Genomic DNA, 934,016 nt, shown 5'->3' on the forward strand with positions numbered 1-934,016 from the left:
AATCCCAGCACTTTAGGAGGCCGAGGGGGGCAGATCACCTGAGTTCTGGAGTTTAAGACCAGCCTGACTAACATGGAGAAACCCCATCTCTACTAAAAACACAAAATTAGCTGGGCGTGGTGTTGCATGCCTGTAATTCCAGCTACTCGGGAGGCTGAGGCTGGAGAATCACTTGAACCTGGGAGCTGGAGGTTGCGGTGAGCCAAGATTGTGCCATTGCACTGCAGCCTGAGCAACAAGAGCAAAACTCTGTCTCAAAAAAAAAAAAAGATAGCTCTTTAGTGGTGATTTCTGAGATTTTGGGGCACCCATCACCTGAGCAGTGTACAATGTACCCAATGTGTAGTTTTTTTATCCCTCATTCCCCTCCTACCCCTCCCCCAGAGTCCCCAAAGTCCATTCTGACTTTAGCTCAACGTCATCCTCCAGGGAGGCCTCCCGTCATGGCTCCATGTAAAATCACCTCCCTTTCACCCTCCGCTCTCTCCTCCCCCGGCCACCTTCTTTTATTTTCTGTTTATTATTTCCTTTATAGTATTTACATTATCAGAACTGAACTTCCTTATATGTTTCTTTGTTTCTTGTCTGTCCCTTCCACGTGCTTGGAACACAGGATCCATGGGGTAGAAAGCTTGACTTTTATCCTTGTTTGCGGACCTAGTGATGGATAAATAAAACTGTTTCCAGATTGTTGCTAATGAACAAGGCTCTAGTGAACATTATTGTACATATATCTTCGGGTAATCTTTGATAGATATTGTCAAATTACTGACCAAATTATGATATTAACTTGTACTCCCATCGACTTTGATCAATGGCTTTCTCCATATCTTTGTTAACACTGGATCATACAAATCTTTTCCCTCTTTTTGGCCTATGTTATGAGCAAAAATCAAGTATTTTACTTTGTTTTAATTTGTATTTCCCTGATTATGTGAAGTTGAATATTTTTTCGTGTGCTTTTTGGTCATTTGTACTTTTTATTTCGATGACAAACATGTTGCTAGCCCCACTCTCAAACATGGTTCTGTTTGTAAGAAATAATAAACAACTGGTAGATGATTACAGTGTCTGCTACATGTCATGTGGTTATATATTTTTTTCTGGCTGTTTATCTTATTGATTGGTAAGAACTCTTTATGTTTTCTGGAGTTAACTTTGCTGTATGTGTCACAAATATTCTGTTTTTCCTTTGTCTTTCAATATTGCTTAAGATATTAACATTTTTTTAAAACATGGAGATAGATTCTTAACTTTTCCATTTCTGTTATTGTAAAAATAGCATGTGCACCTGTGAAATGTTTTAAAATCTATAAAAAAGTATTCAATGAAAAGTGATTCTCTCCCATGACACTAAGGTAAACTTGTTATGTTAGGCCATTCTTCCATTGCTAGAGAAATACCCGAGACTGGGTAATTTAAAAAGAAAAGAGATTTAATTGGTTCACAGTTCTGCAGGCTTTATAGCAAGCATGGTACTGGCATCTGCTTGGCTTCTGGGGAGACCTCAGGAAGCTTACAATCATGGCAGAAGGCAAAGGGGGAGCAGGCACGTCACATGGCCAGAGCAGAAGCCAGTGAGAAAGAGTGGAGGAAGGGTGCTGCACACTTTTAAATGATCAGATCTTATGCGAACTCAGAGTGAGAGCTCACTTGTCACCAAGGGGAAGGCCCAAGTCATTCACGAGGGATCCACCCCCATGATCCAGACACATCCCACTAGGCCCCACCTCCAATACTAATTCAACATGGGATTTGGTGGGGATTTACATTCAAACTACATCACTTGTGTATCCTTTCAACATTTTCTTCATATGTTTACATGGACATTCATTCATCATTCATTTATCATTCATTTCTCCAGTAAATATTTACAAGTCATTTATACTTTTAATAGATACTTACTGGCTATCTAGTATGTTCCTGGCATTGTACTAGGTATATAAAAAAAAGATTATATCTATATGTGTGTGTGTGTGTATATATATATATATATATATATATATATAGTCTACCTTTGGTTTTTGGGGGGAAGATGTGCTGTCTTAATTCTTATTTTTACATTTGAGATGCTTCTATACTACCATAAACATATCTACCTCATTGTTTTTAATGTTTATTTTATTTTATGTATATACCAGAATATATTTAATCTGGTCCTTATTGATGAACATTTACATTGTTTCCTGTGTTTGCAATTACAAACAATGTTGTAGTGAATATCCCTGTAGCTATATCTCTGCAGGCATGTACAAATATATCTGTAGCACAGACTCCTAAAATGGAATTGCATTTTAAGTTTGATAGACATTGCCAAATTGTCCTCCAAAGCTGTGTTCCAATTCACACTCCCGTCAAATGTGTGAGAGCGCCCATTTCTCTGCTTTATTTGCAGCCCTGGATATTATCAGTCTTAATTTTTTGCAAGCATAATGGGCAAAGAATGACATTTCATTGTTTTATTTTGCATTTACCTCATTAGGAGTGAAGCTGAGAATCTTTTCATATGTTTATTGGTCATTTGTATTTCTTCTGTGCTGTCTACACTCTTTCTCTGTGTTTTTATATTGAGTTGCCTTTAAAAAATTTAAATTGATCTGTAAATTCCATATAGTATGGATATTCATGCCTTGTCTATTATGTGTTGCAAATAATTTTTGCCAAGGTACCCTTAGTCTTTTAATATTGTTTATGGTAGAACCCCACTTTTTTGATGGAGAACACAGTGTGGTCCTGTGCAGACCACATTTCTATAATGTCTTCCTGCAGATGTCTGAAACTATGTTTAGGGTAGTTTTTTCTTTTCATTCAAAATTCTTAAATGACTATGGCAGAATCCTGATGTAAAGGCAAGGAAGAATATTTCACTGACTTTGTGGTTGTCATTTTCCTTGTGTTGACAGGGCACTTCCTTATTTTTGTCATTTTCCTTGTGTTGATAGGGTACTTCACCATTTATTTGCACATTTTCCTACAAATGAAAGCTTTTTGTTTTTCTGTTTAAAATGTTAGGACTGCATGTCTGTTTTCTAACTTAAAAGGTTGTATTACATGTAACACTGGATGGCCCCTCATCCTTGCTTTAAATCATCATTTTAACAACTACTCCAGGGAGTTCTAGTGATTCAGTGGAAATGACTCAGGCGCCATCAGTGGGCGTGGACTAAAGAGGATAGGTAGAGGTTCCCACCCTTCTTCCATTTGAAGAGCTGCAATTAGGCTTCTGTATTATTCCTTCTGGAGAAAGCAAGGGTTTTTGTCTTAGCAATCTTGGACTAGAGTGAGGTCTTTATTTTCTAAAGCTGTGAAGTTCTGGGGACTTCAAAGAATGTACTCCTTTTATATTATAATCTCTCCCTCCCCTCCTAATATGAGACCTGTCTTCAAGCTTCATTCATTCCAACTTCATTTGGACATAACAGTGCTCAACTCGTACTAGATATTTTCTCTCCATTAAACAAAGCCATATTAGCTGAATGCTCATAGGTATTCATAGCATAGATTTTGGTTAATAGACCATCATGAAATCATTCTTTTTTTTTTTTGTGAAAGTACTACGTAGTAAGATTCATCAGTCTCTTATTTTTAGAGCAACAGTAACTCACATCTGCTGAAATATATGAAAGTTCCTATTTCAATCAAGAAGTTCATCTGGGGCAAAGGTACAGCAAGAAAGGAAGCAAGTGGAGGGACATTTCTGAACATAATCACCAATAATTCCCTATAGCTGTCATGGTGCTTTTGACTACAGTACTGGGAACTCCAACCATGAAGATAATAATGATTTTTTTTTTTTTTTTTTTAACAAGAAGCCCACAGTGCTGGTTAATTCAACAGCTCAACAAAGACCAAGGTTTTTTGTATCTTGCACAATATGGTCGCTGTGGTTCGGGGGCACGTGCACATGCAACATTGTGTGGTGTTTTCACTGCTGGTGAACTCTCCACCAAGTCTCTTTTCAAGAGTGAAGAACCTCCTGTCCCCAACCCAGAAGCTGATTTCCTCATGTCTCATTTGTTGGAACTGAAACACATCTTCACTCCTAAACTGATTACTCCCAAATAAGTGAGATTAGTTCAATCAATTTACTATCTGTTCAAGATTTTACACTGAGCTGGGGAGAGGGTCATCTTTCCTTGAGTGTTGGTTACCTGGTCATAATCGGAGAAGGTATTGTTAGGGGGAAAGCATAGGCAATCAAGAGAGTTGCTAGGATATTGCTTTTATTTTAGTTAATGTTTGTTTTCCAAAACATTAACACAATTATTGTTGAAGCAACCTGATTTAGTCTTTGGAAATTTTATGGTTCACTTCAAATGATTGTAAATAAGAAAGACAGTGTGCATGTCCATATCTGAAATCTTGTTCCACTTCTGAAAGGAGCACTGAGTAGGGAGGGGAATAGAACTTTGTTGCTGTGAACAGAATTACTGAATAGTTGGTGTTAAGAAAAAAGAATCAGATTTATTAGAGGCAGAACTAGATGTACAGTTCCTTTATAATCTCCTCACTCTTCTCTGAATATTTAATACACACTATCCAATTTTAGAATTTCATCTGTTGGAATTTGCATCCATCTAGTTTGGCAACAATGGATGGCAACCATCTACTAATGAGTTTTAATAAATGAATTAGTTATTATGATTTTGTTTTAGATTGGTTGAAAGGAGTTTGGGCATAACAGTGCTCAACTGGTTCTAGATATTTTCTCTCCATTAAACAAAGCAATATATATATATATATATGATTTTTTTTCAGATAGCAATTTGCAGGTTCCACATGTTGTCTAAAGAAAACAATGGTGGGGAACAACTTGGATTGTGCTAGTGGGGTATTACATACCTTCATGAAAGTTGACTCTGTGGTAGGTAAAGTTTGCAAGGTACAGATTTCCATGGACAGAGATAAAATTGTATGTGTTCTGACTAAAGCCACTGCTGGGCTCTGAAGACACTGGAAATCTAGTTAAGTTACATGCAGTGCATACTGTTCAGAGCATGGCAAGAGTAACAAGAAGATTATGCACTGGGTCAGGACGCATGTGGTGCCCAAGGAAGAGCACCAACTCCAGAAGACATGAATTATACGATAGGTAGCTCCAAGCTATTTGAGCTGAAATTGACCCTTCGGGGTCTGGAACCGAGTTCAAATTTCCTCATGCTGTCATGCCATGGAATGCAGAAAGGGGAAGAGCAGAGAAGTCTCACCTCTTACTAGGCTTTTATATGCTTGCAAACAGCAGAACTTATTCTCCAAAGTAATTTTTCTTCATGCATCCAGACCTTTGAACCGTGCAGCCCAGAGTCAAGCCTTGAGCTTCTATAGCAAGTCATCATGAAATTCAATGCCATTCTCAGCCTTGGCAAATATATTTTTCCACTGCCTGGGAGCTCCAGAGACCTGGTGGTCCTGACCTACTGAGGGTTGGAGCTAAAGAGACATGCTGATGATGGTGGTCTCGGGATGGGAATGAGTAGCAAACAAAGGATGATCTGTGTGTGTGTGTGTGTGTGTGTGTGTGTGTCAGGGCGGGAGAGTGTGTGTGTGTGTGTGTGTGTGTGTGAGAGATAGAGAGACAGAGAGAGAGAGACTGAGAGACTGAGAGAGAATGTACCTGTTTCTAAGAGAAGCCCTGGTAACAGGTTTCTGGGTAAATGAAAGTTGTATTGTCTTCCATCAGAGATGACTTGAAAATAAAGTGCTTTAATGCTAATACTGCAGATGTCTGCAGGAAACTCAGCACCACACTGAACACTGTAGTTAGTTAGCTGTGCAAAAAAGTACATGAAGGAAAGGGCTAATGTGCAATACTTCTATTTAAGATAGAAGGAGGAAATAGAAATTGTGATAGCATGCTATTTCAAGTAATAATAGAAAGTACTTGATGTTTACATGGTGAATGGATCAATACTAATTGTGTAGTCAGCGCACATACAGTAGTTTGGATTATACAAGTGATAGATGCACTCAGTATAGCTGAAATTTCCACCCTGCAACATTTATTTCTTGCTGCGTGTTAGATGGAATTTTCCACCCAACTATCTGGAAGGATTTGCATAAGAATGGTGATAGAGCAGTATTCTTTAATGATGTGCTTTTCTTTGTTAAACTTCAAAAATGTCTATGGTGCATGATGAGGTTTGGGTGAATTGCCAAGCTAATGCTTTTATATTTTCTTTAAAGAGCTTATCTTCACTGTGTTGTGGGAGTTACTTTATATTGTGGTTATAAAGGCAGTGGCAGTAAAGTCGAATTTGTAGCAACCCCCAATAAATGCCTCCTCCTCCTCAAGAGCTTGGTCCTGTTAAGAAGGGAATTTGGGAAGGCACTTGGCTGCTACTGGTTCAACTGCAAGGAGTCCGTTGAACTCATTTTATGTTCTGTACCTGGTTCTGCTCACCAAGAAGTGAGGAGGCCATTCTCCAGCTCCAGCTCAAACAATGACCTCTTGTTAGCCTAAATCAGCACCGTTCTGTCAGACAGGCTTGAGATCAGCCCAAAGTCTGGTGCTTTCATGAAGTTGAGTTGAATTATTCAGATGAGAGTCTGGGAGCAAATGCTGTTCGAAAAGTGACCTTTTTGTCCTCCCCACAAGAACCTAATGTTTACAATGTGAGGAGGAAAAGGGACTGGAATCTTGGGAATTCCAGGAATGCAGTCACCAAGCAAAAGAAGACTCACTCTCCAGATTTTGCTCCTCAGCAAGGATTTGCAAGTACAAAAGTGGAAAAACAAAACCCCAAAGCTGGAGCTCAGAAGGGTAGTCCAATAGAGGACTTCACATTAACCACAGTTTCAATGAAACAAAGAATTTTGAAACCCAAGTGTGGAAGGAAGCTTAGAGGTCACTTAATCTGACCCTTTGCCTAATGCATGCATCTTTTTCCCAACACAGCTTTGCAGCTCATTGATCATAAATTGTTGCATGAATACAGCCAAGGACAAAGAATTCACTTTCTCCCAACAGCAAGGATAACAGATGACATGACATGGAGGACTTACTATGCACCAGGCATAGTGGCAAGCCCTTGAGATTCATTATCCTATTTAATGTGCACAGCAGCCTTATGAGGTAGGTAGTTATTGTCATTCCCATTTTACAGATGGGGAAATGGAAGCTTTCTGTGTTGCAGGAAAGGGATTTAAGCCCACAAAGCTCCAGTTTTATGTCCTTAACCCCTAGACTCCTCTGCCCAGCCTGTTGCAACATTGGTAGTGCTGATCATTACTCTTCTTTCCTTTGGAGACACTTGGAACACACCTTGCTCCTTTTTTTACATGATAGCTCTTCAAGCGTTTGAGGCAGCTTTCCTGTCCCTCTTCTGGTTTCTCAGTTCTTTTTCTTTCTTTTTAATTCCAAGAAAACATTCTCCTTTGGCTCAGTTTGATGAGTTCCTCTAGAAACATTTCTGTTTACCAATGCTCTTCTCAAAGCATTTCATTTATTTATTGAACATTTTACAGAAACCTCATACTTTTGCTTTCTTTTATTAGGAGACAGTGGGCTTTATTGGTGACATCTAACCATGAAGGCATCTATTTTGGGTGCCCAGGGAGCCTTTCCAAAGAGCACATGATGAACTTTTTCCACAGCCCTTTATAGGGAGAAGGCATTAAAAAAATCCAAAGCATTAAAATAAGCCAGGATTGAGCTTCTATGTCATCCCTGGTAGAAAAGGCAATGTCAGAATAAAGAATAGGAAGCTTTCTTACAAAGCTTTAGTGGTGGTCCTTCAGGGTCCTGTGGGAGAACTGCTCTTGGTTGCAAAGACAGATCTAATTCAGCTTCTGACCTGGATTCTCTGAAGCTCACTGGCAGGTCACCAAGCCCCTCTGCATTTGCTTCCCGGCTTGTGAAAGGTGATCATGTTGTTGACACTCTGGTGTTATATTTCTTATGGAGCGAGTTCTGACTCAGAATCAGGCAACCTGGGGCTTGTTGCACACCCTTGGGTGAATCACTGTTCCTCTCTGGGCTTTAGTGTCCTCAGGTGTAAAGTGAAGATAAGTAAGTCTTTATAACCAGGTTTGGAAAAACTTAAATGAAGTTACGTTTGTGAGAGCACCAAGCTTCGTAAAAGTTAGTTGAATTGGTCTGTAATGAACCTTGTGTAGGTCTTGCAGGGTTTAAGACTATGACTCATGTAAAATTGCAGTTCATCATAGTAGTGAGGACTAAACTGACCTTTTTCTTCTCTCGCCCAAATTCTTATTGAAGGGCCCTGGGGAGTAACACGCTACAATCCACAAAGTCTCATCAGAAGGGTATTATTTACGCCTACATAAGGCGGCTTACTTTCCAGTCTGACTCTGGCATAGCATCACATGATAAAGAAGGAAATAAAAATATTTTAACCCCAAATATGTTTTATTTGCCCTATCTTGAAATACTCCTGCAAAGCTGACTCTTGTGGGGAAAATCTCCATTCTGAAGAGAATCCCCTTCCTTTTCTTTCCTTTTTCCTAATCCAGGAGAGAATCAACTTTGAGAAGAAACATTTTCAATCTGTTCTCTCTGAAGCCTGCTACCTGGAGACTTCCTCTGCATAATGGGAACTCTGGTCTCCACAAACGCTTTTTTTAACTCAGACATTGCTTTCTATTAATTCTGAGGCGTTAGATAATAATTTAACTTTTTCAACCAATTGCTAATCAGAAAATCTTTGAATCTGCCTGTGACCTGGAAGCCCCTGCTTCCAGCGTCCTGCATTTCCAGACCGAAGCAATGAACATCTTACATGTATTGATTGATGTCTTATGTCTCCCTAAGATGTATAAATTCAAGCCCTATCTTGACTACCTTGGGCACGTGTTCTCAGGATGTCCTGGGGCTGTGTCATGGACTGTGGTCACTTATATTTGGCTCAGGATAAATCCCTTCAAAATATTTTAGAGTTTGACTCTTTTTGTTGATAGTAGAAACAGCTAGCTTTAAATGAGCATTTCCTACCTGCTAGCTTCAGAGTTATATTATCTTGTTCATTTTTCATATGAATTTCATATGAGTGAGATGTTTACTTTTACCTCCCAATGAGGAAACCAAGGAATAGAAAAGGTAAGTATCTTGCTCAAGGTCCTGGGATTAGTAATTGGTATTGCTGAGGTTTGAACTCAGGCTGTCAGGTACTGCTTCTATGCTGCTGATAAATGTATTCTTTAAATGAGTATTATTTTGCTCTGAAGAATCTCTGAGTACTGATGAACTTGTGTTAGAAACATGCTGTTTCCTTCCCAGTCCCTGGAGAACAATGTCTGTTAGGAGTTACATGCATAGTGTCTCCCCAGCCATGAGGAGGGTCTTTCTGATGGTCAAGCTCGATCATTGCAGGCCCATGGAGACCCCCACTGTGGTGCAGCTCTGCATAAATAAAGATCAGCACAAGTGAAACTGCCATTGAGCTAACAAAAGAAATTGATTACAGAGAATTGCATTGAAAGGATTGTAAGTTAAAGACACGGACTTGCTAAAGCAAAGCTATTCTGAGTTAAACAGTGTTCATCACTAGTAAGAAATAGAAAAAAATAATTTTTTAAGGAGCCATTTGTATAAGTCACAATTTTTTCTAATCCCTGTGATTTTCTCCAAATACACATCACTAACGAAATAGTTTTGTTTCCTTACCCACCCATCTTTTTTCTTTTCTGATTTCAGTGCAAAGTTAGAATAGGGAAAGGAAGTGATGGTCCTTTATTGGTTTAAAAATACTTAAGTGTTTTTACACTGTGGGAAACTTGGATTTTCATTTAATGCAGTGGAAAGAACACTGGGTTGTGTTAGAGATTTGGCTTCCAGTCCTGGTTCTGTGTGATGGAAATGTGTTTACCTTGAGGGAAACACATTCCTTCTCTGGGTCTTCTATTCCTCATCTGTTGGGGTTGGTGAAGGTGATTTTTAAAGTTGTCTAAGTCTGGATGCCACATGTCAAAGCAGGTCAAGGCAAGGCAAGGCAAGTCCATTTAGTCAATCAATACCATTGGAGTTCCCATTAAGCATCAGACCTTGTGCTGGGTGCGGGAGTACCAACAGTGAAAACAAAGACATGGAGCTTCAGGCCAGTGTAGTTGTAGCTGGGATTATATCCTACCACTGTGTGGGATTATATCCTACCACTGTGTAGGATTATATCCCACCACTGCCTCTCGCTAGCTAGGGAATCACAGTTCCGTTGTTTTGCTTTTGTGCTCCATTTTCCTCATGAGACTGTTGTGCTAACAAATGTATACATGTCAAGAGATTTCCATGGTGCCTGGCACTTAGTAAACATTTAAATAACATTGGCTTTTACTAGAATTATTATTGGAGGAGGGAGGCAGATGCTAATCAAATAATCACATATAAGCATAACAAAATCAATTTCCTAAATGTTCTGAGAAGGATTTCCTGTTATCAGAAGGATTTCCTTAGCCTGGGAAGTAGTGATTGAGGTTAAGCTCTGAAGGATAAGTTCATTAGTTGAAGGGAGAGTTGAAGGGAGAGTGGAATAGAGTCTTAGGGAGGTGGAACAACATAGCAAAACTTCTATAGAGGGCAGAAGCACAGATTTTTGGGAACTTAAAATAGGCCAGAACAAAGAAGAACAAGGAGAAACATGGCAAGAAAGGCATTTAGAGAGGGGAACAGGGACCATTTGAGCCTAAGATGTTAGAAAACTGGTTTTTCATTTGCTTAATGGAGGTCAGGGTTCCAGTTACAGCCATGTCTCTGATACCCTGAAGTGCTGTTTGACAGGGTTTTGGCTTTCTTTAGGGTAGAATCTAGGAGGAACCAGCTTCTGAGTGACACTGGGACAGTACATGTGATGAGTGATGGCTCAGAAGGGTTGGTATCACCTGGACCGTCATGTTCTTAGGTCATGCTTCAGGGACCAAAGTCCCAGACTTAGGTCTCATCATTTCAATGCCCTCTTCAATGTCCTATGGCTGGTCAGATCTGAATAGAGATGAAAGGCCAAACTGAATTTTTCCCTGTCTATAGGGAGACAAGTCTTAACAGGCCTTCAGCTATTGGGATCACATTCATTATTTAAGAATCTGAAAAAACTTGGGGATTATCTATCTAGAGAGATGCATCTACATGTTTGAACCCAAATTTGAGTGCATTTTTAGGTTGGGTATGTAGGTCCCCATGAAACTCATTCATGGTCCCAGTTATATATCCTTTCACTGTGTCTTAGTGCATTTAGTGTTGCTATAAAGAAATATCTGAGGCTGAGTAGTTTATAAAGGAAAGAGGTTTATTTGGCTCATGGTTCTGCAGGCCGTTCAAGAAGCATCATGCTGACATCTGCTCAGCTCCTGGTGGGGGCTTTTGTGTTGTGTTGAAACATGGCAGAAAAGGTCAAAAGGGGAGAAGGCATGTGCACAGGGGGATCAAACCCAAGGGTTGTTCTGGTTTTATAACAGCCCACTCTCATGGGAACTAATTCATTCCCCTAAGAGCCAATCCAGTCTCACCAGAGCAAGAACTCACTGCCCTGAGAACAGCATCAAGCCATTCATGAGGGATCCACTCCCTAGACCCAAACACTTCCCACGAGGCCCCACCTCCCAACACTGCCATGTTGGGATCAAATTTTAAAATGAACTTTGTTGGGGACAAACAAGCCATATGCAAACCACAGCATATTGCAAGGCAATGTCCGGCATTGAAGCCTGAGGATCCTCTTTCTCTGTCTCCCTGCTCTCCGGTCTGTCCTCTCTTTTGCTTTTCTACTGTTGTTGCCTTGATTTTGGACCTTCATCAGTATCCCTCTAGGCTATTTTTATTTCCTCTGGATTTGTCTCTCTGCATTAATTTCTCCCCCTCCAAATTCATTCTCTACATAATCTATAGAAAAAAATTATATTGAAACGGTGTATGTGAGATAAAAGTTAATAAAATTATAAAAATTTATTTTTAGGATAAAGCAATAAGGTTTATTATAGATACTTTGGAAGATACATGTAAGTTTTAAAAATTCATAGTCTCAGCACCCAGAAACAACCAATGGTAAATTTTTCTTTCAGTGTTTTTATATGGAAAATTTCTTTTTAGTAGTTGTGATCAAGCTATACGCCTGTGTATTTTTATATTGAAATGTTTTAGTTGACATTTATTTTTTCTTTAGTTCAAATGCACGTATTTTTAAAATTTTTTTATTATGGAAAGTTTTTTTTTTTTTTTTTTTTTTTTTTAAGACAGAGTTTTGCTCTTGTTGCCCAGGCTGGAGTGCAATGGCATGATATCGGCTCACTGCAACCTCTGCCTCCCGGGTTCAAGTGATTCTCCTGCCTCAACCTCCTGATTAGCTGGGATTACAGAAACCAACCATCAAGCCCAGCTAATTTTTTGTATTTTCAGTAGAGACAGGGTTTTACTATGTTGGCCAGGCTGGTCTTGAACTCCTGACCTCAGGCGATCCACCCACCTCGGCCTCCCAAAGTGCAGGGATTACAGGTGTGAGCCACCGCACACAGCCTATGGAAAGTTTTAAACATACACAAAAAGAAAGACATTATTATAATGACCCCCTCCTCCACACACCCAACATTTACCTTCAGAAATTATCAAACTTTTATCAGTTAGCTTTTGATGTGTAACAGTTGGCCTCAAAATTTAGTGGCTTAAAATAACAACTATGGATTTAGTTCATAATTCTCTGGAGCAGCAATTTGGGCTAGGCTCAGCTGTGTGGTTCTTTTGTTAGTCTTGACTGACCTCACTCATTCATCTGTGTGCATCTGTGTTTCACTGCCACTTAGCTAGATGGCTCTCCTTCTGGGATTGCTAGCTGATGTCAGGGGTGACAGGAAGAACTAAGTCCTTGTATCTCTCACCATCCACAGACTATCTTTGGACTTCTTCATGCTGTGATGGAAAGATTCCAAATATAGAGAGAGGGCAAGTATCAGTGCACAAATACTTTTCAAGTCTCTGCTTGCATCTCATTTACTAATATTTTACTGGCCAAAGCAAGTCACAGGGTCAATCTATCCTCAAAGAATTGAGAAATAGATTCCACTTCTTAAAGGATATCACACATCAATTGCAAGGGCAAGGGTGTAGGGTGCAAAAAAATTTGTGGCCATTCTTATAATCTTCTACAAATGTATTACTAATCTTAACATTAGTAGGTCATCATTTTTTGATGTTATTGGTAACTTGTTGTAAATATAATTTAGATGGCTAAGTAATATGTTACCTAGTGGATGTACTGAAGGTTGCCTGACCATTCCCTTATGTTGGGTAGTGAGAAAATTGCCATTTTTTTCTGCCATTATGAGTAATGCTACAATGGATGCTTTGTCACAAAGCTTTTTCTGGTTTTAGGATTATTTCCTTAAAGTAGTCACAAAAGTGATATTACTGTGTTAAACATTTTTAGAGCTCTTAGTACACTTCGCCAAATTGCTTTCCAAAAGGATTGTATCAATTTACCCTCCCACCAATGTGTGTGAGTACCCCACAGGGATCCTTCTGCAATGCAAATCTGATTGTCTCATGCCTGGTTTAAAACTGGGCTCTGTTGCCTTCACAATAAAGACTAAACTATCTAAGACAAAACTATACCTACTACATGATTTTTGAATAACTGAAAGACTATTTTAGCTTGATGAGACCCTATATTCAAGGGTTATAGAAGCTAGTAGGAGGCAAGACTGGGTAGGTTCAGAACCCAGTTTTCATATTTTCCTGATGGAAACCTGAATTTCTATCATTTTCATGTTGTTTTCAATTAACATGTTGTTGCATGTTTTCAATATGTAAGTATATTATGGAAGAGAAAACTGAGGGTCAGAGAGTTCAGTGCTTAGAGTGGAAACTTACAGCTTTCTATCTGTGGTATCATCTAACTATTTTGCATCATATAATCTTTGAAGAGGAATTCATATACATAAGCTTAAGAACATATTTAACCAATATAAATACATTATAACACACATTTGTTTTGCTGGTTAGAATTCTCTAGTTCTTAAAAATTAAAGACTAAAATTTAGAGTGAGACAGATCTGGATTTGAATTCAGGTTCTGTCATTTACTTGAATTTGAGCAAGACTTAACATCTCTAAGCTTCAATTTTGTTATCTGTAAGACATGGATAATAATACCTAGGTCTTAAGGGTTTGGTGATGATTCAACCTATATTTCAAATGTCAAGCAGAACCATTCAACAGTTCTTCTTATTTGAGATGAATATGTAAATAGAAGGGAAAAAATAAATGTAACCAAAATTAGGAGGCTTTACTAATTTAAGACTATAAATAAAACTGTGTGAATTTTAAAAGTTACCATGGTTTGGGACCTAGTTCAGTCTACTAGTTGAAGTTCTTGCCTTTTCTGAAGTTTACCTGTTCTCAATATTTGTGCTAGCCACAAGGGTGATGAATCATTGCTTCTCCTTGATGCTCACTTATCCCCTGCCTAAAAGGGAGAGCAGAGACCAAAATGACTTCCTTGAGGTGAAGTTCCTCAACCAAGGATTTCCTGGCAGTCCTGTCTGCTCTTCTGGATGCCTCCAGCACCCCATGGCCAGGGAGGAAGGCAGCTATTGATGAGAGCAGGGCTTGCACTTTATTATTTCTCCAGAGGAGTATCTGATGAAGCTTTCTCTGGGCCCCGAGGATCTCAGGACTTGCCTGTTATCCCATTACAGGTAACATATCTACACATTTACTCAGGGCCACCTGGTTTTCTGCTGCTTCTTTACTTAGGGATATTCTAGAATGGCATCATTCAATAGAAATATAGTGTGAATCACATATATAGCTTTGAATTTTCTAGTAGATACACTAAAAAAGTATATATACATATAGATGAAATTAATTTCTATAATGTGTTATTTAACCCAATATACCTAAAATATTATTTCAACATGAAATCTATTTACAATTATTAATGAAATAATTGACATGATTTTGTTTGGAGTTTTTGAAATCTGGTGTATATTTTACCTCTGCAGCACATTTGAAGTTGGACTAGCCACCTTTTAAGTATTCAGTAGGCACACGTGGCTAGTGGCTACTATATGAGACAACACAGTTCTAGAGGAAAACTACCTGGGCTCTAAGTGATACAACTCTCCAGGAGTGTAGGTCTTGTAACTATTTTCCCTGAAAACCTACTTCTGCCTCCAGCTAAGCTGGGTCTGTAAGGATCTTGGTTTACTACATACTGGGTCTAGAATTTGTCCCATTAACCTATTATTTACTGTGTTTATTTTACCAATCAAGACAATATTTCCCATTCAGTGAATTCCCTTTCAGTGGTCTCTTGTGTCTCTCTTTCTATTTTAATTGCTCCTACCCTGATGTATTAGAGAAAAATGTTTTTTAATCTTTGAATATAAACATATAGAGGGCAAGAGAGTCAGAGTCTTAATTAACTTCATTTCTCCCATGAGGCTCCTTTGCTCCTATGTGAATTTGTGGATACAAAGTGATATGTGGGAATCTGTAACCCAAATGCTGTACAAGGATATGATGGGGAATGGATGATTCTTAGCAATAGCCAGCAGTGTCTGAGCGTTAGGCAATGGCCTAGCTAAAATGTTCTGATACATAAGTAATAATGACATGCTCAAGGAAGTGTGATGTTAGATGGAGTATAAAGGAATGATATGGAGGCGCAGAGAGCAAAAACTTCCATACTGGCAGAGACCTCCTAGAGGAAGCAGCACTGGGAAGAATTCTCAATAATGTTAATAGGGTCAACAAGGTCCTACCGAAAACAAGAGCTTCACATGCCTGATTTCTTGATGTAGGAATTATTATCCTTTTTTCAAAGATGAAATAGTGAAACTCAGAGAGGTTAGATAACTTAGGCAAGGCCAAAAATGAAAGGACCCAGGTCTAGGGGGGGGGGTAATCCAAAAACCCTTTTCATTGATTTATTGCTGCCTTTGACTATTAGGTGGTTAAGGATTGACTCAAGGGATCACTTGGAGTGTACATGATGAGACTTCATTAGAGAGCAAGAAGTCTTCGCAGCAAACATTTATAATTTCTTACAAAGGATATATTATAGTGTATCATTGTTCTAGCTGCTATTGCAATGAAACAAATTACTTCAAAATGCCATAAAACAACCCCTTATTATGCTCCTGACTCCATGGGTTAGGAATTCAGACAGGGCAGAGTGACGTTAGCTTATCTCTGTTCTATGTCATGTGAGGCCTCAGTTGGAAGACTCAAAGGCTGAAGGCTGGAATGATTTGAAGACTCATTCACTCGGGTATCTGGTGGTTGATGGTGGTTGAGGCTGGCTGTTCTCCGTGTAACCTCCCTGTGTCATCTCTCCAGGAAGAAAGCTTTGACTTTCTCACAGTGTGGTGGCTGGGTTCTAAAGGCTAGAATCAGATAGAGTCACATTGCTTACCATTGCCTTGCCCCAGAAGTCATGTACCATGTACTCATATGTTATATTCAGCAGGGTGGTCACAAAGCTCCATCTAGTGTCAGTGGGAGGTGAGATAGACTTTGCCTCTTGATAGGAAGTGGCAAGGTTCCAGAAGGGCATTTGGGACCAGAAATATTGCTGGTCCCAATGTGAGGAAAATACATCCTGCCACAGTTATTATCAGTGGTGTTGACCAACTGCTGGATAAGGAAGGAAAGATAGATCAGTAACTGGGAAGAAAATGTTTTATTGGAATGCCAGGCTTTTTTAAGCAAATGTCAAAATAGTGAAAGGGAATTAGGAAAATGATGGAAAGTCAAATTAGTTCAAATGCAAATGGGGAGGCTTCCTCCTGCTGAAGACCCCTTCAAGAAAGCTATGATGTCACTCTTCACTCTTGTCCCCTGGCCTTATGCTCTTCCTTGCAGCCTCCACTGGCCAGGGCTCTGTGTCCTATGTAACCTTTGGTAGCCCAGTCCCAGGTAGAGCCATGACAGGTTGCCTTGGGCCTACCCTCCTTTCTTCATGGCTTAACCTCAAGCCCTCTTTCACTAGAGATTTGGAATTTCATTAAATCAGGGCTTGAACTGAGAAATAACGACTGTCTTTATATGCACTGGCTCTTTACTGGCAAGCTATTATATTAGAGAAAAGCTAAGGTTCTATAACACTGCAGGAATAAAGCCCAGAAAATTTGCGAAAAGCTCCACCATCCAGGATAAATGTTATAGGAGGCATTAACCTTCCATAAAAATCCCTTTGCTAGACAAGAATTTAAATGACCGTCACTGTGAGAGGAGATATTTAGCCTTAGAAACATATTATACTGCCACCTCCTCTTAAAATAGCAAATTCTTTGGTTATCAGTAGTTGAATATTGTTCATCTTTTTCAAAGACATGCTCAGAAATATAGCAAATGTGTATGTGTAGTTTTGTGGGTGTACCCCGTATACCATTTCATAGTTCCAAGAAGTTGTATATACAGTCTCTACTTCTATTTGGGAAAATTGAATAAGAAACTAATATCCAAGCTAAGCTGAATCAAACTCTTCTTGCAGGCTCCAAATTACTTGCCTTGAAGAAAAAAAATTTTTTCTCCCTAAGGCATAAAGCATGATTCTACAATGAGAATGTTAGGTCAGAAATTACAGAGATTATATAAAGTTGGCTCCTCCAGTGAACAACAAACCCATAGGGCAAAGATTTTATAGAAAATTTTATATACATTTTCCATATATGTGTTTATATATGTTTGGTGAAAATCTCAGGTGATCTTCTAATACTGATTATTCTGCTTTAAATCCTCATTCTCTGTGTCCCAACATTGGAAGCATTTGTAACAGAGTGAGAGACCAGACTCTTCCCTATTATCTTAGAGTCTCACTGAAGCTCTAGAGCTGCTTGCTGTAATTCCAGAGTTTGGCTTGAAAAAGATACTGAATTTCTTAATGGGTTGAGTGGATACAAGTTGTTAGTGTCTACCCTTTTGAGATCTACTGTTCTTCCTAAGTGGTTGCTCCCTAGGAATTCACAAATGAGACATTATTTTTCTTTCTGTTGAGAGAACACCTTTGACAATATTGTTTGAGGACCCAGAACTGAAACTTATAATGGGTGGTTGACAGATCCACAATTGCCTTTTAGTTCTTTTAACCATGTTGGCATATTCATGAGTTGATAACTTTAAGAATTTTAAGACTTTCTCCAGACTAAATCACAATAAAACGAACTGAGATTAACTTTGAGAGCTGGAAACAGCTATAAAAAATGAAAATAGACTTAGAGATCTATTAGGGAAAAGTCTGTATGGTTTTTTCCTAATAATAAAATAATGAGGTACTGTACTAGTTTGTATTAGAAAATACTTATTTAGAATATTGGAAAGCTTTATGCTTTAAAGTGGACTAAGTAAAAAAAAAATCTTCAGCACATCATATGTAATCCCAAATGAGATTTGTTATGTTAGGAAAAGTGAAACTATTTATCAAGGGCCACTCTGTGCCAGGCATTATATTCGTTAAATCCATTTGATCACTGGACAATATAGGTGTTATTATCCCACCTTAACAATTAAGAAAACCAGGGCATAAAGAGATCTACCAACTTGCCTAGACTTCACTTTACCTGGAGGAAACCAGAGTTTGCCACCTATCACCTCAGAATCATTTTAGATCGTTAGAGTTTCTCTAAATTTCAACATGGCCAGCCCTTAAGTGACAAACCAAGGTAAAATATCAGATTCTTCCTTTCAGTTAAACCTAATCCATTGACAAATTCTCTCAGTTCTGTTCCTACATTGATCATGAATCTGTGTATTTCCATCTGTCATCACTGGCATCATCACTGGAGTCCAAGGAACCATGATCTCTCTCTAGCCTGACCCCTGCCATGGTTCCGGCCTATGCTCTCTGATTCCTTGCTTGCTCACCTCTCATTATCATCACAGAGAAGCCAGAATGATCTTACAAGAAATAAAAGAAAAATGCATCTCTCTCCTGCTTGGAACTCTCCTGACTTTCTGCTGTACCTAGAACAAAATAATGAATGTCTCATCTTGGCCCACAAGGCCTTGCAGGATCTGCCGCGGCCCTCCTGTCTCTTCGCACCTCTGACAGTCTCCGCTCTGCTCCCAAGCTCCCATCCTTGCTGATATCTGATTATTTCTAGAGAAGAGCAGACTCTCTCCTGCTTCTTGCTTTTTTTCCCCCTCACCTTAGTCTATTCTTCCCCTGGCTCCTCACATGGCTGGATCTTGCCCCTATGGTCTCAGTTTGAAGGCCAGTTCCTCAGTGAGGCCTTCCTGGACCACCTTATTTAAAGCAAACTTCTCCGCTGTGTTGTTTGTTATTACAACACCTTGTTCTCTTTCTTCGAGGCACTGGTGAAAAACTGTGATTTTTTGGGTTGTTTGCTTACTTGTGTGTTATCCCTCCTTGCCCCTTACCCTGCTCTGACTGTAAACCACATGAGAGCAGGAACTCTGTCAATCCATGCCTCAGTGCCCAACACATGGAGGGCATTCAATAATGATTTGATGAATCAACTAGTCCATATTTGGGTGGTTTTTCTGCTCGTTAAGCCCCTCACCATCCCAAGTCATAAAGTCTATTCAATGACCATTTGCTTTTTTAGTGTCTTACTGGCAAAAATATTAGAGTTGGCTTTAAGCCCTCTGGTCTCCTCTCCCGTTTCAACCATTAATTTGCTGTGTAACATGGAGCAAGTCATTATTCTTCTCTGGTCTTCATTATTTCTCTTCTGCTAAATGAGGGGTGGAAAGCAGAGATTCTCTAAATTCCTTCCCAGCCCTGACTTCTGATTATTCCCAATTTCCCTACCACTGTCTTCCCAGAGAAACCTCAATTGAAGTAGCTTGGTTTTAACTAAGTCCTTATATGGAATGCAGTCTGCAATTTATTTAGGTGGGCCCAGTGTTTCTTTTCTGTTTGGAGACTTTTGGGTGATGTTAAAGGAATGCGCTAGGTGCTGATGTCTCGGTGCTGACCCTCTGACAGTGCTGCCCAGGGAGGCAGATGGGTTTACTGCTGGCAGCCACTTGTAATGATGGGGAGAAACCCATTTGCCTCTTGCAACCCTCAGCCAGGTCGGACAAGCACTGAGGAGAGACCAGTACTTAATAATGCATAGTGCTGTCAGCTTCTAATTTTCATCATCCCGGGAGGGGATCCTGGTCTGAAAAAGGTGACTAGAGGCTGAGAAGACAAGTTCCTGAGTATGGGCTGGATTAGGACTGTGTGGCAGGGCCCAGTCAGCCACCTGTGTCCCCTGCCTGTAGGAATCTGCTTTCTTCTACAAGGATTGTCTGGGGATGGAGAAGGAGAGAAAGGTGGGTGTTCTTTGCTGTGCTAGATGCTGTATGTGCACTGCATCACTGAACTCTGTGAGGAAGTTAGAATTTTCATGCTATCCCTATTTTCCAGGTGGGAAAGCTGAAGTGTATATAGAGAGGTTAAGTAACTTGCTTGAGGTCCTAGTGTTAGGAAGTGGTAAGGTTCTGGAGTGTTCCCATTGCAATCCCTACTCCTTTCTTGTCTCATTGGACAGTTTCTGGTATCACAGGGGATCCTGAACACTTCAGAAGGAGCCATTCTCAGGAAACTGTTTGATAAGCCAATGTGGTGGTTGGAGTGTGCTGGGATGATATTTGGCAGACAAATTCCCAAATTCACAACAACTGAGCTTTGCAACTTTATTATTATTTTTAAATAAAATTAGGCAAATTGCATCAGAGGTCAAGATAGAGACAAACAAATGAGTACAGAGAAGAATCCTTTGCTTAATAGGAAAAAAAACCCAATAATGTTCAAGTAAACTTTAAAAAAAATATTTTTATTTATATCTCTGTTGACATCATGGCTTTTGGATATTTTAAGAAAGCTAAAATTTCCTCAAGCCAGCAAATCAACCTTCCAGAAGGTAGCTGAGAGCCAGAAGGAGGAGATATTCAACCATGTTTTTGGAGTGCCGACACTGGTCACTGGAGATAAAAAGGTGAAAACGACACAGCCCCTGCTCTTGCAGTCAGCCTGAGGGTGGAGGTCGGGGATCGACAAGTAAGTGGACAATTTAATACGCTGTGGTTCAGGCTATGACAGGACTGAGGACAGGAGCCTGTGGGAATAGGGGAGCGAAGGTTCTGCAGAGGAGATGAATTTTGAAATGGGGCTAGAGGATAAGCCAGCAACAAAAGGGGGAGAGTGGAGGGACTACAACAGGCAAAGCTGTGGAACCGCTGGACTGCAGAGTGTCTGGGGAAGTAGGAAAAGAGGCTGGAGAGATGGATTATAACCTGCTTGTAAAGAGCTTTGAATTTCAGACTGTGGAACAGAGTAGAGGGAGGTTGTTCTAACAGTCCAGGAGAGATTGAAACAGTCTTGAACCTGGCCAGTGGCAGTGTAGGAAAGAAGAGAAGAAGAGAATAGGACAGTTCCCTATTGCATAAGGAATTCTACCTGTAGAATTCTTATATTAAGATGGTAGAATGGCACAAAGTAGACACTCACTGTTTGAATAAAAGCTGGGTGTTACAGATGGATTGCATTACACATGTGATTAGATATTTACATAGAGATACACACTCACATTCACCAGCTATATAATTTTCATGATAAATAAATATACCTGGGAATTTTAAGTTAAAACATTTATTTTCATAACAGAAAGTGAATGCAAATTATGGCGATTTTGAGGCATCTAATGCTTCGTACATTAAGATGACAAATTGTTCTTTGCAAATAATTCATATTTAGTAACAAAGTTTTCTGCTTGATTGCCTATTATTTTATTGTGCTATTACAGATATTGTATTTGATCTTAGAGTGGAATTTGCTGTTCCATGTCATTAAATAAATTCTCAGGCATATATTTTATTTCATTCCTCAGAGAATTGAAGGAGTTCAGTAGCTTTGAAGCATGTGCCTGTCTTCCAGGGTGTTAGAAAAACAGAAAACACCTTGTTGCAATTCCCTTTTTTTTTTTTTGAAAAAAGATGACATTGAAGATGGGATATGCTCATGGTGTGATGATGGAGGTGGGCTGAACAGCTTATGACTACTTGTCTTTCAGGGCTAGAGAGAGCCCATGACTGCCTGCCCTGCCAGTGTAAATTAGATTCACTTCCCTGCCTGTCCCCCAGTCTATCTCCTGGCACCCTGTTTTCATACTTCACAGTGTTTATCACAATTGTGAATTATATATTTGTGGTAGATTAAATATGGCTGCAAATTCTTCTTCCGTCAGGAAGAAGTGGGGTCTGTGTACTCTCCTTTGAGTCTGGGAAGGCTTCTATGGCTGCTAGACCAATAGAACATGGCAGAAATTATTATGTGGGAGTATCCAGGCTCAGACGTTAATAAACTGGAAGCTTCTGCTTCCCATCTCTTGGAAGACTTCCTGGAGCCTGGAGCTTCTAAGCAAGAAGTCTGATCACTCTGACACTGCCACACTGAAGAGTTCCTGTATAGGCTTTCTGGTCAACTGTCCTAGCTGGGCCCTGTTTTCCAGCCATCCCTGCTGAGGCATATGATGTGCTGGTGAACTACTTTGGACCCTCGAGACTACAGCATATCTGCTAGTTAAATACTGACCTTCATCCACATCATGTGGAACAGAACTGCCTAGCTAAACTCTGCCTGAATTCCTCACCCTCAAAATTGTGAGATGTAATAAAATGGTGGATGCCTTAAGCCATTACATTTTTGAGTAGTTTGTTATGTGGCAATAGACAACTGGAACAACATTCATGTTTATTTACTTATTACTATCTATTTTCTCCTTTAGACTGTAAGCACCACGAGGACAACTGGGGCCATACCTGTTATGTTCACCATTGTGTATTCACTTAGCCCACTCTTGGCACACAGTAAGAATTTAATAACTATTTATTTAAAGAATAAATGGAAGTTCTATGACAGAAATCGGACAGAGTAGTTAGCCTAAAACCTAGGTGTGGATCCTCTACTCAAAGACTCCTTGGGTTTCTTCTAACGTGGTCTGTGTTCTGATATTAAACCTCTTTTGCTTTGTTTGCATGGGATACATTCTGAAGCTAAGGGTGCTGTTAGTTTCGATTGAGGGATATATTCTTTTTTCTAGCACACATCACATGCCCATTTTTTTTCCTGGAGCCAATGGAGGAAGTGTGAACATTATTTCATTCTGGAATTAATTAAGAAGCAGTATCTATCTATCTATCTATCTATCTATCTATCTATCTATCTACCTATCATCTCTATTCATCCATCTAATCATCTCTATATCTATGTATCTATCCATCTATCTGTCTACCAATCATAGTTTTGGTTCTGAGGCTCTGATGCAACACTTGAAAAATAGTTATTGGGTTTATTGGCATTTGATACCTCACTGTGTACGGAGAAACAAGCATGTTTACATTGGAAAGAATGGCTTCCTTGCCTGAATGGCTCTGATAGCCAAGCTTCTGCTTTCTCAGTGTCCACAAATTGTAACCATTAGTAAGGCATTCATTAAAAAGTGGAATGCTGGCACAGAGTGCTTTTTCTTTTCACTACGCAATTGTATATCTGTGCCAGCAAATCTACTTATTATTATTTTGTTTGGTTGCAATTTCACCTCCCACACCACAACATATGGTAAACATTTGATGATTCTTGAAGATTCTTTATTAACTTCTCCAATAACCTTTTTCATCCCCTAGATGATAGGTCTTTTGGAAAAGGCCAATCAGATGTGACTGTCGAGGTGGCTTGACAATATCCTTCTGGATGGTTTTAATAATAGTATTTTGTTTTCTTAAGAACAGCACTTTATAGTGAATTAAAAAAAAAACGCTGCCATGACTTTTTGGCTGGCTGTGTTTTAAATGGGCTGTCCTGTGTGTGTGTACATCATTAATACAACCCCTTGGCTGGGAGGTGGGTGTGTATCAAGACAATTGGATGATGGACTGGATACTTACTTTCTCACAATTGGGCATTTTATATTAGGTAGATCAGAGTCCTAAAAGCCCTCTTGTTTCATTATTGCGTATATTTTTCCTTGTGGGGATTTTAAAGAATTTGATGGTATAGTCAGAGATAATGTAAAAAGCAATGTCTGGTAATAATTTATTAATGTGATTAGTTCTATGGAAGACTCAGGGAACAATTACTTTTAGGGGGTCCATTGGGTATAGGTGTGTAAGTGGATAGAAGAAGGGGTGCTCATGTTGTCAGTGATTGTGGTAAAAGCTATGTTGTACCAAGGGAGTCTTAACATTTCATTCATGATTGAAAGTAATCAAGAAAAGCTGGTGTTTCAGTCAGGATTCATTTGGTTATAAATGATGACAAAACAAATCAGACTGTCTTTAAAAAAGATAACATTTATTGACACATGTAATTGAAAATTCTAGTTCTTCAGGCATAGTTGAATCCAGGTGCTCAAATCATGTTACCACGTTGGAGTCACTCTAAGGAATGCTTTTTCTAAATGGTAGTAAAGAAGGTCTCTGGCAACTCAAGGCTTTTGTAGCTCTTACAACTTAACATTTTAGAGAACCCAGAATACATTCTTTTCTAAAAGCTTCAGCAAAATTCCTGGAGGTTATTCTCATTGGGCTTATTTAGGTCATTTAATTATCCCCAAACCATTAACTGTGGCCAGAAGGAGGATGTGTTCTAATTATCCAGGTCTGGGCAATATTCTTAGCCCTGGAACTGAGAGGTAAGGTCAACTCCAAGTGTTGATTAAAAATGGTGGCAGAGTGGTTTCTTTCAGGAGAGCTTCAAGACCTGTTTCATTACGATTGCTTATTAGTCTTCTGGGATCCTAGGAGCAAAGAGTGGGATGCTTCCTGAATAGAGATTTGGGTGGGAAATTTGAATCGAGACCCATTTTGCCATTTTCACTAAATGATCATGGGCGGGTACTTTCTCTCATGGGGTCTGAGATTCCTTATTTGTAAAGTGAAGAGCTTGGATGAGGTGATTCTGATAATCCTATCTGGCTCAAAGCTTCTACAGTTTTCTCTTTACCCTTGCTAGAAGGATTATTGTAAACATCCAGGGGGAAAAAGTATGTAATGTGCTCCAAACTGGAGGGATTTCTGACTCTCATGTTGATGGTGATGATGATGACAGCAGTCCTGCACTCTATTAGAAACAGCCCCCGGTCCTCACTGCTCTCAGAGACTCTGCTTTAGAGCTCTTCCTCTCACTTTCCCCAACGCTCATCAGCAATGCTGGCAAGACACATTCTGGCTGCTGTAAGGTCACTGGGATAAATGGGAAGGTTGGCCGATTGCCTGAAAATGAGTTTGGCTTAAAAGTTTCTTGCCCAAGAAATGGAAAGAAAAAACCTGCTGGGATAGCCAAGGGGAAAGAGAAGAGTGAGTGACCTCTTTATAAAGAACTGCAGCCCTGGAAATCTGACTAATGGCTGAAGAGGGTACGTGATGATAACTCACAGCGGCCACTTGGATTTAATTATAGCAACATTTGCAGACAATAAGTGGGTCTTGAGTGAAGCCTGCCTATGATATGGCAGTGACAAAAGCTAATCTGGATTTCTAGCCAAAAGGATGGATGAGAAATGACTTGGGAACATTTCCTGTAGAATATTTTTGTTGTTGTTGTTATCACCATGGCCAAATATTTATTAAGGTTCTTGGGGTGAAGATGGTACTGTTCTAAATTGTGGAAAGAGAAGTGGACTTGGAATTAGAAAACCTGGGTTTACTTCTGGAGATTTTACTTATTCACTGGATCTCATTTTCATTATTTCAAAATAGAAGCTGTGTTCTTTGCGGTCTTGAAAATTAGTAATTTTGAGACTACAGGTTCGGCTAAGGTACGTTCTAGTTTTTAAAACATTCTCTGGTTTTTAAACTTCTCTTGCTTACATATAATAAAAGAAGATAAGAGTCTTGACTTTTAGGTACTCCTAATAAAAAGGACTCATAGAGAATGTAGTAGAAAAATTAAAATTCTTAATAATAAGCTGTCAATAGGATCCTAGGAGAAAAATCATGGTCTGAACAGTAAAGTCAAACATTTTTCCAACTTGCTTTCTGTTTATTGAGTATTTATATGTCAGCAGTGTGTTTGGTAATTTATGTACAGATCAATACTGTGGGGTAGGTTTTACTAAACCTGTTTTAAAGGTGAGGTTACTGAAGGTCAGATAGGTTGAATAATTTGCTCAAAAAATTATAGTTTTTAGAATGAACATTAATAAATTTCTAATCTCAAAATTAACTTTCAAGGCTACAAAAAACAAAGCTCTTCACTTTGCAAATGATGAAAATGAGGCTAAGTGAATAAGGAGGAACTCTGGAAATGAACGCAGGTTTTCTAGCTCCAAGTCCAATAGGTAAACTTATGAGGGGTGGAGTGGGAATTCAGGTCTGTCTGAACCAAGGGTTGCTCTCCTAGCACTATGCTATACTTTGGCTCTGTTTCTTTCTCCTTACCGCCTCTCTAGGTCTCGTTAAATGCAGGCAGCTTGGGAGTTTCTGGTCTTAGAAACCATCCTCTAGAAGTAGGTTTCTGCCTGGTATCTGGAATGTTTGAAATCCAAGCTTTGAGAATAGTGAAGGCAAGGCTCTTCTGCAGTTACACAGAGTGTGGAAGCGTCTGGGGAATGGGACCCTAGAGGATGTGGAGTATTGCGGTTAGTAGCTTGCAGTCAGCTAGCACTGCAAGAATATTGGTTGGTGAGGATGTTTGCTCCTTTTCTCTTTCAAACAAACGCCATTTTCTTACGTGCAATGGAGTTGTGCCTTCCAAGAGGATGGTCTTAAAGGGATTCTGATTATATCTCATATCTCTGTAGTATTCATGACCATTAAATGATTATTTTCCTTTGGCTGAATAATGCCTTGTGAAAGAGCTCAATCACTGTATCAGTTAACTTTTTCTGCTTATAAACCTTTCCAAATTTAATGGCTTAAGCAATAAACATAGATTTAGATTATGATTCTATGGATCAGCAGCTCAGGCTGGACTCGGGTAATTCTTCTGGTCTTGGATTGCCTCAGTCTTACATCTACTACCAATCACCTGGGTGGCTTTCTTTTGGGGACTAGTGGGCCATTGGCTGGAGAAATGGGGGCAGCTAGGTCATATGTCTTTCATCATCAAGCAGGATAACCCGGGCTTGTTTACTTGACGTTTGGACAGGATTTCAAGAGAGAGAGGAGAACTGTGCAAGTTCTCTTGAGTATCAAAACTGTCTTAACATTACTTTTGCTGCATTCTATTTGCTGAAACAAGCCACAAAACCCACCCTGATTAAACAAGTTGGGAAATAGCTTTCATCTTTTGATGGGAGCAGTTGCAAAGATACATTGCAAAGGAGAATTCATACAGAAAAGCACTCTGTTGTGTCAATTTTTGTGAACAGTCTACCACACCCATTCCTATTGATATTGAGCTGATGAATGACCACATAGATGTCACAGTTGCTATAGAATAATAGCACCCTGCAATAGAAAATAGGGCATTGTCTTCAGTGAATAGATGGAGCTTTCATTGCAGATTTTTGTCCTTTCTCATTTCAGAAGGAATTTGGGGGGGCTTGCAGAGATTCATGTAGCAGGACAAGGTCAAAGAGAAAATAGAAGGCTTAGGAGCCAGGAGCATAGTTAGTATGAGAATACACAATTTCTTGTATAGTGGCTAGAGGTGGTCTACACATTTGCATCTGGTCTCCTCATAGCCAAAGTACAGAGGAGAACATGATCAGTTGTATGAACAATGGTATCCATAAGAGAAAAGGAGTCTAGCATCTCAGTTCAGTGTTTGGTGTGACAGGTCAGAGTTGGTATGAGTGTAGCTTAGGGAGGGAGCTTTTCTTTGAGCCTCATGGGAAAACTTGTGGGGTAAAATGGACTAAGCAAAATTTGAAAAGAGGCTGAATCAGGGTACTCCAAGTCAATATGTATATATTGAGTATATTTGATAATAACTAAAGCTCACAGTCACATTTTAAAAGTTGTAGGTGCTTTACAAGTTCAAAAGATCTAGTGCATCATCATCTTTTTTGTTGTGGGAAGTCAGGGACCCCAGATGGAGGGACTGGCTGGAGCCAAAGCAGAGGAACATAAATTGTGAAGATTTCATATTAATATGGACATTTATCAGTTCCCAAATAATACTTTTATAATTTCTTATGCCTGTCTTTAATCTCTTAATCCTGTTATCTTTGTAAGCTGAGGATGTACGTCACCTCAGGACCACTGTGATAAGTGTGTTAACTGTACAAATTGATTGTAAAACATATGTGTTTGAACAATATGAAATCAGTGCACCTTGAAAAAGAACAGAATAACAGCAATTTTTATGGAATGAGGGAAGACAACCATAAGGTCTGACTGCCTGCGGGGTCTGGCAAAAAGAGCCATATTTTTCTTCTTGCAGAGAGCCTATAAACAGACGTGCAAGTAGGAAAGATATCGCTAAATTCTTTTCCTAGCAAGGAATATTAATATTAATACCCTGGGAAAAGAATGCGTTCCTAGGGGGAGGTCTATGAACGGCCACTCTGGGAATGTCTGTCTTGTGCAGTTGAGATAAGGACTGAGATACTCCCTGGTCTCCTGCAGAACCCTCAGGCTTACTAGGGTGGGGAAAAACTCCGCCCTGGTAAATCTGTGGTTAGACCGGTTCTCTGCTCTCGAACCCTGCTTTCTGTTGTTTAAGATGTTTATCAAGACAATATGTGCACTGCTGAACATAGACCCTTATCAGTGGTTCTGCTTTTGCCCTTTGCCTTGTGATCGTTGTTAGACCCTTATTAGTAGTTCTGCTTTTTGACCTTTGAAGCATGTGATCTTTGTACCTACTCCCTGTTCTTACACCCCCTCCCCTTTTGAAACCCTTAATAAAAACTTGCTGGCCTGAGACTCAGGCAGGCATCAAAGTCCTACCGATACGTGATGTCACTCCCGGCGGCCCAGATGTAAAATTCCTCTCTTTATACTGTCTCTCTTTATTTCTCAGCCAGCTGACACTTATGGAAAATAGAAAGAACCTACGTTGAAATACTGGGGGTGGGTTCCCCCAATACTTTTTTTTTTTTTTTTGAGACAGAGTCTCGCTCTGTCACCCAGGCTAGAGTGCAATGACACAATCTCGGCTCACTGCAAGCTCTGCCTCCCGGGTTCATGCCATTCTGCCTCAGCCTCCTGAGTAGCTGGGACTACAGGTGCCCGCCACCATGCCCGGCTAATTTTTTGTATTTTTAGTAGAGACAGAGTTTCACCGTGTTAGCCAGGGTGGCCTCGATCTCCTGACCTTGTGATCCGCCCCACCTTGGCCTCCCAAAGTGCTGGGATTACAGGTGTGAGCCACTGCACCCAGCCTCATCTTTTTATTGGCACTAACAATGAGATAAGTAGGGAAGATATTATAATATAACCCTTATTTAACACATAAGGAAACTCAGAGAGGTCAAGTGACTTGCTCAAGGTCATATGGTATAATAATACATGTTGTCTAACTTCTGTGACACTGAGTTGTGTCAGAAATATTGGATGAGATGCTTTGGAAGATACAGAGGAGTGGCATGGTCTCAAACTATGAAATCTTCAGGGAGGAAAAGACTTAATAATGGTAAAAATAAGAATAAAAGTGCTTTTATCTTGCCTTCTTTTTTATATGTATTATTTCTGTTAATCTTTGCGCAGCCTCTTTGAGTTATTATTTCCATTTTACAGATGCTAACCAGAGGCTCAAAGAGTATAAAAACTTGACTATCTTTTCCAAGATGGTAGTGGCAATGTTGGTTTGTAATCCCAGGTCTCTCTTAGATCAAATTCTGGAGACTTCCCACTAATGGATGCTGGCTGAGACACAGGTACACTTGATATTAGTAGGGGACACTATAAGATAGTGTATAACAATATGCAAATAGAGTCTTAGGAAATCAGAAGAAGCAGAGGCCAGGACAAATGATCTTCACAGGAGAGAATTCAAGAAGGAACACAGAATTCGCTAACACTCAAAGGATTGACAATGATGCCCATGGGAACAGAAGGCCAAAGTGTAGGCCAGGCAGGGGAATGGCACCAGGATAGTGGGTGATGTGCGTTCAGAGTAACCATGGATGAGCATTACTTTTTAAAATTTATTCAACTTATTGAATGAAGACTTATTGAGAACTAATGGTGAAAACAAAGATGAATTAGATCTGACCTGGCCCTCAAAAAACTCGAGATAAACATCAAAAACCATAAGGAAGGTTGTGGGAACTGAGGTGAAGGAAGTACTGGTTAGCCAAATAGTGATAAAATTGTCAGGATGAGGATCTTGAGCTTGATTTTATTGAGATAAGGAAGAAAGAAAACACACATACAAACGAAAACAAAAAGAATAAAAGAGAAAAACCTGTATGTAAATATAAGTATTCTGTAAGTCAGATGACAAGTGTAAGGAGAAAACAGTCTTAACGTCAACTATTGAATAGTCTGAATTCGATTATTGAATAGACTAACAACAGTCTTAATGTCAACTCTGCTAGCTGAGTGTCCCGAAGAGGCTACAGGTCCAGATACTAGGCCAAACTGTGGCAGAGAGTTCGAGAATCTTGAATGCAGGAGATGGCTGCAGATTTCCTTGGCACCATCATGAGCCTTGGCCTGAAAACAATAGTTAGAGCTAAAATATGTATTTATGTGACTTTCTTAAAAAAAAGTCACATTGTTTTCTCTGATAGATGTAATATATGTGCATTGTAAAAAAATTTTTTAATACAGAAAAGAACAAAGGTAAAAATCATTCATAACTATACCATCCAGAGAGGAACATTGTGAACCTTTTAAAGAGCTCCCTCTAGACATTTTTCCTAGTCATGTGTCTTATATAGCTGTATTCATCTATTTCCTCTTATGTGTGGTTTAGAGAGTGATAGCTCAATCCTTGCCCTTATCTCTGAAAACTTTTTTAGGAGTCTTAGACGTGGAATCACTTGGTTTCGTTAAGGATAGTCTTATTACTAAAATTATTTCTAGGAAAGGTTTAGCAATTTTTACTCTCACCATATATGAGAATGCTCATCTTAATGCACCGTTGCCAGTCTTGAGTTGTATCATTAAAAATAAATCTATTCCCCAAACCCCATAAACCCAGTATAATCATGCATCAGGCAAATCCAAGAGGGAGACATTCTACAAAATACCTGATTAGTGCTCCTCAAAACTGTCAAAGTCATCAACAACAAGGAAAATCTGAAAAACTGTCACAGCCAAGAGGAGCCTAAGGAGACATGATAACTACATGCAATATGGTCTCCTGGATGGGATCTGGGAACAGAAATGTTAGGTCAAATCAAGGAAATCTGAATATGGAGTTAATAAATAATAGTGTATCAATATTGATTAATAATTTGTCTCAAGTTTACCATACTAATGGAAGATGCTTATAATAGGGGAAACTGGGTGTGGGATGTATCTTCACAATTTTTCTGTAAATTTAAAGGTGTTCTAAACTAAGTTTATTAAAAAATAAAGCATGCACACAAGCAAAAGTGTAACAAATGAAGTCACTGATGTGAACAGATAACTATGACTGCATTTCTGAAATTTGCTAATATTGCTAGTCTATACCTAACATAATGATTTGTGATCTCTAAGGTTTTCTTGAAATAACCAGAGATCACAGATGAAATTGCAGAAGATAATCATATATAATACATATTAGGTTGAAAGTATGGTGCTTAAGAACATAGAGACTGGAATCAGAATGCCTCAGTTTAAACCCTGGTTCTATTATTTACCAGCTCTATGATCTTGGGTTAGTTATCTCATTAATCTGTGCCTTGGTTTTTGAGTCTGTAAACTAATGATAAAATACTTCAGTGGGTTTCTCTGAGAATAAAATATGTTGATATTTGTACAACAATGCCAGGCAGTTAGTGCTATAAAAATGTTTAATAGTGAGAAAAAAATAAGTCTGTTAATTTACTTATGGTACAAACATTTATTGAGCACCCCTGTGTACCAGGCATTATGTTAAGTGTTAAGGACAATTGTGAAAAAGAGAGACAATGCTCCTGCCCTCAAGGAGTTTACTGTTTAATTGGCATAGAGAGACAATAAACAAACAAGTAATTTTATATTGCAATAGTGCTAGGAAAGAAATAACAAGCCCAAAGTGATGGTAAAAAAGATGCCTTAGTTGGCTGGGCGTGGTGGCTCATGCCTGTAATCCCAGCACTTTGGGAGTCTGAGGCGGGTGGATCACGAGGTCAGGAGTTCGAGACCAGTCTGGCCAACATAGTGAAACCCCGTCTCTATTAAAAATACAAAAAAAATTAGTCAGGCATGGTGATGTGTGCCTGTAATCCCAGCTACTTGGGAGGCTGAGGCAGGAGAATTGTGTGAACCTGGGAGGCAGAGGTTGCAGTGAGCTGAGATCATGCCACTGCACTCCAGTCTGGGTGACAGAACGAGACTCCATCTCAAAAAAAAAAAGAAAAAAAAAGAATAAATGCTTTATTTATATTTATTTGACTCCTTGTGATAATGAATATGTATTAATATTTTTGTTAATGACTTAGTCTTTTGTCAATTGTGTGTGCCTTTTGTCTGTGTTTCTGTTGTGTGATTTTTTTTACACTGATTTGTAAGGGCTGTTATTTATTTATTAGTGGTGCTAATCTTTTCCCTAGTTTTATATTTGCCTTTTATTTTTTTGAGACAGGGTCTCACTCTGTTGCCCAGGCTGGAGTGCAGTAGTATGATCATGGCTCACTGCAGCCTTGACCTCACCTCACCAGTAGAGACAGAATTTTATTACACCGTGTTGCCCAGGCTGGTCTCAAATTCCTGGACTCAATTGATCCGCCTGCCTCAGCCTCCCAAAGTGCTGGGATTACAGGTGAGAGCCACTGTGCCTGGTCTACTTTTGTTTTAAATATATATACATGCAAGATTTAAATTTTCATGAGGGCCGCTTTATCCCACTTTTCTTTGAGACTTCCTCCATTGCTTTTACAAGAAAAGCATAACATTTTTCTTCAATCCCCAAACATGTTTTCTAATATATTTTTCTTTCAAATATTTCCTGAGTTCATTTTTTACATTTAGCTCTTTTATTCATCTGAGTTTTATTTCTGGATAAATGTGATGTAAAGATTCAGACAGAAATTTTTTCTAAATCTGGTCAATTTCTTGAATAATCCTTTTTCCTTCTATTTACTTGTGAAGTTATTATCATTTCCTAAATTCTTTTACATACTAGAGGTTTATTTCTGTAATTTCTATCATATTTCTCTGGTTTTAAAAACATTACCATACTGTTTTGATTACTGTATCTCTATGGAATATTTTATTATTGATATGGCAGTTGCTACCTCCTCACCTTTTCTCCTCCAAAATGTTCAGTTATTACTACCAATATTTTCTTTCAGATAAACTCCTAAGTTATTTTGACAAACCCATAAAAGTCCAACTAAGTGATTGGAATTTTATCAACATCTTATACTATATTGAATAGAGTTTTTGTGTTTCCAACATTACAATTAATGTTCCATCGAGGAACATATTACATTTGTTAATTTGTAAGATTTTCCTTCTTATTTCTATATAAAATCTTCCCCAAATAAATTATTAAATATTTAACTCTATTTTCACTTATTTGAATTGAAATGTAATTAAATATTCAATGCTTATGTGAATTTCAACGTAGTATATCTACTCACTTTTATTTATTAGTATGTCTATTCTATGGTTTTAATCATTATACTTGTGTAGTACATCTTGATATCTGGTGGTGCAAGTTACCTTTTATTATATTTACTTTTTTTCACTTAAAAATTGATACACAATAGTTGCACATATGTAATATCACTATTTGTTTTCAAAATAGAGATACTCCATTCGTATTTTTCTTTTTTTCCTTCTATGAGATTTGCTTTGCTGTTCTTCATTTCTAACTTCTTTTGCTACTGATTAGTTGTTTTATTTTCAGTCTTTTCTTGATATCATTTTTAAGGCTGTGAATCTGGCTCCAGTGATAAATTTGGCTGCACTGCATAAATTTGTAATGTAATATGTCCACTATTCCTATTCTCTAATTACACTGTAATTTGGATTTGCCATTAATGATTATTTACAACATAATTTTTAAGATTTCAAAACAGTTGTTTTTCTTTATTTGCATAAACATTCTTTTAATTTTAAATTTCATTATGCCGCAGTCAAAAAATGTGACTTGTACAATTGATGATTTGGGGGATTCATGTGGTTTTTCATGATTAAACTTTGTGTTCCCAACATAAAAAAAATGATAAATGTTTGAGATGATGGATATGATAATTACCCTGATCTGATCACTAGACATTGTGTGTATCAAAGCATCACTATGTACCCCATGTATACAATTATGATGTGTCAATTAAAAAAACTTTCAAGGCCAGGCACTGTAGCTTAGGCCTGTAATCCCAGCACTTTGGGAGGCTGAGGTGGGCGGATCACTTGAGGTCAGGAGCCTGGCCAACATGGAGAAACCCTGTCTCTACTAAATACACAAAAATTAGCCAGCCGTGATGGCAAGCGCCTGTAGTCCCAGCTACTCAGGAAGCTGAGGCCCAAGAATAGCTTGAACCTGCGAGGCAGAGGCTGCAGTGAGTCAAGATAGTGCCATCGTACTCCAGCCTGGATGACAAAGCGAGACTCTGTCTCAAAAAGAAAAAAAGAAAAAAACAAAAATCTTTCAAGAAAATTTATACATCTAGAAAAAATTAAATAGCACAAATGAGTTTGTCTGAAAAGCAAGAGTTAACCTGTCAACCTTTTCTTATTCTTACTCTGTCTCTTGCCTTTGTGTTTTTACTTTCTTTGGGGATTGTTTTCACACCTCCTTATAATGTGTTTATGCTGCCATTACTTGATTTATCAATTGTAGGTAATATTAATTGACTCTGCACTATGGACAGTGAGAATTAACATCCTTACATTATTTATTTTCCCTTTCCCAATTTCTAATAGTTAAATGAAACTTTTCAGTTCTTTTATTAATTACTGTAAAAATTTTACAACATTAAATATCTTTCTCATGTATATTTACAAGTTTTGTTTTTAGATATTTTGATATTATTCACCACTTATATAACCACGATTGTTCTACCTTCAATATGTGTTGTGACCATTATCACTATATATTGGCATTTTCTCTTACATTGCATTTTTTGCCTTAAATTCTTATTTTTTTGATATTAATAGTCATCTCTGCTCTTCTCTTTTGTTTTTCTCTTTTTTGACCAACACTTTTGTTAATCTCTCCAAAGCATTCTTGCTGAGAATATGAATTTGATCTCTTACCTAATGTTAAGAATTTTCTTAACATATTATAATTTAGACTTATCTTACCTGGTGTTAAGAATTTCACCTAGTGTTGAGAATCTTCTTAACTGACATCCTTGAGAGTCTTCTTAACACTAGGTAAGAGAAGTCTAAATTATAATATGGAAGTCTAAATTAGGTATATTTTGATAATGACATGTCTGTCATTTATTTTTATTTTTTTTAAAACTTTTTTTGATTTCCAATTTTTTGCTCTATGGACATTGATTTCTTTGGTTTTAGTAATCCTACTTCTATCTATATTACTCTACAAATCAACGTAACAATTTTAATTTTTCCGACATATAGTAATGAAATAAACATGTTTTTGCTACTCTTATCTTTTCCCCTACCCATTTCCGGACTCTGATAACACTGTCTATTGACACAGAGCTATTATTAAATTATCTTTTTCACTTTTGTATTTATTTTCTTTTAAGATAATATTCTATTTTCTAGCCACATTTATAATACTTGGTTACCCTGAGTTCTATGTTTACTGATTTCACATAATGTCCAGTTTTTTAATACTATGGAAGTTTCATTTTTGACTTTTTTGTTTTGAGTTAACTCTTGATGAGTTAGGATCTATCTTCAAGTACTTTTTTACTTTTTCTGAGTTGTATCTGGGTCATAATCTCTATTAGTCCTATTTTTGTCAGAGAATATCTTCCTAGTTTTTCTGATTGAGTCACTTTTAATCACTGTGTCATTATTTAGTCATTATTTATGTATATAAACATATTTATACACACATTTATTTATTATATTGATATATTTATTATGGGAATTGGCTCAGGTGATTATGAATGCCAAGAAGTTTCACCATCTGCCGTCTATAAGCTGAGAACCAGGAGAGCTAGTGGTGTAATTCAGTTTGAGTTCAAAGGCCTGAGAACCAGAAACTCTGATGTCCGAGGGCCAGAGAAGATGAATGTCCCAGTTCAAGAAGAGGGAAAACTCACTCTTCTTTAGCCTTTTTGTTCTACTGAGGCCCTCAATGGGTTGGATGATGACCGCCCACATTGGTGAGGGTGGATCTTCTTTACTCAGTCTACTGATTTAAATGCTAATCTCTTCTGGGAACACCTCCACAAATACACCCAGAAATCTTGTTTTACCAGATATCTGGGCATCCCTTAGCTCAGTTAACTTGACACATAAAATTGACCATCACAGTTACCATGTTTTTCCTTTAAAAAACTGAAGAATTTGCTCTATTTTTTTTTTTTTTTTTTTTTGGTGTTTAGTTTTAAGGAGAAATCTGAGAAGACTCTATGTTTTTATATTTTAAAATAATTTATATTTGTTTTATGTTTGGCAATTGTTCTTTCTGGCTGTTGCCCTCTTTTTAATCAGTGTTGACTGGTACTTTTAAATCTTTTTATTTAGTAGACATAAATTTTTCTTTAATGCTGGAAGGTTTTTTTCCCCCACCTTTATCTTTGATTTTTGCTCTATTTCAATTTTGTTCCATTTATTTTGGCCTCATTTTTAGGAATATCAACTATCTGCAGATTTGATTTCTTTTCTCACCTCTACATCTATCCATCTTCTCTCATTTTATTTTCTTCTCTTCCCTGCCATTTGCATTTTTGAAGGATTTTCCAGATTTGTTTTTAGGCAATTAATTTGATTTTCTACAGTGTCTATGATTATATTTTCTGCTTCTAATGTAGATTTTAATTGTGTTATTTCATTTCTAGTTTCCTTCTCATCTCAGCAAGCTTATCTTTATGTCTCTGTATTTCGTTCACCTATTTTTAAAGTTGCATCTAACACCTGATACTCTCAATTTTTATTTGCTTAATGGTATCTGTGTTCTTTTGAACCTAATTAAAAACTAAAATTTATGATTTCTACATTTCTTTAGTCTTCTGTATAAATAATTTTCAGAAGACAGCTGTTTGAATCAGTCAGGGTTCTTAGTTTAATGTGGAAGAAACTGACTTTGGCTAATTTAAGTTGAGAGTATTGATGTTGGGTAGTCTCTGGATTGTTGAATAGAGGGCATGCACTGGATAACTGAACCTAGAGGTGACATGGCTGGAATCCTGTAAAATCACACCGCAGAACTGGTCAGGTGAGCATTATCCGCTATTTTTGCCAAGCACCCAGTGCCACAGCTTCCACCTCTGTCATTATTTCCTCCAGAAACTATGTTGCTGCCATGGTTGCCCTTCTGCCATCCAAATGGATTCTCCACTGTTCTGCTTTTTGCATCACTAGACACTGGTTCGTAGTTCAGGAAGCATGCACATGATTGGCTGAACCTAGATTACATGTCCGTGGTCTAACTGCAAGTATGTCTGGTAAAGCAAGTTTCTGATCTTTCAGCAACAGTAGTAGAAGGTGTCCTCTGTCTCCCACCAAGGCCTATAAAGACAGTGAAAACGTGAACAAAGAATGGACAGTCAATACAGTAGGGTCCATTATATTCTTCTTTGTATCCTGAGTGCTGTGCTATTTTTCCTTCCGTTTCAGAAACTTCTAAATTCTCAAGCTTGATTTTTACATCTTTCAAATGAGTATATTCCTTTTAACAAAGATATATATAGCAGAGCTTGACATTTGCCAAAAAACAAAGTGAGTAGAGTTCTTTGGTCCCTGGCTCTGCTGGTGATTACTTTTCAAAACCTTCTTTTGCCTTTTGAAATACTAAGCATGGTGGGCAGTGTGGGAGAAAGCTTTCCCACAGGAATAATTTATATTTTTTATCCACTTTGGTTATTGTTGAAGTATCAAAGGTAGAGTAAAAAAGGAGAGGTATCTCTCAGCCTGAACTGAAACAGCTATCTTTTGGAATAAGCACATTAGGTTTCTTCCTTTAATGGCCAATATCATACTGAATGGGCAAGAGCTGGAAGCATTCCCCTAGAAAACTTGCACAAGACAAGGATACCCGCTCTCACCACTCCTATTCAACATAGTATTGGAAGTTCAGGCCATGGCAAGCAGGCAAGAGAGCAAAATAAGCATATTCAAATAGGAAGAGAGAAAGTCAAATTGTCTTTGTTTGCAGATAACATGATCTTATAGCTAGAAAACGCCATTGTCTCAGCCTAAAAGCTTCTTGAGCTGATAAGCAACTTCAGCAAAGTCTCAGGATACAAAAATCAATGTGTAAAAATCACAAGTATTCCTATACACCAACAATACACAAGCAGACTGTCAAATCATGAAAGAACTCTCATGCACAATTGAAATAATATTTTAGTAGGCTGTAAGCTTAATTTAAGTTGAGGAGCATCTGTATTATGTGAAGTGTCTGTTCAAGTCTTTTGTTCACAATTCTGTCAGTTTTCTCATTGAGTTGTAAGAATTCTTTATGTATTCTGAATACTAGCTCTTTGTCAGATTACAAATATTTTATCCCATTATATGGCTTATCTCTTCATTTTTTCAAGGTGTCTAGATAAACAAAACTTTCAGGTTTTGATGAAATCTAATTTACCAATTTATTTGAATGGTTTGTGGTTTTGTGTCCTATCTGAGAAATTATTATCTACCCTGAGGTTGCAAGGATTTTCTTCTTTGCTTCTCTTTTGTTCCATCACATTTAGGCCTATGGACAATTTTGATTAATTTTGGTTTATGATATAAGGTAAGGGTCAATGTTAATTTTTTCACCTAAGGGTATCTACTTGTTCCAGCACAATTTGGGGAGAAAACTTTCATTTCTTTTTAAAATTACCTCAGCACCTTTATTGAAAACTAATCAAATATATATGAATTTATTCCTTGGTTCTATATTCTATACAAATTGATCTATATGTCTATCTTTTTGGCACTACTACATTGTTTTGATTACTGGGTCTTAAGAGTAAGACTCAAAATCAGGCAGTGTAAGTATACCAATTTTTTCTTCTATTTCAAAAATGCTTTTTATTTTCTAAGTCATTTTGATTTCCATATAAAATGTATAATTAACTTGTAATTTTCTACCAAAAAGTTCTGCTGAAATTTTTTGGCATTATGTTAAAACCATAGATACATTTGGAAAGAGACATCTTAATTATATTGTCTTCTAATCCATGAACATGGTATACCTCTCCATTTATTTAGATCTTTGCTAATTTATCTCAGCAAAATTTTGTTCTTTTTGTTATAGGAGTCTTGTCTCACTTGTTAAATTTATTCCTAAAGATATTATATTTATTTCGTGCTATTATAAATGCAATTTTGAAAATTTGTGTTCCAATTGTATGCTGGCAATATGTAAAAATTCAATTAATGTTGATTTTATCTTGATTTTTAAAAATTTAATTCTATAATCTGAGATCTTGATAAATTCCCTCGTTAGTTCTAGTAGTTTTTTGGTATCATCCTGAGGGTTTTTTACATAAGTAGTCATGTTATTTGCAAATAGAGACAGTTTTATTTATTCCCGTCTAATCATTATTCTTTTTATGGCTGTGTAGTATTCCATAGTTTATATGTACTACATTTTCTTTATCCAATCTACCACATTTAGGTTGGTTTCATGTCTTTGCTCTTGTGAATAGTGCTGAAATGAACATATGCGTACACGTGTCTTTAGAGTAAAATGATTTATATTCCTTTGGGTGTATACCCAGAAATAGGATTGCTGGGACAAATGGTAGTTTTGTTTTTAGCTCTTTGAGGAATTGCCACACTGCTTTCCACATGAACAATTTACATTCCCACCAACAGCATGTAAGTGTTCCTTTTCTCCACAACCTTGCCAGCATCTATTATTTTTTGACTTTTTAGTAATAGTCATTCTGACTAGTGTGAGATGATATCTCACTGTGGTTTTGATTTGCATTTCTCTAATGATCAGTGATAATGAGCTTTTAAAAATATGGTTGTTGGCTGCATGTATGTCTTCTTTTGAAAACTGTCTTTTCATGTCCTTTGCCCACGTTTTAATGGGGTTGTTTTTTTCTTGTAAATTTGTTTAAATTTTTTATAGATGCTAGTTATTATACCTTGGTCAGGTACATAATTTGCAAAAATTTTCTCCCATTTTGTAGGTTGTCTGTTTACTCTTTTGACAGTTTATTTTGCTGTTCAGAAGCTCTAAAATTTAATTAGATCCCATTTATTAATTTTTGCTTTTGTTGCAATTGCTTTTGGTGATTTCATCATGAAATATTTGCCAGTTCCTATGTCCAGAATGTCATTGCCTAAGTTGCCTTCTAGGTTTTTTTTATAGTTTTCAGTTTTACATTTAAGTCTTTAGTCCATCTTGAGTTGGTTCTTCTATATGGTGTAAGGAAGGGGTCCATTTTCAGTTTTCTGCATATGGTTAGCCAGTTATCCCAGCATCATTTATTAAGTAGGGTGTCTTTTCCCGATTGTTTGTTTTTGTCAAAAAAATCAGATGGTTATAGATGTGTGGCCTTATTTCCTGGCTCTCTATTCTGTTTTATTGGCCTATAACTAAAACAGCATAGTACTGGTACAAAAACAGTATGACATTGGGCAACAAGATGCCTGCAACTTTGTTCTTTTTGCTTAGGATTGCCTTGGCCATTTGGGCTCTTTTTTGGTTCCACATGAATTTTAAAATAGTTTTTTCTAGTTCTGTGAATAATTTCATTGGTAGTTTGATAGAAACAGCATCAAATCTGCAAATTTATTTGGGCAGTATGGCCATTTTAAATATATTTAGTTATATTGATTCTGCATATCCATGAACATGGAATGTTTTTCCATTTGTGTCATCTCTGATTTCCTTGAGCAATGTTTTGTAATTCTCATTGTAGAGATCTTTCATCTCTCTGGTTAGCTGTATTCTTAGGTATTTTATTCTTTTTGTTGTAATTGTGAATGGGATTTGTGTTTCTGATTTGGTTTTTGTCTTCGCTGTTGTCGAGTGTGTAGCAATGCTAGTGATTTTTGTATGTTGATTTTCTATCCTGAAACTTTGCTGAAGTTGTTTATCAGCTAAAAAAGCTTTTGGGCCAAGACTATGAGGTTTTCTAGATACAGAATCATGATCATATCATCTGCAAACAGGAATAAGTTTGTCTTCTACTCTTCTTATTTGGATGCCCTTTATTTCTCTTCCCTGATTGCTCTGGCCAGAACTTCCAATACTAAGTTGAATAGGAGTGGTGAGAGGGGGTCATCCTTATCTTGTGCCAGTTTTCTTTTTTTTTTTTTCTGAGAGGGAATCTCACTCTGTCACCAGGCTGGAGTGCAGTGGCGTGATCTCGGCTCACTGCAACCTCTGCCTCCTGGGTTCAAGTGATTCCCCTGCCTCAGCCTCCTGATGAGCTGGGACTACAGGCGCATGCCACCACACCTGGTTAATTTTTTATATTTTGGTAGAGACGGGATTTCACCATGTTGGCCAGGATGGTCTTGATCTCCCGACCTCGTGACCTGCCTGCCTTGGCCTCCCAGAGTGCTGGGATTACAGGTGTAAGACACCGCACCTGGCCATTTTGTGCCAGTTTTCAAGGGGAATGCTTCCAGCTTCTGCCCATTTGGTGTGATGTTGGCTGTGGGTTTGTCATAGATGGCTCTTATTATTTTGAAGTATGTTACTTCAGTACTGAATTTATTGAGAGTTTTTAGCATGAATGGATGTTGACTTTTATTGAAAGCCTTTTCTGTATCTATTGAGGTAACCACATGGTTTTTGTCTTAAGTTCTGTTTATGTAATGAATCACATTTATCGATTCACATATGTTGAACCAACCTTGCATCCCAGGGAATAAAGCCTATTTGGTCGTGGTAGATCATGATTTTTGAAGTGCTACTGGATTTGGTTTGCAGTATTTTGTTAAGGATTTTTGCATCAAACTTCGTTAAGGATATTGGCCTGAAGTTTTATTTTTTTGTTATATCTCTGTCAGGTTTTGATATTAGGATGATGCTGGCCTCATAGAATGAGTTGTGGCGGAGTCCCTCCTAATTTTTTGGAATAGTTTTAGTAGGAATGGTACCATCTCTTCTTTGTACATCTGGTAGAATTCGTCTGTGAATTCATCTGGCCCTGGGTTGAGTTTTTTTGTTTTGTTTTGGTTTTGGTTGGTAGGCTATTTATTACTGATTCAGTTTTGGAGCTCATTATTGTCTGTTCAGGAATTCAGTTTATTCCTGGTTCAGTCTTGCGTGTGTCCTGGAATTTATCCAACTCTTCTAGTTTTTGTGCTTGTGTGCATAGAGATGTTCATAGTAATCTGTGATGATTATTCATATTTCTGTGGGGTTAGTGACAACATCCCCCTTTTCAAGTCTGATTGTGTTTATTTGGATCTTTTCTCTTTTCTGCTTTATTAGTGTAGCTAGTGGCCTGTCTTATTGATTTTTTTTAAAAAGCCAACTCCCAGATTTATTAATCTCTAAAATTTTTTTTTGTTTGATATCCTTTGGTTCAACTCTGATTTTGGTTATTTATCTTCTGCTAGCTTTGGGGTTGGTTTCCTCTTGCTTCTCTAGTTCTTTTAGTTTTGATATTAGTTGTTAATTTGAGTTCTTTCTAACTTTTTGATGTGGGTGTTTAGTGCTATAAATTTCCCTCTTAACACTGCCTTAGCTGTTTCCCAGAGATTCTGGTATGTTGTATCTTTGTTCTCTTTAGTTTCAGTGAACTTCTTGATTTCTGCCTTAATTTCATTATTTACCCAAAAGTCATTTAAGAGCAGGTTGTTTAATTTCCATGTAATTCCATGGTTTTGAGTGACTTTTTTCCCTCAATTTTGATTACGTGGTTGATTTTAGAGTATGTGACATGTGGCAATGAGAAGAATGTATTTTCTGTTGTTTCTGGCTGGAGAGTTCTGTAGAGGTCTATCACATCCATTTGGTTCAATGTTGAGTTTAAGTCCTGAATGTCATTGTGAATTTTCTGCCTCAATGATCTGTCTAATACTGTTAGTGGAGTGTTGAAGTTTCCCACTATTATTGTGTGGGATTCTAAGTGTCTTTGTACATCTCTAAGAACTTGCTTAATGAATCTGGGTGTTCTTGTGTTGGGTGCATATATATTTAAGATAGTCAGATCTTGTTGAGTTGAACCCTTTACCATTATGTAATGCCCTTATTTCTCTTTTTTGATCGTTGTTGGTTTAAAGTCTGTTTTGTCAGAAATTAGGATTGCAACCCTGCTTCTTTTTTCTAATTTTCATTTGTTTGGTAGATTTTTCCTTTATCTCTTTATTTTGAGCCTGTGGGTGTCATTGCACGTGAGATGGGTCTCTTGAAGACAGTATACCATTGGGTCTTGCTTTTTTATCTAGCTTGCCACTCCGTGCCTTTTAAATGGGGCCATTTAGCCTACTTACATTCAAGGTTAGTATTAATATGTGTCAATTTTATCCTGTCATCGTGTTGTTAGCTGGTTATTATGCCTGCTTGTTTGCATGGTTGTTTTACAGTGTCATTGGTCTATGTGCATAAGTGTGTTTCTGTATTGGCTAGTAATGGTCTTTCCTTTTCATATTTAGTGCACCTTTCAAGATCTCTTGTAAGGTGGGTCTGGTGGTAACAAACTCCCTCCACATTTGATTATCTGAAAAGAATCTTATTTCTCTTTCACTGAGGAAGCTTAGTTGGGCTGGATGTAAAATTCTTGGTTGAAGATTTTGTTTTTTAAAAATGTTGTGTATAGAACCTCAATATCCTCTGGCTTGTAGAGTTTCTGCTGAGTGGTCTGTTGTTAGCCTGATGGGGTTCCCTTTGCAGGTGACCTACCCTTTCTCTCTAGCTGTCTTTAACATTCTTTCTTTCATTTCAACCTTAGAAAATCTGTTGATTATGTTTTTTGGGGCTGATCCTCTTGTGTAGGATCTGGCAGGGGTTCTCTGTATCTCCTGAATTTGACTGTTGACCTCTCTAGCAAGGTTAGGGAAGTTTTCATGCACTATATCCTGAAATATGTTTTCCAAATTGTTTGCTTTCTCTCTGTTCGTTTAAGTGATGCCAATGATTCATATATTTGGCCTTTTTACATAATTTCATATTTCTTAGAGGTGTTGTTCATTCATGTTTATTTTTTCTTTATTTTTTTCTGACTGTCTTAATGCAGAGAGGCAGTCTTCAAGTTCTGAGATTCTTTCCCCAGCTTGGTCTATTCTGCTCTTAATACTTGCAATAGCATTGTGAAATTAACATAGTGTGTCCTCCAGCTCTGTCAGATCAGTTAGTTTTTTTAAAAAATACTGTGTGTTTCATCTTTCAGTTCCTGTATTGTTTTGTTGTGATTCTTAGTTACCTTGGATTGGGTTTTGCTATTCTCCTGAATCTCAGTGATCTTCATTCCTATCCATATTCTAAATTTTACTTCTGTAATGCAAGTGAATTCAACCTGGTTAAGAGCCCTTGTTGGAGAACTAGTGTGGCCATATGGAGGACATAAGACACTCTGGCCATTTGAGTTGCTAGAGTTCTTGCATTGGTTCTTTCTCATCTCTGTGTGTGGCTGTCCCTTTAACTGCTGGGCTGCCTCTGATTGAAGTGGTCAGGACAGAGGCAGGGTGCTGGAGTCCCAGGTTGGGCAGCCTTACTCTGTGAGGAGAAGTGAGAACCAAGACCTCACTTTTGCATGAGGTAGGTGCTCTGTGCTGGGCATCTGGACCAGTCCCTGGTCCCACAGACTCTCCAGATATGGAAAAAGCAAGGACCAGGGCTGTGATACAGCCAAGATGGCAACCTATGCCTCCTACTGGGAGCTCTCTTCCAAGGGGTTGCAGAGTTGCTACTGGATTGATTGTTCCAGTTTGGGTGGCTGGAGACCCACACCAGGAGAACCTGCCCAGTGAGGAGATACAGGATTGGAAACCCATGTAACAAACAGTCTGGAAACTTTTCCACAGGGCTGCTGCAGTACCTGAAGATATCAACAGTAAAGACTACAAAACAGCAAAGATGGTGATCTGCCCCTTCTTTTGGGAGCTCCAGGTATGGATCTATTGCTGGCTCAGACATGCTGGTGGGGTAGGGTGCTGGGGGCCTGGGCTGGGAGGTCCTGCCCAGTGAGGAAAAATGGGGTCAGGAAACTGTATAAAAGCACATTTTGATAGAGCAACTGTGCTGTGTTGGGGGTCTGCTCCAGCCTCTAGTCACCTCAGACTCTCTAAAGCCTGAAGGTGACAATGGCTGAGACTGCAAGTCAACAAAGATGGTGGCTTACCCCTCCCTCTGAGGGCTCTGTCCCAGACAGGTTTGGAATTGCTGCCATCTGGAAAACACTGGTGAGGGTGGTTGTAGACCTCAGTTGGGAGATTCCATCCAGTGAAGAGAAATGGGATCTGGGACCCATGTGAAAAAGCAGTCTCGCTGACTCTTCACAGAGCTGCTACACTGTGCAGGGCAATCAATCCAGTCCCTTGGTTGCCTCGGATTCCCCAGAGCCTGAAGGCATCAATGGCTAAGGCTGTGAAACAGCAAAGATGGTGGCCCACCTCTCCCTCTGGGAGCTCTATCTCAGGGATGTGTAACACTGCTACCCATGGCTGGCTGGAGTTCCAAGCCAGTGGATCTTATCTTGTGAGGTGTTATGGAAACAGGGCCTGCAGACTGTTGCTGCTCAACCCCCTGGATTCAGCCTTTTTCCTAGGGGTCTGTACAGGGGCCTAACCTCTTGCTTTGCTGGAAAGCCTGGGCATCTAAAGCTCACAGGGCTCTACTTATGCCTGAGGGTCTGCTCTGCTGAGACTCCATGTAGCTCTGCATGTCAGACTGTGGGCCCTGGTGGAGTGGGTTCACAAGGGAGTCTCCTGACCTGAGGTTTGCAAAGATTTATGGGAGTAGTGTGGGTCCCCAGGGTCACTCACTTACTCACCACTTCCCTGGGCAGGGGAGACTCCCCTGGCTCCTTGTTCTTTGTTGCTCCTGCGTAAGCAGTCCTGCCTTGCTTTTTTCTGTTCTGTTTTCTGTCAGTCAAGGTGGTTTTTTTTTTTTAATTAATCTCAATGTGTGTAACTGAGTATTTCAGTTGAAGGTGCTATGTTTACTTGCCCCTTCTATTTCCCTCCATGACAGCAGTGCACACTAGCTGCTTCTGTGGACCATCTTGGCCAGCCCCCCTTGGGTTTTTTTTCTTCTTTATTTTGTTAATATGGTGAATTGCATTTTTTTTTTAAATGTTAAACCAACCTTGCATTACTGGAATAAATACCACTTAGTCATGATATATTAACTATTCCTTTGATACATTGCTAGGTTTAACTTGCTAAAAGTTTTTGTACCTGTGTTTATGAAGGATATGAATCTATAGTTTTTAAAATTGTAATATCTTATGTAATTTTAGTATCAGGATAATGATGCTACTCTTTTTTCCTGTTTTCTGGAGGAGTTTGTGTAGAATTGTTATTTTTCTATTCCTCATATATTTGGTAGAATTCACCAGCAGGGATATCTTGCCCTGAAGGCTTTTAAATAAAATTTTTATAGAAAGGTTTTTTTTTGAAACAAGTAATTTCATCTCTTTAGTAGATATCAGGTTATCTATTTCTTCTTGATTGTGCTTTACTAGTTTTCAAAATGTATGTTTATTACATTTAACTTGTCAATTTTTCTTATCTTTTTAATATGTGTACTATTTATAGTTTTTTATTCCTGATATTCCTTCTTATTCCTGATATTGGTAATTTGCGTCTTCCCCTTTCCACCACTTTCAACTCAGTTCAGCTAGAGATGTAGGAATTTTTTTAAATTAAAGAATCATCTTTTGGCTTTATTTTATTTATTGTTTATTTCCTATTTCATTGATTTTTGCTTTTTATTTACTTTCTTCTGTCTGCTTTGGATTTACTTTGTTCTTTTTTTTCACTAGCTTCTCAAGGTCATTAATTACAAGTTATTCTTTTTTCTTTTTCCTGACATGAACATTTAAAGTCATAAATTTCCCTCTACTGCCTTTACTGCATCCCACAAATTTATTTCTATGTTGTATTTTTATTATCATTTGGTTTCAAATATTTTCTAATTCTTTGATTTTTATTTGACCCATGGATTATTGAGATATCTGTTGTCCAATTTCCAAACATTTGTAATATTCTAGCTATATTATTGTTATTGATTTATAATTTAGTCTTTTGTGGTCAAAGACCATACTTTGTATAACTTCAATCCTTTGAAATTTATCGAAACTTGCATTATGACATAACATATGTTCTATATTGGTGAATGTATCAAGTATATTTGAAAATAATATGTATTGTGTAGTTATTGGGTGTAAAGTTCTATAAATACAAATTAGGCAAAAACGAATGACATGTTCAGTTATTCTATGTATCTACTTGTTTTTTTTTCTAGTTTTTAAGTAATTTGCTGAAAGAGGGGTATTAAATTCTCCTGCTCTGATTGTAGAATCATCTATTTCTCGCTTTAATCTTATCAATTTTTGATTTGCTTATTTTAAAATTCTGTTATTAGGGACACACACATTTATAATTGCTATGCCTTTCTGATGAATTAATCCTTTTATTATTATAAAATATTCTTCATTTTTTTTCTAATACTCTTGAGATCTATTTTATCTGCTATTATCACAACCACTGTAGCCTTATTATGGTGACTCTTCATATGGTGTGTCTTTTTCTGTCCATTTACTTTCAACTTTTAAATTTATATTTAAGATATGTCTCTTGTAGATAGAATTTGGTTGGGTCTTCATTTTAAAAAATCCATTCTGATAACCTGTGCCCTTTAATTGCAGTGTTCAGTTCAATTAACATTTAATATAATTACTGATATGGTTGAATTTAGGTAGCCATTTTATTTTTTATATATTTTGAATCCCTCTCATTTGTCCCACCCTCATCTTACCTTCTTTTGGGTTATTTCAATATCTTAATTTCCATTTTAGGACACTTATTCATTTCAAATTATATTTCTGTACATTTCAAAAACATGTTTGTTCTATACATTCTTTTCACAGTTTATGCAGTCCTAATATGATAAAAAGTAGAATTATTGTAATACATAGATAGGTCTATTTACTTTCTATCTTACCACTCTTTAAGTTATAGTTGTCACATATATTACATCTAAGTACATGTAAATCCTACAAGAAAATGTCATACTTTTTGCTGTGAAATATCCTTTGAATTCTAAAGAAATTAAAAGAAGAAAGTGTTTTCATTTACCCATATATTTACCATTTATATTTCCTACTCTTCATTCATTCCTGAAAATCTAAGTTTTCCCTTGATATCATTTCCTTCAACTTGAAGACCTTTTTGTACAGTTCTGGTGGAGACCAATTTCCTTAGTTTTTCATTACCTAAAAATGTCTTTATCTCACTTTCCTTTTTGAAGCAAGCTTCACTGAATTTAGAATTCTAGGATGACAGTTATTTTCTTGTAACATGTTAAAGATGTTCCACTGTCTTCTAGCCTCTATAGTTTCTGGGAAAGGTTTGTGAGAAAAGTTTGTGATAATTTCTATCACTGTTCTCCTATATGGAACGTGATGTTCTTTTCTGGCTGCTTTCAAATTTTTGTCTTTCTCTTCCCTGAACATCAGTTTGGCTATAATGTACTTAGATATGGATTTCTTTGCATTAATTCCCTTTGAGGCTTTTTGAGCTTCCTAGATCTGTACATTTCCATCTTAAAAAAATTGGAGACGTTTTCTGGTATTTATCTTTAAAATATTTACCTGCCCCATTGTCTTTCTTGGTAAGATGTATTGAAATTATTTCATGGGTCCCTGAGGTTCTGCTTATTTTTTTTTTAATTTCCCCTACCTCTCTTATTCAAATTAGATGATGTTTATTGACCTATCTTCAAATTCACTGACTGTTTCCTTTAATCTCCATTTTGCTATTAGGACCATCCACTGAATTTTTCATTTGAGATGTTTTAGTATTTAGTACTAAAATTTCCATTCATTTCTTTTTTATATGTTATTTTTTCTTGCTGAGGTTTTTAATCTTTATATTCATTATATTTCCTTGACATCACTGACTATACTCACAATAGCTATTTTGAAATTCTTTCCTGATAATTCCAACATACAGGTCATCTTGACATGGGCTTCTATTGTTTGCATTTTCTCTTGAGACTGGGTCACATTTTTCCGGAACTTTGTATGTTGAGTAATTTTGTATTTTATCCTGGATGCTGTAGAGGCAACATTGTAGAGACTCTGAATTTTGTTTTATTGCTCTAGAGAGTGTTGATGTTTCATTTTAACAGGCATCTTATTTCCTTTGGTTTAAACTGAAGCCTGTAATGCCTTTGCTGAGTGGAAGTTCAGAACTTAGTTTAATTCTATAATCCTTAACTGCTAGCTGCTTTCTATTTGACCCATTCATACATAATTCAGGGGACATCCAGAAATTTGAGCTGAGTGTAAACAGAATTTGGTGGTATTCTTTCACGGTTTTCTTCTCCCACAGCTTCTGATTGTCTACTTTGCCTGGAATTTTCCTAGTTCCTCCAGCCAGAAAAGTAGGAGACTTTTTCTTGGAATTTCAGCAATGCTACTTTGGTCATGATTCTGGTTGTCTTTAGGGCATACCTGCAAAAACTATAAATCACTCTGTGCTGACTTCTTACTATAAGTTTGACTGCCTTTCAAAATATGCCTGCTTTTTTTCAGTTCTTGGAACCATCAAGTGTTTATATTTTTTCTCCTAGCATTTATAGATATTATTTATGGAAAGATACATTATTAGACACCCAGCCTTGAGTTAGCTTGAGTTTACTTGAGTTAGCTTGACTGGGTTTTTGTTTCTTGCAGAACCATAACAGAAGCCATTAATTATGGAATCCAGGATTACTACAGGCTTGGCAGAATGTTGCAGTGGCAAAGGCATAGGTTTGGGAAATGGATATACCACTCTATTTAAGCTATATGACTTAAGTAAGAATTAATGTTAGTTGTCTATTGTTGTATAATAAATTACTTGAAAATGTAGTCACTTAAGATGAAAAACATTTATTATCTTACATGGATTTTGAGGGTCAGGAATTTTGGAGCTATCTAGATGGATGATTCTGTCTCAGAGCCTTTCATGAAGTTGCAATCAAGTTGTCAGACAAGGTTGCAGTGCTAAAGACTTGACCAAGGCTAGAAAATCTATTTCTAAGCTTACCCACTGTTGTCAGGAGGCTGTTGGCAAGCAGCCATGTGTCCTTGCCACATGGGCCTCTCTATAGGGCCGCTTATAACGTGGCTTTTTCCAGAAAGCAAGTAATGTGTGTGTGTGTGTGTGTGTGTGTGTGTGTGTGTGTGTGTGTGTGTGTATGCAAGAGAGAGAGGTGGGGGGTGTTACCAATTAATTCACATAAATGAGCCTCCTTTCTTATGCTATCCTTAGCAATCGGCTTTGAGTTTCTTAGAATCTAAACTACTAGGTAGCTGGTTTACTTACTGTAGCTTTCAAAGCTCATTGTCACATTAAAGCTGTTGCTTTCTTTCAGCACCATTCCCTAAATCTTTAATCTGAGGTAGCTTTGTAATTCTAAGATAAAAATCTTAGAATTTATGAAAATCCTAGTGATATGAAAGAATCCTGAGCATCATGCTTTGACTCACTGTTATTCTAATAATTCATTTTGGACTTTTTGGAAGACACCAGAGGGCATAGCTGCATGAAAGTTTAAGAAGAGAATAGCTGGGTTGATTCTGGTGCTTCTTACAATCAACAGAATCCCCTCACTTCCCTCTGTCCTTTCCATGAGTAATTCCCACTTTGCTACAGCAGAGAGGCTTGGATCCTGGCGTTTCCCTACTCTGTAGCCAGCCCATTTCCATTTTTCCATTCTTATTCTCAAGGAGGAAGAGTTGGACTTTAATAGCTCCTGTGAGGTTCTCCTCCCTGGCTGTCCCCAACAGTAGTGTATTGCTTCTGTTCTACCTCTGGAGTTTCCTATTCTCTATCTCTTTGTACTTTTTGGATCCATATTATTTGTACTGTACACTTAGTATAGAAGCTAACATTTTGGTTGTAACTGTAAACCTTAAAGTGTGTCTAAATTCCATGGGCTCTCCAGATTGGGAGGTTGCTGAACATGTAGAAATATGCTTGCTTTTAACTTTCAGCACTTGTAACAATAGCAACAGCGGCAACAACAAAATTGTCACCGTAAGGGAACCTAGAGAACTCCTTGAATCTATACATTGCATTACTCCATTGTATGTGAAAATGGTTTCAAAAGTAGGTATCTTTTGGTCTTTTGAATAGTTAACATGGCTCTAATAGACCTCATTTTGCCAGAGTATGAAGTGAAGGAAACCCTTGTGAGAGTGCCTTTGGAACACTCGCATTTGTGTAAAGAAAATGAAAGAGAATCATAACGTTGCCCATGTAACCTGATGTTTTTTTCCCTGCTATTGGAGTGTGTAGCCATGGTTTTCTGATTAAGGTATCTTTGAGTTTCCTTCTCCATTTGGCACTCAGTCCCCCTAAGCTATTTTCCTGACATCTGAACCAAGTCTCCCTCTTCGTTTTTGACCAGGGTGTCTGCCTATATTTCCATCCTCAAGACTAGGCAATGGAGATACCTTGACCTTTCCCTTCCATTCATATCTTTCAATTTCCAAAGGTACCACTCAAGCAACATTAACACTCAGTGATATGGCCAACGACTGCTAAAGAGTAAAGAGGATGTGGGAGGAAGGGCAGGAACCAATGTGCTGCTATGCATACTCAGTTTCTCCAGTGATTTAGAGTCAGATGATCTGAAGAGACATAGATTGTGATGGACATAACTTACTTTGTCACCTTTTTTCACTAGTATGTGTACAAACATAGCCTTTTCTATATTATTTATGTCAAGAGAGTGTCCTTAAGCTCATTAGTTACCTCTTTTATATTAAAAATTATGACCTAGTACCCCTGGCAAACAAAAAAATACTCATCCCCTAAAGCTCTTGATGTCTTTAATTGAGTAGATTCCATATTTGTTTCTTTGGGTCCCACATCAGTAGTCATTAGCGCACACTCTGGAGCCATTCTGCCTGGGTTTGCATCCTTGCTCTGGCACTTACTAGCAGTGCAATCTTGGGCAAGTCATATATCCCCCTCTCTGTGCCTCACTTTTCTAATCTGTAAAGTGGGGATAATTATGGTACCAACCTTATGGGGTTGCTATGAAGACTAAGTGAGTCAATATTTATGAACACCTTAGAACAATCCCTGGTACTTAGTAAGTGTTACTTAGTAAAGTGCTGCTGCTTCTCTTCCTCTTCTTTTACTTGTCCTTCTCCTATTCTTCTTAAGCACTCTGGATCCTGGCCTTTCCTATGGTCCTGAGATGATCAAAACATAGGGAAGAGCAGAGAGCAAGGCTGGAGAAATTATATGTCAAGCTCATATGACTTGTCTTTCCAGAAAAATATAACTTACTTATTGAGCCTTATTATATGTTAGACACTTAACATGTATTTCTCTAATCCTTACAGCAACCCTGGAAAGCAGATATCATTATTCCTATTTTATAAGTGAAAATAGAGTAACTTTACCCAAGTTACTTTGGTAATTTGCCCAAGGTCCCACAGTGTGAGTCCATTTTTTGTTGTTGTTGTTGCTATTAAGGAATATCCATGGCTGGGTAATTCATAAAGAAAAGAGGTTTATTTGGTTTATGGTTCTGCAGATGGTGCAAGAAGCATAGTACTGGCATTGGCTTCTGGTGAGGGTTTCAGGCTGCTTCCTCTCGTGGCCTAAGGCAAAGGGGAGTCAGTGTGTGCAGAGATCACCTGGTGAAAGAGGAAGCAAGAGAAGGGGAGGTAACAGGCTCTTTTTAACAACCAGCTTCTGTGGGAACTAATAGAGTGAGGACTCACTCATTACCATGAAAACAGCACCAAGCCATTCATGAGGTATGTGACCCAAACACCTCCCATTAGGCCCCATTCCAGTACTGGGGATCAGATTTCATCATGAGGTTTGAGGGACAAACATTATCCAAACTATAGCACACAGTTAGTAAGGGCAATTTTGAAGTTCAAACAGCTCATCTGACTTCAAGCCCATTTAATTTTCTCTCTGCAATTGGGACTTTTGTGATTCCTTAATTCCTTGCACTAAGATTTTGTTTTTTTTTTCTTTTTCTTCTTTTCTTTCTTTTTTTTTTTTTTTTTTTTTGAGATGGAGTTTTGCTCTTGTTGCCCAGGTTGGAGTGCAATGGTGCAATCTCGGCTCACTGCAACCTCCACCTCCCAGGTTCAAGTGGTTCTCCTGCCTCAACCTCCCAAGCAGCTGGGATTACAGGTGTGCACCACCATGCCCAGAAAATTTTTGTATTTTTAGTAGATATGGGGTTTCACCATATTGGCCAGGCTAGTCTTGAACTCCTGACCTTAGGTGATCCACTCGCCTCAGCCTCCCAAAAAGCTGGGATTACAGATGTGAGCCACTGTGCCCAGCCTATGCTAAGATTTTCAAGTCCTAGGGAAAGGGATGGATGGAAAAGGCTTGTATTATTTGGATGAGATCAGGAGCTCTCCTTGTAGAAAGCAGAGTAAAAAGCTCAGAGTTGTGTGAACACTTGAGTGCTGACCTCACAAGTTAATAGGCTGTAGGTGGCACCAGTAGCATGATCAACAAAGCTGTGTCATTTTAGTCGTTTAAAACTTAATCTTGGCTTCGGTATATTTGAGACTTAACTACACTAAATGCTTTTGGGTATATGTCCAGGTCTCTACAGGGGAGTACAATGGATGAGAGCGTCTTTATTTCTAGTAACATTGATACAGTTTTGTCCAAATACATGGAATATTCCCACCTCCACTGGTTTCTTTCCTAGTAACAAAGTCATGGGCCATTTATGGCCTCACCCACGTACCTCTCTATTGAAAGACATAAAATATGGCAGTGCATTTTTGTGCCAATGAGCAGGGAAATTGTCAGCTTCTCTTTTCCTTATTCATGTGTTTCCCAGGGTTGTCAGTTGGCATTATGGGTAGTGTGCATATTGATTGGTGCATATTGACTGGGTGTTGCAGACATCCTAACAAAATGAATAGATGAGATGTGGAGTTTCTCTTTGCTATACAAATTTGAGGGAAAATGCTGAGTTAATGGGAGGATGCTTTGGTATAAAATAAAAGTTAACATGAGCCAGGCTGCCAGCAGAAGTGCTAAGAGGAGAGACATTTTATAATTTATCAAGTTTTAAGTCTTTGTCTCACCAATAAACAGAAGTGTTATTCATGTTGATTAACTAAAAAGCCTCCTCACAGACAAGGATCTGATTCTGAGTTTAGGGATTCTTTGCTGATTATAACTTCAGGCTCCAGAATGGCTCTCCTTGTCCTCTCCCCTTTCCCGCCCAGTGCACCACTTCAGAAGAGGAGAGGCAGTTATATTCCTACTCTGTAATTCCTTATTTTGCCTCTTTCCCCACTAATTCATTCTGAACTCCACACACACTGATTTCCCTTTGCCTCAAACTGGTTTTACCTAATTATTAACCCAGCAGGAAGAATTAACTTGTAACTCCAGTGTTGTTTTTGTGTCTCTTGAGACATCTCAGCATGACTGAGCACCATAAAATTTGAGTTGTGATTTCTGGAGCTGGAGCGTAGTTGTAGAGAAGGAAACTTTGAGGGGTGGCTTGTAACATAAGGAAATCATTTTGATGCGAGTAAATGTCTGCAAGTGAACATTCACTAATGAGGTTGAGAGTTTATTTATAGCAAATAATCACCGTTATTATTCTTTACTTGCTATGCATCACCCCAGCACTGGGTTGTATACAACATGCCAAGATTTTTGCTGAGTGTTTCCTCTTTAAGTCATATGGACAAGACAATTTAAACATGTGAAAGATAATCAAATTAGAGGAGTGGGGAGTTTTCTTGATCTTTTATGTCACCAAGTTAAGGAATTAAGACAAACAGTTCATGTGTACATATCTGAAATCATAAATCTATGATCAGCATAGTCAAAAAGCGGTAGAAGTAGAATCTATTGGGAGAGAGGAATTTTGTGTGGAAGAGAATAATAAATAAAGTTATATGCTATTTGCTATGGCTTTTTAACATTAGCTATCATATGAAGCTGTTACTTGATGCCAGGAAAATCTATCCTGCTGCCTGTTTGTATAAATAAAGTTTTATTGGGGCTGGGCACGGTGGTTCATGACTGTAATCCCAGTATTTTGGGAAGCCGAGGCAGGAGGATCACTTGAGTTCAGAAGTTTGAGACCACCTGCGTAACATAGTGAGAGTCCATCTTTACAAAAAATTAAAAAAAAAAATTAGTTGGGTGTGCATACCTGTGGTCCTAGCTATTCAGGAGGCCGAGGTGGGAAGAAGAACATTTGAGCCCAGGAGGTCGAGGCTGCAGTGAGCTGTGACTGTTCCACTGCACTCCAGGCTGGGCAACAGAACAAGACCCTGTGTCTAAAGGAAAAAGTTTTACTGGAACAGAATCACATTCGTTTGTTCAGGTATCACCTACGCCTGCCTTCACATTATAATGGCAGAATGAAGTAGTTGCTACTACTTTACTATTTAACCTATCTGGAGCACAGATAGGTTAAATAACTCACCCAAGCTCACACAGTTAGGAAGTGGTTGACTCAAGATTCAAACTCAAGCAGTCTGATTCCATAGCCTGCCCTCTTCACCATTGTACCATACTGCCCCTTTACTATATAAGACATAAATCTAGTTGCCTTGTAGGTAGAAAACAACTTGAATTTACCAGTCCATTGTTCCTCTCACCAGCCTGGCTCAGACTCTGTCTGGACCAATTGAGGTGAACTAGAGGCTACACTGGGGAAGTGGCTGAAGGTACCATCAGCAGTGAAGCCATCTGCTGTGGTCTGAATGTTTGTGTCCCCTCTCAAATTCATATATTGAAATCCTAACCCTTAATGGGATGGTATTTGGAAATAGAACCTTGGGGATGTAATCAGGTAATGAGGAGGGGGTGCTCATTAATATGAGTGCCCTTATGAAAAGACATAAGGAAGTTTGCTTTCTCTCTCTTAATCCTGTGAAGATATAACAAGAAGATGACTGTCTGCAAACCAGGAATAGTCCCCTCACCAGACACTAGATCTGCTGGTGGCACCTTGACCTTGGAATTCCCAACCTCCAGAACTGTGAGAAATAAATGTCTGTTGTTCACGCCACTCTGTGTATTCTGTCAGCCTGAACTGACTAAGACAACACCTATTTTCTACCATTGGGTCAAGGTATGCCAGACTGAACTCTGCCTAGGCAGACATTGGTGTTTTCTTTTTAAAAGTTTACTTCCAGTCTGGCAGTACAATTGGCACATGGTAGGAATTCAAAGACTGTCATTATGGAGTCCCTGCCGAGTTTCTATTAGCTTTTCTTCCTGATATTAGCACCTTGAATTTCCACTGAGAGAGCACTTCTCCACCATAGTCATTCATGTAGACTGAGTGGGGTTGACCTCACCCTAACTCCAGTGGTGGGTCCTGATTAGCCCATCAAAGTGTCCTGTCCTTCTTTCTATCATGATGGTGTAGTGATGGGAACATGATTTAAGCTGATCCAACTAGAGTAAAGCTCACCATCTGTCATGGAATTGCAGGGGCATAAATGCTCTCTTCCCCACAGAAGGTGGTAATAAGAGGATTTGTACCATGGAACTGTCTTCTCTGTGAGAGGAGAACTTGTAGTTGCTAGGGAGCTGCTATGTAAGGTTTGAAGTTGGAGCTACCCAGATTTTTACCTGGGGCCTGAAACCAGACTTATTCCTTGAATTATTGATTTACAAATTTTTGTTGTTGTTGTTGTTCAAGCAGATTTGGGTTTTGGATTTTCTGTTGCTGCCAGATTTCTAATTGATAGAGGCAGCAATCTAGTGTAGAGCAAAGAAGATAGGACTAGAGTGAGGAAATCTGTGTTTAAGATCTGGCTTTCCAATGAACTAGTTTTGTGTTCCTGCATATGGTGGCTGATTTATGATTCCTGTTTCCCCACTTGAAGAAAAAGGACAGCCCCATCTTCCTCATAGGACTGTTGTGAGAAGGAAGATACATCATTTATACCTTCAGAATTGTGTTTGAGGGTGGAGAGAGTATCCCCAACAGGGTTGAAATCTTGCAGACAGAAGTCAGCTCTACTTTGTCCACTGAGATACAGCAAAGCCCTCCAGAGCTCAGTCTTGCTTCCCTGTCAATTGCACAATGGTTGGATGATGCCATTTATGTATCTGGTTTGACAGACATCTCACTTTATTCATTTTCAAGACGAAGGATTCTTTCACTAGTCTCCCCCAGATTTTCTACTTTGAGTCAGGAATGGAGGACAGAGTGGGTGGATGAATAATGAGAACGCTATGTTGCCTCAGGTGGAAATGATCAGATAGAGGATAGATGGCCACACATTAGGGATGCAGAGAGGGCATACCTGCACCTGCACCAGACCTGCATGTGTTCCACATTTCTTTCTAGGTAGAAATTTTTAAAGTAATTGGCATGTTGTACCATTAGAATAGCAAGCAGACAACCAGGCTTTCAGTCCAGGTACCATTTCTCACTGTACAAGGCTGTGCTAGTAACTAAATGGTTTAAACTTCCTGAGGCCTCAGGTTTTCTCATCTGTCAAATGGGCATCTAGTATGTACGCTGGCAACCTTACATTGCTGGTATGGGAATAAAATGTGGAAAATGTCAGTGAAAATATTTTGGATTTGCGGAAAGCCCAAGTAAGACAGTATGCAAAAATTCAGAAGCTGCACATCTTTTTAGATTTCGTTCTTACTCACTGAAACCCTTCGCAAAGGGAATTCTCGCTCTATGAATTACACTTTCCAATAGCATGTCTCACAGGGCATGTTAACTTCTAAGCCACTGATGATCTTCAGGACTCAGTGTGTACATGCAGCTACTGTCTAGAGAAGGCCTGTGGATCATCTTCATTGTCATCATCATCTGCGTATCTGCATCCTCATCACTGCATCATCACCAGTGCCATTTATTAAACACAAGGTATATCAGGCATTATGGTTGGTGGTTTACATATATTCTCTAATTTAAACCTTGCGATATACCTGTAAAATATTATCTCCTTTTTATGTATGAGAAAATCAAGATTCAGAAAGACTGAGTTTCCTAAGGTCACATAGTTAGTTGAGAGCTGTGCTGTAACCCAAACCCTTGCTCTTTTCACTGCACCATATTGCCTCTACCAAAGGGAGCTTTGGAATTAGACCTGGAAGTTCTTATCTCATTCCATTGCTTCAGCAATTCAACACAAAGGCTCTGGTCCAACCCTTTTCCTTTTGTGTCTCAGTAGGTAATATTTCATCCTTTTCCCCTCTGATCCCACCCTCATTGCCAGATTCTGGAACCGTCTGCATGTTTCTGGTCTATAGTTCAGCTTCTCTCCCCAGGCATTTGAGAAAGGCATTCTCCACAAAAAGGGAAAACACATTTTATTAAAGCAAACATGCAGTCCTCAGCACTTTTACTTATCTTATTTATACACTGCAGTGCAGCTTTCTATGACCTAGTGATTATCATTTCCCAGAGCTATCATCATTTTAAAGGTACCTGTTCATCCCGCTTCAGCAGATGGTACTATGCTAGGAGTATTGTAAGAGCTTTAAAGAAAGGAAAACAAACAAACAAAGGAAAGATCTGTGGTTGGGTCAGCCAGAGGAAGAACTCACTTGCATTGTCTCCCAGTACTGTTCTGTTTCAGCTGGGGCTATGATGTGTGACGTGACTCCTAGAGGCCTAACCACTGGGGAAATTTATTTAGTCAGTGGTTTTCTTTTTCCCCTCTTTCTCCCTGTCAGTTAGTGGCATAGAGTTGGTTTAAAATATTCTTATATCCGATCTTCCCAGTTAAATCTCCTGGTTAAATTGAAGTCATTTGTCCCTTTACTCACTCATCTGACAAAAGACTTTTTGAGCACCTACCCTATGTAAGGTACTGTTCTAGGTTTAAGTTTCAATTGGCACCAACAGTTCTATGTCCTTGGGCAAATGCTTTGCTTTTCCAGACCTCACTTTTTCCTTCTATATGATGAGGGGCCTGGCTCAGGTTGCTAAATCTCATCTCAGAAACAGAAGGATTGGAGCTTGTAAAACCATTTTACAGATAGAAAATTCTAAGGTTCCAAACAAGCCAGGCTTGTTAACAATGGACAGCATCCAAGGAGAACTCCCCAAAGGATTATAATGCAAGTAGGTGGGCTGCTCAGGCCTAGTGAGGACCAAGCTATCCTTCTTCTCTGTTTCAAATTCCCTGAAATTCTTAATACTCTAGAGCAGTGTTTCTCAACCTTTTTTTCATTATCTCCCTCATAAACAGCCTTTTAAGACATTTTTTTTGCTAATCCCCTCCCCTGTGAAATTTTAATCCCACAGAAATACTGGATACCTCTTTATGTACTATGACCTTTGGGAAGCAGGGAGCAAACCATGATAATATCTAAGGTTTTTGGCCTTCAAGAACCAAATTTCATCCCCTTGGTAGTTATATTGGCCCCTACTGAGAATGCATGCCCTAGAGCAAGGATTTTCACACTTGTCTTTTAGCCTATGCAAATTCTATGCAAAATTCAACATATGAAATGTTGAATGTTGTAAAAGCAGTATTTTACACAGTCAGTGAGGAAACAAGTTAATATCCTGGTAGTCTCCAAAAGGAACATTGAATACAGGACACTTGAATGTACCTTTTTTCTTTGTCTGTCTGTCTTTATTTATTTATTTATTTATTTATTTATTTATTTATTTATTTATTTTGAGATGGAGTCCTGCCCATCTTGCCCAGGTTGGAGTGCAATGGTGTGATCTTAGCTCACCGCAACCTCTGCCTCTCAGGTTCAAGTGATTCTCCTGCCTCAGCCTTCTGAGTAGTTGGGATTACAGGTGCCCACCACCACGCTCAGCTAATTTTTTGTATTTTTTAGTAGAGACAGGGTTTCTCCATGTTGGCCAGGCTGGTCTAGAACTCCTGACCTCAGGTGATCCACCCACCTTTGCCTCCCAAAGTGCTGGGATTACAGGTGTGAGCCACCATGCCCGGCTGAATGTACCTTTTAAAAATTATATTTTTAAAAGATATTTTAAAATGTATTTTGAGGAAAACAGTTTAAATGAAACATTGACAGAACCCCTAAAACACTGACGAACAGTTTGAACACCATTGCTGTATAGTCTTCTGGAACATGGGATTTAGAATCAGATGGGATGGATCTGAGTTTATTTGCTATTACACCGACTACCAGCTATACCATCCTGGGCAAGTGTTAGAGTTTCAGTTTCATCATCTGTAAAATGGGTATTTGAATGCGAATGTACTTCACAAGATATCTATAAGAACTGAAACAGATAATCAACTGTGCCTGACACACGGTAGGCACTCAGTAGAATTTAGTTATCTCTCATGCCACTCTTTGTCTTTACATTTTCTTCCATTGATTATAGCAACTTGTGCTTGAACACACAGGAAACAATAGCTGCTGAGGAACTGTGGCCAAATAAAACAAGGAAGGACTCCAGTATCACTCTCAATGTCTCTGTTTTCCCTTTCCTGAACACAGAACAGGGAAGGGTATTATTACGCTGCCTGAAATGATGTTAAACTGGCATGAGTCCTGACTTCTTTTCTTATGAAACTGGTGGACCCAGTTATTAACTCTTCATATCCTGAGTAAGGTAAATCTTGTAAAAAAAAAAAATCATGTCTCATTAAATGGAGACCACTCAGTTTTATAGGGGAAATACCAAATGTTGTTTTATAACAAACTTTCTTTAAAAATTATGCTCTATTTTGAGGATTTAGCAGTACATATCTTTTTTTTTCTTTTGGACATATGAGTTGTCTATGTATGTACATTTATGGATTTGTTGTGTTTTGAATGTAGTAATATCCATTGAGTATCAATGACCATGTTCTCTTCAAATTTCTAGTTGGGGTTGTTATCCATAAAGCTGGGAGATGACTTGCTGGGATTTGACACCAAGATAATTAAGAGTACTACCAGATATCTATGTTGTAAGGAGAGTTCAGGGCTGTAGTCTAATCCCATTTGAATTATTTCTGGCAGTTTGCCATGGTCATCTGTAGAAGAGGCTATGGGAGGGGGGTAATGTAACGTGCGTTCTTTCAGATCCATCAATATGAAAACCAGAAATGGTGATTCCAGTGGCCCTACTCCCCACTGTAACAAGTTTTCAAGAGGAAAAAACTATGGAGAAAATGAAAAAAAGCATAACAGATTCACTGCATTAACCTTAAAATTTCTGCTAGGGGAAAAATGTAGTATTTCTTCTTTTGTATGTATGTTGACTCCAATAGTTGATAAAACTGAAGTTCTACATCATAAATTCCCATTTGGACATTCAGTTCTGAGAACCTGCATCCAGCAGCCTTATCACTTTGAAGTAAAGTCACAATCACTAATGGAATCTGCTAGCTTTTCACACACTGAAATTAGCTTTGATTCTTCCCCCCAAACATATGTTTAAAAGCAACATGCGCATACTGTACACTGGCATACTGTACACTGACCCATCAAAGCAATCAATGCCATGGGGGAGGCTTGTGGACTCACCTATTGGGGTTGAGGAAAAAAAATGTATTTCTTTCAGGAGGAGAAATAGGATTTCTGAGCTGTCTTCTGGCCCCAAAGAAGGGAGAATCTCCTTCTTCCTTCCCTATGAAAGAAGAGAATGTAAATGCCATTTTCCTTTGCGACTGTGAATAATAACATTTATGCTCTGAGATTGGTTTGCTTCTTTAATATGAAAAATGATATTCTGTTTGGATGAGACATTTCCTTGAATGCTTAGCATAAATTGAGCCCTTAAGCTTTTAACAAGAAATTCTGGGCTGTCTTGCCTGAAAACTCTGAGTAGATCTTGGAAACATTGCAGGTTTCTTGATTTGATGCAAAAAACTAGCCTTTTTCATGAGATTACTAACAGCACCCTTTGTTTGATATTCAGGAAGAGCCATCCAAAACAATCCTTGTTTGTATATCATTTTTTCTCTATCTTTATCTCATTCCCTCTCTCAGATTCTATTGCTCACTTGGCTCTTTCTTTCTTTGTCTGTCTCCTTCTTCTCCCCTTCTTTCTTACTCTTCCTCTCCACACTCCCTCTTTGTCTCACATCTTTACATATACACTTCCTTTCCTTTTTATTTTTTAATCATACCCTTGAGTGACACAGACCCAGTTAAGGTATTTACAGAACTGAGAGATATGTATGCTGGAGAAGGAAATGCATTTTTCGTCACTCATAGTGACAATTAAAATGACAACAATAAGGCCAGACTCCTCCATCATTTTTTTTTAATGCTGTCAGCATCAACTTTGCCAGAATTATTCTGGCTGATGCATGAGTGGACTTAGTCATTTTTTACATTGTGTGATGCAGAGCTTCAATATCATTTCAGAGAATAAATTAGCCTCCATCTCATTTAAACCAGCATCCTAAAAACCCTTCTCAGCAACATGCTATTCTAGCCAAAGAAGGTATATTTGTATAGATATAAAATCTCTACAGATTTTTGGCTGGGATATTTGTAGAGCTGTAAAATCTTTCTCTTTGTAGCTTAGATGATGCATTAAATTCTGGTGTCAAGAGATCAAAGGCATTTTGGTGTATCACATTTGGATTCCCTAAGAGGACTCAGTGGGTAAGCTGTAGCCACTCAGATTGAGACTCTAACATATACCTTGATCATTCTTCGGTTCTGGAGAATACACAAAGGATGGCAGAAGCACTTGGAACCCTTCCAAGGGAATGCAAATACAAATGGCTAGTTGTTTCACAGTGTGTTTTGCATTTCTGTACTGGCAGGATGTATCTCCATGCTAGACAGAAATTTGGTTGAGCCTCTTTGAGACAGACTGTCCCTGCCTATGACTTGGGTACCCTGTTCTGCTGCTTCTCATTTTGATGCCTACAACGGATAGTCTGCTGACAGACTAAATGGGGTCCAAAGAAGACCTGTATTCATGTCTGCAGCTGCCAGAGATCTCAGAGTATTTTATTGTTTGAATGGTTTTTTAGAAGGGGAATGAGTTGGAGAGATGACTGCCAGGCAGAGGCTGATGCCACTGAAATCTCATTTGGAGAGGCTGAAGTCTGATTTTTCTTATAACATGTAACCTTCTGAAATAGTCTCCTGGGTGACACACACACACACACACACACACACACACACACACACACACACACATATGTATATATCTGCCCTCCTGATTGGTCCTTCTTTTACACTCATCTCTGCTCTGGCACTTGTATGACATTGCAGATACTAGTTTGTCTCTCTCTCTACCAGGCATGTGCTCTCTGAGGGCCAGGACTGCATCTTACTCATATCTGTGCCCCAGTATCTAGCACAGTGCCTGGCACATTCTAGGTGCTTAGTTAATACTGAGTAAAATTTCACAGACCAATTTACAAAAACTGCTTGAAAAAAAGAAGTATGATTTTGTATACTTGTGTCAGGCCTTCCCCAGACTTAGTTCAGGTGCATGCTTGGAGAAAATTTAGAAACCACAGCATAGATAAGAGTTATAAATCATTTAAGTAAAGTCAAAGGATGTTAAACAACCCTGGGAACTCATCAATCCTGATTTAATAGGAGTGAGAGATGTTATACATTTCAAATTCTGACTTTCTGGTTTTTGAGGGTAATGCCGTGTTGACCAATTGTTCATGCCCAACACTTTTCTTCTTCCTTTTTCATCTATGAATAGCAGTCTCATTGATGTTGGGAGATGTTCATGGATGTTGAAGGCATTTCACTTTGTTGTCTAAAGAAGGCTTTGTCCTAAAGGCATGAGATTATTCTTTCACGTGAGGTGGAAAGGAAAATAAGAAAGCCTCCTTCTGTCCTTGGGTTCACATTGTAGGAACTCTTTCTTGCAGCAATAAAAGCCTTTGGAAGAGACCTTTCATTATAAGGGTTTCATGTTAAGTACTGCGCATGGGGAGAGAAGCTAAATTCCAATTTACTCAGCTGTATTTCCCAAGATTTGTTCCCTTGCAGCATAGGGGCTCTGTGCGAGCTCCATCAGGCCACTGCAGACCAAGCCAGAGGATTTGAATATTAATGCCTTTCAGGTTTCCTTTTAGAGGAAGCCCTCTTAGTCACAATAGTGAGACTCTGCCTGCAAGTCTATGACTGAATGCAAGAATAAAGAGTTCAGAGTATATCAGTAAAAGGAAGAATCAGGAAAATGAACACAAATCATGCCCAACCATCCAACATGTCTCACCTTCTATCAGGGTATAGAGAATGCTGTTTCTAGGGAGAGATGCTCCTTGCTTAATGAAGGCTTGTCATTTAGAAGCCAAAATAAAATCAGTTTCCCATGTAGTCAGATACATTCTTGATGAGATTCCGAGTCTCACAAAAGAATTTGCAGATTCTTTCCACTCACATCAAGCATCTAAATGTTGATCTGGGGAAACAAAGACATGAAAAAAGGAAAATGAATTTGTTGTCAAATTGAAATACCACATTTTTGTATTGCTGGCTGATGTGTCTGTAATTCTCATCTGCCATTCCTTCATCATATGTAAGTGTGTGTGTGTAATTTTTCCCTCCAAACCTGCAAAACATTGCAAAACTAGATTTAAATATTTCAGGCGGACTGCACCCAGCATTTGCATTCCTCTGACTCATTCAGAGAAAAGACATCTGAGCAGAAATACAGCAGATAAAAGAGAAACCATTAATCCAAGGAAGATTACTGGCACAGAATCTTTATCTTGTATCCTTCCTGAAATGAGACAAAGATCTCACTATGTACATCCCTCTGGCTTAGCTTCAGATAGAAAGCAATATAGAAGTATAGACATGGTCCTTTTTAAAGGCACACTGCTGTATTTGTCTGAATTCTGAAGCATCATCTTTCTGTTAGATTCTTGCTTTCTTGAGTGTCTTGCCTTCTTTCTCAGCATCTTCTGCCCTGGCTTTCATTCCTTATAGTGTAGCTTTCTGACTGGGATCCCTGCCTTCCCCAGGATGTTAGAGTTGACTTTTAAAAGACTATTACATAACATCCAGGGTAGTACTAAGTGCTTGAGCCATGAGGCACTACAGCCAGAGCCTTAGCTTAATTCATTTACTGTAGGAATCTAGGTATAACTTTATTTTCTTTATCTGTTAAATGGACAAATACCTGATCCTTATAGCATACTTCAGGCACAGAAATGTTGGGTTCATTTGAAAAAGCTTTGGGAGTCGAAGTGATGTAAAAATGCAAGCTATAATATTTTAAGTATAATATTAAAAACAAGTTGAATACCAAATTAAATAACTTTTAAGAATATTAGCCCAATTTACTAAGAGCATTGAAATCAGTCTTTCTTAGGAAAGGATTCTACTGTCTTCTTAGTTAAAGCCAAATACAGTAGTCATTGCCATTGCCATTTTGAGCATCTACTGCGCTGTGTTGGGCATTATTCAGGAATTACCTTATTTAATTCCTGCAACAACCCTGAAAAATAAATGTTATCTATTAACATTTCTATTTTGCAGATTAAGAAATGGAAGTTTCGAGAGGGTAAGAAATTTGTCCGAATGTTCATAGCTAATGGGTGTCCGGATTTGAACTAAGGTCATCTAGGCTTTAAATTATTTCCAATATTTTATTCTGCTACTGCAGTTTATAAAAGTCCAATCAGGTTAATACTCAACTTTGATGTTTCTTCGTTTACATATTTCCACTCCAGATGGATGAGAATATGTGCAGTTACAAATGTATTACACACAAGGTGGTTTAATAAGCAGTTTCCAAGTTTAACAGCCCTCACTGTCATTTCCTGATGAATCGCCCCAGTCCATAGATCAAGCCTAATGCCTCTCAGTCTTACTGACAAACAGGAGCACTGGCCCTCACTCTACATACAAAGTGATGTCCTTATCCTGAGTGTCCCATGATGAAGGGAATGTCAGGTCTGAATCTCTCATAGAGAAGTGACACTAGTCTGAGATGTCTGTGGGCACTGCAATTGTCTCCATCTTCATCAATCAGAAAGGTGTTATCAAACAAGATGTGTTAAAACCTTCAGATACTCCATGACTTCTACAGTGGAAGGGATGATTATGATACTGATGATGAAGATAGAGAAGGGGTTAGCAAAGTGAGGAGCTAGAGAATAAATATTTCAACCTTTGCAGGCCACATGGTCTCTATCATTAACTACTGAACTTTGTCATTGTATTGTAAAGGCAGCTATAGACAATACATAAATGAATAAGTATGGCTGTGTTCCAATAAAGCCTTATTTACAAACAGAGGCAGAGTGCTAGATTTGGACTGCAGGTATAATTTGTTGACTTCTGACTTAAAGGAATTTGGGTCAATTATTTTGTGCAGGAATGATAGGAGTTATTCATCCCATTTTTATTTTAGTGGACCTCCTCAACCTAAGGTAAAGAGAGAATGAACAGTATACAGTATTCCCCTCTAGTCATTGTTCCTAAGATTACTAAAAAATATAAGTCAGGATGATGATGATGACGACAATAATGATGATGATTACAAAATAATGATGCTATTCACAACCATCTGAAATTGATGTAAGCAATTCTTTCTATCTCAAGCCATAATTGGAAGCCGTACTCTTCTCTGACCCCTATTCCTGCTGAGCTGCCAATGGTCATTGGCCATTTTAAAAATAATTTATCTCCATGTTACAATCATAGCAAAACCTACTGTATCCAATTAAATCTCCACTTACGGCAGCCCAGGGAGTGTGATCACTTTCTGGAGATAGATCCATATCCCTGTGACCTTATCTTCCTATACTTTGCATTTAGCTATGAAATTAAATTGCAGGAAACGATACAGTTTTGAATCATTCCATTCAAAAGGCAGAAGCCAAAAGTTCTCCTAAGAGTGACAAACACATGGACTGCTTTTTAGATGGGAAACATCAGTACTTTAAGTGGGCTCTGTAAACTGGGACAGAGGTTCAAACATCTCCAAGCCTGGTGGGGTTTGTGCTTTCAGATTTGCTCCAGCTAGATTTTATTTCCAACAAAGGCTCTTATTCAGATAAAGGGAGTTTGCCTTTCTTGTTTCCTAGGAGACTTTTTTTTTTAATAGTTCCCTGGAAAAGATTCTTCTTGAGGCATTCTCAATCTAACTTCCTCTTCTGGTTAAGAAACTGAAGAACGTTAAAACTTGAGGTTATGGAGAGTTATGCCAACTGGGACTAAACTGTGATTATTTTGTTGATTTAAACTGACAGAAAGGTGAAGTCAGAATAAAATCTTGTTTCTCCTGTAATTTAGAGGCTAGGAACCATGATGGCTTTTTCCCCCCTAATAATGTTCAAATTATCCATTCAGAGTGATTTGATTTCAGTTTGAAGCTGGAGATCGCAGTAATAATCTTTCGCAGTATGAAGCACTTATTTACGAAGTAGTCTTTGCCATTTTTAATTGCACTTTCCCCTCATGCCCTTATTAATTATCTCTCTAGTTCCTCTTAGGTCTTGTCACGATGCCAAGTATTGAAATAGAAAAGGTTTATTTATTTCCAAAGACATGCAGAACAGGACAGGTTTTACATCTTGCTGTTTTGACTCTTAAAAGGTCATACTTGCAGTGGGCAAAAAGGTGCTCCGTGTAAATTGGGACCCCCCTGGATTTTCTGCTGGTAATGCACCCTTGGGACTGTTGCTTGCCTGGGGCATCCTTGGAATCCTGAAAAAGTGTTGTGTTTTGTGAATCTAGTGAAGCTGGAGTTCCCAAATAAAATGTTTTTTTTTGCTCAATAATGGTCAGCAACTCCCATATGCTCCTGGGATTAGATATTATTTCCTCTCATATGACCACAGCTTTGTTTTCTTCTACTTTGCTCTGCTTAGTCAAACAAGTCTCTTCAGTGTGCCCAAACTCTTCTTAACACTTTACTGCCTCTGTGTTCATGTCATTTCCGCCTTTTGGAATGTCTTTGTTCATGCCTTTCTTTTAGTCTGTTGAAATCTTACATATAATCCTTCAAATCTCATCAAATTTTCAATTTTTCATAGAGCACTTTATCAACCCTTCTTTGCCTCTGCGAGGTACTCGGATTATACTTCTTTTGTCCTGCCTGATATTATAACCATTAGTAATCTTCTCTTAACTGTCCCAGCTTGATTGTAAACTCTCAGGACAAGAAGGTATTGACTTATTTTATATTCCCCCGGAATCTTGAATGTGTGTGTGTGTGTGTGTGTGTGTGTAGTGGGTTTCCTACTCAGGTTTGATGAACTCAACTACAACAAAATATTCTAGTTCAATTCTTGGGGATCTATTCTAGAGAAGGTTGGTAATAAAAGAGCTCCTTTGAAAGGACAGATCTGATTGTCCTACCTGGGCTTTGAACACTCCAGAGAATTAGGTGAGGTCTAAAACAAACTGGATCCTAAAACTTATTGGAAGCAGCAACACCATGGTTAGATCCTATTCCTCAGCTCAAGGTGGCAGGGACATGAGAAAATGAGATAATTATTGACAGTAAAACAAAAGAATCTCTGTGGCTGAGAGACAGTATGAGCTGAATATATATGAAGAGCGTACTTTTCTATCTGTAAATTATAGAAGGAACATTGGAGTTATATCTGTATCTTCTTGAGTTTGACTACAACCTTCTTGTACAAAAATATTATTTGTTATGAGGGTTAGAGATGAGTGTTACTCAGAGAGGCAGCTTTTATGTTTTGCTCTTTAAGAGTCTTTCCAATTCTCAAACTTACCCTTCTCTAACTTTTAGGGCAGTTGAATGTCTTCTAACTGAATGATCTCAGCAGGACATCCTGAGCTTCTAAGGAGGTTAGCATTCCAGCAAACATTTGGCTTAGAGAATTCCTAAAAAAATAGTACTCTGAAGGCAGTTAAAATTTAAGGAGCCAATAGAAGCTGTATGTGTGTGTGTGTGTGTGTGTGTGTGTGTGTGCGTGTGTGCGTATGTGTGTGTGTTTCAGCCTCTGGAATGTGAGAGCTAGTATTCTCTCTAGTAATTTGTTTTTCTCTCTCACACTGATTACATACTCAGATTTGAAATGTAATAGAGTGCATATTATGTTATTCTCAGAATATTTGAAAGGAAACCAAACATTCCTTCCTTCAGGAGTCAGTTTTCCTAGTTGTGGTGTAGAAAAAAGTGACCTCTCAGAGAAGCCGATGAAATGACAGATTACTTTTTTTAAAATGGACTTAAATTTTCTGCAATATTCTAAATCTGAATCATCTGCTGAGTAGCTTTCCTTTTTGTGTATATATTTTAAAGTGCCAGTCATGGTTGAATGTTAATAACCAATCTGGCCATTGATCTTCAAAGATACAGAATGTCTTTCTAAATGTGCTGATTGTTGTGTTTAATATAATTTTAGTTTTGTTCTTGGTGAAGAGAGGAAGGAGAGGTCAGTCATATATTTGTGGGATTTGTATGTTTGTTCTTGACATTTGAACATTTTTGAATCTTTCCTTATCCATTTAATCTTTTATCCATCAAATATTTAATCTGCGCCTATACTATGTGCCAGGCTCCGTGCTAGGAGCTGGGAAGTGTCTGTGAAGCAAAAGCAAAGTCCTCATAAGAGACAAATAAAGAACAATTTCCAAGGGGGAAAAAAAGCTTCAGACAGTCCTCCGATAACTGCCCCTTCAGAGCCACTCTTGTCTGCTACTGGCCCCATACAAACCCTCTTCCCTCCTTTTATAACCCCACAGCCCCGGAGACCTTTGTGTGCCTTAGAGGTCAGCTCACAGATGTGGCCCTGGGACGCACTCCTCTTTATCTATATTGTACTTACAAGAGATGGAGGCTCATGGGTCTTTTCTAATTTTTTCCTTTTTCTTTTTTTGATTAGCATCTGCACAAATGGCCTCAGTTCATTGCTTTAAACTAACTAATCCGGCTTGTTAAGACAGAGCTTGTCATCCACAAGTTGTTATTAGCAGGCTTCTAAAGGAAGAGGGTCCCAGTCAAAGCAGGGCGGGCTTTGGAGAAAGGTTATATAATATAATATGTTCTTCAGGCGCCGTATGAGAGGGAGACAATGCTGCCTCCCAGGGCCTGTTCTCAAGAGCTACTTTACAGGCTTACATAGTCCTGCCTATTCTACCTCATGAAAAGGGAGATCCAATCATTGCTTTCTGGAAACTATTCTCCTCATCTCTTTGGCTGTCATATGTATTTAACAGTAGTGCCCTCAAGGACAATGGGTGGGGGGTGGTAAGCATGCTAGGGGCTCCGGCCTACAGCCTGTAGTTTTTCATTTCACGTTGCTGGGTTTTCTAAGAATGGTCTTCTTTGTTTCCATTTTGAGTCATGGCTGAATTCTTATATGTTGTCTGATCTTCAAGCTCAAATACCCAAGGGACCAGGCAGCTGTGAATCAACCCTGTGCGTGCGTGTGTGTGTGTGTGTGTGTGTGTGTGTGTGTGTGTGTGTTTTCTAGGAGGTACTATAGCAAAGAAGACAGTATACTTTTCCTTATTTCTTTAAATCGATAGGGATTTGGAGGAAAAGACTTTAATAAAATAGAATTGTGACTGATTATTTTCCCCTTTCCGAGCACTTCTGTGAAATCAGAAGGTTATGAATAGCATGAGGAAAAAAAAATAATAAAAAACCCTTTTCTAAGGCAGTCCTGTGGGTTTAAGCCCAAACCTTAGATTTATAATAAAAGCTCAGTGTCTATATGCTAACCTCCACCTTATGAGATGGATCTCTTTTCTGATGGCAGAGTATAAAGAAATCTTCCACATGCTTTCACTTATTGGGAAGGTACACAGTTGCTTATCTGTTGTTTTTCTTCCACATAGTCTACATTGTGATTTGGAAATTTGACATCATGTATTTTTTTCCCCAGGCCAGATGTTTTATCCTGCTATGTTAAGTCATCTTGACATGTTGCCATGAAATGGAAACAACTGCTCGTTTTAATATTGCTCCATATCTTTATTACAAGGTACGTCTCATGCATCTTAATTCCTCGTATTTTCCCTCACTGTCGTTCTCTGATCTTCTTCATCCCAACCCCCCTTTACTCCTGAAGAAGGCATATTGTAATTGCATGACAGTCGTGTCCCGGTAGCTAAAGAGGTTCTAGATAGCATAATGAATATGCAGCGTATTATCTCCCAGGATGTGTGCCTGTGTCTTTAATCACAGCTGGAATGCAAAATCGAGCTCCACCTTTCAACTCTATCTCCATCATGCTGAGAGAGTGAGAGAGAGCGAGACGGAGACTGCTAGACAGCTCGAAAGAGATTGCAGCTCAGATGTCCTGAAAAACAGCAAATCCCTCAGACCTGGCAGATTCCGTTACCATGAGAACTGCAGATATTTCCATTGTGATGGTTCGCTCCAACAGCCATCTGTTACACCCATTTGATTAGGAAGTACAGTTCAGCTTGCATGGGATTTTCATCACACCTTATCCCAGGGCAGTATATAGAGGCGCTTGCTTTTTTATATGCTAAACTCCAAGGGTTCAAAGTACTGTAATTTACCAAGGTGGAGGGCATTTAATGAAATGTATGAGAAGGTCACTAAAGACCGAAGTGCCGAGAAGAAATACACACAGGAGATGTAAGAGAGGATTAGACTCCACAGCTGAAATGCAACCAACTCTGAAAATTAACCAAGTTTAGCCAACCCTTCCCTTGGTAGAGAAAAGTAAAATGAAGACCTGGGATCTGAGATCTTGCATCCTGAAGGGTGGAAGATGTATTTGTGCAGTCATGGCATGAGTATTACTGGAGCAGTAATTCTTTCTCAGGACTCAAGGACAGTCAAAAGAAAGGGAGAGAGAGGTAGTGCCTCAGACACATCTCATCAGTGGAGATGAATCCACTGTATAAAGATTACATTAGCTCTAAAAATTTTATGATGCCATCTAACTTTTCTGTAGACACAAAACGACCTTAAAAGTTCCTTGAAGCAGTGCTGTAATTCACAGATTTAAACCAGTTATTTGGACTAGTTGCCCCTCTGTGTATTTTTGTGGGGGAGGAAATGCTGATGGTACATCATATAGACATAAAAATAGGAATTTCCTTCAATTAAGATTCTCCGAATACCCTTCCCTGGTGGTAGGCATTCTAAGTCCAGGCTTCCAAGAGGGCCAGCATGGTCTAGGAGGAGCTACCTAGAGTGTCTTAAATTGACTGGAGCTCCTGTAAACCTGGGAAGCTAATTAAATGCTTACACACCAACATGATTTTGTGATTGCTGCACAGGGGCCCTTGATGTGGCCTCCCTTTGTTTTCCAGCCTACTTTTTCTAGGATGGACTCTGATAGTATATAACTCAGGTTGCGTGAAAGCAGCCAAATTTTCCAAAGTTGCTAAGTTTGCAAGTCTCATTATATCACATTTTGTCTGTTGGTTTGTTTTCTGGGTGACTGTTTCTGAACAAGGGAAATGCTCTCCCTATCTGATTGCACTGAGGGCTGAAGAACTTTTCATCTACTCTCCTTCCTGGCCTGGTGTCAGGTTGCCATCCAGGTAGGCTGGGATGTCAGAAGAAACCAGAAAACTCATTCCCTGCTTTAATGCCAAAGATGTATTTGTGGTGTGAAAGAAAAAATTCTTCATGGCACTTGTTCAAGATGGTAAGGCAGACATTATTCAAGTGGGGCTATGGTGATGGGCATAGGGCCCACTGGAACAGGGTCTTGCAGTAGGGGAGAGAGACTGAGCTGGACTCCGACTCCGACAAAGACAAGTGGGGATTTATAACCGAGGAGCAGGGTGGGGGCCGGTAGATGGAAAATTGCTAAAAGGAAAACAGGGGGGATTAGGGGGATTCTTGCTAGACTGACTCAGTAGAATTCTTGTTGAAGGCAGACCAGGGTGATAAGATGTAGAGGGTGGTCAGAAACAAAGGGTGGGGATTTTCAGTGACTGACTTAGCAGGATTCCTTCTCAAACTGGATTCCAAAGGAGAGAGAGGGAAGTCCAATGTTGTCCTAGTCAGAAAGGATTCAGAGGAGCCTGACCCAAGTTTGGTCACAAAAGAGAGTCTTTGTCACTGGCCAGATAAAATCAGTAACGAGGACCATGGAGATTAAAAATCAGAACAAGATGTTGTTCCTTTTTTTTTGCTGAAACATAGTGGATTCTTCTACTCTGCAGTGGAAAGACTCAGACTTCACAGATGAGGACCTGTGTTTTCCTTGAATGAGGAACCAACTAGTTTAGCCAGCAACTGAAGGTATAAATGAGTCTCCGTCCCTCCTTTGCAAGTCGAAAGTTAGGAGGCTCTGCTCCTCCATCCTAGCAGCAAATGCCTGGCACTGCAGATCCTCCAGTGGTGTTGACTTTCTGTCAGTCGTACACCCTGGAGATTGCCCTTTCTCGAAGGTTTTGAGGCAGGGCTCTGGTTTTATGAACACAGCGTCTGTCTTTGAAAGGCAGCAGATGCAATGAGGGCCTGAATTGAAACAATAAATACTATTCAGGTTTCCTGCTCGGAACTTCTTATATAGTGGTTCCTTTGTTAGAGCAAACATGGACTAAAATGCCTTCTCCCTTCCTCCCCGCTCCCTCCAGCTCCTCTCCACAGCTAGGATCTCAGCCACCTTTGGAAAGCAAAGGTTAAGTACCTGAGGCAGAAAGAGTTGAAACACAAAGGAGAGGAAATCCAAAGTATCCCTTACTTGCCAGAAAGAGTGTGAGTAGGGCAGAGAGCTTTTGGGGAGGGGGATGAATTTTAGTTGAAGCTGGAAGAGAAACAGACCTTGGAGGGGAGTGCTAGCTAGAAATATTCTCCTCCGAGCTGGGATGTTAACAGTGGCACCTTCTGACTTAATGTGGCATCTTTCTTCATCGTTATCAATCTCATGAGAGCTTTCCTGCCATCTGCACTATTCCTGCTTCAGGCTCCCATATGAAAGTCCAATCTGGCAGCATAAATACTGGCTAATGAAGAGTAGATGTCTGACTGCCTGGGAGAGAAGCGATCCTGTGTCATTGATGGAGCAGAATTCATTCATTTAAAACAAAATCTGCATTTACACAGCCATTCAAGAAGAAATTCTCTCCCCTTCTCTCTCTCTCTTTTTTCCCCTCCCTATACTCTCTCATCCTCCTTTTTTATTTTCTTCCTGTGTCATTCTACATGAATGGAGTTCATGCAAAAGTCAGCATAAAAATGGTCTTTGCCCAGAATGTTATACCTTGGAGATTAAAAATAGGAATGCGATGTGGACTTGCCGACATGTGGTGGGCTATTTTTTTCCCCTTCAGTGGGAAAGCTATAACTACATAGATTAGCAAAACTTGTGCAAGAATGGATGTAAAACAGATTTATCTCTGTGTCAGCTTTATCTGATCCATTTGGTCTTGCAGAGTTTGGATGGCTTCCTTTGTTACAATAACCAGCTTTCAAACATCTATATCCCCAGGGTATTAAATGTCAGCCTCCCATGTACCAGTCAAGGATAGAGGGTTGGCAGTCTGTGGGCTGGAGGAGTACTCTTTGTGTGCACATGAGAGGAGTTGCTCCTGTACCAAGGCTGGCTCCTGGTATGACCTAGAGGAACTCCTACAACCTCCCTGCATCACAGCATCACAGTGGAGGGGTGCTGAAGCTTGCAGCAGCCATTAATATCCTTTTACAAAGAATTCAAAAAGATTTCCTGTCACTGACAAGGACAGATTTGTTAGAGGTCTCTCAAGGAAATGGACAATAACTAATTAATTGAGCACTCCATGACTTTCTGTACTGTCGTTTTTCATTTATCTGTTCTAGTTTCTCATCATGCAGGTCTAGCTCTTCTTTTTCTTTCATTCCTTCTTTTATCTACCTCTTTCATTATTTCTGTCACCCTCTCCTTTCCCCTCTTATCTCATTTTCTCCCAGATCTCTTCTCTTTCTCTTTTATATAATCTATACGTAAAAAAAAAAAAGATCCCTAGTAGAGTACACATATGTAAAGATTTTATCCTGGAATATGGGTACATTTTCTCTGAGTCTGATAACTGTCATCTTTTAGGGTTGGAATAGGCCTCAGAAGTTTCCTCTTTGTACTTGATAGATACATAATCTTCAACATCCTTGACAAGGTATTGCAAAGTTTTTGTTAAAAAAAATCCTACTGTGCCCAAGTGGTGCATTATTATTATTATTACTATTATGACTATCCAGGAATGATATACTCTGTGTGCTGTAGAAAATAAGGAACCATGTTGTCTCAATTTACAGAAAAATTATTGAGTGCCTGTCTAATTAAATGGCATTTCATCAGACCCTGCAAGCAGTTCTGTGGCTCTTGAATGCTAAATGTAGATATTGCCTTATCCTCATAACTGTGCTGCCTGGCTCACTGGGTTGGAGCAGGGTGCCAGTGAGCTCAAGGTCTCCTGCTCCTTCTGTCACTTCTGCACACGGAGAATTGGAGTTCCTTAGTATGCACTACCTCTGTTCTCATGCCTGTCTATGTGAAGAAACACAGGGCATGGAGTGAGGTTGTTGGAGAGAGAGAGTTTTAGATAAAAGCAGACAGACCTGGGATTGAATCCTGGCTCTACCACTTTCTTTGTGTATGTGGCCTTTAGCAATCAGTGGACCCCCTTCGTGCCTCAATGTTGTCATCAGAAAAGTAGGGATACCAGTATCTTGACTCACAGTAAACTCATGGTGTGAATCAAATGAAGTAAGTCTTGAAGTGTTAGAAACTGAGTGCTGACTCTAGAGTGACCAACTGTCCTGGTTTCCTGGAGAGTGACAGGCTGCTAGAAACACAAGACTTTAAGTGCTAAAACCAGGACAGTCCTGGGAAAACTGGGGTGGTCAGTCATCTTACTCAGGGCAACTTATCCCCTTTGGAGGACCCAGACACAGCTTAAACAAGTACCCCAAGGGGTGATGGAACTTTCTCTGTGGTTGAAGAAGGTCTTGTTTTCTTCTGTGGACTAGTTGCCTGCTCTATTGCGGATTTATGTATGGATTCTTTTTTTTTTTTTTATTTTCAACTTTTATTTTAAGTTCAAGGGTACCTGTGCAGGATGTGCATATTTGTTACATAGGTAAACAAGTACTATGGTGGTTTGCTGCACAGATCATCCCATTACCTAGGTATTAAGACCAGCATCCATTAGCTATTCTTCCTGATGCCCTCCCTCCTCCTGACCCCAGCCCTCTGACAGACCCCAGTGTGTTGTTCCCCGTCAAGCGTCCATGTGTTCTCATCATTCAGCTCCCACTTGTAAGTAAGAACATGTGGTATTTGGTTTTCTGTTCCTGCATTAGTTTGCTGATGATAATGACTTTCAGCTCCATTCATGTCCCTGCAAAGCATATGATCCCTTTCCTCTTTATAACTGCATAGTATCTCATGGTGTATATGTATCACCTGTTTTAATCTAGTCTATTATTGATGGGCATTTAGGTTGACTCCGTGCCTTTGCTATTGTGAATAGTGCTGCAGTGAACATATGCATGCATGTATCTTCATAATAAAATGCTTTTTATTCCTTTGAGTATGTACCCAGTATTGGGATTGCTGGATCAAATGATATTTTTTGCCTCTAGGTCTTTGAGGAATTGCTAAACTTTCTTCCACAATGGTTGAACTAATTTACACTCCCACAATGTAAAAGCATCCTTTTTGTCCACAACCTCGCCAGCATCTGTTATTTTTTGACTTTTTAATAATTGCCATTCTGACTAGTGCGAGATGGTAGATCTATGGATTCTCAGCTCTGGTTTATAGAAAGCTTACTCACTGACCTTATCCTCAATATCTCAAAGGGTAGCCTAAAACTTAAAAATAAAAGTATGAAGATATAAAATGAAGCAAATTCCTCCTCCGAGTCAGAGCTTATTCATTCTTCAAAGCCCAGTACATTTATTATTCCATTCATGAAACTTTTGCCCATGTCCATCTTTTAGCATGATTCAGTGCTTTCCGAGAGCAGTGTATTAGGTTATTGCCTTCCCTCTGGCTTGATTTTTAAACTCCTTGAAGGCAGAGAGCCTGCCTTATGTTTTCTGATAAACCATTGAATAAGTGAATCAATTAAAGAATGAATGATTTATAAGTAGGAAAATGAGTCAGAGGGAATAAACGAATGAATGAGTGAATGAATGCATGTATAAATGAATGACTTTTCTATGTTTATTAATCAATTACGTGTCTTTTTAGTCTTGATCTGGCCCTGTTGTGGATTTTACATATGTCTAAAAGTTTTGACCTTCAAATCCCAGATACTAGTTCTTGGCTTCAGCTTCCATATTAAATTCCTAATACCTAAAAGGACCCAGCTCATTTTGGGGGCACCACTTGCTGATAAGCTGAGAGAATATAACTTAGTTTTTTCTTTATAATTTTTTGAATTAATTAAAAAACTAAAGTACAAACTGCCTATGCCAAACAGAAAAAATTATTTAAACTACTCATGAGTCTAAAATGAAAAGTAAACATTTATCTTGTCTGTTTCCCTCCTGTACCCCAATTTTATCCCTATGAAATTCAAGTTTCTGCTTTTAGATTTTTGGTGGCTACAATTAAAATTATAAATCATAGAATTTTATGTTTTTTTAACATATCAACATTTTAAAGTATATTTTGACATCCTGCTACAGAAATTTGAGGTATTTGGTTATTGTTAGTATTGTACACCTTCCCTCCCCTTCTTTATCTCTTGAGATTTTTATTGATATTCCAATGGTTAGCTTTATACCTTTACAAATTCTCCATTCTCTGATGACTTATATTTAGACATTATGTATAGAATTCCCACTATGTAGCACATTTGTGTTTATTTCTGCATCTCCCCTTTGTTCTAGATTTTTGTTGCGCTTATTTTTATGTTGTCAAGTTTTAAAATATTTACGTTCTGTTGTCACTACAATTGTTTTTGGTAATGCTTTATCCATGGGTTAAATTGGATTGCAATTATTAACCAAGAAAAAGTAGTATCTATAGAACTTATCCATGTGAAGAGATTGGATCCAAAGAGAAGGGAATGTTGTCCCAAATAACTCAAAAGATCCTAAGCCACAGAAACCAGAGTTTTCTCTCTTCATTTCTTTGAAGCTTGCTTTTTTTCTGGGTCATGCTCAGATTCTATTTTTTTTTCAAATATTTATCTCATTTTTCTTGTCATATTCCAATTTTGTTTCACTGGAGCCCTTCATCAGAACTTTAAAAAATATGAAACATAAGGGAGCAACATTTAATAATCTTTGAATATCTAAAACTGTCTTTATTTTTACTTCACTTTTGATTGACAGTTTGGCTAAGTATATATTTCTAATTTCAAACATCTTCCTCAGAACTTTGAAGGAATTGCTCCCTTATTGCTGTTGAGAAGTATGCTATCATTCTGATATTGTTACTCTGTAAGAACCTCCCTTCTTTATGATAATTTTTAGGATTTTTGAAATTTCACCAAGATTTGTTCAGATATGTGTTGTTTCTGTTCACACATTAACTTGGTAGGTCTTTTCATTATTATTATGTATTTGTTTTAGAGACAGGGTCTTGTTCTATTGCCCAGGCTGGAGTGCAGTGGTATGATCATAGTTCACTGCAACCTTGAATTCCTGGTCTCATGGGATCCTTCTGCCTTAGTCTGTCCAGCAGCTGGGACTACAGGCATACACCATCGTGTCAGGCTGAGTTTTAAAAAATTTTTGGAGACAGGGTCTTGCTATGTTGCTCAGGCTGGTCTCAAACTCCTGGCCTCAAGCAATCATCCTGCTTCAGACTCTGAAAGTATTGGAATTGCAGGGGTGAGGTAGTTCATCCAGCTGGTCTTTTCATTCTTACGAATTATCTCTTTCTTTACCCCTGGGATTCCCACCCACCTTTATTCCTTTGATTATTTTTCCCCCTCTATTGTTGCAATTTTCTGCTTCTAGGAGTCAGATATATGTTGCCTTACTAGCTCTATCTTCCACAAGCTCATATTTTCTATCTCTTTTCATTTTTGCTCTTTTTCATGAGAAATTTTCTCTATTTATCCAGTCTTCAACCTTATTTGTTGTGATTATCTATTCCATACATTGAATTTTTTAACGTTCAGTAATCATATTTTTAATTTGCCAACATTTGTTCATATACTCTGATTACTCTTATTTCATGGAAGCTTTTATAATCTATTGATTTTTTATGTGTGTCCAACACCCACTCACATATCTCTAAAGACACATCTGAAAACATTTAATAATTATTTTCACTTTTCTGAATCATTTTTATTTCTTCTGATGTCATATTGAGTTCATCTTGTTTTAATGTAAATTGATTTCCTCAAATGTCTTGTGATCCTGATTATAGATGAAGGAGTGGTTTGATTCATATAAGTAACTTCCATGGGATTTTCTCTGCAGTTTTTAGAAGTCTGTTTTCTCAATAGGCTTCTCTTTCAATTGGGAGGTCTTACTTAGGGCTCCAAAAAGGTGAACAGATGGGGAGATTCTCAGGTAGGGTTCATAAACAAAGAAGAAGCATGTAGATTGGCAAACTTATCACAATCTCCAAAGTAATAGAAATTTACTCTGGAGTTAGAAAACTTTAGTTTATTTTACTCCTAAATGGAGCTGACTTCTCCTGTCTCCCATCCATCTGGTCTAATGTGGAAGTGTATAGTCATCTATTCAAACTCTTTCAGGCCCTATCTCCTGTACTAACTCCCTTTCCAGTTACAGTTCTAATATTCCTAGAGAGAAGTTGTCATGCTTTATCCTGAGGGCATAAAATGCTGCTGCCATTCTCATAGGCTCTGTACGCCTGAGGAAACAGCAAAGGTCTGATTAAGACTCACACTCCTATTGTAATTGTGTAGTTTATTATCCTGATAATGAGTCCTCTACCCATTCGGGCTCTGTCATATGCTTGGGAAGGACTGCTTTGTTTATTTTTAAGCTATGGTTTTCCCAACTCTTATTCTTCATTGAACTTGTCCTAGCTGCTTTATATTTTACAGGATTTCTTCAATATTTCTTGTGACAGCTGGCTTCCTTTATATTTGGTTTCATAAAAAGTTTTTTTTCTATCATATCAATATATCAACATGACCTCAGTAAATGGGGAGGTGATGCATGTGCTGGGTCTTTCAGTTGGAAATGCAAGACAGAATACAATTTTTGAGAAAATGTGTATAGAGTTGGTGGAACGCTTGATGAACTTAAAAATGTTCCTGTTTCATTTAAATGACGTCTTCCCTTTGACCAAACATACAAATTCTTCATTTCATTGTAGACCTGGCCTCCTTTGCCTTCTACCTCAAAGGCCCAGATGCCTTTACACTTTCTCTCTGAAATTTCTTTTGACTTCTTTAGCTCAGCTAGAGTCTTTCTGGAACTCCAGAAGCACTTCAAGTCAGGGTCAGAGAGGTGAATGCACAAGACATTTTCATAGGTTTTTCCTGTTTGTTTTCTACCCCTAAACTGGTGATAAAATGCTTCAGGACTGACCCATATATCTTTTTTCTTGTGTATTTGTGTAAGAAAGTGTGTGTTTTGGAAATAGAGTGGGGTTTAGAGGGTAAAAGGATGTGGTCCGCTAGCCCCACAGAGCATGGTTACTAAATACTTGTCGATAAATTAAAAAACAATGAAAATTCATTCTCAAAGGAGCTTGACTATATACTGTTTCTTTTCCATAACCTTATTTAGGAATGTGCTAGAAATGTGCTGCTGAAACCTTGATAGAAACAAAATTTTTTAGTCTCCACAATTTTTAAAAAAACATTTTAAAATAGCCCATTAGTGCCTGAGGGGTTTAGGTTTGTAATACATAATTAGGCATTTTCCCCCGCAAGTCTGAAATCACATATTCTTGGGAATCCGACATCCCTGTAATCTTACTCTTTTCTTCTTTGCACAAGGAAGGTTGAAATATTAATTGCTGCATCAGCCACTTTAAGATTTAATATATATATTTTTTCCCCATTCTGGAGACTATGTACCTCCTATGTGACTTCTGTCTATTCTCACAGCTGTCTGAGAGATAAGCAACTCTATGTCTGTGGAAGTAATCTATAAATCATATTCAAATTCATGTGTCCAAATGATCCTTTCTTTAATCTCTAAAATAACTCTACTGGAGACTTGCTAGTGAACTTCAATTGAAAACATTGTGTTTTCCACCTACTCATATTCCTGTCAAATATGTTAGTGTCAGAAAAAGAATAGAACTGGTGAAATAGGCCTTCAAACTCTGCTGGCTAGAGAGACTGCATGGGTAGAATAGGGCACCTGGTTCAAATCAGTAAACCTTGGCTTTTGAAAGCAAGCTAGAAAAATGAGGATGAAGTAACTTGGTTGCTGCTAGAAGAGACATCTCTTGTGAATTGTTTTTGTCAAGCCATTGCTCCCAAAGAGAAAATGTCTTGATTATAATAATCATTTAATATTCTTAAAATATGCCAAAAAGAGGTATAGAGGTGAGTTACCATGTGAGTATCAGAAGGTACCCATGGCTTACAGTTTGGCTCAGTGGCACTTCAAGTTCTGCGTCATCTGAGCCATTCTACCAACTTAACCTTCTCTCCAACCTCTAGTCCTAGTGGGTTGGAGTTATTCCCATTCCCTGCATATGCCATGTTCTACATATTCACATTTCCATGCCTTTCCTCCTGCCATTTCTCTGTCTGGAATACCTGTATTTATTCTTCCTTCATCTTCAAACCTTTTCTAATGAGCAAGTAATCTCTCTAAGACATTCCTCAAAATCAAAGAACTAAATGATTTCTTACTAAAATTCCAATTTATTCCTAATAGTCTATCAGCTGGATAGGATATAGAGAAATATTTATAATTAACATTTATTCAATGCCCACTATATGCCAGACATTAGACTAGGTCATATGTTTGGAACATTATTCAAGTCAACTATCATACCTTGCACAATTTCTAATTTGTAGAAAAAGAAACAGAAGTTATCCACCTAGTAACTGGAAAAAGTATTATTTGAACTCATGTCTATCTGACTTCAAATTCCATGTACTTTTCCCCATACCATGATGTTCATGCCAATAGATTCACAATCTAGTTTTGGTGTGAGATAGAGACAGAGATATATAGAATCATACACCACTATAATCTCAAAGTTGGGAAGATTTTTTGACATCATATAGTTCAGCCCTCTTTTGGATACTGAATATTTTGTATATCATAAAAATGAAAAAATAATTTATATCAGAAAAGCTTCAGCAACAGGAATTCCATACTTGTCATGTTGGATGAATGGACGTGGGTGAAACTTTAAATTTGTCTCTGTTGAATGCCATATTGACAGCTTTGTCTCTTTCACCAGCCAATTCAGAAAATTTTGTAACTTTATTTGGTCATTCAATATTATCATTTTCCCTCCAGGTTGTATATTTTTCCCAGAGTGCCATAAATATTACCATTCTGCCATTGACAAAAATATTCTTGAAATAGACTCATGAGCATACCACTAGAGCTCTCCTAGCTGGTTGACAACAGTGCAATGATTGGCATCCTTTGGGCATCCTTTCTAGATAATCATTTGATTATCTAGATCAGCAAAGGTACTTTTGCTCTTAGATTTTTGGGAAGGAGAGACTTTGTTACATACTTTGGTGAAATGCAGAGCATTGCATGTATTCTATTTTCCTATTATACCTTTCTAAAACCCCTGCACAGGAAGGAATTAAGCTAGTCTTGTGTGACTTGTCCTTGATGAGCTCAGGTTGGCATCATAGCATCTTTTCATTTCTTTCCAATTCTGCATAAGCTGCCTATTTGCTAATCGGTTCTAGACTTTGTGTAAAAAATGATACAGATGACTTATGACATTCAAATTCTTGCAATTTTGAAAAAATAGGACATTGAAAAAACAAGAAACAGTGACTTGGTCACAAATAGTCCATAATAAAGCACAATGTTGATTGACACAGCACTTGTGGGAGAATAGCAGGGCACAGGGCAATCAAGAAAGTCTTCTTGGAAGAGGTAAACTTTGGAGGATGCCTAGAATTGAGTTAGGAAGTGAGAAGATTACAGAGAATTCCAAATGATGGAAACAGGATGAGCAAAGATATAGAAGTTTCAGATATGAATGAGTTTGATGTGTTTGTGGGTCCAGACATTGTTGGTGTGGCTGGAATAGTGAGTACTTGCTGAAAAATATTGTGAATACAGCAGGATAGGCAGGGTGGATCTTGCTTGTGGGATGGCCAGAGAATGCTGGCTTTGAATACCATGGTAGGATAAAAAGCACTGAAGGTTTTTGAGCAGAGGAGTGACCTGGCAAAGAGTAGCATGACAGTGGATGCTGCTAGCAGCTGTGTGCAGGATTGCACCGTGTGGAGAAGCTGCTGGAACCCAGGGGGTTTAATTGGAATGGACACAGTGATCCCAGCATGAGGGTGGAAGAGTCTTGCCTTGTGTAGGGATATTGGAACTGAATAGGAATGAATACAAGAGCCACTTCAATGAAAAAGAGGCCAGACTGGATGGTTGACTAACTCTTGGTGATGGAATTATTGAATGAGGGAATATGAGGAATGAAGGGTAGTGATGAGATCACCTTCATTCTTCACCATGAATATAACTCTTCTTGTCTTGGTGTTTGGGAAGATTCTGTTGTCATAAATAGAAACTCTGTAAGGGGTTGGAGTGGGCACATATACTTTGGTTGCAAAACTGGGTTAATTGGAAATAAAATCCTATACAGAAATGTTACTTTCAGAGGCCTTCTAAATACCCCTCTACCAAAACTTACATTTGGAGGTGAATGCATTGTAAGTATCTCTTTAAATATATATGTAGGAGCAGCAAAATAACCTCCCACCTCAGCTCTTTAGAGGAAATAAGAGGCTCTGTAACTATTGAGGAAAAATACATTCACCTTTAAATTATATTGTTTTAGAGGTTAAAAGTATATAATTTCCCAAGGAACACATCGCGATTCAGCCTGCTGGGAGGCTATTGCTCAATTACTCTCAGCAGTGGCGAAGGTGCCTACAATTCTTTCAGCTCTGTTTAAGCTGGTGGGAACAGAGGTTGTCCAGGCTGCAGGCTGACAGGGCATATTTGGGCCTAACAGGGTATGTGGTTCTGTCCCTTGGGCCATAGTCCCTCTGCTGATATGCCAGAAGCCTGCCTAATCACAGGTTGCCTGCACAGGTGGCCCTGGCCTCTGTGCCCCAGGCCTGTTAGTTAATTTCTCTGGCTGGTATGTCTCTGAGCACGTTCGTGTACCAGGCTCCATCCCCAGGGTATGACCAAGTGGAAAGATCCATGTAGTTTCTCGTCTCTGTGAAAAGAGGTCATATCTGGGATTAGCTGATTGAAGGGGCCCTGGTGGCTGCTGGGATGACCCTGCCCTTGCAGGTGTGGACTCTGTCACCTTCAAGCTGCAAAGGCCTTGGTGAACAAGATGAGCTGTAGAGTGGCTCAGCAGGCTCCGGGCTTGTGGCCTGAGAATGCATCTTATTAGAGATACAGCTACTTGTTACTGGGCATCGTGAGGGGCTGTGGCCATCTTAAATTTTCGTTACTTTAATAATTTAGAATCTGATGTTGTCAGAGGCTTCCAGTGTGACACAAGGGGGTCATCCCCTGTTTGCATGTACACACCAACGTGTAGATCATCAATATAGACAATGTGCTTTTCTGTATTTTTCCTATGTGCACCATGTCTTGATGTTCTGGTAATTTTAAAAAATAGAATTATTGAAACTCACTGAACAGGATTTTAGGGGTATCTTTCTTGCTACTACACTTCCTTAATTTTTTCAATTTGAATGTGACTTGGCATAAGCAGAAGCAGTGCTTGACTTAGGCAAAGGGTGGTGGAGAGAATTAATTGGTAGCTTCAAAAAGTAGTAGAGAGAAGAAATCACCCAGTAGTAGAGAGAAAGCAGGGGTGGTGCAGGAGCCTGGGGAGCTCCCATCCCCTCACCTCCTTCCTTTCAGGCCATCCATCCCTCCCACCAGCAAGCCTTGAAAGATTGTTTGTTAAGGCTCTGGAGAAATAAGCAACCAAAACAAATCCACTGCAATCAATTCTCAGGTTGATTCTGGTCTGCAGTTTTAGATTTTGGGAAATGATCACTGGCTCAGGTTAGAGATTTATAAACAGGCCCCAATGTCAGTCAAAGGCAGGCAGAGCATCAAGAAAGGAAAATGCTAGAATCTTTGACTCATCAAAGAGAATCGGTAGCTTTTCCAGCTCTCCTCTCTCTTTCTCAGCATCTCTGTTGGTAACAAGGAGAGTTTGGAAATTGTTTTTTAGCAAGTGCATTTGAGGGCAGGTTGAAGGGAAGTGACACATTGACAGGTGACTGTGGGAACAAACCTGGAAAATGATGGTTAAAAAAAAGGAGCTGCTGAAAAAGAGGGCCTCCCAAAATCCCTTCAATGTTTAATTGCAGGTGTGCAGCTGACCCGTGTACACTGGAAACTTCAAGGGAAGTGGCAGCATATCTTCTTCCCTTTGAAAACACAACAGATCTTAAAACAGCCTAATGATAGAAGCAGCAGCCCCAGCCCCAATTATTTAGGACTGGCTTTGATGGTATTTCCTGTGTGCACTCCATCTGCAGTTTGGTTTATGCAGCTCCATCCTCTACCTTTGTGCAGGCTTCCTACATCATCACCATCATCATCAACATCATCATCATCATCAACATCATCATCATCATCTTTGTCATAATAGCAAGTAACATGTAATGATGTTTATGCTGTGCCAGGTGCTATACTCAGGGATTGTTTTTCTCCATGAAGTAAACCTATGGGGCATTTATTGTTGTTATTTCCCATTTTATAAAAGGGGGAATCTGAGGCTTATGGTATTAAGTGCTTTGTTCAAGTCACACATCTAGTAAGTGATTGAGTCAGGGTTCAATTCAGGAAGGCTGCCTCCAGAGCCTCTATGCTGTAAATGAACAGATGGGTGGCTGAATGGATGGTTAGATAAGCAAATGAATGGATGATTTTCGGTAGGCTCTCAAGCAGTGTTCTCTTTGCCCTGGCTTACAAATTCATAAAACCCAGGGGAGTGGGCTGTGGCATCCCTCTGCAGTCCTCACCAGTGGTAGGCATTTGCTTCCTATTTGGGGTGTGTGTCCCTTGCTCAGATGCTCAGCTTTCCTGGGGCAGGTTGCTGATGCCTCTGGTGAGCCCCATAACAGCGCTTTATGGTAGCACTGGGCAGGGTATCTCTGAGAGTTCCCAGGAACCCCAGGGGAGAGGAGCATCTTCAACCTCATGTACCTTAGGTCTCCTAGTGGTGCTTAATTCAGAGGTACCAGGTCAAGTACCCCTCTCCATGGGTGGAAATAGGGAAGAAGGGGAGGCAAGTTCTCAGTGCATTAGTATTAATTGTTTCCATTTACAAAGAGACTAGTATGTGCCCGGCAGCATGCTAGGTTGCTATGAGCATGGTCTCATTTACTTACTGTAACCCAATAAAGTACCCACTTTATTACTATTTAATTAATGAGGAAGCTAAGACCCAGAGTTAGTTAATTAAGATATTAATAACACATAACAGCAGCAAATAAGTTTTGAGCACTTATTATGTTCCATGCTGGGGATTTTTCATACATCCTTTCATGTAATGCTCCTAGTGGCCCTCTGACATCCATTTGATTATTTCTCCCAATTTTACAGGGAGGCTAACTTGCTCCACGTTGTTTAGTGTGCACACTGAATGTGTGTTCATTTCACACACAAAAAATGACTTAAGATGTGGCACCTGCCCTCTTGGAGCTCACAATTCAGATGGGGAGAGGAAACTCTTTTATATGGAATAATTCAGGCTGTGTTTACAGATGGGTGTAAGAGTGAGCTGAGGCCCAGGGTGGTTTCAAGGAAATATTTCTCTCTAGGAGAAGGAACGGGGAGGAACCTATGGAGATTGTTAGTGAAATACCTCATTTCAATTATGTTGGAGGGGTTGCAGCAAGACATAGGGCCTCACAGTTGGAGGTCGTCAACATTTGTAAGACATTTCCCTTCTGAGGGGGGCAGTTGTATACATCAGTCTAGAATGGCTGAAATTGGCTATCTTCTTAAGAAAAGAGCTGGAGGGATGGTCCTTAGATATATCACTTAATGAACATTAAATATGTTCACATTGAATTAAGAAGAGCAGTGTGTGTTCTCAGGTGTGTTGAGAATTCACTCTTCACTCACCTGTCTAGTTGGAATAAATCGTTCATGGGGCTTTGGCTACAACCTGAAGAACTCACTTCTAGGATTCTCTGGGTGTGGAGTTAATGTCATCCAGACACCTATTTCTGCCTTATTTGAAGACACTGGGATCCGAATGAGGCAGAGCACTCTTCAGAGAGGGGATTTTTACCATTGTACATCTGTTTCCACTGCCTGCAGTGGTCAAATCTCCCCATTCCCTACCAAGCCAGAGGGGTCATGGAGCTCTGGGCTCAGATATAGTACCCTGGGAAATAGCCCACCCACATGTGGATGTGATAAGAGAGGCAGCATCTGGCGCAGAAACTGAAATCCAGGTTTGGAAACCATCCAATGGGTCACTCACCTGAAGGGGCTGCCAAGAGAAGTTGAATTCCCAGTGAAAACAGGAGCAATGGGAAGAAAGTGAAGCATTAGAGCAGGATATTAGAGATGGACATGGAGGACTTCCTGGATTCAGAGAAGGCGGCTGCAGGGATTTTCTAAGGCTCATTTGGCCTTGGGTTTGGACAAGGAGAGATCATAGGACATCAATTTTTCCTAGAATGAAATGTTCCCTAAAGCCTTCACTCACTTGGAAAACTCTTACGCATATTGTTCTCTCTCATTCACTTTGAGCAATTCGGTTTTGGGACAATGCAGTCTTATTTGCTGTACTTCCATCCAGCTCAAGGCATGTTTATTGACCCCATTATAAATTTAAAAATATAGTTATTTTGTTCTGCCCAATTTTGCTGTGAACCTAAAACTACTTTAAAAAATAGTCTATTTTTCAAAAAGATCATTTAAAAAATGAGATTAGTTCGAATATCAGCTCTTACAAGCTCAGAGTGCATGGGCAAAATCATATTTTGGAGCCTGGAAAGCTGAGTGGACCCACTGAATCCCCTTAGGCCCTGGCCCCCGTGAAGTCCAGCTGATGTCATCAGTCTCACTCTTCAACATCCCCGTTCTTTAAATTCAATGGGATTTGAGGCTGCTTCTGTCTCCTCTGCCGGTGGAATGTGCAGATGGCACTGGCAGCTGCTCAAGCTGGTACTCCTCCTCAATGCTTCTTGTTCCTCTGCTGGTGGACACTGCCGGTTGGGCCTCGTGCTGGCAGAGGCTGGAGAGCCCAGGAGGAGGGCAGCTGGGGAATCTGACTTTTATGGCTGAAATGAAAACTCCCCTGGGTGGCCTGGAGGAAGTGTTCTGACCCTCTCTGAATTACCCGCACTGAGATGGCCGTGGCACTTCTGACTCCACAGAAAAGCTTGAAGGTCCAATTTCCATCTTCAGGAGGGAAACATCTCCTGCTTCTGCCTTCAGACAGCCTTTCTCTGTGCTTCTTTGTGAGCCATTTCTGAGAACCGCCTGCATTCTGTTGCTAGTGGTGAATTGATTGAGAAGATCCTTTGTTGATAGTCCAGCTTCAAAAGCATGCAGGCTGCTGTTTGTCTTCTTTCTTCCTTCCAACGGAGGATATGCTCCTACAGAGGAGTGGGGAAAAACAAAAATGCCCTTTTTATTTACTTATAACTTCACTAAGCTTTTTGTAAAGGGGCCATAGTATCACTATTTTGTGGGTAAGTTGTATGATTTCCATACGTTTTAATTCTGTTAAATGGGGAGGGAGTAAATCAAACCATTTTGTCTGTGAAGAGTAAATTATGTTGTCAATGCTTATAGTTTTCTTTTCTTCAGATATTTATTTATTTGCATTTCAGCAAACATTCATTGAGTGCTTAATATGCGTTAAATGTAGATAAAATGAGATCCACAATTTTGAGGATCTTGTAGGCAGCTGGAGGGGAAACAGGTGAACAAACAACAGTAGTTTCTAGGGGAACTGGAGCAGCAAATCCTCTGATACTGACTATATATGAGGTCATATTCCCGTAAGGGCACTATGCAGGTCTAAATTGCCTTTATATGCCCCAAAACATCTTAGGTGCATCATGCATTTAGAAGGTATTAAACCAACATTTATTGAATGGATAACTAAATGAATGAATTGAATTTTGAATTCTATAATTCCCATATTCTTGCACGCTTTTTGTCTAACATAAGGATTACATTTTCTTGTGAGCTCCTTGGCTAACTTAAATGCTCCTCCCCGCCACCCCTCCGAAAAAAAGGATGTTCAACTTGATACTGGTTGGAGTTTTAAAGAAAGCATGTAGTCAGGCTCATGCATGTAATCCCAGCACTTCGGGAGGCTGAGGTGGGAGGATCACTTGAGGTCAGGCGTTTGAGACCAGTCTGGCTAACATGGTGAAACCCTGATGGCACATGCCTGTAATTCCAGCTACTCTGCAGGCTGAGGCATGAGAATCACTTGAACCTGGGAGGCAGAGGTTGCAGTGAGCTGAGATCGTACCACTGCACTCCAGCCTGGGTAACAGAGTGAGACCCTGTCTCCAAACAAACAAACAAAAAGCATCTAGTCAGATGTGGATCTTGCTTACCAAAGCTGGGGAGAGTAGCATTTACCTTGGGGAATTTTCTATGGTTTAGGGGCTGGATTTGGAGGATTCAGAAACTTAATACTTAGCCAATAACTCATCCAGAGGAAACACCCAAAGTGGAAGCCAGATGGGGCAAATGGATTGCAAAAATGGCCCCAATTCTTGGCTCCCCAATTTCCCACCCTTAGCAATGTGACTCTGTACCTGCTCCTATCAAGGGATGGAGCCTATTTCCCCACTCCTTGAATTTGGGTTATCCTGTGGTTTGCTTTGGCAAATTGAATGAAGTGGAACTGATGGTGTTCCAGTTCAAACCTAGGCCTCAAGAGACTGCTCACGCCTCCACTCTCAGATTCTTGCCACTGTCATGTGAACAAGACCAAACCAGCTTTCTAGAGGATGAGTCACCCCTGCTCCCACAGTCACCAGCCAGCCAGCTGCCAGAAGCCAGCCAATCTCTAGGCAGCTAGCCCTCAGCTGATCTACCGGGAGACTGCAGACCACCTGAGTGATCCCAGCCAATATCTGCCAAGGTTGGCCCAGATCAGTAGCACACCCAGCTGACCTACAGACTTGTGTGCAGTAATATGTGCATCTTGTTTTAGGCCACCAAGCTTTGAGATAGTTTATTATGTAACTATAACCAACTTGTATACCAGGATTCCCAGTTCTTCAATTACGTGTGAGAGAAAACTCAAGTCTCTCATACCAACTGACCCATGTTCACTGACTTAACCAGAGGTCTGTCTCCCAGCACTGGCTCATGGGGCACCACAGGACAAGGAGAGTTTGGAGAGTCAGGGCTTAGAACAAAGGGAAGTACCTGGTTGGAAGATCCCTGTGTTCAGTGGCCTTTAGCTCTGATGCACCCATTTCTACAACAGGAATGCTGAAAGCTCAGCTGTACGTATCTGCGGGATTCAAAGTCAGATACTCTGTATCACCTGGAATCTCAGAAAAAGAAAGGTCTATAAAGGCAGCCATCTAACATGTGCTGGATCCAGGGCCAGGATGGGGACGCTGGGCCAGGGCTAGGCAGATACTGGAGATGCTCCTCCTCATTTTTGTTTATTTTCTATGATGACCTTATAATATTCTGATTTCTGCTTCTTGCCTCAAGACTGTAATATCACCAATATAGTGAAGTCTTACTCTCGTCTAGAAGCCAGTCAGCATGGTTAAGGTGCCTGTAACTATGTGTTTATTTTATGGTATAACTCCAAGAGGGAGCTTCATTTTCCTTATCACTGAACTCTCTGAAGCCCTCACCATGCTGCCTGAGATGCTCTGGCCCAGCCTGCCTTCTAGAATTCTACTGCTCCTCTAGCACACTACTGGGCCATGAACTGTTAGTTACTACTCTGGGACAAAATAAATACAGAAATGGAAAGTGAGCATTAAAAAAATTTTATAACAACTTAGTATTGCTGTAACATACAAGACTTTGATTAGTAAACGTGTCATTGAAGAGGTTATTGACAGTTTAGGAGTTATTGAACTTGTACAGTGAGTCACAGGTGGTACAAACTGCATACTAGTGAAGTTCAGATGTAGTAGGACCATAAACCAGCCTGCAAAGGATTGGCAATAAAACACACACGCGCACACACACACACACACACACACACTCTCACTCAAACTAAACTAGGCTTTCACTAGAGAGAGTTTGAAAAAGCAAACTCATCTTAACTTTCAAGTCTTAGCTTAGCTTTTTTCTTCTGTGAAGGCCTGAAAAATATTCCTTATGCTGCCTGCCCTTTGTACATACCTTCATTAATAAAATTATTTTCTTATATAATAATTACTAATTTGCATTGATCTCTAGACTATGAAGATGTAGACAGTGCTGAATTAGCTTGGATTTGCATATGGGGCATAATAAAATTTTGTAATCGTTGTTGAATGACTGACTAAATAGAGGAAGAAATGTAGTTTCCTCTGCCCCTACCACCAAGGTTTCTTCTCATGGATATTTCTTTGGCACTCTGAATTCTGAAGAGGTGGAGAGGTGTTGTCTTAGATTTTGTCCTGTATTTAGATGAATGGCCCCTGTATTACTCAGCATGATTGAGCATGACAGCAAGTAAGTTAACTGGCTTAGACAGAAAGGAGATTTATTGGCTCTGATATCAAACTGTTGGATGGATGGGCAGGGGTACAGCTGGCCTTAGGGATGTCAGGAACCAGGGGCTCAATTTCCACCAGGCCTGTCTCTCATGTGCTGCCTTTGCTTCTACCTTACCCTGCATGCTAGTTTCTTTTCACCAAGTTTTGGGCACAGACAGGTGCTAGGTCACATCCTCTTAGCTTTGACTCCAGGGTGGAAAAAACTTTCTTCTCTTAGTTCCAATTTGGAAAGTTCTGGGGAAGGACTCTGATCAGTTTTTGCTGATTTCATGGTCCTTTCTGTGGCCTGAGGTGGTGTGGGGAGTTACAGTTGTCCAACCGCACTAGAGCGGAATAGGTGGAGAAGGGGAGACTCCATCCTCATTCCAATGGGGAGTGCTGTTCCCAGAAAGAGGGAGGAGTGCTAGGCAGACAAAAGGTAACTGCTCATTACAGCCAAAGAGCATTGATTAGCACAGATTCCTGTCTGAAGAGAAAGCCAAGTCTTGCATTCATCCACTTTTGATGTCTTCGTCCACAGCCACCCCTTCTAGGTCAGGACATCATAGGTTTTCCTCATCATCAGCATCATATTTATTTAGTGAGCACCAGCTATATGCTAGGCACCAGACCAGGTAATCGTATATTATCTCATGTATTTCTACAATAATCCTATGAGGCAGAAATTCTTTTCCTACTTTGTCAAGGTTCGGCCACATTAAATAATTTACCCAAGGTCACATACCTAGTAAGTGGAGAATCTGCAATTTAAGTCCTAGTCTGACTTCAGAGCCTGTCTTCTTTCTGCTACCTTATTACTGCTTAGGATTTGGGCAGCTCTAGGATGAGAAATACTCCTAATAACAATATGTAATTGAACTCAAAGACTTTTGCCCTCCAACCACGCCCTCTAAAATCTCCACTGGAAATTCTCTGTCTGTGATGATTTGTGAACATGTTTTATGAAAGCTCCAGGCATAAGGAACATCGTTTGGAACAGGTTTGGAACAAACAACTCTTTAAGCCCGTTTACCAGTCTAAATCTGAAGGTGGTCATAGTTGGCTAACTGGCAAAATGAGTGGGCGATGAACCACACTGATTATTCATTTTGATGGAACCAATTATGGTGTCCATGATTATTATTTTTTTAGAGTGTTTGAAAAAACAAGCTGAAGAAATGCCATAAAAATCTGTTATGTTCCCAGGAGAATGTTCTGTGTTTATCTCTAGGCCACAACAGAGTCTCAATTTTAGTTGACAATAAAATAGTAAGAAGAATAATGGCAATAGTAATGTCCATAGTCTGCCACTGGTTCTTATTTTCCTCCAGTAGTGAAATGCATGAAAATAAGGTAAATTTTAATGTTATTTTGAATAAAAGAATCAAGATATCCTACAACCTCTTAGTGTAATATGTAAAGATTAACTTAGTGTTTTAGTTTCAGAATGAGTGAAGTTGATTCCTCTTATAACATTGAAAGTAATGATGAGTGTATCATTCATCCGTTGAATATTTTTCTGCCCCTGTGAGGAAAAGATATTGTATGTGGGGGAAACCTGCGTGAAGGATTGCCTGGGTTAGTATTTGCTAAGGGATTAGAACAGAGCCTGGCACACAGTGAGAACTATAAATGTTGGTTAAATTAAACTATAGTGCTTGGAAGTTTATGAGCCCTTGCATATATGATACACTTTTTAATTCTTGCAACAACCGTGGGAGTTGGTATAACAGTGATGATTATTCCCACTTTACAGATGAAGAAAATGTCATACAGAGAAGTTAAAGGACTTGCTTAAGGTCACCCAGCTAGTAACTAAAAGGGATTAATTTATAATTCAGGATTCTATTTCCCTTTTTGGTGCTCAGGCCACTTGATCAGCAGTAGCCAAGATTTGGTTTTCATGGACCAGTTTAACAATTGGGGAAAATTATGCAGCTTATTCCTCATTTCTCGTCTTCCCTCATTTCATTCTGGACCCATCCCTGGCCTGCTCTGTGTCCAAGAGGCTGACCTGTGGGCTGTACCAGCTCCTTGCAGGCTGGCTTCCAGTTGACCAGTGGGGGTCCCTGGCAGGAGACTGAGTAGTGACAGGAGAGAAACTCTGCTGCAGTGTGGCATGTCAGGGGTAGTGATACTCCTTCAAAGTTATGGCTTCTGCTGGTGGCCCCTTCTCCATGGCTCCAGCACTCACCAGCCTTCAGTGACACAATTTTCTCCCCTTGACCCTTCTGGGCATCTCATTGCCCTTGTTTATTCTCCCACCCCTCCCAGCTTTGTGAGTGGTTCTTTCATTAAAGTCTCTCTATTTGAACCATCTGGGGTGAATTCTGTTTCCTGCTGAGACCCTGACTGTTACAAAGACCAATATTGACTTGCTTATTTTTAGATGCCAAGTAAGGGCATAAACAAATAAGCAAGACCCAAACAAAACTGCTGTCTACTACCACTCTATTTATCTTACTAAATGAAGATATTTTAGCACCGAAGAAAGGAAGAAGGGAATAATTGTAGAAAATCTAACTATATTACTTTATTCTTATTTTATTATGACCTACATAAAAAGTAAAACCTTTATTAGAAATTGGATGTGGTCAATGAGCCAATGTTTGGAAGTAAATGGGTGTGCTCACTTGATCACTCCAGCAATTTGTTCCCCTGATATTTAACGAAGTTAGAGATCCTAATACATTATACATGCAGTGCCCAATACTTACAGTGCACTTACGGAGTTCCATAAATGCTCCATGGGCTTTTTTTCAACAAAGCTGCATTGAACATCTATTCTGTGTCCTCGCCAAAGCTGGGAATATACTGATATATAAGACATAATCCCTCCTGCCATCACAGTCTACTTAGGGGGAAAGACAAGAGGCAATTGTAACATATTGAGAACAATGCTAGGAAACAGGTCAGCAGAGGGCTGAAGGAGCATATCACAGAGACAGCAACTAATTTGGGGGGCTTTAGGGGTGGGTGCTGATGTCTAGACCAGGTAGTGTGTGACCGGAAGCTCTGAAGCATTATAGGAGCTGCCTAATGGACAAGGGAAAGGGCATTTCCAGCAAAAAGCCTGGCTTGAATGAAGGCATGGGTACGTGGCAGAATATGGTACCCGTGGGAGTGTGTCTTGAAATTAACTTGGGGAGGCTGAATTTTAGGGTTGAAAGTGAGTTGCAGAAGGGAGCCAGAGGATGAGGGAACTTTAGATTCAGTAGAGATTTATTTTTCATCCTGAAGGCGGATGTAGTTTATTGGAAGTTTAAAATTTTTTTTTTTTTAAGTAAGGGATGTAACATGGTCAGATTGGCATTTTACAAAGATCGCTAGTTGTCACTGAAGAGATAAATTGGAGGGGACTGAGATTAGGCATTCAGATTCCAGTTACAATGTTACTGCAATGGGTTAGAACATTTAAAAAAGTAAGGTTCTTGATTAAAGTGACAGAGTAGTTGTGATATTCCTAGTGCAAATCCCCTCAAATCCACCTGCTGATCAAGGGGGAGGTCAGGGAGAGGCTTCCTTTGAACTTTCTTCTTAGCTTTAGCCTCCAATCTGCCACCTAGTAACCCCAGACCCCACTAGTCTGTGAAAGGCAGCAATTAAGAAGTTCCCACCCTCTCATGAGTGTTTGGATTTGCATGGAGTTAGGAATCTCACGAATGCTATGCTTTTACAAAGTAGTGCACTGGTGAAATAAAAGGCAGACTTTATATACCAGGAAGTATCCCTGGGCAAGTGCCACTTCCTTTGGTGACTACTTTGTCTGTGTGTTTATATAATGAGGGCCCGAGGTTTTGGGAAATCTCTGCTCCGTGTGTGTGTGTTTCCTATTCTCCCCATGTCCTCTTGCCTGCTATCACCTTGGAAAATGAAACCTTGTTTGCCATCTGCTTAGGAGCAAACCTTCCCATCGCAAAGTTGGACTCAGTGAATTTTCAGATACTGCTATGTGATTGGGGCTACATTTCTCTGGCCTTTTTGTCAGGTTTTTCATTCTAAAACAATGAAAATTTTATACACACACACTGATCATTTTTATGAGCTCTGTAGCATGGGGAGTTTCAGTTTTATTTATCACATGTATCACTTTGTCTATGTCTTTATATATGTATTTTAGAAATTTTCTTAGTAGTTCCATGGGAAACGGAATCCTGGTTTACGTAAGGTAAACTCCAGCATCTTTCTTTATTGAGAGTGAAGCATTGGGCAGGTTACTTAACCTCTCTGAGACTCAGTATCATTATGCGTAAAATGAAAGTGTCTTATAAACTCTAAAGTGCATCCTGAAAACTATTGCTTTTGTTATTATTATTAATAACACAGTTTGAATATATTTCAAATGTCAGGGTAACCTTTGTAAATCTTTCTTACTGTGGTTATAGTGAATCTAGACGGCTCTTAGAGATATCAAATCTGGTATTTTTTTTAGGTGAATATAAGAGGAACTACTCTCAACTGAGGACAGAGTATTTGTTGATTTATGTGTTTAAGTTCTTGAGAAATTTCTACTGTAGTTTCTGCCTATAGCTAGCTACTGTTATTAATAATTTATTATGAAAAACAAAAACTTTTTAAAGTGCTTGCTTGACTGCTGATACTGCATTTTCACATGATCAGCTAAACTCATCTTCACAATTACCACGAGGGTGAATTTAGATGACCACCGTTATTCCCATTTTACAGATGAAGAAATGATCTTGAATTCCAGCCCTGGCTGACCTTGTTGACTTCAACATCCTTGCTGACATCCCTTCCCAGAGGCTAGTTTCACAGTTCCTCAGCCTCTTGAAATCTGTGACCTTCAGCTATACTCCATACATCAAATCTTTTAAGCTAGAAAAAAAAATCGAATTTTAGCCATTCAGAACAGGAAGTGCCCTTATCGATCATTTAATTCAACCCTATCATTTTTCAGATAGGGTGACAGAAGAAGGGACTTGACCAAGTGAGTTATTAGCAGAGCAGAGAATAGATCCCAAGTGTCTTTTTTCTGTTTGGGGATTCTTTTTGCTGCACCACTGCATCTTCCCAGACAGACTCCTTGTCTTATTATCAGCATTAGCGTGCAACCACGTACATAAGACATACCCAAGGTGGGGGCTACTGTGAACTTGAATCAAAACATGTGAGGTTTAGCTTCAATGTGGAGAATATTTTCATGCTTCTACTTTCTTCCTGTTTGATATTTATAGAAAAACAATTCAGAGACTTCATTCTAATTTACGTTAGTCCACAAGATTTTCTTAACCAGATAAGCATTATTTGAACTTACTCTCTAGGAACTTAAGACTAGAATGATTTCAGTTCAATTTGAGATACATTTATTGGAGGCCTACATGTTAGGTACTGAAAACACAGGTACAGTGCCTGTGTTTTCCAGAAACTTACACACCTGGAGCAGAGAGACAGATGTCAGGAGTTAAATGCAATACAAGGTGAGAAGAGGGGTAGCAGAGGTATGCATACAGTGTTCAGTACTGCATGGGTGCCGAGAGGGAGGGGTCACCCTGGCCTAGAGAGGCCAGGTATGAATCACAGAAGAGGTGACTCTCTTAAACCAAATTTTAAGGGTAAATAAATGTTTCCCAGATAATTGAGCTAGTAGTGGTGCTGATGAGGGATCATGGAGGTGAGGATTGTGATGTATCCGTTGGCTTGTGCAATATGGAGTTCACAGGTGTTCTTGGTGAGAGTGTCTAGGGTTGAGTTGAAGAGTGAATGATAGAATCTAAGCACAGTGAAAGTGGACAACTCTTTCTAGACACTTGGTTATAAAAAGAGGGAAGGAGAGGGTGGTAGCTACTAGATAGGGATATGGGAAAGGGAGGGACATTAAAGTTAGGAGACACTTGCTCATGCTTCCCAGGAGTAAAGGAAGGATCCAGGAGAAAGAAGGATCTGGACCATCACAGACTGAAGGACCACTGGTGGAAAGGAATAAGATGAAGAACAATCAGGAGGAATGTGCCTGGAGCAGCAGGAGGAACATATCTTCCTTGGGCACTGCAGGGAGAAGTTCAAGAGGGAGTGGGTGAGTCAGATGGTTGTTGGTGTAGACGAAAGAGGATCAAGAAATTCAGGCTGGCTCACTTGTTTTATCTGTTGAATATTGTCTGTGAGATCATCTGAAGGAGAGGGATGAAGGGAAGACATAGGGGGCTTGAAGTGAGTGGAGAGGTTTGGAGCCACCATTGAAGGGGCAAAGAAGGAACTGGCCACAGATGACTAAGAGCAATGCCTGTTAAGTCACACTAAGGGCTCAGCTGATGTTAAAGAGCTCAGACCTCTCCTGGCAACAATCTAAAGAGCTGTGGCACCATCCTGGATGCCACTGTGGATGGTGTCTAGGGTGAAGGTTTTGTTGTTCTGTTAGGGTCTCTATAAATTTGTATGTTTGGTTTAGGGTTTTATCAGTGTTATTTTCTGAACACTTGATTTCTTATCTCTGTTTTCAATTTTTTAAAAATTTCCATAGGTTATTGGGGAGCAAGTGGTGTTTGGTTACATGAGTAAATTCTTTAGTGCTGATTTGTGAGATTTTGGTGCACCCATCACCCACACAGTATATACTGCACCCTGTTTGTAGTATTTTATCCCTCACCCCCCCGCCACTCTTACCCCAAGTTCCCAGAGTCTCTTGTATCATTCTTATGCCTTTGTGTCCTCATAGCTTAGCTCCCACATATCAGTGAGAACATACAAGGTTTGGTTTTCCATTCCTGAGTTACTTTACATAGAATACTAGTCTCCAATCTCATCCAGGTTGCTGTGAATGCCATTAATTCATTCCTTTTTATGGCTGAGTAGTAGTTCATCATATATCAATCGTTGATTGATGGGCATTTGGGTTGGTTCCACATTTTTGCAACTGTGAATTGTGCTGCTATAAACGTGTGTGTACTAGTATCTTTTTTGTATAATGACTTCTTTTCTCTGGGTAGATACCAGTAGTGGGATTGCTGAATCAAATGGTAGTTCTACTTTTAAGTCTTTAAGGAATCTCCACACTGTTTTCCATAGTGGTTGTACTAGTTTGCATTCCCACAAGCAATGTAGAAGTGTTCCCTCTTCACTGCATCCACGTCAACATCTACTATTTTTTGATTTTTTGATTATGGCCGTTCTTGCAGGAGTAAGGTGGTATCACATTATGGTTTTGATTTGCATTTCCCTGATCATTAGTGATGTTGAGCATTTTTTCATATGTTTGTTGGCCCATTTGTATATCTTCTTTTAAGAGTTGTCTATTCATGTCCTTAGCCTACTTTTTGATGAGATTTTTTTTTTTTCTTGTTGATTTGTTCGAGTTCATTGCAGATTCAGGATATTAGTCCTTTGTCAGATGTACAGATTGTGAAGATTTTTTTCCCACCCTTTGGGTTGTCTGTTTACTCTGCTGACTGTTGCTTTTGCCATGTAAAAGCTCTTTCATTTAATTAAGTCCCAGCAATTTATCTTTTTTTGAACTTGCATTTGCTTTCTGGTTCTTGGTCATGAAATCCTTGCCTAAGCCAATGTCTAGAAGGGTTTTTCCAGTGTTATCTTCTAGAATTTTTATTGCTTCGGTTCTTAGATTCAAGTTCTTAATCCATCTTGAGTTGAGTTTTGTGTAAGGTGAGAGACGAGGATCCAGTTTCATTCTCCTACATGTGACTAGCCAATTATCCCAGCATCATTTGTTGAAAAGGTGTCCTTTCCCCACTTTATGTTTTTATTTGCTTTGTTGAAGATCAGTCGGCTGTAAGTATTTTGGTTTATTTCTGGGTTCTCTATTCTGTTCCATTGGTCTATGTGCCTATTTTTATACCAGTACCGTGCTGTTTTGGTAACTATGGCCTAATAGTATAGTTTGAAATCAGGTAATGTTATGCCTCCAGATTTGTTCTTTTTGCTTAGTCTTGCTTTGGCTATGCAGGCTCTTTTTTGGTTCCATATGAATTTTAGAATTTTTTTTTCTAATTCTTTGAAGAATGATGGTGGTATTTTGATGGGAATTGTTTTGAATTTGTAGATTGCTTTTGGCAGTGTGGTCGTTTTCACAATATTGATTCTACCCATCCATGAGCATGGGATGTGTTTCCATGTGTTTGTGTAGTCTATAATTTCTTTGAGCAGTGTTTTATAGTTTTCCTTGTAGAGGTCTTTCATGACCTTGGTTAGGTATATTCCTAACTATTGTATTTTATTTTTTTTGCAGCCATCATAAAAGGAGTTGTGTTCTTGATTTGATTCTCAGCTTGGTCACTGTTGGTGTGTAGAAAAGCTGCTAATTTGTGTACATTAATCTTGTATCTAGAAACTTTGCTGAATTCTTTGATCAGTTCTAGGAGCTTTCTGGAGGATTGTTCAGGGTTTTCTAGGTAAATGATCATATCATCAGCAAACAGTGACAGTTTGACTTCCTCTTTACTGATTTGGATGGCCTTTATTTCTTTCTCTTGTCTGATTGCTCTGGTTAGGACTTCCAGTACTATGTTAAAGAGGAGTGGTGAGAGTAAGCATCCTTGTCTTGTTCCAGTTCTCAGAGGGAACACTTTCAACTTTTCCCCATTCAGTGTTATGTTGGCCATGGGTTTGTCATAGATGGCTTTTCTTATATTAAGGTATGTCACTTGTATGCTGATTTTGCTAAGTGTTTTAATCATAAAGCGATGCTGGATTTTGTTGAATGCTTTTTCTGCATCTATTGAGATGATTATGTGATTTTTGTTTTTAATTCTGTTTATGTGATGTATGACATTTATTGACTTGCATATGTTAAACCATTGCTGCATCCCTGGTGTGAAACCTACTTGATCATGGTGGATTATCTTTCTGATATGTTGTTGGATTTGCTTAGCTAGTATTTTGTTAAGAATTTTAGCATCTGGCCGGGAGCGGTGGCTCACGCCTGTAATCCCAGCACTTTGGGAGGCAGAGGCGGGCGAATAATGAGGTCAGGAGATCGAGACCATCCTGGCTAACACAGTGAAACCCAGCCTCTACTAAAAAATACAAAAAATTAGCTGGGCATGGTGGCGGGCGCCTGTAGTCCCAGCTACTCGGGAGGCTGAGGCAGGAGAATGGCGTGAACTCGGGAGGCGGAGCTTGCAGTGAGCCAAGATTGAGCCACTGCACTCCAGCCTGGGCAACAGAGCGAGACTCCGTCTCAAAAAAAAAAAAAAAAAAAAAAAAAAAAAAAAAAAAAGAATTTTAGCATCTATGTTCATCGGGGATATTGGTCTGTAGTTTTCTTTTTTGATTATGTCCTTTCCTGGTTTTGGTATTAGTGTAATACTGGCTTCATGGAATGATTTAGGGAGGGTACCCTCTTCTTCTGTCTTGTGGAATAGTGTCAATAGGACTGGTACCAATTCTTCTTTGAATGTCTGGTAGAATTCTGTTGTGAACCCATCTGGTCCTGAACTTTTTTTGCTGGTAATTATTAAATTACCATTTCAATCTCACTGATTGTTATTTGTCTGTTCAGGGTATCTAATTCTTACTGATTTAAGCTAGGAGGGTTGTTTTTTTCCAGGAATTTATCCATCTCTTCTAGGTTTTCTAGTTTATGTGCATAAAGGTGTTCTTAGTAGCCTTAAATGATCCTTTATATTTCTGTGGTGTCAGTTATAATATACCCTATTTCATTTCTTATTGAGCTTATTTGGATTTCCTCTCTTCTTTTCTTGGTTAATCTTGCTAATGGTCTATCAATTTTATTTATCTTGTCAAAGAACCAGATTTTTGTTTCATTTGTCTTTTTTATTTTTTTTGTTTAGATTTTATTTAGCTCTGCTCTGATCTTGGTTATTCCTTTCTTCTGATGGATTTGGGTTTGGTTCGTTCTTGTTTCTCTTGTTCCTTAAGGTGTAACCTGTGTCTGTTTGTGCTCTTTCAGACTTTTTGATGTAGGCATTTAGGGCTATGAACTTTCTTCTTAGCACTGCCTTTGCTGTGTCCCAGAGGTTTTGATAGGTTTCGTCACTATTGTTGCTCAGTTTGAAGAATTTTTTAATTTCCATCTTGATTTCATTTTGACCCCCTGCTCATTCAGGAGCAGGATATTTAATTTCCATGTATTTGCATGGTTTTTGAAGGTTCCTTTTGGAATTGATTTCCAGTTTTACTCCACTGTGGTCTGAGAGAGTGCTTGATATAATTTCAATTTTCTTAAATTTATTGAGGCTCGTTTTGTGGCCTATCATATGGTCTATCTTGGAGAAAGTTCCATGTGCTTTTGAATAGAATGTATATTCTGTGGTTGTTGGATGGACTGTTCTGTATATATCTGTTAAGTCCATTTGTTCCAGGGTATAGTATAAATCTATTGTTTCTTTGTTGACTTTCTGTCTTGATGACCTGTCTAGTGCTGTCAGTGGAGTACTGAAGTCCCCTACTGTTATTGTGTTGCTGTCTATCTCATTTGTTAGGTCTATTAGTAACTGTTTTATAAATTTGGGAGCTCCAGTGTTAGGTGCATATATGTTTAGGATTGTGATATGTGCATATGTGTTTATTGTTGGACAAGGCCTTTTATCATTATATAATGTCCCTCTTTGTCTTTTTTAACTGCTGTTGCTTTAAAGTTTATCTTATCTAAGAATAGCTACTCCTGCTTGCTTTTGGTGTCCATTTGCATGAACTATCTTTTTCCACCCCTTTACCTTAAGTTTGTGCAAGTCATTATATGTTAGCTGAGTCTCTTGAAGGCAGCAGATAGTTGGTTGGTGACTTCTTTTCCATTCTGCAATTCTGTATCTTTTAAGTGGAGCATTTAGGCCATTTACATTCAATGTTAGTATTGAGATGTGAGGTACCATTCATCATACCATTTGTTGCCTGTATACCCTGGTTTTTTGTTTTTTAAATTGTATGTTTGTTTTATAGGTCCTGTGAGATTTATGTTTTAAAGAGGTTCTGTTTTGATGTGTCTCCAGGATTTGTTTCAAGATTTAGAGCTCCTTTGAGCAGTTCTTGTAGTGGTGCCTTGGTAGTGGCAAATTCTCTTAGCATTTGTTTGTCTGAAAAAGACTGTATCTTTCCTTCACATATGAAACTTAGTTTTACTGGATACAAAATTCTTGGCTGATAATTGTTTTGTTTGAGGAGGCTGAATATAGGGCGCCAATCCCCTCTAACGTGTAGGGTTTCTGCTGAGAAATCGGCCGTTAATCTGATAAGTTTTCCTTTATAGGTTACTTGGTGCTTCTGTCTCATAGCTCTTAAGATTCTTTCCTTCATCTTAACTTTAGATAACCTGATGACAATGTGGCTAGGCGATGATCTTTTTTTGATGAATTTCCCAGGTGCTCTTTGTGCTTCTTGTATTTGGATGTCTAGGTCTCTAGCAAGGCTGGGGAAGTTTTCCTCGATTGTTCCCCCAAATACGTTTTCCAAGCTTTTATATTTCTCTTCCTCAGGAACACCAATTATTCTTAGGTTTGGTCATTTAACATAATCCCAGACCTCTTGGAGGCTTTGTTCGTATTTTCTTATTCTTTTTCTTTGTCTTTGTTGGATTAGGTTAATTTGAAGACCTTGTCTTTGAGCTCTGAATTTCTTTCTTCTACTTGTTCAGCTATATTGCTGAGACTTTCCAGTTCATTTTGCATTTCTATAATGTGTCCATTGTTTCCTGAAGTTTTGATTGTTTTTCAATTATGCTATCTATTTTCTTGAATATTTCTCCCTTCACTTCTTGTATCATTTTTTGGATTTTCTTACACTGGGCTTCACCTTTCTCTGGTGCCTCCCTGATTAGCTTAATAACTAACCTCCTGAATTCTATTTCAGGTAAATCAGGGATTTCTTCTTGGTTTGGGTCCGTTGCTGGTGAACTAGTGTGATTTTTTGGAGGTATTAGAAACCTTGTTTTTTCATATTACCAGAGTTAGTTTCTGGTTCCTTCTCATTTGAGTAGGCTCTATCAGAGGGAAGGTCTAGGGCTGAAGGCTGTTTGTCAGATTCTTTTGTTCCACAGCGTGGCCAGAGCTGTAGTGATTGTTGCCTCTTTTCTGGATCTGGCCACTCTGTATAGACAACCCCCAGTACCAGCCCGGAGCCTGGTAGACTTGGTGCTTCTCATGTACTACTGCTACCACCATGATGCTGTCCACTAAAGAACACTTTTTGGTACTGGGGGTTGTCTGTACAGAGTCCTGTGTTGTGAACCATCTGTCAGTCTCTCAGCCATGGATACAAGCACACTATTTGGGTTGTCTCCTGGGTCCTACAGGAGCAATCCGCTTCCTTCAGGGAATCTGTGGGTCCTCTCAGGTTTCCCGATTTATGCCTGCAGTCATTCTGGAGTAAAAATTCATGATAGGCGCCTCCACATGCTACTCTGTTCATCTAAGTCAGAGCCACAATGTATTCCTGCCTCCCATCTGCCATGATCACCTCCCTCACTTTTGATTCTTCATCTCTTGATTCCTCTCCAGATGCTTTTATGATTCTACAAATCAGGGTTGCCCAGGACAAGGATAACAGCAAGAAATATCTCAAATTCCCTCTGAAAGCTCTAGGATCTAATTAGCACTTATATGGAAAAGTCACATTCCTAATAAAAATAAGATGCAGAAACCTCCAAGTTGGCACTGTAAGAAGAATTTCTTAAAAAGGAAAGAAAAATGAATTAAGAAATCCCAGCCTTTCTTTCCAAGCTTCACCCTCCTCCTGGCGCTTCTCACATACTACTGCTGCAACCATGATGCACGAAAGAACACTTTCTGCCTTTAACATTTGTGGTAAGTATCTAGGTAAAAGACTCATCCACTTGTCCAGCTGCATTGTACAACACCAGTTGCATGGAGACAGAAAGGGGAAAATAAAGAGAGGATTTGTGAATTTAGATCTTCATTTAAGCTACACATTTCTAGCTTAAAGTACCCATAGGAGTTTCTGCCTTCCTTTCTTTCTCTCTCCCTTTGCAGACAGGACACCCTTTTATCATCCACCTTTCAGGAGAGCAGCTGCAGACATCTCTACCTCTTAACATTAGATCCAGAGAGAGAAGTGAAACTCTGTCTCCTGCCTACCTAGAACCCACCGTCATAGTTCTCATTTCTTTCCTGAGGAACAACTTTCTTCTACAGGTGGCTTCATCTTTGGGGATATCCCTATACTTAGCCATGAATGAGCAGCCTTCTTTATAGGTCTCAATCAGATAATGGTAACAACCTACAGCACAGTGACTCCAATGGTCAAAGAACAAGATTCACACACGAAGAACTTTTGTCTTTATAACAAGCATGATAGAGATATAGTAGCAGAAACAGCAACAAAATTATTTTTAGTTACATTTCTTAGACAACTATTATGTGTTCTATGATTTATAAATGTTATCTTCAATCCTTATATAAACTTGTTGGGAAGAATATTATCTCATTTTAAGGATGTAAAAATGAAGTTCTGAGAGATAAAGTCTAGGTCACAGAGCAAGTAAGATGTGTCTGTTCCCTGCATTGCCAGCCAGCCCTGTATCACCCTTGATTCTAGATTGCATGCTCAAGTTAATCAGAATCCAGCCATACTGCCATTTACTCACTATGAGACCTTGGGCATAGGTTGCTTCCATGCCTTCTACCTCAGCTTCCTCATCTGTACAATAGGGTACTAAAAGTACCTATATCATAGGACTAGAGTGAGAGTTAAATAGAAAACGTTCCATATAAGTTTGCTATTATTATCATTATTAGAGCAAGCTAATTTGTTTCCATCTTGCTTTCCTGTCTGGATTTTAAAATCACCTTGTTCCCATTGTAAGAAACATGCAGAAAATACCTCTAATTTAGTTTTAGATGGAGCATTTTGGTCTAGAGACATATTTTAATCAGGGAGGCAAGGGTCATCTCTTTAACTTTCATTTTGCCCTTTTACAGAGCTTGAGCATGCTCAGAGGGTAAATAGAAACCTCTTCGGCTAATTTTTGGAAGGAAATGCCACAGCCAAATGATGAGGATGATGTGGGGACTGATCCTCCCTTTCAGCCAGGATAGTTGGTTCTGATAAAAAAAAACACTTAGAGCTCTATCATTTATCTAGTATTTTAAAAAATCTATATGTTATTAAATGCTCACAGATTTTTAGTTATTATTCTAATTTTAAGGGTATGAAAACTGAGACTTATTCCATATCTACAAATAGCCAAGACTTGATCAAGGTCCCCTGATTCCACATCCTGTACTCTTTGTACTCTCACTTACTGGGTAGAAATTAAATGGGAAAGCTAATTTTCCCTTGAGGTCATGGAGACACAATCTGGCTACTCAGTGGTTTCCTTGTTCAAGGGTTAAGAGAAATGCTGGCCAGTGTGAAGCTCCTTCCTATATATTTTCCCAAACCTTCACTGGGGACGATGGGTGAAACACAGCCTGCTTGATTGTTTAGAAACCCACAAGTTTCTAGTAAATACCATACATTTTCTTGAATTTTCCAAATGTGTGGACTCTTGATGGGTTGGAAAAAGTAGCCTTGGGGTTAAAAAAAACTCCTATCCTTCTACCCCTTATTACTCCCTTTGAGTTTTACAGAAGTATCATTTTCAGTTTTAAACTTCCTGATTTTGTAGCATTAATAATTTGTTTTGAGTCTATTTATATCTAGTAATTTAGAGTACTTTAGATAAACTTCTAGGATGTTGACTAAAGAAAGAGGGAAATGTGGTTGGAGAAATGAGTCTGTGGTAAGGGAAGTTTGTAAACCAACACGGGGAAGCTTAAAAATTCTGCAGCCAGGCCGGGCGCGGTGGCTCACGCCTGTAATCCCAGCACTTTGGGAGGCCGAGGCGGGCAGATCACGAGGTCAGGAGATCGAGACCATCCCGGCTAAAACAGTGAAACCCCGTCTCTACTAAAAATACAAAAAATTAGCCGGGCGTAGTGGCGGGCGCCTGTAGTCCCAGCTACTTGGGAGGCTGAGACAGGAGAATGGCGTGAACCCGGGAGGCGGAGCTTGCAGTGAGCCGAGATCCCGTCACTGCACTCCAGCCTGGGTGACAGAGCGAGACTCTGTCTCAAAAAAAAAAAAAAAAAAAAAAAAATTCTGCAGCCATTCGAACTTACTTCCCATCCAGAAAAATAGTTGGAAAGAAGCAGCTGCAACGTTCTGCTAAGCTGATTGTTCCAGGACAAGCATCATCATCTCTTTAATGTCATACTTTCCACCCATCTCCTCTCTCCCTCCTTTGTAGCACTCTTTCCTTTCCTTCCCTTCTTTTACCTCCTTTCTTTGCTCCAACACCTTGGATATTGAGTTTCTTTTCGATGAGTGTTCTCTTCAATAAAATAAGCCAATACCTAACAAACAGCATGAAGGAAAGAAAATTGCTTAAGGAGAAAAATACAGTCTTTGTTTAGGAGAAATAGTGATTTGTTTCCTGGGAGGATTACCAAAAAAGAGGCTCACAACCACTTCTTTGCAGATCAAGGTTGTGTTTCTGCTTACAGATAATTGGAAGCAACGTGTAGGTTTGAAAAATGACCCATTCCTTCACAGGTGAAACTTAGACTATCCCCCTTCTATCATAATTATCGACAGATTTAGATTGAAGTGATTGTGGAATGCATTGTCCTTACAGATATTCAGGGACATGATGACGAGTGACTCTGATGAGAATGACTGAAAATGGTACAGTTCACCATCACAGCCCCTGAAAAGGCTGAGATATGCAAAAGTGCTGGTTTGATCCAAAAGGTATAAATAGCACTCGAAGGGGAAGGCTGAGCAGGGCTTGCAGGCTGCTGTGTTGGAGGAACAATTTGACAGAGACAGAGCAAGAGGATGATAACTTGCAAAAAGGATAATTTGTCATGATTACCTCTTCCCCCCTCCTCCCTAGAGAGAGTAGCTTTCACCCATTGGAATTCACGTGTGGGGGAAAAAAGCATTGTAACCAAAAAAAAAAAAATCATTTTATATTTTCCTTTTCTGGGTCTACACTTTGGGTGCATGGAGGCATCACATTGTGAAAGCTCTGCTAAAAAGATGTGCCATGTTGCAGGATTTCTCTAAGGTTTGAGACATTTTAGTTCCAGTAGCTTCTTCGTTAGGAGGTGCTGCTCCTAGATGCAAATACTTTGGATTTATTATTGCTTATGCAGTCATCAGACAACCTAGCCACCTCCACCAATTTTGCTACAAATGCATTTGCCCCATAAACTCAAATGGTGCCAACTGCTATCATGGGTTTGAAGACAAATCCTAAAATTTTTGTAGCAAAAACTTTGAATAGCCTGCCTGCTTTTCCTTTTTAAAATAACATTTACTATTTTTAAAAATAAAAGTAGCACATATTCAGTGTAGCACTTTTTGAAATATAAAAAAGTGTGAAGATGAAGGAATAGAATATTATTGATAATTCCATCACCCATGTGTGAGTATGTTAAGACTCCCTGCGGACCTTGGAGTCTTCTGCCTGATTCACGTTAGATGTGGTTTTCTTTGTTCCACCACTCCTCTTCTCTTCTCTGCTCATAGTTGCCCTTTCTCTCATGTCTCCTGTCTCCTTTTGTGTCTGTGATTTTGGCTCATTGACTCTGCCTTTGGGGTACTCACTTGCTTCCTTTGGAAACTTCACTGGGGGAGCATGGTGATACTTTCTTTACACCAAAACCTGATGGGCCACGGGAATGTTTTACAGAAAATCAGCTCCATCAATTTCCGTATGTAAAGTTGCTCTAGAGCAGCGTTTGGAGATTTCTACCCTGTGGTAAGAAAATGCCTCCCCAAATCCATCACTCTGGGAGATGAGGGTGGGTTACGATGGCAAGCCCTGGTGGAAGGAATAGGGCTGAAACCAGGGTTGCCAGATTTAGCAAATAAAAATATAGGATGCCCAAATGTTTTCTGAGGCATACTTATATTAAAGAAAATTTTGTTGATCTGAAATTCAAATGAACTGGGCACCCAGTCTTTTGTCTATCAAACTCTAGCTGAAATAGTAGTTAAAATTCCAGAAAGGCAAGGGATTATGGAACAGAAAAAGGTGACTAGGGAAGGTGGCCTCATCTCACTTCAGTGCATTCATGGGAGCCTTGTTCCTTTCTAGACATGGATGGCCCCACCCACCAGGCCTAAGTCTGACCTGTACTCTCCTTTCTCTACTCTCAAATGGTCAGCTTCTGATGGGGATTCTGATGCCTTAAAACTCTTTATCCACCATTGCCTCCATCCCTGTCCAGTTCAGGCCTTTGCCGGTGGTCACCGGGACCACTGTGATGCCTTCCTAGACCAGCCTCTAATATGAACAAAATGAAAGCTCCTCCAACGCAGCTTTTACAATGCTGCTGAGAGCTCTTTCTAAATGTAAATCTAGGGAAGTCCACTCCCTCTGCTTAAAACCTTTCAAAACGTTCCCAATGCTCTTAAAGTCTCCACTCTAGAAAGCCTGACCAGGCTTTCCTGATATGGCCTCTGTCCTCCTCTTCACCCTCATGCTAGGTTTCCCCTTATTCCTTTACATTCATCCTAATTTTCCCTCCAGTTCTCTGAATAAAATGTGTTCTTCTTGGATTGTAGACATTGTACATTAAAAAAAAAATTCACTCAAAAAGCATTCATTTCTTCTCTACCAAGTGCCATTTGTAGAGGCGAACAAGATGTGGTTCCTATCCTCATGTAGGTCTAGGCCAGGACTCAGCACTCAGGTATATAGGGGCTGGGACGGCCATACTGTGAGGGAAAAGAGTGGGTGAAACATGGTTTTCTTGCTCTATCCTACCTTTTTCCACTTTTGGTAGAAACATGAACGTAAGAAACATTTTGTTTTTCCTTGAGCTGTACTATTAGAAAGACAATAGCACAAGCTTAATGATAAGTGGAGCTGACCAAGGCCTCACTGCTAGGGGCATGTCTTAGTCCATTCTGGACTCTGTAACAAAGTACCTTAGACTGGGTAATTTATAAATAATAGGAGTTTATTGCTCATAGTTCTGGAGGCTGGGAAGTTCAAGATCGAGGGGCCGGCTGCTTTCATGTCTGCTCCTCATAGATGGAAACTTTTTGCTGTGTACTCATGTGACAGGAGAGATGAACAGTGTCCTCACATGGTAGAAGGAGAAACGGGGCTCCCTAAGGCTCCTTGTATAAGGGCACTAATCCCATTCATGAGGGCTCTGCCCTCATAACTTGGTGGCCCCAAAGGCCCTCACCTCTTACCATTCTCATATTAATAATAATTAATTGCCATTAAGTTTTGACATATGAACTTGGGGGGATATATTCAGACCATAGGAAGGCACAAGAAAAAGTGATAGCAACTGGAGTAAATCAGACCCCATTTAAAGGGGTAGTCATTACTCAGTTCTAGTCAGTTGTTACCATGAGGGTATTTCAAGAGAAATCAGAAATCAGAATTTTAATGTGAAAACCTTCATTGATGACAGTAATTAAAAACAACAACATCCACAAACCTACAAAGCTCTGAGAGCCAGATTAACTAGATCTGTGGCTTTGCTTTTTCTCTTGAATATCTAGTATGAGAACTCTGCCAACTGCTTGGTTCACTCATCACATCCTATTGACCTAGAAAACTCTTACTCATTCTTAAATGTATCAAAACACCCCATTGCACCCCATAAATATATAGAATTATTATTTCTCAATTAAAAAAATGTTACTTCTGACAATAACCTTTCTTAGCTCCTGCCCTTAACCCTTGGCTATGTCAAGTTCCCCTCCAGGGTGTTTCTGTAATAGGAGGCACTACAGGAAGCCTTTCTTTCCCTATCCCAGCACTTATCCCACTGTGTTATAGCTGCCTAGGCAGTTATTTCTCTTCCTTCATCATCTGTAGTAACCTCCACATGGGCAGTAGCTCTGTGTATCCTGCTGGCTTCTGTTCTCACGTGCAGTATACCTGTCTCCAACCTGCGCGGCCACGAACCTGCCGTAACTTCTCTACTACTCCCTTAGGAATTGGGCTATTTGTTTATTTGCAGGATTCTGCCCACCCCCTCTGCCTTTTCCTCATCTTCATGCTCCAGGCTTGGGTCAGCCACTGTGCTCTAGGAGATGTGGGGGGTGGGGGGGTGGGGGCGGACTGAATCCTGCTTGCTTATTGCCACAAAGATCAGAGTATGAATTATAAGCAGATCTCTTGTTGGACAGAAGCATGAATGCTCTGGCGCTTCCTGTGTAACACATCCAAGGTGACCCTTCTTTCTCCCACCAACTTCATGAGTGCTAATGTTTAGCCATTCTGTGCGTAAGATCATCTGGCTTCATAAATGCTCCTCAGTATTCAGCAAAATGTACCAAACACTTTTGATACATAAGGGCAATGCACTCAGGAAGAAGTTTTATGACAAAAGCTACTTCAGGTAAGACCTTGATGTTATTCTAAGTCAATTCTTCATAGTAAATATTCTACTGTATTTGTTTAGAAGCCAAGCTTTTTTATCCCCTTAAAAATGTATCCTTGATTTATCAGTTCAATTTCTGATGTTCTGTATGAAGACTGAGAGGCACTTTACAATATGTAAGGGAAGGAGATAGGGTTGTGTGTGTGTGTGTGTCCCAGTGTTATCTTGGTGGGAGATCTTCTGCTGGTTGCATCTAGTCTCGCTTCCACAAACATGAGGATAACCACTCCTGTGTCTTCTGGGCCCTATTTTCTACTCAGTGCATGGGTGCATGTGTGTGTGTGTGCAGGTATGTGTATGTGAGTGTGTGTGTGTGTGTGTGTGTGTGTGTATCCCTACCAGTGACCTGGGCCATTGAATGAAGCATTTTTGACATGGGGTGGATTGTATAAGAGGTTAGGAAATCTCTAAAGGCGGAAAGGAGGTGAACATCTCATGGGTGATGCACTGGTTTCTATTGATTGGTAGTTGTTAGTAGATAACAATGGGGAGGCCAGGTTTTCTTTCTGCTCCCAGGCTGATGATGATGATGAATGGCTCCTGCTGGGGCACATGCCTGTGGTCTCTCCATCTCACTCATTTTGTCTATGTGATTCTTCCTCTTCCTTTCTCTTGGCCGGTGGAGACTTTTATCTAGTCTAGTGGCAGAAACAATCTCCTCTCAATATCTGCTCTCAATCTTTCTGTTTTACACCTAGCCCAGTGGCTTTTGAACTCAATATTTAAGAATAGTCCCTTGTGGTTTTCTGGTTCTTCAGTGTGTCGTTTACCTCCAAGCAGTAGGTGTCTTACATCTAGGTGTCTAGGCAAAGAGGGGATGTCCTTGGAGTAACAGTGAGGAAATTCCATGACAGCAGACATGAAGGAAAACACACTAATTACTACTTCAAATTATTGTTATATATTATGTCCTACTTGCTTGTAAATATATATGCAAGATTTTAATAGGAGAGCATCTGTAGAGGGTAGACTTTAAAAAAATTCAGGCATATTTGGTAAGCTGACCTTAAATCAAATAAGGATGATAATTAGCCTCACCCTTGGTTTGCAAAGTGCTTTTACATGTGATGTTAATCTCATATCCAGCTTGTGAAACAGGCAGGATCTGCAGTGTTTTTCTGTTTCATGAAAGAGGATCAGAGAGGTTATATAACTTCCACAGAGTTGCAAAGTGAGTACATGTCAGTGGACCCAGGACTTTGGACTCTAGTCCAAGTCTCATTCTGCTACCCAAAAGCTGCTTCTCTATGATTTGGAAGGGTTAGCCCTGTCACTGAGTAAGCTATGCCTTGTAAGTGCACATGTACGCACAGGATGTTTCTTTATCTGTGGCATCGTACATACCATCCTTTGTCCCACATACAGTCAGTTCTAGATGGATAAGCTGCCCTAAGCGATCTTTCACAAACAGGCCCTCTTGGTCTTTTTTTTCTACCACAGCTTACGGGACTGCTGAAAACTTTGACCTATTTCATAGATAAGTATTTAATTAATTAGTTAATCCACCTGTCAATTATTTAGTGATGCCTAGTCCTGGGTTAGGCTGTGGGGAGAGAAATGTATAATTTGTTCTTTGGCCAGAATGCACAGGAATGAGGAACAACAAATGAGGCTTAGTAAGTGGCTGACTGCCGTTTGCAGTGATAGAGGTGTTTTTACAGTTGTGAGAGAACAGGGGCAGGACCATTAAGCAAAATCAGGGCAGGGAAAATTTTCATGGAGTGAACTGAAAAGTTGATCAGGCCGGAATAGGGAAAGGACATCCTAGCAAAGGGTTAGCCTTGAAGAAAATCATGGAAGGCTGGGAGTGCAAAGGCCAGTGTGACTGGTGTTGGGGTGAGGGGTGAGTGATGGGACAAAAGCCATGGAAATTGACAGAGGTTGGATTGTGAGGGGCCCTAGAACCTAGACTATATCTGGACTTTATGCCGAGGAAGGTGGGAATTGCTTGGAGATGGTAATAAAGGGGGTGATAACAGTAATTTAAAAAAATCTTTCTTGCAGCAGAGGATGATTTAGAGAGAAATGGAACTTTTAGGCTGTAACATCAGTTAGGAGAGGAAGAGGGCCTTGACCTGGGCACCATCAAGGCTGTGGGAGAGGACAGGGATACATTTGTGAGGTGTTTAGGAGAGGTAATTGACGTTGGTAGAGATGGATGGGTTGTGGTGATGCTTAAGAGAGGAAAATCCTTAGACACCATCTAATTTCTGGACAGGTGGAGGATACTGTCTCTCATGAGAAAGGGAACCCTTGGGGAAGAGGAGGTGATGAGCATGAGGGTGATAGTTTGCATCACCCTTGGTTTGCAAAGTGCTTTTACATGTGATGTTCATTTTATACCCAGCTTGTAAAATAGGCAAGATGGGTAGGGTTTGGTCAGATACATCAGAAGGTCCCATGGCAGTATTTAAAAGGCAGGGGGGAATGGTGATCCAGTGTGAGCAGAGGTACACACTTCCAGCCCTAAATTAACTCACAGGGAAGCTCTTGTTGCCTCTTGGGCCATCCAGTGATATCAACCTGAGATCTGAGGGGGGATCTGGACTAGTAGGAAAGAGGTGTTCTCAGCTGCACTCTAAAGGTTTGTCTTTATGCTACAGGATCTTCATCTCATGAGCTTAACACCTGGAGAGAGGAAAGGTGAGAAATTTGTGAAGCAGCTCCAATTAAAATCAAGAATTAAAGAATAATGTTCTTTCCTGATCTGCTAGGGAACAAGAGAAATAACTTCAAATCAAACCTTAGTTGATCCAGATCTAAAATAGATTTAAATCAGCTCTCCAAAGCCTGGGCAGGTTTTTAAATAAAAACCTGTGTTTCAGGTTCCTTTTGTTAAAGAAATGCCCTTACTTGATGGAACATCAAAACCTCATTATATTGCAAACATTGGACTATAAAAGATGGAGAATGAGCAATTCTACTTAGCCGCTGCAGCCCTCCACACGGTGCCCCAGAAGGACAATGAGTTCCAAAGGTCAGGGTTACACATGGCGTGGTAAGTGTTTTTCTCCTTCTAACACTCAACAGGCTTGGAAAATGGCCAATGTTAGAGACAGAGAGAGAGAGAGAGGGAGAGGGAAAGAGGGAGGGAGAGAGAGAGAGAGAGGGAGAGAGGGGGTTGGGGAAGGGGAGAGAGAGAGAGAGTCAGTCTGTAGTCAGGCTTCTTCAAGAATGAAAAATAAACTTTCTTCCCCCCCTGCAGAAAAAAAAAAATTGAAAAAAGACAAACCCTGAAGAAAAGCAGACAGCTGCTAACTAGTTGTCTAGCTGTCTATTTGTGGACACTTCCTTTCATCTTGTCATATCTTTTGTGGTGTTTGAAATGTTTGGAGCTTAAGAGTGGAAGAACACTCAGTGGAATCCAAACTTTTATTAAAAGAAAGGGAAAGAGAGACAGCACAGTTCTGACAACAAGTGAGTATTTCAATGTTGGGGCCATATTCTGCCCAAATATCAAGCAGAGGAGCCCTCTATTTCTAGCTAAATGAAGCAGAAAACATATTTCGATTAAAAATACGCAAGAAGATAACGTGTAGGAAACCAACTTATTTTGTGGGAAGGCTGCAGAGGGATACAAATGGACCTTAAGAAGGGGCCAGGAGGAGAGGGGCCTCCTTCCCAGGCTTGGCCAGGGTCCCTTTGTGCTGGTTCATTGGAATGCTAATTTCTGCTCCATTGTCCCTGAGAAGCCACTCTGCTTTCTCGCACTGGAAGCCCTTTCTCATTCTCTTGTCTTTGGTGGTCTTCACCAGCTGCTTCTATTAGCTTAGAGCCTCAGGAGATTTTATTTCCATGAATGTTGTTTTGTGCAGACCTCTGTTTCTATTTGATCGATTCATCCATTTGATTCTCATTCCTTCTTGCATTCATCCTCAGGGGTTAAACCACCAGATTATGGTTTCCTTGTCAAAATTAGAAACCCAAAGTGGACTGTCACAAGGATCCTGGGGATTTTGTCTTTGACATCCATTTCGGAGGAAATGGAGATTGAAATCTTAGCAGGAGAATCTCTTCAGGGACTCTGATTTTTCTTTAAAAGGAACCAAGTCCTGAATTAAAATAAATACCTAGACTTCAGATGAGGCATCAGAGAATCAACAGAAGGCCTAAGTCTTTGTTTCACTGGCTGTCTGTGTGCACCATAATTAAGGGGAAAGAGCTTAGGGAATTATCCACAGCTCAGCTTTCATAGCCAGTTTTCTTTTCAAATTGGATACTTAACATATCGCTCAGAGAATGTATTTCAAAGACTTCGCTAGGTGCCTATGGTATGCTGTGGCATTGACAGATGGGCAGAAGCTGGAAAGATGGGTGGGTTCTGTTCCTTCATGTCCTAAAATACCAACAGCTGTTAGGCTGCACATTTCTGTGCTACTTGGGGCTTTTTACCTAGCATTGGAGTATGTTGTGCTCTTCTCTCCTTTCCTCTACTGCATGAGGAGGCAACTGGTGTAGAGTGACAAGGTGGGAAGAACAAAAGCAGAGTCTTTCAGATCTGGTTTCTGCCACCCCTCCTCTCTGGGCCTCATCTGTAAAATGGGGTAAATCTGCTCTGTGGCTGTGAGGATTATATGAGATCACATATGTAAAGTTCCAGGGATCTGGAAGGCATTCGAGAAAAATTAATCACATACTCTTCTATCCTTCACCCCTACCCTCATGGAAGATTGAGGAATGACTCTAAACCTAATAAGCAGTTTATTGCTGTCCCTCAAATGTGTCATGCTTCTTCCTGTCTCCATGATTTATTTGGCACTGCTGCCCTTCTGATTGGAATGGTCGTTCCCTAGATTCCCCCCATGGCTGGCTCCTAGGCATCATTCAAGTCTGAGTTCAAAGGTTGCTTTTTCCAAAGGCTCTTCTTGCCCTGGTTAAAAATAACCCTTGGCTACTATTCACAATAGTAAAGACATGGAACCAACCTGAATGCCCATCAATGATAGACTGGATAAAGAAAATGTGGTACATATACACCATGAAATACTATGCAGGCATAAAAGGGAATGAGATCATGTCCTTTGCAGGAATATGGATGAAGTTGGAAGCCATCATCCTCAGCAAACTAATACAGGAACAGAAAAACCAAACACTGCATGTTCTCACTCATATGTAGGAGCTGAACAATGAGAACACATGGACACAGGGAGGGAAACAACACACACCAGGGCCTGTTGGGGAAGGGGATGAGGGGAGGGAGAGCATCAGGACAAATGACTGACGCATATGGGGTTTAATACCTAGGTGACGGGTTGATAGGTGCAGCAAACCACCACGGCACACACTTACCTGCACATTCTGCTCGTGTATCCTGGAACTTTAATGTAAAAGAAAAGGAAAAAAAAAAAAAAAAAAACAAACAAACCCTAGGCTAGTCCCTTAAGTCATCTAGTTTTTTTTTTCCTAGTACAGCAATCTCAAGTGTTCTTTTTTCTTACCTTGATGCATATTATCTGCTTCTCTCTGCTAGAACGTAAGAACCAAGAGTATATAAACTTTGTCTCATTCACTAGAATACTGTGTGGCACAGATGTTTATGTACTTTGTCCTGGTGCTGCCTGGGGATATGGGCATGAATAGGACCCAGACCCTACTCTCCAGGAACTTTCAGTCATGTAAAGAAATAGTTTATAATGCACACAAGATTCTTGTGACTACTTTTGGTTTTCACAGAGTAGGGAGACATAGACACATACAATTTTATATAGTAATCTGAGGCCAGTGCATCAATAGAAGTGTGTTCTAGGTGATACAAGAAAGATTTGATGATTCTGCCTGGGTGTGCTAAGTAAGGTTTCCAGGAGGAGAGGTAATTCAGCTAGGATTTGCAGGATTAACTGCAGGTCCTGGTTAGGTAGACTGTGGTGGAAAGGCATTCTCAGCAGGAAACCTGGAGCTACAACACAGCACACAGCACACAGCATATAGTGGCAAATAGCTTGTTCAGGTTTTTATATTAAGCCTGTAGGATTTCAGCATACTGGCTTCTGCTCTGCATTCCAACCTTGTAGGATTATTTTCAATTCTTCATCCTGACATGTGCGATATTAAAAATCTCTCCTGACTTGGAGTCATCTGAAATATGTCCATAAAGCCCTATAAAACTGGCCAGTGGCTGGAATTGAAGGGGTAAGAATGGAAATGGGCATAGAAGGGAGATATTTACCTGAGAAAGGTTTAAAATAGAACCAATCATGGGGCAGGAGTGTGGGGTGGAAAGAGCTCTGGGCCAGAAGTTAGAAGATCTGGTCCCTCACTCTTTCTGTCACTTGTGCAGTCTTAGATTATTTCATGTATCTAAGCCTCAGTTTCTTCATAAAGCAACAACAGCAACAACAAAATAAAATAACGAAGTGTGGCTAGTAATACCTGGTAAGATTGGGAATCACAGAAAATGAGTTTGAGCTTCCAAGGAATCTTCACTGCAATTTAAGTGATGCTAAGGGCTATGAGAATACCTGGAGGTGCTAGGATTCTATGGACTCTAAATGCTTATTGTTATTTGACTTTTTTCCTAACCATTTTCAGGTTTAGATTTGCAAAATATTTTCAATTCCTTGTTTTTCCCAATCTCCCCTACATTCATTTGTAATCAATAATGTCGGTTTTTCCATATTGTCAGCCAACAGCTTAGCATGGGATATTTCTATCCCAGATATTCCTCCAAAAAGCTAATCAAATAATACCAGTTTTTTGCTCAGACAGATGTTAGTGAAGATTAGAGAGAGTCACTGAGAATCATGCCCTATGTCAGTACGTTGAATCCATTTTTCAAAGTTTTCAGGGTGTAGGTCTCTCTGTTGCCACGAGATGAGCTGGGGTTGAGCCCTCAACTGGCTGGACTGTTGGCATGTGTCCTGTGAAAGCTTTAAGGAACCCTGGGCATGATCTGATCCACCTACCTCATTTTACAGAAGAATAAGTTGAGGCCCTAAGAGGAAGGAATTCGTTCAAGCTTTGACAGTCAGTAAATGAGCTAAAACAAAGTGAAACAGACAACAAAGCAGGAGAAATCACCTGTGGCATAGCCTTCCCTATTCTATTTTATATTTAAAATCTATTTTAAAATTATCAATATATGAATTTGTCTCAGAAAGGATCAGACTGACTTTTAAAAATATACACTACAAAAAGTTTTCTAAAAAGTAATTGAGAATGACAGGGCACTCGCCCACAGACGGAGAGAAAATATTTGCAAGAGATGTGTCTGATAAAGGACTGTTATTCAAAATATACAAAGTACTGTTAAAATTCAACAATAAGAAAATAAACAACCCAGTTACAAAAATGGGCAAAAGATCTGAACAGACATCACACCAAAGAAGATACACAAATGTTGAATAAGCATATAAGCACATGAAAAGATGCTCACATTATGTGTCATTAGGGAACTGAAAATTAAAACAATGAGATACACACTTTTTAGGGTGACTAAAATCCAAACCACTAACACCACCAAATGCTGGGAAGTGGTGGAGCAAGAGGAACTCTCATTAGTTGCTGGTGCGAGTGCAAAATGATACATCCACTGTATTAGTGGGCTGTCATGTTGCTAATAAAGACATACTCGAGACTAGGTAATTTATAAAGAAAAGAGGATTTTTTTTTCTTTTTTGAGACAGAGTCTTGCTCTGTTGCCCAGGCTGGAGTGCAGTGGCGCCCTCTCAGCTCACTTCAACCCCTGCCTCCTGGGTTCAAGCAATTCTCTTGCCTCAGCCTCCCAAGTAGCTGGGATTACAGATGCGCCACCACCACGCCCGGCTAATTTTTTTGTATTTTTAGTAGAGATGGGGTTTCACCATGTTGGTCAGGCTGGTCTAGAACTCCTGACCTCAAATGATCTACCTGCCTCAGCCTCCCAAAGTGCTGGGATTACAGGCGTGAGCCACTGCGCCTGGCCAAGAAAAGAGGTTTGACTCACTGTTCCGCATAGCTGAGGAGCCCTCAGGAAACTTACAATCATGGCAGAAGGCACCTTTTCATAGTGTGGCAGGAGACAGAATGAGAGAATAATAGCCAAGTGAAGGGGGAAGCCCCTTATAAAACTACCAGATCTTATGAGAACTCACTCACTATCACAAGAACAGTATGGGGAAAACCACCATACTGTTGTAATAATCCCCTTGACACTTGGGGATTATTACAATTCAAGATGAGATTTTGAGTAGGGACACAGCCAAACCATATCAGCCACTTTGGGAGACATTTTTGCAGTTTTTTTTACAAATTAAACATATATTTACCCTACAATCTAGCAGTTGTGCTTCTTGGTATTTACCAAAAGGAATTAAAAACTTACCTGTGTAACAAACCTGCACATCCTGCGCATGTACCCCAGAACTAAAAATAAAAATTAAATTTTTAAAAAACTGAAAAAAAAACTTATGTTCACATAATAACCTGTACACAGATATTTAACACAGTTTTATTCATAATTGTCAAAACTTGAAAGCAACCAAGCAGTTAGTGAATGTATAAATAAACTGGTGTATCCAGACAGTGGAATATTATTCAGTGTTAAAAAGAAATAAACTATCAAACCATAGAAGAACCTTAAATGCATATTACTAAGTGTAAGATCAATCTGAAAATGCTACATACTGTGTGACTACAACTGTATGACATTCTGGAACAGACAAAACTCCGGAGACAGTAAAAAGATCAGTGGCTGCCAGAGATTTGGGAGATGGGAGGAATGAATGGGCAGAGCACAGATGATTTTTTGGTCAGTGAGCTACTCTGTATGATACTATAATGGTAGATACAAGTGATTATACACATATCAAAACCCATAGAGCATATAACACCAAGAGTCAACCCTAATGTAAATGATGGATTTGGGATGAAAAGGATGTATCAATGTAGGTTCATGGAATGTGACAAATGTATAATATCATTCTGGTGTGTGATATTAATAGCGGGAGAGACAGTGTGGCTGGGGGCAGGGAAGAGGAGAATATGGGAACTGTACTTTCTGCTCAAATTTGCTGTGAACCTAAAAGTACTCTAAAAAAATAAAATCTGTATTTAAAAAAGCAATTGAGGAAATGAGGACAAAAAGAAAATAATAACAGAGAAATAAGTTCAAAACTTGGATAAGGTTAATGAATAAAATGTGTGCACATTTCCTAGAGATGGGGTACACATTTAATTTCTGAGCAGTTAAGGCAAAAACAATAATAGTATCCATAAGTGAAAAACAGTTTAGCATACTTAATCCTGGGACTAAGACCAGAGAAGAATTTCTCTTACGTTTCTTTTTACCAGAGACAGGATAAAGTAGTGAACTATGTCCTCAACAACATTTGCTAAGTAACAACAACAACAAAATAATAATGAGTTTCATAGGGTAGAAGTCTTGGCTTTATAATAAATACACATTCCCCAAAGAGGTCCTACTTTGAATGACCACCAGGGATGCACTAGTCTGGCAGCGTGGGTCTGCACGAGTAAGTGCCTGTCAGGCCTTCTGAAAGAAGTGGTAGACGTGCTGGGGCTGGCTGCTCCTTGTCAGGGGAGAACATGATGTCCTCAATTCTCAGGCAGTGGACTGGATGCCAGGAAGGGCTGACATTCACCAGACATTAATTAAATACCAGGATAGTGAGGTGATTTGGGGTACAGCACTGTCATGGTGTTGACCTCCTTCCTTCTAAGAAACTTGTCTCAGCTTCTGAAAGAATATTGGACAAAATTGCAAGAATGAGGAGATTTTAAAACCAGTTTTATTGAGGTATGATTTGCATACATCAACATTTATGCATGCTAATGTACAGGTTGTGAACCCATGTAACTCTCACTCCAATAGAGTTATAGAAGATTCCCATTTCCTTAGAACATTCTCTCAATGTGTCTTTCTTTTCATTCTCTTCCCCCTGCCTCTGGTACCTACTCCCCCATTCCGGACCAATGCTGATTTACTATCTCTACAGATTAGTTTTGTCTTGCTAGCATTTCATATAAATGGAATCATATGATATGTGTCTTTTCATGTCTGGGTCTTTCACTTTGCACATCTGTGAGATTCACCAATACCATCGAGAGTATTAGTAATGCATTCCTGCTTATTGCTGATGACTATTCCATTTCACAAATATACCATAATTATTCATTCACCTGTTGAACATTTTGGTTTTTCCCATTTTGGGATATTATGAATAAACTTGCTATGAACTTCCATGTACAAGTCATTGTGTGGACATAAGTTGTCATTTCTACTGCTACTGCCACTAATGGGTTGTGTCCTGTGTTAAAGGTAACTACTGCTCATATGCAGTGCCCCTTTCTGCCTGCTTTCCTCTTCCTTTTTCCTTTCTGGAGCTCAACATAAGACAGCTCCTCTTGTATTTCTTATTCTGCTATGGTAACACATACTCAGATAGTGCCTCCTCTTTATTGAGGCACATCATTCTTTCTGTCCCACCTTTTTACTGAAGGACTGAAGGGCTCACTGGAGGTGTGCCTCAGCCTCTAAGTTCTCAATTTTGGTTTTAGTGGAAACTTTGCTCTAAAACAGCTTTTCTGGCCAGGTGCGGTGGCTCACGCCTGTAATCCCAGCACTTTGGGAGGCCGAGGCAGGCGGATCACCAGAGGTCAGGAGTTCGAGACCAGCCTGGCCAACATGGCAAAACCCTGTCTCTACTGAAAATAATAATAAAAAAAAAATTAGCCATGCATGGTGGCGCACACCTGTATTCCCAGCTACTTGGGAGGCTGAGGCAGGAAAATTACTTGAACCCAGGCAGTGGAGTTTATAGTGAGCCGAGATTGACCCACTGCACTCCAGCCTGGGAGATGGAGCAAGACTTCATCTCAATAAAAAAACAAAACAAAACAAAACAAAACAAAAAACAGCTTTTCCCAGAGAGAAGAACACTGTGGGTTATGTACTGCTTGCATTGTTTACTAAACCCCACCTGCCTGTTATTTTCTCTTATAAAATCTAGTTATTTGCCTTCATTATATTTATCACAGGTTGTAATTACATACAACTTATTTGTGGTTTATTGATCAATGCATGCCTCCTTCACTAGAATGTCATTTTATTAACCACTATGCACCCAGTACATGGCATGCGGCTTTGGCTTGAGCAGATACTCAAATGTATTTGTTGAATGAATGTAGGGGTTCCAGCCATTGTCCTGATGGGACTTTGATAAATGTGACTCTGATCCAACATCCATTATTACACAGTTCAGACTAGGATGGCTAAAGGTACTGTTTCAACATATAGTTGTCAGCACCCTGATCCTGTGAGAAAGTTTGGGGTCAATTTTCTAAGGACACTCAGGTTTTCTTTCCTTCACTAAATGTACATACAATGCAGAGATCTTCAAAACACCACTGGTGCTTCGAAGTTATGTAACTTTGCCCTTGTGCAGATGGAGACTTGAGACCCAGACAGGTTTTTCTAAGACATCAAGATCTTTCCAGTTCAAGCATAATAATTTTATACTTAATTTGGGTTTTAGAATTAGACCTGAGTTTGACTCCCAGGTATATATCACCAAGTCATGGTGTGATTTTGATCAAGTAACTTAACTTCCTTGAGCCTCAGTTTCTAGTCTAATAGGCCTTTTGCTATTGACTATAGCTCTTATGCCTCTGCAGACCATCTCCAGGCCAAACAGCTTTTTTGTTTGTTTTGTTTTATTTTGTTTTGTTTTTGACAGGTCTAATTTTGTTATAGGTTTGAGTTTGCTTACCTTACCGGTATGCTCAACTGAATATGTCTGTTTTTTTTCATTCTCAGAGTGTGGAATCTCGAGCTGAGGGCAGGTAGCCCTCAGGATGTGGCCTGGCTAGTGCACAGATGAGCAGGGCTGTTTCCCCATTGTTCTGGGTGCTAGTCTAACATTGAAACTGAGGGCTGCATCATTTTCTGTGGCGATCACGTGGCTCTGCTGATTCAGGTTCAGTACCTCATCGACTAATAACCCTACATTCACCCTTCATGTCAGCCATTATTATTATTGTTGTTATTATTTTTAATGTTTAAATTCAGTTTTAAGTTCCCTTGCCATCCTTGTCAATCTAGAGATACAGAGTCAAACTCTTTTGGTTATTTTCTAGTTAGTTCTGAATTTATCTTATTGCCTCTTGCTAAATTAGTGCCCTGGTGTCCAGGCAAAAATAAGACTTAAACCACCAAATTGAATTATTCTCTTGTTCTTTGCCTATTCACCTCTATGGGAGAATCCTTAGGGAAGGGTCATTTAACAACATTCCTGAATTATTATTATGTGCCAGGTCCTGTGTCCCATTCAGTCCAGAAGACAGAGAAGTAGAAGATTACAGTGCAGTGTAATCAGTGCAATGACAGAGGGAAGTCTCCTCTGCTCAAATAGCAGAGGAGAGGACCCAGACCATGAAGACCAGAGAAGCAAGCCAGCTGTTCAGTGTCCAGGCTGGAGGTATATTCAGGCTTGATCCCTAGAAAATCTGTGTCTAGTTCTTCAAATCCTTAGCATTTTGAGGCTTATCCTCTTCTCGGTTTTCCTGTACCATTCAGGTAGCACCATATCAAGAGGAACTCTACAATCTGATGATTCATTCATTTGTTCATTCCATGAATATTGGAGGACCTTTTAGTATGGGGTTATACAAGGGAACAAATGAAATAAAATCTCTGTCCTTGTGGGCATGCCATTCATGTCTTTGGCTTGAACTACTTGCTTTAGGCCATTTCATACTTTGTTTCTTGACCTGTGTCCAATATTGTTGGTTTCTGACTTCTTGGTTATTTGCTTGCTTATTGCTTTAGCTTAAACTTGTAGCAAAGACCTGAGACTGCTTCTCTGGATTTTCCTCATTGATGTGACCCAGACTCTTTCTCTGGAGAGATATATATATATGTTAGTAGATGCTAAATGTTTAGAACAGCATTCAGCGCATTTGTAAGAAACTTTGTAAGTGCTTGTCATTATAATAATAATTATTTTATGTATAATAAAAATTATATATATCCAGGGAAGTAAAATAAATACTAGGAAAAAAATACATATATACATATATTCAGTATTTTCCCAAGGCCTATATCCCATAAAAAATACTACTCAGCTTGATCAGAGCCCTGGGACCTGTTACCTTCAGTCACTTGCCTCTCCTCTGGGTCCCTCTAGGTTCCAGACCTTACTGGGTTTGTTTTAGCTACATATACCAAAACTAGAGAGCTGAGAAGGTGAGTAGGTCCAGTCAGGTGTGATTCTTGATATCAGAGCATATTTTGGTTCATGGCAGAACTCTGTGTTGCAAATAAAGAGAAAAGTTGCACCTTACTGGGAAAGGGAGCTAGTGAGAGCCTTGTCATGTCTAGGACATAGTTAGGTGGCTGAGATTTTGGGCAAGGATCTAGGCTCAGGAGAGAAATCAAGCCAGAAACCGCTCATATAGCCTATGACAAGTGATGGTGGTGGTGGGAAGGAAAATAATTATAATAATAATAATTATAATGACAAGCACTTACAAAGTTTCTCATAAATGGGCTGAATTTTGTTCTAAACATTTAGTATATATTAGCAAATTTAATCCTTCTAGGGATCTGTTGCGGGAAGTCAGGGACCCCAAATGGAGGGACCGGCTGGAGCCACGGCAGAGGAACATAAATTGTGAAGATTTAATGGACATTTATCGGTTCCCAAATAATACTTTCATAATTTCTTATGCCTGTCTTTAATTCTTAATCCTGTTATCTTCGTAAGCTGAGGATGTATGTCACATCAGGACCACTGTGATAATTGTGTTAACTGTACAAATTGATTGTAAAACGTGTGTTTGAACAATATGAAATCAGTGCACCTTGAAAAAGAACAGAACAACAGCAATTTTTAGGGAAGAAGGGAAAAGACAACCATAAGGTGTGACTGCCTGTGGGATTGGGCAAAAAGAGCCATATTTTTATTCTTGCAGAGAGCCTATAAATGGATGTGCAAGTAGGAGAGATATCGCTAAATTCTTTTCCTAGCAAGGAATATTAATATTAATACACTGGGAAAGGAATGCATCCCTGGGGGTAGGTCTATAAACGGCCATTCTGGGAATGTCTGTCTTATGTGGTTGAGATAAGGACTGAGATACGCCCTGGTCTCCTGCAGTACCCTCAGGCTTACTAGGGTTGGGAAACTCTGCCCTGGTAAATTTGTGGTCAGACCAGTTCTCTGCTCTCAAACCCTGTTTTCTGTTGTTTAAGATGTTTATCAAGAAAATACATTCACCACTGCACATAGACCCTTATCAGTGGTTCTGTTTTTGCCCTTTGCCCTGTGATCTTTGTTGGACCCTTATCAGTGGTTCTGCTTTTTCCCTTTGTCCTGTTCCCTCAGAAGCATGTGATCTTTGTTAGACCCTTATTAGTAGTTCTGCTCTTTGCCCTTTGAAGCATGTGATCTTTGTACCTACTCCTTGTTCTTACACCCTCTCTCCTTTTGAAACCCTTAATAAAAACTTGCTGGTCTGAGACTCAGGAGGGCATTATGGTCCTACTCATATGTGATGTCACCCCTGGCGGCCCAGCTATAAAATTCCTCTCTTTGTACTCTTTCTTTTTATTTCTCAGCTGGCTGACACTTATGGAAAATAGAAATAACCTACATTGAAATATTGGGGGCGGGTTCCCCCAATAGGGATCAATTCTCATTTTAAAGATGCAGGAACTGAGGAATAGAGAGGTTAAATAACCCAAGGTCCTTCAGTTAGGTAGGTTAAGATATGGAATTCACATGGATGTCTAGGCCCCTCTTGAAGAAACGGGCCCTGTTTCTAGACCTTAGAGTTGAAGTTGCTGAATTGCTCCACTGGTTACAGTCTGGGCAGGTGGAGGACTTTGAGCCGACAGCTGGGCAGGGCTGGTTGTTGAGGGAGGATTACTAAGGTGGGTCCTGAATGGGAACTGGAGCAAAGTGTACGGGGGGTTTAGTTGGGGTCTGAGCACAAAACTGCAGTGATCAGCGTTTCTCTTCATGTTCTTCTCCAGTTAGTTATTGCTGCAACACTCAAGCATCTTCTGTTTTCTTGTCTATGGATGGGCCACCTAATGACCTACATTCTCATTAACCTTGAAATACTCGTAACCATACTGTCCAAATCTCTTTCTTTTCAGCATTAAAAAATAATGTATGTAAATGTAGTGCTGTCTAATCTAGTAATGCTGGATATTGGGGAAGGACATGTAGATTCAAGTGATACTTCCACAATCATAATACCACTTTGGTAGCATTCTTCAGTATATTCTTTGGTTTAGTCTAGACTTTTCCAGGGCTCTTGTAATGGTGCAATTCATTACTAGATGCCAAGAACCCTCAGAAGAAGCTAAGATCATGAGATGATACAATTGAGAACAGATATCTCTACAGCAGAGCTAAGGGCTCTCTGTGTTCCTTTTGTCCCTCCTGAAAATATGCCTCATGCTTTTCATACTTGACTATCATAATGCTGGGAGGATTCTGGAAAATATGTGCTGTTATGGTGTGGTGTGGTGGGGAGGGGATTTTAACCTCTCTAACCTTTGTTACATCTGTTCGTTGGTACTTGGAAGAAGGTTTGACATGACCTGCTGCTATGGTTTGTAAAGGAGGATCATGAAGCCAATAAGGATTCTGAAGAGTCCATGAGCCAGACTAGTTTTTGCTTTTTCATTTGTTATACTGGAAACTGAAGGAGACCTTGACTTCAGATGGAAGTTCTGGTAGTGGAAATGCTAGGCAAGGCAGAAGCTGAGCTGATACCAGCTTCTCTTATGAATGAGCAAGGGGACTTACATTTGCATGCTGTATAATCTTAAACCTTTTAGAGAACAGGAGCCATGCTTTGTGCTTCTTGGTTCCATGGTATCTTGACTTCTTAGGAAATATTTGTTGACTTGAATTTAAGGGTGGGCTTTCTTTTCACATGATAGTTGGGTAAGATGACCTGAGGGTTTCTATGGATTTCTCTAAGACTGAAAATAAGTAGATGAGTGAAATAAAACCTAATGCTCAGCACATAGTAGAGGGTCATTAAATATTTGTGAATAAAAGCCTTTTTCCTGGCTGCATGTTAAATTATAAACTGAGGTCAAAAGGAGATCCGAGACTTACCTTGTTTAAGCAATATTTCTTACTTTCAACCTTTTCTGTTCAATAGAGAACCCTAAGTTCCTCTAGTAGATAATTCACACAGTCTGACAAATGGCTCCTGGTCTGGAAGGACACATGCAGTGTTCTCCATGTAAGCTGGGGTACTTGACTTGGTAAGCATTTGTAGGAACTACCCAAGAACGTTTGGACCAGTACCTCAGCAAAATCCCTATTGTAGAGAAAGAAAGCCATACAAAGATGCTGTCCACAAAGACTTACTCCCCCACTCCTCTTTATTCCTGCTTGAACTGTGGATCCTCCATTTCCTGACATGTGAGAAGTATAAGCTGAATCCGTAATCAGCTCTTAAGTCACAGGTCTGCAGCTATTTTCTCTACTGAGCTCCTAAAACTCTTTCTTAGTCTCTTTCATTGATAGACATTATCCTTAATATTTTGTACTTTCTGGAAAACAGCTTTGCTGTGTTCAAGAGACTTCTGTTTGCAGTTGGACATACATGTTTTTGAATCTAGTACACTGTGACTTTGAGCAAATTATTCTTTGTTTCATTATCTTGAAGAGTGGAAGCAATACCACTGTACCGGGTTGCTGTAAATGAAAAAGAGATGATATGCAGTATGGGGCAACTGCTAAGCATTCAAGAAATATTTGTCCCTTCCTTCCCTGTTGCTGCCTTAATTTTTGTTTCCTACCCTGGCATTCGGCTTCTTTGTCATTTTTTTTTTGGCAGAGCTGAGCATAATGAGCCTACATAGAGCCCAGTTGCCCTGTCTTTGGGTCTTGATTGCTTTTGCCTTTCCCCCTATAAATGAAGCATCACCTCCTGGTTCATTGTTGATTTTCAGAGGCACGACTGTTTGACAAACCATTTCAGGTGCTGTCTGCAGGCTGCCTAATGAGCTCTCATCTTTCACATCACTGACTGTTCAACTGATTTAGGGAAAAGTGCCCCCCGCTGATGTGTAAGAAACAGATGCAGCATAATTGTTCCATATCTTTCCTCGTTTTCTTTTTCTCTATCTCCATTTCTATGCATGCTTTCCCATGCATAGGAGATCTAATAATTTCCAGTACCATTTCTCTACTGGGAATATATTCCAATAATGCAATGTTTTTTGGTAATCGAAGTACTATATTAATTGATATTTATGGGTGTTTTTCTTAATCTAATGTTTGTTGCCGTTTCATCTAATTCTTATTATTTAATGGCCTGGTTTCGCATTTCTAGATTGCTTTAAACATTGAATGTGCTTTTAGCTGGCCTTTGAACATCACCTCTATTTCTTCCTGGTTTGGCAGCTCTCCCCTTCTTGCCTTTCCTTCGCAAGGCAGTAAATAGAAATGCTTGTGTGCCTGTAGTTTAACTGGTGCATAAGTGCCTTTAGCAAACTTCTCTAGCTATGTGATTCAAAGCAGCAGCACTTAAATAGAACCTATGAGTCTTATTTTCAATCTGGTTTCCCTCATAGACTTGTAGTTTGTATCCTAGAATAGCAAGACACACATTCGAATCATGGGTTCCCAGGGCTGTATGGGACCTGAAAGGAGGTCTAGTTCAAATCCCTATATGATGCTTTTCTTGACTTCCTTAGGCAATATAGGGGTATCAGAACCCCTCACCTGTTTATGAGCTGGACAAACTAGAAAAAAAAAGCGTGGTACTGAATTCTGCAGACAAACTTCATTTTGGTGAATACATCCGTGGTTGTGTTAATCTCAAAACAGCAGACTTCTTTTTTTCTTTGTTAAATTAGAATGTGTTGACTGTCACGAGTTCTAGAGAATTGGTGGTCCCTTGGTAATTTGTGGATAAAGCCTTAATACTCTGTCACAGATGTGTTTCACGCTTATGGTAGCAGTCTTCCCCAGGGTTGCAGAAGGAACTTGGACATAGTGATTCAATTAATCCAGTTTTGTAACTAGGATGAAAGAATTCAAGAAAAAGTCAATTGCCTCTGCCAAAATTTAGAAACTTGATGCTAAGGAGCTGCTTAATTGCAGTGGTTATTTTAGGCATAATTATTTAAACCAGGGATTCCCATCTTTTTTGGAAATGCATTTCTATCCTGGCCTCTTCCACAAAGGATTTGAGGCAGCTCAAATATTTTGTTTCATTACACAGCAAACCTTATCCTCAAAGAATTGAATGGAATATATTTATTTTTCAAATTTACATAAATTAAATTGTATTTTGAACATTTTTCAAAAATTAGGAAGGGGAATGTAATAGGAAAAGCTCTACAGTTGGAATCAGAGAACCTGGGCTCCATTCCCAGCTTTGCAGATAATAGCTGCATGCTCTTGGACAAGTCATTTTTGTTTTGCATCTGTAATATGGGGAAAATAATATAGATAATATAATACTAACAGTTTCCATATATAATTATTAATATGTGTCAGGTATGTATTTTAGCTCCAGATCCCTCTATAATCCTGCAAAGTATGTTTGATGCCCCCTGTTTTAAAGAAAAGAATAATGAAGGCTGAGGGAACTGATATGACTTGTTCAAATGAGCCCATATAAGCACAGGAATGGCAGAACATAGATTTTTATGGCTTTTCCCATAATGCCAGGACATCTCTAGGAAGAAGGGAGGACCCAGATGAATCCGATTCTGTTCATTGTTTGTTTTTCATGCTTATGGAGAGGTGGTCAATGAGCATAGCTCCTTAGTGAAGGGATAGCCACTTAGTAGTGGGACACTGGGGCTGCTGAGCCCCGCCTCAGTTTGGTTTACATTTTATAAGCTTGCTGTAGCTGCATAGCTTGGTTCTTACTTGTGCAACTCAAGAAAGAAACGTCTGTGATAGAATAATCTCGGTTCAAGTCTAGCTCTGCCTGCGTTAGTTATCTAAACATAGTGGCTTGAAACAACACACATTTATTATCTTGTAGTTTCTATAGGTCAGCAGTCTAAGCATGGCTGAGTTGGGTCCTCTGCTCAGGGTCTCAAAGGCTGAAATCACAGTGTCTAGCTGGCTGCATTCTCATCTGGAGGCTTGGCTGAAGAAGAACACACTTCCAAGCTCATTCAGGTTATGGGCAGAATTCATTTCTTGGTGGTCTACGGGAGCTGGGGGCCTCAGTTTCTCTCTGGCTATTGGCTGAAGGACATCTGCAGGTCCTACAGTTCACCTGTGGTTCCCCACCATGTTGCCCTCTACCTTGGCAGTTCACAACATAACAGCTTCCTTCTTCAAATCCAGCAGGAGAGCCAGACTGAGTCTACTAACAAGGTGGAGTCTTATGTACAGTATCCTCATCACAGGAATGACATCCCACCCCCTTTGCTGTATTTTATGGGCTAGAGGAAAGTCCCAATTCCTGCCTACACTCAAGGGGACTGCCAAAGCTGGTTTGGAGTTTCTGTGGAAGCTGTAGCTTTTAAGAAAAATCACTAACATGTGGTCTTTTGGCTGAGAGGTTTTTTGGTGGAGCTTCAAAAGAGCAGTGAGGGGGAAGGTGACACCTGCCTGGGTGATCACATTAACCAAATCTGCTTGAGGCATCAGTGTTGAAGCCAAATCTTGTTACACAGAACTGATGTTTGGACAGTCACTCACTCTTCTTGAATTTTCTTTGTTAAATTGGAATCTTAATTACTTACCTTATGGAGTTGTGCTGGAATGGTGTATGTCAAAAAAGTTACTTGGAAACAGTAACACAACACATTTACTAGTCACCTTTCTGCCTGGAAGATACAGGATCCCCATCCACATCAGCTGCTCAGAGTTGGCATGGTGCCAGCTTCCTTTCTAGGAATTCATCTGTCCCAACCACACAAAAATAAAAATGCAAATACCTTCTGGCATGATGAAAAATAATGCAATGATTTTCACATTTTGGATGATGCTTAAAAATCAACAGGGGCCATTGTAAAGACTCTTCCAAGCATCTTTAAAAAGGACTGACATGTCATCATTTTGTTGGGAGTTTTCATCCCTTTTTCATTCCACCTTGTAATTTTCCTTCTGGACCAGTTAGCAAAAAAAAAAAAAAAAAAAAAAAAAAGCAGCAATAAAAGAAAGCCTTAAGAAAACACTCCCATGTCTCATAGTTAGCCAGAGGTTTCTGAAATGGTCACTTCCTGCCTAATCCTGGCCTCACATCCTTATTCAGGTGCCTGAGTTGGGTTGGGGCTCCTTGGTTAAGAAAGCAAGGGCATAATGATATCTTCTGTAAACATATGCTCCCTTTTAAAGGGATTCTTATGATTACCAGAATACTTATAATTTTCATCTCAAGGATTGGCTGAGTTGGAAGGTTTAGTTTTTGATGGTTCCAAATCTCAATATGTTTCTGACAAATGGTGGATGGCCTTGTCTTTAGCAGTCACTCTGTATATTCATGAAATTAGGTGGTTGGCTCAATTTGATTATTACAGTTTTCTGTATTCCTTCTGGGGTTACCATTAACAATGTTCAGCAATTTTAAAAACAATTTTTATTGTACTTTTGTGTATAATGCACGCTAACTTTCACTACTTTTGGCTCACTGCTACATTTGAATGACCCAGTTTTGAGGAAGATATTGGTACCTACACTTGGCTTCTCCAATCCCTCCATAATCCATAGATTTACTGGTTTTCTCTATGCATGGAATCACCCGTAATGCCCCATCCAGTTATCTAATTGTGGGTTTGATTTCTTTAGGATAATCTTAACAATGCCTTCACTAAATCAGGAGAATACCTAAACAAACACAACAGTATTTTACATGAACCTTTTTTTAAAAAAATTTGCATTTGGAAACTATTCTCTCAGAAAACTTTTCTGAGCACCTATTCAGTGTCAGGCATTCTGCTTAATGTTTGAGTACAAGAAGAAGTACAATCATCATAGCATTGGTTATAAGTTCTTTGAGGGCAGTAGCTGTGTATTAGTCACCCTTGAATATGCCAAATACAAGTACTTAAAATATACTAATAATCATGATAAAATAAGTAGTGTTAATACATAGTTATTAATAAAGTACCCTGGAGCCATATGGCTTTAGTAGTGAATTATTTCAAAATTTAAAGAACAGATACATACATACATTATTTCACGTAGAAAATAAAGGAGTTTTTCATGTAGGAAGCATTTTTTATTGTGAGGGAGGTAATGCATCTTCTGAGCTCTTTTCCTACATTTGTGTGAGTTTTTATAGGAGGCAAGACCCACATCCCATAATATATTCTCAGATAGCCATATAATTGCTCTCCTTGGATACAGAAACTGGGCCTTGTGCAAGCTGCCATCCCAGGGTTTTGAATCTGAATGAGTAAGGCAAAGAAACAGTAGCAGAGCAAATGTTCTGAAGTGGTAGGAGTGGCTCCCGGGCCCAATGATGGTACTGCCCATGACGACACACTAGCTGTGGGCTGGCGTATTTGGTTTCCCTTGGTTTATGGGCTTGGTCTTCTAGCTTTGTAATTTATTATGTGAGCTATTCACTGTCTTACTAATCAAACCATTCTTTGATGAAGTTTCCCAGTGTTAATGTCTGTTATGACAGTTCTATTTGATAATACCTCTCAAATACACTCGAGTATTCCACCAGTTTCTTTAAGTGTTTTTCCTGTACCATAGATTTGAATGCACTTTCCTTCACCTGGAAATATTTCTGTTATTTTCAACCAAGAACCCTAACTGGTGTAGAAATTTTCATAAGAGAGGATTACATGCAAATGATTCTCAGAAGGTAGGGAAGTGTGTGTGTGTGTGTGTGTGTGTGTGTGTGTGTGTGTGCACGTGCGCGCACATGTGCAACTGGAATTGTTTATTTGCCCTAATTAGAAATGAGGGTGGTGAAAATCCAGATTGTCAGTGAAACTGGCAGTGCCTGGCATGCATTTATGAAACAGCAAATTATTATATAACTTGTGGTCGCGTAGAATGAAGTGCCCAGTGGAGGCTTTAGGAAATCAAGGGGCCATCACCATGAAATAGCCTGGCATGGAGAGGAGAAGGAATGCCAGAATGGTCAGAGAGAGTAGGTGCTTCTAATAGCTCTGAGTAACTTAAAGAAAGAGAAAGACTTGTTCAAATGTCTTGGCTCAACAAATAAATAGAAACCCAGGAAATGTTAATATCTGTGCCAAAGAGTTGTCTTTCCTTTTGCTAGTTCAAACAAAATGTGGTTTACTGAGGTGCAATGTCAGCTGAATGCATAGACTTAACAGGTTTATTATGTGAAAGGTATGGAAAAGAATGACACCGGAAGACTTGGAAAGGAGATCCCATCCCCCAGCTTTCCTTGTTAACCAAATAGCCCATTCTCTCTTACATAATAATGCTAGTAATATCTTGCTAAATGATACTGTAACTTCTTTACCAGAGGGCATTACTTTTTAAAGGAAAGCCAGTTTGTACTCCTGTCCTTCTTTATTTCTAAACAAACTAAAAGAATTCAGCACATCTCAGAAGACAACCCAGAAGAAAAAGACTTCAACACCAAAATGATTGTAGGACTTTGCCAATTTATGTTGCCAAGACTCTGAAGAATGTGTATGAGAATGCTTGCCTGGGTGCTGAATCAGGGAAGGAAAAACAGAACTTTAGATAGGGCTGAATACTTTGAAATGGGTGTGCTTATCAGAAATTCTGGATTCAGTGTGCCATATTTAGCAGATGGAACAGTTCTATTTGGTTGGTTGACTGAAATCAGGATATTATTTTGTAATCTTGTTCCTTATTAAATGAAGCTTAGATACAGAATTTTCTTTACTGACTGTAAGACAGGGGATACTGATGGGAGAAAGCAGCATTTACTGATGGTGAAATCAGCATGGGAAGATTTGGAGGTGAAGACACCCATTCATGACATTTAACAACTAGGGGAGCAAGATCAGAGGTTATCACCATTATCAGAATCTGCAGGGATCTTTGGTTAGTCACTAGGACCAAAATGGAAGGCAGCACACTAAAGTTCTTCACTTGTATGATTGAAAAAAGAAAATTCCCTGCAATCTGATGAACTATGGCCTGACATGAGCTACTAAAAAGATCATGTCCAGTAACCAAATCCCCAGACCTGAGTAAGGTCATGACATATTTTGATTAAAGAGGAGACTGCATTCCTGGAATGGCATAACCCCACAGTCACATCACAGCTATGTACTGGGAGTCTTCCTCCTAATCTTATTCAAAGGGACCTGCCACACTGTGATGGTACATATTGAGTGTCAACTTAATGGGACTGAAGGATACAAAGTATTGTTTCTGGGTGTGTCTGTGAGTGTGTTGCCAAAGGAGATTAACATTTGAGTCAGTGAACTGGGAAAGGCAGACCCACCCTCATTCTGGATGGGCACCATCTAATCAGCTGCCAGAGCAGCTAGAATAAAAGCAGGCAGAAGAACGTGGAAGGACTAGATTGGGTGAGTCTTCTCACTTCCATATTTCTCTTGTGCTGAATGCTTCCTGCCCTCAAACATCAGACTCCAGGTTCTCCAGCCTTTGGACTCTTGGACTTATACCAGTGGTTTGCTACGGGCTCTCTGGCTTTCGGCCACAGACTGAAGGCTGTATTATCAGTGTCCCTACTTTTGAAGTTTTGGGACACGGACTGGCTTCCTGGCTCCTCAGCTTGCAGAAAGCCTATTGTGGGACTTCGCCTTGTGATCATGTAAGTCAATTCTCCTAATAAACTCCCCTTCATATATTCATATCTATCCTATTAGTTATGTCCCTCTAGAGAACCCTAATACACCTTGTAAAGTGTGTGTATTAGTCAGGGTTCTCTAGAGGGACAGAACTAATAGGTTATATATATAAAGGGGAGTTTATTAAGTTGTATTAACTCACATGATCGCAAGGTCCCACAATAGGCCATCTGCCAGCTGAGGAACAAGGAAGCCAGTCCAAGTCCCAAGGCTGAAGAACTTGGAATCTGATGTTTGAGGGCAGAAAGCATCCAGCACAGGAGAAAGATGTAAGCTGGGAGGCTAAGTCGGTCTAGGCTTTTCATGTTTTTCTGCCTGCTTTATATTCTGTCTGCACTGGCAGCTGATTAGATGGTGCCCACCCAGATTAAGGGTGAATCTGCCTTTCCCAGCCCACTGACTCAAATGTTAATCTCCTTTGGCAGTACCCTCACAGACACACCCAGGATCAATACTTTGCATCCTTCAATCCAATAAAGTTGACACTAAGTATTAACCATCACAAGTCCACCCCTTGTCAACTTGAACCCATACCCATCTCCTGAGATCATACATAATCTTCAAATAAAGACAATAATAAGGTCATAATTATGCTTAATAACCATACAACCAGAAATGCACCAATCTCAACCCAAATACTATTACATAAAGTTAACAATACTTAAATGCTGATATGAAGTCAATAAATCTTATGTCACATGATAAAGAATAGGAAATAAAATGAAGATATTTTCTTCGTACAAGTGTATACATGCACAAACATGTTTTTAACAAAAGAAGGAAGAAATACTCATGACAATTACAGTCCTCGTTTCTACAACTGGTCATGTGGTCATAGCTGGTATTGATGACTACCACCTTCTACTACCCATTCTGTATTTGCTTTGCCTTCAACAAGCACCTCAGCTGGTCATGTTTTTTTCCTGGTGGAGTGACCCAAACCTTCATTCCTGAAGGGCCTGGGCCATTTGTAGTCCTGCCTGGCTTGGGCTGTTGTAGTTTCCCACTGACCTTAATCACAGGGCATGGTAATGCTAAGAGACACCCTAATGGATTTCCTGTATTCCATGTATACTCTTCCTTACCTCCATTGTGGAGTAGTAGACTGATTTCAATTTGATGGTCCAGGTCAGTCACACCAGCTAACCCCAGCCAACACTGTAACTCCCTTCTTAGCCTGTTGACTTAAAGGTAGGAGGAGCCCAAAGTGTCCAGGTGGCAATCTTAACTTCCAGTTTAATGGAATTGTTGTTGCGTCCTCCTGGTGGCAGTATTCCTCCCTCTGGAACTAAGACCTCTAGGCCAGCAGAACATAATGTTGCAGGAGCAGGAAGCAAAAGTTTTGCAAGTGGATCATTAGGGGTGATGGAGAGTGGTGCCACTTCCACTTCCACCCCTTGATTTCTGGACCTGTGAATCCTGGCTATGGGATAAACAGTACCATATACTGGATGCTGATTCAGAGCATATATGGCCTTCTGGAGAACTTTGCCCCAGCCCTGCAAAGTATTGTCACTTCGTTGGCATTGTAATTGTGACATCAAAAGGCCATTCTACCATTCTATCAATCCAGCTGCTTCAGGATTATGAGGAACATGGTAAGACCAGTGAATTCAATGAGAATGAGCCCACTGCTGCACTTCTTTAGCTGTAAAGTGAGTGCCTTGGTCAGAGGCAATGCTATGTGGAATACCATGATGGTGGATAAGCATTCCATGAGTCCATGGATGGTAGTCTTGGTAGAAGCATTGCATGCAGGATAGGCAAACCCATATCCAGAGTAAGTGTCTATTCCAGTGAGGACAAACCTCTGCCCTTTCCATGATGAGAGGTCCAATATAATCAACCTGCCAACAGGTAGCTGGCTGATCACCCCCAAAAATGGTGCCATATCAAAGTCTCAGTGTTGGTCTCTTGTTGGCAAATTGGACACTTGGTGGTAGCTGTAGCCTGATCAGTCTTGATGAGTGGAAGTCCATGTTGCTGAGCCCATGCATAACCTCCATCCTTGACACCATGGCTACTTTGTTCATGGGCCCATTGGGCGATGACAGGGGTGGCTGGGGAAAGAGGCTGAGTGGTGTCCACAGAATGGGTCATTCTATCTGCTTGCTTATAAAATCTTTCTCTGCTGAGGTCACCTGTTGGTGAACACTCACATAGGATACAAATATCTTCACAGTTTTTGCTGACTCAGGGAGGTCCATCTACATACCTTTTCCCCAAACTTCTTTGTCACTAGTTTTCCAGTCATGCTTCTTCCAAGTCCCTGACCATCCAGCCAAACCATCAGCTACAGCCCATGAATCAGTATATAATCACACATCTGGCCATTTCTCCTTCCATGCAAAGTGCACAACTAGGTTAACTGCTTGAAGTTCTGCTCATTGGGAAGATTTCCCTCTGCCGCTGTCTTTCAGGGATGTCCTAGAAAGGGGCTGTAGTGCTGCAGCTCTCTACTTTCTGGTGCTACCTGCATACCATGCAGAACCATCTATGAACCAGGCCCTAGTCTTCTCTTTCTCTGTCAACTGATCATAGGGAACTCCCCATGAGACCATCAGTGCAGGCTGGGGGAGAGCAGACAGGATCACAGGAGTGGATGGGCATTTGAGCCATTTTTTCATATAATTTACTTGTGCCTTCCGGGCCTGTTCGAACCCGATCACATATATACCACTTCCATTTGTTGATAGAATGCTGCTGTGCATGACCCACTTTATGGCTAGATGAGTCAGAAAGCACCCAGTTTATGATAGGCAGTTCAGGTCACATGGTGACTTGACGACCCATAGTCAAATGCTCAGTTTCTGTCAAAACCCAGTAATAGGCCAAGAGCTGTCTCTCAAAAGGAGAGTAGTTATATCTGCAGAAGATGGCAGGGTCTTGCTCCAAAATCCTAAAAGCCTTTGCTGTGATTCACCTATGGGGGCCTGCCAAAGACTCCAAACAGCATCCCTATCTGCCACTGACACTCAAGCACCATTGGATCTGCTGGGTCATTTGGCCCAAGTGGCAGAGCAGCTTGCACAGCAGACTGGACCTGTTGCAGAGCCTTCTCCTGTTCTGAACCCACTCAAAACTGGCAGCCTTTTGGGTCACTCGATAAATGGGCCAGAGTAACACACCCAAATGAGGAATGTGTTGCCTCCAGAATCCAAATAGGCCCACTAGGCATTGTTCCTCTTTTTTGGTTGTGGGAGGGGCCAAATGCAGAAACTTATCCTTTACCTTGGAATATCTCAACAGGCCCCCCACATCACTGGATCCCCAGAAATTTTACTAAGGTAGAAGTTCCCTGAATTTTAGTCAGATTTGTTTCCCATCCCCTGGTACACAAATGTCTCATCAATAAGTCCACTATGTTTGCTACTTCTTGCTCATTGGATCCAATCAGCATAGTGTCATCATTGTAATGGACCAGTGTGATGTCTTGTGGAAGTGAAAAGCAATCAAAGTCTCTCTGAATAAGATTGTGACACAAACCTAGAGAATTGATATACCCCTGAGGTAAGACAGCAAAGGTATATTGCTGGCCTTACCAGCTGAAGGCAAATTGCTTCTGGTGGGCCTTATGGACAGGAATGGAGAAAAAGGCATTTGCCAAGTCAATGGCTGCATACCAGGTAAGAGGAGATGTGTTTATTTGCTCAAGCGATGAAGCCATATCTGGTACAGCAGCTCCAGTTGGAGTCACCACTTGGTTAAGCTTGTGATAATCCACTCTTATTCTCCAGGATCCATCTGTCTTCTGCACAGGCCAAATGGGAGAGTTGAATGGGGATGTGGTGGGAATCACCACCCATGCATTTTTCAAGTCTTTGATGGTGGCACTAATAACCATCCTTCCAGGGATGCAATATTGTTCTTGATTTACTATTTTTCTAGGTAGAGTGCAGATCTAATGGCTTCCACTTGACCTCTCCCACCATAATAGACCTCACCCTACCAGGTAGGGAGCCAATGTTGGGGTTCTGCCAGCTGCTAAGTATGTCTCTGCCAATTATGCATTCTGGCACAGGGGAAATGACCACAGGATGAATCCAGGGACCCACTGGACCCACTGTAAGTTGGACCTGAGTGAAAACTCCATTAATTACCTGTCCTCCATACTACTAGAAGCAGAGTCCTTAGCATTTTTAGGTCTAATCATATTAAGTAGCCAGCTCCAGGAACCCCCAAACCAATGGAAGAACTTAATATTCCTTAATATTCTGTTCCTCTAGAGCCAATCCTGGTATGAAAATCTGTATTAGTTCAGGGGTTCTCTGGAGAAACAGAAATAATAGAATATATATGTGTGTGTGTGTGTGTGTGTGTGTGTGTGTGTGTGTGTGTGTTCATTAAGTAGTATTAACTCACATGATCACAGGTCCTGGAATAGGCCATCTGCAAGCTGAGGAGCAAGGAAGCCTGTCTGAGTCCCAAAGCTGAAGAACTTGGAGTCTGATGTTTGTGGGCAGGAAGCATCCAGCACAGGAGAGGATGCAGGCTGGGAGGCTAAGCCAGTCTAGCCTTTTCATGTATTTCTGCCTGTTTTATATTCTGGCCACACTGGCAACTAATTAGATGGTGTCCATCCAGATTAAGGGTGAGTCTGCCTTTCCCAGCCCACTGACTCAAATGCTAATCTCCCTTGACAACACCCTCACAGACACACCTAGGATCAATACTTTGGATCATTCAATCCAATCAAGTTGACACTCAGTATTAACCATCACACAAAGTAAGTATACACTGGAGTATGAAAAATATCCAGATTCTTCCAGGATTCTTAGACAGGGACTATGAGCCCACATTAATTCTTGGGAGCCCAGAATACTACTACATTCAACCAGTCAGAGTGGGAATTTACTAGGTTCAGGTGATAAATAGAGTTCTGCTTTGAGTGTGCCTCACATGAGCTGTGTCGGACCCTGATTCTATTCCCATTCTATAGTTGTTTTTCTATTCCCTGACTGTACAGAAGGAATATACAACCTCAGAAACTAGAAAAATTCTTATCTTGGCTCTGTGAGTATTAGATAAAGGAATGATATGGTAGAAAAGGCCAAATGGAAGTCTCTGGAATTCTCCCATTCTGCTAAAAACCATAAATTTAAAGCAATATTCTATTTTTTGGGGGAACTTATAGTGATTAGTGCTTCCATTAGAGAAGTAAACATTGTGGGGATGGGAATTCTTATATTTATTTCTCCATGTATGTTCAATGCACAATATAAATAGATTTTTGGAGTGACATAATACTAATCTTATAAGAAAGAAAACTATAGACATTCTTACTATGTATTTGATACAGATATCTTAAATAAAATTATAGCAAACTGAATACAGTTATATGTCAAAAGAATCACCCCTAATTACTAACAGTGATTTATTCTAGGAATATAAAGATAGTTCCTTTATTCCACAATAAAAACAAATTGATTAACATAGTACATCACAACTCTAGGCAAAACAACAAGAGCTACACAATGTTAGTAGGTGGTAAAAAGGTGTTTAATAATATGCTATTTCAGATTTTGAAAAACAAACTAAGAGTAGGATTTTTGCAATGTGCTGAAAATGAACTATTTAAAAATAATCATGATGATACTTAATAGTTAATAGTGAAATATTAGGCTTATTGCCACCAAGATCAGGAATGAGATATTTTTACGTAACTTTTTTTCTGAAAGTTCTGGACCACACAATAGGACATCAAACAGAAATAAGAAACATAACTATTGTGAAGGAAGAGACAAAGACATGATGATTTTCATGCATTTATATTCATAGAAAGCCTGGAAATATCAACCATAGAACTCTTAGAATGAATGAGTTTAGTGAAATCACCACATATGAGGTAAATATATAAACATTAATAGATTTTATGTAGTAAGTAGAACAAAAAAATTTTTAGGTGATGTGATAGAGAAAAACACCTAACTTATAATTGTGACAATAAAAACAGTATATTTTTAAAGCATGAAGAAATTTAAAAATTATACAGAGTAATACAAAGAATATTTTGATAACTAGAGTGACACAGCTTGTTCTATATTGTTGAATGAGAAGACTGACTAGCACAAAATTGTCTTATTCTCTTAGAATGCTGTGCTCAGTTCATTCTAAGTCTTTTCAAGTGGGAGATAAGAGATTGGGTCTGATCATGAACCAGTCATCATTACCTCTTTGCAATACAAGTGCCATAATATAACCTATGGATAATATAACACCATGACTCTGCTAGCAGGATAGGAAACTGTATGCAGGACCTTGACATTCAATTGAGATACGGCTTGCAAAAGACATGGTAGGAAGACAGAAGAGACTTGGTCATCTTCCACTTGAGTGCTCCCATTCCTTGTCAGTGCATCACCACAGACAAGCAGATACCCACTACTGCCACTCAAGGAAACTGGTAAATACTTGGGAAGCCTCAGTCAGCTTGATATCCTTAGGTAGTTATAACTGGCTTCATGAGTGATCACACAGGGAACCACATTCAAAAAGGGCCCACGGGCTGGTTGTGGTGGCTCATGCCTATAATCCCAGCACTTTGGGACTTTGGGAGGCTGAGGCAGGAGGATCACTCGTGCCCAAGAGCTCAAGATCAGCTGGGGCAACATAGCAAGACCCCATCTCTCAAAAAAAAAATGTGGTGATGCATGCCTATAGTCCCAGCTACTCAAAAGGCTGAGGTGGGAGGATCGTTTGAGCCCAAGAGTTTGAGGCTGCAGTGAGCTATGATTGTACCACTGCATTCCAGTCTGGGTGTCAAAATGAGATTTTGTCTCCAAACAAAAAAGGTGGGGCTCACACTTAGTGTATTGCTTTGCTGTTGCCATCTTGAAATTCTTAAGAATTTTTGAACAAGGGGTTCTGATATTTCATTTTGCACTGTACCTCATAAGCTAGATAGCCTGTACTGCACACTACAGTAAAACACAACTTGTATGAGATGTCAGAGTATTCACATTTTTTCTGTCCTCAAACTCAGCTGCTACAGGACAAATTCAGTTTAGTACTATCTCAATCAAAATTATCCTTTTAGGACCTCCTAACAGAGGTAGTTCAAGAACAGCAAGGAGTTCATGGTGACTAGAACAGGGAGATGGGATAAGAATAATAGGCAGAAGGTGCTACCAGAGAGGTAGGTTGAGGCTAGACTCTGAAGAGGTTTGCATACTATGCAAGGAATTTGGATTCTATCCAGTCGACAATGAGGATGATGTGAAATAGTTTTTAAATTATAAAAATAAAACACACAGTAAAACTGAAAGAATTTTAACATTGAACAACTGTATACTCACCATATAGATTCTATCATTAACATTTTATCATACTTTAAAAAATTACATAGCTCTAAAAGATTTTCAGCAGGGAAGCAGGATCAATGCAAAGGATATGGAAGATGCACTGGAGGCAGAGAGATGGGTGGAAAGGAGACCAATTAGGAGGCTCTTCCAATATTACATATAACACAAAATCACATGAAAAAATGATTTCCTTTAGCTCAAAATACTCATATTACAAATCATAGTATTCAGAATGCTTTATTACGTCCTGATATTTTGGTTTTCCAGAGTAAAATTTTGAAGCCAGTCTGAATTTTGTTTCTTTCAAGATAACAACCCCCATGCTTCCCTTAACTACATGATTAACAAAAATTCCAGATATCTAGGTTTGGGCTTGTTTATCTTAATTTTTCTGGGTCAAATTTTTTTTTAAAAGTAATTTTTTTTTTTTAGCTCTGGGAAGTTTTCTTCAGTTATGTCTTTGGTTATTTTATCTTACTCAAGATTTCTGAAATTATCTCATTCTTAAATTATATCGTACTTTTCTTTCTCTTTTTCATTATTTACTTAATTAATTCAAAATTATTGACTTCTCCTTTGAGTTCTTAGAGACTTCAGTTTTCCCTCTATATGAGTGTCTTGATTTGTCACAATACCAATTCTATTTCTAACAGGGATATTGTTTCTGTTATTGCTTTCTAATCTTACCTGGCTCCTGTTTTAATCTCAGTTAACTGTCTTGCACCTTATCCTATTATCCTTTTACCTCTCCTTTCTTTTTAGTCTTTTATTTATTATTACACTTATTATTTTTGTTTTATAGAAGTCATGCCATCTTGAATTCCTTTGGAAATTTATTGTAATATAATAAAATTATCTTTTGGTTTATATGTTATTTTTCAAAGGTATCATGTCTTCTTGGATTACTAAGGATGATGCCATCCTTCCCTCTAGCTGCAATTTTACTTCACATGCTCTATATTGGATTTTTCTTTTATTCATGTGCACATAAGGGAATATCTCTCCAGACTTGTATTTGAATAGGCAGAATGCATGGATTGGCTAATGACTTTATTGGCTTCTTGGGTACAGATAAAGCTATTCTTACATCTAGAACTATGGGCACACTGTTGTGAACATATTCTGGTCCACATACCATGGATATTATTCTTTTACTGACTACCAATGATATAGGTTGAAGTGAGATCATATACTGTACAACCACCTGGTTCTCTGATTCTGTGAACCAATGGAGTACATAAAAAATGGCTATCTCCATCATATACTGTCGTATTCACCTCATAACACTTTGCCTACTAAAATGCAATGGGTCACTGATACACCCCATAAGTCAAAGAGAGTTAGATTATTAAGCTGCAGGTCAGTGACCACATGTAGTATTATATTGCCCAGCTTATAATCATATTGAAAGATGACTTAGAGAGTATTGATGATAATGATTTTGATTATATAAAACAGATCTTTTCTACCATGTGTAACTTTAATTTGGCCCTTGCATTTATGATTTCTGGAGTTATATTCTTTGGTATGTGCTGAATCTCCTTAGATTAACTCCCTAGGGGAGTCTAAGGTCAGGACAGATGCCCAGTGGGAGAGATTTCTCCTCCTATTCCTTCTACACATGAACATTTCCCTCCACTGTTTTGCAAGTGAGGGTTGTCTCATCTACCTTTAAGATTTATTAATCTTACCTGTGCTGAAAAATTCCCAAGTGTGTGCATTCCTGCTGATGGCCAAAGTTGTATTTCTGACTAATCTCAACATGCCTGTTTTTTGAGTAGACATCAGATGTGCCACAGGGGTGGAGCATGTGTACTAGGTATTTGGGTGGAGGTATAGAAAACTCAGGGTTTTGGGGTCAGGGGAAAGAAAGGGAGGAGACTTAAGGGAGCATATGTAACTTGGATCTTAGAGCTTATGGTGTTCATTATCCACTAGGACAAAGAAGGCTTAAGGAAGGACAGTAATGCAAGGCAAATTTATTTAGAATGTGTAGTAAATCCAATTTTTCTCCCACACAGCTGTCTAAAGAGCTTTGTGAAAGAGGTAAAGTTGTATTAATATTATGATTAAAGATCTTTCCTAGTTCCTCATTTCCTAGAAGACAAAGTACAAATTTGGTAGCATGTCATTTATGGTTCCTCAGAGTTGGACTCTACCCATTGTTCCCCTATATGCATGTGTTATACTTCAGCTGCTCTAGGTATTCTTGCACACCTCCATACTTTCATTCAGGATGTCCTTTCTGATTGGAATGCTCTCTCTTCCCACCTTCATCAGTCTTCATTCTGTGTCAACAAATAATGGCTCCAATGCCATTATTTCAGCAGAGTCTTTCAATATTTCTCCACTTAGAATTATTTATTTCTCTATGCTTCTATAACATGATGATAAGAGAACTTAATTAGAGTTCTGTCAATTTGTCTCCTCCAATAAATTGAGTGTAATCAGGATGACATTTTGAATATTTGCAGTAGATATCAAAATAACTGATACTAATTTGTTCAGTGAACATATATTTATTCAACACCCACCATATGACACACACTGTACTTGGCCCTTGGAATGTAGGAATGAACAACGCAGAAAAGGTTCCTGACTTCATGAAGGTCACAGTTCAGCGATGGGATGATACATGACAAATAAATAAATAATTTCAAATGGTGACCCAAAGCAGCTGCTTACAAAATGTTTGATGAATTAATTTTTTGGATGAATATTTGGTACTATCAGAGAATAAAGAAGTACAGTTTTTGCAGCAGTTACTTATGGCTTTAGAGCATTCAATACCCACAAAAGTCTGGGCATTATATGACAAAAAGCATTTTTTTAAGCTCACGTGCCTGTGGGTCAGCTCAGCTGATCTAGGCTGGCTTCACTCATATGTCTGTAACTGACTGAGTATAGCTCATCTAGATTGGGCTTGGTTGGTGTAACTCATCTGTCTTTTGCAACCAACAGGTTAACTCTGGCATAACATATAAGAGTGCAAGTCCCAGTAAACAACCCTATTGCAAGTCTTTGCTTGTGTTGTGTCTGCTGCCCTCCCACAGATCAAAGTAAGTCACATAGTCAAGCACCCAGTTAAAGGGTAAGGAAGTATAGCCCACTTAAAGGGAGGGCACCACAAAGTTACATGGCAAAGAATTATAGATTTATAATTCTGTTATTGGGTAGGAAATGAAAAATTGAAACAATAATCTAGTTTGCTTCAGGTCTCTTAATATGTATGACATAAAATGATAAGAAAGATTGGAGCCTATTAAATCCTCAAGCCAGTGCTTTGGTAACTCTCTTTACCTTTCCCTGTCTTTTCTTTATCCCCACCTTACCCAACCCTTCACCGCTACCACATACTTGCTCATTCGCTTGATCTTGGTTCATTTATGTACTCAGTGATGCTATGGTTTCCAGCATCTGCATTTCTTGCTTGAAAGACCCTTCCTCCCCACTGTGGGATATGTGTGTGTGTGTGTGTGTGTGTGTGTGTGTGTGTGTGTGTGTGTGTGTCCTGAGTTGCTTCAGAATAAACAAAATTAACGCCAGACTGAAGTTTGTGTATAAATACCATATTCACTCCCTCAAAGGGGAAACATCTGAGGTGACTCCTCTACAATGACCCCAGAGTTCTCCAGTGGAATCAAACTTCTGGCTTGGCAAGAAACCCTTCATTGACTGTCTCATGTCTCTGCTCCCCTATTGGAATTTCCTGGGATTGCTCCTACATAAACTACTTACATTCCCATCTTTGTCTTCGGGTCTGCTTCTGGGGGAAGCCAAATAAGAAAATATGTACTGAAAGTCTACTATGAGTGGAAAGTAACTTACTCTAGTAAGTTAATCCTGAGAAGTTGTATTTGTTACTATATCACGTTTTTAAAAAAATCAAATAGGTAATAAAGAATGTGAGCTTTGCAATCAGACAGACCTGGGATCTAGCACTTTCTCCACAACTTACTTTCCTAACCTTCCTGAACTTCAGTTTTCTCATCTGTAAAATGGAGATAATAGCCCTCTCCTAGTGTGAGGAGTAGATGCAATAACACCAGTAAAGTGCCATCTACAGTACCTGACACATAGTAGTATTTAGTAAGTTGTAGCTATCTTTATTGTTAAGGCACCTGCTCCTTTCAGATAATAGTAAAAATAACATTTATACAATGCTGTGAGTAGGCATTATCTTATCACATGTTCATTGTAAGTGTATGAACAGGTATTATTATTTTTATCAGACACATTTTACAGAAAATGAAGCTAAAACTCAGAGAAGCCCAGAGACTTACCCTGTATCACTTAGCCAGCACTGGTATCGGAAACAGCTTTTCTGACTTCAGGATTTGTATTCTTTCCATTATACCTTGTCTTCCTTCAGCCATTTTAGTTATTTATTCTCCGCCTTGCCTCATCTAAGTTCCTTAAAGACAGGAATAGATTCATTCTCCCCATGGATTTCTGGGGCTCCACTCAGGGAACTTGGTTATTGAGAAAGGAATTAAATAACTGTCGGGGGAAAGACAGCTCATAGGAGAATGTAATAAATCCAGCCAAGAAAGCACCAAGGGCAAAGACACATGCAAAACTGGTACCAGAGGTCAGGCCTGTAGGCTGTTGCTTAATAAAATTAACAGCTCATATTTGTCTAGCATTTTACTGTTGTCAAAGTAGTTCCTGATGTTTAATCTTACTTGATTCTCGCCACAGCCCTGGGATCTGAGGTGACTTCCTTTGTCAGCATTCTTATGGCAGGAAACCGAGGCTCAGATAAAACAAAGGATCGACTTAAAACAATCCAGCTAGTAAATGTTGGCGCTAAAAGATTTGGGAGAGTTTGGAACCCAGATCTGTTGCCAACTTCCAGGGTTTAGTAGGTAGAACATTTTCCTATCCTTTAAACTACAAAATCATGAGTTTCTCCATTACAGCACTGGACCCTAAATGGTCCCTAAATGCAGCTTCCCTAATCACAATGGAGAAGTCACTTCTCTTGATCTAGTCCTAGCTTTTTCCTAGAGAAAATTTTCCTTTTTCGCCTTTGCCTATCTTTAGTTCCTAGTCAAGATCAGAACAGTCCTCACAGGGGGCAGGAAAGAGGCCACAAGGAAGGTCTTGGCATGAGCACAGATCTGCCCATTTGTTAATGAAGATCAGCTGGGCCTCCTGAGCCTCTCCTCTGCCAGAAGCAGGGAGGTGTCTCACTGAGTTAAAAGCACAGCTTCAGAAGAGACATTTCTCACCAGGACCTAGTGTGGCTGCCTGGGCAGGGTGGAATCCCTGGGTCTCCTGAGAAAAGCCTTCTATTTATCTATTGTCCATCCACCTCTCGTCTACCCACTGGGAAGCACAGTAATGAAGACAGGGAGGAGGAGGACCAAAGCTGCCATGCCATGCCTCTTCCACATGAGAAACAGCTTCCTGCTTGTAAATAGCAGAGGGTCTGGGGGAAGACCAAGCTTTGGTAACACATCAATCCAGGGAACTTTTATATCAGTTGCAGAATCTGGGTGTTTATTTTTCTTTGCTTGTATTGCAAATTTATTACAAGCTGAGAAAAAAGCAGACCTCTTGTTTTTTTTCAGTTGGCCTCTCACTCTCTTCCCCAAAAGGTCTGGGTTTCCCTCAAAGCTACCAAGTGCTAATTTGAAAAATATGTTGCTGACAAGCAGGAGAAAAGCAGGCATCCAATGTGAAATGCCCTTTGGGGCATGAGGGAGCTCCCAGAGAGAGAGAGAGAGAGACAAAGATAGAGAGAGAGAGTGTGTGTGTGTGTGAGCATGCCAGGGTTGCATGCACTCTGAGCAACGGAAGGAAAGGGGAGCAGGAAGAAAGATGGGCCGGTGGACCCTAAGACACAGGAGCCCACATGCAGTTGGATAACATTGTAAACTGCTGGAGAAACCCTCCATTGCATTTGAAGCATACACAAATTTCATTGTTGGTGTTATTCACTGCTGCTTCTGAGGAACCCATATGTTTTCTCCTCATGAATATGTCACTAATTAGTTTCTGATTTTCCTTTGTCTATTGGGAAACTTAGGGGAAAATTTAAAAACAGTTATGGTAGGGATCCCATCACCTGCTTAACAATATTCTGTTTTTCTCTTGACTTGTCTCTCTCATTCTAATTCAATTTCTTTTTCTTTTGTTGTGATGATTTAGAAACAAATAGTTTACTATTTTTGTATGTTATATGAATGGCTTCAAAATCTTTGTCTAATGAGGTGATATATAAGTAAATAAAAAAAATGTATGAATAAGCCTTGCTAGAGCAACCTTTGAGTGAGCAAATTAAGGGGATGAGTGAGCAAAGGCAGGAAATCCCGAAACTGACTTCAGGCTTTTTCTCATATATATCCAATTCCATAACCTCATTTCCTAGCTTCTACCACCCTTGAGAAAGACACTACGAATGGAGACAACATTCATGAAAAAGCTAAGAGAAGTGGCCATAGTGTATGGCTGCTAACCTTGTGCTCTTCTTGTCGGCAGACTGCCAAAGACTAAGAGCACAGAATTAAATTAAATGTGAACATTTCAGAGAGCTCTTCCCCTGGATTTGTCTTTGGGCTTTCTTTCTTTTATTTTTTAATTATACTTTAAGTTTTGGGATACATGTGCAGAACGTGCAGGTTTGTTACATAGGTATACATCTGCCATGGTGGTTTGCCGCACCCCGTCGACCCATCATCTACATTAGGTATTTTTCCTACTGCTATCCCTCCTCTAGCCCCCAACCCCCTGACAGGCCCCAGTGTGTGATGTTCCCCTCCCTGTGTCCATGTATTCTTATTGTTCAACTCCCAGTTATGAGTGAGAACACAAGGTGTTTGGTTTTCTGTTCCTGTGTCAACAAATAGAAAAGGCTCATCATCACTGGTCATTAGAGAAATGCAAATCAAAACCACAATGTGATACCATCTCACGCCAGGTAGAATGGTGATCATTAAAAAGTCAGGAAACGACAGGTGCTGGAGAGGGTGTGGAGAAATAGGAACACTTTTACACTGTTGGTGAGAATGCAAATTAGTTCAACCATTGTGGAAGACAGTGTGGTGATTCCTCAAGGATATAGAACCAGACATACCATTTGACCCAACAATCCCATTACTGGGTATATACCCAAAGGATTATGAATCATTCTATGATAAAGACACATGCACAGATATGTTTATTGCAGCACTGTTCACAATAGCAAAGACTTGGAACCAACCTAAATGCCCATCAATGATAGACTGGATAAAGAAAATGTGGCATATATATGCCATGGAATACTATGCAGCCATAAAAAAGGATGAGTTCATGTCCTTTGTAGGGACACGGATGAAGCTGGAAACTGTCTCCGGACTTTCTAACTTCTTCAAGGCAGTCTGCTTTTTTTAAGTATTGGAAACAGCATTGGATTTTAAGGCCAAAGACTAAAAAGTTTCTTGCTCCAACTTTGAGGACTTGGGCCTGACCTCTCTGACTTTCTGCAAAGAAGAGAAAATAATAACTTAACATGATTAATTTAAATATCAAGTGAAAAGGTGAAAATGCTATGTAAATTAAGCAAATCTCATTACAAAGCATCAGGAATTCAGGATTCTTTACAATTTTTCCCCCTCACCATTTGTGATCTTATTACACAACACACGCCCTCTACCATATCCAGTGGCTCCTGTGCACCAGTCAGTTTTTGGCCATGCCTCTGCCTGGGGTGCCTGTCTCTTCCCTTTGCTTCTGTGATCAACTCCTATACAACCTTTAAAGTTCAACTAAAAAATCACCACCTCGATGAAGTCATAGCCCTGCCATTCACAAAGTAAATGTTACTTTTTCTCTGCTCTTGGTCCATACTTGGTTCATGCTATTAATGTTGCTCTAGTTGTATTGCAGTTGGTTGTTTCCTGCTTACCACCTCTCAGTGCAGCTTCTCACTGGCAGGAACTGTCATTCACCTTTAAATCTCTAGCACATTGAGGCACATCCAGCTTCCAGATGTTAAAACAAATTGCAAACTAAACATAGGGTTTGATACCTTTGAGTAGAGAACAAACTTTTCTCAATATCTGTGTGTACCTTACATATATTTTGTGCTATGAAAATGCAAGCTGATAAAAATGAAATGCCAGGCAATAGCATTGAAATGGACTGTTTCTTTTATGACTATCAAATGGGGACGGGTAGATGCTCTCAATTTCCTCTGAAAACTAAAATATATTCCTGATTTCCAAGTCTAAGGCCACATTAATACATGACTGGAGCACTGGGGACATTTTATTTTTAGAAAGGAAACAAGGCAGATTGGACCATGGTGGGAACAGCAGAGCAGAGAGATTTGGAGTTCAGGCTGTGGCATCAACTGGGTAGGCAATTTAATTTCCTTGTGTTCCCACATTTGAAAAATAGGGATAATAATAGCAACTACCACTTTGGTTTGTTTCAAGAATTAAGTGAGATAATACATGAAAAACACAAAGTATGGTGTCTGGCACATGGTAAGTGCTTAACAAATGTAATTTCTTCTCACAATTAAATTGCAACCTCATTTTCACATAGAAGGTCTAAATAGTCCCTGAGCTTTCAGAGTTATGATAGCTCAATTGTTGCCTTCCTCCCTTCTAAGCGGACCTGTGTACTTGCATTGTGTGAAAAAGAGGAACCTTTGCTGGGCTGCAGTGGCTGCCACAGGAGTGCTGGGGCCCACAGGTACTCTGACTGAAGGCCCATGGCCCAGCATCGCTCTATTCATACCTCATCAAAAGCATGAACTCATATCTGGATGCAGCACCTGGGGAGGAGCATCGACAAAGAGGCCCATGTTCAGAAACATTTCCCTATCTGTATCATGAAGGTGACAATCCCTATGTTATATAGTTTCTGGAAAGAACACATGATATAAAGTATGTTAAGTTGCCTCATAAATAAAAAAGAGAGCTGGCTATATCTTTGTTATTTAATAATAACAACCTATGGCTGAATTTAGTCCCATGGACAACAATATCAAAACAGTCAAGTGTACTTGAATGGCTATCCACATTATACTAGTAATAGCCATCAAGCCCATGTGTGGGGTATAGTCCCAGGCACGGAAGAATTGTGAGAGAAGATAGATTTCAAGGGTGTCTTTCAGCACTTTGTGCTAGGTGTGAAGTTTATCCAAACAAAAAGAGGGGAGAAATTCTTCTAGGCTACAAATGAAACTTGGAGTAATCTCTCCCCATTGACAGGGAACCACTATAACCTCTGCTGACCTAAGAGAGCTGCTCCTTGCATTATGTAAGGTTGTCACAGAAATATTGCATTCACTTAGCCAAGGGAGCTGCATCAGCATTTTAGAAGATTGCTGAACTCAACTATTTACAGAGCCCTATGTCTTCTCCCAGACAGGGTACCACAGCAGTGGTGAGGATGAGAGGGAACAAGACTGTTGGAGCAGAGGCTTGGTGATTTAAACTCAGCCCCTGCTCACTTTGATAATGGGCATCAAAGCAGGAAGGATCTTGTCCTAATTTTGAGTGTTCTTCATTTGGGAAATAGCTATATTCATGAAGATTCGTGTGCAAGGAAGATTTTTAGAATCAGATGATTTAAAAGCTGTTTGAGAAGACCAGTATTTGAAGAAATTCATTGAGGACTCTGGAAATCTTTTTGTGATGCCAGTTTTAGATGCTTTGTACATTTGAAGTTTTGTAAGTTGGATTGTTTTTGAATGGTGGGCAATACTAACAAAAATGTGCTTGTTTTAAGCTTTACTACATATCTTGTAAATATTTGCTTGCTCGTATTACCTTTCCTTTGTGTAGAACTTTGTCAAGTATTGCAAAGTTCTCAATTTCATTGAAAATTAATTCAATTAAAGTAGCATGGATAGTTTGCTTTGCTTCAAGCGCTGTGTAAATCCAATTTTTTGGCATCTTACAAAGCAAAGGGGTTGGAAATTGATGTATATTTCACATATCTACAATATCCATGTCTCTCAAGTATTCCTTTGAAGTGTGGAGATAGCTGTTAAATATTCACAAAATGTTTCTATAAGATAGCTAAAGAATATGAAGTGTTTATTTAACATTACTTAATTTAATATGTTGGGAAATGAGTTTGCCTATAAGCTTTGCCTTGTGCCTCCATAAATGGAGCATCTATACTCTACCTGTTATTGTTCTGGATATTTCTATATTCCTTGTCTTATTTATTTATCTATCTATCACAACAGATATTATTTAATGTGCATTACAGATAAGGATCTGAGGCTCAGAAAATTTAAATAAATTGCTTGATGCCAGCAGTACAGTAATTTGCAGATCTAGGACTTAAAAGTGATTCTTTTAAGATTTATGTTTTTTTAATATAGTCATATAAACAGTGAGCAAAATTAACTAATGGTTTGAATCAAGAATGAAGGATATGGGAGTAGAAGGAAGAATTTTAAATTAGTGGCTGAAGATATAGTTGGCAAAGAATGGAAAAGCTTCTTACTATGGCTATCATAACCATATGGCTACCATTTATCAAGTGCTTACCGTGAGCCAGGCATTGTGCTAAGTGTTTCTCATTATGACTCACAAAATTCCCAGGAAGTACTCCCTTATTATCCAATTGCACAGATGAAGAAATTGAGGAACTGAGATTTAAATGAACTTGCCTCAGGTCATACAAATTAATAAGCAGGGGCATTTGGACTCAGACCTATTTCTATCTCCCTCTAAATTCATTCTCTGTCTGTAATACTCTGCGCTCACCATCCAGACTCTTGAAATGTAAAGGCTTTTGCCTGTTAATAACAAATTTAGGCCCCAGTCTTAGGGTTGTCCATAATATATAACATCACAAAACCATACAACAATGTACTTTGAAGCCTAACAACCAACATTTTCTTAACAGAACAAAAAAATCTTCTTTGTTGCTATTAAGGCAGTAAAAATATAGAAATTATCTTCCCTAAGATGTTGCAGAGGCTTAAAATATGGCAAGATAGCTTTTTAAGAATATATTTTTGTAAAAATTATAAGAACACAGTTAAAGTAGTCAAGGAATTTTACATAACTTACAACAGAAAACAGCCATCTCCAGCCTCCCATGCCCTTTCTGTTCCTACCCATTTCTACTTCCCAGAAGCAGCCACTTACATTTATGTTTGCCTCCATGTTTTAAATATAATGTATATACTGTTATTTCTTTTTTAAAGGTATTGTATTACTTTATTAGGGCTGTCATAACCAAGTACTATCACGGGATCCTTGGGGTATTGCTTCACCAGCTGGACACGTCTGTGGCCAGTGGCACCTTTTGCCTGAGTATTGCTCGTGCCCACCAGGCTCATTTTGCCCACTCAGCCCAGCAAACTGTGCTTGGCTCATGCTGCCAGCCTGGATCCCACACCTGCCAAGGTTGAGCCAGGTGTGGAGTGGCAAGGAGTGTGTGGTGGAGCAATCATGGGGTCCAGCCACTGCACTCAGCCAGGCATGCTGGCTGCTGTGGTGGGGTGGGCAGCTCCAGACACCAGCACAGGTGCCGGCTTCATGCGAGGCTGCGGCTGGACCAGATGTACTGCCCATGGCTTCTGTTGTGGGCACCCGTACCTGGACGAGGAGAGCACGGTGGTGCCCAGAAGCTTGGACATGCCAGGAACCACAGATCCCCCAAAGAGGGTGTGATAGACCTGGCTTGGGGAGCCCCTAGGTCTGGGCTCTCAAAGGGCCACAGCTCTTCTCTCCTTCTTGTCACCCACAACTTGATGAGTGGGGTGGGTGGGTGTGTTTCAGCCTCATTTGTGATACAGCTGTTTTTCTCAGTCCCAAGTTCTTGTTCTGCATCCAGGAAGAATGAGGTACATGGACAACTGGAAGGTGAGCAAGTTGAAAGGAGTTTCATTGAGTGACAGAATGTTTTCAGGAGACCTGAAGTGGGGTAGCTCCTTTCCACAGGCAGGTCATCCTGTCAAGTCTGCAGCTCTCAGTGGAGAGGAGACCCAGAGTGGGTAGCTCCTATTTGTAGGCAGGTCATTCCATCATCTCTACAGCTCTCAGTACAGAGGAGACCCAGACTGGGTAGCTCCTAACCACAGGCAGGTTGTTCCAATATCTCTACAGCCCTCAGCGGAGAAGAGACCTAGAATGGGTAGCTCCTATTCGCAGGCAGGTTATCCCAATGTCTCTACAGCCCTCAGTGGAGAGGAGACCCAGAGTGGATAGCTCCTATCTGCAGGCAGGTTGTCTGGTGGTTGGCCTGAGTCTGGTTGAATCCACAGTTTTTATGGGCTTCAGAGGGGAGGAAGTTGCCTGGTGATTTGTCCATGGGTGGGCCCAGAAAAAGCACTGTAAGTTCTCATTCCAGTCTGCAGAACTGGCAGCCTGGCCCCAAGGCTTCAGGCTATCCCTGGCTTGAAAGTGGGGCTTCACCAGGGACCCATCCCCTTCCACCCAGGAGCCTGTCTGCCCCCTGCCACCAGTTATATGTCATCCATGGTGCCCAGGCTGTTCATGATGAGGGGGCAGCTGCAGGTCTGCACCAAACCCCCCTCAGCTTCCCCTCGGCCTTTCTCCCATGCTCGTTGGTGCCCAAAGCTTGGAGGGGGCTGAGGTGGCAGGGGGTTGGTGTATCAGCACCACCCTAAGTGCGTTCATACCAGGCTGGGTCATGACAGCACCCAGGCTCGGCCACAGCTTTGCTCCGAAATTGGAGCAGGGAGAGCCCATACGGTGGGAGCAGGCACTTCTGAGCCTGTGGGGGCAAGAGGGCTTCCCAGGCCCCCAAGAATGTAGGGATGCTTGGGTCTGCAGCAGCAGCCAGGTGGCTGCTGCTGTGCCTGGGAGGGTGGGGCTCCAGCCCCTCCGTCTCAGAAAGGGGTGGGGCTCCCACCTGCTCTGCGGAGCATGCAGCCTTGACTGCACCTCCCCCACTGCAGCCGGTGTTACGCAGCAGCCGCTCCAGATGGGCCACTGCTGCCATCAGTACCACAAACTGGGTGGCTTAAACAACAGAAGTTCATTGTCTTACGGTCTGGAGGCTAGAAGTCCCAAATCGCTTGTCAGCAGAGTGGGTTTCCTCCAGGGCTGTGAAGAAGAGTGTTCCATGCCTGTTCCCTAGCTTCCGGTGGTTTGCTGGCAGTCTTTGGTGTTCCTTAGTTTGTGTATGCATTAACCCAATTACTGCCTTCATCTTCACGTGGCTTTCTGTCTGTCTTCTTCATGTGGTCTTCTCTCTGTGCATGTCTATCTCTGTGCCCAAATTCCCCTTCTTATAAGGACACCAGTCATATCAAATTAGAGCCCAACCTAATGACCTCCTTTTTACTTGATTACCTCTGTAAATATCCTATTATTATTATTTTTTATTTGAGGCAGAGTATTGCTCTTGTTGCCCAGGCTGAAGTATAGTGGCGCAGTCTTGGCTCACTGCAAACTCTGCCTCCTGGGCTCAAGCGATTCCCCTCCTTAGCCTTCCTAGTAGCTGGGACTACAGGCACCTGCCACCATGCCTGACTAATTTTTTATTTTTAGTAGAGACAAGGTTTCACCATGTTGGCCAGGGTGGTCTCAAACTCCTGACCTCAGGTGATCCACCTGCCTCCACCTCCCAGAGTGTTGGGATTATAGGCGTGAGCCCCCACACCTGGCCAAATATCCTATTTTTAATTAAGGTCACATTCTGAGGTACTGGGTATTAGGACTCTAATATATATTTTTCTGGGGACACAATTCAACCATACAGGTTATCATCCATTGTATTTTTACCATAAAATATGAGGATTTAGTTCTTATACTTCTTACATCTTCCTTCCATTCACTTTCACTTTTCCCACCTTCTGAGAATAATTTTTTTGTTATGACAAGATTCAGTGTTTACCTTATTATGACTGTACAAATATTATTTACATCTGAGTCATGTCATCAGTTTGATTAAATTTCCTTTCCTGTGCACTTGGTTTTCATGGAATTATTAATGGTCTTGTGTTCTTGTTTGCTTAGTTTCCTAAGCCAAAGGAGATCAGCTTCTAGACTATAACAGGAATTCTTGCAAGGCAAAAGGAAAATATGGGAAATGAAGAGAAACATGAACAAAAGTGTGAATAAGTAATTCAAAATTTAAAAAAAACTCTTATGATTAGCAAGCAGATGAAGAGATGCTCTAACCCACCGGTGATTAGAAAAAGGAAAATATAAAATATTACTTTATTCCTCTCAGTAAAGTCAGAATTGAAAAGCTGGATACTGCTAAGGGTGGCAGGTATATGATAATCATACAGGAACTGCAGAGTACCATGATGGAAGTGTAGATTGGGGTAGCAATTCTGGAGAGCACTCTGCCACCACTTAGTCAACTCCATCACACTTCAGGATCTTCATCCTACAGAAATTTCCTACTTTGTTTGTGGCAGTTGGAAATTGGAGACAATCTAGTTGTTGATCAATAAAGGACCTGGTAAATACATATGATGGATATACATTAAGGAATTCTTGTGAATTAGAAGCAATGAATTAGATGTATACGCTGTGCCATGGTTTGAATGTACCCCTCCAAAGTTCATGTGTTGTAAACTTGGTTTTCAATGGAGCAGTGTTGGGAAGTGGGGCTAAATGGAAGGTGTTTGGGTTATGAGGGCACCACCCTAATGAATGGATTAATGCTATTATCAGGGGAGTGGGTTTGTTTTTGTGGGAGTAAGTTCCTTATTAAAGGATGAATTTGGCCTTCTTATGCTCTCTTTCTCGCCTTCCCTTTGCCTTTCCATCTTCCACAATGGAATGATGTAGCAAGAAGGCCCTTGCCAGATGCTGGCCCATTGATCTTGGACTTCCCAGACTCCAGAGCTGTGAGAAATAAATTTCTGTTTATTGTAAATTACCCAGTCTATGGTATTATGTTGTAGCAGCACAAAACAGACTAAGACACAACAGCAATGTGGATAGATTTAAAAAATAGTTGGGTCAAAAAAGCAAAAAGAACCAAAAAAACAAAAGCAAAAAAACCCACCAAAAACAAAAAGAATTAGATATTTAGAAATACTACATGTGTAAATTAAAAATGTATGCAAATAATATAATACACATTTTAAAAGAACTTGTATAAATAAAATACACACATGAAACATATCAGGGGGTTTGCCTATGGGGGAATGGATATAAGGGGAGATACACAAATAAATAAGAAAGGGGCTGCACTAAGACCAATGCTGGTAAGCTAGAGATTGAAAAGTATGATTAACTCTACCATCTGCACTGAAGTCTAAAAACAGATTCAGTGTTTACATAATTATGACTAAATAAACATTATTTACACTTTATACATGAGTCATATAGTGTATTATGATTACATTTTCTTTGCAAGAGATCAGGGATATTACAGCTTTTTTTCCCTTTGCTGCATTTAATAATGATCCTTTTTTTTTTTGTTTAATTTGTTTTCTATGAATGATTGCTAATTCATCTCTAAACTCTTTGCCAGACATACATACCTCCTCCCTTTGTATTCAAATTCCTCAGTCTGTCAGTGTCATACTTTTAGTGACATCCTTCTTGTCACCTGCTATGGAATGATTGCATCCTCACACAATTCATTTGTGAAAGCCCTAACTCCCAATGGGCTTTCCCAATTTGGAGATAGGAGCTTTAAATGTAATTAAGGTTAAGTGAGGTCATAAGAGTAGGGCCCTAATTCATAGGACTGGTGGCCTTAGGAGAAGAGGAGGAGAAAGAGACCCCCTCTCTCTCTCTGCCATGCAAAAACACAGTAAGAAGGCAGCCATCTGCAAGCAGAAAGAGAGCCCTCAGAAGAAACTGACCATTCTGGATTTTGTTCTGGGACTTCTAACCTCTAGAATTGTAAGAAAATAAATATCTGGGGGCCGGGCATGGTGGCTTATGCCTGTAATCCCAGCACTTTGGGAGGCCAAGGTGGGCAGATCATGAGGTCAGGAGTTCAAGACCAGCCTGGCCAACATGGCAACACCCCGTCTCTACTGAAAATACAAAAATTAGCTGGGCATGGTGGTGCACACCTGTAATCCCAGCTACTTGGGAGGCTGAAGCAGGAGAATTGCTTGAACTGGGACCCCAAAGGCGGAGGTTGTAGTAGTGAGCCGAGATCGCGCCACTGCACTCCAGCTAGCCTGGGCTACAGAGTGAGACTCTGTCTCAGAAAAAAAAAAAAAAAAAAAGAAAGAAAGAAAGAAAGAAAGAAAGAAAGAAAGAAAGAAAGAAAGAAAGAAAATATCTGTTGTTTAAGCCATCCAGTCTGATTTTGTTATGGTAGCACAAACAGATTAAGATATTGGTACCAGCAAGTAGGGTGCTGCTGTAACAAATACCTAACACTGTGTAAGCAGCTTTGGAACTGGGTGACGGGTAGAGCCTGGAAGCATTTTGAGGAGCAAGCTAAAAGCCTATATTGCCATAAAGGAAATATTGGTAGAAATAGGGATGATAAAGGCAATCCTGGTGAAGACTTAAAAATAAAGGAAAACTGGAGAAAAAAGCCTTTATATTCTTAGAAACTATACAATCATAAACAGAATAATCGTGTTAACAGAAATGTAGATATTAAAGACCATTCTGTTGAGGTCTCAGATGGAAAGGAGAAATAACTTTTTAGAAACTAGAGGAAAGGCAATCCTTGTAATAAAGTGGCAAAGAACTTGACTGATCTATATTCTAGTGTTTTGTGGAAGTATAATTCATGTGTGATAAAATTGGATATTTAACTGAGGAGATTTCTGAGCAAAATGTCGAAGGTGCAGACTAGGTCCCCTTAACCACTTGACTGCTTGTAGTAAAATGAGAGAGAGAGAGACAGAGAGAAGCTGAAGAAGGAATTGTTAAGCAAAAAGGAACTAAAACTTGAGGACTTAGAAAATTCTCAGCTATACATATTACAAAAAGTAAAAAAGTTTGTTCTCAGGGAAACATCAAGGGTGTGGCTGAACAACCATTTGATAAGGAGATTAGTATGAAGGTGAACCATAAATTTAATCGGTCTCTACAACAGAAGCCAGGAATAGAGACGGCATTATATGAGTAGAAATATTGCCAATTTGAACTGAAGTGGGTGAAGAAGAAAATAGTGAAGAAAGGCTGTTGGGCTTCTTAGATTCAATAGGATGGGACAGCCAAGCTATTTTGAAAACGTGCTATTTTTCAAGAAAAGGGAAGAACAACCCTCAATTCCACTCCCCCACTGGTATCTCTCTTCTTTTTTTCTCTCTGAAAATCCCCTTATTTGTATACTAGGCCTCGCAGATATGGCTCTAATTTTCTTATCTGCCCCCCTACCTGACCAAATTCTATCTCTTTTTCTTTATTTTATACTTTTTGAGAGTTTTCCTCAACTTTATCTTCCAACTCATTCACTGATTTTCATTCTGCTCACTTATTTTTTTAATATCAAATCTCTCATGTTATACAAATTGGTTTTTAAAAAAATATATGCCTACTCTTACTTTATCCTGACAATATTCTTATTTCTGTGAAGAAGTTAGTTTTTGGAGATGTTTTCTACTGTTCTCTGCATTGTTTTTTCTTTCCTGTGTTCATTTACTGCTTTTTGTTTTGGTCTTTTTCACGTTAGAAGCTTTCCCTCAAGTATCTGGTGATGGGGGCCTTTTTGCTGAGAGTGAGATACTACAGTCTTGGGGGAAATGATCATTCTGTGAGCAGATGTTACTCGGTGAGTTTCACTGTATGGTGATCTGGCAGGGTGGTGCAAGGACCAATGCAACTATGAGCAACTTTAGGTCTTTTCTATCGCGTTGAGCACTTTTTTCAGATATCAATTTTCTGATCTCACTTCTAGGGGAGATATTCTTGGTTCCAGCATTCTTCTCACTGAGTTTGGTAAGAAGACTGATCTTCTCAGCATTTAGTAAGTCGACCTCACCTAATCTTTCAGTTTTCAGAATGAAATCCTACCCTTCAGCTCTGCTCAATAACCCTAAGACCAGCGTATCTGGTTCAACCTCTTCATAGAGTATACATCTAGTCTTCTACTGGAACAGGGGAAGAGAGAACCCATCTGCAGCTTATAATCCAGACTTTCAATTAAATCTTTTGTTTTTGTCCTATCTGCACCGCAACTTTCAAAGTATGAGGAGCCATAAATTCCTGAGCCTCCTTGGGTTCTTTCACATATATAGGGTTGGAATGCAAAAACGTCTTTGTCAGTGACTTCCTTTCTTTGGAGGATGACTATTAAGTCTGGATTTTTAATCAAATTTAGCATTTACAAAAAGTGAAATTCCTATATAAGAAAGATCCTTGTGGTGAGAACAATGCATATAAAACCTCTGTTGGAATGGAGAGATCTCTACTCACTACCATGATAGAATTTCATATATCCTATTTCTTCATTTCTTTCTCGTTTTCTCCTGACCTTTTTCTTGTTCTTCATTCTTATTTTGCTCCTCCTTTTTTCCCCTTACTTTCCCTTGCCTCTTCTCATCTTTTCTCTCCATTTCTTTCTTCTTTTGTTTGCTTAGTTTTAAAAATTCTCCTTCTCATTGTCTTCCTCGCACTTGTCCTCCTTGTTCATCTACATTCTCCTCAGGATTGTCAACACCTCAGTTGCATGAATTAAGTTTGATACTGTGCAGAGGCTTTCCAGAGTTACTAAAAATAGTGGCTTCCATTCCTTGGGGGAGCTTACATTTGCAAACATACATTTGCAAGCCTAAGGGTGCTTAGGACAAACTTGGAGTTCTTAGGCAAAATCTGTGGACTTCTGTTGGAATTGTTATTCTCCAAAGAATTCATAGGTGTCAATTATGGGATGATGGCAACAAAGCGGTGACCTCCCCTGGGACCTCCAACTCATTTCTTATAGGGCACTGAGAGCCCAGCAAGCACTGCAACTTTGTATAACTTTCCAACCTCAGACAAATCTGAACTGATGACCTGAGGGTGAGAGGCTCTGTATAACTTGATTACATTTTTTTTTAAATTCCATTTTTCTTGTGAAAAGACACCTTCAGAACACAATGTCAGTTTATCTCTGCAATTTTAGACATCAAATAGCTTATTTTTTAGTTCTCTCTGGGTCAAAGAACGTTATTAAGAAGAAAAATGTAAAAAATATTGGTTTTGTAACAATTCGGTATCTAAACTGAAGGCTCTAATAAACTCACAGAAATATTCTTGCTTTGAGATTCTTTAGAATTCTAAAGAAAGGATAAAAATATCATGTAGGACTAGAGTGCCCTACAATGTACACTAAAAAATAAAACTAAACAAATAACAGATTTTGAATGATAATGTGCCAGAATCCTTTATTTTTTTTTCGTAAGAAGTATCATGTAGCCTCCAGATGTCATGAATATGCCATTTTAGTATTTTATTTCTGTGGGATATCACTTTAGAATTCAGAGTGTAGATTTTTCACAAACAGGAAAGAAAGAAGTAAGAATTACTCCTTAACTTCTCTATTCATGTAAGAATCAACTGAGATGTTTGCTCCATTTCTCAGTGTAGACAAAAGACATTGGATCTTATTTCAGGGCCCCAGGATTAGAACTTCATCTCCAGATATTGTGAGATTGCTTCATCAAAACAGGCACATAGAAATTAAAACAACTGGCACAATGTAATGAAAATGAGCACACTGTTCTTTTTTTTAAGTAGATGGAAAAAAAATCAATATTTTGTCTTCAAGTGCTTATACCTATGCAGGAAAGAGAGGTGAAAAAAAGAATTGTTCCATCTGTAATTTCAAGCAGGGAAAATGAGTTACAAGCATATCAGCAAAATACAGACAGAAGTAGACCCAGCGAAGCAGAAGGAAAATGACTAACCACCATTTCGTCTTATTCCCATGACTGATTGGATGTAAACAAAACATTTTACCCCAAATGAGAGGCAAAAGGTCTGCCACTGAGCAGTGGCTACTTCTCAAGATATCTTTGTCAGCAAGATGGGTTCAAGTTATGATTTCACCGTTTCTATGATTGACGTTGTTACGGTTCTTAGAACAGTTACCATGGTAACAGAAGGGCCTTGCATGTATTTGAAGTAATTCACCTGACCTACTGCTCAAAATAAGGGAGGGCTGAGGGCTAGTATTTCTCCCAAGTATTCCCCGTGATCTGGCCAGTGCAGCCTGCAGTCTTGGCTCCAGTCTGAAGAGGCTGTCCAGGCAGTGCACATGAGGAAGGATGAGAAAAATAGCAAATTCCTGCATCTGCTTAGACAAACTCCAGCTTGAGGTTTTCTCTAGGGATTTATGATGTTGTCAGTAGCCTCTGGCGCTGTCTTCTACCTAAATATGGTCTTGATTTTTGCCATTTGCTTCCTGATGTCTCCTGGGGAGGCCCGCAGGAAGGATGCTTCCATCAATTTGTAGGAAGACATTTATGTCCCACCTTTGGGTCACAGAAAAATGGTGAGAGAGATTGAGATTGAGACAGAGACATGAAGCAAACTTATGGTGGTTGAATCACACTCTACCAGAAATGGTACCGATATCTGAATAAAACTAAAAATCAGCCAGTGTTTCCCAGCCCTTTTAGAACAGAGGATAAAACTCAGGGTGTCATGACTATCACAACATCACAGCATCTCTTCAACTTTGACACTGGTCAGATCTGTCTAAGACCCCAAAATGCACCACATTCTCCCCTTCAATGATATATGCCTCTGGACTATCCCATTCCTAATCTCTACGTCAGGATGCTCCCATTTCTTTTAATTCATGAGACTTAATTCAAGAAGGAGTGCTGGCAATCTCCTCACTCTTTGCTGCTGCTCTGGATAATTTTTCTTCCAACGCTCGTCAATCTTTTTTTTTTTTTTTTTGATTGACCTTTGGGATGCTCTTTTACTCTTCTTAGTGACCTTAGCACCTGCCTCGGCATTTTACTTCCTGACTTCTGACTTCTCTCCCACCCTATACTCAAGGAATTCAGTTTCACACTGATAACTCTTCTAATACATTGGTTCTCTCCCTTTCTTAGTCCTCTCAACTCTGATCACCTCCCTTTGTCCTCTAACCATAGTCACGAGGGTAAAAATAACTGCATTTTGATCTCACTTTCACCCCAAACTGAGATGCTTTTTCTCTTACCACAACTTTCTATCCTTTCACCTGATACACTCTGACTCTGATCAGCTTTCTACTAATCCTTATTTATATGGTTTGGCTGTGTCCCCACCCATATCTCATCTCATCTTGAATTGTAGGTCTCATAATCCCCACGTGTTGTGGGAGGGACCAGGTGGAGACAATTGAATCATGGCGGCAGTTTCCCTCATCTTGTTCTGGTGATAGTAAGTTAGTTCACACGAGATCTGATGGTTTTATAAGGCGCTTCCCCCTTGACTGGGCACTCATTCTTCTCCTTCCACCGTAACTGGAAGTTTCCTGAGGCCTCTCCAGCCCTGCAGAACTGTGAGTCAAACTTCTTTCCCTTATACATTGCCCAGTCTTGGGTATGTCCTTATAGAAGTGGGAGAATGGACTAATATACTTACAATGCCTTCAAGCTTGGGAACCACGCTGTGTTCTCAGAGACATGTCTTGTCCTTTTGGACATTCTTAGCTAGCACAGTTACTGTGGTTAATGAGTTCAGCTTTTTTTCTCAGCAGTAGTTTGGGCCTTCTCAAAACCTACACACTGAGGTGGATATGCTATAAACTCATTCATTCATCAAATATTGACTGAACAGCTGGCGTTCTCATAGGTATTGGGGTTATGGACCAGTTCTCTGTTTTCCTGGAGCTTATGAAATAGTGGATAAGCCAGATAATAAACATAAACACAAAAATACTGATTAAAGTGTTAGAAGGAAGTGAAGAGAGCGCTGTGATGATAAAAAGTGCATACTGAACATTTATATGGACCAGATACTACTGTAAGTCCTTTATGCTTATTGATTCTTTTAATCCTTCCGACCAGCCTCTGACTACATTATGTTTTTTCCATCTTATGGTGGAAAACTGAGTTACAGAACAATTAAGTTCACTTGCCTGGAGGTCACACAAGTGAGGGAGCTGGGCTTTGAAATCAGTGTCCTTAGTCTACCTTCTTAACCACTAACTCCTTGCTTTAGGGCAGCAGTCGTGGTATTTTCGTAGACAAGCTGGTCTTTGAGAGCTCCTTTGAGAAGAAGGCATTTAGCTTGAGGCTTCAGGAAAGAGAAGAAGCCCTTCATACTGACATAAATAAAAGAGCCAGGAAGGAACATTTCAGTGAGAACAAGTAGGGTGGAGACAGGCCTAAGTGTGTTTGAAAATGGAAAGGTCAATATGGCTAGACCACAGATGGGGAAAGAGAATGGCATATGATAGGGCTGGAGAAGAAAGCTGAGTCACATCTAAGATAATTTTGGCAGATTAAGGGATTTGTATTGTATTCAAAAGGCCATAGGGAACTGGAGTCAATTTTCACTTTTGGAATCTCTCTCTGGCAGATATGTGGAGAATGGATTGGGGGTAAATAGAGACATGGGAACAACTGGAAAACTTCTGCAGGACTCCGTTCTAGAGATAATTGTGCTTGGACCGTGGTGGCGGCGGTGCTGGGGATGGAGAAAGGTGGCTGTGTTGTTAGACATGCTTTGGGGATAGGACCAGCAGAACCAGGTGATGGGTTGATGTGGGAAGTGAGAAAGACAGAAAAAAGTATGGGTGTCAGATTCCCCGAGTCAAACTAGGAGACTTTTGTTTTTACTGAGCATATGAAGCCATGCAGCAGCCCAACCCTCTCTTTCATTTACCTTCTGAATCGGCATACATGCTTTCTCTTTTTTCCATATCAGGGAAAGTTGTCTCCTTATTCCCTTTCCATCCAGCATCTCCAAGCTGCAAATTTTGAGCCCCTTTTTCTGCCATCTTTATTGTTTTGCTTGATCTCTTATCCTCATTCTGTCATGTATTTTCAAGTTTTCCTCTCCTAGTGTGCTTTTTTTGCTTATATAACAAACTCAAGTTTTATTTGCTCTAACATAAACCCTTCTTTCAATGTTAATTATCTCTAGAGTTGTTCCCACAGTCCCTGCCTTCCTGTGAGAACAAGCTGTTTTAGTAAGTGGTCTATGGCTGTTTCTTTAAACTCTTTATGGCTGTTTGTCAGAACGGATGTTCTCACCTTGATGTCTCATGAGCTAAGAGTGATGTCGGGCCATCCTGGGTGCTATCCAGGCATGTGATTTATCCAACAGTTCCAAATACTTTGCCTCACATCATATTATTTGCTCTATTCCCACAGCCTTTCTTGGTAGCAGTTTACCAAAAGGCAAACATTGGCTGATGCAAGCACTTTGAGAAAAAGCTAATGCTTGCATCCTTGTAATTTCCTTTTTTAGGGATCTCCTAGAATCTAGGGTTTCTAAAGTTCATTAAGGCAAGCATCTCCCTTATTTCCGTGACACTTCCACCCCTCATAAAATACATGGACAATTAGAAGAGTTTTCCATTGAGATAATGAATAAATTATAGTGTGGCCTCTTCTGGTATGGCAAAAATATTAGCCATCTTAGTCACATGACCAAACACCTAAAATCATTTTTAAATACTCAGTGTTGAGTGGTCCTCCAAGTAGCATTAAGTAGTTGGTATCTTTAAGCATCTTATTTATTCAAAGCAGGTAAGTCCATCACTAACCCACACAGGATATTTGTTCTGATGAGCTGCCAAGTCTAGCTGTTGAATTAAAGGAGACCAAAGAAAGAGGCAGAAGATGGGCTTTGGCACCGTTGGAAAGAATCCAAGTCTCATAGAATAATGGAGAGAAAATATTGGGAGGCTTAACAGGCAACTTTATCAGCCTTGGCTTCTTTCAGTTTTTGACCTGTTCTCCCATTTTGGCTGTATGCATTGCTAAATTACCTTCAAACACTGAGTTTCCACACTCTGATGTATGATGTTCCCTCCATACTGATTCCTTTCTCTGGCTTGCAAACTGCTTATCCTACAAGTCCTGCTTTGTATGTTACCTTCCCTATAAAGCATCCTCAGTATCCACAGTACACTATAGAGTTTGGAGTGTGGGTTCTGGAGCCAGAATGCCTGGATTCAAATCCTGACCATGTCTCTTGTTAGCTATGGATAAGTGACTTGACTTCCCCATGCCTCAGCTTCCTGATATGCAAAATGGAAATAATCATAGTAACTAATTTCATAGCGGTGTTGTAATGCTTAACGAGCTGGTGCATGTGAAGTATTAAAAATATTGTCTGGCACATAGTAAGTGCTTAGTGTTGGCTAGCATTTTTCCTCAGGTAGAGTTACTCACTCTTTTTGGACACTCACGGTATAATCTTCTGTGATAATGATTATCACAGTGTGGTGATTATTTTGTTTATATGCCTCTAAGATGTTGGCTTGCAGAAGATCAAAACAACATTGTTCTTTCTGTCTTGCATAGTGTCTCATGTGATACATGGTCTGTAGTGCAACTTCAATAAATGTTTATTAAAATAATGAACTGTGGGAAATTTTGTGGTCCATTTAAAGATGAATTAATAAGGGACCCAAGGTGAAGTTATTACTAATTAAATCAGCTATAGTGATTAACCAAATTACATAGTCATTTGTAGTTTTGCAGTTTTAATCTTTGACTATATTATGGTCAAATCCATACGTACAAAGATGAAAGAAGGAAGTGAAAATTTATTGAACACTATGTGCTATATGCTTTATATATCATAATTGGTGACCTTTAAATTATTACCATTTTACAGTTGAGGAAACAGATTCAGAGATGTTTAGTGATATATCTAAGGTAAAAAACAAACAAAAAACCAAAAACAAACTAGAGGCTGGGCGCTGTGGCTTACACCTGTAATCCCAGTACTTTGGGAGGCCAAAGCGGGCAGATCACCTGAGGCCAGGAGTTGAAGACCAGCCTGACCAACATAGAGAAACCCCATCTCTATTAAAAATACAAAATTAGCCAGGCTTGGTGATGCATGCCTGTAATCCCAGCTACTCCGGAGGCTGAGGCAGGAGAATTGTTTGAACCTGGAAGGCAGAGGTTGTGGGGAGCTGAGATGGTGCCATTGAACTCCAGCCTAGGCAAGAAGAGTGAAACTCAGTCTCAAAAGACAAAGAAAAACTAGTGAGTGACAGGCTGAGGTTTCTAACAAAGGGAGTCAAACTGTAGACTCTGAAGTATCTGTTTTGTACTTTTTTGTATTGTCTCAATGAACTTATTCTTTTTTGTTGTTGGTTACTTTCTATCATCACCTCTACTTCTGTCCCCATTAAAGATTTTATCATTTAGCCATAAATGCCCTTGGGCCCCTGAGGCTTATGCCTTATTTCTCATTTGGTTTCTGTTTCCCCCCCACCCCGCCCCCCCATGGAAAGCAAACCATTGTGCTTGCTTTGTCAGTCATTGGTAGTCTAAAAATAGTTTTGTAACCAGATAAAGGAATTCAGGTATGAACAGGGAGTTGAAGTGTTGAATTCAGCTTGATAAAAATTTCAGACTTCTAACTGTCAGCTCTGTTTAGCTTCACAGTCCTCTATCAGTATGGTATAACCTCACAAGCCACAAAAAAGAGCTCTCCCTGAAGGATCTGTTAGTCATGGAGGAAATAAGACCTTTTTGCTTCTCCTAGATTCTCTAGCTCTACCAGCAGGTTCAGATTGTACTACCCTCAGAGTAGACCCCATGCATCTGAGTGGTGAAACTCTGTTGGTCTCCCATACAGAGAAATCCTCACTATTGAACCTTTCTCTTTCCTGGCACTTCCTGCCTGAACAATTTTCCAATAGTGCCTGTCCTCTGCTCCCAAGCTCTTTCTAACCAATGCATCTAGTTCCTTCGTAACATCTGGATTTTGATTGTCCCTGAGATCTTTCATCCTGGAAAACCATCTTTCTATCTCTTAGACCTAATTTCTCCAAACTGGGATTCCTTTCACCCTGTATCCCTCCTGCCCTGCAGAATATTTCAGCTATTCAGGGTGCCCAAGCATTATTTCTACCAGTGATGAATTTGGTTTCTCCATTTTTTGTTTCCATACTTGAGAACTTAGTTGGAAAACAAGTCAGATCACCATGTCATTGAAGAATTTTGTTTCTTCTTCTCTTTTTAGTTATAATGCTTTGATGCTTGAAAAACATTCAGAGCTTGACTGAAAAAACTTGAGGGTAAATTTCCACTATTACTAAGGTATCTCTACTTCAAAGTATCTGGTAGGTTATGTAGATTACCCACTTATAGATAACAAATATATAATATCTCAGGGGCAAACAGTAATCTAGAAATTAAATGATGGACTTCTGTGAAGAACTTCCTCCTTTCCCCACTCCTCACCAGTTTTTGACTGATGGCAGGTTTTCAGGGGGTAAAATCAGTTTAGAGAATTACACTATAGGCATTTTCTTTTCCTTTATGGACTCTGCTGTATCATTGAATAAATAAATAATTCTACCATATTCCAGCTTTCCCATCAGGGGCAAATGGCAATGTGCTCCCAACTTACCTTCTTGCTTCTGCCCTTGTTCCTAAATACAGCAACCAGAGTGACTCTGTTAAGGTATAAGCTAGATAATCTCACTCCTCTGCTCAAAACCCTCCAATGGCTTCCCACTCCTTACCAGGTGAAGCTAAACGCCTTATGAGAGCCCTCAAGATCATCCATGATCTGGCCCCCTATCTGACTTTACCTGCCCTTACTCTCTCCTTTGATCCCTCTATTCCATGCATGTTGGGTGCCTTGCTGTTCCTTGGACTTCACAGGCATTCTCTTGCCTTAGGGTCTTTGCAGGCTTTTTCTGGATCTCTCTCCAGTATTCTTTTTACTCAAGTCCTTTAAAATCTTGACGTTCCCTGTGGGAGCTTCCCTTATGACCCTACTTAAAAATCACAAAACCCAATGTTTTCAATTGTTTTCTACTTTTTCTCATCTATCATAGCATTTATGGTGCTCACTTAAATATTTTGTTCATCTTTCTCCACTAAAATATAAGTTCAACTTGGGCAGAAATCTTGGCATTTGTTCATTGTTTTATTCACAGCCTCTAGAACAGAGTCTGGCACAATAAATATTTGTTGACTGAGTAATGGTATGGCCTAGAATTTTGACATTTTTTCCATTGATTTCCCTGCAGTCTCTTATGGGCTATACATAAGGGCACGGTGTGTGTTTTGTCTCTCTCTCCTTGAGGAGTCTGCCAGCAGTTTGAATCTGTCACAAAGAACTGGGCAACATCCAGATCAGACCCAGAAGGATTCTCTGGGGGGCAGGCCCTTGGTCTTTTTCTTTTTAAATTCTGGAATAATTTTATATTCATAGAAAAGTTGCAAGAATAGTTGCAAGATAGTAGAGAGGGTTGCTGTGTATCCCTTATCACATTTTCCCCTATTTTTAAAATACTTTATTGAGGTAGGATTGCCATACAAAAAGCTGTACACATTTAATGTTTACAACTTGATGAGTTTGGATATAAGTATACACCCATGAAACCATCACCACAATCTATGCCATAAACCTAGTCATCACCTTCAATTATTATTAATTTTTGTGGCAAGAACACTTAACATAAGATCTATCATCTTAGCAAATTTTTAAGAGCATAATATATTGTTAATTATAGGCACTATGTTGTAAAGTAGATCTCTAGGATTTATTGATCTTGTATAATTGAGACTTTGTACACTTTGATTATTATCTCCTAGTCTCTGAGCTACTGGCAGCCACCAGTCCACTCTGCTTCTGAGTTTGACTATTTCAGATTTATTATGTAAATTGTATTGTGTAGTATTTGTCCTTCTGTGTCTGACTTATTTCACTAACCATAATGTTCTCCAGATTCATCTATGTTGTTGCAAATGGCAGAATTTCCTTCCTTTTTAGGGCTGAATAATACTCCATCATATTTATATACCACATTTTCTTTATCCATTTATTCACGGATGGGCATTTAGGTTGCTTCCATGTCTTGGCTATTGTGATTAATGCTGCAGTGAACATGGAAGTGCAGATGTCTCTTTGAAATCTGTTCCCTTGTTCTTTACATTCCTTTCCTTTTTTTATATTTCAGCTTTTCCTTTTTACAACAATCCCACATGTAAATGGCACTTTAATCCATCCCCAATAATCTCATTTGATCTTCACATCAATCCTGTAGACAGAGAAGGAAGTAATGAAAACAGCAATTACTGAGCATTACTTTGTACATGAAAGTGAGCCAGGAAGTTTCATAATAGTTATTTCATTAATACATTTGCCCCAGAATAGAGGTATCTTATTTCTATGTTACAGATGGGGCTTGGAGAGTTGGTGACTGGCAACATGCCTGCAATCACACAGTCACTCAAACCTAAGCCTACTCTTCCATCCTCTTTCCTCTATGCTCCCAAAGCCTCTTTTATGTGGGCTTGGTTTCATTTAAGTCACATTTCAGGTTTGCTTCTTCCCTAGAGACTTTTTGGCTTTAGGAAGAACAAGTTGTAGGTTCTTCATTTTGGTTACTATTTGTCCTTGAGCGTGAACCCAGGGACCATAGCAGTCAGACACAATTTAATGAATTGCAAAAACAAGTGAACATTGTAGGGTTTTAACTCATCAGAAGAAAGTTGCCTCATCAATTTAGGGCACAGTACATCACAGAAATGAGCTTGTCTTCAATATTTGGCTTGGCACATTGACAACGAGCACAGGGGGTTTTACTTTGGGAAGAGCACTGAAGGTCCTTCATCCTGTGCGGGAAAGATTAAAACTCTTTCAAGGCAGAATTTGAGTTCTCTGAAAAAGAAGAGGTGATTTGGAGAAGCCAATCTGTCCCAGCAAAAGTACACACAACTTAAAAAATCTAATTCAGCCAAGTTTTCTCTGTTGGCAGCATCTAGGACATATTCTCATCTTATAATCAGCCAGTCCTAGGAGAACTTCTCAATGTTAAAAAAAAAAAAAAAAAAAAGTCCCCAGATTATCCAAATAGTAAAGTTTGAAAAGCAGCCAAAGCGAATTGCATTTTTCCTATTACTACCACATGTGCTGTCTTGCATACCCCATTTTATAAAGAGCAGAATAATGGTACATTGTCTATCAGGAATGCAGCCCCACATCATCCCATTGGCATGATGGTGTTCTAGAGCAGAAAACCACAGGCCTGTGGCTTTCCTTACACAGAGTTCCCATCCTTCCTAACAGCTTACTTAATTCTCACTCAGTTCATGTGCTTAGAATTTAAGTTTTCTTTTCTCCCCATGCAAGCTACACGTGTTGCATTTACACACAGTGAAAGGACTTTATTTTTCATCTGAGTAATTTTACTTTGGCGCATTCAGGATACGCCCATGCAAACAAATAAAATGTTTTGCCACCCAAAAGAACATTTTTAGAAAGTGTTCAAGTGCAAGTGTAGTTGGAAGAATCTTTTGTGGGGAGCCAAGGTGGCTACTGAGTGTGCAGAAAGATTTGGATTGGGCTCGCAACAACATGGAGGCACGGGGCATGGTGCAACATGCTTAGTGACTTATTTGTCATCTTATATAGAGAAGCAACAAAGAAAAAAGAAAAAAAATGCTATCTGATTTTAAAGCAGGAAATATCTGGGTTACAAATGTCAGCCCTGTCTTCTATTTGTTATGTGACCTTGGGTATGACATTTAACCTCTGAGTCTCATTTGCCTTATCTGTAAAAAGATTGGTCATCTCTTTCTTATAGTTTTATAAGGAATAAATGACACTATATAACTGATATACATAGCATATTTCTTTCCTCCCTTCACAATTCCTTCCTACGTTGATGGCTTATTGGTCCTCTGGGAGTAACTGGGTGGGTTTTGCCTTCCCTCCCACTTCATAATCAAGTTAGCTCATTCTCTCCTCATTCTTTCTCCTTGAAGGCATGCTTTCAGCTGTGTGTCTGCAGTGGAGATGCTACAGGTTAAAATCCTGAGAAGATCTCAGCACTGAAAGTTGCATAACCATCCACTGTTAAATATTAAAGTTAATATTTACATTGAACTTTAACATTTAAGAAAGATTTTAAGGCTGGGCACGGTGGCTTATGCCTGTAATCCCAGCACTTTGGGAGGCTGAGGTGGGCAGATCATGAGGTTAGGCGATCGAGCCCAGCCTGGCTAACAGGGTGAAACCCTGTCTCTACTATAAATACAAAAATTAGCCAGGCGTGGTGGCGGGTGCCTGTAGTCCCAGCTACTCGGGAGGCTGAGGCAGGAGAATGGCGCGAACCCAGGAGGTGGAGCTTGCAGTGAGCCAAGATCGCGCCACTGTACTCCAGCCTCAGTGACAGCAAGACTCTGTCTCAAAAAAAAAAAAAAAAGAAAAAAAAAGATTTTAAAATAAGTCATCTTGTTTGATTCTCAAAATTATTCTGTGAACCAGTTATTAATATTCATTGTTATTTCATTTTCCAGATGAGGAAGTGGGGGCTCTGAGAACTTAAGGGACTTGACTAAGGTTACACAGTTGAAGTAAGCATGGGCTTCACCCAGTGGACCTAAGAGTAACATATGGTACTTTTCAGGTACTGACTTTACCTCTCTTCTGTACTCCTCACCTCCTTGCTACCACTGGCCTTCCTGGTCCCCTTGTATTTCTAGGATTCCCTGAAGACCCTTTCATAAGTCCTCACAAGCACATCCTCTTAGCTACTGCCTGGAGTTGGCCATTTTTGTTCTCTCTAGATTTGGTTTATTTTGGTGAGATCTGTCGCCTGAATTGAAGCATTGTGAAGGTTCCTCCCTGTTGCTATGGCTACAGGTGCCTGCCATCAAAGGAGCTTATATTGAATGTGCAGTTTCATTGTGCTCCCAAAGTCCCTGGTGCTGCTGCTCACCACATGCCACCTAAGCCATAGAGATCCTGCTCACAGTACCTCTGTGGTTAGACCACCCAAGTGGGGAGAAAACCTTTCCCTGTTTTGTGTCAGGCTCCTTTCCTGGAGCCTCAGAGCAGTACTGCCTTGCCCCTCACCCCCGTCCCAATGGCTTATGAAGTTTAGTGAAATAGTACTTTTAGTTTTACCATAGTCCCTCTTGAACGTCCCAGTGAGATTTGGTCAAGGAAAACATAAACCCAAACAACAGATAACATGTTGACCTTGGAATCATCCTGTGACTTCAACCACTAATCATTAACTGATATATCTGATAAGCTATTTCTTATTTTTCAATGAGTATTTCCCTCTGAGTTTCCTTAGTCCCACAAGCAAAAAAGCTACCTTCTGGTGGTCCCTACTTGTCTTCAAATGCAGCTGAATCATCTGGTGACCATAGCTTAGGTCCATGCAGGGACTACTTCCATCCATGTATTATTACAATGATACTCTGGCTTCTGGATTTCAAAGACCAGTAACAGTTCAGAAACAATTTGCAGAAATAACATTGAATTGCCAAATGTTTATTTTGCCACCTGAGGAAAATAACAAAATAGAGAAAACCCAAAACAATAGCCATTTACTAAAATCATACAGAAAGAGATGGACTTTCGCCAGCTCTTTAATAACATAGAATCTTAACACAAGAAAAGTTGGAAAGACTTTAACACTCAAATAAAGGGTTAGTCTCTTATTGGATGAATAGCTTTATTAAGAATCTGCAAGTCTTTATTCTCCTATTTTGCTTCAGACTATAAAATATGTGTTGCAGTCTGGCATTTTAGAAATGGTATATTGCTTCATTTGCTATTCACAACAGTGAAGTAAGTTTTATGATTGTTCCCGTTTTACAAGTGTAGAAGCTCGGGATCAGAGGAGTTGGGCATCTTACCTAAAGTCACAGACATAATAAGGAGAGCAGCTAGGACTTAAATACAAGTCCTGCATTGCCAAACATATCCTTGCTAGGTTGATAAAGCTGCTAAACATGGTGGGAATACTCAACTGGAATTAAGTCTGCTCCCATACTTAAGCTTTTTGAAGTATTTAAAATAAATTCCTTTAAAATGGGTAATTGCTTATTATTTTTCACCAGCATGTTCTTTTGGCCACATATTTACAAATGTGCACACACATCTATGAAGATTATCAGTCTGAACAATGTGTTATAAATTGTGTGCAAAGTCTTTTATCTCTATAATCTGAGGAATCTACTATAGAAAATATTATGGGATTGTTATTGTAATTCTAAGTGTTGCAAACATCCAGCTCTTTCTCTTTGTGTGCTCACACAGAAAATGGACAATAATGAAATCTTTTTAGACTTCATTTTGCTTACTTTTCCCTTTTCTTCTCTATCTCATTCTTCCTACATCTTTGTCTTCCCCTGACTTTTTCTTTGAGATTGTGACTGTTGGGTCTGTGGAAACATCTTCAGGGAATATAAGTTTTTGATGAATCAGCCTCAAGGTTTCCTCATGCTAGGGTGGCTCCTTTTGTCCAAGTTAATCTTCAGTTTATACCAACCATGAACATGAACAAAATGGTTTATTTCTGGTGGTGGTGGGCTGGAGGGACAGAGAAAATCATAGGGAGGATGCATGGCATACATGGATTTAATATTTTATATTTCTGCTTTTTATGAATGACTCTGGAGGCCAATGCTCTGGAGCCCCTTGTAATTTTTCTAGGACTGCTCAGCACCTATATTTTAGTATGGTTTTTTTGTTTGTGTTTACCACATGGTCTTACTTAGTTCTCATAGAAAGTCAGTATTTGGATCTCAGAATGCCCATTTTGTAGATGAAGAAAATTTGGCAGAGTATATGGTATAGACATATGGAGTAGTCAAAACGGGGGTGTTCAGGAGTCTTGGTCTCATTCTTCTAAAATATAAAGGTTACATGATATATCGTAGCCCACTTCTACTAAAATTTTGTTGAAGGACTTCCTCTCGCTTCACATTGTTTCTGGAATCATTTGCATTAGTTCTGAAGAATTTTTTATTCTTTTGAAGCTGAAATCTTAAAAAAAAAACCCCATCTTATTTGGTTTGCGTATTTTTAACTGGAGAAAGTAAGGAGAATTTGGAATCTAGAAATTCAGGAGAGTGAAACACTAATTAAGTGAGTTCTTTAGGTGGAAATTGTTTTAACTTTTCAGCTTTATTAGAACCTGTAGTGATCATGATACAGATACGTTAATGTTCTGTCTACCAATTACTCATTTCACGAGACAAGTCTGTGCTGAGGAAAAACATCTCCTTGAAGCCCTTTGATTTTCCAGGTAGAAGGATGGAAGGACATCTAATTTTCTTTAAAGTTTGGTTCAGAGAAGACCATTTCCTTTTTTTCACCAACCCTTTGGCAAGAAGCTTTTCACAATTACAAAAATGTTTATGAAAATATTGTTACTGGGTTTTCTCTTCTGGAGAAATTCCTCTTGGGACTCTGGGATGAAAGATGGAAGAGGGGTAGGGGTGGGCTGTTTCACAGTATCAACTATAGTAAAATTTTAGTAGTGAATTTTTTTATAACTTGGTAAAATTCAGTAATTTTTCTTAAGAACAAGTTGGGATGAGTGGCTAGATTCCTGTGAGACGGACTGATAAAATTCTGTCTTATAAGAGATCATTCCATCCTCCCAATTTATAATTTCCTGCTCACTTATGACAGGGCTGGAATACCAGCTCTTTGGGGGAACCTAGGAGATTCCAAAACACAGATTCTTTGGAACCTGAGAGATTAAACATCACAGACCCATTCATTCATTAATCAGTCTTTCATTTAATGAATATTTACTATGCAAAACTACTCCAGGCATGACTCTAGGGGCTGGGTACAAATGTACAGAAGATGGGGGCAGATACATGGTTTCTAACTCCATGGAGCTTACTGTCTGGGGACAGACAGGAAATAAACACACAAAAGTAGATAATAAAAGTTTTGTTGGACTCTGAAGGAAGAGAGAAGGGGAGAAGGAACAGAGAAAGAATGTAGGTCTTTGCTCAGCCTTGTCCTTTTACCTTTAGTGAACTGACCACTGAAAGCCCACCCAGCAAGAGATGGCTTGCATGTGCCCACTGTGTTCCCAGAAACAGTTCTGGACCATTCCCTGCCTTCCTGCTTTGTTTCTTGCCTCCTGCTTTTTATTCGTTTGTTCACTCATTCATTCAGCACACATTTTTTGAGCATCTAATCACTTCCAGGCCTTCTGCTAGGCACTGGGAACACAACAGTGGAAGACAAGCCTGATTGCTAGTTTCATGGTGGCCACAGGCTGGTAAGACATGAAGACAAGTTACCAGGTGATTAAAATACAGTGGATGTGGGCTCTGGTAGAGACAGAACTGGACAGTGGAAGGCAAACAGCTTTGGGGGATAAGAGATGGGATGTAGAAAACCAAAGATGAAGGGAAAGCAGAGTGTTGTAGAGTATGCCAGGCAGAATGAACAGCATATATAAAAAGGGGGAAGAGGAAGCAGAGGTTTCTGGTGAACTGAAGATAATTAAGGGCAATAGAGGGAAGGTGTGGAGGGGGAGAAGTAGAGGGACAGGAGATCTGAGAGGGAGGCACAGACAAAGTAATGCAGGACTTTGAAGGTTATGTTAGTTTGCTTTTACTCAACACCTGGTATCTAGGCATTTTCTCTTGGTTTGACTCTCACGCCCTTTACATTTTATTTTTTTCTGAGAATCTCACTGGCTTGTATACTTCAGTCCCTGGAACCCAACTTTATTATCTATCCACTTTCCTGGCAATCTTCACTAGATCTTCCTGGGCCTGGATAATATGGGCTTACACTCATGAAAATCTTAAAAATACCTATGGATTTATGAGGTGGTCTGGACTATTTTCATGAGATAAAAGTACTGAGTATCAAAAAGGTTGAAGAACTGATCGTACCTGAAATAGAATACTAGGGTGTTGGGGGTGTAGTCCTAGAGATGACAAGGCTTCCAACCTTAGGTGACCAGGAGTTCTTGTGCTCATTGCAATTTGTATATTTCTCACGCTTGCCTTTTGAAGATCAAGCACCCTGGGAACACTGAGGCAGCTCAAATGATGTTTGTGAATTTTGCCTCCTAAACCACTTTAAACCTCCCATGGTTGACGAGTACTGAAAATCACAAGGGGGTTTATTTAGATTCACAGTTCTGTATCCAAAACCCTTAAAGCCAAATATATTTCATAAGTCAAATGTTTATGATTTTGGAAAAGTAAAATGGAGCATATATTTGATATTTTGGGACACCCCCAGGAGGTCTGAAGTGGTACCTACCTTGTAACTATCATGTTAATATTTCCACAGCAGAATGTACAAATCCATGCAAAGTTAGATAAAGCCTTTAAAAAGTTTTCAGTGAGCTTAGGCGAGGTTTTGCCTCCAGATGAGTTAAGTCCGGGTTTTGTTGCCAGATGAGTTATGTAAAGATGTTTACATTTCAGAGCTTTTGAATTTCAGAACTGCAGATGAGAGAGTTTGTGGGTCCGCAGCATATCGATTTGCTAGGCACGATGGAAGAAATTATTCACTATAGGAATTGAGAAACTCTAGAAGATTTCCTAACCAGGAGAGTGAAGTTCTGGTTGGAGACCTACTAAATCAGACCATCTGGGAGTGGACCGGGAGAAGATAAGTTTAACAAGCTCTCAGGTGATTCTGATTCCCATCAAATTTAAGAACCTCTACTCTAGAAGAAATTTCCAAGAGAGATTGTGAAATTTTCTTCTCTAGTCGTCTAAGAAAATGTTGATTTCTTTTAGATCTTTGTGAACGGATAAATGTGTCAACTTTGCAGCAAACAGGCTCCAGCTGGAGTGAGGATTGGGATTCAAGTACTTGAGCTTTTTGGGCTTCTGTTTCTCTAGAGATCAAGACTGCCCGACTGGAAGATCTGTGACTGACATGCATATGAATGTGCTTGGACTAGGACTCTACATTTCCTCCTCCTCTTGCTCCTCAACTACTCAAGTACTTTGATGCAATGTCTCCTGCATGACTAGCCCTCTGCTACACACTGCAGAAAGAATGGTTGATTCCTACTCTCAGAGAACTTACTGTCTCCGCAAAGAGAAAACACCTGCACATGTGAGTGTGCATTAATGCCAGAGCTTTTAATTTGGTCACAGTTCAACTGAATACTGTTACCACTTCAGAGCTACATCAACATATGTCCTTTTTACTTTGACTTTTGGGGAAATGCTAAACTTATATGGCAGAGATACTAAAGAGGGAGGAAACCTAAAAGAGCATGGGAGAGACATTCATATCAAGATATGATAAGATATGAATATGGTTACCTTATTTTTATAAACAAAGGATTTACTAGAAGTGGGGTAAAGGGACAGGACTTTGATGTCAAAATAGTACTGACTTTGCATCTTATTTCTGCCTTTATCAGCTTTATGACCTTAGGCATGTTAACTAAATCTGTGTCTCAGTTTACCCATATATAATATGGAGACAATAACACTTACTCCATGGGGCTGCCATGTGGATTAGGTCAGTTTCTCTCTATGGAATCACCTGGAACCGTGAACACTCGTTTCTGTGTTCTCTCTGCCCCAGGAAACTTGGCTCATTTGTGTTTCTGCATTTGTTCTTTATCCTGCGTCATTCATTTATCTGGTGCTCATTGGTTTTTCACACTGGATTGTGAGCTCTTAGAGTACATGGACCTCATCTTTCTAGTTCTCATTTCTTGTGTCTGGCATATGTAGTAAGCTCTCTGCAAAGGTTTTTTTGAGAAAAGAGATGTGTGAATTACAGACTTAGTAAAGGAAGTGGTATGGTAACTATTTAAACAGCTCATTAATAAAAATGTATGCGTGTGTTGTCTTTATTATAAACTTTACTGATTTAAAGGATGTATAGCACAAATCTACAAATTATAAAATATATAATATACTTTGGCTTTCTTCCGTAGAGCCAATTGATTCTTTCAGAGTGCTTTCTTAAGTATAGATCAGGGGTTGGCAAAGTACGTCCTGTGAGTCAAATCTGACCCACCACCTACCTTTGTAATAAAATTTCATTGAAAAATAGTCACACTCAGTGACTGCTTTTGCACTACAATGACAGAGTTAAGTAGTTGTGACACAGATCATATAGCCCACAAAGCCTAAAGTATTTACCATCTGGCCCTTTACAGAAAAAGGAATCTGTCTATCCTTCCCTATACTCTTCTCTTCCTATTCCCCATCTGTCCTCTTCATTCTTCAACTTCTTCTTGTGCAATCCTTAAATGTCAAAACCACTTTTAGCTTGTGATCCCTGCAAAAATAAGCTAAGGGCTGGATTCGTCCATCAAGTCATATATGGTTGAGCCCTGGTCTTGACAATCAATAGAACAATAAATCATGTCCCAATTTATAACATTTACCAATTTCTGTGGTGTAAATACTCAAATTGGCTGATTTCAAGCTACTGGCATGATATCATTAAATATGGAATTAGAAGAGATGTATAATAGCACACTCATTTATTTCCATCATACAGAATCTATAGACATCAATAACCACAAGAGCATAGAGAGCAGTAAAATGTAACAAAATATGAAGTGATAAGTTTTTAAGATAACTTATTTAATAAGAAGTTTATAAAACTTAATTTTTTTAAATATCTGTAATCAACAACTGGCTTGCAAAATTCCTGAAAATGTAATAGCTCTTGCAAGCCAATAAAAGCTGGGGCTAGTACATACTTGGCTTTTGAGTTAGTTTTTGCTGGAGGGCTGAGTTTTAAAAAGTGTTGAGGAAAGAGGAATTCTAGCTTTGTACCTCATTTCTTTATCCCACAGCTTTCATCTAGTTGAAATCCTAGTGACACTAATGCAGAATTTGATCCAAGCTGGACTTTCTCCCTGCAAAAGTTCAAACTGAACTAGCAGAGGTCAGGGTGGGGGTAAAACCCTGGAAAGGAGCCACACAGAAGTTGAAGTTGCTAAAACAGTGTTCGTCACTTTTTGACCCCCTGGTCAGTCTTGCCAGCCCTAGTGATCATCCCTGACCACCCAATTCTTATGAATAGGCTTTATTTGATGGTGTAAATAGAGCTTTTGGAGGAAGAAGGTGATTTTTTTTTTGAGTTGACCTCATTTATTGTTGGCTACATGTGAGTAACTGGACATTTGGCTTCTATACTTGGGAGGCTTATCCTCTTCTCTAATGGCAATGTGGCACCCTATTATCTGCAATATTACACTTTTAGGGAAGAGCAAGGAAGAGTCAAAACCAGCTGATGTAGTCATTATCATGAGTTGAAACAGGGCAAAGCCACCATCATACCATGCTTCTCATGCCGAGCTCGTTAATGGGTGTAATTTTGTTAGTCTTGCAGTAAGGAATCTTTGGGTCATTTACACTGTGAGAGGTGAGAAGTGAAAGCTAATTTAATAAAGTTGTCACCTTCTTAAAAGCATATTCAGAGGCTTGCTAGCTGAAGAAATTCGAATGAAAGAAAGGGGTCATTGCTGAAAGCTTTCTATTCTTTTCCCCATTTTACTTTGCTTCATTCAACAGGGATTTCTGGAAATACTGTCTAAGGAATGGCAAAAGAAATGAAGAGAAAAGTTACATTTCTTTTTTTTTCCACTTCCTTTGAAAGCTGTACATGAAGATCTGTGGCTTGTGTAGAGTGGATGAGGTGCTCTGTAGCTCTGAGACATTACCAAGGGGAATCCAGGGCCAGAGGTGTGCAGGTGGGGCTGTCAATCAGAGACAACATCAAGGGCTCTTACAAAAACAAAAGGAAAGAAAATGGATGTTTAATCAATAAAGTTGCTCTCTGCTTAACCTTTTGTGTTTTAAGCAACATTCACTGGAGCCCAGCAACAGAGTCCAATATTTAACACATAAAAGGTACTCAAAAAGGTGAGGACTTGGAGAGCAGCTAGAAAGTGAAGATGGAACGGAGGGTTAAGAAATGGAAAGAAAAAGAATTGGAGGAGAGGGAGGTCAAATGGATGCTTAAAGGCTGGGCACTGCTAGAGAGGCAGATGTGAGAGTCCGATGTTAGACTGTGTGAGTTTTGTACACCTGCTGATCTTGAGCTATATTCAGTTTACATTTTCTTCTAGAAGGTAATCAGAACAAAGTCAAGCTTTGGCTAAAAAAGAGGAAGCAGCTGCCATGAAAGCCTCAACTTAGAGTACTGTTCTGATGGCAACTGCCCACCACTCTATATCCACTCTGATTGGGGGTATGTAATTCAAAATGGTGGATGTGGTGGTATTAAGCATGTGCTACAGAAAACATCTGGAAAGAGCCTTTGGCTTCTTGGCAATACCCAAGTTAAGCTACTCATAATCTCCTTTGTGAACTATTTTAAAGTTCTGGGACACATGTGCAGAACGTGCAGGTTTGTTACATAGGTATACACGTGCCATAGTGGTTTGCTGCACCCATCAACCCATCATCTACATAAGGTATTTCTCCTAATGCTATCCTTCCCCTAGCCCCCAACCCCCAGACAGGCCTCAGTGTGTGATGTTCCCCTCCCTGTGTCCATGTGTTCTCATTGTTCAACTCCCCCTTATGAGTGAGAACACGCAGTGTTTGGTTTTCTGTTCCTGTGATAGTTTGCTGAGAATGATGGCTTCCAGCTTCATCCATGTCCCTGCAAAGGACATTAACTCATCATTTTTTATGGCTGCATGGTATTCCATGGTGTATATGTGCCACATTTTCTTTATTCAGTCTATCATTGATGGGTATTTGGGTTGGTTCCAAGTCTTTGCTATTGTGAACAGTGCTGCAATAAATATACGTGTGCATGCGTCTTCATAGTAGAATGATTTATAATCCTTTGGGTATATACTCAGTAACGGGATTGCTGGCTCAAATGGTATTTCTGGTTATAGATCCTTGAGGAATCACCACACTGTCTTCCACAATGGCTGAATTAATTTGCACTCCTACCAACAGTGTAAAAGCATTGCTGTTTCTCCACATCCTCTCTAGCATCTGTTGTTTCCTGACTTTTAATGATTGCCATTCTAACTGGCATGAGGAGGTATCTCATTGTGGTTTTGATTTGCATTTCTCTAACGACCAGTGATGATGAGCTTTTTTTCATGTTTGTTGGCCACATAAATGTCTTTTGAGAAGTGTCTGTTCATATCCTTCACCCACTTCTTGATGGGGTTGTTTTTTTTCTGGTAAATTTAAGTTCTTTGTAGATTCTGGATATTAGCCCTTTGTCAGATGGATTGATTGCAAAAGTTTTCTCCCATTCTGTAGGTTGCCTGTTCACTCTGATGATAGTTTCTTTTGCTGTGTAGAAGCTCTTTAGTTTAATTTGATCCCATTAGTCTATTTTGACTTTTTTTTTTTTTTTTTTTTTTTTTTTTGCTATTGCTTTTTGTGTTGTAGTCAGGAAGTCTTTGCCCATGCCTATGTCCTGAATGGTATTGCCTAGGTTTTCTTCTGGGGTTTTTATGGTTTTAGGTCTTATGTTTAAGTCTTTAATCCATCTTGAGTTAATTTTTGTATAAGGTGTAAGGAAAGGGTCCAGTCTCAGTTTTCTGCATATGGCTAGCCAGTTTTCCCAACACCATTTATTAAATAGGGAATCCTTTCCCCATTGCTTGTTTTCATCAGGTTTGTCAAAGATCAGATGGTTGTAGATGTGTGGCATTTATTTCTGAGGCCTCTGTTCCATTCCATTGGTCTATAGATATGTTTTGGTAGCAGTACAATGCTGTTTTGGTTATATATAAACTATATACCTTGTAGTATAGTTTGAAGTGAGGTAGCATGATGCCTCCAGCTTTGTTCTTTTTGCTTAGGATTGTCTTGGCTATACGGGCTCTCTTTTGCCTCCATAGGAAATTTAAAGTAGGTTTTTCTAACTCTGTGAAGAAAGCCAATGGTAGCTTGATGGGGATAGCATTGAATCTATAAATTACTTTGGACAGTATGGCCATTTTCACAATAATGATTCTTCTTATCTATGAGCATGAAATGTTTTTCCATTTGTTTGTGTCCTCTTATTTCCTTGAGCAGTGGGTTGTAGTTCTCCTTGAAGAGGTCCTTCACATCCCTTATAAGTGGTATTCCTAGGTATTTTATTCTCTTTGTAGCAATTGTGATTTGGAGTTCACTCACAATTTGGCTCTGTTTGTCTATTATTGATGATAGGAATGCTTATGATTTTTGCACATTGACTTTGTACCCTAAGACTTTGTACCAAAGTCTTTGTACCCTAAGACTTTGCTGAAATTGCTTATCAGCTTAAGGAGATTTTGGGCTGAGACAATGGGGCTTTCTAAGTACACAATTATGTCATCTGCAAAGAGACAATTTTACTTTCTCTCTTCCTATTCGAATACGCTTTATTTCTTTCTCTTGCCTTATTGCCCTGGCCAGAACTTCCAATACTATGTTGAATAGGAGTGGTGAGAGAGGGCATCCTTGTTTTGTGCCGGTTTTCAAAGGGAGTGCTTCTGGCTTTTGCCCATTCAGTATGATATTGGCTCTGGGTTTGTCATAAATAGCTCTTATTATTTTGGGATGTTCCATCAATGCCTAGTTTGAGAGCTTTTAGCATGAAAGGCTGTTGAATTTTGTCGAAGGCCTTTTCTGCATCTATTGAGATAATCATGTGGTTTTTGTCATTGGTTCTATTTATGTGTCAGATTATGCTTATTGATTTGCGTATGTTGAACCAGCCTTGCATCCCAGGGATGAAGCCGACTTGATTGTGGTGGATAAGCTTTTTGATGTGCTACTGGATTCGGTTTGCCATTATTTTACTGAGGATTTTCGTATTGATCTTCATCAGGGATATTGGCCTGAAGTTTTCTTTTTTTGTTGTGTCTCTGGCTGGCCTGATAAAATGAGTTGGAGTCCCTCTTTTTCTATTGTTCAGAATAGTTCCAGAAGGAATGGTAACAGCTCCTCTTTGTACCACTGGTAGAATTCGGCTGTGACTCCATCTGGTCCTGGGCTTTTTTTGGTTGATAGGCTATTAATTACTGCTTCAATTTAAGAACTTGTTATTGGTCCATTCAGGGATTCCACTTTTTCCTGGTGTAGTCTTGGGAGGGTGTATGTGTCTAGGAATTTATCCATTTCTTCTAGATTCTCTAGTTTATTTGTGTAGAGGTGTTTATAGTATTCTGTGATGGTAGTTTGTATTTCTGTGGGATCAGTGGTGATATCCCCTTTATCATTTTTTGTGTCTATTTGATTCTTTTCTCTTTTCTTCTTTATTAATCTGTCTAGGGGGTCTATCTAGTTTGTTGATCTTTTCAAAAAAACCACCTCCTGGATTCATTGATTTTTTTTTGAAGGGTTTTTCATGTCTCCATCTCCTTCAGTTCTGCTCTGTTCTTATTTATTGTCTTCTGCTAGCTTTTGAATTTGTTTGCTCTTGCTTCTCTAGTCCTTTTAATTGTGATGTTAGGGTATCGATTTTAGATCTTTCCTGCTTTTTCCTGTAGGCATTTAGTGCTATAAATTTCCCTCTAACCACTGCTTTAGCTGTGTCCCAGAGATTCTGGTATGTTGTGTCTTTGTTCTCATTGGTTTCAAATAACTTATTTATTTCTGCCTTAATTTTATTATTTATCCAGGAGTCATTCAGGAGCAGGTTGTTCAGTTTCCATGTAGTTGTGCGATTTTGAGTGAGTTTCTTAATCCCGAGTTCTAATTTGATTGCGCTGTGGTCTGAGAGACTGTTTGTTATGTTTTCCATTCTTTTGTGTTTGATGAGGAATGTTTTACTTCCAATTATGTGGTCAATTTTAGAATAAGTGCGACGTGGTGCTGAGAAGAATGTATATTCTGTCGATTTGGGATGGAGCATTCTGTAGAGGTCTATTAGGTCTGCTTGGTCCAGAGCTGAGTTTAAGTCCTGTATATGCTTGTTAATTTTCTGTCTCTTTGATCTAATATTGACAGTGGAGTGTTAAAAGTCTCCCACTATTATTGTGTGGGAGTCTAAGTCTCTTTGTAGGTCTCTAAGAACTTGCTGTATATATCTGGATGCTCCTGTGTTGGGTGCATATATATTTAGGATAGTTAACTCTTCTTGTTGCATTGATCCCTTTGCCATTAAGTAATGCCCTTCTTTGCCCCAAATAAGAGACGCAGACTGGCAAATAGGATAAAGAGTCAAGACCTATCCTGGTGTGCTGTGTTCAGCAGATCCATCTCATGTGCAAAGACACACATAGGCTTAAAATAAAGGGATGGAGGAATATCCACCAAGCAAATGGAAAGCAAAAAAAAAGCAGGGGTTGCAATCCTAGTCTCTGTTAAAACAGACTATGTGAACTATTAAAATAGCCTCCTAGCTATCAGCCTGCCTCCACGTTCAGGTACATTCTCCAGAGTGTCATTTTTCTTAATTAAAAAAATTAATTTTAAAAACATGAAAATTATAGAAAAGTGTGAAGAGAAAACTAATAACCATCCATATCTCATCCATCCTACGGTCAGCATTTACTGAGTACCTATTATGTGGCAGGAACTGTTTCAGGAAATACAAAAATGAATATAGCTGACCCCTTTACTCAGTCTGGATGGAAAGACATGCAGGCAAATGATTGTAATATTTTGCTTCTGTACATGCATATATGTTCATAATAATTTTGATTATTAATTTGATTAAGCAATATATGCAAACAGAACAAAATTCAAAAATTACAAAAGGACATAGAATAAATGGTAAGTCTCTTTCCTACTTCTGTCCTTTACCCAGTTTTCTATCCCAGAGGCAACCACAGGTACCAGCTTATTTTCCTTTTCTTTCTCTGTAATTATATATATATATATTTATAAGCATATACATATATACATATCCATATACATAACACACAAGTAGCACATTAAATACCTCATTCTACATTCCACATATTTTACTTTGTGTATTTTGGAGATCATTCAGCAGCAGTAAGAACAGTCTACTTTGTATTTGGCTGCATAGCATTTAATTGTGTACATATCAAAACATATGTTTTATATATAAGTATAAATATAAATATGTTTTATATTTATGTATGTTTTATACTTATATATGGATATCTAAGTATATATACATATACAGTAAATATGGCTTAAAATATATATAAGTATAAAACATATACAAATTTAAAATCATGTTTTAAATATATACTTTATTATTTAAGTGCAAAGTGTTAATTGATCATATTTCTCAATTCATGGAACATCATCCACAATGGTCCTTGCGAGGTCCTTTCTTTTCACATGCTGTTTTTAGATTTATCCATGTTTCTTTGTGTATATATAGTTTGTTGCATCTAAATAATGCTTAGAATTCCATAATATGCATCTAATACATTTTATTCATCCATTCTGGCAGTGAAGGAGAGAGAGCTAGGTTGCTTCTAACTCATCGCTATTATAAACAACTCAATGAATTATCTTTCAACATGTTCCCTTATCTACCTGTGTGATTGTTTTTATGAGCTATAAACCCAGAAGTTGAAAGTCTGGGCCAAAGGATGTATGTACATTTAATCAAAGTACTACCAGATTGCACACCAGAGTGACGGTACTTGTGTTCATTCCCAACACCATTGTGGGATGTGTCCTGTATTGCCACATTCATTTCAACACATCGTACTAGTGATGAGTACACAGCAATACCTCCTTGTTTTAATTTGTATTTCTATAAATAAAATTATTTTGAGCATATTTTTATATGCTTGTTTACCTGTTGGACTTCCTTTCCTGTGTATTGCCAGTTCATATCTCTGCATGGTTTTCTAGCTAGATTACCTAATCGTTCATTGTAAGTTGTAATAATCCCTTGAATATCCTGTGAATTCTAGATATTAGTTTCTTGTTTTTAGACAATGAAAATATTTAATCCCATCTGTCATCTATTGTGGATATCCATATTTTTATGTATAAAATTATTCCCCCCTTTTGTATTAAGCTTTCAGAGTTTTGTTTTAGAAGTCCTTGCTCACCCCTGGGTGTAAAACTATTCTCCTCCATTATCTTAAGTTATATCTTCCCCACCTACATTTTTAATTCATCTGCAACCACTATTGTATATGGTGTAAAGTAGGGATCTAGTTTTTAATTTTTCTTCATATATTAAGCTAGTTATTTGTAACAGTCCATTACTGCTGCTCTAACAACATACCACAGACTGGGTAATTTATAAACAGCCTAAATTTACTGCTCACAGTTATGGAGGCTGGGATGTTCAGGACCAAGGAGTGGGCAGCTTTGATGCCTGGTAAGAGCCCGATTTCTCTTTCCAAGACGGCACCTTGAACATTGTGTCCTCCAGAGGGGGCAAACGCTGTGCCTTCACTTGGCGAAAGGGCAAGGCACAGGGCACATGGGCCCTCCCTCCCACCTCACTGGATTAGGGGAGTATTAATCCACTAATGAAGGCAGAGTCCTCATGACTATAATCATTTTGCAAAAGGCCTCACCTTTTATTACCATCCCCTTGGGTTTAAGTTTCAATATGTGAATGTTAAAGGGACTGATACATCCAAACCATAGCAAATACCATTTATAAAGAATCAGGCTTTTCTATACTGATTTGTAGTGTCACCTTTATTACATATGAGGTTACCATAAATTCATGGGTCTGTTTCAGAACACTCTAATCTCCTCCATTGGTTTAATTCTTGTTATATACTGATTTTATTACCATGGTTTTGTAGCAGATCTTAATATCTGAAAAGCAAGTCTTTACTGTTTAACTTTTTCAAAGCTGACTTAATCATAGACATTTTGCTCTTCTCCATGAATTTTAGAATAAATCGAGTTCCTTAAAGGCCTACCTAAAATATAGTTTGGAATTTAAGTAACTTAATATTAGGAGAAATTGATATTTTTATGGTATATGGTTTTCTCTCCATTTATCCAGATCTGAAAACACAAAAATAATTCCATGGAGGCTTTTGAATGCTTTAATTCTTTATTAAGTGTAGTTTTTCTTGTTTTTTAGATGGTATCTTATATGTGATTACAGTTTCTATTTGGCAGTTCCTGGGGAAGAAAATTCTATTTACTTTTTATATGTTCACCTTTATTTAATAACATTGGTGAACTCATAATTATTCTAATAGCATGATGATTCCATTGTTTTTTATTCTATGGAGATGATCACACCACTTCCAATTATTGACTTTTTTGTTGCAGGAAGTCAGGGACCCCAAATGGAGGGACTGGCTGAAGCCGCAGCATTAGAACATAAATTGTGAAGATTTCACGGACATTTATTAGTTCCCCAAATTAGTACTTTTATAATTTCTTACACCTGTCTTTACTGCAGTCTCTGAACATAAATTGTGAAGATTTCATGGACATTTATCCCTTCCCCAATCAATACTCTTGTGATTTCCTATGCCTGTCTTTACTTTAATCTCTTAATCCCAACATCTTCATAAGCTGAGGATGAATGTCACCTCGGGACCCTGTGACGATTGTGTTAACTGCACAAATTGTTTGTAGAGCATGTGTATTTGAACAATATGAAATCTGGGCACCTTAAGAACAGGATAACAGCGATTTTCAGGGAAAAAGGGCGATAACCTTAAAGTCTGGCTGCCTGTGGGCCGGGCTGGACAGAGCCATATTTCTCTTATTACCAAAAACGGGTAAGAGAAATATCGCTCAATTCTTTCCCCAGTAAGGAATATTAATAACTAACAGCCCTGGGAAAAGAATGCATTCCCAGGGAGGCCTCTAAAATGGCCACCCTGAGAGTGTCTGCCTTTATGCAGATGTAGACAGGGAAGAAACAAGGCCTAGTTTCATGCAGTGCCCCCAGGCTTGCTAGGATTAGGAAATTCCAGCCTGGCAAATTCTAGTCAGACTGGTTCTCTGCTCTTGAACCCTGACAATGGGACAGTGGGACATGAAAGTTCATTAGTGATTCTAGTTTCACCCTGACATTCTGCCTCGTGATCTTTTGTCGCCCGTGAAGCATGTGATCTCTGTGATCCACACCCTATTCATGCACTCCCTCCCCTTTGAAAATTGCTAATAAAAACTTGCTGGTTTTACGGCTCAGGGGGCATCACGGAACCTGCCGACATGTGATGTCTCCCCGAACACCCAGTTTTAAAATTTCTCTCTTTTGTACTCTGTCCCTTTATTTCTCAGACCGGCCAACACTTAGGGAAAATAGAAAAGGACCCACGTGAAATATCGGGGGCTGAATTTCCCCCGATACTTTTTTATATCTTTTCTTCCACTCTGCATGCCTTATTATTTCTTTCCTTATTTCACTGGCCATGATCTATAGTACTATGATCAAAAAACAGCCATTTTTGTCTTGTTTGTGTTCTTAAATTTTCTTTAATAAGAAATATAGGCCAGACGCGGTGGCTCACACTTGTAATCCCAGCATTTTGGGAGGCCAAGGGAGGCAGATCACGAGGTCAGGAGATCGAGACCATGGTGAAACCCCATCTCTACTAAAAATACAAAAAATTAGCTGGGCGTGGTGGCAGGTGCCTGTAGTCCCAGCTACTTGGGAGGCTGAGGCAGGAGAATGGTGTGAACCCAGGAGGCAGAGCTTGCAGTGAGCCAAGATCGTGCCACTGCACTCCAGCCTGGGCAATAGAGTAAGACTCTGTCTCAAAAAAAAAAAAAAAAGAAATATATAGTGAATTCTCAGAAATATTTCCCATGTTAGTAAGGTTCCCTTCTATCCCTAGTTTGCTAAGAGTTTTTGTCATAAATAGGTAATAAAAATATATATATATATATATGTTTTACATATATATATATTTTGTTTGTTTGTTTGTTTGTATCTAGGGTTTTTCCCACTTAGCCCATTAATGTGTTGTATTTACTTGAAATATTTTTTGGTATTGAACCATCTTTGCATTCTTGGGATAAACCTTATCTGACCATGATTTTTTAAATATATATACTGTTAGTTATGGTTAGCTAATACTTTTGTTTCTAAAAAGTAAATTGGGCCTCTAATTTCTTTATGAGAAGTAATACGGCATAATGCTTAAGAGTATAGATTTTTCAAGCCAGACTCTGGATTTGAATTTCAGTTTGGCCACTTACTTGCTGTGTGATCCAGGGAAGCAGTAAACCTTCCTAGCCTTATTTTTCTTATCTACAAAATGTAATTAATACTAATGATACCTAATCTATAGCTTTCCATGATGAATAAATGAGTTAAAATATAGAAAGCATTCATAGAACTACCCAACATATGGTAAGCTCTAATTAAATGCTAACTATAATTATGGCACCAAGTTAATTTTGTTTGGGGATCAACATTATACCAGCATTATAAAATAATCTAGACACTTTTCTCACTATATTTTTGGTACAATTTATATAAGAAAAGAATGATCCATTCCTTGAAAATTTGGTAGGAATTACCAGTAGAGCTTTATGAACCTGGAGTTTTTTGCAGTGAAGTCTTTTTAACTTCTTTTTAATTTTAATGTATGTGTGCATATTGGTCTAGTCATGTTTTCTATTCCTCCTTTCACCAATTTTGACACTTTATAACTTTTTTCAGAAATGTATTTATTTTGTCTAGATTTCAAATTACTTAAGAGATAGTTGTTCATAGTATTTTAGTTTTTAAAGTTTTAAATTTGTAGCTACTTATTCTTAATTCTACATTTGAATATCTACATTTTCCTCTTTTTACCTTGATTAGTCTTGCTGAAGTTCTATCTTATTAAAAAGAACCAGATTTGTTTTTAAGTGATTTTCACTCTTCTTTTGTTATACTTTGTGTTGATTTATACACTTTTGCCATTTACTTTTGTGTTTCTTAGAACCCATGTTTTTTTTTGCAGCTTCCTAAGTTAAAAGCTTAGCTTGTTTATTTTTTAGATCATTCTTTTTTGACTGATAAAATGTATCTCAACCTATAAACTTCTAAATACTACTTTAGCTCTGTATCATAAATATCAGCATGTTGTATTTCATTGTCATTAAGTTCTAAGTGTTTTCTAGTGTCTCCTCTAATGTCTTTTAAACTCAAGGGCTATTTAGTACCATATTGTCTAGTTTTCATATATATGGGATTTTTGAAAAGCCTTAATTTTTTAATTAAGAAATATTTTTGAAATAGGTTTTTCTAGTTCTGCAAAGAATGTCAGGGCAATTTAATGGGAATAGTATTGAATCTATAAATTGCTTAGGGAAGTATGGCCATTTTAAAGATATTGATTTTTCCTATCCATGAGCATGGCATGTTTTTCCATTTGTTTATGTTATCTCTAATTTCTTTGAGTAGTGGTTTCTAGTTCTCCTTGTAGAGATCTTTCACTTCCTTTGTTGGGTATATTCCTAGGTATTTTATTCTTTTTGTGGCAGTTGTGAATGGGAGTTAGTTCGTGATTTGGCTCTTGGTTTGACTGTTGTTGGTGTATAAGAATGCTAGTGATTTTGGCACATTGATTTTGTATACTAATAGCCAAGGCATTCCTAAGCAAAAAGAACAAAGCTGGAGGCATCATGCTACCCGACTTCAAACTGTACTACAGTGCTATAGTAACCAAAACAGCTTGGGACTGGTAAAAAACAAAAAACAAAAAAAAACAAAAAACACACACACACACAAAAAACCACTCATAGGTCAATGGAATAGAATAGAGAACCCAGAGATAAGACCACATTCCAACAACCATCTGATCTTCAACAAACCTGACAAAACAAGCAATGGGGAAAGGACTCCCTATTCAACAAATGGTGCTGGGATAACTGGCTAGCCTTCTGCAGAAAACTGAAACTGGGCCTCTTCCTTACACCATATACAAGAATTAACTCAGGATGGATTAAAGACTTAAATGTAAAACCCAAAACTATAAACCTTCGAAGGCAACCTAGGCAATACCATTCTGCAGACAGACATGGGCAAAGATTTCATGATGAAGACACTGGAAGCAATTGCAATAAAAAAATTGACAAATGGGATCTCATTAAACTAAAGAGCTTCTGCACAGCTAAAGAAAATATCAACAGGGTGAATAGACAATCTACAGAATGGGAGAGGATTTTTGCAACTATGCATCTGGTGAAGGTCTAATATCTAGCACCTATAAGGAATTTAAAGAGAAAAACAATCTTATTAAAAAGTGGACAAAGGATATGACAGACAGTTTTCAAAAGAAGAAATATATGCAGCCAAAAATCATATGGAAAAAAGCTCAATATCACTGATCATTAGAGAAATGCAAATCAAAACCACAATGAGATACTATCTCACACCAGTCAGAATGGCTATTATTAAAAAGTCAAAAAATAACAGATACTGGCAAGGTTGTGGAGGGAAAGGAATGCTTTTACACTGTTAGTGGGAGTATAAATTAGTTCAACCATTGTGGAAGACAGTGTGGCGATTACTCAAAGACCTAAAGACAAATACCATTCAACCCAGCAATCCCATTACTGGGTATTTACCCAAAGGAATATAAATTGTTCTATTATAAAGAATATGCACATGTATGTTCATTGCAGCACTATTCACAATAGCAAAGACATGGAATCAACCCAAATGCCCATCAATGATAGGCTGGAAAAAGAAAATGTGGTACATATACACCATGGAATACTATGCATCCATAAAAAAGAATGAGATTATGTCCTTTGCAGGACATGGATGGAGCTGGAGACCATTATCCTTAACAAACTAACAAAAGAACAGAAAACCAAATACCACATGTTCTCACTTATAAGTGGGAGCTAAATGATGAGAACACATGGACACACAGAGGGGAACAACATGCCCTGCGGCCTATTAGGGGGTGGAGGGTGGGAGGAGGAAGAGAAGCAGTAAAAATAACTAACAGATACTAGGCTTAATATCTGGCTGATGAAATAATCCGTGCAACCAACCTCCATGACACAACCATCCCCCATGACACCTATTTAACCTGTACATCCTGTACATGTACCCTGAACTTAAATTTAAAAAAAGCTTTTTGTACTTAAAATACATGAAATAGAAACAATGCTAAATAAGCCCAAAACCATAAAATATAAGGGGGAAAACAAGATTACTATAGTGTACAGCAAAATAATTTGGAAAATTGGTCCTGATAATTGTTACATTCAGGTGTTTTTTTTAATATAATCGACTGATCTTACTAAAGAAATATTTACTAAAGAGTCTTGTGGTTAGGTCTGTAGTATGTTGAGGAAGACTTCAAACCATGAGCTAATAATCTATGAATGAATCCATGAATTTGCTTTTTCTACTCTAACAGGTAATAGTGAAAATACCCACTTTCTGGGGAACTTGTTTCTTGAAGACAGAGTTGCAACTCCTGCCCCCACCCACACTGGAGGAAAAGTCTTTAGGAGACTCCAGTTGGGGTGGAGGTTCAGAGTTGCCAATCTCCACCTTCATTCTTGTGAATTTCCAAGCCATGCTTGAGGGTAACAGTTGGATAGGTGGGAGAAACACACTTTGATTTCCTACAACCCCTGTGGGAATGTTACCTTCATCATTGAGACTGTCAGGAACTCCTATCCCTGCACAAGAACTTCAGATGGAGATGTCCAAAGATCATGTACAGTGAGATATGGGCTACCCACTGTGGAACCATACTTGTATGAGGCAATAGTTTTAAATACATGAGAGAAAAATTATGGGGGGAATGAGCTGTAAACTTCTGCACATGGTGGGAACCTTGACATTCTGTGGGTTGCAAAGAGGTCATCAGAGAAACTGGAGCATTGCCAGTTGGATCCAGGGAGCAAAAGGTTGGGCATGGGTGAGACTAGCATTTGGCATTAACATTTCCTAGAAGTCTTGAAATCTCCTAGGTTTTAGCACCAGAGATTTGTTCTCTCATGAACTAGCTGATTATGGAAGTCTTCCCTGAGACTATGCACGTGCTTTGGCAGGAAGTGCTCTCATTTCTGCCATCTCTGGATTCACTGGTTCGTAAGGCAATCCTTTCTTTCTTCTTCCCTCTGGCCCAAGGCAACATATTTGAGCCCACAATATGCCAGGTCATCTCAATCGTGGTTTGGAGTCCTCTTTGAGAGAGGAGACAGATCCACCAGCATCATCTTGGCACTAGTTATTGTTCCAAAAATTTTTTTAAACTTCTTTAAGTTTTCCTCATGAATAAGATCATCCTAGTTCTACTGGGATGTCTAAAGACTGTAAACAGATTCAGATCATATCTCAGGTTAATCAAAATGTTCCTGACAAAATTTCAGTAATCACACTAATATGGCCTGGGAATTTGTAATTTTAATCCATTCTTATTTAAATTATCAAACTATGAAAAAAATTAGCCAGGAAATTTCCTTCAAATTTGTATAAATTCTTCAAGGAGCAATCAAGTGCTACCCACAGAGGCTTTCTAGTTACAAGCTCTCTCTGTCTAGAGTGATGAGGAAAATTTCTAGCTAAAATAATCCTGGATTTTTTCTCCAATTCCAGCTTCTCATCTGGAAGTGTCTTGGTTTGGCTGATAAATTGTACGATTAGCCTATATATAGCTATAGGTTTTAGGTCCTTGACAGAGTATTAATTGGTTACAACCCTGCAGACTCCCAGATAGTACCTTGAGCCAAGTCCTCTTCACATGCCAGGCTTCATGGGTGCATCTGGAAAGCAGGCACATGATGAGCAATGGGTAGACATGTTGGAATAGTGAAACTTCCAGATGCAGGCTACAACAAAAAACAGAGCAGAGGGACAAAGAGCCTGCCATGTAGTAGGTGAGGTCAGAGAAGGCAAGTGCATGTAGCTCAAAAAGAAATAGTCTGAGTTATGATAGACATTCTCTGAACAAAAGCACCTACGTGCAGTCAGAAAACAGATAAACATGTACCCTTACCGTGAGACAAGCTGCAGTGGTAACTCAAGAAGGGAGCAGGTGAATTCCCTGATAGGAATTCTGCTGTTTCTTTTCTCAATTTTTGAAAATCCTTTTCCTCTGTAGTCTGTGGATTCTGAAAGCGTTAGAGGCAGAGGTGACTGGGGTGACATGGAATTCTGTATATTATACCTTTGTTGTTAATTTAAAATTTTATTGCCTTGTGGTCTGTATGATACTAATTATTTGGAATTTATTGAATTTTTTTTTGGTAGCCTACTACATGGCACATCTATGTAAATGTTGTATATGTGCTTGAAATGAAAGTGTGTTCTTTATAGTGTGAAAAGATCTCTCTATATCTAAAAATATAAGCTTTTAAATTATGTTATTTATATCTTCTGTATATCTGACTACTTTTTGAGGAGAAGGTATTTAAAATCTCCCAAATCTTCCACCACATTTGTCTATTTATCTACTTCCTTCTCTAGTTCTATCAGTTGCTGCATTATATAGTTTGAGACTATGCTGTTAGGTTCATATATTCATGAAGCCAACTGTTGTGGTCTTTGCCTTTAGATGATACTTCGGAGTACAAAACTGGTTAGTTTTTTTTGATGTGAAAGCAATGAATCATTGTGTTCTTGCATCCAGTGTTTGCCCTTGAGAATTGTGATATCACTATGATTCTTTTTCTTTTTTCTTTTTTTTTGATTTCATTTTATTTTTATTTTTTTGAATTTAATTTTAAGTTCTGGGATACAAGTGCAGGACATGTAGGTTTGGTAGACAGGTAAACCTGTGCCATGGTGGTTTGCTGCACCTATCAACCCATCACTTAGGTGTTAGGCCCCACATACATTAGCTATTTATCCTGATGCTCTCCCTCTCCCTGCTTCTTCGACAGGCCCCAGTGGGTGTTGTTCCCCTCCCTGTGTCCATGTGTTCTCATTGTTCAGCGTCTACTTATAAGTGATAACATGATATTTTTGGTTTTCTCTTCCTGTGTTGGTTTGCTGACGATAATGGCTTCCAGCTCCATCCATGTCCCTGCAAAGGACATGATCTCATTCTTTTTTATGGCTGCATAGTATCCTGTAGTGTATATGTACCACATTTTCTTTATCCAGCCTATTACTGATGGGCATTTGGGTTGATTCCATGTCTTTGCTATTGTGAATAAGCGCGGGCAAATATTTCATGAAGATTCTTTTTCTTTTGTTGGCAATCTGTAGCTCCTTTTTGAAATCTTAAAAAAAAATATGTTAATCTATCAAATTTTCTCTTGTCTTCGATTATCTAAAATTTATTTTAATATGTATCAGTGTGTGTTTTTCTGTATCCTGTTTGGCACTTTGAAGCCTTAAGTTAAACATGTCATCTCTTTTTTCTTTTTAACTTGGGAAGATTTTATGTTCTTTATTTCTCCTCATATTTCTTGCCTTATTTTTTTTCCAATTTTTTTCTGGAGCTTCTAGTATATGGATGTTAGTGTTTCTAGTTCTCATATCCATGTTGCTTAGATTTTCTATGTCATTGCCTTTTTTGTCTGCCTTCTGGTTTTCTCAATCATATCTTACATTTCATTAACTTATTGATCAGCAATATCCACTATACAATTTATTCCATCTATTTACGTTCTTTGACTGTTATACTTTTTGTGGTCAATACTTCCTTTGATTATATTTATGATTCTCATTTCTTTTTGAGAATATTATGCTTAATTTAAAATGTTTATGTGCATATACATAATTATATAATAATTATATAATAATTGGCATATAGTGCTGCTTGTTAATGTTTTTTAAAAAATATTGTCCACTTCAAATTTCTACTAGTTTTGGCTTATGAGTTCATGTTTTCCTAGGAATATCAACTCCTCATATACTAATGTATATGAAGGAGAAGGCCAATACTGAAGCCATATGCTGTGTTTCTCCTGGTGACTACAGGGAGGAAGAGAAGTAAACTGTTTATGTCCTTTTTGTCACCACTCTATCAAGCAACATTTATGGTCAGGGATTTTCCCTTAAACTATATTTGGTAGAAATAGCACTGGGAAGAGGAAAATCTCATTAGATCAGTGGTTTTCAAGCTGCATACTTAATGGGAGTATAGCCACTATTTTAAAAAATGAAGTAGAATTGAATAGAATGAAATATCAGAGTACATCACAATTCATTAATGTAATTATTGTTTAGTGAAACTTTTGTTTCAGCTCTGTATATACACAACAAAAAAGGTGTGTACCAGGAATAAACATATTCCTTACTGTTGATAATGATCAAACATTTTGAAAGCTATTGCGTTAGATTTAATCTACCAATCTTTGGGTTGGGGCAGGGAAGGCTGATGATCCATCTCTACCTTGTTTCCTTGGTTCTTTATCCCAGCAGGGCTTTGGGGCTCCCCTGATATAGTCCTACAGACACTGTGATTTTTATCTCTCAGGGCAGCCATGATTCTGTCAAGACAATTCTGAGGAAAGGCTGGAGCAGAATGTAAAAGCTGTCTTCTATCTTACTCTCTGCCATACCTGGGCTATCTAGCCAAACATGGCATCATCCTCCAGCCTTCTCCTTCCCAAGATTACTTCATTTTCCAGGCTCCCCACAGGGTTCTGACAGTATTTAGGCAGTGCCTCAGAGGCTTGATTTCCTTTCTTATTTATTAGTTCCTCTCTTATTTAATAGTTTCTCTGGGGTTGATCTTGGGAGCTGGGAAAGAGCCAGTTGCACTAGTTACTTCTCAGTTTTTTCAGGACCTAGAGCCAACTACATTTTGAATATTTGAGATTTCCATATATTAAATTCAGAATCATGCTTTGTTTGACTTAGCCTTATATCAAATGCATTTTCTTTATCATCAAAAGTCCAAATGAACATAATTTTAATGGCTATGTAATATTCCATCTAATAATATTACCACAATGTATTTAATCATTTTTATATTGTTGGCTATTTAGAGTGCTTTCATTTTTCTTTTTTCACAACAACATGTGACTCTGGGTTGGGAATTTTTATGTCTTAATCTTTGCCTAGAGTTTAGATTAGAATAACTTTTAAATTTGTAACCTGACCATACTACTACCCAGCTTATAAAGAGCTTATTTTTACCCACTGATACATTTTTGTAGCTGAAAGGAAGAACTGCTATTAAAACAACCCTAAAATGATTGGAGCAACTTCTGCATTTGAAGGGTGCTGAGGAATTATTCTCAAGAACAAACTCAATCTTTTGTTTAGAAGCCATATTAATGAAACTTCTGCTATGAAAGTCAAGACAATGTGCGGTGATGTGATAAGGAAGTGTAGTTTAAGGAAACTAAACTTTTCTGCATCACAGTGTGAATGATAGAGACATTGTTCTGCTGTATAACCTGTTTTGGTATCTTCATAGTGCATCCCTGATCAGTAGTTTGTAAGGAGCCTTGACATTGGGAAGAGGAGAGGAAACGGAAGGAAGGACCTGGTTCTGAGTAAATGCAGGACCTGGGAAGACGACAGGAGGTAAGAGTCTAGTGAGAGAGGAGGACCCCAGTAGGAGAATACCTCAGACAAGGCATGTGTGTGGGTGGCTGATGAAAGGATGTGTGATAGCCAATGTTTCCTGTTTTAAACTTATTCTGCTATTCCTCCTTCTCCTTTTCTCCCTTTGCCTATCTCAAAACATTAGTAGAGCATTAATACTGAGTGTCAATTTGATTGGATTGAAGAATTCAAAGTATTGATCCTGGGTGTGTCTGTGAGGGTGTTGCCAAAGGAGATTAACATTTGAGTCAGTGGGCTGGAAAAGGCAGACCCATCCTTAATCTGGGTGGGCACCAGCTAATCAGCTACCAGCATGGCCAGAATATAAAGCAGGCCGAAAAACATGAAAAGACTAGACTGGCCTAGACTTCCAGCCTACATCTTTCTCCTGTGCTGGATGCTTCCTGCCTGCAAACATCAGACTCCAAGTTCTCCAGTTTTGGGACTCAGACTGGCTCTCCTTACTCCTCAGCTTGCAGATGACCTATTGTGGGACCTTGTGATTGTGTGAGGTAATACTTAATAAACTCCCCTTTATATATCTATCTATCCTATTAGTTCTGTCCCTGTAGGGAACCCTGACTAATATAGCTGTGTTAGTGGCTAACTAAGAGTTAACCTTGTGTAAAGGCTGCCTTGGAGAATAAAGGGTTCCACTTATGATGATGGAGAAATCAGAGACAGCTGAAGCTGCATGAGAGGAGGCCCAAGGTAATTTAGGTAAAACTTGGGCTGACAGAAGACAACCATGACTTGTCAGCACCTGCCTCAGAACTTCTCAGTTCATGCAGAGAATTTGCAGTCACATGAAGAAAGAAGCTTGGATTGTTTTATTCAGGTGGTAAAGAAAAGAGGTCCTTATAAAGATAAAGGACTTGGGGACATTTTGGGGAGCAAGGCTTTAACAGGCAATCAAGATCCTATTGTGTGCTTTCTTAATACCCTATGCTGCTTTTTCATGCCATCAGTTCCAGAAGTAGTCAAATAATTATGTATTTAGTTGTTCAGTGTAGTGTCTGCTTTCCATTTAGAATGTGAGGTGCCCAAGGCCAAGAAAGGGTTTGTTGGGTTTCCTAGCCTCTAAAACAGACTCTGGCACAAGATAAATGCATGGCAAATGTTTTTGAAATAAAGGAATGTAATCAATTGCTGTTGTTTCTATTGTTATTAAAGGGAAGCACTCAAATATAATAATTACTATGCTAGGGCACTGGAATTAGGGATACCATCCCTGTCTTTTTTCGTATTTTTCTATGCATCTTTTATATTTTCACCAAAGAGTGAAAAAACAAGAGTAACTCTTGGTAAGACCTCTTTACATTGAGTGTTTGTTATATTCTTTGGTGTTTTGCTTCTGTTTCTATGTTCTTTTTGATACTTGAGATTGATTGGTGAAGCTCTTCTATGATGCCCAGGTCTACCCACCAGAGAGCTAATTACAAAGCTATTCAATGGCACTCCTCTGCCTTTTGGAACCTGAAGTTTTGTCATTTGGCCTGCCAATGTGGAAATTTATGTTTAGATCCTGATTCTTAGACATATCTTGATAAATTATGAGAATACTGAATCTAAGATTTTTATGTTCATAGATTCATACTGTGTCATAAAGGGAAGGTTTCTATAAATAAAAAACATATACTTCTCTCTTTTTTGGTTGCCTTCATTAATAATTAGTTGACTTTCACTTACCTTGAAAAATGTTATAAATGTTTGACCAGCTACCCCTTTGAGAATTGAGGGGGGATTTGGTCCATTGAATGTAATAAGTGAGGTGGTAACTCCAGATTCTCTTGGGTTGCTGCAGCTGACAAGCTGTGTTTGTTTTAGGTCTTCTCCTTGGCCCTTTAAAGTGGCTTCCTCTTTTCTGACATGCTCCAGTGGAAGCAGCTGCAAAAACCAAAGGGAGAATGAAAAATCCTCTTTTCAGATTAGACTGAGAATAAAATCCAGAAAGCACAACCTGATTAGAATGGAATGATATTGATCCTGCTTCACTTCCACCCTTATAAAAATAACAATTTCTTCACTGCTCTTTGCTTTCAACCTTTCGGTGCATCTAGTTCGCCCTTTTGGTATTCATTCCCTCATCTCTCTTTTATCCCTCAATGTACTACAGCAGGATTCCATCCTGTATCACCTCACTGGAGCTGCTTAGGCAATGAATAGTCTCCTAATTGACAAATGTGAGGTTTGATTTTTATTCTGTCTGTCATTTGATATCTGCATTTCTTTTTTGTCTACGATGATTCTGTCTCCTAGAAAATCTCCTTCTATGACCCTGAAATCTCTTAAATGTCTTCTTCCTCTTTTGGCTTCACCTTTTCACTGTTTTTCTTGCCTCCTCTTTCTTTACCACCATTAACGTGTTGGTATTCCCCAAGATTCTATTCTTGGCTGCCTCTTCTCTTCTCTTCTTCTTTTTTCTTTTTTTTTTTTTTTTTTTTTTGAGACGGATTCTTGCTCTTGTTGCTCAAGCTGGAGTGCAATGGTGCGACGTTGGCTCACTGCAACCTCTGCCTCCCAGGTTCAAGTGATTCTCCTGCATCAGCTTCCTGAGTAGCTGGGATTACAGTTGCCCACCACCATGCCTGGCTAATTTTTTGTATTTTTAGTAGAGGTGGGGTTTCACCATATAGGCCAGGCTGGTCTTGAACTCCTTACGTCAGGTGATCCACCCAACTCAGCCTCCCAAATTGCTGGGATTACAGGCATGAGCCACCACACCTGGCTCTTGGCTGACTTTTCTACTTTCCAAGCTCTTTAGGTGATTGCCTTCAATACCATGAGTTTAGCACGTGAACACCAGTGTTTCCAAAATATGTATTTCCAGCTGAGATTTCTCTCTTGGAACTTCAGTTACATATTTCCAATCATCTAGGTGACACATCCTTCGACTATGTAACCAAAGGCAATTCAAACTCAATACATTTAAAACTGAATTTATTTTATTATCTTCTCCACAAAACACCTGGATCCTCTTCCTATATTTCCTACCTTGGTTAATGATGCCGTCATATACCTTCCAGAAATCCAGAAGTTGAATAATAATAATTCTTTTCTGCCCATGCAATTAATCACCAGGTCCTATAGATTCTACCCAATAAATGTCTCTCATGTGTATTTTGTCCTCTTCATTCAACATGCCATTGCCCACATACCTTCTACCAATTCCATCCTCTCTACTGCCATCAAAATTGTCTTTCTAAAGTATAGATGTCTTTCTAAAATCTTGGCACACACCTGGTTAAAAACTGTATTGAGGCCGGGCATGATGGCTCATGTCTGTAATACCATCACTTTGGTAGGGTAAGGCAGGTAGATTGCTTAAGCTCAGGAATTTGAGTACAGCCTGGACAACATGGTGAAACATCGACTCTACAAAAAAAATACAGATATTAGCCAAGTGTGGTGGCATGTGCTGAAGTGGGAGGATGAAGTGGCGGGAGGCTGAAGTGGGAGGATGGCTTGAGCCTGGAAAGTCAAGGCTGCAGTGAGCTGAGATCATGCCACTACAGTCCAGCCTGAATGACAAACTGAGAACCTGTCTCAAAAAACAAACAAACAAACAAAAAACCCCAAAACAAAGCAAAAAAAACACACCAAAACCAAAAAAACTTTATTGAATGAAAAATGAGGTTTAAACTCCTTAGGAGGAAAAACATGGTCCCTTCCATGAAGGAAATTAATCTCCTACATACTACCATGGCACTTTGTATATACTTCTATAATGGTTTTTGGAATATAATATATGGTTACTTTATTTTATTTTTTGAGATGGAGTCTCTGTCGCCCAGGCTAGAGTGTGGTGGCATGATCTCCGCTTACTACAACCTCCGCCTCCCAGGTTCAAGCGATTCTGCCTCAGCCTCCCAAGTAGCTGGGACTACAGGTGCCCGCCACCATCCTGGCTAATTTTTTTTTTTTTTTTTGTATTTTTGTATTTTTAGTAGAGACAGGGTTTCACTGTGTTGACCAGGCTAGTCTTGAACTCCTGACCCCGTGATCTGCCCACGCCGGCCTCCCAAAGTGCTGGGATTACAGGCGTGAGCCACCAGGCCTGGCCAGTATGTGGTTATTATATATACTACATATGTGATTTATCAAATGGACTATAAAACTCCTTGAAACAAGAGCCATGTCTTTTATTTTTGTATTTCTAGTGCTAACCACACAGAATAAAACTAGATTTAAATAAAGTGAACAAATGGATGAACTGGGGAAGAAATGTTGAAAGATTTGTTCTGTACAATGACCAACATCAAATGATCGAAGTATAAGACATTGATGGGGTGATATGAAAATAGTGAAAATGGGAGAGGTCACCAGTTTATAAAAGTCCATTAACTGGAACACTGGATAATTTGTCATTTCAGAACACGCTCTGTGCTTTTTCAGGACCTGCCTCCATGGTGGTTTTAAGATATGTCTAAAAATTCTTGACACTCCTCTCTTTTAAAAATGGAGCCTGATTTCCCTCCCTTGAATGTGAGTCAGACTTCATGACTTGCCTCTAACAAATAGGATGTGGCAGAAAAGATGTCATATGACTTCCGAGGCTAGATCATTAAGAAGGTAGCTTCTGTTGGCTCTTTCTCTTCTTTTGATTGCTTATGTTAGGGAAAGCCCATTTCCATGCTATGAAGACACTCACACAGCCTATGAAGAGGCCCCTGTGAGGAGGAACTGAGGCCTCCACCACCAACCAGCCACAACTTTCCAGCCGTGTAAATGAATCACCTTGAATGAAAATTTTCTTGCCAGTCAAGCCTTCAAATGACTACAGCCCCAGCCAATATCTTAACTGAAACTCCATGAGAAATTGCAAGATAAAATTGCCCAGCAAGCATGCTCTGGAATTTCAGACCCACAGAAACTGTAAGAATAATCAATGTTTATTTTTGTTTTAATCTACTGGCTTTTTAAGTAGTTTGTTATGCAGTAATAGATAGCTAATACATGCTCTACTAAGAATAATTCTTCTTTTGATCTCTTAGCATCCCATGTATTCTTTCAGGTCTAATTTGTTATGCAGCAATAGATAGCTAATGCATTCTGTACTAAGAATGACCCTCCTCTTGATCTTTTAGAATCTCATATATTCTTTCAGGTTCTGCTTCCGTTGTCCTGGATTATTCCCAGCTTCCTCCAGTCAGAGCTGATATTTACCTCTTGTAGTTTTACCTCCTTTTATTGCTTAATATTATTTATTCTTTTAGCAAAAATGTATTCATTACTCAATCTGTGCAGTATTCTATGCAGGGCATGGAAACCAAAAGATGAATGACTCAAAATTTTTGAAAATGGTTTTCTCTCCAAATATGCCCACTTTTCCTTGAGAAAAAGATTTTGATTGTTCTTCATTGTTAAGTTGTTTTGGGGCTTAAAAGTGTGAGTGTTGGGTTAAGGTTGTCTGGATAAGCATCCAGGCTTAGCCTGTTTCCTGTCCCAGCTTACTACCTGACTTCGGACAAGTTACCTCTCAAGGCTTAAGTTTCTGTCTGTAAAATGGGCATAACAGTAATTCCTGTCTTACGTGGTTATTATGAAGGGTAAATGGGATCATACATGTTCAGTGCTTAGCATGGTACCTGACACTAAGTAAATTCTCAATAAACATGTTGTATTATTGTCATTGATTATCCCACTCAATATCTAGCATAGTGACTAAAATAGGGTAGGTATTCAGGAGAGAAATGTTTGTTAAATTAAAATGTAAATGGAATAGGTTACTTTTGATATTGGAGGATAGATAGTCAGAAAAGCATTTCAGACATGAGGTGTCAGTCATTATTCATGCAGCACTGAGTCACTGAGTAAAATCAACTCAGTAACTTATTAATTGTTTAATTAACTTATTAAATGTTTAGTTACTATGTGCCATTAACTAGAGACATAGGAAAATGAGTGAAAGACATAGAAGGGCCAAGTGTTTGGACACTGGAGAAAACGTTTCTTAACCCAGGTGCTTCCATGGGAAAGCAAATTCCCTACTGCCAGAGTCCTAGATTCAGCAAATATTTATTGAGCCACTATTATATGCCAGGCAGTGTTACAGGAGCTTGGGGTACAGCGAATTTTCATTCATTTGATAAATATTTATTGAACACCTTTTTTGTGTGTGTGCCATTCTTTCAGTTCCATTCTGTGAACAAAACAGATGAGGATTTCAGCTTTCATGGACCTTTCTCACAAGGAGAAATGGACAATAAATCATATTCACCTTTGATGATTAACACTGAGTGTTAACTTGATTGGACTGAAGGATGTAAAGTATTGTTTCTGGGTGTATCTGTGAGGGTGTTGTCAAAGGAGATTAACATTTGAGTCAGTGGACTGGGAGAGGCAGACCCACCCTCAACCTGGGTGCGCACAATCTAATCAGCTGCTAGCATGGCTAGAATAAAACAGGCAGAAGAAGTTGTAAAGAGCAGACTTGCTGAGTCTTCTGGCGTTCATCTTTCTCCTGTGCTGAATGCTTCCTGCCCTCGAACATCAGACTCCAAGTTCTTCAGCTCTTGGACTCTTGGACTTACCCCAGTGGTTTGCCCAGGGGCTCTTGGGCCTTGGCCAAAGACCAAACAAAGGCTGCACTGTCAGCTTCCCTACTTTTGAGGTTTTGGGACTCAGACTGGCTTCCTTGCTCCTCAGCTTGGAGATGGCCTATTGGGGGACTTCACCTTGTGATCGTATGAGTCAATACTCCTTAATAAACTCCTCTTCATCTATACATCTATCCTGTTAGTTCTGCCCCTCTAGAGAACCCTGACTAATACATCATCCTACCTAGTTAATGATATAATTTGTTAGAAGATAATAGAAGCTATGAGAAAAAGGAAAAGAAAAAGTACAGCAAGATAACAAGGATCAGATATGCCAGGGTTAGTGTATGCAGGGGACTTTGCAGTTTGGTATATTTCTCACTGAGAAAGTGAGATATTGATGAGCAAAACTAAGGTCCTCTTCTACCATCTAGTGAAAGAGACAGACAAGAAGAAAGAAAATAAATCATTAGTGGCTGGGCATGGTGGCTCACACCTGTATCCCAGCACTCTGGGAGGCCAAGGCAGGTGTGGATCATTTGAGACCAGGAGTTTAAGACCAGCCTGGGCAATATAGCAAGACTCTGCCTCTACAAAAAATTATAAAAATGAAAAAAAGTAATGATAAATATCATTAAAAAATAGGATAATGTGAGAAAATCAAGGTCCTAGCTCTGGATATCTGTGCCCTTCCAGGTGGGAAGCCCAGGCCACTACCAGTCCTGCCCATCTGGCTGAAAAGAGTCTCTATTGAAGCACACACCTATGTTATGACCACCTCCTGTGTGTCTGTGAATAGGACAGCAGAACTATTATGTGTTGTAGCAGGTATTGTATTCCAACAAATTGGTCGACAAAAGAAGAGACATTCGTAATCTGTTAGTCATATTTCTGGTGGTGTAAATGGGTGATGATGGATCACTCTAACTAAAAGGTAGACTCTAGCCTCTCTGCACAGGACTGGAGGAGAAACTGTGTGAAGTTTGCCACTGTATAGACAGTATAGGATGTTGTCCTACAGTGGGAAAGATTTGCTTATTATGAGAACAGAATTTCTCATAGGTTTGAATTTGATCTTTAAATGAGGACTATTAAAGGGAGATGGCTCTTTCAGTTTTCTAACATAAATTTTAATTTTATTCCTGATAGATGAGATGTGGCTATGTCTCAGGTTTAAGAAGGAATGATGGGGTTGTGAAATGTTTCTCTTTCAGTTTGGTTGAAAGTAGTAGGAACTCAGAGTTTACATACCCTTAAAAGGGCTGTAGAGAGTGGGGAATATTCAGAGCACAGCCACAAAAGGTGATTAAAGGACCTGGGGAGGAAGGGAAATTAAAATTATTAGGCCTGCAGAAGGGCATGTGTGTGGCCAGGGTGAGAAGAGAAGGGAAGAAAAGGGAACTGACTTAATAATTGTTCTCTTGCCACTAGGGGTAGAACGAGAGGAAACAGGCTTAAATGAAAACAGGATAATTTAAGATAAGAAAGCTGAGTTTTTTCCCTGGGTTCTGGAGGCTGACGTCTCTTCTGTAAGATCTCCAGGGAAGATACACATCAGTCTGGTGTAGTTTATTTTAGCTTTAGTAAACATTTTACCCAAGGTGTGTAGCTTTGTCCATCTCTTTCAATGCTTCCAGCTGGTAAACTGAGAATACATATGATGTCTGAAAGCCGCGTTAGGCTGAAGAAATCTGATCTTAGTGTCGGGTATTGAATTTCCAATTAGAATGCTCATTTGCCCTCTGTGCTGCACACTCTGGGCCTTGGGCTAATTTAAATGGAGTATTTTCAGTGGATCCTGCCTAGAGACAGGAAGGTGGCTTAGGGGCCATCTCCTGCTTTCTTTTATTCTCAACGTACTGTGGGAAATACTGTTTATTCATTTAAGATTGCTGATTGAAGGCCAGATTAAATTATTTTTTATTCAACTAGTGTTGCTTGACATTTTTGTATATGATCTTTAATATTCTTCATTTTTAAAAGGTATGTATAAAATAATCCTCTTTATATACAATACAAATATATTTGTGTGTGTACAAAATAGATATACTATATAGTCATAAAGAGAGATGTAAAAGATGGCCAAGAAAATGTTAATGGTGCTTACATAAGGAAGGTAGAATTTCATGTGACCTTTACTTTCTTTTTTATAGTACCATGTGGTTTTTGAATTTTCTACAATGAGAATGCGCCATCTATATAATCAGAAAGAAAACAATAAAGCTATTGAGAAAAAATACTACCAGCCACATTTTGAGATTATTGTGATACGTCAAAGAGGCAAAATAAGACTTTACTCAGGATTCAAACCCAAAACTCACTCCAAGCCACGTGACTTGCACTTTCTTAGGTAATTTGAAGGGTACAAAGAAGCCAATGACACAGTGCCTTCCCCTGGGGAACTAATAAGCTGGAGAAAAAAGTCATATAAGCCAGAGACATGAAAGACAAAGCCAGGGGCAAAAACAGGGACTGGCTTAGGAGTTCTGTGAAGAGGTCAGGAAGTCCTTCCTGGATGACAGGGGAACTTGAAGATGACAAAACTCAGATAGCTCAGAGAAGGGGAATAACATCCCTGGTAGAAGGCACAGCATCCATAAGGCTCCAGGGGTAGAAATATATAAGGCAAGTGTGGCAGAATAATTTGTTAATATTAATTTGTGTTTTGTGATCTCTTTTCTCCAGAGGTTTAGTTGCAGAGCTGAAAACAGAAGTTATTTGAAGACAACAGACATTGCTGGCCTTTGTTTTTAAAAGCCTCAGTTTATTGAGGGGATCATAGGGGAGAGGGAAGTGGCTAGTGCCTTCGCATGGGACGCAGGACAGTTGGAATAGGGGAAAGCCATTTTCCCCAAGACCACAAGTGGGCTGCAGTTTAGGTTTGTAAGAGTGGCTGCACCTGTCCCCTGCACCCTTGCAGTGTCTCAGAGAGCTTGCAAGACCTTGGTAAGGAAGCATGGCATTCTTATTATGTTAAGCTGCACCCTGGGCTCCAGTGCCCAGCTTTGGCAAAGACCCAATGCGAATTGGAAGATTCCTACATACATGTAGAAAACAGAACAATTCCATAGTGCTAAAGAAAACATATGAATATGCAGATGCTTGTGAGGATACATTGCTTTGACCAAGTCAGATAAGTTCTGACACCTTAGTTTCTCCAGCTACCAAATAAATGGGTATATTGATCCCTTCCAGCTCTAAAATTCATCAAATCTACCAAATTAGAATGTCTGTACATGGCATCACTTCATTTCCGCCTGAAATGCGGTGAGGATTGTGTGGAAACCCCATTTCAAAAGAGCGACCACGAGAATGTGCACATATGCATAATGTTTTTCAGCAGGAAGTAGGAGTATACGGCATAGTAATTGAATCTGCCTTTTGAATCTTCTAAGCCAGCAGGATCTGATACCTGATCAGATGAGTATTGTTTCTTCCTTCCTGTAAAATCAGCTAAAATGGGAAGACTGAAGTGCAAATTTCCATCACAACTTGAGAAATCTTCTGCACTCATCCACCCCCACTCTCTCTTCATGTGTGCCATTTATTTGTATAGATTCTTGCTTTCAACCAAAGGGGTTCAGTTCCAGAGAGACAAATCATGCACAGAGAAAAAAATTGCTTCCTAGACTTGAATATTTAGTGATGAGCTAAACCTTCCGAGAGGGGAAAAAATATGATTCTGTTGTGAAGGGGGAAATAAATGTCCTCCAAATCAATGTGAAAATGGAGACCTAGGGAAGTGAGGTTCACATCTGTCCTTAATGTGGCTCTGGAAGGATGGAGACAGAGACAATAAATGATATATCAGACATGGTGCTCTGCTTAGAAATTGCAATTCTAAATGTCATACGCCGTGAGCTTCTCTCACTCCCCCCATTATTCAAGACAATTCACAGGAGATAACTTCTTGACTCTGCCATAATAATATTCTTGAGCTTGTCTCCCAAATAAACAACATTGGTTTCTGCTTTAAGCAATACCTTCCCCATTTTCCCACACCACTTAAATCAACAACCCCTTTCTCTGTCTGATCTGAATCCCAAGCCCCCAGCCTTGTATTTTGCTACACATATGCTTCCCATTCTGAGTTTGTGTTCCTTATCTCCAGTGTTATTAAAGAGCAGCTCAGCATTGCCCGGTTTATACTGGAGTTTTTTGCCACTCTAGATAAAATGGGAATATTTTGTGTCTTCTTTTTTTTTGAATCACCTTCTTAATCTTTATCATAATCTCTTCGTTTTTTTGTTTTAAACCCGTGATTTTTGTGTCAATTTTTTTTCTATTTATTAATCTGCAGACTCCAATCCAGTCACCTCGTTACCAAAATGAGAAACCTGGTATTCACATCACTCAATGTGGTTGGTTTTGGAGCTTGGTGAAGACTAAAAACACAGAAAGACTTGCAAGTAGCCTAGAGGGAATAGAGAGGTTGCTATTAATGTGTTTCTTCATTGAACAGAGCTCATCTGTGCATTTGGAAATAAAGAGAAAGTGACTGTTGAAAGCCACTGAGAAAAGTGCTATCTGGGACATTTTATCTGAAGATTTTATAGAAAATGAAGAATGGCCCAAAGTAAAATGTGGCATCACAGTAATATTCTTATAATGCTGGATGCTTGGCTAAGAGTAGCAAGGGGAAAAAAATGCCTTTTGAAAGTGGGGTTGGCTCAGGGAAGAAGAAAATGCTCTGTAGAGAAATAGAAATGTCTATACTTTACGGGGCCCAGAACTACTTGGTATTTGCAGAACATTCAGGCTTTTGCATCCCTATGGGCCTTCAGAATTCTTCCTTTTCTTGCACAAATTAGCTATAGTGAGATGTCCCCAGAACTAGGCAACGAGGTCACCCTTTGAAGGTCAAGTATCCAAAAGTCAGAAAAGAATAAAGGAATTGAGCCATCTTCAGACGTGGCCAGGCCTCCAAGATGTTCTGTACTTGTGTGACTGAATGAACATTAAGAGTGGATATAGAATAGTTATAGATTCAAACAGTGTGTTTAGGATTTGTCTTTAGGACCAGAATCACAGAAATTGAAGAAAGAGTGTGTTTAATAGAATTAAAATAGTAGCTACTATAACAATAATCACACATTAGCACAAATACTGTGCTAAGTAGTTATAAACACTTTTTACTAGGCCTCACAACAGTCTAGAGATTCTTATCACTATTTTATAGATCAGCAAACTGTTTCAGAGAAGATGAGTGACATTTCCAAAGTCACACAGCTTGTCAGTGGTAGAGCAGGAAATCAAATCCATGTTGATTGCTGGTTTTCAAAACTTACTGTATGGAGGGAAACATTCTATATGTATTTTGGAAAAAGGAAGGGGAGCAAAACTTAAGTTCTGTGCAATGAAAGGAGATATTATTTTGCTAGACATGAATGTCAAGTAATCAGATCACCTAGGAGGTGGAGTCTATTGTGGGAAGAGAGAGGGTCTATCTGGCTTTGACACACCTGGAGAAATACCCCACTGGATCTTCCAGTTCCCTATGAACTCATGCTTACCAAGTCATCTTCCAACAGCTAAGTTAGCTTCCTATGTAATTGATAGACCCCAGTTACTGGACATGGATATCTGAATCTTTAAATAAATATGTTTATGTCTTGTTTCCGTATCATTGTCTCCAGAGTTGAGGAAGTCTGTCCAACCCACCAATGCAATTCCTTTAAGGACACTGTTGATCCACTGTCAGCACATTCAAGACCAAATTATGGCATAGGTGGGGAAGGCCCTGTATCTGAACAGTGGACCCACCTGCTCCTTTCCCTTCACGCTAGTCTGGCTTTGCTATACATTCTTTGTTCAAATCATCAAAATCCAGTTAGCTACACATTAACCACAATGATGATTACTATCATTACCTGAAGGCTTCATATGTGCCAGTTGCCGTGCTAGGCACATCATGAACTCTATATCTCATTGAAATCGCACAAGTCCCCTCTCAGATACTTTTGTTTTACTGGAAGTAGAGGCTTGGAGAGGTTGTCACACTGAATCTAAGCTGGGAAGCTGGGATTCCTGTCCAGATCTATATGCTCTTGGCCACTATGATGGGATGCCAGTTTTGACTTAATTACACCTTGTCAATCTGGGCCAGTCTTTTGCCTTTGGAACTAAAACTGTGGCTCCCTGAATAGAAACCTTTGTATCAGACTGCCAGAAGGGAACAGCCTCCCAGCTTGCCTGGTTCTCTGAGACTCTCCTATGGGGAAGTACCTCCAAGAGCCTGGTGAGCTCTGTGTATGTGGACATGTTTGAATTCCTGAACCTGTAAAATTGAGGATCAGACCTCAGGCTCCGGTGTTGACACCCATGGGGACCTGGTGTCCGTATAGAGTGTGGGGAGGCCAGAGGACATAGGAGAGAAGATTCTGTTTAAATGGTCAGCTCACATTCCTTTTTGACTTCTTTCTGTAACTACACTATCTTTCGTCTCATGTTTCCATAGATTCAAATCCTCGGGCACCAGCTGCTGCCATGTCATTGAAGGAGGCCTTGATAGGCTTCCCTTAAGGAGAAATGCATGATGAGCTATGATTTCTCCAATACCAAATTTATTATAAAGATGATCATTAATAGCAACCCCCTAGATTTATAAAGCACCTTTCTCCTAACAGTCTCTCTTGTAGAGGTTTTCTCATTTATCCTCACAGAACCTGAGGGATGGGGAGAAGGAAATATTACCATTTTTACATTATGGATTGCCATGATCTAGAAGCTTTTATTGCTATACCTATTTCCATGTGGAACTGTGTTAGGAACTACATAAAGAGAGCCCACAAATGCATCAGGTGTTTATTGAGGGTCTTTTATGTGCCCAAATAACTTTGGTATTATTATCCCATTGCACAGATGAAGGATGGAAGTCTCAGAGAAGTTAAGTGACTTGCTTAGCAGATAAGTGAGTAAAATATGGTTTCTGCTATCACCAAGAAGACAATATAATAAGTAGCTTTTATTGAGCATTTATGTGCTAGGCACTGTGCTAAAAAATACAGGAGTTATCTTTGGTAATTATTTTAAGAACTCTGCAAGTTTGTTGTACTATAACAAACTATAATTATCTCCATATTGCAGATGAGGCATAGAGAGATTGAGTAACTTACACTAAGCTACATAGCTGTTAAGTAGCTGACCTTGAGAGACAAAAAGCAGAAAGGAGCCAGATAGTTCAAGTTGGATTCCGGCTCCAGCAAATTTTATGTTACCCTGAGCCAGCTGCTTAACTTTTCTATTCCTGTTTCCTAACTTGTTGATGTGGTTTGGCTGTGTCCTCACCCAAATCTCACCTTGAATTGTGATAATCCCCACATGTCAACGTTGGTGCCAGGTGGAGATAATTGAATCATAGGGGCAGTTTCCTCCATATTGTTCTCATGGTAGTGCATAAGTCTCACAAGATCTGTTGGTTTTATCAATGGGTGTTCCCCTGCACAAGCTCTCTTGCCTGCCACCATGTAAGATGTGATTTTGCTCCTCATTTGCCTTTCGCCATGATTGTGAGTCCTCCCCAGCCATGTGGAACTGTGAGTCAATTAAACCTCTTTCCCTTATAAATTACCCAGTCTCAGCTATATTTATTAGCAGCATGAGGACAGACTAATACACTTGTGAATGGGAATAATAGAAGCATCTGCTTCATAGGATTGTTGTGATGATCAAATGCAATGATTTATGCAAAGCGCTTAGGACTGTGCCTTGCATATGTTGGCTGCCAGTGTCTGGGATTTTAATCCAGGCACTTGGACTCTAGAACCATTATGTTCTGCTGCAAAAATAATTCTCCCAGGTGCAGAAACAATAACATTTGAACTGAGTCTTCAAAGGACAGTCAGTGGCTTGGTTCTAGCAGTCTAGTTCTAGCTCAGTCAGGAGAGCCACATTTAATAATTCAGTTGTAAAGAGGTAGAGTCACCTTTTTCATCTCTTCATAATCGTCTCAAGTACTGGGACTTTGGGTCCTTAGCATCTCTGGATTTCTTCCATCCAGAAGACATTTAATGTATTTCCTTATAAGATACAGGGACATTCTGCCAGCCATGAAAGTAGTTATCTACGCCTTATTTATTGAAAGATTTTTCTTTTTTGAGGAAATGGCAAAATTGTACTTGACTGTGTGTTGACAAATTGATTTTTCTTTTAAGATTCAGCAATATGAACATAGACCAATCTCTCCACTTTTAAGACACACACATACATACACACACACACACACACACACACACACATCCCAGGAAATGCTGCATACCTTCAAGGAATGTAGTGGAACTACTACGTATGGAAAGCCTAAGCTTTGCCTTCAACTAAAATTTTCAACTAAATTTTTAAATATTCCTTAAAAAAGAACTAAAAATAGAACTACTGTTTGACCCAGCAATCCCACTGTTGGCCATCTACCCAAAGGAAAAGAAATCATTATATGAGAAAGACGCCTGCACTGTTCACAATAGCAAAGTCATGGAATCAACCTAAGTGCCCATCAATGGTTGACTGGATAAAGAAAATGTGGTATGCCATGGGATACTATGCAGCCATAAAAACAGAATAAAATAACATACTTTGTAGTAACAAGAATGGAGCTGAATGCCATTATCTAAGTGAAATAACTCAAACAGAAATATCAAATACCACATGTTCTCACATATAAGTGGGAGCTAAACAATGGGTACACATGGACATAAATAGAAACAATGGACATTGGGGACTCCAAAAGGAGGGAGATTGGGAAGGGGGTGAGGATTGAAAAATTACCTTGAGTACAATAGTCACTATTTTAGTGCTAAGTACACTAGAAGCCCAAACCACGCAATTATACAACATATCCGTTTAATAAAACTGCACAAGTTACCCCTGAATCTTAAAATCAAATTTCAAAAAGTATTCCTTTAAAAATACATTTGTCAAATATTTTGTTGGCAGGAATCCTTGAAACCTGTTTCAATAGACAAAGTCCTATTGTTTTCTAACACAATTAAACAGAAGTTTACTTGTATCGTGTGTATTGAAGCAAAATTATAACCTAAACTTATTATTTAGGGTAGGCAAATTTAGAAGCACTTGTCAAACTAGTAACAATGCAATAAGATAAAGAGTAAAAATAAGGGAAGTACAATTGATATTTGTATTGCAGAAAAGCCTTATATGGTATAGCTAGGCTATTTAAGTCCTAAGGTTTGTCACTTAGGCAAAGGTTATCATAAATGTATTTCCATTAAAGAATGGATATTAATAATTGTTGAGCATAGTTCAGTAAGATGGGCATGATTATTTCTAATAGATGGTGGGATTTAAAATTGTGAGATTCGATATTACTTTTCTAAGATGGTAAGACCAGGATTTGAACTTGAGTTGATTTGCAAATCTACACTTACTGTGCTATCTGTTATATTGCGTACTAAGCAGTACAGACCATGTTTGAACCCATGTCCCCTTATTTGACAGCCTATATGATTGTACAGCAGTTCATTGCTTTTCCATAAGTTTATCTATTTTGACTCTCTGAGCTTTATTCTTTGGAGATAGTCAATTGCTACATTTCCTTTATATGGAAGGCAGGCATCCAAGAGATGTAATTTGAAGCCAAGACTTTCATGCTCAATTTAGATCGTTTCTCTAATACATACCATTATGGTACAGATCTCTGCAAACTAAATAAAAATAATTCTAAGTTCCTACTCCGGACCTACTGGCTTACTCAATAGGTGATTCATCCATATTCTAATACAGCTAAACAAGAGGGACAGTCCATTGGATTTTTAAACATTTAATAATAGAACTTCCATACTCACACCCCTGCTGCTATGTAGAAATAAAAATCCTCATTTGATATATCTGTGTGTCGAAAGGTACAAGAGAGGCAGCATGTTATCTTCAAAAGAATACTGGAGGTCTGCCTTCTGCTCCTGCCTGGCTCAAGGGGATTTTGAAAATGGCCTGCTGTTTATGGAGTAGGAGTCAAAAAACACAGGTTTTATTGGCCCTGGATTTGCCAATTGGGCAAGTCTCTCAATTTCTCAGAGCCCCATTCCTTTGCTGGTAAAATGTGGTTGATCCTTTCTGCCCTGCCTGCCTCCCAGGGAGGTAATGAGGATCGAATGAGAGTGTGCACATGAAGGGCTGCACAAGCTTAAAATGTAATGATGATGCTGCTGGGAGGGGAGTCTCCTAATCTAACGAGGTGTGCTTGTCCTTCACGTACCCTCTCACCTTCCTCCCCCTTGCTTCCTGCTTCTTCATAGCATTTTCTCCCTTTCCTTTCCTCACTTTTATCCTCCGCCTCCTTTGCTCCCTCCTGCTGGAGTTTATGACCTAGGCTAATGAGACAAATATGGCTCCTCACATCAAGGGTGGGGAATTAAGGCCTGGTTATAGCCCAATTTAATTTTCATGATCTCTTGAACAAGTGAAGGAATGCTTGGGAAACAGGCTGCTCTTGGCCTGATGCCGGCCCAGCTCGAGTCGGGGCAGCCGTTACCCATACTAGCGCATCGCACTCCTGGTAGACATTTCAATTAAAAGTCATTACCCTTCCTTCCATGCCTGCCTCGGCAGAGGCTGCCGCCAGCCCTGGGTTTTAGTCCCAGCTCTTCCACTTAGCAAACAACCTTGAACGAGTCATTTAATTTCTCTAAGCCTTAATTTCCTTACTTATAAAATGGGGATATTAATGATATCTGTTTTGCTTTTCACACAGGACTGTTTTAGGGGCTGCATTAAATCAGGTGATTTCAGACTGGCAATTCTGTATTATGATTTTTTAATTAAATAACATGCCTGGGTGTTCATATTTTAAAAGAACTCTTTCAAGTCAGTATTTTCAAGGAATATTTTTGGATAGCGTATTTGCCTTTTCTAGCTCTCCTGTGATTATCTGAGATATAGAATAAGCACTTTTACAAGACTCTTAAGAAGTTTAATAAAGTTAAAATACTATATATTCCATATGTAGAGTGCTAAGTCTGAAAAGTAGATTCTTATAGAAGTTAGAATTCCATACAAACTTGCTATTTCTCTGCCCTGCAACCAGAGACATGGTGCATTTTCCTGATAATCATGAGAGCCTTGGAAACACCTTTATTCCCATCTTTAGTCAGTCTCCCATCTTTTCTGGAATTTTCCTGTGTTCATAGAATCTTGCAAATGGCTGGGTTCCCTCTCTGGAATCTGTCTCATGTTTTTTTCCTGGACACAGGCTGTAGCTCCCCAGTTGCTTGGCCAGTGTGCTCTTCACTTCTTGGGTACTGACCTGTTTCCTTTGTAGGCTGCTCTTTCTGCCAAGGGAAAGTTGCTGCAATTTTGTTTCTCCTCTTTCCTTTCTTGTACTAACTAAGGTTGAGGAGTCACTTTCTGTATCAACTAGGTCTTACCAGGACCTCTCTGTCCGCAAATCCTCAATATTGACCTCTGTTTATCAATAAAATATAGTTTTGTTAGAAATATTTTCTCTAAAAATTGGTTTCAATGATATCATTAATAAGTTCTTCTCCTCTTCCTGTCCTCTAAATGCTTGCATGTCCCAGCACCCTGTCTTCAGCCCTTTTTTAATGTGTATTTACTTGCTGCATTATTTCTTCAGTCCAAATCCTCCATAATTGAGGTAAGGGGATTCGGGGAATATGGTGATGTAAACATAACTCACTTTCCCTCCCTTCTGATTCCAAGAAAATTTGCTTTTTCTGAGCCAAGTATGAACCAAGATCTTTCAGTAACTGGTATAGCTAGGGTTGCAGGCTCTTTTAACTTCCCTGAAAGGGAAATGAATGGGACTTCTTCTAAGTGCTGGGCACTCACCCAGGGAGCAGCATCAGAGATTAAGTAGCATCAGAGATTAAGGATGACGATAGGAGAGTGCTGGGTCAGGAGGAGCCTTTGGACCCTAAAGGAAATCTAATGCTAATCCATGAGGGTGTGCTAATTTCCTTAACCTACAAAAGACCAAAAAGGAATTGAAAGAGCTGGTAAAATTTTTCCCTCTTTCCAGGTTGGAAGAGTTCTGGTAGAACTAAATTTTTCCCTCTTTCCAGGCTGGAAGAGTTCTGGTAGAACTGATACTGAAGAGGCTACCCTAGCAGCCTTAGGGTGGTGGCTGATACCCTGCCCTTAAACCACCGGCCTACAGGATAAAAGATACCTCAACCTTTTATTTCTCTCAGAGTCCCATCATTAAGAATATCTTAGCATTTAGACTTGATAGGCCCCAACAGTCGGAGAAGAGGAAAAGAGGAGAAGAGAATCACATTGAGCAATTAGGGCACAAACTTGGTGAAATAGAGCTACTGGGGGAGATGTCTGACTATCTGAGTGGAGAAAGGATGAGGGAAGAAACAAAATACAATATAGCCCTATTGGAACTTGATAACTACTTGATTTTTGAGCTAAAATCTTTGCTATTTGAGAATGATCAATTTGAGGTCCAAATTTGTGATATGAAGAAGTAAGTACAAGAATATCTAATCTAATGTCTTGTAAATACAAGAATATCTAGTGTAGTAGTGTGATCATGGCTCACTGCAGCCTTGACCTCCCGGACTCAGGTGATCCTCCCACTTTAGCATCCTGGATGGCTGTGACTACAGGCACATATCACCATACCTGGCAAACTTTTTTTTTTTTTTTTTGTAGAGATGAGGTTTTGCCATGTGGCCCAGCTAGTCTCAAACTCCTGGGCTTAAGTGATCTTCTGCTGTGGGCTCTCAAAGTGCTGGGATTACAGGCATGAGCCACTGTGCCAGGCAAGAAACATGTATTTGATCTCTTCCCTCAGTTCTAGTATTTCATCTTCGACCTTGGTTCCTGACACAGAGCTCCTAAGATCTTTGTAATTTCCTACGTGTTAAGAGTGTCTGACAGAGCTCTGAAATCTCGGAATTCCCTGGGCAATGGGAGCATCTTTTGTTTTGATGTGACTTGGTGGGCTTCTGGATAGCCTCAGAATGGGGTCTGGTTTTCAGGCGAACCAACCAAGTTATTAGAGGGTTGAAAGTTTCAGCCCCACTTCTGACCTTCAAGAAGCAAAGAGGAGGTTGAAGAGGAGTTGATCACCAATGGCCTATGTAATGAAACCTCTATAAAAAACCCAAAAGGATGGGGGTTTGGAGGAGCTTCCAGATAGCTGAACGTGTTGAGGTTCCTGGAGGTTGGTGAGCCTGGAGAGGGCATGGAAGCCCTGTGCCCCTTCCCACATGCTTGCTCTATGTGTTTCTTCATAATAGTCTTTGTGATAATGGGTGAACAAAAGTAAAACGTTTCCCTGAGTTCTGTGAGCTGCTTTAGCAAATTAATTGAACCGAAGAAGAGAGAACTTAGCCTGCTGGGATTTGGTATTAGGCCAATCAGAGAGGTAAAGGAGCATCCACGCTGAGCTCAGGATCCAAGGGCTCCCATCTGAGAAGGATGGGGCAGCAGGAGTCTTCAGTCACAACATGGCCAGATTGTGCATCCTTATTGTGTTCTTTTTAGTCTGGAATAGACCAGTCATTCAATTAATAAGAACCCAAATGTATAGCTGGTTGGTCAGAAGCAGAGGTTGCTGGAGAAGTATCTCTTGGTAGAATGTGACAGAATTGAACTAAATTGTCGGATACCCATATGGTGCCCACCGGAGAACTGATTGCTTGGTGTGTGAGGAGGAATCTCCACATGTCTGGTGTCAGAAGTGCTGTGTTGAGTGACTGTGTGAGAATAGAGAGGAAAAGTGGTTTGTTTTCCTTAGACTTCCAGTCTGGGATCTCTGTTCCTTTTGTTCCCACATAGTGTGTTCTTTACACAAAATCCAGATGGACCTTTAAAATAACTCAATTAGTTTTTGTCACTCCCTGTTCCCAAACCTTCTTGTGATTTCCCATTATATTAAAAATCCAAATTCCTTACTATGACCTGAAAAACCTTGCAGGCTCTGGTTGCCCCTTCTTCAGTTATCTCTAGCTCCCTGTTTTCCACCACTTTACTCCACCCACATCAACTTTTTTGTTTCTAATCACTCCAGTGTATTCCCACTTCAGGGCCATTGCACTCACTATTTCCTTTGCCTTTAACTCAAGTCCACCAGAGTGTTAGTGCAATCTGGGTATAATTTACTACCAAACTCATGTAATTTATTTTCCCAACTGGGATAATTTTGGGTGTATAATGAGTTGTTATTAACGATTGTGTCAGGAAATGATAGTAAACTGTAACTATTCCAGGCATAAATGGTCATCCTAAGATATTCTCATGGCCTGATCCCTTACTTCTTTTAGGTCTTTTGTCAAGCATTATCCTCTTAGAAAGGTCTTCGTTTGCCACTCTATTTAAAATAAACACTTGCTTCCATCTGTATCTCTAGATTTCCCTGACTTTCCTTTATTTTTCTTCATAGCATCTGATATTTCTTGAATTATGTGACACTTTATGTGAGCTCTTGTTTACTTAGTTAATGTCTGCCTCTTTCCCAAAATGTAGGTCTAATGGGGAAGGGCCTTGTCTGTTTGCTCACCACTGTAACTTTGCTGTCAAGAGCACATAGTAGATGCTCAATAAATTTTTGCTGAATGCATGAGTGAGTATTGATCCTGGTCAAAGCCCTTGCTGAAGGCCATTGCCTTGATCCCTTCCTGCCTCATCCTGGGTGAACTCAGCATGTTGGGACTCAGTGTCCAGCCAGTCAGAGAATCAAGAGAGCATCCAGGCTGAGCTCAGGATTCAAGGCCCCTATCTGAGATGGGTGGGGAAGCAGGAACATTCAGGCATAATATGGTCAGATTATGTGTCAATATTGTGTTGTGTTCATGTGTGTTCTTTTCAGTTTGGAATAGAAAACCAGGCAGTGGTTGATGGCCAGAGAGCAAAGTTTAGCTGCCTCCAGGAGAGGAATTTGACTGATCAGGGTGACGCAGGGTACCATGCCTCAGCCATTCTGCTGGGGTTCAGGGATGGCTTCCAGGCTCAGTGTCAGGGGACCTGGATTGTAAAGTCAGGATGTCTGGTGAGGCAGGGTTTGTTAGGTTAGTGTGATCCTGAGGATGATTGATTTCCAAGCTAGGATATATTCTTTTGACTTTCTGACATTTCTTTCTTCTTGGTGCTCATAGTAGGATTTATGGAAAATTATTTCTATGACTCGTAAAGCTAGAGCTGGGGGAAGGTCATGTCACCAGAGTTGAATAAAGTGGTGAAACTAAAAAATAGCTTTAGCCTAGAAACTGGAAAATGGAAAAAATTCTTAGTGACTTGAAAATCAGAAGCTTTATGTTCTATACCAGTTCTGATACTAAACTATTGGTCATTTCAGGGTACCATTTTATTTTTTCATCTAGGAATGAGCAGGATGGGCACGTTAATCTTAAAGGATCCTTTCAATTCTGAGCAAAAATCAACAACTGATTATTTTCAAATCAGTAAGCATTTATCAAGAATCCTGTATGTGCTGGGGACTGTACTAGGTTCTGGATAAGTAGAAGTAAATAAATTGTAGTCTAAGTGAACTTGCAGGTAAATGAGCACCTAGGCACCGTGCCAGAGTTTCTTACCCAGCTTTATGGAACATAGTTGAAGGAGCAAGTTAATTCTGCCTATTGCAGTCAGGGGAAAATACAGGAAGAGGTGCTGTTTAAGTTGAAAATATTAAGGAATAATTTGATGGAGAGGGCAGGAAGAACAATTCTGGGAGAGTAATGAACATAGGCAGCATCAGAGAAGCATAATGGCCATGGTAAATCAGGGAACATATTTCAGTTCAGTGTGGAATAAAAGTTTGTGAAGGTCAGATTGACAAAGAATGGAAGGCCAATATTTTTTTCTTTAGTCGCTTGTAGTTTATCAATTAGGAATGTTTTAGGCTGCAAGTAACAGCCTACTTAAACAATAAAGACATTATATTTTCTCCTAGAGCAAGAAGTCTAGAGATAGTTCATTCTAGTTTGGTGCAGCATCTTAACAATGTCTTCAGACTCAAGAGCTTCCTATTTTTTTTCTCTTGAATCTTCATCATGCTGACGTTCATTTTTAGTTTTTTTGCTTCATGGTCATGTATAGTTAATGTAATGTTAGCTGATGTACTGGATAACTCCCTCAATTCTAAGTGTCTTAATACAACAAAAGTTTATATCTCTCTTCTATAAAATTTGTAATTGGTTTCCTGATAAGTAGATGGTTTTTCTTTTTTCTATTTTATTTTTTTATCATTATACTTTAAGTTCTAGGGTACATGCGCACAGTATGCAGGTTTGTTACATAGGTATACATGTGCCATGTTGGTGTGCTGCACCCATTAACTCATCATTTACGTTAGGTATATCTCCTAATGTTATCCCTCCCCACTCCCCCTACCCCACAACAGGCCCCAGTGTGTGATGTTCCCCTTCCTGTGTCCATGTGTTCTCATTGTTCAATTCCCACCTATGAGTGAGAACATGCAGTGTTTGGTTTTTTGTCCTTGCGATAGTTTGCTGAGAATGATGGTTTCCAGCTTCATCCATGTCCCTACAGAGGACATGAACTCATCATTTTTTATGGCTGCATAGTATTCCATGGTGTATATGTGCCACATTTTCTTAATCCAGTCTATCATTGTTGGACATTTGGGTTGGTTCCAAGTCTTTGCTATTGTGAATAGTGCCGCAATAAAAATACGTGTGCATGTGTCTTTATAGCAGCATGATTTATAGTCCTTTGGGTGTATACCCATAATGGGATGGCTGGGTCAAATGGTATTTCTGGTTCTAGATCCTTGAGGAATCGCCACACTGTCTTCCACAATGGTTGAACTAGTTTACAGTCCCACCAACAGTGTAAAAGTGTTCCTATTTCTCCACAACCTCTCCAGCACCTGTTGTTTCCTGACTTTTTAATGATCGCCATTCTAACTGGTGTGAGATGGTATCTCATTGTGGTTTTGATTTGTATTTCTCTGGCCAGTGATGATGAGCATTTTTTCATGTGTCTATTGGCTGCATAAATGTCTTCTTTTAAGAAGTGTCTGTTCATATCTTTTGCCCACTTTTTGATGGGGTTGTTTGTTTTTTTCTTGTAAATTTGTTTGAGTTCTTTGTAAATTCTGGATATTAGCCCTTTGTCAGACGAGTAGATTGCAAAAATTTTCTCCCATGTTGTAGATTGCCTGTTCACTCTGATGGCAGTTTCTTTTGGCTTTTCTTCAAGTAGTTTTCATCTTCTTATTTACCAGCTTCAATATATCTTCCAAAATTTCCAAGACACTGTTCAAGCTGGGAGGGGAAATAATATAAGGACCATGCATGAGAGCTTTTTCCATGTTAGCCCTGGGAGTGTTGTACAGTACTCTACTCCATATTCCATTGACTAGAATTCAGTTATACTTAACTGCAAGGGGAAATGGAAAATAATGAGTATCAACGCACATTGGAAGAAGAGAAAGTAAGTTGACTGATAAGCAAGCAGTCTCTACCATAGGTTACAATATGGATAATGAAGCTTTAAACATCACCTCCTACAAAATTGTTTTCCAGGGAGGAGGAAAGGGGAACAGGGAGAGCCAGAAAGCTTTCCTCTTGAGTTTGTATGAATTTTTGGGGGAAATTTTCTAGAAGACTTCTCCTTACACGTTCCTAATCAAAACTATGTCACATACTCACCCTCAGCCAGATACAGTGAGGCTGGAACAGTAAGCATCTGAATGGGAATGACTGACATACAGCATCTTGAATAATATTTTGGAGTTTGGGAGGAATTTACTTGTTTTGTGAAAGGGCTGTATTATATGCAAAGTGTCCCCCAAACACCAAAGAAGTCAAGAAACCAAAGACAAATCCGGTTTGTTGGTATGAAGATTTTATGGGAGAACTTATGGACAGCAGTGTGATCTTGGATGGCTGTCTGAGACAGGTAGATTTTCTGTGCTGCTACCCCAAGACCCAGGACTTATTAACCACAGGAAAAGGGTTTTTTTCCACTTCAGAGGGAATGTGTAGGAGAATTTGATTAAGGGCAGAATTTATGGCAAGTATGTTCTCTTACACAAGGAACAACAGATAAACTGGAAATTTTAGAGGCATTCCTGGTACTGGTGTTAAGAAGAAGTCAACATGGTGGTTTGGCATTGAAGATGGAATTGCTTTAGGTTCCACAATACTTTTCCTGAACACATTAAATCTTTCCAATTCTTGAAGAGAATCAGGGTTTGGTTAGCCAGGAAGAAGGGGAAAAATGATGGTTGAGTCATCAACCAAAAGTGTCTACCAAGGAAGCCAAGGCAGATTTTTTGAACACAGGAGTGACATGACTGAATTTGTGGTTTAGGATGGTTGCACTGGAAAATAGATTGCCAGAGTCTTCCTATCCTGAGGCATGGGCACCAGTGCGTCCCAGGGAAGTGTTAAATTCTAATAAGGTCAGAGAAAATCTTACAGAGCACTCAACGAAGTGGATGTCTCAAAACTTTTACCTTGTGAAGAAATATCCAAATCTTTGATTCCGGAAATAAAATTTCTTTTTGAATAATTAAAGCCTGTGTCAAGGAGATTGATGGTCCAGGAAAATGTTTTAAATTTTTTTCATGAAAAAAATGTTTCCTTCCCTTTTAAACCTTGGATATCTTTATTTCTCACAGTAACTGGGGTGTTCAGCTATGAATATTCTTTACTATCCACAAATGAATGGTACCATATTTAGACCATAATATGACTGGCTTTGCACTCATTAGAATGGCTTCTAACAACTGCATGTGTGACTTGGATCAGAATGACGTTACCTGTGGAGTTGACCAACCTTTTGGTTTTTTAAGGGTGGAGATTACTGAGACAGAAAGAATGTAATCTGCAGTCAAAGAAAATATGAGATATAAACAAGTGCAGAACATAATAAAATAACTAGGCATAAAATCGTTTATTAATGTACGATTTGGACACATTATTTAAATTCTGGGAGCCTCAGTGATGCCCCAAGGATCACATAGGATGATGAGTTAGTGCTCATCAAATATCCATGTCACCTTCTACATTCAATACCCACCTTGCAGTTAGGTTTGGACCACATGACTGACTAATTCAAGACAATAGAATGTGAGCAGAACTGATGTTGGTCACCTTGGGTCAAGGCCAGTTAGAATCAATATGTTTCCTCTCTCTCTCTTTTCTCCTTCTGTGCTGACTTTGATGCAATGTGTTCCAGATGGCAGAGCTACGAGATGGAGGAGGGCCACTGGCCCAACTCTCCATGAGCAAGAAATAATCCTATCCAGGTAACACAGGCAAGAAAATGCTTTGTAAATGGTAGTCACTATTACTGGTGCTATTGTAATTTTAAAAACAGGTAACATTTTCACTCCTACCTCAGCTCATAAGAGTTAATCCTCAACTGGTTTAGTTAGGTTCCACTTTGCTTAGAGAACAAGGCTTTCCTTTCAAGCCTTTATCCCTGTACAAGGTGTCCAAGGCCTCTACCATTTACTCAGGGAGCTTACAAATATCTTGGACAATGTTACAGGTATCTTGAGGCCCACCTGGCCCTCGAGTTGACAGGTGCTGCTTCTCCCTGATACTTAGCTCCCTCCACTCCTTCCTTTCCAATTTCAGTCCCTCCTCTGATTTCTCATCACTCTTTCTCCGTCCTCAGGCAAGGACAACCTTTAAAAGTATAAATGCATATATACAGAAATTTCTGTCTCATATTTAGATCAGGTTTGGTATGTTTTTTGCACTTTTATTTGTGTTGGTGAGGGCAGAGTAGGGGAAAAATGGCCTTTTTTTCCCTACTAAGCTAAGAATGAGGACAGCTAAGAATGAGGGAGCAGAGGAGCAGAGAAATGTACTAAAACACGTAGATTATGAATTTTAATTAAACCTATGTTATTTTTATTTATATGACTATTAATGATAAATGAAACAGGCTGCTGAGATTTGATGTTACATAACAAGAAGGGAATTCACAAAAGTAATAATTCTTGAGAAATTTAGTATGGCATGCAGTCATCCTGAACCACCAACACACTTATCTACTTCTATCAGAAGTAAACAGTAAGTAATATTTAGGTGAGCATAAATGCCAACACAAATCAGGAAGCAGAGCAATCAACAGTTTCTAGAAAAGATTTCTAAAGTTCCCTACAATTTATTGCCTTCTCTTAATCTCATTTGTGATAGGCATCTTCTGACATTGTCCCAGTGTCCTTGTTTCCTGGCACACATGCCCTTGTGTATTCCTCCCCCTTCTTGAGTATGGGGTAGTCTAGTGACTTGCTTCTAATCAATAGAATGTGACAAAAGTGACAGTATGTCACTTTCAATATTGTGTTATAAAAGATTGTGACTATCAAGAAGATGATAGTTAACACTCTCTCCCCGACCCCCTTGTTTGCCCACCCTCATGAAGTTAGTTTCTACAGAGAGAGCCCCACATGTGGTACTGGAGACACAAATATGGGGAAGACTAATTCCCTTCTTTTGGAGAGTGTGTAATCTATAGGAACAATATAACTCATGTTTTAACAGAGACATGTACAAAGGGTGGTGGCAACACAGATGAAGGAGGAATTGAAATGATCAATAAATATTGTCAATAGCTAAAGCAATCAATGTACATTTTCAGAAGATGATATAGTACAAAGCAGACTGTCTGTGTATCCTAATACAGAGGTGGAACATCAGGGAATTGCAGATAGAGAGTCTGAGACCTGACCATTAACATTTCAGCTCTGGTCCAAGAAAGTGACCAACTGAACAGAAGCGACGTGGATCACCTTGGGAAATGCAAGTGACCAAGATTATTAAACAGAACACAGTGACATCAGACACAGGGATCTAAATAAAACTCAGATGAGGACTTTGCTCTAAGCTACTCCTGGCTGAGGATTTCCCCAGTGGTTATTGAGGGTGATTTGAAACTTACCAGCAGGCCCTTCTATAGGAAATCCTGCCTATTATTTTCTGTTACTGTATATTTTACAGCTAAATTCTCAAACAATATTTGTAAAGCACTATCACCTACCTTTAGAAATGGTTTACTAAAGTAAAACACACAGAAAAGTATGCAAATCATAAATGTATAGCTTGATGGATTTTCGCAAAAGAAACACAACCATGTGACCTGCACCCAGCTAAAGAAAGAAATTGCCAGGAGCTATCTTAACGCTCCTTTTGAGTCCTTTTTTCAAGTTAAAAAAAATTCTAAAATAATTTTAGACTAATAGAAAAGTTGCAAAGATAGCATAGAGAGTTCCTATATGCCCTTCACTCTGTTTATTCTAATGTTAACAACTAATAGGATCATAACAAAATTATCAAAGGGACACAGGAATCAACTTGGACTAGCACCAGTGAAATCTTGGATGCTTTAAGCAACAACGATAAGAACAACAAATAAAGCAATGGAATGTGACATATAGATTAAAATAAATTTTAGTGAGTCACACATATAAATAATTGAAGAAAATAGAAAGGACTGCCCTTTTTTAAAGTAGAATTTGAGTTAAGTGTATTAGGAATGCTGAAAATAGAAGATAATCATTAGGCAAACACCACACTAACAATTGTGTCAGGAAGAATCATTGATAGATGGTAAAAGTAGTTGGCAGGAGCATGATGAGAAACAGAATATTTGCATAATCTCAAAGTATTTGTCTGTAAGAAATACTTAACAAATATCTTAATAATTAATAAGATATTTATTAATGGAAAAATAGCAGGTTTCCAAGCAGAGAAACCTGACAGACACTACCTTAATCTAGTAGGAGAAATGAGCATCACCAATAATAAGATGCACTTAATTCATATACTTCCTGATATGATGCACTTGAGACGGGCACAGCATCACTTCTGCAATATTCTTGCCTAAAATATATAACTTCAATGTAATCATCAAAAACATTATACAAACTGAAAATGGGGGACATTCTGCCAGACCTCTTTAAAAGTGCCAGGATTGTGAAAGACAAAGATTGAAGAACTGTCCCAGACTGGAGGAGTCTAAGGAGACATGACAACTTAATGCAACATGAGATTAGACCCTGGACCAGAGAAAGTAACAGTAGTGAGGAGACTTGTGAAATCCAAGTAAGGTCTACAGATTAGTTAATAGTAAATTAATTTAATTTTTCTTTTTAATTTTTTAAAACATGAAAGAGTAGCAACAGTTAATACATATATACTACCTGCTTTGTGCCAGATTCCACTGTAAGTGCTTTCCATGTATTCATCATCATTGTCATTTTGTAAATGAAGAAACTGGGGCATAGATGGATGAGACTCTGTTCAGCTAGAGTTACACAGCTGATGGGCAGCAGAGCAGGGATCAGTGCTGGGCTTTGTGGCTTCCAGAATCCATGGTTAACCTCTCTGTTTACAGCCTTTCTAGTGTAGTTTCTTTAGGGATCATACAGGGCCCATTTCTGGGCCCTGGACTCCTGAGCAAACAGACCAAAACAAGCAGCACTTCCCCACTGTCTTCACAGTGGGTCTGGAACCAAGGCCTTCCTTCCTGGCTGGTATGCACCTTACAAAGGCATTTTTTTCCCCCTGAGATTCTAAAATAGAAGCTCAGGGCTCTGTCTTCCCACAGAAAATATCGACATCTATATTTATCCCTTTTCCAGAAGCTGAGGAGACCTAGTTCATGCTAATTGCAGTTTACCAAACAAGCTGATTCTTAACCCCATGAATATTTTTGCCATTGAAAGCGCCTACAACTTGTGAAAACGAACAAATGGCAAACTGCTCTGCTCTTTTCACTTCCCACACACGATTATATTTTGTTGCCTATTAAGTCTGCAGTTGCACCACAGGCATCATGGAGACATGACCAAGGATCCCAGCAACCCCCAATCTGGGCACAGCATGGACTTGAGGTTAGTTCGTACACACATTTTAGTCTTGGAAGAACATGGCCAGACACTGCTAGAAATTAGGTACTCAGGTGATCCTTAGGCCAGTAACTCAGGATTTACTTATTTACTTATTTTTTTCTATATTTTAAACACTATTTAAAAATCTTTTTATAATTACAAATAGCAGAAGGACTAGAATAATGAACACACATCTGTCCATCATCTGGATCCAACAATTGTTAACATTTGGTGAAACATACTTCAGATACACACTGCTGGCATGCACACACTCATACCTATGCAGTCACATGCCACATAAGGACATTTTAGCCAACAACGCATATATGATGGTGGTCCTAAAAGATTATAATACCATAATTTTACTGTACCTTTTCTATGTTTAGACATGTTTGGATACACAAATGCTTAGCATTGTTATAATTGGCTACAGTATTCAGTACAGTAACATGCTGTACAGGTTTGTAGACTAGGAACATTAGGCCATACCATCTATGTCTGTGTAAGTACATTCTGTGATATTCGTAAGGCAACGAAATTACCTAATGATGTGCTTCTCAGAATGTATCCCCATCATTAAGCAATGCATGACTGTATTTATTTCAGTATCTTCTATTTCAAAGGAAACTACAAATTCTATGTAATAGAGGCTTAAATGGGGCAGAATGTTTCTGGATCTATATACCAGAGATGACTTTAGGACCACTCTTTTTTTGGAGGGGCGGGGAGGGTGGGCAGGGTTAAGAAGATATTCAGGATTGAGCAGCATTGATAAGCCAACAGGGTAGAGTGATAACGATGGGGTTTAACATTCATTATGGAATCTTAGAAAGTCATTGCTGAAAGCTCTGTTGCAAAGCCTCCTTTCCTCTCTTTTCTCCCCTCTACCTTGTGTTTTAGTTAAATTGGTTTACTTGATTAACCACCAGAGCACATACTCTGTACTTCCCCACCCTTGTCTTTGTGATTTCCCCTTCATTTGTGCCTTCTTTTTCTATTTACCACCACTTTTCTCCTATCTTTACCTACCCAAATCTTTTCCAAGACCTGACCCAGTGGTATCTTCTTCCAAAACATACTTCTCCTCTTTAAATGTATGTTACCCACAATATGGAAACATTATTTCCCTGCTTTGAGCTCCTATGCATTTTATCTGTAGTACTTCTGTAGCCTTTATCACTTTTCATTTTTCTTCTTACCTGGTTATGTGCATAACATATCTTCGCCTCTAGATTATATGTTTCTAGAGAGTAGCTACCATACCTTATTATCTTTATATTTTTCAGTGTCTTGTACCTAATAGTGCTTTATTACTGTTTGTTTTGTGTGTGTGCCCAAAGGTCCTATCATGATTGCCTAGCTCATTAATGTCCAGAAATTCATGTGGCCAACTTTTCCAGTGTATCATTTTCTGGTTTGAATGGCTGGAGAAAGGAGAGGATCAAGGCTCATTTAAAGGCTGGGGTCCTCTGGGACGGCCACAGTGGGTGCCATTGCCCCCTAGCACAGTAGAGGTCATTGTGATGCTGCTATCATGTCTCCATTGGAGGAGTGAGGGTGAAAATACCAGTGTGTTCCTTCAAGGGCCTGGAGCGCTGACAGATAGAAAAGATTTCTGGTCCTCTCTGACAAGCTAGATTCTCAATACAAGTAGAAATAAAAAGGAGCAAAAGAGACCAATTCACACAATACTTCCTTCTTTATTCAGATAAGATACACTTTACATGCTTTACGAGGTTAATGTCCCCTGCTCCTGATTACAAAAATCTGATTGGCATATTAATTAAGTTATAAAAGTGAGAGAAGGAAGAACCACAAAAGAGGTGGCAGCTGCTCTTTTGCTGCTGAATCCATTCAGGATATAAAATTTTGCTGAGATATTTATTGTAAAATAGTTTTTTTTTTTTCCCCTCCTGTTGCTTTTATTTTTAGCCGGCGTTACCCCAGCATCTGTTCCACCTCGTGTGAGAAATGTGTTGAAATGGGAGGGCGAGAGGAATGTACTTAAAAAAAAATTGGGAAGGCTTCTGCAGAGTGTGAGAGGAGAGGCAACACATCCTACTCTAATCAAAGTCTGAGACTCCTGGGAGGAAGTCGCTTTCCTCCTCTTGACACTCATATTTTCAGATCCCAGAGTTTTAAGAGACATCTGGGAAAAACTCAGATTTTGTCAGCAACATCCCTACTAAGTGCTTGCCCAACTGTTGCTTGAGTGCTTTCAATGATGGGAAATTCATGACCTTCAAAAGCATCTTTAAAGGAGAAAATACAACAGACCGGTCTTCAGGATCTTGTTTGTAAGGAACAAAGAGACACCATAGGAGCCAGTTTTGGAGTCATGGGGAGCCAGCCCTTCATTGGCTGGTGGAGTTTCATGTCCTCATCAATTAAAGAATTCTTCCTCATTCATAGATAAAGCTTCTACTCCTTGTTTCTCCTTTGGTCTACTGACCCATGTATGACAAATCTATTGCCTATTCAAATGTTTAAAGCCTGGTTTCTCTCCTAAGAGTTCTGTTCTTCAAGTTAAATTTCCCAGTCGTTTCATGAGTTCCTTTGAAGGCATGTTTTTGAGCACTTTGCCTTTCTAGTTATTCTTGCCCTAACCATCTGAATCTACTAAAGATATGAGTTCCTGATTTGAATTTATTGTCTACTTGAAGGGATACTTACTTTGCAGGTGTAGGGAAGGAAAGAGGTTCTGACATCTTATTCTGTTTTTTATTACCTCTTACCTCAAGTCAGCATTAATCAATTGATAACCTAGGCTTTGGCTTGCAGGTTATCAGATCTTGTTACTAAAAGGAGTTGATTTGTTCTATAAGGAAAACATCATGTAACATAGGGGCTGAAATTTTAGGCCTTCAGTTAAAGCACTAGTTTATGAAGATATGTATTCTGATTCTTGCAGAAAATAGTTTATGATAGATTACAAGTTAGGCCACATAAAATGGGATACAATTTGGGGAAAAAAAAATTTGGAGAAAATGAAGTTATTGAATTAAAATCCTGAGATAAATCACTGGAATTGGGCATTAAACAGTGTCCAAGTGTCCCAATAAAGACAAAAATAAAAATATAGTAAGTCTTTTGGTTTTTCTCTGTTAGAAGAAAATGTTTCTTTTGGATGAACACATTTTGTCCTACAAAGAATGTACCACATAATAAATCCATTTATTTATATTCCATCTCATTCCTTCTGAAAGTATGCCACGTGGTGCTAGGGATCATGCCTCTCTTGTTCAGTGTCCCATCCCGCCCGCTGAAGATAGTGTTGGCACTTACAGACACTCGTAATGTTTTTTGACAAGATTCCATAAAAAAGATTTGAGGCTGTTGACTGTAAAATCACTTGCAATAAAACATTATATGATAAAAATTAATCATAATAAGAACCAGAAAAATAAGTAATACATGAAGTTTAGTGATGGAACATAAGCTGAGTTACTGTGAGAGTCAAAGGATTTTGACTGTAGGTGAACCTCATATTTGACACCGAGCTTGTGGTGGTAAGAGTGGAAAAGAAGATATAATCAGCATCATGAATCTGATGCCTGAAATAGAAAAGTATTTCACTTACTTGCAGGAAGCAAAAGTTTTCCTACATATTTTGAGAGACATTTCTCATGTAGAAACCTATGGAGGGTTTGGGGGGCCATGCTTTTAGCAACATTCCCATTGCAAATACAGTTAAAGGCTGTCCCTCATAGCATCCAGAGATGAGAGCAGAGGGACCACGGTGACATGTAACTCTCACAGTGAAGGCAAATGGGTGCCTCCTCCCATGCATTCTCACAGAGGGATGCTAAGAAGTGTAGGAGATGGGTTTGAGTTTTGCTTTTGCAGATGTTTCCACTTGGTCACTGTGAATTCAAAACAAAGTCAAGCTTGGCACCTAGAAGAAGGAGGGAAGACCACTAGAATTGATCAGGGGCCATTATTGGGTACTCCCTTACTCTGCTGGTGATTTTCACCCTGAATCACCCTATAATGCAGGTAAACTTGTTTTAATGAATCCTGAAGGGTCCATCAACTTGAGTTAATGGTAAATTATGTCCCCAGGGAACTGAGGGAAACAACAAGATTGATGTTGTCTTAGTTTGGGTTTCCCTGAAATCAGACTCCAAAACAAGCCCTTGAGTGTGGTGGTTTGTTGAGGAGGCCATCCCAGGAAGCTCAACTGAGGAAATGGGGAATGTGAGATAGGGAAGGAAGCAAACCCAATAGTCTTATTAGCGATTGGTTTGCCCTCTAGGTGGAGAATATTGACTTGATTTTTACCTCTTTGAGACTTTTCAAAAATTCTCCAGCCTATTGTGTTTTTGCCTTCCCTCGTTCCCATTGCATATAATGTGACTGGCACTCCTGTATCACCAACCATATCACGTGGTGTCTCAGCATTTGTGATACAGATGTTTTTTTCTACTAGAAATTGAGTTCCTTGAAAAAAGTAATAACTGCATTTCAATTTTTTTGCTCTGGCACACAATAAGCAAAAATATTTGTTGATTGTATTCATGTGGACCTCCCACCATCAAGTGGAGCAATCACATCCTTGAGAATCCATTGCCCAGTTCTCTTCTGTGTGGCTGGACCTGACCTGGCAAAACAAATTCTTTGATAAAGGGTCAGCAGGAATGTCTCTCTTCTTTTGTGAGTAATACCACCAGAAGTGATTTTAGATTTTTGTTGCTATAGAAACCTCAGAAAGTACATTACCTTCAATGCAAAGGCATCTTATTCCTTAAAAATTTCATGTTTGAATGATTTAAATGCAGGTCCCAGCTGGGTGATTAAATGCTTCATGTGAGGGAAGCAGTATAATGTAGTGGTTAAATGTGTAGTAGGCTTTAGCTTCAGACTGCCTGGGTTCAACTGCTGGCTCCATCACTTAATAACTGTGTGACCTTGAACAAGTCAGATGAAGAAATTGATGCTCAGAGATAGTATGTAGCTTTCCCAAGAATTCACAGCTCCACTACTTAAAACTTTACATGGTAGTTAATATTAGCTACAGAAACTTGTCCAAGGTCATACTACTAGTAAGTGATTAAGTCAGAATTTGAACAAGGAAAAAGAAAATAATGCCACCCTCTCTTTTCCATTTCTTATTTTTTTTTGGAAGAAAAGTTCATATGGACTCTTATTGAAAAGGAGTTTAATTACATTACTGTATGAACTGAGAGTCTATTTCTAGTAACAGGCAATAGCTTGTTGTATCACTGTGCTTCAACAATATAATCCCTCCTAAAATAGAATCATTTTTGTTTGTTTTAATAGAAACCACTTATTGGGTGCCTACTACATACCATGTTCCAAATCAACATAATTTATAATCCTCAAAATAATCCTGCAAAGTAAATTTCATTGTCTTAGTCGAGTTTTCCTACAGGCAGGCCCTGAGAGAACGATTCAAATTCAAGTACAGTTGCACTTTTAACAACACGGGTTTGAACTATACCAGTCCACTTATGGATTTTTTTTAATAAAAGTTACACCGGGAGTAACTCTTTTCCTGCCTCACCTTCCACCTCCTCCTTCTGCCTCTGCCACTTCTCAGACATCAAAAACCTCCCTCTTCCTTCTCCTCTGCTTTCTCAATGTGAAGACAATGAGGATGAAGACCTTTAAGATGAATCATTTTGTCTTGATGACTAGTAAATAGACTTTCTCTTCCTTATGGTTTTCTTAATAACATTTTCCTTTCTCTAGCTTACATTTTTATAAGAATGCAGTACATAATACATATCATGTACAAAATATGTGTTAATTTACTGTTTACATTATCAGTAAGGCTTCCAGTGAACAATAGACTATTGGTAGTTAAGTTTTTGGGGGATCAGAAATGATACATATATTTCCTACTGCCCCTAGCCCTTGCATTATTCAAGGGTCCACTGCAATTTATTTGAACGATGATCCCAGGAGATATGAATGGAGAAGTAGTGAGCAGGAAAGGGAAACAGCAAATTCAGGGTGTACTATCAAGAACATTAACGCTGTGGGCAACTGGGGTTAATCCTGCTGAGCACCTCCAGGAGCTATTGTAGAACAAGCACTTCAGGGTTATCCTAGTGAAGGTGTGAGGGAACTGGGGCATTTTATACACCAGGTCCAGCTACTCACTTGGCGGCACTCTGAGATAACGGTAATTCTCCGGTAACTGTGGCTTACCTTGGATCAGCAGAGTAAGCGCCAGCAGATATATTCTTAGGCAAAAATGTGCCAGTATCGGCAGGTGGAGGACTCAAGGGAACATGGGTGGGACACTTACGAAGTCAGCTACAGTTAATTACTATCCACATTTGAGGTTGAGGAAACTGAGGTTCAGAGAAGTGAATTGACATGTCCCAGATCTCTTATGTAAAATGTTGGATCTGGCATTAGAATTCAGAACATTCTGACTCTAAAATCTGAACTTTTTCTACTCCTCGCGTCATCCTGCCTTACAACCTTGGGCTGGAAAGTAACTAGTGAGTCTTCGTGAACTGAAACTAGTCTGAGAACTACAACTGATATGAGGAAACGTGCTTTTGAGGGTGCCAGGGAGTTTGGAATAGTATAATTGTTCTGTGTTATAGTAATTGGGATTCACCCTGTCATAGGTTGAATTGTGTCTCCCATGACACCCCCCCTCCTCAAAAAAAAAGATGTCAAAGTCCTAACCCTTCAGTATCTTAGAATGTCACCTTATTTGGAAATAGGGATTTTTTTTCCCTAGATGAAATTAGTTAAGATGACATCATACTGGAGTAGGATCGGCCCCTAATCATATATGACTGGTGACTTTCTAAGACAGCAATATGTAGACAGAGATGCCCAAAGAGAACACTATGAGACAAAGAAAGCAGACATTGGAGTTATGCAGCCACAGCCAAGGAGCACCAAGGATTGCCAGAAAATCACCAGAAGCTAGGAAGAAGCAAGGAAAGATTCAGAGGGAGCATGGCCCACCCTGCTGATGCCTTGATTTTGGACTTCTAGTCTCCAGAACTGTGAGACAATAAATTTATATTATTTTAAGCCCCCTAGTTAGTGGTATTTTGTTAGACAGCTCTGGGAAACCAATACAAACCCATTTTTCTTTAATAAAACTTTTATTGAAACTAGTGATCGTGCAAGAGGGAGATTTGGTGCAGCTTGCAGAATTGCCCGAGTTGTAGTTCGCATGATGACTCTTCTTTGGTGTGATGTGGGTCCCTTGAGGAATCAATGCTTCTGAAACAGAAAATATATAGCAATGAGGTTTGGATGAAAATAATTTCCTTATTTAGTACTTCCTAGGCTCTACCTTGATTGATGTATCTAGCTCTGATTTCAGCTAAGGTAAAATAGACTCACTTTCATAGACAGAGAAACATGAAAATGGGAGCAGTAAAGGAACCCAGCATGAGGTTCCAGGCCCCTGCACATCTCTGGCATCTCATGTAGCCTCTTGCAAGGCATTCCCCACCTGATCCTCCAGGATTCCATGAGAAGCTTCTCCTGCTCTGCTGCACTGCCAGTACTTGAGCAACTTGCCTGGGACAAAAAATAACTAAAAGAAGATTCATTCTTAGAAATGATAATCCTTGGCCTTAGACAGAGGGAGCACTGAGGGAGCACTCTCCTCTTCGGGGGAGTGGGGAGAGTAAGGAATGAGTTTCCAAGTTGTGTTAAGAGCACCCAGAAACAGTGAGGTCATCCCATGTGCAAATGATGGTGAACTGTAGCCCACACTTGGGAAGAATGTGTATAGGCCACTTTCTGCTTCTGTCATCTTGAGACAAAATCATTTCAATGTGGCTTATGTTCTCATCACCTTGTACACTGACATGGAAAACAACTTAAAACTCTAGTGAATCTGATTTCAGTGTATTTGGGGCTGCTGCTTTGGGTGTCGCTCAGCCATCAGCAATGGACCCCTACTGAAATACCGTTACTCAAAAAGAGAGATGTACCTTTGCATCCACATTGGTTACTGTTCGGCTATGTGATACAATGGAAAAACTGTAGGTATTGGAAATGTGGAAGTCTGGATTTGAATGCTAAAACTGCTAATGCTTTCGTTGCTCTGTTTCCTTCTATGTCTGTAACTATAATGTGGACGTAAAAATACCCCTGTTACAGTGTTGAAGGATTAAATGAGGGTAAGGAGAGAATCCATGCTCTAGGTCCCTTGGAGGATCAGATGTACAAACTAAATCTATAAGAATTAAGTGCTGTGCCTGTAAGCAATCAACACCTTTTAGCTCTTCTTGTTACCGTTATCACTGTTAAGAGATAATGTATGCAAAATATCTGGCATGTCAGAAGTAGGCATATGTATTCTTTCTTAGGATGCTGCAAATTTGACCACTGCAAATATATATTGAGTCCAAAGGAACGGGAAGTAACTTATAACATATCTATCTATGTCTATATATTTATATCTATATCATCTGTCTTATAATGGTATCCAAATAAGTTTTTCTCTACTTAGGAATTTATGAAGACAAAAGACTTGTTATGGCAAACAGAATTTACCTTTCAGAGTTACAGGTAAATAGTGTACAGGCATCCCCACAGAATGATCTTGGGATAAATACCAATCCCTCCTCACTTTGACGGTGATGACACTCTTAGCCATGGCGTTAGTGTTGCCTGTCATATTTAGGGTCTATATAAGTGTTTCTCAAACTTTTCATGGGCCTACCAATCACTTGGGAACCTCATCAAGATATAAATGCAGATTCAGGGGTCTGGAGTGAAGCCTGAGGTGCTCCATTTCTGACAGGCTCCCGGGTGATGCCGATGCTCCTCATTGGCTGCACTTTGAGAAGCAAGGCAATGGATGCTTTCTTATTGTCCCCATCCTGTTCCATGGCATCTACACATCTAACTCTTTGTGGACCCCATTGTTCCTTGTCAGTTCACATCGGGCTGATTACTTCTGTGGCTCATTTACTCTTTCAACATTTATTGAGTCGTTACGATGTGCCAGAAACTATGTCAGGCACTGAAACTCACAGATGATATTCTGGATTAGATCACGGGCATGCATTTCAGTGCCATTGACATGAGTTGTAGCTTTTTTTTTCAGAGGGACAAGTGCCTGTGGGTTGTGATGTGTACTCTTGGCATTCCCCTGCCTCTTTTCAACTATCAGCGTTGTGGACTGAGTCAAGAACATGTGGTAGGGAAAGAAGTTGTCCTTTTCAAATTTAAGCCAGCTAACTCCACCCCTGTGCATCTACATAGTCTGACTCTTTGTTGGGTGCCTGCCCATTTTGACACAAAATTCTTCTCCTTTGTAAGACTCTAAATAGAATCACAGGGTCACAGTGAATTCTGCACAGCAGACAACTCAGGTAAAGTCTGGAAGATATGCCTATTTGCTTGTCTTTCTGCATTTATTATCAAAGAGGTTCCTTCCAGCCCACCCTTTCTCCAATCTTACTGGTTTCTTTCTTCCCTTTCCCAGATTTTCTCTCACCCTCAAATTCTCCTCTTATGCTAAGCAGTTTGGCTCTGTCTTAGCTCTTTCATATTTTTGTACCAGTTTTGGCAAGCAATGGCTCCTCCATTTTTCAGAGCCCATCCTCTATAGATGGTAGTAGTACATTAAGGCTAACAAACATTTCTTCTTTATGAAACATAAAATCCCAGAAACTATGGGTAAAAGAGCTTAGTAACATCTTAGTGTCCTATAGAATGAGGAAATTGTTCTGAAGAAAATAACATAAATTAGAAAGCAAACTAATACATCACCAGTGTCTCTTGCCACATGCATGCTGTAGATGGCTGAGCCAATCTTGTAACTTCATCCATTTGTTTCTGCTCTGATGGCAACAAAGAAACAGAAGCAGCTCGGCAGATTCTCTACACTGATTTCACAGTTTTTAATCCTTATGAATGAAATTGCTTAAGTTCAATCTATATTGTAAAGATTTCTTCTTGTGTTTCTATTTCTCCAGTGATTTCTGTTCTTAATTGCTATCGCATAAATCCGTGAAAATGCTAGAGGAGGAATATTCTTACAGGAAAACTTGCTTTGTAAAATTCTTATTACAAAATGTCTTCTTTCTGCACTATGGTGATAAGAGAGTCTTTATAGCTCTCCCTGACTTTCCATGGATAAAACAATTTCTGGGCTGAATGTTAGCTAAGATAATATTTTTCTTGCATTTCTTAAAAATCATTTACTCTATGATTACTTCATGTATTCTCCTATCAACTGTGTTTGCTGTGACTAGTCTCCCCACTTCCTGTCCCCACCTATGGCAGCTGGACTGAAAGACTATGCACTTGCTTTATGTTTTTGTGCTTAATGGATTCATGTCCCCTCACATGTGGACCACGTAAGTCAAGGAAGGAAATCATTTTTATGTTCTACATGTTTACTGGGGGTCGTGTCATTTCTTCTTTGACCCAAACTCTGGCTTGCTGGCATGTGAGCTTGTTTATTCTAGATAAAACATAACTTCCAATTTGGAAGTGATATGGCTTAGCAAGTCTCTTAAAAAGAATTGGAAAGATCTCTGGACATCAAAGAGCTCTTATGTGCCGACATTTTGTAGAATGTAAAAGAATCTGGAACATATGGATTAGATTCCTGTTAAAATATACACATTCCTTTTAAAAACTGCTTGAGATAAGCCACATTTTGAATTTCCTCAGCCTCTCTCTTCTCTTCCCTTCTGGTTAATATCCTATCCCACTTTCAGGACATTATTTAAATGGCCAAAAACACTGTCTTGATGTTCCTATGATTATCCATCCTGAAGAGGTTTCAGAGACCTGCTTTTTAATTTTCAATCACTTTCATCTTTTCTGATGGACAGTTCTATTTCAAATATGGGCTCCAGTGATGACTATTGTTTGCACTGTTATGTTTTTTGAACATGCATAGTTTTATTTTTCTGATTTTCTGATAAAGATAGACTGTAAGTCCATGTGATTGACCACCAATTCCCTTTTGAAACTTTTCATTGAATTTCTGATTATTAAAGTATCCCAGTTTTCTCTCTACCTCTGTGGCTACTACTTCAGAGTCTGCTTTATTGTAAGCTGTAGGAGGAGTGGAGCTTTGCTCACTGCTAGGTCTCCAGGACCCTGAACAGTACCTGGCACACAGTTGGTGCTCAATAGACATTTATTGACTTGAATAACTAAATTTTCTGAATGGAGTTGTGTTTCAGGCTTTATCCTTAACATCTATTCTTGAACTCTTTCTACCTTACTTCCTTATAAATCTCAGCCACTCCTATTCTCTCAACTGGTACTCACTGGCCCATCTATCCTCCTGCTTCCTCTATCATGACCCCAATTATGCACAGACACCAATTAGCTGTCTTCCCATCACCTTAGGGGAAAAAACAGTGTAATTCACATTCTTTCCTATAGTCTTGGAGTCAATCTTTGTTTCCACCTTTGCTTTCCCCACGGTTATCTAGACATTTTTAGCATCATTTACATTCTTCCTTTTTTAATGTCTTCGTTCTTTCCACTTCTATTACCAGTTCTCTAGTATTTTGTCACAATACAATATTTCCTCTAAGCTTATCCCCCTCCCTTTCATATCTATCTTTACACTGTTGCTAGATTTATATTCTAAAATCTTGCTGTGCATATATGGTTTATGTGCTCAGAAACGTTCAGTGCAATAGGACTCTTTGGAAAAGGATGATAATTTTTTATTTGAATTCTCAAGGTCCTTCACCCTTTTGTCCAAGTCTATGTCCCTAACTTCATCAAAATCGAAATGGCATCTGCCAGAGTCCTAAGAGCCTTCTTAGAGGAGATGACAATTGAGTTTAATCTAGAAATGATCAGTGGGCTTTAGTGGTGGGGGCGGGGGGTAGAGTGGATGTGGAATTCCAGGGAAAGAAAATCTTTTGAACATATGATAGGGAGATCTGAAAGGGAATGGCTTGTTTTGAGTGGGCAGGCAATTAAGCATGATGACTTCAGAATTTCTACATAGGAGAGCTTGGGGGCAGCATTCTGGTTGTAAAAAAGAGCTAAGAAACATGCGTGAAAGTTGTGTTCACATAGTACCTTGGCGTAAAATGATAAGCTATTCATTATTCATACTAAAAATGGGAGTGTGTGGCTTCTGGATGTTACTGGAGGGGATGGGCTCATCTCTTCTAACACATCTCCATGGCTCTGTATCCAGGACAATCTGGAGAATTGGCTAAGATAAGTTGTAGAGGAGACAGAAGCAGGTAGAACTAGATAATGGAAAATGCCGTTAACCATGTGAAGGATCTTTTGCAAGGTTTAAAATGATCAGCTTGAGGTCTCAGAAAGTTGAGTCTGGCTAGAGTATGGAGGGTCCATTGGGAGACGATGAAAATGGAGACAACAGGTGAATTAGGAGCAGTGACATGGATGCAAAAAATAATTGAGCTCGTTCTTTACTACAACTTTTTTTGATTGATAAGAAAACATTTTATCTACGAGGTAGTTACACTAAAATATTATAATACATAACATTTATTGAGCTATGTTTTAAACATTTTTTAGCCTCTTTCCATGAACTAATTTGCTTAATCTTTATGACAACCCTGTATTTAAGGATTTATTGTTTTCTTTCATTTATAGATTAAAAAAATGAGGCACAGGCAGGTTAAGCAATGTGCCCAAGGTTCACAGGCGTAAAGAATTAGAATTAGACTTAGGTCTTAGGTGGCCTGATTCCAGAGCTAGTGCTACTAATTATTATGTTAAATTGCTTGTTCATGACAACAATGTTTTTATATTCTAATAATAAATTATTCAGAAGATCAATAAGGTGCTATATCAACTGCAGTGCCTTACACATAGGATACTTGTAATTACTATCTGTTGAATCAACAAGTAAGTTTTACTAATAATAAATGTTCATCAAGCATTTTCTATATACCAGGCACTGGGCAAAATGCTTTACATAAATTATTTAGTCCTCATAATAGTCCTGTGAAGTAAATATAACAAAATACTAATAGTTAACATTTATATAATCAGTATTACTAAATAGGTTTATATAATCTATTTTGATTTACATAAAAATCATATAAATAACATTTTGGCTCTTGTTTTGAGGTCAAAAGACACGCCCAGGTCATAAAGCTAATACATTGTGAAACTAATGCTTGAACCCAAGTCTTCTGATCCTAAATATTGCTAACACTACACTGCCTGTCAGAGATCTTGATCTCATTATAAAACACTATTCTCTTGTAAGAGTTAAACTAACCAAAGACTATCATACACGGAAGGAAGTTTGGTGCTTGCCCTTAAAAGGTGGGAGTACAGATGTCAGAGAACATTCCAGGTAATAGGAATGATTGTCAAAGAAGAAAAGAAGGTTGGAAAATGTGAGGTATTTTTGATGTTTAGCAGCTCAGGTGTGTGACAGGTACTTAGCAAACTGTAAAGACATGATATAAACATTAGTAGTTATTATAATGGAGTTATTACTAGAGTGTGCCAATTTGGATTCCTGACACATGTAGTATTTTGTTTGGATAAAAGGAGAAATCCCAAACTGTTCAAGCAACTGGAACACATATTATACACATATATACGTTGGAGGACTGGACCCCTGCCATTCCTATTTTTATATGTTGAAATCTCGAACTGTCTAATCGTGGTGGTACAAAGTTCACTCCCTCAGCAGCCAAGATTGATTTTTTCTTTGAGTAGACATGCTTCACAGAAGTACCCTTTCCCGTTATATTTTGAAAGTCATCAGACATGCTGTTATAAATGATCACGGAAGATTACTGGAGATGCTGCAAAATAATAGTGAACCAGGTAGCATCTGTAATTTCCAAGGATAGCTCGCAATCATCACTCAGAATGAACCTTATCTGAGTGCAGGGCTGAACTTTTTCTTTTCCTCCCTCTCTCTTCCTTTTACTACTTTATAACATAGCTGAAATAGATACTGCTCCTCATGAATTTTTATGCAAAATATTAAGTTGCAAGCCACTGCTGTGCAGACAGACTCTCTTTGTGAAGATGAGAGTTAGCCTGCATAGTTCAATGGCTGACATCCTCAGATACAAAGACTTCATGTCAAACTGACCAGCTGAGAGTAAAAGTCCATGCTGGTTGCTGGCCCAAAAAGGGCTTTAGATGCCTCTTGGTTCAGACTTTCATATAGGCAGAGAGGAAAATTATTCCATGTTTGTTGACTGATTCAAAACTGCTCAAGGTATCTATTTTCTTAAGACATTATATATATCAGTCTCTCCCCAAGTCCTACTGACTTTTTCTCATTAATGTCTCTTGAATCCACATTGTGTCTCTCTGTCTATGCTGTCATAACCAGCTCAGCCTCTTTCCTCTTTTCTCAATCATACCATTGTAGCTGCTTTTGACTTGATACCCCTTCCTGATGCCTTTCCTCTTTCTTCCATTTCTTTACCAGCTACTAGAGTGATTTTTCTGCCTTCCAGACCTTGTTTTTGCCTCCTTTGTTGTAAAATCTCTGATGGCTCCCACATTGCATAAGGGAGAAAGTCCAAGCTTCTTGGCAGGACATTGGTGGTTTTTCATTACCTGGCCACAACCAGCCTTTACTTTAACTTTCTGGTTACTTCCTGTCATGCTACCCCCAAATGTGGCATGTAATTTTCTGCTTCTATGCATTTCCTTACCCACTTTCTGAAGCTTTTCCTGGTTTCAACCCCATTTCTTTCCCAGGGAAAAAAAAAAGTTTTTTTCCATGTGTGTCCCTAAAAAATGTAATCCAGGGAAAAATTATTGATGGCCTAATTTGCACCAGACACTGTATTTTATCCTTGAAACTAAGAAATGTCACACTTCAGTTGGGAGAGTTCGGGAGATGAATAAAGGAACAGATAATTATAACCCAATGAAGTAAACATAATAAAGGAAGGCTTAAATAAAAACCAGAGGAAGACTTTGTAGATGCTCTATCTAAAGTTTCCTATCTTTGTATACCCATTCTTTATTATGTTATCCGGTTTTCTTTTCATATGTATATATATATATATATTTTGTTTTTTTGTTTTGTTTTGTTTTTGATTTTTTTATACTTTAAGTTCTAGGGTACATGTGCAGAGCATTCAGGTTTGTTACATATGTATACATGTGCCGTGTTGGTGTGCTGCACCCATTAACTCGTCATTTACTTTATGTATACTCCTAATGCTATCCCTCCCCCTTCCCCCCACCCCACAACAGGCCCCAGTGTGTGATGTTCCCTGCCCTGTGTCCACGTGTTCTTATTGTTCAATTCCCACCTATGAGAGAGAACATGCGGTGTTTGGTTTTTTGTCCTTGTGATAGTTTGCTGAGAACGATGGTTTCCAGCTTCATCCATGTCCCTACAAAGGACATGAACTCATCATTTTTTATGGCTGCATAGTATTCCATGGTGTGTATATGTGCCACATTTTCTTAATCTAGTCTATCATTGATGGACATTTGTGTTGGTTCTTTGCTATTGTGAATAGTGCTGCAATAAACATATGTGTGCATGCATCTTTACAGCAGCATGATTTATAATCCTTTGGGTATATACCCAGTAATGGGATGGCTGGGTCAAATGGTATTTCTAGTTCTAGATCCCTGAGGAATCGCCACACAAACTTCCACAATGGTTGAACGAGTTTACAGTCCCGTCAACAGTGTAAAAGTGTTCCTATTTCTCCACATCCTGTCCAACACTTGTTGTTTCCTGACTTTTTAATGATTGCCATTCTAACTGGTGTGAGATGGTATCTCATTGTGGTTTTGATTTGCATTTCTCTGATGGCCAGTGATGATGAGCATTTTTTCATGTGTCTTTTGGCTGCATAAATGTCTTCTTTTGAGAAGTGTCTGTTCATATCCTTCGCCCACTTGTTGATGGGGTTGTTTGTTTTTTTCTTGTAAATTTGTTTGAGTTCTTTGTAGATTCTGGATATTAGCCTTTTGTCAGATGAGTAGATTGTAAACATTTTCTCCCATTCTGTAGGTTGACTGTTCACTCTGATGGTAGTTTCTTTTGCTGTGCAGAAGTTCTTTAGCTTAATTAGATCACATTTGTCAATTTTGGCTTTTGTTGCCATCGCTTTTGGTGTTTTAGACATGAAGTCCTTGCCCATGCCTATGTCCTGAATGGTAATGCCTAGGTTTTCTTCTAGGGTTTTTATGGTTTTAGGTCTAACATTTAAGTCTTTAATCCATCTTGAATTAATTTTTGTATAAGGTGTAAGGAAGGGATCCAGTTTCAGCTTTCTACATATGGCTAGCCAGTTTTCCCAGCACCATTTGTTAAATAGGGACTCCTTTCCCCATTGCTTGTTTTTGTCAGGTTTGTCAAAGATCAGATAGTTGTAGATGTGTGGTATTATTTCTGAGGGCTCTGTTCTGTTCCATTGATCTATATATCTGTTTTGGTACCAGTACCATGCTGTTTTGGTTACTGTAGCCTTGTAGTATAGTTTGAAGTCAGGTAGCGTGATGCCTCCAGCTTTATTCTTTTGGCTTAGGATTGCCTTGGCAATGTGGCCTCTTTTTTGGTTCCATATGAACTTTAAAGTGGTTTTTTCCAATTCTGTGAAGAAAGTCATTGGTAGCTTGATGGCATTGAATCTATAAATTACCTTGGGCAGTATGGCCGTCTGAAACTATTCCAATAAATAGAAAAAGAGGGAATCCTCCCTAACTCATTTTCGGAGGCCAGCATCATCCTGATACCAAAGCCTGGCAGAAACACAACCAAAAAAGACAATTTTGGACAAATATCCCTGATGAACTTCGATGCAAAAATCCTCAGTAAAATACTGGCAAACCAAATCCAGCAGCACATCAAAAAGCTTATCCACCATGATCAAGTGGGCTTCATCCCTGGGATGCAAGGCTGGTTCAAACTATGCAAATCAATAAACGTAATCCAGCATATAAACAGAACCAAAGACAAAAACCACATGATTATCTCAATAGATGCAGAAAAGGCCTTTGACAAAATTCAACAGCCCTTCATGCTAAAAACTCTCAATAAATTAGGTATTGATGGGACGTATCTCAAAATAATAAGAGCTATTTATGACAAACCCACAGCCAATATCATACTGAATAAGCAAAAACTGGAACATTCCTTTTGAAAACTGGCACAAGACAGGGACGCCCTCTCTCACCACTCCTATTCAACATAGTGTTGGAAGTTCTGGCCAGGGCAATCAGGCAAGAGAAAGAAATAAAGGGTATTCAGTTAGGGAAAGAGGAAGTCAAATTGTCCCTGTTTGCAGATGACATGATTGTATATCTAGAAAACCCTATCGTCTCAGCCCAAAATCTCCTTAAGCTGATAAGCAACTTCAGCAAAGTCTCAGGATACAAAATCAATGTGCAAAAATCATAGGCATACTTATACACCAATAACAGACAAACAGAGAGCCAAATCATGAGTGAATTCCCATTCATAATTGCTTCAAAGAGAATAAAATACCTAGGAATCCAACTTACAAGGGATGTGACAGTTGTATTTTCTTTACAGAATTTATTGCCTAAGTTTATTTATCCTGTTGTTTCCTTGTTTATTTTGGCTCCTCCACTGAATTACAAGTTCTGTATAAGCAGATCTTTGGATTCTTTCATTTACTCTCGTAACCTGGTGTTTAGAAAATTGCTTGGCATACTACAGGTGCTTGAGAAATATTTGTTGACTAAATAAATGTGATTGGAGAAGACTTCCTGCTCCCTTTTCCCTGTCCTCCTCCTTTTATCTTTCTCCTAGGTTAACCAAGAGTGGCCTAAAGTCTACTGCAGCCATTGAGTCATTATGATTATGATGTGCTTGATGTAAAATATAAATTTTATTTTATTCTGGGGATTTTTCTGACCTTCTATTACTCATATTCATTTATATATACATCTATTGATTATGCATATCACAAATGTGCTAACCACCATGCTAGATGTAGAAAAAGAAAGATGAAAAAGTAGAAGTCTCTTAAGTAACTTATTACAGCAGATTAAACAGACACTCATACACCAAGATAAGTGCTTTTAATTGTAGTTAACACAAAGGTACATCATTTTGAGGAGGGCACAGATTACTTTCATTGCACCTCATATTCTAGGCTCTATCTTTGGGCTATCTTAAATTTTCTTAAAATACAAATCATTTAATATTTATGGACAGCTACTTTGTGCACAATGCTTAGATATGGAGATACAAATGGGAATGGTAGGTTCCATCTTCCTAGGCTACTGGAAGTCCAGTAGATTCTTCCCAAAAGGAATTTGAGTGTTCCACAATGGATATCAAAATCCTGGCAAAAAGAAGGTAACACAAACATGTTAATCATGGTCAATCAAATATAAACTGTCTTCACATTTGGATTTGAAATTACTTTCTGCAAAGGCAAAATAGGAACTGGATTAGATTATAGAGCTTTTCAATGTGACAAAGTTGTGATTTTTGATGGATACTCTATTCTCTTTATATGCAATTCTTACAAAAAATTTTAGAGGATCTAATATCAGAGTCATCAAATGATTAACATACAATGTCCTACAAAATAGCTTTTGTAACCACAATTAAATCTAATAACTGGCATTTATTGAATAAGGAGCTCCTGTAAATATGCATATACACCTCTCTTTTAATTCTCAACCTTATATGATGGATGCACTTATTCTCTCCAATTTGCAGATGGGGAAACCAAAAGCCCAAGAGTGAAACAATTTATCAAGGACTCACCACTAATAAGTGGTAGAGCCAGTAATCACATTCAGGTAGCCTGACTGCAGAGCCCATGCCTTTCCTCTGAGAAATACAGAAGGGAGTAGAATGAAGCCTCCTGACATTAACTCTCCATGAAACTCTGTTCATGTCAGTAAAGAACAACTCAGGACACGTCTGTGATTGTTTCACTCTGTGTCTCCTGTTGGTTCCTTGACCCTTTGGTAAAACGCCTAAGAGAGGGGTTTGCAATGGAACAGAATAGAGAACCCAGATATGAGGCTGCACATCTACAATATGTGATCTTCAACAAAGCTGCAATGGGGAAAGAGCTCCCTATTCAATTAATGGTTCTGGGATACTGGCTAGCCATATGCAGAAGATTGAAATAAGACCCCTTCCTTACACCATATACAAAAATTAACTCAAGATGGGTTAAAGACTTAAACGTAAAACACAAAACTATAAAAAACCTGGAAGACAGCCTAGGCAATACCATTGTGGACATAGGAATGGACACAGATTTTATGATAAAGATGCCAAAAGCAACTGCAACAAAAGCAAAAATTGGCAAATGGGATCCGATTAAACTAAAGAGCTTCTGCACAGCAAAAGAAACTATCAACAGAGTGAACAGACAACCCACAGAATGGGAGAAAAATTTACAGACCATGAACCTAACAAAGGTCTAATATCCAGCATCTATAAGGAACTCAAATTTAAAAGAAAAAATCAACCCCCTTATAAAGTGAGCAAAGAATATGAACAAACACTTTTCAAAATAAGACATACATGCAGTTAACCATCTTAAAAAAAAAGCTCAACATCACTGATCATTAGAGAAATGCAAATCAAAACCACAGTGAGATACCATCTCACACCAGTCATAATGGCTGTTACTAAAAAGTCAAAAACTAACATGCTGGAGAGGTTGTGGAAAAAAAAGAATGCTTGTTCACTGTTGGTGGGAGTGTAAATTATTTCAACCATTGTGGAAGACAGTGTCGCAATTTCTCAAAAATCTAAAAAAAGAAATACCATTCTACCCAGCAATCCCCTTCCTAGGCATATACCCAAAGGAATATAAATTGTTCTGTCATAAAGACATATGCACGTGTGTGTTCATTACAGCACTATTCACAATGGCAAAGACATGGAATTAACTTAAATGCCCATCAATGTAAACTGGATAAAGAAAATGTGGTACATATACAGCATGGAATACTCTGCAGCCATAAAAAAGGATGAGATCATGTCCTTTGTAGGGCCATGGATGGAGCTGGAGGCCATTATCCTTAGCAAAGTAATACAGAAACAAAAAAACCAAAGACTGCATGTTCTCACTTACAAGTGGGAGCTAAATGTTGAAAACACATGGACACATAGAAGGGAATAACACACACTGGGACCTATCAGAAGGTGGAGGATGGGAGGAGGGAGAGGATCAGGAAAAATAACTAATGAATATTGGCCTAATACCTGGCTAATGAGGTCTGTACAATAAACCCATATGACAGAAGTTTACTTATATAACAAACCTGCACATGTACTCCTGAACTTAAAAGTTAAATTTAAAAAGGAGTGGTTTGATAGTATGAATATTTTCCCTCAATGCCCAGGAGCTTCTGACAGGGCCCAGACTGCAGGCATTATGGACTGAAATTGCCTCATAAGGCTCCGTGTATTTGGTTGAGTATGGGGTATTATAATTTGGAAGCTAGAGGAGCAGATAGTAGGGTTGGCATTCCATATGAAAGCTGAGAACCCCAGCAAATGTTCCTCCCTTGATGACAGACCTCTTCATTTCCTCATGGAGAAAGGTCATAGGGAATCTACAGACAAAGTCAGGGTTTCTCTTAGAATAAGCTTTTGATTAATTCTAGCTTTGAATTCACGTTTTGACCAGCTAAAACCCTTGGAGGGATTTCTGTTGCTGACTCTTGGAAAAAAGTTTGTCAAGGTGGCACCTCTTACTTTCATCTACCAAACTGAAGGGAATGAGGCTGAAAGAATATGCTGAAAAATCTACTTGAGCCCAGGCTGCATTTTTTTTTCCTATCAACTTTATACATTTCATGCCTTGTTTCTTAAAAGAAAAAAATACTGTAGGTGAACTTTACAATGAATGCTCTGAACAAGTCCTTTAAATGACTCTATAATGAGAAAACTCTTTTGTATGAATTTGTGAAGTTCACAGTCAATGCTGATCAATAAATTCTGCACAAGTTATTTTTTAAAAATGTAATTTATCATAGGGTGGGGGAAAGAATGTACAGATTGGATTGCTTCTTCCAACTTTCAGAGATAAAGAATAGATTTGATAGCAATGAGACTAAAGTATCTTGCCACACTGCCCGCACTGCCTCAACCCCCTCCTCCTCACCAACTCCTACTCCTGGTTTTCCTTTTCTAGTGCCCTGTCTGTAGTAACCCTGGCTGGGGCTGCTGTGGATTCATCAATGGTGCTTCGACGAAGCTGGAAACCATCATTCTCAGCAAACTATCGCAAGGACAAAAAACCAAACACCTCATGTTGTCATTCATAGGTGGGAACTGAACAATGAGAACACCTGGACACAGGAAGGGGAACACCACACAGCGGGGCCTGTCTTGGGGTGAGGGGAAGGGGGAGGGATAGCATTAGGAGATATACCTAATGTAAATGACAAGTTAATGGGTGCAGCACACCAACATGGCACATGTATACATATGTAACAAACCTGCACGTTGTGCACATGTACCCTAGAACTTAAAATATAATTAAAAAAAGAGAAAAATTCAAAGATGTATGATACTTCCTGGACAGCAGATAGTACATTTCAGCACCTTTTTTCATGGATTTCTGACATACCTTCTTTAATACCTGTAACTCAGAAGGACATCATTCTTAGATGTTGTGGGCTCCATCCTCAGTTTTCAAATTGCCCATTTCCCAGGAAGAACTGTGGTAGTAATATTTTGAGTTGCTTTTATTGTTTAGGAGTTTATCTCCTTTCAGTAGAGCAGACTAGAACATGAGTATTAGAATTTAACTGCGTGCTTTTGAATCTTAGCCGTATCATTAGGCCTTGGAAAAATTCTTTCAGCTGTGTAAGCTTCAGTTTCTTCATCTATAGGATAGGAATAATAGTAGTGTGTCTGCCCTTATATGGCTAATCACAAAGTAAAGTGCTTATGTGTGAAGTATAGTGATTTGTTCACATCAATTATTCAATTAACTTTTCTTATAATTATGGTTGAGTTATATGACTTTCGTTGTCTTAAAAATAATAAATATATGTTTTTCTTCTCTGAATCCCAGAATTTAGTATGGGATACAGCACACTGGATTAATGACAGCAATGAAGCCTGAGTATGATGGTTCCATGGATCCTCTCAAGTCAGCTCCTAAATTAGTGTTCTCCTTTGCATTTTAGTCTTGGCTCTGCTATGAGTTCAGTGTGACCTGGGAGTGGTATCCTTTGCCTTCCCAGAAAATGTGGGATGGTCAGGTAGGTCTTTGGAGCTCTGAAATTCCTTGCTTCTTTGACATTCTCTCCTTGGTGTTCTGGTTTCTTATGGTGACCAAATATCCCGCACTGTCAGGATGCAGAATATATTGGCCTATGTACCATCAGACCCAGAAGTCATGAGTCAAACGGTTGACTGATTTTGAGGAGAGCAGCTCAAACCTAGGAGTCAAGAGGCATGGCCTGGAGTTGTAAAATCTTCATTCTATTCCTTGTGCTGCTTTTTCTGGATGTTTGACTATGGGCAAGTCCCCTAGCCTCTCTTGGCCTGCTCTCTATGTAGGTATGATGACCTTTACTCTGTTTATTGCTCAGAGTGGTGATGAGGTTCCAAGAAAATGAGTATTTGGTCAACTGCAACATGTACACAGTTGTAGTCGTGCTGCCATGGTTTTTGTGTTAGGATGCAGTTTCCCTTGCTTTAGGAGTTTACAGAGATGAGGATACAGAGATTTTTTCAGAGAAAGCCAGCAGACATTTACTCAGAGTGGTCAGATCATGCTTAACTTCTGGGCAGAACATAAAAGTTGTGAATTACAGGCCATGAAGAGAACTGGACTGCAATGACTCTAGGAATAATAATTATAATTGAATTCATAACAACAGCAGAAGCTTCTTTCAGTTAAGTGCATATTATGTGACAGGCACCGAACTAAGTGCATTAAATTTATTATCTCATTTAATCCTCACAACAAACCCATGAGGTAATAAGTACTCTTATTATCTCCATTGTGCTAGCGAGCAAGCAGGTTCAAGGGGGTCTCAGAGTTAATAAGTGTGATTGAACAGGTTGGCATAATTCCCAAGTTTGGGCTCTTTACTCCTGCATTATCTCACATCCAAGGAGTGGAAACAGAATGAAATTAGGGTCGTGCCCAACCTAGTGTTACTTTACTGAAAGTTTATGCCCTCTGGCCTCTTATATCTTAACTGAAACTAAGTTTATTTTCAGGATGTTAATTTCTTCTTAGCCAGTTTCTTCTCCCAAGGAAGAGGCTATGGATCTGGAGCTTTGGACAATGAAATAAATGATGAATCCTTAAGCAAACTAGAGGTGAGGGCTGCCTAGGAGAGAGCTGAAGCATGGCTAGGAGACCTGAAAAGGGTGACAACTGTGACAAATAAGGTATTAATAGGAATCAGTTTAATAAGGGAAACAAGGAAGAGCCCAGGCCATGGTGGTACCATGAGACTTATCTGGGACATATCTGAGAGGACAGGGCCTGAGCTTGGACTCACTTCTCCTCAAGACCAAATTTGCCTAATGAAAAGTTGAGGCCACTTTCAGCGAAGGAAACACTGCTTCTCAGGCAACCTGGCATTGACTTCAGGAAAACTAAGAAGGCCTTCACTTGACACAATCTTATTATCTTGGAAGTGAGTAAAACAGATTTTTGAAGACTTAACCTTGCAATTTCTACTAACCAAAAACACCATTTCTACTGGTTACTGAGGACTGTTCTGCAGCAGACATTACACTAACCTTTTACCTCTATTCACCCTCTCCATCATAATGAGCTGGGTATTGTTCATCCCAATTTTAAATGAAAAACTGAGGGTCAGGGAGAGTACACAACTTGTCCACAGTCACACTGCTTGTGAGAGAATATGATTGAGATTTAAATCCAGGTCTATCTTAATCATGTCCCTCTATAGCTTCCTAAAACTGAGACAAAGGAAGCCTAAACACTATTACATTTGCATAACATCTGGTAATCTTTTATCTGTGTGCTGAGCCATTGTTTGAAGATGTAAAAGAAACCAAGTTAAATACTTTTGCATTCTATAGTATTTTGACAATTCTCATCCTTCTGCATAGTCTTATTTTGGTTTTTTGCCAAGTGTGTAAATACATGTGGGGATATGTTACCCTAAGAGAGCAGGGTGCAGAATTCTTACTTCCTGCCTGAGGTTTCCTCTTCTCTGCCAAACAGAATGCATCTGGCCTATTACAGATAAAATAAGCAGACACTAGTCAGGAGAAACTGAAGCCCAAGGGAGGTGAGGAGATGGCACAGAAGTCTTGGCTTTGTAAAAATGAATGCCGGACATTTGACTCAAAACTGTTTATATACTAAGGCTCTGAGAAAATGTCTATATGTGGCTCTTTGTCTCACAGATAATTAAAAAGATAGTATTCACCAAGATCTGTCAATTCTAGCTTCTAAGTATCCCTTAATTCTGCCAACTTCTATCTTACTGCTGTTTTCCTTATGTTAGCCACCATCATCTTGAACCCCAGTTACTGAAAGGGCCCTCTAAAAGGTCTCCTCAAATTCTGTCTTCCCTCCTACCCCATCTAATCCATTCTCCACACTACAGTCAAGATGTTCTTCCTAAAGAACATCTTGTTTATCCAGTCATTCCTGTTTCAAATAGGTCAATAAATGTTTCTTGATGATCTTAGGGTAAAACACAAACTTCTTAAGAGTAGTTACAAGCAGCTTCATAATCCTGTTTCTCTAGGTTCATTCCTAGCACTTCCTTCCCTTCCCTTCAAGATCTTCCCAGAACCAGGACTCCTGCAACATTAACCACCCATTGATTTGCCAACTTCTTTCTTGTTGCTGGGCAGAAGTGTATACTGTTCTTTTTGTCTCCTTTAAGGACCCTTCCTTCTTAACATGACTTAGTACTACTTACTTTATGAAATATCTGCTTGGAGATCACTTTCTCTGGAAAAGTGCCATTGACTCCTCCAATTCTCTGAACAACTGGCCTATATAGGGAAGGATTAGACTGATTGTGGTGTCAGGGATTAGAGCTGAGGATAATGTATGAAAAGCTATGAAGCACAGACTTCAGCTAAATTCAAAAAAGACATTTCCAACATTCATAATGGTCCACAGACTGAGTTAGGCAATGAGTTTCCCGTCACTGAGAGCGAGCAGAACAAGGATGGACAGTCCTTTGGAGGGGAAAGTGAAGAACATTTCTGAACACTAAGGCGGGGGTTTATGGGAAAAAAGGAAGGAAAAACAGGATGATTTTCCACTGTCTTTTCTGAGGATTTATGAGTTTAGTCTCTATAATTGCATTAAATAAACAATTTTCTTTCTGTTTTTAATATTCCTTTCTTTTCTTTCTCTCTCTTAATCTCTTTCTCTTTCTTTCTTTTTCAACTTCTTTGAGAACTACTAGCACTATTATAGATGAGAAACAGAGTGATAGTTACACCAGCATAACTAATAATAAACAGGCAGAGATAATATGCCCCCTTCCCCTTGTGGTATTTGTGTGCCTCTATATAAAAGAAAAAGAGTTTCCCTTACTTTCTTCTTAGAGAAGACAGCTTCACTAGTAAAAATGAGGTTTTTCAGTAGGGAGACTCTCCCAGGTATAAGAACTATATTTTCTCCTATTTTTGTTTATCAGAATGAAATGGGGCAGCCTCTCTTGGCTGCACCTTGTCAGGGAAAAATTTGTCTAGATATACGACTCCATCAACACCAGGATGGGGCAGGAGTGGAGGAAAGGAAGAATGCATTCTTAGAGAGGAAAGTTGTTGGGTTAGCATTCTCTATACACATTTTCCCTTATGAGAGAGATATAGCATCTCCAGAATACCTGCACACACAGGTTGGAGCAGCCAGGATGTGCTGTCCAGAAGAATAAAGTTTCATTAATAAATTCTATAAATATTTATTGAGCACCTACAGGTGCTGTTCTTGGTGATAGTAATATAGTGAATGTGTCAAAAATCCATAGCCTTATGAGCTTACCTTCCAGTGGAGGATATTGAACAAGTAATCAAATAAAAGCATATTATACTTTCAGGCAATAAAAAATGCTGCAGAGGGTAAAGAACTATGTTATGCTGCAGCAACAAACAAGCTGCAAATCTCCATGGCTTGCAATAACCAAAGAGGCTGCCTTGTTCTGGCTGCGTGTCTACCATAGGTGGGCTGTACCCCTGTTCCACATGTTTACCTTGGGGCCCAGGATGACAGAGTAGCCTCAATCCAGAACATTTCCATTCATGGTGGCAGAAAGGAAAAAGATAAGAAACTGGGCCGGGCGCGGTGGCTCACGCCTGTAATCCCAGCACTTTGGGAGGCTGAGGCGGGCGGATCATGAGGTCAGGAAATCGAGACCATCCTGCCTAAGATGGTGAAACCCCGTCTCTACTAAAAATACAAAAAATTAGCCAGGCGTGGTGGCGGGTGCCCGTAGTCCCAGCTACTCCGGAGGCTGAGGCAGGAGAATGGCGTGGACCTGGGAGGTGGAGCTTGCAGTGAGCCGAGATCTCGCCACTGCACTCCAGCCTGGGCAACAGAGCGAGACTCCATCTCAAAAAAATAAAAATAAAAAAAAATAAGACACCACAGCCTGGCTTTTAAAGCTTCTGCCTGGAAGTGGCACACATCATACCTGTCCACATTTTATTAACCATAGCAAAGTAAAAGGCCTTTCCTGAGTTCTGGTATCCTCCCATTGACTGGGTACCATAGGCAGGGAAGCAGGAGTGTTGGAGAATAGTGATACCATTTAACAGAGAGCACACATTTAACAAGGGAATCGGGGAAGTATCCTCTGAATGAAATTGGGAAGTAATCCACATGAAGATATGAGCAAAACCTGCTCTAGTTAGAAAGCACAAAGGGTCTGCTGAAGTAACGAAGGTGGTATGTTTGAAGAATAGCAAGAAGGCAAGTGTGGCGGGGGCACAGAGAACGAGAAGGGTGGTAGGAGAGAGAGGAGGTCAGGAAACTAGGCAGGGGCACAGTCACTGGGAAATGATGGTGCTGTCTATTGAGTGCCCGCCCTATACCAAGCACTTCTTTAGGCTCTTGGGACATATCAGTGAATAATACGGACATGATCTTACACAACTTCACATTTTAGTAGAGAACATAAAAAAAATAAATAAGTAAATTATATAACACATTAGATGGTGACAAGTGCTATGTAAAAACAGATCAGAGCAAATGGGATTAGGAAGAGAGGGATGGTGGGTTTCAATTTTAAATGTGGTCATTGTAAGCATCATTTTAAAAAATGGTATTTCAACAAAGACTTGAAGGAGGTGAGAGTGTTAGTTATGCAATCATTATGGTTAAGAAGACCAGGCCTGGCGCGGTGGCTCATGTCTGTAATTTCAGCGGTTTGAGAGGCTGAGGCTGGTGGATTATTTGAGGTCAGAAGTTCAAGACCAGCCTGGCCAACATGGTGAAACTCTGTCTCTACCAAAAATACACAAAAATTAGCTGGATGTGGTGGCATGTGCCTGTAACCCCAGCTACTTGGAAGGCTGGGATGGGAGAATCACTTGAACCCAGGAGGCAGAGGTTGCAGTGAGCCGAGATTGTGCCACTGCCATCTAGCTTGGGCAACAGAGTGAGACCCTGTTTCAAAAAACAAAAAACAAGAAAACCCCCAAACATCTGGAGTTTATTCTTTTAGTATGAATGAATGGGAAGCCTTTGGAGCGCTTAGGTCAAGGGAATGTCATGATCTGACTTATGCTGGAAATATGATCACTCTGGCTGCCATGCAGGGAAAAACTAAAGAGTATAGCAAGGGTGAGGGTGGGACAAAGGTGGCAGTGAAGATCAGTGAGGAAGTATTGCCTCTTATTAGTTCATGTGAGAGAAGGAGGCTTGAACTAGGATGGTAGGTATGGAGGTGGAAGCGTTGAGAAATGACCAATGTTTAGGAACATTTTAAGGATGAGTAAATACTGTCTGGCATATGGATTGGATGACTTCTAGGTTTTGGCCTGAGGAGACTTCTCATTTACTGAGTTTGGAAGGGCCGAAGAGGAACAGATGGAGCAGGGTGCAAGCTGCAGGAGTAAATGGGAATCAGAAGTTCTCTTTTAGACATGTAAATTTTGAGAAGCCTAGTGAACATCCGTGTGGAAGTTTGGAGAAGTTAATCAGTCAACAAGGTGGAATTAGGGGAGACGTTGGGGACGGAAATTCACATTTAGGCATCGTGACAGAATAGATGATATTTAATTATGAGCCTGGTTGAGCATACCTTGGATAAACAGAGAATAAATGAGAGTTAAGGACTGAGCCCTTGGGCATCTCAACATTTAGAAATTAGAATGAGGACAAGTTGGCAAAGAAGCAAAATAGAAGAAAAGTCTAATAAACCAATGAGCAAAGCAAACCATCAAAACAGAAACAAAACAGGAAGTGTGCTTTTCTAGAAGTCAAAAGGGACAAGTGTTTCAAGAGGGAGAAGGAAATTAACCCTACCAAATGTTGCTGAGACATCAAGTATGCTTGAGACTGGAAGTTGTCCGTTGTCTTTATCAAGATGGAGGGCACTGGGAGCCTTATAGAATCCGTTTTTGTGGCATGGTGGGGATGAAGACTTGATTAGAGTATTTTTACTAGAGAACAGAAGGTAGACAAATAGAGATAGTGAGAAAAGTCAAATTTTCTTAGAATAATGTGACAAGTAGCTAGAAGGAGCTGTGTGGCCAACAGAGATTTTGTTTTCATTTAATTTTATTTTTGTTAGTTTACATGGGAGGTATTACACCATGGCTGTGTCTGATGGAAACGGCCCTTTCAAGTCAGGGCTGTGTCCTACAGTTTAGAGCTGTGTGGCCCTTCACAGCATAGGCTCTTATGCACTGACTCTGCCAATTTGTCTTGGTTTTAGTCTTTCCTCAAAGCCACCAAGTCACGTAATAACGGAGGCAGAAGTTGAATTCACAGACCATCTCACTCAGGTTTTTCTGACTTATCCAATCTTATTTGGTACCAGAAGTAAGAGAGCTTTCCCCTTGAGTAACGTTTTTTTTGGCACTCCTCAGTCCTCTTAGTGTTTGGTAGCACTGATTTCTCAATTTTAATTTCTTTCTGATTCACATTACTTTATTACCTGACTTAGATCTGCATCCTCTGTAAGGGGAGTCAACTATAAGTCTTAGAGACTAATGATCAACATGAAGGAACTATGTCTTTGCCTCACACCTGCCTTAAGATTGTTTTCAAAGTCTGTTAATACAGTCTTTTAAGCAGGACAGCCAATCCTCAAGGAAGATTTAGAAGCAGAAAAGTAGGGATTTTAATTTTAAGCTCCATGCTTTTGCTTTGCCATGGCCTCTCCCAGCTTGGTATTACCTGTGGATATGAAATACATCCCTAGGTCTGCATAATTAGCATCCAGGTCCAGCCCACAATCAATTAGCTGGCATAAGCCTTGCACTCATTCCTCTGGTTACTCTGCCTATTAAGTCTGTCTTCCTATTGTAACAATGGAATTTATGGATTCCTGGTGGTCTGTACCTGAAAATCAATTTTCACTCAGCATCTTTCTTTTACTTCAATTTTGGTCTTCTTGAGCCAATGCAAGGATTTTTGTCAGCTCTTTAGAAAATCGGGAACTGTATCTCTTCTTTAGACCTGTTCTCAGCACATTGGTGAGCTTTCAGAGCATGGTGGCTCCTGGTATTAGGATGACTACTTTTTTCTGAAAGCCTCCACTGAACCTCTGACATATCTCCAGAATCTCCACGGCCCCCAGAATTCACCTGGTCTGACTTCTTGGAAAACCAATCAAGGCTTTGCTCCCTTTTATTCTAAGTAAAATGCTAAGTGCCAAGTCTACACTGCCTAGATTATGCTCTCATTGAGCGGTTTTGTATTTGTCCACCTAGCAGAGGTTCTTGGCCTCTAGGAAGACCATGTGATTTCATTGGAAGAAAGAACATAGAGTTCTGGAATCTTCTTTTGGAATAATTTTTTTTTCTGGCTGTTCCAAGGGTGTACCACTCTTTATTTTACTATCCCTCTAAGAACAAATTTAATTGAAGTGAAAACAGCCTAAGATGTGTGGGTAGTCAAATAGACATGGATTAAGATTGAGGTCCATAGCATTACTATTTATTGACTTTGTGACTTTGGCCACAATTTCATTCTTAGTCTTTTCCGCCGTAAAATGAAGGTAAAAAGACTTATGGTATTGAATTTTAGTAAGCGTTCCTAATAATTGGTCAAGTGCTCAGTATAAATAGTAGGTATAAAAACTCATTAATATAGATAATAACAGTTATAGAGCATATGCCGTATACTATTTCAGGCCATAAACAAAAAATGAATAGGAAATAGTCTTTTACTCTAAAATATCTCCTTATCTGGTGGGACACATAAAGAATAATTCTAATACCACACAGCATCTGGAATAATAGAGTAAGCACAAAGTCTTAAAGGAGTCTTAAACAATGATTGATTCCTTTTAGGTGGTAGCAGAAGTGCCACCTGAGCTGGAGTTTTCTAAAAAATGAAGGACATTTTGGGCAGCAAGAACATTATGAACAAAGGAATGGAGATATGAAACAATGTTCTGGCTTTTGAAATAGTGGATGAAATCCAGTTTCTAGTAGGGTAATGGTAGCTGCCAAAAGCCAAATCTCTCCACATTCCCTCCAAAAAGCACACATATCAATAAGGAAAGCAAATAAAACCACCCAAAGTTCATGCCTAAAGCACATAAAAGACAAGAATACCACAAGCTCAATTTTTGTGTAAGCAGGGAGTGGGAGGCAGACTAATGTCTCCCTCCCCAAAGATGATGCTCACATCCTAATCTCTGGAAACTGTGAATATATTAGTTTACAAGGCTAAAGGGGAATTAAAGTTGCAGAGGAAATTAAGGCTGATAATGAGATGACTATGATATGGGGAGATTATCATGGACTATCCAATTGGGCCCAATGTAATCACAAGAGTCTTTTTAAGTAGAAGAGGGAGGGAGAAGAGAAAGACCATAGAGGTGGCCATATGATGGCCGGGGGCAGTGGCTCATGCCTGTAATCCCAGCACTTTGGGAGGCCGAGGCAGGCAGATCACCTGAGCTCAGGAGTTCGAGACCAGCCTGGGCAACATGGCGAAACTTAAAATATAAAAATTAGCCAGGGTGGTGACGTGCGCTTGTAGTCCCAACTATTTGGGAGGCTGAGGCAGGGGAATTGCTTGAACCCAGGAGGCAGAGGTTGCAGCGAGACGAGATCCTCTCACTGCACTCCAGCCTGTGCAACAGAGCAAGACTCCATCTCTAAAGCGAAACTCCGCCTTGGGGAGGAAAAGAAAAAAAGGTGGCCATGTGAGAAGGACTCAGCAAGACTTTGCTGGCTTTGAAGATGGAAGAATGTGGCCAAAAGCCTAGGGATGAATATGGCTTCTAGAATCTATAATAAACAAGGAAACATTATTTCCCAGAGCCTCTAGAAGGACTGCGTTTTGCTTTTGCCTCGGTTTTAGCCCAGTAAGACCCATTTTAGACTTCTGATCTTTGGAATTGTAGGTTAATGCATTTATATTATTTTAAGCCACTAATTTCTGGTAATTTGTTACAGCAGCCGTAGGAAATTAACATGTAGGAAAATAAACGTTTCAATGCCCAGGTATACTCTGAGGTCAAGCCAGAGAAGAGTTGGGCAGAGACTTCAAAAACGATGAAGGAGGGGTTAGGAAGGTCCTAGCATCAGTGGAATAGAATAAAATTACTCTTATAAAGAGGGAAACCTACCCTTAGTGGAGAAATACTGAGAATGGGTCTGAGACAAAATGCATTAGAGCACTGGTTGCTAGAAAATCAAAGCATAGGAGATTTAGGAGATGGAGGCTGCAGTGAATTATGATTGCATCACTATATTTCAGCCTCATCCTGTCTCCAGAAAAAAAAAAAAATAGGGGATTTAAAGTTTATGGTACTAAGGGCAGCCATTTGAGAAGCCATTGTTTTTGGAGAGGAGAGGGCCAATTTAGAGGGAGCTGTCTCGTACAGGCTTGTTGATATGGGAAGAAGAGAGCAAGCTATGCAAATAAAGAATACTTCTGAAACAAAAGATAATCGTAAAATCGGAAGGCACACCAACTCACCCTCAATCCAAATAACAGACTTTTGATTAAAAGATTATTGATTAAAGAAGTTAATCTCACTGTAACAATGAAAGAGGGAGCTTTTGAATGAAAAAAATCCGACAAGGCATCCAAATTCATCACTTCTGCCTACACAAACTAGTTATTACTGGTAGGAAAATATAAGACATTGAAAACCAAATAGCAAATAGAATTTACTAGAATATGAGAATAAGACAAAGCAAAAAGAAAAAAAGAAAAAATGTATTCCCCTAAAATTAATCATGAAGCACAAGAAAACTGACACATTATCACAAGCTGAAGTGAATATTCTTAAGCAAGTAAACATAAAAAAACTTCCTCAAATCAAAAATTTAGAATTGAGATGGACAGAACACTCCAGAAGATGAGAAATTAATATTGATTAAATTCAGAAAAGAATTAGAAGAGAAAGAGAATCATCACTGAAATAGATATTTAATAAAATGAAAGGTACTTAAGAAGTATAAATTCAAACTGCAAATGCAACAGAGGAATTGGGAAATGGAAATGCAACAGCCAAGACAATAACAACAAAAAATGGAAGGTAAAAATGTTAAAAGAAAAAGTAATAGATCTAGAAGATAGATAAAGAAGGCTCAAAATGTCTGTAATTAGAGTTTCTGAAAAATTAAAACAACACAATGAAACAGAACTTATATTCAAAACTATAATTCAAGAAAACTGTCTGGACAATAAATGATCTAAACTTACCTATTGAAAGGGCCTGCCATATACCTGGGAAAGTTGGCCCAGAACAGTCAACACTGAGTCACAGATAACAATAAATTTTTAAATATCAAATGGACCTCCTGGCAAAAAGACAAATGCACTTAAAAAAATCCGGATTGGCATCAAAATTCTCAACAGCAAAACACAAAGAAAGACAACAGTAGAACTATTTTCAAGAAACTTAAACAAATAAAGCGTTAGCAAAGTATTTTGTATCTGGCTAACTTGTATTATAAAATCAAGGTTAAGGAAAAGTAGTTTTAAACACATAAGAATTGCAGGAATACTGCACTTACAAGCTCTTCCTGAAGAATCTAATAGAGGATAAACTTCATTCAACCAAATTATGATTGAGGAGAGTTTGGCACATTGGGAAACAGTAAACATATATATTTTTAGATTATAGAATTAAAAAATACGGAGTCAAGGTCTGAAATCAAAAGAAGTGATGTGAATTTTATGTTTTTACAAAATAGAAGTAGCATAACTAAATTATGGGAGAAGAGAGGGAAAACCACAACATGATAACACCTCACTCCTGCAAAAATGGCCATAATAAAAAAAAATGATATATGTTGGCATGGATGTGGTGAAAAGGGAACATTTTTATACTGTTGGTGGGTATGTAAACTAGTACAACCACCATGGAAAACAGTGTGGAGATTTCTTAAAGAACCAAAAGTAGATCTGTCATTTGATCCAGCAATCTGACTCCTGGGTATCTACCTAGAGGAAAGGAAATCATTATATGAAAAAAATACTTCCACATACATGTTTTTTTAAATTTTATTATTATTATTATACTTTAAGTTTTAGGGTACATGTGTACAATGTGCAGGTTAGTTACATATGTATACATGTGCCATGCTGGTGTGCTGCACCCATTAACTTGTCATTTAGCATTAGGTATATCTCCTAAAGCTATCCCTCCCCGCTCCCCCGACCCCACAACAGGCCCCAGAGTGTGATGTTCCCCTTCCTGTGTCCATGTGTTCTCATTGTTCAATTCCCACCTATGAGTGAGAATATGCGGTGTTTGGTTTTTTGTTCTTGCGATAGTTTACTGAGAATGATGATTTCCAATTTCATCCATGTCCCTACAAAGGACATGAACTCATCATTTTTTATGGCTGCATAGTATTCCATGGTGTATATGTGCCACATTTTCTTAATCCAGTCTATCATTGTTGGATATTTGGGTTGGTTCCCAGTCTTTGCTATTGTGAATAGTGCCGCAATAAACATACGTGTGCATGTGTCTTTATATCAGCATGATTTATAGTCCTTTGGGTATATACCCAGTAATGGGATGGCTGGGTCAAATGGTATTTCCACTTCTAGATCCCTGAGGAATCGCCACACTGACTTCCACAATGGTTGAACTAGTTTACAGTCCCACCAACAGTGTAAAAGTGTTCCTATTTCTCCACATCCTCTCCAGCACCTGTTGTTTCCTGACTTTTTAATGATTGCCATTCTAACTGGTGTGAGATGGTATCTCATTGTGGTTTTGATTTGCATTTCTCTGATGGCCAGTGATGGTGAGCATTTTTTCATGTGTTTTTTGGCTGCATAAATGTCTTCTTTTGAGAAGTGTCTGTTCATGTCCTTTGCCCACTTTTTGATGGGGTTGTTTCATTTTTTCTTGTAAATTTGTTTGAGTTCGTTGTAGATTCTGAATATTAGCCCTTTGTCAGATGAGTAGATAGTGAAAATTTTCTCCCATTTTGTAGGTTGCCTGTTCACTCTGATGGTAGTTTCTTTTGCTGTGCAGAAGCTCTTTAGTTTAATTAGATCCCATTTGTCAATTTTGGCTTTTGTTGCCATTGCTTTTGGTGTTTTAGACATGAAGTCCTTGCCCATGCCTATGTCCTGAATGGTAATGCCTAGGTTTTCTTCTAGGGTTTTTTATGGTTTTAGGTCTAAGGTTTAAGTCTTTAATCCATATTGAATTAATTTTTGTATAAGGTGTAAGGAAGGGATCCAGTTTCAGCTTTCTCCATACGGCTAGCCAGTTTTCCCAGCACCATTTATTAAATAGGGAATCCTTTCCCCATTGCTTGTTTTTCTCAGGTTTGTCAAAGATCAGATAGTTGTAGATATGTGGCGTTATTTCTGAGGTCTCTGTTCTGTTCCATTGGTCTATATCTCTGTTTTGGTACCAGTACCATGCTGTTTTGGTTACTGTAGCCTTGTAGTATAGTTTGAAGTCAGGTAGCGTGATGCCTACAGCTTTGTTCTTTTGGCTTAGGATTGACTTGGTGATGCGGGCTCTTTTTTGGTTCCATATGAACTTTAAAGTCGTTTTTTCCAATTCTGTGAAGAAAGTCATTGGTAGCTTGATGGGGATGGCATTGAATCTATAAATTACCTTGGGCAGTATGGCTATTTTCATGATATTGATTCTTCCTACTCATGAGCATGGAATTTTCTTCCATTTGTTTATATCCTCTTTTATTTCCTTGAGCAGTGGTTTGTAGTTCTCCTTGAAGAGGTCCTTCACATTCCTTGTAAGTTGGATTCCTAGGTATTTTATTCTCTTTGAAGCAATTATGAATGGGATTTCACTCATGATTTGGCTCTCTGTTTGTCTGTTATTGGTGTATAAGAATGCTTGTGATTTTTGTACATTGATTTTGTATCTTGAGACTTTGCTGAAGTTGCTTATCAGCTTAAGGAGGTTTTGGACTGAGACAGTGGGGTTTTCTAGATTTACAATCATGTCATCTGCAAACAGGGACAATTTGACTTCCTCTTTTCCTAATTGAATACCCTTTATTTTCTTCTCCTGCCTGATTGCCCTGGCCAGAACTTCCAACACTATGTTGAATAGGAGTGGTGAGAGAGGACATCCCTGTCTTGTGCCAGTTTTCAAAGGGAATGCTTCCAGTTTTTGCCCATTCAGTATGATATTGGCTGTGGGTTTGTCATAGATAGCTCTTATTATTTGGAGATACATCCCATCAATACCTAATTTATTGAGAGTTTTTAGCATGAAGGGCTGTTGAATTTTGTCAAAGGCCTTTTCTGCATCTATTGAGATAATCATGTGGTTTTTGTCTTTGGTTCCGTTTATATGCTGGATTACATTTATTGATTTGCGTATATTGAACCAGCCTTGCATCCCAGAGATGAAGCCCACTTGATCATGGTGGATAAGCTTTTTGATGTGCTGCTGGATTCGGTTTGCCAGTATTTTATTGAGGATTTTTGCATCAATGTTCATCAAGGATATTGGTTTAAAATTCTCTTTTTTGGTTGTGTCTCTGCCCGGCTTTGGTATCAGGATGATGCTGGCCTCATAAAATGAGTTAGGGAGGATTCACTCTTTTTCTATTGATTGGAATAGTTTTAGAAGGAATGTTACCAGTTCATCCTAACTACATGGAAACTGAGCAACCTGCTCCTGAATGACTACTGGGTACATAACGAAATGAAGGCAGAAATAAAGATGTTCTTTGAAACCCACGAGAACAAAGACACAACATACCAGGATCTCTGGGACACATTTAAAGCAGTGTGTAGAGGGAAATTTATAGCACTAAATGCCCACAAGAGAAAGCAGGAAAGATCCAAAATTGACACCCTAACATCACAATTAAAAGAACTAGAAAAGCAAGAGCAAACACATTCAAAAGCTAGCAGAAGGCAAGAAATAACTAAAATCAGAGCAGAACTGAAGGAAATAGAGACACAAAAAACCCTTCAAAAAATTAATGAATCCAGGAGCTGGTTTTTTGAAAGGTTCAACAAAATTGATAGACCTCTAGCAAGACTAATAAAGAATAAAAGAGAGAAGAAGCAAATAGATGCAATAAAAAATGATAAAGGGGATATCACCACCGATCCCACAGAAATACAAACTACCATCAGAGAATACTATAAACACCTCTACGCAAATAAACTAGAAAATCTAGAAGAAATGGATAAATTTCTCGACACATACACTCTCCCAAGACTAAACCAGGAAGAAGTTGACTCTCTGAATAGACCAATAACAGGCTCTGAAATTGTGGCAATAGTCAATAGTTTACCAACCAAAAAGAGTCCAGGACCAGATGGATTCACAGCCGAATTCTACCAGAGGCAGTTACCTGTTTAAAGCAGCACAATTTGCAACTGCAAAAATATGGAACCAGTCCAAATGTCCATCAATCAATGAGTGGATAAAGAAAATGTGGTACATATATACTGTGAAATGCTATTCAGCCATAAAAAGGAATAGAATAATGGCATTTGCGGCAACCTGGATGGAATTGGAGACCATTATTGTTAGTGAAATAACTCAGGAATGGAAAACCAAACATCGTATGTTCTAACTCATAAGTGGGAGCTAAGCTATGAGGACAAAAAGGCATAATAACAATACAATGGACTTTGGGGACTCAGGGAAAAGGATCCAAGGGGGTGAGGGATAAAAGACTGCACATTATGTACAGTGTACACGCTCAGGTGATAGGTGCACCAAAATCTCAGAAGTCACCACTAAAGAACTTATTAATATAACCAAACACCACCTGTTCCCCAAAAACCTATTGAAGTAAAAAAGGCAGAAAAGAAAGTTTAAAAAAGCTCAATGTGGTTTTGATTTGCATTTGTCTAATGATCAGTGATGTTGAGCTTTTCTTCATATGTTTGTTGGCCACATAAATGTCTTCATTTGAGAAGTATCTGTTCATGTCCTTTGCCCACTTTTTAATGGGGTTGTTTGTTTCTTGTAAATTTGTATAAGTTCCTTGTAGACTCTGGATATTAGATTTTTGTTAGATGAATAGATTGCAAAAATTTTCTCCTGTTCTGTAGGTTGTCTTCACTCTGATGATAGTTTCTTTTTGCTGTGCAAAATCTCATGCCAGTCAGAAGGATGATTATTAAAAAATCAAGAAACAACAGATACTGGTGAAGTTGTGGAGAAAAAGGCACACTTTTACACTGTTGGTGGGAGTCTAAATTAATTCAAACATTGTGGAAGACAGTGTGGCAATTACTCAAGGATCTAGAAGCAGAAATACCATTTGACCCAGCAATCCCATTACTGGGTATGTTCCCAAAGGAATATACATTAGTTTGTTATAAATATACATGCATGCATTTGTTCATTGCAGCACTATTCACAACAGCAAAGCCATGGAATCAGCCCAAATGCCCATCAATGATAGACTGGATAAAGAAAATGTGGTACATATATACCATGGAATACTATGCAGCCATAAAAAGGAATGAGATCATGTCCTCTGCTGCAGGGACATAGATGTAGCTGGAAGCCATTATCTTCAGCCAGCTAATGCAGGAACAAAAAACCAAACACCATGTGTTCTCACTTATAAGTGGGAGCTGAATGATGAGAACACATGGACACATGGGGGCGAGCAACACAGACTGGGGCCTGTCGCGGGGGAGGGAGAGCATCAGGCACAACAGCTAATGGATTCTTGGCTTAATACCTAGGTGATGGGTTGATAGGTTTAGCAAACCACCATGGCACACATTTACCTATGTAACCTGCACATTCTGCACATGTCCCCCAGAACTTAAAATAACAGTTGAAGAAAAAAAAAAAAGCTCAATGATGAGTCCATACATAGGTGATATAAGAGTCAGAGGATATGTTTAAAGATGAAAATCCAAATAGTAGAAGCCTAAGTAAGAAAAAGAAATGTTACAAAGGGCATGATATGATGGTGGCTACTAGAACAAAAAATAAAAAATTTCTTAAAATACCAAAAGAAACATAAAAAAGAGAAAAAAAAGATTCCATCAAAAATATTTTACAATACAGACCATGTGCTAAATTTTATGTAGGAAAAAAAGAGAAAATAGGAAAAACTGAGATAAAAAAGGGTTAAATCCAGGACATTTGAATCTACAGCACACTCTTCAGCTTAGAGAGACATAAGGTCTTGTAGAGAATGTTACATTCTGTAATGCCTATGTCTCTTAAATGCACTTATAGATTTAAATAATTATCAATCAAAATCTCAGTAGAATTTCTTACATCATCAGTTGTTAAATTCATCTGAAAAATCAAAGAATGATGAACAGACTAGTGTACCACATATTAAAATAAAGAAAATATGCAATAATTAAAATAGATGATATAATCTAATTAAACATAAGAAATGTAAGAAGTGAAAATGTAATATAATATATATAAATTAGAGAATAGAAAAATCTATAAATAGTTGGCCGTCTATTTTGAAAATAAAATTATATTCATGCCTCATGCCAAACAGCATTAAATATCTAGCCAGTGAACATATTAGAAAATAGAAATGATATCACATTTCTGGAGTGATGCTGGCATTGTAAGCCTTGAGATAGTAGGTTAAATCACAAAATTAAAGATAGTTAGATTTGACCATCTGAGATAAAATATCTGTTCAGGAAAAAAAATACAGTAACAATATAGTATGAGAAAACATTTACAACAAGCATGATAATGGCTAATGTCTTCATTATATGTCACAAAGAAGTTGAAAAAAAAAATCTGAAGACCCTCAAAGGTAATCATGCAAAATTTATAAAAAATGTTCAACCATACTAGTTTAGTAAATAACTTGTATTTTTTCTACCTATTAGAGTAGTATGAGTTTGGAAAATATATTAGTTGAGATTGCAGTCAAACTGTCACCTATACTTAATAGTGGCATGGTAGATGGATATACACCTTTTAGAAAACAATATGAAAAATTAATGTAAATGAGAAATTCTAAAATATACAGACATTTTGAATTTGTAATTTTGTTTCTGTGAATTTTTATCCTAGGGAAAATAAGAGGAAAAAGGAAGGTGTTAACTACAGTGTCATTTATGCTAGAGTCTGGAAACAATCTAAATACCCAGCAATAGAAGAAATTGTTATAAAATTATAATAAATTGATTTAGAAGATTATTATGTGATAATTGTAAAATACTGAGCAATATAAAGACATTCTAAATATATACCAAGTAAAAATAATTCAAAATGGTATGCGTTCTGGGGTAATCAACTATCTGATCATAGATAAAGATAGGAAGCAAACAAGAAAATAAAAATGGTTTGTTTTGTTAAAAATGTGACTTTAAAAGTCTTTGGTACTTTACTTTTTAGTTGTGATTATATTATTGTGCAATACATTATATGACAATCCTCATGACATTATCTCTGGCTTAATTCTATTTCTATTAAAGGAATTTGCTTGTTATATTTAAATTGTATGCTTACTCAGTTTATTCATTAGATTGTAAGCTGCCTGAGGGTATCTCTAACATGAGGACAATGCCTAGCACACAGTAAATCTTCATTTGTTATTCAGCAAATAAGTGATTATAGTTGCAGTTAATAGTAAACTGAAGTTTGGAATGATGGGAGGAAGATATTCTCCTAAAATGAGGTAAGTAATGGCTGTAATGTCTCAATCACAGGCTCATTTCTTATGTGGTACTCTAAGCCATTTTTTTTTCTTTTGGTCCTGTTGTATGTTGGAGGTGAGATGGGATAGGCAGTGGAGAGAACTAAAGCAGCAAAGGAGAAAAGAGAAATCCTAGTTAATACGAATTTACTTATAGGCAATTTGAAAGAAATTGCTTTGTATTCTTACTTTTCCAGCATGATATCACTTCTCCTAGCCACTAGTTGGGCGTGTAAAACAAATGAATCTTCCTTTTGCTAGCAATACAGAAAGCCCTGTTTGTGAATCTGAGTTAGGACTTTGACCTTAATCTAGATTTTGGTGTCTGGGAAAAATAGTGTAAAGGGACACGTTTTCTTTCCACCTCTCTGTATTTTATCTTTGGGTCAAATTAGACCCTTCAGAATGCTTTGCTTTCCTTTCTTTCCTCCTCCTACTCTCCCTCTTCCTATTTTCTCTCTTCTCCTTTTTATTTTCTCTCTTCTCCTCTTATTTTTTATTCTTCTCTACATCTTTCTCCTTCTCCTCCCTCATCCTTATTTTCTTACCCTCTCTCCTCCCCCTTCTTGTTCTCCTTCTTCTTTCCTGTTATGTTTATATCATCCTCTTCCTTTTCTTCCTTTTTGATGCCTCAGTTACTAGAAATTTTGAAACTAAAAACACTTGTAACCAATTATAATATGGTTGTAAGAATTTTTATATTCCTTGTCATTGTCATAATTTTTTCCTATTTTTTTTCCTGGGCTCTATTTAATTACACATCCCTGGAATTAGACTGACATGATTTGACACCGGCTCTCCCCACCTTGCTCTCCGAGCCTATTATTTTCTTATTTGTAAAATGGGCATAACCTACCCATCTTCCTGTCTGTTATGAAGGTTAAATAATCAAAAGGCGCTGTGACATACTTTGTTCAATAAATCTTTGTTGCCGTCCTCCTTTCTTGTTAATTATATCAAGTCTTTTCTTCGTAAAGGGATGGGATTTAAATGATTACTAAACTATCTAATTGTTAAGGGCATAGCAATATACCAGATGTGTGTTGTGTTTTTAGGGGATGGGGATAATAACAAAAACCATGCTACCTACCTTCAAACTACTCCCAGGCCTGCAGCGAAGAGAGTAAGGTGACTTGTTTTCAATTAAATAAGATATCCTGTTCTATGAGGCAGTGCAAGAAAAAACTGTGTGCATTTTTTTTTTTAAATTGTGGCTCAGGGAACGTGAAGTAAACAAAGGCTTCTTGACTACAGTTTGACCCTGTCAGATATTTGTAAGCTTTTGGACATCAGTAGTGATTTGTTCTCCCACTTCTGGCTTACGACTTCTGCCACTTAGCAGGAGCCCTCACCTTCTGCCAGACCAACATGGGAAAAGGAAGACTCATCTCTGGACAGGGAGCATGAATGTGTTGTGTGTGAAAGATGGAAAGATTGAAAGGAAGTTATCTCCTTTTAGCCAGGTAACAAATAGGTGCTGGTCCATGGGCCACACTGTGAATATCATTGGAGTAAACAATGAACAAATGAACAAATAGGAGTATGTAAGGTGATGCTAAGAGAAGAGGCACAAAAGTATTCACAATTGGGAGGGAGACAGATCCCAGGGCTCCTTGAAGAGGTTCTCCCTCACTACTCATGTCCTGCTTATCACACACTTGCACAGTTGGATTTCTTTTCAGGTGTGCAAATATATAAGCTTTTAAGTCATGAATAGTATGTACCTTATCTGCACTGTTGGGCTTTCACCCTAGACAGCCGTTTGTTTTTATGTGTTGTTCTCCTCCAGTGAACTGTGAGATCCAAGAAGGCATTGTTTGTGCCTTATTCAGGTTTGAGTCTCAGAGGCCAGTTCAGGGCCAGGGCCATAGTAAGGGTTTAGTAAATATTTGATAAAAATAATCCCGCTCTTCTGGAGCTTACAGTCCAGGAGGGGTGAAGTCAACCAGGGCTGCTCAGATGATCTTTGATAAAGGACCAATTAAAATTTTTTTTTTTAGATTTCCAATGTATTTAAGCTGGTATTTTGAAAACATAAAAAAGACATACAAAACACAAACCCGAATTTTTTATTATTAGATTCTACAGACATGAACTTCCCCTGTCAAGCTGCTAAGCAAGTTTCAAAGTAGTGTGTGTTTGTGTGTGTTTGTGTGTGTGTTTCTGGTTTGCAGACTGGTGGCAATCCATGGACCACACTTTACAATGGAATATGTCATTTATTGAGATTACACAGTTGAAGAATATAGCATATATACAAATATATTCATAATATGCAGGTGTTGTGAAAATGCTAGAGGGTGAAATGAAACTCAGCAATGGGATAGAGAATGATGGTGCTGGAGTATGGTATTGCTTTCTTGAGGGAAGTTGGGGGACTTCTCTGATTCGAGGTTTGAGCAGGGAATGGGATAAAGTGAAAGAGTGAGCCTTGCAGATATCAAAGGAAGAGTTTCAGAGACAGAAAACAATATAAGCAGAGATTCTGAGGTAAGATTAGTGCTATGTTTTAGGAGTGGGGTCAAGGGAAAAGATGGGTTAAATTACCAGGGCCTAATAGATTATTACAAGAACTTGCGATTTTATTCAGAGCCATTGTAGGGTTTTGAGCAAAGATGTGACATGATCTGAACTATAAATGTGGCCATAGTGCTACTCTGTGTAGAATAGACCATAGGAGGGAAAGTAAGGAGGCTCTTGAAATAATCTATAGGACTAATGATGGTGGCTTGGCCAGGGAGGTAGCAGGGGAGATGGTAAGAAGTAGTTGGAGTATGAATTAACCTCGAAGACAGAGCCACCAATGTTGGCTGATAGGTTGGATGCAGACTGTGCATTAAAAGGGTCAGGGCTGACTACAAGGATTTTAGTTAGGGAAATGGCCATTTGCTGTCATTTATTGAGATTAGACAGTTGAAGAATAGAGCAAGGTTTGCAGTTGGAGCATGAATGGGAAACAATCGTTCTGGTCACGTTAAATTTAGGATATTTAGTTCACATACAAAGCAGATGTTGAGTAAGCGTTTGGGTGTATAAGACTGGAGTTCAAAGGAAATGCCAAAACTGGAGACACAGAATTGGAAATCAGGAGTGTATGGATGGAATTTACAGCGACAGGACTGAATGAAGTCACCTAGGAAATGAATGCAGATAGAGAAGTAAATAGGTCTGATGCCTATGTCTTTGGGCTCCTCCACATTTAAGAGGTCTGAGAGATGAGGAAGAACTAGCAGAGGAGACTGAGAAAGAGTGGCCACCTCAGAATAAGGTCACAAAATTAACAGTTTACTCAACAACTAGTTACTAATCTCCTAGTCTTATGTTCAGGACACTGTAAGAGAAGCAATATTTCGGAAAGGTTTACATGCCCATAAAATGGTTAACTTTTCAGGAAAAAAAGTTTTCATCTTTAAAAGACTAAATTCTGAACTCTTTCTTTTTTTTTTTTTTTTAAATTTACTTTAAGTTCTGGGATACATGTGCAGAATGTGCAGGTTTGTTACATAGGCATACATGTGCCGTGGTGGTTTGCTGCACCCATCAACCCGTCATCTAGGTTTTAAGCCCCACATGCATTAGCTACTTGTCCTAATGCTCTGCCTCCCCTTTCCCCCCGACACATCCTGGTGTGTGATGGTTCTCTCTCTGTGTCCATGTGTTCTCATTGTTCAATTCCCACTTACGAGTGAGAACATGTGGTGTTTGGTTTTCTGTTCCTGTGTTAGTTTGCTGAGAATTATGACTTCTGGTTTCATCCACGTCCCTGCAAAGGACGTGAACTCATTCTTTTTATGGCTGTATAGTATTCCATGGTGTATATGTGCCACATTTTCTTTATCCAGTCTGTCATTGATGGGCATTTGTCTTGATTTCAAGTCAAAGACTAAATTCTGAACTCTTTCAAACCCAGCTATCTGGAATCATTTACCCTTCAGGAATACCAGGTAACCAAATGGATGCTTTTAAATTTTAGATTTATAAGACAGGCTACACTACACAAAATATTTTCTCATAGACTATCTCTTTTGAGCTTTACAACAAACCTCCTACATAAGCAGAGCTTTGTTTCGAATCTTCATTTTATTTTAGAGAAACTAAGGAAACAGATGGAAAGATGAATAAGTGGTGAACCTGGGTCTGAGTCCTAAGCTTCCCTCACAAGCTCTCAGGGCTTTTTCCTTGATTTTTCTCCCACTCCCACAGAAATAATAAAATACTTTATGGCCACTGGGGAGCAAATAGCCTTCAGGGCCAATCAGGATCTGTAGTTTTGTTCCTTCTGGAAAAATGCATTCCAATTTCTAAGCAATTGACTTGAAACAAACAGTGGGAACCTAGCCTGGTGGTAAGTTAGAGACTATTTTCTCTGTGTTTCCACAGTACCTAGCTTTCTGAGAAAGGGCAGTTTGTGATGAACATGTTAATTCTCTTCTTTGTCAGCCTAGTTTTCCCTCCTGTATTCCACTTTCTAGCCAATAGTGTCACCACAGATAGAAACATCAGTCATTTAAGGCTACACTTTCTTTTCCATCTTTGGCATCTCATGAGTTACCAAATTCAGCCTATTCTATGTCCTGAACCCCTCTGGCTGTCCCTGCTTCTATGCTAGTGCCCTAGTTTCAGCTCCTCATCTCTCACCTGCACTACTGCCATGGCCTACGCACTGGCCTCCCTGCCACCTGGCTTCCTGCCTCTAATCAACTTTCTACAATCCAGCCAAAGGGCTTTCTAAATGCAAATCTAGCCCTATTAAAACTGACCCTATTTAAAAGCCTCTAGTGCTTCCAGTTGCTCTTGGGATAAGATCCAAACTCTTTAGAATGGCATATCAGGACTTTCAGAATTTGCACATGGGATACAAAAATGAAAAATATACAGTACCATCTTCAATGAGCCCACAGTTTAATCATGAAGGCCAATGTATACACAAATAATTTTAATGCACTATGAAAAATGTTCTCAGAATTATGTGAAAATGTAAACAAAAACTAAAATAAAGGGTAGAATTTGTAATACTTCTATTATCATGTAAGAGGTAGGACCACAAGAGAGAAATTAAGGCTGTTAAGAGGGCATTCTCTGAAGTCATCTGTTTACTTAGTTTACCCACTCTGTGAAGCAAATTTAACCGTTACTATCTAATAGGTTCTTACCCCTGTAGACACATGCATATCTTGCATAGTACCTAGACAGGTTCTTTAACTTGGGAATCAAAGAACAAAAGGGCTTGTTGAAAATGTCTTATTGCATGAGAATTATACCTATTTCATTATACAGTCCTGCCCCAGTATAATTCTGAATACCATGTTGTGAAACTCTGATATTTATCTCCAGTTCTCCCTCATATAAAAGCCCTAAGCCAGTGGGGCAATATAAATGGCTTTGCTGCTTGCATTGTTTCATTTCCGCTTTTCCTCTTTAGGATGGTCTGTGTCATTCTGAACTGAGATGCCCCTTTTTCATTTCAGGGTCCTTAACTCAATATTTTTAAAGTCATTAGCTTTGGCTCATGCGTTTATTTGAAGTAAGTCGTTATGCTTGGGCTTTAAAAAACAATTCATTCCTGTGTTTCTGCTCTTCATGTCTTCATAAGATATGAAGGCTTTATTATAGCCTTCATAAGGCCATTACCCAGTTTCTCTATGAATGATTATAGTGCTATAATACTAGATTGTGTTCCTTAAACCACTACATATAAGAAAAGTAAATTCCTGTTTAGATTATGGGCTGAAAGAGGAATCATCATACACAGTAACATACCTTCATAACCTCATTACATTTCTCAGGGGATACAGCTCAGTGGAATTAATCTTAAATCAAGTATTTCCCACTGTCTATTTTCTAGAACACTAATGCTGATGAGTACCCAGGGAAATAGTCAAATAAGCCTACATATTATGTAAAAAACTCTACATATTATGTCTGATCTTGAAGAGTCATATTGCATAGACATCTTAGAGGTCAGTAAAAGAAGCAGTACAGAACTATAGTGACTTATGTTTAGCCCAATGCTTATCAAACTTGCTTGACCCAGAACTCATTATGTGCTGCACCTATTAATGATCATTAAAAAATGATGGCCTCCTCACTTATGAAAAGGAGTCCAACTTGGGGTTAAACACCAATAAGCACTGGCTTATTGTTATATTATAATTGTTATTATATATTGTTATATTATAATTGGTTTATTTTTTAATATTTTATTATACAAGGTTTTCAAAATTATAGAAAAATAGATAGCAATGTGTAGTGAAAGCCAGTATCTCCACCATTTAGATTCTACAATGAAAATTTAGCTATGTTTGCTTTATGTAATTGATGGTTTCTCTCTTCCTACCAGATTGGAGTGCCTTAATGATAATTAATTATTTATCTTGATTTCACCAGTACTTAGCATAGTACCAGATACATAACTTGGTAACCAATAGATGTTTGTCCAAATAATGAATGAATGAATGGATAGATGGATTTTTTTTAAATCCCCACAGACATCTTCTTGCTACATCACAGGGTCTAAGCTTTAAGAGAGATCAAAGACTAGCCAAAGCTGTTCCACTGCCTTTCTAAGTCTGGACAAATATTAACTTAGAATAAGGTGCAGATCCTGAGATAGGCCTTCTCTTGGGAGGGAGGTGGAAGCCTGCAATTTTACTACTGTGAGCTAATGAGTAGCCGACGGAAGTCTGTTTGCATCTCTGCACATAAAATTCATTTTGAGAGGAGGCGGCTTTTGCCAGGTCCAGCAAGCTGTGATGAATAAAATGAAATCAAGAGCTGGTCTACCAAGTCTTGACTACATATTGGATCCTCCCCTTCACAGGTTTCATGCTTTAGTGAGATCCTGGTGTCTTTCCACTCTGATATTTATCTGCCCCTTTTTATTCCTGGAAACCTGATCCTTGTTTTGTCTGACTCTCCACTTTCTTCATTAGTAACTGCAGATGGAAAACAGTTATTTAATATGTCTTTTATCCTTTTATACTTCAGTGTCTGATTACATACCCTGAGTGCTAAGGAAGCAACTACCCTTTTCCTTTTATTTCTTCTCTATTTCTTTTGCAACAAAATCAAAATCAACAAAAATCTTTACTTTTTTCAATTTTAAAATGTACTTCACTTTCCATTCCAATGAACTCCATCCTAACTTTTCTAAGATTTTTTTATCTTGACACTTGTCCTTCCCTCATCCTCCTTTTTTTCCTCTATTCTATTCTTTTTTTCTCCTCTCCCCTTTGATTTTCTTTCTCTGATAGAGTAGAATCCAATGCCGTAAGTTTAGAAGAAATCAAGTTGGGGATTATAACCAAATCGATAAAGTACATTGAATGAGCCTTCAGTAGTCAGGCTAAGGTCTACTGTTTACTTGTTCAAATAGTTTCCACTGTCCTCTGTTTTCCAAACATGCCCCAGGTTTCCCATGGCCTTGTATCTGCCATGTCAATTCCTCTAACTGAACATTGCTTCTGATACACTCTGTTTTATTCCTGTCAAAATATGACTCTTGATTCAAAATTCCATAAAAATCCTTTCTGAAGAAACTTACCCCTTTATCTCTGACCATCCTTAGTATTTACTTCTAACCTTTCATTTAGCACTTATTTCATTCGATATTGTTTTTTTAAAACTATGTAAGTGCATTTGTCACTCAACAAGTCATTTTTATACATAGTTAAATAATTATTTCATTGCTTACAAGACAAAGACAACATATGCAAATGATATACAGTTCAAAAGATACAAAACGGGTAGCTCACTTACGAAAAGTAAGTCTCACTCTAGGTTTCCCAGTCATCCAGTTCTGGAGACAAGGGTTACTAATCCCTTTTGTATCCTTCAGTGTTTTTCTTTCTTTTTTTTTTTTTTTAATTCACTTGATAGCATATCTTATGCACTGTTCTGTACCTTGCTTTTTAAACTTCACTCTTTATTAATTATGGTGCCTCATTCTTTTTAAAGACTTCATAATTGTATTTCATGGTAGATATTGCTGAATATGTAGGATGTTTTAAATGTTTTCCAATGAATACTATAGGATAAATTATTAGAAGTGAAATTGCAGGGTAAAAGTGTATTTTTTCTTCTTTGTTTTTTTTTGTTGAGATAAAATTCATATATATAAAGGGTACAACTTGGTAACTTTTGATGAGTGAATACACTCATGTTACTCACCATCTTAGTTGAAAATATAGGACATTTCCATCACCTTGAAGTTCCCTTATACTCCTTCTAGTCTATCCCAGTTCCCCTTTTAGGCAACCATTGTCTTACTTCTATCATCATAGGTTAGCTTTGCCAATTCTTCAACCTTATTTAAATAGAATCGCATAGTATGTACACTTTTGCTCACCATAATGTTTTCAAGTTTCATTTCATGCTGTTGGGTATATCTGTAGTAAATTTTAACAATTTCTGGGTAGTATTACGTTTTATGACTATATTACAACTTTTTCTCATTCTCTTATTGATGGACATTTGAGTTGTTTCCAGTTTGAGGCTATTATGAATAAGCTGGTAAAAACATTCTTGTGAAATTTTTTGGTGAAAATATATTTTCATGTCTCTGGCAAATAAGTAGAATAGAACTTCTATGTCATAGGATACATATGTATGTTTAACTTTGTAAGAGAACTGCCAAACAGTTTCAACATTCCAACAAGCAATATATAATAGTTCACGTTTCTCCTCTTCACCAATATTTGATGTTGTCATTTTTTTATATTATTCATTTGAATGAGTATGAAATTCTATCGTATTGTGGTTTTAAATTGCGTTTCCTTTATGACTAATGGTGTTGAATACCTTTTTTTTTTTAAGCAAAAATACTATGGAACAACATCTTTTTTTTTTTGGATTTATTTTTTTTTATTTTTTATTTTTTTATTATACTTTAAGTTTTAGGGTACATGTGCACATTGTGCAAGTTAGTTACATATGTATACATGTGCCATGCTGGTGCGCTGCACCCACTAACTCGTCATCTAGCATTAGGTATATCTCCCAATGCTATCCCGCCCCCCTCCCCCCACCCCACAACAGTCCCCAGAGTGTGATATTCCCCATCCTGTTTCCATGTGATCTCATTGTTCAATTCCCACCCATGAGTAAGTATATGTGGTGTTTGGTTTTTTGTTCTTGTGATAGTTTACTGAGAATGATGATTTCCAATTTCCTCCATGTCCCTACAAAGGACATGAACTCATCATTTTTTATGGCTGCATAGTATTCCATGGTGTATATGTGCCACATTTTCTTAATCCAGTCTATCATTGTTGGACATTTGGGTTGGTTCCAAGTCTTTGCTATTGTGAATAATGCCGCAATAAACATAAGTGTGCATGTGTCTTTATAGTAGCATGATTTATAGTCCTTTGGGTATATACCCAGTAATGGGATGGCTGGGTCAAATGGTATTTCCACTTCTAGATCCCTGAGGAATCGCCACACTGACTTCCACAATGGTTGAACTAGTTTACAGTCCCACCAACAGTGTAAAAGTGTTCCTATTTCTCCACATCCTCTCCAGCACCTGTTGTTTCCTGACTTTTTAATGATCGCCATTCTAACTGGTGTGAGATGGTATCTCATTGTGGTTTTGATTTGCATTTCTCTGATGGCCAGTGATGATGAGCATTTTTTCATGTTTTTTTCGGCTGCATAAATGTCTTCTTTTGAGAAATGTCTGCTCACGTCCTTCGCCCACTTTTTGATGGGGTTGTTTGTTTTTTTCTTGTAAATTTGTTTGAGTTCATTGTAGATTCTGGATATTAGCCCTTTGTCAGATGAGTAGGTTGTGAAAATTTTCTCTCATGTTGTAGGTTGCCTGTTCACTCTGATGGTAGTTTCTTTTGCTGTGCAGAAGCTCTTTAGTTTAATTAGATCCCATTTGTCAATTTTGGCTTTTGTTGCCATTGCTTTTGGTGTTTTAGACATGAAGTCCTTGCCCATGCCTATGTCCTGAATGGTAATGCCTAGGTTTTCTTCTAGGGTTTTTATGGTTTTAGGTCTAAGGTTTAAGTCTTTAATCCATCTTGAATTAATTTTTGTATAAGGTGTAAGGAAGGGATCCAGTTTCAGCTTTCTCCATACGGCTAGCCAGTTTTCCCAGCACCATTTATTAAATAGGGAATCCTTTCCCCATTGCTTGTTTTTCTCAGGTTTGTCAAAGATCAGATAGTTGTAGATATGTGGCGTTATTTCTGAGGGCTCTGTTCTGTTCCATTGATCTATATCTCTGTTTTGGTACCAGTACCATGCTGTTTTGGTTACTGTAGCCTTGTAGTATAGTTTGAAGTCAGGTAATGTGATGCCTCCAGCTTTGTTCTTTTGGCTTAGGATTGACTTGGCGATGTGGGCTCTTTTTTGGTTCCATATGAATTTTAAAGTAGTTTTTTCCAATTCTGTGAAGCAAGTCATTGGTAGCTTAATGGGGATGGCATTGAATCTATAAATCACCTTGGGCAGTATGGCCATTTTCACGATATTGATTCTTCCTACCCATGAGCATGGAATGTTCTTCCATTTGTTTATATCCTCTTTTATTTCCTTGAGCAGTGGTTTGTAGTTCTCCTTGAAGAGGTCCTTCACATCCCTTGTAAGTTGGATTCCTAGGTATTTTATTCTCTTTGAAGCAATTGTGAATGGGATTTCACTCATGATTTGGCTCTCTGTTTGTCTGTTGTTGGTGTATAAGAATGCTTGTGATTTTTGCACATTGATTTTGTATCCTGAAACTTTGCTGAAGTTGCTTTTCAGCTTAAGGAGATTTTGGGCTGAGACAATGGGGTTTTCTAGATATACAATCATGTCATCTGCAAACAGGGACAATTTGACTTCCTCTTTTCCTAATTGAATACCCTTTATTTCCTTCTCCTGCCTAATTGCCCTGGCCAGAACTTCCAACACTATGTTGAATAGGAGTGGTGAGAGAGGGCATCCCTGTCTTGTGCCAGTTTTCAAAGGGAATGCTCCCAGTTTTTGCCCATTCAGTATGATATTGGCTGTGGGTTTGTCATAGATAGCTCTTATTATTTTGAAATACATCCCATCAATACCTAATTTATTGAGAGTTTTTAGCATGAAGGGTGGTTGAATTTTGTCAAAGGCTTTTTCTGCATCTATTGAGATAATCATGTGGTTTTTGTCTTTGGCTCTGTTTATATGCTGGATTACATTTATTGATTTGCGTATATTGAACCAGCCTTGCATCCCAGGGATGAAGCCCACTTGATCATGGTGGATAAGCTTTTTGATGTGCTGCTGGATTCGTTTTGCCAGTATTTTATTGAGGATTTTTACATCAATGTTCATCAAGGATATTGGTCTAAAATTCACTTTTTTGGTTGTGTCTCTGCCCGGCTTTGGTATCAGGATGATGCTGGCCTCATAAAATGAGTTAGGGAGGATTCCCTCTTTTTCTATTGATTGGAATAGTTTCAGAAGGAATGGTACCAGCTCCTCCTTATACCTCTGGTAGAATTCAGCTGTGAATCCATCTGGTCCTGGACTCTTTTTGGTTGGTAAACTATTGATCATTGCCACAATTTCAGCTCCTGTTATTGGTCTATTCAGAGATTCAACTTCTTCCTGGTTTAGTCTTGGGAGAGTGTATGTGTCGAGGAATTTATCCATTTCTTCTAGATTTTCTAGTTTATTTGCGTAGAGGTGTTTGTAGTATTCTCTGATGGTAGTTTGTATTTCTGTGGGATCAGTGGTGATATCCCCTTTATCATTTTTTATTGCGTCTATTTGATTCTTCTCTCTTTTTTTCTTTATTAGTCTTGCTAGTGGTCTATCAATTTTGTTGATCCTTTCAAAAAACCAGCTCCTGGATTCATTAATTTTTTGAAGGGTTTTTTGTGTCTCTATTTCCTTCAGTTCTGCTCTGATTTTAGTTATTTCTTGCCTTCTGCTAGCTTTTGAATGTGTTTGCTCTTGCTTTTCTAGTTCTTTTAATTGTGATGTTAGGGTGTCAATTTTGGATCTTTCCTGCTTTCTCTTGTGGGCATTTAGTGCTATAAATTTCCCTCTACACACTGCTTTGAATGTGTCCCAGAGATTCTGGTATGTTGTGTCTTTGTTCTCGTTGGTTTCAAAGAACATCTTTATTTCTGCCTTCATTTCGTTATGTACCCAGTAGTCATTCAGGAGCAGGTTGTTCAGTTTCCATGTAGTTGAGCGGTTTTGAGTGAGATTCTTAATCCTGAGTTCTAGTTTGATTGCACTGTGGTCTGAGAGATAGTTTGTTATAATCTGTGTTCTTTTACATTTGCTGAGGAGAGCTTTACTTCCAAGTATGTGGTCAATTTTGGAATAGGTGTGGTGTGGTGCTGAAAAAAATGTATATTCTGTTGATTTGGGGTGGAGAGTTCTGTAGATGTCTATTAGGTCTGCTTGGTGCAGAGCTGAGTTCATTTCCTGGGTATCCTTGTTGACTTTCTGTCTCATTGATCTGTCTAATGTTGACAGTGGGGTGTTAAAGTCTCCCATTATCAATGTGTGGGAGTCTAAGTCTCTTTGTAGGTCACTCAGGACTTGCTTTATGAATCTGGGTGCTCCTGTATTGGGTGCATATATATTTAGGATCGTTAGCTCTCCTTGTTGAATTGATCCCTTTACCATTATGTAATGGCCTTCTTTGTCTCTTTTGATCTTTGTTGGTTTAAAGTCTGTTTTATCAGAGACTAGGATTGCAACCCCTGCCTTTTTTTGTTTTCCATTTGCTTGGTAGATCTTCCTCCATCCTTTTATTTTGAGCCTATGTGTGTCTCTGCACATGAGATGGGTCTCCTGAATACAGCACACTGATGGGTCTTGACTCTTGATCCAATTTGCCAGTCTGTGTCTTTTAATTGGAGCATTTAGTCCATTTACGTTTAAAGTTAATATTGTTATGTGTGAATTTGCTCCTGTCATTATGATGTTAGCTGGTTATTTTGCTTGTTAGTTGATGCAGTTTTTTCCTAGCATCGATGGTGTTTACATTTTGGCATGATTTTGCAGCGGCTGGTACCGATTGTTCCTTTCCATGTTTAGTGCTTCCTTCAGGAGCTCTTTTAGGGCAGGCCTGGTGGTGACAAAATCTCTCAGCATTTGCTTGTCTGTAAAGGATTTTATTTCTCCTTCACTTATGAAGTTTAGTTTGGCTGAATATGAAATTCTGGGTTGAAAATTCTTTTCTTTAAGAATGTTGAATATTGGCCCCCACTCTCTTCTGGCTTGTAGGGTTTCTGCCGAGAGATCTGCTGTTAGTCTGATGGGCTTCCCTTTGAGGGTAACCCAACCTTTCTCTCTGGCTGCCCTTAACATTTTTTCCTTCATTTCAACTTTGGTGAATCTGACAATTATGTGTCTTGGAGTTGCTCTTCTTGAGGAGTATCTTTGTGGCGCTCTCTGTATTTCCTGAATCTGAACGTTGGCCTGCCTTGCTAGATTGGGGAAGTTCTCCTGGATAATATCCTGCAGAGTGTTTTCCAACTTGGTTCCATTCTCCCCATCACTTTCAGGTACACCAATCAGACGTAGATTTTGTCTTTTCACATAGTCCCATATTTCTTGGAGGCTTTGCTCATTTCTTTTTATTCTTTTTTCCTCTAAACTTCTCTTCTCGCTTCATTTCATTCATTTCATCTTCCATTGCTGATACCCTTTCTTCCAGTTGATCACATCGGCTCCTGAGGCTTCTGCATTCTTTACGTAGTTCTCATGCCTTGGTTTTCAGCTCCATCAGCTCCTTTAAGCACTTCTCTGTATTGGTTATTCTAGTTATACATTCTTCTAAATTTTTTTCAAAGTTTTCAACTTCTTTGCCTTTGGTTGAATGTCCTCCCGTAGCTCAGAGTAATTTGATCGTCTGAAGCCTTCTTCTCTCAGCTCGTCAAAGTCATTCTCCATCCAGCTTTGTTCTGTTGCTGTTGAGGAACTGTGTTCCTTTGGAGGAGAAGCGCTCTGCTTTTTAGAGTTTCCAGTTTTTCTGTTCTGTTTTTTCCCCATCTTTGTGGTTTTATCTACTTTTGGTCTTTGATGATGGTGATGTACAGATGGGTTTTTGGCGTGGATGTCCTTTCTGCTTGTTAGTTTTCCTTCTAACATACAGGACCCTCAGCTGCAGGTCTGTTGGAGTACACTGCTGTGTGAGGTGTCAGTGTGCCCCTGCTGGGGGGTGCCTCCCAGTTAGGCTGCTTGGGGGTCAGGGACCCACTTGAGGAGGCAGTCTGCCGGTTCTCAGATCTCCAGCTGTGTGCTGGGAGAACCACTGCTCCCTTCAAAGCTGTCAGACAGGGACATTGAAGTCTGCAGAGGTTACTGCTGTCTTTTTGTTTGTCTGTGCCCTGCCCCCAGAGGTGGAGCCTACAGAGGCAGGCAGGCAGGCCTCCTTGAGTTGTGGTGGGCTCCACCCAGTTGGAGCTTCCTGGCTGCTTTGTTTACCTAAGCAAGCCTGGGCAATGGCGGGCGCCCCTCCCCCAGCCTCGCTGCCGCCTTGCAGTTTGATCTCAGACTGCTGTGCTAGCAATCAGTGAGACTCCATGGGCATAGGACCCTCTGAGCCAGGTGCGGGATATAATCTTGTGGTGCGCCGTTTTTTAAGCCGGTTGGAAAAGCGCAGTGTTTGGGTGGGAGTGACCCGATTTTCCAGGTGCCGTCCGTCACCCCTTTCTTTGACTCCGAAAGGGAACTCCCTGACCCCTTGTGCTTCCCAAGTGAGGCAATGCCTCGCCCTGCTTCGGCTCACGCACGGTTCGCGCACCCACTGACCTGCGCCCATTGTCTGGCACTCCCAAGTGAGATGAACCCGGTACCTCAGATGGAAATGCAGAAATCACCCGTCTTCTGCGTCGCTCAGGCTGGGAGCTGTAGACAGGAGCTGTTCCTATTCTGCCATCTTGGCTCCTCCGGAACAACCTTGAATACCTTTTAATGTGCTTATTGGACATTCCTATATTTCTGTTTTTATAAAGTGTCTGTTTGTCTTCTGCATTTAAAAAAATTGGGATTATTTATCTTTTGCTGCTGATTTATATGCATTTAAAATGTATTTTAGATACAGATCCTTTGTCAGATAAATGTAGATATTTTCTCACAGTCTGTGGCTTTTTTTAAAAAAAATCAGTCTTCTGAAGAGCAGATAATTTTATTTTCAGTGAAGTGTAGTTTATCAATAGTTTTTCTTTCCCCTATTGTGCTCTCTCTAGAAATTTTATTTTAAAAATTTCAACTTTTATTTTAGATTCAGGGGGTAGTTGTTTGTTACAGGTATTGTGCAGTGCTGAGATTTGAGGTACAGTTGAAACTCTTACCCAGGTAGTTAGCATAGTCCCCAGTAGGTAGTTTTTCAACCTTTGCCCTACTTCCCCTGTCATGTAGTCCCCAGTGTCTATTTTCCCCATCTTTACGTGTACCTAATTTTTAGCTACCACTTATAAGTGAAAACATGTGGTATTTGGTTTTCTGTTCCTGCGTTACTTTGATTAGGATAATGGCCTCCAGCTGCATCCATGCTGTGGCAAAGGACATGATTTTGTTCTTTTTTATGGCTGCATCGTATTCCATGGTGTATATGTACCATATTTTCCTTTTACAGTCTACTATTGATGGGCACCTAGGTTGATTCCATATTTTTGCTATTGTGAATAGTGCTGTGATAAACATATTAGCACCTGTGTCTTTGTGGTAGAACAACTTATTTTCCTTTGGACATATACTCAGTAATGCGATTGCTGGGTTGAACGACAGTTCTAATTTTAGTTATTTGAGAAATCTCCAAACTGCTTTCTATAGTGGCTGAACTAATTTACATGTTCATCAACAGTGTATAAGCATTCCCTTTTCTCTGCAGCCTCACTAACATCTGTTATTTTTTGACTCTTTAATAATAGTCATTCTGACTGGTATGAGATGCAATTTCATTGTAGTTTTCATTTGCATTTCTGTGATGTTGAGCATTTTTTCATTCATTTGTTGGCCACTCGTATGTCTATGTCTTCTTTTGAAAGGTGTGTCTGTTTACATCCTTTGCTCACTTTTTAATGGGGTTGTTTTTTGTTTACTTATTTAAGTTCCTTATAGAGTCTAGATATTAGTCCTTTGTCAGATGCCAAAGTCAGTATCCAGAAGGATATTTCCTAAGTTTTTTTTACAGTTTTAGGTCATATATTTAAGTCTTTAATCCATTTTGAGATTATATTTGCATATAGTGATAAGTATTTATCCAATTTCATTCTTCTGCATATGGGTAGCCAGTTATCCGAGAACCATTTATTGAATATGGAGTCCTTTCCCCATTGCTTGTTTTTGTTAACTTTGTTGAAGATCAGTTGGTTGCAGGTGTGTGGCTTTATTTATGGATTTTCTATTCTGTTTCAATCATCTATGTGTCTGTTTTTGTACCAATACCATGCTGTTTTGGTTACTGTAGCTTTGTAGTGTAGTTTGAAGTCAGGTAATGTGATGCCTTCAGCTTTCTTCTTTTTGCTTAGAATCGTCTGGCTACTTGAACTCTTTTTTAGTTCTGTATGAATATTATTTTATATTTTGAAAAGTTTTAATTTTTAATTTTTGTGAGTACAGGGTAGGTGTACATATTTATGGGGTACATGAGCTATTTTGACACAGGCATGCAATGCGTAACAATCACATCAGGGTAAATAGGGTATCCATCACCATCACCTCAAACATTTATCCTTTGTGTTATAAACAATCCAATTATACTTTTATTTTTTAAATGTACAATTAAATTATTGTTGACTATAGTCACCCATTGTGCTATCAAATGCTAGATCTTATTCATTCTTCTCTTTTTTGTGCCCATTAAGCATCCCCACTTCCCCCTACCACCCCACTGCCCTTCCCATCTCTGGTAACCATCATTCTACTCCATATCTTCATAAGTTTAGTTGTTTTAATTTTTAGCTCCCACAAATAGAATATGTGAAGTTTATCTCTCTGGGCCTTGCTTATTTCACTTAACATAATGAACTCCAGTTCTATCCAAGTTGTTACAAGTGACAGGATCTCATTCTTTTTTTATGGCTGAATAGTCTCCAATATGTATATGTGCCACATTTTCTTTATCCGTTAGTCTGTTGACACTTAGTTGCTTCCAAATCTTGGCTGTTGTGAACAGTGCTGCAATAAACATGGGAGTGCAGATATCTCTTTGTTATACTGATTTTCTTTCTTTTGGCTATATACCTGACAGTGGAATTGCTGAATCATATGGTAGCTCAATTTTTAGTTTTTCTGAGGAATCTTCAAACTGTTCTCCATAGTGCTGTTACTAATTTGCATTCTCACCAACAGTGTATGAGGGTTCCCTTTTCTCCATATTCTTGCCAGTATTTGTTATTGCCTGTCTTTTAGACAAAAGCCATTTTAACCGGGATGAAATGATATCTCCTTGTAGTATTGATTTGCATTTCTCTGGTGATCAGTGATGCTGAGCACCTTTTCGTATATCTGTTTGCCATTTGTATGTCTTTTGAGAAATGTCTATTCAGATCTTTTGACCATATTTAAATCTGATTATTAGATTTTTCTCATAGGGTTGTTTTGACACTATATATTCTGGTTATTAGTCCCTTGTCAGCTAGATAGTTTGCAAGTATTTTCTCCAATTCTTTGGGTTGTCTTTTCACTTTGTTGATTGTTTCCTTTTCCATGCAGAAGGCTTTATAACTTGAAGTGGTCCCTTTCTCCATTTTTGCTTTGTTTGCCTATGCTTGTGGGGTATTACTCAAGAAACTTTTACCCATTCCAATGTCCTGGGGAGTTTTCCCAATGTTTTCTTTTAGTGATTTTATAATTTGAGGTCTCAGATTTAAGTTTGTAATCCATTTTTATTTGATTTTTGTACATAGTGAGAGACAGAAGTCTATCGTTCTTCTACATATGGATATCCAGTTTTCTTGGCATCATTTATTAAGGAGATTGTTCTTTCTCCAATATATGTTCTTGGCACCTTTGTTGAAAATGAGTTCACTGTAGATGTATGGATTTGTTTCTGGGTTCTCTATTCTGTTTTCTTGGTCTATGTACATTTTTGCATTACTACCATGCTGCGTTGGTTTCTATAGCTCTGTAGTATAATTTGAAGTCAGATAATGTGATTCCTTCAGTTTTGTTCTTTTTACTTCAGATAGCTTTGAGTATTCTGGGTCTTTTATGGTGCCATATAAATTTTAGGAGTTTTTCTTATTTCTGTGAAGAATATCATTGGTATTTTTATAATGATTGCATTGAATGCGTATATCGCTTTGGGTAGTAGGGTAGTATGGACATGTTTAATAATTTCGATGCTTCCAATCCATGTATATGAAATACCTTTCCATTTTTGGTGTCCTCTCCCATGTCTTTCATCAATGCTTTTTTTTTTTTTTTTTGAGACGGGGTCTCGCTCTGTCACCCAGGCTGGAGTGCAGTGGTGCAATCTCGGCTCAATGCAAGCTCCGCCTCCCAGGTTTACGCCATTCTCCTGCCTCAGCCTCCTGAGTAGCTGGAACTACAGGCACCCGCCACCACACCTGGCTAATTTTTTGTATTTTTAGTAGAGACGGGGTTTCACCGTGTTAGCCAGGATGGTCTCGATCTCCTGACCTCATGATCCACCTGCCTCGGCCTCCTAAAGTGCTGGGATTACAGGCGTGAGCCACCGCGCCCAGCCAATGCTTTACAGTTTTTATTGTAGAGATCTTTCACTTCTTTGTTAAGCTAATTCCATGGTGTCTTATAATATTTGTAGATACGGTAAATGCGATTAATTTCTGGTTTTTCATTGTGGGCATCTAGAAATGCTAGTATTTTTTGTATGTTGATTTTGTATCCTGAAACTTTACAGAATTAGTTTATCAGTTCTTTTTCTTCCTTTTTTTTTTGAGACGGAGTCTTGCACTGTTGCCCAGGCTGGAGTGCAGTGGCACGATCTCGGCTCACCACAAGCTCCACCTCCTGGGTTCACGACATTCTCCTGTCTCAGCCTCCCAAGTAGCTGGGACTACAGCCTCCCGCCACCACGCCCAGCTAATTTTTTGTACTTTTAGTAGAGATGGGGTTTCACTGTGTTAGCCAGGATGGTGTCGATCTCCTGACCTCGTGGTCCTCCCGCCTCAGTCTCCCAAAGTGCTGGGATTACAAGCATGAGCCACTGCACCCGGCCTACTTTATCAGTTCTAATAGTTTTCTTGTGGAGTCTTTAGATTTTTCCAAATATAAGATCATATCATCTGCCAATAAGAATAATTTGACTTCTTCCTTTCCAATTTGGATGCCCTTTATATCTTTCTCTTGTATGATTGCTCTAGCTAGGACTTTCAGTACTATATTGAATAACAGTGGTGAAAACGAGCATCTTTGTCATGTTCCAGATCTTAGAGGAAAGACTTTCAGTTATTTTCCCATTCAATATGACACTAGTTATGGGTCTGTCATGTATGGCTTTTATTATGTTGAGATATGTTCCTTTCATCCCCAGTATTTTGAAGGTTTTTATTATGAAGGGGTGTTGAATTTTATCCAATACCTTTTGGGCATCAATTGAAATAATCATATGTTTTTTTGTCCTTCAACCTGTTGATATGATGTATCATATTGATTGATTTGCCTGTGCTGAACCATCCATGCATCCTTGGGAAAAATCCCAGTTGGTCATGATGAATGATGGTTTTCATGTGTTGTTGAATTAGTTTGCTAGTATTTTGTTGAGAATTTTTAGATCAATGTTCATCAGAGTTACAGGCCTAAAGTTTTCTTTATGTGTCTTTCTTAGATTTTGGCATCAGAGCAATACTGGCCTCATATAAAGAGTTTAGAAGTACTCCCTCCTTCTCTATTTTTTGGAATAGTTTGAGTAGGATTGGTATTAATGCTTTAAATGTTTGGTAAAATTTTGCAGTGAAGCCATTGGGTCCTGGGCTTTTCTTTGCTTAAAGACTTTTTATTATGGCTTCAGTCTTGTTACTTGTTATAGGTCTGTTCAGGATTTGGATTTTTTCATCATTCAATATTGGTAGGTTGTATGTGTCTAGGAGTTATTCATTTCTTCTAGATTTTTTAATGTATTGGCATATACTTGTTCATAGTAGCCTCTAATGAGCCTTTACATTTCTGCTGTATTGATTTTAATGTTTGCTTTTTCATCTCTGATTTTATTTATTTGGGTATTCTTTCTTTTTTTCTTAGTCTGGCTAAAGGTATCAATTTTGTTTAATTTTTTCAAAAGACAAATTTTTCATTTTTAAGAATCTTTTGTATTGTTTCCTTTGTTTCAATTTCATTTATTTCTGCTCTGATCTTTATTATTTATTTTCTTCTAATTTTGGGTGTGGTTTACTGTTGCTTTTATATTTGTTTAAGATGTATTGTTAGATTTTTTTTTTTGAAGTTTTTCTGCCCTTTTGATGTAGGTGCTTATACCTATAAAATTTCCCCTTAATATTGTTTTCACTGCATCCCACAGGTTTTGGTATGTTGTGTTTCCATTTTCATTTGTTTCAAACATTTTTTCAATTTCCTTTTTAATTTATTCATTGATCCACTAGTCATTCAGGAGAATATTGTTTAATTTCTCTGTGTATAGTTTTCAAAATTCCTCTTGTTATTATTGATTTCTAGTTTTATTCCTTTGTGGTCAAAGAAGATACTTGACATGATTCCAGTTTTTTGAATGTTTTCAGACTTGTTTTGTGGCCTGATATAGGGCCTATTTTTGGGAATGATCTATGTGCTGAAGGGAAGAAAGTATATTCTGCAGCCATTCAATGAAATGCTCTGTAAATATCTATTAGATCTATTTGGTCTATAGTACAGATTAAGTCTGATGTTTCTCTGGTGATTTTCTATCTGGATGATCTGTCTGATGTAGAAAGTGCGGTGTTGAAGTCTCAAGTTATTATTCTATTGGGATCTATCTCTCTGTAGCTCTAATAATATTTGCTTTATATATCTGGATGCTCCGTTGTTGGGCACATATATATTTATGAATGTTATATCCTCTTGCTGAATTGACCTCTTTATCATTATACAATGACCTTCTTGGTCTCTATTTATAGTTTTAGTCTTGAAATCTATTTTGTGTGATACAAGTCTAGCTACTTCTACTATTTTCTGGTTTCCACTGGCATGGAATATCTTTTTCCATTATTTTATTTTCAATTTTTGTATGTCTTTTTAGGTGAAGTGTGTTTCTTATAGGCAACAGATCATTGAGTCTTGTTTTTTCATTCATGTAGCCACTCTGTGTCTTTTGATTGGAGAGTTTAGTCCATTTACAATCAGTGTTATTGTTGATAAGTAAGAACTTAATCTTGCCATTTTGTTATTTGTTTTCTGGTCTTCTCTTTTTTGTTTCCTTCTTGTCTTCCTTTTAGTGAAGGTGATTTTCTCTGGTGGTATGTTTTAATTTCTTATTTTTTTATGGATCTGTTGAATGTTTTTTGATTTGAGGTTACCAGGAAGCTTGTAATCTTACAATCCATTATTTTAAACTGCTGACAACTTAATGCTGATTGCATAAACAAATAAGCAATGAGAAAACTAGTAAAAACTCCATACTTTACCTTTGTCTCCCTGCTTTATAGGTTTTTGTTGTTTCTATTTATATCTTATTGTACTCTGTCTTAAAAAGTTGTCATTATTCTGTTTGATTAGTTTATCTTTTAGTCTTTCTACTTAATATATGAGTAATTTATACACTGCAATTGCACTGTATAACATTCTGTGTTTTTCCATGCTCTTACTATTACCAGTTAGTTTTGTACCTTCAGATGATTTCTTATTGCTCATTCATTCCTTTTCTTTAAGACTGAGGAACTCCCTTTAGCATTGCTTGTAGGACCGCTCTGGTGTTGATGAAATCCCTCATCTTTTGTTTGTCTGATAAAGTCTTTACTTTTCCTTGTGTTTGAAGGATTTTTTTTGTGGATATACTATTCTAGGGTAAAAGTTTTCTTCCTTCAGCACTTGAAATATGTCATGCCACTCTTTTCTTGCTTATAAATCTTCTACTAAAAAGTCTGCTACCAGACATATTAGAGCTCCTTTGTATGTCATTTCTTTTTTCTTGCTGCATTTGGATATTTTCCTTATTTTTGCTTTATCCTTAACCATTAGGAGTTTGATTATTAAATGCCTTGAGGTAGTCTTCTTTGGATTAAATCTCCCTGATGTTCTACAAACTTCTGGTACTTGAATGTTAGTATCTTTCTCTAGGTTTTGGATGTTTTCTGTTATTATCCCTTTGAATGAACTTTTTGCCCTATCTTTCTCTCTACATCCTCTTTAAGTCCGGTAACTTAGATTTGCCCTTTTGAGGCTATTTCCTACATGTCTTAGGCATCCTTTTTAAATGTTTTTATTCTCTTTGATTTGGTTTCCTCTGACTCTGTATTTTCAAATAGCCTGTCTTGAAGCTCACTGATTCTTTCTTCTGCATGATCAATTCTGCTATTAAGAGACTCTGATGCATTCTTCAATATGTCACTTGGATTTTTCAACTCCAGAATTCCTACCTGATTCCTTTTAATTATTTCAGTCTCCTTGTTAATTTTATCTTATTGGATTTTGAATTTCTCCTTTGTGTTATTTTGAATTGCACTGAGTTTTCTCAAAACAGCTATTTTGAATTATCTGCCTGCTAGGTCACATAGCACTGTCTCTCTAGGATTGGTCTCTGGTGCCTTATTTAGTTTGTATGGTGAGGTCATGTTTTTGTTGATCATCTTGATGCTTGTGGATGTTTGTCAATGTCTGGACATCAAAGAGTCAGGTATTTATTGTAGTCTTCACAGTCTGAGCTTGTGCGTACCCATTCTTCTTGTGAAGGCTTTCCAAGTATTCAAAGGGATTTGGGTGTTGTAATCTAAGTTTTCAGTTACTGCAGCTGTATCTGAATTAGGGGGCACTCCAAGCCCAATAACACTATAGCTCTTGCAGATTTGCGAGGTGCTGTCTTAGTGGTCTTGGATAAGATTCTGAAGAATTCTCTGGATTACCAGAAAGAGACTCTTTTCCCTTACGTTTTTCCAAACAGAATCTCTCTGTACAAATTTTACAGTAGATTTGTTTTTCTAATTCTGCAAAAAATGATGGTAGTTTGATAGGCATAGCATTTAATCAGTAGTTTGCTTTGGTCATATGGTCATTTTAACAATATTGATTTTTCAAATCAATAAGCATGGAATGTTTCTCAATTTTTATGTGTCATCTATGATTTCCTTCAGCAATGTTTTGCTGTTGTTGTTGTTGTTGTTGTTGTTATTATTATTATTATTATTATTTGAGGGGTCATCTCTCTCTGTCACCAGCCTGGAGTGCAGTTGCATGATCTCGGCTCACTGCAACCTTCGACTCCTGCATTCAAGTGATTCTCCTGCTTCAGCCTCCTGAGTAGCTGGGATTATAGGCACACACCACTACACCCAGCTAATTTTTGTATTTTTACTAGAGATGGGGTTTCATCATGTTGGCCAGGATGGTCTCCATCTCCTGATTTCGTGGTCTGCCTGCCTTGGCCTCCCAAAGTGCTGGGATTACAGGCATAAGCCACTGTGCCTTGCTTGTAATCATATTTGTAGAGATCTTTCCCACCTCCATGGTTAGGTATATTCTTTGTAGAGATCTGTTACCTCTGTGGTTAGGTGTATTCTTAGGTAATTTATTTTATTTTTTGTCGTTATTGTAAATGGGATTGTGTTTTTGATTTGGCTCTCAACTTGACTGTTATTGGTGTTTAGCAACGCTGCTTTTTTTTCGAACAATGATTATGCATTCTGAAACTTTACTAAAGGTTTTTATCAGGTCTGGGAGCCTTCTGGCAGAGTCTTTAGGGTTTTCTAGATATAGAATAATATTGTGAGTAAAGAACAATAGCTGGGCCTTTTCTTTTCCTATTGGATGCTATTTATTTCTTTCTGTTGCCTGATCTGGCTGTGACTTCCAGTACTGTTTTGAATAGGAGTGTTAAGAGTGGGTATCCTTATCTTATTCCAGTTCTTAAGGAGAATGCTTCAAATTTCTGTCCATTCAGTATGATGTTAGCTGTGAATTTCTCATAGATGGCTCTTAATATTTTGAGGTATGTTCCTTTGATGTCTAGTTTGTTGAGGGTTTTTATTATCAAAGGATGTTGGATTTTATTGACAGCTTTTTGTATGTCTACTGAGATGATCATATGGTTTTTAATTCTGTTTGTGTGACAAATTATACTTATAGATTTGCATATGTTGAACAAATCTTACATTCCAGAAATAAAGCCCACTTGATTATAGTGAATTAACTTTAAGATGTGCTGCTGGATTTGGTTTGCTAGCAATTTGTTGAAGATTTTTGCATCTATCTTCATCAGGGATATCTGCCTGTGGTTTTCTTATTTGTTGTGTCTTTGCCACATTTTGGTATCAGGATGATCCTGGCTTTGTAGAATGAGTTAGAGAGGAGATGCTTCTTCTTGATTTTTTAGAATAGTTTCAGGAGTATTGGTACCAGCTATTCTTTATACATCTGGTAGAATTCAGCTGTGAATCCATCTGGTCCAGTGCCTTTTTAAAATTAGTGTTTTTTTTTTTTAATTACTGATTGAATTTCAAAACTCATTATTGGTCTGTTTCAGATTCATTATTGGTCCTAATTCAGATTTGGGAGCTTGTATCTTTCCAGGAATTTGTCCATTTCCTCTAGATTTTCTAGTTTGTATGCATAGAGGTATTCATAGTAGTCACTAAGGATCTTTTGTATTTCTGTGGATTTGGTTGTCATGTCACCTTTGTCATTTCTGATTGTGCTTATTTGGATCTTCTCTCTTTTTTCTTTGTCAATTTAGCTAGCAGTGTATTGATTTTTTTTATCTTTTCAAAGAAAAAACTACCTTTTTGTTTTGTTGATCCTTCGTATAGATTTCTGAGTCTTAATTTCATTTAGTTCTGCTCTGATTTTAGTTATTTTCTTCTGCTAACTTTGGGGTTACTTTGTTCTCTAAGAAATATTTTTATACTCCAAGTTGGTAACCATATTATTTTGTGTTTTCTTCTAGCTGTGTAACACTTTGGCTTTATATTTGAGTTTATAATCCATCTTAAATTAATTTTGTGTATGGTGTGAAGTAAATTTTGAAGTTCTTTTTATCCCCATTTTTTTTTAAAGTTGTTCCAGCAACAATTGCAGAAAATCCTTTCTTTTCTCATTTAATTGCTTTAGCATCTTTGTGGAAATCAATTGTCCATTTATGAGTGGGTCTTTGTCTGGATATTCTACTCTGTCCATTTTTCTTTGACTTTTGCCAGTATGACACTGTGTTAATTGCTATAGCTTTATAATAAGTTCTGAAATCAGGTAGTTTGAATACCCAACTTTACTTTTTATCTTTAAGAATGTTTTAGCTAGACTAGTTTCTTTGCTTTTCTATATAAATTTTGAAAATTAAAAAAGGTATTTGTTGCATAAAACTTGTACATCAGTTTAGAGGATTAATTTCTTAACAATATTGTATTTTCCAAACTATTATCATTATATATCTCTTCATTTATTTACATAGATTTTCTTTAGTTTCTCTCAGCAATGTTTAACAGATTTCAGTTTAGAAATTTATTCCTTACTATTATGTCTTTTTAACTGAGTCTTTTTTTATTATTATACTTTAAGTTCTGGGGTACATGTGCACAGCATGCAGGTTTGTTACATAGGTATACATGTGCCATGTTGGTTTGCGTCACCGATCAACTTATCATTTACATTAGGTATTTCTCTTAATGCTATCCCTCACCGACTCCCCAGCTCCCTGACAGGCCCCAGTGTGTGAAGTTCCCCTACCTGTGTCCATGTGATTTCATTGTTCAACTCTCACTTATGAGTAAGAACATGCAGCGTTTGGTTTGTTCTTCTTGTGTTAGTTTGCTGAGAATGATGGTTTCCAGTTTCATCCATGTCCCTGCAAAGGACATGAACTCATCCTTTTTTATGGCTGCATAGTATTACATGATGTATATGTGCCACATTTTCTTTATCCAGTCTATCATTGATGGGCATTTTGGTTGGTTCCAAGACTTTGCTATTGTGAACAGTGCAGCAATAAACATACGTGTGCATGTATCTTTATAGCAGAATGACTCATAATCCTTTGGGTATACACCCAGCAATGGGATTGCTGGGTCAAATGGTGTTTCTGGTTCTAGATCCTTGAGGAATCACCACACTGTCTTCCCCAGTGGTTGAACTAATTTACACTCCCACCAGCTGTGTAAAGGCATTCCTATTTCTCCACATCCTCTCCAGCATCTGTTGTTTCCTGACTTTTTAATGATCGCCATTCTAACTGACATGAGATGATACCTCATTGTGGTTTTGATTTGCATTTCTCTAATGAGCAGTGATGATGAGCATTTTTTCATATGTTTGTTGGCTGCATAAATGTCTTCTTTTGAGAAGTGTCTGTTCATATCCTTTGCCCATTTTTTATGGGGTTTTTTTTCTTGCAAATTTGTTTACCTTCTTTGTAGATTCTGGATTTGGCCCTTTGTCAGATGGATAGATTGCAAAAATTTTCTCCCATTCTGTAGGTTGCCTGTTCACTCTGCTGATAGTTTCTTTTGCTGTGCATAAGTTCTTTAGTTTAATTAGATCCCATTTGTCAATTTTGGCTTTTGTTGCCATTGCTTTTGGTGTTTTACTCATGAACTCTTTGCCCATGCCTATGTCCTGAATGGTATTGCCTATGTTTTCTTCTAGGGTTTTTATGGTTTTAGGTCTTACATTTAAGTCTTTAATCCTTCTTGAGTAAATTTTTGTATAAGGTGTAAGGAAGGGATCCAGTTTTAGCTTTCTGCATATGGCTAGCCAGTTTTCCCAGCACCATTTATTAAATAGGGAATCCTTTCTCCATTGCTTGTTTTTGTCACGTTTGTCAAAGATCAGATGATTGTGGATGTGTGGTGTTATTTCTGAGGCCTGTGTTCTGTTCCATTGGTCTATATCTCTGTTTTGGTACCAGTACCATGCTGTTTTGGTTACTGTAGACTTGCTGTATAGTTTGAAGTCAGGTAGCATGATGCCTCCAGCTTTGTTCTTTTTGCTTAGGATTGTCTTGGCTGTGCTTGGCTCTTTTTGGTTCCATATGAAATTTAAAGTAGTTTTTTCCAATTCTGTGAAGAAAGTCAGTGGTAGCTTGATGGGGATAGCACTGAATCTATAAATTACCTTGGGCAGTATGGCCATTTTCACAATATTGATTCTTCTTATCCATGAGCATGGACTGTTCTTCCATTTGTTTGTGTCCTCTTTTATTTCCTTGAGCAGTGGTTTGTAGTTCTCCTTGAAGAGATCCTTCATATCACTTGCAATGTGGATTCCTAGGTATTTTGTTCTCTTCATAGCAGTTGTGAATGGGATTTCACTCATGATTTGGCTCTCTGTTATTGGTGTATAGGAATGCTTGTGATTTTTGCACATTGATTTTATACCCTGAGACTTTGCTGAAGTTGCTTTTCAGCTTAAGGAGATTTGGGGCTGAGATGATGGGGTTTTCTAAATATACAATCATGTCATCTGCAAACAGAGACAATTTGACTTCCCCTTTTCCTAATTGAATACGCTTTATTTCTTTCTCTTGCCTGATTGCCCTGGCCAGAACTTCCAATACTTTGTTAAATAGGAGTGGTGAGAGAGGGCATCCTTGTCTTGTGCCAGTTTTCAAAGGGAATACGTCCAGTTTTTGCCCATTCAGTATGATATTGGCTGTGGGTCTGTCATAAATTGCTCTTATTATTTTGAGATACATTCCATCAATACCTAGTTTATTGAGAGTTTTTAGCATGAAGGGCTGTTGATTTTTTTTGAAGGCCTTTTCTGCATCTATTGAGATAATCATGTGGTTTTTGTCATTGGTTCCGTTTATGTGATAGATTATGTTTATTGATTTGCATATGTTGAACCAGCCTTGCATCCTAGGGATGAAGCGGACTTGATCATGGTGGGTAAGCTTTTTGATGTGCAGCTGGATTCAGTTTGCCAGCATTTTATTGAGGATTTTCGCAACGATGTTCATCAGGGATATTGGCCTAAAATTTTCTTTTTTTGTTGTGTCTCTGCCAGATTTTGGTATCAGGATGATGCTGGCCTCATAAAATGAGTTAGGGAGTATCCCCTCTTTTTCTATTGATTGGAATAGTTTCAGAAGCAATGGGAGGAAGCTCCTCTTTGTACCTCTGGGAGAATTTGGCTGTGAATCTGTGAGGTCCTGGACTTTTTTTTATTGCTATAGTTTCAGAAGGAATGGTTCCAGCTCCTCTTTGTACTTCTGGTAGAATTCGGCTGTGAATCAGTCAGGTCCTGGACTTTTTTTGGTGGGTACGCTATTAATTACTGCCTCAATTTCAGAACCCGTTATTGGTCTATTCAGAGATTCGACTTCTTCCTGGTTTAGTCTTGGGAGGGTGTAGTGTCCAGGAATTTATCCATTTCTTCTAGATTTTCTAGTTTATTTGTGTAGAGGTGTTTATAGTATTCTCTGATGATAGTTTCTATTTCTGTGGAATCGGTGGTGGTATCCCCTTTATCATTTTTTATTGATTCTATTTGATTCTTCTCTCTTTTCTTCTTTATTAGTCTGGCTAGCAGTCTATCAACTTTGTTGATCTTTTCAAAAAACCAGCTCCTGGATTCATTGATTTTTTGAAGGGTTTTTTGTGTCTCTAGCTCCTTCAGTTCTGCTCTGATCTTAGTTATTTCTTGTCTTCTAGCTTTTGAATTTGTTTGCTCTTGCTTCTCTAGTTCTTTTAATTGTGATGTTACTGTGTCAATTTTAGATCTTTTCTGCTTTCTCTTGTGGGCATTTAGTGCTATAAATTTCCATTTACACACTGCTTTAAATGTGTCCCAGAGAGATTCTGGTATGTTTTGTCTTTGTTCTCATTGGTTTCAAAGAACATCTTTATTTCTGCCTTCATTTTGTTATTTACCTAGTAGTCATTCAGGAGCAGGTTGTTCAGTTTCCATGCAGTTGTGCGATTTTGAGTGAGTTTCTTAATCCTGAGTTCTAATTTGATTGCACTGTGGTTGAGAGACAGTTTGTTGTGATTTCTGTTCTTTAACATTTGCTGAGGAGTGTTTTACTTCCAATTATGTGGCCAATTTTAGAATAAGTGCGATGTGGTGCTGAGAAGAACGTATATTCTGTTGATTTCTCGTGGAGAGTTCTGTAGATGTCTATTAGGTCTGCTTGGTCCAGAGCTGAGTTCAAATCCTGGATATCTTTGGTAATTTTCTGTCTTGTTGATCTAATATTGAAAGTGGGGTGTTAAAATTTCCCACTATTTTTGTGTGGAAGTCTAAGTCTCTTTGTAGGCCTCTAAGAACTTGCTTTATGAATCTAGATGCTCCTGTATTGGGTGCATATATATTTAAGATAGTTAGCTTTTCTTTTTGCATTGATCCCTTTACCATTATGTAATGCCCTTCTTTGTCTCTTTTGATCTTTGTTGGTTTAAAGTATTTTTCATCAGAGACTCTTTGCACGTGTGATTGGTCTCCTGAATACAGCACACCAATGGGGCTTGACTCTTTATCTAATTTGCCAGTCTGTGTCTTTTAATTGGGGCATTTAGCCCATTTAGATTTAAGGTTAATATTGTTATGTGCAAATTTGATCCTGTCATTATGATGCTAGCTGGTTATTTTGCCCATTAGTCGATTCAGTTTCTTCATAGCGTTGATGGTCTCTGCAATTTGGCATGTTTTTGCCATGGCTGGTAACAGTTATTCCTTTCCATGTTTAGTGCTTCCTTCAGGAGCTCTGGTAAGGCAGGCTTGGTGGTGACAAAATCTCTCAGCATTTGCTTGTCTGTAAAGGCTTTTATTTCTCCTTCACTTATGATAGTTTGGCTGGATATGAAATTCTGGGCTGAAAATTGTTTTCTTTAATAATGTTGAATATTGGCCCCCACTCTCTTCTGGCTTATAGGGTTTCTGCTGAGAGATCTGCTGTTAGTCTGGTGGGCTTCCCTTTGTGGGTAACCCGAGCTTTCTCTTTGGCTGCCCTTAACATTTTTTCCTTCATTTCTACCTTGGTGAATCTGACAATTATGTGTCTTGGGGCTGCTCTTTTCGAAGAATATCTTTGTGGTGTTCTCTGTATTTCCTGTATTTGAAAATTGGCCTGCCTTGCTAAGTTGGGGAAGTTCTCCTGGATAATATCCTGCAGAGTGTTTTCCAACTTGGTTCCATTCTCCCCATCACTTTCAGGTACACCAATCAGACGTAGATTTGGTCTTTTCACGTAGTCCCATATTTCTTGGAGGCTTTGTTTGTTTCTTTTCACTCTTTTTTCTCTAATCTTGTCTTCCTGTTTTATTTCATTAAGTTGATCTTCAGTCACTGATATCCTTTCTTCCGCATGATTGATTCGGCTATTGAAGCTTGTGTATGCTTCACAAAGTTCTCATGCTGTGTTTTTCAGCTCCATCAGGTCATTTATGTTCTTGTCTACACTGTTTATTCTAGTTAGCAATTCATCTAACTGTTTTTCAAGGTTCTTAGCTTTCCCTTGCTGGCGAGGAGTTGTGATCCTTTGGAGGAGAAGAGACATTCTGGTTTTTGGAATTTTCAGCCTTTCTGTGCTGGTTTCTTCCTATATTTGTGGTTTTATCTACCTTTGGTCTTTGATTTTGGTGATCTAGAGATGGGGTTTTGGTATGGACATCCTTTTGGCTGATGTTGATGCTGTTCCTTTCTGTTTTTCAGTTTTCCTTCTAACAGTCAGGCCTCTCAGCTGCAGGTTGTTGGAGTTTGTTGGAGGTCCACTCCAGACCCTGTTTGCCTGGGTATCACCAGCAGAGGCTGCAGAACAGCAAATATTGCTGCCTGATCCTTCATCTGGAAGCTTCTTCCAGAGGGGCACCCACCAGATGCCAGCCAGAGCTCTCCTCTGTGAGGTGTCTGCCGGCCCCTACTGGAAGCTGTCTCCCAGTCAGGCTACACAGGGGTCAGGTACCCACCTGAGGAGGCAGACTGTCCATTATCAGAGTTCAAACGCTTTGCTGGGAGAACCACTGCTCTCTTCAGAGCTGTCAGGGACATTTAAGTGTGCTGAAGCTGTGCCCACAGCTGCCCCCTCCCCCAGGTGCTCTGTCCCAGGGAGATGGAGGTTTTATCTATAAGTCCCTGACTGGGGCTGGTGTCTTTTGTTCAGAGATGCCCTGCCCACAGAGGTGTAATCTAGAGGGGCAGTTGGGTTTGCTGAGCTGAGGTGGGCTCCGCCCAGTTAGTACTTCCCGTGGCTTTGTTTACACTGTGAGCATAAAACCACTTACTCAAGCCTCAGCAATGGCTGGCACCCCTCCCCCCACTAAGCTCCAGTGTTCCGGGTCAATCTCAAACTGATGCACTAGTAGTGAGAATTTCAAGCCAATGGATATTAACTTGCTGGGCTCCATGGGTGTGGGACCTGCCGAGCCAGGCACCAGAGGGAATTTCCTGGTCTGCCAGTTGCAAAGATAGTGGGAAAAGCAGAGTATCTAGGCAGGAGTGTACCATTCCTCCTGGTACAGTCTCTCACAGCTTCCCTTGGCTAGAAAAGGGAAATCCCCTGACCCTTTGCACTTCCCGGGTGAGGTGACACCTCACCCTGCTTTGGCTCACCCTCCATGGGCTGCACCCACTGTCCAACCAGTCCCAGTGAGATGAACCAGGTACCTAAGTTGGAAATGCAGAAATCACCCATCTTCTGCATCGATCTCGCTGAGAGCTGCAGACCGGAGCTGTTCCTATGAGTCTTTTTAATAGATGTTCTCAAATGGTCTTTGTGCTCATTTAATCTTCTACCAACAAAATAGGACAGGTTTTCTATTTTCCCTCCCTTGAAAAATGTGTAATTTTAGAATATTTTTGATCTTTGCCAACTGAATATTATCTCATTTTAGCTTTAACTTTTACTTCTTTTATTGTGTGAGCTTCTTTTCCTATGTCTAGAAGTTTTGTATTTCCTCTTCTATGAGCGTGTTTATGTTCTTTGCCAACTTTTCTGTGACGTAGTAGATTATTCTCTTGTTGGTTTGCAGTAGCTCTTTCTTATATACACACACACAAATGGCATTTTTATGTTATTTCTTCCAGATTTTTGTTTGTCCTTTAAGTGTATTTGTTTTTTATTTATTATGCATGAAAATTTGAAAGATATAATAATCTTTTATGATTTCTTAGTTTCATGTCATACTGATAATATTCCTACTCACTCTAATATTACAAAGTAATTCCATGTTTTCTTTGTAGAATTTTGAGGTTTCAGTTTTTCATTTAAGCCATTTGCTTATCTGTAATGCATTTTTTGTAGGACTCTATGTAATATGTGGTGAGAATCTTTACATTTTCTAGAAGATTACTCATTTTTTGAGCAATCCTTCCTTTCCCCACGACTATCTCAACATGTACTAAATTCGCACACACATACACACACACACACATAATTTTTATATATATATGATTTAATAATGCTAGTTTTAAATGCGTTCTAGTATCTGTTAGGGGTAGTACTGCTTTATTAATAGTCCTTTAAATTTTTTAATATATTCTTGCATGCTGATTTTGCAAATTTTTTTTTTGTCTAATTCTAAACCTAAAACTTCTATTGATTTTTTTTTTAGGAGCAGGTAAAATTTATAAATTAGTTTAGAGAGAACTGATACATTTCCAATATTCTATCTTCCTGTCTGAGTTAAAGTATTCCTTCCCTTTATTCAAGCCTTCTCCTGGGTTCCACAGAAAGTTTTAAAGTTGCCTAAATGTTAGATATATCTAGTTTTTTCTTTCTGTATATTCTATTTTTGTAGTTATTTTTGCCATTGTAAGTAGTATCTTCTCTTGTGTTATATTTACTAACTTGTTGTGTGAATCTGACATGATATTAATTTTATATTCATCCAACTGACAGCATTCTCTAATCCTTGTCATTTCTGTCTTGGATAGGAAAGGTTTCAGTGTTTTATTTGTAAGTCTGATGGTCTCTCTCTCTCTCTTTCTTTCACTCATCATGTCAGATAAGTACCAACTGATTTTTATTTAAAGTATTAATAATTATAGATAGATGTCGGATTTTGTTAAATGACTTTTCATGCTTCAAAGAAGATAACCATGTGATATTTTTCCTTTAATCTTTTAATATAATGAGTTATATTTCATAATATTGGACTATCTTTGGTATAAACCCAATTTTGTTGTGGTGTATTTTGTATTCATGGGCTTCTGGTTTTTGTTTGCTTATATATTATTTAGATTTTTTAAAATAAAGACTCATAAGAGAAGTTAGTGCTATCATTGTTAGATTTTAGTATTAACGTTTTTCTGATTAATATTTTCTCTTTCCATAAAAGAGAATTTAAAATTGCTTATATTTTCTTAACTCCAGAAATGCTTACAGAGTATTTGAAATATATTTTTAAAAAGTTTGGTGGAATTCAACTGAAAGACTTAATTTGATCCTCTGTAGTGAAAGGGGGTCAAGTAATTCTTTGACAGATTTGCCTGTGTTTCATGTGATCATTCATTTGTTTTGATTTTCCACTATTTCTTGGCTTTTTTGTAATTCATTTTCCTAGAAAATTATCTATTTGAGTCAGGTTTTCAAGTTAATGTGTATAGTCAAACAAAATAGCCTATTATGATCTTTTACATTTTTCTTTAGGTGGTGAATTCCTCATTGTAATTTTCCATTTATATACTTGTGCTTTTCTCTATCTTGCTTCTAAAAATGAAATTAATAGTTTATCTTTTTAAATGGTTTTATTAAGATCTAATTAGCACATCATATAATCTATCCATGTAAAGTAACTAGTGGAAGGGTTTTTCATATACTCAGAGAGTTGTGCGATCATCACTATAATTACAACTTTTTTTTTTTTTTGAGACCCAGGCTGGAGTGCAGTGGTGCCGTCTGGGCTCACTGCAAGCTCCGCCTTCCAGTTCACACCATTCTCCTGCCTCAGCCTCCCGAGCAGCTGGGACTACAGGCCCCTACCACAACGCCCTGCTAATTTTTTTTTTTTTTTTTTTTTTTGTATTTTTAGTAGAGACGGGGTTTCACCGTGTTAGCCAGAATGGTCTTGATCTCCTGACCTCGTGATCCGCCCGCCTCGCCCTCCCAAAGTGCTGGGATTACAGGCGTGAGCCACCATGCCGACCAATTACAACATTTTTATTATTGCAAAAGGAAACCTCATACTTAAACCGTCACTTACAATTTCCTCCCAACCTTCTCCACTCCCGTCTGGGTAACCACCAATCTATGTTCTGCCTTATAAATTTGCCTGTTCTGGATATTTTGGAATTATTCAGTATGTGTGTGGTCTTTGTGACTGGCTTCTATCAGTTAGCATCAAGTTTTCAGGATTCTTCCATATCGTACGATGTATAAGTACATCTTTCCTTTTCATAAGTACATCATTCCTTTTTATTGCTGAATAATATTCTACTGTATTCATATGCCACATATTATTTATCTTTTCTTCAGTTGGGGGGCATTTGCATTGTTTTCTGTTGGTGGCTATTATGAATAATGCTGCTATGAACATTTGTGTACAAGTCTTTGTGTGAATATATGTTTTCATTTCTTTTTGGTAGATACCTAGGAGTGGAATTACTAGGTTATATGGTAATTCTGTGTTTAACATCTTGAGGAGCTACCAAACTGTTTTCCAGTGTGGGTGTGCCATTTTAAATTCTCACAAGCAATGTGTGAGTGTTCCAGTTTCTTCACATGCTTGCCAATAGTTATTACTGTCTTTGTGTCTTATTATAGCCACCTTAGTGGTGTGAAGTGATACCTCATTGTGGTTTGATTTGCATTTCCCTTTGATAGCTAATGATGTTAAACAGCTTTACTTGTCATTTGCATATCTCTTTGGAAAAATGTCTGTTCAAATCCTTTGCCCGTTTTTTATTTGGATGATTTGTCTCTTGAAAGTGTATACATATATTCTAGAAACAATTTCTTTATCAGACTTATTATTTGCAAATATTTTCTTATATTCTATGGGTTGATTTTCATTTTCTTTATGGTGTCCTTTGAAGCCCAAAAGTTTTCAATGTTGAAGAAGTCTAATTTACCATTTTTTGGAGGGTAGAGGATCATCTGTGCTTTTGGTGTTAAATTTAAGAAGGCTTTGCCTAACCCAAGGTCACAAAAATTTACTCAACACTTTCTGCTAAGAGTTTTATAACTTTGACTCATATTTAGGTCTATGATGCATTTTGAGTTAATTTTTGTGTATAGTGTAATGAGGAGGTCCAACTTCATTCAGTTGATATAGTTGTATTAGTTTATTTGTGAATTCTCATTCTATTCCAATGACTTGTCTATCCTTGTGCCACTACCATACTATTGATTAACTACAGCAATAATACAGTATGATAAAGTATTGATTAGCTATAGCTTTGTAGTAAATTTTGAAATCAGGTTGTGTCAGTCTTCAAACTTTGTTCTTCTTTTACAATACTGTTTTGACTCTTCTGAGTCCCTTGAATTTCCATATGAATATTGGGATCAGCTTGTCAACTTCTTCAAAACAGCCTACTAAGGATTTGACAGAGATTGTGCTGAACCTACAGGGGAGTCTGGGGGAATAGTGCCATATCAATGCAACATAAAGTCTTTCAATCTGTAAACATGAAACATCTTTCCATTTAAGTCTTTAATTTAGTTAATTTTTTTTGTAGTACAAGTTTTGTACTTCTTGTTAAGTTTATATCTAAGAATTTTACTTTTTCATACTAGTGTAAGTGAAATTGCTTTCTTAATTTCATTTGGATTGTTTATTGCTGGTTTATTGGAAATGGAATTAATTTTTACATGTTGATCTCATACCTTAACACCTTGCTTTACTTGTTTGTTAGTTCTAACAGTTTAGGTGAATTTCTTAGGATTTTTTAATATATAAAATAGTTATCATCTGAAAATGGAGATTTTAACGTTTCTTTTCTAACTTGAATGTTTTTTAGCTCTTTTTCTTGCATAATTGCCCTTGGCGAGATCTCCATTTCAATGTTAAATGTAAATGGCCAGCATGGACATTTTTGTCTCGTTCCTGATGTTAAAGGAAAAGCTTTCCGTTTTTCGCTATCACATGTATGATATTAGTTATGGATTTTTTTTTTTTTTTTTTTTGAGACAGAGTCTCACTCTGTCGCCCAGGTTGGAGTGCAGTGGCACTATCTCGGCTCACTGCAAGCTCTGCCCCCCCGGGTTCATGCCATTCTCCTGCCTCAGCCTCCCGAGTAGCTGGAGCTACAGGCACTCGCCTAATTTTTTGTATTTTTAGTTGAGACGGGGTTTCACCATGTTAGCCAGGATGGTTTCGACCTCCTGACCTCGTGATCCGCCCGCCTCGGCCTCCACAAGTGCCGGGATTATAGGCATGAGCCACCACATCCCACCTAGTTATGGATTTTTTTTATGTCCATAATAACCTTTACCAGGTTGAAATAGTTTCCTACTATTGCTAATTCATTCAGGTTTCCTGTGTGGTCTAGTTGATTAATAATTTTGTGAATGTTATATGGACGCTTAAAAAAGATACCTGCTATTTTTTCATATAATAGATTCCTATATAAATCAATGAAACATATCTTATTTATTACATTTTAGGTCTTCACTATCCTTATTTTATTTGCTTTGGCAGAGAAAAAATTTTAAAATCTCTTCGTATGAGTATATTTCTGTTTCTCCTTTTTTTTTTTTTTAAATTATACTTTAAGTTCTGGGATACATGTGCAGAATGTGCAGGTTTGTTACATTGTGCCATAGTGGTTTGCTGCAGGTTTGCTGCACCCATCAACCCATCATCTACATTAGATATTTCTCCTAATGCTATCCCTCCCCTAGCCCCCCACCCCCCGACAGGCTCTGGTGTGTGATATTCCTCTCCTTGTGTCCATGTGTTCTCATTGTTCAACTCCCACTTATGAGTGAGAACATGCGGTGTTTGGTTTTCTGTTCTTGTGTTAGTTGGCTGAGAATGATGGTTTCCACCTTAATCTGTGTCTCTGCAAAAGACATGAACTCATCCTTTTTTAATGGCTGCATAGTATTCCATGGTGTATATGTGCCACATTTCCTTTATCCAGTCTTGTTTCTCCATTTATGTCTTCCAGCTTTTGTTTATGAATTTTGATGTGTATTATTTTGTGTATAGCTCTTTAGGTAATCATTGTGGATTGAAGCCTCTATCATTATAGTGTCCTTTTTGCCTTGTTTCCTGAATTTGACATTGTCTTTTATTAGAATATGACCAATGTCTTTCTTTACATTTTCATAAATGACTTTGCTCATTTTAAATTACCTTTTCTGAATGACTTTTTAAAATGTATCCCTGTTGTGTATGGTATATGGTTACATTTCCTTTGTGATTTAGTTTTAGCTTTTTTCTTGTCAATAGGTAAGCTTATCCCATTTATATTAATTGCTTACCGTAGTCTTAATTTTACTACCAAATATTGTGGTATTCATAGTTGTGTTAATTGATTCCTTAAAACATATTTTAATCAAATGATCTGTGATATTTTTCTTTTTGATAATTGTTTAGGTTTATGTTCTAAATTCTCTCATTTATCTTTATTATTATAACTTTCTATAATACACTGAATTCTCATATTTTTAAAGACAGTATCTATCAAGCATTTTCTCCAATCCTTATTTCTCTAATTTTCTTTTATATTTATATATATATATTTTATATATATTTTATATTTTTATATATATAAAATATACATAAATAAAAATAACTGGAATATAAATAACTGGATATAAATAACTGGAATATATATATAACTGGAATATAAATAACTGGAACAATAAAATATATATAAATAACTTGAATATAAATATAAATATAGTTATATAAATGTAACTATATTTATAAATATAGTTATATAAATATAAAAACTGGAATAATATAAATAACTGGAATAATAAAAAAATATATATTTTATATATATAACTGGTTTTATATATATGTATAAAACTGGAAGAATCATAATCATAATATATTAGCATCTACTATAAATATATTTATACTTTTAATATTATTTATACATTGTAATAGTTGATAATTTATATTTTATATTTATAGTTCCGACAATTTGTTTAGTTTTAGGCTTGTGGCACCTGAATTGCATGATGATTGCTAGAAATTTTGTAGTAGTTTTAAAATTCATTTATCTACTTAACTTAGGTTGTTTTTCCTCTAGTAGTTTTTCCAAAAAGAGCTCATTATAATTTATATTCTTTGGGTTTTTGAAAGTTCAAAATGTTTTCCTCTTGTCTCTACATTTGAATTACTCACATTCTTCCTGTAAGATTTTTCAAGCATAGTGTCATTATATTCCATTCTTCAAAATTGCCATGGACAAACCTGAGATCAGCTTGGTATGTTTTATTATTTTAAGTGATATTTTTGCTTGAACACTCAGAGGTTTCCTTATTTTTGAAATATAATAGCGTTATTAAGATGTGTTTTTGTTGGTTGTCTTATAAGATATTCATTTTCTCTGACAGAATGGACCATTTCAATCTGTTGATCCAAGTATTTTCTTTTTGAAAGTTTTCTTGAAATATATCTCAATTTTCTTTCTCATGTTTTGTTCTTTTCTTCAGGAACAGTGATCATATGTATAAATGTTCTCCCTAGTCTATTTTTTATTAGTGTAATTTTCCCTAAATTTACATAACTAATTTTTGTTTCATATAACACTGCTTTTTGTGAGCTTATCTTTACTATGTTTTTATAAGACTATTATACTGTTTTTGTGTAGTGCTTATAATATGGTCTTTATTACTTTAATGTTTTTATATTTTCTTTCCATCTTTTCTTAGCCCTGACTTCTCATACTTTACTTTCTTCTGTCATTTCACTCTATCATCACTAAGACAGATCTCATATCTTGCATTTGTATTTTTGGGTTCTTTGATTTTGTTTTTTTAATGGCCTTTGAGTCATGGAGGTAAATTTTGTCGGGATTTTCTTCTGTCTGTTGACAGCCTTTTTTGTTGTTGTTGTTTTGGAGCCATCTAGGCTCACTGCAACCTCCAGCTCCTGTGTTCAAGTGATTATCCTGCCTTGGCCTCCCGAGTAAGCTGGGATTACAGGTGCGTACAACCATGTCCGGCTAATTTTTGTATTTTTAGTAGAGACAGGGTTTCACCATGTGGCCAGGCTAGTCTCAAACTCCTGAGATCAGGTGATCTGCCCGCCTTGACCTCCCAAAGTGCTGGGACTACAGGCACGAGCCACCGCGCCCAGCCAACATTTTTTATTTATTTATTTATTTATTTATTTATTTTTTTAATTATACTTTAAGTTTTAGGGTACATGTGCACATTGTGCAGGTTAGTTACATATGTATACATGTGCCATGCTGGTGGGCTGCACCCACTAACTCGTCATCTAGCATTAGGTATATCTCCCAATGCTATCCCTCCCCCCTCCCACCTCCCCACCACAGTCCCCAGAGTGTGATATTCCCCTTCCTGTGTCCATGTGATCTCATTGTTCAATTCCCACCTATGAGTGAGAATATGCGGTGTTTGGTTTTTTGTTCTTGCGATAGTTTACTGAGAATGATGGTTTCCAATTTCATCCATGTCCCTACAAAGGACATGATAATAAGAGCTATCTATGACAAACCCACAGCCAATATCATACTGAATGGGCAAAAACTGGAAGCATTCCCTTTGAAAACTGGCACAAGACAGGGATGCCCTCTCTCACCACTCCTATTCAACATAGTGTTGGAAGTTCTGGCCAGGGCAATCAGGCAGGAGAAGGAAATAAAGGGTATTCAATTAGGAAAAGAGGAAGTCAAATTGTCCCTGTTTGCAGACGACATGATTGTTTATCTAGAAAACCCCATCGTCTCAGCCCAAAATCTCCTTAAGCTGATAAGCAACTTCAGCAAAGTCTCAGGATACAAAATCAATGTACAAAAATCACAAGCATTCCTATACACCAACAACAGACAAACAGAGAGCCAAATCATGAGTGAACTCCCATTCACAATTGCTTCAAAGAGAATAAAATACCTAGGAATCCAACTTACAAGGGATGTGAAGGACCTCTTCAAGGAGAACTACAAACCACTGCTCAAGGAAATAAAAGAGGATACAAACAAATGGAAGAACATTCCATGCTCATGGGTAGGAAGAATCAATATCGTGAAAATGGCCATACTGCCCAAGGTAATTTACAGATTCAATGCCATCCCCATCAAGCTACCAATGACTTTCTTCACAGAATTGGAAAAAACTACTTTAAAGTTCATATGGAACCAAAAAAGAGCCCGCATCGCCAAGTCAATCCTAAGCCAGCCAACATTTTTAAATGAGTCTTCTATATGTGCATCCTTCTGTGAGAAGAGAAAAGCAATTTTTGCCCATTTCTCTTTGTTTTTGTCTTAAATAATCTTTAGTTCTTTTTGAATGTTGCTTACTTTTGAATGAAATGAGTTATTGAGTTCTCAGACTGCATATGTAGGAAGTTTATGGGAAAGGGACCAAGCTGTGTTGCAGACTAGTAGGAGTTTCTGTATTTCACAGTAAGGTTATTTGTATATGAAGGTCTGCCTCTGTCTCTGTGTGTCTGTCTGCCTGTCTCTCTCTTTCTCTCTCGTGTGTGTGTGTGAGAGACAGTTGTTTAAGTCTTTATACATTTCTATTGTATCAGGCTTTGGACCTTTTCTTTTACTATAATTCATTAACAGACTGCTTCTTGTGAAAGTGGCATATCTGTCTATTTCTTTGTTTATTTCCCGCTACTCATCGTGGCCTGGGCATCTCATTTCTATTTTTTTAAAGATGTGATTATTGTTTTTTGCTTCTTGTAGTACCCCATCTGTTTTGGTGATTGTGCTCTCCTGACATGCTTAAGATCTGTTGCTGTAGGCTTCTTTCCTCAGGTTAATCCCACACAATTCATCATACATAGTAGTTTGGGATCAGAGATGTTTCTTAGTTTTTCCCAAACAGGACTTTGCTTCTGTTACTGTGCTTCACCTAGCTTTGGGAGTGTTATCTGAAAGAAGAGACCACCTTAACACCAGAAGTCTCTTAGTTATGTTGATCTTAATATAAAGGTGCAAAATAGCGGGAGAAATTATTAAGTGGAAGGAAATGTTAAAAGTAATTACATTAATAAAAGGGTAATAAAAAGAAGAAAAGACTGTTAGTGTTGTCATCCTTGATGTCCTCCAGGACATCATATATTGGTCTATTTTGAAACTTTCAGGGAAGTTTAAGAAAATGAATATAAGATACAACATTGCAATACTTGGCCTTAATTTATGTCTTTGTTAATTTTTATCTTTATCATCCTGAACAAGTGACCTAACTAGTCTAAACTTCAGTTTCTTCATCTGTAAAATTTGGACAGTAATGGCTTTTTAAAGTCACCTGTCATCTAGCAGGCATTCAATAAATATCTACTGTATTTGAATATAATATGGTAGATATTTATTTCAAGTGCCTTTAAAAATTCTTTTTTTAACTAGCAGATTTTAAAAATTAAAGACATTAAAAAGTCTGAGTCTATGGTATATGAACACCATATGATCATATTATAAGAGGATTATGCCTGGGTAAATCTTTGATTTTGATAACGTACTATATCTCTAATAGTTTTCCATCTCTGTAACATTTGACTGTTTTTAAAACATCAAACTCCAGACTTTCAATGTATTTTGTAATATAGTCTAATATAACAGTAGTATTACCAATTACATTTGTTTTTGAATTTTTGAGTCCAAGATATAAAATGCTTTTTTTGTTTGTTTTGAGACGGAGTCTCCCTCTATCACCCAGGCTGAAGTGCAGTGGCACCATCTCGGCTCACTGCAAGTTCCGCCTCCCGGCTTCACACCATTCTCCTGCCTCAGCCTCCCGAGTAGCTGGGACTACAGGTGCCAGCCACCACGCCTGGCTAATTTTTTGTATTTTTAGTAGAGACAGGGTTTCACCGTGTTAGCCAGGATGGCCTCAATCTCCTGAACTCGTGATCTGCCTCCCTCAGCCTCCCAAAGTGCTGGTATTACAGGTGTGAGCCACCACGCCCAGACCTGATAATACTTTTTTTTTTTTAACTGAGTAGACAATTCTTTCTTTTTAAGGGAATTACATTTCTCTCTCTCTATATATATATATGTGTGTGTATATATATTACATTTCTCTCTCTCTCTCTGTATATACACATATATATATACACACACACACATACAGACATATACACATATGTGTGTGTATATGTGTGTGTGTATATATATATATATATATACGTGTATCTATGTGTATGTGTATATATACACACACACACACACACACACACACAGCCCTGATAGCAGCTAATATTAACACGTAGGGCTCCATAGTTTACATATATTCTCATTTGACTTCATTTAGTTATAAAAATCTAGGCCATGAGGTAAAGGATGGTTGACAAAAACACAGTGATTCAAACATACGGATCACTCAAAAATCTGGATTTGAATTCTTCAGGATTTATATTCTAGAAACCTAAATTAACCAAATCCAAGTTTTCTAACTAAGATGGAAAGCCATAATAGAAAAATACCAATTTTTATGTATATCAAATGATCTAATGTTGCTTCATGATAACACTGTAGAATTGAATAGTTTCTGAAAGACTCAAAAAAGATTAAAAGAATTTACATAACATGTAAAAGCTTATATTTGACACCAGGAAAGTCACTTAACTTTACTGAGCTTCCATTTTCTCAAGTGTTTAAACAAAATAGTAATTCTTAACTGATCAGTTTAGATCATTGCTACATGCATTTATCTGTGGGCCAGATAACGGGCTTAAAATGTTATATAATTTGAAATCAAATGGGTTTGATGTATGAAAATGTTTTGTAAGTTGTAAAAAGTCTATACAAGTCTTAATGATTATTAGTCTTACTGAGATATTAGTTAACAAAGCAAACACTTTATTGTTCCCTCTCCTGGGTAAAATCTCACATATTTTATAGCAGTTGTGTTTTTCAAAATATCTGTGAGAGTACTGTGTTTTATATTGTTCTTATTCAGTACACAAGACCTTCTACCTGCTAAATTTTCTATCTGTTTGCTAGTACTGTAGTTCTAAGCACTGAGTAACATGTTCCCAACTCTATCTTCCACAACATCATTGCCAAGAATGAGGCTGGGTAAATGACATGAAGAAAACAGTTATCTAAAGTTATTTTGACAGAGGACATTCATAGGCATGTCCAAGTCCTTTTAGAATGCACCAACCAGTTTCTCCTTTCTTCAGGTACAATCTTGACTATATGAAAGACAGAGATATTTTTGTCTACATTTGCTAATTTTATTTTGATATATAAAGATAACAATTTAGGACTTTTTTTGTGATGAAAACTAGGAGTTTCCAAATAAAAAGTTTTGGTAAGGGCTATGTGTACTTTCTTCATCACAATTTTCTCCATCTTAAATGATGCTGTGTTGTGTGTGTGTGTGTGTATGTGTGTGTGTTATGTATAATTACATCCATGTCTTAAATAGTTGGGTTTGAATCAGTTCCAACACTGATTCAACCTCTTATAAGCCATTGTATATCTATAAAACATGGATATTTGCAAGTTTTCAAGTTTGCTGTGAAGATTAGGGCTTGTGTATGTAAAATGCCTAGCACTCTATCTAAAATAAAGTAGGTGCAGAAAAGCGTTAATTCCCCTTTCTCAAACACTGAGGCAGTAAGTAGAACACATATTTGGAAATAGAAGAATAGGGTTAAAGCATGGACTCTGCTTCTGTGAGCTTCATGGCCTGTGAACAGTCATTAAATCTCATGGTGTTTTTTGTCCCATTGTGAAATTGTAATATCATTCTCTGCCAAGCCTTGGGTGCTGTCAAATGGGAAAAATGAGACAATGCACTTAGTAAAAGTGTATTTTGCTATAAGATGTAGTGGATTGTTAGTATTAATTATTAAATAATAATGAGTATTAATTAGGGAGTGTGGTAAAATAGAGCACTGGATTTGTTGTCAGAAAGCCTGGCTTCACTTTCTCTCGCTATGTGACACATTACCCAGTCTCTTGGGACTTTTATTTTGTTCAGTATAAACCAGAAGAAAAAATATTTACCTCTATTTCTATTTTTTTAAAGAACTTCCATATTTTTTCCATAGTGGCTGCAGCAATTGACATTCCCACCAACAGTGTACTAGAGTCTCCTTTTCTCCATGCTGTCATCATTTGTTATCTTTGTCTTTTGGTAATAGTCATCCTAACAGGTGTGAGGTAGCATCTCATTGTGGACACAGCAATTCCACTACTGGGATAGATCTAAAGGAAATGAAATCAGCACCCTGTAGAGATACCTGCACTTTCATGTTAATTGCAGCATTATTCATAGTAGCCAAGATATGGAAACAACCTAATTCAGATGAATAAATACATTGTAGTATATGTCTATATTCGATGAAATATCATTCAGCCTTGAAAAGACAAGAAATGCTGCCATCTACCACAACCTGGATGAACCTGTAGGACATAATGCTAAGTGAAATAAGCCAGACATAGAAAGAAAAATATCACATGATCTCACTATATGTGGAATCTAAAAAAATTTAAGTTCATGGAAACAGAGAATAAAATGGTGACTAGAAGAGGCAGGTGAAGGGAGAGCAAATGGGGAGATGTAGGTCAAAGGGATGATAGTTAATAATATTGTATTCAAGATTTTGCTTAGAGAGTAGATTTGAGATGCTCTTGCAACAAAAACGGTGACTATGTGAGATGATGGACATGTTAATTTGCTCGACTGCAGTGACCATTTCACAATGTGTAAGTATATCAGAACTTTATGTTGTATACCTTAAATATATACAATAAAAATATAGAAAAAAAACTTCCCTTGTAGAATTGTTTTGAAAATTAAATCAGATAACATGTATGAAAGCACTTAGAAAGAGTTTAGCACATAGTAGGTTTTCAGTAAATGTTGGTTGATTTTAGTTGAATACAGGGGGGTTTAGGTCTCCTAATAGAATTTGAAAAGTTGCATGTAAACTGGCAGTATTTACAAATCTTTCTTGTTCCTCCTAGTTTCCATATAATTTGCCATGTGAAAATACTTCCATATGCTAGAAGTTGGTCTTCATATTTTTTTCTGTAGAGGTTAAAAACATCTATAGGAAAACACAGCATAGTGTCTAGCTTGCATGTAAATACAGGGTACACCATGTGTAAATGTCTTAATGCCATCTCCTTGGAGACACCTGTAAACAATTTTCCAGGCCCAATACCTTATTGCTGAGACTAAGTAATTCTGCAAACAAACATTTGGATTAATATGAATTCAGTTTTGGTTTACATATTTTCAGTACCTAGGATATGACAATGTGTTAATGTAGCTTTAAAAATTATGCATTTTTATTGAGTTTCAATATATTCTCAATATCAGTTCTTTGGCAGCCCTCAAGTTCACAAGGCCAGAAAGGAGTTTCCAACTTATTTTTTACTTTACAGCTTTCAGACCTGAATAATAGCTCTTGGAGGTAAACTACATAGAAATAACTGGGAGTTTCTATGGTACTCTGAATCCAGACATTATAAGCATGTGTCAAAATATAGATCAGTGGTTTTCCACTATATAGTTCTTATTAATGCAAAGATCCTGCTACATAGTCTGGAGTAGAGCCCAAGAATCCTCATTTTAATAAACACCCTAAGAGATTTGGATGAGTGTGTTGTGCAGGATGTCTTTTGAGAGCACTAATCTACATCCATGCCTCCAACATGACAGTACTATTGGTAAAAAGGTAAAGCACAGGAGGAATTTTCGATATGAGAAATACCCAGTGAGCCTGTACTGACACTTCCTGAGTTCAGCAATATTACATGTTTCTGTGGTTTTCTCTGGGTCTCTGCATCAAGTTCATAGTAGCACTGGTTTTCTGAGGGCCCTCCACAGTCTTGGAGCAGAACCAGGCCACTTAGCATGAAAAGGGATACCGAGATTTAATAACCAGATGACTGAAAAAGCTATTTGATCTCCAAATCTGATGTCAATGTGATAGATGCGATAAATTAGTTTACTTAACACCACTTCTAATACCTTTCTCTTATACTTTCCTGTACTATATGGGCTGGAAAGCTAAAAATCCACATTCTGAGATTCTTGTCCAGCAATGATTTTACAGGTTACCTAGATTATGCTAAGCAGATAAAATTGTGAGATACTTGGAGAGCAAAGTTAATAGCCATGTGAGATCAGATGCTGTGGTAGAAATTCTACTTACTTTCTGTTCCTGTGAGTCATGGTTGTTAAGCAGCAGGTGACAGCAGCAGTTGGGTATCAGTCATAGAAGTTCAGTGACGTGGTTGGACGTTTCTCCTGGCCATTTTGATCCAAGGTGAGTAATATTCAGTATTATTGCATTGGACGCATCTTAAATTCTGTGACTGTCTACTATCCTCTAATATAGATCCTTCTACTTACACCAGATATGATGGCTTCTGTTGTCTGCAACTAAGCTGCCTCGAGGTTAGTTAGGCTTAAAGAGTTTGTTGAGTTCAAGGCTGAAATATTTCCTCCACCTATGTATGCAGCTTATTTCCTCCACTTATGTGGAGAAATATTTTCTCCACCTATGTACTCACCTTCCTCCTCCTTCCTTTCTGCTATCAGAAACTGCCACATTATTCTAGAGTCCACAGTCTACCTCCTTTAATGGGTGACAGGATCCCAGTCCAGGCATGCTGATCTCTTAATTTGCTTATATGAACTTGGATACAAAACACTGCTGACTTTCCCAAGCATTCATTCTTCAGTCTTTAGTTTTCTAGACATTTTTCTATATATATATACACACACACATATATATACATATATATACACACATATATACACATATATATACACATATATATACATATATACATATATACACACATATATACATATATACACATATATATATACATATATATACACATATATATATACATATATATATTGTGTTGTCTTCCATCATCTTCCCCAATTCATCTCTGAGAAATGAACCCTATAAAATAGGGATAATTTTAAAATTATGGCTATGCAATGGGGTCAGAAATAATATAGAACACTAATCATCATAACATCAACAACAATAATATTGATGACATTTGCATTATACACTAATAGCTACAATATCTTGAGCAATTACTCTTTCCCAAGCAACATGCTAGGGTTTTGCATAAAGTATTTCATCTAATAATTGATGACACCTCAGATTGTCCTATGGCTCCTAATCCAGTTTCATTTTTGTTATGTATTTTTGTTGCTACCGCAAACCTTGAATAATGGAGAGGTAATTCTCTATCATCTATAAACGCTATTCTCTAATTTCTATCTTTTCATAGTTAGTGCGTAAATATGCTTTAGAGAGTTTTTTTTTTTTTTAAGTGAGCAACAGTGTTATGTGAATATAACTGGCAGGCAACCTGCTCTAACATGTCCTGATAAAATAATGTCCCTTAAGTGTCTATCCACCTTCGGAATCAACTTCAGTTGCATTTGTTGGTTGGCATTCATCAATGTGGCCTACAAAGAGAATTGTCATGCTATGGTCCAGGCTGGATTGATGATTTTATTGCACAGTGTCTGGAACTTAGTAGATGTTCAACATGAATAAGTTATCTTGGTTCTTCTGGGTGTGGTCCTAAGGGACATGAGGTTGGCTGCAGGTTGCAATAAAAAATATTGTGTGTCCCCAGTTGTGTTTGCCTCAAGCATCTCTGCTCTGGGATGTCACTTCCTTCTATGAGACATTTATTTCTATTTGCAAGAACTTTTCACTCTCTCTGTCTGTTACTGCTCAAAGGTCACCTGAAATGCAGAGCTTTTATTAGCTCCGGTGAAAGGATATGGTCTGCCCTGAATGCGCTCTGCCAGGTGCCTTTCTCATTTTCTTATTAGCAAGGAATGGATTCTCTCTTCGCTTACCTAGCCCTGCGGCTTTTCCTTTCTGTCTCTCTTCACACTTATTAATCCCCCTCCTGTCTTTTGCCCAAAGGAAAACGATGAAAGGGCCTATTTTCCTGCATGTTTCTTTTTTTTTAATTTGCTGAGGGGACCAACTTACAGATGAGAATATAAACTCAAAAAGGGTTTTCCCCGTTGTTGAGATGACCACTGTCCTTCTTTCAGCATAGTACTAGTAAATTATCCTGAGATGTGTGTGAGGGGTTATGCTTAACTACTGCCTTTCCTCTGTCATATGGATGGCACAGGGAAGGAATGATTATGATCACACAAATTAAGTGGAGGCAATGGAACAAGACTTATATTTGGCTTCTACTCCAAGAGCCAGATATTTCAAATGAAAAGAGATGGCCTTTTGGCTGACACGAAGCTCTCAGGATAAGAATTGTTTAACTTCTGGTTGGCTCCTCATTCATGGCCCAAGAGCAAGAGAAGTATATTTTTTCTGAGAATTTGAAAACTTCCCAAGCTATAAATGACACTCATTTGCATTTCTTTTCAGCAGAGGAGGTGGACCATGGGCGAAGCCTCTGTTGATGAGGATTAAACTCACAAAACAGGATGAGTTAACGTAATTCTTAGAGTTGTGCCAACATTACCAGCTACTAATATGGAGTATCATTGGCACTAGCTTGCCAGTGGGCTTAGGAACCTTCTGGTCTGCATTCAGCTGACATTAGTTAATTACCTGCATAGCCATTCATGCTGTCAGGATTACTTTACAGCATTTTTAACAAAAAAAAAAAAAAAAAAAGAAGAGGAATACAAAGAGAAAAGAAATAAAATTCTGATTTTGAAAAAAAAATTCTTCTACATTCTTCTAAGCAATGGATGTTATGCTTAGAATCATACCTAGTGCTATAGACTGTGCCCCACCCCTGCCTCCCCCGATTCATATGTTGAAATCCTAACCCTTAACATGATGGTATTAGGAGGTGAGATCTTTGTTAGGTGATTAGATCATGAGGGAGGAGCCCTCATGAATGGGATTAGTGCTTCTATAAAAAAAGACCCTCCCACTCCCCTTCTGCCAAGTGAGAACCCACAAATACTGCTGTCTATAAGGAGGACCCTTAAAAGACACAAAATCTGCTATTTTCTTGATCTTGAACTTCCCAGCTTCCAGATGTGAGAAATAAATTTCTGCTGTTTGTGAGCCACAGTCTGTGGCACTTTGTTATAGCAGCCTAAACAGACTAATATATCTGGGTTACAGCAAATCATTTATATCAATGGTTTCTCTGAGCATGTCTGCCAAAAAAGGAAATGTCAAAATCCGTAAAATTGGGAGTGAAAACATAATATCCAAAGAGAAAATCAGGGTTTCAAATTATGAGATAATGAGCTGAAAATCAAAGTAAGATACAACACAGCTGGACATCAACTCCCTCAATTCAACAAATAAGTCAATTACCAAATTTTTGAATGTTGCAGGCATGAATTATTACTCTTGTGAAAAATATGAAGGAGAATTGAGTTGCCCATAAGACTGTTATGAATCAGTTGTCTAAAGTGGCACTAGACTATATAAAATTTCCTTGGAGTTGAAAGTCATGTCTTCTTTGAGTTATCACTGATACTGAGCATAGTTTATGAAAATGTCAGGAATGAATACTTATTTGTGAAATGAGGAATGTTATTGCTAAAACTGCAGTGTGATCTTAGAGGTATAGTACAAGAACTCTGAACCAGTGAGGGAAACATTGGCAAAAAAGAGACAAGATAAATGTGACGAGGATGCAGAAGTATGTAGAAACCACATTCTAGAAGAAACAAAGAAGTAGAGGCTTGTGTTTCTTGGCAAAGTAAAAATTTAGTAGGGGGAAGCTCCATGACAGTTGCACTTAGTTTTCTGAAGAGATTAAGACTATTTATTTTATTTCTAGAGAATAAATTATTTTCATCAGAGGCAAATTTTACTTAGATATAAGGAAGAATTTTAAAATATGTATGGCAGAAGCTGTCAGTTGTCCTCCAATATCCATTTTATCTTTTTTTTTTTTTTCATTGTAGTAGAATCTTTGATTTTTTTGACAGGCCTAGACTAAAGACTTCCTCTTATTCATGTGTGACTGGAATGTGACTGAGTTCTGGTCAACTGCAAATAAGCAGTCATGATGCGTGCAACTTGCAGTTGGACTCTCAAAAGGAAGAGTGTACCTACCTCCCTACTTCTTCTCCTTTTTGCCAGTGAGAATGTAGACTCGTTATGATTAGAGCTAAGAAAGCCACCTTGAACCATGAGATGCAGGCTGCATTTTGAAAACAGTGGAGCAAAAGACAGATATAACTAGGGTCTCTAATATTTGTAGAGCTGCCATATCAAACTTGGACCTCCTACTCAGAAAAACAAACCACTATATAATTAAAACCACTATTATTTTGGGTCTTCCTTTGACAGCAGAAGCAGCAACACTTTATTTGTCCATTCTTTCCAAAAAGTAGTTTGGAAGGTAGAGACCTCCTATTAGCAGGAGGAGTTCAAACAGAACTACTATGGAGGAAAGTATCTAATTCAATAGGTGATCAGACATGATACCCTGTATAATTCCTGTCATCTTGGATATGGGGCTTTTGGAGGACACTGGTAAAGCTTACGTCAGTCCAGCACATGTTAGAACATACTTCTTTTATGATTTAAATTGCAATAAAAGACAGAAAACCATGTTATGTGAAGATTAGATAAAGAGGACATATAACTCTGAGAAAGATAAGTGTTAGCAGGTTGGTGTGGGTTGGCATGTGGGAGCTATCTTCACTTAGCTGGTAGGGTGTAGGTTCAAGAAGCAAATTCTTCTTTTGGTCTCCGGAGGACAGTATTTAGATAAGTGAATGAAAACATCAGGATTACTGTTGGAACCATGACTGCCTGAGCAGGCTTCTTTTCATCTAGCATGAATATCAACCAAGACTTGGACTTTTTACATTAAATATCATTTTGTTGGTTTGAATTCAATTTAATGTGGTCCTTTGGACTTCTTGTAATGATATATGATCTGGCAAAAGTTTTACCAAAACCCAGGTATGACCTATTCTTTCTGCTTATTAAAGCTAAGAATTAATGAAGTGCCATTTTTTTTGAGGGAAATGCCAAAGATTGCTATGAATTAATCTTAAGTGAATAATCTTCATCTCTCCTGTTGAGGGCTCTGATATAGAGTTTTATGTGTAATATCTCCATGGGTTTAGTAGATTTCACATCCTGGAAAATCTGAGAGTAATCCTTATTCCAATCATATCTTAGTCATATATCTTTCAAGCATGACATACAAAGAATTATAGTAATGAACTTTGTCAACCAAATGAAAAAAATCTAACATTAACACAGTGATTGGAATAAGGAACTGGCAGATCCTCATGTTCCTCTTTGCAGCTGTATTTCTGGTCTTAATGTGGAGCTCAAACTGTGGGAAAGTCTTCCTCTTGAGTGCCCTTTTGTTACTGCTACTTTGTGATATAAACCCATATGATGGATTTTCTTGTCCCTCCTCTAGCTCTGTAAGCCATGCAGTCGGTTGGCATGACTCCAATTTCCACAGACCCACATTTTATTAGGTGCAACCTTCCAGAATAGTTCGAGGAGAAGTAAAACTGTATGTCTCTTTCACTCTCACCATCAGTTTTGCCTACCCTTTCTAAATGTATATCTGTATCTCTTAAGGATCACTTCTGGTTTCCTTTGCAAGTTTATTCTTCTTCTACAAGCCAACGTTTTGTTTAACTATTCATTCACCCAGCAAACATTTACTGAGCACCATTTCCAATACACATATTCTGCCATGCACTTAGAATACAGATATGAATATGACCCATTTATTCATTCAACAAATGCTTATTATGCTAGGCGGCATGTATACAATAGTAAGCAAGATAGATTCTCAAAGACCTTTAAGCTAGTGGGGAAGTTTTAACCCAAGGGAGGAATACCGACGCATCAAATAGTTGTTAGCATTTATGGAAACGTTACTTAGTCCCAGTTACTGTTATAAGTACTTTACGTGCATTGTTTCATGAAATCATCACATGAACTAACCAGGCAGGTAGCTTCTGTGTCCTCAGTTTACAAAGGAAGGAACTGAGGATCACAAAGATGAGTAATATGCCCAAGGTGACACAGCCATTACATGGTGGAGCTGATTGTATTGACTCTAGACCCTGCATTATTACCTGCCAGTGGATATGGGAATAGACTGCCCATGTAGGGAAGAGTATTTTATCACTAAGATTGTTTAGAATTGCAGGTACATGAAACTTTCAGTCTGTTTTTATTTTTTTTCACATTCTTCATAAACAATGCATCCTTTATTGTCTGCACCCAGGGCAGACCATGCCTACTACTCCTCTTGGTCCTTCACCTGCTCCTGACCATATATGCTGCTGCTTCCTGAGATCGCTGTAACACATGGGGGAGAAATGTCAGCTATGGGAGCCTGAATGAAATTAATTAACCCAGAGGGTTAGAAGAAGTTGGAGGAGTTAAGCTAAACCTTAAATGGTTAGTAGAAGTTTTCTAAGCAATGTGGGTGAGAGGTCAGGGGTTCAGGAAAGGGCACTCCAGGCAGAAGGAACTGCTTGAACAAAGGCTTGGAGACAAAAACAATACGTGCAGAAACTGACAAATAGTTTGGTGGTACCGGATCCAAAAGTCAGAGACAAAAGTTGCCTGTGGGAAGTAAGCAGGGGCCAGATTGCAGATAGGCATCCATGGAAGGTTAAGAAGCTTCAGCATCATCTGAGTGCAGTAGGGTCGCTGAGAGGATCTAAACAGGAGTGATCCAATCAGATTGGAGTTTTAGCAAACTACATTGGAGGATGGATTTCAGGGAGGCAAGACAGAGATGTTTTCTTCTCCAGCTTCTGTTTCTGAATCCCATACCTCTCCAAATATCTTCCTGTATCATCATCAGGGAACAGCTAAGATGGGAAAGTCAGAAACTATTTGGATAGCAGATTGGGAATCCTCTTCAAAAATGCAACAGCACTGGCCAAGGAGCTTTTGCTTAGAGCATATGACCCGGGACAGTCATGGTTAATCTGAGGAAGGCTGCACATCTGAATAAAAGCATCTCTGTGAGCTAACTGTGTCAGCTTCTCACTCCAGCCGATAACAAATTACTCCAACTCTGGCAGAGGTGCACTTGCTGGCTATTTCATGTGGTAACACTGGATTTGCAACATGAAACACTAGTGTTAGCTAAGGGTATAGCTAGCAATTTCAAATTGGTACACACAGCAGTCAATCTATTGCTCCCCATCCCCATCGTCCCCCAAAGTAGGCTTGCCATTAAACACAGTGTGAGATCCTGCCTAGTGGGGATGCTTCTACCCACAGCCAGCTGCATACCCTCCACCATCTCCCCCTTCCTCTCTCTCTCTCTCTCTGCTTCTATGTCTCTCTCTTACAGACACAAGAGAAATAATACAAATTGGCATTTGAATGGCACTTTTGAGTTACTTTTTGTTGAGCCTCTTGCTTTTTCACCTCTTCAGAGTACATAGGAGGGGAGGAAAGAAGACAAGGAGAGAGAAAGGAAGGAAGGGAGGGAGGTAGTAAAGGAAGACACATTTTCTGTACCCAAAAGGACAATTTATGGGGACTAGTGAGGGAGAAACTGAGAAGTCAGCCAACTTCACATCAGAAAGCACTTACAGAACTCCTATGCTAGGCTCAAAGACGATTAAGGCAGGCTTTCTAACCTCAAGTTGCCCTAGTGTGGGTGTGGAGACACATGCAGCATGCAAAGTGACAAAGGCATTTGATTAGTACAGAAGCAGCCCCAAGGAGGGACTAGAAGAGAAAGAGGATCTTAAAAAGGGGGTAACTTGGCTGGGAAGTTTTCAGCACATACACAAGGGAGGAGAAAACATTCTAATCACAGATGGCATCATGAGCAGAGATACAGAGGTAGGAGACAGCTTTGCATAATACCAGAATCAGAAGTCATCCAGTGGCGGAACAGAAATTGTGAGATGTAGAAAGGGAACAGTATGAGATGAGACCCAAGAGTTGGTCACATGGCAGAGTAGAGGGGCCTGGGAACATGGTGCCAGAACAGAATCCATGGGCTTTTTCCTAATGAAAAGAGGGAGCTAGTGAGGGTTTTTAGTGGGGAAGAGACATCATCAGATCCATGTCACTAAAATATTCTTTCTATGGCAGCGTGGGGGATAGGTTGTAGAATGGAAGGAGCAGATAGGGAGATATAAGAGAGTGTCTATGGAAAACGTGATGACCCTGAATTTCAGTGTTGTTAGTGGAGATAGATAAAAGGGTTGAGTTTAAGGAATAGATAGTTGATGACTATAATGGGTAATTATATTTATACCTGTCAGTTCTCCACTTGCTATGGTCTGAATGTGTCTCTTCAGAATCCATGTGTTGAAACCAAATCCACAATGCAATAATCTTAAGAGGTGGGGACTTTAGGAAATGATTAGACTATGAGGGCGGAGCTCTCGTGAATGGAATTAGTTCCTTTATTAAAGAAAAAAAAAAAGGCCCAAGGAAGCTCATTTGCTCCTTCCACCATCTGAGGACACAGCTAGAAGGCACCATCTATGAAGCAGAGAGTGACCCTTCATCAGACACTGAAGCTTCTTGATCTTAGACTTGCCAGCCTCCAGAACTGTAATACATTTCTGTAGTTTATAAGTTACCCAGTCCAAGGTATTTTGTGACAGTAGGCTGAAAAAATTAAGGCTGTGAAACTATGTTTTACAAATTATGAATATTAAACCAGTTCTATGTTTTTCTGTCTTCCTTTTATTTTTCATATAAGGTAGCAGCTGCAGCATTGTGGTTAATTCTGCCAACTCTGGGATCGCACAACCTGAATGCAGATCTCACCTCCACTGCATACTGGCTGTAGGTCCTTTGCATAAGAAATATAATTTCTTATTACCTTGTTTATAAAATGAAGGCATATATAATGATGTTACTCATTTCACTGGATAGTCTATGCACAAAGAGAAGCAAAATTGTGACGTGATTTTAATTTTAGTTGCTGGAGACAGATTGCTTGGGTTTGTATTTCTGTCTTACCATCTTCTACCTGTGTGACTTTGAGCAAGTCACTTAACATTTACCACAGGTTTTAGAAAGGCAATCATTTCTTAAGCAAATGGTTAAATGTCCTATTTTTATGATATTTTTCAACTGTCATCTTTGAGTAGCTGTAGTTTCAGGTTCTGAGTCAAGAGAATCCATTATTAAAATTATAATTGCTTTCATTTGCATATCACTTTACAGTTTAGTAATTTCCTCGTTGTCACTGGCCAGTCCTTTTGAGATTTTCTGTGGAGTCACCAATGGAATAGTGGTAACTAAAATATTTCAGCAGCTAGAACTGACAAATTGATGGTCAATGTTTATCTTGTACCTCCTTCCTATAAGCACATGTTATAGAGACAGCTATTACACAGTAGAAATTACTTGGAAAGAAGAGTTCAATGACCTGGGTTTAAATCTTAATCCTGTCATTTATCAGTGAGGTGGCTTGGTAAATTGCTTAAAATCTTTTGACCCTATAGAGTTTCATGTATAAGCATCATTATTGAAAATGCATATACAGATGGATCAACTGGAGCTTTGGAGGTCAGGGAAAATCCAGAAAAAAGGAAGAGAAGGAAAGATTCTCTGGAAAAGAAAAATAGTCCTATAATATCTGATTAATTTTTCAAGTTACTCTCTGTATATGCAACTCAGGGACTAGGAATTCTCTGATGTTGGCCACTTCTGTATCCTTAATTTTTAAAAAGCTAATAAGGGCTCAGGAAGTCTTCTCCAAGGTAGTATCCAATAACACTTCCTCCTTTCCCCCTTTCAGGGTGCAAAGGAATCTAGTGAAAGCATGTTAATTTTGGAGTCACTAAATCTGAGTTCAAGTTCCAGCTCTGCTCCATTCTAATTATGTGATCTTGAGTAAGTTAAGTAACCTCAGAGGTTCCAGCTTCTTCATGTGTCGTAAAGTCATTGAAAGGCTTCATAAATGAATGTGGACCTCCCCACACAGATCTTGGCATATAGCAAAGGCTCAATGTCCCTTTTGTTCTGTATTTCCTTTCTTCTTTCCTTCCATCAATTGGTCTTTCCTTCCTCTCACCCTCCTTTCTGCTGGCTCCCCTGACCCTCTGCTCCTTTGACTAAGTGGATTCAGTTCTGGAGACAGAATGGCTTATGGTTCATTTCAGGACACAGATATTTTGAGCTGTTTGTTTTCCAGCTTACAGTCATGTTTTCCAATTCAGGTTACGTTTCCTGCTGGAAAACTGGGCCCTCACAAGAGCTTTTGGCAGTCACAGACTGATTTGGTTGAGAACTATCCCTTCCTTGGCAGGCAGTTGAGGAGAGCCACTCTGTGTGTGCGGGTGGTAATTCACACTCCTTCTCCGAGGTTGGACTGCTCCCCAAAGCCACTACCCACACAGCTCCATCTCCCTTGATATAGAGACACCCTTTTCCAGCTTAATGGTTATATGCTTCCTTGGAAGTAGAATGCAGAAGGACTGAAATAGATAAAGCTTAGCTTTGCTCATCTTCTTTGTCAGAAGCTGGGTATGAACTATTGGGCTTTAAAGACCCTGGAAAGGAGATGATGGGGAGAAAAGCCTCAGCCATTCCTGTAATTCTGTGGAAATTGATGCTCATTTACTGGGACATCCCGTGGTTCCTAGACCTTGCCTCTTATTAGTCTCTGCTGGCTTTGATACTTGATACTGGATTTATCTGAAACTTGGGTGGTCATACTTGGTACTGCCTACACTTTATGTCCCTTCCTAGTCTTGTTTCCCAGTGCTAATTACCGTCTCTTGCCTTCCAGTCCAGAAGAGCTTGCTAGTGTTTTATCTTAGCCTTTTTTTTTTTTTTTTTTTTTTAGTCTTCCCTTTAATGTTTCCATCTTGAGCCTAATTTAACATGTCTGAAAACAAACACAGTAACTGTATCCCAGCTTTTCCTGTCCTCCTCAGTTCAGGGAACACCATCATTAGCCCAGGAGTATAAGCTGGAGACCTGGGGATTATTTTAGATTCTTCCATGTTTCTTTCTGTCCTCAGTCATCTAGAACTGGCCAGTTCCTAAATATCTCTTGAATTTTTTTCTTCCTAATCTCAATTTCCCAATTCCACTACTCAGGTATAGACTTTATTATTTCTCATTTTTATTATTGCAAAATCCTTCTGTGATTTTTAATCTTATATATCAACTTGGCTGGCCAAGGGATACCCAGATAGCTGGTAAAACATTATTTCTAGGTGTGTCTGTAAGATTATTTTCAGAAGAAATTAGCATTTGAATCAGTTAGCTAAGTAAAGAAGATCTGACCTCACTGACATGGGCAGGTATCATCTAATTTGTTGAGGACCTGAATAGAACAGAAAGGTGGGAGAAGGGCTAATTTTTTCTCTCTTTTTCTCCCTCTCTCTTGGCTTGAGCTAATACATCCATCTTCTCTTAACCTTGGACATTGGAGCTTCTGGTTCTTAGACCTTTAACCTTGGACTGAAACTTATACCATTGGTTCTTCTGGTTCTCAGGACTTTCGACTTGGTCTAAGTTTCACCGCTAGCTTTCTTGGTTTTCCAGCTTGCAGATGGCATATCATGGGATTCCTTGGCCTCCATATTTATGTGAGCCAGTTCCCATAGTAAATCTCCTCCTATATATCTTTATATAGCCTGTTGGTTCTGTTTCTCTGGAGAACCCTAATTCATTTCCCTCCTTCTTTTTTTGCATAGTTTCTAATCCAGTGTATTTGAAACCCAAATCTGATTATGTATCTTTATTACCTAAAATCTCTGTCACTTCCACAATCATTAACCATGAGATTAAATTGAAATGCAGGAAATAAGTTCATTGTCTACTTCTTCCTATCTTGCACTTTGGCTTCAATATACTGAGTTCCAGAAAACCCTGGGAAATGTTATGACTCCTGTACCATTGATCTTGTAATTTCTTCTACCTACAAAGTCCTCTGCCACATATTCTGCCTTTTTCATTCATTCATTCAAGAAATTATCAGTTCCAAAACCTAGTGAAAGAAATCCTTTTGTTTAAAACAGAGTTCGAAAACACTAAACTCAGTATTCCCTAAAGTACTTTCTAGCTTGAAAATCCATGATTCTGTGAAATCTTGCATTTCATATTCAGAGTCACCTTCTTTCTCTCATCCTTTTTTTTTTTCTTTTTTGGATGTCAGAAAAATATCTGCCTTAGAAACTGTGCTGTGGGCTGACAATGCCCTTTAATGGAAGTTAGAAATTGAAGATCAAATGCACAGAAGTATCACCAGCACTGTTTGTAGAAATGAGACTCAGAGCAGAAATGGTGAGGAAAAAAATGCCCCATTTCTGGTAGAAAGAAAATGTAAGGCCTGAGATCTCATGGGACTTGACATTTCCATCTATCATGGCCGGCAAGCATGGAAGGGAAATGACTTGGTTGAATGTAAATCCTCTGGATCTAGTTAACCGTTTGGAAATCATGAATAACAATCACCTTCTCCATTAAGATCCAATTCTTGTCACTAACCATAACAAATACATGTCATATTGTCTGTGCATCAATGTTTCAAGATTCTTCAGTAACAATCCCCTGGGATATATATGCATGTACAAGCTCATGTGCACAACACACACACACATGAACTTATATACCTCTTTATCTTCTAAAATACAAACTAAGGTTGACTGATAATTAGATAGAGAAGCTGTGTTGCTGTCTTTCCCAGAGAGGGTTTAGACATCTGGGTCCTGCAAATTTCTTTGCCTTCTTGTTTCATTATCTATGCTCCTCGTGCTTTGCCATGCTCCCACATTTACCAGGCTGGCTCCTGCAGCTCCCTCTCCCAATACCAGCTCCACAGTCTCCCTTGTTCTGATATACAGTCTGGCTTCCCACCTTGTTGTCCTGGCACACTCACTTGGACTTACTCACCCTTTGATTCAATTTGCTTCCAAATGTTCTAGGAAACCCATCTCTCCAATTTCCATTTCAAGTCCCCTGTCTGGGGAATCCACCTCAGCAATAGCTGCTGGCCTTGTCATAGCCCAGCTGGGCCAGATATTAAGCTACTGTCTTCTGGCTTCCAACCCACTATTCTGCACTCAAGATTTGTGATGCTGGGACCGGGAGCCTGTAACTTCATTTCTGCTTTGCCACCTGGCTCTATGATAGGTTCTGTTAATAAGGAACACCAGAGGGAAACTGCAAGCCAGGAGAAGGAAGAATGGACTTTCTCCTTCCTGTCTGCTTCTCATATGCTTTTGATGAATCACCCCAGGCTCCCTTCTTAACCCAAGCAGCAGCTGTTTGCTTCTGCTACAGTAGAGGAATTGATTTTTTTTCAATGCTCAACGAATCAGCCCATAGCACCTTCCTTAGAGACACAAGCACAGCCCAGGAGAGGGCACCCCCAGTCTCAGAGATCTGAGGGTCTGTGGGACCTATTCCATTCTTTGGATCTTCCTTCATTCATGGGACCCTCATTCACCTTTCTAAATTTTAATAACTTCAGCCTTTTTTCTTTGTTCCCCCAGATAGTAGCTCTTCCAATACTATCTCTGTGATACCTTAGTATATCTTTTTTGCCTTTTTAGATATCTAGTTAACAATTCTTTATACCTAGATAACAAATTTTGTGTTAAATTCTGTTAAAATAACTGGTGTAATTTCTTCCAGTGAGACACCAGCCATGGAGGTGATTTGCAGAGGGATTCTCTTAAAACTCCAAACTTATCCACACATTTGCTGACTTTGTTGATATCAATCCCTCCCTCAAACGCTTTAGGGGAGTTGTGAACACTAATGCTGGAATCTCAAGTATTGGGCTGGGTCACTTGCCTATCCATTTGGGTAACTAAGGGAGCAACAACATTGTCCAATCTGTTTTGTACCCCACTGGGTCATGGCAGTGCCACCCTGAGTTCAGGCATGACTGTTGGTAGAGACTGGGCTTGGCACAGGAACCTTATAAGAAATGCTCACCAGGCACTGTGGTCAGCAGAGTGGACACTGGGTGTCTCGTAAGCAAGAGATGTTAGCTCTTCCTTTCTCTATATCAGCACTGATGGTACCTATCTTTGCAAGATGGGAGAGAGAGCTTGTGTTCACAGATGCTTGGTTTTCTCCTGTTTTAGCACATGGCTGGTTTGTACTTTTATACCCACCTTGAAATTATCTGTGGTCATAGAATTTTGCTTTTGTCAGTGATATGTGAATGGAAATGATATGTGGCAATTCTGGGTGGAAGCTTTAATGTGCAGTGTGAAAGTTGGTATGTTCATCTGTTTTTTTTTCCTTCCTCACTCCCCCTCCGTTCCTCCTCCTCCTCCTTTCTCTTTCCTTCTCCTCCTTCCTCTTTTCTCCTCCTCCTTCCTCTTTCCTCCTCCTCCTTCCTCCTCCTCCTTTCTCCTCCTTCTTCCTTCTCCTTTCTCCTCCTTCTTCCTCCTCCTCATTCCTCCTTCTTCCTCCTCTTTCTTCCTTCTCCTTCTTCCTCCTCCTTTTTCCTCCTCCTTTTTCCTCCTCCTTCTTCCTCCTCTTTCTTCCTCCTCCTCCTTCTCCTTCTTCCTCCTCCTTTTTCTTCCTCCTTCTTCTTCCCTCTTCCTCCTCCTCCTTCTTCTTCCCTCTTCCTCCTCCTCCTCCTTCTTCTTCCCCTTTCTTCTTCCTTTTCCTCTCCTTCTTCCTCTTCCTCTTCTCCTTCCTCTTCCCCTCTCCTTCTTCCATCTTCTTCTTTCTTTTGACTGTTTTAAAGGATCTGTTGATTTTGAGTCTCTGAGGGTCTATGGTAAACTGATTTCTTATTTTGTCTTCTGACACTGCTCTAGACATGTAGCCAATTGAGAAACAGATCTTTATTATATTAAGCCATGGAGGGCTGAAGGATACTGTTACCATACATGGTCCTAGCAGGAGAAAAATGCATTAGAAATATAGGAAGCTGAAGTGAAAAGTTCATCCTGGTGAGGGGTAATGGTAGTTGAGAGCCTGTTTTTCTGAATTCATACCTGGTTTTAACTCTTGACTTTGATATTATTTAACTGTGTGATATTAAACCAGCTCCTTAAGTTCTCTAAGCCTGTTTTCTCTTCAGCAAAATAGAAATATTATTACCTACCTGTAGGATTGTTAGGAAGATAGGTAGAGAGAGAGAGATAGATAGATAGATACATACATGCATACATGCATGCATGCATACATACATACATGCATACCTGGCCTCACATTTGACTCAGAACATTCATTCATTTGTTAATTTGAAATTCATGTACTATTCCCTCGTTTTATAACAGGCACAGGGCCAGCCACTACAGAGAGTGGCGAAAACATCAAATTAGACAGAATACAAAGTCAACTACTACAAGCGACAAAGAGATGTACTATATCCATCTCTATCCCATGTATATAACACAGATCCTAACATAGAACAGCTATCCAGGTCATCTAGTGGAGAAAATATAAAGCAGTAAAATATTTAATAGAGATGATATAATAAAAAGACATGGGAGCCAGGGAGATGAAGACCTGTGGATCAAGCAGCTTGGGTTTATAATAAACTCTTTCACCTAGGAACTAAGTGAACTCAGATAAGGAACTTAACCTTTGTTTCCTCATCTGTGACAAGGATGTGATAATTATATAAATAGGGGATTATTTTAAAGAATTAGATATGCAAGCTGTTGTAAGTCATCAGCTGTTGACATTATTCATGGTAAGAGTTTAGATGTTGGTGTTGGAATTCTCCCTTCACATGGAAGAGCTAAGGGACAGCTTCATTCTCTCAGTCAGGTTCTCTTATATCTTCTTCTATTTTGGTTTAAAACCACAAGCTGCTCCTGTCCACTCAATCCTGTTCCCACCCCGGAGAGATGTGTAGTATTTTTCTTGGATAGTTCAGCCTTACTTATTCCATTTTAACATTTCCTGAATATGTCTTTTATGTTAGGATCATGCAGGGAATAGAAGTAAATATAGTACATCTCTTTGTAGTTTGTAGCTGACTGTATATACATTCCATCTTATTTGATTTTTCCCCCTCTCCATAGTGGCTGGTCCTGTGCCTGGTATAAAATAAGGGAATAGTATATGAATTTTGAATTAACAAATGAATGGATGTTCTGAGTTGAATATGAGGCCAAATTTTTATCTATCTATCTATCTATCTATCTATCTATCTATCTATCTATCTATCTATCTATCCATCCATCCATCCTATCATGTCTCTATCTTATCTATCATCTGTCTAACCTATTTAGCAATATTTTGGATTTGTAGAACTATAAGAATTACCTAGGATAGGAATAGAAAACACTGGGATCAAAATCTTCTTGTAACAATACCTAGGCAGAGAATAAGAGAGGGTGTGGTGGCATGAACAAATTGTTTACCTTACACAATTGTATTCTTGAACACATTATTTAATACCTTTGAATCTCAACTTCATTTGAGCAATGTTTTATCTTTTTTTGATCTGTTAACATACCTTATAAGATTGTGAGGTAGAATAACCATGTATCAAAATACCCAGTATTGTGACAGACTCTTGTAGACTAAATGTTTGTGTCTCCCTGCAAATTCATATGTTGAAATTCTAACTCCCAAGGTGATGCTATTAGGAGGTAGAAACTTTGGGAGGTGATTAGGTCATAAAAGCATGATACTTATGAATGGGATTAGTGCCCTTATAAAAGAGAACCCAGAGAGACCTCCGTTCCTTCCACCATGTTAAATTACAGTGAAAAGATGGACTTCTATGAAGAGGGACTTCACCAGACACTGAATCTATTGATGCCTTGATCTTGGACTTCTCAGCCTCTAGAACTGTGAGAAATAAATTTCTATGGCTTATGAGCCACTCAGTTTATGGTAGTCTGTTATAGCAGCTCAAATGGACTAAGACAATGATACACTATATATCTTCAATAAATAGCATATTCTGTTTATTTTATTACCATAAGTTTTAGGATGGGGACAAATAATCATCATCCAAAAGGTTTCTTCATATTTGTGAATGAGATAATATTTGGGGGACAGAAAAAGAATGAAAGAATGGATGTATGTTGACTGGCCTCTCTCCATAATTCCCTTCCTCTTATAGCTGGGAGAGGAGATGCCTTCAGATTCAGATTCATCCCTCACCTCTTTTTCATGTATATAGGACAGGGTATAACCCTAACCTCTTCATATGAAAAAAGTAAATAACCCTAACCTCTTCATATGAAAACCCCTCACCTTTTATATATATATATGTCACACTATGTTGCCCAGGCTGGTCTCAAATTCCTGGGCTCAAGCGATCATCCACACTCAAGCCTCAGCCTCCCAAGTAGCTAGGACTACAAGTATCCTAATCTCTTTTCCTTCAGAATAAAGTAGACTTTAAAATAGAAGAGAGAAGGGATAGATGGGCTGGGAGAAAAGAGAATAGAAAAAAAAGGAATTCCAGTTTTCAACAGTAAGCTAGAACATAGTTACAAGTTTATGAGAGGATTCTGCAATGGGTAGATGCCTCATCAAGAAATAACAGGCATTTTGAGATTTTAATGTTCAATTTAAGGGAAACAGCCTTTCAAGAAGTCATATCAGTTTTCTGGATTCCAGATAGAGTAAGAAATGAAACTAAAATTTGGGGCCTGAGCTTAATTTATTTTTTGAATAGATTTGACCCAATATAAGCTGTGTACATTTCTTTTTTCACCATGATAACTAATCTGGGCTTATTCTTACAGTTTTCAAAATAACTTTTGCTTTGATATAATATCAAATTTATAGAAAAATTGCATGAATAGTTAAAAAATCCCATATTTCCTATATCCAGATTCAACAAGTGTTTCTATTTTGCTCCATTTGTTTTATCATTCTCATATATGTATATGTGTGTCTGATATGATATATATGTGTTGCATATTAGAAAGTGAGAAACATATACGTGTATATGTGTGTATGAGCCCACATTAGCTATTAGTAAAGCACACAGCAATACATGTTCAGTTATTTATAATATTTCCATATTATTTCTGAAGAATCCTTTTTTTTTTGAGATGGAGTCTCACTCTGTTGCCCAGGCTGGAGTGCCATTGGTGTGATCTCGGCTCATTGCAACCTCCACCTCCTAGGTTTAAGTGATTCTCCTGCCTCAGCTTCCCGAGTAGCTAGGATTACAGGTGCCTGCCACCACGCCCAGCTAATTTTTGTATTTTTGTAGAGATGAGGTTTTGAAGTCTTATGATTAAGTACATTCATATTCATAATCCTGATGTTTTGTAGATAAATTGACTCCTGTATAGAAGATGTCTATCTTTATCTCCATTCAAGTTCTTTTTCTTGAAAGTCTATTGCAGATGATATTAGCATAGTGATCTCACCTTACTTATAGTTAGTGTTTTCATAATGTACCCTTTCCGCTTTTTACATTTTATTTTTGTTTTCATATTTAAAAATTGCCTTCTGTTCACAGCATATGAGTCTTGATTTTTTTAATGTTGCCTAAGAATGTTTGCCTTTTGAGAGTTTAGTCCATTATATTAATGTATTGATATTATTGAATTAGATCTATCATATTTTCATTTGTTCCAACTATTTTTTGTTCCTCTATTCTACATTTCCCGCCTTGTTTCGTGAAAGTCGAACAAATTTTAATACTCAATTTTACTTCAAATAATGACTTTTTAACCATGCATCTTTTTAACTAATTGTTCTGCTTTCAACTGCTGATTACTATATGCATCTTTAACTTTTCAGTGTCAAGTTTTTATTCCTTCAAATGAACTATAGGAAAGTTGCAACAGTATAGTTTCATTAACATCATTGTCTATAACAGTGCAAACTTTCCTTTGCATTATTATAAACATATTATATACACATATATGCACATCATGTAATCTGCATACCATACACACCATAACAAAATATTATAATTGTTTTATTTAAACAGTCCTATATTTTTGAAGAAAGTAAAAAAGAAAAAATGCTCCCTTATATTTATGCAATGCTTATTATTTTTAGTGCTAGTCATTTCTTTTGTTGATCTATCTGAATTCCTATCTGATATTACTTCTTCTCAGCCAGAGAACTTCTTTCAGCTTTTTTGAATGGTAATCTGCTGGCTACACATTTTCTCAGTTATTGTTCATTTGAAATGTTTTTATTTTGCTGTACTATTTTGGGGATAATTTCCCTGGATATAGAGTTCTTGGTTGTCAGTTTTATTCTTTCATCATTTTAAAGGTGTCCTTCCACTGGATTGTGGCCCTCATTGTTTCTTGTGAGAAATCAGTGAAATTCACATGATTTTGCTTCTGTACATAATGTGTAATTTTTCTCTGGCTGCTTTTAAGATTTTTTTTATTTATAGATTCCAGAATTTAATATTATGTTATGGTACAGATTATATTTATTCTTCTTTTGATTTATTAGACTTCTTGAATTTATAAATTAAACTTTCTCAAGTAATTTGGGAAATTTTTGGCCATTATATTTTTAAACATTTTTCTCTGCTTCATTCTTCATTTGCCTTCCTCTTGGAAGTCTTATTACAAATTTATTAGACTGGTTGATATTATTTAGACTGCTTGATATTATCTCCAAGGTAACCAAAGCCCTGTTCAGTTTTATTCAAAAATTTTCCTCCCTGCTTTTTAGTTTGGATCATTTCCACTCATCTATCTTTGAGTTCATTGTTTTTCTTTCTTCTGCCAATTTAAATTTTCTGTTTTTTTATTTCATTTCTAAAGTCTTTATCTAGTTTTTTTTAATATAATTACTATTTGTTTGCTGTTATTTCCCATTCTTCTTTCATTAAAATATCTGTTTTTAGAAGTTCATGAGCATACTGCCCTGTTTTGGAGTATAAGTGACATATTCTTGTTACTCAGCATGTCTAGTAATTTTTTATTATATGAAGACATAAAAGATATTGTGGAGACTCTAGATTTTGTTATCTATTTTTGAAGAATGTTGATATTTGTTCTAGCACACAATTTGGCTAGACTTGAACTCCAAACTCTGTCTTTCCTGCATGGGAAATAGTTGAAATCTGTGCTCAGTTCTTTAAGTTTTCAGCTTCTGTATTCTTCCATGTTCAGCAGTTAAGTAATGAGATTTGGCAGAGTTTATTTATATGTTGTGTCCTTACTTCCTCTGTTGCTCCTTTGTTTCTTAGGACACCTCACCCCCAACTTTTCAATGGTTTGCCAGCTCAGAGCTCTATTTTCTGACCCCTCAAGGTAGTAAGATTGAGTTTTCTACTGCCCTGAGCTACAGGGATTGAGAAATGCCCTCAGTAGAAATTTGCTAACTCACAAATCTCACCAAGGCCCTTCCTGTTTTAAAAGGAATAATCTCCCATCCATTTCCTTCCTGCTTCTGATATTCTCCAGTGCTTCTTAAATATTTTACACAGATTTAATTATTGCTATCTGTAGAAGAGTTAGTCTGGCCAAGCTACTTTGCCATTACTGAAAGCTGGAGGCTTCTTAAATTTACTTTGTCTTTCTTCTTACTCAGTCCTTGGCGCCTTTTAAAATCTTAACAACCTCTTTGAGAAGTCAGCTATAAACAGCCATAATATATAACACTGTATTGTGCTTTCATTTTATGAGGATTTTTTATGTATATTTTTTCTCTTTTAGACCTTGACTCAATCTAGTTAGAAAGATATTTTTACTATTCCCATTTTATAGATGAAGAAACTGGAATCCAGAGACACTATCTTGTCCACATTTATGCATCTAGTAAAGGAAATCATCATTCTTTGATTTCTGTTCTGTCAATTGAGGTCCCATGCTTTTGCCACAACACCAAAGCTGTGTCCAAAGAGAATTTTTGCTTTATATCTGAGGCCTAGGTAGCTTTAATGAGCTGCTCATAAGAAATTCATTATCGAAATGGCTGAATGAAGACAAGAAAGGGCAATTCTTCTCTGAGGGCTGGGCAAGCATCACTGTGCAAGTTCTGGCAATTCTCAATGATTTTTCAGCACATAGAATTTCCCAAATCTAGATATTTGTTCCTCAGTCATCAAGTGGTCCCCCAAAAGCCTGGGATGCTTGGTAGAACCAGGAGTGGGGCTTCCATTCAATTAATTGCTCAATGCCAGGCCTTATGCCAGGTATATACTTTTTTCCCATTATATTTGATTAAGGAAAAACATATCCTAATAACTGCACCAACTCAGGGAAAGAGCGACGCGTGGAGAAGACACTCAGGGTTCTCCCCAGGGGCCCTGGGGAACGAGGTGAGGGCTAATATTGGAGCTTCATTACAAATACATGAAAACCTTGCTAAAGTTCCTGTCCTAGGCGTTCAATGACTATAGGTCACCGCACCTAAGATACATGTTTGTTTTAAATTATTCTCTTATTCTCTGGCGTCTCTGCTTGCCCTTGTCCCAAGAATGGATTTTCTGGTCCTTCTGGGGCACTTGCAGCTGGAGAAAGCATGGGACACTATTCTGCTTGGCAGTCACAGTCTGTGCAGAGTTGGACTGAAGCTCTCATAAGCTGCCAGTCTGACTTACAGGGGGCTTAATGAATCCACCATCCAGTGAGTGCCCCTAGCGAGGCTGTTCCAGGAGACTGGGGTTTGCTCCAGAAGAGCAATTCTGACAAATTGACAAGGCAATAGGAGATCATTAGACTGCCAAGTGCCTCTGTAGGCAGAGAGTGGGACACTAGACCCATTTGCCACGTTTCCAGAGAAGTCCTAGGTGGAATACTAATGTTCAAACTGACCCATGGCCCGGGGGGGATGGGCCTTGACACATCATTCTGTACAGATGGCCGGATCCCCTGGAAGCTGGACATAGGAATTCCTATGAATAACTAACTCATCATTGTATGTCTGTTTGTTCCCATGGATCTTTTTCTGCATGCACTGCAAATGGCTCACAAGGCCTTTATACCATGTATTTTGTGTGCTAAGCTCACACTTGATTTCATTTTTCTCTTTATTACTATTAAAGCTTTCATTTTCTCTTTGTTCTACATTCCTCATCTACTTATTTGAAATTCAATTTTATCTATTTTTATATTGAATGGATTTAGATAATCCACCTCAAATCCTTTCTTCAAAAAAGAAGGTATAAATAAATAAACAGGCAAATAAACATAATCTCCGTGTGAGATGGACTTGAATTCCACACAGTGGTAAGAATTTGTCCCAATAACTCCAGGAAGCAAAGAAAACTACAGGTGAATTTTAGGCATAGGTGGATTTTCTTGCGTTTTTACGGTGGCTCATTTTTTGCAGGTTGAGGGTAGGACATTCCAGTCATGGTCTGGAGCTGATTTGTTCTAGCTCATAAGAGGTGACTGTTACATTTGCAGAAATTTTGATAGCTCAAAGTCAGCCACAGTGGGAGTATTTGTACAACAGAAGTTGTCAACATTAAAATTAAATTTATGTTTTTGAGAACTGGTTTACTGGCATGCCACTGAGTTTACCCTTCTTCCTGTCTTCTAAATTTGAATTTAAAGTAATAACATTGTCTTTTGAGGCTTACATTATAGGTCAATGTATTATAGATTAGAATAGAGGGTGTCAAAATTCTGACCATTGAGACTTAAGTGAAGGTAATAGCATGTAGCTGTAGTAACCTACCTAACCAGCTGTGTACAAATGTGGTCCTATTTTGTTTCTGTTTCAAATTAAAACCACTGAAGCATTCACATAATTAAGTTGGATATACACTATCTTCCTGGGGTGGGGTCCCTTCTTTCTCTGGATTTTCCAAGAGGTCTGGAGCTTTCTCAGTCCAAAAAGGACCTTTGTGACTCCAAGTACCCCAGAGAGAGATTGGGGGAAGATAACCAGTCCCCTATCTCGCCCAGTTTTCTGATACCTGCTTCAATGAGTGCCTTGTGTGGTGCTACTACCTAGATGGTACTTAGTGGTTTATCTAGTCTTGAAATATCCCGCTGTTATTCCAGGGTGTGTGTGAGTGTGCATGTGGTGTGGTGGGGGTGTGCGTACAAGGACAGAAGTTGGCCCTCTAACTTGGTGGGTAGCAGAGCTACCCTAACTTATGGTCACCATGTACCATGCTAGCCCTAAGCTCTTGATGCATCCTTTAAGTCCCAGATGGAGAATGATCGCAGTTCCTCAGTATTAAACCTGGAAAACAATGCTTCATGCCATGTATGGCCTGACTTTCCAATCATGCAGCTCTATGGATTCACTTGTATGGTCATTTCTCCAGGAGCACTGTCTCTCTTAGAAGGGCCAGAGAGGGCCAGTTCTATTATCTGCCTCACCTAAAACCATGTCAATTTTCTTGTTTTAGAACAGAGAGATCCAAAGCAATGATGTCTTCATTGGAATGGGGGATGACCAGCTATGGAAGTAGGGTAAAGGAGTCAGGTGGGCAGTGCCTTTCAGAGTACTCCGAATGGGATGGTCACTGGAATTGGAGATTTAGTGCATGTTCTATAAGGGCAGGAGCTGTCTCTCCTGTTTGAGTTTCCCAATAAATGAATGTTAGAAGATTGGCAAGGCCATCTCTACCCTGCAGTGGATACTGCAGCCTCTCAGTTCATGATTATATTCATCATTTAAATCTATAAGCTACTGTGATTCTGGTCATTTTAGGTTACCCCCTAACTGGGATTAGGCTTCTATGTAGTTCTCCTGCAGGGAGAGACTGTTTGGGTCCTGCTGACAAGACTTTTCTGGTCTAGCCTGGAAAGTAGAGCAAGACCTCGTCTTTACAAAAAAACTTAAAAAATTAACTGGGCATGGTGCATGCACCTGTAGTGTTGAGGCTGCAGTGAGCCATAATTGTGCCAGCGCACTCCAGTCTGAGAGACAGTGCAAGAACCTGTCTCAAAAAAAATTTTTTTTTCTGCAACATGTGACAATTCTATTTCTCATCAGAATTTTTAGATATACATTTTGATTAACCTTTCAAAATCTTGCTAGTGTAAAGACATTGAATCTATCTCTCAGAATTTAATCATATCTGGGCCTCTGACAAAAGTAAATTATTGGATCAACTAGACTGTAGACAGACCCCAGTGTGTGGTGCATCATCCAAGATGCTGCCACTCTGTGAGATCATTTTGAGCTTATCCAACCTTGCCCTAGTTACAGCCTAGTCTCAATGTGGGCTGTATCCATCAGGGTACAACCAGGAAGGAAATCACTCCAGGAATTAAAAACAGAGGGAAATTAATATAGACAACTGCTTACGTAGGTAAAAGAAAAGCTACACCTGGGGTTAGCAATGCAACCTAGAGGTTAACATCAACAGTAGGCTGGAGGTTGGAAGGACATAGGGTGGAGGCAATATTGTCAGAATTTCCTGCCAATATTTCCCACTGGCCAAGCTCGGCTAGAAGCCAGCACACATGTGCTGGGGAAATTCACTTTTCAGGTTGAGTCCCTGCATGATGCAGCTCTGTCACCTGGAGCAGAGCAGGTAAAGGACAAGGGACAGGCTCTGCTGACCCACTCTGCCCCTGTCTCATCAGAGACTGCTGAGGGATGGATACACTCTAGATAAAATCAATGTTGCTTTGAACAATCCCTGAGTTCCCCTTAGGACTGTGGTTCTCACTCGGTGGTAAGGGGATTCCAGGTGAGGGTAATGAGATGTCTGGGTAGGAACCAGGGATGACAGAACCTGAAAGCATTCTTTTTCAATTCCCAGGTCAAACTGGGGGGGAGATTTTGAGTCTGAGACCTTTTGGCTTGTTAGGAGCAGCTGTGGAGAACCTGGATGTGGCTTACCCTTATCTCCTTTCCCCTGAGCTAGTAGTGTCTTTAATGTGCTGTTCCTCAGCAGGATTACTATGGTTTTCAAGTTCTAATGGAATTCTTTTAATTTTCTTTTTAAAGTAACAATAATAGCATTTTCTTCCATTTTAATGCTCTTAAGTGGTAAAGAATCTAGTTAGCATTTATGGCCTGCATTTTCTCCAACACTCATATAATGCTATGCAGTAGACACTAATATCCCCAGTTTGCAGATGATGATCGGAGCCTTAGAGAGGTGAAATAATGTGTTCAAAGTCACACAGTTATTATACATTTGTGTTTTTATACCCTATCTTATTCTACAAGACAATGTCAATGGGGTCACATGACCAGTAAGAGAAGGATTTGAAATTAAAACAGAGGCCTGTGTTCTTATCACTAGAATGCAATTCTTTTTCTGCTCCATAATATCAGAATACGAGACCACAGAAAATCTCAAAGGTTGAAAACTCCTGCTTTTTCCTTCTCTGCCTGTGTGCCTGACTGTATATTGGATAAATTTCAGGCCTTCATTTTAGGAGTAGAACAACAGTTCCTATAGCCGAAAAAGCCCTGAGGAGATCATCAGATCCTTTGCAAACAAAATTATCTTCCTTTCTTCAATTTGGAAACTGAGACCTGGAAAGGTTACAGGACACATCCAAGACCACACATAGTGCCATTGTTGTTATAGAATATTTTCTAGTTGTAAGCTGAACAGAATTCTCTGTCTATCTCTATCCAGGAAAATGTACGCTGTTTAGGGACCCAAATTTTCTCTCTTCATATACTGGGCAATCTGGTTTTGATCCATAAAGAAAGCATGGGAAGCAAGATGGAAATTTTTTCTTGCAGAACATTTGCATTAAGTCAAGCTGGATGAGGATGATCCTGAGATGGCCCCGGCCCTGTTCATGTTACCTGTGTGTTGCTGAGTGGTCTTCTGTTGGGTGAGTGTGATGGGAACATCCTAATTTGCTCAGGATAAAGCTATAGAAGAAGACTGTTCATTACCCTCAGGCCCTTGGCTCCATTTAAATAACCTTCTAGTCCTGTCAATTCTGAATACAGAATGCCTTTGTTTTATTCAGAGTAAACTCCCGTGTTCTTTCAGTAATCTGGAAAGCCAAGCAAGAGATGTCCCACTCAGTGTCTCTGACATTTGCCTCTACCACCCACATTTTTTATAATTTCCCTCCAACCACATCAGCTTCTTCACTTTATTGTGAATACACTAGGTTTCTGATCTTTGACATAAAGGCTCTGCCCCAAGATATCTACTTGGTTCTCCTCTTCATTTAGGTCTGTACGCAAATACCACCTTCTTAGAGAGGTCTCTTCCAAAGTCCCATTGAAATAATTCTCCATCCGCACCTGCCACTCTCTAAATCCCTTTTCCCACTTCGGTTTTCTTTAGAGATCGTATCACCCTCTCACACATTATAGGCTTATTTGTCTATTGTATATCTATATGCATTAGACTGTAAGTCCTGAAGAGAGGATTTGAGCATTAGCCATGGGCTTGCCCATACCCTTAACAAATACAACAGTGCCTGAAAGCATAGCAGGCACTCAAAAATAATACGTTGAATAAATGAATGAATGACTCATTTTCTCTTCTTCCATTCTACTGCCTTCTCTGAGGCCTCATCACTTCTTGCTGAAACCATTCCAATAGCTTTCTGATTTCCCTGACTTATTTCCTTTAATTTCTCCTTCACACAACTACCACAATAGTAATTATAAAATACAAATCTAATCATGTCCTTCCTTTCTTTAAACCCCTCAGTGGCACTCTATTACCCTTTACGGTCAAATTCCTACCTGCCTGCCAAGTCTCATCTCCTACTTTTTTTTTCTTTGTGGACTTTTTGTTATAAAATTAAATTTTCACCTTTCCACCATAAGATTTCTCCTGTGTTCATTTTCCATTTGCTGCTGTGACAATTCGGCACCAACTTTGTGGCTTAAAACAACACACATTTATTATCCTTCAGTTCTAGAGGTCAGCAGTCTGACACTGGTCCCACTGGGTTAAGGTCAGGGTATCAGCAGGGCTGTGTTCTTTTCTGGAGGCTCCAGGAGAGAATCTATTTCCTTGCCTTTTATAGCTTCTACAGGCCACCCCCATTCCTTGACTCAGGGCCACCTCTTTTCATCTTCAAAACCAGAAATGTAGCATCTCTCTGACCCTGTTTCTGGCATCACATTTTCTTATTTGACTCTCTTCTTCTGCCTCCCTCTTCCATTTGTAAGGATGCTTATTGGGTCCATGCAGATAATTTGGGATCATGTCCGTATTTTAATATCATCTGATTAGCCATCTTAATTCTACCTCAACCTTAATTCACCTTTGCCTTATAACCTAACATATTCACAGGTTCTGGGAATTAGGATGTAGACACCTTTGCGGGGAGGGCTCTTTTCTGCCTAGTACAGTTCCCTTCACCAGGTGTCTTTTCCTCTTGATATTTTGTATCTGTCTATAGCCTATCCATTTATTTCCCTCATTCCTTAAGTCTCATCCTCCAAGTAAAAGTAACCTGACCCTACATTTTACCCCTACAACATGTTTTCCCAAACTTCTCTTAAGGAAGGTAATACTTTTTATCTTATATTACATATTTTCATGTGCATGCCTTATTACCGAAATCAGAGTGCTAGCTCCTGGATGGCAATAACTGGTCATAATTTAAGACTTCCATGTATATTTAAGTGTTTAACAGAATTTGTTGTTGAAGAATGAATTAGATGAAAAGTAAGTAGGAAAGAACAAATTAGAAAAGAAAGGAAGACAGGAAAGGAGGTATGGAGGATTTTTGTAGATAATCCACTTTCTCTAGAGACACAGAGATAATGGCTAAATCCTCAGGTCACACTGTATCTATTCTATAGCTCTTTTATGGGTAGTCAGAACGGACTTGATTTCATCTCTTACCTACCTTTTTGAATACAGGCCAAATGTTACTGAGGTGATCTGGGCAAAAGCCTTGAGGGACTGAAGCATTCAAATGTTCACAAACTCCTCCTCCTCTTGGACTAAGGTCAAAGTATCACCAGGGCTGTGTCCTTTTCTGGAGGTTCCAGGAGAGAATCTATTTCCTTGGTTTTGTTTTTGTTTTTGTTTTGTTTTTGTTTTTTTTGAGACGGAGTCTCGCTGTTGCCCAGGCTGGAGTGCAGTGGCGCCATCTCTGCTCACTGCAGGCTCCGCCCGCTGGAGTTCATGCCATTCTCTTGCCTCAGGCTCCCGAGTAGCTGGGACTACAGGCACCCGCAACCTCGCCTGGCTAATTTTTTGTATTTTTAGTAGAGACGGGGTTTCACCGTGTTAGCCAGGATGGTCTCGATCTCCTGACCTCGTGATCCGCCCGCCTCGGCCTCCCAAAGTGCTGGGATTACAGGCGTGAGCCACCATGCCTGGCTTTCCTTGGTTTTTATAGCTTCTACAAGTGACCCTCATTTCTTGACTAATGGCTACCTCCTTTCATCTTCAAAACCGCATTTGTTATATCATTTTACTTCCACCTGAATATCCAGTGACCAGAAATCTTTTTTTATACCCAAAAGATCCAAATAAAAGACATTACCCATATGCTTCCTGAAGTTTTTAAGACCCAAATATATTCAATATCCTTGAGTTAAGTAGTAAGAAACTAAATTATGGGAAGTAACATGACAAAGGACAGATTTGACATCAACAGGTTTGGGTTTGGAACCCAAGTCTCAGATGTCACTTCTGTAATATGGAGTTGATACCATTTGCCTCACAGTGTTGTTGTGTAGGACCAACGAAATTATATATATCAAGTGTCCATCATAGTACCCATATAGTAGGTGTATAGAAGAGGTTTCTTCTTGAGCCCCAGCCCACAAATAAGGAAATGTTGCTATTCCTGGGACTCCTGTTAAGACAATGGAGTGAAATTGGGTCTCGTTTGTCTACATTCTTGGATGTCATTGATTCTGTGCAGTAATACCAGCCTCCAGGGTACAAAGGTACCAATGCACCCTAGTCTCTAAGACATTAGCTGATGAATCAAAGGCAACACTGGAGAGAGCAGGACCAGCTGTGGTTCAAAAGTGACTTCCCACCTGGCTTGTGACAGTGACCAAAGTCTAGAGATGGAAATCTACCAGCTGAGTTCAGGGAACAGATTAGCCCAACAGATACAGCAAAAGTGTCCTTTGCCTATGCCTGGCTTCTACAACTTCTCACAGATAAATTCCAGCCATCTTTTTGATGGCTGTCACTGTCGTTTCTCTCTCAACTGTAAGTTAAGAAGAATCAAGCCCAAGCTAACAGTGAAAGTATTAGCCAATTGATAACCACGCTCTACTTTGAAGAGCACTATAGAAGCATGGAATTTTATTTTAACTGGTCAGATATCACATGTGCTCAGCCACCAAGAGCCTTATTTATTGTCGTGATGGAAGCCAGATACAGGGATGCAGTTAAGAAGGAGAGGATAGCCGTAATTCCTTGATGTCTTTTTAAAGCCTTGACTCATTTATACTGACTGAAGCTGAGGCCAGGAATGGAGAAATTATTGAGCTCCTCACTTGAAAAAGTGAGGAGCTGTCAGACATAGTGCCTGGCCACACAGCATATTTGAAGAGAAGAGATTTTTATAAAGGTTTGTGATGATTTGTAGCAATTCAAAGCTTCCCTTAATAGGGAAATGTATTGCTCAAGGGCTGGATATGCGATGACTTTTGGGCAATCACTATGTCTTGGTTCCCTTATACTTTTGAGGCAATAGCATTTCGCTAGGAAAAAGATTCCCTCTATGAGTATCACTTGTTTATATTCTGGACATGGTAGCATATATGTATATTCTGACCAAGAGTCATACACTCGCGGATCTAGACACTGAGGTGGTTCATATCCACAAGCCCATTGATCTACAAGAAGAAACTGCAGCTCTTGAGAGCTAGGAGTAAAAAACTGATCTCTTCTTTGCTTTTTTTTTGGCATGCCTGAGTGTACCTGCTTTGCTAAATCCAGCATTGCTAAATCCTCCCTTTGCACAGGGTTTTCATTTGCAAAGTTGCTAGTTACTGAACATTTGCAACAGAAGCATAGGCGCTAGTTGAGCTTTGGACATGTCTTTCACTATTTAAGTGCGATAACTGGGGAGGGTTTTAAAAGATAACTAGAAATTTGTCAAGTTATGAGGGTAATGATATTATAGGTAAAGAGCACTAAATGTACAAAGGTATAGGCCACCATCTGCCCTCCCTAATGCCCCACAAAAGCTGGTGGGGGAACTCTAAAGAGTTCAGAATGACTTAAATGTAAGGCGCATGGAAAGGGATTGGTGAGACATGATGTAGGAAAGGGAAGAAGGGCCATTAGTACCAAGCTAGGGATGCACATCCATACTTTATTCCAGATTATAGCTTTTCAGATATGGGCCATCTACTTACACATCTTACCAAAGTCAGGAAAAAATAAAAGAATCCAGGATCAACCCGTTTGGACCTGAGATAGAGATACCCTTGATGCCAGCCTGTCCTTGTCTCCTGCCTGAGGGTAGATATTTGGGTTTCTATTTTAGACTCTGTGCTTGAATCCATGGGTTAATAATCAGCTTAGCATTCTGGTTCTCTGTCTGCTACAGTTATTGTCTACTACACTGCTATAGTTTGAATAATTGTCACTTCCAAAACTCATGGTAAAATTTAATTTCCAATGTGGTAATATTGAGCGTTAGGGCCTTTAATAGATGATTGGGTCATGAGAGCTCTGCCTTCATGAGTGGATTGATTCATTCATAGATTAATGGATTAATGAGTTATCATAGGAGTTTTACTGGTAGCTTTATAAAAAGAAGAAAGATCTGAGCTAGCACACTCAACCCCCTCACTATGTGATGCCCAGAGCCACCTCAGGACTCTGCAGAGTCCCCACAGCAAGAAAATCCTCAACAGGTGCAGCCCCTCAATCTTGGATTTATCATCCTCCATAATTGTAAGAAATAAATTTCTTTTCTTTATAAATTACCCAGTTTCAGGTATTTTGTTACAGGTAAGAGAAAAAGGACTAAGACATTTACCAAAAGCAGATATGGCCCTAGTCTTCAGTCTGGATTGCCACATTGGCAATCTGATGCTAACTGCCTGCCCCACCACCAGGGACTACCTACCAAGGAAATTCTTCTTCTTCTTCTTCTTCTCCTTCTCCTTCTCCTTCTCCTTCTCCTTCTCCTTCTCCTCCTCCTCCTCCTCCTTCTCTTCTCCTTCTCCTTCTTCTCCTCTTCTTTCTTCTTCCTTCTTCTTCCGTCTTCTTCCTTCTTCTGCTGCTGCTTCTTCTGCTGCTGCTGCTTCTGCTGCTTCTTCTGCTGCTTCTGCTGCTTCTTCTGCTGCTTCTGCTTCTGCTTCTTCTTCTTCTTCTCTTCTTTCTTCTTCCTTCTTCTTCCTTCTTCTTCCTTCTTCTTCTGCTGCTGCTTCTTCTGCTGCTGCTTCTTCTGCTGCTTCTTCTGCTGCTTCTTCTTCTGCTGCTTCTTCTGCTGCTTCTGCTTCTTCTTCTGCTTCTTCTTCTTCTTCTTCTTCTTCTTCTTCTTCTTCTTCTTCTCCTTCTTCTTTCTTCTTTCTTCTTCTCCTCCTCCTTCTTCTCCTTCTTCTCCTTCTTCTCCTTCTTCTTCTCCTCCTCCTCCTCCTCCTCCCCCTCCTCCTCCCCCTCTTCCTCTTCCTCTTCCTCCTCTTCTCATACTTTTGCTCCTGTTGGGCTGGAGTGCAATGGCGCGATCTTGGCCCACTGCAACCTCTGCCTCCCGAGTTCAAGTGACTCTCCTGCCTCAGCTTCCCGAGTAGCTGGGATTACAGGCATGAGCCACCACGCCCAGCTAATTTTGTATTTTTAATAGAGATGGGGTTTCTCCATGTTGTTCAGGCTGGTCTCGAACTCCCAACTTCAGGTGATCCACCCACCTCAGCCGCCCAAAGTGCTGGGATTACAGGCGTAAGCCACTGCGCCTGGCCAATTCTTCTTTTCATAAAGCTACCAGTACGACTCCTATGATAACCCTTTAATCCATTAATCTTCATGAGTGAATCAGTCCACTCATGAAGGCAGAGCTCTCGTGACCTAATCATCTATTAAAGGCCTTAACGCTCAGTACCACCACATTTGAAATTAAATTTCACCGTGAGTTTTGGAAGTGACAATTATTCAAACTATAGCAGTGTAGCAGACAATAACTATAGTACGCAGAGAACCAGAAAACTAGGCTGATTATTAACCCATGGATTCAAGTACAGAGTCTAAAACAGAAACCCAAAAATCTACCCTCAGGCAGGAGACAAGGACAGGCTGGCATCAAGGGTATCTGTATCTCAGGTCCAAAAGGGTTGGTCCTGTAATTATTTATTTACTTATTTATTATTATTATTATTATTTGAGACAGAGTCTCACTCTGTCACCCAGGCTGAAGTGCAGTGGCACGATCTTGGCTCACTGCAGCCTCCACCCTCCAAGTTCAAGCGATTCTCCTGCCTCAGCCTCCCCAGTACCTGGAATTACAGGCACCTGCCACCACGCCCAGCTAATTTTTGTATTTTTAGTAGAGACGGGGTTTCACCATCTTGGCCAGGCTGGTCTTGAACTCCTGACCTCATCCCGGCCTCCCAAAGTGCTGGGATTACAGGCATGAGCCACCGCGCCCGGCCAGTCTTGGATTCTTTTAATCTTTCCTGACTATGATAAGATGGGTAAGTAGATGGCCCATATCTGAAAAATTGTAATCTGGAATCAAGTATGGTGAGTGCTTAAAAGAGGATTGGACAAAACTCCCAACAGCTATGGGGAAAAAGAGAAACATTTCACTGGGGGACTTGAGAAAAATTCATGGAGAATAGGGCATCTTAATGCTTATATGGATTTTAAAGGTTCATGGAGGACAGGGAAAGAACAATAAAGTCAAAATCTGAAATAGGATTGAGAAAGGAGACCACACCAAAGACAAATTAGTCCAGTTTTGCCACTTTTAGGATAACTGAAAGTGGGTTAAACTGTTTTCTTAGCAGGAAATGAAAGTATAGGGGACAATATTTGAAAGGAATTATCTTGGAATTTCTTACTGATTATTACTACTCTGTTCAATGGGTTTTTACATAATCTAGGAAGAACTCTTATTTAACATATCCTGAGCCTTTATTAACACGTAAACATTATGTTAGTTCCTGGGGATACAGAGATTAATACTACTATTAATAATAGCAAATATTTAAATAGTGATTCCTATGTGCCAAGCATTCTTCTCACACCATTACATGTAGTAGCTCACAAGTTTTGTGGGTTTTTTTTGTTTTTTTGCAATATCTCTTTGAAGTTGATACTTTTACTATTTTTCTCATTTTGGGAAAGATGCTTAGGTTGAGAACCTGAAGTACTGAGAGGTCATGTCACCTACCCATGGTCATCCAGGTGATTCATAGGAGAGCTGAGATTCTGATTCAGGCATTTGGCTTTGGATTTTTGGCTGTGAATCACTGTGCTATGCTACTTCTTCAGAATAATTCATAGGTTCTGCCCTTACAAAACATCAACTAGAGAGACTGAGATAAAAACCCACTTATGCCTCAACAAAGTTGATCAAAACATAGCCGGCCCCTACCTCTCCAAATGAAAGTGAAATAGAGGCATTTTCAGATAAGCAAAATCTGACAGAATTTGTCACCAAGCGACCTGCTCAATAAGAAATGCTAAAGGAACCTCTTCAGGCTGAAGACAAAAGATGACAAAAGTTAAAATCTTGGATCTACCAGAAGAAATGAAGAACATCAGAAATGCTGACTTTGTGAGCAAATAAATACAAAAGGTTATCCTTTTCCCCCTTTTGGATAGATTGGATGGCTCTGCAATTTTTAAGTGGAAAAATGAAATAGGGTAGCATAATTCAAATTTTTTTAGGAAAAGACAACTTGAATATGTCGTGTGTCCAGATTTTACATACAATTTTCCCAGTGAAGAGTTTCTCCATGAAAAACTGAGAAAGATTCTGTATATTTTTATTGTGTACAACTTGATGTTTTGAAATACGCATTCATTGTGGAATGGCTAAATGGAGATAATTAACATAGCTAGAATCACTTTTTAACTTTCCAACTTTTGTTTTAGATTCAAAGGGTACATGTACATGTGCAGGTTTGTTACATGGGTACATTGCACGTTGTGGGGGTTTGGTGTATGGATAATTTGTCACCCAAAACTGGGAAATATTCTATCTAGTTAAGTCTGCAGATTGTTGGAGAATTTTTTTCAGAGGCAGTCCCAAATCCCCAGTTCATTTATGACTAGAAAGCCTAAATGGGCAATAAGCCAATTCCACCTGCTTGAAACATCCTTGTTAGACAGTAAAGTCAAGTGGTGAAAGGATTAGAATGCAGTCTGGGAATTCATTAGAATTGGAGAAAGTCTCAGGCCCCAGATAAGTTTTCTCTAAATACACAGATTGGCTGGGGAAAGATGTGTAATTTAATAACAGTACCCAATCACATAACCACATCAAGAGCCCATCCAAGGATACTGATGATTTTAGAGAGTGTTCTAAGCTTATAGGAACCCCTTGCATATGGGGAGATCCTACATGTGTAACCTTGGTGTGACTCTAAGTTGCTTATGATCAAATCAATGTTAGGTGCAATAAGATCAGAATATTTTGAATGACTCATAAACGAGTCATTCAGGCACTAAGGTGGGCTTATCTTTGGTCAGATTCCCTAAGAAGCAGAGCCTGAGACAGGGTTTTGAGATCTCAAGATTTAGTGTTTGCATATATGTCTTTTTTAATATTTTTACTTTAAACCTCTCTGTATTGATAAGTTGTTATTTGTAAATAGTATATACTTAGGTTTTTTTTTAATTGAAATGTTTTGTCCACCTATAGTTAATGAAATTATTGGAATGTTTGTGTTTAGGCTTGTTATTTTGGGATTTGTTTTCTGTTTTTTTGTTTTTCAGTTTTCCTGTATTTTTCCTGCCTTATTTGGGTTCATTGTATTTTTTTCAAATATTTCTTTTTATTCATTGAGCAGCTTTTTAGCCATACCTCTTTGTCTTGTTTTTGGTAGTTACTCTATGATTTTCCTTATGTATCTTTAATTTATTGTAGTGAACTTAAAGTTAAAATTGTTCCACTGACATAAAATATAAGAATGATTTATAATAATTTCACTTACAGCTACATATTTGTGCTATTTTGAACATTTATTTTAGTTATTTATGTTATAAACCCTACAATACAATGTTACAATGGTTTAAAATTATCAGTTGTCTTCTAAGAAAATTAAGAGAATAAAAAAGTATAATCTTTTATATTTAGCCACATATTTAGCATTTCTGATGCTCTTCATTCCTTTCTCTACATCCAAATTTTAATCAGATGTCATTTAATTTCATGAAGCCTGAAGAAGTTGTTTTAATATTTCTTTTCAAACAAGTCTATTGGTGACATAATCTTAGTGTTGTTTATTTGAAACTGTCTTTATTTTGCCTTCATTTACTGAGGCAGGTTAGTTGTTTTAATTTTTACTTTTAAAATCAGCTCCATGGAAGTACAATTTATATACACTAAAATGCACCCATTTAGGGTATAGTTAGGAGTTTTAATAAATTCTTAAGCCTATATAACAACCATAAAACTCAAGATACAGAGCATCTTTATCACTTCAAACAGTTTATTTGTTTTTACAGTCCATCTCCTTCACTTCATACCAACTATGGGCAACCACCACTGTAACTATTGATTTTTTTCTATTCTATAATTTCATATAAATTGAATTATAGTGTATACGCCCTTTTTATCTGTCTTACCCATACAACATAATATTTTAGAAATTTACCCATATTGTATGCATATGATAAACAAAATTTCTTTTCTTGCTGAGTGGTATTTCATATGAACATTTATTTATCCATTCATTGTTGATAGACATTTGGATTTTCTCCAGTTTGGGGCTAAATATTATGCATATTCACATTAAAGTCTTTGCATGGACAAATGCTTTTATTTCTCTTGAGTAAAAACCTAAGAGTGGGATTGCTAGGTCACATAACAAGTTTATATTTAACTTTATCAGAAACTGTCAAATCATTTTGTAAAATGATTATGCCATTTCACATTTTACATTCCCACCAGCAATATATTGGGGTTGCAGTTACTCCACATCCCTATGAACACTTGGTATTTTCAGTATTTAAAATTTTAGGCAGTTTTAATGGGTGTGTAGTGGGATCTTGTGGTTTTAATTGGCATTTGTCAGGTGATTTATGATTTATGTTTCATATGCTTTATTGTCTGTGTTCTTCTGGAAAGTGTGTGTTTTGATATTTTGCCTATTTTTAATTGGGTTGTTTGTATTTGTCTTCTTTTTATTGAGTTGTAAGCATTCTTCATATATTCTGGATTGAAAAAGCCTTTGGCAGATATTCAAACCATGAATATTTTCTTCTAATCTGTCGGTCACCTTTATATTTTCCTAACAAAGATTTCAGAAGGAAAAAAGTTTTAATTTTGATGAAGTTTTATTGATAAATTTTGCTTTTATGGTTCTCTTCTCTCATGTAGTACTTAAGAAATCCTTGCCCACCCCAAAGTCTTGACAATCTCCTATGTTTTCTTCTAGAAATCCTGTTTTACCTTTGACCTTCAGGTTTATGATATTCTCAAATTAATTTTTAAGTATAATGTGCAGTAAGAGTTGAAGCAGATTTTTTCTATATGGATACTTACTTGTTCTAGCACCATTTATTATAAAGACTATTATATCTCTATCAATTTCATGACACCTTTGTTAAAACCAATTGATCATAAGAATGTGGCTCTATTTGAATTCTGTATTTGGTTCAATTTTTCTACATGTGTAATTCTATGTCAGTTACTGTAGAATTTATGGTAGCTTTATACTAAGGTTTGAAAACAAGTAGTAGAACTCTTGTAACTTTTTTTTCCCAAATTGTTTGGGCTATTTTAGGTCTTTTGCATTTTCATATCATCATAGAATCCACTTGTCAATTTTTATAAACAAATCAACTGGAATTTTTATTTTTGATTGCATTAATTCTATAAGTCAATTTGGCAAGAAGGGCCATCTCAACAATATTGAATGTTAAATTCATGAACATGATACGTACATTATGATGAAATATATATCTGTATCATACCCTATACTGAAAACTAACAAATTTATTGAAATTAAGAAATGAAATATATGTATAAAATTATACATTAATTACTATATATTAAGAAATTAAGAAGATATGTATATAAAGATATATCTCTCTCAATTTCAGTAAATTTTTTAGTTTACAGTGTAGAGGTCTATGACTAGTATAAATCTAGGTATTTTGTTAAATTTACCCTTAAGAATGACATATTTTTGGATGCTATTGTAAATGACATAAATTTCCATTTCCAGTTGTTCATTACTACATACAGAAGTATAATTGATTTTTTTTTTTTTTTTTGAGATAGAGTCTCACTGTGTCACTTGGGCTGGAGTGCAATGGCGCTATCTTGGCTCACTGCAACCTCTGCCTTCCGGGTTCAAGTGAGTCTCCCATCTCAGCCTCCCGAGTAGCTGGGATTACAGGTGTATGCTACCATGTCCAGCTATTTTTTTTGTATTTTTAGTAGAGACAGCATTTCACCATGTTGGCCAGGCCTGTCTTGAACTCCTGACCTCAGGTGATCCACCCACCTCGGCCTCCCAAAGTGCTGGGATTACAGGCGTGCACCACCGCGCCTGGCCATTTATAATTGATTTTTATATGTTGCCCATGCATTCTGCAACCTTGTTAAACTCATTCATTAGTATAGATTTTAGAGATTATGATTTTCTATGTACAAAATTCTATTACTTGCAGATAAAGAGAGTTTTTAAATCTTACTTTCATATTTATGTGTCTTTTATTTCTCCCTGTTGTTTCATTGAATAGATTAGGGCCTCCCATACAATTTTGAATACAACTGAGAGTCTTTGCCTTGTTCTTGACCTAAAGTTTCACCATTAAACATGATGTTGGTTCTGAGTTTTTCAACATGGCCCTTTTTTGCATTGAGGTTTATAGACAAGTTGCTCAGTTTTAAACCATGAAGGGGTATTAAATTTTTTCAAATGTTTTTTCTACATAGAGAATTATAGTTTTATCTTTAATTTTTAGGATATTAATATAGTAAATTATATTGTTTATCAGGTTAAACCAATCTTGCATTCCTGGGAAAAAAAATCCACTGTTTAGTGTATTATATTTTTATTTACTTAAGGATTTTAGTTGTCATTTTAACAAGAATTTTTGTATCAATTTTATGAGGGATAGTGGTCAGTAGTTTTCCTTTCTTGTAATATCACTGTCTGGTTTCTATACCAAGTTAATTCTGAGTAACTAATGAGTTGGGAATGTTCCCTTCTCCAGTTAAACCATGTTTTATAGAATCCATAAGTGGAGCCATCTGGACTTTAATTTTTATTCGTGAGCTTTTAAATTAAAAAATTATAATACATATAAGGCTATTCAGATAACATATATCTCCTTTAGTCAGTTTTGATAATTTCATCTTTCAAGGAGTTTATCCATTTCATCTAGATTGAAATTTTAGAATGCCTGCATTCCAGGGATGTCTTTGGAAAAAAGAATATGCTCTCTTATTCTTGATTAATATGTATCTTCTTTTGTTTTTTTTTGGTCAGTTTAACTAGAAATTTATTAATTTTGGTAATTGTTTCAAAGATCTAGCTCTCAGTTTTATGAACTTTTCCCTATTATTTTTTCTGTTTTCTAGTTTGTTGATTTCCATTCTTTATTAGTATCTTCTTCCTATTTATTCTGATTTTTTTATCTTTCTTTTTTTTAAATTATACTTTAAGTTCGAGGGTACATGTGCACAATGTGCAGGTTTGTTACATATGTATACATGTGCCATGTTTGTGTGCTGCACCCATTAACTCGTCATTTACATTAGGTATATCTCCTAATGCTATCCCTCCCCACTCCCCCACCCTACAACAGGCCCCGGTGTGTGATGTTCCCCTTCCTGAGTCCAAGTGTTCTCATTGTTCAATTCCCACCTATGAGTGAGAACATGCGGTGTTTGGTTTTTTGTCCTTGTGATGGTTTGCTGAGAATGATGGTTTCTAGCTTCATCCATGTCCCTTCAAAGGACATGAACTCATCCTTTTTTATGGCTGCATAGTATTCCATGGTGTATATGTGCCACATTTTCTTAATCCAGTCTATCACTGATGGACATTTGGGTTCGTTCCAAGTCTTTGCTATTGTGAATAGTGCCTCAATAAACATACGTGTGCATGTGTCTTTGTAGCAGCATGATTTATAATCCTTTGGGTATATACCCAGTAATGGGATCACTGGGTCAAATGGTATTTCTAGTTCTAGATCCTTGAGGAATCGCCACACTGTCTTCCACAACGTTTGAACTAGTTTACAGTCCCACCAACAGTGTGAAAGTGTTCCTATTTCTCCACATCCTCTCCAGCACTTGTTGTTTCCTGACTTTTTAATGATTGCCATTCTAGCTGGTGTGAGATGGTATCTCATTGTGGTTTTGATTTGCATTTCTCTGATGGCCAGTGATGATGAGCATTTTTTCATACGTCTGTTGGCTGTATAGAGGTCTTCTTTCGAGAAGAGTCTGTTCATATCCTTTGCCCACTTTTTGATGGGGTTGTTTGTCTTTTTCCTGTAGATTTGTTTGAGTTCTTTGTAGATTCTGGATATTAGCCCTTTGTCAGATGAGTAGATTGCAAAAATTTTCTCCCATTCTGTAGGTTGCCTGTTCACTCTGATGGTTGCTTCTTTTGCTGTGCAGAAGCTCTTTAGTTTAATTAGATCCCATTTGTCAATTTTTGAAAGTTTTTTGTGTCTCTATCTCCTTCAGTTCTGCTCTGATCTTAGTTATTTCTTGCCTTCTGCTAGCTTTTGAATGTGTTTGCTCTTCTCTAGTTCTTTCCATTGTGATGTTAGGGTGTCAATTTTAGATCTTTCCTGCTTTCTCTTGTGGGCATTTAGTGCTATAAATTTCCCTCTACACACTGCTTTAAATGTGTCCCAGAGATTCTGGTATGTTGTGTCTTTGTTCTTATTGGTTTCAAATAACATCTTTATTTCTGCCTTCGTTTCATTATGTACCCAGTAGTCATTCAGGAGCAAGTTGTTCAGTTTCCATGTAGTTGAGCGGTTTTGAGTGAGTTTCTTAATCCTGAGTTTTAGTTTGATTGCACTGTGGTCTGAGAGACAGTTTGTTATAATTTCTGTTCTTTTACGTTTGCTGAGGAGTGCTTTACTTCCAACTATGTGGTCAATTTTGGAATAATTACAGTGTGGTGCTGAGAAGAATGTATATTCTGTTGATTTGGGGTGGAGAGTTCTGTAGATGTCTATTAGGTCCACTTGGTGCAGAGCTGAGTTCAATTCCTGGATATCCTTGTTAACTTTCTGTCTCATTGATCTGTCTAATGTTGACAGTGGGGTGTTAAAATCTCCCATTATTATTGTGTGGGAGTCTAAGTCTCTTTGTAGATCTCTAAGGACTTGCTTTATGAATCTGGGTGCTCCTGTATTGGGTGCATATATATTTAGGATCGTCAGCTCTTCTTGTTGAATTGATCCCTTTACCATTATGTAATGGCCTTCTTTGTCTCTTTTGATCTTTGTTGGTTTAAAGTCTGTTTTATCAGAGACTAGGATTGCAACCCCTGCCTTTTTTTGTTTTCCATTTGCTTGGTAAATCTTCCTTCATCCCTTTATTTTGAGCCTATGTGTGTCTCTGCACGTGAAATGGGTCTACTGAATACAGCACACTGATGGGTCTTGACTCTTTATCCAATTTGCCAGTCTGTGTCTTTTAATTGAAGCATTTAAGCCCATTTACATTTAAGGTTAATATTGTTATGTGTGAATTTGATCCTGTCATTATGATGTTAGCTGGTTATTTTGCTTGTTAGTTGATGCAGTTTCTTCCTAGCATTGATGGTCTTTACCATTTGGCATGTTTTTGCAGTGGCTGGTACTGGTTGTTCCTTTCCATGTTTAGTGCTTCCTTCAGGAGCTCTTTTAGGGCAGGCCTGGTGGTGACAAAATCTCTCAGCATTTACTTGTCTGTAAAGGATTTTATTTCTCCTTCACTTATGAAGTTTAGTTTGGCTGGATATGAAATTCTGGGTTGAAAATTCTTTTCTTTAAGAAATTGGCCCCCACTCTCTTCTGGCTTGTAGAGTTTCTGCCAAGAGATCTGCTGTTAGTCTGATGGGCTTCCCTTTGTAGGTAACCCTACCTTTCTCTGTGGCTGCCCTTAACATTTTTTCCTTCATTTCAACGTTGGTGAATCTGACAATTATGTGTCTTGGAGTTGCTCTTCTTAAGGAGTATCTTTGTGGCATTCTCTGTATTTCCTGAATTTGAATGTTGGCCTGCCTTGCTAGGTTGGGGAAGTTCTCCTGGATAATATCCTGCAGAGTGTTTTCCAACTTGGTTCCATTCTCCCCGTCACTTTCAGGTACACCAATCAGACGTAGATTTGGTCTTTTCACATAGTCCCATATTTCTTGGAGGCTTTGTTCATTTCCTTTTACTCTGTTCTTTGTAAACTTCTCTTCTCGCTTCATGTCATTTATTTGATCTTCCATCACTGATAGCCTTTCTTCCCGTTGATCAAATCGGCTACTGAAGCTTGTACATTCATCACATAGTTCTTGTGCCATGGTTTTCAGCTCCATCAGGTCATTTAAGGACTTCTCTACACTGTTATTCTAGTTAGCCATTCATCTAATCTTTTTTCAAGGTTTTTAGCTTCTTTACGATGGGTTCAAACATCCTCCTTTAGCTTGGAGAAGTTTGATTGTCTGAAACCTTCTTCTCTCAACTCGTCAAAGTCATTCTCCGTCCAGCTTTGTTCCATTGCTGGTGAGGAGCTGCATTCCTTTGTCGGGGGGAGAGGTACTCTCATTTTCAGAATTTTCAGCTTTTCTGCTCTGTTTTTTCCCCATCTTTGTGGTTTTATCTACCTTTGGTCTTTGATGATGGTGACATACAGATGGGGTTTTGGTGTGGATGTCCTTTCTGTTTGTTAGTTTTCCTTCTAACAGTCAGGACCCTCAGCTGCAGGTTTGTTGGAATTTGCTGGAGGTCCACTCCTGATGCTGTTTGCCTGGGTATCAGCAGCGGAGGCTGCAGAACAGCGAATATTGCTGAACAGCAAATGTTGCTGCCTGATCATTCCTCTGGAAGCTTCGTCTCAGAGGGATACCTGGCCGCGTGACGTGTCAGTCTGCCCCTACTTGGAGGTGCCTCTCAGTTAGGCTACTCGGAGGTCAGGGACCCACTTGAGGAGGCAGTCTGTCCTTTCTCAGATCTCAAACTCCATGCTGGGAGAACCACTACTCTCTTCAAAGCTGTCAGACAGGGACATTTAAGTCTGCAGAGGTTTCTGCTGCCTTTTGTTTGGCTATGCCCTGCCCCAAGAGGTGGAGTCTACAGAGGCAGGCAGGCCTCTTTGAGCTGTGGTGGGCTCCACCCAGTTCCAGTTTCCCGGCCACTTTGTTTACCTACTCAAGCCTCAGCAATGGCACGCGCCTCTCTCCCAGCCTCACGGCCGCCTTGCAGTTCGATCTCAGACTGCTGTGCTAACCATGAGCGAGGCTCCGTGATCGTGGGACCCTCCAAGCCAGGCACAGGATATAATCTCCTGGTGTGCCATTTGCTAAGACAGTTGGAAAAGCGCAGTATTAGGGTGGGAGTGACCTGATTTTCTAGGTGCTGTCCATCACCCCTTCCCTTGGCTAGGAAAGGGAATTCCCTGACCCCTTGTGCTTCCTGGGTGAGGAGATGCTTCGCCCTGCTTTGAGTCACACTCGGTGGGCTGCACCCACTGTCCTGCCCCCACTGTCCCACAAGCCCTAGTGAGATGAACCTGGTACCTCAGTTGGAAATGCAGAAATCACCTGACTTCTGCATCGCTCACACTGGGAGCTGTAGACTGGAGCTGTTCCTATTCAGCCATCTTGGGACCCCTATTCTTGGTTTAATTTGTTTTTCTTTTACTAGTTTTTTGTGGTAAAAGTTTAGATCATTTGTTGAAGATCATTTGTTTAGATCATTTTTTCCCAATATAAACATCTAAAGGTATAATTTCCCACTTTAAAATGCTTTACCACCACAACTTTTTCTTTTACCATACTTTTCATTCATTTTTCTTAGTTCAAAATATTTTAAGTTTTTTCTCATACTTTCATCCTTGACCTAAGTATTATTTGAAAGTATATAGTTTGTCAATAATTTGTAATATTTTCAGATATTTTTTAATAATTTCTACTTAGTACTGAGTACCAGAGGACATAATCTTTAAGAATAAACCTTGGCCGGGCGCGGTGGCTCACGCCTGTAATCCCAGCACTTTGGGAGGCCGAGGCGGGCGGATCACGAGGTCAGGAGATCGAGACCATCCCGGCTAAAATGGTGAAACCCCGTCTCTACTAAAAATACAAAAAATTAGCCGGGCGTAGTGGCGGGCGCCTGTAGTCCCAGCTACTTGGGAGGCTGAGGCAGGAGAATGGCGTGAACCCGGGAGGCGGAGCTTGCAGTGAGCCGAGATCCCGCCACTGCACTCCAGCCTGGGCGACAGAGCGAGACTCCGTCTCAAAAAAAAAAAAAAAAAAAGAATAAACCTTATAAATTTATTTCAGCTTATTTAATAGTCCAGATTATGGTTGATCTTGGTGACTGTTGTATGTGCTCCATAGTATGTTGAAGTTTGGATCTCCCCCATTACATATAAATTTGTATATTTGATGGATTTGCTAAAGTCTTAGAGGCTCTGTTAATTTTTCTTAATTCTTTTTTTCTTTCTGTTCTCAAACTGGATAATTTCCTATCACCAAACTATCATTTAATAATAAGATAGCACATCACAACTGAAGGAAGACTTTTACAACTTAACTTTTATTTCTCTTTGTGCAATTTGTGTCATACATTTTACTCATGTATATTTTATGACACCCATAATAGTTTTTTTTGTTTTACATGGTCAATTATGTTTTAAAACATTTTTATTAGAAAAAAGTCTTCTATATTTACCCATATATTTTCTCTATTTCAGGTGATTCTCATCTCTTTGTGCACATTCAAATTTTTGTCTAGAATCATTTTTTTGTCTAAAGTTGTTTTTAAGCATTTAGCTCAAATTTGCTTCAAATTAATTATGTTAGCTTTTGTTCATATGAAAAAAGTTTTTACTTAGCCTTTATTTTTAAAGAATCTTTCTATTTCTTATGGAATTCTAGATTGACAATTATTTTTCTTTTTAGGGCTTTAAAGATGTTCCATTGTGTTTTGCTTTCCACGGTTTCTAATGAAAAATATGTGTTAATTATCTTTATTCCTTTTTACATAAGGTATGCTTTTTTTCTAGTTGCTTTTAAGGTTTGTTTCCCTCTTTATTTTGTTTTTACAATTCAATTATGACGTGCCTGCGGGTGAATCTGTATATGTATGTATTTCTTTTTTCCTGATTCTCATTGCACATTTGGATGAGTAGGTGCACTGCTTTAATCAAATTTGGAATATATTTGTACATTATTCCTTCCAGTATTTTTATGTCCTACTCTCCTACTGGAACTTGAATAACACATAGTTTGATTTCTCTGTATTATTCCAATAGCTAATGAAACTTTATTAATTTCATTCTTTTTCCTCTGAGTGCTTCATTTTGAATGAATTCTGTCAATATGTCTTCAAGTTCACTGATCTTTTCTTCTTCAGTATCTAATGTGCTTTATTCCTTCCATTACTTTTTTGCTTTTTTTATAATTACAAAATGTACATCAAATGTGCCATTTTAGCAATTTTCAGGTGTATAGTTCAGTGTGATTTAGTACACTGACTTTATTGGGCAATCATCACCCCATTCCCTCCAGAACTTTTAATCATACCAAAGTGAAACAACATGCACGTTAAACAATAACCTGTCAAATTTTTATTTCTTTAAATTTAATTAAAAATATATATGTTATAGCTGTGCGTGGTGGCATGCACCTGTAGTCCCAGCCACTTGGGAGGCTGAGGCAGGAGAATCGCTTGAACCCAGGAGGTGGAGGTTGCAGTGAACAGAAATCATGCCACTGCACTCCAGCCTGGGTGACAGAGCAAGACTCCATATATATATATATATATATATATATATATATATATATATATATATATATATGTTTATATGTTTATATATTTTCTACATCAAACACATGGAGAATATTTAAACTAATTGAATACCCTTATCTACAAATTGAATTATCTCTAACAGTTGTAGGTTTTCTTGTTTTGTGTCACATATTCATGCTTCTTCATATGCCTAGAAGTTTTTTATTAGTTAGTAGATATTGTGAATTTTGCATTGTTTTGTGCTGCATTTTGTATTTTCCTCTAAGGAATCTTATCATTTTTTGATAAGCAGCTAAGTTCTTATGGATTAGTTTGATGCTCTTAAAGTTTATTTTTAAGCAATTCTAGTGTACATCTAGAGAGCAGCCTTTATTCTAGGGCTCATTTAGCTTTACTTTTAATGTGTGAGCCTTCTGGCATTTCAACTGAATGTCCTGTGTATTTGATGAGGTCTTTCTATTCTGACTGGAGATAACTTAATTCATTTCTCTGTGTAAGCTTCAGCAACTATTTGTCTTAAAACTTCCCAGTAATTGTTCTTTCCTTAGAAGCCATTCTTTTCTGGCCTTGTGGTATTTCATTTTTACACATACATAGATATTTATCTAAAAACTCAAGGGCACCAATATGAAGACTTATGGAATTAATGCCCTCAATAGGTCCCTTCTTGGTGAAACTCTACCTGAAAATATACTTGCCTCTTTTTTCCTGAACCTTGATGTCTGGCTCCTCAGGTTAACAAGATTGTCAGGTTCCCCATGCTAGCACCATAGTTTATAAATTACCTCTTGGCAGAATGTCGGGGTAATGGTAGAGTCCCTTTCTTGTTTGCCTTCTTTCATGGTTCACATTCCTTGTGTGTTCATTTTTGTCTTTCCCATTATTCATTCATTATTATTCTGTGTGTGTTATACTATTTCAGTGATTCTCAAAATATCCATTTATGTAATAATTTTTGCAGTTGGGTCATGGTACATTTTTAGTCAAAGAGGCATGTGTGATTCATACTACTATTTTATAGTTTATATAGTCCAGCAGATTTTGCATCAAATAAAATAGAAAAATGCGTATATAAATTAATGCCTATGATCAATGCAATGACTGATATTTTAAGCAGGTTGTTTCAAATAAAAAATAAACAGTAATTAAAACTGTGACTGTTTTTTAGTGTATACTCTATACCAGCACTCTGGTATGTGTTTTGCATATATTATTGTTAATATTTCTTCCAAAAAGTTGTTATTATTCCAATTTTATAGATGAAGAAACTGAAACAGAATTGTTAAGCAATTGGCCTAAGGTTAAATAATTAGCTAAAGGTAGAGCTATAAGTCAAACTTTTCTGTTTTATTAAAAAATGATTGCTAATAATAATAATAAAATTATGTTTTGATTTTGTCTTCTATAAGTAGAAGACAATATGGATTACATATGTATTAATATAATTACATAATCTTTATTTTTGGAGGCAGAGAACAAACAAAAATTTTCCTTATAGCCATAATATCTCCTAGAGTTTTATGTGTGTCCAGTCGGAAACATGAACAACTATCATCTGGTACAGACCTTCTCTCTAATTTTGTAGATAAGGAGACAGAGGCCAAGGAATATGAAAAGATTTGCCCAAGTTGACAAAACTTGTCCAAAGCTGGACTAGCACTCAGCTTTCTTGACTCTCATTTTTTTGTTTCTAAATGACTTTCCAGTATACATATAAAATATTGGTATTTGTTTTAAGAAACAATGGTTTTATAACTGAAGTTGCATTTGTCTCTGAAACTCTTAGATAATGTGACTACAGCGAGCAGTAGGGAGGAGTACAGCATGTAAAACATGAGAGAAGGGAAAAACCATAGTAGGATATGTCATTGATTTGGCCAGCACTGTAATTGACTGCTTGATAATGTAGGTTCTTCTGAGAAGCCTTATTATTATTAAATCTGTTGGAGAACCATCTACTCAGGGGAATAAAGGGAGGAACATTTATTCATCATTCCCATTCCCATTCCCATTAGTTAAGAATGGCCCAAAGGGGTATTAACTAATTGTCCCACAGTCTGGTTTGTACATACATGAGCAACACGTGGGTTCCCATGAGTCCCAAAACACTGTGTATGAGAATCCAGGGCAGCAAGTGAGAGGGGCAAAATGATGTCAGGTTCTACCATGGGGAAGCTGGTTGAAACCTTCATGGAAACTGATTGATAAAGTAGTTGCTAGAAAAAGAAGAAAGCCCTAGAGAATTTGAAGCGCTGCATAAGAGGTGTTCAATACAGTACATTGGCTCACTGCATTTTCAAACATGTTGCTGAGAATAGATGGAGGCAGCTGCTGACTATGATTGAGGTTTCTCAGTAGAAAACCACGAGTTAGACAGGTCTCAAAAACCATGGGAAATGGGAACGCCTGAAATAAAAATAGCTTCCTCTTCCCTTTCCTTGCTCAAGTCATAGAGTCATGGATCGTAGACAATGAGCTTATCAACCCAGGACTATCTCCTGAGATGTGAGCAACAATTAACACATAACCAATTAGGCATGCTCACATATACATGTCTTTTTTGTATTTAGGTGGTCAGTTATGCAATACTAAAATGAATTGGCTTTGCAGGAATACTAGAAAGATTTAGGGGCATACCATTATTTAGAAGTATGGTCGTAAAAGAGTGAATTCAGATGAAAATAAGGTGATGGAATTCCAGAGTAATACTAAGAGTGCATTTTGTTTTGTTTTGTTTCTACACAGTTGAGTATATTGGGGAAGAATTTCATATACAAGGAGGCATTAAACCTGAATGTTGAATGATAAACAGATTTTTTTTCCAGACAGAGGAACAAGAAACATTTTAAGAAAAAGGCATGGAGTTGTCAAAGAGTGTGGCACATTAAGGAAATGGTGGAACATTTAATGGAATATAGGATGTGTGGAGGAAAGAGAAAGGCAGGCATTTAGTTATGCACAAAATAGTAGGGATCAGATTTTAGGGCCTTTATTCCATGCTGAGCTACTTGAACTTTATCTTATAAATTATACGGAGTCATTGAAAGTCTTTGAGGTGGGGCCATTGATGGATGCCAGTTTCATGGATACCTTTAAGGTTGAAACACAGGTAGGTCTCATAGGTGACTGAATAAAAATCAGCCTTATCTAAGCACACTTGTCCCAGATGTCCCTGCAGGACCACTTGATTATGTATTTGTCCTGCTGCTTTCCACCCTCAAATTCATGCTTATCTGGATTATCTCTGGAGCTTGCTGTAGCCCTTTGATTCTTCAAACACGTTTGGATGCCCTTCCCTCATTCTGTGACTTAAGTGCCTGCTCAGCCATCAGCTCCTAGATTTTAGTGTCATCTAAAGGTTGCGATAACAAATATTTCTTCCCCAAGCCTTATTTCCACATGCTCTTCTCCAATTTGTTGATTCCTCTAGCAATCCTAGCCAGAAGACAGTGGTGGTGGTGCGAAAGGCTCTGGAATTGAAGAATTGAATAGTTGTAACAGGCCATATGAACCTGAAAGCCTAAAATACTCATTATCTGGCTCTTTACAGAAAATGTTTGCTGATGCCTGCCCGGGATCAAAATCAGGCAGTTAATGAAAAGAAACTAATATGCAAGCACATTCTTGTAATGTTTTAAAATTTCAGGTGAGGAGAAAAAACATAAAAATATTTATGCAAAATGAAAGATCACCCAAAACAAAACAAATACCAGGCTGTCCCAAGACACTGTCTCTTGTAACAGTGGAGAAACATCTATGCAATTATGAAAGGAAAGTTTATGGCCTCAGACAAGTTATCACACTGGCATGAAAGCTGTAGAAAGACATCACCAAACAGCAAAGGACACAGAAAATACTTCTCTCACTTATCTTTTTTGAAGAAATACATGGATAAATAATTCAGATATCTCTGAGATGAATAAAGATAAAGAGCTTATTAAAAGAGAAGTCATAGATTGAATGGACTGGCAGATTAAATTAAAATAATTTAAACATAAATCTTGACTTAAATCACACCTCAAAATAAAGGTGAAAGAAAAAATTTAATGTAAATATCTTAAATGATTCTTGAAAGGGCAAATACACAGAGTAAAAATAATGACAGTAACATAATGATAGTAGACTAGGGCAAGAGTTCTACATCCTACTAAAATAAGTTTTGACAAGGAAAAGGATGCCATATTATGCCAATTTCCTCATCATATACGGAGTGCATACGTCTGTCTGTCTATGTGCATGTGGTATGTGTTTTATTCTTAATGCTGAAAGAGCAATATTAACAAAACAAATTTTTATTTTTACTTTTATTTTTTGAGACAGAGTCTCCCTCTGTCACCCAGGCTGGAGTGCAGTGGCACGATCTTGGTTCACTACAACCTCCACCTCCTGGGTTCAAGCAATTCTCCTGCCTCAGCCTCCTGAGTAGCTGGGGCTACAGGCATGCACCACTACATCCAGCTAATTTTCATATTTTTAGTAGAGACGGGGTTTCACCATGTTGGCCAGGCTGGTCTCAAACTCCTGATCAAATGTGATCCTCCTGCCTTGGCCTCCCAAAGTGCTGGGATTCCAGGTGTGGGCAAAATTTTTATGCAATTTAAAAATTACAACTGATATAACTTAAAATTGGATGTTCATCTTCCAAAAAACAGGGGATTTGAGTAGGGGGTGGTGGAGAAAGAAAATATAAACAATAGTATGGCAAAAGAAATTGTGGGAGTGATTACTGCTCTTTGTTGACTTCTGATTTTTCTCTACTTCCGGCTACAGAGAACATTTGTTCTGGAAGTTATATGTGCCCATGCTAATTGCTTTGGCCAACAAATGTGAGTGGAAGTTACTAGTGTCATTTTCTGGAAGAAGTACTTAATTTTCAGTGCTCTACTCTCCAGCTCTCCCTTCCCTACCTTGGCAGCTGTGAATACCTTTGTTAATAAAGGGAGATAATAAGATTGATGCACTCTGGAATGCTAAGCCAACACACAGCCACTCTGAAGAGGGCCTCGTCCCTGGGTGGCTTTGCATAAGTACTTAGTTATTTATTATTGCAGCATAATTTATCATAACTGATAAAACAAAATTTTTGAAATGACAGAAAGCACAGAAAATTAATATCACAAATAGTAAACATATCTGCTTATGATCACATACATGTGTTAAACTTATATAATTTTAAAACAGTCTTTGAAATCCAAGCTATTATCTACAAGATACAAAAAAGAAAAACCTGATGACTATAGGGAAAGATATATAAGTAGTAATAAAACTCAGTAAGGGTTACTGTATTATTACTATTTAACATTAAATAGGACAATAAGCATATATTTTCTTTATGAACTATATAAACTATAATGATAATTCAACTGTCCCAAAATTTTATGTGTGTCTAAATTGACATATAGAAAGCAAAACTATTAGAAACACAAGAAAAGATGCATATAAATAAAGTATAGCTTTAATGATAATGGAGTATCTCACCAGGAATACATAAACATCCTGGACTGTATGCACCAAAGTATACAAAGGAGGGGAAAGGTGATCAAATGTTCCAGATGCTGTGAAGTCCGTAAGTTCTTGAGATCTTCTACTTTTTAAAATTTAGCTCTATGAGGACATTGGTTACCTGGAAAAGACAATTTCAGTAAAGTGATAAGGGCAAAATTGAGTTTTCAAATATCTTAAGGATGGGAGGACAACTAATTTAGGAAACTTGGAGGAAAGGGAGAAGATAGATCATGGGCTAGGTAGGTGAGAGAATCTGAGGACAGGAAATACTCGAATATGTTACTTTGCTGAAGAAATCTGGGATAAGAAGCATAATGGGTGGAAGGTACTCCCTGTGGAAGCAAGAAAGAATGGGAACCAAAGAAAATGTCTAATCTCTCTAAATGCCTTAGGCAGAAGAAGGAAAATTCTTCCTTAGTTTAAGAGGTAAGTTCTGATGAAGATGAAGATACATTGGAAGGGTAAATTGAAAACTTGGCAGAGTACCTACTTGATGGTTTCTTCTTCATGGCTCCTAATTCTTCTCTTGCTGCCTTATGGAACAAGTTGAGTCTTTCATTTGATAGCCATTCTGGCCATGTTTGAAGATAATTACTATATCTCCTCTGAGTTACCAATTCATTGGCCTAAATATACCTAGGTCATTTAATTACTTCTTAGAATTTTGATTTTTATCCCAGATTCTAATGTAAGGAATCATCATCAGATTAGTTCTGGTGATTGCCAAAAGAGATTCCTAGAGATATTAGTAAACTAAGGAAACTTGTAATTGTTTTGCTTTCTTATGGAAAGAATAATGTAAATTCTAGAAGTGAGGGAAAAGTTAAGTTTGCTATTGTTCCTCAGCAAAACATAAAACAGATAATTAACCTGCGGGTTAATAATGCTAGAGAAGAATGTGGTGCTTAAAAAGCCAGTGTAGTTTTGCTAAGAGCAAACCAAGCCAAACTAAAGAAGATGACAGCAATTCTCTTGGGGTAATGGATCTTTTTGAGACTTACATCACTTGATCTCTCTGTAGCATGTAATGCCCTTAACACTCTATCTCACTGAAAATTGAGTTCTCCCTTAACTCCACCACTGTAGATTTTCTCTTACTTCTTTAGCTCCTTCTCAATTTATTTGTTTCCTCACTGGTCTTCTTCTCCTCACTTCCTTTTAAACAAGTATTTCTTAAAGTGTGCTCTGAAAACAGTAGATATCAGAATTCTCAGGAGTGCTAGCTAAAATGTAAATTCCTGTCCAATTCCACACCTTCAGAATCAGCATCTCAGGAAGTGGGACCTGGAAGGCTCCAATTTTATTTATCACTCAGGTGCTTCTTATATACATTAAAGTTTGAGGCATAACTTTAAATACAATTCCATCCATTTTCATGGCCACAACCACTACCTGAATGTTTATGAATTCAGTTCTGAAACAATAGAGATAAATATTGAACTCCCTTGAACATCTTCCTGTGGTTGGACAAAAGAATCCTACAAATGAAGAAGTCAAAATTGTACACACCATCTTTCCCCCTTTCCCTTTTAGGGTTATACTAACACCATCCACTTTGTCACCTATACCTAAACCTGATAAGGCATACACAATTTCTCTCTTTCTCTGTTATTCTTTGTGTCTTCCATCGACTTCTGTGTTACATCACTTTTACTTCATTTTACTTTTCTCCTTTCCATCCCTGTACATTGGCTTTATCTGGTTCTTCTTATCATATTGATAGGTGAAGCAGCTTTCTCTCTTATTTTAGGTCTTCTCTCTCTACCTTTAAACCATTTTCTACCCTATAATAAGAATAAGCTTTCTAAAATGTAAATCTGTTCATGTCATTCCCCTCCCTCCAATTAAACACTTGGATGTCATTCCATATTCCACAGAAGAAAGCCCAAACACCATGGCTTCAATGTATGATCTCTGACAGCATATAGAACCCCCTCCTCCTACCCACTTTAGTCCTGGCCATGCTGATGTATTCTGGTTTCCCAAAGGTGTTGAACTTTCTCGTGTTCTTATTTTAAAGAATCTTTTAAAAACTTGATTTTCCTCTCTTGGGATGTTCTTCCTCTACTCTTCTACTTGGCTGAATCTTACCATTCACTACTCAGCTTAAGAAGTCTGCCTGGAGTCTCCTAATATGGATTAGGTATCTCTTTTGTGTTGATAAAGAATCTCATACTTACCTTTACCACTGAATTTCTCAAGCTGCATTACAGTTTTGTTTACGTTATGATGCTCCCTATTTGACAGTGAGATCTTTGAGTGTAGGATGGTAGGGATTTAAATGGACAAGGCCATTTAGGTGAAGTTAAATGGAAGTTTTTAGGGAATTCATCTCTCCATTTCAGCAATGCAGCAGACCAAGTATGAATGTATATGGAATGGACTTTAGGTAGATTTGTAAGTCTGTTTAACCAAAGATTGATGACTCGTTGATAATCATTTGATAATATATCTATAGTAGAGTGAAACAAATTTTTGTCTTTTTTCCTGTCTTTTCAGCATTTTTATCAGTGATATGGATAAAGACAAAGCATGTATGCTTATCAAAACTGCATATCATACAGTGTTGGAAAGGATTCTAAGCCCATAGATGTAAGACAGTTTAAATGGCTCAGCAGACAGGAATATTGGCTGGCAATCCAACAAAAAAAATTAACAACCATAAATAAGCTCCAGATTTTAGCTTCAAGTCAATTTCACAAAAATAGGATGAGTGGATTTGCCCTGGCATCAGCTCATGTAAAATAGATTTAGGTATGTTTGTTGACTAGAAACATAATAAAATTCAGCAATATGAAAGAGTTTCTAGCATAGATAACCCACTATGTATTCCAACTAATATCTGAATTCTATATTGGCTTGAGTTAGTGTGGCCTTTTCTGATTCTGACTGCCAGAGGGACTTTGAGAAGCTATAGTATATGCATGCTTTCAAGGAAAAGCAACCTAGATCAATATGGTAGATAAATACTATTTTATGGAGAGATGGCAAAGTATAATTGTCATGAGCCATTGAACATTTTATTCATTCATTCATTTAACAAATATTTACTGAACACCTTACTATGTGCCAGGCACTAATCTCAGAACAAAGGATTAAGTAGTGAACAAGACAAACCATATTCCAGTTTTCATGTAATTTACATCACAGGAAGGAAGACAACAACTAAATAAACAAGATCATTTGAAATATTAACTTTCACAAAGGCAATTCTGAGTGACTATGAACACTTTGTATCAAGTATGTTGGGTCATTGGGAAAGGCCTCTCTGGGTAGACACTTGAGCTAAGACGTGAATGCCCCAGAGGATCCAGCAATGCAGTATCTGGAAGCAGAGTGTTTCGGGTAGAGAGAAGACTAAGTGTCAAGGCCCTTAGAATGAGGATGGGCTTGTTGTATTTGAGAAAGAGAGAAGGTATTTGTGCTAGTGTATGGTGAGCTTGGGAAAGAGTGGTTCCAAATGAATTTGAATAGAAAGGTAGGGGAGAGATTTTGTAGGGTCTTACTAATTGTGGTGAGTTTAGATTCAGTGGTAAGTCCTTAGGGGACTTAATTACAGCAGTGAAATTAGCAAATCATTTTATGGTAGAGAAAGGTTACTCTGGCTGTTGTACATAGAATGCAGGGAGCCCAATTTGAATGTAGGCGGACAGTTAGGAGCTTACTGTAGTTGTACAAGTAGGAGAGAGTGAAGTTTCTATCAAGATTGTAGCAGTTGAGATAGAAAAAGGGAAACAGATTTTAGGTATATTTTGGAGGCAGAGAAAATATACCTAAATTGCTTATAGATTAGATGTGGGGTGTGTATGGGGGTCAAATACAGAACTCAAGGGGTATCTCTATGATTTAGTCTTGAGCAATTGAGTAGAGAAGCATGCTTTGCTAAGAAATTCAGGAATATTGTTTAGGCCATGTTAATTTAAACTCAAAAAGCCGTTTCAAGACCCAAATGAAGATGTTAAGTAGACAGTTGAATGTAAGTGTCTGGATCTTAGTGGAAAGGCATTGCTGGATGCTTAGGTTTGAGATTTAACTGGATTACAAAGTGGCTGTGTATTTACAGGAAGACTTACTTGGCTGGTATTTACTTCATGTGGACATAAAATGTGGAAAGTAGGTACTGTATATAACTTTATTTATCATGGTGGCTGCCCCATAGTAAGCTTTTGTTGCCTGCCACATATTTTATTAGTTAGAATACTGTTGTCTGCAAGTTATAAAACCTTAACTGGTTTTAAAAACATGGATGATTTATAATTTTATATAATAAGAAATCATAGGGTAGGATAGCTCTAGAATTGGTTAATTCTATGGCACTGGTTAATTCTATGGCACAAGAAATCATTAAGGACCCAGTTATTTTCATCTTTGATTATGTTCTCTTCTTGGTATATCAGTATATTCCTGATTATGACAACTAAATGGTAACATCTAGTGAAGGAACAAGGTCTGTTTCTTTTCATTCATCTCTTTTATTTCACAAATGTTTTATTTAAAAAAAATTTTAGGCATTCAGAAAAATTGGAAAAAAGTAGTTTTGGAGTTTTTTTTGCCAAATCATTTGAAATTAAGTTACTGACACCATGACACTTTCTTCTAAATACTTTGACATGCATCACCAAAGAATTACAATATCATACTTAAAGACAGTACAATCATCAGACTTCAGGAGATTAACCATAATTTCATAATATCATTTCAAATCTAGTGTATATTCAAATCCTCCATTAGCTCCCAAATATCTTTTATATTTATTTTTTAAAAGTCTAAGATCCAGTGATTATGCATCCATTGTATTTGTTTACGCTCTAGTCTCTTTTTATCTAGAACAGTCCCCATACCTTTTTATTTTAGTGACATTGATGCTTTTGAACAGTTCAGGCCTTGCAATATGTACCACATACTGAATTTATCTGATTGTTTTCTTGTGGTATCATCTAAATTTTTCCTCCATTCATTGTATATCTAGACACTAGGCCTAGTGCTTGAGTAGATTTAGATTATTTTTGGCAAGATAACTTCATAGGTCATGCCATGCACTGCACATCACAGCATATCAGGGTACAATGAATGTCCTACTATTAATAAGTTTGATTATTTGATTAAGCTGGTGATAGTCATATATCCATTATAAAAGCATATATTCTCTTCAAAGTTCAGTAATCAATCTGGGGGAGGACGTGATAATTTGCCAGCATGCTGTTCCTCAGCTAGTGATTTTAGCATCAATTGATGATACTTACTTGGATTGATTATTACATTGGGGGTTACAAAATATTGTTCTAATTCTGCCTTTTTCACATTTATTTTTCACATTTATTTATTCACATTCTATCTTTTTCACATTTATTTATTTGTAATTTTCTTTAAAAAAGATAACTTCGGCCAGGCGCGGTGGCTCACGCCTGTAATCCCAGCACTTTGGGAGGCCGAGGCGGGCGGATCACGAGGTCAGGAGATCAAGACCATCCTGGCTAACACAGTGAAACCCCGTCTCTACTAAAAAACACAAAAAATTAGCCGGGCGTGGTGGCGGGCGCCTGTAGTCCCAGCTACGCGGGAGGCTGAGGCAGGAGAATGGCGTGAACCCGGAAGGCGGAGCTTGCAGTGAGCGGAGATCGCGCCACAGCACTCCCGCCTGGGCGACAGAGCGAGACTCCGTCTCAAAAAAAAAAAAAAAAAAAAAAAAAAACTTCACTTTTTACTTAAATGTTCCTATGGATTCATACATTTATTTTGAATAAAATGTTATGGTTGATTATAGTGACTGCTCTTTTGGATGCTTAAATTGACCCCAGTTTTGCCAGTGGCAACACCTTTGAGCTGGCTTTGGTGCTCTTTTGATGTTATTCCTTTAGTTTTCTGGCAAAATAAAGTATCTAGGATTAACCTTTGTACTTTTCTGTCCTAGACATAGAATTAGGCATTTTTTTTCAACAAGGTGTTATTCCCGTAAGTGGGGACTGGCAATTAGAAATCAAGATATATACTAGGTGTGCTTATTGATGGTGGCTTATCAGTCATTCTAACCTCTGTTAGTGGAAAGAGCTGGCATATGTTATAGGCCTTCAAAAAGTTCTTGGAAAATGTGTATTATGAAAAACTATGCATGGATTTTAAAATTTTGCACCAAAATAAACTCATACAACTTGTTATAACATGCATGAATAAGATCTAGTTTGAAGTACTCAGAAGGCTGAGATGGCAGTTGAAGAGAGCACCTATTAGAGTAACATAAATTCTGCTAAAATTCAAGCAAAACAAACATTAAATTTATGATGAAGCCTGGGTGGAAGAATATGAAATCATGGTTGCTTTACAAAAGGTTGCTGGGAGCAATGTCCCAAATAAATGAGCAGTTTACAAATGGATGACTTGTTTTAAGAAGAAATGAGACAATGTTGAAGATGAAGCCTGCAGTAGCAGGCCATCCATATCAATTTGCAAGGGAGAAAATTATCTTGTTCATGCCCTAATTGAAGAGGACCAATGATTAATGGTACAAACAATAGCCAACACCGTAGACATCTCAATTAGTTAAGTCACAATTCTGATGGAAAATTAAAGTTGAGTAAGCTTTCCCCTCAATGTGTGCCAAAACCATTATACTCAGGTTGGCTGCAGACAAGCGCAGAGCTTTCAATGGAAATTTTAAGTGAGATGAAGCTCCTGAAGCATTTCTTTGAAGAATTGTAACAGGAGATGAAACATGGCTTTATCAGTACAATTATGAATACAAAGCACAATCAAAGCAATGGCTACCAAGAGGAGGAAGTGGTCCAATAAAAGCAAAAGTGACTGGTCAAGGGCAAAGGTCATGACAACAGTTTTTGGGGATGGTCAAGGTATTTTGCTTGTTGACTTTCTGGAGGGCCAAATGATTATAACATCTACTTATTACGAGAGTGATTTGAGAAAGTTAACCAAAGCTTTAGCAGAAAATGCCCAGGGAAGCTTTTTAAAGAGTCCCTCACCACAACAATGGTCCTGCTCATTCCTCTCATTACACAGGGTAAGAGTTTTGATGAGAAATCACTAAGCATCCACTGTGCAGTCCTGATTTGAATTCTTCTGACTTCTTTTTGTTTCCTAACCTTAGAAAAACCTTTAAGGGGGTACTCATTTTCCTTCAGTTAACAATGTAAAAAAGACTGCATTGAGTTGATTAAATACATAAGACCCTCAATTCTTTAGAAATGGACTAAATGGCTGGTTTCATTGGTTACAAAAGTATCTTGAACTTGATGGAGCTTATGTTGAGAAATAAAGTTTGTATTTTAAATTTTTATCTTTTAATTCCATTTTCTGTAAGATTTCGAAGTCCCCTCATGTGTTAGTGTAATCTATATAATCATAAGTTTGTTTTGATATTTTCAATTTAAATCTATCTAGCATTATGCTGTCTTATTTTACTTTATGTTTGTATGTTTTCTTATAGTAAATATAAATATATATGCAACAAATTATAATACACGTAAATTAACTTAAAAATTATAATACCAACAATGCTGTTAAAAAATTCTACTGAGTGAATTTTTTTAAGATTTCTTTGTAGTTCTTTTTGGTTTTAGAATATCACTAAAGATATATAATCAGATAAATACAATATATTGACATGATTGTGACTATGTTATCGGTTTGATATAGAGTATGGAGTTATGTTCAGTTGGTCTGTGTCTTTTTTAGAAGCAAAGAAAACTGATTTTTTTATAAAAATGATTTTTGTAATGATAGTTTCCATTTCCATACCCATCAGCAACATATGAAAAAGTCCTCTTCACCACAGCTATACTAACTTTGGGGATTTGTATTTTTTTCATGTTTTAATGTAGAATGGCACATGTACATGTAGTTAGTGAAGTGGCCTAGAAATTCATAACAATTGTCACAATAATAAGTGTAAAACAAGATAGTGATATTACCAAACATCCATCTCCCTTCTTCCTTCCTTCCTTCCTAGAAGATCTGTATGACCTCTTTTCAAGTCTCATGGTCAAGGAAATGGGATTTTCAATATTGGTCTTAACTAATCAGTATTTATTTCTGAGTCACATGGAGGACAGATGGAAACCAGGACAAAATCTAGCCTCCATCAGCAAGGAAGAAGGGAGAGGGATGTTTGACTGGCAACATCGCTATCTTTTACATTTATTATTATGACAATTTTTGTGAATTTCTAGGCCAATTCACTAAATACATGTATGTGTACCATTCTACATTAATATGTGAAAACATACAAATCCCCAATGTTAGTATAGCTGTGGTGAAGATGATTTTTTCATATGTTGCTGGTGGGTGTGGAAATGGAAACTATCATTGCAAAAACCAGTTTTATAAGACATTTATATGGTTTGGTTTAAAAAACTTATTTGCCCTTGTCAGGTGGAAATAATCCAAATAATTCAAACAAATTAAATGGCTATGTAGTCAAATGGTTAATTAAATCATAATGCTTGATGGAAGTGTGGCTCCATCAAATATGATAATTGTGGAAACCATGTAGTAACTCATGTAATATGAAATGTGTTTAAATGTGTTTTGGAAGGCAAATGGGGAAAAAAACAAAATATAAAAGTATGCCTATGCAATAATTGTAACTTAAGAATTATATCTGCACGTAGGCAAAGGCTAAAACAGAACACAGGAAAAGGAAGTCAGTTTGATGGGGATGGGTGGATGGTGGACTGTAGGTAAATTTCTAATTTTATTTAGAGTTTTGTTAATGTTTGTCAACTAAAAACAAACAAACATAGGCAACTGAGGGGGAAAATCTCTCCCATGTTCTGAACTCAATAAGATTCATCTGAGCTCTTAAGCAGTTCTGAATCTTCTTTTTGAGAAAAATCTAACTGTAACTGCAAGCACTTTCATAACCTACCTCACCCACGTCATCTGGGAAAGTATAAGTCAGATTCCACAATTACCCCAACAGAATGTCAATTGTGCCACTGGAATGTCTCATATCAAAAGCCGTTGGAATTTGCTTCGTTTAACCACATAGAATAACTGTACCCTTGGTGCTGCCAGAAAGCTCAGTCTGCGATTGATTGCTGTAGTTCTCTCCCAGAGCACAGTTGAGTTGATTGCTTTTTTGAGAAAGCCTCTAAGGGATTTGCTGTCTGTGTGCCTATTGGGCTGTCTGTGCCCCTGGCTGGAGCAGAAACTGAGGAAGGAAGATCCTACGGCTCATCAAGTAAAACGGTCTTTTGGGGAAGAAGCATTCTTAGAAATGCTGCACCAAGAGTTGGAATTGAGAATTCAGAAAACATGATAGAGAAGGAACAGGAAGAAACCATTTGGACATCCAAAAATAAAAGGCCAGGTAATGGAAACATAGAACTCAGCAGAAAATGAGATTATCAAAGCATGTATGTGAGGACATTTCTTTTATGTAGGTCCTGGCCAGAGCAGAGCTAGCCTTTCCAAGTTTCTAACTCAGCCTAGATAAGTAACAGAGGCCCAAGAAAATGTATATGCAATACTTGTGGGTTATATTTGCTTTGTATTATATTAGTTTTGTATTTGTATATTAGCATTTTAGAATTGCCTTCAATTAGTACCAATTTAGTATTTTTTCCCTTTGCTTTAACGAGGAATCTCCATAAGACATAGTTAAGTGAGGACTGTTGCTTTATCTTCTGTAAAGCCACACTGAAGACATCATCTGTTGTTTTACTCAACATCTAGGTGATGAGTTCTTCTTATAACTCTGTGATAAATAAATGCTTGTTTGGAGTTCTTCTTAAAATGCAGAGCCAGGAAAACATTTCTCTCTTCTCATGTGCTGATTAATTTCCTTTTATCCTACAGCAAGAACCATGAAACTATAATTTTAATTTTTGTCTTGCTTTGAGTGCCAGGAAGCTCACAGCTAAATGTAATGCTTAGATACTTTCCTAACAGTTGGTGTCAGGTATAATGATATTTTCTTTTTTTTTTTTAAGAGACAGAATCTCACTTTGTTGCCCAGGCTGGTGGTCTCTAACTCCTGGACTTAAGCAATCCTCCCGCCTCAGCCTCCCAAAGTGCTGGGATCACAGGTATGAGCCACCATGCCCAGCTATGATCTCCTATGCTGTTTTTGTCATCTTGTTATATAAATTTTGACTGTTCAATTTTTATATTTGCTCATTTTCGAGTCCCTTAAAAAATTTTAAAGGGGGAAATATACTATCTGTAAATAAATATTTAATGGATATACTATCTGTAAATAAATATTTAATGGAAAATTTGAAGACAGCAATTCATAATGGAAAGAAAAGGGTTTTGGCTATAATACAGGTCTGAGTTTATATTCTTATCCCTCTGTAGGCTTTGTGAGTTTGGGCATATTGCTAATCCTGATTAATACTTAATATTCTCTTTTGGAAAATGGAGGTAAGTGGTCAGATAAACACATAAACTTACTGTGTGGATTAAAGATTGTTTTCTCTCCCTATGAACAAGGCCCATTATTGTAGCATGGAAAAGAAAAGACTGAAGGGAAATACAAATGTTGTCATGAAATACAGGAAGGGCTATCATGTTTCAAAGGGCCAGCAGAGCTAGGACTAGTAGATCAATGTAATAAAAGGTTGGATTTTGATTCCAAAAGAAAAAGCAATTCTCTCACTATTAGATCATTCTAACAATGAGATGAGATTCTTGTCACTGCAAGTGATGAGCACCATCTGGAAGAGCAGTCTTGAGGTATCTGACACAGAGTTTGGGCACTGGATGGAACATTGTCCCAAGTGCTACATGAAGCTCTGCCCAACTCGGAGTGTTCTTACTATACCACCTTTAACCTCCTTAAATCTGTTCTTACCAACCAAATTGATTACATCAGACCATGGTCTAACCAGGCATACCAAAACATCTTAAAAGGTAAGTTCATTGTTTGAGGGTCATTTTTCAGTTTTTTAGAGTAATCTATATCTAATATCCTGCTGACATTGAGGAACTCATGAAGAACTTATCCAAATAAAAGGAACCTAGAGTTAAAGGCAGATATTTCTGATTGAACTCAATATGTCTGTAAATAAACTCATTAGTGATATACCTTTCACACTTTTTTTTAATCCTGCAACTTTACTGAATTTGGGTTTATCAGTTATAATAGTTTTTTTGATGGAATCTTCAGGGATTTCTATATGTAAGATTATATTATCAGCAAACAGATACAATTCACTTCTTCCTTTCACATTTGGATGTTTTATTTTTTTCTCTTGCCTAATTGCTCTGACTAGGACTTCTGGTACTATGTTGAATAGAAGTGGTAAGAGTGGCATCCTTATCTTGTTCCTGATCTTAGAGGAAAAGCCTTCAGTTTTTCACCATTGAGTATGATGTTAGCTGTGGGCTTGTAATATATGTCATTTGTTTGGTTGAGGAACATTCCCTCTATACTTAATTTATTGTGAGTTTTTATCATGAAAAGGTGTTGAATTTTGTCAGATGCTTTTTATACATCTACTGAGATGATCATATGGTTTTTCTTCTTCGTTCTGTGAATATGGAAATCACCTGTATTGATTTGTATATTGAACCATCCTTGCATCTCAGGGATAAATCCCACTTGGTCGTGGTGAATGATCATTTTAATGTACTGTTGACCATGGTTTGCTAGTATTTTGCTGATAATTTTTGTATCTATGTTCTTCAGGGATATTGGCCTATAATTTTCTTTTTTGGTAGTCTCTTTGTCTGGCTTTAGTGTCAGAGTAATGCAGCCATCATAAAATGAGTTTAGAAGTATTCCCTTCTCTTTAATTTTTTGGAAGAGTTTGAGAAGGATTGATATTAGTTCTTTAAATATTTGATAAGGGCTCAAGCCATCAGGTCCTGGGCTTTTTCTTGATGGAATACTTTAAGTTACTGACTTAATTCCCTTGCTAGTCATTGATCTGTTTAGATTTCTGATTTCTTCATGATTCAGTCTTAGTAAACTATATGTTTCAAAGAATTTACTCATCAGTTTTAGATTGCCCAATTTGTTTGTGTATAACTGCTTATGGTAACCTCTCATGATCCTTTGTATTTCTATATTATCAGTTATAAGTCTCCTCTTTCATTTTTGATATTATTTGTCATGTATCATTTTTCTTAGTGTAATTAAGGGTTTGTCAATTTTATCTTTTAAGAAAACCAATTCTTAATTTCATTGATTTTGTGTGTCATTTTTATAGTCTTTATATTTTCATTTTTTCTCTTTGTTATAACATTCTTATTTTTTGAATTGTAAATTGACAAATTATAGTTGTTTATAAAATGATAGGGTACAAAGTGATATTATGATACACTTCTAATTTTGTTCCCAGACATTCTGATTCAAAATTTGAAGGTAAGTTTTGAGCCCTCCTTCATGGAGATCTACCATGTAAAACCAGTAACCACAACCTATCTAGTCTTCCTTTGAAATGCTTTTACATCTACCTTGTCTTTTCCAGCTTGGCCCAGTGAAAGGATGTAGACATTAGGACCACATTCTCCTTGTTTCAAACCTCAGTTCTAACCCTTTCCACCTAAATGACCTTGGGCAGTTATTTAACTCATGAGCCTCTGTTGGTACATCTATAAAATGGGCTCATTCATAGGGCTGTTGTAGTGATTACACAAAAGAATGTATGTAATTCACCTAGCATAGGGCTGTGTATGTAATATCTGTTCAATAAATATTAGTTTTCTTTCTTCGCCCTTACCTTCTCTAGAAGTTTCTCTGATTATATTAGTCCAGAATGTTGATATTGTTCATCTGGCAATAAATTACAGATTATCTTGAAGTATTTCATAGAAGCATTTTTTTTTTTTTTTTTTTGAGATGGAGTCTTGCTCTGTGGCCGAGGCTGGAGTGCAGTGGCATGATCTCGGCTCACTGCAAGCTCCGCCTCCCAGGTTCATGCCATTCTCCTGCCTCAGCCTCCAGAGTAGCTGGGACTACCGGTGTGTGCCGTCATGTCTGGCTAATTTTTTGTATTTTTAGTAGAGACGGGGTTTCACCATGTTAGCCAGGATGGTCTCAATCTCCTGACCTTGTGATCTGCCCACCTCTGCCTCCCAAACTGCTGGGATTACAGGTGTGAGCCACCACACCTGGCCCAGAAGCATTTTTATTATTACTTAGCTTGCAGTGTTACTAAACTATAAGCCCTGTTTATTCATTTATTAATTCAGTCATTTACTTAATATCCATTTATTTAAAAGAGACAAAGCTTAAGTCACTGATTGACATTGTAAATGTGTATACGGGAATTATATTCTTAAGGGGTGTTCTTCCTGGTACCAGGCACATATGCTCATATATATCAAAGGAAAGACTGAATGAATGAATATTTTAAGTATCACAAATTAATGCTATGACTCAAGGTAAGATGGATAGAAGGAATGAAAGTTTGGAAAGAAAGGAGATCAATGAAGTGATAGTCACAAAAGACTGGGATAAAACAAATTTCTGGAGTAAAGAAATGACTATATAGAGAGAGATAACCAAGGAGATAATTTAGGTAGAACATATAGATTTTGGACAGGGTAGTGATTCTAGAGGTTGATTCATCAGAAATTATCAGTGGTTATCAGGAAGTTAGAAAGAAAGGAACAGTCAAATATAAAATCAGTATTTTTAATGTTAGTGGACTTATGGTCCTCATATGCCCTGAAATGACAAATGAGGATTTTGGGGAGGGAAGATTAATTAAATTCTAAATGTTTTTGGTTTTAGGTGGTGCTGGGACATTCAAAAGAAGTGTTAGTGAAAAATATGGGACAAGATCCCAGGAGAGCAGTAAAAGATGTAGGAAGAATTTATCCTAGAAAGACAATGTGAAGAAAGAAATTTCAGTTAGAAAGAATAAACAGGCAAAAGCCTAAAGGTTCAAAGAGCCAGCACCCTTTAGCTTTCTCTATGTAGGATGATAAAAGGAATGCAGAGTGTGCAGGGGGAAGGGTAGGAGCTGAGGCAAGAACTGTAAGATAGGGCTGGTCATAAAGGACCACTTATGCAAGGCAAAGGATTCTGGAATATGACTTGTAGTTGATGGAAAGCCATTCAACATGCACATGGGCTGATCATCACATCAGGGAATGTAGGAGGGAAGAAATCTAGAAGTTGAATTGGGAAGTAGATCACACAAGCCCCAAGATTTGAGTTGAAATCCTCATTTTCAAATGAGCTTTTCTATATTCTGATATTGAAATTCCACAAGTGCTTCCCTATTATTAGACCCAATTAAGTGTTCTGCTCTGAATAAAAATCCTTTTTTCTTCTTCTTCCTCTCCTATTCTTCCTTCACCTTCTTCTTGTAAGAGAGAAAATGGAATAAGGTAACTTTTCTTACTCAAAACACCTCAACAAACTCTAACTCTGGATTCTGAAGGAGGGGAGTCATTTTTCAAAGTCATCTGGGGAGATTCTACATGAGATGTTGTCAACAGAGGAAAGCCACCCCCTTACCCCTTACTGCTCTTGAGTATCAGTCGGTGAGATAGTGGAGGATTTCTGCGACAAGAGACAGTTATGGATTTCTCTTCAGATAAGAGTTCTCTGGCACAAATTCTGGAGTTCCTGTTTCCTAGGGACACCTCCTCCTTGGTTGTGGTTGCACCTGATCTAATGATTCTATAATGAGCAGCAGCATGACATTGCCATCTTATATCTCTGACCCGAATGTGAATGTGTTACCAACAGAAAGGAAACTCAGGAAATGAAAACAGAAAGGATTCTATTATCAGGCCAACATGCCCACTGTTGCAGTGCTATGAACGCCTTATTGACATTCCTATTCACGTCCAACCCCAGCGTAATTAATCACTGGTGCATTTGCTATCCCAGGCTACAAAGATATGTCTTGAAGCCTTTTCAAGTTTCTTCCAAGCTTCTTGCCTTGGCATTTTCCCAAGCTGCTTCTTGAAGAACAGCAAGCTGGTATTTGGAGCATATGGCGATGGTCTGTTTGTGTGTTCATTAAATCAAGATACCAATGAAAAGAAAGCAGAAAGCTTTCTGTCCTTTAAATGAAATTGTCAACCCAGATATCTGCTGCCTCTCCCAAGTCCTGGCCTGAAATGCCTGGCAAGTGGGGCTGTGTTATAATGACAAATTAATTCATATCAGACTTTGATCATGGCCTGAAAAGTTTTCTGACATCAATTTTCAGTAGTTGCCTTTAGAAAATCAGAATACACTTAGGTGCCTCCAATTTTTAACAACAAAAGCAAAGACATCTTGCCCTATTTGGAGTGTCAACCTCTAACATGAGGACGAGAGGATAAATTTTAGGATTGTCGCAGCTATGTGGAAAAGGAAGGTGATGCTGGTGCATGGTCAAAACCCATCAGGAGGGGGCTCTCTTGCTGATGGGAGGCCTATGCACAAAGAGTGCTGTAGCTGCCTCTCTCTCCTTCATTTTCCCTTCTCTTTCCTTCTGCCATGTAACATGTCAAAAGCAAATGAAAATTGAGAGGATTCGGCTGAAAATAGAATTGAATTCTATTAGTCAGCCTAATAATGAAGGTGCATTTGGAAATACAGTGCAGTATAGCTAATGTTTACCACTTGACTACTCGTGCCCCAGGCTCAAAATGCATAATGATGCAAATTAAAACCCAGCAAATGGAGAAGCTGGAATCTCAAAGATAACCATACCTAACACAGGGTATGACAGAACATCTGCTCTTTAATTAATCTTACGTAAAGACTGAAGCACTGCATAAGGTGCACAGTGTTTATGACAACTGTTTTTTTTGTGGTTAACATGCTCCTGGACTCCCTCATGTAATTGTTGCAGCTTTGTAACTCACACAAAGCCCAGCTGAACAACCCCCATCAGCCAGAAAGGAAAATATGTGCAGGAAGGGTACTGAGATGAGAATATGAAGATTTCAGGATATAAATCAGGCCAGTCCCCAGTTGCAATGTTCATTCCTTACTTGTGGGGTTGGACTGGGTGGTGGAAACTTAATCTGAGTATTTTATGTTTTAATATGGGAAATTAACTGTGTATGTGTTTGCATACACACATATGTATAAAATATATTTATATATTATATTTTATACTTTATAAAGAGCTCAAAGAGCTTGAACATATAGTACAGTGATTACAATTATAGGCTTTGGGGCCAGCCTGGTCTGTTAGAATATTGGTTCTTCTGTTTCCTAAATCTGAAATATTGAGTAAGTCACTTAACCTCCCTTTGCCTCAGTTTCCTCATCTGTGTAAAAGGCCTAATAATAATTCCATTACCATGTGCTAGGCCTAAATGTATTACTTCATTTACATGAATTAACTTATTTAATTTTCCCAATAACCCTATCTCATAGTGAATAAGCTAATATGTGTGAAACTGTCAAAACTATGAGTGATACATTTTTAAGTGTGCAATAAGTATTAGCTATAATAATTATCATGACTTTATAAGTCATCTAAAAATATATATTATTATTAAACACTGACTACTACTCTGTAAGAATGGGTCTGTTAGTTTTCCCCAACTTTATAGCTGTCAACCGAAGCTCAGAATGATTAATTCAGGTTCCCAAATCTACTCATTTGGAGAGTGACAAAACAAGGATTCTAGCCCCAGATCATCTGACTTTAAATTTTGTGCTTTAAGCTTTTCTTCTGAAATTGGAGTGATGGGTAATTGTAGAAATTGAGGGGGTAAAAAAGAGGAGAGCCATTTGAAATCCATTGTAATAATGTGTCTGTTCAAATCAGTCCTACCAAATCAAGCATGCTCAGCTGTAAAGAAAATGGAGGTGATCTCAGATGTCAAAACACTTCCCTGTGAATATTACTATTTTGGACACTGGCCATTTTAAAAATTTCAATATTCATTTTTTTCCTCAACTGCTATTTCGTATTCCTGTGGTATTTATTCACCAAACATGATGTTAAGATTATGAAAACGATGAGGAGTCAAGGTCTTAATTTTGCTCTGACACGGAATCTATTCCTATTTCATATACAGGTTGGCTGTTATTTTCTAGCAGATGCTTTCAGGTTGATGCATATAAAATTCACACACTGTGTAGAATTAAGTAGAGGGGGAAAGGGGAATAGGAAAAAAGGATGAAGGGAGAAGTGAGATGCTTATTTTTTTTTGACACCAAAATTGAATCTTTCAGTGTAAGGATTTCAAAGTACTGACAACCATTCTCCCATTTGCTGGGTGAGCTTCCTTTTGTGGTATTATTTCCCCATGGATATTGAGAGTCTTTCTGAGATGAGCACAAGAAGCTAATCACAAACAAACAAAGAGAAGATTGGTAATGCTGATTCCCAACCACCTTGTTCCTTCCACTGGAGGGGGCTCTCTCAACCCCTTCTCTGAGGATGTGAAAACAAACCAGATGGGTGTGCTATCTCCATCTTTTGGCCTTTAGCAGAGTCTCTGGAACAAAGCAGGGCAGCAGGGCTTCTTGAAGACTTGCTTGGAGAGAGAGAGAGAGGCTGGATGGAATCTTGAATAAAAATGATAGGTTATGCTTTAAGCTGAATAAAAATAAGCCATCTGAAGAATATATAGAAGTGGCATGCATGCTGCCTCTGGAAAGATTCATTTTTATTTGTCTATCTATGTATAAAGGAGGAAGATAGATAAATGGAAAGGGAAGTGCCGTTTCTGTAATGTTCACTCTGGTGAAGGGTTTGCAAACAGTATAAAAATAGTGGCTCTTCCAAAATGACGGCTTTACTTGAAGTTTATCCACCTCTCTCCCCCTTGCTCATACCCCTCACCAAAAAAAAAAAAAAAAAAAAAAAAAAAAAAAGAAATTCAAAGCTAGCATAGTCACTGTGGGGAAAAGACAGCGATCTTTTGTATGTTGTTATAATTAACCAGGCCCATTTCATCATCAGATTATAGAATGGGATGCAGTGTTAAAAAAAGAACTAAAGGAAGAAACCAGGAGAAGTGGCCATTTTAATTGCATGTTTATTCTCTCTTCGCTTTCCCAAATTGGTTTCGTTTCCTCTGAGTGGGGTTAGTGCCAGGGTATTCACATGAGCAGGGGCCAGGGTGGATTCCAACATTTACCAGCATTTGAATTACCTCCGGACGGTTTGGCGGCCTCTAAATTTATACCCTTGAAGGCACAGCAACAAGCCTTCATCTCCTATGGAAGAGACTTGAAAGCATGCCAGAACAGGACCTCGTCTTCCCTTCTTAGAGTCCTGGCACGTAGAATCACACAAGAAAACAAAAGGCATTTGTGAGGAGCCGTCCAGGAAGAAAGATTAACAATATAAACCGAGGGGGGAAAGAGAAAGAAAAGAAAAAGCCCTTTAAAATGGTTTTGTGCTTATTTTAATAGAACTTGCACAGTCCCTGAATATCCTCTAATCAAAACCAAATGCTTGTTGCTGTACAGCACTCTTTCTTTGTTCACCGGCAATGCCCACTCTGCTTTGCTTGGGGGGTGGGGCCGGGGCTGGCTGGCTTATCTTTCCACCAGGAATAAACAATGTTGTCCTCAAGGTTAGGGCATGTGGCTGATTCAGAAACCCTAGGGAAAACACCCATTGGCAGCTGGACCTTGTTCTTCAGTCACCCCAAATGCCTGATGAAAAACTTGAAGATTTTTTATGCCTTTTGATCCTGAAATTTGTCGAGGAACAGGAATAGAAAAAGGAGCTACTTCTTCCCAGCACCCCCATCTCTGTCTCTCCTTCGCTCTGTCAGTCCATCTGTGCATCTCTATCTGGGTGCTTTCGTCTTTCTTTCTCCACTCCTTTCCCCTCGCATCCTTTCTCTGGCTACCTCTGTCTCTCTGTCGGTCTTTGGTTCACTACAAAAAATCGGTCAGCGTCCGACTTGATTGGCTAATGTTGTCTGACCTTGACTTTATGTGGGTTGGAAGGATTTCAGCTTTGGTTTTTATCAGGATTAGCTTTTTATCTGCACAGAAGTACCTAAGCAAGTAACTCATCTCCTCATCTTTCACCTTAGACTTGCTGCTTTCTCCTCCAATTTCTCAAGCAACGTGCAGAAAATAAACAGTGATTGTGATGGTTACAGCAATAGGACTTTTACTACAGGGCAGAAGGGATGAAGCCACAATCTAGTCCCGGGCTCAGGAGCCATGTCTTTGGTTTATACCGGGTGATGTTATTAAGGGAGTTGGCAGCGTATTTTGTTTTTAACGCCAGCTAATTCTTTTCAAATGCTTACGGGGTGTCCAAGCATCCTGCAAGTGGGGAATGGGAAAGAAGAAACCCAAATACACAGGATCTGTACCTTTTCATGTCGCCCCAGCTCCTTGCAGCACAAATTGACTTCGTAAGATTGGCTCTGAAAATGAATACCCAGGACATCACTCTGTGTTACTTTCCTGTGAAATTACTTTTCTGAATGAAAATATTGAATTCCTTTGAAAGCAAGTAGTATAATATCTCTGGAAATGAAAATCCTGTGGAAATCACAAAGGAAAGAAGGCTGAAGGATATGAAAGCTTTATATCTCTAAATGTTAGTGAGGCCCTGGATTTTTTTTTTCCTTGACAGCAATCATAACTGCTCTTTCTAATGTTGATACACTGGGTGCTGGGATCTCCTAGATGCTTCTATTACAGATTTATGTTTTATCTACCATAAACAGCCAATATCATTATCTTAATTTACTACAGCATTTGTATGCAGTCGCTGCTTTTTGTAGTCTACTTGCTTAGGAAGTCTGACCTGCGGAATTTTCCTTGTCTCAAGGGGAACGTATTGACTTACTGCCAGGTGTCTAACCATCACAGACAGCGCCGCTGCTGAACTGACAGATGAACTGGGCAGACTCTTCTGAGGAGGCAGTGGCATGGAAGACAGTCTCCTCATACTGCGTCAGCTACCTGGTTGCTCACCATTGTCCCTCAGATCATCTTGAGAGGGACAACCTCCACCCTTCTTGTTACGTTGACAGGTTCACCAACTATAGAGGGAACTTCCTGCAAGTAAAAGTACTCTCTATAAAAATACGTTCCCCTTTCTATCTTCTCACTCACATAAGTTCCTCTAGGCTCCATGAGTTGATGGGCCTTACATTACATTTGGTGCCATTTATTCTTCTCTTTGTTTGTTTTGAGACGTAGTCTCACTATGTTGCCCAGGCTGGAGTAAAATGGCACGATCTTGGCTCACTGCAACCTCAGCCTCCTGGGTTCAAGTGATTCTCTTGCCTCAGCCTTTTGTTTGTTTTTTCTTAAAGAGCAAGGTGTCCATTGTCAACTGAATAAATTATAAAATGCCTCTTTCAACTTCTCCTCAGATCAGCAAAAAAACAGGCAAGAAAGAGAAGAACTAACATGAAGGGGAGGATATGGAAATCCAAGGCAACATGATTCCCAGGGAGTGTTACCTTTCTGTAAAGGAGATGGAGCCCTCTGTCCAGATGGAATGTCAGGACTGCTTGACAGCTGAGAGAGGCTGTGGATTAGATGGCTGTGGCACTGTCAGCCATGTTTGAGGAGTGTGGAGAGCCATGGCTGGCAGGTGGCCGAGCCAATAGCTTGACTTCCAAAAGCTTTACAACACTTGAAGAAGCTTTTGATTCTTACATAGGTAAATAAAAAAAGAAAATGTTTGAGCAATTAAAAAAGATATGGTGATCTTTGAGGGTTAGCTCACCATCCTTAAGAACAAATTAAGACCTATCACCTTCATTTCATCTTGTGAATAGAATCTTTGCCATTTATGAAATCCTATAGTTACAAGAGTAGTATATGTGAGCTAGGTGAAATCTATTTCTTACCTAGTAGTATGTTTCAGCTTTGTAAAATCTCAAAGATGAAAACAGGGCTTGACAGTTTTCTATTTGGTGGATGTATAATGGTTGGTACCCAATGAGTGTTGCAATAGCTCCTGGGGGGAGACTCCTGGGGACTCAGTAAACCTTAAGGGCCTTGGTCCTGCCCAGGCCAATAATTTTATCAGACTTAGGTAAATACTTTTTGTTAAGGATGCAGATGACATGAAACTGGAGGAAAGAATAAAGAATATGTTTTATGTCAAAATTAGGTATCGGCTTTTAGGGCAGTGAAAATACTCTGTATAGACACTACACTGATGTATACATATCACTATACATTTGTCCAAACCCATAGAATGTACAATAGCAAGCGTGAACCCAAATGTAAATTATGGACTTTCATTGATAATGGTAGGTTACCATAGGTTCATCAATTTTAACAAATGTGCCACTCTGGTGGGGATGTTGATAATAGGGGAGACTGTGCATGTGTGGGGACAAGGGTATGTGGGCAATCTCTGTACCTTCCTCCCAATTTTACTGTGAACGTAAAACTGCTCTAAAGAAATAAAGTCTTTACAAAAGAGGGAGCAAGACAGAGAAAAAAAAAAGATGATTTCCAGGGACTGGAGACAGGAGGGAATAGGAAGCTAGTGTTTAGTGGTATATAATTTCAGTTTGGGATGATGCAAAAGTTATGGTGATGGATGGTGGTAATGGGCACACTACAACGTGAATATACTTCATGCCATTGAACTGTATACTTAAAAATGGTTAAGGTGACAAATTTCATGTGATGCATATTTTACCACAATAGGAAAAAACACATGGTTCTTCAGTTGGCTGATAAACAACAATAACAAAAACGTAGGTATCAAAAAATATTAACAAACTGGATCGATGGAATTTAACATGGATAATGGGAAGTCTAATACTTCCCATTAGAATAGAAGTATGGCTTAATGTGAAACTTAAAACTTTATATGGAAAAAAGAGAAAATTTGGGTAAACCCAGTCAATGTGAGAAGTTCCTGATTATTCTGCTTCTGCTTCCACCAAAAGTTTCCTAGAGGACGATGTTCAGCACAAGTCCATCTCTTCAAATATGTGGTTAGTCATTCCTTTGGATCTCCCATACCTTCTTTTAAATTATTCTAAAAGATCTCATAATTATACCCTAAATTTATAGATATATCACTATATAATTTTATATATTCATGTGTTCCAGCAGATAATTAGTGCTCAAAAATATTTATCGATTAAATTGCAAAATTATTTAAGTTCCATTGTTTCTTTGTGTAGCCTATGCTGCCTTCATCATAGGCACTTTGGCCTGGGACGTGCCTTCTTTGTACCTTCATTTGCAGAAACCTTTCAATGTCCTAGTAAAATACAAATGAGAATTTATATCCTAAGTTGAACTTCTGATATTAATTGTTTTATAGTTAGTATCTTTAAAGCCATTTGGTCAGGGTGAGGCTTGTCATCAATTAATGTTTTTCAAGTGTATATATATGATTCCAATCTCCTATGTGTTGGAGATCAAAAACTCAAGTGTGAAGACATTCCTTGGTATAATTAGTGGCTAAAGTCTTTAAAACAGATGCCAGACAAAAATAAATACATCTTAAATAATTTTTCAATCAAGTAATGGCATGGAAGGAAGTTAGGGTATTTAGCCACTTTTGGAGGATATCACTGTCTGTATTTAATTTATAGTTACACAAAGTTAGACTTATTTGATAATTATATAGAGTGAGAGGTAGAGTGAACAGAGAAAGAATTATAGATGATAAATCAGCTTCTGCAATGTGGCCACAGGGTTGATGGCTATGGGTTATACTTAATCTTAAAATTTTCTTTCTATGCTTAAATAAATTGAAAATAGTTAACAGTGAAGTGAGTGCCATCATTAATCTGTGTAGCTATAGAATCATAAGCAATTAATATAAAGAGAGAAAATTTCAATGCAGAACAACACAAAAACAGCACAAATGCATTTCATTTACAAGGCATTAGAGAAACTACGGGGGTAAAGGATAGATACTGGACATTGTCATTCCCTGGCAGTTAAGGCTCCCAGACTGTGGGGGACCACCTACCGTGGTACTTGCCTCACATTTCATTGCATCACCACATTATTTCACTAAAAGGTCTAAGTAAAATTATGTGGTATTTCAAATATGTAAAACACAAATGTACATAAACCAAGAACAGCCTGTATATGCCTTGTAAAAACAGTTGGACATCCATGGGATATTTATCTTCATTTTTCCAGGCTTGAGGTGTAATGTGTGTTATAGTAAATTGATATCTTAAGATTTTTAGTCTAAACTTAGAACATCATCTTCCTGGTATTGTCATAAACCATCAGTGTACATAGAATCCTAGTATTGACACCAAAGTTATTTCTCTTCAAATTACTCTTAACCAATTAGTAGCAAAGAAATTATTTACTAGACAATGTGTCTTGAGTTAGGTTAGAAAATGGTAAACATTTCATCCCTCCCTTCCTCCTTTGCTTCCTCCCTTCTTTCCTTTCTTTCTTCCCTTCTACCTACTGTGGTGGGTGCTAAGATCCTGGTGAAAAAGAAGAGACATGTAAAGCATTTATCAGAACACAATATGATCAGTGCTATCTTAAAGGCATGTAGGGATTTCAAGGTGGCCCTAAGTTGGGGTGGGTGGGTGTGGTCACAAAGGATTTTCTGAAAGAAGTAGTGACTAGGTTGAGTCTTGAAGCTAGTTTGTTATTTTCAGAATTTGAATGAAATTCAAGCCATAGAAGAATTTTTCTAAGAAGAAAACCTAGGCATTACCATTCAGGACATAGGCATGGGCAAGGACTTCATGTCTAAAACACCAAAAGCAACGGCAACAAAAGCCAAAATTGACAAATGGGATCTAATTAAACTAAAGAGCTTCTGCACAGCAAAAGAAACTACCATCAGAGTGAACTTTTGAGTCTTTTAAGAATGGAGAGGGCTAAGATTGTATCTTGTGGCAAAGTTGTATTATCCCCTCTTGCTCTCTATCAACTTTGCTTTCTATTAGAAGTAAATTTGAAAAATCCAAAAGTGAGTTGAGCTGGTTGTTAAACTCAATTATTAAAAAAAGAAAAGCCAGGATCTTCTCATGCAGACTATTGGGAAAATAAATGACGGGGGAAAAAATTTCTAATGGTGCAGTGGGTGTAACTGTCTCTTGGTGGAGTAAGCTATATTTTCTGTCCTGCAGAGAAGGAGGTGGCGTGGAGGATGGCCTAATTTCAGATACTTGAAAAACTTTGCCTGTAGCCATGTAGCTATGTCCTATTCACAGTATGAGAGGAATTCTGGGACGGTAGATTACACTCCAGATGGGGAAGGAATATCAACTGAATTATTAATATCATCTGTATATTACAATGAAAATAGACAAGGATCTGAATTTGAAGCATTAATTGAGAGTCTTCCTCAACTTACTTTGGTAGAGGAGTAGAAAGACCTGGTCAAGGTGGGCAGAGAGAGATGTTCGAAAGATAATGGGACATCAGTCTGACTCACCACTTAATTAATAGCATGGCCTTTTGTTGCCTATTAAACCTCTAGGAGTTTCCTCATCAGCGCAGTGTTGTAGGGAGGAGCAACATGTTTGTAATGGATTAACCCTAAGAGCCTATCCAATTTTAAATTTTTAATTGAGTAGCCAAAAGACAATTCAATTTGGTTCCTACATACCCATTGGATACTTTTACAAACTCTTTCATATATATGAATATAAACATACATACCTAGAAATGACGTAGAAGGTATATTGTACCCTACAGCTAATACAGATTCACTAATTCTCAGTCTTACATCCATGAAACTCAAACATCTAATTTCAATCTTCTTGCCTAAATGTATCTTCAATTACTCACCTTCTAGTATATCCCAACTCAGTAAACTCTCACAATTCTCTGAAAATGTCAAGCATATTGTTGTCCCCACCCCTTAACTTGTGCTTTCAGAAAGTTCTACAGCTCAGAGATCTCTGTATTCAAATCCAGTCCATCCTTCAAGGTCCGTCATAAAAGAACTCACGAGCCACGTATCTGATTGCCTCCTCCTGGAAGCTGAGCGCGATCTTGGCTCCCCAGAAGTCTGCTCCTGTCTTGTAGTACTTGCCCACTTGCTACATTGTGTTAGGTTTGTTTGTCTAAATCTCTGTTTTGTTATTTAAGAGGAACTGGATCCTATTAATGCCTTTGCTCCCAGAGCTTAGCAGAGTTCGTGGAATGTGATGGGCAATCAGTTTATGCCAGTGGAATAGAATGAGGGGAAAACTGGTATTTTACAATGCATGCTCATACAGAGTGAAAGCCTAAGCTCTTTCATCAGTGCAAGGCTTTACATGGTCCTCCTCACTCTGCTCCAATCACACGGCCTGCTTTCTGCTCCTGGAACAGTTCCAAGTCTCTTCCTATCTTAGGGCATTTGACTCAGTTGTTTTCCACCTAGAGTGCTCTTCTCCAGCCAACATCATGTCCCATTCCCTCACTTCCATCAGATCTCTGCTCAGCAAAGCCTTCCCTAAAGCTTTCTCTATTTAAAGTGACAGTTTTACAGAACTCCTGATCCCTTACCTGTCTCATTTTTCTCCATAGCATTCATAACCATCTGACATACTAAGTATTCTTTTGTTTGCTAGCCATTTGTTTCCTCCAGCAGAATGGAAGCTACAGAAAAGCAGGGTCTTTGTTCAAGGTTTTATCTCTAGTGTCTAGAACCATGCCTGGTGCATAGTAAGTTTTGCATGTCTTCGTTCAATATCTGCTTATTCTCTTAATGTGTCTGGGCTTCTCTAGACTCACAGCAGCTTGTAATCAATGTTACTGTCTTGTTTCCAGGCCCTGATCTCTAGTGAAAAATCCAGTCTCTCCTCCATATTATAGATCTCAGCTTAAGAACCTCTGATCTAGTAGAAGTGGAAGGTCTGAACTGGAGTGGTATTCATAGAATTAATGATCTATATTAAAGGAAGGGGGAGGGATAAATAACTAAAGAAAAAAATAAAGGTATGTGTTCTTTTTTCTACAGAGGATCTCATAATCGGAAATAGATTTAAATGAAGCCCCATGCTTTTGTATTTATAATAAATTTTAGCTTAAAAGAGGGTTAATGGTCTGTGTTTAGCTTGGACACATGACTGAAATGAGATTCAAGTACATATGGAAGATTTAGTAAGTAGTTTCCATGAACAAAGCATGTTAAGAACTTTGTAGCTTTATGGGTTCTAAATAAGTTTAGGCTAATGATACAGTTCATATTTATTCTTTGATAAGAGAGCCTTCAAATTTTATCTTGATATTATGAATTTAATATATATATATTAAATTTTATCTAGATTGCATGACAATACCTGGTCTGTTTCTGTTAGAATTACCCTTATCTGAACTCAAATACATAGTGAGTTGAAAGCACCAGGCCCCAGCTTCTGTTCCAGCTGATTTTATGTGAATTGTTCTTTTTGTTTGTTTGTTTGGGTTTTTTTGATAAAAATATTAAATAGGCTACATTCCTGGTCAAATGGGTCATCCCTAGCCCTTGGGTAGTCATATTGTCAAACATGAATGAACAAGGTTTTGAAGAGATCTGATACATGGATGGAGGAGAGAGAAGACGAGAAGATGACCTTTAAATCTATTTATTAGAAAAAAAATACTTGTTGAGCATCTTCAACATACCAGCAACTGCTGTAGGCACTAAGAATATAAAGATAATTATGGCATGCTTCCTGGCCTTGTGGGAGTCCTTGTCTAGGTTTTGAGCCTGTGTGATTGGTGCTGCCAGCAGAGAAAGAGAAGAAAGCAAAGGGCATCGGGCGGAGAAAAGACTAGAGGTTAAGACTTAGGCTTGCTGAATTTGAGATGAGAACAATACATCTAAATGGTCTTACTGTGCTTTTGAATGAATGGAAAAATCTATGTTCTGTAGGGAAAAAGCAATGAATAATAATGGTAGACCAGCATAAGACGAATATGAAGTCTGTTTTCTATTGGGAAGTATACATTTGATATTTCAGAATGGGAGAAGTTTTTCTTTCTTTTTCTTTCCTTTTTTTTTTTTTAAGTTAGGACTTCTTGCCAAGTTTCTGCTTAGGAATTCTGAACTGAACTTCAAATGTTTAGGGGCTTCTGTTTTAAACACATTTGGAGTTGTGGCTTCTTCTTCAAGGAAGAGAACCCCTTGGAGTACATCAAAGAGCTGAGAAAAAAGACACAGTATGTTGACAATTTGTGTGAGGGCATCAAAACCATAAAAACTGTCTCTGTAGTATACACACATTTCAACATTAGGGGGAAAGGTTTCCGGTGAGACTCCTGGTACTGAATCAAACCCCAAATACTTGGGAAGTAATTTAACACATTCACTGTACCTAAAATATGACCTGGCTCACCCAGCCATTTCAAACCAAGGTCTAGAAGATGTTCTCTCTTGTGAGTGACCTTTAAATAAATTGTGAGGCTTCTCATTGCTATGCCCAGGTGAGAACAGTCAGGGAATAGAAGCAGGGAGAGGAATCTTCCCAGAACATCAGAAGCCATTTGACGCAGGTCCTTGGTGAAAACTGCTTAAAAATTCAATTTGCATCACAGTGGCCTAGATCTTATGATGAAAGATTGCCTGTGTTGATTCAAGACCCATTCACTCCTTAATCCTATTGAGGACCTAGTAAAAGAGGGTATGGAGTAAAATCCACACCTTCAAGGAACAATCCCACTATTAAATTCTTGGCAGAGGAGCGTGGGAGTTACATTCACACAGACCTTGTCTGGAGTCACAGCTTCATAGCTTATGAGCTAGGTAACCTCAGGCAGGGTTTTAAGCCTGAGGTTTTCTTTAAGCCTTTGTTTTCTCATTTAAAAAATGGAAACAACACTACCAACCTTACCAGGTTGTCACTTGAATCAATGAATATTGGATATAAAATACCCAGCAGATTCCCTGAGGCTTACAAAGAGCTTGAAAAATGGTTTTTGTTCCCTCGTTCCACCCTTTTTCATTCTCCTTGGGGGGATAAAATAAGCTGAGGCCTAGTTGAGGTTAAAGTGAAGAGTTCAAGTTAAGAAACTGAGGAGGTAATAATTTTTATGCCAGTTCCAATTCTGCCACCCCTTGCTATGTGACCTGAGGCAAGTCTCTTAACCTCTGTCACCTCCATTTTCTCACTAACAAATTGAAGGTGAAGATTGAAGTTTAAAAATACTCATAAATTGGAATAAAAGGGCGAGTTTAACTCTTAGGCAGAAAAAAAAAAACAGATCTGCAGGAGGCTCAAGAGGGTTGGCTTTGGAATTGGACTTTCAAAGTTTCAACAACGACTCTGAAACTTGCTTGCTGTATGACTTTGGCCTAGTTACCCAAGGTCATTGTATCTTGGTTTCCTCATCTGCTAAGTAGAAACAATAATAATAATAGTTTAAGCCTTATAGATGTGAGAAGGATGAGGAGAGAATGCATGGAAAGCACTGGATATGCTTGGCACATAGCAAGTACTCAATATCTGTCTTTGTTATCTCAGATAACCCTGCTGGAAAGCTCAAAACTTGTGACCAGAGAATAAGGATTAAATTAGCAGAGAAATCTTAGAGTGTGATTTGGAACTCTTCTGGCCTAGACACACTGAACAGGCCTTCAAAATTTCTGTTCTATAGTAGAGTACAGACTCCTAGGTTGGCCAAGTGTTTGGGAAAAATGTTGGGACCGGCAACGACTTATTTTGTTACTGGAAATGCTCATTCCTCTGAACCTCTCTTTATAGAGTTCACTACCCCTGGAATAGATAGACCTTCAATCAGGACCCCTTGGAAGAGTGTTGGAATTGCTCTAGTATGGGGTACTTTGCCTGTAGCTTAAGGAGACTGCCTTGCATTAATCATCCAGAACTTTAGGTGTCAAAAACATAGAGGATCCCAACTTAATACTCCTGCTGAGTAATCAGAGTCTGATATACTGTGGTTCCAATTCTGTTGTGCAAATAAACTTACACTTGATTCAAACCCAAATTAGCCTGTGAGAGTTACTAACCATGTCTTCCTGCTGCAGCCTTACTAAGGGCAGAGGGGCTATCCTCAGCATTGCTGTGAATAATAAATTTAACTCATTGCACATCTCCCATTCGCTGGTGTCTAGAAACTCCTAAAAGGGTTTCCAAGGAAGGAAATGGCAACCAGCAGTGTAGTCAGAGAAAAGAGGGCGTGGTCAGGGCATGATCAGGACTTCAGAAGACTTAAGTGCTAAAAATTAGTATCTTACTCACACCACTGTTCCTTAAATTATATATAATTAAAAACAAAATCAAACTATAAAAGAAATATATCCATGTCCAGTGAAGCTCTGATAGTTCTGATTTTTCCATGTGATTTTAAAATGTGTCAATGAATACTCTTTTTTAATTAAAAAAAAAAATCCCTGCTTTTCTGGTTCTCAGAGAACATGTTAGTCTGCCATGGGTAATCTAGCCCTGGTCACGATCTTGGGATCACCATCTAGAGAGCATATCTGAGAAATCTGGGAAGTGGTTTCCTTCTGATAAAAGAATGTAATTAAAGAAATGGATGGATCATTTGTTAAGTGTTTTATTTTCCCAAAGGAAGGGCAGAGATGATGTGACACAGGAGTGATGTCCTATAAAGGCAAGTCCTTAGCAGTAATAGTGCATCCAAGACTTTGAAGTGAGTTCCCATGACTTACTTCAGAAGTCTGGACTCGGAAATTAGCCTCTTGAATGGTTTCTTTTATTCTGGTCTTGCTTATTTCCAATAGACTCTCTATATTGTTGCCAGAGTGATCTCTTTGAAAAAAATGTGACCATGAAAGTCTTCTGCTTATAACGCTTTATGTGAAACTTCACCATTACCTATAGAATAAAGACAAACTCCTTTGCACCTACTTTCCTATTGATTTTCGTCTTTCCCTATTGCCCCAAGAAACTGTAGGCTCTTGCTATACACAAATACTCTTCCCAGCCTCTGCATTTCTTCCACTGCTGTTCCTTCTGCCTTACTTTCATCCGCTTTACAATTCCAGTCATTTCTTAAAACACAGCCCTGATACACCTGCCTATGGGCAGGCTTCTCTGATTCTCCAGGCAGGATTTGTGTCTCTCTTCTTTGTGCTTCCACACATTTGTTTCATATCTCTAGGGTGGCACTTCTGCTATAACTTTTCAGACATGATGATTTATATGTCTGCATATAAATCCTCTTTGTAACTATAATTCCAATTCCTTGAGGACAGGGACCAGGCTTTTGGTATTTTCATTGCCTTGTAAAGAGCCCAGCAACAGTGTCTAGCACAAACAAGTTGCGAAATAGTGTTTGCTGAGTAAATGCAATAACTGGTCAATAAATTGGCAATCATACAATAATACCTACCTCCACTAAGGCAAAGACCATGCAGCTGGCACTCTGAATAAATGAGTGAATGAATGACAGCCATTTAGAGCTGTTGTGAAAACGTAAATGAAAACTATGGAAGCTTTGTGAACTATGAATGGCCGGGCCTGGGTGAGATAGTATTACTCTGATTGCAATGAGCACAGTCTCTCTGGCTCACATAGTGATGTGGCCATGTGCAAAGGGCCATAGGAGCCAGCCTTTAGCTGCCTGACTGTCACCCCAGGTAAGGAAAAGGCAGCGTTCCATTGACTGGACGTGTAATGGGGTGAAAGTGAGCCTGCTGCTATTTCTTTCACAGCTTGTGAAGGCTGTAATGAAAAGATCTGAGAGACTTTTTCTCCCTGGTCCTGGAAGAGAGTGTCAGAAATGTCCAATTTACCACTGATTGCCACACTGGCCCAGGGATTCCACAGCAACAAGTTATTGAAACAGCTAACCAGAGTGCACATGTTGAGAGAACAACTTCACCTCTTTTATCATCCTGATTGAGTAGCAAATTAGAAATAATAACCACCATTAATTGAACAACTTCTCTATGTCATACATAGTGCCAAAATATCATTTGATCTTCACAAAATCCCACAACTGGATGTATTGTCATCATTTTAGGAAACACAAAGCTCAGTCAGTTTAAGTGGTTTCTCCAGAATTGCTCAGTGTATCAGCTATCACTGTATTATACTGCAGTAACAAACAACCCCAATGTCTCAGTGTCTTGGAGCAAAAAGACTTTAATTCTTGCTCTTATTATGAGTCTAGTACAGTGTCTGAGGTTGGCTGTGGCTCTGCCCCATGTATCTTTATTTTAGAAACCAGCCTGAAAAACAGTCCTAATTTGGAATTTATCATTCTCATGACAGACAGAAAAGAACAGTGATTGACCTACCAAAGGCCCTTAAAGCTCTTCTGTGTTGTGACACATGTTATGTCAACTCACAGTCCATTGGCCAAAGCAAGCCATATGACCAAGCTTGAAGTTAAGCAGGTAGGTGTATGTGCTTCTTCCATAGAGAGGCACCTCAAGTGTTATATCAATGAACAGGAATGAATAATTGGGAAAAAATAATTAGAGGCATTCATAAAATTACCTAATGAGTGGCAGAGCTGGGATTAAAACTGAATTTCTTCTTAACCCAGATTCCATGTTATTTCCACTGTACCAAGTGGTGTACCATGGGAATCTCTCAGGAGGTTTATTAACTTTGGTGACAGGAGCCTTGAGTAAAACTCCAAGGCTTTGATTCCTGAAAGTGCAGGAGAAGGAAGAACTGAGAACCCCATCTTGTCACTTAGCAGAACAGGATTACAAGTGTGTGTCAGGAAAGTCTTGCTCTGTAGTCTGTCAGTGTAATTGGCATGAAAAACCTACTCTCTTTCTGCAGCCCTTATTGCTCCAGTAAATCTCCCACTGTACCTCCCATTACCCCTCACTTAAAGCACGGATTATTCCTTTATTAGAGCTCAGCCACAAGTAGGCCATGAATTTTTATGGCTTTTCCAGATCTCATAAGGCAATGGGAAGCATCTATTTAAACAGAATCACTAAACTATACCACAGGTTTATGGCCTGATGAAGCATTTTGCTGGTTTAAAAGAAGCCTTACCCACTCGTTCTTTGAACATTTAGTTTCCTCCTTGAAGGAAAGGAAATTTCAAGTCCCTAATTTCAACCTCCCTAGTAGTCACCCCGTGAACTGTGGCCAGGTCGCATAATCTGAATGATCCGCCTTTGAAAATCACTGCTACCTAGGAAAAAAAAAAGTATCTCAGTCTCCTAGAGTTCTGTTAGAGTGTTTATTCTCTTTAATGAATGTGTACCTTCATTCGGCAATTTATTCACCAAACATTAATTGTATAACAACTGTATGTCACACAATGTGCTGGGCCTGACTGTGAACCCCTCAGCTTTTAATCCTATCATTGTCAGCTGCCCCTTGATAAAGAGAGAAGAAACTGTCATTTATTGAGTGACTTCAAAGCAATTTCATGAACATTGTCTTATTTGACTGTCTATATTTTTCACCATGGTACAGAGTCATCTCACTTGAACATGCCATATCTGAAATGTTCTTGAGTTGTGTTTGCAGCCTCAATAATATTGTTGAGCACAGTTGGATGTATGGATCTAAACACAGAACATGCTTAATGAGGAAAAAAACATGGTCCTCAAAGCAACTAAATCAATTTCTGCAAATAATCAAGGTATTTTCTATTAACAAGCTCCTTCTAAAAATATCCTAATGTTAAGTAGCTACTCCTAGCTTGCACATAATCAGATTCTTTCCCCCTGAGTTTTTACCCTATGAACTAGAGACATACATATACATAGTCAATTTTTCCATCTGGATTTTTGCAGATACTTTTAAATTCAACATGTCTCAAATGTCATTCACTATGTCCCACATCTACTTAGTCTTAAATTTGCTCATCTTCTCTTTCTCTCTTGGTCAATGTACAAATCAACGTCAATGTTCACCCATTCACCAGGATTTGTTACCTGAGAGACATTCTTGACTCTTCATTCTCCTTTACCTTCCCCATCCAATCAGTCACTAAGTTTTCCCTTTTCTTCCTAGAATCATTCAAATCAGTAATGCCCACTCCATTCTCACTGCCTCAGCCTTTCTTTACTGGATCCTACAACACCTCCTCTAACTGGGATCTTTTTGTCTTCAGTCTGACCCTGTTTCAGCCCACTTTAATCAGTATTTCCATAGCGAGCTTTCTATATCCAAGTCTGATCATATCTCTTTCCTCTATAAAGGTCTCCATTGGTCCCTCAGTGTGTTCAGTGGAAAGGCCTTCACTTTCAGCACAGAATAACAAAAGGATTCATGCTAATGAATACTTATTCCCATCCCCATTTTTATAATTATGCTTCCTATCCCTCAAAATGCACTCTATAAACCAATCATGTACATAGACTTACCTATTTCCTGAAATCATCCTTTCTAACATTCCCACATATGCTATTCTGTCTCCTTCTAGAAAACTTCTGCCCAATCCCAAAGACTTAGTTCAAATATACATTCCTAAGGAAAGTGCCTTGAAATCTCTTCAGGCAGGACTAAGCCCTTCCATGTTTGGACCTCCACAGGGACTTGAACTTCACTTAATTTTCTAATGTTCTCTATCAGACTGCCAGTTCAGAGGAACACAGCATCATGTCTTACTTAGATTTTGTGTTCTTTATCTCACTGATCCTCCAACCCCATCAGACAGGTTGCTATTATCCCATTCTGGAGACACTAATCAGGTTTACCTCATATTTCAAGATTGTGCAGTTAGTAAGTGGAAGGCCTGGAGGTCCACACCAGGTGTCCCCATGGCCACACGTTGTTTGCTAATACACTTCTTTACTGTTTGCAACACTAGCAGTGGCCCATGCCATGAAAATAGGAGGGGCTTAGCAGAGGGTGTCTGGTCAGAATGGCAGTCTAGCAGATTTGCCAGCAAGCTGTATATTCAAGTCAAGAACAGAGGTTGTATTTGGATTGTGTTATACATCATTAAAAATTGTCATGTTTTCTGAAGCTACTTTTATTTTCACATCATATAGGATTGAGAAAATCTTAGTAGTCTATATCAAAAATACATTATCATTATTATGGTCATTATTTTTTGGAAAGGGAGTTTTAAGGACTGGTTGGAAATTGTGAGGAGGAGCTTCTTTGGTGGGGGCTACTGTAAGCCTTAGTGGATTACCAGGCATAGATGAGAAACCCAGCCTAAACCTTACAAGTTTTGCTCCAGCAGAAATGCTTTCACTAGTTAAATTCTAAGGGTTCTGGTCTCAAGTTGAATGCAAATGCCTATAAGATGTGTCTGCATGGACATTTCTGCACCTAAGAAATAAAATCACTTCTGACGTTATCTATTCTGCTGTTCAGTGACCTCTGAATTAAGGCAAATACATCACAGATTCCTTCTGGAGTTTAGAACTAAAGAAGTGTTTCTCCTAAAGATGTGCTAACCTTTCTTTTATCACGGTTTAAGAGTTATGGAATCCAATACTTCCCAAGTGTGGGCTATGAATCAGAATTATCCAGGGAATGTAATAAATATACTGATTCCTGGATTCTAGCCCTAGAAATTCTGATTGAGAGACCAGAGAGGGGATGAAGAATCTGTTCATTGTTGGCAGCTTGCTACCTAGGCTCTTCACGGTGCACCGATTAAACTACTGTTATCACCATTAACCTCTGATACTTTTAACCTAAGGTGTGGCTGCTCCTTCTGCTGTCAGTGCTGGGCTGAGGAGGCATCCTCCTGATCTCTGACTTGGTATAGAAGCCAATGTATGCCTCTAAACCTTGGCATTTTTTCTTCTTTGGCCTGAGGGTGCTTGGTCATGGTGAAAGGTGATCCTTGGGGCTAAAGGAGTTCAGGTCTCCAACTCTCTATTCTCAGTGTGAGCGGCTGGGACTGCATCTGTGTCTGCAGGCATGTAAATGGGGACCCCGGTCCACAGGGAAGAGCATCATCTCAGGTGTTTATGGGTTAGCAGCGTGCTGATTGGAAAACTGAAGTTCTAAGAAGTAGACTTGCCCAAGGTCACCAAAAGCTAGTGGCAGAGTCCAAATATGAGTCCAAGTCACTAGACTCTTAGACCAGTGCTTACTTCTCTACTGCATGTGACTGCCATGGGGATTGAGAAGGTTGTCCCTGCCTCACATCCTGTAGGAAGGGACATAAAACATGGGATTAGAGGACTGCTGCATTTTAAAAATCAGCCCTTTGTCTGTCTTTGAACACATCCTCTACTCGCGCTTCCCTTATTACAGAAATTTCCCAGGAGAGGAACAGAAGGAAAATGAGAAGGATTCATGGAAGCTCTATATCGGGGACAGCTTTTTTTTTTTCCTTTTTAAATTTCAGGTTAACATGAACCTGCTTATTTCCTCTGCATCCTTAGTGAATATCAAATGCGATTGATTTATGCTACTTTCTCTAACTGGTGTTCTAATGGGTCCACAAGAGGAAAATAAAATATTTAATAAAATAAAATCTGACAAATGAACTCTTTGAGTGAAACAAGCCAGATTAGTGAGAGTTGCAGATGCAGCATAAGGAGGAAGGAGGTTCTGAGAGCTGGAACAAGGCCGAGGTGAACGTTGTGATGGGTTTTGAGATTTTTTAGAAATTTTAAATTGAGGGGATTTGACCATATTATACATAATCTGATGTCTCCATGTATACATTTCATCTTCACTCGCCATTCTTTTGTGGCTTCTCATTTGCTGCAGTCAGAACAGGGTTCCCTATTATGTAAATAAGGGAATGAGACAGATGGTGCCACAAAGCAATGAATTCATTTGGGGGGAGGGCTTTAATTATGGATGGGTGGGCCCGGCTGTGTTTTGGGTTCAGCAAACGTCCCAAACGTTATGGGATTGGCAAAACCCCAGATGCAGTTTTCCAGGCACATTTTAAAATCCTGTCATATTTTCAGGGGAATTGAAGTTGGGAATTGAACTTGTTCTTTATTAAATTCCTCAAGTTGCTGGCCCTGATTTTTAGCCTTTGAAACTGTGGAGGAATTTGAGCAGTGCTTTAAGGGGTTGGTCTACAATGTTTTAAGACTAAAATACCTCATAGGTACTATTGATGTTTTGAATAATCTTGTTTATTGAGTCTTTAAAAATTGGTGATCCAGATTAATATGAAGAAATTAAAATTATTTACAATCCTAGAAGATGATTGCTATTAATTTGTTGTATATTAAATTTTAGTATTTTTAGTACATGTTTTATACAATTGAAATCACACTATACTTGCAATTTTATATTGTGTTTGGTCACTTAATATTATATCACAATCATTTCCTATATCACTGTTTATAATATTTGTGAACATACAGTACTTTATTGAATTTATGACTTTGTCACTTGAAACAATTAAAAAAATATATTTTAGTCGGCATTTCTTTCACTCAGAGTAGTATAAACTAGAGCTTTAGACAGTCTGAGTTGGTTTATATCCTTGGTTGATGAACTTTCATAGAAACAGATTAACAGAATAATCAGAACTGGCTATGGGGATTTGGGGAGGTGCTATTCAAGGTCAGTGTCAATGATAAATTGATTAAAGTCATGTGGCAAGTTCACAGTCAAAGGTAGAAGGTCAAAGAGAGACCCAAGACAGGCTGAGGACATAGTATACACAAAGGACTTAGAGCTGTGGATATTAACACATAAAAAGCAAAATGCAAGTTAGGTGAAAACTTAAGAAAACAGAGTAGACCATTAGCTGTTGTGAATTTAGCATCCAGGGATTCAGCTATTCACAAGGGACCTTGCAAGACCAGAATATGGGTGTTTTATCATTTTGCTGCAGTAGCACTTTGAGTCTCATGGGTTTGTAAGGCTTGCATTTTGACTAAGCCACTGAATCTGTGAATGTAGCCAGCCACCACCCAGATTTTGGGTTTAGTTTTGTGGTTCCACACTTTTTGAGGAGAACTTAGTAATTCTCAATTCTCATAATGTGATAAATTGTTTCTTTGTAAAAACAAAACAAAAATAACAACTAGCTAAGGGAAGAACATCAACTGCCAGAGCTGGTGCTGAAAGGGAATAGAAAATAAGAAGCCTAAGTGATGGTCCCTTGCCAGGAAGCTGAACCCTTGGATTCATTAAGGAGTGGAATGTCACACTTGGCAGTACTCTGGTTCTATGACACAAACGAGTCCACCAGATGCTCTCTACAGCATTAAGAAAAAGATATTTGTGATTCCACTTCAGGCAGCACTCTACTCAGTGCAAATACTGCTCATTAAGTAAATTATTAAAGCACAACTTAAATGTTTCAGTCTTTCATGATCTCTTTTTCTGGGAGAAATTATATTAAAGTGATATTTGTAAATGTGCTGATTCACTAAGACCTTGGATGTGCCAAGGATTCATCTTAACTAAATCTCTTTTAGTGAGAATTTTGCACTAGTCAATTTCAACTCTGACAAATTCTGAATTCCCTATAAATTCCAGACAAGTGAGGTAGAATGAGAATGACCTGTTGAGGATAGAGCAATGAATTTATTGTGCAGCATGTGATTGGCATTGACCAGTGATTCACATCTCAGATGGGCAAAAAGAAAGCTGTCTGCATCTGAGTGTCGAATACACCTGTGACTGATAGGGTGACAAAAAGAGGATCATTTAAAGCCAACTATGCAAATTTGTTTTGGTGTTGGTTTGGAGCTCCACAAAATGGCCTGGCCTAAAAGAAATCATACTGAAGACAATTTTAAAAGCAATAAAAATGGAACCTATTACCCAAAGAATATACCTAGGCCTGACTTGTCACAAGCAAAATTTTGGAGGAAACAAAGTTAGCTTCAAAATCTCCCTACTGAGATGAGTCCAGTAGGTCAAAGTTGAACCCCAACTCAGTTCATTACAGTTTATTCTACCTTGGTCACTTCACCTCTCTGAGCCTCAGTTTTCTCACCTGCAAATTAGGGGTAGAGTGATGGTTAGGAGCAGTACAATTGACCTTTCAAGATATATGATAAACTCATGCTTCCTATATTCCATATATTCCATCCACATACCCTCAATAACAGAGAAGAAGGTGCCTATTTCCTCTGGAAGGATCAGACAGTTACCTGCAAAGTGCCCTCAAGCCAGAACTTAGTTTCATTTTTTTCTGCAATTCTAACATGCTCACAAGTCCTTGCACTGTCTGGCCCCAGCAACATCTCCAGCCTGATCCACTACTTTCTCCCTTACCCTGTGAGCTTTGGTGTCACTGGCCTTCTTCCTAATCCCTGCCCACATCAAGGCTTTGGACTCATACTGCCCCATCTGCATCTCCCACCAGCACCACCTCTCCAGCCTTTTACCTACTCAACTCCTTCTCATCCTTCAGATCTCAGCTCATGCTTCCCTTGCCTTTGTGCGAGGCTCTTTAAGAACTGTGGTATTTTCTTCAGAGCACTCATCCCAGCTTTTGCAACGAATTCCTCTGCCTCCCTTATCAGGTTCTAAATTTCCTGAGATCAGGGTCCATTTGATTCTGTCCATGATAGGAACACCAAGGCTTTGTACAAATGCTCAGTAAATATTTGTTGAATAAATAAATGAAATTTTAAAAATCATGCTAATTTTAAAATTCTCTTTTGTAATATACCTCTTTTAATACCTCTTTGAAATAAAACATACTGTTCAAAATAATCTTTGAGTCAAATGGTCCCTCCAGGAAGTTGCATCATGCTTTGTCTTCATTGTTAGTGATTCAATGCTGCCAGCACCAAAGTGTATGTCTTTCCCCCAGTTTGAGAACAGGGAAAAGACACTGAAACAATGGTAGCCAAAGTTATCTTTATTATTCTTCTGCTGTCTTCTGCAGGATTAGTTAGTTGCTAGCATCTATATACAAGAGTTAGATAAGAGTTATCACCTTGTCAAAGCCATGATCATCTTTAAATAACAGTCCTTCCTGAATCTGTTTCAGAAAGAGGCCATGTCCTTAGAGTAGATTCACTTCAATAATAAGCACATAAGGATGGTTCCTGCTGAAAAGAAGTTCTTCTTCAGGTACAGCTGACAAATTGGCCACTTCCTCTTAGATTTCAACTTCATAACTTATGGTTTGGATGGCATATGAGTCATTGCTGTAAAGGAATGACCTCTTTTGAGGTCAGTTATGACTTTTTCTCTCTGTGAATAAAAATAAGAAAACTTAAATCCCTGGAAAATTATACAGGTAAGTATTTCAGAGTGAATCTTCTTGTTCCATTTTGTGCCCTCCATCTTTCCCAGAAAAAATGCAAAATATTTTCACTACAGTGGAAGGCAATCTTTGCCTCCCACCTAATTTCTTAAGATAAATAATAAAAAAAGATGAGAGCTCAGATGGAAAGTGAACAAAATAATAAACATATATCCACTGATGCTCTTCTACCTTCCAAATTATTTTTCAAACCAGTTTTATGAGAGCCATTTTTCCAGGGATGAAGCTTTTCAAGCCATTCCAATACATATGTTTTGGTATAGAAGATATTGCAGTATAAGGACTATAAATGTGGTCTCTGAATCATACTGCCTGATCTGATGTACTAGCTGATTTTAGCCTGTTGATGCCTCCATTTTATCATCTATAAAATGGGATTATAGTAGGACGCATCTCACAGGATTGTGTAAAATTACAGATCTGCACTAAATTAATGGTTCTCTGCTGGGAGGCCCTTATTGCTGAAAGAGTCTCCAGAGGAAATGATGGAGGCAAACTTGGGATTTGAGTCCAGGTCTGACCATCCTAAGATAATTAATAACAAAAGTAGAATTTTGTTGTGAAAGAGTTGGAAACTACTCCTGGGAAAGAAAAAATATGAAAACCATTTTTTTGCCCATTTATTTAACCTTATTCAGTCATTCACACCTCCATTCAATCCCTTCCTAAGAGCTACATCTAATAAAGGAAGGCAACAATTTTGTTTTTCTATAGTGCTGTAGAAAAATAATCTATGTATTTGATATTTTTTCTTTATATGATTTTCTTTTCTAATTTATTAAAGTAAAATGGTATCTTAATTTTTTACAGTTGGATATTCCTTGACTAAATAATATAAAGTTATTAAAATGATCATTATGAAGACGTAGCAAAATAAAATTTATATTTTAATAATTGATTCAGAAAACATTTACTGAGATACCGTTCTATGTCAGGCCCTGTACTAGGCTGTATGGATGTTGACAGGAAATGTGGCCCCGTTAGAAGCAGTTTACATAAAACAGTCAGATACATAAACAGTCAAGTAATATATAAATATTATCACAGAAATGAATATAGGGGTGAGAAAACTCAGGGAAAGTATTCCTGACGAGAGTTATGGCTGGCACTTTTTAAGGCCAAAGTATGGTTTGCCAAGGCCAGAGGAAAGAGGAAGTCAGCTTGCAATAAGGCATGAAGCTTGAGAGATTAACGTTGTGTTCAGAAAAATGTCAGTGGTTGGGCCACAGAGAAAAACATGAGAAATGGAGAAGTAAGAAATGAAATCATAGGCCAGGCGCAGTGGCTCACGCCTGAAATCCCAGCACTTTGGGAGGCCGAGGCAGGTGGATCACCTGAGGTCGGGAGTTCGAGATCAGCCTGATTAACATGGAGAAACCCTGTCTCTACTAAAAATACAAAATTAGCCGGGCATGGTGGCACATGCCTGTAATCCCAGCTACTTGGAAGGCGGAGGCAGGAGAATCACTTGAACCCGGAAGGCAGAGGTTGCGGTGAGCAGAGATCGCACCATTGCACTCCAGCCTGGGCAACAAGAGTGAAACTCTGTCTCAAAAAAAAAAAAAAAAAAAAAAAAAAACAATCATAAAGGTGAGGAGTTAGGGTTTTAAATTGAGGGTCATGGGAAGTCATTAAAAGATTTAATTAAGGAAACCACATGAACTAATTTCCAATTTTTACAACTCCATGTAACAAAAGTTTGGAGAAAGAAGTGAGGAGAGATGGTTGAGTTTTTAAATCCATAAGGTAATTGATGCAATTCTTGCAAGAAAGGGGGAAGTTCTCCAGTATCATATGTTAAATATACACTTATATTTTTCTCTCTTACATAATGGAAAACAAATAGCCCATTTTTTATAAGTTCATTCTTTAGCTATGCTATTGCTGTTAATCTACTCTGTAAAGAAAGGAGGAGGGACAAGGGTTTAAAGAGTATTTCTTAGCAATTAAGCACCATGATGATTGCTTTTACATGTTAATAACATTGTGAAATGGGCATTGTTTCTAACCATTTTCAGCTGAAAAGTCCCTGAACCACACTGGTTGTGAATATTTGTCCTTTTGTTTGAAGATATTCTCAAAGTGAAACCATTGAGTTCAGAACTTCGGAATGTCATTAGAGCAGCAACAGTTCTGCTCATTATTTTTCTTATTCCCTGCCTCCATACCTCAAACCATTCATCTGTGCTATTCATCATACATATCAGCTCTCCCATTTGGGGGGCACATAGTAGAATTGTACTCTCTTGCTCCTTTTTGCTTGGGTGGGACCACAGGACTAGTTCTAGCCAATGAGTTTGAGTGGAAGTCATAATTCATGTTACTTCAGAACTGGATCATTTAGTTGCCACTGCGAGATACTCCACAGCTGTCTCTCTTCTCAGTCATGTTGCCCTGTTATCCTGAGTTGTGAGGATGATGATGACACTAGAGCAAAGCTCTAAGCTGAATGATCCACAGTGGACATGTTGTATGAGTGAGTATTAACCCTTGGTTATCTTAATTTAGAGTTTCTCAGTCTCAATCCAGCTAGTCATATTTAGGGCTGGATAATTTTTTCTTAGGGCGTTGCTGTGGTTTGACTCTGTGACCCTACCCAAATCTCATCTCGAATTGTAATCCTCACATGTTGCAGGAGGGACCCATAATCCCCATGTGAGGAGGGATGGAAGTAGTTGGATTATGTGGGCAGTTTCACCCATGCTGTTCTTGTGATAACGAGTAAATTCTCATGAGATCTGATGGTTTTATAACTGGCAGTTTTTCCTGCACTGTCGTTCTCTCTTGCCTGCTGCCATGTAAACATGCCTGCTTCCCCTTCCACCATGATTGTAAGTTTCCTGAGGCCTCTCCAGCCATGTGGAGCTGTGAGTCAATTCTTTTCTTTATAAATTACCCAGTCTCAGGGAAGTTCTTTATAGCAGTGTGAAAACAGACTAATACAGGGGTGGAGTGATGTGAAAGAGCTCTTTTGTGTATAGGATGTTGAGCAGTAACCTTGGCAGTTTCTCACTTGTTGTCAGTAGCACCCACTTCCCCAGTTGTGACAACCAAAACTGCCTTCAGACATTGCCAAATAGGGCTATGGGGAAGATTGCTCCTGATTGAAAAGCACTGTTTTGAGCCACTAAGATTTTTAATCATTGCAGTGGCATAACCTGGGTAGGACTGGCATATACTCCAATTCCTTGCTTTTATCTTTTGCTCCCTCTCTTGTAAGGTTAATTCTTCACATATACTTTTGATCTGTGAGACGTTATGTTTTATATCTTAACAATTTTTGACCTTTTTGTGCATTTAAAGCTATCATTCAGTTCAAATGCCATTAAAATTTGTCCTTTCATGATCTCTACTCAACCTAGACAAAACAGTTTCTCATAATAAAAGTGTCTCTTGGCAACAGTTGCCATTAAAACGAGTTAGGATTTTTTTTTTAATTGCATCCCAGTTTAGTTTATTAACAGTCTTCAGGCTGCTACCACAAACTGGTTCATTTTGGTTTACTTGAGGACACACACAAGGTAATCAGGAAAGTTCTTGTTTTTGACAAATTTGTAAACAAATTGGGCAGGGAATGAGTATTCTTAAGAAAATATAAATCATAATACAGTGTATGGTAAAAATTCTTTTACCATATACGTAGTGTTTAAGTGGTACCTGACGCATAGTAAGTACTCAATAGATCTTAGCCATTGTTATTATAAACACTATTATTTTTATACTATTTTAAAATCATGTTGAAATTCCTGATTTATTTCCCTGTTGCCTGTACTACACAGTAAAACTCTTCAAAAACAAGGACCATATCCTACTTGACCTTGAATTCCCAATGTCTGGCTCTCTGGTATAAGGAAAAAATATTGAATGAATTAATATAATTTAAAGTCAAAGTGGAAGTGATAACAGATTTAACTTGGATTTAGGAGAAGAGAGCAAGCTTTGGATTAAAGTATTCTAGGGATACTTCAGGAAGCTGCTTTTTTAAGGCAAGATTGAAGAATTTAGGTGAAAACTCTTTGTACTTAGAGATTCATAATTTCCATAGAGAGTCATAATTTCCATAGTAGGTTATTTTGTCTGTTTATTTTTAGGAATAAATAGTATCAGTAATACAGTGTGAGTTAAATTGAAACTTTGGGTCCAAGATCTGCATGGGAGTCTTAGCTCTAACACTCACAATCTGTGCAGGAAAACATATTGTTTCAGACCCTTGACTCCTCCATCTGCAAAATGATAATTATTAATAATATCTATTCTGTATACATCACAGAAGTGTTATAAGGATCTCCATAATGTATATAAAAATACTGATAAAATGCCGTTAACATGAAGTGTATGACTGAGAGTGGTTTACAGACACCATTGAAGAATATCCAGAGACTAAACAAATGTCTTGCTGAGCATCTGGAACTAGGTCTGCAGAGACCTATAGAAATGACTTATATTTCATACCTGGGCAACTAAGAGTGAGATGACAAAGTAATAGATGCATTGGCTTAGCAGTAACCGGAAACCTGGGTCCCCACCTTGGTAGCAGTTAGGAGTACTTGGGATTAGACAACAGGACTGTGTCCACTGCAAAATCCAACCCTGGCCTATCAGTCATCAGGAGGCATAGAGAAGGTGAGGTGTTTTACTGTCCTGTTGTGATCTTCTTCCTGTTGGAGGTCATCCTGACTACAGGTAGGTTCCATGCCAATTTCTTACCATATTTGAGGCAAAGATAAAATGATTTGAGGGAACCTCTCAAATGGCTTATTGAAACGGAAGAAAGAAATTATACAATGAGAAAATGAAGAATGAGAAGGGATTGGAGATGAATACCAAAAAGTTGACAAAAAGGCACTTGAACCTGAGGCAGAAAAAAAGTGAGATAGAATCATAATCCCTGTAGCTATTAAATATATAGGAGGATTTTTCCCACAAAAATCAAGTCTTTTACAAATGTGTTACTTCATACTCCCTAGAAAATGACAAAAGTTTACAAGTATGCAAGAGAATTTCTAGAGAAGGGGCAGATTTGGGTGGTTTGTAATATCCTGTGGCTTCCTTTCTACCTGATATGGCCAATCAACAGACAGGCTGTGGTTAGAGAGTCTGCAAAACCCTGCCTGAGATGCTCCTTAAACCCAGTGACCACTTTTCTCTCCAGCTGCCTCGCATGATGGCAAATGGCATATTTAAATGGTAAAAGGCTTGATCTCTATCTCAAAACATTTGACATACTCACACTGAAGATGGAAAAAACTGTTTTTGATGGCTTCAGAGGAAAGACTGTGTACTAAGAAGAGGTAGGTTTTAGCTCAATATAACAAATTTCTTTCCAAATATGAAGGTGCTCTAAAAGTTGAATGAGATGCCTGATGGGACGATGTTTGTCCTGTTACTGTAAGTGCTTATTAAGAAGGTAGATAAATACCCTCTTGGCTGGACTGCTGTGGGTAGGAGCTTTCCAATTCAACATTTGTATCACTTTAGTCCTGTCTTCCACCCAGCATAGGAATTTCCTCCATAGCGTCCTTGGAAAATGAGTATGTATTTGTTAAGTGTGCATATTACTAGCTGCTGCTTGATCTTATAGAGGCTACAAATTATAGATTTATAGAACAACTTTCTTGGAAAAGGTATGGGGAATGATTTCCAGAGTGCAGGTGGAAAAACCTCATTCAACCAGTAAACTAGCAGGAAGAATATCCCTCAGTTTGAGAACGTACTGAGAAAGATTCAAGTTCTAGTAGTTACTGTTTCTGTTTTATCTTCTATTAAAGATACATAAATTATTGTCTGCCGATTATGTTAATGTTTAGAACTTTATAATTTGAAAAGTATTTTCATATTTTAAACATTTTATTTAGACTTCAGAAAAACTTCACTATTATCCCATTTCATAGGGGAAGACAATCAGAAAACAATAGATACTAAAACTTGAATTTTCCTCTTTGTGCTGAGACTATGTTAAAGACTTCGCATGCTTTACTTCTAGATCCTATAATACCTATACAAAGTGGTCATCATTTTCATTTTATTCCAGGAAACTTAGAGTAGTAACATAGACCAAGGTGTGAAGCAGCAGGTCCCATAAATTGGGCCACCACTAGCAGGACAAAAGGTCAAATATTCAGATAAAAAAATATAAGAAACAAGAGTTTAGGGTTCATCAACACTCAATAACACATGAGGATGACATGGTGTCTGGCCTCAAAGAGCTCATGATCTAGAAGGACCTGGGTCACATGTCTGCGTTTTGGCCTAGGGACCTCAGCAACCAGCCCAGAACTTCATCTAATGTATTTAATGTAATCTTGACAGTAACCTTACAAGAAAGGTATGTAGAGATTGAAGACTTGCCAAAAGCCACACAGTTACTGGATAGCAAAGCCTGAACTTGTAGTAATTCTACTGAAATGTAAAGTTCCATATTTTTCCAAAGTCTCTAAACTTCGCTGAAAATTGAGCTCAGTAAATTTTATTATTCTCATACTTAATTGACTCTTTGCCTACAAAAGCTGCTTCCATCTTTTCCCATGTCACTCAAAAGCTCATATTTCAACAAATAAACTCCCACTTTAAAAAAAAGATTTCTAGCCATTGCCCACATTCCATCTCAGAATTTATCTTCCTTTACTCACCCTGGACTTCTGCCCTTTCTCCTTCTTTCAAAAGAAGCCATGTGTCTTCATCCTAAGGTGAACTTCTCTACTGGGTTTGACTCAGATGAGTATAATGGAGAGAACACTCATGGAATTATGACCACTGCCCGGGAGTCCAGGCTGTACTGCTGGTTTCTGGTAATACAGGGTCACTTTCCCATGCAGGGCAATTTTCACTGTGTTTTTTTTTTCTTCTTAGAGAGAATTCACTATATCTAATTTAACTATAATAACACCCTTGAGTTAGGCACTATTGTTATGTCGAATATATTGTTACATGCACCTTATATGAAACTGAAACTTTGAGAGATTAAGAAATTTAGCTAGTAGCACACAGAGAGTAAGTGATACAGTCCCAAATCTCTCAGAACCTATTGAATGCTCTAATCTGTGGCTTCCCCTCCCCAAATTCCTTTTCTATAAATTGAAAGAGTTGGTTCAATCAACTTTATTTTATTTCTAGTGATGTTTCTTTTAAAAAAAAAGATACGAGGAACCCAAAATATATAAGGAGAAAAGGCAGTGTTTAGAGTATTTTTGAGTTCAAAAATATACCTATTTTTATAGATTTACATGTATATTTATTTAATTATACCTATTATAAAGTCAACTAAAATATTTCAAAATTATATATCAATAAAATTTTGAAATCAGGGGTTATGAGGGATAATTGGTGTCTGAATCCAGCTATTCCATTGATTTGTTTTGGTTTCATGGCACAAAAAATCCTGATTCAGTTAGAGAAGTTATTTACAAAAGATAACAGTTTTTCAGTGGTTAAGCTTATTCTTCCATTAACAATTAGTCAAGATAAAAAGAAATAATAAAATCTTTTTTCTCAAGGTGAACTCACTAACATCGAATAGCTACTCACTTTGCATTACTTGGTAAGTGTTTCATTTGGGGAGTATTAATAAACTGGCTTCTATAGAGTTGGGTGAAATGTCTTTGGAAGGAAATACTTTTCAAATATATCTGATAACAATATAAGATTTCTCAGTTATTTTATTAAAAAAACTCAGATGCCTTAGCACCTCTGTCTGTCATATTTCAAGGCTGTAAAAATCTACTTTGTTTTCCATTCAGTAGAAATTTCAAGTTTCAGTTTCCTTGCTGACACCTTATTTGCAATTATAAGCATGAAAACACCAGGATTCTGAAAAGCTGTTGTATTTTTGCTAGCTACTTAATGAATGGAGTTCCTTCACTGATACACACATTTTTTTTTCTTCCTTAAAATCTTTGAAATATTTATGCTAGCACCTTGCCTTTAGTTCATCATAAAACCTTTCTGTAAAGAAGGCTATTCTGGAACATACTGCCAATGTAATTACCAGCAACTCTGAACAACTGCAGTTTTAAGGCTGCATCTTAATATAACTGATTATTTATATGGCCCGATCCAACACTGTTTAGAAAGATGCTTGCATGTTTGTAGGAAGTTAACACCTAGTGTTTGGCTATACAGTGCCATCAAACAGTCATTAGACTACTTGAACACATTGGATAGTAGCTTTAAAGCAAGCCATTACATCGTGCTTTTCCCAGACATTACTTTCACATCAATTACTCTTTGGCCAGTTTAAGGTAAACTATCTTCTTTGTTTTCATCTGCGTGAACCCAGTATAGAAAAATAAGAATCATGTTGAAAACCACACTATTAGTAGTAAAGCCTACCAAAAAGTTCACAAAGTGACTACTTTTACTAATCCGTTCTGTAATTTGGATGTTAAAAGTTTCACTCCCATGTACACATATCAACAGAAAATGGGACCAAGCGAATTTCAGGACTTCACAAAACAGAATTCAAAAACTATAAAATCAGAAAATTTCCAAGTTTCCTTCCACTCCCAGCTTTCTATGTTTATGGCTATTTTATTGTGATCATATTATTTTCTCTGAAGTTTCTAATTCTCTTTGCTCATTTATTTTTAGTCTTCTCCACTGCCTCCTTTCTGTCAGAGAATATGCACCTTTGAAATGTGGCAAGTCTTACTGAGGAAATTAATATTTAACTTTAACTTAAGTGGAAATAGCCACATGTGACTAGCGTCTACCATGTTAAACAGTGGAGATATAGAATAATACATGCTTTTTATAAAGTATTAATATAAAACAATCAATGGAAGAATAAATTCAAAAGGCCAGTAAACATATGCTCACTCAGATATCAGTTTTCCCTTTGCAATTGACAAAAAAACAAGATTGGCAATATATATTTTAGTTAAGGTGGGAGAAAATGGATTCTCTCATACTCTCTTGGTGGGAGGGTATTAATAGGATCTTCGGAGTCACTCTGGAAGTATTTATCACCATTTTAACTGTCTATATTCTTTTCTCTAAAATTCCAATTCTGGGTATACACCTTACATAAATACTGGCATAAAGATGGACAAGAAAGTTCATTGCAACACCATTTGTATTATTGAAAAAAGTTGAAAATTCTTAAATGTGAGGCCACATGAGCAATACATTGCACAACTCCAGGCGACATTCTTCGCCCTGTAATCTGTATGGATGGTAAATTTTATGTGATACACTCTGAAAACCCTGATATCTCTAACAATGTCAGAAAGCTGAATGGGTTATAGTATATCTCTTCTGCACTACAGAATATTAGATAGTAAAAATAATGGAGTAGATCTCTATGTACTTCTGTGGATATATGCAAGCTAGACTGTACCAAAGAATACCACTTGTAGCTTGTGCAATAAAATACCACTTATATTTAACAAAACAATGACATTCAAAACAACAAAACAAAACAAAATTGTATATGAGAAACTGTAGGATAAATTTTAAGAGTATGGACTGTGGAACTAGACTAAGATGGAACTGTATGTCTGAAACTCACTATATTTCCTTGGAAAAATTGCAAAGCATTAATCTCTTCATCTGCAAAGTGGGCATAACAGTAGTGCCTACTTCATGAGGTTATAATGAAGATCAAATAAGTTAACATATAAAAAACCTTTAGAAGAGGGTATGGCACATACTGAACAGTACTAATATCACTATTATTATGGGCATTATTTTTACAACATATTTGTGTGTACTTGCATAGGAACATAAATATAGAGAGAGATATCCAAAAGAATATACACCAAATTGTTAACATTTCCTTCATCACAAAAAATTCTACTTGACAGCACTATTCTAGATATTAATCTTTTATTTTGTACTTTACATATATTTCTTCAAGACTGTTGCCTTTTAAGATGGTTGGTTTCTTTTGTAATGCAAATATTTTTAATTTTATGTAGTCTAATATATTAATTTTTTATTGGCCTCCTTGTTGGCCTGCCTGGCTTAGAATAGTTGTCTAAGTAAAAATTTGGAAAAATGAAATGATCAGGTTACACTGGGAGTTTAATTCTTAGTGTTGTCATTTGGCTGCAGCTCAGAGGGCAATGCCCCGTTTAATTGGGGCCTCTGTTCCCTAGTTGTCATGACTCCCTTTGCTCCCTATCACCGCACGTATGCTGTTGGTATTTTAGCCATGATTGCCTATTTGTTTTCCTTATAGGAGAGAGCTACTTCTTGGTCCTGTGTCTCTATCAAAACTGAAAATGTCAAAGATCAACCAAAAAAAAAAAAATGCACTTGTGGTTTGTCTCACATCAAGCCTACTTCTCTCATTTATATTCCTGTGTACCTCTTTAGATATCTGAATTTGTGATTGATCTGGGTGTCTATTCCTATGCCCAGCTTAAAAATTATTATGACATTCTATAATCTGTTCTATATTTTGGAATAAATAATTAAAATATTGATTATCTGTTTTTTAACCATATTAAACAATATTTAACTAATATAAATATGGTTTATCTGTTAAATATTGTTTATCTGTTTTTCCAACTCACTTAAAAACCATGTCTTGAGGTCCTATTTAAAGAATAATAGCAACTAGTAAACTAGTAAATAATAGCAACTAGTAAAGTGTTGCCATATTCTCGCAATAGTCTTGTGAATAGCTATAGATTAGGAACCTAGATCATAGACAGGTTAAACAATTTGGCTAAAGTGACACTGCTAATAGTGGTAGAGTCAGAATTTGAATCCTGCTACTGATATCCCAGAGCACAGCACAAACTCTGAAGCAAGTAATTAATTTTTAAGGAAAAAAAGTAAGGAAAAGAAAATCTTCTAAGTAAAGTAATTTTTCTAGGTTTGATAATTACTGTTTTTCTATATCTTCATCAGTTTTCTAGTTTCAAATTTATCAGTTGAAATTGTTGAGTGTAGTCTCTTATGACATTTACTAGCTTTCAACATCTATTTTCATGTCTCCTGTATTGTTCATAAGACTGTTCGTGGAAATCTGTTTTTCCCCCTCTGATAATACTGCCCAAAAATCTGTCTACTTTATTAGTCTTTAAAAAGAACACATTAAAAATTCTAATCAGTATGATCTATTTTTTAAAATAGATTTTATTTTATCCTTTAAAAATCTTCAATAACTCCCAGGTCACATTTCTTTTGCATTATTTTGCTTCTCCTTTAAGATTCTTGGGTGAGGGTCTGACTCGTTTATTTTCAGTCTACTTTTTTTGTTATACAGAGTTCTATGGCTTTGCATTTCCTTTTGTGCACCCCATTTGGCTTCTGTCCACATGTTTTATTATGAAAGGCTCTCCTTTTTATCATTTCTGAATTATTTTCACATTACATTTTGATTACTTCTTTAACCTAGCATTCTATCAAAAGGTATGCTTAAATTTCCAAATAGACAGATTATTTATTCTTCCTTGTTTTTGGATTCTGTGACAGAGAAAATGCCACGAGTTTACCCAACCCTATTTCAGGTCTCTTCTTTTCTGGGCAGGTGGAAGCTCCATACTCCCTAACACTTGCAGTTAGACAAGAGCACAAGACTAATTCTGGCCAATAAAGTGTGAGCAGAAGACATGTACAAGCTGAGTCAGTGAAAAGCCCTATTTCATTGCACAGGTCTTTGCTTTTCTGCCCTCTTGAGGGGTGAAGGCTAAGTCCTTTGTCAGGATAGCTGAATCACAGAGTGAAAGAATCTTTATTGACTGTAAACTAGTTCAACCATTGTGGAAGTCAGTGTGGCGATTCCTCAGGGATCTAGAACTAGAAATACCATTTGACCCAGCCATCCCATTACTGGGTATATACCCAAAGGACTATAAATCTTGCTGCTATAAAGACACATGCACACGTATGTTTATTGCGGCATTATTCACAATAGCAAAGACTTGGAACCAACCCAAATGTCCAACAATGATAGACTGGATTAAGAAAATGTGGCACATATACACCATGGAATACTATGCAGCCATAAAAAATGATGAGTTCATGTCCTTTGTAGGGACATGGATGAAATTGGAAATCATCATTCTCAGTAAATTATCACAAGAACAAAAAAACCAAACACCGCATATTCTCACTCATAGGTGGGAATTGAACAATGAGATCACATGGACACAGGAAGGGGAATATCACACTCTGGGGACTGTGGTGGGGTGGGAGGAGGGGGGAGGGATAGCATTGGGAGATATACCTAATGCTAGATGACGAGTTAGTGGGTGCAGCGCACCAGCATGGCACATGTATACATATGTAACTAACCTGCACAATGTGCACATGTACCCTACAACTTAAAGTATAATAAAAAAAAAAAAGAAAGAATCTTTATTGGTGAGGAGAAATAAACCAGAGGCATACCTAGAATGGATTTTGCAAGAAAAATACATTATTGTTTTGGGCTACTATTTCGGGGTTTATACCTTTATTTAGTACAGCCTATACTGATGAGTGCAAATCATTATTATTACTTCTGTCAATATCTTCATAGTCATTGGTATGTTCTCCTACCAACAAATTAGGAAACATTTCCTAAATTGTACATAGTAGCAACACAGTCAAACCAAAAATGTTCAGTAGAGGGGAAAGCCAACAAACTCTTCAGTACCATCAATTTAATGAAGTAGCTGTACTTGTGCTCTTAGTCTTCTATAAGCAAATGCAGTGTCATCCATTCAGTCATTCATTTACATTTCCCAATCCCCTATTCTTTATGGGATCTTGTGATGAGCTCTTTGGAATCCCACTATGAACAAGAACCCACCATGGAAGAAAGTGGCACGTTTTTCTAAAATTTCTGAATAAGAATGATTAAGGATGATCCAAAGCTGATGCTCTTTCCAGCATCTATGGCCTTTGATTCCTCAAATGGCTGCATCACCCATCTTTCTCACTCCTCCCATGATCATGGCTCATTATTGAATTTTTCTGATTTTGATTATTTTTCTAATTATCTCTTGTTTTGGGGGTTTTATTTTTAGCCCAACTGCTGCCTCTGATTTGAGCATTTTTTTGCACATGCTATTGTTTGCAGACACATTTTGGCTGAGACCTCATCTGATGAGCCATTTGTTAGTTCTGATTGAGTAGGTCACTTGTGGGCTCAATTAACCACTTGCCCTTCAACTGATGGTGCAAGTGGCCAATTGCACCTGCAATTAGCTAATTAAGGGTTTGGTCATTTCCATAGGCAATTTTGCCTTTATCTAATTGTGGGACTGCCCAAGCTTCCTTTCATCATTTGAGCATATACCAGCCTGTATGGGCAGAGGATGATGACTTTTGATGAAGGTAAAGTAGTAAAAAGAAAATGTAAAATTTTAATGCTCTAATGCAATTGTCCAAATTAGATTAAATATACAAATTAAAACTCTTGAATTTGTTCTGTTCATATTTTTTAAAGTCTCTATATAGATGGTTCTAAAATATTTTGCATAATGGGTATCTGTCTAAATATTTAGAATTCCTGAATTGATTTTGTGTGTGTGTGTATGTGTGTGTCTGCACATGCACATGTTGGGGGATTATGCATGTGAACTCATCCCAAGAATTTGCAATCCTGGTCTGAAAGAGCTGAAGGTACAACAGAACATAAATCATTCTCTCCTACAGAGAAATCAGGGTAAAAGAAGGCTGTAAGCTCGAGAGGAGAGGAGGGAATCCATCACTCCTAGCCTTTTGATAAATGCTTTACAAATAGCACTTAGTGGGCTGAATATTTCATACAAGATCCAGGGAGCAGACTGGAAGCACATTTTTTTTTAACTTAAAGCCAGGACAAAAGAACTGCAAACATCTCAGAACCCCTCTTCTGCCTGTAACATAAGCTGAAACCAGTCAAGTTCTTCTCATCTAGAAAGTAACCAGTTCGTAGACGACAATCAGAGAAAGCACTTATTGTCCAGAGTTTTCATTGTATATAATCTTTTGGAATCACAGCCACACAGCCAATTTCTATGGCCCATCTGTCAGGACATTGAAATTGCTTTATTATACAGAACCCGCTCACAGATTCTGTGGATTCAGTAAGGAATATTTACTGAGTGTCATCTGAGATCTCAGAGGTTCCATAAAACACTTAATTAACATACAAAATCCACTTCAGCTAAGCCTATACCTACTTTCTGAATATCAGTTACTGATTTGATTACTCCTGAGGCTCGGGTTGGCATGGGGAAAAATTGCAGAAGCTACTAGAGAACAAGCTAGAGGGAAAGCAAGGTGGGCAGCCTCTGACAGCTGCTATTTTCTCCCCGGGGCGTAAGAGCTGGTGACATAGCCCCACCACAGAAACATAGAAAAACGGTCTGCAGAGCTGCTTTTGTTTGTTTCTTCATCTTTCTGTTTTGTTTGTAATAAGCAGGAGTGCTGTCTTGCATTGAAAATTAATTGTTTATGTTTTATCTGAGTTGCTTTTCTTGTTTACCACTTATAAGCTGTGTTATCTTATGCAATTTACTTAACCTCTCTGGGCCTCAGTTCCTTTTCTTTTTTAAAGAAGATAAAGATCTCACTCGGAGTTATTATGAATACATGAGATAATTTAAGATCAGGTGGAATTTCTCCAGCATTGTCAGCCTGTGGTGGCTAGAGACTAGCCCCTTAAGATCAAGGAGTATTGCTCATGAATAGCGCTCAGAATGTAACAGAAATATTTTGCACAGATGGGATACCGGAAATATAATTGTTGATTTACTGGGTAGAAATTGATGAGGTTACATCAGCAATAGCAATGGTGGTTCTATAGCTTTGGGCCTTTCGTGTACACATGACCTCATCTCCATGTAATGAATTTTCAAGGGTTTATGGCCATCTTCGGGTTGTCTCCTTCCTGGCACCATTATTACTATTCTGTCTCAGCAGGGTATTTGTTGAGTGCCACTAACAACAGGCAAACAATTCCTGAAAGCAAACAGGGCCTGGGGCTTCAGAGACATTCTGAGGAAAAGCAGAGAAGAAAGTCCCTCTCTCTGCTTAAGGGCACATTCCATCACAGGGGTCCTAATGCAGGGCTGACCTTTATGATGACAATTACTGGGTGTCTCCTTTCGCCTCCTCATTCCAGAGTACTCAGATATGATTAATCCCACGGGGCCTATGCTTAGAGAAAAATCCAACAGCCACCACACCTATCTTAGAATGATAGTGCTGTCTCCACTGGGCTGGCTTCCTCTTCCCTGAGTTTGCTCCCAGGAAACTCCCCATGGTTTTATGCAAAAAGGCATTTGGCAGACCTGTCCCATACTTGTCAGACATCTCCAGATATGTCTGAATCCGTGCTTAGGCTCATGCTGAGACCCCAGTTATAAACATAAAACTTCTATAGCATTTGATGCAGAGTAGAAATTTTTAAGTGTAGATCTCTTTCCTTGTTCTGGAAACCAGATTATACATTGAGATTGTGGGTTGTTTCTCAGATTTTCATTTTATTTTTTTCTTTAGATATAAGGGAATTTCCAAATTAAGGTGTTTTCAATCACAATGAAGGAGTCAGACTTCTCCTCTCAATGACTCTAAATACTGGTTCTACAGAGGAATGGAATAGGCTTCAACTTCAAGGTGTACTGTTTCAAAATGTGTCTTCTTTAAGACAAAATTGGCCCTTAAGAGTTCCCCTAATGTCATTTTATGTATCAAACAAGTTGACCTCCAAGAAACCTACTTTTTCAGTCAATTTAGGCTAAGTTTGGCTGAGGTAACAAATGATCCCCAGTCTTAGGGGTTTACAACAATAAAAGTTTGTTTATCACTGGCTTACATGTCCATCATGGGTTGGCTATGGCTCCATGTCCTTTTCACAGCAAGACTCAGGGTGGAACAGCCCTTCTCTGGAGCATACCAAAGAAGAATTGGATCCAACCTATAGTTGACCAGAAGCCACCTAGTGTTTTTAAGAGGAGAATAACATTACTAAGTTGAAATGATCACTCTGATGCTAGGGTGGAAGGAACATGAATTGCAAAGGAAGAAATTGGTAGCAGGGGAACCAATTACAAGGTATGTACCAAGTGTTATGAACAGGATATGTAATAATGGTATTATCGAATATTGTTTCCAGCATGATACATCCAGTAGGCCATGGAGAGGACATAGCTTGCACCCTTACTTCCAGACTGTCCATTAACGAGAAATAAAGGCAGGCCAGATTAGTGACCAGTTGCCGTAGAGACAGGCTAACTCCTGGAATGCACAGTGAATGCAGGGCACAACACAAAAAGCCCAATAAAGACTTCTGGCTTGTGTAAAATGACCTGCCACTCCAGAAATACCTTTGGGTTCTTGGAGAGAGGAACTGTTGCCAGCCTGGAGGCTGCAGCGGGAGTTCAGCATCTCAGCAAATGAATTTTTGTCTTCTTGCACCTGTCGGTGCCCCATAATGTCCTGCTAATCTCTCAGTCTCATTTGTCCCAGGGCCTGCTTTCCATCCGATGGAACAACTGGCAGCTCAGGCAATTACGATGGAGAGGCACCCTCTTCGAAATATACACAGGGCTTTATTTTCAGGAAGCTTGCCTGGGTTCGCTCTTGAAATTGTATTTTTGGCTTTGCTAGGCATCTCTCTGAGGTTACCATTCGTAGATACATCCGTTGAAATTTTAAGAGCAAGTCTATGACTTAGGAGGAGGGAGTGGAGGGGTCTTAGGTATTTAAATGGGCTCTTTGTAATCTCTCTCTCTCTGTGGTTCACTGAGCAAACTAGCCTTGTAGGAAGGCATTGATCATTCTCCCCACAGCCTCATGAAGGAGAATGAGCAAGCTGTGAGAGATTTATATCCAGGCTGGACTCTCCTCCAGCTGTGAGTGACACAGTCAAAGAAAGCCTGTCAGTGCCACCCCCATGGTGGGGCTGAGGCTGGAAAGATGTCACCTCCATCAGAATGGGCCGGAGGTGAGAGAACCCCCTTGATTGACAAGCCCTATCCCCAAAGTGATAAAAGAAGGGGCACTGGCACCGAAGGAAGCTCGAAGGAAGCTTTGGGGTGGGCAGAAAAGAGAGGGAGTATCATCTAAACAATTTACTGTTGTTCTGTTCTCCTCATTCAGTTCGGGGAACCAGGCTGCAGCCACATCTGTGAGCCTTCAGCTCGGCTCAGGCTCAACGTGTCTCTGGGTTGAAGAGACTTCTCAGATTTCAGGAGTCCTGCAAGCCTTTGGAATGCTTGCCACTGAGGAATTTGAACATTAAAGGGTTCAAAGGTGGTTAGAAAATCCAGTCCTCAAATTGTTCAAAGAAAAACATGTCTTCTTGGTCTTACTTTTATGACTTGAACATGAGGATCAGCGGTACTAAGGATTCAGGGGCATCTCAACCTTTACCTAGCAAGCTCTTTCTTCTAAGAAAGTCAGTATTCTGCTGTATTCTCTTAATTTTTACAAGCTGGGGAAGGAGGACGAGTAGTTATTTGGACACACAGAGCTGTTTTAGTGATATTCATAATGGAACATTGTAAATCTGAAGAGTCAAGGTTCAAATATGGGTCTCTTAGCATTTGACATATTTTTATTTTGGGTCCAGACGAAGTACATTTTTAATAGGCAGGACAACGCTTCCTGCCTTCAATCAGAGATAATACCAGACTGAGATGATATTCAGAGACAGCAAGTTGCATTTCAACTGAAGATAAATATGCCCCCATGAAATTTCACCCATTCTGGCTTTAAAACATGTTATGTCCAAGGTCAATTAATTGTACTTGCAACTTACAGCCAATCAGAAGGATGAGCTAGCATCAAGATTCTTTTGCAAAATGAAAATTTATCTTTAATCAGTGTTTTCTTTTGCTTTTCTGGGCTGTTTCTCACTTGCAAAAAAAGTATATGCATTATTCAAAAATTAGAAAAAAACGAAGAATGGATTAGCAGTGGGACATGACAATGTACCAAGACATTTAAAATAAGTTATTCCTAAATGGATTCATGCCAAATGAAGAAGCTTTCCACAGCATCTGCGACCTTGAAATTTAGCCTGAGATTCTGCTTCAGAAAACAATGGCTGAGCTTCCTGATTGAGCAAGCCTTAGACTAGTGCCTTCTACTGAGTTATTTTTTTTATTTTTGAGGACCTTTCTGGAAGGTATGTAAGAAGAATAAGGTATAGATCCTGTCCTCAAAGAAATGACAGCCCAGGGGGAATATAAGCCCCAAGCGCATGAGTGTGCTGCATAATTTTCTCAGCTTTCTCAGATTGATCATTTATAAAATTGGAATGAAAGTATTTCTCATATCTTCCTCCCTGGCTACTTTGAGAATCAAGAGAGGGAGGGAGGGAAGGAGGGAAGGGGAGAGAGAGAAAGAGAATATGAGAATGAGAATGGTTGGGAGGAATTTTGAAGACTTGTAAATTATTAAAAGGCTCTCTAGATCCATTGATGGTTGTATCCTACTTTTAAAACCTGACAGGGCATCTTTGTGTGAAGTAGCCAATGTAGCACCCTTAAGAGAAATGCCCCTTATATTATTCCCTTTCCATGGTTGCCTAGAAACCATAATCTTATTTCCCTGGCCCGCCCTCTTTTCTTTTCTCTTGTGCATGTTGAGGGTCTGATTCGAAAGTGCTGCAGCTGCAGATGTGTCCATGGTCTGCCCATGTGGCACTGTGGGGGTGAGCACTTTCTATCTGTAGACTTTGAGCTAGACATTTTCATATTCATTATCTCATTTAATTCTCTCACAGAAACCTTATGAGGTTTACTGCTCTCATTTCATGTTCAAGGAAACTGAGTTTCAGAGAAGTGAAAACATTATCCCAAGATCACAAAACTAATAAATAGCAGAGTCAAGTTTCAAATGGTGTGCTTTGACTTTGGTTTTCTTGAGATGAAGTAGTCATGAAGGCGGGTTCCGGTTCTAGTTTCTTCCTTTGAGTCTCCAAGCTTTTCACCTGTTTCTTGGCCTATTTAGCAACGCACATCAGGTTCCCAGACTCTGCCTAGGCTCTGCTCATGAATCTAAGATACTGGGGATGGGGATGAGAGGTGATAGAAAGAGTCAGGAAAGCTAAGTTCAGATCTCAACTTCATTGCTTACTAAACTGAGTTCTAATGCTCTCATTTGCAAAATAGTGATAGTAACATGGATCTCCTGTGAGAGTTCAGTAAGGAAAGATGTGTTAGAATGCAGTCAAGGCACCTGGCCCATAGTAGAAGGTGCTCAGAACACTGAATTTGAACCTGACTTCTGATTCTAACATCTTCTGGGATCAGCCCAGATCTGGCTATATCCTGGAAACATAAGTTATATTCAGGGCATTTTGTGTCATATTTGGCAGCAAAGAATCCCAGTTTTCCCAGGGCTTCTTATGTAGACAAATCCACTAAAAGATGACATAGCTTCAAATGCAACACTTCACTGAAAGACTTAGGGTCCGTTTAATTCAGTGGTTTTCCAAATTGTTTTTATTAGCAAATGCTTATTTTTAAAACAAGTCTGATAAAGAACTGCATTATACAAAACTAACCAATGAGATCTTCTCTACATGGAGAGATGCTGAGAGCCCTGGAATCTGCCAGCTCAGACTTTTAACACAACATTTCTCCTTCTAAACCCTGAGGTTTTGTAGAGCAGGATTTGAAAACCACTGGTAATACTAACAATCTCACTTTGTAGACAAGGAAACTAAGGCCCAGGAAGAGTTACTTACTAGAATGAATGCATCTACTCTAATGTATAAACAAATCATCTTCAACAACTTAGCTTGATCTTATATTTGCCTGTATAGCAATATGAGAGAAAAATGCATGTGTTTTATTTCTCTTTACAAAGGGATTTATTCTCCCTTCCTCTCTCTCTCAGAGATTATATAATAATGACTGTGTTCAGTAAGATGATTCTAACATTTAAATGGAAATGCAGAAAATAGAATAGCAAAAGCAGTTTGGAAAAAGACGTTGAAGGGCTTATACTACCTGATTTCAGGATGCATTATAAAGCTACAGTAATCAAAACAGTATAGTATTAACATAAGAGTATCCATAGAGCTCAGGGAAACAGCATAAATTGTCTAGAACAGACTCAAAAATATGCCAAGGTAATTCAATGGAAAAACAATAACTTTTTTAACAAGCTAGATAGGAACAATTGGATATGGATATGGGAAGAAATGAATTTTGACCTTTATGTTATCTCATATACAAATTAACTCAAAAAGGATCCAAAGCCTATATATATATGATATAATTTCAAGAAGAAAACCTAGGAGAAAAATCTTTACAATCTTGAAGGCAGGAATTTCTTAAGACACAAAATGCAATAACTATAAAAGAAAAAAACGTTTGAAATTATAAACAAAAATGTTTTTGCTCTTTTAAAGTCACTGTAAGCTGGACATGGTGGCTCACACCTGTAATCCCAGCACTTTGGAAGGCCGAGGCAGGTGGGACACTTGAGGCCAGGGGTTCAAGACCAGCCTGGCCAACATGGTGAAACCTCATCTCTACTAAAAATACAAAAATTAGCTAGGTGTTCTGGTGCATGCCTGTAGTCCACCTACTCGGGAGGGTGAGGCACAAGAATCACTTGAACCCGGGAGGTGGAGATCGCGGGGAGCCAAGATCATGCCACTGCACTCCAGCCTGGGTGACAGAGCGAGACTCTGTCCCCAAAAAAACCCAAACAAACCCCACAAAGTCACTGTAGGGACTATGAAAGGGCAAGCCAGGACTGGACGTGGTGGCTCACATCTGTATTCCCAGCACTTTGGGAGGCTGACACGGGTGGATCACTTGAGGTCAGGAGTTCGAGACCAGCCTGGCCAACATGGCAAAACACCGTCTCTACTAAAAATACAAAAATTAGCTGGGCTTGTTGGTGGGCACCTGTAATCCCAGCTACTTGGGAGGCTGAGGCAAGAGAATCTCTTGAACCTGGGAGGCAGAGGTTGAGGAGGTGGAGGTTGCAGTGAACCAAGATCACACCATTGCACTCCAGCCTAGGCAACAGAGTTAGACTCCTCCGTCTCAAAAAAAAAAAAAAAAAAAAAAAAGGAAAGCCATAATTCAGTGTAGTTCTATAAAGGTATAGTTCACAGTACCTACATGTGACTAAAAAACTTGTTTCCAGACTATGAAAAGAACTCATACAAAGCAATAATAGGAAGATAAATAAACCAATAAAAAAGGACAAAATATTTGAACAGACACAAAAAGAAGATACATAAATATCCACTAAAGCATGTGAAAATATGCTCGAGATTGCTAATCATCAGGAATGTAAGTAAAACCAAAACAACAGATTACTACACATCCCTAAATGACTAAAGTTAAGAGGACTGATAATACCAAATGTCGGCGGAATGTGGAAAAATTAAACTCTAATACATTGTTGGAGGGGGTATAAAATAGTATAGCCACTTTAGAAAACAATTTGGCAGTTTCTTGAAAAATTAAAATTCACTTTACCACCCAACAATTCCACTCCTAGGTATTTACCCAAGAAAAATGGAAACATATGTCTACAAAAAGACTTGTACAAAAATGTCCATAGCAGCTTTATTAATGATAACCACATACTGGAAACAACCCAACTGTTTATCAACAGGTGAATGAATAAACAAATAGATGTATAATTCTGATACAACAGTAAAGATATATCTTAAAACTAATATGCTGATGAAACAAGCCAGACACAAAAGCCAGACACATCCATATTGCATGGTTCCATTCACATAAAATTCTAGAAAAGGCAAAAACTAATGTATACTTACAGAAAGAATTAGCCCCAGTATTAATTAGGGTTGGGAAAAAGGATTTACTGTGAAGAGGCACAAGGTAATTTTTGAGGTTGATAGAAACATCCCATCTCTTTGATGGTATTGATATGAATGTATACATTTGTCAAAAAATCTTTAAACTGTACAGTTAAAATGGGTGAGTCTTATTGTGTCTAAATCACACCTTAATGAAGATTTAGAAAGTGAAATATTTTGCTATGATTGTAACGTAAAAAAATCTTTAATCACTTTGACGAAAGCAAGATACAAAAATTGTGGGCAGTCTGATTATAACTTACTAAAGTATGCATAAAATAATAATTGAAAACTCAACAAAAATCTGTTCAGGGTCATGATTAGCCATGACCTATTTCACACTCAAATATATTTTATTGAGCTTTCATTTGAAATTTTAACCATTTCACTGATGTCACACAAATAAAAAAGTATCTGCTGATACACATCAAAGATATATGAATCTGCAAATATTCAGAACCATTTTTGGCAAAAATGATACTACAATAGTAGCTGCAAAATTAAAGGAGAGAAGTAATAGATTTTTATTTAACAAAACTAGATTTTGAAAAGCAATGTTTTAAAATACAGTATTACCTAGAAAAATGTCTAAATCCTGTACATAAGCCAGAGCCCAGGGACTCATCATTACAAACTTGTACTCTAGACTAGTTTGAGATCGTCTAGATTCTAGTCTTGTCTTTGGAAACTCAATTAGTCTAGGGAAATCCGAAAGTTAAGAAACCCTATGTGTCGCAAAAATACGATCAAATGAGCAAGTTTGTTTCCCCCTGAACTTCACATTACATCTCATCTCAGGGTGATGTATTCAAATTCTCCCAATCCAAGCACTCCTGCATAGTCTTCTAGGAACAAGCACTTCAAAGTTTTACAGAAGAGCATACAGAAACTTTATTATTAAGGGGGATATATGCAGTAGAGAAAGTAATTTTAAGTAGTCCATTTAAAGTTTTAAAGTTTTTGGTATGTAAAATCTCAGCAGCATAGCAAGGTGTAATCTTTGGGCTATGTAACTTCATTCAATTCCCTCTATTTATATAACTACCTAGGGTTGACATCAAGCATATTTTTTCAAAACGTCTTCTAATTCCAGGTTTGCAATTCAACTGAAAAAAAATCAAAGACACCTGAGAACATTTTATGACTTAAAAAGTTTTCTTTTCTTGAAATAAAAACTACTGCTGGAGATCTCTCCTCCCATATCTTATCAGCTCAACTACCTAGTGTGATTTGAATCACCCGAACCTCAGCTTAAGGAAGAGAGAGAGAGAGAAAAGAAAAACCTTTGGTAAAGTAAGTTCCTTTGATCCTTTTCTGCTACTTATGAAAACTCACACTGTATGTTTAACACATTCCCAACAAGCCAGGATAATGAAGCACATGGGACACGGAGACTTAATTCCATGTCTGTTTCTTTATTTAAAAAACACACATACTCTACGGGCTGGGCGAAGAATAGACCAGTCTAGCTAGGAGTGAACAGTAAGAAGCAGTTGTGATTGCCGAGTTGGGAGATATCATTAAAAAGCAAACTGGGGAGCTCCCGTTTAGGATCTGAGGAGATTATTGATTCAAATCCTTTAAGGCATTCTTCAAAGGACTTCTTAAAAAGTTGTATTGTCTGAGGAGTTTGGGGAGAGTATTTGAGTCAGTGTGTGTGTGTGTCTGTGTGTATGTGTGTTACACAAGGGTGGAGATTAGTGGTTGGGAGGGCTGTATCTATGTGAGGTATGGGGGTGGTGGGGTGAGTTATGTGCATGGATTGTGAATAACTTTAAAGCCAGTCTGAATAAATAAGGTAATTTCATAACAGGTTTTCTAATTACTGACTTAGGTTTTGACTCCTTGATAATTCTGCCTCCATAGCTATAATCCAAGGTCCTTCGTGAATTGGCCTTTCCTCTCATTCCATACGATCTTCTACACTCCCCAGATTGCTGGAACTAAGAGTATGTGCTGTCAGATCCGACTGTCTGGGTTCAAATACATGCTCATTTGCAAGCTATGTGGCACTGTGCAACCCAGTTAACTTCACCAACTCTCAGTTTCCTCATAAATAACATAGAAATAATATCTACATCATGGGACTGTGGATTCTATTAGATAATTGCGTATGATGTGTCTTAAGTGCTCAATATGGTCAGCTGTGCAACTCAAATTTATTTTAATTCAGTAAATATTTATTTGAAAGTTTTCTGTGCAATAGGTATAGACTGTTCTCCTTTCAATTTGCATATGAGACATTGTATTAGTTTTCTAAGGCAACCGTAACAAAATACCACAGACCAGGTGGCTTAAACAATAGAAATTTACTTTCTCACAGTTCTGGAGGCTGGAAGTCCAAGGTCAGGGTGTTGGCAGTGTGGGTTTCTGGTGAGGCCTCTGTCCTTGACTTACAGATAGCACCTTTTCTCTGTGTCCCTACATGGCTTTTTCCCTGTGCAAGGATATCCCTGGTTTCTTCCTCCTCTTATAAGGACACCAGTGAAATTGGAGTAAGGCTCACCCTAATGGCCTGATTTTAAGTTAATTACCTCTTTAAGGACCTTATCTCCAAATGTAGTTGCATTCTGTGGGACTGGGAGTTAGGGCTTCAACATATGAATTTTGGAAGAGACATAATTCAGCTTTTTGTGAGTAACAAGTCATAACTCTGCTGTTTGAAACAAAGAGTTGCAGAGCCTGGAATGTGTTCCTCTATCTTTCCACTTGGTGACCTCTCTCTTACGTTCATTTAGCCCAGCTCACGAAACTATTTCCTCTGCACAGTTTCTGTTGAACTCACATACATAGCTAGATGCAATTCCTTAGATATAATCTGTTATAGCAATTAGTATATTACATTTACTCCATCTAATATAGATACATATATAAATATACACAAATGTATGTATATATATGTACACATATAAACATATATGGATAGAGAAAGAGATGGGTTTTTTTTGTCCATTTCCCCAGCTAGAATGAAAGCTCCATGGAGAAAAGTACTACTTTGATCACCACTGCATTCCCAGAGCCTAGAACATAGCTTTGACAACAATAAGTGCTGATTTTCCTATTCTTATCAGCTGTGAGGTCCAATATTCAGTAGCTCCTTAAGAGCAGAAAGTGTGTCTGCCTACCCTCCATTGCTTGCTTAACAAATCTTTGTTGAACAAAATAATGAAGGTTTTTACAGGCTGACATTCAATTCTTTGAAATTATTTGTGTGGATTACAATTGGAGAAGTTAACATGCTTATTTTGATCCAGAAAGAGGAACATAAACATACATCCTTTTGATTATGAGGCCATAGTTTAATGGGAAGAAAGGCTTCTGAGTAAAAAAACTGAGCAGAGTTTGAGACCAATTGCTAACAGCATGTTCCTCTCTTTGAGATTTTCTTTTTTGCACACAAACTTGGTTTGATAGGTTTGACTGACTTGACCATGCCTTGAGGCAAAGAAATATGATAACCATGTACCTAGGGGTGGATTAAGACAAAATAAGGGGCCATCACAGGGCTCTATCCAATTCTGGCTCTCCACAACTCCCTCTGGGTAAATCCTATAGCTTACACCTGTCCAAGGCAGCAGAAACCTAGACCATCACATCTGTCAGTGGCTGCCCAAATAATTAAAGCCATCTGTGCCCAGCATCTCAACACTTCTCAGAATCAGTGTACAGCTCCATAGTTTTTCCCATAAGAAATATCTGCAGAATCATGATGGTTAAACAATTTTTTTCAAAATGAAAATCAGAAAGATAAATTCTCTTCAATCCATCTTGACGTTATCAACAAAAAGTCCCATTAAATACAGCAGCTGAGATGTTAGGGAAGTCTTCACGATGGAGTTGCTAAATCTCCAAATCAAGTTAGAAGTCAGTGCATGTATTTGCCTGTATTGTTTTGTTCAGCATAGGGAATCCAACCTACCTGCTTTCTTTGTGTATCTAGTGATGAATATGTTGACTGATTGGAATGCAGCCAAATGCTATTTCATGTTGCGTCTTCTCCTCAGGGTATTATGGGGCCATGCAGGGCAGTATGGAAAAGAACAACACATGGTTAAGAACTCAGGCTCTGGAGTGAAGCACACTTGAATGGCAGTCCGAACCTTGTCAACTACTTGACCTTGGGTAAATTACTTGACCTTGCTACATTTGTTTCTTCATCTGTAAAATGGAAATGATAATATCTACTTTATTCCTTATGGTGAAGATTACATGAGAAAATCTATGTTACTTACCTACCAGACTATTGGTACATGGTCAGCACGCAATAAGTGTTAGTTAATACAGTTTTTGTTATTGTGGTTGTTACTACTGCCACATCATACAGCCTCTACTGAAAAGTCCTGGCTTTCAGTAGACTTAAAAAGGACAATGATTGTGAGACAGGCTCACAATTTTCCACATTCAATAGAATTGCCATGTCGTTGAGTCTGACTTGGTAATTAATTGGTAAAGTCTCTGAGATAAGGTGATATGATTAGCTCAGAACCATTCCACCTTTGATTACTCAATTAGAAACCAAACTTTATAAGATGCTTTCTATCTGCCAGATGCCGTCTTAGGTTCATTTTCTCTCCAGTGATTATTTAAGCCCCAAGAGAATCCTGTGAAGTAGCTGTTGTGAATGCTGTCCCTCTCCCACACGTTAGCCTACTGGCTTTCCAGTGGTCACACACCTAATATTGTCAAAGCTGTGAGTGTTTTGTGGACACATGTTTTTTTGTTTATTTGTTTTTGGTTTTCGTTTTGTTTTGTTTTATTTTGTTTTTCCCTTTCAGAATCGTTTTGGTTAACCTCTTTTCACTCATTCTCAATAATCCAGTTTAATCCCTTTGATTTGAGTGCGACTGAATTCATCCCTCCTGGGGCTAAAGGGATGGTAATAAAGACCTAGGACTGACCAATCCTACTAGCTACAGAGAGTTCTGTGGCACGGCTAACTTATTTCTGAACAACTCACATTGAGAGAAAAAGGGCTGCTTTTCTCCTTGAAATTGCAAGAAAGTATATCCATGGAAACGTGGAGAACTTGAACATTATACATATTGCCACTCACCTCGAGCATACTTAAAAATGAAGATTCCACAGATGAAAGAAAAGAGAGAGATCGGATAACATCTTTTGAACCCTGAGCTGTAGTTGTGCCTGAAACTAGTTAGGTAAAGTAATAGATTATCACTGTCTCAGGCTACGTTGAATTGAGTACCCTGCTAATACAGTTCTAGCCAACACAATTGGACCTGTAGAACTCCATACACCTTCATCACACAATTTAAGAATGTATGGTTAGAACAAAGGATTCCTCTTCTGTGCAAAAGGCTTTTCTATGCACTAGCCTTATTTGGGGGCACTAATATTCTCCTAAATAAGTTGGTATAACTCCTATATTTAGATGCATATAAGTCCATAAAATGTCTATATATTCTTTAAACTGATTTGATTGATCTCCTCCTTAGATTTCAGTTTCATTTAGCAGTGAAGCAGCTTTATAGTTTATACAAAATAAAATACTTGTATTGAGATGGCTCTAGTATGGTTTCTAGTTTAGTTTAATTTTGTTTTTTAATAAACTGTAACTAACTTTTTAGGGGAAACGCTAACTTTGATGCCTGAAGATATATGTTGAACTACCAGCTCTGTTACTTTGCAGCTGTGTGAACTTGGACAAATAGTCCAGCTTTGTGGAACCTGTTTCTCCTTATTTATAAATGGATATAATAATACCTACATCACAGGGTTAATACAAGAGTTAAATAAGATTGTGCTTACAACACAGTAATATTCTGTAAATGATAATGCACTGACTTGGAATATAACATACAATGCAAAGTAGGCATGCACAATATAATTTTTTTTTTTTACTTTAAGGTCTAAGGTACATATGCAGAACGAGCAGATTTGTTACATAGGTATACATGTGCCATGTTGGTTTGCCACACCCATCAACTCGCCATTTACATTAGGTATTTCTCCTAATGCTGTCCCTCCCCCAACCCCCAACCCCACAACAGACCCTGGTGTGTGATGTTCCCTGCCCTGTGTCCAAGTGTTCTCACTGTTCATTTCCCACTTATGAGTGAGAACATGCAGTGTTTGGTTTTCTGTCCTTGTGATAGTTTGCTGAGAATGATGGTTTCCAGTTTCATCCATGTCCCTCCAAAGGACATGAACTCATCATTTTTTATGGCTGCATAGTATCCCATGGTGTATATGTGCCACGTTTTCTTAATCCAGTCTATCACTGATGGACATTTGGGTTGGTTCCAAGTCTTTGCTATTGTGAATAGTGCCACAATAAATGTATGTATCCATGCGTCTTTATAGTAGCATGATTTATAATCCTTTGGGTATATACCCAGTAATGGGATCACTGGGTCAAATGGCATTTCTAGTTCTAGATCCTTGAGGAATCACCACACTGTCTTCCACAATGGTTGAACTAATTTACACTCCCACCAACAGTAGAAAAGTGTTCCTATTTCTCCACATCCTCTCCAGTATCTGTTGTTTCCTGACTTTTTAATGATCGCCATTCTAACTGGTGTGAGATGGTATCTCGTTGTGGTTTTGATTTGCATTTCTCTGATGGCCAGTGATGATGAGCATTTTTTCATGTGTCTTTTGGCTGCATAAATGTCTTCTTTTGAGAAGTGTCTGTGCATATCATTTGCCCACTTTTTGACGGGGTGGTTTATTTTTTTCTTGTAAATTTAAGTTCTTTGTAGATTCTGGATATTAGCCCTTTGTCAGGTGGGTAGATTGCAAAAATTTTCTCCCATTCTGTAGGTTGCCTGTTCACTCTGATGGTAGTTTCTTTTGCTGTGCAGAAGCTCTTTAGTTTAATTAGATCCTATTTGTCTATTTTGGCTTTTGTTGCCATTGTTTTTGGTGTTTTAGTCATGAAGTCCTTGCCCATGCCTATGTCCCGAATGGTATGGCCTAGGTTTTCTTCTAGGGTTTTTATGGCTTTAGGTTTAACATTTAAGTCTTTAATCCATTTTGAATTAATTTTTGTATAAGGAAGGGATCCAATTTTAGCTTTCTACATATGGCTAGCCAGTTTCCCTAGCACCATTTATTAAATAGGGAATCCTTTCCCCATTTCTTGTTTTTGTCAGGTTTGTCAAAGATCAGATGGTTGTAGATGTGTGGTGTTATTTCTGAGGCCTCTGTTCTGATCCATTGGTGTACATATCAGTTTTGGTACCACTACCATACTGTTTTGCTTACTGTAGCCTTGTACTATAGTTTGAAGTCATCATAATGCCTCCAGCTTTGTTCTTTTTGCTTAGGATTGCATTGGCAATGCGGGCTCTTTTTTCGTTCCATTTGAACTTTAAAGTAGTTTTTTCCAATTCTGTGAAGAAAGACATTGGTAGCTTGATGGGAATGGCATTGAATCTATAAATTACCCTGGGCAGTATTGCCATTTTCATGACATTGATTCTTCCTATCCATGAGCATGGGATGCTTTTCCATTTGTGTGTCCTCTTTTATTTCCTTGAGCAGTGGTTTGTAGTACTCCGTGAAGAGGTCATTCACATCCCTTGTAAGTTGGATTCCTAAGTATTTTACTCTCTTTGTAGCAATTGTGAATGGGAGTTCACTCATGATTTGGCTCTCTGTTTGTCTGTTGTTGGTGTATAAGAATGCTTGTGATTTTTGTACATTGATTTTGTATCTTGAGACTTTGCTGAAGTTGCTTATCAGCTTAAGGAGATTTTGGACTGAGACAGTGGGGTTTTCTAGATTTACAATCATGTCATCTGCAAACAGGGATAATTTGACTTCCTCTTTTCCTAATTGAATACCCTTTATTTTCTTCTCCTGCCTGATTGCCCTGGCCAGAACTTCAAACACTATGTTGAATAGGAGTGGTGAGACAGGGCATCCCTGTCTGCACAAATATAATTTTAAAGGTCTGGGTAAATACTTTTTCTTAAGAACCAGTTTAACTTGGTAAATAGTGTCATAGCCTGGGATTTTATGATTATCATTTTTATGATTTTATGATTATCATTTTACCATTATTTTATGATTATCATTGTACTTTTTCTCTTTGCAAAAAATTTTAAAATTATACAGAGTATACAAAGAAGAAGCAATAATCACCCATACTCCCCTCTCCAAATCAATCATTTTCAAGATTTTTGGCATATTTGATTATCTTTTTTCAATATCTACCAATGTTTATTTTTAAATTTATGCAAACAATAAGGCAATTATAATTAAAAACATTTAGCCCATTACAGATTAAATCATAGTCTCCCAAAAACTCTGTGCCCATACTGACATCTTCCCACCAATATTAAGGGTATCCTCCATGATAAATTTGTCAGATGAAATAATTCTCAAAATCTTTGTTTTTCACACATACTAGATATTGGGAGAAATATTAACTATTGGCTATTGTTTGTTTATGATTGATTCTTGTTAATATGTACAAATCTACTTTATTCCTTTGAATACTTTATAGTAATTCTGTTTGTAGAATTGTATTCACCCATTACTCTATAAATACATATTAAAATTGTTTTTAGTTTTTTTTTCCATATGGGAAACAATACAATACTTCCTCAAGTATTTCATTTCTCTATGCAAGTTTTTCTCCAGAATGGTAGGTAGAAAGAAATTTCTGGAGCCTCGGATAAATAATCTGATACTACCATCTTGCCCTTCAGTTAGATTGTGCTAATTTAAAGACCATGAGTAACTATACTTAATTTTACTCTTTTTGTCTACATTTGATATTATCAAACTTTTTATCTTGTCAAACTGGTAGCAGAATGGTAGTTCATTATTATAATTTACATTTTCTGATTGTTACTGGGGCAGAACCATTTTTATAGAGTGATTCTGATTTTATCTTTTGTGATTACCTACCTGTTCATGTATTTTAAACTATATTTTCATTGACTTTTATAAGTTTAGATATATGTGAATTATTTAAAAATTTCAGATGCTCACTTTGGTCTGTTTTGTGTCTGAATATTTTACAGCTGTAAGTATTTCCTCCCAGATTATTTCTTGTATTTCATTTAGTTTTGTTTTGTTTTACCTTTGTTTATGGTATCTTTGCTTGCCATAGAGTAGTTTTAAATTTAGAATGATCAAATTTCCATTTTTTCCTTTTCATTTTTGCTACATATCTGATTTTTAAAAAGTCTTCTTGCCTCCAGGGTTATATTATTTTGTTTCATTATCTTCACATAAAATTACTTTTATTTCTCCAAATATGGGTCTTTAATTCAACTTGAATTTATTTCTGCCTGTGAGTAAAACAATGTTTAGGATTCTCAGCCTATACCATTGTTCTTGAAATAGCACCACACCATTTTAAGTACTGTAGTTTTTGTTCGTTTTTTTGGGATGCATTAATTTCTGGAATGATAAAAATGGCCTTTATTGTATTTGTAATGCTCATGTATAAGGCATAAAGGGGCTTCTAATTAATGAGCACAGCTGTGTGCTGAGCAAGGTGGGTGGAAGACCTTTTCATATTTTATCTCATATTATGCTCATGTCACCTATATGAAGGAAATGATACTAGCTGATCTTACAGATGAGGAGACAGAAGCTCAGTGGACAGAGTTAACTTTCTCAGCAACACACAGCTTGTCAACAGTGGAGTGAAGATTTGAATACCATGTCTATCTTACTCCAAAAGGGGTAACCTGGCATCTCTCACACGTAGGTCCATACCATACTTGAAAAACATCAAAATACCTGCTAATTCCTTTCTGTTTTAAAGCTGTGTTATTCCTAATATTGCAGGAAGATTTGAATACCATGTCTATCTTACTCCAAAAAGGGTAACCTGGCATCTCTCACACGTAGGTCCATACCATACTTGAAAAACATCAAAATACCTGCTAATTCCTTTCTTTTTTTAAAGCTGTGTTATTCCTAATATTGCAGGAAGCTGAAAGATGGCACTGTACTTTAATTAGCTATGTGTAAGTTGTGTTGAGGACAAGAAAGATAAGGAAGTAGAGCCTGTGGTGAAGTTGACCAACTATTACTTATTTTAAGGAATAGTACAGCCTTCATCCCACCCCCACCCCTTAGGCTCAAGCTTTCTTATTCTCCATAATTAGTTCCAAATGTTCTTCAGTTTTCAGCTGTCTTCTCCTTCTCTAGACAGAAATCTAATGCCAGCAACGGGCACCAAGGCTTCCCTTTGGCCTTTGCTCTTTATGACCGGGTCACTGCCTTTAGCAATTAGAAAATCATGGACAATTTCATCTGTCACACACTCCTGCATTTGACTCTGACCTCTATCTGGAATCTGAAGTTTCCTGGACCAATCTGCCATTTTCCACATGGACTTCCTTCCTGGTGTTGCAATGGAAAGGAATGTCCAAAAGACTTTGGAATAAGGGTGCAAAGGTTCCTGGCTATAGATTATCCACTCAAGGCTTTGAAATTTTCCAGTTTTCATCTGAGAAGCTGATAGTTAAATTTATCAGGTTGTTCTCTTTGCCAGGGAATAGAAGTCTAGACTTACCCCTCCCTTTCTTTCGAAGAAGAATGAAGACCTGTCTTTGTTGATTTATGATCTTGGAAAGAAGAGAAGGGCACAAGATAAAATGAGAGATGTGGAATGCTATGATAAAGTGGGTAACACCTGAGGAATCTCTCCTGCCTAGAGACAAGAGAGATCTTACAGGCTACTGAAGACAGGCAGGTTTTGTTTTTTCCCAAAGTCTTAAAATGTGCAACTGCATCTACTCTGACTTATCCCATACTGAGGACTTTGAAGTCTCACCAGATTTACCTGAGCTGGCAGCTGAGTCTTAAGGAGAGATTTCTAAACATGAAGAAGCTTTCTCTTCAAATTGAATGGGTCAGTTCCATTTCCTGTAGCATAATTGAGTAAGAATATGTTCTTGTCTTTTCAGATAGCAAGTGAATGATAGAAATTATTATATATGAAAGACAAAACACTTCACAGGGAAGGAAGTTTACAAGGCAAGCTGGACCTAAGTTTGGCCTGGCCGTTCCTTTGGCTATTTGACTTACACCTTGACTGGTCTTTTTGTATCTGAATCCTATGGCACACACATGGAGTGAGAACACAGTACCATAGTAATGGCAACAGTAAGGGGGGTAGGCAGGGAGTAAGGAGAGTAAATTCACAAGGGCAACATGCCCTTGTTTGCTCACCAGATTTTGGAGAACAGCCAGCCATTCAATGCAATGATCACTTGGTCATATTACTGAATACAGAAGATTGTGTTCATATCACTAAGCAGGCTGTTTTCTTCCACACAGAACACTTCAGAGCCTAACCTTGAGAAAAGTTAAGGATGCTCTGTATAGCCCAGTGTCCCTGAAATACTGAATGTGTAGCTGAGGGTCAGATTGCAAGAATGGGAATCAGCTCAACTGCATTCAAGTTGCAGCTCTGCCTTTTCCTATGTTATCTCAGGTGGGTCTTCCCCATTTTTGACTGGGTTTCTGATAAGTAAAATGATGACTTAAACTAGGTAAGTTCTAACATCCTTTCAAGATCAAAAGAAATATGGTGCTGTTAACAAATACTTTTTAGCTGCAAAGTATCATATTTCTTTGTGCCAGGGAATCATAGATGAGAGATTGTTGCTAAGCATGAAGTAGTGCAAATAGAAAAGCCATCCAGGGCTGATATTACATTAGTCCTTTAAGTCATTGATCCTTATTCAAATTTAAGAAAATGTGGGGACAGTATTAAATTAGCTGTGATATGTGGCCTCTGTTTATGGTCACCACCAGCCACTTGAAGAAAATCCCTTTCTTTCCTCAGACTTAATTGGTTTGGGGCACTGTAGTCCCCTACTGTCATTGTTACCTTATTCAGTATGAGCTCAGGGGCAATTATCTGTGTATGTGTAAAGCAAACTAGATAGGCCTAGTTACTAGGAGTACCTTTTATCAAAACATTCCCCAACTATGTTCAGAGAGAAGGATTGGCATTCTGAGAAACTTAGCTTTCTTGAGATATGCTTGAGAATCAGCACATATTAAGAAAAAATGTAGAAATAAAAACTTATTATCTATAGCCCTGGAAGTTCTGCTTCTGTTAACGGCCAAGTAAGCTCATATCAGACTAACTGTTCTGCAAATAACAACTATAAACTCCAAAATAAAAATATAAAAATAATTAACTGAAGGCTAAAGAGGGAACAAACACAGGGACATTCTAAAGGTAAGTCCATATTTGGAAAAAGGAAATAACATTTTGTTTTCTCCTGAGTGTGTGTGTGTGTTAGCTAGAAAAGAAGCTGTAGTCTGCATTCAGGTTAGCTTAAATTCCAATATAAAAGCTGCAATTGATCTCTAAAGAACTACTATCTACTATGTGGAGCTCAGGATAATTATAGTTGCTGGAGAGTGAGAGGGGAGAGGAGTACTGGAAAAAAATGAGAACTAGAAAGGGGAGCCATAAATTCTCTGCGTAACTCTATATAAATCTCTGGTTGACCCTAGAACCATGCATGCACAAAGCAGACGACAATCAGCCTAGCTAAGCCTAAATAACTGATCTGATGTTTGAGGTACTGCCCAAGAAACAAAGTTTACTGTCTGAGGCCAAGTTAATTGCCTGCTTAAAGAACTCAATACTCTTCGGAGAAATATAAAAGAATCCAGAGTCTACATTATAACGTTTCCAATGTCCAAAATATAACCGAAAATTAGCATATGAAAAAAGAACAAAGTGTAACCCATTATTAAAGACAATCAACAGGTGCTAGGAAAATTAGATATCCATATGCAGAAGAATGAAACTAGATTCCTATTTCTCACCATATACAAAAATCAACTCAAATTGAACTGAAGACAAATGTAAGCCCTTACACTGTGGAAGTACTAAATGAAAGCATAGGAGAAATGCTTCACAGTATCAATACGGCCAAGGATATTTTGGATAAAATCTTAAAAACACAGCAAAAATGAACAAATGAGATTACATCAAATGAAGGAGATTCTGAACAGCAAAGAAATAATTAACAGAATGAAGTCTCCTAGCATCATTATCTTATTCAGTGTGAGAAAACATTATTATCTCCTTTAAAAATGAGAAAATTAACATTCAGAGAATTACTTTTGTGCCCAAGTATGCACAGCTAGTGAATACTGAAGACGAAACTTGAACCCATAGTTGTCTGATTTCAGAACTTGCATTATTTCTGTAATACTGCTTCTAACTGAAGTCCATATGTGAAAAGAGTCTTTGTTTAGATTTTAAGGGCAACTCTTTTTGTTTATCACCAACCATGTATAAATTTACTTTTCATTATTTGTTTTATGTCAGAATGTAGAAGGTTCGTTCATTCTATCTTTTATTTAATACCATTTGTAGACTGTCTCCATGTCTATCATTGGTTAGAGGTGAATCAGAAAATAATAACAAAATGGCAGACTTAAGCCCTATAATATCAATAGTTACCTTAAATGCAAATAGTCTAAATACACAAGTTAAAGACATTGTCAGTGCAGATTTAAAACTATGACCCAACTATGTATCTAAAATGAACCTCACTTCAATGCAGTGACATGGGTATGTTCAAGGTAAGAGAATAAAAAAAGATATATAAACATGTTTTCTTTAAAAAAGCAGAAGCTATTGTAGTAATATTAGATAGTGTAGATTTTGGAGCAAAGGAAATTATCGGAGATAGAGAATATCATTACAGATTAATAAAAGGATCACTTCTTCAGAAAGGTGCAATAATCCTAAATATGTGCACATCAAATAACAGAGCCTCAAAATATATGAAGTAAACACTGACAGAGCTAAAATGGATAAATCCACAATTATAGATGGGGACTTCAACATCCCATTCTCAGCAATTGATGGTACTAACAGACATAAAACAGCAAAGATGTAGAAAAGAAAAAGACACCAGGATCTAATTAGGATATATGGAATACAAAATAACATAGTTTTTATGCAAGCACTCATGGAATATTCATTAAGACAGATTATATCCTTGGCCATAAAACAAATCTCAAAAAATATAAAAAGGTGAAATCATACATGGCATATACTCTGACCATAATGGAATCAAACTACAAATCAATAACAGAAAGCAAAAGGAAACTCTTCAAGAACTTGGAAATTAAACAAAACCCATATAGATGATCTTTAGGTCAAACAGGATGTCTCAAATGAAGCAAAATAGATATGAAACTCAATAAAGCTGAAAGTACAACACACCAAAACATGCATGATGCAGCTAAAGCAATGCTAGTAGGGAATGTTATAGCACTAAAGACTTACTACATTTAGCCAAGGAAAAATGTCTCAAAAAATTCTAAATTTCTACCTGAAAAAAAACTGGAATTAAACTAAAAAGCTTCTGACTAGCAAAAGAACAGAGTGAACAGGCAGCCTTCGGAATGGAATAAAATATTTGCAAACTATGCATCCAAAATGGGGCTAACATCCAGAAATTATGAAGAAACTGAACAACTCAACAACAACAACAGCAAAAATAATTCACTTAAAAAGTGGGCAAAGGATACTTTTCAAAAGAAGACATACAAATGGCCAAGCATATGAAAAAATGCTCAACATCACTAATCATAGGAAAGCATATGAAAATATGCTCAATATCACTAATCAGATAAATGCAAATTAAAATCACAATATAATATCATCTTACACCAGTTAGAATGGCTATTATTAAAAGGTCAAAAAACAGCAGATGTAGGTGAGGATGTGGAGAAAAAGGAATGCTTATACGCTGTTGTTGGGAATGCAAATTAGTGCAACCTCTATGGAAGAAAGCATGGAGATTTCTCAAAGAACTAAAACTAGAACTGCTATTCAAGCCAGGAATCCTGTTACTGGGTATCTACCCAAAGGAAAAGATATCATTGTATCACAAAAATATCTGTACTCCTATGTTTACTACAATACTCTTCACAATAGCAAAGATATGGAATCAACCTAAGGGTTCATCAACAGATGATTGGATAAAGAAAATGTGGTACATATCGACACAATGGAATAGTATTCATCAATAAAAAAGAATGAAATCATGTATTTTGCAGCAACATGGATGGAACTGGAGGCCATTATCTTATGTGAAACAACTCAGAGCCACATACTGCATGTTCTCAGTTATAAGTAGGGGTGCACATGGACACAGACTGTGGATTAATAGGCATTGGAGACTTGGAGAGGTGGGAGAGTAGGAGAGGAATGAGGAATGAGAAATTACTTAATGGGTACAATGTACATTATTCAGGTAATAGTTACCTTAAAAGCTCAGACTTCATCACTGTGCAATATATCAGTGTAACAAAACTGCACTTGTATTCCTTAAATTTATGCAAAGAAAAGGGAGCAAAATAAACTGAACCAAGTAGATGGAAGGAAATGATGAAGATAAGAGAAAAAGAAAATGAAATTGAAAACAAGAAATGGAATACAGAAAAATCAGTGGAACAAAAAATTGGTTCTTAAATCAGTAAAATTGATAACCCTCTAGTAGAATGAATTAATTTTTTTAATGGAGCAACAAATCACCAATATCAGAAAAGAAACAGGGTATATCACTACAAATCATTCAGCCATTAAAAGATAATAAAGGAATGCTACGAAAAACTTTACATTCATAAATTTCACAACTTTGAAGACATGGATCGATTCCGTGAAAATACAAATGTCAAAAACTCAAAGTGAAATAGATAACCTAAATAGTTATATAATTATGTTTAAAAATTGAATTATTAATTGGCAAAAATCTTCAAGACCATAGAGAAATACTACTAAATATTTTTCAGGAAAATTAATAACCAATTGTACATACTGTCTTCCAGAAAATAAAAGAGGGAACACTTCTAAACACATTGTATAAGGCTAGTATTACCCTGATACCAAAACCAGACAAAGGCAATGCAGAAAAAAAGCAAGCTATACACAATATCTCTCATGACTTTAAGTACAAAATTTTCAAATCAATGTTAGATAATCTAACCTAAGAATGTGTAAAAATTAATATGTACCGTGGCCAAGTGGGATTTACTCCAGGTATGCAAGGCTGGTTGAACACTAACTATCTTTTATTGTAATCCACTATATCAATTGGTTAAAGAAGAAAAAGTATATGATTGTATCAACTGATGCAGAAAAAGCATTTGGCAAAATCCAACAACCCTCCTTGATAAATCTCAGGAAACTAGGAATAGAGAGAATTTCCTGTTTGATCAAGAGCATTTATGAAACAGCTACAGTTACTATTACACTTAATTGTGAAAGACTGAATAGTTTTCCCCAAAGATATGTTCCCTTCAGGAACAAGGCAAACTTATCTAGTCTCATCTTCCTTATTAAACATAATACTAGAAGTTCTGGTCACTGCAATAAGACAAGAAAGTAAAGACATGCAAGTTAGAAAGGAAGAAATAAAGTCAACCCTATTTGCAGGTTACATGATCACATGATTGCCTACGTAGAAAATCTCAAAACTACCAAAAAAAAAAAAAAGTTCCTAGCACTAGTCAGCTCTGCAAGGATGCACAAGGTTGCAGAATACAAGGTCAATGCATACTTGCTAATTTCTGAACTACATACTTATAACAAATAGGAATAAACCAAAAGTAAAATTACTTTACAATTACGAAAGAAAATTTAATACTGAGGCATAAATCTATCAGAACATGTGCAACATATGTATCACAAAAATTACACAATGCTAATAAAACAGCTCAAAGAAGACCTAAATACAGGAAGAAATATTCCATGTTCATGAATTGGAAGACTCAATACAGGAAACATGTTCGTTCTCCCCAAATTGATTTATAGTTTTAATACAATACCTACCAAAATCTCAGAAAAGTTTTTTTTTTGTAGGTAGACACCAGCTTGTACTACAATTTATTTGAAAAAATACAGAATATAATATAGCTAAAATATTTTGAAAGGTAGAAAGTAGGAAGAATTACTCTACCCTATGTTAATGCTACAATATAGCTACAGAAATAAAGTAAATGTGATATTGGACTCGATGCGGTGGCTTATGCCTGTTATCCCAGCACTTTGGGAGGCCAAGGTGGGTGGACTTAGTGTCAGGAGTTCCAGACCAGCGTGAAACCCCATATCTACTAAAAAAAAAAAATACAAAAATTAGCTAGGCGTGGTGGCACCCACATGCAGTTCCAGCTACTCGGGAGGGTGAGGTAGGAGGGTGAGGCAGGAGGATCACCTGAGCCTGGTAGGTGGAGGTTTCACTCAGCTAAGATCATGCCACGGCACTCCAGCCTGGGCAACAGGATGAGAGACTGTCTCAAAAGAAAAAAGTTGGTGGAGAGATAGACGTAGATCAATGAAACAGAACCCCAAAATAGATACACAAAAATATGTGCAATTTATCTATTTATATATTTTTTGAGATGGAGTCTTGCTCTGTTGCCCAGGCTGGAGTGCAGTGGCGCACTCTCTGCTCACTGCAACCTCCACCTCCCAGGTTCAAGGGGTTCTTGTTCCTCAGCCTCCTGAGTAGTTGGGATTACAACAGGTGCACACCACCATGCCTGGCTATGTGCAACCAATTTTTCACAAAGGTTTCAAAGCAATTCAAGAAGGACGGCCTTTTTAACAAATAGTATTGGAAAAAAGTGGACATTCAGAGGCAAAAGAAAAAAAATGAAGCTTGATCTATGCCTCACATTATACAAAAATTAAAGTGGATCATAGACTTAAACAGAAACGTAAAATCACCAAACTTCTAGGAAAAAAAAACATAGGATACATTTTTAAAGACCTACAGTTAAGTTTTTAGACTTGGTACCAAAAGCATGATCCATAAATAAAATTTGATAAATTAGACCATAAAAATTAAGAACTCTTTCTTTGCAATGGATCCTGTGAAGAGCATGAAAACACAAGCTGCAAACTAGACCAGAAGTAATATTTGCAGTCCCCATTTCTGGAAAAGGATTTGTATGTATAATATATAACAAACTTTCAAAACAACAGTAAAAAGATCCAATTTCAACTGGACAAAAGACATTAAAGACATTTCACTGAAGAGGGTATATGGATGGCAAATAAAAACATGAAAATATGTTCAGCATGATTAACTGTTAAAGAAAGACAAGCTAAAGCCACAATGAGATGTTAACACATGCCTATCAGAATGGACAAAATAATAGTGACAACACTAAATTCCAGTGAGGATATAGAGCAACTATGTGATTCATATAGGCCTGGTGAGAATGTAAAACGGTATAGTCACTCTGGAAATCAGTTTGATAGTTTCTTAAAAAAAATAGATATGCTACTCTACCATAATATCCCATAATTGTACTCTTGGATATTTGTCCCAGGGAAATCAAAACTTACATTCACACTAAAATTTATAAACAAATGTTTACATGACCTTTGTTTGTAATAGTCCTAAACTGGAAAAAATCCAAATTTTCTTCAACAGGTGAATAAACATAATGATGCATCCATACCATGGAATACTACTCAGCAATAAAAATAATAAATCACTAATACATGAAACAAATTGGAAGACTCTCAAGGGAATGGTCCTGACTTCAGAAAGCCAAGCTTGAAAGGCCACATACTGAAAGATCCTGTTTATATAACATTCACGAGTTAATGAAATTATTGAAATGGAGGGCAGATTAATGACTACCAGGGACTAGAGAGGGGCATATGGAGGGAGGTAATGATGAGTATGAAATGGTAACATGAGGATCCTTGTGATGGAACTGTTCTGCATTTTGACTGTGGTGATAGATACACAAACCTACATATATGATTACATTGCATGTAACCACACACACACACACACACACACACCAGGGCATGAAATTTGAATAAGACCCATATATTGTATCAATATCATTTTTCTGTTTGTTATATACTATTGTTATGCAAGAATGCAAGATGTTGACATTGGGGAAAACTGGGTGAAGAGTATATCTCTCTGTATTATTTATTACAACTGATGTGAACCTAAAATTATCTCAAAATTATTTTTATTTTTTAATTTTTTTGTCTTACATCTTTTTATTTTAATTTAATATTTTGTATTAATTTTTATTTCAATAGCTTTTGGGGTACAAGTGTTTTTTTGTTACATGGATGAATTATACTGTGGTGAACTCTGAGATTTCAGTGGACCTGTCACCCAAGGGGTGTACACTGTACCCAACGTGTAGTTTTTTGTCTCTAGGCCCCATCCCACCTTCCCACTCCTAAGTCTTTAAAGTCCATTGTATAACTCTACATGCCTTTGTGGACTCATAGCTTAGCTTCCACTTATAAGTAAGAACATACATTTTTTGGTTTTTCACTCCCGTGTTACTTCACTTAGAATAATGGCCTCCAGCTCCATCCAATTTGCTGCAAAAGTCATTATTTTATTACTTTCAATGGTAGATTACTATTCCATGGTGTATATATGTACCACATTTTCTTTATCCACTTTGTTGATGGGCACTTACATTGGTTCCCTATCTTTGCAACTGTGAATTGTGCTGCCATAAACATACATCTTCAAGTGTCTTTTTCATGTAATGATTTATTTTCCCTTTGATATATACTCAGTGGGATTGCTGGATTGAATGGTAGGTCTACTGTTAGCTCTTTAAGGAATCTCCATACTGTTTTCCATAGAGGTTCTACTAGTTTACATTCCCACCAGCTGTGTATACGCCTTCCCTTTTCCCCACATCCATGGCAATGTCTACTGTTTTTTGACTTTTTAACAATGGCCATTTTTGTAGGAGTAAGTGGTATTCAAAATTATTTTTAAAGAACACTTATAAATCAATTATAGTACCATCAATAGAAAAATAAACATTGAATAAAGGGCATGGAAATAATTCACAGTTGAAGAAATACGGATGACCAACAAAACAAATTTATCCTCACTGGCAATCAGAGAAAGCCAAAATGAATAATTAATTTTAAGTTATCAAATTTAAAAAACTATGTTAAAGTTATCAGATGGCACTCTTTGGAGTATAACTATGATGCTGTTTGGAATGTTAACAGGTATAAATTTCTTTTTTTTTTTTGAGATGGTGTCTCACTGTGTCACCCAGGCTTGAGTGCAATGGCGCGATCTCAGCTCATTGCAACCTCCACCTCCTGGGTTCAAGTGATTCTCCTGCCTCAGCCTCCCGAGTAGCTAGGATTACATGTGCCCGCCACCACGCCTGGCTAATTTTTGTATTTTTAGTAGAGATGGGGTTTCACCAGGTTGACCAGGCTGGTCTCGAACTCCTGACCTCAGGTGATCCACCCACCTCGGTCTCCCAAAGTGCTAGGATTGCAGGCGTGAGTCACGGCACCCAGCCAAACTATAAATTTCTTAAAAACCAATTAGGTGGCTGGGTGAGGTGGTTCACGCCTGTAATCCCAGCAATTTGGGAGGCCAAAGCAGATGGATCACCTGAGGTGAGGAGTTTGAGACCAGCCTGGCCAACATCGTGAAACCCCGTCTCTACTAAAAATACAAAAATTAGCCAGGCGTGGTGGTGGACGTCTGTAATCTCAGCTACTCGGGAGTATGAGGCAGAGAATTGCTTGAACCTGAGAGGCAGAGGTTGCAGTGAGCTGAGATTGCGCCACTGCACTCTAGCCTGGGTGACAAAGCGAGACTCCGTCTCAAAAATAACTAAATAAAAAATAAAAACAATTAGGCTAGATATATTACAATGCCTAAAAGAGTTTATGCCCTTTAACCCAGTAATACCACTTGTACAAATTAATTCCAAAGAGATGATCAGCTGCGCAAAGAGTATTGTATAAGGATAATCCTAAAAATATTTATAATAGAATAAAAGATAATCTAAATATCTGACAAGGGGATGGTTAAACAGTTAAATATAATGCAATTGTTTATGAACATTAAATTATGATTTGAATAAATATTAAAGACATAGGAAAATGTTCAGGTTATAATATTGAGACAGAGGTGGGATATAAAGGGGAAATGTCTTATTTAAAAAATGTGTAAATATCTATTTATATATATTTTTATATGACAATTTTAGCAGTGGTTATGGGTAATTTCAATTTTCTTCTTTATACTTTCTTTTATTTCCCAAAGTATCTACAAGGAGCATGAATGTTCTTTATATTAAGAAAGAAAAATTTTAAAACATGTGTCTACTAGGAATAACAAAACATTTGCAAAGTTGCTCATTTGGCTTACCTGCCAGCACTTGTTCCAGCTTCCTCTTCCTCTCCCACTTTGCACCCCACACTTTTAACTAGTGTTCACTTACTCTCATCCTTCTCTCTCACAGACCTCACTTCCTGTTCAAAGCCAGTGACTGTGTCTAGGCTCAAACTTCCCCCATCCACATTTTTGCTCAGTTTCTTAGTTATCTGACCTCTTCTGCTATCTTCGGGCTTTCTCTGCTCATTGCAAATGGGCAATGGAACAAAGATGCATGAGTCACTGGTCTATGAAAAATATTTTTAAAATATCTATTGTATTTTGTTTTGTTTATAGAAATGGTTTTTTTCTTGAGATTACAAAAATAAAATTTTTATTGTAAAATAAGACAATGTACAAGTTAGAAAATAACAATCTCTTCTTTGTCTCTTTAGTAAATGGATAGATTGGTTGATAGAAAGATGGATGTATTTGTGTTAGCATAGGTGAAGGATAAATTGATGTATGTATGGACATGTGAATTGATGGATAGCTAGTTTTGGGATAAAAGGAATCACACATTACAGCTAGTCACCATGACAAAAATGATTCCAAAATTAATCTGCTAGAATAAACAGAATAGTTAGAGAACACTTTTAAAATAACATATAATGGAAGGGGATGCTGCCTTCCAGAAACTGAAATGAATTGCAGTGAGTTTAAATATTGAAGTATTGCCTGATTATTACTGCATTTTTCTTATAATTTAGTATATTGCCAACACACATATTGTCATGCTTTCCATGACAATAAATATGAATCAGTATGACCACCTTATCTGTGCAGTTTTACTTTACAAATGATCCACTAGTTTTTTTAAATGCTCTATAGTATGAATATTAGCTTGTTTCTCATATTTTAACATTATAAGCAATACTTTAATAAATGTCCCCTCATACACACTGTTTTAAAAAAAAGTTTTCTTTTAATTCCTTTAGAAAAAAAATATAGAAGTAGATTTGCCAGAACAGAGTCATGTTTTAGGTTTGGATATGAATTTCCAGTTTCCCTTCAAAAGAAGTGGGCTAATTAATATATTTCTGCCAGCATCTTGTGACAGTGATTATTTTTCTACATTTTTACTAACTTGTGACACTATAAACCTTGTAAATTATTGCTATTTTAACAGGTAAAAAAATTCTAGTTTAAATTTGAGTGCATATTTATTGAAGATATGCGTCTTTTTATATACTCAATATTTTACATTTCTTTTGATTTTCCAGTCATATATTTTGGTATTTACTTAAATTTTCAGCAAAATACATGTGCATGGTTTAAAGGTTACATTAAAGCAACAAGGATTATTAGCAAAAATAGTGTTTCTCTGCCTGTCTTGTTTTCCCTCCCATTGTCCTCCCAATCCTGCTACCCAATGATAGCCTGTTTAGCTTATTAAATAGTTTATTCTGATATTTAATTAATTTAATATCATGTTTTTAACTAATGTACTTTTTCACTACTTGTTGATTTTTCAAATTCAGATGTTAGGTATTGATTTACTACCAGGTAAGAGGAAAATTTAACTCTCCTTCAACATTCCTCCTATCACACCCTGTCCCTATGGACATATTCAGTTATCTTCAATCATCTTTTAAATGTAGATTTATTATAATTTTGGACTAAATTTACATTCACTCATTTTGTCGTTATTACATAAACATTACTCACTGCTCAGTAAGTATCGTAGGTAGTTTAAGTTTGCTATCTGGTTCAATTTTCTGCTTCCCTGGAATTAATAATTACCTTATTTTGGGTTTACTTAATTTTCTTTGTACACAAACCTTTTCTTTTTTCTTTCCAAATTTTATTTTAGGTTCGGGGGATATAAGAGCAGGTTTGTTACATGGATAAATTGAGTGTCTCAGGAATTTGGTGTACAGATTATTTTTTCACAGAGGTAATAAGCATAACACCCCAATAGGTAGTTTTTCAGTCATCACCCTCATAACCTTCACCCTCAAGTAGGCCCCAGGGTCTATTGCTACCTTCCTTGTGTTCATGTGTACTCAATGTGTAGCTCCCACTTATAAGTGAGAACATGTGGTACTTGATTTTGTGTTGCTGCGTTGATTCACTTAGGATAATGACCTCCAGCTCCATCCATGTTGTTGCTAAGAACATGATTTCGATCTTTTCTATGGCTGGATAGTATTCCGTGGTGTATATGTACCACATTTTCATTATCCAGTCCACCATTGATGGGTGTTTAGATTGATTCCATGTCTTTGCTATTGTGAATAGTGCTATGATGAAAATACACGTCTATGTGTGGTAGAGTCATTTATATGCCTTTGGGTATGTACCCGATAATGGGATTGCTGGGTCAAATTGTAATTCTGTTTTAATTTCTTTGAGAAATCTCCAAACTGCTTTCTACAGTGGCTGAACTAATTTACATTCCCATCAGCAGTATATAAGTGTTCCCTTTTCTCTGCAACCTCACCAGCATCTTCTATTTTTGACATCTTATTAATAGCCATTCTGGCTGGTGTCAGGTGGTATCTCATTGTGGTTTCGATTTTGGATTTCTCTAATGATTAGTAATGGTAAGTTTTTTTGTTTTTTTTTGTTTTTTGTTTTTTGTTTTTGAGACGAAGTCTTGCTCTTGTCGCCCAGGCTGGAGTGCAATGGCAAGATCTCGGCTCACTGCAACCTCCGCCTCCTGAGTTCAAGCAATTCTCTTGCCTCAGCCTCCCGAGTAGCTGGGATTACAGGTGCCTGCCACCACGCCCGGCTAATTTTTGTATTTTTAGTAGGGATAGGGTTTCACCACATTGGTCAGGCTGGTCTCAAACTCCTGACCTCAGGTGATCCACCTGTCTCAGCCTCCCAAACTGCTGGGATTACAGGTGTAAGCCACTGCACCCGGCCGAGCATTTTTTCCTATGTCTTCTTTTTGAGAAGTGCCTGTTAATACTCTTTGCCCACTTTTCAATGAGGTTTTTGTTTTTGTTTTGCTCGTAAATTTAAGTTTGTTTTGAATATTAGACCTTTTTCAGATGCATGGGTTGCAAATATTTTCTCCCATTCTGTAGGTTTTCTGTTTACTCTGCTGATAGTTTATTTTGCTGTGCAGAAGCTTTTTAGTTTAATTTGGTCCCATTTGTCATTTTTTGTTTTTGTTGCAATTGCTTTTGGAGTCTTCCTAATGAAATCTTTGCCAGGGCTTATGTCCAGAATGATATTTCCTAGGTTTACTCATGAGGTTTTTTTTTTATATATAATTTTAGATTTTGCATTTAAGTGTTTAATCCATCTTGACTTGATCTTTGTATATGGTGAAAGAAAGAGATCCAGTTTTAATCATCTGCATATTGGCTAATCAGTTACCCCAGCACCTTTTATTAAATAGGGAGTCCTTTCTCCATAGCTTGTTTTGTTGACTTTGTCAAAGATCAGATGGATGAAGCTGTGGAGTTTTATTTCTGGATTCTTTAAGCTGTTTCATTAGTGTATACTTTTTTTTTTTTTTTTTACCAGTACCTTGTTGTTTTGAAAAACGTAGCCTTATAGTATAATTTCAAGTTGGGTAATGCAATGCCTCTGACTGTGTTTTTTGGTTTTTGTTTTTGTTTGTTTGTTGTTGTTTTGCTTAAGATTGCCTTGGTTGTTCAGGCTCTTTTTTTGGTTCCATATGAATTTTAGAATGGTTTCTTTCTAATTCTGTGAAATAGTAATAGCATTGAATCTATAAATTGCTTTGGGTAGTATGGCCATTTTAACAATATTAATTCTTCCTCTCCATGAGCATGGAATGTTTTTCCACTTGTTTTTACTGTCTCTGATTTATTTAAGCAGTGTTTTGTAATTCTCATCGTAGAGATCTTTCAACTCCCTGTTAGCTATACTCTTAGGTATTATTTTTTGTGGCTCTTGTGAATGGAATTGCATTCTTGATTTGGCTCTCAGCTTGGACATTGCTGGTGTATAAAAATGATGTTAATTTTTGGTACATTGATTTTGTATGGTAAAACTTTCCTAAAGTTGTTTATCAGACCTAAGAGCTTTAAGCAGATACTATAGGATTTTCTAGGTATAAAATTATATCATCGGAAAAGATAGTTTGACTTCCTCTCTTCCTATTTGGTTGCCTTTTATTTCTCTTGCCTGACTGCTCTGGTTAGGACATCCAGTAAATAGGAGTGGTGAGAGAGGGCATACTTATCTTGTTCTGCTTCTCAAAAGGAATGCTTCTGGCTTTTGTCCGTTCCGTGTGATGTTGACTATGGGTTTGTCATGCATGGCTCTTATGATTTTGAGGTATATTTCTTCAATGCCTATTCCGTTGAAGTTTTTAGCATGAAAAGATGTTGAATTTTATTGAAAGCCTTTTATGTGTCTATTGAGATGATCCTGTGGTGTTTGTTTTTAGTTCTGTGTGATGAGTTACACTTATTGATTTTCTATGTTGAACCAACCTTGCATCCCAGGAATAAAGTCAACTTGATCATGGTAGATTAGCTTTTTGATGCGCTGTTGAATTAAGTTTGCTGGTATTTTGTTGAGGATTTTTGCATCTATGTTCATCAGGGATATTGGCCTGAAGTTTTCCTTTTCTGTTGTGTCTTTGCAAGGTTTTGGTATGAGAATAATGCTGGCCTCACAGAATGAGTTAGAGAAGAGTTCCTCCTCCTCAATTTTTTGGAATAGTTTCAGTAGGGTTGGTACCAGCTCTTCCTTGTATGTCTGGTAGAATTCAGCTGTGAATCCTTCTGGTCCAGGGCTTTTTCTGATTGGTAGGCTTTTTATTACTGATTCAATTTCAGAACATGTTATTGATCTGTTCAGGGTTTCAATTTATTCCTAGTTCAATCTTGAGAGGTTGTATGTTTCCAGAAATTTATCTATGTCTTCCAGGTTTTCTAGTTTGTGTGCATAGAGGTATTCATAATAGTCTCTGAGGGATTTTTTAAAATTTCTGTGGGGTCAGTGGTAATGTCCCCTTTGTGATTTCTGATTGTATATTTGGATCTTCTCTGTTTTTTGAATTAGTCTAGCTAGCAGCCTATCAATCGTATTTATTCTTTCAAAAAACTAACTTTTGGTTTTGTTTTTCTTTTGTATTTTTTTTTTTTTTTTTTTGCATTTCAATTTCATTCACTTCAGGATGTTTCTGTTTATTTCTTTTCTTCTAATAGCTTTGGGGTTGGTTTGCTCTTGTTTTTCCAATTCCTCTAGGTGAAATCTTAGGTTGTTACTATGAGATCTTTTTAACTTTTTCATGTGGGTGTTTAGTACCATAAACTTTCCTCTTAACACTGCTTTAGCTGTGTCTCAGAGATTCTGGCATGTTGTAACTTTGTTTTCATTAGTTTCAAATAATTTCTTGATTACTGCATTAATTTCATTGTTTACCCAAAATCATTCAGAGGCAGATTGTTTAATTTCCATGTAATTGTATGGTTGTGAGAGTTCTTTGTATTGATTTCCATTTTCATTATGCTGTTGTTTAAAAAAGGGGTTGATATAATTTTGTTTTTCTTAATTATTTGAACATTGTTTTATGGCCAAACATGTGGTTGATTTTAGAGCATGTGCCATGTGAAGAAGAGAAGAATACATAATCTGTTGTTTTGGGGTGGAGTGGTCTATAGACATCTGTTTTGAGTTTCGGTTCCAAATATCTTTGTTAGTTTTCTACCTTGATGATCTGTCTAATACTATCAGTGGGCTGTTGAAGTCTTCCACTATTATTGTGTGGTTATCTAGGTCTCTTCATAGGTCTCTAAGAACTTGTTTTATGAATCTGAGTATTCCAGTATTGACTGCATATATATTTAGGATAGCTACATCTTCTTGTTGAATTGAACTGTTTATCATTATGTAATGCCCTTTTTTGTCTTCTTTGACTATTGTTGGTTTAAAGTGTTTTGTCCGAAATTAGAATAGCAACCCCTGCTCTTTCTTGTTTTCTGTTTTGTAGATTTTTCTCTATCCCTTTACTCTTAGCCTATAGGTGCCATTGCAAGTGAGATAGGTTTCCTGAAGACATCATACAGTTGGGTCTTTTGTATGTATCCAACTTGCCACTCTGTGCCTTTTAAATGGGGGGTTTAACTTATTAACATTCAAGGTTAATATTGATAAGTGTGGATTTGATCCTGTCATCATGTGTTTAGGTGGTTATTATACAGACTTGATTGTGTAGTTGCTTCATAGTTTCAATAGTCTATGTCTTTAAGTGTGTTTATGTGGTGTCTGGTAATGGTATTTTGTTGCCATATTTAACACTCCCTTAATGACTTCCTGTAAGGTAGGCCTGGTGATAACAAGTTTCCTTAGTATTTGCATATCTAAAAAGGATTTTTTTTCTTCTTCATGTATGAAGCTTAGTTTGGTTGAATATAAAATTTTGAGATGGAATTCTGTTTATTTAATAATGCTGAATATAGGCCCAAATATTGTTCTGATGAAAGGTCTGGTGTTAGTCTGATGGGGTTCTCTTTCTAGATGACCTTCCCCTGCCTGTAATATTTTTTCTTTAATATTGATGTTGGAGAATCTGATGACTGTGTGTCATGGGGATGGTCACCTTGTATAGCATCTCACAGGGGTTCTCTGAATTGCCTGAATTTGTATGTCAACCTCTCTAACCAGGATGGGGAAATTTTTGTGGACAATATCCTCAAATTTGTTCTCCAAGTTGCTTGTTCCCTTTTTCTCTCTTTCAGGGATGCCAATGAGTTATAGATTTGGTCTCTTTACATAATCCCATATTTCTTTAATAATCCCCATATTTCTTGGAGGTTTTGATCATCCTTTTTTATTTCTTTATTTTTGTCTGACTGATTTGTTTTGAAGAACTGGTCTTTGAGCTCTAAGATTCTTTCCTCAGTTTGTTCTGTTCTGCTGTTAATACTTCTAATTCTATTACGAAATTCTTGTAGTAAGTTTTTCAGTTCTATCAGATTAGTTTGGTTCTTTATTAAATTGGCTATTTCAAATTTCAGCTCCTATATCATTTTATTGGATTCCTTAGATTCCTTGGATTGACTTTTGACTTTATCCTGAATCTCGATTACCGTCATTGCTATCCAGATTCTGAATCCTTTGTCTGTCACTTCAGGTATTTTAGCCTGGTTAAGAACCATTGCTTGGAAGCTAGTGTGGTCATTTGAAGGTTAGAAGACTCTCTGGCTTTTTGAGTTGTTAGAATTCTTGCACTGGTTCTTTCTCATCTGTGTAAGCTAATGATGTTCCTTTAATATTTGAAGTTTCTGTTCTTTGGATGGGGATTGTTGCTTTTATATTCTTTGCCCTTGAGCATTTGAGTGTAGTATAAATTGGGTTCAGGTGACTGGCTTTGTTTCTGGATGATTTCAGGGGGCCAAGCCTCAGCTCAGTACTTCTAGGCTGCATGCTCTAATCCTAGGAGGCTGGTACCAGGACAAGTGTTTTGTTCTCTGGCCCCTCTAGGTTAAGAACCTACTGCACTGGAGGGGACAATGTGTGGTGTTCCCAGTCCACTGGCAACAATCTTCTGATGGGGGGTACTGGCAAAGGTGCTTCATCAGGCCAGTGGCAGTGGGTCTGTGCACACAGGCATGTACTGATGGCAGTGATGCAATGGTGTTCATGTGTGTGCTGGCAGTTGTGGGGCAGTGGGGTATGCACACTTGTGTGCCGGCTAGGGCAGGATGGTGGTGGCAAGGTCCACACTTGTGTGTGTCAGTGGTAATGGGGAAGTGCAGTCTGCATGCTTACATGTTGGCAAAGCAGTGGGGAGAAGCTACAAGTGAGTGGATGTTGGTGGGGGCCCATCTGCTGAAATTCTCTGATGGTTAAACAAGTTCTACTATTGAAGGAACTATGGCAGCAGCCACCAGTAAGCACCCTTGTTGGGCATCTGAGGCTGTTCTGCAAGCAGGTACAGCCTGGCAGGGACTCCAAGGAGGCCGGCAGACAGGGGGGCACACAGATCACACTGGCTCCCTCCCACGGGCAAGACCACCTTGCTCTGTCCAAGTGTGGCAGTCAAGAAAGGCCAAAGCCACCTAAAGGAGTGTGGCAAGCCTTGGGGGATAGACATCCGTGGCTGTGCTCCACTGCAGCCATTCCTGTGTCAAACCCTCTGGGCTTGGCACAAGATGGAGTCCTTTTGTGCCACCTCCTCAAGAAGCTCTCCCTGTCAGATCAAATGTCTGTGGGGGTCATGGGGTGTCCTGCCGCTAGGATTTTATGGGTCCATTGTGAGAGTGGGCCATTCCTCACCTGTTTAATTCACTCCTTCCCCAGGTGCTGCTGAGGGCCAGGAATGAATCCTAGCGCTCTGGAGCCCCATGCAGGGTTCCCAGACTCCTCTGCCTTCAACCCAGGGTCTGTGTCTTCCCTGCATCCACTCTCAATGCCTTTATTCCAAAGATCTGCTCAGAATGTGCCAGTCTTCTTCATAGTCTGGTCTCTTGGTGGAGATGCTCTTCCTGGTTTTGTCTAGTCAGCCATCTTGTCTCTTCTAGCCACACAAACTTTTTTAATCATCAGATTCTATGGTAGAGTAATAAAACTTCTTTTCATAGATTAAACACACTAGGTAAGCTATAATTTTTTTCTAAAAAATGTCTTCATCATCTTGCTCCAATCTCAACTAGTTTATATTTGGGCCCACCGTGCAAATATCATCCTTTCACTTTCTGAATTTCCTGAAATTCCTTCTTCGGGTTCCTTGTGTTTAAACACCTATTTCTTGGATGTCATTTTATCATTTTTCTTAATTTTGTTTTAGTACATTACTTCAGTACAATATTGAGAAAGAGTACATGGGAACTATTTCATTTTTGAGAATTTGAATGTCTAAAAATATATTTTTCTACTCATATACTTGATTGATAATTTGCTTGTATATGTAATTCTAGATTGGAAATCATTTCCTCTCAAAATATGGAAGGCATTTTTTTCCCATTGTTTCTGCTTCCGTGATGTTGCTGTAAAAAGTCCAGTACTATTCTGATTCTTAATCTCTTGTGTTTTTTTTCTTTCTTTCTGGAAGTTTTTAGAATGTTTTCTTTATTCTTAAGGTACTGAAATTTCATGACAATATACTTGTGAGTTCTTTTACATCACTTGTGCTGACTGGTGGGAGTAGGTTTTTTTTTTTTTGAGACAGAGTCTCATTCTGTCACCCAGGCTGGAGTGCAGTGGCGCCATCTCGGCTCACTGCAAGCTCCGCCTCCCGGGTTCACGCCATTCTCCTGCCTCAGCCTCCCGAGTAGCTAGGACTACAGGTGCCAGCCACCATGCCTGGCTAATTTTTTGTATTTTTAGTAGAAACAGGGTTTCACCGTGTTAGCCAGGATGGTCTTGATCTCCTGACCTCGTGATCCACCCACCTAGGCCTCCCAAAGTGCTGGGATTACAGGCGTGAGCCACTGCACCCGGCCAGGAGTAGTTTTTAAGTAGATTTGTGTGTGCTGGCCTTAAGAAATGTTTTATATTACTTCTTTGATAATTCTTCCGTCTCTCTTTCTCAGACACACACACTTGCTAACTCTCACTCATGCACTTTTGTTCTCTCTTTCTGTAACTCCTATTGGTTGGGCCTCTTGAATTAGTTCTCTAATTTATCATATTTTAGCTCCCATTTTGTCTTATTTCCTTATGCTCTGTTTTCTAAAGATTTTTCTAGACTTTTCTAGACTCTGAGAGCTTCCAATTTCCACTGGATATTTTATTTTTACCTATCATATTATTTTCTTATTCCCTGTATGCTCTCTTTTTGTCATGTTCCATTCTTTCTTCATGAATGCAATGTCTTCTCTTATTGCTATGAAGATACTCTATTTTTGAGCTTTCCTCTGCTCCTAGTGTTATAGTTTTTCTTTTATGCTAATTTTTGTTTCTGTCTTTCATATTGAAACCTTTCCTTATATATCTTCTAATCCTTGTCTAATTGTATTTTGGAATCAGGCACTAGAAAACTAATTGAAAGCCTTATGTGGGATCAGGGAGTTATTATGCTCATAGACCGTGAGTGTTTCTGTTGCGTGATGGACTTTTTGTTTTTCTTCATTGTGGTTCTCTAAATATCAGAACCTGTGAGATGTTACTCATGGACAAAATCTTTTCAGGCATTGAGCTCTACAAACTAGTTAGAGGGTGGGGTGCCAGCCTTCTGAGGGCTGGGCAAGTGAGTTTTACAGTACAGTAAGCATCTTCCACTTAATTCTTCTGTTTTCAGGAGGGTTTCTAACCCTCAACATTTCCTGAGAAAATTGAAAGTATACTTCCTGATGTCTATGATAGAAGAAGGATGACTCTTCTGCTTTATGAATTGGAGAAGGGAATCTCTTTTTAAGAACTTTTACCATTTTTCAACAAATTATTTCCTTGATCAATTCATCCTTTGATGGACACTTGGCTATTGTTAATAATGCTGCAGTGAACATGGGAGTGCAGATATCTCTTTGACCTAACTGATTTTATTTCCTTACCCAAAAGTGAGATTGCTTAATCATATGATAGTTCTATGACTTTTTGAGGAACCTCCATAGTGTTTTCTATAATGGCTGTACCAATTTATATTCCAATCAACAGTGTGTAAGTTTCCCTTTTCTCCATATCCACACCAACACTTGATTTTTTAAAATGATAGTCATTCTAATAGGTGTGATGTAACAGCTTCTTGTGGGTTTCATTTGCATTTTCCTAATGATCAATGAAGCTGAGCATATTTTTTATATACCTCTTGACTATGTGTCTTCTTTTGAGAAATGTCCATTCAAGTCTTTTGTCCATTTTTTTAATTGGGTTATTGGGTTTTTTCTATTTAGTTGTTTGAATTTCTTATATTTTTTGGATATTAATCAAATATTTTTCCCATTCCTTAGGTTATTTTCTCTGTTGATTGTTTTGTTTGCTGTAAAGAAGCTTTTTAGTTTTATGCAATCCCATTAGTCTGTTTTTGCTTTTTTAGCCTGTGCTTTTTGGTGTCAGACCTAAAATATAATTGCCCAGACCTATGTCAACAAGCTTTTACCCTGTGTTTTCTTCTGGTAGTTTTGCAGCTTCAGGGCTTACATTTAAGTCTTTAATCCATTTTGAGTTGTTTTTTGTATGTGGTGTAGAATAAGTGGCCAATTTCATTCTTCTGGATATGGATATCCAGTTTTCCCAACACCATAAGTTGAAGAGATTATCTGTTCCCCATTGTGTGTTCTTAGTACCCTTGCCAAAAACCAGTTGGCTATATATGTGTGGATTTACTTCTGGGTTCACTATTATGTTCCATCAGTCATATGTCTGTTTTTATACCAGCACTGTACTTTTCTGATTACTGTAGCTTTGTGATATATTTTGAAATCAGGAAATATGATTCTTCCAGCTATGTTCTTCTTGCTTAAAATTGCATTGGCAATTTGTGGTTCCAAATGAATCATAAGATTGTTTTATCTAAACCTATGAAAAATGCCATTTTAATTTTGATAGGGATTGCACTAAATCTGTACATCGCTTTTGGTTATGGACAGTCTAACAATATTAATTCTTCCAATCCATGAACACAGAATATCTTTCCGTTCATTTGGGTGGTGTTCAATTACTTTCATCAATGTTTTATAGTTTTTAGTACAAGGTTTTTTACCTCCTTGGGTAAATTTATTCCTAAATATTTTTGATGCTATTGTAAATGGGATTGTTATTTCAATTTATTTTTTGTGTAGTTTGTCATTAGTGTATAGAAATGCACATGATTTTTGTATGTTGAATTTGTGTTCTGCAACTTTCCTGAATTTATTTATTAGTTTGAATGGTTTTCTGGCAGCATCTTTATGGTTTTCCACGTATAAGATCATGTCATCTGCAGACAATTTTACTTCTTTTACAACGTGGATGAATTTTCTTTTTTTTTGTTTTGTTTAGTTTCTCTGGTTAGGACTTCCAATACTATGTTTTACAGAAGTGACAAGAGTGGATATTTTTGTCTTGTTTATAATCTTCAAGACAAAGTTTTAAGCTTTTAACTGTTGAGTATTATATTAGCTGTGGGCTTATCATGCATGGCCTTTATTATGTTAAGATGTGTTTCTTCTGTAGCTAATTTTTAAAGAACATTTTATTACTAATGAATTTTGTCAAATGCTCTTTTCTGCATCTATTGAAATAATCATATAATTTTTAATCCCTTATTCTGTTAATATAGTGATTGATTTAAGTATGTTGAACCTTTTTTACATGCCAGGAATAAATTCCACTTGATCATGGTATATTATCCTTTTAACACTCTATTAAATTTTATTTCCTAGTATTTTGTTGAGGTTTTTTTTTTTTTTCATCAGTGTTAATTAGGCAAACAGGCCTATAATTTTTGTTGTTTGTAGTATCCTTGTCTGGCTTTGACAATGGGACAAAGCTGGGCTGAAAAAATCAGTTTGGAAGTATTCCCTCCTCTCCAATTAAAAAAAAAATCGATAAGAACTTGCATTAATTCTTCTCAGGTGTTTAGTAGCCATCAGATCTTGGGCTTTTTTTTTTTTTTTTTTTTTTTTTGAGGAGGGAGGAGGTATTTGATTACTGATTCAATCTTATTTATTATTGATCCTTTCAGATTTTCTATTTCTTCGTGGTTTAGTCTTGGTAAGTTATATGTTTCTAGGAATTTATCCATTTCTTCTAGTTTATCTAATTTGTTATTGTATAATTGTTCATAGTATCCTCTTGTGATCCTTTGTATTTCTGTTATATCAGTTGTAATGTCTCCTTGTCTTAGTTTTTGCTACTATAATAAATTACCATGCACTGGGTAGTTTATAAATAATATATATTTATTTCTCATGGTTATGAAGGCATGGAGGTCCAAGATCAAGGCACTGGGAAAATTGATGTCTGATTTGGGCTGCCATCTGCTTCCAAGATGGTGACTTGTTGCTGCACCCTTCATAGAGGAGAAATGCTGTGTTCTCACATGGAACAAGGGACAGAAGGGGTGAAAAGAGGAGAACTCCTTCCATCAAGCCCATTTGTAAGGGCATCTAATTCCATTCATGAGAGCAGAGCCCTCATAACTCAATCGCTTCCTAAAGGCCACACTTGTTAATATTGTTGCATTGGAAATTATGTTTCAACATGAATTTTGGAAGGGGCATCATCATTCAAACAATTGCATTCTGCCCCCAGTCCTCTAAAATTTATGTCCTTCTCACATACAAAATATTTTTATTCTATCCCAATAGCCCCCAAAGTCTTAACTCATCCCAGCATTAACTCTAAAGTCTAATCCAGAATCTCTCATAAATATCGTCTAAATCACATAAGGGTGAGACTTGCATTATAATTTATCTGAAGGCAAATTTCCTTCTAGCTTCCTTTCCTGAAGCAATTTTTCTTCCAAATTTTCCTGTAAAATCAAACAAGTTATATGCTTCCAAAAAATGGTGGTGAGGCTGGCATAGAATAGACATTTCCATTCAAAGGGAGAAATAGGCAAGAAGAAAGAGTAACAAGTCCTAATTAAGTTCAAAATCCAACAAGGCAAGCAACAGTTAAATTTATTTTTATGTATTTTTATATTTTTAATTCAATAGATTTTGGGGGAACAGGTGTTACATGAATAAGTTCTTTAATGGTGATTTCTGAGATTTTGATGCACCCATCACCCAAGCTGTGTACACTGTACCTAATGTGTAGTCTTTTATACGTCACCCCCTCCCACCATTTCCTCCAAGCCCCAAAGTCCATTGTATCATTCTTATGCCTTTGTATCCTCATAGCTTAGCTCCCACTTATGAGTGAGAGCATACGATGTTTAGTTTTCCATTCCTGAGCTACTTCACTTAGAATAACTGTCTCCAGTTCCATCCAGGTTTCTGTAAATGCCACTATTTCATTCCTTTTTATGACTGAGTAGCATTCCATGGTATTTATATACCACATTTTCTTTATCCACTCATTGAATGATAGGCATTTGGGCTAGTTTCATATTTTTGCAATTGTGAATTGTGCTGCTAAAAACATGCGTGTGCAGGTATCTTTTTCGTATAATGACTTCTTTTCCTGTGGGTAGATACATAGAAGTTGGATTGCTGGATCAAATGGTTAATATATTTTTAGTTATTTAAGGAATCTACACTGTTTTCCATAGTGGTTGTATTAGTTTACATTCCCCACCAAAGGTGTAAAAATGTTCCCTTTTCGCCATATCCCCGTGCCAACACCTATTGTTATTATTTTTTATTATTACCATTCTTGCAGGAGTTAGCTGGTATCACCATTGTGGTTTTGCTTTGTATTTCCCTGATAATTAGTGATGTTGAGCATTTTTTTTCATATGTTTGTTGGTCATATGTATATCTTCTTTTGAGAATTGTCTATTCATGTCCTTAGCCCACTTTTTGATGGGATTGTTTGTTTTTTTCTTGCTGATTTGTTTGAGTTTCTTGTAGATTCTGGATATTAGTCATTTGTCAGATGTATAGATTGCGAAGATTTTCTCCCATTCTGTGGGTTGCCTGTTTACTCTGCTGATTGTTTCTTTCACTAAAGCAACATTAAATCTTAAGGCTGGAGAATAATCTTCTTTGACTCCACGTCCCACCTGCCAGACACATTGGAAGGAGGTGGGTTTACAAGGCTACAGGGAACTCTTCACTCAGGCTTTGCTAGACACAGCCCATACCACAGTCCTCATGGATTAGACTCAGGTGCTTGTGGCTTTCCCAGTTTGGTATTGCATGCTAGTGACTCTATAGGTATATAGTCTGGGGGATGGCTCTGCCCCTATGAATCCTCTAAGCATTCATTTAGTGAGGACTTTCTGCAGTGGCCCCACCCCTGGGGCATGTCTCTGCCTGGTCCCTGAGGCTGTTCAAGACATCCATTGTAATCTAGGTGGAGGTAGCCCTGCCTCCTCAGCTTCTGCACTCTGCACATCCACAGAGTGGACAATGCCAAGACTATGGCTTGTGCTTTCAGGTGTGGTGGCCCAACCTGCACCTGGGCTTGCTTGAGCCACAGTTGGTGTAGCCAAGGAGCACTGGAGCAGAATACAGGGGGCAGAGAATTGAGGTAACCCTGGACAATGAGCCCGAAGTTCCCAAGGGTTCCCTAAATCTCTCCCTTGAAGTCATTCTGCCCTCAAAGTCCTAGAACTCTGGGCCTCTAAAGGTAATGGCAGCCTTGAGAATCTCTGAAGCACCTTTGGTATTGTTCTCCCATTGTCTTCATGAATAGCACCTGGTTTCCTTCTACCCATGCTCATCTCTTTATTATGTGGTTGCTTGATAAGACCCTTGGTTTTCTCTCCTAAACATACCTTTTTTTTACATGACTAGGGGGAGAATTTTCTGAGTCTTTGCATCCTGTTTCCCTTTGGTTATAGATTCCATATTTAACTTGCTTCTCTTCTTAGATTTTACTATAAACAGTTGAGAAAAGCCACAAAGACCCTTGATGCTCTGCTTAGAGATTCATTCCACCAAGTATCCTAGTCCATCACTCTTAAATTCTGCCCTCTGCAAAGTAGAACACAGACACAATTCAGCCAAGTTCTTTGACACTTTGTAACAAGAATGGTCTTTCCTCCAGTTTCCAGTGATATAGTTCTTATTTCCATCTAAGACCTCATAAAAATGGCCTTACTATCTGTATTTCTACCAACATTCTGTTCATGACCAGTTAAATAATCTCTAAAACTGTGGATTTTTTTCTATGGTTCTCCTGAGCTCTCTCAAGAATTACTTTTTATGCTCCATTCATGGCAATCTAGGCTTTTTCTACCATGCAGTTCACAACTGTTCCAGCCTCTAACCACTACCCAGTTCCAAAGCTGCTTCTACATTTTTCAGGTATTTGTTACAGCAACAGTAACAAACAGTAACAACAGTCCACTTCTCTGGTACCAATTTCTGTTTTAGTCCATTTATGCTTCTATAAAAATACCACAAACTGGTTAATTTATAAACAGTAGAAATTGATTTATCATGATTCTGGAAGCTGGGAAATCCAAGATCAAGGCACTGGCAGGATTGAGGGCTGCTTTCTGCTTCCAAGAAGGGGCTTGTTACTGTGTACTCCCAAGGTGAGGGATGCTATTTCACCACAAGGGAGTTGGACAGAATAGATGAAAAGGGGAGAAATCTGTTCATCAGGCCCTTTTATAAGGGCACCTAATTCCATTCATGAAGATGGACCTTCTTTAGGCCATATATTTTCTGTATTTGTTCATTCTCTCACTGCTATAAAGAAATGCCTGAGACTGGGTAATTTATAAAGAAAAGAGATTTACTTGGCTCATGGTTCCACAGGCTGTGCAGGAAGCATGGCTGAGGGTTGGGGCCTCAGGAAACTTTTACTCATGGTAGAAGACAAAGCTGGAGTGGGTATCTTCACATGGTCAGAGCAGGAGGAATAGAGAGAGGGGAGAAGTGCTACACACAAACAACCAGATCTCCTGAGAATTTACTCAATGTACAGTACCAAGGGGGGATAGTACTAAACCACTGGAAGCCACCCCCATGATCCAATCACCTCCCACCAGGCCTCATCTCCAACACTGATGATTACAATTCAACATGAGATTTGGGTGGGGACACAGATTCAAACCATAATACTTGTAATACTGTTGCATTGGGGATTATGTTTCCACATGAATTTTGGAGGGGGCCTCATCATTCAAACCATTGCACACTTCTTTAAGTTTTAATCTTATATATTTGAATCTTATCTCTCTTTTTCTTAGTCTAGGTAAAGGTTTGTCAATTTTATCTTTTCAAAGGATAACTCTTAGTTTCCTTGATCTTCTGTGTTTTTCTGATCTCTATTTCATTTATTTCTGCTATGATATTTGTTATTTCTTTTCTTCTGCTAACCTTTGGCTTAACTTGTTCTTCTTTTTCTAGTTCCTTGAGGTGTAAAGTTAGGTTTTTGATGTGAAGCCTTTTTTATTTTTTAATGTAGGTTTGATTTCAGACCTTTTTTTGCAAACTTTGATTTCTTAAGGTTTGATTTGAAGCCTTTTTTATTTTCTTCTATAAGCTTTCCTCTTAGAACTGCTTTTGGAGCATCTCTTAAGTTTTGGTCTGTTGTATTTCCATTTTTCTTGGTCTCAGACATTTTGGGGCTTCTGTTTTTATTCTTCTTTGACTCATTGAATGCTTAAAAATGTGTTGTTTAATTTTCACATATATGTAAAATTTTAAATTTTGCTTCTGTTGATTTTAGTTTCATAGCAGAGTGGGTAGAAAAGATGCTTGATATGATTTCAATCTTCTTCAATTTGCTAAGACTTGTTTTGTGGCCTAACATATATGTTATCTATCTTGGAGAATGTTTTGTGTGCACTTGAAAACAATATGTATGCTGTTGCTGTTGGATGGAATGTTCTGTATATGTCTGTTAGATACATTTAGTCTATAGCACTGTTTGAGTCCACTGTTTTCTTATTGGTTTTCTTTCAGAATGATCTACCCATTGTTGAAAGTCGTAAATTTTCATCCCTAACTATTATTGTATTGCTGTCTATTTCTCCCTTTAGTTGTGTTACTATTTGCTTAATAAATGTAGGTGTTTCAGTGTTGGTTACATATATATTTTCCATTGTTATAGTCTTTTGATGAATTAACCATTTGTCATTACATTATGATTGGCTTTGTCTCTTGTGACAATGTTTGACTTAAATTTATTGTGTCTGATGTAAGAATAGCTACCCCTACTCTCTTTTAATTACCATTTATGTGGAATATCTTCTTCCATCTCTTCACTTTCAGCTTATGTGTGTCCTTAAAGCTAAAATGAATCTCTTGTAGGCAGCATATAGTTGAATCTTTTTTAAAAAAATGCATTTATCCACTCTATGTTTTTTGATTGGAGAATTTAATTCATTTTTATGTAAGGTAATTATTATAGGTAATAACTTACTATTGACAATTTTCCATTGTTTTTAAACTTTTTTTTCTTTTTATCTTGCTGTCTTCTTTTGTAATTTGATGTTTTTTTTTTTTTGTAGTGTTATGCTTTGGTTATTTTCTCCTTATCTTTGTATATCTACCACAGGCTTCTTCTTTGTGGTTACCATGAGGCTTATGTAAAACATTGCATAGTTATAACACAATCTAGTCTAACCTAATAACAACTTAACTTTGATTGAATACAAAAAGTCTGCACTTTAACTTTTCCTTCCTCAACTTTTATGTTATTGGTGTCAAAATTTATATTTTTAAAATGTGTATTCATTAACAAATTATTGTAGCTATAGATAATTTCTAATACTTGTGTCTTTTAACTTTTATACTACAGTTAAAAGTGATATACAACCATCACAGTATTAGGGTATTCTGAATTTGAGTATATTCTTAACTTTACAGTGAGTTTTATACTTTCATATGTTTTTATGTTGTTAATTAGTGTTCTTTTCTTTCTACTTGAATTCCCTTTAGCATTTCAAGGAAGGTGTAATGGTGATGAACTTCTTCAGCTTTTGTTTTTCTGGGAAGCCTTTATCTCTCTTTCACTTTTGAAGGACAGCTTGACTAGGTATAATATTCTTGGTTGGTAGTTTCTTTTTTTTTCTTTCTTTAAGCACTTTGAAACATACCATTCTTCTTGGCCTACAAGCTTTCTGCTAAGAAATCCACTAATGGTTTTATGAGGGTTTCTTTAGATGTGATGAGTTACTTTTCTCATTCTGCCTTTAATATTCTCTTTTTCTTTAACTTAAAAAATTAATTATAATGTGTTTTTGTGACGATCTCTTTATGTTTAATATATTTGTGGTTCTTTGTACGTCATGGATGTGGATATTTATTTCTCTCTCCAATTCAGAAGGTTTTCTGTCAAAATTTCTTTCAATGAGCTGTCTGCCCCTTTCCCTTTCTATGCTTCTTCTAAGATGTTCATAATGCATAGATTTGTCTTCTATATGCTGTTCCAGAAGTCCTACAGTCTTTCTTCTCTCTTTTATGTCATCTTTTTGTTTTTGTATTTGTTTGTTCTTCTGACTGGGTAATTTGAAATGGACTGTCTTCAGGCTTGCTGATTTCTTTCTTCTTGATGTGAGTCTGTTGTTGAAGGTCTCTATAAATGTTTTTAGTTAGGCTACTGTGTTCTCACACTCCAGAGGTTCTGTTTGGTTATATTTTATTGCTTGTATTTCTTTGTAAACTGCTCGTTTTGTTCATGTACTGTTTCCCTGATATTATTTAGATGTCTAAGTGTTTTCTCTTGTATCTCACTAAGCTTCCTTAAGATGATTATTTTTAATTTGTCAGGCATTTTGTAGATCTTCATTTCTTAGTTTGTTCCTTTGGTGGTGTCATGTTATCTTGATTTGTGTGTGTGTGACTCTTGTGGCCTTCTGTTTGTGTCTGTGCCATTAAAGAAGGAGATACCTCTTTCCATCTTTATAGACTGGCTTTGGCAGGGAAAGCCCTTCAAAAGTCAGTCTGTGCACAGACTCTGTGAGGGATGACAAGTAGTCCATGGACAAGCTTGCTGCTAGGTAGGTTAGTCTCGTGCCTGGGTAAATAGGTGGGTAAGGCTGGCACCTGAATCCACAGAGGTGTGCCTGGAGTTTGGGTCCAGACATGATGGTCTGGCTTTGGGGCTGGTCTTGGTCTTGAGTCCACTGGAGGAAGTCTGGAGCTTGGGTCCATGGGGGCTGCCCTGGCACTGGGATTCACTGGAATGGGCTTTGTATTGGCATCTGCAGAGAATTCACGGACTCACTTCAGTCTCTTTCCTTCATGTGGAGGGTATATTTCTCTGTGTCATGCTGTGTGAGCTTGGCGGGAGTGGGGCGGCTAATGTTGGTATTGTGGAACTATCCTTCCTACCCTTTATTGTGTCTTTTCTTATTTCTCTGCTCCACTTAAGTGCTAAAATTTCTCACCTGGATTTCTTAACTATTTTGAAGGTATTTTGTGCATGTGTGGCTTCATTGTCCATATCACTATCAGCATTTTGGTCAAAGCCATTCAACAGGTCTCTAGGAAGTTCCAAACTTTCCCACATCTTCCTGTCTTCCTTAAAGTCTCTAGGAAGTTCCAAACTTTTCCACATTTTCATGTCTTCTTCTGAGCCCTCCAAACTGTTCCAACCTATACCTTTTACCCAGATCCAAAGTTGCTTCCATATTTTGGGGTATCCTTGTAGCAGCACCCCACTCTCTATGGTACCAATGAACTGTAATTAGCAGTCTCACACTGCTAATAAAGACATACCTGAGACTGGGTTATTTGTTAAGGAAAGAAGTTTAATGTACTCACAGTTCCACGTGGCTGGGGAGGCCTCACAATAGTGGCAGAAGGTGAAAGACATGTCTACATGGTGTCAGACAAGAGAGAAGTGAGAGCCAAGTGAAAGACTAAGCCCCTTATAAAACCATCAGATCTTGTTAGAACTTACTATCACAAGAAAAGCATGGGGAAAACCATCCCCTTGATTCAATTATCTCTACCCAGTCCTGCCCTTAACACATGGGGATATTTCCAATTCAAGATGAGATTTGGGTGGAAACACAGGGCCAAACCATATCAGTAAGAGACATGGTACCTGTACTTGGGTAGATGAGAATATTATTTTCAAATAAGGATAACATGTATTTTTCCTTTTCAAGATACATTCTTATCAATATTTATTATCCTATTAATTGACTAAGGCCTCCAATCCAATATTGAAAAAACCAGTAAGGAGAAGCCTCATCTTTGATGAAGAATTTTGTTGCTGTATTCTATTTATAAAAGGTTTGTGGGAGTGTAAATTAGTTCAACCACTGTGGAAGATAGTGTGGCAATTCCTTAAAGACCTAGAGGCAAAAATACCATTTGACCCAGCAATCCCATTACTGGGTATATACCCAAAGGAATATATACCATTCTGTTATAAAGACATACACATATATGTTCACTGAAGCACTATTCACAGTAGCAAAAACATGGAATCAACCTAAATGCCCAGGGCAGATAAAGAAAATATGGTACACATACACCATGGAATATTATGCAGCCATAAAGAGGAATGAGATCATGTCCTTTGCAGAGACATGGATGGAGCTGGAGGCCATTATCTTTAGCAAACTAACACAGGAACAGAAAAGCAAATACCACATGTTCTCACTTATAAGTGGGAGCTGAATGATGAGAATACATGGACAGATGGGTGGGGAACAATACACACTGGGGCCTGTCAGAGGGCAGAGGGTAGAAGTAGAGAGGGGATCAGAAAGAATAGCTAATAGATGCTGGGCTTAATACTGGGTGATGGGATGAGCTATGCAGCAAACCACCATGGCACACATAATACATGTGCAGGTAACAAACCTGCACATCCTGCACATGTATTATTAATTTAAAATTAAAGTTTAAAAATTTTAAAACAGTAATTACAAATACTGTTGAATTGTATCAAAATCAATTTGTTAGTGTAATTCACATGTTAAACCATCCTTGAATTCTTAGAATAAACTTCAGCAATAATAGAGGGTTTATTCTTATTCTGCCTGATAGAATTGAATAATGTTTTATTTAGGATTCTCATATTTATAGGAACAAAACATCAATATGTAGTTTTCATTTACTGTGATTTTTTTGAGATTTTGTTATTAGAATTATGCTAACTTGGATATGACTGGGAAACTTTTTCATAACTCTATGTAAATACATATTTTTAAAAGCAGCGTAATTTTTCGCATCTTGAAAGTTTGAAAGATTTCACAGACAAAATTAGCCAGATTTATGCTTTAGTAATGTTCTTTTGGTACCTGTTCAATTATTTTTTTTTTAATTTTATTATTATTATACTTTAAGTTTTAGGGTACATGTGCACAACGTGCAGGTTTGTTACATATGTATACATGTGCCATGTTGGTGTGCTGCACCCATTAACTCATCATTTAGCATTAGGTATATCTCCTAATGCTATCCCTCTCCTCTCCCCCGACCCCACAACAGTCCCTGGTGTGTGATGTTCCCCTTCCTGTGTTCATGTGTTCTCATTGTTCAATTCCCACCTAAGAGTGAGAACATGCAGTGTTTGGTTTTTTGTCCTTGTGATAGTTTGCTGAGAATGATGGTATCCAGTTTCATCCATGTCCCTACAAGGACTGAACTCATCATTTTTTATAGCTGCATAGTATTCCATGGTGTATATGTGCCACATTTTCTTAATCCAGTCTATCATTGTTGGACATTTAGGTTGGTTCCAAGTCTTTGCTATTATTGTGGCACCTGTTCAATTATTTTTATGGTTATTTGTCTATTTATTTCTGTTTTTTTTAAGAACCAACTTTTTCCTTGAAAATCATCCATATATCTTATCAAATATAATGAAATAAAGTAGAATTCATTATCTATTTATGATTTTTAGTGTTTTCTTGATCTGTGGTTTTATCATTCTTTTCACTCATTCCTCATTTATTCGTGTTTTCACTGCTTGGGACTTGGTTAAATTTCTTGGAGTGCTATTTATTGGGGTAATGATTTTCAGTGGTATAAATATTCATTTTTAAATGTCTGTAATTTTTTGATCAGTAGCATTTTTAGCAGACAAGTGAGAGACACCTAGGCATAATTTTCTATTGTAAAAGAGGAAGCTAAGATGTAACTATGTGGAGAGGTAACTGAGAAAAGGAGAAATATGGAATGATCAAAGGGACTATCTGAAAGAGTTGATGAGTAACAATTCATTTTGGGGTCACATGTGGACTCTTTGTGTCTGTGCAGAGAGGGCAGAATTTGCCAGATCCCATGTCTGACTTTGTAGGTAGTTATTATAAAAGAATATAGACATCAATAGTACCCAGAAATTAGCTAAAACATTATGCCAAGTTACTCATTATATAGATGCAGAAACTAAGTGACAAAGAAATAAGGTAAATTATACAAGGTTATACAGCATGCTAAAATGGTTGAGGTCTACCTAATCCCAATGCAGTTCCTTGCACTATACAATATTGTTTCTTGTTTTAAAAGTACATATATACATGTAAGTTAATAGGAAGAAATGCAAGGATGCACCTCTGTAAATGCTTTATAAATTTTTTTGATATGACAGCAGACTCTGTCTTTATTTCATAGGTGAGAAACTTGAGACACCAGGGATTAAAGGACAGCAAGTTATAATCAAAAACAATTCTGAAACCTCTTTCAACTGATTTCTTCACCTATCAGTAGCTTAATAAACAACACTATCTTTTTCAGAAATCAATTAATAAAAATGCTATGTGGAAACAAATTGGAAGAAGCATTTATTCTTATAGGTATTCATAGAAAACATTGTTAAGTATTGCTACTCTTTTACTTATTAAGGTAGGAAAACCTAAAAAGGAAAATACACCTCAATGCTTGCAAGGGTCCAGCAAAATTAAGAGCAGACATTATTGTAAAATAACAATCTTTTGAAAGACAAATGAACAAACTAAGGAAAAATGCTATATGTATGAAGGTATTTATTATAATAGTATCTAATATACTTTATCTAATAATATATAAGACTTGATGTAACAAAATTAACTAGAGTGAAAGGTCTAAGTAAATTGTGGTATATATGAGACTATTGTGTAGCTAATGAAAATTTAGTTATCATTAGAAAAACAGGTGTAACTCGGTGCTCTTACCTCTCTATCTTCAAGTTTTTATATTTGGCTCAGTAGACTTCATACACACTGGCCCTGTTTCTCAAATATGCTTGGCATGAACCTGTGGCAAGGAGTTTTCATTTCTTTTCCCTTATATATTAGTTTTCTGTTGCAGCATGATAGCACAAACATAGCCACTTAAAACAGCACCCCTTTATTATCTCAGTTACAAATACCAGAAGTCTAGATGGGGCTGGATCGGGTTCTCTGCTTAGGATCCCTTAACACTGAAATCTAGGCGAAGGACATCCGGACTTTTATCTGGAGACTCCGGGAATAATATACTTCCTGATATACTCAGGTTTTAAAATAATTAAGTTCTTTGCAATTGTAGACCTGAGGTTCCCATCTTCATCCTGGCCTGGCTATAAGCTAGGATTCACTCTCAACTCCTGGAGGCCTCTTCCAGGTCTTTCCATGTGGCTCCTTCTGTCTTAACAATGAACCAAGGAACAATGTCCCTCATGTTGCATTCCTCTCACACTTTAAATCTTTTTATTATTATTATTATTGGTACCAATTTGAGAAAATTCTGCTTTAATGGGGCTAATGTGATTAGATTAGGTCCACATGCATAATCTCCCTCCACATGCATAATCTCCCTATCTTAAGGTCAACTGATTAGTTACCATAATTACATCTACAAAATCCCTTTTGCCATGTGACTTAACACAATCATGGGAATCAAACCAAGGGGTGAAGTTATGAGATCATCTCAGAATTCTCTCTATCACAACACAGATAGCCGTAAGGCTCACTCTCTCAATTCCTTCAGGTCTTTACTAAGTTACTGACTTTTCAACAGCGTTTCTTGGAAACTATCTAACATTTTAGTTGCATTCCTATCTCCCCTAAACTTCTCCCCTCTCTACCTGACTTTTTTCTCTTTAGCACTTATCATCTAACATACAGTATATTTTACTAATTGTATTGTTTATTGTCTGTTTCCTCCATCATATGTGATTTCAACAAGATCAGGGACTTTGTTATTGTTTTCTGCTGTAGTTCCTGCTTCTAGAATGGTGCCTGACACATAGGAGACACTCAATAAATATGCATTTAATGAACAAATAGATGAATGATACAAAATTATATGTAGAATGGGAGCATAACTATTTATTCTCCCATAAACACAATCAAAATAGTACTAAGATGGTAAGATTTTAATAGCTTAAAAACCTATTTCCTAAATTTTTACTGTTGCTATCTTGACTTAAAGAAAAGGCCCAACAGAAGAGACCATCCTCTGGAAAATAGGCCTTAGCCAAGCATGACATACTTAGTGAGCAGATTATTTTGAGATAATGTGAAGGACCCTATGGCTCATCACAGAAAGAGCAATGTGCCAGAGGCAGTGTGGTGGAGGAGAAAGAACATTGGAAATGAAATCACAAGACTTGGATTTGAGTCTCGTTTGTAGCATTTACTAATTGTGTCACTTGAAAAGTCACTCAGGCTTTTTGAACCTATTTCCTCACTCAAGAAATGAAGATGGTAGATACTAAATACTTCCTTCATTAGGCTGTCACGAGAATCATGTGAGATACTTGGTCTATTCCTTATCAAATAGTACATGAAGATGGTAGATACTAATACTTCCTTCATTAGGCTATCATGAGGATCATGTGAGATACTTGGTCTATTCCTTATCAAATAGTACATGCTCAGTCTTACCTGACTTCATCCAGCCCATTCATCCTTTGACTGCTGGGGAAAAGCTGCTTCTGCCATACTGACTTATCTTCTTCGTCTAACTTTCATTCAGTTATAGAAGATCTTTGTTGACAGGGTAGGACAATTTTGTGATGAAAAGAATATGATCAAATTTTTAAAAGAATGTTGATTTGCAATAATATTAACTAGCCTAATACAACAGAAACACAGAAATTCCGATGTGGATATGAAGAAATTTTCCTTTGAGCTTCAAAATATCTTCCCACACTGTCAAGTTATTGTATCTTAAAACTATTTAAATAATTACATTCTATATGACTGGAGTTTGGAATATCAAACATTGTTCACTTCTGGATAGAATATAAATTTTAAAATCAGAAATAAGGAAAGATGGGTGTAAGTGCTGATCCTGTTAATGACTCATTATTTGAACTTGAATCAATTGACTTACGTCTCTTGGGCTTCTGGTACATTCTGAGAATCCTTGCATGCATGAACAAATGATCCTTTGTAGAAAAATAATTCCTATATTAATGAAAGCCACTATCTTTTAAGCATCTGGCATATTTCAGGCACTGTGCTATGTTCTTTACATGCATTATCTTTAAAGCTCAAAACAAGCCAATCAGCAGATGTTATTACCTCCATTTTATACACAAAGAAACTGAAGCTCAAAGATATTACATAAGTTCTCAAGAGGAGCACAGTGAAATAGAGTTTATCTACTGCTACAATCTGTTGACATCATTTTAAATCTGAGTCATTCCTTTCAATGCATTTACTCCCTGGCCCAATTTTGTGTCAAAGAGGATGTGGCTCCAACATTCATTCTATGCCTTTAAGCTAAGTTCTCAGTTTTAAAAAAATTAACATTTTTTTTCTTTTTGCTCCTTGCTATACGCGAGTTCCTAGTACAACACCTGGCACATAGTTGGTGTTCAATAAAGGACTTGTAAATTAATGAATGAAAGAGCAATTTAGGGCCAAGACAGAGCCTTGTGTCATGCCTTCATTAACATACAGTAATATTGGTTCTTTCAGCTACATATCCTGTGGATTATATTGCTAGGATATTCTCTTTTTTTTTCTTTTATTTTTTTGAGGTGGAGTCTAGCTCTGTCACCAGGCTGAAGTGCAGTGGCACGATCTCAGCTCACTGCAACCTCTGCCTCCTGGGTTTAAGCAATTCTCCTACCTCAGCTGCCCGAGTAACTGGGACTACAGGCATGTGCCACCACACCCAGCTAATTTTTTTGTATTTTCAGTGGAGACGGATTTCACCATGTTGGCCACAGTGGTCTCGATCTCCTGACCTTGTGATCCACCTGCCTCAGCCTCCCAAAGTGCTGGGATTACAGGTGTGAGCCACCACACCCGGCCAGGATATTCTTATTTCTATATTTTAACTACAATTATTAAAGGGAGCCATTATAAAATGTTTTGATGTGGACTGATACACTGTATCTGTAGTTTTTCCAAAATATACCATTCTGATAATCTTATTTTATATAAAAAGCTTAACAAGGTGTATATTATATTTTATTAACATATCATTTTTCTCAAATCTTTCCTTCCTTCTCTTAGAGAAGGAATCACAATTTTCAATTTTATCATTTGTTCCAGAAATCTACTTGGGATAGACAAAGCACATTGCATATATTTGTAGCATATTTTGAAGATTTCTGGCAGAATTTTAATAATATATTTGGTAAGTTCTTAATAATAAGAATAAGTATTCATTAAAATTTTCAATGTGTAAACACTGACTAGTCACCTGATCTACATTATCTTATTCATTTCCTCCAAAATATATGAACTAGGCATTCATACCTGAAATACACAAATCAGGAAGCCAAGGCTAAGAGAGTTGTCTCTTTCCTCCTCAAATCCATATTTTGTCTTCCATTTTCAGAGTTGAAATATTCTGTCTCTTTAAGCAACACAGAAACACAATATGGATTGTAAGGTTCCGTTTTCTCTTTGATCTCTACTAAAAATTACAGCACTACTTCCAATACATCCTTCTTGCATCTTTCAAAATGAAGTAAGCCCTGTCACTTGTCCTTAACACTTACTGCAAGAATCATGTAAATCTAGTTATTTTCTTACCAGTTGGCCACATTCATTGTTTCACCTTTTTATACATGTCTTCTAAAACTCTGAACTCATTAGAGTTACAGCGTCTTCACTAAACCTCCTCTCGACTCTTCAGCATCATGAAAATTTATGCTTGTAATGTCACAATTTTATTCCTGTGTAAATTATGTCCTCTGAAATTTTTATTTTGGAGATTAAATAAGCTTTAAAAAGACCCAAAATGCTTATTTCTCTTCTAGTCTTTATTGGGAAGACATAGAGAGTAGCCAATTCAGGTTGAAGTAGGAAGGTGAAGGATAGAGAACTCTGGGGAAGAAGCTTTACTGGCAGTCTGATATCTGCTATGTTTGGGCATTTGAAAAGTGAACATATGACTGATCTGATTTAAAAAAAAAAAGTTAAGCACAGGTACAGAGAAGGCTATTCATGGCAAAAAGAAACAAAAAGCAAGGTAATCCTTAGCCCTAGAAAAAATAAATTGTAGAAAATTAGAAGTATAACTGTTAAACTTAGCTGTGCCATGTGTAATATTTAAATAATAATTTAAGCACTGACATTGATGAAACACACTTAGATAGAGCCATGATAAATTATTTATAAAGATGACTACAACTTCTCCCATTCTGCATGCCTTTTGCAATGAGCCTGTACTGCTTGCTGCCTTCATCGAGAGATAAACTTTCCTTGCTCTGGAGTCCAGGCTTACCCTGTCACCTGCTTTGACCAATATAATGTGGTAGAAGTGATGCTGGAACCCTTTGAAGCCTGACTTTAAGAGATCTTACAGCTTCCATTTTTAAGTTTTTAGAATGTGTACTCTTGGAGTGCTGCCTCAAGACTGCCATGCCCTGAGGAAGCCCAAGGTAGAATTGTGAAAGAGAACTAAGGACCTCTGAGCAAAACCCCAGCTGAGTCCAGTTCCCAGCTCGTCTACTATCTTAATGCAGTCACATAATTGAAGCTAGGTAAGACCAGCAGAAGAACCCCCCAGCAAATCCAGAGAACCATGACAAACCACTATTTTATTTTGTGAGCCACTCCATCTGGGGTGATTTGTGACCCCAACATAGGCAACTGAAACAATATCTATATTGGGCGGATGGAAGGAGAGGTGAAGTTATATAAGAGAATTAAACCATCCACTAAAATCTGAGGATATTTACAAATAATATATTTAAAAATGAAAACAAGAAAAAGAACACTGTGGGTATATTATTAGAGATAAGATACAAGAAGAAACTAGTGTTTAAAGTTGTTGCCTGGGGCCAGACTGTAGGGTGGGCCAGGGGAATGCAATGTTTTATTACGTACCTTTTAGTAGTATTTGATTTCTAAAATGTGAACATGAATTGCTTTGATAAAAATAAATTTTATATATTCTTAAATTGTCCCTGGGATATGCAATCATGTGAAGTTATGGTGTGAGGAGGCCTCAGGGCTTTGCAGTTGAATGGAGAGACAGCTCTAGTTTAGTCAGTGGTTTTCTGTTGTCCATCCTGCCCTTTAAGGCTTGTCCTCCTTCCTAGGTCTCCCTTTTTGGTGTCCGTTCTTGGCAACCAGTTCAAATGAGAATGTGTTTTAATTTGCAGGTGAAGACATTTAGAGAAATTTTAAAAAAACAAGAGTCAGCAATGAGCTGTCATTTTTGTCTTCAGCTAATTTCTGTCATGGCCCCATGTTTTTGGAAGAAAAGGTGGAGGGAAAAAAATGCCCAGAAGTCTGTCCACTACTAAAATCCAAAATAAAAGAATAATATCTTGTCTGGGTGCAGTGGCTCACGCCTGTAATCCCAACACTTTGGGAGGCCAAAGCGGGTGGATCACCTGAGGTCAGGAGTTCGAGACCAGCCCGGCCAACATTGTGAAAACCTGTCTCTACTAAAAATACAAAAATTAGCCGTTCGTGGTGGTGCGTGCCTGTAATTCCAGCTACTCATGAGGCAGAGACAGGAGAATTGCTTGAACCTGGGAGGCAGAGGTTGCAGTGAGCCGAGATAGCACCACTGCACTCCAGCTTGGGTGACAGAGCAAGACTCCGTCTCAAAAAGAAAATATATATATATATATATATATATATATATGTATATGTATATATATATATATCTTTCAACTACTTGCCCTGAGTACTTGAGTACTTCTAAATAGCCACAGCTCTGCTGGAAAAAATACTTGTAATTCTTTTTTGCTTTTTAGGGTCCCTCTTTGGATGTGACTATGAATTTAATTTTACATAAATCTTAGAGAACGTGGGGTTCCTTCAGTAAAATATAGGTAAGAGTAGCTTCAGCAAATCTGCTTATTTTTATTTCTGCCACCTTTCCATTTAGAATTCTCAGTGCCGTTCTTTAGACTGTTAGACTTGCTTGCCTGAAGTGTTTGCTTGAAGCCATCCATTATTTCTTAAAGCAACACGGTCTGTGGCTTCAGCTACACAATTCTGACAACCGTACAACTTGGTTGGTTCAGGCTTTTAAAAAATCAGTCAAAGCCGCTGTTTGGCAATGTGTATTGAGTGATTTTCTCATTTTTCAGCAAGCTGTTGTGGAATTATATTCACAACTCAACTCAAGTAGTCTCTCATTGCCCCAAATATCTCTACTCTTTAACTAGCTTTCCTTTTTTTGTCCTTGTCCCAGCTCCCAGCTTAACCCACCTTCAAAAGAAGCACTACAGGTTATGCTTTCTAGTTGGGTGATTCCAATAAATGAAGGTAGGGCTGTTCTTGGGAAATGGATCAAAGAATATTGATATAGTCAATTTGCATGCAAAAATGTTAAGATGGAGGGCTGAGCTAAAGCCTCTGCCTCTGCCTTCTCCATCCTTGCCAGCAGCAGTTCCTGAGTCCATCCCCAGCCAGTCCACCATCATCCCAGGTTGTGCCAAGCCCACCATCCCTAGGACTTGGAATTGAATCTTATGCTCACAGGCTACTTTCTAGGCTGCCAAGTATAATAACAGTAACATGAATAAATGTCAATTTTGAGTGTCTGCAATGGGCCCAACATTTGAGTGGCTACTTATTATTACTCCTTCCAGCAATCCTGAATGTTTGGTATGATTATTAGCATTTACAAATAAGTTTAAATAACTAGCCTAATACCATATAACTTGCCACATGTACAGACAGGATTTTCTTTCATATCTTTCTAACCATAAAACTCAGTCTACTTAGTACATTGCTTTGAGTATCATTGGCTCCACGGTCCCTGCAAATCATTCTCATACTATTATGTTGACCTTAAACAAATGCGTTCAAAATAATGTACTCCTATCTTACATTGAGTCTCTTTCTACAGGGGCTTATCACTGCCACTTTCTTTCTAATGGATTAAGCTCCCATAATGATGATATTTTTCTGAATTTGGCCAATCCATTTGACTCCATTCTTGATACATTTGTGTGCTTTGGCAGAAGCCAGCCTAGAGAATGGTCAGTCCTCTGAGGTCTCCGCTGACTGGTCTTGCCTGTCTTCCCTCTTTGCTGCCTGTTGCCCAAGACCTCCACCCTTAAATGCAAACATTTCAAAATAAATGAATGCTATATTCGTTATTTATTTTTGTCATTATGTCCTAAGAATTGTGCTGTACTTTCTGGAGACAAATCAGGCTGGGTGTATAATCCCAGTACTTTGGGAGACAGAGACAGGAAGATAGCTTGAGCCCAGGAGTTCAAGACCAGCCTCTGCAACACAGGGAGAACGCCATCTTTACAAAAAGTTAAAATATTAGCCTAGCCAGGTGTGGTGACGCGCATCTGTAGTCCTAGCTACTCGGATCTCTTGAGCCCAAGAGTTTGAGGCCATAGTGAGTTGTGATGGCGCCACTGCACTCCAGCTTGGGTAACAGAGCAAGACCCTGTTTCAAAAAAGAAAAAAGGCCAGGCGCAGTCGCTCACGCCTGTAATCCCAGCACTTTGGGAGGCCGAGGCAAGCAGATCATGAGGTGGGGAGTTCGAGACCAGCTTGACCAACATGGTGAAACCCCATCTCTACTGAAAATACAAAAATTAGCCAGGCAAGGTGGCATGTGCCTATAATCCCAGCTACTCAGGAGGCTGAGGCAGGAGAATCACTTGAACTCGGGAGGCAGAGGTTGTAGTGAGCCGAGATCACACCACTGCACTCCAGCCTGGGTGGCAGAGAGAGACTCCATCTCCAAAAAAAAAAAAAGAGAGAAAGAAAAGAAAGACTAATCAAGCACAGATCCTGATCTCAAGGAGCTACTTCCATTAGAAGTGACTGAGACTGAGATGTACAGCTTATTGAGCTAGTAATAGTAATTGTAAGCACCTATGTATTAATAGTTATTACCATGCCCTACACACTTTACAATGGTTACTTCACATTGTCCTCACAACAGCCCAGTGAGGTAGGTTCTAATCTTATCCCATTTTACAAATAAGGAAATTGTAACACAGAGATCAGATTACGAACCCAAAGAAGTTTGGCTTCAGACCTGAGCTCTTAAACACTACAGGTTTTTATGAAGATGCTGCACAGATTGCAGAAGCATATATCACAGGAATTGAGAGGACAGAGAACTATCATTCAGCTGCATAAAGCTAGGAAGGCTTCCTGCAGGAGGTAGCACTTGGGCTAAACTCTAAAGGATGGGTATGATTGGGCCATAAGGAATGAATATTTGCAGGAAGGGCATTTCAGAATGAGAGACTGGCAATCAGCTGGTGTTTGTTGGCTCTTGTTGCTGAAACTTCAACTTTCCTCATTTCTTTTTTGTGACATAGGCCATCAGCCTAGCATTAAATGTCTGGCAGTGTGCAAGATTGAGTGGCTTTTTTGTCCATCAGTCCAATCTGTCTTTGGAAAAATACCTTTAACCCTTTTTTTAGCAGGATTCCTGATTTTTATCCTGGTTTATCTCTTCTGGGATGGGAGATTCCTTCCTGTAAGAATGTCCGTATGGAAGGACCTTGAACCGAGGACAATAACCAAGCAGGAGAGCAGCTATTAGCCATGTCAAATGAGTAAATTCACTGCCCAGCCAAAGAAAATGTTTCAGAGTTGCTCCACCCCAACGATTGCTCTTAATAGGGGACAGATGGCAGTGGGCTATTTAACCTCTGTGCATTTCCTGCATGTGACATGTCTCTGCTCATTTTGCTTGATGACTGAATTGAGAAGGACAACAAACTGAGATGACTGGGGAGAAACCTGAAAAATGGAATATTTACCCTCTGCTCCCTTCACCATGCCCCATCTGCTCCAGGAAATGGTCATCGTCATGATAGGTTTGTACCCTGTGTTTACTACTGAGGGGACAGCTCTGAGAGAAACCTGGGAAAAAGTCTTACATGCACTAAACATATCAATGCTTTTGACCACAGAAGAAACTGTTGTGGAGATTCCTGGGTTTTCTTCATCCTCTAACTTTAAACCCTTTTCAAAGACAACCTCATTGATCATTTAGCATCTTCTTGACAGGACTCTTCATTCACATCTTCTGATTTCTCCTCTCCAGATGTGCCATCATGGGTGGCCTCTCTCTTATTGCAGCCATTATGTTATTTGTTGTTTTTGTTTTCTTTTTTCTTTTTTTTTTTGCTAAGTTACTACTTTCCTACTCTTGATATTAGGAATGTAAGGTACCTTCTCTTTCTTGTATCTGAACTCCACCCTTTCTGCTTATATTCATCATGTTCTAGTGTAATTAGTCCTTGCCTTGGCAGATAAGTTTTTAATGTGAATTTTCTCAAGAGATGCTTCCAGAATCTTCAAAAGAAGAAGAATCAAAATCCTTTAGTTTCATAAGTGAATTTTGACACTATTTCTCTGTTCGTATATGTGCATATGTGTTTACATGTATGCCTGTGTACATGCACGTATATGGTATATAGTATGTGTGTATGTGTCTTTGTATGTTTTACTTCCTCCATCTAATTTCTATTGTACTTCCCAGTGGTTGACGTAAAACCTGTATGTTACTAGTCTCCCTCTGGAATTCCTGGGAGTCCAGCCCAGGCACAAAAAAAAGAATATGTGGAGTTCTGAGGTGAGCAGTGCCCTTGATTCTGTGCAACAATGATGAATGGAATATAATTTCACAATACAATTCTAATATGAGTAGAGGAAGGAAAAAACTAATCAAATGGGAAAAAAAAGGTGGCAAATACCCTGTAACAGATTATTCCTTTAGGGTGCAAAATACCACCTGCAGAACTTCTCTGATAGTTTTGAAGAGTCCAAGTATTCAATAGTTCAATAAGGTGGTATGAAATCAACATTAGTCACACTGGACAATTTACTCTTCCATAACTTGTTGTTAGGTCAGGTGTATTTTTCCCCTCAGTGAGTTCTTCACTACCTGCTTACCTTTTAATTTTTATAGAATTGCTATTATGTATCTTGCTCCTATAGGATCCTGAGCCATTGCTCCTAAATGCCCCAACTCCAGGCAAAGATCATCTTTGAACTCCTGTTGGTGTGTCCTGTTGATATTTGTTGGTGTGTTAGGTGAATTTCTGTACAGCTTTGAATTCTCTTCCCAGCAAAGCCAGGTTTTATGGCTCTTGCAGATTCACTTAATCTTTTGCAACACATGAATGATCCCTTCATTCTAAAGGCCACATGGTTGATTTGGTAATTTCTATAGATCTGTCTCTTACTGGTTTGCTTTTGTCTGCTCATTCCTTTTCTGTTACTTAATTATTTCAGGCGATTTTTCTCTACCTATTTACCATCCGCAATTCAGGCCATCCTTTATTCTTCTCCTTAATTTCAGAGCTTTACAGCCTACCCTCCAAGAGCCTGGGGTTTCATCTCTACATAGTGCACATTGTGCCCCCTCTTTTTAATTGAGGCAGAGACTAGGAATTATGCAATTCCACACTCCATTGGTCATTTGCAGGGTTGGATTTATGATAGATTTTGTCTCTGAAGACCTCATTTGGTGAAGACTGATGAGGTGTCCTGAAAGGTGGAGAGCAGAATTGCCAGTCACTGGCTACAGTGAGAACTTCTCTGATCTTAGTTCTTTGTGTTCATTAGTTTGATGGGAAAAGTATATTTTTTAGAATTCTGTGCAGGGAGATTATGAGTTTTAAATCACATTTAGAAGTTAATCTTTTAATTTTAATTTTGTTGACTATATTTGTTAAAATAAACCATAGCTTTTTAAGTCTATAATTTTGATTCAAATTTAAGTATAATCAATTAAACTAATTTTAATACAATTTGCAAACTCAGGGCTTATAAAACATTAAGAAAAAAAGCCATTCTAGATATCTCTTGAGCACCTACCACATTCAAAATAGTTCACTAATTCAGTTTTGGAAATTTAAACCAAAATATTAAAATTAAGAAGATAATAAATCTCTAACCTCCATATGTTCAGTCTTTTCACCTCCCAATTAATCTTTTTCATGTTGATATAATGCTCCTTCTGAAATATAACTGAAATTCAGTAGCTTCCCTAAACGAAACCTTCAATGACTTTATACCATTTCATAAATTAAACAGCTATTTAATTTGACAGTGCAACATTCTAAGAATTGACAGTGCAAAATTTCCACAATGTGATTTCAACTTCCTATGTCTATATATATACACTAGAGATGGGATCTTGTTTGCCCAGGCTGGTCTTGAACTCCTAGGCTCCAGTGATACTCCTGCCTCAGCCTCCCAAAGTGCTGAGATTACAGGTGTGAACTACCCTGCCTGCCCTGTCCTCTGTTTTCTTTCTTCCTCACTTCCCCACTCCTTTTCTTCTTCTTTTCTTCCCTCTCTCCTCTCTGTCCTTCTTCTTTTATTCCAAAATATTAAACCCCACAAAGTAGTGAGGCACAAAGGGAAATAAGTCTTCCCTCAAAGACATCCAGTCTACACCCTTCTACAGAGCTCCACAATATGTTCCACGTACTCTGGTCCCATTGCCGCTGCTTCCTATGTTCCCATCACCTGTCCTCACCCACCTTCACCTCAAATGCCGTCTCCAGTACCATATCTCCCACTGATGTTTTCTCCTTCCAAGCTCATCTCCTTCATGAACATCCTACAGCCTAGCATGACCACCTTCTCTGTGCCTCCTATTTTTCCTTCATTAAATTTTTTTTCTGATCATGGAAGGTAATACTCACTATATAAGACTTTGAGAGTGGAGGTAAGTATACATGTAAAATACAATACATGGTCTAGTGTGACAAGGTATTCACTGAGAATCTGGATGTTCAAGTTCTAGTTCTATCCCTGACACTTAGTTGCCAAGTGACATTATGCTTGGCATTTATCCACTTTAGGACCTATACTTTTCTTCTTGAAAAAGTGGACACTGAGTTTCCTGATCTGTAAGTACCATTGTGGTTGTAGAATTCAATGTTTAATTTAGATGTCTATAAATGTGTGTTGTGTGTCTTGGTCCTGTCCCTAGGCAGTGACTGTCACCCTCAGTACCTCAGTCAGGACATGGCCACGAGGTGGATCTTCCAGCCCTATTAGCATGTGTTGAGAGTCACATAATTTTATCCCCAATAGACTCAACTTGCAATAATTTTACCCATTATTTCAAATGTATTATCTCGCTTATCTAATAGTGAAACACACTGGGATTGAATTTCATTATTACATTTAAGGCTTGTTATCCTATGATTTTCTGTAGTCTTTTGCTTTTCCTTTTTTCTTCCAACTTAAAATGATAGCACCAAGCAGAACATTAAAATTCTAGACACTCGAACAACACTGTAAACATTATTTAAATTGATTTTGTTCAAATTCATTGCAAACCCATGCGATGCATGAGTCTATATTAATGATATTCTCTCTTCTGAAATTTGGAAAATTTTCTCCGTCTAGAACTGAAAAAAAAAAAACTAAGAGAGTAACAACTTTATCATAAGATTCATGCCAGCAGTGTTGGGAAACTGGATGAGAGCATAGATTTATAAATCCCTACAGGTCCTTAGAGTTTATACATATTTTTAAAGGAAGCAGTTTATGTTTCTATAATGTATCTCCTCTTTTCTAAACATGATATCCAGGAAACCCATCATTTATGTTGGCTACATAATTTTCCTTCAAAGTAGTCCCCAAATCTTATAAAAGACAACCAACGGGTATTGTGTTTCCCGGGCTTCTGGGTGTTGGGGAGGCAGTGGGATGGAACCAGAACACCAGTCCTGGAACTGACACTTGCTGGCTGGGTGAAAGTGGGCAAATGTCAACTTCCCTGTGACTCAGTTTTCATCTCTTTAAATTGAATTGCCTTTCTTACAAATTCGTGGTGAAGATCAAATAAGATGATATGAGCAAAACTCTTGAAAACTGCATAGCCTCATAGGCGGTCGCAGGGGTCATTATCATTTAAAACTGTCCCCACTGTTCATGAGAAAATTGTCCCACATCCCATCTCCTGGAAAATCTCTGTTCTTGGTGAGGATGAGGACAGTCAGGGGAACTATTTACATTATATTTTGTTTAACACTAAGGTAATAAAATGTAAGCAGAACTTCTGCATTGATGCATTAATTGCTTTCATCTACTATTTCTTGTTAATGGAAGCATTTCTCTATGTTCCCTAGAAATATACTAAATGTTATTTGATTATAATTTTATGCTTATATGGTAATTAGCACTCTTAGAATATAAGCATGTAAACACCCTCCCATCATGAGGTCTGTCCTTAACATGCCATTATCGTATCCTGTTATTTCAGAGGGATGGAAAAAACATCATGTTGTTTGTTACTGTCAACACGGGAGAGAGCGTAAAGCAAGATACCACAGGAAATAAACTGTATAAATTGTGGAAAAATAAGCCACCCTCTTATTTGCTCTCTTATAGTATAAAAATACATTATATACATTCCCTCGCCCCAATCACAATAGAAACAAACCAACTAAAAGGAGAAACTCTGAGTATTGTCTCCTAACCTGTCCTATATTTTGTTAGATTATGCTACCTGCTCCCTTCCAGTCAATTTTTAACCAGAAGTGTCTGAGATGAAACAACTCTTGGCTTTGTGTTTGGAAATAGCAGTTTACTTAGGTCAAATAGGTTGATATGTTTGAATTTCTGAATTTTTATTCGATTTTAAAAATATATGTATAATAGCCCACATAAGTGTTTTTCTGTAGGTATTATCCTATTCATTTTTACAGAAGGGGAATTCCAAAACCAAGGCCCAGAGAGATCAAGTAATTTATCTAAGGTCACTTAACTTTTGGAGAATTGAGTTGTAACTTTCCCTCAAGCTCCACATTCTAAAAACTTTGCCATTATGCTTTCCTAATCACTTCTCATCTCTCAGCAACTTTTCTCTCATCTATATTCCTGTAATTCTTCTTCCTGGATCATGTTGCTTCTCATTTAAAGGATGCAATTCTTCCAGTGATCTGGCAGAATCAGCAGATGTCATGCCACCTGGTCATGGATGTCACCCTTTCACAGAAGCAACAGGAGGAAGCACTATTGAAATAAGGCACTGTGGCTGTCTATTAAAACTCTTACATTGAGGCCATTTCCACCAACCAAGTTTCCGAGTGCCCAGATTAATTCCTCGCACAGGGAACTTGTCTGTGGGAATGATGCTTTCCTTCATGAGGTTCATGGGAAACAATCAGACATTCCAAATCTCATTATCTGACAGGTTCAGGCTTCCCAATAGAAAGAAAACAAAGGCAATTTATGTGGGAGGAAAATGTGAGTTGGTTTGCTCTCTGATTGAAAGATGCTAGAACGCCAGACTATAAATCCCAGGTAGACCTGTTTCTTCATAGTTCAGCGGCTGCCCACCGAGTCAGTCTGTGGTGGAAGCACATACTTTATGGAGGGCAATTGTAACAGACCATTTCCACCAAAGACTGCAGGCGTTTTTCTTTCAGCTTACTGGATGATGTGGTCCCAACGTGGATGAGGGCAGGAGACTCACATAATTTCCTGAACCATCTCATGACTCTATTGTAGATGCAAGTTTGTCCTAGTTTTTTAGACTTTCTATCGTTCCAGACCATCAAATTGCTATTATTTTATGGAGATCAACAAGATATCAATATGATGTCTGAAATATGTAACAGGCCAAATGTATGAAGTTCTGTGTAAGAAACTGTATCTGAATGTCAAAGGGATTAAACAAATATGCATTAGGCCCAAGATATGGGCCAGGCACTGGGCTGTGTACTTTTATCCATGATTTTTCTCTTAATTTGCACAATCACTCCCCTATGAGGTTGGTAGAATAAAAACCCACCTAGATCTGGCTTAACTCAAACCATAACTGAACTGTTTCATTGCCATCTGTAATTTAGTCTCCTAATCAGTCTGAACCAGTTCCTGTGTGGGCCAGTTTTAAAGACAAGTAATACTTGTGGAGCATTTTTCACTGGCAGCTCCACTAATCTCTCCTGGCTTTATGCTGGTGATCAGCTAAGGGATGGAGAGTTATTGGCTTGTTCCTTTTTCAGACAGCAATCTTCCATGTATTTAAAAACAACTAGCCATCTGGTACAATATGGTGGCTAGAGAAAAAGTGCAGAACATTTGGAGTCAGACAGATCAGGATTTGGCTCTATCTCATCATACCTGTGTTGCATTAGGCAAATTAATTTACTTCTCTGGGGCTCAGTGTACTTATCTGTAACATGAGGATGACAAAACCTATCTCACTGGGACGTTGTGAAGGTTAAATCAGATGATCATTGTGAAGTGCTTAGCTTGCAATACACACACACACACACACACACACACAATCATGCACCGCATAATCACGTCAACAATGGACCACATATATATTTATGATCGTGGTCCCATAAGTTTATAATGGAGCATATGTAGGAACCTGACATAAAGCACTTGATATTGGCATTGCAAACCAAGTAGGGGAAATGATCAATATTCAGTAATGGTGTGGAGACATTTGTTTTTTCTATAAACCTACATGGTTTATATGTAAACAAACATATATATCATCTAGGTTTATGTAAGTACACTATGGTCACACAATTATGAAATTGACTAATGATGGATATCTCAAAAAATTTCTGTCGTCAAGTGATACATGACTGTATATACACAACACTTTGCATCAGCTTAGAAGCTGAAGCTGGGTTTGCATTAGGTCTCGATGAAGGTAGGCATATTAGAGTTTAAATAGAAGATAAATAATGGACCAAGACTGGAGCTATTGGGTGGTCAGTATGAGAGAGGGGGCAAGAGTTGTGAGGGAGAGAGCTGTGAGACACGGCCCATTAACCAAACATGTAGTATCAGAGAGCAAAGGAGAAGAGGGGAATGCTGAGTGGTCAAGATATGTCCAGGCATTATGACACCTAAATAAAGGCTTTGAGGAGGGGAAAACACTAACTATAACCAGAGACAACAGCTTTTTCAAGATGGCCTCATTAAATGTTTAATTGGGTGAGAATATTTTGTGGATTCCCACACACCGCCAGAAATCCTATGCAGTGTTTCATTCTTTCTGTAAATATCATTTTCACTATGCACAGACACAGACTCATTACTTGCTGGAAAATCTACCTTCTTGTTCTGTTAAAGAACACAAACTGATTATTGAAGTTAAAGTAGTATCTTGCTTTGATGTGTCTCTTTTAGGACAATCTCTCCTGCTCTCCCTGAGAGAATGGTGGGCACAGTGAGTGAATGACTTACTGGGAAGATAAATGAAGGAGGCTTCAGGTGAATGGGCTCTGTGAAGTTGGGGGTCACTGAAAAGGTCAGGCCTGAGGGCAGTATTCCAGAGATCTAAAATACGCTGAAATGCATTGTTGTTATTTCACTCAAGGGGTAATTGTTCCCCAAAATGCATTGCCTGCAATATTTCAGGTTGTCTTGATTATATATGAACCCACATACATTGTGGTCTCTCCTGTGAGCGGTTCAGCTCTAGTTAAGTCTTGTAGGGAATGTAGAGAAAGCACAAGATGTGGTCTCTGTGCTCAAGGAGCTTGTTTAGCTAAAAATGGAGGAATAAAACCTAAGAAATAATAGAAGATATATTCAGTGTGATCTTGATCCTGAATATAAGTGGACTTGGAGACCAAATGCTTATGTTCTGGCAGATGCTCATCAGTGATGAAATATTCATCAAACCATCTCAAAATGGAGAGGAAATCAGGGCAATGTTTTAATGTCAGTATACATATGTGTGTTGTAGAATATATATAATTTGATTATTATACTATATTTTATTTCTCTCTGATATATATATATATCTCCATATCTGTTAAATACAAACATATCCAATTATCTTTCCTTGTGACAGATTGTTCTTTATTTTGCTCCTATTATTTTTTCTTTAGCTTTTTTCTTTAATTTTGTCCTTATTTTGTGGAATGATCATGAAGCTATAAAGTAGTTGTTTCTTCAAGGCCCATACTTGGAAAAATAAAAAAAAAATTGGGGGTTGCCAAAACATTCTTCTTTTAATGCCATTGATCCTTGAAAACCACTTGTTTGAAGCAGAAAGAGGTGGGTGGGTCAGGTGCAGTGAGAGAAGACTTTGTGGAAGAAGGAGGAGCTTGTTGATAAAGAAGGTGTGTGTTGGGAAAAAGTAGATAATAACATTGAGATGGCCAGGCAAAGCCCAGGTTAGGAATTTAGATTTCATATAGTAGGGAATAAGGGACGATTTACTGTCTTGAATCATGGCCACAGAATGAAAACTGTGTTTAGGAAGTTGAGATTGTCATTATGACATAAGATGGGTTAGAGGAAGGTCAAATTAGGGCATTTATTTTAAGAAAAAGCACTAGGAGAAATTCCATTCAGATTTGCTGAAAGCTCAAGAAATTTTCAAATGGAAGTTTCAACTAAGAGGAGAAAATCTAGGAGTGTAGTACTAAAGATAAATTCACAGGTTTCTTGGCTTCCACTGCTTGTAAAGTCGGAACATCACAGTTGAGCTCTTTCTTCTGCCACTTACTGCTCCACACTGGGCAATCTAGTAGGATGGCAGGAGAGCAGCTCTGGCCTGAGTGTTAATCACGACTTCATCTCCTAGTAATTGTGCAACTTTGGGAAATTTCAGCCTCACCTTCCTCATGCAAATTATATGAAACACAATGTTACCTCGTCAAAGGCTGTTTTGAGGATTAAAAGAGGTAACACATATGATGTACTCAGCAGAGCATATGGCCCGGAGCAGGTACCCATTAAGGAAAGTTACTGTTTTTATCTGTGTGTTCTTGGACAGGACCCTTAACCTCTCTGAGCTGTGACACACCCAAATGTGAGAGGAGGTGAATCAGAGCTGCCTCGAATGGCTGTTGTGAGATTGAAAAGAAGGGATGGATGTGAAAATATTTTGAAAACTATAATTTGTTATATAGATGGCTAGCTTTTATGGTTATTGTTGTCCATAATAACTGGTGTAATATATAAATCATGTGTCTAGAACCTGAGCTAAAATACATTTTTTTTTTCTGCATTCAAGTAGTGTGTTGGCTTACCAGAGAGGTGATAATTTACACAATATTTTTATGTTAACAGCCTAGTCTTGGCAGTAAGTGCTGAGCTGGCCTGGAGGAGATGACAGAGGTCCATGTTAGGGTGATCCACAGACCATGTCATGAAGGACCTTCAAGTTAGCCAGGTGTCCAGATACCCAGGTTGTGTTGGTGTGATGTGAGAGGCTTGTCCTGAGCTCATTGTAGCTGCTCAGTAACCCTGTTTTCTTTTTAAAATTTATTTTATTTTTTAATTTTCTAAGAGACAGGGTCTTGCTCTGTCACCCAGGCTGGAGTGCAGTGGCATGGTTATGGCTCCCTACAGCCTTGACCTGCTGGGTTCAAACAATTCTCCCACCTCAGCCTCCCGAGTAGCTGGGACTACAAGTACATGCCACAACCCCCAGCCAGTTTTAAATTTTTCTGTGGAGACGGGGTCTCACTATGTTTTACAGGCTCCCTGTCTTCTAATGAATTACTCAGGCCCTGTGCTCATTCACTCAATCAGCAAACAAGCCTCAAGAACTTACCATGCGCTATGCCCAGTGCTAGGTCCTGTGAATACGGAGATGAATCATTCAGAGTTGCTAGTTGGAGGTGCTTATAGTCTTCAAAAGAAATAAATCCAGAAACCAAGTGCCAAACTACAAGTAAAACAGCCATGTGAAGCTTCTGGATAATTCAGGCTTCTACACTAAGCCCTGTGTGGTGTAGGGGAGACAGGTCAGGGCACAGTGTCAGGAGGCTTGAGCTCAGTCAATTACTAGCTGTGCAATGTTGGTCAAAGAACTTAATCATGCTGGCACCCGGTTTCTACCTCTAGAGTATGCTGGCTATATACACCTCCTGTGGTTGTTACACATATCAAAAGAGAGAATCAAAATCTCAACACACGGCTACTGTTTTTACTATAGAGGGAGGATATAACATGCACACACACAGGATAAGCTCTTTTCCAAGTGACCTTACTTCTCTTTAGTTGTTGTACACAGCTAAAGGGAAAACAGTATCAGGACAACACTTTTGATTAGTGGAAATTAATTTCTGTTGTTATTTTCCATCACCTAAACTTTGAGATATATCCTTTCGTATGTATTATTTCTGTGATCCCTAAAATAGCCTAATAAGGGACATATATCATATCCCCATCTTATAGTTAAAGAAGCTGAGGCACTGAAAACCTAAATTTCCTGCCCAAGGAATACAGCTAAGGAGAGATGGACTAAGATTTGAACCTAACTGTTAATACTTTCTGTTTTACCATGTGAGAGGAGGCTTCTGTAGTTATTTCTTCTCATTCTCAGTGAAGTCTAGAAATTTGAACTTTTAATTTATTTGTCATTGTCATTTGGTTTATTTGTCATTGTCATGCTACCACTCATGCAGTCTGGGTTAAATATAAAATCATCAAATGTGTTATCATTTTGACTAAAGGATACATCCTTATATGTTTGGGGTGCCCTTTGACTCTATAAATAATAGAGTATGCATCATCCATCTATGAGTTAAGATGAACTTCTTTTTGAATCTGTTCATGTATCCATAATACTATGCCATTCCAAATAATTATTATGGCAGACTATAATCAATACGACAGTGAGGCTAGAAATTAATATTTGTTGGACACCTACCATTTGCCATGTACACTGCATATTCCATTGTACACTAGAATTGCATTCAATCCTCAGATGACTTATTGAGTAAGTGGTTATTTGGTGCTTCCTGTGTTTCAGACGTTCTAGGTATTGAGGGTACAAGATCAAACAAAACAGACCGAACCCATGATTTTGTGAAAATTCACATTCTCTCAGGAGATATAAACAATAAGCAAAGTATGTGTGCCAGATTAAGGGAAGTGCCACAGAGGAAAACAAAAGCACAGGAAGGGGTAAGGGGAATATTGGTGGGGTAGTGGGGAGTTGCCTACATGCAGTAGGAAGAGTTTCATGCAGGCAGAAACTTTGAGTAAAGACATAAAGGAGTGAGGAAGACAGTCAGGTTGACATCTGGGGAGGAGTGTTTTAAGCAGAAATAAATAGCAAGTACAAATGTCCTGAGAGAGGAGTATGGCTGGAAAGTTTGAACAACAGCAAGGAGGCAGAGTGGCTGGAGAGGAATGAGTGAGCAAGAGACTAGCAGGAGATGAGATCAGAGAGATTATAGGGTCCTGATCACAGGGAGTCTGTAGACCATTGTAAAGATGTTGGCTTCTAATCTAAATGAGATGGAAGCCACTGGGGATTCTAAGAAGAGTGATGCGATCTGACTTATATTTGAAAAAGGCCACTCTGGCTATTGAAAACAGATAGACTTCAACACCTGTGGAAAGAAAGGGAAAAAAATGAAAGCAGATAGACTATTTAAAAAGCTTTCACAATAATCCAGGTGACACAGGATGGTCAATTACACCTAAGTAATGGCTGTTGAAGTGAGTAAAAATTGTTGAATTTGCGATATATTTGAAAGGTAGAGTTGACAGCACTTTCAAATAGATGGGATGAAGGGTGTGAAAGAAGGAGAGAAGCCAAGAATGACTCCAAGCCTTCTGGAACTGGAACTGGTAGAATGGAATTGCCTATCATGAGGAGAGAGAAGAGAACCAAAGAAGGGACTAGTTAGCATCTTGCTCACACCCTCACAGGTAGGCTCTACCCCACCACAACCCTGTCTCCTTCCCTAGGCAAAAATCCACAAAATGATTGACTCACTTCACTCAAGTTCATGAGCAGGCACGGTATGGATGAAAAACTCTCCAAGGGCTCTGAAAATGACTCTCTTTCATTCCCTTTACGCTAATTAGGAAGCAAATTCTTGTATTGAAATTAGAGCATTCTAGTAAAACCAAGCCAAACTCTTGGTCAATTTGTTGATTATGGAAAATGGATTTTTTCCTGGCAATTTTCCCTTTTGTTTCCACTGCTTTTCCTTATCCAAGAGATAGACCTAGATGCCAAATTATTTCTTTTTCTCCAAATTATATCTCCTTGGATAACCTCTCTGATGGGTATGGAACCACCACAGTGGTTATTCATAGTTGGTCTTTGCACCAAAGAAACCAACCAGAGGAAAACAAATAAAAGCATGACTGGAGGAAATGAATGACTGGCTCACTGGATTTGTGAAATAACTTTAGTGAAATTATATGACATGTACCCCTGACAGGAATGGACCTAACCCAGCCCTTGTGTGAGGGGAATGTTTATCTGGTTGGCTACCTCCAGGCCCCAGAGTAACGAAGGCAAGGCTTAAATCTCCCAGACCAGATGTCTCTCTAGCCCCATGCCTATAAAGGTCTTCTAATTCAGGGTTCTACAGCAGATAACAAAGGGATTAGTTGAATATGATTGAATCTTCACCCTGGAATGAGAACTACATAAGGCTTAATTCATAGTTGGCTTGGGCATACTTATATATATTACACCATAAATAACATATTGAGTGCTGATGTAAGCTTCCAGTTTTTACCCTAAGGGACAAACAATAATATTTTGCCAGTGTAGCTAGCATAAGTTTATTCACACTGGTATGTTTATTTACTCATTCATTAATTTAATAAACATTTGTTTAGCAACCCCTGTGCCAGCTATTAAGCTAGAAAGCACTAGGGTAGCCTCAAGAAGCTCACAATCCATTGTGGGAAGGGGCAGCAGGGATAGCACATATGCCTACAATAAATAGTCCAGGCACTGTATTAGGCCATGGGGAATGGCAGTGGCAAGACAGACAAGGTCCCTGCTCATGTAGACTTACAGAAAATAATAATAAAACATACACATATGATTAGAATATGATTATTTCAGAAAGTGGTGTTATACAGAGAAGAGAGGATAATTGGATAGAGAATGAATAGAGTAGAGGGTTGAGGTATTTTAGAAAGTGTGGTTAGGACAAGGGTGCCATGATGAGAAGAAAAGCATGCCTGGAAAAAGAAACTCAAATGCAAACAGAGTTGAAGTGGAAAATATCAAAAAGAGGGGGAAAGAGAGAGACATAAGGCCAGTGTGGATAGACCTTAGCAAATAAAGGAATTAGTGAAGTGAAATGAGGTCCAAGAGAGAGGCAGGGGCCCAGATCACCAGGGCTTTGCAGGTCATGATTAAGGAGTTTCGTTTTTATCTCAGGTGCATTTGGAAGCTATTGGAGGGGTTTACACAAAGGTTTGATATGACTTAATTTATGATTTAATCCAAATGTATGCATGGTAGAGAATGAACAAGAGGGACTCAGGCTGAAGCAGGGAGACAGTTAAGAGGTCCTTGCAGGTGAGAGAGGATGGAGATTACGACTGACATTGTAGCAGTGGGAGATACTGAATAATGGTTAGATTTGAGATATATTTGGAGTAAAGAGTAAGAGAATTGGAGCACCCAAAGATGGCTCCTAAGTTTGGGACTAAACTACCAGTGCATGGTGTTGCCATTAAATTACATAGGCAAGTCTGGGGAAGAAAAGAGATTATAAATCAAGAGTGCTTTTAGGAACATTTTAAGTTTGAAATGGTAATTAAATATCCAGGTCTGAAGCTCAGAAGAGAGGTCCACACTGGAGACACAGATGTAAGAGTTATCACACATACTTGGCATTCACCCATATTGTGGATGATACTGCTCAGGAATAGATTTTGATATGGAAGGGGGATGACGATTCCAACATCCAGACTGGAAGCACCGGAGAAGAAGAAACCAAAAAGCATCAGCCAGCTGTAGGAAGAAATAAAAAAAAAAAAAGAAAGACTGATGTCACAGAAGCAAAGAGGAAAGTATTTGAAAAAAGGAGAGAAATGCTCATTTTTCCCAAAGGCTGCAGAGAATTTAAGGAAAATTACAACAGACAATCACTGGATTTGGCAGGTAGAGTTCACTGGCAATCTCAATCATGGCCATTTTAGTGGAGCTATGTATAGGATACTATGAAAACACAAAGAAGAAATCATCTGGAAAATGTACTTTGAGGGAACTAATATAGAATTTGAAGGTAAAAGATTGAAAGTGTAGTAGTCAGGCAAAGACAAGTGTGGGAGAAGAGCATTTCAGCAGAGATTTCAGTTCAATTAAAGGATCAAAGTTAGAGAAATATGATGTAGGGGGAGCTATAAACAATATGATATTGTTGAAGGATAAAATGCTAAGTTGGAAATGTGGGAAAGTTCTGTTAGAGGGCTATATCATAAAGGATATACTGAATGTTATCTGCAAGAAATGAGCCACTGAAAGGTTAAATCAGGGATGTGGCGTTGTCTCATGTATATTTTCAGAAAGGTCACTCTGCAGTATGAGCTATGTCAGGTAAGGTTGGAGACAAGGAAATCATAGATGCGTTGTTGAAATTTTAAAGATAAAAAATAATGAAGATACAGATGAATAGCTATTTGAGATAGAAAAGAGAGAACATATCCTAGAAAATATTGAGGAGCTAAAGTTGTCATGTCTTTATTGATTGGCCATGATGCCTCCTAACTTTTAGCCTTCTGTGACTGGGTGAATGGCAGTGCCAGGATCTGTGATGGGCAAAACTAGATGAGGAGCCAGCTCAAGTAGAGAATTAGTAAGCTCAGTTTTGTGCCTGTTGACATTAGGGTGTTTGTGGGACATGCTAATGAAATTTTCCAGTAGACAGCTGGATATTGATTTGAATTTTTATGAATAGGTGTGAAAAGTTTTCTAGTAGATGACTGGGTATTGATTTGAAGTTTTGTGCATAGGAGATTTTATATATATATATATATATATATATATATATATGTATTCTGGAATTATTTAAGAATACCCAAGGTATTTGACAATTCAGATATTGATAACTTTAACTCTTGCTGGTTTTATTAGCATGGCAGCAATGTCTTGAAGAATGAGTAGAAGGTGAAGAAGCAGAAGTAGTGAGTGTAGACTACTCTTGAGATGTTTGAGAGGCTTGAATTTAGAAGAAGAGGAGTGAGATTGGACAGTCACTACAGGGATATGTAAGATTGATGAGATATGCTCATTTCTTTTAGGATGGGAGAAACTTGAAAATGTTTATTGGCTCAGGAGAAGGAATAAAAGAGTAATTCAGGAGGGAAGTTAGATGATTGAAAAAGTCATGTTCAAGTGGAGACAGGGATAGAACGTACTCAAGGACTCAGATGAGTGGCTGGCTGTGATCAAAAGGAAGGAGGCTGGGCGTGGTGGCTCACGCCTGTAATCCCAGCACTTTGGGAGGCCGAGGCGGGCAGATCATGAGGTCAGGAGATTGAGACCATTCTGGCTAACACGGTGAAACTCTGTTTCTACTAAAAATACAAAAAATTATCCAGGCATGGTGGTGAGTGCCTGTAGTCCCAGCTACTCAGGAAGCTGAGGCAGGAGAATTGCTTGAACCTGGGAGGCAGAGGTTGCAGTGAGCCGAGATCGTGCTATTGCACTCCAGCCTGGGCAACAGAGCGAGACTCTGTCTCAAAAAAAAAAAAAAAAAGGTAGGACAACTCAATCTCTGAGACTGCAGGAGGGCAGTTAGTGTGAATGTAGATAAGGTAGTTACAGGGTTACAGGGATTCATTGAAAAACCTCCATCTTCTACAACAATTAAGAGGCCATTGCTGAGAGTAAAGAGGGTGGGTGTTGAGTAGGATATTTAAAAGTAGGCAAGGTTTGGAAGGTCTTAAGCGAGAAATAGAAAAGGGGGATGATCAAGAGTTGGTAAACAGACTGATGAACCACACTTTGTTCAATCTGGAGAGAATGAGTTTCTAGAATTGCCAATTTGTATGGTTGCATGCTTTTGTAGAAAGAAGCAGTAAACACTCAGGTGTAAAAGTGGAAAGAAAATTTAAAAATTAAATAGTAAGCCAAAATTGCATTTATATTAACAGATAAAGTGAAAAGATGGGGCAAAAGCACTGCAGGTACTAGCAAGAGAGTGGTTTAAAGGCTCATTATGGGGTCCAGATTGGACAGGAAAAGCTGAGAGGCTAGAATATAGCTGACAGACTGGGAATAAATGAAAGATTCAAGGTACCAAGAAGATTGAAGGACAGTTAAAATGGGAGCAAGATATTGAGGGGCCTGAAAGGTGGTCCATTTGAGAAATCACAAAGGATTAATATTCCAGAAAAAGAAACATTCAAGGTGATGACAAGGTCTAGGGAATAATAGAAGTGACGGACTAGGTGGGAATGAAGTGAAGTGAAGTGAAGGTGAAGGCCACAAGGGCTACTGATATTAGATGCAGGATGGCTCATCAACATGGAAATTACAGTCACTCTTATGGCATAGAAGTTTATGCGAGACCAGAATCCATAATGAATGAAGGGGAGGGACCATGAAGCCAGTAGGGGACAGTGATGAGTGAGGATAGAGATTGTAGGGATAAGAGTTTTCATAAGAAGCTGGATGAACCATATATTTGGGAGGGGATAGTCAGGTAGAAGAACTAATGCATGATGAGGTTACCATGGGAAGATTTGTTTATAATGAAAGATTCCAGAAGTTTTACTAGGAACATTTGAAAGACAGAGGACTAGTAAGATTAGGACCAAGTCTGAGAAGATCTGAGCAGTAAAAGCATGCAAATAGGAGTAAGGAAATATAACTATGGGGCTTTATATTTTGGGTAACAACCACTGGAAGGAAGTAGGTAGAACGTTCTGGCTACAAAGATTTACAGAGAACATTGGCATAAAGCAGTAGACATTGAACCCATTGTTGTTTGCATTTTGGCAGCCTATTCTGATGACTGGTAGAGGAATAAACCTTCAGGGTCAATGACTCCACTGGCCTTGGAAGGCTGTAATGCTGGCATAGAGATAGGAGAAGGTAGCAGGAGGCTTCATGTGTACACAGTGGGTCCTCTTTTCCTGACATAATACCAAATTTCTTCTTTTTTTCCATGTGTTCCTTGGTGTTCTTCTCTCTTGCCATTCAGCCATGGAATGTCAATCTCTTTATCAATCTTTAAGTCCTCATTCAATGTTCACTTTTGGCACTTTATCAACTGATTTATATGCAGGTTTTTAACTCACAACATACTCTTAAAATATCTGCTATTTACTCGATAAGACAGGTCTCTCTTGAATCTCTCTTTGAGAAGCTCCACTGCTTTCAATGTATAGAATAATTTTCTCATTGAGACTCAAAATAAAAGTTGACACCTTCTTCATTCCTCTCATTGGGCAACAGTATTTAAACATGGCCACTTTTCACATAATGCTATTTAATTTCCTCCCGTGGCTTCCCAATTCCAAAGTATTATTGTTTTCCCACTTTACACTAACTCTAATTTGGGTTATGTAATAATTGTTGATATTTTTTGAAAGATTATGTGTTTTTATCTTTAGCTTTTTTCACAGGCATAATTTCCACTGCCTTGGAGTCATTGAAGAGGCTGTGTAAACATGAATAATGTAAGAATGACCTGGAAAGCCTGGCAACTCGACACCTTTCTTAATAAAAGGCAAAGTGCAACTTAGAAATTCTAACTGCAGACACATTCCCCTGAACCTTGCTCTCACCATGCAGAGCTGGGAGCATAACAGAGGGCAGAAAATGAACTGCCTTTGCTCTAGAATCAAAGGTTGCTTTTGTGTGCCTTGCTCTCAAACATCATTATCTCTCCTGCCTTGACCTGTCCAAATGCTGGAATTTCCTTGCACAGACCTACCATTGGGACCTACTTGACGTGAACTGTCTCTGTTTACTATTTGAACTTAACCTGAATAGTATTCATCTAGCCTTGTTGGTTGCTCTGGGCTCAACCTATTGTCCTGCATTTCTAAGAAATGGAGTAGATGGGCTTTGGTTGAAGACCAAACTGGTCAAAAGGGCTTGAGAGTGAATCTAGAGGAAACAAATCCAGACAAAACTACAAACCCATATGCTGTGATGAACAGTGTGACTCCTAATTGATAACCTTACCTCTTAACCTGCCCCTGCCAAACCATTACCTATTTACATAAGCAACAGAATGATATGACCAGATCTGCATAAATTATCCATTTACATATATTTGGTCATTCCACACCCTGTTCCAAAAACTAAGGTTTGCTAAGAACCATGGGAAAAAAATTAGAATTCTTCGTAGGACCTTCAAGGCCATTTATGACCAAGCTTTAATCTACCATTCTGTTCCCATCTCTTGCCACTTTTAATCCTGTCCTTAGATTCCAGCCTCACTGTAGTGTTCTTCCCCTCAACACCCTCAACACAGAGGGTTTTTCACATCCCTTTGTCTTGCATATGTAAGTGTCTAGTTGTAAATTGCCTTCTACCATCTTTTGCCTGAAAAACACCACCACAATCTTCAAAGCCCATCAGGTTCCAAATTAAGCTCTCCTGGAAGTTTTTCCCAAATGTCTACAGCCAAAGATAATGGCTCCATCCTATATGTTCCTTCTACACATGTCTATTTAAGTGTGGACACATTTTTAGGGCAGGCTGGCAGGCTAGCAAATCTTGGGTAGGAGCTGAAGTTGCAGTCTACAGGTAGAAGTTCTTCAGAGAAGCTTCAGTTTTACTCTTAATGCCTTTCAACTGATTGATGAGGCCCACCTAGATTATTGATGATAATCTTCTTTACTTAGAGTCAGTTATCTGAAGATGTTAACAACATCTATAAAACACCTTGACAGCCACACCTAGATAAGTGTTTAAATGAATAACTAGGTACTGTATACAGCCTAACCAAGTTGACACATAAAACTAACCATCACAGAGAGATGTAATTACTGTATCCTATTGAAACCAAGTCTTCAAATATTTGGAAGCAGCACTAGCAGAAGGATGTTTCTGTGGGATCATATGGAGCCTGTCATTTTAAATTTTTTTATTGGTCACATATATTAACTAATAAATAGCTAGAAGATGTAAGGATAATCTATGTGTTTGTATTTAAAAACAAATTTTCAAAATATATAAAGCAAAAATTAACATATGTATATGGACAAATAATTCTGCAATAAAGATTTTAACACTTTACTGTGAGAAACTAATAGAACAACTAGACAAACAAAAAAATCAGTAAAGATATCAATGATCTGTACAATATAATCAAATCCCTTAACATAGTTGATGTTTATAAGACACAACACTGAACACCTGGTGAATACATGGTCTTTTCAATGCTTCATGGTACATTCACAAAAGTGGACCAAATTCGGAGCCAGAAAATTCCTCAACAAATGTAAAAGCATGAATACCATATATTATCTAATAACAATGGAATTGAATTAAAAATTATTAAGAACAGATGTTATCAATTGCAGTTCAAGCAATAAGAAATTATATATATAACATACACATGTACCTACACACAAACCTATTATTACATACACACACAATCATATTTGTTATAGGGAATTGGCTAATATAATAGTGAGAGTTGGCTAAGTGGTCACAGTAAGGTTATTATCTCTGTAACCAATGGTGGAACTTCAGGTCCATAAGATCAGGCAGCCAGGAAGGGAGAATCACAAACAGGCTGAAACAGACAAGCATAAGCTGGAACCCCACAAAGATGGACTAGAACCTATGACCATTCTTGCTGCCTCTGTCATAGTGATGAAAGAATATTATAGAAGCCAGGATTGTTTATCACTGAACTAAACACACAAACCTGACCCATGAGTCAGAGAAGCTGAAGGAAGATCCAGGAGATAATAGAACAATTGCAGGTCCAGCTACTGCTTCATACCAATGAAGTCAATCAGTGGATTAGTAACAGCCTGTGTGAGCTACAAAATAGCTGTTGCTTTCCTTATAGCCTCCTAATTACCCCTAAGAATCTCCCTTGTAGCACGCCATAACCAGGAATGTACAAAAAAGGAAATTCTGGGAAATGCAGTTGAGCCAAACCAAGTTGACACATTATAAAGCATTCACACCAGGAAAATTTTAGATATTAAAAAATTCACAACACAGCGTTTAATAGTCCATGAATTAAGGAAGAAATCACGGGCAATTTGAAAATAGTTTGAACTAAATATAATATTGAAAATACAACATGAAATTTGTGAAATGCAGTTAAAGCAATACTTAGATGGAAATGTATAACTTTAAAAGACGCTAACATTAGAAAAGAAGGAAAGTTTAAATTAGTGATCTCTACAGAAATAATAAATATTCCAAGAAATTAGAAAGAGGATGAAAATTAGTGAAAGAGGAATAAATTAATAAAGAGAAAAATCGATTATTTAAAGGAGCGTCAAAATTGATAACCTCGTAGCTAGATTGATCAGGAAAAAAAAGAGAAAGGACACAAATTACTAACATCAGTAATATAAGAGAATAGCAAAACATATCTGATAGTCATTAAAAAATAATAAGAGAATATGTGAACAATTTTATGCCAAAAGATTTTAAAACTTAGATGAAATGGATTGTTTTCTTGAAAAAATTAAACTTACCAAAACTGACAGTAAATGACACTGAATCTGAATATCCCCAATTTTGTTAAAAAAAAAATTAAGCTATTATCAATATCCTTCCCATAAAATAGATTCTAGGCCCAGATGTTTGTGCTTGTGAATTGTATCAAACTTTAAAAAGTAACCTTATATTAAAATAAAGAAGAAAATATTTCCCATTAGTCTTATGTGGTGAGTATAGCCCTAAGGCCAATATCTGACAAATATTACAGAAAAAGTAAATTACCATTAACTATTCCTCATAGGAATTAAGCCAAAAATACTTTTAAAAAATTAGGAAATCTAATCATGTATATATCTTAAAAAATATACCACAATCAAGTAAAGTTTATCTCAAAAATGAAAGACTAGTTTTATCATTTGGCAATGAAGAATATAATTTACTATATTTACAGAATAAAAGAGAAAGTTATCTTTTCCATAATTATTTTAAGAAGCAGTCAAAATGTATTATCCACTTATGATTAAAGAAAAAATCTTGCCTTGAATTAGGAATAAAAGGAATTTCCTCAGTGTAATAACGGTCACATTAGAAAGCCTACAGCCAACTTTACATTTAATACAAGATGCATTCCCTAAGATCAGGAATAATTCAATGATATCTACTCTTATGTGTATTCCACATTGAACAAAAGATATTAGGAAAGTAAATTGTTAAGGAAAATGTTTGCAAAGCAAAAAACTGACAAAAGATATCCAAAACAAAGAATTCCTACAATTCAATAATAAAAACATAAAGTACCCAATAAAAAATGGGAAAAATAATTTACTATACATTTCACAAAAGAAGTACTTGAACAATTGATCAACATCATTAGTCAACTGGGAAATACAAATTGAAACCACAATGAGATACCACTCCATTCACATGAGAATGGTTTCAATTACAATGACTGATAATAACAATTATTAGAGAATATACGGAACAAGAGGAACCCTCATACAATGCTTGTGGGAGTATAAAATGGTCTTATAAGTTTCTTATAAAATGAAATGTCCAAGTACTCAAAGACCCAGCAATTCCAACCTTAGTTATTTACCTAAGACAAAGTAACTTGTACAAAAATGTTTATAGAAGTTTTAGTCATAATAGCACAAACTGGAGACCCCAGATACTAATCAATATGAAAATGGATAAACAAATTGATATAGTCATATAATGGCATACTACTAAACAATAATATGGAAAAGGTTACTGATATGTACATGCATCAATTGGATGAATTTCCAGAACACTCTGCTAACTGAGAGATGCCTTATACAAAGTATGCATGTTGCATAATTCCATTTATATAATATTCTAGAACAGGCAAATCTAACGTATACAGAAAAAAAATTAGAACGAGAGTAACTACCTAGAAAGTAGCATGGGTAGCAATTGACTAAAAGCGAGGAAAGAGAACTTTCTGGATGATTATGTTCTATATCCTCATAGGGGCTTGGGTTACAACAGATATATGGATTCTCAAAACTCATCAAAAGTAGAGTTAAGATTTGTGCATTTCAGTGTATGTAAATTTTAGATCCAAAGAAAGTAACTATCAAACAAATATTAAACTCCAGTTAATGATGGGCATGGTGTAGTATTTGGAGGGAAACAGTCAGATGTCTGCAATTTGCTTCTAAATGCCTTAAAAATAAGGCAAAATGATGGATGTATATAAGGATAAGTAAATAGATAATGTGATAAAAAACAAGTCTAGTAAAGGTTAATGATAGAATCTAGATGATTAGTATTCTGGTGTTCATGGTAGAATTTTTCGACTTTGCTGTCTGTGAAACTTCGAATAATACATGTTAGGAGGAAAAAACTAAAAAGATGAGCAAGTAATCAGAAAGTTTTCAGGGTTTGGTCGTTTAGTTGTAGTTGTTCAGAAAGGTAAGAGTTTTATTTACTAATTTTTAAATATGGCACTAGCTACTATATTTCTCTACCAATATTTTCTAAGCCAACCTATGATTAAATGATAAAGGAATCCAGAAGAGTTTTCAGACATTCCTGAGAATTGACTTCTGCTTGGACAAAAGAATTCCTAAGTCTGGCTTTGAGAACCAAATGTTTCTGTTAGCATGGAAGTAGATTAGGTTAACTTTTCATATTCTCAAAACCCCAGGGTTTGGAGCAGGTGGAGTGTGACTTTCAGTCTGAAACTGAAAAGTGCCTTCTTTATTCACCAGCCATATCTGGAGGAATCAGTCACTTGATTGACAGAGCCCCTAATGACCTGGTGCATTTTGTAGCATAATAGTACTGCAGGTGTCTTTTAAAAGGATGTTTCAGATAGGACAGTGAGCCCCCTTCCTTGGTAAATCATACTTGACCATGCACAAATAAGATCTTTGTTTAGCCTGGGGAGTATACGTAAAAATCTTCCATCTCCACTTGAAGGCACAACTATCTCAGATAGTTGTATATTTCTTTTTGACAGTAGACACATTTACACTTTTTCTTTACTTAATATCTTTCTTTTGCCTACAACAAAGTGATAGTTCTATAGGTCAGTAATTGCACTTTATTCTAAGAGATAAGGCTTGTTTTCCAGCACCTGTCCTGTTGCTTTGCAAATTAAGGGATGGAGTTTCACAGACATGGATTCGGGTTGGAGAAAGGCTGTGGCCTCCTGAAAGTAGTGGTGATTGGCCGAGAGAGATCTGAATTGAGCTCTTCTCTCTGTAGAATAAGAACAGAATAATTATGAACAGAGTCACATGGTAGACAATAACCAATAAAAGAATGTTGATGGGAAGAAATGTGTGTACTGATGGTAATAATTCTCTACCTTTTCCTGGGAAATAACATTGAGAAAAGGTTAAAATGCTCTCTTGAGCTCCCAGGAAGATGGCAATTTCCTTCTTCCCACATATCTTCTCCTCCTCCTCCTCCTTCTCCTTCTCTTCTTTCTTCTCTTTCTCTTCTTTTTCCTCTTATTCTGGTGTTAATAAACTGTAAGGTATTTATATTTCTATTTATATCTAGATGTAAATCTAGATATAGGTATATACCTTACAGATCTTATAGGTATATACCTTACAGATCTTTATATATGTTTTACATATATAAAACATCTTTTCTCTATTTTTAATAGGTAGGTAAATGTGAATCTTGTTGATTTCCAAATAATGCATCATGAACATAGGAGGTTGAACTGTCACTCTGAACATTACTTGAGTATAGAATTAAGAAGGAATGTTGCAGAAAGGCAAATGAGTCTGCAAATAGAAGGAAGTAAGATTATGAACAAATTCTCCTTTGTGTTAAATATGTGTTGCCTTGTTTGTTTAGATTCCGTCTTCTTCCAAAAAATAATCTTACATGCCTTAAAATAAAACATACATGTACCACAATTTTATCAAAATATGAATAAATGAAAATCAAATAGAAGAAAGTAAAAAATGTATGAAAATACTAGTAACATATAATAAAACATTACAGTTAATCATGCATTTCTTATAAATTAAACCAGAAATATATACAAAATCACAGTGAGTCATATTCTCCTTTTCAACAGGATAAACAAAGCGCAGCAATTCTTTAGCAAAACAAGCAAAAAAAAACTATAAATCATGCTGCTATAAAGACACATGCACATGTATGTTTACTGCGGCACTATTCACAATAGCAAAGACTTGGAACCAACCCAAATGTCCAACAATGATAGACTGGATTAAGAAAATGTGGCACATATACACCATGGAATACTATGCAGCCATAAAAAATGATGAGTTCATGTCCTTTGTAGGGACATGGATGAAATTGGAAATCATCATTCTCAGTAAACTATCGCAAGGACAAAAAACCAAACACCGCATATTCTCACTCATAGGTGGGAATTGAACAATGAGAACACATGGACACAGGAAGGGGAACATCACACTCTGGGGACTGTTGTGGGGTGGGGGGAGGGGGGAGGGATAGCTTTAGGAGATATACCTAATGCTAAATGACAAGTTAATGGGTGCAGCACACCAGCATGGCACATGTATACATATGTAACTAACCTGCACATTTTGCACATGTACCCTAAAACTTAAAGTATAATAATAATAAAATTAAGAAATAAAAAAAATCCACCTTTTACCTGTGCTAAATTTTTAAAGAAATTTAATATAGTCATACTATGCATGAATATTTATAAAGCTCTTTGGTTTAAAAACTCTCTTTTCCCCATTACTACTCACAAATCTATATTTGCCTTATTTTACAGAAGGATAGATTGAAGTTAAGAGAAATACGATTTTGTGATTAATAAATTACACAGCAGGAGCCCCAGCCCGCACCTTTTCACTCCAAATCTTGTGCTCTTTCCATGTTATCACGTCAGGGACATTGGCTATGATAATGGATGCTGTTTTTAACAGTGCATTTATTGAAGATACAGGAATGGAGATAGTATATAACCTTTCCTGTGTTGACCCTTAGTTAAAAGCTGAGGGTATAGAGGTTAAAGCGAAACTCATTGAGTGACTTGCTGTTTGGGGATAATTTACTGTGGTCCAGGTATTTTGTTTTCCAGTTATTTAAAGAAAGTTTAAGATTTTAGAAAAACTGAAGGAATTGAGGCAAAATGTGCCCATTAGACTAACAATCCCATAATTATTTTCTTGATTGGAAATTGTATCAATTTCCAGTCAGGGTCCCAGCAGTAAACAGATGGCACCACTCAAACTGGGAAATTGAAGTGAGTTTAATAAAGGGGCTACTTACAAAGGAGTGGGTAGAGTTAGGGAAATCAACAAGGGCCAGTGCAGGACTTCCAGAGAGGAGAGGAGCTAGTCAAGGAGTAGCACCCCTACAGGAAGGGAGCTAGAGGAATACTTTCCCTGATGAACTCTCCAGTCTCCTGCTGGCAATCTCATTGACCAAACTGAACAGAAAGTAGAGGATATGGGAGCCCTTTGATAGTATACATTCCATAGAGGTCAGTGTCTAAGGGCACAGAGCATGGTGCAGAAAAATGGAGAATAGATGTGGAGGCGTACAGCAGCACAAAAATGAATGGAAGTTGGTACAGGAATACATTCTCTGGAAGAAGCAAACAAAGCAGGCATTTGGTAAATCAAAGGCAGACCTATCTGCTCTCAGTTACAGCTGAGATGATTAGTATAGATTAAGCTAAAAAAAAAAGGTTTCTATAGATTAAGCTAAAAAGGTGAAAGAAGCTTTTTAAAAACACCAGTTATGTTCCAGGTACTATGTGGGTTGCTTTCCAGGCATCAGATCATCTAATTCTTGCAATAATAATAGCAGATATCATTTTTACCATTATACATGTGAAGAATTAAAGCTCAGATAGGCCAAGTGATTGAACCTACAAAACGCTACTAAATACCAAATCTGAGATTTGAATCCAGGGTTTTCTGACATGAAAGGCTGGACTTCTTCACCTTTGCAGTTTTCCTGCCAACTTTATTTATATGTGACCAGAAGAATGCCATAACACATTTGCACTGAAGTAGAAGCTTAATGTTTCTGAAGATGCAGTTTTGGATTACTCAGATGTACAAACAAGTGATCAATCAAAGCTAAAAATTACCACTCAAGGGAATATGGAAGAGAGTACTCAAGTTTGGAAACTTCAAAGACAATAACTATCATATGCCTTGCCCATAATGATAGCTACCATTTACTGAATATTTAAGAAATAGACTGTTTGCTTTCTGTGCACACAATTCATCCTCATATCAACCTGATGAAGATGAGACTGGAAAGTGAAACACAGAAGGAGAGCTAATAAGGTAAAAAGGATGGGCACAGAAGCTAGAATTTTGGAAATAAACTTTGTTTCCACAATTATAAAACAAAGTAAAATTTTAAAATGAAAAATACATTTCCCAAAAACAGAAGGACAATTTTTTAAAAACTTACTTGGTATCGATTTGTTGATAAAACCTAAAGAAAGGAATATTTTCAAGTGATTTTAAAACAGAGTTGGCCGGGAGCGGTGGCTCATGCCTGTAATCCCAGCACTTTGGGAGGCCGAGGCGGGCGGATCACGAGGTCAGGAGATCGAGACCGTCCTGGCTAACACGGTGAAACTCCGTCTCTACTATAAAATACAAAAAAAAATTAGCGGGGCGTGGTGGCGGGCGCCTGTAGTCCCAGTTGAGGCAGGAGAAACCCGGGAGGCAGAGCTTGCAGTGAGCCGAGATCGCGCCACTCCAGCCTGGGAGACAGAGCGAGACTCCGTCTCAAAAAAAAAAAAAAAAAAAAAACCAGAGTTAACCTGTCTGTGTACATCTTTAGCAGGAAGTATCCTAAGGACAAAAAAAAAAAAAGAAAAAAAGGCTGCAAAAAGAAAATCTTGAACTATTTTTTAGGATGATATTGTGACCAATAATGTTGACATTGTTATTCTAAAAGTATTATGCATATAATTTATGATATATATTTAATGCACTATAATACAATAAAGCAATAGTACTTTAATTACTGTCATTAGGACCTAAGACTTTTAGCATAGGACAAAAAGAGATATAATTATAAAATCAAAGAAGTTAAATAAAGCCTCTGTAAGTTGCCATTTGAACTGGAAATATCAGTTGTATTCATGACATATAGCTTTGTACACTGAAAAGACAAAAATAATAACCAATCTAGTAGCAAGAGACACTATCAGTACCCAAATTATGTTCTCTAAATATCTTTTCTTCCTAGAGGAGCCAGGGCTGCTTGGAGAAATAACTGATTTCAGCTCTATGACAAGAAATGTACAAAATGTGCTGGCAACACTTTATCATACCAGGAAGTAAAGAAGCTCTCAGAAACTATTGGGGCCATGAAAGACTAAGAGGTCAATGTAAAGTGATTACCACTGGACCAAGATGAAGCAATTTGAGCATCTATAGGAATAATACATGTAAAAATAGAAATACATCAAAAGTGAAAAATCAGTGACACTACAATGATGTTTAAAGAGAAAAAAAGTCATTGGTAACTTTTGGAGTATGCTAAAAAACAACTTTTCATTTTTCTGAAAACAGGTTGATATGGTTTTGCTGTGTCCCCACCCAAATCTCATCTTGAATTCCCACATTTTGTGGGAGGGACCGGTCATAGGTGATTGAATTATGGGGAAAGGTCTTTCTTGCCCTGTTCCCGTGATAGTGAATAAGTCTTATGAGATCTGATGGCTGTATAAGGTGGAGTTTCCTTGCACAAGCTTTTTTTCACCTGCTGCCATCCACGTAAGATCGTAAGATGTGACTTGCTCCTCTTTGCCTTCTGCCATAATTATGAGGCCTCCCCAGCCATGTGGAACTGTAAGTCCAATTAAATCTCTTTCTTTTGTAAATGGCCTAGTCTTGGGTATGTCTTTGTCAGTTGCATGAAAATAAACTAATACACTGGTAAATAGAGAATCAAGAATTCCACCTGCTTTTCTATACAATCTCAGGTTAACCAAATATTTGATGAAGGAAAGCTTATTTTTATAAAAGTATCCCAAGTAACACATGAAGGCGAAAAGAATTAGAAGATCACCATTTTTCAAGCCCCTAATAAAACGGTGGATCTAGGTAATGATAATTAATAACTCCTAACATCACAAAAAGAGAGAAAAGTGGACACTATGGTCTCTTGTTGGAATTACGAAACACCATCTGTGAAGGTTTTTTAAACTAAAACATTGACCTAAGTCAGATCCAGTTCTGGGTATAATTATTAGATTATGAGATATACAGGTGCAGAAGGACATATTAAATATTACCATAGGGTCACAATCAACAAAATCCAGAATGTAAAAAAAATGCTATGGGACAGCCCCAGTGACTTGATTTCTTCAACTATTTGATTAAAAAAAAAAAAAGAGGGAGAAGCTTTAGATTAAAATAGACCTAAGAAACTATAAAAATGGATCCTGATTTGAAAAAAAAGTTAAAAAATATAATAAAAACAAATTTATTAAAAATTAGGAATAGTTGACACTGCCTGGATATTTGACAATATTAAATATTTGACACTGCCTGGATATTTGATGATACTAAATATCCAGGCAGTGTCAAATATTTATGGGGATTAATATAAATGTTTATGGGAATTAATGACAGTATTATGGTTATGTTCTTTCAAAAATTCTTATTTTTAGGGGTACTTACTGAACTAATGAAACAATAAGATGTCTGGGATGGTTCAAAATAATCGAGACATTTGGAGATTGGAGTTACTGGGGAGGATTGACAAAGCAAGATTGGGCCTGAATTGATAATTATTGATGATGGGAGATGGGTTTGTGGGGATTCATTCTATTTCTTTGTACTATGTATTTGAACTATTACATAATATGGTATTTAAAAATGTGTTCCAATCTGTGGGATTACTAAATTCTACATGTGCATAGTTCTTAAATATTTTTAAGTTTATCCAGTTATTTAAATATATTTTCACAAATCCTTTTACATGTAATGGGTATGAGTCTTGGTCTATAAACTCCGACGTGTAAGGGAAAGCAGTTTTTCAAAACTTTTCTGAAATTGAACCTAGTTTATATTTAAAAGCTCCATTTCCCCAATAGTAGAGATATGCAGAAACTTAATCTCAGTCCGTTGAGGATTACCACCCTTTTCCTGAGGTGCATCCAAGTTCAGGGGAGTTGCCATGTTGCTCTCCTCTGGGATTAGGAGGCATCTGGTCTTCAGTGTCATCTGTCCATGCTGACATCTGTTGAAACATCCATCATGCCATATGATCCATGATCTTTAGTGCACAGGGATCACCAAAGTTATCCCTTTTTTCAGTACTTAAGCCTTCTTCACTTCTGACTTTTCCAGCTGATAATTGTGTCTCCCTCTTGGGTGCAAGTGAATCATTCTGCCCACATGAGGCTGTGGTATGGAAAATTTCTGTCAGGCTCTCCAAGCCCTATCTTCCTGAATGCACAGCACAGTCATTATTTTAGGGGGGGGTTGGTCCTCCCAGGGACTCTTGCTTATAAAGGAAGCACAAGTCTCCTCTGCTCCTGCATTTCACAAACACACCTAGGGGTCCATATCATCCTTTTCCCGACTGGGCTTCAGCCCCACACAGGGTCAGTGAAGTCAGCCAGCGGGACATATTTTAGGCGACTGCCGATATATTATACCTACCTGTACCTCCAAATGTCCTTATTCCCAGCTGCAGAAACTCTGTTCTAGTCTCAGAGACAGGAAGTCTTGTTCAGATTCATAATTGTACTCATCCTGAATTATTTCTATTTCCCCAAGAAGAAGGCATTAGAAACCCAAAAGCCAGGAAGAGATTCTTCTTTTATCTTCTTGCTCCTAACAGTCGCCTTTCAATGGGAATGAATGAACTGCCCACATGAGGAGCAAAGGTGAGGACAATAACACTAAAATATTTGAACAAACAAACACTATGTGGCAAGCACTATTCTAAATGCTTTGCATATATTAACTTGCCTGATCCTCATGACAACCCTATGAAGTGGGTACAATTATCTTCATGTTAGAGATCGTGAAACTGAGGTTTCAATTACTTGTTCACGATTAGACAGCTAGTAAGTGCTAGAACTAGAATTCCAATCCGGACAGTCTGCCTCTAGATCGGTGCTCTCTAAACCATGAAGAGACACGTAGATTAAAGATTGAATCCATTGGAAGGCTCTAGTCCAACTCTTATTTGCATGTTTCATTTTTTAAATCATCAGAAGTATAAAACTGGCTGCTTCATTAAATTTTTTTTTAATTTTTACTGCTTTATCCATATGAAGCAGAGAGAATGTGAAAGAAAAAAGAACAAGCAGTATTTACTGAAGTCTCATAGGTATGCCTCACTATAGCACTGGAATTTAACATTATTACATTTCCATTTTTTACAGATGATGATGCTGACCTTTAGTGTAGCTAATGCTCTGGTGGACCCACTGTGAAAAAGTGGAAGGGCTGTGATAGAAACCAAAGGCCATTGGATCAACCAAGGTTAAGCTTATTCCCCTGCCACACAAGAGAGCTTAACTACCTTTTGACCTGAAATTAAGGGGGACAGTTGCAGGTCCCTACAAATATCTGGTCCTGCCAGGGGAAAGGAGATGCAGGCTTTGGGCCTGTCAGGCCGCTATGTTTTCACCAGCTGTGACTCTGCTTGCCTTTACACAGCATTAATGAAAAGACTAGAGCAGTAACAGATGGAACACACTCGAACTTTCCAATCAGGGTTCTTCGATCCCCTTTGGTTCCTCTCTGCTCCGTGCATCATCTGCATGAAAAAGCCCAGTGGATCTTTTTCAGCTGCTTCCCGTCAGCCCATGTAATGTCCTTTCTGACACTCCTCTGGGAGAGCCCCGTGTTGTGCAAGAACAGACAGGAGGGTGCAAATAATTAGAACTTAGATTGTCAACCCACACAGTCTTCGAAGTCAGTCACACAGAAAATGCATTGGGTTGACATATGATGCACAGTGCTGTTTTATGGAAATAAATGGTCTAAACTGCTTAGTTTTGGTAAAAGTTGATAGTGTATTTTATGTGTCCCAATCACTCATTTTTATGGGAACTGAGGCAATAACATTGATTAAGATGAATTCTTCGGAGCCAGTGTCAGTTAACTCTGGTTGTGCACAGGGTATCATTCATTTAACTTTTCCTTTTCCTCTCTTCCCCTGACCAGGCATCATATGTGATATATATAATTTTAAAAGTCATTTGTAGATGTTTAGAAATAAAAATGCTCAGGTTTGTAAGCATAATAATCTCCACGAGTAAGAAATTGTCATTTAGACGTAACTGTACATTACAAACTTGTTATGGGAATCCTAAATTAATGTACAGAAAACAAACACACCCAGACACATACACCTTGATGGAGGTTAAACTACTCTCCTCCCCTTCCTGTCATAATAGCTTAGCATAATGATAGTGCTGTCATTATAAATATTTGGAAGCTTCTGCATCTTGATAATTGATGGATTCTGAATGTTGGAGAACTCAGAGAATAATTTTTAAATCAGCACCAGCAATATATTCAAAGTGTTTCCCTGGATTTTCAGAATGAAAACCAGAACCAGCCTCTATTTCTTAAGAAATGATTGGAAAGAGAGAGAGAGCTAGAGAAAGAGAGACACAAATACACCCGGCCCTCTGTTATTTCCTAGGTCTTCCTTCGGTAAATTGAAAACGGTACCTCCCCTCTGTGAGTCTGCCGCCCTCCAGATGCTTGGCCCGGATGCCATACACCTGCTCAGTGTCAGCCAGAACCCACCAGAGCATATGGCAGCTCACATATTGCCTTGTCTCGGGATGGATTGGGAACGCTGGTCACCTGGGCTGTATTTTCAAGTGGTGTGACAGCAGCTGTGGGAAGCCCAGAGAATGACAGGCTCTCACTGCTCTTCTTACTAGTGGGAAAGGAGCACGAGAGGAACAGAAGGGAGATGTTTTCATATACCCAGTAGCTACGACTTGACTCTCCTGTAAAAGGACACACCGCTTGCTGTCTTCACCCACAGTGAGCAGGTGCAATAGAAGGGAAATTCTGATTTTTTTTTATTTAAAATTGCAACTGTGGTAGGCACAATTATGGCCCCTGAAGATGTTCATGTCCTAATCCCTGGAACCTGTGAATATGTTACCTTACATGGCAAAAGGGAATTAGGTAGCAGATATAATTCAAGTTGCTTATCATCTGACCTTAAAAGAGGGACATTATCCTGGATAACCTGGGTGGGCCCAGTAGAATCATGAGGGTCCTTAAATGTAGAAAGGAAGGTAGGAGAAGAGGTCAGAGTGATGCTATGTGAGAGGAAGTCCACCTGCTGTTGTTGGCTTTGAAGATAGAGGTAGAGCGTCACAAGCCAAGGGATATGGCTCTGTGTCTCTACGTAAATCTCATGTTGAACTGTAGTCCCCACATGTTGAAGGAGCGGGTCTGGTGGGAAGTGATTGAATCATGGGGGCAGACTTACCCCTTGTTTTTCTCGTGATGGAGTTCTTACAAGATCTGGTTGTTTAAAAGTGTGTAGCAATTTCCGCTTCGTTCTCTCTCTCCTGCTCTGCCATGGTAAGACGTGCTTGCTTCCCCTTTGCCTTCCCGCCATGATTTTAAGTTTCCTGAGGCCTCCCAGCCATGCTTCCTGTACAGCCTGCAGAACTGTGAGTCAATTAAACCTCTTTCCTTCAGAAATTACTCAGTCTCAGGTAGTTCTTTATAGCAGAATTGACTAACACACCAAGCAATGCAGCAGCCTCTCAAAGCTGAAAAGGGTAAGAAGTGGATTCTTCCTCCAGAACCCCAGAAAGGGACATAGCCCTGTGACACCTTGATTTTAGCTCAATGAGACCCATTTGGAACTTCTGAATACAGAAACTAAGAAAATCACTGTGCGTTGTTTTGTGCCAGTAAGTGTGTGGTAATTTGTCATGGCAGCAGTAAGAGACTAATAAGTGGAGTTATGGTGTGAACCTGTGGTTCTCAACATTGGAGTGTACTAGAATCAGCTGGGGAGCTTTTAAAAATTCTCAGCTGGAGCACACCCCAGGCAATCATGTGAGAATCTCTGGGTGTGAGACCCAGGAATCAGAAATTTATCAACTCCCACGTGATTCCAATGTGCTACCAAAGTTGAGAAGCAATGATTTAGTGGATGGAACCTCCACAGTGTTTGGAGTCAAGAAAGTTGGGTTCAAACACTATTTCTATCATTTCAAGGTTAAGCTCAATTCAGTTGGCCTGCATATTAAATGTGCATGCACATCTGTATATTTATATCTATAAAATATTAATATATGTATATATACATCAAAAACTCCTGCAAAGTGAGCAGTTATATGTCAGTGAAGTTTTACATGTAGAGTCCAGCACATGGTAAATGCATGTAATGGAAGTTATTTTGCTAAAACTGAGTAGTTGAAAGCTACTGAAGAGATTTTTAAAATCTTCCTCTAGTAACATAAACAAAAAATGCTTAGTTTCCTATTGTATGTTTTTCTGGGCCCATGTGTCTCAAAGTATGTTCTAATTTGAGATCCATCTTTAGATTTATGTCAGATCACTGGCATGTTGAGGAAAGCAAGATGGTTTTATGAAATTTTTTTGTTTTTGACCATGAGCATACTAAACCAGTCCTTCTTATTTGAGGTTTTCTGCACTTCACTGCTAACTTTCAGGCTCAGATTGTAGGCCGTGTCCTCAGGCAATTTCCTTAACTTTGCCTTCAGCCTTCATTTCCTTGTTAGTAAAAGAGGGACCACAATTCTCTTTCCCATCCGTAAGTGTTACGGGATTTGAGAGAGCAAGCGTAAAATATCTAGCACAATGCCTGGCCTGCAGTCATGACTTGACAAATGCTATTTTTGTAGTAATATGGGTCAAGTCCAAATCCAACTAATGGAATGGAAGAATAAAGTGGAAAGTCAGTGGTTGTGAAAATAGAAGAGAGGGAGTTGCTCAGGGCTTTGGTTTGGCCAGATGTCCATGGTTTTACAGGTTTCCAGCAGGTGTATAGCTTGAGCACAGCTGTGTGCAGGAGCTCTGGCCTGCTGAACACCAGATACTGGGCCACGCCTTTGGAAACACAGAGACATGGGAAAGCTGGTTGGCTTCACGGACATTTAAGAGTGCAACAGGCCACTTGCTGCCCAAATAATGCAAGTGTTTTCAGTTATGCCTCCTCACTCAGTTGTTAAGCCCTTGAGGGCAGAGGCTTTGGTTCATGGTTCTTTGTCATCTAATTTCCTTGCTCAATTCTGGGCACAGTGTAAATGCACAATAGAATCTTGCTGTTTCATTAGCCCATAAGAGTCACATAAAAATGATTAAGAGAAATGTAACACATTCTATCTTCCTTTCCATTTCAATAAGTTGAAAGTAGCACAGTTCTTGAAACCAGGGGCGTAGGGTTGCAGTTCAGACCACAGAATTAGTACATGGGTGAGCCCTTTCTCTGTGTGATCTTGGCTAAGTCACTGGCCTTTCATCTGTCTAATGGTGTTGGAGTGATAGCAGCATTCTATCTTCAGTGCCTCTCTTACAGGGTTAGTACCTGAAACAAGTAATATGAGGGTGAAGGATTTCCATAAATTTGAAATAAAGTAATAGTTTTGGTTTCAAAAGAGGTAAAGCTCACATCTGATTGGGGAGATAACGGGTGAATTTTTGAAGAAGCCATTTAAGGGTAACACCTAAATAAATTTTCTTTTTTACGTTATTCAGGATTCAGAGTCTCCTGTTTTCCAAATGCAACTGGTAGAAACATGTTAATAGTGAAAACGGATTGGATAGGCCATGGGCTATAAACCACTCAGACCTAGGCTCAAATCCCAACATATGCACTTAACGTATGTGGAATCTCAGTCAAGATAAAACTTCTCTGACCCTTAGCATCGTTTTCTTCAAATGGAAGTGATGCTTTTGAAATGGTAGGGCTGGCCATTATGAACGTTCACTGCATGCCTCCGATTGTGCCTGTATCATGTTATGTGAAAAACTTCAGTTTCCCTTCATGGGGGTTTCTCAAGAAGCCCAGTTGTTTACAGGATAGATTATAGTTGTGTGGATAGATTATAGTTGGAGGTCTTCCCCTGCTAAAAGATAATAATCATTTATTTAGGTTATAATTTTTAAAGACATTTATTATTATTTGTATGTTTATATATTAAATACATAATTATGTTTATTTTAAAGTATATGTTAAATGTATCATATATACATAGATATACTATATATGTACATATATTACACACACACACACACACACATATATATATATACACATTCCTGTAGTAAAAAATTAATACTAATGAAACAAAAGTTATCTCAGTCCCCTTTTTAGAGGTAGATTTTCTTTCTTAAACATCAGTTTTTATCAGAAAAATATAAGGCGAAATTATTGTTTTATCTGATTTCAAGGATCAGACAGCTGGAATCTGTTCCCTTGAGAGTGTCAAATCTAACACTATCCTCAGGAGGCTCTAGAGAACAGTACTTAGCAAACCTAGTGATTTGTGGGTTGGTGATCTCTTCCAGGATGCTAATTGGGGCCAGATCAGCTGTTTCCAGGCACTCCTAAAATGCCCTCTCTATTTACTCTGCCCTTTACCCCTGCCAAGAACACACCACTGTGGCACAGTGTAGAGGAAAGAACATGGGAATCGGGAGACAGCAGTGCTGAAAGCCTGGTGGGGAACACAGGCAGGTTATGGAAACTCTGCTTCTCAGTGTCCTCATCTGTGAAATGGGAATTGTTTGTTACAACTGTGTCCCAGGATTGCTATGAACATTAAATAGCATCATGCTTTCAAATCTCGAAATATTTATAAAATATGAAACATTCTGGTGACACACACGATAAAGAATGGAAGAAAATTTGGAAGAGAAAAGAACAGAAAGCCATAATAAATTTGATTGCATATTACTCCTAATAGTACTCTTAATGTCATAAAACCCCATTGGTTTCATCTTCAGTATTGTACTGTATCTACTCACACTACAGTTTATAGCTCTGGAATGGTTTGTAACAAAGACCTTCATTCAACAAAATTTATCAAGCACCTACTAAGTGCCAGCCTTGACCATGCAAGTGAACAAAATGACTTGCCCTCGTGGTGCTTTTATGGCTTTAGGAAATCCCAGGATGTCAGCCCAAGAGAGTTCTCTGACATGCACCTACTACAGTGAGGTCCCGGGTCTTGCATTCTTCATCTTCCACCTAATATAATTCTGGGTCCCAGATCCCTCAAAAACCCACCACTTGGCTTTAGTCCAGGACAGGAATTTGGAGTTTTGAGCTAGGCTAATGTTTGATGCTCAGAAGTTGGACAGGAACATGTGCTCTGTGCCAGCCATGCTTTTTGAGAACTGGTGTCTGGGTTTAATTTCTACTGTCTGTCAGAGAGAAGCTTTGATCAGACTCTGCATTTTTTCACTTCAACTAAGTGACTAGAGGCTACTACTTGCCCATTTCTACCGCCTCTGTGTGAGCTCTGGTTTGGCAGGAATCTCAGAGATTTATTTCCATGAATTCCCTGGAATTGCCCTGCCCATCATTTCTCTCTCCTTTCCAGTCTCAGCACAGTTAGTGCTGGAGGTTGAGTGAGGGAGCCAGTGTGTGTCCAGGAAGGTATGGGATGAGAAATGGGGAGGGAGACCCACACATATTGCAGAAGGAAGTGCAGCAGGAATAAGTGACTGCAGCTGGGTCTTAATGGCTTTTCTTCTCTGCCGTCATTTTCCTTTAAGCCCAAAAGAAACTCTTTGTAATACGTGTTAAAATTATGGTTCAGATTTCTGATGATCAAGTTACATAGATTAAAGTAATGGATACCAGACTCTGCATCAATTCAGGTATAAATATGGATGAAATGAATGTACATTATCCACTGTTATAAATCTACATGTTCAAGGAAAGACATAAATCTCCTGAACCTTTCCTACCTCAGGCTATGAAGGTGTTGTTGTTTTTTTTCCCAGTGTTTTCGATGAAATTATAATTTGGAGTAATTTGCTGGTTTTGCAGAAACTTCCAGCTTTTTTTTTTTTTTACAAGAAAGGGTAGAGTATATTATTTACAATGGTGAGTCATTAAAATGCTCCAGGAAGTCATTGTTGCAGAGGGGGTTGGAGAGGGAAGGGGTTATGCGGCATTCCAGATGTGCATGTGTGGAGAGCGGTGGTGCATTTGGAGAAATTTATAGCACCTGGTTCCATTGTAAAGGGTCTTGGCCTGGGGGCATTTCTCTTCTCTTCCCCTCCCTTCAGCCCTATCACCACTGTACACACAGGGGCTCAAAGGTGGCAGTGCCTGATGGGCACAGGGCCACAGGACGTTGTGGTCTGGCAGGAAAGAGGGACTTTTCATTCCGTCTAAGCCACAAAGCTGATGAAAGTGTCTGCTCTCCTTGCAGCCTGGGGCCCCCTCACATGAGCAAGAGCAAGTCTCATAGTGAAAGAGAAAAAACAGAGCCAAGCACTCTGCAGAAAGAAGTGCATACTCCAGCTCTGCTGTGCAATAACTGCATGTTTGGGTACCTCTTATCTCTTTGGTTTTCAAAATCTGTAGAATGGAGATAATAGTATGCATTCCATAAGGTTGGTGTGAGGAATAAAGGAAATTATAGGTGTGAAGACACCTAGCACAACTCCTTTACCTTCCTGCTGAAACTCCCCACTTGTAGGGATGAAAGACTCTTGGCCGCCATTGTTCCAAATTGCATCATAAATTCTCAACCATTTTCTCATCTTTTATGGCTCTTAAATCCCCTTAGCTAAGTCTACTGCTCCATCTACATGGAGGTTCAGCTATTTCTAAAGTCCTGAGTTATAAATGAAGAACTCACCAAGGAGACCCAGGCTCTTTCCATAAGATTGCTCCACTCTCCCTCCTCTGTGGCATCCACATCATAAGCTCGCAGCCACCTTGCCCTCATTCCAGCCAGCAGAAGGGAAAAGGTGAAAAGCAGGGCATGCCCTTGCCCTTTAAGGACTAACCTGGAAATGACCTGCTTCACTTTCTGTTACTTTCCACTGGCCTGAATTTAGTCACAGGGCTATACCTAATCATGAAGGGGGTTAGGGAAAGTATTCTTTACTTGAGTTAGCTATGGACCTAGCTACATTCACTTACCATGGAAGAAAGGGAGATGGATACTGGGGGACAATTAGCGTTCTCTTCCAGAGGAGGTCACAGGATTTGTGCCAGAAACTCAAGTAGAGCCATATGCTGGAAGAGAGAGATTTTAGGCTCTGTAGGGGTTGAGAATGGATGACTGTAATCCCATGAATCATGAAATGTATCTGTTTAATAATCAGATTAATCAGGATGTAGCCGTGTGGCTTGCTTTGTTAATGTGCTAATTCCAGGGACTACAGTAACTGGGCCCGTCCTATTATGGGTCAAATAAAATTTACCTTCCTGTGTAGCCACAGACAGTCATCTCATGCCTACCCGATGTGCTTTTTACCTCTGTACCCCCAGTGCATTTCCCACAGCCTGCCACACAGATTTTCATTCAACAGTTGTTGAATGAATGGATGAGTTAATGTGAGAGTAAATAAAAGGACAAGCAATGACTGGGCAACAGGATGTGGGTATGTGGGGATGTCAGTGGGTACTTTCATAAATAGAACCAAACCATCTCTACTCTCCTGAGCCCATCACCTCCCTTACTCTTAAGAAATGTCCTTGCTTTGAATTTAGACAGAGAAAATAAAAAAACATTTTCAGTACCTACACTGGCCCAAACAAACTTATTGGCATCTACATTCATCCTTTCTCCCTTCCCTTCTGCTAAATCGGGTAAAGTATTTCCCTGGGAAATACTTCCCTCGGGCTCCTTCAGGCTTTAAATACCTTCAAATTTCTCCCACGTTAAAAAAAAACTAAATATTCACTGAATCCTTACCTGCGGTTGTATCTTATCCTCCACCTTCACAGCCAAACTTCTTAAAAGAATTGGCTGAACTCACTGTTTCCTCTTTTTACCTCCCATTCCCTCTCTATCTTATTGATGTTTGGTTTACATCCCTGCCTCTAATCTGACACTCCCCTGATAAAAGTTACTGATGATCTCCCTGTTGCAAATGCCAAGGGCATTTTCTTTCTTTCTTTCTATTATTATTATTATTTTTATGAGACAGTCTCCGTCTGTCGCCCAGGCTGGAGTGCAGTGGCACAATCTCGGCTCACTGATACCTCCACCTCCTGGGTTCAAGCGATTCTTGTGCCTCAGCCTCCCAAGTAGCTGAGATTACAGGTATGTGCCATCACGTCCAGCTAATTTTTTTGAATTTTTACTAGAGATGGGGTTTCTCCATGTTGCCTAGACTGGTCTCGAACTCCTGGCCTCAAGTGATCCACCAGCCTTGGCCTCCCAAAATGCTGGGATTACCTGTGTGAGCCACCCGCAGCTGGTCAGCCAAGAGAATTTTCTAGTTCTTATCTCATTTGGCCTCTTGAAAGCATTTGATTCTGTTGATTACTCTTTTTGAGAAGTTCTCTTCCCCCGGGTCATGCAAAACACCACCCATCCTGGTTTTCTTCTGCTGCTTCTTGGGATGCTTTCTCTATGTCTCCTTATGGGCTCCCTTCTTCTGCTAATCAGTAAATGTTAGTGTTTCTCAGGCATCTGTTCTGGGCTAGCTTTTATTCTACTTTACACACAGATCCCTGGATATATCATTCACTGCCATTGTATTTATGCAGATGTAATGCATACTCACATGATACCCAAATATATATTTCTAGGCTACTCTTCTCTCTAGAGTACAGATTTAACTAGCTCCTCGACATCTTCTCTTAGATATTCTAGAGGCACCTAGAACACTGTGTAAAATTAGATGCGAGTCCTGTCACTTATTATCCTTGTGCCTTGCTTTTGCTTCACTGGTAAAGTGAAGGTCATAATGATTCAGGATTTTAATGAGGTCAAATGGGTCAATATATGGGAATGTGCCGTGTGTACTGTAAAGTGCTATATGCATGTGAAGGATGACAATTACCTTATAACAACCAACAAGGCTTCACTGAATACTTACAGTGTGTCCATCGTGGTTCTGAATGTCGGACTCATTCAGAATAGACTAGAACGAGCCATGCCTCCTGTCCTGAGGACCTTACAGATTAATTGGGAAGGGGCAAATGAAATAATGAAGCACTAAACTGTGATGTAAGCAACACAGCTTGCAAGAATAGAAAGGCCAATGGTGTTTCCAGTGGAAATCAAGGGCAGTTTCCTATTTTCTTCCAGCCCCTCTCACCCTCTTTTGAAAGTCATTACCCGGCCCATAGCCTGGAAGATGCAGCTCAAGTTACACATGACACCTGCAGCTACAGCCATTTGGACTGGTATCTGTGTGACCTACACTAAGCCAACTAGGATGTCTCTCACAGGGATATGTTATTCAGGCAGTGTTGAAAAATGGTAATGTAGAGATGACACCAGATTTAATGCCATGGGGACAAATAAGTAAAGATTCTGAGAACCAGAATCGAAAATCTGGCAGTGCAAGCCTATCCATTGAATTGAGAATGGAGCAGATAAGTGGGGAAAAGTGGAGCTAAGAGACCCTGTGGTCCCAGGAAGAGCAATGCAGAATAGAAGCTGTAAGGTAGTTGCCCAGTTCACTTGAAACCTGTCTGGGTTTCTCACAATCATGTTAACTTTACCTCAAAGTCCTACGTTAATTCTAGTGTCACATGGCACCATAGCACATTTATGCTTAGTTTTCAAATAATAGATATTTTAAAGTAATAAAGATATTTAATAATAATATTATACTCTTTAGTCATGTACCTGTATAGATTTAAATTGCAATTTGATTCAAGCTTACAAGATTATATGGGGATTTGATTTTTTTAACCTCTGGTTTGTAATAGAAATTACTTTCCTTCATGCATCCGTTGCAAATTAATTGCGTTAATAATAATAACCACACTATTGTCTTATTGTATAGTGATTTACAATTAATAAAGGGATTTAACATACATTATCTCATTTGAGCCTCACAGTGACTCTGTGTGACTCAGAGAGGGTAAGTAAATTATTTAGTTACACAGCAGGATTGGGACATAAATTGAGTCCTCCTCACTCTTAATCCAGTCCCAAGGCAGATTAAAACTACAAAAGTTCAATCAGTGCATTCTCCAACCCACGCCTGAGTTAGGTATGTGTGAAGCTATCTTTTGGAATATGACAAAGATGCTGAAGTCATTGCTGATCTTTTGAATTCACATCCCCAAAGTCCCAACAGAGGAGAAAGCTCAAATTCAGCTAAGTTCACCAACATTCTCTGATTTCTTATTATATTCTAGCTCTGAGCTAGACTCAGGGTTTTTGTGAATGAACTTGCTGAGTCTGAAACATCTGTATTAGAACAGGTAGACACTCAAGTCTGACCTTTTAAAACATCAAGTTTAACCTTCAAGAGGTCTTCTTTACAGCAATAGAGACTGTGTTACCCAGGAACAGTGGTTGGCTGTTTTGTGGGAAACTTCCCCATCTGTTCAGCTCTGACATCTGGCTCCCAGGACACCTGATAGAGAGGATGTCAAAAGCAAAGAGCATGGTAGCTCAAGGCTTCTGATACTGAGATTAGAAACTTTCACATAATCTCATAAAACTTGAAAAATCTGCTAGATCATTCCCGGGACAATCATGCTCTCTCCCATATATTTTGAGAGGAGGGAAAAGTCCAGTTTGGTCACCATTTCCAAAGAGTGGGTGGAGAGAATGCTTCCAAATATTCCCACTCTCAAGAGAGCAGAACATTTCCTGGGAAGAAATAATAGGTGATCTGATCTCTTTGCAGTATACTCTGAGAATGGGCTGGGGCTAATGGAATGCCTGCCAGTCTGTCCCCACCCTCCAATTGCTCTGCCTCTCACGGCAGGTCCCTCTGGTCCTCCTCCCTCACAAATGCAGAGAATGATGGCAGGTTCCACAAACACAAAAGGATGCAGTGTGGTGGTTAAAATGGACAAGAAGACGCTAAACCACTAATCATACTCCACTAGCATTCCCACCCCTCCCCAAGTGCCCCAAGATACAAAGGGAAACATTTAGACATTAAGTACAGATTAAAGAAACCCAAAAAAGGCCACCAATGCTTAGACCCAAAGACATGACAGATCATTTGCTTCCCGTTTAAGTTGGTCTTAGGTACAATAGCTGAGATTCCTTGATTTCTGTGAAATGGAAAGAGGAACTGTCAGGTTTGGGAATTGCCCTTCAAGGCTTCTTTGTGTGTGAAAATCACAGAGCCGACCCCTAGAATGTAGAGAGGCCCACCATGTGGGACTGTTTCCTCTGGAGAAATTCCAAGCTTCCTCTTCCTGGGGCCTCCAGCCAAGGATGAGCTTCTTACCAATATCTGCTCTTGCAGAGTCCCAGGGCTCAAGAGAGCAGCATTTTGGTAGAGCTGGGGGAGGATGGAGTGCCTGCTACTGTGCTATATTCTTTCTTAAAGCAGATATCAGTCAGCTTCGCTTAAAGAGAATGTCAAATCCTATCCCTTTCTGAGTTAAGCTTCCTGGGAAGCGCCTTCAGGACTACACAGGGTATGTAATTCCAAGTGATCTTTAATCTAATTTAATTGACTCTGAGAGAACCCCTCATTTCTCCTTGGAGGGCCAAAATATTGATGGGACATTTTCAGCCCCAAAGAATTGGAAGCCAGTGACCCCTCCATCAATAGGGGTCATTAGACCACAAGAACCTGTTGCTGCCCTGAGAAGGACAAGGTGAAGGGGGGTGGGCCAGCCCAAACCCAGAAAGAGGAACCAAGATCACAGAAAGAGACAAGTATGAGCCATCCTTTAAGAGACACTGGGCATATAGGAGGGGCATTCAGTGTGGTGGTCAAGGCTGCAGGTGCAGAAGGAAAGAATAAATCTTCCAAAGGACCTACCAGTTTGCACCATTTTATACCAAAAAAAAAAAAAGTAACCTGGAAAATTCATCTTGCATCCAGTGTTATCCAAAGTGAATCCCATTTTTCTCTGTGGCTTCTCTTGCTCTTTCTAAAATGCATTAATTCAACTATGTTTTAATGAAAGAGTGGAACATGCACATCTTGAGTAAACTGACAGTTACAACTCAAAATGATGAGTAAACACTGGGGACATCTATTCCATCTGGCCTGGGAGTTTGGGGGATGAGAAGGCTTTCTCTGGGGGCCAGTGCAGCACAGGAGTCCCAGAAGAGACCACAGCCAAGGACCATAGTGTGCATGAGAGATTTCATTTAGATCATTAGGGGAATTAGAAACTAACCCTTATATAGTCTTCAAGTGTCAGGCACTGTTCTAAGCTCCTAATATGTACTAAGTCATTTAATCCTCACAGTAACCCAATGAGGTATAGAATTATTTTCCTCCCTTTATAGCTAAAGAAACCAAGGCTCAGAGATGTTGCATAGTTTGTCCGAAACCATGAGAACAGATGCCTCCGACTCTCACCCAGGCTGCCTACTCTGCTGATCAGGTTCTTAGATCCTCCTCTCCATGACCTGTACTATAATAAGGAAAAACTCAGACAGTTGGAGCCAGAAAGCAAGGTGGGAAGCAGAGAATGAGCAATGAAGAGTAAAAGAGGAGCAGGGACTTTGAATATCATGCTAAGTTCTCATTTCTTTTACTGGGGTGCAGAGATTGCTAAGGTTCTATGATGAAAGGTCAGGGGACATGTTAAGCCAAAATACATCATTTTAAAATTTAAAAACTTACATAAAAAATGTCTTAAGTGTGTATTCAAATTATTGTGATATACCCCCCAAAAGTAACAACAACCAACTACTTGATCTTACAAAAGCACAGGGTTTAAAAAACAAAGTCATCTTAATTTTATTTCCTATCGGTAAATTTCCTGATAATGCAAAAGTATAAACAATTCTTCTGTGTGAATATGTGTATGTTATTTGGGGACTTGTTTTTTAAATTTTTATGGGTACAGAGTAGTTGTATATATTTATGGGGTACATGAGATGTTTTGGTACATACTTACAATATGAAATAAGCACATCATGGAGAATGGGGTATCCTTCGAGTTACAAACCATTCAGTTGCACAGTTAAAGTATAACAACCTTGAATTTGAAAGTATTTATCAGTGGTTAAAAACCAGAAGTTTTCAGCATAAACTTGAAAGTAGTAAAAATCTGCAAAATGTGCAAAATTCAGCTTAACTTAAAATCACTGGCCACTATGAGAGCCATGGCCTTGACCCAAGATTCCTCATAATTAACCACAACTAGTGGATCAATAGATTATTTCAGAAACTAGCTGTAAAAGCTTATGCTTAAATAGTTCTTAAAATATAAGCCTTATTGTTGTATAATATTTTGCTTCCACAGGGCCTAAACATTGTTATCTCTTGTGGAAGGAGATTTTGAATCATAAATCTATAGACACATAGTTTTGGCATTCATTAATTTTAATTCCTGCAAATTTTGTAGAACAATGATCCAAACTTTTTGAACCCAAAAACATAATTTAGATGGGATCAATATGATTTTTAAAAAGTGAAACAAACAAAACACTTCTTCTGAGTTCAATATCAGAATCATCTTTAAAGGTGAAATATAAGTAATGGGGAAAAAATAAAGATACAACCAAACCTAGTTGAGGTCAAAAAAAGGCAGCCATGCTGAAAAAGCATGCCATTCTTGAGTGACATGATCACATCTTGCTTTTTAATATGGTTAGAAGTGCATTCTTGAATAACTGGTTGAAAAACTAAAGTTAATCTGATTCTTTAAAGTCTATATAAAACACTATTGCCAATCGTGGTTATTTCATTTGTCATTCCTATAGTATTTTCAAATTCAGAGTATTTGGGTTAAAATGTTTATTTGTAAAGTAGCAAAATAATAGAAGTATTTTCAAAATGATATGTAATTTTAACTAAGCTTATATATGTGTAAAAATAATATATACATAGATAAACACATAAGATTTGTGTGCTCGGAAGTGAAAATAGCTCACATTAAGACTACTATGCATCCTTGAATATGTCAGTCACCTTTGCATTATTCTCTGAGAATGCATCACCCCAAAAATATATCTCTTGAATTTCTTGGTATGTTCAATATGGCAGAAAACTGAGAAATCATGTTTATTAAATAGTGGTAGAGAGATTATTTTACAATAAAGCTTAAATAAAATAAGATGTGACTTTGAAAACTTACTCTACTCTGCAAAGAGTGTATTGGTTTAACAAGAGAAATAATCAGGTTGTGATTTTTTCATGAAGGGCTAAACAGCCCTTTTTATCTTAGAAGGGAAAAAAAAAACAGAACAAAGAATGGGAACCTGGATAAAGAGAAGGATTTAATTGTTCACCTCAATGATTAAAAAGTGACACACAAATTTTGGTTTTTTAGAGATATTTCAAACCTTTCCATGACCAAATGAAAGACAAACCAATTGTTTTTATTGCAACAAAGTAAAGTTTGAGAATTGAATGATGAATAATGGGACTTTACTGACTTTACTATGCTTAGAACCCAATTCCTATTTCATAGATAGATGTTTATTAAATAAAGAAAACACATTATAACTTCCACCTTCTAAATAGCTGATTACCTGGAAATAGACCTAGATTGTCACGTTCCTATCTGGTGACTTTATCTTCTCGCCTCAGCTGAATGCAGGTAGAAGTGTCTTGCCAATTAAGATCCCTTCAAATAGAAATTTTGAATTAGAGTCTTGAAACACTGAATCAATTAATTATGAGTAGCTTAGACATCCAGTTATAAACAGCCAGGTTAGTAGTTTAACAAGAGAAATAATACAGCGAGACTGTATACTTTATCATCCAAATCAGTAATTAAAGTGTGTCCTATTATTTGGCAAATAAAGTTTGCCCTATTTATTAATATACCAGCATAATGTGATAAACTGGGAGTGTCAAGATACTCGAATAAATGTGGTCGCCACATATTTATTGGTGGAATAAGATGGGCCCTACTTCCTCAGATACCCGCCCACCTAAAAAAAACAAAAAGAATAAAAAAGAAAATTTAATGTGGCATTTTTTCTCTGAAATAGTGAAAGAGGTTGACAAGTGAACTATGGACAATTAATACCATCTATACCATAAGAGTCTTGAGATTGAGATGGGCCCCTTCCATTTCTGATGTTGTACCCCATGGCTGTATGTGTTTATCTGCTTGCCTCCTTGTGAGTATTTCTCTGGAAGAGTTCAAAAATAATTATGTAGGAATGGGAAACACTGAAGAATAGAGCAGGGAGAGGCCTTACAAAACTGGATTCTAGATGGATTCCTCACTGTAGCTGCAGAGAAGCTGACGAAGAGAGGTGGGATGAAAATAAAGAGGGGGATTCAAAACTGATGTAGTCAGTTGCCCAAGTGAGAAATAATGAGAGCTGGAGCTATGGCCTTGACTCTCAGTTGAGAACATATTAAAGAGATGAGAAGCTTTACCACTTCAGGTCATAAGCAGCTTTGGTCAACCATGGAGACTCCTACTAACCTGGCTGTTTATAACTGGATGTCTAAGCTACTCATAATTAATTGATTCAGTGTTTCAAGAGTCTAATTCAAAATTTCTATTTGAAGGGATCTGAATTGGCAAGACACTTCTACCTGCATGCAGCTGAGGCCAGAAGATAAAGTCACCACATAGGAACATGACAATCTAGGTCTATTTCCAGGTAATCAGGTATTCAGAAGATGGAAGTTATAATGTGTTTTCTTTATTTAATAAACATCTATCTATGAAATAGGAATTGGGTTCTAAGCATAGTAAAGGATAAAGAAAAAATAAATGGAAGGAAATTAACACTTATTAAAAGGTGGCAATGTGTTCCACACACTTATTCTTCATGATACTTCCTTGTGGTAACTGCTGTTCCTGCTTTATAGATGGAGTGAGGTAAATTTCCCATGGTCACATGGCTGTTAACACGGGACTCCGAATTCAAGACAGACACATTCTGCCTCTAAACCACAGGTTTCTCCAGCCTCTGCCCAGTGTGGCTTGAGCTGGCATGAGAGGGAGAATGGCCTTTAGGACCTCCCCACTTGGAATAACAATTCACTTCCTGGCGAGAAAACAGGAAGCCCCCAATATGGTCCCTTCCTGACTATCCTCTCTCTGAAACAAGTAGGTCTTCCTCAAATTCTTTTCATGATTAAATTTTATCCCTAAAGGCCCCAAATGAGGTCACTTATATCTGTGAGTTCCAGTTCTACTTCACCTATTTAATTAACAAATTTTAACCCAGTGCCTTCCCTGTGCCAAGCTTGAGACCACACCACCAGATATTTAAAGGCTGACCTTGCCTTTAAGGAGCTCTCAGCCTGGCAGAAGAAATGGGACATGAGCATAGATCATCAAAATGCAAGGCAAACACAGATGAGTAATTGCAGTGATGTGAAAATTTTAGGAGAGATCATCCAGGTAAAACTTCCAGACAAGAAGACATTTGGAATGGCCTAGAAAGAGACATTGAAGTTCCATATGTGGCATTGGCATAAAACATCTCAGGTTGGGGAAAGGTATAAGCAGAGGCCTGGAGGCTGATACTGAGGAGCCTGCAAGAACAGCAGGAAGGAGTGCAGTGAGGATGAAGCTCATGTGGATGCAGTGAGGAGTGGGTACTGGATGTCTTTGCCCACTCTGACACTGACATTCAAGAGTTTGATTGGATTCCTGGTTATTCTCAGGAGGGGCTGCAGCAATCTTTGAGGCTGGTGCAAGGCTGAGCACTTCTATCTTTGTGCAGTCTTTCTCCTTTTGATCAGTCCCTGGACATATGAAATCCACCTCCTCTCCTCATACTCAAGTATCAAACCTCATACTTGTATTCAAAATGGTGTCAAAAAAAGGAGAAGAAAAGGGCAATTGATTTGAATGTTTCAGTCATTTCCTTGGGAACACACTGAGCTTTTACTCTGGGGTGACTGTGAAAAAGACTCTGCCTGTGATTAGATCTGTCAGGCAGTGGCTGTGTTACACCAGGTACCTGGGGAAATAAAACCACGGGCAATTGCCAATGTCTGCATGCCCAGAGAGCTGTCTGCCGTGCAGTACAATAACGGGCAAGTTTGTGTGCATGCGTATAGGAACCATTTGGCCAGGACTTGGCAGGGGGATTCTAGATTTGAATCAGGGTGGGAAAGATGATCTCTAAGGCTCCAACTCAAATCTCGGATTGCATGACTCTGTATATGCAGCCAGAGGCACACAATGAAAAGATGGCTAAGGGTATGTAGAGTGAACAGGTAGGTCCCCACTTTACTTCCCATCTTATCTGTATCCATTTCAAATACCATGCAGCTACCAGAGTGCCATTTCTACAAAATAAATGCAACCATGTCATCCTCCCTTTCCTGCTTAGAAACCTCAATGTTTCCAATTATCTAGAGGATAAAGTCCAAACCACTCAAGACTTACCATGACCTAGCCTCAGACTAATTTTCCAGCTTCATCTCTCATCAGTCCCCACTTTACCGTTTACACTCCAGCAACAGTGGCTTTGCAGGTCCTGCACTCACTTCCTGCTTATATTGTTTTCCTCTTGCCCCCCACCCCCCCGCCTCTCTCTCACACACACACACACACATCTAAAATGTCTGTCTCAATCTTGCCTCCCAGTTAATATTACCCCATTTTTCTCAAGACTCAGTTCTTACCTCTTTTAGAAACCTTCCCTGATCATACTAGTCTCAGAGTGGTGCACACATTTCTATCATATCCTTAAAATATTGAATTATAAATAGCTATCTACTTATATGATTGGGTATTTGACTTCATGGATCTTTGAGTCTCTTGTGCCTAGCACACACAGTGTCTGGTTCAGTGATGAATAGTGACTGTTAATTGCATAAATATTGAATGGAAAGGATGGATGGATAGTAGATGGAAAAGTATCTAAAAAGTAGATAAATTCCCAGATTCTATTGCTAATCTCAGCGAGGTGTTATTTTCTTTAGTTTTAGTGAAGGAGCTACTGTGGCACAGAAAGGCAAATGTCACACAGCTAACACTAACCTTTAAAATCACAAAACAAGCTCCTTGTTCCTGACATAGTTCTCATTGCTCACTCCTCTGTCCTCTGGCACTCCTCAGTGGCTAAGTACCTATTGCATCTTGAATCCTGAATGACCTAGACCTAGAATTCTACAGCTCAAAAGAACCTAAAAGAAGATCCATCCTAGTATGCCCCCCACTTTCTCTTTTAGTAGATAATTGATAGCTATAAGGGTCAATACTTCATTCATCCTTCAAAATCCTGCTCAGTTATAACCACTATTGCCATCATGAGTAAATGTAGAATTATGACTGTGATAGATGCTACAGGGAAGTAGGTGGCACAAGAGCCTATGATATAATAACACTAACCAAGTCAGCAGTCTGATGAGTAGCTAATTAATCATTAAGTAAATATTCATTGACTGAATACTCTGTGCCGGAGACTCTCCTAAGTGCTGAGTATGAAACAGTGAGTAAACAGTCAACATCCCTGCTGTGTGGGGCTTACATTTTAGTGGGAGGGAAGAGACAATAAAGAAAGAAATAGATGCTATCTTGGAGAGTGATATGATAGACATTCACTAGCAAACAGTAAGTAGTAGTTCAAGAAGTAGAAAGAACATGGATAAGGTGCCAAAGGAGTGTGAGGTGATAGCAAACATTTTTGAGGAACCGAAAGAAAAATTCCTTGGTTAAGATATGGAGACAAGAGTGTCACAGAAAGAGACCAGATAGTCATGTCTCAAATTATGGTGGGTCTTGAAAGCCAAGTTAAATTTGCATTAGCTCTTCAGTGCAAGAAAAATTGTTTGTGGGTTTTAAACAAAGAGTGGCATGATTAAATTGTGTGTTTGTGTACGTGTGTGTGTGTTTGTTTTAAATATCTAGTCATTGTGTAGAAAATGACTGGGAAGGGAACAGTAGTAACCCTGGAGAGATAGGTCTGAAAGATATCCCAGTAATTTAGGTGAGAGATAATGGTGGCTTGGACTAGGATGTAGAGGAGATATCAGGGGTGACACCTAGGGTTCTGTCCTGAGCAACAGGGTAGATAATGATGCCATTTAATTAGAGGGATGACACTGAAAGAGGAAAATATTTGGGAAAGAAAAAGTCATACTTCAAGAATTAAGTTTGGGCCATGTCATGGCTGAGATGCTCATGGGGCATCACATTTAGGGTATTTGTTAATAATTCGATTATCTGACTCTGTAGTTCACAAGAGACGGGCTGAAAATTTAATTCTGAATAACTTGAAATATAGAAAGACTATACAAAGTCATGAGAGTGGATGAACTCACCTAGGGAAATGTAGGATAAGATAAGAAGAAATTAGAAGAACCCCAATGTGAAGAGGAGTCAGCAAAGGAAATGAGAAGCAGAAGCAAAGGAGAAAAAAGGAGATTGTGATGTGACAGAGGCTAAGGTACGAGAAAATCTCAAGAAGAAAGAAGTATTGGATGCTGGTGGGATTTTGAGTAAGGTACTGGCTGAGGACTGTTCACTGGCTTTGTGACAGATGGTTATTGGTCAGCATCATGTCCAGATACCATGTTTAACAATTTTTTTGATGAGTTGGCTGTGAAAGAAAGTAATTGCTATCAAAAATATGAATAAGTATGACCTTTATTTTTGTTTTTAATATCTATCCACTTTTCTGGGCTGTAAATTTTTTAAGATCAGGGAACAAATTTCCTTTATTTCTGTACACTCAAGACCTTACACTTGAGTATACCCTGTATCCTCAACACATTTATCAGTTCATAGTAAAGCTTAGTAATATTTGTTAAGCAAATGAATAAATGAGGATTTAGAGAATATTTTGGACAACTATTTTCTGGAAAATTATAAAGTTACATTTCAAAAATATTCATGGCATTGGAAGTTAATTTTTTGGGAGCAATTATGCTGTCACACTGTCACTGTCAGGAAGATACTTTGGGTTGAAAAAATATAGTCTCCAAGTCTTTGCTATTGTGAATAGTGCTGCAGTAAACATACGTGTGCATGTGTCTTTATAGCAGCATGATTTATAATCCTTTGGGTATATACCCAGAGGGGTGGGGGGAGGGGGAAGGGATAATATTAGGAGATATACCTAATGTAAATGACCAGTTAATGGGTGCAGCACACCAACATGGCACATGGCACATGTATACATATGTAACCTGCACGTTCTGCACATGTACCCTAGAACCTAAAGTATAATTTATATATATATATATATAGTCTCTGCTCTGCTATTTTTTTGGGAAAAACATTCCATTGTGACTGTTGTCTCCTTAAATTTTGCCCCTTCTCTTTTTTTCCAGTGCTGTTGCCTCAAATCTGACCCTTATTATTTCTCATCTGTTCTCATGCAATTTTCTCCCTTAACCCATAGCTGAATTAAGGCCCTTAAGTGCTCTGGGCACTGCAATAGCCTTGCTGCTACATATAAATTAAAATCAAAATAATGCCAACCTGTAAATCCCAAAGCTTATACATGTGCTCATATTAAGAGAACTTCCTTCTGTATTTCACTGCCTGGAAAAGTTTGGGTAAATCATGCAGCTGATGCAGCTCATTGGCCCCTGCATTATTGACACCCTAAGCATGAACTTACTACTGAGGAATCCATTATCCTCTAGGCTTGCCTCTCTTCAGTCACCCTCTTTCAGAATGATCATAAATCACAGATTGAAGGTTTCACCTGAAATCCCTTATGGGCTCCCCATGACTGATAGAACAGAGTTCTTTCTCCTAGCTTGGCTTACAAGGTTTTCAATTTTATGGTCCCTCAAGATGCCTTGTTCTCATCTGATGAAATAATCCACATGTGCTCCCTCCATTCTGGATTGTTTGTCGTTCTCTGAACACCCCTTGGGCTCCCTTGGATCCATACATTTGCATGGCCTGATCTTTCTGCCCAAAGTATACCTCTCTAGCTTCTTCACCCATCTAATTCCCCCATCTCTCCAGACCCAGCTAAAAGTCACCTGCTCTTCCAGGTCTTCACTGGGTGTTAGATATGTGCCCCCACCTTTGCCATCACAGCACATTCATTTTTTTTGTCTACTCATTGTATTGCAACTGACCTTCCATCTTTCTCACATCACTCCTCCTAGCAATGATAGCCAACATTTATTGATCCTTTAATAAACTCTCCAGGGGTTGTGTCATTTAACTCAATACCACTGTGTGAAGTAGGTATAATTATTATCTGTATTTCACGTATAATAAAATTCAGAACTACTGACTGGTCCAAAGTTACACAGATATCAAGTTCTAGTCCAGGAATTCACAACAAACTGTCTGACACTGGATACCTACTCTTAACCACTACACTAGACCATGAGCTTCTTGAGTGCAAGAAATAAACCATTTTTATCTTTCCAGATCTTTGAAGGAGGCTGGGAACAATGAAAACAGTAGATAAATGTTTACTGTATGAATAGAATGAATGAATACATTTATCTTACAATTTATTTCTGTTATCTTCTAGTGTTGCTAAAATATTTGATTATGTGAATTTTTATTTTATTTTTATTTCTATCATATTTGAATTAGAATTCAAAATAGAAAGGAGTCTAGCATTAACCAGAGAGTGGAAGCATTGGAAGGGCTTCCGCATGGATGAAGAATAAGATTTGTTTGGTAAGAGCTTGAATTAGGACAAAGGGAAGGAAGCAACAGGGAAACAGTGCTTACTACTGGGAATAAACACACTCTAATTTCTAGAGCTGTATAAAGATGGAATGGGTTGCTCAGTTAGGGGATAAGATCCTCCTTCCTGGAAGTATGCAGACAAAGGTTGAGGCTACTTGGTGAGATGTTGTAGAAGAATTTCAGTGATCTAATGATACATTTTATTGGATGGCCTTGAAGCTGTTTTCCATCCAGAAATTTTATGAGTCCATGAAATAGAGAGGGGAAAGGGGAAGAAAAGAACAAAAATCTAAATAGATGAGATGATATATTTTAATTTTACTGTTAGTATAACTGAAAGTCTATATTTATACAAAAGCAACATTTGTTGGGATGTATCTGTTAAAGCAAAAGGAACAGAGATGGGAAGAAGCTAATTGAAATAACATACCATGGAGATTTCTTTCCAGGATGTCAGTCCCACCATGCTCTTCCTCTACTCTTAAGCCTCCTCATTTCTACCACCTAGCTTGGAGGTCACTCTCCTGTGAGTGATGGGCTTTCCTGATACACAACCACAGAGAGCTAGAAATGGATCCTTTCCCTCAAATGGGCCTAGGAAAACTGCTCCAGTAGAGGAGAGATGGAAAAAATAAAGGGGCTCTCACACTGGTTGGGGAAGAATTTTGTGACTAAATGCTTCACTTTTGTGGGGAGGGATCAGAGTTAGAAATGATGTTTCCAATCCTAGCAGTAGGAGTGAGTAGCTCCATGTATTTCTAGGCTTCATGTTTTCCTGGACTTGTGGGAGAAAAAGAGATGAACAAAGAGAGACTTAAGAGTAGAGGAATGGCAGCTAGTGAGGCCACTACAGTCTTGGCTTGTTGGAGAGGCTAAGCCTAGAAGTGGGGATCAAGGCTGTGCCTGCGGGAAGAGAGGGTTCCAGCAGCAGTACCAGGGCCTTGGCAGCAGGAAGGGTGAGTCTGGCGTGAATGGGGTCATCAGGGGTGTTTGGGGAGGCCCTCTAATACCAAAGAGCTGTGGAGCTGGGGGATGGAAGCTGACATCCTAGTGACTTGACTGGTATGGCTGGCCTAAGAATGGCTCTTTGTTACCATCTCCTTGGAACTGTGAGATATGAATACTCTCTTTAGGTTTTACTTAAGCTCCTTGAAGGAGAAAAATCCTACCTTGTTCATATTTGTTTCCCCTGATTATAGCATAGTGCCTGGGACACCACATGCTAAATAGATGTTTCTTGAATGAACTGAACAAATAAATAAATGAATCAAGAGTAAGCACTAATTTTTATATGAGGGACTATATTAGACACCTGATAGGAGACGAAATCTACAAATGAGGAAGACAGCACCCAGGTTCCTAAAGAGGCTTATGTCAAGTGGGGAAGCTGAAGTTACATATGATTAATACAGTGGAATAAAGAAAGTGCTGAGTTTAGACTGAGTTTAGAAGTTACTTGCCTCAAATTCCACATGAGCACATTGGTATTTTGATATCAAAGGCTTTCCTCCTTCTCCTTCTCCTTCCCCCTCTCCCCTCCCCCTCCCCCCTTCTTCTTCTTTCTTTCTTTTCTTTTTTTAACATCTGATTGTTGATGTAATATGTTGAATTTTGAATCCCATCTATTTTGAATAATTCCGAAAATGTTAAAAGGAAGGACATATATAAATTATAAGCTCACCATTCAGCAGTAACCTATTATTACAACTTTGGTGTATTGCTTTCCAGACTTTTTCTTTGAAATTTTTTCTTCACAATTGAGATCACACTGCACCTAGAATGGTATTATTCTTTCCTCTTCTCCCTTTACCATGTCATTAAAATATTCTTCTTAATCATGATGTGGGGCTTTCTGGTAGCCTATGGCATGTCTGTACAATGACTCATTTAATAATTCTCTTTTTGTTAGACATTTAGGTTCTTCAAATTTTAATATTATAAATAATATTGTACATTTCAGAGTAGTCTAGATTCCTAGAAAAGTAATTCCCAAAAAGCAAAATGCAGAGGTTATTTTTATAATATTTGATATACCTTGACAAATTGCCCTCTGGGATGATTGAACCAATTTCTACTCTTACTGGTTCTGTGTGCAAGTGTCTACCTTACTGCGTGTAGGGGCATTTTAAAATTCTGTCGTGGCACCAAGTTGATGTCAGAGAATTTTTCCCAACACTCTGGAGAGGGGAGAAATCAGATCGAATAGTTATATTTAAATGTATTCTACATCACTTTCTCATATTAAATTAGCAAAACAATATAATATTTACCTGGCACTGGCAAGTCTTGAGATGGTAACTCTCACATTGTTAATGGCAGAATAAAATGATGCAACACTTTCAGAAAGGAATTTTGGGAATACTTTTTAAAAATCATCAGTGGTTATGTAATCTCACATCTGAAAATGTTTCTCAAAAAACCAATCTGAAGGAAAAAAGCTACTTTCCTCAACAGGATAGAATGCAAAAAAAAGTTAAGTTTCCTATAAATGTTCAATATGGAGGGGAATGTCTAAATAAATTATGGAATATCTACTCAATGGACTAGCAGTGTATTTATTTTAAAATGTTATAAAATACTTGTGCAGATATAAGAAAGCAAAAAATTATTAAAACTTAGTTGTAATTATATGAATATGACACCATTATGTGGGCAAGATGGAAAAGGGTCAATAAATAGAAAAGTCGGCTTTGTTGATGAATATGGAAGTAAACATGCACTTATAATGTATTTTTAAAAATTGTTTTGTCTTCATTTTTTTCTCTTTATTTTCAGTTCCATAAGGCGGCTGTCTCCCTTTTCATCCCAAAGTAAAATCATGTATAAATGACTCTCTAAAAGGCATATAGTAAATGTTTTCAGGGTGAGATCAAGGTCACATGTAATATGAGATCCTTACGTATGACCTCAACCTGGGAGAGCCAAGGAAATCATACAGCAGTTTGTTTTCCAAGATTCAAAAAGACTCACCACTCTAGTCAGTTAAAGAAGAATTCCTACAGGCCTGGAGGAACTTCACAAAGATTGGAAAGAATGCATTTGGCAGTGAGTCCCTGGCCTGAGCAGCTGATTTTTAGGGAGAGGGAAGGAAATCCCAGATAAAAGCAGATGTCATCAAGGACAATAGGTCTAAAGCGAAAGACGCAATGTGCTGTGAAGTGTCACAGAAACTCTCAGACAAACACACATTCAGAAACAGGTCTCCTAGCCCACCATGTATACCTGCCAACGTGTGCAAGATAGGGATCAATAAATGGAAGGGAGAAAGCACAATAGTGTCAAATCAAATTTTATAGGAATCAGTACAACTTGACTGGGTGGGGATCAAGGGTGAAAAACGATAATTAAAAGTTAAATATATTTAAAAGAAATCGGCGGGCGCGGTGGCTCACGCCTGTAACCCCAGCACTTTGGGAGGGCGAGGGCAGGCAGATCACGAGGTCAGGAGATCGAGACCATCCTGGCTAACATGGTGAAACCCTGTTTCTACTAAAAATACAAAAAAAAAAAAAAAAATTAGCCGGGTGTGGTGGCAGGTACCTGTGGTCCCAGCTACTCGGGAGGCTGAGGCAGGAGAATGGCGTTGAACCCGGGAGGTGGAGCTTGCAGTGAGTGGAGATGCGCCACTGCACTCCAGCCTGGGCGACAGAGCCAGTGAGACTCTGCCTCAAAAAAAAAGAGAAAAAATAGGAGAGGAAATGAATTGGTGGAGTATGTCTGGACAGTATTGAGTTGTAAGGTAATTTAGAACCTGAAAGAGATAAAATGAAATGGAAGAGAAGTGAGACTTAATGAGATATTGCCATAGAACTATTACTAACCACCTAGTTGAGGGAGGAAGTGATGACGCTCTCCTGCAAGGGGTAAAAAGCTGGCCCAACACTTGGGATTGTAAGAAATGTCAACATTTCTCATGTTTTCTGAGAATCTCCATTTTTTAAAAACAGAGCAGCTGAGGCGGGTGGATCACGAGGTCAGGAGATTGAGACCATCCTGGCTAACATGGTGAAAACCCATCTCTACTAAAAATACAAAAAATGAGCCGGGCGTGGTGGCAGGCGCCTGTAGTCCCAGCTACTTGAGAGGCTGAGGCAGGAGAATCTCTTGAACCCGGGAGGTGGAGCTTGCAGTGAGGCCAGATCATGCCACTGCACTCCAGCCTGGATGACAGAGCAAGACTCTATCTCAAAAACAAAAAAAAAAACAAAAAAAAACCCAGAGCCTTATACTTTGTAATTCTTTTTGACATCATCATCTCCCAAAAGGTAAAGGGAGTTGACAAAGAAAAGAGCAACCTCCGACTTAACTGGGAGCAGAAATGAAAACATTGATGTCAAGGTGGATTTGCTAAAGAATTGGGAAAACTGTGTAGGGACACTGGATTTATTTGTAATGCCTCAGCTTAAAGATGGCTTTTTGAAAAAGTTCAAAAAGCAGAACTTGCTATCTGAGAAATGGGATAATCAAAAAATGGAATTCTGTCTTCCAGATTAAAATGGAAACTGGCTGAGTCTTGACCCAGCCTGTCCCAAATTTTTACTAAAATCCACATGAAGATACAGCAGACGAAAACTCATAACAAACAAAAATAAAATTACAGGAAGTATATTTTTAGAATCTGGTTGAAATTTCACTCATACAGCAACTTTTGGATTTGGATTAGGAGAGGGAATATGATAGACAAGAAGATCATGCAGAAGTGAAAATGTTGTACTGTGGGACAAATAGAACTCCGCATTACCGTCTTATCATTTGGTCAAGTAATTAACTTTACTAAGCCCTGTTGTTGTTGTTGTTGTTGTTGTTGTTGTTGTTGTTGTTTAGACAGAATTTCACTCTTGTTGCCCAGACTGGATTGCAGTGGTGCGATCTCGGCCCACTGCAACCCTCCCCACCTAGGCTCAAGTGATTCTCCTGCCACAGGCTCCTGAGTAGCTGGGATTACACACGCTCACAACCACACCCGGCTAATTTTTGTATTTTTAGTAGAGACGGGGTTTCACCATGTTGGCAAGGCTGGTCTCAAACTCCTGACCTCTGGAGAACCACCCTTCTTGGCCTCCCAAAGTGCTGGGATTACAGGTGTGAGCCACCGCACCCAGGCCTAAGCCTAAGATGTTTTTAATCATCTGCAAAATGGGATTCATATAGTATGTTCCACAGAGTAGCCAGGAAGATTAAATTAGAAGAGCTGATTCATGCACAGCACCAAGCACAGTGCCTGACACATAGTAAACATTAAATAAATATTTATGACTTTTTCTCTATTCTTTTGTAAACATGATCTTCAGAGAACAGGAAGTTTCCCAAGGTGGTGGAGAGGAAGTAGGAGGAGGAAGGGCAGCGGCACATAATATCCTAGGAAACGGTGTCTGTTTCAACATTGTAGATGGGGGAGGAAAAAGGAAAAGCAGGGCATCCGGGGCACTGCAGCATGTGCAGAGAACCAGTGGGCAGAGTAGGAAAAGAGCTCCTCTCCAAAGATTTGTACCAGATAGAAACCTGCTGCACAAAAGGAAAAGGGCTGAGTTTGATGCTTGTCAGCCTGATCAAAGGTTGTCAGATAAAACACAGGCAGCTGAATTAAATCTAAATATTACATTATTATAAAATTATTTTAGCATAAATGCAGCTCATGCAATACCCAGGACATACTGATACTTAAAAATTATTAATTATCTGAAATTCAAATTTAACTGGGCATCCTGTATTTTTATTTGCTAAATCTGGCAACCCTAATTTAACCTCTGGCTGCATTTGTTAGGAGGAAGTTTGACTTGCAAAGAAATGGAGAGTGAATGAAGCTGCAGGAAATGCACACACCCTGACACTTGGTAAACGCGGATTGAGTTTGGATCTTTCCTTCTCTTGAAATAAATAGAAAATACACCACCAACAATAGAGGACCTATCAAAAGTTTAGCAGGAGAAGGGGAAAAAGCAATTCTGAAGATTCATGCAATCGGAATTTGAAAATATTAAGTACATAAAGCAGGAGAAAAATGTAGAAATGTTTTCATATCCCCAAGAAGTCTTGTGATCTGGGAGATAAATAAAAAATTTTAAAGGACAAAATTTACAAATCAAGTTAACAAAGTGAGAAGAAGAGGTAGTCAAGGTGACATTCAACAAAAAGCAAAATGTGAATAGCGAAATTGAAAGAATGTGTTTTGGAGGCGACAAGAGCGGAAATGATACTGCACTAAAGCAAATCCTGAAATGGAGTTGAGAATGGAGAAGTATTTCTATTCTCAGAGGAAAGGGGCAAGGAGGTGAAATTGGGAAGAAAAAAGCAGAGATCTGAACACAAATCTTTGGAGATTTGTGGACTGGAGATCCACAAATCTCGAGTGACATGAAATCAGAACAATTACAGTATAAGCAAAAGCAAATACTCAAAACCAGAAAAGGAAGAGAGAGAGGAGATCAAATCTCGAGTGACATGAAATCAGAACAATTACGGTATAAGCAAAAGCAAATACTCAAAGAAAACCAGAAAGGGAAAAGAAAGAGAGGGAAAAAAAAAAAAGAGAGAAGTCCTAGAAAACACTTGCAGGGCACTCAGACTAGGCAGACACTTAGCCTGTGTTAACTTTTTTAACCTTCACAACTTCCCTATGAGGTAGGTACTATGTCAACCCCATTTTACAAATAAGAAAATTGAAAGGAAGCATGTTTTTAACTTTGGCTTTCCTTTAAAAATTTTGTCCAAGGTCACAGGCCTAGTAAGAACAAAGCTGGGACTGAACCCAGACAGCCTGGCTCTAGAGCAAATGGTCTTAATTCCAAAGCTACTTGATATCTAGTGAAAGCATGCCATTAAAATTTGCATATGCAAATTTTTAGCCTTCTCTTTATTATATCAAGGCAACATCAATAAAAAATGGCCACACCCCCAAACTTTCACGGAAATACTTGGCTAGACAAAAAACAATTTTGCAAGCATCCAGGCTGCAAACAAAACAGAACAAAATAAGTTACTTACAGACGAACAAAAATCAGGTTAACCTGAGATTCCCTGCAATGCTAAATGCTAAAAGACAATGAAAACATCTTTCAGAGTTCCGAGGAATGCTGGTTATGGACCAAATTGTATAACCAACCATGTTGTTGCTCATATGTGAAGTCAACAGCACTAAGACATTCCATAACATGAGCAGGTTCAGAAACTATGCCATCATACACCCTTCTTGAAGGGATTAGTTGAAGACACATAATGTATTCTAGCTGATCAGTAGATTAATCAAAGTTAAAAGCTCAAGCTTGGGGAATCTGTGGAAAAGGGGGCTAATGATGAGGAGGAAGGCGGGTAAATACAGAATCGTGGAGTCTAACTTAAAAGGATTATTGAAAATATTGTTTCAAAACTGAACACAAATGTCAATTAAAATGCTTGACATGGAAGATACATGATAAACAAAAGAATAATAAACACAGTCTATATGTGCCAACTCCAAAATTGTATTTTAAACTGAAAGGTAGAAAGAAAACTGACTTGATTCCTCAACTAAACTGCTCGGTTGCAGAGGAAGTAGAGTATTTAGTGTCATTTCTAACTTTGATATTTAAAGAGATGGGAGTCAATGAATGCTTTCAGCCTCTCTAAACCTTATCTCACACCAAGATCTTGCTAGCTCTCTAGGCTCCAGCTACAGTGTATTTTTTTTTAATCTTGCTGTTGGTTTATGTTTAGAATTCTCAAAGCCTCCCTTCTACTGCAGGTCTTTTTCATCAATTATTCCCTCTGGATAGAATACTTCCACCTTGATCATCACCCTCTAGTTAATGAGCTAACACCTACTTATTCTTCATATATCAGGATATATTTAATTTCTCAGGGAATTTTCCAAGATTTTTCATGACAAAGTCAACTTTCTTTGTCATGTGGTGCCATAAAACACATTTCTTTCTTTTGGAGCATCTATGAATGAATAAAAATGGTTTAATTAATGCAATTATTTGATGAATACCTATGTCCCCACTAATCTACTGTCTCACCACAACAGGAACTGGAGCTGTTTTCTCCTTATTTTTGTGCCAGAAGCCTAGCATAGTACCTGCCACATTGGAGGCAATTAGTGTTTGTCGAGTAAATTATAGAAAATATAAAACAAAACATAATCCAAACTATAGAAGACATAAAATAAATCTCAAAGAAGCATAAAAAAACAGAAAGCACAAATGCAGATGATTAAAGAAAGAGTAAATATTTCAGTTATGACATAATACATATATAGGCTAAGCTGCCTCATAGTCAAACACTCCCGAGACAGGGCAAAAATGAACCTACAGTACTGAGCAAGATATTGCAGCATTCAAGGGACAACTTAAAAATGTATCAAAATAAGGCCAGGCGTGGTGGCTAATTGCCTGTAATTCCAGCACTTTGGGAGGCCAAGGCGGGTGGATCATTTGAGGTCAGGAGCTGGAGACCAGCCTGGCCAACATGGTGAAACCATGTCTCTACTAAAACACAAAAATTAGCAGGACGTGGTGGTGCATGCCTGTAATCCCAGCTATTTGGGAGGCTGAGGCAGGAGAATCAGTTGAACCGGAAGGCGGAGGTTGCAGTGAGCCGAGATCACGCCACTGCACTCCAGCCTGGGTGACAGAGCGAGACTCTGTCTAAAAAATATATAAATAAATAAATAAAATGTATCAAAATAAGATTAACATAATTGAGAGTTGAAGATATAGCAGGAAAATGTAAAAAAGGGAAAAGTAGAGCTAGCAGTAATAATTTCAGACAATATAGAAATCAAGTTTTTATAAAAAGATGTATGTAAAAAAGATAAATTGAATGATTTTTTAGAAGACTTTAATTCATATTTCTCAGTCACCAATATGTCACGGAAGAAAAGTGATAGTGATAACTTAAATAATATAAGTATTAAGATGAATTATATACAGTTGACCTTCGAATAACACAGGTTTGAACTTCATGGATCCACTTATACATGAATTTTTTTCAATAAATACATGGAAAAAGTTTTTGGAGATTTGCAACAATTTGAAAAACTCTCAGATGAACCACATAGCTCAGAAATATTTTCAAAATTAAGAAAAAATTAGATATGTCATAATGCATAAAATATACGTAGATACTAGTCTATTTTATCATTTATTAACACAAAGTTTTTACTACTGTAATGATTTCATAGCCACCTCCTGTTGCTATTGCAGTAGTCTCTAGCGTTGCGAGTATCCACTTAAAATACCTTGTAACTGTAATCATCTCCGCATGAACAGTTTGTCTCTCCAGTAAATTGCGTATCACAGTAAAAAGTGATCTCTCTCAGTTTTCATATATTTTTTACTATGTTTAGTGCAATACTGTCAACCATGAATAAAAACATGGGACTCATATGAAGTGCCACCAGTGATGCTGGAAATGCTCCCAAGAAGCAGAGAAAAATCATGACATTACAAGAAAAAGTTGAATTGCTTAATATGTACCATAGATTGAAGTCTGCAGCTATGGTTGCCCACCATTTCAACATAAATAAGGACCACTGTTTAAAAAGAAGGAAAGAAAAGGAAATTCATGAAGCTGTCACTGCAGTCACACCAGAAGGAGTGAAAACCATGCACCTTTTATGAAATATCTTTTTATTTTATATTGAAAATGTGGCTTTTATGTGGGTCCAGAATTTCTATAAGAAGGCATACTATAGACTCTAATACAATTTAAGAAAAGGCGAAGTCATTACATGACAATTTAAATCAAAAGGAATGTGAAAGATCTAAAGCTGGAGAATTTAATGCCTGCAAAGGATGATTTAATCATTTTTGGCTTTTTTTTTTTTTGACAGAGTCTTACTCTGTCACCCAAGCTGGAGTGCAGTGATGCGGTCTGAGCTCACTGCAGCCTCCACCACCCAGGTTCAAGGAATTCTCCTGCCTCAGTCTCTCCTGAGTTGCTGAGATTACAGGCATGTGCCACCACACCCGGCTAATTTATTTATTTATTTATTTTTTTGTTTTTAGTAGAGACAGGGTTTTACCACATTGGCTAGGCTGGTCTTGAACTCCTCACCTTGTGATCCACCCATCTCGGCCTCCCAAAGTGCTGGGATTACAGGCATGAGCCACTGTGTCCAGCAGAGGGTCAGCTTTAAAAATATCAGGATAGGCTGGGCACAGTGGCTCACACCTGTAATCCTAGCACTTTGGGAGGCTGAGGCGTGCGGATCACAAGGTCAAGAGATCGAGATCATCCTGGCCAACGTGGTGAAACCCTGTCTCTGCTAAAAATACAAAAATTAGCTGGGCATGGTGGCACATGCCTGTAGTCCCAGCTACTCGGGAAGCTGAGACAGAAGAATCGCTTGAACCAGGGAGGTGGAGCTTGCAGTGAGCCAAGGTCGTGCCACTGCACTCCAGCCTGGTGACAGAGCGAGACTCCATCTCAGAAAAAAAAAAAATTTTTCAAGATAACAAGTGAAGCAGCTTCTGCCAACCAGAAGGCAGCAGATGAGTACCCAGACTCCACTGAGGAGAAAGGATATCTGCCTGAACAGGTTTGCAATGCAGACGAAAGTGCCCTAATTTGGAGGAAAAAAAGCCACAAAGGACATTTATTAGTAAGGAAGATAGGTAATCACCAGGATTCAAGGTAGGAAGGGATAGGCTAACTGTACTGTTCTGTGCAAAAGCAGTTGGGCATCTGATCAGGACTATCCTTATCTATAAAGCTGCTAACCCTCAACCTTGAAAGGAAAAGATAAACTCCAGCTGCCAGGCATTTGGCTATACAATAAGAAGGCCTGGACAACGAGAACCCATTTTCTGCACTAGTTCCATTAACGCTTGGTCCCTGAAGTCACGAAGTCTACACTAGTAAGGGACTGAATTTTAAAGTTCTTTTGATATTGGACTGTTCCCCTGGCCACCCAGCATCCCAGGAGTTCAACGCTGAAGATGTCCAAGTGGTCTACTTGCCTCCTAACACAGCATCTCTAATTCAGCCTCTAGATCAGGGGGTCATAAGAACTTTTAAGGCACATATACACAGTATTCTATGGAAAGGATTGTCAGTGCTATAGAAGAGAACCCCAATAGAAATAACATCATGAAAGTCTGGAAGAACTACACCATTGAAGATGCCATTGTTATAGAAAGCCATGATGACTTGATGGAGATAAGCACGTTTGAACCAGTGCCAGATAATGAGGAAGAAACGTAGAAGAAGCCGTGCAAGGAAACAAATTGACATTAGACAATCTGGGAGAAAGGCTTAGATTATTCAAGACTGCTTTTGACTTATTTTATAACATGGACCCTTCTATGATACAGGCACTTAAACTAAAGAAAACAGTGGAAGAAGGACTAGAATCCTTACAGAAACATATTTAGATAAATGAAAAAGCAAAAAAACAAAAAGGAAGAAATTATGATGTATTTCCATAAAGTTACACCAAGTATGCCTACCTCTTCTCCCTCCCCTTCCACCTTCTCCACCTCTTTCACCTCTGCTACCCCCGAGACAGCAATACCAACACCTCCTCTTCCTCCTCCTCCTCAGACTACACAACATGAAGTCAATGAGGATGAAAACCTTTATGATGATCCATTTCCTAATGAATGTTAAATGTATTTTCTCTTTCTTATGATTTTCTTAATAACATTTTCGCTTACTTTATTGTAAGAATACAGTATATAATACATATACAAAATATGTGTTCATAGATGGTTTATGTTATTAGTAAGACTTCCAGTCATCGGTTGGCCATTTATAAAGTTTTTGGGGAGTGCAAAGTTATATGCAGACTTTTGACTATGTGGGGGTTGGTACCCCACCAATCTCATGTTTTTCAAGAGCCACTGTATATGTGCATATATAGTTAGTTATATACTGCATTAAACATGAAGGTTTTGCTTAACAACAGAAAATATAATTGCTTTGAATGTTTAATGAAACAATTTTAAACTATAATTATTAACTAGGTCGCAAACACACATATAAAAATGAATAAATGAATATTCCAATAGCCAGATATTGCAGATACCACATTTTCAGTCTATAACGCCAGATAACTAAAAATGCTTTTTACAAGTATAAGTTTTAAATATTTCTCAAACTGAAATTTTAAATATAATTGCTCCAAATTACTACTGGGATGAAGATAAATTTGACAAACTATAAGTATAAGCTATTTTAAGTATTTAAAATGAGAACACCCAAACAAAAAACTTAGGAAGTACAGCCAATGCTGTTTTCAAAAGGAAATGTTAAGTACTAAATGCTTTTTTTCCTAAATGTGAAAGAATTAAAGCATAAAACTATACTAAGAAGAACTAAAGGATGATAACAATAAAAGCAAAAACCTTTGACTTTGGCAACTATTTAAAAGGATATATAAATCAAAGTCCTATTTTTTGCAGAAACAAACAAATGGAGACATCTTTGAAAAAATCTAACTAGTCAACAGATAAAAACTAAATTAATCTTAGAAATTAGAAAAGTATTATAAAACTCACTGTGGTATAGATTTTGGTTTAAAAAAGAGAATGCTGTGAATATATTATACTTTAATAAAATTTGAGCATATCAGTGAAATTGAAAAATTTGGGGGAAATTCCCAAACTGGTTAAAGAAGAAAAAGGGTGAATTAAGCAATAACTACAGTAAAGACTAAAAATCTTACTAAAGATTAAAATTGTCTCCACAACTAAGTTTATATAATTCATTCTCTGAATCTTTCAAAGAATAATTCTCATTTGATCTAAATTATCCCCCAAAAAATAATAGCCTGGGCAACACGGTGAAACCCCATCTCTACTAAAATACAAAAAATTAGCTGGGCGTGGCAGCGTGTGCCTGCAGTCCCAGCTACTCGGGAGGCTGAGGTAGGAGAATTGCTTGAACCCGGGAGGTGGAGGTTGCAGTGAGCTGAGATCACACCACTGCACTCCAGCCTGGGTGACACAGCAAGGCTCCGTCTCCAAAAAAAAAAAAAAATAATAATAATAATAATAAATATAAGAATATAAGAATAAAAAAGAATAATTTGCCTCTCAAGGAGAGCTGGTTTAAAATTTGGAATAATTATTATTACAATAGCTACTTTGAGAGTTGACTTTTTTATACCAAAAAGTGAGAACAAAACCTGAGGAGTCACAAACAGAAACTGAGTGGACATTAGCAGTGAATGTAATGAGAAAAAAGAGAGCCGAGAAGAGCAAAAAGTGGAGGGGGTGTCATTAAATTCTCCTTGGGGAATCTGAGAACTTGGACACAGAAAGGAGGAGGTAACATTTCAGTGTCTACTCTGTAACACAATTCAAGCTACAAGATTTATATGAGTTGTCTGTAAATTCTGGTAGATGCTTTCATCTCTATCTGCAGAGGAGACTCAGAGACTTTAGGTGATTTGCTCGAGGATCACAAAGGTAGTAAATAGTGAAGCTGAGATTTGAAAACTAGCTTGCCTACTCCAAAGCTTTTCGGGAGGTCAACGCAACATCAAAGTTGGGCAAAGGACAGATTGAGAAGAGAGGTCATTAGTGCAGAAACACTATTTTGTGAGGGGAAAGACAAAATGACATTTCTGGAGAGGCATATTCATGGGCACATCATTCTTTGCATGTGGGGATTTTTGAAGTTTCATGCTCTCTCTTCCAAGGCTAAGTCTGCTTCCTGTTACGGCTGTCAAGTTGTTTTGTTTAGATAGCTAATGCCTGGAACCCAACTGTCTTCCTGTGAGAGGACTACATTATTAACAGTAATGGAAGAAAAAAGGTTTGAATTCTGGGTCCTTATAAAGGCTGTGCAAGTCCTATTTTCTCCAGATCCCCATACCAAGAATCATTCTCCACACTGCAGTCATTTTCTGAGTCTCAGTGTTGGATAGTATGGCTAGAAAAATGCCAGGCCATTTTATAAACAACGTAGTTGTAAGTATAATAGCTGAGATTTAGAGAACATGTTCAGTCATTTAGGATTGTCCTATACTATACTCCTCATGTTCTTTATCCCACTGAATCCTCCCAACAGCCCTAGGTGGTGTGTATGCTAGTCATTAGGGCTGTTCATAAATAATCCGGTTCTTTCCTTCCAGCCATATGCCCTTCTTTACCCTCTTTGAAGTTTAGCATTAGCCTTGTGAAATGTTTTCCAATGTAATGTAAGACGAAGTGACAAATATCACTCTTGGGTAGAAGCTTTATGAGGTATGCTACATTCATTTTTCTTGCCTCACCAATTATGGGACTATATGTCAAGATGAAACTTCCATCAGCCTGGATCCCCATGTGATTATGATGATTAGGGCTCCTCATGTGACTTCCAGTGGCTATAAAGTATGGGCAAAAATTAAAGTTTTTTTCTTTCAAACCTATGTCACATTGTTCTAAAGAGGCCAATATCAATATTTCCCATCTTCATGTTCTTCTTACATGATGACATTGGCACTCTCCCATTGAAAGGTAGGGTCTATGTTCCCTCTCCTTGAATCTGGGACAGTCTGTGACCATGGCAGAATTAGCACTATATAACTTCTGTGTCTGAGTCATTAAATACAGTACAGCTTTCATCTGTTCCTCTTGAGATACTAGCCTGGGAAATCTAGGCTCCATGCTTGTGACAAAGCCAATGGAAAGGTCATGTGTAACTATTCCAGGCACATTCCTAGCTGAGGTCCCAACCAAGAGCCAGCATGAACCACTAGACACTTGCACATGTGAGCCTTCATATGATGCAGTCCTCAGGCTTGGAGCCAGTCCAGGTAATGGAGCAGAGACTGGAGCAGAGACAAGTTGTTCCCACTGAGCTCTCCTCAGATTACAGATTGGTGAGTGAAATAAACATAGTTGTTTTAAGTCATTAATTTTTGGGAATGATTCTTTACAAAGCCATAGATAACTAGAATAAATTTACTAAAACTTTGGAGTTGTTTGTTATTGCAGGAGGGGTGTAGTAAAAATCTGTTCTCCCCATTTTGCAACTGGGGTAACAGAAGTGCAGTGAGGTAAAATAACTGGCCGAAATCACAAGCTTAGGAAAGATTGGCAATACAGAAAAGACAAAATGGAACTAACACTGAACACCTACCCTATGGACAAATTGTACTCTACTCTTTTAAATAGTACTGCATTAGTTCTCAAAACAAAACTGTGAGGAGGATGTGGCATTTCTCCCTGTTTTTCAGACTATTAGCTCCTTGAAGATAGAGACTATAAATTTGCACACTTCCCTTTGTAGTTCCAGTATTGAGCACAATTTCTAATATACTCAAGATCTTCAATTAATGTTTGACAGATTAAATTTAGTTGAACTGAATGGGCTAAACATAAAGAAGGTTTTGGAGGGAGCCCAGTGTTGTACAGTGCTGAATGGTTGACCTCATAGTTAAACTCAGATCTGATTCACTGCAAAGCTTGTGCTTTTTCTTTGTTCTTCTCTTTTCTTTTTCTTTTTTTTCTTTTTTTTTTTTTGAGATGGAGTCTCACATTGTCACTGGGGCTGGAGTGCAATGGCCCGATCTTGGCTTACTGCAACCTCTGCCTCCCAGGTTCAAGTGATTCTCCTGCCTCAGCCTCCCGAATAGCTGGGATTACAGGTGCCTGCCACCAAGCCTACCTAATTTTTTGTATTTTTAGTAGAGGCGGCGTTTCACTATGTTGGCCAGGCTGTTCTCAAACTCCTGATCTCATGATCCGCCCGCCTCGGCCTCCCAAGGTGCTGGGATTACAGGTGTGAGCCACCACGCCCGGCCGTGCTTTTTCTTTATATCACTTCAGGATAGTGAGATGACAGACATCTTCTCCCATGGGTATTGATAAAGTCCTAGAAGTATGCTGTGTGGGTCAGACAGACCACTTTAAAAGTCAGGACAGAATGGACAATTACCCTTAGGCAGAAGAAACAGAGATTTGGATACTTCTGTGTGGCTATAGGTTCTGTACAGAGCATTTGTTCAACATTCAGCCCATCTCAACAGAGTAGACTTTGAGGAATAAAAGTTGCACTTCACTAAGCATTTGTGAGGCCATTGGCAATATAGGAAGCTAACAAAATGTTAATAATAATGTCTGATCTCCAGTGTAGTTAGGAAAATGGACTTTGATTTTTGAATGAATGGCCTCCTTTTTCTGATTTGTCCTCATATACGAAGACAGTGGAACTAGAGCACTCATTGGACTGTGTCTGTATTTTGTTGTACTTCCATTCAACAATATAATTCTTATTCATATGATTTGATAACACATTTGAACACAACCTTTTGAGATGAAAACCTAAGAGCTGACACAAATATGGTGAGGAATGAAATATATTCACCAACTATATAAACATATCTACCCATTGCCCTTCTACCAGGTTGATAGTATGATCAAACGGATGACCATATGATCCCAAAATAAAACAACTATAGGGTATTTTTTCTTCATCTAGAACTAAATCATTGCAAAACACTTGAAAAATTAACAATAATCTGAGCAAGAAAATAAAAGTCACATGTAATCTCACCATCCAGATGTGGTCACTCTGAAGCCTTTTTGCTAGGTGTATTTCTTGCTTATGGTAGTATACGTATACAAGTATACTTGTATTTGTGCAGGCAATTTTTAAAAGGTTTTCTGATGAAGGTATATAGAAGTGTACACACACACACACACAAGAATACAAGTCTTATGTGTACAGTTCTAGGTATTTTTTCAAAGTCAACGTCCCCATGTAACCACTTTCCAGATAAAGATATAAAATATTACCAGCGCCTTAGAAACTTTGCTCCTACTCCCTTCTGAGTTCACCACCTCCTCCCACAAAGCAACCAGTATTCTGACTTCTATCATTAGAGTTTCCTGCTTTGAAATTTATGTAGATGGAATCAAATAAGTTTTAGTCTTTGGGATCTAACCTCTTTCTCTAGCATAATGTTTGTGATATTCTTCCATACTACTAGAAGTACTTGTAGATTATCCATTCTCATTGTTGTATACTTATCCATTGTATGAATATGCCAAAAATTAATTATCCATTTAACTGTTGATGAACATTTGCCTACTTTCCATTTGAGGGCCATTAAAAATAATTTTTGGTTACATGTCTTTTGATGAATATGTACGCACACATCTGTGGGTGTATACCTGAGAGTAGAATTGTGGGTTTTTGTTGTTGTTGTTGTTTGAGACGGAGTCTCTCTCTGCTGCCAGGCTGGAGTGCAGTGGCGCAATCTCGGCTCACTGCAACCTCCGCCTTCAGGGTTCAAGTGATTCTCCTGCCTCAGCCTCCTGAGTAGCTAGGACTATAGGTGTGCGCCACCATGCCTAGCTAATTTTTTGTATTTTTTTTTTTTATAGAGACGGGGTTTCACCATGTTGGCCAGGGTGGGCTTGATTTCTTGACCTCATGATCCACCCGCCTCGGACTCCAAAAGTGGTGGGATTACAGGCATGAGCCACAGCGCCCAGCCAAGAATTTTTAACTCATAGGGCAAAATATGTTCAGTTTTTGCAGATACTGTCAAACATTTTTACAAATAATCACATTGATTTACACTCTACCCCACAGCTTCATTCCCTGGCAGCATATGTGAGTTCTTATCACTCTACCCCCTTGCCCAAACCAAGTGTTTTAGTCTTTTTCATTTTAGCTGTTATGACAAGTATGTAGTGGTTTTCAATGAAGAGTTTTAATCTTTCACTTATAGCTAATTGTATTAGCTTCCTAGGGATGCTATGACAAATTACCACAAACTGGGTATCTTGTAACAACAGCAATCTATTGTCTCACAGCTCTGGAGGCTAGAGGTCTGAAATCAAGGAACATGGTAGAGTCATGCTCTCTCTGAGGATTCTAGGGAAGGATCCTTTCTTAGCTCTTCCTAGCTTCTGGTGGTTGCCAGCTATCCTTGAGAATCCTTAGCTTGTAATCACTCCAATCTTAGCCTCCCTTGTCATATTGGCATTCTCCCTGTGTGTTCTGTGTGTCCAATTTTCCCTTTTCTCATAAGGATACAAATCACTGGTTTAGGGCCCACCTTAATCCTGTATTACCTCATTTTAACTGATAACATCTGCAAAGACTCTGTTTCCAAATACTATCCTATTCATGGGTTTAGGACTTCCACATATCTTTTTGAGGGACAAAATTCAATCCATCACATTAATTTATGGGGTAATTTTTCTATGATTTTGGGCCATTTGCAGATCTCCTTTTCTGGAATATTCATTCTAAACACTGGGTCATTTTAAAAATTGGATTGTCTCATTTGCTTATTGATTCATGTGATTTATTTATATTTTCTGTATACAATGTATTGCTTATGAAATTGTATTGACTTTTATCAAATGGTTTTTTGAATTATTTTCCTACTTATGCAACTAATGTAGTAAATTAGTCTGATATTTGAATGCTAAACCAATCTTAAATTTCTGAAACAAACCCAGTTGGGTTGTAATGCATTACCATTTTTATATATAACTGGGTTTATCTTCAAATATTTTGGTTAAGATTTGGTTAGTATTTTTGCAGCCAGGCGTGGTGGCTCTCACCTGTAACCCCAGCACTTTGGGAGGCCAAGGCAGGTGGATCACCTGAGGTCGGGAGTTCAAGACAAGCCTGGCCAACCTCATCTCTATTAAAAATACAAAAAATTAGCCGGGTGTGGTGGCAGGCACCTGTAATCCCAGCTACTTGGGAGGCTGAGGCAGGAGAATCTCTTGAACCTGGGAGGTGGAGGTTGCAGTGAGCCAAAATTGTACCACTGTACTCCAGCCTGGGTGACAGAGTGAGACTCTGCCTTAAAAAAAAAAAAAAAATGCAATTATGCTCATGAGACAAATTTGCCTATAATTTTATTTTATTGTAATGTTCTTGCCAGGTTTTCATATCAAGAATATACTGACTTTCTATTCTCTGGAATAAAGAATACATTGACTATTCTCTGGAAGATTTTTAAATTTGTATTATTTTTCCTCCTTAATTGATTTTAGGAATTCATGTGTAAAGTCATTTTCATTGAGTTGTTTTTTTTTTCCTTCTCCATTTTTTTGGTCTATTTTCTTTTCCTTTTCCTTTTTTTTTTTTTTTTTTTTTTTTTTTTGGAGACAGAGTTTCGCTCTTATTGCCCAGGCTGCAGTGCAATGGCATGATCTCGGCTCACTGCAAACTCGGCCTCCCAGGTTCAAGCAATTCTCCTGCCTCAGCCTCCCGAGTAACTGGGATTACAGGCACGCACCACCATGCTAGGATAATTTTGTATCTTTTGTAGAGACAGGGTTTCTCCATGTTGGTCAGGCTCGTCTTGAACTCCCAACCTCAGGTGATCTACCCATCTCAGCCTCCTAAAGTGCTGGGATTACAGGCGTGAACCACTGTGCCCAGTCTTTTCTGTCTATTTTCTATCAGTTACTAAGATATATGTGTTAAAAACTACATAATTGGGAATTTTTGTTTATTTTACTTATGTTAGTTATTACTTTGTATCTTTTGATCTTATGTTATTAGATGCGTATAAATTTAGAACTATTACATCTTCCTTTTAAATCAATCTTCTTTAGTGAAATATTACACTTTATCTCTACTAATACTTCTTGCTTTCAAAATGACTTTATTTGATTTTACATAGGTGTATCAGCCTTCTGTGTCTTTATGCTTTAAGGCTTGTCTCTTATAATCAACATATAGTTTATTTTCTGCATTCAATCTGAGAAACATAGGTTTTTAATTGTAATATTTAGTTCATTTGTGCTTAATACATCACTGATATATTTGGGTTTAAATATATTATTTTTATTTATTTTCTACTTGTCCTTTTCAGTTTTTGTCTCTTTTTTTTATTGTACTAATTATTTTTAAAATTATTGTATATTCTCTTCTTTTTGCATATATACTTCTTTTATTATTTTTTAGTGGTCATCTTACAGATTTCAGTATGCATCGTTGGCTTATTAATGTCTCTCTTAACTTATATCATTTCCTGAACAATGCAAAAATTGAACAAAACTTTAGTTCTATTCACTCTCTTTCAATCCCTTTCCTGTTGAAATATACTTTACTCATGCTTGTTTTCATTTTTCCTGAATTATCTGCTCCCATCTGGAATAACATTTCTTCTGTCTGAGGAACTTTCTGTAGTATTTCTTTCAGTACGGTTTGGCCGGTGATGAATACTGCCAATATTTTTTGATGTGTGAAAATGTCTTTAGTTCACCCCAATTTTTGAGGGATATTTTTACTAGGCATAGAATTTTAGATTGGCAGTTATCTTTCAGCCAATTAAAGATTTTATTGCAGTGTTTAATACCTTCCATCATTTATAGTGAAAAGTCAGCTGTGGCTCTTATTATTGCTACTTTAAAAGTAGTATGTCTTTTCCCCCTCTGGTTGCTTTTCATTTTCTATTTGTCTTTTATTGGATGCTGTTTTTCTATGATATACCTACATATGTTTTCTTTTTTTTTTTTTAATTTAGAGAATATATTTTGCCAAGGGTAAGGACTCATGCCTGGGAGGTAAGTCTGTTCTTCCTCCAAAGATGATTTTGAGGGCTTCAATATTTAAAGGGGACAGGGTGGACACTGGGGAAAGAGGAAGAAAGTTTTTGAAGGTGTGGGTAGAGAAGAGACACACAGTTGCATTCTTTTGAGTCTTCGATCAGCGTTTCACCAAATACATGATTTACATGTGAAAGTGAGTAGAGGAATAGTAACTTCTGGCTTTGTCTAGCTCAATGAATCTGCATTTTTAAATCAGAGGAAGTAATCAGATATGCATTTCTCTTAGGTGAGCAGAGGGTCGACTTAGAGTTCTGTCCTTTGTCCCATACCTTTGAAGGTAAGCTAACAATTTACATCGTCAGGGTAAAATTCAACAGTACCATTTTAGGGTAAAGATCTTGAAGTACACAAGGAATTTCCTAGTGAGAAAATTGTGAAGGAGGTATATAGCTTTTTTTTTTTTTTCTTTTTGTAGCTATCTTATTTAGGAATAAAATAGGAGGCAGGTTTGCCTGACACAGTTCCCAGCTTGACTTTTCTCTTTGGCTTAGTGATTTTGAGATCCCAAGGTTTACTTTCCTTTCCCATTTCCTCCCTTTTCTTTTTAAAATAGGTCATATGTTTTCTTTGTGTTTGTCCTACTTCAGGTTTATAGGGTTCTTCGAATCTATGACTTGTCATTCCTTAACAGTTCTGGAAAATTCTCAGCTAGCATCTTTTCAAATATTGTTTCTGTTAATTTTCTCTCTTTTCTCCTCTGAGACTTCATTTGTGTGTATATTAATTTTCTTCAGCATATCCCATATATTATGCTGTTTTATATATTTTTGTTTTATTTATCTGTGCTTCAATCTGTATATTTTGTATTGACCTATGAGCTGTTTATTAATTTCCCATCTGCTTTCCTTTGTTATGTTAAAGCAATCTTCTTTTATGTTCAATCTTTGAATTTTTATTTGGTTATCTTTATAAATTCCGGTTCTTTACTAGAATTCTCCACATATTTATCTATTTTTTAACCATGGTAAACACAGCTATTTACAGTTCATGTTAGATAAGTCTAATTGCTAGATTACCTTTAGATTACCTTTAGGTTTTTAATGCAAATTATTGTCTTTTTGGGGAAGACAGGTGGTCATTTGGTCCAGTGTCCTGGCATACCTAGTAATTTTGGATTGAGTGTTGGACATTTTGTTTTAAAAATTCTGAAGGCATTGAATGATTTTCTCTTCCTTCAGAAATGATCTTTCTTCTTTTGTGTATGGATAGATTACCTCAGTCCAATCAGGGAGTAAGATAGTTTGAAGCTGTGAATGGTTTACCAGGACCCCTTCTCCTTGAAGTTTAATTATTTTACCAGCGTCGAGTCTAATGAAATCACTGTTTAGCCTTCTGACTCCTTAGAAGATGTTTTATACTATCATCTATACACACTTTGACACTGGCAAATGCCTCTAGAAGAAATTGTGCTCAGAATGCTGGGTTCAGTTTTCTGTTTCTCTTTCCACCATAATCTTGGTCCTTTAACTTCTGACTGCATTGGTAGGCCTAAACTTTGATTTTGTTTTCCTCACCAATTAATACTGCCATAATATGTACTCTTCCATTTTATTTGTTGATCCTATGTCCTCATAGCAAATGGGCAAATGGTCCAAAGAGAGAAAGTGGCAAAAATGTACATACAGTTTATCTCAGTTTCTTTCATTTCTCTCTGGGATCTTGGTTTGTCAAGCCCTGGATACCTTGGTTAATCTCCCTCAAATAGCTGTTTTTCTATCTAGCAACTGTAGATAGTTGTTCCTTGTGGCAAGGTTAGTCTGATACAGGCTACTCCTTCATGGCCAGAAATTAACATCTTGCATTTAATTTTATAATCTATGTTTTCCACCAAATGATAGATTACGAGAATGTTCTATGTTATTGAAAAATATTTTAAATGTAACCTTTAGGGGCCATGTAACATGCTACTGTAATGAATAGTCACAACTGACAATACCAATTCTCTGATATCGACTCTTCAGGATACTTCCAATTTTTTTTTTAATTATTTGAGATTATAAGAGGACTTTTTGATATGTCTCTCTAAGTAAGCTTTTTGTTTTGTATGTAGAAGATTGCTTCTGATGTATGATATAAAATAGGTACATATGGGCAACTGCTAAAATTTGTGTGCCAAAAAAATGGAAAGTTTATATGCAATAAGCAAATTCTACATTAACTTACTTCAAAGATTAATCTGTTATTCAGAAGAAATTGGTGGATTCACTATGAGTGATATAGTTTCTGGTTTAAATCTAAATTTTAATCACTTTACTACCTGATAGACCCAGGGCAAATTACTTAGCCTCTCTGAGCCTGTTTCCTCACCTCTTAAAGACAAATAATAACATGTAGCTGACAGAGTTGTTGTAATTTTTAAATAATTACCTATTTATGTGTCTATATGCACTAGAAACTCCCCAAGGACAAGGCTCAGGCATTCATTCATTTCCATTCAAAAATATTTATTGAGCAACTATGGCATGGGGCATTGTGGATATATAGGTATAGACAAGTCAAGTAAGTCTATGCTTATATGAAGTTTATGTCACAGAGATGTTGAAACAGACAATAAACAAATGTGTGATATAATTTTAGGTTATTACTAGTATTTTGAAGAAAAGCAAAGCAGAATCGAGGCTAGAAAGTGATTGTGGTGATGCTGCTACTTTGAAATAATCGTCAGGGAGTTTTCTCTGAGGAAAGAACTTTGAGTTGAGATGTATGAAAGCAAACCACGTGGAAACGTGAGGAAGAGATTTACAAATAGAGGGTACAGTAAATGCAGATGTCTAGAATAGAGAAGCTTCATAGGTTCATGAAAAAGGGAGAAAGTCAGTGTAATGGGAATGGAATGAATGAGGAGGGTACCAGGAAGGGAGGTAGGCAGGGGCCAATTCAGGTAGGATTGTGTTGGCCATGATTGATACGAAATCATTGTGGAGTTTGATCAAGGGAGACATGTGGTTTTACTTTTCCACATTCAAACATGCACTTTTGCTGGTATATGGAGAATAGTCCAGAAGGACCAACATAGAAACAGGGGCTACTGCAGTCTTCTTTATTTTAAATCCCCAATATCCAATATAATGGCTGGTGCATACTTGTGAACAATTAATTCGGGGTTTTTTTTTTTTTTTTGAAAGGACATTTGGGCTAGGGAATGTACAACAATCTCAAAACTGTTGAACTATGAGCTCACTTTTGAACTATGAGCTCACTGGTGGGTATAGCACAAAGCAGGGACAACCAGACTACTTTTTCAGTTAAGTGAGGTTCATTCAACAGCATTTTGAATAACAAAGTTCACAAATAGACAATGAATTGTCAGGATTTTCAAATAATTTTGAAAAAGAACATCAATCAATAACTATCCAATATGGCCTTAAAATTGACTGTCTGATGAACCAGCAGTAATAAACAGCAAGAGCTTCCTATTCTTGCTTCAAAGCAGGAAGAAGGAGGTTGGTAGTAAAACCCTGCTCCAGATTTCTAGCTGTGAAAAAATATGAGCATTTTTTATCATTTCAAACCTTCAAATTCTTGAGATCTCTTAAAAAATGCTTTTGTGAGTAAAACAAAGACACATTTCCTTATAAATCCAGAAAACACAGGAGCTATTAAGCTTGAGAGCCCCTTTTAAGTCACGCCATTGCCAGGACTCTAACTCAGGTTGGATACCATATGTGGCTGTTCTTAAGTGGTCACTGTAAAATGTCAGAGGTTTGAGAAATAGGTATTCAGGTGTTTGGAGAAACAAATAATCTGTACTCAGAGGTACTAGAAATAATTCCCTTAAGAAGCTTAATAATTCTCATCAATGGAATGGTTTTTGGCTTCTCTAGTATCTCTCGTAGCATTAGTCAGTGCTAATTTATTAGTAATAAATATTGACTGAACAAAATTCTGATCCAGGAATACAGCAGTAAAGTACTAGGATCTCCAGAACATTTATTCATTTGTTCATGAGAAATATTGTGAAACAATTTCAATGTATGACATACTGTGTTAGACAGTAGAAATATAAATATGAAAAAATAGTCTAGTGAGAAATCAGCCATTTTAAAAAATTATAAAAACAATGGGTTAGATGCCAGAATGAAAGATTCTGTTATAACGGATGATACAGTTAAATGGAAGTTCTGAAATTGGCCTCGGATGCTTACCAGATATATGGGTGGTATCAAGCACCTACAGAGAGAGTAGAAACCCTTGTTATATAAAGAGGGCCCTTATCTTGTCCTAATCCTTGTGCTTTTACCTTGGGCCACAGACTGTGCTCCTCCTCTCTCACTCTTCTTTACCCACTGGCTTTTGATTCTCACATGTGTATTCTTCAATATAAACTTTTGAGTGATTTCACCAAGTTCAAAAAATAACTCCATTGTGATTTTGACTGTCATTTTCTTAGTCCTATACCAAAATTTGGAAGAATTTGTACTCTTGAAATACTAAAGATAATAATAGTATAGGAGGACAATCTGCCTCCCTATTATTTAAATCTTAATTTATATTTCTCAGGGTAGTTTTATAGGTTTTGTTTACTTTATTCCTAAACATTGTTCATGAAGATTAGTCTTAGGGTGTTTTTTGGCAGGGGAGGCTCAGGATGAATTGAATACTTTTTGTATTTATATTTCTAATTAATACTGTTTGCTATATAGGGAAACTATTGAATTTTTAAAATGTATCTTATATTTAATCACTTCCTTAAATTTTCTAATGGATCTTAAATTTTTTTCAGTTGATATTCAAATTGTAGCAAAAACAACAAATGGATTTACTCCTTCATTGTTCTGTTGAATGTTCTATTTTGGCAGCCCCAATTTCCAGAACAAAGATAAAATGCCAAGGGGCTGATCCAAGGAGAAACTCTACTTTTGCCTCAGGATTTTTCAGAGCTTGTCCCAGAACTGATTGAGGCACTTTTCTTTTGTCATTGACTTTGACATGCCTAATTGCTCCTTTTCAGTTGAGAATGACTGTACCATTAGCTATGGAAGGTCTATGTCTAGTATGTGCCGGGACAATGGCTGCCACCTTGACCTACAAATTCTAGTCAAGTGTTCTTCCCTTTACTCCCTTTCTCCCAAACTCCTGGATTCAATAGACATTTTCTCAGCGCCTATCACTGTAATGAGCCAAGTCCTAAGGCTTTAAAGATGTTAGATCTTACCTTGAAGGTACTAACAGCTAAGGACAGCCAATGGTATTTCTCTTGTGAGTTCCATACAACATGTACATCCAACCACCTGATTACCATCATCTCTTAAATTTCCCACAGAAATCTCAAACCTAATATTCCTATAACAGAAATCTTGATTCTGTCATCAAACCCACTCCCCTTCTTTATACATAATACCAACTTACATTATGTTGTTCAAGCAAGAAACCTGGAAAATTTTCCTGATTTCTTCATTCTCTTCATCAACTTCCCACTCTCATTCCATCCGTCTGCAAGTACTGTTGAGTTAATACCCAACATGTTTTTAAAATCTATCTGCTTCTCTTTATCTATACTGTCACTACATTGGTTCATGACACAATAATCTCTTGCTTGAATTACTATACCAGCCTCCTAACTGGTTGCTTCACTTCCATGTCTACCCAGCATGATTTCATCATCCAATAACAGCCATATACATTTTTTTTAAACTTAGACTTAAATTTCATCATTCCATCACTGCTTTAAACATTTAAAGGTCTTGGTAATTTCACTAAAGTATAAATCTTTTACTATAGTCCAGGGTCCTCTGTGAACTTGTCCTTGCCTATCACTCCATTTCATCTCACATTACTTTTCCTTTCCACGGTACGCACCCCAGCTATACTGGATTTTCCTCGGTTCTTCAAACAGGCCTTTGCAGATACCATTCCATCTGCCCAGATTGTCTATTTCTCTACTTGTCACATGGCTAATTGCTTCTCATCCCTTACATCCATAGTCTTCAAATATTTTTGATTATCATGGGGCAAAAACATTGAACCTGGCCAGGTGAGGTGGCTCCTGTCTGTAATCTCAGCACTTTGGGTGGCCGAGGTGAGTGGATCACTTGAGGTCAGGAGTTCGAGACCAGACTAGCCAACATGGTGAAACCCCATATCTACTAAAAATACAAAAAAATTAGCTGGGCATGGTGGTGGGTGCCTGTAATCCCAGCTTCTCGGGAGGCTGAGGCAGGAGAATCGCTTGAACCTGGGAGGCAGAGTTGCAGTGAGCCAAGATCATGCCATTGCACTCCAGGCTGTGAAACAGAGCAAGACTCCATCTGAAAAACAAAACAAAACAAACAAAAACATTGAACCTGTACTACTAAATTAACTATATTTATTTATTTATAATATATATACAAGTACTCCTTTGCTAACATATTATTTTCATTATGAAATATACACAAATATAGATGCATAACATAAGTATTAAAGATAAGATAATATTTAAATAATTATTTTGCTTCATTAATAATACATTGTTAAGGATATTTGGTACAAATTTATGTTTTAAGTCATGTACATATGACTATCATTTCACTCCATAAAGAAGCATAAGAAGATCTTATACTAAAAATAGATGTCTCAGTTGCTGTTTTATTGTTGCTTGGATTTGCCTTATTATGATTATTTTTTATCCATGGTTTCTTTGGAAGAAACTATTAAAGCTGTCTGTCAATTTTGACAGTCTTCATTTATTGAAAACTAGATAATATAATCTGAAAATTTGCTTAACCAGGCATTTACATATACTGCTATACATAGCGTTATGTATTACTATCATGGAAAGAGAAGGAACAAGTGAGGTGCTGCTGTCTTTTTTCTCCCTCAACATTGTGGAATTCCATTTTCTCTCTCCAGAGACTCAAACCGTGTGACATGTGGTCACATGAAAAATCCTGAGGCAAAAGTAGAGTTGCTCCTGGGATCAGCCTCTTGGCCTTTTATCTTTGTTCTGGAAATTGGGGCTGCCAAAATAGAACATTCAACAGAACAATGAAGGAGTAAATCCATTTGTTATTTTTGCTACAATTTGAAATGTGTAACATGTGGTCACACGGTTTGGTCCCACAGATGACATATGACATCTGACAAATGCATAGGGAGGAAAAAAGAGAGATAGAGAGAGAACATCGGTAGATATTAGTAGAATTTAACTTCTTATTTTTTGATTTTAAAAATATCAATTGAGGTTAACATTTTTTCTACATCTTAGTAGGTCTCTGACACAGTCTTTTGTCAGTGAGTCCTCTTTCTGGAGACCACTACTTAATTTATCAGCTTAAATGTTACCTCCTCAAGATGCCTTTCATGACCACCTACCTGAAGCAGGTCCTGTTATTCCTGCTGCATGTGCTTCTTTACAATTATTATGATATTTATGCATATATATTTTTGTCTATAATATGCAGTTGACCCTTGACCAACATGGATTTTTATCCACTGTAGGTCCACTTACACACAGATCTTCTTTCATCTCTCCCACCCCTGAGACAGCAAGGCCAACTCCTCTTCTTCCACCTCCTCCTCAGCCTACTCATCGTGAAGACAATAAGGAGAAAGATCTTCATGATGATTCACTTCCACTTAATGAATAGTAAATACATATCCTCTTCTTCATGATTTTCTTAACATTTTTTCTCTAGCTTACTTTATTATGAGTACAGTATAGAATATATATTACATACAAAATATATATTAATTGACAGTTTTTGTTATTGGTAAGGCTTCCAGTCAATAGTAGGCTATTAGTAGCTAAGTTTTGGGGAAGCCAACATTTATACATGGATTTTTCATGTTCATAGGATCAGCACCCTTAACCTCATGTTGTGGAAGGGTTAACTCTTTATTTTTATATTTATGTTATTTAAACATTTATAATCATTTAATTGTCTGCCAGCTTATTTTTGTTTGTTTGCAGACACCACAATAACAGAAAGACTCCATTTTCTTTTAATATTTATCCCCAGCCATCAATACAGTTTGGGTCTCTGTAAATATGTATGAAAGTTCAACAATTCTCAATTGCTGTTTGATGATATGTTGATCATGATGTGAATAATTGTAAGGTAAATGGCAAATCATTTGTTATTAATACAATTTAAAGAAATATCACTTGTAAATGGTTTTTAATTTTAATTAGGAAGAGCTGAAGGTAGCTCTATAATAATATTACTTTTGGTTGTATTCACGTATCATATCCAAAATGGAGGAAAATATGTAGAATTTCACCTGGTGCCAGAAGAAGAGTGCATCATCTAGAGCTCATTTTGGGTGTATCCCATCTCATTCTTTGTAGTCAAAGTAAACTTCATCTTTCCTGCACATCATGGGGCAGCACAGGTTAAGAATCGGTGACCACGGGTGCCATGGCTCACTTCTATAATCCCAACACTTTGGGAGGCCTAGGCGGGTGGATCACTTGAGGTCAGGAGTTTGAGACCAGCTTGGCCAGCATGGTGAAACCCCGTCTTTCCTGAAAATACAAAAATTAGCCCGGTGTGGTGGCACATGCCTATAGTCCCAGCTACTTGGGAGGCTGAGGCAGGAGAATCTCTTGAACCCAGGAGGTGGAGGTTGCAGTGAGCTGAGATGGCACCACTGTACTCCAGGCTGAGTGACAGAGTGGGACTCCATCTCAAATTAAAAAAAAGAAATTGGTGACCAGTGGGCACTGTGTTGGGCACCTAGAATGGCAGCTTCTTAGGAAGCTAAGGCACTAGAATCGCTTGAGCCCAGGAGTTTGAGGCTGCAGTGAGCTATGACTGTGCCTATGAATAGCCACTGCACTCCAACTTGGGCTGCACAGTGAGACCCTGTCTCTAAAGGAAAAAAAAAAAAAAAGAGATAGTGATTTACAGAGAGAGACATATGTACAGTATGGTCCATGACAGATAGAAGTGTGGATGAAGTGCTATGGAAAAAACAGAAGTATCCCCTAATCGCTTTTTGTCTCAGCAAATCTCAGTGGAGGAAATGCCTTAGAAATAGACAGACCTTGGTTCTAGTCCTGTCTCTGTAATCTACTAGTGGGATGTCCATGCACACAGCTTTTATACTCTGAGCCTCAGTTCCCACGTATCCAAAAATGACAATAATAAAATTCCTCAAGCCCTCCTGGCCTCAGAGGATTGCCATAAGAATTAAATGAGGCAGTCTGTAAAAAAACAGTTGGGTAACCTTAAAATAATATATAAATGTTTTAATCAAAACTGTTTTCAGTTGCCCCACTGAGCTAAATTCAGGTCAATTTAAGGAATATTTTATGAGCATTTATTATGTTTCAGACATTATGCAAAGAACCTGGGACACAGAGTAGACATAGACCCTACCCTCAAGCTCTACCTTCTAGTGGGAGCAAGAGACACATGTACAGATAAATATAACAGAATGTGATCCATGCAATGAGAGACATGTATTATTATAGTCTAGAACAAAGAGAAGGGAAACAAGACTGATGAACTCTGTTGTGTTGGAAGGATTTAAGCCTCAATGAAAGTTCATAAGGGAAGAAAAGTCTGAGCAGTGTTTTGAAGACATTTGGGAATAGCGGAAGGGTTTCCAGGCAGAGGAAATAGTAGGTGTCAAGGGATAGAGCCCTGAAGGCTTGGACCAGAATTTTCTTTCTCCTTTGTGTGTGTGTGTGTATGCGTGTGTGCATGTGTGTGTGTGCGTGTGTGTGTGTCCCTGTGTACATTCACAGGAAAATGGTAGATAAGATGGCAAGTAATATAGTTTGGATATGTGTCCCTGCCCAAATCTCATGCCAGCTGTAATCTCCAGTATTGGAGGTAAGGCCTGGTAGGAGGTGATTGGATCACAGTGGGATAGATTCCTTATGAACGGTTTAGCACCATCATCTTGGTGCTGTTCTCGCAATAGTGACTTCTCACAAGATGTGGCTGTTTACAAGTGTGGAACCTCATGCTCTCTCTCTTGCCCCTGCTCTGCCCTGTGAGATGTCAGCTTCCCCTTCACCTTCTGCCATCATTGTAAGCTTCCTGAGCCCTCTCCAGAAGCCGATGCCAGCACCATGCTTCCTGTACAGCCTGCAGAACCATGAGCCAATTAAACCTCCTTTCTTCAAATTACCCAGTCTTAGGCATTTCTTTATAGCAATGCAATAAACATTAGACTGGCCTAGCATAAGAGAATCTCAGAAGCTCTCTGTGGTTCCAGAATAAAATAAATGCAAGAGAGGTCGCAGATCAGACAGGAGCAGTAGAGGGAGTTTGAGAGGTTGGGAAAAATATTACTGACTTATCCATAATAAGTATTTAGGCCTGTTGGTGCATTTGCTTACAAACTCTGGTCCCTTTTATTATTAACTCCATTATCCAGATGAAGAAACAGATTAAGTAAGGGTAAATGGCTAGCCCAAGATCACATCGCTAATAAACTGAGGAGCCTGGATTCACACCTGGCTCCAGGATTTGAACCCAGGTGCTTATTCTCTACCGAGAAGGCTGAGTTAAACTACAGCCAGCATTTAAGACCTGCTTTAGTATGTGGGGAAAGTCATATGACCCCAGATCATTGTAAACAAAGTAGCAGAGTTCATTTTCATCCCTACCATGCCAACTTCTGGAAATGTTTTTCTTTTCTGATCCCTGACCGGGTCCTCTTAACCTTGCATTACAAAGTCGTGTTTCTCTGTGCTCTTCCAAATGGAGCTGAGCCTTTCAGCCCAAGAGGAGACACGGGCTTTTTTCCTTCAATAAGCTCATGAGCCAAATTGCTAAGAGCTTCTTTCTCCTTTCCATTACTGAATGCAGCATTGCTAATTGACCAGGGGAAGTTCTATGAAGACCAAGTTTACAAGCTCACTTCCTGTAACATTCCCCACCCCACCCCCATTCCCTTGCAGGCATCAGCCTGGAGCTTGGAGCCCCCTCCCCTTGGAATCCAGGCAGCCAGAGCTGTGGAAACCTATAGGGTTCCCTCTGAATCTGGTCTTTGCACAGTAACAACCTCATTGAGTTGCGACCTTGCCTGCATAGGTCACCATGTGATGAACCTATGATTAACCTTATTCTCAAATCAGAATTTTGATCTAATCTCAGGGGCGGCATGGTTAACACGTATGGACTTTTTTTTCTGTAGAGCTGGAGATCTGAAATGTAACAGCCTCAGCTAAGCCAAGCACCAGAGGAAAACCGCAGAGTTCATGTTACATATGTTAGGCTTCGTGTGTGTGTGCTGCAATTCTCAACAGGCTCAGGCTGACCTTGGGTGGTGGAACAGCTACCTCCAAAGAAGGCTCTTCTCTCCCATGGCCTTGCCATGCAAAGGACACAGACACAGCAGTGTGTATTTTGCTTGGTTGTACTGGAGCATAATCACAATTTGTAGGCAGGCTGGAAGTGGCCACCCCAGAGCTGAGAGCTATGGAGAACATTCATTTCTGCCACCGCAGACAGCTCAGCCACAGATATGGATGATGAAAGGGAACTTGGCATTGACCTTGCTGCTTTTCAAGGAGCAGATGGGACCTGGAGTCTGGTTAGCAAAGAAAAATGAACTGAGCCTCCTTGATAGTATTTGAAGAACAAGAGCTGGACCCAACTGTCTCTTCCTCCCTGGTGTGTGTGTGTGCATGTGTGTGTGTGTGTGTGTGTGTGTGTGTGTGCATGTGCCTATGTACACACACCAGCTGTGTCTGACGTGCAAGAGAAAGACAAACACCCTTGTCCATGCTGGAGCTCCCTATTGCACATTTGGCATTTGACTGACATATAAAACTCCCATGGAGATCAAAAGGACAGTAACTCAGAATGCATAAGAGATTTTTGCTATTGATAAGAAGACAGGTGGAGAGAAAAATATTATTGACACTAATTTTCAATCTTTCTATTATTATTATTATTATTATTGCCCAGAGGAATGGAGTCTGTCTCAAGTGAGTGATGCAAGAGGTGAAAAATAAAGCTGATGTAGCCAACTGTATGAGACACACCCTGCCCAGCTCATCAGAGTGTACCATTGTCCTTTTGTTTTTGCTCATGTTGAATTCCCCTGCCAGAAATGTTCTTACTCTCCCATTTCCCACCTGGTAAATTCATTTCATCTTTCAAGTCCCAGTTGGACTTTCACTTCCTTCAAAAAGCCTTCTCTGATTTTTCTCTACCCAGCACAAGTCATTTGTTTCTCTTGCTTGTAAATTTCTTGAGTGGGGGAAGGCTAACACATAGTAGATACTCAATGATAATACAGTGGACTGAGCACAAACCTGGAAACAGGAGGGCCTGAGCTGAAATCCAGGCTCTCCCACATTAAATCTATGAGACTTTGGGGATGACTTATCTCAGCCTCAGTTTCCTCCTATGTAAACCTGAGTGGTAATGACTACTTCATGGGATAAGTGGGAGATTAAATGAGCTAATGTACATAAAGAGCCTAGCACATAGTAGGTAATTTATTATATGTGGTCTCCTTTGCCCAGATGCTGTATCTGATTCATTTTTTGTATTGTATTTTTATAATTTATGTCACATTTTCAGCATGAAATTATTTTTTAAATTTCAACAGCTTTAGGTGTACAAGTGTTTTTTGGTTGAACTGTATAGTGGTACCCTCTGGGGTTTTAGTGCACCCATCACCAAATAGTGTCCATTGTACCCAATATGTAGTTTTTCACACCCCATCCTGTCTCACCTTTCCCCCTCTGAGCCTCCGATGTCCGTTCTACCACTCTGTATGCCTTTGCACACCCATAGCTTAGCTCCCACTTAAAAGTGACAGCATATGTTATTTGATTTTCCATTCCCGAGTTACTTCACTTTGAATAATAGCCACCAGCTCCATCTAAGTTGCTGCAAAAGACATTATTTAGTTCTTTTAAATGGCTGAGTAATATTCCACAGTGTGTATATACCACATTTGTTTATCCACTCATTGGTTGATGGGCACATAGGTTGATTGCACATCTTTGCAATTATGAACTGAGCTATGACAACCATATGTATGCCGGAGTCTTTCTGATATAATGGCTTATTTTCCTCTGGGTAGATACCCAGTAGTGTGATTGCTGGATCAAATGGTAGATCTAGTTTTATTTCTTCAAAAAATCTCCACACTGCTTTCCATAGAAGTTGTGCTAATTTACATTCCTTCCCAGCAAAGTGTAAGTGTTCCCTTTTCACCACATCCACTCCAACATCTACTATTTTTGACTTTTTAATAATGGTCATTTTGGCTGGGGTAAGGTAGTATCTCACTGTGGTTTCAATTTGCATTTCCCTGATGATTGGTGACACTGAGCATCTTTTCCATATGTTGTTGGCCATTTGCATGTCTTCTTTTGAAAAATGTTCGTGTCATTTTCCCACTTTTTGATGAGATTATTTGTATTTTTTTCTTAGTAATTTGAGTTCCTTGTAGATTCTGAATATTAGTCCTTTGTCAGATGTTTAGTTTGCAAATATTATGAAATCTTGATCAATTATAGTAAATAGGAAATTTTTTGCTACTTAAACATTCTAAGGCATTGAAATCAAGCAATAATAAAAATAATAATGCTAATGAAAATAAGAGCAATCACTAATGCACAAAGCCTTATTCTTTGCACACGTTATCTTATTTTATCTTCATGTTATCTCCGGAGGGAGATATAATTAGTCCTACTTTGCAGATAAGGAAATTGGGTAGTGATGAAATAAGATTTTAAATATAACCCCCGAGCTTAACCATCACTTAGCGATTCTCAGCCATGACTGCACTAGAGTATCATGAGAAACTTTTAAAAATGCCAATGCCTGAACCTCAGTATCAGATTTAGACTCAATTAGGCTACAGTGGGGCCCAGGGATTGTTTTTGAAAACACCAGGTGATTCCATGTGCCACCAGGAGTGAGAACTTCTGACATCAGGCAATTGCGGGAGTACAAAGTAGAGTTTTGTATCTCAACATATGATGTGGTTTGGATTTGTGTCCCCAACGAAATCGCATGTCAAATTAGAGGAGGGGCCTGGTGGGAGGTGACTGGAGTATGGGGGTGGGTTTTCCCCTTGCTGTCATCATGATAGTGAGTGAGTTCTTATGAGATCTGATGGTTTAGAAGTATGTGGTACTTCCCCCCTTTGCATTCTCTCTCTCTCTCTCCCCTGACACCATGTAAAGAAGGCTTGCTTCTTCTTCACCTTCTACCATGATTTTAAGTTTCCTGAGGCCTCCCAGTCATGCTTCCTGTTAAGCTTGAGGAACTGTGAGCCAATTAAACCTCTTTTCTTCATAAATTATCCAGTCTCAGATAGTTCTTTATAGCAGTGTGAGAATGGACTAATACAGAAAATTGGTACTAGGAGTGGGGTACTGCTATAAAGCTACCTGAAAATGTGGAAGCGAGTTTGGAACTGGGTAGAGGGTAGAGGTTGGAACAATTTGGAGGGCTCAGAAGACAGGAAGATGTAGGAAAGTTTGGAACTTCCTAGAGACTTGTTGAAGGGTTTTGACCAAAATGCTGATAGTGATACAGACACTGAAGTCCAGGCTGAGGTGGTCTCAGACGGAGATGAGGAACTTATTGGTAACTGGAGTAAAGTTATTGCTATGCTTTAGCAAAGAGACTAGCAGCATTTTGCTCCTGCCCTAGAGATCTGTGGACTTTGAACTCAAGACAGATAATTTAGAGTATCTGGTGGAAGAAATTTCTAAGCAGCAAAGCATTCAAGAAGTGACCTGGCTGTTTGTAAAGGTGTATGCTCATACGTGTGAAGAAAGAGATGGTCTGAAATTGGGGGAAAGTCACTTTCCTTTTGACTCTTCAGCCAAATGGACAGAAGTCAAAGCCAGAGATGCTGCATCCCTCATCAGCTGGAAGGGGCAACTATGACCTGGGGTAGAGATAAAGGCAAAGTTAGCAGCCAAGATCAAACAAAAATTGAACCAGGTGCTTGGAGCAAAGCAGAAGCAAAGGACATTTGCCAAAATTTGAACTGCAATGTTAAAAGCTCATTTTGGTGGTCAACGTCTCTGTCATAGCAGAGTGGAGCACTCCAAGCAGAGGGGAGAGCATGAATTAGGTCTAGGGCTCACTAGAGTCAGAAAATAGAGTGTCAAGCTATTTTCACTATCAGAGAGCTGAGCTTCATCAAGATTATTGTATTTATCTTAGAACAGGAGACTCAAAACTTGTAATAGCACTATAGGTGTGTCTGATTCCAGCATAGAGGAGCAGAAGTCTCTTCCTTCCACATTCTAGACTTAGCACTTGGAATATACTCTTTTATCAATTGAACTGTCCAGCTGCATTCACAAGATTAGACTATCCTAAGGCTACATAAATCCTGAGCCCCAGCTAATTTTCATGTTGTCACATTCCTCAGTGATACCAGTGTGTTTCTGGGTTCCATTACATGCAATTTCTTTTGGATCCATACCATATTTATGTGCCATGTGTTGGACAGTGCATGTCCCCAGAGAGTCTCAGAGAGGTCCTGACTTGTCCAAAGTGGAAAACCCTAGACCCAGGTCTCAAATCCGTGGCCTCATGTTCCAGTGTCATGATTATTTTGTTCTAGCAAGGAGGATCTATTAGCTTCAAAATCCATGCCTTGATTTCTGAAGTGACAGGTATAAGCAGTGCTGCTTAATCCTGATGCTTTGGCTGGAGAATACTGATGTGTGGGGTCAATCAGTTACTTTTGACAGATCCAAGCTTTTTTACTCCAAGCAAGCCTGTTTCTGATCTTTGGTGGCTTGGAATGAGGTAGAACTGTTATTATTATTATTATTATTATTATTATTATTATTATTATTATTATTATACTTTACATTCTGGGATACATTTGGAGAACCTGCAGGTTTGTTACATAGGTATACACATGCCATAGTGGTTTGCTTCACCCATTAACCCATCATCTACATTAGGTATTTCTCCTAATGCTATCCCTCATCTAGCTCTCCACCAACTGACAGGCCCCAGTGTGTGATGTTCCCCTTCCTGTGTCCGTGTGTTCTCATTGTTCACCTCCCACTTATGAGTGAGAACATGTGGTGTTTGGTTTTCTGTTCCTGTGTTAGTTTGCTGAGAATGATGGTTTCCAGCTTCATCCATGTCCCTGCAAAGGACATGAACTCATCCTTTTTTATGGCTCACAGTATTCCATGTGATATGTGTGCCACATTTTCTTTATTCAGTCTATCATTGATGGGCATTTGGGTTGGTTCCAACTCTTTGCTATTGTTAACGGTGCTGCAATAATCATATGCGTGCATGTGTCTTTATAGTAGAATGATTTATAATCCTTTGGGTATATACCCAGTAATGGGATTGCTGGGTCAAATGGTATTTCTGGTTCTAGGTCCTTGAGGAATCACCACATGGTCTTCCACAATGGTTGAAATAATTTACACTCCCACCAACAGTGTAAAAGCATTCCTATTTCTCCACATCCTCTCCAGCATCTGTTGTTTCCTGACTTTTTAATGATCGTCATTCGAACTGGCGTGAGATGGTATCTCATTTTGTTTTGATTTGCGTTTCTCTAATGACCAGTGACAATGAGCTTTTTTTCATATGTTTGTTGGACACATAAATGTCTTCTTTTGAGAAGTGTCTGTTCATATCCTTTGCCCACTTTTTGATGGGGTTGTTGTTTTTTTCTTGTAAATTTGTTTAAGTTCTTTGTAGATTCTGGACATTAGCCCTTTGTCAGGTGGATAGATTGAAAAATTTTCTCCCATTCTGTAGGTTGCCTATTCACTCTGATGATAGTTTCTTTTGCTGTGCAGAAGCTCTTTAGTGTAATTAGATCCCATTTGTCAATTTTGGCTTTTGTCACCATTACTTTTAGTGTTTTAATCATGAAGTCTTTCCCCATGCCTATGTCCTGAATGGTATTGCCAAGGTTTTCTTCTAGGGTTTTTATGATTTTAGGTCTTATTTTTAAGTCTTTAATCCACCTTGAGTTAATTTTTTATAAGGTGTAACAAAGGGGTCCAGTTTCAGTTTTCTGCAAATGGCTAGCCAGTTTTCCCAACACCATTTATTAGATAGGGAATCCTTTCCTCATTGCTTTTGTCAGGTTTGTCAAAGATCAGATGGTTGTACATGTGTGGCATTATTTTTGAGGGCTCTGTTCTGTTCCATTGGTCTATATATCTGTTTTGGTACCAGTACCATGCTGTTTTGGTTACTGTAGCCTTGTAGTATAGTTTGAAGTCAGGTAGGGCGATGCCTCCAGCTTCGTTCTTTTTGCTTAGTATAGTGTTGGATATTCGGGCTCTTTTTTGGTTCCATATGAAATTTAAAGTAGTTTTTTTCTATTTATGTAAAGAATGTCAATGGTAGCTTGATGGGGACAGCAATTACTTTGGGCAGTATGGCCATTTTCATGATATTGATTCTTCCTATTGATGAGAATGGAATGTTTTTCCATTTGTTTGTGTCCTCTCCTATTTCCTTGAGCAGTCGAAGAGGTCCTTCACATCCCTTGTAAGTTGTATTCCTAGGTATTTTATTGTTTTGGTAGCAATTGTGAATGGGAGTTCACTCATGATTTGGATCTCTTTTTGTCTATTATTGGTGTATAGGAATGCTTGTGATTTTTGCACATTGATTTTATATATTGAGACTTTGCTGATGTTGCTTATCAGCTTAAGGAGTTTTGGGGCTAAGACGATAGGGTTTTCTAAATATACAATCATGTCATCTGCATACACAGACAATTTGACTTCCTCTCTTCCTATTTGAATACGCTTTACTTCTTTCTCTTGCCTGATTGCCCTCATCAGAACTTTCAATACTATGTTGAATAGGAGTGGTGAGAGAGGGCATCCTTGTCTTGTGCCAGTTTTCAAAGGGAATGTTTCCAGCTTTTGCCAATTCAGTATGATATTGGCTATAGTTTTGTCATAAATAGCTCTCATTAGTTTGAAATGTGTTCCATCAATACCTAGTTTATTGAGAGTTTTTATCATGAAGGGCTGTTGAATTTTACCAAAGGCATTTTCTGCATCTATTGAGATAATCACGTGGTTTTTGTCATTGGTCTGTTTATGTGATGGATTATGTTTATTGATTTGTGTATGTTGAACCAACCTTGCCTCCCAGGGATGAAGCCAACTTGATTGCGGTGGATAAGCTTTTTGATGTGCTGCTGGATTCAGTTTGCCAGTATTTTATTGAGGATTTTCGCATCAGTGTTCATCACAGATATTGGCCTGAAATTTTCTCTTTGTTGTGTCTCTGCCAGGTTTTGGTATCAGGATGATGCTGCCCTCATAAAATGAATTAGGGGGTAGTTCTTCTTTTTCTGTTGTTTGGAATAATTTCAGAAGGAATGGTACCAACTCCTCTTCATACCTCTGGTAAAATTTGGCTGTGAATCTGTCTGGTCCTGGGCTTTTTTTGGTTGGTAGGCTATTAATTACTGCCTCAATTTCAGAACTTGTTGTTGGCCTATTCAGGGATTCGACTTCTTCCTGGTTTAGTCTTGGGAGGGGGTATTTGTCCAGGAATTTATCCATTTCTTCTAGGTTTTCTAGTTTATTTGCACAGAGGTGTTTATAGTATCTTCTGATGGTAGTTTGTATTTCTGTGGGATTAGTGGTGATATCCCCTTTATCATTTTTTATTGTGTCTATTTGATTTTTCTCTCTTTTCTTCTTTATTAGTCTGGCTAGCGGTCAATCTATTTTGTTAATCTTTTCAAACAACCAGCTCCTGGATTCATTGATTTTTTGAATTTTTTTGTGTGTGCGTGTGTCTCTATCTCCTTCAGTTCTACTCTGGTCTTAGTTATTTCTTGTCTTCTGCTAGCTTTTGAATTTATTTGTTCTTGCTTCTCTAGTTCTTTTAATTGTAACATTAGGGCATCAATTTTAGATCTTTCCTGCTTTGTCCTGTGGGCATTTAGTGCTATAAATTTCCCTCTAAACACTGCTTTAGCTGTGTCCCAGAGATTCTGACACATTGTGTCTTTTTTCTCATTGGTTTCACAGAACTTATTTACTTCTACCTTAATTTCATTATTTACCTAGCAGTCATTCAGTAGCAGGTTGTTCAGTTTCCATGTAGTTGTGCAGTTTTGAGTGAGTTTCTTAATCCTGAGTTCTAATTTGATTGCACTGTGGTCTGAGAGACAGTTTGTTACAATTTCCGTGAGGTAGAACTGTTTTTATGCAGCCTGCCTGGGTAGCCGTGCTTATATAAGTGAAAAAAACCACTATGCTATGATGTGAGTTTGGTGACTATTCAGGTAGTGCCAGGGCAGCCATAAGGGCACTGGGATAAGATGGACTAAGAACCAGCAGACTGGGAGCTTAAGTCCTAATTCTGTTGCATTAGACATGGGACCTTGGGCGAGTCAAATAATTTCTCCAAATCTCACTTGTCTTCAGTGTAGAGAATGAGTAAAATCTAAGTAGAACCTTTAAATTAGTGTAAATTAGTGTGCTGGAAAGAGTTGCATAAGTTTTTGAGTGCTACACAAATGTGAAGGTTTTTAGTGCAGACTCTAAAGCCAGTTGTCCATCTGAGTTAGAATCCTGACCTAACTTGGATAAGTTGCTTACTATCTCTGTGATCCACTTCATCTGTAAAGTGAGAGTATTAAGATATGTTCAGCATCACAGACTTGAAATCTCTGGATTGGATTATGTTTTGGATGTAAAATTTTTCAAATATTATAAAGGTAATAAAGTGTACAAACCATCTAATACCTAAAACCTTCAGAAGGTTCTGGGACAACACCATGTAATTAAACACATTAATGTTTTATTTTTCAATGAAACTTGACTATTCGTAAGTGGGATGAATAAAGACCACGAATAGCATCACATCAGGTTTGATAAGGTTTTGCTGTCAAAAAAGTTTGTACCAAACTTGTCTTTTTCTTTTTTTTTTTTTTTTTTTTTTTTGAGATGGAGTCTCACTCTGTTGCCAGGCTGGAGTGCAGTGGTGCGATCTCGGCTCACTGCAATCTCTGCCTCCCGGGTTCAAGCGAGTCTCCTGCCTCAGCCTCCCGAGTAGCTGGGATTACAGATGTGCACCACCACACCCAGCTAATTTTTGTATTTTTCATAGAGATGGGGTTTCACCATGTGGGCCCAGATGGTCTCGATTTCCTGACCTCATGATCCACTCGCCTTGGCCTCCCAAAGTGCTGGGATTACAGGCGTGAGCCACAGAGCTTTTTGGACTGTGGAATTGTAGATAATGGATTATACACCTGTACTACCTGCCATTTAGTGTAGGCATGGGGATAAAATAAGTTACTATGTGTAAACTGCTTAGACAAATCCCTGGCAAAGAGTAATTATTGAATAAATATTAGATATTATTACTTTTATTACCTTAAAGAGTAAAACCAAAAGAGAATGAGGCTTAACAGGCCCTAATGGACATTTCTCAGATTTGTATTAATTAGTGAACTAATAGAGTTGCCAGAGGGGTAATCTCTCATCCCTTGGCTGATGAGAAAATATATTTCTAGTCTGAGCTGTAGTCAGCACATAAAGGAACAACATTGTGCTTTGAGGACACATGTGTGTGCAAGTCAGAGGGAGAGAGGGAGAGAGAGAGAGAGAGAGGGGAGATTACAGGCCCAGTGTTCTGTGCACCACAGCAAAATACTAACAGTTTGCACATATGAAGTATTTTCAATTTCTTCTCATGACTTTTCTAAATTTTATCATTTGAGCTTAAATTACTTTTATAATGAGGAAAAAAAAAAGGTACATCTTCTTTCAAGCCCTCTCCTGTTTTCTTCTCCTAGAGAATTGGTTCCCAGATTCAGGCTCCCTTTTACTAGCAACCATCAAGTGACTAGCTTTTATTGATTGCCTACAATACGCCAGACACTGCAGAAAGTGCTAAGAAGTAAAAGGAAAAACCAGACATGTTGTATGAAAAATCTTCAAATCACTTCCCATTTGTGTAGCAACTTATAGTTCCTACCATGCTTGAACATAAATTCTCTCCATGGGTCTTTCTCTCTAGATTAGGGAGAGTATATATTTTGGTCAACATTTTATCAATGAAGAAACTTAGCCAAGGTCACTTAATCTATTAGCAATGAAGTTAAACTCAACTTCTGAATCACGTGAGTGGTATAGCAGCATAAATCAGTATTCCTAAGAACTTGAAAATTAGTGACACTTTGAGAAGGTAATACTGGAAAATCAAGTAGTAAATTACTGTGGCCAACTATAAGTAAAATCTTCACCTTGGCAACAAATGGTAATGGAGGCTAAAAGTTTGGGGGCCACCGAATGAGACCTTTAAAGAGTAACCTCAAAGTAGTTCAGTTTCTAAAGCTGGATATTGATGAACCCAAGAAAGAAAGCTTCAACCAAAGTCAGATGTTTGGAAGAGAGTACTAGAAACAAACAGAAGGAAGCAAAGTGGATGTGGTCTTTATGTATTCAACACAATCAAAGGGGCAAAGCTGCGAAGTTAGGGACATCAATAAGAACAAAGTCCCTTTGTTCAGATTCTATACTCACAGGTAACCTTCGGGTTATTTTTAACTTCCCAGCGAATCAGGGTATGGGCTGATATGTTCCTAGCAACAACTTTAAGTGCTTAATTTTTGTTTGGTTTCTTTTGACTTTTGTTAGAAAGAATTTGTCCCTAAGTGCCTGACTGGCTTTGACTGCACTGCCAGAGACAAATTTGGAAACCAACAAAGCAAAGATTAGTTCTTGATCCAAACAAGGTTCTATTATCTTAGACCCTGTCCAAGCATTTTGTCCACCTTCTTGATGACATCTCCACTTCTCCATGCTCTGTGCTTCATGCTGAGAGCACAAAGTTGTTCCTCCAAGTCATTCAAGTCAATGGCTCTGTTTCTTCAAACTAGATCTTCCAATCTCACACAGCTTTTTCTGGGCAAAAGGGGCTGGGCCTGCCTGCCCTTGTTAAAAGGAAGGGAATCATTCGGCATTTTGTTCTGCATTCTTCTACCCCAGATAACCCTCTCTAATTTGAGGTTGGCTGGAAATCTGGAAATCCTTATTCTTATCAGGAGAATTTCCATTGCTAAAGGGGAGGGTGCACTAGGCCACATCCTGTGTTCTGGGAGAGGCTCAAGAGTCAGTAGAAATACTTTAGACTCAAACAAATTCAGGGGCTTTCTTAAGTGGATTCAAAAAACAGGCTAGGACAACAGGCTCATTTTAATTTTTCCTGGTTTTTTTTTTTGTTGTTGTTGTTTTCCTCCTTTGCTTTGCAGAAGTCCCATTGCCCCAGGCTCCACAGTGGACAAATTTTCCATTTGCAAAGTTCTTCCCATGGACTAGCAAAACTCACTGCCTGGCTCCTGACTTGAAAGTCTTTGGAGCCTCAGGTGATCAAACTAAGAATTTCTAGACTTAGAGCCCTCAGTGTCTATACAGCACAGCCGCGGGGGCCTGGGAGATATTTGCTTGTGTTTCAGAATGTGTAGAGGTAGACTGCACTCAGGGGATTTGTTCATTTTAGCAAACTTGGCAGAACTTCCCTGCATGACCTAAATAGAATATCTTCCTCTACATAAAGCATGCATCAGGGTATTTCCTGATTTATTCATGAAAGGTTTGCTTTACAAAGGCCTCAGGAACTGTGCAATCTCAAAATACATGATACATAGGCCTGGATACTAGAGTGGCATTTGTAAAAATTGCTGTGATAGATGGGCTGTGCAGTATGGCTGCAGAGTTGGATTAATTTAAATACCCACTGTTGGGGGTTGCTCTTTTAGAGGAAATGAGATCCAACCTGCAGATTGTTGCCAATAATATAGAGAAGTCTTCTGTCTCTGCAATGAATAATTGATTAAGGAATGGAAAAAGAAGTGAATACAATTCATGTGCACTTTGTGGGGACATGGGACCTCTACCTGCTAATCATTCATTGGCTCATTCATTCATTCCCAGCTAGAGGATTAACCTGGCAGCAGCTGATATGATGAGTTCTGTTGAGAGTACATAGTAGTAGGTATATATGGGCTCCTCAGGACAGTAGGATATAATATTTGGAATCCAATCAGTCTTGGAATCTGGGGTTCTCTTTTTACCATGGGAATGGGAGGTATCAATCTCTCACCTAAGAGAGAAATAAAGAATGATTTCTCCTATTCAAAGCCAGGTATTTTCAGGTGAGTCCACTGCATGCTTTCTAATCATGGGTGCATCTAATGCTCTATATTTTCATGCTGGGGTATTTTTAACAGCACAGCAGATGGACCTTGGTTGTTTGCAAAGAAGTTTTATTTTGGAGCTTGTGAAGAGATTGGGGTTAATGTACAATAAAGTGAAAGTGACGTTTGTAAAGACGGTGAGAGCAGAATGCCAGGATCCATTACCCTGATAACCCCACAAACAGACCGGCAGCCTCTATTGGCGAACTGCTGCTCAAATCCCATCAGCATTACTTGCAGGATGCATCACCACTTTGTGGCAAATTTCCAGAGGTTTTCAGATGCCAAGCAACTCATCCTAACTAGGACAAGGAGACATTGTTTTGCAAACTTTGCTTTGGGGCATAGAACTTTGGGGAGATCCAGACCGGGTTCCTTCTTGTTTTGTGATCATGGACATTCACTGGCAGTGATGCGAAGAAATATCTAAGTGCAGGCTCTTGAATCTTATACCCCAGGGCTAAAGTGTCACAATGAGGAGGTCTGATGGTAGTAAGCAGTGTAGTGAGTATGGGCTGAGCCACATGGGGATGGTGTTTCTTTTCAGAGGGAGATGGACATCACCAGGACAGTTTGGATTCCTGATGGGAAGCTTAAAAGGCTTTCTGGGAAGGATCTTCCAAGAAGGGGAACCATCCAGAGGATCATATTTGAATGAATTAACCTTCAGTGATTTCCCATGACCCAGAGGATTAAGTCCAAATCCTCAGTACAGATTCTAGTTCCTTCACCATCTGGCCCCTGACTAACCTTGGGTCTTTCCATTGTTCCCAAACATGTGTTCTAACCCTTCCAAGCTGTCATTTATTCCCTGATGGTAATAGTCAACATTTATCCAGGCCTTTAAAATGCCAGGAACAGGGCTGAAAGCTTTATGCATTTCATCATTTAATCTTCAGAGCAATCTCTGAGGTAGATACTATTATGGCCCTCAGTTTGCAGATGAGGAAACAAGAGCAAAGAGGATATAAAACTGAGTCACAACAGTATTAGGAAGGCTGAGATTAGAAGGCAGTGCAACCCCATGGCCAGGCCTTAACCATGTCATCACTCTGTTACCTCCTTGTCTGGATGAGAAAGACCTTGCTCACATTGCTTTTTCCGCGTAGGATTAATTGGCCTTTCTCTTTATTTGCCTGGTTTAAAAAACATATCTTTGTTCATCAAGACCTTCAAGATCAAATGTCCCCTTTTCTGGATGCCATTCCCGGCACCTCTAGGCACAGTTAGTGGTTTTCTCCTTGGAGTTCCCACATCCCTTGTGTGAATCCACAGCACACACTGTATTGCAATGCAGTGACCTCCTTCCATCGTGTATTCATTCTGTGCCAGGCTGGCTCTGTGGGAAGACTCCTCAGATCTTTCTCCTGGATGAAACAAAGCTCTAGGAGAGTGAACAGCAAGCCAGGAGCAGCCAGCTCTATGAATCCAGGGGTAGCTCAGGCTCTGGGTGATGAGTGTACCCAAATGCCATGTGGCATTTCATGAGTAGTTCTGCAGACAGGTCCAGATGAGTGCCTGCCTGCCACATTCTAGCCTTTATCATTAACCACACCCCACAGTGGTTTTCTTCAACATGTGAGGCAGCGCCTGCATGTCTGATAACCCAGCTTCTTTCTGGAAAGGATTTCCTTTGGCCTGGGTGCATAGCTGGCCCTGCAAGGGTTAACCATGAGGCATCCCAGATCAGTAGAACATGAGGTTTCGATTAACTGGTGGTATGCGGACCAGTGGCATGAGCATGGATTATTCGGTAATAAAAACACACTGTGCAGAATTTATGTCAGAGGTTCACTTCTCTCCTTCCCTGTCTCCTGTCCCAGCACAGAGAAACCAGGCCCTCGTTGCTCTGGCACTGTATTGTAGCAAAAGTTGGTATTAGACTTTCCTCCCAACTTCTGTGAATCCTACTGGGTGTGCTCATCTTGTCTCCAAAATGACACATGGAAAGAAAGGGTGCCAGAGGAATTCATTCCTTCTCCAAAGATGAATCCCAAAAGAACCAGTTGGTATACAGAGTAAGAAAGTGTGAAGGAGACGTAAAAAAAGAAAGGGTCAGGGGAAAGAGAAGTAGGGAGAATAGGAAGGTGAGAGTGTGAGAAAGACAGCAGAGAATGAGTGCATTTAGGAGAAGACAGTTGAAAGAAACATTGGGGGATTCTGAAACCAGTTCTTTGGGAAGAAAGGAAATTTACACCTATAAAGAATTCAGTATGTGGTAGGCAATGTACATCTTTATACATTATTTCATGAAGGCTTACACACTTCCACTAACTTGTCATGCAAGTCATACAGCTAGGGCCACAGGTTTCCACCAAGGTCTCTCTGGCTGTAAATATTCTCACCTCCCTTTTTTAATTATGGGGTTGCCCAGCTACACAAAAGAGAGATTAGCCTCCCATTTTCAGTTGCAGGTGAGTAGAAATTCCCTGATGATTTCCCTTCCTTGGAAACAGAAGATAGACCAATTGTTAGAACACAGTACCCTGGGGATCTCTCAAAAGCTCTGCCCCATGATTCACTACTCTAGGAAGGTGGGAAGCTTTCTGAACAGAGGCCACTCTGGAGTTCAGAAACTCTTATTCAGATCACTGTTATTTCCTAAGCACTTACTATTTGCCAGGTCCTGTGATGTTGACAATGAAGAAATGATAAGTAGAACAGCATCTTTCTTGCAGAGTTCACAGTCTCCTTAGGGTGACTGAAGGATACATAAGCAAAGGTTTCCAAATGCTATGATGGTGGTATGTACAAAGGCCCAAAGCAAAAAGAGAGATCCAAGTTAGCAGGGGGGAGTATGTGGAAAAGTGGGACAAGGCAGAATAAGGAAGCCATGTGCAAAGTCTCGAGAGCGCAAGGCACATATGGATAATAATATGTATAATAGGAAATAGCTGTGGGTGAATAATGGTTCTCCTCTCTAGCTGCACATTAGAATCACAGGAGGAGATTTAAAACACACAGGTGGCAGAGATCCACCCCTCAAAATCTCCAGAGGGACTGTCTGAGTATCAATACATATTTTTTAAACAAAATTTCCAAGGGCAGGTTGAGAACCACTGGTATACTGCCCAGGTTACATCTAGGCTAGAGTGAGAGATGAGTATGGAGCCTAAGAAAGGACTCAGAAATGAAAGGCCTTGGATGCCACTCTAAGCAGTTTGAGCTTCCCCTGTGGACATGCAAGATTTTTAAACAGGGAAGTGACCTTACTTATAGGAAATGAGTCAGCACAATGGAAAAGCTTTGGTTGGCTGAGCCTCAGGGGAAATTCTGGCTTCATCTTCTCCAGCCTGACCACCTGTGCTTACTAAGGCACAATTGCTTTAACTCTTCCTTTGGTAGATACAGCCAGAAGCCTTGGGTCACACTGGGAAACCAGTGTCCTGGCAGTCAGGTGACCCTGGTTCTGATCTACCTGCAGGTACAGACTTGCTGAGGGACCTTGGCCAATTCTTTCCTGGGCTATGGTATTCAGGTCCCCACCCCAAACAATGAGGAGATTAAACAAATCTGTGCTTCTCCATGAGGCTGGCAGTATCTGATTGCTCTGATTTGCTTTTAGCCAAAATGCTTTCTGGACTTTTACATTTAATATAGCAATAAGGGTGATTTCTGTTAATCAAACAGACCTAGGTTAGGAGATGTTGGGGAAAGATGAGCCAGGAATTTCAAATGGTTAGTGCTTTCTCATTTCCTTGGGTCTCTGACCAGATGTCAGTTGTCTTCCTGATATATGCCATCTGTAGGGGCACTGCTTAGGTAAGCATGCTCCTCAAATAGTCCACCACTCCTTCATCAGGATCTTCGGGGGTCAATGACCCAATCTTTTCTGTTGAGATGGAAAAGAATCCAGATTTGGAGATGCCCTGTTCATCCCAGCTGGCCTTGAGCTAAGAGTAGCATTACCTTGAAAAACATCCCTAACAGGCCTCCCTGTCTAAGGCATGACCTGCCCCAATCCACTCACGTTGAACCTAGGAGAACCTCTCAAAAGTTGCTGTGATGCACCTTCAATGGTCCCTCATTTCCCTGGATAAAGCCCAATTTCTCAGACCTAAAACAACCCTCCCTGCATCTGATTCTCCAGCCTTACCTCCTATAGGACTTTGCAGTGTCCTGAACCCCAGGAATTTAGAATTGCTCACTTTTTTCCCAGATAGGCAAGTCCTTTTATGCTTACAAGTCTGGATGCATATAGTTTCCCTCACCTTGCTTACCTGGGAAACTTTTACTCATTCATAGGCCCAGCTAAAATTTTACTTCATTCATTGAGAACCTAACCTCTGTTCCAGGAAAAATGCCAGATGCTTTGAGGAGGAATAAAATGAAATCCTTTAGCAGTGGCTCTGCCCTCTGTACCCTCTGCACTTTCTCCTGACTTTGTCACTTTGTGGTGATTATCCATTTACATTTCTGGCTCTCTCTCTGGATTGTAGACTCTTAACAGCCAGAACACCTCTCATTTATATCTGTGTTCATAACATTGAGCATAGGGCTTGACAAAGAGTAGGGACTGAGTGGATATTTGATGGATAAATGAATAAAGGCATGAATGATTATTTAATAAATGAATGAGTATATAAATGTACCAAGTAGAGTGAGGACTGCTTTAACTCTTGGGACCACTACAGGTGGTAACAAGGAAGAGACCCCTTACATCCCTTAGTCTGGACTAGTGGAGCCTGGAATAGGCCTTCAAAGATCACTGCCACCTTACAGATGAGAAATTGAGACCAGACAAGGGAAAGGGCTTAACTAGATGGTCAAATGACCGGCAGATGATCCTTAGCTTTTCCCACACTGCCAGAATAGACAGCCCCTTCTGAGTGTGTAACTCTGTCATCCTAGCATTATGGGACCCTTTTGTTTCATTTAACTCCACTCTCCCAAACAGTGTGCAGCCTGGCATCATTGTCTTGGAATCTGATCACTGGTTTGGTTGCCTTCTTCCTCTGTCTATTTGATATGCCTAGCCAGGGAGACAGTGCTGACAAGGCAGTCTTAAGCCCTACACTGACAGAAATCAGGTGTCCTCGCTTCATAAAAGAAACATTAACCAATCCGATGGGAGCTGGAAGCAGAAGTGCTGACAAAGATGTAACTCCCAAGGATTCTATGGGGCAAGGAGAAAGCATCATTCTCTCCTGATTTAGAGCCATTATGGGGTTTATAGACAAGACAGAGAAGAATGAGAGAAGCCAGGGCAGAAGGCCACCAGGGTGGAGGTCTCGGCAGCTCAGCTGAAGGGAACAAGGGAGGCAGGATGATAAGAAGGGCCACTGTCTCCTTCTCTCTAAGCCCATGGCACTGTCCCAGTCCTTATTCCCTCTCTCCTGGACCAAAGCATCCCCTTTAGCTCTCCTACTATCTTCATAGTCTTCAGCCTCAATTTGTCACCAGTCCCGTCTCCACACTGAAGTCTAATGGTCTTTCTAAAACACCTGAGCATAATTTAGATGTCCCTGATTAGAATCCTTTAGTGGCTCCCAGTTACTCTGTATAGAATCCAAGCACCTCAGATGACATACAAGAGCTCCCTAAACCCCTTCCTGCTGTCCCTCAAGAGGGAATCCAGTCTTTACTCACCATGTGAATCAGAGAACCTCTGGCAAAGGAAAGATTCAAGAGACAGCACTGGGGTGGTTGATGGCAGGAGCAAGCCCTCTTCCTAGAAGAATCATCTTCCTTCCTAGTCCCACACATTTCCCCCAGATTCCTCTCATGAGAAAGCTCTAGTAGCACATAGGGACGGAGACACTCTATCTTGTGCTTAGACCTATCTGAGGCACCAGATAGGGATTCCAGATTTGGATATAGGGATGAATTGGGTGCAGCCCCTGCCCTCAAGGAATGCACAGTATGATGTAAAAAAAAAAAGAAGTAGTAACAGTTATCACAAAGTGACATGGTTCGGCTGCGTCCCCACTCAAATCTCACCTTGAATTGTAATAATCCCCATGTGTCAAGGGTGGGGACAGGTGGAGATAATTGAATCATGGAGGCCATTTTCCCCATACTGTTTTCATGGTAGTGAATAAGTCTCACGAGATCTGATGGTTTTATAAAGGGCAGTTCCCCTGCACACACTCTCTTGCCTGCCACCATGTAGGATGTGACTTCGCTCCTCTTTCACCTTCTGCCATGATTATGAGGCCTCCCCAGCCACGTGGAACTGTGAGTCCATTAACCCTCTTTTTCTTTATAAATTATCCAGTCTCGAGTATGTCTTTATTAGCAGTGTGAGGATGGACTAATACACAAGGCCATCCTAGAAGTGTGCCCAAAGTGCTCTGGGTTGGGGCAGGGGCAGAGATTCTAACTGTATGTGGAGGAACTCAGGATATCTGGGCTAGCCCTCTGGTGATGATTAGGCATTTCCCAGGAGGAAAACAAGGGAAGGAATTAAAAACTTTCTCTGTGTTATAAACCATGTGCAAAGATGCATAGAAGACACAGGTGTGGAATATTTAGAATACAAGGCATAATTGAATGGAGAGCAGGTGTCACAAGGTAAGAGACATCAGTGGCTGCAGGACCTCATGTGGTGTCCTCAGATCTTTCTCTTTCTTGCTCCATCTCCCTTGTCTTCTCTTCCCTGATGTTGGTCTCATTTTCTCTCTGATGGAGGAGCATCTTCCTTGTGAAGTGGGTAGAAGAAGAAGGTGGCACATGTAGACGCAACTTCAGGCTTACATCATCGCAGCTGGAGGGACTCGGAGGAAGGAATTGTTTTCTCACTGTTTGCCTTAGTTCTGGCTGCTGTATCAAAGTACCACGGACGGGGTGCCTTAAATGACAGACATTTATTTCTCACAGTTCTGGAGTCTGGGAAGACTGAGATCAGGGTGCCAGCATGGTCTGGTTCTGGTGAGGGCCCTCTTCCCAGTTGCAGATTGCTAACTTCTCCTTGTATCTTCATGTGGTAGAAACAGCAGGCAAGCTCTCTGGTCTCTCTTATAAGGGCACTATTACCATCTGGAGGGCTGCACGCTCATGACCTGACTGTCTCTTGAGGACCCCTCATGCAATTACCGTTACATTGAGGGTTAGATTTCATCATCAGAATTTGAGGTAGTGGGGACACAGACATTCAGTACCTAACACTGCTTTGGGTATGTTAATCCCGGGGAAGGGCTCGGGTTGGCCTGCTTGACACATGAATGCCTCCAGGACTAACTCCTGCTCACCACTGTGGAGTACATGCTTGAGCAGGCCTGGGTAACGTGACTAAGGTAAGGCTCTAGGATTGCTGATCTCTCCAAAACCACACAGTCAGAGTCAAGGAGTAGTTCCTCAAAGGAAGATGAATTGCTGTTACCAGAAGATGGGAAATGGTTTTGGACGAACAAAACTGTAGATGTCCACTTCATTTGTGGGCTTTCCTCCTTCAGGGATACTCGGATGACTCTCTGGGAATACCATGGACTTCCTGACCTTTTCTTTATCCAGGGGACTTGCACATAGCATCTTCTCAATGAATGTTTATTAATAATTGTTTTGGTATATCTAACAGTAAAGATAGATGTTAAAGAAAAAGAATAATAATGTGCAAAGCTAAAAATTCAAACACTTTAGCAGCTTTGAAACAACTCATTTGGAAGAAACGTCTTGCTGCCCTTGGTGAGTCTGAAGAAAGAATAAGAAGACACTCAAAGAGCATGTGGAGTGTGTGCAGCTGCGTGTGCACCAGGAAGCAGAGCTCAGCTGAAGAGCTGCAGTCAGCATCCGAGATAGGAGAAGCCTGTCCTGGCTTTGATGCTGCAGGGGATAATGGAGCCACAGTGCAAGCACAGGGCCTTTTATTGATGGGGTAAAAGGAGCCAGCTGGGGTTTGTCTATAGCTGAGCTTCTGATTCTGTCCCATACTTCTGAAAAATACCCTCTTTGTTCCTTTGCTGCAGGTGGCACCTGTCATTACAGGGCATGTAAATAGAATAGGCAGCCCTGGGCTACTTAAGAGATGCCCCTTCCTCAAATGAGTCTCAAACAGCTCTCTGAGTTCGTCTCCCTTGCTCTGTCCCTTTCTCTCAATCAGAGGATTCAGCTGAACAAGGAGCATGATGGTGGCCACAGAACTGTGTGTTCCAATAAAGGGCCACTAACTTTTGTTACAAGATGACAGTCTCAACTTTGCTACAGCCTCCTCTACCATACCAAATCTCTAAACATTATAGAAAAAATATAAAAGAAAAAAAATTCCAAATTGAGTTCCTAAACCAAGAAGTGAGGCCCCAGATGGGTTCAAAAGCAACAAAGAATTCTTTAAAAGCAGAAAGCAGGTGAGATTGGTGTGAAAGGGAAACTATAACCCAAAAGGCACCGAGGAAGTTCTATTGAAAAAGTTGACTTGCCCAGAAAGAGCACATACAGAGAAGAGGAGGAGATCCAGAGGTGACTGAGCTGATGCAATGGGGTTGCACCATTCTGACCCCATTCTTCCCCCTAGGGCAGCTGGCTACTACAGGGCTGCTTGTCTCCAGGCGCAGTGATTTTTCAGGAATTTGGATTAGGGAGATAAGGCAAGACCACAGGTGGCTGGTAACACCCAGGAGAAAGGAGAGCATCCACAGTTGGCACACAAATCACCACACGAAGCTATTCAAATGCAGGTCCTACCACTTCTCAGACCTCAGTGAAAAGGGTGAGTACAATCTAGGAAGCGTGCACACCGCTCCTCTCAAACAGGCTGCGGGAACAAATAGAGCAGAGCCAAACAGAGAAACTCAGCTGCAAAGGTGGATACACAACCCACCCTCACCAACTAATTTGAAGAAAGCCAACACTATGAAAAAGAAATAGCAGACTCAAATTCACAACCTCTACCTGGTGAATCAGAAGGGTGCGAGGAAGCAGTACGTGTCTCTAGGATAAATGAAGTTAAAATCACACAGTTAAAGCTAAAAGGATTTGTAGCAATAAAACATCAACTAGAGCTCATTCATTACAAATTCAGTTGATGAATGTAAAGAAAAACATCCAACAGACCACTTGTGTGGTAGAATGGACACAAGTGACAAGGGAACTGGTGGGCTAGAAGATTGAGGCCAGGAATTCTCATAGAATGTGGCAGAAATGAAAAGATTGGGATAGCTAAAGAAAGGTTAAGAATTATAGAAAACAAATTCCACATTTTAACATCCGTCTACTAGGTGTTCCAGAAGAAATGAATCCTTAAATAAATAATAAAAGTTCCCAGAACTAAGGAAAGACATTTCATAGATTGAAAATACTCACCAAGAATTAAAAAAAAAAAAAATCTGCACATAGAAATTTCAGGATCTCAATGGGGCAAGAAAGTCAGAAAATCATCCAGACAAAAAATTCACCTACAAAGGAAGAAGAGTCAGATTATCATCAGCCATTGCTTCAGCTATATGAGAAATGAAAAGTTCTAGATGTAAATTACTTCAAGCCAAGAGTTCTATGACCAGCCAAAATTTCACTGGTGATTAAAGACAAAAAGATGATATTTCTAGAGATACATGACCTCAGAAAATGTATAACCCACATTCTCTGAAAGAAAAAAATAACTAGAGGATATTCTACAGGAAGGAGAAAAATTCAGGAAGTAGAAGGTGAGATTCATGAAGCAATGATAAGTACAAGAAATAAGAAATTATTGTTTCAGGCCAAGCACGGTGGCTAACGCCTGTAATCCCAGCACTTTGGGAGGCTGAGGCGGGCGGATCACTTGAGGTCAGGAGTTCGAGACCAGCCTGGCCAACATGGTGAAACCCCGTCTCTACTAAAAATACAAAAACTAGCCAGGTGTAGTGCCACATGCCTGTCATCCCAGCTACTCAGGAGGCTGAGCCAGGAGAATTGCTTGAACCCAGGAGGTGGAGTTTGCACTGAGCTGAGATTGCACCACTGCACTCCAGTCTGGGCGATAGTATGAGACTGTCTCAAAAAAAAAAATGAGATTATTGTTTCAGTGTAGACTATAGGTTGGCATATGAATTAAAGAATTGAGAGGGAGAGCAGAATGTAAAAATATATTGATGTTTGTTTTGTTTGCAGAAAAGCAGAATATAGATATTCATATAGTAGTTCTTACTTAGAAAAACATGTTAAAATATGTTTAAATAGATGTTAAAAATTGAATGCATAATATAAAACTAGACAGAGGCATCACAAGAAAACTATAGATCAATGTTCCTCACAAATATGAATGCAAAAATTTTCAAAAAATCCCCCAAAGGATAGCAAACTGAATCCAGCAAGACATATAAAGAATTATAAACCCTGACCAAGTGGTGTTTATCCTAACAATGCAAGGTGGGTTTATATCCAAATATCAACTTAATGGACCACATTAATAAAACAATGAAAAAAATTACATGACAAATCAATACATGCAGAAAAGCATTTGACAAAATCTAACACCCTTTCATGATAAAAAGCACCAAAAAATAGAAAGGGATGTTCTCAATCAGATCAAGAGTATCTGTGAAAAGCCAACAGCTAACATCCTACTTAATAGTGAGAGATTCAATTTTTTGTACCTAAGATCAGGAACAAGACAAAAACGTCTGCTCTTGCCACTTGTGTTCAGTATTGTACAGGAGGTTCTAGCCAGGACAAGTAGGCAAGCAAAAGAAAAAATGGCATATGATTGGAAAGAAAGAAGTCAGACTATGTCTATTATCAATGATAAGATCTTGCATATAAAAAAATCCTGAGGAATCCACTAAACAAAACTATTAGAACTGATTAGAATTTTGACAAAGTGGCAGGATATAAGATCAACATCGAAACATTATATTTCTATAACTAGTAAACTAAGCTGAAAATAAAAATAAGAAAATTATTTCATTTACAATAGCATAAATAATACAGTACTTGGGAATAAATTTAATACTGGACATGTAAGACACAGTGGAAAGCTAAAAAAATTATTGAAAGAAATTAAAGAAAATCTACATAAATAGATACCCAATTTTTATGAATTGGAAATATTAATATCATTAGGATGGCAATACTTTCCAAATTGATCTACAGATTCAAAACCATCCCCTTCCAAATATTAGTGAACTAAGAAATCAGGAAGTTGATCCTAAAGTTCATATGGAAATATAAGGAATTCAGAATAGTGAGAACAATCTTGGAAATGAGCAAAGTTAGAGGACTCACACTTTGTGGTCTCAAAACTTACTAAAAAGTTACGGTAATCAAGACAGTGTGATATTGGCACAAGGATGGGCATAAATCAATGGAATAAAGTTGAGAGGCCAAACCCTAACATTTATGGCCAGTTGATTTTCAACGGAAGAGTAGAGGACAATTCAATAACAAAAGAATAGCCTTTTTATTAAAAGGTTCTTAGAAAACTGGATATCCATATGCAAAAAAAATTGTAGATGCCCTACATTAAACAATATACAAAAATGAACTCAAAGTGGATCAAAGACCTAAATGTAAGAACTAAAACTATAAAACTCCTGGAAGAAAGCAGGAATAAATCTCCATGACCTTAGTTTAGGCAATAATTTCTTAGCTATAATATCAAAAGCACAATCAATAAAGAAGACAATTGATAAGGCGGGAACTTCATTAGATTTTAAAATTTGTGCTTCAGAACACTTTTACACTGTTGGTGGGCATGTAAATTAGTTTAACTATTGTGGAAGACAGTGTGGCAATTTCTCAAAGACCTAGTGGCAGAAGTACCATTTGACCTAGAATTCCATTACTGGGTATATACCCAAAGGAATATACATCATTCTGTTATAAAAACACATGCATGCATATGTTCACTGCAGCACTATTCACAGTAGCAAAGACACAGAATCAACCTAAATGTCCATCAATGACAGACTGGATAAAGAAAATGTGGTACATATACACCATGGACTACTATGAAGCCATAAAAAGGAACGAGATCATGTCCTTTGCAGATACACGGATGGAGTTGGAAGCCATTATCCTCAGCAGACAAAGGCAGGAACAGACAACCAAACACCACATGTTCTCACTCATAAGTGGGAGGTGAATTATAAGAACACATGGACACTTGAAGCTGGGGAACAACACACACTGGGGCCTGTGGGGGTGGGAGTGACGGGAGAGCATCAGGAAGAATAGCTAATGGGTGCTGGTGTTAATACCTTGGTGATGGGATGATCTGTGCAGCAAACCACCTTGGCACATGCTTATCTCTGTAACAAACCTGTGAAATAGGAAAGGTTTCCTTGTCCCCCTCACAGGGTGTGCAATGGGGGTGTGGTTCGCTTCTTCAGTGCCCCGTTGCTCAAACCTCTAGTGGAGCATACAGACAGGCAGGCTGTGGGGCTCTGACCCCACAGCAGTGTCTAGGGGTGAATGTTGACAGCTGAAGCCCCAGTAGGCATGCATTACAGGGTGCTTTTTTAGTTTAGCCCTCCATAGGTGGCTTGTGTTACTCAGCTCAGTTAGACCCTCTACCTTGTTGCAAGGACAGAGGGCTTTCTGTATCCTGGGTTCCTGCCTTGCTTTACCAGAAGAATAGGCTCACAAGTGGGCTTGGAGAATGAGTGCAAGGTTTTATTGAGTGGAAGTAGCTCTCAGCAGATGGGGGAGCCAGAAGGGAAATGGTTTTCCCCCTGAGTCGGTCTGCTTGGCGGCCTGGGCTGGCGTGCCGGTGCCTGTCAGTGGTGTGTTCCTCTCAACGTCTAGTCACCCGTGGGTTAATCTGCTGATGTGCTCCTCTCGATGTCCAGCTGCCTGTGTGTGCCTGCTAGGGTCTTGGGGGTTTCTATAGGCACAGGATGGGGGTGTGGCAGGCCAGGGTGGTCTTGGGAAATGCAACATTTGGACAGGAAAACAAAAATGCCTGTCCTCACCCAGGTCCATGGGGGTGGAGCCCCAGCCAGGGACCACTCCCTTCTGTAAGCAGCACTTCCCTTCCCCGCTTCTGTATCATTTAAAGGGACCATGCTCTTCCATTCTCAGCACTCCTGTATCACCTGCATATCCTACACGTGTACCCCAGAACTTAAAAGCTGAAGAAAAAAAACTGCTTCAAAATATTCCATCAAAAAAGTAAAGACAACCCACAGACTTGAAGAAAATATTTGCAAATCATGTATCTAATAAGGTATTTGTATCAGAATATATAAAATTTCTTACAACTAATTAAGACAACGCAATTAAAAATGGGCAAAGGATTCCAAAAGCCAATAAGCATATAATCTATCTTCTCTAAAGAATATATATTAATTGCCAATAAGCACATGGAAAGATATTCAGCATCACACGTCATTAGGGAAAATAAAATCTAAACCATAATGAGATACCACTTCACATGCCTCACAATACCTATAACTTAAAAAAAAAGACAATAACAAGTGTTGGTAAGAATGTGGCAGAATTGGAACCTTCATACATTGCTGGTGGTAACGTGAAATGATAGAGCTGCTTTGAAAAGTTTGGCATTTCCTCAAAAGGTTAAACATAGGGTTACTGCATGACCCAGAAATTCTACTCCCAGGTTTGTACCCAAAACAAGTATAAATATATGTCTACACAAAGACTTTTACATGAATGTTCATAGCAGCATTATTCATAATAACCAAAAAGTGAAACAATCCAATGTCTATCAGTTGATAAATAGGTAAAATGTAGTATATGTATACAATGGAATATATTTCAATAATAAAAAGGAATGAGATAGCACTGGTATGTGCTACGACATGGATGAATATCAAAATCAGCATGCTAAGTGAAAGAAGCCAGTCACAAATGACCACATATTATATGATTCCATTAATATAAAATGTCCAGGATAGGTGAATCTGTAGAGAAAGAAGGTAGGTTAGTGTTTGCCTAGAACTGGAGCAGGAGAAAGGTGGGGAGCGTAATGGAGAATAACTGTTATTTAGTATGTTTCTTTTTTATGGTAATAAAAATGTTTTAAAGTTAGATTATGGGGATGGTCATATAACTATAAATATACTAAAAACTATTGAATTGTACACTTTAAATGGGTCAAATTTATGGCATTTATTGATAAATTATAAGGCTGTTAAAATGTAATGATAACTACTAGAAGACACAGATGAAAACCTTTTAAATAGAATCTATTTTTTTAATTATACTTTAAGTTCTGGGAAACATGTGCAGAACGTGCAGGTATGTTACGTAGATATGCATGTGCCATGGTTATTTGCTGCACCCATCAACCCATCATCTACATTAGGTATTTCTCCTAATGCTATCCCTCTCCTACCCCCAACCCCCGACAGGCCCCAGTGTGTGATGTTCCCTTCCCTGTATCTGTGTGTTCTCACTGTTCAGCTCCCACTTATGAGTGAGAACATGTAGTGTTTGGTTTTCTATTCCTGTGTTAGTTTGCTGAGAATGATGGTTTCCAGCTTCATCCGTGTCTCTGCAAAGGACATGAACTCATCCTTTTCTATTGCTGCATAGTATTCCATGGTGTATATGTGCCACATTTTCTTTATCCAGTCTATCATTGATGGGCATTTGAGTTGGTTCCAAGACTTTGCTATTGCAAATAGTGCTGCAGTAAACATACATGTGCATGTATCTTTATAGTAGAATGATTTATAATCCTTTGGGTATATACCCAGTAATGGGGTTATTGGGTCAAATGGTATTTCTGGTACCAGATCCTTGAGGAATCGTCACACTGTCTTCCACAATGGTTGAACTAATTTACACTCCCACCAACAGTGTAAAAGCATTCCTATTTCTCCATATCCTCTCCAGCACCTGTCATTTCCTGACTTTTTAATGCTTGCTATTCTAACTGGTGGGAAATGGTATTATCTCATTGTCGTTTTGATTTGCATTTCTCTAATGACCAGTGATGATGGCTTTTTTTCATATGTTTCTTGGCCGCATAAGTGTCTTTTTTTTTTTTGAGATGCAGTGTTGCTCTGTTGCCCAGGCAGTGGCGGGATCTCGGCTCACCGCAATCTCCGCCTCCTGGTTTCAAGCAATTCTCTGCCTCAGTCTCTTGAGTAGCTGGGATTACAGGCGCCCACCACCATGGCCGGCTAATTTTCTGTATTTTTTTTAGTAGAGACAAGGTTTCACCATCCTGACCAGGCTTGTCTTGAACTCCTGACCTCGTGATCCACCTACCTCTGCCTTCCAAAGTGCTGGGATTACAGGCGTGAGCCACTGAGCCTGGCCAATGTCTTCTTTTGAGACGTGTCCGTTCACATCCTTCGCCCACTTTTTGATGGGGGTTGGTTTTGTTGTTGCTGTTGTTTTGTGAGACAGAGTCTCGCTCTGTCTCCCAGGCTGGAGCGCAGTGGCGGGATCTCAGCTCACTGCAAGCTCCGCCTCCTGGGTTCACGCCATTCTCCTGCCTCAGCCTCCCAAGTAGCTGGTACTAAAGGCGCTCGCCACCACGCCCAGTTAATTTTTTGTATTGTTAGTAGAGATGGGGTTTCACCATGTTAGCCGGGATGGTTTCGATCTCCTGACCTAGTGATCCACCCGCCTCTGCCTCCCAAAGTGTTGGGATTACAGGCGTGAGGCAACGCACCCGGCCTGTTTGTTTTTTTCTTGTAAATTTCATTAAGTTCCTTGCAGACTGTGGATATTAGCCCTTTGTCAGATGGATAGTTTGCAAAAATTTTCTCCCATTCTGTAGGTTGCCTGTTCACTCTGATGATAGTTTCTTTCGCTGTGCAGAAGCTCTTTAGTTTAATTAGATCTCATTTGTCAATGTTGGCTTTTGTTGCCATTGCTTTTGGTGTTTTAGTCACAGAGACTGCATAACTAATAATCTAGTTTTTAGAAAGAAAATTCAATAAAGACAAGAGAAGGCATAAGTTGGAGGGAGAGAGAAGCAATCAGAAATCATGGTAAATTGAAAACACAAACTGTGATGCAGGAACAAACCCAAACTTGGTAAGCACCATCAATATAAATGGGTTAAACTCACCTATACAAAACAGAGTCTCAGATTGTATTTTAAAAATTGAATCATTTGCTATTTTCAAGTGACAGAACAATCTTTTCACTAAAATAAAAGAGTGAAAATACTTGGTTATAAATGGTTAGCAAACATAAAGCAGACATAACTGTATTAATATCGTATAAAATAAGAGGTATCATTTCACCCCAGGTAGGGTGGCTATTATCAAAAAGACAAAAATTAGCAAATGCTGGTGAGGATACAGAGGAAAGGGAACTCCTATACACTCTTGGTGGGAATGTTAACTAGTATAGCCACTATGGATAGCAGTATGAAGTTTCCACAAAAAACTACAATAGAACAACTGTATGATCCAGCAATCCCACTGCCACGCATTATCCAAAGGAAAGGAAATTAGTATATTGAAGAGACATCTGTGCTCCATGTTTCTTGCAGCACTATTCACAACAGCCAAGATAAGGAATCAACCTCGGTGTCCAACATCAGATGACTGGATAAAGGAAATGTGCTGTATATACAATGGAATACTATTCAGACACAAAAGAGAATGAAATCCTGTCATTCATGGCAACACTTTTGAAAGTGAGGACACGATAGTAAGTGAAATAAGCTAGGAACAGAAAGTTAAATACCACATGTTCTCACTCATATGTGGAAGCCAAAGAAATTAACCTCATAGAAGTAAGAAGTAAAATAGAAGATCCTAGAGGCTAGGAAGGGTAGGGGAAGGGGAAGAATATGGAGAGATTTGTTAAAGGATACAAAATCCAACTTGATAGGAGAGATAAATTCTAGTGTGCTATACCACTGTTGGATGAATTGAACAATAATATTTATATTAGAATCAAAGAGATATTCAAATATATTGAATATCCCCAACACAAAGAAAGGATAAATGTTTGAGCTGATGGATATGTTAATTACCCTGCTCTGATCACTATACTTACATGTATTGAAACATCACCATGGAACCCATAAGTATGTATCATTATGTAAATTTAAAAATAAAGTATAAAATTAAGATATAAGGGAAAAATAATCGAAAGAAATGATGATGTATACATCCTATTGATAAATGCAACCAAGAATAGACTGTTATACGTGTAAAAAATAGTTAAAAATAGTTGAATCAAAATTGAGAGAATTATCTCAAAAAACGAAAGAAACAAAATTATTTTTGAGAACTTGAACAAGCCTCTCAGAAACGAAAATTAAACAGATAGAAAATAGAAAAGGGTATTAATTTTAATAATATATCAATAGATTTCACCTAATGTATAGAAAACTTGGTACTCAATAAATAGAGATTCCACATCACTTTGAAACACATGCAGCAGTCATAAAATTTGTCCATCAACAAGACCACAACTAAAAAATTAACAAATTTCAAAAAGTTAATTTTATAGGCCAAATTTACTAACCATTATGCAATAAAATTAGAACTTAACAACTAAAAGATGTCAAAAAACAAAGAAAACCCAAACAGGCATCTAAATATAAACACAAGCCCCCACGCACATAGTTCTATACAATTTTCTGATTAATGAGAAATCCAAATGGAAACTTTGGAACTTAACTAAAGAAGTGCCAAAAAAACTCTAAGAAAAAAACTTTAAAATATATATTTTTTAATGTCTAAAGAAAGAATAAAGATATAAGCAGAAATTCTTGAAATAGAAAATCTGCCCAATACTACTGGTGGTTGCACTCGCTGGTTTTCCCAGATGGCGTCTGGGACTCGATAATGAATGTGGGTAGCTGCTTTGTGGTTTGTGTTGCAAAAATGGCATCTTTTAACTGAACACTGCACTTGATCATCTGAACCAGAGGTCCCAGACTTCTAAGGGCATCTCAAGCAGGTCAGACTTTTGCCATAATCCCTAAAGTGCAAGAAGTATAGTCTCTCATTTTTGGCAATTCTTTACATTGTCTTTTAACCTTGAGTTGACCTTCTCCTCAAAATAGACATCAGAATATCCCTCATTCTGAATGTACTATCTAGCTTTCCTTTCTTTTACATTGCCTTTGTGGAATGAGAAATGTTGTGACCTTCTCCACTACTAGTGGTAGATTAAAATTATTTGAAAGTGTTGGAAATGGGACATGTGCAAAGGAAGGTCTTTATTTATGTATTTTTTTTTTAGCAGAATGAGAGTTTAAATGGGTTTTCAGCATAAAGAATTTGTATGCAGCACATTAGGATGTATAGATTGTTTAATTAAATTTTGCTTTATTATTTGTGAAAGCAGGATAAGCTCATTCTTCCTGGAAGTCTTTGTTAAGATTGTTGGGAGTGCATAAAACTGTATGACAAATACTGATCACTACTACACGCCTGGCACTGTGCTAGGTATATAAGACAGACACAGATTCTAATTTTACGGAGCTTCCAGTCCTGCTTCCTGAAGCATGTCTTCCACGGAAAGGTGTTATTTCATTGTAGATTGGAGGGCTTAGAGATTCCACTATGGCTAAAGTGTGGCCTATTAAAGTCTGTTGCAATGAAGAGGCATAGCACATGATGAAGCAGAAGCAATGTCTCCAGGCAAGGCTGACAACGAATCTTCAGGAGAGCAAATTTCCATAAATTCACCATGATCTGAAGTCTTAAGTCCACAGTCTTGGAGGTCCAGAACATGACCTTATCAATACTCCTGGAGAGGAGAGATTTCCAGTGACAGGCTAATAATAATTCACACAAGATTGATTTTGAAATGTCAATTTACCACTTCCCTGTGGCAAGGATCATTCTGTTCTCTATTTACCACACCACCTTTCCAGTACTGAGGTACCTGGAAAGTTGAATTAGCCCTTGGAAGACTGCTTGGAGGGCATGGAAGCATAGTGAAGGGAGGTGGGGAATTTTGACATTGCTATCTGTGGAGAAATTGTCACGCAGCAATGAATACTTTTGAGCAGAATAGAATTTAGTTTGTATCAGGTATGAATCGCTTCATTTAAAAAAATTAATTTTTAATTTTTACGGGTATATAGTAGGTGTATATATTAATGGAGTACATGAGAAATTTTAATATAGTCATATACTGTGTAATAATCACACCAAGCAAATGAGGTTCCTATTACCTCAAGCATTCATTACGTCTTTTTGTTATGAACATTCCAACTGTACTCCTTTTGGTGTTCTAAAGTGTACAACAAATTATTGCTGACTGTAGTCACCCTGTGATGCTATCAAATATTAGATCTTATTCATTGTATCTAACTATATTTTTGTACCCATTAAGCATCCCCGTTTCCTACCCTCACCTCACTACCCTTCCAAGCCTCTGATAACAAACATTCTACTCTCTATTTCCATGAGTTCTGATTTTTTATGTTGTATTATTAGTGTGTAAATGTATGTCTTACTTTACTAGTACTTCTACATCTTCTATTAGTAGTTCTACTATAACTACTGCTATAGCAAGCCTATATAGGAGTTACTACTGTCTTGACTGTGCTAATAGCTTTCCATATATGAACTCAATTCTCCAACCTTTTATTATCTTCCTGAGTTTACGGTTGAGAAAAATGAGGCATGAAACATTTAAGTAAATTGCTCAGTGTCACCCAACTGTTAAGTGGCAGAACAAGAATTCAAATCCAGGTAGCTTGTCTCTAGGTTTTGATGCCGCTAGCTTAGGTCATGGTCCCTATCAGTGGATAAATTCAATCAATAGTTTTTTATATGAGTTGTTAGACTTATTAGGTCAGAGGTAAGTATAAATAGTAAGATGAAAAGAGCCCAGTTTTCTTTAAGTAGCAATCATTTACCCTTTAATCCTTAGAACCTCAAATGAAGGAGAAAGAGTAAAAAAAAATTCTTGGACTAAATGCAGAAGAGGAACTGAAATACTTTCTGAAGTAATTGTCTAACACTTTGGGAATTATGGTATTCACAGGTCTGATTATAAAAGGAGAATTGGAGGCTTACCAAACATCTGAAGAGCTTTCCAGAAGTTTGGTCACTTCTGAATTAGAGAAGTTAAAACCCAATCACCTACTAATGCTGTGGGAAAGTTCTGCAGGTACAGAGTCCCTAATGAACTCACAGGGAATAGACATGGGGCAGGTGGGAGAACAACAGGAAAATCAGTAAATACAACCAAGTATTACAGCAGATAACCTGCTGCACCACTGAGGCTCAAGAAATGTCTACTAAAAAAGTGAATGGCAGTAAGTCCTCAGGTCCTCTTGTTATTCTTATGTTCAGTGACCTCCTCTAGGTGATTGTTCAAAATCTCAAATGGTATCTGCTTCTGACAACTGTACATGTTTTCCATGTTTGCTACTTTAGGAAGCAAGGAAGACTGTTGAAGAAATAAAGAAGACAAAGTTAGGTTGTGCCATTAGCACTTGGGATATTTCAACTCCCTAAGTCAGAATAAGATTAATCATCATGCATTTACTGTATTCAAAATTAAATCCTATGGCTCAAACATCTTTTGAATTCCAAGTTCTAAACTGATATATAAAGAGGGTGAGAGTCCCAAGACCTGAAAGAGGATAGGAGTAGATGAAACTGAAAAGGGTTAAAGTGCAGAGCCACCGGTGATAGGGAAAAGCCACCAGGAGGTGTGAGTGGAGTGACCTGTGGTCAGGTGGGGGTTGGGGCAATGGTGAAAAGGTACCTCCCTTAAGTTGAAAAGGCATTCATTGAGCTCTTGCTGTGTGCCAGATTTAAGGTAGATGCTGAGTATGCAAATGTAACTCATGCTTCACTGAGCTCTACTAACCAACAAATTCTACCCTGTTCTTTCTGGGCATCCCAGGTGATACATCACAGGGGCTCATGAATGTGTCTTAAGCTGGGTCATTGAAGTGGAATGTTTTCACAAGACCTCCTCCACTTGCTACTGTGTCCGGAATTGGTGGGTTCTTGGTCTCACTGACTTCAAGAATGAAGCCGCGGACCCTCGCGGTGAGTGTTACAGTTCTTAAAGGTGGCATGTTTGGAGTTTGTTCCTTCTGATGTTCGGATGTGTTCGGAGTTTCTTCGTTCTGGTGGGTTCGTGGTCTCGCTGGCTCCGGAGTGAAGCTGCAGACCTTTGCAGTGAGTGTTACAGCTCTTAAGGTGGCGTGTCTGGAGTTGTTCGTTCCTCTAGGTGAGTTCGTGGTCTCGATGGCTTCAGGAGTGAAGCTGCAGACCTTCACGGTGAGTGTTACAGCTCATAAAGGCAGTCTGGACCTAACGAATGAGGAGTAGCAAGATTTATTGCAAAGAGCGAAAGCAAAGCTTCCACAGTGTGGAAGGGGACCCCAGGGGTTGCCACTGCTGGCTGCTGCAGCCTCCTTTTATTCTCCTATCTGGCCCCACCCACACCCTGCTGATTGGTCCATTTTACAGAGAGCCGGTTGGTCTGTTTTATAGAGAGCTGATTGGTCCGTTTTGACAGGGTGCTGATTGGTGCGTTTACAATCCCTGAGCTAGACACAAAAGTTCTCCACGTCCCCACCAGATTAGCTAGATACAGAGTGTGGACACAAAGGTTCTCCAAGTCCCCACCAGAGTAGCTAGATACAGAGTGTTGATTGGTGCATTCACAAACCCTGAGCTAGACAGAGGGTGCTGACTGGTGTGTTTACAAACCTTGAGCTAGATACAGAGTGCCGACTGGTGTATTTACCATCCCTTAGCTAGACATAAAGGTCCTCCAAGTCCCCACCAGACTCAGGAGCCCAGCTGGCTTCACCCAGTGGATCGCGCACCGGGCCGTAGGTGGAGCTGCCTGCCAGTCCTGCGCTGTGCGCCCGCACTCCTCAGCCCTTGGGCAGTCGATGGGACTGGGCGCTGTGGAGCAGGGAGCGGTGCTCGTCGGGGAGGCTCAGGCTGGGCAGGAGCCCATGGTGGCGAGGGGAGGTTCAGGCATGGCGGGCTGCAGGTCCTGAGCCCTGCCCTGCAGGGAGGCAGCTAAGGCCCGGCAAGAAGTCGAGCACAGCAGCTGCTGGCCCAGGTGTTAAGCCCCTCACTGCCTGGGGCTTGCTGGCCAGGGGGCTCCCAAGTGGGGGCTGCCGAGCCCACGCCCACCTGGAAATCGCGCTGGCCCACAAGCATCACAAGCAGCCGTAGTTCCCACCTGCGCCTCTCCCTCCACACCTCCCTGCAAGCTGAGGGAGCCGGCTCTGGCCTTGGCCAGCCCAGAAAGGGGCTCCCACTGTGCAGCGGCGGGCTGAAGGGCTCCTCAAGTGCCACCAAAGTGAGAGCCCAGGCAGAGGAGGCGCAGAGAGCGAGCGAGGGGTGCCAGCACGCTGTCACCTCTCACTACCTTGTGAGAAGTACAGATGGTCCCTGACTTAGACTGGTTTGATTTATGATTTATTTTTTACTTTACAATGGTGCAAAAGCAATATGCTTTCAGTCGAATTCATACTTTGAATTTTGAATTGTGATGTTTTCCAGGGGTAGTGATATGTGGTAAAATACTCTCTTGTGTAGCCCCCAGTCAGCCATGCAATCACAAGGGTAGACAATTGACACTCTAAAGTATACTGTGTGGCCAGATGACTGTGCTCAACTGTAGGCTAATGTATGTGTTCTGAGCACATTTAAGGTAAGCTAGGCTAAGCTATGATGTTCAGTACGTTGGGTGTATTAAATACATTTTCAACTTATGACATTTTCAAATTATGATGCGTTTATTGGGATGTAACCCTACATAACTCAAGGAGCAGCTGTATCTTCTCCCTCCCAAGTCCACCACTGAGTGATGCCACAAGACAACATGGGCATAGCTGGTCCTGAACAGTAGCATCCTCTACTGGGGTGGAATGTCTCTCTTGAGCTTCCTCAGGGAGCCCACAGCATGAAAAGCTATTGGTTTCCCCATAAAAGTAAGGAGAACATCTTACTCCACAGTCATCTTTTACCACACTTTGTAACTTAGTACTCAAAGAAATTTCATGAAATTCTAACTGAAAATACCTCCTTTAACCTTCCTTTGCCAGGCTCTGGTGATTGTTCATGGTAGGTGTTGAAGGGTCAATCTCTGCAACAAACCCTACCCTCTCCTAATTGCCCTCCTTACCAGCACATGTACCTCTCAGTCCTTCAAATTACTCTTGCAAATTTTCACCAGCCCACCACAAATGTCTTGACTCAGTCAAATTCTGGTGGAGTCTACTTAGATCTCACTAGAACTCCTCAACGCAAAGATACATGAGGCCTGGTCTTATCTATCAAGGCATGTGGTGAACCCCAGGTGAATTTCTGGTGTGTTACAACTTGTCTGAGGATTGAGTCTATGGATCTAAAAGAGGCAGCAATTAGGTGTGAGGGAGAAGACACAGAACCAGCACCCAAGGAGCTCCTCTGCATTCCTTAGGCCTGCCTTTAACAGCCCTGTAGCCTCTCTGAAGTCACTCTACTTTTCACCTTCAGTTTCCTAATTTAAGAAAGCCAATAAAACCTCTTCTCTACCTCGTGGGAGGTCATGACAATCAGGAGTTGTGCATGTTAAAGTGTTTGTAAACAGCAGACCCTGTCATTAGTTCAAGCAGTTTGTGGCTTTCTCTTCTGCTCCCAAAGACCCTGGGACTTCCCTCTGACATAATGTTTATCTCACTGCAGGGTGTTTGTTTATATAACTGACTCCCACAGTAGACTGTCAGCCCCATGAAGGCGAGGGTCTCCTCCTATTCATTTTTGGATTCTCTTCTCTCAGCGGGGTGCCAGTCATATAACAGATTCTCAGAAAATACATGTTGACTGACTACATAATGAGTGATTTAGGTACAAACATTTAAACTTTTCTCTGGTGTTCTGAATGCATCCCTTTCAGAGCTCTAGTTATCCTAATTGCTGGTAGGAAAACTATATTAGGCTAGTAAGCATATGGTGAGGAGTAGGAAACTATATGACCTTATACCTCATATAATTTCAATCCAGAGGGTCCTTACGGTGATTGAGTCCAAATTCCTCCGTTGTACAAATGAGGAAATTGAAGCTGAGAAAATGTATATGATCTAAGGCCATCTAGACCAGACCCAGACCTTTTGGCTATCAGCTCAGTGTTCTTGATGCCACATTTTTAGATCCTCAAATTGAATTGACACTGTTAATGCATAATGATTTTATAATCTAGAGCACAGCATTGTGTTCCAGATAATAGATCTGTTTCTGGCAGAAAATAGACACTTTGGTCAATGAGGAGATAATCCTCAGTGAGGAGCTGTGAATTGAGAACAAACTGTACAATATCGGTCAAGGTGGGTATTAGTTACTCTGAATGAATCAAACTCAAAGAGCAGCAAATGGATTCCCATCAGCTACAGACCCTTGCTAAAATTAAATGGCTTTGTTCAGCAAGACAAATACTTAGGAAACAATAAAGCTAGGTGGCTTGTAAAGCGAAGAGATGCATTGCAAAGAGAGGAGGATGAGTAAATTAAAGAAACCATCCTAATGTAAGTGTCGATTTCAGAATCAGTCATCCTCTCAATCATGCTTTGTGTTCCTTTTTTTTTTTTTGAGACAGAGTCTTGCTCTGTCACCACTGGAGTAAAGTGGCGCTATCTCAGCTCACTGCAACCTCCACCTCCTGGGTTCAAGGGATTCTCCTGCCTCAGCCTCCCGAGTAGCTGGGATCACAGGCGTGTGCCAACATGCCCTGCTAATTTTTGTACGGTTTGGTTTTTTGGGGGGTGGGGGGAGGGACAGAGTCTTGCTGTGTCCCCTAGGCTAGAGTACAGTGGAACCATCTGGGATTACTGCAACCTCCACCTCCCAAGTTCAAGGGATTCTCTTGCCTCAGCCTCCCGAATAGCTGGGATTACAGGCTCCTGCCACCACACGTGGTTAATTTTTTTGTATTTTTAGTAAAGACTGGGTTTCACCATGTTGGCCAGGCTGGTTTTGAACTGCTGACCTGAAGTGATCCACCCACCTTGGCCTCCCAAAGTGCTAGGATTACAGGCATGAGCCACCGCACCTGGCCAATTTTTGTATTTTTAGTAGAGACAGGGTTTTGCCACATTGGCCAGGCTGGTTTTGAACTTCTGGCCTCTGGTGATCCACCCACCTTGGCCTTTCAAAGTGCTGGGATTACAGGCATGAGCCACCGCACCCAGCCACGCTTTGTGTTCTTAGTGTGAGCCATGTTTGCTGCTAGGAACACAAACGTGGGGTGTGGTCTCTGTCCTCTGCCCTTCCAAACCCAGTGCATGCCATGTAGTTGAGAAGAGGTGAGAAGCTTGAACAGGTGAGCACAGGTGAAGGGCTGGGCTGGCTAGACTTTGGGCAGAGTGCCGTGGGGTCATGAAGGAAAGTGTGGACTGTCATACCTGTGGGGTAGGTGGGGAAAGAGTAGGAGCGCTGTCAGGAAAAGCACAGGCTTTTAAGATAAGCCTGAAAAATTAATGGCTGTTTGCCTTTTAAGCAATGAGAGTGGAAAGGGGAGAATTATTCTGCCAGATAGAACAACATTGAGGCCTAAACCAGCTTGGCACATTTGGACAGGTGGAAGGAGTTTGATGTGGCATAGGGTATGATGGGAGTTGAGAGGGATATGGGGAAGAAGTAGGCAAAGTCCTTATCACTTCCAGTGAAGGAATTCATATTTTATCTTTGTAATCAAACTGTGTTGTATTTGAGTCCGTGAATGAACTTCAAGGGATCCACAAACCTCTGGAAATTACAATACATGTCTATGTATCTATGTGTATATAACTGTTACTGGGAGGGATATCTTCACTTTTACTTATTTTCCACTGCATTCCTGACACCACACCCTCCTAAAACACATATGAGATCAGCAGTCTAGGAAATAATAAATTACTAAAGGATTTTAAGAAAGTGGTAGTGGGATCAGAAACATACTTAAGACTGACTTTTCCAGTACTAGTGTGGAAGATACACGGGGGGCGGGGGGGTAAAGGCAAACAGACCCAGGGAAGACGAGAGATGGAGACACCTGAACCAAGACCATGCCAGTGGTTGAAGAGCAGATCCCTTAAATAATTGAATGTTAAAGTAACTTATTATTTGTTATTACTTTCAGAGCTGAATATGGTATATTAGATTTCTATTCATGCTGTAACAAATGACTATGAAGCTGTTTAAAAGAACACAAAAATATTATCTTATAGTTCTGTAGGTCAGAAATCCAACATCGAGTCTAAATGCATTAACATAAAGGTGTCAGCACAGCTGCATTCCTCTCCAGAGGCTGTTTACTTGTCCTTTCCAGAATCTAGAGGCCAGCCCCATTCCTTGGCCTGTGGCTCCTTCCTCCTTCTGCAAAGCCAGCAACATTCCATCTCTCTGGCCATTCTTTCGTAGTCACATCTTCCATAGTCACATCCCCCTTCACCACAGCTGAGAAAGGTTCTCTGTTTTTAAGGGCCCATGAGATTAAATTGAGCACACCTGGATAATCTCCCCATCTCTTAAATCACATCTGCAAAGTCCCTTGTGTTGTGTAAGGTAATGCATTAATACATTCCAGTGATTGGGATATGGACGTCTTTGGAGACCATTATTCTGCCTATCACAAATGGGGACTCTGAGAAACAGAAAGGGAAGTGTATTGTCTGAGGCCTCAAAGCATGTAAGCAGCACAGTTGGGATGAGGACCTAGGTCTCTTGAACCTCAGTCCCAGGCAGATTCCAACTCTTGAAGCAATGAGGCCATGCATAGATTAGTTATCACCATATTCTATAATGAGTGCGAATGAGTGGATGACACTTGCCTAGGTCCTTTCTGCTGCCTGAGGCCTAAGAAGTGTGGTGCTTCCCATTTCTTGGCCAGCATGGCTGTGGCGCAGCCTGAAGAAAGGAAGTAGGCACTAGTTCACTTCTGTGCTGTCTGGTCTTAGCTAGCACAGACCAGATCTGCCAAACCCTATTCCTGGCAGTTTAGCTTTATCATATGTATGTCACATTTTGGTGATTAAAATTCATCCAGGTTGAGGCTGTTGAGTACATGTAATGGTGCAAGGGAAGAATTCCAGAAATGGAGTTGAGAACACAAGGCATTGTCCCAAGTCTTCCACTGTCATATCAAATGACCTGAAAATATGCCAGTTTCCCATATCCTCCTTTGTGAAATGAGATGACTGCGCTGGATCTAGAGGTCCCTCTAGCTTACCATCAGTGTATAATAAGGAGATGATTTCTGCATTGGCTGATAAATGGAGTGAAATATAAGTATAGAAATCCTACTAGAAGACCCTTTGCTTCTTTGGTTCTCTGCCCTTGATGCAGCCTTGGAGCTTGGCACTCAACAGTTCAGACTGTAGCAGCCAGAAATACAGGATTTCTATAAAGAAGACAGTCTGTGCAAGTTCTGACGAAGCATCACAACCACAGGCTGTGATGGAATCTACACACAATGCATGACTGTCAAATAACTTCTGGCTATGAGCCTTCTAGAATCTCTATACTACTAGAAGAAATTTGTGCATCTCTCTGTGTCTATATGGGTGGCATATATAAACATAATTTCAAAAATCTAAAAAAACTGACGTGGTTCCTGAAACACTAGCTCATTAGTCTTAAGAACTAACCAAAAGGGAAGTAAAAGGAAGAGAAAGGGCCAGGAATAGACCTCACCAAATTACTTTGGCTTTGCACTCACAGGCAGGACATTTGAGAAGTTGAAAAAGTGGAGATTTGAAAAGGGGAAAGAGTTAACTTAAAAATCAAAGAGCTTTTCGGCTGGGTGTGGTGGCTCATGCCTGTAATCCCAGCGCTTTGGGAGGCCAAGGCGGATGGAACAGGAGGTCAGGAGATCGAGACCATCCTGTCTAACACGGTGAAACCCCGTCTCTACTAAAAATACAGAAAATTAGCCGGGCATGGTGGCGGACACCTGTAGTCCCAGCTTCTCGGGAGTCTGAGGCAGGAGAATGGCGTGAACCTGGGAGGCGGAGCTTGCAGTGAGCCGAGATAGCCACTGCACTCCAGCCTGGACGACAGATCTAGACTCTGCCTCAAGAAACAAACAAACAAAAGAAAAAACAAAGAGCTTGTCAAAGCCTATTAAAAATGTAACCTATTTCCCTAATAGACCACACCAGAAATCAGTGGTGAAACTTCACTTAAGATAAAGGAAAAGGCATCCACACCATCTCGGACAGGTGGCTCACACCTGTAATCCCAGCACTTCGGGAGGCCGAGGTGGGTGGATTGCCTGAGCTCAGGAGTTCGAAACCAGCTTGGGCAACACGGTGAAACCCCGTCTCTACTAAAATACAAAAAATTAGCCAGGCGTTGCAGCATATGCCTGTAGTCCAGCTACTCAGGAGGCTGAGGCAGGAGAATTGCTTTAACTTGAACCTGGGAGGCAGGAGTTGCAGTGAGCCAAAATTGCGCCACTGCACTCCAGCCTGGGCAACAGAGCAAGACTCCGTCTCCAAAAAAAAAGGAGTTTCGATTTTGCTGATGTGTTATGTAGTCCTCCAGTTTCTTTGGTGAGAGTTATTTTATTTTATTTAATTTTAATTTTTATTTTGTTGTTGTTGTTGTTGAGACAGTCTCGCTTTGTCGCCCAGACTGGAGGGCAGTGGTGTGATCTCGGCTCACTGCAAGCTCTGCCTTCTGGGTTCACGCCATTCTCCTGGCTCAGCCTCCCCAGTAGCTGGGACTACTGGTGCCCGCCACCACACCCAGCTAATTTTTGTATTTTTAGTAGAGGTGGGGTTTCACCGTGTTAGCCAGGATGGTCTCCATCTCCTGACCACGTGATCCGCCCTCCTCGGCCTCCCAAAATGCTGGGATTACATGCGTGAGCCACAGCGCCCAGCCTGGTGAGTGTATTAAATGAGAGAATCAATGAATTATCCTATAAAACAAAAATGAAAACAAATACCCCTCAGAAAATTCCTGCCAAATTAGCTTCTGCCCAAACGGACAGATTTTCATGCTATACATTTGGGAAATTGCAAATATGAAATTCTCTCTTTTTAAGAAATAGTATGTGTTCAAAAAAAGTAATATAATTTTTTAAAAATAAAAAATAAATAAGTTAGTACAGATAAAGTTGTAACCTACCTCAGTCCATTTTTGTCATCCTTCCACAGAAGTAAACTACTGAATTTAGTGTTTGTTTTTTCATATCTTTTATTTTTAATCACATATGCATGAACTAATAATATTCTATATGTTTTAAAAGTTATAAAGCATAACTATGGTTGTACTTTTCTACAACTTGTTCTTTAGTTTCATCTTTACATATATGTATTATTTTAAAATAACATATATAATATTTAATAATATATAGTTAAACTAAATTGTAGCTTGAAATTCAGTTTTTAACTAACTGTTATAGTCTATTTTTCAAATAAATACTTTGTTAGTCTATTTTTCAAATAAGTACTTCAGTTTTTTAATTGTTATAGTCTGTTTTTCAAATAAGTACTTTGTTCATTTTCCTGTTGAACAATCTTTAGATTGTGATTTTTTTGCTAGTACAAATGATGTTACAGATGATGAAGTAAACATTCTTGTGCATATCTTTTTAAGCACGTGTAAGAGATAAACACTTAGAGCTTTTCAGTTGTAGGGTAACCCATTGTTCAAAATGGTTCTGCCACCCTGCACCCACTAGTATACAAGCATTACTATTGTACCACATTCTAGACAGGCTTTGGTATTGGTCAACTTCTTAATTTTTGCTAAAATGATTAATATAAATTGACATATCAATATTATTTCAGCTTACATTTCCCTAACTCTAAAGGGGCTCAAGCATCTTTTCACATATCTATTGTGAATTAAGTCTTCCTTCCATGTTCTAATCCCTTGCCTATTTTTCTATTGTTTCCCTTTTTCTCATTTTCTTTTTTTTTATTATTATTATACTTTAAGTTCTGGGATACATGTGCAGAATGTGCAGGTTTGTTACATAGGTATGCACGTGCCATGGTGGTTTGCTGCACCTATCAATCCATCATCTACATTAGGTATTTCTCCTAATGCTATCCCTCCCCTAACCCCCAACCCCCTGACACGCCCCTGTGTGTGATGTTCCCCTCCCTGAGTCCATGTGTTCTCATTGTTCAACTCCCACTTATGAGTGAGAACATGCGGTGTTTGGTTTTCTGTGCCTGTGTTAATTTTCTGAGAATGATGGTTTCCAGCTTCATCCATGTCTCTGCAAAGACATGAATCATCCTTTTCTGTGGTTGCATAGTATTCCATGGTGTATATGTGCCACACTTTCTTTATCCAGTCTATCACTGATGGACATTTGTGTTGGTTCCAAGTCTGCTATTGTGATTAGTGCCGCAATAAACACACACGTGCATATGTCCTCATAGTAGAATGATTTATAATCCTTTGGGTATATACCCAATAATGGGGATTGTTGGGTCAAATGATATTATTGGTTCTACATCCTGGAAGAATCGCCACACTGTCTTCCACAATGGTTGAACTAACTTACACTCCCACCAACAGTGTAAAAGAGTTCCTATTTCTCCACATCCTCTCCAGCATCTGTTGTTTCCTGACTTTTTAATGCTCGCCATTCCAACTGGTGTGAGATGGTATCTCCCTGTGGTTTTGATTTGCATTTCTCTAATGACCAGTGATGATCAGCCTTTTTTCATGTTTGTTGGTCTCATAAATGGTATTCTTTTGAGAGGTGTCTGTGCATATCCTTCACCCACTTTTCGATGGGGTTGTTTTTTTCTTGTAAATTTGTTTAAGTTCTTTGTAGCTTCTGGATATTAGCCCTTTGTCTGACGGATAGATTGAAAAATTTTCTCTCATTCTCTAGGTTGCCTGTTCACTCTGATGAGAGTTTCTTTTGCTGTGCAGAAGCTCTTTAGTTTAATCAGATCCCATTTGTCAATTTTGGCTTTTGTCGCCATTGCTTTTGGTGTTTTGGTCATGAAGTCTTTGCCCATGCCTATGTCCTGATTGGTATTGCTAGGTTTTCTTCTGGGGTTTTTATGGTTTTAGGTCTTATGTTTAAGCCTTTAATCCATCTTGAGTTAATTTTTGTATAAGGTGTAAGGAAGGGGTCCAGTTTCAGTTTTCTGCATATTGCCAGTCAGTTTTCCCAAAACCATTTATTAAATAGGGAATCCTTTCCCCGTTGCTTGTTTTTGTCGGGTTTGTCAAAGATCAGATAGTTGTAGATGTGTAGTGTTCTTTCTGAGGCCTCTGTTCTGTTGCATTAACCTTTTGGCTAAGATCAAGCATAGTATCTGTTTTTTCTCATTTTCTTGTGGTGTCTTCATATGTTCTGTGAACTAGTCTTTATATTTTTTGAGAATTGAACTACATATACATACCAATTTAAATTGTACCTAAATAAGCTAGTATTATTATGACCAAATTTTTTGGGTTATGAGTATTGCATATAGTTTCTCTGTCCTTGCTCTTTGTATGAAAGTTGTTATGTTAATATAATCAAATTTATCATTTTCTTCATCTATTATGCACGTATATAAGCCTTTTTAGAGGAAGGAGAATTGCTGCTTTGTTAACACATCCCTAGAATAGTACCTGGCATATAGCAGGTGCCTAATAAATATTTTTCAATGAATAAATAAATGCTATGTGCTTTTTCCCCCTAAGAAATACTTTTCTTTTCCTAGTTCATGCAAATATCTTTCCATGTATTATTCTTAACTCTAAAAAATTTGCTTTTCACGTTTTCGTGCAACTGCAATTATTTTGTTATTATTTAGTGCTAAAGAATCTAATTATATTTGTTTCCAAATGGATAAACAATTTTCCAGGGCATTTATGCAGTAGGTCATTCTTTAATATACGATCAGTCACATATTTAGTCTTTATCCATTCATATGTGCATTTCTAGGCTCTGTATTCCGTTCTATTGATCAGTTTGCTTACCTTTGAGATAAATGACAGTGCCTTAATTGTGACAACTTTGTTATTTGTCTTACTATCTGGTAGGACAAGTCCCCCACCCTTGAATTTCTTAAAAAGTATATTAGTTCATATCAGTGAAGGCCATTTGAGGAGCAGCAGTGAGGCACTCCTACTCTTTTCTGGCAAGGTGGTAGCAGAGGAAGGCTACTAGGGAACTGAAATATCTACCCCCACCCAATGGTAGCAAGAAGCCCCTTCCCCTAACTTGGATGTCAGTGGAGGTCATGTGGGCAACCCAAATTTCTGTGTATTCCTGGCAGTTATGAGGCCATGACCTCTACACCCCTGCTGGAGATGTGTCAGAAGAAGCCAGTTAAAAGGGAAGATTTAAATACATTCCATAGTCTCATCACATAATACCCAAAATGTCCAGGTTTCAACAAAAAAATTATTTCACATCAACAACCAAGATAATTTCAACCTGAATGAACAAAAGACAATTGACAGACATCCATATCAATATAACAGAGATGTTAGACTTATCTAACAAAGATTTTAAAGCATCCACCATAAGAATACTTCAAGGAGAAAATATGAACATGCTTAAAACAAATGAAAAAATAAAGTCTTGACAAAGAAATAAGATATAAAGTAAAACCAGATTAAAATTTTAGAACTGAAAACTACAATAACTAAAATAAAAAGCTCAATGGATAGGCTCAACAGCAGAATGAAGGAGAATCAGTGAACTGAAAGATAAAACAATAGAAATTACCCCATCTGAACAACAGAGAAAAAAATAGAACAATAAAAATGAACAGAGCCTTAGGAGCAACCCATGGGACAATAACAAAAAATCTAACATTTGTTTCATCAGAGTTTCAGAAGGAGAGGAGAAAGAGAATAAGTTTCAAAAGCACTCAAAGAGGCCAGTTGCAGTGGCTCACGCCTGTAATCCCAGCACTCTGGGAGGCCAAGGTGGGCGGGTCACCAAAGGTCAGGGGTTCAAGACCAGCCTGGCCAACATGGTGAAACCCCGTCTCTACTAAAAGTACAATAATTAGCTGAGCGTGGTGGTGGGTGCCTGCAATCCCAGCTACTTGGGAGGCTGAGGCAGGAGAATCACTTGAACCCGGGAGGCGGAGGTTGCAGTGAGCCGAGATTGAGCCACTGTACTCCAGCCTGGGTGACAGAGTAAGACTCTCTCTCAAAAGAAAAAAAGAAAAAAAAAACACTCAAAGAAATGATGGAAAACTTCCTAAATATGGAGACATATACATATATAGATATATACACACTAAGCTAGATATTCAAGAAGCTGAACCTCAAACAGGATAAAACCAAAGAAATTTATTTCAACACTCGTCATCATAGTCAAATGTATGAAAACAAAAGACAAAGCAAGAATCTAAAATGCAGCAAGAAAAAAGAAAAGCACCTTACCTAGAAAGGGAGAAAAACTAGAATGAGTGGATTTATTATCAGAAATCATGGTGGCCAGAAAGAAATGGTACATTTTTCGAGTATGGGAAGAAAAGAACTGTCAATTTGGAATCCCACATCCAAAGAAAATATCCTCCAGGAATGAAGGAAAAATCAAGACATTTTCAGATAAAGAAATCTAAGAGAATTTGAACATATTTATTTTAATAATAATAAACTAAAATTTAGAGCGTTATTTTGATTCTAGAGCTCACATTCTAATGATACTGTTCTTATAAAGCCCATATGTGCAAATAGGCTTTGTTAAATTTGAAAATTAGCCTCTTTTTTTAACAGTGAACATGTATAAATTTATGTCCATTATTTGTTTCATGCCAGAATTTAGGAGATTCATTCATTTTTGTCTTTATGTTGATTAAAGACTGTCTCCCTGCCTATAATTTGTAATGGTGAGTCAGACAAAGCATAGCACCAGATGTATTTGCACATGTCCTTTATTTTCCCAATATATACTATGGCAGACATCACTAATCAATTCAACATTCATTCTTGGTAATCCAGATCTCTAGGTGGAAATTCACAATCAGTGAGAGTTACTGTATGAGATGATACTATTTGTCATTCCTGATATCTATGAACCTACATTCCAGTGAAAGAGCCAATAAACCAACATGTTTTTTCTAACTACCAATACCAACAGCAAGATTTCTATAATATAATAGAGCACAAGCAAAATGTATGACGTTAAATGATACAAAAGATAAATAATACCTGTTTACTGATTAGTTACTCTTTATCAGTACTATGCTAAGAACTTTACACTCTTTATTTTATTTATTCATTGCAACTACTCTGATATAAACTTTTCTTAACAGCTAAAGATACTGAATGTCTCAGTCTGTTTGTGCTGCTTTTACAAAACACCTGAGACTGGGTAATTTATAAAGAAGAGAAATTAATTTTCTCACAGTTCTGGACGCTAGGAAGTCCAAGGTCAAGGCAGCAGTATGTTTGGTTGTCTGATGAGGGCTGAATCCTCCAGAGGTGAGGAATGCTATGTCGTCACATGGCAGAAGGCAGAATGGCAACCTAACAAGCTAGCTGAATGCTGAGAGAAGCCTCTTGTACAAGGTCCTTAATTCCATTCATGGGAAAGGAGTCCTCTTGGCATAATCACTGTTTAAGGGCCCATCTCTTAAAGCTACCATATCACCAACTCCTGCATTTGAAGGAGATACATTCAAATCATAGCCTTGAGGTTCACAGAAATTAATTACCATAAAGATAATGTAAGTAGAAAAGTGATCAGTGTCTGTATGAACTCAAACGCTGTGTTCTATCACTTATACCTATTATGCTGCCCCTCTCTGACAGGATCAAACTTATACACTAGTTATATTTAAACTACTTTCCTGTTATTAAGAATGTATCTAATTATACGGCTAGAAACCTCAAGAGTATCTCCTGAAATACTCTCAAACCAGGAGTGTCCAGTCTTTTGGCTTCCTTGGGTTACGTTGGGGGAAGAATTGTCTTGGGTCACACATAAAATACACTAACACTAACAATAGCTGATGAGCTTGAAAAAAAATCACACACAAAAAATCTCGTAGTGTTTTAAGAAACTTTACGAATTTGTATTGGGCCACATTCAAAGCCTTCCTGAGCCACATGTAGCCCCTGGGCTGCAGGGTAGACAAGCTCGTCTTAAACTAAAAAAGAGTTTAGAACTAAAATAAATATATAAAATCAACAGCTCTTTTTCGTTTTTCCCCCCATACATAAGTGTTTATAGCAGCTTTATTTATAATGGTCCCAAACTGGAAAGAGTCCAAATGTTCTTCAACTAGTAAATGGGTAAACAAACTGGTACATCCTTTTAACGGAATACTCAGCAATAAAAAAATATGAACTACTGATATATGCCACACTTGAATGAGTCTTAAAAGCTTCATACTAAGTAGCAGAAACCAGCTACAAAAGGTTACATGTCTGTGATTTCATTTATATGACATTTTGTGAAAGGCAAAATAGGAACAGAAATCAGATCAGTGGTTGCCAAGAGCTGGAAGTGGAGACAGGGATGATCCCAAAAGGGTGCAAGGGAATTTTTCAAGATGATGCGGGTGTTCTATGTCTTGATTGTGGTGGTGGTCGTTACTCAACTCTAGGCAGCCATTGAAATCTATCAAATTATATACTTAAAACTGGTGAATTTTATTCTGTGTAAATCGTACCTAACTAAAACTGATTTCTTATTTTTTTTTTATTATACTTTAAGTTCTGGGATACATGTTCAGAACGTTCAGAACGTGTTACATAGTTATACACACTCCATGGTGGTTTGCTGCACCCATCATCAACTTGTCATCTACATTATGTATTTCTTCTAATGCTATCTCTCCCCTAGGCCAAACGCCCTGACAGGCCCCTGTGTGTGATGTTCCCATCCCTGTGTCCGTGTGTTCTCACTGTTCAACTCTCACTTACGAGTGAGAATATGTGGTGTTTGGCTTTCTGTTCCTTTGTTAGTTTGCTAAGAATGATGGTTTCCAGCTTCATCCACGTCCCTCCAAAGGACATGAACGCATCCTTTATATGGCTGTATAATATTCCATGGTGTAAATGTGCCACATTTTCTTTATCCAGTCTATCACTGATGGGCATTTGGGTTGGTTCCAAGTCTTTGCTATTGTGAACAGTGCTGCAATAAACATATGTGTGCATGTGTCTTTATAGTAGAATGATTTATAATTCTTTGGGTATATACCCAGTAATGGGATTGTTGGTTCATATGGTATTTCTGGTTCTAGATCCTTGAAGAATCACCACACTGTCTTCCACAATGGTTGAACTAATTTACACTCCCACCAACAGTGTAAAAGTGTGCCCATTTCTCAACATCCTCTCCAGCATCTATTGTTTCCTGCCTTTTTAACGATCACCATTCTAACTGGTATGAGATTGACAAACCTGACAAAAACAAGCAATGGGGAAAGGATTCCCTATTTAATAAATGGTTTTGGGAAAACTGGCTAGCCATATGCAGAAAACTGAAACTGGACCCCTTCCTTACACCTTATACAAAAATTAACTCAAGATGGATTAAAGGCTTAAATGTAAGACCTAAAACCATAAAAACCCTAGAAGAAAACCTAAAATACCAATCAGGACATAGGCATGGAGAAAGACTTCATGACCAAAACACCAAATGCAATGGCAACAAAAGCCAAAATTGACAAATGGGATCTGATTAAACTAAAGAGCTTCTGCACAGCAAAAGAAACTCTCATCAGAGTGAACGGGCAACCTACAGAATGGGAGAAAATTTTTGCGATCTATCCATCTGACAAAGGGCTAATAGCCAGAATCTACAAAGAACTTAAACAAATTTACAAGAAAAAAACCACCCCATCAAAAAGTGAGTGAAGGATACCAACAAACAAACACTTCTCAAAAGAAGACATTTTATGCGGCCAACAAACATATGAAAAAAAGCTCATCATCACTGGTCATTGGAGAAATGCAAATCAAAATAGCTCTTTTTCATACAAGAATAGCATAAAATATTAAATACTTTGAAGTTATCCTAATGAGATATTTGTAGCATTTCCACAGGAAAAAACTACAGAATATTACTGAGGTAATATCTATGTTCATATGGATATCTATCTACCTACCTACCATTTGTTTATCTATCTATCTAAAGGTGGAAGGGTATGTGTTTCCAAATACTAATGAGATTTTAATTTTTCCACGTTGTTATAGGATTAATGCCATTCTTCTCAAATTCATAAAGGTTCATGTGTGTTTTATATCAAGCCTGATGAGATACTTCTAAAATTGAGAAATATTTAATAGATGGGGTTATAAAAAGACTTTGGAATCATTAAACAACCAGTGAAAACATGAAGAAAAGAAGTAATACAAAAAGAACTAAATTAAATTAAAATTTTTTTCTGTACGTAGGAACTCAAGTTCAAAGTCACAAAGTGAGAAAATAAGTCCTACTTGGCAAATAACTAATATTCTTAATGCTTAAATACTTACAAATGGAATTCCAGTTTTCTACACTTCCCTCAAAGCAATGAAATAATACCAGTAATCTTGAAAAGTGACATATGAAAATGTTAATACTATATCACAAAGCTTTACAAAGTGATGTATTCAAAACTATATAAATAAATCAAGATGGAATCCTAGAAAAAAATATGCAAGTAACCCTGAGTAATACAAGAGAAATAAGGGAACAAGAAAGAGAGAAAATAAAATAAATGATAAAATGACATAAGTAAGTTCTCACATGCCAATAATTATTTTAAATAGCAAAGGTCTAACTACACACAATAAAATGTAAATATTGGCAGGATAGATCAAGAAAAAAAACATGATCCAGCTCTGTGGTGTCTAAAAAAAATTAATTTCAAAGACAACAACATAAGTAGTTCAAAAGCAAAATGATGGAAAAAAAATGTATACCATGTAAACATTCATTTAAAAAATCAGGAGTTGCTATGTCAATATCGGATAGATTATGCTTCACAACAAAAACATTACTAGAGACGAACAGGGACATTACATAGATAAAAGGATTAATCCACTCGCCAAAAAAATTCTAAATGTATGTACCCCAGACAACAGAGCCTCAAATATATGAAGCAAAAGCTGATAGAGCTGAAAGGACAAATTCACAGTCAAAGCTGGGAACGGCAACTCCTCACCTTCAGAAAACTGATAAAACTAACATAAAATCAGCAAAGATATATAACTAAACAACACTGTCAACCAATCAATCTATATATGTTCTAATTGACATAGATAGAACATTTACCTGACAACAGCAAAATGTACGTTTTCTTCAAGCACCCATGGAACATTCACCAATGTAAATCACAAATCATATCCTGGAAACTTCAATTTAAAAGAATTGAAATCACAGAGTGTGTTCTCTGACTACACTGGAAGTGAATAAGAAATCAACAATAGAAGGATGACAGAAAAATCTCCAAGCACTTGAAAACTAAAGAAAACATATCTAAATAACCCATGAGTCAAAGAGTCTCAGGGAAAATAAAAGATATACATTAAACTGCATAAAAATGAAAATATGACTGTTAAAATTTATGGAACACAGCTAAAGCAGTGCTGAGAGGAAATTTTATAGCACTGTTTATATTAGAAAAGAGGAAATGTTTCAAATCAGTAACCTAAGCTCCCACATCAAGAACTTAGGAGCAGAAGAACAACCCAGAGCAAGTGGAAGGATGAAAAAAAAAAACAGTAAGAGCCAGAAATCAATAAAAATGAAACTAGAAAACCACAGAAAAAACAGTGAAACAAATAACAGGCTCTTCGAAAACATCAATAAAATTGATAGACCTTTAGCAAAACTGACAAAAAAGAAAACACAAATTACCAACATAAAAAATGAAAATGTTTGTATCACTACACACCCTGCGATATCAAAAGGATAATAATGGAATACCATGAACAATTCTACACACATACATTCAACAACTTAGATGAAATGGACCAATTTTTTGACATAAACTACCACAAGTCACCCAATATGAAATACATAATTTTAATAGCATCATTACTGTCAAGGAAATTAAATTTTGAATTAAAAAATTCCCCACAAAGAAATCTTTAAGTCCAGAACATTATACCAAACCTTTAAAAAGGAATTAACACTAATTCTACACAATCTTTTCCAGACACTAGAAGAGGGAATACTTTCCAATTCATTTTATGAAGCAGTATGACCCTGATACCAAAATCAGACAAAGATGATACCCTTCAAAAAAAGAAAAATACCAATATTCCTCATGAATAAAGAGTTAAAATCCTTAACAAAATATTAATAAATACAATTCAGCAACATACAAAAATAAATATACACCATGACCAAGTGGGGTTTATTCCGGGATACAAAGACAGTTCAATATTCTAAAATCAACCAACACAGTTACCATATTAACAGGATAAAAAATCACATGATCATATCAATTGATTCAGAAAAAAGATAAGACAAAATTTGACATCCATTTATGATAAAAACTCCCAGCAAACTGGGAATAAAGTGGAAATGTTTCAACTTATTAAATAACATCTACAAAAAACCCCTACAATTTACATTATTTTTGATGGTGAAAAAGACTGTTTCTTTCCTACGATCAATAAGGCAAAAATGTTCACTCTCACAACTCTTATTCAGCATAATGATGTAAGTTCTAGCCAGCATTATAAGGCAAGAAAAGTAAATAAAAGCTGTACAAATCAAAAAAGAAGAAATAAAACTGTTACTATTTGCAGATGATGTAACTGACCACAGAGAAAAGCTCAAGGGGTCAACAACCACAACAAAAAATCCTAGGACTAATAAGTAAGTACAGTAGGATCACAAGACACAAGATAAATACAAAAACATATATTGCAATTCTATATATTAACAATGGAAATGTGGACAACAATGTTTAAGAGAAAAGAGGACTAATTTTAGGAATAAAAAATATTTCAAAGCATGTTTTCAGACAGAGAATAAATACACTATGAGAAACTCATCTTTCTTTTGTGTATATGCTTGGGTAATCGCTGTGCTAAAGGGCATATACACAGCCAAGTCTAAAACTTTCTGAATTGTGTAATAGAAATACTACCTCTGAAAAACAAAATTCACAAAATATGACAGATTCTATATAGTCTTCTAACTAGGTAATTCTAACAAAAAATACCTATATAATAACTAACTCCTTGTGAGACAGGTATATTAGTTAAGCTTCTACCAGAGAAACAGAACCAGTAGGAGATATATGTTTTGGTATTCATCCAAGGAATTGGCATATGCCATTCTGGAGACTGGCTAGGCAAGTCTAAAGTCCATAAAGATAGGCCATCAGAAAAGGGTAGGCTGGAACTCTCAGACACAAGTGGAAGGTACAGTCCACAGGTGAAATTTATTCAGCTAGACAACCTCAGTTCTGCTCAAGAAGACTTTCAGATGATTGAATGAGGCTCACCCAAATTATCTAGGATATTATTCTTTACTTAAAGCCAACTGATTATGAATGTTAACCATATTTATAAAATACTTTTATAGCAACACCTAGATTAGTATTTAATTAAATAACTGGAGAGATAATAGCCTAGCCAAGTTGACACATAGAATTAGAACAGAATATCACAAAAGGTAAGACTATTGTGTGTTTTGAAGATTATACATTGTGGCTTGGGGCAAGGAATTTGAAATCACAGCCAATGCTTAAAATTCATTTCTCATAGGTGGTGTCAGTCCATTTATAATCTGAAAGCTACATACCACTGCAAGAGAGCATAGAGGAATGTAAAGGACATGGTCAATGAGAACACTAACGTGATATTGTTGATGTAAAAGAGGCAACATGGGACCTGGATTTTTAAAGCAGAAAGTAGCTATAAGAGGTAATTTATTTGATGGGTCCTCCTTGGATGTGATGAATATATCTCTACCAGTCCTTTCTCAATGTCAACATACCCTAGGGAGACATCACAGTCTCACAAGTGACCATGACTTACAACCAGGGCAATGAGATTATGCAACAGTAGCAGAGAATGAGGCTAAAGGGGTAGCCAGCATCCAAACTCTGCATGGCTTTGTGTTCCATAATGGGGAAACTAAGCTTAATTTTGTGGGTGAAGAGGGAGTCAACTAGTGTTTTAATCTAGGGAGAGATATGATCAGATGTTGTTACAATAAGTCAGAAAATCTTGCACTGAGTGCTTCATCAACAACAATAATCACCCCTTTCTCTTTTTTTCCTAGTTTTCCTTTTATTCTACAGCCAAGAGTGCTCATTATTTTGGACATTTCACAGAGGTGAAGAAGGTGCTGTCCTGGCTTGTGAGAAACACTAGTCCCATTAGAAATAAGATAATAAAGTTTCTAATGAAAGTGCAGAGTCCTCCACATATTTAATCCAGGTTTGAGAAGTAATAGGCCAGTGATTTCATATAGATAGTGGGGCAGATAAAGACATTTCAAGTTCCTTGAATATGACCTTCTACCATTCTATAGTGGCCAGTGAGTCTAGCTATCTGAGTTCCTCTAGTTTCTGTGCTTTGGTGAAACAAAAAGTGCATTGAATTTTGATGTTAGATAAACTTGGGCTCACTCATTCGATAAATATCAGATAAACTTCAGGCTTTTCCACTTATTTACAGTGGAACCCTTGGACAAATCTTTAAGTTTCTCTAAATACTAGTTTCTTTTTATCTTATCTTTATACTGAGATAAATTACAGTCAACATGATGTCTGTAATAGTACCTAACATCTCAATATTAATGAATATAAATGGTCTAAATGTCCCCTTTAAAAGATATAGATTAGCAGAATGGGTGAAAAAATCACAAACCAATTATCTACTCTCTTTAAGAGACACACCTAACACATAAAGATTCTTGTAGACTCAAGGTAGAGGAGTGGAAGAAGATATTCCATGCAAACGGAAACCAAAAGCAAGCAGAAATAGCTACTCTTGTATCATATAAAATAGACTTTAAAGCAACAACTGTAAAAAAGAAAAATAGAACAAAGAAAGTCATTGTATAATGATAAAAGAATGAATTCATCAGGAAGATATAACAATCCTAAATATACATGTGCCTAACTCCAGAGCTATCAGATTCATAAAACAATTACTACTACACCTAAGAAAAGAGATAGACAGCAATACAGTAATAATGGGGGACTTCAATACTCCATTGACACCATCAGTTGGATCATCAAGGCAGAAAGTCAACAAAGAAACACTGGACTTAAACTGTACTCTAGAACAAATGAACCTAACAGATATTTACATAACATACTACCCCCAAAATGCAGAATATATATTCTTCTCATCAATACACAGAACATTCTCCAAGATAGATCATATAATGAACCACAAAACAAATCTCAATACATGTTTAAACACTGAAATTATATCAACTATCTTCCCAGAACACAGTGGAAAAAAACTAGAAATCAATTCCAAAAGGAAAGCTTAAAACTATACAAATACATGAAAATTAGCCAGCTGTGGTGGCTCACACCTGTAATCCCAGCACTTTGGGAGGCCAAGGTGGGCAGATCACCTGATGTCAGGAGTTTGAGACCAGCCTGGCCAACATGATGAAATCCTATCTCTACTAAAAATACAAAAATTAGCCAGGCATGGTGGTGTGTGTCTGTAATCCTAGCTACTCAGGAGGCTGAGGCAGGAGAATCACTTGAACTTGGGAGGCAGAAGTTGCAGTGAGCCAAGATCGTGCCACTGCACTCTAGCCTGGGCAACAGAGTGAGACTTCGTCAAAAAGAAAGAAAGAGAACATTAAACAACCTGTTCCTGAGCGACTTTGGGGTTAGCAAAGAAATCAAGATGAAGATTTTAAAATTTTTCAAAATGAATGATAACAGTGACACAAGTTATTGAAACCTCTGGAATATAGCAAAAGCAGTGCTAAGCAGAAAATTTATAGCATTTAGTGCCCACATTAAAAAAAAGTCAGAAATACCACAAATTGACAAGTAACATCACACCTCAAGGAACCAGAGAAACAAGAACAAACCAAACCCAAAGCTAGCTGAAGAAAGGAATAAGAAAGATCAGATCAGACCTAAATAAAATTGAAACCCGCAAAAAAAAAAAATCAATGAAATGAAAAGTTGGATCTTTGAAAAGAAACAAAATTGATAAACCACTAACTAGAATAACCAAGAAAAAAAGATTCAGACGTGCTCCATTAGAAATGAAAATGGAGACATTACAACTGACAAAACAGAAATACAAATTATTGAGACTACTATGAACATCTCCAGGCACACAAACTAGAAAATCCAGAAGAAATGAATAAATTCCTGGAAACATACAACACCCCTAGCTGAATCAGGAAGAAATAGAAATCCTGAACAGACCAATAACAAGCAGTGAGATTGAATCAGTAAACAAAACAAAACAAAACAAAACAAAACAAAGACCTTTCAACAAAAAAAGCCCAGGGCCAGGTGGATTCACAGCTGAATTCCATCAGACATTCAAGGAAGAATTGGTACCAAACCTGCTGAAACTATTCTAAAAGATGGAGGAGGGAATTCTCCCTAGCTCATTCTACAAAGCTGGTATCACTCTGATACCAATGCCAGGAAAGGAAAGAACAAAACAAGAAAACTAGAGGCCAATATCCCTGATAAACATTGATGCAAAATTTTTCAACAAAATACTAGCAAACTGAATCTAACAGTACATCAAGAAAAAAATTACCATGATCAAGTGGGTTTCATTCCAGGGATTCAGGAATGATTCAATATAAGCAAGTCAATATATGTGATTCATCACATAGCAGAATTAAAAACAAAAATCATATAATCAGCTCAATAGATGCAGAAAAAGCATTTGATAAAATCCAGCATGATTTTATGTTAAAAACCTTCAACAAACATAGACAGAACATATCTCATACATATGTTCTATGAGATATGAACATGGACATAGATATAGGCATAGATAGAACATATCACAAAATAATAAGAGCCATCTATGACAAACCCACAGCCAACATTATATTGAATGGGCAAAAGTGGAAAGCATTTACCTTAAGAACTGGAACAAGACAAAGATGTTCACTTTTACCACTTCTATTCAACATAGTTCTAGAAGTCCTAGCCAGAGCAATCAGGCAAGAGAAGGAAATAAAGGGCATGCAAATTGAAAAAGAGGAAGTCAAACTATCTCTGTTTGCTGATGATATGATCTTATATCTAAAGATACTCCCAAAAGACTCCTAGATTTGATGAATGAATTCAGAAAAGTCTCAGGTTAGAAAATCAATGTACACAAATTAGCACCACTGCTATACAACAACAACCAAGCTGAGAATCAAGTCAAGAACTCAATCTCTTTTACAATAGTTACAAAAAAGTACCTAGGAATATAGCTAACAAAGGGGGTTAAAGATTTCTACATGAAAAACTACAAAACATTGCTGAAAGAAATCATAGATGACACAAACAAATGGAAACACATCTCATATTTATGGAATTGAAGGATCAATATTGTGAAAATGACCATACTACCCAAAGTAATCTACAAATTGAAGTCAATTCCTATCAAATACTGTCATTTTTTCACAGAACTAGAAAAGGCATTTCTAAAATTCATATGGAACTAAAAAAGAGCCTGAATAGCCAACGCAATCCTAAGCAAAAAAAACAAATCTGGTGGCATCACATTACCTGACTTCAAATTATACCAGAAGCCTATAGTAACTAAAACAGCATGGTACTGGTATAAAAGTAGATGCATAGATTAATGGAACAGAATAAGAGCTCAGAAATACAGCCAAATATTTACGACCAATTGATCTTTGACAAAGCACATAAAAAGATAAATGGGGAAAAGAAACCTTAGTCAATAAATGGTGCTGGAAAAATTGGATAGGCACCTGTAGAAGAATAAAACTGGATCCTTGTCTCTCACCATATACAAAAATTAACTCAAGATGGATTAAATACTTAAATCTAAGATTTGAAACCATGAAAATTCTAGAAGAAACCCTAGGAAAATCTCTTCTGGACATTGGCCTAGGCAAAGAATTTATGACTAAGACCCCAAAAACAAATGCAACAAAAGCAAAAGTAATAGATGAGACCTAATTAAACTAAAAAGCTTCTGCACAACAGAAGAAATAACCACAGTAAACACACAACCTACAGAATGGGAGAAAATATTTGCAAACTATGCATCTAACAGAGGACTAATAACCAGAATCTACAAGGAATTCAAATCAGCAAGGAAAAAAACAAATGATCCCATTAAAAAGTAGGCAAGAAACATATAGAGACACTTCTCAGAAGAGGACATACAAATGGCCAACAAACTTATGGAAAAAATGTTCAATCATTGGGAAAATGCAAATTAAAACCAGAATGAGATACCACCTTAACCCAGCCAGAATGGCCATCATGAAAAAGTGAAAAACAATAGATGTTGGTATAGGTGTGGTGAAAAGGAAACACTTATACACTGCGGATGGGAATTTAGTACAACCTCTATGGAAAACAGTATGGATACTTCTCTAAGAACTAAAAGTAAACCTACAATTTGATCCAGCAATGAAAAGAAGTCATTATATACTGCATGTGTATGTTTATCACAGCACAATTCACAATAGCAAAGATATGCAATCAACCTAAATGCCCATCAACTGATGAGTGGATAAAGAAAATGTGATATCTATGTGTGTGTATATATATATATCACCTTTACACACACACACACACACACTATAGAATACTACTCAGCCATAAAAAAAGAATAAAATAGGCTGGGCACAGTGGCTCACGCCTGTACTCCCAGCACTTTGGGAGGCCGAGGTGGGTGGATCACGAGGTCAAGAGATGGAGATTATCTTGGTCAACATGGTGAAACCCCATCTCTACTAAAAATACAAAAATTAGCTGGGTGTGGTGGCACACACCTGTAGTCCCAGCTACTTGAGAGTTTGAGGCAGGAGAATCGCTTGAACCCAGAAGAAGGAGGTTACAGTGAGCCAAGATCGCGCCCTGGTGACAGAGCGAGACTCTGTCTCAAAAAAAAAAAAAAAAAAAAAGAAAAAAAAGAATAAATGTCTTTTGCAGCAACTTGGATGGAACTGGAGGCCATTATCCTAATTGAAGTAACTCAGGAATGAAAAAACAAACTCCGCATTCTCTCTCCCGTAAAAGTGAGAGCTAAGCTATGGGTATGCAAAGGCATATACAGAGTGATATAACGGACACTGGAGACTCAGAAGGGGGTGGGTGGGAGGGGAGTGACGGATGAAAAACTACCTATTGGAAACAATGTACACTACTCAGGTGACGGGTGCACTAAAATCCCAAATTTCATCACTATACAATTAATCCCTTTAACCCCAAACCACTTGTACCCCTAAAGCTATTGAAATATTAAAAATAAACATAAAATGAGACAAATTACCTATCTCATAAACTTGATCTGAGGATTAAATGCAACGGTGGGTTAAAAAAAACTCAGTAAGTTGATCCATGTGTCTAGTGTACATTTTTACCTATTAAATGTCATTTAAGCAGTAAGTGTGCTTTGATGTTGAAACAGAGACCTCCCTCAATATTTATTATTTTCTTCGTTAGCATTTGAACCCCTAATTCTTAGCTGGATACATGGCACCTATGAAAGAAAGACTATATTTCTCAGATTCTTTAAAGCTAGTTATACCCTGTGACTAAATTTCTGCCAATGACCTATACGTGGAAATACCAATGACATGTAACAGCTTCCGGGAAGCCTTCTTAAAAGATATTTGCCTAGAAAGAAGAGTGACGGCTGGAGTTCTTATAGCCATATTTTCTCATGAAGATGAGGATCACACTAGGGTGAATGAAGCAGTGAGCTAACAAAAGCCTAGGTTTCTGAAGATGATGAAACAGCTACTTTGATGACGCAGTTAATTCAGCCCTCTACTGCTACTTCCAGGTTTCTTTAAATTTGAAAGAAATGATCTTCTATGTTCTTTCCGTCATTGTTGATTGTTACTCATAGCTCACCCTAATCCCAAAACGGCAATATGTAATCTATAAATCTAAAAAGAAATACATATTTGCAAGGTATATGCTGTAGTGAACAGCATCAGAGATCATAACAGATAGAATGGCACAAACAAAAACACCCTGGATTTTGATGCAGGACCTGGGTTTGAATCCCAGTCTTTGTCAAGCGATGTTAACATTCCGTTCAACTCTCTGAATCTCACTCATTGTGCTCTCATTTAAAGTAAGATTATATGCCCTCTATGCTTCCTTCCCGTTCCAGCTTCCCAAGGCTTTATCATTTTCAGTATGGTTGTAAGCACCATCTATTCACAAATAGATTAACATATAGGATACTATGTAGTGTAGGTAAGTGATAGCTACATTTTCCTGATTTAAAGATAGAAAATCAGTTTATAAATATTAAAACTACTTTTCTGCAAGTTCCAGGGCTAGAAGTTGTAAATTTGACTGAAACTCCTCACTGATAGAGCAGAAAGTAAATGAAGTTGCAGAAAAAGTAAAACTGAACACATAGGGGAAATTCGTCAGAGAGGAACTTGAAGGCAAAGAGGAAGGGAGACTTGTAAGAAAAAAAAAAACACCTCAGAGGCAAAAAAAAAAAAAAAAAAAGAAAGAAAGAAAGAAAAGCTGCTTCAGGGTGTCCACAGCCACTGTCAGGTGAGTGATGTAAATCAGTTCTTTTTCACACTTCTTTTTTGTGCAAAATATATGTTCTTGGTGTTGAGGGACCATCCTGATTTCATGTAACCTGTTTCTTTGCAATAAAGAAGGCGATTCATTAAATGTGTAACTAAATGTTATTCCATTTTTATAACCTTGCTAGGCTTCTCATATAAAAATAAAAAAAATTTTGTCAGATCAGACAGCTGAACCTCTCTAAGCATCAAGTTTAAAAGAATCCCAACATGATCAGTATCTGCTGAAGTTTTCTTACTGGTCTCCCTGCCTTCTGTCTCTCACTCTCCCATTCAAAAACATATTTCATTCCTCAACTTGGAAAACATAGGTCATCCTTCTAGAAGTAAAATCAGGGAGGGTGTGAAGATGAGCAGTGTCCAGAGCACAGAGTGATAGAGACCACTATGTGGTGTAAAGGCTGCCTCTCCCCTCCCTCCCAACCTGTGCTCACCTCAGACATCATCAGTCAAGCACGGCAGCCTCTAACTATGAGTGTGAATGTGCCTCACAATCCTTTCTTCTGACCGCCATGCTCCAGGCAGCCACTATCAATTGATTGGAGAGAAAATTTGAGGTGAAAACAGTTTGCTATCCCTGGCCTAGAGCTTAGTCTGAATGATGGAACCAAATGCACTGAATTTTATTGAAATAAATGTCAGAAAAATTAACTGAATGGACTCAGGAAAGATAGTTGTCTTCTGGAAAGCAAGGAAAAGATTGAATGTAAAGGACTGCTGGTGCTGTGGCCCCATAGTAGAAAAAAAAAACTAATAAAGTGGGATGAGGTAAAGCCGCATGTACTAGGAATCCTCAGAAACAGAAGGAACTGACCCGGCGTGGTGGCTTATGCCTCTAATCCTAGCACTTTGGGAGGCCAAGGCGGGCAGATCACTTGAGGTCAGGAGTTCGAGACCAGCCTGACCAACATGGTGAAACCTCATCTCTACTAAGAATATAAAAATCAGCTAGGGGTGGTGGTCAATGCCTGTAATCCCAGCTATTCTGGAGGCTGAGGCATGAGAATCATTTGAACCCGGGAGGCAGAGGTTGCAGTGAGCTGAGATTGCGCCACTGCACTCCAGCCAGGGCAACAGCGACACTCCATCTCAAAAAAAAAAAAAAAATTCTTTTTAAAAGAAAGAGACAGAACCAAGGTGAGCCCTTGGAATTATTACCCAGTTCCAGGGACTTAAGTTTGACCATTGTTGCCTAAAAGAGGAAGTGCTTTGACCTGACAGTTGGGCACGCAATGTCCATGCAAACCGGGAGCTACTGTGACTGTAGGTAGGCAGCCTCGCTGAGCTGCCTGTAGGGCAAGGCCAGCCAGAAACTGGCAAGACAAAAGGTTCCTGGTATGATGAATGTAGGCAGGCTCTGGAGCCACAAATGATTCAGATCTACTTTCTATCATGTACTAATTTTGTGGCCTTAGGCAAATTATTTAACTCTCAGACTCAATTTTCTGAACAGATAACTAGGATTATCACAGCATCTCCCTCATAGTGCAATAGTAAGAATCTGGCACATGATAAATGCTTATTAAGTGGTAGGTATCACTGTAGTTATTTTTTCACCATATCTCTGCCTCTCTGGAGAAAGCAGATTTGCAGGATCCCCCCCTTCAAAATGACAAGAGTCTAAACTAATATTAGTTAGGCTACTACTGGGAATGCACATTATTGCCAACAGATACGAAGCTGATTTGATGCTGGTTTTAGCTGTTGAGAGAGCTGGTTTATTTCTGGTTAACCTTATACTTTTGACCCTTCAGTGGTCCCGACTGAAAACTCATAGTGTTTGCTCAGCCCTGAACTCTGACTTTCTGTCTTATCAAACCTGAGACCGCTGAAAGTTCTAATCAGCTTCTCAGTGCTCCCTTTCCTTCAAGATCCTTGGCCCCTCAAATCCTGGCTGCCTTAGTAGCTCCCCAACCTTACAAACAAGTGACTTTTAAGTATTTGTATTCAGGTTACTAGTTATTCTCAACAGGATTGTTTGTCCCTAAATGCTAGTTGGCCATTGCCAAAAGTGGAGACAAATTTTTACTTATTTAATGTGTATTTAGAAGAATAACTAGCACATTATTACTTAATTTAAAAAGGAAGTCATTTGAAGAAAGTAAACTACCTAGTAAAGAAGTTACATAAAAGAAACACTGATATTTGCAGTTCATTGGCGTAGTACATAGAAGGTTTCAATGTGTGTGCAGATCTTTATTACCTTTGCCTCGATTACTACAAAAGTTTCCTTACTGGTTCCCCTGCCTTCTGTCTCTCACTTTCCTATTCAGAAACATACTTTACTTTACACCTCAACCTGGAATCTTTATAAAACACAAAACTTGGGATATCTACCACTTGACTGGAACCTTTCAATGGATCTTATGTTAGTGAAGCTTCTTTCAGAGTAAAAATGTCTTGAAGAATTAAGATAATTATTTTCTTGCAAATAATAGATCCAAAGCTAACCAGTTTAAAAGTTGGTCAGTTAGCAGTTAGTTAGTGATGTCAGAGTCCTGCACTGGTTTCTCTGAATGTCTTTTTGTTTTCTATCTTTAGACAGAAGATGTTTGCCATGGATCCTAAAATCACATTTTCATACACTGACAAAAGCATGAAGGAATCGAGACATTGTCTCTCTCTTTTTATCACAAAGGAAAATCTTTTTAGAAATCCTCCAGACATTTACCTTATGCCTTACTGGCCAGATCTGAGTCATAGATCAGCTTGCTGCAGCTGAGTCTGGGACAGTGAGAATCTGTGAAGTCCAGCCTCCACAGTAGGAGATGGGCTGTGTCAGTAAAAAAGAAGTAGGTAGCTCCCAGCATTTTGGGAGGCTGAGGGGGGCGGATCACTTGAGGTCAGGAGTTTGAGACCAGCCTGGCCAACATGGTGAAACCCCATGTCTCTACCAAAAATATAAAAATTAGCGGGGCCTGGTGGTGGCACACACCTGTAATCCCAGCTACTCAGGAGGCTGAGGCAGCAGAATAGCTTGAACCAAGGAGGCGGAGGTTGCTCATAATCTGGATGAGCCCAGATTATGCCACTACACTCCAGCCTGGGTGACAGAGCAAGACTCCATCTCAAGGCGGGGAGGGGGGGAAGAAGAAGAAGCAGATGGCTGCAAAGGTGCAGCAAAGAAGAATGACTGATTTTAAACAAATACTAGTATCTTCCTCAGGTACTTTTTTTTTTTTTACATGATGAAGTCTAAACCTCTTATGATGTGTTGGTAAATTTTTATGTTGCAAGAAACCCATACCACACTCAAGTAGTAATTAGCATTTATTGAAGAGATACATGGGAAGTAGAAAAGCACAAGAAACTAATTCGATAGGTTTCAAGGATACCTGGACACCAACCAGCCTAGATCACACCAGCTCTGAGCTCATCCAGAGCAGATGAGCTGAAGTGAGAGTCTCATAACTCTACTCAGAAGCATTGCTTGTTGTGTTGAATCAGTTCCTCTCTGACTCTCCTCTCTCCAGTGCCTGTGTCTCTCAGCCATTTCTTTTCCCTCCGACTGCTCCCGACCATTGACCCTGTGGATTTTTTTTTTTTTTTTCAGATGGAGACTTGCTCTGTTGCCCAGGCTGGAGGCACAATCTTGGCTCACTGCAACCCCTGCCTCCCGGGTTCAAGCAATTCTCCTGTCTCGGCATCCCTAGTAGCTGGGACTATAGGTGCACGCCACCGTGCCTGGCTAATTTTTGCATTTTGTTAGAGATGGGGTTTCAACACATTGGTCAGGCTCGTCTCGAACTCCTGACCTCAGGTGATCCACCCGCCTCAGCCTCCCAAAGTGCCGGGATTACAGGTGTGACCCACTGTGCCCAGCCGACCCTGTGGATTTTACATTCATACTTCCAGTGACAAGATTTGGCAGATCGGTCTCTTTCCTAAAGAGACCAATTCTCACATACCCTAAGAGATTAAGCTCAAGCATTATGGGCCGTGATTGTTGATCCTTTAGGGGACCTTGTTTTATGCTTCCTGGGCTTCTTTGCTTATTTTACCACAGAACCTACATTTCTGTCTTACAATTGTCTCTCCCTGGAGGCTTATTAAAATATAAATTTCCAAGCCCAGCCCCTAAGAGATTCTGACTATAAGGCATGAATGGGCTCAGGAATCTGCATTTTAATCTGCAGGATTCTGAGTGAGGAAACACGGACCACAGTTTTAAAACATCAGATTGATGCATTAACCTTTTATATACTGTTTTTTAAATTCCCTCAAACAGTTTTGCAATTATTATTAAAACCCTGAATTCACCACTGAGGCATCAAAGGCTCAAAAAAGGCAGATGTAGACAATTAGGAAATAAAGGAGCCAGGATTCGAACTCAGTTCTGCTTGCTCAAAGCACCTGCTCTTGTGTCAGCACCCTGGCACTTCCCAGACTTCCTCCTTCCTCTTTAGCAAAGCTGGGCCAGGTCCAGGTCTCAGAGTGGCTGCTAAGGAGGGAAGCAGATGGTCCCTTCATGAGAGGGCACTGATGGAGCCCCAGTGTCTCTCTTCTAATTAGCTTTTGCTAAGAAAGCAGTGGGATCCAGTCAACCAAGTTTTCCAGAGTGGTTAGTTTGAGAAAAGGAAATCACATAGTATGGTGCCAAGTTTTTTTAGCAGTTGCCTTTTCTGCAGCCACAGGAAGTTCTCTGAAGGCTTGTCACTATGTTACACAGCATCTGCGCTTTTCTCCCACTTACTCAAAATGATGGTATGGCAGGAAAATAAGGCCTGCATGGCTTCAAGAGGAAATGCCCTGAGGTGAGGCTTCCAGTTTCATTTACATGGGAACCACACTGTGAGATTCAGAAGATCTGAGTTCAAATTCAGACACTGCCACTCAGCAGAATGTAGTTAAATTATTTAATGTATCTAGGTTTTTCTGCAAAATAGGTATAAGATCTCAGCCTCAGTTCTGTTGGAATTAACTGAGATTCTTGATTTGAGTGTGATACTTTAGTGATCAGGAGAAACCTCTTCCTCAGAGATGGAAACAGCCCACTGTTATTCAGGAAGCACTTGCACAGCCACGTGCTCACTCACTTGCCCCCACACCCTGCATCCCCATGCTGCTCCAGGGAAGTAGGAGAATCCAGGATTTCCTAAAGAATGGTTCAGGATGATTGCTGATCAAATTCTACAACCGACACACACTTGGAGTAACAAAAGCAGACGAAGGTATATCAGGGAACCCCAAAGCACTAGAGCCAGCACAATGACTGAGACCTGTGTCTACATTTTTTATAATATTTAGGCCTTCATCCTGCACCCTTGCCACATCTGTGCCTTCTCATTGCTTACTTGAAAAAAATCTATAAAATGAAAAAAAGGAAAATCTGTTCTGTTCTCTTCTGTAGCCAGCATTGGAAGGCCTCTTCCTTTTACATTGGCAGCAGCTTCTCCCCAGCTTTGGCTACAGAATAGAACAGAATCCCAGGGGACAGAAAGGGTTGTGGGAACATAAAGGGAGAAAACGTGAGTAACAAACATGGCCAGTTAACATATATGTATGGTCAGTGTAGTGCTTTTGATACAGGATTTTTCTCAGCCCCTTCACCAGACTTGCAGGAGGGGTGCCCCTTCTACTAGGCCCACTGCACTCAGCCCCTTGCAGGAGGGAGCATGTAAGCAAGTAAGTGCAAGATCTAGCCAGCTGTTCCAGGCACCAGCACAGGAGCAAGCTCTGTCTGGGGCCTGCAGTCAGATGGCACGCCACCTTGAGGGGAATGTGGCGGCATCCAGGCGAGGGCGTCCCCAACCCCAAAGACCCAGAGGGGGTGTTACAGTGCTTTTTTAGTTCTGCCAGTCACAGTCCAATGGACAGCAGTGTTAGCAGCTCAACTGGCCCCCTGCCTCCTCATGTGGGGTGGCTGCCCTCTGCCAGCAAAGGCAAAGGGCCAGTGTGACAGCCTTTTCTGGGTACCCACATTCAGTGGGCCCCAAGCTCTTATCCAGCATCCAAGAAGCATGAGGTCACACAGATGACTAAAGGATGGTGAAGGCAGAGAATTTTATTGAGTGAAGAAAACGGTTCTTAATGGAGAGGGGGAATGGATAGGGTATGGGAAGGGCAGGTTGTCCTCCCCAAAGTTAGGTTATGTCTTCCCCAAAGTCAGGCCATCTTCTCCTCTACTGATTGAGTCTGAGGTCATTATAGGCACAAGATGGGGAGTGCATGCTGATTGGTTTGTGAGTATGCAGAAAAGGTTAAAGTGAAGACACCACTCAAAGGTGGACATGACAGTGTAGAAAACCAATCAGGAAAGGGTAGATATATGTAAAATAGGCGAAGGGTGGGGATCAATCAGAAGAAAGCACACTGAACAGGAAGACAAGTTATCAATCCAATCCAAGGATTTAACTTGTATCTTGGCTTTCAGGAGTTAAACTGTCTTCAGCTTGGAGGTGGAGTTTCACTGCATACCCGCCCCTATCTGCCCAGGCATTTGGCTGCCTCCTGTCACTATCACTTTGTTCAGAAGAAGAGTAATTATTATTGTTTGAAAAAATTGTATACCCAAGTGTAACATGCATACACAAAGAAAGTAAACAATTTTTAAGTGGAGAGCTCAATTATACTCACCGAACGGACACCAGTAAAAAAGATCAGGAACCAGAACAGTAGCAGTACCCCAAAAGCTCCTCTCAAACTCCCTTCAGTCACTACTTGCTATCCTGGCTCCTACAACATAGATTCATTTTTTCTAGTTTTAAATATTTGAAATCATACAATATATATTTTTCTATATCTCAGTTCTTTTGCTCAACCTTACGTTCACAAGATATGTCTATGTTGTTGCAGGTAGGATAGCTTATTCATTCTCATTCTGTATTCTTCCATTGTGTGAATATTTTATAATACATTGATTCATTGTAATGTCGATATTGGTTTCCAGTTTGGGGCTCTTATAAATAGCGCTGCTATGGATGTCCTTGAACATATCTTTTGGTGGGTACCTGTACTCATTTCATTTGAATGTACATTCGAGAGCTGAAATACTGGATCAAAGTTATGTGTATGTTCAACTTCAGTAGGTATCACCCATGAGTTTTCCAAAGTGGTTATACATTTCCACCAGCAGTTTATGAGAATTTCAGTTGTACCACATCATTGACAACACTTGGTATTTTTCTTTTTTTTTTTCCTGTGTTTTTTTCTTTTCTTTTTAGCCCTCCTCGTGGGTATATAATCAGCCCAGCGAGTTTTAACAAGTAGAATTTCATGCAGGTTTGACAAACCCCATCAGTCCTTATAGTCTTACACAAGGCCACCTCACATATTTATGCTACCTGCTACATGCCTAAAGGCATTTAGTTTGAAACTCTGACATGTAGTCTGTCATTGAATTCTGTGAACAAACATGAACTTGAAAGAGCCAGTCCTTCAATATGGATCCCCAGTGGCAAACGGCCAAATTTAAATAGGATCAAGCAGCCATCTACTGATTAGGGGTCACATATGTACTCTGAGTTCCCTGAAAACCTGCACCTTTTTATCTTTGGGACTTTCAGAGCTCACGTGAATCAACCATTCAGCACACACCTGCCTTGGCCAATCATGGCTCAGCTGCATTGACCAATTAGAACTCAGCTTTACCAACCAGGCAGAACTAAGCATGTTTCAATCCTTCACTTGAATGAACAGACCTATTTGGGAATCTGGGTGGGAACTTTGCTATAAAACCGGAGCCTTCCCTTTGTTCTCTGGAGTGCACCTTCCTTTTACATTAGCAACTGCATCTCCCCAGTTTGCAAACTGTTCCCGGGAATAAAGTATCTTTCCTCCAAATTCCTTTTCAGAGAACTTTTGTTCTTAATTCTAAAACCAATTATGTTATTATTTACATTTTACTGAATCTGAAACTGAAACTCACACTCTTGCTGTGGGACATTGGGTCAATTAAAGTAAGAAAGTGAGCCAAGTGCCATCAAAGGCTGGACTTAAACTCCTACAAACGTAATAATTAGCCGGGAACAAGGCAGGTTGGTAGTAAAGCAGCACATTTTACCAGGAAAACTAGGTTCTAATTCCTGCATGCATCCTTCTGTAACCAGCTGTACCAACTTAAGCAAATTAATATGCTGTTTTGAACCTCAGTTTACTTGCCTGTTAAACAGGGATGACAATGAGATATCTTAAAGGGATGTTTGGTGGATTCAATGAGACCACATAAGTGAAAGTTGGCACAATGACTCAAAAATAGTAACTATCAGTTAAAAGACTTTGATATAAGATAGTGACTTGAGTACAGTTCTCTTAAAGGCCCCCTCTGACCCCCACCAAAATAAGCAAAGGGATAAAAAAATAGCAATTCTGCACTGGCATTGAGAGCTCAGGAAAGTTGTTGGTCACATTCCTCAAACTTTGAGAACTTTCTCATAGAAAGAAAAGAGCTGGACTGGAGGGAGGGAAGTTATCAGACATAGGAAATCCTGGCAGTTGTCTTGTCTGAGGGAAGGAGAACTGCAGGCACAGGCAGACAGAGCTACAGAGAGGAAATACTGCACTTAGCATTCCACCCACAGCTGCAGATTGACAACATTCCAAAAGCAGTTTGCAGAGGTGCTACCAAGAACGCTCAGACAGTGAGACTTTTCCATGATGCATGGGCAACAGCAGAAGGCAGGAGGCAGGAAGGGCACATGTGCCCTTGCAGTGACCAAGACAGAGAAAGCTGGAGATAGACACTGAGTTCTCAGCATGGCAGGAGCATCCAACACAGATGAAGGTAGGATAGGATCCCTCCCTCTTCAGGGCGCCACAGCAGAGAACTGGCAAAATTGCTAACCTAGCTTAGGATCTGAAAGGAGGCATCTAGCAGCCAAACAATGAAGGGAAAAACAGATGAGAGAAAATCAGGAATGATCCACTCATTCTGTTTATGAGAAAACATCAGTCTTGTATAAAATGTATCCTCCTTTGACTTCACTGAACAGAGATAGAACCAAAATGGAAACAGTGAAAAGTTGCTGCAAAATAAAAGGAGGAAAACATCACTCAAGTTTCAGAAGAAGTGCTTATTTTTAGAAAAACTTTACTGAAGCAAAGAGAAGAAACAAAATTAAGGAGTACCTGCTTGGAATTTAAAATGCTGACTAATACAGCTTTCACCAACATGCTCATAAAGACAATAAAAAAGCAAACACACAACCAAACAGCCTTAAAAGATAAAAATGAGAAATAATGTTTCAAATTATGAAATGTATTGGCCCTATAAGACACATGAGATGGACTGAGAAAAACGTAACCATACTTAAGTGCAAGTCACGGACCAATATTGCTTTTTGCAAAAAGGAGACCTAAAAATAAATAGAATGATACTTTGTGTCTTCTCTATAGTGTTAGAATGAGATAATCAGGATCTCAGGAAAACAGGAAATGGACAGGGGGCTCTCTCTGCTCTATACTGTATTTAGAATCAGGCAACATTGTATTCCTTTCCCCGTGTTCATCTATCTTCCCATCCTGACCTTCTCTATTTCTTCAGGGAAGAAAGGAATGGGTTGGAAACAGGGCAGGAATGGAAAGATCAGTAGGAATGACAGCAACACTGCATGCTTGGAAATGCAAGACCTCTAAATAATGCCGTAAATTTTAGGGCTGCAGTAGGAAGGAGAAGAGCACAACAATGAACGTGAGAACTGCAGTCTAAATGCAAGGCTGATAAATAAGGAACTCAGTGTGGTATTTAGGAGGGGAGGCCCAGGAACCAGACTCCCAGTGCAAGAATCCTGAATCTGCTACTAATTAGGTGACCTTGAAGATCATTCCCTGGTTTTCCATCAATAAAATGGGGAGAGTAATAGTACTTACCTTGCAGAGTTATTGTGAGAATTAAAAGAAGTCATATATGTCAAATGCTTAGGCAGGCCCCCGCGTGTAAGTGTTACACAAATATTATTATTGTTATTACTATATCTATTTTTCTTTAAAAGGAGAAAAGTGGTTGGGCAAAGGAAAAGATATTACACTGCTAGAAAAGAGTGCATTATATCAAGACTTCCTAATTTTATACATCAATACAATTTCAAATTAAAGTTTAGGACTCAGCAATGAGTTGTCATTTATTTTATTTTACAAGTAAACATAATTTTAAAAGTAACAACAAATTGCTAAGAATTTAACAAAAGTATGGAAAAACTATCTCAAATAAAGAATTGTACTTTAAATTGAATTAATATCTTCCTACTACATTGCCTGCATTTTTTTCAATATACAGATGGACCAGTGAACGCTTCCTCTCAAATGAGCATTAAAGTCTAGAGTTTGTGATCTGTTGCAAAAAGTGAAAAACTGCTAATAAATGAGAAGTAGACTGGGAAGTATGCTCATCAACTTGCCTACTAGTTATAGATATAAAGAAGGGCTATACTCACCATACAAAGGCCGAAAGGGAACCAAGACAAACCATTTTTGCTGAGGTTAGCACGGCCCATCCATGTCAAGGGCTCTTAATAGCAGAGAAAAGTAAACATGTATCTGAAGGAAGAGAGGGACACAAACCCAAGTGAGCTGATTACCAGATGAAGGTACAGTATAAAGAGAATGAACATTAACATAGAAAATACTGCTGCGTAAAAAAACTGCGGGGAGTAACAGAAGAAACATACTTCTGAAAATAAAACCTCCAACATAGCCAAAATGTATGTTTGTTTGTTTGTTTGTTTTCCCAAGGTTACTTTCTTTTTTTTTTTTTAATTATACTTTAAGTTTTAGGGTACATGTGCACAACGTGCAGGTAAGTTACATATGTATACGTGTGCCATGTTGGTGTGCTGCACCTGTTAACTTGTCATTTAACATTAGGTATATCTCCTAATGCTATCCCTCCCCCCTACCCCCACCCCACAACAGGCCCCAGTGTGTGATGTTCCCCTTCCTGTGGACACAGTGTGCTCATTGTTCAATTCCCATCTATGAGTAAGAACACGCAGTGTTCGGTTTTGTGTCCTTGCGATAGTTTGCTGAGAATGATGGTTTCCAGCTTCATCCATGTCCCTACAAAGGACATGAACTCATCTTTTTTATGGCTGCATAGTATTCCATGGTGAATATGTGCCACATTTTCTTAATCCAGTCTATCATTGTTGGACATTTGGATTGGTTCCAAGTCTTTGCTATTGTGAATAGTGCCGCAATAAACATACGTGTGCATGTGTCCTTATAGCAGCATGATTTATAATCCTTTGGTTATATATCCAGTAATGGGATGGCTGGGTCAAATGGTATTTCTAGTTCTAGATCCCTGAGGAATCACCACACTGACTTCCACAATGGTTGAACTAGTTTACAGTCCCACCAACAGTGTGAAAGTGTTCCTATTTCTCCACATCCTCTCCAGCACCTGTTGTTTCCTGACTTTTTAATGATCGCCATTCTAACTGGTGTGAGATGGTATCTCATTGTGGTTTTGATTTGCATTTCTCTGATGGCCAGTGATGATGAGCATTTCTTCATGTGTCTTTTGGCTGCATAAATGTCTTCTTTTGAAAAGTGTCTGTTCATATCCTTTGCCCACTTGTTGATGGGGTTGTTGTTTTTTTCTTGTAAATTTGTTTGAGTTCATTGTAGATTCTGGATGTTAGCCCTTTGTCAGATGAGTAGATTGCGAAAATTTTCTCCTATTCTGTAGGTTGCCTGTTCACTCTGATGTTAGTTTCTTTTGCTGTGCAGAAGCTCTTTAGTTTAATTAGATCCCATTTGTCAATATTGGCCTTTGTTGCCATTGCTTTTGGTGTTTTAGACATGAAGTCCTTGCCCATGCCTATGTCCTGAATAGTAAAGACTAGGTTTTCTTCTAGGGTTTTTATGGTTTTAGGTCTAACATTTAAGTCTTTAATCCATCTGGAATTAATCTTTGTATAAGGTGTAAGGAAGGGATCCAGTTTCGACTTTCTACATATGGCTAGCCAGTTTTCCCAGCACCATTTAGTAAATAGGGAATCCTTTCCCCATTTCTTGCTTTTGTCAGGTTTGTCAAAGATCAGATGGTTGTAGATATGCAGCATTAGTTTTGAGGGCTCTGTTCTGTTCCATTGGTCTATATCTCTGTTTTGGTACCAGTACCATGGTGTTTTGGTTACTGTAGCCTTGTAGTATAGTTTGAAGTCAGGTAGCATGATGCCTCCAGGTTTGTTCTTTTGGCTTAGGATTATCTTGGTGATGCAGGCCCTTTTTTGGTTCCATATGAACTTTAAAGTAGTTTTTTCCAATTCTATGAAGAAAGTCATTGGTAGCTTGATGGGGATGGCATTGAATCTATAAATTACCTGGGGCAGTATGGCCATTTTCACAATATTGATTCTTCCTACCTATGAGCATGGAATGTTCTTCCATTTGTTTGTATCCTCTTTTATTTCATTGAGCAGTGGTTTGTACTTCTCCTTGAAGAGGTCCTTCATGTCCCTTGTAAGTTGGATTCCTAGGTATTTTATTCTCTTTGAAGCAATTGTGAATGGGAGTTCACTCATGATTTGGCTCTCTGTCTGTTATTGGTGTATAGGAATGCTTGTGATTTTTGCAATTGATTTTGTATCCTGAGACTTTGCTGAAGTTGCTTGTCAGCTTAAGGAGATTTTGGGCTGAGACAATGGGGTTTTCTAGATATACAATCATGTCATCTGCAAACAGGGACAATTTGACTTCCTCTTTTGCTAATTGAATACCCTTTATTTCCTTCTCCTGCCTGATTGCCCTGGCCAGAACTTCCAACACTATGTTGAATAGGAGTGGTGAGAGAGGGCATCCCTGTCTTGTGCCAGTTTTCAAAGGGAATGCTTCCAGTTTTTGCCCATTCAGTATGATACTGGCTGTGGGTTTGTCATAGATAGCTCTTATTATTTTGAGATACGTCCCAACAATACCTAATTTATTGAGAGTTTTTAGCATGAAAGGCTGTTGAATTTTGTAAAAGGCCTTTTCTGCATCTATTGAGATAATCATGTGGTTTTTGTCATTGGTTCTGTTTATGTGCTGGATTACGTTTATTGATTTGCGTATGTTGAACCAGCCTTGCATCTCAGGGATGAAGCCCACTTGATCATGGTGGATAAGCTTTTTGATGTGCTGCTGGATTCAGTTTGCCAGTATTTTATTGAGGATTTTTGCATCGATGTTCATCAGGGATATTGGTCTAAAATTCTCTTTTGTGTTGTGTCTCTGCCCGGCTTTGGTATCAGGATGATGCTGGCCTCATAAAATGAGTTAGGGAGGATTCCCTCTTTTTCTATTGATTGGAATAGTTTCAGAAGGAATAGTACCAGCTCCTCCTCGTACCTCTGGTAGAATTCGGCTGTGAATCCATCTGGTCCTGGACTTTTTTTGGTTGGTAAGCTATTAATTATTGCCTCAATTTCAGAGCCTGTTATTGGTCTATTCAGAGATTCAAATTCTTCCTGGTTTAGTCTTGGGAGGGTGTATGTGTCGAGGAATTTTCCATTTCTTCTAGATTTTCTAGTTTATTTGCATAGAGATGTTTATAGTATTCTCTGATGGTAGTTTGTATTTCTGTGGGATTGGTGGTGATATCCCCTTTATCATTTTTTATTGCATCTATTTGATTCTTCTCTCTTTTCTTCTTTATTAGTCTTGCTAGCAGTCTATCAATTTTGTTGATCTTTTCAAAAAACGAGCTCCTGGATTCGTTGATTTTTTGAAGGGTTTTTTGTGTCTCTGTGTCCTTCAGTTCTGCTCTGATCTTAGTTATTTCTTGCCTTCTGCTAGCTTTTGAATGTGTTTGCTCTTGCTTCTCTAGTTCTTTTTATTGTGATGTTAGGGTGTCAATTTTAGATCTTTCCTGCTTTCTCTTGTGGGCATTTAGTGCTATAAATTTCCCTCTACACACTGATTTGAATGTGTCCCAGAGATTCTGGTATGTTGTATCTTTGTTCTCGTTGGTTTCAAAGAACATCTTTATTTCTGTCTTCATTTCGTTATGTACCCAGTAGTCATTCAGGAGCAGGTTGTTCAGTTTCCATGTAGTTGAGCGGTTTTGAGTGAGTTTCTTAATCCTGGGTTCTAGTTTGATTTGCACTGTGGTCTGAGAGACAGTTTGTTATAATTTCTGTTTTTTTACATTTGCTGAGGAGTGCTTTACTTCCAACTATGTGGTCAATTTTGGAATAGGTGTGGTGTGGTGCTGAAAAGAATGTACATTCTGTTGATTTTGGGTGGAGAGTTCTGTAGATGTCTATTAGGTCCACTTGGTGCAGAGCTGAGTTCAATTCCTGGATATCCTTGTTAACTTTCTGTCTTGTTGATCTGTCTAATGTTGACAGTGGGGTGTTAAAGTCTCCCATAATTATTGTGTGGGAATCTAAGTCTCTTTGTAGGTCTCTAAGGACTTGCTTTATGAATCTGGGTGCTCCTGTATTGGGTGCATATATATTTAGGATAGTTAGCTCTTCTTGTTGAATTGATCCCTTTACCATTATGTAGTGGCCTTCTTTGTCTCTTTTGATCTTTGTTGGTTTAAAGTCTGTTTTATCAGAGACTAGGATTGCAAACCCTGCCTTTTTTTGTTTTCCATTTGCTTGGTAGATCTTCCTCCATCCCTTTATTTTGAGCCTATGTGTGTCTCTGCACATGAGATGGGCTTCCTGAATACAGCACACTGATGGGTCTTGACTCTTTATCCAATTTGCCAGTCTGTGTCTTTTAATTGGAGCATTTAGCCCATTTACATTTAAGGTTAATATTGTTATGTGTGAATTTGATCCTGTCATTATGATGTTAGCTGGTTATTTTGCTCGTTAGTTGATGCTGTTTCTTCCTAGCCTCGATGGTCTTTACAATTTGGCATGTTTTTGCAGTGGCTGGTACCAGTTGTTCCTTTCCATGTTTAGTGCTTCCTTCAGGAGCTCTTTTAGGGCAGGCCTGGTGGTGACAAAATCTCTCAGCATTTGCTTGTCTGTAAAGGATTTTATTTCTCCTTCACTTATGAAGCTTAGTTTGGCTGGATATGAAATTCTGGATTGAAAAATGTATGTTAATGCAGTGAGAGGAATGCAGTCTGTCAATTATATATATACAATACATATATATAGTCAATCCTCATTATTCACAGATTCTGTATTTGCAAATTTCTCTACTCACTAAAATCTATTTGTAACCTTATAATTAATACCCAACAGTGTTTTCACACTCATTCAAACACAAATGGCAAAAAATTTGAGTCACTGGACTTGCACGTTCTTAAGTGAGATCAAGCAAAGCAATGCTCTGCCTTCTTGTTTCAGCTATCATAATGTAAACGTGTCCTTTTGGGGGTACATTTCATGGTACATTCTTCATTTTTCTTGTGTTTTTGTTTTTGTTCGTGATTTCCCTGTTTAAAATGGCCGCTAAGCATTATGCTAAAGCACTGTGTAGTGTTTCTATTTGCAAGAAGGTTGTGGTGTGCCTTATAGAGAAACATGGGTGGTAGATTAGCTTCGTCCAGGCATGATACAGTGCTTATTGGCTTTGAGTTAAATATTAATGAATTATATATGGATATAGATATTATATATGGCTATAATATATATCAGATATATATGCTTATATATAAGGATACATATGCTTATATATAAGGTATATATGCTTATATATGATATATAAGCATATATACATACATAGATATAGATATATATCTTATATATATCTTATGTATATTACATGCATATATAATCTATGTGAATATATTTTATATATAGAACATATATATATGATAATTCAAGAGCATGTATCTTGTTTATCCTGTGGCATGGCACGTCCAAGGCACAATTGCACATCCAAGTCATGTTTCTGTATATCCTCCTCAGGGGCACATGCACTGATAGAATAAAGGACATTGTGACCCTTAATTTTATGAGTCAACTTGACTGGGCTAAAGGATGCCTAGTAGCTGGTAAAACTATTTCTAAGCATTTCTGTGAGGGTGCTTACCAGAAGAGATTTGAATTGATAGGCTGGGTAAGACTATCCACCCTCCCCACTGTGCATGGGCATCATCCAATCTATTGAGGAACCGAATAGGACAGAAAGGCTGCGGAAAGGCAAATTCTGTCTCTTTTTGAGCAGGAGCATCCATTTTCTCTTGCCCCAGGACATCAGAGCTCCTGGTTCCCAGGCTTTTGGACTCTGGGACTTATATCAGCACCCCAATCCCCTTTTCTCAGTCTTGCAGCTTCAGACTAGAACTTAAACAATTGACTTCCCTGGTTCTCAGGCCTCTGGACTCAACTGAATCATACCACTGGCTTTACTAGGTCCTCAGCTTGCCAATGTCATATCATGGGACATCTTGGCCTCCATAATCTCATGAGCCAATTATAATAAATCTCCTTATATTTATATATATTCTATTGGTTCTGCTTCTCTGGAGAACTGTCTAATACATATGTGATCTAAAATTTCTGAATTATTAAATAATCAAATAAAAGATATCTACATATGTGCATAATATAGAAAGAAACTATTTTTAAAATGTAAAATATAAATCAAAATAATGAAAGCAAGGTAAAATAAAATCTAATTATAACTGTAAATGGGGTAATTTAGTTATATTTCAAGAGCAAAAACTCTCTGGCATGGGCAAAAAAACTAATTCCAATTATAAGCGTTGGATATTGAGAAAGAAAAGTGTTTTTGATGGACTAAAATTTAAAGGATGGGCAGTCAAATATCAGAAAATACAGGTAAAAAAAATTGCTAGAATAGAATGTTCTAGAAATCAAAGCAAAACTTATTAAAAAGATGGAAAACATATTTGACAAAGTGCATAAATGAAGATAAAGATATAATAGCTATGAATAATAAATTTGGCAACAAAAAGTCTTAAAATATAAAGCAAGAATTGTTAAAGATTAAAGAATAAATATAAATTTTTAAATGGGATATAGAATATCTAATTTATGGGATTAAAGTTCTTCTTATAGCCACATATTGAAATGTAAGTCTACAAGTAGAAAATGCAACCCTTCTCACAGGTTTATGAAACATTTATAAATGTTAATTATAAGCTCCCAAGAAGAGCTTAATACATTTTAGGATTTTACAAGCCAATTCTATCTTAAGAATGCAATAAAACTGAGAATCAATAATGAGGAATATTAATAACCCAGTCACTTGGAATAGTAACAATGTTATTGTAAATAATTTTTAATATAAAAGAAAATTTTTTAAACTTTGTTTTTAAATAGCCAAAATAAAACCAGTACATGTACTAGTTCACAGGATCCAGTCAAAAGTTGTGACAAGAAGAAAAATTCACAATGGAATATTATTCAGCCATAAAAAAGAATTTAATCCTCTCATTTGCAGCAACATGAATGGAACTGGAGGTCATTATTTAAGTGAAATAAGCCAGGTACAGAAAGACAAAAATTGGATGTACCATCTCCTATATGGGAGCTAAAAAAGTTTATCTCAAGGAAGTAGAAATTAGAATGGTGCTTACCAGAGGCTGGGAAGTATGGGGGAGAGGGGAGATAGAGAGAGACTGGTTAATGGTTGCAAAAATACAGTTAGAAATAAGTAAGTTCTAGTGTTCAATAGTACAGTACAAGGACTATAGTTATCAATAATATACTGTATATTTCAAAATAGCCAGAAGAGAAGATGTGGAATGTTCTCAACACAAATAAATGATAAATGTTTGAGGTGATAAGTATCTCAGTTACTCTGATTTAATCAGTGCACATTGTATGAATGTATCAAAATATCACATATGCCCCATAAATATGTAAAATTGTATATCAATAAAAAAAGACTAATCTTCTATCATTGCAAAAGAGAATGGAAATAAATAAGCTAATTATTTAGTTCTAGAAGCTAGAAATGAGAAATCAGAATCCTGGCAAAATATGAAGAAGAAATAGATATAGATATAGATAAATATAAAATTAATTAAAAACAATAAATATATTGATAAATCCATCTGAAAGCTATTTCTTGAAAAAATAATAAAATATAGGATACACAAGGAAATTAAATTAGAAACAGGTAGGGATTATAATCCAAAATATAAAAGACACCTATGCAATAAAATGGCAAATATGCCAGGCTAATAAATTTGAAATTGTTAACAAAATAGATTTTTTAAAAATTGTATTATTTATTTATTTTGAGACAGAGTCTCGCTCTGTCACCCAGGCTGGAATGCAGTGGCACAGTCTTGGTTCACTGCGACCTCTGCCTCCTGAATTCAAGCGACTCTCCTGCCTCAGCCTCCTGAGTAGCTGGGATTACAGGTGTGCGCCACCATGCCTGGCTAATTTTTGTATTTTTAGTAGAGACGGCATTTCACCATGTTGGTCAGGCTGGTCTCGAACTCCTGACCTTGTGATCTGCCTGCCTCAGCCTCCCAAAGTGCTGGGATTACAGGTGTGAGCCACTGCGCCTGGCCTAAAATAGATTATTTTAATAAATATATACATATATATATATATATTGCACCATTCTTAATGTTGACAAGATTAGAACCATCTAATGAACCTGGAGAGAAATGTAATTAGTCCTAGGCCTAGATGGTTTTATTTCTAATTTCTTTTTAAATTTTTAAAGAAATATAGGGCCTCAAAAAAAAACCTTAGGAGATTTTCCAGATTATTATATAAGATGAACATTATCCTGGCATAAAATATAGAAAATAATAAAATTCAACAAAGCAATACAGGTTGAGCATCCTTAATCCAAACATTCAAAATCCAAAATGCTCCAAAATTCAAACTTTTTGAGCACTGACATAATACTACAAGTGGATAATTCCACACCTGACCTCACGTGATACATTCCAGTCTAAAGGCAGTCAAAATTTTGTTTCATGCATGTTATTTAAAATATTGCATAAAATTTCTTTCAGGCTATGTGTATAAGGTGTATATGAAACAGAAAAAAATTATGTGCTTAAACTTGGGCCCTGTCTCCAAGATATTTTATTATGTATATGCAAATATTCCAAAATCCAAAATATATCTGAAATATGAAACACTTCTGGTCCCATGCATTTTGGATAAGGGATACTCAACCTCTCCATGAATCTCATAAGAAAATAGGCATTAAATACACCAAATAAAACACAGGTAAATCATGTAGTAACTTGTGGCAGACCAACTGTCCCAAAAAGAACAATTGGAAATGGATTGTATATTTTTAAAAGTCTGTTTGAAGGCTTCAGTGAGTTTGTTAAGTTTATTAATCTAGGCTTTAAAGGCCAATATCCTGAGCAGGGAAGAATCTGAGAAGTAAGCTAGCATTCTTTGTATTTCTTTTCTCCTTGTGGTATTTGTCAACTCTTGGCATAAGAGAAACACCCCTCCAAACCCCCCAACCCACCAAAAAACAGATAACAAATCAAATGAGGCCACCAGAGGAACACTTTCGGAAATTTTGTAGGACTGGAAGTACAAAAATTGTAGATTGGGGCTTCCAAGTCAGCCAGAATTTTATCAGTAAATATCTTAGAAGAGTGGTGCAGAAAAGTGAGCTTTATATTTTGCTTTTTTTTTTTTTTTTTTTACATCAAGACACCTGCCAATTATTTAAGCTAGGCAAAGGCAGAATAAAATAAGCTAACTGGAAAATCTCTAAAAAATCAAAGCAAAACTTGACAGTGCTAAAGAAACAAAAATTTTGAATTCAAGACATTTAAAGAAAGAGAGGTTCCAGTATGTATCTTCAAATCTCCATTGGTTCCCCTGGAAAACTATATCCTAGGAATCAGGTTAAACCAGAGACCAACCAAACTTTACAAAAATTGCAATCCAGTTTTAGATAAATGTAATCCTTGATGGATTTACGGTAATATACCCCATAGGAATTGTCCCAAGCGTGATGAACTTTCTCTGTTCAATGTAAACTTATTTAGAACATCTACCTCTTTGTAAGTGAAATAACTGGATTTTTTTTTTGAGACAGAATCTTGTTCTGTCACCAGGCTGAGTGCAGTGGAGTGATCTCCGCTCACTGCAACCTCCGCCTCCCGTGTTCAAGTGATTCTCCTGTCTCAGCCTCCTGAGCAGCTGGAACTACAGGTGTGTACCACCACACCCAGCTAATTTTTGTATTCTTAGTAGAGACGGGGTTTCACCATGTTGGCCAGGATGGTCTCCATGTCTTGACCTCGTGATCCAACCGCCTTGGCCTCCCAAAGTGCTGGAATTACAGGCCTGCGCCACTGTGCCTGGCCTGGAATTCAATTTTTTAAATGTCAGCTATATCAAGGAACAGGACCAAAAAAAAGTAGACAAGAGATATGCACCGTCAATTCACTGTACTTACCAGACATGAAACTCTAATTAATAGCTCAAGAAAATTGATGACAAGATGGAGAATTTCACCAAAAATACTGTATCTATAAAAAATTCAGTAGCAATTCCAGAACTAAAAATAATGTGGTAATGAAAACTAAGAACTTGATTTAAAAGTTGACTAGGCCAGGCATGGTGGCTCACATTTTGGGAGGCCGAGGCAGGTGGATCACCTGAGGTTGGGAGTTGGAGACCAACCTGACCAACATGGAGAAAACCCGTCTCTACTAAAAATACAAAATTAGCTGGGCGTGGTGTCGCATGCCTGTAATCCCAGCAACTCGGGAGGCTAAGGCAGGAGAATCGCTTGAACCCAGGAGGCGGAGGTGGCGGTGAGCCGAGATCACGCCATTGCACTCCAGCCTGGGCAACAAGAGCAAAAATCCATCTCTAAATAAATAAATAAATAAAATACATGAAATAAGAAAAAATAAAAGTTGACTGGACAAAATCAAAAGGATTAATAAACTAGAAAATGAATGATTAGAAAATATTCAAGAGAGTTATAAAGAGCAAAACAAACAGAAAACACATAAACTAGCCTAAGGGATAAACGGAACATGATAAAAATATTGAATATATTTTAAAATTAATTATCAGAAGGAGAGTAGAAAAAGAATCAAATAGAAATGAAAAGATAACGTCAATACATTTTCCAAAACCCACTAAAGGAATTAAACCACACATTCAAGAAGCACTAAGAATAGCAACATTTAAATAAAACACACACACTTCAGCCTATCAGCATAAAACTAAGAACAAATACAAAATACATTTTTAAGATTTTTAAGAGAAAAGAACAACATTAACTTCAAATGAACAAACAAGATTTACGACTAAATTCCCACCAAAACAATGGGAGCCATAAAGGCAATGGAATAACTTTCTATAAGAGCTGAAGGAAAATTTACTGCCCACCAGAATTCTATGCCTAGAAAAAAACTCCTTCATAAGTAAATAAATGAAATACAAACTGAATGACTTTTATTATCATATTCCAGAATAGACTTTTTAAAATTATACTTTAAGTTTTAGGGTACATGTGCACAACGTGCAGGTTAGTTACATATATATACATGTGCCATGTTGGTGTGCTGCACCCATTAACTCGTCATTTAACATTAGGTATATCTCCTAATGCTATCCCTCCCCCCTACCCCCACCCCACAACAGGCCCCAGTGTGTGATGTTCCCCTTCCTGTGTCCATGTGTTCTCATTGTTCAATTCCCATCTATGAGTGAGAACATACGGTGTTTGGTTTTTTGTCCTTGTGATAGTTTGCTGAGAATGATGGTTTCCAGCTTCATCCATGTCCCTACAAAGGACGTGAACTCATCATTTTTTATGGCTGCATAGTATTCCACGGTGAATATGTGCCACATTTTCTTAATCCAGTCTATCATTGTTGGACATTTGGGTTGGTTCCAAGTCTTTGCTATTGTGAATAATGCCGCAATAAACATACGTGTGCATGTGTCTTTATAGCAGCATGTTTTATAATCCTTTGGGTATATACCCAGTAATGGGATGGCTGGGTCAAATGGTATTTCCAGTTCTAGATCCCTGAGGAATCACCACACTGTCTTCCACAATGGTTGAACTAGTTTACAGTCCCACCAACAGTGTGAAAGTGTTCCTATTTCTCCACATCCTCTCCAGCACCTGTTGTTTCCTGACTTTTTAATGATCGCCATTCTAACTGGTGTGAGATGGTATCTCATTGTGGTTTTGATTTGCATTTCTCTGATGGCCAGTGATGATGAGCATTTTTTCATGTGTCTTTTGGCTGCATAAATGTCTTCTTTTGAGAAGTGTCTGTTCATATCCTTCGCCCACTTGTTGATGGGGTTGTTTGTTTTTTCTTGTAAATTTGTTTGAGTTCATTGTAGATTCTGGATATTAGCCCTTTGTCAGATGAGTAGATTGCAAAAATTTTCTCCCATTCTGTAGGTTGCCTGTTATGGTAGTTTCTTTTGCTGTGCAGAAGCTCTTTAGTTTAATTGGATCCCATTTGTCAATTTTGGCTTTTGTTGCCATTGCTTTTGGTGTTTTAGACATGAAGTCCTTGCCCATGCCTATGTCCTGAATGGTATTGGTGCTGGGAAAACTGGCTAGCCATATGTAGAAAACTGAAACTGGATCCCTTCCTTACACCTTATACAAAAATTAATTCAAGATGGATTAAAGACTTAAATGTTAGACCTAAAACCATAAAAACCCTAGAAGAAAACCTAGGCAATACCATTCAGGACATTTTTAATATTCTACAAATAAGGGAGAACACATACAGTTACATGAAAATGGTCAGAAATTGGAACAAGCTCTTAAGTGGCCAACAAACATGTGAAAAGTATTTAAAATAACCTGTCATCTGGGAAATGCAAATTATAATTACAATGAGATGTCAGTATGCAACCACAAGGGTGGCTGAATTGTTTTTAAAAGGTGGTAGCAGCAAATATTAGCAAGAATGTGGAACTGAAACATCCATACACTACAAATAGGAAAATAAACTGATAACTTGGAAAACTGTTTGACAGTATCTACCAAAGCTGGAATATATGCATGTACTGTGACTCAGCATTGTCATTTCTGGGTATATACTTGAGAGCAATGTGCTTACATGTGCACCAAAATCATGTACAACAATGTTTGTATTCATAATTGATAGTCACAAAATAGGAAAATATGTGTCAATCAAGATTAGAATTAAGAAGTAAATATGGCATAGTCACACAGTAAATTATAATAAAGCAGTGAAATAAAAAGTTACTGCTATACTCAAAAATTTGGATGAATCTGAGATATAATATTGAGCAAATGAAGGTAGACACTGAAAATATATACTGTATGAATACACTTAAATGAAGTTAAAAACAATCAAAACCATAGTGATAGATATCAGAATGGTGGTTGCCTTTAGAATGAATATTAGCTGGGAAGGTATAAGAGGGAGATTTCTAAGGTGCAGGTAATACCCAATATCTTGATCAAACTAGTGATTACATAGATGTATATTTTGCAAAACAAAATACAGTTATACATTAGAGTTATACAGGTGCTGTACATGTGTATACTTCAATAGAAATATTAAAGGTAAGTGAAAACAAAGACATTTCCAGACGAAATATAAGAGAATTCATTGCCAGTAGACTTGTACTGAAATAAATATTTAAGGAGGTTCTTCAGATAGAAGAAAAACTGTCCCAGATAGAAATACAAGAAAAAAATGAGGTGTGAAGAGCATACAAAAGAAACATAAAGAAGTGGGTCAAATGGAATTAAACTCTTGGAAGATTCTTGTACTTCCTGGGAAATTGTAAAAGACAAAACAAAACCCTCATCTATATTATATGAGACTATAATAAGTGATGGATGAATGTTGTATAATTAAAGATAAGTACTCAAACTATAGTAATAACTGAGAAGCTAACAGAATGGAAAATAGAATAATAAAAATTACTCGACTAATCCAAAAGAAAAGAAAGTCGAGAAAAAGAAATACAAAGTGAGTGGAGCAAATAAAAAGCAAATAGTAAGATTGTAGACCAAACCTCAAATATATATGTATATGTATAATTGTACTAAATAAAAATAGGCTAAGTATTTCAACAAAAAGAAAAAATTATCAAACTATATGATGCTTAAGAGAAACAATTCTTAATAGAGAAAGTTCAAAAGTAAAAAGATGGGGGAAAAGGTGAACCATGTAAAGATGAACCTAACAATATTAGCACTTTAACAACAGATGAAGTGTTTAAAGCAAAAATCATTACCAGAAATTGAATTGATTACTTCAAAAAGATCAAAAGGTAAATTCACCAAGAAGACTGACAATTCTTAACTTGTTTGCCCCAATAACATAGATTCAGAAGATATACAACAATAACTGACAGAACAAAATGGAGAAATAGAAGATCAAAATCAGAGCTAAGATTTTGGCCTGTTGCTCTTTATACATGATTAAAGAAACAGACAAAAAATTGAGTAAGCAATTATGAGATCCAAATAACAAAATTAATAAACTTGACTTAATTGACATATATAGAATGCAGCAACCACCAACTATAGAATGTACTTTCTATTTTTTTTCTTTTTTCTTTTTTTTTTTTTTTGAGATGGAGTCTTGCTCTGTTGCCCAGGCTGGAGTGCAGTGGCACAATCTCAGCTCACTGCAACCTCCGCCTCCTGGGTTCACGCCATTCTCCTGCCTCAGCCTCCCAAGTAGCTGGGACTACAGGCGCTCACCACCATGCCCGGCTAATTTTGTTTTTGTATTTTTAGTAGAGACGGGGTTTCACCGTGTTAGACAGGATGGTGTCGATCTCCTGACCTCGTTATCTGCTCGCCTCAGCCTCCCAAAGTGCTGGGATTACAGGCGTGAGCCACTGTGCCGGACCAGAATGTACTTTCTTTTAAGAGCACATGAAATATTTACCAAAATCCACCATATACTGAGCTATAAAGTCTCAATGAATTGCAAAGAATTGAAATAATGTGGAAGAAGATTACAAAACTAAAATGGAATTGTGCTAGAAAACAAATAGCAAAAAAATTAGAAAATTCCCTAATATTTGCATTTTAAACAATATTATTCAAAATAAGTTAAAGTCAATAAAGAAATCTCAATGAAAATTAGAAAATCCTTTTCACTACTTGACAATTAAAAAAACTATATAGCAGAACTTAAGGGATATAGCCAAAGCTGTTCTTCAAGAGAAATGTATTATCTTAAATGCCTATAGTATATTAGAAAAGAAAAAAGCTGCAAACAATTATCTAAGTACCAATTTCTAGAAGTTAGAGAAAGAAGAGAAATCAAAACTAGAAGTAAAATGAAATAAATTTTAGAGTAGGGAAATCAGCAAAGTAGAAATTAAGCAATAGAGAATTAACCAAATTAAACGCTGGTTCTTTGTAAAAAATTACTAATACTGATAAAACCCTGATAAGATTAATGAAGTTAAAAAAAAGGAAGGGAAGAATATATTACCAATTGGAAATAAAAAGAGGACATAATTATAGTCTTCATGAACCTTAAACAGATAATAAAAGACTATTATGAAAGACTTTATTAATAAATTGGAAAATCAGATAAAATTAATGAATATCTGGAACAACACTACTTATCAAAACTAAATCAAGAAGAATTTTTAAAAACCAATTGACCTATACATTTATTAAAGAAATTGAATCTACAAATAAAATCGTTGCCATGGAACATTCTCCAGGCCCAAGAAACTTCACCTATAATTTTTATAAATATTCAAGGAACAACACCAATCTTAACGCAAAAAAAAATTTCAGAAGAATAGGAAAAAGAGAAAATACTTCTATGTTATATTATAAATCCAGAATAATTCTGATATAAAATCTGATAAGAACATTACCAAAAAAGTAAAATCACGGATTTATGAGCATACATGTAAAAACACTAGTAAATTTCTATTAAAATAACAAAAATATTAGCAAATATATATATAAAAAAAGCACACCACAGTCCAATTGGATATGTTTCAAGAATAGAAGGACAGTGCAACAAACACCAATCCATGCAAGTCACCACCGTGAGAGAAGCCATACCATTTACTTCATATAATGCAGAGAAAACATTTGCTAAAATTTAAAACCTCCTCATCAGTTAAAAAAGAACCAACGAAACTTATTTTTAACAAAATCCAGCAAGCTTGGGGAAATAGACAAAATTTATCTAAAATTTCTTCAGAAATGCAAATAGCTTGGAATAGCAAAAATAATCTTTAAGAAGAAAACCTTTAGAAAACAAGGCTTCTTTAAAAAGTTAGAGTAAGATATATTGATATGAAGGTTAGAAAAGAGGTGAATAAAATAAAATAAACAGTCTAGAAACAACACCATGCAAGAACAATCTCACTATCTATGACTAAAATGCCACAGCGAAGGAAAAGGATGATCTTCTCAATAAGTGGCGCTAGATCAGTTTTATGTTTTTATGAAAATATAAACTTCTGCACTGCAACATACATAGAAATCAAATCTAGATAGATCTAGATAGCTTAATACAAGAGTTAAAGCAATAAAACTTTTACAATATAACAGAATAAATATTTTTATGAACTTGGGATAGGTAATGATTTTTAAAATTAAACACAAATGGCATTACCATAAAAGAAAAGATTGACAAATTGGACTATAGAAAAAATTATAACATCTATTAATTAAAAGACATACTACAGAATTGGTAAAGATAAATATAAGATTAAGATATGATGAGGGAGTCATTCAGAATAACAAACTTTTACTAAACAGTAACAAAAAGAAGTCATCAATAAAAACTAGCTAAGAAAAACCTCTTCCAAACAATAAAAGAAGAGGAAACACTTCCAAATGTATTTTATGAAGCTAGCATCACCTGATTGATACCAGAGCCAGACAAGAACACAATAAAAAGATATAAAAGGAAAACTACAGGCCAATATCCCTGATGAAAACAGATGCAAAAATTCTCAATAAAATACTAGCAAAGTGAATTAAACTGCACACTAAAAGGATTATATACCATGACCAGTGGAATTCATCCCTGTGATGCAAGGACAGTTCAATATATGTAAATCAATGTATTATACCACATTGACAAAATGAAAGGAAAAATATCACAAGATTATGTCAATAGATACAGGAAAAGTATTGGACAAAGTTTGGCATCCATTCATAATTAAAGCTTCAACAAAATAAGTACAAAAAGAACTTTCCTCAACACAATTATAGCCATATATAAAATGCCCATGGCTAACATTATAATCAAATGTGGAAAAACTGAGAGCTTTCCCTCTAATATCTGGCACAAGGCAAAGATGCTCACTCTCACGACCTCTACTCAACATAGTGCTAGAAGTCATAGCTAAAGTAATTAGAAAATAAAAAATAATCAAAGGCATCTAATTGAATAAGAAGTATAATTATCTCTTTGCAAATGACATGATCATATATGTAGAAAACCCTAAAGACACAATAATTTTTAGAACAAATAAATGAATTCAGTAGATTTGCAAGATACTATTTCAACACACAAAATCAGTTGCATTTCTATACCCAAACAATAAACTATCCAAAAAAGAAGAAAACAATTTCATTCACAATAGCAACAAAAAGAATAAAATACTTAGAAATAAACTTAACCAAGGAGGTGAAAAAGAAAATTATAAAGCACTGATGAAGGAAATTAAAGACACTGAAAATTATAAAGCATCGAGGAAGAAAATTAAAGACATATATAAATGGAAAGATTTCCCATGGCCATAGATTGGGAAAAAATAATATTCTTAAATGTCCATACTGCCCTAAGTGATTTACTGATTCAATGCCATCCCTATCAAAATCCCAATGTCAATCTTCATAGAAGAAAAAATAACATTTCCAAAATGCATATGGAACCACAAAATACCCCAAATACCCAAAGCAATCATTAGAAAGAACAAAGTTGGAGACATCACACTTCTTTATTTTAAAGTATATTACAAACCTACGGTAAACAAAACAGCATGGTACTGGCATAGAAACAGACATATAGACCAATGGAACAGAACAGAAAACCCAGAAATAGAATAGAGAACCCAATGCATGGGTTCCTCCCAAAAGAAAATATAAGATGTTGAGTAAACATGTAAAAAACTTATCATCATAAATTATAAGGAAAATGCAAACTAAAGCACAATTACATACCACCAAACAACACCCACCAGTATGGTGAAGTTAAATTAACTGACATTATCAAATGTTGATGCAGATATGGAGGGAAAGGAACCCTCACATGCTGTCTGTAAGAATGTAGAGTAGTATAACCACTGTGGATGATTCTTTGATGGGGCATCTCCTAACTCTGAATGTGCACTTGATGACCAGCAGTTCCACTCCTAGATCATATTTAACACAAGAAGAAATCTTGGGAGGACACACCCCACCAGATACATATGTGCAAGTATGTGGTATACATATGAGCACAAAAGACAAGAACATAGCAACATTGTTACAATATCTAAAATTTGGACATAACCCAAATACTCACCAATAATAAAATCAGTTTAGTTATTTGTCACATATTCATATCATAGAATAGTAGGAAAATGAAAGAGTAACTACTTCACACAACTACATGGATCCATTTCACAAAATGTGAGGAAAATAAGCCAAAAATAAAAGAGTGTAATTTTATTTTCTTTCTCTCTGGCTCAAAAATAGGCTAAAACTAGTCAGGCGTGGTGGCTCACACCTGTAATCCCAGCACTTTGGGAGGCTGAGGCAGACAGATCACCTGAGGTCAGTAGTTCAAGACCAGCCTGGCCAACATGATGAAACAAAAGATACAAAAATGTACCAGGCATTGGTGGTGCTGTGGTGGGCGCCTGTAATTCCAGCTACTTGGGAGGCTGAGGCAGGAGAAGTCCTTGAACCTGGAAGGCAGATGTTGCAGTGAGCCGAGATCGTGCCACTGCACTCCTGCCTGGGCGATAGAGCAAGACTCTGTCTCAAAAAAGGGAAAAAAAAAAAAAAAAAAGGCTAAAACTAGTAATTATTACCTTTGGTAGTAGAGGGCATGAGGAAGGCTCTTAGGATACATTTTATGACCTGTGAGGTAGATAACTGGGTGTTTAACCTTCTAAAATTTTATCACTTTTGCAGTTTTCTGTGTATATGTTATTTTTTGATAAAAATAGTAGATATATCAAAATGTTTACAGTATGTATAACTGAGTTGTGGTATCATAGATGGTTTTTATTTTCTTTACGCTTTCATATACTTTTAAAATATGTAACGTTTAAGCATTTGAAAGTGATTTGCATTTTCTAATCACTTTGATGAAACCTTCTCCTCTTGATCTCTTTTGCCCTTTCCCTAAGTCTATGCCTTAGAACTGTCTTGTGTCAACTATTCCAGTGGTCTCTTGATCAGTCTTCTTGTCTCTATTCTTGTAAACAGGAGACAAAATTATCTGCCAAATGCTGGTTAGTTTTGTGGTCTTTAAGAGAATTCCTTAACTTTGAAGCAATTGCTCTTGGTAGCCCTTTACCTAGTCCTCATTTTTTTTTAAACCACAGCACACAAAACTAATGATACTCCTGTGAAACACATGAAAATGGAAATGTTTTCAAGTGATAGAAGCCAGACACGAAGGTCATGTGTTATATGATTTCCTTGTATGAAATATCCAGAATAGGTAAATCCATAGAGACAAAACACAGACTATTGGCTGCCAGGGACCGAGAGTAAGGGGGTATAGAGGGAAACTGCTTAATGGTTACGGAGTTGTTATCAGCTGAATTGTAATACCTCCTGCAAAAGAAAAATTGGTATGTTAAAGTTGTAACCCATAGTACTTAGGAAAGTAACTCTATTTGGAGACAGGGTCTTTACAGAGGTAGATAAGTTAAAATGCGGTCATTATAGTTGGCCCTCATCCAATGTGACAGATACCCTTATAAGAAGAGGAAATTTGGACACAGACACATACAAAGGGAGGACTACGTGAAAACACAGGGAGAAGACAGCCATTGACAGGCCAAGGAGAGAGGCCTGGAACAGATTCTCCCTCATGGCCCTCAGCAGAAACGAAGCCTGCTGACACTTTGATCTTGAAATTCCAGCCTCCAGAACTGTGAAAAAATGATTTTTTTGTTTTTTAATCCACCCATTGTCTGGCACTTTTTAATAGCAGTCCTAGCAAACTAACTCAGGGGTTTTGCATTGGAGTGATTGAAATGTTTTAAAACCAGATAAGGGTTGGTGTTTGCATAACACTGTGAATGTACTGAATGTCAGTGAGTTGGTTACTTCAAAGGAATTAATTTTATGTCATGTGAATGCCACTTCAATAAATTAAAAAGAAAAGACACGCCCCCCCCCCCACACCACCCAGCTTTCTTACCACACACCAGTCAGCCAGGCAATTTTCCCTTACAAATGAAAGCAAAAGACTGGAGGTTTATTCTCCAGAGAAGGTAAAAACAAAGATGCTCTGCACTGCCTTCAAAAAATCATGAGGAATTTTGAGAGGCCATTGTCAGATTAGCCCATCATTAAATGTTAAAATATATCAACTTACAATTAAATAAATTATATTATAGGCACAGACAGTAAATACTCAAAATCCTCACTTCCTAATAATTTTACTATCTTTTATTATTATCAACAGTTTTGAGGTTATTTGTATCTACTGTCTATCTGTGGTGGAAATACTTCATAATGATGTGACACTTCCCATCTCTTCTGAACTTTACTTCAGTGGTTATCATGTTGGTACCTTGACATTTTCTGTGGTGGAAATTTTTACTCCATGGAAATCATCAAAAACTACAAATCAGGACGCTTCTTTCCCCACTCCCTCCCTGCCTCCATTCTCAGAGCCGGTTGTTAAACCTCTACTAGCACCCTGCTGCTCACAAATGCTAAGTATCATGGAGGTAAATCACAGTCTTGGACAAACAAGAATCCCCAACAGAAACAGCCTTTGGAAATGCTCTTCCACATTTCCTCACTGTTGTCCTGGCTTCCTCCTTGTTCACCACAGTGCTGTTGCCCCTGGAAGCCACCTCACATCAGCCAGGGAGAGTGAGGGGCCTGGGCAACAGTCCTGCATGCTCAGGTGAGCTCGTGGCACCGACAGCTGGGGACACTCCCCACAGTGATGGCAAAACCATCTAGCGCTCGGGGTCTTTGCAGCTCCTGGCTGCCATGCTGGCAGCATCCTCTTGGCTGCCACTCGCTGTCCTGGCTCTCAGTTTCCTCTGTGTCAAGGCAGGAGCAGCAGGCACTGAGCCACTCTAAATGTTTGCTGGAGATGGAGCAACCTGGCCTGGTCGCAGCTGCAGCCGTGCTTCCTGCCAGAACCTCTCAGCGGCTGAGTCAGTGGGTTCATTGGTGGGATGGGAAGAAGCAGTCCATGAAAGGGCCTCCCAAGGTGAGCCTGGCTCTGACAGCCAAGCAAGGGATATCTGTTCTCCTTACCTGGGAAACAGACGTAGAGGTCAAAGGGTAGGCTTAAAGCCATAGTCATCATTCCCTATCTGGAGCCACCAAACCTGCCTCTCTCACTGGGGTAAAAGTGTTGACTTCTTTCTGAACAGGGAGTGGCAAATCAAAGGCATTGCAGCCTCTTTCATCACTGCCGATTGCTGATGCCAACCATGTGCCAAGTGCTTAATACGTCACCTTAAATCTTCTCATCCACCCTCAGAGGTAAGTGTTATTTTCCCTGTTTTACAGATGAAGAGAATCAGGCTGAGGAAATTACTTGAATAAACTCTCAAGGAGAGTTTGTGATACAGCCTGGATTCAGGCTCAAATTCCTCAGACTCCAAAGACAGTGCCCTTCCTGCTGTACTGCCCCTGTTCAGGCCCTCCCATCTGGACTGGTTCAGACCTTTCCATGTGGATGGCTGCTGCCTGTTCACCTCTCCTGCCCCTCTTCCCCTGCTTCCACACATCCTGCACACCACAGTCAAATTAATCTCTGTCTAAAGATCTAGATACAGATGCAGACAGATGCAGATATAGATATAGGCATAGAAATTGACATAAACATTGACTTAGACATAGACATGGACATGGACATGAACACAGACATGGACATTGACTTAGACAGAAACATGGATAAATATTTTGATGAAAGATTCAAAAGGTCAAGAATCATGTCTGATTCATTTTGTGTCCCTAGAATCTATCACAGTACCTGTTTCAGAGCAAGGAAGGTCTCCAAAAATACCGGTGGAATTAAGCTGAATGGACTATCGTTTCCCAAATAAAGTATTGGTGACTCCTACCAAATAATAGTATTAGGTACAGAGGCCTCACGTCAGCATCTGGAACTCTCCCCATCTGACCCCACCTGACCTTTCTCATATTAACTACACGTAGCCTACACTCTAAGCATACATGTCTCCTTCGTGTTCCCTAAGCCCCACCTTGAACTTTCTTACCCCCATGTCATTGTTCATAAGAGCCTCCATTTAAAGGGCCCTCTTTAGCCCCACCTATCCCTTCTAAAATGTCATGGCCCATTTAAAATACTACTTCCTCCTTGAAGTGTCTCTCTTTATCTCTTTATGAAATGTAATGTTTCTGTCTTCTGAATCCCTTAGAGCTGTACATCGTTCTATGGCCTAACCTTTCTCTGACATAGATTTTAATCACTGAGATAATAATTCATCTTGTCTGGAATGTCCTTCATCCAGACTCTTTTTTATGTTCATGATTCAGTCTAATATCACCTCCTCTGTGAAGCTTTTCCAGCTCTCCCAGGCCAGTTAGTCGCTCCCACCTAAATGCTTCTACAGCATCTGAACATCCTCCATTGAAGGACTGGTCATCATGGTTATGGCCCAATTGCTGTTATCTCTCAACTGCCAAGTGCCTCAGAGATATAGGTGGTACCTTCTTGGACTTTGTCTTTATGGCTTCCACCACAGTTTCAGCAGTAATTGGTAAACGAATAAGTGAAAGACAAGAAAGACACTGTCCCATTTTCCTGTGCTCCCAACCTTCTTTCTCTACCATTCTACCTGTTTGCCTTCTGTTATCAGTATGCTATTTGTAGGATCACAGGTGGAGGCATGGGAAACAAAAAAATAAGAAAAACTAAGCAGCACTCAAAAATATAGGAAAACACAACAGATCATCTGATCTGAGGGCACAAAAGCCAGGTTTTCAGTTGCAATTAGAATAAACGGTTTTCATCAAATGAGTTGGTGGCAATGACTGTTAATTTATTTGTAGTTTCAGTATTTCCCTCAAACAACAGCAACAATAAAAACAATAAAAAATAAAAATAAAAAAACTAGGGCCTGGCATGGTGGCTCATGCCTGTTATCCCAGCACTTTAGCAGGCAGAGGCAGGCAGATCACTTGAGGTCAGAAATTCAAGACCAGCCTGGCCAACATGGTGAAACCCTGTCTCTACTAAAAATGCCAATTAGCTGGGCGTAGTGGCATGCACCTGTAATCCCACCTGCTCGGGAGGCTGAGACAAGAGAATCACCTGAACCTGGGAGGCAGAGGTTGCAGTGAGCCAAAATCGAGCCACTGCACTCCAGCCTGGGTGACAGAGAGAGATTCTGTCTCAGAAAACAAAAAACAAACAAACAAAACCTAGAATATTATACTGGTTTATAATATATTTTGAACCCATTGTTCAAGATCACAGGTATGTCCTTTAGAGGAACAGCTGACTTGTGACATATGGGCAAGGAAATGTGTATTTTTATTAGAAGGTTATCCCTAGGCAGAAGCTGATAAGAAACACTTAAATGAATAGAGAGCACCAACTGAAGAGGAACACAAAAGCCTTACTTGCAGGTGATGTATCTGTCATCTTACCTCCCACCACTTGGGGCAGCATAAAATGAGTTTTCCTGATTGATTTTAAAGACAAAGCAGTTAAAAACAAAACAGTCAAGTCACAAATTCAACATCGCAAAACAGACAAATAGATTTGTGGTTGCTGCCTCTGGTTTTCTAGAAAGAAAAGCAGAGGCAGTAGAAGAACCATAAGCAGTAGACAAACTGGCCTTATCACCAGGGTCCTAATATGTCTTTTTTCCTCCCTTCTGTGCCTTTACCCTGGACCATCTCTTCTACCTAGGAATCCCTGCTTCATATAATTTAATGAGCATATTAGCAAACATTAGCTAAATCCTCCCAAAGATCTTTATGAGGCTGGTGTCCTCATCCCTATTTTACAGATGAGGCTAGTTGTTAAGACTTCACAGTCCTATAGCTGCTGAACCTAGGTCTGAAATCCTGGACTTTCCTGTTTCAACAGCTGTCTCCACCGTTTTCCTTTGTAAAACGCATACCCAAGGCACAACTCAAGGACATCTCAAAAGTGTCCTGATCACTCCTGGAAGGAGACCTTTTGTTCCCGAAATGTCTGTGGACTCTGATAGCAGTACTTTTAGTCACAAGCATTAATAATAGGCAAATGCTCCTTGTCCCGGATGCCCATGAGAAGTCAGCTTCTTGAGGGCAAGGATTGCGCATCTTTCTAGCCTTTATCTATGAATTCAATATTTTCCCTGAGAAATGCATGTCAGATATTCAAGAAAGTCAGAGAAACCTAGGGTTACTTTCAGCAATTAAAGCCTCTGGCCATAATTTGATGAATTAAAACTGCATGAAAGCAGAAGAAGACATTGAAAGTGCTTTGCTTATATAAATGCATTAATTATTGCTCTATATTCTAGCTTTCATATGAAGTTACAATTGATATTAAACTCATGGAGGAAATGTAAAGACCCCAAAATGGCTAAACTATGTAAACTTGTGGCCCATATTGAGCTGGAGACACAAGTCAAAAGGTCTTCCTACTCACATAACTTTACTTACCTTAGTCTGTGGCATATAATCATGCTTAATAAACATTAATTTGATAGACAGATGGGTTGGTAAATGGACACAGTGATGCATGAAACATATAAGTGAGTATGTAAACAAATAAAACAATATTGCTTCTTTTTAGTAATGATTTTTGAGGAATATTAATAATAATGCTTTAAACCAAAAACAAACTAATCCAAACAATGCCATCCCTGGTAAGTTGTCTACAAACAAAGCAAAGCTCTCATGATCTCTGTAATTCTGTTTTGACAGTATGGCTTCTGTGTCTGAAATATCTACAATCCCTTTGTTTACAATAGCACCTTAACTGGGTGATTTAAATGAGTAGAGATTGCTTTTACATTTTTCTACAATTATTTAAATGCACATTTCAATTTTCCTGAATTGTGCAAAAGTAATTTGGAAGATTAATTTCTGAAAATACCTGCTGGAATTTGCATACACCAAGCATAATTATTATTGATATTTGCATAGTTCTCCCTGCCCACGTGCATGCACTATTACCAACTGTTATATAACCCATGAAATTATTGAAGAAGTTGCTGTCAGTACAATATGGATTCATCAATAAATGTTCAGCCTCACAGAAGAAAAACAAACTTCACTGTTCAGCTGTAGAAATGTGTCATTTCATTTTATTTATTTATTTGGGGGCAGAATCTGCAAAGATAAATCCAAAGCAAAATAATGTGGCAGTCTTGTGCAATAAAGATTAATGTTACTGCAAAGAACCTCTGAGATTCCTAAGAGGTTGAAAACCCCATTGAAAAAGCTAGAAAAGCAATTAGGAATTGGGAAATCTTCGTGGGGAAAAGAAATAGTCCGGGCTTGGTGGCTCATGCCTATAATCCCAGCACTCTGGGAGGCAGAGGTGGGCGGATCATGAGGTCAGGAGTTCGAAACCAGCCTAACTAACATGGCGAAACCCTGTCTCTAAGTACAAAAATTAGCCGGGCATGGTGGCACGTGCCTGTAATCCCAGCTTCTTAGGAGGCTGAGGCAGGAGAATAACTTGAACCCAGAAGGCAGAGGTTGCAGTTAGCTGAGATCGCGCCACTGCACTCTAGCCTGGGCAACAGAACAAGACTCCATCTCAACAAAACAAAAAAAACAAAGTAAATATACCCTTGCTACAGAGGGTTGGGGTATTAGAGTGTAGTCAGAGAGCTATGCCACACATGGCTAGAAAGAAAATTCACAGAGATTTGGACTGTGGGAATCACAAATTCTTGATGAATGTATGGACAGGTTAATTAAATGCTTATAAGGTGTTACACAGGAATGTGACATTTCTTTCCTTTAATCTGCTTGGATGGCAAAACCAAATGGAAAGAAATATGGACAGAAATTACGCAGGAGAAAAATAATAGAAAATACTTTTATAACACCTATCATGTGGTAGGCATTCCTTTTTTTTTTTGAGACAGAGTCTCGCTCTGTTGCCCAGGCTGGAGTGCCGTGGCACGATCTCAGCTCACTGCAACCTCCGCCTCCCGGGTTCAAGCAATTCCCTGCCTCAGCCTCCCGAGTAGCTGGGACTACAGGTGCCTGTAGTAGGCATTCTATTAATAGCTATATATATGTATATATTTAATTCTTATAATAAATAGTTATAAGAAGAATATTTAATTCTCATAATAAATATTCATTCATTCATTTAGTTCACCAACTTCGGAAACATTTTGTGTATTTGGCATGTTATAAGGGACTGTGAGAAGCTACAGAGATACACAGATCAAGTTCTTACCCTCAAGCAGCTCACAGCCAATGACACACAAGAGATGTCAAATGTATTTTATAAATATGTATATTGTATATATGGGGGAAATAACAATTGACTCTGCTGAGAACTGGAAGGAAGTTCTTAGAGGAAACAAGAGTGGTGTTTAAAAAAATAAATAGGCAATTTCCAAATCAATAAGAACAGAAAACCATGTTTGTATGTTGGGCATCATGCACAAAAACATGGTGCTATGAAATGGCATGCCTTGTTTATTACATCATAAATATCTCATTGCAGCTGGCAGTGGGAGAAGAGGAAAAGACACAGATGACCAAGGCCTTGAATGCCTTATGGGCAATATTGAGCCACTGAAAGATTTTAACCTGTTTCCCATTTAGAAAAAAAATAATGTAGCTCACTGCCAGCACTCATTGAATTTTACATAAACACACTCTTTGAGGGTCAAGCAAATCTGACCGATTTTCAATGTGAAAATAAAACATAAAAACCATTCTTGGAGTTATTTCAGACAGAACTAATATAAAAATTGTCTGAATCATCAGAACCATCTATTTCAGATAAATCAGATTCATCAAATGAGTCTTTGGCCAACAACTGTTCGAGGACGATGGTAACATCACAGGTAGAAATGCTATTTTTTCTAGGATTTGACATTTTCAGTGATCAATAATTACTATATTTCATAAATGGAAATACCACTACTAAAAACAGAATGATATAAATACAGTGATGTCTTTTGTTCCCAAAGTCAATATACGAGAGTGAGGCAAAAATGATAATAAAAGCCAGATATTTCATGGCAAAGGTTATCACACGGTAAACATTGCAGTGGCAAGTGACTCTGGCAAAGTATTCTCAAGGCAAATGGGAAAAGTCAAACAATAAAAATGACATGGATAGGTCCCATCTTGAAAGGATCTCTCCAGGAACTATAGAGAGAATGGGCTTATAGCATTAATTCTAGAGGAAGGTAAGTTGTTGCAATTTAAAATATGACCAAGGAATAAAATATCATATTATATATGTATATTATATAGGTACAATATATGTATAATATAATGGTGTATAATAAATATATATTATATTTATAAAAATATATTATGTATTGTACATATATAATATATATTGGTGAGAATGTAAGTTGTTGGAATTTAAAATATAACCAGGGAATAAAATATCATATTATATATATGTATAATATAATGTACTATAGATAACATATATTATAAATATATGCATATAATATATAGTATGTATACTATATATTATATATTTATACAATATATAATATATACAATATATACTATAGTAGGTATATAATAGATACATATATAATATATATAACATGTATATAATGTATATTATACAAATATATATTATATGTATATTATATATGTGCCTATCATTGGCTGTTATATCAAGAAAAGTTTCAATTTCTCAGGGGGTGGGGCCAAGATGGCTGACTAGAAGCAGCTGCGATCAGAGGCTCCCATCAAAAAGAACCGTAATCAGCATGTGAATCCTGCACCGGCAACCCAGGTATCCATGCTCTCTCATCAGAATAGTCTAGGTGACTGGCATGATCCACAGAGAGGAGGGAAGAGAGCTGTGGTGCGGGGGCCCACCTGAGAGCCACACAGGGCAGGGGAGCCCCTACTCCCTAGCCAAGGGAGGTGGTGAGTGAGTGTGCTACCCAGCTGGGGAAACCGTGCTTTTTCCATGGAACTGTGCAACGCATGGATAGGAAAATCCCACTCGCAAACCCATGCCACCAGGGCCTAGGTTCCCAACCCTGGAGCCACGCAGATTCTCAACAGACTCTGCCTGCTGTCTAAGCCATTTGAGCTCCTTGCGGGAGGAGCAGCAGCCAGCACTGGAACACATAACTGCCTAACACACGAAGCGGGGAAGGGTGCCATCCATCTCTATAGTTCCGGGCTGCACTATTCCCTTGTTGGAGCCAGGGAGGCTGGATGGCTTGGTCCCAAGAGCTGTCCCCCATAGCCCAACACACCTGCTGTGACAGACTGTGGCCAGAGAACCTCTTCAGGCCTGACCCTGACCCATCCTTCCTTACTAGGCAGGGCCTCCCTGCAGGAACTCCAACAACTCCAGCCAGAGGCTCAGGGACAGGACCCTGATCTCCCTGGGCCTGATCCCCTAGGGGCAGGGGTGGCCACAGTCTCTGCTGACTAGCAGACTTAGCCTTTTCTCCTGGTAGTTCTGAGAAAGCCAGGCAGCCCAGACTAGTGGGTTCCCCCTGAGTGAAGCACACCCCCTCCACAAAGAGACAGTCAAAGTGCTTTATTAAACAGGTCCTGTTCCCCTGCCACCAAACTGGGTGAGACCCTCCAACAGGGTTGTAAGATGCCCTAGATAGGACTGATCCTACTAGCATAAAGTTGGTGCCCCTCGAGGTCAAAGATCCCAAAAGAAGGAGCAGGCACTCATCTTTGCTGTTCTCCAGCCTCCTTGAGTGACATCTCCAGGCCTGGGAGCAAAACAGATGAATAGGGCCTGAAGTGAACTCCCAGCAAACCACAGCAGCCCTACAGAAGAGCGACCTGACCATTGAAAGAAAAACAAAGAGAAAGCAACAATAACAGCATCAACAACAACAAAAAAAGCCCCCACAAAAACCCCATCGAAGGGTCAGCAGCCTCAAAGATCGAAACTAGACAAATTCATGAAGATGAGAAAGAATCAAGAAAAAACAACACTTGAAACCCAAAAGGCCAGAGTGCCTCTTCGCCTCCAAATGATTGCAACACCTCTCCAGCAAGGGCACAGAACTAGATGGAGGATGAGATGGATGAATTGACAGAAGGCTTCAGAAGATGGATAATAAAAAACTCCACTGGGAGCCAAAGAAGCATGTTCTAACCCAATGCAAATAAGCTAAAACCTTGATAAAAGGTTAGAGGAGCTGCTAACTAGACTAACCAGTTTAGAGAAGAACATAAATGACTTGATGGAGCTGAAAAACACAGCAAGTGAACTTCAGGAAGCATACACAAGTATCAATAACTGAATCCACCAAGCCGAAGAAAGGATATCAGAGTTAGAAGACCACCTTGCTAAAATAAGGCATGCAGACAAGAATAGAGAAAAAAGAACGAAAAGGAACAAAGAAAGCCTCCAAAAAATATGGGACTATGTAAAAAGACCAAACCTAGGGTTGATTTGAGTACCTGATGGAGATGGGAGAATGGAAACAAGCTGGAAAACACACTTCAGGGTATTATACAGGATAACTTCTCCAATTTAGCAAGACAGGCCAACATGCAAATTCAGGAAATACAGAGAACACCACTAAGATACTCCACGAGAAGATCAACCCCAAGACACAAAATCTTCAGATTCTCCAAGGTCAAAATGAAGGAAAAAATGTTAAAGGCAGCCAGAGAGAAAGGCCAGGTCACCTACAAAGAGAAGCCCATCAGACTACAGCGGACCTCTCAGCAGAAACCCTACAAGCCAGAAGAGATTGGAGGCCAATATTCAACATTCTTAAAGAAAAAATTTTCAACCTAGAATTTCATATGCAGCCAAACTAAACTTCATAAGTGAAGGAGAAATAAAATCCTTTCAAAACAAGCAACTACTGAGGGATTTTGTCACCACCAGGCCTGCCTTACAAGAGATCCTGAAGGAAGCACTAAATATGGAAAGAAAAAAATAGTACCAGGCACTGCAAAACCACACCAAAATATAAAGAACAATGACACTCTGAAGAAACTGCATCAACTAGTGTGCAAAATAACCAGCTAGCATCATGATGGCAGGATCAAATTCACACATACTACTGACCTTAAATGTACTGACGAAATGCCCCAATTAAAAGACACAGACTGTCAAATTGGATAGAGTCAAGACCCATTGGTGTGCTGTATTCAGGAGACCCATCTCACATGCAAAGACACACATAGGCTCAAAAGAAAGGGATGGAGGAAATTTACCAAGAAAGAAAATTTACCAAGCAAATGGAAAGAAAAAAAAAAAGGGTTGCAAACCTAGTCTCTGACAAAACAGACTTCAAACCAACAAATATCAAAAAAAGACGAAGAAGAGCATTATGTAATGGTAAAGAGAACTATTCAACAAGAAGAGCTAACTATCCTAAATATGTATGCACCCAATACAGGAGCACCCAGATCCATAAAACAAGTTCTTAGAGATCTGCAAAGACACTTAGACTCCCACACAATAATAGTGGGAGACTTTTTTTATTTTTATTGTTTTTGAGACAGAGGCTTGCTTTTGTCACCCAGGCTGGAGTGCAATGGTGCCATCTCAGCTCACTACAACCTCCACCTCCTGGGTTCAAGTGATTCTCCTGCCTTAGCCTCCTGAGTAGCTGGGATTACAGGTGCCCGCCACAACGTCCGGCTAATTTTTTTGTATTTTTAGTAGAGACGGGGTTTCACCATGTTGGCCAGGCTGGTCTCAAACTCCTGACCTCAGATGATCTGCCCTCCTCAGCCTCCCAAAGTGCTGGAATTTCAAGCATGAGCCACTGTGCCCAGCAATAGTGGGAGACTTTAACTCCACACTGTCAGTGTTAGATCAAGGAGACAGAAAATTAACAAGGATATTCAGGACTTGAACTCAGCCCTGGATCAAGTGGACCTAATAGACATCTACAGAACTCTCCACCCCAAATCAACAGAATATACATTCGTCTCAATGCCACATGGCACTTATTCTAAAATTGACCACATCATTGGAAGTAAAACACTCCTAAGCAAATGCAAATGAATGGAAATCATAGCAAACAGTCTCTCAGACCACAGTGCAATCAAATTAGAACTCAGCATTAAGAAACTCACTCAAAACCACACAATTACATGGAAGTTGAACAACCTGCTCCTGAATGACTCCTGGGCAAATAATAAAATTAAGGCAGAAATCAACAAGTTCTTTGAAACCAATGAGAAAAAAGCAACAACATACCAGAATCTCTGGGACATAGCTAAAGCAGTGTTAAGAGAGAAATTTATAGCACTAAATGCCTACATCAGAAAGCTAGAAAGATCTCAAATCATATCCTGACATCACAATTAAAAGAGCTAGAGATGCAAGAGCAAATTAATTCAAAAGCTAGCAGAAGACAAGAAATAACTAAGATCAGAGCAGAATTGGAGGAGAAAGAGGCGTGAAAAAGCCTCCCCCAAAAAATCAATGAATCCAAGAGCTGTTTTTTTGAAAAAAAAAAATAATAATAATAATAACAAAATAGACTGCAAGCTAGACTAAGAAAGAGGAGAAGATAGAAGATTCAAATAGACACAATGAAAAATAATAAAGGGATATCACCACTAAACCCACATAAATACAAACTACCATCAGAGAATACTATAAACACCTCTACACAAATAAACTAGAAAATCTAGAAGAAACGGATATATTCCTGGATACATACACCCTCCCAAGACTAAACCAGGAAAAAGTCAAATCCCTGAATAGACCAATAACAAGTTCTGAAATTGAGGCAGTAATTAGCCTCCCAACCAAAAAAGCCCAGGACCAGACAGATTCATAGCTGAATTCTTTCAGAGGTACAAAGAGGAGCTGGTACCATTTCTTCTAAAACTACTGCAAACATTTGAAAAGGAGGGACTCCTCCTTAACTCATTTTATGAAACCAGCATCATCCTGATACCAAAACCTGGCAGAGACACAACAACAACAAAAAAACTTCAGGCCAATCCCCCTGATGAACATTGATGCCAAAATTCTCAATAAAATACTGGCAAACCAAATCCAGCAGCACATCAAAAAATTTATCCATCATGATCAAGTCGGCTTCATCCCTGGAATGCAAGGCTGGTTCAACATTCACAAATCAATAAACTTAATCCATCACATAAACAGAACCAAAGACAAAAAATACATGATTATGTCAATAGATGCAGAAAAGGCCTTTGATAAAATTCAACATCCCTTCATGCTAAAAACCCTCAATAAACTAGGTATTGGTGGAACATATCTCAAATAGTAAGAGCCATTTATGACAAACCCACAGCAAATATAATAGTGAATGGGCAAAAGCTGGAAGCATTCCCTTGAAAACCGGCACAAGACAAGGATGCCCTCTCTCATCACTTCTATTCAACATAGTATTGGAAGTTCTGGCCAGGACAATCAGGCAAGAGAAAGAAAGAAAGAAAGTGTATTTAGATAGGAAGAGCAGAAGTCAAATTGTCTCTGTTTGCAGATGACATGATTCTATATTTAGAAAACCCCATCATCTCAGCCCAAAAACTCCTTAAGCTGATAAGCAACTTCAGCAAACTCTCAGGATACAAAATCAATGTGGAAAAAAAATCACAAGCATTCCTTTACACCAACAAAAGGCAAGCAGAAAGCCAAATCATGAATGAATTCCCATTCACAATTGCTACAAAGAGAATAAAATACCTAGGAATACAACTATCAAGGGATGTGAAGGACCTCTTCAAGGAGAACTATAAACCACTGCTCAAGGAAAGAATAATAGAGGACAAAAACAAATGGAAAAACATTCCATCCTTATGGATAGGAAGAATCAATATTGTGAAAATGCCCATACTGCCCAAAGGAATTTATAGATTCAATGCTATTCCCATCAAACTACCATAGACATTCTTCACAGAATTAGAAAAAAAAAACTACTTTAAATTTCATATAGAATCAAAGAAGGCCCCATGTAGCCAAGAAAATCCTAAGCAAAAAACAACAAAGCTAGAGGCATGATGCTACCTGACTTCAAATTATACTCCTACAGTATCCAAAACAGCATGGTGCTGGTACCAAAACAGACACATAGACCAATGGAATGGAACAGAGACCTCAGAAATAACACCACACATCTACAACCATCTGATCTTCGACAAACCTGACAAAAACAAGCAATGGGGAAAGGATCTCCTATTCAATAAATGGTGCTGAGAAAACTGGCTAGCCATATGCAGAAAACTGAAACTGGACCCCTTCCTTACACCTTATACAAAAATTAACTCAAGATGGATTAAAGACTTAAATGTAAAACCCAGGCAATACTATTCAGGACATAGGCATGGGCAAAGACTTTATAACAAAAGCACCAAGAGCAACTGCAACAAGAGCCAAGATTGATCACTGGTATCTAATTAAACTAAAGAGCTTCTGCACAGCAAGAGAAACAATGAACAAGCAACCTACAGAATGGGAGAACATCTTTGCAAGCTACCCATCTAACAAAGGTCTAATATCCAGAATTTAAAAGGAACTTAAATTTAAAAGAGAAAAACAGAACCCCATCAAAAAGTGGGCAAAGGGTATGAACAGACACTTTTCAAAAGAAGACATTTACATGGCCAACAAACATATGAAAAAAAACTCAACATCGCTGATCATTAGAGAAATGCAAATCAAAACTACAATGAGATACCATCTCATGCCAGTCAGAATGGCAATTATTAAAAAGTCAAGAAACAACAGATGCTGGTCAGACTGTGGAGGAATAGGAACGTTTTTACACTTTTGGTGGGAATGTAAGGTTAGCCATTGTGGAAGACAGTATGGTGATTTCTCAAGGATCTAGAACCAGAATTACTATTTGACCCAGCAATCCCATTACTGGGTATGTACCCAAAAAATATAAATCATTCTACTATAGACACATGCACACGTATGTTTATTGCAGCACTATTTATAATAGCAAAGTCATGAAACCAACCCAAATGCCCATGAATGATAGACTGGATGAAGAAAATGTGGTACATATACACCATGGAATACTATGCAGCCATAAAAAGGAATGAGATCATGTCCTTTGCAGAGACATGGATGAAGCTGGAAGCCATTATCCTTACCAAATTAACGTAGGAACAGAAAACCAAACACCGCATGTTCTCACTCATAAGTGGGAGTTGAACAATGAGAGCACATAACACATGGACACAGGGAGGGGAACAACACACACCCAGGGCCTGTTGGGGGATGGGGAACAAGGGGAGGGAACTTAGAGGACAGGTCAATAGGTGCAGCAAACCACCATGGCACACATATACCTATGTAACAAACCTGCATGTTCTGCATGTGTATCCTGGAACTTAAAGTAAAATTAGAAAAGATTCATCATTAATGATAATGGATATAAATCCATATTTCAAAGTTTCTTTGATCAATACAGTATTTCTACAGGCTCCACAACTTTTTCAGAAAGAGCCCACCATCTCTTCCCTCCACCATCCTATGATCTTTCTCCTCTCAGTAAAAGACGTGATCAGTCGCCCAGTCCTCCAAACTAGACACCTGAGAGTCTTCACCAATGCCCCATTATCCTTTATTCCCTAAATCTATCCATTCATCATTTTCAGTTATTTCCTTGTCATCCACCCTTTTTAGTTATCTTTACCTTTTAAATACCACACATATCAGTCACAGTTTCTTTATCCTACTATGGCTGCCCTAATTTCAGTTGGCATTTCTTCCTCAGACTAAAACAGCCCTGCTTAAAATGCCAGCCCCACTGTTACTGCAATGTGACTTTGTACAAGTTGTTTAACCTGCTTAACTTCAGTTTACCCATCTGTAAAATGGGATAACAATAGATTTTTCAGAGTTGTTGTGGTCATCCAATGAGCAACACAGGTAATGTTTCTGTACAGTGCTAGCACATAGCAATTAATTGATGTACCCTATTCTTATATTTAGCCTTCCTATTGCCAGACTCATGTCTCACCTCCCACTCACTGCAGTATCAATCCATTCACCATAGATTATATAAAAGTGATTTCCCTAAAACACAAATTTGACCAAATTATTCTCATGCTTAAAACATAGATTTTTCCATACCTTTTCATCAACTACAAGACCAATCCAGATGTTTTGTAGGACAGAAAATGTTTTGAATGGATATCCTGTATTTCTATGTCCCATCCTACTGTTGCCACTCCTTAATGTGCCCTTTATTCCACAGATGTACTGAAACATTTACACCACTCCACATAAACCACATTCCCTCCCTCTTCTAAGCCTTTGTATTTGCTGTTTCCACACACAGAATACCTTTCCCTGTCCACTGTCACCATTCTTCCAACTCTCATGTTGCAGCTTACCCTCCTATGGTCAATTCACATGATGATTCTGATATGAATTCTTGCCTAGTGTCCTGTATCTAAGGATAGAGTTCATCATTCTCATCATTTGTGCTCCCAAGGCCCTCTCCCTGTTCCTTGGTCATAACACCCTGCATGCTGTACTGTAATCATCTCCTCTACCACAGCCCACAGCACCCTGTACAGTAATTACCTTAGAAGGTATTTGCCTCACGAGATTGTGTGCTCCCTGAAGGAAGAGTCTGCCTCACCCCAGCCTCAAGATCCAGCACAGCAACATCATGCTTAACAAGGGCTCAAAGAAGCCTTGGAGTGTGTCCCAGGTAACTAGGTTTTCAGTGACTTGTATGCTCATGTGTCTATGTGGGTTTTTTCCAGGAAACTGGCCAACATCCTGAAGTCAAACGTTTATAGGAAGCCTTTGGCTTTACTTTTTTCATTTATTTATTTATTATTATACTTTAAGTTTTAGGGTACATGTGCACAATGTGCAGGTTAGTTACATATGTATACATGTGCCATGCTGGTGCGCTGCACCCACTAACATGTCATCTGGCATTAGGTATATCTCCCAATGCTATCCCTCTCCCCTCCCCCCACCCCACAACAGTCCCCAGAGTGTGATGTTCCCCTTCCTGTGTCCATGTTAAAGACTTAAACGTTAGACCTAAAACCATAAAAACCCTAGAAGAAAACCTAGGCATTACCATTCAGGACATAGGCATGGGCAAGGACTTCATGTCTAAAACACCAAAAGCAATGGCAACAAAAGCCAAAATTGACAAATGGGATCTAATTAAACTAAAGAGCTTCTGCACAGCAAAAGAAACTAACATCAGAGTGAACAGGCAACCTACAAAATGGGAGAAAATTTTCGCAACCTACTCATCTGACAAAGGGCTAATATCCAGAATCTACAATGAACACAAACAAATTTACAAGAAAAAAACAAACAACCCCATCAAAAAGTGGGCGAAGGACATGAACAGACACTTCTCAAAAGAATATGCAGCCAAAAAACACATGAAAAAATGCTCACCATCACTGGCCATCAGAGAAATGCAAATCAAAACCACAATGAGATACCATCTCACACCAGTTAGAATGGCAATCATTAAAAAGTCAGGAAACAGCAGGTGCTGGAGAGGATGTGGAGAAATAGGAACACTTTTACACTGTTGGTGGGACTGTAAACTAGTTCAACCATTGTGGAAGTCAGTGTGGCGATTCCTCAGGGATCTAGAACTAGAAATACCATTTGACCCAGCCATCCCATTACTGGGTATATACCCAAAGGACTATAAATCATGCTGCTATAAAGACACATGCACACGTATGTTTATTGTGGCATTATTCACAATAGCAAAGACTAACCCAAATGTCCAACAATGATAGACTGGATTAAGAAAATGTGGCACATATACACCATGGAATACTAGGCAGCCATAAAAAATGATGAGTTCATGTCCTTTGTAGGGACATGGATGAAATTGGAAATCATCATTCTCAGTAAACTATCGCAAGAACAAAAAACCAAACACCGCATATTCTCACTCATAGGTGGGAATTGAACAATGAGAACACATGGCTTTACATTTTAAAGGCTTTTAGAATTAGCAATGCACTAGCAGAAGGAAAATCTCAAGTTTTTTTCTAAGCACAACTACGAGATTAGAAAACCAGTTGCGTAGTTGAAAGATCATAGACACAAAGGACAACCCTGCACTTGACTCTCAGTTCTGCTAACTTTTAGCTGTTTTATTTTAAGCAAGTTACCTACCTTTTCTGGGTGTCAGTTTCCCCTTCTGTAAATTAGAGATGAAAACAAACCACATAGAGTTGTTTTGAAGATTCAAGGAGAAAACGTGTGTTAAATATTTAGTACATAGTATCAGTTTAATACATGATTAGTATTGCAGTTATTCTCATTCTTATCATCCTCAGAATTCAATAAACATACCACTTCAAACCCATTAAGATGACTATTTAAAAAAAAAACATAACAAGTGTTGGTGAGGATGTCAAGAAATTGGAATGATCAGGGAATGTAAAATGGTGCAGCCACTGTAGAAAACAGTATAGTGACTCCTTCAAATAAATTCACATAGAATTACCATATGATCCAGCAATTCCACTTCTAGGTATATACCCAGGAGAATTGAGCCTGGGTATGGTGATTCATGCCTGTAATCCCAGCACTTTGGGAGGCTGAAGTGGGTGGATCATTTGAGGTCAGGAATTCAAGACCAGCCTGGCCAACATGGTGAAACCCTGTTTCTACTAAAAATACAAAAATTAGTCAGTCAGTCAGTGGTGGTGGTCATCTGTAATCCCAGCTACTCAGGAGGCTGAGGTGGGAGAATCGCTTGAGCCTGGGAGGAGGAGGTTGTGGTGAGCCAAGATTGCGCCACTGCACTCCAGCCTGGGTGACAGAGTGAGACTCCGCCTCAGAAAAAAATAAAAATAAAAATAAAGAAAGCAAGCACCCAGATATTTGTATACCAACATTCATAACAGCATTATTCACAATAGCCAAAAGGTAGAAACTACCCATGTCAACCAACAAACAAACAAACAAGTAAGTAGAGAAATGAAATGTGTACCCATACAATGGAATATTATGCAGCCTTTTAAAGGAAGGAAATTCTGGTATGTGCTGAACATGGATGAACCTTGATGACATTATGCTATGAAATAAACCAGGTGCAAAAGGACAAATAATATCACATGATTCCACTTACATGAGGTATATGTAGTCTTCAGATTCATACAGACAGAAAATAGAGTGGTGATTATCTGAGGGGAGAGGAGAATGGGGAGTTACTGTTTAATCAGTACAGAGTTTCAGTTTGGGAAGATGAAAAGGTCCTGTGGATGAACAGTGGTAATGGTTGCATAGCAGCAATGTGAATGTACTTAATTCTACTGGACTGTACACTTAAAAATGATCAAAATGTTAAGTTTTATGTTAAGCATATTCTACCACAATAAAAACACTCAATGAACAAAGTTTAATCAGATCTGCCAGAATAATTAAACAGCTGTAGTAAAGCCAACGGCATAGTTAAACTCATAGGAGGGTTTTTGGAAGGTTAAAGTGAAGACTCCATGTTCCTTCAACTCTAATCTGATTCCTTTATCTCAGAATGATGTTGAGATCCTGCGAATCTTTATTTTCCATAGAAGCAAGCATGCATGCATGCACGCACACGCGTGCGCACACACACACACACACACGCACACGCACACACACAGAGTCTCTGGGGCCCATAGAGACACAACCTGGAAACAGGGCTTGCCAGGATTAGAGAGCCAGGCCAGCCCATGTATCATTCACCCAGAAGACAGCGCTCCATGGAGAAAAAGAACCTCATAGTCTCCTAACAAAGAGGATAATAAATTCCGATTAGCCAAGGAAGCTCTGAGTCTAAATACCAGCAAAGCTCAGCCCCTGCAAGTGGGGACGAATTATTTGAAAGGTCATCCTAGAGACACTGAACAAAGGGCCTCTAGCAGCTGGGTTTCTTAATTTGAGGAAACACTGAAGCCTTTAAAGAAGCCAGAGGCAGAACTGGAGAGATGGGAAAGTGGAGCGGCCTTCTGAGCACAGGGAGGATTTAATAGGAAGGGAAACACAAGCCCCGCAGGAAGCTCTGGGACCTGGCAGCCATGGCTCTCTCTGCCAGGCTGACGGCCTCTGGAAAGAGCCGCCATCTCCTGTGCTGGGCCAGGGTGGCCTTTTTTGGCACTGTAATAAAATAGGATGGCTCTGATCTCAGTGATTAAAGCTTTAAAACCACAAGCCTCTGGGAGGGAGTAGACTCAGAGTAACAACCCGTACACCCCTGTTCACTCTTCTCCAGGCTGTGGGCTGCTGACAGAGCCCAGTCTGTCTCCAGAAAATTCCAGGGGCCTCTCAGGAGTCTAAGGCCAAGCCTCGACCAGTGGCCTCTTGCCTGGGTCCTGTTGTCACAACCCCAGCGGTTGAAAGATGGAAAGCTCCGTGGGAGGGCCAGGTGGCAGGCACGAAGCAGCCTGCTGGCCTGGAGCCATCCCCAGCTTCCAATAACCCCTCTGTCTAGAAAACCAAGGGAAGGAGAATGAAAGGGTCATCTTACTTGGGTAAAAACCTGAGCAATTGGCCTCATCCTGGACAGAGGGCACCCCAAGGGTAGACCTGAGTCAAATTCCTGAGTCTCTCAGGGAGCAAGGGGCTAGCTAGCACTGGTATGTTTCGAGCCAAAGACCATGCTAACAAGAGAAAGAAAAGAATATATATGGTGAACCAAGTGCTTAGTGAGGTTTTCCTATTGACTTTAATCCTCACAACAAGTTTGTGTGGTAGATAATGTTGTTCCCATTTTAGACAAAAGGGAATGGGGTACAGTCAAAATTTGAACCTGTATCTAGATGGCTCTAAAGTTGTCTCCTCTATACCACACTACCCCTAAATTAAGCCTTTCACAAATACTAGTTTCCTATGCCTTGAAAATAGTCTCTAATTCATATATTTGAGACACAGAAAAGTTTAGTAGCTTGCCAAATATACTGTCAGTGAGTTACAGAACTGAGACTAGAATTCATTTCCAACTGCTTCCAAAGCTGATGTTCATTCTTCCATGCCTCATATATCTTTAGTTAAAATAAAATAATCCTGTGGCTTTTTGCCAATCAGCAAACATTTTGCTCCTTCAGTTTTGAAGCCTTAGCCCTTTAAAGAGTAGCTCAGTAATTATGCTGCCCCAGTGCCCCAGAAGTCACAGTTTACTGCAGAATGAGGTGATATGAAACAAAACAGACACATCTCCAGGCCAAAGAAAGGCTATCTGGACTGCACAGACTTGATGACTTTTATTGAGATCTGAGGTCCATTTATGTACAAAAAGCAGTGAAGGGAAGTGGCAGTATATATGTGCATTTGGCACATGTTTAGTTCCTGCTCTGGCAAATGATTCTAGTTTTTTGGTTTTGGTGAGAAAAGACCCAGTGGGCTTGAGCAATAAAAATGACCAATCATTTTATGGAGAGAAATTAGATGTCATTAGCCAAAGTAATAAAAGCAACTGTCTCTTCCAAGATTCATGTATTCCAGCAAATGCAGGCATCTCTCTTCTCTTCAGACTTAAATTCTGCAAGTATGTTAATTTGCATAGGAAATATATACTTTTATAATCAGGTACCTCTCTTAGTTTCTTGGGGGAAATGTTCCCAAAGGCAGGAATATGCAAATTGAATAAAATGGAAATTATCTAGGATATTGCATATCACCTTATAATTTCAGTCAAAATGGCAAAGCCCACTTTAAGGATTACTCATGCCTAAAGGAAAGGGAATAGTTAAACCACAAAGGCTTGAAGGAGACCTCTTATATTGTTAAAGAACAATCCTAGGGCCACTCAGCTCCTATGAGCACCATCCTTGCAATAGAGACTTTCATATTAAAGGAAGAACAAAGGATGGGAAGTCTTTAGCAATAGGAGAAAGGCTTCCATGCAATACTTGTGGTTCCAGCAATATGCACAGTAGATGTTCTGAAAAAACTCCTTCCACATATAAATGCTAGATAAAATATAACAAACATCCTTTCAGATGCATGGCTGAGCTCACAAGAAAGGGAAATCCCCAGAGGTCAGAGGTCAGAAATGAAGAAGAAACTCAAAAGCAAGGTTGTAAGCATGTGTGCTTATGCTGTTGCTTCCCTGAGGTGACAGAGGGCAGGCACAGTCACTCATGGTAATCTAGGAGTTTGGATTTTAATGCCCATGTTGTGAAAGGAAATGAAGTCTTGTGCTTATGAAATGTGGGAAGAGTCAGAACTTACACACGCATAAAACCAGGACCCATGAAGAATAACACATATGATAAAAGGATACACCAGAAATGAGCTGCCTATCCCCAAAGACAGATAAGAGGAAAGTTTATCTCTCTCAGCTAGGTTGTGGTTAGGATAATATATTCTTGAAATCTGTAAACACCAATTTGAATAACATGTATGCCTGGGGCTCTAATTTATATTACATAATCCTGGAACCTCCAAGCTAGAATATTATACAGAATAGGTCCTAGGCTTTTAACATCCCTAGAGACTCTGGAATACCACTCTTATGGACAAATACTTTCAGTCAAAAATGAACATGATTCCTATGGATAAAGACCCACTCACAATAAACTCTCAATCCTAAACTAAAAACACATCAACAATTGATCTATTGTGAGTGGCTATCAGCAGAAAAAAAAATTATAGAGTTAAGCCCTAAAGAACTCCAATAATTAACCAATTTCATAGAGACTATACAAGTATATTTAAATAGTTTAAAGGCATAAAAAAGAGCTGCAAAAATGAGACACTGAGAAAAGAATAGATACTTTAAAAAGAATTAGAACTTATAGAAATGAAAAATATAGTTATTGAAATAAAAAATTCAATAGACAGTCTACAACTAAGCAAAGACCTTTTGTTTACAAAAGACCAACTGACTGATAAATTTGAGGTTATAAATTGAAGCTACCTGACACAGTGGAGAAAGCATGGGCCTTGTGGCCAGACAGACTAGACAGAATTCTGTAGAATGTGCACCACATCAAATTATAAACTAGTATCTGGTACTTATGAAATGCTTATTATGTACAAAGCAGTATCATAAACACTTTATATATTATTTAATATAATTCTTACAATAATTCTGTGATATAGGAATCAGTATCTTCATTTTACAGGTAAAGAAGCTGAGAATTAGGACGGAAAGAGCTTGCCCCACATTCCACTGACAATTGAAATCGCTAGGATTCAAACCCAGGTCTGTCTCACCGTCTTAACCACTGAGATTTGTAGCCTGTCCCATTAGACTGAAATCCTATTTGAATCAGCTGTGTAGGTTTACATTGCCTGAGAGTAGGAAAAAAGTATTTTCATCCTGAAGACCTAATAGAGCCTTTCAAGAATGTATTTTACAGCTCTTTTCTTGCTGATAGTAGCAGAATTTGATCTACAGCTCAAAGTGTAGGCCCAGTTGAATGTGGAAGACTTGACGGGTTAGACAAGCATCTTATGTCAGAAGACGCAAGGGGCCAGTTCTTTAAGTCTGGAAAGCTCAGGCTAATATTAGTGATCAGAGCCTGTCATGGAAGAATTTGAGAAGTCAGTAAAATGTTGAAGGATTGGGGTGACTTTGAAAGTCAAGGCTAGCAAAATGTTCAGAATTTAGTGGTTCAAATGGTTAGGGAGATTAGTATTATCAAAGTGCAATTCTGAATGAGATCTGGATCAGAAATTAGTCATCATTTTTCTGTTCTCTTATTCTCTCATATTTCCTCCTGAGGCTGGTTGCTTGAGTCCTTAGAGGAAGCCCAGAAAGTAAAGATGACCTTGCCTCTGACTAAGGCAGAAAATCATTAGGCTCTGCTTGATGTGTCCTATCTCAGGTTATATCTCCAGAAGAGGATAATGCTCTATTAACATCTTGTTCAGGTAACCATATTACTACAGTTGTTATACAAAAACTAGAGCTGATTAGAAGCATTTCTAAGAATACGTATTTCATATTTCACAGCTAGTTTCTCAGAAAACAGTGTAAACAATCACTAAGCATTTTAAAAAATTAATGCAAAACCCCAGGAACCTTGCATGGAATGATTTATGTTACATTTGTAACATAAATATAATGCAAATGAACAAAAATAAAAGCTTAAAAAATGTATATTGGGACTTTTTTTGACTTTTGGATAGGCTGTTGAAAGGTCGGTGAGGATTGAAATATTTATAATGATAACAAGAATTTATTTTTAAAGCCTTTTCTCAAGGAATTCTCACAATCCTCTTGAGTCTACACCATTAGACTTAATTTACAGATGGGAAAACTTAGGCAAGGGCAGTTAATGAAAATTGCCTAAGATAAAATAATTCATTAAGTGACAAACCATACTCTAAATTCAAGGTTTCCCAATTCTAAATCTCATGCACATTTCAATATGTCTGGTTAGCAACTTGGTAGCTGACTTAAAGCACATGCAAAAACTATGGGTTAAAGGAATCTAACAAGGTGAAATTTATCAAGGATAAACTTAAGGTACTGCCTGAATTTATGCCAAAATACCCTCAAATAAGTGAGGTATAATGTCCCAGCAGCTCATTGAAAAAAGACTCAGGAAGTCTGGTTAGCAGGAAGAACAGCATAAATCATTATATGTGACAGGACCACAAAAACTGAAACTTTAGTGACTTTATGCTACATCAAGAAGACAGACAACTCCTGGAACATCTTGCTCCATTTTGGGGTTTATGCTTTAAGAGGAAGCTATATAAAGTGAAAGACGATCCCCAAAGAGAAAACAAGATGGTAATGTACCAGAATGTCACCATATAGAGAAATGATGAAAAAACTCAGCATGTTTAGCTTGGAGAATCAATGAGATGAATTCAAGATATTCCCACCCCCAGGCAAATATAGAAACCCTAGGACTTTTAAGAAGAGGATAATTTACCTGGGATAATATGGCTGCTACAGTACTGGACTGTGGAATGATACTTGTCTGGGTTTGAATCCTACTTTCACTACTTACCAGCTATACTTACCACCTTGGGCAAGTTATCTAATCCTTTGGGTAAGTTATCTAACCTGTCTCTCAGTGTTCTCATAAATAAAATTAGACTAATAAGAGTACCTTCCTCCTAGGATTATTTTGAGGATTAAATGAGTTCATACAATTCATAAATTTAACACAAGCTATTGCTATAGCAGAGCAGAAATCTCATTAAGTATTATTTGTTGATGCTATTATCCTTTCTCCAATTAAGTGGGCCATTCACTACCCAAGAGAAGAATCTGTCTTATAGGCATAATGGCAGCTAGGAGATGGGTCTCCACTTCCTCAGCATTTGAGACTCCCACACTCACCTCAGATGAGTCTTTCATTTCCATGAAGTGCTCTCAATGCCTGAAACATTTGTACCAAAATCTAAACCATCCCAAAGAACAGAAATGCCTTTTAAAACACAATCTCCTAGATTTACCATCTTCTACATACCGGCTGTGTGATCTAGAGCAAGTTAATTTGTCTCTCAGAGCCTCCGTTGCCTCATCTGCAAAATGCCTTGCTGTAGGAAAGATGACTGAGAAAATGTGTGTGGCTGTTCCCAGTGTCAGCCTACTATAGGCAAAATGATCAGGAAATGCCTTTTTTCTTTCCATAACTTAAGAAGAAGCTGTGACAATGTGATAGTTTTGAAATACATCCATGTAGTCAAACAGGCTATATTAGTCTATTTTCATACTGCTATGAAGAAATACCCAAGACTGAGTAATTTATAAGTAAAAGAGTTTTAATGGACTCACAGTCCCACATGGCTGGGGAGGCCTCACAATTATGGCAGAAGGTGAAGGAGGAGCAAAGGACATCTTATGTGGCCACAGGCAAGAGAGCGTGTGCAGGGGAACTACCCTTTATAAACCATCAGTTCTCATAAGGCGTATTCACTATCACAAGAACAGCATGGGAAAAACCCGCCCCCATGATTCAATTACCTCCCACTGGGTCCCTCCCATGACACGTGGGGATTATGGGCACTACCATTCACGATGAGATTCAGGTGGAGACACAGCGAAACCATGTCACAGGCACTGAGCCCCATGATGCTATGAACACAGGGATGAATAATGTATGACCCCAACACTGAGTCTGCTCATGGTCTGGAGGAAGAGGAAGTAAATAAGCAAGTGCCTAAGAACATGGCAGTAGCTAGTGATCTCAGGCAGGTTGGAATCATGGATGGGAGTAAAGGGCAGCAACCACACTGCAGGAACTTCAGGAGCAAGCAAAAGTTGGAGTTAGGAGATGATAACAAATATACCACACTCTTAAGAAACTAAAATGGAGAAAGAAGGAAGGAGAAGGAGAGGGATATCCAGAGTTATCAGAGGCGTGTGTGTGTGTGTGTGTGTGTGCACGTGTGTGTATTTGTCTGGGGCCATATTTATAATCTGAAAAAAAGAACTAGTAAACAGGGAATAATTAAATATCAACATGACAAGGGCAGCCATTGTGCAAGTCCAGTTGTCAGAGTTGACTGACAGGTGTATAGATAGCTCACCTCACCTTTACATCGGGGTGGAAAGCCACAGTGGACCTTAGGACAAAGGGACGGTTCCAGAAGTTCCTATTCTAGGGATACAGCCAGACCCTCAGCACCTCCACAGGGGATGGATGTTATCCAGAGCCCTGAAGTCACCCATGAAGACAGCAGGAACCTCCCGAACTCTTCTTTGCGGTAGAGGGCCTGAGTGAAACACTGACAAACCACAAATTTGTTTCTTGCTTTGTTTTTTTGGTGGTGGTGTTTTTCCTTGGGAACTGGCACATTTTGCATTGAGGGTTACACAAAGCAAAACAGCTCTAGTGTCAAATGGAAATCCAGCAGGCTCTTCCCAAGATGTACGCTTCCTTTGTACAGGCCGCCGACTTGGGAGAGGGGGCCCAGGACATAATGCCTGTGCCTCTTGGGAAGCACATCCAGACAATGGTCTGTGTGTGAAAAGGGGAACAGATTAACCAGGACCGGGGTATCTCCCAATTGCTTTTCTTAAAGAAAGACTCTATTGCCAGGAAGCAAAGCACACACAAAAACAATACCTAAGCTAACAGAGTACTGGCTTTAATATACTCAGAAATAACAGAACACGGGCAGGCTACAACTTTCCAAATCCCCTTGAAAATCCTTTGCCAGAGCAGAGATGGTTTGTCAAATCTATACTCTTTGTTTAATACGTTTGTTCTTTTGTTTGATCAAGGGGGGAAGCCGTCTAACTCATTATATTGGGGGAGCTGCATTCATTCCTTTGTGCTTCTTTTTCTTCTTCTAATCTTTATTAAAATCAAAAGAAGAGCCACTCTAATCCTTCAAATGATAATTTATTTCTCAACCTACAAAGTCAGAGTCTTCGCTATTATTTTAAAAACAAATCAATGCAACAATTTTAATTAAAAATGAAACAGAGTGAACCTAAAAAATAAATAGGCATTTGTTAGATCAACGAGCAAACTTGTTTACAATTAATGGGCAACAGGACTCCTGGTGATAAAGAAAGGGTTTTAAAGCACCAGAATGTTTCACTGCAGTTGGTAAATTCTCTGGACTTTCATTTGAGTCTTTAGAGAGAAAAATACATCTAGAAGTCTCCTAATGAAATGTCCTGACCCTGGGAAATTTTATGCTTCAAAATGTGCTCTACCCACTGCCCCAACTGTCCCCCACTCCCATCTCTGCCAGCAGCTTCCTTGGCTAGAAGACTCAGTGGGTTCTCTTTTAGCTGGGGTTATTCATCTCAGATAGCAGAGCAGGTTTGGCATTCTCACAAGGAAAAAAAAAGGCTCTGTATTAAGGAGACATGCTTTGGCCTGCTCATTGGTGGGTGGGGCTGGTGGAGTGGACTGATGATGATCTTTAGGAAGGCTCAGGTTTCTCAAGCAGGAGAGAAAACCACATGTAGTAGGAAGTGGACTTTCTCCCAAATACCACTTAGGAAAAAAAAAGTGATTTCCTGAAAGGAAAGCTAATGGAAAATGAACTTAAATATGTAAATTTATTCAGTGTGTATCTTTTATTGAGAAGCTACTGAGTTCCAGCAATGGCATTTAGGATTGAATTTCAAGAGATGATCTTTCAATTGGTTTATGGTGGTCCAGCAGTCTCCCAGCTCTGTCTCTGTGGCAAGCCTGAAAAGAGGAGTCACAGAATCTAAGTTCATGGTTCAGTGGAGGAGGCAAACCATGTGATGAAGGCTATGGCAGACATGGATGCTAAGTGCTGTGGGAGGGGACATGGAGGGAGAGAGAACCTCCTTTGGAGTCACCTGTACCTCTGGACCAGGTCAGGGAAAGCTGTAGGGAAGAGGTGCTTTTCAGATGGGCTCTGAAGAATAAGTAAGACTTAAGCAAGTGGATGAGGATGAAGAAGAGCATTCGTGGCAGACCAATACGAGCAGGCTCAAGTACTGTAAGAATGTAAGAATGTAGAGGAGTGCAGGGATGAGGGGCAGATGGTTATAATGGTGTTTTTTTCCCCCTCATAAACTCCTATTCCTCCTTCCAATGTTAGCTTAAGCTTTATCTCTGAGAGGACTTCCCTAAGCTGCCTATCTTGGTTCTGGGGACTCCCTGCACAGTACTGTGTGTCACTTGTTGATTCCCCCACTAAACTGTGCCCCTTAACCTGCTCAGTCTCTCTCCCCTTCATTCCCAGCACCACAGTGCCTTGAGAAGTGGACTGAGCAGGAGGCCAGGGTCAGATGCTCAGATTTTCAGGGTGGAATGAGATATAACACCTCTGTTAATGCTGCAGCAAAAAAATGCAACTGAAGTGTGTTTGTGTCTAAACTCCTTATGCGGCCCTGGACACTATGATTGGCTGCCCAGGTACCCCTTCAGGAATGAAGAATTTGTCACTGCATGGAAGGATTTCTGTGGGCAGATAGCCCTCAACTGTTAGCCCCTGAAGGGTCTCAGCTGAAGAGATGACCTGACCCAAGTTCACACACTCTTCCAGAGCCATCTGCATCCAGTGACTGATTGTCAGGGTGTTTATATGCTCAAGCTTCTCAACCTAATATTAGACAGCTCTCAAAAGCCATCATCCCATCTTCACAACTTCCTGTGGATTCGTTGTGAACTCCTATGCATCAAGACTAAACCACAGCTTGACTTCTCTCTCTGCCCAATTGATCCTGCTTTCTTCTCTTTCCTTCCAAGCTCTTAATCCTAAGAGTCCTCCCCAAAAGATTTCCTCCATGCTACTCTCTATATTAGGATCTGCTTCTGAGACAATCCAACCTATTATAGCCTCTTGAGGGTCCAGCCTCAGGGAACCCAGGGTTGACCTGTCACGGTCACACTTAGCATACCTGGTAGGTTTGTTTTTTGTAAAAGCAGATAATTTGAGAGGAATTGTAAACAATTAATAAGTCTTGTGAACACGACTATGTTAACAAATCATCAGAAAAAAACAATTAGCAAATTAAGAAAAATAGCATCCAGGTCTGGCAATTTTGTGAGTGTTCTATTCTGGAGAAAATAAAAATTAGTACAGGTCTTCTAAAAAGCAATACGATAACATATATCAAGAATTATAAATCATTCCAAACATGGAATTTATCCTGAAGAGATCATTAAAAAGAATAAAATGAATCTATACAGGATGATGTTCTTTGTAGCATTAACTCGAATGAGAAAAAAAGTGAAACACCCCAGCTATCCAACATTAGGGACAATAATACTGTGGAACGATCTGCAGTGATAACCATGAAGACTAAATGAAAAGCACAATGCACTTATGATATAATTATAGGGGAAAGAAGCAAACATTTTAAAAGTTCATTATGACTACCTAAAATCTAAGTGGATTCAGATAAAGTAAGTAAAAGGAGATGACACAAAATGATTTTGAATGATTTCTTTTCTTTTTCCAAATTTTAGTGTCATCACATTCTTCCCTTTAAAAAATTTAACTAGCAGATTATTTGCATGATTTGACATCTAGTCTTCTTGCATGAGCAAAAGGGAGAGTAAATATAAAAGAACAGAAAATCAGACCTCAATAATATGGGCCTAGAATGTGATATGACCTTTCCCTGCCCCCAACTTTCTGAAAGAGATCAAGGTCTTGAAGTGGATGGATATAATTTGACAGCTGCTCTTTGAGCCCTACTTCAAGAAAAGAATAAAGTCATAATTCTCAAGGGGTATCCATGTTTTTTTAAATTTAATTTTTATTTTATTTTATTTATTTATTTATTTATTGAGACAGAGTCTCGCTCTGTCGCCAGGCTAGAGTGCAGTGGCGTGATCTCAGCTCACTGCAACCTCTGCCTCCCGGGTTCAAGTGATTCTCCTGCCTCAACCTCCTGAGTAGCTGGGACTATAGGCATGTACCACCATGCCCAGCTAATTTTTGTATTTTTAATAGAGACGGGGTTTCACCATGTTGGCCAGGCTGGTCTCCATCTCTTGACCTCGTGATCTGCCCGCCTCGGCCTCCAAAAGTGCTGGGATTACAGGAGTGAGCCACTGTGCCCGGCCTCCATGGTTTAATTAAAAGAAGTTCTTGTTCTCAGTCTATTGGGGTCAAAGAAAATTACTCTTCCGTATACCATCTCCTTTTAGTCACCATGCACATTTAGTCAATCCCCTTTATAGCAGAAGAGACATCTCCAGCCTTCTTAAGAGAACTCCTTCAGGAATCCCTTCATTCCATGATTCTTGGACTCCTGATTCTACTTTGCATCATGGTACCTGGACTGTATGACCTGGTTTCCTGGACTCTCCTTTAGCTATGATAACCCAAGTAACAACATGTGTTATCATCACAGCTTCCAGTTATTTTGTATTTCTGTGTGCTGAGCACTGTGCTTAGCTTCTTATCTATATTTTATCATGTAGTGCTTATAACAACTCTATGACTATTATTATTCCCACTTGGAAGATGAAGACACTGAGGTTTCAGGAAATTAAAAACTCAGTGCAAGATCATAAGTCCAGAAGGGTTCAAGAACAAGATTCAAACCAGGTTTGCAACCAATAAAAACTATGTCTCAACCATCATGCCTGGAGATCATGCTGATTCACACAAAAGTCAACATTCTGCTCTTTCCACTGAGGAGCATTTCGGGAAATTCCCTTCTGTCATTTGCCTTAAAAACTCCATAATTCTTGGGAGACACAACTGTTGCTTTGCAAAGCAATTACATTAAATATGCATCAGACTGCTTAGCTTGTCCTGAAAATGAATTAGTCACCTTTCTCTTTTTTTTCCTCACTCTGCATCTTTTTATACAAGGAACTTGGTGACCCTGCCCTGGTGTGTGCACGATAGAGGGCAGGGAAGAGAACAAGCAGAAAAGGGAAAGAAATACGTGGGGATGAATCTAGCTCATGTCCAGAGACTCAAATGGGAATGCCCTGTGGAAATGAACTGTGAAGGCCTGGCCAACAGGGCTGTCTGTCTAGTACCTTCTGCCTACTGTGTAGCTTCACAAAATAATTATCATAGGTTAATCAGGTCGGCAAACTTGCCGGGCACTGAAAAGCCGGGCAGCCTCAGGTGTGCTCTCAGTGGGCAACCGCGGAGGCTCTCTGGCTGCTCAGATGAGCAAGTTACCTGGGAACAATTGATCTGCTGAGAAATCTGATGGCTGCCTCATGAGGGGAACCAGGTCACTAGGATCGCTGGGTGAAGGCTGCTCACCCTTCGAACAGTCTAACCCTCTGTGATCAGGCTGTTTTAATCCCCACATCTCAAGACTCTCACAAATCTGGAACTGGTTTGTAGTCTAAGGCCCTGGCAGGGATAATATGTTTAATTGGCTTGAAAGCAGAAAACGCAAAGTACAGGACATGCAGCAAAGTTAGTTTTGTAATTACAAGAAGTCCGGTGCCCTTCAGAAGGGTTACATGTGGGTATTTCTCCAAAATGGATTGTTTTTTGTTTTGTTTTGGGGAGTTTGTCTTTTTGTTTTTGTTTCATGGTGTTTTTATCTACTGCATAGAATTTGGAGGAAAAAGCCCAGGATTTGAAATGTGGACAGGAATTTAAATCCTTGGTGGGCACATAGCAGCTGTGTGACCATGGGCATGATACCTAACCTCTGTGAGGTACAATGGGGACAATTATATCCACCTCTTAGGGAGGTCATGAAAATAAATTGAGATCAAACATATGAAAGCACCCAGCACTGGCATACTCAGTCCATATTAGTTTCTCATTCTCTTCATTATTTTCATTATCATCTTTATCACATCCTCACCTTTTTTCATCATTGTCAGTAGCTGCAGCATCAACCCAGTGCCCTGACTTTCAAGACGACTATGAAAACACCCCAACTGCTGCTAAATTACCAGCAACAAGGATCTGGTGAGTAAGTTATTTTGGGGAAGTCAGGTCTTGTCAGCGTGCGTCGAGTTTCTTGCAGTCCTGTGTGTCAGTCTTTCTTAAACCCCTCAGATACCCAGAACCTCTCTGTCTACTAAAAAGAACTGAACTATTAATGTCCCTCATAGAAGAAGAAAGGGAAACCGGCTCCTGTAAATGTGGGTCAGGAATCACCAGGGAGGTAATGACTTGGTCTGCTCTGTGTTCTCTGGCCCTCCTTGGTCCTTCCATGAAAGCCCTCTGTCAGGAGCCCTGCGTGGCCATGGAGTGATTGCCCTTTTGTTCTACAAATTCCTGGATATGACTCACAGAACCGTTTAAGCACGTCTCTCTTCATGTTCCTAGGAATTTTCCTGACAAGAGCAGTGCCTATCCTGAGGCAATCGTATTTCTCCTTGACTTCTCTCCAGTATCAGCTTGTTGCTTGACACCCCTGCACAGCCAACTGTGTAATGTGGGTGAGTCTAGCTGCATTTTCTTCAGACACAAGCCTGGCTACCCAGTGCTAAGGTGACATCAGGCCAGGCCACAGTAAGTCATTTATCCTCCACGCCTTCCTCTCCAGCCCTGAGTGAGGTGGAGTCCTTGAAACTATCACCATCCAGTGGAAATCAGTGCTGCACTTTCAGGAGGTTAAGCATGAAAAGAGCATAAAAGGTGCTATTACCCCGTGTCTCAGTAATTCCCCTTCTGGAAACCTTTTCTGAGGAAATGATGTGAAAGGATTCGGTCATAGTGGCTGGTAGTTACTGAGCACTCACTATGTGCTGACACTTATAATTGCCAGGTATATATTGACTTATTTAATCATCATAACAACTCCAGGAGGAAGCAGTCAGGTTATCCCCATTTTTCAGATGAGAGAACCAAAGAACAGTGAGACAATTGTATGTATGTTCATGCTGCTTAAGTGTGTAGGAGCTGAGAGTGAGCCCAGGTAGTCTGATTTCACAAGTCCTCACTCTTGACTTCTATACTAGTGTGGCCTCCATGCACAAAGCTTGATATAAATAGAAGAGGAAGAAGAAGAAGAATGAGGAGGGATGGGAGAGAAGGAAGAAGGGGAGCAGGAGAACAAAAGGAAGGAAAAGAACAGGACAGGAAGGAAGATTTAGAATAAAAGTTAAATTTATTGTTATTTATGATAGTGAAAATCTGGGCCAGGGCCATTTGGGTCAAGTATTCTGGCATTACAGGTACCCAGGGTATTCTGAAGAAAGAGAGTTCTATGGGTACAGCTGCCTTCTCACTCACTGGGGAGGAGCACAGTACTGAGAGTGGGGCTTACGTTTACAAAGTTGGTATGAAAATTAATAGGCATCTACATTCCTAGATGTCAATAAATAGAGTGAGAGTTGTTTGTTTGCTTGCATATTGGAATGGAGAAAAATAGGTCCAGTCCTAACAAACTTTAAATTACTTCTGCTCTTCCCTTCTTCCTGAACACTTTCATCTGTCCACATTACTATGCGAATTTTTTGATGCTGTCAATGGGAATTTTTAAAATAAGTATGTTGCTATGTCAAAAAATTTGGAAATTAAAAGATGTTGTTTTACATTCTTGGCACAAAATGCCTCAGGTTCAATCTTCTCAGAAAAATATCAGGCACATCTATCTAATACCAAAAAGTTTTCAGAATGGTTATCCTAGGAATTCTCTTTCTGAAAATTTACTATAGTGAACTAATTGACAAGGGGAGAACAATTTTTCACAGGAAGATAATCCAATATCACTTATAACAACAAATATTAGAAACACCTCAAATGTCCAATAGGGAAATAGTTAAGTATCTTAGGGTATATCTCCTCCATGGGATAGTATGCAGTCATTGGCAATGATAATTTCAAAGACAAAATGTTGCAAACTGAGAAAATGGTTAAAAGTAAAACACACAAAAATTATATAGAAATTATTACCATCAAATGATATACATTTTTGCATATAGACAGAGATACATTTTTTGCATGTAGACAGAGACTGAAAGGCTGTACAGAAATTAAATCAGATTAATGATGATGGGATTCAAGATAGTTTTATTTTGATATGCTTGTTTCCACATTAAATATTACAAATTTACAGATAAAAGGACAATGATAAAAGGACAAAGCATTGTAATGGGTGCAGTGCAAAAGGAAGTCTTGGGACAAGCAAGATGATAGACAGGAAGCTACTGCCCTAATCAGGTATGAGATCCTAGTAGTGAAGTTGAACAGTGATAGTAAGGGGAGGATTCCAGAGATAAGCTATAGTCAGTGAGAGTGAGAGGGAATCACTGATATTCGAAAGTTTGTGATTTGAGCCTAACAATAGAGAATAACAGTACAGGAACAGGACTAGGGAGAATTTTGGAAACATTATATGTGGAGGTAACATAGAGACATTCTTTAAGCAATATCCAGTTGGAAGCTGGAATAATGTTTTGGAGCTCACAGCAACGTGTGACTCTGGTCCCCACGTGTCTACATGCGCAGAGGATGATTTTGTATCCAAATAGAGATCTGAGCTCATGGTAATTCTTAATATACAAAGTATAGGACTCAGGCCAGCATATTACAGGTCAAGATTCACCTTAGTGATTGCCAAACTTAGAGTTCTGTAATTGTTTTCTTTTGACAGATATTACTCCAAAACTTAGAAGCTTAAGCTTTTGTTATCTCACAATTTCTGTGGGTCAGGAATCCAGGTGCAGCTTAGCTGTTTGTCTCTAACTAAGGATCTCTCAAAAGGGTAAAATCAGGGTGTGAGATAGGGCTGCAGTTATCTCAAGAGTAATCTTGGAGAGGATCTTTTTCCAAGCTTCCTCATGTGGCTGTTGGCAGGCTCAGCTCCTCACTGACTGTTTGCCAGTGACATCAGCTCCTTACCATTTGGACCTCTCCCTTGAGCAGTTTGAAACATGGCAGCTGGCTTCCTTCAGAGAGAGAAAGAGAAAGGGAGAGAAGGAGAGGGAGAGAGAGAACCCAAGAAAAAAGTCACAGACTTTTTATAACCTAATATCAGAAATGACATTCCATTACTTCTGCTGTATTTTATTTGTTACAAGGGAAATAAGCCCAATTCACATTGAAAGACAGGGAGTCACAGATGGGGAGGAGCAGCAGGAGGTGGGGATTATTGGGGGTTATCTTAGAGGCCTCCTACCACCAGTTTTGTGGAGGTAAATTGAAGTCATTCCACACCATTACCATCAGCACCATCACTGCCATCTTTGCCATATTCGTTCACTACTTACTCTTTTGAAAAATATGGAGAAGTTGATTTTTGCAGAACTGCATAAAGTTAGCCTTCAAAGATCTCTTCAAAGCTATCCAGCTCAGAAACAGTAAATGCAGTGCAGTAAGCGTGTTGCCATTCTCCCTTTTCATGCTGCTGTCAGACATAACTGATCATCCAATTCCCCCTCCCATATCCATGCTAGGCATAACTAATCATTTAAGCCCTTGAATGTTGTGAGCATACCCAAAGTCTTGAAGTAAGTAGCAAAACTGATATTTGAATTCTGATCTGATGCCAATATCAGTTCTCTTCCTGTTACTCACTGTCTACCTTTCAGCTCCACTCCTGGCAAGTTATTTTACAGCTCCATTTCCTATGCAGTGTGACATAACAATTCTAATATTTGGGTGGTTGTGTGGTGAGTGTATATGTGTATACCCACTGGCATATTCTGTTGAATAGAATTGGCAAAACAGTAATCCAGATCACAAGATCACACATGGACACACATATACATACGTACATGTATATTTGTATATATTTTTCTTTTTCCAGAAAGTGATTATGCCATTCCCATCCAATCTAGTCAACCCACACCAGTGTGAATACTAGCAAATTGTTCTTGCCAGTAGTGGAATGTGCAATGTGCCCAAGGAGATTGTCTAAAATTTAAAGGACAGAGACCAATACAAAGTATTCACTGCCTATATCCCCCTTACTTAGAATACGGTCTGCCATGCAATGTGCCGTAAACATCTGATGAATTAGTGTGTGAATGATTACAGGAATGAAATCAGTTATTTTTCTACCATCAATCATTCAGGCACCACTTCACAGGTTTTGCCATACACCAGTGTTTTTTGAACTTAATATTTCTCTTTAAATCAATTAATTTTAAACCTAAATAATTTTTAAACAGAACCTGTAACTTGTTATCATCAATAAAAAAAGAGTTATTTTTAAATGACATAGCATATCTATTTTACAACATTCACAAATCACCTAGAAATCATCTTGCATAACACTAGGGGTGAGTGCACTGCACTAAACAAATGAATGTAAATCCCATAGCATGTGTCCATGTTTGGAGTCTCAGAGATGGCTGAAGAGGCCCTTTAAAGAACCAGTGGCAGTGCCTGCCAGGAGCCTGGCAAGAGTAACTGGCCTCTTTAACCCTAGGAGAGACTGTAAAGTCTGTGAAATATCAGTGGAATTGGAAGAGGCGTGGTCAAGGCAGTGGCAGATGAGAATCCATTAAAACATCCTATAGGGAGGCTGTTCTCACTTCCTGCCAGGATGCTAGTCACATTCACTCATTCATCCAGTACCTTTTCAGATACTACCATGAGCCTAGTCCTGAACTAGGTTCCATGAAGACCAAAAGGAATAAGGCCCAATGCTTGTCCATCAAGAGCTCAATCTAAAAGAGAAGTAAGAAGTACAAAACAAACAAAAACCCTTCATGCACTTATAAATTCTCTAATAGGGTCATGCATAAGATGTTCAAAATACTGAGGAAGCAAATGCCGCTGCCTCAGAGGATACAGAGAAGAGGTAACACCTGTTCCTCGATACAAAGAACAGGTATGTAAGGGCGCTCAGAGCAGAAACAGAATAGGTAAAGGCCTTGGAGGTGAAAGACAATGAGCATGACACGTGTGGCAATAGCAGTGAGTATACCAAAGGAAGTGGAAGGGGTAGAGGTTAACTATGAGAGCATGGGTTATGAGGGCTGCTTAGCTTGGTGAAAGAGTCTGGAATTTATCCTGAGGGCAAAGGAGGTCATGAAGGATTTTAAGCAGAGGAATAAAGCAGCCAGTCGTATATTTTAGAAATGTCCCTCCAGCTGATGTCAGTAGTACAGACCGGGGATGCAAACTCGGTTTTCTCATCTGTGCAATGGTCTTTGTAAGCTACTTCAGAGGGATCACAGGAGAATTAACACCTCTGAGTGAAGCACTTTGATTTCCACAGAGAAAAAGTCAAATACATCTATTAAGTTAAAATACTATCATCCTTGAGTTTCCATAATCTTTTCTCTGACCCTTCTCGCCCACATAAGCATACTGCCCCAGGAAAGAGTTTGTGAAAAGAATTCAGAAGAATGTAATCCTAATATACAAATTGTGCTATTGTTTATAACTAATCACAGTTAATGTGAGTAGAAAACAAGAAGAGTGCCATACACAGAGTAATTAGCTTTCCTGAAAAATTTATAGGAAAGGAAATTGGTTACAGAGGAACGGAGGTCTCAGCTTGGTCACTTCCTTTTTGGATTTGGGCAAGTCTCTTAGCTTTCTAAGCTTCACTTTTCTCAGCTCTAAAATGCAAAAATAAGTTTTGTGTTATAGATCTCTAAGGCTCTTCTAACAGAAGTTCTAGGTTTTTAAGATGCTCTGGGCAGGGCATGGTGGCTCAAGCCTGTAATCTCAGCACTTTGGGAGGCTGAGACAGGTGGATCAACTGAGGTCAGGAGTTCGAGACCAGCCTGGCCAACATGGCGAAACCCCGTCTCTACTAAAAATACAAAAATTAGCCGGGCGTGGTGGCACATGCCTGTAATCCCAGCTACTCGGGAGGCTGAGGCAGGAGAATCGCTTGAACCCAGGAGGCGGAGGTTGCAGTGAGCCGAGATCGCACTACTGCACTCCAGCCTGGGTGACAGAGCAAGACTCCCATCTCAACAAAAAATAAATAAATAAATAAAAATAAAAAAAGATGTTCTACGTTTTTTTAGTTATACAATCTCTTTGATGGTAAAACATAAAATAAAAAGTCACAACTTATACAGACAAGTATTAACAATGGATTGTTTTCACATATATTTAACTGAGTGTTAGTATAAAAATAAATCTTTTTATACTAATATATGATGCACATTAATACAAGCAGAATTTTATCTAAGTAGTACAACTGTTTTTTTGTTTGTTTGTTTTGGTTTTTTTTTTGGGTTTTTTTTTTGAGACGGAGTCTCTCTCTGTTGCCCAGGCTGGAGTGCAGTGGTGCGATCTCGGCTCACTGCAAGCTCTGCCTCCCGGGTTCACTCCATTCTCCTGCCTCAGCCTCCCGAGTAGCTGGGACTACGGGCGCCTGCCACAACCCCTGGCTAATTTTTTGTATTCTGAGTAGAGACGGGGTTTCACCGTGTTAGCCAGAATGGTCTGGATCTCCTGACCTTGTGATCCGCCCGCCTCGGCCTCCCAAAGTGCTGGGATTACAGGCATGAGCCACCACACCCGGCCAAGTGTGTGTGGTTTTCTTTTTGTTTTATACTAATTATGGTATTCTTGCTGTCCTGACCAAATTTTTATTAGTCACATTATCACCTTCTTCATTTTGTTTTTACTTTTATTTTAGGTTCAGGGGTACATGGGTAGATTTGTTATATAGGTAAACTCATGTCAAAGGGGTTTGTTGTACAGATTATTTCATCACCCAGGTAGTAGGCCTAGTACCAAATGGTTTTATTTTCTGATCCTCTCCCTTCTCCCACCCTCCATCCTCAAGTAGGCCGCAGAGTCTGTTGTTCCCCTCTATGTGTCCATGTGTTCTCATTATTTAGCTCCCACTTATAAGTAAGAACATGCAGTATTTGGGTTTGTTCATGCATTAGTTTGCTAAGGATAATGGCCTCCACCTCCATCTGTGTTCTTGCAAAGGAAATAGTCTCATTCTTTTTTATGGCTGCATAGTATTTCACGGTGTATATGTGTCACATTTTCTTTATCCAATCTGTCATTGATGGGCATTTAGGTTGATTCCATGTCTTTGCTATTATGAATAGTGCTTCAATAAGATGTTCTATATTTCTTAATGGCAAGAGTTTCATAAGTATCTGGAATAAGAGCATTTGAGTCCAGAGAATGAGAAATGCAAAACCCTTAGAGCAGCAATGAGTTTTATGGGTTAGAAGAAAGTCAAAATGCCAATGTAGATATAGCACAATTCACCAATGGGGAAATTAGTAGAAAATAAGATTAGAGAGGTAGGCAGTGGCTGGATCAGGTAATGCTTGGTAGGTCATTAAGAAGTCTGAATTTCATTCTCAGTAAAATGAAAAGCAATTGAAGTGATTTTAGGGACAGAAACACAATCCATTTTAAAAGGAACACTGGCTACTGGAATAGAGAAAAGATATGGGGAGAGGAAAGAAGGAAGAGTAGAAGCAATGAGATCAATTTGTAGGCAATTGTAGTCCAACAAAGAGAGCATGGTAGCTTAGACCAGAACTGTCGGATGGAGGGAAGTGAGATTAAGGTAAAGCTGATAAAACTTGCTGAGAGCTTAGGTGTAAGAAATAAGGGGAAATGAGAAATCAATAATGATTTCTAAGTTTTGAAAAAGACTGGAAATAATCAGAGTATTTTGAGAGGGAAGAAAAGATCAAGATTTCTGTTTTAGCTGTATTACATATAAGATAGATAATAGACATTCTAGATGTTTGGCAGGTAATTGATATCCCATATATCATGGAAGAATTTAGGACAAGAGATAGAAAGTTGGGGGTTATCAGACTGTATGAAATAATCCATAAACAAATGCAGGTGACGAGAAGACAGTAGAGAAACACACTGAATTGTCAGAGCAGGGATGGAGGAGCCAGCAAAAAAAAAAAAAAATACTAAGATGGGTTGGCCAGTGAAGGAGAAGAAAATCTAGAACACACTATCACAGAAGTGAAGAGAACAGAGTATTGAGGAGAGAAAAAGTGAATAACTTTGTCAGAGCACCTGAGAGTTTAAGAGTAGCACTGATAATTGATCACTGGATTTGACATGTCACTGTTTGATGGCATTGATAATAACAGTTTTCAAAAAATGTTTTTGAAAGAATGGGAACTAACACCTGATTGGCACATTTTAAAAAAAGGATTAGAAATGAGATAGTGGAGAGAGCAAGTATGGATGGACAATTCTTTTCTCGAGTTTTGCTTTAACAGAGAGGAAAAACATATGGCAAGAACTAGAAGAGAATGTGAGTCAAGGGCGGGTTTCATTTTCTTAACATGGGAAACAGGATAGCATGCTTGTCTGCTGATGGTAATGATCAACAGAAAAGGAAAAAATGATCAAGAAGACAGAGGGATAACTACTACAGGAACAAAGTCCAAAAGAAAGAAGTCAGATGAGATCCAGTGCACAAGCAGAAGGGTTGGTCTTAGTAGAAGCATGAACAATCCCTATGAATAAATATATAAACAGGAGAAAGCTGGCTCTGGAGGTTGAGATGCAGATAGGTTGGAAAACTGGTAATGAGAATACACGTTTTTATCTTCAGATCATGACTATTTTCTTAGCTGGATAAGAAGCAAGGTCATCATCTGAGAATAAAAAGAAGGGGGCAGAGTAAGAAGGCTGAGAAATGAGAAGATTCCACTATGGTTGTCTTGGATAATGAGAGAATCAAAAAACGTGGCAAGGTTGCCAGGGAAAATAGAAAGTTCACTTGAGGTTTGTGGTCACAAATTTGAGGTTAGACCAGACAGTATGGTTGACTATTTTTCTCCCGTTCACTATCAGTGACCCTGCTGTAGGGACGAAATAGGCACGGTTGGGTTTGAGGACTGAGTTTGGCTGGCTGAGAATGACAGAAGGGCCAGAAAGGTGAGGATTTGCAAGAAGATGATTACAGCTTCAGATTCTGGAATCTAAGCTGAGTGGTGAGGAAGGAAGGAAGGCATAAAGGGATGGGGACTCTAAAAAGGAATGGGCTCAATGACCCAGAGGTGCAGATGTAGTCAGAAATATATATAGACTAGGGATTAGAAAAGATCTGCCAGTTCCTACTTTGACACATTTGGACAAGTTTCTTAGTTTTTTGCTCTCATTTTTCTTCATTTGTAAAGCAGGGAAAATAATATCTACCTCATAAGGTTGATGCAACAAAAATATGTTAATTGCCTAGAATAATTAACATTTACAAAGAGATCTAGTACTGGCACACAGTATTTGCTGAAAATCTTCTTAGTAAGGTTTTCTACTTTTGATGGTTAAGGCATTGGTATAATTTGAACTATGTCTACAAAATACCAAATATCTTTATAAAAAAAGAAAATTCTGGCAATAACTGGATTGTTATTTTACCCAGTTTGGAAAAAATCTGGATTATGCCAGTTCTTAAGAATTTATTTAAACATTGGGAATTGTATAAACATATTTAAGCCATTATGAGACCTTTGTCTCAGAGACTGTGGGGGAATGAGAGAGGTGGAAATAGGAGATGGGGTGGTAGCTTCAATTTTAGGTATACATCCAAACTTTATAGAAAACAATCCTTTTTGTGTTTGCCTTACAAATCTCAAATCAACAAGTTCATCTTCATTGGTCTGGTATGTCAATGAGTTAAATTACACTTTCTGACATATGTTCTAAGCTTCATAGACATATGTTCTAAGCTTCATAGAGAAAACTGCAATTCCATAATTACATTTCAAAGAGCAATCTATACCAATACCAATACTAAATTTATTATCTCCTCCCTACGCTTATAGTGTCTTTTGTATTTTCTTTCTTGGTGTGTTGGTCCATCTCCCAAGCTAGAAAATCAAGAGATATTGAAGCTTCATCTTTCCTTTTTCTCTTACCTTCCACACCTGATTAATTGCCCATTTCAGGTGTCATTGCTACGTCCTAGGTAGCATAGCCTTTACACCTGCCAGCTCCATCTCCATGACACTATCTCTGCTCATCTTCGTCTCTCAACTGTATTCCTCACCAACCTTTACATATCTTCCTCTAATTTTTCTTCCTCTGAGCCAATATCAGTGGTATTTGACCTTAATCATGTTGCATCACTGACCTTTTGAGAATAAAATTTTTGACATTCTTTTCAGAAAAGAAAGCTCATGTGCACACAGACATGGCTTTTCACCTACAAGTTTAAGGTATTCATCTCATCACATCTGTGGACTTCTTCGTGTTCAGGGATACCAAGTAACAAACTATAGCATCATCTCTGGTCCAGGGTGAGTTTTAGAAATTGCAGCTCTCACAGCACTCCCCTCCTAAGTAACTTCATGTCAGGTTGTTGCTGAAGTTAAGACTCCTCAGTGTAGACTCAAAGCCCATCCAACTGCTGCCCCAAATTTTTTTCCAGATGCAGCTTCTTACATCTATAACTGAAACACATCAAATGTAAAACTTGCCCTGTGTTTGATATCTCTGTTCTCTCCATGCCTATCATGGTACCCAGTACTGAGAAAATTTAATAAGCATGTTGGGACACAGGAAAGAAAGGATTTTTATTGATCCTGTTTTCCAGAGTAATATTCAAAAGGCAACATTCCCAAGAAGAACATGGGCAATGGCAAACATCTTTGGCAAATACTAATAACAACTTTACAAATCCGACTAATCTCTGTCTCCTCAGCTCCGCTCACTAGATCGATACTGGAATCTATTATTTTAGTGCATTTCCACCTCCACTCTCCAAACCGTATTTCCCCAGAGACTCTACAGTTCACTGATTTTTTAGCTTATTAAAGTCATACCACTGATTTCTCATTCTAAAATGTTCTTACAACAATGTGGTTAAGAGAATGGGCTCTGGAGTGAGAAAGTCCAAGATGTGCATCTCTGCTTTATCAGTGATTAGCTGCATGACCTAAGGAACATTATTTAATACATGGGAGCCCCACTTTTCTCATATTTCTCATCTGAAATATGAGTATAATATCTGTTATCTCAATAAATAAAATATTATTTTCAAATTGTTTATCACATTGCCTGGCACATAGTTAGTGGTTAATAAATATTAGATGTTTTATACTAAAATATGATATTAAGGTTCCTTCTAAGCCCATGAGTCTATGATTGAAGCCAAATTATTAGTCCAGAACTCACTGGTATCCTGGGCAGGAGGGGGAAACCAACAATTTCTTATTGAGCAGTTGCTATGTGCTTGGCTATTTAAAATTCATTGTCTGCTTATCTTCATAGCACTCCCAAAACAGTTTATTAGTAATCCCTTTTAAACATGAGGCCATTATTAGTTTATTAGTAATCCCCTGTAAACATGAGGCTACAAAGTTTAAGTCATGTGCCTAAGTTACAGAGAGAGTAGCTTGCAGAGCTGGGACTAATCACCTCCGTGTGTTAGAATCTGAGCTGTACAGAAGGCTTTGTCCTTAATCTCTACACTGCTTATGAGTAAACCCCCGCATTACGTCTTTCACTGGAGATAGCACTTTTCTGTTGCTTCTCCTTCTGCCAAGATGGTGTTTTACATGGATGCTAAAACCAGGACTGGAGATCTGTTGCCTGTACAGAGCCCACAAAAGCCTAAACAAAAGAGTGGTTTGAAGGTCCATCTCTGCTTGGTGGTCTATAGTTTTTCAGTATTAATAATCAGTAGAGAACCGTTTCTAGAAAAACTGCAATGTTCCACTGAGTTCTGGATTAATGGTTTAACTGTAGTTATGGGGTTAGAAGAGACCTTAGGATCCTATCCAAAAGTCTGCTGAATTGATTAAAGCCAAACATTTAGAAAGATATGGCTTCATAGACAGTTTTCTTTAGGAGGTTCCACACCATGCTTTGAAAGTAAACCTCACCTTGTCTTAAAGATTCAGTGTTTTAAACCTGATACCCGAGAATCTCAACTTCCCTTTTACGGAATGGCTGAGACTTATCTGTAGAGGAGGCACACCCAGTTAACTCAAATGCTCATCTGGAATAATTGCTCACAAGAAAGTGAGAATTGGATGATAAAGTTGAAATAACCATAACCGTTGAAGAAAGACGGCACTTCTCATTAATAAAATCATCAGGGAAGGCAAAACGTTTGAGAGGTAAACCCCAAATATCCAGAACACAGACCTAGAAGAAAAGAGGGTACAGGAAGTCCAGGAGATCTTCAAATGTGCCATTCTGATTTTTGCAGTGGTCAGTGATTACAGGGCGCATCGCAAGAGGTTGAAAGCTGAAGAAAACAGCGGGAGTCCATTAAAAGTTATCTGACGGGCTCAGCTTTAAAGATCATGAAAAAGAGATGGAAAGAAGGGCATGTAACCACAGAATCAAATGGGAAAATGGTACAGAGGTGCCCAGAAAATCAATAGAGGAAGTTCTAAGGGGATCACCCTTGCTGGTTTATGCCTTCATCCAATTGTTTAGCAACATCGATTGAACATCTGGCTCTACCAGGAACTGAACAAAGACTTTCCCTCAAGTGTGAGCTTGAGCGTTAGGTTCTTCAGTTCCTTCTGATTCCCTGTGATCCAGCTCGTGCTTATTGTCTTTATTTTCTGAGTCTTGCCTCTATGGCCCCCCTCCTCTCTGAAAGCAAGGCCACTTGAGTCGTGCCTTTCTGAATGAAGTCAATGTCTGTGCCAGTCAATGCACAATTGTCGCTTATGACCTTCCTGAGGTTTCCTGTTTCCTCCTAATACATTAGAAGAACAAATCAATAAAGTCTGTGTCCCAGTACCTTGGGTAACTGCCATCTTCATGGTTACATCACTATCCAGGGTGACTGTGAAGCAGTGGGGCGCTTAACCCCAGGAGCAGTGGGAGGACTGGGTTGGGCTCATTGGAGTCTCACACAGGGATGGTGAAATGGCTCCTGGCTGATATAGAAGCACAAGACTCCCCCACCACATGGTGATTTGTATTCAGCAGCAGCCCCCTCCCTTGGCACCAGGCAGATGGGTCCCCAGGAGAGATCCAAGGAAGAAGGAAGGGGCTGTTGTCCTTGACAAGGAAACGATTGATGTCTCTGCTTTCTCACCCTCTTTAAATTGAGATGGGGACAAGATTAAAAGTTCAGGCAGGAAGCCAAGTGGTGATTTACAACACTGAGCAACCAGCCTAGTGTGTGAGGAAGCCTGTGGTCCATCTCTCAAGAAATGAGCTGCCTGGATATTTGAAATGTTCACTATTCTTGCTAGAATCTGGACATTAAGGCCCTGTCATGACAATAATAATGACAAAAATAGCAAGGAAAAATAAATAATAATAAACCCGATATATTGTATGTTATATGCAATGTCCTGTATTTTATAATTGTTATCTCTAAATTCTTACAATGATAGTGAAAGGCAGGTACAATTACCCCCATTTTATAGATAAGGTAACTGAGGCTCAGAAAAGTTAAGAAACTTGATTGAGGTAACACAGTTAGCAAGGAGTAGAACCAGGATTCCAAGCCAAGTAGCCCTGGCTCCAAAGCATGTACTATTCTGTTGCACTGCATTGGCTGATGCATAACGACATGGTTGGCTTTTCTCAGGACATAGATACAGTTGAAGCACAGTCTCAGGACACAGATACAGTTGAAGCACAGTCTCAAGTTGGTGTGACCACCTGCTTAGTTAAGGGTTCTCTGGGGTGTATGAAACTAGGCCAGGCCTCTTGTTGCTTAGGTGCCAAGGGTGATGGAGCTCACTCCCTCTGTCCTATGACACTGCAGACTTTGCTGTAGGAGCCTTTGCAGTCCCTTGTCCTGCCTTTGGCTTTGTGTCATGTAGTGGAACCTCTTTCAGTTGTAAAGTTTTCACAGGGAGAGCAAAGCCAAAAATGGGGTTAGGAAAGGGGTATCAAGAACAGGCACTGAGAAATGTGTCTGACACTGACATCTCTAGCAAAAGTAAGGACAGTGGTATCAAGGTAGGTCAAGGTCAGGTATCAAATGGACAAGATATCAACAATTTATAAACATTATGTCCAGGATAAAAAAGGGAATGTATTAAAATAAATTAAAGGTAGATCTGAGGTCAGAGTTGTCAGGAAGATGAGACAGGTAATAATAAGACCAGTTAAGGGAAGTAGAAAGTAGGTTGTTCTAGAAACATGAGAACTTTCATGAATAGTTTATGACCATGCAGGGTTTCTCTGTAGAAAGTTCCACACCCTGCTTTGAAAGTAAACCTCACCTTGTCTTAAAGATACAGTATGTGAAACCTGATACTTGACAATCCCATCTTCTTTTTTATGGAGTGGCTGAGACTTACTTGTAGGGAAAGCACACCCAGTTAACTCAAATGCTTAGAACACTGTAGTGGAAGGTCAATGCACGTGATCAATCCCCATGAGAGCCAGTTAGGTTAGTTCTGTCTCAATGCCACATCCCAGCCTTCAGCCTTTGGCAGCTCTCTGGGGGAAATAAATGCCATTAATTAGAAGGGGCACCAGGCAAGTTTGTGTGTACTGAGCAACAAAAACCCATTCTTTCTCTTTGAAAGGATCTCAAAGCTCACAGTGAAACAGCAGCATGTTCCTTTCACAAGGACAGCAGAGAATTTGGGGGTTTATCAAAGAACATAACCATCTCATTTCTCTCCAAGAGATAGCAGATTTAAGGTCTAATATGATTATTTATGTTTATTTAATTCACAATATGATTATTTAATCGTGTTGCATTGATCTTTGAACTCCTTTAATTCAATAACTTTGAGTTGCTCTTCTCACACTCAAGTACAAATAACTAGACATAGACACTTCACAGATCGGCAGATTATTCTGCATTGCCCTCTCAATCTCACCTATTTTTTTAAAAGTTTTTTTAAACTATAACTCTTTTCTGTGCTAACATAAAGCATGCTTCCTTGGCCTTTTAGGCAAAAATATAACCTTGAGGATCCCAAGTGAACTTGTCTTCATTTAAACTGGAGAGATTACTCCTTGGAGGTTTTCTGTGTCACCATGTCTTCCTTCTTCTCACTTTGCTCACTCCTATTGGGTGAAGTGAGCTTCATCTGGTATTTTATGATTTGAGTGGTTAATTCTTCTGATTCTGAACAAAAGACTACACTTCATTCTGATAATTTGTACCCTCCAGGCTTTCCTCCTGAGTAGTTCCTTTCCAACCTCTTTGGAGAATGATGGGAAAAGTCTATTTACTCAGTACTCCTCATGGGTGAAAGCTCTTCCAAGCTATAAATAAAACAAATTTAACTTGTACAGGGTTACTAATGCTATGGAGAGACAAATAAAGGAGCTTGCTGCCTTCTGGCTGCAGGAATCAGGCCAAGGATTTTCACAAAATAGCCCAGGACTCTAATGTATGAAGAGTCTTATTATGATAAGAATTTAACAATAATAATTCCATTTTTGTTGCAGACATTCTTATTCAAAAGAAAGAACACCGAAATTGACCTTACCCTGACAATATGATGGCTGAAGGATTTATGATCACTTATAACATTTGAAATTGAGGCGGAACCTGAAGAATAAGACTCTGGTGAAAGGTCCTATTTATGCTTTTGATGTCTTTCACTTGGACATTTACCACATGCCTATTGGTAGGTTTGTTACATAGGTCAGTTAAGGTGATACAAGAATAAATAAAACACTATCCCTATCCTTTAATATCATTTATTTATGGGGTCAATCACAGATTTTCATTTTTCAAAATCTTTGATAAATGTCAGAATTATGTTTTTTAATATTTTTACAGAATTATTACAATATATGGTAGAGGATGGAAGGCAAGGTAGTATGAAACGGAAAAGATATTTTGAATTAAGGTATTTGGACCTGGATTAATATTTTTGCTTTGGTCTTTATTAGCTGAGTGACCTTGAGAAAGTTCTTCTACTAAAAAAGAACAAAGATAATAATTACTTCATGAAATTGCTGTAAAAAACACATAACAAGTATATCCAGACTCAACAGTGTATGCTCAAAAATGCAGATCCTTTTTCCCTTACCTGCAAATAAAGTCTTACAGTAATACAGTGGGGGTAAAGGTTTAAACTGGTGGATTCAAGAAGGGCTATAGAAAGAGGTAGCATCTTAATAGGGGAAGGAGAGGATCCAAGAAATCAGATCCATTTTCTACAAAAAGAAATGGGAAGACAGATAATTCAAGAAGAAAAGTTTACATGATTAAAGACCCGAAGTTAGAAATAGTGATGTGTCTCAATAGTAAGTTAGGAATTGGGGTGGACACAATTGTTGGAAGAAGGATGGTTTCAGCAAAGGCCCAAGTTAGGTGACAATTTCAAGTGTTTGTGAAGATATATGAACAAAATTATAAAGTAGTTAGGGTATAAGAAATAGGGAGGAGGGAATGAATTAACATTTATGGAGTGTCTTGCATGTTCCAAGCACTGTACTACTTGCCTTATAAACCTTTCTTCAATAAACGCCTACAACAATCCTGAGATGTGGAATTATTAGTTCCTCAATGGACCCAGAGAGTTTCAATTATGTGCTTAAGAACACAGAGTTAGTAAAGGACAGAGACAGAATTCAAATTAAGCCTATGTTACTCCACATCCTATGCATTCACTAAACCTCTCAAGAAAACCAATTTATTGGACCTTTTAATCATTTAAGAATGAGATGATAGGGGGCGGTTCCAAGATGGCCAAATAGGAACAGCTCCAGTCTACAGCTCCCAGCATGAGCGACGCAGAAGACGGGTGATTTCTGCATTTCCAACTGAGGTACTGGGTTCATCTCACTGGGGCTTGTTGGACAGTGGGTGCAGGACAGTGGGTGCAACCCACCGAGCATGAGCCGAAGCAGGGCGAGGCATCGCCTCACCTGGGAAGTGCAAGGTGTCAGGGAATTCCCTTTCCTAGCCAAGGAAAGCTGTGACAGACACCTGGAAAACTGGGTCACTCCCACCCTAATACTGCGCTTTTCCAACGGTCTTAGCAAATGGCACACCAGGAGATTATATCCCGCACATGGCTCAGAGGGTCCCATGCCCAGGGAGCCTTGCACATTGCTGGCACAGTGGTCTGAGATTGAACTGCAAGGCAGCAGCGAGGCTGGGGGTAGGGCGCCCACCATTGCTGAGGCTTGAGTAGGTAAACAAAGTGGCCGGGAAGCTGGAACTGTGTGGAGCCCACCACAGATCAAGGAGGCCTGCCTGCCTCTGTAGACTCCACCTATGGGGGCAGGGCATAGCTGAACAAAAGTCAGCAGAAACCTCTGCAGACTTAAATGCCCCTGTCTGACAGCTTTGAAGAGAGTAGTGGTTCTCCCAGCATGGAGTTTGAGATCTGAGAACGGACAGACTGCCTCCTCAAGAGGGTCCCTGACCCCTGACTGGCTGAACTGGGAGGCACCCCCCAGTAGGGGCAGACTGACACCTCACACGGCCAGGTACCCATCTGAGATGAAGCTTCCAGAGGAACGATCAGGTAGCAACATTTGCCGTTCAGCAGTATTCGCTGTTCTGCAGCCTCCGCTGCTGATACCCAGGCAAACAGGTCTGGAGTGGACCTCCAGCAAACTCCAACAGACCTGCAGCTGAGGGTCCTGACTGTTAGAAGGAAAACTAACAAACAGAAAGGACACCCACACCAAAACCCCATCTGTACGTCACCATGATCAAAGACCAAAGGTAGATAAAACCACAAAGATGGGGAAAAAACAGAGCAGAAAAACTGAAAATTCTAAAAATCAGAGCCCCTCTCCCCCTCCAAAGGAATGCAGCTCCTTGCCAGCAATGGAACAAAGCTGGACTGAGAATGACTTTGATGAGTTGAGAGAAGAAGGCTTCAGAAGATCAAACTTCTCCGAGCCAAAGGAGGAAGTTTGAACCCATCGCAAAGAAGCTAAAAACCTTGAAAAAAGATTAGACGAATGGCTAACTAGAATAACCAGTGTAAAGAAGTCCTTAAATGACCTGATGGAGCTGAAAACCATGGCACAAGAACTACGTGACGAATGCACAAGCTTCAGTAGCTGATTCTATCAATGGGAAGAAAGGGTATCAGTGATTGAAGATCAAATTAATGAAATGAAGCGAGAAGAGAAGTTTAGAGAAAAAAGAACAAAAAGAAACGAACAAAGCCTCCAAGAAATATGGGACTATGTGAAAAGACCAAATCTACGTCTGATTGGTGTACCTGAAAGTGACTGGGAGAATGGAACCAAGTTGGAAAACACTCTGCAGGATATTATCCAGGAGAACTTCCCCAATATAGCAAGACAGGCCAACATTCAAATTCAGAAAATACAGAGAACACCACAAAGATACTCCTTGAGAAGAGCAACTCCAAGACACATAATTGTCAGATTCACCAAAATTGAAATGAAGGAAAAAATGTTAACGGCAGTCAGAGAGAAAAGTCAGGTTACCCACAAAGGGAAGCCCATCAGACTAACAGCTGATCTCTTGGCAGAAACTCTGCAAGCCAGAAGAGAGTAGGGGCCAATATTCAACATTCTTAAAGGAAAGAATTTTCAACCCAGAATTTCATATCCAGCCAAACTAAGCTTCATAAGTGAAGGAGAAATAAAATCCTTTACAGACAAGCAAATGCTGAGAGATTTTGTCACCACCAGGCCTGCCCTAAAAGAGCTCCTGAAGGAAGCACTAAACATGGAAAGGAACAACCGGTACCAGCCACTGCAAAAACATGACAAATTGTAAAGACCAGTGATGCTAGGAAGAAACTGCATCAACTAACAAGCAAATTAACCAGCTAACATCATAATGACAGGATCAAATTGACACATAACAATGTTAACCTTAAATGTAAATGGGCTAAATGCTCCAATTAAAAGACACAGACTGGCAAATTGGATAGAGTGAAGACCCATCAGTGTGCTGTATTCAGGAGACCCATCTCACATGCAGAGACACACATAGGCTTAAAATAAAGGGATGGAGGATGATCTACCAAGCAAATGGAAAACAAAAAAAGGCAGAGGTTGCAATCCTAGTCTCTGATAAAACAGACTTTAAACCAGCAAAGATCAAAAGAGACAAAGAAGGCCATTACATAATGGTAAAGGGATCAATTCAACAAGAAGACCTAACTGTCCTAAACATATATGCACCCAATACAGGAGCACCCAGATTCATAAATCAAGTCCTTAGAGACCTACAAAGAGACTTAGACTCCCACACAATAATAATGGGAGACTTTAACACCCCACTGTCAACATTAGACAGATCAACGAGACAGAAAGTTAAAAAGGATATCCAGGAATTAAACTCAGCTCTGCACCAAGTGGACCTAATAGACATCCACAGAACTCTCCACCCCAAATCAACAGAATATACATTCTTCTTAGCACCACATCACACTTATTCCAAAATTGACCACATAGTTGGAAGTAAAGCACTGCTCAGCAAATGTAAAAGAACAGAAATTATAACAAACTGTCTCTCAGACCACAGTGCAATCAAACTAGAACTCAGGATTAAGAAACTCACTCAAAACCGTTCAACCGCATGGGAACTGAACAACCTGCTCCTGAATGACTACTGGGTACGTAACGAAATGAAGGCAGAAATAAAGATGTTCTTTGAAACCAATGAAAACAAAGACACAACATACCAGAACCTCTGGGACACATTTAAAGTAGTGTGTAGACGGAAATTTATAGCATTAAATGCCCGCAAGAGAAAGCAAGAAAGATCTAAAGTTGTCACCCTAACATCACCATTAAAAGAACTAGAGAAGCAAGAGCAAACACATTCAAAAGCTAGCAGAAGGCAAGAAATAACTAAGATCAGAGCAGAACTGAAGGAGACAGAGACACCCTTCAAAAAATCAATGAATCCAGGAGCTGGTTTTTTGAAAAGATCAACAAAATTGATAGACCGCTGGCAAGATTAATAAAGAAGAAAAGAGAGAAGAATCAAATAGATGCAATAAAAAATGATAAAAGGGAGATCACCACCAATCCCACAGAAATACAAACTACCATCAGAGAATACTATAAACACCTCTACACAAATAAACTAGAAAATCTAGAAGAAATGGATAAATTCATCAACACATACATGGTCCCAAGACTAAACTAGGAAGAAGTTGAATCCCTGAATAGACCAATAACAGGCTCTGAAATTGAGGCAATAATTAATAGCCTACCAACCAAAAAAAGTCCAGGACTAGACGGATTCACAGCAGAATTCTACCAGAGGTACAAGGAGGAGCTGGTACCATTCCTTCTGAAACTATCCTAATCAACAGAAAAACAGGGAATCTTCCCTAACTCATTTTATGAAGCCAGCATCATCCTGATACCAAAGCCTGGCAGAGACACAACAGAAAAGAGAATTTTAGACCAATAACCCTGATGAACATCAGTGCAGAAATCCTCAATAAAATACTGGCAAACCGAATCCAGCAGCACATCAAAAAGCTTATCCACTATGATCAAGTGGGCTTCATCCCTGGGATGCAAAGCTGGTTCAACATATGCAAATCAATAAATGTAATCCAGTATATAAACAGAACCAAAGACAAAAACCACATGATTATCTCAATAGATGCAGAAAAGGCCTTTGACAAAATTCAACAACCCTTCAGGCTAAAAACTCTCAATAAATTAGGTGTTGATGGGACGTATCTCAAAATAATAAGAGCTATTTATGAAAAACCCACAGTGAATATCATACTGAATGAGCAAAAACTGGAAGCATTCCCTTTGAAAACTGGCACAAGACAGGGATGCTCTCTCTCACCACTCCTATTCAACATAGTGTTGGAAGTTTTAGCCAGGGCAATCAAGCAGGAGAAAGAAATAAAGGGTATTCAATTAGGAAAAGAGGAAGTCAAATTTTCCCTGTTTGCAGATGACATGATTGTGTATTTGGAAAACCCCATCATCTCAGCCCAAAATCTCTTTAGGCTGATAAGCAACTTCAGCAAAGTCTCAGGATACAAACTCAATGTGCAAAACTCACAAGCATTCTTATACACCAATAACAGACAAACAGAGAGCCAAATCATGAGTGAACTCCCATTCACAACTGCTTCAAAGAGAATAAAATACCTAGGAATCCAACTTACAAGGGATGTGAAGGACCTCTTCAAGGAGAACTACAAACCATTGCTCAATGAAATAAAAGAGGACACAAACAAATGGAAGAACATTCCATGCTCATGGATAGGAAGAATCAATATGGTGAAAATGGCCATACTGCCCAAGGTAATTTATAGATTCAATGCCATCCCCATCAAGCTACCAATGACTTTCTTCATAGAATTGGAAAAAACTACTTTAAAGTTCACATGGAACCAAAATAGAGCCCTCATTGCCAAGACAATCCTAAGCCAAAAAAACAAAGCTGGAGGCATCATGCTACCTGACTTCAAACTATGCTACAAGGCTACAGTAACCAAAACAGCATGATACTGTTACCAAAACAGAGATATAGATCAATGGAATAGAACAGAGCCCTCACAAATAATACCACACATCTACAACCATCTGATCTTTGACAAACCTGACAAAAACAAGAAATGGGGAAAGGATTCCTTATTTAACAAACGGTGCTGGGAAAACTGGCTAGCCATATGTAGAAAGCTGAAACTGGATCCCTTCCTTACACCTTATACAAAAATTAATTCAAGATGGATTAAAGACTTATGTGTTAGACCTAAAACCATAAAAACCCTAGAAGAAAACCTAGGCAATACCACTCAGGACATAGGCATGGGCAAGGACTTCATATCTAAAACACCAAAAGCAATGGCAACAAAAGCCAAAATTGACAAATGGGATCTAATTAAACTAAAGAGCTTCTGCACAGCAAAAGAAACTAACATCAGAGTGAACAGGCAACTTACAGAATGGGAGAAAATTTTTGCAGTCTACTCATCTGACAAAAGGCTAATATCCAGAATCTACAAAGAAATCAAACAAATTTACAAGAAAAAAACAAACAACCCCATCAACAAGTGGGCGAAGGATATGAACAGACACTTCTCAAAAGAAGACATTTATGCAGCCAAAAGACACATGAAAAAATGCTCACCATCACTGGCCATCAGAGAAATGCAAATCAAAACCACAATGAGATACCATCTCACACCAGTTAGAATGGCGATCATTAAAAAGTCAGGAAACAGCAGGTGCTGGAGAGGATGTGGAGAAATAGGAACACTTTTACACTGTTGGTGGGACTGTAAACTAGTTCAACCATTGTGGAAGTCAGTGTGGCGATTCCTCAGGGATCTAGAACTAGAAATACCATTTGACCCAGCCATCCCATTACTGGGTGTATACCCAAAGGATTATAAATCATGCTGCTATAAAGAAACATGCACACGTATGTTTACTGCGGCACTATTCACAATAGCAAAGACTTGGAACCAACCCAAATGTCCATCAATGATAGGCTGGATTAAGAAAATGTGGCACATATACACCATGGAATACTATGCAGCCAGCCATAAAAAAGGATGAGTTCATGTCCTTTGTAGGGACATGGATGAAGCTGGAAACCATCATTCTCAGCAAACTATTGCAAGGACAAAAAACCAAACACCACATGTTCTCACTCATAGGTGGGAATTGAACAAAGAGAACACTTGGACACAGGATGGGGAACATCACACACCAGGGCCTGTCGTGGGGTGGGGGGATGGGGGAGGGATAGCATTAGGAGATATACCTAATTTAAAAGACGAGTTAATGGGTGCAGCACACCAACATGGCACATGTATACATATGTAATAAACCTGCACATTGTGCACATGTACCCTAGAACTTAAAGTATAAAAAAAAAAAAGAATGAGATGACAGAAGACTATTTCAGTCTTCTATCTACCCTATTTCAGGGTAGTAGCCACAAAAAAAAAAAAAAAAAAAAAAAAAGGAGATAAAGGGGTGAGTGGATGGATGGACAAATAAATGGAGAGATAGATGGGCAAATAAATAAACACGAAGATGGATAACAAAATGGATATATGGAAAGTCAAATAATGAGTGGATGATTGCAAGAGGTGTGGAGGTAAGCTCAACACATGAAAGAACTGGAAGAAGGAGGAATTAAATATAACATCTGGTGCTGGAACATCTAGTAAAATCTGACAGCGTTAATGAAGAAAAACACAAGAAGAAAGAACAAGTTGCTAAAAAAGGGGAGGAAGAAGTCAGTTCTGTGACACAGAATAAAAAATTTTTATGGGAATTATCGCTGAAACATTGCTAAATGTGAATATGCTTGAGCACTGGATGATTTGCATAGACAGAGTAGCCTCTTTTTCCCAGAGGTAGGTTCTCCTGCTGGGTATGGACAGACAAACTGGCTGGCCCTCAGCTTGCATGGAAAAATTTGAGCCAAGATGGTCACAGAAGTCACCATCCTGCTCACATCTGGATTCCGATGGAAGCAGTCAATTAGTGAAAAAAAAATTGGGACATAAATTATTCAAATGTTTGGCAAGCAAAAGAACAGGTTGTTTCTCCTTATAAACTCTGTGTTAGAGCCGTGTGAAAACAGATCACCCATAAAGAATGCTTTCTGAGGATTCTGGGGGTGTCTTTCAGTTGGTAAGAATGTTCATTCATATTTGAGGTCCAGTTCCAATGTAAGCTCCTGTCTGAAACCTTCCTCATCTGTATGGACTTGACTGGGTCAACTTAGTTCAAGTAGACTTATGCCTCCTAGAATTTCCTTTCCTACATTGTTTCAAGTTAGCATGGGTCATAGGAGACATTTTGCATGAGTTTTGGAAGGTTGAATTAAAGCAGAAGCCGTAGTTAGTTCACACTCAGAGGGTCAATGAAGGAACACCAGGTGCTATTGTAAACCATGTCCATTGCTACTTATCTGCTTGCAAACCTTGTTGGTCTGGGCCAACAGCCAGACCAGCAGCAATTCCACCTCCCAATGGATCCTTCTTCAGTTTTTTTAACTCCTGGCTTGCATGTGAATTTAGTGCATGAAGAGACACCACTTCTTCAGGACTCAAACATTACTAAAGTTAGAGGCTGGAAGACAATGAGAAACTGAGGCAGATTCTAGGCCATTCTCCATCTTTGCAGGCTCCAGTTCATCCTTGCTCTCCCACACTTCATATCAACTTCCTTGCCCAACTCTCTGTCCTGCTGACTTCAGGCTCCAGAACTAGTAGTGGCAAGGAAGGTCACTAGTTTGCAAACTATGACCTGCAGAGCAAACCCAACCCACTGCCTGTTTTTGTAAATGCAATTTTATTGGCACGTAGCCAGACCCATGTGTTTATTAATTGCTTGGGGCTGCTTCTGTGCTACAGAGATCATATGTCTTCCAAAGCCTAAAATATTTATTATCTGCTCCTTTAAAGAAAAGGTTTGCCAAATCTGAGCAAAGACAATAACCATACACAGACTGTTAAACCAACTTCCACAATCATGTAAGGTCAAATCCCTAAATGTGCATGTGCATATATATGTATGTACATTCACGTGTGTGTGTATATATGTATGTACATTCACGTGTGTATATATGTATATTATATATACATGAATGTTTGTATGCATGCATATATGTATATGTTTGTGAATATACATATATTTATCAGTTTCATTTCTCTGATCAAACCTTGATTATCACCCAATCTCTACTCCATTAATATTTGGAAACCAAGAAAACTGAATGCCTCCTTCTCTGTTGCCACAGTGTTTTGCTATTAGAGCACTTGCCATATTGAATTATAATCGGTTTGTATCTCTATTTGTGTCTCTTTTACTAAATAATGAAATCTTAGAAGTGCCCTTTCTCCAATGATAGTAAAAAAGAATAACTGAATAAGGAAATGACTAAGCAATGAGTGAATGAATAAATGTAGAAAAAGACAAATAGATGTTTTTCTTTCCTTCGTTTGGCCTTTCTAGCTTTTGTGCATCCCCATGGCCACATACCAGCACACAGAGCCAGAGTTTGGCAGACTAATGTTTAACTCTGGGCAGCTCCAACTGGGCTACCCTCTGCCTTGATGCTGGTGCAGCCTGCTCAGCATGAGGGACCGTGGAGTCCCTTTCCAGGTTGTATTGTGCTCTATGCCTTGACAGAAACCAAGGCCAGCTTTGGGTAGGCAGTGCTCCACTTTGACAGAGGTGCGGTTGCTGCAGATGGCCTTAAATACCTCCAGTGGCTGTGGCCCTCTGCCAAGGCTGCTGTAGGAGCTGGCAGGTGCTTGAAAGGGGCCTCTGGCATTTGGAAAGCACCTGGACTTTGTCAAGCATTTTCATTCTCATGGACTTAGTTGGAATTTATGAGGGCAAAGGACTTAGAGAAGAACTCAGTGAGAACTGGGGTTCCTCCACAACCTTGGTCAAGTCACGTAAACTGTTTGTGTTTCAGTTTCTCTACCAGCCAAGCTCTGAAGTGCTATGATTTTGTGATTAAGAACTCAGCATCAGACTGATGGCTTGTGGCTCCTACTTATAGAGGTTTTCTGTTCCCCATGTTGCCTCTTAAAAAGAGGCCTCTTCCAGAGGTTGCAGTGAGCCAAGATCGCACCACTGAACTCCAGCCTGGGCGACAAGAGTGCGACTCTGTCTCAAAAAAAAAAAAAACAAAAAGCAAAACAAAACCAAAAAAAAAAAAAACAAAAACAGGCCTCTTCAGAGAGGAGAATGGGTAAGAGGTACCTAATAAACTGGAATTTACTATACTGAAAGATATTTTAAATAAAAATGAGTGTAACTAGCATTTACTGAGAACTTACGTGCCAAAATCTCCACTCAGCATTTTAAGTGCATTACCTTAAGGAAATTAGGATTGGTTGCTACTGCCTTTAGAAGCTGGTGTGTGGTGTGTGTGTATGTCTTAGAATATTCTCCATATGGAGCAGCAACAGTCAATTCAAACAGTGTGTTAAATTGTTTTCACTGTTCTAGGTCATATGTGCCTTTTCTGCATGTGTGCATGCATGTCTCCAGTATTCGTTTTTAATAGCAAAAAGAATCACACTACGGTGTATTGAGTACCTGCCATGTGCCAGGCACTATGCCAAGCTCTCTACCTTCATATGATTGCATTTAATCTTCTAACAACCTAACATAATGGGTATTATTCCTATGTTACTGTAGAAGAAACTAGGGATCAGAGAAGCTAAGTAATTCACATGAAGTCACACAGCCAGGAAGTGACATCCTAAATTCAAACTCAAGTCTGTTTGACTCAAAAGCAATGTTATTTCTCCTACATTGAGCTGCATCCCATTGCAGTGTGCCTGGAAAAGGTCAGAATATCCTGCTGATATGAACATGCCCCTAAATGCCTCAGTGCTAATCCTATGAGTGAGACCTTTGTGAGCATCTTAATAGGTAGATCTGTGGCTACAACCCATAGCCAGACATTTCAAGAATGGTATTAATTGTCTACAACACAAGAGAAAGATTATTTATCGTCAAAGCTGTGCGGGACTTGGGGAGCAGCACTCATGTTCTTCCAGGTAAGGACACTGAACCTAGAGAAGTGAGCTGCTTGGCCAAGTTCACCCGGAGTTAGAGCTTAAATCTAGGTTTCTCTGTCAGCTCATCTTTCTACTCCACTGCCACTTCCTCCCTTGCACTTCTGCCTTCCTCAGAAATTTTAATTGAGCATGTGAATGTGAGAGTTGGGGGGTGTGTGTGTGTGTGTGTGTGTGTGTGTGTGTGTATGTGTGGGTGACAGAAAAAAAAAGATTGCAGGAGAGTGCTGACAGGGAGGAGACCAGGTTGGGAAAGAAAGGCAGAAAGACTAGTATATTTTAAAGCCAGATGTTGCATTTTTAATGGCAGTACAAGAAAGGCAACATCTTGATGGCTTCTCATGATAGATTGAAGCAGAAGCCAGCCTTCCAGTGCTTTTCTGAGGCTTTCTGTCACAGCTTTGCAAAACCTAGAATTGAAAAAACCAATTAATGAATGCCCTGGTGCTTTGGAGGTAGCAAAGACAAAGCAATTGTGTCACAGGGAGCTGAAGCTAGGGCTGCCACTTCATTTCCTTTCCCATGGGAAATCGGAGCATTACCAGCTTTGAGGAGCCTCTGTGATCCTCCGAGTCTGTCTCTCTGCCCCCTGTCTTCTGAATGCATTTAGAATCTAATGATTCTTCTCCTGGCATGAATTGAAGTGATCCACTCCACACACCCCGACTCCAGTCAGCAAGGATTTGTCAGTGAACCCCAAAAACGGTAGGCAGCAAGAGCATAGGATACAGGAAGATACCAGGGTGCCCCAGATTCTAACCCTTCAATATAATAAATAACATGTGAGATGGGGCTGGGAGTGGGCAGGGAAAAGATGCATCATTCACTTTCATCGAGGTCACCATGCCCTTCTCTGCTCTTTTCAGAGAAAAGCTTTTCTTTATACATGCACGCCACACTCACTCACACATGCACACTCCCTGCAAGAAGCCATCAGAGCATTTTGGTCATCTATAGGCCACTCAGCTTCTTCAGAGTTGAGTAAGATTAAAAAAGCCTGACATCTCCAATATTCCTCAGCAACGGTTTATGTACCTGCATAAGCAGATGAAAAAAGGGCTTGGGGATGTATTAAAAAACATGCATGTATATGATGGATGGGGAGAGAGAGCACGCAAGAATCTGATACAGATTAATGGCTCTCTGTATTTTTGGAGTCTTTTTGTTTCAGGCCTATGGTTGTGGCGTATTGGAAGGGTTCTGGAATTTTAGAACACAAAGTAGCAGTTTTAAATAATGAGAGAAGATTCCACATGGAACGCTCATCTGGCTGTGGCAGCCTGTGACTGAATGAGAGAAAAGTGCCCTAGAAGCTATTCATTACGAATTCACTGGAAGCTCTCAAACGAGGCTGGCAGAAGCTGAAATTGAAGTGGTCTCTGACCTAATTTTCTTCTGCATGAAACATCTGCATCAAGGCTCTCTTTGATGTATTCCACTTGGCTCTGTCTACGGGATTGTATCACATGGACTCGGTGTTGCCTCCTTATTGAAAGACATTTCCAGCCTTTGCAAGGTAATGCGATGTTACTGTTACCCAAGCTAATCACTCAATGTGCTCCTAAAATAGAAACAATAGCAGTTCAGAGACAATGTTGTCTGCTGGCTGTTCCTGCAGCTTGGGCTCCTGGTTTTCCAACTGAAATCTGTGGCATTTGCCTCCTGTAATTCCAAAACAAAGGAGAGGGAGAAGAAGGGCAAAGCTATGCAAGATAATGTTGAAGGACCAGCAGCATTATGTGTGAGAAGCTTCATCTTATTTGGTCCTTCAAGCCATTGGGTAGGATTTTGGCACCATTTAAACCACACAGAGCAATACCATAAGAGGTCTGCCTTAAGAAAGAAAAAAAATCTCTTTATTTGGATGTTGCTTTTATTCCAAATTCTGATTGACACCCTCCACTGAGAGAGAGAGAGAGAGAGAGAGAGAGAGAGAGAGAGAGAGAGAGAGAGGTGTGTACTGAATGTTGAGTGTTTTGTGATTCTTTAGTGATCTATGAACTACTTTTAAAAATTGTCTTTCCCCTCTTAAGCTCTCCCAACCTAGGTGGAATGCAGGAGTGAATTTTAAAAGGAATAATGATAATAATCTTTTTTAAAAGCAACTGTAATGAGGCATCTTCTTTATCCTGGCAGAATAGCTCTTGCCTTTCTCCATAAAGGTTTGCTGCACCGTCTTCGTTAATGGTGTGCTGCTGTTCCCCACCATCCCAGCATTATGTGAATAACGGTGGTGTCTTTTGTGTCCCACCCCCTGAAGAAGAAACCTTTGAAATTCTAAATGACTGTGCTGCAGGTTTTAATGTCTGCTTCTGAGAAAGAATTGAGAAATGCGCACTCACTGAGCAAGATGCAGCATGCCTTTGAAAAGCCTTTTCGCCTGACTCCTCTGTCCCACGAATTTAGATGAATATACATTCTTGTAGATGCCCCCTAGTTCTCGTTATGCCAGGAGAGAATGACAGATGTGATCAACAGCCTCCTTTTGCCCAAATATTGATACTCCCATGGACAAATATGTAGTCATTCCTTTCCTTTCTGTGCTTTCTAATCAAACAAAGCAATCAGATATGAAGCATTTGGGGGCAGTAGAATCTCTGAGGTCAGTGGTGATCTGGTTCTCCAACAAGAAGAGACTATGGGTGCACATTGACCTGCTTGTTATGAACCTTCACAGAAGACCCAGGGAAGGTGTTAAGAGTTGGGGCCACGAGGTGGGCATCTTTAATCATCCTCAAGAATTAAAGCAGATATTCCCCTCCTCCAGGATGTCTTCCCTCATTATCCTCATTGTACTGGGGCCTTTCAGGTATGCAACATGACAGAACAACTGTGTTCTCCTCAATCAAAGCACTGAGAATTGTGTATGGTCTGTCTTCTCTAACAGCCTGCGCTGTCTGGAAGGCAGACACTATTTCTTATCTTTGCAGTCACAATGTCCACCACAAATAGGCTGACCAACTCATCTGAATTTGCCCAGCACTTTTCTGGTTTTAGCACAGAAAGTCCAGTGTCCTGGAATTTCCCCTCATTACTGGACAAACCACTGGGTACATATTAAGTGCTCAGTAAATGTGTTAAATGAATTAATATGAAAAATATTGGCCGGGCGCGGTGGCTCACACCTGAAATCCCAGCACTTTGGGAGGCCGAGGCAGGAGGATCACCTGAGGTCAGGAGTTTCAGGCCAGCCTGGCCAACATGGCAAAACCCTGTCTCTACTAAAAATACAAAATTAGCCGGGCATGGTGGCGCATGACTATAATTCCAGCTACTCAGGAGGCTGAGGCAGGAGAATTGCTTGAACCAGGGAGTTGGAGGTTGCAGTGAGCCGAGATCGCACCACTGCACTCCAGCCTGGTGACAGAGCAAGACTCTGTCTAAAAAAAAATAAATAAATAAATAAATAAAAATATTATATCACCTTTATTCCGTGAATAATAAACTCTAGTGTTAGTTTTAAGAAACCTTCATTACCCATGTTGTCTCTCCAGCCATAAGGTTCAAACCTCAACAGAGCCCAGATCTCCCAGTTGTCACACTCACTCAACAAGCAACAGACCTGCTAAGTCCTACAGTCACAGACTCAGAGTCCTGGACTAAGAAGAGAACTTGATGCTGCCTGATGCAAAATGCTGTTCTACGTTCTGACTTCCTTGAGTATTATAAACAAAAAGGAGTTATCTTATCACAAAGGCATGAGTGATAAGGTACAGGGGTGTGAAGAGACAGGAGAGAGAAAGAGACTGTGAAAAGAAGAGGAGAGAAGAAAGACAAAACTCAGATCACTTTTGCTCAGGTCTTTTGGGGATCCAAGGCTTAACACAGCTTGCAAGGCCTCCGTTTTTCTGTCCCAGCCCTGCTTTCTGCTCTGATCTCCAATCATTGCTCCCACGTTCAGTGATTCCTGCTCCAGCCACAGAAGCCTCCCTGCTACTCCTCCAACTGAGAAGCAGGCTACTTCTTGGTCCTTGTACTAAGTACTCCCTGAGTTGGAATGTTTTTCCCCGAGATAGCCATGGAACTTGCACCCTGTATTCATTCAGTCCCTGGCTCAGAGCGCCTTACCTTAATACCCTGTAAACATGAGCCCTGTCCATCTCTGTTCATCCTCTGACCCTGCTTTAATTGTCTTCACAGCCCTTATCACCAGCAGACACATTATAGATTTGTTTATTTTCTATCTAGAGCAATACTAATAGAACATTTTATGGTAGAGGCAACACTCTATATCTGTACTTTTCAATACGGCAGCTAGTAGACGTATGGTGGCCACAAAAGTACTTAAAACTCAAGTATTTGAGTACTTGAGATCACCTAGTGAAATTGATGAAATGCATTTTTAATTTTAAAACTTTTCTTAATTTAATTTAAATTTACATAGCCACTTGTAGCTAGTGGCTACCATTTGGACCTTGTGGTTATAGATGAATCTTGAAAGCAGTTTTTTTCTACTTTGCTTTTTGACATACTTCTTATGAGCAGTTCCTGGTATATAAAGGGCTTTCAATAAATGTTTTTAAATAAACTTATGATTCTAGGCATGAAACAGGCATCTGTGGCTGGGGAACAACCCAAGGAGTCAGACTAATTCTGGATTCCAATCAACCCACGTCATGAGAGGACCCTTCAGACATAGAGTCATCAAAGGGATGTTCTCTGGCCAAATTTCATCATCTCCCTAAACCTCATTTTCTTATGTGTTCAATAGGAATATTTACTTACAGTATCTAAGAGATCTGTCAGTGACTTGATGTTCAACACACTTAGTTCTGTAGTGACACCAAAATCCTATGTGTGAGCACATGGCTATATATATAGGAAAGCACTCCGAAGAACGCTAATTTGTGATATTCTTGCCAGTGATTACTATTTTGGAGGAGGGGGATAATTTATTTGCATTATAAAATAATTCTTTGCCTAACAAAAGAATCTATAACAGGATTCTCTCAAAATAGCTAACTCCACGACGCATTTCAATTAAGAATATATTCTGACAAGTCCAGGGTCCTTGCAATTTATTGCACAATGCAAGGCTTACCTGTATTTTCAAGAATGCATGAGGATGTTCCTTTGACTTGCCTGTGTTCTCATAACATCTCTTTTTCTAGGATTTGGTTTGACTTATTAGTTGCAATCTTGGAAGGGTATAGCATTCATTCCTTTTATTGGTTCGACAAGTATTTATTAAATTCAATGTAGTGCCAACCACTCTTCTTGACACAGGGAATACTTTCACATAATGAAAAATTGAAAAAGATAATCCACGTAAAGCTTTTGAAATAGTACCCAACACTCACTAAGCATTCCATAAATATTAGTTGTTGTTTTTCTTGCTGGTGTTATTATATAGAACTTACAGTCTAGTGGAGGTAAGAGACAAAAAGCAAACATACATATGATCAGAATTATCTCTAATACAAAGTGCTATGGCAAATATAAAACAAGTTATAACCTGTAGCCTTAGGAACAGCACCTGAGATCTGAACCCAGATGGTCCTGCGTTCAGCCATTGGGTAGTGAGATTTCTGATTCCAATTACAAAAGTAGTAACATTACATTTCTGGAATTTTGTTGAGTCTGCCTCCTGCGGGCTTTTATAAAAGTGTAGTCAGACCACTTAAAAGAACAGAGAGCTATGATTTCATCTTGCTAGATGAACTATTTTTTAACCTACCAGCTAATAAATATGGTATATTAGTAAATGTCTGTAGACATGGCCTAAAAAAAAATGAGCTAAATTAAGTGATCAAGAGTTCCTGGAGCAGAAGCCACTTTACATCAGTCAAGGAAGGCTGCTGCTAGGAGGAGGTGCTCTCTCAATAGAAGGAGCCAGATCCAGTCGGAAGGGGCACAGGGTAAATTCCACGTAGGAGCATTTACTGAGTAACTGCTTGGTGCAAACATAACACCGACGGCAATGGAAAGACAAGAAGGAGGGGAAGACAAGTATCTGCCTTCAAGAACGTTACAGTTTGCAGAAGAGTTGAAATGAGTCCACTAATGCTAAAGAAGGTAGAGGCTGTAGGAGAAAGCCTGAAAACACTGAGCTGGAATGGAGAAAGGATCTCGCTTCCCCATCTCACTTGGCTGCCTACTTTTTTTCATCTTGCTGCTTCTTCTCCCTTCCCCCTGCAACAATGCCAGAGTTTGCCCTTAGCCTCCCCAAGGACAATAGAGAAGCAGCCCTTGATGAGGCTGGAGGATCCTCCTGTCTGCCTCCCAGCACACACTTGCCTTGCTTTGACTTTGCTCTATGGAAAATAAATCACAGACACTCAATTCCCAGTCACCGTCCCCAGGGAGCTGAGACCTCACCTCCTCCCTGGAGCCTGCCTGTAACAGGGGATTGTCAGGTACAAAGAGAAAACCTTCAGAGACCCACACCCCATTTGGAGAGCGAAGAGGGTCAATGGGAATAATTGCTAGCAGTTGAATGTGAGCGATTGTAGAGGGATTGGAAGGAAAAGGTTTCAGGAAGGGAAGAAAGAAAAGAAGGGGGGAAAAAAGCCCTCACCCCCCCACCCCCCCCAACCTCCATAGTCTGTGCACAGAGAACTGCATGGTGGTCTGGGTCCTTGTAGAACATTTGTGTGCCGGACAATAGCACAGCCCGGCTTCAGATCATCAGCTGCTGTTTTCTGGTTAGCTCTCCCTTTATGTGAGTGCACAATGCAAGCCTTCAGTCACAGTGACTCTTGAGAAATACATCTGGTTTTTTCTTTCAGACGCTCTGAAAAGGTCAGCCTGTTCGTTTCTTAGACGCGAGACACCACAGATTTTTTTTTCTCCCTCTGAACTGGAAAGACAGACCTACACCTTTTCTTGCCTCCTGGTACATAATTAGACATGGTGCGGCTCTAGAAGCCAGCTAGCCCATCCTCGGCACTCTTTCAGAGACGTGTCGCCCAGCTTCGTGGCTGCCGAACTTCTGCTCTGATCACAAAGGCTCCAAACAGTCCTTCTTCCCCAGCCCAACACCCTGGGGTTCTCTGCTTGTTGTTTTGTTAATTATGACAATGACTCCCCACAGCCTGCTACCCAAACATGGTTCATGACCGATGATGCTGTCCCTGGCAGAGGGAAGACTTGAGAATTTCTGGAGGAAAAAAAAAAACAAAACCCAACAATAACAACAACAAAACCCCACATTTTAATCATTTTCACTCCAGTGATGGTAAAGATTCTTCATGCACACTGTAACATAATAATAAATGTGCCCATGAGGAAAGAATGATCAGCAGCTGGTGTCTGACAAATTATCTCATTCCAGACAGGCAAACAGTCCACAGTGGGGAGAGGCTGGAGCCTGAAGAGGCAATTTGGCACACGATTGGGGTTTACCTCTCAGATGATGGAGGTTCAAATGGCCCACTGCGTCTGGGCCTGGGCCTCCGAGGTTTTCTCTGGCTCTCCTATTCTCCCATCACCTCCTGGAGCTCCTGACAGCCATAGAAAGAGGGATTATTCTCTGGGCTTAGCCAGCCCACCTCTTGGCCCTCCTCCAGGGCACTCATATTCCAGCCATAAGAAGCAATTACAGTCCACTCCCCGCCAGGAGTCGTGCTCTTTCATGCGTGGTACGTGCTGTTTCCTCTCCTCATAATGCCGTGGCGCCCACAGCGCACTCCTATTCTGTGTTCAAAACCCACCTAGATTCCTTCTCTCCTTTTGCTAACGAGTGTTAGTCACTCTCTCTTCCGGAAGCTTCTAGCACCTTTTCTTAGTACTTTTATTACCCCACTTTGTAGCTATTTGTTTTCTGTGGACTTTCTGATGGCAGCTACCATGTGTTTCTAATGAACCTTGAGTGTAAGGTACAATCCTGAGTGTTTTTCTTCTATTAGCTTGTTTAATCCTCCTGACCCGAACAGGGAGGAACTCTTCCCATTTTACCATGAGGAAACTGAGGATTAATTTATTTTGCACCACGGCCCCCACATGATCCCTGAAGCGGTGAGGTGGAGGTAGAAAAGCACAACTTCACCTCTGCTCCTGTCTCCTAGCAGCTGGTGGGCTTACTGGCTTCTCAAGGTTCATCCCCATGTAACATGAAACACCCTGTACCTGCTTTGCCGGATGGCTGTTATGAGGTTTCAAGGTAATATGCTTTGTCTATGTTGTTCTTATCATAGGCCTTGTCTGTGACTTTATTTTTGATAACTATTTTTAATGTCAGTTTCCTTCCAGAATGGAAACTCCCGGAGGGTAAGGACATTGCCTGCCTTGTTTGCACCTATAGTCTCAGTTCCTAGAACACTGCTTGTCACCTGTAGGAGCTCCATACATTTTTTTTTTAATTGAGATAGTCTTGCTCTATCACCCGGGTTGGGGTGCAGTGGTGCCATCTCAGCTCACTTCAACCTCCGCCTCCGAGGTTCAAGCAATTCTCCTGCCTCAGCCTTCCGAGTAGCTGGGATTACAGGCATGTGCCACCACGCCCGGCTAATTTTTGTATTTTTAGTAGAGACAGGGTTTCACCATGTTGGCCAGGCTGGTCTCAAACTCCTGACTTCAAGTGATCGTTTGCCTCGGCCTCCCAAAATGCTGGGATTACAGGTGTGAGCCACTAGGCCCAGCCAGTGCTTCATACATTTTTTGATGAATGAATTGAGCAATATTAAGATAATAACAGTCTTATTTTTAACCTGGGTCCCAACACAGCCCACATCCTGTAAAATAAAGCTCTGGGATAAGATAGCACACACTGAGAGCTAAAAACATTTTAGCAATTATTCCTTGGGTTTCTGACTTAGAGGAACCAACCCAAAGCCCTCCTGAGTATTATTTCCCCTGCTCAGAGTTCCTGTTGGTATGAGCGGCAACATCACATAACATTCCCATCATTGTGGGAGAAAATTGAAGTTGCTGGCATCTGTCTCTTAACATAGCCTTTTAGAAGTGGGTCTAAGAAGTGGCTATTCGGCAGCTATGACTTGCATCTCTACTATGTGTGCTAGGCAATTACAGAAAGTGAGAAAATTGTCCCGTGTGTGAGTATGTAGACCATGTCTCACCCATCCAATCTCCATGTGAGCACAATACAATTATCCTCATTTTACAGATAAGTAAAACTAAGTCTCGGAATGACTATACAACCTGCCCAAGATCTCACAGCTTTCAAGGCAGAGATCGGAAACTCAATTGCCTGTAATACAAATAAGAAACTTGAATACTAAGGTCAGAACATGATATGAATTCTGTGAAAAACTGTCCAATGGGCCTGGCATGGTGACTCATGCCTGTAATCCCAGTGTTTTGGGAAGCTGAGGCAGGCAGATCCCTTGAGCCTAGGAGTTGGAGACCAGCCTGGGCAACATGGCAAAAACCTGTCTCTACAAAAAAAAAAAATTTTTTTTTTAATTAGGCGGCTGTGGTGGCACATGCCTGTAGTTCCTGCTACTCAGGAGGCTGAGGTGAGAGGATTGTGTGAGCCCTGAAGGTTCAGTGAGTTGTAATCGTACCACTGCACTCCAGCCTGGGTGACAGAATGAGAACCTATCTCATAAACAAACAAACAAACAGACAAAAAAAAAAAACCCTATGAAATGGAAAGTTGGCAAATCTCAGTAATTTATGTTGATGAGCATAATTAGAAAACCTTATGTTTGTATCTGTACCTTTGAAAAACAGAACAAAGCAGAAAAATAATAGGTTGTAGACATCTTCAATGGTCAGTACAAACAAGGGTTTGCTCATAGTTGAATCAGGCAACTGTAATACATATGCTTACAGCAAGTACCTAGAGATGGGGACTAGCCCCTACCTGGAGTATTCCCCCTGTTAAACCTATAAGGAAAATATATATCTCGGTTGAGTATCTCTAGAGAGAATCTAAAAGAATTTAGTCTCTTATGTTGTATCTCACAGTTGAGAGCTGAGATCTGGCTTTTCGGTTTCATTCTGTAATAGCTTCCTTTAGTTTGTGTTTATGTTAGACATATAAAAGACTCACAGTCATCTATTCTCTCCCAGGTTTAAAAATGGCCACATCTTCCACTCTCATATTGCAATTTGGAAACAGTGAAGACTAAAGACCAAGAAGAGAATAGTTTCTGGTATTAGATTGCTTGATTAGTTTAAAACAAATATTATTATATTTTTAACTAAAAACCCAAGGGAACTCATCTTGGTCTATAGCCACAATCACTGTAAATAGTAACTCTAGGACACAGAAGGAGTAGTTGAAATCCTCACTAAATCCCCTCTATTGGAGTAAACCGCACTTACATGGTTACCCTGATGGCTTGATGTGTGCATTTCCTTTTGGAATGCTGGGTTTGCAAAGATCTTATTTAAATTCAGACTCTTTTTTACACTGGGTCTTGAAAAATTGGGATTTCTTTTAACTGGACAGGAATGTTAATAGGCCCTGAAGCATCTCTTGCTTAGATGGGCCTGGTTGAAGCCACATTCTGTAAGAGGGACAGCTCACTTTTTTCAGACACTCCGGTCTGTGGAATTTTATCTGAGGTAGAACCAAGTTGAGATGGAGAGCCATGGGAATACCCGAAGAGAGTCCTTGAAGTGGAGCTTAATGAAGCCTGCAAAAGGATTCACTGAGCATCACAGAAGGCCTGGTCTGTGCAGAACTAATTAGTTTGTTAAGTATAACCTGTTGTATTCAATGTACGCAGTGCCTTATGTGATACACAGATAACAATGGGTTTTTCATGAGAACTTTCCATTCTTCGTCTAAAACTAAAAATATCCTTAGACAAACATGGCAAAAGAGGAAAAAGTCTCTGGCTGGCCTGGCCTGGATTTCCCACATACAACTTCCTCACCAAGTGGTTGTTTCTGTTACCATGGGCTACTAACATTGGCCTGTTTCCTCTGGTTCCAACTACAGTTGCTCAAAGTTCACTTGGAGTATCTAGATTTCATCAACAATAATCTTAAGACACTTTTCTCCCTCAAATACTCTCCAATGTTGTCTAGACTGGGTATATTGATTATTATTCTGGATAGGATTTCTCTTTCTGTTTGGTCCTAATTACAACTCTGAAACTAATCTAGTTCTGTTCTATAGAAATATAATGAGAACTGCAAATATAAACCACATACGTATTTCAAATTTTCTAGTAGCTACATTAAAAAGAAAGGTAAAATTAATTTAATAATATATTTTGTGGAACTATATATAGTATCAAACATATTATATCAGCATGTAATCAATACACAAAAATCATTAATGGGATGTTTTACATTCTTTTTTCCCTGTCAGACTAAGTTTCCAAAATCTGGTGTATATTTCATACTTACAGCACATCCGAATCTGGACTGGTCACATTACATGTGCCCAAAAGCCACATGTCACTAGTGGCTACCAAATTGAACAGCACAGCACAAATCTGTTCTAGGGGCCTTGGGTTCTCACCAACTGCTTGTGGTAACAGAGAGATTTTCATGTTGCTCACATTTCAGTGGGATATATAACTTCCTGATTCGGATCAACCTGAAAATAACTCCCTACTTGCCCACCAAGGAGATGCCCCATGACAATGCCTGTCGATTAAACTCCACAGCTTTGTTCACCCCAACTTCCTTGCATTATTCTTGTTTAATCACTGCATTTGTAATTGCCATGTTGAAGACAGTAATGCAAAAAGTATTTCCAATTTCATAGCTTTGACTGCATCATATTGTGTTGTTGTTGTTTGTTTTTACTTAAGTGGGGTAAGAATGTCAGGATAAAAGCTTTCTTTTACTTTACTGTTTCACCTCACTATTTTCTTTTCCTCTTTCTTTGTTTCCTGTGTGTTGAAGATGTTGTCACCTTCCTTATTCCATGGTTTATGGAGTTTCATGCCTTCTCTTCTTTCTGGAGGTCTTTGCATGCAGAATGTCGAGTAGATCATGTCTGAGGTCCCTTTCAGCCCCTCTGGAGCCTGCTTCCTGTCCACAAGTAGGGTAAGAGAAGAGAGGCTAGACAGGGACTCAGGGCTGAAGGCAGCGATGTGAGGAGTGCCAGGGGGTAGAAAACAGGGATAGGGAAGCATGATAGGGGTAGGAGGAGAAGGGAAGACAGACAGAAAGGAGTCAAGTATGTGTAAAGCATAGAAAATGGCTGGCGATTACATAGAGAAGGGTATTCTAAAGCTGGTGGGACAATCAAAATATACGAATTGTAAAGGTTAAGTGAAATGTTTATTTTAGTCCTTTCTCCTCTTCAGTCAGCCTGACTGAATACGATTAACAGGCACACTGCGCTAGCTGCATACTAAAATTAGGTGTTAGTTCGACTTCTCACTCACAGCATTAATGCACAGAGGGCTCTTACACATAAATGCCTTTCTCACCAGGCTCAGGCACCTCACATCCTTCCTCAAAGTTGTACGTTAAAAAGGAAACATGGAGCTTTTGTTCAGTTGGCCTGCCTGTGTCAGTCAGTGCCTTGTGCTGGAGAGAAAAACATAGCAGAGTGGAGCATCGGACCTGATTGAGGTCAAATCCTGGCTCAACAACATCCTAGCATTACAACCTTGGGCAAGAATATTTACCTCGCTTAGGCACAGCTTTCTTATCTACTCAATGGACATACACATTTCTCTTTTACCTACCTTACAAGGATTTGGGAGAAAATTAATAAGATAATGCATAGGGAAGTATTTAAAATTTCTTAAATCTTACACAAAAGGACTAATGTAATTGTGTCTATGTTGACCATTATGTCTAAACATTTGCCAGGTTGCTCCCAGTTTACAAATAGAGCAAGAAAGACCCAGACAAGTAACACTGGCTCACTCAGTATATCCCAGAAACCAGGGATAAAAGATGAAAACCTAGTCCACTGCCTTCCAGCCACAGCCTGTGTTCTTCAACCATGTTGCCTTTTTGAGAAAAATATTCCTCACCTCAACTCCATTCTAATATAATATCTGTTCAGCCATCAAGAGAGAAAAGACCAAAGGTATTTTTCAGATTTTTTTTAAAAAACTGTCTTTAATAACTCTTTGAAAGATTGATGTCGAAATCATTTTCTTTCTGAAATTTCTTTATCTTCTCCATCATTTATATATATTATTTTGTGCCTACTTATAAAAGCTGAAATACATGGAATTTTTAGCCTAATGATAATTGAAACATGTGTCCTTGGGTTTTTTTCCCTTTGTTAAGTATACTCACACCAAAAATATATGAGTTTTTCACTTGTTCAACAGTCTCACAAATAAACACTTGTTAATGAATTAGTTTTCAGAAACAATTTATTTTCAATTCCCCGATAGCTTACATATACAAAGCCAATGACCAAGTTTATGTTCACATTCACTGTGTACAAAAAAAGCAGCTAATACTGCTTAAATATGTGTTCCTTGTATTAATACTTGATCTCATTAGGTGACATGCAGTAATGACAACATCACCGAGCTTCAGAGCTGGTTCAAGCCCCAGAAATGCTTCCAGCTAAGACCTTAGGCTTATCTCATTCCCCCTTGAACCTCAGTTTCATCATCAGTAAAGTGGAAATAATATCACACCTGTGTCACACAATTCTTGGGAGAAATAAAAGACCTACTTTTTATGGAACAGTTTTATGAAATTCAAAGTCTTGTAGAAAATTTATTTTTTCTCGGTGTAATTCTTTCAAGCGATAGCTATATGGAGGCAAGAATATTCAATATGTGCTGTGCTGTTCCCCAAGGGTCATGTTTCCATTGTGTTGATTACTGATAAGGAAGGATAAAAGCCTATGACATGAAAGAGGGTGGGAATCTGAGAGGGTGGAACAATCATCTTAAGAAATATGGCCTGTAATTCTTGGAATTAAAGGACCTTAGAGATGATCTAGTCTAGCTCCTAATTTCTCAGTTAAGAAAACAGGACAGGTGGTGTGGGAAAGATGGGCCTTATTTTCAGCAGTGCAAGAATAAAGACCAAACCAAAACCATAGAAAATGCTTTATTTTCTGCAGCTAGCTATTTCGCTACACTGTGCTGTCTCATTTATAAGGACCAAATATCACATTCTCTGGGTGATGGCAGGGCACCCGTGGATGATGCAGCCTTGGAGAAGTCACTCAGGGACTCTCAGAAATAGAAGGGTGATATAGTTTGGACATGTGTCCCCTCTAAATCTCATGTCAAATTGTAATCTGCAATGTTGGAGATGGGAAGTGAATGGCTCATGGGGATGGATTTCTTATGAATGGTTTAGCATCATCCTCTTGATGCTGTCCTTGCAATAGTGAGTTCTCGTAAGATCTGGTTGTTTAAAAGTGTGTGGCAGGCCGGGCACGGTGGCTCACACCTGTAATCCCGGCACTTTGGGAGGCCAAGGTGGGAGGATCATGAGGTCAGGAGATCAAGACCCATCCTGGCTAACACGGTGAAACCCCGTCTCTACTAAAAAAATTAAAAAATAAAAAAATAAAAATAAAAAAATAAAAAAAATTAGCCGGTCATGGTGGCATCTGCCTGTAGTCCCAGCTACTCAGGCGGCTGGGGCAGGAGAATCGCTTGAACCCAGGAGGCAGAGGCTGCAGTGAGCTGAGATCGCACCACTGTGCTCCAGCCTGGGCGACAAAGTGAGACTCCGTAGTAAAAAAAAAAAAAATTGTGTGGCATCTCCCCATCTCTCTCTTCCTCCTATTTTCTCCATGTGACGTGCCTGCTCCTGTTGTACTTCCCACCATGAGTAAAAGCTCCTCAAGCATTGAGGCCTTTCCAGAAGCCAAGCAAATGCTGGCACCGTGTTTCCTCTGCGGCCTGGAGAACTGTGAGCCGATCAAACCTCTTTTCTTGATAAATTATCCAGTCTCCGGTGTTTGTTTATAGCAACGTGAGTACTATACATCTGGCTCTGTAATCAAACCTGTTATACTGACTCTCTTACAAAATCCCCACCAAGTGTCCACTATCCTCTCTATACCTCTGGCGATGGCACACTCAATGCCCATCTAGACCATCCTGACCTCATTTTCAAACACATTTTTTAAATAAGAATGGATACATGTTTGCTGTTGGCCTCTGTCTACCCTCTCTCCTACTCATCTGAGACCCAGGCTGCTAGGATAGATTCATCCAGCCAATATATTCACACCTGCCTGGGGCTGGACTTGGGGATACCCTGGAAAGCAAAACAAATGGCAAGCCTGTGAAAAGGGACAAGCATCAAATAAGTCATTGCAGAATTAGTTACTTCATTGAAGTTGTAATGGGAGTTCTAAAAGAAAAGAACTAGATGCCATACATGAATGTAACAAAGGGATCAAACATAGGCTTGGGGTCAGAAGAGAGTTCCCCAAGAATGTGGTAATCGAGCAGACCTTGGTCCAGTGAAGTTAGATGAGTGTGAAAAGGGAGTTCCAAGCTAAGAAAATTGCTGCTGTGAAGGCCTTGAAGGAAAAGAGCCCAGAGAGTTCTGGGCAAGGAAGGAAGGCCAATGTGGATGGAGCAGAGTGCAGAAGGTGGGGTGGGGAGAGAGGTCAGGAAAGCTACCCCACATATCACTCAAACACTTTACAAGGACTTGTTCCTTTGTTTTTCAAGTTTGTCTATAATCCCCTTAAGCAGGTTGCCTGAAAAGAGCATAAGGGTTATGAACACCAACTGTATTTCAGACTGCGTAGATACAAATTCTGGCTCCATGAATTGCTAGCTGTGAGACTTTAAAGTGGTTCTGTATTTTTCTCTGGATCTTCACCTATAACTGGTCCTAATAGTAGTACTCACTCCCAGTGTCTTGAGAATTAAATTAGTTCATATACACAAAGTTTCTAGAACAGTGTCTGGCATATAAGTGTTGCCTAAGACCTATTTATTACTATAATGGGGCAATGGCCTGACTCCTGTTTTTCTCTAGCTTTTTAGTCTATGTCAATTCAGGTTCTCTGGGAAGCAGACAGGCTGGGTAGGGAGAGCTTCTGGTGCAATACCCATCTGAGGCCCTCTTGGAGGACCCACTGAGAAGCTCTAGAACAGATTCCCTGAGCAGAAAAAGTCAGGTTCTAGTAATGCTGCCATGTTTAGTATGCTGAACATAAACATGAAATTTAAAGGTTGAAGTTTGAAAGCTGGTTTTACCAGAGGTTATGGTTTGAATGTTTATGTACCCTTAAAATTCACATGTTGAAATCTTGGCCTCCAAGGTGATGGTATTAGGAGGTGAAGCTTTGTGGATAGTGATTAGGAATGGGATTAGGGCTCTTGGGTCTTGGGCCTAAGGGAATGTGTTTCTCCTTTTCATTATGTGAGGACACAGCAAAAAGTTGCCATCTATGAGCCAGAAAATGGGTCTTTGCCAGACCTCAAATCTGCCTATGTTTTTATTATGGAATTTCCAGCACCTAGAACTATGAGAAATAAATTTCTGTTGTTTATGAGGTACCCAGTCTATAATATTTTATTATAGCAGCCCAAAGGGAGTAAGACAGAGTCCAAGGAGTGCACATATCACTGTTATAGCTTCTCACTCATTAAGTAGCTCCCCCAGCTCCCTGACCCTCCTTTGAATCTCCCAGACTCTCAGCCGAATTACACTGTCTACTGTCCCCTGGCCCTCCTGGTCTATTTGCTTTGAATAATCCCAAAACCATCCCCCCATACTGATCCATGGAAAAATTCTCTTTCAGAAAACTGGTCCCTAGTGCCAAAAAGGTTAGGGACCACTGTTGAAAGCCTTTTTCACACCTAGCAAAGCTAAGTTATCATTATGTATTTAGCTATGTATAGCTATGTGTGTGTTTACATGTGCACATGTATGCATGTTTAATACAAGCAAAGGTATTTTGGGTAAATAATGGTTTACCATGGTTTGGGTATGTTTGGGTAAATAATGATTTTCAAGTCAACTGAAAGGGATATTTGTGTGTGTGCATGTATGTGTGTGAGAGAGAATAAATAGCATATTGACAAAGTCACCTGGGCCAAATCACGGAATACCTGATAAGCAGTGTGAGCCATTGGATAATATTTCATATGCAATGATGGAATGGAGAGTCAATGGCTTTATTCATGATCCAAGAACTAGGGTCATGAGAAGGCAACCAGGACCAGAGTAGGGAGATCATGAGAAAATCCCAAAGCCGCAGTCCACAGTGGGGCCCAGACCTTAAGAACCAAGAAACTTGTCCTAAAGACACAGAAACAGAAATGGAGCCTTGTGTTAGGCTTGATCCTGTCAACAATGGGGAATCAGTGAAGGCACTAGAGAGTGATGGTCACATATGTGATGGAGAAAGATCCCAGTGAGAATGAACCTAGAGAGAATGGGGAAGGGAGAAGCTGACTCTGGGAGACCAGCTTGGCATTTATAGTAACAATCAATGCTGGAGGAAGATGACAATCTTTGAGGAAACATAATGAGTTCATTATAGGACAAACTATACAAGATTCATTAGAGTGTGAGTGAATTGTAGGACTTGCTGAAATGCTGACTTCAAAGGACTGGGAGATGGAAAAAGAGAGGGTGCAATCAGGGAGGAAGGAGGAAGCAAATGACCAAAGAGAGGAGTGTCAAAATGCAGAAATGTTTGATCTCTTCAACATGATGGAGAAGATGAGTGAAGTTTGCACTGAAAAAAAAGCAAGGTTTTGAATTGTGTTGGTCCCTGGTGATCATTGATAGAGCAATTTTATAGAAGGTGGTGGGGCCAGACCATATTGTGGGTGGATGATGCATTAGTGGGAGGTAAGGATGTGAAAGCAGATACATGATGTGGAGCACAGTGGAAACCATGGCTAGGCTTTGATTTCCTCCAGTCATGTTTGCTTAACCTTTTCTAGTCTTCTTCATACTTTCTAACAGTTTCACTACATCCTGAATTTTCTCTACAATCATTTGTCATGTTGTCCTTTGATATATGGTCTTTATTCTATCTTTGCTACAGACCTTTTTACTCCTGGACTCCTTCTCTCTTGAGATCCTCTATAGGTTTACAGTCAGAGCTGCCTGTTTGATTGTTGCTTCACCTTCTCTTTCCACTTTCCCTGCTCCAAGTGGCGTGTTGTAGAAACATAGCTAGTCATTCTCTGAAATTCTTAAATCAGCTTTTCCAAAGTCCAGGGACATACCTTGAGTTTCATCAGCCACACACATAACCTTACTTTCAGAAGACTTCCTGCTAGCATTCCTGAGAATGTCTGTCATGCAGAACGAGTGGGGTCTTGCCTATGTCCCTTTGCTAGTTAATCTTTATACAAGAGTATATAAAGATACCTATATATCAAACCTGCACGTTGTGCATATGTACCCTAGAACTTAAAGTATAATAATAAAAAAATAAATAAGAAATAATTAACAAAAGATACATTTGTGGCAATTGTCATGTTAAAATCAGCATATAAAATAACATTAAATCTGTAGACCACATAGGGATGACAGGTCATTTCAGTCCGTGAATGCCTATCTTGTTCGACCATGGATGCTAAGAAAGAGAGAAGTCTCCTCCCTTCTTTTCTCCACTTACAATGTCTCTGAAATTAGTACTGCTCACACAATCCCAAAAAACTCATAGAACTCTTTCTTGCTGGGAACACAAGCTCTGCATGCTACTTCAGGTCTCACTAAGATTTTTGCTACATGCCAACCTCTAGTCTATAGCATATGCTTAGTATTAAAGTGGATAATGTAACAAAAACTTGGACCCACTCACAGAGAACTACCATACTTTTTTTTTTTGCTTATTACTTCTTGCTTAGTCATTATTTCTCCAATCTGATAACAAATGTATTAGGCTGGTGCAAAAGTAATTGCAGTTCTTGCCATTGAAAGTCATGGCAAAACCCACAAGTTACTTTTTTGCACCAATATAATACAATTACCAGGATTAGCTGGATGACCAGATTCCTCATCTAGAATGGCATGGTAGCTTTCTCCCAAGTCTCTTATGTGAGTATATCCTGTGTTGATCAAGATATAAAATGCAGTTTGATAAGGATGCCAAGACATTTAAAAATAAAAGAATAGTCTTTTAAACAAATGCTCCTGGATAAACTGGATATCTGCATGCAGAAGAATAAAGTTGGACTCCTATATCACACCATGTACTGTGCAAAAATTAACTCCGAATGGGCAAAAGACCTAAATGTAAAGGCTAAAGCTATAAAACTCTTAGAAGAAAATATGAGAGTTAATCTTCATGACCTTGAATTAAGCAAGTCTTATTAGGTATGATACCAAAAGCACAAGCAACTGAAGAAAAAAATAAAGTGGACTTTATCAAAATGAAAAATATTTCTGCTTTAAAGAACACCATTAAGTATGTGAAAAGACAATTCACAGATTAGAAGATTTTTGCAAATCATATATCTGAAAGGATAGTTGTATCTACAATATAGAAAGAAGTTTTAGAACTCAATAATAAAAACAAAAGCCCTATTAAAAAATTGACAAAAGATTCCAATAGACATTTCTCCAATGAAGATATACAAATAGATAATAAGCCACATGTAAAAATGTTCATCATTAGCCATTAAGGAAATGCAAATCAAAGCTACAGATAAATACAACTTCATACCCATTAGGATGGCTTTAATTTAAATGACAGACAGGAACAAGCATTGAAGATGAGTAGAAACTGGAATCCTCTTACATCACTGATGAGAATGCAAAAAGATATGGCTGCTTTGAAAAACAGTCTGGTAGTTTCTCAAAAGGTTAAACGTAGAGTTGCCATACAACTCAGTGATTCAACTCATAGGTATATAACCAAGATAAATAAAAAACATATGTTCATACAAAAAGCTGTACACAAATGGTTATAGAAGCATTATTCACAATAGGCAAAGAGTGGAAATAATCCAAATGTCCTTCAACTGATAAATGGATAATCAAATTGTGATATATTTTATTCAGCCATACAAAGAGATGAAGTGCTGATACCTGCTACAATATGGATAAGCCTTGAAAATACTATGCTAAGTGAAAAAATCAGACAGAGAAAAAAAAAAAAAACATGCAATGTGTGAATGTGTGATTCTACTGATACAAATCTCCAGAATAGGGAAATCCATAAAGACAAATTAGTTTTTGTTTAGGGCAGAGATGAGGAGCTTAGAGAGTGATAGTTAAAAGCTATGGGCTTTTTTTTTATGGGGGAGGGTGTGGTGAGGAAAAAAGTGTTCTGAAACTAGATAGAGCTGATAGTTTCACAACTGTGTTATTAATACACTAAAAACACTGAATTGTAAATTTTAAAATGATGAGTTTCACATATCATTCATCTGTTATGTGGATTACACCTCAATTTTAAAATGTTAAAGTGGAGGAAAAGAAAGGGGAAGAGAAGCAAGAGGGGAGAGGAGGGGGAAGGACAGGAAGAATAAGAAGGAGAAGAGGGAGGAATTAGAGGAAGAAAAAGAGGAGAAGGAGGAGAAGGAGGAGGAGGAGAAGAAGTAGTAAAGTGAGCAGGACAATAACTAACAATTTTGCAGAAAAAGTTCCAGGAGGCAAGTTAGCTACTTTGCCAGTAAAGATTAGGTTCATTAAAACTCCAGATTTGATAGATCCTTTCAACCTACCAACAGGTAGCAGGGGATATCTTATGCTGTCCCCATCAGGTGTAACATCATTACTAACGTATTAACATTGAGCTTTTGAACCATAGATGCTGTACATTACATTTGGACAGATACTCCATGTGCCCAAGACCAGGTGATGTGTGCTGCACAGATTTTTTTAAATTATAATTCAAATCTGGAAAGGATTTTAAAGATTGTTATAATCATGATCAATTAATAACAACTAAATTTGATACAGTATAAAATAAATATTTGTTTGATGGGGATGGCCTCTATCTCTCTCTTTGAATTTCTCTAACCTTGAATTTTATCTGTCTTGTGGCCCTTATTTCACCCTATCTTGTTGTATGCTGCTTTCATGTCTGTATTATCTCACTGATAGATTTTCAATTCTTTAGTGCAGTATCATCTCTGTAACCCTCATGCATAGCACAGGGCTAGCCAACAGTATCCTGGACTCAGTTGATGTTTGTTGGTAAATGAATCAATGAACCTCTAATTCCATTTGGAACTGGACAGAGTACACATATAAGGGAATTTTCTCAAAATAATTTCAACTTTCATTTTAGATTCAGAGCAGGTTTGTTACATGGGTATATTGCATGCTGCTGAGGTTTGGGATATGAATGATCCTGTCACCTAGATAGTGAGCATAGTATCCAACAGTTCATTTTTAAAACCTTGCCCCACTCCCTCCCCACTCTATTAGTTCTAACAGTGTCTATTGTTGCCATCTTTATATCCATGAGGACCCAATATTTAGTTCCCACTTACAAATGAGAACATGTAGTATTTGTTTTTCTGCTCCTGCATTAATTTGCTTGGAATAATGGTCTCTAGCTCCATCCATGTTGCTCCAAAGGATATAATCTTGTTCTTTTTAATGACTGCGTAGTATTCCATGGTATATATGTATATTCTGTGTATCCAATACACAATTGCTGGGCACCTAGGTTGATTTCATGTCTTTGATATTGTGAGTAATGCTGTGATAAACATACACATGCATATGTCTTTTTGGTAGAAAAATTTGTTTTCTTTTTGATACACATATAAGGGATTTAAAAAAATAATATAAGAATGTTGTTATATTAGGGGTAGAAGGACTATTGCCTATACCCACTCCCCAAATTAGGCTCAGTTTCCACAGTGACACAGCCTCCAACTCTATTCTATGTTGAAATGACTTCTATTAATGTTTTTGAGCAGCCATTTCATGATGTACAACTGGAACATGGTTCCCCTTTATAACACTAGTTAGATTTTGGGAATTGTAGAAAACTTTGGCTGGGGTTAGCATTTAACTATCTGGGAGCAGTTGCGTTCTTTTATAGATGTTCTTTGAAATATAGATGAATCCAAAATTCAGAATGCAGATCAGTAATTTTCTTTCTGGATCTCCTGTGGCCACCTCAAGAGCGCCCCTTATGAGGCCACTACAAACCCCAGTGTCAGAGCTCTTCCTGGTTCCGAAGAGCAGGCACTTTCAAGGGAGTCCTGTGGGGAGTGAGTTGTTCAAGGGGAAAGCAAGGCATTGTTCAGGATTTAAAGAGCCCCAGAGATCTGTGAAGACCTTCTGCTACTGATGTCTTCATAGGCTTTGGTACGATTTGCTTTCTCATCCCATAGCAGCTGGAAAATATTTTCAGAAATTTTGTTTCAATACAAAATTTTTATTTAGATTTTGTTTTTTTGAAGAAGGGAATTCAGAATTTTGTGAGAGATTTAAAATATATGCAATGTGTTTTTGATATCTTTAGACTTTTAATGCCTATTAAGTTTTAGAAATAATTGTGGCTTTGACAGAATTTGGTTTGCTCATAATTTATCACATTTGATGCTTTTCTTTAATTACAATAATATATGCAACCATCTTCAGGCTTATAAAGTGCTTTTTCAGTCTGCCCTCATCACAAGATGACTAGGAACCTCATTTTATGGATGAAAACATTGAGCTTAAGAGAGGTACAGTGATGTGCCAAGCTCACACAGGTAGTAGCAGAACCAAGACTTCAAAGTCAGGCATCAGGCTCTAGATTTTATCTTTTTCAGCACCTCACCTTATCCTATTCATATTCAGATATGCGAAGACTAGACCTCAGAGGAAGTCAAACAGAATTTGAGGGCATATAGTCCAAAATTAACATGGACAGAAAAAAGTAAGCCAAGCCTCAAGATATAGACAAGATGCATCTTATGAGTTTTAGTCTCTCTCTTTTTGATTCAGAATCACATCTCCTTTCTTATCACAATGCAGACGTTAGGTTTTCCCCAGACTGAATTTACAGATAATAAGAACCCCAGCTCTTAGGTCTGGGATTCAGACAAACATTCTCCCAAGGCAAAGGTTCAGTGCCTTACGTACTGGTATAAATGGAAATGCTATAACATTCCCGTATGCAAACAACTTGCCAAAACAGTGTAGTGTTTCAAAAGCCATGTACTGAATGGAGACAAGATTTCTGTACAAGCTGTGGGAGCAGGGTGAATTTATGAAGCAGAAAGTATGGGCTGAGGAAGAGATCAGCCCAGTAACAGTTTACTGGCCTTGCCGTTCTCTTAAGAGGCACTAATGGTAGTGGACTGGTGCAATGGAAGTAAACCCAGCTTCATTTAAAGCAGTAGCATGAAATTGGTTGCAATAAAATTATGCATTAAGTGTGCATTATGTTTAATAAGACTGGATTGCACTTCCCATGTTTACTCTGTGACTATTGAGGCTGATCCAATTTTCTAAAGTTCTCCAATTGGTTCACGATCGAGTTTTCGGCCAGAAGGTCAAATTTCCCTTGCTGTTATTATATGTCTCTATTACTTTACTATGGCATTTACACTTTATATTCATTACTTTTTTTCTGTCTCCTGAACCTTCCCCATTCCAAAATGTTCCCTGTAGATGGCCGGTTTGACACAAATTAGAACAACCTTGATAGCTGTCAACTGGAGACTATCTGAGAACAAAAGGACATTATTGCAAACCAGCACTGGAGGTAATTTCATGTGCTTTCTCTGAAGACTTCTTAATGGCCTTTGAGAAATAACACAATTCAGATCTGCAACCAGGAGGCAGGGTAGATGTTGGACAGCATGGGAAACATGTGACTTGGACTTTAGATCCTACCATCTAGGGGTTAGGAGTATTACCATTAGAAAATAGAAATATCTATTTTTCATTTCACGCATATTAATTAATTCATCTAATTAGAAACACTCATTGGGAACCTACTATGTGCCAGATAGTATGAATGTGGTGAGGATACACCAATGAATAAGACATGGTCCTGTTGTAATTTTATAGTATAATAGGGATGGGAAGTAGGGATGTTGATACATTAAAATATACTTTCAATTCACTGAGATATATGAAATAGCAGAGGAAGAATTTAGAAAGTATAATTAGTATTTCTGGTGGAGAATAGACAACCTTTGCAGAAAAGGTGAAAGAGCTTTCTAAAGAAAAAAAAAAGAAAGAACAGAAGGAATAAAAGGCATTCCAGGCAGAGAGAATGGCATATGCAAGACATGGAGGTGTGAAAGAGGATGATATATTTAGGAAATCACAAGTAGATCACTGGGGGCCATAAATGGTACGGGGACTAGAGTGGAATATGAAATGGCAGGAAATGAGGCCAGAGTGTGAGGATTGCTCAACATAAATCTGTCAGGGGTTTAGATATTATCCCATAGTCATGAAGGCATCAACGAAAAATTCTCCCAAACAAAGAATTTTAATCTTTTACTTCTACAGCTTGGTTCAAGTTGGGTGAAGAATAAATAGGACCCCCTTGAAACATCTTTCTGAAAGAATACATTGAGGGAAGTGTAAAACAATGCATTGGTATACATATGTGTATGTATGTGAATAAACATATATATCATACATACATATATGCATATCACATACTGTATTATGTATATAGTGTGCATACCTATTATATGCATATAACATATATGCATATGTATCTGTATAGATAGATAGATATGGCAATACTTTCTTGTAAACTTTTACAATAGTCATGGACTTTAGCCATGTTGAATTAACGTGCATCATTCTTACACTTACTTATCATTGTAAGCAACTCTGAAAGAAGATAAAAGTACATGAAGAAATCATTTGCAGGCACTGGACAAAAAAGAGTGCAAAACTATAATCTTGAGAGCAGGACACACACAGGTAAGCTCCACATTCATATTGTGTTCCTACATGAGAATATTTTAAAATATTTCATATAAGTAGACCCCAAACTGAAAGCATCAGTATCCCTAGAGAAAGGAAACAGAGATCAGAATTCAGACTGCTGTGGCAGCTAGAATTTATAAGGCAAGGTACTAGAAATAAGAGAACTGTACCAAAAAGACCTCCAGAAATTTCCATTGAATCTCTTTAAGTCTTTGCCCAGATACTAATCTGTATGTGAATATGGCAAGATTTGGTCGGGCACAGTGGCTCACACCTGTAATCCCAGCACTTTGGGAGTCTGAGGTGGGCGGATCACCTAAGGTCAGGGGTTTGAGATCTGCCTGACCAACATGGTGAAACCCATCTCTACTAAAAAAAAAAAAAAAATACAAAGATCAGCGAGGCATGGTGGCCCGTGCCTGTAATCCCAGCTACTCAGGAGCCTGAGGCAGGAGAATCACTTGAACTTGGGAGGCAGAGGTTGCAGTAAGCCCAGATTGTGCCACTGCACTCCAGCCTGGGTGACAGAGTTTTGCCAAAAAAAAAAAAAAAAAAAGCAAGATTCAACAAAGACTGGCATGGAATAACTACACGCAAACTGTCAGCTGATGAGCGATCACAGAGGTCACACAGTACAAACGGAGATCAGATTTCCAGAGTAGATTGTCCTCAGTGAACACCTCTGCCATGAATGTAAGTCTTCAGAAAAGATACGTGTTGGGGGCAGTGCTACTACTTTAATCATGGAGTAAGGATTAATTGAAAGCCTGATGCATCTGAACTAACATCAAGCCTTGACAAGACCAAGCTGATCTGCTTGTGTGTGAATTAGCTGAATTGCAGACAGACACACAGACACACACACACACACACACACACAGAGGGAGAGAGAAAGAGAGGGAGGGAGGAAGGGAGGAAGGGAGAGGCTGATAGAAGCTATAAAGGGAAACAGCAAAACCCAGACTGTCAACAATGTAGAAACCACAAAATCTAAATAATCAAAACTTACTAGCCATGTAGAGGATCAAGAAGATATAAACCATAAATGAAGGGAGGGGAAAAGTAAACAGAAAAAGAAAATAGACTACACATATATTGGATTGAGTAGATATGGACTTTAAAGTAGCTAGAATAAATGTACTCAAAGCTGTAAAGTACAAGATGAGCATGATGAATAAACAGATGAGGAACCTCAGCCAATCAAAATAATTATTTTTTTAAAGGGAGCTAAAGGAAAATAAAATTCTAGAAATAAAGAATACAGCATCTGTAATTAAAATTTAATTGAAAAGTTTACTGAATGACCTTCATAACTTATTAAATACTACAGAAGGAAAGATCAGCAAGCTTGATGAGAGATTAACAGAAAACATCCAAACTGAATAACTAAGAGTGAAAAATACTTTAAAAAAATGGATCCTCTGTAATCTGTGGGAAAATATCAAGTGGATTCTTATTGTAAGTATACTTGGAGTCTTAGAAGAATCTAAGGGAAGAAAAATAAATTTTTTTAAATGGCCAAAAATTTTACAAAAGCAAATGAAAATATCAACCACAGATCCAGGAAATTCAGTGAATACCTGGAAGAATAAACACACACACAACAAACATACCTAGGACAAAATAGTCAAATTTCTGAAAATCAAAGATAAATAAAAATCTTAACAGCAATGAGAATAAAATAACATTATTTAGAAGGTAACAATGATAAGATTCACTGGTGACTTCACATCAGAAATAATAGAAGCCAGAAAATAAGAAAAAGGTATATTTAAACTACTAAAACTAAAACAGAACAAAACCTACTAATCTAAAATTAGATATGCTTCAGAAATAAAGATGAGATAAAGACATCTTCAGGTAAGTTAGAGCTAGGAAAATATGGTGCCAGTAGGTATGCACTACAAAAAAAATGTTAAAAAGATTTCAAGCTAATGCCAAATTGAAATGCAAACCTACAAGAAGAAATGAAAAGCATTGTAAATGATAAATATGTCGATAAATACAAAACACTACTTTTTCTTTGAATTGCTTTAAGATGCTTTTTAAAAGAAAGATAATCGGTGGCTCAAGGCTATAATCCCAGCACTTTGGGAGGCCAAGGCACATGGATCACCTGAGGTCAGGAGTTCGAGACCAGCCTGGCCAACATGGTGAAACCCCGTCTCTACTAAAAATACAAAAAATTAGCTGGGCGTAGTGGCAGGCGCCTGTAATCCCAGCTGCTCAGGAGGCTGAGGCAGGAGAATCGCTTGAACCCAGGAGACGAGGTTGAAGTGAGCAGAGATCACACCACTGCGCTCCAGCCTGAGTGACAGAGTGAGACTCTGTCTCAAAAAAAAAAAAAAAAAAAAAGAAAAAGAAAGAAAGATGACAGTATATTGTGGGTTTTAACACATATGTAGATGTAAAAGATATGACAACAGTAGCAGAAATGATGGAATGGTAAATGTAATTATATTTATTACAAGTTTCTTACGTTTCTGTGAAATGATAAAAAAAATTATTTTAAATGGGTATAAATAAAAGGCAATAAATTAAGTATGATAGACATCTGAAAAATATTCAAATATTTGGGAATTCAACACACTTCCTAAACAAGCCATGAGTCAAAGATGTCACAAGGGAAATGAGAAAGTATATTGAACTGAATGATATGAAAAACACAACTTACCAACATTTGCAGAATAGAGATAAAGCATTGCTTAGAGGGAAATGTATAGCTTTAAATGAATACATTATAAAATATAAAAAGTTGATAATTAAAGCTCTAGAATTTCATTCTAAGAAACTCAAAGAAAGAAAATTAAAGCGAGTGAAAGAATGAAATAATAAAGAAAAATGGAAATCCACGAAATAGGAGATGGTTAAATAATAGAGAAAATCACTAACTGCAAAAATATATTATTTGAAATAAATAAAGTTGATAAACCCCTAGGTAGATTAATCCAGAAAAAAATACTAATATCCAATATCAAGAAAATATGATCTTCAATAAAAGAGATTACCAATATCAGAACAAAGGAAAGACATCACCGTAGATTCTACAAATAATGAAATATTATGAACATCATGCCAATAAATTTAATAACTTAAAATGCCAAAAGCACGAACCATCAAAGAAAACATCAATAAGTTGTATTTATCAAAATTAAACTTGCTGCTCATAAAAAGTCATTGTTAAGAAAATTAACATGCAAACCGGAAGGAAATATTTACAATACAGATTCCGACAAAGGACTTGTATCCAGAGTATAAAAAGAATTCATACAAGTCAATAACAACAACAAAAACGAAGTGTGTCTCCAGATGCCAAAATAGGATTAGAAGTGCTAGAGATGTACTGGTTGAAGTATCTGTGAAGATAAACTGGTGGGGGAGTAGTGGCACACAAACAAGGAAAGACATCTAACCCCAGGGCAATTCTGATACCTGTCCAAGATAAGAAAGAAAGAAAAATTGTCTAGGAAGAGCCTCAAATTGCAACACACTCTCAGAATATTTTAATCAGGCTGATGAATAATCTTTAAGCAAAAGTTGCCCTTTAGAGGAATCCTTGTTAGGTGGGCATAGGTTAGACTCACATTCCCCAGTGCTTAGGCACTGGTTGAAAGCAGCAATGGGGAACTGTCAATCAATTATATTTCCCAAAATAAGCTTTCTCAAAGGAGATCTGAGCAGCACACTCCTATGGATGTCAAATCACACAGTTTAAAGAAATAGGCAAAAGAATTAAACAGACATTTCACAAAGGATGATATATGAATGGCCAAAAAGAACATAAAAAATTGCTCTACATCATTAGTCGTGAGGAAATTACAAGTCAAAACCACAATAAGATACCACTGCACACACATTAGAATGGCTGTAAATAAGAATGTTGACAACACCAAATACTAGTGAGGATATAGAACAGCAATAACCCTCATATATTACCTGTGGGAGTATAAAGTGGTAAAACCAGTTTGGAAAATTGTTTGTCAGTTTTCTATAAAGCCAAATGTATACTGACTCTATATCTAGCAATTTCGCTTCTAGGTATTTACCCAAGAGAAATAAAAACAAATGTCCATACAAATGTTTGTTTAAGAATGTTCATAGTAACTTTATTCGTAATAGTCTAAAATGGAAACAACTCAAACATCAATTAATGGAATATTACTCAGCAATAAAAAAGGAATGAACTATTTATATACACAATAACATGGATAGAGCTCAAAAACATTTTGCTAAGCAAAAGAAGTCAGACACACAAGAGTACAAAGTGTGTGATTCACTTAAATGAAATGATAACATTTTTTGTAATGATGAGAAATAGATCAGTGCCTCAGATAAGAGGGTACAGTAGTTCACTGAGGAGGGGCATGAAGAAACTTTCTTGAGTAGTGGAAATGTTTTGTGTCTTGATAAGAGTTTCTGTATTCTTTGGAAGTCATGAAATGCACATGAAGAGAGCTGTGAATGTATACACACACACACACACACACACACGTATATATTATCCACCAATTAAAAAAAAATTAGGTACAACCCTAACCATAAACATCTGGTAGAGTCAAAAGTTTGCATATTACACTAAAATATTCAAAGAAAGTATAAGTTCTTTGTCTCATGATCTGTTCTTTCTCACGAATTCCCCTCCCACAGCTCTCTAGGTAGCTGGGAAACCTAGAACTGGAAATTTACAATATCTCAATCTTTTTTCCACTTTAATCTCTTTTCACATAAAATGTTGGATATATTTTAAGTTCACCTTCCTCTTAGAGATGGCTTAAAGTTTTCCGTATTTCTGGCTGCTCTTTTACTTTAGGTGAGTGTTTCATCTTATAGTGTCCTGAACCCTCCCTGTTCTTTATCCTGAGATGATTTCTGGATCTGATGACAAGGCTTCTTTGCATACTCTCAAAGCAGAGAGAAAAGGCGTAAGTTCCAGCAGGTGTCCTTGGATCCTCTCTTATCTTTACTGGGAAGCGTCCGATCTATTCTGATACTTGGACTGATCACTGTTGAGGTGTTATTGGCCCCATCTAGAGCAAGGTGCTGCTGTTGAAAACTGGAATCCATGGTTCTGGTCATATGTCCCTGTTTGGAAAGCCCCTAAACACAGTGCTGTCTCTCAGCTCCTCAGTGTCCCCTCAGCGAGGCTCACAGAAACTTCTGGATTGATTACCTGACATAGCTACAGACAGCCCTGTCTTTCACCTATTTATTTCCTCCCCAGTCATCACTGCTGTGTATAACCCTACACCATATTGAAAGTAGCCTTGTGAGGAGACTTCTCCTGAAAGCATATGACCTTCCTCTACTATCCCCAAGGTTGCTGGTGACTGTCTCCTCTCTACATCCTCCCACCATATTTTTAAATTCTTTCATGTCTATCTGGATATTTCTGACTCATCTCCACCCACATCTTCTATTTTCTAACGGCTGTATGTCCCCTATGTCATATCCTGAGTTCTTTCTACTCCCTTTGTTCTAATTGTCTAGGACTGACACTAGTTATGAAAGGCACAAGCCAACCTGGAACAAGAGCTCACCGTGAAAAAAAAAAATGCTGCACATTGCCCTAGTATCATCAAAATATTGTCCCATTACACACAAAATATTTAGTTCGGAGTCTATCTTTTTAAGTTGGACAGTCAAACTAGTTTTACTGTGTTTTATTTCTCTTCTATTTTTCTGGCCAGTTCTCCTACAGTCTTGCTAGCTTTTTTTTTTTTTTTTTTTTTGAGATGGGGTCTGGCTCTGTCACCCAGGCTGGAGTGCAGTGGCACGATCTCGGCTCGCTACAAGCTCCGCCTCCCGGGTTCACGCCATTCTCCTGCCTCAGCCTCCCCAGTAGCTGGGACTACAGCGCACACCACCAAGCCAGGCTAATTTTTGTTGTATTTTTTAGTAGAGACAGGGTTTCACCATGTTAACCAGGATGCTCTCGATCTCCTGACCTCGTGATCTGCCCGCCTCGGCCTCCCAAAGTGCTGGGATTACAGGCGTGAGCCACCGCGCCCCACCCAGGCTTGCTAGCTCTTTAACCAATAGCAGACAGGGTGGCAAAAAGAGCCATAATGTAAATCCCAGCAGGGCAGCACCTTTTAGACAATGTGATGCCCATACTAGTCTGATTAGGCTGGCAAAGTTGTGACTCAAAGTCTTTTAAAAAATGGGGGAGGGAGAAGAGGAGTACTAGGCATGATTACACAAACTTAAAGTAGGAAATTAAATTCACCAGCATCAAGTAAAAAAAATCTCAAAATGCTTAAAGATTGAAAATAGAGACATTTCTATTATAACAGTTACCTGAGAATACTCTCCTTATGGAGAGAGGGGCTTATTGGACAGAACCGACTAATCTGTGTTCTCCTCACCCCATCAACATCATATAACACCATCCCAAGGTACCATCATACTGTCCTGATATCCCCAAGGAAAATTAATCAAAAAATTATAATAATCAAAATTAATATAAAACATCGAAAGTACAAAATTTCAACTACTTTCCCTGTGAAATTTTGACCAAGGCTCTATTTGTTGTGTAACAACTTAAAGATCACATATTTTTCATCATGATGTAATATAAATACCAAGAAAGGCCATATCCCCACCTTCCTTGTTTTAGCAGACAGTCATTGCCATTTCATTGTGGTACATTTCACAGCCCTAATGCAATCACAACCAGGAGCCATTTATGAATTAAATTACTCTAGCATTGCCTAAATTTCTGTGAGAAAGCAGATTTACCCCCCTTGAATGTTATTAGTGCAATCCTGGAATTATTTGTGTTTTCAACTAGTGAGACCGAATATAACCTTTCTGCTAAAATTCTGGCAAAAAGACACAGCAATATGTCTAACTTACACATTTGTGTTCATGTTCAATGCAAATGCCTTGGCAAGGAAACTTAGGTCAGAGGCTCCAATCAATCACTGGGATTTGAGACCTTGACTGGACTCTGCAATAGGAACTCATTTGTGGCCTGAACCCTCTTTATTAGACATGTCCACATAATACCAAGCAATGCCCCATTTGATCAGTTGAAGCAACTGACCAGGTCAGGTTGTTGTTTCTTGTCTTGCTTCTGTTTGTTTAAATAAAAGAACTATAGCACGGCAGATAAAGTTTAAGCCCCTTTTGTTACCCCTCACAAGAGCATTTATTCCTCTTCCTCTTCCTCTCTCCCAAAGCTACCACACTCAGGAATTTACTGTGTATCCTATTTCATATGTTTACAATTTTATTACATCTATATGTGTCCCCAATACATTTTTAAATGCTGTCATATAGTCTGTATGATTCTGCAACTTTTCATCCATTCAACATAATGTTTATGAGATACACCCATGTTGACACATGTAGACTTAGTTCATTTTAACAGCTACATTTGAATTCCATCACAAGCATATAGCACAATTTATATATCCATTCTCCTATTAATGGACATTTCAGTTGTTTCTAATTCTCCTCTATTACAGACAATGCTGCAATGAATGTCCTTGTTCAGATCTCCTTGGTGTACATGGGCAGGAACTTCAGTAGGGAATCGCTAAAGGCAGGATTTCTGGGTCCTAGAGCATATGGATTTTCTACTTTCTTAGTGGATATTGACAAATTAATTTAAATTCAAGTAAAATAGGATCTTTACTGTAGCTTATACAGCCCACTCCCTTTTTTTTTAATTTTTTCATCTGGGTGTGCAGTTTGTATCCCAAATAACACGGGCAGAACAGGACTCTTTTTTCCATATCTTACCCTGCAGTCAAATTGTTCATCCCCTAGGCTTTTCCATTTTCATTGATGATACAACCATCCATCAGCTCAACTGCTCAAGCCTAGAACCAGGTGACATACTTAACTCCAAACTTCCTCTCACCTCCCACATCCCTTTCATTTCTCCCCACCACCACCATCAACACCAGTCTCCCATCGTCATTCCCATCTAAGTCACCATCATCTCTTGTGGACCTCTGTGCTAGCCCTTGACATTCTTCAGAATTTCATTCTGCCTCTCAACACTTAGCAGCCAGAGTGAGTTTTTTTTGAAACATAAATCTGAGCCTGTGTTCTTCCTTGTTTAAAATCACCCATTGTTCTTGGAACAAAATCCATACTTCTTAGCCTATAAGGCCCTACATCATTTGAGCTTGTTCCCTTCACCTAATCCACCTAGGCCCACTCTCCCACTCCACTGCTCTCAGTCCATGCTGGTCCTCTATGCTCACACCTGCCAAGCCAACTCCTGCCTATGGATTATTATAATATTTCCTTATTATTTTATTTTTAATTTACACATAATAGTTGTATATATTTATGGGATATATAGTGATGTTTCAATACATATGCTGTATAATGGTTAGATCAAGGTATTAGCATATCCATCGTCTTAAACATGTATCATTTAACATTCAATATTCTCCTTCTAGCTATTTGAAACTATATATTATTGTTAACTATAGTTATCCTACAATGCTATAGAGCACTACAACTTATTGCTCCTATCTAGCTATAATTTTGTTTACTTTAACAAATCTCTCCCTACCCCCTCTTCCTCCAATCCTTCCCAGCCTCTGGTATCCTCTGTTCTACTTTTGATTTCTATGAGACCAACACTTTTAGCTTCCACATATGAGTGTGAGCATGTGGTGTTTAACTTTCCATTCCCAGCTTATGTCACTCAACATAATGCCCTACAGTTCCACTCATGTTGTTGCAAATGACAGTATTTCATTCTTTTTATGGCTGAATAGTATTCCATTGTGTATATACCATTTCCTAGAATGTTCTAAATTTTTGCTGGGCTGGCTTCTTCTTGTCCTATAGGTCTCAACATAAATATCATTTCATTGAGAGGCTGCTCCTAATCACTTAACCTATAGTAGTTCTATTGCAATATCCCACTTTAATTTTGTCAGAGTTATCATATTTTCTTGTGTTTTGACTTGATTTAATGGTAATTTTCTTATTCTTCCTTTTAGAAAGTAAACTCCATTAGAAAGGAAACTTGTCTGCCCAAGGTTTCATCTGTATCATCTACAATAGCACATGGCATATAGGAGATGCTTTGTGATTATCTGGTCTGTGAGTGAGTGAATAGTAATTCAAGAGAATTTTTCATTTTTCTGTGGCTTAGAGTTGTCTGTACACAGACAAATATTTAATGGACATGTTTAGGATGCTTTCATATGATAAATTTGGAGAACATATGATGTCCCTTGTTTTCTCCTTTAACTGATTTTTAAATTCAACTTTCTCAAGCTTCTTTAGCCAGAATAGGGTATCCCTTCTGTGGTATCCTGAAGCATTTTAATAGCCATTCCTAATATCTTCTATGGTACTGCATTGTGGTAATTTATTCAAATGTCTGTTTTCCACACTGTGCTGAGAGTTCCTTGAGAAAGGCACAGTGCTGGGTCCATTTCTGTATCCCCAGAGCTCAGTGACTTGAGTGAATGAATGATGGCTAAACGGGTGGATAGATGAAAAATGTCTGCCCAGTTTTGCCATGATGGTCAGAACCAAAACTACAAAAAATAAAAGGAGACAGACCTACATTACTCTCCAAAAGAGGGAGCAATAGAGTTATTATCACCTGGATAGTTCTCAAGATCTGCAAATCGAGCAAAGCCAGGAAATTCAAATTTTTGCCAGATAAGCCCTTGGCTTGCCAAACATATTTCTGTTTAAATCATTTATGATTCTGCTTATAGTACATGATAAACTTTTTGTTTTATACATCTCTTATTTTAGCATTCCATATTCTTATAAACATTTACAAAATCTTTCTTTCTGTGCTATGGATATTGTGTTGTGATTCTGCTGCTAAATTTGCTACTTTTTAATTAAATCAGTTTGGTTGTCATCTTACTAAGTCACTTCTTTCCATTTTTCTCCCAAACGTTTATTACTAAATTTTCAAGCACACAGAAAAGTTGGAAAAATTGTACAATTAGCATTCACATATTCACCATCTGAATTCAATAATTATCTTGCCATATCTATTTTATATCTCTATATACATATATACAAATGTATTTATATTTTTGCTATAAGTAAATTATAGGAATTATGATACTTCACCACTAAATATTTCAACCTACATCTCCTAAAAACAAAAGCGTTAATTTACATAATCTCAGTAGCATTATTTTATCCAGAAGATCAATAGCAATTCCCTACATCAGTTAATAACTAGTCCATATTTAAATTTTCCCCAATTGACCCCAAATTATATTTTATAGATTTTTTTTCAAACTAGGACCCATGAAGGCTCACACATTTTTCTTGGTTTTTATGTCTCGTGTCCCTTTTACTCTACAGAAGCCCCTCTCACAACTTTTGTTGTTGTTGGTGTTGTTGTCATTACACTGACTTTTTGAAGAGACCCGATCAGTTGCCTTCTAATAGATCTACATTCTGGATTTGCTTCAGGATTTCTCTGTGACGTCATTTAGCTGTTTTCTCAGCTACCTGTGTTTCCTCTTATTTAGAAATTAAGAATAGAAGCTTGATTGGATTCAGGGTAAATATGTTTTTTGTAAGAATAATGGTGATGCTAAGTATTCCGTATCTTTACAGAAAGCACATAATGTCAAGCTGCTCTATGATTACTGATGTTAAATTTGATCACTCCATTATAAATCTAACATTTTGCTTTTACAATGAACAATTAGTTGCAACACAAGCACTTAATAGAGCTGTCATCAGTGAAATGCCCACTATGTCCAGGTGCAGTGCTAACAACCCTTCATAACAATCCTAGGAGGAAGAATAACTTCACTTAAAGATGAAGAAACTGCATATGGCTAGCCAGTTTTCCCAGCACCATTTATTAAATAGGGAATCCTTTCCCCATTTCTTGTTTTTGTCAGGTTTGTCAAAGATCAGATAGTTGTAGATATGCGGCATTATTTCTGAGGGCTCTGTTCTATTCCATTGGTCTGTATCTCTGTTTTGGTACCAGTACCATGCTGTTTTGGTTACTGTAGCCTTGTAGTATAGTTTGAAGTCAGGTAGCGTGATGCCTCTAGCTTTGTTCTTTTGGCTTAGGATTGTCTTGGCAATGCGGGCTCTTTTTTGGTTCCATATGAACTTTAAAGTAGTTTTTTTTCCAATTCTGTAACTGGATCCCTTCCTTACACCTTATGCAAAAATTAATTCAAGATGGATTAAAGACTTAAATGTTAGACCTAAAACCATAAAAACCCTAGAAGAAAACCTAGGCAATACCATTCAGGACATAGGCATGGGCAAGGACTTCATGTCTAAAACACCAAAAGCAATGGCAACAAAAGCCAAAATTGACAAATGGGATCTAATTCAACTAAAGAGTTTCTGCACAGCGAAAGAAACTACCATGAGAGTGAACAGGCAACCTACAGAATGGGAGAAAATTTTTGCAATCTACTCATCTGACAAAGGGCTAATATCCAGAATCTACAAAGAAATCAAACAAATTTACAAGAAAAAAAACAAACAACCCCATCAACAAGTGGGCAAAGGATATGAACAGACACTTCTCAAAAGAAGACATTTATGCAGCCAAAAGCCACGTCAAACAATGCTCATCATCACTGGCCATCAGAAAAATGCAAATCAAAACCGCAATGAGATACCATCTCACACCAGTTAGAATGACGATCATTAAAAAGTCAGCGAACAACAGGTGCTGGAGAGGATGTGGAGAAATAGGAACAATTTTACACTGTTGGTGGGACTGTAAACTAGTTCAACCATTGTGGAAGACAGTGTGGTGATTCCTCAGGGATCTAGAACTAGAAATACCATTTGACCCAGCCATCCCATTACTGGGTATATACCCAAAGGATTATAAATCATGCTGCTATAAAGACACATGCACACATATGTTTATTGTGGCACTACTCACAATAGCAAAGACTTGGAACCAACCCAAATATGCAATAATGATAGACTGGATTAAGAAAATGTGGCACATATACACCATGGAATACTATGCAGCCATAAAAAATGATGAGTTCATGTCCTTTGTAGGGACATGGATGAAGTTGGAAATCGTCATTCTCAGCAAACTATCGCCAGGACAAAAAACCAAACACCACATGTTCTCACTCATAGGTGGTAATTGAACAATGAGAACACATGGACACAGGAAGGGGAACATCACACACCGGGGCCTGTTGTGGGGTGGGGGTAGCAGGGAGGGATAGCATTAGGAGATATACCTAACGTTAAATGACGAGTTAAGGGGTGCAGCACACCAACATGGCACATGTATACATATGTAACAAACCTGCACATTGTGCACATGTACCCTAAAACTTAAAGTATAATAAAAAAAAAAGATGAAGAAACTGAGGCTCCAATAGGAGAGAATCTGCTCTCAAAGCTATATCCCCTACAACACTAATGGATGTATATGGAGGAGGCAATGCAGTATTTTCTGGTTCCTAATCCGTTTCCTTGGTTTACCTAAGAACAACCATGGTAAGACATGGTCAGAAAATAGTAATTATTCTTTTTCTGAAATGAGTAGTTGAGTCTTTTTAACTAAAAACTCTTTAAAAATAACTTTAGATATTTTAATTCTTATTTCAGTACTTTCTACATACAAGTGTTTACTTCCACGCTCTTGAATGCATGATTGTTTATTCATTTATTTATTTTATTTTTTGGGGAGGTGTGGGGGGTGCGGAGTTTAACTCTTGTTGCCCAGGCTGGAGTGCAATGGTGCGATCTTGGTTCATTGCAACCTCCACCTACTGGGTTCAATCGATTCTCCTGCCTCAGCCTATGGAGTAGCTGGGATTACAGACATGTGCCACCATACCTGGCTAATTTTGTATTTTTATTAGAGATGGGGTTTTGTCATGTTGGTCAGGCTGGTCTTGAACTCCCGACCTCAGGTGATCCGCCCACCTCAGCCTCCCAAAGTGCTGGGATTATAGGCATGAGCCACCATGCCTGGCTGATTGTTTATTGATAGAAGTAGAAATTAACATTTTATCTTACATAGTTATTCACATTAAACCACAATTGTGGAAACCCATTTTCCTACTTGAATTTGGTAGACAGGAAATCAGGAACATAAGTGATACTATCTTCCCCTTACAGGTGTGAGAATTATAGAAATCACAGGAAAATCTATCTCAGGTTTCAATGATAATAAAAGTATTAATTACTACAATTATATAAGCATTCTCTTCCATGTTTAGGGGGAAAGGAGACACTCAACATTTCAGATGCAAACTTTTCCTTTCCTTTTCCCTCACACAGACTCAACCTAAAAAAAAAAGACCCTTCCCAGCCGGGCACCATAGCTCACACCTGTAATCCCAGCACTTTGGGAGGGCAAGGCGGGAGGATCACAAGGTCGGGAGATTGAGCACATCTTGGCTAACATGTGAAACCCCGTCTCTACTAAAAATACAAAACTTACCTGGGTGTGGTGGCATGCACCTGTGATCCCAGCTACTCAGGAGGCTGAGGCAGGAGAATCGCTTGAACCTGGGAGGTGGAGGTTGCAGTGAGCCAAGGTCGCGCCACTGCACTCCAGCCTGGGTGACAGAGCGAGACTCTGTCTCAAAAAAAAAAAAAAAGAAAGAAACAAAAAAAACAGCCACCCCATGAGTTGTAGCCTCTGAACTGTAAATATCTGGGGTCCTGGCAGAACATACAGGGTTGAAGGTAGAGAAGTTGCAAGGGGCAACTGTTGGCTGAACAAATCAAGGAATAATTTCTATTATGTGAGAATTTACATACTTACGTTTTAAAAAAAAGTCCTTATACTTAGAAAGGTTGGGAAATACCAGACTGGTCTATACTCAATGTCTTCATCTCTTACTCAATTCCAGACAGTCTGGCTTCTGCCCCTATCAACTTCACTTACAATTGTTAAGTCCTTATATTACTTGCCTTTTCTGTAACCTTTAATTATGTTGCATGCTCCTTACTTGGATCTTGCTCTCTGTCTTCTTTTGGCATTCCATCATGTTCTACTCTCTTGGCCTTTCTCCTATTTTTCTGACCATTCTTTCTATAACTCCTTTGCCAGAATTCTTTTTCTCTGCCCATATTGCACACACTGGTATTCCCTGGGGTCATGTTCTTGGCCATCTTCTCACTTTGCATGTTTTTCCTGAATGATCTCACCCCTGCTGTGGCTTCAACCATGGCTTGTGCCTGGATAAATCCCAACTCTATCTTAGGGATACAAATTTCCATACTTCGCTCATGGGCGACAGACTCATATGCATAACTTCCTATGGTACATATCCACTCTAGAACCCCAAGGAAGTTTAGCATGCCCCAAACTAAACTTAACACATTCCCTCCTTCCATCCTCCAAGTTGCTCCTTCTCCTTTTTTTTTTTTTTTTTTTTACCGAGTTTCGCTCTTATCACCCAGGCTGGAGTGCAGTGGCACGATCTCAGTTCATTGCAACCTTCACCTCCCAGGTTCAAGCAACTCTCTTTCCTCAGCCTCCCAAGTAGCTGGGATTACAGTCATGTTCCACCGTACCTGGCTAAATTTTTTTGTATTTTTAGTAGAGACGGGGTTTCGCCATGTTGGCCAGGCTGGTCTTGAACTTCTGACCTCAGGTGATCTGCCCATCTCGGCATCCCAAAGTGCTGAGATTACAGGTGTGAGCCACCGTGCCCGGCCTCCTTTTTCCTTTATTTGCTTGAATGTACCACTTTTCTCATATTCCCCCAAGCCAGACATGTGGGATTCATCTTTGAACCCTCTACTCTCTACCTATGAAGCATCGGAGCCTATGAGATGATGATTTAAATTCTTATTTCGCCCTTCTCTTTCTCTTCCTACCTATAACCCAATGCCTTACTCCATTTGGGGGCTGGGTTTCTACAAATTTTCTAACTGGTCTCCCTGTCCCAGTCTGTGTTCTCTCCCATCTCCAACAACTAGCTTTCTATGGCGAGGGTGTCTACATAAATCACAAATCCGATTATGTTACTGTTTTATTTGAAACTTTGACTTGGCCTCCTGTTGTCCTTGGATAAAGTTTGAATTCTTTTGCATAGCATAAAAGGTTCTTCATGATCTGCCTCCTGCCTCCCTTCTAGTGTCATGCCTCAGCATAACCTCCTTCTGTCATATTGAACTACATATTCTTGGAATGGGGAGTGTCCTTTCTTTGTTTTTGTGCTTCTGCACATACTTCTCACTTTTGCTGAAGTGTCTTTCCCAACTTTTCACGCCTAACTCACACATGTCCTCCAAGATTAAGTTCAGATGTCACCATATCCAAGAAGATTAGCAAATAATCTATTTTGGCCATTGTCTCATCTATAGATACAAGTAAGTAAACATTCCCAGTTTTAGCAATGATTGATCTACCATCTAAAATGTTGGGTTCTTATACTACATGTATTTACTTAGTGTATATGAAGGAATTTTGACTCTCTTCCCTCATTATCACTTTACTTCTTGTTGGTAGCAGAGTCCAACTCTCAACCCAAAAGGCTTGGCTGAGTCCTGGTACCTTGCTAGCTCTAGTCTGCACCCATCCCTGAAAAGCTAAATGCTGCCCACATTTTACAGTCATTTTCCAGGCAAAACTGCCACATAAAATTGTGTAGTTTGTGCACTACATACATTCACAACAGAACCTGTGTGGAGATCCTGTTCCAAGCCCCTCCTTTATAGCAAATGATCACCTGAATTTAGAATGCCACAATATACCACTGAAGCTTCAGCCACATTAAATGAATTGGGCCCTCTTGCATGATGAGATTGTTCAGTTTTTAAGCCTTGTTGGTATTTCTTTAGAAAATTATATTTTGATCAAATAGTTGGCTAGCCCTCTCAGGGATGAGCCTATGGCCAGCAAGATACAGCAATGTGTGTTAAAACAAACAAACTAACAAAAACAACTTGCATTTTGAAGTCAGCCAGATCTGGGTTTGAATTTTTGTTCTGCTAATTGTGTAGCCCTAGGCAAGCTTCTTAATCTCTTTGATCTTCATTTTACTTCTTCATTGGATAGCAAAACTTAACTTACAGGGAGATCATAGTATTAAATAAGTTAATATATGTAGACCACCCAGCACTGACCCTGACTGGTTTATGTTTGCTCTTCCTCCTCATTGTAGAGGAACAGCACAGGGCGCTTTGTGGCACAAGGTGCCATAGATTAAGGTGCAACAAACACATATCATCTATTTACTTGACAATTCTATGTACTCATCTCATCTAGGCATCTATGACATCCAGGGCATCAAAGAGGACATTGGTTATAAATTTTCTAGTTATATGCCCTAGGTTCAAAGGAAGAGGAGCTTCAAGCTAAAATTATTGCCATTCACATTTTTTGGTTTTGCTGCAATATTCTCTTGCTTACTTACTGTTTTCATTGTGTAAGTTCTTAGCAAACATTTGATTTCTCTCAGCTGCCACTGTTTCTCTCACTGCCATTGCTACTATAAATACTGGGACTAATTGGAGGAATGAGAGGCTTTAGGATTCTCTTGTCTGTAATAATTCATATTATTTTTTAAAAAACACAAAGCAAGGCAGCCCAGACTAGAGATTCTTGAAGACACAGGGTCCACAGGATCAAAAATGGCATTTGGGAACAGTAAGGGACAATGTTTCAGGGTTTTGTGAGCAAGCTGGTGGTAGAGCTGGAAGGATGTTTCAGTGGCAGATGGAATGTGTTTCCTCTGTGGAGAGAATAACTATCATTCCTTTGAACTAGTGTTCCAGGTAAATCTTTGAACAATTCATTTGAGAAAACATAACAAGGTTTTTAATAGTTAAACCTTCTCAGAAGAGCCCCGTCCAGTGTTTTCCTGCCAGACCACACTGCCACATGAAAGGGGAAACTAACTTATGTTAATGTCCAAAAGGCTGGGCTCTGGGAAAATAAAAGAAACCAAAAGACGAAAAGATGAGTGTCAAGAAATCCATGAAGGATTTTTCAAGCTAGTTGAATTGCTTATGCCAACTTCAGTCCTGATTCCATACTTAGCATGAAGAGGCAATGAACTCAGTGGGAGGGACATGAATTTGCTGCGACAGAGGTAATGAGTTGGAATCCCACCCCCCAGCACTATGGCAGTCACTAAGGCTGTGCACAGATAGTCTAGTTCTCGCTCCTGGGCTGCAGCCTAAGTTTGACCAATGAAATGTGAACACAGTAAGGCAAGTCACTTCTGAATGGCAGATTTAAGAGCAGATGCATCCTCTTTCTTTTGCTGTTATGATACCCAATATGCCAATTCTTGCTTCCCTGTTAGCTTGGGCCCCAGGGTGTGGAACATGATGATGCAGAGCCAGCCTCCCAGGGACTCTCAATCCCACATTCAAGTAGCATAAGAGGGAAGTAAACTTTTATTATTTGGTGTCCCAAAGACTTTGGGGTTGTTTGTTACTGCCACATAATTTAGTCTACCCTGATGAATACAAACACTTTCTGCAGATTATTGAGCATAACTCTTGTTCCTTTAAACATCAGGTTTCTCATTTCTAAAATGGCAATATCTGTAAAAATAGCTACACTTGTCCAACAGTCTAAAATTTGCACATAAACAGTAAATCCTTTTAACAATGGCAATTCTTTTCCTTGCCAGATCTCCATTAAAAAGGATGGAAGAATTTGTCTTCCCAAAGTGACTTCAGAACATATTTCCTTCACAAAGGCTAGCCTTGGATGATAAGAATAGTACCAAAGATAACAAAAATCTCCAATGAACTTTATCATCAGGCTTTCATTAAGGAGCAGAATCCACTGCTTAAACATTAGCTGGTAAAATCTGAGGCTTAAAACTAAAGAATTTTATAGTTGAAAAGTGTCATATCCAAGAGATTTGCATCTCAATGACCAGCCGAGTAGGAGCTAATAGAGCAGCAGAACATCTGGCCAGAGTACTTTCCTGTTCCCAAACCTGAGAGGACGTCTTGCTACCTGCAAGGCTCTGTGAGCCAGAGTACAACCAGGAAACTTGAGCCTTCCATCTGGCACTATTAAATATCCGTCCTCACTGCTCCCCACTATTGGATTTCATTCTTTGCGTTATATGTGTATGTCTGTGTCCCTTAGTAGACTAAATTTCCAGACCACCTTCTTTTCCTACGGGCAGTTCCTATTACAGCATCTATCATGGACGGTCACTAGGTCAGACTTTAAGCATTTCCTGTGAGTGGGGACCTTACTGCCTCCCAAGACTTTTCTATCTATGAAAAGAGTCTTCTTATTTTACATATCAGGACAGACCTCCTTAGAATGCTCCCCTACTTCAAGTCCCATCTCCTAAAATAAAACGGAATACTTCTGCACTCTCTTCTAGGGACATTAGGAAGACAATTATCATGTTGACCTTTAATCTTCAGCTCTCTTCATGGGCTGTAATGTCTAGACATCTCATCACTTCTATCAGGTCTAGACTCTAGTTTTCACAGTCCCTCTTAAAATATGGTGCATAGACCTAGTCTGTCAAGTAACGTACAATTACTTTGGTACAGAAATAGCATCTATTATGGTAATGGTTAATTCTTCAATGACTGACAAGATTTCTGGCTCATTACAGAGACTCAACAAATAAAACTAAATAAATTCATAAGTATAAACAGTACCCTCTGATGTGGTCTATGCCAGTTCATCTGAGACCACATCTTTTTATCATGACCACAGACCTCTGTCCCACCAGTTTTCACTGTACTTCCTTTTCCATGTGTGACCACATAGGAAAACATCTGACTGTTCTGTATCTTATCAAGCAGTAGACTGCATGTGTCACAATCATCTTCCTAAGCACTCTATGCAGCTGCTTTGCTGGCCTCCTCCCTGCTGTCATACCCTAGGAACTATCTCAGGACCTGCCACATCCCTGGGCAACCAAAGTGGAAAGTAGGGTCTTTCCCTGGCCTAAAAAATTCTACAAGGTCTGTTCCCTGCCTCCTCTAGACTCGTCTCATTTCATCCACATACCTCCACCTGCACCTCCACCCTCCACCCTCCACCCTGCAGCTGTGCTCCAATCATACTGCTGTCTTCTGGCTCCTTGAAGATGCCATGTTTCTTTCTGCCTCAGGGCCTTTGCACATGCTGTTCCTTCTGCCTGAAAAAATCTCTCTCTCCCCTTCTATTCCCCTTCATCTAGTTAACCCTTGCACACATCTGCACTCAAACATCATTTTCTCAGAATAGTCATGCCAAACTGACACTCTAGGGCTGGGTGTTATTTGGTCTTCCTAGCATTGTATACTTCTTTTTCAGAGAATTAATCATAGTTCATAATTATGCAGTTTTTATGTTCCTCTCTAAGTTTTGTGAGTGCAGAAACTTTACTTATCTTGATCATTGCGTGGTACTCAGTGTCTAAAAGAGCACCAGACATGTAGTAGATACTCGAGAACTATGTGTTAAAAGAATGTGTCTGCAACTTTCTCCTTAACTTGCAAGCTGCATGAGGGTGGATAGTGTTATTTTTGCAGATCATTGTGTGCCTTAGGGAGGACCTACACAGTAGCTGGCACAAAGTAGGTACTCAATAATGTAAATAAATAAAGAAGGAAGGCAAGATGAGGGGAAGGAAGAACATGATTAAGACACATAACCAGTAATAACACCTCCTTTACTCTCAGAAGTGTCTCAGTTTGGACAATAAATTACATGGTCACTGTATTTATGTCTTATTAATGTTTTGAAGATTTTTTAGGTCAGAGAGCAAGGTATGTGAAATAAATTAGGACTTGGAAATGTGCCTTATCTCTACAGAGGAGTTACAAGGCAGTCAGGAAGCCAGATAGGACAATTCCATTTCTTATGGTCCCTAAGAAGTCACAGGAGTCTTACAGGTGTTCTGAGTCTCAAAATGGGCTGTCTCTATCCACCTGCTTGTGGAAGCTCAGATCTGAACTTGATTTCTTTTTTATATTAGTGGAAAACCAACATATCTCCAAAACATTTCCCTACCCTATAGCATACACACACACACACCACACACACACAGATGAAAGATGTCTTGGCTCGGCTCAGTGGCTCATGCCTGTAATCCTAGCACTTTGGGAGGCCAAGGCGGGTGGATCACCTGAGGTAAGGAGTTCAAGACCAGCCTGGCCAACATGGTGAAACCCCATCTCTACTAAAAATACAAAAATCAGCTGGGCGTGGTGGTGGGCGCCTGTGATCCCAGCTACTCAGGAGGCTGAGGCAGGAGAATTGCTTGAACCTGGGAGGCGGAGGTTGCAGGTTGCAGTGAGCTGAGGTTATGCCACTGCACTCCAGCCTGCAGGATGGGAGTGAGACTCCATCAAAAAAAAAAAAAAAAAAACAGAAAGAAAAAGAAAAAGAAAAAGAAAGATGTGTGAGTCCATCTTGGCTGCTATAACAAAATAACACAGACTAGGAGGCTTATAAATAACAGGTTTATTTCTCACAGTTCTGGAGTCTGGGAAGTCCTAAATGAAGGCACTTGCAGATTTGGTTTCTGGTCTGGGCCTTCTTGCTGTGTCTTCACATGGTGGAAGGGGTGAGGGATCTCTCTTGAGATCGTTTTTTTTTAACTGTTTTTTTGAGATGGAGTCTCGCCCAGGCTGGAGTGCCATGACATGATCTGGGCTCACTGCAAGCTCAGCCTCCCGAGTTCACGCCATTCTCCTGCCTCAGCCTCCCAAGTAGCTGGGACTACAGGTGCCTGCCACCGCACTGGGCTAATTTTTTGTATTTTTAGTAGAGACAGGGTTTCACCGTGATCTCGATCTTCTGACCTCATGATCCGCCCGCCTCGGCCTCCCAAAGTGCTGGGATTACAGGCGCGAGCCACCGCGCCCAGCAGAGACCTCTTTTATAAGTATCCTACTCCTGTTCATGAAGGCAGGGCCCTTATGACGTAATTACCTTCCAAAGGCCCCACCTCCAAATGCCATCACATGAGGGATTAGGTTTCAAAATATGAATTTTATTTTATTTTATTTTATTTAGACAGAGTTTCACTCTTGTTGCCCAAGCTGGAGTGCAATGGTGCAATCTCGGCTCACTGTAACCTCCACTTCCCAGGTTCAAGAGATTCTCCTGCCTCAGCCTCCTGAGAAGATGGGATTACAGGCGCCCTCCACTACACCTGGCTAATTTTATTTTCAGTAGAGATGGGGTTTCACCATGTTAGCCCAAAGTGCTGGGATTACAGTCATGAGCCACCGCGCCCAGCCAACATGTGAATTTTGAGGGGGCACAAACATCCAGTCAATAACAGGGGAAGGCAGAGAAGAGAAATATGTGACTTTTTATGTTTTCACCCATCTCCAAAAGTCATGGCTTATGACCTGAAACTTTCCCTGTAAAGCTAGTTCATATTCCCTAGGACAAGCCTGATGAAAATCATGAAAGAGAGAGGTATGTTTGAGCCCAAATCTAAAGAAATCAAAATTATTCTGTCTTGTCCCTCTCCCTCACCTTATAGTAAAGTTTTCAGAGCTGAAATTCTGAACTAGTTTGTTATCAAGTTTAATAGAGAACAGAGTTCATTCCTGACACTTAAGTTCTGGGAACCAACATAGTTCTCAGAGTCCAAAATCTATCTCCCAGTGTCCAGTGTAGTTTTTTTTCCCCAAAACTTCTTGCCACCTTGGACTTATCTCTCTATGTACTATAGTGATAGTTTACTGTAGCTAGGGTGCCCAGGGAGTCACTTAGACCCACTCCTTTCACATTTCAGTGTGAGTTGCTGAGCATATTCAACAGGAGCAGATACTTTCCACACACAAACACACACACACACACACACACACAGCCCTTACCAATGCGTCTCAGTTCCTTTGAATATGAACACATATATGCTTACATTTAACCATAGGAATGTTTATAGGAATAAATGTTGCCACTCATGATATATAGACGTGGTTCGGCAAACATATATATCTACATTTTATTCATATATATCAATTCATTCATTCATTCAACACATATATACTAAATGTTTTCTGAACCTAGCTCTGTTCTAGTTGCTTAGAACATTAGTGAACAAATATAGTTTGTTTCATGAACAGACCAGAAAAATAGCCCTGTCCCTCCTAGAGTTTACATTTCAGCTAGCGGGGGTTGATGGAAGGGGAGGAGAGTAATGATAAAAAGTAAATGTAATAAATAAGTAAATTATATGATATCTTATAAGGTAATAAGTTCTAGAATAAAGTAATTTAGATAAGCACATGGGCTGGAATGAGTGGGCTGCAATTTTAAATAGAATGATTGAGTGGTTATGTAGATTTCATTGAGAAGCTAATATTTGAACAGAGACTTAAAAGAAGTGATAAAATAGTCCTCATGATATCTCATGGCTTTGGTGTCTTCTCTGGTCTCATGACCTAAGATCCATAGTCTGGTGGATCTGATATGGGTATTTCATTTACAGGGAGCAACCAGTACAAAAAACTCTAAGGTGAGAATGTACTTGACATTTGTGGGACAGCAGGGAATAGTTTGGAATATAATGATGGAGGGAGAAATATTACAGTCATAGGGGAAATAGTCAGGGATGATGAGGACCAGATCATGTAACTCACATGGATATAATATATAGATGCGGTGTGTGTATGTATGGTACACATACCTGGATGTGTTTGTATTCTTACTCTTAAATGTATTTTTAGACTTACATGTATTTTCATATAAATGCCTATTGTAAATGTATAGAGAAATATAGTATGTTATATTTGCATGACACCATCTATTTGATTATGGAGATATATGCTTTATCTATGCTAACAGATGTTCACTCATGTATCTATTGTGCAATTGAGTGCACATGTGAATTTATGGAATATGTGTAGCATCCTGTATGCGTGTGTGCATGTGTACTTATATACTATATTACTGTACCTGTCTACTAATAGCCTGCATCATTTCAAATGACAGAAAAGTCTCATGGGTGTGAAATTTTGTGAAATATCCATGCATTCGTGGTTTCTCTCTGCAGACACCTGGCAGGAGACAGAAACTCACATCATTCCTCCTGACCATTACTCCTCCAGAGAGAACCTTGTTCCCTGGCAGAAAGCTTCAGTGCTAAAACTAGCAAATACCAACAGGTTTCAAAGACTATGGATCTTAAGTCATGAGACTGGAGAAGACACCAAAGCCAGGACCATTTGATTCTGGAAGAACATGCAAGTGTTCTATGACATTGATAAACCATTGGCCTCATTCTGGTATTTGGCCATTTATCACAGTAGTTAAAATTGCCAGCCTGTTCTTTGTTACATCCTATAAGACAATTTCTTTTCTTTTCTTTTTTATCCTTTTTCTTCAACTTGTTGCTGGCAAATAAATTGCTGATACATTCAGATTTCAATTTGAGATTTTATTCTTAAAAAGCTTTGTGTTATAGGGTGAGATATGAGATTGTTTTTTCTCTCTTCTTTTTCATTTTCCATACTTGCCAAAGTTGTAAACCTAAGGCCAAGTTAATTAAAGTCAATGGAGAATGTATTTTTTTATTAAACTTTCTCTTTCTATTGATTTTTTCCTCTCATACAAATAGTACAGACTTAGCTCTTGAAATCAAAAACACTGTAGAGCAAAGAAACAGAATAATTGGGCTCCCAAGATGATTTACAAACTCTGACATAGGATTTCAGAGATGGCTAAGATTTCAGAGTGGCTAAACTGGCAAGATGGTGAGAATCAAGGTCAGCTAAGGACAGACAGACCCAGCTGTGTGCCAGCTAAGGTTTGTGAGGCCAAATTCCCAGGTATATTTGGCTTATAAAACTGTGTTGGTTTCTCCATGGTGCAAACATGTGGACCATTGCAACAGCCTCCTAGTTTTTCTTTCCACTTTTATGCTCTTCCCTCAAATCCATTTTCTATCCAGTAGCTGGATGTATCTTCCCAAGGAATAATTCTGATGATGCCATTTTTAGGGTCAAAGTCTTCAATAGCTTCCTTTAGTCGAGGGTCAGCAAACTACAGCCCATAGGCCAAATCCAGCTCAATGCCTATTTTTGTAAATAAAGTTGTATTGGAACTATAAGGAAGAGCTTTCTCTCTCTTTCTCTCTTTCTCTCACTCTCTCTTCTCTCTCATCAATATGAACTCAAGGATTCCTATTTTATGCAACGAGTGGTTGCATAAAATGTTACAATCTTTATTTATTTTGATGGTTAAATTGTCCTAGATTTGGCCAGCAGGAGCCCTTCAACCTGACTCTTATTTCCTTTGACTTGTTACCATAATCTTTGAGCATTTTTCTATTTTCCTACTTTCTGGTGCCAAAAATGTATTGAGCTCATCTTACACTTTTCCTGCCTCAGCCTTGGAATCAACCCTTTTTCCATGGGACCTTGTTTCCTTTTAGCAAAAAATTATATTTGGAAAGCAAGATATGGGAGCCCGGTGTGCACATTGCTACTGGAATGGCATTGTTTTTAGGTCCTTTCAGCAGTAAGAAATATATGCATATGTATATACATACATTAACACACATGCATATACATACATACATATATATACACATCTATGTTTATTTCTACATCTATGTGTATATATATATACATATTTTAAAACAAAGCTATGAGTTTACTCCTGTATCTCCAGTTCCAATCTAACACTTCAGGTTTCTCTCTAGACTTCTCCATTCCATATTTATAAATCTCTTCTCCAATTATGCTCAATATTGACTCTGATATTTTAACAAACTTAAGAGCAACGATCTTTTCTTGCCTTTGCATTCACCAGAGAGCTGCCAATGTGTTCAAAATTCAGGGACTCGATAAATCAGTGCTGTTCTTTAGTGCCTGGGCCAGGGGCAACCTTGACTTTAGCAACGAAACTACAGACTGAAGAATTTTCAAGAAATCCGGAGGCTAGTTCTGTGCCTCACTGTCTGCGTGTGACAAGCGATCTCTTTAACTGACATTACGGGCTTCTTAAAATGAGAAATGAAAAAAATATTCTCAAAGTCTCTCTGAGACTCTCCAGAGACAGATGCTGTATAAATTTAAAGTGTAATCATTGTTGCTGTGTGGAAAAAATGTTCTCCATCCATCTTGTTCTACAATAGATGGAGAATGTTCTCCAGGATCACTGCTCTTCTCAGGCTTCTAAACAGGTAAAACAGCTAAATATTGCATTAGATGCAATGGCATCAGTCAAAATGAATTATAAGCAACACTTAACTCTCGTATTTTTAAAATTTATTTTACTTTAAAAAATGCAGCACAACATAGGGAATACACATGAACCTATCTTGCTACTTAAAGTAGGGAATGCTTTCAACTCAGGTCAGATGGGGCGTGCTCTCTAGGGTGAAGCAATAGACAATAAGCTAGAAGCGTCCAGGTGGCCTCAACCAAAGATAACTCTGTCTTTTCTTCAGTTTGCAGCATCACAGAAAATGATGCTCTCTCCTGCCAAGTCCCATTTTTTGGGAGGAGGAAATGGATTAGGTCCTGGAGGTTGTCATAAATGCATCAAGTGACTTTCTCAGCATCATCTGAAACAGTAAGTGAAGAACAAAAACTCAAAGAATGCTACCCTCTCCATTTACCTAACAGCTGCTTTCTGGCCTCCAGATGTAGTTCTCTTAGAGCATGATTATTTATTTCTGGCTATATTTCAGTCCATTAAACTTAGAGACTTATACAGACATAATCTCAGTTTCAAGCCCTGCCTAGGATCAGACAGAATAGCCAACATAGAGGGACCTTTAGGAAACTTCTTGTCTAATTGCATCTCTTTATAGATGAGAACATTTTATAGATAAGACTTGTCCAAAACAAGTTCCACTCTACCATGCTTTACTTCCCTCTCCCTTGTGATTTGTCCTCCTGATTCAAAAGCTGTATCTTGGTTAGAGGTCAGCTCTGGGTTTAGCTACTTTTCAAGATATCACAGTTCCTCAAAATAATTTTTGATTAAGAGAAAATGATAAACTAAGATTTTGCTCTCAGTCTCAAACTGCATGCTTGGCATAATGGAAAATGCATTAAAATGACTCTTATTCTAACACTGCCACCAACCAGTTGAGTGATCCTAACCTTTCTGAACCTTAGTTTCCACATCTTTGAAATGATAGTATTGGATTAAAATATCCACTCATTCCCCAAAAACGTACTGAACAAAATAGAAATCCTTCCCCCCACCTACTTTATTTGGCACTGGACCTTGGGCAAATTACTAAACCTATCTGTAACTCAGTTTTCTCATCTGTATAATGAGGAATAATAGAAGTACCTACTTCATTGCTTTGTTGTGAGGATTGAATGAGATGCCCACACAAAGCACTTACAACAGCAATTGGCATATATGGCAAGTGCTCAATAATTGCTTGCTGCTATTATTATTATAGTTATCATTATTATTATTACTACTATTCTTTCCATGCTCCTATTCTTGGCTCGTGCTGTTTCCTCTGCCTGAGTTGATCTTCCTCTCATCTGCACGTCCAAATCCTACCTGCCCTTCAGGGCCCACTTCAAATACTCTCCCAAGAAACCCTCCCTGATTCTCACCAGCTTCTTCCCTGGAACACCCACCCATGGTACACTGACATCACCATCTCATTTAAATATCATATATACTCATCTATTATCTGTCCCTCAAGGCTTCTTGATGGCAGGGTTTCCATCTGACTCGTCTTTGAATTCAAGTGGCTGGTGCAGAACCCAGCAACTTGTAGGGAATTAGTAAATATTGGTTGAATGAATGAGGTATAACATTGCTAAAATCGTATGTCTACACTGGTTGTATAAATGGTTATATCAATCCAACCAAGAGACATTTTTTTCTAAATGTTGTTAATTAAAAGCTGAGGATATAGAACCCCCCCTCTCAAAAAAGAAATCTACATTACTGATCCTAAATGCTAGTCCTTAGACCAGTTCAATCCAAATCATCTTTGGAGTTCTTTAAATATGTGAAAACCTGGTACCCATCTCCCAAACGTTCTCATTCAGTAGGTTTTTGTGGGAATGGAGGTGACTCAAAAATCTTTATTTTTAAAAGGCTTCACAAGGGATTGTGATGTATAGACAAAATGAGGATGCTCAAGTGTATATTATGTCTAACAACTTTCTTAAGGTTTCCTCCCCCAAATGACTAATTTTAATACGTAACCATAAAGTCCGAGAATTTTTTGCTCTTTTTATGTTGTCATAATCAATGGGTTTTTTTTTTTCCAGATTGAAGATCCTAAAAAAATGATAGCAGCTTTTAAGAAGGACTATAGTGGAACAAGCAATATTCTAAGTGACAAGAGACACAGATTCTAGAATAAACTTAGCCAAATATGTATGAACTCGAACAATCTCCTTTGCCTCTCCAGGTTTTAATTTCCCCATCTTTACAATGGAAGCAATGACAACAGCAGCATGCAGCTAGTTTGGAGATTTTGAAGTCAGATTGGCTATTTAGCATTAACCCACCATGGTGCTGGTTGATCTTGCTAGATACAAATCTGTCATAAGTGAAAGCATCTTGACGGTGTCTTGGAAGCTGACTGGAAAAATACTGCTTTTAGCAGTACCTTTAAAGCAACAGGAGCTTTTCTGCATTGCATAGAGACAGAATGAGCTTTGTGTAAACTGTGCTGTAGCCACGTTATTCTGAAAGCCCATTGGGAAGATGCCAATAGTAATTCAGCTCAAATAATCTCTATTAGCCATAACCCTTTTGGTTGCAAGAGACAAAAACATGACTGAAATTATTTTCGGCTAGAAGGATCGAGGAGACTTGCAGCATAGCTTTGAGAACAGCTGAAATTAAAGACATGAATGCTGCAAGTGTCTCTGCCACTCTTTGTGTATTAACTTTATGTGCTCAGCCTGGCTTCCTCCACACTGCAAGGGATATGGCTGTTGCTTATATTTTCATCTCCATCTTTGCCACCAGAGAGGGACTGCCTTTTGTCTTGTTCCAATTTGGGAATTCCTGGGGAAGGACTACTCTGGCTTGGGTCACATGTCCACACCCTGAATCAAACATCTGAGGTCATGGAGAAGTACACTGATTGGAAGATCCTACTAATATTAAAAAGTTTGAGGAAGAGAAGCAATTGCCTCTATAAAGGGATGCTACTCCTAGAAAAATGATGGGTGCTGAGAAGGCCAAATGATCAGTGCCTACTGAACTGTCCCATAGGTATTTAGGTAGATATGGGTAATAAAGTTCTTGTGAACTAGCCCACTACATGGAATGCAATGTAAGGAAACACAGCTTGGTTCTGACACCAACTAGCTGTGTGACCTTGGACCTCATCATTCATCTCTCTGAATTTTGATTACTTATATAAACAACTGTCTTCCCCCTCACCCCGCCTTGAGTAGGGCTCTTTGAGATTGGACAGAAGGTATTACTTATATTTACATCTGCAGAACTGAGTACAAAGTATAGCCCTTAATTAGTACCCCATGATGTGGGTGTTTTTTAAGTTAATATCCAAGCAAAGTTTTTGATGTTGCTTACTGAGATACTTGTAACAACTAGATTTTCTTAATGAAGAAAAGGGTGAATGGAAAATAAACAAACAGGATAAAGCCAAGTGCATACCATAAAGTACTGTTAGAAAACAATGATGATACATTTGCCTTTAAGCTTCCTAACAGTCAGAGCAAAGATGGGAGATGAAAAGACACTCTATAATTAGGGTTGCCAGATATAGAAAAATAATAACAGAAAGCCAAGTTAAATTTGAATTTCTGATTAAAATGAATAATTTTAGTATTCTATATTTATGCTGTATTAAGGATACATTTATACTAAAAAAATTATTTAGTGTCTATCAAAAATTTAGCTTCATCTGGATGTCCTGTATTTTATCTGGCAACACAATCTATAATCAGGTTTTCCATACCCAAAAGATAAGGACCAAACCAGTTGCTCAGGTGATGTTGAGTTTTTCCTAATACCAGATTTCTCCTAATAAAAGAGTAATGGGATGCCTAATAATACTTGGTTAACTGAGCTTTCCCAGACTCTTGGTTTTCTCCTCTGTACAATGAAGGAGTTTGAATCAACAGCCTATAAGCCTCCTCCTTGTACCAATGTCCTGTGATTGTTTGTGATTTTTCATACCCTGGGATTATGCTTTTTGACTAGATGGCTCTGCTGCAGCCAAAAACTACCAACTGGAGTACTTTCATTTAGCTGAATTATTTACTTCACTCAAGGTGGTGATGTAGCCATGCTCTGATTCCCCAAACCTTTTGTGCCAGTTCTGGCTGGTGGCTCTTGTGCCCAACCCAAAAGGACTAGAGAGAGTCGCTTTCCCTCTTTCACTCATTATACATGTGCATTTTACTGCTAACCTCCTAGGCCCAGCAGGAGCAGTGGTGACTGTAGCTTTTCTGAAGGAAGTTAAATTGAGGGCTGGAGTGTAAGTACTGCCCAGGAAGCAAAAGGAGACTCAGGGAAACAAAGCAACTAATCCTAGGTGGTTTGGCCAGTAAGTCATTGAGTGCTGACTTATATCCAAATTCTATAGCCTTTCCACTATGTAACACTGTCTCACAAAGAAGCTGAAGCCCAGAGCCTTGGAGAAGTTTGTTTAGTTTACCACAGTAGGACCCAAGTGAAGCATTTATTGCCCTAGTGAAGCTCTCTGAGTTTAGATTCTTTTCTTTAACTTATTATTTTTATTATTTTTTGAAGCCTGCATGTTTGAGAAAAGAGAGTCTGGAAAATACTTTCTGTTTTCTGAAATCAAAAGTTTTTTTTGTTTCATGGACCAAACTGGTAATATTTCAATGAAAAGATGTCAGGCTTACAAGATCAGGCCTCTAGACCACCCTTCCAACCTTCTCACTTGGTTTCTGTCTGCCCTGAGATGGCCTAATTCAGTAGTCAGACAACTGTTTGCATTTCCCTGAAGATACCACATCCTCCCAAGCCTTTGAGCCTGTCCTTACCTTTTCCAAGATCCAGCTCAAGAATCACAGCTTCTGAGAAATCTCTCCTAGTTCTCTCAAGCAGAGCAAGGCATTGTCAATCAGCTCTGGGTGCCTACAACTCTTACTACATAAGATTATGATTCTTCGTTTACACATCATTTGTCCACTAAATCATAAGGTCCTTATAAAAATTTTTGCTTTTTTATCTGTTTATTTTATATCTACATACCTCCAGCATTTAATGTAGCACCTAGTATAAAGTTCGAGCTCAGTAACTATTTGCTGAAGGGAGAAAAGAGGAAAAGGAGGAATGAAAGGAGGGAGGCAGGAATGAAGAAAGAGTATTTGTATTAGAGTTCTTCAGAGAAAACCAAGAGAATCTGTGTGTGTGTGTGTGTGTGTGTGTGTGTGTGTGTGTGTGTGTGTGTGTGTGTAGCGAGAGAGAGAGAAAGATTACGAAGTATTGGCAAACATTCATTGATGACATAGGCCAGGTAGTCCCATGATCTGCCTACTGTGAACTGAAAAACCAGGAAAGTTGGTGGTGTAATTTGAAGGCCTAAGAGCTGGAGAGATGATAGTATAAATTCCCATCTGGGTTTGAAGGCCTGAGACAGGATCGCCAAGGCAGGGAGAAGATCGATGCTCCAGTTCAAGCAGACAGGCAGAGAGGGTGAATCCTCCCTTCCTTTACATTTTTGTTCTATTCAGATCCTTAATGAATGGGATGATTCCCAGTCACACTGGAGAGGGCAATCCACTTCACTCAGTCCACCAATTCAAATGCTAAACTCTGGTAGAAACTCCCTCACAGATAGATACACTCAGAAATATTGCTCGGGCAGACGTCTGTGCATCCCATGGTCCAGTCAAGTTGACACATAAATTAACCTATCACAGTTTCTGTGCAGTCTGCAGAAGAAAGGAAGCCCACTGATGTTTTGTTTGTTTCTTCTATTATTATTCTCTTGGTGACTTCTTTTAACAGTTTCCTTTTATTTGTTTGTGGGCTTTATACATAACCAATTTTTAATAAGTCCCCACTGTTTTTTTAATATTGAACCATTAGGATTAGGACTTACAATTGTCTGGACTGTGCCACAAGGTCTGAATCAAGGCTCAGGATACATTGGGAGGAAATCTGTCATTATCTACCTCAGTTTTTTCTTTGGTTTGTGTCTTCTCTCTTTGTACTTTCGGGCATAGGCTCAGTTAGTTGCTCATAATACAAGGATAAATGCAATGAAAGCAATTTGCCAGTGCCATTCACTTGCACATCCAGTCATGTCAGCAACTGCTGCCAATTTTCCTTCATAAATATTTTCCATATCTGCTTCATCTTCTCTAAACACCCTGCCACTGCGTTGGGCCAAGCTTTCCACCTCTCTCTTCTGAAGGATTGCCACAGCCTCATGGTGTTCAACCAGCCTCTCCACTTCCCTACCTCTGATCTATCCTCTATCCAACCACCAGAGTGAGTTTACTAAAACTCAGCTCTCAATTGCTTAATTGTCTTTGTCTTCTATTAGTTTTCAACAAAAAGAACTGGTTTCTCTAAGAATAACACTGTTCGCATTGGATGAGGGTCTACCCTAATAATTTCATTTTAAATTGATTGCCTCTTTTAGGACCCTGTCTTCAAATAAGGTCACATTCTGAGGTGCTGGGGATTAGGAGTCTACCATATGAATGTTGGAGGGGCACGGTTTAACTCATAACATCATCCATCCAGCCCCTTTCATACCTCCTTGTTTTTACACATATTGGTTCATTTGCTTGAGATTCTTTTCCTCCCAGCTCCTAAGTGCCACAGGTAGATTTGAATAATTAAAATCTTCTATTTTCTCTTCATCTTGTTCATCATTTTCTTGTATTCCTCTTCTATTATAACCTTTCTTTCAATGAATAATATTTATTGGTTTCCATGTCTGTCTCTCTAATTTGCCATTTTGCCATTTTTGTTCCTAGTGCCTAACAGTTTTTGGCATAGTGTGGATAATTAGATGTGTTAGAATAAATAAATTAGAAGGGATGAGACACAGAAATTGACACATAAAGTGAGCGCCCCGAAAAGCTTAAAAAAGTTATCCAAATGAAGAAAACGAGGAAGAACTTTCCAGGCCTGTGCAGATAAGTGACACAATTATTAGTATAAAAATTAGTGAGTTAGAAATTATAGAAAGTGTGACTAGAAATGTAGGCAGAGACATATTATAAAGGGCCTTGTGAGCCAAGGAGTGTGGTCAGTATCTTATACTCATTCATTCATTTTATACACACACACACACACACACACACACACACACACACATTTACTGACTTCCTAGCACATCATGTTAAATCATTGAAAAGTCTCAAGAAAGGAAATGACATGGCCACATTTGTTTATTAGAATATTATTAGTTTTGGTAGCAAAGTAAAGACAGATTGAAGAGAGTCAAGACTGGAAACAGGGGGGCCATTGAAGAAGTTGTTGCCCTGGCCCAGGCCTGAGATGATAAATAAACCAGCACAGATATTACAGAGATTGGGGTGGGGTGGTGGGGGGAATCACAGTAATACTTAGAAAATAAAAGCAAATAAATTTGATGGCTGATTAAACAAGAGACAAAAGGGAAGTTAAGGAGGAAAAGATAAATCCCATGTTTGGCTGGGTGATTGGTTGGATGATAGAGCCATTCCTAGAAACTTCAAAGATAGAAGAGAATCCAGTTGGAATGCATTTAGAGGTGGGATGGAGTAGGGGATGAAATACAGAGGAAGATAAAAGTTGAGTTGAGTTGCAAGTACTCAAGAAATATCCCATGGGAGATAGCAGATAGATGGCCATCTCTACCAGTCTGAAACTTGAGAGAGGTTCTGGCTGGAGATGTGGATACTGTAGTCATCTACATAGAAAATATAACTGAAGTCATGGTAATAGATCCATATTTCAGAGAAAATGGATATAGCGAGAGGAAGTCAGGATTAATGATAAAACTCTAGGCTTAGTAGCAGTAATCCACCAGCTTTGGCTTTGTCCTATTTGTTGGTAACCCACATATTTGGAAGACTACAGACTTTCTAGGTTCATATTGAATATTGTCATCTAGGAATACATTAGTTTATGAAAACAAATACAATCAAATCCATGACTTTGAAGAGTGACAACCAAAAAAAAAAAAAAAAGCCTCTGGTGATCTCATTTTATTTTGTTCATTTATTTTGCTGATTTTTTTTTATTTGGAGTAATGCAATGTATTAAAAATATAGTCATTATTCATAAACCAAATCTCCCCAAGGAACTCATTCAAAGTTATAATTGCAATAATTAAGTTAGATAAAACAGGTAAAGATTATCTAACCTCTCTTTTCACCTCCATGAAAGAAAACATAGAAGTACACGGAAGTAAAAAAATCTTTACCTGGCAGGAACCCTATTCAATCATCACACAAAATGGGAGGGCTGGAATCCTCCACTTTGAGGGATGAAAACCTAGCTATCAATAACGGGCATGTCACAATTGATCTTTACTAGTAGAGTCAGCCATTTGCAGATACTATTCTGTCAAGCTACATAACCACGTTCCCTCCCCTCAACATCTTGTTTTCTTTCCACTGTCCCAGTGCAGCCATCCAGCCCAGAACACAACAAGAATAGAGTTGATGAGCCCTCTTCTCCTCAACAAACACCTGTGGTAAGCGAAGGCTGTGTCTACTTCTTGACTATTGTATTAATATTTGTCTATTCTTAAACAGTCTCTCCAAATTCTCAATTTTCTTCATCTGTAAAATGGAAATTGTACTGATTTTTCTACCTAATACTCTTGCATTACAAACTACCTTTGGGTTTGACTATTTTCCCTCTAGTAAAATCATTCATAGGATTTTTTCTGGCAGGTTAAGCCTTTCTAATTCCTTGGTTGTGGTATCACAATACCCTTGACATAAAAACCCCACTTCTCCACATTATATTGAGAAAATAATCCAAAAGAAATAGTAAATTTTGTGCCATAGACATTCTTTGAAATATTATCTATCGTAGAAAGATGATATCTCACAACAGGAGATTAATTAAGTAAATATTCACTTAATAGAATTGTATGCAGCTCTTAAAATGGCGTATTTATGAAGAAAGAACTAAAAGGGAAAGGATAAAGGTGATAGCCACTTATATTTCTATAATAATCACAGCTATATGAAAATGATTTAGTCATTTAGGCAAGGACTTTAAGAGGACATTCATAAATGAATTTTTAAAAGTCAAATTCTAATAATCTTGTGGTCATCCCTGCTATTTCCATTTAACGGAAGAGGAAACTGGACTCAGGAATTGCCCAAGACCAGTTTTAATATGTTGAAGTGGCAGTATTGTGAGTGGATTTTCTTCTTGTCATTGTGTCTTCCATTAATGATATTGGATGATTTTATGCAATTTTTGTTTCAATATTTGCTAGAAAGAAGACTGGGACAATGAGTTCTATCTTGTAATAAGTAAACAGTGTGTTCATTTTTAATTCTGCAATTAGAAGTATAAACTTTAGAACTGGGCAGGCTCCGTATTCCATTGCTATTGTGGAAAATGCCTCACAATCATTTTGGAGGTGAGTTCCTCCCACTCTCCATGTCCTGGGTGCTCAAATGGAAAGGTCTATTCACCCCCCTCCTTTGTCTTTTCCCATAATCACTCATGACAGTGGCTGAGAATCTCTGTTGATCATTAATTGGATCAAAGAAATAGGCTTGAGCCATCTCTTTGACTGAAATTGTACCACTGTTGTGAGCCCCATGGCTCTCTCGCTCTCTGTAGCTTGGCTCCAGCCCCTTTAAGACTGCTCATGCAAGCTAGCTCAGCACATCGCTAAGAGAAAACTTGAAGACTCACTTAAATGATTGACCTATTTCTGGGCTCTCTGTTGTTGCAAATTACAAGAATATACTGTGTGCATTTTCAGGTAATTTGATACTATTACCTTAAAACTCACTGGTTCCGCCTCCCCCTTCCCTCCTCTGTTCAGATGGAATATCTGACCTTTTCCCTTGGCAGGCTGTTTCTCTTTTCCAGGTAACTGATGATGATTTTATACCCTGGATGATAATCAATATGTAGAAGCTGTCTTTATTGATTTGGATAAAACCACCAATTATGGCTATTTTGAGCAGAGCTCAATGAGATTAGATGTGATTACATGGCAATGGGGTGTGAGCCCATCAGCAACTCAGGGGCTGCTGTGAGGCTATTTAATTGTTACAGATGAAATGAAAATGGGTGCTTATAACCACTTCCCACTCAGAAGACATACCTGCACACTTCACAGGGCAGAACCTCCAGGCTGGACCACACCTGGCCATGCACTCAGGACTCTATGAGTCTGGTTCACAGACAGCACAGATAAAATGGCTCAAGGAGAACCAATGGCCTTCATGAATCCTGTTTACTCCAGTCTGGGCTGTGTCATTTATACAGAAATCAGAGGCAGCAACGTTTCCAAGAATATATGGATTTCAGGCAGATCAGTAAGAATGTCAGGCAGCAGGAAAAGAACACAGCAGGCTTTAGCTCAGGCAGTACCCTTAGCTTGGAATGTTGGAGTGTCCTTCCCAGAATCCCCATCCTGATAGTCCCAGATTCTCTGCTGCCTCTTCTGAAAACTTTCCTTGTCATCTTTTCTGGAAGATGATTCTATATCCTAGTCATTAGGGACATAGATCTTGAAGTTCCCCTGTTACTTCTTAGCTAAGTAACTTTACACAAGTTACCAAACTTTTCTATGAACAATTTGTACAATAGGGAAAATATTGAAATACTTAAAACTATACTTGGCCCTCATCCCCAGCCTTCCATTTGCAAAGAAAAAGAGTTGGAGCCAGAGATTCCAGTGCACATCTCTGCTCTCTATACTTCTCAGCTATGTAGCTATGCCTACATTTCCTCATCTGCAGTAGTTACATGATTTAGCATGTGCAATGGCCTCAGCCTACCGAAGGTGTGCTCTCTCCCTGATTATTATTTTTCTCCTCTCAATCAGTTACTGAGTGGATTGTCTGGATCTTAGACATCTAGGACCACACGTTTCCCCCAGTCATTGAGGGCTTGGTAGCACAATATGATCATAATAATAATAACAACACAGTTCTATTTCATTCATTGATTCATTTATCCATCCATTCATTCAAGAGGTGTTTATTGAGCATTTATTAAAGGAGGGACTATTACGAGCACTGGGGTATATGGCGCTGAGCAAAACAAATGAGGTGTCTGAAACAATGGAGCCTACATGCCAATGGAAGGGGAGAGATACTAAACATATGGAAACAAATAAATGGAACAAGATAATTTAAGTGCTGTGGAAATATAAATCAGGGTTATGTGACCAAGAGTGACTGGGACATGAGCATTGGGAAAAGGCTGTTGATTTGATTAGACAGTGCCTCTCTAAAGGAAAGACATCAAAACTATGACCTGGAGGCCACAAAGGATCCTTTCAGGTGAAGTTCTGGGAAGAGTTGCAACAAGGTCATTAGGTGGAAACAGACTGGTATGTTCAAGGAATATCAAAGGCAATCTGGACAGTCCATGGCAAGCAATGGGGAAATCTCTTTGAGCAAAAACGCAGGTGCTCCCGCTCCACTGAAGTCATTAGCTCCTATTTATTTCAGGATTCCTGCACTGACTCAGGAACAATCATGACTCAACTCCTGGCTCCCTCGTGGTGACTCTCCAGAGTCACACTGAATGTGGGGCCTGGGCTTTTTGTTCCTGCAGCTCCTGCTATGCCATTTGATATCGCCAGTGTTGACAGAGTTCTAGCCACTGCCCTGTTCTCCTTCATAATCACCACACTAGAGCAAGGACAGAGATGTGTGTTTGGGGAACAGAATATTTCTCCTTATGTGTATTGCACTCAAGACTTAGATCACAGAGCAGACTTGTGATTAGTTCTCTTGCCAGCCCTAATTGAGTAGAATCTATTTATACAATCTTGTCTTCAGTTCATTCAGACTACCCTGGAAGTGGCATCCTAGAACGCTTTTACTAATCTGGGAGTTCAAGACATTTAAAATGTATGGAATCATGCTCTATTCCACATAACTCTTCTCTTTTCTAGTATACTTAGTGGATAGGAGCCCAGACGTGGGGTCAGATGGACCTGGGTTCAAGCTCATTTTCCACTGATTGAGTGAACCTGAGCAAGGGAAATAATCTCCCTGTGCCTCATCTTCCTCTTCTGTAAAATAGGGAGAGTAATAATAACTGCATCATAGCTTATAAAACACCAGGACAGGACCTATCATATAAAAAGACACAATAGTTTTTCTTCATTGTTGTTACTTTTGGACCAAGATGTGCACCTTGACCTTCTACTTTTTTTTTTCTTTTTTATTTTTTTTGAGATGGAGTGCAATGACACAATCTCGGCTCACTGCAACCTCAGCCTCCAGGGTTCAAGTGATTCTCCTGCCTCAGCCTCCCAAGTAGCTGGAATTACAGGCACCCACCACCACGCCTGGCTAATTTCTGTATTTTTAGTAGAGGCGGGGTTTCACCACGTTGGCCAGGCTGGTCTCGAACTCCTGACCTCAGATGATCCACCCACTTCAGCCTCCCAAAGTGCTGGGATTACAGGTGTGAGCCACTACACCCGGCCCTAACTTTCTTCTTTTAAGAAGAGTTCCTTCCCACTTCCTGTGACACTAAGATGTGATTTTTATTCTCCATGGTTGGGACAAAAATGAGACACACCCATCAGCTGGTTTGTTGAGTTACTGATTTCTTAATTACTGAGTTACTGATCCCTCCAAAGAGGATCCCCAGACCCTCATATAAGTAAAACTCTTCTCAGCAGTGCCTGAATTTATAGGAGATAACACAGCTGAGTTCCTTTTTTGGATTTCCTTAAAACTGCACAAAACAAAACAAAACCCAGAGCTCAGACTATACTAGCTACTCTGATTTGTGCAGACACCTGGACATGCATTAAATTCACGGTGTCAGAAAACAAGCATGGAAAACCCACTGAAGCACCAATCCATTTTTCCCCTCTTGCTTTTCATGTGTTTTTGAGTAACCAAAGAACATTCTTGTTTAAAGTAAAAAAAAAAAAAAAAAAAAAAAATACTAGTATAGTTTGCTTTTGGAGAGAGCTCCTTATAAAAGCTGCAGGCTTTTGGGGGGCTGAAAAACAGAACAATTGGAAACTCCAAGTGTGACTTCTGGCCCCATCATTTAAGGCCGAATTCTTCTCTCTGAGACACAGTGATGGTTCCCACTGCATAACTCCCACTGCATGACTCCCGCCATGCACTTAAGTCCTATTCAAAGGAAGAGTAGCCACTCAGCCTGCAGCAAAGGTAGAATATGCAATAGTTCTGTGGTGTTGTTGGAACAGGGCTGACGAGAGAGAATTTTCCTGCTAATCCTCTATCCATTCTGACACCAGCCTGGCATTTGGGAAGTGGAAGGGAGATAAAGATTAGGACTATGTAGGGTGAGCGGAGACATGTAGCAGCCTATATGCAAGTGTCGCTTCTCAAATACGAAACTGAGAAATAGATCACATTTTACACTGAAATTTTGCACTGCTTCTGAGCATCTTGCCAAGAGCTATTCGAAAGACAGCAAATATTTTAGGATTAAGGGTCTCCAAATCTGAGCAGAATAGGCCCAGCCGTGGAGTAGGTCAGCACTTCTGAGGCAGTTGCTTTCAGTTTTCATGGCCATGTTTGTATCCATGTCATGACTGAGTCAGGAAACCCGCCTGTTCTGTTTTGTTTTGTTTTACCAGTTTTGGTTGTTTGACCATCAGATTATACAATCGCTGAGACTCAACATGCTACAACTCAACTTGGCTGCAAAGATAGCAAAACATAGCATTTTTAAAAATCTGCCAGTCTTTAGAGAGTTGAATTGCATAATGTCTGTAGCTTACCAAGTGTTTTTCCATCTTCAGTCTGATACAACCAAACTGAATAGTCTTGACAAGGTGATGTTTATGGTTGCTAAGACAGAAAACAATTCCCACCTTAAGCCCTGTTCTCTCTTCCCTCTGCTTGCTCCCTGGGTGACTTCCTTCTTTCCTTTATTTAGTCATTCAATTGGTTTAAACTTCATTTTAACAAATGAATTCATTCCAATATGCATGTGGTTTTAGCCACCACCTGATGCTGATGGCAGCCTGCTCCCTCTTGTCATCCACAAGTGAGTACTACTGTCTGCTGCATGCACATTTCCACCTGGCTGCCTCATGAACACTTCTGCTCACCCTACATAGTCCCAAACTCTGCATTCCTCACACTTAAATGTAAAGCTTAACTCATTCTCTTTCCTCCTCCTTCTTCTGAATTTCTAATTGATGGAAAGCTATCAGCACATTTTGCCTAAGCCAGAATACTAGGTATAACTATTGACCCAGCTCCCTCACCAATCTTATACAAATTGATTAATAAAACTTGCCCGCTCTGCCTGTTAACATCCCTGAATTCTGTGCCTTTTCCTGTTGTCGCTGTCGCTCAAGCCAACCTCATTTCTTACTGGGATCACTGCATCAGCCTCCCATCATTTCTCCCCACCTCTATTCTTGTCCAATTTCAATAGATTCTATGCAAGTAAGAGTGATCTTTCTGAAATGCTTATTTGACTGTGTCACTCACTACTAAAATCTTTCAGAGGCTCTCCGTGGCCCTCAGTCCAAGCTCCTTTGTTTGGCTTAAAAGTTTTCCATACCTTAACCCTTTCCTACCTATATAGCCCTGTTTTCTACTGCCATCTGCCTACTTCTACCCTCCAACTCTTCCCCAGTCTCTCTACCCGCCTCCCCAGCCTCCTTTCTCTCTCTCACTTCCCTGCATAGATGTATGGAGCCCTTGCTTCTTAAACAGCACTCCTTCTCTTCTCTGCCTATTTCTTTCCTTTTACCCATAAGTTAGCTAGTGGAACATCCTCCAGGAAGAATTCTCTCATCACCCTCCCCCCTTATTAAACTGTGACCTCCTTAAAGATAGGGCCCATGTCTTCTTCACTTCCGAAAGTCGATTTCTAGCAGAGGGCCTCCCACATGGTGCTTCATAAAAACTCAAAGGTTCAATGAGAATTTCCATCTCAGTGTATGACTGACAGTCTAAATGCAGCTCTCAGCCCAACATATTACCCAGAAGGCCTCAAGGACCTAGTGAAGAGTGACTTCCTGGGTCCTCGTGGGTTTTCCCTGCATCCTGAAGTGGGCACACAATTAAATGGCCAGCACTTACAGTTAAAAGCTAAGCAAACCTTCCACACCTTTCTGGAAGTTCACAGTAGCTCTGCTTTCATTTTGCAGATGAGAACATTGAGGCAAGGGAACAGGTGGCCAAAAATACCCTCATAGCCTTGAGAAAGTCCATCTTGATGTTATCCAGTGAAACTTAATGGCAACGCAGGAGCCAGGGAGCCTGCTTTATTTTGGAAATGAAAAAGTCAGTACAGTTGATGAGAATTTGAAGAGAAAAGACACAACAAAGTAGAAGGCTAACACCAATTCCAAACAATAGTAAAGAATCATAATAAAGTTACTATGAATCAAAATATCTCATATTTATCTCATTTATTTCTCACAATTATCTTTTTATTCCTGTTTGTTATAGGAAGAAATTAAAGCTCAGAGAAGTTCCATAACTTGCCCAGAACCTCACACACACTAGTGAACAGCATAGTCAACATTTGAACACCAGTTTGCCTGATTTCAAAGTCTACATTCTTGAATGTGAGGGTGATCTGGCTGTGACATCTGCCACCCACTGATCACCAGGGTTGATTCAGCTGATCTGGCTGTCTGGGCAGATGTCCCCTTCCTCCCTCACCGCTCCATGTGTGTCCTTCCCAAAGCTGCATGCTTGGTTGAAGAGGATGACCATCCCCAATAGAGGAGGGCCAGTCTTCAGTGAAGGGTATACGAGTAGCTGTGCTCCACTGCTAGAACCTCTAAACAAGCTCTCAAAGTCTACATTCTTCATCATCAAGTGATATTACCTCTCTAAAGAGAAAATTGAAAAATTCAGGAAGACTGCTCCTTATGGGTGGCCAGGGCCATATATAGTAAACATTCCTTAACTATCTCTTAAATGAAAATGAGTGAGTGAAAAATTTATCTAGAATCTTCTGCTGGTTCATTTTCAGATTTCTTCCATTTACAGAACAGACTTCCCAGGAGTCCTCAGGCCAAGTCAGAACTGTCTGACTTGAGTTTTTTTTTTTTTTAATGGAGTTTCACTCTTGTCACCCAGGCTGGAGTGCAATGGCACAATCTGGGCTCACTGCAAACTCCACCTCCTGGATTCAAGCAATTCTCCTGCCTCAGCCTCCCAAGTAGCTGGGATGACAGGCAACCGCCACAATGCCCAGCTAATTTTTTTGGTATTTTTAGTAGAGACAGGGTTTTGCCATGTTGGCCAGGCTTGTCTCGAACTCCTGACCTCAGATGATCCATGTGCCTCGGCCTCCCAAAGTGCTGGGATTATAGGCATGAGCCACCATGCCCAGCTGAGATTTTTTTAAAGAGAAAAATCTAACCATTGACCGTATTGGACATGAACAAGATGCCAACAGCTTAAGCAGCATTGTCCAACAGAGCTTTCTGTGACTAAGGAAACATTCTAGAACTGCATTGTACTATCTAGAGGTAGCCACCTGTGGCTGTCCAGTACATGACATGTGGCTTGTGTGACTGAGAAACTAAATTTTAATTAATTTTAATTAATATTAATTGAAATAGTCATATGTGGCCATTAGATGGCAAAGACATTTCATTCAACAATTATTTATTGAACACTGAGCTAGATGATGTTAAGCACTGAACTAGGTGATAAGTGAGGTCAAAACTAAAACAATTCCTTGTCCTCATGGAGCTACAGTCTCATGAAGCTAGATATCAATCAAATAATTATACCAATAAAAATAAGATTGCAATAATGGTGATTGGTATGAATGAAGGTTATAAAGTCTATTGAGATCTGGATTAATCTGAGTGTCTCATGGAAGTTTCCTGAAGAAGGAATATTTGGGTCTGATCTGATGGATGTTAACCAGGTGAGAACCTTCCCTGTAGAGGCAAATTGCCTGGTAGTGACAGACTCAGTGATCAAGGGAGCTCAAAACAGGCATATACTAGAATCTCCCAGGCACAATACAACTTCTATCTCATCCTTCTCTAGAGCCAGCCTTCCTACAGTTACATGCATGCCTAATTGCAGGGCTGGGTAGGAAGCCCCTCCCACTTCTACTCTCTGCCATGGCTGGCACATCTCACAGGTTCTCATGCTGAAATCTCCTCTTCTACCATCTACTACAAGTCTGCCCACCATACAAAGGGTGCTGCTTGGCTGTTTTAGGCTCATGGCTCCTTAGAATGAACTGTGAAGGTTATGAGAAGAAGAACATTTAATAAGCTTAGTGAGCCTCTTCTCATTGCTTTCTTCTTTCCTTCCAATTAACATTGCGGTCTCACTTCTCCCTTCACGTGGGACAGTCATTTATTCTTTTCTCTGGTGGTTACTCTTTCCAGCCAACCTCTGACAATCTACCTTTCTGATGCCTCTTGCCAAAGGCATCTTACAATCTCAGGGGAGGGATGAAGGTTCACATACATAACATAATACAAGATGGCAGGTATTGAGTACCATCTTCATGGAACAAGTAACAATAAGCACTTAGACAATAATAAATCAAGGGAGACTTCACAAAGGGATGATATTGGGCTATATCTTTAAAAATGTGTGCACACAGGAAAAGGAAGCCTTTCTAAGAGATAAAAATGTACAGGCAAAGGTCAAGGGCAGGGAAAGGCAAGAACTGCAACTAGAATTGTTTGGTTAGAGCCCTGAGGGAAGCAAGGCAAGCCAGACAAATTGAAGCCAGATGGCAAGGGGCCTTGAGTGTCACATAAAGCTATTTGAGCTGTTTTCATTAGGTAACAGCCACTGGAAATATGGGGAGGCCTGAGCTAATCTGAGCAGCATCTCACAAAGATGGATCTTAGAGTCATGTATGGAAGAATTTCATTGGCTAAGAGACCAAAGTCAAGGAAACCAGAACAAAAGCTTTTGAATGGCCTTGCTTGGGCTTTCTAAGGCTTCACACTTTCTAAGTGTGCTGACTCTTTCTAAGTGCCTGACTCTTTATTGTACACCTGTTTTTGTTTTAATGTATCTATTAAACACTTACTAGACATTCACCAGGCATGTCCAATGCCAGACAACAAAGTTGACCTCCATCCTAACACTATGTTTTATTCATCCTGCATCCATAAACTCTAGCAGAACTCAAGTCAAGTAGTAGGCACTTAACAGATACTTGTTGAAGGACTGGTCAACTTCGGTTGCTAAACCATTGTAGCAACAAAGATAACAACAATAACAACAGCATGAGTAATGTCAGAGGTGTTTGAATCAGAGTGCCTCCATCTTGAATAGGGGCTGGGTATAATAAGGCTGAGACCTACTGGGCTGCATTCCCAGACAATTAGGCATTCTAAATCACAGGATGAGATAGGAGGTCGGCACAAGATATAGGTCATAAAGACCTTGCTGATAAAACAGGTTGCAATAAAGAAGCCAGCCAAAACCCAGTAAAACCAAGATGGTGATGAGAGTGACTTATGTTCATCCCCACTGCTACATTTCCACCAGCACCATGACAGTTTACAAATGCCATGGCAAAGTCTGGAAGTTACCCTAGATGGTCTAAAAAGGGGAGGAACCCTCAGCTCTGGGAACTGTACACGCCCTTCCTGGGAAACTCATAAATAATCAACTTCTTGTTTAGCAAGTAATCAAGAAATAACCATAAAAATAGGCAACCAGCAGCCCAGGCTGCTACTCTGCCTATGGAGTAGCCATTCTCTATTCCTTTACCATCTTAATAAACTTGCTTTCGCTTTGTACTGTGGACTCACCCTGAATTCTTTCTTGCGCGAGATGCAAGAACCCTCTCTTGGGGTCTGGATGGGGACCGCTTTCAGGTAACAGTAATAAGAGTGACATCAGGGCATCACTCTGTCCCAGGCAATGGTATAAGTGCTTCACACAAATCAATTAATTTAATCCTCACAATTATCTTATGAGATAAGCATATTACTGTTCCTGTTTTACAGACAGGCAAACTGAGACCCCTAAGAGAAAGGTCTTGCCCAAGACATCACAGATATTAAGTAACAGAGCTGGATCGCAAACCACAGCAACAGATCAGAGCCTATGTTCTCACTCAGTATCTCACACCTCCTTTCATGGGGCTGTCTACTGATTTCTGGACTCTTCACCTTCCACATTCTGCTTTATGTCTAGAATAGCAAGAAGCAGAGATACTCTCCAAGTAAAAGTTCATCCAGACAGCCCACTTAAGAATTTCTGGAAGGGAGGATTTCCCTCCCTCCCACCTCTATGGTCATTATGGTCACTGTCAGCCAAGAGAGGCCATTCAGAGGTACATCCTGAGACAACATGAAGGATCTTTGTGGGAAAAAAGCAGAAGAGATGATGCAGGTGGCCTCCTGGGAAAGTGGAGGCAACCTGAAATTGGATAATGGGGTCCACCCTACACTGGGCATGAGGTAAGGAATTTTACCTTCTCACAATTCTCACCTGTGATGGAAGTATTATTATTCTCAGATAAATTGCCTAATGTCGCACCACTAACAAGGGGCAGGGCAAGTCTGTCTGAACTCTTTCCATCTCACCTCTCTGCCTCTGCCTCTACAATAATGGTGAAATTGGGGTGAGGACAAGAAGGAGAGAAGTGAGGGGTCATTTGTACCCCTCACCAACAAATGAAAAAGCAGACATTTGGAGAAGAATCATTTATATTCTATGAGCATCATCATTAGGGTTTTGTGGGGAAGTGGGGGTTGTTCTGTGTTTTTGCTTTTGGCATGAAAACTAAATCTACCACATATTTTATCAAAATGACATAGCTATTCCTTGTTATAAGAAAACTCACCACACCAAACCATTGCCATTACAAAGTGCATTAAAGTAGCAAATTATTTTTATTCTGCCTAAGTATATAAATTACTAAATTTTTGAGGCTTCTCTAGTAAGTGTCATGCCAATGCTATTATCTTAACCTGGTTCAATGAGCCTTATCTTGAATATCACCTAGTGTTCATAATGGAAATTTTAAAACAAAAATCTGAGGTCAAACAATATGTATTGAAAGCAGACACCTGGCCTGAATGACACAACCTCAGGTCGTTCAGTGATTCTCCTGATTATCTGTATTTTTGAATAGAAGAAAATGGTTTTTCAGATTTGTATTTAAATATCAAAATAACAGTAGTAGAGGCAAATCTCCAAGGCCTGATATTGTCTTAGATCCACAGTTTTTAGTATTTTTCCTTCAACTCTTCAGTGGGATAAAATCATTACAAAAGTCCCCTTAAGATCTCATTAAGAGGAGACCCCATGAAGCTGACCCCACAGGGAGATATAGGTAGGGTACAGCCATCCTATCTCATAAAGAAAGAACAAGCCCTTTTGATGAATCTCAAACTGTCTTCATCTTAGTCCAAATGTAGGAGTTACATGTGAACCAACCAATCGACATCTCACTCCTTATAACTAACAGTGCCTGCAGAGGCTGTTCTTGGGCTCTTTCTGAGGTGTTGACTGAAGTCCTAAGATGCAGAGTCTCTGGTTTCTTCCCAGAGTCCCTGGGCTTGGTGGAGGTCCTGGAATCCAAGCCACAGTGAACTCATGATCCAAGGGTTTACTCACTGGTTCATGCAACAGGGAGAGAGGCCCAGTTCACCTGGGGCTGGTTTGGAGGGTCTAGAAAATATAAAAAGTGAAGCTCTCCTGGCCCACAGAGAAAAGGTAAGAAAGTGTGTCTGGGGAACAGGAAGGCACTCATTAGGATACGGAGCATCTCCTAGGGGCAGAGTGATTTTGATTCAGATTCAGACTGTAACAGCTCCTGGCATCATGCAAATGAAAGCACCAAGGAGTCTTTCTTCCATGAAAACGGGGCAAGTTGCCCTTTTTTTTTCAAGTAGCTAAGCAACAAAAAATATAAATTACATCACAGAATGGTTGCCTAGAAAGAAGAGAAACTATTTGGGCTTCAAAAATGAACTTTCTTTTTGAGAAATATTTAATTGTGTCTAAAAATTTATAGAAAACAAAAGGTAATGAAATGGCCCTAAATCACCTTAGGGTTAAAAATAAGTAAAAATAGTTCTGGCTGAGTGTAACAGTGAGTGTGAGTAAGAGTGTGCCTGTGCGCGCGCGCGCGCGCGTGCGTGTGTGTGTGTGTGTGTGTGTGTGGACATGTATAAATCTGTCTTCTGCCTAGACTGAAAATCATTTGAAGACAGAGACTATGATATTTGGGCTGAATTGAAATCAAATGAATTTCTAATGACAAATTTTGATCTATTCCTCTCCCAGTCTTTCTTTTCTTTAAAATGGCACTATTTTCCCCCTGTCTACATATTAGAAACTCCCATTAACTATAAACTCCTGGAAAATAGAGACCACTTACTTATCTCTTTTGGTTACCTAATTCCATAACATTCACCTAGTTATCTGTCTCTCTCTCACACACACATGCGCGCACACACACACACACACACACACACAACACATTCAAATACTTCATAAGGAAGTCTAGGAAGAGCTAGCTAATCGATACATATTTACTGAAACACTTTTGAGTATGTACAATGTGCATGGAAGTTATGAGAATTTGTAAGAGCTGCACCAAGAAATGAAATGGTTGAATTCTGATTGTGGATTCCTACACCATAGAAAATACTCATAAAAAAATTATAGCACAACTGTTTCATTGGTATAAAAAGAGAAACATAATCTGTGCTGGCTGTTTTCCTACTTCTAAGTGTGTCTATATGTTTTCTTTATTTCAAGCAAACAAACACACATTGAACACCTATATAAAACACTACTGTAAGAAGAAAGACAGTAAAGGGTCAGATAGGTGTCTGCCCTTAACATGTTCAGGAAGAGAAGAATAAGACAATATGGTTGGCAGAAGAGGTGGGAGTGTCAAGACTGAAGAATATGTCCATATTTTGCCACTTTCTTGCTGCGTGACCTCAGATAAGTAGCTTAATATTCCTGAGCTTTAGTTTTATCTTCCGTAAAACAGGGATAACGGTACTTGAAGGTTTTCACAAAACTCATATAAAATCATGAAAGTGATGTGCAATCTATAAAGTACTATTAAATGTTAACTAAAATATAATTTCACAGATAATCAACATATCTACTACATTCACTGAATGGTTGAAACTGGAATTCTGGCCATCCTGGGGTTAAACCTGGCTTGCATTGTGTGTTTTTAAAACTTTGAAAGAGTCTCAACACTTAAAACTCAAATTTAGATTCCATTAAATAAAAATCTGAAAAATCTTACAGCATTGGACGCACATTATTAATAACAATAATGGGCTAAAATTGAGTAGCAATGCTACTTTTAGATGGAAGAGTTATCTTTTAGTTAGCCACAGTCTCCACTATTCCCTTTTGGCTTATGTAAGTTAGAAATCACTACAATAAAAGAGAGATGGGGTAAGTGCAACAAAAGAAGGGGAACTGGCAGGGAGATGGGACTTCTGCATATTCAAGAGAACACTAGCAACTGGAAGGGCTTGGAGAGCTGCCTGGTAAAGGTGATATTTGAGGATGTGAGAATGAGGCGAGTTTAAAAGAACAGTTTGAAAGAAGGTACAGTGGCATGGGAATTGGTAGTGATAACCACTATCAAATTAAGAGAAGGGTATGTGGAGAGTACTCATTTATTTATCCAATGTGTATTGAGAATCTAAGTGCCAGGCTCTGGACATCAAGAAACAATAGACAGATACTTGAACCTGCCTTCTCTGGAGCTCATAGCCTAGTGAGGAAGACACAAAAGTGGAGGTAACAAAGTTGAACAAAATCCCTTTGGGGGTCTTTGATGACAACTAGGAAAAAATCACAGTATTGCTCAATCTTTACTAACTAGACATGCTATTCAGGAGTTAGGATCATGAACCATAGAGAAGAGTCCAATTTTACCGTTAATCCCCTGTACACTCATCAACAGCTGGCCATGCTCATACACACCACTCTTTCCTAACTCTAACAAATAGAGATAAAACCAATATCAGCTACTTCCCAGTTCCTTTTGGATGATAATAGTAGAAAATAGAAGTGCAGATGCTTCTTGACATGTGAGGGGATTGCATCCCAATAAACCCATCATCATAAATCAAAAATGTCCTGTTGAAAATGTATTTAATACACCAATAAACTCATTGAAAAGTCAAAAAATCATAAGTTGAAGTATCGTAAGTCAGGGACCACCTGTAAAATTATTTGCAATGTAAAATATGTTATGTAAGTGTATGCTGTTAGCATTACCATTTCTCTGCTCTCCAGGGATCACTTACAGCATAGGCAGTAGGGACAATCTCCTAACAGGGAAACAGCAAGAGTAATGCTTCATAACTGTTCATGGGTGATGGAAGACAAGGGCAGAATGAGTGTGAGCACAAGCCTTTAAACTACACAGACTTGAATTCAAATCCTGTGTTCACCATTTGTTACCTGAATAACTGGGCCTGTTTCCTCACTTATAAATTATATCTAATAATATCTCTTTCCTAAGGCTGTCATGAGAATAAAATTAGAGTTAGCACAGTGCCTGGTTCATAGTTATTATTTGATAAATGGCAATAAAGATTGTTTTACTTACAGCTCAACTATCTCAAGATGATAGAGGTAGCGTTGCAGAATCAAGGAATCATAGAACTAGAATGACCTCAAAAATTGTATTTTCTCTTTCTGAGACTATGGTCTTTCACATCTTGTTCTAGCATTTCTTACTCCAAAAGTTGTGATCCGACTTATTCATTAAAAGAATTCCTCCTCCTAAATGTAAGATCATTTTGTCTTATTTTATTCCTCTGTAGAATAACAGGACTAGAGAAAAAATCTGGATAAGACCAAGATCTAAAATGACCAAATGTTCTGATTTGCCTGGAACCAAGGAGTTTCCCAGGACACTGCATTTTCCATGCTAAAATGAGGACAGTCCTGGGGAAACAGACAGTTGGTCACTGTACCTCAGTTAGTGGTGCCATGTTTTGACCTCTGGTTAAGCTAGAAAAGCCAAAAACTGTACAACCTCAGTACATTCTATTTCTTACCGTATACAAATACTGACAACTAGGAGTGGTAAGAAAACTAGAAGCAAATGCCCCAGGTGGACCAGTGTATGCACTGCCACCTTTCTCCCTTAATTAAACCTGGTCTTTACATTGCCAGGACTCTCTGGCTTGGTAGTTATAGTCACCGTGGAAGAAATGTGGCCTTCCCGTTGTAGCTATATATCTGATGCTATCTCAGAATCTCACAACTTGATGTGAAGTGATTTTTGAATGAACAGTATCTATAGTGAAAGGCTTGTTTTTGTGTCTTGTCTTATGCAACCTGGATCAGAACAAAAACATGGCACCTTTTTTACTTCAGTGACTGTATGTGAATTTTGTCTCCACTGATTTAGGCCAAAGTTCTCTTGTCAATGTATTTGTCTGTCTGATTAACGGCAGTCCTCTCTTCTTTGGCTAGGATGCCCAAAGCACATTACTGAGTAGCTTGTGAACCAAATAATGATGGCTGAAGGTATGAGCTCTCTGATAAATTTGCACATATCAGACAAAATGGGCTTACATTACCTATATCAGAAAAAATGGGCTTACATTTAGGAGGAGGAATTCTTGTAATGAATAAGTAGGATCACAACTTGCAGCTGTTTAACTTTATTTTTCATGAACTTAAAATAACTTAGGAAACTTTTTTGCTTTGGAATTGTCTTTCGTTTTTCTCTCAAAGCCTTGAAGTCGGTCAGGACAATGTCTGAATACAGAGAGAACGAGAAACATTCCCTCTACGATGCCCCCAATTCCTTTGAGGGTTATAGGAAATAAGCCAATAATTTCCAGTGGTCAGTCAGTTTTTCCAGTAATTTAAATGACTCACAGTGGTATAAACCAGGTCCTGTTGAGAAGCATTACACCATCCCCTTGTGATGATAAGCAGAAGCTCTTTAGTGAAGTTGTACAAACTCAACTTTCAGCAGCATCAGCCACATAATCAGATGATCTTGAAGAGCCATCTTGATTTTTAAAACATTGAAAAATAGGTCTTTAAAAAACATGGAAGATTTAACAAATGACAAGCTGGAAAAATAAATTGTAACACATATGACCTACAAGTGATCTGGTTTCCTTAATATATAAAAAGCTCTTATAATTCAACAAGAAAAAGCAGATTAACCATCCAATAGAAAAATGGATAAAGATCACAAGCAGGCTTCTTCTTAGAATATACAAATGGCTTATAAGATTTTGAAAAAGATGTTCAACTTCATTAAAAGCAAATGTTCAAAACCTATAATAAAGCAATAGTATAAATTTATTTTATTATGATAAATTACATTGAAACATTTTGAGATAGCAAAAGAATAAACACATATTAAATGTTCATCAGTTTGAAATTGAATGGTACAAGAATGGAGATTCAGTATTCCTTCCTTATGAGGATCCTCTCAAAACCCTTTCTTGTTGTAAGAACAGACTTTCACAGACCATTGGTTGGAGGAGTGATGTTTCCTTATTTGACCTCCAGAGCTGCTAAATAGGATGAAAAAGGTCTGTGTTTGCAGACAGGACAATATTGTTGGCAGGAATGCTGGGGTGTCCAAGACTAGAGGATGAACCTAGGTTCTGCATTTTCTTGCTCTGTGACTTGTGAACAAGTCACTTAACATTCCTGAACTTAAGGTTTCTCCTTTGCAAAATAGGGATAACAGCACCTCACAGGGTTTTCATGAGACTCTGATAAAATCATGAAAGTGACTTGCAAACTGTAAAGCACTATAACATGTATATTTTAAAAATTTCACAATTAGCATATCTACTTGTTAACATATTAACATATCTACATATTAACAATGGGATTGTTAATTCTGCCAGACTTTATAGATCATCCGTGGCCATCCTGGGATCAAATCTGGCCTGCACCATGTCTTTAAAGCTTTGAATTATCAACATTTCAAACTCAAATTTCAGGGTTTTAAAAAGTCTGGAAGATCTGACAACATACTGCCCACATTCTAGCATGGCAATAATAGACTAGAATTGAGTGGTGGAGCCTCTTTTAGACGGGATGTTTACCCTCCACTTGGCCACAAGTCATCACTACTCCCTTTTGTCTTATGCTTCACTCATTTACACTTCCTGTCTGTAGGCCTTTGAATTGCAACCCTGCAGTTAGTTTGTCACCATAGTTTGCAAAAGAAATCACTGCAGACCAGGAAAGTAGGGTCTTGGTCACCCCCACCCAGCAAGCACTGAAACCCACCAGAAGAATCTTTATGGCCACTTACTCTTCAATTCATGTGTGCCTCACACACCACAACTTTGAAGCTCTGAGCCCACAGTCAAGCTCATTTATTTTCTACAAAACAAGAGAGAAGATCCGTTTGTCCTGTAGCTTGATCTGGGCTCCCTCTTACTAGCTCCCTCTTGAAAAGCTAGATTTCAAATGAGAATAATCCTCAATTAAAACCCTGTCTTGATTTCCCTTTTTGGCCACTCTTGCCCACCCCAGTGTCCGTTAGGCAGTTCCTCTGCTACAGTTTCCGTGACTGTGTGCTCACAGGCCTAGTCACTTTATAAGAAACTTCACTTCAGCAGGATGTGAACACCACAGGGGAAACGGTCTGGCAGAATTTATCCTGCTAACAGTATTAAAACTGGTTCAGCAGAAATAGCATTTGACCATTGACCAATAGGATTACTGGGTATATACCCAAAGGAATATAAATCATTCTGTTACAAAGATACATGCATGCGTATGCTCATTGCAGCACTATTCACAATAGCAAAGACATGGAATCAACCCAAATGCCCATCAATGATAGACTGGATAAAGAAAATGTGGTACAAATACACTATGAAATACTATGCAGCCATAAAAATGAATGAGATCATATCCTTTGCAGGGACACGGATAGAGCTGGAAGCCATTATCCTCAGCAACTAATGCAGGAACAGAAAACCAAACACTGCATGTTCTCACTTATAAGCGGGAGCTGGACAATGAGAACACATGGACACAGGGAGGGGAACAACACATACTGGGACCTGTCGGGGCAAGGGAGTGTGGGAGGGAGGGAGGGAACACATCAGGAAAATTAGCTAATGCATGCTGGGCTTAATACCTAGGTGATGGGTTGATAGGTGCAGCAAACCACCATGGCACACATTTACTTATGTAACAAACCTATGCATCCTGCACATGCACCCCAGAACTTAAAATTTTTAAAGAAACAACAAAAAACTGGTTCAGGCTCTGAGTGAGCTTCAAGATACTCCTAGATGAAATTCTTCTCTATCCCATGGGAGCCAACAGACCCACAAGCAAAGGAACTCGTGTGTGTGTGTGCGTGTGTGCGTGTGTGTGTGTGTGTGTGTGTGTGATTTATGAATGAGAATTACACAATAAGTAAGCAAATTAAACCATATCTGGACAACTCTTTTGCCTGAGAAGTATGATGTTAAGAGGTAAATGGGTTGACTCAACACTGAAAATGAAAGTCGGTGATTTATGAATGCGTTCATTTTCTTCTTCATGCATTCAACATTAACTGGGTGGTTACATTCCTGGCATTTGCTAAGATTCCTGGATAAAAAAAACAAGCCCAGTTCTTGGTCCCAACAATCTTACTTGACCGTACCATTAACCACCTGTCCAGTTAAACAACTTAACCTCTCTTTTTTTCTCAATTCCTTTACTTTTATAATGGGCATAATAATACTCACTTCGAGAGATTCTGTTAGCCTAAATGAGGTTTGTATAGGTTACAGTGGCTTAAAATATATCAACTGCAGAGATTTAATAAAATCTGATCCAAGCAGAGCCCATCACTTTACAGATAAGCCTATGAGGTCCAGAGGAATCAGATTGCTAGCTCAGGTGGGCAGCAAGGTGTTGACTGAGCCAATTCCCAACACTACCACAGTCACTGCCATCACCAGAGCCCAGCAGTTCTGTTGATACCCTAAGCTACACTAGGATGCCTACTCTGATTTCAGTCCAATCACTATATAAATGACTATTGCACAATTTTGTATTTTTTAGACATAATTTTGATAACTTTAAGATAAATGCTTTTCCTTGTTATCCTATGTATTTTATTTTTATCCATTTAAAAACATTAATTTGAGAAAGAGTTAACTATCTTCTCCAGATTGCCAAAGGAGTCCATTGCACCAAAATTTGTAAGAAATTATTGCCTTTGAGAAGTGGTTTTGAACTGGAAACAGTTTTGCTTCTGGCCCCTGGGGATATTTCACCATGTCTAGGAAGAGTTGCTACTGGCATGTAGCAACCAGGGATACTGCTAAACTTTTGACAATGCACAGGACAGCTCCTTCGTAACAAAGAATTATCGTACCCCAAATGTCAATCATACTGAGCTTCAGAAACCCTGTTTTGGAGCAGTATACAGCAAAAGGCCAAAAAGTTGCTAGACTTTGTATTCTCACCTAATTTCCAAGTACATTCATCTTTTTTGATCCGCTTGATCTCCCTATGAGTATTCACACAAGTGAAGTGGTTTTATATGTTTTTGTTTATAATTATTGCACCTACCCCAATTTGAGCAAGTATTACAAGTTCCCCTGGATCAGGGAGCCAGAAGCTCTGTGCAAGGCAGAGTTATGAGTGCTGCTGAATTTATTGGGCTAACATCTTGGAAATGTAAGTGAGAAATCTGTCCCATAGGCCAAAGCAAGATGGTCCATGAGCCCTTTGCTTAGCTAGCCAGGCCTTGCATGGACTGCATGGCTATTTGAGTGGTTTCCCTTAGGGTGACCTCACTTAAAATGTAGAACTCCTTTTCAAGGCTAAAAGAGCAGCAGGAAAGAAGGAGGAGGTGAGGGGATAAAAACATTTTCTCCACCTGGGGACCAGTAATAGCAACACAAGGTACATATGAACCATCTTCTTCTTCCTTCTTTCCTCTTAGTAATATATTCATCTTCAAAGGAGAGTCTTTCATGTGTTCATTCTTTTTTTTTTTTTTTTTTCAGATGAAGCTTCATTCTTGTCATCCAGGCTTGAGTGCAATGGCATGATCTTGGTACCCTGCAACCTCTGCCTCCTGGGTTCAAGCGATTCTCCTGCCTCAACCTCCCAAGTAGCTTGGATTACAGGCGCCCACCACCCCCGGCTAATTTTTGTATTTTTAGTAGAGACAGAGTTTCACCATGTTGGCCAGGCTGATCTCGAACTCCTGACCTCAGGTGATCCACCTGCCTCGGCCTCCCAAAGTTCTGGGATTACAGGCATGAGCCACCATGCCCAGCCAGGTGTTGACTCTTAAAAATGAATTACTCAAATAGAAAGAACAAAGGTTGAAAACGCCAGGAATTTTTTCTAAAGCAGAACAAAGGGTAGAAGTCAAAATAGCATTTTTTAAATTCTTGTAGGAGAAGCCTTGACAAATAGCTTGTCTTTTCTTAGCACATTTTACGTTTCCCATCCAGGCTGTGAGTGACATTCTTTTCTGCTTGGAGTTTCTGAAAAACATCTGGCCTGGTCTGGCACAGACCCGGCTTGCTGGTGAATCTTTCTTCCTATGTAATAGCAAAAATAGGATAAGTAACTGATGTTCCAGGATGATATAGGTGCAAGAGTGGATCAGGGATTTCCAATGGGTAAAGAATTCAATTCCAAGTGAGCTGGTTAACTCCTGAATTCCCAGTCAACAGTATAATACTTAGCACTGGGAAGATATTTAATAAATATTGTTAAATGTATGAATTCACTAATGGATTAAAAAAAATCACAACTACCCTTTGAAGAAAGATGTATTTCTCATTTGCAGATAAAAAAAAAAACTCAAAGAATTTAACAGTGGTTGCCTCAAATTATAGAATTGCCAATAGACTAAGCCAGGACATGGGCTCCTAGTCATTTGACTGGAGATACCTTATTCTAGACACTATTTTTTTTCTCTTAGAGCTTTACCTAAGAGGGATTTAGTTTCAGTATACCTTACATGGGCTAAAGAATAATCTGGCTGGAATATCAGTCTCACCGCTGACCATTAGCACTGATGAAAACAGACAGTTTGGAAAATACTACATTAGGCAATATTAAACAGGTTTCTTTATTATGGGGCTTATTAGAGCTTCTAATATGCCAATACATGGCAGAAATAGACAGCAACATTCCCTAAACCTAACCAAGTAGTGCATTTTAGACATAGCGTAGCACCAACGTTGCACAGTACTTTTGAGAAATATGGGATAACCATTTTGCCTGTCTTATCTTTGCTACCTGATTGGATGGTGGCCAAAATTGAGAAATTATCTCACTTCATCTTCGGAACAACTAACCTAGTGAGGCAGCTGTTCACCACCATCTGAGTATGAGATATCAATTTAGAGCACTTCAGAATGAAGACCCAGCCCTGTGGTTATTTAGCTATTTAACCATTAGCTAAAACAAAACAAAACAAAACAACAAACAAAAGCCTGTGCTTGTTTCAAACCTACTCAGGAATTGAGCAGCTCACTGAAAGTTTGTGCGACGCCAGAATGCGAGTTCATCTTTGCTTTCTGACTGCTGGTGTAACTTGAGCCAAAACAAACCTTGATAAGATACATATGAACAAATTAAAGTTAAAATAATCTCTCTCCTATCCCGCCCTCTATGAATAAATGTGACATGAAGTACATTCAAGATGTTGTCCGGATGATCATCTATAGGACCTTGTTGGGGTACACATGTGGATTGTTTTTGGTCTAATTATTTTGTCTCTGTTGTAGATATAGGTCATCTTTTAAGAGATATGAAAATGAAACTGATATAATGATATCAGTTAATTGATGAGATAACTGATATAGTGACTTTCTGCCTACCTACTTGGCTCTAGGACTTTCAAGAAAATAAAAGTGACGTTCCATGACATATGTATCAACTCAGAAAAGAAAAAAAATCCAATAAATATTATATATAGACCAAACTATTATGTAGGTTCTATTTTTTTCTTATTATAAAATGGGATTGAAAGTTATATCACTTCGCCACTAGAACTCCAATGCACTATCCATTGCTCCACAGAGCTACCTAAAAGTTACATCACTTCAGAGTATAGTCTTTCTTTAGTTGTCATGTCATGGTTGCTGTATAGCCTTTGGAGGCAAATATTTGAGAAATGGGTATCCAGCTGCCTAAGGCAATGCTGAAAATGCCCCAAATACACAAATCCACTGCAGGGGAAGAGTAATAATCAAAAGTAGCATTAATGAGGTATTTTAGAGTATGAAGAGGTTGTAAAATTCAGAGTGCTCATTTAAGCATGCCTAGTGTAGTATGGTGGTTAAGAACTCAGATCAGGGAGCTAAACTCCCAGGTTTGAAACACAGTTCTGTTCTTATAACCTTGAACAAGTTATTTAAACTTTATATGTCTCAATTTTCCCTCTGCAAGATGGAATAAGAGTAGAACCTACCTTAGGTGATTATGAAGACTCAGTATGTGTTAAGCGCATAGAACGGGGTTTGGTGCAAAGTAAGCTTTCAATTAATATTAGCAATAACGCCAGGTTTGGTGGCTCACGCCTGTAATCCTAGCACTTTGGGAGGTCGAGGTGGATGGATCACGAGGTCAGGAGTTCAAGAACAGCCTAGCCAACATGGTGAAACCCCATCTCTACTAAAAATACAAAAAGTAGCTGGGTGTGGTGGCATGTGCCTGTAATCCCAGCTACTGGGGAGGCTAAGGCAGGAGAATTGCTTGAACCCAGGAGGCAGAGGTTGCAGTGAGCTGAGCTCACACCACTGCACTCCAGCCTGGGCTACAGAGCAAGACTCCATCTCGGGGAAAAAAAAAAAAATAGCAATAACCAGGATTACTAGCTGTGTGTCCACAAGAAGTCAGTTCACTCCTGTAGGTCTTATTTCCTCCATCTATAAAATTGAGATCCTCATAATTACATTGCAGTACTATAGGAAAGATCAAGTAAGACAAAGGAGAGAAGCTAAAGTGTAAAACCTCACTTCACAAACATTAGGAAATTATTTTCTTTCCTCATATGATATGATCTTTATTCATCTCAGTGAATGGTATTTCCTCTTCATCTGTAGGCCTTAGTTTTCCTCTCTGGACACTGCTGTTTCTAGTGTACAAAGCGGTATGCACTTGATGTGTGTGCTAAGGCAGGAACCCCTGGTCCGTCATCAGCACTTTGCTTCTCAGAGAATGGCACCATTTGCTATCCAGGGGTCGGAGCCAGAGTGCCTGCATCCAGTTGATGGGCACTTCCTTTTGGCTCACCCCAACGTACAGACCTAATCCCTCTACTTCTCCATGTCCTCAGCCATTATCGTAATTCATGCCATCATCATTTGTCAGTAATAGCCTCCTATACTCCAACTTCCATACTTGTCCAGTCAAATCCATTCCATCCTCCCCAATAGAAAGGGAGAATTTTTTAAAAATGTAATTTTACTCATGTCCCCTTCCAGCTCAAAGTCCTCCAATTCTCATATCCCTGACCAGAACATGTTCCTTACAAGGCTTTGCATGATTGGAACCCTGCCCATTTCTTCAAGTTTATCCCACACCATTCCAATCTCCCCAACTTCCCCTCCCTGCTATATTACTTTCTACACCCCTGTCCCATAGCTGTTTTCTCAGTGATGTGAATACCCTTAAGCTCTTCCCTACCTCAGGACCTTTGTACTTGCTGTTCCTTTCCCCTGGCTCTTTGAATGGCTGCTGACTCCTTTACGTCTTTCATACCTCAGCTCAGATTTCACTTCCTTAGTGACGTCCTTCCTGACGGCCCCCAAATGCTTGTTTTCGTAGTATTTACTGCATAGTTCTTATGAGGTTTAAATGAGAAATGCCTTTAGAACAGTGCTTGGCACATAAGAACTGCTCATTAAAAGTTGTGATAATTATCATCATCATATCATCCTCCTTCTCTGCCACAGTAGCCTATTAAATTGCATGGAGAACACTAACAGGAGTGTGTGACTGTGATGTGTGTTTACTTCCTTTCTTTTTGTCTATCTGATTATTAGTTCCCTAAGGGATAGATCTTGTTTCTCTTTCCCCCGGTGTACCCTCACCTAGCCTCGCAGCAAACTGCCAGTCACAGAGCCGGCTCTCAAACATTTATTGAAGGAATGAATGAAAGTGAGTGCCTCTTGGCTGTCAAAGGAGTTCAAATTGCTAAAACCCCACAAAGGCCCAGGGCAGTTTCACCATTAGGGCAGACCTGCACCTGGTTCCAGAGAACAGCACTGCATATGCTCCCAGGCAATTGCATTTGCGTGTCTCAAACACTTGCCTGAAACCGGTACAGAATTTCATCTGATTTCTGATGACTCCCATCCCTCCTTCTTCCCTCCCATCCCTTGATCTCCCTCGCATTTTCCTGTTTGTATTCAACGCGTCCCTGCTTGTGCGAGAAAAGCAAAGAATCCCACAAAACTCTTTTCTTTATCCTCTTTCCAGAAAAATGGGCCAATTCACAGCTGCAATGGTTGGGAGAATTTCCTGTCTGGGAGTCTGGAAACTGCCAAGAGTGGAAAGCTGCAGCCAGCCAGCGAGGCCTCTGTTGTCACTGGCCCAAACAACAACAAAAACAACCGCAACAACAACAACAACAACAAAACATGCCACGTGTGCACTGGCATATACAAACACGCCCACAGAACCAAACCAAGCGGACAAGGCTTCAAGGAGAGCTTCTGGGCGGCTCATTCCCGCGGCGAGGCATATCCCTTGGCATGGTGCCACTGCAGCCCAGCTCCCAGCCCCCCCGCCATCTGTCATCAGCGCTCTGCCTACTGTAAGTGTGCCGACACAGTACACGGAGGCTAACAAGTAGCAAATGGAGGGGAAGAAAAAACAAAGCCACTGCAGTCAGTGGGAGAGGTGGCTAGGGCTTTGACATAAACTGACAAAAAGCTGGGAAATTTAAACTGAAAGTTTGCCCTCAAGACTTTCAGCTGTGAGGGTTGGACTGGGGAGGAGGGAAGGGTGTACGGTGAGGGAGGTTGGCAGGGAGCAGTCTGCAAAAAAGCTGGTGAGATAGAGTTAAGTAGGCCGGCTTTTTCCAGACTCTATGAATAATATGAGACATTACTTAAAATCCATTCTGACTGTTCATAGATTGCCCAAGAAGGCTTTCCCTTACAAGAAAAAAAAAAAAAGGAACTAAAAAAAAAAAAAAAAAACGCAAAACTTTTTCCAATAGAACTTCTGAAGGAAACATTTAATCAGGACACTGCGTGTAATATAATACAGGTTGCTAATTTTCCTATCAAATAATCACCTCCAGAGCAATTAGGATAAATTGTCCTTACCTTATTGTTAAATTAGTTGTCAGCTTTATGTTGTCATTTAAGGAATCGTTGGGGAAAAATCAGGGTATTTGTTATTTTGCAACGTTTTTTCACTATAACAAAAAATATTTTTTAAAACCTAATTGTCTACCAAAAATCTACAGCAGCAAAAGAACCTAAATCGGCTAAGATTCCTGCTAAACTGTGTCTAGAACTTTTGTGTGAGTGGCACAGACTGTCTGCATGCACTTGGATGGATGATTGTCTTGTGGTTTTCATTCCTTGTCATTAAATGCAGAGACTCTTTCCCTTAAAATCTTAAATATAAGGACCCAGACTACCAGGCATTTGATGATCCTCTCACAAGCTTGGCATTGCTCTATGTTAGAGACGGAGAAACTAAGGCTAAGAGAGTTTAAAATTACTCAAAGTTAAAATGGCAGAACCTCAGGATCTTCGGACTTGAGGCCCTACCCTTTTGTTTTAGACAGTGAGATTCTGCTAAGCTGCTACTATTTCACTTTGCCCTTTTAGTTCTCGCCACAAAGCCACAAATGCTATAAATGCTAATTCCCACTATTCAAAAAATATTAATTAAGCAAGCAAAATTGCAGTAAGTTTTAACTAATACGGCCAGCAACAAACCAGCTCTCATTCTGTTTGTTTGCCAGTTAAGTGTTACTATTTGATCATTTTAATAGCTGATTACTAAAAAAATTAAACTCTGCAAAAGGAGTTTCAATCCCCAAACAATTCTGATTGACAGCATGGTAGCTCAGCTCATTATCCCTAATCAACAGAGTAAACATGTATTTACAAATAAAAACATATACCAGATGTATTTTCATCCACAAGGTGATGCTGTCAACTAAAATAGGGAATGTGCACCAATGTACGGCATCCACCATTTTCAAGACAGGTTTGCCACAAACCCTCCTGCTTCGTGATTCACAGATGAAAGCCTGTATGCATGCAGGTGGTTGTGATATTACCATGTTTACAAAAAAAGGGTGAGGTACTTGAAAAGCACCAGTTCTAAAGTCAGAAGAATGCTCTTTGAGTGCAGCTGCTACCATTTCCAGGCTTATACTGTTATGCCTCAGTGTCTTCATCTGTAATATTGTAATAATAACGGCACCTACACAATTGTTTTAGGTATTAAATGAGATAGCAGATAGGAAGGTGTTTTATGTATAGTAATATACTAGTGTAGTTTCTTTTTCAGTATTCCTCCATTTCCTTCAAATAACCTTCTGTTTCTCCCAGATTGATGAGAGTTTAAGAGGAGATATTTTATCTCCCTCTTCCCATGCTCCCTTCAGAAGGTAAAAGTCCATTTAAAAGGACTGATAATATTCTAGAGACCAGCCTAGCACTTTAAATCAAAAACCCATTTTGAGTTTCACCTGAGAGGAGATGAGGACATAGAAATAGTTTTTATTTCCCTTTCCTGTGGAATTGAACAGAATTTTCAAAAACCCTACACAAAGCTCTGCTAGGAGCATAATGATTCTGCAGGAAATTTCCAAACTGTGCTCCATAGATGTCTATGAGTGAACAATGTAAATTAACATCTTATATCAATGCTCATAACATCCATCCATTGGTTCATTAAACTCATATATTGAGTGCCTATTTGTACAGGACAGTTTGTCAGGGACTTGGGTGATAACAGGGAACAAATATACTCCATGTGAGCAAGTTACATGGTGGTCCTTTCAGTAGGCTTTCCTACTGTGTTAGGAATAATCTAAGTTTTTAGAAGTGTTATTGAATTTTGAGAATATTGTTTAAATGTTAGAGGAATGCATTCTTGTAACGGAGCAAAAAAAATAAGAGTTTAGGAACCCACTTCTCTTCCTGACTTTACCAACATATGAGGCCTTGAATAAAACACTCTCCTGCTTTGGGTAGCTCCTGTACTTTCCTGACATTTAAGGCTTTTCAAGCTCCTCTCGCTTTGTTTTCAGAGACAGTACAGTAGTTTCACCATGAAATATTTGACTAAGGGTTAAATCTGGAACCAGCATTTGTTTCACTCTTTTAAAGTTTGTCTTTATCAAATAGAGTGTCATGGCAGGAAGCTGGGTAAAGATACAGTCCAACAGAGGTCCTTGGAGAGGTAAAATGAAGCAGGACTTAAAAAATAGTCTCCCAAATCCTTTACTAAGCTGAAGTGTCCACAAGGGCAAGGTTTTAGGATGCCTCATTCACCACTATTACCTTCTCTCTCATCTCTACAATGGTGCTGGTCCATGGCCAACTCTCACAAGTATTTGTAGAACAAACACATGAATGAATCAGCTTATGATGACAAATAATATCACAGCATAAAACAGCTGATATAAAGTAAAATATCAGCTGATGATAAATCCTCCCAACTGCTTTATCAAATCTTTTGGAAACTTCCCTGAAAAGATGACCATGATTCTACATGGATACAGTTGCCCTTGATGCTGAAGCAGCATCTCAAATCCCCTCAATGGTCTCCATTCATAAATTAGAAGATTGGGATAGGGTTGAAAAGGCACTTTCTAGAAGCTTCAGATCTTGGATTCTGACTCTGGCTTTTCCCTAGCTAGCTGTGTGGCCTTGAGCAAATCGTCTACTTCTCATGACCTAAGTTTTCTCATCTATAAACAAGAGGTTTGGGTTTCTAAGACTCCTTCCAGCATTAGGAATTTAGAAAGAAAGTGGAAAATTATACACATGTGGGCATTTTAAAATTAGAGTTTCACCATCCAAAATGCCTCTGTTACTTTATTAACTCCATTCCTGTTTTAAACTTGGAAAATTGGCAAAACGAATGCAACTGTTTCAGAAGTTAATGTTGTGTTGGATCAACACAGCAAATAGACACTTGCCTAGAGAGTAATACATTTGCCAGAAATGGGCTGGCGCTGAAAACCATTGCCCTGAAAAGCCCTCTCCAGCCCGCCACTCACATCTTTTTCTTCCCACAACTCAACACCCAAAGACCAACTTGAACTGAGGTTAGAGGTACAAAGCAGCAGTAGCCTCTCACCTTAGGACTAAACATTGAGTCATCTCCATTGATAGTCCAACCATAACCTGGAATTCAGTGTGAATAACTGATCTTCAGCCTTAATCCTTCATCCTGAGTCTGGGGAAAATTGGAAAGAGTGGTTTATTCATGCATGTATCCCCAAGTACTTACTGAGTTTCCAGGAAGTGCCATCACCCCTAACTCATTCCTGACTTGCACTGGACTCCTTCCCACTTACTTTCCCATACCCCCATGCTGTCCTCGCACACTCACCTATTACTCAACTCCACTCTTCTCAACAATAAACCTTCTGTTGGCTGCTTCACACAGAAACCTTGACTGCATGTAGATGACCTGGCCCACCAAGTTTGAAAACATTGAAATGTCCAAGACCTTGTTAATATGATTTCTTTGGGCCAAGTGAGTTGGGCTTGCCACCTGCAGGAAAAGGCCAGGTAGAAAGAGTTCAGCCCCAGTAGGCACTAAGCCACAGACTAAGGATCATGATTGCATTTCTTCAGAGATTACAAACTGCCCAAAGAATGTCTCACAGTGGCAAGGATTCGTTATCTGAAATGCGACTATTATGGTCCTGTAAGTACAGATGCTGACATGTTAATGTTTTCTAATAGGTGTTACTATTATGGGCTAACAGGATCCCTGGAGCCATTAGAACCTTAACCTTGTTAGACCTGACATAGTTTGGCTGTGTCCCCACCCAAATCTCATCTTCAATTGTAGTTCCCATAATTCCCATATGTTGTGGGAGGGAGCCGGTGGGAGGTAACCGAATCATGGGGGTGGTTATTTTCATGCTGTTCTTGTGATAGTGAGTTCTCACGAGATCTGATGGTTTTACAGGTGGCATTTCCCTCTTTGCTCGGCACCTCTCCCTATTGCCGCCATATGAAAAAGGAGGTGTTTGCTTCCCCTTCCACCATGATTGTAAGTTTCCTGAGGCCTCCCGAGCCATGCTGAACTGTGAGTTAATAAAACCTCTTTCCTTTATAAATTACCCAGTCTCCGGTATGTCTTTATGAGCAGTGTGAGAACAGACTAATACAGAACCCTCATCCCCATCAGGAATGAGAACCAAACCTTGAACTCTTGCCAGTAGCTATTTGACATCATTGATTCCTACTGCACACCTAGATTTTGGAATATCACCTATGCCTGTGTTCCCTGCTCATCCATCAGAAACTCCATTAAAATCTTCTTAGACCTCTGATTCTAACTGCTCCTATTTTACCTAGTATTGATTATCATGTTCAAGAGCTACTCAAGGAAGCCAGCTAAAACTGGTTAAGCATCATGCCCAGAGTAGCAGAGCTCACATGGATAGAGTCCAAGGCCAGTTTCAAGCAGGCACACCTAAAGTAGTGTATCTGCATGAAATGAAATCTTACGGAAATCCTGCTGGGACCACGGTATCCACCATCAAATCCAAAGGGCAGAGCAAATACAGGAACGAGTGAATAAACACTGAGATTAGTAGCAGGATGGATCCGCAGCAAAACAGAGCACACATCAATGAATAATTCAGAGTAAGTGGTGAGAACTAAAACTGTAGACCTAAGTGAAAGATGTCCCCTTGTGAACCATATAGTACATGGGACAGGCAGGGAAGCTTTAAAAAAGACCATGATGTTTGTAACACAAAGGATAAATGCTTGCTGAAATAGATACTCCATCTTCCATGATGTGGTTATTACACATTGCATGCTTGAATCAGAACATCTCATGTACCCCAAAAATATATATACCTAGTATGTACCCACAAAAATTAAAAATTAAAAAAAAATTTTAAAAACATGAGAATTGGACCTGCATACTCTTCGGGACTTGCTTTTTTTTATGTGAGACTGAACTTTCTTAGAGCATCTGTAGATATGGCCTCCATTTCATCCAGGCTGTTCTATTTCATTGCTAAGCCAGGCTAAAATTTTACTTATTTCATACTGATAATGTATTTGGTTTGAATTTGTTTCACTTTTTATGGAACAAAATTTAAGATAATCATTAGAAACTCCAATTAGGGTTTGATAATACCGTACGTATTTATTTGTATTTCAGGAGATGGGGTAAAAAAAAGTTTTCATCTACCAATAATGTAATCTAGAGAAACTAAGGCTTTGTTTCATAGGCTCATTCTAAGTGAGAAACAAAATAGTACAGAGAGTATTTGCCTCCCCAATCCCCTTACAAATGAGGAATACGGAGAATAAGGCAGAAAAGCTAACAATTTGCCCTAGGTCACACAGGTAGCTAGTGTTGGAGTTAAGAAAGTTCATTTCACATGGCTCCAAGTAAGCAGGAAAAGACTTTCCCAATTAGTATTGTTTCTCTGGTTTACTTGGGCAAGCTAGTCAGTGGTCTTCGTTTCCAGAAACATTTGTGCAAAGCATATCATCCAGTCTCAAACGCAGCCAGATTCAGCAAGATCAAAGACAAAGTTAAAGGAGGACATGCCACACAAAGAAAACGAAGTCAGCCTAGAGATTTTACCTCCGTAGAGACTCATCACAGCCCCAGCTGCTTCTTGGTCAACCAGAGACTCTGGACCTCAGGAAGCCACACCCCCCAAAAAACAGCAATTCTGCTACACGTGTACAGCCCTGTGACTTAAAGCTGGTGAAATCACACTGCTTGGTTGAGTGGCTTTGTCAGTTTGTGCCCCAGCTTTCTCTATGCTTTGGTTTCTTCTTCCAGCCCCTAGCTGCAAAGAACCATAATGCAATTTTGCAGAAACTAAGCAAGAAGGAATACATTAGTTTAGTCACTTGGAACTGCTGCCAAAGGAATAGTATCTTCAACTGATTGCCAGCCAAGTCCCTTATGAGATTGTGTAGACTCTTACAATATTGCTAGGGGAGCGAAACAAAGGGGAAGAGAAAGAGAAGAGCCTTGCTTATTGTAATTTATAGTCCATTGTTATGGGAAGCTTCTTATGTTACCAGAAAGCTGGTGTCTGGGGTTTTCCTCTGCCCCAGAGGAGATGAAAATGGGAGGAGGGAGGGGAAGGTTATCTTACGGACTTTTTACAGCCAAAATCATCAAGGCCAAAATTCCTTCCTAGAAAAGTCAGTGGCAAGATTCAGACAATTCCCACCAGTCCAACAACTCCCAGACCTGGGTGATTAGCATCATCCCTGACATTGAACAATAAGAGTCACTCCACCCACCCCCAGGGAGCAGAGAAATCTCAGGACCTCTTGCTTTAAAAATATTCTGATGAGAGGCATCAAGGAAGAAAACCAAAGTGTTAAATATTTGTCTAGAGGATTGGAGCACCTTGGTTGCTGTGGTTTCAACTAATTTAATTCTCCTTGTTCCTCATCTTAGAGAATAAAGGAGTTTCAGGTATACCTGTTAAAATTTTCATATATATATATATATTTATTATACTTTAAGTTCTAGGGTACATGTGCACAATGTGCAAGTTTGTTACATATGTATACATGTGCCATGTTGGTGTGCTGCACCCATTAACTCGTCATTTACATCATTTACATTAGGTATATCTCCTAATTCTATCGCCCCCTCCCCCCACCTCACAACAGGCCCCAGTGTGTGATGTTCCTCTTCCTGTGTCCAAGTGTTCTCATTGTTCAATTCCCACCTATGAGTGAGAACATGCAGTGTCTGGTTTTTTGTCCTTGCGATAATTTGCTGAGAATGATGGTTTCCAGCTTCATCCATGTCCCTACAAAGGACATGAACTCATCCTTTTTTATGGCTGCATAGTATTCCATGGTGTATATGTGCCACATTTTCTTAATCCAGTCTATCATTGTTGGACATTTGGGTTGGTTCCAAGTCTTTGCTATTGTGAATAGTGCTGCAATAAACATACATGTGCATGTGTCTTTATAGCAGCATCCTGTTAAAATTTTCTAACTCAGCTGTCTTTACCATTCTCTCCTGTGGGAAGAACCAATGGACTGTATGTTAAGCAATCTTCTCCAAAGGCTATGACTTCTGCTAACCTTCCTTGATTACATTCTCTCATTAAATTAGGGTTCTCAGTCAAACAAAATGTGATGCCAGAAGTCATGGTGCTCATCATTGGTGGCTTCATCCCTTTCCTCCTCTCTGTGTGGGTTCCATGACACAGAAGCCTGATGCAGACTAATGGGTATCCTGAATGGATTGCTCTGAGGTCAAGAACCTTGTCTTACGCATCTTTGACTCCATATTCCACATCCTAGGTCATGGTACAAAAGACAGCATGGAATGAATGTCACTGTGAAGCATAAAAGAAAGGTTTACCTTTGCTTGTGAGCTCCTCTTTGCTTGTTAGCTCAAAACTCACAAACTGAAAGAAATGTGTCGATGAGTCTCTATGGAGGTAAAATCTGTAACCCATGTCCTGGCATATAAATATATGGGTTGTTTCTACAAAATGAGTCAATAGAAAGGAGCATGCTTATGCAATAAAGTTGCTCTGGAGGAAAAAAGTAAAGGAAGCAAGTGCTGATCCTCTGCATATGAAAATATTGTCACAATGAAGATGCACCAGTGAGGATGTCTTAACACTAAGGTATGGACCTTCAAGTGGCCTGACCAACTCATCCAATCGTCTACTCTCCAGAGGATGATCTTCACAGTCATATTCATCTGCAGATGAGTACCACCCCATGACTCTCAAACATGTGACCCCGTTCACCTGTATGAAACACCTTCAAGAGCAAATGTAAGTTTATCCCAATTCTCCACCCACTAGGTTTCATTAGAGAAAGCACATGGGTCTAAGAGTGATATAATTCATAAAAAGACACCCTTGAAGTCAATCTTATGTTCATTTATAAATTCCAGAATGTTAAATTATATTAATAACAAATCTTATGAATTTTTTATTCATTCATTTACTCCCTTCACAACTTTTTTTTTTTTTTTTGAGATGGAATTTTGCTCTTGTTGTCCAAACTGGAGTGCAATGGCTCAATCTTGCCTCACTGCAACCTCCATCTCCTGGGTTCAAGTGATCCTCCTGCCTCAGCCTCCCAAGTAGGTGAGATTACAGGCACGCCACCACACCCTGCTAATTTTTTGTATTTTTAGTAGAAATGGGGTGTCCCCATGTTAGCCAGGCTGGTCTTGAACTCCTGACCTCAGGTGATCCTCCCACCTCAGCTTCCCAAAGTACTAGGATTATAGGCGTGAGCCACCACACCTGGCCTCCCTTCACAACTCTTTTGACTTGTGACTCTTACCTGTCTTGACACTGTGAGTGTCAAGAATCCCGTAAGTAAAAAATCCTATTCCCTCATATACTCTGTTTTTATCTTCCTCCTACCTAGCTTGGGGGCCTTGGCTCTGTTTTTCACTTCTGGTATAGTTCCTACCTCTCGGAATATTTCATAGATTATTGTCATTTCCCCCACTTAAATTTCAGCACTTCCCAAAAATCTTGGCCTGAACTCACTTTCTGGTACTTGTTATTCTTGTTTTTTTTTTTTAAATATATATATATGATTCTTCTCCATCCAATAACCTCCACCCCCCCACCCACACACACCACCAGATCTATACCCTCAGGAACTAAACCTAATCACCAGTGTCAGAGGTGGAGGTGGGGGCAATTGGAGGGTGCGGAAGGTACCCCAAGGGCCTCAGGTGACCTAGAAGAAGCAGGATTTGGATGTTGCAGATGTCACAGGACAACTGATATCTCATTCTTCTGCCAGTGTATGTTCAAATCTCAGGAGTGAAAGGAACTTGAAAGTTCATCCATGTCTCCTCCTCTACACCAAAATATTAGCCATTAAGAAAAGATTAGCATTCCATGGTGTCCTCAGAGATCTCTGAAGTGGATTCCATCAACTCCCTTAGTAATGCATTCCAGAGGCTCATCTCACTCCGAGATATTTTCCTCATGCTGAACCTAAGTCCTGCTGGAAGCAACTTAAACCATCCCCCTTTGGCCTGACTTTGTGTGGAAAAAAAAGAAAGCTCTTTGCCACTGTCCTTGCAGGGTCCCTTCATGGATTCTTTGGCTTCTCCAGGCACTTCATGTATTAGTTAAAATGAGAGCAAAATGGAGACTGGGAGAGCAAGAGATGGAGAGAGAGAGGTCACACAGCAATGCTCATCTCGCCCTCTCTGGTCAACGTTTCAGAAGCACCAAGGCCCTGGGTTTGACCCCGCTCTCCCTTCTCATTTCTTTGGCGAAGTCACATTCTCTTTTCACTGCCTGATGACCTACTTTTATCGCAAGCAAGGTTCTCCCCTTGAGAAGTGTAGATAACATGTAGCCCGACCCAGGGTGAATCAGCTGAGCTGCACAGCTGCTGTGACCTTTTCCTTCATCTCCTGGTAACATGAAGGAAGGAATAAAGATGATCAAGTTTTCTGCTGGCCAAACCTGCTTCGCTTTCCTGGCAAAAGGACACGAGGAGATAAAGTATATTCTTCTACCCGAGACAGTAAATAAAAGAAAGAATGTTGTGGGTGTACAGGACATTTGGAACATTTCATTTTTGTAATTGTGCATTCTGAGCTAAGAGCCACCACAAAAGATTGGTCTTTGGAAATTGAGGGGGTTTGTGGTTGTATTTCGGGGTTGCAGACCAGCCAGGATTCTGTTTCAATTTTCCCTGTTAGTCCTCAAGTTCTAGATTGAGGCCCCCAAAACCCTGGGACATCTGACCAGAGACAGCTGCCAACATTTTCCCATGATGAGCAATGGAATGTGTATTGGCCGAGCACGTTGATTTGCAAGGTGTTTATAAAGTTTCTTGATCCTTTTTTCCACCTGGTTTGCTTCCGGGACCCAGTTGGTGTATGGACTGCAGTGTGCCACTGGGAGCAAAGAAAAGGTATAAACATCATACTATCTTCCCTGGAAGCTGCTTTTGCATAATTCTATTTTCAAAATAATTTTGCTTTCTTTACTTTCTTTTCCTTTTTTTCTTTCCTCCCCACCCCCTACCCTGCCTCTGGTGTCTCTGTTTACACGGTTTAGACATTGGGAACATGTTGGTAGTTTTCCAGCTGCTTATGCACAAGTGTAATTGAGTCAGTTATTTTTAGTGATGTCAAGACTTTGAGAACAGAAATAAAAGAAACATTACACACTGACTAACTAAAATGTAAGAGAGTCCTCATCTGGAGGATGAAGATACAGTGGATGTGATTATTTTCAAATTGTAGGTTCTTCACTCTTCATTTCAAAACCAGATTTGGAACATAATTTGCTTTATTTTCAGCTGGTGGGGTCTCCGATCTCAAGTGAAATTATCCCGAGCTTTTTCATGGTTGATGGCTGACTGGCAGCTCCTCAGTTTCTTCCCCTTTAAGTGAGAGACCAACTTGGATTAGTTCCTGGATGGAAAAGATGAGGCTTAAAGACCTGTGGGATATCCTGAGATCCTTATAGAAAAAGGTCATTGGAACATTATCTGTCATTTAAAATGGAACAATTAAATAAGTGCAACAACCTATGTGTTTGATGACCAGCACATTCCAAGTATATTGTTACCTCACTTTCTATGCACCCACATTTATTTTGGGTGTAAATCAAACCTGGAATAGAAGCATTCTTTGTTCTTTACAAAGCTATCATGAAGTGCTAATGACATTGACACAGGTATTCTTTAAGTTCTTTCAATTCTCCCACCCCTAACGTTCCCTAAAAATATAACAACTATTAAAATCTTGACACAATATAACACAGGATATTTGAAAATAAAATTCTGATTAATAAAATTTGTTAATATTAATTGAGTGCACATGATACGCCAGGCATTATTCCAAGCAGAGTACATATTGGGAAGATAGAACTATAGATAAGGAAAGACATGAACAAAGATATTAAGTAATCTACCTAAGGATACACAGCTATTGTTCTGTGATCCCAGAGAGTCACTAGTGTCTTTATTTATGATCACTGTACTATACGCTGCTTATAGCAATGGAAAGGCAATCAAAAATGGGAGAAATATATGCAAGCTAGAAGGCAAAGAAGTAATATTCTTTACATATAAAGAACTTTTGCAAAACAATATGAAAAAAAGTCAGATGCCTCAGTAGAAAAATGGGCAAAAGATAATAGGCAATTCATACATAGAAGTGCAAAAATGGTTAATAAACTTTTAAATTATGAAACTACATTAAAATTAATGAAACATAAATGCAAACAATGATATCTGCTTGTTTTCTACTAGGCGAATTAGATTAGAAGAAAAAAATGCTGCTCAGTTTTGACAATGGTGTGAGAACAGCCCCTCTTAAACACCGTTAGTGTGGAGTATAGATTGTTGCAACATTTATGGAAAGAAAATTCTCAGTACATAAAGTCTTTAAAATAAGTTTAGTAATTTCTCTTCTAGATATTTATACTAAGTAAATAGTCAAGAGTGAAAACAAACATTCAGCTATAAAGCTATCAACCTCAGCATTATTTAAAATAATGGTACATCTTTATTGTAGAATACCAAACCATCATCAAAATGCATGCCCTTAAAAAATTAATATAAATGTAAGATTTCCATGATGTTATTAAATGAAAGAGGGGTTTGTATAAAGGTATGGACAATTTGATTCCAACATTATGAAAAGTGTATCTATGCATAAAAGAAACACTGGAATACTGGAGTGTAACCAAGTATTATTCCTGATGATCAGACAACTCATGATTCTCACTTTTTCTGAAACTTCCTCTTCAATGAAAATGTATTCTCTTATAATCAAAAAAATTTAAGTAATATTGGAGTAAATATAGGAAAACATAGATGTGCCCAGACATCTATAATGAATAAGCTCTTACAAATTACATTTGAGCACGGACTTCAGTTCTGAAAGTCCTGGTAGAGGAAGCAAAGGAGAAATAAAGTACATATTGTCATTTTTAATAGAAAGAATACAAATTTCTCTTTCAAAAACACTTTTTCCCTGATGTTAAATTAAAAGTGAATCGTATTGACTATAAGGGACCTTAGGTAACATATTGGACAATGTCTTCACTTTGTCCCTGTGAAAGACACAGAAACTTTGTTTAAATGTACAAGCTTCATAGTGGCCCACTAAAAAGAGTAAACGCTAAGGAAGTAAGAGTAAATAATAACTCAGAAAAGACATTTTTACAGGGAAGTAAGGTAAAGTAGTAAGCAAATTTTTTCCCTTGGAGTACCTAACCTCTTAATCCAGGGTTAGAGCTTAGAGGACCCTGAGGAACACTCTTGGGTCAAATGTCCAATGTTTTATATCTTCAAAGTCATTTAGAGTGAACTGTGTTAATTCAGTAAACAATACTGTAGGCATACAAACAACTCCAAGTTAAATAGGATAAAAATTACAGGACCTTGGGCCTCTAAGAATTCTCTACTGTAGTAAAAAGTGTTTCTCCATAATATAGAGTTAGCCTCAGATTAATGTGAAGAAAGTATAATTTAAAGGGATTTGTGCCAATTCTTCTCTCTGTAATATTTGCTCTATAAGACTTACTACAAAGATAGAAAATCAATGAATGATAACATTTTCAAACTTGAGAAGTTTTAGAGTTTCTGTCATCCACAGGCAATTAACTTTTGGAAAGCCATGAACACTTTGTAGATTGAACTCTCAAAAACTGTGGAGTCTTGCCCCAGAAATATACATACATGTGCCAAAATTGAAGAAGTTTAAGAATTCCCTCATGTTCATCCGTAATGCCCTAGGATAGGAACACCTGAATTAGTTTAACCTTGTTTTCCTGAGAAAACCTTAGAGCAAGATACATTATTCTACCTAATTGAACAGTATTTCTTACTTTTGCAAAATTAGTTCCGTCACATGAGTGAAGTAACTCATCCAAGATTATAAAGCAAATTAAATGGCAGATCCAGGATAAAAATCAGGTCTTCTAATTCCCAGGACAACCTTCCTTCTCCCACATCCTTTGTTCACTTAGGTTTTAAAACCTGCTCAGTTTCCCACAATCCTGGTAGAAAGGAGGATCTCTATAACACACTTAGGCAAATCCCATGGAGGACTGAGGTATCTCCTGGGAATGCAACACTGAGAAAACACTTGGAGTAAAGTTAGGTTAAAAGGGATATGCTAAGTCCCCAACACCAGTTTTTCAATGGACAAGAGTTCATGTCAGCATCATATCAAGTTTGGGCAGTTCTTTAATTAATCTTGGGCTGGTTTCTGATTATGGTCAAAACATCTGAAAGTCAAGACATTATAATGTCTTACTCTGGTCTGGGAAGCATTCATGAATCAAAGCCCTCCAGCAACCTCAGAAATAAGGGTGATGATATGTCTGAAAATAAGAAGGGTGAGGCATAAAGATCAACAATATCAGAGCCCTGCAACTTATTTTCATGGTATTAATAGTAAGTAATCATTATTTTCTTTATTTGCCAGGAGGAATCTGTGACTCATGAGCAAAAGAGAACTATAGGATGCTTCTGTGTCTGAAAACACAGACAGAAAATTTAGATCTTTCTGGTTATTTAACAAAACAACTAGGTTGAATAGTCCTATCAGTGGACTACATGGTTGTTTGTACACTGGTTTTGGCTGGAAAGTCCCCCATAACTACCCTGTTTATGGGAGTCCTACTCATCCTCCTAGGTCCATCTCACATCTCACGCTACCCAGAGACACTGCCCCGAGTATCCCAGCCCAGGCTCATCTCATTCTTCTGAGCAGCCCCTATGGTACTTTTACGTAGGACATAATTCAACAATATTTACCTACTGCTTAATAGATCTCACTAACTGCTTCATGAATCTTGTTTCTCCACCAGATTATAAGGTATTCAAAGGCCAGAATCATGTTCCCAGTGCTGCTTCCTACTGTGCACTCTGATGGTATTCAAAACTTGTTTGTTGATTGACCGATTAAAATGAGGATATGGCCACTGTCCTGCCTGAATCTGGTTCAGCAGCATTCTCTTCAGAACAGAGTTAAGCTTTCCTGCCTGATGAACCTCTGCTGATGCTTCAAATCTGGCTCAAAATGCTACGTCCTCTGCAACAGCCCCACTAACAGAAAAGTTCTGATAATTCCTCGTCATACCAAATAACATGATATTTCTAAGGAGATGATGCCCGGAAGAACAGATCCCCCCACTTCTAAAATGATTGTTTTAATCCAAAAGCGCATTTTAAATGGTAATCAACATTATCGTACTATCATCTTTACCTGAAAGCTAAGAAAGCCAGTGAAAATTTTCAGAGTAATAAGTTGAGAAGAACTTTAAACATCATTTTAGTTAAATTGTGGTCTAGCTATATAATAGAATACCATATAGCCATTCAAAATAAGATAGAAATATATGAAATGATGTCTAAAATATAATTTTACATGGTTAAAAAACAAGTTATAATTAAACAATACTGATAATTACATTTTTATTTTTAAAATGTGTGCATGAATGCACATATGCATGCATTCATATGTATTATATATGCGGAGAAAATATATGGAAGGATCCCTGAAAAAAAAAGTCATCATTCATGGTTCTCTCTGGCAGTGGAATTTGGAGCCTGGAAAAAGGAGGAGACCTAGGCCTTGAATGTCTCACTTTAGGCAATTTAGTACTGTTTTTCAGATTTTGCAGTAAGCATTGCCTTTATTACTTATGTCACGTTAGAGTCGATTTTTTTTAATTTTCAAAAAAATTACCAGTCCAACTCTTTAACAATGTAACCTCATCTGCCTCTCACTGCTCCTCCACACATTTGGGACCTCAGACAACTCATGTGACAGATGTTTCATCCATACTACTTTGACTAGTCCTCTTTTCTCATCCAGGAATGACCATCCGTCTCTGGTTTCTGTGGTGAACCCCTACTTGTCCTTCAAAGCCACTAAAAATCTCATCTCCTCTGTGATGCTCCCAGGATGAATTGTTTGCATTTCTATGTCCTCACAGAACTTTCCACATATCTCTACTGGAACAGAGATATATGTATATATGTGTAAAACTACATATGAAAATTGTATCTGTCTTCCTCACTACAGTGATTTCCTTCAGGCCAGATCTGTCTTTATTTTGTTCATTTTTGGCACTATCTTTTGCAACTCATGTGGAGCTTGGGACACAGTACTCACAGAAATGTTTGATGAATGCAAAAACTGCGCGTCTGATCCTGAGATCCCTTCTCTGCAACCTTGGACATTCCAAATACCCAGTCAATTCTAGGCAACAACCCAGTTGTTGGTATTCTCAATAAAATGTAGTTTTGGACTCCTAGCCAAAAGATAAAACATCCACTTGTATCCTGTGTATTAACTTCAGATAATTTGATATCACAGCCTACTATAAGTCAACTCAAGGGAACCCTTTTGATTGAATTAAGGAAATACAATAAAAATAGATGTTCCTATAGAAAACATCATGCAGAGGATCTCGGGCAGGCTTCTTGGATCAACTTGACATAAAATTAGGGTGTCGTTTCCATTAAGTCCATATGTAACAAATTTTCTTTCCATGTTGATATTCAATAACTGACCTGATCTGAATGACCTCCCTGTTGTCAATTACACATTGCTTCTGTGTGAGAACTTCATGTCCACTAGCTTCCATTACTGTTTACTGGACAGAAAAATGAATTCCAGGAGTCTCACCATCAATGTAAACTGAAATAAAACCAATAACTACAACATTGTAGAAATGGCTCTACATACCTTATCATATTTAACTCTCATAAATGTTTCAAGAGGTAGGAATTTTTAACCCTACCTATGAAGAAGAAAACTGAGGGCCAGGGAACTTAGGTAATTTATATCAGGTCACAGAGCTACTAAATGCTAAGGCCCAGATTAGACTCCATTCCCTCAGCTCTTCTCATTAAGATACGTGCATATGTCATGTTATTAAGCCACATGACCTCCACCTAAAAGATGTGTACCCATCCAATTTCAAATGAGAGACCTTTCATAGTCATTAAAACACCAAAAATGGAGGATTTGTTTTTGCTGTGGCAGTCACAGATTTTCTTCCTTTTCTATCTTCTTTATTATCTTTCTTATCTATGTATGACTATCTAGCCATACATGTATCTATTCATTCAACGTTCAATGAGCACCCACTATTAACCAGACATTGTAGCAAGCATTTGGAGTGAACCCGAAAAGATAAATATGGGTTTCTCTGTCCCCAAGGCAAGCTCATTGAGATCTAATGATTAGAACTCATTATCAGGTATAGTTAATTTTATCTGAGTAATTTTCTATTAAAATTGCTATGACTATGTGAATATTAATAACCAACATTTATTAAGGACTTATCTTCTAGGCATTGTTCTAAGAGTTTTACATGTAACTCATTTAATACTTACTGTAACTCCATACATTTGGTGATTTTTATTAATCCCACTTTAAAAATAAGGAAACTGAAATACAGAGAAATGTGATATCCAAGGTCAGACAGCTAAGAAATGGCAAAGCTAGGATTAAAGCCCAGGCTGTCTGAACACAGAATGCTTGACCAATTATCTTATACAGTCTCTCTATTTAATATAATGGGCGCTGACTCTGGGGTCACCAGGATGAAAAAGGCATCATTCTTACCCTCAAGGAGTTAATGAAAAAAGCAGGCAAATAAACAGGTAGAACAATACAGAGTAATTGTTAAGTGGGATGTAAGAGTAAAGGTAAGTGGGATGATAGGACGGGTGTGCAGGGAGGTGCAGGCACACAGAGAAGAGGTCCTGACAAAGTTTGCAATAACCCATCTACTATCCTTATGTGGACATAGCCCAGATTCTTCTCCTATGTCCAGGATTCATTCAGTGCCCAGAGATCTTGGTAAAGGAAAAAGATGGGAGAGGGAGAGACAAGAGGAACGATCAAGGAAAAGAGGGAGAAAAATCTTGAGAAAGGAGGCACATAAAAACGTTGCTTGCCCAACCATAGTGTTTTGTCTTTGTGAGGCATTCCTATACCTCATAAATGCATACATGCTTAGAAGAAAATGAGTAACTCTGGTCCTAATTGTTTCCCTACTCTTCTCCATGGTAGCACAAGAAACATAAACGTTCTCCCCTCTTCATGCCCCTCGGTTATCCTGAGAGGTAATATGATGAAAATTAGGGATCCTAGGAAAGAAAATGGACGAGTCCCTGCTACTCCAATATGTGGATGCACTCCCGATAAATCGTGTAAATTATTTGCTCAGCCTTTTACATTGAACTTTCAGGTTGTCTTTAGTTTTCTGCAATTATAAAAGATGCTAGATTGGTTATTTTTATACTTGCATTTTTGTACACCTTTTGACCATTTCCTAGAAAAGATCCCAGAATGGAATTACAAATTCAAAGGGTATATTCTTTTTTTAAACTCTTAATCCATATGGCAAAAACGCTTCCCAAAAAGTAGTGACAAATTATATCCCACGGAGTATATTTGGGAATGCTTATCCAATCACACTTTCCCCAGCATTACTATACTTTTAAAATCTTTATTAGAAAAAAATGTTTTTCATTTAACTTTCATTTTTGGATTACTAGTGAGGTTAAATATAGTTTATAAGTTTATTAATCAACAGTATTAATTAAAATAATGCATATAAACCTAGTAGATGCTCAATAAAGCAAGATTATTTTTTAATAATGAGTTCGAACATGATTTCATGGTTTCTGGCTATGTACATTTCTTCTTAGAATTTTAAATTTATTTATTTTTCTCATTTCCCTATTTGAAGTTTAGTGGTTTCTCTCAGTGAGCTTTTTATATATTAGGTATACCGATCCTTTGTTTTGAAAAAATGTCCAGGTTTTGAAGGATTATTGTCACTTTTGGAACAATGCTATATAAAGGCATTATGCTTTACAAAGATGACACTTTTTATTTGACTCACTGATAAGGAAACAGAGGCTTAAAATGTGTATGTGTTTCCTCTTTTTTAGGTAAAACCTTTTATACAGTCAAATGCGTAAATCTTACATGTACCATTTCATGAATTCTGACAAATGTACGCACCTGTGTCACACAAGTTTTTATTAAAATGTAGAATATTGTATCACTCTGAAAAATTCTTTTGCATGCTTTTCTAATCAATGTTGCCTTTGCCCTATCCCAACCTTGAAAGGAAACCATTGTCCTGGTTTAGAACTTCATATAAATGGAATCATACAACATGTACTTTTTTTTTATTCTGGTTTCTTTCACCCAGCATCATGCCTTGGAGATTTATTCATGCTGTTGTATCTGTCAATGGTATGGGATATTAAAAGTAATGGCAAAAACTGAAATTACTTTTGCACCAAACCTATGCAATGACATGAGTGGTTGTGGCCAAGTAATATTCCATTGTATGAATACACCAATTTGTTCATCCATTCACCTGTTGATGGATATCTGAGCTACTTCCAATTTTTTACTATAACAAATAAAGCTGACATAACATTCTTGTACGAGTATTTTGTGAATAAATGTTTTATTTCCTCTTGGACTTTATACATAGGATGGAATTGTTGAGTCATAGGGTATGTGCATGTGTAGTTTAATAAATAACTGCCAGATCTTTTTCCAAAGTTGTTGTACTCATTTTCCCTTCTTTAACAACACAGGAAAATGTGCAAATATTATTAAATTATTTTTAAAAGCAGTATAAACAACCACATGTATAGTATAACCTTGTTAACCTTATTATATACTATATATATATAGATAGATAGATATGCAAAAGGCTAGACAAATCTTTTCAAGTGTTAATAGAAATAATCTCTGAATACTAGGTTACAAATAATTTTCACTTTTTTTCTTGCATTTTTCTAACTTGCAACATCAGTATTACTTTAAGACAATATAAATTAGTTTTTCTAACTACAGGAAAAAGAAATGTCAGTAGACTACCGGATTAAAATACTCTCTTCTATCCAAAAAGGCCAAGAGATGCAAAGGATTAATCATGAACCCAGTTGCCCAGAGGTGGAAAAAAAAATCTGTTGTGGTAGACTGAAGAAGCAAGAAGTTATATGGTAAGGTTCATTCATAATTCACAAAACTGTTCATTGTGCAGGTCTTTTCTTGAATGCTTGAATTTGTGGTTAGGTAGAAGGACTTCTCTTCCCCTGCCTTTATTTATTCTCTGTGTTTATGTTGTGTTCCAGAGCTTTCTGCCTAGACAATAAGTCCTGTGTCTTGTTATTCTGAGGCAAGAACATAATAGATGCTCACTGTGTTTGTGGAAATACTGGACACTTCGTGGAAAGTGCATTTGACATGGTGGCCGTGTCTAAAACATAGTCATATCATTAATATCAATAATGTAGAAATTAAAGATACAATGGAATGCTTTTGCACAACATGAAAAATACCCAGTTACACATTGCATTGGAATGCAACTCCCCACTGCAGGCACAAGGAGGCTACTTAAACTTGAGAAACTACTTGGAAGCCATTCTCAGTGTGATTATTCTTTATCTTCAAACAGAAACTCAGATTACAAGGAGTAACTTTTCCCTCAAGGAACAGTATCAAAAAATTTTAAGTAGACCATATGGCATTTGTCAAATGAGAGGGGGGAGAAAATCTCCCACTTCTGAGGGATATTTATTTTACCTGTCAGGTCTTTAAAGGAGAGATTATATATAATATCTCTTTTAATCTTCACACGCAAAAAGGTGTTCAATCTGCCTACCTGTCTCTGTGGAAGTGTGAACCTAGGCAATAAAATTACTTTTCTCCCACAGCATAGCATAGCATAGTTAGATACTTTTTATGAAGCTACCCTAAAGCAGGATGTTGAGAACCATGTGCAGGGATTTCAAAGTTTACTTCTTCTTCTAACTGGAATGCTGTAAAATCAGAAACTTGTTAAACAGAAATAATATGGTAAAAAGAATGCAGATTCTGGAGCCAGAATCCTGCTTTGCTTCTTACTAACAATATGTCCTAGTACAAATCACTTAGCCTCTCTGTGATTTAGCTTCTTCATCAGTAAAATATTATCAAAATTGTAATTACTTCATATAGTTGCTGTGAAGACTGAGGGAGTAAAACTTTGTAAATGGATGAATTCTTGCTTAAAACCATGCCCAGCACATAGTACTTTTAACCAAAGTAAGTTATTATTATTATACTTCTTTAGTACATGTCATTCAGATGTTCAGAGAAGTATGATTCATTCAGAATGATTAAGGAAAAATCTGCTTGAATTAATGAAAAATGTAGATTATAAAATCCTTTTTTTAAAAATCCATCATGTTACTTTCAAAAAGATACAGATATTTAAACTAAAGCAACTAAAAAGTATTAATGCTAAAAGTTTCATAAGGGGCATACTTCAAAAAATGGGTAAGTTAACAGTTTGCTTATAAATGAACACGTCCTTTGAAAAGTGTCTTCTATTAAGTAGGGTAAGTATTCCATCACATCACACTATTTGCTTGGCTCCAGAACAATCATTTCCTCTACAGAAAGCAATTTCATAAAGTAAAAAAGCATCTTTAGGATAATTGATGCTAATCTCCCTCTTACTCAGGAAACCCTCATACCACCCAGGACTTGGTGTCACATGGATTCAGTGAAGAAAACTTACACTTCCATTTCAGTCCAGTCCCTCTTTAGAAAGTGCTTCCTTAGATTAGGCTGAACTCTTCTTAAAATGTCCACTCTCTGTCATTGTTTTGTGGAGTTCCACTGAATGAATCATTCCTCTTTGTTTTGATAACTGTTCAAGAATTTGAAGACAGCTGTTGTATGCTTCCCTGAAATCTTCTCCAAGTGTAACAGCCTCATTTTTTTTTGACTATTTTTCATTGGCATGACTTTAGACGCATCATCTACCTTGGTACCTTGGTCCTTTCCTTCTGGACTCTCTCTTGTTTGACTCTTTTCCTCCTATATTGGGGTTACCAGAACTGAACATGAAACTCTGGGCATATTCTGATTAAAGCCTTGCTTGTTCTGGACCCAAGATTGATCTTGATGTTTTGGTAGTAATATGACTCTCTTGACTTATACCAAGGTTAGCAGTACCACCCCCTCTTTTTTGTAGGGGTAAGGGGTATGTATTAGTCAGGGTTCTCCAGAGAAACAAAATCAATAGGGTGTGCGTGTGTGTGTGTGTGTGTGTGTGTGTGTGTGTACAGAAAGAAAGATTGAGAGACATAGTAATTCACAGGAATTGGCTTACACAACTACGGAGGTTGAGAAGTATGGACCGGGAATTGCTGATTGTACAGTTCCATCTGGGTCTGAAGGCTTGAAAAGCAAGAAAACTGGGTGCAAGTCCCATCCGAGTCTCCGTCAGAAAACTAGGAGAGCCATTGGTGTAAGTCCCAATATAAGTCTGAATCTGAAGGCAGGAGAAGAATGATGCCCCAGCTTAAAGACAGTCAGGCAAAGAGAGATTTTTTTTTTTTTTTTTTTTTTTTTTTTTTGAGATGGAGTCTCGCTCTGTCGCCCAGGCTGGAGTGCAGTGGCACGATCTCCGCTCACTGCAAGCTCCGCCTCCCGGGTTCACGTCATTCTCCTGCCTCAACCTCCCGAGTAGCTGGAACTACAGGCGCCCGCCATTCACTCCCGGCTAATTTTTTTGTATTTTTAGCAGAGACGGGGTTTCACGGTGTTAGCCAGGATGGTCTCGATTTCCTGACCTCGTGATCCACCCACCTCAGCCTCCCAAAGTGCTGGGATTACGGGCATGAGCTACCATGCCCGGCCTTTTTTTTTTTTTTTTTTTTTTTAACTCAGCCTTTTATTTTATTCAGGCTTCCAACAAACCAGATAAGGTCCTCCCACATTGAGAAGAGCAAAAATCTGCTTTACATGGCTTACCAATTCAAATGTTAATCTCATCTAGAAAAACCCAGAAATGTTTAACCAAATATGTGGTCAGTCCATGGCCCACTCAAGTTGATACAAAATTAACCATCACAGTGTGCTGTGTGCTGTGTGCTGTGTCAGCTATATCTTTCCTACCTTCTACCTTAAATATTTTTGCCGATCTACTACCGTTACAAGTATATTCATGTACTGTTACATGCATATGCATTTTACATCTACCCCTATTAGATTTTTAAAAATATTTTCCCTAGAGATTCATGTTTTGGGGATCTCAGATACTAGTTCCCTTATCATCATATTGGGTAGCATTGTGGAATTTCCACATATAATATGGCTCAATGAGTCTTCTTCTAATACAAAATATGAAACTGGGAACTACCAAGAAGACTATCATATAGAAAGAATGCTTGGTTTCCATCCATCCATTAATCGGTTGTTAATGAGGTGGTCATTCATTAGTTATTATCTATCTAATTGTAGCACCAGTTGCCATCATATTCATAAAGTCTTAAAGATCTGGAATAAAATTTTGTCATACGTTCTTCTATTTGTAGGATTTTATAATCTTTAGTCAAGTACAGACACATTAGAAACACTGAAATGTGGACATACTATGTCTTTAGCATTTCTCTTGTTGACTAGTTTTGCAACCTTACTGAAAAAGAAGTTAGTCTGGCATGACCAGTTCTCAGTGGACCCACTCTAGCCCCTAAGGTTCATAATCTATTTCTTTAATGATATTTTTGAGATTTTTGTCTAGGAACAAACTTTTAAGCCTATAATTAGTAGAATTTGCCCTCTTTCCTATAAATATCTATGTAATGCCTAATCAAGTCATAAGTGGATTAATTCATCATTTGTCTTCCCAAAGTTAAATCATACAGTTTATTAAAGCTTCATTATTGATCAAAGAATATTACTTCTTCATATCTTTGGGTGAATTAATTTATCTGCCCATGATTTTAGACTTGAGATTTCTTGGATATTAACTCAACCATGTAATATGTTTGTTATCACTACCAGATCGGAAAAAAAAATGGGGAGGGAAAATTAAAATGCCTCTTTTACCTAAAGGCAAAGGACCGAAGGAAATAATCTTGATTTTCTTTTTGTACAAGGTCTGTATAGCTCAGGAGCCTTCATTAAAACACTTGTCGGAGACCATTTTAAGTCTTCCCTACTCTGTAATCCCACCATGATAGGCTTAAACCTCACCAATATTCACATGTGTAAATCTGATTTTTCAGGATAGTAAGATTTGAAAGATATGCTGCATCAACAAATTAGAAAACTGGATTTCACAAACACACAAAATTGCTTTCATCAGGAGGTTTCTAAAACTGTTAGAAACCAAAAATACAGAACAAGAAGGAGCTTCAAAATATGACTGTAACCACAAGTTTATGTGCAGAAACAACGTGCCCTTTGGGACCCTTTGGCCATGTCTCTTGACTACAATTCTCTTCCTGTTTTGGGATTGATTTCAAGACTCCCTATTCTTCCTGTTCTTGCTTGGTTAAACGTTCTCATCACCCTGGTCTATTTCCTTGATTTCCTAGTTGATTATTTTCTGGCTCATGATGCAGACTTCCCTAAATTGGATTCTGGTCAAATTAACTTTTCTCCTCCAAACTTTGGTAGTGATCTTCCACCAGGAAGAAAAACATTTCCTTTCCTGGCTCAGAACAATCAATAATGCTCCTCCCAGAAAATGAATGTCAATGGCTGTCCTACTCTCCCTGCTGATGGCTCTCATACTTATTAGTCCATCTCACATTTTAAGCCTTTATTCTACAAATGAATTGGCAAAAACCAAGTCACTTTACATAAAAATGAGAATTACAGTAAAATTCAGCTTGTCTAATCTCAGCCCATTCAATCCATCTAGATGCACTACAATAGGACTAACTGTGTGATGATTTGGAAGAGCCAAGTTTTGTTTCTCTTTTTGTTTCTATTGTCCTTTGCCCTTAGTGAAGCTGTGGTATACCAATCTAGACAGCTTAGTGGCAAGCACTGAGGCAAAGGCTAATGTGTGCTGTGTTAAATTCAGCCCCTCTTCCACATACTATTTGGCTTTCGACTATGCAGATCACTGTGTCCACTACTATGATCTTCATAACACTAAACAGCCAATCACGGTATTCAAAAGACACCAAACAGCAGTCTCTTACGCAACGTTTGTGAGTGGTGAGGAGATAGTCTCTGCCTCAACAGACAGTCAGCTAAAACTGTGGAATGTAGGGAAATCATACTCCCTATGTTCCTTCAAGGGTCATATCAATGAAAAAAACTTTGTAGATCTGGCTTCCAATGGAGATTATATAGCTTGTGGAAGTGAGAATAACTCTCTCTACCTGTGCTATAAAGGACTTTCTAAGACCTTGCTAACTTTTAAGTTTGATACAGTCAAAAGTGTTCTGGACAAAGACCAAAAAGGAGATGATACAAATGAATACGTTAGTGCTGTGTGCTGGAGGGCACTATCAGATGGAGATTCCAATGTGCTGATTGCTGCTAACAGGGTACAATTAAGGTGCTAGAATTGGTATGAAGGGTTAACTCAAGTCAAATTGTACTTGATCCTGCTGAAATACATCTGCAGCTGACAATGAGAGAAGAAACAGAAAATGTCATGTAATGTCTCTCCCTAAAGTCATCAGGGTTTTGGGTTTGTTTTGAATATTTTTTCTTTTTCTCTTTTCCCTCCTTTATGACCTTTGGGACCTTGGGAATACCCAGCCAATTCTCCATCATCAATGTAACTCCATGGACATTGCTGCTCTGGGTGGTGTGGTTATCTAATTTTTGTGGTAGAGAAACAAATTCTTTTGAATAAAAATAACAACAAAAAATAAAAGTTTATTGAGGAAAAAGAAAAAAAAAGAAAAGCCATGTTAACTAAAGATCAGATCTCTGGAATTAATCTTAGTTGTACTCTCTGAGTCCATGGCAAACCATGTCTTCTCTTCAAGCCTCAGTTTTTCAATCTGTCTAAAAATATGGTTTGACCAGAAGGTTCTCAAGGTCCCCATTAACTTTCAAGTTCTTTGGATCTATGGATCTATTTTAAAGTTATTATTGATTAATAACATTCATGTGATAGCCTGATCCAAATATTAGCAGTATAGAGATGTAATCGCAACTTTGGAGGCAATGAAAGAATAGCAGTTCTTAAAGTAATCAAACCAATTTTTTTCTCTCTGTTTTTCCTGTTTGTTTTTCCAGTTCCCCAAATCTTAATGTATTCTGGTGAAGGAGGCACTCTTTCCTAGTGTTAATGGCAGTAAAGACTACTGCAAAATGTTATAACATTGCCTGTCCTCAACTGATCCAGTCCACATTTGCAGATGCAGGAGCTTGAGATAGTCACCCTAAATTCTGGATGCCTGTCCAAACCAAACCTCTAAGTTCTTGGACTTGGGCCCTTCTTTTAAGCTGAAATAAAGACTTGCACTTTCTTCCTGTCTCCAAAGATCTTCAAACTTTTGGGTAAAACCAACCCATAAACGCAAATAGACATCCTTTCACACAGAATGTACACCTGTACATAGGCTTATACATGTGCCAGTAACTAGAAACTTCATCATAGGTTCATCCACCCTTCCAAAACATCAATGGAAGGCCAATTTTCTAGAATGTGAGGATGTCAATTTAAAATGAGCTACATTAATGAGGTTTCCAGGAGGCTTCTAAGCTGTTCCAGTGATGGCTTTGGCTAGAGTGACCCACTGCATAGTTTTGCCCATGATCTGATCACAGACAGTTGTCTTTATTTATGTGCTGTGTGTGAATAGTGGAGACAGTTTGGCAGAGTTATGGATAAGAGATTTAACTGCCACATATCTTTAAATGCTAACAGCTTTTAACATTTTTTTCTATATAACATGCTATATTTATGAGACAATGAAGGGGTAGGGGTCTGAGGAAATAAAAATGAAGAGAGAATAAAGGAAAAGAACAGTAGGGAACTCTGGCCTTGATGGGACTGAAAATATTTTAGAACTCTCAATTCCATTCTGCTCTGAAAGCACCAGTTAGCTTTCCAAAAGTTTCCATTCATTATACTCCAGAGTTTGATGTAATCCAAAGTTTAAACAATATGTTCATTATATCTCTATTTACACACTCATTCAATCAGTAAACATACTTACTGAAAGTGTATTCTATCCAGGGCATTATATTAACCATTGTAGAAAGTTTAAAGGTATATAGGGCATAGCTCTATCTTTTGACATCTAACTGTCTAATGAGGAGATATAATAGATATGCATATGACTACAATACATCAGTCTGCATTGGCAATTAATTATAGAAGAGGCATTTTTAAATACACATTAGGATGTAAGAGAATGGAATCCCAGGAAGAGAGAAAAGCATGAGCAAAAATGTGGAGGCAAAAAGTACCAGGCTATTTTAAGGAATGACTGAATCACTGTGTTTGGGTGTTAGAGGAATGGAGGGGGAAAGTCTTGAAAAAGTATAAGCAGGCTGGGACGAGATATGAATGACTTTAAATCTTACACTGACGAGTCTGGCCTTTTTTACTAGAAATGAGAAATTAGTGATATTTAGAGCAGGGAAGAGCATGAGCAGAGTGTTGCTTTCAGAAGGAAGACTGATCTCAAGGCGAGGTGAAGGACTGATTGGAGTAAGAAAGCATAGCACCATAGTGACCAGTGAAGAGGCCCTTTCGGTTGACTCAGTGCAGGTAATAATGGCATCATCTAGGTGGATAAATATTGGAAGGCAAAAAATAATAATAACTACAAGAACAGACATAGGCCAATCAAACACCATATATGTAGAATGAGAGAGGAGTTATAGAAGACTCTGGAATTTTAAATGGGATGACAGGAACAATGTAGATCCATTGAGGGACAACTAGTAAGTGAGGGATGTTAATAGTCTTAATTTTAAACACGTAGGGAATTAGACAATATTTCTATATGTGCCTATGAGACATCTCCATTTTCAAACTTAGACTTGAAGTGGGAAATAAGAAAGTCTGGGGATAACTTCTATAAGAAAGTTTGTTTATAAACCCATTCTGAATTCCAAACAAGAAGGAAAATAGACGCACTTCGTGTTTTCTTTTTCTAGTCACCAATTAAACTGATGATCCAACACCATTTATTTCCATTGCCTTATCCACATTGCTGACAATCATAAAAACAGAGCCCAAAATGAGTCCATGAAGCATATCCCACCTCTGCTTGTACAAGACTGAAAGTGATAGCTTGAGAACAACCGGCAATGGAAGAAAACACACCCAGTATGGATTGAGAAGGCTAGTATCAAACCCAGAAAAGGACTTTCTATTATCAGTGAGGATGAGAATAAATGGCTCCCTAAGGAAATGGTATGTTCTCTTAATAGCTCACAAATTTTCCAGGTTAGTTTGATCAAGTGAAGCAGAGCTAGCAGGGATACAAATTATTGAAATGGTGGCAAAGATAAAGCTTCTATGTAAAATAAAATTTAAGATGCAAAGGAGATTAACAACTAGCTTTTTTAAGAGAATGAAGGAGGGGGCTTACAACTTGAAATATATCTGTTTATGTTCTTACTCCATTCCAGTATCCAATTCCTGAAGATCAGAAATAGGGAGGATTTGGTAAAACCCCCAGTCTCCATTTTCTATCTAGCCTGGCCCTGTGTTAATCTTTCACCCAGACTTCTTAATCCATACATCCACTGGGAGAAAAGCGTGTTAGAACAAATTGAGGAAGCCTGAGAGCGTCTCCTCACTTTCTGGCTGCCCTTCAGCAAATAGGGTTCTGCTAGGGACAGAAGCATGCACTCTATCTCCTATTTGGAGTTGGCTGTAGGAAAGAATCTGCACACATAGGCAAACTGCAACTCTAGCACACAGCTCTGGTTTGGTTCCAACTGAAGTCAGTTGTCCCATATCCTCTGATTGCAACACATTGTAGGGAAACCATCAGTGCTCTTCACTCAGATGTTGTCAGCCAAGACTGATCCCAAAATAACCATGATGGTCCCAGAGGGTGAATGGAACCCACACTTCCCTTGGTTTTCCAGTGACATTTAGGAAAGTTTTCCTCCAGCTTCAAAAGGTAACTTATCTAAGCAATGACTGGAGCGACTTCAAATTAATTAATGTTCATAGTTATTAACACCATAATTAAAAAGTTGGTCATTTGTTCCATTAATATGATATTAATGACACTGGTGATTCATAACATGAATCCCAATCTATATTTGCATCCCAGTTTATGATGGACAGCTCACTTCCACAGACATTGTCAACCCCATTTGCCGACTCAATTCTCTGTTTATGTTATCTCCATCTTCAGAGGAGAAGACCCAGTCTCAGAGAGGTTAAATGATTGTCCCAAAGTTTCACGGTTGCTAAGAGGCAGAACTGGGGCTTCAACCCAACTCTTCTAACTCTGAATCCCTTGCATTTTTTTCTCACTGCACCACAGAGTAATCATAGGGCATGTATATCAATTGGTGTGTGCACCAAGTCGAAAATCTCATTTAATTTCTAATTGTTCCAAACACACACTCACCACTGGGCTAGTTCTATTGGGGGGAAAAAAATCAGTGAGTCTGGTGGATTTTTTGTGGTTGTTGTATTAGTCAGGGTTCTCTCGAGGGACAGAACTAATGGAACATATATATATATATTCCATCTCTCTCTCTCTCTCTCTCTCTATATATATATATATATAGATGTATATATCTATACACAGAGCGAGAGAGAGAGAGACAGAGGAGTTTGTTAAGTATTAACTCACAAAATCACAGGGTCCCACAATAGGCCAGCTGCAGGCTGAGGAGCAAGGAGAGCTAGCACGAATTCCAAAACTGAAGAACTTAGAGTCCGATGTTCGAGGGCAGGAAGCATCCAGCATGGGAGAAAGATGTAGGCTGGGAAGCTATGCTAGTCTCTCATTTCACATTTTTCTGCCTGCTTATATTCTAGCTGTGCTGGCAGCTGATTAGATGGTGCCCACCCAGATTAAGGATGGGTCTGCCTTACCCAGCCCACTAATTCAAATGTTAACCTCCCTTGGTAAAACCCTCACAGACACACCCAGGGTCAATACTTTGTATCCTTCAATCTGATCAAGCTGACACCCAGTATTAACCATCATAGTAGTTGTTTTTCTCATAATATAGTCAAAATGCCCAGTTGAGCCAGTAAAGTTTTTCCACCTTGAGTGGATTACTTGGCCATGTGTTCATTCACTATAAAACAAATATTTACTGAATGCCTACTATGTTTTACACATAATGCTAAAATTTTCACGCAGTTTTCTCCCTGTGACTTAGGTTAAGTAGTTCATGCAAATTGAAAATGTTAATGTTATACACTTCTTTTTGTACTTATTTTCTAGTGTGATAGTCATTTTTAGGCTAGTAAACCTTCCTCATTTCTCCTCAGGAGAAAAAAAAACAATGTATTTGCATTAAGGAGGTTCCCCCTCATTTTTCAGTTATGTTCATCTCTATGACCCACTTATTTAGGTTCTTTGGAAAAGGAGAATTCACCCTGTGTGGGTCACCATATTAATTACTATTACAAGGAGCTGATTTATGGCCACAGAGCCCTTGCAGGTGTTTGAGAATGGTGCTCCACAATGGGAAATGGAAACAGGGTAATCAATAACCACCCTGAGACTCCTGCTTTAAGGCTGTCCTTGAAGGTGTGCTGTGGATCTTTTTCCAGCACGTCTGAAGAGCAATCCTTTTGCCAGCAAGGAGCCCTACGGGAGGAGAAGTAAATATTGTCTTTAGACATGGCACAAGGACCAAAGACACTGCCAAGACATCAATACTGAGATATCACAGAGGGCTTGTTGGTGGAGGAGGGAGGCTGGTCACAGGCGGGAAGGTGAGATTTCTTCTTTTGACTGCTGAGATCACTGGACTTGCAGTCAGAAGATCTGGGCTCCAGAGCTGGCTCTATCCTTTATCAGAAAAGTAACCTTGGACACATTACTTAATCTGTCCAAGCAACAGTTTTCGCCTCTGTAAAATAAGCATACTGATAGTACCTATACAATGTAGAGATTAGTTGAGATAGTCAAAGTTCTTTCTGTTCCAGGAAGTGCTTTCATATAGTCTTAATGATGCTTTTGCTCTCATTCTGTCCTTTTCATGTGAACTATGACTTTGGTGAGGGCAGGGCCATGCCATATATAATACTGTCTTTAGGCCTTAGCACAGGGACTGGCACACTGCAGGTGATGAAAGGTCTTTGTGAAGGATTGCATGCATCTTCCCTTCCCTTGTCTTCCTTCTACTTGCTTTCCACTTTGCCCCCTCTTAATTATCCCCAAATACATGTTGAATTTATGAGGGAGCAGCAGGGAGGGCCACTTTGGAGAGAATCATTACTCCACTCCCTTTCACTGCATGGCCTTTTCCCTAGGCTAGTCAGAGAGCTATTTGAGCTAGTTAAGTATAAGACCACTGAGTAAGAATGTTGACTTCCAACCAGGCTGCTATATCCCAGTTTTTTAGCTTAAAAGTGGCTATTGCGGTGCCTTAAATAAGTATAAATCCTGACCAAAAGAGAGCAAAAAGTTTAGCCTGGCTGAATTTTGAATCCAACCATAAACTAGAAAAAGAAGGAGCGGGAAGACTCACCACGAGGCTGTATCAATAGCCCCAGTGTGAGAAGGCTCAAAGAGTCTGGCCTGAAGCTTGAGCTACCACAGCAGTGAGATGATTTCTAATTTTAGAAATATTAAATAACTGATAATGATACGACCTTGTTAAAGAACCATGTTAGGAAAAAAAGGGACACTGTTAAAAATAGCGTACACTTTCCCTGCTGAAGGTTCCAGGTAAAACGTGGGTTCACAACCATAATGTAGGTTCCAGATGACGAGACAACCCACATTGCTGACAAATGTGGCAAGGCCAAGACTCCTGTGTGTCCTGGAAGATACGCATTTTCAGCAACCAGCAGGGCGGCTAAGTATAAGCACTGGGAAATCAAAGAAATAGGACTGAGTCCTTGTTCTCAAGGGGTGTGAAGTCTAGTCACCAGCCTAATGGTGACTCCAAGATATCCTAATTTTAATATGTGAAGCTGTGCTACAGTGCCCAAGACCTAACTGGGGAAAAGCAGCCTCATGCAATGCCTAGAAATGTCTGAAACATTGCTGCTGGCATCCTATAAAACAGGAATCTGAAATGCAAAACCGAAATAAAACCAGCAGGCCTCACTCTGGGAGGACAGAGAAATGGAAGATGCAGTAACCCTGGAAGGTTAACAGAACCCCGGATAGCTTCCCCATCCTGCCCAGTGCCACAGATAGGCACCTCTAAAGCTTGGCTACCTCAAGGATCATTAAATGCTTTTAGCAAAGCTGTCTCTGAGGAGCAACCAGCTTTGAAAGCCAAACTGAAAAATGTCCATCTGATCTTGTAATTGGAGAGAAAGTAGGATCTGTGCCATGATAACACATTAGAGTCATTTGGAGATGAGGGAAAGGAAGGGGTGGTCTCATAATTAGCAGGAGCCTGAGAGTGCAGAGAGGGGATGTTTCTGGAGTCAACACTGGAATTTACTTGGCATCAGATGCCATCAGTCCCTCCCTATGTGACTCTAAACACATGAAGAATTTGCTGAGTACACCTTGGCTAAATCTTATCTGAGTTTCTTCATGTCAACAATACTTCCAATCATACGGTTTAAAACTGGTTCTCCACAGGGGGCAGTTTTGTCCCCCAGGGGACATTTGACAATGTCTGGGGACATTTTTGATAGTCCTCAGTTGGAAGAGATTTTCTACTGGCATCCAGTGAGTAGAGGCCAGGGAAGCTATTAAACTATTTATTGTAAGACAGCCCTTCACAAAAAAGAATTATTCAGCCAAAATGCCAACAGTGCCGAGGTTGAGAAGTCATAGTTAAGAATAATGAATATTTTCTGAACTGCCATCATTTTCAGGATTCTTTTACTTTTATACCTTGAAAACAAAGGAATTGGCTTACCTATCATCACTACAGTAATAGAAAATTCCCAACAATTAAGATGCTCCAATGGTGTTTACTCATTCTTTTTTTTTTTTTTTTTTTTTTTTTTTTGCGGGGCAGCGGGGGGAGTCTTATAAACAGAGACCTTAGACAAGAGGTGAAGGGACTTCTGCAATACTGTCAGAGTCAAATACCTTGAGATTTCACTTTGTTCCCACATCTGAGGCCATCAGCCCTCGCCAGACCTCACAGCCTGAAATAATGTTTTGGAAAAGCCAAATATAAAGATACATGATTTTTTAATCTGCTGGGAGTGGGTGGGACCACACTACTGTTGAGAAAGATCTTTCTAAATAGTAGATTGGATTATGTGGCTCTCTTCTTGAAGCTTTCAATGACTGCCCACAGGACAATATATTGCACTGTTCTTCTCCATCTGGCTCCTACCATATCTCCAACCATCTCATCTTCTGGATCTTCCCAGCTCACATCATTTACCCCAGTTATACTGGATATCTTGTCTTCCCCAAGATGCAACTGTCCCATCACACTTTTCTTGTTTTTAAACATGGGAGTGTTCCCCTGCCCACAAGGTCCTCCACCCTATTTTCCAACTAACTCCTAGCTGTCTGCTAAGAATGATCTCAAATGTCCACCACTTCTAAAACTATTTTCTCACCTGGCCCCTGCTCCTTCCCAATACCCTGGCCTAAGTCTGGTGCCCTTCCCAGAAAAACCTGTATCTGCTTCCAGTATAATACCTACTGTCCTGAATTTCAACTAATTATGCATCATCTCTAGGCACTTTGAAGAGAAATGGTTTCCTGTTCATCTCTGTATGTACATCAACCCTCCGGGTATGGTGCAGGGCTTGAGTCCCTAACAAGCTTTCAACTACTATTTGGGAAAGAATAGAAGAAAAGTACAGGGTAGGGAGGAGGACAGGGTGAGGAGGGAAACAGAAGACAAGAAAGGAATGATGATGGAAGGAAGAAAGTGGGAAGTGAGAAAAGGAAAGAAAAGGCAGGAGGGAAGCAAGTAGACTGGGAAGGAGGAAAGAGAAAGGAGGAAAGGTGAGATGGGAAGAGAGGGAAAGACAAAGAAGGAAGAAGGAAGGGAGAAGGAAAGAGATCAAAAAGAGAGAAGGAAGAACTCTGCTAATATCTCTTGCTTAGAAAAGATTTATTCTGCTCTCTCTGACTTGAATCGAATCCCTGCATTAACTATCTTCAAGAACCACATAACTCTCTGGCATAGCACTTTCCCCATTTGTAATTATAGATGTATCTGTGTGATTATTTACTACAATGCTGCAGCCTCCATGAGGTTGGCTTCTACATTTTCCTTCAGTGTTATAGCTTCAGTACATATTGTGTCTGTGAAAATTATTTGCTAAATAAATGCAAAAGTGGGCAGACTGGTGGAGCAGAACCAGCAGCTAATTTTATTAGTAAAAAGTCAGCCCCTCTGTTTTTTATAAACCAGGCTGGGAACTTAGATTTGGTCTTGTTTAACCTTCACCTAAATTTTTCCATATTAAAAAACTTCTTCTGCTTCTAGAAAGAATTGTTCTAAAGCATTCAAGACAGTGGCAAATACATTCTCACTTTAAAAATCAATCCCAGGAGCAATTTATTACAGGGAAATTTCCTGGACTCCAAGAAGCACCTTGAAGTCAGGAGATGATTAATTTGATATAACTGAAGAGCTGCAAACATCTGCTCCCCGTTGACATCTGCCTCTCATTAAGTTACAGCCCTCTGTCTCCCTCTGCACTGGGGGCTGGCTTGTGTGTTGATCTGGTAACTCTAATTATATGGTAAGCCCAGTGCTCAAGGCCCTTGTGCCAGCCACCTGGTGGGGGCTCAATAAAAACTTGCTCTATTGCATTGTACTCCAGATCCACCCTGAGCACTTTGTAAGTCCTCCATCACTCCTAAATAATAGAAATAAAAAACAGTAATGAGGTTGGTGGACACATTGTCATCCTGTAGCTCTGGCTACGGCTGAATCCAGATAGAATCAAACCCTTGATTGAGTCACATAAACAAACAAATTAAATCCATGAAAAATCTTCCAAATCTGTTATTTGGCATCAGGTTTTGCAATAACTCTTTAATTGTTATCCCTTACCCTGTTATCGCCTTTCCCACCGACGTTGCTATCAATGTAATTGTCTTAAAACACACTCTGATACTGAGCCATCCTATTCAGAAACTTCAGAGGCTCTGCTCTGCCCACGAACACGTACCACCTTCCTAACCTTGACTGTTAAGCCTTCCACTTCTTTGAATAAACCTAACCTCTGTGCCAGTACTTCCCTTCAGACATCCCTGTTTTTAGTTATATGGTATGATTTCTTGCTTCCCAGTTCTGCTAGTGCTCTACCACTTTCATGCCTTAGCAAATGTAACTCACATAAAGCCCACGTGCCATATGGCACCATCTTGATTCAGTGTGTGTCATAGGTATATCAACCCTGACCCAAATAGACATACAAATAATTTAATCTTTACTGCAGTCTTTCATAAACATACCCAAAGCGAGAACATAGAAAAACTTCCTAAAACCTCTCTTCTCCCATTTCTTTCCTTCCTTTCCCCCGATATGCCTAGGCTCACCTAAAGTCTCTCTTCTCCCCAACTCTAAGCTCCCACTCCAAGATATTCTTCAAGCCCACCTTCAGGTTCTTTTGTCTCCCTTCCTAAGCTCTTCATATCTGTATCATTTCAGCCTCCCTGACTTCTTAGAACTTTCCGGTAAGAGCCCTGGAGCTAACTCAATAAACAAAAAAAATTCTTCCAGGCTAGGACATAGGGTAAGGGAAAAAAAATTGAAAAAATAAATTATTTTAGTTTGTCTTATTCCTGTCACATTTACAGTGTACACTCTGCATGGAATACTGTTGGCCCATTTCTAACATCAATACCCCACTCAATAGTTAAAGCCCAGAACAAAAGATCGTCCTCGAAACATTCCATGATGCCCTCTTAGAGAACTTTGCACATTCTATCTTTTCTTATAGCTTTTGGTGTAAATGTCTTATTTCTACTTTTGAAAACTGAGACTCAAGGTCATCTGTAAAACCCTTATTTCCCTTCAATACTCACCTAAATATCACTTCTAGGGCAAAGAGTTTCCTCTATACTCACCCAAAAATTTTTTCCAGGGCAATGGCTTCCCTCACTTTCTTTCTAGCCTTGGCTTGGTTATTTCTTTGATGCCACAGCAACTGGCACTAACCTGATATATCATAATGAAATTCTGTGGATTATTTACGTGTCTGTTTTGCCTTCTCTCACCCCGAACATGTATACTTTGAAAACAGGAAAATCTCTTATTCATCCCCAAACTTATCCAAGTACTCAGCCAAAACATGTTCTCAGAAAATGTGTGTGTACAATGTCATGTTTATGAAGTTATGTATTCTCCACAATATCTGTTTCTATACTGTACTCATTGTAGATTCTCGAAAAGTGTATTTGGAATTGAATTGAACATATATGAAACATTCAGCTTGATTGATTTTCTTCTTTGACATAACTTTATCTGTTTGGTGGTCTAAAAAGGTTTTCAAAGTGAAAAACTGGTGGAGAGAAAACAAAGGATTAAAAATAAACTAGTTTGACCAGTTTCTTTCCCTGTGGATATAAAGCCAAACTTGGAGCTTTGTCTAAGGAAATCACACTGCCAGGCAAAAGATAATAGGCTGAGAGTGGGTCCTTCTTTTGCAGCCTGCAAGGCTGCAAGACCTTTCATTTCTGTATTAGAATATTCTGTTATACTAGGCTCATGTGGCTCCTTTGGTTAATGGTGACAGAAAATGTCACTCCAGGGCCACATAACTGCAAATACTACTGGCCTAGAAGCTGAAACAGATTGATACTATTGGCAAACCACACCTAGGCGGCTTTTTATAAGAGGCGGGAGAAAATAGAGTGATTAAACATAATCACTCTTATGCATCGTGCAACTAATCTCCAACATCCCTGGACTGCTCTCCAGGCTCTATAACTTACACCCAATCCATGGAGGTAGGCCCATTAACTATGTTTCCAGTACATAAAGGAGTCTACAAACAAAAATTCATTAATTCTTTCAAAATTCAGTCCTTCTCCTGTGGAGCAGGAGCTTGGAGGAAAAAGGATATTTTTTTGGCAAAGGTTTTGAGTCAGAAGTTCAAGGTAGAGGCAGCCTGGGGAAGAAAAATACTGTTGGTGCCTATGCTCCCTGCTAGCTCCAGCCCCAGGAGTGGGTTATGAACCCATTCCCCTTGAACAGACATTGGTTTGCATGGTGGTATGGTTGTAATTCCAGCCAATGAGGTGTGAGCTGGAGAACTGTGGGAAAGCATATCTTTTCAAAAAAAAAAATCAACAAAAGACACATAAGAAAAGCTGGTCTCTTCTTTTTCTCTGGACATTGTCTTGTCTGGCTGTGTTATGTACAACTGCAGCAGCCATTTTGCAACCAAGAGAGAATCGTAGGCTGAGAATAAAGACAACAGTGGCAGATGTGAAAGAAAAAAAGACCCTCATTCTTGATACTACCATCTCTCTACTGAATAACCAACACTGGAGACCCCTTACTTCTGAATTTCTTGTAATATGAAATAATACATTTCCTTATTGTATTAGCCACTTAGAATTAGGGGGTTTTTTTGTTTTTGTTTTTTTTTGTTTTGTTTTGAGACGGAGTCTCACTCCTGTTGCCCAGTGGTGCAATCTTGGCTCACTGTAACCTCTGCCTCCCAGGTTCAAGTGATTCTTCTGCTTCGGTCTCCCAAGTAGCTAGGACAACAGGCATGTGCCACCACACTTTCATTACTTGAAGCCAAAATAATCTTAATACATTTGGATTACTGAATTAGTTAAAACTTTTGAGGATTATTTTTTTTTTAAGCATAGTTCTTGCACCTACTCCATCACAACAAACAGGTGAGAACCAGTACCTGTCTCAGCCACTTCCTCTTCATATCCCAGACCCCATGCTCGGCTGTGGACCATGTTACTGGTCTTCATCCTCAGCTGAGTGACCCATTGATTTACTAGATTAGGTCTAGACTGAACTATTGATTCTATTAATATATAGTCCCTTAATTACATGCCCAAATCACATACCACCCCTTCCCTCCTCCTTTAGACTTCTAGAACACCCACTTGATAAGCCAGCCTCCTGACACCTGTTGCAAGAAAGGGAATTTAGAACACATGCGGGCAGAGGCAAACTATATGATCTACTCCATGTTCTTGCACTGCATTTATTATGTTTCTGTCCATAGCCAGCACTTGGTTAAGCTCAGTGAATTAAAGGACAAGTTACCTAACCTCTGAGGGAAACTCAAGCTCTGAAAAGCCATTCCTCAAGCAACTACCTGGATATTCCTGTTTTTGAATGCATGAGTTTATTTATTTAATTTATTAAGGATTTAGTGAGCAGTTAATCTAGGCCCCATGCATTCTGCTAAAGATTGGGGATGCAACAGTGAATGAACCTTTTATTCATTCAGCAATCATATAATGAGTTTTTACTATGTGACAGAGAACCATTAGGGCTTAACCTATAAAGGAAAAAATATACAGAGATTACCCAGAAGGAGGGCACAGCAGGGACAGATGTTGTATGGTAGAGACAGACCTCTATCATATACTTATCCAAACACTAGGTAAAGGATAAGAGTAAGGCAAGAGAGAACATTCTAGACCAAGGAAACTGCAAGTACAAAAGCACTGAGGCAGGAAGAGGAATGGCACAATTCAGAAAACCAAAAGCTAGTGTTACTGGAGCACAAGAACAAGGGGGAAGCTATTTCAAGAGGTGGCTGTGAGAAACAGGAGGCAATGGCTCGATCACAAGACATCCTTTATACCATGTCAAGGAATTTGGACCTTTTCCTAAAGCTCCATTGGAAAATTTTAAGCAGGGTTATAAACTGACCAGACTTTTGCTGGAAGGGAGGGCCAAGCCTGGAGTCAGAACGACTAGTAGAAAAATAAACATGAAATAAGGAACATCTTAACAAAGACGGTGGCAATTGGGAATAGAGAAGAGAAGATGAAAGAGACATCAAGTCAGTGGAATCAGTAGAAGATAACTGCCAACAGGCTATTTTAAAAGCAGGGGAGGAAGAAGGACAAGGAGAAGATGATTCCCAGGTTTCAGGGGAAGGCAGTTTGAGAAGGAGTGGAATTAGACTGCATTTAGTTAACGACCTATTGTGTCCAATGTGGGGCATCCAAGTTAAGCATTAAAGACATGCAAGAGAAAAATTTGGGCTGGAAAAAAATAAATTTGGGTTCCACAGCAAATTGTGGGTATTTAAAAATGTGAGAATGGATGAGTTCACCCTGAGAAGCGGTATGTAGTGAAAAGAGAGGAGTCCTACTGGAGATCCCTGAAGACAGTCTATGTTTGAGGGGCTTTGGGCAAGACTACCAATGGAAAGCAATACATCAAACCAAAAGGCTGTTAAATAAAATGTTTAATCCCCCTGCTTTTAAAAATATACCTTTATGGCCGGATGTGGTGGCTCACGCCTGTAATCCCAGCACTTTGGGAGTCTGAGGTGGGCGGATCACCTGAGGTCAGGAGTTCAAGACCAGCCTGGCCAACATGGTGAAACCCTGTCTCTACAAAAATATAAAAATTAGCCGGGCATGATGGGGGGTGCCTGTAATCCCAGCCACTTGGGAGGCTGAGGCTTGACCCAGGAAGTGGAGGTTGCAGTGAGCCAAGATCATGCCATTGCATGCCAGCCTGGGTGACGGAGTGAGACTCCATCTCAAAAAAAAAAAATATAGATAGATAGATAGATAGATAGATAGATAGATAGATAGATAGATAAATATCTTTACAATAATACAAGTTTGAGTGTATAAAATGATGGTTTTTATGTGTCTAAAATTTGGCAAAAATTAATAGGATGACTGAGTTCAATTATTATTTTGAATGTCTGCATGCTCTGTTGATTGCCCAGCAATGTGCAAATGAGGGATTAAAAAAAGACGTGCACAGTTCATGAGTTATTATAAATTTATCCCATGAAATTTATCTCCTTGTCTTCTTTTCAACAAAATCACTAATGATGTTGTTGTAATCAAGATTCTTATATAGTCATGTTCTTTTCACGGTAGTGACAAAATAGAAAACTGAGGCAGTACCAACTGGAGATGTCAACAAAATTATTAAAGCAACATTTCAATTCAGAAATGAACCATTAATTTTATAGTTATGTTTTACATAACTGTAAATTACATGACCCATGTAATTTTACATGGGTCAACAGATGTAGAGAAGGATTTCCCCAAGCCTGAACAGCGTTAGTCACGAGAGCAGTTGTTTAAGGTTATGAGACATACAGTCCCAGTACTGAGTACTGGATCCCAATTGTAGTGGTGCCCTTGTGTCCTTTAATAAATGTACTGGGAGACTGTGACATGTGGGGCCTTCAAGAAGATGCTCCAGGCAGGGCTTCCTGTTGCTGAGTCTAAAGATGCATCTGAGGAGCATCAAGAGTTAAACAGTGGGTGGAAGAAGAGAATCCCGTGACAGAGTTTGAAGTATCATAGCCAGAGAAATTAGAGCAAAACCAAAAGTGGTACTATAAAAATCAAGGGAGAAGAATTTCTAAGTAGTTATCAACAAAGGCAAACATTTCAGAGAGGTGAAAAAAGCAGGACATTGAATAAACGAAATGTGGCATATTCATACAATGGAATGTTATTCAGCAATGGGAAGGGATAAGTTCTGAAATATGCTACAATGTGGCTGAATCTCAAAAACACTCTAAGTAAAAGAAATCAGTCACAAAAGACCATGTATTGTATAATATAACTTATATATAATGTCCAGTATAGGCAATTCCACAGCAACAGAAAGTGTTTTAGCAATTGTTGGGGGATGGCAGAGTGGAGGGAAATGGCAGTGACTGCTAATGAATATGGGGTTTCTTTTTGAGGTGATGAAAGTGTCCTAAATTTAGATTATGTTGATGGTTGCACAACTCTGTGCCATTGAACTGGACACTTTCTATGACTAACTTTACGGTATGTAAATTACATCTTAATAGAGCTGTTTAAAAAAAAAAGAAAAGAAAAAATAGGAAGATATATCTGCTACTTCTAAGATCAAACCACTCTATACAATCACACCAAACATTGTCCATCTAACTATGAAAAATCAAGTCCTGGGAGCCATCAGATGTTTAAGACTAATCTATCTTCCATGATGATTGGCCCATTGCCTCTGACCAAAAAAAAAAGTCTATTTATCGAGAAACAAGGGAATGAGATAAAGGGACCATTTCATAATAAAGGTATTTCACACTAAAGTAAACTTGAAAACAGAGAACATTTATGCAAAAAAAAATCCATTTACTATGTCAGTAATTTTCAGCATTTCCCCTGCTGTTATTGTAGATAATTGAGTAAAAGCTTTTCCTTCTCTACATAAAGCATCAGTTTCCAACTGATTCTCTTAGAAATTTAGTTTTGAGATCTCACTTCAAGATCATGACTGTAGAGTTTATGGGAAATGCATATGTGTTTGAGTAAATAGAACTATTTCCTTTTCTTCAGGCAAATACTTGCAACAACTGGAAAAAAACAGAAGAGGGAAAGAAAGAAGTAAAATCTCCCACCAAGTTTATCAACCCAGAGCCACAGCTACTGTTTTGTAATCTCCAGGCGACTATATATCTAGGCTATGAATCCACATCTTTTTCACCCAACTCACTATTCAAGATTTATGTGATTCAGGGTATTAAATGCTAATATATTTCTGTTGCTCAAATTTTTAATGTACGCATTAGTTCTGAAGTCCATAAGCTGGTTAATATTCACATTCTGGCTAACGCATAGTGTTGAATTTGTACCTTCTAAGAATTATTTTAGACTACAAGTTGGGGATATGATACCCACAGGCAAGCAAAATGTAATGGGGAGCTTAGTAACTTATAAGAAATCTTATCACTCTAACAATAACAAACACAAATAATAGGATAATTAACATATTTTTTACAGTTCATACAACACAGTCATATATAATACTTTGATTTTCATGAAATAGGTAGATCAGGTATTACTATCATCTCCATTTTTAGCTGGATAGACTAAGGTTGGTCAAAACCATTAAATGACTTGGGAACATATCCTTGCTCACTGTTTCCAGAGCCCTCTGTCTGTAACACTCACTTGTGTCTGATTACTTGACACGTGTCTTCCTCTCTAAGTTTCATGGAAACGTGGTCCTAGCACAGCATCTGATGTGCAGTATGTGCTCCATAACCATTTGTTGAATTGAATTGATCAAGTTCCCACAACTAGTGAGGCATGGAGACATGATGTCAGATGTCCATGTCACTTGTTCTTTTAAAGCCTTAGCTGTGTTTTATTTACCTATTGTTACTGTTGGCTCATAAAAATTAGAAGAAGAAGATGCCAAGTGAGACAGGTAGACTGGGAATGTTTATTTCTATACCATAAAATATTTATTTTTATACCTAAAACCACCTGTGTGAAACAGCACTTTGGCATATGGCTTAGTGATCATATGGCTTTATGGCCAGATAGCTCAGTGGTTGCATAGCCCAGTGGTCATAAGCCTCAGGGGTCATATGTCTCCATGGTCACGTAACTCAGTAGTGGGCTCAGTGATCGTATAGCTCAGTAGCTATAGAGGTCTATGAACAGATAGCTCAGTTGTGATATATATAGGCCAGTGGTCACATAGCTCCTTGGTCATATAACTCAGAAGTCATATATCTCAATGACCTTAATGGTTATATAGCTTAATTGTTCAGAGTCAGAGGACATATAATCAGGTCTTTTCCCCAAACTTCACTCTATCCTCTCCCAGATGTCAGTTTTTTAGCACACCACTAAACCTTCCTAAGCTGCAGTTTCCTCATCTGCAAAATGGAGATTAAAAAAAATTAAAATCTCCCCGGATTATTTTCATGGCAAAATGAAATCGGATCTGTAAACCATGCAGCACAATGTCTGGCACTTAAAAAGCATTGATTGTGCATCATTATCATCATTGTTATTATTACTCTTATTATTATTGTGTCCCTAAAGAGAAAGAAGAAAGTCTTTTGGGTTGAACACAGAATTGTCAACAGCAGAAAAGGCAATTTACTGATAACTGATACTTGATTTGGAGATAGGAAAGCTTTTACTCAATTTTCTGCAAGAATAGATGAGTAAATGTTAACTCTGTCATGTCTTCCATGTCACACTGCAACCCCCAGAGGCAAGAACAACATCTCCAGCTTCCTGGGGAGAAGTTCATTGACTTGCCAGTTGAAGAACCCAAAGCCTCCTAGATTATTCTCCTCTCATTCTCTTTCACCAGCCCTGAGTCATTTAATCTCCTCATTCCACCTTCATTGCTATGTGCAGTATTTTTTGTAGGCAATTACCACCCCACTTGATCATTTTAAAGAAGGGAATTTCTAAATCCTTTTGCAGCTTAGAGAAGCATGTTCTTTCATTTGTACACATACACACACACACACACACACACACACACACACACACACTTCCCTTTACTGCTAGGTATTATAATTTCCAATTTCAAATGCTTCTTATGAACACAAGAATTCCCAGCTATTGTGGGATGAAGAACTATGTCTTCCTCTCTGAGTCCCTTCGTCAGAGCCTCCCTGCCCTCCTGTCAGCCTGAGCCAGCCAGCAGCTCAGAATATGGTTGAAATAAATTTATACAGACATTGACACTTCATTATTGTCTTGTGGGTATTAGTAAAAGAGAGTATCAAGAGTAAGGAACTTAGGTATAATCCTGATTTCATCACAGTTTAGGTGACTGAGTTGTCAGCAAATTATTCCATGTCCCCATAACTTGATTTACATGTTTGTTAAATGAAAATATAATACCTAGTTCATTGACCTGTGGTAAGATTACAGAAATAAAAATATTTGGTAAAATATAAGACATTCCTCAAAAATATTTTAATTGTTAGACATGATAGTACAGAGAAAGAAAGGTAATGCAAAATTAATATGAATTTAGGACCCATTGAGTGATGGGTACTCTAACTGCTAAAATGTTACTTTTTTGATGTATGTATCAAGAAATTACCTTGTATCTACATTTATTTTTGTTCAAGAATTCTTTCTCTCTTCCTCTGGTGTGGAAGATGATGGCCAATGCTCTGTCTATATTCCCCTTCTCTCCTTACATCCTTTCTCCTGTCAAGCTCAGCTCTTCGCATTATTACTACTGTCAGCTTCAGACAAATATCTCACAAATTTACCCTGAAGCCTAGGGAGTCAGGAGACCACCAAGGAGCAGCACCAAGCAGAAGATTATCACATCATGGAGAAGCCCCAAGTGGTACCACTTCACCTAGATGGTGAGCTCCCTGGAGGTCAGTGCCATGAAGGACTCATGGGGAGATTTGGACCATTAAGAATGGGTAGAATTTAAATGGGTAAATATTAAAAAAGAGAAGGCTATCCAGAACATGGAAAGGTGTGATCCAGCATTGTAGGAATGTATAACAAGGGCATCTGGAGCATATGCATGAAGACTTTGGTTCATTTATTCATTCAACCATTTATCAAGTGCTGTATTACTTTTCTATGGTTGCGTACCAATTTACCACAAAGGTAGTAGCTTGAAAAAACACATACATATAATCTCACACTTTCCATGAGTTAGGAGTCGAGTCATGGCTTAGCTTGCTTCTCTGCTTGGGGTTTCATGAGGATGCTACTGGGCTACATTCCTATCTGGAGTCTCAACTGGAGGAGAACCCACTTCCAAGCTCATTCAGATTACTGGAAGAATTCATTACTTGCAGCTTTGTGACTGAAGTCCCATTTTCTTGCTGGCTGCCAGCTGGAGACCCCTATCAGGTCCTAGAGGCCACTGTCATATTCCTGCCACATGGCCGTCTTCAACAGGCCCTCTCACAACATGAAGGCTTCTTTTTTCAAGGCCATCAGGAAAATCTCTCTCCCTCCAGGAGGACTCAGTCCCTCTTTTAAGGGTTTTAATCTGATTGGGTTAGACCCACCCTGGATAAGTTTCTCAAAGCCAAGTAATTAGGGAATTTAACTACATCTGCAAAAATCTCTTCACCTTTACCAAATAATGTAACCTACTCCCAAGATTGGCATCCATCATATTAACAGATCCTTCCCACACTCGAAGGCAGGAGATTATATAGAGTATGTACACTATGGAGTGGGATTCTTGAGGGTCTTCCTATAATTCTGCCTACCACAAGCATCTATTATCTGCCAAGCAAATAATTGACAGAAATAATTTGAACAATAATCTGATGTGTTGTCTTCAAAAAGTTATAAATTGGATGATAAGCACAACAAGATTATAGGGCTAGATGAATAGGATTAAATGGGGGAAAAATACATGTAAAGTGTTTATCTCAGTGCCTGAAAAATGAAAATTAGTGTTCCAAAAAGTTAGTTCTTATTATTAAATAATTAAAATACAGTCTACTAAGAGGTGTATTAAAGTTCTGGGCAAGACATATATTGAATGGGGGAAATGCTCAGTTGTTTGGGAGATTAGAAAAGCCTTAAAAAATAGAAGCTATTGGATCTCAGTCTTCTCACATATTTTACCAGATTGGCCTTATTAGCCCATTTTTTAAAATGTTTGGAAACTGAGACTCAGTTAAGGAACTTACCCAAGGTCACTCAACTAGTAAAAGATGAAGGGATGAAATGCACGTTTCACACCGGCATCTTTTGGTGTGGGAACGCTTGTCCCTCATGGTATGTGTGTGTGTCTACAGCAACAAGGAGTCCATGTTAGCCATAGGGAGACATGTGTGGGGGTAAATACCCATATATCTGCCCTATCCATCGATGCTGAGTAAGAATGGAGCCCAGCATTATCAACCATCCTGATTATTCAAAAGAAACTTGAGAAACAAATTTTGTTTCTCAAAATTTGTTGGTGGGTTGATCACTTGAGGTCAGGAGTTCGAGATCAGCCTGACCAACATGGAGAAACCCTGTCTCTACCAAACAAGCTTATGTAGATAACATGGGTTTATGTCACTAAAAATCAGGAAAGGGGATTTAAAATTAGATAAAACAAAACAAAAAAGTAGGTACATTTGGTAAGAGAATTGCCTAATACCTAATCAGAATATTATATTAGGAAAATTGTCCTGGTCCTGGTGGGCAAGATGCATTACAAGGGAGCAAGGAAGTACCTAGGTGGATAGTTGATCCAAGGAAGCTGCATTTGTACTTCAGATGTGCAGCTGGATCAGTGGAGAACATTGGCAGAAGTGCTGGAAATGGGAATGAACAAGTAAGTAGGAGTTGGATAAAAGGCCTGGCAGTGTTGAACCCCTCCTCAGGACTCCCCCACCCTTTCCCCGAAAACCCTCTTCCATCTTCCCTCCCCTACTCACGTGCCATGCCTCAGTCAACCTGCACCACCCAAGTGTTGGCAATGCACTCCAGGCTAACCTTTTCAATGCCTGTTTGCTTGGTGTTTTCATCCCTGGGAATAGCCTTCCTCTTATTCTCCTCTGACAAAATCCTCATCTTCTGTCAATGCTCATATTAAGTACCACCTATTTCAAAGAATGGTCTATAATCTTTCCTGGCTTCCCAAATTGGTGTGATCTCTAGTTTCTCCAAACACTCAGATTGTACCTAAAAATTCACACCATACCACTTAGCACTTTGATACATGCTTTTATGGGGTTCTCTAATTGATTTTAACTCAGTACAAGGAAGGCCTTTCCAACAATTAGAGCTCTCTGACTGCCTATGAGGGAGGAGCTGCCTGTGAAGGCAGTGAACTGATCCTCACTAAGTTTGCATGCAGTTTCAGTCATTGTCAGGAAATTGAAATGAATCCCCAAACCTCTGTAAAGATTTTAACATCTAATAGGAATGTGGGTCTGGAAAAATCTCTGAAGTCCTGTATCACTCAGAAATTCTGGATTATATATAGCAAGGTAGCATTTATTCTATAAACATCTTCTGAGCACCTACTTTGGGCTCCAATCATAAACACAAACTCGACCAGGCGTAGTGGCTGGGATTACCCCTGTAATCCCAGCACTTTTGGCAGCCCAGGTGGGCTGATCACTTGAGGTCAGGAGTTCGAGATCAGCCTGACCAACATGGTGAAACCCCGTCTCTACCAAAAATTAGCCCAAGTGTGGTGGTGAGTGCATGTAATATTAGCCACTTGGGAGGCTGAGGCAGGAGAATCACTTGAACTTGGAAAGGGGAGGTTGCAGTGAGCTGAGATCATGTCACTGCACTCCAGCTTGGATGACAGACTGAGACTCTGAAAAAAAGAAAGAAAGAAAGACAGAGAGAGAGAGAGAGAGACAGACAGACAGAAAGAAAGAAAGAAAAGAAAGAAAGAAAGATAGAAAGAAAGAAAGAAAGAAGAAAGAAAGAAAAGAGAAGAGAAGAGAAAAGAAAAGAAAAAAGGAAAAGAAAGGAAAGGAAAGGAACACAAGCTCAATTGCTTACAGGTGACATGTGAGGAAGGTGACTTTCATCAGGAAGGGGGATGCATATTGGGTATCACTGGGAAGTGGTGGAGAGAGGGACATGCTGGAGCAGACATGCTTTGTCTAAAGCGAATACCCATTTATCTGCCCCATCCATTGTTGCTGAGTAAGAATGGAGCCCAGCATTATCAACCATTCTGATTATTCAATGTAAACTTGAAAAACAAATTTTGTATAAAATATCTTGAATTTTTAAGTTGAAAAATAATTCTGTTTACAAAAACAGAAAACAAATTAAACAAAACATAACAAAACATGCAGGCCCAAGAAAACGCATCCAAGGTTTAGAGTCAACCCTCAGGCACCATCTTGAGCCTTGACACTAAATACTGTACAGGATGCTTGGGGTAAGAAAGATAAAGCTGACCTTGAGAAACCCTACACTCTTATGGGGAGACAGGCATTTGAACACCTAATTCCATTATAAAGTACATTTAGCATATTTCAGGGTTGTCTTCAACAGTAAATGAGGCTATTTCATGGCAAAACAAAGAAAGACAGAAAGACTAGTGTGAAATCAATGTAAAAATATACACTCAATGTGTGTGGGAGTACAAAGGAAGAGATGGAAAACCTAGTAAGGAGTTCAGGACAGTAATAAAGCATGAAAATAACAAGTCAAACTGATATTCGAAGAATAGAAAAGAAAGGTAGTGACTTTCCAGAAAAGGTGAACACAGACCTAAGTCTATATTCAAAAATATATTGAATTGCTCCCTAGGGCAACTAGATAGAGGAGTAGTTTTTGTTTGAGGAGAATTATGATTCATTCAGTTTGGAACAAGTCCCACTGGATATGGCTATAAAACATCCAGAAAGCAATGTGTAATTGACCAATTTCATCATGGAGTTGGAAGATTGGAAGAAAAATGATTACAAGAGATGAAGATTTGGGGGTCATCTACAGAGGTATAAGGTTTCAAGTTATGGATGTGAATGAACTCAACAAATGGGAGAGTACATGGTGAGAATAATAGAGAATGGGGGCTCATATATTAGAAGATAAGGAACAGATAGGGAGTAAGAAAGTCCAACAAAGTTAACTAAAGAGAATATTTTGAAAGCAGGGGAAGACCTGAGTCCTTGAAGCCAAGGTATGTATGTTTGTTGAGAAGTCATTCTCCTTCCATTCCTTTACATGTAGGTCATCCTCAAGGTACCAATACCAGGGGGAAAAAAATGTAATCTCTAAAACCAGCACAACAGGGCTGATTTCCAACCTGGGCAGGAATTCCTACTAGTGAAGTGCTGATAGTAAGTCTTGAAGAGAATGTTGTTGGGTGGTAGACTGAGCCTTTCATTTTGGATTGTCACCAGGAGAATATTCTTTCCATGGCTGAGAGAAAGAAGGCTTCTTTTCACTGGAGAAGAAACAGATTTTTGCAGTGACTCTGCAAAGACAACATAGGTCACGAGGAAGGGATTCATTATTTTCAACTGCAGTCTTTCCATAGTTCTGATACAAATGTTATTCTGCACCCAGAAACACTCAAACTAACTTCAAGGCGGTTGAACACATACATGTTCTTAGGTTGCAATTATTCATCACAGTCCACTTTATTTTTCTTAAGAAAACTAAATAAAGATTGGCTGGGAAAAGAAGGAAAATGAAGCAGGCCAAATGAGGAGTTTAGTGGACTTGAGATGTGAATTTTTAGAAAGTCCCTTCTCCCCATTAATCCTTCCTTTTTGTCCTTTATCCATTATGTGGGATTAGTTCTTTGTAAATTTGGATTTGTCCAGATGAATTAAATTCTTGGCAACTGCTGTTCCTGCTGACTGGGTGCTTCTTTGTGCTCTTTGTAAGATCTATAACTCATTGCACCTGTTGCATCTGAATAGTCCTCCGCAGCCAGGGGTGTGTGTGTGTGTGTGTGTGTGTGTGTGTGTGTGTGTGTGTGTGTGTGTGTGTGTGTTCTTTAAGGCATTCTACGATGTTCAGTATAAGAGGAAAAACTCCAGGATGATGGTAAGTGTTTTTAAACAGTGGACTGACTTACAGAGGCAAGTTGTAGAACTCTTTTTCATGGGAGATCTTTTAAGAAAAGCACGAGAGAAAGCTCTAAGAAGCGCAGTGTGCATCGGGACCCATTTTGGGCGGGAGGCTAGAAAGATGAGTTCTGAAGACCTTTCCAGCTCTTGGGGGCTGCTATATGTTTTCATCAGGGATCAAGAAAGGAATTTAGTGATCCTCCAGTCATTTGAACACATAATTCCATTAGAATGTATATTTAACATAGTTCAGAGTTGTCTTCTAACGGGTTAATTCTAGGTCCAAAAGATTTAATAGTAAGTTACCCAAAGTAATACAGTTAGTTAGTTCAAGATGGGGAACTAGAATCCACAGTTTCTTATGTCACCCATCCCCAAACACACACAGTTTCACATTATATCCCTTTTTGTTCTTTCAGATACGTATTAACCAGCTGGTTTGCCAGGCCTTTTTAGGGAGCTCTATATTTTCATCAAGTTTCACATATCTAAGAAATAACATCAGAATTTATGTCAGGAGGATGTTGTATTTTTTCAATGAAATAGATTTTTTAATGGAAAAAAGAGAAAGTGGCCTAGTATATATCTTAGCAGCTGAATAAACAGGTCTACAGAACAAGCATTTTTGGCTTTATATGTTATATATTATTTATAATACAATCATTCAATTTATTAAAGATTGGGCCATTAGTTTCATAATATAATACATTCACTCATCTTATTTCCCATCCAGAGCTCTTTCTGAGTTGGAAGTTGGCCAAATGGAGTATAGGCATCTCTCCCAGAGGTTCTATTAGGTTTCCTTCTTTCTTGTTTTCCCCATTGCTACCCACCACCACCACCACCAGAGATGAGCCTTTTCCCAAGCATCCTTGAATCCACCTACAAGGCATTCAGCTATTAACTGGGACTTCAAAAAAGTGGAACAAGTTTAGCCCTGAGGGTGAGAATACACACACACACACACACACACACATACACACACACACACACATATATGTATATAAATTGACATAGGGATTGGTCCATTTATATATTATAATTATACATGTCATTGGAAATAATATCTATTATATATGGCTGCAAATAGACATATATATTACTCCATTTATATATATATATAAGTCCATTTGCAGCAACATATAATATATATTATATATGTCATTGAAAACAATTTTGTATATATGTGTGTGTACATATATGTGTGTGTGTATGTGTGTGTGTATATATATATATATATATATACACACATATATATAAATATGTCATTGGAAACATCAACATAGAGCTGGACATTGAAATCCCCAGAAATTTGTCAGTTAAGAGGCTTAGATATGTAAATACTTCATGATCCCAATCAGTCTTCCATGACTTGCTCTGTTTGAGCTGCTATAAAAAGAAAATCTTGGACTGGGTAATTAATAAACAGCATACATGTATTGCTTACAGTTCTGGAAACTGGGATGTCTAAGATCAAAGTGCCCACAGATTCAGTGCCTGGTGAGGGCTTGCTCTCTCTCTTCTTCAAAGATGGTGCCTTCTAGCTGTGTCCTCGCATAGTAGAAAGGGAGAACAAGCTTCCTCAGTCCTCTTTCATAAGGGTACTAATCCCAATCATGAAGGCTCTGCCTTTGTGACCTAATTACTTCCCAGAAGGCCCTGGCTCTTAACACTATCGCATTGGAGATTAGGTATCAACAACTGAATTTTGGAGGGACACAAACATTCAGACCAAAGCGCTTGCTAAGGGATTATTTTCATCTGGGATGATTCCGACATGGCAATTGGAACACATTAATCTGAAAAGCCATTTCCCATGAACTATCACACCACTTCAGAAACAGAAAAGCTTCTTGAGAGATTGAGAACACAGACAAAAAGCTTTGATATGCGAGGAAAAGTAAGAAGGGTTGAGCATCATCTGAAGCTAGAACAACTCTGAGATGTGCAAATAGACAAAGAACAAGAGAAAGGATTTACCAAAGACAGACTTTAGCCACTTCACCACTAGGTACAGAGCTGTCTCTCTCTAGATGCTACTGGCATGTGTCATTAGAGTGGTTCAGCATGAATGTGTTCATCCATAGTAACCTGGGGGGAATGGGGTCAATCTCCCATTTCAGGATACTGTTTCAATTTTTGTTTTTTGGTTGATAACCTTTTTTTTTTTTTTTTTTTGGAAACTGGGAAAATGTAGACGTTTGCTCTGCTAAAAGTGGAAATTTAACATAAACTTAACTTCTGACTTCAAAGATTGCTGTATGCCAAGTCTCATTGTATCTCCATCGTTAACAGTAATCCAGGAGGAGAAAGTCATTAAACATTTTATGGTTTCCAATTGCCGTCAAGATACTAACAACTGACATTGATTGAGGACTTACTATGTAACAGGCTCTTTTATTGACACTACATATACTACACACACACATAAAGGGGCATATATATATATACACATATATACACAAATACTGTACACTATACACTTAAACACACTATGTATACTAATGTATGATACCACTATATACTACTATTACATATAAATATATAAATACATATAATCAACCCCAGAGGGTAGGAACACTTTACAAATAAAGAAACCAAGATACATATAGTTTACATTAATCTACATAACTAGTGAGTGATGACGCTGGAGTTAAAACTAGGCAGTCTAATCCTGGAGCCCATATGGGTTCGTGGCACATTTGTGGCATCCACACTGTGCTGAGCATTGTGCCACATGTGAAGGTTCAGAGATGAATAAGGCATGCCGCTATTCCTAAGTTCACAGTTGATGGAGGAGATAGGCACATTATTACAGTAAGGTGCAACAGTGCTGGCTGAGCTGGGTCTTGATGATTAGGATTATACATCTTGGAACACATCAGAACAAAGTATTCCACCCCCAGGTGCAGTATGTACAAAGGTAAGAAACAGCTGTAACAGTCATGGAGTTTTAATCGGGATGAGCCCCTGCAGAGAATCTGCAGAATCTGGGGGAAGAGAGAGCAACATGAAGCCAGAAGAATTGACAGAGACAATGCAGTGAAGAGCCTTGAATGCTAGTTTGTACTTTTATCCTATGAGAAATGCAGAGTTGGTGAAGGTTTGTAAGCTGGAGATGGAGATGATGGGATGTGTTGCAGAAGTATCACCGTGATAATCTTGCAGAGGCTGGACTGCAGAAGGAGAGAATGTAGGATTGGGGACCAATTAGGACACTCTTACAAGAGCTCATGCCAGATAGACTCTGCTAGAAAATGCAAACCTTCCCATTTTCTTAAATGATCACCTTACAACTTTCAATGATCTCCACTGCCCTTGGGATAAAATGCAAATCCTGTGATCTTGAATGACTGGACAAATATATTAAAGTCATTAAGTCTCACCATTCCCACTTCCTACCCTGCATTTCAACCACACAGAGGGACGCAATTGCAATTTGTTGGATTTGCCAATCTTATTTCCTTCCCTACTTTGTGTGTTTCCTCAACTGATTTCAGGGCATCCTGAGAGAGGGAGACCTTTATGCCCATTGTACAGATGAGGAAAATGTAGTGCAGAGAGTACAGTAACTTAGCCCAAGTCATATCACTTAGTAGAGGTGGTGGAGATAAGATGGGAATTCAGGAGCTCTGAACCATTCAAGAGTATTGCAATGGAAGTCACAAAAATCTGTTTAAGTCCCATTGGCACCACTTCACTTCTTTTAGAAAATGACTTCACTTCCCTGCACCTCAGACTCCTCATCTGTATAATAGGTCTGTTAAGTCCTACATCCCAGGTTGTTAGAAAGATACCATGGGATGTCAAATATAAAAGCATCCTGTACTCTTTACTGTAAAGAAATATTGCTCAACTCACTCTGCCTTCAACCTATTCATCTAAATAAAAAATAAGTGTAGATGGATAGTTAAAAATAACTAATCCTAATCTTTTTAGCTAAAAATGTCAACCTTCCACAACACAGCAATGTAATTTTTAAAAATTCAATGGAACCATTTCTCATCTGTCTTCTAAACCCATTTCCACCCCTCTTCTGGGCAAATATAAAATATTAGCAAATGACAAGACATGGACTTAAAAGACTTCATTGTCAATTAAGTCACCTGAGAGTTACAATTAAGCTCTATTAAAATGCTGGTGAAAACTTCCTAGCTTTCATTTCTCCTCTGAACATAGACTGACTGAAGAACATCAAGTCCCCCTAAGAATTACTATCTTAAACACAAAAGTTCAAAACACAGGAGGTCAGATCTAACACATATATAAGTCAGAAGATTATGTCTAAAGCCATGAGGGATTAAATATGGGGATTAAATACGTGGGTCCATGTTTGGTGGTAATGGTGGAGGGGAGTTGATTTCAGGACTTAACTTTGGCAAGGAGTTGTCCTTGATAAAGAACCAGCTCTCTTATGCTGACTGCCTAGAAAACATTACGCCATACCCAACACTTTAGCGTTCATCAGGTTCACTTAAAAAAATTATTGCATTCTAGCTGGGCTCCCTGGTTCTGCATTTGGAAATTATCACATCTTCATTATCCAAATAAACACCTGCCACTACTCACCCTAGAGTATGAGATGTAAAGTTGCCCACATGAGAAGCAGCTCCCACTTCTATTCCACGCCTGCAATTCAACATGTCTTCTCTTAGGATTTTTATTTGGGGCTATATTTAAATCACTCATGTTTTCTCTATCCATGCACATTTCTCTGTCCTACATAAGCTGTAATTTAATTCAGACCATGCCAAATATACCCTCCAGGTTTGGTAAACATCTATCTAGCTATTTGCTTGATGGGGCAACTTACAAGCAATAAATAATTTTATGTGTGTTAATTCAATAATTTATGCATTCATTAACTCATAAAACATTATTGAACACCTATTCTGTGTCAGGCCCTATGCTAGGACTTGCGAGTGAATGTGATAGACATAGTCGCTGCTGTGAAAACGCTCACTCGCAGCCTCCTTGGTGATGCAGGCAGGCAAATAAATAACTCATCTCAATCCAATAGGAGAGCTGTAATGCAAGCGTGTGCAGAACACTGGAGAAACAGAGCAGAGAGGGTGATGGGTTTTGCCTGGAGAGGCATGATGAAGGGCTTCATAAAGAAGGTGATGGTTGAGCTGTGCTTAAGGGATGAGCAAAAGTTCCAGGGCTGTAGTATGGGAGACAGGCCTTTTAGGAAGAGGGAACACTGTGAAAAAGAGCACAGAGTCCTGAAGTGGCTTCTGTAGGTATGCGTGTCATGCATGGGTAGGCAAAAGCATTAGATTACCAGGCAAAAGCCTGGTAAGGGAGGATGGGCTCAGATCATAAAAGGCCTTGAATGTCTTCCTAAGAAGTTTATTTTTGTCCAGTAAGCAATGGAACCATGGAAATATTTCCTTAAAAAATGATTCTGTCTGCAGGGTTGAAAAATGTCTCAGAAGAGAAGCAGTTACTGAAGATAAGACAATCAGCTAGACATTTACAAGGATCCAGAAGCAAGGTGATAAGTCTGAACCAGAGAGATGGAAATGGATTCAAGAGACATTATTGGATAAGAGTTGACAACATTTGTTGACAGAATGGATATATACTTCTGTGCTTTCACCATACATGCTTTGGGTGTACAAAATGTGCATAAGCTCTCTAAATGCATGAGCAAGGACACATAATTCAATGAATAGATCACCAACGATTACAAATAAACAGCATTAAGGTGCTAGGGGAAGAAAAATCTCTTCTGGATTCTGAGTCAGCAGTGCATGGGCTGGGGTTCTAGCACCGCTGCTTAGTAACTCTGTGGACATCAGACAAGTCCCTTCTCCTCTCTGAGTCTCTCTTGTCTCTCAAATGGAGGGGCTGGCTGAGATGATTTAACTCCAAGGCCCCCTCCAGCTGTCACACTCTGTGAGTCAAACACTTGTGATAAGGGGCCATCAACGCTGGCCTTTCCCAAGCTGAGTCACCTCTGAAGCAGGGATTATTCTGGGGGCTGACCAAGAAATGTGCATCCAGTCACTGCAGTGACATCCCCAGTTTTATTCTCCAGAGTTAGGGTCCAGTAGGTCTGATCTGAGGCTGGGGCAGCTCCTTGATTACTCGTTCTTCTCCAAGCTTCTGCACCTCAAGTGCTCACCCAGATGGGGGGCCATAAGACCCTGCCTGGGCTTCTACAGAAGAAAGAGCCCTCTCCCATAGGCATTCAGGTCTCTGGATTTCTCAGAGTCTGTTTTTCCTGTTTGTGTTAATTTTCACAGCCAGTTATCCTATTTACATTTTTCTAAAGCTGTTCACAGGACTTGTTGTCAGTTATCCTATTTACATTGTTTTAAAGCTGTTCACAGGACTTGTCAGTTATCCTATTTACATTGTTCTAAAGCTGTTTACAGGACTTGTCCACAAGAATTCAACGTTCTTAAGTGGCTTTCGCTGACTTCCTCTTCCCCAAGCACAGCTGGGAATCCCCTTCCCTCAGACAGCAGCAAGCCTTCCTTCTCAGGTCACCAATGCAGGGCTCCATCTCTGCCTATTTCTAGTCACCTAACTCATAGTGAGCACCCACTGTGCGTCATTGAGCACTTCTGCAAGTCAAGGGTTTCATGCAGCCACTCCACCAGGTGGATGTGACTTCCCCATTTTAATGATGTGGAAAGTGAGGTTTGGTGAAGAAAATGTGCCTTATCAAAGGCTGAGCTTCTAGGATGTGGCCAAGCCAGGATTCAAACTGAGGTCTGTCTGAGTTCCGGTCTGCTGCATTCTCCTTCCTGTGACCAGAGTTAAGCTCTATTAAATGACAGACTGCACAAATATGAACTATCTGCAAAGCCTCCAAGCAGATCTGCCATCCTTTTCTACCCAAGGAAGACATAGTCCAGGTTTACTTTAGGCCAAGATACCAAAAGAGGAAACAGGCCATAACTCCCCTAACCAAGTGCACTCATGTTAGACATCAGATTCTTTCCAATGTTTCCTGATAAATGTGTAATTTACTGCTATCAGTTGGTATTGTATAGCAATTAAAATGAAGAAACCCTGTGAATCAGTTTGCCTGGCCTTGAATTCCCTTTATAATATAGTAGCCAAGTAACCTTGGCCAAATTACTGAGACTCTCTAAGCCTCAGCTTCCCATGTATAAATGGGGATGAGAATAATACTTACCTCATAGTGTTATGAGGAGCAAATAAGATGATGCATGGAAAGCACTTAAAACAGACTCTGGCATATGGTGTGAGCTCGATAAATCCCAGCTATTATTATTATCATAATATCTGTGCATAAATCTATCTGCAACTCTAATTGTTTTCTTAGGACAGATTCCAACAAGTAAAATCACTGTATCAAAGGGTGGCTCCTCATACATAGTGCTTAATTATCCTCCAGAAATTTTAGAGCGATTTATATACCCAATAGCAGAGCCTGCAGGAGTAAATGCAACATCCTTCATAGCAATAGACTCAAAAGATATATCAAATGCAGATGACTGTGATACTACAAAAGATGTTTGAATATCCTGCGGTTTTCATGTATATGGGTATAAACTTTCTCTTTTTAATGCCCTTTCAGTCATGGAAAGAACCAAGGCCCTGCTGGTCATCCCAAAGGCCTTTGATTTAAGAGAAAAGAGTTCAATTCCAGGTTCTTATGAGCTGTGAGATTTTAAGCTGGTTCATTCCTCTCTTGTTGCTCAAAAAAAAAAAGTTTTTTTTAAACAGGAATTATATATGGGCAGTATCTTCCTGTCATACTTGTTGTACCTACATATGCAGAGTAAATGTGACTATCCCTGGTGATAATAACTGTCAATATTTTTCTTTTTACATTTTTCTATTAATGCATTGCAATTGTGATTGTTCATATTATTATAGATATTTATTAATATAGCTATTCATATGCTCATGTCCAGTGTAGTTCAACTCCAACTCTACCAAAATCTTGCCATGTGACCAAGGGTTAGTGACTTCACCATTTTGGGTCTCTTTTTTTAATAACATTGAGGGGCTTGATCCAGATGATCTCCAGTGTCCATGTTTCTCTCATCTTGCCTTTCCATTTTTCAGGGTTTCTCAACTTCAACACTACTGACATGATCTGATTCAGATAATTCTGTTTTGTGCTGAAGGGAATGGGGTGGGGTGTGGCTGTCCTGAGCACTGCAGGAGTTTTAGCTGCATCCCTGGTCTCTACTACCCACAGGCGTCCGGCCCAAGTTGTGACAACTGAAAATACCTTCAGACATCACCAAATGTTCCCAGAGGGTCAAAATCATCCCCGGTTAATAATCTGCCATATGCTTAAGGGTGTCAGGCTTTGAGCGTTAAAGATTTGATTTAGAAGGGCTTTAATATATCTTCCAATCACAGAATTCCAAATGACCATGATGCCGTGACTGATTTGAACTTACACTCATGCACATGATACGTATTTGGGAGAAGCCCTTGTCATCTCCAGTGTCTCTTCCACCTCTTGATTTCCACAGGGATAGTCATCTACATCTTTGCTAGAGGTGACAGCTGAAATATCCAAACCATGGGCTTGGGGTCCATCTGACCTAGTCACCAGTCAGGTGCCTCTGGGGAAATTCTTTAGTTTTTCTAATCTTTTTTTCACTTGTGAAATCTGGATGACACCTCAGAGCCACTCGAGGATGACAAAATGTGACAAGCACAAGTGTACCTAGTACCAAGGATGAGGACGAATCCATTTGAGGGAAGCTGTTGCTTTCATTGTTTCCTATTGAATATGATTACCACTCCATTATTTCCCAGCCATAGCCTCGGGGTTTGGACCAAGTTTTCTTTTGACTTAGGTGTTTCCAGTCAGAGTCAAAGAGAAACTCCTAAGGAATGGAGAGGACAAATGGTCCCGTTAGCAGTCAGAGGAATGCTGTGGACTAAGAGAGTGACTTTGGTTCCAGCTGAAATGTCAGCAGAGCGCTGGGAGAAAAGAATCTGTTTAGCAGGTGTGTTTGGAATCTGGCAGAGAGAGCTGGGTCAGGTCCAGGACCACTGAGCTGTTCTGAATGCCTTCTATGTTGACTCTCTGGGACTGAGACTCAGGAGTTAAAGGAGAGAACGTCTAAGGTAAACACACAACAGCCAGACAGTGGCTAGAATTTTTCCTCAGGCTTTCTGTGTCTCTTGCAGAACACCAAGAGGCCGGCAACATGAGTGTGGCCTGAGTCTGACGCCTTCGCCCACCCTCTTCCAGATCACCTGATCCGAAAGAAGTTACGAAAATAGCTCAGAATCTGGGCCTGCCTGGAAGAGACATAAAGATTCATTTACATGGGAAGGTGACTGCTCTGAATATCCACAGACGACGAATCTATGCTAATGGTTCAGTCTCCCACAAATCTGGGATTTATATAACTGGTTCCTACCCTTGTTCCTTGCCAGCAGAAATGCTTGAATTATCTTAATTCCAGAATGTAAATTATTCCAATTCTGAGGCCATCATTTTAAAGCTGTCAAAGTCAATATTTTTAACAGCCTAGAAAAAAATTACAACTGGAAAATGTCTAAACAAGTTGTGCTTGAGGTCTTGAGACAACTTCTGGCAAATATCTGTGCTGAGGTGGATAAATACCCTCCACTAATTTCACAATGAAGGAAGAACATAAATTTCTCTCAACACCAATTCGTGTGCCAGAGTAAATATGTTCGTCCACGGGCATTGACCACTTTTAATCTGTTACCTTCCATTTATGGACTAACCATTTGTCTTTATTTATTAATTTTCTTTTTTTTGAGACAAAGTCTTGCTCTATCACCCAGGCTGAAGTGTAGTGGCGAGATCTCGGCTCACTACAACCTCCACCTCCCAAGTTCAAGCAATTCTCCTGCCTTACCCTCCCAAGTAGCTGAGATTACAGGCACCTGCCACGATGCCCAGCTACTTTTTGTATTTTTAGTAGAGATGGGGTTTCACGATGTTGGACAGGCTGGTCTCGAACTCCTAGCCTCAAGTGATCTGCCCTCCTCGGCCTCCCAAGGTCCTGGGATTACAGGCATGAGCCACCATGCCCAGCCCCATTTATCTTTTAATGTGAAGATTTTTAAAATATATTAATTCTTAAAATAATAATATTCAATACTTGGTCATGAAAAAATAGGAAAAAATCCTTCCCTCGCCTCCATTCTTTCTAAATTTTCATTTCATTTCTATTTTAATCCACTTCATCCATTATTCTCTGAGTGTTACTGTGTGCTGGACACAGATCTATGGATGCTGAGATCTGTAAGAACTTCCTCAAGGTGAGAGAGGAGGCTTTCAAAGGAACTACATCACACTTGATCAGGAAGGAAATGGCAGCTCCTTTTTTAATGTACATATCAGTTTCCATGCAGGTGAATCATCCTCTACCTTATTAACTCTTTCATACAGAAACCTGGGATTGAAGGAAATGAGAATGGAAGGAAAAGACTATACAAAGAAGAATCACATTTATGGTTTGCCTTTGGGGTAGAAGCCATTCTTTTGCACCTGGGGAACTGGCCAGGCTGTAAGAATATGGTGCCAACCAAGTGGCACCTCTGCCCACCATTGCTCTAGATGCCAGGCTAAATGGTCCTTGTGAAATACGGCTGGAAAAATCTCTGTTATGGGCCCATCTCCTATTCAGAGGCTGGAAAACACCCCATTCCTGTAGCTCTGAAGCAGGATTAATTGATTGGTCTCATATGAACCTAAAAGCTGTTAAGAGCAAGGAGGATGAAAAGCAATTCAAATTGCTTTATTACCATTTTCTAGTAAAGTACCAGTTTAGTTCTCAGCCCTACTGTGAAGCAGCGGGTTTCCAGATATTGACTGTGCTGGCATGTGCTCCTAGAAGAGAGGAAACGCCTGGGTCTGAAAAGCAGAAACATCTGCTCAGATCTCTGGCAGGCCTGTTGCTGGAGCTGCTGGGGGTGGTGGTGGTGGGGGGGTGGTGGGTTCCCTCCAGGTGGTGTCACTGCAAGCAGGAGACAGAGGAAGCACTCCCAATGGGGGAGTTCTTGTCTGTGGGTAGAGACTCCTCCTTTTCCTTTTTTTTAAAGACATCATTCACTTAATGTGGGGGAAAAAGATTATAAATAGTTTTATAAGGCAATCTATATACTTTCTGATAGAGGGCAGCAAGGCGACTATAGTAGCTACAATGATGATGATAATAATAATAGCCATCACATACTGCTTGTATATGCCAGGCACAGGGCACTTTACATATCTTAACTCATTTAATTCCAAACAACACTACAAGGTAGGTACCACTATCATCTCCCTTTTATAGATGAGAAAACTGAGGCACAGGAGGGAAATAACTTGCTCAAGTTCACCAGCTAGTAAGTGTAAGAGTCAAGCTTTAAGCCCAACTAGTCTAGCTGTAGGGTTCCTAGCTATAGTAATAATCACTGCTGTGTGCTAGGTATCAGATCTAGCATATACCACACACATTACTTTCTTTGATCTTTACAGAAATACTATCAGTCAGATATTACCATTCCCAATTTTCAAATGGGCACACTCCAGTTTAGAGTTGTGAAATAATTTTTTCAAGATCATGAGGATAAGAAATGTCAGAGGCTGGATTAACCCCAGATCAAGCTGTTTTTCCAATGCCTGATACCTCTCCATGACCTGAAAGTTTAGAGTTGAGCTACACTTTCTCTATGGGAATCTAGCCCAGAATGCCAATAACAAATCAATCAGTAATAATATTATTAATAATAGTTGCCATTTATTGAGCACCTGCAATTCAATAAGGCCTGTCTTAGACATAAATGTCATCATCACAAATCCCTGCAAGTCAGGTTGTTATTGTCCTCATAAATCAAAGATGAAAACATGAAAATCCAGTGCATTTCTACACACTAACAATGAACAATGTGAAAAGGAAATTTAAAAAATTCCGTTTACAATAGAATCAAAAAGGATAAAATATTTGGGAATACACTGACACCAGAAGTGCAGGCAATAAAAGAAAAAATAGATAAATTAAACTTCATCAAAATAAAAAACTTTAGTGCATCAAAGGATACTATAAAGAGAGTGAAAAGGCAAGTCATAGAATACAAGGAAATACTTACTAATCATAAGGAACTGACATTCACAATACATGAAGAACTCTTAAACTCAACAACAACAAAAAGGCAAACAACCTGATTTTAAAATAGGCAAAGGGCTTGAATCAACATTTCTCCCAAGAAGATATACACATGGCCAATAAGCACATGAAAAAAATGCTCAGTACCATTAGTCATTCAGGAAATGCAAACCAAAACCGAAATGAGATACCTTTTTACACCCATTAGGATGGCTATTACCAAAACAAAACAAAAACAAACTCCCCTCCAAAAAAAAAAAAACAGAAAATGACAATGACAACTGTTAAGTGTTAGCAAGGATGTGAAGAAATTAAAACCATTGTGCACTGTTGGTAAGAATGTAAAATGGTGCAGCCACTGTGGAAAACAATATGGCAGTTACTCAAAAGTTAAACATAGAATTACCATATGATCCACAAATTCTACTTCTAGATATATACCCAAAATAATTGAAAGCAGGAACTCAAACTGCTATTAATATTTGCACACTCATGTGTACAGCAGCATTATTCACAATGACCAAAAGCCAGAAACAACCTAAATGTCCACTGACAGATAAATAAACAAAATGTAGTACACATATAATAGAATATTATTCAGCCTTAAAATGGATTGAAATTCTGGCATATGCTATGACATCAATGAATTTTGAAGATGTTATACTAAGTGAAATAAGCAAAACACCAAAGGACAAACAGTATGATTCCACTTACATGAAGTATCTAGAAAAATCAAATTCACAGAGAAAAAGAGTAGAATGACGGTTGCGTGGGCCTTGTGGAAGGGGACCACGGAAAATTGTTGTTTAATGGGTACAGAGTTTCAGTTTGAGATGACAGAAAAGCTCTGGAGATGGATAATAGTGATGAATGCATAACAATGTGAATATACCTAGTGCCACTAAACTGTACACTTTAAAGGGACTGAAATGGTAAGTTTTATGTTATGTATATTTTACCACCAAAAACAAACAAACAAAAAAACAACTAAAACCAAGATGGCAAGACTTGCTCAAGATCACACAGTGAGCATGCTACTGGCACAGCCTATGCTAGAATTCCCAGGTTCCTGAAGCCCAGTCTAGTGCTATTCATATCTGTGCTGTAAACTAAAATAGGGCTTACAGTTACAGAGTATTTGTAAACACAGTTAAATATCAAGTATCTTAAACAAAATGAACCAAACTCATCACAAACTGTTTTCCCCAGACTCTCTGAATAAAACAAGAAACTCACAACAAAAACATATAATTGGTGGGGGTGGTGATGATAGTTGTAATGATAGCAAACCTTCCATGCCTTGAGGCATGGGCCAAAGTGCATTTAACTCAGTGCCCTGAACCCTATACTCTAACTATAAAAATATCCCAAGCCCATTACTAAACACACTTAGGCTTTACTTTTATTTTTACTGTAGTAAAATGGGACTAAGTAAAAACTCAGTCATAAAGCCACTGATCTCCCAATTAATTGTGTTTTTTCTCTTCAGATCCCTTTGTAGTAATGTATTTCTAACAGAGAGAATTCAAGAAAGTATCTGAAAATATTTACAGTTTCAGGGCTGGAGCTGGATTGGCCTCCTCTTCCTCCTCTTCTTTTTTCCTTCCCACTGTCAGATGGATACTTGTTTGGCAACTGAAGAAACTGTTTACACCATGCTAACACTTGCCTTGCAAAGGCAAATAAGACTATTATGGATATCATTTATTATAGCTGTTTGACCATTCACTCAGTGTCTACTTCCCTTAGTCAAGGGTTAGGAAAGAGAGAACAGCAAGAAAAACACTAAGGTTTGTAGAACAGGATTACAGCAAAAACTAGGTCGCCAACTCCAATCAAATAATTCTAAATTGACATATATTATTCTGCTTCACGCCTTACGGTATTGTTTTCAGCAACATTCTTGCTGATAAAACTGATTTGTCTTTTTAGTAATGTTCAGATTTATCAGAAATCCTAGCTATGAAGTGCTTTCAATAAATTAAAACATTAAATTCCCAATTACATTTCCCTTTCAGTCTCAAAATTTTTTTAAAAAATGTTCTTAGGATGCAGCTTCAGGTGTAAAGTGAATTTTAATTGCTCCATTTTTCCACAATAACTTCAATATGGTTATTGATTTTTCTTAAACTGGATTTAAGTGTTTGGAGAGATGAAAATTGTTTCCTCTCTCCCCTTTCCACTTTGTTTCTTCATTTCTATTGTCCATGAAGAATACATGTTAACTATAAAGAATATTTGTGGTATCAAATTTCAAGCTTTAAAAAAAACCATCTTTCATTTTTTTAAAGTTCAAGCATTTTTATTGAAATTTAAAATAAAAAGAAAATTTTATATGTCATATAATTCCAACCAGCTATTAATCACCTTCATCCTAAAGAAACGTACTTTTCTGCCCTTTTAAAACATTGAAGTTCGAGGACTTGAAAATCCCTCCTGGCTCTAGGAACATTTCAGCCCTCCATTCTGTTTATGTCCATGAGAAACAGTGGTTATTAATTTAAGCTTTGCTAATTCAGATCTGTAAACTATTGCTTATGTTTATTGCTGTTGAATAATTAGATTATCTGGATTTGTACTGCTAACAGATGGGGAAAATACCATCTGAACATGTTACCTTGTCAATTCTTCTTTATATATTTCTTGAGCACACAATCCTTCTCTGCTCCAAATATGAAGGGGTTAACAGACATTTAACTGGCTGCTCACTTCTGAGTTAATAATTGTTCTCTAGTAGCCAGTTTCTCCAGAGGGAAACACACGTGGTAGATGTTTACCTGGAAATCTCTAGCTGGTCCTATTGTCACTCCCATACCCTTCTCCCTGGCCCAGCCTCTACCCACCTTCTCATAGCAAAATACTCATCTTCCAGTCAATTTTCAGTGACATGTAAACTGATATTAAAAAACTGTTGGCCGGGAGCAGTGGCTCACCCCTGTAATCCCAGCACTTTTGGTGGCCAAGGTGGTTGGATCACGAGGTCAGGAGTACGAGACCAGCCTGACCAACATGGTGAAACCCCTTCTCTACAAAAAAATACAAAAATTAGCGGGGCATGGTGGCGCACACCTGTAATCCCAGCTACTCAGGAGGCTGAGTCAGGAGAATCACTTGAACCCAGGAGGCTGAGGATGCAGTGAGCCGAGATGGCGCCACTGCACTCCAGCCTGGGCGACAGAGAGAGACTCTGTCTCAAAAATAAATAAATAAATAAAATAAAATAAAAAATTGTTAAGCAATATTTGGCAAGCACATTATGGTTTACAAAGCACTCTTTTATCAGATTTGCATTTTACATTTTTCCTAAAATGTATTCATTCTTTAATACAGAGAAGAAAAACCATTTCTTTATAACTCCACAAACACGTAACCCCTCTTACCATTTCTTAAGCAAAAACAATACGTTTATAATCTCTAATGACAGAAAGCAGATCAATGGTTTCCTGGGCCCAAGAGTAGGGGAAATGACTGAATGGGGGAAGAAGAAACTTTTCAGGGCAATTAAAGTGTTCCATATCTCAATCATGGTGGCTGCACGGCTATATTCATTTGTCAAAAGTCGCCACACTATACACTTAAAATGGGTACATTTTATGATATGTAGATTATACCTCAATAAAATTGATTAAAATTTTAGAAATACTGATATATTTATTAGGATAATCAAATTGGGCTCCCAGCTAAATATGTTAAATTTATTTGACTTTTCTCTTTCCCATAGCCTCACTAGAATGGCAGTAAAGGAATGGATGAAAGACATCCAAGGACAAAGAGAAGAGAAAAACATTTTCAGAACATGAGAATTCAACAGATTTCAGAACTTAGCCTAGCAGAGGAAATTACAAACTCAGTGCCGACAGATGGATGGAAAAATCATGAGAAGTTAGTGGGCAGTTTCCCCTGCAGAACACTTAGGAGAAAGAAGTAGGGGGAAGCTTAGTACTTGGAGGGAGCAGTGAAACATAGAAATGAGAGAGAGACTGGCTAAAAGTCTATATGGAGAGGAATGGGACTCCCCAAGCCCTCCTTCAGTATAGGCAGTCAGATAATTACCCCTTCTTATCCTCCCCAGTGGTCAGACAGAGGCTTATTTCAGAGCGACCCCAGACTCAGAGGCACCAGGCACAGTGGCGAGCAAGGCTGAGGTGGCCGACTGAGACAGGCCCTTTACAAGGAAGCTGACCTCCTGAACCGCAACCCCTTCAGCCCTCTCCAGATTACCACCACAGTTCAGTCATCTAAAATGTTTCAAGTAGAAGATTTAAAGATCTATCTCTGGAAAAATGAAGTAGTTCTGGAGACCATGCAACCAAGTTCCATGATTTCACCAGTGGTCAAGCTGTCTTGGTCCTTGATCTCCCCAAACTGAAGCCCACAGGTTCACAAGCAGTCACCCAACACACATACACACACACACACACACAAACACACACACACCATCCAAATAATGGCTTCATTTTAAACAAAAGCAATCATTAGGCATCGAAGAAATACCATCAACATTATTTTTTCAAATAAATTAGTTGAAACAAACTTTTTTTAAAATTATACTTTAAGTTCTGGGATACATGTGTAGAACGTGCAGGTTTGTTACACAGGTACACATGTGCCATGGTGGTTTGCTGCACCCATCAATCCATCATCAATATTAGGTATTTCTCCTAATGTTATCCCTCACCTAGTCCCCCACCCCACGACAGGCCCCGGTGTGTAATGTTCCCTGCCCTGTGTCCATGTGTTCTCATTGTTCAACTCCCACTTATGAGTGAGAACATGCGGTATTTGGTTTTCTGTTCCTGTGTTAGTTTGCTGAGAATGATGGTTTCCAGCTTCATCCATGTCCCTGCAAAGGACATGAACTCACCCTTTTTATGGCTGCATAGTATTCCATGGTGTATATATGCCACATTTTCTTTATCCAGTCTATCATTGATGGGCATTTGAGTTGGTTCCAAGTCTTTACTACTGTGAATAGTGCTTCAGTAAACATATGTGTGTATGTATCTTTATAGCAGAATGATTTATAATCCTTTGGATAAATACCCAGTAATGGGATTGCTGGGTCAAATGGTATTTCTGGTTCTAGATCCTTGACGAATCACCACACTGTCTTCCACAATGGTTGAACTAATTTACACTCCCACCAACAGTCTAAAAGCATTCCTATTTCTCCACATCCTTTCCAGCATCTGTTGTTTCCTGACTTTTTAATGATCACCATTCTAACTGGTGTGAGATGGTATCTCATTGTGGTTTTGATTTGCATTTCTCTAATGACCAGTGATGATGAGCTTTTTTTCATATGTTTGTTGGCCGCATAAGTGTCTTCTTTTGAGAAGTATCTGTTCATATCCTTCGCCCATTTTTTGATGGGGTTTTTTTTTCTTGTAAATGTGTTTAAGTTCCTTGTAGATTCTGGATATTAGCCCTTTGTCAGATGGATAAATTGCAAAAATTTTCTCCCATTCTGTAGGTTGCCTGTTCACTCTGATGATAGTTTCTTTTGCTATGCAGAAGCTCTTTAGTTTAATTAGATCCCATTTGTCAATTTTGGCTTTTGTTGCCATTGCTTTTGGCATTTTAGTCTGAAGTCTTTGCCCATGCCTATGTCCTGAATGGTATCGCCTAGGTTATCTTCTAGGGTTTTTATGGCTTTAGGTTTTATGTTTAAGTCTTTAATCCATCTTCAGTTAATTTTTGTATAAGGTGTAAGGAAGGGGTCCAGTTTCAGTTTTCTGCTTATGGCTAGGCAGTTTTCCCAACACCATTTATTAAATAGGGAATATTTTCCCCATTGCTTGTTTTTGTCAGGTTTATCAAAGATCAGATGGCTATAGATGTGTGGCATTATTTCTGAGGCCTCTGTTCTGTTCCATTGGTCTATATATCTGTTTTGGTTCCAGCACCATGGAAGTCAGGTAGCATGATGCCTCCAGGTTTGTTCTTTTTGCTTAGGACTGTCTTTGCTATATGGGCTCTTTTTTGGTTCCATAGGAAATGTAAAGTAATTTTTTTCTAATTCTGTGAAGAAAGTCAATGGTAGCTTGACGGGGATAGCATTGAATCTATAAATTACTTTGGGCAGTATGGCCATTTTCATGATACTGATTCTTCCTATCCATGAACATGGAATGTTTTTCCATTTGTTAAACATTAAAAAAAAAATTGGAAAAAGAGATGAATAGAGGGAGCTTAAGAAAGGTTTTTTTCTTTTTTTCTTAAAGAATCTTACATTTAATATCTTTAGAGTGGTAAGAAATGATATTACATCCATAAAATAAGAAATGGGTGCTATAGAAAGGAAATAGAGAAAAAGAAAACACTCAAGTGTTTAAAATATATTTGCCTAAGTAAAAGTTCATTGCAAGTATTGTAGTAAAGAAAGTCCACAAAAAGCAAAACAGAAAGACACAAAGATGGGAAAGAGGATCAATCAGGTGGAGCAGCATCCCAATAATGATAGTTAAAGAAAAATATAACCAAGAAAAAGGAAGGGAAGAAATAAAGAATACGAAGCTTGACATTAAAAGGGCCCGTGCAGGCCTAGGACCAAAACTGCAACAGATTCACAAAATGCAAATTATCATAATATTTTAAGCTGGGCACAGTGGCTCACACCTGTAATCCCAGCACTTTGGGAGGCTGAGATGGGCAGATCACCTGAGGTCGGGAGTTCAAGACTAGCCTGACCAACAAGGAGAAACCCTGTCTCTACCAAAAATATAAAATTAGCTGGGCATGGTGGTGCACGCCTGTAATCCCAGCAACTTGTGGGGCAGAGGCAGTAGAATCACTTGAACCTGGGAGGCGGAGATTGCAGTGAGCCAAGATCACGCCATTGCACTCCAGCCTGGGCAACAAGAGTAAAACTCTGTCTCAAAAAAAAAAAAAAAGAAAGAAAAGAAAAGAAAAAGAATTAAGACACCAGAGATAAAAAGAAAATACAAAAACTTTCAGAAATAAATTGCAGGTCACAGACAAGGAACCGATATAAGAGGCATTCGACTTATCAGCATCTGCATGGATTTTTAGTCAATGAAGCATGGTCTTAAAAATTTGGAGAGAACTTTTTTTCAAGGTAGAATTTTATATCAAGCTCAATTATCATTCAGGTTAGAATGAAAAATGGAAAATTTTTTATACATGGAAAGCCTCAAAAATGTTTACTTCTTAGGCAAATTTCTCTAGAAGCTACTAAAAAAAATATACCTCAGCAAGAGAAAAACTGTGTCAAGAAAATGGAAGTCAAAAGACTTAGGAATTAAAGGCTTCAACACTGGAGAATGCAAATGGAATTTTCTGATGTGCACCAGGCCTAGAGAGAAACTGTAAGAAAGAAATCCCTATGGAAAAAAATATATACAATTGATAGGTTTTATCTAATGTATTTAAGCATTTGGAAGCATTACTGCTGGTTAATCTGTTTGACATATTTGTTGGTGTGTTTAGAAAATTGTTAGTGCGATAAGTAAATAGAAAATTGAATAAATAAAATATAAGACAATAACCACATAAAAAACAAAAAGTTAAATGAGAAAGTTCATATCATACTTGGCTAGGCACTAAACTAAATATTCGTGATCGTGTTATTCTTTCTAGAGATTTGGGCAGAAAATGTTATATAATTGTATTGAGAGGCTGGAGGATGAGAAAAAGAAGACATGGGTTTATAAGAGCTATAAATCCTCAAGTAGCATAATAGAAATTTAATATGTAATTTGTAAAAAGTAGACATTTGAATGAAAATGTCAGAAGAAACTGCTAAAAACTTAGAAGTAGCTCCCTCTGAGAAGTAGAATGGGTATGGAAAGGGTTGGGGCAAGCAGCTGTCATATTTCATTTATGCCTTTGGCACTACTTTATGTTTAAACTATGTATGTCACACTCATGATTTTTAGTGTAAAAGGAAGGATGTCTCCTGTTTTCACTATTACAAATAATATTACAAAGCACTGTTACATCCATTGTCTCATCTGGTTTTTCACAAGAGTTCTCTGAGATACAATTTACTGTTAGCCCTATATTATAAGTGAGGACATTGAGAATCATGGAAATGAAATGAGTTGTGGCAAGTCTACAGATTGTAAATCCTTACCTTTCCCTCTATCCGAAGGCTAAAGAACAAAATTGTAGTATTATTCTATTTACAACTCTGCCTGGCTCCAAAGAGGTACTTAAGGTAAATTATGAAGACGAATATAACATTGTTTCATAAATTGAATTAAAAATAAATCCTCTCAGAAGCACTTAGGAGAAGATATATAGATAGTGGATTCAAAGGTAAGGTTAGTTTAGCAAATATAGTTCAGAAAATCCTATGTATCACAAGAAAAGTGATTCTAAAATTTGATCCTGAGCTTCCTAGCAGCCAATGCTAAAAAGGAAGCAAGAATAACAAACTGGACCATTCACTATATCCACAATATAAGACTATATCAGATTATCAGATTTTTTTAAAGAATTTTTATCTGTCCCTGATGCTGAAATCAGAATTTACTTTCACCTTCTAATCTTCATTAAGAAGAAATGATATCATGTAATGAGCAATGTCCTCAACATTGTTCTCAAAATATGTCAGTGATAAGTATAATTTGTGTTCTTCAATGTCGAGCAATTTCATCACACCAAAAACAATTCGACTAAAAATAAATGAACAGAGGCAGGAGAAGGGGCATCAAAATATGACATGCCCTAGGTATAAGAAAAAAAACTCCAAGCAGGTATATAGTAATGTTCCTATTAGCCATATATACACAAACACATATGCACACACACAGTCTAAGTAAAAGTTCATTAGAAGTATTGACACACAGATGACATCTATAAATGGTTTGGAAACAACTCGCCTTCCTGGTCCACTTGCCAGGAGTAACTAACTACAAAATATCCACAACCTAACAGATTTATGCCATTTGTTGTATAGATTATACATGAAAAATGAGATTAAAATTGATTTATGTATCCAAAATAGTGACATTTGGATTGATCAACAGTCATTCTTTCAGTTATAGACAATTTTATCTCAAATATATTCCTGATCCTTAATAATAAAGTCATATTGTCTGTTAAATGCTGACTCTAGATGAGGGAGATTGGAATTATCTCTCCTTTTAATGACTTCAGTTCTATCCCAAGGGAAAGAGTTGTCCAAATTCCAAGACATTTCACTGGGCCACAGTACCAGGGAGTGTTGGTTTAACTGAGCCAACATGAAGAAAACTCTTAGTCTCAGAGAGAAGAAATTAAATATTCCCACTGTATTGGTTTGCTAGGGCCGCCATACAACTTATCACAAACCGGATGGCTAAAAACAATAGAAATTTATTGTCCCACAGTTTTGGAGGACCCCACTTTCAAAACAAGGTTTTGGCAGGGCTGTGCACTCTGTTACTCCCTCTGAAGATTATAGGAAATAATCTTTGCCTTTTCCTAGCTCCTGGTGGTTACCAGTAATCCTTTATATTCTTTGTAGCTGTATCACTTTAATCTCTGCCTCTGTCTTCCTAGGGCCTTATTATAAGGATACCAGTTATTGGATTTAAGGCCCACTCTAATCCAATATGACTCCATTTAACTAATTCTATCTGCAAAACCCTATTATTTCCAAATAAGGTAGTATTCTGAGGTTCCTACTGGACACGGATTTGGAGGGAACACTATTCAATCAAGCACACACACATTCAACAAGACTCAACGAGTGCCAGATAGGAAATACAGGGGGCTATGGGAACACATGAACTGGGACCTAATTCAGACTCAGAAGAGTCAAGAAAGTTCAGAATCTAGGAAGACAGTGAGTTGGTGAATGCTCAGACCAAGAGTTTACTTGTCAAGGGACAACTTCACCCCTTCTGCCCAAAGACACCCACCAATAGCTTCTAAACACTTTCTCTCTAACTCTTCATTTGCCAAGGTCAAGCCCCCAAACTATCTCCTTCATAAAGCGTTTTCTGATTCTTCTCTGTCCAGATTCATCCCTCCTTTCTCTATTAACTACTGCTTACCATTTGTGACTTTAAAGGAACAGAAACTGGCATACATTAAGTGTCTTCTGTGAGCCAGGGATATGCTAGTCACTTTTACATACCCAGTAATTCCTGTAAAGTGAGATCCCAATTTTAGAGGGGGAAAAACTGAGACTCGGAGTTCAATGACTCATCTAAGAACACACAGCTCCTAGTCAATCTGGACCCAAATGTCATGCATGATGTTTCAATGCACACTTCCTGCATTTAGGGCTTCACATTGTCCTAGACTTCTGCCTCCCCAGGTCTGCAGTGAGCTAGTTGAGAGCAGGGATTGTGTTTTACTCCTGGGGCATGGAAGAAATGCTGCTAGAACACAGTTGAAGGTCCCATCACATTGAATGCCCACAAGGGTTCCAGAGGTCTGTGAGTGCACCCATAGCTCTCTGCATCTTCAACACACCTCCCTCCAACCCTTCTTTTCTCCCAGGAGAAAACCAGATCGGCTGGGAGTGTTTGCACCAAGAAAAATCCATCTCTTAGCAAACATTCTTCCAGTCCCTAAGGATTCGTCATAAGAGCTTTCCACTGCACCCGCTCACAGGGCAGACAATGTGCTAAACCAGCTGTTTAACACAAGAGGCTCCCCATCCCTGGAGACCTGAGACAAGCTCCTGAGACGTGCAGTATGTCTCCATTAGCCAAGCAACCGTCTTTGGGTGTGCTTTCTATTCCATATTCCTGTGTTCATTAACTATAAGCCTGCCAGAAACGCAGGGTACCAGCTTTTCTAAGCGGTGAAGAGGGAAGTGTGCCTTACATATATTCACATAGATCTGTGTTTTTTAGGACCCCGTATTACAGAGGCTTGTCACCACCGTAACCAATGCAGACTTAGCTGCAGGGCCTGCTGCGATGTCCATGCTGAGGCAACTGAGAAAGGTGAGTAAACAAGGACAGGTATGGCTGGGAGAGAAGGGCTGACCCAGCGGTGGGACAGGTTCCAAGGGAGAGAGCAGCCATCCAAATCCTAATGTTCAAAGTGGCAAGAGAGGGACTACAGGACAGCAGGGAAGACCTCAGACTCCAAAGTCAGATAAAACTGGTTTGGAATTCTGGTATTGCCCCTTAGCGACTTTCTGACCTTGGGCAATTTACATAACCTCTTATGCCATGCCTTAGAAGTAATAAAAGAACCTCCAAATTGTTCTGCGGTTAGAAAGAGATACTGCTTGTAAAGTTCTTAGCACATGGCCTGGTCAATGGTAAACTATAAGTAATGCTCTTTCCAGACTGATTTCAGTCTCCAGGGGAAGAAGGGGTCTTGGCTGGTAGACAGTAACCTCCCATCAGAGGTGCCCTCACAGAAAATGGTAGCTCCACAACCAGGTTACAACAACGTCCAAATTAAGCAGAATTGGGTCAGGGCCTGCATTGTCCAATACGGTAGCTGCTAGTCACAAGTGGTTCCACATTGAGATGTGAAGTGTAAAATCCACTGGATTTGAAGGACTTAGTGTACAAAAAGTTAAATATTTCAGTAATCTTTCTTATACTGCCTACATATTGAAGTGATAGTACTTTGGTTATATTGGGTTAAATAAAATATATTATTAAAATTATGTTTAAATAAATTTTATTGTGTATATTTGTGGTATATAACATGATGTTATTGGGATACATATATATAGTAAAATGGTCACTATAGTAAAGCAAATTAATATATCCATCAGCTCACATCGTTACCCTTTTTTTCTGGCAAGAGCTGCTAAAATCTATTCATCTAGCCGAATTTCCAAATACAGAACAATTTTATTACCTATCATCCTTATGTGGTGCATTAGATCTCTAGAACTGTTCATCCTACATATCTGCCTCTTTGTATCCTCTGACCCATATCTCCCCATTTTCTCCCTACCACCGCCAAATTAATTTCACCTGTTTCTTTTTCCATTTTTTAATGAGGCTACTAGAAAAATTAAAAGTTACATGTGTGGCCCAGGGCCCATAAGCCTGGCTCACACTACATTTCTGTTGGACCATGTTCATTTAGGCCAGCAAGTGTCCCAGCCAATGGGTTGGACTCAGAGGCTGCTATAGTTTGAATATTTGTGTCCCCTCCAAAATTCATGTTGAAACTTAATCTCCAATACAACAGCATTTAAGAGTAGGGCCTTCAGGTGGTGATTTGGTCATAAGGGCTTCTCTTTCATGAGTGGGATTAAGGCCTTTATAAATGAGCCTTAACACAGCATTCAGCTTTTTTTGACACAGCATTCATCCCCTCCAGAGGATGCAGCATTCAAGGTGCCATCTTGGAAGTAGAGACCAGGCCCTCACCAGACACTGAACCTGCTGGCACCTTGATCTTGGGCTTCCAGCTTCCAGAACTGTGAGAAATAAATTTCTGTTCTTGATAAATCGCCCAGGCTAAGATGTGTGTGTGTTTTTGTTGTTGTTGTTGTTTGTTTTTGTTTTTGAGATGGAGTTTCACTCTTTTGTTGCCCAGGCTGGTGTGCAATGGCACGATCTTGGCTCACTGCACCCTCTGCCTCCCAGGTTCAAGTGATTCTCCTCCCTCAACCTCCCGAGCAGCTGGGATTACAGGTCCCCACCACCATGCCCCGCTAGCTAATTTCTGTATTTTTAGTAGAGACAGGGTTTCACCATGTTGGCCAGGCTGGTCTCGAACTGACTTCATGTGATCTACCCGCCTCAGCCTCCCAAAGTCCTGGGATTACAGGCATGAGCCACCATGCCTGGCCAGGTATTTTGTTACAGCAGCACAAACAGACCAAGCCAAGAATCCAGCTTGCATGTGTTAGAAGTGCAGCATAATCAAAAAGCCAAGCCGGGCAGGGTTCCAAGCTAACATACAGGCCTGCCAGTACTTGGGCTTGGCCCAGGCCTTCCGAAAACAGAGATGACAATGACAGCAGCAGGATACATATCTTACCTCACCTTCTAACGGGGAGGAGCCCCAGACAAAGGGCCAAGTCTGTGAATGGGTGGGACTAAGGCCATGAGCTTCAGGACCTGCACTGGGCAAGGTTGAGCCCTGTGGAGACAGAGTCACCATGTTTGGGATTGTTTATAAACCTGGTAACAGGTAAGCACCTCATAATATTGTGAGTTCCTCCCTTGCATGTGAGTGGCAGAGATAAGGATCAAGCCACCCCTCTCAAAGAAATTCACATCCAGCTCTGACTCTTGGGTGGGAAGAGAAAGTCAGAAAGAATAGGGAGAAGAAGCAGAAGTTTTGAAAGTAACTTCAAAGTGTTTCAAACTTTCAAAATATTAAGTATGTCTGTAAGCCAAGCTAGCTACAGCCAATTTCTAACACGGACACAAGAACAATTCTTTGTGAGGTCTATCTCATAGTCCCTTGAAACCATGACCATAGTTAGAACCATATGTAAGACCTAACATGTTTAAGGAAACTCCTGGCTGTCCGCTTTAATCTCGCAGTCCCAAAGAGCCTCTGAAATGTGGTTAGGTAAAATCTGAGCCCAGTCTCCTCAGAAGCATGATATCAAAACCTGTTTATTAACTCCGAAAGGGAAACTTCTCCAAGACTGTGTGTTTTCCTTAGGTGAATGAGGGTATAATAATGTCTCTAGTTTAGGAACCGAGAAGTGCAGTATTTGATCTTGCCTCCATGAAGTATAAACCAATGAACTTAAATAAAGGAGGCATATGAAAAGCACGGGACTTTGAAGGAAAATAAGATTTCTCAGCTGATGAGACCTCTGTGATACACTGTGCTCTGGGCTTGAATTATTTTTAGTCTTTGGCACAAAAATCAGGATTAGTATTTCACTTCTTGGCCTCTGAAGACACTCATATGACTTTGTCTTTCTGGACATAGCACGTGTTCTGATACAAACTCTGTGAAGACCCTTATCAGATTCAGTGAGACAGCCTAATTCCTGAGTATAATGAGCATTTTAAAGGGCCATAGGGCTATGACAAAAACAAACAAACAACTGGCCACTTCTATAAGGCATGAAGAAACCTTGAATAATCTCTGGAAACCACTGGAAGCCACCCCAGTGGCGTATCTTCAACATGTCTTATGAAAAATCTATTACATTTGACTATCTTCAGCATTTTGATGTTGCCTGTTTATTTCAACAGCATGGATGACTCACTTTCATAACCAGGCATAGCATGATTGGCCCAGTTCTAACAAACAAACAGGAATTTAGGCAAAGTGGGGATTCTTTCTCTGCAATCTTAAGGCCCCTGAGGGCACCCCTGTGTTGTGTCCCACATCATAGGCTAGCCACAGACTTCACTGGCTGTTCCACTGGGGCTGCTCTTGTTTGTGTCCACTCCATTTAACAGATTCCGGCAAACACTGAGCACTTTATAAATGTGTGCTAAGTAAGCAAGAATGAATTACTGTCTAAGCTCTGAGTTTCACCTTTCCCGGTGACACTGGCACTCTTTGCAACAAGGAGAACCAAGTCATCTAGCAATACATTGGGTTGTAAAGCTGGCTTCTAGCAAACCACTTGAGAAGGCAGGCTGGGAGGAACACAGCAGCAAGGTCACTTCAAGTAGCTTTCTCACTGCAAGACATGCCAATTCCGTTGTTTTCCACGTGAAAAAAGTGGATAATATAGTAGGCAATAGAAAAATGGGATCAGGCCAAGGGCTTCCAAGAGGCAGGGTTGGTTAGGTAAGCCAGATATGACCAAATTCGGGGTGAGCTTAAAAGAGGCAGACATCATACAACCTCTCCAGGAAACGCTTTCTTTATCATAATATTCATGATTATAATAATATGAAGAATATCCACTTATTCTTTTAATACTTGTGCCATAAGTTCCTACAATGTTCCAGACACTGCTCTGCATGCTGGCGACACAGCAATCAATAAAATAGGTAAAGTTCCCACCCTCATGGATACAGGGAGACAATGTGAGGAAGTAAATATCTAATATGTCACACAAGAGTCGGCATGTCAGGGGCTGTGATTTTATACAAGGTGGCCAGGGAAGGTCTCAGAAATATGGTAACATTCGAGCAGAGACCTGAAAAGAACATTCCAGAGGAGACAAGTGCAAGCATGCTCTGCACAGTCAGGGAGGTACAAGGCAGCCAGAGAGCCTTGGAGTGAAGAAAGCCGGGAAGAACAGTAGGAAACAACTTCAGGAGAACGGACGGCAAGAGGGCACATGATATAGCTCGTTCACTCCAAGATGTCCCAGTCCACTGCTTCCCATATGAGACAGGAAAATATAGTGTCTCATGGTCGTGTCATAAAATATAGAAACAACCATCACAATAACAAAACTTCTCACTGAAACCAAGACCCTTAAAAGTCTCCCCTACCAAGCCCTAGACAAAATGATAATGTCAGCATAGTTTATTTTTGACTCTTGTTAATAAATAGATTTCTGACGTGCATGTCTTTCTTGCAAGCAAGATACCCTGTTCTACTGTTTCGTTTGTATAAAGTGACACACAGCTTTACAAGTGGGATCCAGGTTTTGTTGGACAGTGCTGGACTGTGTCAGGTTCTTAACTCCATGTTCATTAATTTAAGCCTTACAATAACTCTGTCTGGTAGATGTTATCCTTCCCATTGTGTAAGCAATACAATAAAACTCAGAAGATAATTTTCCCCAAAATTAGCCAACTTATAAGTGGAAGCTCCAGAATTCCCACCCAAATGTATGGCTCTATGTCTAGAGTACTTTAGTCATTTGGTCATATCTTGCAAAGAAAAGAAGGAGAAGAGCAGTGGATCCTTGAGTGGGTGTTGAGAAACTGGGAATAAGATCAGCCCTGTGACCCAGAGGTTCAGAAAACTTTCAGGATGCATTTAGTCCTCAAGAGAGTGAATAACAAGGAAATGTGAACAACTGCTTCCTTGGATGGCCGAGAACATTTATGGGAAAAAGAAACCTTGACTGAGAACCTTTGGAAATTAGAATGAAAGAAAATCTTCTAAAATTGTCAAATATCAAGAATCTGAACTAGAAAACTACATGTTTGGGAGAAAGTTTAACCTTGATGGCACTGCCAGGATGAGGGAAAGCACCAGGAACCTTGAGTGTAGCCTTGGCTGAGACTGGGCGCTAAGGCTGTGAGGCATTGATAGAATGGTACATGTTGGAAGAACGAGATACTCCAAATCTGTAAGTAGCTGTCTGTCTTGTGAGAGGTAAATGTGTGAATAAATTTGCAGTGTTTCCCTTTCCTCTGGCAGAGCAGCCCACGAAAGCTGATATGTTTGTGCAAATGTAATGCAAATACCTGAGTACTGTTCTTGGAAACCCATTTTGCAGTGGCTTTATTAGCCAGCATATAAAATGGAGATACTTAAAGGTTGTTAAGTTTTAAAAGCAAAACTGATTTCTATGATCTAAGCAATCATCTATCCTGTTTTGTGCAATAATGTAAATTTGGGGCATCTTTAGGCTGAGCTGCGTTTCTGCAGTCCTTCTGCTATTTCTTTACAAGTGTTTCTTCTCTGGAGCTGGTTTCCCAGACAAGAGTTGGGATGGTCCCAGATGCAAAAAGAGGCAGGAATTATAAAGTCTTACTGCAGGGCTTAAGACAGAAGTCTACAAATGCAAGAAAATCCAAAGAAAGAGCTGATACCAACTAGCTTTCCAAGGGAATTCTGAATTTCCAGCAGATGTGTGCCATGGTGACTGCTTCCTTGGAGTACATTTTTTTTAATAGCTCAAGCAGCATTTGACTGTTGTTGTCCTCATGGGGATGTGTTTGTTCTCACGGGGTCATGCTCACAACAGAGTCTAGAACCAACTCCCAAAGGAATATAAGAGAAGCCACTGTGACATTTCCCTCTTAGATTGGAGAAAGAACCATAAAGATGAGCTGACTGGGACTAGTGAAACTCCCCAGATTGATGTACCAATATCTTATGCATGGGGCTATATAAGGATGGCAAACCCAGACTTTGATAAACATTAAAAATAAAAAGACCCTGCTGATGGTTGCATATATCTGTGAATATACAAAAGACTATTGCATGTCACACTTGGATGGGTGAATTGTATGCTATGTGGATTATATCTCAATAATGCTGTTTGAAAAATTAAAAAGCTACCTTTTCTTCATATAGTTAAAAAAGAAGGTAACAAAGGACATCTCTGTCCACCATTATGCTATATATGTATTTCTTCGATGACTCATGGGCTTATTTTGATGTCTTCAGTAAGAGCCATAGGGTAAAGTCTTAAACGATGGTGAAAGAGTCTGCCATTGACACCTCAATAGTCAGTCATCCTGTAAGCAAACAGAAACAGAAAACTGGAATTTATAAGGCAGGCCTTCGGTAGAAGACACACCCTTCTCTCCATGCATCTCAGTGTCTTGGTTCTGGAATCTGGAGATGAGACCATGTGAGCATAGCTCTATAGTATGGACAACAGGACTTTAGCTCATGAAAACATCCTTTTGCAGGCCCCCGGCTAGAGATGAGTAAATGATGTCTTATAGACCAGGTGCCTATTTGTACGTTACTATGTTATTTTGGTTATCTCTGAACTTCCAGTAAAGTCTTGTTTGTGAATCATCCTCTTTTCAGCTGGTTGAATACTAGTACAACAAATAAGTCACATTTGTTCAGCATTCACCTAGTCTTCGCAAAAGCTTTATTAGACACTATGAGTATTAGTTTGCTAGTATTAGTATTAGGCTGCCATAACAAAATACTACAGATTGAAAATAGACATTTATCTTCTTACACTTCCAGAGTCTAGAGAGTGCCAACAAATTCAGTTTCTGAGAAGGGCTTTCTTCTTAGCTTATAGATGGCCACCTTCCTGCTATGTCCTAACCTGGCCTTTCCTCTCTGCTCCTGCTAGGAGGGCAAGCTCTCTAGTGTCTCTTCCTGTTCTTATAAGGACACCAATCCCATCATATTAGGGCCCCACCCCTATGACCTCATTTAACCTTCATTATCTCCTTAAAGTCACAGTGAAGGTCAGGGCTTCAACACATGGATTGGCATTGGTCAGGGGTGCCATATTCAGTCCCTAACGCTATTATTTTCCCTATTGTACACCTAAGAAAACTGAAGCTCAGAAAAGTGATTTTTGTCATAGTTAAAAAGCAAGATGGGAACCCAGGATGTCTGATGGAAGAAATATGTCTTTATGCACTTTATTTATACCATTGCAGTGAATTAATGTGTGTGTATACTTTGACGAACATGTTAATAGAGGATCAGGCTGAGTGATGGTGGCAAAGAAATATATAGTGAAAAGAACATCTTAGCAACGCTACAGTCATGACAACCAGGTTCTGCCAGCCTTCCCTACATGGGCTTCCCTGTCCCTTGCCAGACTTGAAGGTCCTGGATCTAAATTTATTAAGAAAGTTTATGGTTTTATTTGCATTATTCTAAATAAGAAAAAACATTATAATCCGGACTCTGGAAACCCCAAGAGTTTTGATGATGGCCACACAAATGGTGGCAAAGCAAGTAGGCTGTGGTTCAAAGTCACCTATACCTTTCAATACACATAAGTATCATTTAAGCCATGGACTGCATAGTACTTATTACTATGACAAACAGATATGCCTACCCCAAATCGTCCCTGCTCTGCAGACTTTTCCTTTTCTCTCCTAACATCTCAATATATTTGTCCTATTCCAGTGTCCTATTCCTTCTGCCTGACACATGCTGGCTAAAATGTCTTCTAAGGGTATTTCACTTATTCATTCGTCACATGTTTATTGCTTCCCTATTATAAATCAGATATTATTTCTAGGCACTAGCAATAGAATAGTGAATAAGTGAATAGTGTCCTCAAAGTACGAGTGTCTTTGTAAGGCACTTCATATATTATTGTGAGGATCTTAACATTCTTAGAACCTGTGAACAGAGAAGGCTCAGAGATGGCCATGCCTTTATCTTAAGAAGAGCATTTCTACTGCCAAATCAATCACAATCATTGTGAAAAAATGTAATGTGATCTGCATACATGATTAAATGGTTTCAAGCCCTAGCTTCATGTCTTTCATTTTTTCATGCAGTATCCACCATGTACCGGGAATTATGCTTGGTTCTAGTGGTACAGAATTTACTAGGGGAGAGGGACAGGCCATTACAATGCAATGTGCTAAGTGCTATGAAAGAATCACCATCAAAATGCTTTGGAATTACAAAGGAGGGAGCAGTTTGGTCTCTTTGTCAGAATGTAGAGAGCTTCATATAAAACATAAAATTTGAGCTAAGTGATTGAGGAACAAGTATTTTCTAGGTAGAGAAAATGAATTAGTCTATGTCTCTGTATTACTAGAGACATATGGCATTTGAGGAGAAGGGAAAAAAAATCAGCATGGCTGATGAGAATTTTAGGCAGGTAGGAAAAGTTAAAGGACCATGTCTAGCCTCTCTCTGTATTTCTAAGATCCTTCCATAAACTCAACTCCCACACCTTCATAACTTAATGGCACAGAGAACCGTAAATAAAATTTACCTCTATAAATGCTTGTCTTCTCAAAGTATACATACATATATGTATACAGATACATATTTTAGCTTGTAAGTTATCATAATGAGACATAGAAGTACCGAGTTGCTTTTTACTCAACATATTGGGGATTTGATTTTACCAATAGTTACTCAAATTTGACTTGGGATATAAAACATCTTACTTCCTATTAAGGTATAAGAATTAGCCTCCGATGACATAAAATTGAGCACATCAGAACTTGCATCAAAGACTGTGCACTTGTACTTTCAAAATCTTTGACTCAATTAAATGATGTTTAAAATCTATTGCTTCAAATTCATTGTGGTAGATAGAAAGCAATCTTTTACTTTGAACCAGATGACAATGGATCACAGAAGGGTACAGTGCTCTAAAGAAGCTTCCTAGCACTCATTCAGAAACTTGTCCAACAACTTCATGGCCCATCCTTCATAAAGAGATCAGGGAAACAATAAAGAATAAACATATTATTTTGGTAGCCTTAGCTCTGTTTGACACATAATTCTAGCTTTCTGCTTTCCAGGTACATGGTAAGATTATATTTCCTTCAAGATGTTATTCCAGATACTCCAAAGCTTTTTTTCCCTTCCATCTTGATGGCCAATGATAACAGCTGCTTGATCAGGATCAGCCTGGTTCCAGAATGGGAACAAGACAAAGCAGTTACCAGACACTTCATAATGAACATACAAAGTAAGTGAGAAGTAAACCTTTGTCGCTACAAACCACTAAAATGTGGGAATTATTTGTTACTAGGTATAATCTAGCCTCGGCTGAGTGATAAGTTCTACGTATTTGAGAGTTGAATCAACAATACAGTATTTCAAAAGTATAATTAACCATTCATGTGTCACACACAAAACACACACTGTGCTACATATTTTGCCTTTATTTTCATACCTCCTGGATGGTATATTTTATAGGCATATTTTATAAATGATAAATAATGTAGGTGTATTTTATAAATGATAAAACAGGGTCAGAACAGTAAGTTGCAGAGTCAAAATACAAACCAAATCCTCTCATTAGAAAATTGGCCTCCTTTTCACTATACCCCATGACCTCTCCTACTATTTCTAGGGCATAATGTGGTCTCATCAAATGTAACCTAGCTATCACTTGAATCTCAATCTCCAAGACCTAGACATATGATTTGAATCCCATATTGACATTTTACAGAACATCAAATCTTTTCCCAAGAATTTTGCAAATGCCCAGAGGGTTTATGAGCCCAAGCTCTTCCCTGCCTCCTGGAATCCTGATTCTTCATTTGAATCTGTCCTGCAAAATGTGAAACCAGAGATGACACTGAGCCCCTTCGCCATTTCCACCAAAACAAAACAAACCGAGAGTCAAAAAATGCATGTACACACATACATATACACAAAAAAAATCAGGTAATGGAGTCTGAGAGCACACTGCAGATCAAACAACTGAAAATCTCATGTTAGACATTTCTAGTCTTCAAAGGTTCTTTCAGACCACCTACCTCTAGAGAGGTTTGTTTTGTGATCCATGCCCCACAGAATACCTAAATTCCTGCCTGGCCCCTGGTTCCTTTTTCCCCTTGCTCCTCCCACCAACCTCCTAGATTTTCTCTGCAACTCTGAATTCCTCTTCCTCAACCATTCAGAATGAGTCAGCTCTCTCTAGTTCCTACTTTCTGATTTGAGGAGTCAAACTTGCCAAACCTATCAACCTTCCATTTAATAAAAACTACCCTCTTTAACAGTTGATTGTGGTTTTTAAAGTACTTTTTTCTGTTATATAAACCATAAAATAGCCCTTTCAGATATGAATGTGGAACAAGCATTAAGGCAATGCCTATTCAATTCTCTTACTCAATGCCATCAAACATATCCTGAGACTTCTGCCAGGCAACGTAAGAGATGCAAAAGACTTGGTTCCAGACCTCAAGATCTTTACCTTCAAACTGAAGACCCATGACTATTATACATGAAATGTCTTGAAAACCTCCCAAGTCCTTGCCTACAAAATAGGATTTATCAAGGCAACAAGAGTTTAGTAAAGACTGATGTGTTCGAGTGAGGCCTCATGAAGGGACTGGGACTTCAGATAGGAAGTTTATGTGCAGGGATTGGTAGCTATATAAGATAAGGTGGATAGGATATACGTGATAGAGTATAAGGAGAGTGGATAAGGTATAAGTGATAGAGTATAAGCCAAAACCAGCTGGGAGGAGTGTGTGTGTTCTTAAGAAGAGCATTTCTACTGCCAAATGGTGTGTGCTGGTGACACTTCATCCCGTCGTCCCGTCTCTTCCTAGTCTACTGTGCCTAGAGTCATGTAACAATTAAAAAAAGCAAAATATGTATTAAACCCAGATGTTTTTATCTCAACCCCAAGACTCTTTCATCTCCCAGTAGCTCTCCAATGGTGATACCACAAGCCAACAGTTTGTCCTGAGTTGGACTGATGGGTTCTGCCTCTACAATCTGGTCTTTTTCTAATTGTTGAGAAAAGATATTCACGAATAGTATTTGCTCAATTTTGAGTTTTTCTTCTCTAAATTTTTCAGTCCTCTCACACAAGTTTTCTTTGTTGATAACAAAACAAATTGCAAATAAACACTATGGGGAAAACGAGAAACAGTATGTACTCTTAGTTTTCCTTGGTTTATTTGTTTGTTTTTCATGAACTAGTAGTATTCATGGAGGGGAAAGCCCAGGATTGGGAGCTATTCTCCCTGAATTCACACCTCTACCTTGCCCCTCATAAGCTGTGTGTCCTTCCTTAGGCAAATCATCTAATCCTTCAGAGCCTTGGTGTCCTACTTGTAAATTGAGGATATTTATAACACCATATCGCAGGGTCAAAGTGAGAATTAAGTGCATACATACATTAGAAACAACTCCACCATTAGGAACAATGACAAAAAATGTAATAATAAAAACAATAATAATAGCTAACACTTTGAGAACGTAGTATGTGTCAGGCACTGATTTATTTATCAATAAATATTACTTATTATTATTATTTTTCATCAGTATTCCTTATTGTGAAGTTCTCCCCAATGCATATAACAGAAAGAAATACATCATTATTTCGTAGTGTTCTGAAATGAGCTGTATGACTCTCCTCATATTCTCTGCTACCTGGAAAGCATTTGAGAAGCCCCGGAATGCTCGTCAAAAAGGTTGATGTCATTCTTCCCTCACTTACACTTTCACACCACTAACTTTCTGTCCAAATTTCAAAATAGAACATTTGCTTCTGGTTGGATGAAAATCTTTGTTCTGAAGCCAACAGGCCATCTAGGATTCACCGACTGGTCTGGTGGATGCTAGATAAAGAGAAGCCCCAGAGGAAAATGCTTAAGATTTCCTACTGTTATTGCTGCTATGGGATTTCATTATGCATGTACTACAGACAAGGATGCAATTATGTAGTTACATGGTTCTCAAATGTAATATATTTCAGTGTTGGAATCATGATCAGAGCTTCTTACTATGGCTTCAAATCCTGCCTACATTTGAATGATAGGATGAGTTATTAAAATGGAGAAAACTGAACAAGATGCATTGCAAATCCATTTTCCTATTCTCTGGGTAAGCAAATTAATCCCAACATCCCCTTCAAACTGAGTATATCCTGTGCTCAAATGGTTACTCGGAACCATAGTGAAGAGTCCTTATCAAGCATCCTTCTTCACAGAACTCATGTGCTAGGATGCTTTCATTCAAGCTTCAACCAACCAGAGAACTTCCAGTTAGAGAGTAGTAACTAATCACCATAGGCTGTGGTAAGAATTCTCAGAGATTCTGCTTCACCCAAGGTGAAGGTATGAAATTAAATGAACAAATTATTAGTGCAGCACTTATTTTCAAACCATTAAGTATTGTTTAGAAACTGACATTTTACAAATAAAATCACTGTCCTGGAAAAAGCAAATCTGTTGGCTTCACAGAGGTATCCTTTTTTCTCCAAAACTACAAATTTTGGAATTTATTAATATGCATATTTTAGGATGATCCTGTTTGAAAAGACCATGATGAACCAATGCACTTAAGTGAAGTTATAGTCATTTTTAATGACTCAGGAAAAATCTCTACATCATCAATAGGCTGCATAACTCTCTTAGAAATCAAGGATGTAGCTTCCATGAGAAGCACTTTCCACAAAGCATAAACAAAAATCCTTAAACAACCAACTTATTAAATCTAGAAAAGCTCTCATTCCAGAATTTCTATAGTTAACTTCAAATATAACAAAATAACCAAGCTGCAGAAATTAACATTAAAACTCTACTCACAAATTTATCAATTTGAAATGCAAGTTCTCCAAAAGGAAGGATAATGTTGACAGAGCCTGCTTACCAGAATCCATTAAACTGGAATCCAGCAACATTATTATCAGCAACCTTAATCTGTCATGAAGATTTCTTGATTATTCAAATACAATCATGGGCCACATAATGACACTTCAATGATAGACTGCATACACAATGGTGGTCCCATAAGATCATAATAAAGCTGAAAAATTCCTATCACCTAGTGACGTTTTGATGATCCTGACCCTGTGTAGGCATAGGCTAATGTGTGTTTGTTTCTTCATTTTTAACAAAAATGTCTAAAAAGTAAAAATAACTAGAAATTTTAAAAATAAGAGAATGCTTATAGAATAAGGATATAAAGAAAGAAAATATTTTTGACAGCTCTACAATGTGTTTGTGGTTTAATCTAAATGTTATTATGAAAGAGTCAAAAGGATTGAAAAAAATTAAGCTTATAAGGTAAAAAAAGCTACAATAGACTAAGGTTAATTTATTTTTGAAGGAAGATAATTTTAAAAAATAAATTTAGTGTAGCCCAAGTGTCCAGTGTTAATAAAGTCTACAGTAGTGTACAGTGACATCCTAGGCCTTCACATTCAGTTACCACTCACTCACTGACTCACCCAGAGGAACTTCCAGTCCCACAACCTCCATTTATGGTAAGTGCCCTATACAGGTATACCATTTTTTATCTTTTATGTCTTATTTTTACTGTACCTTTTCTATGTTTAGATCTGTTTAGCTATACAAACACTTACCTTTAGGTTACAACTGCCTGTAGTATTTAGTGCAGTAACATGCTTTACAGGTTCGTAGCCTAGGATCAATAGATTATACCATATAGCTTAGGTATATACTAGGCTATACCATCTAGGTTCATTAAGTACACTCTTACCATGTGCAAACAATGATGGAATCATCTAATGATGCATTTCTCAGAATGTATTCGTGTCTGTATAATGATGCATGACTGTATAGTAAATGAAAAGGGTTGAAGCATATTCAGAGAAGATAGGTTAAGCAGCTTTTGATAAATACTTAACAGTGGCTACTAATTCTACAGGCTTCATATGAAACATTTTTACATAAATATGATTTTCAAGCCTCATAATAATTTTGCAAGTTGAGTATCATTATCTCCATTTTACAAATGAAACAACTAAGGATGAGGAGTGTTGGGTTATCTTCTGAAAACCTAAGAGATAGTAACTTGTTGAACCAGGAATCAAAGAGAGGTTTGCCTAACATCAAACCTGGTGCATTTCTCCACATATTGAACTACTTCACTAAGGTATGTGTGGTGCTTTTCTGTATATTAATTGCCTCATTCACTCTAGTCAACAGCCCTCTGATATAGGTATTACTATTCTTGTTTTAAAGACAGGAAAATTGAGGTTCAAGAAAATAAATGGCACCAAAAGCCAGACAGGGAGTAAGTGGTAATTCTCTTCCAATAACACCACAATGCATCTCCCCAAGAATTAGCAACAGAACTCCATCATCAACCAGGAGAGTAAGATTCAAATTGAACCGAGTTGTGGTAGATCCTTAATCAGACACATTCCATTTAACTTTTTTCAAAGTCTGTTGCCATGGTTGTTAAGACCAGCATGCATTCCTTGAGATTACAACAATCTCACAGCTGACGATGCTGGAAATTGCATTTTGAGGTGTCATTACAAGAGTAAAACCAAAACGAAACAAACAAAAAAATTAGTCTATGGCAATGAGATTCAGTAGTCAAGACAATCATTCCACTTAGGATTGTATTTAAATATTTTTACTGATCTTTACTAGCATTATTATTATTATTATTATTATTATTATTTTAAAATACATGGTCTTTATGGAAAAAATTGTTGAGTTAAAAAGTAGAAAGAATATGGGGAGAAATGTATAGTTTTTAGCATCCCAAGTCCACCACAACTGACAGCTTGGATTTTTTTTTTTCTTTTGCTCTTTTTAATATTTATAGTTTTATATACCTTTGTGTATTTTTTATAAAGTCATCATCATATTATACATATAACTTGGTCTTACTTTTTTCATTGAACATTGTAACATGGGAATAACAAGCACCAGGTTACTAACTGCTAATATTCTATGGACCATGATTGTCATGATTTGTATATATTTTTTTCTCAGTACAATAGTTAGTCCTTTTGAGTTTTTCCAATTAATCTCTGTTATAAAAAACTTTGCAATGGGTCTTGATCCATAAATGTTTCGTCCAATATTTAGGCTTATTGCATTGGATAAATGCTCAGAAATAAAATTAATGATCATTTTTAAGACTGAGTAGATATTGTCAAATTATTTTTCTAAATGCATGTATTTCCCACTTGAAATGTCATTAATATCATTTGAATATCCCAATTTCAGCAAAGTGACAGAATATTTCCCAGAGTATTCTCTGAAAACCTATATGAATCTGTGTCATTTATTCTGAATTTAACCACTTAATTAGTTCATTCTCATGTTAAAAATAATCTTTGGCTCCAAAGAAGAAATTGAAGACGCTTCCATAGATAATAAAAGTGTCCTGGAACCATCACCACTGCCTTTTAGCCATACTTTAGACACTTCATTATTGTCTTATAACTGGGCACTGGGCAGAATGTAACTGCAACCACAAACGCTTAAGCAGCACCTATACGCATTATCTTTGGACAATCTGACTCTGGATGACTTCACTGGTGTTGGGGACTTTGCAAAGCCTAGCCTTGTCCAAGTTGGTCAACAGCTGATCTTTGATGAAGCAACCATCACTTGTGAAAGGTTATTTCAGGTTACAAGGCTTCCCTTTGGAAATTCTTTCCTTCATACAATTTTTCAGTGTCTGGGTAACTTTGAAGAAATACACTTTAAAAGAGATGCAATTAGGACTTCACTGAGTCTTAAAAAAAAAAAAAAAGAGAGACAGAGAGCGTGCTAATGCAGGTATCTGCCAGGAGAGAGATAACACTATTCCACCAGAATCCTGGTCTGGTTTATGAAGTAGAAGTAATGTTCCCAGAATAGGAAAATAGGAGCATTGTCTTGACTGAGGAAAGGAAGATGGGGGAGGGAGGAACACAGGGAGAGGGTCAGAGATTGAGGGAGAATCAGAAAGTGAACTAGAAACAGAAAGAAGAGAACTTTTTTCATGTCTTTGGATAGTTGTAAGATTGAAGAAAAATTTTAACATATTTTGCTCAATGATATACTACTGTGTAAACTCCTGGACTAGCTCTTTAAGAAAAGATTGTAAAGATTCACATCGTTTTCTGGTCTTCTGCAGTCAAATGCTCCACCACTGAGCCATATCCCCATTTTCTGGTCTTCTGGAGTTAAACTTGTAGTGGTTTGAGGTGGAGAGTGAGATGACAGAGAGCTGTTCTTACTGGGCTCTTTTATGTCTTATCTACTGGGGACAGGTCTAAAGGTGAGACATCTATATTTAATTTATATAAATATTTTCCGAGGAAACCATTCTGAATTGACTGGGTCTTCACCAAAGCTCATATGGTTTATACGCTGACATGCTGCTATCAACTTTGACCCTGGGTCCTCTCCTATCCCACCCCAACCCCACCCCAGATTCTGACTTTTACTTATGGAATCTAGAATCTGGATGACTTTGAAGATTTTGCTATCCTGGTATTGACTTAAGCCCTGATCACTATCCCCAGTCATCACCCCTTATTTTTGCTTTTCCTTATAGTGTGAGCTTTGCTATCTTATCCATCTTATACACACTCCCATAGCATTGCCAGCCCTGCCTGATTTGTCTCAGTAATATTAGCTTGGCCTAGGCAGCTAGCACTAGTCTATACAGCAGAGAGAACATACCAATCACACAACCAAGGGAAGATACATTCATGAAAATCTTTTGATTGCCTGATATTTTCACAAATTATAAAACAAGAAAAAATGTGGAAGTCAAGTTGGAATTTCAACTCCCCCTTAAGTAATGACATGAATACTTTGCCCACCCCCACTCCCACCACTTAATAGGAGTAGAGTCATATTTTATTTGAAATTTAGTTTCCAGTGTTTGCTTTTTGGTTAGAACTGTGTATCATAAAAAAATACTTTTAAAAATCCCTTAAATAGCCCAAAAAGTTTTATGTAATTCTTCAATAATTCTAAAAGCCCAGCAAACCCAGGTTTTTCTCTAGTGTTAGAATACATCACTAGTGGCTTCAGTTGAGCCCTGGAGAAAGTCATTATGTGCTTAGAGGCTGTGTTGTATAAAAAATGTAAACTATGACTTGAACTCTAGATCAACATGTCAATATGTTCCCAGTAGGAGAGTCGCATGGTAACTTGGAGACGTAGGAGCACCAGAATCACAGCTTTCAACCCACATTCACTCTGGGGTACAAGCTCACTGAGTGGAAATATGAGCAGAAATATCTATGCATCATAGTAGCCATAATGTATCTACTCCTAAACTAAATCGGGGTGTTAAGTCTTCTTAGAGCTATTTACTAATTCATCTATTTCAGAAACAAACACCATAGGCTTATTCTATATCAAACATCAGGTTGGATACTGCAGCAGCGACATAGAGCAATGAAACATATTTTTTATCCTCCAGGAGCTCATTGTTGGGTGAGGGAAAGACAGAAGTTTGGACCAATATTGATCATTCAATTCAGCAACATTATATGCACACCAACAGAGGTGTAGGCATGAATTGATGAGAACATAGTGGGAGACCTTATTAATCCCAGCTGGGTAAGTTATGGTAGAAGTTACAGAAGCCTCTGAGAAGAGGTTCACTGATGATAAATTTATAATTCTTAGTGCAAAAATGGGCCTAGTAGCTCCTACTGTAAAGGTAAGCAACATGCATTTCATGCTATGTTTTTCAATCTCCGTAGTACTACTTGCTCATTCATTCACTCATTCACTCAATTTTTCAAGCACTAAGCTATAGAGATTAAAGTATGGGGTCTGAAATTACTTGGCCTGGATACCCTTTGTAAATCTGACAATTACCCAAGCCCTCTAAATCTTAATTACCTTCTCTCTAAAACATGAATAGAACCCTGTATTAGTCAGGGTTCTCTAGAGGGACAGAACTAATAGGATAGATGCATATATGAAGGGAAGTTTATTAAGGAGTATTGACTCACATGATTACAAGGTGAGGTCCCACAACAGGCTATCTGCAAGCTGAGGAGCAAGGAAGCCAGTCTGAGTCCCAAAGCTAAAGAACTTCAGCTTTCTGCCATGTTCGATGGCGGAAAGCATCCGGTACAGGAGAAAGATGTAGACCTGAAGACTAAACCAATCTAATGTTTCCACGTTCTTCCACCTGCTCTTATTCTGGTCATGGTGGTAGCTGATAAGATGGTGCCCAGCCAGATTAAGGGTGGGTCTGCCTTTCCCAGTCCACTGATTCAAATGTTAATCTCCTTTGGCAACACCCTCACAGACACATCCAGGAAGAATACTTTGCATCCTTCAATCCAATCAAGTTGACAACAGTAACCATCACAAACCCACATCTTGTGATTTTAAAAAACTGATGCCAGGCGCAATGGCTCATGCCTGGAATCTCAGCTCTTTGGGAGGCCACAGCAGGTGGATCACTTGAGGTCAGTGTTAGGCCTCTGAGCCCAAGCTAATCCATCATATCCCCTGTGACCTGCACGTACACATCCAGATAGCCAGTTCCTGCCTTAACTGATGACATTCCACCACAAAAGAAGTGAAAATGGCCTGTTCCTGCCTTAACTGATGACATTATCTTGTGAAATTCCTTCTCCTGGCTCATCCTGGCTCAAAAGCTCCCCTACTAAGCACCTTGTGACCCCCACTCCTGCCCACCAGAGAACAACCCCCCTTTGACTGTAATTTCCCTTTACCTACCCAAATCTTATAAAACGGCCCCACCCCTATCTCCCTTCGCTGACTCTCTTTTTGGACTCAGCCCGCCTGCACCCAGGTGAAATTAACATCTTTATTGCTCACACAAAGCCTGTTTGGTGGTCTCTTCACACAGACGCGAGTGAAATTTGGTGCCATGACTCAGATCAGGAGACCTCCCTTGGGAGGTCTTTGCTCTTTGCTCCATAAGAAAGATCCACCTACAACCTCAGGTCCTCAGACCGACCAGCCCAAGAAACATCTCACCAATTTCAAATCCGGTAAGCGACCTCTTTTTACTCTCTTCTCCAACCTCCCTCATTATCCCTCAACCTCTTTCTCCTTTCAATCTTGGCACCACACTTCAATCTCTCCCTTCTCTTAATTTCAATTCCTTTCATTTTCTGGTAGAGACAAAGGAGACACGTTTTATCCATGGACCCAAAACTCCGGCGCTAGTCACAGACTAGGGAAGGCAGCCTTCCCTTGGTGTTTAATCATTGCAGGGACACCTCTCTTATTATTCACCGAGGTTTGAGAGGTATCAGACCACGCAAGGACGCCTGCCTTGGTCCTTCACCCTTAGCGGCAAGTCCCACTTTTCTGGGGTAGAGGCAAGAATCCCAATCCCTTCTCTCCATGTCTCTACCCCTTCTCCGCTCTTCTGGAGGAGGGGCAAGAACCTCTCAACCCCTTCTCCATCACCCTTAGCAGCAAGTCCTGCTTTTCTAGAGGAGGGGCGGGAACCCTTATTTTCATGCCCCAACCTCTTATCTCTGTGCCCCAACCCCTTATTTCCACACCCTGACCCCTTCTCTGCTTTTCTGGAGGGCAAGAACCCCCAACCCCTTCTCCGTGTCTCTACTCTTTTCTCTGGGCTTGCCTCCTTCACTATGGGCAAGCTTCCACCTTCCATTCCTCCGTCTTCTCCCTTAGCCTGTGTTCTTAAGAACTTAAAACCTCTTCAACTCTCACCTGACGTAAAATCTAAGCATCTTATTTTCTTCTGCAATGCCGCTTAACCCCAATACAAACTCGACAGTAGTTCCAAATAGCGGGAAACCGGCACTTTCAATTTTTCCATCCTACACGATCTAAATAATTCTTGTAAAATAGGCAAACGGTCTGAGGTGCCTGACGTCCAGGCATTCTTTTACACATCAGTCCCTCCCTAGTCTGCTCCCAATGCAACTCGTCCCAAATCTTCCTTCTTTCCCTCCCACCTGTCCCCTCAGTCCCAACCCCAAGCGTCCCTGAGTCTTTCTAATCTTCCTTTTCTACAGACCCATCTGACCTCTCCCCTCCTTGCTAGGCTGAGCTAGGTCCCAATTCTTCCTTGGCCTCCGCTCCTCCACCCTATAATCCTTTTATCACCTCCCCTTCTCACACCAGGTCCAGCTTACAGTTTCGTTCTGTGACTAGCCCTCCCCAACCTGCCCAGCAATTTACTCTTAAAAAGGTGGCTGGAGCTAAAGGCATAGTCAAAGTTAATACTCCTTTTTCTTTATCCCAAATCAGATAGCGTTTAGGCTCTTTTTCATCAAGTATAAAAATCCAGCCCAGTTCATGGCTCATTTGGCAGCAACCCTAAAACGCTTTACAGTCCTAGACCCTAAAAGGTCAAAAGGCCGTCTTACTCTCAGTATATATTTTGTTACCCAATCTGCTCCCAACATTAAATAAAACTCCAAAAATTAAATTCCGGCCCTCAGACCCCACAACAGGACTTAATTAACCTCGCCTTCAAGGTGTACAATAATAAAGTAGAGGCAGCCAAATAGCAACATATTTCTGAGTTGCAATTCCTTGCCTCCACTGTGAGACAAACCCCAGCCACATTTCCAGCACACAAAAACTTCCAAACGCCTAAACCGCAGTGGCCAGGCGTTCCTCCAGAACCACCTCCCCCAGGAGCTTGCTACAAGTGCCAGAAATCTAGCCACTAGGCCAAGGAATGCCGGCAGCCCAGGATTCCTCCTAAGCCGTGTCCCATCTGTGCAGGACCCCACTAGAAATCGGACTGTTCAACTCACCTGGTAGCCACTCCTGGAGCTCCTAGAACTCTGGCCCAAGGCTCTCTGACTGACTCCTTCTCAGATCTTCTCAGCTTAGCGGCTGAAGACTGACGCTGCCCGATCGCCTCAGAAGCCCCGTAGACCATCACGGACGCCGAGCTTTAAGCAACTCTCACAGTGGAAGGTAAGTCCGTCCCCTTCTTAATCAATACGGAGGCTACCCACTCCACATTACCTTCTTTTCAAAGGCCTGATTCCCTGCCTCCATAACTGTTGTGGGTATTGACGGCCAGGCTTCTAAACCTCTTAAAACTCCCCAACTCTGTTGCCAACTTAGGCAATACTTTTTTAAGCACTCCTTTTTAGTTGTCCCCACCTGCCCAGTTCCCTTATTAGGCCAAGACACTTTAACTAAATTATCTGCTTCCCTGACTATTCCTGAACTACAGCCGCATCTCATTGCCGCCCTTCTCCCCAACCCAAAGCCTCCTTTGCGTCTTCCTCTCGTATCCCGCCACCTTAACCCACAAGTATAGGACATCTCTACTCCTTCCCTGGCAACCGATCACATGCCCATTACCATCCCATTAAAACCTAATCACTCTTACCCGGCTTAACGCCAATATCCCATCCCACAGCACACTTTAAAAGAATTAAAGCCTGTTATCACTCGCCTGCTACAGCGTGGACTTCTAAAACCTATAAACTCTCCTTACAATTCTCCCATTTTACCTGTCCAAAATCCGGACAAGTCTTACAGATTGGTTCAAGATCTGCACCTTATCAACCAAATTGTTTTGCCTATCCACCCTGTGGTGCCCAACCCGTACACTCTTTTGTCCTCAATACCTTCCTCCACAACTCACTATTCCATTCTTGATCTTAAAGATGCTTTTTTCACTATTCCCCTGCACCCCTTGTCCCAGCCTCTCTTTGCTTTCACCTGGACTGACCCTGACACCCAACAGTCCCAGCAGCTTACCTAGGCTGTGCTGCCGCGAAGTTTCAAGGACAGCCCTCATTACTTCAGCCAAGCTCTTTCTCATGATTTACTTTCTTTCCATCCCTCCGCTTCTCACCTTATTCAATATATTGATGACCTTTTTCTTTGTAGCCCCTCCTTTGAATCTTCTCAACAAGACACACTTCTGCTCCTTCAGCATTTATTCTCTGAAGGATATCAAGTATCCCCCTCCAAAGCTCAAATTTCTTCTCCATCCGTTACCTACCTCGGCGTAATTCTCATAAAAACACACGTGCTCTCCCTGCTGATCATGTCTGACTGATCTCTCAAACCCCAACACCTGCTACATCCTAGGCATAGTTAGATACTTTCGCCTTTAAATGCCTAGATTTGCCATCCTAACAAAATCATTATATAAACTCACAAAAAGAAACCTAGCTGACTCCATAGATCCTAAGTCTTTCCCTACTCCTCTTTCTGTTCCTTGAAGACAGCTTTAAAGACTGCCCCAACCCTAGCTCTCCCTGACTTATCCCAACCCTTTTCATTACACACAGCCGAAGTGCAAGGCTGTGCAGTCAGAATTCTTACACAAGGACCAGGATCGCGTCCTGTAGCCTTTTTGTCCAAACAACTTGACATTACTGTTTTAAGCTGGCCATCATGTCTCCGTGCAGTGGCTGCTGCCACCCTAATACTTTTAGAGTCCCTTAAAATCACAAACTATGCTCAACTCACTCTCTACGGCTCTCATCATTTCCAAAATCTATTTTGTTCCTCACACCTGACGCATATACTTTCTGCTCCCCAGCTCCTTCAGCTGTACTCACTCTTTGTTAAGTCTCCTACAATTACCACTGTTCTTGGCCCAGACTTCAATCCGGCCTCCCACATTATTCCTGATACCACACCTGACCCTCATGACTGCATCTCTCTGATCCACCTGACGTTCACCCCATTTCCCCACATTTCCTTCTTCCCTGTTTCTCACCCTGATGACACTTAGTTTATTGATGGCAGTTCCACCAGGCCTAATCGCCACACACCAGCAAAGGCAGGCTATGCTATAGTACAAGCCACTAGCCTGCCTCTTAGAACCTCTCATTTCCTTTCCATCATGGAAATCTATCCTCAAGGAAATAACTTCTCAGTGTTCCATCTGCTATTCTATTACTCCTCAGGGATTATTCAGGCCCCCTCCCTTCCCTACACATCAAGCTCAGAGATTTGCCCCCACCCAGGACTGGCAAATTAGCTTTACTTAACATGCCCTGAGTCAGGAAACTAAAATACCTCTTGGTCTAGGTAGACACTTTCACTGGATAAGTAGAGGCCTTTCCCACAGGATCTAAGAAGGCCACCACGGTCATTTCTTCCCTTCTGTCAGACATAATTCCTCGGTTTGGCCTTCCCACCTCTATACAGTCCGATAGCAGACCGGCCTTTGTTAGTCAAATCAGCCAAGCATTTTTTCAGGCTCTTAGTATTCAGTGAAACCTTTATATCCCTTACAGTCCTCAGTCTCCAGAAAAGTCTTCAAACTAATAGTCTTTTAAAAACACACCTCACCAAGCTCAGCCACCAACTTAAAAAGGACTGGACAGTACTTTTACCACTTTCCCTTCTCAGAAATTCAGGCCTGTCCTCAGAATGCTACAAGGTACAGCCATTTTAAGCTCCTGTATAGATGCTCCTTTTTATTAAGCCCCAGTCTCATTCCAGACACCAGACCAACTTAGATTGTGCCCCAAAAAACTTGTCATCCCTACTGTCTTCTGTCTAGTCATACTCCTATTCACCATTCTCAACTACTCATACATGCTCTGCTCTTGTTTACACTGCCAGTTTACACTGTTTCTCCAAGCCATCACAGCAGATATCTCCTGGTGCTATCCCCAAACCGCCACTTTTAACTCTTAAAGTAAATAAATAATCTTTGCTGGCAAGGCTATGCTGAACCTTCTTAGGCACTCTCTAATTGGATGTCCTAGGTCCTCCCAATTCTTGGTCCTTTAATACCTTTGTTTCTCCTTCTCTTATTCCGTTTAGTTTTTCAATTCATACAAAACTGTATCCAGGCCATCACCAATAATTCTAAATGACAAATGTTTCTTCTAACAACCCCATAATATCACCCCTTACCACAAAATCTTCCTTCAGCTTCATCTCTCCCACTCTAAGTTCCCACGCCGCCCCTAATCCCGCTCGAAGCAGCCCTGAGAAACATCGCCCATTATCTCTCCATACCACCCCTCAAAAATTTTCACTGTCCCAATACTTTACCACTATTTCGTTTTATTTTTCTTATTAATATAAGAAGACAGTCAGGAGTTCGAGACCAGCCTGATCAACATGGTGAAACCCCGTCTCTACTAAAAATGCAAAAAATTAGCCGGGCATGGTGGTGGGCACCTATAATCCCAGTTACTTGGGAGGCTGAGGCAGGAGAATCGCTTGAACCCGGGAGGCGGAGGTTGCAGTGAGCCACGATGATCCCGCCACTGCACTCCAGCCTGGGCAACAGTGCCGAGACTCCGTCTCAGGAAAAAAAAAAAAACAACACTGATTGAGACGATCCATGTAAAGTACTTAGTATAGTGCCTGAAGCAAAATAAATGGCCAATGAATGCAACTGTTATCAATCATTGTGCTAAGTTTTTAAAGATGACTAGGATTCCTGGGCAGGGGGGATCGGGGGCGGGGGGCCAAGAAAAAGTAGAGAAGGGGATTCTAAGGAGGCAAAAACACTTATGAAAACAAACCAGAATTAAGAAAGCTGGTGAAGAGTATGTGTTTGAAGGGAGGGGCAAGTAATGAGATTGGAAAGATAAGCTGGGTCCTGATTGTGAAAGGGCTTGTAAACCACATGAACAAGTTTGAACTTTATCCCTCAGGCAAAGAGTAAACAATGGAAGTCTTTTTTTTTTTTTTTTTTTTTTGAGACGGAGTCTTGCTCAGTCTCCCAGGCTGGAGTGCAGTGGCGCTATCTCGGCTCACTGCAAGCTCCGCCTCCCGGGTTCAGGCCTTTCTCCTGCCTCAGCCTCCCAAGTAGCTGGGACTACTGGCGCCTGCCACTACGGCTGGCTAATTTTTTTATATTTTTAGTAGAGATGGGGTTTCACCGTGTTAGCCAGGATTGTCTTGATCTCCTGACCTCGTGATCCGCTCGCTTCGGCCTCCCAAAATGCTGGGGCCACGGCACCCGGCCGACAATGGAAGTCTTTAAGCAGAGAAGTAACCTTATGACATTTTTTTAGGAAGAAAATCCTGGCAGAAGAGTGTATGAAAAATTGGAAAGATGCAAATCCAGAGGCAGGGATATCCGTGGGAAATGTTTGCAATAATCTTGGCAAGAAAAATCTAAGGTAGTGATAATGAGTGAGAAATGAAGTGGAAGAATTGGACTTGAGGAATATTCTAAGGTAGGATGAGCAGATCGTAATGATTGATAGAATGCAAGGAACAAGAGAGAAGGAAGAGTCTGTAACCTATAATGACTCAAGCTAGAATAAAGACAAGAGAAGCAGAGGCAGCATAGATTTTGTTGTTCAGATGAGCAGTATGTGTATGCAAGACATGCTAGTAGGACTGTTATACAGGTAGTTGGAAACTGGGTCTAGAGTTCATTGCAAAGCTCCGAGCTAGAGATATAAATTTGGAAGTCATCAGAGAATAGCGAGCAGTGAAAACTCCGGGATTGATTCCAAAAAGAGGAGTTGAACAAGCTTTCTTCTTGGTCTGTTGCATTACTTTCCCTGCTATTCACTCTTCTGAAATGAAGTGCAATCCATGTCACATGGTCTCCAAAAATAATGTCTTCAAGCCGTCCTAGAGCTATTCACCTTTCACATTTTTATTCCACAAAATGCAGCCATGGTTAAGTCACCTCATTGTCTCATGTAGAAGAAGCATCCTTTGGCATTGAATTCATCAACAAAAAAACTGCTCCTTGGATTTTTGGGACTGTTTTCTTGACAGAAACCAGCCTCTTACCATAAACAATTTATGCCTCAACTTTGTTCAGCCTCAAAATGTTGGAGGACTAAACTGACCATTTTTTACAATGCATACTCATTTTCAGGAAGTAGCTGCATACAAATTTACCAAGAAACCCATAATTTTATGACAAATCAGTGTTTCAAAGGCCCTTCCACCTTTTACATTTTTTCTTCCTCTCAAGTCTTAGCAGGCAGATTCTTCTCTACAAATAAGGCTAAGCCCTTTATCGTGTCCCAGGTCCATAATGAATTGCATGACTCTTCTAGAATAAGAAATTTTGATCACAGAATATGTCTCTAAAGGGCTAAGGATGATCTTAAGGGTTTATGAAGCAGATATCTACCAGGAGAGAGAGAATATTTTTTTCCACCAGAATCCTAGTTTGGGCTGGGTAGGAGGAGGCCCCAGGCCAGTTATTTGAAGCAAATGAATGACCAAACATTGTCATTTTGGGCAATAGTTCACCATTTGCTTTGGATGAATGTAAAGAATTATGGGCAGGGCCATTATTAGACAGCCATAATATCTCATCATTCTCAAGCTTAATGTTGGACAAAAAAGAAGTTGCAGACTAAGGATGCCTTTGAGTTGACTGATGGATATAATTAACCAGAATGGCTTGGTAGTTTCCTCATTGCTCCATATACCATGTCTTCTTAACAATAGGAGCCAGTTATAACAAATCATCAATGAAAGAGCACAGAATTGAAATTTAGAAACATTAGGTTCACATCCCAGCTTCAATCTTGAGCAAATTAATTAAACTTTTAGGGGCTTATTATCCCTATTTGTAAAACATTGAAAATAGTACCACTTTACAGGGTTTTGTTTAAGCATCAGTGGGATAATATATGTGAAAACCTTTATCATAGCACCAAGTAAATAAAGACTTGCCCCCAAACATCAGTACTGGATCAGAAAAACAGCTTGGGCTCCAAATAAGATCATGGTCTGCTTATGCCAGATGTTGAGTCTTTGTTCTAATGATATAGTAGAATGAGTCTTAGCTCTAATGAAAGAGTCTTTGCTCTGTTGAACTTAGAGATCCTGAGTCATATTAGTTGGAGACCAGACCTGACCCATCTTTATATTAACCATCAGCAAATGCATTCTTATTTGAGTGACTAGAAAATTTAGGACTTTTAAGAAGTCGTTGCTTTTCTGTTTGTGATTTTTTTTTAGGTGCTCAACAAGAGAACCTACCTTTACCTCAATGTAAAAAAGCCATAAAAATCTGACAACACAACTGCTTAAATTAAAAAAATATATATATGCAGAACTTCAGACAGAAAAGGTAGAGTATCCCTCAGATTTAGTAAAGTTTTGGGTAGGGAACTAGCTGATTTTAAGACACTAGACTAGAGCTGCCTTGATATTATAACATAGTATGCATGACTAATATCTGGCATAGTTTTCAAACATAAATCTATTCCCCATAAACTTTGACTATGTGTGGCTCCCTCTCCAGTGTAAAATTTTGTCTGAGGAAAATTCCAAAGAGTTTCACTGAATACAAAAAACTGAAGAGAGCAAACTTAACAAATAAGACATTTTGGAAAAGGTCAAAGGATATTTAAGAGAGCTTGCCAAGATAAACAGCATAGGTTCAAAGAAAAAAAAAACTTATAATAAATTAATATTTTAGAATCCAATATATGTCACTCTCCTTGTATATTAGAATGAAATAGACATCCATTTAACAAGTACTCACCAAGGAGAAATTGATTTTGGGGGCCCACTGGACATTCACACCACAGTTTGCTACTGATACAATGAAAGGTTAATGTACCCAGTCACACAGAGCCAGTGAAGGAGGCTTGAGGTTGCACCTCATTCATGACCAAATCATCTTCAGGCAACCAAGAGACTTCCTGGAAACTTCTGTGAGAAGCTGTGGACTTTGCCATCCTGGGCCATTTATCCAGGCATGATGTTTAATTAGTGCACACAAAGTCGACGTGAAGGCTTGGCAACTCATCCTCTCACCCCTGTTGGGTTCATTGCCTCATTAGAAAAGCCCTGGATGACTAACCAGCCAGACAAAACTAACAAGCACATTTTCCACTGTCCACAGTAGCAGTAGCTAACATTTTTATAAAGATATAAGGTTTACAAAGTGATTTTATGTATGCAATACTCTCTGTTGCAGAGTAGCAGACAAAGCACCAGACCTTGGATTTCAAAGACCCGAGTCTATATCTCAATCGTCTCAATCCTGCCATTATGTGACGCTGGAAAGAGTGCTAATGCTGCCTGCCTCACAGGGAGTTGTTGGGATTATCTGAGATAGTACATGTAAACATAACTACCCCTTTGCAGGTGCTCAGTGATGATTGTCGTGACCCAATCTACTGCCTTCCCACTTCTCCAACCATTTAATTTGAAGAGTGAAATTGCCTAAATTGTCTGCTCTACATCTGAAGATATGGTGGCCCCAGAGTGACCCCCTATGTAGATCAGATGGTCAATGACAATAGAGGTTAACTGAGAAGATCATAATAGGAGATTCAGACAGGAAAGCTGGAATAGAAGACAACGTCAGCTAGGTTGACCCATCTTCAGATAAAATCTTATTGCCAATCCAGACTTCCTAGAAATTATTTTCTAGCTAAGCATGATTCTTGTTAGTTGCTGAGCTAATGTGATTATGCTGTATCCATGTGACCAAAGGAAACACTTTGAATAAAACACAGAAGAATGTTAACATTTAACTCTACAATAGAGGTCTTGTCTCTTGCCTCTTTTTCTTCTCCCATGTTTTGTTTCAAAACTCCAGGACTGAGTCCTCAGCTCCCTCAAGAGAAGGGGGCTGGGGCTCACACAGCAACTGTATTTGAAGGAAAGCAGTGATTACCTCTCCTATCTTTCACAGTCAAATAAATATTTACTAAGTAAGGACACATAGCATACATTAAAATTAATGCTTCGCACAGCTTTGGAAATGTCTGTCATATCTGTCAATGTTTCAATAGCTCCACGACTGTGAATGGCTCTGCTGTCTCTCAGTGAGAGCTGCCATTTTCCTGATGGTGCTCTGCAGGAGGCTGGGCCTGATTACACACTCGGAGCCTGAGGACGGGCAGCTAAGCGGACGAAAGCTCAAGGGAGAGAGGGAGAGCTTATAAAGTTATTGTTCAGTGAGGTCTGCGGCTGCTCTACAATATTTTTGGAGAGCAATTTAATGGTGATTTCAAATAAAGAGAGGAAGCTACACCTAATAGGCACATCCGTGTTTATAGACTATTAACAAAGAAAAACTGGAGAAAACTGACAATCATCTTTACTTGGTTAAATAGCCTATGCAGAGTTATGTCTTCTCTGTGTCAAGTTGTCACCAGCCCAAGGGTTTCAGAAAGGACAGTTTACACTTAAAAGATATTGATGTGTGTGTTTCCCCAAGTGTCATTCACCCAATGCCTGTGCATCATGGAGATATTTGAACTTGGATAATTTTCTTTTAGTGTTCTTCGCTCCTCTAGGAACAATGTCAACTCCTGACACTAATCTGGCTACTGAAATGATGGCTTCCAGTTTCATTAATGATATATTTATGATCCTTTTAAAATGCCAGTGATCTACTCTTTTTGGAAAATATACACAGCCATTAAGAAAGCCATATTTTTCAGCTGTTGCTCCTTCCATTGGCACCTCAGTTTCACTGCAGCTACAGTCACCAGAGGATGGAAAGAAATTTGCGGGCTATTTTGGGACAGTGAGAGAAACAGATCTGGAGAGATACAGAAATAGAGAAAGCAAGAGGTGAAATGAGAAATAGCAAACAGAGAGGTATGTGTTACACAGTTGACTACATTTTCCCAAGTATTCAGAAATAAATTAGTGACATTCCTGAATGTGCCGGAATGTCTTGCTTCATTCCAGCTGTGTTTTTTCTGTGACTCATATGTTAGGGTCCCATCTCATCAACTCTGGCATATGAGTGTTCTGATTTAACATCGGTGCTGGCTTCCTGGGTTTTTTTGTTTTTTGTTTTTTTTGTTTTGTTTTGTTTTAGAAAGACGCAATTATTTTTGTTAAGAAGAAAGCCAGTCTTTCCTGTCAATATTTTTATCAATGTATATGCCTCCCCATAAAAGGTATTTTACATTATAGAAATGAGATTGGAAAATAATTACAGAGGTTCTATCTCTAATGCTTTTTGAAGTTACTTGGCTATTTGGAACATGTTTATTACCTCAGTGTAAATGGCAAAATAAATAAATAAATAAGCTTGCATGTATAATTCTAGCACTGAGAAGCAACTGAGGTATTCATTTGGGTTTCCCAGAAGCAGAACCTGAGATGAGGATTGTTTCATCGGTGACCTACTAAAGAAGGATTCTCTGGAGAAATTGGTAAGCGTCGGGAAATCAGAATAGGAAAAAGGAAGAAGCTGAACATGATGTAATATCAGGTGAAGTTCCAGCCTCAACCTGAATCTGTGGGGAACTCTGGAGGATATTTAATGTTGCAGTTTGGTCTACACTGGGGCAAAGGAGCTGGAATTTCATACTGCTGCACCAGTAAAACATTGGCTTCAGATGCCCTCAAGGGATGTAAACTACCAAGCACTTTGGCTCTCGGGAGGTCCAAGCAAAAATTGTCCAACAGCTCAAAAGTGGTTCTCTTCAGAAGGTCACTAGTATAAGCTGTTAGAGGCAAAGCAGCCAGAAGCTGTAGGATGGTATACAAGGGGATTTGTCTGGATCACCAACAGCATCCACTACGACATATGACCTTCATTTATTCACCAAATAATCATTTAGTGCCTACTGTGTGCCAGGTTCTGGGCGAAGTACTAGGCTTATTAAAGTGAACAAGAAATTATTTTCTGAAAAAGTTCAACACCCAGCAGAAGGAATGGGATATAAAGTGGTCACTAAAATATAATGTGTTTGGTGCTTCAAGGATAAAAGTACTATGAAACCATATAACAGCCAAGAGGGGATGTCATGAAAAACTTCAGAGAGAACATAATCTTCTTTTTTTTTTTTTTTTTTTTTGAGACAGAGTCTCACTCTGTCACCCAGGTGGCAGTGGCACAATCTAGGCTCATGGCAACCTCCATCTCCCAGGTCCAAGTGATTCTCTGCCTCTGCTTCAGCCTCCCAAGTAGCTGGGACTACAGGCACCCACCACCATGCCTGGCTAATTTTAGTATTTTTAGTAGAGACGGTCTTACCATGTTGGCCGGGCTGGTCTCGAGCTCCTGTCCTCCAGTGATCCACCCTGCTCAGCCTCCCAAAGTGCTGGGATTACAGGCATGAGTCACCACGCCCAGCCCAAAGAGAACATAATCTTAAGCATCAAACACTCTTGAACAAGTAGAAGAACTCAAAAACATTGTGAAAAGATGAAGTATTGCATCCTCAGCTCCTCAGCTTAGCTGAGCTCTGCACACACCCTGGATCACTGTTGTTTTTCTGAGATATTCATTAAGTATGTGCCCTGGAAACATTTTCTGGGGATCTGATATGTTCTAGGAACCGCCACAGGCACTGGAGACACAAAGAAAAACAACAGTCCCAACCTTTAGAGGAGCTCACATCTTGAGCTCATCATTTCCCATTCTGGAAATTCAGATTCTTCATCTGAAAAATAAAATGTATAAACCCTTGGCACCTGTCCATACTCAAGAATAATACTTAAAAAAAAAAAAAGAACTCAACGGAAATGCTCCAAACGATTAAAATCTCAGATCTCAGAAGCCCCCAGAAAACAACCAACAAGCAACTTTTCTTTTTTTTCCCCCTTCTTTGTAGAAGGTGCGGGCACAGTTAGTTACAGATTTAAACTCAGCTCTTAGAATGAATGACTATTATCCCCAGTGAAATATCTATAATGTCTTAATCTACCACCAAAAATAAAAATAAAAAAGTAAATGAATCTTAAGCTCCCTGTGATAATAGTCCCTATCATGAACAGCCAAACAAAATCAATTATAGGAAAGCATCAGAATGAAGGATGGTGACACCCTGGGCCAGACAGATGTGGACATAATTGTCAGTAGAAAATGAAGAAGAAAGGAGAATAATGCAGAGGAAAAGCAAGACCTAAGCAATTCTTGCCTCATATAGCCTGCCCCAGTTTACAAACTGAGATGCCCTCCCTGGGCCAGTCCAAATCTTGTCTAAACTTTCCCATCAAGCCATGTTGTACCTTTCTAATGAAATAGTCCAAACCCTTATTTTAACCTTGATAGTTCTTGTGCTGACATCAGTCATTGAGTTCTCTACAAATCTTCTGGCCTAATTTCTTAACTATCTCTTGTATCCCCTACTAGTATGTAAACTCTTTGAAGGTAAAAATTTTTCTTTGTTTCTTCTTTTCACTCTCCAAGCTGAGTGAAGGGAAATGGAAGACATGAGAACTCATGCTTGCTAAGGAAGAAATGGGTAGCGTCTCCTCAAGCTCTAAGTGTGCCTTCAAATTCTGAAACACAAACCAAAATGTGGGTGCAGGAAAGATCACACATTGGCAACAATGCAGATGAGTCATCAAATTTAGTAAGATTAGCATAGAAATGACAGAAAGGATGGCTGAGATCAGAATCTGACTCCTGTGAAAAAGATGCCAACACTAATCAAAGGGTTGAAAAGGACACAAGGCAGGAAGGAATAAGTCAAGATCAGAGCTAGCAGGAACTAAAAGGGAAGACGGCAGAGAAATAAAATTTGAAAGATAGGGCCACAGTGTGCAGACAGCTCTCTGCTGAGGTCCACCTCTTTTGACGACAAAGTCCACTCAGCCATCATTGCTGAATTGTGGTGATGGCCACCCAAAAGCACGATAAGTTGCATGTCTTCAGAGTTTATATGAAATTCCAGTTTTAAGGATGAAAATCTTAAAGACTACATCGATTCACTATTCCTCTATTTAATGTGCTGAAACAATTACAGAGACTATGAAATGACTATGACCAAGAGGATAGAAGAACCTGTCCTCCAGGTATGTGAACAATCTATGAAGATATTCGCTTTGTTTCCAATATGTATCTTTGACTTTTTTATAGTAATAAGGGTGAAAATGGGTAGAAATTTCCTGAAAGTGGAAAAAACACTTAAGGAAGTAGAGAAATTGAATACCTGGGTCAACACTGTCTATAGAGCCTTCTGTGATTATGGAAATCTTCTGTATCTGCCCTGTCCAATCACTGTGCTGGCCACTAGACGCATGTGGTTATTGAACACTTGTAATGTGACTGAAGAGGAACTGATTTTCTTTTAATTTTCTCTAATTCTAATTAACTTAAATAGACACATGTGGCCAGTGGCTCCCATATTGGACAGTGATAACCTAATCATCATCTAAAAGGATGAAGAGAAAACAAATAATGAGGTTGAAGGAAGAGAATAAAAAAGAAAAATAATGACTAAATTGAGAAAGTGATGAGAATGGGCAACAAAGGTAGTCAGTAGAAGGAAAGAGTGAACAAGACCATCTAGGAGATCTGTTTTTATTTAAAAGAAGATTTGTTGCCAGGAAATAGATCAGCCTAAGACCAGAGTTAAAAGAGCTTAGCTAGGAGAGGTGAGATTGGCAAGAGGCCTTGTCAGGAAACATCAACTAGTTTCTACAATCTGGAAGAATGTTGAGCTAAGAATTCCTTCTATGTTCAATTTCTAGGATCCTAAATAAAGCCATGTGCACTGTCTGTTTCAATTTTAGATTGGGCCAAGGAATATCCCTACAAGTCACTTTATTTGATGCTACTTTCTAAGGAATGGCAGTTCTCATTCTTTGAAAGACAACTCTGACTAGCTGGGTCTTAAGTCCAAAAAATAAGACAAAAATTAACAAATGCTGGCAAGGATGTGGAGAAAACGGAACTCTTATACACTGTTGATGGAAATGTAAACTAGTACAGCCACTATGAATAACAGTATGGAGGTTCCTCAAAAAACTACAAATATTATAGAAAGACCATATGATACAGCAATCCTACTACTGGGCATTTGTCCAAAAGAAATCAAATCAGTATATCAAAAAGACATCTGCAGTGTCCTGTTTCCTGCAGCACTATTCTCAATAGCCAAGATATGGAATCAAAGTGTCCAACAACAGATGAATGGATAAAGAAAGTGTGCATATATATATATATATATATATATATATATATATATATATATATACATATAAATATAATGGAATACTATTCAGCCATAAAAAAGAATGCAATCCTATCAATTGCAACAACATGGATGGAACTAGAGAACATTATTTTAAGTCAAATAAGCCAGGAACAAAAAGTTAAACACCAGCCAGGCATGGTGGCTCACGCCCGTAATCCCAGCAATTTGGGAGGCCGAGGTGGGCAGACCATGAGGTCAGGAAATCGGGACAATCCTGGCTAACACAGTGAAACCCCGTCTCTACTAAAAAATACAAAAAATTAGCTGGGCATGGTGGTGGGCACCTGTAGTCCCAGCTACTTGGGAGGCTGAGGCAAGAGAATGGGGTCAACCCCAGAGGCAGAGCTTGCAGTCAGCCGAGATCATGCCACTGCACTCCAGCCTGGGTGACAATGAGACTCTGTCTCAAAAAAAAAAAAAAAAAAAGTTAAACACCACATGTTCTCACTCATGCGGAAGCTGAAAATGTTTATCTCTTAGAAATAAAAAGTAAAACAGAGGATACCATAGGGTGGAAAAGAGGGATAGGGAGAGATTTGTTAAAAGATACAAAACTACGGCTAAATAGGAGGTATAAGTTCAAGTGTTCTATAGCATTGTAGAATGACTATGGCTAACTATAATATATTTTATAGTTTCAAATAGCTAGAATGAAGATATTGAATGTTCCCAACACAAAAAAGATAAATGTTTCAGATGATGTATATTCTAATTGTCCTGGTCTGATCACTATATATTACATGTATTGAAACATCACTATGTACCCCATAAATATGTACAATTTGTATATATCAATTTTTAAAATTAGAAAATAAATAAATTTTATATCAAGAGATAATATTCATCCTTGAATATTATTGCATTTCATTGATTTACTGACTGTAGATGTTTGTGGAATTTTGTCCATACATACACAGAAAAGCAAATAGCTTCACTTCTCATTTAAGAAATGGGGAACTCTTAACACAAGTGCGTAAACCAAACAAACCAATCCACTTTTCTCCTGTTCAGTTAGAGACATTTTTCTGAACACTTGGAGACTCCACTGAGGTTATTAAAAACTTCAAGGGAGGGGAAGTACCTGCAGAAGAAGAGCAGAAGAAACGTGCTTTCTTTTTTCTTTAAACATGGGAAGTTGCTCCCAGACTAAGTCATTGCATTGCTTGATTTGCACCTTCCCCTTATGTAGGCAATGCCTATCTGACTATCATGCTTATGTATTATACAAAAAAGCTACCCAGTGGAGCAAAAATAACTAGTATCTTCAATGAGTTAAAACATTTAGAAAGCCTTTCCACAGCAATTAGCTCCATGATCCCCAGATCATCCTTATTTTGCCGAAAAGACAACTAAGACCCACAAGATATGGTGGTCTGCACAAGGCTGCCCAGATGACGGGCAAGAGCAGCCCAGGTTTCCTTCAGCCAAATCCTACTTGAATGCACTTAACCCAGGACCTGACTTGTAAGGAACTGACTGTTTCCTTCCTCAAGACCATGTACACAGCAGAATTCATACTTCTCAGGCCAAAGGAAAGTTTCCACAATACAATACCTGAAAACCAGGCAGGTCAAGAGCCATCAATGCATTTAGATACTCACTGTCAAGTTTACTCTTATATGAGGCACACATCTCCCAAATGTTGGCCAGAGGAGAGAACAGAACGATTGTTAAGTAGGTGCAAGAAATGTTACAAATCAAAAATCTGAAGTGGACTTTTTAGGTCCAAATTAGTGAGTGGTTGATAAGAAAAGCTGCCACGTTCTTACTATATGTGGGACAATGAGCTCAGAGTTTTATAAGCAGTTTTCACAAAAAATAAAAAAATTACAAGTTGATTCTGTAGTAGCTATGGTGACTCTCCAACATTTATTTCTCTTGAGATGACTGATTTGCAACCATCACGATAATTCTATCCTCACTACTCGTCATTACTTTGGGAATAAGCTGCTAACCCGGTAGCCTTTTGTTTTGTTGTGTCGTGTTTGTTTTAGAAACAGCCTTGCACTGTCACCAGCCCTAGCTCACTGCAACCTCAAACTCCTGGGCCCAAGTGATCCTCCCACCTCAGCCCCCTGAGTAGGTAGGACTATAGGCATGCACCATCACATCCAGATAATTTTATTTTTGTTTGTGGATACAGGGTCTCACTATGTTGCCCAGGCTGGTCTCAAACATCTAGCCTTAAGTGATCCTCCCACCTTGGCCTCCCAAAGTGCTGGGATTACTGATATAAGCCAATACACCCAGCCATACCAGCGGTCTTGAAATAAAATTTCCTTCACTCTTAAGAGACACTGGAAAATGCGGCCCTCTGAAAATGAGAGTTTTCCTCTGAAAGAAGTCAACCCTGAAGATGGTAACACTAAAAGATGGAAAGAACATCACTGTGTCATTGAATCTCTCACAACCCTGGAATCCACTGTGCCTTTGAACTTTTCATTATGTAAAATAATCAATTATTTTATTATCAAAACATCTGTTATTTATAGCCAAAATCATCCCAACTCATATATTCTATCAGTCTCATTTAAAGAAAAGAAAACTGATGCTTGAAGACATTAAGCAATCAAATCACATAGGTAGTAAATAGCCAAGTTGGGATTTGAGAACAGATCCTTCTGATTTCAAAGCCTAAGATCTTAACCACAAAATGAACTGAACCTATTTTCTTAAGTTTCCAGAAATTGTTGGCCACTATCATTCCAAAAATATTTTTAATTCACAGTAGAAAAGTGCCAGACTTAACAAAAAATTATTTGACTAATTATGTTTTTAGATTTATTAACCCTGATCCTCATGTATTACTCTTTTTTTCCTATTCAAATACTCATGCACACCCTCAAGGAACTCAACACCAAATACAGTGAGTGCAGCAGTTCTCAATTCCTTTTGTATTTTTTATTTTTAAACACAAGAATATATTTTTAAATACTGGATATATTTTTAAATACTAGAAATCTGGGCATGGAGGGTTTAGGTTTCCTCCATCAGTCACAAAGCACTGTCGAACTGTTGGGTAAAGCATGGGCTGCTCTGGCGTGACATAAATTTCTGATCTTTATCCATTTCTGGTCTGCTATTGACAATATTTAGCTCTCTTTGCAGCAACTAACACCCTGCTTTAGACCACATTGCATAATTTACTGATATGGTTTGGCTGTGTCCCCACCCAAATCTCATCTTGAATTGTAACTCCTATAATTCTCACATGTTGTGGAAGGGACCTAGTGGGAGATAACTGAATCATGGGGTTGGTTCCCCCATATTGTTCTTGTGGTAGTGAATAAGTCTCATAAGTCTCATGAGATCTGATGGTTTTATAAGGGGAAACCCCTTTTGCTTGGCTCTCATTTTCTCTCTTGTCTGCCGCCATATAAGACATGCCTTTTGCTTTCTGCCATGATTGTGAGGCCTCCCCAGCCACATAGAATTGTGAGTCTTTTAAACCTCTTTTTCTTTACAAATTACCCAGTCTTGGATATGTCTTTATCAGTAGTGTGAAAATGAACTAATACACTTACTCAACTCAATGTACCTTCTTACACATTGTAATAAATGAGTGTAAGGCCGGGCACGGTGGCTTCATGCCTGTAATCCCAGCACTTTGGGAGGCTGAGGCAGGAGGAGGTCAATAGTTCGAGACCATCGTGGCCAATATGGTGAAACCCCAACTCTACTAAAAAAAAAATACAAAAATTATCTGGGTGTGGTGGCACGTACTTATAGTCCCAGCTACTTGGAGGCTGGGAGGCTGAGACAGGAGAATTGCTTGAACCCAGGAGGTGGGGTTTGCAGTGAGCCAAGGTGGTGCCACTGCACTCCAGCCTGGGTGACAGAGTGAGACTCCATCTCAAAAAACAAAACAACAACCAAAAAAGAGTGTACTCAGTTACAGCAAAAATAAGCTTTACACTTGGACCCACACTTGATAGTACACCAGGAAAGGGTTCATGGTGTAGGATGTAGCTGTCAATTTTAACGCAATAGTCAAATACCTATCTGGTTAAAAAGAAAGATTTGTCAAAACTAATTACAGTAATGTCTAAGGAAATTCAAGATGAGGGTTCTTCTTGAAGGATTATCAGAGAAAGCTTTGGCTGGGCATGGTGGCTCACACCTGTAATCCCAGCATTTTGGGAGGCTGAGGCAGGCAGATCAGGAGGTCAGGAGATCAAGACCATCCTGGCCAACATGGTGAAACCCTGTCTCTACTAAAAATACAAAAATTAGCTGGGCTTGGTGGCACTTGCCTGTAATCCCAGCTACTTGAGAGGCTGAGGCTGGAGAATTGCTTGAACCAGGGATTCAGAGGTTGCAGTGAGCCAAGATTGCGCCACTGCACTCCAGCCTGGTGGCAGAGCAAGGATCTGTCAAAAAAAAAAAAAAAAAGAGAGAGAGAGAAAGCTTCATGGAGGTGGGGGCTTTTGAGCTGATCTGTGAAAGAGGAGTTGAGGTAAGCCTATCTAAGAAGGAAAGTTGCAGGGAATGTGGAGGAGGGGATTCCAGGTGGAGGTAAAAATATGGGCAGAGGCACAGTGACATGACTTTTCTTGTAGTCACAGATTAGGGTTGCCCAGTGAAGCCGCGTATAACTTCTAATAGGAGAGAGACTCAGTCAGTCCCTTCTCATCAAAGAAATGAGAGCTTGATAAGGATGTCTATGAACTTTAAGGTAAAAATTATGGTAATTATTATTGCTTCTAGACATATAACACATATCACAATTTAAAAGAAATTTTACATATATTATCTAAGTTGCCATTTACAACAGCTCTTATTATTATTTACACTCTACTGATGAGGAAACCAAATTTCAGAAAGATTGTCTGGCTTGCCAATGATTACACAGCAAATATTCAGCTAAAATTGCAAGTAAAATGCTCTTTCCATCAGATCACCAGCATCACCTCTGAGTATGTGTAAGCTCAAGACCATGGGGAAATTAACATGTATATTTTCATTGATGCCAATGAGCACAGCATAATTATTGAGTAAATCAAGCATTGGGGAAAATTTTACATTTTTTTCTTTCTAGCTTATACTTTCCCAAACTGTGGTCTTATAATTTAAAAACAAAAATTAGGAACATAGTGAATGCATCTGAGATGTAAATGGTGATATCTCTCTATATTTCAAAACTATTCTTTATTGCATATTTAAGAGTACTTATTGCTTTCTTGACTGTAAAGTAATTTATACTCATTTTATAAAATTTCGGGGGTGAAAGCTCACTTTAATTTAATCATCTGTTAATATTGCATTAATGCATTTTTTTGCTTCTATGCATATATATATGTATGTATTTACCTCATGAGCCACCAATTTTTTTCTCAGATTGCTCATCAACAGAAGTGGAAGAAAAGACAAGCAAACCATGTTAGTTATATAAAACACTTCATGCTGAACAAGCCACAAGCTAGGATTGCTAGGATTGCTCCAAATCTCACTGTTGAAGCAAATAGAGTATAACAAGGAGACCTTGTTCAACTGAAGATATCTAAACATTAAGAGCATATCTGGTGGGTCACTGTTCCAAGATAGTCAAATAGTAAAAGCTCTGGTCTGCAGCTCCCTGCATGATCAACGCAGAAGATGGGTGATTTCTGCATTTCCAACTGAGGTACCTGGTTCATCTCATTAGGACTGGTTGGACAGTGGGTGCAGCCCATGGAGGGCAAGCCCAAGCAGGGCAGGGCATCACCTCACCCAGGAAGTGCAAGGGGTCAGGGGATTTCCCTTTCCTAGCCAAGGGAAGCTGTAACAGACTGTAGCTGGAAAACCGGGACACTTCTGCCCAAATACTGCACTTTTGCAATGGTCTTAGCAAACGGCACACCAGGAGATTATATCCCACACCTGGCTCGGTGGGTCCCATGCCCACCGAGCCTTGCTCACTGCTAGCACAGCAGTCTGAGATCAACCTGTGAGGCAGCAGCCTGGCAGGGGGAGGGGCATCTGCCATTGCTGAGGCTTGAGTAGGTAAACAAAGTGGCCAGGGAAGCTTGAACTGGGCGGAGCCCACCGCAGCTCAGCAGGGCCCACTGCCTCTGTAGACTCCACCTCTGGGGGCAGGGCATAGCTGAACAAAAGGCAGCAGAAACTTATGCAGACTTAAACGTTCCAGTGTGACAGCTCTGAAGAGAGCAGTGGTTCTCCCAGCAAGGTGTTTGAGCTCTGAGAACAGACAGAGTGCCTCCTCAAGTGGGTCCCTGACTCCCACGTAGCCTAACTGGGAGACATCTCCCAGTAGGGGCCAACTGACACCTCACACAGGTGGGTGCCCCTCTGGGACAAAGCTTCCAGATATTTGTTGTTCTGCAATATTTGCTGTCCTGCAGCCTCTGCTGGTGATACCCAGGCAAACAGGGTCTGGAGTGGACCTCCAGCAAACTCCAACAGACTGCAGCTGAGGGACCTGACCATTAGAAGGAAAAATAACAAACAGAAAGTAATAGCATCAACATCAACAAAAAGGACATGCACACCAAAACCCCATCTGTAGGTCACCAACATCAAAGACCAAAGGCAGATCAAACTACAAAAATGGGGAGAAACCAGAGCAGAAAAGCTGAAAATTCTAAAAACCAGAACGCCTCTTCTCCTCCAAAGGATCGCAGCTCCTCGCCAGCAGTGAAACAAAGTTGGACAGAGAATGAGTTTGATGAGTTGACAGAAGTAGGCTTCAGAAGGTCGGTAAGAACAAACTTCTCTGATCTAAAGGAGGATGTTCAAACCCATCACAAGGAAGCTAAAAACCTTGAAAAAAGATTAGACAAATGGCTAACTAGAATAAACAGTATAGAGAAGACCTTAAAAGACCTGATGGAGCTGAAAACCATGGCACAAGAACTACTGACACATGCACAAGCTTCAATAGCCAATTCGATTAAGTGGAAGCAAGGGTATCAGTGATTGAAGATCAAATTAATGAAATAAAGTGAGAAGAGAAGTCTAGAGAAAAAAGAGTAAAAAGAAACGAACAAAACCTCCAAGAAATATGGGACTATGTGAAAAGACTAAATCTAGGTTTGATTTGTGTATCTGAAAGTGACGAGGAGAATGGAACCAAGTCGGAAAACACTCTGCAGGATATTATCCAGGAGAACTTCCCCAACCTAGCAAAACAGGCCAACATTCAAATTCAGGAAATACAGAGAACACCACAAAGATACTCCTCAAGAAGAGCAACACCAAGACACATAATTGTCAGATTCACCGAGGTTGAAATGAAGGAAAAAATGTTAAGGGCAGCCAGAGAGAAAGGTCGGGTTACCCACAAAGGGAAGCCCATCAGACTAATAGCGGATCTCTCAGCAGAAATTCTACAGGCCAGAAGAGAGTGGGGGCCCATATTCAACATTCTTAAAGAAAAGAATTTTCAGTCCAGAATTTCATATCCAGCCAAACTAAGCTTCATAAGTGAATGAGAAATAAAATCCTTTACAGAGCAGCAAATGCTATGAGATTTTGTCACCACCAGGCCTGGCTTACAAGAGTTCCTGAAGGAAGCACTAAACATGGAAAGGAACAACTGGTACCAGCCACTGCAAAAACATGCCAAATTGTAAAGACCATCAATGCTAGGAAGAAACTGTATCAACTAATGGGCCAAATAACCAGCTAACATCATAATGACAGGATCAAATTCACACATAACAATATTAACCTTAAATGTAAATGGGCTAAATGCCCCAATTAAAAGACACAGACTGGCAAATTGGATAAAGAGTCAAGACCCATCAGTGTGTTGTATTCAGGAGACCCATCTCATGTGCAGAGACACACATAGGCTGAAAATAAAGGGATGGAGGAAGATCTACCAAGCAAATGGAAAGCAAAAAAAGAGCAGGGGTTGCAATCCTCATTTCTGATAAAACAAACTTTAAGCCAACAAAGATCAGAAGAGACAAAGAAGGCCATAACATAATGGTAAAGAGATCAATTCAACAAGAAGAGTTAACTATCCTAAATATATATGCACCCAATACAGGAGCACCTAGATTCATAAAGCAAGTCCTTAGAGACCTACAAAGAGACTTAGATTCCCACGCAATAATAATGGGAGACTTTAACACCACACTGTCAATATTAGACAGACGAACGAGACAGAAGGTTAACACGGATATTCAGGATTTGAACTCAGCTCTGCACCAAGTGGATCTAAAAGACATCTACAGAACTCTCCACCCCAAATCAACAGAATATACATTCTTCTCAACACTGCATCTCACTTATTCCAAAACTGACTACATAGTTGGAAGTAAAGCACTCCTCAGCAAATGTAAAAGAACAGAAATCACAACAAACTGTCTCTCAGACCACAGTGCAATCAAATTAGAACTCAGGATTAAGAAACTCATTCAAAACTGCACAACTACATGGCATCTCAACAACCTGCTCCTGAATGACTACTGGGTAAATAACGAAATGAAGGCAGAACTAAAGATGTTCTTTGAAAACAAAGAAAACAAAGACACAACAGAATCTCTTGGACACATTTAAAGCAGCGTGTAGAGGGAAATTTATATCACTACATGCCAACAAGAGAAAGCAGAAAAGATCTAAAATCGACACCCTAACATCTCAATTAAAAGAACTAGAGAAGTAAGAGCAAACAAATTCAAAAGCTAGCAGAAGGCAAGAAATAACTAAAGATCAGAGCAGAATTGAAGAAGATAGAGGCACAAAAAATCCTTCAAAAAAATCAATGAATCCAGGAGCTGGTTTTTTGAAAAGATCAACAAAATTGATAGACCACTAGCCAGACTAATAAAGAAGAAAAGAGAGAAGAATCAAATAGATGCAATAAAAAATGATAAAGGGGATATAACCACCCATCCCACAGAAATACAAACTACCATCAGAGGATACTATAAATACCTCTACACAAATAAACTAGAAAATCTAGAAGAAATGGATAAATTCCTGGACACATACAACCTCCCAAGACTAAACCAGGAAGAATTTGAATCTCTGAATAGACCAATAACAGGCTCTGAAATTGAGGCAATAATTAATAGTCTACCAACCAAAAAAAGTCCAGGACCAGACGGATTCACAGCCAAATTCTACCAGAGGTACAAAGAAGTGCTGGTACCATTCCTTCTGAAACTATTCCAATCAATAGAAAAAGAGGGAATCCTCCCTAACTCATTTTATGAGGCCAATGTCATTTTGATATGAAAGCCTGGTAGAAACACCATAAAAAAAGAGAATTTTAGACCAATATCCATGATAAACATCAATGGGAAAATCTTCAATAAAATACTGGTAAACCAAATCCAGCAGCACGTCAAAAAGCTTATCCACCATGATCAAGTGGGCTTCATCCCTGGGATGCAAGTGTCGTTCAACATACGCAAATCAATAAACGTAATCCATCACATAAAAAGAACCAATGACAAAAACCACATGATTATCTCAGTAGATGCAGAAAAGGCCTTTGAAAAAATTTAACAACACTTCATGCTAAAAACTCTCAATAAACTAGGATTGATGGAACATATCTCAAAATAATAAGAGCTATTTATGACAACCCCACAGCCATTATCATACTGAATGGGCAAAAACTGGAAGCTGGACGCATTCCCTTTGAAAACCAGCACAAGATAAGGATGCCCTCTCTCACCGCTCCTGTTCAACATAGTGTTGGAAATTCTGGCCAGGGCAATCAGGCAAGAGAAAGAAATAAAGGGTATTCGATTAGGAAAAGAGGAAGTCAAATTGTCCCTGTTTGCACATGACATGATTGTATATTTAGGAAACCCCATCACCTCAGCCCAAAATCTCCTGAAGCTGATAAGCAACTTCAGCAAAGTCTCAAGTTGCAAAATCAATGTACAAAAATCACAAGCATTCCTGTACACCAACAACAGACAAACAGAGAGCCAAATCATAAGTGAGCTCCCGTTCACAATTGCTACAAAGAGAATAAAATACCTAGGAATCCAACTTACAAGGGATGTGAAGGACCTCTTCAGGGAGAACTACAAACCACTGCTCAACGAAATAAGAGCACACAAACAAATGGAAGAACATTCCATGCTCATGGATAGAAAGAATCAATATCGTGAAAATGGCCATACTGGCCAAGATAAGTTATAGATTCAATGCCATCCCCATCAAGCTACCAATGACTTTCTTCACAGAATTGGAAGAAACTACTTTAAAGTTCATATGGAACCAAAAAAGAGCCCGCATCACCAAGACAATCCTAAGCAAAGAGAACAAAGCTGGAGGCACCATGCTACCTGACTTCAAACTATACTACAAGGCTACAGTTACCAAAACAGCATGGTACAGTACCAAAACAGAGATACAGACCAATGGAACGGAACAGAGGCCTCAGAAATAACACCACACATCTACAACCATCTGATCTTTGACAAACCTGACAAAAACAAGAAAGGGGAAAGGATTCCCTATTTAATAAATGGTGCTGGGAAAACTGGCTAGCCGTATGTAGAAAGCTGAAACTGGATCCCTTCCTTACCCCTTATACAAAAATTAATTCAAGATGGATTAAAGACTTAAATGTTAGATCTAAAACCATAAAAACCCTAGAAGAAAACCTAGGCAATACCATTCAGGACATAGGCATGGGCAAGGACTTCATGACTAAAACACCAAAAGCAATGGCAACAAAAGCCAAATAGATAAATGGGATCTAATTAAACTAAAGAGCTTCTGTGCAGCAAAAGAAATTACCATCAGAGCGAACAGCCAACCTACAGAATAGGAGAAAATTTTTGCAATCTACCCATCTGACAAAGGGCTACTATCCAGAATCTACAAAGAACTTAAACAAATTTTCAAGAAAAAAACAAACCATCCCATCAAAAAGTGGGCAAAGTATATGAACAGACACTTCTCAAAAGAAGACATTTAGGCAGCCAACAGACACATGAAAAAATGCCCATGATCGCTGTTCATCAAAGAAATGCAAATCAAAACCACAATGAGATACCATCTCATGCCAGTTAGAATGGTGATCATTAAAAAGTCAGGAAACAACAGGTGCTGGAGAGGATGTGGAGAAATATGAACGCTTTTACACTGTTGATGGGAGTGTAAACTAGTTCAACCACTGTGGAAGACAGTGTGGCGATTCCTCAAGGATCTAGAACTAGAAATACCATTTGACCCAGCCATCCTATTACTGGGTATATACCCAAAGGATTATAAATCATGCTACTATAAAGACACATGAACACATGTTTATTGCAGCACTATTCACAACAGTAAAGACTTGGAACCAACCCAAATGTCCATCAGTGATAGACTGGATTAAGAAAATGTGGCACATATACACCATGGAATACTATGTAGCCATAAAAAAGGATGAGTTCATTTCCTTTGCAGGGACATGGATGCAGCTGGAAACCATCATTCTCAGCAAACTATTACAAGGACAGAAAACCAAACACTGCATGTTCTCACTCATAGGTGGGAATTGAACAATGAGAACACTTGGACACAGGGCGGGGAACATCATACACACAACAACACACACACCCACACACACCTGTCATGGGGTTGGGGGCAGGGGGAGGGATAGAATTAGGAGAAATAACTAATGTAAATGATGAGTTAATGGGTGCAGCAAACCAACATGGCACATGTATACCTATGTAACAAACCTGCACATTATGCACATGTACCCTAGAACTTAAAGTATAATAAAAAAATAAAAATAAAAAAAGAGAGCATATCTAAGTTGCTGGTCTTTCTCAAACCCAGGAATACCAATGGGATATAACAAAGTGAATGGTAAGAAAGTCACTTTGAGACATGATCTTAAAGAAAATCACAGTTTTGTGGTCCCAGCAAAGATGAACTCTCTTCATGAGTCTAAGATTCCAGAAAGTTTAACTACCACTTGCTGGTCCCCATAACCCAAACTGAATGTTATGTCTATGTTCCCCACAATATACAGTCAGAATGCATTAAGATACAAGTGTGAACAATGAAACTTAGGACCATGAAGATGGTGGTCAGTAGGAAAATCAGAAAGCAAGATGCCATGCCTAGAATCAGCAAAAAACGAAAGCTAACACCCTCTTATCCATGCTCCCTACGAAGTACAAAATCTTAAAGGAGGACCACTAGGATGTTGTTCTGAAAGATACATGATCATCACTTGAAATAAACAAGTTAATCCATGAATTATCTTATCTACTCCAATTGGATATATCACTCCCCCGACCACACCTACATGGGAATGACTGCTATATATACCCTGTCTCTGTGCTTACCTAAGCGTCATCTAACTTCTGCAATTAATGCAGCTTCCAGCCTCAAAATCTGGCTCCTACTCAAAATGTGCAAAGGTCCAATCCCTACCCTTCATAGCAAAATTATCTGGTATCAGTGGTTGTAAAATAAAACAATTTTCATGGGACTTATCTATGTTAAAAACATTATTCATCTTTTAAAGATGTCAGCTCTGGAAACCTTTGAAGTTCATCATTTATCTTCATGTGATATTTCCAATCACTTAAGGAATAAGTAGAAATGTATTGATCACTTATATGCCAAGCATTCCATGAAGAGCTAAGAGGAACTACAATAAAAGAAAGTACTATTTCTGCTCTCAACAAGCTTGCGGTCTATTAAGAAAAACATAAGTTACACAAGATACATTGGACAACGCAGTATTTGCAGTACTTATAAGTCAGGGGAATATATAATTTAATACTGTATTGTAAAGAGGTCACTCTTATACACTAAGAAGAGGGTAAGGCCCTGTGGACCACAGGCAGAGTTGTCTAATGGAAAACATACTGAAGTCAGAACCTAAGTTCAAGTCCTGACAGCATTATTTTCTAGTTGAGTGGCCTTGGCAACCTCTTTGAGCCTTTAAACTAGATGGCTTTGCCCCCTTCCTGCCATAAAACTCGACAACTCTCTATATCTCATCTTGAGATACAATGAAGGCAGAATAAACTTTGTATAAATAAAGAGGAACAAAAGGGCATTCAAGACAGGAACAGTGTGAATCAGAAGGAAAGTGGTAAATTGCATGTAGTGAGGAAGACCCTGAGGGGATGACAGCAATGCCTTATGGATTCAAAGTTAACAAAAATAGACTGTGACCAAGACCAGGACTTTCATTTCCCATTTCTTCCAACCCAGAGCCTTTCATTAATACTATCAGATCAAGACATCAGAGCCCCTACCCATTCACTCCTAGACAGCCATCCAGAATGGCAACAAGTAGAATTCAGAAGGCTTCTGATCTGAGAACTTTAGTTTGGCCAAGAATCGTTTTGTTGCCTATAAAAGAAACCCACTTTTTAAGTAAAAAGGGTTTATCAAAATAACACAAGAGGATCCTATGAGGTCCAATTGTAGATTACTATAGCCAGGCCTTATGGGACCTGGAAGGTCATCAGGTACCTATTCACTCCATCTAACTCTCTGAACCACATGGCTTCTTTCTGCACATACATCTGCTTCATTCTTTTCTTCCTGTATACCAGCTTGGCCATTCTTGCCCTATACATAACATGGCCATTGCATGGACTCTGTCCCTACCTCTTCATGAGTATAGTGTCTCTGTGCCCTAGTTAGTTTTTGTGACACATTTTAAATTATAGGGAGAACTCTTCATTGACCACCAGCCAGCTGATGGAGCTATATGTTTTCTAAAATTCCTCCACTTATCAGAGGCCAATAGAACTTGTAGTACTCAGTTCTGTCCTTTCAGGACTCTAAGTTGAATAGATTAAACTAGATATTAAATAGAAGAATTTACTTACAGCAAGCAAATCAACCACAGCCTTTGCTACAGGCTACTAGGACAGCTTAGATATCTTATGGATTCAAAAGATGCGTGAACTAACCATTTATGACATAGCTTTTAGAAGAAAAAATGCTCCAAGTCACAAATTGCAACAAATTTTTGGAGCAGAATCTACTTTTAAATTGGGGGCTATCCAACATGTTTAGTTGGTAGACACTGTGTGAACAAACATGTTGGTTTAGTTGGTAGACACTGTATGAAGAAACTGGTCAGACTGTGTCTCAACTTGATTCTACAAGGTTATACTTGCATACCACAAAATCTCTAACACACTTTAACACAAACACATGCCCTTTATGTGGAGAATAAAGGCCAATCACTTAGAAAATAATTTAAGAATGTTAGATGACTGGCTTAGAACATCAGTCCCCACTCTTTTTGATACCAGGGACCGGTTTCATGGAAGACAATTTTTACACGGACCAGGGTGGGGGAATGGTTTCAGGATCATTCAAGCACATTACATTTATTGTATACTTTATTTCTATTATTATTACATTGTAACATATAATGAAATAATTATGAAACTCACCAGAATGTAAATCAGTGAGAACCCTAAGCCTGTTTTCCTGCAGCTAGACAGTCCCATCTGGGGGTGATGGAAGATAGTGACAGATCATCAGCCACTAAATTCTCATAAGGAGTGCTCAACTTATACCCTTTGCATGTGCAGTTCACAATAGGGTTCATGCTTCTTTGAGAATCGAATGCTGCCATTGATCTGACAGGAGGTGGAGCTCAGATGGTAATGCAAGTGATGGGGAGCGGCTATAAATACAGATGAAGCTTCACTTGCTCACCCGCTGCTCAATTCCCGCTGTGTGGCCCAGTTCCCAACAGGCCATGTACTGATGCTGGTCCATGATCTGGGGGTTGGGAACCCCCAATTTAGAAGAAAGTGGGGTGGCCAATCTCCCTCCATGCCATTAGAGAGAACTTCAAAAGGAGGTAACAAACTTTCGTTTGATGTCAATCACATGTCACAAACTGTACCAAGTGTTGGACATGCATTTTCTTCCTTAATCCTCATAAAATCCTAAGAGGAGAACATTATTAATCCCATTATCCAGACAAAGGAACCGAGGCTCAACAAGGACAACTAACTTGTACGAAGTTTCAACAGCTTTGACAAAACCAATATTCAAAGCAGGGTCCATCAGACTCCAAAGCACATGCTCACTCATTTCCCCCTTGACTCTAGTCAGCATAGTGGTTGTGGGCACGGACTCTGAAGCTGACCTACTGGATTGCTAACCAGTCCTATGACAGGGTACAAGGAAACCTGCACCTCAGTGTTTTCAGTAAAATAAGAGTTATTTAGAACATAGTCCCAAAAGCTGTTAGAAGGGTTGAGTTAACATATGTGAAGTGCTTTAAAAAAAAATCCTGCCACATCTTAAGCTCTTCACCATTCACTTTGGTATATCCAGCTGGATTTCTGATTTAAGGGCCAGCAACTTAGATTTGCTCTTGAAGTCCAGATATCTTCAGTTGAACTAATCAAAGTCTCTTGCCATACCCTATTTGCTCTAATAATGAGATTTGGAGCAATTCTATTTTGTGGCTCATTACTATGCAGAATTTTACATAATTCAGATGATCTTCTTGCTTTTTCATAAGCCTTTGTTGATAAGCAATCCGATAAAGAGATTGGTGGCCAGTTATGTACATGTACACAAACATTTATGCGTAGAAGCAAAAAATGCATCAAAGCTATTGTTATTACTACCCCCATATTGTTTTGTATACTATGATCCGTGAGTAGACGATTACTACTGTGAAGAGGGAAAAGTCATTTGCCTTGATCTGATTACAAGCACACAATAGTATTTGCAAACTACAAGATGTATCTAAATATCAAAGGAATGTAAAGAAATCAAGGTGAATATACTTATCTAAGGAAACACACTGAAACCCTGTCAGCACAGACAGTTTAGAATGAGGGTGGACCAAATACCAAAGGAGAAGTAGAAGAAGGAATAAAATATGCTATCAGAGTAATCTTCAGTGCTGGCCCTAGGGGGATAAACTAAGTAACCTAATAGGTGTTTTCCATCTTTGAATTCTATGACTAGAATAGCAATGAAGGTTTTAGCTCAGAATTGGGATGCTACAGACAACTGAGGAGGTCTGCAGAAAGAAGCTTTTATATTACCTACCCACACCATGTCTGGCTTAAACTAGTGCTGACTGATTTCTATTTTCGTAAGTGCTCACCCACCATAACAATGTTTTTACACACTGTGTGCAATCATCATGCACACATGCATACAATTAGGGCTCGAGATACATGAGCATTTGTGTATAGAAAGATTTTGAAAAGTAACGTTCATCTCTGATGCATTGGTTCTCTGATTTACATTCAATATGTAGAGAATGAAAGCATATTTCTTTTAAAAGGGAAAGGAGAAAAAACAGTAGCTGATGTAGGTTGGAATTTAGGGGTCAAATATTAATTCAGTGACTATTTCAATAAATGAGTATTATACTTGTAACTTGCAATGTTTATCTAAAATGATAGTGTGTGTTGAGGGAAAGAAGAGGTGGGGGTAGGGAGAGAAAGCTATAACTTCCTTTAGACTTCATTATCAACATCACTTGGCCTACGTATTAAAATTATTATGATTATGTCTTTAAAGGTAAAAATGTGCTCATACTGATCACATTAACTTCCTTATGGTGGTAATGAGTTTGAATTACAATGTGAAAACATTGAAACTAAATAACTACTAATGTTCTTCCAAAGATTATTAAGAACAGAAGATTTCTCCAGATGGTCTAGAAATTATACCGTTAAATCATAGTTAAATAATGTATGGGTCAAATTCCACGATCTTAAGTTCAATAAAAGTGTATTTTCTGTTATGCTACTTTTCATATAATATTATATGGGTTGATTAATATAATATTAAATGGGCAGATCTCATAATATAAAGTGAATAGATTATAACCTGGGGCTTTTTCATCTTTTGCAAACAGGTATTTGTTGAAATGGAATCTGACCCATACAAACAAATTTATCTGTATGAGTGCGAATCTGATATGGCAGAAACCCTTTCAAAACTCCATGCCACATGTTTTTTTCATTACTAAAGACTTTTCAAGGATATGCACTAAGTGCATGTAAAAGTTATTTTCATTGAATAAGGCATTAAATTCTAACATATGAATCTCAAAATGCAGTAAATTATTATAAAATACGAACTCAAAGTATTACATTTAAAGGAACTCATTGTAAAATGTATGGGTGCATGGAAAAATACCTGAATGACTATTTCAGCATTTAATTCCCTCAGGCTAGATTCCTTCATTTGCAGGAAATGATTATTATATATTCAGCCTTTTCACTTTTTCTACCCCTATTGTAGTGTAGTGACATTAAAAATAACTTTCTTGATTAGAGTCTGCCACCTTGGATTTTTCCCCAAGTTAAGATGCTTGAGTTTACAAAAAAGTCTTAAGTTTTTATTTTATGGAGACAATCATGGTACAACTTATAACTAGATAACATCTCTTTTCAGGCAACAGCCAGATATTGTGTTTAGAGTTTGTGCAACCCTCATTCAGTCATACATTCTTTTTTTCAACTAATAGTTATTCATCATGCCAGACACTGTTCTGAGTGTTTCATGTGGCTAAAGATGGAAGAGCAGTCAAATAAGGAGGAGAGAAGAAACCCTACGTTCTTGAGGCAAGGTTCTGATTATACAGTACTTCCTTTGTTAACAATAATTGCTTGTTACCTTATGATGCTATCCTTTAATTAGAGATGCCAATACAGGAAAATGTTAACTAGGTCTCACACCTATTATCAAATGTAAGATATGTCAAAATTACGAGCAGTTGTAGAAACACACACTCATAATAATAATGATAATAATATTATAATAACATCTGTCATGAATTACTGCTTAGCATGTGTCTGACACCATGGAAAGAAAACACTTTACATTTAACCATAAGACTATCAGTTTTCTTTGGGCAGGAATCACGTATGTATCTCATTCATGGTAACATCTTCAGAATCCTGCAAATTGTAAATATTCAAAAATATCTTTGTCAAAGGAATACATAGACGAATGAATCAATTATCTCATTGAGTGACCAAGACATATGAATTATTACCCCTTTTTACAGATGAGTAAACTTAGTTAGACAGATGAAGTATTCATGGCTAAACTAGGATCTAAATCCAGTTCTGATTGACTCCAATGTCTGTGGTTATAACTACTCTGCCCCCAAAACTTCTAGCATTGTGGGTCCCAAATCTCACTTCCTCATTAAATCAAACATATTCTTAGTTAAAATAAGCATAGAATTATCTTTCATTTGGTAAGTATTTTAGTTCACCTATTATGTTTTTAATTTCTCATACCATACCTATAAGCACCTAATTCACTCATTATTCTGAACACTCATAATTATCTTTCAAAATAAATGTTCCTTAAAACAACTCCTCTCCCTCTCACACCTAAAATTCAATGGTTGCATTGCCAAGAGGGTGGAAGCCTCTCAGGGATGCACATATGGTTTCAGTAATCCAAATCACCTTTTTATGTCTTGAAACCTGGTATAGTGAAAATAACAGGAGCTCTGGATAAGGCAAACCTGAGCTCGAGGTCTCACTACCCTACTTAACCAGCTGTGTGACTTTGAGGGTTTAAATACTGAAAGCCTCAATTCTTTAAATGTAAAATGGGAACAACTGGAAGAAATAATGATATAATATCTGCAAAGTTCCTAGCACAAGTAGCATAGAAGAGACTTAATCAATAAGAAACCTGATAAAAGTATGAGAGCAACTGAAATTTCCAGAAGCAGACTGAAAATCCTTATGTCTGGTAGTTATGCCACTCCTGGAGAACCTCACCAAGAAGGCAGGCAGAAATGTTCATCTGGGTGACTTCTGGAATGGCACCTGCTTCTTGCCCTGGTTTACTGGTGAGTCAAACTCATGCTTTTCTCCAGAGACGGTACTTAAAGGAATGGTTCCTCAGGATAAACAGTGAAAAGGGAGTTTTGTCGAAGGCTTTTTCTGCATCTATTGACATAATTATGTGGTTTTTGTTGTTGATTGTGTTTATGTGATGGATTCTGTTTATTCATTTGTGTATGTTGAACCAGCCTTGCATCCCAGGGATGAAGCCGACTTGATTGTGGTAGATAAGCTTTTCAATAGCCCTTCATGCTAAAAACTCTAAATAAACTGGGTATTGATGGAATGTATCTCAAAATAATAAGAGCTATTTATCACAAACCCACAGTCATTATCATACTGAATGGGCAAAAACTGACAGCATTCTCTTTGAAAACTGGCACAAGACAGGGATGTCCTCTCTCACCACTCCTATTCAACATAGTGTTGGAAGTTCTGGCCAGGGCAATCAGGCAAGAGAAAGAAATAAAGGGTATTCGATTAGGAAAAGAGGAAGTCAAATTGTCCCTGTTTGCAGATGACATGATTGTATATTTAGAAAACCCCATCACCTCAGCCCAAAATCTCCTGAAGCTGATAAGCAACTTCAGCAAAGTCTCAGGATACAAAATCAATGTGCAAAAATCACAAGCTTCCTATACACCAATAACAGACAAACAGAGAGCTAAATCATGAGTGAACTCCATTCACAATTGCTACAAAGAGAATAAAATACCTAGGAATCCAACTTACAAGGGATGTGAAGGACCTCTTCAGGGAGAACTACAAACCACTGCTCAACAAAATAAAAGAGGACACAAACAAATGGAAAAACATTCCATGCTCACGGATAGAAAGAATCAATATCGTGAAAATGGCCATACTGCCCAAGGTAATTTATAGATTCAATGCCATCCCCATCAAGCTACCAATGACTTTCTTCACAATATTGGAAGAAACTACTTTAAAGTTCACATGGAACCAAAAAAGAGCTTGCATCGCCAAGACAATCCTAAGCCAAAAGAACAAAGCTGGAGGCATCATGCTACCTGACTTCAAACTATGTTACAAGGCTACGGTTACCAAAACAGCATGGTACTGATACCAAAACAGCATGGTACTGGTACCAAAACAGAGATATAGACAAATGGAATGGAACAGAGGCCTCAGAAATAACACCACACATCTACAACCATCTGATCTTTGACAAACCTGACAAAAAGAAGAAATGGGGAGAGGATTCCCTATTTAATAAATGGTGCTGGGAAAACTGGCTAGCCATATGAAGAAAGCTGAAACTGGATCCCTTCCTTACACCTTACACAAAAATTAATTCAAGATGGATTAAAGACTTAAATGTTTAGACCTAAAACCATAAAAACCCTAGAAGAAAACCTAGGCAATACCATTCAGGACATAGGCATGGGCAAGGACTTCATGACTAAAACACCAAAAACAATGGCAACAAAGCCAAAATAGATAAATGGGATCTAATTAAACTAAAGAGCTTCTGCACAGCAAAAGAAACTACCATCAGAGTGAACAGCCAACCTACAGAATGGGAGAAAATTTTTGCAATCTACCCATCTGACAAAGGGCTACGATTCAGAATCTACAAAGAACTTAAACAAATTTTCAAGAAAAAAACAACCCCATCAAAAAGTGGGCAAAGGATATGAACAGACACTTCTCAAAAGAAGACATTTAGGCAGCCAACAGACACATGAAGAAATGCTTATCATCACTGGTCATCAGAGAAATACAAATCAAAACCACAATGAGATACCATCTCATGCCAGTTAGAATGGTGATCATTAAAAAGTCAGGAAACAACAGGTGCTGGAGAGGATGTGGAGAAATACGAACGCTTTTACACTGTTGATGGGAGTGTAAACTAGTTCAATCATTGTGGAAGTCAGTGTGGCGATTCTCAAGGATCTAGAGATACCAGAAATACCATTTGACCCAGCCATCCCATTACTGGGTATATACCCAAAGGATTATAAATCATGCTACTATAAAGACACATGCACACATATGTTTACTGTGGCACTATTCACAATAGCAAAGTCTTGGAACCAATCAAAATGTTCATCAATGATAGACTGGATTAAGAAAATGTGGCACATATACCATGGAATACTATGTAGCCATAAAAAAGGATGAGTCCATGTCCTTTGCAGGGACATGGATGCGGCTGGAAACCATCATTCTCCGCAAACTATCACAAGGAAAGAAAACCATACGTTGCATGTTCTCACTGATAGGTGGGAACTGAACAATGAGAACACTTGGACACAGGGCAGGGAACATCACACACCGGGGCCTGTCGTGGGGTCAGGGGCAGGGGGAGGGATAGCATTAGGAGAAATACCTAATGTAAATGACGAGTTAATGGGTACAGCAAGCCACCATGGCACATGTATAATATGTAACAAACCTGCACGTTGTGCACATGAACCCTAGAACTTAAAGCATAATAATAATTTTAAAAAAGGATGCACACATACACGAATAATAATAATTTTTAAAAAAGAGTGGAAAGGGAGAATTGCCTCCTGATGTTTCGCCTGAGTTTTAGACTTTGTGAGAAGCCAATGCCAGCTCAGGTGAAGGAAGTCTTGGAAGGAGAAACTAGTAGAGGAACTAAGGTTTGGAATGGGATGATCTCCAAGGTTTTATCCAGCAATTGCATTTTATGATTTTAACTACTGACAAATTGTAAAATCATTTAAATGATCTCACATGTCTTGTAAATGTATGAAGGCAGAACAGAACACCATGGTGTTGAGAGAAAGAGGGATTAAAAAAAACTTCACATCAGCCAGAGTGCAAAGCCTGTAATGCTGGAGAAATTATTTTAAATGGAGGTAGGAAACATAACCAAGTAGATTTCAGAAAGGGCATCGGTCTCTCCTCCCCGGCACCCCAAGAAGAATGCATTCGGTGCTCAGTAAATCTTCCAAAATATACATGAGTGCAGCCTCAGATGGAATATTCTAAAAGCATACAGGAAAAACATACTGAATACTTGATTTGTGGCTTTTACTGGAGAGTTATACAAAAACAAATAGAAAAAGTTTTCTACCCTCAAATATCTTGTGACTAAATGGGGAAGATAGCAATCAATATGGCAGACTAAATTGATCTCTAAATAGAGGTACAAATAATGTGTTATGAAAAAACAAAGATTCAAACTAAAACACTAGAAGAAAGTTCCATGAAAAATATGTTTTTAATTGAGATTTGAGGAATAAGCAGGATTCATAATGAGGAGAAAAAAAAGAAACATGGGAAAAAAATCTTCCCTAATTAAAAAAAAAAAAATAGACAAAAGCCATGAAAAAGTAATTTCCTCAAAATGCCATATAAATAACCGATAAACATTAGAAAGAAAGATTAACGTTGTTAATACTCAGAAAATGCAAATTAAAGTAATGTGAACTTTTTTTGTATAACATTGGCAAACACGGGGATTTTTTTTATAGTTCTTATGAGAGATCACGCAATATACATATCAAGGCCCTTAAAAATGTTAATATAACTTTACTCAGTAAATTCAAATCTAATAATTTATTCTAAGGGAAAGAAAAAATCAGGGGAAGTAATAAAGACATAGGTCAAGTCATTACTTACAAAGATAAAATATAATATTAATATAATAAAATATAATACATCCATTATATATATTTTAGAAGAATATGTAATGACATTATAAAATTTTCATAATGTACTCAATAAAAAAGGGTTCTAAATAAATATATATATATGCATGTATATATACAAAGTATGTATATGTACTTTGAAGCAAAGATCAGAAAATACATCTAAAGATATCATACTATTTCTGGATTGTGGGATTATGTGATTTTATTTTATATTTAATAATCTCTGTAATATCCAAAATTTATAGTCAGAAAAATAATGTTATCTTAATGTTATGTTAAGTAATATTATTTTAAATTTTAACATCATTTATAATGAGTTGGATTTAGACAAGTGAAGAATGGAAACTGTCATTTTAGCCTAAAGAACAGTATGAGTAGAGACAAAAAGACAAATTTGAAAGGCACTTTCAGAAAAGATAGAGTAGATGAGTAGGAAGGATGCAGGGTAAATGAAACTGGAAAAGTGGTTGGAATCAGATTATTGAAGATATTGAATGTCATGCTCATGAATTGGTCCTATGAGTAGTGGAGCTCTTCACACAGGGTGATCATTGGTTTGCTTTGTTTTGTTTTGCTTTGCTTTAGAGACAGGGTCTCATTTTGTCACTCAGACTGGAGTACAATGATGCAACCACAGCTCACTGCAGTCTTGAATTCCTGGCTCAAGCAATCCTCCCACCTCTGCCTCCCAAGTAGCTGGGACTATAGGTATACACCACCATGCCCAGCTAATTTTTAAATTATTTGTAGAGATGGGGGGGTGGGTCTTGCTATGTTGCCCAGGATGGTCTCAATGTCCTGCCTTCAAGCAACACTCCTGCCTCGACCTCCCAAACTGCTGAGATTATAAGCATGAACCACCGCACATGGCCCAATCCCATTGGTTTATAGAAATACTATCCAAGTGACCATTTGAGGTGTGGAGGATGGATCAAAGAGGGAAAACTACAAGCAGAAAGAATGTTGTTTATATATTCTAAACTAACAGTGTCCAAACTGTTTAGACCTTGACCCAGAGTAATGATATCTTTCATATTGTGACCCAATACACTCATACACACACACAAACCCATATTACCCTCACATGTGACTAACATAAAGGCTTCATTAAAAGCCTATACCCTTAACTTATGGCATCTACTCCAATACTTTCTATTCTGTTGTTTCCTATTTCTTTCCACTCTATAACATTACTTTTTTTTTTTCTTAAGTGCTGGTCACAGCCCACAAAAATGATTTCATGACACCTAATGTGACAGTACTACTCTGGGAAAAACCCAAGTCTTCCTTTTCTCTTCCCAACTCTACTCCTGAGTAGTAGACCAAGCTCTAGCGATGGATTGAGACCAAGAACCCGGAGCTGGGCCACGGTACTAGGAGCTGGCGCTTTCTGAGGAAGAAGCCAAGGGGGAAACATCTTTGATCCCATGTGGGAAAATATTTAGAGAGATCTTCTCCCTTGGCCTCACTTTCTTCCATGGAAGGCCTCTTGGTCCTATAAATTGTTTCCCATATAGCCAGTAAGATAAGACAGGCGTGGGTCTTGTCCTCACCTTCTGCCAACCTACCATACCCCAACAAGACCAACACAAAACCTTTGTAGGCCAACAAAATATTTTTAGCTGGCATATTATCCAATTTAATTCCTAATGTAGGAATTTGAAACAAAAGCCACATCAACTAGAAAAAGAGGTTAAATTGGTAGACTGTTGTTGACATACTTTTCCTTAGACACAATTTTGTAGGCCGTGGCTTTGGATGGAAGTCATGTTTCCATCTATCCTGGCAGAAAAGGATTCACTAGTCCCAGTAAGAGATAATCTGGGCTAAGTGAAGGATAGATCCAATAGACATATCTCTGATGGGATCAGCTGAATTTGAGCCTAGTTGAATTGGGGAGGGAAGGGAAGGAAGTGGTAAGGCAGAGGAGGGAGAAGAGAGAGAAAGAGAATACTCCTAGCATTTCCGCTTGGGAGACTGGGATTGAAACTGGGTGTATTGTGGCATCATCAATGGTGATAGGAAATATGGGAAGAGGAACAGATTTTATAGAGAAAATAATGAGTTCTGTTTTGGTAGAGGTCCAGATCAGAGATAATTTAAAGCACAAAGAAAAAGGCATTCCGTTTTTCCATCAAAGTGTTTCTATCTTTTACAGAAGAAAGCAGAATGTGAAGGTCAATTGAACCACGTGATGAATTGGTTAATTATTACACATTTCTGGATCTAGAGTGAACCAAGGTATAACCCCATTCACATGGCAAATGCAAACAACACCTATTATACATTTAACCAAGTTTTCTTGTTGACCGTTTCACTTACCTCTCTTAACAACACCTGGGAGATATCAGGGTCATTACCTCCATTTTGCAGATGAAAAGCCTGGACCCAAAGAGTTTAAGACTCTTGTTCAAAATCACATTTGGTCCCTGGTGGTTTGGTGGCTAGGGGAAAAAAAAAGCAAAATTACATTTTGGTCTGATGCATTTTGCCAGTGCCTGTTCTAGACAGCAGCCTGTCTTATTAAGTAGTGAGCCTGTAAATTTGATCTGATCATGAGAAGAGAGAGGAAATCTCTGGCTGAGGAGGTCCAAGTAGAAGAGTCATTTCTAAAAGGAATTTAGAATATTCCAGCAGCCAGGAGTAAAAGGCACGCCTTAGTCAGATGGTAAAATAGTATTAAACTGTGGAATAGAAGATCTAGGCCATTAGAGAAGGTTTCCATAATTTGATGCTAGTTATATTATGAAATATAGCTCAAATAAATTCAATCTTATGGCTTTATAATCACTCAGGAAAATCATTGCAGAAAGAGGATAGTAAGGGAATTAAAATGTTTTCTGCTTTGAAGATTGTTTTGTATTTTCTTAGGCAGAAAAGGGTTTTCAACAATTTTAAGGGTGTTAATGAGCATAAATCATGTATGTTTTAGCAATTCAGAAAGGCTAGTATGTATAAATTATTTTTTGTATTAACAAGAGTTTAATCTTTGTGATGTAACACAATTGAGTCAGATTCTCCCTTGCAGACTAGTGCAGTGGAAGGAGAACTTTGGATTTAGAGATATCAGGATTTTTATTCTGGTTCCACCACATACTAGTTTGGTAACTGCAACTGGGCAAGTCACAGCAGAATTTATCTGAGATCAGTTTCATCACCTGTTAAATAAAAATAACAATACCTACCTCATATAATAGGTGTAAGGATTAAGAGATAAAAATGCATATAAGGCTCTGAGTCCAATCCCTGACATAGCAGAAGTTCAATGAATAGTAGCTGTGATGGTGAAAGAGAATAAAGGAAAAAAAAAAACACACACACTATAAGCCAGCCTTGGAAAAATATAGTGATTTTATTTAGTTCATGAGGGTAAAATTCATTCTGGAGATTCCAAACTTTTAAACACAATATATACTTTAAAAATGTATGTTTGGTTCTAACATTCATATTTCGGGTGACCCTGGAAAAGATATCTTGTCTTCTTTGGTTCGGGTTTTGCAAAACACCAGGATAAAAAGACTTACCTCTGACCTTTCCAGAAATATAGTGAATATTTGCTTTTAAAAGATCAGTCATGGTTAGAATTTTACCATATTAGAAGTCAGTCCAGCTCTTGTCTTCAGAAAAACACATACATACAACCACACACAAACAACCAAACCATTTCAGGTAGATAAGAGGCAAGCCTTATCAGTCTAGGTTTTCAGAAACGATATGTGACCATCTTTCTAGGGAACTCATCAAGATACTTAGCCTTTTGCACTGTTGGGAATTTCTTCCTTAAATGTATGTAGAATGTCTATGTTTCAAGTGTATTTCATCATGTTCTAGCTTTAGCAGAGTTGGAGTACAATTGGTTACTACCCTCTGAATAAATAAATAAACTTTTCTCAATCCTGGAAGATTTATAACAGCTTCTTCTCACTCTTCTCTTCTCCAGGACAAATCATCCTGGTGCCTTTAACTTCTGCAGAGCATGCTGAAATGCCCTGACTCCATTAAAGTGCCTGGCACCCCATGGACCTTAATAAAATACTCTAGACAAACTGGCTAATGGGTTGACTTTTGCCATAGATCTTATTTGCCAAACTTCTAAACATGCTTGCATGCCTGGAGCTTTCCTGTCCAAGTTCAAATATAGTATAACACATCACAAGTGCTGAGAAGCAGGAAGCCCATCACTGAATCTGGCACCACAGTCCTGAATGGAAAATACCATTTGTTTCCTTGGCAATCTGTCCTTGGTAACTAGAAAAAGTGGGGAGCAAAGGGTTAATGCTACTGTAGAAGCGCCACACTCACCAATTCTCAGAGGAGGGGATAGGGTGGTAAATTCTACTAAGAGAGAGTGACTGGAAACAGGTTAAATTCCTGGTGCCGTTCAGCAGGAAGTTGGAGAAAAGCTCTAAAGGTCTAATGGCCTCATTAAGGGCTTCTTCTGCTCCACAACAAATTTATAATCAGAAGTTGTCCTGCAAGAAGAAAAGGGAAGGACAAGTGGGAAAGACACTTCCGCATTGAGAATTGGCTAGCACAAAGGATGGAAGGCAGAAGACCTTTCCAACATGTTAAAAGCCAAAAGAGTACCTTTTAGTGTTTGTTTTGATTATATTTGCCTGTAACCCAGCAACTGGGCCCAGATGCCAGCAGCCCGAAGAGAACACTGCTGATGACCGGTGTCCAAAAAGAAAAAAAATTCCTTTTGTTTTCTAACTTTTATGGTTCTTCTCAAGGTGAGTGAAAAGAGCTGGTCAGGGCCCTTTGAAGCTGTTTAGAACCCTTACTCATTTTTCTAACAATAGTCAGAATGATTTATAATGCCACATGTTCTCATTGGTGGTTTCCTCTTTTTTATTTTTGAAGACAAGACACAAGTGGGAAATGTGAATCTTGAGCCAGAGTTAAGATGATCTTTTAAAGCAACTGAATGCATTTTCCAGTCACTCTACCCCCAACTTGAGGTTTTCCTCCCTGAATCACTGAGTTCTCCCTGCTACAAAGGCAATATTCATATGTTCAGTGTCATTACAAATGCTTGGATTTCAAGAGCTACATGTTGCTAGATATTTTAAGTCGTTTGTGCTTTATACATTCTCCCCCTCTGTACCGAAAAGCAAAACTAGTGTATCCAATGTATGAAATTCATCAGATATATTACAAATCACACCAAAATGATCCCAGGCAGACAGCATTCTATTATGTCAAAAGATATATCACAACAAAAGAAGACTACAAAACTAACTCATTCTTTATCATCTTTGCAACCAAGCAGGTCTTTATTCAATTCAAGATAAATCCCTCCCCTTTTAGTGTGTATTTATTTTATTTTGTTCTTAACTCTACAGAAATAAAGTGTGTGTGTGTGTGTGTGTGTGTGTGTGTGTGTGTGTGTTGGTGGTAGTGATGGTTTGGTTTTGGTTAACCATTACCACTCAGGCATTTGAATATCAGTATTAATGCAATCCTTAACCTCTTCATTTCTAGATGAATTAACCCAAATTTTTATAATTACCCTCCCTCCACCAACGTCCCCACGAATCTTATTTGGTATGTTAGAAAATAACTTCGATGGCACATGTATACATATGTAACTAACCTGCACATTGTGCACATGTACCCTAAAACTTAGAGTATAATAATAATAAAATAAAATAAAAGTATTTAAACTAAAAAGAAAAAAAGAAAATAACTTCAAATTAAAATTTTTCATTATTTCTTACCCAAAGACTCCTAGAATTTCCTATGATGTGTTGGTTTAAATGGAAAAAATTACAAGTAAATTTTATTTGGCTTTTATTTGTGTCATTTCTGATTTACTTGAGCAGTGTTTTTAATTCTCATTATAGAGATCTTTGACCTCCCTGGTTACCTGTATTCCTAGGTATTTTATTCTTTTTGTGGCCATTGTGAATGAGATTGCATTCCGCATTTGGATCTCAACTTGGATGTCGCTGGTGTATAGGAATGCTACTGATTTTTGTACAACTTTGCTGAAGCTGTTTATCAGATCAAGGAGTTTTGGGGCAGAGACTGTGGGGTTTTCTAGATATAGAAACATGTCATCTGCAAACAGGGATACTTTGACTTTCTTTCTTCTTATTTGGATGCCTTTTTATTCCCCTCTTGCCTGATTGCTCTGACCAGGACTTCCAGCACTACATTGAATAGGAATGGTGATAGACGGCATACTTCTCTTGCTCTGATTTTCAAGGGTAATGCTTCCAGCTTTTACCCATTCAGTATAATATTGGCTGTGGGTTTGTCACAGATAGTTGTTATTATTTTGAAGTATGTTCCAATAATGCCAAGTTTGTTGAGGGTTTTTAACATGAAGGAGTGTTGAATTTTATTAAAAGCCTTTTCTGCATATATTGAGATAATCATGTGGTTTTTGTTTTTAGTTTTGTTTGTGTGATGAATCATATTTATTGATTTCTGTATGTTGAACCAACCTTGCATCACAGGGATAAAGCCTACTTGATCGTAGTGGATTAGCTTTTTGATGTGCTGCTGGATTTTGTTTGCTAGTATTTTGTTGAGGATTTTTGCATCAATGTTTATCAAGGATATTGGCCTGAAGTTTTCTTTTTTTGTTGTGTCTCTACCAGGTTTTGGTATCAGAATGATACTGGCCTCAGATAATGAGTTGAGGAGGAGTCCCTCCTCAATTTGGTGGAATAGTTTCAGTAGAAATGTTATCAGATCTTCTTTATACATCTGGTAGAATTCAGCTGTGAATCTGTCTGGGTCTGGGCTTTCTTTTTTATTGGTAGGCTTTTTGTTACTGATCGATTCAATTTCAGAGCTTGTTATTGGCCTGTTCAGGAATTCATTTTTTTCCTGGTTCAGTCTTGGGAAGTCATATGTGTCTAAATATTTATCCATTTCTTCTAGATTTTCTAGTTTGTATTCATAGTAGTCTTTGACGGTGTTTTGTATTTCTGTGGGGTCAGTGGTAATGTCCCTTTTGTCATTTCTAATTGTGTTTATTTGGATCTTCTCTCTTTTTTTCTTTATTAGTTTAGCTACTGGTATATCTATATATTAATTTTTTAAAAGAACAATTCCTGGACTCATTCATCTTTTGTATGGTTTTTTTGTGTGTGTGTCTCAATTTCTTTCAGTTCAGCTCTGATTTTGGTGACTTCTGAATAATCAATATCATTAAGATGCTCATACTGCCCAAAGCAATTTACAGATTTAATGCTATTCTTATCAAACTAACAATGACATTCTTCACAGAATTAGAAAAAACTATTCTAAAATTCATATGGAACCAAAAAAGAGCTTAAATATCCAAGGCAATCCTAAGCAAAAAGAACAAAACTGGAGGCATCACATTACCCAACTTCAAACTATACTGTAAGGCGACAGTAACCAAAACAGCATGGTACTGGTACAAAAACAGGCACAAAGACCAACGGAACAGAATAGATCGCCCAAAAATAATGCTGCACTCCTACAGCCATCTGATCTTTGACAAAGCTGACAAAAATAAGCAATGAAGAAAGGACTCCCTGATCAATAAATGGTGCTGGAATAATTGGCTAGCCATATGCAGAAGACTGAAACTGAACCCCCTTCCTTATGCTGTTCAATAAATGGTGCTGGAATAATTGGCTAGCCATAGCAGAAGATTGAAACTGAACCCCTTCCTTATGCCATATACAAAAATCAACTCAAGATAGATTAAAGACTGAAGTGTAAAGTCTAAAACTATAAAAACCCTGGAAGATAACCTAGGAAATATCATTCTGGACATAGGACCTGGCAAAGGTTTTACGACAAAGTCGCCAAAAGCAACTCCAAAATAGAAATTGACAAATGAGACCTAATTAAACTAAAGAGCTTCTGCACAGCAAAAGAAACTATCAACAGAGTAAACAGACAATCTATGGAATGGGAGAAAATATTTGCAAACTCTGCATCCAACAAAGATCTAATATCCAGAATCTGTAAGGAACTTAGACAAATTTACAAGCAAAACCAAACAACCCCATTAAAAAGTGGGCAAAGGACATAAACAGGTACATTTCTTTTTCCTTCTTTCCTTTCTTTCCCTTCTTTTCCCTCTTTCTTTCTCTCTCTCTTTCCTTTCTTTCCTTTCTTTCTTTCCTTCCTTCCCTCCTTCCATCCCTCCCTCCCTCTCTCTTTCTCTCTTTCTTTCTGAGATGAGGTTTCACCATGTTGGCCAGGCTGGTCTTAAACTCCTGACCTCAGGTGATCCACTCACCTCAGCCTCCCAAAATGCTGGGATTACAGGTGTGAGCCACTGTACCTGGCCTGAACAGGCACTTTTCAAAAGACACGTATGCAGCTAACAGGCATATGAAAAAGTGTTCAACATCGCTAATCATTAGAGAAATGCAAGTCAAAACCACATTGAGATAGTATCTCACACCAGTCAGATTGGCTATTATTAAGAAGTCAAGGCCTGGAGTGGTGGCTCACAGCTTTAATCCCAGCACTTTGGGAGGCCGAGGCAGGCAGATCACCTGAGGTCAGGAGTTTGAGACCAGCCTGGCCAACATGGTAAAACCCCATCTCTACTAAAAATACAAAAATTAGCAGGGTGTGGTGGCGGGTGTCTGTAGTCCCAGCTACTTGGGAGGCTGAGGCAGGAGGATTGCTTGAACCTGGGTGGTGGAAGTTGCAGTGAGTTGAGATCCTGCTGCTGCACTCCAGCCTGGGCAACAGAATAAGACTCCATCTCAAAAAATAAAATAAAATAAAATAAAAATTCAAAAAGTAACAGATCCTAGAGAGACTGTGGAGAAAAGGTAGCATTTATACACTGCCGGTGGGACTGTAAATTAGCTCAGCCATTGTGGAAAACAGTGTTCACTTCCTCAAAGAACTTGAAACAGAATTACCATTCCACCCAGCAATCCCATTATTGGGTATATACCCAAAAGAATATAAATTGCTCTACCATAAAGACATATGCACATATATGTTCATTGCAGCTGTATTCACAATAGCAAAGACACTAATCAACCTAAATGTCCATCAACAGTAGATGAGATTTTTTAAAATGTGGTACATACATACAATGGAATATTATGTAGCCATAAAAAAGGATGAGATCATGTCCTTTGAAGCAACATAGATGGAGCTAGAGGACATTATCCTAAGCAAACTAACATAGGAACAGAAAACCAAATACCACACATTCTCACTTATAAGTGGTAGCTAAACAGTAAGAACACATAGACACAAAGAGGAAAACAACAGGCACTGGGGCCTACTTGACGGTGGATGGTGGGAGGAGAAAGAAGATAAGAAAAAATACCTATTGAGTACTATGCTTATTACCTGGGTAATAAAATAATCTGTACATCAAACCCCCGTGACACACAGTTTACCCATATAACCTGCATATGTACCCCGAACCTAAAATAAAAGTCATAATAAAAAAATACAGAAAAAAAATACACTAAAAAGTTTTTTATTTGGCTGACTAATTCGGTGAATGGGATTTTCAGATTAATCAAACATTCTCCATATATTTGATATTTTAAAAATTTGAAATACATTTAACAACAAAACTCTGTGCTACAGAATTTAACCTGTCTGATGACTCAGATGACATTTTAGAATCCTGCATTGCTTCAGTACCAGTTTTCAAGAGTTCACTATGCAACTTCACACTGGTAGCCTGAAATCAGCCAGGATGGGAGTCTTTATAACACAGAAAGCAGTAAATTCTACAATGAGAATGAGTTGTTAAACATTTACCAGCACACCACTAACTTCTAGATCATTATTACAGGTTTAATTATAAATTTCCTATACAAGTCACATTCTAAAATGTACACCCTCAAATATGTAGCAGCATAATAGATCGGAGAATGAATGAATAACCAAAGTCTGAGTTTTACTAATGCTTAAAGTTGCAAAAATTCAACCTGATTTTAATTTTCTTTGCTAATCATTTTCTGAATTTTTAGAACAAAAAAAAATCTACCTTAAAAGTGAGCGAAACAATAAAACATGCTGAAATGGCAGAATATTTTAAGTCTTGTTTAAAAGGTTAGAAGAAGTTTACTGTTTCCCTATGATTCCTTTATAATTGAATATTCAATCCTTGAAAAATCAATAAGTAAAAAACATGAACCTCAATAGAAATTTTGGTGAAAAACTACATGTCTAAATTATTCTGTTTTAGATGAAAAAATACATGTCTAAATTCTTCCATTCCAAAAAAATGTAAACAATCATTTTTCTCACAGGATATCCAACAAATGCATTCTTATTATTCAGTTTCCTCATTTTTAACATGTATTTAGTTTTGAAAAAATTTATATATTGTAAAAGAAAAAGAAAAATCAAAATAATAAAGTTCTATTTTATCTACAAGATTGGCAAAGCTTAATTTCTTAATAAAAACATTCAATGTTGGTGCAAGTATGGAGAAATAAACATTCTCACACTGTTAGTGAGAGAGCAAAATATCAAAACTTTCTGGAGAAGTTGGCAATGTCTGTCATAAGCCTTAGATACATGTATATCCTATAACCCAGAAATTATCACTCCAGAATTTATCACAAGAAAGTAACTAGAGTTTGGCAACAGCCAACTATTCAACAACATTAGATTGCTAAAGTAATTAGATCATTAGTTTTCCATTACAGTAGCTACGTTGTGTTGAGTAGTTCATATAGCAGTTCAGTTTATGCAAATAAAGGATAAGAAATAAGTCTGATGTCAACAATTTTAAGGAACGAATTCAAGGCACAGCTAAGACTAGGGTAGAGTCAATTCATCACCCCAGATTCTTCTCATAAAAAATCAATATAATTCATCTTGACTGAGAACCTTCATTATCAAGAACAAAGCAAATTGTAATTGTGTTGCTCTGTTTACGAAGGCAGAAAATCATGCCTTGGGTCCTAAAGGTTCTTAATTCTACTTTTCACACACTATATACAGTTTTTCCTTCACAATGCTTCCAATAAGTATGTTTGTCACTCTTTTAATGTATTTTTATTAATCATTTGTATAGATATTGCCATGGCCATAGATGATGCTGTCACCATCTCTTACCCATCACTGCAGTAGCCTCCTAACTCATCTGTATTGCCCTTGGAACTCCACAATACAACATCAGCCACTTACCCCGCATGAAAGCTCAATCCTTAATACAGCCTACACACTCCAGTTTATATGGTTGGCCCCTAAATAGCTCTTGGCTTTCTCGTTCTCCATTTCTCACTTGAGTCCAGCATCCTTTCTTCAGCTTCTCCAGGACACCTTGCACAAGTTCTTTGCACAAACCATTCCTTGAGTTCCTTCTCACTGCCCTCTCCAACCACTACTGCCTTCATCCCCCAGTTAATTTTTTTAAAAACTTTTTTCAGATCTCTTGTCCTTGGTTGTTTTTTTCTCAAAGAAACCTTCCTTGATCTCTCTATTACAAGCTCCCATGAACATTCCCTTCAAGGTCCCTGCTAACCCACCTTTGTGGGAATTTCAAAAAGGTGTCCCTTCTTCTAATGTTTCCTGCAAGAAACTCAGCAGGGAGAGCTCTGACTGGTGTTCAGGCATCATTTACACGTTGGTCTGGTGTTTTAGGTGAGGCACAGTCTGAACCACTGTAGTGGCCCTACCATCCTTCACGTGTATCACAGCTGCAATTTAACAATTTTCATAGGGAATCATTTCTCTAACTCCAGCCTCTTTCCACTGTACCTTATTAGACGCTGACCTCCAGAGTTCTGTGATATTGTCTGGACTTGATTACCATTGTATTCTCATTGTCTAGGACATTGTCTGACACAAAACAAGTACTTAATAAGTCTTTACACATCAATGAATAAATCTAATCTTTCTTTTTGTCACTGTTATTTTCCTTTCCTCCACTTACCCTTTCTATTTCCATCCTGTTGATAATCCATACACAAAGATCATTAAAACTTTCTAAGAAGTCTCCACAGGTGGCTATTTGCACCAAAATTACACCAGTAATGGAGACACATTGAGGTCCTCAACAAATGGAAACAATCATTATTTTCACAGGATATCCAACAAATTCATTCTTATTATTCAGAGTTTCTTCATTTTTAACATGTGTTTAATTTTTGTTCTTTTCTGCATGTTAAATGTGCAACCTATGGGGATATTTAGAAATAGTGGGATGTAAAGAAACGTGTAGTATATCTGATGGTGCTAACAGAGATGAATGGTGTGTCTATATTTGTGCATTTAGGTGTGTGTGTGTTTGTATGTGAGGTGGGCGTGATAGAGAGGTGAGGGAAAGAATCACTAAGATCTCAGTTCTGCTTGGCAAATAATTACAAAGCATTTCTGAACTACCCAAAAAGGGAAAGATAGGATTTACAAAAGAAAGGACCATGTCAAAACCATGCTAAGGTAAAGGAACATATTAACGAATAAAGTTAAACAATCATGTACCAACTGTACTTGATATTGAAAAGAGATTTGTGAAAGGCTAGAATCTGGTCTTAATCCCAGCAGATTTCAATCAAGTATCAAAAAGAAGACCTATGTGTTTATAAACTTTAAATATTTTATAATTTCCAAAATAATTTATCAGATTAAAAATGAAACATTAACTAATCAAGATAGGTGGAGAACATATAAGGCAATGAGCACATATGGGTTTGGGTAGAGAAGATTAAAGGATGAGACTCTGTGTCTTGGGCTAATTGTATAGATGCAAAACTGGTATTATTGCTCCTTCCTCTATTTCTCTTGGTTTTCTAAAAGTAGCAAATGGCTGGATGGAAATATTTAGGAAGAAGGGGCTGTTCATGAACAGAACAAGAATTCTGATTTTTTTCTGCTCCTAAATCCAAATTCTACTAGAAATACAATGTACTCAGAGAAAATTAGAATGTTCATAGAAAAGTAACCAGGTTAGGGAAAGAAAACCCACAAAAATGATATTGGCTTAAAAGTGCTTTTAGATATGTATATAACCTTATAAAATCAATTTAACTAAACATTCTAATAGACATTCCCCATTGCGCATTGAAATGTGAGTTGACAGGAAACCTTGGGAGATTAACAAAAATAGTGAAAAACAAGTCTTGTGTCTCATTAAACAAATCTTTTATGCTTTCAAAGTCAAC

General features: G+C 38.7%; 4 long non-coding RNA genes, 1 other non-coding gene and 2 pseudogenes across 10 annotated transcripts, besides 9 other annotated features; all 7 read left to right on the forward strand.

The window, feature by feature from the left end:
• Nucleotides 1-23,858: 23,858 nt before the first annotated feature.
• On the forward strand, nucleotides 23,859-699,679 carry LOC107987108 (uncharacterized). 6 transcript variants are annotated; one of them, XR_007061713.1, is made up of 9 exons: nucleotides 23,859-25,706; nucleotides 44,992-45,076; nucleotides 70,911-71,009; nucleotides 594,365-594,490; nucleotides 595,235-595,383; nucleotides 653,350-653,461; nucleotides 683,255-683,342; nucleotides 683,706-683,891; nucleotides 698,634-699,679. It is a non-coding gene; the product is annotated as an uncharacterized LOC107987108 (long non-coding RNA). The 6 variants fall into 6 exon arrangements; XR_001746870.2 differs by lacking the exons at nucleotides 594,365-594,490; nucleotides 595,235-595,383; nucleotides 683,706-683,891; XR_007061714.1 differs by lacking the exons at nucleotides 23,859-25,706; nucleotides 44,992-45,076; nucleotides 70,911-71,009; nucleotides 594,365-594,490 and adding an exon at nucleotides 545,694-545,766.
• Nucleotides 52,664-53,219: an enhancer, noted in NCBI's record as "OCT4-NANOG hESC enhancer chr9:108720067-108720622 (GRCh37/hg19 assembly coordinates)". NCBI's record gives its function as "activates a minimal SCP1, AML or CMV promoter by ChIP-STARR-seq in primed H9 embryonic stem cells {active_cell/tissue: H9 hESC(primed)}" and the evidence as "EXISTENCE:reporter gene assay evidence [ECO:0000049][PMID:30033119]".
• Nucleotides 103,626-121,601, forward strand: LOC107987109 (uncharacterized). Its single transcript, XR_001746872.2, has 3 exons — nucleotides 103,626-104,465; nucleotides 113,684-113,723; nucleotides 113,906-121,601. It is a non-coding gene; the product is annotated as an uncharacterized LOC107987109 (long non-coding RNA).
• Nucleotides 281,593-282,225: an enhancer, noted in NCBI's record as "H3K27ac-H3K4me1 hESC enhancer chr9:108948996-108949628 (GRCh37/hg19 assembly coordinates)". NCBI's record gives its function as "activates a minimal SCP1, AML or CMV promoter by ChIP-STARR-seq in naive H9 embryonic stem cells {active_cell/tissue: H9 hESC(naive)}" and the evidence as "EXISTENCE:reporter gene assay evidence [ECO:0000049][PMID:30033119]".
• Nucleotides 282,226-282,858: an enhancer, noted in NCBI's record as "H3K27ac-H3K4me1 hESC enhancer chr9:108949629-108950261 (GRCh37/hg19 assembly coordinates)". NCBI's record gives its function as "activates a minimal SCP1, AML or CMV promoter by ChIP-STARR-seq in naive H9 embryonic stem cells {active_cell/tissue: H9 hESC(naive)}" and the evidence as "EXISTENCE:reporter gene assay evidence [ECO:0000049][PMID:30033119]".
• On the forward strand, nucleotides 404,485-430,193 carry LOC124902240 (uncharacterized). Its single transcript, XR_007061716.1, has 2 exons — nucleotides 404,485-405,367; nucleotides 408,044-430,193. It is a non-coding gene; the product is annotated as an uncharacterized LOC124902240 (long non-coding RNA).
• Nucleotides 515,648-515,727: an enhancer, noted in NCBI's record as "active region_28747". NCBI's record gives its function as "activates an Ori minimal core promoter by ATAC-STARR-seq in GM12878 lymphoblastoid cells {active_cell/tissue: GM12878}" and the evidence as "EXISTENCE:reporter gene assay evidence [ECO:0000049][PMID:35858748]".
• Nucleotides 551,383-551,960: an enhancer, noted in NCBI's record as "OCT4-NANOG hESC enhancer chr9:109218786-109219363 (GRCh37/hg19 assembly coordinates)". NCBI's record gives its function as "activates a minimal SCP1, AML or CMV promoter by ChIP-STARR-seq in primed H9 embryonic stem cells {active_cell/tissue: H9 hESC(primed)}" and the evidence as "EXISTENCE:reporter gene assay evidence [ECO:0000049][PMID:30033119]".
• Nucleotides 562,658-563,354: an enhancer, noted in NCBI's record as "H3K27ac hESC enhancer chr9:109230061-109230757 (GRCh37/hg19 assembly coordinates)". NCBI's record gives its function as "activates a minimal SCP1, AML or CMV promoter by ChIP-STARR-seq in naive H9 embryonic stem cells {active_cell/tissue: H9 hESC(naive)}" and the evidence as "EXISTENCE:reporter gene assay evidence [ECO:0000049][PMID:30033119]".
• Nucleotides 653,000-654,199: an enhancer, noted in NCBI's record as "CDK7 strongly-dependent group 2 enhancer chr9:109320403-109321602 (GRCh37/hg19 assembly coordinates)". NCBI's record gives its function as "activates an origin of replication core promoter dependent on BRD2, BRD4, P300/CBP, MED14 and CDK7 cofactors, with strong dependence on CDK7, by STARR-seq in HCT116 cells {active_cell/tissue: HCT116}" and the evidence as "EXISTENCE:reporter gene assay evidence [ECO:0000049][PMID:35650434]".
• Nucleotides 689,493-689,657: a silencer, noted in NCBI's record as "fragment chr9:109356896-109357060 (GRCh37/hg19 assembly coordinates)". NCBI's record gives its function as "represses an EF-1alpha promoter that drives an FKBP-Casp9 reporter gene in an ReSE screen in K562 erythroleukemia cells {active_cell/tissue: K562}" and the evidence as "EXISTENCE:reporter gene assay evidence [ECO:0000049][PMID:32094911]".
• On the forward strand, nucleotides 695,806-695,900 carry MIR8081 (microRNA 8081). Its single transcript, NR_107048.1, has one exon. It is a non-coding gene; the product is annotated as a microRNA 8081 (primary transcript).
• An 11,256-nt stretch (nucleotides 699,680-710,935) lies between the features above and the next one.
• Nucleotides 710,936-774,680, forward strand: LINC01505 (long intergenic non-protein coding RNA 1505). The gene is made up of 7 exons (NR_104145.1): nucleotides 710,936-711,194; nucleotides 733,037-733,130; nucleotides 734,217-734,314; nucleotides 759,631-759,755; nucleotides 761,435-762,600; nucleotides 767,747-767,817; nucleotides 774,436-774,680. It is a non-coding gene; the product is annotated as a long intergenic non-protein coding RNA 1505 (long non-coding RNA).
• On the forward strand, nucleotides 774,857-775,102 carry RN7SKP77 (RN7SK pseudogene 77; annotated as a pseudogene).
• Nucleotides 817,227-818,005, forward strand: LOC100288437 (COP1, E3 ubiquitin ligase pseudogene; annotated as a pseudogene).
• Nucleotides 848,034-848,243: an enhancer, noted in NCBI's record as "active region_28748". NCBI's record gives its function as "activates an Ori minimal core promoter by ATAC-STARR-seq in GM12878 lymphoblastoid cells {active_cell/tissue: GM12878}" and the evidence as "EXISTENCE:reporter gene assay evidence [ECO:0000049][PMID:35858748]".

The sequence above is a fragment of the Homo sapiens genome, chromosome 9, assembly GCF_000001405.40.
Source record: "Homo sapiens chromosome 9, GRCh38.p14 Primary Assembly".
Classification (NCBI taxonomy): Eukaryota; Metazoa; Chordata; class Mammalia; order Primates; family Hominidae; genus Homo; species Homo sapiens.